At 38.9% G+C, this 915,546-nt stretch overlaps 10 protein-coding genes across 32 annotated transcripts; 2 read left to right on the top strand and 8 right to left on the bottom strand.

Annotated features, from left to right (window-relative positions):
- Positions 1–10,379: 10,379 nt before the first annotated feature.
- Positions 10,380–73,140, bottom strand: ADGRG7 (adhesion G protein-coupled receptor G7; the record flags this gene model as incomplete). Its single annotated transcript, XM_081070378.1, has 16 exons — positions 10,380–10,640; positions 26,176–26,332; positions 28,445–28,600; positions 33,576–33,672; positions 34,353–34,699; positions 39,826–39,938; positions 42,448–42,603; positions 42,944–43,107; positions 46,459–46,560; positions 46,680–46,819; positions 51,144–51,241; positions 52,681–52,830; positions 54,854–54,966; positions 58,150–58,254; positions 59,471–59,584; positions 73,026–73,140. The coding sequence occupies 16 exons, from the start codon at positions 73,138–73,140 to the stop codon at positions 10,380–10,382; spliced, it is 2,388 nt and encodes a 795-aa protein (XP_080926504.1).
- Positions 73,141–85,187: 12,047 nt separating this feature from the next.
- TMEM45A (transmembrane protein 45A) lies at positions 85,188–174,096 on the bottom strand. Of its 7 annotated transcripts, XM_081071942.1 has the most exons (8): positions 173,751–174,096; positions 167,626–167,796; positions 148,736–148,818; positions 106,780–106,974; positions 105,289–105,501; positions 103,595–103,779; positions 99,103–99,248; positions 85,197–85,721 (listed from the first exon to the last, which is right to left on the bottom strand). In XM_081071942.1, exons 3-8 carry the CDS (start codon positions 148,752–148,754, stop codon positions 85,628–85,630), a joined length of 852 nt encoding a protein of 283 aa, XP_080928068.1. In that variant the 5' UTR covers positions 148,755–148,818; positions 167,626–167,796; positions 173,751–174,096; the 3' UTR covers positions 85,197–85,627. The 7 variants fall into 7 exon arrangements, with proteins under 7 accessions (XP_080928072.1, XP_080928073.1, XP_080928068.1 ...); XM_081071943.1 differs by lacking the exon at positions 167,626–167,796 and having other exon boundaries at positions 85,200–85,721; positions 173,751–174,095; XM_081071945.1 differs by lacking the exon at positions 148,736–148,818 and having other exon boundaries at positions 85,200–85,721; positions 173,751–174,086.
- A 14,823-nt stretch (positions 174,097–188,919) lies between these two features.
- LNP1 (leukemia NUP98 fusion partner 1) lies at positions 188,920–217,692 on the bottom strand. Of its 7 annotated transcripts, none has more exons than XM_081026944.1 (5): positions 216,036–216,757; positions 202,679–203,221; positions 197,716–198,024; positions 194,070–194,300; positions 188,920–190,315 (listed from the first exon to the last, which is right to left on the bottom strand). In XM_081026944.1, exons 3-5 carry the CDS (start codon positions 197,875–197,877, stop codon positions 190,166–190,168), a joined length of 543 nt encoding a protein of 180 aa, XP_080883070.1. In that variant the 5' UTR covers positions 197,878–198,024; positions 202,679–203,221; positions 216,036–216,757; the 3' UTR covers positions 188,920–190,165. The 7 variants fall into 7 exon arrangements, with proteins under 7 accessions (XP_080883070.1, XP_080883071.1, XP_080883068.1 ...); XM_081026945.1 differs by having other exon boundaries at positions 197,716–197,916; positions 202,934–203,221; positions 216,140–216,357; XM_081026942.1 differs by lacking the exon at positions 216,036–216,757 and adding an exon at positions 214,332–214,430 and having other exon boundaries at positions 197,716–197,916; positions 202,934–203,221.
- On the top strand, positions 216,785–250,845 carry TOMM70 (translocase of outer mitochondrial membrane 70). Its single transcript, XM_081026926.1, has 12 exons — positions 216,785–217,320; positions 228,587–228,760; positions 230,050–230,176; positions 231,834–231,943; positions 234,495–234,643; positions 236,876–237,083; positions 239,796–239,930; positions 240,964–241,071; positions 242,345–242,461; positions 244,720–244,817; positions 246,107–246,229; positions 248,727–250,845. Exons 1-12 carry the CDS (start codon positions 216,991–216,993, stop codon positions 248,878–248,880), a joined length of 1,833 nt encoding a protein of 610 aa, XP_080883052.1. The 5' UTR covers positions 216,785–216,990; the 3' UTR covers positions 248,881–250,845.
- A 10,626-nt stretch (positions 250,846–261,471) lies between these two features.
- NIT2 (nitrilase family member 2) lies at positions 261,472–278,925 on the bottom strand. 3 transcript variants are annotated; one of them, XM_081026898.1, is made up of 11 exons: positions 278,837–278,911; positions 277,595–277,639; positions 276,125–276,243; positions 274,367–274,487; positions 273,250–273,338; positions 269,266–269,359; positions 268,700–268,774; positions 267,553–267,631; positions 265,742–265,840; positions 263,244–263,299; positions 261,472–262,875 (listed from the first exon to the last, which is right to left on the bottom strand). In XM_081026898.1, exons 1-11 carry the CDS (start codon positions 278,841–278,843, stop codon positions 262,784–262,786), a joined length of 876 nt encoding a protein of 291 aa, XP_080883024.1. In that variant the 5' UTR covers positions 278,844–278,911; the 3' UTR covers positions 261,472–262,783. The 3 variants fall into 3 exon arrangements, with proteins under 3 accessions (XP_080883024.1, XP_080883025.1, XP_080883026.1); XM_081026899.1 differs by having other exon boundaries at positions 277,595–277,633; XM_081026900.1 differs by lacking the exon at positions 277,595–277,639 and having other exon boundaries at positions 278,837–278,925.
- Positions 278,926–284,468: 5,543 nt separating this feature from the next.
- On the bottom strand, positions 284,469–338,475 carry TBC1D23 (TBC1 domain family member 23). 3 transcript variants are annotated; one of them, XM_081068711.1, is made up of 19 exons: positions 338,277–338,475; positions 320,363–320,474; positions 318,367–318,472; positions 316,305–316,509; positions 313,632–313,755; positions 310,541–310,665; positions 310,401–310,447; positions 309,524–309,627; positions 308,023–308,145; positions 306,787–306,879; positions 304,427–304,597; positions 301,644–301,686; positions 299,681–299,790; positions 294,319–294,458; positions 292,977–293,021; positions 290,801–290,889; positions 288,657–288,792; positions 287,198–287,392; positions 284,469–286,356 (listed from the first exon to the last, which is right to left on the bottom strand). In XM_081068711.1, exons 1-19 carry the CDS (start codon positions 338,327–338,329, stop codon positions 286,275–286,277), a joined length of 2,103 nt encoding a protein of 700 aa, XP_080924837.1. In that variant the 5' UTR covers positions 338,330–338,475; the 3' UTR covers positions 284,469–286,274. The 3 variants fall into 3 exon arrangements, with proteins under 3 accessions (XP_080924837.1, XP_080924839.1, XP_080924838.1); XM_081068713.1 differs by having other exon boundaries at positions 284,681–286,356; positions 313,618–313,755; positions 338,277–338,345; XM_081068712.1 differs by lacking the exon at positions 292,977–293,021 and having other exon boundaries at positions 284,681–286,356.
- A 26,133-nt stretch (positions 338,476–364,608) lies between these two features.
- Positions 364,609–383,232, bottom strand: LOC308503973 (cell cycle control protein 50C-like; the record flags this gene model as incomplete). The annotated part of the gene is made up of 7 exons (XM_081063804.1): positions 364,609–364,871; positions 368,130–368,339; positions 373,368–373,508; positions 374,012–374,099; positions 375,394–375,495; positions 380,043–380,153; positions 383,041–383,232. The coding sequence occupies 7 exons, from the start codon at positions 383,230–383,232 to the stop codon at positions 364,609–364,611; spliced, it is 1,107 nt and encodes a 368-aa protein (XP_080919930.1).
- A 2,362-nt stretch (positions 383,233–385,594) lies between these two features.
- On the bottom strand, positions 385,595–725,213 carry CMSS1 (cms1 ribosomal small subunit homolog). Of its 6 annotated transcripts, none has more exons than XM_081076468.1 (10): positions 725,001–725,213; positions 423,265–423,353; positions 412,805–412,876; positions 410,830–410,959; positions 407,305–407,364; positions 405,456–405,558; positions 402,541–402,601; positions 401,140–401,227; positions 391,302–391,390; positions 385,595–389,898 (listed from the first exon to the last, which is right to left on the bottom strand). In XM_081076468.1, the coding sequence occupies exons 1-10, from the start codon at positions 725,062–725,064 to the stop codon at positions 389,815–389,817; spliced, it is 840 nt and encodes a 279-aa protein (XP_080932594.1). In that variant the 5' UTR covers positions 725,065–725,213; the 3' UTR covers positions 385,595–389,814. The 6 variants fall into 6 exon arrangements, with proteins under 6 accessions (XP_080932594.1, XP_080932596.1, XP_080932595.1 ...); XM_081076470.1 differs by having other exon boundaries at positions 385,598–389,898; positions 410,830–410,956; positions 725,001–725,188; XM_081076469.1 differs by having other exon boundaries at positions 385,598–389,898; positions 423,265–423,350; positions 725,001–725,182.
- Positions 452,572–717,225, top strand: FILIP1L (filamin A interacting protein 1 like). The gene is made up of 6 exons (XM_081076462.1): positions 452,572–453,294; positions 611,347–611,596; positions 612,320–612,493; positions 619,515–619,693; positions 695,931–698,706; positions 714,548–717,225. The coding sequence occupies exons 2-6, from the start codon at positions 611,357–611,359 to the stop codon at positions 714,725–714,727; spliced, it is 3,549 nt and encodes a 1,182-aa protein (XP_080932588.1). The 5' UTR covers positions 452,572–453,294; positions 611,347–611,356; the 3' UTR covers positions 714,728–717,225.
- Positions 725,214–735,887: 10,674 nt separating the features above from the next.
- COL8A1 (collagen type VIII alpha 1 chain) lies at positions 735,888–886,434 on the bottom strand. 2 transcript variants are annotated; one of them, XM_081076444.1, is made up of 4 exons: positions 886,309–886,434; positions 795,317–795,434; positions 747,853–748,180; positions 735,888–740,475 (listed from the first exon to the last, which is right to left on the bottom strand). In XM_081076444.1, the coding sequence occupies exons 3-4, from the start codon at positions 748,175–748,177 to the stop codon at positions 738,569–738,571; spliced, it is 2,232 nt and encodes a 743-aa protein (XP_080932570.1). In that variant the 5' UTR covers positions 748,178–748,180; positions 795,317–795,434; positions 886,309–886,434; the 3' UTR covers positions 735,888–738,568. The 2 variants fall into 2 exon arrangements, with proteins under 2 accessions (XP_080932570.1, XP_080932569.1); XM_081076443.1 differs by having other exon boundaries at positions 735,894–740,478.
- Between the last annotated feature and the right edge of the window lie 29,112 nt (positions 886,435–915,546).

Raw genomic sequence — 915,546 nt, 5'->3', positions numbered from 1 at the left:
AGGAATTGGGGAGCAAAGGACTAGAAGGAATGGAAAAAGTTCCTGATTTTCTCCCAAAATTGTTCATTGCTTGTTATTTAGAATTGAGTAATCCAGGTTTGGGGAAGTAAATTTCTGTCCAAGTATGGTATTCTGATGTCTTTGAGTTGGTTTGAGATTGGATAAAAACACTCAAACATTGGCAGAGGTAAGATATTCCCTGAAGGAAATTAACTATATCACTCTCAATCTTCCTAAAAAGAGGTTTCCTGGGGCAGGAAATTAAGGGAATAAACCGTAGCCTGGAATGAGGGGAAAGAATTTCCTCTCTCTAAGCTCCCAGGAAAGGGGCACTCACTCAAGAGTCCTGCCCCTGAGGAGAAATAAACAGGTCCCTGTCATACTGGGGCCAGCTGGAAGGTAGGAAGACCGGCACCCATGGGTGTCCTTGTGGAGGAATTGGGGCTTGTGCAGTCTGAAAGCAGCTTAAGGTTGTTTATGTTATAATTCTCTCATACTTCATCCCCAATTAGTTAAGTCTTGTTGAGTATTAAAACTTGTTCCCTTCCACCAGAGAAGGAGAGATGGGGTAGTGATGATTCTTCAGGTGAAAACAGAAGCAGGAGTTGCCTGAGGCAAGAAGTGAAACCAGAAAGTAAAACATTAATTGGAAGCCAGATCAGAGGCTCAGGTGACATGGGACACGAAGGAAAACATTGCAACATTAAAGCATTTCCCCAGGATTCTCTAGAAATACACATTTTAAATTTTTTAATAAAATACTTTATAAAAGATTGTGCCTCCTGCTATCCAGCTGGATGTAGGCTTACAATATTGTGATTGGGCATGAAACTGAGGACATTTGGGTTTGTTTATGTATCATAGGAGAGTATGTATAGAAAAGCACACAAAATTATCATCCGAGTTTGTCAAACTGCTCCCTTTAAATTATAAATAACTTAATAACCAAAATCATATCCTGCCTATTTTCTATTTCAGCTTAATACTAAATTGTCCACAAAAATTTCAGTGGCCCTTCCTGTTCCTGATCCTATATAACAATTACATTTTTAAAATTAATTTAAGAGCATAATGAACAGCTGGAATTCACCACCCAACCCAAGGATTAGAACATCGCCAGAAAATTACGTCCTATGCGCTGCTCCCCACATAGTCAGTACCCTTGCCTCTTTCCTGAATTTTGTGTTCTACATTCCCTTGTTTTTTTGTTGTTGTTTTTTAAATCTATAGTTTAATCCTATGTATATATGTATATATATATATATATATATACACACGTATATATATGTACACATATATATACATATATACGTATATAAATATATCTGTGAAATACGTTGTTCAGTTTTACTTGTTTATGGACATTATATAGAGTACCATCTATGATTTTTCTGGGATATAATGTTTATACATAATATTTATTATGTTACTAAGTAAGATACATCCATATTTTTACATGCAGCTGGAGTTCACTTATTTTCATAGCTGAATCATGTTCCTCTGGGAGAATATACTACAAATTTTTTTCCCCATCTCCTACCAAAGTATATTTAGGTTATTTCCAGTTTCTGCTGTGTGCTTGTATATGTCTCTTATATGAGAATATCTCTTGGTTATATGCTAATACATGGATTGCTGAATGGTAGATTATGCAAATTTTTAGCTGTACAAGATAATGCCAACTCTTAGTATCATTAAGACTTTTTATTTGGGCTGTGTCATGCAGGACTCCCTGCTCACTGCGCCATTTGTCGTGCGGGGCGGCCTGCGGAGTCTCAGCTTCTGCTCCCCACATAAGAACGCAGGACATGGTGAGGCCAAAAAGGAACACCCATGGAGCCATAGGTAGGGGAATCACACAACTGTAGTCTCACTTGAAGCTGGGCAAGAGACACACAGTGGTAGCCACACGATCCACAGTCCACCATTCACTTCTCTGCCTGCCAACCAACTAACCAATCAACACAGCCCCGCAGTTACATCAGTAGTCAACTGGCTAACTGGTTATAGCCGATGGCCAACCAATCACAGTTGATGGTCATTCATTACCCGAGCCAGCACCTCCCCACACGAGGCCAAGAGCCTGGAAACTGCTCTCTGGGACTCTTTCCCCACAGGGGGGGGAATGTAAGTGGTATCTTTTGTGGTCTTATAAAGACTACATTATAACCCTGATTTTTTGTACCAAACACTTGACAATTAGACACTCAGTTCCTTATGAAATCTCATGTTATTGTTCTGTATCCTTACTTATAATTCTGTCTTTGAGTATCTTGTTCACCACCATCCCTCTCCACCCCCAATTTGAAGGCCATGCCTATATTCTCTCTGTCCTTCCCAGCATCTGGCATTGATTGCCTTATGTGTGAATAGTAGGAATTCAATGAATATCTGTTGAGTCAGTGAAATATTATTGTTTTTGTAATGTGCCCATAGTTGCTGATGATACAGGTCTCTATACATAGGCTCCCAAAAAATGCAAGTGACAACTGGCCACAGAGTGATAACCTGAATTGAACCAGTTAGCACTCTTACCAAGAACACGGTTTTTCCCACAGTGTTTGTAGACATAGATTTAGACACTGCTGCCTTTTGTTAGTGAAGCCAAAAAGGTTGTTATCACGTAATTATCACTTACTAAGCATTTATGGTCACATTTATTGGAATAAGCATCAATTAGGCCATTAAAAAGATTGTTCTAGGAATTCCATAAGTAATCTCACCTTTAAAGTGTTAGAAAACATCTTACCCTTTTTTGTGTGTGTGGAGTTTAGGAAGGTACTGAACCAGAGTAAACTGAACTACATGCTCACTTGGCTCACTGTCCTACATCCAGACGAATTTAATTTTAAATGAACAGCAGGAATAGCCTTGAATCAGAAACGTGAAAGTTGGAAATATGTGAAGAAAGGAGAATCAGTGTAAGGAAATACCTTTGACCCAACTTTTGAAATGAGGCTCTACGTTCAAAGGTTACTTTCCATGTTTCACAGACATCTATCTGAAGAAGGGTTAGAGTTGTGATATGATTTTGAGAAAGGCAGTCAACTCACTCACCTACCACCTACTTTTTCTTCCTGAAAATCTGTATGGCTAGGCCTCTGCTAATGGAGGAAAAATCTTAATAATGAAACGGAGATTCTCAGAGTGGACAGGAAGTGGGACAGACTAGGAGCCTTGTAAGCAAGTTGGATGGAACCTTTGTTTCATCATGTTCTCTTTTAGTGGTTAGTATAAATCGTTTTGAAAATTTCAATTATCTCAGCTACCCTCAGGGAAACCAAAGAAAGGATATAAGTTTCTCCTTGGATGAGAATTTCAAAGGAGAAGTTATATTCCTGTTGATAATCAGCTCTGTTGTGGCTGCAGCTGGCTAAATGAGAGAATTCCACATAGAAGGGGAAACTCAGGAGGACCAAATAGGTGTCAGTTTCGTCAGCCTTCCCCTCCCCACCACAGGCCAAACATTAAGACCTGTTAGTGTAAACAAAAGAAGCTGTCACCCCATGCAGAGACAATGAAGGAGAAAATTATGATATTTTTACCAAGTACTTTTGAGTCATTCTTATCATCAGGCTAAGCAAAATACTTCAGTCTGCCCTACCAGATGCATATCCATTAAGACCCTAAAATGTAGATGAGGGTAAAGGGGATCAAATATATGGTGATGAAAAGAGAACTGACTCTGGGTGGTGAACACAAAATGAGATTTATAGATGATGTAATACAGAATTGTACCCCTGAAATCTGTGTAACTTTACTAACAATTGAAATCTGTGTAACTTTACTAACAATTGTCACCCCAATAAACTTTTAAAAAAAAGACCCTAAAATGTTTTTGCCGTATCATGGGTCTCTATGTCCAACCTGTCGTTAGAGAAATTGCTCTTTAAAGACAGTTTTTCCTAGATTTTTGTCGTGCGGGGGACCCTGCTCGCTGCGCCATTTGTCATGCAGGGTCTCAGCTCCCACTCCCCGCCTAAGAACGCAGGACATGGTAAGGCCAAAAAGGAACACCCATGGAGCCATAAGTAGGGGAGTCAAACCAATATATTCTCGCTGGCGGCTGGGCTGGAGACACAGGAAGCAGGATCTACATAATCTGCCTAACAGCAGTCCGCGCTTGCCAGCCACCATCTTCTTGCTAGCCCCCATTCCTTCTTTTGCTAGCGTAGCCACAGCAGTTATATTAGTGGCCAATGGCCTACGGGTTACAGCTGACGGCCAACTAGCCACAGCTGCTGGCATCTGATCACAGTTGATGGCCATTTACTACCCGAGCCAGCACCTTTCTATGTGAGGCCGAGAGCCTGGAAACTGTTTTTTTGGGGTTTTGTCCCCACAATTTTGTAACCCTGGAAGTTGGCACCTCCTAGGTATTCAATACATATTTATTGAATGAAAGAACAAAAACCAAGTCTCCACCATTGTATAGGGCAAGCTTCCACATATAGGGAGGAGCCATCGCTGGTGAGTTACTCACTCCCCAGAAGCATAGGTTTTTTATCTCTGAGTAATTTGAAATTGTTCACTTTTCTTCATTTACGTCTCCTTGAGACAGTGCTGCGTTATCTCTGTGCACTCTTTCAGAGTTTAGGTTGAAAGATTAATGCCATAAGATGTATAGGAGATCTCACAACTTTTTTCATTTGATTAAGTGTAGCTTTTTTTGCACCTGAAACTGATAAAAAGAAAAAGAGTACCTTTTTTCAGCTCTTTTAAGAAATCTAGATATGCTCTAGAAATCATACACGTAAAATCAAATCCTGGGTACTTGCAGGCTCTTGAATCTCTAACATTTATACCAATGATCTTGCTTTTAGTCCCTCCGTATAAATGCATAATTAATTAAGGCATTCTCAAAAAGCTGTTTCAATGAAAAACTATCTCATAATAAAAGATGCAAAGTAAAGCCACATGAGATGTCACTTTCACATATTTTATAAAGATCAAAAAAGTTTCAAGACACTTCATGGAAAAAGGTATGGCAAAATAGACATTCATACTTTGTTGTGGGAGCATAAATTGATATGAACTATTCAAAGGGTGGTATGGTAACACTTATCAACATCTAAAATACCCAGCCCTATGTGACCCAGCAATTCCATTTCTAGTTCAACCTTTGCACATGAGAACACAGATACCCATTAATGTGTTATTTTCAAGCAAGACCATAGAGCAATTAAAAGAACAGACACACACAGACTGATAGATCTCAAAAACATTTTATTGAGTGAAAAAAGTAAGTTTCAGAAAGTTTTGTTACTGTGCAGAAAAATTAACATAGCAGCTTGAGACTGCTATCCTTAGAAAGACCTGCTTGTAAGGTTGGCCTACAGCTGGTATCTGGGAACTTGGATTTCGAGAGCATTCCCACTGTTCTTTGATAAGAATGGTGCCCTGTGCCTAAATTGTATAAACAATGTGGTTTATGCTAAACACCTGCTTGCTTTCCGGGACTGGAATTTTTGTACATGCCAGGCAGACGGTGCCTTTGTGACCAGCCCCAAATGAAACACCTGGGAACTGAATCTAGTGAGCTTCCCTGGTGGACCACATTTCACTTGTGTTGTCACAATTCATTACTGGAGGAACTAAGTGCATCCTGTGTGTGACTGCACTGGAAGAGAAATTTTAGAAGCTTGTGCCTGGTTTCCTCCAGACTTCATCCCATGCAACTTTTTCCTTTGCTAATTTGTTTTATGTTGTTTTGCTATCATTAATTGTAGCCATGAATACAACTGTATGCTAATAACTCTAATAGAAAGGAACTCCTAAGAATTTATCTTAAACAATCAAAAAAAGAGGAAACATTTATTCAGCATGTGTCACTACAGTATTAAAAATGGAAATGATGTAGATATCCAATAAGAAACCCCCTCTGTGGGTTTTTCTCCATGCATTATGGGTAAAAGCATGTGCAGAAAGTTATTTTTTTTTTCTCTCAAGTATGGTTTTTGAGAAGAAAAGGTGTCCGTTCACCTTTTCCTAAAAATAAAACACTAAATCTTAGAGAAGAGAAGAATGGGTTTTATTAGCAATTATTTATTGACACACACAAAAGATTCAAAGTAGTGTGACACATACATCATCTATATGACTTCATTTACATATAGGTAACCTATGTATCAAATTGTGTATTTGAAAATAATGTATAAAGGTTTCTGAAAAACTGATTAAGAAAATCAGGAGGAAGGGAAAATAATCACAGGATCAAAAAGTAAGAAACCTGGGATGAGATTGGTACCCAAGAAACATGTCATACGGTCTTGTATTTTTGCTAGGAGTAGGACACAGACTAGACCATAAACTTCCTGACACCTAACATAAATAGGGAAACATTATCAAACAAGTCACATATCTCAACAATTAAACAAACAAATAAACATTTCTTGGGAAAACACATAGTAACTGCAGCACGACTTGAAATTGGCATTAATAATTTTTCTTGAAAATGTCCACCTGGGTATATTACCAAATGAGAAGACAAACTATTTTGAATGAACAAAAAGGTTATCGAATTTGGAAATGTAGCATTTTCACATCCATGCCTGCCAGTTTGCTAAGTGCACACTAAACAGTCACGATAATGTTCAGTATTACTCCAAAGTTATATAATACTATGTGTATACAAAGACACACTTGACGCACCACAGGAACCTTCAGTATCACAAGTGGGTCGCTGACAACTGTTTCTTATTTTCTTGTTTTAAAAATATTAAATTGTTGTTCCTTAATTTTGGCTATTGGAGTTAAGTTTTTTGTTTTGTTTGTTGGCTTTGGTAGGAGGCTTGCTGTTTTTGTTTGTTTGTCTTACTTTTTAAGTTAACTTTATTGATATATAATTTACATGAAATAAAATGCACCCACTTTAAGGGTACAAATAGATGAGTATTAGCAAATGTACACACACCTGTGAAACCACCACCCATTTTATACTACCAATAGCAACGTATACACTTTGGAGTTTGTTTTTAGAGTCCTGATTTGTGAACAATTTCAAAAAGTAGAAATAGGGTATAAATCTTTTCTGCAAGCTATTGATCATGTTTCTGAAAAATACCATTGCTTAATACATTAGCCTCTTTTTGTTTTTAACTAGAAGAAAAAAATAAAAGCAAAGCAGAGTGGTGTGATCTAATGCTGTTATCTCTTACAAACCATATTTCCTAGGGAACTATAGTCCAATTCTTATCTTCTTCCAAGTAGAGTTTTGTTACACGTGGAAGTATGACATGGATAATTTTCTGAACTTTGATATAAGTTGCCATGAAACCATGATATAACAGTTGAGACCTTCTGAACCTTTGCAATAACAAAAAAAGATTATTTTTTCTGGCCACAGTAGGAAGTAGGAAGCATTCTGGACGGGGAGTTGTGGTCCCAACTGCAAGTAATAGGACTTTAGACAAGTCATAGGACTTGTAATAGGACTTTAGACAAGTCTAAAGTAATAGGACTAGTAATAGTAATAGGACTTTAGACAAGTCTAAGAGACTTTAGACAAGTCTCTGGACATACCTGAGGCTCTTTGTCAAGGGATGGGCAGGACTAGGTGAACCCTAAATTCCTTACCAGCTCTAAAATTTGTGACTCTAAATGCAGGCTTAGATTATTTTTAAAAGAACTTAAAACATTTTTCCCACCTAAGTATTACATGAGAATATTTTCCATGAAAAAAGAAAATAAATTAGAGCATGCCAGACAGAGCCAAAGTTCCCTTTGACTAATTTCTACCAAGCCCAGGTTCCTCCTCTCCTCTTCCTTCCCGTTCTCCCCACAGTTAGCCCCTGGATTAAGTTTGGTGTGTATCCCTCTCCTGAAATTTTCTTTTTAAGTATGTCACCATTCTGCTTCTATAGTCTCTGTCCTTGCTCCTCAACTTCCAAGGAAACAAATCATTTCTTGCTTTCCTTACCCACTCCATTCAAACTCTACTCAGACAAGGATCTGATAGGCTTGCTCATTCCGAGTAAGGGAAATGATTGATGAGCCTAAAAGTGGTTGTCTTCCCAAGTGGTACTTGTATTTTGTCAGGAGAGGTAGTGGAAGCACCTTAACCTTTTGCTGCCAGCATCCCATCCTGGATGTAACTGTTTGTTCTTCACTCCAGGATATCCTGTCAACCAAATTATCCACCATCCTTCCACTTCACAGTGACTCAGGCTGGACCAATAGTCCCTGAACACAATGCCTATGGGCACATGACCAAGCAAGTTGTGCCAGTTCTTGGGTCCTTTCTTCTCCCTGCCCTTGCTTTGCTCCGTATCACAGGGGACTGAGCCCCACAGATTCCTGGCTCATCTGGCTTCTGGTTGGCTGCAGCCAATGGGATACACTGATGGGAGGTTACAGGGCAGAAGGACAGAGAAACTAGTTATATAACCAGCAAATGTCAATCAAATGACCTCAGTCTATATGTCAAATATCCTGAGTTTGGACGTCATATCTTCAGCTGTAAGGAAATTTACCTACACTTTCCTGTGTAAAAAAAGCTAACCTAAAGATCAGTGCAGTTGTCTGCTCTATCTAGACTCTGCCCACAGTGGCTTCTCTGCCAGTGCTTTTCTTCTTAAATAAACTTTCTAATTTCTATTCCTTTGTGCTTTGTGAATTCTTTCACAGACAGCAAGTGGTCACAACAATTATCATATATTTTATGTCCCAAACCAGGCGAGTAAAAGGGACTGCTAATTATACTTAAGTCAGGAAAAGAGGCACAAAGGGGACTGGCTCAAGCAAACCAAAACATATAGTCACCCCACCTAAACCAACTCAGCCTTTGGACTGTACAATTAATTGAGCCATTGCATTCTCTTTGACCTTTAACCTAATTTGAGTTGGATCTCTATCAATGTATGAAAAGATTCCTGACCAATGCATGAGGTAAAGGCTTAAATCCATAGAATTATTTCCTAGTGCTGGACTTCAGGGTAGTACATCAATGGCTGCCTGATTTAGCCTCCACAGTATGCATGTGGACCTTGCTCATGTATGGTACAGCCATTCCAGGAACATTATATAGAATTTTGGCGGCTATACTCCAAGAGTGCTGAAAAAAGTGCAAAGAAACTAAAATCACCAAGGCAACACATATACCTTGTGCTCAGGATTTTCTTGGTGAATTTTTTTTTTTCACATTTAAAGTGGCTCTTACTTATTGTTTATTTGCATCTGAACATGTATTTCAGGACATAGAGTAGGTCAACCACACCTTATAATTTTCCCTGGGTCCAGCCCCTATCTAGACAGAGCACTATAACACCACTGAAAACACTGACCTCTGAGAACTGCTTGTCTTTTTATTCTTTTCCCTTTACTTTTCTTTCCACTATCTTAGAAGGTCTCAATTATCCTACAGATGGAATAGGCTCTTGTTGGCTTGCCAAGGAATTCAACAGGCAGTTACAAACATTTCTATAAAAAACACATGTACTTAGGGCATGGTGAGAAGGGTATGCCACAGCTCACCTGACATTTGTTGGTCCCTTGTGAGTTCAGTGCACTCACAGTAGCTGCCTAGTTTATAGCAAAACAGAACACAGCAATTCAAAGACTGTATCTCTTGAGTCCAGTGCGAATGCTCCCTACCCCAATGGAGGTCATTTTTTATTTAAGAAGCCATTTATAATTCAAGTGTTTAAAATTCCATAAGGAGTTAGATCTTTTTAAAGCCACAAGGGGTGATTGTGACTAACTTTTTCCTTTTGTGAGACTCGGTGTCATTTTATCAAAAAGGCTAGTACATCAAGAACTGGAAGGAAATATCTAGTGGCTTTAGTAACCTTCTATGTCTCACTGCCCATTTCTCATAGAACCAACTCCTCAGGTGATAAAACATATTTGCTTGTTTTATTAACAACAACAAAAAAATTTCCTTTCCAGAGGTTATATTGGTGCAAAATTCTTAATTAGAAATAAAAGTAAGCACATACAAATTTAAAATATTCACAGATCAAAAGTATGATACATACAAAAACTCCCTGCAGCGTTCATCATAACTCATTTCATTCTGGGATGTAAATTTTTCTTCTCATATCCCCTTTAGTAAATTGTAAAAGAATTTGTTTAGGTCCTACATTTTTATCCAAGTTTGTCACACTGACTTTATGATATAAGGAGCAATGAAAATCTTGAATTATCTTGAATGCTGGGCAGAATTCTTCACCTCATTCAGGTAAGAATCTATTGACTAGAAAAACTACCAAATTCATTATTCCTGATGTTAATAAACAAAAGCTTTTACCTGATTCTTAACTTTAGTCAAAATACATTGAGGGAGACTTTCCAAGAGGACTAGATAATAAAGGAAGGAAAAAGAAAAGGAAAACTGGTACAAGTTGAATTAAAAGGACCACAAACAGTAACAGTTTTACTGTCTAGATGCTTGCCTTTGTTTCCTCACTTTCCGAGAGTGTTGTTTCCTCAGTAACTATAAATGGGTCCAGCACCTTAAAGCGTTCATTGAGGGTTGGAAATGATCTGAGCATATTATACATCCTTAAACGCAGCCTCCCCGGGGTCACTGATCGCAGTGGCTTCAGCCTCCCAGCAGATGATGACAGGGACTTCAACACTTTGGAAGCTTCATCCTGGAAGATTTTTGTTTTGACGGTGTGCAGGATAAAAATTTGCAATCCCTGGCAGATAGAATAAAAACTTGATGTTAGATAAGTGTTGAGAATCAGGGAAGAAATTTGATTTTGTCCTGCCACCCACCCTTCTCACAACAACTCTCCAACTTGAATTTATCGGTCTGCAGCTGCTGTGCATGTTTTTTGTCTAAGAGGGTTGAGGCAATGTTATTCTCGAATATAAAGTGCTGTATGTATGTAAAAGAGAAGACCTGAGTTCGGTTCCTGGTTTGCCACATGTTGGCTGTGTAACTGAGGCTGTTTCCCTCCTGACACCCAGCAAATCTGACACCAGCTGGGTTTCCTACAATTCAGTTCTGACACTAACTACCTGGTGGTTAAGGGGGCACTTCACATGCCAGTCACAGGTATTGGGTTCCCAGGTAATACACACTTCTGTCCTACAGACTAGGCTACAAAGTAGGGGGTTCACACCACCTGCCTCCCCCCAGATGTGTCACATCTGCCACTCCAGATGTGACAATTCATTATTCCTTTAAAAGGACTCACAGAACTCAGGAAAGAACTTTACTTACTATCATCTGTTTATCATGAAGGCTACAACTCAAGACCAGCCAAAAAGAAGAGATCATAGGGCAAGGTAAGGCGGGGGAGGGGTGCACTTGCAACACTTCGATATGTTCACCAACCTGGAAGCTCTCCAAACCCTTCACTTAGGAGTTTTTATGGAGGTTTCATTACACAGGCATAGCTGATTAAATCATTGGCCCTGTGTGATTGACTCAATCCCCAGCCCATCTCCCCTTCTTGGAGGCTGGGGGTGGGTTTTGAAATTCCAAGCTTCTAATCAAGGTTTGGTCTTTCTGGCAACCAGCCACCATCCTGAAGTTATCTAGTAGCCCCAGCCACCAGTCAAGCTCACTAGCATACAAAAGATACTCTTATCACTCCAGAGATTCCAAGGACATTAGAGGCTCTGTGCCTGAATTGAGGACAAAGACCAAATATTTATTTTTTAGTATACCACATTAACTTTTCAATTTTCTTAACATCTATGACCTTCAATTTCCTAACGGGAGCAGATTGATTAGGGGTTATCTAATTCTTCTTCCAGTTCTAACATTCCATGTTTCTGTATTTCTTAGAGTTTTTGTAACATAACTAGAAATTTGGTGCATTTAAGAACAAAAAAATTGTTAAGTCCTTCTATTGCTTGTCTGATCTTTACATACCAGATGTTACATGAGTAATTTACCCACAAAAGACAGAGTACTATTTTCTATACAGTTTTAGAATAAAAACTACCACTTATTGAAGTCTTGTATCAGAAACTTGCTTGTCATTTAATCCTCATCACTTAATACTAACATCAACTCTGTAAAATAAAGCTTATAATGCCCATGTTATAGATGAAGAAACTACAGCTCAGATAAATTAAGTAATTTGCCTAAGATTACCCAAGCAGTAATCAGTAGTCTAGAGTTGAACTCTCTCATGTTTGGCTTCAAAATTCTTCTGTCCCCCACATACACAGCCAGTTGGTTGTAACTATAACAGAAAAATACTATAAAGTATACTATAACATCTAAGAGGCCCTTGTTAATTCTTGATTAATAGCCTTTGTGGAAATGACAAACAACATCTGTAGTTGAGTTGATAATATTGTGCCAATGTTTATTTATTGATTTTGACAATGTACTAGGGTTATTACCATTAGGGAAAGCTGGGCAAAGAGTACATGGGAACTCTATACTATTTTTGCAACTTCTTGAATCAAAATATTTTCAAATAAAAAGTTATTTTAAAATAGTAAATATCCATGGATATCTCCCAGATGGGCATCTCTATGGCCCCAAGACTTATAAGAATTTATTTCTAGAACTATATCCTATAAATACTGTTTTAGGTGACTTCTGGTACTATGGTAAAATAATCCAAAGGCTGAGAGTTTGACTGACAGAATCAATGCATGTTAGCAAGAGATAGACTCATTCATTGGCCAAAAGCTGGAAAATTAACTTGATTGTTACCCAACAGGTGGCATCTATCTCATTTGAAGAAAGCCTTGATGATACAAGGAAGTATGCATGGGAACATGGGTTTCACAAAGACACAACTGGTCATGGGCCATCCGATTGTTAAAAGGAGAGAAATTTATTTTAGGGATCTGAGACATCTGTTTGTGGGGCTATTTCATCTGGCTTTTCCAAAATTTAAATTCTAAGGGAAACACGATACTGGATAGAATTTCTGGTTGTATAATAATTAGGAAAAGACCTAAACCATGCAGAATCTATAAAGATACCATCCTGTTGGACTTTGTAGGAGTGGACTCCCAATATTTCTGTGCTCCTTAAAATCCCAAAGATGTTATTTGAAAAGACAAAATGTAGTGATGTCATCAAAATGGCGATGTGAGGTGAGCCTCTGTAAAGCTCCCCTAGAATTTACAACTAATCGAACAATAATAACTCCACAAAGGGCTCCCTGCACAGCAGACAGGCAAGACGAACAGGCCCACTGCTGAATTCACCTAAAGGTGGGAGAATCGCAGGAGCGGGGGAGGAGAGAATGGAGAAGTGCGGAGACGGAGCCGCGGGGGCCCAAGGCGCAGACCTAGTTCAGTACTCCAAGCTCGCTGCATCTCGGAACTACCAAAGCTGTGGGAGAGGGAAGAACTCGGACTGCTAGGGCTCTGCTTACGGCCCACAGGGCTGAGGGGGCAGCATATAACACGGCTGAACCCAACGCTCATGGCAGAGACCTCAAAGAAAAGACTGAGGGAAGAAAGCTGAAAACAGTGGTTTAAGCCCTCACTGCCGAGCAGAGAATGGAAGCCCTAGGCACTGAGACTAGCCGACCCCTCCCTACCTTCCCAGAGCTCGCCCTGCTCCCACTGGCCCGGTGCTAGAAGTGTAACAGTAGCAGTATCAGATCAAAAGAACAGAATATTTGCTGTTCTGAGAACTGTGGACCGCAGACACAGATTCGAAGCCCAACTAGTTCCGGCAAAGGGGAGGGAGCTGTGGAAGCAGGACCGGCTGTGGTGGTGGTAGCCACCATTGCGCTGGGCCACCTCTCACAACTCACCCCGCCCCTAGCCCGACCTATCTGGGCGGATGCCTGCAGAAGTGAACAGAACTGCTGAAACATACTGGCTCTGAATCTGGTGCAGAAAGAGCTTTGGAACTTCAAAAGCTCTCCACATACCCCCACGCCCTGTGACCCAGGTGAACTATTAACAGAGGAGAAGCCGGTCTCCCAGGGAATCCCCCCATTGTGTGAGAAGCTGGAATAGTGCAGAGAAAACATAGCACTACTGTGTCAGAGAGAAAAAAAGGCTTCAGTGTGAGAGAAAATAAAACATTCTACCAAGTATTGAAAAACAAAAGAAAGACCTCTTCCTATCAACCTGTTGCAGAAATCACTCCTATAGATGTCTAGGAAGAGAAATAATAAATCAGTAATTGCCATGAATAACCAAGGCAACAAGACAGCTCAGAAAGAAAGTGAAAAGTCTCCAGAAAAGGAACTTAAAGATATGGAAATATGTGACTTAAATGACAGAGAATTCAAGATTGCAGTTCTGTAAAAACTTAACGAGATGCAAGAAAACACAGGAAAGCAGTTTGATGAACTCAGAAACACAATCAAAGAAAAACATGAGCATTTTACGAAAGAGATTGAAATTTTAAAAAAGAACCAAATAGAATTTCTGGAGATTAAGAACTCAATAGAAGAAATTAAGAATGAAATAACCAGCTTCGGTAGTAGAGTTGACCAGATGGAGGAAAGAATCAGTGACATCAAAGATAGAAACCTGGAAATTACACAGATGGAAGGTGGGAATGCAGACTGGTGCAGCTGTTATGGATGGCAGTGTCGAGGTTCCTCAAAAAATTACGAATAGATTTACCACATGACCCAGCAATCCCTCTCCCTGGGTATCTACCCAAAAAATCTGAAAACATTTTTCCATAAATACACATGTGCTCCAATGTTCATTGCAGCTTTGTTTATGGTGGCCAAGACATGGAAACAACCAAAATGTTTTTCGATAGATGAATGGATAAAGAAGTTGTAGTATACATAATAAAGGCCATATATGACAAACCCACAGCTAACATCATACTTAATGGGGAAAAGCTAAAACCATTCCCCCTAAGATCAGGAACAAGGCAAGGTTGCCCACTATCTCCACTTCTATTCAACATAGTGCTGGAAGTTCTAGCCACAGCAATCAGACAAGAAAAATAAATAAAAGGCATCCAAATTGGTAAGGAGGAAGTAAAATTATCATTGTATGCAGATGATATGATACTGTATATAAAGAACCATAAAGACTGTGGGGAGCCATGATTTCTTGTTTCTCAGGAGTCTTGTGGTCTGGCTTCTAAAACATTATCTCTGCAGAACACCTGGGGAGCTTGCAAGTTGCAGAGAAATGAGGTGGGAGTGGCCGGTTTTCCAGGACACAGATAACTGGTGGCTATCAGGGCAAATGGTAGTCTCTTTCGTATGTTAATTACTTTGGGGAGTCTTGTAGTGACTCTGTAGTTTCTTTGAAGTTAGAAATTTACCTTCTGTGAGGTAATGCATACCTGTGATTGTTAAACTGCACATACCCAAAGGGTATATATTGGTGAAGGAAAAATAAATCCGTGCTCCACTATCACTGGAGACCGGCCGCATCATCATTTGTGTTGTGCCTCTTTCTTTCATTTCCACTCCCCCTCCCAGGTACCGTTCGACTCGTGGCGGCTGGCCCGCCACAAAAGACTCCACCAAGAAATTATTAGAACTCATAGATGAATTTAGTAAAGTAGCAGGATACAAAATTAATATTCAGAAATCAGTTGCATTTGTATATACCAATGATAAAATATCAGAAGGAGAAATTAAAAAAAACAATTCCATTTACAATTGCTCCAAAGACTATAAAATACCTGGGAATAAATTTAACCAACGAAGTAAAAGATCTGTACTCAGAAAATTATAAGACACTGAAGAAAGAAATGAAAGAAGACATAAATAGATGGAAACACATTCCATGTTCATGGATAGGAAGAATTAATATAGTTAAAATGTCCATACTGCCTAAAGCAATATACATATTCAACGCAATTTCTATCAAACTACCAACTACGTTTTTCACAGAAATAGAACATATAATCCTAAAATTTATATGGGATCATAAAAGACCCCGGATAGCCTCTGCAATCTTGAGAAATAAGAACAAAGTGGGAGGTATAACGATACCTGACTTCAAATTATACTACAAGGCTACAGTAATCAAAACAGCATGGTACTGGCATAAAAATAGACACATAGATCAATGGAACAGAATAGAGAGTCCAGAAATAAATCCATGCCTATATGCCCATCTAATCTACGACAATGGAAGCAAGAATGTACAATGGGGTAAAGACAGTCTGTTCAATAAATGGTGCTGGGAAACCTGGACAGACACATGCAAGAAAATGAAGCTGGACCCCCTCCTTACACCATATACAAAAATAAATTCAAAATGGCTTAAAGACTTAAATGTAAGATCTGAAACCATAAAATATCTAGAAGAAAATATATGAAGAACTTCACAGACATTACCCAGAGTAAGATTTTTACTGATATATCCCCTCGTACAAGGGAAGTAAGAGAAAAAATAAACATGTGGGATTACATCAAACTAAAAAGTTTTTTCACAGCAAAGGAAACCATCAATAAAACAAAAAGGGATCCTACTGAATGGGAAAGGATATTTGCCAATGATATATCTGATAAGGGATTAATATCACAAATTTATAAAAAAAACTCACTCAACTCAACTCCCAAAAAACAAACAACCCAATTAAAAAATGGGCAGAGGACTTGAGGAGACATTTTTCTGAAAAAGACATACAGATGGCAAACAGACATATGAAGAAATGCTCAACCTCACTAACCATCAGAGAAATACAAATAAAAACCACAATGAGATACCACCTCACCCTAGTCAAAATGGCTATCATCAATATATCAGCAAACAACAAATGCTGGCGCAGATGTGGAGAAAAGGGAACGCTAGTGCACTGTTGGTGGGATTGCAGATTGGTGCAGCCACTATGGAAAACAGTATGGAGGTATCTCAGAAATCTGAAAATGGAACTACCCTATGATCCAGTAATTCCACTCCTAGGCATTCCGGAGGAATCCAAAACTCCAATTCAAAAATGTGTATGCACTCCTATGTTTATTGCAGCACTATACACAATAGCCAAGACATGGAAACAACCGAAATGCCCATCAGTAGATGACTGGATTAAGAAACTGTGGTACATTTATACAATGCAGTATTACGCAGCCATAAAGAAAAAAGAAATCTTACCATTTGCAACAACGTGGATGGATCTAGAGAACATTATGTTAAGTGAAATAAGTCAGAAAGAGAGACAAGTACCATATGATCTCACTTATATGCGGAATCTAAAGAAAAGAATAAGTGAATGATCTAATCAGAAACAGTTTTGGGGACAAAGAGGAAAAACTGAGGGTTATTAGATCGGCGGGGGGGTGGGGATAAGGGGAACGGTGAGGGGATTAGAAAACAGTCAGTAAACAAAAAATGGTCTCAGGCTTTTTGAAAAATAATTTGGGGAACGTGATCAATAATGTTGTAAAGATTTTGTAGGGTATCTGATGGACACGTGTCCCATTTGGGAGACCACCTCAGGGAAGATGTAGATGCTTGATCAATGTACTGTACACCTGAAGCTGAACAATAATGAATGCCAACTATAATTTTATATATATAATGTGATGGCTCGGTGCGATGTTGGAGGGATAGTGGGTGGGGGGATGGGGTTATCGGGGGGAGGGGGGCCCACAGTGTGAGGGACATAAATGATGAACGTCTAAGTATTACCTTATCTGTGCACCTGAAACTAATAAAAAAAATAAATAAATAAATAAATAAATAAATAAATAAAATAAGCTCAGATATGTTAGTTTTGAAAGCTAATATTTAGCTAAATAGCTTAGAATGCCAACATTTTTTAATAAAATGTAAAAACAATGTGAAAATGATTTTTTAAAATCTAAATATATGGGGTCTAAAAAGAGATGTCAAAAATAAAGTGACACACACCCAGCTAAATAGGAATTTAGTAAACCAGTGGTGATTCACTTGTTCCCAGGAGACAAAAAGCGACATAGCAGAGGGCCCAGCTGCCCATGGCAGGGACAAGGTCATTGTGAAGCTTCAGACACAGATTCTGAGAGACTTAGGGAAGGGGCTGGAACCTAGGGCTCCACCTGGCTCAATGCTTTACAATGACTTGCCCCAGCTGATTTTGCAGATGGGGAGATGCAAAGAAATCAAGTCACTTGTCTCCTGCCAATAGAGCTCTTTATTATCTTCTAAATGGACTAGTGCCCGCAGGGTGAGAAGACTGATTCCCCTTTTCCTGGTCAGAGTCACACTCAGAATGCCCTGTACTAAGCTCTAGCTGTGATGAGAACTAGGAAAAGAAGTACCTACAATTTTCAGACTCTATTGCCTGTCTATCAACTGCTCTGTTTCTCATCAATATTGTTAAGTGGGAAAATGCCAAACACAAACAGAGGTTTATATGTTTTATTATTATAAAAATAGAGCCAATCCTCTCTGTTCTCTGTATTTATTATGACTAGATGCAATAGAGGCTACTCCAGTAATTTTAGCAATAGCAAAGGGCCCTAAGCCCACCCTACCCTAGCAACGGTGAGTTAGAGCACAGATTTGGGAGACGGCCTAGGCTTGAGTCCTGTTGCTGCCAGTTACCAGCTATGTATCCTTAGGCAAGTATCTTAACCTTCCTTTGATTTGATTTTTCTCCTCAGTAAAATGGGTATAATGAGTGTGTACCTCAATAGTTGTTGTGAGCATTATACAAATAAAGAATTTAGAACAGTTGTTAACACAGAATGAGTACCATAAAAAAATATAAAAATAAAGTGACACAGAAAACTTAAAGATAAAAAAACTAGCATAAATAGATTAGATAAGAGCAAATAAATACAAATTAGAAGTTGCTACATTAATATGTGGAAAATCAGATTTCAAGACAAAATGGGACTGAGTGACGTGTTATATTGATGGAAGGTAAAATGCACCAAAAATGTACATAATCCATAAATTTCTAAGGACATGATAATACAGCATTAAATTGTAGAAAGATAAACAGTTAAATGTTGTAAGAAAAATTGGTAAAAAATAAGTGTGAAGTGAAATTTTACATACCTTTCTCAGTCTTTGATGAACAAATTAAAGGCAAAGAAAATTTTATAAAAAATAATTGGAAAACTAAACATATCTGCTTTAAAAATACACATGTAACATATAAAAATAATGTCAAAAGGTAATCTCAATAAATATCCAACTGGAAAAAATTTTTAAAGTAATAAAATTCTATGTGGAATATTAGGAATCATCCCTCTGCTTTCAGGTTTGGAGGTCTGGAGTGAAGAAGCAAAATTTCAGTGAGGAACTTTTTTCCTTGTTTCATACAGGTTACTTAGTGATCATACTTGTTCACACAGTGATCCTGGTGTAGTGTGGGAATTTTAAAAGAAGGGTGCTTTCATTATATTGAAATATAATTCACTCTGCCAGCTCAGAAAAGATAAGAATCCATATACAGAGGGAAAAGTCCTTGTAATATTTTTCATCAAGGTAAAAGGCAACGTTTGGTATGGGAGGAGGCATAGAGTAAAATGCATGAAGAGAAATTCTGATTTCAAGATAAGTCTTTCAATAATGGATCCTTGTTTTATCTTAAAGTTTTGACATTCCCCATACATAATACACAAATTAAAAAGTGTAAAAACAACAATCCTCTGAGGTAAAACAGAATTATTTTTATTTTCATCCATGATCTTGGTTCATCTATATCACTATTTTTGCCATGAGGAAAATCAGAAGGTGACCATAATCCTTAGTTTAAATGTTTAGCTTCTTATAGTATATGCTTCCAAGATGTTAATAGAATGATTTCTAAAGAAAACAAGAATATAAATTTTCATTTCAAATTTGTATCAAAGTATGAATAGAACGTTTTTTAAAAAGATCAATGATGAAATATATGCTTGAGATAAGACTCAAGGAGTAAAAGCATCTTCAGGCTAATGAAGAATTATATCACAAAAACAACTTAATAAGGTTCTGCTCCTATTAAATCAACTCTCTTGCAGATAACTACTATAAGCTCTGGACAAAGTATTTTAAAAACCTTCATGAAGACATTGGAAGACACAAAAAACAGTCTGAAACTGGAAGGAGAATGTATTCTTGGGAAAAAGGGATATGTACTGGGTAGGTTTCCTGTTTTGTTTTGATTTTAATATCTTTTAGCCAGAAAGAATATTCTGATCAGCCCCACAGAGAATAACTAAACCTGGACTTAGGAGTCTTATTCAATTGAAGGCCCAGAGGACAGGGTTTAAGGCAACCCAGCAGAACCCAGCAGCTGAAAAGTAATGAATAATATCCAGAATATCCAAAAAAACAAACAAACAAAAAAAAGAATATCCAGGAGGAGGTGGGGAGGGGGAGGCTCCAGAGGCTGTATATAAACTCTGCCCAAATCTGACCTTTGAACTACAAATTTATGGGCTGGATTCTAAGAAGCCTGGCTAAGGCTAATAGACTAATCAGAGACTTTAGCTGCTCTCTACCTTAGGGGAGATAGAGTTTTCAATTTTAGTCCTTCTAAGTCTATTGTATGCTAACTTCACTCTTGGTAGGAATATAGCAGAATGCAGAGATGCTACAGTCTATTATTTATAATACATTATTTGCAATGTCCATAAATCAATCAAAATTAGTAGGCATATGAAGAAACAGGAAAACATGGCCCATACTAAAGAAAAAAGGCAAGCAATGGAGATTGACTGAAATGACCCAGATGTTAGATTTAGCAGACAAGAATTTTTAAGTGCTATTCCAACATGTTTAAGAATGTGAAAGATACAGTCAATTTTATGGAAAAAAAAATCATTAAAAACAGAAAAATCATATCAAAATACATTATTTAGATAAACATCAGTGATATAGTTACAGAAGAGATACAGCAAAGAAATTAATAAAAATGTACAAATTACAAATATAGAATCATTAGTCATATACCTGAAACTAATATAATGTTATGTCAATTTTACCTCAGTAAAAGACTGTGTAAATATATACAAAAAAAGGATGTAAAAGAAAATTACTCATAATGATCCAAAAATTAAGAAATCTAAGCAAAATAAAAAACTATAAAGAATGAGATAAATTATTAAAATAAAAGTAAAATATCTGAAATAAAAATCACTGTATAGGCTAATGAGCAGACTGGAGATGATTAAAGATAAAAATTAAAGTCCTTGAAGACATATCACTATGATAATCCAACCTGATGAATAACAAGAAGGAAGAGTTTAAAAAGCACAAAGACAGCTCAGCAACCTGTTAAGTGGTCTAACATAATATGAATCCCAGAAAATGAGAAGAGAGAAAATGGGACAGAAAAACTACCTGAAAAAATAATGTTCAAAATTTTCTCAAATTTGATGTAAGATACAAATAACAGATTCAGGGAGCTCAGCAATCCCAAGAAGAATAAATGCAAAGGAAACAATACCTGGGCACATCATAGTCAAAATGCTCAAATTCAAAGATAAAGAAAAAATTCTGAAAGCAACCACAGGAAAATAACACATTATATTCAGGGGAACAAATAATACAAAACACTAAGGATGTCTTAGAAATTGGAGTCGGTTTGTGAAACGAGTTCTTTATAATGTTAAAAGGAAAAAAAATTCCATCAATCCATAGTTCTATATCCAGGGAAAATATCATTCAGGAATTAAAGCAAAATTAAGATGTTTTTAGATAAATGAAAACAGAGAATTTGTCACCAGAAGACATATACTACAAGAAATTCTAAAGGAAACCAGATGAAAATCCAGATTTTCAGAAAGCAATGAAGAACACTAGAAATGTTATATATGTGGGTGAATATAAACACTTCTTCCTCTTGATTGTCTTAAAATGCATGTCTGTTTAAAGGAAAAACATAACACTGCATTGTGAGTTTTATAATGTATGCAGATATAATACATAAGACAACTACAACATAAAGAAAGGGAGGATGATGAGTGAATTTATATTGTTGTAAGTTCTTAGATTTTACTGTAAGTGGTAAAGTATTAATTCTAAGTTGACTATGAAAAGTTAAGGATGTATAATATATCTCCAAATCAACCCTCCCAAAATGCCAAGAGGTATTGCTTAATAACCAACCAACATACAAATTAAAATGGAATCTCATAATATTAAAGTTACTCAAAAAACAGGAAAGGAGAAACAGAGGAATAAAACAATAGAGTGGCAACAGAAAACAACATGTAAAATGGTAGACATAAATTCACCCTTATTAATAATTATATTATCTCTAAATGGATTAAACACTCTAATTAAAAGACAGAGATTGCTAGAATGAATAAAAGGGTAAGACAATCTTATTTGCTGTCTACAAGATGCATACTTTAAATATAAAGGCACAGATAAGTTGAAAATGAGTGGATAAAAAAGTATATACCATTCAACCAATATACATCAGAAGGTTGATATCAGATAAAGAGTATTCATGACAAAAAGTATTAGCAGAGTTAAAGAGAGACATTTCCAAAGAATACAGGGTCAATTCATCCAGAGCATATCACAATCTTAAATGTATATACATCTAATCACAGCACCTCAAATATATGAAGCAAAAATTGACAAAATTAAAAAGATACTAGACAAATTTACAATTACAGTTAAAGATTTTAACACTCCTCTTTCAGCAATTGAGAGAACCAGACAAAATATTGGTTAAGGATAGAAAATCTGTACAACACTAACAATCACTTTGACCATACTGACATTTTTAGAACACTACACCCAACAGCTACAGAATACACATTCTTTTCAAGGATAAATGTTTTGTTCACCAAGATAGATCAAATCATGACCATAAAGCCATTCTTAAAAACTTAGAAGAATTGAAAGAAAAATTTACACACAACTTACCAATACTAAGTATGAATGGAACGTTTCATTCATTTCAAATCACAAAGTTAATAGAAAAATTGAACAGTCCAATAACAAGCAAGACAATTGAATTAGTAATCAAAAACCTTCCAACAAAGAAATGCCCAGGACCAGATGTCTTCACAGGGTGAATTCTATCAAACATTTGAGGAAGAATTAATACCAATCCCTCTCAAACTCTTCCAAAAAATTGAAGAGGAAAGAACATTTCCAAACTCATTTTACGAGGCTAGCATTACCCTGATACCAAAGCCAGATGAGGACACTACAAGAAAAGAAAACTACAGGCCAATATCGCTCATAAATACAGAGGCAAAAATCCTCAACAAAATATTAGCAAACCAAATTCAACAACATATTAAAAGAATCATACAGTATAATCAAGTGGCATTCATCCCTAGGATGCAAAAATGATTCAACATACACAAATCAATAAATGTGATACACAACATTAACAGAATGAAATATAAAAATCATGATCATTTCAATAGATGCAGAAAAAGCATTTGACAGAATTCAACATCATTTTGTGAGAAAAACTCTCAACAAATTAGGTATAGAAGGAATGGTCCTCGACATAATAAAGGCCATATATGACAAGCCCACAACTAACATACTCAATGGTGAAAAGTTAAAAGTCTTTCTTCTAAGATCAGGAACAAAACAAGGCTGCCCGTTCTCATCTCTTTTATTCAACATAGCACTGGAAGTTCTAGCCAAAGCAATTAAGCAAGAAAAATAAATAAAAGACAACCGAGTAATAAAGGAAGAAGTAAAATTATTTCTGTTTGCAGATTACATGATTTTATATACAAGAAAAACAAAAAAATTTCACCAAATAACAGTTAAAACTAATAAATGAATTCAGTAAAGTTACAGGATACAAGATCATATACAGAAATCATTGCATTTCTATACTCTAACAACAAACTATCTGACAAAGAAATTAAGAAAGCAATCCCATTTACAATAGCATCAAAAACAATGAAATAGGAATAAATTTAATCAAGACAGTGAAAGACCTGTACACCTAAACTATAAGACATTGATGAAAGAGACTGAAGAAGATGCAAGTAAATATAAAGATATTCTGTGCTCTTGAATTGGAAAAATTAATATTGTGTACTACCCAAAGCAATCTAGAGATTTAATGCAACCCCTACCAAAATTTCAATGGCATTTTTCACAGATATAGAAGAAAACTATCCTAAAATTTGCATAAAACCAAAAAAGACCCCAATAGCCAAAGCAATTATTAGAAGAACAAACCAAAAAACATCACACTTCCTAACTTCACGCTATGTTACAAAGCTATAGTAATCAATATAGTTTGGTGCTGGCAGAAAAAACAGTCACATACACCAGTAAAACAGAATAAAGAGGCCAGATACAAATCCATGAATGTATGGTCAACTAATTTTTGACAGGGCTCCATGAACACACAATGGGGAAAAGATAATCTCTTCAATAAATGGTGTTGGAAAAACTGAATATCCACATGCAAAAGAATGAAATGACCAGTAACTTACACCACTCACAAAAATTAACTCAAAATGGATGAGACTTAAATGTAAGACCTGAAACCATAAAACTTATAGAAGAAAACATTGGGAAAAGGTTCTCTTGGCAATGATTTCTTTGCTAAGACATCAAAAGCACAAACAACACAAGCTTGTTGCAAAAATGAACAAGGGGTCTACTCAAACTAAAGAACTTCTGCACAGTACGGGAAGCAATAAATTGAAAAGGCAACCTACAGAATGATAAACAATATTTGTGAGCTCTGATAAAGGGTTAATATCCAAACTATACAAAGAATTCATACTACACAATAGAAAGGAGAAGAAAAAACCAAATAACCCAATTTTAAAACGGACAAAGAACCTGAATAGACATTTTTCCAAAGAAAACGTACAAATGGTCAACAGGTACAAGAAAAGGTGCTCAACATCATTAATAACCAAGGAAATGTAAATCAAAATCACAATGAGATGTCACTTCACAGCTGTTAGGATGTCTATTATCAGAAAGACAAGAGATAAAAAATGTTGATGAGAATATGGAAAAAAAGCAACTTTTATATACTTTTGGTGGGAATGTAAATTGGTACAGCCATTATGAAAAATGGTATGGTAATTACTCAAAAAATTAAAACTTGAACTACCATATGATCCAGCAATTTTACTACTGGGTGTATATCCAAAGGAAGGAAATCAGTGTCTTGAAGTGATATATGCACACCCATGTTTATTGCAACATTATCACAATAGCCAATATATGAAACCAAACTGAAAATCTTTGGATGGATGAATGGGTAAAGAAAATGTGATTACATATATATCACATTATATAAATATATATATATATATACATATATTCACATTTTTACATATAAATAAATTATATAACTATAAATAAATATAAACATATAAATAAAATGTGATTATATATTAAATATTATATATTACACTATGGTTGAATACTATTCAGCCATAAAATAGAAGGAAATTGTGCCATTTGCATCAACATGGATGAACGTGGAGGGCATTATGCTAAATGAAATAAGCCAGATAATGACAAACACTGTATGGTATCACATAAATGTGGGATCTCAAAAAACAAAAAGCAAATTTTACAGAAACAGAACAGAATAGAATAGTAGTTACTAAGGACTGCAAGGAAGAGGAAATGCGTTAATGTAGGCCAAATAATACAAATTTTCAGGTAGAAGTAGAATAAGTCCTGAGGATCTACTATACAGCATGGTGACTCTAATGAATAAGATGATATAGTACACTTCAAAATTGCTGAGTAATTAAGCATTCTCACCACACACACACACACACACACACACACACACACACAATTAACTACCATTATGTGATGTGATAGATTGTATATCTTTACAATTGTACAGTGTGATGATTTGATACACATAGGTATGTAGAATTATTGCCAAGATAAAAATAACTAACAATCATATTTGTCAATTATCTCCAATTATTCTTCAATAAAGTTTTTTAAAGATAAAATTAATAAAAATTATACAAAATTTTAAAAAAGAGAGAGAAAGAAAAAAATTTTGCCAATCCCACATGGGTCCAAGCTCCAGCAATACCTGTAACATTGCCCATACCAACCCAGTGAGGAGCTGCTATTACCTGTCAGAGAACCTGTCACATGGGAGAAAAGGAAAGGAAGTGTTTCCCATGCTATTTGCTTGACAAAATCTCTTCTGCTCGGGAAAGAAGGACTAACGTGGCCCAATCTTATTGCAGTTATATTATATGTACTTCAGCCCAGGAAAGAACATAGTAGGTAAGTCATAAAGAGTTTTCCTTTGTTTTTTCTCCAAGTATATTAAAAATAGAATCTCCTAAAGGTAAGCGATGACCTTCAGGAAACTTTAAAAGGAGAAAACTTTGGTTCAGGGCGGTATCATCTTCACCACTGCGTGTTCTGCTTCTTTTAGACTAATCCACACCATACCTGAGTAGTGTTGAAAATGCAGAATATATAGCTGAAGACGACCCTGATGTTATCATTATCAAACAGCATAAAGTATGCCAGAATCCAGGTAATTCCAAAAATAACTGCAGTAGATAACGTGCTAAGAATCTTCTTAAGTGATGAATTCTTTTTTGTGCTAGGTAAGAAAAAACAAGAAAGAAAATATGGTTTATTCAGTTTTTACGTATTGATATCATTGTTACCCTCCTATTGAGAATATAAATTCAGCTGCCTATATATACTATTCATTTAATAATATTATACCTCAGGTGGTAAAACAATGTTAACTAGACCTATGTCACTCTGGGTAAAATCTGATTTAGAAAGTTTTATTAAGAAATACAGTGATACCTGCTTAAAAACTCAGACATAAACAGTTCCTTAAATATTACTAAGGCAAATTTCTCAAGGAATCAACTTTTTCTTTGGAATAGAATTTTATTTTAGTGATTGTTACTACTGGACCAGCCAATGAGGAATTCCCTTTCTGAGCATCTGGGATCTTCCCATGCTGTAGGTTGATACGGAAATGAAAGGTTATTAAGATGCAGAGTGATAGTCTTCACTGTCATGCTAAGTCTGTATTCGTGGAATCTGGCCTCAATTATATGATTTACTTTGACCAGGAAGACATTAGCAATTGTTCACAAGCAGAAGCTCGAAAGCATTTTGCTCATAGAAGGCAGAAGGCAGAGTTTGCCTTCTATTATTGCTCTTTGGAACCCTGCGACCACTATGGTAAGAAGCCTGGACTGGTTTAATGGAGATATGAGACCACATGAAGGAGAGATGAGTTTTCCCAACTGAGCAGGTCCCACTCAAAACCAACCAACCACTAACCACCAGGCATGAAAGTGAGTCATCCTAGATCATCCATCCACTTTCACACCAGCCAAAACCAGAACAACTACCCCACCAACACTCAAGCTTATGACAAATAATAAATATTTGTCATTCTAAGCCATTAAGTTTTGGGGTGGTTTGTTATCCAACAAAAGCTAACTGATACATGGAAGACAATTTGTTAAACAATTAAATTGTAACCCACTTTTTGTTGTAACTAAGCCAATTTAAGAACCATGAGCTATCAGTCAAAGTTTAGAAATACAAGTTCGGTTGATGTCTGTGGTCAAAATGATATTGTTTTGTATAAAAGAAATATAACCTAATTTGCAATTATGCTAAGGAGAATTCACCAAGATTTTCCTGCATTGCTAATAAAACATAGGTCTAAATGATTATCAGTGACAATCTTTTCCCCATATTTCCTCTCAAATAGACTGCATTACGGTATTATTCTTATAAAAAAGATGATACTTATTCTTGATCAGAAAAGTGCATATTTAAGTTTATATTCTTACTAATGATGGTTGTCGTCACCCATCTGTTCATACCAAATGGATTCATTTGGTGACCACCAAAGCTCACAGATGTGTTTCTAGTAAATCCATGTGGGTTAACTACAGTTTTGTAGAATTAAACCTGAATTTATAGCCTCATTAGCACTGTGTCTTAACTAATTCGTGGGAGATTGTGGGGGGATGGATGTATGTGTTTAATAGTTCCTGTTCTTTGTCTCTTCCACTGAAAGCTTTTCCTGTATATGAGGGGTGACAAGGAAAATGTTTATTGGTGTCAGAAAGGTTACAGAAAGGAGAGAAGCAGTCCACATGGGAACTAATAAGGTAGAAAGTACATGCCCTATTTGCAGGGAATGTAAGCTTAACATTGCCAGATGTTCCAACTTTTTCAAGAGAAAATACAGTTTTAAGTGAACTTTCCCAATTTTTATATATTTGCAACTAATTTTTAAAAAATGTAAAGCCATTATGTGATTCAAGTAATTGTATAAAATATAGTCTACAACTACTAGTTTGCAAAATGAAAATATAGTGACCAAGATCTATTCACAACACTTTCATTTCTTTAGTTATTCAACTCTGATTTCTTGAATATTTGAGATTGAGGGAGAAAAGCTTTTCCTTGAAGTCTTTGCGTTTAGTTTGCAGTTGGGTTCACAAAAATGTGTTATATAGTGCAGTAGACCCATATTTTAGCACTGATGTTGGAAGATGAAACGATCCACTTTCTGAAACAAAGTTTAAGAGAAAATCTGTCCTGCAAACCACATGTTCCTGCCATTGTTCTAAGTCTGAAAACTCTTCTAGGAACTGTGGATGTATTGCAGTGCTATATTATGTGAGAGATGAGTCATGCCTGGCAGCTTTCCATTTACTGGGAATCTTACCTTGTCAGATTCTGGTTATTCTTCCAGAGCACTTTGACGAGGATGACAATAAACATAACAACATTGCTGATGAGGATAATGGTCACAGGTAGAATGAATGCCCACAACCAGGGGCTTTTTATAAAATTTTTGCCCTCTGGAATTGCCAGCCAGCAGCTGTGAAGACAAAAGAAATGATTTCAGAAGATTAATCATGGTATACATGTTGTTTCCTCATGTTATCAACATTATTGACATTCATTTGAGAGGAAGACATTAGCCTTTTGTATCCTATATATTTAAGACGACTTTCAAAAATTCACCTGCTAGAAATGTGTTGGTACTGCCATATTTCTCTCTGAGACACGATGGGCTAGTGGAAAGAAAATAGGGTTTTGAATCAGGCAGTCCTGAATGGGAATGTCACTCTCTTTCACTAACTAGGTATCTGACTTCAGGAAAGTTATTGTTTTATTTTATTTATGAATATATAGCACATTCAGATGGCTCAGAATTTAAAAGATACAAATCATCAGAGAGACAAGATTACTTCCTGTCACTATCCGTAGTCACCTAGTCTGTCTCCAGTGGTAATTAGCATTTTGTATTCTTCCAGATTTACGCTATATATACACCAACAAATGTATATTTTTTTCTGATTTTTAAACAAATGGTAACTTCTATGTCTTACTTACGAACATGTTTTGGAGATCATTCCATCTCAGAATATAAAGATTGTCCTCATTATTTTTAGACCTGCATATTATCCCATTATTTTGTTATACCATAAATTAATTAAACAGTGTCTTAGTAAATAGGTATTGTTTTAAATTAAATGTTTAAAAAATATTTGAGTAGTTATTCAACCTCATTGCGTTAGTTTTTGTTTTGTTTTTGCTATTTGTGGTGGTGGGTTTGGTGGTGTTTTCTTCTTATCTGAGGTGTAGTGATCTTCTCTTGGCTTTAAGAATTAATTTATTCATTTAATAAATATTTAAAGAGCACATTCTATGTGCTCTAACAGTGCCAGACCCTGTTCTAGACACCAAGATATTAGCAGCGAACCAAAAACCAAAACTCCCTTCTTTAGTGAATTTATTCTAGGTCAAATAAATAGATAAAACTAACAAATAAATGAAATCTGTATGGTGTCAGATGGTGACATGAGCTGTGGGAGAAAAATAAAGCAGGTAATGAGGGTAGGTGTACTGTATGTGTGTAAGGGGGTCATTTTAAACACAGTGGTCAAGAAAAGCCTTATGGAAAAAAGTGCTATTTGAGCATCGATCGGAAGTAGATGAGGGGGAAGGGGATTCCAGGCAGAGGGAACAGCAAGTACAAAGGCCCTGAGTTGAGAGTTTAAGGAACAGTAAAGAAGCTAGAGTGGCTAGAACAGAGTAGATGGGTTTAGTGAAAAGATGTAAATTATTCAAGCTTTATAGGTGATTACATGCACTCCTGCCAAGAAAGAAATTTCACATAATCTGTCTTCAGTTTTAAAAGTATTGCTCTAGTTAGATGCAAAGAGAAGAGAAGGGCACATGCAAAAGTAAGAAATCAGCTAGGAGTCTATTGCAATTAGCTGGTGGCTTGGACCAGGAGAAGAGATGTTATGAAATAGTCTGGTTCCAGATATATTTATAGGTAAAGCAAAAGAATTTATTGATAGGATGGGTGTGAGATGTAGGAGAATTAAAAAGGTATTTGGCCTGAGTATATGGAAAAATGGAATACCATTAACTGCGATGGGGATGATGGGAAGAGCAGGTGTGGGAGGGATGACCAGGACATCTCCTGTTACACAGCCAACTACAAGCGTTAGGTAGGCCTTTGGGTTTTAATGTGAGAAGCCTTGGCACATATTTGTCATTCAATTAATGCATCTTTTCTTTCCCCTGCAGGTAAAACACCATTATTATATATGCTGAAGGATTTATAAATTGTTTTGCTTTGGAATGTTGTTATAATTTAAATGATTACAAATCATATTTCTATTCTGAATGATCCATAGGAAAACTGGAATGATATTCAAGTCCTAGTAATGAATTAAAAAATGAAAAGAAGTGCCTCCAACTCATTAATACATAGACTAAGTCCATCCCTAAATAAAATGGTGAGAGTGAGAAAGTTGATCTTCAGGACTTCTAGCTTCCCTTTCCTTCATCTGTAACTGGAGGACGACCCTCCTGCCATTCTCTACTTCACAGTCCCCTACACAGAAGAAATAGGAGGGCACTTGGCTAAGGATTTAATGATATCCTGCTGGGAAGTACTTTCAAATCTCAAGAAGCTTCTTTGGTGACTAACCAAGTGGCCATCCAAAGTTGTAAAGTTTTTTAGGGCATCCGATGGACACTTGTCTCATTAGGAAGACCACTTCAGGGAGGGTGTAGATGCCTAATCACTACATTGTACAACTGAAGCTGAAGCTGAATAATAATGAACATCAACTATAATTATATATATGATATATATACATATATATGTGACCATATATGTATATATATATGGTCACAAGAAGTGGAGTACATATATATGTATGTATATATACATATATATATGTGACCATGTATACATATATATATATATATATATGTATATATGGTCACAAGAAGTGGAGTACAGCATAAGGAATAGAGACAGTGGAAATGTAACGGCTCTGTGGGATGTCAGAGGGATAGTAGATTGGGGGAGGGGGGTTATCACTTTGTGAGGGGTGAAATGTCTAACTATTACATTGTTTTGTACACCTGAAACTATTAATAAAAATAATAATAAAGTAAAATTAAATTAAATTTTAAAAAAGTTTTAAATAAAAAAACATGAACACATTTCTTATCCAGGTAGCCTAAAGAAACACAATTTTAAAAGGGGAGGACAGGATCGGGAAAGAAAATGAGCAAACCAACTCTGTTGGATAAAGGCAGACTTGTAAGTTATGAAACGAATAGACAAATATTTATCCTTATCTGTATGAGTCTTGAGTAGTTTAAAACTTTAGACATTACAATTTCTGAGAATTCCTATTTATACTATAGACATGTGTGCATGTGTGTGCATGTGCCTGTGTGTGTGTGTGCGTATGTGCATGCGTGTGTACAAACGTCTATCAGATTCCTCAGTTACCTCACACTGAGGGCAGGCGGTGGTGGGTGAGACCTGGAAGGGAAATAGGTTTGGATACCATGGTCATTGAGAAGTGGGCACTAGGAGAGGGCTCCTTATCCCCTCTATCCTTTGTACTACTTGGAGAGAGTCTGCTGGATTTGTTCTCACCTTAGCCTCTCCTTTTGTTATTCTGAATTCAGTAACTCAGATTTTCAGAAATAACTGCTGAGGAGAGCAATGAATCCTACAGTGAGACAAACTGAGGAGAGCAACGAATCCTACAGTGAGACAAACTGTTGTAGGTGTGGAGTGGGATTTCTACAATTGAGATTGGAGAGAGTCACACAGTTGAGGTTGATCTGACAAACAGCCATAGACCTTGAGGTCTGGAGAGCATAATAGATGGACCTCAGATAAAGTGTTTAACTCCTTGGCGATTTTGTCATGAAGACAGCTTTAGCATATACAGCATACACTTTCCCCATCATGCATTACAATTTCCCATGATTACCTCAACCCTTCAGGAAAGTCTGAAAACAGCCTATATGATGATAGTAGAGAGAATGGGGGGATAGAGCATTAAAGAGGGGTTTGGCTTACCCTGCAGTCACCTCTTAATTGGGTGCTTGCAGAGACAACAGTGTTTCAGAGGAACGGGGTTAGGGGTTGCCAGGATCACTGGCAGAGCTGGGTGCAGTGGGGGAGAGCATGGGATACCCAGTGCAATTGCTGGAAGGATAACTCAGAAAAACAAAACAAAACAAAATCCTGCCTATTGCTCAATATATCCTGAAGAAATGTGACTCTTGATGCCTGTGTACAGGGTGGAACAAAAGGGAGAAGAATCTAAGAGGAGGCAGATATCCATTTTACACATCCTTTCCTCTCTTCCCAACTTAGCTTAGTATCTTCCCCAATATCTAATACTGTACTCAGGAAAGAATCTGCTCTCACTTATTTATAGCTCAGTGTGAATAAATTGAAGACAGTTGGCTTCTTTCTCCTGAAGGTTTTTATAGGAGTAGGTCTAGACCCGTCTTGGGTTAGGGTAGGAAACTAATAATGCAATTTAAAATGAATTACTTCTTCCACAAGATATTTGCATCTTATCTTGATCTTTAATGGTGGAATTAAAATTTTTAAACTCATTAAAGATGCTTAATCTTAATTAAATGAGAAAATAGTGCCTGGAGCATTTGACTCCTAAAATCAAGCCAGATAGGTAGCCTCCTATTCTACAGCTGGGCATGGTCAGCCCTGGAAATATGTCAGCACCCTGACACCACAGTCTTTCTTCCTTTGGGTGTACGTGTACGTTTCCAAGAGTTTTGTTTTTGTTTGAGTTAGTTTGGGTCTTATGGTGGAATCTTGGGATAAGAATGGTTGGATTATAAAATGAGAAGGGAGGATAAAGAACAGTTGCTGTTCAGTAGCAGAAATCCATGTAAAGGGTTCAGTTCAGCTTTTTTCTCCCCCTCCCCACATAAAAAGCAAACACCATGTAGTCAGGTACTTCCATTATTAAGTTAGTTATTCATGCTGGAGTCATGAGGAACATTTTTTATGTGTGACAAATCATCATAAAATATTCATTATAATCATATAAACATAGAATTGGCTCATAAGCATGGAAAGTGCTCTTCAAGTTATGAAGTATTTTCCTATTTGTTTGACCCCTCACAGTAACCCCTGAGCAGGCATTACTATTATTGTTATTCTCATTTTGAGAGGAGAAAAATAAGGGATTCCTAAGGATCATACCTACTGTGCCTTACGATTTTTCAGACTTAGTAAAAGAGGACAAATTTAATATAAGAAAGTTCAAATTTATAAATTTAGAAGGTAATTACTTGCTTTACAAAGGGGTTTATCAAAGGAGATTTTCATGTCACCATATTTAAAATATAATGTGTTCCTTGAGAATACTTAAAATATGACAATTATAAAGTGAGATTCATATGTACAGTCATACTTAGACTCAATATCACTAAATAGTTACACTCTTATATCAAAGAAATGGGTGTTTTAAAAAATATAAACTCACATTGCCTCTTCCCGATAGTGTAACTCCCACTCTGGATCAGTAAAATTCAGAGAAAAAATAATTCCCACTGTCATAGCCACCACTATAGCTGGGACTCCTAGGTGATAAAGAAATGCATAGAATTAATAATTTACCCAAGACTGGGATTAATTATAAAAGACCATAAATGAATTATACATCTAATCCTTTTCGGGATCTATTGTTCTTTCCACTATAAACAATGCATTAAATGATCCTACAGATGTAAGTCAACCTTGGGTATAATTTTTGTGTTTTCCTTTCCCTTTTAGTGTTGGCTATACATACAAATCCTACACTACTTGTGATTTCTTTGTAACTCTGACCATTCTTAAATAGTCTAATTCCTTTGTCACTTGAATAAATTTAAATTTAGTTATCACTAAAACAATTCTTTGCTGGAACCCAATAAATGTTTCAAATTATTTTTCTCAGAGTCACCCTAATTTTCTTTCTTAAACATTTTTTTTAAAGTAGCTAGAAAGTTACTTGTGGGCTAAATCTCCAACCAAGTTAATAGAGATGTTAAAGGAAATTAACATCTTGAAGTAAGCTTATGACTATCTAGTAGAGCTGACTTGATCCATCTGCCTCCATCACAGGAGTCTAAGCTACTAGGCAAAGGCTACTCTTCCTGATTTTCCATCTCCCTTACTTCAAGGCCTCCTACTATTAGGCCTTCCTTCAATAGGTGTTTGTTTAAATTAAATGACTTCAACAAAATTAAATTCCTGAGTAAGTGGTGAAGCAAACACTTACCCCATCCAATTAAAGAGATGTAAAGAATGAATCGTCGAGGAAGAGGCTTCATGGTCCTAATTAGAAGGAAATAGAGCTGTGCACCATTGAGTCCAGTCCAGGTAAATGTCACTAACAGAAAATAGTGCAGCAAGGCAGCAATCACCGTGCACGTGAGATTTGTGGTGGCAGTAATGTCTTGTGTGAGTACTTTATTATCCTTAGAATCCAAATCATTGGTGTAATTACCACTATTCTGTAAGGTCTTATTGGAGTTTTCAATTCCAAACACAAAAAGGAGGTTGAAAATCAAAATTGATGTGCACAGACTGACAAATACCCAGGTTACTGAGGTTTTTCTGACTTTCCTGAAAATAAATAAATAAATAAGTAAATGTAAATAAATTAAATAAATAAATAAATGCAAAATATACACTCTAGTGAAATTGTGAGGGAGCAAAGGAATGTTACTGTCCAATGTCAATCCAACTCATAGCCCAGTGGGCCAGCTGGTAAATCTACCTTCTCAACTATACCAGAAAAGCATACTTTCCTCTAATATCATTTCCACAGGGAAGTGAGTTAGGGAAAACAGGTTGATACATCCTTTCTTGAAACTGTGTTCTAATCAAAGGTGATAACTCTTCTCCAGGGATGGCCCCCAGTGAACTCCACTTCCTGATATTTATGCCTTGTGTGGTCTCCTCTCAGGGCTGGCCTGTGACTTGTTTTAACTGATAGAATACAGCAGAAGGCCTGGAAGATAGGGCCAGCTTATCCTTTGGACACAATAGTGCTTAGGGCCTACAACACTTTTATGGCGTACATCAATGTTTTAACTACTTTTAAAACCAGAAGAAAACAAAAAATGAACTTTTAGGTCAAAGAAAAAATTTTTAGCATATAATATTAATATATTTATCTTTATATCAATGCAGTCATAAAATATAACTTTTATCCTTTTTTATGGAGGAAGAGTCTCAGAAAGGCAAAAGTGTCTGCCTAGGGCCTATGGAAGTCATAACAAGTTTTCCCTTTTGTGTTCCTGTGAGTTCTGAGTCACCATGCTAAGTTCCTCATGGAAATGCTCTGAAACTACATCCAGAGAAATCCAGTTGTCGAGGCATCCCAGCTGAGCCTCCAGGTGACTCCAACCCCAGCCACCACCTGACTGAAGTCTCACGGGAGACCCTAAGCGATACCAACAAAAGAACCATCCAGTTGAGCCCCGTCAAACCACAAAATCATTACCGATAACAAATTGATGTTTTAAGGTTTTAAGCCTCTAAATTTTAGGGCAGTTTTTTATATTGCAATAGATGATAACATCTCTAGATTTGCAAGCACATACAAAATCTATCTATAGAAAGGCTCTAAATGGATTTTAAAATTTTTCAAGATAGAAAACTATTGCACATTAGTAGATGAACCCATGTGCAAATGTAGAGAAAAGTCTTGAGTTTTTAAAAGTATTTTATGTTAAAAATCATGTATAGACTTTTAAAATCATGTATGAATTTTAAAACAATAAAGACCAATATAATTTTAACTAGTTTTATAATTTTATGTAATAAGTTTAAAACAAAATGGTATAAGGTTTTAGCTTACATTACATTTAAAAAGTGAGGCTCCCATACACATTTTAAATTAAGCAAAAATATTTAAAATTTGTTAAATGGCCTATTGCTACTAATGATATTGTTCACAATTCGAGTAGACTATTGATGACTATCCCTGTGAATGGCTTATACTCAACAAAATTTCACATGTGTCTTTTCTGTAAGACATTGCAGAGCCCTTTTTCCATGGAGTATCAACAAAGACTAGTGTTTCAAGAACCACACTTTGGGAAATATTTGCTGATAGTCAAATTGTCAAGATATTCTAAATGGGCCTTTTAATGTCAAATATACCTGAGGACTGTCGCTTCATTGGAAGATATAATTCTGGTGTAAAACCAAGTGCTCTTTAAAACTGGTTTTTGTTTTCTTTTTTCTTTTTACAAACGATTTTGCTAGAAAAGAACAGCTTTTTTTCATTTTGTCTGCAAGCTGGCATTGTTTAACAGTAGTCTTCAGAAGACAATGAGATGTAGAGATGAGACAGAGATAGAGATGTAGAGATGAGAGAGAGAAAGAGAGAGAGAGAGAGAGAGAGAGAGAGAGAGAGAGAGAGAGAGAGAGAGAGATCTGTGGTGTCCCATGTGTGTATTTTCAAATTAGCAGAAATCCAAGGTTGCCCTTAATTATGTTGATCTCAAATGTGAGGCTTGATACTCTTTTTACTGTGCATGTATTGTTTTCCTTAATGTTTAAGGGCAGACATATCCTTAAATACCCTCTAATGACACATTACAGTTCTCTGTATGCCATGGTATACTATTAATGAAAGTTATAAAATCTTCACCCACTACCATCTAAACCCTTCTAGATTTTTCTGATTACAAGGCCTCTTGGAATAACTATTTCCCTAAGTTTATTACTATGCTTAAAGTTTGAACATCTTCAAGTACCTCTCTATTTTTAATGTCCCAGACTTTAATGAACAAGTCTGTTTGCTGACTATCTGATTTAACATTCCATCGTGATGCTTCTCAGTCTTTGGATTTCCACACTGAATAAAAAGCATATATTTAAATAGAACTCTTTTGAAAGACTTAATGACTAGAACTGCAGAAAGTATTCAAAAAATCTTTTGATACAAAGGTAAATTAGTTTCTAATTTTTCTCCAATTTCAAACATAAATTATAATCCACAGAATAGGCTATTTTTCAAAGAGTCTGGCTCTTCTGTATATTAGCATTTTCTGTGTATTTTGTATGCACAGAAATATATAATATTATATATAATATATACAAAATATAAAATTATATGTATAAGTTATATATAATAATAATAAGATGCTATCATATTATTTATATGGGAACCTGCCCATGAACAAAGAAAATTATTTGATTCAAGATTTTAAAATCCATATAATTTTGTTTTTGTTTCCTGATGAGTTTTTAGTGACATCTATGGAAGCACAATTGTGCTAAATAATGTGTCGATAGAGGATGCAAAAAAAAAAGAAAAATCGAGTGCCAATTGGAAGGAGTGAGATTTTAGGCAAAGAAACTAGTTATGCTACTACCACAAATTATTCATATAAGATCAAATAATTGTCTGTTCAAGTATGGTGATGGTAGAAATACAAATGAAAAGACAAATATAAGAGACATTTCTTTTTGTATGACAGGCCTGTAATTACATCACATGTCATTTTCCTTCAAGCTACTCAGCAGTTTGTCATCATATGTTTATTTTTGTCTATATCTGTATAACATTTGTCTTCCCTTCTGAGAATGTAAATACCATGAGCGATGGAAGCTTTCCTGTCTTGTTCACAGTTTTGTATTCAGTCCTCCCCTGGTGCTTGGCCGATAGTCAGCACTCAGTATAAAGAGACTCATTCATTGAGTGTGAAAGATAAAGAAGAGAAATCAAAAAGAATTCTGGCTCTTTGGATGAATGGCTAGTTCTAAGTATCGGGCAGAGAAAGTGGAAGAGGTACCTTTGTCATCTTGCTGTGCATGGAATAAGGAAGTGCTTAAAGCCTAATAGAGACATGACAAAACAACACGAAGGGAATGACTTCCTTTGATGACATTAGAGAATGCACTTTTTACAAAGGAATATAGTGACTAAATATGGAAAGAATGATAGGTTCGAAAACTATCATTTTCAACCACCAATGTAATAATATATTCCAGTAAGGATCATCGGTGGATGCCAAAACCATTGAGTAAAAGTTGGGGAACAGGATAGTCACACAGGATAGTCTCAAAGTATCACCCCATGGATTACCTATTATTTACAAAGGGACAAAATGAACCTTTACAGTGTCGAAACCTGGCAGACACCACTTTAAACCAGGAATCAAACTTAATCAATAATGGGACAAATTGACATCATGTACTTCCTGCTGTGTCACACTGAAAAACTTAATGATTTAGTATTTTCATAAAAATATTTACCGGGTATCTAATTATGAGGAAAATTTCATATAAATCCCAAGTTCTTGAATATTCTCCCTTCTACAAAATATCTAATCTGAACACTTCAAAAGTTTTAATGTCATGAAAGACCAAAACAAACAAATCAAAAAAAGCAGAGGAATTATTCTAGGTTAAAGGAGACTACCTAAAGAGGCATGACAACTAAATAAATTGAGAGGAAAAAAACAGCTATAATAGACATTACTGGGACAATTAGAAGAAATTTGAATATGGATTGTATATTAACATGATAACAGTATATTAATGTTGGGTTAAATTTCCTGAGTGAGTATAATTGTATTACACTATATAGGAGAATGCCCTTGTTCTTAAAAGATATGTGCTCGACGAATTTAGAGATGGTCATGATGCTTACAACTTACTTTCAGAATTTCAGGGGAAAAAATAGAAAAAAGATAAGAGCAAAATACTAATAATTGGTGAATCTAGGTGAAGGGTATACGGGTGTTCATTGTTCTTTTTCAGTTTTTCTGTAGGTTTTTTTAAAAATAAAATTGCGGAAAAAAATTTTAAACAGCAATACATTTAAAATAAAAAATTCTAAATCTGCACAGCTACAAAAACAGGTGTGAAGGAATTAAGTCAAGAGAAATAATTTTGAAGGAAAAATGAATTCATTTTGAGACAGCTTAAGTATGACAGGAAAACCAAGTAGAAATGCACAATAGACTCATTTATTCCCCAGGTATTCCTCTACTATGGGCCAAGTACTGTGCTCAGCCCTGTGGATACAGTAATGAAAACATAACAAACAACAGCAACAACAAAATCAGAGGAGGTCACTCTCCTCATCAATTTTCATGCTGATGGAGAAAACAGATAGTACACAAGTAACCTAATAAATGAATAAGCTTACATTTACAGATTGTTAAAAAAGTAGCATGTAACAAAAAATAACAAGTGCCATACAAAATTAGACCATGAGTAAGGGGGCCATGAGGTAGACCGTGAGGTGGAGAGAAATATGTGTGTATCGGTAATTTTTTAATTAGATGTTTTTAAACTATAGAATTCAAAAACTTTAAAAAGTTTTGCCATTTGAAAACTTAGTATATATTTTAAATTATTTTTATTTTCAAAATCTTTGCTGTTTTGCAATATTTCTTTTTTTTACAAATGCAAATTGGTAGTTATGGTTCTATTCACAGAAAGGAACTGTGACATCAATGAGCTACAAGACCATGTTAATTTTACATGGCAAACTTGTAATTACATGGTATGTAATTTTCCTTTAAGGCACTTACCACAGTTTGTAATATATTTATTTGTGTGTACTTCTTTGCCTCTTCAGGACCAAGTGTCTTCTATAAAATGGGCGTGTTGGACTAAATCTGATTTCCCTTCTAGTTTCGAGAATATGCTATGAGAATATGCTCAGAGGAAATAATATAAACCTAGCAACTTCTCTCATGAGAAGAGCCAGCTTCCCTTCTTACCTGGTGACAATCTGAAATATAATTGTGAGAACCAGACCAGTAATGGACAGTGCACATCCAACGTTGGATAATGTGTCTAGTGATTCAGGATATTTATAGTTCTTTTTGAAATTCTGCAAAATAAGTCAGGACTAATATTTTTAAATAATCATTTCTGAAATGTCAACATCATGAAAAGTTACATTGGTCAAAATAACAGATAGGTATCAGATATGCCTTCGTTTTATAAAACTGCTGCTGTATTTTAAAAGGAAATAAATTAACCCCTTATCACTAAGCGGTTTACATAAAGTAGGGCTTGAGAACAGTTATTTAACTAATTCAGTAAGGAAAAATGTATATACTATTCCTCAACATCTAAATTCAAAGTTGTTTGGATTAGATCTAAATTGGCTAGAGTTGCTTCATTTTCCATTACATTATTTTTATGTGTAACTATAATCCAAGGGGTAATTGGCACATCTAAGCTGATGCCCTAAAAATAACATTGCAGAAATATTTTTAAGGACATGAAAAAGGTTCATATGATCCTTTCATTGTTTTAAAGGAGATCTAATTTTTGTATAATATATCTTTATCTATCCCAGGATTTTAGTATATGTCCATAAAAAAAAGTATATTGCATGTGACTATGTACTCTTGGAAATCTAGTCACTTGTATATAATTCTTCTTGCTTATCTATGCTTTCTAATGTTTTAATTGTTAAAGTTTAAAAAGCCATATATGCTTATTTATAAAACATGAAAGTAATGTAGAAACATAATAGAAAAAAAGTCATGTTTCTCTTTACTGCCAGCTCCCCCACATCATACCTTACCTCTTGAAATCCTATCTCTTCTCTAGAGGTGGCCTTTTTTAATATGTTTACAAATATTATCTGTATCTCAAATACATAGGGGTTTAACATAATAGAATTATTATCAAACTGCTATTTAAGATCTAATAAACATTTTTCCATATCAGTATGTTTCTGTTCAGTAGGTAAACTTTCATATTTTATGCAATGAATATGTATTGATTTTGTAGATAGAAAATAAAAATAAAATAAACGTCATTTTAAATTATAAAAAAATAAAAATAAAAAAAATTTAATTTTTGTGTGCAGTTTCTTCCTGTGAGCAGGAAGAAAATTACAGATAGGTTTCAGATATGCCTTCATTTTATAAAACTGCTGCAATATTTTAAAAGGAAATAAATTAACCCCTTATCACTAAGCAGTTTACATAAAGTAGGGCTTGAGAACAGTTATTTAACTAATTTAACTAAGTAGATGAAAAAGAATAATTGAATACATAAATCTTCAGATCATAGAAATCATCTATTCACTCAAAGCCTACTTGCTCTTACTTTATATATAATTCTAGTCAGCCTTTTTAAAAATTTTGCAACCCAAAACTAATTATAAGTGTGAGTAGGTAGTCTTTGAGACAGATTCAGATATTAGTGAGAAGAAATAGCTGAAAGCCTGACCTCAAAAAAGGAGAAAAATAACTATTACAATGTACTATGTATCATTTACTAGGTATAGCAACCTGAGTTTTACATAGCTATTCAATGATACTAATGACCTTAAGTTATCAAAAAAATAAAAGTTTATCTTTATTATGTTCTTGTTGAGAAAGCAGATCTCTGTGTAACACATTAGAAAATAATTAATTAGAAAATCAATTAAAATAAGAAAGATTTTTTAATTTAAAATAAGAAAAATATAGGTATCTCGAAAGTTTTTAAAGCAATGTTCTAGTTTGATGTTATCTGTTGTACCAGTATGTTTTGATCTCCATTGGCTTCCCAAATATGGCTATGTCATAGGCTACTGGGGAATTAAAACATCTGCTTCTCTTTGGGAGATTCATAGCATTAACTGGCCCTTAATAACAGTAAGACATGCATTCCGTTGCATATAAAAACATTCTATCGAGTATAAACTAACATTTTTGGTTTTACCAGAATAAAAGGTTTCTGAAAATGGAACAAACAGAAAATCCTCTTCTTAAAAGGGTCAGCCCAAGAACTTTCAGCTATACAACTGTACACCAGAGCTAAGTGTTATCAGTTACTTGTACAGCCCATTTGGAGCTAAAAGATTTAAAGAATACATAGAAGAACTGTGGGACAAACTGAATGAATTCAAGAGTTTTCCCTCTTATACCTTCTAGCATAAACTTAATAACTTAGATGATTACAATGGAAAAAGCTTTGCGTAACTGATTTAAACTGCCGACCCATAGCGAAGTGTGTATTGAACTTGTCCCCAGCACACAGCTAGCTTTCCAGCCTTACCTCTGTCTAGAACAACTTCATGCTTCAGAACAGGCAAGTTAGTTAGATGGAGTATGTCAGCTCCTCTTTAGTACATGGGCTCCCTTCTCATTATTAAATATACAGTGCTGAACTCATCTATCCTGAGACCTAATTGCAAAAAAAACAAAAAACCTCTACTTACCTTTACCAGCATTTCCCTTTTCAGTCTCATCATTCCATCCCTGTTTTTCCATTTAATCTGAGTTGAGTATCCATGTAAACTAAACCCCAAAGTTATCTCCAATTAGTACATATCAGAATTGTGTACAAGGAAAATTCTTGTCTGGAAAGAGATTGCTATGCATACATACTCTTACCATTAATACAGTAAAACTAGTCATATGGTTGCAGCTGCAGCGCAGGAAGCCTCCAGTGAACCCTTCTTTTTCACAGCCCTTAGTGTCCCAATCCTTCATTGAAATATTCCAATAGACACAGGCATAGGAATTGAGTTGGAATTCTTTTGGGTTGTACTGTGAATTGATAAGACAATTGCAACAAATTGTTTTAATGCTTAATTGGCAGAAAAAAATCAAACAGGATAAGAGAGGCATAGGAAAAATTAATTACATACGTACTAAGTATAACATCTTCTTTAGAGGTTAGGGTGGGGAAAAGAATATAAAATTCAAATTAGACAATTTTATATTTAGCTAGTCAGACAAAAAATATGGGTAGGTGGAAGGTTTCAATGAATACTTTCAAAGAATCTTTCAAAGAGCTTTTCTGTGGATTTCTTTTGTCCAAATTATCCCTGGTTTTGTAATCAAGAGTTAGCTGAATTTTTAAACTTCTGTTAGTGGGAAAACTCACCGGTGGACGAAAGGCCATGTCAACAGAAACAGTCTGATCCCCCTTAGGCACACTACTATTAGTCGTGCTTGATACAATTTTTTGGTTAAATTTTAATTTTAAAGTTTTTGATTGGAAAAGCTTGTCGTTTTGATACACTATAAAGCCATATGACGTAGCCTTACCTGTGAAGAAAAAAGACATGAAAATTAATAAACAAGCCCTAGGGTAAACAAGAAACAAACCTATGTCATTGTTGAACTGCACAGCTGCTTAACATTTGAGTAAAGTACAGTCAAAATGGTTGGCTGGCTGAACCTTTACTTTATTACAGTATGTAATTAACATATATATAATTGTGGTTTGCCATTCTACCCACATTAAATGTTTTTCCTGAGGTTCACATTCCTTACCTTCTTAAATGGAAACACTAATTCCTGCCTAATCTACCTCAAGAAGGTATTGCTAAGATCTCACATGTAAAGTAAACATCTTGCTTTCTATACAGTGAGACATAGTGAACATGACGTGTTGGTAGGCCAAGGCCATTTGCTTCCTCCACTGAGAAGACATCAGACAAGAAACAGCAAATATTAGGACAGCTGTGCCTAGAGAAGTGCTTTGTGAGGTCTGTCTTCTGTTCAAAGGGAATGAGCAAGGACCAGTCTATTAAGTCACAGAGCCAGTCAAGTTGCTCTATCAGGGACTCTTTGAATGGAGCCAAATTCTATCATCTCTAGAACTATTGGTCTCTGACAATCACAGGCTTTCCCAGGGCTGAGGGCTACTGTGATACATTTGTTCAAGACATTGGAAAAAGTGGTCAGCTGTTCCTCAGAGATCCTAGAAGAGCATGGCCACAGCGGAGGGTTTTGCCATGAGGCTTACAATGGCAGCGTTCAGACAGAACCATCTAAGAAATGCCTTCTAACACTTCATGCAGCTTTTGGCCATATTTAAAAACAGAAGCACCAACAATAAGTATACACTTTAACTGAATTAATTCCCTAAATTGTTCTATCATTTAAAAGTGACATAAGGAAAACCAGCCAATTTAGTCATATGATTTGAGAGATAAGCCGGCAAGGCCCTGACAGCCTCCAATATATTCTCCACAGTTAGCCACATTGTTCTATCTTCCACCTGGAAATAAAGACATTGGTGTCTAGGATTTTTTTTCATGGCATATTAACCTCACCAAATTGTTCCTCCTGGACACGAGATGACAAAGTTAACCCTAAAAATGAAGTAAGATTTCTTTTCTTTTATTTTTTTGTAAAAGAATGACATGTTTGATGTAAAATTCAAATCCATAGATGTATATAGATTTAAAAATAGCAGTTTTTGCTCACCCCTCTCCTCATTCCTATAGTATTTTGGTTGTTTATTAAAAATCATCATCTCATCTAGATATTCATATTCATTAGAAGAAATTGTACTTACCACTATCTTGTAAATTTAAAAAGTCCTCATATTGCTAGACCTCCTTCATGTCTCTTTACTGAAATTCTCTCCTTTTTCTCTTCCTTGATCAAATTTGTCAGAAGCTTGTGTATTTCCTTAGTCTTTTTATGGAATCAATTTTTCATTTTGCTGATCAAGTCTAGCATTTGTTAGTTTCTGTTTTTATTAATTTTTACCCTTGTATTTTTTAATCCCTTCCTTCTAGTTTTCTTTATTTTATTTTTATGCTTCTTTAGCTGAATGTTTAGTTTATTTTTTAACAATTTCCTTTCTGTTCTAATAAATTTATTAAGAATATACATTTTCTTTTAAATACCTCATTGTCCACATCCCACAAGTTTTTTTTTTTAATTAATTTATTTATTTATTAGTTTCAGGTGTACAAACCACATCCCACAAGTTTTGATCTATCATGTTTTCATTGCTGTTAATTTTCAAGTAATTCGTAATCTGCACTTTAATTTCTTTTCTAACAGTGGTGCTTTAAAATTTCTAATTGGATAAAATTTTGGCTATTCTATTGTGGTAAATGTCTCATTTTATTGCATGGTGGTCAGTAACTGTGTCCTGTATGAGATACATATATATATTCCTTATGTGGCCTAATAAATGGTCAGTTTTTAAAGCAGTCCATTGATATTTAAAAAGAATTTTTATTTTCTGTTTTCTGTGTACATAATTATACTCACAAATGTATATAAAGGCCAAGTTTATTAGTTATTTTTTGTCTACTTGATCTTCAATTTCTGGAACAGTTGCCCTAAAATCTCTCTCTGTAAAAGTGATGTTTGGTCAATGTGGTTTTGTATTTCCAATAAATTTTTTGCTTATACATTTTAATGACGTCTCTTTAAGGGAACAAATAATTAAAATATATAAAATTTTGGAGGCTTTTTAAAAATCAATGTAAAAATATGTCCCTTTCAGTCCAATTTGAGTTTTTGTCTCTAAACAATGTTTTGTTTTGTTTTTAAATCTATTTGCCTATATTATAGTTTATGTGGAATTTAAAAAAATAGATCCCTATCTTTCACCAAACACAAACATAAATTCCAGGTGCACTGACGACCTAAATGTAAACACAAACACTGAAATAGTCAGGAATAAAATGTAGGAGACTATCTTTGTGACTTTAACATAGAGAAGGGTTTCTTTTTTAAAGTGCCAATTATAGAGGGAAAAATTGATATATTGGACCACTTATAAGTTAAAATTTGGGTATGACAAAAGACATAATGTATATATACATACATATATATATATATATATATATATATATATATATATATATATATATATATGTGTATAGCTAGAGACCGGAGGAAAGATGTTTGCAAGTTATATAACCAATAAAGACTTAGTTAACCAATTACAATTATACAACCAATGAGAATTCTGAATTTAGTCTTTCTACAATATGTGCATTCTGGCATTGGATTTTTTTATTTTGGGAGAAAATAATAATAAATGTATATGGTTAGTTCATTATTATTGTCAAATTAATCAGCCAATTTATTTTCACACTTTGTGAACTACAAACATTTCAAGTTAAAAATGAGAATTTCTGAAGGTCCATATGCAAGATAATAGGGAGCCCGTGGTGGGTACCACATATTAGTGGAAATAACGGAAAAACTGGTACTAGTAGATGATAACTGTGCCAATTACAGAAAAATACCCCTAGCACAGGTCTATAGGATAAATCCAAGACTGTGGGTGCCACGCCACTATGAAACAAGGGCAGAGTTTGTGACGGAATATTTTTTAAATGTATTTTTAACTGTAGAAATGAACCACATTAGCTAGATTTTTGTTAGAAAACAGATTTGTGTCCATGGTCAGAGCATTTCAGTTTGGCTATCTTCCAAAAGGTTTCTGGAAAGAAAGGGGGACAAATCATTTCTATGACCTAGAATAGTAGAGATTACCATAATCTGTCAGAGCTCAAACGTACTCAAATGCAAATTATTCAGTGTAAAACTAAGTAAATATTATTTTTCACTCAGTGGATTTTAAGTTATTAATGCCATGAATTTGAGTGCATTTTTAATATAACAAAGTTTGATACCTACTTTTTGAGGCACGGATTTGAAGTTCAGTCTGTCCATTCAAATCACATCCGTCCTCATTTGTATTTATACATGTGGAACCAGATGTAAGAGAATTGCTAGTTCCTATGAGAAGGAAAAACGTGTATTTTAAAAGTCTGCATTTTCATGAATAGAACATTATTTATGGTTGATAGCAGAATGCTCTCTCCTATTACAAGCACTGTTATGAAACAAAAACTCACCTTGATACAAAGTGAAGCGAACACTTGTAAGCCCCTCTGTGCTTCCTGAAGGGGTTTTTAAAGACTGTATTGCTATATTAGGATTCACCACTGTCTGGTTGCTCAAAGAGATGGAATAATTCTCCAATTGCTCAGTAAGGCTGCACAGAATAAAACATAACAACATAATATTCTAGAGATTCATTGTAAAATCAGAGGTGTGTGTTATCTCCCACATTCCAGTAGAAAGGTGTGACCACAGAACTCACGTGATCACAGCAATATTGACACAATCACCTAAAAACCATTGATTTTCTTTAACAGAGTTTTCTATTTTCATACCTACTATTTTTTTAAAGTTCTGGTGGACTGTCCCCACTGAAGGGTAGCTTTCTGATGCCAGAAAACTGGAACTCAAGAATGATAAATTTCCAGATAAAAATAATCTTTATTATGCTGCTCTTCACATAGAAGGATGGTGTTGCCACCCCCAATTGGCCAGGAATGAGATTCTTGTTTCTCCTGTGGTGAGAATCAATTTCCACTTACTCAATTCCTTCCTCTCACCCAAACCCCTTGGGTTCCAAAGCAAATCTTACAAGTTGTTCTTTCCTGAGATGACAGTTCATATGGAACTATGGAAGAACAGAACCCTGAGCTTATTGCCTTGGCTATTAACAAAATATTGCAGGTTTTCACAATGTTCTTTTCTACTTTAGATAAGTTCAAAGATTGGATAGAAGGTGGGAGGGAGTGGGGGGAACTGACAATTTAGTGTTCTCCAAAGAAAAGTCACAAGACCTGTTTTTTTTCTTGTTTCCTGTTAGAAATATTTGCACTGTCTCTGTACTTGACAAAACAAAATCTCTATGTCTAAGATAACTGGTTCAATCTAGCTTTCCCGGAAATGAAAGAATTTATTAAAATCTAATTGTTCAAAATTCTAAATCTTTATTGCTGTCACTGAAATGGTTTCCCTTCCCCAAGTGAAATAAAAAGAGAAATAAATTTTTAAATAAAGATTGCTCTATAAAGAGGATGTGATAATCATTTACATGGAAACATTCAAGTCAGCTTTGCTGTTTCAAAAGTTTTCCTTTCATAACACAATTTTCTGTAATTTTCAGCAATTCACACTATGTATTTCCCACTTAATGAATAACATACTCCAGAGTTACTTTCAACTGGAGGAATACTTTTTAAAAACTCCAATCTGCTAAGAGCACACTTCATGCATTCATGCAACCAACAATATCTGTCAAACACCTACTAAGATGTCAGTATCCTGGGAAACATTGGGGATACTTATAGGAGCTCCCTCAGACATTTGAAGGCTAACGGGTAAGATGTACTAAATATATGGGGGTGTTTGCCATGTTCATAACCGCTTTCAAAATTTTGCTCTAATTATAGCCATTTCTAAAGCCATTTTCTTCTTCCATATGAATTTTACCTGCTCTTGTAATAACTGACTGGATTAGAGATGGGTGCCTGACTCAGAGTACCCGATCTGGAGGCTGGCCATCAACTTGATACAAAGGACGAGAAGAAGCAATCAGATTCTTTCACACAGGAACTTTCCATTTCATGCAACAGTTATTTTAGGAAAGTCATGGTTTAGAAAGGACCAGAGAAGTCATTATATCATTTGTAAGGATATAGCCTCATTCAAATTAAACATGATAAGGGAGGATATTTCCCTCCCCTCTTTTTTCATAGAACACTTACTTTAGAAAAGTTGTAAGTATTTTCTCCTCTCTTTACAACATGAAAAAATCCTTTTGAAGACTAGATGGGCATTTCATCAGCTTTGTGACCTAGGAATGTCTTTCTCAAGCACATGGGAGCTATTTCTTTGAAATGTAAACATCAAGGGAGGTAGCATCTAATATCCCAGATTCTGTGGGAGAGTAGGAGCCTAACTTCAGTGATTGGGCACCTTGCTCCAAGTTGCAAAACTACCTCCTATAATAAAGATATAGAAGTTTGTTTTTCCTCTGGATAAAGTCAATTAGCTAACACAAATGGTCACCTCACTTACCAAGTAAACTTAGGAAGTGCTATGGGTGACAAATAGTGCTGTCAAATTCTCTTAATTGAGGATTAATTATTGTTTATCTGAAAACATGGATGTAATAGGTTATATATGTTTGTCTATCTAAAAGAGAGATTCCTTTCTGTGTTTGCAATCTCTTAGGATTTGCTTGTGATGCTCATTGTATTCTGGTTTAAAGCTTACTCAATGATAAAAGTGTATTTTTTCTCTACTACTTTTGTGGAGAGCATTTCTGAGTTGGGAGAAGATTTTTTTAAATTATATTTCCCCAACATTATGAACAGGGCTAATTATCAGAGAGCAGAAACTAGATGAGAGGTAAAGATGTTTATTGAGTCATTAATTATAAAGGCAACTGCTAACTTTATTTTTTTCAAGACTTAACAAGTATAAATCAGGTGTGATGCTAGTGATTTACATACATCATCTCATTTGAGCCTCACAAGAATCCTACTGAAGTGAGTCCCAAAATGACTCCCATATTACACTGAATAACTGAGGCTCTTCATAGAGACAGGAAGTATTTTAGCCAAAATCATGTAGCTACTAAATACCAATGCTAAGATATGAACTCAAGACTGTCTGACTCCAAAGGCTGTGGCTACAGACATTATATTATCCCAGAAGGAAGACCCACAGACTCCTCTACTGACACCTTCAATGTTGCCATGGCTGTCTTGCCATCCCCCTGCTCCAGGCACAGCTGCATTATGATCCTGTCCTTAGGTCCCCATGAGATTCCATATGCCCCTTTCCAACAAATCTCTGTTTGGTTGAAATAACTTAAGTGTGTGTCTTGTAACCAAAGAAGGCTTGCTGGCTGGAACAGAAAATATGAACATAAATGTGAAATGTAAATGTTCAAGGTGGTCTGTATTAGGGAAACGGTTTTGTATTCCCAAAGTGAAGTAAACAAGGACAATTATGAGCTTGTATATGACAGCAAAGTTTCAAGGTTATGAGTCTTTCTAGCAAATGTCTAAAATGGAAAAATGAGGTCTTAGATTCACAGATTATGGTAGGATGCCCTTACCAGCAGAGACTCTGCTTGAGGCTCCAGAGCTCCACCCACTCCAACATTCTGCCTTCTCCAAATTGAGAAAAAGAGAATGGATGAATGGATGCTAGAGAACTTTACTATCACAACTTGAGATGGCTGAAGCTGGGATGGATTCTTTCTTTCCTGTTACTCTCCATTTTTCCTTCACTTCTCCCACTAAATGTAGAAGGGCAGTTCAGTAGCTTGAGGAAACTATGAGTGAAAGAAGGAATGTGATGTTCAGGAGATTGAGGCTCAACTAAATTCCAGTTTATTCATTTGCAGTTGCTTGCAAAGTGTTTAGATATAGTTGTATAAAGTTAGTTTTTTTTTTTATATTTGAACAGATAGACAATATGTCAAACCAATCTTCAACTATTTCTAATGAAGCCCAGGTTTTAACATCTGATGCCAGTAAATTAATAAAGGTAGAATGATTTTTAAAGTGTTATTCATCTATCTATATTTTTTAATATAATGAGCATGCATGTTTACTTAAATTTTAAAAGAGGTAAGAAAATTGCATGTAAGATTGAAAAAACACAGTGAATCTTAGAAAGGGACCTCAATAAATAAAGTGCATGAGTTTTAGTATAAATATACAACCAAAAGTTATCCAAAACATAGAACTCAAGAAAAGAGAATGCAGGTAGAATTGGATCCTTTTTGTCATTGTTCAGTATAGCCTTGGGAAAGCTAAAGAAAGCTTAATCAAAATATACCAGGATCTTGGGGAGAACTGAGTTGTGAGTAGGGGCTACCAACATGTCTTGCAAAGTGATGTTGTTATTTGCAGCTCTGTGAATTGAGAAAGGAGTTTGAACAGCTTCTGCTGTGTATGCAGGTTGCCCCACGGGCATATCTAGGGTTTCCAGGTGGGAATTTCCACCTGTTCTCATGAATTGTTTTCTCTTTCCTGTTCTCGACTCCTGAGAAAAGTTGGTCAGAAAATTGGGAAAATCGGCTCCTTGAACCCAGGTGGTTGGTAGTATCAACCATCACTCTGTGGAAATGATTCATCGTGGAGAACAGAAAACAGTTTATATTTCAGGATTCCAGAATGGGAAAGCGAAAAATATTCCTGAGAATGGGCGGGAATTCCTGCCCGGGAATGGTAGGCATATCAAACTAAGACTGGGAAAACAAGTGCTAATCTAAATCATGCCAGTTACTCTCTATCCATGGCCACGCTTGGAACTAGGAGCTAACATACATCACTCCATCCAGTAACTGAAGATCAGGTAGAAAGTCAAGGTTTCAGTCTTAATTCCAGAGGAATCAGCCAGCTAGTGCATCCGTGAGAGAAATAAAGACATCTCTGTTAATGCTTTAACCTAGGAAAGTAAACAGCACTTTGTCAGGTTTTCTTTCAAATTGGAATCGTGCTTACGTTTCAAGGGTATTATCACCAGCAGCAGCAGCTGTTTCAAAAACCTCTTCACTAGCATCTAGAAGTTGACTCACTGTGGTTACAGCAACAACTTTTGCCTGCCAGGAAGAAGACACCAATGGTTATAGAGGACATATATCATGACCACTGTTATCATGAATTATTATGATATCAAGTGGTACTACTCGTATGGTGGCAACCTAGAGGCAAGTATTTTTCAGAATTAAAAGCTTTTTTTTTTCCACACATAAGACAGCAGAGAAAATAAAAATAAGGCACAGTGAAAATATAAATTGAGGTAGTCAGTTAGACAGCTTAGTCCTCTGAATATGGCCTCATAGCAAGGTCTTTCACAGAGCCTCTGTCCCACTCCCAAGAACACAAAAACAGATGGGTGGATACAAAAGCAGAAATGAAATAAGATGAGTGCAGGGCTCTGATTGTCAAAATGTTACAGCCCACAATACTGAATATAATTTATTAGTTATACTTAGTAACTATTAGACTCAATAAAATTATTTCTAGTCTTCTTATAATTAAAAAATCAGGAGTACATCTGAAAGGATCTCTTGTCATTTGGTTACTGTTTTACTGCCCTTTTTTGGGGTATTGATACCCTTCTGTTTTTACTGGCTAATCCTTCCATAAATTCTACATTTTTTAAATTATTTATTTGGGTGACAATGGTTAGTAAAATTGCATAGGTTTCAGGTGTAAAAGTGAACCAACAGAGGAACAAGGCAAACAAATAAAGAAACATAAATTCTACATTTGATGATCATTATTTTTTGTCTCTCAAGTCTATTTTTATTAACTTGTGATTTTAATCCCACTTACTTACCAAAGGACCTAGAGTAACATAAAACTATTTTTTGAAATTAGACATGTAAAGGGAACAGAAGAAAGGGGTAGATATTTTTAGGCCTTGCTGATATTCAGTTGGTAGACATGGAGTCAGTCTGTATTGGTGGTTTATAGCCCAGTTTGACCAGAACTCAAGCTGTGCCAATTGGTAAATGTTTACTGTTGAATGTAGTTCTTGTTTTCAGGTACAAGAGTTTAACAGATTATAATATCAGAAATGCAAACTAGGAACAGGTTATAATATCAGAAATGTAAACTAGGCTTACAGGTTTTTGGAAAGCCAACATTTAAATTCAAATATACTTAGCAGAAAGAGATCAGAGTTTAAAATAGCATGTGCCAAAGTGAGTTCCTTAGAACACTAGTTACTCGGAATTGAATAGGCATGCTGAGGTCAAAGGCAGTTGGTAAATATATTAATAAGGAAAAATAGATTTTTTTTTTGTTCCAGATCTTTCCAGATTTAACATGATAATGATCATTGTGATTATCCTGAAAGAGACTATTTGGACAAGGAGCCCTTGTTTATTTCTTTGAGCATCACACAGAACGCATGCTGTACAACACGGTTTTCAGCAACCTAAACCATGCCCAAGCCCATCTCAAGGAATAAGGAATGGAGTGTGGGATGACTTTCTTTCCCTCCCCTTTTTAAAAACTTTGTGAGTTTTACCTCAGGTGAAGCATTTCTGGATGTGTTGAAGATCTGTCCAACCACTTTAGCAGCAGAAGTGACGTTGTCAGGAGTTAATTTACTGGCATCAGATGTTAAGACCTGGGCTTCTTTAGAAATATTTGAAGACAAGTGTGTGATATTGTCTATCTGTTCAAATAAAACAAAAACTAACTTTATACAACTATGTCTGAACACTTTGCAAGCAACTGCAAATGAATAAATCAGAATTTAGTTGAGCCTTAATCTCCTGAACATCACATTCGCCCGATTTTTCATGTTTGTTTCTTTCCTTGCATAACTTATATAACAATTGTAAACTTATATAACAGTTCTATGCTATTGAAGCTAATAATTTAAATGGGTTTGTTTATTTTGGTTTTTTTTTCATTTCATTTTCCAAGTAATTCATTTTTATTGCATTTTACAAGATTATTGGTCTGCAATGGGTTGGAAATTTTTAAAACTAGCTTTTCAGCTCAGATAGTTTGGGAAGCACTGAGCTTGACAACTTCTCCAGGTACCAACTGGTCCCTGGGCTCGGTGTTGTGCACCATATTGTCTTTAGTGGAGCTGAGGGTCAACATGTGTGTGTATGAGTGCGTGTGCATTTGTGTGTGTGGCTCAGTTTTCACTAGATGGCAGTATCATTTCAAAAATCAAACCAAGGTTACAGGCTATTCAAGCTTGGGAAAGAATGGGAAACAATAGCCAATTAGTAGACAAAACCAATGTTCTCATTCAATAGCCTGGTCTCTGCTACATCCTAAGCACTTTGCTAAATGTTTTACAGGTATTATCACATGTAATATGCAAAACAACATTGTGACTTGACCATCCTCATCCCTATGTAAAGCCTTGGAGATGGAAAGGACCTCACCCAAACTTCACGCAGCTTGGAAGTGGCAGGGCTAATAGGCAAACACTGGCTTGTCAGATTCCAAAAAAGGAAGTCTGTGTGATTAGCACAACCTACGTGGTTGGCAGCCACCTCCACACACCGCTACCATCCCCACTCCCACCCCCATCCCAGCCCATCTCTAATTAGGGAACCAGTGTGGTACAGTGTGGATTTTAAAATCAAGAGCTGCCCTATCACATTTTGGCTGTGGTTCCTGAGCAAAACACTGCATCTCTCAGAACCAGTTTCCTCATCTATAAAATGGATACCTTAAAACCTATCAATAGAGTTGCTCTAAGAATTAAATATGATAAAATAACGTACATAAACTGTTCCACAGTGATTAGCATGCAGTCAGTGCTCAATAATCAGTGCCATTTGCTCTAATTATCCATAACACGGGAAAAACATCTAACTCACAGAAGTTATAAAGACTAAATGAGATAACATATGTGTCGTGCAGGGTCTCAGCTCCCACTCCCCGCCCAAGAACGCAGGACACGGTAAGGCCAAAAAGGAACACCCACGGAGCCATAGATAGGGGAGTCAAACCAATATATTCTCGCTGGTGGCTGGGCTGGAGACACAGGAAGCAGGATCTACATAATCTGCCTAACAGCAGTCCGCGCTTGCCAGCCACCATCTTCTTGCTAGCCCCCATTCCATTCCTGCTAGCGTAGCCAAGGCAGTTATATTAGTGGCCAATGGCTTACGGGTTACAGCTGACGGCAAACTAGCCACAGCTGCTGGCATCTGATCACAGTTGATAGCCATTTACTACCCGAGCCAGCACCTTTCTATGTGAGGCCGAGAGCCTGGAAACTGTTTTTTGGGGGTTTTGTTCCCACAATATGTAATGTGCCCACACATAGAAGGACCACATAAAGTTTCCCCCTCCTCCCTTTGTTTAGCCCCAGATGTGAGCAATTCCATGTATTTGCATTTGGGTGTATCCTTAGTCAAAATAATTTAATCTGCATGAAAAAACATCTACTCAGATTACTTCCTTATTTCACCTGCTCATGGATACAGCCTTGAGATTACCATCAGGTTCTGGAATTTCCTGTCTCAAAAAGTCCTTAGCTTGTGATAAGGCTGAAATTTGGCGAACCAACGTGTCTAACTGTCCTTTTTCACAAACAGATGTCAACTTATAAAAAAATGATTTTAGTACTAGTTTTTGTTATTTCTAATTGAAGAGTTTTAAAAAGCATTGATTTAGCCATCAGGTTTTTTCTAGTTGCCCATTGTCACATGGACCATATGGCATACCTGCTTTTCCAGGGTTTGTAGGTTTTCATTGCAATTTCCTACTGTCACATTTTGTAATTGTATCGTTCCATTTTCAGTATGATCACACAGCGCGGTTGCTATTGGATTGCCCGCTTTCATAAAAAGAAAAAAGAAAAGACAGTGTTTGCAAAGATGGCCACAGTAACTGCCTGTTCCTGTATACATGTCTCTTTCACAGTGTGATTTTGCTGCTCCTCCCACCAAGAGGTGCAAGTCTGTTCCTCTACTTCCTCAATCTAGGCTGGCCTCAAACTTGCTTTGGTGAACAGAATGTTGTAGACATGATATTGTGCGAGTCCCATACCTTGGCCTCAAGAAGCCTTGGAGTTTTGGCCTTTACCTGCTTGGAATGCTGCCCTGAGACTGTCATGAGTGTGTCATGCGGGGTGTCATGCGGGGTCTCAGCTCCCACTCCCCGCACAAGAATGACCAATGGAGCCATGGATTGAGGGTTCATAGCACTATATTCTCGCTGGTGGCTGTGCTGGAGACACAGGAAGCAGGAGCCACATGATCTACAATCTGTCCTCCGCTTCTCTGCCAACCAACCTCACTTGCTAACTGCAATCTGTTCTTGCTACCGTAGCCACGGCAGTTATATTAGTGGCTAATGGCTAACCAGTAACAGCTGATGGCCAACCAGTTATAGCAGACGGCCATCTACTGCCCGAGCCAGCACCTTTCCATGTGAGGCCGAGAGCCTGGAAACTGCTCTCTGGGACTCTGTCCCCACAGGAAGCGGTTTAATCTACTGGAGGATGAGAGGCCACATGGAGGACAGCTACTGTTCTGTAGCCAACAGCCAGCACCAACGCCTCATGCGAGTGATGTCGTTGTTGACCTTCCAGCCAGTCTAGCTGCCAGAGTCAAGCCGCAAAACTGAAATATCTAAATCATTATTATTTAAAGCCATTAGATTTGAGGTGGTTTGATATGCAGCAGTAGAAAAGTGAATCAGACAGTTACTACAAGAATATTTTAGGCAGATACCACTACCACTTGTTTTGATTTTTAAGTCTGGAATTCAAAAGACCAGTTGACTACGTAGTTTCTTCCTTTGAAGTCTGCACGGAAGATTTGCCTTCCAACAACAAAGGACAGGGATTTGCATTGGATGTGATGAGGAAATACTAGGCTGAGGGAACAGAAACAATATGAAAATTCCTACTAGATATTGAATTATAAATTGATATTTCCTTTATTAGCCAAATCTGGGTAACACCTGAAAGGCAAAGAGTTCTATCATATTGCAGCACCTATTTGATACTTGGTTGGCTCTCAGTGAACATTTGTTGAATCATTGGGTTTATTTCCTAGAATTGTCACCTGAGCTTCCCTTACTCAGTCTCCTCCTGTGGCCAATACTTAAGAGGCTGCTAACAGATGCGATCATCTCCAGCTGTCATTAGAGAGATGGCTTCTCAGAAGACCAAACTTTCCTCAGGACCAGCTTTGGGCAGCTGCTTTTTGGGGAACAACTAGAAAAACTGAAATTAGAGATTGCTTCTACAACATTTAAAGTAGAAGGTTAAATTCATCTGAACTTGTATGATGGCTCCACCTCTCTACTATTACATAATGAAAATTTCAAACGTATATATAGGATTTTGTCTTTTAAGCAGCCATATTTGAAATGCATGTTTTCGTCTATATGTATCCACTCAAAATCATTGAAAAGTATTTTTATAATTTGCTGTATAAAATTGAATACTTAGAAGTAATTTCTAATATAAAACCAAAAGCAAATTTGCCAATAGTTGAAATCTATATTTTTAAAGTTATCTTAAGGGCTTAATCTGAAATTCAAGGGTACATATAATAAATATGTTCATAATAGTAGCTCAGAAAAGAAAATAAATAACCAATTGAAAGATAGTGTTTCTCTTGTCCTCTCCCCCAAAAATAACATATATCAAGCAAGTCTGATAGCCCGTGAGGGGTATATTGCTGATATTTTTACTCTCCCTGATTCAGTAGCACACAGTTGTTTATTTGTTTTTTCTTTTGTAGCTCTCTCTGTTTTATAAATTATTATGAAATACTTAAGACATACAAGACATATAAAAATTAAGATAATAAGTATCCATGAACATACCATAAAAGTATAAGACGTAAGTACAGTACAGATAAAATCCCATTTTTACCTTCTGAGCTTTTAATCAAGAGCCTGGAAGTACCTATGTAAAGAATAGTATCTATCATAAATACTTGAGTAAGAATGATGTATGTGGGCAGAAGCAATTTGGATTCTGCAAATGGAATGCCAGTCTACATAATCGCTTACAATAAATAAGGTGAAAAAGCACAGAGAGAAGAGCAGTACATTATTTAGTGTTTCAAAGAGCCCTCGATATGCACAAAAATAAATATCTAAATAAAATGTTAAATTCTCCCCAGGGCCATTACTAACAGAAGTCCTATCAAACATTTTCATAAATGATCTAGAATTGGCTGTGTTATTGAGGTATCCGGTTCTGCAGGAAATGGATGATAACCTGCAAAAAGATGTGAGACTTAGGAGAATTTGTCAGATGAAAGTCAATGCAAGTAAAAGACAGGCAAACATTTAGGGAAAATCATATTGCTTCATGGGTTGTAAGCTGTCGGGAAAGAGAGCCACGAATTTCTAAAGGCGACTCTCAGAAGATGTTACACAATGTGCCATTGAAATCGAAAAAAATCACCAAAATCCTGGATATCATTAGGGAGCATATTAGAAATATAAAATGTTATTTGTTCCTATATTCTTGGAATGCCTCTATACAAGCAAGATTGTCATGTTTCAAGAAAGGTATGATGAAGATAGAGAAGGTTCCAAGATGGACACCTAAAATGACCATGGAGAAGAAGAACTCCCAGCTGAGGACAGACTTAATTGTGCATCTCTATCTAGAAATATGAAGTTTGAAACCACATATGGTGTAAGTCTATAGTTTAGCTATTTTTTAAATTGAGACAAATTATGTAACTGAAAGAGCAGGTGTAAACCTGATCAAACTCCAGGAGACAGAGTAAGCTGTAAAAATAAACCAATCAAAGAAGTATTAAAAGGAATTTACAACTGATCCATATTAATATCTTCAGGAAAATTAGAATTATGTGAGGTAGCACCCTAAACATTAAACATTGGCATCATGAAAGGGAGCCAAACCTTTCCACAAAACCTTCTTTGATGCCTCTTCCAGGGACTTAATACTAGTTGGAGGGATGATAGGTATGAGCCAGCAGAGCGATTCATATGCCTAAAGAGAGGAGATGTTTGGAAAAGCACATACCATTTAGAGTGTTCTTGCCACATTTTTGCAAGGAAGATCCATATCTGCCCACTGGAATTCTGCCAAAACTAAAATTTCCATAGGTACCGTTTTCACAGAAATTAGCTATAATGAAAAGAAAAAAGTTTTTTTCATCATACATTATACTTTTCTTTTTCAAATTTCAAACCAGATAAAAGTCAAAGTTCAAAAACTTTCCAGGATCACTTGAAGGGTAATAGAAGGCTTATAGGACTCACCAGCAATGCCATACTTTCTTATCTGGTTAAGTTACTACCATTAGAATAACTAGTATGTTAAGTAACAGTTTCCAGTTAAAATGCACACAATATATAACTTGGTAGATGTGGGATGTGGTTCCTAATACATCAGCAAGGATAGTGTATCAGATTAGTTGAAATCTTTTTTTTTAATTTTTTTATTTTTATTTTTTTTAATTTATTGGGGTGACAATTGTTAGTGAAATTACATAGATTTCAGGTGTACAATTCTGTATTACATCATCTATAAATCCCATTGTGTGTTCACCACCCAGAGTCAGTTCCCCTTCCATCACCATATATTTGATCCGCCTTACCCTCATCTCCCTCTCCCCACCCCTTTTACCCTCTAGAGCCTACAGTGGCAAAGGGCATCATAGGATGTGGGTCAAAGCAAAAAGGTAGAAGTCATGGTTACGTGGGATATTCTGGCTGGTAGGAATACAGGAAATGGCAGGACTGTGCTTCTGGGGCTCTGATGCCTAAGCAGGCAGCATGAAGCTTGCAGGATGTCGAGAAGCACACTGCAGATCATGAACTGGCTTTGAACTTTGATTCTGAGATACCATTGATTGAAATCAAACCACTAAATTAATAAGATCACTCCAAGAAAAAGTAAGAAAAGACAAAAACTTCATCTAAGTATATACTTGGAAAGAAAGCTGCATCTTGATTTCAAAAGAGTTGAATATGTTATAATTGTGACATTAGAAATGGGATAATATGGTATATTACCAATTGAAAGATAATCATATCACCAAGAAAATCATATCACCAATTATCCTGTATTAGACACTGAAACCTGAAGGAAAAGCAATGATGAATATACAGAGAAACTTGATAGTTGGGAAATAGACAAGATTTATTGAACACATAGGTAAATAGCCCAAGAAGAAAACTCATTTTTTGCTACTGAGTTAATAAATACATCTTAAAGCCATCATCATTATGGCCATTGTTACTAGAATCATTAACAAAAGCTTCGAGAAACTTTGCTGCTGTCCTTACTAACACAAGCGTCATCTAAAATTCACACCCTAGTTTTATCCAAAGAAGCTTACCCCTTGTACATCTCAGTCCTGTCCACTCTTCTGGACAAATGCATCTGCCATTTTCCCAGGTTCCACCATTGCTGCAGATCCCTGTAATGATGCTTGATGAGGGGGGAGGTTTTCCTAAAGAAACAATAAATAACAGAATAGTATATGAACTGGCTGATTAGTTTCTCCTTTGGGGTCTGTGGCCTTTAATTTCCAAAAAAATTATTACTTTGAGTGTCATTGCTGGGAAATATTCTTTGTAATATCATCATCAACAAAAATATACATTGAGAATCTATACGGGATATACAATGTTAGAGGTACCAAAAAAACATACTGAAAGACACAACACCTTGAACAAAGAGATTAAAATCTACTGAGGGAAACAGGAGATTAGATAGATAGATGATAGATAGATAGATAGATAGATAGATAGATAGATAGATAGATAGATAGATAGACAGACCAACCAAGTCAATACACAAATTTATAAGTGCGTAGGAATGTAGAAGAGAGATGTAACCTATCCAGGGAAGACTTTCCAGAAGAGGTAGTATTTGAATCGAATTTTAAGACTAAACCTAGAAAAGTGAAATACAAATGGATGGCCCAAGTAGTCAGGATACAAAGTACTAAATCACAAAGATATGGAAAGTTCTGATGTGTCCAAGGAACAGAGAAAAGCCTAATATATCAGAAGCACAGTTTCTATGTAGAGCAATAGCAAGACATAGAATGGATTTTGAGTGGTTTATAGAGGAGATTTAATCACACCAAGGAGATTTAATCCTGCAGGAGCCTGGAGAAGTCTTGAAACGAGTGATCAACATAATAAAGAATGTTTTTTAAGAAGAAACCTCAAGCAATATGGGAAGTGACTGAGGCTAAGAGGCAAGTAAGACCAGTTAAACAAGGATCAAATCTACAAGGTCTGACAATTAAGTTCCCAAATTCATCCTAGAAAAAGTACTACATACCTCATTGCTGAATATCACTATGGTCACCTTCGAAGTACTCCCCTTGAGAAGCTATGCATCTACACCAGTGCCTAGTCCACCCTTCAAAGCAATTTTGGAACTCTTTTCATGGAATGGCCATTAGAGCTGTTGCCATATTATGCTTGATGTCCTGAATGTCACCAAAATGTCTTCAATACTTCCTTTATCTTTGGGTGAAGAAGAAAGTCATTGGGGGCCAGATCATGTGAGTAGGGAGGGTGTTCCAATACAGTTATTTGTTTACTGGCTAAAAACTCCCTCACAGACAGTGTCAACGTAAGTTAGTGCATTGTTGTGATGCAAGAGCCATGAACTGTTGGTGAAAAGTTCAGGTCGTTTTTATCTAACTTTTTCACGCAGCCTTTTCAGCACTCCCAAATAGTAAACTTGGTTAACTGTGTGTCCAGTTGGTACAAATTTATAATGAATAATTCCTCTGATATTTAAAAAAAGGTTAGCAACATCGTTTTGACTCTTGATTTGAACTAACGGAACTTTTTTGGTCGTGGAGAATTGGCTGACTTCCATTGTGCACTTTGACGCTTTGCTTTAGGGTCATATTGGTACACCCATGTTTAAGCACCAGTGATAACATGGCCCAAAACATCAACTTGCCTCTCTAAAAGGTCTTGGCAAACTTTGACTCTGCTTTTGTTCATCAGTGCACTTATTCAGTACTATTTTTGCACACACCTTTCTCATGCCAAGATTTTCAGTTAAAATTGTCCTAACTGTTTCTCTATCGACATTTACTTGGTCTGCTATGTTTCTCACAGTCAGCTGATGATTTTGACACACAATTCGCCAAATCTTTACAATGTTTTCATCATTGCAATGAGTTCTACTCATTACTGACCACCCTGACCTCTCTTCATCAGTGATGCATTCTCTCCCCTCAGAAAAACATTTAAGCCATTTGTACACTGCCATCTTCTTCATGGCATTATCCCCATAAACTTGGACTAACAAGTTGGACTCATTTCACTTTCACTCTTGCCAAGTTTAACAAGAAATGTAATATTTTTTCATTGCTCTAATTCAAGTTCAGACATTCTCAAAATGGCACATAAAAACACGCAACAATAATGAACACCACTCAGCAAGACACTGCCACACCTTGATACGAACACAGCTATGAGACACTGATATACCAAGATTCTGAAACCTTGCCAAGCTGTTTACACAGTGCTGCCAATGTAAGCACATTTTGACAAGTTCGCGAACTTAATTGTCAGACCTTATAAAGCAGTAGCTCTAAGGAAGTTAAGAGTCATTAGATTCAGGACGCATACCTGAGACACGATTATTAGGATCTAGTGTCTGGTTATTTTGAGTTGCAGACACTGGAGTCTCTAAATTTGAAGACAAGGTAGATGTTGACCAAATTAACTAAGCTTAAGAACACGGAAAGGAAGAGTTCCATTTCCAATAATGATGGAGTACGTTGTACCATATTAATACTCCTACAGATAGTAATTTTAAACTCCTGACAAAAGTAAAACAGACAAACTACTAAAAGACATTGGACAGAAATAAAAAGCAGATAGAAACTGAAATGCATTCCAAGTTTATACAGTCTTTCCAATAAGGGCACTACCCAGTCGATATAGCAAGGGCGGCTGACACTCCAGCAGCAAGCCACAATCTTAATGAGTTAAGGTGTGAAAGAAACCTGTTTGGGGCTACCACAACAACTAGAAATTGAATGGAGGTATTACAGAATGGAGGAAGCCATATGGAAGAAAGGTTCAAAGCATGTCTGTAAATTCTTCTCAAATCTAGGGAGAGAACATTTTTTAAAAAAGACAGCTTCAGGGACATGTGGGACAACTTCAAGCAGTCTAATATATATGCAATCGGATTCCCAGAGGGGAGAAGAGGTGGAATAGGGCAGATAAAACATCTGAAGAAATAATGGTCAACATTTTTCAAATTTAATTAACTTTAAACTATAGATCCAAGAAACTCAGTAAAGCACGAGCAAAATAAATATGAGGAAAACCACACTTAGACACATCATCATCAAACTGCTGAAACTCAGAGATAAGGAAAAAAATCCAGAAATCAATCAACTACTGACCCAGAGGATTTTACTAGTGAATTAGGGGAGAAATAACATCAATTATACAAACTCTTTCAGAAAACAGAGAAAGGAGGAAACTTCCCAAATCATTTCATAATCCCAGGACAACCCTGACACCAAAATATGAGAGACATAAAAAGAAAATTACATACCAATAAATCTCATTTATACAGATGCAAAAATCTTTTAAAAATAGTAGCAAATCAAATCCAGAAATATATAACACCAATAATGCACCATGACCAAGTGAGATGTATCCCAGGAGTTTACGGTTGGTTTAACAATAGAAAATTAATTAATTTAATTCACCATATGACAGAATAAAAGGGGAAAACCATATGTTCATTTCAATAAGTTCATGGAACAAAAAGCATCTGACATTTTTTTAACTCTCTGCAAACAGGGAATGAAAGGACACTTTTTCAAACTGATAAGATTCATCTGCATAGAACCTCCCAATGATATCATACTAAATAGTGTAATAGTGAATGCGCCTCCCCCCAAGAATGATAGAAAAAAGTTTCATATAATTGCTCCAACCACTTTCATTTAATATTGTACTGAAGATGCTAGCCAGTGCTATAGGCAAAAAAGAAAAAGAAAGAAAGACAGAGAGAGAGACAGAGAGAGAGACAGAGAGAGAGAGAGAGAGAGAGAGAGAGAGAGAGAGAGAGAGAGAGAGAGAGAGACAGAAAGAAAGAGAAAGAAAGAAAGAAAGAAAGAAAGAAAGAAAGAAAGAAAGAAAGAAAGAAAGAAAGAAAGAAAGAAAGAAAGAAAGAGAGAAAGAAAGAGAGAAAGAAAGAAAGAAAAACGAAGCAAAGCGAAGCGAAGTGAAGAGAAGAAGAAGAGAAGAGAAGAGAAGAGAAGAGAAGAGAAGAGAAGAGAAGAGAAGAGAAGAGAAGAGAAGAGAAGAGATAAAGAACATAAACTTAAGGAAGGAATAGAATTATCTTTTTTTGACGATGACATCATCATCTATGTTGAAAATCCTAAGGTTTTTTCGAAAAGAGCTACTTGAATTGATAAGTGAATTCAGCAAGGTTGCATGATACAAAATATATACAAAAACATTATTTCCATGTATTAGCAGCAAATAATTGGAAAATGAAACTATAAAATCATTTCTATTGAAATTACCATAAAATTTATCAATTTTTTGGAAATAAACTTAACAAAATATGTTCAAGACCTCATTATTAAGAGAAATTTTTAAAGATCTAAATAAATGGAGATATATACCATGTATGTATGGAAGACTCAAAGTTGTTCAGATGACTATTTTCCCCAAAATGATACAGCTAAAAATCCAGAAACAAAAGATTTTTTCTGCAGAAATTTACAAAGTTATTTAAAAGTCTTATGGCAGTATAAAAGACCTAGAGATGCTGAAGCAAACTTTTAAAAGAAGAACAGATTTGGATAGCTCACGTGACTAATTTTATGACTCATTATACAGCCATAGCAGCCACGAGAGTATGAGATCAGCATAAAGACAGACACATACATCAGTGGAATAGAATTAAGTATTTAGAAATAGATCAAACATAACCAGTCAGGGCGGCCGGATGGCTCAGTTGGTTAGAGCATGAGCTCTCAACAACTAAAGGTTGCCAGTTCAATTCCCACATGGGATGGTGGGCTGTGCCCCCTACAACTAAAGATTGAAAATGGCAACTGGACTTGGAGCTGAGCTGTGCTCTCCATGAGATTGAAGGACAACAAATGATAGGTCCTGGAAAAACACTGTTCCCCAATATTCCCCAATAAAAAAATAAATAAATAAATAAATAAATAACATAATCAGTCAGTTGATTTTTTAAAAAAAATATATGCCCAAGCAATTCAATTGGAAAAGGAAAGATTTTTCAACATATGGTGCTAGATTAAATGGGTAAAAATATCACACTCAAAATTCAATTTGAGATAGACCATAGATATAAAAGCAAAAGCTAAAACTATCAAGCTTCTCTAAGAAAATATAAGAGTATATTACCCCTTTGGGAAAGACAATTTTTTTTCTAAAGAGAACACAAAAAGCACTAAACATAAAAGAAAAAATTGATACCTTGGATTTAATCAAAACTAAAAACTACTGCTCATTAAAAGACACTGTTAAGAAAATAAAAATGGAAGCCACAGATCAGGAGAAAATATTATAGATAGATAGATAGATAGATAGATAGATAGATAGATAGATAGATAGATAGATATTATATACATATCTGACAAAGGAAGTATAAGTATAAACTAGAATTGTAAACTAGAATTGTAAATCTAATTGTAAATTAGAATTGTAAATTGTAAAAAATATATATATTACTTCTAAGAATATAAACAGCCCACTTTTTAAATTGGGAAAAAGACTTAAATAGACATTTCATGAAAAAAGGTATATAGATGGCACTAAGCACATGAAAATACTCAGCATCTTAGTCATTGGACTAATGCAAATTAAAACGACAATGAAATATCATTTCACACCCCACTAGAATGTCTACAATTACAAAACCAATGATGCCAAATGTTGCTGAGTATGTGGAACAACTGGAACTCTAGCAATTTACTACTAGGAATTTCAAATGGTCCAACCATTTTGGAAGGCTGTGTGGCAAATTCTTACAAAGCTAAAGATACACCTACCTATGACACAAAAACTCCGTTTCTAGATAAATATGCAAAATAAATGGAAATATACATCCAAAAAGAGACTAGTACCAGAATGTTACTAACATCTGTTGTGGATGTTATTATATGACACCTGGATCCTCCCCTTTAGGACTGAACCATTCATTCCTCCAACTTTTGAGAATGCTGGTAACTGAGAACACTTAGCTGAGTCCTATTGTAGAAACAGACTCAACTAAAGAGTCAACTCATCCAAGATCCTATGATGCATGCCATAGTTGGTCAATGCCAGGAAATAAGGCTCATGCCCCAGCCTCAATACCTCAAGAAGTGTATTATCCAAAGACAGCTGCACTATGTATCCCATCTCACTCTTCTTATAATGTGATGATGACACTTCTCATTGCCAGGTGAGGTTGATGTTCCGTCTCCGGGAATCAAATGAAGTTTTGTATGTGCCTCAGCCAACAGAGTGGGAGAAATGGCATTCTGTGACTTCCCAGCTAGATAATGAAAGGTGATTTGGCTTCCACCTGGCTTTCTCTCACTTAGAATATATGGCTTGGGAGACTTGAGCCTATAGGTAACGTGAGAAACCTGGCTATTTTGAAGCCTCAATGCTGGAGATATCAAGGGGAGAAACTACACAGAGACACACAGAGAGAGGCATGAGGAGCTTCAGCTGTTTCAACTTTTTGAGTCTTTTGAGCCCAGACACCACACATGGTGAAGAAACTTAAGATGACCCCACTCCAACAACCATCTGAGGGTAACTTCATGAGAGATTCTCACTCAGAACTACCCAGGCATGCTGCTTCAAAATTCTGGACCCAGAAAAGCCATGAAGGATAATAAATGATCATTATTTTAAGCCACTAAGTTTGGGGGTTATTTGTTCTATAACAATTGATAACTAATACAGAAGGCAACTCTGATGGGGCAACCCAGCTTCAGCTATGTTGCAGTTCAATTTTTCCTTCTACCCAATCTGGCTTTCATCATTCCCCCATAAATATTGATTCTAAGAGCACCTGTTGCAATCTTTATGGAGACAAATTTTTAATTCAAAATTTGTTTACCAGGGAACCCAATCCTGGCAATTTTATTCATGGTAGTTAAAACAAAACACCCAAATAGTCCGTCAACAGGAGACTGAATAAACAAATTATGTTTCATTCATATAATGGAATATTGATTATTTAGCAATAAAAAAGCAACAAACACAACAATACAGATACATCTCAAAAACATTATGTTAACAAAAATATGAATACTATAAAAGAGCAAATGTTGTATGATTCTTTTTATATGAGTTCAAGGATAGCAAAACTAATTTAAGGTGATAAAATCAGAACAGTGTTTGCCCAAGGGGTAATGAGGAGGGATAGAGAGATTGGCTGGCAAGGAACACCTACAACAACAGCAAAAAGTGAACATCTCCTAACTCCTAGACAGAAAAGCATAAAACCTTACACTAAAGGTTTCTACCTCAATTACTTTTACCTAATATGTCGTGTCTGACTCTCAATAAAAAATTACAAGGCATCCTAAAAGGCAAAAAACAAAACAAGAACAACAAAAAAACACAGCTTGAAGAGAAAAACCAAGTATCAGAACCACACTTACATATGATTTTGGAATTATCAGATCATGAATTTAAAATAATTATGGTCAGGCCGGCCCAGTGGCTCAGTCGGTTAGAGCCCCATGCTCCTAACTCCGAAGGCTGCCCGTTCGATTCCCACATGGGCCAGTGGGCTCTCAACCACAAGGTTGCCGGTTCAACTCCTCGAGTCCCGCAAGGGATGGTGGGCAGTGCCCCCTGCAACTAAGATTGAACATGGCACCTTGGCTGGGCTGCCGCTGAGTTCCCAGATGGCTCAGTTGGTTGGAGCGCATCCTCTCAACCACAGTTGCTGGTTTGACTCCCGCAAGGGATGGTGGGCTGCGCCCCCTGCAACTAGCAACGGCAACTGGACCTGGAGCTGAGCTGCGCCCTCCACAACTAAGACTGAAAGGACAACAACTTGAAGCTGAACGGCACCCTCCACAACTAAGATTGAAAGGACAACTTGACTTGGAAAAAAGGCCTGGAAGTACACACTGTTCCCCAATAAAGTCCTGTTCCCCTTCCCCAATAAAATCTTTAAAAAAACAGGAATCTTTAAAAATACAGGAAAATATAGCAGTTCTTAGAACTGTTTCTGTTTCTGTTTTGAGCTAGTCAATTGAGCTTAATGATTAAACCTATTGCAGACCTTCAGTTTGACAAACCGAGTTTCAATCCAAAGGTTCAATCTAAGTCAATGGCATCTATTCAAGACGTAATTCAGGGACTGGAGAAAACTGCTCTAAACTATAGTAGCCAGCATTTACTGAGTGCTTACAGCGTACTAGACATCATCTTAAATCTGTCAGTATATTAACTCATTTATTCCTCATATCAGCCCTATAAAGTATGGCTTATGTGAACCCAGGCAGTCTGGCTTCAGAGCTGTTTTCTCTCCCCAACTCTAATACACACATTCTTAACTACCATATTCTATAGTAGATTTCCCTTAATAGCATGTGTTATCAAAGACACATGGATGGTGGTTGTATTCAGAATTCCAAGTAAAAATATCTAATACCTGGAAATCAAGTAAAAAATCCACTAAGCCGAGGTTCTTGCCTCCTAATTTAAGGAAGTGACTTTAAAAATTTAAACATCACTAATTCTGATGTTAAAGTAATTCATGCCCTTAAGCCAATTACATAACAAAATTTATTCCTCAAGAAATTCCTTTCCTTTCATAGAAATTATTCTCTTGATTTAGAGCGTGATTATATGAGGAAGCAAAAAGGGTGACTGATAAAGGAGCAGAAGAGAGATTTACAGCTGACAAGTAAGACTAAATAACACTACGGTTACCTAAAACCCAACTTCCTCCATTCAGAAAACACTTGTTTAGACTTTTTTTTTAACCCCAAAATGCAACCTGTCCTCCAGGAATAGTCACATGAGTCTGATTTAGTATCGAGTTTGTCTCTTGAGGAACTACTGTAATTCAGGAAAATGAAAGCCAAATATCTATAGACAAATTATTTTCCGAGAATCAATAAACTGTCCTTGACCTTTCCCTCACAACCCACAATTCTTACTGTGCAAGAATTTCAGTGCTATAAAGTCTAACCTTAGGGCCTGGGAATATTTTAACCTACAAAAGTCTCTTGTTAGCCTGTGGCACAAGTGAGTCTTGTGATAGGTAATGAAGGCTAGAGTATGTTGAGAGGGGTAGGAAAGAGTCATGATGGCAGAGAGCAGGAAGAGGCATAGGATATGGTTGAATAAGGCATAATTGTCATTGCTAATAGGTTGTGAGGTTAAGATACTCTCACATTGGTCAGAGTTAAAGAGAACATTTCCTACTATTATGATTTTGGACATCTGTCTATATTTACATCAGGCTTAGGTCAAGTTGAAAAATGTCAATGGAAAGATAGACAACGAAGCTTATTTATGTTTTTATTTTACTTTCATCATGTGAATGGGACCCAAAAGCCATGCTGCTTCTTGTGTTACAATGTTCTTGCTATTAGAAGTACGACTCCAACAGAGATGGAGCACCTTATGTCTGTCCATTCTGAAAAATACATAAGATAAGGTGGACATTATTCTTTTAAAAATGCCCAATGTGAAAGGTTGAAGGGCCGGCAAAACGTATATTTTTCTCAAACATAAAAGCATCCTACAAGATTGTTGATCGTATAGTTAAACAAAAGAAGCCACACAAAGTTGGAGAGATCTTAATGAAGCCAAAGCCTCAGAAATTGTCAATGTGTTACATCGCTTGGAGCAGGGAAAGAAAACTAAAATAGTGTCTATGTTAACTGATGTAAACAAATCCAGAATTATATTTATTTTAATATTTTGAGGCAAATCACAAGAAATTCTGAATGTAGTTATTTGACAGCTCTTAGTCCAGTTTTCACATAATTTTTTCATTTACTCATCAACTTTGTATTGGCAGCTATATTCCAAGTACTGTTTTAGGTGCAGGAAATATAGATTAACAAGTCAGGCAGGTCTTTGACTTATTATAAAAGCTTTCATTCTAGAAATGAGGAGATAGTCAACCAGCAAACAAATAAATAAGAAATTATGAGGTTATAAGAGCCATGAAAAAAATACATGTGAAAGAGAATGAATGAGGTAATAACCTTAGAGTGAGTGGATAAGAAAGGTCTATTTGAGAAGGTGACATATCACCTAAGACCTAAACCACCAAAGAAGGAGACAGCCATGTGAAACTTTTGATGAAGAGTTTCAGGCAAACTGGTATCATCAGAGAAAAACTCCAAGTCTTGAGCCCCTTTTGAAAATTGCAAAAGTCATCAATAGTTTTGAAAAATATTTTACTATGTAAAACTTTCAAATGCATAGGACATCTTGCTCCTGGGAGCATAGATGGGAAAGGTGTTTCTCTTGGCAATATTTTTGTGTATCAACATGTCTGCATCTGTGTTTACTTCTATACTGTGTGTGTGTGCATGTGTGTGTGTATTTAATACATAGTGAAATGCATTTTATTTCATAAATATTGTGATGCTTTGGTGAAAAAAGATCATTATTATTTAATGTTTTCATCGCCAACGTATAAAAATGCCAAAGACTATTCTAGCAATCCTAAAAGAAGTCTCGTCTACCCACATGAAATGCTGTCAGCTTCATCAGGACCAGAGCCTTGAATCATGATCTTTTACAAGAGGCCTTATCGTAAATAAGCAGAATAAAAACGTTTTCTATACAACACAGATCACTGGCATTCTAGAGGACATATCTTAAAGCACTTGCTTACGATTTAAACCAATGATTCATTTTTATAAACAAAAAGTAACACACAGAATAATTAGACAGAGATGAGCTCATTTGTGGCTTGTTTGATGGCTACTAGATGGTGAGGTGCATGAATAGGAGAAATCTTTCTATGAAAGGCAGTCACCAGCATGAATACTATCAGAAAATGAACAGTGTTCTAAGCATTGCAGTTGTATGTAGTGTCTTTTGCTGTTCTGGACTAGAAGATCAATATTAGACAATCATATAACTTTGCAAAGCTGGAGAAAATGCTTTTGCACAACATAGCAAAAGGTGGCAAAGTTATGGCAGATACTCTGCCATCAAAAATCTACAGACAACATTTGAAAACTCAGAAAACCTTAAAATTGAAGCAGGAATGCTAATCTCTCTATAAGCACCATTAATAAAGTAGAATCTCATTGACTTGAAGACAATGTGACATCCCAAAGGGCCTAACTTTGCCTAACCAAACTACAAAATGCTCAGATTCTAGTGGTTACTGCATATCTTTGTGAATTAGGGTTTTCAGCCATAGTTGTCTCAAAAAGAAAAGATGAATTAATTGATTGAGTTACCACTATCTTGCTTCTAGAAAGGCAGAACAGTTTGGGACTAAAGCATAGACACTGAAGTCAGAATAATCTAGATTCCAATCCAGACTCAACACTTTCTAACTATGTAAGCTTAAAAACATTCTAGGGAGGCCGGATGGCTCAGTTGGTTAGAGTGTGAGCTCTTAACAACAAGGTTGTCAGTTCAATTGCCGCATGGGATGGTGAGCTGTGCCCCCTGCAACTGAGATTGAGGATGGCAACTGGACTTGGAGCTGATAGGCCCTGGAAAAACACACTGTTCCCCAATAAAAAAATTAAAACAAACAAAAAAATTTCTACGAGCCTCAGTTTCCCCATCTATAACATGGATATATTCATATCTGCTGCAAAGGATGGTTGTCAGGATTAAATGAAATAAAGTGTGTGAATTTTTTTGCATAGTACCTAAAATATAGTAAGAATTTTTAAATTGTGAGTTTTATAATAATGAAATATCCATAACTCTCTCCTTAAAAAATAAATTTAAAAACAACTCATCTGTATACAAGTAAAGAAACCAAAGCGAGACCTTTCAGTAATTACATTAGATGGGATGAGATGAGATGGAAAGAGATGGAGTAGAGTGATGGAATGAGTAGAAGGGAGTGACGTGGAATGAACCAGAATTTACCAACTGAAACAAAATCTGAATAAAATGTACAAGGCAAAATATAACAGTAAGCAGTATCAGTCTTTCAATCTTCCTCTTTAAATGATAGCAATAACCCCTTCCTTTTCAACTGGGTTTACCCCCAAACAGAGGGATATCCCTTGTAAAAAGAGCCAATTTAAACTTCTGCTCAGAGCAAGGAAACGCTTGTCTTTTCTGAGGAGCTGGTGTGCTTCTACTGCTAGACACAGGATATTTGTTACTTACTCTGCTACGTTTCGGGCCTTAGACCTCAGGAAGCTCAGGCTTAGGTTTTGTATTTATTTTTAGCAACTGTCCCCAGCCTTTGACTTTCATGTACTTTCTGTTCCCCACTCTGTCCTCTTCTTTACAATGTTTTTGTATTTTGGTCCTTGTTTTAATGGTTCTGTTGTACCTACCACAAATTTCCCTTTAACAGTAGATGCCAAGTAAGGAAAGGAAGGAAGGAAGGAAGGAAGGAAGGAAGGAAGGAAGGAAGGAAGGAAGGAAGGAAGGAAGGAAGGAAGGAAGGAAGGAAGGAAGGAAGGGAAAGGAAAGGAAAGGAAGGGAGGAAGGAAGGAAAGATTTCTTAAAAGTATGCGTTTAAATAATGTCTTATAAATGTAGCAGACTTCATAGGGTAAACTCTATCGTTCATAATTTTTTTAAACCACAACTAAACTATTTTTAAAAACTTAAATGAAGAAACAGAATACATTTTTCTCAAGTCCAAATTTGATTGTTTTTGTTCTGGTGAATTTTGTTATGGTACGTTCTCTAAATCCTATTCATACAGTATTCTCGAAATATTGTTCTTTGGTGGAAGAAAATCAGATCTATTCTCAGCTACCACGCTGTCAGCTGCCAATATATTTGATTTCTTTTGTGCTCCACAGAGGATCTTTGCAGCCATGCCATACACTGTACTCCTGCGGGCTCCAACCCTTTGTCTGCAGTTATCTTCTCAGAGGGCAGACCACCTCTCCTTCTACCTTCTCCTAACTGGCATTATTTACTCTTATTTATTCAGTTTCCTTAGGTACTTTCTCTGTTTCTTACAAAAGGGGAGTGCTGAGCAGATCCCGCTTTGAATCCCTCATGGAGAACCTCTGCAAAACAAGAGGACAGCATGAGGATAAGGGAAAGTCTGTGCTGCTAGTTTCTGGGGCTTTCCCTTAAACATACTGTATTTAACACCATAACCCCTCTCCTCCAACCCCCAATCTGCTGTCAGCTGTAGCACAGCAGGTGGCTAACAAATCTTTGCTGAATAACCAGGAAAATTATGTTAATTTTTGAGTAGTTTTCTACACCTGAGAAGTGGGAACTTTGTGCGCAAACCATATCATTTTATTTACAATGCTAGAGAGAACATTTCTAAACTTCGTTCTTGAGATAAAATTCTATTCTGCGTATGTTTATGTGTGTACGTGTATGTGTATGTCCGTAACTATTTTCTTCTCTTGGATTTAGCTAAACAAACCCAAACACGTGTTATTAATGATTTTCATTATTACTCTGCTATCTATTCAGTCAGGAGTTAAAAAGAACATAAAGAGGTCAATTCAACCGTGTCATTTCTCACCCTGCATGCACGAGCACGTACACACACACACACACACACACACATTTGTGTATATACAACCACATGTTTGCCATCAATTGACCCTTACATATATTTCATAAATAGCACCCTGATGGGCAGCTCAGCCTAGACATGGCACATTCCAGTATTGTGGCAGGTGGCACAGACAGAGGCTCAATGCCTTCTCTCGCTCTGAGTTAAACATAGTAGGACAACATTACCTCTGTTGATCCTGACCACGGTCATCCAAATGTCCAGTCCCAAAATGATGGCGGTCAGCAGCCCAGATACTACGGCCACCAGCACCCTGGAGTCACACGTGCAGCAGAAAGCCATGGGGAAGCCAAACCACAAATCCACTCCTGTGTGAAAAACAACTAGCTTCTTTTCTTCTTGTGCCAAGAAGTGTAATCCGAAACTATTCCAAAAAAATTAAATAATTTCTTCTTTCAGTAACCTATCAGGCAAATGTCCTCATATATATATGTATATATATATATTTTTTAGGCTTTTTGAGGTTAATCAGGCAGAATGCAGTTTGAATGACCTACTCTGCTTGCAATTTTCTCACCTTCACTGAATGAGAACATGAAAAAAGTGATTGAAGTTATGGGAAAAGGAAGATAACTCAGGGCAATAACAAAGAAGGGGAGGGACTAGCTAACCAGGTCAAAGTGTAAATGTCCTGATAAGCAAGAAAGTGGGAAAGGGAACAAAAGAGAGGAAGCCAGGAAGGTAACTCAGTGGTCATATATGGCGTCTTCCTATGCTTTTGTTAGGAGGCTCTGGCAGAACTTCAGGCCACATAGACTACTTCTTGGGGAAATACAGTAGGTTGTCAATAAGAGGTTACACGGTGCTACCTACACATGAGGCCACTACTTGCTCTTCTAGAAGGAGCACACATTTTGACAGCTGCAGTTGGAAGTGAGCACTCCTGGCAGGGAGTGAAAACACGGAAGCCCAGCATGACAACCCACCTGACTTCTCAGAGTGTTTAATATGTTCATGTACATTATGAACTGTAAAGTTCCCCACATTATTTTACCATAGAATCCTCTTCTTGAGAAGAATCAGAGCTAGCATTCTCATGGTCAGCTTAATTGAACAGTGTGACAGGAACTGCTCACCAGACCCATGTGTACTATATGGTGATGACGATTTTCTGTTGTAGGGTTTCAATATTTTGAAGGGGTGGTAGTCTAGTAACTGAAAAACTGATTTTGGTGGTGCTCAGATATTCTTTCCTCCACACTTCACAGAAGCGCTAGAATCATGGGATATTACAATGGCTGTAGCTTCTTAGTGCTTTTATATCTGCATCTACATGCCAACTATCCACCTAAGAACTTTCAAAATTCATGAAATGAAAGAAATCACTAGACATAGATATTTAGATGTTGACATTTATATAAAGGCATGAATTTCTACTTGTTATAGACAAATATTTAAAGTCATCAGTTTTTATACACACATATATGTCAAAATGACAAAGAAGAAAAGAAAAAGAACAGGGAATAATTCATTTATTCATTCATTCTACTCAATGCTGACATTGTGCTAGGTCTTGCAGATAAAATAGTGAACAAGAGAGGTAAGGTCCCTGCTCAAACACAGTTTAAATTCAGGGAGAACTGGATTTGTGCTAACAATGTCTCTAATTTGTTCTGTGACCCTGGAGAAGCTCCATAAGTATCTGAACTTCTGTTTATTCATATTTTAAATAACCTAGTTGAGGTCTCCCCTTCGTGAAAATCTCAATCCTAAAGTTATTAGCTGAGGAAGAACAATGTAGATGTCTGTGGTAGGGGTAGAGAGGAGCTCTAGCTAGTCAGAGCCCAACGGGGTAAAAAGGAAATCTACAAAGGAGGGAAAAGAGGGGGAATACTTGGTATGAAATGTCAGACCCCGAGCAGAGTAAAAAAGACACCCATATGATTGGGAAGAGGGGGCCTGGCATAAGCTGTCAGAACCGAGGGATGAGGACAGTGTCCGGGTGAGAGAGAGCCAATGTGGGAAATCAAAGCCAGAGAGGGAGAGAAGGGCATTCCTTCAGAGACTAAGAGGGGTCAGGAGGACAGGTGGTGGGTGTGGGAAGTTAGAGAAATAGTAACTGAGGAGGGTGGCCACACTGGGTGGCGATCTACAATAGTGATAGGGAGTCCAGACTCCAAGCAGGGAAGAAGGATGTCCACACATGGGTGGGAGTGGAGGTAAAGGTCAGAGATTGGTTATATACAGAATGAGCAATCAAACATGTAAACGTATAAGAAAAATTGGAACCAAGTTCTTTACTCTAGGAGAAGGGAGTTACAAATATGGGAAGGAAGAAAACTTGAATTCCATAAGAATTTGAAAACAAGTAGTCAGAAACATGGAGAAAGAAAAGCTATGTGCAGTTAATTCTGAAGGAAACAGTTATTCTCCAAGGAAGATGGCTGTCAGACAAATGCATGAATCAGTAATGAAGTTGCTATCCAAAAGAGGAAAACTTATGATTACAAAAAGACAAGTATTTCAAAAAACGAAGTGTGATATTATTGCCTATTTCTAATATTTGAACTAAATAATTTCCATTGTGCTTTTAAAAAAAACTATAGTGTTGGATTGGATTGGAATTGGTTGAATGTGTAAATATGAACTCATTGTTTTCAAAATATATATATAGAAATAATATATATTTCAATATGTACTCAATAAATATAAATATATATATACACACAAACAAGATAGAAGTAAACATAGATACAAAAGTATGTTAACAAACAATAATTTATGTGTGTGCACGTTTATGACACATATGACATATTTACATACATATATTCTCTAGCTCTGGCCACTCACAGGGCGTGGAAGCACTGATAACCCATTAGCAACACCTAGAGCCCAGATCTTCATTTCTAAAAACAATTTTTCATTAAAAGGATCATGGCTCCTTGGGAAAACGGCTAATTCCAAGACTGAGGCAGGGAAAGTCCAAGATGAGGCTAGAATATCTTATGACAGAAAGCAAAGATGTGCTCAAGGAATGATGGGTACTTATCAAATGGACACAGAATCCAGCATGAAGTGACTCCCTATTACCAAATGAAGGACAATTTGAGGATCAAAATCAATAATTCTTATAACAGATTATATCCATTAAATAAAATAGGAAATCTACTGAATCTGAAACCCTGGGGATGGGACCCAGCCATCTGTGTTTTAACTAGTCCTTTGGTAACCACTGTTCTCCCAAATGGGGTGAATCAAGTTTGCAGTAAACCAGCAAACAGCAAGAGATTAATTGGCTTTTTTGTGTAATAAGGCATTCGTTTGTTAATGTTTATGGAAAATCTTACGACTTTAAAGACGGCCAGATGGGCAGCCAGGTGGCTCAGTTGGTTAGAACGCAGTGCTCATAACACCAAGGTAGCCAGTTCGATTCCTATATGGGCCAGTGAGCTGTGCCCTCCACAACTAGATTGAAAAAACAACGACTTGACTTGCAGCTGATGGGTCCTGGGAAAAGCACACTATTCCCCAATAAAAATAAATAAATAAATAAATAAAATAATTTTTAAAGACTGCCAGATATTCAGATAAGTATGCTAAAATTCATGAGGAGCCTATTTTTTGTCATCTGTGATACTACTATTCTTTGTTTTATCTCATTCATTTATTTAACCAGATTTCGAATGGCTTTATACCCAGAAGTGTCAAGAAGTCCTCAAATCCCTTTTACAGGCATACCTTGTTTTATTGCACTCCACTTTATTGCACTTCACAGGTATTGCATTTTATGCAAACTGAAGGCAAGACCCTCCACCAGCAACAAGATTTCGACTCACTCTATTGCCATATTCGCTTTATTGCAGTGGTTTGGAACTGAACCCACAATATCCTCGGGCATGTCTGTATTTCCCTACCATCTGGACTGTGACCCCAATGGAGAGTTAAGTACACAGAAACCTGCTTACCTTACCTCTTATGACACTGATGACAAAGGCCAATGTCAACTGCCCCACCTGTTATACCACAGAAATGAGCCTCTGAGTTCCTCTGTTGGAAAACCTCCCGGTAGCATTTGCTGCCCCTTCATTCGTGAAAACTCTGAGCTACTGCTAATAGAAAAACCCTTGAATTCACTTGTTACATATCTGTACAACCCTACCACCCTCTGTTTCTACCTAGTAGCCGATGGAGGACAGGGAGAAAGTTATTTAAAAAGCTTTTCTGAGGCAAGCCACAGAGGGAGTGAAGATATTTACAGGACACATATTGAAAAATGGCTCACATCCAGAATAACCAAAACTCTGCCAGGTAATTTTTTAAAAGACAGACAACACAATAGAAACGAGGGTGAGAAACTTAAACAGACAGAGCCCTATAATGATTGAGTGCAAAAGTGATCGATAAATTCTGTAGGAGTTATCGTTACACACCTCTGATTAAGCTGCTCACTATGCCTACAGCTGAGCAGGCTGTAGAAGCTCCACGGCTGCTGCAAGTGTATATGGGTACAGCCACTTGGGACGACTGGGTGGCAGCCAGGGTATCCTCACGTTAATTGGAAGCACATCTTGTGACGGAGTAGTTACATTCTTCAGGGTATTTTCCATGAAATGTATGCGTGTGGATATCAAGACACACGTACAAGAAAGTTCAGACCTGAATTATTCTTGGCAGCCAAACATTGGGAGCAACTCAAGTTAATCAGCAATGCAATGGATTGCCTACTAGTGAGTGAGCCCTTGAAGAACAAACAACAGTTACATGAAACAATTTAAATAATCTCAAAATCTTTGGGGAAAGATGCCAGACACAAAAAATTTTAATTTTGTGATTCAATTTATTTCAAGTCATAAACAGGTCAACTCCGTTTTAAGTATTAACGACAGTTAATTTTCTTTTGAAGGAGTGAAGGGTCCACAACTGGGGAGACACAAGAGGCCCCTGAGTGCTGACATGTTCAAGGCAATGACCTGCTCTTGGTTATAAGTGAATTCATTTTGTGGTAATTCACTGAACTGTTCAGTTAGGATTTTTGCCTTCTTCTGTGTTTGTTAAATTTCAAATAAAAAGCTTCAAAAAAAACCAACAAAGACAACTTTATCTTTCTGAGCCAAGAAAAAGTCACCAGATTACTGACCTTTCTTTGTGCCTTCCGACTTTCCTCTGCTCTGCATACGTTTGTTCTTCAGGTGCCACCCACGCTCCCCAGAGCCAGGTGTTCCAGATAGGATCTCAAGGGTGGATTGCTTCAGAGAGGGAAAATTAGCATCTTTTGTGAAAAGTGAGTCACTTAGCACCAATAGAAGTTTATTGCCTATGAAACTGAAATATGTATCCATGGAAAATACATGGACTCTTATTAATGTAATCCTGAATTAACATCTCTGTGCTACAGAAGATGAAAGAAAAGAATCTTTAAATTCTTTTTTAGTGTTAAATTTAGTTCTGTATCTTGCTCCAGAGAATCTCAATTCCTTTTCTCTCTCTTCCAACTTGTTCCTTATGTCTTCCTTTTCCCATTCTCTCCTCTTTTATTTCTTCCCTTTTACATCTCCCAAATCTGAGCTGATGGGTCAAGATTAAAGAAGACAGCAATGGCCAACTATGGTTAGGTAAAGAAGCATCGTGTAGGAAATAACTTGATTTTCTTCTTTTTCTTCTAGAAAGCCTGATTCAGATGAAAGCCAAACCCAGAATTTGTAGTAACTAGACAAGATCTTCAGCCAAGAAATACTGAATCCCATTTAAACACTAGTCCTTCTGAAAGTATGAAATCATAAGCTTATTTGAGGCAAGATGAGTTGATATGTTCAACGTCTTGCAGAAGCTAGCATTATTATTTATACCTTAGCACGATAAACGCTGTATCCTAAATCTCCCCATGTAGTATAATTATTTTACAGAAATCATTACTGCAAATATCAGTTATCTATCATTACCTAGCAGACCATTCCAAAACTCGGTGACTTCAAACACACCATTTATTTGCTCATGATCAGGCAGTTTGAGCAGGACTCAGCAGAGATGGCTTCATATCACATGATCATTTAGCTAAGTCACCTGGAAGTTTAACTGGAGCTTCAGGAATCCAAGGTGGCCTTTCTCATATGTTTGGGGTCTCAGTGGAGAGGACTAGAAAGGTCACGTTGGCTGGACTTCTCTCTACCTCATGGTTTTTTTCTCCTCTGGGACCTACTCCTCCCTGAAGCCTTCTCAACAGAATAGCCTTGCCTTCTTTACATGGAGGCTGAGTTCCAAGACGGCAACAGTGCAAGTTGCAAGATGTCTTAAGGTCTAGGTTCATAACTTGCTCAGGTCACTTTTACTACATTCTATTGATCAAAGAAAATCACGTGGCCAGTCAGATTCAATGTTAGAGGCGGCTAGAAAAAGGCATGAATTCATTCAAAGAGGCAGAGTCCACTGAGGGCTCTGATGTTTAATTTTACTCTTGTGTGTCAACCTGGGTAGGCCATGGTACCTAATTACTGGTCAAACATTATTCTACATGTTTCTGTGAAGGCATTTATTTTATTTCAGATGAACTTTGAAATTTGTAGACTTTGAGTAAAGCAGATTACTCTCATCTAAGCAATTGAAGGCCTTAATAGAAAAAGACTGACTTCTACTGAAGAAGAGGGAATTCGGCCAACAGACTGCCAGCAGCACCAGCTCTTCCCAGCCGGCCTTTGCCCAGCCTTCCCAGCCTTCTCAAGAGCTTAAAATCCTACTCTGCAGATTTTGGACTTGCCAATGTCCAAAATCACATGAGCCAATTCATTAAAACAAATCTCTATCTATCTATCTATCTATCTATCTATCTATCTATCTATCTATCTTTCTATCCCATGGGGTGTTTCTGGAGAACCATGACTATTACAGTGGCCATTTTGCAACACACACTGTGCATTTTCCAAATAAGGTCCATAATTCCCCAGAAAGCTTAAAAATAGTGTGTGATATTCATAGGGTTATGATATAGTTAGAGAGCTGGTATAGAAAAAGTCAGAGCACAACAAAGATAACAATGCATGAGTCACTAGTCAACACTACAAGTGTCTACCTGAGAAATGTTGGAATGACCAGTGAAGGAAATTTGCCAACCTGTGTGGGGCCATTAAACCACATAAATGTATAACCAAGCCTAGTTGTCAACAGGTTGCTCAATGAGGATAATACATTTTACGGCTAGTCATAAAACATGGGAGAGATAATATCTTCATACCTGGCATTTGCCATATTCACAGCAGCACTCCCTTTTCCAGCTCAAGTGCATGCCTTATGTTGAAGTCTAAAACATTCAGCTTAAAACTAATGTTAGAGTAATGAACATATTAGTTTTCCATGACTCCTATAACAAAGTACCACAAATGGAGCTTAAATGACAGATATTTAATGTCTCACAGCTCTGGAGGCTAAAAGTGTAACATCAAGTTATTGGTGCGCCCTCTAATGGTGTGAGGCAAGAATCTGTTCCGCCCTCTCGCTTAGCTTCCCATGGTTTGCTGGCATCTTTGGCATTCCTTGACTTGTAGACACAGCACCCTGACCTGTGCCTTTGTGTTCACATGGCATTCTCCCTGTGTGTGTCTATGTCCAAATTTCCCCTTTTTGTAAAGATACCAGTCATATTGGATTGGGACCTAATCTGCTGTAGTATGTCCTCATCTTAACAAATTACATCTACAACAACTCTATTTTCAAAGAAAGTCACATTCTGAGGTATTGGTGGCTAGAACTTCAACATATGAATTGGGGAGGGCTCCATCCCGGTGAAGCCCTCATGATAAACTTAACAACCTTATAAAGATGAGACTGGACAGAAAGAATCTGTCTCTCCACCGTAACAATGGGGTATAGTACTAATAAATTAGAATCTAAGATATTTTTAAAGTAACCCAAACTCTATCGCTAACAGTATTTGTGGTTTGACTTGTTTGGGTTAAGAAAGTTTCTTTTAGGATGTGAACCTGGTACTTTGGCTTATGAGGTGTGTTTCCATGCTTTGCCACTAGAGGGTAGCATCATTGCTGTAGTTTCTTTTGGTTTTTTTTGTTGTTGTTGTTTTCCCGCAGTTAACATCTAACACTACATGGTGTCTTCAGTACTCAGCCATTCATCCATAACGAAGGCACATCAGATGTGAAACAAATGTAGATGCATTTCTTGGGGGTTGAGGAGTGGGAACGGTATCATATGCTGGAAATAATGGTGTGTCCTGATCATCTCTGTCCTGGTGATCGCTCTCTTGTATCTCTGCTATAGGCTGGATGTTTGTGTCCCCTTAAAATTTATGTCAAACCTCTATCTCAGTGATGGTATTTGAAGATGAGTGCCTTGGGAAGAAATTAGGTCATCACTGTGGAGCCCTCATCATGGAATCAACAACCTTATAATGAGACTGGAGAAAGAGACTCTGTCCCCCCACCATGTTCAGATATAAGAAGGCAGCAATCTGCGAAACAGGAAGCAGGCCTTTACCAGACATCAAATCTGCTGGTGCCTTGGTCTTGGACTTCCTGACTCCAGACTGCAAGAAACAAATGCTTGTTGTTTAAGCCACCCTGTCTATGGTATTCTATCATAGCAGCTCAAACTGACTAAGGCAGTTTCTGACTAGAATTAAATCACCAGAGATATTCAAACAGAAGCCAAAGTCTCCCCTCTCAATGGGACACCTGTGTGGGGAGAAGAGGTGCGAATAGATGGTCTTTAGAATAAGGCAGGTCCATCTAACAAGGAGCTGAGCCATTCACTATGCAGTAGTATGACTTCTGAGATGGAAAGAGCCCTCACTTCTGGTGTCAGGAAACTGATATCCCGTGATGGGCTTGGCCGCGAATTGAGTCTTGACAGGGACAAATCACTAATGCTCTAGTCTCCGAGTCCTCACCTACAGACAGACTTTGCCTTGGATTTTCTCTCTTCTTTCTGCTCCTGTAGCTCACTTTCCAATGCTACAGGTTGAGGATTTCTTAGGTGCTGCAGTAGGAACCAAAGAAGTATGGCTGTCTTTAGGGAATTCTAATATAGTAAGAAGGAAGAATTTATGTATAGATAATTAAGAACTGAGCAGCATATGATTCAACGCTACTCTGGGCTCTGTGCTGTAGGAATTTATAGACAGAAGACCGTGGTATGAAGCAGTAGCAAAGTTTTGAACTGGGCCTTAAAGAATCTCCAGAAGTTAAGCTGCAAGTAGAAGGGAATGGAGGGTTGCTAATACAACATGGAAATTGAAATAAATATGTCTGGGGGAACAGAGAACAAGGGTTGTGTTGAACAACATGACAGCATACCTATATATTGAAATACACTCAATCGAACTCATTTTATTTTGAATACAATGCTAATTAATTTAGAATTGATCTGAGAGGCTAAGGGAAGCTGGGTCAATTTCTGAGCAGAGGGAAGAATTGTTCCATTCTAAATTGCTAAGCCCCTTGATGACTTGGGCGAGCTCATTCCTGCATGTTTTAGAGCCTGTATGTATTCTGGCTTCAGACACAAATCATCGAGTGGGTTGTATTCCTACCGTCTCACTAAAAATTCTTTAATCCTCCCTTTAAGACATTTGAGAATAGGCAAAATAGCCTGAGTTCATGACAGAAATCAAGTAAGAAGCACTTTCTTGCCTCCATTTTAACATTTTGTGTTAATCATAATAATTCCTCTTACTGCTCATAGGATGCATTAAACAAGGATTTGCCATCCTTGCTTTAAGGCATTAAAGGTTAAGAAATACTAACTTCAATATTAGATCTGTTAGTTGAATTACCTTTAAAAGAGAGTGGGATTCATTAGGATACCACCTTAATATCTGTAAAAATTGAGTAGTTTTACCAGATAGGAAATACATAACAATAAATGTGCAGGATTCCATCAAGTTCAGAAGTCTTTACACTTAGAAGGAAATATATTTAAATAGTTGAATTCTCACTAAGTTTATATGTAGTATTGGAACATTAAAAAAACTCAAGTGTCACTACATTTATAAGTTTAAAAAATTAGATTTCTGAGAAAAATTTAACTTGGGAAGATTTAACAGTTCATTGAAGTATTAAGAAGGATATCAAAAGTATTTAATTCATAAATACAATTTAAGAGGTTTAAAGGCAAATCTAATTATCTAAGTTTAAAATTATGCCCAAACATTAAAATCTCCTTAAAACTGAGTGTTAAAATTTGCTAGAATTAAAAATAGAATAATAATATGCATAAATTGAACTTAAAACTATAGGAAAGGATGAAGTTTTTCTCATTTTTACTGGTTTAGTCCAGAAACCCAATCATTCTATGCACTGCATGTCTCTCCACGCTTAAAACAAAAATCTCCCTTTACTGCCATTTATTTCAGGGAACTTCTTCTCTAATATTACATGCTTGACCTCCATTCTCTCAATTTTCTCCAATTAGAATTCACATTAGTCAGTATATAGAATTTCTGGATCTATTCTCCAAGTGTACAAACTTTCCTTTCATACTTTTTATCTATTGACTTCTTGTGTTTTGGGAGAATGCCTCACTTCTCAGTTTTTCTTTCTATTTTCATTGTTCCTGTGGCCCCTGGTGACTCCTACACTACTCATTCATCTACATCCAAGATCTGAGTACAATTAATACAGCCTTGATTGATGAGCCTTTTAGTGACAAAATGATGGTAAGGAGTACATCAAGATGGTCATGACACCACCTTCCATCTCAGCAATGAGCTGGAAGTTAGTGCAATCAGAGGACGTAGTCTCCCGAGCAAAGAAAACTGGAGGGCACAGAAATCTCTGAGGAGTCGGTATCACATCAACAGCCATGGCTGATTTTGCACTGAGTTATTTAAAGATTTTCTTTCCTTTGAAATACCATGAAATACCATCCAATGAAGCATGGGATACCCACGAAGATGAGGTTGGGAAAAGCTCAGGCGTTGAGACCCCAGGTTTTGGGAAGAGTTGAGATAAAACACAGATAACAGTAAGGGAGGGTACCTTCCCCCAACACCTTCCTTGGTAAAGGTTTCCATAAAATTACAATAATGGTATTCAAATGTATTGCTCATATCAGGGGCCAGAAGCAGATAGCCTCAGACTGGGGACTTAGACCCGGACCTAATATTCCTCCCCTGAGAACTCACGGGCTTGTATCTCACTCGTATTCTCTCTGTGCAGAGACTGGAGGAATGGACGTTTCTGTTCTCTCATAAAGATGGCTAGACTATTAACCCTTATCAGTTTTCAAAATTCCAGGCCTAATCTGGTTCATATAATTATTCCTAGAGTTCCTGCTCGGGCCTAGCTACCAGCAATGTCATTTTCCTGTGACTGCAGCTCCCAGATCATTCTTTTGAAACACAAAGTTGCCTAAGTCATAGAAACTTGCTAGACTACAAGAGACCCCTGAGATACAGGACATGTGTGGGGCAGAGGGCCATGGTCACCTGAAGACCGTGACGTGCAGGTATTTTACATGCTAGAAATGCAGTAAGTTTTACTGTTCAAGATAGACCTTTAGGTACCCACATCAATTGTTTTCAAACCTTACATTTAAAAATGAATGTGTTCAATTCTTTGGCCTAAACAATCCACTCAACCTCCCTCGTCACTGTCACTATGGTACTAGCAGACTGGGACAGCCTTCTGGATTTATCAGTGTTTCTGGAATGCCAGGGAGCCTTCAGTATTTAATTGCCCACATTTCACCCGCCACTGCCCACGAAGCTGACTCCTTCCCTCCATATTTGACTCACCCCTCAAGAATCCTTAAACCACCCCCCCAACCTTTTTTGTCACAGCAGAGACTGGCCTTTCTAACTAACATTGTACAAAATTAACTATTCTCCATGCTTCAATTTTGTCTCAGAGTTTCTAGATTTATAAAATGTGACATTCAGAAAGCACCCCATGATTCATCCAATTCAATTCCCTTATTTTAGAGAGAACAATATGGTGATTGCTTAAGCTGTAGAGACTGCTTTGTAGTAGAGCCAGAATTAGAAACAAGATTACTTGACTCTTCACTGGGGTCTACTTAGCCCACAGACTATGTATGGCTCTGACGTTTTACCCAGGTTTTCCATAAAACGCAATTCTTTGTTTTAACCCCTTAACTACTTCAGCAGAGGAGATGGTATGGTGGCCATGCTACACTGTTTATGACCTCTTACTTTATAGATAACATCATAACTCTCCTTTCCCAGGCTCTTATGGCTTTGCAACTACATATCCTGGGGATCATCTCTTTTATCTTCTCTGAAAGAGTGCACAACTCAGGATGACTTCGGGCTTCCTTTTCCCAGGGGAGAACTCAGGTGCTACAGAAAAAGAGGAATTTCAATGTCACACAGCTTCTTCATGATGTAAGGATGAAGTGCAGTTGAATAACCAAAACAAAGATTTGAGGCGTCTGAACCAAGTTTCATGTATTCATTTATTTCTCACTGCAACATTAAGATAAACAAGTGTAATTCCATGTTTAACAAGTTACAAGTTGTAGGGGGCCCAGGAATTTTCCACGTATCTATAAAGCAAATAAAACAAATGTTTTTCGTAGCACTGGCATCAAATTTTAGATGACCTGAGAAGAGTCAGACCAGGCCCTGCATACTAAGACTGGTGTGCAAGATGAACTTATCCCAAAGTATTTTCAAACTGAAAAATAAAACATTCAAAATCAAATACTTTAACAAAATTGGAAATACAAACAGTACACCAAGAATCATCCTCAGTCACTTGTTCTCCAAACAAAAGATCAAGAAACAAAACCATGAACAAAGATAATGTAATAAAATAAAAGAAAAAGAAAAAGTTCACCCAGAAAGACTAGATGCCCATCAAAATCACATCTCTTCTTCTGATTCTTGTTCTCGTTCAGCATTTTTCAAGAGTCCAACTTCTGAGGGGCAGAACCTGTTAACTCGTGATTTAATCAACCTAAGGAGAATGAAAGACACCTCACGTTATGGTGTTCAAGAACCCAGAGCAATATGTATTTATAATATAACAAGTCATTTGTGCAAATGGGAGAGGCACTCCTCCTCCAAAAAAAATCACTTTTGTTCGTCTTTGGACCTACCTGAAATTTTTTTTGGATTAAAGCAGGGTAAACAGATACAGCTTTTGAATGTATAACAGAAATATTTAATTAGGCACAGAAGATACCTAATTATTTATAACTTTTATCATTTCTAAAACAAACAAGAGACTTTCTGGGTTGTAGAAAGCTCAGGTGAAACCAAGCTCAGCGGAGCTTCTCCAAATCTGCACCTAGCTGTGTATTATAAGTAGGAGCCCTCTCCTGAAAGGACAGGCGTGTCTTTCCCCATGTCAAGTCAGGGTGTATTGCAGCCCCTACTTGCACCTTCAGAGGGGTGCTTTTTTACAGGCCACAGGCTGCTCAAATGCAGGTGATGGTTCATGGTGAATTAAAAAGGTAGAAGTGCCCTCTACCCTTGTGACTATCTTCACAGATTAAGAGAATCTGTAGGATTGCAGGAAGCTGCAATTATAATTTTTGACATTGGAAGATGAGAAGCTTTCTAGTGGCAGAAACCCAGCAGGCTCTCCTCTTCTTTGTTGTAATAAGAGCTAGAAAAAGCTTTTTCTGTGTGTGATTATTTGTGAAGACATTTTATTGATCATATCAATAAAACATATTATCTTCCAGAAATAAATAGGAATATGCAAATAAAGTTGATAAACCAAATGACCAAAATCATTCTCCTTTTATGAAAAAGTTCACCAGCCTATCTACATCTTCATGCTCATTTTCTGCCTTCATTCCCTTTCCCATGAAGGTCTGGTCTGCCACTGTCAATATGTAATGCCTTTACTTGTGCTCTGCATCCCACTAGAATATAAGTTTTATAAGAGCAGAGACCTCATCTTATTTACTGCCCTAACCCCAGCCAGAGTCTAGAACAACGCCTAGTACCTAATAGTGGCTCAACTCAGATTTGATGAATCAACGGCCTTTGGAGCAATCTACCAGAAATTCATATCGCTCACCTATTTGTAAATAACGTATAATTCTTCAGTCACTTCCAAGTCAGCATTAACTCCTCCAATACACAACTGAGCAGTATTCTGTAACATCTGTTGACTCACCAAGAGCTAAAGAAAACCACTCAAAATCATTTGTCTTGATTATTATTTGACTATTGCTGTTTCTTCCAATATCTTCAACTCTTCAAGGCACTGTTCTCATGAAAGGCTAATAGTCTTAAATAAGTTAAAGTCTGGGACAGTATTTGTGTCTTTTTTTTAAACCCACACAGTTATTTCCACATTGTACAGCTTCAATGCAAGCTAAAGAAAATGGGTTAATTCATTCATTCATTAGATTCATTCCTGATAACCCTTGTGGAAAATAAAACAAAGACACAGCTACTTATTACAAATTAATTGTTAACACAGACCCTAGTGATTCCTCCTGTTTCCCATTCCTCCTCTCTGGATTGTATCTGTTATTGCTACAAGCTACAAAGATGAGGGATGTTCAGACACCTTAAACAGGTTCTGTCTGCACCCTATAGCTCTAAGTATTGACACATGCAGAAATAGCTACTGGGGGAAGATTCATTGAAGGTGGAGTAATAAGAGGAAGTGCAAATAATTGCTAGTTCCTGGAATGATGCAAGTCCAGGGAAATAAGGTTAGGGTGTATCTAGGCTTTTGTTCCCATATGTTCTTCTCAATTAATATGAGAAAGAACAAAGCTGAGACTCAGGTTGTACTTCGCAAGTCTACCTGGAAATCAAATTTCCATAAGGCAAATTATTATATGCCTGGAATTTGGTTATCTCTATTTTGTTCTTCAGAATGCTGCACATAAATCATCACTTGGAAAACCAACCTGAAAATGGGCAATATTTCTCCACCCATAGAGAGGGGCTTTTGAAATAGTTTTGTGCAACAGAGGTATTTAAATACAGTAAAACAAGTAATAAGGTTTCCAAACAGATTTGTCTCTCCTATGAGCTGTCATAATCAAGACTGCAGGCACGGGACTGGATGAGACAATCTTTGAATTACTGTTCTGGAAAACTGGGGAAAACAGCTTCATTTTTCAGAGATTTTTTGGACATTGGTTCCATAACTCCATTTTGCTTTCATGGTGACCTTTGTGCTCTGTCAAAGCAATTCTGATATAATGATGGCTTCAAAATCCATCACCTGTCATTGAGTCATAAACCACTGCACAGTCAAACCCTGACAGACATTTTTCAAAGCTTTTTATAACTACAGGACTGAATTACCTACCATGGGAACTCACTGAAAGTCAATACTGAATCTTAATGACGTTTTTTAAGCTATTGCTTAAGTTCATATCAAAATATGTCACAATATGAGTTCCTGATCTTATGTTTTCAATAGCAATATGAGAAAAAAACTAAAAAGCATTAAAAAAACATGATTGCCAAACAAATAAAGCCTATATTCAAGTAACTCTGAAACAGATCTATTAAAACAGCAAATAAGTGTTTATTGAGTATCAACTATATTTGGACAGTGTGCCAAGATCTGTAAGAATTATGAAAAGGGTCTTTTCCTCAAGACTACAATCTAGGTAACGGATGAGACTAACAGGCTAATAACAAACATCACAACATAGATCAGAATTGTTAAAATGTGTGGTAGAGACTAAAGTACTATAAAAACTCATGAAGGAAGATGAGCCAGAGCTAGAATAATCACAGAAGTTTTCATAGAAGAGATGGACATTTAATTTGGATACACTAGGTAGAGGGAACTACATGGTCACAACGTTAAGGGGCGTCTGGGGGGCAGAGGTTAAAAAAATAAACATGGAGTTTCTGGTTTCTAGAGAACTGTAAGTAGATAACAACTTCATTAGGGGTCTGAAGATTTTTGAAACAAGAAGAGACAGTAGTCTTCTTTTCGCTCTGGAAGGGAGCTGACATGCATTCGAGAGGCTCCCTGAATGTTGGCTTTGGTCTTGGAGACTGCCCAGCCCCTAAGGAGATGAGGCCCAGATGTCAGCCTAGAACAACAGAGGAAGAAGCCATGTTTCACTCAATAGCAGAGCCAACCTTAACAACCAGCTCATGCACATGCTTTGGGGAAATGGAAGAGGACTAATAGAAATCAATTAATGAGAAAGCAGAATTTCCCAGCACCCAACACACGTAGACGTCTAGAAAGAGACAACTCTAAATCAAAGTGGGCTGACCCAGAGCCTAGCAGAGATACCTGGGAGCCATTTCCTTCATGATTTTCTCACTCAGAGAACCAGCACCAATTCTACTTCAGCAGTGAAACTCAAAGAAGTACAGAGCAGAAGATGTGACCTGGGACCCAAGTCTAGCGAGAAGAGTAGAAAGATAGGTTTGGCAGAGGCTGAGAACCCACTCAGCCTAGAAGCAGCTACTGAATTCTAGGAATCTAGAGAACCTGGTGGTGTACTGTCCAATATAGTAGTCACTATGAATATATGAATATTTAAATTAATTAAAATTAATGTGGCATTAGGAACATGTCCAGTGCTCAATAAACCGATGGCCATTGTAATGAAGATTGGAGATAAAAAACATTTTGATCAGTGTTGAAATCTGAAGAATTAGGTGAGAGAGTCTACATGCCTAGTAGTTGGGATCAGCCAGATCAACTGTGGATTGGCATTATCTACCTTCAAAATAGAAACTGTATTCACTCCTTTCTAGTCCTACTCATCCTTCAAACTGCAGCTTTTTTTTTAAAGATTCTCTCTCTTTCTCTCTCTCTTTAATTGGGGAAGGGGAACAGGACTTTATTGGGGAACAGTGTGTACTTCCAGGACTTTTTCCAAGTCAAGTTGTTGTCCTTTCAATCTTAGTTGTGGAGAGCGCAGCTCAGCTCCAGGTCCAGTTGCCGTTGTTAGTTGCAGGGGGCACAGCCCACCATCCCTTGCAGGAGTCGAATTGGCAACCTTGTGGTTGAGAGGACACACTCCAACCAACTGAGCCGTTCAGGAGCTCAGGGGCAGCTCAGCTCAAGGTGCCATGTTCAATCTTAGTTGCAGGGGGCAGAAACCACCATCCCTTTCGGGAGTCGAGGAACTGAACCGGCAACCTTATGGTTGAGAGCAACTGGACCATGTGGGAATCGAACCGGCAGCCTTCAGCATTAGGAGCACAGAGCTCCAACCATCTGAGCCACCGGGCCAGCCCTCAAACTGCAGCTTAATTCTCAATTGTGAGGGGGCCTCCTCTGAGCTACAATAGTGCTTTGTTCTTCTACTATTTCCACTTATTGCATTGTATTTAAATTGTCTGTCTCTCCCCACATGGTCTACACTGACGCATTTTTTTTTTTAAGATTTTATTGGGGAAGGGGAACAGGACTTTATTGGGGAACAGTGTGTACTTCCAGGATTTTGTTCCAAGTCAAGTTGTTGTCCTTTCAATCTTAGTTGTGGTGGGCACAGCTCAGCTCCAGGTCCAGTTGCTGTTGTTAGTTGCAGGGGGCACAGCCCACCATCCCTTGCGGGACTCAAAGAATTGAACCGGCAACCTTGTGGTTGAGAGCCCACTGGCCCATGTGGGAATCGAACCGGCAACCTTCGGAGTTAGGAGCACGGAGCTCTAACTGCCTGAGCCACCAGGCCGGCCCCTGATGCATTTTTGATACATAAGAAGGAAGAGAAGGAGAACAAGAAGAATAAGAAAAAGAACAAGAATAACAACAAAAGAAGACTGGCATCAGAAACATGGCAGAACGAGGGCTGCTCCTTGAAATCTCCCCTGGAAGTTACAACAAATTGAACAGCTATAATTCAACAAAGGATATCCTATGCAGTATGCAAACACATCTGAGAGATCTGCACATCAAAACAGCTGAAGGTGAGCTAATTGGGGCAAACAAGAGATGGGGGAAATGGAAGGTACAGAGATGGGCGGGCTGCAGGATGCAGCCTGGAGCTCACAGTGCTTCCAAGAGAAGAGAGGATTGAGAACGCAGGTGCACTCTCTGTGGCCCTGAGCATTCCTGCCTGAGGGATCAGCACATAACACAGCAGAACCCAAGGTCGGGGCAGAGAAGTCTGGGAAAAGACCAAATCCTGAAGAATGAGAACTACAATTTAAGCCCTCACTGCCAGAGAGAAAACAAAGACAGAGAGCCTGGCTGCCTCCCCCAACTCTCCCAGAGTTCACCTCCACCACACACTTCTAGTGTTAGCAGTGGGCCCTAGAAACAAATGTAGCAGTGTTGCACTAAAGAGAAGAATATCTACAGCCCTGAGAACAGGAGAGACAGTCCTGGAGCATCAGACACACAGTGCAACTAATTCTGATGAGAGAGAAAGAGCTATAGGGATGAGACAGTTGTGGGCTGGAAGTTGACATTGCTTGGAGCCACAAAAAAGCCTGCTACCACTCCCAGCCCACCCCACCCCCACCTTTCATGGCTGATCCCTGGGAGGCATCCAGGACTGCTGAGACACATAAGTTCTGCACTGGGCTGCAGGGGCAGCATTGGGGTTTCAGAGGCTCATAAACACATCACCCACCACATCCTCCCATGGGGGTAGTGCCCTGAGTCCTAGGAGACCTGATCACAGAGAAGAAGCCTGCTTCCCAGGAAACCTACCACCACACCAGAAAGTGGAGCAGCACAAGAGAAAATAGAACGCTGCAGCATAAGAGAAAATAAAACATTCCAGCAACACCTATGAGAAAGCAAATGAAAGACCTCTTCATATCAACCTGCTACAGAATCCACTCCTGTAGATGCCCAGGAAGAGAAATCCATTAATTGCCACGAATAACCATGGTAACAAGGCAGCTCACAAAGAAAATGAAAAATCTCCAGGAAATGAACTTAAAGACATGGAAAAATGTGGCTTGAATGACAGAGAATTCAAGATTGCAGTTCTGAAATAACTCAACAAGATGGAAGAAAATTCAGATACGCAGTTTAACAAACTCAGAAATAAAATCAATGAACAAAATGTATATTTCACCAAAGTGATAGAAATTTTAAAAATGGAAATTCTGGAGCTGAAGAACTCGATAAAAGAGATGAAGAATGAAATAGCCAGCTTATGAAATAGAGCTGACCAGATGGAGGAAAGAATTAGTAATATCAAAGAGAGAAGCCTGGAAATGACACAGATGGAGAGAGAGAGAGAGAGAGAGAGAGAGAGAGAGAGAGAGAGAGAGAGAGAGAGAGAGATTTGAGAGTTAAAAGAAATGAAAGAACTCTACAAGAACTATCTGACTCCAGGAGAAAGATGGGTATCTAAGATTAATGGGTATACTAGAAGGAGAAGAGAGAGTCTATTCAAGCAAATAGTCAACGAAAACTTTCCAAAACCATGGAAAGACTGGATCCTTAAATTCAAGAAGCAAACAGAACACCTAATAACCTCAATCTCAACAAGCATTCTCCAAGGCACATTGTATTGAAGTTGTCAAAAATTAATGAGAAAGAATTATCAAGGCAGCCAGGGAAAAGAAGACGGTAACCATTAGATTATCATCAGATTTTTCAACAGAAACTCTACAAGACAGAAAGGAGTGGAATCAAATACTCAAACTATTGAAACAAAGACATTACCAGACAAGAATACTATATCCAGCAAAGTTATCTTTTAGATATGAAAAAGGAATAAAGCCCTTTCCACACATACAGAAGCAGAGGGAATTTTCCACCACAGGCCTGCATTACAGGAAATACTGAAGGAAGCTCTTTGACCTAAAACAAAGTCAAAAGGATACAAAACCATGAGCAAGATTACTAACAGACAGAAGCAGAAAATGGCAACCCCTACACAAAATAGAGGACTACACACTTAAACATAATATAAAGGGTAAAGAACATAAAAACATAAAGAAAAAGAAAGAGAGAAGACAACTTGCTACTGCAACACAGAAATCAACTCAGAGCATTAATAGGGATAATTTGTGACAACAAAACCATAAAAGAAAAGAACGTAAAGGTCTGAACTTACAAAAGGAATGGAGATGAGAAACATGCTGAAGAAAAAGGACCACTGTATATAGGAAACTTTCTTTTACATAAACTTAATGGTAACCACTAAAAAAAAAAAAAAAAATCCAGAACGGAGACACGTAACATAAAAAAAGAGGAAACAGAGAGGGAAAATCATAGAATACCATCAAACTAAAATAACAGAAACAAAAAGGCAAAGAAATAAATAATAGAGACACCTAGCTACAATAAAACAAAACATGAAATGACTATTGGAAATCTCATATATCAGTAATCATCCTAAATGTAAATTGACTGAACTCACCAATAGAAATGCAGAGTAGCATATTGGATCAAAAAACAATACCCAACCATATGCTACTTCCAAGAGACACATCGCAGCTAATAGGACAAATACATACTCAAACTGAAAGGGTGGAAATCGACACTCTACGCAAATGGAATCCAGAGTAAAGTGGGTGTAGTCATACTTAAATTTGACAAAACAGACTTCAGGATAAAAAATGTAACAAGAGATAAAGACAGACATTTCATAATGAAAAAGGAGACAATACAACAAGAAGACATAACACTTATCAATATATATACTCTCAATCATGGAGCACTGAAATATATAAAGCAGTTACTAACAGAACTAAAGGGAGAAACTGACAAAAACACAATTATAGTAAAGAACCTAAATATGCCATTGGCAGCTACAGATAGATCATCCAAAGAGAAAATCAGTAAGGAAATAGCAGCTTTAAATGACACATTAGACCAAATGGACATAATTGACACTTACAGAGCACTTCATCCTAGAACATGAGACTATTCATTCTTTTCTAGTGTACATGGAACATTCTCAAGGATAGACCATATGTTGGGACATAAAAATAACCTCAGCAGGGGGCTGGACTGGTGGCTCAATCGGTTAGAGCCCCATGCTCCTAACTCCCAAGGCTGCCAGTTCAATTCCCACATGGGCCAGTGGGCTCTCAACCACTAGGCTGCGGGTTCCATACCTCAATTCCCTCAAGGGATGGTGGGCAGCGCCCCCTGCAATTAAAATTGAACACGGCACCTTAAGCTGATCAGCTGCTGAGCTCCCGGATGGCTCAGTTGGTTGGAGCACGTTCTCTCAACCACAAGGTTGCCGGTTCGACTCCCTCAAGGGATGGTGGGCAGCACCCCCTGCAACAAGCAACGGCAACTGGACCTGGAGCTGAGCTGCGACCTCCACAACTAAAACTGAAAGGACAACAACTTGAAGCTGAACGGCACCCTCCACAACTAAGACTGAAACGACAACAACTTAACTTGGAATAAAAAGTCCTGGAAGTACACACTGTTCCCCTTCCCCAATAAAATCTTTAAAAAAAATAAAATAAATAACCTCAGCAAATTTAAGAAGACTGAAATCATATCGAGCATATTCTCTGACCACAATGCCTTGAAATTGGAGACCAAATGCAAAAAGAAAGTATGAAAAACCTCAAATACATGGAGATTAAACAACATGCTATTAAATAACAATGGGGTCAAAGAAGAAATAAAAGGACATATCAGAAGATACATAGAAACAAATGAGAATGAAAATACATTGTATCAAAATTATTGGGATGCAGTGAAAGCAGTATTAGGGGAAATTTATGTCATTACAGGCTTATCTCAAGAAACAAGAAAAATACCAAGTAAACAACCTAACATCACATCTTAAAGAACTAGAAAATGAAGAACAAATGAAACACAAAGTCAGCAGAAGGAAGGAAGTAATAAAAATTAGAGCATATCCCTCCGACCTCACACCGAGTGGATGGGAGGAGAGGGGTTCGCAGTGTGAGGGACATAAATGATGAACGTCTAAGTATTACCTTGTCTTGTACACCTGAAACTAATAAATTAAAATAAAATAAAAATAAAATAAAAAAATAAAACAGTCAAAATCGTAGAAGCAGAGAGTAGAAGTGGATGCCAGGAGTTAGGGGGAGGGGGAAAAGGGTAAGTGATGGTCAAAGGGTACAAAGTTTCAATTATGCAAGATAAGTGAGTTCTGGAGACCTACTATACAGCATAATACCTATAGCTAACTATTGTACAGTTAAAATTTGCTAAGAGCATAGTTCTTAAATGTTCTTGTCACACACACACTCAAAAATAACGACAGTAATAATAAAGGAGGTGGGAAGAAACATTGGGAGGAGATGTGTATGTTTATGGCCTTCATGGTGGTGATGGTTTCACAAGTACATATTTATCCCCAAACTCATCAAGTTGTATACATTCAATATGTATAGTTTTTTACATGTCAATCATACCTTAATAAAGCGGTTTTTAAAAGTCTTAGAAATACAAAAAAAAAAAATTAGAGCATAACTAAATGAAATAGAGAACAAAAAGACAACAGAAAAAATTAATGCAACAGAAAAAATTAATGCAAGAAAGATCTAGTTCTTTGAAAAGATTTAAAAAATTGACAAACTCTTGGCTGGACTCAGTAAGGTAAAAGGAGAAAAGGCACAAATAAACAAAATCAGAAAAGAAAAGAGAGGAAGTTATCACAGATGCTACAGAAATACAAAGCATCAAATGTGAATACTATGAAGGACTATATGCCACCAAATTCAATAACCTAGAAGAAATGGACAAGTTATTAGAAATATATAGCTTTCCTAGAGTGAATCACAAACTTGAAAATCTAAATAGACCAATCGATAGTAAGGAAATTGAAACAATCATCCAAAACCTCTGCAAAAGCAAAAGTCCAAAACCAGATGTCTTTACTAGTGAACTCTACCCAACATTCAAAGAGGATTTAATATTTGTCCTCCTCAAATACTTTCAAAAAATTAAAGTAGAAGCAATATTTTCTAACTTATTTTATGAAGCCAACATCACCCTGATAGCAAAACCAGGCAACTATAACACAAAAAAAGAAAACTAGAGACCAAAATGTCTGATGAATACAGATGCAAAAATTATAAACAAAACACTAGCAAATCAAATATAACAATACATTAAAAAGATTATATATCACAATCAAGTGGGGTTCAGTACAGGAACACAAGAATGGTTCAACACATGCAACTCAATCAATGTGATACACCACATAAACAAAATAAAAGAAAAAATTTTATGATTATATCAATAGATGCAGGAAAAAAGCATTTGACATGATAAAACATCCATTTGTGATTAAAACACTTAATAAAGTAGGTATAGAAGGAAAGTACCTCACCATAATAAAGGCCATATATGACTAACCCTCAGCTAATATCGTACTTAATGGTAAAAAACTGAAAGCTTTTCTTCTAAGATCCGAAATAAAACAGGAATGTCCCTATCACCACTGTCACTCAACATAGGTTTGGAAGTCCTTGCCAGAGCAATCAGGCAACAGAAAGAAATAAAAGGCATTCAAATAGGAAATGAAGAACTTAAATTGTCACTTTTTACAGATGACATGATTATTTATATAGAAAACCCTAAAGACTCCACCAAAAAAAAAAAAACCTATTAGAAATAATAAACAAATTCAGTAAAGTTGCAGGATATAAAATCAACGTACAAAAATCCATTGCCTTCCTACATACTAACAATGAAATTTCAGAAAAAGAAATGACAAAACAAAAACAATTCCTTTTGCAATTGCAACTAAAAGAATAAAATACCTAGGAATAAACTTAAAGGATGTGAAGGACCTATACACTGAAAACTATAAGACATTATTTAAAAAAAAAACTGAAGAAGACACAAAGAAATGGAAAGATATTCCATGTTCATGGATTGGAAAAATGAACATAGTTAAAATGGCTACATTACCCAGAAAAGCCATGTATAGATTTCTTGCAATCCCCATCAAAATCCCAATGGCATTTTTTAAAGAAATAGAACAAAAAATCATCAAATTTGTATGGAATCACAAAAGACCCCCGAATAGCCAAAGCAATTCTAAGAAAAAAGAACAATACTGGAGGTATCACACTCCCTGACTTTAATTTGTACTACAAAGTGATAATAATCAAAACAGCATGGTATTGGCAGAAAAACAGACACACAGACCAATGGAATAGAATTGAAAAGCCAGAAATACAACCACATATATGTGGGCAGATAATTTTTGACAAAGGAGCCAAAAACATACAATAAAGAAAAGAAAGCCTTTTCAATAAATAGTGCTGGGAAAATTGGAAATCCACGTGCAAATCAATGAAATTAGACTGCTGTCACCATATACCAAAATTAACTCAAAATGAACCAAAGACCTAAACGTAAGACCTGAAACAATAAATTGCATACAAGAAAGCATAGCTACTATACTTATGAACCTTGGTTTCAAAGAGGATTTTATGAATGTGACCTCAAAGTCAAGGGAAGTAAAAGCAAAAATAAATGAATGGGACGATATCAAACTAAAACGCTTCTGCACAGCAAAAGAAACCATCAACAAAACAAAGAGGCAACCAATGAATGGGAGAAGATATTTGCAAACAATACCTCCAATAAGGGGCTAATATTCAAAATATATAAAGAACTTGTACAGCTCAACAACAACAACAAAAAACAAACAGTCCAATTAAAAAAGGGGCAGGAGACCTGAACAGACACTTCTCCCAAGAAGGTATACAGTCAACAGATATATGAAAAAATGCTTAACTTCACTAGCTATTAGGGAAATGCAAATCAAAACCACAATGAGATATCACATCACACCTACTAGAATGACTATCATCAACAAGACAAATGATAACAAGTGTTGGAGAGGCTGTGGAGTAAAAGAAACCCTCCTACACTATCAGTGGGAACGTCCATTGGTACAGGCGCTATGGAAAACAGTATGGAGGCTCCTCAAAAAATTAAGAATAGAATTATCATATAACCCAGCAATCCCTCTTCTGGGTATCTACCCAAAAAAATCTGAAAACATTTATCTGTAAAGATATATGTGCCCCGATGTTTACTGCAGCTTTATTCATGTGGTCAAGACATGGAAACAACAAACATGTCTTTCGATAGATGAATGGATAAAGAAGTTGTGGCACATATATACAATGGAATATTACTTGGCCATAAGAAAAGATGAAATAGTGTCATTTGCGACAACATAGATGGATCTTGAGATTATCACACCAAGCAAAATAAGTCAGACAGAAAAAGTCAAAAACCATATGACTTCACTCATATGTGAGATATAAAACTGAAAGCAACTAAAAAACAAGACTAACAAACAAGAAAACAAAAACTCATAGACACAGACAATAGTTTAGTGGTTATCAGACGGTAAGGGGAGAGAGGGTGGTAGATGAGGGTAAGGGGGATCAAATAAATGGTGATGGAAAGAGAACTGACTTTGGGTGGTGAACACAGTGTGATGTATAGATGATGTTTTATAGAATTGTACACCTGAAATCTACGTAACCTTACTAACAATTGTCACCCCAACAAACCTTAATTAAAAAAATGAATAATGAAAAAACAAAAACAAAACAAAAAAAACAACTCATAGACAAAGAACAGTTTAGTGGTTACCAGAGGTAAGGTGGGAGGAGGGCTGGTAGAAGAGGAAAAAGGGGGTCAAATATGTAGTAATGTATTACAGAAATGTACACTTAAAACCTATACAATTTTACTAACCAATGTCAACCCAACAAATTTAAATAAAAAATAAAAAGAAGTATCACTTTCACTGAGCTCTTATTATGGCCTAAGCAGTTTAAATATATGATCTTTTTTAGGTATTATTATTATTCCCATTTTGCAAACAACAAAACTGAGACTTAATGCGGCTACATAATTTTCCCAAAGCCAGAAAACTGATAACAGCAGAGCTAGGTATAGGTGTTTTTATCAATCGGCTATACTTCTCCTCACCCATCATGTAATATATCAGGGTCCTTATAAAAGTATGCATTATTTAACAGAAGCTCACTTTTAGAAATATTTAGAGTAAATGTCAAATTTACCAGGTATCTAAATTTAATAGAAGACATACATGTTTGTCAAAAAATGACACCAAGCTTGTAAAACGCTATAATTCATGTGGACACATGCAAATGGAGGGCTCACTCACTACAGGTGTGGAGAGGACCATTCAGCAAAGGAAACAGCATGTGCAAAGGCATGGAGGCACAGAAGAGTGTGTTGAAGGGTGACGCATAGGTCAGAGGCACAGCAGAGACACTGCTGAGCTATTCTAACTTTAAACCAGCATTTATTCTTTTCACTGGGAATTTCTGTGTGCAGATAATTTTCTGCTATATTCCCCTATCTTGTGCAATGCTAAGGAATGAAATCCCCCTTTGAATTTGAAGTTCAATACTATCAAGGCTTGTTGATCATATGCAAGAAATAGAACTTCCATGAACAAAAGTCACTAACTTACCAGGTAACAAAGGCATAAATCATTCCAACGATGATAAGGGTCAATGCATAATGCCAACAAAAGCATACGGTAAGAAACATAATGTTGTCATGATCCGTTGCATCCCACGCAGGACCTCCACTGGGAGGATAAAGGACAAAACCAATCTGTAATATAAAACAAAAAGCACATATTAAAATAACCAGCCACTTCTCCAAAGATGGTGCATTTCAAAATGCTTGGTTCCAAGATTAATGGTAACTAAGATAACTCCCATTATCTGAAATGCTACAGTTAAGACATCAGATTTCACTGCCTGTTTTATTAATATAGACAGTATCTAGTAGGTCATATTTTTGAGGAAAAAAATTTTTAAGGACATTTAAAAATCGATTTCAAAATATGAATAATAATCATCTCTGGGGATCGGTGGGCTTTCAGAGATTGTGTTAGGTTTCTAAGTTGCTCAGTTTCACTCAATTACTTCAATATTAGAGTACAAAAGGTTTTAAAATAAATAATTGCCCACAGCTAACATTATATTCAATAGTGAAAAACTAAAAGCTTTTCCCCGAACATCAGATAAGACAAGAGTGTCTGATTTCACCACTTCTATTCAACATTATATTAGAAATTATAGTCAGAACAATTAGGCAAGAAAAATAAATAAAGGGCATCTAGACTGCAAAGGAAGAAGTAAAACTATATTCACAGATGATATGATCTTATGTATAGAAAATCCTAAAGAATCCACAAAAAAACTCTTAGAGCTAATAATGAATTCAACATATTTATAGGATACTAGATCAACACATAAAAGTCAGTTGTGTTTTCATATATATACAATAAACCACCCCAAAGTTAAGAAAACAATTCACTTACAATAGCATTGAAAAGAATAAAATATTAGGAATAAATTTAATGGAGGAGGTTCAAGACATGTACACTGAAAACTACAAAACATTGTGGAAAGAAGATCTAAATAAGTGGAAATACATCTCATGCTCATGGACTGGAAGATTTAATATTGTTAAAATGGTAATAACACCTAAGGCAATCTACAGATTCATGTAATCCCTATCAAAACCTCAATTTCTATTGCCTTCTTGTAGCAACGAAAAGCTTATCCTAAAATTCATATGAAATTACAAGACACTCAGAGTAACCAAAACAACCTTGAAAAAGAAAAACAACATTGTCTTACACTGACTGATTTCAAAATTTACTAAAATATTACATACAGTAATCAAAACAATGTGGTATTGACATAATTATAGACATATAAATCAATGAAATAGAATTGACAGTCTATAAATAAGCCCATATATCTGTAGTAACTTGGTTTTGACAACAGTGCTAAGGCTATTCAATGAGGAAATGGTGAACAAATGGTCCTGGGACAACTGGATATGCTCATGCGAAAGAATAAATTTAAATACTTACCTTACACCACTTACAAAAATTAACTCAAAGTGGATGAAAGACCTAAATATGAGAACTAAAACCATAAAACTCTTAAAATAAAATATAGGAGCAAAGCTTCATGACCTGGAATTTGATAATGATTTCTTATACATAACATCAAAAGTACAATCAACTAAAGAAAAAAATAGATAAATTGGACTAATGCATGATACAACATGGATGAACCTTGAAAACATTATGTTAAGGGGAAAAAGCCATACATAAAAGGTAATATACTATGTGATTCTGTTCACATGAAATATCCAGAATAGGTAAATCCATAGAAACAGAAAGCAGATTAGTGGTTACCAGGGGCTGGGAGGAGAGGAAAAAAGGAAATGGCTGCTTAATGGCTCTGGGGTTTTCCTTTTGGGGTAATGAAAATGTTTTAGAACTAAATAGAGATGATAGTTGCACAACACTGTGAATTGCCACTGAATTGTACACTTCAAAATGGTTAATTTTATGTAAATTTTACCCCAATAAAAAATAAGATCGGATGGATGGATGGATGGATGGATGGATGGATGGATGGATGGATGGATGGATGGATGGATGGAAGGAAGGAAGGAAGGAAGGAAGGAAGGAAGGATGGATGGATGGATGGATGGATGAATGGATGGATGGACGGACGAAAAAATGGACTCTCCATTGATTCATCATTCAGGTTACTTGCCTGACCCAGTGAAGCAACACAGAGAGTTTTTATTTTTGTGCTAGTGCTATGAATTTTATTTATCAACTAGTGTTATAGACATGATATTTTTCCAAAATATCATATTAGTTGAAATTAGTAAGGTACTCTATAACTTCTTCCTGCCCTTCTCTACAGCCTAGGGGATAAAATACACTTGTCTCTTTGTTAGAGTTAGGAAAACTAAGTAATGCGTGACCTGCCCCTCCGTCCCCAAACAGTTGCAGACATTGGCTTCATTGCTGTTGTGCCCCACCCCCCCACCAATGGTGAGGCCTCTGCATGAGGACATGGCAACATTCTAAGGGGATGAGGCATTAGGACTACTGGCATAAGACATATGAGACATCAAATTAGAGATCTGAGCCTACAATATTTAGAAACTGCAGGAGGAGAATGCCACCCAGCTTGTTTGCCTGCTGCTTAGACATATCAGTGTTTTGCAATACTCTTTTTCTATGCTGCTGGGATAGCTCAATTTGGGGACAAAAATGACCAGAGCTCAGATCTCTGAAAGACCTGGAAGAAAGCAAGAAATTCTAGATCCTCTCTGCTCACTGTTCAGAAATAATAAGAAGAAAATGAAAGTCATGCAGTCAACTCTCAATTCAAGGGACCCAGCCGTTTAAGCTGGGTGTCAGGACCCTGAGAACCTGCTTCTCATGCTCTCTTCTCACAGCAACTCATAGAAGATGACAGAGAAATTCTGTGCCAACAAAGGGCCCTTTAGGAAGGGGAAATGTAATGAACTATGAACTTACTCCCCAGTTCCCACCTATCAGTTCCACCAATGTTTCCCCAATTTAACTCAGATATGCAACCCATCCACCCCATCTTGGAGAGTGATTTGCTTACTTTCCAGAGGTAAGGATTAGTAGTTGTGAGTTAAATTGTATCCTCCAAAAAGGTGTATTGAAGTCCTAAGCCCCAGTACCTGTGAATGTGACCTTATTTGGAAATAGGGTCTTTGCAGATGTCATCCAGATGAAGTCATACTGGGTTAGAATTGGCCCTAAATCCAATGATTTGCATTCTTACAAGAACACCATGTGAAGACACAGGTGCACAGAAACAGAGGTGTGACTCTGGAAGCAGTGACTGGGGTTATATTGCCATAATCCAAGGAACGCAAACGATTGCTGACAACCGGCTAGGAGAGCAGCATGGGACAGATTCTCCCTCTGGGCCCTCAAGAAGTAAACAACCCACTGACAGCTTGATTTTTGGACTTCTGGCTTCCAGAACAGTGAAAGAACAAATTTTCATTGTTTTAAGTCATCTATTATAAGATATTTGTTGTTTTCTTTCTTTATTATTTTTCCTTCAAAATAACCTTTAAATCTAGCCTCTCTTTACTAGCCTCTGCTCCAACAGGCTTTCTGCTCCCCCACATCCCTGACCTTAAGAAGAACCCTTTTAGTTCTACTGGAACCAAATCTAATCATCACTCTATCACATATTCTACCATCACATATTCCCTATCCCCTATTTTGACCATGATATTTCTCCCCCTTCATCTGCCAAGGCTGTCTTATCACTCTTCAGGTACAATGCAAATCCCCGAAATAACCTCATCATCCCAAATCCTTGTTTTCTGGTGATTAAAAAAGTCTTCTAAGAAGTCTTCCCTGATGAAATTGCATTCACCTTTCATCCTAGACTTTCTTTACATCTATATATGGATTTTGATTTTTCATTTTCTGTATGTTCACTGATTGGAACCCAGTTTTTCAACAACACACACAGGTTAGGGCGTAAAATGGACAGAACCTGGGATTTGGGTCAGACAACCCTCATTTAGTTTCATTATTGTGTGATCCTGGGAAAGTAACGTGGTCTCTCTGGGTTTCCTTATCAGTATATATTGGGAATGTTAATACCTAACTTTCAAGTTGTTGTGAGGACAGAATGAAACAATGTGTGTGTAAAAGTACAGTGGATGACACATATTTGTTTCTTAATAAATAAGAAACAAATTTCCTGCCTTTCATAGGCAAAAAAATTTCCTGCCTTTCATAGATATCTTGAGTTTACTACCCATTAGGCCATAAATTGCTTTAGCATCTTACAACTGCTTCCAACTAAAAGCACCAACTCAGAGTTCCTACATAGTGGATGTTCAGCTGTGTAATGAAGTTGTACACACCCCACTTCATGCCCTGCTGCAATGTCAACACTCCTCTCAGGGCCGCTGGGCCGCTCCAGGAAGCATCACCTCTCAAGCCCCACATTTCCACTACAGGCAGCACATCAGAAGGAAGTCTCTGGGTTCTAGAGCAAAATGGCCCAGCAAACAAAGAGAGAAGGATACAAGGAGAGAGACAATAGGTACAGTAACTGGAGGTGCCAACTCACCTGCCAGAACCAGTTCCCCTGAAGCAGGATAAAGCTTGATCGCAGAAGCTCCAGAATTAAGTTGCTGCGTGCGAAGATCTCCAAGAAGGTAATGAGGCCTGTCAATAAGATGACCAAGACCAGCAGCTGGTGCACAAAGATGTCCAGCATTTCCCGGCCGTGAGTGTGGTTGTAGAAAATAAAAGCTGATGGAGGGGGTAAAATAGTTTGTCTTTTTCAGTGAAACCACTGTTTCTTTCTCTCTTCTCTCTCGCTCGCTCTCTCGCTCGCTCTCTCGCGCTCTCTCTCTTTCTCGCTCTCTCTCTCTCTCTCTCTTGCTCTCTCTCTCTCTCTCTCTCTCTCTCTCTCTCTCTCGCTCTCTCGCGCTCTCGCTCTCTCTCGCTCTCTCTCTCTCGCTCTCTCTCGCTCCCCACGGAATTTTACACATACATACATCTGTCCAAAAGATTTTACACATACACACACTTGTCCACTGCTTCCCACAATAATGGCATTTTTTGGAGTCATCCTACCTCTCTCTTTAGAATGGAATCTTTGAAACCTAACACTGTTTTTCCCTTCCGTAGCCATTGTCCTCTCCTCTAACACATCATGACATTTGCAACTATATTTCAAAGAAGCTTAGGAAGCTGAATACTAAGCATGATGGGGTGAGGAGCAGGAGTGAGAGTGAGTACACAGATGAGTGAGACAAAGCCTCATCTTAAGGAATTCAGTCCATTGGAGGAAGACAGGTATACACAAATCCTATGAGTGGAATTAGAGGCGTATGACCAGATGCTCTGGAAGGTCCCAAGATGTAGAAACTAACTACATATTTTAATCCCACGGACAGATTCCAGCTTCAGCTTCTTCCTTTTCATTTAGATGACAATGAAAAGCTGTTCATTCCAAATTTCATAACACTGTGAGATCACGAGGCTCGTACTGTGATTGCTGGTGCACATCTTTGACCGAGCCCTTGTTCTCAAGGAGGGCTTGGCAGAAGTTCTTATCGTCACACATAAGAGGCAAGGTGGACAGTTAGGAAACAACTGCCTCGTAATAATTTGGGGCTTTTTTAGTTCCATAATCAATCTATTTCTTACAAGTGCAATAAATGAAAGCAAATCATTAAACACTTGATTTCAGTGTTTCCCTATACAGTAACAGGGAGACCAGCAGAACCAAAAAAAAAACGTTATTTTCATGAATCTCTCAAAAACAGGACTTCATATTTTTAAGTGACTGAATTTTTTGCACCCAACTTATCATGTAATGGTGGAGTTTTACTATTTCAATATGAAAAAGGTTAATTAATAAGTAGGTGCTAAAGGCAACTCTGCTGTGGCTCTATATTTCAGTATATTCATGGTTCACTACTCTGAGCTCAGTTTCACTTGTTAAAAATACAAATAATTATAATCTCAGGATAACCCAGAGATTAATCACCATGGTAGCTGGTTCTTTAAGACAGATGTAAAATGTGAATAAAACACTTTGAATGACTGTTCTTGTCTAGTTTTACTAAATAAGTCAGTAGGGAAGGAAAATCTTTGGCATCCAGCCTAGGACACTGAATAGTTCCCTGTAGCCCAAATAGGTAGCCCTGTAGATCAAGGCTGCACCAGGACACTAAAGGAATATTATTATAAAGGGCTAGACAAATGCCCTATAATAGTGAAAGGGACAGGAAAATACTCACTCATACTTACCCTCCACAAATAAAGCATTTGCCATCATTAACTTGGTTAGAGAAGCAGGCAGTGAACTGATGGTGTTACATAAGATGTTTGTCATACCCATCAGCCCAAAGAAGAAATACATGGTGCAATGATGCCAGCTCAGGGGTTGGACCCACTGGCCCGCTTTATAGTTATATAAGGACAGGTGGGGTCCTCCAACAATGAACTGCTCCCCAACTATACCTGTAGAGGAACAATTAAAGTGTTAGCAAACCTCTCCATCACTTTATGAAGAAAACAGGAAGATGCCGCAGGATTAGCCCCCTGCTTAGTCTGACCTAATATCATTCTATAACACTGATTCCTCTTTCTGAGCTATTTCCTCATGAGTAAACACTGGTGCTTTGGGCTGGTCTTAGAGGTTCGAATACTGGTTTGGATAACCACTTTTAGTCAAAGAGAACCAATTTAGTTAAACAGCTATTCAGATCGTTAAAGCTGATGATCTTAGTTCCACTTAGTTCCATGATCAGTTCCACGAATGATCTTAGTTCCTATTTTAATTTCATGACTAAATACATCTTGAATGCTTTGGGTTTGAGATTTGTAAGATGAGTCCCACAGAGTCTGATGACTTCTTACACACTATATCTCTGCGTAGCTGCCACAAAGTAGGGAGTTTCACTTGGTGCCCAATAAAAATGCTAGATTTCAGCTTTTCCCCAATTAAGTATAACTGAGAAAGCACAGACAGTTATAGCATATTGTCTAGTCAGCTACACCAACAGTTAAACAATCTTAAAGATGCTGTTTTATTTGCTCATCTATAGGATTTGGCAATAAAATTCCACTCTTTGGAAATGGTTGCTCTATAATTTGATGACCGTAGATAGCAAAGACCTATTGCCATGAATTAAGCATGAAAAAATCCAAAGGAAAATTAGGAAGTTTTGCTCTTCATAAAGGACAGACTGAAGGGAAACTCTAAAAACACAATAATTTCACAGACTCTTATAGTCAATGGAAAGGCCTTAGAAGTTGTCTGACCTAACCTCCCTCTGCAATTTAGAAATCATACAAAAAGGATGAATTCAAGTCTTTTTCGGCCTGAACTTTGTACAGCGTATAAGCAGTGACTTATTATTGAAGCTTTCCCATAATTACTTGATTATTTTGGTGTTATTTTGAAAAATCGTTTCTGATGGACTTCACTCTTTCAGGCATCAGAATAATAGATATAAAATTATTTCAGAGGCTCCAGCTAATTCTATAAAGGAAATTCACCTGCTGTGGGCAGGCAAGTTAATTATTATGACAAACTCATTAAGGACCAGGTCTTTGTATATAAAGTATCACCTTCTAACAATTGTATCAGATAAAAATTACAACTAGACTATATTTTCAGAGATATTTCTAAATAAAAAATTCATTTTAGCCGTTTCTTGATTTGATATTAAATCCTCTCTTTGCATGTGAAAATACACAAAAGGAGAAAACAGAATTCAGAAATAGTCCACTCACCGGTTACAGCCATGCAGATTATTATGATTCCCTCTAAAATTTCAATTCTTTGGAATAATGCTTTGGAAACCAGGTAGGAAGTCCGCTTCTGCTTTCTGCAGTTATACTTCAGAATGCTCTTTATAGCCCACCAAGTACCCATGATGAAAAAGAAGGTTCCGGGGAGGGCATGGCCTTTGAAGCTCCCCATGGTTACTAAGATAAGAACATATAGAAGATGAAGACATTTCATTACCAGAATTTAGACAAACATCGCTTGTTCCCATAAAGTACACTATCTTCTGACAATTATGGAAACACCACTGATTCAGGGGAAATGATAAAATGATATTACTGTCAACAGTAGGAGTTTTACTATAACATTAATAATACCAATACAAAGAAAAATTCATGTTCTTTGAATACTTACCTTATTCTAAGCACTGTGTTAAGTGTTTTCCATGAGATCTCTACGCTAATATTTACAACATACCTATAAAAGAGGAATTAAATCCCATTTTCAATTGGGAAAAAAGTTTAGAGAAGTCAAATAACTTCCCTAAATGTCGTAACTATTAAACAAAAGTTTCATTATTTTTAACAGGAAGCCCAAAAGGATTTCTTAAAATGATAGTATGTACTATACCATACAGTTATACTTTAAGCATATTTGAAGGAAAGTAATATGAAAGTTTTACTTTTATGTTTAAAACTTGAGATGATATAAAATTGCCTACAACTTTTTTTAAGTAGGTAATTTCACAGTATCAAGATTCAAATGGAAGAGACCATTAGTGCTCATCAAATATCTGTCTGTCCTCAGTCTGTCCTCCCGTTCAATCAAAACCATGTCTGTCCCCAGTCTGTCCTCCTGTTCAATCAAAACCATGTTTCTAGTTCTGGCCAACAGACTGTGACATGTATCACTTTCAGGCTGAGTCAGTTAAGAGCACACATGACTCTTTTAATTCTCTCTTCCCCTGCTGTGGCAACCTTGACATGGCATGTCTGCAACACAGAGGACGACCAACCAGCCTGCTTCAGATTTTGCAAGAAACAACCTTTGATTGGGTTAAGTCATTGAAATATTGAGGCTTAACAGCTTAACCCAGCTGGTAACCCAGATAGATACCAAGCCAATTCAACTGTAAATTCTGTTTATGATTGCTACATGTTGGCGCAATAATAAATAGAAATGTCCTCCTTTTTTATTTTTCAATTACAGTTGACATTCAATATTATTTTATATTAGTTTCAGGTGTACAGCCTAAGTGGTTAGACAAGATATGTCCTCCATTTTTGGTCAGTGCTGTAGAAAATTAGTCTTGAGTTAACTGAGTTTTGAATTATGTGAGCAGCCCCTTGTTCAAATATATTGTACCTTCAATGAATAATGAAGAGAAAGGTCACAATCATCCTTGTGGATCTTTCCACTAAAGGGAGTTTCAGTGTTTCCCTAGTCCGGCAGACTTCATCTCCTTGGTGGGTACTAAGCCTCTCAATTCAGGGCAGATCCATTTGACTCACCTACACAGTCCTCTGACAGAACTGTGAGGTTTCAAGGGGGAACTGTGAAGCTGACTTAGATGATAAAAGTTTCTCACATATCTAGTCGAGACCCCAGATGGATATTTCAGCACAGCTCTGAATCATCCAAATCATCCAACAGACTCTAACTCAATGTATCGCATTACGCTACGTAAGTGCAGGTTCTTGCCCTAACTCTGACTTTAATTAGTGGAATGGTTTGGGGCATGTCACTTAATCTCTCTGAGCCTTAGTTCTTAATTAATAAAAGAAGGAGTTGCCCTCGATAATACCTGATCTAATATTCTGTGATTCTTTATTATCCTAACCACCATACCCTCATAGTGTTACAGAGTTCTCCTGTTTGTCTTGGCTTAGGAAACCCTATGGGGTTGAAAAATACTTCTATGTGGGATTGAAAAATATATCCAGACAGGAAACTATTTGAACTTCTCTGGGGGAAAAAAAAGATATGTTTTAAGGAGCCTTAAACGTTTTATATTCCCTGGTACAGGAAACCCACTTCCAGGAATGTATACTAAAAATATAACTATAGATATAGGCACCAAATTAAAGACCAAATATATGTCAAAAATTAGAACAATGATTGAGTTTTGTAGCCACTAAAAATAAATGTTCAAATAACTTAAATGATAGGAGATATATTTACTGAAAATAATAGGATTTTTAAAAACTGAGAAGAAGGGGCTTTGGATTCAGACTGACTAAATAGGAATCCCAACTTTACCATTTACTAGCTACATGACTTAAGGCAAGTTAATAAATCTGTAAGTGCCTCAGGTTTCTCCTCTGTAAAATGAGACAAATAACAGTACCTACATCGTAAAATTGAAACAAGTTACTCCAAAGCAATTAACCCACAGTGCTATTAAACTCATGTTATCCTCAACCTACCTCAAATTGCCAAATTAAAACAAAAGTAATCCCAGATGAGTAATTTTACTCAGATACTAACTGCCGAAAAGCAAGAAACATCTATATAATTCTCTTGGCCATTATTCATGTACAGACCATAACATTTTTCCTGCTATTGTCTTACAGGGTTACTAGAATCTTCTGTGGTTATTTAATTCTTTGACTGCAATTAGAAAATAAGCTTCTTGAAAGCAGGGACCATAAATCTATTTTTTCTACTCCCACATTGGACCTGGATAGTGCCTAATACACTATGACCTTCTAAATCAATAAGAGTAACTAAGCCCTTCTTAGAATATAGGATCATATATATTTATAAAATACCTCCACTCTGAGGTCTCAAAGCCCACTCATACTCAACAAACCGCAAAATTGAACTAATCATAGTATCCACCCACCCACTGCCAGAGAATAATTTTCCCCCAGTTACCTATTTTGGTTAACAACACCACCATTCACCGACTTACCCAAATTCAAAATATGAAAATCACCCTAAAGACCACCTATGTCCCTAAAACCTAGTCGTTGAGATCTAGTGCCTCTGTCTTCCCCTAGCCCTTTCAATTTTGTCTGCTTGGGAAATTCTCCCTGATGGCCCAGACAGCAAAGAGGCCCTCTTATATCGCCTCCAGGTACCCAGTTCTCACTGTAATTAATTCTTTGTGTGACTAGTTATTGAAGGTCTGTCCTCTTCATGAGCTTCTATGTCCATGACTATATTATGAGAGGCTATGGAGCAGGCACCTGGGGACTCTCCGAGGTTAGAGGCTCCTGGTATATTAAAAAGGGAGGAAAATGCCAAAACAGAATTACAAAAACTGTGGTTGTTTTTAATTGTTTAGGTTTACCTAATAAATACAATCAACACACGTAAAATATATCGCTTATGTTGAAGATAACATGAAAATTTAAATTTGGGGCGCTTCCAAAATGTGTAGCTATGGGCCAAATAAACTTCCTGACCCACGTCCGTGACCAGCTGACGTGTTCCCGCTCCCCCAATGGCTGTATATGGACCAGTATATCTCAGCTCAGCCATTGGAATGTGATAGAGAGGCAAGGGAGAGTAGTTGAGAGTTTTTGAAGAAGCATACGAGGTGATCAGAGTAGGGGGGAAAAACGAGTCCTTGTTCCTACTTCAGTTATAGAACTTCTGTATCTCTAGGCTCTTAATCTAAAACAATCTGATGGTTCCAATCATTCACTGATTAAAAGGCCCAAACCAAACTAAATCAAAGAAGGCTTGCTATAGTTGCCTGGCTAAGCAACCCAACAAACCCATTTGCTCCTGGCAATGAAAATGGCACTCATTTTACTCCACTTCCATTGTGGAGAGGAAAACAATTGCCCAAAATTTCAAATATCGCTTCACTATCATCTTCTACAATATCATTTCCCATAAATCTGTTTTTTGTCCCCTGCTTTACTATTGCCTGCAGATGCAACTCACTGCTTATAAAAGCAAAATACTCCTGAGTTTGATTAATCCCAAGAACAGACACATTGCTCTTGGAAGGTGAACACAAGGCTTTTCTCACCCACAAAGCATCATATACCTACCAGCAGAAATACCTACCAGACAATCAGCAGAAACCCCAAGGAAAATCTCCAGGGTAGGAAACAAAAATGTCCTTCCTCAATACCCTCTCTGCCTCATGTCACCACTTATAATCTCACAAAGTGAAACTGGCCTACGCAGGCCTAAAAAGGGCAAGATTTACCGCTGGCTTCCAGCTGCAGTTCATCCTAAAAATTCATACTCTTCCCCATCCAAAAAAAAACCCTCTGTACCTAATGGCACCAAACATCATCCTCTGAGCAAAAGACTCCTACGTAATACTCTTATTAACCCCTTTTTTCTGACTATCCCCCAACACATACACACACACACAGACACACACACACACACACCACCCCAAAGAGAAATATTTTAAAACTCTAGCACTTACACATAATATTGGGCAAATCCCAAGACCTAAATCAGATGTCAGGTGTTAATTCTCAATGTTATAGCTGTATAAACCACAGAGCAGGCCTATGCACAGAAAGAGGAAAGCACTCAGAATAGGCCAGAGAAAGATATTCTACCGTGTTCTTGCTAAAATCTCAATCAAATAGCTAACTTCAATATAAAATGAATACCAAGGGGAAAATCATAAAATAAAATTTCTTTTTGAGCCACCACCAAAATAAAGTATTCCTAAATTTCAATTAATGACTTATGAGACACACTCAATACACATTTGTAAATTCCAATACACTAAAACAATTTCAACTATTTCTTGAGTTTCATTTTACTATTTGACTTAACACTCAAAGCAAAGCATATACAAGCAGATGTCGCTTTAAATATTTTTGATTCTCCATCATTCTGTACCAGCATTTTCTCTCCCAAATTTCAACCAAATTTGAAAGAATTTTCAGTGTTAAACTATCCTTACCTTCACCCTTCCCTCAGTGTCAAGTCCAACTCAATTCTCTTGTTCCAAGAATTTACAATGGTTCTGGTTTCAAGAAGGAAAAGCAGGTATTGATTGGTCTAAATCTAAAACTTCCTCCTTGGAGACTAAATCAAGGTTTTCATATCTTTCAGCATGAAGTCGAGCAGCTAAGTCTTCAGAATGTCAGAATGTCTGCATAAATGTGGCTCTACCACACCCTTTTGAACATCACACCTTCCTGTCTAAACTTGTGCCACAGAGGATTTCCCAATGAGATTCGCTTTGTCATCCCACTCACATGACCACTAGCCTTAGTCATGTACCACCTACTGTGAGAATCAAAGCCAGTGGAGTATGTGTGAGCTTTGCTAGCTCTCTTCCAGGCCATCAAGATGAACATAAGACAAAGGGAATGGTTATCGCAGCTGTAACATAATAGACCATGTTCGATAAATCTATAAAAATAAACCATTTCCTAACACAGTGCCTCAAGCAAGAGATTGCTGCAGATGTCAGGGTTGGAGTCATGACCAAAATCAAAGTTATAGGAATAAGACAAGATGATGGAACAAAATTGCTGTAGGTCAATAATGAAACTCCCTAACCCTCAAAGGAATACTCAATCTGGTAGAGAAATCAATACATAAATTATTCTAAACCAATATGAAGCTTGCACAGAGCAAAATGGGAACAAGGAAGAAGCAAGAATCTGACTCTAACCACCAGCTATTATCCTGTTTGTATGCAAGTCTCATTTTTCCTCTCACTGTTACACACTTGGTGAGCAAGGGCCATCTCCCTTATAATGCTTTGCTAACTAGCACTCAATAAATAACCAATGAACGATGAGCCCCTCTCTGGGACCCCATCTCCCTGAAACTTTGACCTGGGTGGCAACCAATATCACAAACAGCTCTAGTGGCTGGTTAAATGCTGACTCATGGGCCCCACTTCAGATCTACCAAATTGATAAGAAGGGGGAGGCCCAGAAGTCTGCCTTTTTAACAAGCGCTCATGAGTTGATTTTTATGTATTCTTGAGGTTTGTAGAGCAAAAAGCTTAGAGTATGTGGAGAAAAGCAGAGTAGCACTAAGACACTACGATTTTAATGTGACCTCTTCATCAGCATACCCCAGAGGCCATTTGTCACCCATCAATGTTGTAAACCCTGATGTGTTTGCTCATCTCGGGCTCTATATTGGACAAAGGTGGGTGGCTCAACAGCTGCTCCTGAGGCCAGAATAATAATGTGACTATCACAAGACAATAATTGCTCTTGAGTGCTGCCATTCTAGTTACTTTATTTTATCACATATTAAGACATTGCTTTATTTTGACCTGTTTTCTATATCCTTGCCTCTTATTCCCATACCTCTGTCAATCTTTAAATAACTAAAGTTATCCATGTCATAGGGACAAGTCTTAATCAAACATCCAGAATGACAAAGAGGACTCTAAACTTGAAAATATGAGAGAGGGCGAGGCAATCCTGACTTATTTCTTAAGAAATAAAACCAACAAATAGAAAGTATGAACAAATGTCATGTTGCATCATCTGCCTGTAACCAACTCTTCAAAGTAAATAGAAGCCTGGATTGTTTCTGTCAGTAGTGTTGTACCTGAGATGGGAAGGGAGCTAGCATTCATTAAACATCTACTACGTGCTAATAACATTCCAGTCATTCTATCTTTGAGACAACTCAAGGAAGTATTATTTCCACCACAGGTATGTGGAAACTGAAACTCCAAGAGATTTATTAAGCTACTCTAAGTCACAGAGTTAGTAATGACCAGAGCTAAGATTCCAAGTTCCTCATATGTTATTCAAAATCTCATATCTGTTCCCCTAGATAAGGGTAACGACTAGAAAATGTTTGTGAAGAGCCTCATCAAATAGTCTTCGTGGATCACCTTTGAGTACGTTAAACACTGGGGAGAAAGGGCTTCTCCTCCTGGAACTTTCTCCCATTGAATTATCAGCAGGTGTAAAGGAGGTGAAGCTGTGCACGTAGCCTGTTTATTTACCAGTACTGCAGTCAAGGTCAGCGTAAACAGGGCTGCCAACAAAAGGAAGGCTGGGCTGAATAGTCTGCAAGGACTTCATTTGACAAATGTCTGGATGCTAGGGATGTCAGTGATATGGTAAGAACCTAAAGAAGTCATTCTGTAGTTCCAGGATTCATGCTGCATCACAAGTTCAAGTCAATGAACAACGATTGGGCATATATATATATATATATATATATATATATATATATATATATATGGATCTGCTTCAAGTTATAGGGGACTCCAAGGTGAACAGTAAATCCATTTTCTATCACTGTTGTAACTCAGGTGGTAAATGTTCTCTAATCTTAAGGGCCCATGTGATTAAATTGGGTCTGCCAGGATAAACTTATCTCAAGGTCATTAATTTTACCACCTTTGAAAACCCTTTTGCCAGGTAAGGTAATATATTACAAGTTCCAGGAATTAGAACACAGCAGGGTGGGGACATTATTCTGTCTACCACTACAACATATAAAGGTTTACAGTGTGTCAGTACAAAGAAGACAAACACATAAGACTGTGATACAAAAGAGGTGAGGTAGATTTATGGTAAAGGAGTAAAATATCCGTGGTGTGCTGAACCCCTTCATTTAATTTAGGGATGGGAGAGAGGCATACAACAGGGTGTGGGGACAGAGCCAGGAGTGCAGTTTCCAGGCTCTCGGCCTCACGTGGAAAGGTGCTCACTCGGGTAGTAAATGGCCATAAACTGTGATTGGATGGCCACCAGCTGTGGCTAGTTGGCCGTCAGCTGTAACCAGCGAGCCATTGGCCACTAATATAACTGCCGTTATATTAGCAGAAAATGGGGGCTAGTAAGAAGATGGTGGCTGAGCTAGCAAGAGTGGATTGCAGAGAGGCAGATGCCACCAGTGAGAATATAGTGGTATGACTCCCCTATCTATGGCTCCGTGGGTGTTTCTTATTGGCCTCACCATGTCCTGCGTTCTTATGTGGGGAGCGGGAGCAGAGACCCCGCGTGACACCCTGCATCACACATGGCGTAGCGAGCAGGGTCTTGCGCATGACTCCCCGCGTTACACGGGGTCTCTTAGGGCCATTTGAGCTAGACCTTGAAGAATGAGTAGGATTTTGAAAGGTGGAGCCAAAAGAGAAGAGCACTCCAAACATAAGGAACAGCATGAATAAACTCCTGGTGGCAGAAACATACAGGAATTGATGAAGTCACTCCTACCATTGCAGTGGGAGACAAAAGAAAATACAGCTGGAACCCCTACACATATGAGAAGTTGGTAAGTGGCAGAAATGACAATATAAATTACCAATAAGTGGAAAAAAACTATCTTTACAATTAAGTCTCCAGTTACAGATAAAAATTAAACTAGATCCCTACCTCACACCACATTAAATTCTAGGTGCATTAAAAACCTAATTATGAGAAATCCAATTTTTAAACTATTTAGAAGAAAACATTTCAAAAGTTCCTTCTGACCTTGGGATAGGAAAGGGTTTTTTTTTTAAACAAGATACAAAAAGCAAGATAATGAGGAAAGGACTGATAAATTTGGCACCAAAAATTAAAACTTTTATATAGGAATGGCAAGGATGTGCAGGAAAAGATGTTCTACATCATTAGTCATTTTGGAAATGCTAATTACAATAACAAATGCCAAGACACATCCACTAAAATGGCTATGTTTTAAAAGACTGACAATACATACCAAGTATCAGTAAGGACATGGACCCACTGGACTGCGGGTAGGGCACAAATGGGACAGCTCCATTGGAAAGCAGTTTGTCAGTTTTCAAAAGTTAAACATGCACATACAATTCAGCCCACCTAGATATTTACCCAAGAGAAATTAAAGTTATGTCCACACAAAGATTTGTACATGGATGCCCATAGTAGCTTTATTTTATAATAACCAAAACCTGGAAATAACCCAAATGCCCGCCAACTAGTGAATAATCAAACTGATACATCTCTAAGTAAAAAGGAACAAACTACTGATACGAAAACCTGGATGACTCTCAAAAGCATTATGCTACATGAAAGAAACCAGACACCAGAGTACATACCGCACAGATTCGTGTGTATGAAATTCTAGAAAACACGAAACTGTGGTGATAGGAAGCAGTTGAGCAGTTGTCTAGAAGTAAGAAGCATGACTGAGGAGCATGAGGGAGATCTTCAAGGTGGTGGAAATAAACTATATACTCTATTGAACATAAAAAATAATTACACAAATGTATACATTTGTTAAAACTCATCAAATTACACACTTAAAATTTACGGGTGAACTTTATTGCATGTAAATTATACTTCAGTGAAGTTTATTGAAAAAGGAGAACAGACACTTTTTAGGCCCTTCCTTCTCTCCTGCAGCCTGATTGTGATGGCTAGAGCTTTGGCAACCATTTGAGATTCTGAGAATAAGACCCATATCCAAGGGAAGGCACCGTGAACATGAAATAGGCTTATTCTTGACAACTTTGTGGATCTACTAGTCGATCCATGAATACCCCATTTTCCTATTTTATGTGCTATGAAAATGAAATTACATCATGTATAAAAGCAAAAAAAAATTTAATCAATTTTGTATAACAACAAAATCTTAAAGCTTCTATATGTTAAAATTATAGCTAACATTTATTGATTGCTTTCTGTTTACTAGTCTCCATTCAGGCAAGGGTTTTGCATTTTAACTCATTTAATCTTCCCAAGAAACCTCTGAAGTAGATACTATTATAACTCCAATTTTGCAAATGAAGAAACCGAGGCAAAGTTAGAGAGGAACTAAAGTGACCAAGGTGACACAGCTGATAAGCAATGACATGGATTCGTATCTTGCGTTGTGTCGACAGTAGCTCTACCACAATGATACCATAACTAAATTTCAAGGACACATGACAGAGAAGATATTTGCAATAAATGTAACTGAAGAAGGCTAAGGAGCCAGAACGTCATTTTCAACTAGGAATCAGTTGGAAAAAGAAAAACTGCTCCCAGCCCCACTGTGGGCAAAGAAAAAGAACAGACAATTCAACGCAAAGCAAAACCTTAATGTGCAATAGTCATATAAAAAGATGCTCAATTCCACTAGAAACCAAAGAAAACTAAAGTTAGAGCAGAGGTATTTTTCACCTATTAGACTGTCAAAATTAAAAAGATCTAGTATGTCAAGTGTCGCTGAGAGTGTAACGAAATGGGAACCCTCAGATGCTACTAGAAGTGTAAATTGACATTACTACTTTGCCAAACAATTTGACAGTAGCTAGAAGAGTTGAAAGTGCACATGCCCCACAACCCAGCAATTCCATTTGTAGTATGTACCTTAGAAAAACCCACATACATGTTCTCTTGGATATGTAAAAAAAAAAAAAAAAAAGGTTCATTGCTGTACTGGTTGTAGTAACATAAAATTAAACATAAGCTGAACATCCATCAATAGAGAAATGCAAAAACAACATGAAGTAACATATATACAACAGAAGGTACTACACTTTAAAACATTTTTAATAAAAGCATCATATCTATATTTAGCAATGGGGTTAGATTTTTAAAGCATTAGGTTAATGAAAAATGCACGCTGCAAAACACTACCATAGTTTGGCTCAACTTATGTATTATTTTTAAACACCTGAAAAATAATACTATTCATTGCTCATGTACATAAATGAATATAAAGATATAAAAGTGAGGATATGCACTAATAATAGTGGTTTCCTTTGGCAAGGGTAAAGAAGAATCGAACTGAGGGATGTCAAGAGACATTCAATTGTAATATTTTATTTCTTTTATTTAAAAGAAAGAAAAACTTGAAGCAAGTGATATAAAATGTCAGTTCTGTGTGGTAGGAACACAAGTGTTTGCCATATTATTTTTTCTGCTTTTCATTACATTTTTAAATTAATAGACTTTATTATTAGAGAAGTCTTAGTTTTACAGGAATTAAGCGGAAATTACAAGGTTCCATGTTTTCTTTCCCCACTGCTCAGTTTCCTAATTATTAAATTCTTGCATTTGTGGTACATGTTACAATTTATGAACCAATCTTGATACATTATTATTAATTAAAGTCCATAATTTACATTACAGTTCAAAATGTGCTTTATAGTTCTATAGGTTTTGATAAATGCATAATGTCATGTATCCATCATTACTGTATCACACAGAATATGCCACAAAAAAATCTCCTGTGCTTCACCTATTAATTCTTTCCTTCCTCCCCCTGAGCCCATGGCAACCACTAATCTTTTTACCATAGTTTTGCCTTTTCCAGAATGTAATATAATTGGAATCATATAGTATGTAGCCTTCTGAGATTGAATCCTTTCACTTAGCAATACGCATTTAAATTTCCTCCATATCTTTTCGTGGCTTGATAGTTCATTTCTTTATATATATATTCTGAATAATATTTCATTGTATGCAAGCACTACTGAGTTTTTTAATCCATTCACCTATTGGAGGACATCTTGGTTGCTTTCAAGTTTTGGCAATTATGAATAAAGCTGCTATTAATATTTATGCACAGGTTTTTGTGTGGACATAAGTTCCCAACTCATTTGAGTAAATACACGGAAGCACAATCCTGAATCATATATTAAGACTATGATTAGTTTTGTAAGAAGCTGTCAAACTATCTTCCAAAGAGACTGTACCATTTTGTTTTCTCACCAGCAACAAATGAGAGAGAGTTCTGGTTGCTCCATATCCTCTCTACATTTTGGTGTTGTCAGTGTTCTGGATTTGGGCCATTCTAGTAGGTGTATAGCGACATTTTGTTGTTGTTTTATTTTGTAGCTCCCTGGTGACGTATGATAATTTGCCATCTGTATATCTTCTTCGGTAAGGTGTCTGTCCAGACCTTTTGCTAATTTTTAATTGGATTATTTATTTTCTTATTGTTCATTTTTAGAAGTTCTTTGTATATTTTGGTATCAGTCCTTTATCAGATATACAATTTGCAAATATTTTCTCCCAGTCTGTGGCTTGTCGTTGATTGTCTTAAAAGTTTCTTTCACAGACTAGAAGTTTGTCATTATAATGTAGCCTAACTTACAAATTTTTTCTTTCATGGTTTGTGTAGTTGATGTTGTATCTAAAAACTCATCATCATACCCAAGGTCACCTTAATTTCCTCCTTTGTTTTCTCCTAAAAGGTTTATAGCTTTGTATTTTACATTTAGGTCTATGATCCCTTTTGAGTTATTTTTTTGTGAAAGATACAAGAACTGTATCTAGATCCTTTTTTGGTGTTTTTTTTTTTTTTGCATATGAATACACAGTTGTTACAGCACCATTTGTATCCTTTCTGTGTATAGAATTGCTTTTGACCCTTTGTCAAAAATCAGTTGACTATGTTTATATAGTTCTATTTATGGGCTCTCTGTTTCACTAATCCATATGTCTTTTCTTTCATCAATATTACACTCTCTTGATTACTGTAGCTTCATAGTAATTCTTCAAGTTGCATACTGTCAGTCTTCTGAAGTTTTTCTTCAGTATTGTGTTGGCTATTCTGGGTCTTCCCTTCCATGTAAACTTTAGAATCAGTTTGTCAGTGTCCACAAAAACAACTTGCTGGGGTTTTGACTGGGATTGTACTGAATCTATAGATCAAGGTGGGGAGAACTGACATTCTAACAATATTGATTCTTCCTATTCATAAACATAGACTGTCTCTCCACTCATGTAGATTTTCTTTGATTCCTTTCATCAGAGGTTTGTAGTTTTCCTTATCTAGATCTTACACATATTTTGTTAAACTTATACCTAAGTATTTCTTTTATCTTATTTTCTTTAGTGCTGATGTGATTAGTGTTACATGTTTAATTTCAAACTCCAATTGTTCATTGATGGTCTATAGGAGAACAGTTGACTTTCACATAATCTGGTATCCTACCTACAACCTTACCATAATAACTTTTTGGCTCCAGGAGGTTTTTGTTGTTGTTGTTGATTCTTAGGAATTTTATACGTATATAATTATGTCATCTTTGAGCAAAGACAGTTTTACTTCTTCCTCCCAATCTGCATATTTTCTATTTCCTGTTCTTATCTTTGCATTACATACAACTTCCAGCATCATGAGGTTGAAGAAGAGTGGTGAAAGGAGGCATTCTTGCCTTGTTTCCAGTCCTAGGGGGAAAGCATCTAGTTTCTTACCGTTGAGTTTAGTGTTAGCTGGTTAGTTAGGTTTTGTGTCACTATTCTGTATCAAATTAAAGAAACTTCCCTCTATTTCTAGTTTGCTGGTTTTCAAGGGTTTTTTTTTGTTTGTTTTTTGTTTTTTAATATCTTTTAAAAACAAAACTCGGAAAGGTGGTTTAGAGCCAGATCACAAAGGACCGTAACTGCCAGGTTACGAAATTGAAACTTTATTTTATGGACAATACAATAAGAAACAACCAAATGTTCTGAGCAAAGAAAGGATATCACATAGATATTCATTGAACCCTTTAAACCATTCCATAATACAAGAATCCAGTTTCTATCTAAAGATGTCCAGAAAAGTGGACTCTTGCAATTCCTTTGGAAACCCATTTTGGTGACATACAAATAGCGCTCTCTGTGAACCCTGCCTCACAGCAAACTTGAATCCCTTGGAGACCCCAGGGAAGATGCAGAACATTCATTAGCCTTGACCAACTGCTGCCACAAAGACACGACCCAAACTCAGTATCCCACTACCGCTCTCTGCCCAGAAGAGAAAGCTACGTCATTCCGGCTCAGGGAAGAGGCACAGGCACCCCATGGCCCCCAGTAGCTTACTAAGCAACGTATAACCAAAATGCAGTGACCATTCCCAAATTAACAGTGCTGACACCTGCATTTAAATCACACCTTCTCTTCTCACAGGGGAGTGCTGCTGTCAGGAGCTCTGTTGACAAAGACATCTGGATGGATGACTCCCTGTCTTACCTATAGATAACATCGGTAACTCAGTTTTCATGGCCTTGGCTGTCTCTCCTCTCTTTACCCACCTTCCTACATATTGCTCTCCCCTTCCTTTTCTCCCTTCTCCCTACCACAACCAGTTCTCAGCAGAGATGCATCTGGAGCCTAAGAAAATTGCCTCCAAGAGCACGCGCGGGCCATCCTGGGAAAGAAAGGCACTTCTGGATCAAAGTTCATATTTTGGCTTGGTTTGGATTTCTGTGTGTGGAGGGGTGGTAGACAGAAGGTAATCAGTAGAAGCCCAGAGAGCCAAGAATAAGGGAAAAGGGAATGATTTGCCAGCTAAGGCTAATAAATCTCTGAGTTCCTGAAGCTTACAGGCTTACAGACTACACAAGCATGCAGTTCTCCCCACCCTCAGCTCCATAGCGCCCACTGGTGGATGTCTTTTCCCCAGCCGGCTACTCCACGAAATGCACTCTAATCTGGTTTTCTTCAAAAAACCTATTCTGGTTCTCTACTTCCTCCTTCCCTCCTGCTGCCAACACACACATAAATATGATTTGATCTGGATCCTTTGCTCTTGGGGCAGGCTCAGGTGTGGGACCAGGTTTGGGGCCTCCATATTTTTTCCACTGTATCCATCTAACACACACCCAGCCTTGGCAAGCACAGAATAATTAATCATTGAACCTCACTCTGTGTCAGAAGGGACAGTGTGAAACATCAGAGAAAGGAGGTCATTTCTAACCTGAGGATGACTATGCTTCCATGGGAAAGGCTTTTGGAAAATTTCTGGCTTTGTTAAGAGGAAATTCAGTTTTCTTGGGAATAAGTGCCTCTACGGTTGATCCGAGATATGTATGGAAATGATAACTAGTGCTCTTGGTTGCCTGTTCATTCATTCATTCCATCATTCCTCTGTTCACCCATGCTTTCAACAAATATTTATTAAACAACTACACTCTGTCAGGTACAGTTCTATCCACCGGGACATGAGTTCGAATCAGATTCCTCATTTTAACCAGATTCCCAGGTGATTCATTCGCACATTAGAGTTTGAGTAGCACTGGTCTAGGGTAGAATTTCTCAACAGCAGCACTGTTAACATTTCCGGCCTGATCATTTGTGGGGCTGAACTGTGCTTTGTGGGACGTTTAGCAACATCCCTGGCTTCTACGTAATCAGTTCTGGCAGTACTTTTCGTCTGGTTGTGATGATCAAAAATGTCTACAGATATTGGTGAATATCCCCAAGGGGCAAAATCACATTTCCTTCCCCAATTAAGAAGTACTGGTTTAGAAGGCCCTTGGTCAAATCCCCTTAATAAAAAAAAAAAAAAGACTTTGTTTTCTTTTCTCTTGTGAAAAAGAGAAATGTAACAAATTTAGCTGTTAACTATTATATCAAAGTAAGTCCAACCAAGATTGTGTGTACCTTTTCCAGAATGATAAAGTTACATTATTGCAACTAATAAAAGAAGCAAAACATCATTTGGAAAAATGTTTGCAAAATTCCCATGATCTTTTACATAAAAAATGTTTTAAGTTTTCTGTTTAATCTTACTACTAAGGGCATATAGGAAGTTAAGGACTTGTCATTGGATATCATCACTGCCGATTATATTTTTCCTGGGTGCAACCACACAAAGGTCTATCTGGAACATCTCCCCATTTTGAAAAAGATGGCCAGTGTGGGCATAATGCTACCATCACATAGTGGGAGTGATGGCAAGGATGAAAAATCATGTTCAAATCTAGCTGGAGAAAAAATAAACCCCATAAGCTAAGCTGAAACAGTAGGGCGATATCTGACTAATGTGCATTTTTCATTAGAGGAGAAACCCAGCAGGATAATTCTTTGGTCTCTCAGTTCTTTGGTGTTGGAAAATGTATGTCTTTCTGTTTATTTTAATTATTATTATTATTATTAAATTCCCCATCTAGGAAATAATGATTCCTGATTTTAGAAAGTATCTATGACAAGAAAGAAACAAAATAATTTCAGCTATGGAGAAAATAACCCAGGCCAATGTGAGAGGTCTCAGGCTCCACTTGGGGGACCAGCGACAGTGGTTCCACTTTGGAAATGCTGAGCTTCCACTTCTGGGGAAGTGGGTGGAGCTGGACTGAGCCGAAGGAGCAAAGCTATGGCAGGGACCGCCTCTGTGAAGCCGAGGAAGCCATCAGCCTCGGCCTGCCCTCAAATACATTGGTTGTATTGGTTCCATTTCATAGAAGAGGCAGCTGAGTTTGAGACCTTTGGTGTCTTGCCTGAATATCCATAACCAGTAAGTGGTAGAAGGGAGAAAAGGAACCCAAATCTCTGAGGTACAACCCCAAATACCTCTGTTTTTAGTTTCCTGTGGCTGCTCTAACAAATGACAACACAAATTTAGTAGCTTACAGTTCTGGAGCTCAGAAGTCTGAAATGGGTTTCACTGGAGCGAAACCAATGCTTTAGCAGGGACATGGTTTGCTCCCTCCAGAGGCAGGAGGGGGAGATCCATTTCCTGGCCTTTTCCAACTTCTGGAGGCTGCCTGCGTGCCTTGACTCCTGGGTGCTTCCTCCATCCTCACAGTCAAAAGCATAGTCTCTTCAAATCACTCATTCTTCTGTTGCCACGTGGCCTTCTGCTCCTCCTGCCTCCCTCTTATATGGACAAGGACCCTTGTGATTATATTGGGCCAACTCAGATAATCCAGAGTAATCTTTCCATCCCCAAATCCTTAACTTAATCAAATCTTCAAAATCCCTTTTACCATGTGAAGTAAACCAGAATATGTCACCCAAAAATATGCCTCATTGACATAAAAATTATTTTGTGCTGAAGGCAATTAAAAAGCAGTGAATGCAGGAAAGCTTTGTCTCCCCTCTCCTTTTCTGCCTAAAGTCAGGATATAAATTCTCCTTTTACAGGAGACAGTCTTATCAGCCCAGAGATGGCATCAGAGGAATCTGCAAGCAAACCTTACTCCTTAGTTCTCGGCCATATATTTACCTTCCCACCATTTGCCACCCTTGGAAGCCTAAAACTACTTTCCTGAAAATGTGCTGTTCTTTACTGAAGATGTTATATGAGCTGGAATTCTAAGTCTCTGCTTTGAGTTACGTTTTGTTGAGGTTTATCCCACATGATATGTGCTGTGAGCATTTGAAAAAAAAAACCAGTTTGTTTTTCTCTTGTTAATTTGTCTTTTTGTTAAAGAGTCCCCGCTGAAAACATAACATGGATAGAGGTCAAGTTTTGCCTCCCCTATGAGTGTACGGTAACATAGTCTCGGTTTCTGGAGATTAGGATATGGACATCTTTGGGGGACCGTTATTCAGTTTACCACACCTCCTTAGGAATGTCAGTTAGAAGGAGAGCCTCTAACAATCATAAAAATAAGGCGGGGAAAGAAGAGAACAGGAATAGTCATGGGAGCCGTCTACAGACTCTCGGGTTCCAAGTCGTTGAGGGAGACTCAAGAGCATAGTGTTATCTACTTCTCAATCTTGGTTGCACTATAGAATCCCTTGAAGAGCTCATAAAAAAACAACCCAGGATAGACCCCAATTCTTAGAGATTTTGCTGCAGTTAGTCTGGGTTAGCCCAGGCATCATTCTAAAATCCCCCCTAGGGGAATAAGAACCCAGCTTCTGCAATCGGACTCATTGCATACAAATGTCAGCTCCGCCATTGTGTGCTAACCTGAGTCACAATTATTGAACTTTGCCTCAGTTTCCTCTTCTAGACAAAGTTAAGGATAAGCTGACATAATACAAACTAAATTCTTGTCCCATAATATATACTGCATAAATGTCACGTTGTTTTTATTTTAAATGCCTCAAAGCTCTCCAGGGGGCTGTCTCATTCCAACTCAGGCAGGAACCCAAAATGATTTGTGTGTGTCTAGGGTGTGAACAGTGGGATTAGGAGGCAACTAAGCATGGTCTCCCCTGCCTGCCTGGTTGTGATGGGCTCTGGGAGTGCTCGCCCCAATGGAAGGGCAGCATTAGGAGCAGAGCTGCAGATCTCCTCCTGCTGGCGCGTGTAAAAATTACATGAGCGAGTAAGAAGAAACCATCAGAAAGGCTGACACGGGGGGGTGGGAAAGGTGTGGTGAGCTGTGCAAATGGGAGACTGCTAAGAGCCGTCCAATAGTGTCAACAGATTTTGTATACACCAATTTAATGCTCATAAGTATTATCCCCATTTTAAAGATAACGATAAAGAAGTGCATTTCGTAAGGATTATAATAGGACTCGCAACAGCACTGTGACAGAAACAAGATTCAACACCAAGTCTACATCCAAAAGGGGAAAAGGAAGAAAAATGACATTTGTAGAGCATCCACCTCTCCAGGAGTTTACAGAGTCCTCTCAATTCCATCAGGTGGTATTTTCCTCCCCATTTTACATGAGCAGGATAGAGACCGAGGGGCTACCTTGCCCAGGTCAAACAGCTTATAAATGGTAAAACTGGGATCCTGACTCCAGTCTGTGCACCTCTAAACCCCCATCCTCTTTCCAATCACTTCTACCTCTCTCCATGCCTCCAAAGTGAACTGTAACCGCCAGAACAAGAATCAAGAACATTTACTGAATCCTGACTCTGTATCAAATACTGTCCTAGGAGCTTTCTATGCATTATCTAAGAAGAATCAAGTAAGGTGATCGTGACACAAAGACAGAATAGTTACTCGGTGTATGGCACATGGGCCAGCAGCCTTACCTGGGAGGGTTGGAAATGCAGCTTCTCTGGACCCACCCCCCACGTATGGAGTCAAAGTCTGCATTTTAACAAGTTCCCCAGGTAACTCATCAGCACCTTAAGTCGGAGAAGACTGCTTTGGGCTGCTTTTTCTCACTTTTTATCTTTCCAAAGAGTTGTTTTGGTAATGTGTAGGTAAGGCCTAAGATTCTCCATTTACCAGAACTGACAGGGCACCAGTGAACGATCCCCAGAAAGAAGCTGTGGTTTGAGATGATGTCAGAGAGGGCAGGAGGCCCCCACCTCCCTTTCCTCAGCACAACTGTTTCTCTTTGAGTGTTCCTGGGGGTTGGTCTCCAGAACACACCATTAGACTGCAAATACCCTCTGCCGGAGGGCACTCCACAGGACAAATTACACTGAATGTGGGATTAGCTAATAGCCCTATGAAAGCCAGACGAGATAAAGCAGTTCTTCTCAAACTCAAATCGTGTGCAGACCTTTGAAAAGGAAAACATTTCTTTCAGAGCCAGTATGTGGACTTAAATTGTTCTTACTATAAATTTTCTGAAATAAAAAATACATACATCTTTGGACAACTATAAAAATAAAAGCAATTTATAAACTAAACACAAGTGAAACTATAAAAGTGTCGCGCGGGGGACCCTGCTCACTGCGCCATTTGTCGTGCAGGGTCTCAGCTCCCACTCCCCGCCCAAGAGCGCAGGACACGGTAAGGCCAAAAAGGAACACCCATGGAGCCATAGATAGGGGAGTCAAACCAATATATTCTCGCTGGCGTCTGGGCTGGAGACACAGGGAGCAGGATCTACATAATCTGCCTAACAGCAGTCCGCGCTTGCCAGCCACCATCTTCTCGCTAGCCCCCATTCCCCTTTCTGCTAGCATAGCCACAGCCGTTATATTAGTGGCCAATGGCTTACAGGTTACAGCTGACGGCCAACTAGCCACAGCTGCTGGCATCTGATCACAGTTGATGGCCATTTACTACCCGAGCCAGCACCTTTCTATGTGAGGCCGAGAGCCTGGAAACTGTTTTTTGGGGTTTTGTCCCCACAAAAAGCAACACAAATCGAATAAAATAATACAAATCAAATATAGCAGACAACGATTTCTGCTAAAATAAATCACCTATCCCAGCATGACTAGGGCACTGACAGCTACAGCGTATCTTCTTTCTGGTCCAGAATCTGTATATTATGTGTCCCCCAAATGACTCCATTCTCTATTCAAACTGAAAGCCACTGAAATGCTGCCTGGCATATTAAGCCCGTCTTCTTTACTCCTCAACCCTTGATAATTAAAGCAGTGCTGTTCGCCTCTGTCATAATCCTAACAACAAACATAAGCTCCAGCACTGAAATCATTGGCTGAACTCCGATACAAGATGCTCATCCACATGCTCTAGAATATGCTTATTTCTCAGTTACTGTTGAGAGGAAAATGCAGTTAGATTATTATAATAGAAAGCTCGCTGACCTCCCGCCATGCCCCCAAGAACACGAGCAGACACCGAGGAATTTATCTTCAACGTGGGAAACACTGGGATAAAGAATTTGGAAAAACTGTACCCAAATAGTTAATGAGGAAAAATTCCTCTTGATATAAATATTTTAGCTAATAAATGCAGAAGAAATTATATAATTTAGAACTTTACAAACCCTAATGAATTAGTCAATCCAGGCATTGATAAACAAAGATTGCTGACATCCAGAAGGGACAACCAACAAAATGGGTCTGACGTATTGGGGGGGGAATAAATCCGAACCTGTGTGTACTCCAACTCTCTAGATTACCAATTTACAGAAAATATAGGAGCAGAGGAGCGTGTTACATGACCTGGGGACGCAACTAGTAAAATCCAGATGATGTAAAATTCTAAAAGACGAACTAGTTTTTCAACAGATAAATTATAAGAAAAACAGAGAGGAAAGGAGAACCTGTATATCAATAGAGACTCCTGAGTCATATCTATAATTGACTTTATTTAATGTGGGCTTTATTTGAATCTTAATTCAAACAAAAATAATTCAGGATTTTTAATTTCATAGGGGTAATGATAATCTTAGGCTGTAAGTTTTGTAAAAGAATCCTATTATTTAGAGAGATATACTGAAATATTATGAACCAAATAATATGATGACTTAAATTAGTTTCAAAATTATACTGGTTAATTTTATACATCAGATTGGCTCAGCCCATGGTACCCAGTTTTTGGTCAAACACCATTCTAGATGTTGCTGTGAAGATATTTTTTTATATGTGATCAAAACTTAAATCAGTAGACAATGAGCAAAGCAAATTATCCTCCACATGGGTGCGAGGTGAGGGTGGGTATCTAATCTTTTGAAGGCCTTTGAAGGCCTTAAGAGTAAACTAAAGTGCCCCAAGGAAGAAGTAATTCTGCCTCCATATTGTCTTCCCAATAGAAACAGAGAAATCAACTCTTCCCTGCATCTCCAGCCTGCTGGCCTGCTCTACAGATTTCAGACCTGCTAGCCCTCATCATCTCAAGAACAAAGTCCCTAAAATAAATAAATAAACAAGCAAACAAACAAATAAATAAATCTCTCCATACATTTACACACACACACACACACACACACACATCTGCTTTGTTCTGTTTCTCTGGAGAATCCTCACTACTATGAAACTTATATAGGGGAGAGGAGAAGTAGATAGAGAAATAGATAAACCATATTAGCCATGAGTTAGTAATTGTTGAAACTAGGTAATGGCTACATTATACTATTCTCTCTATTTTTAAATTTTCCATTTAAAAAGTTGGGAAGGATAAAAAAGAAATGGAAGAGCCAAGCCAAAAGAAATGGAAGAAAGCTGGTTTTTCTGTCAAGGGTCTGATGATAGAACAGCACATTGGAAATCAAGGCTGTCCTGAGAAAACCCAGGCTGTGACCCCAATACTCACAAGGAAGAAATTAAAGCTGGAAGGGCCTGGCCTTGGAGGTGACTCTTCTCTTGACCTTGAACTTCCAGTCTATTTTAGACTGCATTTTCTCTGGCCCCACAGCACATCCCTTTATTACCACACTTCTGTCACACTTCTACTCTTCATCTCTTCTCACTAGCCAGAGCTCTTTACTAATCCAAGCACCAAGCTTGCACTCAAAAATATTTCATGCATGAATCAAAGCAATGCCTACTCTTAAGCCAACTCAGACACTACCACCTTCTAGCCCACATTTTCTTCTGTTAATCATTAGAGTCTACCACTAACTGCTCCATTTTTTTTGCATTTTCATATCCTCTGATTTCAAATATTCACACCCTACCAACCAAATATTTGAGGTCTCTCTTGGGGAAGGCATGTAGACACTGGCATTCACCATCATACAGCTTTGTAAAATGAACCTTCAAAATCCCATTTCTGAGCAGGAAACAAAATCCCATCCAACAAGCACCCTAATTTGCAGTGCTTTCCTTCCAACCTCCTAGACAGCAAAACACTCCAATCTTTAAGACATGTCACCAATGTCGTTCTTTTACAGAATTTCAATGTGAATATTCATTCAAATGAGCTATTTCTTTGGCTTTGTCATAGTATTTCACATGTTTTGGGAATAAATTGATTGATTTTACAAATGGAGTGAGAAAAATCCTAGGATATCCTATCTCATAAATTTTAAAACTGAAAAAAAATCTAATGCCAGCGTAACTTCTGAAACTAATTTATAAAGGGAGACAGAAACCATGTGAGAAAAAAAATGAGGCAGAGACATCTAAACTCCAGCCTCATTTAATTCAAGTTCAGACAAGAAAAAGTGGATTTTTTTTTAGCTCACTATGCTCCATGGGAAATGCTCTCACCCCTATATAGGAAAATGAGAGGTCCAAATGAGTTGAAGTCTCATTCGGGCCTGCCTCCTCTCCTGACCCCTGATTTGACCCTGAAAGGCATTACTTCATCTCACAGAAATCCCCACCTTTCTTCTGCCCTCACCTCACAGAAGGTCAGGTATACAAGTTCATGACAAAATCTCAAGGTAAATGAGAATAAAGGGAATAAAGAGGATGAGTAACTGCTGCCTCAGCTGCCAGTGTCTGAGTTGGACTATGTGTCCAGGAAGAACAGCAAGTGTCCCTGAGAAAACTGTACACAAAGAGCCTTCCTTTGACAGAAAGCGGAAAGAACTCCAGAAATTGTCAGTAACCAAGGTTGACAGCTGTGCAAGAATGTCACCCATGTTTCCAGTTCCTGCCCTCCAGTACTTGGTACCATTTTAAACATCTGGAGGTAGATTTGCCACATTTAGCAACAACAAAAGTACAGAACGCTAGTGAAAACTGAATGTCAGATAAATATTTTTAGCATAGCTATGTCCTATTTGCATGCCTTATTTGAAATTCAAATAATGAGCATCCTTTGTTTCTTCTGGCAACCCATGAAGGCATTTCCCTGAGGTAAAGAACATTGCAACAGCTCAATGTGGAGGTTTCTCAAGCAATACTCGTAAAGTTAGTAAAGAAACTGACACTGAAGTGCCACATGAAAATAAGAGAAAACCAAGAATATTTCTTTCTTTCCAAGAATGAAATCCATTAGCCAGAGGTTGACAAGTTTCTTTGAGTAAGAGATTTAAAGTTGACTTGGTTGTAACTTCTAAATATTTCTAAATCTCTATTTAAACATCTGTGCTGTTCTGAATTGCACCCTCACTATTTCTTAATCACGAATGCTCCTGTGCCTTATTTATACAATGAGAAATTTGGTCTAAAAAAGTTGGTGGCTTCATCAAGTAAATTGAGGATGCCTGGGCCAAGGTTTCATTGTAAGAGGCCACATGAATTCGTGTGGGTATGTCTTTTTTTCTAAATCAACAGATACTGAAAGTATAGCCACAATCAAATTGTGAGATATGGTAGGGAGGGAACCTAGAAATCCTCTGATGTTAAAAGTGGGTCATTCTTATATTTAATAACGTCGCAACCACTGGTCAGGGATGATTTCCAATGTTTCTTCCAACTTCTTCATGATTCCCAGCATCCTGACATCCGAGCAACTGAATCATTGGTTCTTTGTTGGTTCTTTTGAACATCGGTTCTGAGCAAGTAAAATAAGATAGGAAAGCCTTGGAGCCCAAAGTAAGAAGGACTGTCACAAGGTTGGCCAAGTGTGAGGGACACTATGTTAACCTTGTCCCTTCACACAGATTTAACACACACACACACAGGGAACCAAAACCGTGTGCACATTTTAAGAAAGGAAAAAAAAACTATTCAAATTGTAATACTTAATATATACCGATAACAAAAGATGAACACAAGTCGTGTGTATACATTTTTTTTGGCACCCCGGTAGATGAGGACCTAATGTTCAAGACATCTTTTGAATTCCTGTTGGAGTTTTGTTCCTTTTCGTGTAGTCAAATGCTGCAGTTATCTATCTATCTGTCTATCTTTTATCTATTTAATTTTATTTTTTAAATGTCAGCTTTCAGTGAAGCCCTCCTTATTTTATTACCATGCTTAAAACTCTAAACACTCTCCCACCCCCAGCACTCTTCTCAGCACTTTCCACCATCTGTCATACTATATATTCTCCTACTTCATGCGTCGTTCATGCCCTGTCCCACCACTAGAATATCAGTTCCATGTGAGTAAGAATTTATACACATATTTTGTATTCCCAATCCTCCACTCCCTCTCCTTTGGCAACCATTAGCTTGTTCCCTGTATCTATGGGTCTGTTTCTGTTTTGTTTTTGTTTATTCACTTATTTTGTTTTATTTGATTCCACATATACTTGTCAATGAAATCATATGGCATTTGTCTTTCTCAGTCTGACTTATTTCACTTAACATAATAACCTCTAGGTCCATCCATGTTGTCACAAATGGCAAGATTTCATTCTTTTTTATTGCTGAATAATATTCCAATGTGTGTGTGTGTGTGTGTGTGTGTGTGTGTGTGTGTGTGTGTGTATACATACCACATCTTCTTTACCCATTCATCTATTAATGGACATCTCGGTTGCTTCTATATCTTGGCTATTACTAGTAATGCAGCAGTGAATATAGGGGCGCATATATGTTTTCAAATTAGTGTTTTGGATTTCTTCAGATAAACAACCCAGAAGTGGAATTTCTGGGTCATAAGGTAGTTCTATTTTCAATTTTTTTGAGGAGTCTCCATACTGTTTTCCATAGTGACTGCAATAATTTACAATCCCACCAGCAGTGCACGATGATTGCCTTTTCTCCGCATCCTCGCCAGCACTTGTTATTTGTTGATTTATTAATGAACAGGTGTCAGGTGATACCTAACTTGTTTTAATTTGCATTTGTCTGATGATTAGTGACATTGAACATCTTTCGTATGTCTATTGGCGATCTGTATGTCATCTTAGGAGAAATGTCTGTTAAGGTTCTCTGCTCACTTTTTAATTGGATTTTTTGTTTTTCGGTGTTAAGGTGTGTGAGTTCTTTATATATTTTGGGTATTAACCCCTTATCATATATATCATTTGCAAATATCTTCTTCCATTCAGTAGATTGTCTTTTTGTTTTGTTGACGGTTTTCTTCACTGTGCAAAAAACTTTTTGGTTGGCTGTGGTCCCATTTGTTTATTTTTCTTTGTTTTCCTTGTTCAAGGAGATATATCCAAAAAGATACTGCTAAGAGAAATGTCAAAAAGTTTACTGCCTATGTTTTCTTCTGGGAGTTTTATAGTTTCAGGTCTAACATTTAAGTCTTTAATACTATAGTGATTTAGATTGGGTAATTTACAGACATTTTGATCTCCATAAAGGAGTAGTTGGAAACTTACTTTTTTATTTGCTTTCATTTATTCTCATTTTACAAATATTTATGGTGCACAACCTCTAGACCAGGTTGACAAGCTTCTGAGTACTACATCTCCCAAAGAGATAAATGAAAAGGAAGATGAAGTTTGTTTTTCAGTGATTTCCAATGTGGATGATGCCCCAGAAAGCACATATATATGTACGTGTGTGTGTATATATATATATATATAAAAATATATATATATATATAAAAATATATATACATATATATATTTTATATATATATAATATATATAATTTTAAATTATATTTATGCATTTTACATTTTGTATTTTAAAACACTGACATTAACAGATGATATAGGATTTTTATGTGTTGGTCTAAAAAAATTAAGGAACATTATTCTAGCCACATTAATTCACTTTCTGTCTTTGGCTGCAAATATAGAAGTCAACCTAAATCAAAACCTTCTTAAAGCTTCCTAGTTTGAAAAAGACCCTGCTTAATTACTCAGGGGACTCTGAAGCACAGTGTGTTCTTTATAACTTAATTTGTTTGAGTTGTGACCAGTAGTCTGTTGCAATCCGAAACTAACGGACTTAAAAAAAAAATTATGAAAATCTAGAACTGTTTGGGAAGATGATTTCTTTATTTCTTTCTTCCATTTAAGATAATAGAGTTCTTTGTGGCTAACTGATCTTAAGTCTACGTGCAGTGCTGTCTAAAAAAATGTTCCCTATGAAAAGACCCCAAGTTGCATCGTCATTTTAACAGTGGGCCTTATACCAAGTCCCAGCCAAAAAAAAGTTAGGAAAGACTGGCTAATAACAGCACCTTAAATTTGTGTGAGACTTTTAACCCTTCAAAGTCCAATATCTGATTAATTCTATGGCGGCCCTTAAGGAGTATGATCAGGAATACAGGAAGGAGTGAGGCTATTACTCACCCAAACTTTCACAGCTGAGTCATGTCTTAAAACCCCAGTGTCCCACATTTCTGGCTTCAAGCCTTTTTCACTGTTCCTCACTGACAGAAATCAAAAAAGACATCTAAGTGAGAGTAGTTTAAAGCAAGTGAAAAACCAGCAATAACAGGACTTTGGTGGGGAATAAACAAAAACAACTAGAGACTGCCGTGCAAGATAAACAACAAGCCCCATAAAGGCTGACGGCAGTTTTTCAACTCATTCCTCTGGATTTACTTGGACACACTGAGGGACCTTGGGGGTCCTACACAGGATTGCCTCTTGAGGTCCTGTCCAGGTCTTTGACACCACTATTCAGTGTCCCCATCCAGGCCTCTGGCCAGCACCAGAGGTACACAAAAGTTGGACTGCTAACTGGCACGAGGGATGCAAAATGAAAGCAGGACCAGAGGATTCTGGAAGCATTGCTCTTCATCAGCATGTGTACAGTTTACCATTCATTTAAACAATGCCCATGGATTAAGGACTCACTAGGGACTAAGCACCTGCAAAATGCTTTACCTACTGTGTGTCATTTGATCTGCCCACCCCCGAGGGAGGAAAATTACTCTTAGCCTCCTGGTATTAACAGAGGAGGAAACTAAGGCTTAGAAAAGATAAATAACTTATTGAAAGGGTTCTCACAGCTAGCTAAATGGCAGAGCTCAGATTCAAACCTAGTCTGGCTGACTCAGAAACCCATGCTCCTACTCATATGCTCTTGCTCTTCCCTGGGAGGCAACGCGACTTGGTGTTGGAAGGGCAATGAGAACCCCAGCAGGCCTGGCCTAGAGGGCGATCCAGGGCAGGAGCAGAAATAAGGGAAGAGGGCTAGAGGTGAGGCTTCAAAGATTCACTGTCAGCTGAAGAGGTTGCCAACCCTGCTGTAGGTCATGCTTCTCGGGGAACGATGTCAATACGATGAAGAGGGAGAGAGGTGCCGCAGCTCCTGGCACACAGCTCTTTTGCCAGTGTCAGGAAGCTAGTAAAAGCTTTAAAGCTAGGAAGTTACATGGTCTCAATGGTATTTCAGGAAGCTTAATTTGGCAGCTGTGCACAGAAGATATCAAAGGCAGCAAGAGGCTGGAGGCTAGGAAACTGGTTAAGAGGCACTTGCAGACACTCATTTCTGAGATGATGAGTCTGAGTCAGAACAGAGTAGTGGGAACAGAGCAAAAGGACAAAGGTGAGAAATACCTATCCGGGAAGAAGAACAGACTGGCGCTGGGGATCTATATAGCCACGACTGTGGTCCACGAAGGTCTCAGAGGGAGAGAAGAAAGCAGGAAAGACATTCCCAGAGCCATTCGTCACCCCAGCCCTGCACACTCAGGAACCTGCCCCTTCTGTCTCCTCACCAGACCACAAACTCCAAGGAGTCTGGGAGACTTCTTGCGTCTGGCAGCCCCACAGCTTTCCCTCATTGCCCTGGGTGTTTGGTAGACTCGATAAATACTGACTGGCGGTCTGTTTCCTCTGCCTGGAATGCTCTATCCCCACCTTTGCTGGGAAACTACGTAAGAAGGCCTCCCTGCGGACCCAGCACAATGTCTCTTCCTCAGAGAGACCTCTGCGACCATCCTAATTAGGTCCTCCACTTTTCCTCCCCATAGAAATGTATTCACCATATTTAGTACAGTATGGACTTCTGTATTTGGATAGTTGAAATTTATTTTTATTTCCTCTTGTTGTTGTTGTTGTTGGCTGTGGTTTCCTGCCTCACCCCACCAGACGATAAGCTCCACAAAGTCCGTTTTTCTTTTCACCATTGCGTCCCCAAACGTGAGGTCTCATAGAAATACAACGCGAGCCACATTTGTAATTTGCAATTTCCATTAGCCGCATTTAAAACAAAGAAGAAACAGGTGACATTAATTTAATAACTATATTTCTTTTAACCAAATAATCCAAAATGTTATCATTTAAACAGGTGGTCTATACCAAAAAAAATTGTTAATAAAATAGTTTACGTTCCTTTTTCTTTGTAAAAAGTCTTCAGCTTCTGTGTTTTACACTTTTAGTACATCTCAGCTGGGACGAGCCACAGGTCAAGTGTCCCATAGCCCCATGTGGCTACTGGCTGCCATAGTGAACAATACAGAGCCTTGCAGGATGCTGGACGTGTATTACTTACTTCCTGAACAGCTGATCCATGAAAAAGGGAGGGTGGAAACGGGAGAAATGGTTAGGTGGGCATTGTGAGAACCATCTCTATAAATGAGGACATTGGTTTGAAGATATCATGTAACTTGTTGCCCAAGATCACTTGTCTTGTGAGTGAAAGCGAGACTGAGAACGCAGTCTGCCTTTCTCAACGGTGCTGTCTGCACCCACGAAGGCAACATAACAAGTCTGGTCAAGCCAGACTGCTTTGAAATCTCTCTCCTCCAGCTGAAACCTCGCAGGGCTCCTATAAGATATCGTTTGGAATCTCACAGACACTCTCATTTCAAAAGTATGATGTGACCATTGCAGGTTAACATGGGAGTCTCCCCTTCCTCCTCCATACATCGTTTAGAGGCACCCTTATCTCATTTGCTGCTGTCCATTAGGACTCTGCTATGACCAAAATAAATAAACAAACAAATAGATAGATATAGAGAGAGAGATATAGACATACAGATATACTGAAGTTCCCCAAGTATGCTAAGCTTTCTAACATTCCTCCTTAGTTCTGTATAGTCTTCCTGCTGCCTGGAACCCTTCCCTTCTTTACCTAATTAATATGCATCCTACATGACTCAGTTCAAGAAAAAAAGAAGGAAAAAGAGATGGAAAAAATTCAATTCAGCAGTCATCTCATTTCAGCCAAGGAATCTCTCTGCCCCACTCTCCAAGTACGAGGAGAGTGTCCCTTTTCTGTGTTCCCGACGCATTCTCGAGGAATTTTTCATGCATGTCACCATTATACACCTAGGGTCTCCCTCACTGGACTGTGAGCTTCTGTGAGCACTGGACTGTCAGAACTACGTATGTCCTTTATGTCCTCATTGCCTAGCATATATTCAGTGGGTTGTTAAACAAGTAAATAACTTAATGGATGTGTAATGACCATGCTCATAGTCTTGTTTACGTGTAAGAAGCAATACCCAGTACCACATAGCCCAAAGAGTTAAGAGGAGAGAGTACTCTTGCAATAGCTGCATCTCACTCAGACCAGTTGTCAAGGTGTGGACCACAGTGACAAGAGCAGACAGCACCAGCAGAGTACCCTGTGATGCCTCCAACCATTTCGTAAGAAGCAATGTTCTAAGCTGTGCAGAAAATGTAGCAAAGCTGGTACTCCCCAGGAGGTCAGGAATGTGTGGAAGTTGTGAAATACTTAGGAATGTGGTGGGTAAGAAGCATGCTAAGCATGAGAATGTGGCCACAGAGCCAAGGAGCCCGGAGAACAGTGACCTGGAGGGGACAGAGGACATGCAGTTTTTGGTTTCTATCTCCCCCTGGAAGGGCAGATGGTGGTAATTATACTGAGCAAAAGGCAGGACCACAATAACTTAGTTCTCCCTAACTCACCACGCCCTGGGCAAGGATGTTCAGCCTCTTAGAGGGAGTACTCAGAGAGATCTTTATAGAGGGGCCTCTTGGCTGTATCCTGGGATTGTGATCTGTAGTAAGTCTTAGGCCAGAGCTTCTAACCTCCGATACAGCACACTGATGTGCCCCTGGTGGGTACAGGTGTGTCCGAGAAAAATACAAACTCCCTCAGTCCCAGAAGCAGGCAGATGAGGCTAAGGGGGGGCCAAGGCCTGTGGAAGCCTGACCCTCTTGGACTGTTGCCTAGGAATGAGCCTTCACATCTACACAGTGCCAGGTCCTATGTACATTGTGACATGAAAAATATGGGAAAGCATTGAGGTAAACTATAAGAAATGAATGAGCAGCACCAGAGATATAAGACTTTTGAAAAGGATTTTGTTTCGACAGGGCCAAGTGGACAGAAAGTAATAGATACCATGGTAAGTAGGATCTAGCCCAATAGCCTTGCAGGATTGTGAGCTCACAAATGTAGGTACAGACCCAGGGCAGCCTACTGGTGTGTGCTTCTGTGAATTCAGATAGAAGACGGAACACTAGGCTAGTGTACCATTAAAAAAAAGTAAGTAACAGTAACCCACAAGGCTGAGGCCCAGGTCCTCAACACACTCCTGAAAAACAAACAAATCAAGGCAGGTGACACTACATCCCTCAAATAGCCCATATTTCCTGGTCACAAGAGGCAGACCAGGGGCCAGAGTCAGCCCTGTAGCCGTGCCTGACACCTCCCCACCTCCCTCCCTGGCAGGGCCTGGCCCAGGGAGAAATTACTCCTTAGAAATTAAAATGTCTGACAGAATTTCTCATACATTCCATCCTTATAACCTCATAGACAAGCTGTAAAATGAGAGGGAAGGGGTTGTCATTGTTAGTGAAACTGGGGCCATTACTCCCATACCCAACATTTACTCTTCTGCCACTGTTTGCCTTTGCCTTTTCAAGCATAGATATGAACTCAGGCTTGGACAGAGGTGGGCATGCACATAACCAGAGAACCGCAATGCTACCTGAGAGAGCACTAGAGGTATCAGAAAAGCATGGCTTCTGTTAAACTTCTACTCAATTGGAAACCAAAACAAACACCTCTCCCCACATTACTAAGCTGGTCAGAAATATACTTCAGTCACAGCAAATGGGCCCAGAGCTGTATTGGGGCCAGGGTGTAGGAGGAAGGCAGGAGCTGAATGTGGCAAGGAAGGTCTAGTCACTCTAAACATGTGTAGGACCAGTCCCGCCTGTCAGAGAGGCTCTAGCTGTCATCACTCTTCTGTGACTTAAGTGGGCTGGAGAATACAGATCCAGCTGGCACAAGGTGATATGGAGCAGACAGCCCCAAGGGTGTGTGTGTACGTGCTAAAGCTACCGTGGCAAAATAAGAGCTCTAGCCAAGGAGAAGCTAACATCTGAGATGTAAATAAGCCCTGCCTGGGTGTGGCAAACACCAAAAAGGAGAAACTAAAGCTAATCCCCACCACACCCAGCCAAAGATCTAGATGTCACCTGCACTCCTTCTGTGCAACACTACCTGTGGGGAGCCGAGCACATGCAAGAGGAATTTAAGCTCTACTAAATCCCAAACTAAAGTTATCCAGGGCCTTCACTGAGATGTACTCTCTAAACTTTACTCCCAACTTCTGAAATGGTTCTCCAATATTTGGAAATGATTGGAAGGCAAATATCTTCATTCCCAAAAGCTAGTAAAATGTCCACTCACTCATCATCCATCATGGGCTAAGGGAGAATGAGGGTGTCTCCCTGACGTGAATCTTACCCTGATACTGCAAAGGCTGCCTCCAGTCCCAGGCTGGCAGTGACACCATCAACTTTTTTGTTTCCCATTATTTCTCCACCTCCTAGGCCAAGACAGGAAAAGTGAGTTTTTCTTGGTAATGAGATACTCTGCTCCCAATTGTCTTAAGGACAGGAAATGGGGAAAGCACAGGCTTCTACTGTGCAAAAGGATGAAGTCAGTTTGATAGCCCGTGTGTTCTGGCTTCTCCAAGCGATGCAGGGAAAATACTGAAACCAAGGGCCCAGCCCCACCTTGGCTCACATCAAGCTGCACAGAGTTGGAGGTACCTGGGGAGTGTGTGTATCTCAGTGTAGGTAGTTATGTAAAAAAAAAAAGAAAAATTGCAAGTAAAACCACAAAATGCATCAAAAGAGCAGAAGACAAAAGTAGGAAGAAAGAATAAAGGCAATAAATAGAACACAGTAACAAATAGGGTAGATATTAATCCAACTGTATCAATAATCACTTTAAATGTCAGTGGTCTAAATGCCAATTGAAAGACAAGTTTGTCAGAATGGAGTAAAAAAGATCCAACTATATGTTGTTCACAAGAAAATCACTTTAAATATAAAGATACAAATAGATTAAAACGAAAGGGATAAAGAAAGATATGCTAACACTAATCAAAAAAAGTGGCAGTAGCTGTATTAATCTTAGACAGAGCAGACTTCAGAGCAATCAAAGTTATCAAGAATAAGGAGGGGCATTGCATAATGATAAAGGGGTCAATTCCCCAAGAAGATATAAAAAATTTTTAATGTACATCATCCTAAAAACAGAGCATCAAAATACGTGAGGCAAAAACTGATAAAATTGCAAGGAGAAATAGATGAATCCACAATTCTAGTTGGAAACTTTCACACCCTCTATGAGAAATGGACAGATCCAGCAGGCAGCAAATCAGTAAAGACATAGTTGAACTCAATAGCACCATCAATTAACTGGATATAATTGACATCAATAGACTACCTCATCCAACAACAGCAGAATACACATTTTTCTCAGGCTCACATGAAACATCCACCAAAATAGGTCACATTCTGGACCAGAAAAAACACCTTAACAAATTTAAAAAAATGGAAATCATACAATATATGCTATCAGACCACAGTGGAATTAAACTAGAAATCAATAAAAGAAAGATAACCAGAACACCCCAAAATACATGGAGATTAAACAACACAATTCTGGGTAACACATGAGACAAAGAAAAAAATCTTGAGAGAAATTTTGAAATATTTTGGGCTAAATGAAAATAAAAATATAACTTATCAAAATGTGTGGATTATAGCAAAAGCAGTGTAATACAAAATTTATAGCACTGAGTGTATATACTTAAAAAAAGAGGAAAGGTCTACAATGAATAATTTAAGCTTCCACCTAGGGAACTAGAAAAAGAAGAACAAATTAAATCCAAAGTAAGCAGATAAAAAAGAAATAATAAGCATTAGGACATAAATAAATGAAACTGAAAACAACAAATCAATAGAGAAAAATCAACAAAACCAAAAGCTTGTTCTTTTAAAAAAAAATCAATAAAATTGATAAGCCTGTAACCAGACTAAGGAAAAAATAGAGAAGACACAAATTATTAACATCAGAAATGAAAGATGGGATATCATTAAAGTTCCCATGAACATTAAAAGGTAATAAAGGAATACTATGAAAAACTTTATACCTACAGATTTGACAACCTAGATGAAATGAACCAATTCCTTGAAAGATACCACTGACCAATCTCACATACAATAATTTGAATAGGCCTATGAGGTGTGATCAAACAATATGGTGAATGTTTAAATTTTAAAAGTTTATTACAGTAAAAGACACACTGCCATTAATCCCCCTCAAAATACTCCCCCTCACTTTGAACACACTTTTCTCATTGTTCTTGCCACTTTCTGAAGCAGTTCTGGAAGCCTCTTTCATGAATGACTTTAGTTGTGCTGTCATGGCTGCCTCGATGTCCTGAATCATTTTGACTTTGGAGAAGAGACAGAAGTCTCACGGTGCCAGATGCGGTGAATAAGGTGGATGAGTACACACCATAATATTTTTATTTGACAGAAATTTCCCTATATCAGAAGTGAGATGTGACATGGAGCGTTGTCATGACGGAGAATGATTTACAGCACACTTTAAAACACACCTTCTCTCAACCGTAGCTCAACCCAATTGGCTGCACCAAACAAGTTGAAACTTGTCACACACGGTTACTATGCTTCGATGGCCACTTCCCTATTGAAGATCCCTGCCTTTCTGTTGGATGGCACTTAGCAGCAGCATTCACTATATTTTGTGATCACAACGAAAGGCTCTGTGTCACACATCACTTCTGGTACAGCAATTTCTGTCAAATAGAAACATTATGGTGTGTCCTCATCCACCTTATTCACTGGATCTGACACCAGGCAATTTCTGACTCTTGCTCAAAGTCATAATTACCATCAAAGGTAAACATTTTGAATCGACTCAGAACATTGAGGTAGCCAGGACAGCACAACTAAAGACATGAAAGAGAACTTCCAGAACTGCTTCAGAAAGTGCCAAGAACAATGGGATAACTGTGTTCGAAGCAAGGGGGAGTACTTAGAGGGGAGTTAATGGCAATATGTTTTTTACTGTAATAATTTTTTTTAATTTAAACATTCACCATAGTTTTTGATCACACCTCATATATCTATTAAAGAAATTGAGTTAGTACTTAATAACCTTCTAAAACAGAAAGCACAAGGCTCAGGTGGGTTCACTGGTGAATTTTACCAAACATTTAAGAAAGAAATTATACTAATTCTCTACAATCCCTTCCAGAAGATAGAAGCAAAGGGAATACCTCCTTATTCTATGAGGCTAGTATTACCCTAACAGCAAAACCAGACAGACATTTCAGGAAAACAGAACTACAGACCAATATATCTCAGGAGCACAGATGCAAAACTCCTCAGCAAATTATTAGCAAAAAAACTCACAACAACGTATAAAAATAATTATATACCACAACAAAATGGGATTTATCCCAGGTGTGCAAAACTGGTTCAACACTCAAAAATCAGTTAAAGTGATTCATCACAATAGATTAAAGAAGAAAAATCACAAAATCATATCAATAGATGCAGAAAAAGCATATGAGGTGTGATCACAAAATACAGTGAATGTTTAAATTTAAAGAAATTATTACAGTAAAAGACACATTGCCATTAATCCCCCTCAAAATATTTCTCCTTGCTTTGAACACACTCATCCCATTATTATTGCCACTTTCTGAAGCAGTTCTGGAAGTCCTCTTTCGTGTTTTCAGTTGCACTGTTAGCAGCCTCGATGTCCTGAGTCAATTTAAAACGTTTAATTTCATGGTAATTTTGACTTTGGAAAGAACCAGAAGTTGCACAGTGCCAGATTCAGTGAATAAGGTGGATAAGGACACACCATAATGTTTTTATCTGACGGAAATTGCTGTACCATAGCGATGTGTGACACACAGCCTTTCTCGTACTTGAAGTCTTAACTAATTACAGTAAGATAAGAAAGTGAAATAAAAGGTAACCATTGGGAAGGAAGAAATGAAACTGTTTTTGTGCACAGATGACATGATCATCTTTGCAGAAAATCTGAAAGAATCAACAAAATGAACTCCTGGAACTAATAAGCAATTAAAGCATGGTTTCATGATGCATGGTTAATGTGCAAAAGTCCATTGTTTTTCTATATACCAGCATGAACAAGTGCAGTATGAACTTTAAAAATGCCATTTACATATGTACCAAAAAATAATGAAGTACTTAGATAAAAATCTAATAAAAAACATACAAGATCTATGTGAGGAAAACAGTAAACCACTGATGAAAGTAATCAAAGAACTAAATAAATGGAGCGATATAACATGTTCATGAATAGAAAGACTCAGTATTGTCAATTCAATTCTCAGACATCAATTCTTTCCAATTTGATTTATAGTAGATTCAGTGTAATCTCAATCAAAATCTCAGCAAGTTACATTTGTGGATGTAAACAAATTAATTTTAAAGTGTATGTGGAAAGGCAAAGACCCAATATGGCCAACACAATTTCGAAGAAAACAAGATCAGAGGACCTGATCTCAGGATTTACTATAAAGCTGCAGTAATCAAGACAGTGTAGTATTGGCAAAAGAATAGACATATAGATCAGTGGAACAGAATAGAGGGCCCAGAAATACAAACACACACACACACACACACACACACACACATCAACTGATCTTTGACAAAAGATCAGAGGCAATACAAAGCAGGATAGATAGTCTTTTCAACAAATGGTATTAGAACGACTGGATATCCACATGCAAAAAAATGAATCTAAACAGAAACTTTATACCCTTCACAAATATTAACTCAACATGTATCATCGATTTAAATGTAAATGTAAAACTATAAAACTCCTAGAAGACAACACAGAGGAAAATCTAGGTGACCGTCAGTATGACGATGACTTTTTAGAAAAACACCAAAGGCAGGATCCATGAAAGAAATAATTGATGTCAGATTTGTTACAATTCAAAACTTTTGCTCTGCAAAAGACAATGTCAAGAGAAATAGAAGACAATGGAGAAAACATTTGCAAAAGATATGTCTGATAAAGAACTATTATCCAAAATATACAAAGAACTCTTAAAACTCAATAATAAGAAAACAGAAAGAAATCGAAGAAGACACAAATAAATGGAAATGTAATTCATGTTCACGAATTGGAAGAATACTGTTTAAAAGCCTACACTACCCAAAGCAATCTACAGATTCAATGTTATCCCTATCAAACTTCCAATGGCATTTTTCATAGAAATACAACAAAAATCCTAAAATTTGTGTAAAACCACAAAAGACCATAAACAGCCAAAGCAATCTTGAGAAAGAAGAACAAAGCTGGAGGTATCACACTCCCTAATTTCAAACTATACTACAAAGCTATAGTAATCAAAACAATATAGTAATAAAAACAGACACGTAGATCAACAGAACGAAAGAGAGAGCCCAGAAATAAACCACAAATATGGTCAATTATTTTACGACAAAGAATCCAAGAATATACAATGGGGAAAGGACAATCTCTTCAATAAATGGTGTTGGAAAAACTGGACAGCCACATAGAAAAGAATAGAACTGAACCACTATTTTACACCATACACAAAAATGAACTCAAAATGGATTAAAGACGTGAACATAAGACCTGAAACCATAAAACTTCTAGAAGGAAATATAGGCGGTAAGCTCCTCAACATCTTGGCAATGATATTTTGGATTTGACACCAAAAGCACAGACAACAAAATAAAAAATAAACAAGTGGGACTACATCAAACCAAAAAGCTTCTGCTCAGCCAAGGAAACTCAACAAAATAAAAAGACAACCTACCCAATGGGAGAAAATATTTACAAATCATATATCTGATAAAGGGTGAATAAAAACTATATAAAGAAATCACACAACTCAACAGCAAAAAAAAGTAAAAATATCCAACTAAAAATGGGCAGAGAATCTGAATCAATATTTTTCCAAAGAAGATATAAAGATGGCCAACAGGAATATGAAAAGATACTCAACATTACTAACCATCAAGGAAATACAAATCAAAACCACAATGAAATATCACCTCACACCTATTAAAACAGTTATTATAAAAAAAGACAAGAGATAACAAGTGTTGGCAAGGATGTGGAAAAAAGGGAACCCTTGTGCACTGTTGGTGGGAATGTAAATTGGTGCAGTCACTATGAGAAACAGTATGGGGGTTCTCAAAAACCTAAAAATAGAATCACCATTTATCCAGCAATCCCTCTTCAGGGTATTTATCTCAAGGAAACAAAATCATTGTCTTGAAAAGATATCTGCGCTCCCATGTTCATTGCAGCAATATTTACAATAACCAAGACATTGAAACAACCTAAGTGTCCATGGACAGATGAATGGATAAAGAAAATGTGGTATGTTATTCACAATAGAATATTATTAAGCCATAAAAAAGGGAAATCCTGCCATTTACAATGACATGGATGGACCTTGAGAGCATTATGCTAAGGAAGTAAGTCAGACAGACAGACACATACTGTATGATATCACTTATGTGTGGAATCGAAATAAAACCAAACCCACAGGCAAAGAAAACAAATTGGCGGCAAGCACAGAGGCAAGCACAAGAGGGGTAGAGAGAGGTAGGGGAAATGGGTGAAGGGGTCGAAAGGTACAAATTTCCAGTTGTAAAATGAATAAGTCCTGGGGATGTAATGTACAGCATGGTGACTATAGTTAACAATATTGTATATTTGCAAATTGCTGAGAAATTGCATCTTAAGAGTTTTTAGCACACAAAAAAATTGTAGCTATGTATGGTGATAGATGTTTGCTAAACTTATGGTGGTAATGGTAATCATTTCGCAATATATACATCTATCATATCATTTTGTTGTACACCTAAAACAAATACAATGTTGTATGTCCATTATAGCTCAATAAAAAAAGAAAACAAACAACTGGATAAAACAGTGGGCAAAAGACATGAATAAACATCTCACCAAACAAGGTATACAGATGGCAAATAAGCACATGAAAAGATGTTCAACATTATGTCATTAGAGAAAGTTACAACAACAGTGAGATACCACTACACACCTATTATAATAGCTAAAATCCGAAACACTGACAACTCCAAATGCTGTTGACGATGTGAAGCAATAGGAACTAACATTCATGGTTGATGGGAATGTAATGTGGTACAGCTACTTTGGAAAATAGTTTGGCAGCTTCTTACAAAACTAATCATAGTCTTATCATGTGATCCGGCAATCATGCTCAATGGTATTCATCCAAAGGAAGTGAAACTTACGTCCATGCAAAAACCCACACAGAGATGTTTATAGTAGCTTTATTCATAATTGCCAAAATTTGGAAGCAACCAAGATGTCCTTCGGTAGACAAATGAGTAAATAAAGTGAAATACAACCATATAATGGAATATCATTCAGTGATAAAAAGAAAGGAGCTATGAAGACGTATCAAAACAATATGGAGGAAACTTAAATGCATATTACTAAATGAAAGAAGCCAATCTGAAAAGTATACCTACAATACGATTCCTATTATATGACATTCTAGAAAAGGCAAGACGATGGCAACAATAGAAAGATCAGTGGTTGCCAGAGGTTAGGAAGCAGGGAGGAATGAACAAGCAAAGAACTGAGGACTTTTAGGGCAGTGAAACTATCCTATGTAATACTATAATGGTGGGTACATGTCATCATTTGACATTTTCTGAAACCCATAGTATATGCAACACCAAGAGAGAACTGTAATATAAACTGTGAACTTTGAGTTACAGTAATGTGTCAATGTAGGTTCATCAAAATGTGTGACTCTGGTGCAACATGTAGATAACGGTGGAGGCTGTAAATGCGTGAAGGCAGGGGGTAATGGGAACTCTATATTTTATGCTCAATTTTGCTGTGAACCTAAAACTGCTCTAAAAAAAAAGTATTTTTTTAAAGGCACTGCAGGTAGATGCCTAATATATAAAGCCACATGAACAACAAACCTGACAGTATCACTTTTTAGCACCTGGCAGGGGCATCAAAAAGGGGGCCCACCAATTTATCCTTTATCTGGCATCTACAAGCATCTTTACACAGCCTAAAAGTCATATTCTGTGCTCTCAAACAACCCTTGTTTTCATGAGCCAAAAATGGAGAGGCATCAGTGAATCAACAAGGAGGGAGGTGAAGGAAGCAGCAGACACGGCAGCTTGGTAATAACAAGAAGGCACTGTCTGGAAATCGTGTCCAGCACACTGCAGGGGAGTTCTCTGGGTACCTCAATGGAAGCCAGCTATGCCAAGCCAGCTGAGTTATCCTCTGGCCCTGGCCCAAGAAAGCACCTCCCTGAAATACCTGCCAAATTCCACAGTCACTTGTGAAATGTAGGTCACCCGCTGCAGGCCCACAAGGATCGTCATAACCTTAAAGGGGACATTCACAGCTCAGGAGACTTCCTCACTGGCCCTGATTTTTTTCTCCTTGCACCATCACATTGTTCACTTTGATGCTCTCCTCTGAAATCCCTCTAGTTTACCCCAATTTCAAGAGTTCTGTTTGCCCTTCTCTGTAACAAGACAGCGCTGAAACAGTTACTCTTGGGGCCTTGCCAAGAGGAGAAGACACTAGGGCATGCTCACGCTTCCTCCCAGGAGCATGCTCTGACTGCATCCTCCTGGAAGAGCCTGTGTCTCCCATGCTGAGGTAATGTACACACCTGCACCAGGGAGCACCCCCTCTTGGGACCAGGCATGTGGCCACATTTCTAGCAGCAGGTAGGAAGGGCAGTTATCAAGGACCCTGTACCCCAACAGACCTGGAGACAAACCCATCTGGGGGGCCACCCCACATGTGTGCATGCCAGTCCATGCCAAAAGAATTTGTTTGCTTACAAAAATTAATAGGGTTGGTAACATAAAATAAAGATGAATGAGAAAAATGGGAAGTTGAGGGGCTAGGAAATTCTGAATTGGGAGTGGGGAAAAACAGACAGCAATTGAATGGTGTCTAACTTCATCTTTTCCACCTCATTCTTTCCTTCTTCTATGGGTTCTCCGTGATTCCAGCTCTCTTGTCAAGGTCACCAAAGACCCCCACATTGCTAACTTCAATGGCCAATTCTGCCCTAATCTTATTTGAGCCACGAGCAGAATTTACAGAGCTGATCATTGCCTCCTCCCTGGAAAATATTCCCCCTTGTTTATCCTCTTCACCAGCCCCTCCTTCTTTCTCTGGTTACTCCTAATCTCTCAGCTTCTTAAAACTGGAATGTCCTAAGGCTCAGTGTTTAGAACTCTTTTCATTGCTCTGTATCCTCAGTACCCTCAGTACGGGGGGGATCGCATCCTGTTTCACGGCGTTAAATACTATGCCACATGCCCACGACACCCAAGATTTCATCTTTAGCCCAGTCTTCTCCCCTGAATTCTAGACTCCTATAGCCAACAGCCCACTCAGCATCTCCACTCAGATGTGTAACATACATCGCAAGTTCAAAACTGTCCCAAATAGAACTCCTGATATCCCCAACCCAGTTCTCTACCCACAGTTTTTCCCCCTTAAAGACAACGTTCTCCCTGTTATTCACACCAAAAGTTTTAGAGTTGTCCTTGACTCCTCTCCTTCTCTTACTTTCCACATCCAATCCATCAGAAAATCTTACTGGCTCTAGAATATGCTCAGGGCCTGACTACTTCTCACCACCCTCTCCATAATCCCACCCCCACATGACCACTTTGATAGAGACCTGAGTTATTAAAATGGTCTCCTAATTAGACTCTCGGCTTCTGCCTTTGCCCCTTTCAGACTATTCTCAAAACAGGAGCTAGTGTTATCCTGCTGAAATGTAAATCAGACCCAGGTCCTCACAAGGGTCTACGTGGCCCTCCATGGTTTATTCCCCATCACGTCTCCAGCCTCCTCTCCTCATCCTCTCTTCTCAGCCACTCCCTCCCAGCCACACTTGCCTCCCTGCTTCTCCTTGAACACCCCAAGCTCCCCTCCACCTTTAGACCTTTGTACTTGCTACTCCTCCTGCTTGAAATTCTCTTCCCCCTAATCTCCTCTAAGCTTTTGCTCAAATAGTTTCTCAATGAGGCCTTCCTTGGTCACCTTACTTAAAAATGCAAACAGCTTCAACATCCCATCCCCCTTTCCTGTTTTGTTTTCCCCATAACACATCCACCATTTACTGATTTATTTTGTTAATTACATCTCCCCTTACTAGAATGAAAGTTCCATGAGTGCAGGATTTCTTTTTTTTATTTTTCTTTACTGCTTAATCCCTGGGTCTTAAAACTGTGCCTAGCATATAGTAAATAGTTCAGTATACACACACCTTCCCACAACTACTCTGCCTATTTAACTACAATGCTAGATCCTAACATAGAAGGAAACAAAATATTCATAGAACATTAGAATTAGGCTAGTCTTCGCTTTGCCTCAATCAGCCACACCTCACAATAGGCAGGCTGGGGAAACACTCATGATTGTAGGAGTCGAGAATGGCAGGCCATGACTCCAACAGTAGGGAAGGGGGCTAGGGTAAGAGTTGACAAACTAAAGGTAATACAACTTTTACTGAGTTTCTACCATGCGATAGACTCTGCACTAGGCTCTTTGCTAACATCTCATTAAATCCATATCACCCTGGAAGCAGGCATAATTACCCCCATTTCACAAATTTAAAAAACTGAAGTTCGGAGAGATGAAGTTATTTGCACAGTGTCACAAATACATGGAAGAATCAGGATTCAAACTAGGTCTATGTGAGTCAAAAATTCTTGCTCTTTCCACACCAAAGATTACTCTAAAAAAGATAAACTAACCTTTGAAACCTGTGAACATTTTTCAGATCAATTCTCCCTTCCTAGTAGTCATTCACCATTCTCCGTCTCAGTAGATCAAGTACCTAGAATTGGAGCAGAAGGGATAAAAAAGAAGATGCTAAAACCAAGCCTTTGTTTCTCAGTTAACGCTGAAAATTATCCAACAGAATAAATAAAAAAATCAATAGGCTGAAACCTGACACCTTTCTGTCCGTTTTACACACACATACATGCCCACATGCACACCAAAAGCAACTAGTAAGAGAAAATATATATATAATATTTTTATATTATATATATAAATATATATATATATATAAATATATATATATAATATTTTTATATATATATATAAAAACTTACCACACTTTTTACCTCACACAAATTGCTCAGGGGTCATGAACACTGAAAATTTGCTGCTTGGTAGCTAACAATCCTGGCAGATGCTGCTTTAATGCTCAGAAAAGACAAGCATATGACACTAGCACCAGTCTTGCAACAGCCCAGAGAAAACTCTTTCCTTCCTCCCACTCACATGTTTCTTCTTGGGCGTTGTATATACCGCCAGTGGCCTCCACCTCCACCCAATATACAGAAACCTGGCCCATACCACCCAGCAATTAATGTCATGAATGTCATGAGACATGACATTCTGCTAAGCTCTCAGCTTAGCAGAAGACACTGTCCTGTGCAATCAGGGCGGGAGTACTGAGTACCGTCAGCAGGTATTTTTTCAATACCTACTAAGTATTCGCACTATTTATTCCCACTCTCACCAACTTCACCTCTTGATTATCATTTGTATGGAATTGTTCAACCAACCAGCTTAGGTGTCCAGTGTGTAAAGACAGCAAAATTAGAAGGCTCCCACAGGGAATGGCCCACCAATGACTTTGCTTCTCTTGCCTGGACCGAGCCAACCTACTCACACCCAGTCTTACACAAGGAAAGCAGATAAATGCACTAGTGTTTACCCCTCACCTGAGATGTACCTATGAATCCTAAGAAAACTCAGAGATGACTATTTGCAATCGTTCCTGCTGGTTTTAGCATTTAGACCCACCAGCCAATAAGAATATTTCTTGGTTGTTGCTTAAAAAATAAGACCTACTGGAGTGTGTGTGTGCATGTATGTGTGTGTATGTGTGTGTGTGTGTGTGTGTGTGTGTGGCATGCACCTATGAAATATGAGGTTGTGCTTACTAGGTACCATAAAACAAAGTAAACCAAGGAGATGTAGAAAATTCTTCTTTCAAAAGACAGAAGTACTGGTGACATCAGAAACATGGTGGCGTGACGGGTCCCCCTTGATCTCTCCAGTTGAAGTAACAACAAATTGAATAGCTATAATTCAACAAAGGACCCCCTACACAACACACAAATGTGTCTGAGAGATCCAGTCATCAAAACATCTGATAGTGGGCAAATCAGGACAAACAGGAGGAGGGAAGAGAGAAGTGCAGATATGGGGGCTGCAGGGCACTTCCTGAAGTTCACTGCATTCCCAGGAGAGGGGAGGATTGAGAATGGAGGTGCACTCTCTGTGGCCCAAATAACCCTGCCTGAGTGGTCAGCGTATAACATGGCTGAACCCAGTGGGGCAGAGACCTCAGGGCAAAGACCAAATACGGAGTACTACAACTGTTGTCTAACAGCCCTCACTGCCAGGCAGATAACAAAGGCACAGAACCTGACCGTTTCCCCCCACCCTCCCAGAGCTCACTTCTCCTGCACACTCCCAGTGTTAGCAGCGGGCCCTAGAAAAAACTGTACTAGTGTCAGATTAAAGAGCAGAATATCTACAGCCCTGAGAACTGAAGAGGCAGTTCCTGAGCAGCAGATGCACACTGCAGCTAATCCCAGCAACAAAGGAGTAGGTACGGTCTGGGGCAAGGCAGCTGTGGTCTGGAAGTTGTCATTATTCGGAGAAGAACAAAGCCACAAACACACCAGCTACCTCTCCCAGCCCAGCCCACTCCCACCTTTCAAGGCTCATCCTAAGCAGGAGCACCCAGGACTACTGAGGTGCACAGCTCTGTATTTAGCTGCAAGAGCAGCACTGGTATTTTGGGGCTCAGGACCCCATCACCCACCAATCCTCCTACGGGGGTGGTGCCCTGAGACAGAGGTAACCTGGTTACAGAAGAGATGATTTCCACCTCGATAGGAAACCTTCCACTGCGAGAAGCTGAAACAAGGAAAGAGAAAATAAAAATCTCCAGCACTACCTACTGGATAACAAAAGAAAGACCTTTTCATATTAACCTGCTGCAGAATTTATTCTTGTAGATGTGCAAGAAGATAAAAAAGTCATCAATTACCATGAATAACCAAGGAAACAAGGGGGCTCAGAAATAAAAAAAAAAATCTCCAGGAAATGAACTTAAAGACATGGAAATATGTGACTTACATGACAGAGAATTCAAAATTGCAATTCTGAAAAACTCAACGAGATGCAAGAAAACTCAAATACAAAGTATAATGAACTCACAAATAAAATCAAAGTGAATGCTTTACAAAAAAAAAAAAAAAATCTGGAATTTTTTAAAAGAACCAAACCGAAATTCTAGAGCTGAATAATTTGATGAAAGAGATGAAAAATGAAATAGCCAGCTTAGGAAACAGAGTTGACCACATGGAGGAAAGAATTAGTGCCATCAAAGATAGAAATCTGGAAATGACACAGATGGAAGGAGAGAGAGACTTGAGAGATAAAAGAAGTGAAAGAACTCTACAAGGACTATCTGACTCCCTCAGAAAGAACAATATAAGAGTAATGGGTACAGGAGAAAAAGAAGAGAGGGAGAAAGGCTTAGCGAGCCTATTCAAACAGTCAATGATAACATCCTAAACATACAGAAAAAATTGGATCCTCAAATCGAAGAAGCAAACAGAACACCTAATTACCTCAATCTTAACAGGCTTTCTCCAAGGTACATTATATTGAAGCTATCAAAACTTAATGACAAAGAAAGAATTCTCAAGGCAGCCAGGGAAAAGAAGACAGTAACCTACAAAGGAAAGCCCATTAGATTATCATCAGATTTTTCAGCAGAAGCTCTACAACACTGGAGGGAGTGGAATAAAATATTCAAACTATTTTAAGAGAGAAGTTACCAGCCAAGAATGATATATCCAGCAAAGTTATCCTTTAGATATGAAGGAGGAATAAAGCCCTTTCCAGACATACAGAAGCTGAGGGAATTTTCTACCACAATGCTTGAATTACAGGAAATACTGAAAATGGCCACTCACCTGAAATAAAACTTCAAAAGGATACAAAACCATGAGCAAGATTACTAACAGACAGACAGAAGTAGAAAACGGCAACCCCTGGAGAGAATGGGGTATTATACACTTAAACATAACATAAAGGTTAAAGGAGATAAAAACGTTAAAAAAAAAAAAGAAGACAGAAAAGAAGACGACAACTTGCTACTGCACTCAGAAATAATCTCACAGCATAAATAAGGATAATTTGTGACAACAAAAACATAAAAGGAGAGAGGATAAACATCTGAATTTGTTAAGGGAAATGGAGATAAGATGCATGCTGAAGAAAAAGGACTACTGTATATATGAAACTTTCTATTACATAAACTTAATCATAACCACTAAAAAAAAAAAAAAAATCCAGAACTGAGACACATAACAAAAAAAGAGGAAACAGAGGAAAAAAATCATAGAATATGACCAAACTAAAATAACAGACAGAAACACAAGGGCAAAGAAACAATGGAGACACTGAGTACCAGAAAGCAAAAGATAAAATGTCTATAGGAAATCCTCAGATATCAATAATCACCCCAAATTTAAATGAACTGAACTCACCAATAAAAATGCACAGAGTAGCAGATTGGATCAAAAAACAAAATCCAACCACATGCTGCCTTCGAGACACACGTCTTAGCTCTGAGGATAAGTATGGACTCAAAGTGGAAGGGTGGAAAGTGATACTCCAAACAAATGACATCCAGAGAAAAGCGAGTGTAGCCATACTTACATCTGATGAAACAGACTTAAGAGACAAAGATGGACATTTCATAATGATAAAGGGGACAATACAACAAGAAGACATAAAACTTATCAATATATATACTCCAATCAGAGAGCACCAAAATATACAAAGCAACTACTAACAGAACTAAAGGGAGAAACTGACAAAAACACAATTATAGTAGGGGACCTAAATACACCATTGACAGCTAAGGATAGGTCTATCATCCAAACAGAAAATCCCAAAGGAAATATCAGCCTTAAATGACACAGTAGGCCAAATAGATATAATTGACATTTATAGAGCCCTTCATCTTAGAACACCAAACTATACATTCTTTTCTAGTGTACATGGAACATTCTCAAGAATAGACCATATGCAGGGACACAAAACTAGCCTAAGCAAATTTAAGAAAACTGAAATAATACCAAGCATATTCTCTGACCACAATGCTTTGAAAGTGGAGATCCACTGCAAAAAGAAAGCAGAAAAAAACACAAGTACATGGAGATTAAACAACATGCTACTAAAGAACGACTGGATCAAAGAAGAAATAAAAGGAAGATCAGGAGATACATAGAAACAAATGAGAATGAAAACACATCATGTCAAAATTATTTGGATGCAGTGAAATCACTATTGAGAAGAAAATTTATATAATTACAAGCCTATCTTAAGACACAAGAAAAATCCCAAATGAACAACCTAACATTACATCTTAAAGAACTAGAAAGAGAAGAACTAAGTCAGAAAAGAAGACACCCAAAGTCAGCAGAAGAAAGGAAATAAGAAAAATTTGAACAGAATTAAATGAAATAGAGAGCAAAGACAATAGGAAAAAATTAATACATCAAAGAGCTGGTTCTTTGGAAAGATTAATAAAATTGACAAACTCTTAGCTAGACTAAGAAAAAAGAGAAAAGACACAAACAAACAAAATCAGAAATAAAAGAGAAGTTATGACACATACCATAGACATACAAAGAATTATATGAGAATACTATGAGGGACTATATGCCACCAAATTCAATAACCTAGAAGAAATGGCAAAGTTCTTAGAAATATATAACATTCCTAGACAGAATCACGAAGAACTAGCACATCTAAATGCACCTATTGACCATAAAGAAATTGAAACAATCATACAAAACCTCCCCAAAAGCAAAAGTCCAAGACCAGATGGCTTCACTACTAAATTCTACCAAACATTCAAAGAGGAACTAGCACCTATCCTCCTCAAAATCTTCCCAAAAATTGAAGAAGAGACAGTACTCCCTAACTCATTCTATGAGGCCAATATTACCCTGATACCAAAACTTGGTAAGAATAACACAAGAAAAGAAAAGAACAGACTAATATCTCTGATGAATACAGATGCAAAAATCCTAAACAAAATACAAACAAATCAAATACAACAATACATTAAAAAGATTATATATAATGGTCAAGTGGGTTCATTCCAGGGACATGAAGAAGGTTCAACATATACAACTTGATCAATGTAATACACCACTGAACAAAAATAAAGGATAAAAATCATATGATTATATCAATAGATGCAGAAGAAAGTATTTGACAAGATACCACATCCATTTATGATTAAAACACTTAATAAAATAGTTATAGAAGAAAAGTACTTAAACATAATAAGGACCATATATGACAAACCCTCAGCTAATATTATACTTAATAGTTAAAAACTGAAAGCTTTTTCTTCTAAGATCAGGAACAAGACACGGATGCCCCTGTCACCACTGTTATTCACCATAGTGTTGGAAGTCCTTGCCAGAGCAATCAGGAAAGAGAAAGAAATAAAAGGCATCCAACTTGGGAATGAAGTTAAATTGTTACTTTTTGTGGAAGACATGATTCTTTATATAGAAAAACCCTAAAAACTCCACCAGAAAACTATTAGAAACAATAAACAAATTCAGTAAAGTTGAAGGATACAAAATCAATGCACAAAAATCCATTGCCTTCCTACATACTAAAAATGAAATTTCAGGAAAAAAAATTTTATAAACAGTTCCAAGGATGTGAAGTACCTATACACTGAAAATCATAAGACATTATTAAAAGAGATTGAAGAAGGCATGAAGAAATGGAAAGATATTCCATGTTCATGGATTGGAATAATGAACATAGTTAAAAATGGCCATATTTATTACCCAAAGTAATATACAGATTTCATGTAATCTCCATCTAAATCTCAACAGCATTTTTTCAAGAAATGGAACCAAAAATCATCAGATTTGTGTGGAACCACAAACTACCCTGAGTAGCCAAAGAAATCCTAAGGAAAAAAAACAAGGCTGGAGGTATCACACTTCCTGATCAATTTATATTACAAAGCGATAATAATCAAAACGGCACGGTATTGGCAGAATAACTGACATACAGACCAATGGAAGAGAACTAAGAACCCAGAAATAAATCCACATAAATATGGGCAGATAATTTTCGACAAAGGAGCCAAAAACACACAATGAGGAAAAGAAAGCTTCTTCAATAAACGGTGCTAGGAAAACTGAAAAGCCACATGCAAAAGAATGAAACTAGACTGCTATCTGTCACCATATACACAAAATGGATCAAAGACCTAAACATAAGACCTGAAAAAATAGATTGCATAGAAAAAAGCATAAGTACTAAACGTATGGACCTTGGGATCAGAGAGGATTTATGAATTTGACCTCAAAGGCAAGGGAAGGAAAGGCAAAAATAAATGAATGGGACAATATCAAACTAAAAAGCTAATACGCAGCAAAAGAAACCATCAACAAAACAAAGAGGCAACCAACTGAATGGGAGAAGATATTTGCAAACAATGCTTCCAATAAGGAGCTAATATCCAAAATATATAAAGAACTCATACAGCTCAACAAAAAAACAAACACAAACAGTCCAATTAAAAAATAGGCAGAAGACCTGAACAGACACTTCTCCCAAGAAGACATACAGACAGCCAACAGATATATGAAAAAATGTTTAATTTCACTAGCTATTAGGGAAATGCACATCAAAATCACAAGGAGATACCACCTCACACTTGTTAGAATAGGTATTCTGAACAAAACAAACAATAGCTAGTGTTAGAGAGGTTGTGGAGAAAAAGGAACCCTTATACACTGTGGGTGGGAAAGTAAATTGGTACAGCCACCATGGAAAAGATTATGGAGGTTCCTCAAAAAATTAAGAATAGAATTACCATATGACCCAGCAATCCGTCTTCTGGGTATATAACTAAAAATTTTGAAAACATTTATCCATAAAGATATATGTATCCCTATGTTCATTGCAGCATTATTCATGGTGGCCAAGACATGGAAACAACCAGTATCCTTCTATAGAAGATTGGATAAAGAGGCTGTAGTACATACATACAATGGAATATTACTCAGCCATAAGAAAAGATGAAGTACTGCCACTTGTGACAACATGGATGGATACTGAGATTATCAGGCTAAACGAAGTGAGTCAGACAGAAAAAGTTGAGAACCATATGAACTCACTTATATGTGGCATATAAAACTGAAAACAAGAAAGGTACAAGATAAACAATCAAAAAAACAAAAACTCATAGAAACAGACAACAGTTTAGTGGTTACCGGTAAAGGAGGAGAGAGCTTGATAGAAGACGGGGTCAAATATAAAGGGGGCTTAAAGGGGGTCAAACATATGGTGACTGAAGGAGAACTGACTCTGGGTGGTGAACACACAATGCAATATATAGATGATGGATTATATAGTTTTCAACTGTTTGAAACCTGTATAATTTTATTAATATTAACCAATGTCACCCCGATAAATTTAATAAAGATAAACAAAGGACAGAAATCCCTCATGTTGCTTAGACCTGAATTACCCTTTTAACTACAGTTAAAATCAGTATAGAAATTGTTCTAGAAAGGGAAAAGAAATCTCTGAAAACCTCCTATTAAAAGAGTTTAAACCGGGGGAGGGGGCTCTAGAAGAGGGTAAACAGGGTCTAATATATGGTGACGGAAAGAGAACTGACTCTGGGTGGTGAACACACAATGTGAGGTATAGATAATGTATTACAGAATTGTACACCTGAAATCTACGTAACCTTACTAACAATTGTCACCCCAATAAACTTTAATTTAAAAAAAGAGTTTAAACATTAAATCAATTAAGACAAGAGAATCGGCATCAGTTTCATTAGATATGCTCATCTTGATACATAAACTTGGAGAAAGGTGGTGAAACAGGCCCTTGATTTTATTTTCTCACTCTTGTTACACTTGAGTGACCCTGAAAGAGTAGAGGCAGAATCAGCCTCATGATATGTAGACCCCAGAGCAAAATGAAAATGTGGGGCCCCTTGTTTATAAATTGTTGAGAATTTTAAAGTAGTGATATCAGAGCATTAAACCAAGCATGGGACTCTTCTAAAACTGGGCTGTGTGCAACTGTACAGGTTGCATAACCATAAAGCTGGCCCTACAGATAGGGAATTTGTCCTCTGGGTGATAAAGACCTGGAGAAAAACTATGGTAAAATTACATGCTCTCTGGCATCATTCAACCCTGAAAAGCTCAATGACCCTAGAAGGGTCACTCCATGCTGGTACCACTTGGAGAGAAGAGTAATTTCTCCCATCAGATATAATACTGAACTGAATTTCCATAAGTGTGCCTGTTCCCCCAGGAGATTCAAAAGCTTTCTGCCCCTGTAGTTGATATGTATGTATGTATGTATGTATGTATGTATGTATGTATGTATGTATTTAAGATTGAGCAAAAATTAACCTACCCAACTGAATTAATCTGGAAAGATCAATCTTGCAGGAATGGACCCAGTGAGAAACCTGAATGCTTGGTGGCAGAAATGTTTCTGTAATGTTGGTTAAAGAAGATATTTCTCTACCCTATCAAGTTGAAAGAGACTTCTTTGGTCACCAGCTTAGTAATGATTGGGTTTTATAAGAACTAGTTACAAAAATGTAAGACTCAGTCCCATGACTAAGGAGAATAAGTCATCAAGCAAACTTCCAACGAAATGCTTGAGAAGAATGGCTCGGTCACTTCTTTTTTTTCTCTTTCTTTTTCGTAACTGACCTACCCCCCTTCATGCTGTTCAAGACCTCAGTGGTAGAACCATCAGGTCCTACCCTTTCCACCCACCAGTACCCCCAACCAAAATCCACTTACCCTGTGAACCAAACAGTTCCTCTAATAAATTAATTTTAGAAATGTGGTTAATGACGGTGGACAGGTTATACATGAAGAAGAGCCCAAAGGGACGCCGGTGAAGGAGCTCATTTAAACCACAGAATCTTTCCTCAGAGCATACCACGAAAACAACTGCTTTCTCCAATTACTAGTGTTAATGGCTCTTTCCATAAGAGTAAGATGCTCAGTTAACGTAAGCTAACTTGCTCATCATTTCTCCAACTGGACTTAAAACACAGAAAAAATACTTGTTCACTTTTTTTCATTCAACACAGACTCAGAAGTGCCTTCAATGAATTGCTTCTCAAATCACACCCACAGGAAAAGACAAAGATGAACTTTGGTGTGGGGAAGTAGAGGACAGGCTATCTCTAAATATCATTTGTTAACTGTTAGAAAGCAAGACAACAGATCCAAAATGGAGTCACTTGTGCTAAGGCCCCACCCCATCACCAAACCAAGACTTAACTACAGTTTTGACTCTTCAAGAAATAGAATGTTAAACCAGTCAGTCAATCAGAAATTGACTGATCAGCACTAGTTAGGTAATCTGCCTGATAGATCCATTCCCTCCCATAAAGGAAAGTGTTTTGTAATAATCAACCCTTGTTTTTGTCTGGTCTAACTTCCTTGTGTCCATTCCCTTCTGTCTATAAAAGTCTTTCATTTTGTACAGCTCCTTGGAGCTCCTTTCTATCTCCTAGATTGGATGCTGCCTGATTCGGACAGATATTTTTTTCTCAAATAAACTTTTAAAAATTTTAATATACCTCAGTTTATCTTTTAATACAATTAAAATATGGAAAAGTAAAGTATAAGGTGCCAAACAATAAAGAAAAAATTATATGCTTCAAGCCTGTGACTTTTCCTGAAAATTTACTTTTTCAGGCCTTACCAAGTTCCTCATTAACAATATTTCGTCCCACATTTGACAATACGCTTCATGATTCAGTATCATCTTTGACTGATAATGTGCCAAAAGGAAAATTCAGAGGCTAAAACTGGGCTCAGTGTGAGAGTAAATGCTATTTTCCATAAAATGTTAGGGCTGTACTGTCTGAGGGTGGGAGGTGCTTTTCCTGTGATAGCCCCAATCTTTTGTTTTCATAAGAACTAACTTCATGTGAGTGTCAGGATACCTCAAAATCAAAACATTCTCTCAGTTGACTCTTTCCTAAGTTTTCAAACACTGCTTCTTTTAAGACACTAGCAAAAAACTTGGTTTCTTGGGAGCAGCTGGTTAGCTCAGTTGGTTAGAGTGCAATGCTCTTAAAAACAAGGTTGCCGGTTAGATCCCCACATGGGCCACCGTGAGCTGCACCCTCCACAACTAGATTGAAACAACTACTTGACTTGGAGCTGATGGAAAAAACACACTTAAATAAATAAAAGTTTTTTTAAAAATTAGGTTTTTTTAATTTCAAAAAAACAAATTGAAGTAAGATCGTTAGAGTGATATATAAATTCTATTTCCAGCTCAAAAAAAAAAGATCCACAGAAAAGAAGATGGAAAATTCTCATAATAGCCTCTTCTGAATCCTGTGTGCTTTCTGTGTAAATGAAGACCTGGAGAAAGTTGTTGACAAGGGCAATCATGGGTTTTGAGGGAAGTGGAATGAGAATAAAGGGCAGAGACAAAATTGGGGACATGGAAATGAGACTGAGACTAAGATAAAGTAAAAGGATCCTGCCCCCTTGACAAATCACATTGTCAAGATGATTCTCTTCTTGTGGAAAAAAATCAACTCCCATCTGAGAACCAATCAGAATGTAAGCACTTATCAGGGCACAGAAGCAATTTCATCCACTCACCCCACCTTCTCTTACTCATTACCACTGTAGAGCATAAATAATTTAAAATTATGTTGAAAGTAAAGCAACATTTATCACAATTAACAAAACAACAATAAGATTATATCAAGTGTTCTGTGCACTTCTCTCTGGAAACCATCTTTGTCTTGATTGCTTCTTCCTGGTAGGCTGATGACCCCAGATATGTTCAAGAGTACAGAAGGCAGTGCTGAGCCCATCATATAGAGGCAGAATGCTCTCACCCATGCTCTCTCTCTCTCTCTCTCTCTCTCTCTCTCTTTTTTTTTTAGCCCAATTTCCCTTGTTTATTTGTTTTTTCTGTTTGTTTTGTTTTGTTTTTATTTGGGGAATATTGGGGACCAGTGTGTTTCTCCAGGGCCCATCAGTTCCAAGCAGTTGTCCTTCAATCTAGTTGTGGAGGGCGCAGCTCAGCTCCAAGTCCAGTCGCTCTTTTCAGTCTTCAGTTGCAGGGGGCGCAGCCCACCCATGCAGGAATTGAACCAGCAACCCTGTTGTTGAAAGCTCGCGCTCTAACCAACTGAGCCATCTGGCCACCCCTTACCCATTCTCTCTTAATCTTACCCATTCTCTCTTAATCTCTCTCTCTTTCCGTGGAAAACACCAGAGAAGAACAGAACCTCCTCCAATCAATGTTAATTTGAAGGAAATTATAATGACAAACTTACTCCATCTACCATCGAGTGTTGCTGCTGCTTCTGCTGCTGCTGCTGTTGTTGTTGTTATTATTATTGTTGTTGTTATTGTTGTTGTTGTTATTATTATTATTATTATTATTATTATGCAAGTGAATGGGAACCATCGTGGTGACTATGAGAATACTGACCAGCATCCATCCCTACCTCCCAGGTGTGGTTAACCAATCCATACTACGGTTATATTGGGAATAAAAGTAGTTTTCCAAGACCTCTGATCAAAAGCCTCCTTTCTAGGTGAAAAATAAATAAATAAAGTGACTTTAAGACACTTCCTTTAAGAGACAAAATGACTTCCAGTTTTTCCAAAGACTGATCCTTTAGTCCCAATCCCTTAAAGAAGGTAAAATTTTTGTCAAATGATAGTAACGATATTTTGTCACCATCTTCAAGTAGGAACTTTCCCAAGAATCGATCTGGGCTGTAATATTTTAAGAAACAATTTTCCAGCATCCAAGAGATTTACAAGTTATATGAATAAAAATCACATATCTACACAGACAGAGTAAGAAAGAATGTCAGCCAAACTGAAGAAAACTTGTTTGTTCTTATTTGTTCTAGCAGCAAGGCATCTAAATAGAGATATCCAGTAGGTAGGGCATCAGACTGGACTTCAGGTTGGTGATGCATCAGAGAAACACACCAATTCTCAGAGGGACAATAGACAGCTCAGAGTCAAAGCTTGGAGCTCAGTTATGGACCTCCGGAGCCTTTAGCCCATGCATGACCCCAGAAAACCACTCTCTGACCTAACCTCAAACCTCTGCTAATGAAGTCAAGTTCTGCGTCTTCATCCTTGGTCAAAGTCCTAGCAAGACCTTGCTGACTTCACTCCCTGTATGCTCCTGTTGGTTTTCAAAGGTTTCTGGTTCTAGATTCTGGCTTAGCCCACTTCCTTAGACCTGTCAGCAGATCTTGGCCTCCTTGGTTTAGCCCTTATTGCTCACTAAGGCCTCTGATTCTGAGTCATCCATTAGCCTCAGAAGATTAGCCCCACCTCACCCTCCATTTAACTTGCAGACCCACCCAAGCCACTTCCAGTGGCTTTTCCATACAAACAGCCTGTCTTGGCTGATGCTGCGGGCTTTCCTAAAGTCTCTCAAAGGTTCACAAACCCCAAACAAGCAGCATCTTGCCTCAGTGTATCCCATACCTCTTACTGAGCAGCCCCAAGCCCGGCACTAGTGGCAGCTAGTCTCAGTTCACAGCTTAGCATTTCCAAAGAACCTCCAAGTCCAGCACCAGTGGGAGATATCTGTGAATGGCTCTGTGGCTCATACCAAGAGGCCTAGGCCAGGGCACAGGCAGAAGCTGAACTTGGCCTATAGCAGGGCCCCTCCCAAGAGGCCCCAGGGCCAGAACAACTGGTGGCCAGCTTCAAACCAAGCTGGAGCACCACCACAGATGACACATATGAAGGGCAGACTGGGCAGGCAGCAGAGCCCTGCCAGAGCCAGTCTTGCTTTATAGCAACCCTGCACAACAGCTCCTCCACTGTAATTACAGCCAGTCCTCCCAACCCATCAGCCTGAGGGTCAATCTCACCCATTGATGTGCAAACAGCAACCAAGTCTCCACTATAACAAGAGGGCACACACAACTCATAAAAGGGACATACTTGCAGCATCCAGCTCAGGTGACCAGGGAGACTGCACCACTGGGCCTCACAACACACCTATTATATAAGGCCACTTTACTAAGACTGGGAGACATAGCAGCTCTACCTAATACACAGAAGAAAAACCCCTGTTTGGCAGCCAAAAGGGGAGACAAAGAAGCACATCCCAAATGAAAGAACAGAACAAAGCTCCAGAAAACGAATTAAACAAAATGGAGAGAAGCACTCTACCAGATGCAGAGTTCAAAACGCTGGTAATAAGGATGCTCAATGATCTCAGTAAAAACTTCAACAAAGAGATAAGCAACATAAAAATAGAAATAAAAAGAACCAGTCAAAATGAAGAATACAATAAAGGAAATAAAGAATACATTAGAGGGAATCAACAATAGATTACATGAAACAGAGGTTCAAATCAGCAATTTGGAAGATAACGTAACAGGAAACACCCAATCAGAACAGCAAAAAGAAAAAGGAATCAAAAAAATTGAGGACAGTGTATGGGGGACTCTGGGACAACATCAAATGTACCAACATTCACATCATAGGACTACCAGAAGGAAAAGAGAGCACGGAATTGAAAAACCATTTGAAAAAATAATGACAGAAAATTACCCTAACCTGGTGAAGGAAATAGACATACAAGCCCAGGAAGTGCAGAGAGTCCCAAACAAGATGAACTCAAAGTAGCCCATACCAAGACACATCATAATTAAAACACCAAAGGGTAAAGACAAAAAGAGAATCAGCGGCAAGAGGAAGGCAGTTAATTACTTACAAGGGAGCTCCCATAAGACTGTTAGCTGATTTCTCAACAGAAACTTTGCAGGCCAAGAGGGATTGGCATAAAATATTCAAAGTGATGGAAAGCAAGGACCTACATACAAGATTACTCTATTCAGCAAAGCTATCATTTGAAATTGAAAGAGAGATAAGGAGCTTCCCAGACAAGAAAATATCTAAAGGAGTTCTTCACCCCCAAACCAGAATTACAAGAAATATTAAGGGGACTTCTTTAAGAAGAAGAAAAATAAGAAAGATCAAAAATGTGAATAACAAAATGGCAAAAATGATATATGTATCAATATTTACTTTAAATGTAAATGGATGAAATACTCCAAACAAAAGACATAGGGTGTCTGAATGGATAAGAAAATGAAACCCTTACATATACTGTCTACAGTAGACTCACTTCAGATCCAAAGACCCACACTGCAAGTAAAGGAATGGAAAAAGATATTTCATGAAAATAAACAAAAAACTAGAGTAGCAGTGCTTATATCAGACAAAGACTTTAAAATAAAGGCTATAACAAGAGACGAAAAAGGTCCCAGTAATCCCACTTCTGGGTATTTATCTGAAGAAACCCAAACCACTACTTTGAAGGGACATGTACATCCATATATGTTTATTGCAACATTATTTACAGTAGCCAAGATATGAAGGCAATCTGGGTGTCCATCAATGGATGAATGGAAAAGAAGAGGTGGTACATATAAACAGTGGAATATTACCCAGCCATAAAAAGGAATGAAATCTTGCCATCTGCAACAACCTTAGATGGACCTAGAGGTTATTGTACTGAGTGGAGTAAGTCAGACAGAGAAAGACAAATGTCACTTATATATGGAATCTAAAGAACAAAATAAATGAACAATCAAAATAGAAACAGACGCATAGATACAGAGAACATTTTAATGGTTGCCAGATGGGTGGTTTGGAGAGATGGGTGAAGGGCGTGGGGGCGTTAAGAAGTATAAATCGGTAGCTACGAAATAGTCATGGGGATGTAGGATATAGCATAAGGAATATAGTCAATAATACTGTAATAACTATGTATTAGTGTCAGATGGTAGACTTATTGTGGTGATCACTTCGTAATGTATATAAATGTCTAATCACAATATTGTACCCCAAAACTAATATAATATTGTATATCCACTGTAATTGAAAAACTAAAAAAACGTATTTTTAAATAATTGACCTCTAAAAAAAAATTTATCACCTGAAATTCAGAAATTCCTTACATTTCACTTGGTTTTTTCCTTCTATTAAATTTATGACAAATTAAATATAATACCTTTTACTGAAAATGTAACTGGTGGTAGACTCTAGGCCAGAGACAGACACTGTCTCTCTGCACAAGGAACTGGGTCTGTTTGGCCACCCTCGTTGTTGACCCAAGTCATAAAACAGACTAATTATACTTTCAGGTCATTAGGAAGGAATTCAGATGCCTCTTAAACACCTAAGTTACTACCAGGAAATACCTACAGCACTGAGGGTACTTTGGCTCTGAGAAAAGTGAAGTTAATGGGAGCACTACATAATTTGGTGAGAAAGAGTTCACTTTTCAGCTTAAATAAGTGAGTTTTCATGGGAATGAGTCCATACGATGAAAAAGGAACCACTGTAAACATCCCCAAGAAGAAGAGGTTCCCATCCAATTTATTTTTTGCTGTTTTTTGACTGAGATATAGTTGACATATAACATTATAGTAGTTTCAGGTATACAATGTAATGATTAAATATATGTATATATTGTGAAATGATCACCATGATAAATCTGGTTAACATCCATCATCACACCTCCTTGTTTAATTATGACCTATGAAGATCTTTTCTCTTACTGTGACTGCTTGGGCCAGTTCTGAGCATTGGGAATGAAGGATCCCAGACTCCCTGTAAGGGTTTTTACCTTTGGCTGGGAAACTCTCACTAGACTAAATCTAGACCAAGCATCAGCTTGCTCCTGGAAGCTTTTCACAGATGCCTGGGCTCCTTCAACACCTATTGAAAAAGAATCTCCAGGAGAGGGACAAGAGCAGGCATGTTTTTTTTAAAAGCTCCCCAGGTGATTCAGCTACACAATTAGTTATGTATCAATGGTACAAGACTAGAATTCTCAAGGCTAGTGTGCTGTGTTTATTATTATTATTATTATTATTATTATTATTATTATTAGTTTCAGGTGTACAAAAGAAGGTAATAGTTAGACATTTACACCCCTCACAAAGTGATAACCCCCCTTCCCCAATCTATTACCCCTCTGAATTCCATTGACTCTATTCCCTCTGCTGTACTTCACATCCCGTGACTACATACATATTAAATTATAGATGACATACAATATTATTCAGCTTCAGCTTCAGGTGTGCAGCACAGTGGACAGGCATCTACACCATCCATGAAGTGGTCTTCCTCATAAGACAAGTGCCCATCTGACACCCTACAAAATCTTTACATTATCGATTATATTTAGTGTGCTGTCTTTTGAAGGCTGCAGAAATGTTTAATGAAAAGAACACTACAATCAGATAAATTTTCATATTCCTCATTTACTACACAAATAGCAAAATTTACCTTTCTTAACATCGATTTCCTTAGGCATATAACATTACTTTTCTAAAACTCAATTTTCTCATGTATTGAAGGGAATTCAGTAAAGTAATGTATATATATTTTAGAAGCTATAGAATTTTAGGCACCATGGAGAAAGGTAAGGACACACCACTCACTTCCTTGCCATGGAAAGTGCTGGTCACTTTTTATAAGAAACTGGAAAAAATAAAGCCATAGATGACAGCAACATTTGCTCTAGACAGCGAGGAAGAAAGGAAGTATTTATCTCTGGATCTTTTCCACTTTAGAATAATTGACGGTACCAGAAGGGCCCATGCTGGTCAGAGTGGTGGCAGGTGCATGAAAAAGGACTCATCTTCCGGTGTTTCACTGAGGCAACTGGGTGTCAGAGTCCTTGGCAGGAGCTCCGAAAGCCATAGGAGAATGGAAACAGATGACTTACAGAGAAGCCAAAAGTCCAGAGAGAGGAAACTGCAAACAAGCCTGATTGACAAGCTTAGCCCAATGCCACTGTTACTCTAAGTGGCTTGGTCTTCTACAGCAAAAGAACATTCTTCCATTTGAGCTCCATTGTCTACTCTCTATGACAAAACATGCTCACAAAGATCTGTATGTTTCACTTGACAAGTATGTCTATTATACATGTATATGTGTATGTATTTGTATGTGCACAGATATTGTTGAGTGAAAAAAAAAGGCAGAACAATAAATATAATATAGTCTCATTTACATTTTAAAATTATATTTATGTTTAGATCTATACTTAAGTGGATTCTTGGAGGTCTGGAAGGATACAGGCTAAACTATTAACAAAGGTTACCTCTGGGGAGATTAGTGGATAGACAAAAGCAGGTAAATAAAGGGGAAACCATTACTTTTGACTCTATACACTCTGTTTCAATTTTTTCAACATACATAGATTACTACTTTTTTCATTCTAAAAGCCAAAGAAAGATGAGGGCTAGGAAGAAAGAAATGATGGAAGGAAAGAAGGAAGGAAAGAAGAAAGGAAAGAAGGAAGGAAAGAAGGGTGGAAGGAAGAAAAGCTATCAGCAACGAATGCCTTTTCAACACAGGGATAATCTTTCTTCCTTGGGACTATTAACAATTAAAGAGTAAAAATTTTGAGTAATTCTATGAGGAAAAACATAGGAGTTTAGATAGAATTTAAAAAATAAGTCAAGAATGAATCAATGTTTTTATACTATGGCTATATCTATGCTAATGATGTTTATATAGAGATAAACATTATAATGATTTATAAGTGAATTGCTTAAATATCCACATGCAAAAGAATAAAGTTGGACCCTTATCTCCATCATATATAAAAGTTAACTCAAAATAGACAAAAAAAAAACAAAAACACTAAATATCAGAACTAAAACTATAAATCTTTTAGAAGAAAATCCTTATGACATTTGATATGGGAATGATCAAATTTGGGATTTCATGCATGTGTAACATTAAAACCACAGGAAACAAGAGAAAAACATAAATTAGTTGGACTACATTAAAGTAAAAAACTTTTGAGTATCAAAGGACACAATCAACAGACTGAAAAGGCAAACCAGGTAATGGAAGAAAATATCTGCAAATCATATATCTAATAAGTAGTCAATGTTAAGAATATATGAAGAACTCCTACAATTCAATAACCAAAAATGCACACCAAAATAAAAAAGGAACCTGACTTAAGAATGAGCAAAAGATGAATAGACATTCCTCCAAAGAAGATATACAAATGACCAATAAGCTCCAGAAAAGATGCTCAGCATCACTAATCATTAGGGAAATGCAAATCAAAACCACAGTGAACTATCACTTCATACCCACAAGGATGGCTCTTATTAAAAAAACAAAAACAATAGCAAGTGTTGGCAAGGATGTGAAGAAACTGGAACACTTGTGCATTGCAAAAGGGAATGTAAAATGGTGCTGCTGCTGTGAAAAACACTATGGCAGTTGCTCAAAAAATGAAAATTGAATTACTTTATGATCCTGAAATTCTATTTCTGGGTATGTACCCAAAAGAACTGAAAGCAGGAACTCCAACAGACATTTATACACCACTGTTCATAGCAGCAGTATTCGCAATAGCCAAAAGACAGTGTATCATCAGGTTCTCCAGAGAAATAGAACCGTATATATATGAGAGAGAGAGAGAGAGAGATTGATTTTAGGAATTAGCTCACGTGACTGGAGTCTGGCAAGTCCAAACTCTTCAGGGCAGACCAATGACCTGGAAACCCAGGGAAGAACTGGTGCTGCAGTTCAAGTCCAAAGGCAGTCTGTTGGCAGAATTCCCTGTTCTTCAGTGGAGGTCAGTCCTTTTGTATCGAGGTCTTCAAATGATGGGATGAGGCCTACCCACATTATGGAGAATAATCTGCTTTACTCAACTGTCTACTAATTTAAATGTTAATCTCATCTAAAAAATAACTTCACAAAAATAGCTAGAATAATATTGAACCAAATATCTGGGTACTGTGGCCTAGTCAAGTTGACACAAATATTACCCACCACAGATGGAAACAACCCAAATGTCCATCAGCAGATGAACAGATAAACAAAATGTGGCGTATACACACAATAGGATATTATTCAGCCTTAAAAAGTACAGTCACACACCACATAGTGATGTTTCTGTCGACAACGGACAACATATACGACAACATATACGACAGTGGTCCTGTAAGATTAAAAGGACTATAAGTAAAAAGTTTATTTGTGATGCTGAAAGAAAAGGCTGGACCCCACTAAGAAGTTGACCTTACTGCTAGCTCTGGATGGTTTAAATCAATGAGGGGTTCAGCATCCTGCCCGTCTGCCCCGTGCCTACTGCGTAGCTGGGCCTGGAGTTATTGTGAAAGCAGGAGAGGGCTGGGGAGAAGGGGAGCCCCCGCACACACGTGCACACGCATACCATGCACACAAACTCACTTTCCTTCCTCAGTTTCTCTTTAGTTCTTTCCTCCCAGGCCTACCCCTCTCTCCTTCTCTCCTCCTCCCCTTTACCTTTTATTATTTCTCATCTCAAGTTTTCTCTCTCTGGATCTCTTGATTGCTGCTCTCCCTTTCTCTCCTTTCTCTTCCTTCCCTCTCTCCCTTCCTCCCTCCCTCCTCCTGAGCTCTACTCTCACTCAGATGGCTCCTCCCTCCACAGCCCTCCTCCTGCTCCCCACAAGGCATTCTGGCACATGCATGGGCACACACACACTTTTAAGTGTACCTTTTCTATGTGTAGATACACAAATCCTTACCATTGTGTTATAATTGCCTACAGTATTCAGTACAGTAATATACTGTACAGACTTGTCACCTAGAAGCAATAGGCTATGCCATGTGTATTAGCCTAGGTGTATAGGGGGCCATACCACCTAGGTTTGTGTAAGTGCACTCTATGTTCACACAACGAAAATGCCTAACCAGCATTTCTCCGAATCGATCCCCATCTGTAAGGGATGTATGACTATAATGAAATTCTGACACATGCTACAATATGGATGAACATTGAAAACATATGGTAAGTGAAATAAACCAATCATAAAAGAACAAATATTGTATAATTCCACTTATATGAGGCACCGATGGTCGTCAAATTCATACAGATAGAAAGTAGAATGGTGGTTGCCAAGGGCTGACAGCAAGGATAATAGAGTTATTATTTAATGAGTATGAAGTTTAAGTTTGATGAAAAAGTTCTGAAAAGGAATAGTGGTGATCATTGCACACCAGTGTGAATGTACTTAATACCACTAACCTATGCAATTAGAAATGGTTAAAATGCCAAATTTTACGTTATATTTTACCATAATAAAAAAAAATGAAACAGAGCTGGCCCTGGTGTCTCAGATGGTTGGAGTGCCATATTCCTAACGCAGAGGTTGCCGGTTCCATTCCCACATGGGCCAGTGAGCTGCGCCCTCTACAGCTAAGATTGTGAACAACGGCTCTCCCTGGAGCTGGGCTGCCGTGAGCAGCCGTAGGTCAGCGTGAGCTGCAGTGGGCTACAGAGTGAGTGCCGCCTTGAGCGGCCAGTGGCCAGTGTGAGTGGCCAGCAGCCAGCGTGAGCGGCCCCCAGCCAGCGTAAGTGGCCGGCAGCCAGCGAGAGCTGCCCTGAGCTGCTGTGAACAGCCAACCGATGACTGGTGACAGACTCCCTCAGCCAGGGGTAGAGCAAGGCTCATAATACCAGCATGGGTCAGGGAGCTGTGTCCTACACAACTAGACTGAGAAACAACGGCTTGAACTGGACGGGTGGGGGTGCGGAGAGGCAGAAGAAAGGGGGGAAAAAGAAAAAGTTTGATAAATTATACTTTTAAAAAAATTAAATACTAACATGTATAGGCTTTACTGTGATTCAGACACTATGCTAAATAATTTATATTTATTTTCTCATTTAATGCCTATTGATATGCCCATTTTACAGATAATAAAGCCTCAAAGAAAAAGTGACTTGCTCAAGGTACACTAGTAAGAAGCAGATCTGGGATTGAAACCCTCACATTCTGACTCCAAAGTCTGTGTGCTTAGTGTGTTATACTAAAAAGAGTGACTACATTAAAGTAATGAGATAAAAAGCAAATGAAAATATTTTCCAAATAATATTTTAAAGTTAATTCAATACATTAAAAACTTCAATAATAAATTCCCTAAAAGATGTGAAATTCAGACTGGGTATGATTAATAATGGGACACTTAAAATAGCCCTACGTTGGTCCTTCACCATGAGAAGTTCTTATTCCCAAACCAGAGCATCTCCAGAAATAGGACAAGAAACCAGAATGTCAAAAAACTAGGAGTAGAATGTGTACCTGGCATCTGCCCCATTTTTCCACAGGCCTGGGAACATTTCATAGTTACTCTGTTTTTTAAAATAAAAACAGTGTGGTTCCATTTATATTTTTAATTATATTTGTGTTTAGTTCTACACCTGTGAGTTGACTCTTGGAGAAAGACTGGAAGGATATTGACCAAACTACGAACAAAGGTTAACAGAGAGTTGTAGAATGGGAAGAAAACCGTTAAATAAATAAAAGGGAAATCACTACTTTTGACTCATACACTCTGTTTCAGTTTTTCAAAGGAGACAAACCCTCAACTGACCTTTATTGAATATCTACTATAAGTCCAGGGACTATGGTGGTTCTGTTCAAACAAGATGAAAAGACAGAGTGCTTATCTGCAATGAGCTCCACCTAATAAATAAAACGTCTTCTGTCTCCATGTGCAGCACATCCCATAAACAAGACTCATGTTGGAATTTCCCTTCCAGGGAAATTTTACTAACTCAATTCCTCCAGTGATCCTCCTTCCATGAACTTCTTGACTACCACCACCACAAACAAGACGAGCAGCACCGCTGTGTTAAACCTAAGGCAGTGTAGACCAGTGGTTAAGGCTTGGGCTCTGGCATAACACTGTCCATGTCTGCTTCTGCCACTGTGTGACCTTGGGCAAATTTCTTAATCTGCCTGTGCCTCTGTCTCCTCAGCTACAAGGTACCAACTCTCACAGGTTTGTTGAGAGGCTTACATGTGCTAAGACATGTAAAGCACTCAGAACAATGTCTGACATGAATTAAGTGGTCAGAAAACATTAGCCATAGATGTATCAAATAGCCATCTGTAAGCAACAGACTGTTGCAGAGATGAAGGGAGAAGAATGAAAGATCATCCAAGGGAGAGGAGACCTTAGAGATCCTTTTACAGATGATGGCACAAAGAGGGCCATAATGGCTCAGTGTCTTGCCTGAGGTCACACAGGTGGTCAGCAGCCATACCAGGGCCAGACTCAGGTTCTGTCTGACACAACTCAGTGTCCTGGAGGAAGAGAAAGCAAGAGATCTCCAAACTGACTTTCCACTTAGGTATATACTACAAGTCTTATCTCCTTCAATAATTGTAAATTATGAAGTTGTAAGTATTAATATGTGAATAGACGATTCTCTCAGCAGAATAAGAAATAGCTATTCTGCAAACACTGTGTGGTTTGGGGGTAGGGGAGGGGTGAAACAATCATCCATATCAAACACTTTAGGACCTGACCTATTTCTGAAAAGTAAGAGTCCAGAACGACAGACCACTTCAGCAGAGCTCTAAGACAGCCACCACAGAATGAGTCCAAAAGTGGGGCCCAGACTCATTGGTCAGCTCTGCCCACACAGCTTGCTGGACCTTAAGGCAGGTCACAGAAGCAGATGACTAGAGTATGCTGGGCAAGATGTGGAGACCAGACTCCAGAGATTGACCATTCCAGAAACAATGCCACTATGTAACTGCTGCCAGTTCAGCTTGCCATTTCCCATCAAGCTAACTCCCAAGCCTCTCCTTCCCCTTTGGGCTCTCCATGCCATCCTCTCCCACCTCTCCCATCTTTCTAACCTCTCTTTCCACTAACCTTCACAGATTATCCTGCATCACAACCCGATGCCGGGAAGATAGATCCTCAGTGCTTTCCCCAGGCTTTCTCTTCCTCCTACCGTATTTCCCCAAAAATAAGACCAGGTCTTATATTAATCTGTGCTCCAAAAGATGCATTAGGGCATTTTTTTCAGGGGATGTCATATTGTTTCACGTACATCAATCTACATTTCTTCAAATACAGTCATGTCATCTTCTTCTGGACCATCGTCATATGTACTAAATGCATCTGTCTGGCTGATAATCTCAACTGGGGCTTATTTTCAGTGTAGGTCTTATTTTTGGCGAAACACTGTAGTATGCCTGCTAGCTGCTATTCTATGATACCTTTCCCCTCATTAAAACTGCTGGGCAAAATCTTTTCCCAGAAATGCCAACCCTTCCATGAAGTCATCCTACAATAAGATGTCCTCTTTCCATCCTCTGCACTCCCAGAACCTTCTAGATCTTTCTAAGGCATTTGATAAATTCTACTTCACTCCCCTCGCAAGACTCTCTCCTTTACAGCTTTATGCAGTGCATCACTAACAAGTGGTCAGCTCTCAGTAAACACTGGTTGCTAGCGTAGAGGTCAGAATGGTGGCTGGGAAACTGACATGCAGCAGAGGAAACTAGAAAGAAAGGCAATGAAGAGTTGAGTACAACAGCACAGACTGACTATGTGCAGAATCATTCTCAGTGTTTAACATATATTAACTCAGTCCTCAAGACAACCCCACTATTGTCTGCTATTATCTCCACATTACAGAGGCGGAAACTGAGGCACAGACGGGCTGAGTAACTTGCCCAACGTCAAACAGTGTGGTTATGAAATAAACCAAGCCAGCTGGCCCTGTATATTGTTTCTCTACAACACTGTTCCTTCTAACCCTGCATCCCTGAAAACCATTTCGATGGTTCTACCCGCTGCATGCATTGCCTTTCTGAATCAAAAACATGCTCTGTAACTTGCAATTATGGTACCTACTACTTCAAAAATTCTTACCTACTGCTTTCTGAACCAAAAATTATAGATCAATTCTGGCCAGATCTGTCATGACAGTAATAATATATGACAAAGTCTCAAACCAAAATGTTGCTTAAACAGAGAGAACTATAGATGTTTCAGATGGAATGGGCCTCAGGCCATTCACCTAGCTCAATATTTGCCATAATTTCCATTTCTACATCCTGAAATGTATACCAGAACTAACTGCAAGCATAGACATCTAACAATCATTCTGAATATTATTTTGATAGATTTATAGGATTAATATATAACTACGGTATGTTATTGATATACACTGTTAGTTGTTTGTCACATGTTTAAGGTGTTTTTTAGCAATCATAAAGGAATTTGGGACTCCCACTATGGATAGGAGAATATAGAAAAGATACATTTTGGTTATAACTCCATTCAAATTAAATGAAACAGCAATTACCTATATAATTGAGGTTTTAAATAATCTAATACTAAACATCCTAGTAACAGAATCAAAAGTTTTGTTAACTGTGACTAAGCTCAGTAAATTTCTCAATCTTCCATCAAAACAGTCAGAGAGCGGAGGATGTATAAAGATTTCCGCTTTACAAATGTATACTCTTTCCCAGAAAGAAAATAGAAAAATAAGTTTATCGGTAGGTTCAACTTTGAAGTTAGGAGAGTCTTACAACAGGATATACATTAAATTTCAATTACCCGGAATTTTAAAAGTGGCATACAAATGACCAAAAAGTTAAATTAAATTACAATCTTAGCAAAGCAGGAGAAAAGGAAGCCAAGGGTCTGAGGAGTTTGTGGCAGCAAGAGATATTTTCCTTTCCCTGATGAAGAGAAGACTAGTGAAAACAGCAAAAAGACAGAATAGAAATCACAGCAGGGGAAATACAAGAGACAGCACGTATCCAAAACTTACCCAACTCGGTCTGTTTACTCAACACTTTATTTCCCCCGCTTTGCCAGTTTTAAATCAGACAGCGGCTGGGCTTTTGTTGTTGCTGTTTCTTTTCTTTTGATCCCAGAGCCCCATGAAAATTAAACTGTGTGTTGGATAGGATCTGGCCCCCTCTCGCATCAGCGGGGAGGGAGGGAAAGTTTAAAACTTGGATCTTTGTTTGCTTTTGGGGGGAAATGAATAAATAATAAGTGGCCAGGAGAGGACGTGGGGGACGTGCTCAGCTGAAGTCCGGCCCGCGAAGGGGCTGCACACTTCCTCAGCGCAGCTGTCCAGATGTGCCTCATCTGGTTCCCCGCGGGGCACAAACCTCGGCCGCTGCGGCTACCCAAACCTCCAGCTGATTGGTGGCCGTGGAGCCTCGCTCGCCGCCTAGTGGCCCGCCAGCCCGCCACTCCAGCCGGCCTCGGGCCCGCCCCCGCCCGCCGGGCCAGCTCGCTCCATCCTCTTCAGGAACCTGGAAGTGCAGCGCGGGCGCTGATGTGGCACTTGGCGGCCGCAAGCCCTAGAGGGGCCCGGGGCCGAAAGGGGGCCCTCCGCACCCAGGCCCGTGTTGTACCCATCCGTTCAGGCAGTTAGGCTGTTTTGTTTAAACAGCATGATTTAAATCGGTTCTTGGGATGACATCAAGGCGCGCCTGGCGCTCGCTTAAATTCCCTGCGGTGCCGAGGGGAAGGGACTTGGGCTCCGGGATGCCCACGCTCCAACAGGGCCCGCAGGCCACGCTTCAGGACTTCATTCTCCCCACTTTCTCCAGGGAGCGAATTTTAAAATTAAAGAGTCTGTTCCTGAGGACAGTATTCTTTTGTTGGCGGAAAAGCCCTAATGAATCCTTCCTTGAACTCCTTCTTAACTACAGGGTGGTTGTTTCTGCGGAGAAGCCCCGGGTTGGTTACAGTGCTTTGGTTGCTTTGGGTTTTTTGTTGTTGGGTGATGGTAGTGGTAGGAAAAGGAAAAATATTAGTTGGTTCTGTGATAATTTAGACAGCACTGCACTAAAAAATGTTTTGATCCTGGGGAAATCGTGGAAGGATTGACTGGTTGGTTGATTTGCAAATTAAGTGCCATTATAAATTAAGGATGTTTACAGAAATGTGACGTCATTGAAATATTAAGATGGCAAGAGCCACGTTCATTGGATAGTTAAGATAATAATAGCTATACCCCAGCCAAACACTAGACAAAAAACTGTGGCTCCGCCCACATCCCCACCAGCAGAGGCTAAGTGGAGAAACTAGACTTCCACCTTCAAAAGACTATAATAAAGTGAAAACAAGGAGCTAGGTTTTTGAAAAGATCAGTATAGTTGGCAGTTAGCACAACTGACAAAAAGAGACAGAGAGAGAGAGAGAGAGAGAGAGAGAGAGAGAGAGAGAGAGAGAGAGAGAGAAGACACGAATTACCAATGAGGAATGAACCAGGATCTCATTACAGACCTTGCAGGCATCAAGAAGAAAATAAGAAAACAACTCAACACATAAATATGACTTAAATGAAATGGACCAGTTCCTTGAAAAACACAAGTTACCACAATTCACTCAATATGAAATAAATAATTTGAATACCCCTGTAACTATTAAGGAAATTTAATTCATACTTTAAATACATCCAAAAAATAAATCTCCAGGCCCAGATAGGTTTCACTGTAGAACTCTACCAAATGTTTAAAGAATTAACACTAATTTCACATAATAATCTTTTTTCAGAAAATAAGAGAGACTAGTTCCCAATTCACTTTGTGAAGACAGTGTTACTCTGATGTACAACCAAAGAAACACAAAACAAAAAATGAAAACTGCTCACCAATATCCCTCCTGAATATAGACATGAAAAATCTTAACAAAATATTAACAAATAGAATTCAGCAATATATAAAAATAATTATATACCATAACTGAGTGGGTTTTTTTCCAGGGACACCAGGCTTCTTCAATATTCAAAAATCAATCAATATAACATGATATTGACAGCCTACAGAATAAAAATCACACGCAAACATATCAACTGATGTAGAACAAGCATTTGACAAAATTCAGCACCATAAAAATACTCATAAAAATAGGAATAGAGAGAAATTTTCATAATTTGACAAAGAGCACCTACAAAAAACATACAGCTAACATTACATTTACTGTGAAAGACTAGATGCTTTCCATACATACTTTGTTATTCTATTTATATAACATCCTTGCAATGACAAAATTATAGAAATGGAGAACAGATTCATAGTTGCCAGGGGTTAAAAGGGTGGTGGGGTGGAAGGGAAATGAGTGTGACTATAAAAAGGCAACATAAGGAATCCTCGTGATGAGGGAAATATTCTGTAGCTTGACTGGACCCATGGGCTGTTGTTGGGATAGTGTACTATAATTCTGCCAAATGTTACCATTGGAGAAGACTGGTTAAAGGGTACCTAAGATCTCTCTGTATTATTTCTTACAATTGTATGTGCACCTATAATTATCTCAAAATTAAAAGTTTAATTTAAAAAAAAAAAGGTTTCTGACTCTCTCCCTCACCTCCTTCTTGTTCACACTGCTTAGTAAAGCAGTTTTGTCACTGAATGCAGCTCTCTCCAGAAAGGAATAATTGCCTCTCAGACTTTCTGGGTCGTGTTCTGGATGAAACGTGTGGAGCGTTATACAGAAGTATTTTTAAAATTTGGAATTCCGCCTTTACCATTTGGGGGCATGAAGTTATTTTTTTCCCTAATGGCAACACTAGGTCAGCTGAGCTGGTACACCCTCCACACAGTAGCCTGACCCAAAGGGAGTCTAGGGATTCAAACTTAATGCTGGCTCAGCCAGCTGCATTCTCTTGTTAGATTGACACGGTCTTAGATCATAAGGATAAAGAACAGTTGAGTACACTGCTCACCAAGTCCTCCTACAGTAGCTTGTGCAGGTCCAAGTGGGGAACAAGGGATCTCTGTAAGTTTCATTAAAATGTGCTTGTCCCTCTTATACCTTACCCTCTGGACAAAAGATGTGGTTGTGTATAGAATATGATTGGGAAAGAGGTACATTTATAGCTACTGGAATGAACACACTGATTTTATAGAGGTGAATAGAGAACAATAACCCTGGCTGCTGAGGAGGGACACCGCAAACCCTGGGACATAGGAAGGAGTACGGGAACATTAATTATATTTTGTCTCTCATAGCTGCCCCTGGAGCCTTTCCTTGTTCCCAAGGAAAATGCCTTGATGCAACTCTCCCAAAGTGTTGCAAGCATCTTAGATAACACTGTGGGTCTGTCATTCCCTGTCAAATAGCTCTGACCTTAATTTGATAGCCATTCCCCTTTCTCTTACCAAAAGTCTATTGGAAACAGCAAAAGATAGCTCCAGTTCCTGTACCTTGCCCACAGAACACCTGTCAACACCTCTGAATGTTTTCTTCACTCTCTGAATGTTTTCTTCACTCCCATTCTCAGTCATCCCTTGAGATGAGAAAATTGCCACTCAACTATCACACAAACAGGACAGATTAGACTGACTACCCTCAGGTAGTTTTTACAAAAACAAGGAAAAGCCTCAATTACTCTAATTTAACTGGGAAAAATAAGGCTTCCCAGCTAGTCAGGAGGCCACATTAGAGGCACTGTCAATCTGTGACCCCCAACCCTCAATGATACAGACTTCCCTGAGCATCCCCAACAATTGTCAACATCCTGGTCTTTCCAGGGACACCATGTGTGTCCAGCAGGAAGGTAATTCTTGAAATGAAAGCCAGGCATTAACGTGTTTCCCTCCCCAAAATACCATGAGTAGCCTCTTTGGAGTGGTCATAAGAGACCTACAAGTGTCTAAACAAACACTACTAACAGTTCAGTAACTTTTAAATCACAGAGGAGGTCTGTGATTTGAAACAAGACTACCCTTGGTTACTTGGAGAAACTTCCCAGAGGGATAAGTGACTCAGTACTTATGCACACCCTGCTAGCAGTTTTCCCTACAATAGGAGTCATCCAAGTAGAAAAGATGGTGCAAAATTTACTCTTTACTTTAGCTGAAGGAAACGATGATACCTCCCTCAATGTCCTCAAAGGCATTCAGGTCAGCTTCAGCTCACTGGCCAGGATCGGTAGGGATGATAGACTGTCTCCTATGGGCCAAGGCAGAGTCTGTACAATTGCAAATATATACTGCTGAATCTAGATTAAGGCCTTGGGCCAAGTGGACAGGTCAACACAGAAACGTAAAGAAAAGCCTCTTGGCTGTCGAAGGTAGACCCTGATGGTTTATGGGATTTATTCAGCTGGTTGAATCCAGGACCCTGGTGGAGAGGAGGGAGGGTTTGAGGTTACTGTTGCAGCCAATCCTGCTGCTCAAAGTCCTGTGGATAGTCCTGTGGCCTTATTTAAATGATGTTTGAGCCAAATTACACAAATCTCGTCCCAGCCCCTGTTGATCAGATGAATCAGATGGGCGATGGAGTGGCATACTCATGGGAAAATATGTTCCAACTGAAGAAGATGTAGAAACAAGGGATGTATATTGTTTGGAAGACAATTCTTCATGGATGTCTCAGGTTTCTTCTGCATGTCTTGTGAGCAGAAGAACTGACAGCCTTTCTTCCAGACTATCTTCTCAAGAATGTTTGCAGAGTAAACAGCCTTGGAAAATAGAAATAACATCTTCTTCCAGAGCAGAGGGCATTTTTGTCTGATAATACAGATAATGTCTCCTTCCAGGGCGGAGGTTAGAAAAGTGTACTTGTAACCCACTCTAAAATATTAGGGTTTTCTAAGCTCAGGAACACACTATATGTTCAAGCATCAACTGTCTTTCGGTCTATATGATTTGGGGTTCTGAGAACCAGCTCAAATGATACCTTGGCTGCTGTCATTACTATGAGTAACTCACTGCCCTTTATCTCTGACCTGGGAGTCTCGTGTTCTTTGTCACCATCCATGACACTGTGGCAGACTAACTTGTTAGATGACATGGAGGTAAAATCTCAGCGTCTCCACAGTTGTTGACAGGAGCACCCTGTCTATTAGCCATCAGCACAGATCCCTGTGGTTGTGACTCTCACCTTGTTTCCCTCTACAGTCATTAAATCCACCCTTGCATCTGAGATTAGGTCTCACCTGCACTCCCATATTCTGAAATCCTATTATTGCTTTTAGGGAGCCCAGCACTATGGCAGCATCTCCTACCATCAGCCCTAGCCTACAGTGAATGGCCACCACTGCTCAAAGACACCAAATGCCCCATCCCTTTACTAGTAAATTCCTTAATACCTTAATCAATGGAGTGTCCTTTGGGCCCTGTTGGATAACGTGATCAAGGGATGGGTTCTCTTGTCTCATATCATAAATCCACTCTAATTTCCAACTTGTTGAGCCCTCTGACCCCTTCCTCAATCCTCTGCCAAGGTAGTTCTGGCATTTCCTACTCTATTACTATCAATTTTACCTAAGCTTCAAGGAGTCATTCCAGCAGGCTACTAAGGCAGACGCCAAGTGTCCTCACCAGGTTATTAAAGTCTAAGCCATAAGAGTGCTACCATGTCAATAAACTCTTCCCTATCTGGTCTTATATTTCACCCCATGTACTCCAGTATTTACATATAGTCTGCTGGTTTCTGCTAGTTCACTTTAGCTGTGTCCCACAATTCTTTGGGGAAAGAAGATATTTTATCTTGGTGACAGAACTGTATTTCTCCACTTGGACTATAGGTTTAGAGGTAGTGAAGTACAGTGGGCAAACTTTAAAAAGGATGAACAGTGCCCTGTGAAGCAACCACCTCAGAGGGTCTTTCATGGTTACCAGGCAAAATGAGACTACTCTCCTCTAACAAAGGAAAGACAACTGCTTCTGCCAACCTAAGTATTTAGGGAAATCTGAGAGCTCAGGATTCTCTGGCATATCTACTCAAATATCTCCCTTGCAGGTCTCAGAGTCTCACATCTTGGTCAGGGCTCTGGCTTTAGCATAGGAGACATATCAAAGCTACTTGTTCACTCTCCTTCACAGTTCTTCTATGTTTTCTACTAAATCTCAAGCTTGATTTTCATCACCAGAACCCTGATCCCTGCAGCTAATGAGGGTCTCTTTAAACACTGCCTTTGAGGTCTTCTGGCTTTCGTAGCCTGGATCAAAGTTAATAGTTGGCTGAATTGAGCCTGTCTGTCTCTTCTTTGAGGATCTGAGGGAATTAACAAAAGCCTGCCAACTCTATAATTCTTATGATCTAGTATCTTAATACTGTTTCTGGCCCTGTTGCGTTCCAATGTTTCCTCTTCCATTTATATGTCATCCAATGCGTGAAAGTTGAGAATCTGAGTAATTGTGATGCTAGAGTGTGCCAGAGATTATTGCTGCTCCTTTTCCACAGCAAGGAGATCCTTGGTGTCATTGCATCAGTAAGTGATCTGATTCTAGAGGCCAATCTTAAAAATTATCAGTTTTCCATATCATTTCCAGTAGCGTGCCTTAGTTTGGGTTTCCTTTCCCACCTCCCTCCCAATAAAAAAATCAGAGCCTGGGTAAAAACTTGGATGCAGATAGTTCACTTGCTAGGTGATTCCAGAAAGCAGGAGTGAGGGAGCAGAGAGAGCAAGACAAGAAAGGAGAAAGAGCCATTAATAGGTTTTGTTACTAAGGACATCATTGTGGGTCATAGGGACTGGCATACACAAAGGACCACTTAAGAATCCTACAGAGGGGCAGCCGGATGGCTCAGTTGGTTAGAGCGCGAGCTCTGAACAACAGGGTTGCCAGTTCAATTCCCACATGGGCCACTGAGCTGCACCCTCCACAACTAGATTGAAGACAACAAGCTGTAGCTGAGCTCCCATAGGGGTGGCTGGATGGCTTTGTTGTTTAGAGCCCGAGCTCTCAATGGCAACTGGACGTGGAGGTGAGCTGTGCCCTCCACAACTAGATTGAAGAACAACAACTTGGAGGTGATGGGCCCTGGAGAAACACTGTTCCCCAATAAAAAAAATTATTTTTTAATGTGTGTGTGTGTGTGTGTGTGTTTTTTTAAAGAATCCTACAGAATGTTTCCCATAATTGTCCTCTTAAAGGCTGGAGCAGGGGGTCGGCCCAGTGGCTCAGGCGGTTAGAGCTCCACGCTTCTAACTCCAAAGGCTGCCGGTTCGATTCCCACATGGGCCAGTGGGCTCTCAACCACAAGGTTGCCGGTTTAACTCCTTGAGTCTCTCAAGGGATGGTGGGCAGTGCCCCCTGCAACTAAGATTGAACATGGCACCTTGAGCTGAGCTGCCGCTGAACTCCCAGATGGCTCAGTTGGTTGGAGCGCATCCTCTCAACCACAAGGTTGGCAGTTCGACTCCCTCAAGGGATGGTGGGCTGCGCCCCCTGCAACTAGTAACGCAACTGGACCTGGAGCTGAGCTGCGCCCTCCACAACTAAGACTGAAAGGACAACAACTTGACTTGGAAAAAAAGTCCTGGAAGCACACACTGTTCCCCAATGAAGTCCTGTTCCCCTTACCCAATAAAATCTTAAAAAAAAAAAAAAAAGGCTGGAGCATTTATTTACTAGCTCCTGTCATCCATTGGATAGGAAGGAAGAAAGGAAGGAAATATGATGGCTTATTATGTAATTTCTTAAAGGATTTAAGGCTTCTTCCAAAATAAATATGGAAAAAAACGTTTAGAAAAGAAAGACTGGAAAAACATTGCCAAAATATTCGTCACATGTATGCCTAGGTAACTGGGTTTTGGGTGATTTTTATCTGCTTCTTATCTTCCAATTTTTCAACAATCAATATGTAGTACATTACACTTAAAAATAATTTTGTTTTATTGTGCCTGCTTCCTTCCACAAACACACTAAAATTACAACTAAATTGTAGACCAATCAACCCAGAGAATTATCTGAAGTCTAGCTGAATAGAAGTTTTATAACTAAGGATATAAAGAAGCCACATTGAAGCTGGTAGGAGGGGCGGAGACGTGAAACAAGCCCCAAACTTCCCTGCGGCAGTTGAGAACCAGGAGAGAAACCTCAGCCGTGGAAGTTCCCCCTGGAGAAGCTAGGGGCACCTGCGGCAAACCAGTCTCCCCAGCCCAGAGTACTGGTGCTGGAAAGAGAAGTCCCCACAACATCTGGCTGTGAAAAAGTCGGTGTTCTGACCATTCGGGTGAGACGGAAGGCAGCGGGAAACCCAGGCATTCTCTTAAAAGGCCCACACACAGACTTTCCCACTCCCAGTCATTCACCTTGGGCTCCAGCAGAGGGACAGTTAATCAGGCGGTGTTGGAGACATACAGGGAGCAGACTGAGTTGTGTTACTTCAGGTTGAGGGCTGGAGGACAGTCATCAATTCCCTGCAAGGAGGTCCTCCTCCCATGCAGCCAGCAGGCAAGCACCATCTTTCCTGTGTTGAGCCCACCACCTACGCTTACTGCCAAATCTGAATCTGATTGGTCTGGTGAGCTTCGAAGCTCCACCCTGCTGACTCACTGCGACCCTACCCCACCCAACTTCCCCAACACATCACATATCTGATAAAAACATATATCCAGAAAATATAAAGAACTCTTAAAAATCAAAAATTAACAAAATACAACCCAGCTTTCTTAAATGGGCAAATATTGGAACAGAATTCATTAAAAAAAGATATACTTGTGTCAAATAAGCATTTGAAAAGATGTTCAATATCATTAGTCATTTGGGAAATGGAAAATTGAAACTACAATGAGATACCACTACATACCTATTAGAATGGCTAAAATTAAAAAGATTGGCCACAACTGTTGGTAAGGATGTGGAATAATTAGAGTACTGCTGGTGGGATGTAAAATACTACAACTACTTTGGAAAATAGTTTGATAGTTTTTTTAAAAAACTAAACATAAATTTACCATATGGCCCAGCCATTCCATCCCTGAATGAATGAAAGTGTATGTCCACATACGACTAATGATGTATTTAGAAACTTTATTTGTAATAACCAAAACCTAGAAACAACCCAAGTGCCCATCAATAAGTGAGGACATAAACAGATTGTGGCACCTCCGTAGAATGGAATACTACTCAGCAATAATCAACATGGATGAATCTCATAATAATAGGGCAGAGTGAAAAAAGTCAGACAAAAAAAGTTCATTCTGTATGATTCCATGTCTACAAATTTCTAACAAATGCAAATTAATTTATAGTGACAGAAAGTAGATCAGTGGTTGTCTGGCTTAGGATAGGAGGGTTATGGGAAGAAGAAAGAGGGAAGGCTTACTGAGGAGCATGAGTGCATACATGTGTCAAAATTTATTAAATTGGCCAATCTTATGTTATGTATATTTTATTACAAACTTTAAAAATTATCAAATTGTGAACTTTAATATGGGCAGTTTATTATATGACAATTATACCATAATAAAACTGTTTAAAAATGGTGTTTTTAAATAAAACAATGTTATAAAAACATTATGCACCAATATTTTGTGCCACAATTACTATTTCTTTTTGTGTTTGTTTGTATGCTTTTTTAACTGGGGAATATTGAGGAACAGTGTGTTTTTCCAGGACCCATCAGCTCCAAGTCAAGTCGTTGTTTTCAATCTAGTTGTGGAGGGCGCAGTTCACTGGCCCGTGTGGGAATTGAACCGGCAATCTTGTTAAGAGCTAGCACTTTAAACAACTGAGCCATCCAGCCGCCCCTACTGTTTCTTAAGAATAAATTCCTATAAGGAAATTTACTAGGTCAACTAATAATAATAGTTTCAATGTTTTGAAGACACAAAGTACTTTCAAGAAAGGCTGAACAAATTTTTACTTTTAGTATCACATGTCACCCTCCTCAAACTCTAAGAATTAATTTTTTAAAACATTTGCAAACTTGAGTTATAAATAGCCTCTTATTTTCATATACTATGCACCACCTACTAGTTATTATTATGGATACCATATTTTACACAGAAAATTGACAAACTAGAGAGGTTCAAGTGAAGGCACTTAGGGTGATGGGGCTGCAGAACTCAGGTTCTGTGAGAAATGAAGGATGGCACAGAATGTTCACCTGAGGAAACCCCATGGGACCAGAGAGCATGTGTGCTCTCCTGTAGGAAGTGCAGTGACATCATTCAGGAGAGGAACTAGACCTATTCAGCAGGGTACTCGAGGGAAAGAAAAAACCAAGTTCCATGTGGCTGGAGCTCTTACAAAAGGGAGATTGCAGCTCAGGATGAGACAAGACCTTTTTTGTGGTGGTGGGGAGATGGATGGCAGGATAATAACAGCATCAACTATGAGAGTTTCAACACAATGAAATAGGCTGCCTTCTAGCCCTGGCATCCATCAAGAAGAGTCTGGAACACACCTGCCAGACCCATTGCCAGGGGAGTGCCTGCCTCGACTAGGAATTTGAGTGCGATAGTCTTGAATCAGGTGACCTTTATTTTTTTCCAGTTTTATTGAGATATAATTGACATGCATCACTGTATGTGTTTCAGGTATTTAGCGTAAAGGTTTCACTTACATATATTGTGAAATGATTACCACAATAAGTTTAGTTAACATCCATCATCTCATATAGCTATAATAAAAAGAAATGGGGGGGGAGAGAATTTTTTTTCTATTGTAATGAGAACTCTTAGGTTTTACTCTCAACAGTTTTCATATATATCATACAGGAGTGGTAACCTATAGTCATCATGTGTACATTATATCCTAGTATTTATTTATCAGATGATCTTTAAAAGTCCTGCGATTTTGCTACTCTCATACCCCCTCCTTACCATGTTGTTGGGGTTTTTTCTATTCGCTCCTGCACTTCCCAGAAATACTGACTTGTCATTACCTTACTATGTTTGCAAATTGAGGGGTGAGAAAGTAAGCCACTTGCTTATAAGAACATAGTGAGCCGCCTTTAAACACATTAACTAATCACAGGTGGGAGATGTATTTCAGAGATGAGAAGAGAGATTCCTGGGAAAGTACTTGGTTGGCGCCTTAATCATATGGAAACGGCTCATGACCTGTACATCATTATTACCCCTTAATGAATGGCTAACCAGTGCCCATCCCAAACGGAAAATCTAAACAAATAGACACAATAGTCATTAAAGTATTCATTTGTTTGCACTTATCCCTCCACCAAAACACTTGAAGGCAATTTACACAATAGCAATGAAAACATGAGCTGTGAAGAAAGATCTATATAGTACATAAAACACTGAGGAGGGAGAACAAAGGGAGGAAGCGAGATTGAAACAATGCCTTTCTTCATTAAAGTTTGAAAACTAGCTAGATGGGTGTTTGATGTCATGCTCAAAGGTTTTGATTTAATTCTTTAAATAATGAGGAGCCTGCCAAGGTCTTCAAGATAAAGAGTGACACACTAATATTTTTTTTTTACAAGTTATCCCTGAGGCAGGGATGTGTAGATTTTTGTTTCCTACCTATCTGTCTTCATCGCTGGAATGTGAGTTCCTGGAAGACAAGGGTTTTTATCTGTTTTGTTCACTGTTGTAGCCCCAGCACAGAGCAGGCCCTCAAAACATCTTTGTTGAATGAACACATGGATCCTGGCGATCAGGAAGCACGGGAGAGACTCAGGGATCGTCAGCCAAGGTAAGGTGGCTACGCTCTGAGTTTCACGCCACTGGATAGCTGCTGGGCACACGCGTATGCACAGGCTGGGGCCGAAAGGCTGGGGAAAATAGAAGTTTCTCCGTTCACATTGTTGTTTTTCCCCCCTCACATCTCCACAACTCTGCTCAGCCAATTACTATGATAACTGGCTCCAAAGCTACAGCAGGAATTCAGCCCAAACAGAATTATGTAATCCAAGGTTAGAATACGATGTTAAAAACAAAGACAGAGAAAAATCAGAATTTATCATTTCTCCCTACACCAGTTTAATATTTCCCATTGTGCAAACGTAAATCTTCTGCACAGTATTTTAAGCCCTCTTTCTCCTTTTGTGTCCCATGGAGATGACCAGTTTGTTATCTTCCCTCATGTATACCTTTAAGTACATTAATAAGTCATGAATATTACCTAACCTTTAATGTGTTTAATCTAACGTCTGAGACTTTTGGTAGGCGGTGCTGTAATTCTCTCCTTTCTGTTTGAAAGCAATGATAATGATTTTGTCGTCGGCCGAACACTGAGGCTCCTCTCGCGTCCTGCGTTACCTGTCCAAATGTCAACTCAGCCCTGCCCCCTAGAGGAGACCAACCAGAGTGCCACGACCATAACAGTGAATTGTGTTAAGTTGGAAATTCTGCCACTGGACTTGAGGACTCACAGAGGACTGACACTTTCTATTGTATATGCTATTGCATTATTTGGAAGTGTGTCAGATATTGCTTTTATGAGTTTAAAAAGTTTCCATTCTAAGGGGAAAAATATTAACTACGAATACAATTTTCGATTCCTAGAGACTAATATATAACTAACAGTATCCAACCTAAAATAGGGAAAATTAATTCAAGTTTTAAGACCCTCATTATTTAGAATAACACTTTCAAATTACACATTTTAAGTCACTACTATGTGATAGGCACCTATTAAGTTCTGGGTCATCTATGCAAAGATGATTAATATGTGGTTCCTGATACTAAGAATTCACAGTCTAGAAGACAGACATGTAAGGAAATCATTACATTATATGATAAACATGAATTATACTATATCACAGGAGAGAATACGAATGGGAAAAGCCATTTTTATTTGGAGAAGGCAAGAAGGAAGGAACGAAAGAAGGAAGGAAAGTAGGAAGGAAGAAAGGAAGGAAGGAGGGAAAGAAGGAGATATAATAAACTTTAAAATGTTGTAACTAGTATTAGGCCAGTTAACCCCACATAACACCATGGATTAATTAAATTCTAATACTTTTCAAGCTCAGTAGAACTTAAAAAGTAAAATTCAAATACTACAAAAGGAGGCTTGAGAGTTGGGATACAGAGTGTGCTGTCCAATGGAAATACGAGACATAGATGTAACATTTCCTACTAGTCATATTAAAAATGGGAGAGGAATAAGAGAAATTAATTTTAATCATCTATTTTATTTAACTAAGTATATCCAAAGTATTATTTTTGCTGGAATCAAGGCAAGCTATAAAGGGCCTGAGATGACATAACGGCAATGAAAATAGAGAGAACTTGGTAGATCCAAGTGATATTTAGAAACAAAATAGGCAGAAGTTGATTATTATTTGAATGGTGAATGAGAGAAGTCAATAGGGCTTCAAACTTAGCCAGGTTCTTGCTTACCAAATGGTAAATGGTGCTACCATTCACTGACACAGGCAACAGAGGAGAAGGGCAGACTGGGAGTCGACAGGACAAGAAGTAGGAGGTTATTTTTAAAAGATGATGGTGAGATGCCTGTGAAATCTGCAACTAGTTCTATGTCCTAGGGCCAGTTGTGCATCTGACCGAGGTCTACACCAGAGGGCTAGATTTGGGGATCATCAACACACAGGTAGCTGACATGGTGAGAATGTGTAAAATGGCCCCGAGAGAATAAGGAAAGCAACGGACAGAGTTCAGAGGAAAGCTATTGTTTAAGAAATAGGCATCCCTCACCAAAGACCAGGCAGGAGTGATCAGAGAGGTACAAGAAAACCCAGAAGAGTATAGATCACAACAGCCAAAGAGGGAGAGGATAGTCAGCAGTGTCAGATACTGCCAGAAAGTCAAGCAAACCCAGGAAAGTGATGGTTTCATACAACTTGGCAGTAAGGAGGTCATGAGTGACTTTGATGGGAATAGTTTCTATGGAGGGTAAGGATAGGAGTCACATTGCCACAGACAGAAAATCAAGAGGGACATGTACATGACTCCAAGAAATTTTCTGTGAAAGAAAAGAGAGTTAAGGTGGTCACTATTGGATATCAAGGACGGTACCTCTCGGTATATCATGAGGGAAAGTTTTTAAGATAGAGGAGACTTGAGCATGTTTAAAGGCTATTGGAAAGGAACATTTCAAATTATGTGCTAGACTATTTTATTGATTTGAAAAGATATTAATGATATTAACTGAAATGAGCTCTTGCCTGAAAAATAGTTTTTTTATGTAGGTGCATGTGTATCTACATTGACAATATTCTGCAAGGTCATATACCAAAGTATTAACCATATTTATCTCTGAGTCAGTACAATGAAAAACTTCTAGTTTTTATTCTTTTTTCTTTATCTGTATTTTTTCTTAGAAGTATTGTTTTATATAAGCAGGTAACAGGTTGGTGACTTCATTTTCAGAGAGTCCCCCTCTACTCCACTTACTATTGTCCTGAAAGTATGTAGAAAATAGAATTCCTTCCAGTTTAATAAAATATATTATAAAATCCCTAATCATGACTTTTTGAGGTATTGCCATTCTTGAGTCCAGGTTGGGGAAGAGTCTTCACACATGTTCTGGCTGCAGTTGGAGGTAGCTACTGTCTCAGCCAACCAGCCACTGAGCCAACGGAACTCTATCCAGGTGTCTTCTCTTCCCATGGATGGGCCATCTCTTCCAAGAACTTTCTATAGGGGCCAGAGCTGATGAGCAGACTGTCCCCAAGTCTGAAACTTGGTTGGCAAGACTGAAAAGTACCTGAAGAAAAGGTGGAGAAACAACTGTTTTCCCTATAACTATGGCACAATGCAGGGAGGAAGGTTAGGCCTCATCCTCCCCCTCAGTGGTGGCAAATAACAGGCAAATGTCACCATGTAAAAGCTTGAAATTATCTTTTGCATGTGTGAAAAAACATAATTCTGTGTGTAAAAGACCACATGAAAGTGTCAATCAATCCGAAATGGATGAAGGTACAAGCTGTCTGAAAATGGAAAGAATGTAAGTCAAAGATCATTGCTATTTTACTTTTCTTTCACTGTTTTCCTCTTCATTCCTTCTCCTGTTCCTTCTTTCTACTGTCTAAGTCAAACTTAGCTTGTATCGTACATAATCAATCAATTATAGTATTAGTTTTGAGTAGTAGTTTTGGGAGATATTTTTCTTTATGAAATAGAGACTAGCTGCCCTTGGGCATTTGAAGATCCAAGACAGAAATGAAGAATAAACCAGGAAAGTCCTAGAGAATTCTAGAATCTTTCCTTCTAGGGAAAAAAATTGTGATAGAATAGGCCTCAACATGTTAATCAACCTGTTTGTGGTAATCATTCTATAAAGTGTACATACGTCAAATCACTGTGTTGTACGATTTAAATATATTCCATTTTATTTGTCGATTATACCTCAATAAAGCTAAAAAAAATAAGCAAAAGGAGTGCTCACTTCAGCAGCACATGCACTAAAATTGGAACAATACAGAGATTAGCATAGCTACTGAGCAAGGATGACACACAAATTCATGAAGTGATCCATATTTTTTAAATAATTCATGGGATGTAATATACAGCACGGTGACTATAGTTAACAATACTGTATTGTACATTTGAATTTTGCTAAGAGACTAGATCTTAAAAGTTCTCATTATAAAAGAAAACATGACTATGTGTGGTGATGGATGTTAACCAGACTTATAGTGATCATTTCACAATATATACAAATATCGAATCATTACATTGTACACCTAAAACTAATAGAGTGTCAATTATATTGCAATAAAAATAATTAATAAATAAATGTAAAAGAATGTGGCCTCATAAAGTTAAAACCCAGGGCGTAAAGCTGATCTCAGAGAATCAGTCTCCACCCATGTAACTAAAATGGTAACCTACTCCTACTCCTGCTTGTCTGACACTGTTCATTCCCACCCACATGACACACATACTAAGTAAGTCGGGACCCACTGCAAAGGGGAAATAGAGGTCCTACCTCAGGTTAGGAGCATGAGTCGGAATGAACTGGGTGCTGGCCCTAACTCTGCCACCACACTGTGAGGTCCTAAACTTTTCTAAATGTCAGTTTCCTCAACCAGCAAGTGAAGAGAATAGGTCCACCTCCAAGTGGTGGGGATTATTTTACGTAATGCATTAAAAACCTCAGCCTAGTACTTGCTTTAATTACCAGTTCTCATTAAACAGTGGCCATTAGACATGCTTACTTACATAAATTATTTCAAATAAGGAAGTAAATTTAGAGTCATACCAATGACGTTTATCTAAAATTATTTGTGAGGTTGGCTTGGAAGAAAGGTTAGTAAAGATGTCTGGGTGGTTCTTTAAGTATCTCTCTTTACATTTTCAAGAATTGCTTTATTCTATTAAAATACCTTTTATTTTTTTTATTCCCATAAAAGGTCAATAAGGCAGCTCAAACTCTCAACTAAGACACCAGAAGCAGTTGAAGTATGTGAGTCTCTTGGGGAGCAGCGGAACCAACCACCCACTTCCATCACTCAGCATCTAGTTACTTTTTTACAGCTACCACCCCTGGGTATAGTATGCTGGGACTCAAAAAAAACACAGCAGCATCTGTAGTTGTGATGTTGAAACAAGTACTATTTGGGCTCTGTTTCAAAGAGGCGGACCATGTATCCTATTCCATGTTCTTCCTTTCTAGAGCTCCTTCTTTCATCCACTTTCTTGGGGGGTCTTATCTCCATCCACAGACATTCTCTTTCATTTCTTTCCTTTCTGCTCTCAGCTCCCTGAAAGACAAGAATTAGAAAAGCATAGAAATGTGCCAATGGCTGATAACATTCCATATTTCTCTTAATTGTCAGAAATGGAGAAACCCCTGATCGATCAGCAGACTTCCACGTCTTAGTTTCTGGTAATAAATTAGCAGAAGCTAAGGGTGATACTAAATGTTTCAGTCATAAATAAAAGGAACAGGGAGGCGTGTTAGGGCGTCAGCAGATGGTCTGTGGGGGAAACTCATTTGCCTCTGATGCGTGGAGGGGTGATTTCACAGCATGATAAAATTAATAGTCTCCTGGTGCTTTTCGAAAGGGAATGTGGCACGTGAATCATACATGCAATGATTCTAACTTCCCTGTGTCCACTCCCTTAAATTACATTAATAGTAGGGTTTGCACTGGTTTTAATATAAGGGCTGTGTGAGACGAAGCGTCAAAATAACATCCAAACGCATTCACAGTCCCCAACAGGTTACCCAGAAAGAGGTCCACAGGCACTGATTTATTGAACACATACTATTCTAGGACCAGGAGGTGTAGCACTAACTACAGATACCGGACGTCCTAGGTTTTACACCTACGTGGAGGGAGACAATCAATAAACCTAAAAGGAAACAAGAGGAAAACAGACAGTGATAAGTGCAATGATAATTCTACACAGGGTGATACGATAGGGAACTATTAGGGAAAAGGGTACTTCTTTAGTTTCCATGGTCAAGGAGCGCCTTTCAAAGGAATTACTGAACTCCCGCCCCCCCCCCAAAAGGCATTAATAAATGTGGTGATGATATCTATTGATACTTCTGCTTTTCAAAGTAAAGAAATACATTCATTATTCTCCCCCTCCTCCATTTGAACTGGAAACACCGGAGAACCCCTGAGTGCCTATCAAGTGAACATACACAGGGGTGAGTGGAAACGTGACTCAGGCCTGCAGGGTGACTTATAGGGATGCCAGGTTCTGCAGTGCTGTCAGTTACTCCACAATGTTCAACTGCTTTTATACAGGATCTAGATTGTTTCATTTCTACCTGAAATGGTCCTTTAGTCAAAGTTAGGAAGCACAGCAAATGATGAAGCTGAGATACAAATTAACAGGAACTTAAAAATAGCTCTGTAAATGTGCCTCCGGGTTATTTTCATTAGATTCAGCATTTGTACTGGATCCATCAGGCTGATCAGAGTTTATATTTAGCAGTCATGAATGTCTCTGATATGTACAAGAACAGTTTAAAAAAGAGAAAATATAGTGGTGATTATTTCCGATTTGGCTGATCTCTTACCGAGAAACAAGACTATCTGAGAAATGCTCGTAAATAATGGCCTGAAATATTTTACTTGTCTCAATCATTTGGAAACAAAATGCAAAAATTATCAAAATAAGCCAATTGAGTTCTTCAATATCAAAATGAAAGAATTTAATGTTCAGGTCACAAAAGCAGTTTCTGCCTTTTTTGATGCTGAAAGATAAAATTTAAATCTAGATGTTAGTATTCATTTGGCCCCCAAACAAAAGATAATAAATATCATTTTAAATTCCCTGGCAAATCACACTTTTCAATATAGTTAGCTTTAGAAAAGTGTGTCGATTGTTAAATACAAAAAAGTTGTAAAGTATTTGTATATGTTCTGAATTTTTAACTTTGCATTAAGATACACTTTATAATGTACTCTAAGAACTGATGTAATACCAAATATTTAATTTAAAATTACTTACCATGAAAAAAATAAAAATAAAAAAAATAAAATTACTTACCATGTGTGTTTATCATACAATATGAAAAAATATTAAATAATTTTGTAAATTCCTAGCAGGTTTCCAGCTATTATATATGCCTGTGAAAAGAGTTCTTGAGTAAAAAAAAAGTTGAAAATGCTGCCTTGGTCACCTTGGCACTCAAAAGGAAGAACTTGGAAAATGAATGGAACAAACATATGTTATATTTTAGGACTAATGCGATGACTATCTCTTTAAATAAAAAAAGCTGATTTCACATTTACACACTTTTAGGGCTTATAATAATATTAGCAAATGGTTTCATATAAGCAGTTATATATGTGTTATTATGTGAGATTTGTTCTGAGGCTATCAGAATCAACAAAGAACTATTCAGATTAATTTTTTTTCAAAATATATGCCCCTCTACCTTGTTCCAGAAAGAATTTGAGACAGATAAGTCTCCTGAATGAATATAATTAATGACTTTAACACTCAGTTTTAAAACAGGAATTCTTTCACTTCTGTTGTATTCCTGCCAAAATATCCTCCTCTGAATCTAATGATGAGGAAATATCAGATGAACCCAAACTGAGCGTCATTCTAAAAAATAACCAGCCTGTACTCTTCAGATGCCAGCATCATGAAAGACAAAGAACGACTGAGACACTGCTGCAGAATAAAATAGAGGGAATGAATTGGTTGCAACACATGATCTGGAATCTCCCTATAAAGAAAAACAATGGGCGAACTATGAATAAGTTCAGTAGATTAGATATAAAAGTATTGTATCAGTGTTAATTTCCTGACTTTAATTTTTGTACTCTTTTGTATAAGAGAATGTCCTTGTGCCCTTGTTTGGGGCTGGGAAGGAGAGCAAGAGTATAGGTAAATATGATAACATGCTGACATCTGGAGGGAATCTAGATGAAGGGTGTACTCTTTGTATTATTCTTGTAACATTGCTCTAAGTCTGAACCCATATTTTTTTAAAAAACAGTAGAAAGAAAGGACAAAACAGGAACTCTAGATAAGGTTTAGATATAGTAAGTCACAGCTGTTTACTGTTCTTCCTTCCGTATTCCTTTTCTGATCAGGTAAAGAGAGCAGCCTGCTGAAGGGGAGGCATAGATACACAGGGTCACTCTGACAAATGTGAGACTAAGATGCACAGTGACAGTCCCAATGGCCTCACTGCTAGGCAGAAAACATTGTGCTCAGATGAACAATAAAGGAAGGAAACACCTACGTTTCTTCCCCTTTTCACAGAGCACAGGTCAAGAACAAGGCCACCATCCACCTAGGCTCACTTATTTGCTCTGCCTACTACATGGCAGAACATGTTATTCCTGTTTTGCAAAATAAAGCAAACACCAAAAGCCCACAAAAAAAAGAAGTATTTTTCTGAAGGTCACTCAGTGAGCATGTTGCAGGCTTGAAAAACTGCCCTCACATTAATTGATCTCTATCTTATTACTTCTGTATAAAGTTTGACACCATCAGTGAGGTCTCTATTCTTCCTCTCTTTTAATGCCTGTTTCTCCCCTGTGCTTTACTTAGACTCCCCCAAGGCCACTGTGACCTCCTGGTCCACAACTCCTCCTGGAAACTTCCTAGAGAGTGTCCAGAGCGTTCCCTCTGTGTGCTTTTCGATGCGCAGGGGAACATGACACCATCGTAGACTATTTGCTATTGGATTAAATATGAAAGCACAGGCGGTTTTTCTCATCTCCAAATAGTGAAAAAAGAAAGTCACATTTATCATAGGGGTGATGAAAATGGTCTCAAAGAACTAGAGGACCTCAATAACAAAAACCTTCCATGAGTGGTCCTCCAGGAATTCTTACACCAGCTGTCTTCAATAAAAATAATAATAAAATTTTATGTACATCTGGGCTATCTAAAACTGAGTGTCATTTTTCAAACATCTCATCACCAAGCTGTAAATAAGGAAGTTAGATTTGTTCTCCTTAAACTTGGGGGTGAGCAATCCTTTGGGTTTCCTTTTCTAAAGTGACTTAAATATTCAACAATTCTGTTACATACCAAAGAGAGAGAGCGTTTGGTTCTAAAGCACAGTTGCTGTTCAAAGGACTCTGAAAATGCCTGAATTTGGGAATGGGATCTTCTTTTAGATTCCAGTGGCTCCTTGATTGACCCATCCTCTAAGCATTTTCTATAATCCCGTATGTGGGTGCGGCATCGAAATCCCTGGCCCTCAAGAGAATGCCTTCTAGGATGGCTGCCAGATGATGTGATTCTGGGAAGCCCAGGAAACTGAAAACACAGAATAAAAATTTTTGCAGTATAAAGAGATTGTACAATATTAGCACAGAAACAGAATATCCATAAATTACTAACTAAACAAATCTCATGTTGAACTGAAATTTTACCTTCTTTATCAGTAGGACCTTTCTCATACAATGAAACAATAGAGCCAATGGGTTAAAACATTAAGTAGAACACCCTTAGACTAGCTTTGCTGCTCTTCCACTATCAGGGCAGTATAATGAAGCATTCCGAGCCTTAAGTTGGTACGTGTAAGTAGATTCCAAAATGACCAAAAAAGATTTAATGAAGCCATAAATGTTTAAGAAATAATATAAAGATATTCACCTTTCTATGATTTATTTCTAATACTGATATGAAATATTTCTATGATTTCTGTATGAAGCAGGAATTTCTAAGCAGAAGAGCAGTGGAAGAAGTCATAAGGGATAAAATTACTTGTACAATATAAAAATGAAGCTCATATGCATTAAAAAAACTTAAAATGAAATAATAGATAAAAAGACAAAAAATAGTTGCTATATGTTACTAATATTTAATAAATATCTTGAAAATACGTATCTTGCACCTAGAAATACATAGAGGCCATGTAATACAGTGACATCAGTGTTAAAATCACATCAGAAAATGATCAAAAAACAGATGGTTCGTGGAAGTCAAACTTCTTGAAAGAGTTGTGACACTTGCTCTCTCAATATCTCTCATTCCCCACCTTTCCTTCAATCTAGCTTTTGCACATACAACTAATTTGGGTCAGGGCATGTTGCCACGTTCTCTGCACGTTCTCAATGTTGCCATGTTTTCTGCACATTTTGTTCTTTAATCATCCAGTAGCATTCAACCCAGCTGTCCATAGGACCCTTCTGGAAACATACTTTCCCTTGCCTCTACCTGTACCCTCTCGGTTTCCCTGTGACCTTTCTGTCTGTGATTTCACCCACCACTTTTACCTCAATAATGGCTAATCATCCTTCCATCTCCACAGAAACTGCGTATCCCCAGAAAGCCTTTCCTCTCACCTTGATTGGTTCAGATCCCTGTTAGATGCCCTCATATTTCTCCTTTATGATACTCATCACAATTATAATCCATAACTTGGGTAATTTTGTTACATATCTCTTTTCTGTTAGACTGGACGCTCCATGACCTCAAGGGCTGTGTCCCATTCTCTGCTAGAATACCAGTCCTATAGCTCACCTTGCCTTGTTCACATAGCATGAGTTCATTAAATATAGACTGGATGAAGAAATATATAAAGAATGAAAGAAAAAGAAACACCAAATGGTAAAAATTGATTATGCTTATTAGTAACCAAAGATCATGTGAAATGAGTTAATGTACAATGTTACCTCTCAGATTAGGGGGAAAAATGTTTCTTAGTGATGATAGGAACACTGGCAAGAGTGCAGGGACAGTGGCACAATCAATCCTCGCTGCTAGGACTCTAAATGCGCACAGCCTTCCTAGAAAGTCATGGGCAGCATGTGTCAAGAGGCTTAAAATAGTGCCCTCCTTGGATGCATGAATTGCATGTTGTGATGGGCTGAATTGTGTTCCCTTCCCCCCGCACTGATATGTTGAAGTCCTAGGTGAGTAGGTCAGAATGTGACCATATTTAGAAATAGAACCTTTAAGATTACGTTAAATGAGGCCATGGGTGGGGGGGTCCTAATCCAGTCTGACTGGTGTCCTGAATTGAAGAAGAAATTTGGACACACAGAGAAACACCAGGAAGATAGTCACACGGTGGAAAGCCCATGTGAGGACTGTCTATAAGCCAAGGAGAGGGGCCTCAGAAGAAACGGAATCTGCCGTCTCCTTGATTTTGGACTTCTAGCCTCCAGAACTGGAAGAAAATTAATTTCCGTTGTTTAAGCCACCCAGCCTGTGGTATTTTGTTTTGGCAGCCCTAGCAAACTAATACTAATGTCTAGAAACTTACTCTGAAACAATAATCAGAAATATGGTTAAAGATTTGTAAAGGTACTGATTAAGACACATGAGGTAAATCTTATATATAAGTCCATCTGCTGTAGGTCAGACATGGTACTTGGTAGTGATGTTGGAATATTTCTCTGAGTCCCTAAATGATGGAGGGGACTTTTGGGTGAGTGAGTGAGTGCTGGGACTGAAGAATGGAAACAAGGACCCAGGAAAGGCAGAGTTTTAAAAACAGGATAGTTTATTGAAATCAAAGGTCAGAGCTCCCGAGCAGGAAGGGGTCCCAAATAGGGGTGCCTAGTGACTGAGGCAAAAGCTCTTACACTTCCCCTAGGCTGCTTGGGGAAGGCAGCTGGCGCCTTCTAATGGAATTCCTCTATCAGATTTGTCCTGTTTGCCCATCCTGAAGGGATTAACGAACCCATCCCTCAGATCTGCTCCTTTGTCTGGCCAAAAGGGATTTATGAGATAATTTATTAAACTCATATCTTTGCCCTGGAGTGAAGGAGACATTCCAGAACCTAGAATTTCAGGATATGGCTGCCTTTTGCTTATTTCACCAGGGATCTTTCCTGACTGCCTAACAACATGTTAACTAACCTATCTCAGTAGGGTGAATAAGTTGGGGAGCAAAACAGACACAGTGTCCCCATCTTGGAGCTTATGTCTGTGTAGGGAGTAGACATGAAACAAACAGAGCATATGTCTACATACTTGGCTGAATGCTAGAAAGATTCAAGGTGCAACGAGAGGATGTAACAGGGTAAAATTATATATCAAGGGATTTGAAGTAGGGTGATAGCATCAGATGGGCAATCTTAAAACATACCAACCTGGGATGAAAAGTTTCCTCTGTCACCTGAGATTGTTTGGGAAAAAACAACTTCACAACTAGATTGAAAAAAATAAACAAAAACTTGACTTGGAGCTGAGGGGCCTGGAAAAATACAGTGTTCCCCAATATTCCCCAATTTTTTTTTTTTAAAAAGAGTATATCAAATATATCAAAAGTAGTGATTTATTATGTGGAATCCCCGGTTCCTTAGAGGTCACTAAATAGTGAAATGATTTGCAGTATTCCAAAAAGACTTTTGGAAATCACACATTGATCCACAGCAATGCTATGCAGACTAAACTGTGACATCAAGTTTCTTTCCTTGGACTTGAAGTATGTTATCCCTCAGCAGGGTTATCTCAGGCTTATCAGGAGCTCTGAATAGCAGTTCAAGAAATCTCAGGTTACCAAAAATGAAGAAATCGTTAGCTAATAGAAGAAAATCAGGTCCCTTGGAGGCCAAGACAAAATGATAAAAGGAATTTTTGTGGATATAAAAAAAAGGATTTGGAAGTACTGATTTTCAACCAAAGGAAACTTTATACCAAAGGACTCTTCAAAAATTATCTAAGGGAAACCCCCCCTCCCTTCATCCAGCTCTCCCCTGGTTCTGTGACAGTAACTCACTGAATAGGGCAGGGACGTTTTCCTGGAACTGGCATCTTGTGATCCATGGTGGTCCCGGAGTCGTCTCTCATCCTCCTTTATCCAGCTGTGACCCCAGAAGCTGCTCATCCATTTGGCAAAAGACACATCATCATCATCATCATCATCATCATAGTGCTCCATGTAAAGGTGATTCAGAATGTCCAAGACCTGCCGCTAAATCTGGCAGAGAGAACTATCATCCGACAGGGCTGATTTGGTGACACTCACGATCTCCTCCAAAAGACAAACTGAAACTGGTATTTTCAAATGGTCTCTGATAATAAGATCCTTAAAGGAGAAAGGTTTACTAAACAACCTCTTCACCATCAGGCAACCTTGCATAATATCGATTTATAAATTGTGCAGACCCACATTCCTCTCCCCTCTGCCTATCTTTTTAAATTAAGAAGCTTTTTAATCCTTCCATTGCCCGGGCTCGTGCCTTGCAGGCTAAGGGTGGGAAGCACAGTCCGTTGCCTGATTTTCCCTGTGCTTTGCACCAATGGCATGTGATGTCATCTCCAGCTGTCAATGATGATGGAGCATGACCCTCATAATATGCCTATCAGCTCCAGGCCAGCTCTGAAACTGGGTCACTCACAAGGGACAGACTCACAGCAGCGTGCAAGATGTCCAGATATTGGCATGTCACTTGTAGACTAGATCCTCTCCTGATGAATAAAATTGATATTGGTATAATCTAGCTCTTGGGGCAAAGGGAACAGTTTTTTCATTGACATATTATTTATAAGTGTACAAATGCAAATAATTTACATGTACATGTAAATGTACAAATCTTAAGTACATTGTATGATGAATTTTTACATACCTATACCCCTGTATAAGCATCACCATGCTGGTGAAGATGGAACATTCCAGCACCCTAGCAGTCTCCCTCTTTTCCTTTTCAATCCATCCTCCTTCCAAAAGGTTCCCACTTCTGACCTCTGTCATCATAGATTAATTTTGCCTTCTTTTGCACTCTTTTTCAGTGGAATTATACAATATGCATTATTTTGTGCTGCACAATATTATGCTGGTGAGATTTATCCATGCTAACAGTAGTTCATGCACTGTATAAATATATCACTTTTTTGTTTTTAATCTGCAACTGATGGTCATTTGAGGCTGTCATTCGTGTAGCGTCCAGTTGGGGCTATTATAAACAAAGCTTCTATGAACATTGTAGTCCCTCTCTTTCAGTGGGCTTTTTTTTTTTCAAGATAAGGAGAATATTACATATGTTGAACCCCTACTTCATGCCAGCTGTGGAATCAAGTATTTTACATGTGCTATTTTCTTTATAACAATGCTGTGACTGGGAGGTTTGTATCACATTTTATAGACTAGGAAATTGAGATTCAAATGGACCATCACTTGCCCGAGGGGAAATGACTACTAAGAAGCACAGCCCAGTTTGAAGCAAGTAGTAAAATAACAAAATCTAGGCTCTTTTCACCACTCTTCCAGTATTTCAAAGAGAACTTTGAAAAATCTTGCATTTTTAAACAGAGGCACTCTTGGCCATTTTCCATAAGAAAAATCTTCTTTGAGCTGCAAAAAGATGGGCTTAATAATTGTGAATACCATTCCGAGAGTATGTTACCACAATTTATAAGTTACTAAGGGAAAGTAACCTAAGCATAAAATGACTTGCAATGTTGTTACTTCTTGTTTTAGTGAGAGATGCACACTTGTTACTTTGCAATGTTTTTATTAGAGAATGGAGGAAGCCTGCTTCTCAATGACCCAGATGAGAAAGGAAAAGTTATAACTGGATGCCATCATTGTTCATTGTAATAACATAATTGTAATAACATTGTTCCTGTTATCAAAGAAAGAAGATAACTTCTCTTGGGGAAGCGGGACCAGTTCTGTCCACAAAACTTAACTATGGATAAACTTATCTAGTCTTATGACAGGAGTGTCGTTTCTTCAAATTGAAAAATAAACAAATCTATGGCCAGGGGATGGAGAATCTAGAACAGATAATATCTAATGATTTAAACTATTTTAAGTAAAAGAAATAGGACATTATTTTAAAACCTCTTTGAGTGATATCTGTCTCTTGGAGTTCTGAATCCTTTCCTTAGTGCCTTATGGACAGAAACTATTTAGAGACTGGAAAGTGTACATAAAAAGATTTTATATATAAATATATATACACATATGTATTTGGAAAGAGAGATTTATTATGAGGAATTGGCTCATGAAATTATAGAGACTGAGAAGCCCCACAATCTGCCACCTGCAAGGAGATCCAGGAAAATCAGTGGTATAATTCCGTGCAACCTGAAGTCCTAAGATCCAAGGAAGCCAATGGTGTAAATCCCAGTCAGAAGACAGCGAGATGAGATGTAACAACTCAAATAGTGAGGCAGGAAAAAAAATGGGCAAGTTCCCCCCTTTTCTGCCTTTTTTTATATACAGAGAGTACCAAAAGGAATATACACTTTAAGAAAGGAAAACTGATGAAAATTGTAATACTCAATATATACCGATAACAAAAGATGAATAGAAGTCACATTAGACTTCTGCAATTACAAGAGGTGCTCAAAGTGGTTACCATGAGCGTCCAGACACTTCTGATTAGGGCAAACTACTGCTTGAGCAATGTTGACCAAAGTGATCCCTTGGCACCCCTGGTATACACTGGTATATGTATTTAGGCCCCCAATGGATTGAATAACGATGTCCATGCACGTTTGGGAGAGCAATCTACTTTACTGAATCCACTTATTCAAATGCTAATCTCATCTAGAAACACCCTTACAGACACACTCAGAATCTGGACACTGTAGATGGTCATATTGACATATAAAATTAACTATCACCAGCACTAATCCCATTCATGAGGGCTCTACCCTTATGATCTATTTGCCTTCCAAAGGCCCCCCCTCCTAATACCATCACATGAGGATTAGGCTTCAATACATGAATTTTGGAGAACCATAAACATTCTGTCTATAGCAGGGTGCTTACATGACCAGCACACAGTGAAAACCATGGGCACTAAATCTCTAATAAGCATGTAGACATTTCACATGTGTTGCCATAACTCAGTGCTGGAGGAATTAAGCACGTCCTATGGGACCACACTGGAAAAGGACTTTTGAAAGCTTGCTCCTGGTTTCTTCTGAACTTTACCTAATATACTTTCTCCTTTTCTGATTTTGCATTGTATCCTTTCAGTGCAATAAATCTTATCCATAAGTACAACTATATGCTGAGTCTTGTAAAGTCTTTTAGCAAACTCCCAAACTAGGAGGGGCAGTTGGTGTCAGAAGTAGGACTTGCCAAAACAACCCTGACTCACTGAAATATGGGTAGAGTAACATTTCAGAAAAGGAAGGATGAGAGGACACAATGATGAACTTCAGTGCCTCGTGACTACATAGACATCCGGGGTATGAAACAGCATCTGAGATGACGTCTGTTGTGAGAGTTAAGGTTACCTATGGAATCGGAAAATCATAGATCTAACCCCAGGAGAATTGGCTCCTTGGATTCACTGGCTGCTTTTGGCCATGGTAGCTAAAGTGAAGGGATTAAAATGTACAGTCTGGGTGATGTCTGTGGGTTTCATTCTCTCATCCAGGTGGGAACAAACAGTCCCCAAAAATGTTTTGGGTTAGCCGAAATGTTGAATCTTTGTAATGCTTACTCCTCCATGTGGGAGGAGAAAAGATTAACTCAGTTCCAAGGCTAGAGTCAACTTTAGATAACTCAGAGAAAAAGCAGTGGAGGGGGAAAATAACACTATCCACTTGTGCAACAGACCCTTACATTCCAGATGGGGTCTCAGTTAATCCAGAAAGTGTTAAATTTGCTACTTGTGGTTTGAGTAAACTGGCAATGAAAGAAAAAGAGACTTTTTAAAATGGCCTTTTAGTTTGTGGCTACTGCTTCTGGGGGTATGATTAAAACTAATGTAAATGTTATATGCTTATAATTTCATACGTGCTAGAGGAATTATCCCGCTCAGGAAAAGCTGGCCTATAAAAGGTGTTAGTCCAACATGACTTCCTTGCTTTTTGCTGCTGGTGGATGGATTAAAATTTAAGCTGTTTCAATATCTGAGTATTGAAATCTCCATAACTGATTGTTGTTGCTATGAGTTTTGCCTGTTGGAACCTATGAGAAAAGGTAGACCACATAAAAGGAAGAGATAATCTCCACAAGAAAATATACTCTTTGAGTTTTGAAAAGGAGTTTTTAGTTTCCTAATAAGTTCCTGTAAAATTAGATGTCTGACCCTGAGAAGCTGATGCTTTTCCAGCCGAAGGTACATATTTTTGAGTGGGTCAACTTGGACTCTAAAATTGACAAGACAAAAAGGGCTTACGAGGAGTTGGAGCCCCACAGTCTGGTCTTGTAGTCTCTCCACTTTGCTGCTGCTAAAGGAGACAAGTCCCTGGCTTTTTTTGGAATCCTAAATTCTGAGCTCCTGTTTGCCTGGACCTGACGGTGAGCTGAAACCTGGTAATGGCTGTGATGGACTGTGCCAACCTCTGAAAGTGGGCAGTGGCTCAATGAACAGAACTCAGAGTCTGGGACTAGTGCAGATTTAAGACACCCCTCTGTGGGGTCATAAACTAAGAAAACATCTTGGATGCTGGCTGGACCGTGTGGGATACTTGCGCCTGGGGAAAGACTTGTTCTCTGATGGGACCATCGGAAACCAAGCTGCTGGCGGCTCTATACTTCTAATGCAAGGACTAATTGCATCTGAGATGATTGATCACAAGAAACCAAACTGTGGTTCCTGTTGAAAGCTGCAAGTTGGGAGGGAGCACACTGTGCGGAGTGGGACCCCTCTACCCACTCCTGGCACGTGGGACTCGACCCCTTCTTGGGGATGTCTCACTGGTATTGATTTAGGCTTTCCAGATTATTTGAAACTTGCAACAATGGATTGATAGCCTGATTGTACTTCACTCACCTTTCTGCTTAGCCAGTTTGATTATTAAATATAGCTGTCCCCACATAGAGATTAAGCTTCTCTAGGCGGCTTACTACATAAATGATCAGGACAAAAGGGGTGGAGGTTATGTAAACACATTCTGAAAACTTGAAGATTCAAGATTTTGTCCAAACCAATTCCTGAACAGGAGTTCTTTCTGGTTCTCCAATGTGGCACTGGGTCTCCAGGGAGCATCCTGATAAATGACATTTTGTGTGTGCTGTCACAACTCACTCCTGAAGTGATGAAACACGTCCTGGGTGACTCCGTTGGAAAAGGACTGTTGGAAACTTAAGACAAGTTTCCTCCAGGCTTCACCTACTTGGCTTTTCACTTTGCTGGTTTTGCTTTGTACCTTCTCACTGGAGTAAATCTTAGCTATGAGTAGAACGATAGGTGAGTCCTTTTAGAGAGTCACCACACCCGGGGGTGGTCTTCAGGACCCCAAGTACAGGAAGGAAAGGGAGCGCTTCAAATCTTTGGCCAAACATTCTCCCAAAGCAGCAAAATGTAAATATATCCCTGGAAGAAAAAGAATTTGGTCTACATTATATAAAATTACTCCACCTCCATTGTTTTCCACTTAAGCCTATGTGTATATCTTTAAAAGTAGGAGAGAAAGATGTCACCCACTTTGCCTGGACTAAGGTTCTCATAACAAACCTGGGGCAGTGAAGGAGCAGCAGCTAGGGGAGAACTGCCCTTCCCGACTGTCCTGGAAGCACTGGCCCAAGAGGAAGCCATGCCCCACCTGGGAGCCCAGCTGCAGGCTGTGCCCGCAGGGGCCTGAACACCTGCCCTGCGGAGAGGCTGCCAGGCCACAGGACCAACGGGCACTGCCCGTTTGACTCTGCTCTAATGCTCGGCCTCGCCAAGCACACGGAGTGTCCCAGGAATGTCAAGTGGTGGAGACATCTGCAGGTTTCTAGAGTTTGAGTGCGTGTTTTCTTTTCATGCTTAATGTGAAATGAACTGAGACGGTAGGACACTGCAGGTGTGTGTGTTTCATAACCTTGAGAGGTCACGGATGCCCAGGCAATCAGTGAGCATCATCCCTGGGCTGCGTAAACGTGAAGTCGTTTTTGAATGCCCCTTTTCATATTCTCTGCTTCAGAAGACTAATAATGAAAAGACGATTTTCCCTTTATTTCATTCCCTTTTGTTTATTTATTTCATTCTCCGCAGCTCCTCTTCTTATAGTAACTTAGTTTTCTAGTTGTTTTTTTCTTTCTTAACAGTTAAAAAAAAATTGGCTTGCCTGAGCCAGTCCCATTTTGGAAAAGAAATGCTATGTACAGAAGAACTAAGCTGCTACCTCTCAATATCTCTCTCTCTCTCTCTCTCTCTCTCTCTCTCTCTCTCTTTCTGTGTGTGTGTGTGTGTTTATACATATAGTCATAATACATCAATGGTTTTAGACAATTTTTATTTGCCAGAAAGCACGGCTGTGTTCTATTTAATAATGGCCTGATTGTTAGAATGTTCTTTTGTAGGCAAAATGTCCTAATATAATCATCCATTTCCATGAATGTTATCAAGTTACACTGTGAAATTTCGCACCCATTTGATATGGTCATCAAAGACACAGATTGTTTGTTGTTTAACTAAGTGTCCTAAAGCACGTACATGAGGGTACATCATCATTGTTTATTCTTAAAAACTATGCAGCTTCTACCACGAAACCAATGTTTTAAAAATACCACTGTCAATGTAAAAAATACATCAGGGAAATAAAGGTGTGTTTTCAGAGGTTTGCAAGAATATTGGTTATATAAATATGCAGTGACTTTGGCATTCAGTATCATTAAGTTCTGCAGGATTTTGGCTAATGGTAGGCTTCATAGTTGTTAAAATAGGTTTTTATGAGACAATACATCATCTCTTCCACAGGACCCTTAAACACAGCATTGATTCTCATCTGCCAGAGATGGCAGATCAATTTTGCAGCTTTGCCGCTAGGAGTGTTACTAATTGCATGACCTCTCAAGGTTTTTTTGACCCCTGGGCACCTATTATTCTAAAACAGATTGAATATACTATTAATTAAAATTTACCATGATGTAAAAAACTTTATCAGTCTAGCTCGTCAGTGTGCTATATTTCAGAAAAGGTTTCTTCCCAGTTAGACTGTAATTTCACAGAATCTAAGGGTAATATCTTAGCACTTTCTCCCCCTGCCCCTTTTTTTAAGGAGGACGCAGCTCACAGTGGCCCATGCAGGGATCGAACCGGCAACCTTGTTGTTATGGGCACCGCACTCTAACCAACTGAGATAACTGGCTGCCCTTGGCACTTTCTTTTAACTTGAGTCTCACTTCTAATGGAGCAAACAATTTGCGATGTACAATAAAAGAGTGGCTCACCAAACATTTAAAGGAAATGTGGCAAAACACGACATTTTGAAAAAGAAATCGAAAAGTTTGAGTCAATAAACAATGGAAAGTCTTCAGATTACTAAAAATGCTGAGTGAAAAAGCCCAATCTCAAAGTGATACATACTGTATGATTTTTTTTATATAACATTGTTTAACAATCATAGAGATAAGGAACAGATGAGTGGTTGCCAAACATTCGGGATGGGTGTGGGGCAGGGTTGTAGCTATAAAAGTTTAGCAGGACGGAGCTCTGTGGTGATGGACCGTTTTGTATTTTGATTGCAGTGGTAGTTACAAAAAGCTATACATGTGTGAAAACTGCACAGAACTATAACACACACACGGAGTGTATGTATATATAGTTGGTGAAACATGAGTAAGTTCTGTCGATTGTATTGATGTCAATCTCCTGGTTTTGATATTGTCCTACAGTTATGTGAGTTGTCAATATTCAGAGAGGGTGAGTGGAGGGTATATGGGAACTCCATGTACATTTATCTGTAATTCCCTGTGGATCTATAATTGTTTCATAATAAAAGTAAAAAGAAAAATTACTGGGACCAAGAAAAAGAAACTTCTCTAAATGGGTAGCTATAGGATCAAAATGCTACTGAACTAGAGATATTCTGGGAAGATAATAATGAAGACAGCATTGGTTTTCAATCTCTCTGAATCACCACATAAAAACCAACACAGCAATTGTAGAGGAAGACATCCATGGACAACTCTACAACAAATACAGGTGACAAGATGTCTCCACCCCAAGTGGAGGGTGTGGGGTCAAACCACCAACAGGTAAGACCTAATATAATTGTCCACGCAGGAGGAAAAAGAAGGTAGCAACAGGGCATCTGCCAGACCTGAGAACAGGAGAACCACAAGATAGCCAATACTTTGGAAAGCACCAATTCCAAAGGGACCAATTTTAAAACAGGGTTAATTTTTTATCCAGCAACATTGTTGAACTATTTTATTGCTTCGAGTAGATTATAGATTTTCTTGAATTTTCTATGGAGACAACCATATTGTCTATAAATAAAAGTTACTTCTTCCTTTCCAATATCCTTTTATTTCCGTTTTTATTTTTGATCTTATTATTTTGGTCAACATCTTTAGTACTATATAATAGAACCTGGAATCTCTGACTGGTTCTTGACTTCAAAGAAAAAACTACGAACAATTCACTGTTAGGTATATTTATTTAGACTTTCAGGTGGTCTTTATCGGGTTTTATAATGAAAATGTTTTCCTAATTGTGTCACAAACATATATGGCAAAATATTAATTTTGTTTAAATCTTGGCAGAAGATTGTGGTAGATTAAAAATAACTACAACTTTTTTGCTACTTCTCCCACTGAGAGTTGCAGTCTCATTCACCTCCGCCATGAATCTGTGCCGGCCTTAGTAACATGCCTGACGCATAGAATGTGGTAGAAGTGATATTTTGGAAAGCTTTGCCACTTCTGCCTGAGGCTCTTGGGACACTCTCTCTAGGATCCCTGAGCTGTCACATAAGTCTGACTACACCGACTGCCATGCTGGAAAGGGCACACACACGTGCTCCCCTGGATGGTCTCAAATGAGCCCAGTTTTCAAGCCTCTTCACCAAGATCTCAGGAACTGAGTGAAGCCGTTTTGAACAACCCCCCTACCCCAGTCTAGCCCATCCACCAGGAGAGTAAACTTTGTTGACACCAGCAGAAAAGTGAAGTAAGCCTTGCCCAAAATTCCTGAGCAACAAAATAGTAAGATGTAATAAAATAGTTGTTTGACGCCACTAAATTGTTTTAAGCTACTACGTCTTGGGATACTTTGTTAAGCAGCAATAGATAATGGGAACATAGGTACAGAAACAATTTTTCATGGTTCTACATTTTTTCATAATTTAACAAAATTGAGCCTTCTCCTCAGTGTTGCAATTGAGGCTGTTTTCCACTAGTTGGAAAAAAGAACAAAAGGAAAGATAGGGAAGAATAGCATAGAGGATCTCAGGTTCAATGCTGTACCACCATACCACTGCTGAGACCAGGTCTGCATAACCAAGGGTACTAGTCTAATAGGAGTGAAGTAGAAAATGGTGCCCGTAATCAGTGTGTACCACACCGCAGGCCCCTCACTCAGTGATAACCAGCATCTTCATGCAAATCAAAAAGAAGCACCTTTTTCCGGGCAGACACCACCTGATACTAGACTGTGATGAACCAAGTGCAAGCTGGACCTCGGCGCCCACTTTCCCCAGCATCCTGTGGGATAATTACTATAACCTATAGGTGACATCTTTGTAATGTAAAGCGCAAGGTAACATTTCTACATTTGCAAATGACGCACACTTTTGTGGGTGGCAGTGAACTAAGTTGAAGAGGATGGAAAGATCTTCTAAGTTTGTGTGAGTGGGCAGAAAGGTAGCAAGTAAGTGCATTAAAGTATACATATGACTATCAGTCACAGCTAAGGAGCGGGAACTAGGGTTACTGTAGATCACTCCCTGAAGGTAAATGCAGAAGCTCCTTCTGACAGTAAAAAAGGGCAGCCACTTAATTGAATCATAAAGTGACATTCCTCCTGAGAAGTAAAGCAGTACCACCCACTCATCTGATGCTTTGATGGAAGTGGAATAAGGCACAAAGCATCAGGAGAAAGACTGGAGAATAATTAACAGCACGAGGGCTCAGAGGACACAGGGACTTCTTTATATCAGAAGTGGGGTACCAAGGACGCCGAGCAGGTCCCAATGGGAGCAGTGGTGGAGCCAGCAGCAGTGAGCAGCGTGCTTGGGACTGGGACCTAGTATCCATGATGGTGGTGGTGATGGAAGCAGACTATTGCCGGTCATGGCAGCAGTAGCAGCAGGTGACGGTTTCCCAGCTGACACCGTTGGTGATGGACAGCAGTGGTGACACCAGATCGCTAATGTTGGCCACAGCAATGGAGCCGAAGCGCTGAACAAAGGCTTCATCAACTCTTTATTCAGCACTGACCGTTTCGGGTATCAAGCTGGGTAGATAAATGAGTTAACATACACCCAGGACCTGCCTAGTCCCCTTATAGGTGGGGGTATAAAGATGACAAGGACGCGGTCCACACCCTTCAGGGACTAGGAACTGAGTATTGGTAGCACATGTGAGAAAAACTAATTATGACAATGCGGTCATTGTGGGGGAGAAAAATCTCTATGGTCTAATGCAAAGAGAGAAAATATATTCCTTTGCTTTGACATCTAACATTAGAGAAGGCATTGTATCAGACACTATAAGATACAAAATCACACATAGATCTGGGCTGCTCCTAGCCCAGGGATGAGGTAGGACAACTATAATTCTATAAAATGAGGTAGAAAAATATGTTTTAAGAAAATTCTAGAAGGGGTCCAATATACGGTGATGGAAAGAGAACTGACTCTGGGTGGTGAACACACAATGTGATATATAGATGACGTATTACAGAATTGTACACCTGAAACCTATGTAACTTTACTAACCATTGTCACCCCAATAAATTCTAATTTTAAAAAAAGCTCTAGAAAAAGTCTTTTGTGAGTTCAGAGAAAGGCCTGCATATAGTAGGCAATCAATAAAATAAACATTCTACCTATTCCATATTTTTTCTTCTTTGATACTCTTCCATACTGTTTACTTAAAAAAATATTTATTGAGTGCTTTCAACTGAATGTTTGTGTCCCTCCAAAATTAATATGTTGAATCCCTAACCCCCAATGTGATGGTATTTACAGACGTGTCCTTTGGGAGATGATTAGGGTTAGAGGAGTTTATGAGGGTGGAGCCCTGGTCTGTTGGGATTAGTGCCCTTACAAGAAAAGACACTAAAGAACTTGCTCTCTCTCATTCCTACTCCCCCAGTGAACACGAAAAAAACGCTTATGTGAAAACACACAGAGAAGGTGGCCATCTGCAAGCCAGAAATTGAGCCTCACCAGAAACAGAATTGGCCAGAACCTTTATCTTCTACTTCCCAGCTTCCAGAACTATGAGAAATAATTTCTGTTGTTTAAGCCACCCAAGTCTGTGGTATTTGGTTATAGCAGCCCTAGGAGACTAATACAGATTTGGGTACAGGGAATGGGGCCCCCTAAATTTCATCTGCTTCTTGCATGTAAAATATTCATTCCATTTCATCAGCTCCTTAACTCATTGCAGCATCCACTCTAAAATATAAAGTCCAATGTTTCATTTATTTATTTTTTCAATTAGAGTTAACATTCAATATTATATCATAATAGTTTCAGGTGCACAACATAGTGACTAGACATTTACATAACTTACAAAGTGATCCCCCCAATAAGTCTAGTACCCACCTGACACCATACAGAGTTATTACAATATATTATTGACCATATTCCCTACGCTGTACTTTACATCCCCATGATTATTTTGTAACTACCAATTTGTACTTCTTAATGTCATCATCTTTTTCACCCAGTCCCCAACTCCCCTCCCATCTGGCAACTATCAGTTTGTTCTCTTTATCTATGAGCCTGTTTCTGTTTTGTTTGTTCATGTATTTTGTTCTTTAGATTCCATATATAAGTGAAATAATATGGTATTTATCTTTCTCAGTCTCACTTATTTCATTTAGCATAATACCCTCTAAGTCCATCCATGTTGTTGTAAATGGTAACGCTTCATTTTTTTAATGGCCAAATAATATTCCATTGTATAAATGTACCAGTTTCTTTATCCAATCATTTATTGATGGGCACTTAGCTTGCTTCCATATCCGGGCTATTGTAAATAACACTGCAATAAACATAGGAGTGCATATATAGGAGTGCACATAGCTTTTCAAATTAGTGTTTTAGATTTCTGCGGATAAATTCCCAGAAGTGGAATTGCTGGGACATAAGGTAATTCTATTTTTAATTTTTTGAGGAACCTCCATACTGTTTTGCATCAGAGTTTCATTTAAATATTACCTAAACTATGTATGGGTGAGACTTGCGATATGATTCACCCTGAGGCAAACTTCCTCTCCAGCTGTGAACCTGTAAAACTAGACAAGTTCTGTGCTTCCAAAATACAACGGTGTGACAGGTATATTGTATACATTTCCATTCCAAAAGGGAGAAATAGGAAAGAAGAAAGGGGTAATAGGTCCCAAGCAAGTCTAAAATTTAGCAAGGCAAATTCCATTAATCTTAAGGCTCAGGAACAATACATTTTGATGCAATGCCCTCCAGGCCCACAAGAGGGTAGTGTCACCTCCACAGTGTAGGGTGGAGGCCGCCCTACCCAGGCAGCTCTCTGCAGGGGTGGCCCTGCCCCTGAGGCTCTGGGTGCCCGCATCCTTGTGGCCCCACACTTTGAAATAGAGGAGAAACCAGCCCTACCCACTGGTTCTGTGGTAGGAGTGGCAGGCCTGATTTCAGCACAGCCTTTGCAGCATTCTTCCCATTTCTAGAAGGATAGAGCAAATTTATAGCCAAACAGCTGTAAAACATCAAAAGTCCAACAGCCTTCCTTTATTCTGTCCCATTTTTCAGTCCTCTTTAGTCCCAGCTGGCAGTGTTTCTGCTAGTATAATCCCATCTCTAGTCCTGGTTTCTGCTGAGATGGATGATTAAGTCTATGAGTTGCACTCATGACGTATCAAATGGTTATTCAGCCACGCCTTTAGTCTTCTCTTTAGAACAAGCTTCTCTCTCTCTCTCTCTCTCTCTCTCTCTCTCTCTCTCTCTCTCTCTCTCTCTCTCTCTCTCTCTCTCTCTCTCCAATATGGATAAGCTAAGAATGTTCCAAATTTCGAAGTTTTGGTTCCTTTTTATTTAACAGTTTCTTCTTTAATTCATCTCTCTCCTCTTGCATCTACTATAAGCAGGATGACCCAAGCCATACTTTCAATACTTGGCTTGCAAATCTCCTCTGCTAAATATCCAATTTCATCAGGTGCAAATTCTGCCTTCTACAAAACAGTAGAACACAATTCATCCAAGTTTGCTGCTTTATAACAATGGCCATTCCTCCAGTTTCCAACAATCTGCTCCTGTTTTCCATCTGAGACTTCACTGTGGCCTTTAACATGATATTTCTACCAACATTCTGTTCATGATTATTTATATATTTTTGTAAGAAGATGGAAGTTTTGTCTCCAGCTCTCTCTTTTCACCAGAATCACGTTTCATGTTCTTATATCTACCAACAGTTCCTTCAGAGCAATCTCGGCTTTTTCTAGCATGCGACTTACAACTCTTTCAGCCTCTTACCCATCGCACAGCTTCAAAGCCACTTCCAAATTTTAGGTATTTGTTACGGTAGCGCTCCACTCCTGGTTCTAGAAGCCGTATTACTCAGGGTTTGCCAGAGAAACAGAACCAACCAATATGATATATATATATATATATATATATATATATATATATATATATATATATATATATGAATGAAATGAATTTACACAATTATGGAGATTGAGAAGTCTCAAGATCTGTAGTTGGGAAGCTGGAGACACAGGAGGGGTGATGGTTTAAGTTTCAGTCAGAAAGCTGACAAGCTCAAGACCCAAGAAAACCCAATGCTTCAGTTCAAGTCCAAAAGCAGGGAAAGGTCAATGTCCCAGAGCTCAAGGTAGTCAGGCAGTTGAAGTTGCCTCTCTCTTACTGAAGGGAGGGTCAGCTTTTTTACTCTATTCAGCCCTTCAATTGATTACAGCAACTCACATCAGGGAGGGCAATCTGCTTTACTCATCCAAAAACACCCTCACAGACATATCCAGAATATCGTTTGACCAAATATCTGGGTACCTCGTGGGCCAGTCAAGTTGACACATAAAATTAACCATTACACTGATTATCTTTTGGTCTCTGGGAGTATAAGATGAACAGTTTCTATCCTCATGAAATTTATGTCCTATTGAGAAGTCATATAAATAAATAATTTCAAACAGCACTAAATGTTTAGAATGTAGACCTAGGAGACAAAACATATGAGAAGAGATGGGGGTGGGCAGAAACATCTAACCTGATAGGAATTGGACAGGGCCTAAAAGTCTTTGAGTTTGAGAATAAAATTGGAGTTATGCTTTGGGAAGAGTCACCTATTATCAAGGAGCAGAATGATACATAGAAGAGAGGCACCAGAGGCTAGGAAGCTAATTCAGCATTCAGGAAAGATGAAAGAAATGGAAAAGAGAAAAGAGAAGGGGAAAAAAACTCCTATTTATTGAGCACCTGTTATGTATTAGACATACTTTTAAATGTTTTCACATATTTGAACTGGGAAGTGACAGGAGTCAGGAAAAGGAAGAAAAATATTTAAAAAGATATTACAAAGAATCAGCAAGACTTCACAGCTGATTTCGTGTTTACATATGTATATATTGGTATATCCACATGTGCTTGGGTGGGTAGGGTTGGAAAAGAGAAAGGTCCAAAAAGATGTAAGGTTTCAATTATTGGCAACCAGTAAGGTAACAGTGGTATTATGAGAGGAAAAAAAAAAGGGATTACACAAAGGAAAACAATGAGAAAGGAAGATGAGTCACATTTTTAAACATGAGGCATCCAGGCAAAGCTGCTCAGTAAGCAGTAGGAAATTACAGGGCTAGAGGAGAAAGAGATGGCTTTCCAGATGTGTAGATAGAGATTATCTTCAGGGAAACTGTCCTTGAAGCAATGAGATGTACTTTGGTTACTAATGGAGAGACTGAAGACAAAGAGGACAGAGTCTTAAGGATTCCTGTATTTGCAAATCTAGAGCTGTGCTGTCCAATATGGTAGCCACTAGCCACACGAAGCTGCTTAAATCAATTTAAATTAAAATGAAAAATTTAGTCAGTCACACCAGCTATCAAGAGCTATATGTGGCCAGTGGCTATCATACTGGACATCACAGATATAAAGCCTTTCCTACATCACAGAAAGTTCTACTGGACAGCATTTATCTAGAGATTGGTCAGAGAGAACAACCAGGAAAATTCAGTCTCCTGAAGCCAGGGAAAACAACTCAAGGAGTGAACAAGAAATATCAAGTGCTTCAATGAAAGCATATGAAGGCCAAAACAAACAATAAATTTAGTGACCTTGAAAGCCGTTTCAGATTAGTAATAAATTTAGAAACTAGATTATAAGAGATTTGGGATAAAATGGGTGATAAATAAATAGAGATAACAGGTGTAGACAATTCTTTCCAGTAATTTTTCAGTGAAGAAAAACAGAGAGAGAATGGAAGCCTAAGGAAGAGTTGAAAGAGAATCAAGTTGTGTATGCACGTGTTTAATATAAGCATGTCTGTGGACTCACTGAAAGATACCAATCAACCAGCTACCACCAACTTTCGGAAAACCTTTCCTGTAGCAGTGACAATTGAGGGGATAGAATCACAATTTTAAAGCTATAAGGAGCTTTAGCAAGCATTTAATCCATTGGTCACATTATATAGAAAACAGAGGTGCCCACAGTCACAAATCTCAGTGGTATTAAAATTTAAGAACGCAGGTCTGCATGCCTCGGTTAGACATTTTACCTCACTCAACTGCCTCCTAAGATACAGACCAGAGAAGAGATGAAAAAAGCTGCTCCTATTGAATTCCATTCATTTGGCAAGAAACAAAACAACAACAAAACAAAACAAAAAAAAAAGGAAATGTCTATGTTCACATATACAAAACTGATTTTTTAGGATGGAGACATAATTTTCTAACTTCTTTAAAATTCAGGGGGAAATAGAACTAAGCATTGTCTACTGTTTTATAACAAACATTACACTAAAAAGACCTTAAATATTATTGAACTAAATCTTGAATATAACCTCAGAGGTGTGTGTGTTTGCTATTTGACAGCTTAGAAATTTATGCACCAGTTCAGAAAGGTCTAGGGCCGGCCTGCTGGCTCAGGTGGTTGGAGCGCTGTGCCGACTCGATTCCCACGTGGGCCAGTGAGCTGCGCCCTCTACAGCTAAGATTGTGAACAACGGCTCTCCCTGGAGCTGGGCTGCCAAGAGCAGCCGGAGGTCAGTGTGAACCGCCGTGAACTGCCACAGGCTGCACGGGCTGCTGTGTGCTGCCATGAGTGTCCGGCAGCCATCATGAGCGGCCGGCAGCTGGCCGCTGTGAGCGGCCAACCAACGATCGGCAACCGACTGCCTCACCCTGGAGGAGCGCACGGCTCATAATACCAGCATGGGCCAAGGAGCTGAGTCACACAGGGTATTATGTGGGGTCTCAGCTCCTGCTCCCTGCATAAGGACCCAGGACATGGTGAGGGTAAAAAGGGACATCCACGGAGCCATAGACAGGGGAGTCATACCACAATATTCTCGCTGGCGGGTGGGTTAGAGACACAGGAGGCAGGAGCTACACAATCCACAATCTGCCGTCTGCATCTCTGTCAACTGACCCCACTTCCTAACTGCAGTCTGTGCTTGCTAGTTTAGCCACGGCAGTTACATCAGTGGCTAATGGCTAACCAGTAACAGCTGATGGCCAACTAGTCACAGCTGACCGCCATCTACCCCCCGAGGCAGCACCTTTCCATGTGAGGCCTAGAGCCTCGAAACTACTCTCTGGGACTCTGTCCCCACAAGCTGTGTCCTACACAACCAGGTTGAGAAACAATGGCTTGAACCAGAGTGGGGGGTGGGGAGGCAGGAGAAGGGGGGGAAGGTCTAGTGACAAATCTAGTGACATTCTTACTCAGTTCTATACTATATAATCATTTACGAAATGATAGAAAAAAATGGGAGAAATTAACAGGCTCAGGAATGGAAATGGAATATTTAACAAAGTATAATATAAGAGTAACAAGAAAATTTACTGGTGCCGGTCTTAATAAAATCCAACCCTTTAGTTAAATATTAGTTAATTCAACAAAAAGAAACTCTAACACTGATTTCCTTTGGAGAGGGCAACTGGGTGGCTGGATAATAGGAGTTGGAGAAAGACTTTACAACTTTTGGATTGTAACCATAACAATCTGTTATCTATTCCAATAAATTAAGTTTTTTCAAAAACTTTAAATGTTTTACTTCCCACCAACAGTTTGTAATTATTAGCATTCCACAATACCCTATGAGGCTGCAGAAAAAAATGGCAGTTTCAGGAAAGAAAAATGTTAACTCTGTTCTGAAAAGGCAAGGTAGAAATTACATGCCCAGGCAGAAGACTTGCTTTGGGAAGACTTTGGATGGGAATCAGGAAGGGAGAGAAGCCATTTGCCTGCAGCAATTAGTATATGGGCTACCAAAGCGGGCACTGCCTGCAATAATTAGTAAGTATTTGATCAATTCAATTCTATTTCTATCATTTTCAGCTCATCTCTTCAGTCTGTTGCTAAGGAATCCTGTTGCCTGAGAGCAATTTACTGATAGGAACTTACATGAAGCAAGAGAAAAGCAATGATTCTGAAACTTTCAAATTAGGCCATTCTAATTTAACCAATCTATTTTTTTGCCACTTAATAAATTATCTTTTATGTAGTGCTACTGTGATGTTGAAAATCCTCCGATGTACCCCAAAGGTAAATGATCACTTGTACATTTCTGGTATAAACGTCTGCAGACCAGTATACCTGAAATGGGAGCCATAGTCCTAAATTTTGATTCTCTATTAATACTTGTCTTTTCTTCTTTAAAATACTATGAATTCTAAACAATTCTTGACAAAGGAAACTTTCCTATTTTAAAAGGCCTAGTGACAAAGCTATTAGATATGTAGTATTAGGTTGGAGCAAAGGTAATTGCGGTTTTTGCAATTTTTAACCTTTTAACCAATTACTTTTGCACCAACCGAAATAGCTGTGGATTGAACTTTCTATTTGAGGGCTGAGGTAAGTGGGCTGAGACATCTAAAGTAAAACAAGCATGGCCGTGGGCGGATCACAGCACTGGGGAGTGAGGGGGCGAGTGCCCCAGGGAGCGTGGTGTGGGCTGGGCTGCCAGGCGGAATCCAGCACAAAACACAAAGGTGGAGGAAGGAAAGGTGGGGACTCTGGGTCCTTCACGTTTCTACCCACTGAATTCGAGAACCTGGTAACAACACAGAGATGTCATCGCTTTCGCAATTGGTGCAGACCGGGAGCCGCAGGGACCACATTCAAGCCGTCTCAGCTCAGCCAACCTGGATTTGCCGATTTCCAGCCAGTCTGATTTCTGTCCTCTGCCGTTGCCCCAATAGCCTCAAAATCATCCAAAGTAAAATCTGGCCATGGTAGAGATAAGATTGGTGATACAGCACGCTATCTTCAGCTTTGACGTCTTTCCTCTCACATCTTTAAAAGCCCTTCCAATCCGCTGGTTTCCAGGACACGCGGAAAGAGATCCAACCTAACCGCCGCTGCATCCTAAGAAGCGCCAACGTGGCGGTAACTAGACAACGAGGGTCCAAATTCCACCAATAACCTGGGCAGTTCGGCCTACGTCCCGCCTACCACTCCTGCCAGCCAATAACCTTCACAATTCCTCTGCCAGTCCCGCCCATTCCTAGAGCGGCGGTGGAGCCTACGGTCCTGTCGCCTGCTCACCATAAAGCCCGCTGTACACGCGCAGCTCCCCGGCTTCGTTAGCCAAGAGGGCCCTCTGCCCTTTCCTGACGGCCCAGGGAACGAACGACATCTGCTGCCACTGGAGGCCCAAGACCCCAGAAGTTAGTCTCACCAACAGCAGCGGGGTGAAAGGAAATTGAAAAGGCTGCCCAGGACGCCCACCTGACCCCAAGTGTCCCTAACCGGAAGTGATCTTCTCCTCTTCCTCCCCCCCCCCCAACGGTTCAGAAGGGAGGAGAAGGGCAGCCAGGTCTGGCCCGGCATGCCTCGGGCTTCCGGTGACCTCTGGCCCTTTTCTGTCGCACGCTCCGCTTCCTAGCGTGCTCGCTCGCTCACTGCCGTCCCTTCCTCCGGTTTTCCTTCGCGCACTGCCTGGCGACTGTGGCGCCCGCGACCCGCAGAGAGGCGGTGGCGGAGGACACCCGTCATGGCCGCCTCGAAGCCTATAGAGGCGGCGGTGATCGCTGCGGCTGCGCCCGGCTCCGGGAGTGGGGTGGGCGGCGGCGGAGGTGCGACCGCGGGCCCGGGCACTGGGGGCCTGCCGCGATGGCAGCTGGCCCTGGCGGTCGGGGCGCCCCTGCTGCTGGGCGCGGGCGCCATGTACCTGTGGAGCCGGCAGCGACGGCGCCGAGAGGCCGGGGGCCGAGGCGAAGCCGGCGGCCAGAAGCGCCACAGTGAGCGGAAGACCCCGGAGGGCAGGGCCAGTCCGGCCCCGGGCAGCGGACACCCCGAGGGCCCCGGCGCTCACCTGGAAATGGTGAGAAGCCGCGCTGGGCCGTGGAGGCGGAGCCCGGCGGTGCAGCCTTTCCTCGACGGCTGGTGCCGGCCGTGCTTCCCGTCGGACGGCCGCACGTGCGTTCCGGGCGCCGCGGTCCGGGCCGCCCGGCCGGGGAGTGAGGAGCCGCAGGGCACAGGCGGGCGGGCTCCTGTGACAGCTTCCTTCTGGTTTCGGAACACGGTGTTGCTCGGTGACACAGCGTTTATCCTTAGTGTGGTGGGTCCGGGGGACATTTGCAAATGGGATGATTGCGTTTGATGAACTCGTGGAGGAAGCCCAGTTCCGTTAACGCCTAATGCCGGGTCCTGTGAATTGCTTTGGTGCTAGAACTGAATGGGTAACAGCCTTTTAATAACGAGGCACCCCCCTTTTCTGCAGTGGTTTTGGTGGACAGTGAAATGGTGTTCTTTGGCATCTGTGTTTTCATCAGCGCGAGTGCTTGACCATTTCGGGTAGAAGCGTCTTAAGTTCATTTTTCGTTTTACCTGGAAATTTACATGACCAAGGTTGACATTGGTGACACAGATTCTCTGACGTTAGGAGCAGCATTGGGGAATCTGGTGAAGTGCTTTGTACGCTGTTGTTGAACTAGTAAATCCTTTTGGTGTCTTAACAGCTGTGCGGGGTGTTGGCCAGGCGGCGTTTAACAGTGTGGGATAGAGGGTCTTGTCCACCTCCGGGATTGTACCGCGGTAGTTACCGAGAGAATCAGAGGTCCGAGGCACCACTGGTCAAATAACTCCTAATTATATGTACATTTGCAAGTCATTTCCACGTTATGCTATTCAGACTGAAGACATGTTTTCTTACTAAGTAGTCAAATTAGCTTTAAAGGAAGTTTTGATGTGGGAACCAGCTACCATAATTTCGTATGTACTATATGTCAGTCGTGGTCAGTCATGAGAGAGCCAGATAGTTTTTCTCATAGAGTAAAACAAACAGTCTTTTTTTTTAAATATAGAAAGTATGCATCACACTATGGTGAAAGAACACATGAACTGTGAGAAGTAGGAGGTGCGTGCTTTATGTTGGGCTCTCCAGAATAGTTACCTCGGGAAAGTCATTTTCTCTCTCCGGCCTTAGTGTCATTCTGTAGAATAAGAGGATTAAAATTCTAGATTAGCTTGTGCAGCCCTAATGGTGATTCTGAGTGCTGCTAATGAGAATGGTCACCGTGGGCATTTGAATTACTCATCAGTTGTCTTACGTCATTTTCGTATGTCTGAAATTCTCTGGTCATTTCCTATTTCATTTGTCAATTTAATTTTAATCAAAGAAGAATAAGGGATGAATGAAAAACACATAAAAGTCCTGTTATATAATAATCACCAAAAATAAAGATAGCTTCCGTACATGAAACGAGGTTTTTACATTTCATTGAAGTTTCAAATATTACCCCATCTCACCCGTTTGGTATTTGATAGAATTTAGCAAACTGTCTTTCAGATTTTAGATTTCCTTCACTCCAATTTTCAGTTTTTCAGCATTGTCTGTGTCAACACTGATGATTTTTAAATTTCATGTGTTTTCTAGTTTTATCAGAACAATTCTTAAGTTCACCTGACTGCTATTAAAAATTAGACCTTAAGAGTAACTTCTTTGTGTGTTCGAACTGCTTTAAAATGATTTATTTTTGACCCAGAATAAAGCAGAGTTAAACACTTGGACATAGTGTTGTACTTGTGGGATTTGTGGGCTTTTACCTATAATCTTGCTTTGAGTTACTAGGTAATTTTTTAGTAAAGCAACAATAAGAATGCCAATTTTTTAGTAGAAATTTGTATTTTAACTGTGACCAATAAATACTAAAAGACTTTTTATGGTCTAGTCGTTGGAGTTGTTATTTGACTATCTAAATATAATTTGTTTATTATCTGTGGCTGGAGAAATTGCTCTGTATTTAAATAGCACCTTTAAATTGGCAACCTCAGTGGATTTTGTACTTAAGGAAGCATTTGTTTGAACTAATGGAAGAACTGGCAGAATCCTGATGCCCTTATTGTTATTTCTTCATTTGAACGATCGCTATAATTTTTAAGGGAGTGAAGGAATGGACAGATATTGTCAGTTTAGGGTTCATTATCTGTGAATAATGTGGGAAAATCAGTGGTTTTTGTCATTTGACTTTTGTTTGCCTGTATGTAAAATTAACTAATAAAATTACTGGATTTCTCTCTTGGGTTTGAGATTTTCATGTGCAATGTAGACCATATTCAATTATCTTTTTTCTGGGATAGCAAACGCTTGTAATGAAAAGGCAGACATCCATATTTTTGTTTAGCTATTGGAGATTTTAGGATTTCACTAAAGAAAGGCATCTAAATCACGGTTGATAGCATCTGAGATTGAGGTACAGTAGTCTGCCTTTATCCAAAGGGTATATGTTCCAAAACCCCTATTGGATGCCCGAAACTGCAGATAAAACCTAACCCTATATTTACAGATGCACCTTGACTTAACTATGGGTTTACATCTCGATAAAGCCATCGTAAGTTGAAAATACTGTAAATCAAAACTGGCACATTGAAGAGTGTCAGTTCTTTACCTTTGTGAATATGTGGCTGACTGGGAACTGTAGCTCACTGTCGCTTCCCAGCATCACCAGAGAATATCATACCACATATCTTTAGCCCGGGAAAAGAGCAAAATTCACCATCTGAAGTACAGTTTCTACCAGATGCGTAGCATTTTGATACCATTGTAAAGTTGACAGATCATAAGTCAAAGCATTGCTAAGTCAGACTGCCAGTACCATGTTTTTTCTTATACATATATATGTTTGATAAAGTTTAATTTCTAAATTAGGTACAGTAAGAGATTAACAGCAATAACTAATAATAAAACAATTATAACAATATACTGTAATAAAAGTTATGTGAATGTGGTGAGACTCAAAATTATCGTACTGTGTTCACCCTTCTTGTTATCATGTGAGATGATAAAATGCCTGCATGGTGAGATGAGGTGAACAACGTAGGCATTGTGAGGTAGCATTAGGCTACTACTGAGCTGAAGATCCATCCGAAGGCAGATCGTCTGCTTTGGGTGACTTGGACTCGTCGTCAGGAGCAGACCATGTCGACGACTGGGAAAATTTTCCGACTGTGGGTAACTGAACCCGGGAAAGTGAAGTCACAGATAAGAGGGGACTGCTGTACTTACAGTAATAACTCATATTCCATTGGGGGCCATTACAAAAGTCTACCATGATGTGCCATTGATTCAGTATTTTTTAAAAGTAACTTGAAGAATTACAGATTCTCAGGAAGTTCTTTGAAGATCATTGTATCCATAGGGCTTTGAATCTCTGGGCCTGATATCACAGGAGACCTCCACACCCACATGTACACCAAGCCTGGTATCTGGGTTGCACAAACATCTTAGGTTTTTCTGTTTTCAAACAACCTGTGATTTTTAAAAAAGTGCATTTATTTAAAGCTTTGTTGACTTTACAGTAGCTTTTTATCCGATTGTTTTTTAATTCGATGATCAAAATACAGTTATTCTAGTATTCAAGTTTTTTAAATGTTGCACAGGTTATCCCAGCCCTCTGGAATGCAAAGGGAGACATGCACCTAACCATTTTCATAATGGGATCAAAGACTGAGGAACCTGCTGTTATCAGTCATCTTCTAAATGAAATAATCCTCTTCCCCTCAAATTATCTGATGATCTGTTTCTAGTTATTTTTTAAAAAATCAGGATCACCAATGACATGCTTATATAAGTCCAGTGAACATCTTTCAATCTTTTATCTTACATGATTCTTGGCAGTCTTTCACATTGTCTTCTCTTAATATCAGCTTTTCCTGTGCCTTTTGAAGCACTACAGGTCTCTTGATTTTTTTCCGTTTACTTATTTTATGACTTCTGATACCTCTTCTGCTGATATAGTCAGTCTGCTTTCCAGGCTCTTCTGCCTCTCCCTTTCGGTGACTGTGAAGGTTCTGTCATAGGCATTCTTATGCTCTATTCCTTTGGGATGCTTGATTACCCTCTAGCAGCTTTTCTTAGCACTTACATACTTATGGCTCCCTAATTTCTTGTGTATAACCCAGACCTCTCAAGAGGCTCATATTTAAAAGGAATCTCCATTACATCGCACGTATTATATTTCACACCCTAGACGCCTGTTTCTTTCCTGAGAATACCCCTTATCAGTTACTGTGCCACATCTAATTTCCAAAGCCAGAAACTTGAACATCATCCCTAACTTTTTATTCTTCTCATGTTCTCCACATCCAGTCTAGAAAAACATCTGGGAAATCCTGCGTTTTAAATATCTGACTACCACTCCATTCCTACTGCCATTATTTCTCCACTGAATAACTGCTACTCTCATTATTGCCTTCCTCCAATTCGTGTTGTCACCACCAGAGTAAATCCGGAGAGTCCCGTGCTTAGAATGATTAAGTGGTGTACTGTTCATTGCCCACAAGATAAAATTGAAACTCATGATTGAAGACACTCCATGATCTTGATCCTGCTTAGCTCTTCAGCTTCTTCTTTTGCCACTTCCTCTTGCTTCTCGCCTGGGATGTTCTGTGAATGGTACCGTCAAATCACAACATGTAGTCATTTCACCTTTTCTGAAATCCTTCTCTCCCTAAGCACACCACTATGTAGTTACATGACACTGAACTTTTTCCTTATGTAGCACTTCCACATGGTACTAGGGTTGCTTACTCATGTTTTTCTACTACATCCTTGGACAGCCAGGCTGGGATGGTTCTTACCTTTCTCACCAATGTATTCTCAGACCTAATACAATGCCCAGCACATAGCAGGTGTTGAGTGAATGAACCAATGAAGCTTCATTCTTTGACATCTGTAGATCTGTGTATCTGTGTGTCTTTATGTGTCTGTGCGTATATATATAAAAAATGTATATTTTAATTGCACAGGTTGGGTGTTTTTTTTTTAATTTCCGGATTTTCAGTTTTATTCTACGAATTGATCCTGGAAATTGGTACAACATTCTTAAACCTCATTTAGGCATAATTTTTATAAGTCGCTTCATTTTGTATGAACTATATCCATAATGCTGCAGAAGCAGCATTCGTACAAGTAGGTTCTTGTTAGGTAAAGAGTAGTCTGTGTTATGATTTAGTAGGGGGGTTTGGTTGTAGATTTTTAAAATTTAAGGATATAATATGGGAAAAGACTTGATTATTTTAGATATTTTCTTATCCTAAATTTGATTCATATAAAAGTAACAACTGGTCAATAAAATATTGAAAGATTGTTTTTCGTGCAGTAAGTGTTCCAAAGTTAAATGCTACTTCTGTAAAGCTGTCAATCCTTTGGAATTTGGTAAAATTAAGGGAATAAAACCATTTAAGAGAAGCATTGTCAAACCAGCTCCTGTATATTTTAACTGGATACCCATTTTATTTTTCTCATTCTAGCTCATTTTCATTCATAGTGACTATATGTGATTATCAGGATAATTTATAAATACTTGCTAAGAATTTACAGTAATTCCTAACTGCCAAATGTATATCAGTGAAAGCTTTTTGTAATGTAGTCATGTTACCATTGCAGGGCTTATTTTAGAGGTCCCTTTCTGATCTCAATTTCTTCTGTGTGTGTGCTAAATAACCCTTGCAGAGTTGTTTTTCCTTCTTGGAGTATTTTCCTGCCCTTCGTTAGTCATTTTCGTTCCAGAGCAGATTCTTGTAAGTAACCTTCACTGACAAGCCTTGATTATTTTCTTACTTTGTATTCCCCTAAATTTACTGATTAGACCTTAATATCTGTAGTTTTGGTCTTGAAATGTTACTTGTTTTTCAGAGTCAATTTGGCTCTGCAGAGGTTGGGGGCAGGCTCCTAGGTTTGCTACTTATTTGACAAGTTTCAGCACACAGTGTTTATTGGACAAAGAAGACACATTTACTGTGTCTCTCTTTGTTTCCTTTTAGATTTATTAGTTGAGTTACTTTTTTTCAAGTCTTGCATTTTACCCAAATAGTTTTGATGCATTTGTGTGTGTATGCGTAGTTGCTGTTCTTTGGACTAATAATTTTCTGGTTGTTATACAATACACTAATGACCTAATGTCCATTTTTTTAAGGTGAACTGGAGTCTCAGTGTTTTGATCAGTCATAGTTCTTTTGAGAGGCTGCCAGTTTATACTTGTTTCCGGCAGTGGCCTCTGTGTTCCTTCTGGATAAAGACTATCCTGTTGGTTGTATAGCAGAGTCACACCAAGTGTGCTTTTAACTGACATGAATTCGGTTACACTTGCTTGGAAAAAAAGTAAAAGATCTAATTGTGCTCATGATTCCCTTTGTCTTTGACTGAATGACCTTTCGCTCTGGAGTCACTAGTGGGCAAGATGTGATCATACCTGAATCTGTTTCCTTTGTTTCAGCTCCAGAGTGTGAATCTGGGTGTGATTTGTATGATAAAGTTTCACATTCATAAAACTTACATAGCAGTCCATCAGTATAGAGGTAAAGTTTAGGCAATTTGGAGTCAGGTTGCTTGAGATTGAATCCTATCTTGGGCAAATTTCTCAATCTCTTTGGGCTTTAGTTTCGTTACATGTAAAATGGGGATAATAATAGCGCTTACCTTACATCTGTGTCGAGCTTTTCGGAAGAATTTCCGGAATTTTGACAATTAATGGTTTTCTGCTTCATGTGTTAACTTCAGGTTTCCCTAGAAGATTTGACCCCAAATATTTGTTGAATTCATTTAGCAGAATCACAGGTTCATGGAGTTGACTGTTGGATAGTTATTAATTATGAAGAGATGAAACTTATTCAAATCTTTGTTGGAAAGGACTAAGTTTTCTAGTAGTTTGTGTAACACTTTGATTGACGTACTAGGCAGAAGTGAATGTCTTTTCTTTTTCATGATTCACCTGTGTTCTTACCAGTAAGTTTAAATGTATGACCATGCATTGCTCGTGGAAATTGAATATGTAGTACCTAATCTTTTCAAACTGTTTTCTTTTAGGAAGAGGTTAGTATCTTTTGAATCCATCAAAGTTAAACGTCGGAGGCCAAAGTGGTAAAAGAGGAGTAATGGGAGTTAGGAGTCTTATGTGTAAGCAGTGGAAGTTACTGGAGGGTTTGAGCAGGGAATGACATGATCCAGCTTACTTAAAAGATCTTTCAGGTCAATTAGAGAGTAATTTGTTATAAGAAATGCAGAGGAAAGATGCATTTTCACAGAAATTTAGTGTAAAATATTATGAAGTGTTCAGAACCTTAAAAAGACCACCAAAACCAAAAGTAGTTTCCAGTAAAATACTTTATAGTCTTTTAAGTCTCCTTAGTAGCTTTAAATTTTTTCTTCCAGTGCATTTATTTTAATTTCTACCTAGTATTGGTCTCAAAGCTTGTGAAAATAGGGTCTAGCTCCTGACATAGCAGAAGGCTGGTGTTGATTCATAATCTGGACTTGTGCTAACCAGCTTTTTGTTCTAAATTCCATCAGTGGGCCAAAATAATGAGCTTTTCTATTCTGTCTCTGTTATAATGTCATTCTTTCCCTGCATTTATATTAATGAAGGGAAGCAGTGGGCAGAATGTAACGGGTGGAAAGGGATGGTGAGCAGTTGGTGATGAGACTGGTAACCAAAATTGAGAGCTACACAAATGTAGTTTGGTTGCTTTCTGGAGTGGCAGTGGAGGAGCAGTGGAAGAGCATGTGTGATTTGGCGGTTTGCTGGTGTAATTTGATCCTTTTCCACTCACTGTCATTCAGAGCATTGTTTTTTCTACAGTACAGTAAGGAAAGAATTAAGCAGGCTCTGATTTTGGTCTTAAGAGTTAAAGAATTTGTAATAATTTTTAAAAGGAAGCTATTGTAAAACTTGACTAAACGGAGGGAGATAGCTAATTGAAAGATTCAGTTGGTTAGTTTTAGGTTTAATTAGACTTTGCTGACTGAAAATAAGAAGTATCCATATTTCTGAGGAGTGAAAGCCTTGTGCACCAATCCAGATTTCTCTCTATTCTTTTAACGTGTCAGCTCTCGCTATGGCTGCCTCTCCTTTTGTTCGCTGTGATACCGATTAGCCTTAAACTTCTAGTAGGCGGGGAAGAGTTCATTGCCAATTTGTGCTTATGAAATAAGGTCATTACTCTGCCCATAGAATGCTTTTGTTTAGTCTGCAAATCTTTAGTAAAAGTACTAAAGAAATCTTCAGTATGTATGTTTATAGTCAAACATACTTCTCAAACGCATTTAACGTGCCACATTGTTTCTATATTCAGTCCCTAGTGTTTTAGGAGGTGGAGTAGCCATGTTCCCAATGAGTTAAAGAAACATTGTAAACTTTTTGTAAGAAATTGAAATAATGTTTTTCTTTTTGTTATAATGTCAAAAGTAATAGGGTTTCATTTTGAAGTTTTATTAGTCACCATAGGGTTCATAATTATAATGTGTTCTTGGCAGATTTTACGTTTTAACAATAAAACTGTCCTTCCTTCTGTGCTGCACCTAAGGCTTTTGAATATTATTTTATCTGAGACTGCCTTCTTTTTGTTAGTATTTGCCTTCTGTATCTACTTTACATTCTTTTTTGACCTGTCATTTTGTTTTAGGTCATGCCTTGAAGGCAGCATGTAATTTTTGATTTTAAATAGTTTGAAAAGTTTTTGGTGATTTAACCTATTTACAGTTATTGTTATTACTGACATATTTAATGATTCCTGCCATAAGTACCCTGCTTTTTTGTTTCTTTACCTTCCTCTGCCTGCTTTATATTGATAATCTGCCCCACTTTGGAGGTTTATTTTTAGTGTGAAGGAAGTTGTAGACCTCTATTTCTGTGCTTGTGTTCAACTTTAAATGTTAGTTTGGTTAGGTATAAGATTTTAAATTCAAGATACTCTTTCTTCAGAATTTTGAAGTTTTTAATTCATTGTTTTTTAGTACCTATTGTTGATGACAGTCTGACACAAGTTTGGTTCTTTATTCTTTGTAAGTATCTTTATTTTTTACCTAAAAATTTTCAGGATCTTTCATTTTGAAAATATCACCGTGATGTGTCTAAAAATGTGTGTAAATTTTCTTCAACTTCTAATGTTTCCTTAGATACTCCTTCCTATGCCTTTTCTTCTAAACTTCAGCTAGATAAATGTTGTCACTTCCAGATTTATACTAGTACATGTCATTTAACTTGCTCTCCAAACTTCTCACTTCCCTGTCCTCCTTTCCGTTTCATTTTCATAGACTTCCTTGATTCCACCTTCTACTTGTTAAATTTACCCCTCAGTTATGCCTCCATTCTAATATACAGCCCAGGCATTGAGGTAATTGTCATAATTCTTTTTAATTTTTTAGATGTCTGATTGGTGCTCTTTAAAAGCAACCCCTCTCCCTTTTTTAATGACTGTGATAGCCTCTCATTCCTCTGATGTTAAATTTTCTGTTTGCTTGGTTTATTCTGCCTTCTTAAATACTAGTTTTCTATTTGAGTTCATTGCCTTTCTTTCATGTTAGCAATCCTTCACAGTGTGGTCTCTTGGAAGACAGGCAAGGTGTGCCTGTCACCTCTCTCTGTACGTAGGGGATCGTCCCTCCTTCCGGACGACACAGCCTCACTGCAGTCTGAATTCTGCTTTTCTCAGTAGAGTGGGATGACTGTGGAGTTTGCTTCAAAAGCAGTTTTTTCAGCAATTACCTTGACAGTTGCCCCCCAGAATCCACAGCTACATAAGAGATTTCTTGTTGTCTTCTAATTATGGATGTTTTCTGCCGAGGATTTGTACTGTTAAAGTTTATGGAACATGGTTAAAGCTATTGACAAATGGAAGATTTTTATATTCATCTATTAATTTATTGGTGCTGTATTTGGTTTCTTTCATTCTCCCACATCCTAGTTTTAAAATATGTATGTTTCTTGTTGACGCTGACTAGCTTAAACTGGCTGTTTAATATTATGATCTTAGATAGTTTCTTCTTTGTACACTATACTTAAAAATATAACTATAGCTGTAGTCAGAAAAGGGAAACAAAAGGTAAATGGAGGGGAAAAGCAGCAAAGAAAAATGAAGCAAGAATAAGGGAGAAAAAAGCAGATAGAAAAATCATTTTCTTTGTGGCAGAGATGCCCTGGGCCCCAAAGCAACTTAGCTTTCACAGCCCCTGTAAGTCATTTGTGGGGGCAACTGTTAGGTTGGTGTGAAAGGTTTAGAAGGTTACAAATAATTGCAAAAACTGCAATTAGTTGGTGCACCAACCTAAAACTTCTGCTTTCGCTTTGTCAGTGTTTACCTATTGGAAATAAATGGATTCTTTCACAATCACATATCTAATAAAGTTGGATAATGTTGACAAAGTTTTGGGTAAACACGTGCCACAAAGCTCAGGAACCTAGACAACTGGATTTGTCTACAGAGATGCTTTCCATGTGTTGACATATTCGCAGCTGTCCTCAGTGGGTATTAACTGCCAACTCTTCTGTATTGTACACATGAAGTATAAAAGTTTGCTCTTCCAGAAATCAGACTCTGAGACAAAGATAGGAATGCAAATCTTGTTGATGGGCAAACAGTAGATCTGGGATTACAACTGTAATGAAGATCTAAAGTGTTTCTAATGTGTACTCTACACTGTTGACAGCCTAATAGAAAAATAGCAACACACAGGAATGAGTAGTTTTCAGAATAAGAAAGCCAAGTGGCCAATACACATGAAAAGATTTTCAAATTCATTGACAATAAGGAAAATGCAAATTAAAATAATGGACTATTACTTTATACCAGGGTTTTTTAGCTTTGGCACTACTGACATTTGGAATCTGATAATTCCTTGTGGGGGGCTGTCCTGTGCATTGTGGGATGTCAGCAGCGTCCCGGTGTCTGTCCACTGCCAATAGCTCCTTCTGCCATCCCCAGTTGTGACAATCAAAATGTCTCTAAATACTGTCAAATGTGCCCTAGAGAGCAGAATCACCCCTGGTTAGGAGCCACTGTTTTATACCCATTGGACTTGCAAAAATCAAACGTGGTATCACACCTGTTCCTGGCAGGAATGATGGGAAAATGATACATTAAAGCACTACAGCCTTTAAAAAAAATAAAAGCCTGAGTGTTTTTTAAATTAAAAATATTTAACCTTTTGGCTTAGCAATCCTACTGCTGAGGCTATTTATATGAGCGACTTGCACTGTAAACAGCCATTCTCCCCTCCCATTTTTCTTTTGTCAGCTTATCATTTAATCACTGTGATCTGAATCTATTCCTGAGTATTGGTAATTACTTAACAATTGTTTCCTTCATTTCAGAATTCTCTTGATAGAGCCCAAGCCGCCAAGAACAAAGGCAACAAATATTTTAAAGCAGGAAAATATGAACAAGCCATTCAGTGCTATACTGAGGCTATCAGCTTGTGCCCTACAGAGAAGAATGTTGACCTTTCCACGTTTTATCAAAACAGAGCTGCTGCCTTTGAACAGTTGGTAGGTAGCCGAAGCTTTTCTCTGTGCTTTTTGTTTCTGTTTATTTGTATTCTCTGCATTTATTTGTTCAGCCAAATTTTACTGGCTGTCTTGTGTATGGAAGGTCACTGTGGTAGGAGCTGGGTGTATAAAAGCAAACAGTGGTGCTCGGGACTTGAAGAAGGAGCCTGGCGTATAAAGAGGTGAGATCGGAGAGGGAGCAGAGGCCAGAGCAGGCAAAGCCTTGTGATGCTAAGGAGTTTGGATTTGATTCTGAGTGTAATGGAAACTATTGAAGCGTTTTAAGTAGAGCAGGGACATCATCTAAAATTGCTCTCACTGTTCTGTCAAGACTATATTGGAGGGGTGCAAGCGTGGAGGCAGGGCGACTAAGGAAGGATCTTGTAGTATCCTAGGTAAGACACGAAGGAAAGCTGACGACCAGTAGCACTGGATGTGAAAAGTGAAGAGAAGCAAGAATTGTAATAATAGTGGGGTGGGCGAGGAGTAAGACAGCTAAGTCGGCAGCTGGGTTGAGGAATGTCTGTTTTAGGAGAGTGGTTTGGGCTAAAGAAATACATTTGGGACTCATCTAATTGTAGGTGTCATGTAATGCCAGGGCAATCGATGTGGTCACCTAGGGAGAGAGAAGACAGGAGGCCTTGAGGACTCCAGCATGTAGCGATCAGGTAGAGGGGAGAATTCAGCGAAGGAAATTGAGAAGGAGCAGCCAGTTAGGTAGGTGGGAATCAAGTGGACTGGCAACTCTTTGGAGGTTTGGCAGTAACAAGGAACTGAAAATGGGGTGACAGCTGTAGGGAAATACGGAATAAAAGGAGGGTTTTTAAAAGACGGACAATACTAGAACAATTTTTTTATGCTCATGGGAATGATTCAGTGGAGAAGCAGATTAGTGGAAAAGCAGGATGGCTAACAGACCGAAGTCCTTGAAGTGGAGAAGAGAGCCGTCTGTACCACAGGTGGAGGGCTGGCCTCTGACTAAGAGGCTGCTTCCTCAGTAGAACAGGAAGGAAGAGGGAGATGATAGCGGCACATAGATGCACGTAGGTTTGGAGATTTGGTGGTATGTGCTTTGCCAATTTTTAAAAAATTAGGTTGCTTATCTTTATTAGATACTTATCTGAGCTGTTGTAATGTATTGTGGATATTAACTCTTTGTATGCATTGGAAATATTTTTTGTTGTTGTGGGACTTTTAAATATTCAGCCTGTTAAGTTTGGGAAACTCATTTCTGTTGAACCGTGCTTCCTTTAATGTGACTTTTTTTTTTTTAATACTTTGAATTGCAGCAAAAATGGAAAGAGGTGGCACAAGATTGTACAAAGGCTGTTGAACTTAATCCCAAATATGTGAAAGCTCTCTTTAGACGTGCAAAAGCCCATGAGAAACTAGACAATAAGAAGGAATGCTTAGAAGGTGAGGGGTTTTTTGTGTTTCCGTATGAAAATTACCAAAGGCTTTGGAGTCATTAGTAAATTTGTATGAAACTGTCCATGAGTGGAGAAACAGTTTGTCTTTAAAAGTTCAAATCTTCCCCAATTGAGACTTTGTTTCCTGGTTTAAATTGAAATTGCTGATATTTGAGTATCGTCGCTGTTCCCAAGTACGGAATTAAATGAGTATGAAGATTTGCAGTTTATACACCACACATTTGAAACTTGGCAGTTCTAATGAGCATCAGTGTAATTCCATGAATAAGAAATCAGAGTAGGTTTAGGAAGTAATAGTGTTTCTAAGATTCTACATGTTTTTAGTTAGTATTCCATATGTTTACTAAATATATATATAAATATGAAATAATATTGAGATGAATAATTAAAGAAACATTGTTTTTAGCCCATGGTATTTTCAAACATTGTTTTATACCCAATTAGAAATTATGTAATTGGTACAAAGTATCAAGTGAATTTGCCATTCTTAGTAAAGACTGAATGTTCTGTGGCCTCCAATTGGCCATATCTGCTCCCAAAGCTTCAGTTTAGAGTATAGGCCATGGGCTTTTTAAATTACGTTCTTCTGGGTGACACGGAGCTGAATAAACCAAAGTATAATTTCTACTGTCCTAAAGTGCTTTCCACTACACATTTAAATCTGATATATTTAAATTAAAAATAGCAATAGTCAGAAGGTTTACCCATAATTATTTTTAATAACAATAATTTTAATATTTAAAAGGAAGAAGCTGTTTTATTTTTTAAAATCTGGATTACCAAATGAGAGGTGGTTTAGAGAACATTTTAGAAAAATTTGAGGTTTTGTGGTATTCCATACTTTGGTGGTGGGTGGAAGGAATGGTTCTCTGCAAAAGAGAATTCTGGGTTTTGAGCCAGACCTTGAAGTTATTAATAGATAATCTGTAGATAGGAGGTTAAATGGACTTTAGATAGCGGAAATGGAATGGGGAAAAGACATTGATATGGATGCTGGCCAGGTTATCAGGGGAGCATAACAGCAGATTGACTTGTTTGGAGGAGCAAGAATTGGTAATTGTAAGAAGTTGATTTCAGAAAGAGGGGGAACAGCCATTGTTTGAGCACTTTGAATGAAAGTTTGAGAGGTTCAGGAACCACTGATCTTACTAATTTCAAATCCTCCGTATCTTGAGCTGTGGCATAACCAGATGAAAATGGGATTCTGAAGTAGATTTACTTGAAAGCTTTGGCAGCATGGCTTTGGAGACGAGGAATAACTGTGAGGCCTGTTAAGAAGACCAGACATGGGAGCCACATTATGGTGGTTCAGCCTGTAGTACTGGCCCGAAGGGAATGTTGTGTTATTTGCTATGTGAATTGTTAGAGTTGTGAGAAACATTACAAATCATAGTCCCATAGTCCCTTCGTTTCACAGGTGAGGAAAGTGAATCCCATAGCAGTGAAGTGACTTTCTGAGCTTTGAGTTTGGTCATAGAGTATATAAAACTAAAGTGTTGATAATCTATTTATTGGAAATCAAATTGGTAGCCACGCAAGGGGATGAATTTAGTTTGGCTTTCTGTGGTAATGTGCCCATTTGATGCTGTTAATCATCTTTGCAATAAATTCATACTTAACTCTCGCTTTTCCATCATTTCCAGATGTCACTGCTGTGTGTATATTAGAAGGGTTCCAAAATCAACAAAGTATGCTGTTAGCTGATAAAGTTCTTAAACTTCTTGGAAAAGAGAAAGCCAAAGAAAAATACAAGGTAAATTAATCTGAGTTGGTTAATAGAGTAGACATTGTGAATGGTCATTTCTAATTTATATTGCTTAAACTTGAGCATGGTGGTAACGATAGCTGCAATTAGATCTGGATTGTATTTCTTTTTCCTTTAAACATGGACTTTTGTGGCTTATCTTTTGTTAATAAGAATGTAGGCTATGTCCAGTGTTGTACCTGGAGACTATTGAAAGAATGCATCTATGTTAGGAGTTGCCGGACAGTGGCCTACAGGCCAAAACCAGTCTGTCACCTGTTTTTATTGGAACTCAGCCACTCAAACATTATTTTTGGCTTCTTCTAAGCTACAACGGCAGTCGAGTGGTTGTGACAGAGGTTGTATGGCCTAAAATATTTACCATGTGGCTTTTTTATAGAAAACACTTGCCAATCCCTATTCTATATCATTAAAGTTTTTAAAGTTATACTGTGTAAATGGACATTGGTTTTAAGCAGTCAGTAACAGATGGCTTTATTCAAGAAACATTTATTGAACAAAGCTCCATGGTGGGCATTTTGGAGGGTGGCTACAAAGACAAGCTCCTTGTCTTTACAGAATTACAGCTCCATGAGTGAGACCATTAATAAGTATAAAAGGCACGATATGGTCACGTGTCATGGAAGGATATGAGTAGAGCCCCATGGGAGTACCACAGCCATCACTAAAATCACTGGACATTTTCTGCCGAATTTCAGTAATTTAGCAAGTGTTCCTTTTTTCTTTAACAATAAATAAGTTGCTTTTCTCTTAAATTAATTTTAATGAGCTGTGTATATTTTTAACTTTACATCTCGGAGTATTAGCTGAGTTAAAACAGGTTTCTTCACTTATAAGACTTGCATGTGTCGGGACACGTTGTGAATCTCTAAGAGGAATATAGCTGGAGTGGTTCCCAGTCTCTTAAACTATGGCACCTTTTTTTCCCCTCGAGCATCTCTTAAAAATGGTATTCTCAAAACACTTTGTAAAATATTCTGTTAGGGTATCACAAATTGAACCTCGTAGGAACCTAGTTTCCTTGTGTCTAGTTACATAATGCTAGTGTTGAGTAATTAAACTGGTGGAACAGAAGGTTGGTAAGGAAATGTAAGTTAACCTACATTTACATAGGTTCTAAATCAGTTTCCACATATATTTTTTAATCTGTTTGTATGCCACTTTGTAAATCACAAAATACTTTTCATGTTATTTTGAGTGTTACAACAACCCTGTAAGATACATAAGGCAAGTATTTTTATTGCCATTCTAGAGATGAGAAAACTGAAAATGACATTTGCAAGGTCACATAGATGATAAGTGACAGAGCTAGAATTTGTATCTTGTTCCTTTGATACTTAACTCCATTACTTGTAATATTGTTTTCATTTTAAATTTGTAACTCTATGTTAGGCAGGGAGGTGATAGCTTCATTTCTAAGCTGAAATAGGAGACTAAAAGACATTAATGATTTACCCAGCCTCCAGTGGGTGCTATTTAAATTTCTATTTAAGCTTTTCTCCTAACATGGTAAATAATTACCAGTATATAGTCTTACTTAGATTCTTCAGTGAAGTATTAAAGTTAGGTCTATTTGTCACTTGATGAGTGACCATTTGATTTAAAATATTTATTTGTATAATCCTAAATTAAGACATATTGAATCTCTCCCCAGAGAGAGTACGAAGATATGGGTTTTCCTTTAGATTTCCTGTTCGGTTTTCTTGTTTCCCAATCTCATCTATCCTAGATTAGATCATTTAATTACACAGCCAGATTCCTTCTTTTCCCTCCTTCAAATACAAAGACATTAAACATACCAAAGTAACAAATGATATTTGTTACACATTTTAAAATATCACATTTTCATTTAAAACTTTGGGGGTTGAATTTTGTAGATCAAGGATCCAAAATATATTATGAGAGCCCTTGGGCTGTTATTCCCTCTTCTCTCTTCCTTTAAAACTTTATCATCGTAATTGTACTCTAAGGAGAAACAAAATACACCTATAATTACGAATACGGTTGCCATGACAAAAAGGAATAAGTGAAACAGGAAATGTGATTTGTTCTTTCAACGGCACTTACTGTAATGGAGATCTTCAGCTGCAGTGCAGGTAAAAGCCTGTGGTAAGTGGAGGTAACGTTTCAGGGCCTGTGTAAGATGTGTCTGTAGTCACATCTTAGTAGATTGAGACTTTGTCTTCTATGACAGGGACCAGGAGAAGGAGGAGATCATTTTAACGTAGCAGTTATTTGCATCTTGTCTTCCAGATTTCACCTTCTTTTACTTCGATTTTTAGTGAGTGGTTCTAAGAGTTTTTAATATTTTACATCTTTGGAGAGGGAAAAGGCTGTCATTTAAAACCTGCTTGAACATCTGGGACTGGCAGCTTCACCATTTCTGCTGTCTTATGGTTTGGAGCCTAATAGTACCCTTCAGTTATTTAAAAAAGAGATTCCAGTTTTACAACAGTCATTTTCAGCGTTCTGCACACGCACCTGCTTCTCTGGTTAGCGTTTTCTCATTTCAGTGTATTCAAATGTGATTCCATTTCAGAACCGTGAACCTCTGATGCCATCTCCACAGTTTATCAAATCTTACTTCAGTTCCTTCACGGATGATATCATCTCACAGCCCATGCTCAAAGGAGAGAAGTCGGACGAAGATAAAGACAAGGAGGGGGAGGCTTTGGAAGTGAAAGAAAGGTAAGTGTGTTGAGCGCAGTATCCGCCTAATGTTTGGGGGAGTTTGGGTTTCCATTTTGGTTTTGTTGTATTGCTGCCATAGTGGGGCTCTTAAGTCATCTCAAAAAAATAAATAAATAAAAATCTCTAGAGATAGATAGAAATACAAGAAAAATTACATATGTGTTAATAGTATTATAATAAAAGTACTCCTCTCCTTGCGTGTGTCTATTACACCCTGAGAGTTACTCTCTGGTGACTAAAATTAAGGTTGTACCGCCAGGAGTCTGCCCTGCTTTTAGGGTCTTCCACGATATTCTCCAGAGGACCCCCCCACTGGGTCAGGTAATTGGCTTTACTCAAACAGGGGCACTAACTTGGGAATTATCATGTCTGACTAGCCAAATGTTTTAGTGCAGGGAAGTTTATAATTTATAAACTGATGCTTAGGAATGCCCAAAAGAGTGACTTTCTTCAAGTTTTTTCCTGCTTGCCTAGGAAAGTGCCATTCGTTGGGCTTCTTATGTTTAATTGCGTAGAGAGTTGAAACCAAAGTACAATGCCATCAGATGCCATATTTCAACTGGAGATTTGTGATATAATCTAGTATGTAAGCCATTTAGCCTGCTTATCCATTTATATTTATCAATACTTTTGTTTTGCTGTTAAGACTACTTCTCCTCTCTAAGAGAAAGTACGACATTATTGCCCACATGACATTTTTCAGTGAATTTGAAAGAAAGGGAAAAATTGTTCCCATAGCAAAGCATAGTTTTGTATCTAAGTCATACTGGAAAGTTTGAGGAAACACGCTATTTTCCAACATTGTCGACCACGTTCTAAGAAAGGACACTATGCATAATTGTTCCAAGATGTTAAAATTTTAGTTATTTGATGCTTAATCTTTTCAGAAAATTGATAAGTAGATGTTTAAGATGATGCCAATAATTTCCTGTTCTGGTTAGGAAATTATCCTTGTCCCAGGAAAACGAAAATGAAGTTAAAACCATTATTCTAAAAGCTATATTGAGAGCTTGCAAGATATAGCTAGCTACCTCTCACTGGAACACTAACTGGAATTGGACCTAAATTTTTGAATTGCATTTTACTCTGAGCTTTAGCGTCATCATTTTTAAAGTGGGGCTGATAATCTTAATACTTAATACTTACTTTGAGGGTTATTGTGAGTTTTAAGGGTTACGTTTGTAAGCATCTAGCACTTAGGTTCTCAATGAGTAGGAACCATTGTTACTTCCATCATGACTTAATAATTACATTTTCTTAGCCTGGTGACCTAAGGAACAAAATTAGAGTGTAGGGAATATTAGCATGTAATTATAGGAAAGGTTAGCTCAGAGTTTATAAGATTTTGACCAATAACGTATAAGTCACTTACCAGTTTTCTCTATTCAGAATATGTAACAAATGAAATGAGAAAATGTACTTTAATTACAGTACCTTATATTTATTTGTAAGACCCCTCATCTTGTGTAAATTCCTTTTCAGTTAAAAAAAAAACCCTCCTACAAGCATCCTTGATAACAGTCATCATCTTAGAAGAATGATGATATTGTGGCCACTGCATTTTTAGAAGGAGAGATGGGTGCTTTTTTCAAGTCCTTTTTGTTATGGAAGAATCTTCCTTTAAATTTGCTTCTTTGGTATTTCCACCTATTCCTTCTAGGTCTGTTCTTTTAGGTGAAACGACAGCTTCTGGATGAGAGAGCCCTTCAGATATTCCCCTGCCTCCAGTGTTCTCTCTTGCAGTCCATTTTCCACATCTCAGCCAGAGTGATTTTTACAAAGCACAGCTTAGGTCACACCCCTTCCCGTAGCTTGCGTCTGTGGCCCTGAACTCACTTATTTCCTATTTCTCTGTTCTGTCAGTCGTAAAATAACTGTTGGGTGCCATCAATGTGTCACAGATACGGAGGTGAATTAAGACTTGCCCTTGTTGCAGACCAGTCTGTCATTAGCTCTTTTCTCATAATTAAATATCTAAGCCTGGGCATGTAACCCTAGGTTTCTGCCATTGACTGTTGTTTCCTTTTTAAAACTCTCCAAGGCATCAAGAAAACCCCAGTCTGAATCAAAACTCCTGTGTTACCCCCCACCCCACTGCAGTCCCACGCTGGCTGACTAACTTGTTGCGGGGAAATGGACATTTGCTTAACTCGGGTGTAGTAACATGTCAAGTTTTAGCATTTGATCTTCTCTTAGTAAATAATGTTCTGTGTTCATTTATATTTTCAGTTCTGGATATTTAAAGGCCAAACAGTATATGGAAGAAGAAAACTATGATAAAATCATAAGTGAATGCTCAAAAGAAATAGATGCCCAAGGCAAATACATGGCAGAAGCTTTATTACTACGCGCCACCTTCTACCTGCTCATTGGCAATGCCAACGCAGCCAAACCAGATTTGGATAAGGTCATCAGCTTGAAAGAAGCTAATGTGAAGGTATGCTTCACAACACGTGTTTGTGTGAGAAAACTAATCAATAAAAATGGGGCTTTTTGGTATGTTTTGCCAAACTTTTTGCATTCTAAGTTGCCGTTCTCCAAACGGCTATTTTTGTTTTGGAAGGAACTACACCTAATGATGATTGAGTTGGTGTAGCGAAGCTGAAACATAAATATCAATGATAGCTAGGAAAGGATAATAGTTCTTTTCTACAGCATCTGGCAGTTTCGGCTTCCCCTTGTAGCATCGCCTACTGTAATGGATGATATGTGTGTGGGGATAAGGGTGAGACAGCGATGCTATGTAGGTAACGCTGTAAGTAACGTGCAGTTTGTAGTGTAAAGGTTATAAATGCATTTAATAAAAAATAAATTAAAAAGCACATTTGCTAATGTATTCTGAAAGATTTTATGCTACATGAACTGAAAAACAGGTTCTAAAAATATGGTAATAGATACAGAGATATACCAGAAGTTTTTGCAGTTGTGTCATTGGGACAGCTTTTTATTTTCCAAATGTTCTTAATGTGTATGTAATATTTTCATAATTCACATTGAGGGGTCTGTTGAGTTGTGAGAGCTTTCTACTCAGTGTAACAAGACAAAACTTAGCCACCAAGTAACTCTGTTCCTTACTAGTTAATTCTGTGGCCTGTTTCTTCATTGAATTAACTCTGGCTTTTTTTCCACCTTCAAAATAATTATTTGTGTATTCTATAGAATATAAAACTTGCTTTGAGGGCCTAAGTATTTGTTAACAAATGTCTAAAATTGTTATAAACAAAAGTAATTATAACTAAGTATTAAAAGTTCCTTTCAAAATGAGATTTTCAAAATACTCTAGTAATATTATCTTTAATTTTATTTCCTGCTGATTACAAGTAATTTGTTATGTATTTTTATTATAATCATGGGGGCATTCTTATTTGTTTTCATTTAGGAAGACGTAGTTTTGCCTTGAAAAAAGTGTTTAGGGAAGAAACCTCTATCTTGCTCTATGATCATGACTTTTCATTTTAATGGCAAGCAGTAATGATGCCTATCATATGCCATGTACAAAAATTAACTCAAATGGATCAGAGGTCTAAATGTAACAGCTGAAACTATAAAACTTTTAGAAGAAAACATAGGAATTCTTCATTACTTTGGGTTAGGTAGTGGTTCCTTAGATACGACACCAAAAGCACAACTAACCAAAAAAAAAAAAGACTTCATCAAAATTTAAAACTTGTAACTTGTAATTGAAAGGATACCATCAAGAAAGAGAAAACAGGGCCAGCCCGGTGGCTCAGGCGGTTAGAGCCCTAAGCTCCTAACTCCGAAGGCTGCCGGTTCGATTCCCACATGGGCCAGTGGGCTCTCAAACACAAGGTTGCCAGTTCAATTCCTCGAGTCCCGCAAGGGATGGTGGGCAGCGCCCCCTGCAACTAAGATTGAACACCGCACCTTGAGCTGAGCTGCCGCTGAGCTCCCAGATGGCTCAGTTGGTTGGAATGCGTCCTGTCAACCACAAGGTTGCCGGTTCAACTCCCGCATGGGTTGTGCCCCCTGCAACTGGACCTGGAGCTGAGCTGCGCCCTCCACAACTAAGATTGAAAGGACAACAACTTGACTTGGAAAAAAGGACTGGAAGTACACACTGTTCCCCAATAAAGTCCTGTTCCCCTTCCCCAATAAAATCTTTAAAAAAAAGAAAGAGAAAACGGAGAAAACGTTCCCCAGAATGGGAAAAAATATTCACAAATCATGTATCTGATAATGGCTTATATCCAGAATGTATATAGAACTCTTCTTACAACTCAGCAATAAAAAGACAACTCAACTTAAAAGCAGGTGAAGGATCTAAACAGACATTTCTCTAAAGAATATATATGAAAAGTTCAGCATCATTAGCTATTAGGGAAATTCAAACCAAAATCATGAGATAGCATTTTACACCCACTAGAATGGCAGTAATCCGAAACATGGACAAGTGCAAGTATCCATGAGGGTGTGGAGAAATTGAAACGTTTATATATTGCTGGAAAGAATGTAAAACGGTAAAATCCCTTTGGAAATCAGTTTGAGAGTTCCTCAACAAGTTCAGCAGAGGTAGCAGGTGACCCACAAGTTCTCTCCTAGGTGTATACCTAAGAGAATTGAATATGCTGTATGTCAACACGAAAATGTGTGCATGAATGTTCATAGCAGCATTTTTCGTAACAGCCAAAATGTGGAAACAACTCAGATGTCCATCAGCTGATGAATGGATAAACAAAATGTGGTATAGCTATACAATAAAATAATATTCAGTCATAAAAGAGAATGAAGTGCTGATATGTGTTACCAAACAGGTGAACCTTGAAAACATAGTAAGTGAAAGTAGCCAGACACAAAAGACCACGTAAAGTATTATTCCGTTTATGAAATGTCCAGAATATACCAATTCATAGAAAGCAGATTGATAGATTAGAGGGGGAATAGGGAGTGACTGCTAATGTGTGTGAGGTTTCTCTTGGGGGTGATGGAAATGTTCTGGAGTTGGATAGTGGTGATGGTTGCACAACTCTGTGAATACACTAAAAATGACTGGCTTGTACACCTTAAATGTGTGAGCTTTATGGTATGTGAATGATATCTCAATGCAGCTGTTATTTTTTTAAAAAATCTAAACTGGAATAAAAAGTAGTAGTAACGTAGTAACAAACCTCTTCTCATTTTGGGCATGTAGCTTCGAGCAAATGCTCTCATCAAACGAGGCAGCATGTACATGCAACAGCAGCAGCCTTTGCTGTCCACTCAGGATTTTAACATGGCTGCTGATATCGACCCTCAGAACGCAGACGTGTATCACCACCGAGGACAGGTAAGCCTGTTTTCTTACTGCGAGTTCTGACCTTTGGGTTGAGAGATTTGATCCCGTGTTTGAGTCCTGCAGTTTTCTTCTATCACTTCTGATAGCTATGAACAAAGTATCACAGTGGTTTAACAGTTTGGTTTGGCATTTATTTATTTCCATCTTGAACATTTGTCCTTATAATTTTAGTATTTACTTATGAAAAAGAGAAAAGGAAGGCTACAAATATAAGCTTGCCAGTTAAGGTTTATTTTTCAGGTGTTTCTGGTTCATAGGTTTTCAATGAGTAAAACATTAAAAACATTTAATGAGCATTTTGAGTTAATGTTAGAATCAACAGAATTTCTGCAAGCTTCTTGCTATAAAGAAATATTTAGCCCGAACTATCCAAGCAGTACAAAAAAAATCTTTTCTGAATGGAGTTATGATCTGCATATTTGTTTTTTAGTAAAAAACATCTAGTGAAGAAAACAATTCCTAACTTTAGCCTCATCTGGGGAAAACATGGCTTTATAATCTATTTGTTTAACATGACTTCTTGCAATGCATTTCGGTGGAATGTATGGGCTATCCATGCAATAACAGAAAAGCTGAAGTGCTTTCTAATGGAGAATTTTACCTACTATTCTGTATGAAGGGTGTTAAGAAGTGTAGAGATACCTCTTAAAATTCTTGACATTTTGGTCCTTACTGGTAGTATCTTTAAATTAACTTGACAGCTAGTTTTCCGTTGTCTGATCTGCTTTGATATTTGCAAGTATAGAAATGTCTAGTTTCCTAGAAAAAAGGGTTTCTTGCTTAAGAGTGATCAAAATTACAGTGCAGAAGTGGTGGGTTTATAGTGCTTTTTAAAAAATTGGACAATTAGTTTTAAATTTTACAATTTTTCTTTTAAAATTACAAGATTTTCTAGTTCACTGTTTCTAGAAAGTAATTCTCTGTTGCATGATGAGCACATGCTTAGCATTGTGTAGAGTTGTGGTGAGACAGCGTACATAACAGCTGCACTACTTTGAATTGTGTTCATGTATTTCTTCCTCAGCTGAAAATACTGCTGGATCAAGTCGAAGAAGCAGTGGCAGATTTTGATGAATGTATTAGGTTAAGACCTGAGTCCGCTCTGGCACAAGCTCAGAAATGTTTTGCATTGGTAGGTTCTCCTTTCTTTTGTATTTTCCTAAACATCATTTTTATTTCCCCATTGTTAACAAAAATGCATATCTCATTGTCTGTACAAAGTCATGTTTTCCCCCCAAAGGGTGCCTATAGGGGGAATGTGCTAATTTAGGGAATGAGAAATGTGTTCTGATGCTCACTGAGGTACTTGCTCCTGTGTTTCTCTGGTGTATTATTATGAATTCACCTTGATAGGTGTTTGTCCCTGATTTTAGTGCTCGCCTGACCAGCAGTATTTTCTCTGCTTCTCCACCAAAAACTGGTACAAAGAACACAAACATTTTGAGGAAGTAACTGCAGTCATGATACCAAATAACTGCTCTCTCATCTTGCCTTTTTAGAACTATTAATATTCAGAAACACTGAATCAGGTGAACACTGAAAATCAGGTAAAATAAGTCCATTTATATTGAAATGAGGTTCTTCCAGTTAGCTCAATAGGTGGAGTCCTAAAAGAATTTTAGAAATTGGATCACAAACACATTTACAGTCATGCCCCGCTTAACGCCGATGATAGGTTCTGAGAAATGTGTTAGGTGATTTCATGTTTGTGTGAACATCAGAGTGCACTTACCAGACTTGAATGGTGCAGCCTACGACACCCCTAGGCTGCGTGATGTAGCCATATTGCTCCTGGGCTACAGGCAGAGCACGCGACTGTACAGAGCAACACGGGATTAGATCAAGCACATAAGATGGTGCAGTCAAGAGACTGGTAAGCATGAGATGTGCAGCTGCTGCCAGCCTAACGCGGCATGCGTTTATAGCAAACTGTATATAAGAAGAAAGAGTACACTCTGAAATAATGATAAGTATAGTAAATACAGAAACTGGTAAGTTTATTATCAGTCTCAAATATGGTGCACTGTACGTAATTGGACGAGCTGTACTTTTATACAACTGGCAGTGCAGATTTGTTTACACCAGTATCACCACAAACGGGTAATACAATTTAAAACCCCCACTTATATGCAAAGTTAAGTTCTGACAAGGTGGGGTGCCCTCTTCGGGAGGACTGAACAGCTGGGAATTGCAGTGAGTGGCAGCATAGCCCTGGCTGTACCATAGCCTGTGGGTCCCCTGCTGCTGCGCTATTTCTTTAGAACTCTTTTAGATGCAGCAAATTACGTTAGCCAATCACCTACTTTTCTGGAAACACTCGTGTAACTTCGTGTGACTTTTATATGGTAACATTCCATGAGTTTTGAGTTCCTGATTTGACAGGCCTGTTTTGATTTTTTAAACAGTATCGCCAGGCATATACGGGAAGCAATTCTTCACAAATCCAAGCAGCTATGAAAGGCTTTGAAGAAGTCATAAAGAAATTTCCCAAGTGTGCTGAAGGCTATGCACTATATGCCCAGGTAAATGTGATGTTTCATATTTTTTCAGTTTCCAGTCCTATTTTATAAAGAATTGCATTTCATGAGTGGCTGGTTAGCTCAGTTGGTGAGAGCGTGGTGCCAGTAACACCAAGGTTGCCGGTTCAATCCCTGCATGGGCCACTGTGAGCTGGGCCTTTCTCAAAAACAATTAAAAATAAAAATAAAGAACTGCATATGCTGAATCCCAGTCTGGAAGTTAGGTCACGCTGCTTCCCTGGTTACAGCTTCTGTGGAAGCAGATGGCTTTGCTCCTGTGACTCCAGGCCCTCAGGATGGTCCCTAGTCACCTCAGGAGGGGCGCCTGTGTCGTACAGTTTGAAAACCACAGGCCCAAGCTCTTAACATGGGGAGGCTTAAGCAGGGCATTTCTCTCATGTTTTCATTTGGATTGGATTTGTAAAATTTAATTCCTTAGGGAAATTTGTTATATTCAGTTGGTGGGAAAAATATCTGTGGAAAGAGTTTTCTTTCAATTTTGATCATCGTCCTTTTAAGTGATTTGAAAAGCTGTAACAGTTCATTTTAACATCTCTTTGGTTTGTCTAAAATTCTTGGTTTGGGATTGAACCTATGGGAGGTAGGATTTCAATTTGAATTATTTACTTACTAACTTTAAATAATCCATTTAAATGACGATTAGCTTCTTAGAGCCACAGTTAGATTTTCCCTCCAACTAAATGATCTCTGAATGACTGTTTTCTCTTAGTCTTTAAGTTAAAAGTTACTTTATTAACATAAACCATCTATGTTAATATTCAGTAATTTCTCTTATTTTTTTTTATTCCAAAGAAATGTCATACCTGCCTACACATCATAGAAATAGGAAACATTTAAAAATGACCATTGTCCAAACCATTCTTAAGGTTGCTTGTTTTCTTTTTAATTACCTTCATGATATCTTTGTCATGTTAAAATTCCATGGGGTGAAACTTTTCCTGAGGGTTTATTAACAGGGAGTTTGAGAAGATTGATTTGATCCCAATAGAATTTGGATCTTTTCTCTAAAGCTCTATATATCACTCCATTATTAGAGATTGAAATTCTCGGATAATTCTCAGGGGTATGAAGTTCAGCCCAGAAGTTCTTTCACCTCAGAAATAATATCTATTCAGTTTTTGTTCTTATAATTCCTAGGCAGCATGGTGATAATTATAAAATGAAACATTGGTTCCTGACTACATGCTCTATTTAATTATGAAAGCATGTACATATACAATTTTATAGAATGTATAGAAGTTAACATACATGTTATAATTGTACGGTATCTGCATTGAATAGATACACTTGGGTTTATTCCTATGTCAGGAACAAACCAGAAGGTGATAACACCATCCACATCACTGAAATAAAATTCAAAGGACTTTTTTGGTACAGATTTCTATAAGCAGCTAAAAGAGCAAAGGCCACTGAATAGGTTTTAAAGAAACCAATATTATAATAGGAACAACTCGCGCAGAGCTTTCCTAATTGCACATTTTGCTGTGACTGTGTTACTTTCAGAATAGGTTTCCACTTACTTGAGCTATCTTATTAGCGTTAGCATTGTTACAGTCTGTTTGCACTGCAATTTCTATCCTTTTTTGGTCCCTCTTCTGCTTTTTGCTTCACTATATATACAGTTATATGTAACTTTATGTGCACACACACACACAAAGTTACATAGTACAACTTGTTTTTAAACTCTCAAAGTTTGGGCTTAGATGCTGGCCAACTCTCAAAGTTACAGTTTGAGTGTGATCTGGTAGCCACATAACCAACCCTTCCATTTTTGCCATGGAATTTGCCTTGAAATGTTTGATCGTAGCTGTTTTTTTTTCCCACCAATAATTTTTAAGGAATGACTGATAACAGTTAACACACATACCTGAACTTATCCTTCCAAATGAGTGTTGTCTTTAAATTCTCATAATAGGATGTACTATGATAAACTATAAGTGACATGGATGTACCTGTGAGAAGCTGATATTACAACTGGCACCAAGAGTGGGATTTTACATATTCTACAGTTTTCCACATTTGCTGTTGCATTTAACCACTTGCCAAAAAAGAGAGGCACAGTTAAGATTTTATATTTATAACAATGTCATGTAAAAAAAATCACAATAATTAAGTTATAACATTTTAAATGAGTACATTATTTGGTAATAAATGGATAAATGAAGTAAATTTTAATAATATACTTTTAACTGCTTAGGTTGACAGTTACCTTAATATAACTGAAGTATCTCCTCACCTAGGCATTAACAGATCAACAACAGTTTGGTAAAGCTGATGAAATGTATGATAAATGTATTGATTTGGAACCAGATAATGCCACAACATATGTTCATAAAGGGTATGTATTTTTGTGGTTCTGTTTGTCCCAGTAAGAAACTAAATGTCTTGCATAGTAATAAGATGGATTTCTTTTGGTCAGTGAGGAAGGAGACTGGTGTAGAGTTAATTGACAAATTTCTTAGCTGGGGATGCTTCACTGTTAATTTTTTAAATTTTACGTATGTTTCATTCTTACGTAGTAGTTAGTAAATGTACTGTTTTCACTCTAGCTTAAGGATTTCAGTTCCAATCACCCTGTCAAATGTTACTTGTATCAAAATAGAAAACATGTAAAATAAGTTTTTCTTGTTTTTGTGTATTTGAATTATTAAAAAAAAAACTTCACTTATATTTATACAAAGCCAAAAACTAAGCTTGCAAGTAAGTTAGTAACAGAGACTAGACTGCTGGGCACTTTTATTGAGGTTTAGTTGATACACATCATATTAGTTTCAGGTGTACATGAATCAGTATTTGTATTTATTATGAAATGATCATAAGTCTAATTAACATGTCATTATACATAGTTACAGAATTTTTTTTCTTGTGATGAGAACTTTAAGATCTGTCTTAGAGCAACTTTCAAATATGCAATACAGTATCATTAACTATAGTTGCTATGTTGTACATTACATCTTCATGACTTATAATTCGAAGTTTGTACCTTTTGATTCCCTACAACCATTTTACCCGTCCCTCATCCCCTGCTTCTGGCAGCCATCAGTCTGTTCTCTGAGTTTGTTGGTTGGTTTTTTTAGATTCTTTTTATAAGTGACATAATAACGTTATTTCTGTGTCTGACTTAGTTCATTTTGCATAATGCCCTCAAGGTCCATCCATGTTGTTTTAGATGGTTGGATTTCCTTTGTTAATGGCTGAATAATATTCGTGTGTGTGTGCGCGCTCGCTGTGTGTGCGCGCACGCGCACATGCATATGCCATGTTTTCTTTATCCATTCATCCATTGATGGACAATTTAGGTTGTTTCCATGGACACTTTTTTTCTTTTTTTTTAAGTTTATTGGTGTGACAATTGTTAATAAAATTACACAGATTTCAGGTGTACACTTCTGTATTACATCATCTATATCTCACATTGTTCACCACCTGACGCTTTTTTATATAAGGAATTGAGAGTACAAAACCAATATAAAATGAAAACAATTTGACGCTGATTACGTAGTTTTAGATTTTGCTTTTCCTTGTAAATTAAATTATAAATTCATTGAGGGCAGAAATTGAGTCATACGCTTTGTTCTTGTTGGTACTGGCCCATGGTCACATCTGACTACCATTTTGCATTTGCAGTTTACTTCAACTTCAGTGGAAGCAAGATCTGGATAGAGGTTTAGAGCTTATCAGCAAGGCTATTGAAATTGACAATAAATGTGACTTCGCATATGAAACCATGGGAACTATTGAAGTGCAAAGGTAACTTCCAAAGTGTTCTTAATTTCAGGCAGCTCCATAGATACTTATCTTTTCCATAGATAATCTCCATAGATACTTATCTTTTCATTCTACTCATTACGCGTTATTGTCAATGTCCATTTTTTAAGTTTTACTATTTTTCGCCTTTTGAGGCAAGATTCCTTCAAAACTATACTTCAGTTTGCCTTGTTTCATCATTTTTCCAAAAGTCATACTTATAAAAATTAAGTCAAGCACATGCATTACCAAGGGAAACATAATCTTTCTCTAATACCTGTTGTGTGTTCTTTCCTCTTTTCACCTGTATTATTCCTGCTGGAGAACAAAACAGTGCAGTAAGGACTGGTAGCCAGGCTGCCAGGAGACCTGGACGCTGCTACAAAGCAGCCACCAGCCACCTGACTGGGCATGTCACAACATCATGTCTGAGCCTCTAAGTTTTTTTTTAAATCAGGGAGTTGGGTAAGATTTTTACCACTCTGACTTCCCATAATTTGTTTCATGTAAATGATTATCCAGAGTTGCACTTGAGATCCACCATTACCAGGTGACAGTCGTTTGTGCCACAGAATTCAGTGTAGTTACCGTGTTTCCCCGAAAATAAGACGTAGCCAGATAATCAGCTCTAACGCGTCTTTTGGAGCAAAAATTAAGACCCCGTCTTATTTTACTGTAAGACCTGATCTCATATAAGACCGGGTCTTATATTTTTGCTCCAAAAGATGCATTAGAGCGGATTGTCCGGCTACGTCTGATTTTTGGGGAAACACAGTACCATCTTATTACTGGCATTGCTGTCCGTTTGAGTACCTCCTCTGCAGCCAGGCACTGAACTTTAGGTGTTTTCCAAATATTATTTAAATTGATCTTTACCCCAATCTTTATAAAGAAAACATGCAGATTATATGATCCTCAGTGTAACTGAAGCATGTAGAAACTGATGCCCAGACTTGTTGACAAGGTTATATGATGAGCCAGCATTAAAACCATGAGCCCGTATTTCACTGATATCAAAGTAACTGAGCTCGCCACTGTCACTTGTCAGAAACCAGTAGCTGTCTGAATTCCGTCATCCAGCCCCTCCTGGGGTCAGTCTTCTCCCTGCTCCAGAGTAGGCAGAGTGGGTGTGGGTGTGTTGGCTGATGATAATTTTTGTGGTTCTTTTGAACCCATTCTATACTAACAAACAGTTGCATTAAGTATTATTTCTTAAATGCCAGTTTATTAATGTGAATGGAATTTTCTCATTAGAATAGGATGGGGTAGTGGTTCTTAATCTTTTTAAGCAAATTTTTGGATTTTTCTTAGAATAACGTGCCTACAGAAAACATTTTCCATTTAAATGGTTTCTAGAGCCTGGGTTAAGGACCCCTGACTTACGAGATTTGATGGATTTTGTTTGCATATTAATTGTACTTGAAGAAATTCTCTAAATCCTGCCTTACAAATAAGTGAATGTGAATGGGTGAAGGAAATTGCTGATTACCCTAGGATTTAGCAAATCTGCTATCTACTTAATATCTGAATTCTTGGAACAAATGTTTTATTAAATCTATCATGTGGCCATATATTGTAGGAGTAGGTCAAATACAGTCACCTCAGAGCAGAGGTACATTGTATTTCTTAGAGTCTTATAACTGGCATATATATAGTAGGGACTTAAATATGTATTGTAAGATTTCCTGCATATATACATAGCAAATACGAGTGAATTAAAGCAGCTCTTGGTTCTTGGTAAGTATACAAAGCCAAACCACACTTAGACTGTCAGAGGTAAATTATATATTTTTTGACCAAGCATATTTGTCCATTTACTCAAGAAACATTAATTACCAGGCATTGTACTAAGTTCTGGAAATTGAGAATTGTCTGTCTGTGTTCAGCTGACTATGTACAGAATGACAGCAGAACTGTGGGAACACTGAGGGAGCGGGGAATATTTCTTATGAAGATACTATATTTGAACTGTGCTTTAGAAAGGTGAGGCTTTGACTAGAATCAAGTAGAGGCGATAGATCATCTGATTGGATATGCAGGTATGAGTGTACAGAGAACTAAGGTAGACCCATGTGACTGGAGTAGAGGTGCATAGGATGGGGTATGGTGGTAAGAGATGAGGCTGAAAGAAGGTGGGCTCACAGCTCTGTAAGGTAAGGCCTCTCCACGCCATTACTGTTCTGTGCGGCTGTCACTGCTTTCTCAAGGAGCTTCATGGTACAGGAGAAACATGTAGAACTTAGGTACCAGACAGGAAGATTTCCTATCTGTAAACAAAGACTGAGCAGAATAACTCAAGCACATAGTATTTGTAATAGTAGCTAAGATGCATTGAGTGCTTTCTATGTGCACTGTTTTGTTTGTTACAAAGAAGCATTTTATTAGAATCATAGTTGAAACTTAGTGGTCAGACTCCATGTAACATATCTTACTAATAACTTCATTGCATTCTGTGAAGTGCTTGTTGAATTTGACACATTTACAATTTTTGTTCTTTTAGAGGAAACATGGAAAAAGCCATTGACATGTTCAACAAAGCTATTAACCTGGCCAAATCGGAAATGGAGATGGCTCATCTATACTCACTCTGTGATGCTGCCCACGCCCAGACAGAAGTTGCAAAGAAATATGGATTAAAACCACCAACATTATAAAATATGGGGGAAGGAAAATGACCCTCTTTTTAGAAGTTTACCCCCTCTCCAACTGAACCCTAAAGACACTGTCATGAACGTGTTGAATGGTGGAACTTAGTATTTCCGTTTGTGCTGTTGTCATTGTCACACCTGTTTCTCAGTTAGGTGTTGTGGGAGTGGCTGTGGGAAGAAGTGTGCAGTGTTGCAGCTTTTATTCCCTATGCAACAGAAGCTTAGAACTTGTTAAAGGGATGTCAAAATAAAGTTGCAAAGAGTACAAATGATAATTGGCCATGCAAATAAACACTTTGATTTGGCTTTTTGTTTGAGGGGGGTGGGAGGGATGGTTATTCTCTGGATGATTTTGTCTGTGCGTGTGTGTTCGTGTTTTTAATATATATGAGTATTTTACAGCATGTTGGTTTTTAAATTAACATAGCAAGTGCTGTAAAATAGGTTTCTTTTAGACTTGATTAATCCCTTTTAGTTGTTTTTGAAGGAAACAAAGCTTACGTGGGGATTTTGTTTTTAAGGCAGCAAAATAGAGACCCTTCAAACTCCAGTCAGCATGCACAATGCCTGATTCTGCTCAACGTTAGACTCAGTGGCAACTCTTAAGCCACCTGACCCTCAACTCTACTGAATAATGTACATCATTCTTAAAATGTACAACAGCTGGTTTTCATACAATTATGCAGAAGCAAAATACTCTGACTGACGTATGTGCTGGAAGACTGTGTATTAATGGGAGAGTGGACCGGGTAAGAGATGAGGCGACATGTAAATGTTTTTATAATGGCCCATAGCTATTTTCTGTAGTAGGTACCACTTAATGTAATTTTTAAGAAAATACAGGTTGGTATCACTTCATAGTGTACTTTTTAAAGAAAATGCAGGTTGGTTGTATGTATAAAGATGGAGTAAGTGTAATATGTGGGAGTATTTAATTAGCTTGAAACTTCTACTGAAGAAAATGTGGCTAAAGGTTCAAAAAGATGTAGGTCATGGAGTCAGAAGCACAGTATTTCCTGAAGTGACAAGTTCAGTGCTTCAACTATGGTTAAATGTGCTTAAGGAATTTTGAGCCCGTATTTTCAAAGATGCTGAGGACATGTGGAATGCTTTTTAATTTTGAACTAGCCTTGGTCTCTAAGGATGACCGGCTGCCCATGCCTAGGTCTTCACTGGGGATACTGTCAGGTTTCTGTTTTGTTCATTTTATTTTTATCTTCTTAGAAATCATTTCATGGTGTTTCTGTTTCCTCCAGTTGTCACTTTTATAGACCATCCTTTCGCTTATTAGCTGCATTTTTCTGGTGGTTGTATTATTAAGGGGTCTCTTAAGAATGAGATATTTGGGGTGGGGACAGGTTTATTTAAGCCTAAGAATAATACTTTTCTGGAAATGAAATCTAATTAGAGTTTACATTGTTGGGTGTAAAGGAGCATTTTACCCCTCTTTTAAAAGGGTGCTTTATCCTATTGAAACCAAAAAGATTTTGTCTACAAATGCTATCTTTTTAGAAACTATTAGAAATGGCTCCCTTCCAAAGTCAGAGTCTGGAAAATATAGAGGGGGCCTCTAACTAATTAGCGGGGTTAGTTAACATAATTTGACTCGGATAATGGAAATATGAGAGCTCTGCATTGTAGTTCTTCAATTATGTACCTACGATAACCCCTAAATACATAAATATTCTGTACCACTTAATAACCTCTGACTTAAAGTTTTTATTTGCATGGCTGTATTTACATTAACAGATATTTTCTTCTTTTCTCCCCTCCTACCCTTTGAGGTTGGGTAGAACACACAAAGGAAATTGAAGCATGTACCGTTCAATACTGTCATTCCAAATCCTCATGGACTATTGCCTGTTCTGAGAAGTATTTGAACCTGCACTGAAAGCTGCATCTGTCTGTATCTTCTTTTGTAAATGACCTCACATGTAAATTCACCAAATAAATATTACATTCAAGCTTTTCTATCCTTTAAATCTATTTGCAAGCTTTAAACACACTGTGATAGAATGACTAACGGTCCCCCAAAAGATATCCACACCTTGATCCCTGGAACCTGTGCTTGTTACCTGGTTTGGCAAAAATAAACTTTGTAGATGTGATTCAGTTAAGTATCTTGAACTAGAAAATTATCCTGGATTAGGGAGAATTTCCAGTTTGTTTGCCAAAAGTTATGCACAATGTTGTGAGGAAACAGGTGAGTTAATGAATTCTTCTAGGACTTGAGGGATAAATAGGATTTAATTTAGGTAAGGACTTGAAGATTAAACAGAATTTAAGGATCTTCTTTCTAGAAAATGGGGCAACAACCAAAATTAAAAAAAAAAAAATCTAAGTGAAGGGACATTGAGTGAGCTGAAAATAAGCCATTCAAGTTAGAACCCAGCAAGATGAAGCTTTAAAACTGGTAAGGAGGTGCCAATAGTGGACTACAGGTTTATTTAAGACCATGCATGTAGGTGTGATTACTTTAGGACAAAATTAAAAGGGGTAAAAATAAACTGGGAAACGTGAACATCTAGGGGAAAAAGTGATCAGAGCGAGAATAAGACGAAAGTCACATCAATGTTAGGTTGCAGGGAGCCAAATAGATCTGCAAATAGATCACTAGTCATCTGCCAGGGAAGTGTCACTGGAATGGTGAGGGCAGAACTGGGCTACAGGGGTCTGAAAAGTAACTGAAAGATGAGAATTAACTAGTGAACAGAAATGATTCCTTTAAGACATTGGGTGAAAAAAATGTTTTAGGATGGCATGGTTTTTGTTTTGCAGGAGAAACTTTGAGAATGAATCTACAGACACAATAGTAATAGTTGTGCACAAAGGAATACAGTTGTAGGTTTTAAAATATTTCAGAAACGGCTAGAATCACAACATGCCCACCACGCTCCATTGTTACAGATGCCTATTCATCAGGTGAGTTATGAACCAGCTACAAAACAAACGTCCTTGTGTGTTTTAGTTATTTGAGTGTAGATCTGGAGCTTATTCCTGATTTTAACAAAACCATTTTATCATAAAGTGCATTCTCTTTCAACAACTAGCTTTAACTTGTCCTCCAATCTTCAAGAAAAAACAGCTTCATGAAGATGATCTTTTGACAAATATGAAAGCACAACACACAGGTAAGGCATGAAGGAGAAAAGCTCCTAAGCAGCCCACTGCGCTGGCCATGTTTCAGTGTCAACATCACGGAACCCACAGCTTCCCCCTTTCCGTCCCCAACTTCACCAAACCCACTTATACCACAACCTATCCAGTGTGCTTGAGAGGCGGCATCAAACACTTAGAACTCGCCTTGTAGACCAGCACGTTCATCCTGAAATCTAAACTCTTGTCTAAGCCCCTTTTCACTGGGTATACTCTGCACAGACGTAACTTTTGGTGGCAGCAGGAGTCCTTCCCTAAATATCCACTTGATGTCACAATCTGCTATGTAGTCATTCTACACCCTGTAGTGTTAGCAAAGTAGTGATTTGCAACCAGCACAACCACCATTATTAGCTCTCAACTTCAAATGGCTAGGTTCAAGTTGAGCAGCATGTCCTGACTTATTTCAAATAGGTTATCATCTCTGAAAGGGAGGCACTTCAGTTGGACTAAATGTGTTGCCTTAACTGTAGGTGACTGATTCTAACATGTGACAGCGGACTTCAAAGTATTATGCAAAAAAGCATCGTTGCCTACCTCAGAAAGTAAGGGAGTACTGGGCAATGCCAGTTAAAACATTTTCGTGGCCTTAGACTGCAATGTTCTCCCACTTCAAGTGGACCAAATTCAGGGTTCATTTTGATGAGCTATAGCTTTCTGAAAGGTGAAATCGGGCACATATCCTTTCTATGAATAGTGTTACATACTAATATGAGATGCCTACCTTATTCATTTCTTTTCATAGCCTTCAAATGTACCAGAAGGCAAAATCACCTGACACAGCACCAAAAGGAAAAAGGACATGACTTTAATGAAATAAACAAGTTTTACATCCATCTACCCTATCTGTTGTAGGAATGCTACGTAAAAGATAAAGTGTCTTTCCTTGTATAGCTTCAACTAGATAGGATGGCTTGTTCACTAGTTTTTGAACTATTCTGAGCCACTCTTTGGAGGATACCGTAGGGTGTTCTTTGGTGACTGAAAGGGAGTGCAAAGGGTGGGGGCTCCTAGGTTCCTCACATTTTATCGTAAAATGCATTCTCTTCCAACAACTAGCTTTAACTTACCAATCTTCATGAAGAAACAGAGCTTAATGAAGATGATCACTCATCTTCAATGAGTGTCACTCATTCTTACAGTGATGGGGTGTACTGTAACATTTCCTATTTAAAAAATGGCTTCACACTAAAAGTTTTAAGTATTTGTGTGTGGGCTTGACATTCTTTAAAAGGATCTGTGAGGTTTAAAGTATAATACTACAAAATTATTTGGGAATTTCCACTCTGGCCAAGATGGAGTTATAGGTATCAGATTTGCCTTCCCACCTAAATAACTGAGAGGGGTGGGGGCGGGGAGGAAGACCATATATGAAACAGTAGTTTTCAGATATCAAGACTGTTCACAAGAGAGGACCATAAGAACTCAATAAAGGAGATGAGGAATGCACTAGAGAGCACTGAAATAGAGAAGACCAGGTGGAAGAGAGAATTAGCAAGGTCAAAGACAAGCCTAGAAATGACCCAGGAGGAAAAAGATAACTAAGAGATAAAAAAACAAACAAACAAAAAAAAAACGACAAGAACTATCTGTATTAGAAAGAGCAAAATAAGGATAATAGGTATTACCAGGAGAAAAGAGAAAGAAGGGAACAGAGAGCCTACACAAAGAAGTAAGAACTTTGAAGCCTATGGAAAGAACTTGACTCTAGAATAGAGGAAGTTAACAGAACATCTAATTATATCAACACAACAAGACCTCCAAGACACATTTTATTCAAACTTAAAAATTAATGACAGAATTCTCAAGGCATCCAGGGGAAAAAGGACTGTAACCTACAAAAGAAACCCCATTAGATTATCATAAGATTTCTCAGTAGAAACAATACAAGACAGGAGAGCGTGCAAGAAAATACTCAAAATATTGAAAGAAACATCGGCAAAGGATAATTATCCCAGGAAATTTCTCCTTTATATATGAAGGAGAAATAAAACCTTTCCCAAACAGAAGCTGAGAGAATTTACCACAATACCTGCATCACAAGAATTGTTGAAAGGAGTTCTACTGGAAACAAGTAAAACTATACAAAACTTTGATTTCAATGACTAATAGAAGCAGAAAACTATAAATCTTCAGAGTGGGATATTAAACAATTATAAAGGTTAAGGGGGAAAGAGGAGTGTTAAAAAAATAACTGCTGCAATTTGATAACGAAATGTACAACATAAAAAAGCATAATTTGTGACAAAAGGGAGAGAGAAAGGACTGAATGAGTATAGGTGATTGACAATAAGAGGTAATCAGAAGAAAAAGAACTATTGTATGTATGACACATTTTACACAAAATTAATGGTAACCATAAAACAAAAATCCAGAGCTGAGACACGAAACGTTAAAAAAGAGGAAATGAAGAAAAATTATAGAAAACTGCCCAACTATTATAAAATAGCAGATAATCACAATGGGGGGGGAGGGAAAAGAGAAGGGGGAGATACAGAGAAACCAGAAAACAAAAAATGCTGTAGTAAGTCCTTATGCGTCAATCACCCTAAATGTAAATGGACTGATCCAAAGGCACAGAGTAGTGGGATGGATTAAAACAAGACCCAATTATATGTTGCCTAAAGGAGACTCATCTTAGCACCAAAGACAAACATAGGCTCAAAGTGAAGGGGTGGAAGATGACACTTCAAGCAAATGGCACCCAAAGAAAAGCAGGTATATCAGTACTTTTATCAGACTAAATAGATTTCAAAATTAAAGGGGGGGTGCACAAAACTAGTCTCAATAAATTTAAGAAGACTGAAGTCATATCAATCACATTTTCTAACCACAATGATATAAAACTGGAAATTAACTACAGGAAAGAAGATGGAAAAAAATATGTGGGGATTAAACAACTTGCAACTGAACAACTACCGGGTCAAAGAAGAAATAAGAGATCAAAAGATACAGAGAGACAAATAAAAATGAAAATATGCCCAAAATTTTGGTACGCAGCAAAAGCAGTACTAAGAAGCTTACAGCATTATAGGCCTACCTCAAGAAACAAGAAAAGTCTTAAATAATCTAACATCGCACCTTAAAGAACTAAAAAAAGAAATGAGTCCAAAGTCAGTAAAAGTAAACAAAAATTAGAGCATTAATAAATGAAATAGAGAAAACACAATAGAAAAAAATTAATGAAACAAAGAACTGTTTTTTTGAAAAGATGAACTGAAAAACCTCTGTCCAGACTAAGAAAAATAAAAATCAAAAAAATAAAATGAAAGAGAAGTTACAACGGACATCACAGAAATATAAAGATTTTTACAAGAATACTATGAAAGGCAAATGCCACCAGCTGTGATAACCTATAAGAAATGGACTAATTCTTAAAAATACATAACCTTCCTAGACTGAATCTAAGTAATCAAAATTGGAAAGCCTAAATAGACCAATCACTAGTAAGCAAATTAAAACAGTAATAAAAAACAAACGTCCAGGACTGGATGGCTTCATTCGTGAATTCTACCAAACATTCAAAAATTTAATACCAATCCTTGTCCACTTCTTCCAAAAAAAAAAAAAAAATTGAACAGGAGGGAATATTTCCTAACTCTTTCATGAGGCCAACAATACCCTGATACAAAAAATTATAGGCCATCTCTGATGAACAGAAATGGAAAAAATCCTAAACAAAACACTAGCAAACTGAATACAACAATACATTAAAAGGATCACACATCATGATCAATTGGGGTTCATTCCAGGGATGCGAGGATGGTTCAACATCCACAAATCAATCAATGCGATACACATTAACAAAATCAAAGTTAAAACCATGATTATATATCAATAGGTTCAATAAAAGCATTTGACAAGAAACATCTATTTATGATAAAGTACTCAATAAAACTGGCAGAGAAGGAAAAGTATGTCAACATAATAATGGCCATACATGACAAATCCTCAGCTAACATACTAAATGGTGAAAAACAAAGCTTTTACTCTAGTAAGATCAGGAACAAGACAAGGATACTCACTCTCACCTTGTTATTCAGCATAGTCACGGGAGTCCTCGTCAGAGCAGTCAGACCAGAAATAAAAGGCATCCAAATTAGGAATGAAGAAGTAGAATTATCACCATCTACAGAAGACATGAAAACCCTAAAGACATCCCCCCACACACACACGTTAGAAACAATAAATAAACACAGTTAAGTTATAGGATACAAAGTCAACATACAAAAATCCATTGTGTTCCTATTTACTAACAACGGAACATCAGAAGGAGAAATGAAGAAAACAGTCCCATTGACTGCAAAATTCCTAGGAACAAACTTAAAGGACATGAAGGACCTGTACACTGAAAACTACAAGACACTGTTGAAAGAAACTGAAGAAGACAAAAATGTTCATGGATTGGAAGAATTAACATTGCTATAATGGCCATATACCTAAAGCAATCTACTGACTTAGTGCAATCCCTATCAAAATCCCAATGGCATTTTTCACAGAAATAGAACCAAAAAACCATCAGATTTGTATAGAACCACAAAAGACCCCAAATAGTCAAAGCAATCCTGATGAAAAAAACAAAGCCAGAGGCATCACACTCCGTGACTTTCCACTACAAAGCAACAGTAATCAAAAGCATGGTATTGGCAGAAAAACACAGACCAAGGGAACAGAATTGAGAGCCCAGAAATAAACCGACACACGTATGGGCAACCAATTTTAAAAACACAATGGAGAAAATCTCTTCAATAAATGGTGCTGGGAAAACTGGGAAGCCACGTGCAAAAGAAGGAAACGAGACTGCTATCTGACACTATGCACAAAAATTAGTGTCTATGTTTTCTGCTGTGTATTTTATTGTTTCAGGTCTATATTCAAGTCTTTAATCCATTTTGAGTTAAACGTATGGACCTTGCTCTCAGTGTAGTTTTCTGGACTTGTCCCCGAAGGCAAGGGAAGTAAAAACAAAAGTAAATAAATGGGACTACATAAAGCTAAAGAGCTTCTAGAAGGCAAAAGAAACTATCAACAAAACAAAAAGGCAACCAATCAAATGGGAGATAATTGCGAAAAAGAGCTAACATCCAAAACATATAAAGAACTCATGCAGGCCAATACAAAAAATAACACCGATTAAAAAATGGGCAGAGGACCTGAGTAGACACTTTTCCAAGACATACAGATGGCCAACAGATATATGAAAAGATGCTCGACATCACCAGTTATAAGGGAAAAGCAAATCAAAGCCTCAATGAGACATCACGTCACACCCGTTAGAATGGCTATCACTAATAAGACCAAAAAAAAAATAATAATAAAAAACATGTTGAAGAGGCTGTAGAGAAAAGGGAACACACTGCCAGTGGGAATGCAAATTGGTACAGCCACTATTGAAAACAGTATGGAGGTTTCTTAAAAAATTAAGAATAGAGCTATCATATGACCCAGCAATCCCTATTTCTGCGTATCTACCCCCAAAATTTGTAAACACTTATTTGGAAAGATGTATGTACCCTTATGTTCAATGCAGCATTAGTCACAATAGCCACCACATGGGAATAACTTGAGTGTCCTTTGATGGATGATAAGGAAGATGTGGTACACGCATACAATGGAATACTACTCAGCCATAAAAAATGATGGAACACTGCCATTTGCAACAACATGGATGGGTCATGACAGTATTATGCTAAGTGGAATAAGTCAGAAAAGGACAAGAACTGCATGATTTCACTCAGGAGTGATATAAAACAAAAAGCAATGAACAAACAGAACTAACCAAAAACAAGCTCATACAGACAACAGAGTGGTGGTTACCAGAGGGGCAGGGAGTGGGGAGAGGAAGAAGAGGGTAAAGTGGTCAAATGTAGAGTAGATAGATGTCATATTATATAGATGTACACCTGAAACGTATATAATGCTATTGTCAACCAATGCCACCCCCAATACCCTGTTTCCCCCCAAGTAAGACCCAGCTGGACAATCAGCTCTCATGCGTCTTTTGGAGCAAAACTTAATATAAGACCCAGTATTAAATTATATATATTATAATTATATTAGACTTGGTCTTATAGTAAAATAAGACCATGTCTTATATTAATTTTTGCTCCAAAGACACATTAGAGCTGACTGTCCGGCTAGGTCTTATTTTTGGGGAAACATGGTAAATTTAATTTAAAAAATTAAAAGGATGGATAGGAAAAGATATATCATGATACTAATTAAAAGAAAGATTGACTAGCATTATTAATATCAAAGTCATTTTAGAACAAAAAATAATACAGAGATATAGTTATTTTATAATGGAAAAAGGATCAATTCAAGATGACATAATCCTAAATATGTACCTAATAATAAAGCTTCAAAACACATGAAGCAACAACTGATAAAACTGATAAATAGACAAATCCACAATTATACTTAGAGACAGCAATACCCCTCTGTTAATAACTTATGGAAATATTAGAAAATTAGTACAGATATAGAAGACCTAAAAAAAAAAAAAAATCAACCAATATGACCCAACTGACCACCTAAGAACAGCAAAATAAACATTCTTTTCAACTGCACACAGAACATTTACTAAGAGAGATCAAACTCTGGGCTATAAAACAAGTCTCAATAAATTTAAAAGGCTTCAAATTATACACGGTATGTTATCTGGCCACCATGTAATTAAATATGTAATCATTAACAAAAAGATTTAGGAAATCCCCAAATAATTAGAAACTAAATAACCCTCCAATCAAAGACTAAATCAAAAGGGAAGTTAGACACTATTTTAAATTGAACAAAAATAAAAACATAACATATTAAAGGCAGGGAATGCAACTAAAGCAATACTCAGAAGAAAATTTATAGCACAAAACACTTATTCAAAAGGAGAAGAGGTCTGTCTTCAACCAATGACCCTCAGCACCCACTTTAAAAAACTTTTTTAAAATAGCAAATGAAACCCAAAGCAAGCAAAAGAAAATAAATAAGAGCAGAAATAACAATGAAATCAAATTTGAAAAACGGATTATCAATGGAACCAAAAGCTGGTTCTATGAAAAGAACAATAAAATTGATAAACCTCAAGCCAGAACAATCAAAATTAAAAGACAAAAATGCAAATTAGCACACATTCCTCTCAGACCACTGCAGGGGAGGAAATACTTTTCCACGTCATTTTATGAGGCCAGTAGACCCTGACACCTAAATCAAAGGTATTACAAGAAAAAATAAAACTATAGACCAACATCCCTTATGAACACAGATCCAAAAATTCTTAAAATGTGAGCAAATCGAATCCAACAATATATAAAGGACCTTAATACACTGCAGTCGAGTGAAGTTTATCCCAAGAACACACAGTTGGTTTACCATTCCAAAGTCAATCAACGTAATTCACAATATTAACAGGCTAAAGAAGAAAAAGAGATATGGTCATCTTAATAAAGGCAGAAAAAGCACCTGAAAAAATCTAGCATCCTTTTCTGATAAAAATTCGCAGTACACTAGGAAGGGCATTTTCCCCAACCTGACTGAGTGCATCCATGAAAGACTAAATGCTTTCTCTAATGCAAATGTGTCCACTCACTGGAGGTCCTAGCCAAAGCCATACGCCAGAAAAAAATAAAAGGGAACCAGACTGAAAAGCAAGAAGCTTATTTATAAAGTGTCTTTGAGAATTAATCATCTATATAAAAATTTATACTATTTCCCTGAAAGTAAGACTTAGCCGGACTATCAGCTCTAATGCGTCTTTTGGAGCAAAAATTAATATAAGACCCGGTGTTATTTTACTATAATACATTACTGAGTCTTATATAACACCGGGTCTTATATTAATTTTTGCTCCAAAAGATGCATTAGAGCTGATGGTCCGGCTAGGTCTTATTTTCAGGGAAACACGGTATAATCTACAAAAGTAAGCTGCTAGAGTAAGTGCGTTTAGCAAGATACAAGATCAAATACAGAAATAAATTATATTTTACATACTGGCAGTGGAAAATTGCAAATTGAAGTTTATAAAACAATACTACAGCGTCAAAACTTTTGCGGTCCTTAGGGATAAATTTGACCCAAAAAACTGCATTAGCTTTTACAGTAAAATTACCAACCATTGATGAGAGAAATTAACGAAGGCCTAAATAACTGAGGAGGTATCTCATGTTCATAGATCAGTAGTTCAGTATTGTTAAGATGTCAGTTTTCCACTAAACTGCTCTATACATTCAATACAATCCCAAACAAATTCCCAAGACACTTTTTTAAATAAAAATGTACAACCTGATTCTGAAATTTATATAGAAATACAATGACTTAGAACAGTCAAAACAATTTTGAAAAGAGTTAGAGGACTAATACTTCCTGACTTAAAAAATTACTAATAAAGCCACAGTAACCAACAGTTACTGGTGTAAAAACTGACAAATAGACTGATAAAATGAGAGTCCAGAAACAGATCAAGATATTAATGGTCAGTTCATTTTCCCTAAAAGTGCCCAAGACAGTCGGTAACCACAAGATTGCCACGGGGATACAAAAGTCAGTTTGGGGAATGTAATCAATAATGTTGTAAAGATTTTGTAGGGTCTCTGATGGACACGTGTCTCACTACGGAGACCACCTCAGGGAAGATGTAGATGCCTGATCACTGCACTGTACACCTGAAGCTGAAGAATAATGAACGTCAACTACAATGCTATACACATGTATAGTTACAAGAAGCGGAGTACAGCATTAGGAATAGAGACAGTGGAAATGAAATGGCTCTGTGTGATGTCAGAGGGGTAGTGGATGGGGGGAGGGGGGTTGTCACTGTGTGAGGGATATAAATGATAAATGTCTAACTATTACATTGTTTTGTGCACCTGAAACTAATTTAAAAAATGTTAAAAAAACAAAGTGCCAAAGATACTCAGTGGGCATAGGATAATCTTTCCAACAAATGGTACTGGAACAACAACAAAAAGAATCTTGAGTCTTACACCGTAAACAAAAAATCAATAATTCAAAATGAATTATAGACCTAAATATAAGAGAAAGTCTTAGTGACCTTGGATTTGGCGATTTCTTAATGAATACAATATAAGACAAACTTCAAAAGAAAAAAATTGGCCTTCATGAAAATTACATGCTCTTTAAACAAAATATAAATACAGATAAGCAAAGAAGCACATGAAAAAATACTCGGCATCATTAGTTCTTAGGGAAATACAAATGAAAACCACAATGAAGTAACATTACATGCCCATTAAAATAGCCAAAATTGAAAAGACTAATCATACGAAGTGTTGGGGAGAATATGGAGCAAACTGGGCCTCTGACAGAGTAGCCGCTGCTGGTAGCGATGTATGAACTTCGGAAAAGTTTGGCAATGCAATACATATATGCCCCTATTACTTCATTCCACTCCTAGATATCTAACTTAAGAGAAATGAACAACTTCTACAAAACGTTTCTAAAAGCTTTATTTGTAACAGTCCAAAACTGGAAATTCAAATGTTTATCAACAGGTGAATAGAGAAATGATGGTATATGCATACATCCATTCAATGGACTACTACTCAGCATAAAAAAGGAATTCTTGATGCATACATATGGATAAATCTCCAAATGACGATGAAAGACAAAAAAAGTATAAATATGGTATGATTCCATTTTCACATAATTCTAGGAAATTCAAACGAATCTATAATGACAAAGCTAAACAGCGATTTCCTGGGGACAAGAGGACTAGCTTGAGGATTATGAGAGGGCACAAGGAAACTTTTGAGGGGTGGGTATGTTTGTTACCCTGACTGAGGGGGTGTCATGGATGTAACGTGTCAGATGGCGTACACCTATTCCCACCTGTTTAAAGGTGTCATATTGGTAGCTGGAACCTGGCTACGGTGGAAGTATTTACACCACAGAAATGAGCAAACGCTACATCAGGGCTTTTTCTTAGGCAGCTGACTGTTAAACATTTACCAGCTCACCACTAGCTACAACATACATAAATAAAAGCTCATTGGACTTAATTTTGAATCGTGCAAAAAAATTCTGAGAACCACTTAGATTAAAATTTTGCCTCTATCAAGCTACAAAGTATTACTAGGAAGAAAAATAAAAAGAGACCCAGACACCCTTATCAAGAAACTCTTTGGCAGAGACACACATTGGTTGCCTCCACCAAATGCCGCCACTGCTATTCTCCCACAGGCTCACTGTTGAGACTTTTCCCCAAGACCAGAAGGGTCTGGGCTGAATCTTTAGCTCCTTTAAGGGCCCGAATGCTGCGAGAGTGGCTGCCACCTCCAGCAAACACCAAGGATCCACATTTTTCTTCCCATAACTACTCAGACAGCAAAAACGTAACTTTGAAGTGCTGCTCAAAAAAGTATACCAGACCAAATTTTCTACATAATGGATTCCAATTCCAGCAATGAGGTAAGACCTTTATGATACAAATACATTTGTATCAGGTCAATCACCCACCAGGATACCGAGACCTGATAGTTTCACCAGCTGCTTTGGGGCCATCTACTTATGGGATAAGGTTTAGAGTCACGCCCTTCTGTTCAATCCCAGCCCAAGGCCTTTCTTACTAAAGTGGGATGGAGGTGACCATGTACTGAAGCTCCAGCCTCAGTAGAGTTCCCAGGAAGGGAAAAGGCTGAAATTAAAAAATAAAATAAAAATCTCCATTAAAGAATTCAGCAGGGAGTTGATTATGTTGCAGAAACGTATCTCCCTATTTTATGGCACGTTGGAAATATAAACCTTAGGGCTTTTTCGCAGCTACTTCATAGAGGTCTGATCGCTTCTGGCTAAAAATGGGGATTTGCTGGCGTATTTCAGCCATCTTCTTCAGGTCTGTAAAAACAGGAAGTGCACTATTAGTAAGATGTAACTAAATCCTCACTAACCAAAGAGATTTCTTCCCCAGAGTGTAAAAATAACCAGAGCCTCAGCAAGTAACTTGGTAACATGGGCCTTGTCTAGCGGCACAGAGGGCCTGGACTGCCCCTGGAGTCACTTCAAAGGAAACCAAGAAAACTGAAGCTGAACTACAGCCCTCAGGGCTTGGCCAGAGAACTGAGGATAAATGAGGTGGGGGATGCGGGGGGGGGGGAGGGGGGCGGGGGGGAAGGAACCCCTCCAGGTGATGGGCTGCAGAGCTACAGAATCTGGCCTCAGAGCAATGGGGCCACCACACCTAACCTGTGCTGGGCAGACCTTACCTATGTCTGAATACACGATCGTTTCCTCAGTGCCAGCTTTGGCAAGGACCTCGCCCCTGGAAAAGATTCAGGGGAGAATGAGTGGATTCACTAATGTTGGCTGATAGTCAAGACCTCTCTCTGTTTTTCCTCCCCATCTCAAGGGTCAAAGGGGAAGGAATCTGAGATTTAAACCAAGGAGGGGGTATAAACTCTGGTTTATCACTTAAGAAGCTCTGTGGTCTTGGGCCAAGTCATCTGTAACCACGATTTCCTAATCTGTAAAGTGGAAATAAGAGCTCCAGGAGGACTTGGTGAGAAAATTGTGGAGTGTGTTTTATAAACTGCTAGCCTGTTATCTCTGATATATAAACATCTGGGAACAGACCACCTATAACAGGAAGTGCCATCCCATGCCCACATGAGTGCATGCCAGGAGGACGCCCTTACGAGGGCAGTCTGGCTGCTCCCCCACCCCCGGTGGTGAGGCTGGGTCTGGGCACGGCCCAATCTGCATGGATCTCTGGTTGTGCCTGTGATCCCTGGATCCAGGTTAATGACAGCGTTTGAAGGAAAGGTTTCAACCTGTGGGTCTGGGGCCAGGGAAATAACAGCCTGGCAGGAGCCCCACACTTAGGAACAGTAACACTCCATAAATCAGGGGAAAGGCTGATCTGGAAAACTATTAACAGTGCTGAGTTTCTTGGCCCAAAGTAGGGCTTTAAAAACTATCTAGTGAACTCCCTCCAAAGCACAGAACAAAGTAATCCAACAAACAATGCGACGTAACAACTGGTTCCAGAGGGCCATAGATTTTTGGCACAAATGAGCTACAAATACAATATTAATGCCATTTAACGGAATCCTTCTCTATTCTTTTCTATTTCTTCCCCATTGGCATTGGCATTCAAAGATCTCTATTAACCCCAAGCTTCCATCCCACCGTCAATATAAGCCAGAAGGACCCCAAACTCTACAGTTGGAATTCTGAAAAGGAAGAAATGAAGGTAAATCGTATACGGCTATCTCTTGTCAGAAGCAGTCAGCCTGATCAGTAACAGAATTCATGAGGAAAACCATATAGCAGGGGAGCAGAGCAAAAGCCCAGGAAGCCTATCACTGACATCTGGCAGAGGAACTTGAAACTCATATGAGAAAATTTTCAAGCCAACTTAATCCTTCCAGTCTCCCAATTCCCCCAAATCTTAATGTGCAGAAGGCTCACTGGGATTTGCACACTGGTTAGATCTTTCAAGGCCTTCCTCCATCACACACCTTAGTCTGTGGGTTCTATAGTCAGGAGAGAGAACCTTTAGGGACCCCACAGTGAAATGAACCCTTCTTGGGCTGGCCCAGTGGCTCAGGTGGTTGGAGCGCTGTCCCGACTCGATTCCCACGTGGGCCAGTGAGCTGCGCCCTCTACAGCTACGATTGTGAACAACAGCTCTCCCTGGAGCTGGGCTTGAAGAGCAGCTGGAGGTTGGTGTAAGCTGCTGTGTGCTGCCGTGAGTGGCCGGCAGCCAGCGTGAGCTGATGATTGACAACTGTCGACCGACTGCCTCAGCCGGTGGGGAGCACAAGGCTCACAATACCAGCATGGGCCAGGGAGCTGTGTCCTACACAACCAGACTGAGAAACAACGGCTTGAACCGGAGTGGGGGGTGGGGGAGAAGGGGAAGGTAGAAGAAGGGGGGGAAAAAAAGAAATGAACCCTTCTCAGCCTTGTGACTCGTATATTTGTCCTGAAATTGTAGAAATACTTGTGTGTGTGTGTGTGTGTGTGTGTGTGTAATCATACAGATATATGACAAGTAGTATGACATAAACCCAAGTTCGGAAGTCAAAAAATCCTAGAATCAAACACCAGTTCTAGGCACGTTACCCTGAACTTCAATTCTGCCATCTATACACTGGGCTGAACAGACAATAAGTTCCTGAGGTTCAAATTAAGACTGTGTGTGAAAGTGTTACGTCAGCTGTACAAACGCAGACCACAGGGTGTATGACCACAGGGTGATCAGGGTATGACCACAAGTGTATCTGGGCAGACTTTGATGCTGGTGTCACTGAGCAATACAACGCTTTACCCTCTCAGAGGACAAGCTCATACTTTCCTTTACTTGAACCCATCCTCCCCCCCACTCTAATCGTTATCCAGGGAGCAAAATCCTTACCCTGTAACTCATTTCTGCCCTAGGACCAGTGGCCCAGTCTAAATTTTAACCAAAAGAGTTTGGGAGCCTCTTTTACTAAAACCACTGACTGCTGCCTTGTTTGCCCTAGTACATGATCCAAGTCTTACTGACAATAAAAGCCAAGAAACTCAGAGGCCAAGCTGAAGCAGGAGAGCAGGACCATTTCTTTCTCACATGGTTTCCAGTGGAGGCTTCTCTTCGAGAGAGAGGCGGAGACCTGTCAGGCATGTGGGGACGTGGGGGCACATGAGCGGCAGGGCTGGTCACGAATCAGGTGCCATCTGTCTGGAGCCCCGTGAGCCTGTCCCTGCTTAGGCAACTCACCAAGGATTCACGACAGAGCTGTGTCCCCAAGCGACATAGGAGGCTTTTTCATCCCGGGCAGGAGATGCCGTGGCCACATACACCTGGTTATCAACAGCCCTGTGTCAACGGACAGAAAAGAGGCAAATCGGACATTACAGACCTGCAACATTTTCCTGTTCTAAGTGTACAGAGCCTCCTTTTAAAAGCCAGGATGGGACAGACTGGCTCAGATGTGGAAGGAAACACTCAAACCCTGGAACCCTCTCCTCAAAAAGTCTCTTACTGCATAAGCCGGTTTGCCACTGGGGCAATCTTGTCCAGCAGGGCCCATCTGCCAGTGTCTGGACCGTTTGGATGGTCACACTAGGGGGATGCTGCTGGCACCTAGTGGGTGGAGGCCTGGGATACGGTGCCACGCCCTACACCGCACAGGACAGCCCCGCAACAAAGAATGATCCAGTCCAATGCCAGTACTGCCACAGGTGAGAGACCCTGGCCCGGGCCAACCGGTAAGACAGCAGAGCTTCTCTAGTTAATGAAAGTCAAGGTGGCCGCAGAGGATGATCGGCCGTGCTGGCACTACGCCCTGTGCTTCATGGCACTTCCCTGCCAATAGTGGCGGTCCCATCACGTCAGTTTAGACCGTAATTTCTGGTGCAACCCACGTACATCAAGCCACCTCACCTGGGAGCCCTCGGGGCATAACCAACAGATCCACTCCTGGTTACTCAGTCTCTCCCAAGCTTTCCTTGCTTTCGACAAGTTGTATTATTAATACTCACTGTGTCACACACCCCTACCCCACCTTCTACTGCGCAACAGCCTAACACCTTGATGCCCTCTCCAGTCAAAACTACCATCCTCTCTAGAAGTGAGAACAGTGGCTGCCTTTGGGCAGAGAGAGGAGACTTCTGACTGGGAAGGAGCAAAAGGGAGCATTCTAGGGTCTGGAAATGTGCTGTGCGTTGATCTTGGTCGGAGGTGGGTACATATGTAAAACCTCACTGACGTGAGGACCTGAAATGAGTGCCCTTTTCTGTTGTTACACCTCAATGTGAAACTGTTAGTGCAGAAAACCATCATCTCTGACCAGCATTTCATGGCTGGCAGAACAGTGCACACTCACACACACTCACACTCACACACTCCCAGCCCGTGTCCCTTCCAGGCAACGTCCACCTCTGCTATGTGCCCTTCACCACTTCTTAGCCCTAGGGGACTTGGGGGACTAAGGAAACAGCAAGTGTGACACGCCAGAGACACCTGTGCGATGGCCAGGTTAGAAGAACAAAGGCTCACAGCGAGGTTCTTGGCAGAGTATCTCTGGAACCTGCAGGCTGCTGTGGAGGACGGGGTGGGATGAGCACCCCGCTATGAACAGCACAGGGGCAGCTGTGTGAAGACCACCGACCTCTCCCTGGGCTGTCAGGCTAAAATGGCTCCTGCTTTGCCTTGGCTTCTGGGGCTCTCAACATATACTCTCTGTGGGTCTCTTAATTCTTTGTAAAAGTTGCTGGCAACTGTCTCAGACACACTGACCTGTACCTAATCAGAGTAAATGAACTTGATGCACTAAGTGCTCTTGGAAATGCAAAACTCACAGTCCCCAAAATCCTGAGTTTGGTGCTGTGCATTCTGAAGAGAAGGTTCCCAACAGAAGCCTTCCCTTTGTGCTGAAAGATGAAAAGATTCATCTTTTTGAACTACCAGGGCATTCTGAGTCATGGGCAGTATTCCATATCTGGAAGGTTGGTACTTTTGCAAAACAGGAAATCTTTCCACAAAGAAACACTGAGATGCCTGAAGGTGTATTTGAGATGCTTTCTTACCGGCCTCGCTGAAGCAACTCCCAGTGAGCCGGTCCAGTGGTCAAATTGAAAGCTCCAGGATATACCAACAGCTGGCAGCCTTGGGAAGAGAAAGGCCGGAGAAGAGTGGCTGTAGGTACACACCCGGCCACACCATTCCCTCCTTCCGCTTCTTACCCAGTGGGCAACAAACTCAACTTTCCCAAGCATAACAACGTGTCAGAAAGTCAGAGTGTCAGCAGCATAAAGTTACGGCTCTCAATTCCTTTAGAGACACTCACATGACACAGACCGACACACGAAAAAGTGGTATGGATGACCGAAACCACAACATGTGACTTCACTTTAAAAAATGAAGAACTGTCAAACAAATTTCTCTCAGCACCACCTGGTCAGCTCCGCATGGCCAAGGAGCGTGCTTCGTATGCTTTTCAACTGGAACGAGGGCCAGAGTAGGTGCTTCAGTGCTTACTGATAAGCCTAACGAATCGCCAGCCCAGCGCCCGTGTGCCCACCTTACACTGAGAGGCAGTCAAACCACTGCACCCACTTCACTTGGTAAGTGCCAGTTGGATCAGAATGAGAGCAGCTGTGGCAGTCTGACAGGAATGCTAATAACTGAGCACCATACAAGGGGCTTTCTAAGTTCTCTCCTTAATCGTCACATCATTACTATGAGGAAACTGCTCTAGAGATGAAGTAATTTACAGAAAGTATCAGGCCAGTTAGGAGAAGAGCTGCAACTAGAATCTAGATCTTTTGACTTGGCTGGTACTCTTCCTGGATGGGAGGGCACTTCTTTTCGGCATCAAACGTCACTGTACATTTCTACTGTACCCAGCATCTAAGACTACTACTACTGAGTAGTGAAACCACGAGAGCACAGACCACATCTTCATTTCTACTGCCAAGTGACTCTTCCCAGACACAACAGCAGGAAGGGCTCAAAGGGCAGAGCAGATGTTTCGGAACGTGGCTGCTGCCATAGCTGCACAGTGTGTTAATTAAAAGCTCCAAAACTCCATACTGCCCAAACACAGCAGACGTCTGAGAAGCTAGAGGAGGTGGAGAGAGTGAGACCTCTCCTTCAGGTTTTCCCATGAAGGGCTCCCTCTACCTACGAAGGCCAGTCCAGACTCAAACCTACACAAGTGAACTGCTGCCTCACCTCTCTGTGCGTAGATCTGTGCAAGCTCTGCAAAGCGCATGTCGTAGCAGATGCCCAGGCCCACTCTGCAGTAAGCTGTTTTCCAAACAGAAAATCACAAATGAAGTTAACCTCCTGCAGCACGGCATGGCAGGGTAAAGCTCCTGATGTGAGGATCAGGAAATACTGATGAAGATACAGTAACATAGGGCCCATGGATAGAAAAAATGTATAAGCTTATCCCTGCTTGGACTTCACCTCATACAGACATCATTGATGTTGGCAAAGTAGAGATGAGAAAAATCATTCTAAATGAATGCTTATTAGTGGGAAGTATTCAATCATGGCCAAATAGGTCCACTCTGAAAGCTATCATACCAATGGGAAGCTGCGACCAAATGGAAGAGCAAAACGATGTGAAAGCCCTTGTTCTTCATTCAGCCCACCCTTCCAGATCTCTGCCCCTCTCACTTCTCGTCTTTCAGTCAGGTTACGTAAAGAAGCTGAGAAGGGACAAAAGAGAAAAACAAAGGAATACCTGATCCTCTTCTGAGACTGCTAAAGGCGTGAACTTATCTGGTACGTACGAGTCTCAAATGTGGAGAAACTATCACCAGGACTCAATGTTTTAGATTCTTGAAATGTAATTTTCCCAGGAACATCAATGTCAAACAGATGGAGCTGCATCACAAATAATGGCTTTGGTTACCTCTCTTCCAGCAGGGTTCATGGTGGTAATAACAAATATCTTTCCCTGGCCAGAATGGGGAGTACCCTAAGATCCACTGTACGAACAGCACCCCCACCTTCCCACAACCCACCTCACAATCTGACTGGCATTTAGGCAAAATGAATTGTAACACAGGAAATGGGAAATATGATGTTCTAGGTTTCAAGATCCTTCTGTGGTGGTGTATAAATCAATGTCTAGGTTTCTTTACGGGAAACAATGTGTTGCTTTTTATACTCAATGTAAATGCTAAATGAACACTCCTCACAATCAGAATCAAAATGACACTGGCAGGAGAGGTGTAGAGTAGGTGAGCAATTAGAAATAGGTAAAATTTTGCAAACCAAATGTGGTATAAACATAACAACGTATCACTTCCAAATTGGACTTTGATTTATCACACCAACAAAAGAAAGGAGAAAAGTTACATGATCATCTTAAAAGGTGCATAATGAACATTTGGTAAAGTTCTACATCCATTCTTATTTAAAATACAAAAAAAAAAAAACTCTTCTAGGAAGGGAACTTCCTTAATCAGATAAAGAGTATACGTATACACACACACACTAAAGAAACATTGTAATGCTTAAATACAGAAGATGCCAAAAAATGGATACACATTTTAAGGAAGGGAAAATTATTAATTGTAATACTCTATACATACCAATAACAAAAGAAGACTACAAGTCACATCGGACTTCTGCAATTACAAGAGGTGCTCAGAGTGGTTACCATCAGTGTCCAGACACTTCTGATTATGGCGAACTACTGCTTGAGCATAGATAACATCTCTTAAACTGTGTATATTTTTTTGGCATCCCCAGTATTAAAAGCCTTCTATTAAGATCAGGAACAAGACAAGGACACCTACTATTCAACATTGTACCAGAGTTCCTAACAAAGCAAGGCAAAAGAAAGGAATAAAACATATTACAATTAGAAAGAACAATCTATTATTATTCTCAGATGATATAATTGTGTACCTATTTCCAAAGGAAATCTACAGACTACTAGAATGAGTGACTTTAGCAAGGTTACTATATACAAGGTCAATATTTTAAAAATAACTTGTACTTCTATACACTAGCAAGAAATAGAAAATGAAAGGATGACAAAGACCACCAATGAGGAATAAATCTAGCAAATGAGATATATGACTATATAAGACTATACCCAAAAAAACTGTAAAAACAATTTGAGAGAAATATTTAAAAGCCTAAATAAATGGAGGGATATATGCCATATTCATGGACTGGAAAACTCAATGCACTTCAAAGAACGGGGTTAATATTATAGCTCAATTCTGGCTCCTCTTCCAGTAATGGCAGAGTGGTTCCTATCAGATCTACCAGCTTTCTCACAGTAACTAAGGACTGTGGATGAAACAAAAAGCACAGATATTTAAATGCACTGGAGAACAATCAAAATCAGGCAAGAACTGAAGGGAAGCCAACACTTGGAAGAACGGAATAGCACTGGGTGAGTTTCCCATGTTCACAGCTTGTAGTTGGAAGCAAGGCCCAGCGAGTGCGAGGAGTGAGAGGTGGTGCAAATACCCACAATCGTACTGGCTTGCAGAACCAGAGGATAGAGTTTCACAGCAGCTGGAGAGTGAGGGGGAAATCCTGAAAAGAAGGCCAAAGAGGAAGAACTCAAATTCTACACGTGCAATCTGCCCAGGTCTCTAGTTTTAACCCCTGAATTAAAGACATGTGTGGCAACTCCAGGCAGCCCAGCTAACTACTGCAGAAAGAACAGAGTAGCTGAAGTTGCTGCCCACTGCACAAGGGAAACAGAATTTGGCGTTTTCAGCACAGCCATGTTAACTACTTGCGAAAACAAAACAAAACCAAAAAAAAAAAATCAAACCTTTTTCAGAGAAATATAATAGAAGCTAGAATCTCAACAACATATAATCTAACATATAATAAAAAATGACTAGACACACAAAGAAACAGGAATATGTGACCTACACTCTAAAGAAAAGGCAATCAGTGGAGCAGACCCCAATATGAGCCAGATGTGGTGACTGATTACCAAGGCCTTTAAAGCAGCTATTGAAACTAACCTCAAGGGAGTGTGTTGGGGGGGGGGGAGCTCTTAATGAATAAACAAATAGGAAATATCAGTAGAGAAATAAAAGCTATAAAAAAGAAATGAAAATTTTAGAATTAAAAAATTAAATATCTGAAATATTTAAAAATTTCACTGGACTGGCTTACAGGATACTGGAAATAACAGAAGGAAAACTCAACGAACTTGGATAGATTAACAGAAACTGTCCAGTTTAAAGAAGAAAGATTAAAAAAGGCTAGAAAAACAAAGAACCAGAGCCTTGGTGACCTGGTTTGGTGAAACAGTATCAAAATTGGAATCCTATAAGAAGAGAATGGGACAGAAAAATATTTAACAAAATAATGCCCCCAAATATGGTGAAAGTGAAATTTACAAATTCAAGCACAAAGCAAGACAAATACAAAGAAAACCATTTAGGCACATCAGAGTCAAAATACTAACAATGAAAGATTACAAAATTTTGAAGGCAGGCAGAGAAAAAAATAAATTACCCAGAGGGTAAGAACAATACAAACTACCACTGACTTCTTATCAGGGGAATAAAAAGGTTAGAAGATAACTTAGTAACATCTCTCAAACTGCTGGGGGGAAAAAAAAAAACAACGAAAAACTATCAATTCAGAATTCTATTTCACCAAAAATATCTTTCAAGAATGAAGGCAAAATAAAGATATATTCATAAATAAAAACTAAGAGAATTCATACCTAACAGATCCTCACTACAAGAAAGGTAAAAGAGGCCTTTCTGTTTGAAGGTAAAATACCAGATAGAACTAGGATATTCAGAAAGAAACAAAAAATATCAGAAATGGAAAATATTTGGGTAAACATAAAATATTTTTCTCTTCATTTCTTTAAAATACATGACTAATTAAATAAGAATGTTTTGTGGCATTTATAACTCATGTTGATGCAATACGTATGTTAACTATAGCATACAGAATGGAGAAGAAGAAATGGACCTATATGATTGCAAGGTTCTTCAATTTCGTATGAAGCAGTATAATATGAACTCGAGTGACAAGGATCTATATTGAAATCCCTAGGGTAACAACAACAAAAAAGCAAAGAGGTATAATTTTAAAAGCCAACAAATAAATCAAAATGGAATTCTAAAAAAATAATTTACCTAAAAGAATGCAGAAAAGAGGAACACAGGAAAAAATGGTAAATGTCATATACTTAAATCCAACCATAATTATATTAACTATAAATGGAGTAACACTCCAGTTAAAAGGCAGAGATTATCAGAATGAAGAAAAAAAGCAAGGTTCTCCTTGTGTTGCCTACAAGAGAACCATTTTAAATATAAAGACACATATAGTTTGAAAATAAAAGATTAAAAAAAGGTGCACCACACAAACAGTAAGTATAAGAAGCCTAGAGTGGCTATAGTAATATCACAGATAAAATTCAAGACAAAATGTATTACAAGAAAAAAAGACATAATGATAAAGGGATCAACTTACCAAGGAGGACTTAACAATCCTAAATGTATATGCATTTACTATCGCAAAGATGTCAGCTCTCCCCAAAGTGCTCTCTACCTATTCAGTGCAATCCTAACTAAAATTTCTGTAGGTTTTTCCTTTGCTGAAATTGACAGGCAGAGTCTAAAATTTAAATCAAAATGCCAACCGCCAAGAATAGCCACTTGTGTCACCCAGTCAAAATTCCTGATGTGTATACAATACAATGAGAGGAACTAGGGGTTTTCACAGCAGATTCTCAAGAGGCAATGAGATTTACCATGTTCCCTTCTTACCTTTCTGTGCTTTACCAGTAAAGTTCCATCAGGTCCAAACACAGCACAGGTATTATATAATTTCCCAGCATCCTCTTCAGGAATGGAACCTTTTATTGAGAGGAGAAACACACTCACAGAAAACATTCTGAATAAAGCATTCTTTTAGGTTAACTGGACAAAGGTTTAACAAATTGTTACTTGGGTCCAATAATAAAGTTTACTATCTTCTAACGATTATTTAACCATGATTTCCTTTTCATCTTGAATACAATCTTTCAGAGATAAACTCCAGAGTATAGATAAAATATAATTAGGTCAGATACCAAAGATGGGTTTCAAAAATAACCAAACAGCTTCTGAATTCAGCTTTGATCTTGAGCAACATTTAATCTGAAACACTGGAGCAACATGGGAATTCACTGTCAACTGAACTTCACCAGGTCCTGCAATATAACTATCCAAAAGGCCTCAAGATGGGAATGTCAGCCCACGTCTTTCCCATCACTGAATGCAGTTCCCACAGTTCTGTCTCTTCTGGCTTTGCCTTTTCTCCTTCCTCTTGTCTAATTCTTATATAGCATAACACAGAAATAATTTTGTTTGCTATATTTATAAAACAATTTTACTGTACTGATTTTTATTTAAGCAAATGAACATCTTAAAATTTATTTCAACACCACATAAATAAATCTACCTTGATCTACATGGCATCTTTATGGAACAAATTTGCTTAACCCTGTTATCAGTATAATGGAAGACACTCAGAAACGGTTTTTCTTTCCACATTTCCACCTGCCCCTGGACTCCCACTCCTTCTCCACGGAAAATCATCAGTTTCACCTTGGTGCAGGTCCTACAATATTTCCTATGTCTTGCATACATCGCCACATATAAAAATCAATAACCTTCCTTTGCATGTGGGATTACTCTGAATGGGAGTACCTACTCATGTGTATTGAACTTGGCTCTTTTTCCACTGAAGACTGTGTCTGGAAGATCTAGCCACATAACTGCATATAGACCTACTTCATTCTTCTCAATGGCTAATTTGTATTCCACGGTTTAAATGTAACAACAAAAATTATTCAGGTATTTTTAATGTTTAGACCATTATACCCTGAGGGTAGGAAGTTACCTCCAATAAGATATATGCTGCACTCCTTTGCTACTTCAGAAAGCTTCTGTGTGGATTCACCAGGAATTTTCTCTGCATATTCAGGAAAATAGTTCGTGCCATATGGAGAATTAAAGCATTCCTAGAACAGTGTTGGCAGAGAAAAAAACCATCAAAACACCCAACCAATTTAAAACTCTCCTGTGAGAATACATAGCTGCGGCTTCTAACTCAGCTCTCAAAGGGGTAAAACACAATTGATGAGAACACTGACACTCCAGGGCTATGGAGCCTGTGGTCACAGGTAGGACTGAGCAGCTGGCTCAGGGGGCGCTGGAGAAGTCCCGAGTGCTCCCCCAGAACCTGGTCACCTTGGCAGAAGGCCAGGACTGCCTTTCCCATAGTCTGCAGGAGAGCTATGAATCCCCACCTCGGGCACCTAGGCCCCACTACAACTGGGCTTACTCGCAGGACTTTGGGTGTTAGGATGAATCCACAGGCTCAAAACTGTATTATTAACTATGTAAAGCAATAAGGCCTGTGTTTGAAAAAATACAGAAGCTTTGAAAGTCACAGAGGTTAAGATAGCTCCTCATGTGTAAAATGAGCTATTCCTAAGCTCCCTTCTAGCACTATCATTCTGATCCTGCAAAATCTCTCATTCCCCAAGATGTCTGTCTTCAACAGCTCAGTGATGAAAGCAAAACAACCTACTAGACTTCAATTCTAATTCATTCATCTAGCATTTATTGAGATTGCCTGCGCCACACACTGCTAGAAAACTAAAGTCCGAAGATCACTAGCTCATCCAAAACACGTGTTAGGAAGAGGGGCACATGCTGAATCCAAGTGCTTCCACTCTTGGTCTTTAGACTCTGAGCTCTGGCAACATAAACCAACAAGAGATCATGATTAGGGTACAAGTACAGGTGAGTCCCATGACTGGGGCTGTAAGGAAGACTGGATTAACATTAAGATCTAGAGCTCCCTTGTTAAAGATTCCTACTCACTGGCCACATCTGTGATGGCCTGCAGCCTAAAATACGAGATGGCCCTGAAAACGCTCTAGTCCATCTAAACAGGGTTTGCAAAGGGCTGCCTGCTCCCCATGCAGTGGGGGTGCAGGGCGGGGGGAGGTGGCCATGTAGAACAGTCCCACGCAGCCCCAGCAGGCCTTTGCTGGGAAGAAGCAGTAAATGCATGTTCTGACACATGCAGGACGCTTCTCTGGAGCTAACCCCCCAACTTGCTGACAAACACAGTGCAACCTTTAGTTGGTTTTGTTTTAAAAGAAATCACAAAGTAAAGAGATGCAGAATCCTACCGGCTTACTAAAAGCTTCCGCACTTAGGAAGATGTGGTAGCCTGTAGTAAGCCAGCAGGAGGCCACAGGCTTCCTAAATGTCTCTAACAATTTTCGGTTTCCCACAATTTTTTTTAAAATGTTGGAGGCTTAGCTTTAAAATCAATACGTCCTGGTCCTATAAAGACTTGATTATACAAGAACGAAGTGTCTGAGGCTGAGTATTTTAACTTTTAGGTAAGTCCCTCAGCCTACTAGGATTGTGAACAGAGCAGGTGAGCCTAAAGACCTGTAACCACATTGGCACGTCCTACCACAAAGACCCTTGCTAGGGTCATCTCTACACAAACATGGAACAATCCTGGAGCCCCGAAGGTCTTTGCTAGACATTGAACACAAGAGGAAAACCAGAGCTAGCAGACACTACTCTGCTGGGTCAACAGTTCCCAAAAAGGGGTGGCAGCCTCCATACTTACTGGCAGAGAAACTATTTTGGCGCCTTGCACAGCTGCCTTCCGGATAAGGCCACAAGCTCGAGTGAGGTTATCTGATTTGATGGAAGAAACCTGAAGTTGGATGAGGGCCAAACGGAAAGCTGAAGATGAAAGAGAAAAGATACCAGAAGATCTGACTGCTGAAATCAGAGTAGCAGTTCTCAACCCGAGTGCAATTTTGCCCCCCACCCCGACCCCCAGACATCTGGCAATGTCTGGTGACATTTTTTATTGTCTTAACTGGTGGGGTGCTACTGGCATCTAGTGGGAAGAGGTCAGAGACACTACTACACCTGCCGCAATGTACAGGGCAGCCCCTCACAGCAAAGACATCTCCAGTTCCAACTGGCAACAATGCTGAGACAGAGTAACATTCATGGGCACAAGAACTTGAAGAGAAGGAGGCAGGGCCAGCTTCTTACTTACAAATGAGAATATGCTTGAAGGAAGACGACTGGGTTTGAATAAAGAACTATTCCTTACTGTTTGATCTTGGGCCTTGGGCCTGCCTGATCCAGGCACTGAGAGCAACCCAATGCTTCTGAAGAAGGGAAAGATGAAGTCCACAATGGCTACTGATGGCTTCCCCTCTCCCGTATCCCACCCAGAAAGGCAGCTGTCCTTTCTGCTTCAGGCTTAGGACTGCCTCACATTCTGCGAATCACGCAGTCCACAGAAGGGCTACAGCAGGGAAATTTCACCACTGGGGAGTACTTGTCACTTTGTTTCCCCAGCTGTAAAATGAAAATAACATTTTTTTTATTTTTGAAGGTCCCCAGCTGCGTATAATATTCATCAAAATCTAACAGTGAAGGATGTAATCACCCAGGGGAAAAAAGAATAAAATATGCTAAGTGCAAGGACCAACATGGGAACAACATACGGAATGTGCCTGGTCCTCTACACATACAGGCATCTGTAAGGTATCATTAACACCACTTGGTAGATGAGGAAACAAGAGGCCTGCAGGGGAAAGTTGCACAACCTCAGTGAACAAAGTAAGTGGTATAGCAACAATCCAGGCCCAAATCTGAAATTGTAAACGTAAAGCAGGATGGGCACTGTGGGGACAGAGCCCCAGAGAGCAGTTTCCAGCCTCTCGGCCTCACGTGAAAGGTGCTGGCTCGGGTAGTGGATGGCCGTCAGCTGTGGCTACTTGGCTGTCAGCTGTAACCAGTTAGCCAATTGGCCACTGATGTAGCTGCCGCGGCTGCATTGGTTGGTCAGTCGGTTGGTTGGCTGGCAGAGAAGCGGACAGCAGGTTACAGGTCGTGTGGCTCCAGCCGCCAGTGAGACCATAGTGGTATGACTCCCCTACCTATGGCTCCGTGGGTGTTCCTTTTTGGCCTCACCACGTCCTGTGTTCTTATGTGGGGAGTGGGAGCTGAGACCCCGCCTGCCGCCCTGCATGACACATGGCGCAGCGAGCAGTGTCCCCTGCACGACAAGCACCTTGATTGTTTGGTTGGTTTCCTTTGGAGGGGAGAGTTCCTGTAACTAGAAAACACTCCTAAGGGATGTCAGATCAACACCACCCTCAACCCCATTGAGAAGCACAGCTCTTAGGTCGTCAGCCTGTCAGGCCCGGCCTCTTCAAAGACGCCAGGCACACACACAGGGAGGTGTCTAACAGGACGTCTCTATCACAATCCTGAGCACACCAACCTGCACCTCGCTCTAGGCTGAAATGAGAACAAAGAGCACTTCCACAAAAGCCTCACAAGACCTCGGTAGGGGCAGTTTATGTCCATTTTACCGGTCAGGAAACTGAGGTCCAGAGATTAAATGACTTGCGAACATGGGAAGCTACTGACTTAAGTCAAGACTGTAATAATCCAGGTCTCCAGACTGTGAGAACAGAGCACTCCACCGCCTCCTGTAATAGAATCTGACACAGGCCTGGGGAGGGGGTGGGGGGCAAATAAAGCCAGAAACTCACCCCTGGGGCTGAACCAGGGCGGGGACGTGTAAGTAACACGCAGCACCCAACCTTAAAGCTCGGTGTTCAGATGCAGAAACCAGCTGCCCAGTTTCTGGCCCAGGAGAGGAAGGCAATCCGACGGGTGTGAGGGGAGGCGCAGTGTGGCGCCAATTACCCAGGCCTCTTACCGCCCAGGCCGAATCAAAGAAAACCGGCGCTTTCGTTTCACGTGACAGGGCACAGCCACAAACAATCAGGCCGGATGCCTTTGCGAAACCCAAGTTCAAAAATCAATCTCAGGTGAAAAGGGTGAAAGCAACTCTGCTGGACAGTCCCGCTTCTAATGCAAAACCTAACAGTCTCCAAGAGTCCCACAGGGCAGAGGCTCTCACACCGTAAGAAGTATCATAATTGTAATTACAAAAGGCTTTACCGAAAGTGTAGAGGCTGGGGGGGGGGTTCGTGTTACGTGAACGCCCGCCCCCCCCGCGCAGGGGAACTGGACGTAACAGGTAGCTCCGGAGCTCACCTACAAGCCCTGCCTCACCCCACGCAGGGGCCCCGTGGGGAACACGGGGCAGGCCCTGGGCTCCAAGCCCTGAGGCTCCCGCGGCCGCCTCGCCTCCCTCGCCTCGAGCCCCGCGGACACCCGGTCAAGGAAGGCCAAGGCCGCCGCGGGGACGAAGTGCGGAGGCGAGGGTCCGAGTCGGCGGCACCCGTCGCCGGCGCCGCACCCGAAGCCTTCCCCCGGCTCGGGCGGCCGCGATACTTACTGGCCATAGCTGTGCCTGGAAGCAGCGTGCGGCGAGCGGGCCGCGCCGAGTCCTTCGGTGGACGCGGACAGCGCCGTGAGGGGCGGGGCAAAGGCGCGCCGGAAGGGGAGGGGCAGAGCCGTGACGCGGGGGCGGGGGGAAGGCGCGCCGGAAGGGGAGGGGCAGAGCCGTGACGCGGGGGCGGGGGGAAGGCGCGCCGGAAGGGGCGGGGCGCGGCGCCCGAGGTTCCGCCTCCTCCCAGACTCCGGGCCCGCCGGCTGCCCTGGGAAGGTCTTCCTGCACGCTTCACCTACTAATCAAACGCTGTTTGCACTTGGGTGGAAAATCGGGAACCGGCTAATTACTACACAGTCCGGAAAAAGGAATGCCTCGAAAGGCAAAGGGACAAAGAGGGGGCAACCTAAGTCGGGGGGTTTGCTCGTGTATGTTTCACAACCGGCTTCTCCGATTCTCCGCCGAAGGACAGAATCTCTTGCTGGCTGGATTAGCTCCGCGACCGGGGTAATACCGGGAGCTGATCGCCTTGGGCTCTTTGAACAAATCGCTGTGACGGGGATGGAATCTTCCTGGTCAAGACGTCGGTGGGATCTGACTACAAGGCTGCTACGTAGTGAGGGAAAGGAAAAGAAAAACGAAGGGCTCAAATTCAAGATATTCAACAATTCAGTCCTCTGATATACTGAAATCTGTTTGCCAGTATTGTTTTAGAATTTTTGCATTTATATCAGTGAAGATTGCTTCTGATTTTTGTTTGTGCTTTTGTCAAGTTTGGGGATCAAAAATTATAAAAACTTGCTATCCCTTTTAATGCTCTATAATAGTTTAGATCATATTGATATGGGTCCTAGTTTTTGAAAAGAGGCTATAAAACCATTTTTAAATTAGAGACGCTTAAATATGAACTGGATAGTTGATGCTTTAATGAATTTTGTGTGGTAATGGAATTGTAATTATACCAGACAACATCTTCACTCTGAGGAGATACATGAAGTATTTAGGGTGAAGTGTCAGCCATCTGACTTGAAAATGGTCAGCAAAAAGACAATACATACTGATATAAAGCAAATAAGGCAAAATGTTAATTATTGAATGTGCGATGAGGCTATGTAGCTGTGAAACTTTAAACTTTAAAACTTTCATAATCCAATGTGAAAGGGATACAGAGCAATTAGGGGTTTCTGCAGCTTTATCAGACTATCTGGACCAAGCTTTGTAGCAGGAAGATCTTTAATAACCTTTTAATTCCTGCTATGCTTATTAGCCTATTGAGGTTTCTGAGTCAATTCTGGATGCTTACAATCTTAAAAAAAAAAAAAATCAACCATTTCATTTATATTTGCAAGCTTATTGCCATAAAGTTGTGTTTACCAGTGGTTCCAAACATGGCTGGACATGTTATTGGAACATCCAGGTGGAGATTCCCAACAGGCAGTAGGGCATAAGCCTCAAGCTCAGATGTCCAGGCTGGAGACTGATTTCACGTCATCAGCAGTTCAAACAAAGACAAAGCTCTAAATGTGAATGACAACAGGTGAGTGGATTGTGAACAGCACAGGCAGAAGAGGGGTCTGTGGAGCCTGGGAAGGAGCCAAGAGGTACCGTGTTTGCCCGAAAATAAGACTGGGTTTTATGTTAATTTTTGTTCCAAAAGATGCATTAGGGCTTATGTTCAGGGGATGTCCTCCTGAAAAATCACGCTAGGGCTTATTTTCTGGTTAGGTCTTATTTTTTACTAATTACTAAATTACTAATGTAATGTGTGAATAAGGACAATTTTATTTCTTCCTTTCCAATCTGTAGGTCTTTTATTTCTTTTCCATACCTATTGCACTGGCTAGGACTTCTTTGTTGAAGAGAAAAGTGAAAGCAGACGTCATTACATGTTACTAATCTTTGGGGGAAAGTATTCAGTCTTTAATCCTTAAGCCTGATGTTAGCTGGAGGTTTTCCGTAGAACCCTTATCAAGTTCATGAAGTTCCCTTCTATTCCTAGTCTGCAGAGTATTTGTTCTTTTTCTTTTTTTAACATGAATTAACACCTTCACCAAAGAAATAGAAGAGGAGGGAACACTTCCCAACTCATTCTGTGAGGCCTATATTACCCTTATACAAAGCCAAAGACATCACAGGAAAACTACAAACCAATATCCCTTATGAACACAGGGATAAAAATCTTCAAACGAGCAAACTAGCAAACGAGTCCAACAATACATGAAAAGGATTATACACCATGATTTATCCCAGGAAAGGACAGTTTAACATGAAAACCAATCCCAATGTAATAAACCTTATTAATAAAGAACAACCGTATGACCATCTCTAGATGCAAAAAAAAAAAAAAATGTTTTGACAAAATCCAAGACCCTTCATGATAAAAACAGTATGGACAATGTTTGTGTCCCCCTAAAATTCACATGTTGAAAGCCCTAACCACCAATGTGATGGTATTTGGAGATGGGGTCTCTGGGAGGTAATTAGGGTTAGATGAAATCATGAGGATAGGGCCCACATGATGGGATTAATTAGTGTTCTTATTTATGAAAGGAAGATCTGTGTGTGTGTGTGTGTGTGAGAGAGAGAGAGAGAGAGAGAGAGAGAGGAGCATGCACAGAAGAAAGACCAAGTGGAGACACAGCAAGGAGGAGGCCTCCTAGAAGCCAGGAGGAGATCCTCACCAGAACCTGACCGTGCAGGCACCCTGATTTTAGACTTCCAGCCTCCAGACCTGTAAGAAAATAAATATCTGTTGGTTAAGCCACTCAGTCTGTGGTATTTTGTCACGGAAGCCTGAGCTGATAATACTCAATAAACTAGGAATAGAATAGAACTTCCTCAGCTTGATAAAGGTCATCTTTTGAAAAGTTGGAGCTAATATCACACTTAATGCTGTAATTCTAAATTCTAAGCTGGACCATCAGCTCTAATGCATCTTTTGGCGCAAAACTTAATATAAGGCCAGGTTTTATTTACTATAATAAGACCGGATCTGTAATAAAGTAAATAATATAATATACCGGGTCTTATACTAATTTTTGCTCCAAAAGACGCATTAGAGCTGATTGTCCAGCTAGGTCTTATTTTCGGGGAAACGGTGCTTTTCTCCCAAGACCAGTACAAGAAAAGGGTGTCTGCTCTTACCACTTCTATTCAGTATTGTTCTGCAAACTTTAACCAGGGCCATTATGTAAGAAAAACAAAACTCATCCAGACTGGAAAGAAAGAAGTAAATCTATGATTGTAGATGATAGGATCCTCAATGTAGAAAATCCTCATGAATCCCCAGAAAACTTAAAACTAATAAAAAAAAATTCAGCAAGGTCGGAGGATACATGATCCACATACTAAAATTAAATTTTTTCTACACTAGCAATGAATGATCTAAAAATGAAATTAAGACAATAATTCCATTTACAATAGCATTAAAAGGAAAAAAAACCCTTAGGAATGTATTTAATAAAAGAAATGTAAGACCTGTACACTGCAAAACTACAAAACATTATTGAAAGAAATTAAAGAAGACCTAAATAAATGGAAAGACATCCTGTTCAAAGACTGGAAGGCAGTATTGTTAAGATGGCAATATTCCCCAAATTGATTTACAAATTCAATACAATCTCTATCAAAATCCTAGCTACTTTTTTTTGCAGAAGCTGATAAGTTAATCTAAAAATTCATATGGAAATGCAAAGGAATAAGAATAACAAGAAACTCAGAAAAAAGTCTTGAAAAAGATCCAAGTTGGGAGATTCACACTTTGCAATTTTAAAAGTTACTACAGAGCTTCAGTAATCAAGACAGTGTGGTCCTGACATAAGAATAGGTTTACAGACCAATGGAATGGACCGATGGAATGAGTGTACAGAAATAGAACTTCAGTTATGGTCAACTGATTTTCATTTCAACTAGGGTGCAAGACTATTCAACATGGAAAAAATAATCTTTTCAAAAGATAATGCTGGGACAACCTGATATCCACATGCAAAAGAATAAAGTCGTACCTCATGTCACACAAAAATTAAGTCAAAAATGAATCAGTAACCTAATTGAAAGAATTAAAACTATAAAACTCTTAGAAGAAAACATAGGAGCAATTACTTGCTTAGATAAGACACCAAAAGTACCAAGTGATAAAAGAAAAAATAAATAAGCTGGACATTCCAAGACTAAAAACTTTTATGGTTTAAAGGACATCAAGAATCTGAAAGACAACCCACAGAATGGGAGAAAATGTTAGCAAATCATATATGTGATAAGAGACTTGTATCTAGAATATGTAAAGAACTCTTACAACTCAACATTTAAAAAAAAAAATTAAAAATGGGCAAGAAATCTGAATCAACAGTTCTCCAAAGAAGATACAGAAATGGCTAATAGGACAATGAAAAGATACTCAACAGCATTAGTCATTAGGGAAATGCAAATGAAAACCACAAGACAGCAGTTCACATGATAGTATGGTTATAATAAAAAAGACGGACAATAACAGTGCTGGTGAGGAATAGAGAAATTAGAGCCCTCATACATTGCTGGTGAAATGGTAAAGCCCCTATGGAAAACAGTTTGGAAGTTCCTCCAAAAGTTAAGTGTAGAACTAACATATGACAGAGTAATTCCACTTCTATGAAGACACCCAAAAGAACTGAAAACATGCCAGTACATGAATGTTCAAAGCATAATAGCAGAAAAGTAGAAGCAACCCGAATGTCCATCAATGAATGTATAAATAAAATGTGGTATATCCACACAATGGAGTATTATTCAGCCATAACAATGAAATCCTGATACATGCTACAACACGAATGAAACTTGAAAACATTATGCGGAGGGAAAGAAGCCAGACATAAAAGCCACTTCTTGTATGATTCCTTTTATCACAAAATGTCCAGAATATGCTAATCCATAATAAGAAAATAAATTAGCGGTTACCAGGGCTGGAGGAATGGGGGGAAATGGGAGTGACTACTCATGGGTATGGGATTTCTTTTGGGGTTGATGTAATATTTTGGAATTAAATAGTGGTGATGGTTGCACAACTCTGTGAATATCCTAAAAACTACTGAATTGTTAATTCAAAAACTACTGAAACGTTCATTATAAACTGAATTGTAGATTTTCAAAGAGTTGAATTTATGATACATGGATTATATTTTAGTAAAGATGTTATTTTTTTTAAAGTTCAAGATGTTAATGGTAAAGCTGAGATACTACTTTCATCACATGTTTTCCAAAGTCAAACTATTAATTAAACATGTTTTGTTAAAGGTGATCAAGTGGCATCAAATCTATGTATAGCATTAATTTTACACTTAATAAGCAATGAGAATTTCCTGGGAGTCGGGGGAAGAGAGGGGATACTTTTCCTTTTCACTCACTCAGTTTCTGTGAGCCTTGGTTTTCTCGACTTGAGAATACAGAAAATAATACCAACCTCATAATGTTACAACTTCTGCAGTCCTGAGAGTCCATGAGAGGTGGCTATCCCAGAGTGTTCTAGTTCTGGGGTTAGTGAGCCAGGGAAGGGAGGATGAACTACATGAGTGCCTCATGCAATCTTGACATGTATTTTCATTTAATATTCACGACTAATAACTGTGGTGTTAGCATAGATAACAAACTGAAGTTCAAAGAAGTTCAAGGTTGAAATTTACTACATGTGGAATTTAATGTCATTAGTATTAAACTACCTCTTTCCCTCTCCCCATCTAGATGAACAGAAATAGTAATCTAATACTTTCAAACCTGAAATCTGAACATTTAAATCCCACTGAAACGACAGCCCTCAAATTTTTTTGTATCTGTAGAGATTTACAAATAGGTGGGAGGGGAGAAAGAGAGACTGTCATTAAGAACAAAGTTTTGAGCAAACTGTACTGGTTTATTTACAATTGTAATTTATAAACAATAACACAAACATCTTTACATTAATATTATGAAAAAAGCTGCCCATAGCTGAAATGAGGGAAAAATGAGACTTCCGGACATTTCTAAAGGGGGCATCAAGAAAAGGAAAAAATGCAATATAACAGTTGTAGGAAGTGTTATAAATATCAATTATTGCACCAGGTGCAATTTCATGCAAATGTCTTCAACCACTCAAGTAAACTGTTATTATTTAGATATTAGAATATTAAAATTTATTCAACTATGTTTCTTTTTATTCACTTGATTTCCATTAAGTAAATTAAAATAACTGGCTGTAAACAGGGTACATCTAAATATTTCTCCTATCAACACCTTAGAGATAATCCATTACATTTTAAGACATGGCAGATTGTAAGGATTTGCTGCTTGCCAAATAGATTTTACAAGAAGTCATTCCATGGCCTCAAATGTATTCCCAGATTTCTCTTACCTAATGTGTCTAATACAGACCTTGATAAAATAAATTGAGGAAGCTGTAAAATAAAGCAGATCACATTACAGTTTTGTTGTATTAAGAGAATAAAAATAGTTTCAAGCCACTAGAATTTTAGGAAGACAAGACAAAAACTGAAGAAGAGAAAGAAATTTCAGAAAGTGATGATAGAAACAACTGTAGTTGATATGGCTCTCTGATTATTTGGCTTTTATTTAAGTGGTATTAGTGTGGTCACAGGCCATAATCTCACTGAGGATAAATCAGTGTGTGCTCAACACCTGTTTTGAAATATCCTAAATCAAATATTCCATTTGTAGTAAGACCAATGACATTTTTACAGATACAATCTGTCCCCAAAATGTTAATTATAAACTTAACATACCTACCTACTTACTATAATGCTTTTAACTGCTCCTTAGAAACCATTAGGATGAAGTTTAGTATCTGAAGCACTTCCTGTTCAAATTATTAGCTAATGGTGCAAAGATGATTTGGAAATTGATGTTTCAACATTTCACTAGCTGGACTGAATTTCTGAGTTAGCTGGAATCTTCATTTTATTAAAAATATTTCACTATTTTTAAGAACAGAAAGAGGCTAATTATTAATCTATTGTAATACTTTTTAGTTTTTGATATTGCTCAGTGGGTAAAACTAAATGTAGCAATTAAAGGGGTCTCTTAAACTAATTCTATTTCTAATTTTCAGTGAAGACATTGCAAACGTGTATGTGTATGGTTATTTTTAAACCTGAAAGTGATGTGTGTGTTCCCTTAAAACAGCTCTTCAAAACAGAACTGTATTCTGCACCCTTAGTTCATAAGGGCACAGGGTCAGGTACTTCAGTCATTTAATAACTGACCTTTATAATTAACCATTTTACAAAAACAAAAATGCAAAAGAAAATATTACAAAATTTTTAACTGTCCAGGAGTGATTATAATAATTGATACTTTTTAGACCTGCTATTCAAGCATCCCTGTGAGCAAATGAATGGTCTGCAGTTAGTATTCAGTCAGAAAAGTATGTCCATGTTTCTCTTGGTTGCTTTAATTTCTTTTGAAATAATTTTCTTTTGTATTAACTTTCCAAAGCATCCAAAACTTTCATGATTTGTTGTTTTATGGCTTTGGTAGCATCTCCTGCATTTGGAATCAAATACCTATAGGAGAGAAAAAAGTACATATATATATATTAATATAGTGCTTTCCCTTCAGGACTCAGATGTCACTTCCAATGGGAAGCTTTCTCTGACCTACAAAACCAGCAGAAATGTCTTCCTATGTACTCCCAGTAACTTATATTAACATATACTCAAAAGCATATTTTGAAAGACAGAAAATCTAGATGTAAAAGAAAGGTGATTTCTCATAGAGTAGAGGAAGGTGGAAGGAACTGCAGGTCAGGAGTTAGGAGGGCTATATTTGGTTCTATCACAAGCTAGGTATAACGTTCTAGAAGTCATTCAACTCTTCTCGGCTTCACATTTTTATCTGTAAGATTAAAGATGGCTTAGTTTCGAGATCAGTGTGGTATATGGCCTTGTGCTAGTCTATAAACCCTTACTGGTCCATAATGACATAAGGAGGAGCTTATATCAGATTGTAAATTAACTACACCACTCAGCACACTGCTTAATTCACTGACACTTTTTCAAAACAAGAATTATTTGATGAAAGAAAATAAAAAGATTGCCTTACATTCTGAGACAAGCATCTTACTTGATTGCAAACCAGCATTTAGTGCAGCACTGGTATAGATTATTTTTAAAGACCCTTCTGTCAAAAAGTTTATTTAATTACCTATATGGAACTTACTGAAATCATGTGCTAATGGTTAAATCACATATGATTAAGGATTTGGAAGAAAAAGACAACAAAGAATATTAATAAAAGTTCTTCAAGTATCCTATCCCACTATCTATTCCTCAAAATAGAGAAACAAAATGCATTTAACAATAAACTAATATCAATAATTCAGATATCATCCTAAAAAAATCTTACCTTTCAATTGCCAAGATTTCTATTCCTGAAGCACTACTGTTTCCATACTTGAAGGTAATTAGTTCAGGATGTTTCTTTTTGGACGTAATTTTAACAACAGAATTTAGTGCTTGTCGAGACTGTATATAAGCCAATCCTTTCCGTGAAAGAATCTCCCTTAAACAGTACATATGTGTTGCAGTAACCAACAGATGGCTTACAAGGAAAAAAAGCATTAAGAAACAAAAAAATAGTTTTTAAAAGGTTATTAAAACAGCTGTTACTTCAACAGCCCCAATTATAAAAAAATGTTAAACTCCAGATGAAATTACTTTTGAGTTAAAAAATACATTGATAAACAAATAAGCTATCTAATAAAAACTTAATTTTCCCTTAGTTGTATGCAAAATTAATATTTTATTAACAGATAATCCTGTAACTGTTTAAAAGGAAAGGCATAACATTTTATAATAAAAAAGCATAATACAATTAGAAATCATTAAACTAATAAATAGATTTTTAGAATCTAGTCTATGTGGTATATGGAATATACTATCTTTTAGACTTTTAACAGTATTCTCTATATTCATAAAATATTCTCATTCAACACACCACAGCATATGTCTAGCATCAAAGACTACTATGCAACAGTTGGGCTGTCTCACGTATTTTAAAATATTCTGTAACTGGATCCTGAAGGCAAAATGGGCAGAGAATTATTAATCCTCCCACAAGTGCCTCAGCTCACTTTTTAGGTAGTGATAATATTCCTACACTTTTGAGTAATACAATAAGACAAATATCATACAAGTTCAGACTGTGGGACATTCTGCAGAACAACTGGCCTAGACTCAAAGGATTCATTCATCATGAAGAAAGGTGGGAAGCGGTGGTGAGGGGAGTCATACTTTGTACCCTGGGTGAGACTAAGTAGGTACAACAGGCAAATGCATTGTGTGTACAAACCGTAACTGGATCCTGGATCAGGGAGAAAAAACAAGGAGTATAAAAGACACTTCAGGGGCATTCTGAAAAACGTGAGCATGGTCTGCACGATGAATGATGTTAGGTTTTAAGGTTTTGAAAGATGTGATAACGCTACTCAAGTTGTGTAGGAGAATGCTCATCTTCCTGAAAGATGCCCGCTGAAGCACTCAGGGGTAGAATGTCGTATCTGTACGCTGCCTCTGCATGGTTTGACAAACGGGAAGTGCATGTGCATGTATTTATATACACACGTAAATAGAAAGATGAGGGAGAGTGAAAAGAAGTTAAAAGTCGGTGAATCTAAGAGAGGCTTATAACGGTGTGCGAGTTTTCAAAATAAAAAAATTACATAAAATGTTTTTAAAAATCAAGATATATAATACATATTGACAGAGGGAAATTATATCTTATTGTACGTGGATAAATAAAAGTTATTCTATTATTAAATTCCTTAAATTTAATTTTACTTCTGAAGAAGACATTTTAAAAGTACCTAGGAAACATGTGTCCATTTTCTTTCACTTCTTTACAAGGAAAATGATGCTTGATATCTGGCTTGTTTATCCAAGTCTGAATGTTTACAACCTCTTTTCTATCATCATCTGACATTGAAGAACTGTCAATTTCATCTATAAAGAATTTAAAGTGTTATAAGTGGGTAATAGCAACTTTAAAAATGATACATTTCTTAACAGCTTGAAAGGTTTTCCAATAAATAGTATTTTAAACATGAGTTGGAAAAAAAAATAGTTCTAGTCCTGCTACTGTATTTCCTTATAACACTAGTACTAATACAGAAATATTGTTATGAAAATCACTCTATACAGTAAGAAAGTCAAGTGCAAATATTGAGAATACGATTTTAAAAGGTTAAACTATCTGAGAAATTTAAACTTTTTTGACTTAGATAACATAACTATGATCTATGACTAGTTTGTAGAGAGATGGCTGAATTATCCAATAATAAGCACCCATCTTGAGGTCAAAGATGGTGAAGCCCTTTTTCTATTGCTGGTTCCTGATTTTAAGGAAAATAACAAAAAAAAATTCATCCTGGGATAAATAAGTAAAAACACTTTTTTTTTTTAATGAAAGAAATAGAAAACATTTTAAGTATTTTGTTCTCATTTAAGAAAGGGGAATTAACCATAGGGTTAATAATCGTAAGTGTTCTTCCCTTGGCTTTTTAAGAAATACTTCAAAATATAAAAAGACATAGTAAAAAAAGGAAATCTCATATATATACTTCCAGCTTAAATAAAGAAATGAAGCCCTCATGTATCTCTCCCGATCACATTTCCCTTCCTTCCCCATTAAAAAACAGAGATGATCTGAATTTGGTGTTATCAGTTCCATACTCGTCTTTACTTTCACCATATGTGAATATCCCTAATACATTGTTTTGTATTTTAAGTAAAATTTACATAAATAGATTATTCAATTGTATTCTTCTATAACTGCAAACCTACTCCCAACATTGTAAAATTTATCCATGCTGATACACATAGCTCGTTTTCTCATTTTCATTACTGTGCAATTTTCCATAGTGTAAATGTGTGTGTGTGTGTGTGTGTGTGTGTGTGTATGTAAATACATATTTTATTCATCCATTTGCCTCTCCCCTTTGTTAATGGAGAGTTGAGATATTTGGGGAGAGACAGTAACAGGAAGACGGCAGGGGTACGGGAAAAAAAGGAACATAAGAAACAATTAGAAAGAGCACACAGAAAATTGCATTTACCTCAACGCAAGTTTTCTGGAAAGTGATTTTTAAATATGTATTAAGCTAAGAATTTACCCTCTAGATGTATTTGCAAAAGTTCATCTACATATATATGTAATAAAAAATATCTGTTGCCATTTGAAACAAACTACCAGTGTCAATTGAGGGAAGGCTAATTAAATTATGCCATGCTTATATGACAGCGGTACATATATGGGCTGAGATGGAAAACATGCAACATGTATTACTAAGTGGAAAAAATAAAGTGAGATTTGCAAGTATTTTTTTCTCATTTTGTACATTCATATATTGTTTTATTTTTTTCTAACTCAATTCACATATTAATACTATGATTACTTAACCAGGGTAATCTGGGTAATGGGATTATGGACCAAAGAAATGTTATTTTTTAAATATAAAGACAACCAACCACACAGAGGATGACAAATTTCCCTGGCACAATATCACCACCTTGTGGCCTGTTAAGATATTGCGTCCAGTTTCAAAAAGCTCTTTTCAGACGTCTCAGTTTTGGAACTCCCTGAACTTCAGTCCTACAACTCTCAGTCTCCTAGGGAATGATCAAGGGGAATTAAATCCAACCCCATGGAATTAAATACTATCTCTACACTGATGATTCCCAGATAACCACCAGTTTAGACTTCTCTCCTCAGCTAAAGACGCCTATAATCAACTGCGTCCTCAATACTTCTGCTTGGATTTCTAATGGGCATAATTTAAGATGTCTAAAATCAACTCGTAATAAAAAACCACACACTCTACAATCTCCTCTACAGAATTTTACTGTACCATTTATTTTTTTAAAGCAGTTGTTCACTATTCCCAGAATAATCTCTATAATCACTCCTGGTACCTGAGGAAAGCAGTTTATATATTTAAGTGTATTACTACACCTGTATCGTATTCTTCTTCATCTCCAATGCTGAACACAGGCTTCACACCACGGTAAGGCTTGCCCACTCTGTCACTGCTGCTCACATGCCTACATTCAAAGAATTTTGGGGGGAAATCATCACTTAAGAAGTTACCAAAGATTTTCACCAAGTATTATTTGAACATTCAAACAAAATGTGAATGAATGTTCTTTGCCCACATACTACTCAGTCTTAGGATGGCTATGTTAAGGAAATTGAAACGAGATAAGGAAATATGTTAGCAAAAGTGGCTTGGTAGGATGAATACTTTCAAATCTGTAAAACTTAAATTTGAAACAATTTTAATATTCCTATTAAAATCAATGCTTCGATCTGTGTGGTCTTAGGAAAGTTATTTAGCCTCGCTGTGCTTCTGTTTCTTCATCTGTAAAATGGTAATAAAAATGCATCTACCATTCATGATTAATGTTAAGAATTAAGTCAGTTAATATTCTGCAAACTTCTTAAAACAATGCCTGGCATATAGAAAGTGCTACATACGTATTTGTTAGACAATATAGATTATGGAACCAAATATTCAAATTCTGGTAGGCGTGCTTAAGACTTCTCATATAGGTGCAAGTGTCTTAAGATTTTCGTCCCATTTTTTATTACTGCTACTTTTGTTTCAATAGAAATTAACATTCTATTTCTTTTACATAAGTGTAAATAAGCCGTGAAAATAAATCCGCCTTTCTTCTTCAAGTGGAAGAAGCATAAAGGACAGGTAAACTAAGCTGATTAGCTCTGCAGGAAGTATGACCTCTTTTTAATATAAAAATTTAATCTCATTACTTTTCAGGTAATCTCAAATAAACCAACAAGTAAAATTAAAATATTTTAACAAAAAACTGTTTCTGGGGAAAAAGCATTGCATTATTTGTAGGGTAAGGTTCAGTCAAGAATATCTACTATGAAGAAAAGCTATAGCTTTTTTTTCTTTGTCATGTATCAAGAGATAGTCCAAAGTTGGAAAAAAAAAATCAAGTTACATGTCTTTACTGAAGTCTTAGAATTCAATTTTTCCAGAAGATGGAGATCAAATATGTATTTTAAATAATTTCTTTATATATTTCATCAATAAAAACCTTATCACAACCTAATCTTGTTGAAATAGGTTTAAATGTTTACTTCTCCCAAAACAACATTACTCAATAGAAAACCAGTGAGAGTTGAGCGTATAACTAGATACTCCGGGAATTACGAGTATGAGTTAGGTTAATCAACACATAGCTTCAAGTTTAAGTTGAAATCATAAAATCATTTGATTTTGTTAAAATATATCTAATATAAATTATCCTGTAAATCATCAAATGATGCTTGCTATTATTCCAAAGCTTAACTTACATTCAAAGTATAACTAGATTTTCTTTTAAAATGTTCATAGGTATTGCTGTAATTGATATGCTAATTCAAACTGCAAAAAATTCTGAGAGTGTAAAAACTGTAAAACCATAAAGAAGTATTAAGTAAGTAAAGTTATTTTGCTCATCCTAATTTTAGATCTTTTCAAACTGATGGAATCTAATGACAAGCACCCCACCTTATTGGGGCAGAGAATAGATGGATTACATATTAACATGTTCACCATGACCTAATTTCTTTATGAAAACCAAAGGTAGAACTCCAGGACTGTGGTTCTTTGGAACCAATTTACATATCAACTCACCAACCGAAATACATATATCTTATTGAGAAAAATCTAAAAATATAAAATTACATAACAAAAAATTTGAACGAAGAACTGTGCCTTTTTTCAGGTACTATCATTTTGTCTACTGTTAGGACAAGAGATGGAAGTAAATGATCTCCAAAGCTAATACCCTATGAACTCTACATATTTGTTTCACCTTCCTCTGTATCAAAATAAAAGCTGCAGGCTGAAGTTCTTAGATTTAAATGTACTTGATTTTTCACCTGAGGAATGGGAGGTATAAAGCAGCATGCAAGAAAAAAAAGTGTTGTAATGATCAAAGCAAAAAACAAAAAGAAAAGGAGATCAGTATCACATAGTCCTAAAAGCAGAATGAGAAATGTTTAGCATTTCAAACAGCTACATGAAATTTTAGCCAAGACAGCATGAGGCTTATAGACAGCACGAAGCATGCTGAAGGAAAAGGATGGTCCAACAAAACTGCTCTACTCATTGGCTTACCGCTCTGTACATGTTCTGTCTGGCCAAGGAAGATTGAAAGACATTCTATAGCAAATTGAGGCAGAGGACAGAACAAAATGATTATAAAAAAACACAACAGCTTTAAAACAAAAATATAGTATAATCAGTTTTTCTAACCCAGAGCATACATTGTAAAGAAAATGTTTTGATCATCTCAAGTACAAAGAAAAATGAAAAAAAGCCAGTTTCAAGTGACTCCTTTACAGACAATAGTCTTTTCAATTTAGAGTTATCATTAGTTCATTTTAAAGTAAAATTAATGCATTTTAAAATACAATTTTAAATGTTCATGCTACAATATGTAGCAATAATAGTATTCTAATTCAGAATGTACTACCTAAAAGTACAAAGGTTAGGCTTTGGAGCAGACATATCTTTTAATGAGCAAAAAAGATCTTTCAGGCTTGATAAAACACTTCCCTATTATTTAGCAGTTGGCCATTTTAGTCAAGACATGATTTTTTGGATTGGTGAAAATAACCTATTATCTTCTTTACTATTTACGAAATGGGGAAAAAATTACTAAAAAAAAGACATATAGTATATGCCTGTATTTAGTTATTCAAGACAAATATTTCAACTTTTCTAGGATACTGCAAGTAAAACATGAGAGTGGAATTAAATACTATAACACATTTTCAAGATCAGGCTTGCTTAGAAAACAAATTCTGTACTGAATTATTAGGTTAGCTTTGAACTCTAGGAACAAGAAACATCAAATAGACTAACGTTTGGAGAAAAAAAAAAGTGTGCACTCACAGTTCCAGCAAGAAACAATATGACAGATATTCTTAAACTTATTGTTAGCTGTGTCCTTCATTTGAAATTCATGGGAAAACAGGGATTGCTTATATTCTGTGAACAAAATTCTATGAAGATCTGACCTCTTAAACTTAAGAAAATGGGTTTCTGCCTTTTTAGCACGACCAAATTATCTAGATTTTAAATCCCTGTAGCAGAAGAGGTACCTGCTGTGAGATATTGCTTTAAGACGATTTCTATCCATTTAATGTGTTGGAAACAGTACCATATGAAGTGTAACTAACACATATAATGGCATTTAAATATTATGAATGGCATGCAGGGGCAGAATCATTATTTGCAACTTATTCTGAGCAGTGGGAGAAAAGAAAGCAATCTGTAGACAAATTTTACAGCAATAAAGGACATCTCTGCAATTATACTGAAAACTAGAACCATCTAATAAAAAAAATGTACTTTATGATCCTTTTCTAGAACACATTCAACTAACATTTACTCTAAGATATTTTTCTTTAGTTTTAATTACTCATCATAAACTCATACCATATAAGAAACTCACCGGTCCACAGGAGTTGATGTATTCTCAATAAAACTGATCACTTTTTCCCTGACATTAACGGATTTTGTCTTCAAAGCAATAGTCATTTTATTTACTAATGATTTCATTCCTCTATCATTTGAGCCATTAGAACATTCACCCTGAAAAAAAATAAAAAGAACTTACTAAAGAACTGCTCTCCAAAAGATTGGCAGATACACTCCTCCTAAATGTTGTCTAGATGCTATGGACACAATTGTTTCCCTCCTCCTCCCCTAAATTCACTTGTTAAAGTCCAAACTCCCAATACATGTCAGAAAGTGACTGTATGCTAACCATCATGTGACCCTTCATCGAGTTGTAGTCTTTTTGCTGGTGGAAAGACTGCCTATCTGAAATTGATGGCTGCTGATTCATCAGGGTGACGATGGCTGAAGACTGGGGCTACTGTGGCAATTTCCTAAAATAAGACAACAATGAAGTTTGCCACATCGACTGACTCTCCTTTCATGAACAATTTCTCTGTAGCATGCGATGCTGTTTGAAAGCATTTTACCCACAGCAGAACTTCTTTCAAAATTGGAGTCAATCCTCTCAAACTCTGCCACTGGTTTATCAACCAAGTTTATATACTATTCTAAAACCTTTATTGTCATTTCAACAATCTGCAGAGCATCTTCACCAGTAGTAGATTCCATCTCAATAAACCACTTTCTTTGCTTATCCACAAGAAGCAACTCCTCATTCATTAGTTTTATGAGACTGCAGCAATTCAGTCATATCTTCAGGCTCCACTTCTAATTCTAGTTCTCTTGCTATTTCCCCAAAACATCTGCAAGTACTTCTTCCACTGAACTCTTGAACCCTTCAAAAGTTATCCATGAGAGTTGGAATCAGCTTCTTCCAAACTCCTGTTAATATTGACACAGTGGTACCTTGGTTTTCAAACGTAATCCGTTCCGGAAGACAGTTCGAGTTCTGAAACATTGAAAAACCGAGCCATGGTTTCCCCACAGAAAGTAATGCAAAATGGATTAATTCGTTCCAGGCCTTAAAAATCAACCCCTAAAACAGCAATTTAGCATGAATTTTACTATCTAATGATACCATAAATCCATAAAATTTACGGCGTTCGTAAACCGAAATGTTCGTCAACAGAGATGTTTGAAAACAGAGGTACTACTGTATTTTGATCTCTTCTCATGAATCACAAATGTTCTTAACGGCATCTAGAATGGTAAATACTTTCCCGGAGGTTTTCAAATTACTTTGCCCAGATTCATCAGAGGAATCACTATCTATGGCAGCTATAGCCTTATGAAGTGTATTTCTTTTTTAAAAAACATTTTTTATTAGTTTCAGGTGCACAAAACAATGTAATAGTTAGACATTTATCATTTATATCCCTCACACAGTGACAACCCCCCTCCCCCCATCCACTACCCCTCTGACATCACACAGAGCCATTACATTTCCACTGTCTCTATTCCTAATGCTGTACTCCGCTTCTTGTAACTATATGCATGTATAACAACTGTAGTTGATGTTCATTATTCTTCAGCTTCAGGTGTACAGTGCAGTGATCAGGCATCTACATCATCCCTGAGGTGGTCTCCCTAATGAGACAAGTGTCCATCGGATACCCTACAAAATCTTTACATTATTCATTAAATTCCCAAATTGACCTTTGTATCCCCGTGGCAATCCTGTGGTTACTGACTGTGCTTTCTAATCCCCTCACCTTCCCCCTTATCCCCACCCCCCCATCTAGCAACCCTCAGTTTTTCCTCTATGTTTCTAAGATTGTTTCTGATTTGTTCGTTCATTTATTCTTTCCTTTAGATTCCACATATAAGTGAGATCATATGGTATTTGTCTTTCTCAATAAACCACTTTCTTTGCTCTGGCTTATTTCACTTAACATAATGTTCTCTAGATCCATCCATATCGTTGCAAATGGTAACATTTCATTCTTCTTTATGGCTGCGTAATACTCCATTGTATAAATGTACCACAGTTTCTTAATCCAGTCATCTACCGATGGGCATTTTGGTTGTTTCCAGGTCTTGGCTATTATGTATAGTGCTGCAATAAACATAGGGGTGCATAAATTTTTTTGAATTAGAGTTTTGGATTTCTCTGGATAGATACCTAGGAGTGGAATTGCTGGGTCGTAAGATAGTTCCATTTTCAGATTTTTGAGATACCTCCATACTGCTTTCCATAGTGGCTGCACAATCTGCAATCCCACCAACAGTGCACAAGGGTTCCTTTTTCTCCACCTCCTCACCAGCACTTGTTATTCGTTGATTTATTGATGATAGCCATTCTAACTGGGGTGAAGTGGTATCTCATTGTGGTTTTATTTGCATTTCTCTGATGGTTAGGGAGGTTGAGCATTTCTTCATATGTCTGTTTGACATCTGTATGTTCTTTTTAGAAAAATGTCTCTTCATGTCCTCTGCCTATTTTTTAATTGGGTTGTTTGTTTTGGGGAGTTTTTTATAAATTTGGGATATATCATTGGCAAATATCTTCTCCCATTCAATAAGATCCCTTTTTGTTTTATTGATGGTTTCCTTTGCTGTGAAAAAACTTTAGTTTGATGTAATCCCACATGTTTATTTTTTCTCTTAATGAAGTGTATTTCTTAAATAATATGACTTGAAAGTCGAAATTACTTCTTGATCCATGGGCTGCAGAATGGAGACTGTATCAGCAGCATGAAAACAACATTAACCTCATCTCCATCAGAGCTCTTGGGTGACCAGGAGCATTGTCAGTGAGCAGGAATATTTTGAAAGGAATCTTTTTTGTGAGCAATACATCTCAACATGCACTTAAAATATTCAGTAAAGCTAACTGTACACAACTGTGCTGTCATCCAGGCTTTGTTGTTCCATTTGTAGGGCACAGACAGAGCATATTTGGCATACTTCTTAAAGGTCCTAGGATTTTCAGAACAGTAAATGATCACTGGCTTCAACTTCAAATCACCAGCTCATTAGCCCCCAACAAGAAAATCATCCTAAGCTTCGAAGCTTTGAAGCCAGGCATTGACTTCTCTCCAGCTACGAAAAGTCCAAGAAGGCATCTTCTTCCAATATAAGGCTGTTTCATCTACATTGAAAATCTGTTGTTCAGTGTAACTACCTTCATGAATTATCTTAGCTGGATCTTCTGGATAATTTGCCACAGCTTCTACATCAACACCTGCTGCTTTACCTGCACTTTTATGTTAGGGAGACGGCTTCTTTCCTTCAATCTCATGAAACAACCTCTGCTAGCTTCATATTTCTTCTGCAGATTCCTCATCTCCCTCAGCCTTCACGGAATTGAAGAGAGTTAGGACCTTGCTCTGGATTAGGCTTTGGCATAAGGGAATGTTGTGGCTGATCTGATTTTCTATCCAAACCACTAAAGCTTTCTTCACAAAACTGTTTCACTTTCTTATCTTTCACATGTTCACTGGACTGTCACTTTTAATTTCCTTCAAGAACTTTTCCTTTGCATTTGCAACTTGGCTAACTGATAGAAGAGGTCTTGCTTTCAGCCTATCTCAGCTTTCAATATGCCCTTCTCACTAATCATAATCATTTCTAGCTTTGATTTAAAGTGAAAAACATGAGACCCTTTCACTTGAATACTTAGAGGCCACTGTTGGGTGATTAACTGGCCTAATTTCAACTTGTTGGGTCTCAGGGAATAGAGAGGCACAAGGAGGGAGGGAGAAAGCGAAAGGGAGGAAGAGAGAGAAGAGGGGGTGGGGAGTCATTAACAACACAAAAGAACCATGTTTCTGTTTCCATACTCAAATTCAAAACCAAATTATGATGAATATGGAAATTCTTTGGTACCTTTGAATATAACCATCTTTAAGAGAGCTTCTTTACCAGCCTCAATCAATGTTTTTTAAACTGATTGAGGTTGGTAAAGAAGATGAAAACTTCAATGGAATATCCAATGCTATAGGTGGTAATAGAAATTAGAATAATATTTTCTGGAGGGCAATTTAATAAATGCAGAATTCTAAAGATATTGTTAAGTAATCTTTTGATCAAGTTATTCCACCTCTAGGACTAAACAATCATGACATATGCAAATAAATATATTACTACAAAAATTAATTGCAGTAGTGTTTATAACAGAAAAAAACTGGAAGCAATGTAAATATTCAACAATAGGGGACTAACTGAATAAATTGTAATATATCCATATGTTGGAATACTATTTAGTTATTAAAAATGAAAATGACAAATGTTTATTAAACAGTGGTCTCACTTGAAGAACTCTTAGATACCTAGATGATCAAGTTGAAATTTAATTTTCAGAGAAGCCTTATCTGCTGATAATTTGACCAATAATTTGCTTTGACTTACATGGCTGAAGATGAACCTCATGTAATACATCTAATGAGTTACAATTTTATAACTACCGTTACATAGGTAAGTTTTCATTTGCCCACTTCATTCTCACGTCATCCTTATGAGGAAGAGTCCATTATTACCATCCATATTGCACAGATGAAGAAACTAGGGCTGAAAAGATTTTACTGAAGATCATGAAGAAAATAAGGGGTAGAGATAAAACCTGAATACCCAGGTATGTCCGACCTATAAGCCCAAGTTAGTAACCATGACCATGACTCTGTACTGCAGTTTTCCTTCTATTCCTGTTTTAAAGAATAATCATTAGGTATTTCTGTTACTTGTTAAGAAAATGATTTAATGACATCTAGTTCAACTGACATGAAATACTGAAAAATACTAGAGACTTATTGCCCAAATATTTCCAAAGTGGAAGAGAAAAATGGAGTTATCCACTATAGCAATATCCTGTAGTAACGTACATCTCAGTAACTAAAAATTAAATATACTGGGATTGGCTGTCAGTTCCTGTCTTCCTCTGCCTGGCCCATTCTCAAATATGGGGGAACTAAAGTTTTAATCATGTAAGTTTGCGGTGGGGAGGAGTACAGATATGGTATGCGGGAGATGCGACCATAAGCCTCAGTATTATCCTGGTCCAAACTAACTGGGAGATTTCTAGAACTGGCTTACTTCAGAATGCCAGCTAGTCAGAGAACTCAGAATTATCTCCATTCATATTTTAAGCTGCACAGAAAACTGTCACTAGGTGATACCAAACTGCAGCTGGACAGGGAAAAATCTGAACGCAACAGGTGGCCCTCCAGAATTCTTGGCTAGTTTAGCTTTGTGACAGGCCTGCTACAACATTTCATTAACCTCACAAAAATATGACTCATTACTGTATGTGTCTGAAATATTTTGACTCCATTTCTGTTATGGTGGGGGTTTAGTAGTTAACCACCTTTTCTGGGCATTTATCTCAATCTGGTGATGTACTGGACACATACACTTACATCAACAGAAGAATTGATACTGCTCCTTGAGCCTGAGGTACTAGCAATCCAATGGCCATATCCATTTTCTGGTCCATCCACATTAATGTCTGCCAAGTGCTGCTGCAATGCTTAAGATAAACAAGAAAAAAAGACATATCAACCCCTTTTGGAAAGATTCATTACCAGAGAAGCATAATAAATATGTCATAGCTGAATCTGAAAAAGGATCCACAGATATGATCACAGGTATTTCTGCACCTCTGAAAAGGAGTAAAGGACTCCAGTCTACATAAAGCCTTCCTCTTCTCCTTCCTTCTAAAGCCTTCTGTACACATGTAACTTTTCGGAATTAACACAAAGGGTGACAATAATTGTATATACAGGCTGGATGTTTTACTCTTTGGAAGGTAATCTTTCAAGTATTAATAGATCTCAGCAACATTTTTATAACATAAAAGATTAACAGAAAACTTATGGTGGCTTTTGTTTTATCATAAGGAGACATTAAACTTTGCCATAATAAAAAAGCAGTCTTAGGCATTAACTGCTATGGAAAGAGGTTAGCCTTAAAAAAGAAATAATTCATAGTTTAGAAAACAGTTTCTAAAATCTGCATTATACTATACAAAAATGCTTTTCAGACACTTTTGAGAACAAGCATAATGACCAAGTTTTGAATCATATTATCAGAATCCCTAATAAATAACACTGGGTCACTTGCTTAACACTATTCATGAAAACAATCCCTTTTGTAGATCACTCTGTGTATGAGTCTCAAAGGTAGTTAATTATCAGTTCATAATATATAGGAGATAATCATAATCCCTGCTAATATTAAAAACAACAAAGACCAAGAGGAACTAGGTCCCAATCTACCAAAAATCCTAAATTATAACATAAGAAGATTATATTAAGTCAGAACTTAATTCTTATAAGACTTCCATGATTCAAACTAGAGACTATTACCTTCAACAAATGTTAATTTGATTTCATTATTAATTTTTCCCAGTCAATATTTCTAGGTCAATATTTTTATGACATATCTTAATGTAAGACAAGCTTTTTATGTTTTAATTAAAATATATTTGACATACCCTGTTTCCCCAAAAATGAGACCTGGCTGAACAATCAGCTCTAATGCATCTTTTGGAGCAAAAATTATATATATTACATAAACCCAGTCTTATAGTATAGTGTAATATTATATTAATTCTTGCTCCAAAGGATGCATTAGAGCTGACTGTCCCGCTAGGTCTTATTTTCGGGAAACAGGGTATTGACAGTGTATAAATTTAAACATGTTGGTCTGATACATTTACATATTGTAATATGATTACCATTATCGAGATAGCACCTATTTCACATCACATAATTACCATTTCTTTTTTGTTGTGGGAATAATTAAGATCTAGTCTCTTCACAAATTTGAAGATTACAATAAATACCTTTGTCCATATTCACTATCCTGTGCATTAGTACCCCAGGACTAATTATTTACCAGTTGCAAGTTTGTACCCTTAAATAACATTTCTTGTAAAAAATAAAAAATTTTAAAAAATCTTATTACCCTGTCCTAATCCTTCATAAATTCTCAAATATTTGCCTGCAGAGATTTTGTCAATTATTTTACTATCCTGGATTACCAGACATTAGTCTGCAGATTTGAAAACGTCAGCTTTATTTGTTTTATTCCACTGAGCCAATATGTATTCAGCAGCTAATACCTTTAAAAATTTTTTTGCGAATACAAGCTAATTAAACACACTTATTTACACAGTCTTCCATTAAATATTCACTCATTTCAATGGCCTATTGTGTGTGTTATCTATTTGTCCTGCTGGCTTTGCCTTTTTTGAAAATACTGAATGCCTAAAGAGAGAGTATGCCCATTAATTAATTTGGTCACTACTAATCAGCTGTGATGATAATATAATTTTCTCTGTAAAGTGGAGGCAAAGGAATTAATAAATTAAAATCTTACCCATGAATCCTCCACTGGCAATGCTCACATATTCTTTGCTTTTCTGTAATGGAAAATGAAATTTAAATTCCAAAATGCAATTTAATTAAAACTTCTGATAATTCTATAAACATTGGCTGGCAAACGTAATATAAGGTTATATGTTAAATTTCTGGACTTTTTCTTTTCTTTGACATTTTGGATTTTGGCACAGAAAGGTACATATGAGTACATTTACCTTGTGTATTTTAAGGTCTGGTGCTTGGGTGGGAAGAAAGGAACGACTTCCTGGCTATTAACAAGACTAATTATATTTGTATTTTAGTTCCAATCCTGCAAACCAGAGTCAAACCAAAATCAGTTAAATTGTATTTTTGGGTGTAATTAGAGTGGTTTTTAAGTTTTGAAAATATTTTCTGTCCTTTATAAAAAGGAAATATAAAAGCAAGTATTACAGCTAATTATGAAATGATAGAATGTTACCATTTTACAAACTACTAAAAATTAATAGATATAAGCAATGATAAACAAAGAGACACAAAAAAAGAAAGATATCTGGGCAATATTTTCCTCCTGATGGCAGTATACACAACCCAGGACCTCCTATCTCCCAAAAAAGTAATCTGATCAAGTCTCTAGATCTAATTTAATTATCAGTTTATACTGAAAACACCAGGAACAGAACTTGATAAACGATACCATGAGATTGCTATCAGCAAAATCCAGAATGTGGGAAACTCTATAAGACAAAGAAACCAGTTTTTTTTTTCCAACAAATACATTCAAGGAAAAAAAAAAATCAGGAAAGAGAACCTATAAATCTATAAAATAAGAAAAGGGGCGTCCCATTAGCTCTGTTGGTTAGAGTGCAGTGCTCTTAACAACAAGGTTACTCGTTTGATTCCCACATGGGCCACTGTGAGCTGCACCCTCCACAACTAGATTGAAACAACTACTTGACTTAGAGCTGATGGGTCCTGGAAAAATACACTTAAAATAAATAAAAAGTTAAAAAAAAAAAGACTTAAAAAAGATATCAACCAAGTGAAATATCTTGTTTTGGATCCTGGGTAAGTCAGGGAAACCTGAATACTAGTTAGATTTTTATTTTGTTATAGATTTTTTTTTTGTTAAAATAAGGTATTTTATGATAATGTGATTACGTCTTTATAAGGAGTTCATAGGGTCAATTCTCCCTACTTTTAGATTTGTTTGAAATGACAAAAATTGGGGGGAAAATCTTTCTAAAACCACATCCAGACCTGAATTACAAAATTCACAATATTCCAAATTTTTACCATCTGACAGCCTTCACAATATATAACTTATAACTATACTAGAGCATTTTTAGACTATGCCAATTAAATTTGTAAGTAAAATGAGTTTGAGTCACTATTTTTGTTATTCAGTAATTTTTTTTTTTTAAAGATTTTATTGGGGAAGGGGAACAGGACTTTATTGGGGAACAGTGTGTACTTCCAGGACTTTTTCAAGTCAAGTTGTTGTCCTTTCAGTCTTAGTTGAGGAGGGCGCAGCTCAGCTCCAGGTCCAGTTGCCATTTTAGTTGCAGGGGCGCAGCCCACCATCCCTTGTGGGAGTCGATCCGGCAACCGGGTGGTGGAAAGGACGTGCTCCAACCAACTGAGCCATCTGGCCACCAGGGAGCTGAGCGACAGCTCACTGACTTCATTCTAGTTGTGGAGGGCGCAGCTCGCTGGCCCATGTGGGAATCGAACAGGCAGCTCCGTTGCTCAGAGCTCACACTCTAACCAACTGAGGCACCCATCCGCCCCAATTTTTTAAATCTTTCCTTTAATAAGTAAGGTGTAAAATTATCTTACAGTCCCTCTCCCAAATACCTTGTTCCTGCTCTCATTTTGTCTTTCAAAGATTTTGTCCTTTAATTTTCTCAAAGAAGATTTCCAGTAACATGAATACAACATGAATAGAAATGGACCCAAATTGAATGGCTTGTGCAACACCATGCCTACCGTCTTCCTGATTCCATAGTTCAGGGTCATAGAAAATGTACTTTAACATACAAACTACCAAAGAATAGTTAATAAACAACTATTTTTATAAAGAGTGAGCCATCAAATAGACAGCTTGTGCGCACATTGTATTTGTTAATAAAACCATAAAATTCTGCCAAAAAAAAAAAAACACAAGAGCGAGCCATCACCAAATGAGGCTTTGTGGAGAAGAGGAACAGACTGCATAAAATCACTAATACAAATAGACTGCTTATACCAAAGACAACATTCAAACACACACAAAAAGGAGGCTAAGTGTCATATCCTTATTCAATTTCAAAATAAAGATGTTAAAATAAATTATACAGCTGCTGTAAAAAGTACTAGGGCATAAATAAGAATAAAATCAATGCAACAGAAATCAATGCAATCCAGAAATGGATGCTGATTACTAATAATTACCAGTGATCTTAACAGAGAAATTCAGTATATTTAAAAGATGGTATTTCAAATTGATTACACAACTGGTTAGCTATCTGGAAAAAAATTTTTCTTGATTCCTACCTCACTTCTTAGACACAAAAACATTCAGATGGCTCAAGACTTAAACATAAAAAATAAACCAGATGAGCATGCAAGAAAAATCTGGGAGTAAAGACCTTTCTTGGCAAGACACAAAATCAATAAGCTATAAAGAAAGAATACAGATAAATTTGACAATGTAAAGAAAGAATACAGATAAACTTGACAATTCCCATAGCACAACAGCTATGAGAATTTCTTAAAGGTGACAGCAGCAGCAAAGCGCAACTGCAGTGTCTGCCCGCACACCTGTAGGAAGTGTGCCAGGACCATGTTCATGTACATGTCCTCTTCCTCTCTGCCACTGCCCATGAAACAGAGGTGCTCTCCGCCAGCGATGGAGCCTGACTCGATGGACTGCTTCTGTGCTTCCAGCAAGGATTTTACTGACTGGGCAAACTCCGATGGATTCTGAAGCATCTAGATAATTTAAAAAAAAAATTAAAAACGTGCTAAGCCTTGTTTTACAAACATTGGCAAAACCTGAAATATTTTTCCAGGGGAAATAAAACACCAAAGAAACATTTAAATATCCACCATGAAAACAAATGAAAAAGAAAAGGCTCTTATAAATAAAACCTCTGGGATAAGAAAAAAGAAATATGTATAAACGTACCTATAATACATTAGAACAAAAGTTGAAACTATAATTAAAAAATAAAGTTGAAAAGTCACAGAAAGATTAAACTCTGCAAAGAAAACATTCTATTAGAAAAAACGCGTGATTATTATTTATTAAACAGTAAGCTGTGGTGTCCTTATATCAGGACAAGACAAGTTTCACACTGAGTGCAGGAGTCCATGACTAAAAACACTACGTGAAAAACAAGCTTTATGTTTTATTTCCACTTACATGGCAAACCATGTATTTCTCAGACAGTCAGAAATAGCAGAAGCAGCCTGTTATTTATCAGCACTACTCTAGGTACTAGAGATAAAAGGATGAAAAATTAATTTCTTACCCTCAAGGAAAAAAGTATGCCAACAACTACAAAAATTTCTTAAAACTCCTATACTGAGGCTACATTTAAAAAAAAGCACAATGAAAATCCAATAGGAAAAAAAGGACAAACCATAGAAGTAATTTGTAAACAAACAAACAAACAAAATTAAACAGCATACTCACAAAAAGATGCCCGGCATCACTAGTAATTACCACTGTTTCTTACCCATCATTCTTGTAAAATAAAAAATTGGTAATGTCCAATAATGCTGATGGTATAAAACAATCATTCTCATTTACAGTTGTAAAGTGTAAGCTGGTTCAGCCTTTTTAAAGGGCAATGTGGCAGTCTCTAGTAACATTTTTACACCCACACCCCTCAACCCAGTAATTCTACTTTTAGGAGTCTATTTTACAGAAATATTTGTACAAGTTCACAATGTATGTATAAGGATGTTAACCGCAGCATCGTTTATTATAAGAAAACTGAAAACAACCCAAATGTACGGCAAACAAACAATAAGTTATGGTTTATCTGTACCACAGACCATTATACAGCCATTAAAAAGAATGTATTTAAATGGGAAGATTTCCAAGAAACTGTTAAGTGAAAAAAACAAGTGAACTGCCAAGTGAAAAAGCAAGTAAAAAAAAAGTGAACAAGAAACATGTAGACACATTTTAAAAGTCTGGAAGATTAAACAAGCTATTAATAATAGTTAACTCTCAAGATTCTCTTTGAATGTCTTTTTTAAATTCAAGTCTTCATTAATCACTTCAGTAAAATGTTAAAATAAGCATGAAAGGAGGACCATCTAAGTTTTCCTAGATGAATCAAGGAAGAGAAATGCGCAGAGTTCACTGTCAGGGTGCAAACAAGCTAGGATTGCCTCTTCTCCTACTGCACCCCAATCCTCTGGGTTGTTTCACCTTTGTTTTCCCTGAATTTCCTCTCAACACCACGTAGGTCCGTCTCTACATGCCTTTCAGCCTCAGTGACAACTTTTTCACAAGTTGGGAAGAGGGTAGACTGTATTGTCAACAAAAGAGATTACTCCTGTTTTCTGTCTTCCCGATCCCTGAGGTTCTAATAATTCCAGAACGGCTTAAATGATGTCGGTCCTAGTTCTACCAACTGCTCTAAGCCTCTCTGACAATATTTAATTATTTACTTCATCCATTTCATCAATTAAAGTGACCCGAAGATAGTAATTTTAACAACTTAGCACCCACATGCCAGACACTACCCTTATTAAATATTAGTTTATTATATGCGTAAGAACTCATGATGAAAAAACAGCTCATAGTAAAAACTTTTAGAAAAATACCCAATTATAATAATTTATAAAGAACTTACTAGGCACAAGGCACTATGCTAAAGTGCTCCATCAGGTTGTGGCAGTAAGAAGTTTAGAATTTACTGACATAACAATGGTGAGCAATAGTAAGCCATAGAACAGTGTTTTCATCTATCTTTTACGATACCAAAAGGTGTCCTGGGTGAAAAGGTAACTTGAGAGCAATACTTTTATCATAAGGGGAGAGACTCCCTCCTTAAGCAGAAAGAAAAACATCCTTAATCAGGTACCCTTACATTTATGGGCTAAAGAAAAAGATCGATTTCTTCCCTTAGGTTTAAAAAATTTTTATCAGCATTTATACCAACCAGATCTGAATCTAAGTGGAAAGCAGTTGATAAATGTCCAGCATTATACTGTTCCGCAGGACGGCAGTCAACCACAAAGAACCGGACTCCTTCCTAAGAGAGAAACATCTGATATACTGAAATTTGCCATGAGAGTCACATTTTACACAATATAATGCTAACAATTAACCAAAGGAGAGGGAACAGATTTATTAAAAACATGGATCTCACATAGAATCAGGAGGACTCAATAAGTGAAGACCCAACAAAATAACCAAGATTGTAAATAATTTTATTCATTTTAAATAGTTAAAACGTTTTGTATATATTGTTCTTGACTAGAAAGTCTTAAATTATGTAGTAGGAGAATGTCAGTTTGAGCTATAAAACTAACTACAGTGTACTAGAATTTAATTAGTTAATTGTATCATATTAAACACTTTTTTAAAAATACATAGTTATAAACTCAGATCTAGATATGATTGCTATTTCTGCAAATTGATAAATTTATCAATAATTCAATTCACATAAGAACTAAACATTTTGGGGGGGGTCAGGTGAAGTTCTGCCAATTTGAACTGAAGAAGTTTACATGGATCTCTTTAAACTGGATTACATATTTTCATTTGTTTTTTAAGTAATACTTCTAATAAGAAAAATAAGTGAAATGCTTGTTTTAAAAAAATCTACTGTTAAAGGCATCTTCCATGTCCATTCCTCTTCCCTCCTTGGAAACACACCCTACCTTCCAAGTATGCTCACATAGATAAATGTTGCAATACTAATTAATAATGAAGAACATAAATTTTAAAAATTGGCTCATTAGATTTTCATGAAGAGAGTGATAGACAGAAAATTATGATATATGGCCTCAATTCTCCTTTGTTATATGCTTTATAGCATTAAACCATGTAATTCATTTAGTTGTATAACTACCCAGAATTTAACTGTTAAATGCTAAATTGACCCTTTTGAGTATTTATACCACATTTAGTTGCTTTCCTAACATATGAAAAATGATTTAACAATTTACAAAAATTGGTGTCAAAATAATTGTTGACAACTGAAATAACACCCAACCTGGCAGTTTAAAAATGACTATCTGAACAAAAGATTTAACACATTAATAATCAAAAACAGTACAATAGCTACAATGTTGTAGTAAATTTTGTGGAAACCAATAAAGGGAGGACACGTTGGTTCCTTGCATTTAAAGGGGACAGTCCTCTGAGAAAACTGTGGGTTTTCCTTACTTACTCCCTGCAGCTGGTTTGCCTGAAGGATCTCTGACACTGAGACCGCCAGACAAAGAGCCTGACTCAGATCTGCATCGTCGTCTTTAATACCCAACAAAGTACTACCAAATAGATGGTGATTATCCTGTTGGAAGAGAGAATTTTAAAACATTATAAAGACAAAAAATAAAATTTTCCTACATCAATATTCTTAATAAACCATGATAAAGGTAATATAATTATATAATATCCTTGAGTCATGTGATTCTCAAAACTTGGTATCACCTCAAATCTTTAAGCTAAAAGCCGCAAAAAAGCTACATACAAATTCCCTGTCAGAGCTGACACAAAATGAAAGAAATGAAATAACATAATCCACACAGCTTATTTTCTATACTGTCAACTACAGCAAACATTACATTTTAAAAATGTTTACTCACAACTTTTCATATTTTAATATAATAAAACACATGGCATGAATGAATTGCATAAGTGAAGTAAGACATTGATCTACAGCTTGCTCTAATTAGCCAATGCTAGTGCAGATTATTTGCTCTGTCTGAAGAATTAAAGCTGGTCCTTTTGGAAGACTGAAAAGAGTAAGACTTCTTTGTTATTCAGCCTTCTAAACCATTACGGTTTCCCATCATCTGACTTACTCAGCACAGCTGTGGGTTAAGATGGTCTGCATTATGCAATTATTAAAATAGCTAAATGAATCCCTAGAAACAAAGCTCCTTTTTAATTAATTAATTTCAAGAGAACTGTTCTACAAAGGTTTCCCTTACCTGCCTTCTGAAACACACTATACTGAACAGAATTTAACCTCATCTTGATGTTTCAGTGATATGATGACTACCAACTAGCAATTATTATGGTAGAATGCCTTAAAAAAAAAAAGACAACAATGCTTACTTGAGCACCTGTGGTCACAGACAAACCTGTCCGCCTTACTAGATGGTAAGGTATTTCTGTGCCTCCCCTACTACTAACTTTTGCTTCTTGCAGTTTTACTTTCTAGGAGCTCATACCATCATGTTTCTAATCGGGTGTCCTTTGTCTTGAACACAGTGCTGTGGTCTGACTATGGGGCTAAGTGACCCTTTTTCGCTTACAAGGCAGCTCTGCGTCATTAAATTTGTACAAAGCTGAACTCCGGATAAAGGAGGCATAATTATTCATACTCCATCACATTTTCGTAACACAATTTTTAAAGTCAAGAAAGCACTAATTTAGGCAATATCTCATAGTCAATTTTCTAGCAAATCAGAAATAACTAATAATCAGAGTAGAAGTGAGATAGTACACAAATACCAGCATATTTGTATGCTATCTTTTTTAATCTGTCTGTTCCTTCACTGGGGAAAGCAGTTACAGTGGAAAATCACACAAAACCGCAACACATAAAAAGACAGAAAAGAATGCCAACCTAGAGTATTTTAACTGAACTGAATACAACATAAACAATAAAACAATGCACAAAATGTGAAATACTGAATAGTGCGTCATTTCTTGTCTTATACCTTCCTAAATGAAGCTGGGGTTTTACTGCAATAATACTGAGCCAGAGAGAAAAGGTCTTCTATATCTTCCAGATTCAAACTGGATGGAGTTTTTTCCAAGAACTCTGAAACAGGATAATAGATATGACAACATTTTAAAAACTGTTTAATGAAGAACACAATAATGAACATCATTTATGTATCAAAGCTGGAACGCCCTCAATATAATAAAACTGCTTGTGGAAAGCAGATTTCCCCAAAGGAGCTAAAACTATTAACACAGTTCTGTTGTTTGTGAATTATGGTGTCAGGCAGTCAAATCTAATTAATGAGCCTTGATCAGAATATGATTTATTTATTTAACAAACACCTAGAGGGTGCCAGGGCCCCTGGAAATAAAAATGACTAAGAAATAGTTCCTGACTTAAGGAACTTTGTCTTGTGTGAGAAATGTAAAAATAAATCATTAAAAGTAGCAACATACACACCGTAATAAAGATAGCACAAAGTGCCAGGCAATACAGAGAGAAGGTAAATAAATCTGTGTGGGGGCTAGGGAGAACCCAAAAGGAGAACCAAGGTTTCACAATGGAGATACCAAGAAAGCCGAGTATTGAGAGGTAAATTAAGGAAGATGCAAGAGGTGGGGAGAAAGGGGGAAGAAAGAGGAGGGGATTTTATTTGAACAATGAAACCAAAGAAACAGTATATAGAAAAGAATAAAAGTGAAAAAACATGAAGAAATAAATGAAGATAGCAAAACTGGGGAAAATAGTGGAAGGTTTGTATCATATCTGAAGAGGGTGGTGTAAGAGTTGAATGGAACCTCAGAGATCTTCTAGACTAATCTCCTAAATTTATAGATGAAGAAACTTTCTCTACATTAAATGATACTTACTGATAACTTCTTCTTTGCTGTCAGATTCCTGTGCTAAAATAACTTCTCTGTAAAAAAGAATCAAATGAATTTAAGTTAAATATTAACAGAGCACCCTGAGAATAAAGAGGAAAAAAAAATCTAACCAACTTGACACTTACTTTGCATTAACAAGGATTATTAACATTAAGAAATAAATAAAAAACGGATCTGCTTGTTGTAGATATCCATCCCATATTGCCTGAATGACTTCAATGGAACAGTAACATGCAAAAAGGCTTCCAAGCTGTAATTAGGAAATCAAAGGGCAAACATAAACCATTAGAAATGGATTGTTCTCTTAAAAGTATTAAAGCACAGTCAAAAGTAACATTATATCAAATTATCTGCATCTGAAATTTAATGTGTACTTTAATTTTAGTGCACCTAATCCAAAGGCAGGACATGTAGATCCACGCACAATGGAGCCACTTACCAGCTGTGTGACATAGGGCATGAAATATAACCTCTAAAGCTTACATTTCTATTTCTGTAAAAACCAAAAACAACCAGTTATACTACTACTACTGTCCATCTTTTACCATTGTTGTGACAGATAATTAACCTATACTATCTACTACATTCCTGCTATAGCATAACTAACATGATTACCCACAGAACTCTCCCTAAAGTAACTAGCATAATTACTACCGTACTTAGCTTACTAAGTAATTGTGAGGATCAAACATGGCAATTTAAGTTAATAGCATCTAAAAAAATTTTAATGACAATATAAATGTGAATTGCTCCCAAAGCTTACTTGTACATCATTTAAAATAGATGAGACAACATTCATGTCCCTCAATAGGCTTCAGGAGCTCTATGGTTTTCAACATAAAATTAAACCGTTGTCAATGCATAAGTTTTTCAACAGCCCAACTGTGTTGTACATTGCATGAATTCAGTGATACTTTTAATTTTCATTAGATACAGAAACAATGTGATGTCGAGGTTTAAATTTAAAATATTTTTAATGGCTAAAAGGAGCTAATAGGAACATATACATTAAGTGCCAGAATACATACATTTTGTGCCAGATACTAAGCTATTTTGCAGTATTAAATATTTTTTATTAAATAATATTTTATTAAATATCTCTTAAATATTCTCACAATAGGCCTTCAAAGAAGACATTTTTCTACCTGAGAAAATAGACCCATTTTATAGGTGAGGAAACAGACTTGTATTAAATAACTTTCTCAAGTTCACAAAGCTACCGTGTTTCCCCGAAAATAAGACCTAGCGGACATAGGACCCGGTCTTATATTAATTTTTGCTCTAAAAGACGCATTAGAGCTGATTGTCCGGCTAGGTCTTATTTTCAGGGAAACAGGGTAGTGAGTGGCGGTGTTAGGACTAGAATGTCTGAGACTATACAGCCCATGTAACTGCCATTACATTTGACTGCAAAGCCTTTAAAGTCCATATGCTGCTGCTGTTCCTGTTGTTTAAAAAATTACTATTACAAATCCAGATTAAAAGATGCAAATACAAACAGAATGGCAATATATGGTCATCATTAAACTTACTTAAACTAAAGCTGCCATTGCACTGCTCATAATTATGGGTTCTCAAGGTATAGAAATTAGTTTTAATTGTTTCATCTCATGATTAAAAAAAAACTCCATTCATAGACATAATACTAGTAGCAAGAATGAACTATCTGGGCCATAAACTGAAGAGAAACCAGTTCTTTTAATACTCAGCTAAAATGTACTACCAGCACTGAGTACTAATTCAGAGTTCTGGCAACAGAAATGACATTTCCTAGACATGATGTGACCAGAGAGACCTCTATTAAGTATCAGAATGCTTAAAAAAAATATTTTCTTACTTCAACAAAAATAAGTAGATTTAATGCCAACATGTGAATCTCAGAGAGGCTACAATTTTATAGGTATTTTATTATTTTAACTGAACGTGACAAGACTGTAACTTAGCAGGAACTAAAGAACAGGCTGATGCAGTTTGAGATTTAATGTACTAGAGTTGAAACCAGTTACAAGTCTCTAATGACCATTTCCTAATTGTTAACTCATCCTATCACCCTAAGGTAGGTACTATTATTATTCCCATTTTATAGATGAAGAAATTGAAGCTCAGAGGCTAAGTGTCTTAAATCACACAGTTAATAAGTGGCAGAAATGGGATTCTTTCTGAAAACTTAGGTAAGGCATGATCGAGGAATATGGTTAGATTTTGACTACATGTTCTTCTAGCACACATCGTTGTTTTAGAAAGATCTTCAAGCAAACCTAGGAGAGCAGCTCTCACAGTGGTCTGAGGGGTCCTCTAGTACCCACGCGGATGCGTATTTACAGGGGAGTCCATGCGGTTAAAACTATTTTCATAATAATACTTAAAATTTACTTGCCTTTTTCATACTCATTCTCTTACATATAAACAACAGAATTTTCCAAAGGCTCCATGATATGTGGTATCATCACAGACTGAATAAAAAGTAGATATGAGAACCTACCTGTCTGTGATCTGGCCAAATATTGAAATTTACAAAATTATAAAACACCACCACTATTCTCACAAATTTTCTTCTGAAAAATACAGTTATTTTTCATTGAAAAAATAGACTATGTTAACATGTAATGGATTTATCATTACTTCTAATATTTAAAACTTCTTAGTTTTAATTTCTAATCAACATAATCTATAAAAGGACAGATCCTCAATAAATGTTGTATATAAGAGGTCCTGAGACCAAAAGGTTTGAGAACCACTGATCTAGAATAATAAAATTTCCCAATGAAAATACAAACTGGAATGACGGAGTAGAGATGTACTTTATATTCTTTTATATTAATCATTAGATAATCATTTTCTTCATGATTGGAGATCAATTCTTATACAGACTATCAATAATTTAATCACACAAAGTTTTGAAGTCAACCAATACTTATCACATATTACATATATATTTACATATAATAATACATGTGTGTATTACATATATGTGTAAATGTCATATATTTTATTGTAAAACAACAAAGGCTAAACTTCATATGAAATAATCTGAACTAACATAAGTGACAAGGAAATAAAGCTTTTTTTGAAATGCCAATAATTTTACTTCTTTGCTATAGGTAGTAATGGTCTATAATTTAGTACTTTTCTTCCTCTTCCTTGGGGGAAAAAACCCTAATTAAAGTTTCATAGAAATCTAGTTTTCAGTAAGTGTTCCTACTTTCACTTTATTACCCAGTTGAGTGCATAGGCGTCTGGAGTAATTTTCTTTGTATCAAGAAAAGAACAAAGCTCAGGCTCGTGGTATTGGATGAGTAATCGGAAAAGATGAAATGGTCTCCCCTTCAGGGAACAATCCCTAGAAGACAAGAGAAGCAAGGTTTCTTGAATTAATGTCAGAAATGATCACATCAGTAGCCAATCCTTTTGCAACACTCACCCCCCTCCCCACTCCTAGAACCCCTGAACGCCAGCCTACCTGACACAACCAGACAGCACTCTCTTGCGAACACCTAACATACCTGACCTGACAGAAAGTCTGGAGAAACAGCAGGTCTATAGCCAGCCCTAGGGAGAGTCTCTCCTGGTGAACCCAGGTGGCGCTCAAACGTTAGGATTATAGAGACCGCGAAGACAGCAGGCCCACGTAGGGAGTTCTGGTAAGTGTTGGACCTGCCTAGTCTACTTAGATTTGAAACTTCAAGGATAAGTATGTTTTAAAAGTTCTTCGTCTGAACAGACATTTCTCAAAAAAAGATAAACAAAGTGCCACTAAGTACGTGAAAAGCTGTTCAACATCATTACCTGTCAGGAAAATGCAAATCAAAACCATAATGAGATATCACTTCACACTCATGAGTATGGCTATAAGCAAAAACATGGATGTCGATGAGGATGTGGAGAAACGAGGCTTCATTCACTGCTGACGGGAACGTGAAATGATGCAGTTGAGGGAAAGTCTGGCAATTCCTCAAAAGGTTAAACAGAGTTATATGATCCAGCAATTGTACTCCTAAGTACATACTCAAAAGAAATGAAATTACATGTCCACACAAAAACGTGCATAGCGGCACCATTCATTAATAGCCAAAAAGTGAAAATCCAAATGTCCATCAATTATTGAATTAGTAAATAAAATGTGTTCTGTGCACATAATGAAATTGTATTCAGCGATAAAAAGAAATGAAATAATATGGATGTTACAGTATGGAGGAACCTTTAAAACATGATGCTAAGTGAAAGGTAGTCACAAAAGACCTTATATTATGTGACTTCATTTATATGAGTCTGGAATAGGCAAATCCACAGAGATAGAAAGTAGATTAGTGGTTGCCTAAGGCTGAGAGTGTTGGAAAGAAATGGAGAGTTGACTACTAATGCGTTGCAGGGTTTCCCTGATGAAATGTTCTAAAAATGACTGTGATTATGGTTGCACGACTCTGTGACTATACTAAAAACCACCAAGTTGTATGTACTAAAAGGATGAATTTTATGATGTGAATGGCATCTTAATAAAGCTGTTATCAGAAAAAGAAGAAGAAAAGTCCTTCAGTTGATTCTAACTAGCAAAGCACTGGTATCCATCCAAACTTAGGTTCAAGTCCTGACTCAGTCACATACGAGAAGTGTACTCCTGGACAAATCATTTACTCTCTCTCTTTGCCTCAGTTTTTGTAGTTGTAAATCAGAGATACGTACCTTCTAGTGCTCACTGTTTGAATGAGAAAATACACCAAGCATTTACGCCTAGTATAGTGTGTTTTCACATAGAAAGTAGTAAAATCTGGCAGTCATTTAACAATCACGCTCCAGGATGGTAGTTGTCTACCTCGGCTGCACACTAATCAACTAGGCAGCTCTAAACAAACACTGACGCCTGGGTGGCCTCCTCAGAGATCTGACTTCGTAAGCTGTGCAAACAGGCACCAGGATTTTTAAGAGCGACGACAACGATTCCAGTGTGTATCCAAGGTTCACTGCCTAACCACTGATCTGGACTATGTCAGAAGTTCCTTTTGGCTCTAAAATCCTGACTTCCCGATCCATAGTACTGGCTACTACAAGAATTCTTCCTGGCCTCAGGAGTGCCGTGCCTGCCACTCCCCACCCCACGCCTAGATATTTGTCTGGTTTCAGCGTCAGTGTCACTTCCCAGGGAAGCTGTCCCTGATCTCCAGGGCAAGTTACGTCGCCCCCATCATGCATCCCCACAGCACGCCATACTTCATCTTCCTCATACTCAGCACACTTCTGATTATTGTTCAATGCCTATATTTCTAGGACTACGTTCCAAGCTGTAACCCCAGCACCTCACTTAAGGTAGCACTCCAAAAATTTTACTTTTCACTTAAATACTATAATGTTATTTTTATTTTATTTTATAGGTAAAGAAATTAAAAAAGGGATACTACTGGGGTGGCCAGTTAGCTCAGTTGGTTAGAGCGTGGTGCTAATAACACCAAGGTTGCCGGTTCGATCCCCGCATGGGCCACTGTGACCTGTGCCCTCCTTAAAAAAAAAAAAAAAAGGGATACTACTGAAAAAGAATGAAGTTATGCTGCATATATACGTATATACTCTAGAAGTATAAATTCTTAACTAAAGAATCCTTTAAATAATGTTTATAATCACAAAAATAAAATGAAATAAGTTATGATTCAAGTAACCTTCAAAACTATCTGATCCTTTTACTTTACCACCGAAGTAAATCTAACAACTTTACTTCGAAGCAAACTACACCTTTATTCATTTTTTTTTTTTTTTTTTTTTGTTGAGAGCCCACTGGCCCATGTGGGAATCGAACCGGCAGCCTTCGGAGTTAGGAGCATGGAGCTCTAACCGCCTGAGCCACCGGGCCGGCCCACCTTTATTCATTTTTAAAACTATAATAACTAACTCATATTTTACCTGGGGATGTACTTATTCATGACAGCATAAAAGCAGTTGTATAAATCGCTGCGTGGCAGCTGAAGATGCACGAGTGGTTTGAGTAGATGTATCCAGCTAAGCGATGTGCTGTAGTTAACATTACGTGATTTACAATAAAAGGTAATTACAGACTCAATATCCAAAAGTAATTCTGCTGCCTTCTCTTCTGGCACTGAAAGCCGGTCTGAGAAAAAAGTGTCAAAATAAAGTTACCAAGGGCCTGTTAGAGGCTCAGATATTGGACACAACAATTGTTTACAAACATAAAGTACTATGTTAATGCATTTAGAGCCTGACATAAAAGCACTTTCCCTTATACTTATTCGGTATTTACTAGTTATTCAATATTTACTACCTTAATAATACTTAACATGTATATATGCGAGGTATGATCAAAACACATGTGAATATTTAAATGAAAAATTTATTACAGTAAGACACATTGTCATTCATCCCCCTCAAAATACTCCCCCTCACTTCGAACGTACTTATCCCATCCTTCTTGCCACTTTCGGAAGCAGTTCTGGAAGTCCTCTTTTGTGAGTGTCTCTAGTTGTGCTGTTGTGGCTGCCTCGATGTCCTGATAATTTTGATATTGGGGAAGAGCCAGAAGTCGCACGGTGCCAGATGTGGTAAATAAGGTGGATGAGGGCACACTGTAATGTTTTTATTTGACAGAAATTGCCATATACCAGAAGCATGTGTGACAACGGTGTCTTATCATGATGGAGGATAATTTACAGCACACTTTAAAACACAGCTTCTCTCAACCGTAGCTCGCACCTGACTGACTGCACTGAACAAGGGGAAACGTGCCACACATGTTACTAAGGTTTGATGGGCTGCTTCCTGTATTGAAGGTCCCTGTTTTTCCAATGGATGGCACGCAGCAGCAGCATTCACTGTATTTTTTTATCACAATGGAAAGGCTCTGTGTCGCACATCGCTCTGGTATGCAATTTCTGTCACATAAAAACATTATGATGTGTCCTCATTCACCTTATTCACTGGATCTGGCACCGTGTGACTTCTGGCTCTCCCCCAAAGTCAAAATGACCATGAAAGGTAAATGTTTTGAATCGATTCAGGACACTGAGGCAGCCACAACAGCGCAACTAAAAACACTCATGAAAGAGGACTTCCAGAACTGCTTCAGAAAGTGGCAAGAACGATGGGATGAGTGTCTTCAAAGCAAGGGGGCGTATTTTGAGGGGGATTAATAGCAATGTGTCTTTTACTGTAATACTTTTTTTTTTAAACAATCAAGGTGTAGTTTTTGATCACACCTTGTGTACATGCTAAATGTAAGGAGGGACAATCTGAACTACGGGGCTAGAAAAGGCAGTCACAACTCCTATTCCTGGGAAGCAAAAAACTGTTTTCTAAACAAAGATTATCATCTACCCCATGATGGGCAGCTGCTTTATCAAGGGGAAGGAAAGTGATTCATTCTCTACCCGCAAATTCCCTTTCTTTTTGCCCACACCAGTGATAATGTTTCTGTTGTAGTTAGTACACAAAAACCTAGTTAACCAATAATTTAATCAAAATATAATGAAAAGAGAAACAAAAAGATACTAATGGACTGTAGATGAAGTAAAAAAGTGAAATACAAACTAAATTAATTTAACTTTCAAAAAGATCTTATGGGGCAATCGGAAACCTATTCAACCATGATGTACCATAGTTTTTCTATAGCAAATCATGACCTGTGATTTATAGATAAACTTTTGAAACACAGTCCCCTTTGAAGACTACATACAATCATACAGATATTAATTATACAAAAAACTGTAAAGGTACTTGAAGAACTGAATATGTAATACAAAAGAAACACTAAAAATTGAGCTCTCTTTCTTGAAATATTAGACTTTACTTCATAAGAATTTCAAAAGAGAAGTTCTAAAACTATTTACTAGCCTTTTACAAATGCTACATATCCCAAATTATAACAAGATAATTCTACTAAAGAGTGACTCCTCCACCCAAAAACTATTATTTCCAAAATTGTTTACTGTTTTAAAACAATTATTAAACTTACCAACAAACTCTAAACAATCTTTGTGAATAGTGTTCTGTTCTGGCAGGTCTAAAATACCATCCCATGAAGCCAAACTGTCACCTTTTCCTGCAACATTTAGAGCAATCTGGAAGAGAGATAAAAAAGCAACTCTCTTTATGTTATTTCTCATCCTTGGAAATATGCTGTAATAATGAAAGGCCTGAATTTAGGAATAATAATTCATACATCTAAGATTACAAAGTAATGTATCTACACTCCACCAAATGCTGAGCCCTTAGTCATATCACAATGAACAAACACAATTATTTTCAATCCTCCCACATTAAATTAAACTACTTCATGTCAATCCAGTGCACAGAAAGAATTATACAAAATATTCACATAATTGCATACGTAAATTTACTTCAAGCAAACACAACCAATGCTATGGACTGAATGTTTGTGTGCTCTCCCAAAATGCATATGTTGAAACCTAATCCCCAATGTGACAGTATATGGAGGTGGGGGGGCCTTCAGGAAATGATTAGGTCATGATGGCGGGGCCTTCAAACATGGAATTAATGCTCATATAAAAGAGACCCCAGGGCCGGCCCAGTGGCTCGGGGGGTTGGAGCTCCGTGCTCCTAAGTCCAAAGGCTGCCGGTTCGATTCCCACATGGGCCAGTAGGCTCTCAACCACAAGGTTTGCCAGTTCAATTCCTCGAGTCCCGCAAGGGGTGGTGGGCAGCACCCCCTGCAACTGGGATTGAGCACGGCACCTTGAACTGGGCTGCCGCTGAGCTCCCAGATGGCTCAGTTGGTTGGAGCGCATCCTCTCAACCACAAGGTTGCCGGTTTGACTCCAGCAAGGGTTGGTGGGCTGTGCCCCCTGCAGCTGGCAACGGCGGCTGGACCTGGAGCTGAGCTGTGCCCTCTACAACTGGGACTGAGGGGACAATAACTTGAAGCTGAACGGCACCCTCCACAACTAGGATTGAAAGGACAACAACTTGACTTGGGAAAAAAAAAAAAAAAATTCCTGGCAGTACACACTGTTCTCCCCCACCAAAAAAAAAAAGAGACCCCAGAGAGCTCCCTTGTCCCTTCAGCCATGTGAGGACACATTAAGAAATTACTATTCTTTCAAGTTTCATGGTATTATGGTTATTTAAAACATCTTCATGGCAGAGTTTCAAACTGAAGTAAGTATTTTAGTGTGCTACCAAGGATCTGCTTTAAAATAATCCAACAGGTGGTGTGGGGAGGAAAGGATCGGGATACTAATCAAACATGATTGGCCAAATGTTGATTAACAGTTGAAGCTAAGTGATAGGTACATGGAGGTTCATTGTACAAGTCTCTCCACTTTCGAATATGTTTTAAATTTCTATAATAAACCATTCAGAATGCTATGTACAGTTATAATTCCATTTCTGCTATGTATATATGTTCAAAGGGGAAAAAAGGAAAAAGATATACACCAAGACATTATTATGTATTTTACCTATAGGTAGTAGATGATTTTTATCTTATCCTTTGCTTATATATGTTTTGACAAAGATAAATATTTCTATTCATGCACTGGAGAACAGCCGAAGAGGAAAATGAAGCAAAGGAAAAACCTCTGTAATTCAGACACCCAGAGATCTATTTCCTACCCCCGACATCCCTTTTCTTTAATATAGCTCAATCGTTCCACATCAATTATATACTCAACGATTGCGTTTTCCCACTTCATTAAGTCTTCATAAATATCATTTCTAATGATTACAAAATAAAACATTGCCTTTCAAAACCTAAATTATTAAATACATAGAACATCACAAAAGAAAACACTGACTTTCAAAACCTAAATTATTAGATATGCGGAATATTACAGAAACAGACATTTTAGTAAGTTGTTCCATTTCATAAATTTTCTAGATGTGGCATGCTCATAGGATAATAGTCTTCTGCAATTAAGACAACTGAAAATAAAAATTCTCAAGTATTATTCTTAAGTGATTACATTTTATTTGTTTTAGTTTCCAGTTACCTTCCAAACTTTAGCCCTCAGATCAGCCGGCAGTGGTCTCCCTTGAATTATATTTCTCAGAGTTTCAAGATCACAACCTCCTGCTTCCAGAGCTTCTTCAAGATCTTTTTCCCTAAAAAACAAGTCCTACATATTAAGATAAATTTTCTTATATTTTTCTTATTCAAGATTCATTTGTTAGCATGGCCTGTTAAAGGCTGTGTATCTAAGATTTAAAAAAAAAAAGGTTCTAAGCAGCCAAAATGTAATTCCAAGGCAAATACCATTTTGTTTCTTGGGAAATCTCAGGTTTTATACACTCAATTTACCCTTAATTTGCATTTAGTTTTAACAAGCTCAGTTATCAGTGTTCTAAGATTAAAGAAATTTAGAAAGAGAAGACAGGGCAAGCAGGCAGATGGCACTGAGAAGTCACAGTAATAGTATTCATGGTAGTAGTGACGACACTTTACATAGCACTGACTTTGTGTCAGGCACTGTTCAAACATTTCACATGTTCTGTAAATTCTCACAACAATCCTATTAGGTTACATCATTGGCCCCAGTTTACAGATGCAAAAATTGAGGCAACTGAGGTACTATTTCCCTGAAAATAAGACCTAGACGGACAATCAGCTCTAATGTGTCTTTTGGAGCAAAAATTAATATAAGACCCAGTCTTATTTTATTATAAGAGCCGATATAATCTAATCTAATCTAATATAATATAATATAATAATAATATAATATAATACAATATAGTAATATAAGACCGGGTCTTATATTAATTTTTGCTCCAAAAGACACATTAGAGCTGATTGTCTGGCTAGGTCTTATTTTCAGGGAAACATGGTAGCTTGTGGTCACATGTCTAGTAAGTAGGAGAGCCAGGATTCAAATTTTAACAATCTGGTTCCAGAATTTTTGCTCTTTACATTATGCTAGATAGTGGCAAGAAGGAGAAATTGTAAAATTCACTGCAGTATAGGAATTATAAAATCACTGTAGTATAGGAATACTTGGTACAGAACTATACAGATATATGCCTAGAGCAATACCTGGCTTACAGTAAGTATTCAATAAATGTTAAAAGAGGAACAAAAATGACTCAATGGCATTACTGTATTATATATTAAAGCAATATAATACCACACCAAGTAAATTATGAAGTAAACCAACAAGCAGTTATGTTCAGTCTCCTATGTTTAAGGAGAAAAGTATGAAATAAATTTAATTTTCATATACGATATATAAGAAATTTGTACAAATAAAAACCCATAACTCAGTGAGACAATCCCTAAAATTCCTTGAAGCAGCATGAAAGGGAGAACATCCCCCTAGATTCAGGAAACGAGGATTTTGTCATTTTTCTGGTTTTGAGGAAAATAAATTACTCTCATTCCACATTCTCTCAATAAGGTAATGTAAATCTCTCCTATTGATAGGATTCCAAGAATATTAGTTTAAATGTACAAATTTCCTCAAGTGTTGCCCTCTTAAAGTATAGGAATTTAATGAAAATGTAATCACTTGGGATCATATTCAACAGAAAAGCAGTGATCAAATCTGAAAGATTTCTTAACAAAGCTACTATAAACTCATGTAAACAGAAAGATAACTAGTAACTACACAAGAATCATTTTGTTCTTTTGCTATATGATCACCAAAGTGTTGGACAGGAAAGTGAGGGAAAGAGATTTCACGTCTACTGCTGAGAAACATTTCAGGCCTACAGTTGGTAAAGGATGGGGTTAATCTGTTCTATTCTGGCACAAAATTACAACATGGCCTGTGAGAATTTGAAGGATTACTGGTAACCATGAAAACAAAGAAAATTTAATGAAATCTTTGATGAATAAATAGCATATTTTTAATGACTGAAAGTGTAAATAAACTGAAAACACCATTTAATGAGATAAAATTCTTTTACCACATAAATGAAGAACTAGAATTTTTCCATTTTTCAGTACAAAATCCTTGGTTCTTTTTTGAAGTAACTTTGCCAAAACCCTTACTATTCCAGACAACAAAGTATTTGGGAGCAAAATGCCTAATTCTCAACATACTTTTTAAATCATAACATTGTACAAGCACACCTTTGTTGATACAGCTACTGCTGGATTCTTTGAGCAACCCCAGGGAACCACAAACGTCTCCAGCAGTACAACCATGAGGAAGAAACCAGAAAATGCTCTACCTTAAGTAGTAAAAGGAACTTCTCAGAAACTAAATAATTAAAAGTAATGTTATCTTCTGAAGAAGGTGTTCAAAGGTTCAGTTATCAGAACTTCAACATTACAAATGTGGTTGTAAAAGTAGTAAAAGAGCTGAAAATAAGTGAAGCTAAATAATTCATAAAAGGATCAAGTTCCTATCAAGAGATAGGAACTCTATGGCAATGAAATCTCCAGTAGAAGTTGCCTTCCCCTAAACCAAGGCTCCTTTTGCTTTTAAACAAGCAACACCTAACATTCAAAAGTAAAACACATGTCTGGGATGTCTGATTGGGTATGTTGTGATTTTTTAAGTTTTCTTTAGTTATGACAGCTTGTTACTGACCTAACAAGCTAAGGGTTGGTAGACGTGCACAGGATATTCAGACAAGTCTTAAAAAACGAAAGTATGGGCCTTGTTTATTTACCCCAGTAAGTACAAAAAATAATTGTCTCCTTTGCTCACAAGGTTCAGGACGGAGCATACCCAAAGCTTTGGGGCTGGAAAGAAGCAGAAATGCATGTCTCCCTAGCTCTGTGACATTGAAGATAGAATATAGGTTACTGCTCCTGATCTATAAATGACATATTTTCAAAACCTAAATAAAACATTACAGAATTTCCTTTCATCTGATGTTTTGTGTCAAAATCACATAATCTAAGCATTGTAAACCAAGTTGCCTTAGAATTACAGCAAGGCAAACAATGTGACGAAATTTACATGAAATTAGTTTAATGTTTATATTTAAGCTAGCCACTGAATTAGATTTTTCTTCCTCAACCAAATGCTAACTTCTAGCACATGGAAGTATCTGCACAATGCCAATTGCGGGGGAACGGGGACAGGGCAGGATGGGACATGGTTTTTCAAGCACTACCAAAATAAACATGCATCTCTAAATGCTTCTAGGATTAACAAATTCAATTTGATATGTTGCGATTATTTTCTGAATAAGCCATACACTGAATCATATTTAAAATTATAATTTTAAAAGCAACTAGAAAACAAAAATAAAAAATGAAAACTAGGTTATATATTTTATGCTTTTAAAACTTAAAATTACAGAAAACCTGCCACTAGGAAAAAATAACTATGTATTACAATTTTTTCTAAGTTCTGTTTTCCCTCTAACCATGTTCTAAAAACTTGTTTTCCCTATTAATTTCAAAACTTATGAAAACTTTCATTGTACACAGTCCAAACAGGAGATGAAAACAAGACTTGGTTCATCTCCTAAATTTCATATATGTGTGTGTGTGTGTGTGTGTGTGTGTGTGTGTATATATGTATATGTATATGTATATATGTATATGTATATATGTATACATATATACATATACATATATACACATATATACGTATATATACATATATATACATATATACATATATATATATATCTTTCTGCACTTAAACTCCATACCCATGGTCAGCCTTCTCCATTCCTCCCACCTTGATGCCAGCCCCTGGCAAACACTGATTTACTTTCTGTCTCTACATATTTACCTAATCTGGATATTTTATATAGGTAATCATATATATGTGGTCTTGTGTCTGGTGTTTTTCATTTAGCATGTCTTCAAGGTCTATCTATGTTGTAGCATGTATCAGTACATACTTTTTATGCCAAATAATATTCCATTGTATGTATATACTATATTTTATTTTCTTATTCATCAGTTAAAGGACATCTGAGTTGTTTCAATTTGGGGCTATTATGAGTATCCCTTATTTTTTAACATAAATATCAATAGTTAACTGGTTTAGTGTATGATACATATACAGTATTATTTGTTCATGTTATTTATTCTTCCTAAGGTCTCAAAGAATTTAAAAATAAAGCTTATTAGGACATCACATCCATTAGGATGGCTATTATCAAAAAACAAGAAAATAAGTGTTGGCAAGGATGTGGAGAAATTGGAACCCTGTAAACTGTTGGTAGAAATGTAAAATGGTGCAGCCACCATGGAAAACAGTATGGCTATTCCTAAAAAAATTTTAAAAACAGAATTACCATAGGATCCAGCAATTCAACTTCTGGATATATACCCAAAAGGAGTGAAAGCAGACACTTGAATAGATATTTGTACACCCATGTTCATAACAGCATTATTCACAACAGCCAAAGGTAGAAGCAACCTAAATATCCTTCAATGGTTGAAGGGATAAAAACAGGGTATATACATATACAATGGAATATTATTCAGCCTTAGAAAGGAAAGTCTAACACATGCTACAACATGGACGAATCTTGAGGACATGATGCTAAATGAAATAAACCAGACACAAAAAAGAGAAATACTGTACAATTCCACTTACGTGTAGTACCTAGAGTAGTCAAATTCATAGAGACAGAAAGTAGAATGGTGGCTGCCAGGGGCTGGAGGCCGGGGGTATATGAGGAATTGGTGTTTAATGATTATAGAGTTTCAGTTTTACAAGATAAGAAGAGTTCTGGAGATTGGTGGCACAACAGGGGGAATATACTTTACACTACTGAACTGTACACTTAAAATGATTAGCATAAGTTTTATGTGTATTTTACAATTTTAAAAACCAACTCTATTCAATATATCACAGAAGTTCATGAATTCAGGCTTTAAAGTCAGATTTGAGATCCAATATTGGCCCAACTCGATGCCATATGAGTTAAGCAAGTAACATGTTTAGAAACACAGGGCCTACCTTGTAATGGTCGGTTGATGCTTAAACTTCTGAACACAAATCACAAATGCAATATTTGGCACAAAATTCTTCAATTAACAGAAGCCCTGAATACTATTACTCTTATTATTACTGACTTTTAAAAAATGACTTTTTTCTTATTATAACAATCATTTTAGAGAAGTTGGCCAATGTATAATATTTAAAAACCAAAAAACAACCATAATTCTATTACCATGACATAACCACTGTTCACAGTCAGTGAATTACTTTTCAGTTCCCTCTCTCGATAGATATAGATATAGATATATATGTATGTATGTAAAAGTGTGTGTATGTGAATGTATGGAGGCATTTACATAACACAAAACTGGATTATATGGAATATGTAACTTTATACCCTGCAGGATTCATTTATTTATATTTTTCAAAAAAATTACGAACAGTTCTTTGAGTCAACTCTTAAAATATCAGATTTTTAACGGCTGAATAATTGATTTGCCTAGTCCTCTATTACTTGGTATTTGGATACTTTCTAAATTTTCCTTACATTAATCTTTTCTCACTTACCTTTAGCACAAATTCCCCCAAGAATTACTCAATAATCAAAGTAAATAAGTATATTATATAAAATAAGTATATTTTAATGTAAAAAATTAAATGTTGTGGGCATAAAATATTTAGAATTATGGTAGTATCCATTAGAACAAAAAACAAAATTATGGAAGGTGGCGACTTCAGAGAAACGGGATGAGAAGGAGAATTTCACTTCTCACATAGCATCAGTCAGTACAACCTGAGTAAATGTATACTATGTACTATAATCATATGTACTGCTTGAATATTTAAATAATATTTATGGATTCCTTTTTAACATTTATACCCTTTCACCCAGCAACAATTGAGAATGAGCAAAATGATTCATCTACAAGCATGTTCAATGCAGTGCTTATTATAACCATGATGACTAATATAAAAAAGACATAATAATAAGTGTTGACATTAATGTAGAAAAATTGGAACCCTCACACATTGCTGGCAGGAATGCAAAATGGTGCAGCCATTTTAGAAATCAGTTTGACAGATTCTCAAAATGTAAACAAAGTTACAGTATGACCCAGCAATTCTCTTCCTAGGTATTTACCCAAGAGAACTCAAAACACGCCCATACAAAAACTTGTACCGGAACCACAAGATATTACACTTTACATCCATTATAATGGCTAGCATCAAAAAAAAAAAAAGGCAATGATGTGGAGAAATTAGAATACTTGTGCATTGCTGGTAGGAATGTAAAATGGTGCAGCCATTGTGGAAAAGTTTGGCAGTTCCTTATAAAATGCTAAATGTTGAATTACCATATAATCTAACAATTCCACTTCTGAATACGCATCCAAAAGAACTGAAAACATGGACTCAAAATTGATATTTGTACAAATATGCTCGTAGCAGCATTATTCACAATAGCCAGAAAGTGGAAATAACCCAAATATCTACTGATGGATGAATGGATAAACAAAATGTGGTTTATACATACAATGGAATATTAATCAGCCTTAACGAGGAAAGAAATTCTGACACATGCTACAACATGGATGAACTCGGAAGAAAAATGCTAAGTGAACTAAACCACTCACAAAATAGCAAGTATTGTATGATTCCACTTATATTAGGTACCTAAAATAAATTCATAGAGACAGAAAGTAGAATAGAGGTTACGGGGCTGGAGGCCGGGGAGAATGGAGAGTTACTGTTTATTAGACACAGAGATTCTGTTTGAGATGATAAAAAATTCTGGAAATGGACAATGGTGAAGGTTGTATAACACTGTGAATGTACTTATTGTCACTGACTTACATACACTAAAATGGTAAATTTTATGTTATGTATATTTACCACATTTAAAAAAGGCAACAACAAAAAACTCATACATGAATTTCTGTAACAGTATAATTCATAGTAGCCAAAAAATAAACATTCCAAATGTCCATCACCTGATAAACTGATAAATAAAATGTGATCTATTTATACAATGAAATATAACTCAGCAATAAAAAGGAATAAAGTGTTGATTCATGCAACGCATGGATGAACCTTGAAAACATTTAGCTAAGTGAAAGAAAACAGACGCAAAGGCCACGTAGTATAGGATTCCATTCACATAAAATGCCCAAAACAGGCAAATGTATAGAGACATAAAGTAGATCAGTGTTTGCCTGGGGAGACAGGGAAATGAAATGACTGCTAATGGGTATGGGGTTTCTTTTTGGAATAATGAAAACACTTTAAACTTACATAACGGTGATGACTGCCTAACTCTAAATAATGAAAATACTAAAACCTCTTAACTGTACAATTTATATTAATTTTATGATACATGAATTATATTTCACTAAAAATGTTACCAAAAAAAGTGACTCTTCATCAGAAAAAGTTTAGGGACTCTTTAATTTAGGACTCTAAGAGGAAGCTACTGTGGCAAACACTCCTGTACCATCTCAGTGAAGGGAGTGTCTCACCATGAAGGGTCCAAACCACCCCCTGGATTGTGACAGGGGTAAGAGCTTGCCTTGCCTCTTTAATTACTCATGTTAACTACCATTGTAGGAAAGGAACAGTCTCCTAAACAGTTGCCATGGCAACTCAATAGCAAAAGCACCAAAGAATTAAGGATACAAAGGCTTAGAGGAAAAGTGTTATAGAGAAAATAGTATAAAACCAGAAAATGTGACATCAGATCCCACACCCTTAACAGCTAGCTGTATGACCTAAGATACAAACTCAGTTTCTTCACCTATAAAATGGAGACACCATTTAATCAAAGGAAGCGGCGTGTATTCATACAGCATATGAATTATATTCTGTTCTACCAAACTACCCCTCCCATTCCATCATAACGCCTACAGCTTATCTGAATCTGCCCTTTTCAAGTTTCTATTTCAGGACAGTCTCCATAGAAGACTCCACTGGCATTGAAGCCTTCACTGTTTTCCAAAGGAGAAGAGTGTCAGGGAGCTGCTATTCACACGAACCATTTTGGGGTACATGTGACACAAATCCTCAGACAAATGAGACAACAGTATAATGAGGAAAAAACTAAAGTTAGAGGACAAGAGAAAACATGAGTATAGGAATACTAAGCCAACTTCATTTAGTCAAGAATAAATCTTTCGAGCGGCCAGTTTGCTCAGGGGTTAGAGTGCAGTGCTCATAATACCCAGATGGCAGGTTCGAGTTGCACACGGGCCAGTGAGCTGCACCCTCCACAACTAGATAGAAAAACAACGACTTACAGCTGAGCTGAGCTGCCCTCCACAACTAGATTGGGAAAAAAACGACGACTTGACTTGCAGCTGATGGGTCCTAGAAAAACACACTGTTCCCCAATATTCCCCAATTTAAAAAATATTGAAAAAAAGAATAAATCTTTAAAGAGAAAATAAGCACTCAAATGTTTTCTTTAAATAAAAAGGATTCAAATGAAATAATACAATAGCCCTAGAATTAAGCAATTAGCAATCATTACCAGCAACTTATTAGATGGTCTGCATGACTTCCCGTAACTATTCAACTTCAAAATAGCACTCACACCCGAGCACACGGAGATAAATTTCTAAAACACTTATGAGAGGATGAGTCCCAGATTGGAATTTTTTTTTTTAATTCATGAAGCCTCTCAGTCTATCAAGTAAGCTAAGTAAACTTCACTAATTTTCAAAATTCTTAAGATCCAATCCTTTTCTATAATTACATAATTCTAAGAAATGTAAGATTATAGTTGAAAAAGACCACTTAGGACCCAGAATATATGTAATCAGCTAAACTGAAATGCAAAATACAGAGAAACTATAAAGGACACCCAATTACTAAACTTTTAAAAATTACTTTTGTGTCTTAAAGTGGTCAGGGTCTAAGATGTATTATTGCTTGAGTCAAATCAAAATATGAAAGCTGCACTACGGGAGAAATCAATAAAAGCCCAAAGGCTGTTACGTAAACATCTTAAACATATTATTTCTACTGCACACGGTATTGTTCAAACCTGAGTCTGCTAGCAGTATTAAACAGAGCCAAGGGATAAGATGGACTCAGAATCATCACTGAATGTATTCCTAGCATTCAAAAACACAAAAACAGAACGGCGATATTTCCTCAAATATTTCCACATTTGCTTATTCAAAAGTTCCTAAGCACGACCTACTTCTTTTCAAGAGGTCATCTTTCTCCTTCCCTTTACAGTTCAACTCCCTGCAAACAGTCTCCCCTCCTCTGCACTAACTCCTCATTTACTCAAACTCTCCATCACTCTACTAAAACCGCTCCAAGAAATCACTGGTCATCTTTCTCAGTCCTCATCCTCTTTACATACTTTGCAAAGTTAGCCTCTGTCCTTAAAACACTCCTTCAGTTTCCAGTAATTCTATTATACCTCTCTCTAAACCACGCTCTGAATTATTTCCTTCCCTGATAAAAGTATTTTTATTCAAACCTTCAATAAACGTGTACTGAGCACCTACTACATGACAGCCACAAAGTCCACGCTCTCATGGAGTCTAGACTTTAGCTGGCTATTCCAGGGTGTTAGCCCAGGTCCTACGAGCATATCTAAAACCCCTTGAAGAGAGGTGGGAGCAGCTCTTTCTAAAGTGCAATCCATTCAGAGTTGTTTGGAATGGAAACCACTATCAGCACAGATTAACCATGACAGGCCAGACTGACCATGCATGTATTATATCCAGGCACAAACCTCTGATCAATTATTTAAAACTTGAAAATGACCAACTAACTAGTTGTAAGCACAAACAAATTGTGTAACAGTGAGTAAGAGTGGCAAGTTGCACGTGCTGAGCTGTGATTTCATAACTTACTTTGTGCCACCATATTTCTGGTTATTTCTTAATGCTCAGGGCATGAGACATCAGCACCAAAGCTTTGTCTTAACTTATTTTGCTACTGTTGTTCCCACATTGGTTACAAATTACTAGGACTGGAAAACTTTCTAATTCATTCCTGAATATTTTGTGTTACATTTGACATGTTACATTTGGGTTACATTTCCATTAGATGTGGAAATAAGACAACTTTGTTACAGATTAACTCATACAGTAGATACAGATGGAGTGCAACAAACATAAGGTATACTGCAACTTATTTTTAGATACCAATCTCAAACTATTATAAAAACTTTCTGACAACAAACAGTATGATGGCGCATTCAGAAATGACCATGATCACATGAGAGCACGAGCTAATCACGGAAATCTTGAAGATAATCTGGATTTTTTGTCAGAATCACACTTGACGGTATTTTAACAAGACGTGTATTTGCATGCTAAAGGGGAAAATGCCCCAGTTACCAGCTTAAAAAAATTAGTGAAACTTTTTATCAGAATCAGATCAAAAGCAGCTTTGGGAGTCCCCTTTCAAACAAAGTAATCCTCTCCAGAATTTGTGTTTAACCAGGATCTTGTGCCAAGTAAAGAAGATGCTAAATCTAGTCTTCTAGGCTTGACAGCCAAACAAACACGATAACTACAGTATTTCAGCACTGTGCAATTGCAAAAGAAATAGACATCACAAAATGTTGTTCTGCAAACTACTAAAATTAACTACAAATGAAACAGATGCTTTAAATCTTCATAGCCTTATTTTTGACCCATAATCCATGTAGATCAAATTACACCAAGGGTGCCCCTTCCTCTGCTAAGAAAAAACTCAGGAATTTTTGCCTAAAAGAAAAAACCAAGCAAGCAAAAATAAAAAAAACTTCTCATAATTTTACTATATGTGAACGTTGCAATGCCTTTGATGTAGGACTTGGCTTACAAAATAGAAGAATCTCTTCTCTACTAGTGAGAAGTTAACTTTAGAAAGTGCTCTAAATCCTTTTCTCTTCCATGCCTCCTCAAAATAAAGACACTAACACACAGTTCTTTTCTATACATTTGAAGAGACTTTCCAGCACTTTTAATGCACAAAGAAATGCATCAGGGTCCCCCAAATACACCAAAGCAGCAGTTTGTTTGGAAACTGAAAACAGATTGTATTTTTTGCCTAAGAGAAAGAATGGAATGAAGACAGCACAAGTCCACACAAAACAGCACACTTCCTATTAGAAATTTCCACTTTATCCAAAATGCAATGAGAAAAGAAATACCACCAATATTCCTTTTCTTGAAACCCTTATTTTTGGAAACTAAAAGAACAATTACTGCAAATGAGGTGACAACACTTCACAACATTTACACAATTCTTTCCAAGGGTACTTGACCAATGGAGACCATAATTTGGCAAAGAAGTCCATGATACATGTATTTTTTACCTGGATTCCAACCAATGATAATTTATTTGGTAAAAGAGGATCTCATTTATTTTCATATCAGTGGCCAAATCTAAATGGAATCTACAAAATAAAGCTCAAAAATTTCTGGTATTCAATTACATATCTATAGAGGGTACCAAAAAAATGTATACACATTTTAAGAAAGGAAAAAACTATTAAAATTGTAATACTCAATATATACCGATAACAAAATATGAATATACATCATGTTTGATTTCAGCAATTATAAGAGGTGCTCAAAGTGGTTACCATCAACATCCAGAAACTTCTGATTACGGTGAACTACTGCTTGAGCAACGTTGACCAAAGTGTCCACCTGTATACATTTTTTTGATACCCCCACCATCTATGAGATAAATACACCCTTCTACGTGTCACTTATTTTTCACTGTACATACTAGAAATGTTTACATTTACTATTAAAGAATGCCAAGCACATCCATCACCAATTGGAGAGCTTTGCAGGGGATTTGTGATTTCCATGTTGTCCTTTCTCAAAACCCAATCTGGTTTCAGTCCTGAAACTATTCTGGTTCTTACAGGTGTTTCTGGGATAAAGGGAGTGATTATAGAAGAATTCTTATTTAGCTTATATTAAAGTATTCTTTCGGTATTCATTCTATGTTTATCAGCTGCAAGTTTGTAGAGACTATAAACACAGTCAACAACTTTGGACCTATTTGGAAAAGCAGAGGCTTGATTTGTTGGCATCAGTCAACAGCTAACAAACAACAAGTTTTGGTGAAAGTGCTTCCGCTCTTGTCTGCAACTTTGTCACCAGGCTTTTCTCAGTACATCTGCAAAAGCACCAACAGCGTTATCTACATGTGTCACTTTTATACTTTAAAACAAAGGCTAGAAACTCTTTAAAGGGGAAATAACCACAAGGGAGTTATTTTCAAAGCAAGCTTCTTACTTCTCCAACATCACTGAATAAAAATAATAAATTACTGATTAATTACAGATAAAGTTATTAACACTGTGTAATTGTATGTTCTAATTAAATATCATTGCGCTCTCACAGTCTGTAAATAAGTAAATCAAAATAAGTTATGATTCTATTTTTATATATGATATAGAGATCCTAACGTAATTATATTACTAGTTACATTTTTACATATATTTAATATATAACATTATATAAATGCATTTACATACATAACATATATTAGCTATATATTATCTAGATGATATATGCAACTATGATATTATGATATCTTAAGATTAAAAAATAACAATCTATTTAAGTGATTTTTGGCAAGGGATACAAGAACACATTATGAAAACAAAAGAGGTACAAAGCGAGTGAGACGTGATACAGAGCATCATGTACTACAGTTACGTCTCTTGGGTTTTCACAGCGTGTTCTCATATTACCAGACAGACAATGTGGTACGGCTTCTGCATCTCCTTACAGGTGTCACAGGTAGCAATACACACATACCTTCCATAATGCACATCTCTGAATAGTGTATCTTTCAAAACACATATTTGAGTATAGGATTAGCATATTTTTAATTGGGCTCTCTCTAGGTATCTGTTGAAGTATATGTAAAATATACAAGGTACATGTAATCAACTTTGGAAAGACCACAGGGCTTAAAGAGACGTGAGTTTAAGTTCCAGATTTTCCACTAACTAGGTTTGTCACCTGGCCACCCTAAGCCTGTCCTCTCATCTCTAAAAAGGCAACAAGTCACAACTTCCCTTTCTCATAGAATTGTTGTAAGAGCCAAGTGAGATGGTATATATAGGCATTATATAAAGAACAAAGTTTTATGCAAATATATAGTATTTTCTAATATCTTCTTGCTGAAATTATTAAATACCACCATAGCAATTAGTTTTATAAACAACTGCTGATAAGAAAAGCACACACTACAGCATTCCCACCCAACTATGAAATGCGATGTCAGCTTAAGGATAAGAAAAAACTCCTAACTTCAAGAAAAAGGAAGAAGATTTGAAACAAATGATTTATTAGTCATCATTTTATCAACTCAGGTCAAAAGATTAGAGCCTTAAAAACAAACATACATTAAATTTCAGGAAATACCTTTTCTTTTCATTGGCTCTTAACTTACTGCTCTTGCATTTCCACAAGAAACAACTGATTCTTATGAGCCTAACAGGAAGGACTGATTTGTTTTCCATTTGTAATTTTCAATACCTAAATAAGTCACTTCAAGCACTGCTCTCTGCTAGAGCATGTAATTTCCAAAAACGCCAGTATTAAGACATCTTTAGAAAATATCTTCACATATTATTCCTAGGGCTAAAATGATGAAAAAATTGAAGTTCCCAAGCAAGGCAGAACAATGCACAATTCTGGTTTTAAATTTGTTTCAAATTTTTTCTAAAACACTACTTAGCAGCTTGAATATAAGCAATATTTAATGTTTGCTGAATGAATTATGAATGTTTTGCTAAACTTTAGATTGCTTTTGATACATTGGGGGGGGGGAAGGGTACTGTCTTTAGTTTTTGGTTTATACCAAGTAGGATCCGCATGTAAGCATAAGCAACAGAAATGATCTGCCAAGCATATTTTATCAATTCTGTTCAGAAAACACCTACCGAGTCATAAACTGGCTGTGTACCGCAGTACACTTAATCAGTGCTCCAGAATCACCTGAATTGCCTCACTGTACTTCGATAGCGAAAACACCTGTACTCTCTGCAGTGAGTACAAATAAATGTTAATATATTAATTAAATCCTAGAAGAGAATTATTATTTAGGATTTGCCTCTAAAAACAGCAAAATCTGAATTACAATAAAAACATTAATGTAAACAGTATAAACAAAATAAGTCTTCTTAATTTCTAATCTTTGTCTGCCCCCTGCTTATCGTTTAAAAAATTGAACAGTTGTCACTTAAAAACCCCTAATTCAGGACAATAAGGTTCATTTTCTCTTCATTTTTTGTAAGCTAATATCTAGTCTTCCCAGAACCAGAAGCTGTCAATATTCTTCTTAAACAACGGGTTCCATTCTCTTTCATATTAAATGTATTTCTTTACTGATTATATCATGTCTAATATAGCAATCACCTACTCCTAAAGTGACATTTTAATATTCTCCTCATATTTAAATGCTTACGAAATGGTAAGCACTGAGAGTACTATTCACAAAGTACACAAAACTTTGAAAATGACCCTATTATTCTCAAACAATTCCTATTCACATCTTAAATGAACAATGGAAGCTTCTCTATATAACTGACACTTTCACAATTTTAAGAAAAGTTTAGCATTAATTTAAGAAGATTTTACAACCTTGGTGCAGCCACTGTGGGAGGCAGTGTGGAGGTTCCTCAAACTATTAAGAATAGAACTACCATAAGACCCAGCAATCCCTCTCCTGGGTATGTACCCAAAAAAATCTGAAAACATTTATCCACAAAGATATATGTTCTCTGATATTCACTGCAGCTTTATTTACGGTGGCCAAGACATGGAAACAACCATAGTGTCCTTTGATGGATGATTGGATAAAGAAGTTGTGGTATATATACACAATGGAATACTATTCTGCAATAAGAAAAGATGAAATAGTGCCATTTGTGACAACATGGATGGATTGTGAGATTATTATGCTAAGCAAAATAAGTCAGACAGAAAAAGTCGAGAACCATGTAACTTCACTCATATGTGGAATATAAAACTGTAGGCAACAAAGGAACAAGACAAACAAATCAAAAAACAAAAACACATGGGCACAGACAACAGTTTAGTGGTCACCAGAGGGAACTCAAATATACATCGTCTAGAACCTTGATAACTAGAATGTGGTCCACGAACTAGCAGAAATGCCATCACCCAGGAGCTAATCAGTCAGAAATAAAGAATCTCATGTCCCAAGCAAATCTACTAAATCAGAATCTGCATTTTCACAAGATCCTCAGGTAAACCCAATACACATTTAAATTTTGAGAAGCACTGATCTAGAACCTAACTGAAAACCAATATATAAGTCAAAGTGACATCTCATACTTTTAAGATTTTCAGGCCACATCCTGAGCCTTTGTATTTACAAATGTATACACAATTTTAACAAATTCAACTACCTAGTTTCTCAGATTAGGAACAAACTGGGAGATACCACTAACAACAAAGAAAGGAAATGGGAAAAACTAATAAAAGCATTCTCAAAAAGGGATGGTTGTATGGGGACATTTAACAGCAACAATGCACCCTACCCGCCTAGATAGGCCCCAAAGGTCTCACTGTATTACAGAATTCTAACAGTAATTGATGTTCTTTAACATGCTTCTCCTAACTAGATCACAAATTCCTTGAGGACAGAGACCTAGTTTTATTCTTATCACTTACTATTTGTAAACTTGATAACCCTAAGTCACTAAGATGAGTTTAGGTTAGGCAATGAGATGTATTAACAGAAAATTTTCCATCTGAAAGTTACAATAAAAATGTAATAGCATTTTTTTTTTAAAGTAAACCCTCCCCATTCCATAACAACCTATTCACCAAGCACTCTTAAAGGAAAGGCTTTACCGAACCTAGGGCTCCAATTCTGAATGTCCCTTCTGACTCTATTCACTCATTTCTAGGGGACCAGTGAGTAGTGAGTAGAGAAAAAGGAGCAATTAGAAAAGAATGGACGGGGGGCCGGCCCTGTGGCTCGGCGGTTAGAGCTCCGTGCTCCTAACTCCGAAGGCTGCCGGTTCGATTCCCACATGGGCCAGTGGGCTCTCAACCATAAGGTTGCCAGTTCAATCCCTCGACTCCTGCAAGGGATGGTGGGCTGTGCCCCCTGCAACTAGCAATGGCAACTGGACCTGGAGCTGAGCTGCACCCTCCACAACTAAGACTGAAAGGACAACAACTTGAAGCTGAACGGCCTCCACAACTAGGATTGAAAGGACAACAACTTGACTTGGAAAAAAGTCCTGGAAGTCCACACTGTTCCCCAATAAAGTCGTGTTCCCCTTCCCCAATAAAAATCTTTAAAAGAAAAGAAAAGAAAAGAAAAGAATGGAGGGAGAGTAGAAATCACAGAACACCTCCATTCATGAAAAAAAAAAAAGCAAAATAAGAAAGCCACACCAAAGAGAACAAATGCTACCTCTAGCAATCATTCATTCCATGTTCCTTGCCCCTGCGAACCAGGCTCGTGCTCACTCACAATCCTAACCAAAGAACTCCTCAAAGACACTTAACTCTACAAACATTTCCCCTCCTGGCCTTCAATCAACTGATTCCAGTTTATGATACAACAATTCATTCTTCCCAAACAGCAAACTTCACGAAGTTGTCGTCATTACTCTCCAAACAAGTCATTAGTTTTCTTGCCTATGTCTTTGTTCATGCTATTACTCCATTCAGAGACGGTTTCCATCTGTTAATCTGACTGTATTATCCAATATGTTAGTCAGTAGCCACGTGTGGCTACTTAACATTTGAAATATGGCAACACCAAATTGAGATGTAGGGTAAATGTAAAATACACATTGCGTTTTGAAGACTTGGTACAAAATAGATGTAAAATTACCTAATTCTATTTTGATAGGTTTGATTAAATAAAATGGATAATTAAAATTTATTTCACCTGCTTCTTTTTTAGTTTTTAATATGGCTATTAGAAAATTTGAAATTACACATTACACTTCTATTGGGCAGCACTGATCTAAGTCCTCCTGTTTCACGGCCTCATTCAAACACCTCTGCGTCCATGAATTTCTCTGCTACTGTATTATCAATCCCTTTCAGTGATTTCCCTTTCTTTCTTGGGGATTAAAGTCCATGTCTACAAATGCCCTGTATTATTTTTAGGCAAACAAGCGTGCCAGTGAGCAGTATGCACACGACGAACAAGGAAATCTAAAACGAACATAGGTGATCAATACATTTAGAGCAAGTGTAAAAAATTCGACAGGCCTCTAAAGGTTCCGTATTTTATGCTGTCCCTCAACATGTATTGTGAAGATCAACTCTTTCAACAACGGGAGCTTTTCCCCAAACTTAACGACACCGGGTGACGCAAGTCTAGCACACAATTACTGGGGCTGCTCCCCACAGCCCCGTGCACACGTCGGGCAAGCACGCCGAGGAGCAGGAGCACATGGCATCCATCCAAAGCTGCGAAGACCGAGCTGGGAGGAAAGTGGCAGGGAGGCAAAGGACGGCTGCAAGGAGAGAGGCGAACGGTGGAAATGGTCGGAACTCGAAACGAGAAAACAAACAAACAAAAAAAGATTTAAAAAAATCTCAACTATTTCGGAGGGATCCTCCCTGGGAGTGTCCCTCAACCTCTGAACCCGCAGGCCAACATCCTCGCAGGCGTCATTTCAAGCGATCTGTGCCTTAAATGGTACTAGTGCCTCGGGTCCGCATCCGCGAAACTTCCCAACCGGCCTCCTCTCACTCCCCCGGCCGGGGACTCCGGCCAAACCCAGCCCCGCAGCCACCCTCTCCAACGCATCCTGGAAACCCGCGGACGAAGCTAGAGGACCGGGCTGAGGCCCAGCAGCTGGCCGACCCGCCTCTCCCCGCGAGCCCGGCTTCAGCCCCTCGGGCAGCGGGCTGGCTGAGGGGAGCCGGCGAGCAGAGGGGGCGGGGCAGGGCGCCGCACTCGGTCGGGGACGGGTCCTCCGCTTCCATGCCGGCGCCCGTCGGCGCCTCAGAGACAGGAGGGCGGTGAGAAGGAAGAATGGAGGGGCAGTGAGAATCGGCTCCGGGCTTTCACTCACCAGCGGTCGTCGCTCGGCGTTGACAGTGGCAGGACCTCTTCTCCTTCCGCCATTGCTGTTGACGTCCACGTCACTTTGCCGAAAAGTGGACCGAGACCGACTCTGAGACCCAATGTCGTAAAAGGTCCTCGGAAGCCTGGAACCGAGCTTCTGGAGAGGGAAAGGAAGAGGGAGGAGGCAAGGGGCTGGAGGAACGCAACGTCACGACCAGCAGGGCCACACGCAGCTGTGGGGGAGGAGACTTAGTGGCGACGGCTGCCCCGGCAAAAACTACATGTCCCAGAATGCCGCGGGAGTCTCCGGCTGGGCGGGGTGGGCGAAGCTTGGTGAGGGAGCATCTCCCGGTAGGACGCCTTCATTAGCGTCGCTTCTGGGCGTCCAGTTAGTGTTTTCATTCCATCTTGGCGTCGTGCTTAAAGTCAGCATTGAGAGTCCTTAATAGTGATGGAGAAGGGGAGGTGGGAATTTCACAAAGAAGGTGGAGGTAGGGGGGTAGTAGACACGTTTCAGTCATTGCCTACTGTAACAACTGGAATTAAGGAAAGTCGAGTGAAAGAAATGACAAGCCCACTCCTATTTGTGGGGCCCTGTCAAAACTGCGAATGGATGCCACATATTTTATGTCTGAATGCTTAACCTTTTTTTTTTTTTTAAAGCTAAACAGTAAAGGAAATATGTTCCAGCCTTCCACCTTTATAAATAGATCTTCATAACAACCTGGAAGGTCAAGTCCAAATTTAGGATGCTAGAACTCTTGGAGTTCCAAGAGGGAGGGCTGCCACGTTCCTTCACTCCACATGGATGACCACCTCGGCTTCCTCCATCTCCAGGCTCAGATCACACCCCCCCCCCCAATTCACCGGCCTTTTCTCCCCTTCATCATTCGTGGGCCCGGAGGTGGGCACAGACTCAGGAGGATGGACCTACAGAAATACTTCTGCAAGCCCTGAAACAACATTGATGAAGTAGAGCTACATGTAACAATATGGATACATATGAAAAATATGATGTTAAAAGAACAAAACAGTGCCGAAGGATAGGTAATGGGTGGTTTATATTTAGAGTTAAAAATAGACAAGAAAATATATTGTTTATGAATAGACGCATAAGTGCTTTTAAAAAATGCAGGGGAACGATGTATAGAAAAATCGAAATGACAATTGTCAAAGATAAACACAGCCAGACACTAGTCAAAGCAATAAAGACAGATTTTGTTCGGAAACTACCGACAGTAGGAGACAAGATTTCAGTTGAAAATGTTTAGCAATGATATTTTCTGGAATATTGGTATCATCTGTTATTTATGCATCAACCTGTTCAATGTTCTACTGAGTATTCCTTCTGAGGTCATGATATTCACCAAGATGACGTCCTCTTATTCCAGTGGTAATTCTAGGAATCTGGTTGTTAGGTCAAGTCCTTAACCTTGGTATGTCTTTGGTTCCTCTTTCTTGAACAGGTTCCACTGGTTCACTGTCGACCATATTTGCTTGAGTTTGGCTTGTTGATATCCAGGCTGTTGAGTTACTGCTACAGTTCTGATCCTCAGCCCTTCCTCTTGCTCTAGATCAGGTTTGTCCACATTTTCCCCAACATTCCTCATTTTCTGAGATGACAAGGACCACACTGTGCCCACAAAACATTTTCTAGCTGGCTACAAGTTTTCATGGCTGTAACTTTCTGAGTATTTTTGTGCTTTGAAAAAAATCTCAAAGTCCTGCCATTTATCTGGATTGTTACGTGCTTTAAAAAACAGTATAAGCATGGAATGGCAAGTAGAATTTGTTAAATTCTAGTAGATTTCTGCTTTAAAAAAAAGCTTTTCAAGAGCTAGGGAGGATTTTATTATGAAATCATCTGACTGTATTTTCTTATATTACTGCTTTCTCCTAATTGTAAGAAGATTTCAATACTAGGAGCTCCTGCTCTATCTCTTTATATCCCTCTGGAGCAGAGGGAGTTGGAATCTTAGACCTCGTGCTGTGGTAAGGTGATGCTACTGGTGGCGACCATCTGGATCTGTGCACAAGGCAGCCATTCCAAGATGTGTCTCCAAGAAAGACCCATTCAGTCATCTGCATAGGATGTGTTACCTGCCTGCATTTGTGCAGCTAATTGTATTCCCACACCCAAAGAGGAAGCTGTGATGTCATTTCATATCATCTTTGGATAAAATCAACTTGTATATTTTATGGAGAAAAAATTGCTTTTTTGGTTTTGAATGAAACTAAAAAACAAAAATATTTTTTGTTTATTATTTGGTGCTCTGTGCCATATAATTATGTAATTTATATTGTATTGTATGTACTTAATTCATATTATGACACATAGTCTAGTCTCAATAAATATTTGTTAAATGAACTAAGGGGATTTTTATTGGTGTGTTTTTTATTGTTGTTGTTGTTCTTTGCAGTATTTTGGAATGGGCGAAGTCATTCACCTACATAGAAATGGCTAGTTGGGGTCAGGGGCAGGTAGTTGTGAACTCATCTGTATGGTCAATTGTTATGTTAGTGTAATAGAAATTATTTCATTTTTTATTACAATATTATTGTAGCATGTCTTTAAAAAAGAGAGAGAAATGATCATAGTTTCTGATATTTTATTCATATTCAAACAATCTTTTCTTGACTTTCATGCATTCTTAGTAAAAATGAAGACCTAATAAGATGTATTAAACTATTACTGCTTTAAAAATTACCCCAAAACTCAGTGTCTTAAAACAATGAACATTTATTATGTCACAATTTCTGTGAGCTGGATGTTCTGGCTCAGGGACTCTTGATGTTACAGTCAAGACATTGGCCAGGGTTGCAATCATGTAATCATCTGAAGGCTTCAGTGGGACTGGAGGGCCCACGTCCCCGGTGGTTCACTCACATGCCTGACAAGTTGATGTTGGCTGTTGGAAGGACGCCTATGATCCTCTCCAAATGAGGCTTTCAATGGGCTATTTGAAGGTCCTCTTAGCATGGAGCCTGGCTCCCCCTACAATGAGAGTTTAAGAGAGACCAAGATTGAAGCCACAATATTTTTTATGACCTAGCTTCAAAAAGTCACACTCCATCATTTCTGCAATAACCTATTGGTTACATAGGTCAGCTCTATTCAGCATGGGAGGGAACTACAAAAAGGCTTGAATACCCAAAGGCAAGAATCACTAAGGGTCATCTTGGAGGCTGACGGCCACTTGAGGTAGCATTAAATCCTGCACAATCTTCTTGGTTCAATCAAACTTGGTCCTAAGATCCCTGCCCATATCATCTCAGCTCTCCTCAAGCTCTCTCTTCTGAACTTGTGAAAAATGATTAGCAGGCCCTCTCATCTGGGCACTACAGAATCTTGTATTCTTTAACTCTGACAATGGCAACCATTTTTAACTTCTGTCATAGCCTCTGCGATGAGAAATGCATGGCTGAAAGTATGTGGTGCCCAAAAGTTCTTGTTAAATAACAAAACATTGATTTTTGTCTCTTCAAATATCATGTGAGAATTTCAGAATTCTTAACTTTCCCAGGAATTTTCCTTGTTATCTTACAAGGACAAATGTTTCCACAATTACCAAAATTACTTCAGTTATTTGTAACTTTAAAATCCCATCAGGACCTGCATTCCCAGACGCTTTAAACTACTGAAGCCTAACATTTAATTTAATGATGAGCACAACCAAATTAATTCCCATTCGCTGATGATAAGTGAACAGCTAGCAACAATTTCAACATCTGCTATTAATTCATTTTAAAATGTTGAGCAAACAATGATAAAGAGGAGCTAGAAACTGTATTATTTCTCCATTATCCTTCTAGTAGTTGTCTTTGCTAATTGAAGTTGACTCTTCATAGATGATGTATATGGATCCAAAGTAAACATTTGGGCAGAGATTTACCCATTCTTGGGTTTGGGATGGTTGTGGTTTAATGTGGGAGTCTGTTTCACCCTTTCCTCATTCCAAATTAATTCCCTATTGTTCCAGATAAAAGGCTTTCATTAAGGTTGAATCCCTGTTGGTTGGAAACAGGGATAGTAAACAATATATTAGGTGGAACTAACCTTAATTTGAAAGACTTAACTTCTTGCTTTCTGTGAGAACAAACACAAACAATCTGTAAACAGTATCCTTAGAAAACGGCTATGCTATTCATGTATAATCTGTCTCCATTCCCCTCAAACACTTGTACTCAGCCTTCCTCTTAGGCATTTGTCTTGCGAAATAAAATAATTAGCAAGGAACAATTTATTTGTTGGAATTACATGATAGGTACTTTGAACAATATGTATAAAAAATAGGCATATGTTACAATTTCTATGACTGTTATTTGCAGGCTGGTATCTGTAATACCCATGCTAAATTGTACAGATTGTCACTGTTATTTTTAAATTTTAAATTCACACAAGGAGAGTACAAAATTTTTTTAAAAAAAGAATTCTTAAGATATAATGAATATGAAAATACCACAGGTACAAAAGCATTACAAATTTTTAGATAAAGAATCTCTTCTCTATAATTTTGGTCACACGGTGTGTGTTTTTTTCTGGACGCTATCAACTACTTCTCTGTTGTTAATTCCCACCTACAACCTGATAATTCCTAGATTTGTATTTCCAACCTTAGCCTTTCTTTTGTACTTTGCATCTATAGATCTAGCCATCTTCTGGGAACTTGCACTTGGGTGACCTACAAACACTTCAAACTAAACATGCTAAAACCAAATGCATTATGTCTACCTGCTCTCCTATCATTTCTGTAGAAGTGAATGTTTTTATCATATCCAGTCATCTAAACCAGAAACGGGAATTCTTCTAGTTTCTTTCCTCCTTTCCCATAGGTCATCAGGGCCTATGGATTTTTTTCTCCCTAAGTATTTTTCAAGTCTGGTCCTTCTTCTCCACCCCTGCAGCTTTTCTCTTGCTTTTGCTCCTCATTATGTTTTACATGAAGGGATTCCTTAATTGGTCTCCACTTCCTTCCACTCTCTTCCCTAAGCAGTCAACACAGCCCTTTACACCAGGGGTTCAAACTGGCAGCCCTTGGCTGGATTTATTTTCTTAGCAACTTGTATTTTGTCGTTGTTTTTAATCACATAAATGTCTCTATACACTTTTTAGTTTGTCTCCCCCACCACTCTCCATCACTTTAGACCAGTCCCCAATTCCATGTTTGTAACTTGCTTGGTCCTCAGAGGTATTTGAATTTGTGCCTCTTGCTGCCCATTTCTAAAATGGAAATCTACCAAAAATCTTTCAATTGCTGCCATCACCTTTAAAGAAAGTCCAAATTCCTTATCACTGACACAATAGTCTTGCAATCTGAAGTACTTTTCCCTTCTTTCCTTATCACTTACTGTATACTACAGCCATTCTGGATTTACAGACCCCAAACACACCCTGCTGCTCCATGACTTTATGTCTTTGTTAAAGCTTATTTTCTCTGCTTTGTTACATTCTACTAACTTCCATCAGCTGGTTCCATCTCGCCATATGGCTTGAGCAACATGTTCTCTGTAACCCTCTTTCTCAAGTAGAATCATCCACTTCTGCTTTTTGCAACTACTTCCCCTTAAATATAACTCAATTATTGCACTTATTACACTTTATTTTACTTATGTGCTTATATATTTGTTTTCTGAACCAGACATGAGATCCTTGGGACCAGCTTAATAAGCTTTTACATTTCTAATGCCTGGCAGAATACTTGATGCATAGCTGTAATTAGCAGTATGAATAAATGAATGAATGGATAGTATACCGGGGATGCCAAAAAAATGTACACAAGTGGACGCTTTGGTCAATGTTGCTCAAGCGATAGTTCGCCATGATCAGAAGTGTCTGGACGCTGATTGCAACCATTTTGAGCACCTCTTGTAATCGCAGAAGTCAAATGTGACTTGTATTCATCTTTTGTTATTGGTATATTTTGAGTATTACAATTTTAATAGTTTTTTCCTTTCTTAAAATGTGTATACATTTTTTGGCGCCCTCTGCATATACATATAAAGTTATTATTGCAAACACGTATAGAGTATTTACTATGAGCTAGGCATTGTTCTAAGCACTTCTATAACTCGTTTAATCTCCCCCACAACCCTATGAATTAGCAATGAATAAATATGAAATCTGTATTCAAGTGAAATCAAATAGGCAAGTAGTTTTCTGTCATGATTGAAGAGGCACTTCTTTAAACGTAGAAATGCTTGTCATATTTGTATTAAATAAGAAAAGTAAGTTAATGAAGACACAAAAGATGAAGAAGAAGGAGGACTTTACTTCAGTGTACTTTTATGACAAGTAGGTGCAATTGCTCAATTGTAGTTTCTGCTTCTGCTTAATGAAATCCTACCTGGGAGAGGCAAGATCTTGTATCACCGTTTTTAGCTGGAAGCAAAATAATTTTTTCCTGCCATAAAAAGAGTATTTTGAAAGTTATGGATTTGCACAAAGTAATTGGTGGTAATCTGTGATCAGAGACAAATTATACATTCATATATAATGATAATGCTTAAATTTTGCCTAGTCATAATCTAGACAATGGTCCTGTGAGGCTCTACATAATCTGCAACCCCAACATCCCCTCTATCTGGAAAGCTCTTTCCCCAAATATCTTTACAGCTCACTTGGATAGATCGTGTTCAGGTAGGCAGAGATATGGGAAAGAATTTCAAGGAGGGACTGAGAGTAGACCAGTGAGGGGAGAGACAGCCCAGCCAGGATTTGGCTGAAATTGGAGAGCCACTGAAGATTCTCAAACAGGAGAGGCCCATATGATCCAAGGAGAGTTTACAAAGACGAATGTGGACTTATGTTCATGTTGGATTTAATGGGGAAGAGATCAGAAATGGAGAGGTCAGGGAAGAGGAAGTAAAATCCTAAACTGGGATATTTGTCACAGGGCTGGAAGAAAGGTAATGAAAGTGAGAAAGACTGTGAGAAGAGAAAGGTTACGAGACAGAGTTCCTGATTAAATATGAGAGACAAACAAGACAGGGGAGTGGTCCCGATGAGAGAGGCCACAGCAGGAGCAGAGCTTCAGGAGAAGTGTCTGTTGGGGATAGAGGTTTGATAGACATGGGGTGTACTGGGCAGGTGGAAACATGGCCATGACCCTGAAAATGGACTATGTCTAAGGATCCAAATCCTGTAAAATTTTGATCTGGTTCTTTCTGTAAGATGAGCGATAGCTGATTAGGAGACAGAGAAAGGCAATGGACACTGTCATATACCACTATGGGAGGGAAATTGGTGCAACGTTTTTGGACAGGAATTTGGAAATACTTATCACTGTCTAAAATGTGCGTACCCCTTGAAGTATTCTTTGTGGAATTTACTTTATAGAGATGTTTGCACAATTGAACAAGAGTGTATATACAAGGATACTCATTGATGTATTGTTTAGCTTGTAATGGTAAAAAAAATTAGAGTATACTTAATTATCCATTATTGAATGGTACGTCTTTATGATGATTTACATTGTCACTGATAGAATAGAATAAAGCTATAAATACTGACACAAAAAGATGTCTATGATATATTAAGTAAAAAAAGCAAGCTTCAGATGTGTTAATTAAATGGGAGGAATCCTATCAGTTTTGTCACTTAAACTTCAATAAAGCTGAAAAAAATTAAAATAAAAAAACCCTCTTAAACAGTCTCCCCACCCCCAAAAACTAACAGATTATCATTGGTGTAAATTCTGGTTCTACCGTAAAAAGCTGGGTCCAACAGCAAGTCACTTCCCCTCCCTGGGAATTGTGTTAACCATTTAATTTATTTATTTATAAATAAAACAAAAGAGTTGGGGCCGCGGGGGGAGCAGGTTACAGAACAGTGTGTTTAGCATAATTCCACTTTTTCGAAAAAGAAGTGAACATAGAAAGGTCTAAACGAATATGTGGAATTGTTAACTGCGATCGTTTTTGGTGGGGAGGACCATTCATCTTATCCCTCTATATATTGTTAGAATTTTTCCACTGAGCATCTATTATGTTTGTAATAGGAATAAAAGTTTGGGGTTTTAGAAAACTCACAAACAGATTTTCTTAAGGAGGTCATTCAGTCACTGACACTAAAGGTGAGATTGTCAAAGTAGGTGAAAGCAAGGCAGGAAAACACGTGGTAGACTCAGCGTGTGAAAGAGGTACGTGTGTATTTGCATGTGAAAACGAGCGGGCAAGGCCATCTGGTTTGGCTCCTCCTGAACACTGTAATCCCTCTCCCAGGGCTTCCCCACCCCACACTGGCCACCTCTGTGCTCCTTGAATAAGCTTCTCAACACATGGCCTTTGCACATGCTGTCTCTGTCTCGAAAACCTCCCAGCCCCGCACACACACAGACCCCAACACACACGTATACGCCGTACTCTTACTTCCCATCTCAGCTCTTACTCTTACTGCCCTTTCTCAGAGAAGTGATAGGGCAGCCTTTCAGAATAAGGCAGGTCCCTTTAGTAGGTGCATCTCTAGATACACTACATGTGGTTTGAATGAGGGAAGCAAGAAATTGAAAATGGGAAAGGAGAAGAAAAGCCCTGAGTGACGTATACTTTAGTGGTATTCACTCTGCAACATTTCTTCTGGATCTATATTGTCTTATCTACCAGCTTCTCTTACTTTTAAGTTTACTTGTGGTTCTTCATAGCTGTTTCTTATGCAGGGCGATAAGAGAATCCTGAAGTCATCAGGAGACTATGACCTCCTTCGGTATCATCATACCATTTCCCTTTGGACAAGTTCCTTTCATCAATTATTTATTAAGCACCTGAGTACATACCAAGTTCTATTACAGGCCCTGGGTACAAATGACCTTATCTACTGCCACCTTTCCTAGTTTTACCTCTTCTACTTTCATTCAGAGCAATCAGCCCATCACTGTGATTTTTAATTCTCTGAGCAATGGAATCACCCAGAGAGTTTAAAAAAAGAATGACGTGGAAACTTCACCCCAAGGATTCTGACTTTGCCGGTCTAGAGTCAGTCCTAGACTGACTTGTCCAAGCACAAGATGCTCGGACAGTTCCTTGGGTGTTGCTAATGTGCAGGTAGCATTGAGAACCACTGGCCCAGATGAATCTGGAAACAGAAACTCTACGTGCAGAACCGGAGAACAAACGACTTCTGGAAATCAAAGCTGAATGGTTCCAATGACATTGGTCTCTAAGATGGTGTCAGACCAGCTTCATTGAAAAAGGCAGAAGCTGAAAGCAGAAAGCCTGCAATGGTGATAGCTGAGGCATCACTCCAGAATTAAGCTGATGAATTAAGAGGAGCACTTGTTTGCAGGAAATAATTTGATTATTTGTACAGCTGGATTAGGGGCCGTTGTTCGTGGAGCTGACGAGTAGATTAAATGCTTGTAGCACTACATTCACTTTCAGATTCTTTTCTCCATTACTCATATGTCTCAAAGATTTTAAGAACAAGCATAATACTACTTGAGGAATTAATGCATGGTTCCAGCTTTATTCTTCGGCAGTCGAGCTGCCAGGACCCCTGACTTCCAAAATGCAGAGGCTATCACCGGTTGGGGAGACTGAAACCGGACACTGGATTTGCAGTCCTGGCTCACGCACTAATCAGACAGACATGTGGCCTTGCTTAAGATACCTCTGCTCTCAGGGCTTTGGTGTCCTCAGATGAGGTAAACTGAATGAGATGGTCTACCCAAGCCCCCTTCAGCTTTAACAAGTGACACTAGGTGGCACTCATGTAACTCCAATGCGGAGAGGCTGGCAGACATTGGCTGCCAGGCTCCCTCAGTGCCTTAAAAGACCCAGAGACACGTTACTTTCAACTGGAGACATAAGGCAGTTTTAAGAAGACTGGTTGGGCCTCCTTTTATGAGGAAGAGCTTTGGGATCTGCGGAGGCCTGTTGTATTTTACTAGCTACTTTCACTAAGTAGTTCTGATTTCATATTGCTCTTTCTATCATCTCAAATGTCAAAATATTGTATAGAAAACGATGTCTACGGCCTAGCTACATTTGTAACACTGTCCAGACACACATGCTTGTGTGACATAAAAGCATGTGGTGTTACCTTAGCAGGTTCTAAGCTCTCCCAGTCGCACAGCACTGCCCGAGTAACTTCTAGGGGACAGGCCACTGTGCCAACACAGAACTTTAAACAAATGGGTTTCTTCTCTGCAATGAATCACCCCTGGACAGCGTCAGCCAGACATGGTTGTTGTTCAAAGGCTTGCTCCCCACAGCTGCTTTGTCTTGGTGTTTTTAGGAGGTTCATTCTCGTCCAGATTTGTTTCAAGAATCCAGTCTGGTTGAACCCGGCTTCAGAACTGACCTCAGAGGGGAGGGAGCTGGGAGCTTCCACGCTCAGGATATTGTCCCAAAGGTGATTCATTGGCAAAGTCATCCCAATCACCTTCCACTGACACCTGTCAGCTAACCACACTTCTTGAAGCTGAATGGCAAGTCCTTTCTTGAAGAGGGGGGCCTAACTGGCATATGTCGTGTCTGCCACAACTACCTGGAGTCATCACGAGATTATGAGTCCCTTTTCTCTGACCACAAACTTCTGATATTGTCCACTTCCCCTTTGAGCCCTGAACATGCTCTTCCCACCCTCTGTGACTCCTATCCTTCTATCCCCCTCGCCCCATTTCTCCACACTCACCTCCTTCTGATTTCTCATGCCTCTCTAGCAAGGTTTACCAGCTTCGACTCAAGAGTCTGGTATTTTAATGTCGCCCTCTCTTGCTCCTCTTGATCTTTTGACTCTCTCATGCCGGACAGACTGATTTCTAACTCTGAGTCACCCCACAGTCTGCTTTCCTTGGAAACTTGAGTGATGAGCCTTACTGGAGAAATTCATGTTAACCTGCTAAATGGTAAACTACACTTCTGCGACAGCCAATTTCATCAAAGTGTTTTCTGTTGCAATCCTTTTACCCAGTTCTTATTGTCTCCCTAGCCCACTTATGTTGCATCTAACCTGTAGGAGATAACTGGCAATTACCCCACACCGCCCTGTGCTAGAGACATCTGTATACATGAGACACATCCACTTTTCTCCCTCCAACTTGTATATGGCAACCCTTGAGGACTAGGCCATGATTTGTACTACTCTGACTCAATACCCAGAATAGTGCCATGAACTTAATTGGCATTAAAAAAAAAATTGAATGAAGAAGTAATTGAGTGAAAAAAACTAAATTTGCTATATGCCTACTGCAGGCTAGGGATAGTGTCAAATATATATATATATATATACACACACATACTGATTGCATCTGATTGCAATTGTTTCTTTACCTTGATTTGAGCTCATCCATCATGTTTAATAAATGGTACTGTATATATATATATATATACATACATATATATATTTTCACATACATATATATACGCACACACACACACACACACACACACATATATGTATATACAGTCTCACTTACTCCTCATAGCACTCTCATTTTGTAGGTTTTAATAATCCTACTTGTTAGATTTATATGTTGCCTATCTCTTGCGGCTAAATATAAGTTCCTTGAGGGAAAATGTCTGATTCATTTCTGTAGCTTCAAAGCTCCACTTTCCAGGTAATATCTGACATATAGATGATGCTCAATAAAAGAGAAGGGATCTGGTAAGTGACAGAACCGACAAATGAAGGGCCAATTACAAGACCCGAACCCAAGTCTGTGAAACTCCAAAGACTGTACACTTTGTGCTATTATGTCATGCGGCTCTGTCTGTATTAAGTGTGGTCCACTGCCCAAGGTCTCCCAATTTAATGATCAAATTTCAATTAGAAGAAATTGATCCTCCATGCCATACTTCAATCAAAATGGTGACAGAAATTGTAGTTATCACTTGCTTTATTTACTTCTAAAGAATGTACCTAACATCACAGGAAGGATAATTAACTATTTCATTAGTTTTCTGTTTCCTCTTCACACATCTGATTGCAATTGTTTCTTTACCTTGATTTGAGCTCATCCTCATGTTTAATAAATGGTACTGTGTTCAGCTATCATTTTGGAGCCATTCGAATTCCATAAGCCTTCAATTTCTTATCAAGGGAACAAGAGTAGCCAATATTAGCATAATGCTAACACTGGTGACAAAATTATAAAGCATGAGTTAAACAAATGGTATTTAGCGGAAAATGATAATTAAGCTCTTATTTAATCTTCCTTTCTGCTAGAACTTGGCTTTTAATCAACTGAAACCACTTGATAGTGTAAATGATGTGGCAAGCACCAGAAAGAAGCTTCTAGACAGCTTGTGGGTCCAAACAGTACACCAATCTTTGAACCATATGTTGAAAATTGAACAACACAATACAGTTGGGATTCTAGAATTTCCATTCCCACCACTACTTATAATGGACCCTAACAACTGTGAACACATTTTAGAGATTAATGAGGCCTTCATTTATTAAAGCATTTTATGAACCTTTCAATGTAAATGCCAACTATTTTTAAATCTTGTGATTACACGATGGAAATGTTTTTCTAAACAATTTGGACTGGTCCATCATAATTCTAATGGTTTCCCTATTTACGTACCTTTACAAATTAGCCACAATATTGCCAAGGAGGATTAAACAAACACGTCTTTTTGAAATAGATGTTATTACCCAAACGGATGGTGCTAACTGAAAATTTCTGCTATAGCAATGAAAATGAAATAGTCTGTAATAGGAGGGAAATGAACTAAATGATCTCTAAGGGTGCTTTCAGTCATGGGGAAATAAAACCTATGGCTCTAATCCTGAAAAAGTTTAGCCAATGTGAAAACCTGAATACAATTCACATGCCCTGTTATTTGTGCCTTACCTGATAAATTCTTGCCCATTAATGTAACTCATATCTGGAGGGAAGTTAGCAACTCTATGTGAATTCATCCATTTATTTTTATTAACTCATCATTCCATCTACAAGTTTAATAAAATGGTCATAATCTAACAAGAGCTTCTAGTTAAAGGAAGAGGCATTTCGGAAATGTTTTCTCCTTATGTTTTTTGCAAAGGTGGTGACAGAATTTCAAGACCCAGCTTTATATTCCACAGTTATAATTTTGTTTCATACATATATGAAAAAAGAGCTGCTATTGCAGCACTTCTCACAATCATAATATCTTACATTCGTATCATGCTTTACAATTTAAAAAATTTATTTTTTCATTTTTTAATTTCCTCTCACAATCAACTCATTGGCTCTTCTAAACCACTTCTCATCACTCCTTGAGCACCTAGTCTCCTTGTCCCCTTAGGCTCCACCTTTGATCCCCTCAGTGGCTATGAGGAGAGAACTTGGCAGATATTCTCCTTCAGAGATGAGCAAACCGGAGCTCAGGGAAATGAAGAAATGAGCTGGCTGAAGACGACGCCTCCGATTACAACTTAGTCTGTGTCTGTAAAGTTAATTTGAATCAAGTTTTTGAATGGAAAGGAATCATTTGGGTAACTGAAAATGGCTAAAACCATTTTAGCAAAGTTGATAATTGTTAGCTCCATTTCAAGACCATTTGCTTACTCACAAGGATCCATAACGACTCCTAACCAGAACACAATATCTCTTGACATGTATTCTACTTGGTATGACGTAGACAGATCACTCAGATGGGTTTGGATTGAGACACTGCTGACTCCTTAACTGTGTGACATGTGGGATGGATATAATGCCTGGCACATAGCTGCACAAATATTTGTTGACTTAATAAATCGGCTTTAAAATTTTAATACAACCTCATTTTTAAAAATAAGCTATGTCTTTGGCATAATTCTTTTGGAAAACCATAAGGCAACAAATAGCAAGAATCATAGGAATGTCTGTGTGATGCTCTTGGAATCAGGAATTCCACTCCAAAGAATTTTTCATACAGAAAATAATCTTCAAGGAGTAACATCCTTGAAGATGTTCCTAAGGTTATCAGTCACAGCCAAAATATTGCAACAATCTCAAAGCCCAGGATTTAGTATCTGTGAAAGGTACTATTTCTGCCTGCCTAGCATGTTTCTTCCCCACCACGCCCTTCATTCCTCTCGAACAGGGGTAAGTACATGACCCAGGATGGCCAGATTGTCCCATCTCCACAGCCTACAGTGACTGGTTTAGAAATGAGCCAATAAAAGTCCTTTCCTAGGCGTTTTCCTTTAGAATTAGTTAAGAAGACCTCATCTTGCTTCTTTGGTGAAGAACTGGAAAAATATAAACCTAGAATTGTGAGCCACATGGAGAAAGCCTAGCTGCAGTAAAACAAAGTAAGACCAGTACACAAGCAGAGGCAAAAGATGAAGAGAGACAGAAACTTAGCTGTCCCATTCCGGAAAACATCGTTTGAGCCCTGGATCCAGTCCCATCTAACATATCTTGCACCCGAGATCACTCCAGTTACGCAAGCCATTTAGTCCCCTATTTTTCTTAAGCTAGTGTAAGTTGGGTTTCTGTCACTTATAATTAAGAGCCCTGATTACTACATCCGCAGAAAGGAATGCTATGCAACCTTTTAAAATAGCAATTATACAGAAACATGGGAAAATATTTACAACCAAATGTTAGGTAGTAGTAACAAAAGATAAAATAGTAAGTGTGTACTCTTACGTATGAGCATACAAGAAAAGAGGTGGATGTGTTAAGAGTGCTTACTCCTGCGTTGGAGTGGAAAGGTATAGAAATTGTCCTTTTACTTTATATACTTCTATTACTTGAAAAGATTACAGGGAGCATGTATAATATTGTTATTTTCATTTACAAAGAAATGTCACCAAAGAAGTACATACCTTAGGATTACCATGATATAAATATATGTAGTCACCTGGAAGATAATACAAAAATAGTTATTATGATAAAAAGCAAAATTTTAGTAGTTCACATTTTTTCCCCAAAACATCTTGAGATGATTTTACTGATTTATTAGCTTTTCAGTAAGCAAAGAGATGTTTTAAAGAATAAAATGCATAAACTCTGTCATGTGATAAAGATTAAAACTAACAAAGGATAAGTGTAATCTCATCTTTTGGGAGTTTGTTTATAAATTATAACTCCATTTTCAAATTAACATTTTACTCCAACTTTACAGTGCTTGTGAGGGCACTTAGATTGTTGGCTTTTCTGGCTTTTTCCTTACCACTCTCTCCTAACTCCTTTTAATGGTTGTAAGATTGTAAAATTTGTCTGAGTTGATTTATTCTGAAACTAGTTGTGGAGGAAATCATCTTTTCTTTTACCTTATATCAATATTAGCCCTGGTAGTTAATTCCATATAAGATATTTCAGCTTATCTCCTACTCAAGTTTCCTCACATAGAAAATGAGAACTTTAGGTATATAATTTCATATATAAAATATCTATTTTTACCCAAAGACATGACTAGTTGTTTGGTTTTGTTTAGAATAAAAATTCACTCGTGAATGATTTTGAATGATAATCTGTTCTGGTAAATTTGGAACAATAAAATTCCATATATTCTATGTTTACATCTACTAAGAGAAGTGAAATATACCTATACTCCATTTTCTCTACCTACATATTGGGGTGTCAGAGATGCTGGTACAATTAGTAACTTACGATTCTAAAGCACTACTTCCCAGAAAGAGGAAAAAAGGCAAAATCAATACAAGGCATATTTCTTCACCTTCAGTATGATAAAGCACTGTTTTGGCCTTGGTCAACCATGTGAAAAGTAACTTAAGGAATTTTAAAAAGTTGTTTATCTTCTCTTTACCTAATTGTTTTTTCATTTAGAAAATAGAGACATAATAATAGCTTTCTTGACAACTTCCTAGGATTTGTATATCCACTGAAGTACATGTATTAGAAATGAACAGCTTGATAAATTTTTACAGACTAAACATGCTCATGTAAAAACATACAAGACAAGAAGCACAATGTCACCATAGCCCAGAAACATTCCTCATATCCCTTCAAGTCACTACTCCCCTGACAAAGGAGAATTCACTATTCTGATCTCTAATACCATAGATTTTGCCTGTGCTTGAACTTTATATAAAAGGACTCACACAATATATACTCTTGTATACCTGACTTATGTCACTTAACATTATGTTTATGAGATTCATCCATGTTGTTATGAATCATCCCTTTTCCTTGCTGTATAGTATTCAGTTTTATAAAAAATACTATAATTTATTTATACATATTTATGTTGATGGGCATTTAGATAGTTTTTATTTCTGGCTGTATGAATTGGAGAACAAATATATGCATTTCTGTTGGGTCTATACCTAAAATTGGGAGGTTTGGTCATAGCTTATACATATGTTCAGCTTTAGTGAATACTGCCAAACAATTGTTCAAAATAGGCGATCGATCCAATTAACATTCCTGCAAGTGATGCACGAGACATCTGGTTGTTACACATCTTTGCCCACCCTTGGTATTTTCTCTGTTGAGATTTAATATACAAAAAATTATTTCATAAACCATAAATCTTCAAATGCAAGGTGTTTCCCAATTTTATTGTAGTAGTTTGTCTTGTTCCAAAGTAATGCAAGGCGACTCACAGATAACAATGTGAATGCCACTTCACTACTCACAGCTTCTCTTCAGATGGTTACTGCCTGTGAGACAGGCCTTAATTAAGCTATGCCTTTGTTAGTCCAAATAAAAATAAGCCCAATAACCAAAATGAATTAATTTTTCTTAATTTTCCGGGAGTGTTTCTTAGAAATGCTAATTATGTTCTACAGACAACAGAGACTAATTCCTTCCAAGTCGTACAACCAGGAGGCATTAAACTGTATACCACAGGCCAGGAAAATCTAGCACACAGCAAATGCACTCACTTGAAATGCAAACCTGATTTCCTACGCAGTTAGTAACCCAAACACTAAGAACAGAATTCATCCAATTTCTTTATGCCTACTGTCTGACTTCTCTACATCTGACTTCGAGTAGTTCTACTAGAGTTTTCTTTCTTCTCTTTCTTTTTCTTTTTTCTTTTTTTGATAACAATAGAAATGTTGGATAGAGAAGAAGGGAAAAGCCTATATTTAATAATGGCTACGGTTATAGCTGCTCTTTGCAGTTGACCCCTAACCTTCCCTACTGCCTCAGTCTTCCCTTCCATTGCTTTAAATCAATGAGGTTTTGCTGTTACTCTCCTTTATACAACCCAACTTGCAACGGAGAGTGTGACTCTATCCTGAGGTGCTGTTTTAATTAACAAAACATATTTGCAAAATAACTTCTGTGTGCCTGACATTGAGAATCCAGAGGTAAATAAGACCCTTTAAATAGTTTATAGCCAAGTGAAGGAGACAGATAGGTACACATCTGGCTGTAAGTGCTAAAATAGCAATAACAAACAAAGCACTATGTAAACATAAAAGGACTTTTAATTGGTTACACTCGTGGATTCGAGACAAATGAGAAAGATATTTTATTCTCTCTTCTACAATTTCATTTACTGTGTTACTGTAGTCTCAGGCTACAATTACAGTAATTTATTCAAGGTAGAAAGAAAACCACAGCCTGGCAAATATATGAATGTAACAACTATGATGAAAAATGCTCACCTTTCATATTTTTGTTTGTTTTGGTTTGGGGTGTTTTCTGGGTTTTTTGTTTGATATGCTTTCACAGATCTTCCTGGAAATCACCTATGACTCTTTGACTCAAAGCTCATGAGTTATCTCCTACTGGGTCATTTCTGATTGGCACAGGCTTGGAAGCTTCTCCGAACAGGTTGTTCATTGGTCTCACCTGTGTGTGGTCCATCCATGCGTTCCAGCCTCTCTGATCATAGGCTTGCTACATATATTTGATAAAAATGATGTGGACATTTTGTCTCTATTTCTTCATATGTTCAAAAATAAAATAAAATAGAAGACCCAGAATTGAGTGGATGGGTACAGTGGACACTAATGGGTCCCAAACCTTCAGGTGCTCAGCAATCACTGCTGTGTTCTAAATACAGATTCCCAGGTCCCCCTCCAGGACACTTGGATTCCATATTTCTGGCCCAGGATCCAGGAGTCTGCATTTAACAATTGACCCAGTTGATTCTCATGGAGGTGGTTCTTGGACCTCCTTTTGAGGACCTCACTTTGGTTCCCATCTAACAACCACACAAATACTCTACACGATTGAGGAGATGAAAATCTCTGCCTGGCCCATCTTCATGCAGATACCTAGGCATTACCAGCCTTTTCATCAGCAGCTCTTCTGTCTTTTTTTTTTTTTTCAGTTAACAGACGTTTTTTAATTTTAGATTTACAGAAAAATTGAGTAGAAAGTTCCCACAGATGCCTTAAAAAATCTCCTGTGCTCTACCCATTCATCCCGCCTTTCCTTTCTCATACCATTGGCAACGACTGATCTTTATACTGTCAGCGTTTGGTGTTGCCAGTGTGTGGATTGTAGCCATTCTAAGAGGTATGCAGTGGCATCTCGTTGTTTTAATGTACAACTCCCTAATGGCATAGGATGTTGAACATCCTTTCACATGTTTATTTGCCATCTGTATATGTAATTGCTAATATCATCTAACTCCCAATCTGTTTAAATAGCTCCAATGGGTTGATGTGTCTTAATTCTTTCTAATCCCAGGGTGCTGTTGGCTTCAGGCTGCCCCCAATAGACATCTTGTTCATTACATCCTCTATTCCTACACGTCATTGGAACTGAGCGCCTTGGACTTTTCAAACAATATACCGGTTCCTCTGGAGGCTTTGACTTGGACTGCTGACAGAGAAATCTTTATTAAATCCCTGAAAATAATATTCAAGAGACACACAAGGGAAATGAGTGATGAGAAGAGGAGGTACTATTATGACAGTGGACCCAGGACATTAGGTTTTTCACGACATCCTTTTCATGAGTCAGTTCATCTTTTCCATTTTAGTTTCAGGGAGGATACGTGACCCCATAGAATTAGGAGTCCTTTCCTCCTTTTGCCAAACTGCTCAAGACAATGAATATTCAATTGACATACTATCCAAATTTGGGGGTCTGCTGACCACAGGGGACCCTCTGCTTGAGTTATTGCTTCTGAAACTTTCACACAGCTGTCTCTAGAGAGCACGGAATGGAAGCCAAGTTTCTTGGATGAGCTGCAGTCAGTTTTCCAAGGATGTGGTTGATCCCAGAAAATACACAGCTAATTTATAAAGAAGAAGGCAGCTGCCTTGAGGATAACATATGGAGGATTCAGAGGTCAAGAATTGACCTCAGTCCATATGGGAAACTCTCACTGGTGTGAACCAAAGAAACTTGCATGACGCTATAGGCTATCTAAAACTCCTGACAATGCTATTTTATGTTTTAGACAGAAGGAGGTCAAAGATGAAAATCCTGAAATACAGACTCTGTCTGTGCATTGGCTGGGAGACTGATGATATCTGAGTTGGCTGGAAGGAGGTTGGGGAGTTGAAAACTCTTTCCTTATGCTGCTGCTGGTCCTGATCCTAGGATTTAACTATTATTTTCAGTTTACGTGAGTTCAATAGATCTATATATGTTAATATATTCTTATAGGAGAATTTTCTAGTCTTTGAGTCTCTAGAAGTCAATAAATCACATTAAAAAAAGGCCCAGATTATCTGTCTTCCTTCTTCTTAATGCCTTTGCAAGACCATGCATTACCTCACAGGATTAGTATGTGACAGATTCTATTTTGAGTCTTCAGATGAGTCCTTCATTTAGTCTTTCTTGAGAACCAGAGTTCAGAAGAATCTGTGCACCCAGCAGTCGTCCCCAGCCCCCTGGATCTTGCAGTCCTAGTTTCAAAGAGGTCACTGTCTTCTTAAGGGCCATGTGGAGACTCCAGTGTGTTCCCAGGAGAATGCATTCCTTGTGCTAAAACGTTATCTACAGAGCATCTTAGACAGTTCTATTCGGTGATGTAGTGACATAAGATGTCTGTGGCTGAAGAACTTTTTGAGTGGTTAAATAATGGGACTGTTTTAGTGAACCCAATAAACCCTAGTTAATAAAATTCCCCATTCATGTGGAGACTATTCATTTCCAATGAAAATAGCAAGACAGGAACCTCACACAACAAGCATGCTGTCCTAATTTGTTACAAGATACTGCAGCTGAAAGCCACAGCCATCACCACTCTATGTTTTTACTGATATTTGGCTTGTTCAAATATTTAGCACGTGTATAAGAGCAACTCAAAAAGACTTTTTGCTATCTGCCATTCTCAGTTCTGAGCATGACACAATGACCCTGAGACTTTTTTGTTGTGGTGGTGGTGGTAAAATATACATAACATAAAATTTACCTTTTTAACCATTTTTAAGTGTATAGTTTAGTGGCATTAAGTATATTCACACTGTTGTACAACCATCACCACCATTCATCTCCAGAACTTCATCTTCACAAAGTGAAACTCTGTCCCCATTAAACAATAACTTCCCATTCCCCACTCCTTGCAGCCTCCAGCATCCACCATTCTACTTTCTGTCTATGAATTTGAAGACTCTAAGTATCTCATGTAAGTGGAATCATGTAATATTTGTCCTTTTGTGACTAGCGTTTTTCATGTAGCATGTCTTCTAGGTTCATCAATATTGTAACATGTTAGAAGTTCATTGATTTTTAAGGCTCAATAATATACTTTTATCTATCTAGCTATCTATAGATATATATCTATAGATATAGATATGTAGATATTTATTTCAATTACAGTTTATCTATTCCTCCATCAATGGACATTTGAGTTGCTTCTACATTTTCGTTATTGGGAATAATACTGCTATGAATGTGGTTGTACAAATATCTGTTTGAGTTCTTGCTTTAGATTCTTTTGGGTGTAGACCCAGAAATGGAATTGCTGGATCCCATTCTGTTTTTCTGTTTGTTTTGTTTTTGCTTTTGTTTTGTAATTCTGTTTTTATTTTTTGAAAAAATTACCATACTATTTTCCATAGTGACTACACCATTTTCCATTCCCACCAGCAATGGTGCCACTTTCTTCACAACCTGGTCAGCACTTGTGATTTTCCCTTTTTTTAATTGTGGTTTTGATTTGAATTTCTCTAACGATTACATATTGAGCATCTATTCATGTGTTCAGTGGCCATTTGTATATCTTTTTTGGAGCTGTCTAGTCAAGTTCTTTGACCATTTCAAACAGGATTGTGTTTTTTGTTGTTGTTGAATTGTAGTTTAAAAAATATATTCTGCACATTAATCCCTTATGAGATATATAATTTGTGAATATTTTCTCACGTGTGCCTTTTTTGTCTTGGAGGAAAATCTTTTCCCAAATTCCTCCAACAGACATTCTCTTATGTCCCATAGTCAGAACGGGGTCCCATGGCCATTCCTCCCTGAAGGCAAGTGTGTATCTAGCATTTTAACATTTGTCACGTAAAGTAGGCTTTGACAGGACGGAAGAAGGTAAAGGAAGTTAGTGCTGGGAGGGTAAGAAATTTGCCTCACTGCGCTGTGTGAGGAGTAAATAAATACAGTAACATGGGTAAGGCACACCCACCCTGGCACAGGAAGGGCTCCTTCCTCATCTGCTTCATTTCTCCCACTCTCCCCTTCAGGTTTCCTTCCTCATTTTTCAGCCACAGAAGATGGAAATCCAAAAATTTTCTCACCTTCCTGAAACAAAGGTGATGCCTGTCTCTTCCACCCCAGCCTACTGTTTGAAGTTCTGCAGCTCTAGTTTCCATAAACCATTTGGAATCAACCTGCCCTCGCAAGAAAATTCCTGATCCTCAGCCTGATGAATACAACTTTATGGCCAGGCCAGGAATGTTGGTTATACAAAAGAAACAGAATTCTTTGTAAACAAACAAACAAAAAACATCAGAGTATAAGATATTTTTTTTATAACGTGAGCCTGCACTAACAACCGTCTGTTTCAGTGAAGTGAAGCTCTTTCCATACAGAAAAGGAGCAGAAGGCGCCTGTCTGGCCCGGCGGCTGGCTCTGTGAGCACAAGATGTTTCTTGCCATCAGAGTAATGACTTCAGTTTTTCCATTCCAACTGTGGTGAAAATGAATAAGAAAACTGGATCCTGCCTCTGGAAGCAGGATACAGGCTCCACACTAATCAAAAAAGGAAGATTCATTATAAGACAATATTTCACTCTCCAGACTTTGAAGAGTTTTTACATGTGTCAGAGGAGCTCTGAATCATTTCATGGACTGCCACAGGATTAGAATGAGGATATTGTACAAGTCTGACCCTTTGCAGGAAAGTTGTGTTTTTTCCCCCACAAGTGAGCTCCTCTCTGAGTCACTGCAATCCAAATCTCATAATTTCACCTCCTCTTCTAATCATTTTACCAGATAGCTATTTTAAGGGGGCGGGAATGGGGTAAAGATAAAAAAAAAAAAAAGGTGGGGGAGGGGGCCATGGCTTGCCCTAAAATGCATTTAACTAAAGTGCCAATGAAATACTGATACTGTGAACAGGTAAAAAGAGAATGAAAATTTTAGAAACCGGTTAGCAGCTATAAGACCTTCAAAGGGCCATACCGTTTGCCAAACCAAGGTAGAGTTAGCAATGGACCCTGCCCCAGTCCTGGTGAGAGGGACCCTGGCTGAGCACTGGAGGGGCTCCCCTTGCTCGCAGAAGGGGGAACGGGCTTCCCCGTGTCACACCTGGTGGAGAAGCCAGGACAACGTGCTCAGCAGTCCTCTCATGTATGATCATCCAGAGACAAAATATGTTGACAACTGCTGGCCATGGCGCTGTGGGATTCTGTTGGACACACTGCAAAGGAAAACCACCAGCAGCTGTCTGAAGCGGGTTTCTTTTATTAACATTTGGTTAATAGAGCCTCTGCCATGAAACAAACCAGATGGAAAACCAGCCTTCAGTAGGCAGGTCTTAGTGCAGGCTGGGAAAGATCACGCTGTTGTGTCCAAGTCAGGAGGTTTTTATCAACGTGAACACCTACTTCTCTGTGCCCAGCACAAACATAGGTGGTCTGGGCTTAGACAGAGGAGTACGAAGCCTGGTGCGGCCCCGGAGGAGAACGCTCTCCCTTCTGTGGGGGAGGCCAGGCTACCATTCAGAAAACAGAGAGAAGCCTATGGGAGGCAAGTGTGGAATCCATGTGCAACGGTGAGGGTCAAGTGCCACTGGGTTTGGAAGGACACCAAGACGTGTGAGAGGAGTCCTCAGAGCAGGAATCCCCAGCTGGCTCATCGGGTATCCTCGGCATCGTGAACTTGTCACACAGAGTAGGGATTTCATTGGTACATTTCAAAGAAAGGTCAACCCTACACTTTTATCTCCACTCCTCCCCTTGAAATCTACTTCTATTCATATATCCATAATTTCCTCCTACCTGCTGCCTCTCCCCAGGCGCTTAGAATATACATCTAAATAAAAGCACTTCAAAACTCCAACACAGTTTCTAAATAAACATACTCACAGTCACACACTCCCAAGCTCTCACTGCTTCTCGTTTGTATTCTTTGTCTCTCTTGGTCTCACACTGGCTTTCTCTCCCTTCAGCGGTGTTGCCAGGCGTTGGAGAAAGAGGAGGGTAGCACGGAGTTTTGACAATCTGTCACCAACCAGTTCACAAAGCACAAGGATGAAGCATTAGAAAAGTGGAGGAACAAGAGGATGGGGGAGAGAAGAGAAAGAAAGCCAGAAAAGTCAAGCTTCCGCTGTGGGTGGGGAGTTCACTGTGAAGAATGATGCTCTTCCCCCGACATGGAGATGGCGCCCGGATTTTATAGCAGGGCGAGAGTGACGGAAAGATAAATCGTTTTGAATGTGCTGACTTGTGGAGAAGCCGAAAAGAACTACACATCTCCATCCAGTCATAAATTCCAGCCACTTATTTCCCTTGAATAGTTTAGTTTCTTGAGGCTGAACTTATGTTTTGTATAGGGCCTTTCCACGGTGCCAACTCTAGTGCAAAGTGAAATGCGGAGTACTTTTTCTGAAAAGTCTTGCTTACTTGGTGAATGCAGATGCCTTCTGTGATAGTTAATTTTACGTGTCTACTTGACTGGGCCGTGGTGCCCAGATATTTGGTCAATCACTATTCTGGATGTTTCTGTAAGGGTGTCTTTGGATGAGATTTACATTTAAATTGTCAGACGGAGTAAAGCAGATTGCCCTCACAATGTGTGTGGGTATCATCCAATCAGTTACAGGATTGACTAGAACAGAAGGCTGACCTCCCCTGAGCAAGAGGGACTCCTCTAGCAGACAGACTTCAGCCTTCATCTGCAACATTGGCTCTTCTGGGGTTTCAGCAATCATGTGAGCCAGTTCCTTAAAATAACTCTATTTACACACACACACACACACACACACACACACACACACACACACACTATTGGTTCCTGTTTCTTTGGAGAACCCTAAGACAGCATCCTATAAGCTGACAAACAAGGTTGGGATGGAACAGTGTGTTCATGCCTTCATCCAGTCAGTACCATAACTGAGGAGTATGGACTAGAAGGGTGAGAGCCCAGGATCTGAAGTCAACGGGCCTGGTTCATGTGTGAGCTCTGTTCCTTCCTAGCCCTCTTCCTTGGATGGCTCCCCTAAGCTCAAGAAACAACAGTTGCTCAGATGACTAGAGCATTGCCAACCCCTGGTATGTGAGTTTTCTATTGCTACTATAACTACTAACCATCTACTCACTGCTTAGAACAACATCAATTTATTCTCTTACAGTTCTGGAGGTCAGAAGTCTCAAATCAAGATGCCAAGAGGGCTTCTGGAGGCGTCAGGGGAGGATCTGTTTCTTGCTCTTTTCAGCTTCTAGAGGCCACCTGCATTTCGGGGATGATGGCCCCTTCCTTCCATCACTCTAAGCTCTTGCTTCTGTTGTCACATTTGCTACTACTTTTCTGATCTCCTGCCTCTCACTCTTTTAAGAACCCTGATGATTACACTGGGCCTACTCAGGTATTACTCAGGTAATCCAGGATAATCTCCCCACAGCAGTGTCCCTAACTTAATCACATATGCAAAGTGTCTTTCGAAATACACGAGTAAGGTGACATTCACAGGTCTGAGGATTAGGACATGGGTGTCTTTGGGGGTGGGGGTGGGGCATTACTGGCCGACCACACCTGGTCACTGGTTGCATATGGAAGGTGAGATAGAGGAGTAATTTCAAGATTTCAGGGTTGGTACTAGAAACTATTTTGGGTGGTTTTTTTTTTTTTTTTTTTGGAAAAGTACTAGACTATTTGTTGAATGTAGCAAGTTGCAACAAAGAAATGCTTTCCTGGCTGTTGAACAGACAAATATGTGTTGGTATTGTATTTTTCACTACCAATGAAAATTCTGCTGCTAGAGTCATCACAGAGAAAAGCTTCCCCCATGTCAAAAAATAATAAACATGTTTTGAAAATTATGATATTCTGGTCACCTCGGCACACAAGTCTATGGGGCCTCTTGCCCTGGCAGCTTTACCAAGTACTTCGCTCAGTCTCCTCTAAGCGACCTTTAGCTGGAATGCCAACCTCTTCAGCTGGACTCTGAGGAACTCCCTCAACACATATAATTCAAGCATCATAAATCCGTGTCATTTGCATGTTAGACTGTGTTATCCCAGTATAAACTCCAGAACTGTTCTGTGCTGAGTTTTTGAGAGGATCAGTCACTTTCAGCGCTTCCCTCTTGGCTGCACGGATAACTTTAAGGAACTCCCTCACCTTCCTTTTTGCTGTATTGCTATGTTTTTTGTGCTCAGGGAATTGTCATAACCTTTGCTTGGATTAGTCTTAACAGAGAAAACTTAGTCTCCGTAGAAAGGAGAGAACATTGAATAAATCAGTTTTCAAAGTGCATCCCTAAAGCTCAATTCAATGCTCAGCAATTATTGTTGGTGGTTTATAATAATTTCAAGAAAGAAAGGAAGGAAGGAAGGAAGGAAGGAAGGAAGGAAGGAAGGAAGGAAGGAAGGAAGGAAGGAAGGAAGGAAGGAAGGAAAGGAAGGAAGGAAGGAAGGAAGGAAGGAAGGAAGGAAGGAAGGAAGGAAAGAAAGAAAGAAAGAAAGAAAGAAAGAAAGAAAGAAAGAAAGAAAGAAAGAAAGAAAGAAAGAAAGAAAGAAAGAAGGAAAGAAAAAAGAAAATAAATTTCAACCAGCCAATAAAGATTCGGGTCTGAGTTTTGACTAATGATGAAAAGGACTGACCTAAGCTTGGGGACCCCAGGCCTCCTTACTCTTGTCTGGTGATGGTACTCTCCCGGGCATTCAAATAAATATCCGAGACTTGGTTTAGAGCTCAAGGATGATTTATCTTCCCCATTCCAAGGACATTTTACTCCACATAATTAGGCCTTTCCCCCCTCCTCCACCTCCTCCTCTTCCTCTTCACTCTGAAACTCTCATTATTTATCCACCTGGAATTGCACTTGGTTCGTCAACGCAGCTCTTCCTGATAAAATATCCGTCAGGGTGAGGCTTCTCAGACATCTTTGGCTTCATTTACTTCACTGTCCATTTCTGTGTTTTCTACTTTTCTTTTTAAATCTTCACTTAACTGCTGGGAGAAGACCGTCTTCTTTCCATTCAGCATCAAGTAAATTGCCATCATGGAAAAGGAGGCCAGCCATGTCACGGCTCCTGTCACTGTGTAGGTGAGACCTAAGAAAAGGCTACTGCCTCCACTCCATGTCAGGGTGGACAGAACAACTGATTTTTCTCCTTGGAATCTGGTTACTGGAAAGTCTAAGAACAGAAGACCTGTTAAGGATCTGTCATTGCACTTCTCAGCTCTACCACTGTATATCCTAACTGCATTAGGTGGAACCTTTTCATTGCTGTTTCTGTAGTTTATAAAAAAAGGTTGACTATTCCATTTCATATTGTCGAATCTTTACCAAGTAGTATGTTGTATCTTGCTGGAATGAAATTCAGTAAAAACAAGCCTTCTGTCTACATTCAAGTAGTTGCAATCTACCAAAGAGATTCCGACACAGATATATCTGAATGACTTACAGACAACTAAATAACGTACAATATATTTAAATCCGAGGAAATGAAAAGAACACAGATAGGCTGTATTGCAAACTTAGTTTTCACTTATGAAGGAGATCCAGGGTAGGCTAAAGTCTTTCATAGGCTAAGGTCTGAATTCCTACCTCAGGGAAAATTCTTCAGGAGGAGAGAAGAACAAAAAAATAGTGAGCTAAATGGTGAAACATTTTTGGTGGGAAAAGTAAAAGTGGGGTATTCGTTTAGGTTCTGAAAAGGCCAGCATCCTTGACTGCTGGGGAAAAAAATGTTTGAAGTGGGTTTGCTATCGTTAGCATTTTAATGATGTCATTTTGATTATGCATGTGGCCTGAGGTTTTTAAACATCTGGTGCCTTTTGTAAACCAAACTAATAAACAAATAAAAGCTTCTCATAGCAACGGCACAGGACAGCAACATTTCCCAACAAAACGCTTAAAAGGCCTCGAATCATTTGGAAACATGCTATTCAAAGGCATAAGGAAACTTGTTAGAAAACTAGTTCTCGCTCTTTCTTTTACGTCAAAATTCCTCATTGTCACCAGGTCCTTGGGTGCCACCTCGCCTCATCTGCCTGTTTTTCTCCCTCAGTTCCATTAGGGGGGTCTTTATGTGAGGACACAAAGGACATCTTGTCTCTGTTAGAAGTGGTAAGCGTTTCCTGCCGCTCAGGCTTAGCTCTTAGTGCATATTAGGCAGGCCTTGAGGCGGGTTGGGTAATAGTCACACCAGGGCTCCACACAGGTAGTGCATGGCAGGCCCAGGCCTGAGGTTCTGTGTGGAAGACGCTGGCTTGAGTCATCAGCATTTAGAACATGACTGTGGGTGACGTCACCTCAGGAGAGCATGTCTCAGGCGGAGAAACAGTGTCTCCTCCTTTTGGAACATGGACTCCCTTCCTCTTCCCCTCAAACCCAAACTCACTGTCATGCACTGTGAGGCCAGCGGTAGGCTGTAGGTTCCCACCCCCACCCCCCCCACCCCCCGTTTCTTGATTATAGTAACTATAACTGCTTTACTGGTAAGGCAATCGCAGACAGGGTTGAAGGGACCAGAGGGTCCAACGCCAGAGACCGTGGTCAAGCAACGTTTAATCTCAGTGTTTGGGGGGCATGAGAGAGAGAGGGATTGCTGAAATCTTGTTTAAATTAAAAGGTAATTGTCGTGCAGGGGACCCTGCTCGGTGCGTCATTTGTCATGCGGGGCGTCTGGAGGGGTCTCAGCTCCCACTCCCCACATTAGAACGCAGGACATGGTGAGGCCAAAAAGGAACATCCAGGGAGCCATAGATAGGGGAGTCATACCACTATATTCTCGCCGGTGGCATCCGCCTCTCTGCAATCCGCTCTTGCTAGCCCCCATTTTCTGCTAGCGTAGCCACAGCAGTTATATTAGTGGCCAATGGCTTACGGGTTACAGCTGACGGCCACCTAGCCACAGCTGATGGCCATCTGATCACAGTTGATGGCCATTTACTACCCGAGCCAGCACCTTTCTATGTGAGGCCGAGAGCCTGGAAACTGCTTTTTGGGGCTTTGTCCCCACAGTAATATTCCATGGCTTACTCTTTGATCTGTATGTATAATGCTGCATGAGAAAGAGCAATTTGTGGCTTTTGTTTTCATAGACTAGAATTAGAGACCTTGTTAAAGGGACACAATGAAAGCAAACAGTACTCGTCAGTAAACAAAAGGAGGCAACAAGCTGACAGGCAGTAGTGGTGTCACATAGTGGGCATGTCTCCGACTGAGGAATGTCCCTACTCCAGTCAGGATGGAGAGGTCCACACTCTAGGACAGAAAAGAAGAAAAAATGGAGCAGGGAGCTGGAGCACATACAGTCAGTCATTCACTTAAAAATTATCCCCAAGAACTTATCATTTAAGCTCATCAAAGATAAAGAAACTAAGAAGGTATTCTGCGTTACGATCCTCTGGCCTGCTGGGTGGGGGTCCCATGAGCGAGTCCCAGCCACCAGCTCTGAGATGTCACAGGGAGTGCTGGTGCCTAATCTGCTGATGTCCCGAAGCTGAGTCCGAGCCCTGGAAAGATTCCGCCTCCCAGAGAATTCTGTCTCAGGGAGAATTGGAAAGAGACGTTAAGATGAAGTCTGAAGTCCAGAGTTAGTATACATTGTGTTTGAATGTGCAATTTTTTAAACATAGTCTTTGGTCTCATTTTGAAGTGAAATCCTTTTTGTGTTAAAATCAAGAGTTACATTTGTATTTTTAATTAAGTGAAAGAATTCAGCATCTCCTATTAAAGCCAGCGTCTCCCAAACAGGACTGTATGTCCATAACTAAGGCACTAACTCCTACTAGCTGGCTTTGTTCCTAAGAGAGTGAAGAAAGCTTTTTAAGTGCAGAGCTCAGTGCGCTCCCATGTCGGTTGGAAGAACTGGACCTGCCCCGTGAGTCCAGGGCTCCCTTGCTCTATGATGCTTTTGTCTAGAATGGAAGGTTCTACCATCTCTCTGTTTTAGTTATTTTTAGTCCATATTCCAAATTTACTCCTTCTCAAACCACTTTTTCTTTCCATGGTCCTTCATCTCATCCCATCCTATATAACAGGCTTCCCCTCACTGTTTCAGATCTCTAGGCTCAGTGTTATTTAATCTTTTTTTGGGGGAAAGAAATAGTCCTTTTCTACTTATCCATATCTACTTACTTGATACTGCTATTAACTGCTATTCCTTAAAAAAAGGTATACATTTGATTATATAAAGTAGAGACAAATAGCTATATTATGATGGAATGACAGTATGACCTATAAGAGAACTATATATTTCTTTAGATAGATAGATAGGTAGATAGATAGATAGATAGATAGATAGATAGATAGATAGATAGATAGATAGGTAGATAGATAGATTTGATTGGAGAATAAAAAAGTACAGAATGAAATAATTCAACAACTGGTACCCAGATAGACCCTGATTTTCCTTCACGCAGAAAGAAGTGGTATAAAAGGATACTGTAGGTTATGTTGAAACTGTAATTACCAGCAGGCAAGCCTTCAGTAAAATACTGTATTCGACTGAGCCGACGGTACAGTTTTTTGAAAGTGGGAAAAGCAGCTGTCCGCATCCACACAATGAAATCCTCATTAATGAAGCCATTGTTTCCTGAATCCTTTTCATCCAGTTCATAGACAGGCTTAGGCCAGTAGGGGGGCTTTGTGGTTCCTGTGGGAAGAAAACAATGGACGTTGCTGAGATAAATAATCTACCCCCTTCAGATTTCCTTAGAATATAGAGAATGCAATAACTTTTGCATTCTTGAGGAAAAAGAAATAGATATTAGACTTAAAAAAAAGTGTGTGTGTGTGTATAAACCACCTGAGTATGCAACTTTAAGAAAATATGGGGGGAAATGATGATGATATTTTCATAGGGTTAAAAAGGAGAGCAGCATATAATTTGATATATGCATATAAAGATAAGTACTGAAGAAATAAGTAGAGCAAAATAACAGTGGTTGTATACTGTGATAGCGTCATAGGGAATGTCTTTACTTTCTTTAACTTGGTAACTAAAGAGAGCAATTTAAAACAAGATACCAGTTCATCTAAATCTTGTTTAATATTATTTTTAAAGAAAAGAGTGACTATCATGGATGAGGTGATAGAAATGAGAACTCTTGTGCAAAACAGACAGCTGTGTGGATTAAAAACATCTTTGGCAATCTAGGAACACGCACCAAAAGCTTTAATATATTTTGCATACATTTTGGCCCCGATTTTCTAATTCTAGGGATGCATTCTAAGGAAATAACCATAGCAGTGCATGAAGATTCCGTCACATAGAAATACTCCCCAGCACTGTGCCTGAGAGCTCAATGTTGGAAGCAAGGAGGAGGAACTGACAAATGGGAGGCAGCAGGCGGAGAGCACAGGTGCCGCCGGCCTGTTCTAAAGCCAGGAAGCCTGTAGGTTTAAGTGCCGTAGCCATGCTGGAAATGCAGGTTGAAGGTCAGTGCCAGGGGCTACGTCTGCTGAGTTTACTCGCATTCTCCTCCTGCCCATTTTACCGTGGTGGGCAAGGCTGTGTCTCACTCTGCAGCAGACTCTTTTGTGCAGTGTCATCGTCATCCTTTTTCTGCGGGCATTTTGCCCAGTGCCTGGCACATAGTAGTTGTTCAATAAATGCTTGATAAAGGTATAAGAGATTCCAATTACAACTGACGGAAGCTGATAATAAACACCGTAGTAGTGAATTTTAAACAGCTAGTGAACAAGAGAAAATTTTTTAATGAACTTTTCACTTCCATAAAACTAGTTTATTATTTGTAGGATCAAAAATGCTCAATAGGGACTCTCTAATTTAGCCAGAGCTCATGTCCTAAGGCAATGTGTTCTATGGGCACTGACATCGGAATCACCCAGGCAGCATGTGAAAAATGTAGGTTCAAGCATGACCTCCCTTATTAACTCCTGATCCCACTCAAGCCCACGTCACCAAGAGAGCATGGGGAAGCGTGGTCTAAGAGGCACCAACTTCCTACATTGCCTATCCCAAGTTTTGGTGGGTCATTTGTAGTCATCCATTCATTTAAGTATAAGCATTTCTTTGTTACAATTTTTTAAATTTGCTATTGGGGAATATTGGAGAACAGTGGGTTTCTCCAGGGCCCATCAGCTCCAAGTCATTGTCCTTAAATCTAGTTGTGGAGGGCGCAGCTAAGCTCTAAGTCCAGTCACCGTTTTCAATATTAGTTTCAGGTGGTGCAACCCACTATCCCATGCGGAAATTGAACCTGCAACCTCATTGAGAGCTCGCGCTCTAACCAACTGAGCCATCCGGGCGCCCCAGTATAAGCATTTCTTGATTGCTCACTATGTATCAAGTACTAGAGATACAAAACAGCATAAAATCCAATCCCTTCCTTCAAGGAATTCACACACTGAAGTGGGGATGACTGGTATCCAAACAGATCATTGTAGTATAATGTGGTAATTCTCAAATCAAGGTAAGAACAAAGTGCAGAGAGACAGCCAAGGACCCTTTGTGTTACAGGCCTGTGGTACTGTGGCAAGACAAAACAATAGAAGGGGCCAAGTTCCTTTCAAAAACTAAGAATTCCATTATATAGTGACTACGCATGCCAGCTTGCGTTAGACAGTCCCACTTATGTCTAACTTTAGCACCATCTGCTTTAGCACTTATTCCAAACAAAGGGTGTACCTAAAATTTTATCTTTCCAGCTTCCAACCATTGTCTTAGCTATAGTGTATGAGACACTCATGTGCAGTGAATGGAGTGCTGACTTTAACATGTAATTAATGAAACATAACCAGAGACCCTTTCGGTCAAAAACAACATCCCTGTGACCTCTGGCAGCTGCTTGACGTTCCAGCCAGTTAGGCTACAGCCTCTGTCTTGGCCTGTGAGATGCATGAAGCTGCCAGGCTGCCGGTCAGTGGGATCAGTAGGAAACGTGGGAAATTAGAGACTATGTTATACGCGCAGGACGTAGTGTGGGAAAGAGATACTCAGCAGTCGTGCTGAGAGTAGTCTGAACTCTCTTGCAACATTGGTTCTGTTATTTATTACATGGTGTAAAAACATAACTGTTTTATTGTTTGGTATCAGTTTTTTATTTGCTAGTAAATCCTTTTAGCTGTGAAGAGCTAAAAAGGAAGCATGTATCTTTGATGTAAAGTTGGTTGCCATTTACTCCCTACCATGGGAACCATCGTAATGTCAATAACCCACATGAAAATCAAAAGACATAAATCTGCTGAAGAACATCAGAATATACTTCAAAACTTTGTGCTTATTTTTAAAAGAGTGTTTCCAAAGACAATACTTCACTTCGTCTAGCTACAGAAGGTCCATTTACATATCATGTGAGCATGACTTTTCATTTATCAAATAAGTTTCCTTCTTGTCTCATTTTTTATTATAATTTTATTTTTTTGTAATCAAAGGAAAACTTTAATGTGTTGGCTCCATTAGTACAAAAAGAACTTTGTAAACAGTTAAATGAGGCCAGTTTTACATTAGTGTGTTTAGATGCTTCAAACAGAAAAATCAGAATAAGTTAATTATAATAATGGCTTGATTTTTTTGGTTTGATTCTTCATGGAATCAAAGTGAACCTTTTTGATATTCAATCTTGGAAGACAAAACCTCTGACATTATTGTAAATATTACTATAAATTCAGTTTAAAAATTCAACAATCAAGTGTACATTTTTTGGTGGTGTAGTGATAACATAAATGCAAATTTGGAGGAGCACAACATCTGATTAAAGATAATTTTCTTAGTAAACTAAGAAATTTAAAGAGAAATGTACTTAAAATTGGTTGAGGTACATATATAATTCCTAATTGTATTTAAACAAGCTACAATATTTTAGTAATCAAAAAACAGCAGTAATTGTGCAAAGTTAAACAGTTTTGTATATTCATAGTTAGAGAAATTGAACTGCAAAATTTTTACAACATGGATGTTAAATGAAAGAAATGCTTCAGCATGATAGTATATGTGGTCTGTCTTTCTACACACCATCAACTTGAATTTTAGTAATGTTTGAGCCCTTAAAAACTATTTTGAATATCAAATGATGTATCCTGCAATGATCCTAAACTTTTTTTGGTAAGCGAGCCCTCTAACTTTTGGGTGAATTTTGTTTCAAAATAATTGAAAAAAATTTAAAAAGTATTGAAATATGGAATGCCAAAAAAACTTTAGTTTTTGAAGATTTGGTAAATTGTAATTATTGAAAAAAGAAGATATTGAAATTTACCCCTATAAAAGCAAGGGAATAATTAAACATGTTACATAATGAGAGCTCAAAATAGATACAAGATTTAATTTTTGAATTCTATAATGATGCTTTAGAATATCTCAATTTATATGAAAACTCTTTTAATGGAGCTCTTATTTTTAACTGGACAAACTTTTCTTCTCTACTGGAATTAAATGACACCAAGAAGGTCTAAGATTTTGTAGCATCTAAATTTAGGAACACATTCAAAAGAATCATAAATAGAAAAAAAACACGAAGTCAAAAAGACAGTGCCTATGAAAATATTTGTGTTACAGTACTAGCATATTTCAATACAAAAAAACTGAAATTGAGAATATCCTTCATTTAGTAAAATTGACTGTCAGCATAATAGGTACCTCAGTACCTATAGATATTTTCTCCATTAAAAAAACATTAGGGGGCAGCCAGATGGTTCAGTTAGTTAGAGCTCAAGCTCTAAACAACAGGGTTGCCGGTTCAATTCCGGCATGGGATGGTGGGCTGCGCCCCCTGCAACTAAAGATTGAAAATGGCAACTGGACTTGGAGCTGAGCTGTGCCCTCCACAACTAGATTGAAGGACAACGACTTGGAGCTGATGGGCCCTGGAGAAACACACTGTTCCCCAATATTCCCCAACAAAATTTATGAAACAAACAAACAACAACAACAAAAACACCCAACAACAACAGCAACAACAAAACATTAGGTCAAAAGAGAAGAATCAATGAAAGGTGTTAACAAATTGAAATTGATTAACCATAAAATGCAACTGTAAAAAAGACTGCAGGTAATTTTGTGAAAAAATTTAAAAGAATATTCTAATAAAATGTTTTCTAAAAGAATAAAGTAAACACAAATTCACTAGAAAAATACAGGGGTATGTGATGAAGACATATATGGCCAATTCATATATGACTATGTATCCAGAATAATTATTCTGCTTATGTTATCTTTTAATGTTTAGATAATAAATTAGTTTTTTTAAAACAAGTTTGTTTAATGTACACAGACATATTCTTTTAATATTTTAAAGAACTGCATTTTTAAAGTGGTTTGTAATAGAATTATTTTGTAGGTCTACCAAAATCTTAATGTTATTTTATTGATTAATAAATAAAAGTTTTAAATAAATATATAACTTTATTCCACTGCCCTCTGTCACTCTCAAAAGTGTACCAGGTCAGACAATAAATTACACGGTCACCCTAATTTTAGATGCAGCATCTAGTTTCTTAAGACACTGCCGTTTTATTAATGGTAAACTGGGAGGAAACGGCACCAATCATTTCATGTTTCTGATAGGTATGTCATGGAGGCGTGCACAGGTAGGAAAAGTTAGAACAAAAAAGAAGTCAACAAAGAAGGAAAGGAGGAGAAATCATAAATACCTCCTCACACACAAAAACCAACATGTCTATAAAGAGATTAAAAAAAAGTAAACTAATGTGTAGATCTTACCTGCAAATGCACTAGGAAGATTATTTAAACTTGGATTCTGAAATTTTATGTATTTATCTGTCCACCATGCAATGCCACTCGATAGCATTGGGACTTTGATATGTATAGATGAATTAAGGTTGTATGAAAGAATAATGGTGTCTGTAAGGAAATTAAAAATTATGTTTGAGATGCAAGCAAGCATTTTTGCCACCCTTTGATGTGCAAAAGCAGACACAGATGAAAAATAAACCAGGGTTTTAGCAACTCTCTACATGCCTACTTGCCATAGATGCTGGAATTACAAGACTCTTCTTTTTTCTTGCAAGGTCCCAGTTCTTGAAAAATACTCTTATACTCCATTTAACTCATGTCCCTACAAATCTCTGGTAAGGAAGAACTTACTTGCCATGTTCTTGAACTTGCCATGTTCAAGAACTTGCCAGTTCTTGAAAAATACTCTTGTACTCCATTTAACTCATGCCCCTTCAAATCTCTGGTAAGGAAGAACTTACTTGCCAATGAAATACCGTACGTCAGTGGACAATGGACACAAAATTAAAAAAAAACAAACTGCTCACTCAGCTGCAGAGGTGAGCTTCTGAACGTTTAGGTTGTTACACATTTATGAAAGGATACACCAAGGAGATAGAAAAGTCACCTACCATTGAATATGCTGTTGGCAATGGCACCACAAGGAGCGATGGGGGTCCCATCGTGGGACTTACTGAATGGAGCACAGTTTCCAACATCCTGGATGCAAGTTGATACAGGAATGAGAAGTGCTTTTAGTTAATTCCCTTAGAATATTGAAAGTGAGAACATTGGCAATGTAAATCAACCCACACTGATTTATTGGCACAGACCAAGATTATGGACTGCTAACTGATTTTTCCCAGGCTTCTGGCTTAGACTAGGAAATTTTTGTTTTGGAGGTGTGTGTGTGTGTGTGTGTGTGTGTGTGTGTGTGTGTGCACGCACATGTGCAGGTTTTTCCCCTCCTTCATTAACAATACGTAGCATACCAAATATGTCTGTAGAAAGGAAATTTACCTTGTGGCTGTGCTACACATCACCCTAAGTCTACACTGGAAAATATTTTTTAAAAACTTTTTTTGAAGTGTAATTTATATTCCAAAAAGTATAAAAATCGTGAGTCTCTAGCTAGATGACTTATTGCAGGAAATCCATCCATCTGAAAACCAGAATATATGTTTAAAAGAGTGATGGCTAAAAATCGTTTGTTTATAATTTTCATATAATAACGTCAGTAGGAAAAGGTTTCACTCTAGCTTTTCTTGCTAGCATGCTGAATATCACCGATCAAGAATAAAATTTTGTAATACTAGGTCTGAAAGGGTATTCAATTAAAGCAAAGGCTTTTATTCAAGGAGAGCCCAATTTCCTTAAACTTGGTTGATTGAAGGCCCCAATTATAGGAAAGACAACACTACCTAGATATAGGGTGAGCCAGACTGAGACCAACCACTCAAGGTTGCTATCAAAATGGTTGGTGAATCCATCAACTAAAACGGGCAACTTTAAAGATAACTACATAAATGAAGTGTGATGAAATAATATTGAAATCGAATCAATGTGTCAATCATTCAAAGAAGCAAAAATTCAACTGTTTGAAGCAGCTCTAGTAGGTCATGCATGTTATTAAACAGAAACATAAAATTCTGAATCGTGGTTGAAAGGTCCTTGAAGATTTGCCTTTCTGACACATTCATTATTACCAAGACTTGGACAATTCAATATGCATTCAATTTTAATATAAAAGGCTGTCAAATAAAAAAATGGTTGATGCATGAAAGGATAACCATTTAATTGGACAAGATTCACATTACTGTTCTGAAGAGGGAAAGTACTCTTTCTCAATAGCAGTTATGTTGAGTACCCAGCCCCTTCAATTTATGCAAAAATGAAATGAATATTTCTGTCTTGTAAAACTTTAGCTTTTGAGTTTATTTTCCATATTCTCTTTTAGACTGAAGGATCCATTTAGTTAAAAAAAAGTATTATGCCAAAATAAATAAAGCCTTACCTTTATATCTCTACCCATCAGTTGGCTATCACTTCTGGATAGAATATATGGATAGAGGTTCTGATAGAAGCCATATAATTTGTAATACATATAAACATTACCCTGTAAAGAAGAAAAGAAAAAGTGAGAAGAGTAAAAAATTAAACTGTAATATCAATAAACATGGACAGGAATTTAAAAATATAAATAGTAGTACAGAAAAAAATGATGGAAATTGAAAGTTTCTTTAGATCATACAGAAAACCCAAGAAATCATTTAAAAACAAAAAACAAAATCAGTGTTGGAAAATCCTGGTCTATATAGAATTAGTAAAATGACTAAATAACTTATTTTTTATTTTTTTTAAATAAGGACAACTGCACTCCTGCCTTGAAATTTTTTTATAACCAGGTTTTGTATTCTCAATATATAAAATTTGATTTTATAAATATTGTTATTTCCCAGCAATACTGGGAAAGTGCTTTGCCTAGGGGTCGCGGTAGGCATCAAAAATAACGTGATTTCAAAGCAAAGCCATGAATCATAATCTAAAATTGGAGCCACTGAGCATACTTGGGTGCATGTACATATTGGGCACATGAAAGGCACGAGATGGACTCTTTGCAATCTGGCTCCAGGTGTGCTTGTCTTCTTATCCCTAGGCATGCAGTCTTTGCTCAAGAAATGGTGGACCCCTTGTTGTGGACAAAAAGATGGAATAATTCACTGATCCAAGACAAGGTGATTTTCACCTTAGCAATAAGTAGCCCTGCTGCCACGAGAGACATGCCTTTTCATGTATCCCGCTGTATGAGGCTGCCCAATCACAGGCAACCATCATGCTTCTACCTTTATGGTCACACGCCAAGTCCCCAAGTCTGTAGGCAGACTTGATACAGATTTTACTAGCAGTATATATAAGGCAAATAGAGTTGGGCAGTTAGCTGTTTATAATTCATATACTACCCACCTCCAAAATGCTGAAGGCCTACATTCAAAAATATGTGAACATCTAACGTTCATTAAGTGCCTCCCATCAAGTTAGGAGTTATATTCAGTGCTGGAAATACAAAAGTATTCCTTTATGATTCCCCGAGTCAATTGATTTTCTTACACTATGCAAAAAAACAGCATTCAGCAAGGCTTTTGGTCCCACTCCAAGGACCTTTAAAGAGGGTGAGTAGGGACAATGTGTGCTGGTACCCAGGGCAGGCCGGACATAAAGGTCATGGGTAAGTGTGGTCAGTTACAGAAAACAGCAAGAGCAGGAGAGCTTTGTCACTGGTAAGACAGTGAGAAGGGGAGAAGTGGGGGCCACAAAGAGGGAGACTCCCACACAATGCACCGGAGCATGGATGTGAAGGTGAACGAGCCAGGAATCGCGGGAATGACTGATTTCACTTCCTCACCCGAGGAGGACACAGCGATTGTTGACCCTTAACTACAGAAAACACAAACTCCACAGAAAGGGATTTACCATACATTTTCTTGGATGCTTAAGAGAGAATTCTACTCACCTGAAGTTACATATTTGTATCAATGATAAACAGGCAGAGAACACTCTCCACACTAGGGACAGGAATGTTTTAATAACCTTTTCTCAATGACTCTTTGTCCAAGATTTTGCTTAACAAGGCCTCCAAGGACATCAGCTTTGTGATTAGTTCTGGGGGCACATACTTGGTGGTGTTTCTTCTTTTTAAATCCGTGGCGCTTTGTGCAGTATCCCGAGTTTAAAGCACAGAGTCTCGTGTGGACTCATGGCTAGTGTGTGTCGTGAGTGCTAGCCGGCCCTGGCGGGTCCGGTGATTGTCCTGAGCAGTTGGTTGGATTTTTCTGGGAAAGCCTGTGCCTGAAAGGAATGGTCAGCAGCTGGTAACACTTCATTTGCCTCTGGGGTTTCAAAGGACACAGACAGATGGGAACTGTATCCCTTTAAAGGTTTTATCCTGTGGATTTTTTTCTTCAAAAATGTAAGCACTCTGAGCCCTAAGAAGGAGCAACCCTGCTTGACACATCGATTTCAGTCTTCCACATTCAGAACTGTGAGAGAAAAAAAAACTCTGTTGTTTTAAGTACCGCCACCCCCAATTAATCGACACTAACTTTTACTTTGGTGGGTAGGGGGCAGCATGGGGAGCTGAGGAAGGTAAGAAAGGGCACAGCTGTAGAGAACAAGAATTTTTGATCTATAATAAAAAAAACACATGTAAAACTTACTCCAGTGACTTTATATGGATTTCACTTGTAACCTAAGTACAAGTCAGTAATTTCCTTATAATTTAAATCTGACTTACTCACGAAAACGATTAGAGCTAGCCATAGTCCATATAGATGTATTCAGAATATTACTGATGCCAACATGCTTTTATTGGGCATCAAAGGGGGAGATAAGAGGCACAAAAAAACCAAAGCTTCCTGGAACATAAAACATTATCATTTAGCATTTTATCTTTCCTCCATTTATTTTATATGCTAGCAAACATTTTTTTGAGCATCTACCATGTGAGATGTCCTGTGCCAGGCACTGTGGAGGAAGCAACAATTCATATGTTCATTCAATAAACATTAACGGAGCACCTACAGTATGCGAGGCATTATTACAGGCGCTTGGGATACAAGAGTGAGAGACAATAAACAATACATATAATAAACTATTCATTTCTATAGGCTATTAGAAGCTGATGAGTACTATGGAAAAGATTGAACTTACAGCAAGGTAACAAGGACCAGAAGGGCAGGGGTGGAACAGGATGGCCAGCACAGGCCTTACTAAGGGGAGACTAGAGCCAACACCTGAAGGAGGGAGGGGAGTTAGTAAGAGGGGATCGGGCACTCGGAGCAAGGCAAGAGTATGCTTCACTGGTCTGAGGAACGAGGAGTCCAGTGCGGTCGGAGTGGGGTGGGGGGAAGAGAAGGGAGAGATCGGGTCAGAGAGGAACCACAAAGCCAGATTATATAAGGTCTTGTAAAGACTTGGGCTTTTTCACTTAGTGGAAAGAGGAGCCATTACAGGAATTTTTAAGCAAAGAAATACACGATGTGACTCATGCTTTAAAAAGTTAACTCTGGCTGCTCTGTTGAGACACTGATGTAAGAAGGGAGACCTGCAAGGGGGCTCTTGCAGAAGTTTGGGTAAGAGCTGAATGTGGCATGGAACCAGGCAGCTGTAGCAAAGGTGTGGAGAAGTGGGCAGACTGGATATATTTTGAAGGTAGAGACAACAGGGTGAATCGGATGTGAGGTGTGAGAGAATGGAAGGAGTCCTGGGCCTTTGGTGGGGGGCCCCAAAAGGATGGAGTTGCTGAGACGGAGAAGTCTGTGGGTGGAACAGTGGTTTTTTTTTTGGTGGGGGGAAGAGGGCAAAAGGAAGAATGGATATCAGTTCAGCCTTGGAAATACCTATTAGTCATTCAAATTTTGACATCAGAAAGGCAGTTGGAAATAAAAGTGTGGACACTGGAAGAGCTAGAGATATAAAAGAGTGTTGGCTACAGATGGCATTTAAAGCCAGGCGGTCGATGACATTTTCAAGGAAGTGAATGCACATAGAGAGGAGAAAACTGAAAATGAAGTCTAAAGCCCTGCAGATCTGAACATAGAGTCTGAGGAAAATAGGAGGAAGAGCAAAGGAGCTAAAGAAGGGCAGCCAGGGAGGTAGGACGAAATCCAAGAGAGTGTGGTCTCCTGAAAGCCAAAAGGAAGTGTGTCAAGGACGAGGGAGAGATCACCGGTGTCTGGGGGGCTGACAAGGCCCTAAAGTCCCCTGTGGGTTTATCCAGGGGGACGGCATGGGTAACCTTGCAAGTTCACTGAGCCTTGCTGAAAGGTTCTTAAGAATACACTGTTGTCTAGCTCCTACCTTCCTTTTTCCCTTATTTCTGTTCCTTCCTCCCCCTCCTCCCATCCTAGTCCTTTTCCCCTCCTCCCTTCCTTCCCTTGTTCCTTCTCCCCTTCCCTTACCCTCACAGGGGTCAGAGCTGTGTGGTCTGACAGTTCTCCCAGCCTCCTCCGGCTCCCTCCCCATTTTCCCTCACAGGCAGTTCCCGCAATAAATCTCTTGCATGGCTAATCCTGTCTGGGCATCTGTTTCTCAGAGGACCTGGGCTAACACAAGACTTTAATCGGCCCAAGAGCAGAGACTTCTCTTAATATTTCTTTGGCATTTCTCACAGTGCCTGTTAGCCAGGCCAAGAGTTGCCTAAGGGATTCGGCAACTGCATATGTAGAATGACCTGGGGGGACCCAAGGGGAGTCCCACCAGGTGTGTGACCCCTGACACTCACTCACTGTGTGACCTTGGTCAAGTCACTTATCCTCTCAGCCCATTAGTCTTCTCACTATAAAAGAGTGGTTAGATTCCATGATCTCTAAGGTCCCTCTTATGCTGACATTTGGAGTAAAAACTATTTGATTGATGGTAAGAATTATGTTACAAAATTGAGTAGGTAAAGAATCTGGAAACTTAGAAACAAAGGAGAATAAAATTCCAAAGGAAAGGGGGTAAGAATTGCACATGAATTCAATACTACATAAGATCTGTCACCCCCACCCTGCCTTATTTTTTTGCATGTTGAGTTTCGGGAGCATTTGGTGGAAATCATGAACTGCCAAGTGTGAAACAGGAGACCAGCATATTGCCAACTGAAGGCTCTTGAATTTCACTTACCTGCATTGTCTCTGGAAGGTAGAAAGGAATAGAGCAAGTACATTCTTTGTCAAAATTAATGGCATTTTCCCGCAGTTTTGCACAATTTGCACATGTATTTGTGTAATTAATCTGGCAGGTAGGGAAAAGAACCATTATTAATAAAAAGTTACATGAGTGTGTGCATAAATATATATTAAAATTCAAGCCCTGAGCCCATCAAAGCCTTCAAGCTCTCTGGGTCAGGGGCGTGCTGTCTGGGCCACGAAGGTATGGTGGCATGCCGTGCAGGACGCACGTTTCTGCAGGTGCTTGCTCGGGAAGATTGGCCTCTGTGCAGTCTTTAGTTTTGGGACCCGCAGCATGTTGCCACTGACCTGGAATTGAATGTTTCTGTTGGACGTGTACGTAACCTGTTGTGATGAAGTCTCACGCCTGGATCCTCCAGAGGTGTCACTAGGAAAGTATTAGTCTGTGTCACATGAGAACTGGGGCTATGGCCTGAGTCTAATCAGCTTTATGGGGAAGTCACTTCACTGTTTTCTATTTTATTGTACAGAAAATATTTATACTAACGAATACTTCTACATGGCATCTGGGGAAGTTATTAAAAATGACCGAACGTAGAAAAAGTGTTTGCAAAATGTAGGGTTATTGACATATGTGGAAAAACGGTTGTTACATTCCGTTTTTTAAAAGTTAAGTTCTGTGAAAATGGTAAAGTGGACTCTGTACAAAAGGGTAGTGTGTTTCGAATGGGCAGATCCTGTGAGCTGTGGCTGAGGGAGTCAGTTATGCAAAGGTGCGGCTGGAAGAGGAAGGCTGGAAGGCTGGGAAATGCTCATCTTAGGTGCCCAGGGCTTGTCATGGCTGTCAAGCCTTCTGCTTTTTCCCCAGTTTTGAGGAGTAATTAGAAGATTATGGGAATGGGGGAGGAGTAGGGAAGCAAGGGAGTGGCTTTGTCCTCGGTAAACTGCCAATGGGACTTCACATTCTTTGGGAGAGAAGACTACGGAAGAAAGACGGAAGGAATTTTGAATCCTTGCAAAGCTACGGGGAGTTTGGAAGCCAAACAGGTCAAGTGTTGGTACTAAAGATTAGCCCAAAGGCTACTTAATTGTACTTAGATGCTTATATTTACTTAAATCATTCTTTAAACCGGCAGCAAGGCTTAAACTATTATTTTGGAAAAAATTGATTCAGTTTTTTGTTGGTGAAACTGCATTCTAATTTTTAAGAAGCGGTAAAGAACTGGGCTGTATTGTAACTGAGAGCCAGCTCACTGAACTGTGACTGGGGAAACCGGGGTTCTGCTTCAGCCAGGCTCTGATCCTGAGTTAAATCCTTCACCTCCAGGGTCCACATTTTGTTCTTGGTCTGTGAGGCCATTGTATTAATAGTAGCATACATTTTACTCCATGGTTCTTGTTGGAATTCTTTCAATGCAGAGTTAGAAAAAAATGTCTTATGATCAAATGATTTTTGAGTAGATGACATCTAAGGTGCTTTCTAGCTCTAAAAACCTTATGAGGAAAATATATCTCTGATCTGTTGTCACATACTTTGGTGTTCACGTGGCCTTGTAAGCCTACAGCTCTAAAATGACATCAAAGATTACAATCTGCTTCTCATAGCATTAGCATTTTGGCTTCACGTGCACTGTGAAAAGGGCACTCGTGCTCCAGGGCTAAGTGAGAAGGGGGATGTCCACTCAGAACTTTTTTCTTCTAGGTCTGCGCTTGATCACACTGGCCTGGGGTATGTGCTTCATCTTATCACCCAACATAACGAAACACTTCCATGTGCAAAAGAGGATCCCACACTTTGGATGGTTTCTGGTTTTCTCGTGTAAAAGCAAAGTGTTAGAAATAGTCCTATCTGAAATGTCTTTAAAAAAAAATCAATTGGAAAATCCCCTTAACATTCTGACGAAAGCATTCTGTTGAGAATTGTCTGCAGAGTGGCTTTGGCTAACCATGGACCGAGGTTCCCCTCACATGCATGAGGCTGCCTTTTACAGAGGGTGAGTGTGGGTGACCAGAAGGGAGGAAGCAGACGACGCAGCAAGTGGGTAAGAACCAGAAAGAAAGGGGGTTGGTGAAGAAGAAAATAGAAAAGTAAACAGGAGGAGCAGTTATTGGAAATGAATGTGAACCTTGTAAACTGATTACTTTATCCCCTTCCACAAGACCAGTTTAATCTCTTCCTGCCATTTTGTCTGCCACCTGGTGAGGTCTATTGGTTTCCATATCACATGGGAGGATTTAGGGGCACTTAATTCCTGGAGAGAGAAGCTGTCAGGACGTAAACGGGGGCAGCAGAAAACATAAGTAGAAAGGCAATAGGAGGAACGGGATCTGAACTGCTGTTTTCCTTTTTGAAGTCCTCACTATTTGTTCTAATCCGTATTTTTCAATAAGTGTGTGTCTATTGTGTACTGGGCAATGTCCATGGAAGAGGCTGTGGATATGTTGAACCACACAGCCGCGGCCGAGCTCTCTGTTCTTACCGCACGCTGTTTTACCTCCTTAAGAGGCCAGAAAGATTTGGGTCCTTGCCTTTCCTAGATTAAAGTGATGATCTCAGGGGGAGTTCATGTGCAAAGGGAAAGACACTACGCTTGAAAATGGGGCAAAACTGAGACCTCTATCTTTGGCTTGTCACTCTTTTTATTAATCTGATTCATGGGCATCTGGCAGTCATCTGGCCTCACCTCTCCTCTCACCTCTATCAACTACTCGCTCACTCCTCTGCCAGCATAAAAACCTTCTGACTCTCCTGGAGCCCTGTACAGTATGGCTGAGCTGGCCAGCGTCAAAGTGATTGTCCTCAAGAGGGGATAGGGAGGAATGAAGCCACAGAGGCTCTGTCATCATCTGCACCTGCCAGCTGGAAAAGGGATGTTCCAGTCTCATCTAGTTCCCTTTCGAGGGGCTGTCTTCTCAAACAGACCACTCATTTACAGTCCCAAAGCTGACAGTTCTTAGAAATTGCGTTAAACATGTAAGAAGGGACAAACCTCTATTTCCTTGGTGCTCTTTGCAGACAATATAAGGAGGATGCCCATGCCGAGGCAGAATGCTCCTGTGATAAAAAAGCCAGTGAGGACTTTGGTGGCTGAGAGCTGGAGCTTGTAGGTGGGTAACTGCTGCTGCTTCAAGGCGGTGCTGTCTGGCAGCCTGGACTGACAAATCTGGGATGTACTGTCCATTTGGAAGCTGTAGGTGACCGAGATATACTTCTAAGACATTTATAACGTAACTACTAATAGTAATACCACATAATGGTAATAACTTAAGAATGATGTGAACCTTCCTTTGTAGTTGCAGTCTTTCGGCTTCCGCGAATTATTCCTTAACCAGAACCGACATTCAGCGGAAGTACAGCTCTCGTCAATCAGCCACTATTAGGTATATTTAACTTAGGTTCAAAAAGCTTTGTGCTAAACGCCATGCTGAGAAGGAATACTCCTCAGCAGGATCTGTATAAACCAGCATCTGGCCACACTGGAAAGTGGTTCCAATAGGCTATTTCTGGGATGTGGTCACTAATTCAAGGTCACCCTTTCCTGAATGGGGGGAAATGGATTTAACTTTAAGAACTTGTCTAAATCCTTGGAGGTTAATACAAAAAATAAAAGTTAGCGTTCTCAGCTTTTTGTTAAATGTGGCCATCCTCTTACATGAATATAAACTAAATTGGGAAATGCTCCCAGATTACAGCAAATTTTGCTATTTGTGATAATGAGGAAAGGAGAAGCAAACAGGGATTGTAGAACACAGATGTCTAATCTCAGCAGCTTCCAATTTTTTCACCCACAAGAAAGACTCCAGTAGAAAATGTAGTTTAAAAACCTCTTTTCTAACTGTTCCCAAACACATGCTTTGGAGTAGCCCAACTGAGGCGAGAGAAAGGAAGAGAAAGACAGATAATGATTAAGTGATGAATATTGCAATATAGCATCATTGGTTTGGCTTGCGTTTTTTAAATCAATTATTAGAAATTCACTAAGATCATTTTCAATAGGCTGTTAATTATTACTTCCTCTTCTTGAAGATGCAGTTAAGATGTAGAATTAGGATTTTTTAAAAATTAGGTGAGTCTATAACTTCCTTTTTGATTAACATTGCACAGGAAATCCATGCCGCACTATTTTTGTACTAAAGGAGGTGATGACTTTGGCAAATGTACCTAGTTTAAAAGAATACAAAGTAAATGCAAATACTTACGTTAGGAGGTTTCCAATTCAGAATCAAAGCTTCCAACCTGCAAGAATGGGGGGGAAGCACAAATGGCAATGGGAACTTTTCAGCATGGCTTTTGAATCTGGTTGGGAGGTGGTGATGAGTATCACTGTTGGGACCAGACAGCCTTGTGTGAGAAGAAGGCGGGAAACACTTCTAGTTCACATCTACAATGTGTTTTACTAAATAAACATGGTCAAGAGCTTGGCTTTAAAAGGCAGTAACAGCCACCTGAAGCTGAAGATGAATAATATTGAATGTCAACTATAATTTAATAAATACATACCTAGTCATGGGATATAGAATACAGCATAGGGAATAGAGTCAATGAAATTGTAATATATATATATATATATATATATATATATATATATATATATATATATACACGACGTCAGAGGGGTAATAGATTGGGGGAGGGGGTTATCACTTTGCCAGGGGTGAAATATCTAATTATTACATTGTTTTGTACACCTGAAACCAATAAAAAAATAAATAAAAAAAGAAGGCTGGTTCCAAGGCCATTTGTTTTGGTCAATATAAGAAATATATAAAAAAAGAAGAAAAAAAGCAATAACAGCCTATAAGATTAGATTATCCACAGAGTTGGCCAACAAAATACCAGGTATGTTTGCAATCTAGGTACTTGATCCAACCTTGGGTGGGATTATAACCAGGATTATGCCTAGCAAAAGGGTCATTATAGTAACAAACTAATAAGAACAGTATCTCTTAGGTTTTTTTTAAAAAAATAAAAACAACAAAACCAAACTAACCAAAATCCCAAAATAAAAGGAGCTTCACAGCTAGTATATTAGGGTTCACCAGAGAAATAGAACAAATAGGATATACACGTATATACTGAGAGAGAGAGAGAGGTTTATTATAAGGAATTGGCTCACAAGATTATGGAGGAGGTTGGCAAGTCCAAAATCTGCAGTACCGATATCCCAGTTGGAGTCTGAAGGCCAAAAACTGCTATAGAATCTGGAAGAGCCGATGTCCCAGTTTGAAGGCCATCAGCCAGGAAGAGCTGCCGGTTCAGTTGGATGGCAGAATTCTCTCTTACTCGGTGGGGGAGGGGTACTCAACCTTGGTTCTGTTTAGGCCTCCAACTGACAGAATGTGCCCCCCCCCCATTACGGAGGGCAATCTGCCAATTCCAGTGTTAATCTCATTCAAAAACACCCTCATAGAAGTACTCAGCATATTTGATCAACTATCTGGACACCTGTGATGAGTCAAATTGACACATAAAATGAACCATCACAGGCAGTAAGGAAACACATTTCTGGGGCAACGTTCTTTTTTTTTTTTTTTTTTTTTTTTATTAAATTCATTAGGGTGACAATTGTTAGTAAATTTACATAGATTTCAGGTGTACAATTCTGTATTACATCGTCTATAAATCCCATTGTGTGTTCACCACCCAGAGTCAGTTCTCCTTCCATCACCATATATTTGATCCCCCTTACCCTCATCACCCACCCCTCATCCCCTTATCCTCTGGTAACCACTAAATTATTGTCTGTGTCTATGAGTTTTTCTTTCTCATTTGTTTGTCTTGTTCTTTTGTTGTTTTTGGTTTATATACCACATATCAGTGAAATCATAGGGTTCTCTGCTTTTCTGTCTGACTTATTTCACTTAGCATTATACTCTCAAGATCCATCCATGTTGTCACAAATGCTCCTATATCATCTTTCCTTAACGCCGAATAGTATTCCATTGTGTGTATATACCACAACTTCTTTATCCATTCATCTATCGAAGGACATTTTGGTTGTTTCCATGTCTTGGCCACCGTAAACAAAGCTGCAATGAACATTGGAGTACACGTGTCTTTACAGAGAAATGTTTTCATACTTTTTTGGTAGATACCCAGGAGAGCGATTGCTGGGTCACATGGTAATTCTATTCGTAATTTCTTGAGGAACCTCCACACTGCCTTCCATAACGGCTGCACCAGTCTGCATTCCCACCAACAGTGTATGAGGGTTCCTTTTTCTCGACAGCCTCTCCAACGCTTGTTACTATTTGTCTTGTTGATGATAGCCATTCTGACTGGGGTGAGGTGATATCTCATTGTGGTTTTTATTTGCATTTCTCTGATGATTAGCGATGTTGAGCATTTTTTCATATGTCTATTTGCCGTTTGTATGTCCTCTTTGGAGAAATGTCTCTTCAGGTCCTCTGTCCATTTTTCAATTGGGTTGTTTGTTTTTTTGTTGTTGAGTTACATGAGTTCCTTATATATTTTGGATATTAGCCCCTTATCAGAGGCACTGTTTTGGGGCAACGTTCTTGAGAGACAGCCAGATACATATTTTATAAGTACATACGTATTTACATATTTACATATTTCTCTCTTCTAAATAAACCTACTTCAAGCATGCAATTGTATTTCACATGCTCTGCTTTTCAAATTTCTAGAACAGGGATCTTAAACCTCAGCATTACAGAAATTTTTGGCCAGATGTGTCTTTGTTGGGGGGGCTATCCTGTAGGGTTGTCAAGAACTGTCCCTGGCCTCTACCCACTAAATACCAGTCATGACTTCTAGATGCTGGCAGCAGCCCCCTAGTTGTGACAACCGAACATGTCTCTGGAAATGGCCCCTAGGGGGCAAAATCACCCCTGGCTGAGAACCACTGTTCTAGATTGATATGGAGGTGACGATTTGTTAGCAACTGTTGTGTTGTAGTATCAGAAACCTCAGAGAGTGATTTTTTTAAGTCCTTGCTTTCATTTCTATTTAACCGCTGTGTAGATGGTCTCCTCAGGCATTACCAGTCATTTTGCATATATGGGGTTGCCTCATATTTCACTGCCTTTTCCTATTTACTGCTAGAACACAAATGTACTAAATATGAGGCTGAATCAGGAAGTGGTTATATGTGGGGTATAGTCACACCCACACATACTTACATGAACACATAATATTCATGATGGTCTCATTTTTTGGTTTTGGTAAGTCACTAATGGCTTAGTGCATTGGTCTGAATTTTGACATGCGCAGACTGCATGTCTCAATTTGCAAATCTGTCCTCTTATACACTCATGCTTGGTGTTTTCTTCCAGATTAATCTAAGACATGTCAATTGACAGGAAGTTAAATGCCCGTATTGGCCTTTTTTTTTTTTCTTACTATTGGCCCATAACATCTCACATGTTGTGATTAAAGAGATGAAAATAATAGGCTAAGTTTAGCTATAACTTGAATACATTTTCCTATTGTGGTGGCCTTTTTTTTTTCTTACTATTGGCTAACAACATCTCACATGTTGTGATTAAAGAGATGAAAATAATAGGCTAAGTTTAGCTATAGCTTGAATACATTTTCCTATTGTGGTGGCTTATTTTCTTTTGCCTCTAACTAGGTAGGCCTGAGTCAGGGTCCTGCAAAACAGAACTTGCTTTTCTTTTCTTTGAGTCCCTGCGTTGGGCTTCCAGACCACAGAGGTGCACCAGCAGCTAGTCACTAGTGTGTGGAAGTGTGTGTTTGCTGGAGTTCGACTTGCTAGACTGCCAGGATCATCTAAAATCTCACAACATTCAAATGTGGAATTTTATGTACTAATAGTGGCATCTGTTTGCTTTTTTTTTTTTTCTTAAATCTCTTATTTGTTTTATATGCTTGGTAGGCAGCGGGCTGGCTCGGTGATTAGAGCATGGGCCCCTAACACCAAGGTCACGAGTTCGAGTCCCACATGGGCCAGTGAGCTGCGCTCTCCACAATGAGATTAAAAACAATGACTTGAGTTGGAGCTGAGCTATGCTCCGCCTCAACTAGATTGAAAAAAAAACAAAAAAAACACAACAACTTCACATCCTAGAAAACAAAAACAAAAACAAAAAAACACACTGTTTTATATGCTTGAGTCCCTAAACAGGCAATCATGGTGTTCAGAAGAGAAAATGGGAGATCTGGGTTTGACTTCTCCTTCTGTTACTTAAAAGTAATGCATGTCCTTTCTGAGATTCAGTTTCATCATCTATTAAATGTGAACAATAGCACTTTTCCTTTAAACATGACAGACTGTATATAAGTGAGAGCCCTAACCGATGCTTGACACAGAATGGGTAATCAATAAACATGATTTAAATGAGTAAAAAAGTAAGTGAATTTGAGCAACAAAATAAAAACATATAGTATTGTATTGAGTTATCATCCAAAGAACAAAATAAGCATTCATGAGTTAATACTCATGTAAATAAACAACTGAACAAACAAGTAAATGGGTAAAAGAGACAGCTCTTTCTTACAGAATTCCAATTAATAAGTGTTGAAGCAATAAGGGACACAGAAAAACCACTCTAGTAATAATGATTTCAAGCAAGAATAACGGTTTCAGGCAAGAATTACCAATGTTGCTGAAATTAGTAGGCAAAGTATGAGGAAAGGATATTTGCATAGCCTCAAAGTATTTCCCCCAAGATAGATATTAATTACAAAGGGAAAAATAGTAACTTTGCAGTAGAGAAAATCAGCAGATACCACCATAACTAGGTATGTAGGTGATCTAGGTTGACATCACCAGTAATAAGACACATAGATATCATAATATGTACCCCTTGCTATGATGCATTAAAAAGTACATATCACTTCTGTGATATTCTGGTCCAAAACTGCAGAACCTCAATCACATCATGAGAAAACAATCGACAAACGCAAATTGAGAGATATTCTACAAAATACCTCATCAGGATCTCTCCGAACGTATCAAGGTCATGAAACTAAGGAAAGACAGTAACAGTCACTGATATGAGGAAACTAAGGAGACAGGACAACTACATGCAATGTGGGATTCTTGATTGGATCCTGGAGTAGAAAATGCACATTAGTGGAAAAACTAATAAAATCCAAATAATATCTGTAGTTTAGTTACTCGCACTGTACTAACATTGATTTCTTAGTTCTGTTAAGTGTACCACGGTTATACATTGTGAGAAGCTGGGGGAAGGGGATATGAGAATTCTCTATACTATTTTGGTAACTGTTCTGTAAGTCTGAAATTATTTCATAATAACAAGCTGAACAGTAAATGAGTCAGACATTTGTAGTTATATTGTTGTCTTTTATATGTTTACAACATGCCACATACACTTGCAGCCCTTTCTAATCACTAGCACAGCCACCCTTCACTCTGGGGCCAGGTTACAGCTGGCAGATCTGGTTCACACGTACCATCACACGGAATCCTCAACAATCCTGCGAGATAGCATCCCCATTCTGCAGATGACAAAACCGAGGCTCAGAGCGGGAAGCAGTTTGCCTAAGGTTGCTTAGCTGCCTTTTCATTTTTCCTACACAGTCACATCAGAGGCCAGTCAGTGAAAGAAAAATAAGCTGGTGATACTTTATTATACAGAAAGTTGGCAAAGGACAGATTCATTTTGGTCAAAGAGCTCCCATCAAACATTCCCAGTGATCCACCTGGTGATACAGTTAACATAATCAAACACTGACTGATTGCAGAGTACGCCAGAGCCATTAAACAAGATGCAAATCCCACTATGAAAACTGGAATTCTCATTAGGACCCAGATTTAGAAAAGGCCCAGCTTCAAAGATTCTGACTTGCACAGACTGAGGACTCCCATTTCCAGAAGTTCAAAAACCTCCTTTCTTATCTAAATGAGAAAAAAAAAAAAAAAAAAAAGGTTAAGATCAAGAAAAGACGGGCTTTGTGAATAAATTCAATCATCTGGACTCCCTGGTATTGGTATTTATGCAGCTGTTATGAACAGAATCAGGGATGACAAAAGTCCTAACCCATATTTTATCCAGAGTGGAAAGTTACATAAGTAAAGGAAGACGTAGTATATAAAACATCAGTTTTGTTAAAGTGTCGTTTTGTTTGTAGTCACTCAAAAAAAAAGTCTCATACAAAAAAATCCCATGAAAGATATTCAAAGTGTGCCCAGATTATACATAATGTTTTGATATAGGATAACTGCTAATAATAACATCAACATAATAAAAACTATAGGTGACAAGTTTTTTTTTGTTACTATTTCTCCTTATTATTAGAATTAGAAAACTCATGGTGGATTACTCAAGTTTAACATTGGAACTGAAATGATCAAATATGGCTTCACATGCCAGACATAAAATTGGTTAAACAAATTTTTAAAAAAATCAGTCAATTCAGGAGACAGAGTGAGTGTGAGTCTGTGTGTGTGTGTGTAACTGAAAAAATTGTCTCAACTTGAAATATCTGATATAACTCACTAATCAATTATAATCAGGTCTGGTCATTCTGGGGATATGGTTATATGTGTTACATTAATTCATTCAGTATGTTTTTAGGAGTAATTCTATGTCTCTTTACAAGTTACTGCCATGATTCATTCCTGGCTGGTGACTGGCAGCCATGTTTTTTGCTGCACAAATCCTTTTCTCTCCAACAGCTACTTCTAAACATCTGGCTAGATTGAAACATTAGCCCCATGATAACATGGTGGGTGGCAAATCAATTTTTCACATTATGGTGATAATGGATTACTTTCATAAATACATAACGAGCTAATGCTATGCCCACAAAGTATTCAGTCAGTCTTAATCCACTGAGACATCAAAAAATTCCCCATCCCCCCAAAATAGCCCTCTGACTTAAGTAAGTGGGATTTGGGGTATGTGGACATGTGGGCAACGAGGCAGATTTGTGTCTCCAAGTGTATTCATAAGGATGAAAAGCAAAGGTGATCATATGTCTACAGCAAGGCACACGGAGATGTGCCAACTCCGTCAGATCTTCCTGTTTCTCAAAGGTACGGTACAGTTATGGTCCCCAGTGGGGCAGAGGCCATCGGTCACTTAGTGAAGAAACAAAGCTGATTCATATAAAACACATGGAAAGGATAGAGATATATGTAAGGGGTGAGATGGACTCTGTAATTGTCGATACTTTAGAGTAACTTTCAAAGGCCAGAATGTGCTGGCTCCCTATGTCAAAGACTTTTTGACTGTGTTTGAACTTGAATTCAATTTGGAAAAAAAAAAAGATTAAAGGCAATTGCTGGTTACATGGTACCTCGGGAATGTCCATCATCCTCTTCAACTTCTGATCTCTCCAGTTCCAGTCAAAAACCAGAAACTTTAAGGGGTTCAAATTAAGGCCACCTGAAAGATACAGGGAGAGAGTTGCTGCAGGGAAGATCTCATGACATAGCTTATTAAAATAATTTTTTATTCTCCTGTTTGCGTTTTGCCTCATTTGCTGTCTTTTTCCCTGGTAACTAATATCTGCATATTAAATGCTGCCCTTGCCTGATGAAAAACAAATGCAGCTCTGAGACTTGCTCTCCTCATAATCTTATCACTGATTCTGAGGGAAGCAGAGACGCTGCTCGTGCTAAGCTTGTCCAATGCTCAAGTGCTGGCAAAGAATCAATACCAAGCCTCCATTTCACGAAGCTCCAGAGAGTGCAGTTTCATTCCTGACAGGGATTTGATAAGCTCCCTGTGTTATGGGGTACTGGCCCGTCAGAGGGGTTGAGTCCAGTGGAGTCTGCATGACTGAGGAGGTGAGTGGGCAGAAGGATGAGGATAGGGTTGGGAGATTAATTTGAGGCAGAAAAGGGAATCAAGATGAATAGGTTCTATTCAAAGTCTGCTATCCTTTGAGACTGGTAAACCACTTAAGGACTCCATTCCCATCGTTTTCCTGTCTATCTAGAGACAATAATGGAATGTGGGGCTCGAGCGGACCTCGGGGACTGTCTGCTTCTCAGAGGTCTCAGGGTTGGGCACAGTTAGTTCTTCTCACTCCCCATGTTCTTCCCACTGCTCCAGGCTGTTCCATGTTTCATGTGCAAACATAACTGAAGCCTTCCTTTATATAACTGCAGCACTCCCCTTCAACATATTTCTGTGATTATTTTAATATTTTCCTCTCTGCCCAAAAGACTTTTTCATGCTTCTTATAATTATGATGCCTATTATTTAAAACTCTTTCTGAAAAATTAAAAATGATAAAGACAATGGATTGATAATCTTCCCTTAAATATAACTTACAGGTGGTAAGTTATTTAAAAATAACTTACAGGCAGAGCAAACAGATATAGCCTCTCTGGAAAGCAACTGGGCATTATATAATATAAGTTTTAAATGCTTACTATTTGATAAAACAATTTTCCTTCTATGACATATCTCAATAAAAACATCAGAAATTTAAACACAGTTTCTTGCAAAGATGATCACCACAGTATTATTTATAATAGCAAAAATCAACACAAATATCCTACCGTAATAGAATTGTTAAGAAACAATATAACTTAGAGTTAATTTATAAAATATATAAAGAACTCATACAACTCCATAGCAAAAAAAGAGTCTAATTTAAAAACGGGCAGAGGAACTGAATACACATTTTCCCATGTGTATTCAAATGGCCAAAGGTACATGAGAAGATGCTCAACATCACTAATTATCAAGGAAATACAAATCAAAACCACAATAAAATATCACCTCACACCTGTTAGAATGTCTGTTATCAAAAAGACAAGACATAACAAGGATTGGCAAGAATGTGGTGAAAAGGGAACCCTTGTGCACTGTTAGGGAACCCTTGGTGCAGTCATTATGGAAAACAGTACGGAGGTTCCTCAATAAATTAAAAATAGGACTACCATATGATCTGACAATTCCATTTCTGGGTATATATCCAAAGGGAATGAAATTACTACATATCTGTACCCCCATGTTCACTGCAGCATTATGTATAATAGCCAAGACATGGAAATAATCTAACTGTCCATGAATGAATGAATGGTTTTAAAACATGTGATATACATATATAATAGAATATTATTCAGCTGTTAAAAAAGAAGGAAATCCTGCCATTTCCAACATCATGGATAGACCCTGAGAGAACTATAATTAAGTGAAATAAATCAGACAGAAAGACAAATATCGTATGATCTTACTTATATATAGAACCTAAAAAAACTGAATTCATAGATACAGAGAACAGATTGGTGGTTGCCGGAGGTGGGGATGGTGGAAATGGGTGAAAGTGGTCAAAAGGTAAAAATTTCCAGTTATAAAATAATTAAGTTCTGAGGATATAATGTATAGCTGGTGTATAATGTATAACTGGTGACTATAGTTAACAATACAGCATTGTATCTTTAAAAGTTGCTAAGAGAGAAGATATTACAGGTTCTCATCAGAAGAAAAAAACTGTAACTATGTGAGGTAGCTGATTTAACTAAACTTATTGTGGTAATCATTTTGCTACACACACACACACACATATCATTATGTTGTATAACTTGGACTAATAATACAATATTATATGTCAATTATATCTCATTAAAACTGGAACAAAACAACATAACTTTACAACAGAATATTACAAAACCATTAAAAGTGGAAAATTAAAACTATTTAATGACAAGGAAAGTCCTCATGAGATATATTAAGTGGAAAATGTAGATCATAAAGTTATGATACATAGTATGAGCTCCATTTATAAAAATATATACAAAGTGAAGAACTTCCAGTCAAGATAGTGGAGTAGGCAAACGCTGTGTTCGCCTCCTCCCACAACCACATCAAAATTACAACTAAATTATAGAACAACTCTTGAGAACCACCTGAAGTCTAGTTGAACAGAACTCCTATAACTAGGGAGAGAAAGAAGTCACATCGACTTGTAGGAGGGCTGGAGATGCGGAACAGCTGGGCCCATACCCACTTGTAATGGTTAAGAATCAGGAAAGATATCTGACTATGGAGGTCCCCCCCAAGGAGTGAGGGGTCCCAGATGCACACTGGGCTCCACAAACCATACCACCAGTGCTAGGAAGAGGAGTCCCCACACACACGGCTTGAAAATCAGTGGGGATTCTGTCTGGGTGAGACAGAGGGCTGCTGGAGTCCCAGGCATTTCTCTTAAAGGGCCCATCCATAGACTTACTCACTGATGGACTCACTTGCTCTGAGCTCCAGTGCCAAGGTAGCAGCTTGAAAAGTGCCAGGGACATATGGGGAGGAACTGAATTGTCTGGCTTCTGGAAGAAGGTCGGAGGGGCAGCTCTATCCAGGACAGAAGTGCTGGCAGGAGCCACTGTTCCTTTGTTGAGCCCTCCCCACACCCAGCCTGCAGGCTCAGGCTGGCACCAAATCTGAGTCTCCATCAAGCCAGCTAATGCTGCTTGTCCCACCCAGGTGATTCCCTGAGGACTGACTTCACTCAACTGGTTCACAGGCCCGAACCTCTTTCAGAGGCTGTTTCTCTCAAGCGGCCAGTCTCAGCCTGAGCTGTGGACTTCCCTAAAATCTCTGAAAGGCCCACAAATACCAAACAAGCAGTGGCTGGCTTCAGAGTGCCCTGTACCTCTTGCTAAGTAGCCCCCAGCCTGGCACTAGTGGCAGCTGGCCTCACTTTGCAGCATGGCCTCTCCCAGGTGCCTCCAAGCCCATCACAGGCAGCTACCGACTACAGATCATTCTGTGGCTCTTACCAGGTGGCCCTGGGCCAGGAACAGGCAGTGGCTGACCTAAGACTATACTAGAACCTTTCTCAAGAGCCCCAGAACCAACATACCTGGTAGGCAGCTTCCGACCACACTACAGCACCACCCAATTAGCTGGACAAATGACACACCTAAAAGGTGGACTCAGCAGAGACCAGAGTCTCACTACAGAGAATCCCACTTGGTGGGGGTCAGCCCTCACACAACAGCTCATCTGCTGTAGTCACAGCCAGTCTTCATAGCCAGTCAGCCTGAAGATCAGTCCCACCCACTGATGTGCCAACAGCAATCGAGGGTCAACTACAACAGGAGGGCACACACAACCTACACAAGGGATACCCCTGGAGCATCCAGCTCAGGTGACCAAAGAGACTGTGCCACTGGGTCTCACAGGACATTTACTACATAACTACCCTCCCAAGACTGGGGGATATAGTAAATCTACATAGTACATAGAAGCAAACACAGGGAGACATCCAAAATTAAGAGACAAAGAAACATGTCCCAAATGAAAGAACAGGACAAAACTCTAGAAAAAGACCAAATGAAACGGAGGCAAGCAATCTACCAGATACAGAGTTCTAAAACACTGATTATAAGGATGCTCAATGAATTTAGGGGAAGAATAGAGGAACTCAGTGAGATCTTACACAAAAAGATAGAAACCATAAAAAAGAACAAGTCAGAAATGAATACAATAACTGAAACAAAGAGTGCATTAGATAAAATCAACACCAGATAAGACAAAGAGCAGAGACTCAGATAAGCAATTTTGAAGACAGGTAGCAGAAAACACCCAATTGGAATAGCAAATAGAAAAAAGAATAAAAAAGATGAGGATAGTTTAAGGGACCTCTGGGACAACTTCAAGTGTAACAACATTTACATCACAGGGGTACCAAAAAGAGAAGAGAGAGAACGAGGGATTGAGAACTTATTTGAAGAAATAATGACTGAAACCTTCTCTAATCTGGCAAAGGAAATAGAAATACAAGTCCAGGAAGTGCAGAGAGTCCCAAACAAGATGAACCCAAAGAGGACTACACCAAGAGACATCATAATTAAAATGCCAAAGGTTAAAGACAAAGAAAGACTCCTTTTAAAAGTAGGAAGAGAAAAGCATTTAGTTACATACAAGACCGTCAACTGATTTCTCAACAGAAACTTTGCAGGCCAGAAGGGATTGTCATAAAATATTCAAAGTGATGAAAAGCAAGGAACTACAACCAAGATTACTATACCTAGCAAGGCTCTCATTTAGAATCAAAGAAGAGATAAAGAGCTTCCCAGCCAAGAAAAAGCTAAAGGAGTTCATCACCACCAAACCAATTTTACAAAAAATGTTAAAGGGACTTCTTTTAAGAAGAAGAAAAAGAAAGAGGTAAAAAATATGAATAATAAAATTGCAATAACTAGCAATAATTATGTGAAATGTAAATGGATTATATATACAATCAAAAGACATAGAATTGAGAAAAACAAGATCCATACACATGCTGTCTACAAGAAATCTTATTCAGATAGAAAGACATATACAGACTGAAAGTAAAAAGATGGAAAAGATGCAAATGGAAACAAAAAAATTCTGGAGTAGCAATACTTATATCAGACAAAATAGACTTTAAAACAAAGGCTATAACAAGAGACAAAGAAGGAAATTTCATAATGATAAAGGGATCAATCCAACAAAAAAATATAACCCTTGTATACATTTATGTACCCAACATAGGAGCACCTAAATGTATAATGCAAGGATTGACCAACAAAAAGGGAGAGATTGACAGTAATACAGTCTCATAGGGGACACCCCATTGACAACAGTGGACAAATCTTCCAGAGAGAAAAATCAACAATGAAACAGTGGCCTTAAATGACACCGTAGACCAGATGAATATAATTGATATTTTTAGAGCATTCCATACCAAAGCAGCAGAATATACTTTTTTTTTTTCAAGTGCACATGGAATATTTTCCAAGATAGACCACACGTTAGACCACAAAACAAGTCCCAACAAATTTAAGAAGACTGAAATCATATCAAGCATCTTCTCTGACCACAATGGTATGAAATGAACAATCAATTACAAGAAGAAAACTGAAAACCACACAAACACACGGAGGCTAAATGACATACCGCTAAACAATGAATGGGTTTACAATGAGATCAAAGAAGAAATCAAAAGATGTCTGGAAACAAATGACAATGAAAACACAACAACCCCAAATCTATGGGACACAGCTAAAGCAGTTCTAAGAGGGAAATTCATAGCAATACAGGCCTATCTCAAGAAATAAGAAACAATCTCATATAAAGAGTCTAATGTTATACCTGAAGGAAACAGAAAAAGAACAAAGCCTAAAGTGAGTAGAAGAAAAGAAATAATATAGATCAGAGCAGAAATAAACCAAACAGAGTCTAGAAAATAATGCAAAAGATCAATGAAATCAAGAGGTGTTTCTTTAAAAAGATAAACAAAACTGATGAACCTTTCACCAGATTCATCGAGAAAAAAAAGAGGACCCAAATAAACAAAATCATAAATGAAAGAGAAGAAGTGACAACTGACATTACAGAAACACAAAGGATTATAAGAAAATACTACAAACATATAATTATATGCCAACAATTGGACAATCAGAAAGAAATGGATAAATTCCTAGAAAAACACAGTGTTCCAAGACTGAATCAAGAAGAAACACAAAATCTGAATTGACTGATAACTACTAACAAAAGTGAATCAGTAATCAAAAAACCCCAACAAACAAAAGTTCTGGACCAGATGGTTTCACAGGTGAATTTTACGAAACATTCAAAGAGGAATTAACACCTAAAGATTCTACCAAAAAAGTATTAGAACCGATAAATGAATTCAGTAAAATAACAGGATACAAAATTAATATTCAGAAATCAGTCGCATTTTAATGCACTAATAATGAAATATCAGAAAGAGAAATTAAAAAATCAATCCCATTTATAATTGTACCAAAACACACCTAGGAATAAAGTGAACCAAAGAGGTAAAAGACCTGTACTCAGAAAATTATAAGACACTGAAGAAAGAAATTGAATATACAAATATATAAATGGTAGCATATACCATGCTCATGGATAGTGATAATTAACATTGTTAAAATGTTCATACTACCCATACTACCCAAAGCAATCTATAGGTTTGATGCAATCCCTATCAAAATACCAATGGCATTTTTCACAGAACTAGAACAAATAATCCTAGAATTTATATGGAATCACCAAAGACCCTGAACAGCCACAGCAAACTTGAGAAAGAAGAACATAGGTGGAGGTATCATGCTACCTGATATCAAACTATACTACAAGGCTATAGTCATCAAACCAGCATGGCACCGACATAAAAACAGACACATATACCAATGGAACAGAAAAGAGAGCCCAGAAATAAACCCACACCTATATGGTCAATTAATCTGACAAAGGAGGCAAGAATATATAACAGGGTAAAGATAGTCTATTCAATAAATGGTATTGGGAAAATTGGACAGATACATGCAAAAAAAAAGTGAAACTAGAGCACCTTCTTACACCATATACAAGAATAAACTCAAAATAAAGACTTTAATGTAAAACTCAAAATCATAAAACTCCTAGAAGAAAACGTAGGCAGTAAACTCTCTGACATTGACTGTAATACATATATATATTTTTGATATTATCTCCTGGGGCAAAGGAAACAATAAAAAAAAATAAACAATTTTTTAAAATTGTATTGGGGAATATTGGGGAACAGTGTGTTTCTCCAGGGCTCATCACCTCCAAGTAGGTGTCTTTCAATCTAGTCGTGGAGGACGCAGCTCAGCTCCAAGTCCAGTCTTGGACATGCAGGGGTTGCAGCCCACCATCCCATGTGGGAATTGAACCGGCAGCCTGTTGTTGAGAGCTTGCACTCTAACCAACTGAGCCATCCGGCCGTCCCAACAAATTTTTAGTTTGATGTAATCCCATTTGTTTATTTTTTTTTGTTGTTTCCCTTGCCCGAGGAGATATATCAATGTCTGGAAACTCTCCTTAATATATAATAATGAGTTATGTATAATAAAATGAATTATGTATATCATATATATATATATATATATATATATATATATTTATATACATAAAATGAGTTATGTCATTTGTCTCACTTTGTTAGATTTTCAGTTTCTATCCAGTGTGCTAGAATTGTTTTTTCCGAACATTTTGTATGTAGCCTAACACCTGTGGTTATGAATATTAAACCCTTCATCCAATCAGAAATAAAAGTTATTTTCCTTAGTATTATAAAAAATCAATAGCTCCTTAAATGATTTTCCTACTTAAATGAAATACTCTTTCATACTGAATTCTCACAACTCTGTAGAAATCTAATTTCAACAATACGTACAGCTTCATTTTTCTTCTCCCCCTTTCTTTTAAATACAGAGAAGAGTGGCTCTATTGTATGGGGGGCCTGGTGATACACACCCATAAAAATCTGTATTCCAGGAAAGAAAGGGGTGAGTCTTTGGCTAAGAGCTGTGGGAGAGACAGAACCTATCCTCGGCTTCTCCTGTTGCCCCGCCAATCTCTCCCGACTTTGCGTCTCACAAATAGACTATGAGCACCTCTCACCTGTTCCTTCACTTTCATCGCCCTCCTATGTCCACAAGACAAAAATCCAAACTCCTCAGTTTACGGTCCAAGATCCTCCCTCCACAATCTTTCTTTCAATTGAATCACTAGCTACTACAGCACACGAAGTCTCCAACGAAGAAAGGTGGTCTCTCCAGTAAAAATAATAACTAGTATTTGTTGAGTTGTTAAGGTAAGGTATAACATTTACTGTGCTGAGCTCTTTACTGGCATTTAATTTTCTTAAGAGTCCTTTGAGAAAGGTACTGTTACTATCTTTGTCATTCAAATAAAGAAACAGGTTTAGAAAGATTAAGTAAGTTGCCAAGGTCACAGAGCTGGACGTGGGGTTTGAATCCGGAGGTCTGAGCCCACAACAGGGACTCTTAACCTCAACATGGTATTGCCTACTTATCACCTCCTGCAGATATGCCACCCGCATCTGCCAACCCTTCTCTGATTCAGCTGTTCTCTCATTATGACTGCTTTTCTCATATCTCCTACTTCAAAGCTATTTTAATCCTCCCTCCCTCCAAAGATCAGTTAAAGAGTCTCCTCTGTAAAGCCTTCCTTGCAGATTCAGCCACATCAATGTCTCCCTCATTTCAACTCCTCTAGGACTTGGAAGTGCTCGCGTGGCCCCTGGCAGTTACTCCCTCATGTTGTCAATCTCATCCCATATGCATGTATCTCTTCCACTATTTCAGGAGCTCTCTGACTGGGAAAGGCTCAGGAACCAGGAAAGCCTAGACTGAAAGCCCCTGGAGGGGGCACTTAACCCTTGGGCACTTCAGTTTTCTCTCATAAGAAACAAGAATGCCATTCTGCGAGGATGATGTGAGTCCTAAATGAGATATGTAGCATGTTTAACATAGTACTTAGCACAAGTAGGAACTCAAAACATATTTGTTTCCCTTCTTCATCTGGGTACTCCAACTTTGTTGCTCGTAATGGCATAGAACTCTGTATATAGTGGGTTTGATCAATCCTGGATGGCTTTCATCTGGAGAGAAAACTCTAGTATTTTTATTTTTTGTTCGCTTCCTGGCAAATGACCATATCTATACTGATGAACACATTACTTTTAGATATATAAAAAATCCAGGAAGTGATCCAGAGAGTTATAAAGTAGTGTTCTATTATTATATTAAAGAAATAATTTGGAAATGAATATTGACAAGAAATCTTTAATCTGGCAGGTAGAACAGGTAATAAGATCATCAGCAGGTTGGCAAGTTTTTAGGCTACTTACTGCTTTTGAGAAAGTGAACAAATCCACCAGTGGATGTTGTCTGGAATACTTTCTGGGTAAAGCGTTAAAAGAGAAATGCATTTGGAGAAATATTCTAGAATACTAGTATTTCATCCATAGCAACTGCTTTTTTGTTTCAACATTTTATATACTAGCCCTCAAGTGAGGAACCAAGACTCAATTAAGGGAGAGGGAAATACTCAACACAGCCAGCTCTACAAATTCCAGAGGGTGTAGACTGATGGAACTAATTGTGGATCCGCTAACATATGTAAAGCAATCTAACTGTGAATGTATTTAGGTGGGCACAGTACTGCACTTTGCCACAGTCCTTCTCGTTTCCTATTTCATTTTACCTGCTGGTTGACTTTAGAGACTAAAGGCTGAGTTTCCAACTCTTGAAGTAATGCAGAGGTCTGGTTTCACTGCATCACACCTGTGGTTTCCCAAACTCATGGGAATAAGGCAAACTCCCAGCTCTGAGCGGGAGTGTCACTGCATTTTTTCATACCTTGTTTCACAAGTTCTTTAATCCTCCCTGGAGTTCCTACACCCAGGTGCACGGCACGCTTCTCCAGCAACTTTACCTGCTCCTGGACCTATTCCAAGACAGAAGAGAATAAAGAAAAGTGTGACATTGAGATTTATTAAAAAATGTATGTTTGGCTATTCAGACAACCAAGATATATTTCTCATACATATGTGGTGGTCTTTTCCTACAGGTCCTGACTCACAGCTTCCCAATTTCCTAAGTATTCAAGGTGAGAAAGGTATCTGTTGTGATGTGAATGAGATGATCTTTGGAAGTACATGAGGATGGTGACTGGTTGCCCGGAGAACCAATCTTGTGATTGGAGGGTTGGAACTTTCAGTCCTACTCCCAACCTCCAGGGAGGGGAGAGAGGCTGGAGGTTGAATCAGTTGCCAATGGCCAATGATTTAATCAATCATGCTAACCAATGAAGCCTCCATAAAAACCCGAGAGGAAGGGGTTTGAAGAACTTCCAGGTTGGTGAACATATGGAGATTCGGGAGAGTGGTGAGCCTGGCGAGGGCGTGGAAGCTCCACTCCCTTTCCCCATATCTTCCCTATGTATCTCTTCTATCTGGCTGCTCCTGAGTTATATCCTTTTATAATGAACTGGTGATCTAGTAAGTAAAATGTTTCTCTGAGTTCTATGAACTGCTCTAGCAAATTAATTGAACCCGAGCAGGGGGTCATGGGAACCTGTGATTTATAGCCAGTGGATCGTAAGTACAGGTAACAGCCTGGTCATGAGACTGGTGTCTCAAGTTGAGGGAAGAGATATGTGTGTAGTCTTGTAGGACTGAAACTTTTACTTGTGGAATCTGATGCTATCTCCGGGTAGATAATGTCAGAATTGAGTTAAACTGTAGGGCATCAAGCTGCTATTTGGAACACGGCTTGGATGTGTGGGTAAGCACCCCCTCCCCATGTTGGAAATCGGGTCCAGGAACTCTTTTCAAAGAGTCACTACCAAGTACAGTCATATGCCAATTTAGAGCATTTTATTTAAAAGTTCAGAAAGCTAAAAAGCAAATGGGGCTATCCTTATTTTGGGTCAATTTCTAGAGCAAAGAAGGTTAATATGAAGATAGAGAAGAAAACTGGTACATCTTCAGAGTCCAGGGGTCAAACCTCAGCTTCTGTGCGGGAACCTTGGAGCTTGGAAGAGCAAGGACTGCTGTGGGGAGAGGTGGGTATGCAGAGAGGCAGGGAACAGAGAAAACCAGAATGGTTGTTAAATGTGTCAGATAAGGAAGGAGGCACCCAAGGAAACACCTGCTAAGGAGATAAGAAGAAGAGGTTGAAGGGAAAAAGCTGAGGTCTGGGAGTGGCCTTTCAGGATCATTCACACCCCCCATTAGAAACCACAGGCCCTCTGCTTACCTTTATGTGTTTCGCAAATAATTTCATAACTTTGCTGTCTCCTTTGAATGCTGTCATTGACCTAATGAATAGGAATAGATTAATGCATAAGAAAACTCACTCATTCTAGGCCACATTGACTACATAAACATTATGTTTTGCTTTATTCAAAAGAATATGTGTGTACATATATGCATATGTATGTGTATATATGTACACATGTAAAACATTCTGAGATTTTCAGGTTAGCCCACCTCTGAAATGAAAGCGGACTAAACTTTTATTGAGGCTTCTAACTCTGTTATACAAGGTTAGCTTAGGTTTCCTTGATTATTGAAAGGCCGACCTGCTCTTCATATGTAATACAGAATTTCTGTATTTTAGGTCCCCAGGAGGGCATTTATCTTCAAACTCTGCAGTATAGCTCTCATACAGAATTTGGTTGTGAGAAATACCGTAGAGCAGTGGTGCCAGCCTGCGCTCCGTGGAGCCCAAGGGCATCTACAAAAGGTTATCTGTGGCTGCTGTGTGGGGAGTTGGGGATTAGCTGATGGGGGGAGCAAGAATGCTTATGTCCTTCATCAGAGCAGCCCCCCACTTTTATCTACTTTGTAGAGTGAGCTTTTCTGTAAAATTTTATATGTGGAAATGCTTCAGATGTAAATGGGTATAAAACAAACAATCTTTTAGTTGATGTTTGGGGCAAGAACTAACACGGAAATACTGCTCAGAATCAACTGTGCCTTATACATATATCATTATTATGATTGGGGAAATATTATTGACCAGTAGGAATCTATGAGGTTGCAAATAGGGAATCATGTTATACAAGTTATGTTGCACTTGAGTTTTTACTTACACATAAGCTTTCTCCAGGGCAAGGTTAGCTTGGAAGACAATTTAGGGGACATATTTAACATAACTCAGGGTTCTCAAGAGAGCAACTATTCTTAGAAAAGTTAGAATTATTCAACATTAGTCTATGAATAGGGCTCGTTGTGCCCACTCAAAAATCACCTTTTGCAAATCACCTAACCTTGAAATGGATCACAGTTACCAGGGACACAGAAAAACACCGAGAATTTGTAAATGAAGTGTGACAACATAGTGCTTTCATGCCCCTCAGAAAGGCATTTATGTAGAGCAAACGCTCAAATCAATCTGACAACTTGTTTTTAAGAGGCCACCGCTTTGCCATTAGTGTTTGAATCTGAACCGAGTTCTGTGGTGGTAGTCTTAAAATGCTGAAAAGTCACTGTGAACTCCCATGATTTCAGAACAAGCAAATACAGCTGCCCAGAAGCAGTTGGAATCTTGAAGATCAATTATGTTTAGAGCGGAAATAGTTGAAAGAGACACTTTTGTTTTACCCAGAGAGTGTGTGGTACAATTTAAAATCTGTGCCTAGTGGGGAAAGGAGAGTTTGAAGGACTATTAACAAAGCTTAACGACTGCTTTTCTAAATTCATCCTCAGATTACTTCATTTGGAGAAATAGATGCTACGTAACTACTGAGCGTCTGCACCTTCATCTATTTGATCAAGTCGCTCCTTCTTTAGGACTTTTTCTTTACTTTGTCTTTTGTCAAAGCTTGGCACAGAGCCTGGTCCTGGGAGACGGCAACTCCCAGTAAATCCCCTTTTACTCTGACGGTTCTTCTCTGGAAGCTAAATGTTACCCCACATCCAGTGGAAGCCTTTTGTATATTCTATCTACAAAAACTACAGTAAGTGATAAAGTACGTGAAAGCACTAGTAAAGCACTGACAAATTATCTCTAAAATACAATTTTTACATTTAAATTTTTGGTCCGTTTGGAATTTATCTTGGTATAAGAAGTGAGATGTGGATCCAACTTTATTTTTCCAGATGGCTACCTGGTTGTTCCAATATTATTTATTAAATAATCCGTATCTCCCTACTGATTTGTCACCTTCACCATATGGTACATTTTCGTGTACCTATAGGACTATTTCTGAACTTTCAGTTCTGTTCCACTGATCTGATCTGCCTTTTATGCACGTGCCAATTCCATACCATTTTAATTATTGAGACTTTGTAATATATTTGTGTTTTTTTTTTTCTTAAATCTGATACTATAGGCATAACATCCTCTCATTAGTATCTTTTTCAGAATTTCCCTGTGGACTGATTTCTTCTCATGAATTTAGAACTAGTTTACCTAGTTTAAAAACAGTTCTTTTGGAGTTGCATTGGAATGTGCGAAAGTTGCAGATTATTGTAGATAAAACAGCCATCTTTAAAACACTGACTCTATTCAGGAATATAGTATGCCTGTTTGTTTATAAAAGATCTTTTGCATCGCTAATGTAATATTTTCTTTATATAGGCTTTGGTAAGTTTATTTCTTGGTATTCTGTCTTGTTATTTTAAATGAGTCCTTTTCTTCTATTTTTTTCCTTTTAACCGGCTATTGTTCCTATGATCTCCCTGCTTTCACCGTATGTTCTCCACACAGCAGCCAAAGTGATCCTTCAGAATGATTATTCAGATTATGTGACTCCTCTGCCCCAAATCCTCCAACGGCATCGCATCTCAGGACCCTTTGCGCTTACTCTCCCTTCTGTCAGGAATGCTCTTCTTACATACCTGCTTGGTTTTCTCCTTTACTTTGTTCACGTCTCTGCTCAAATGTCACCTCCTTAGAGACGTTCTCTGGGACCACCCTTTTAAAAGTAGCCCCTATCCACTTCTATGCCTTTGCCATGCTTTATTTCTTCTTCCATAACTTATCACTGCCTGACATTATAATGTACTATATTTATTTGTTTCTTGTCTGTCTCCCTCACTGGAAAGTAAGTTCTATGAGAGTGGATTCTGTTCACTGTTACATCTCCAGCATACAGAACATATCAACTTGGCACATGTCGGTTACTCAGAAAACATGTACAAAATAGAATAGGTGAAGCCTCCAACCTAATGAGCTCCAGGGCTCGGACAGCCGAGCTGCAGAGGATGAGCATCAGGACCGATTTCTTCTCAGTATGGTTTTTGCGAAGTTTTACCCACTTAGGGCAGACTGAAAAAAAGACCATAAGAAAAATATTACTCTAAATATAGCAAAATAGGGCTCCCAAAATTGCGTATTCTCCAATTACTTCTGTGTTAGTGTTTAGGTAAAATAAAATATAATGAGTAGAGTCTATTCTCTACTTATTCTATGTATTAGATTAAAATGAAATATCATTAATGTACAATACAAAATATGTAATATGCCAACTAGCTAAATGGAACTAGTTTTAGTTAGACTAAGTAAAAAAAAAAAAGCTTGAAATAATACATTTGCAATATTTTATGTTTGATGTTTGAAGACAATGTTGATGAGGAAAAGAACTCTGATTCAATAATGTTAAATTTTAAAGGGGCACAGCATAAGATATGAAATAGAAATGACATTAAAATAGTAGCAAACGTTTGTTAAATACTGACACTGTGCTAGGCAGCTTACATACATTCTTTTGTTTATCTCTCATAATCTAGGAGGGCGATTCGATTATTACTTACATTTACTGAATTTGATGCTGAGGAAAGTTTGTGAACTCAAGTAGAGTGTCACCAGAACTGATCAGAGTTTGAAAGAAGAATGCCAAATTTCTATATCTAAAATATTTCACTGTTGGTTACAAATAAATGATTACCTCGTATAAATACCCTATTTATTATTGGCGACACAACACGTATCGAAAAGATCAAATTAGAGTGACGATGCAATAGCCACGGTCTGAGTTCTGAAGATATGAACAGAATTTCAGAATCTCATAGTTGGAACAGAATCACACAGTCCAACTTCCTTATCTTTCAGATAACAAAATCAAGTCCCATTTTAATCTAATCCCAACTTCCTTATCTTTCAGATAACAAAATTAAGTCCCAGAGGAGTACTCAGTGACCTGTCCCAGGTCAAATAGCAAATTGGTGGGGAACTCAGATTAGAACACTAATTATTCTTGGGATTCCTAGAGTAACACTTCTAATGTGCTGTAAAACACACATGAGACCAAAACACAGATTCTCAAATCCAGAGCAAAACAAGAACAAACTTAAATTAAATAAAAATTAAGATGGACCCAAAACAAAATAAAACTTCCATTTAAAATCTATTTAAGGTAAAGGGATATATGTGGTGATGGAAAGAGAACTGTCTCTGGGTGGTGAACATACAATGTGACATATAAATGATGTATTACAGAATTGTACACCTGAAACCTATGTAACTTTACTAACAATTGTCACCCCAATAAACTTAAAAAAAATCCATTTAAGGTAAAAAATTTTTATTGTAAATGTGGTTTTAAAAGGTTTTATTTTAAAGAGACAGATCTTATTTTTTATTTTTTATTTTTTTTTAATTTTTATTGGGGAATATTGGGGAACATAGCATGCTTTTCCAGGGCCCATCAGTTCCAAGTTGCCGCCTGTGGAGGGCACAGCTCGGCTCTAAGTCCAGTTGCCATTTTCAATCTTTAGTTGCAGGGGACGCAGCCCACCATCCCATGCGGGAATTGAATTGGCAGCCTTGTTGAGAGCTCATACTCTAACCAACTGAGCCATCCGGCCGCCCCCCCAGAAGCTCAGTGGCAGCTCGTTGTCTTCAATCAAGTTGTGGAGACACAGCTCACTGGCCCACGTGGGAATCGAACTGGCATCCCTGCCGTTCAGAGCTCACGCTATAACCAACTTGAGCCATCCGGCCACACCAGACCTTATATTTTAATGAAAAATAACAACTTGAGTAATTTTTTTTAAAAAATGATAGTTTACTTACTTTCTTTTAAGTATGATGAAAGACTATGAGTCAAATCATTGGCCTTGAGGAAACAGGAGTCTAGAAATATGAGAAACATGCTTTGTAGAGAATTTTGCAAACACATAATCAAAATAGATTAAATGCAAATTATGTATTCTTGAACAAGGTTGTAAAACATTAGTGAATTAGTGAGCTCATTATATATTTTAAAATGTTGTCTAGTATTTAAAACAATAGCAGCAGCAGCAACAAGTAAACTTTTAACTGACCATAGTTTCTTAGACTAGTGAAATAAAAGCTTATTGTATCAGTCAATGGATTAACGAAGCATTTCATTTTCAAATCCATGGACAGACAATATACAAAGGTAAAGCTGAAATAGCTAACAAACTACGTAGAGATGTTCCAACTTACTAGTCATTGTAGATGTGCAAATTAATATAGTGATTACATTTTACACACACACTGGAATGGCAACTGCTAGAAAGAAAGATGTATAATACCAAGTGCAGTCGAGAATGTAGGGTGATGGAAACTCATAAGAACTGCAGATGAAAACTGGCGTAGCTATTCTGGAAAGTCGTAAAATTAAGATGTATACCACCCTATGACCCCACGATTACATTCCTGTGTAAATAATGGAAAGAAATTCCTGTGTGGTCTATGAAGAGGCATACATAAGTATATTCATCCTAGCATTATTTGTGATGGTGGGGAACTGGAAGCAAGTAGGTGTCCATATCTGAGAAAATGGGTGAGCAATATGCGAGAGCCGAAATCACGGCAACACTGTGCAGCAGTTAGAAGCACTGAAGCAGATGTACATAAAGCCATACAGACGTCTTAACAAAGTGCTAAGTCAGGAAAGAAACAGAATGAGAGGTTTAGCACATGATTTAGATAAATTGTAAAATGTACACACATAGAACAACACGACATATTTAGAAGAATATATACATATTTAAAAACATATTAGCAAAGAGTGAATGGCTATAGGGAAATGAATGCCTATTGGAGTGTGTATTAGGAAAGAATGGGAATAATACATGAAAATACAACAGGACATAACAACACAGTAAAAGACAATATAACACACGAAAATAAAACCGAGGGGTTTGCTCAACCAATGACAATCATGGCCTGGCAATTATGTAGTATTTTTAATTCTGTAACTAAGATGTATAAAAAAGCATCCTGTTAACCATCCTAATTTTTTCTACAAGAAGAAGTTTGTCTATAAACACAACAGAGTGCTAGGGAGTAAACTATGACTACATTCAATGAAATTTATATTGTAACCGAGCATTTGTAACTCACATTCTGTGAGCAACAAACTTCAAAGATGTTGCCTTGCATACTGTTCTAGAGCCTTGGATGGTCTTTAAAACTGTAACTTCCCAAGCCTGGATGTGATTAGACTCACCTGAAGAGCTTTAGGAAAGACACCGATTCCTGGGGTGGACTCCCTTTTGTGCAGTGAGTCAGAATTCCCTGGGGATGAGCCTGGGAATTTGCTTTGTAAGTTCCCTGGTGACTTAGTCGCAGCTAGCTAAGGCTTTTAGCTCTGATCTAAAGCACACAGCACTCTCAGGAGCACAGCAGGGTAGCTCCATGGGACTCCTGCCTTGCAACTCTAAGTAAGTGCCCCTGTGTGAAATGAACAACGGACAGTGCACAACAGGAATCGAAAAGCATGTTCCTGGCCCTACAGACACAAACAACCTCAAATCAAAACCAAGTTAGACACTCAGCAAACTAAATGGCAACGATATTTTAGTGTTTATAGCCACCTTACATTTACGCCCCTTCCTGAGCCTGTTCCAATACCCTTGGCTCATCCCTCCGCTCACCCAGCACAGACTTCCCCTTGGTCCTTGGTCTAGTCAGTGTGCTGACAGCATAGTTAGTGACAGGCCTTGTCTCTAAAACATTCCTGTGATGTGATGCTGCCGATCACTGTCTCAGAATGGCTTAATTTCTTAACTGAGAATGAAAATCTGTTCTTTTTGGCTAGGACAATATTTTGTAACATATTTACAAAATGTTTGCTCCTCCTTAAACCAATCATGACCACACATTCTTGCCTAACTGAACTCTAACACAGCGATAATATAATGGAAACTCACGATGGAACTTAAAGGACTCCTTAAAGGTTTCTTCTGAGCTGCGACTCTCTACAGTTGCGATGAATTAAAGTTTAGGATGTTCCATGAGGTGATAGAGGAGCAGTGGGTCCCGTTATCTTACCAGCCCTTCCAAAATTGAAAGTGTACTCTAACAAAAAATCTAGAAGGCAATATTGACCACCGAGCCACAGTAAAAGCAAATTTCAGTTAAACCTTGAAAAGAGGCTTTGTTTTAACACTTGCTTCCTGAAAAAGAGCAGTGAGGACCTAGCTCTCTTCATCTAACTGCAGCTGGAGCCATCTGGGCTCAGTAAGTCGAAAACTCCAGATCAAGCTCATATGGAAAGGCACTCCTTCAAGTCCCAAAAGGATATACCTTTTGGAAAAGAAACAGACAGGGTCACTCATGTCTCCAACCTGACGCACATTTTGTAAAAAAATCCTATCACAGAGGAATTATAAAAATTCAGGGAGCGGGCTGTTTTACAGCTTCTCAAGCCTCTAGAAAACATAAAATTGTAATGGAAAAAGGAAATCAAACTGCCCTTGATGTGTTGCACAAGCAGTAGTAGACACCCCTTGTGGTCTATAAATAACTCATCTCAGGCAGTGGTACACAAAGTGTTTGTGGCTTGATTTTACGTCAACGTCTCTTTTCTTCAATCTCTGACCAAAAGAGCTACAGGATGTATTATAATCTTGAAATTAATTAAAATAAGTTGTTTTAAGAATTTTGCAATATCTTTTAACTTAATTTTACATACTGTGCATAGATTTCAAACCATAGTAGGCTGAAGAACCTGGGCGAGGTGTCAGCTTTGCTAAAAATACAGAATTTTGTCCCTATCTTTACATAATTTGCTTGAAAAAGTCTGGGCTGGGACCCAAAACACTACCCTAAAAACAAAACCATAATTAGAAACCATCATAAGAATAACAAAACTCAGCTGCTTATTAAAGCCAACATTCTTGTCTATAAAGGATGAATAAATTAATGTTTCATATCTGTACTTTTAAATGTGTCTTATATTTATTTTTATGTAACTTCTATCCTCATTAGGGATTCTTACTTCTTGAAGAATCGCTGAAAAATATGCACACCCAACAATTAGCCTTTTAAATAAAAAATACAATTACAAATCTTTCTGCTACACTATACAAATACCATTTAGCACCTTAATAAAGAAATCACCCAAGAGTAAAAACTATCAGGTTGAGAACAGGAGTATTAGCACGGGTAAAATATATTAATGTCTGGCTGACATACCCAGCCATAACATATAGAAGAGAAAAGATGAATCTGTTTTGTTCCTCATCATCAGGAAAATTCCTAGCAATTAACAATTGGTCCTGCTGAATAACCTCAGAATAGTAAGGAAAAAAAAAAAAGGGAATAAACAAAGAAGCCTGGCTATACCTGGTAGGTTAAGTTCTTCTAATTCAATCACTGAACGGTTGCTGCTATAATAGTCTTTCATCAGCTTCTGGAGGTCTTCAGGTGTGCCTGGTTTGGGCTCTGATTTTGCAAGAATGTCAGTAATTTTCTTCTAAGACAAAAGACGAAAGAAAAAAATGGGAAGAAAGATTTTAGAATGGTATTTGGCTTAGGATAGGTTGATTCCCTTGGCATTTAAACTGCACATAGGTTTCAGTGATGGCCAACTATGAGTGTGAGTTCTAATAAACGCACTTGAGAAAACTTGATATTTTAAAACCGGACATAACTGCTTTGAAGAATGAATGATCTAAAAGACTCCTTTTTAACTTTTAGTTTAGGACTTCTAGAAAAACTGACATTTTAATAGGGTATTAGTTTCTATTAAAAGTCAAGAAATCTTGTTGCTGTGGAACCCTTCTGTAAGACGATTTGTATTTTGGGGAGAGCAGAATCTTGCGAATTTGTTGCCTAACCTGGTTTTTAGGGCACTGACTCTCAGTTTGGATTTCTGGGATTAAAGTAAAAGCTGCAGGAATAACCTAGCAAGGACTCACTGAAAAGGGAAACGTTTAGACCCTCAATTCTCAAGTCTGGGAAGATATAGTCTTGAAGTGGCCCTTTGGAAACTAGAACAGGAAATACTTTACAACATCTATTTTGATTTGGACTTATTTGTGTAGCACTTACTGAATGCTTGTAATGTACTAGGAACACACAATCGTTCATTTAGTTTTCATCATAAACTTCCGTTCTCATTTCCTTCTAATGTTTCACTGAAGATCCAGAAAGAGCCCCCGCCCTCACCAGCTTTCCCCCCTCCTTCCACAAGATCCTCATTTCTATACCACTGCCAAGAATGGTCCAAGTTCTGTCAAATGAATTAACTTTTAAAAAGATGTCATCAGTGGGCACATTTTAGCATGACCTCAGCCAAGGCGAAACTATCCAGCTAGAGTTCTGACCTTGAGCCACCAAGAATTTAACACTCCTGGAGGCCATTAGTGTACAAACTATCAAAGAGAAGTTCAAGTTCCTTCTTTAAGGACTTGCCAAACCTCAGCCAATTTGGCATCTCCCATCTTCCTATTTGGCCATTTGCAAGCAAAGAAAACATATGCACACACACTCTGAGTTTTCTAAAAGCTTTCCGTTAAGTAATTGGTTCGAGTCCATCTTCTTTCCTCTAATCCCAATCATATTTCCTCTGCTGACTTCAGCAGTAGATCCTTCTTGGCAGGGAGAGAATTACACTGCTGTTTTCACAACTGCGTTGGAAGGTCAAAGCTAACCACACTTTCTCCAAGTCTGAGCCATAAGAAAGTTTGTATAGGAGCAAGAGTCTTCCATACGTTCACAGGCAAGTATTAAAATGCAAGGGGAGTCTTTTGCTTTAAATTATGGTTCAGAATGTGAGTCAGAAGTGCCTTATGCTACCTTCATCTGCTTATTCATTTCTTTTTGTTAATACTCTAAGATAAAGGCCTTTTTTTTTTTTAAGCATGGGTCTAACTTTAGTAAGTGGAGAGTTAGAAATAACACAGGAGACTGGTTCCCCTGAATTACCAACTTCAGCTCTGTCTCCGTAAGATAAAAGGTTTTAAAAATTGAAATGGGTAAGAAAAAAAGGTTGGTACAGTTCTTTTCTTGGACAGAGCGAGGGGGGCTAGAGGGCAGGATAGCTCTGGGCCCCTTCTAGAATTAGAAACTTGTGTCTGACAGCCAGCCACAGTGAAAACACAGGGTGGGTAAGAATGATGTTTAGTGCTCCACAAAACTGAACTAGGAATCAGAAGGATTTATTTTTAGCTCTAACAGAAACACTTATTGCAAGTGATCTTATGAAAGTCACCAAACCTAACTGAATCTTAGAATTTCTGCATCTCTAAAGCAGGAATTACAAAAATGTGATGAAAACATGCAGGGTCACGTCACTGTAAAAAATTATGGATATTACCTTTCTCCATTTCCTGGTCTTGGTGGATTCTTCTTTTGTTTCCTTTGGTTGTATCAAGAAACATTCCTTAGGCTATAAAAAATACAAATGAGAAAACTTTCCTCTTAGCATGATGAGTTGTCAACTAATGGTATGAATCCCAAGGTATTCACTGCCATGTATGTGTTCTTCAGAATATCTTTGTAACATTCTACAAAGACAGAGATCCTGGAAGACCCACTGTAGGCTATTACGCGGCCTGGAAAATCTTTGAACAAAGGTTCAAAACGTGTGAGTCCATATATGTGTTTGGGGTGCTGGTGGAGGCTCTTAAAGATTGAAGACAATAGCCAGGTTTGTAAAATACAGACAGAAATAGATGTGATTAAAATTTAGATGCAATAAGGAAGTCTTTGACTAGTGTGACGGGTGTTTTCCATTAACTAGCGATGTGTGAGCTTGTATTTCCAAGTCACTGGTTTATTAGTTTGCTATCCATTTCTTTCCTTTTCTCAATAAGCATAGAAAAGCTGAAGTAGGATATTTTTACCTATACTTTTATAAAACCAGCTTCACCAAATGGCTTACTGGTCTATAGTGACTGGAAAATGAACGTTTCTACTGATGGCCTGAGCAGTCAGCACCCATGGGGGGTTTGGTGCCACCTTGACCCTGAAATACCCTATACAGTTCAGTGCTATTTTTTACCTTGAGTCCTCTTTTTTTTTTTTAATGTAGAAAAACAGGAAATTTGGACTAAGACCTTGATTTATAAAGTAGAATGCCTCAGATTCCAAATGTATTAATCATAAGCAGGAATATAAAATGTTTCCTGTGCTGGATCTTTTATGCAACATTTTCAAACAAGTTGCCAAATAAGATATAAAGTATAAGTGAAAACGTATTCTTAGTTTTCCTTGATGAAGTTTCCATTACAATTAGAGAGTACCAGTTTAAGCTGGTAAACTACTGACTAAAGCAAACTTGTTTCCACTGGCTCTGTTTAAAATGATTACAAATGAAGCTTTCTATTAAAGTTTGTGGACAGGCTGCAGATTAAGAATACCTATGGCCCGAAGCCAGAGAGAGAGAAAGAATACTACATAATTTCTTCAGGACATGGTCCAGGACCTGCAGTTTCTAGACCTCGCGTTTCACTCAGTAAAGAAGTAGATTCAAAAGGCTCAAGATTAAAATAACATGGAATCTGGAAATTTTAGCTTCTTCTCAGTTAAAACAAAAAACCTGCAAAGAGCAGTTGCATCATAGCTAAAGAAAAAAATACATTACGATCTCTCTTGTTTAGAAAGTTAAGCTATCTTATGGATGTAGATACATGCCAATTTGTGCTGATACATGCCAATTAGAAACTGGATCAAGGCCACTAGTATGTCACAGAAGCTGCCAGATGATCACAAGAGTCCAATTACAGAGCAGGCCAACGTTTGGCTCATGCTCCTGAGGCAACGGCCTGGATCCGAACAGCAGGTCCCAAAGCATCCTGCAGTATCTTGTCACCAGTGCCAAGGTTCTGGAGAAGCACATGTAGAAACCTATTCCATTTTCTTATTTACCAAATGAGGGTGCTTTTGCGGGGTATGTTTAATGTGCTGGCTTATAATTATGTTAGGTTTACAAGGCCAATTAATTCAAATTCAACACAAATCTGGAAATGAGTTCTGTGATAAGGATATAGACTCTGGAAGAAAAATAAAAATGCAATTCTGAATTATGCATAGGAGAAAAGACACATACTTGAGGACCTGCTTTAGTCAAGACAACAGCATCAAGTTTAAATGCTAGGTTCAAATTCTTAGATCATCCTAAAAGAAATGCAGTATAATATTTGTTTTCTGGGAACAGTCACCTTAGCTGGTTGAGGTAGGGTACTAATGAAGAAGCCAAGTTTATGGGGCCAATTTCCATATTGGTGAGATGGCTTTGTGAGGAAATAGAAATCCATAGTGTTGAAAATTCCTGAACTTAGCTGCCTTATGAATGCTGATGTTTACTCTCAGAGAGACTAGGTAAAAAGATGTGTAAGACTGAGGCCAGGCCAGTTAACCATTTCTGGAAACCAATTTCAACAGTGTATGTTTTTGACAATTGATAAGTAATGACATTTCTTTATAAGAAATGAAGTGATTTTAAATATGTAGCCAAAATATGCAGTTTAAATATTTAGAAGAGTCACAGTTTCCCCCAAAATATGAAATAAATTAAGCTTTTAATTGAAGGAACTGAGGTATATTCTCAGTTTCTTAAAGTGTCAAAAATTATATTCTTTAATAATAATTCTTCTGGTTAAACATGACAAATTAGCCTCAAAATGCCACGATACTGAAAATAAAGGAAATTGAAAAGGTATAAATCTATAAGGACCAAGAAACAAGGAAATAGGGTAACAGTAGTGGAGAGATTTTAATAACCTTTTGGAAACTAGAAAGTGAAACTGGGTGGAAGTGACTTAGCAGAGAGAGAAAGCTATCATCTGGGTTTCTAGAGAGGAGGAAACTAATTATAATGGAGTCTGTTTGACTTGGTCTCTGAAATGGGTTAGTAGTTGGAGGCAGAAGGTACTATAGAGAGTGAAGGGTTTAACAGAAAGAGACTGGCTTTTTATATTTAGAAAGATAAACTTCCCTCACACCTCCCACTGAGCTGTATCTCCTGCCCAGGTAGCCAAGCAACCCTCTTATTACTGCTTCCTCTCATCTTGCTCTTCCTGGCAGCAGACTGGAGGATTATTCTCTGGAGAGGACAAGAGGACCAAGAAGTCAGGCACAGGGGAGGTAGGACAGAGGTTGAGGATCACTTTCTTTTCCCATCCCTATTTCAAGATGTCTCAAGTCAAGCTTACAATACTGCAAGCAAGAGACCACTGAATTCTTCTTTGGAGAAATGAAATGGTCTAAGAGAAATGCCACAAGAGTGACATTTGAGGGTACCATACTGAAAATCTAGCTTGTTATCCTATCACCGAACTATGAAGTCCACTAATCAACAAGCCTGACTATGTACAAAAATTTTCTGACAATTTTTTAGTGTATCTCTCTTGTATATGAATAGACAAGTTCATCAGACAGCTAACAAAAGTCTCCAACATAAGAAAATATGAACAACAAAAAGAAAAAGAACCCAGAGGAAAGAGGGACATTTCGTCAAAATAATTACAATTAATATTCTCAGAGTGATAAGGGAAGAATTTGCACCCATGAAATAAGAACAAGATGCTATTAAAAAAATGGAGCAATTAGAAAACATTTAAATACTAAAACAAATAATAAAGTTGGAATAAAAATGTAGGAGGAAGGCTTGAAGATAAAGTAAAAGAAATCTTCCAGAACGATTTTTAAAAATGATAAAAAAAAGTTTTAGAGAATCAGCCCAAGAGATTCATCATTCCAATAAAAAGTATATAAAAAAGGGGGGGGGTCATGTAAAATAGTGAGGAAGAAGTGCTCAAAGTAATAATACAAGAAAAACTTTCCAGAACTGAGGGAAACTTTGTAGAACATGAAACTCCAAATTGAAAGCCCATTATGTATAGAGTCTAATAAATAAGAAAAATACCCACACTAAGAAGCATCCCTGTGAAATTTTAAAACATTATGGACAAACAAAAGAATATAAAAATTTCCAAAGAGAAGAACAATAACATACAAAATACAAAGGGTCAGACCAAAAAAAAAAAAAAATAGTTTCAGACCTCGCATCAGAATTACTGGAAGCTAAAACTCAGTGGAACAATGCCTTCAAAATTATGAGGAAAATTTATTTGCAAATTAGACTTTTATACCCGGCCAAACTATCCATAAAGTTAAGAGTAAAATAAAAAACATTTGCAGATATTTAAGGTCTCAAAAAATTTATTTTCAACCCACAGATACTGAAAGCTGTATCACAGCAAAATAAAGGGCTAAACCAAGATAAAAGAAGATATGGGATTCAGCAAATAGGGAGCCTAACCCAGGAGAGTGTTGAAGGGGAAGTAAAGAAAAGTCTCCATTGCTCAGCAGGCCCAGAGAATAACCAATTCAGAGCAGAATAGGAGTATGGAGGTCTGCAGGAAAGAACAATAACTGATCTATTTGAGCATATGGAAAATATTATTCATAGGCATGTAGAAGAGATGTTGAACATATGGGAACAATTAATAATAGGAACACAGCAAGCTGGGCAAATGAAAAAATGAGGTAATTATTAATACCATGAAAATAAAGAGTTGTATAAGAAAGGAGGGATGATTATAGCTTCTCCCTTTCTCAGGGTTGAACAGCATTTCCATGGTCATAATAATGAAATAATGACAACTGTTTTAACCAAAATGTGATATTGTGTTGGCAGGGGATGTAGCAGTTAGAGAGGGATGGGGGCGTGGGGAGGTAGATGGAAGAGCTATGTCCTAATATGCTGCCTTGGAAAGTTAATATATAGTGTCAGAAATTGATAAATCAAGAAACTGTAGAAAGTATAAGGTAGCAAATAAGAAAAACAACTAAAAGCTGAGGGTGACTGCCTCTGAGGAAAGACCTAGGGTAACAGTAGGGAAGTGGACTGTTGTTTTCTCATTAAAAACCTTTAATACTGTTTGATTATTACTTTGGTAAAAAAAAAAAAAAAGAAGATTTCAATTTCCATTTTATAACAAAAAACAAGAATGTTCATTATAAAGAGAAAAACAATTTAGAAGCAGCTTTTTAGTTTCATTTGAGTTTGGTCAAAAGTTATTCAATATATACCCACCAAATGTTTTAAATGAAAAGACTGTTAACCCCAAATGCTGATAAGGATATAAAGCAACCAAAAGCCTCATACACTGATGGCGGGAAGGCAGAAATGGTATCATCGTTTTGGAAAAAGGTCTAGCGATTTTTGTAAACCTAAACATGACTCAGCAATTATACTCTTAGGTATTGACTCAAGAGAAATCAAAATATGTGTTCACAAAAAGACTTGTATATGAATTGCAGATTGATTCCTAATAGTCCCAAACAGGAAATAGTCCCAGGTATCCACCATTGGAAAATGGATAAACAAACTGGTATATTCATATAATTGAATATTACTCAGTGTCAGGGACTGCACCGTGCGCCCACCCCCAATTCATATATTGAAGTTCTAACCCCCTATGTGACTGTATTGTAGCTAGGGTCTTTAAAGAGGTAGTAAATATTAAGTGAGATCATTTAAGGGAATGGTCCTAATCCAATAGGACTGGTGTCATTCTATGAGAAGGCAGAGACACGAGGGATGTGTACACAGAGGAAAGACCATGTGAGGACACAGTGAGAAGGGGGCCATCTACAAGACAAGGAGAGAGGCCTCAGGAGAAACCAAACCTCCCAACACCTTGATCTTGGCCTTCCGGCCTCCAGAACTGTGAGAAATAAATTTCTGTTGTTTAAGCCACTCAGTCTGTGGTATTTTGTTATGGCAGCTCTGGCAGAATAATACACTTAACAATTAAAAAATTAAAAAAGCCACTATACATGGGCATAGATGAATCTAACACGGTACTGAATAAAATAAGCCTTGAACAAAAGAGCATATCCTGTACGCTTTCATTTACATGAAATTCTACAATAGGCAAAACTAATTTTTTTGGAAAAAACATCAGAACAGTGGCTGCTTCTGGGTTAAGGAGTTTGGAATGGTGATTGACAGGGAGGTGGAAAGAAAGGGCTCTGGAGCGATGGTGATGTACTTTATACCATAGGGGTTCGTGTTAAGGAATTGCATAAATTTGCCAAAACTCATTGAATGGTACACTTGACATTTGTGCATTTTATTGTATGTTACCTTTAGCACAAAAGGACAAAAATAAAGATCTTTAAATATTGAACTTTTGTTAATGATGTGCATGCTGACGTGTTTGGGGGAGTGTACTGATTTTGCAGATTACTTTGAAATGTGCCCAAAATAAGTGATGGATGGATGGATAGTGTGTCTGAACACACTGGTCATAAAATTTTGGCCTTTGAGGACATTGAGGGTAAAAACCTACAACTTAGTGAGGAAAATTTTATTGAAAACTGAAGAAGAGAGGATCTTTGTTATGTAGTGGTAGAAAGTTTAGCAATACTGTCTGCAGTTACATGAAAAGTAGAAAATGTATCTGATGCTGTGGGTTATCTAGCGAAGGAGAAACAAACAGTGTTGACGATATCACCAATTTTTTCTTGTGGCTTATGGGAAAATGCAAAAGGAGGGAGTTCAGTTGGACAATCAAAGAAGTCAAGGGAATGGCTGCACATCCATTTGTGAAGACCTCAGAAAGAACAAAGGTGGTACCTCAGAGTGCTATTTAGTCACATAAGAGCTCTTTAAATAAATTAAAGGTTTGCCTCAGAGATTTTCTCAAACATGTCCCTAGGAAGCTGAAGGGGTACTGTCCTTCAGTTGTCTCAGCAGAGGCCCAAAGTAGAGAAGAATTTATCTGGAAAAGATCTGTGTGTGTGCCAGCAGCAATGTTATGAGGCAACCCTGTGGAGAGGCTCACATTTGAGGGATTGAGGCCTGCCTACAAAGAGGTTGAGCCCCCAACCCCAGCCCATAATCTAACTGGCATCTGATGAGAGATATAGAGCCAGAGGGAGCAGGCTAAGCCATGCCTGTGAGATAACAACAACTATGAAGTAAAGAATTTGTTATGTTTTAAGCTGCTAACTTTTGGGGGCAATGTGTTATTCAACAATAGATTAATACATAGAGGAACAGAATTGAGACACGAGCATGGAAAGGAAGAAGGTAAATCAGAGAGTGGATAGGACATACTCTTCCTTTAACATCATCAAGAGTAAACCTGAAGATCAAGAGTGGGAGAGGGGTGAAATGGTCAATGCTCAAACAAGGAAACAGGAAGAAAATACAACAGTAGAGAAAGGTGAGTAAGGACAGAAAGGGATAAGTACTCTTGCTGGAGATTTCTTTATGATCCAAGGAGATAAACAAAAAGCTAGCCTAAGAAAAAGAAGTCCAGTGTGGTCTCTGAGGGGAAGAGGATGGGTCATGGCACAACTGAAAATCTACTGAAGGCATCCATGAAAGTCATGGAATCCCTCCTAAGGGATTATATTTCTTAAGGGAACCATAATTACCAAGTCACTAGGGCTGGCTCTGAAATGACTGATGGTGAGGAGGGAAGAGGGTGATGCAATCTCTAGGAGTAGGGGAATTCATCATTTATTTTGGAAGCAATATCTGGAAAAAAAAGAGAACTGTTGGCAAATCTTTATACTCACATTATTAAGGAGGCCAAGGATGATTATTTAGATGTGAAAGCGTTGCTAGAGATGATGTAGTTGCATGGGGAAAAAAATCTTTTATAAAGTTATAAATCTGCTTCAAATACTGGACAGATGAGAGGTACAGAGTCAGTAACGGAAATGTGAGGCCGGCTATGGCACAGGAAGGAACACTGTCTAGCTCAACAGGTACTCTCACTTGGTGCAACGGAAGCCGACATGGATATGACAGCTGGCAGCATAAGGTCAGGCAGTTCCTGTGCAAGCATTACAAACAACAACAACGACAAACTGAAAGAACAGCAAAGAGATTAAGCTAATGAAAAAAATGAAAAAATAAACACAGCATCAAATATCTTTTCTTTTTTGATCCAGGGGAAAATGCAATTACTATTAAACAACAAACATCCAGTCACGTCTACCACATGAATCAAACGCTTAGCATGCTGCCAGGCACTGTCGTAAACACAAAAACACCCTGGCTCCAAGATGCTCATGAACTAGCTGGAGACTCGAGCTCGATGAGTAAACAACTAGAAGAAGATTCAAGAAAGGACAGTCTGCCTGATAAGGAGGATATCTTTGGGGTGGTGAGACGAAGCCCAGAGGGAGGAGAGCAGCTGGAGAGAGAACGGGGAGCCCACAGAGGAGTCAGAGGGGCTGTGTGAGCAGTTAGGGTGGAGGAAGAGAGACCCCAGGTCTGAATGCCAAGGTCGGAAAAACTTTCAAAGAGGGGGCTGGAAGAGGGACACTGGATCACCAGGTTCCAAGAGATGTCTGCGGGCAGCAGGGTAAGCATGGCACACAAGCTGGGACACAAAAGGCTGAGATGGAAAGAGTGGTGAGAAAACTGGAATAGGGCTATCGTCATCCATTCCTTCATTTCACTAACGGCACAACTAATGAGTGCCGTTCAGGGCAAGATCCTGTGCAAGATGCTGTGGAAATGCAGGTAAACTCTGCGTTCAAGGTGTTCAGAGCGGTGGGGGAGACCAGGGAGCTAGATGGGTGACTCTCATAGGAGGCAGAGGGGCACAGGAGACTCCCAGAATTCTCTGGTTCAGGAAATGAGGAGAGCCTTAGACGAAGGGGTTAGAGCACCTAGGATTTGAATTCTTTACAGCAACTTGGTAGTGAAAGAAATTAGAGCCAAGAGGATGGTGGTGAAAACGGGCCATAAAAATTAAAGTTTTTGTAATTTTTTTTCTTAGCCAAAAATAGTAATGGTATGTCACCAACAAAGCAGATGAGGACATAGCAAATCCCATTTTCCTGAGTTGAAAGAGAAAGGACAGGTGAACAGGAAAGGGGAAGCAACAGCTTCCTCAGAACCTGGCTCACAGCCCCCCAAGTGGGCCATGACCCCGGGACCCATCTCTCTGAGCCTCAAGTAATTTGTCAGAGAGGGTACCCTGTACTTCACAGGGCAGCATGAGGGTTACGGGAGGATGACAGGAGGCTTTGCACAGGGCCGCCTGTGTAAGTGCTCGATAAACAGTCTTTATTATTGTTGAAACCCGAGCTACTGAAAGATAGGCGAATGCTCACAGAAATGAAGAAGGTATTTAGCTTTTTCCTCTCCCATTTCCCCCTCTTTTTCCCATGGTTCTCTGCACTTTATCTACCATGATGATTGTGGGAAAAGAAGAGCCATGGAGGATGGAGCTAAACATAGGAAATATAGCAATGCAGACGGCTCCATGAATGAAGAGAGGGAAGATGCAGGCTTGGGCAAGTCTATTAATGCAAATTTCTTTCACCAATGAGTCCTGAAAATGTGAGCAGGTAGCGAGAAGAATATCAAGGGAGAAAGGAAGAAAAAAGAAAGCCAATGGGGTGTGAAGAAGAATATTTGGAAACAAGTTCTGCAGGTAGGCACTGATGAGAGGCAAAGGTCAAAGGAGGCAGGACGAAGGTGTGGTTAGTGGGCTAAGTTACTGTAAAATTACACCCACCTTGGTGAAGTAAATTGAAAAGCTAAGAATATTAACCTGTGTCTTTGACAGAATGAACTAAAATTGATAGAGGGACTTTGAGCAAAATAGTTAATGGTTGGACAGAAATACAAGATGATTATACATTAAATACAGAGGGCGCCACAAAATGGATACACATTTTAAGAAAGGAAAAAAAACTGTATTAAAATTGTAATACTTAATATATACTGATAACAAAAGATGAACACAAGTCATGTGTATACATGTTTTTGGCACCCCCGGTATGTATATCTTTCTGCTTTCCTCATCCCACAAAGAAAAAATAATGAATAAAATAAAAAAGATGAAATATATTTTACTATAATAATTAACACTTCAGTCTTATTCTTTTTGCCAACTATTGTTGAAAGTGCTTAACAAGCATTCATTATTTACTACCCACTGTAACTTTGTGAGGAAAATACAATTACTTTCACCATTTTACTAATAAGGAGACAGAGGCACAGAGTGTAACTTGCCTAAAGTCTCACAGCTTGTAGGTAACCGTTATGCAAAACTGCTTCTCACAATTATCCTCAACCTGGTCACAAACTTTGGGTAGCGTCACCCTCTAGTGAAATGAGTTTAGGGCCACTTATAATGAGACCACACAACCTTACTACACAGATGATAACTTTGGAGTGATAGCAGATAGTCCCCTAAAAATGACACTTGGTTACCAATCAAGTTTAAGGAACACATAACGTGAAAAAGCTACAAATGGATGTGAGTGAATGAGTGAGTAGGAAGATTGAAAAGGAAATAAAAGGCCATAGGTCCAGGAAACAAAAGTTTACCAAATGGCCATTTGTGGTACTATGAAGGCAGCAAATCCTGGGATGAGAATTCACACAATGGACCATGATGCTGGGTAGCGTGAGGTCCTGGGAGCCTGCTGGCAGCAGGCAGGGCACTGTGATCATGTGTTAGTGTGTGTGGGGGAATCTTGCATATCTTTATGAAATCTGTCTCCTTTAAGGCACTATATATAAAATAATAACACTGGAGATTTGGTGAAAATGTGATACAAAAATCTAAGGTGCCATTATTGTAAAATACATTTATATTGTAAAAAACAATGTTAGGGGAAAAAATAGACTTTTGTTTATAATTAACGAAGCATGGCTTTGTCAAAGGCAGAGAAGGTAAAAGTTTCCCTGAAATCCCACCAGCAAATGTTAGGCACAGGGATGCTGTAGAGGGTACAAGAGGCTGATTGCAGAAGCTAGCAGTGTGACTCTCCCACAATGACTGTCACCTGTTTGGTTTTCTTTGACGGGGCAGGAACCAGAGCTGTCTTCTGCTGCTTCATTTCTGTGTCTCCTCCTCCTTCATCACCTGATGCTTCTAGAAAATATAAAGTTTAAAAATTAGAAAAGTCTCTCTTTCCTTCCACCCCCACCTTTGCTACCATTGCTAGTACAATCTTGATACCACCTTTCTAGAAGGTTCTATCCCTTGACTTAGTAATTCTACCTATAGGAAGCTGAATTTAAGGAAATGATCCAAAGTGAAGATAGAGATTTCAGCACCAAGATGGCAGTCTTATCTATAAAACTGCACAATTGAAGATTATCCAGATGTCTAACATTTGAGGATGTTCAATTATGGAACATTCACACTGATTTTACAGACACCAAACTCCTCATTTTCAGATAAAAAAAAACTGCTGCTTAGTGGGGTGAAGTATTTTGCCCCAGGTCATACACTTGGGAGCCCGGATCTATTTGAGTACAAAGTCTTTCCCATAAGTGATATTGCCCGCCTGAGAGCTAGCCAGCTCTTGACACTGGGTACTGAGCCCAGGGGGAATGTTAAGAGATTGGGACAAAAGGATTATAGGTCATGAGAAATTCTTACTTTGAATTTTTAAAATCTTTCAACACTGGAAAAGAGAAATTCTTACTCCAAGAATCAAGAAAAAATAAATGTTTTAACAGTTTTCCTGTTTATAAAGCTCTCTTGAAGAAACATGACAACGATAAGTTTTTTACTTTCCCCAGTGCCGTCCTGTCTTCCAGATTACAGTGGTTTCTATAAATACATTTTTGAATCTTTGAAAGGCTCTACTCGTTCTCTTTGAGTTTCTCTATATATCTCAAAGTCAGCTCAAAATATGAATTTCTGAGCAACCTTGGTCAGAATTCATAATTAGTTCCAAATTAACCCATTTAGTAGTCTTGTTGGCTCACTGTGATGATTGATTTTATGTGTCAACTTGATTGGGGCACAGGGTGCCCAGATATCAAACATTATTCTGGTTGTTTCTGTGAGGGTGTTTTGGGATGAAATTAACATTTGTATGGGTAGAAGGAATAAAACAGATTGCCCTCCCGAATGTGGGAGGGTCTCATCCAATCAAATGAAGGCCAGAATACGTTGACCCTCCACTGAGTAAAATAATTTTTCCTGCCTTTGGACTTGAATTGAAACATGGGCTCTTCCTGGATCTGGAGCCTGCCAGCCCTCAGATTGGAACTATACCATCAGCTCTTCTGGTTCTCAGGCCTTCTGACTAGGATTGGAACTAAACAATTGGCTCTTCTGGGTCTCCAGCTTGCCAATTCACCCGGCAGATCTAGAGGCTTGCCAATGTCCATTACTGCATGAGCCAATTCCTTATTTTATATCTATCTATATCTATCTAGGTATATATAGGTATAGACAGATATATAGATATTTATTTCCTATAAGTTCTGTTTTTTTTTTTTTTCTGGAGAACCCTGATTAATATACTTACTTTCACTGTATAGCATGAGAAAAGGACTCTGCCTAATGAGTAGTAGTGGGTAGGGGATTAACAAAGATTTTTAAATTAGCAATTAAGTTGGTGTTAAGAGTATTTAGAAAACTCCTTCTGGGAAGATAATAGCAGTCATATTTTTCCCACTTTCTTTTGCTAAATACAGGTGAAAATCCTAGATTTTACATATGAAAACAAACATAGAAAGTCTCTGAAAGGTGGAGAGAAGAAGGCAGATCTACTAGGAGCTTTGGGGCTCAACCAACAACATAGGGATGAGGTCCTTGGGTTTTCTTTTTGCCTCATTATCTCAGACTTGAAACTTAAGAGGCAGCAATTTGAAAATGCCAATTAGGGAGCAGACAAAAAAGGCCCCCCAATTACTCTAAAATTTATGTAGAATGGCAAAGGAACTAGAATAGTTAAAGCAATTATGAAAAAGAATAACCAAGTGGGAGAAACTAGTTTATGCAATTTCAAGACTTATTAGATAGCTACAGTAATCAAGACTGTGTGGTATTAGCATAGGGATAGACATGGAGATGAATGGAATAGAATACAGACCCAGAAAGACACAAATATGCCCATCTGATTTTTGCCAAATATGTAAAAGCGACTCAATGAAGCAATTCAACCCTTTCAACAAATGTGAAAACAATCCACAGGCAAAAAAATTAATCCCTACCTTAGTTTCATGCCTTACACAAAAACTAACTTGAAATGGATCACAGACTTAAATGTAAAATTTAAAACTATAAAACCTTTAGGGAAAACAAAAGAAAATCCTTAGGATCTAGAGTTAGGCAAAGAGTACACCAAAAGAACAATCAATAAAAGGAATAATTAATAAGTTAGACTTTATTAACATTGAAAATGTCTGCTTTGCAAAGACCCTGTTAAGAGGATGAAAAAGCAAGATACAGAATGGGAGAAATATTTCCAAACCACATATTCAACAAAGGACCAAAGGACAGACTAGTATCTAGACAACATAAAGCATTCTCAAAACTCAGCACTAAAAAACCAAACAATGGAATTAGGAAATGGCAAAAGATGTGAATGGATATTTCACTGAAGAGGATATACTATGGTAAATAAGTATATCAAAATATGTTCGACATCCTGAATCACCGGGGAAATGCAAATTAAAACTATGAGATATTACAATAAACCTATTAATGGATAACATTAAAAGAATAGCACCAATGCCAAATGCTGGTGAGGATGCAGAGACACTGGATCATTCATACACTGCAGTGTAAAACGGAATGTAAAACGGTACAGCCTCTTCCATTCCACAAATGGGAAATAGTCTGGCAGTTTCTTAAAAGAACTAAACATGCAACACAGCAGCTGCAGCTGCACTCCTGAGCATTTAGCCCAAAGAAATGAAAACTTAGGTTTATATGACAACCTGTATACAAATGTTTACAGCATCTTTATTTATTATTTATAATAGCCAAAAAAACTGGAAACAACCCAGATGTCTTTCAATGGATAAATGGTTAAGCAAACTGTGTACTTTCCATACCACAGAATACTAATCAGCAATAAAAAGGAAAGAACTATTGATACACACAACCTAGATTAATCTCCAGACAATGGGTGTGGCTACAAAAGAACAAGAAAGCTTCTTGTGGGACGGAAATGTTCTGTACCCTAACTGCATCAACATCCGTACCCTTGTGGGATATTGTCCTATAGTTTCACAAGTTGTTAACCATTGAGGGAATCTGGGGAAAGGGGACTTGTGATCGATTGCTCTGTATTGTTTTTTTTTTTTTTTTTTACAACTGCATGTGAATTTACAATCATTTCAAAATAAAGAGTTTAATTAGAAAAAATATCTTTAAAGAAAATCTGTTTTCTTTTTCAGAAAGCCCAAAATTAGATGCCGGAAAAGCTACCAGGTGTGTGGCTGGCTGTGGACCACACACATATGTCACTGCCAGGAGGCAGCTGCGTTCAGAGAACCACAGTAAAGCCAGGGAGCCCCTGATGGAGACTTAAAAAAAAAAAAAAGAGGGGGGGGGAAAGGCTAAGGTCCACAGTGGCCAGATAAAATACATGATGCCTTGGTAAATTTGAATTTCATATAAACACTGAATAATTTTTTAGTATAGGTAAGTCCCAACTATTGCCTGGAGAATAACAAAATTATTCATTCTTTACGTGAAATTCAAATTTAATGGGTTGTTGTGTATTTTTATTGGCTAAATCTGGCAGCCCTACCTGGGGAATATTCTTCCCCAGAAAAGGCCACCTTCAATTGTGTGAAATTTCTTATATTGGCTTCTATTCACCGGGCCCCCTTTTTCTTAACATCCTCCAACTTATCTTTATCTGGGATCCTTTGGGTAAGCCTTTGCTAGGACAACACAGCCCTCCTTTCTTCCTCCCGTCTGCACTTGTATACTTATTGCACCTTGTAAATCAGCACATGAGTTTATCCTTCCTCACAGTGTGTGCTGGTATTGCATAAATGTAAGGCTTTCTCTCCATCTCCACTGTAAACAGTTTGAGGGGACCCATGAGTACCTCAAGTACCTGTCCCAGTGTTGATTAAAAGTAAAAGTACTCCCCCACACCTATTGCTTCATTTCCTTTATATTATAAAATATATATTCTCTGTGTAAAACATGAAACACCTTACAAAAATCTTCTATCCTTTTCTTGGCTTTAAAAAATAAGATTAAAAGGATGAAATACAAATACATAACTGTCAGGATCAAAACCGTAAATATTTAAAAATCAAACAATGCTCTTAAAAAAAAATATTCTGAATTCTGTGTTCCTCCATTGTCCAGAATCTGATAACTGAAGAGGACAGTATGTATTTAAGCAATCTAGTTGAAAATAACATATTTTTAAAGGTATGCAACTCTTATACAACAAAAACCCATGAGAAATATTTAAATACCTTGTTAATCAAATGCTCTAAATCTGAGTGACTTCTTGTTCCAAAAAATTATTTCATCTGAAACCTTTTAACATATAAAATGAGATCATCTCATAGCACCATACGTTGAATATATTAGTTGTTCCTTTAGTCTGTGATGCTCTTGATTCCCAAAAATTGCTTTTCTGAAATAAGGATGTTAGTTCTGCGATTTCCATTAAGAGAATACTAAACGTATGGAGACCCAGGCTAGACCCAGGTCCCTCTAGAATGGCTGGCCTTTGAGGAGCTTCAGCCAGGCCTGTGCCACTCGATGTCAGTGGTTGGTTCAGGCCACGGAGTGGAGCCACCAAGATGGTGCTGCCATCTCCAAATCCCTGAAAGTCTACAAAACAAACAAACAAACAACCCCCCCCCCACCACACCAGATAGGTTTGGTTGAATTCTTCCAAAAGAAGAGTCAAGTACACTGTCCTTTTAAAATATATGGTAAAAGGAGCAAGCTAAAATAAAAGGTCTTCTCTTTCCCTCTATTCCTGTCTTTGTCCTCTTTAGGAGAAATATCAGAGGTCCAATTTCCCAGCGATTTCCTTAATCCTCAAAGTACTTGCTTGCATGAACCCTTTCTAGGCTCTGCGAGGGACCCTGGCATCGCATTATACAGTCAAGTTTTCTTTAAAAATTTGCAAAGAGAAGGTATTTTAACCACAATACACATATATTAAAACCAATGTCTATTTCCAGTAAGAATTCTCTTGTCACATATCCCCTAGTGAGTGGTGTTGGAATGGGAGAGAGTATTTTGGGGATCCAGTTAGAGGAAGTTGGTTGAACATACATTTTATTTGAATGTAATGGGATATTATGTGGTTCCCAATCATATAGCCTATAGTTAAATTATTGCTAGCTGTCCTAGTGTAGGAATGCTTCCAGGAAAACTACCACCCTATGCTAACCAGACACCCTGACACAAAGTGAGCGGGGCCAGATGTTGTAAATGATGACACAAATGTGCCTGTAGCATCCAGCCCTAGAACTATGTGGGAAGCGGAGAAGCCAGGTTGGGGAAATATGAAACCAGAGCTAGTCAGTAGAAAATTCTTCCAAACATCAAAAATGTAAAACTGTAAGCAGAGAATTAGGTTCCCATTTTCGCCTATTCAAAAAAATGGAAGGTCTTTCCTGCAGGAATACAGTAGATGGTGCATTTTACATAGTTTTAAAGAAACCATATTTTTAAATTTCTAATTGGAGGGAGTGAGTAAAATAAAAATTTTCAGAATTCCTGTGTTTGTAGCAGTACTGTTGTGATTTCTTATTTAAGATAACTTCTTTCATACCTAATTTTGTATCGGTAATTTTGTATTCTTTTTCTGAGAGACAGCACCCCCCCAAATTGTATAAGCTTCAGGCCTCACAAAAACCCAGACCTGCCCTAGACAGCAACATGTTAAATTCTCTTATTAGTTCTCAGAGTGTCTCAACAAAACAAACTACTGAAACAACAACATGGATAAGTTTCAAAAGCATGACGCTAAGCAAAAGAAGACAGATTCAAGAGGCTACAAAATGTGTGATTCCATTTACTTAACACTCTGGAAAAGGCAAAATTACAGGACAAAAAAACAGATCAGTAGTTTTCTGGGGGGTGAGTAGGCTTCTGGGGGGTGAGGGCCTGTTTTATCACTTGTTTTGGTTGTACAGCTGTATGTATTAATCAATATTTATAGGACTGCACATTAAAAAGGGTTAATTTTAATATATGTAAACTATTCCTCAATAAACCTGACTTAAAAAAATAATAATAGGGGGCGGCAGGATGGCTCAGTTGGTTAGAGCGCGAGTTCTTAACAACAAGGTTGCCGGTTCGATTCCCACATGGGCCAGGGAACTGCACCCTCCACAACTAGATTAAAAACAACAGCTTGAGCTTGGAGCTGAGCCACTGGTGGGCGACCAGTTTTCTCAGTGGTTAGAGCACAGTGCTCTTAACACCAAGGTCACGGGTTTGATTCCCACATGGAGCAGTGAGCTGCGCCCCCTCACCCCCGCCACACACACAACTAGATTGAAAAACAATGACTTGACATCCTGGAAAAACACACTGCTACCCAATATTTCCCAATTAAAAAAAATAACGGAAGTTAACTTTCATAAACAATTTGTAGCACTTGCCCATATAACACAACTAATAATCGACAGAGGTGGGATTAGAATCCCAGATACTCTTATCCTGGAGTCCAAATCTTAACCCTCAACTGCCCTGCATGAAAAGATGTCCCCTACAGCTTAATGCCTTTCCTTTCATTCCTCGTTTGCTAGGAGGGGTTTTTCTTTAATATCAGAAATATATGTTAAATTTAATGCAATTCTCTTTGGTTTTACATTTATTGAGATAATCATATGTTCCCCCCCCCCCTATAATCTGTTAATGTGGTGAATTGTAAAAACTGGTGGTTATTCCCTAGGACAAATCCCAATTGGTCATGACATACTTCTTTTTAAACAATATTTGTTTTGTTTTTGGGTTAACATTTTATTTAGACTTGTTTTCATCAATGTTCAAAAGTCAGATTGACACAATTTTCCTTTCTAGTACTGTTCTTTGTCTAGTTTAGGTCTTGAGGTTATACTAGCTTCAAAAAAGAATTAGGAAATGTCTCTTTGTTTTCTCCTCTGAAATAGTTGTATATAGTTGAAATGATCTGTTCCTTGATATTTGGTAAGATCTGTCAGTAAAATAAGCAGAGTGCAGTATTTTTTTTTGGTGAGTATGTTTTAACAAATGCTTCAATTTCTTATGGTAATATGATTATTCAGGTTTTTCTATTTATTTTTAACTCAGTTTTTGTAAGTGATATTTTTCTACATAATTGGCTATCTTTTTTGAACTTTTCAAATTCATAGGTGAGAGTTGATCATTATATGTAGCTATGTCCCCTTTTTCTTTTCTCTCATTTCTTTTTTATTTGTATTTTTTTTCTTGCTTAAGCTTGGACAGGATTTTCTTTTAAATAAAAAAAAATCCAGGTTCTTCATTTATAGATACTTTGACTTCTTGTAGCTTTGACTTCTTTGTAGCTTCTTTGATTTCTATTACACTAATCACTGTTCTTTACTTTCTTTAGGTTCATTCTATCGATTTTCTAATTTTTGTAGTTGGATATTTAGCCTACTAAATTTTCCTTTTTCTGATGTTATAAGCATTAAAGCTATACATTCCCTCTAAATATAACTTAAGCTGAAGACCCTACCTTTTAATACCGTAGTTTTGATACTATAGCATTTTCACTATCATTTAATTCTAAATATTTTTAAAGTTTCCATAATGATTTTGCTTTCACAGATGAGTTAGTTATTTAGAAGTGTTTTTTTTTAATTTCCAAATAGACCTTTTAAAGTTCTCTTTTTCTCTAATTGCAGTTAGAAAAATGGTGGTCCTGCATACCAATTCTTTCATATTTGTTAAGACTTGCTTTATTTTCTAGCACAGGGATCAGCAAACATTTTAGGTAAAGGTCTATATAGTAAATAGGTGTAGGGTTTGCAGAGCAATTAGGTCTGTCAGTAACTACCTAACTGTGCTGTGCAAAAGCAGCCCTAGACAATATGCAAATGAAGGGGCGTGGCTACGTCCTGCTAAATTTTATTCATAGAAACACACCCTGGCTGGATTTGGTCAACCGGCCAAAGTCTGCCAACCCCTAACCTAGAATGTAACCAATTTTTAAAAACGTTTCCAAGGTTTTCTGAATGGAATGTATAGTTTCTAATTGTTAGGTGCAGAGTTCTATAATATGTGAGTATGATCATAGGTTAACTTAATTATGGTTCTCAAATCTGTTATGTTTATGAATTTTTATGTTTTATCTATCAATTACTGACATGGATAGTAACAACTCCTACTCTTATTTAGAATTTATCCATGTTTGCTAATAAATCTACCCATTTTTATTTATACATCTCCTAAGTATATTAGGTGCATGCGAGCTTAGAATTGTTACAGCTTCCTGTTGGTTGAATTGTTCTTTTTATCATCATGTTGTGACCCAGTTTTTCAAAATCCTTCATGTGTAATTTAGTTCAATTTCACTTATTGGGGGTGAGGTGTTCTACATTTCTAGAGGTGGTCGGCTGTTCTCTGAGAAATCTAACTGTACACTGAACACTAACGCTGGAGACAGAGCTGTACTTCAACAGTCTAAAGTATTTTGCTAAAATTACTCATCCCTAGGAGCCAGAATGTTTTATTTGGCCAGGAAAGGCAGGGCTGGGAACGATTCTTCGAGAACCACGTTCCCAGCTCATTAAGGGACTCCCGGCAGCATCACTGAGAAAGAACACAATTCCCACATCCAAAGAACAGGACCCTGTGAAGTATGAACTCAGTGAAGGTCCTGAAGCCAAGCCAGCAAAACTGATGAACACAGGGCAGGGGAGGGTAGAGCGGGGAGAAGAGGAGAGAGGCGCAGAGGGGAGGAACTTGCCGTGAGCGGCGCAGCAAGGAAAGAAGCAGCTCTCAATTCTGACTGCACTTCTACTGACTATAGTCGTGCTTAGTCCTTTCTTGCTTCTGCACACTTTTCAAAAATAATTACTACAGCTATGCCATGACCAGACAATAAGAGCTTATTATCAATGAGGCCACACCAGAAATAACTGTACTGTTTCTAAGTGTATCTCATTTGCTCTAACTGTTCAGAATGCCACCTCTCCCTTTCTCCTTGTCATCTCTGCTCTCCTATCACTATCTTACCCCTTCTTCTAAAATTCAACTCAAGTTTCACCTCCTCTGTAAAGACCTTCCAAAAGTAGAAATAAAGCTGTCTTAAGGCTCTAATCTAGCCAGTAGTCGCAATTTTCAGTGCGAAATGAAAATGTGGAGAAAAGGAGACCAGATCTAGTGTGCAAGCGAGGAACTCAGTGATAGGCGGCAGAAGAAGCAGAAAACCCAAGGCCAAGCCTGTGGTGCCCAATCCAGGGCCTCTGGTTGCTTTGAGGGCGCTGCTCAGAGAAGCTTGGGCAGGTTCCGTACTCAAACTCCTGGCCTTTTCTGGCCACGCAGTCCCAGGCCGAGGTGTGCGGACACTCCACGCCTTCCACAGGCGTGTGGTGGTTCATCGGGCTTCCCACTGGCATGGCGCATACCTTTCTGGTTGTGTTGTTCCTAGCTATCACCTTTATCTTTTGGCTTCTGCACTCCCACACTTGGCAAGAAACTGGGCATGATCTACCTTTTCCATCTCTCAGGCTCCCTCTCTTCTCCCTCTCTCCAAAAGATTTGACAAAACAAATGCTTCTGAATGTGTAAGTTCCTGTGAGTTGCTTCTATCAGAAGTTTTGTCACCATTCTGAACTGGAATGGGGAGGGAAGGGGGACCTCCGCTCCCCTTTAATTTTGCCATTTCTAGTGGCAACTGCTACAGCCTGGTCTACCTTCCAATAGTACTCCTGTTTTCATAGCTGAAGATGTCCCTAGCAGCGGACCCACACTTTGCTTCAAAAATACGCTGCCAGTTCCCACAGAAAACTTGGAAGTTAGAAAATTTGGAAGACGATGGCAAAGCTCAGAACTGGAGTTGCTTTATGGTTCTTGAAACTCTGAAAGAAGGTAAAGCACTCAGACCAGTAAGATCATCTCAAAAATACATGACGGAAGAAAAACTTTTCACCTTTCGGTGCGAAGCTTACATGGTACAAGATTTGTGTCACCAGTTACATGTCAGCAGAACTAAATCTTGAAGGTTATTTTTCAAATTTTGACTGCTCAGGATTGGTAATGCTTTCTCTACTAATTTAAAACGGCACGAGACCAGCAGCCTCAGGTACCAGCAGCCCACCCCAGGGCAAACACCCAGAGTCACAGGAGTCTGACCTTTCGTGTGACAGTGGCCATGGAAGGCCCTTCATGCTGCTTATCAGGGAGCTACAGGACCTGTCTTATCCTGAAGTTATAAAACTGCAGTGGAGACCCCGCAGCTGTCAGACGACAGCTCTGCAGGCAGAACAGCTGCCTGCTTGCTGTCTGTCCTCAATAAGGTCTTTTTTCTTTCATCCGATTTTATGTTTAGCTTAAGGAAGAAAATTAGATAAGCAGGTTTGGGCAACAGGACCTCAGTTTTACTCTTGAGTGTGACAGCTCTAATCTGCTTCCTTTCTAATTTGTTTTAAATGTTGGAACATTTACCTACAGTAGTCCTTCCTCCATCCATTTCAGTCTCCATGGTTTCAGTTACATGGGGGTCAGCCGTGGTCCGAAAATATTAAACGGATAATTCCAGAAAGAAACAATTCATAAGTTTTGAATTGTGCACCATTCTGAGTAGCTGACGAAATCTTGCTCTGTCCTGGCTGGTACATGTATCGTCCCTTTGTCTAGTGTATCCGCACTGTAGACTCTACCCACACATTAGTCACTTATTACCCATCATGGTTATCAGACCCACTGTCTTGGTATTGGTGCTTGTGTTCAAGTGAACCTGATTTTACTTAATTATGGCCCCAAAGCACAAAAGTAGTGATGCTGGCAATTTGGATACCAAAGAGAAGCCATAAAGGGCTTCTTTTATAGGAAAAAAACAGTACATACAAGGTTCAGTACTATTTGAGGTGTCAGACATCCACTGGAGGTCTTGGAATGTATCCTCTTTGGATGTGGGGGGGCTAGCATATTTGGGGGCAGTTTTCAAACTATGAGTAATTTCAATTTAACCTGTATGGTCAACCTGGGCAGCTGGAGTTCGGTGAATAGAGCCATGAATGCTGGCAGGGGCATTTTGGGTCTTGATAGAATTGCTGTGTTTATTGGATGAGCACACACTTGCTATAAAGAGGAGTACTATTATTGTAATCTCTGTCTTACAAAGGGGGAAACCGAGGCACTTGCCCAAGGTTAATAATAAGAGTGAGCACCAGGATTTGGATCTAGGCGGTCTCGATACAGAGTCTGCTCCTAACCGCTACGCAATGCTCCTCTAACTTGGAAAAAACAAACTAAGTAGCTCTTTGGTGGCACTGGTCTTTAAGCAGGGGATTGGAATACATGGAGCTTTGGTAGAACCCAGTTTAGCGTAACGTATGTTCTTATATTTGAATAACACTCATCTGACTGGGGCAGAAGCTTGTGCTTGTGCTGAGCAGCTCCCCTCCTCTTACACAAACAAACCAACCCACCAATTAGTCCAGACACGTATTAGTACTCTGGCCCACATCCCACCTTATCCTATCTTTTAGCTGGGGAGAAAATATACCCTGGCTTGCCTAGGCTAGTCCTGGCTTATGCCTGTCATTCCCATATCCCATCTGGTTTAACATCTGTCTTACTTCAGGGATCTTTAATATATTAATATGCATTAGTACTCCCCAAGTGTAGGAATGGAAATGAGGTCATCCTCAAGCTTATTTGATCCCTGACCTCTGCTCTGTGCAGCACCACTGTTAACAGCTCCCAGAATAGTACTCTGTATACACATTTGGGGAAGGGCAAGTGTAGAGGAATGATGAAGGGGGTCCTAGAAGGCTTAGATTCTAGTTCCAACTTTTGTGATCTTGGGCAAATCACTTACTTTTTGCCATGGTTTTCCAATTTGTGGATTGATGAAGTCATACTGCTGTGATTTATGATTCTCTTCTGGTTCAGGTCAATTTCTATTAAGAATGCTGTATACCCTGGACAAGTCAGAATTTCCAGAGTGAGGCTGAAGTACAGAGACAATTAAAAAAAATATATAGGTGAACAAGGCCCGTTATATGGGTATGTGAGTTACCTCATGGCCTCCGAACAGAAATTTCACAAGGAAAAAGCCTACGAGGCGGCAGTTACCCATTTGCCCTTGCTCTAGAGTGTGATCCCACGGAAGAGAAATAATGTTATAATGGAAAAGCACACTGTTTCTGGTAAGACTGCCTTATAGCCTTCTCAGAGACTTCAACTACTTATTAGATTACTGAATGTATGCCCTTAATGTACATCTTGTGAACTGTTAAACGTGGGTGGAATGTTCACATGCCCTGCTTCAGAATACTTAACTTTCTTACCCAGCTTTTCAATGGAAAAAGCCAGATCGTAATTGCCTTTTTCTGTGGCTTAGGACAAAGTACTATATTATATCATCCTTAAAGTTTCCTACTAGGAAACTAGTCAACTAGGCTTAAGGATATTAACCTATCAATGAATTACAAATTCCATGGGAAATATACAGAGAAGGACTTGTTTTTGGGAAGATCTTCAAGGACCACAGCTCGGGCCTTACATGAGGGTGGGAGATAAAGCTGAGACGTAACAGTCTAAAAGGGCACATAAATAAGAGAAGCTAAAACATGACTTGACTTGTCAATATGACAACTACCAATTTGATGGGATCATCATTAAAAATGTTTTTTACCCTTTTCCCTGCTATAAAGGTAATACATACTAATTGTAAAGACTGCAGAAAATAAAGAAAAGTAAAAGGAAACATAAAAATTTAGTACCACTATAAAAAGATGGTCCCAGTATAACAAGAGATCTACTATTATAATTTTGGGACATCTGACAACAACGTCGACCCTCAACTTTTTGTTACTCTCTCCTTCTTTGTTTTCTGGCATACTACGGTTTGGTTTTCAACTCCTCACCTCGTGCATTTTCTTCTCTTACCTACCCCTTAAAATGCTGGCATCCTCCAAGGGGTCCTCCACTACCTTATTCTTTGGTGTCCATACACTTTCTTGAGGTCCCTTCAAAGCCAGACGTTGGCAAATTTTTTATTAGAGGACCAAATAGTTAATATTCTAGGCTTGTGGGCCACATGATCTCTACACACTGAATCATGAAAGCATCCTTTGGAAATATGTGAGTGAGTGGGCATGGTTGTATTATAATAAAACTTTATACACACAACAGGCAGCCAGTCCATGGGGCATAGTTTGCCAACTCCTCCCTTAAGGTAGTTGTTACAGCTCAGCAATCTCTTGATTAGATCAGCATACTGCCTATGTCCTCCCTACTGGACTGTAAGCTATTTGAGAGCAGGCATCCTTTTATCCTTGTAGGCTCGGCATATAGCATAGAACCTGGCAGATACAGTCAATCAACATCTGCTGAAATACTGAATGAGATGCCCACATATATCAGTCTTAACAATGAAAAACTTTGTTGTGCTACAAGGAAGAGGGCATTTCTTCCATGTAAGCCCTTCAGTAGCTACCAAAACAAACTACCTCATGGTCTGTGTAACACACTGAAACATCGAGTGGAATTAATCTTTCTTTCCCAAATGTGAGAGGGAAATTCAGGTCCAGGAAATTCACAATTTCAAGGCCCAAGTAATATTGCAGACATCAAAACTGAGCTGTCCAGCGTGATCTATAAAACAGGACACACTTTATAGGAACTGAGAAACAGCTGTTTCCCCATTTCTTTTTTAAAAGGGGAAATAGGCTACAGGGCTCAGGGGTATATGCTAAGCATATGGAGAAAATTTGTTTGCTTAAAGAAACGTGACATGGAGTTGACAAAGGGCTCACTTTGTAACAGATAATGTCTTGGTGGGTGAAATTAAGAGGATAAGAAGGATATATATAGAGAGTCATTTCAGCATTTTGATTAATGAAAAAGGAAACACCAATAAACACTGAAGGGATAAAAAAAAAAAGTAAAGTTGAAGCTGAAAGGAATTGAATATGCTCCAGGGAAGCCACTAACTACAAGAACCAAGTAGCACTTGCAATAATAATGGATTTATTAAAATCCATTTTTTGATAAATATGACACTGACTTAGGAGAAAATATGGAAACAAAAACCTAATTCAAAAGTAACAGTGTGAATATTGAGTTTCTCTAAATATAGTGTAGAGGATCCTTCTAGAGCTTAGAATACCTGGAAAACATATTAAAGACTCTGGGGCATAATTTTAGACTTCTAGAATATACTTAGAAATAGGTAATAGACAAAGAAGCATGTTAAACTTTTTCCTATTCATTTCCATGTTCAAACTTAACCAGCAGTAATATTTTTAGTATAATTAAACATTTACCAAACTCCTTTTACGGGGAGGTTACTTGTTTTCTGTGACTCAATATATTCTCTCAAGTGGCAATTACCAGATAGCATTCTTTAGAATTTCTTAAAATCATAAAATCACTATTGCTGTGAAAAAAGGACCCATGATTTTCTTAAAAGGATAAAGTTAATGTTAGTTTCCTGTAGCTTTCTACTTCCCCTTCCCTCCTAAGAATTATGAAGGGATTCATTATGTGGCCATATGGACATTAATTCATTCATCCTTGAAATATTTCATGAGTATCTACATACCAGGTACTGTGCTGAGCCCAGAGGAGGCAAGATAAATAAGATGTGGTCCTTACTCGAAGAAGCTGACAAGTACGAACAACAGACATGTGGATAAGCAACTAAAATGCGAAGTAAGGCTACAGTGATGGAGAATAAATATGAGGAGGTTGGGGACTTGGGGGGGGGACTGTAAAGGGACAGCATCTGGGAGTTTCCTAGCAATTAAACGGTCTGCATAGCACTGATTGTGGCAGTGGTCACAGAAATCTATACACGTGTTAAAATTCACAGACCTGCATGTCAAAAGAAAGAAAGCTTAATTTTACTGTATGATAATTTAAAATGTACAATACAATGTGACAGATGCCTATCAACAGGAGTGCAGGTAAATGAACTATGGTGTGTTCATATAATGGAATACTCCTGAGCAATAAAGGAATGGACTAGTGATAAACGCAACAATATGGGAGAGTCTCAAAAGCATTGCTGATAGCAAAAGCAGGATAAAACGAAGTACATCTTGTCTGATTCCATTAATATGAACTTCTAGAGGAGGCAGCATTAATAGGAGGACAGAAATCAGAGCAGTGGTTGCCTGTGTGTGGGGTGTGTCGAGGGTTAGGGGCTGGGAAAGGGGTCTCAGGGAACTTTCAGGTAGCACTGAAATGCTCTAGATCATGGTCAAAACTGATGGAACAGTACACTTAAGATCTGATACCTCAATAAATACGAATCATGTCTCAATAAAAATACACATTTAATTGTCTTGGCTTGTCTTTCACACATAGAATTTCTTATGGTGTTTAATGTTGTAAAACACACTAACAACTTCTGTCCCATTACGTTACCATTTTCTTTCAAAGATAAATTGAAATTTCTTTTGGTTTCTTAATGAAATAAACATAATAACCAAAAGTGAATCTTGTGACAAACAATTAAAATGCATGTGCAGAGTATGCAGCAGTTGGGGGATGAGGAAGGAAGGCTATGTTGGTGTGTTACGGAAGGCATTTGCAAAGAAGTGACTCTCACCTGGATGTTGAAAGAGTAGGAGTCCAGTGCACAGAGCTGGAAAGGAAGAACATTCCAGAATAACATGTGCACAGTCACAGATGTAAGAGGGCTGGGGGAGGTCCTTCGGAATATGGCTCACACATGAGTGCAGGGAAATGAAGCTCTAACGGTGGGTGGGGTCCCCATTGTAAAGATCACTCATCCCCTCCCGCAGTGCTCCCCACTTCACGCAGGCTGTTTAATTCAATCCTCACAAGCACCTCATGTTTGAGAACCAGGGCTTGGGAAGTGCAGGGCCTTGTCCAGGTCCCCTGGCCGCTATGCAGCAGGGCCAGCGTCCCCACAGAGATGGCCTGGGCCTTCCTCTCATCCTCAGGGCTGTGCTGCCTCCTACCTATCGTGCCGAGGATGCTGGGCCTATTCATGGGCCTAAGGAAAGCTGAGCTCTGACCAGAATCTGCTTTAAGGAGATAACTGCTCTCTGACAAGAATGGATCATTTGGGCTGTATTTCTCAGTCTTTCTTTTTCTGCCTCAATTCATTTGAGAGCAGAACTATTTTTTAAAAGATCATTAGTAAGAGTGGCTAAGCGGTGATCACCAAAGGTTGTCTCCACGCCTCCCATTCCACAAATACTCCTCCCTCCCACCAATACGTTCTAATTTTGGGATGGGGTCAGCAAGGAGATGAGTTCAATAGGTTTCCAAGTGGGAGCTAGGGTACTCTTGGGGTCCCCCAATTTAAATGAGAAATGTATGGAGTGGAGGGGCTGGATGTGGGGAATTTTGCGCAGATGTCCTCATCAACCATCCCAGGGGGTGGTGAGGCACTGAGGTAAACAGGATTTGCTGACCAGCTACCTTCCATTTTGGTGATAATGTAGATTTTCTGGCCCCTGGACTGGCTCAGGTGTTACACTACCTCAGGGTTGGAGCTTTCAGAGCCGCCTTGGAGAGAGAACATTGTTTCTGTTATGTTCAAAGGACTGTGGTTCTCTGATGGGGGGGACCCCAGGAAGGCTCTCGGAAGAGCCGGGCCCTTCTCTCAGAAGACACCTCCTTGGGAAGCTCCTTCTACTGGGCAGAGATTACGACTAGGTCAAGGGCTCCCCATTGGAGATTTCCCTTAATGAATAACGACTAAAATAATCACAACAAAGCTGCAGAGAGCTCATGATTTATAAAATGTATTCATATTCATTATCTAAAAAATTTTGAACCCACAAAAATGTTGGAGGTCAGCATTAAACAGATGAGGAAACTGAGGCTTAGGGAGGTTAAGTTGCTGACCAAACTTGCAGTTTGCCCAGCTGTCTGCTTTGCTCTCTTAGTTCCTTCCTTCTCTGCCCAACTTTCTTTTTTTGGTTTTTAAAAAATATCTAGCTATTAGTTAACTATGGGCCATCTTATTCTAGTAAGGATTTAAAGTAGCTTACAAGGTTACGAAAATAAATAAAAAGATAGTATAAATTAAAAGCGGGGGCAAATATGAAAGAAATATGAAAGAAATCAATCCAAGAGTTACAATAAAGATGTTACGATGCCTTCTATATTTATTTGCTACTGATGGGGCATACATTTGATTCTAAGCCAATGTGAAAAAAGGAAACCTTGTCACTATTCAGAGTGGCCACAGGCTAAAGCAACAACAAAACGATCATTTCCTCAGGAGAACTACAATGATTTTAGGTTCTTCATAATTACAACATAAGTCGTAATGCACAGCAACTACCTTTGATAATTTAACAGCTTTGAATTAGGTCTTAAAAGGTGACTCTGATTTTCACACTGTTTTCTCAGTGTACTAGAGAACCCAGCATGTCATGTTTTGAAGAACATGAAAAGTACACTATCTCTCCAAACTCCCACAGCAAATTCTGCGCACGGAAATCAAAGCAGGTAACACCCCAGTGAACTCATTAGCTGTTGAAACAATTTCAGGACCCAGGGAGGTGGGCCCGGTGACTGTTGCCACACATGCTGAAGGGGAAGAGACAAAAACCCCACCCACCCATGTGCTGCAGGAATAAATAGGTCTTCATAGAGATGTTGTATCTGATCTTGTAACTTATTTTAAATTCATGATTAAAAATGGTACCAAATATTAACAGGACTTTTTACATCTGACATTCCTTATGATCACTGTTTTTAATACAGAAAAGCATTATTCCTGAGTGCCATTTTCTGTGTTGTACATCTTGCTGTGTTCAGGCCCCAGGGCCAGGCTTTATTTACATTGGCTATTTTATGCTTTCCTCATACAACCCTCCAGTTTCCCTTACTTCTATGCCAAGGAACGGACACCGAGTTTTTCCTTTTTATAATTTATATATGCAGAAAATACATCCAAGTCAGGAATGCTCCTTTCATCCACAGGAAGAGTCTGGGGCCATCTGACTCATCGACACGACAAGCCCAGAAATAGAAAAAGCAATCTGGCTGAAAGGGAGCCACGGATGGAAACTCCTAAGCCAGCATACAGCTAAGGTGCTATGTCATATGAAATTTATTCTCTGAGGTCAGCGATTAGAGTCAGGTTACAGCCCAAACATAATTCTGCCTGCTAATTACTTGACCCATTACGATATTTATTTCACCAAGAGCAATGCCCAGCCATGACTTCCAAGGGTGGGCTTCGAGGCAGATGGAAGGAAGCAGCCAGCCAGAGAAATAGCAACCTTTTTCTTTTACAAATAGACATGTCTCCCAGGCCCCTCGCTGAAATGATTGTTTCCTGCCTCTCTAAGTGAGAGATATGGATCATGCTCCTTCTTTTCCAGCAAAATGAGGCACCTGAGATCCCACAGCTCTTTAGCAAAGTGCAAAAGAAGCTCCAAGGTAAGACGGTAACAAAACCACCCTTTGTGTGGGAAAGAGGAAAAAAAAGAGCACTAACGGGTGGCAAGCGCCTTGGAACTTCTGAAGACTTACCTCCCTCTACTAAGGACATTCAGAGTGGCAATGAGAAGGAGTATCAATTTCCAGATGGAGATGTTGGACGACCATGAACAGCAATGACTCTAAAATACCAGGAATACATGAGGACAACAGCCCTTCCTTCCCAGGGGGTATAGGCAGTGCCTGAGGGGTTGGTGGGCGTGAGGAACGGGGGATCTGAACGCTGGTATCTGATGTGAGACTCATCTACACCTCATCAATATATACACCACTGTCATTAATAATAAACATAATGGCAGCGGCAGCCGCTGTCACCGCACGCTGAGTGCCAGGCAGTGCACCAAGAGCGCTCTGTCCATGACTTCACTGAGGAGGGCTGTCCCCTCCCTTCCCACAGGGCTCCCAGGTGGCCCTTTGCCATTTGGGGATTAGTTCCCCTTCTGGGATGTTCTTGACGTTCAAGCAAGCTACTGGCACCCGAGTAACCAGGGGGACGGTGAAGGCTGTGAGGAAAGAAAGAGATCAACCCTATGACAGGTTTGCTGCAGGTCCCAAGTCACATGAGGCTGCTGAGAAGGTCAGGTCACCAGCTGTGACCTGAGGGCCAATGGGAAGGCTCCCCAACGTCTTGCTTTCTCCCCTCGCTCCCATTTCTGTCCCCAAATTGACACATGGTGAAAGAAAAGAAGGGAAAGACTGATGCCTATAGCTGAAGTGTGCAGTTTAATGGCCAGAAACCAGACTTGTCACATGTAATCAAATCATCATAGTGTTGGTGACAGAGTTAAGACAGTTGAAAAAACAGTTACTATTCCAACTTCCAATTTTCAAGTTATTGTTGGGGCTGAAATTTCTCTCACCTCAAGTGTTTTTATTTTGGAAAATCTCCAAAGCATACTTTAGCCATATTCCTGTAATTGAAACATGAAAAAAATAGAGATGTTTTCAGCCACATTAAACTCTCACCAGATGCTCTTTAAAAACTTTTTGCATGTACATAGCACCTTTTATTCCAGCAGAGTCATTTTATTCACCCCTGAACTACATCCACCATAGAATGAAAATACTAACTCTTTAAGCCTTGGTTTACCCACTGACAAATACCATCTCCAGAGAGGAAGTAAAGAGAATCCTATCAGCCTTTCTAAGTCTCCCTCTCTACTCACACCACTGGGAATCCAAGTCAAATCAATTAAACATTTACTGCATATGTTCTGTATACCAGGAGCAAAGCTGAAGAACAGTGGGAAGTTGGCAGGAGTATAACCAACTTGCAACGTGAAAATGACATGTAGGATTCCTGTAACAAACAGTCTCAGGGCCAGGCCTTGATCTGAATGGCTCACCGGAAATACAATGCTTCTGGCTTCTTCTATTAACCACCAGCAAAAGAGAGAACTGCTTTGGGCAATTAGAAGAAAAGCCGTGTGAAGAAAAATTAATGACAGGCGGCCTAGAGTCCCTGAATTCTCAGGTCACCACCCTCAGGACGACCCCAGAGCAGGTCCTGGCAGTACCTTGCCCTGAGTTTGGTCTCCCAGTAACCACATTGCCCCCTTCCATTCTCTGTAGGAGGGCCAGACAGAGCTTTTGAAAATGTAGATCGGATTATGTAAACGTTCAGGTTAAAATTCCACTGGCAGTTTGCTTTTATACTTCGACTAAGACCCACGTTCCCCACCACAAACCACAGGTGCTGCCACGAGTGGGCCCCTACTTACCCCTCAGTCTCTCCCTGTTCTCCTACTTGCCCCACTGCACCCCTGCCCCCCTGACTTCCCGGGGCTCCTAGGACATGCCAACTCCTTTCTGGCTCCAGAGCCATCTGCTCATTGTTCTCCTAGTGGGACTGTTCCTCCAGGTCTCGCTCCATCACATCAGGTGTCACATGTGAAGCAGGCACTTCCCACCCATGATCTGCCTGTTCTTCTCTTACTCTACATCATGGCACTACCACAAATTGTAATTATCTGACTCATTGGTTCACTTGTTTTTATTTGAACCTTACCATGGCCTTTAAAATGCCAAGATGGCAGGGACCAGTAACATCTGCTTTTTAAATGCCGTATCCCTCGTGTGCAGGATAGCGTGTAGGCACAGCGGAGGGACACGCAATTAAGTCATTGTTCCATGGATGATGAAGTGAATAAAACTGCAAATAGTAAATTAAAACAATAACAGAAGAGGGCCATCTTGTTAGTTTATTTTATGCTTTTACCACTATAAAAACTATTATACTACTGTACATCTTGTATTTCTGTTAAGAGATTTTTGCCATGTATTAATTTTAGCCAGGACCACCCTGACTGAACTGGAGAGCTGAGAGAATGGAGCCTAACTGACGGCTATAATGAGAAACTTTCAAAACGATTGCTTAAAAACACCAGGTTCGGCATACAATGCATTTTGAATAGGAGGATTAGCCCTTTCTCGTTTAAAAATATTTGTGGTTGAAAGCAGAGTTGCTCTTATGTATGTAGCATAGTGTTCGTCAACTTAACAAAAATACAAAAGAACCTTCAAGTCAAGTGCCAAAACACTTAAGAATGAAGGCAGCACAATGTATTCCTCGGAAGCTCCTGTGAAACTTGTCTGAGCAGACACCCTTGGTCACCCTGCCATTTGGCGCTGGCACAGGATGACGAGCCATGGCCTTGTCCGGAAACTCACAAGTGCTCTGGCTGCCAGTCCCTGCCTCCCCAAGCCTGCCCAGTAGCTACAAGGGAAGATCTTGAGTCTTCAGATTGTGTCTGTCTGGTTCTTTGGTCAGTGAGGACCAAGTCTGGCCGGCTACCAGGAGCCCGGCCACACCACAGAGGGAGGCCTAGGTGTGTTTTCCTGCCTCGGGATGCTCTCCGGACGGCCCTGAGCAGCCTTTTCCCAATCACGTATTGATTTGCTCAGCCTTTAGGATCAATCTTTCTCCTTGGTTTCCTCAGGGTATTTAATTTCTCTGCTAGGACTATAGTTGCTCAGCACCTTGTTTACTTGGATGGAGTTCAGCTTCCTTGCATAATGCTTGTCTTTCCATGTCACCTGCTCCCCATTCCCTAGGGGCTGCTTGGGACCGGGCCACGATTCAGGCAGCTCACCTGGAATCATGCGGCAGTCAGCTGCCCAGATTCTCCCTGCAGTGTTGAAATACCCCACTTGTAATGTATGCGACTGGTCCCCACGCTGGAACAGCGCCACCTATTCCTCACCCTCACCCCACAGCATCCTCCATGAGTAAAAGTGCACAGAGGTGACGCTAGTGGCGCCCTCAGGGCACAGGGATAGGATAGCTTTGCTCAAACCCAGAGATTGTTCTGGGGAAGCTGCGACACAGAGGCTTCTCCAAGGCTTTCTGTCAAGTACAGGGCACCCAGCAGTGTGAAATGTAAAGCCAGGTCACACAGTTTTCATGAGTAAGGTAAGACGATAAAACTAGATGAGCCCTGAGTTTCTTTCCAGGTGAAACATTCCCATACAAAGCCTTCTGGGTCCAAATCCTGTGGGTTTCCCACGACACCTCCCTGACTATAATTTTCTGCTAAAATGCCTCCAGTGGTTCCCACGTCTGTGGAGCACAGTTATAACATCTAGCATCAAAGCATCTATGATGTTTAATGTTCTGGGCTCAAATAAAGATTCCACTTTACCTAGTACCACGTTGGGCACCATACTCCTGGCTTCCAGGCCTGGCAGTAGCTTGCCACTGCTGACCCATCACGTGCCCTCCTGCAATGTGCTTACATCGTGTCCTCTGCGGAGAATGTCCTCCAGCTTATCCGTCCCCTGGCAGAAACCTCCTCCTTCTCCCCGAAGGTGTCCAGTTCCAGTGTTTCCACCCCACTCCCACCCCTGACCTCCACCTTGGGTAGACTCAGACAGAACTACGTTTAGCCCTACATTATCATGTGCAGCCCATTAAAATTAGAATTTTGAGACAAACAAATGAGAAACAAAACCTCATAGACACAGACAATAGTTTAGTGGTTACCAGAGGGTAAGGGGGAAAGGGGTTGGGAGATGAGGGTAAGGCGGATCAAATATATGGTGATGGAAGGAGAACTGACTCTGGGTGGTGAACACACAATGGGATTTATAGATGATGTAATACAGAATTGTACACCTGAAATCTATGTAATTTTACTAACAATTGTCACCCCATTTAAATTTAAAAAAAAAAGAGAGACATAAATCATAGGAACCAGAAGCTAGACCATGATAGGGATAGGTGAAATGACCTTTGTTCCCTGATGTCAGTCCCATGATTATGTTATATTACATAGCAAAAAGAACTTTCCAGATGTAATTAAGTTTACTAATCATTTGACTTTAAGAAAGGGAAAGTACCTGGGGGTGGGGGTGGGGTAACCTAATCACATGAGCCCTTTGAAAGTAGAGAGATTTCTGGACAATTCAAAAGTGAGGAGAAGGTACAGACAACTTGGGAGAAGCTGAGAATGATTCAACTCGAGAAAGATATTCTATTGCTAGCATGGACGATGGAAAGCGTCACACAGAACACATCTGAGAACAACATCTATGAGCTGAGCAGAGCCCCAATTGACAGCCAGCAAGAAAAGAAGGATCTCTGTCCTCTGGCTAAAAGTAACTGAATTATTTCAACAACCTGAATAAGCTTGGAAGGAAATTCTTCCCCAGGCCTCCAGATACATATCTAGTCAAACTGACACATTGATTTTGGCCTAAGCAGAGAACCCATCTGAGCCCATACAGACTTTCAACTTACAGAACTATATTATATAGTGTTGTTTTAAACTGATTAGTTAGTGGTAATTCGTTATGCAGCAGCACACATAAGAGGTTAATTAAACTACTGGGTGTCAGGATGTCTGAACTTAGGTGATAACAATTTGGAAGAGGTATCTTGGAAAGTGAACTGCCTGGCATCTTGAAGAGCTGAGTGAAGATGAAAACTCCCCTGCTTGGATGGAGAACAGGACAGAGAGCCTCAGTTACCTATGAAGCTGTGCTCAGGTACAGCTCATCCTGCTGGGAGATGAAATTGATCACTACAACCAGCTGTATCATTGCCCAGGCAACCCATCTTGTACTTTGAGGATAATTTTTAGATATTCCTGCTTGTCTAACCACACAACCTCTCTGTATAGTCTGATTTTCCTTACATTGCTGAGAGATTTTCTGTGGTCCCTTCTACGTAAGGCCAACTATTCTGTGCACTCTGGCCCAGCCACACTGAACTACCCAAGCATATCACTCTAGCTATTTCCTCACTTTCCTTAATGATCAAAATTTCCCTCTCTACTGGATCATTTCCATTAGAATGAAAACATTGTTAGTTCTTTAATCTAAAAACAAAATAAAGTACATATTTTTTATCTTCTATCATTGTCACGCAGGGTGTTATGTGGGGTCTCTGGTCCCGCTCCCCACATAGGAACGCAGGATATGGTGAGGCCAAAAAGGAATATCCACGGAGTCATAGATAGGGGAGTCATACCGCTATATTCTTGCTGGCGTCTGGGTTGGACATAAAGGAAGCAGGAGCCACATGATCTGCAACCTGCCATCCACTTCTCTGCCAACCAACCAACTTGCTAACTGCAATCTGCACTTGCCAGCCACCATCCGCTGCTAGTGTAACCACAGCAGTTATATTAGTGGCCAATGGCTCACTGGTTACAGCTGATGGTCAAATAGCCACAGCTGATGGCCATCTTATCACAGTTGATGGCCATTTACTACCCGAGTGAGCACCTTTCCACGTGAGGCCAAGAGCCTGGAAACTGCACTCCTGGCTCTGTCCCCACAATCATCCTGTAGCTATCATGCATTTCTCTACTCACTCCCCTTAGAGCAAACCTTCTTGAACAAGTGGTTGATAACTTATTCTCTTCAAATTCTCTTATTTCATTCTCTTCAACTCATTTTAAACAAAAATTTGCCCCACCACTCTTTCTGAGGTCATCAATCACTTGTATAATGATAAATCCAACAGCCATTCTCAGCATTCACCTTACCTGGTCTATCAGTAGCATCTAACACAGGTGATAAAGTGTTCTCCTCTTATCTCACTACCCACTTATTTTGAGCCACCTTGATATATTTTCTTTTTATCTGCTCAACATCCAAATATTACAGTATTTCAATCTCATCACCTCCCCCACCCGAAAACCTTGTGTAAATATCAGTAAAGGTAATGGAGAAATAAAACAAGAAAAGAGGAAAATGTAAAAAAAAAATAATAATAAAAAAAATAGAATTTTGATGTGTGCCCCTCCTACAGAACTGAGTGTTTGACGAACAGGGATGGAGCCACATGTTATTTTATCTGTACAGCACCAAGACCTCATGCAGTGGGTGGCATATTTGGGGCACTCAGAAAATAACGGGGGTGCCAAAAATGTGTACAAGTGGACACTTCGGTCAATGTTGCTCAAGCAGTAGTTCGCCGTAATCAGAAATGTCTGGACACTGACCACTTTGAGCACCTCTTGTAATTACAGAAGTCAAAAGTGACTTGTATTCACCTTTTGTTATCCGCACATGTTGAGTATTACAATTTTAATATTTTTTTTCCTTTCTTAAAAAGTGTATACATTTCTTTGGCACCCTCGGTATCTGCTGACGTGAATTGAAAATTGTGTGCTTATAGATGTGTTCACCTGTCCTGGAGCCTACTGAGGCAAGATTTGAGTTGAAATATTAAACAGCTTCTCTGCTGATACAACATTTCTTTATAAGATGTGCAATTAGAAAGGACAGTAAGACCAGAATGAACAAATATTTTTAAAGAGGAAAAGGGCTCAGAGGGGATAAGGGTTTCTAACTCATATATTTTCCTGTTCACAAAGAAACTTTCTAGCCCAGGAGAAAAACACAGGTCCAATTTGACACATTGCTAGAATTATTCTTTCTTTTTTCTCTGGTTTTCAGAGAACCACTGCCCACGTGGGAAAATAATATGGAGTCAAAAGTGAAGAGAGCTGTGCAATGATAGATATCAACAAGCGATGATAGCTATGCCAAGAGAAAAGCATTACATAATGACATCAAAATAGGACACTTGAGGGATGTCTCAGAGCTTAAACAGCTGTCACCTGGTATTTTGGCATTCTTGTATATGAAGAAATAGCCTCTGGAAACCGAAGAGTACAAATTATTTGCAACAAGATTCTGAGGTCAACAATATCCTTTTATTCCATGTCTCTCCCTCCCCCCACCTTGCTCTCTTCCCCTCACCCTTGAAGTTAAACTGCTAGTATCACTTTCACTTTAGAAAAATATGAAACCCTAAAATATGTATAATTCCAAAACATTGTTTACAGGTGGGTTTCAAAGGAAGAGACAGACACCCCTCCTTATACCAGGTTTTCCTAAACAGAGTTGTTTACTTGGAGATACTTTTCTATTTTGTGGATTAGCCAGACCTTTCATTTTTATGTATAGGGCATTAAGTCCATCCTTAGGGAACATGAAGGAGAAGATAATACATGAAATTTAAATTTGTCTATTTTGCTAGTGGTGAAATGTCTGTTAGGAAAAAAGTTTAAAACCCTGGAATGTAAAAGTGGCTGATAGGCTCTCAACTGTGTGTTTTTTCTTATTTCTTTACCTTCTAGCTCACTGAGGTGCTGTTCCAAAATCACTTCACTCTAGGGTTGCTTCTTTCCTTAGCCCATTGGTCAAAGTGGTCAGTGATGCTTCTTCCAGTCAATATACAGTTATTGTGCCCTGGTGTGTGCTAGGGGCTGGGCTGCAATGTTAGGGGGTGCGGCCTGCACTCCAGGAACTCCCAGTTTAGTGTGGGAGAGAGACAAGTACGCTGGCAACTGCAATTGCTGTGAGATTCAGGGTGAGATGCAATTAAGCTCTGGGTGACTTGGGAGTATCACAGAGGAACATAATCCACCCAGGGTGGGGAGAGGACAGTGGGAAATATGGGATCTGGAATTTGGTTCCAGAAAAAGTGAGGTGTGCCCAGGGAGAACTATCTGATGTTCAGTGTTCCAGCTCTGCTACAAGGACCCCATGTTTCGTTTTACAATTTTTTACAATTCACTGAAACAAACCAACCAACAAAGGACAAAGTAGTTTAAACTTCAATTTTTGAGAACTAGTACTACACATCTCTTTCAACACCTTCCAGACATCTGCAGTAATAACTGTTAGTAAGGGTCAAGCAAAAAACACAGGGTTAGGATTTCCTGGATCATTTTCAAGTTATCAATCGACAGATTCACAGAATGTTAATGCTCACACAGCACTAAGCTCTAAGATAGGATCTTTTTCAGTGCAAAACCTTTACAGACGAGGAAACTACAGCTCTGAGTCAATGAAAAAATGACCATTAAAAGATTAGGACTATTTTTTCCTCGTATTTCCCTTCTTTACTTGGTTGCTTGGTAGCCCGTGAGTAGGTGGGAATATGAACCTTTAGAGAATCTGTTCCCTTTCCTTGAGGGATTAGGGCTGATGGGGCTGAACAGGCTGTAAGGACTGAGAAAGTAGCTGAAGGGTGGGAAGGCTGGTTACACACAGGGGCAATGAGCAAAGAAGTAAGTAGTTTGAGGATAACCGAAACCACTGCTGGGGATAGGAGTCACAAACGTGGAAAAGGTAAAAGCTAGAATGCTCCTATGGTATTAGATTGGAACTGGAACTATCAATATGCTTTCATGGTGTTAAATACAGATGGAGCAATAGATATGACTGTATGTGTGTGGTGTGTGTGGGGTGTGTGTGTGGGGTGTGTGTGTGTGGTGTGTGTGTCTGTGTGGTGTGTGTGGTGTGTGTATGTGTGTGTGGTGTGTGTCGGGTATGTGGTGTGTGTGTGTGGTGTGTGTGGTGTGTGTGTCTGTGTGGTGTGTGTGGTGTGTGTGGTGTGTGTATGTGTGTGTGGTGTGTGTCGGGTATGTGGTGTGTGTGTGTGGTGTGTGTGTGTGTGTGTATTTCCTAGTTCCTCTGGTTTTGAGAGCCTACTAGCAATGGGCATATTGTAGCTCAGTGAGCACACTCAATGCCCAGATCTTGGTTTCCATACACTATTTTCCATAACCCATTCAGGTCTCCTTGAAGAAGTCGCTAATTCCAGGGCTGGGTAGAGAAAATCTAAGACCCACATGGAATATTTTCTTGTGCCAGAAATTAACAAAGTACTCAGAAAATGATGAGGATTTGTCAAAAGAACAGCTTGAAGGCGCTCCACTGGCCAAATCTGAGATCATTTAGGCGTGAAAATAATGATATCAATGGATTATAAATCACTGATTAAAACAGGAATCCATAAGTGCATATTGATATAAATAAATCCAAAAATAAACAGGGGAGAAAGGAAATCTCTTCCTTATAGTAGAAAGTTTATTTAAGAGCAATATATTTACATGGTCTCAAAGTATCTTCCCACGAAGTATTTATCAATTGCAAAGGGGAAGTCTGTAACTTTACAGTGGAGAAGTCTGGCAGATACCACCTGAACCGAGCAGGGCTGGTACAAACCAACTTCAGTTATATCTCCTGATAGGATTAACTAAAGAGAAGATAGCATTGCTTCTATAGTCTTCCTGCCCCTAAGATGCACAGACTCAGTCTTGTTATGAGGAAACATCACACAAAGCTAAACTGTAGAACGTTTTACAAAATGTACTCTTCCAAAATGTCAAGTCACAAAAGACAAGGAAAGACTGTAGAACTGTTTAAGATTAAAGGACAACCATGACAACTAAATGTAACATATAATTCTGGACCAAAGGGAAAAAAACTATTTTTCCCTCTGTAAAGGGTATTATTGAGACATTTGGTGAAAAGTTTAATGGGAACTATGAATTAGAAAGCAATATTGTTATCAATGTTAATTTACTGAATTTGTTATGCTGTAGTTACATATAAGACTGCACTTATCTTTTAGAATAATAACGTATAAATATATAAATTGACTCAGAAAAATATACACACACATATACAAACACAAGGAGGTAGGGGAAGGGGGAGATTGAGAGAAGAGGCGAGGGGAAGGGAAGAAGGAAAGGGAGGAAGCAAAACTGGTAAAATGTTAAAAATTGGAGAACCTGAGTGAAAAGTATAGGGGAACTCTTTGTTATTCTTGTATCTTTGTTGTAAATTTGTAATTATTTCAATGGTAAGGGTTAAAAATAAAGAGCATAGGTTATGGTATGATTCAGATCCAGTTCTGAATTCCCAGTCTGATACTTATCATCCAGGAGGCTCTGGGGAAATTATTTAATTATTCTGAGCTTTGGTTTTCTTATGTCATCACCACTATAGGACTAATTTAAAGGGATGCTGTGAGATTAAATAAGATAATGCACAGACTGAGCATCTGGCTGGTGGTGGGTTTGTCTGATACAGAACACGATACCAACGGGTGACGCCATCCGTACTTGCTGAAGAAACGAAATGCTCCTTCTTCCTGCCCCACTCGCTCCAAATGGAACAAGTGGTACCACTTAGAGAATATTAGGGTCTTCAAATTTTAGCAATCTAAGGTACGAGATTTAACGCCGAAGAACACAAAACAAAAGAACTTGAATAATAATAATACACACCACCACACATTTGGATGTTGCTCTAAAGTGTCCTCAGTACTCTGTACTCATGTCTCATGTGACACTGAAGGGAACAGGCAGGCATTCAAGTGAAAGTTCAACACAGTGTTAATAATAGCGAATCTCTCCAGTGCCTTGGGTTCTGACTGTCAAAGAGGTCATGCCCTTGCTACTTAAACCTCAAACAAGGCTTGCATAGGTTCATGGTTGTAGGGTACAAAATGAGTGAGGTGCAACGTAATGTCCATCTGGGCATCTGTTCTTTTAATGCTGGCACTGCTTTTTGTGGTTCTCAGTGTATTTGGGGCAGTGACGGGGCAGAGAAGGGGACCCAGGTTTTGCCTGGGAGGTTTCTTTTCTCAGCCAAGATGTGCGCGTGAATCTGCAATTACCCAAGAGAGTGTTTCAGAGCTGCCTGCCAGAGAGTGGTGTCTTCTAATCTGGAGAGCAGCTGCTGGGCACAGACAGACAAACACACACACACACACACACGCTCACAGAGCCTATACCTGCCTCTACTTGTCTGCTCCGGGCAGATGGCTCCTGGCTTTTGGGTCGCCTCATCCGGCAGCCAGTCCAGTTAGGCCCTTTCTTCTGTGGAGACTGGCAAGCTCAGGGTGAACGATTCTGAAAGGCTGCCTGTCTTCAGAGCATGAAGGACGCTGCCCTGAGAGTGAAGCGGGTTATATTTAGTGTTTGGGCCCCATCGGTGTTGGGCTCCCCACTGCCTCTCCTTTGGAGAACTGTCAGTGGCCCCTGGTTGCAGACTCTCTGTGGCTTTGAAGCTCACAGAACAAAAACTGAGAGAGTGTCCAAAAAGAAAAGAAGAAAACATTGGTGTTGGTCCCTGGATTCCACTGTTGGATTTTGGTGGGGATGAGAGAGGGCTACCGGGCGTGATCAAGCAAAGGCGCCTGCACAGTAAGGTAAGCGTCCCTACGGCTGCTGATAAGCTTTGGGGAGGTTAGTGTGTTATCCAGCCTCCGGGAATTGCCAACACTGCTCTCCAGGAGCAGGATCTCCTGGATATTATGCAAGGGGATGCTGTATTCTCAGGTATGATTAAGAGCTGATGATGATGATGATGAATTTAGGCTAATATGAGTAAGAGCTGTTTGCAAAACAGAGGAACTGTCCTGACAGTAGGTAAGGTTTGCTGAATTGGTACGCATAAAAGAAAACCAAAATGAAAATTTAAACTGTTGTTCTCCTAAGGTCAAAAATTTTAAAAATGGTTTGTACAAAATGACTGTCCTTGTTAAGAGCTTAATTTTGTAAGCTGATGTGAATGGTCAATACATAATTTCAAAACCATCACGATGTGATGAGAATAGAGAATTATACTGGATAGGCTAGATGGGAGAGAAAGAATTCTCTTTTCACGGGAAGACAGAAGAAACTAGCATCTTAAAATGGGAAGTAGATTGCATTCTTTTTTCTTTATTTTTGTTCATATTTCTTTGATGCTAAGATTTGATGAATGGGAGCCAGAGAACAGAAGCAGATTTTTGAGCAGGGTTTTGGAAGGTCTTGGGGATTACCTATTACCGCAAAAAACATGATTCGATATCCACTGCACATCACATCTCAGTGTCAATAGGAAATGGTGCTGGACTGCTGCCAAGTGATACCAGAGAAAGTTCTGCTCACTGTACTTGCTCAACGGGAATATTCGTCAATGTTTACGGTGACTGCATAATTTTGAATATAGGAGATCCATTCAACAAAGAATTGACATACTAAAAGCTTGACATACTCAATCATTCCTATTTCTCTTCATAATGGCAGATGATCACATATCTTTTTTTTTTCAATATCTGCGCAAGTCTCAGGAAGGATTACAAGCTGTGCAATACATACATTGTTTTACTACACTCACCATATTCCACGAGTGCATTCCGTTTGTATAAAAGAGGGCATGGCTTATCGTACTACTGGAGAGAACTCTTTCAAATTATGGCAATGTTTCTCTAGCTGCAAGTAAAGATGCTTTTCCTATGATGACACTTTCCAATATATAGGCATACCTCATTTTATGGTGTTTTGCTTTATTGCACTTCACAGATGTGTTTTTTTTAAAAACTCCACCAGCAAAGCGATTACAATTTGCTTTAGTACGATAGTCAATTTACTGCAGTGTCTGGAACTGAACCTACAATCTCTCTGAGGTGTGCCTGCATCAATCTTCTACCCCTCAAAAGTAAATATTCCCAGTAAATATATCTCTACAGTTACTAGTTGACACTGTTATGAAGCTCCCATTGTATTAATGAAAAATCAGCATAAGTACTTAAAGAGCTGTTTGTTACTGCAAATTTCTAAAGGCAGCAATGATATTCATGGGCTATATCCACTTCTTTAAAACAAATATGTAGGGCAACTGAGACACGTCTACTCTGATGAGAATTTTTCACGCACTTTCCCAAAGCAAAGTGCATTTCGGTTCTTATCATAACCAATGCAAAAATACTCTGCAAAGATTCTGGGACAAAGGAAAGTATTGATTATAAACAAAGAAGAGCCATTTTCAAAAAAGAGTTTAGTTTCCATTAAAGTTCATGTGTATTTAATTGTATTTTTTGCTTAAACTGTGATTGAAGTAAAGAATTTATTAGCTAAGGATTGGTCTTAGGTAGTGGCATTGTCACTGGAGATGGAACTACTTTATTGTGGCTTGAAAATGACGGTGTGTTTGATAGAACACTATTGTAAAAGACTGACGTTCCAAGTTGCCAAGAGTTGGGGAGGTCCAAGGATGAGAAAAAAGTAATAAAAGTAGAGGGGCCTGTATTTTTTTCTTCAGAATAGAGTCCACATTATTCTTTGTCTTAACTTAAAGGAAAATTTTCATTACCACTGAACTACATGCTTTGCTTCTTCAACACGTTGCATTAAAAAACATTTAAAGAAAAAAATGTTAATTGCTTTTATTTGTTTTAGGATGGAATTTCTGACCACCAGCATTTAATAACCATTTATGCTGAGCACAAATAGGTTTTTTTTTTGTTTCATTATAATTAGGGGAGATACTTATACAACGAAGGGCTTCATTTGCTTGCTCCCTTGCTCATGCATTCAGCAAATACTTCCGAGTGCTTCCTACATTCTGGGTTCTAGGGGTATAGATGTGAATGACGTAAATGCTTTCCACATGCCCTGAGTGTAGGGACCTTCACAGAGGGGCCGACGACTAGTGGTCTGAACCTGTATATTGCTCATGTTGTTTGCCATGGGAAGGATTTTCTCCCTCATTTCTGATTAAGATAAAAGTTAAGAACCAGAAATAAAAATGTTGTTCCTACTTGATAAAGGTTATTTAATGTCTGCAAGCTATGGAGACAATTCCAGAGATCAAATAGTCAAGTCCTCAGGTTGGCATATATGTGCTAGTGCAACTACCTGAGCCTTCTTTGAGGGATGTGGACATTTTTGGCTGTTCTAAACTGCAGAAGTTAGACAAAAAGCTCACAAACTGATAGTTGCTCTTTCAGAATTGGGTCATGGAGGAAGATCCCAAGGAAGACGTTAGGACAAAATATGTACTATAGTCTCATTGCTGTCTGGGGTTCAAATGTGATGGAAGTTCAAGATGTTTTTGTCTAATCTGTCTGACTGGAGGCTACATCTGAAAAGAGTGGCCATACTCTATGGGTTGAGGAGGCTTTTTATGATGGCATTAATCACAACAATGATGTCACTTTATACCTATGAAGTGTTTTACGTTGTTTATAGAATTCCAGCATCAGTCACTCACTTGATCTTTGGGTGACCCTGCGGGATAGGAGAGGCGGGTGTTACTCCCTGTTTAGCAAGTGGAAACGCTAGGTTTTAGACGTTTAAGGGACTAGCCCAGCTTAGTTTCTCTCTAATGCAGTCTCATTAAGTAATTTCTCAAATGAAAGACTAGGAAACATTCAACATGAGTACTCACAGCCCCGACCTACTGTTTGAAGGTGGATGAAGCCAAGGGGGAGACTATGCCTCTAGGGAGAGTTTAAGGCCTTCCCCACACCCCGTCCTCTTCCTGCCTCCATTTCCCTTCTATGTACTCACCCCTCAGTTCTTTCCTCTGGCCCTCGAAAAATCAGTTTAGTTGCTAAAAGAAGAAACATGAGCTACTGCCTTTTCCTTCCTCTTCAGGACAGAGGCAGTATAGTATATTAGTATATTCATCTACATGTGAATGCACATGGAATTTTAAACCGCTGCTTAGTACCACCAGCCTGGAAACATAGCACCCGGTTTCATCAGATCAGACCCATTGCCTATCCAGTCCAGATCCTGCTTCTGGTGGAAGCATACGTGGGCCCTGGAGAAAAACAGTTTATCATGCGTAAAAGACAACATCACAGAAAAAAATGATCTACATGGATACATGGTAAACCTGGTTAACTGAGAGCACTATTGAGATAGGCAGAGTGGAACAGGACAGTTTTAAGTGAATGAGGAAGGCCTTTTTGGTGGATTCTGAGAGTACACTGGTCTTCTGGTAACTAAGCTACTGAGGGCCACAGTGTGTGGGAGGCCAGACATAGCTGGTATCGTCGGTTACTAGCTATGACCAATCAAATGCACAAGGCCTCACGTCTTTCTTACATTTTTCCTGGAATCTATTCTGTACCTATTTGAAGTCTGCTGTAATTGTTGCGAGGCTTTTAGCTACTTTTCTCTCATTTTGGTGGCTTGGAATGAATATTGTAGATCTTCATGATGAGTCTAGGGACAACCCCTTGTGTAGGAGAGCGGAATTCAGGGGAGGACAGCAAGGTGGACAAAGCAGAGGCCGCACCTGGGCTTCTCTTGGAGCTGGTGCTCCTGGCCCTGCGACGAGGAGACAAGAGGCAGCTGCCTCTGAGCCACAGTGTTAAACTGCCAGGTTGTGACTAGGGGCACCAGCATCTTGGTTTTCAGCTGCTCTGAACATCTTCACATGAAGCTATTTTAAGGACCTTTGCATTTGATCAGGGAGCATGTGGGGTAAGCCCGGTGTTTTCCATTTCAGTTTTTGATCCTAAGCAGGTGCAGCGAGTAGTCCAGAATGTAAAAACTTACCATTGTATATCACCCAAACCAATGCAAAAATAACTATATTGGTGGGGAGCGGGGAGTCTGTTATTGAGATGGAGACTTGTTTCTTAAATAAAATGAAAAGTTTTTAGGACTTGAATTGAAAACAAAAATCACTGACTTTTTCCATCATAATTTTTGTTTGGCAACTTTTAGTTAAAAATAGGAAAGAATAAGTAAAACCATTTGGCTAGAGTTAGAAAAAAAATGTAACTAGTTGTGCTAAGGTCTATTAATGTCGCTGTATTGTACTTATTATGCTTGGAATATTCCTGACAAGGATACCACTGCACATTAGGGGCATTTAGGATTGTCTGACAATATCAAACCGTGATTTCCCTCTTGAACTTTGACCATTAGAGAAAGATATCCTCTAAGACTCATCCCACTCCCTGAAGGTACACAGAGTTGAAAGGAAAGCCTGTATAGAACAAAAATCCCTTTAAAAATGCTTTCAATTACGTATTCGCAAATTCCTCCAAAATTTATATAGATCTTCATGTCTGTTGAAACCATCACGACACACTCATGCATCTGAACCAGAGTTATCCATTCTTAGTTTAAAGGTTATGTCTGTACGGTTTAGGGGTGGACTACAAAGGGGTGAGAGGGAATGTTTGGGGTGATGGAACTGCTCTAGGTCCTGACTGTAATTGTAGATACATGACTGTATTAGTGATCAACATTTGCAGAATTTTGCATTATAAAGAGTGAATTGAACTGCATGTAAATCATAAATTAAGAAAATAAATGCAAAATAGATGTTAAGAATCACCATCTGTTTGGCTCTACATTGGAAGCTTTCCACAGCACATTCTGCTTTCATGTTGACGGACTGGAGCTCTGACACAGATTTTCAGTGGGAAAAAATAAAAATAAAGAAATTTTAGGGCACTGAAATAAACAAGGGAAAAAGCATCCTTGACAAATAACTGGTATAGTCAACTCCCCTCATTTTACAATGAAGAACTGAAGCCTGCCAAAGTTTTCCCAAAGTCTCAGAACTAGTTAGTGGCAGAGAAAGATACCTGTTTTTCTAGAAATAGTTAAAAAGGATCAACCTACAGAAATTCAACCCTCTACTGTGGTGCAATGATGACTGTCAAAACTGCATTGTCTAATGAAAACAGTCATGGGGCAAAAACTATGCAAAAAAACTTCAAGTAGCTACCTTCCAAATGTTGTGTTGAGAAACTGGCCCAAGGCTGCTGGCGTCTGGCAAATACACAATTACAAGGGGAAATCAGCTGATTCTAGTAGTCAGTAGACATTATGGCATGCATGGTGTCTGTCAAAAACAAGAGTCACTCCCGCTGCCACCACTACTACAGCCCGTACTCACTATGGGGGGAGTATCATAAAAGATGACCTTGGTCATGTCTGGAAGGGGCATACGTTTAATCATTTGTTTACTTATTTATGTAACAAACAAATGCCAGGCACTTTTCTGGGTCCTACAATCCAATGTGGATCTTGGGATCATAACAGTACAGCCTCTAGATAAAGAGCAATGCTCAACCACCAGAATAGAGCAACGGCTGTTTGCATATAGTAATCAAACAAAATCCCAGTTAGAAATAAACTAATAAATGAATGTGTTCATTGTAACGTATAATGCCTAAGAGCATGAATTTTCCCAAACGGCATCCTGGGTTCTAATTCCAGTTCTGTGTGTTCTTCAACAAGTTACTTAACCTCTCAAAGCCTTAAGTTTCCAGAAACATAAAATGAAGATAACAATTGTACTTGCCTTGTTGGGAGCAATAAATGAGAACTACAAAGTGTTAAGTACAGTTAGTGGCACACAAGTGCTCAATAATCGGGAGCTATTATTATCATTATTATTAATACAGAAAACTCCCACCGTGGCGTTAGAGATTGGGTCTAATACAATTCAGCCTTGAAAACGTCGTGTACTAGGTTCTTCTGAGAAGGTGATCAATACCTCAAGGCCCAGAACACACAGACACAAACCTTTGGATCAGTTGGCTCAAATTAAGAAGCCTAGGGCTGGAAACATCATACAGAAACCGAGGGAACTGGCATTTGAATGTTGTGTTTTCTATGGGACTCTAAGAACCACTCCTAGAGACACTACATGCCCACACATAGGTATGAATTTAAAATGCCAAATTTTGTGGTTTTGGCACTTAGAAACCCCCCAGAAACTTGATTATTAAAAGCAAACCATAAATTTCCTTGATCTATGTTAGAACAGAAATACCCCTTTTCCTGCTCTGAGATCCTCTAGCTGTAAGAAAGTGATTTCCTTCCTTCCTTCCTTCCTTCCTTCCTTCCTTCCTTCCTTCCTTCCTTCCTTCCTTCCTTCCTTCCTTCCTTCCTTCCTTCCTTCCTTCCTTCCTTCCTTCCTTCCTTCCTTCCTTCCTTCCTTCCTTCCTTCCTTCCTTCATCTTGCTCTCTCCTGCCATAAAATTTAAATCACGTAATGGAAGTTCTACCTTCAAAATGTTATAATTTATGGGTGCACAGCCCAGAGGATTCTGAGGAGACAATGAAATTCCTAAATGTGTGCAAATCATTTCAGAATGGGAACCAGCTCTTCCTGTGTAGCAGTAATTATTTATATAATACTACCTTGAGAGAATGTTAATAGTACAGCATTAAAACTACTCCTTTCAAAACAATGCACTTCTACAGGGTTTTGTTTGTTCTTTCCTAATTTGGAAAGACAGCACGGTACACAAAATAGCAAGTTTTATTATCTTAGTGTTAAGTGGTTGGGTCAGGTTTCAGAAAGACTGAACTGATGTTTTAAATACCCACCAAATGTGTGGAAGGAATGTTCCAGTTCAAACTATGACACAGTTGTGGATCCATTGCTCTTAAAGTAAGCAAAGTGACCAGAAAATTCCACTACCAACAAAGTACCCAAAGAGGCCTACTGAAGGGACAAAAACTTCAGTTTACCTCAAACTTAAATATACTTAGTAATTTTCCCAGATGGTATCATGAAGTTGCAATCATGACCTAAATAATCTAGTTATTTCGGCACGTAATTCTGTTATTATGTTCTCATCCACATCTGGATAGTTCATTTGTACAAGGCAATTTCAGTTGAAAAGAGAACTTCAAAGGTCCAGCTAGGTCTAGTGGAACTAATCTGTATATAAACAGGGATTTTTTCTTTTTAACAGTATGGAAGAACATAAAGATTTGCACCTGTACTTGCAGCACTAAAACAGTAGTTCCGTTTAACTGGTAGCTACAAATTTACATCTCTTGGCTGTGTCACAAAATCCACAAGTATTTAATGCTTTCAGAGTTAGATCAGATACATGTTAGTGGCAAAATGCCAGTCGCCATTCTAATGGGGCTTTTGCATTTCTACCTTTTGCCTTACTGATCAGAAAACATTTTTCTTAGTTTCCTTTAGCACATTTCAGCTACCGTATTAATTTTCAGTATCTTATTAATTTTCATACCTCAGTATCTGGGGGGGGGTTGGTTCCAGGACCCCCGAGGATACCAAAATCCGCGGGGTGCTCAAGCCCCTTATATAAAATGGCGTTATTTGCATACAACCTACACATATCCTCTCATATACTTTAAATCATCTCTAGATTACTTATAATACTTAAAACAGTGCAAATACTATATAAATAGTTATTATACTGCACTGTTTAGGGAATAACGACAAGGAGAAAAGTCTGTATGTGTTTAGTACAGCTGCAACCATCCTAGGCCTAACTACAATACTGTATTTCCCTGAAAATAAGATGGGGTCTTATACCGTATTTCCCCAAAAATAAGACCGGATTTTAATATTAATTTTTGCTCCAGAAGACGCATTAGGGCATATTTTCAGTGGATGCCTTATTGTTTCATGTACAACAATCTACATTTATTCAAATACAGTCATGTCTTCTTCTGGAATATCGTCATAATGTACTAAATGTGTCCATCTGGCTGATGATCTTAACGGGGCCTATTTTCAGGGAAACACAGTAGTCCCTGTCAGCAACAACATAACATTTTTTCCCGAATATTTTCGATAGGTTTTTTTCTTTTTTAAGCAGCAAAATAACCTCTGGTATTTAATTTTCCAAATGGGAAAACATACTACAGGGATCAGAGTACCGTCATGGGATTCGTGGAACAACCAGTCAGACACCACATGAGTGAATCAGGTGGGGTTTCACGCATGGGAAGGGTTCCAAAGGAAGCTTAGAGTCTCAGCAGGAAGGTGAGCAGACTGCGCGAGCACAGGCGAGGCGGCAAGCTTCTGGGTCTGAAAGCCCCTACCAGGAAAACACAGTCGTAGATGATAACGCCCCTGCACGGAGGCAGATCTCCTTTTTCAACTGAGAATCATTCTCCAGTTCTCAACTGTTGTTTGGGTAAAGAACAAAATCGGGCTACTTGGGGTAGTCCTTCACTGGAGGCTCTCGATCCTCTGCCACCTTTTCCCACTATCTCTACTAGAGTCTTTCTTGCTCCAGAGGTCTTACTGGACCTCTGTGTACAGTAAGAGGTCTTACTGTGTATCCAGAGGTCTTATGTGTATCTTGCATAATCCTGAGGTTAATATATCTGGGTCATTGGAACAGATCCAGATTAGCCAACATGCAAAATGGGTGCAGCCTAGGCTGGCCTGGGGGAGGACTGAGCTTCCAGAGTGTGACATCAGCTGCAATTGTACGCCTCGCGGGGTATTCCACAGTTGGGAAGCTTACACTTCTGCGTGTAATGGTATCCTGACTGTACCAACTTGTGTCTGTGTTTTTTTGAGGATTCAACCCCTTCTGATTTACTGAAGTATCTAGGTCTGATTGTTCCGTCAATCCCAGCCTACCACTGACAGTAATTTCATATTTTGTGCATGTCTTATGCATAGCACACATAGATATTTTCTCATCAAAACCCCTCGAGGGTATATTCTAACTGACCTGATTTCTAGACTCCTGAGCACAACTCTGTCCAAACTAATAAAATAAGTCTGATGGTGAGAAGCTAGTGAAATGAATGACTTCCAGGATGGGTTTTAAGTGAGAAAGAGTGAGAAGGGAAAGCTCATTGATAAAAAGGGTTTTGTTTGGTGTACAGAGAGATTACAAGCCACTTTCAAAAGCTTAATTGCATCCCAGGAGGTTGAAAACCTGAGTCTGAGGTATGTCATGTGGAGAAGAGAGAGTAAGAATGGGCTTCTGAAAAGGGAACTAATCTTCTGAAATATCTCCTGGGATGGCATCTCCTTGATTTAGCAGTTGTTTTTCATTTCTACTTCCCCAACTACCTTTGTGTAAGGATTAATGGCCTTCCCTCAGCCCATTAACTTGGACTGCCATTAATCTCCAGGAAATACCTTGTCAGTACTGTTTAAAGGGTACATAAGAAATGCTGTGTATCAAGTTAAAAATGGTTACTCTCACAGCCATTTAACTACCCTTTTCAGTGATTACTGAGTCTTTCTGGAATTCCCATTTGCCTCATTAGTTAACATTTTAATCACAGTCTTACTTGTAGGCTATGAAGTTGTTAGACAGGAACTCTAACTGATTTAAAGAAAAAAACAAAAACAAAAACAAACCAACCTTCCTGTAGGGTAAAGTGAGTTTTCAGAAACATGTGTCAAAAAGGATGTTACTAGTCTAAATTCCAATAATTTGTATGTGTTACACATATTTGGAAATTGAATGCTGCCGCCCTCAAGTCAGTATTATTGGTCAGCTTCAATTACAGGCTAATTCATTTTTAACCTTTGGTAGGAGAATACATTATCTACTAAAACAGCTTTGTAAATAGGCTAGAAAAATTGATATAGGCATAAATATTTGTATGCTGTCAGAGGAATGTTTATGAGATGTAAACAATACTTCTTGTTAAGGGTTCTTATAAATACTCTGTCCAAGACAAGGCTAAAAGAACACTAACTATAGCTAACTACAGTGGAAGAAATAACTCATAAATCAAGTTTCTCATGAGGAGAAAGTCAGATAACGGCAGATATTTTACTATTTACTAACGTGATTAGATTGAAAGCACAGGTGAGGTTTTGGCTGTAACACAGACATGACTACAGAGGTAAAAAATATGGAAGGAAAGAAATAGGGATGGCAATGGCTGGGCAGTGAACCAGCTCCAATAAAAACGGTGGTTCTCGACTCTCTCTGGGGTAAGGGAACACAACAAAGGTGATTGTTTTCAGCCCCACTTTTCCTGAATTTCTCTTCTACTTGAGGAGCATTAACAAGCTAAGGGCATTGGTGTAAATCACCAACCCCCCAGGGCTAAACTCACTGCCTCTCTGGCAAAACGGAAAGAGTCCTCAACCCTAAACTTGGGATTCCCAGGTTTTTCAAAAGCAGGTTTGGTCAGCCAGCTCGGCACTCGCTTCTTCTCTGCCTTGGTCACTGTTCTCTGGGTTTTGAGAAGATGGGTCTGTGCTCTAAGTCATTGTCCTTTAAACAAAGTGGTGAACGGCTAACAGTTTTGTTTAAACGTTTGTAAAAGTGGTAATCACACAGCTACATCTCTCTGGGTATCTCAAACAAAATGTAGTTCAAATTCCTTGTTAAAAAAAAAAGAAAAAGAAGCTCAGAGTTCTTGAATAAACAAAGCCAACCGATACGGTTAACAGGCTTTGGGTGACCACAGCTATGTCATCTGGTCTTCTGTTTCTTGTGTTGGGCAGGAGTCAGGCTGAGCCATTTAGCGGAGGGGCCTCCAACCAGGCCATCTGTATGCTCTGCCAGAGAAAGCTTCTCTGCAGACCCCACCCTGCAATTTGGCATGACTCGTGGTGGTGGGTGGGTGGGTTCGTCCCCAGAGCCTGCCCTCCCCAACCCAAACACACACAGACAGCAGTTATCTTCATTTCAGGGAAATGAGAAGTCAGAGGCTGATGAGGAGCCCCAACCTGGGGACTTGGCCTCGGGGCCTACAAGCAAATAAGGGGAGCAAATGGACCCTTCTCATTGAAAACCTCTGCATTAATGCAGCTGATTAAACAAGCTGTTGGCAATCGTGCAGGGCCAGGCTCCCAGGTCTGACTAATAGGGGTTTATCTTTACGTGAAGATCAGCTGTTCATTGATAGTGTCTCCGACATTCAGGGCACATTCAGGGCACAAAGACTTTTTTCCGAAGGTTGAAAGAGACAGATCCACCTTAATGCAACAATTTATTTGAGCAAACATGCTTATTGGAAAGCACGTCAGGCCAAACCCAAATGTTTTCCTGTTTAAATTTTCCAAGGGGCAGTTTGCAACAGTCACCAGAGTGACCATTCTAGGGCTTCTGATACAGTGCATGCCAGCAGCCAACAGGCACTTTCCCATCCCGACTTTGGCCCCTCACTGCCCGCACTTCCTTTTTGCTCAGTACTCATAACGGTTGCTGCTACCGGCCAAATCAATGCTTCCAACTTTCCAGGAAAAAACCGAGTGCAAGATTTGGGGAACCAATCCCTAGAGAATCTAGATCTTCAGTTACACAGAGGACTCATGCTTAGAGGAGATTTTGCAAAAATTGAAATGCATGTCCCGTCACTGGTTTGGTTCCACGCCGACGCCTGTCGGCATCCTCCAAAGGAGCAACAACGGCCCTCAGAATGGAGCTGCTCTGCTCAAGACTCAGGGTCTGTGGGGACAGAGCCCCAGAGAGCAGTTCGGCCTCACATAGAAAGTGCTGGCTCAGGTAGTAAATGGCCATCAGTTGTGACTAGTTGGCCATCGGCTATTCTCGGTTAGCCATTAGCCACTGATATAACTGCCGTGGCTAAGCTAGCAAGGTGTGGCGTGGCGTGATGTGGCGGAGTGTGGATTATGGATTGCAGAGAGGCAGATTGCAGTTGGCAAGTGAGGTTGGTTGGTGGAGACGGGTGGATGGCGGGTTGCGGATCGTGTGGCTCCTGCTTCCTGTGTCGTCAGCTCAGCTGCCAGCGAGACTATAGTGGTATGACTCCCCTATCTATGGCTCCATGGGTGTTTCTTTTTGGCCTCACTATGTCCTGCGTTCTTATGCGGGGAGTGGGACTAGAGACCCCGCATGTCACCCTGCATGACAGGGTCCCATGTGTGTCCTTCTGGACAGCTCTTGCCATTTGGAGCTGCTGCCTTCTCTACGGTGTGAGTGGGTTCCTCTTGAAAGGGCTGCGTACCCTGCTTCTGTAAGGAGACTTCTAATCACCAGTTGCCTTTTAAGGACTCCTGGCTTAGAGTCACAGAGTACATTGGAATATACGAAAGTTGGAAAAGATTTTTCACAGTCTAGATCTATGCGCCCTCTTAGTCAGTGGGTCGTCCCCATTTTTACAGTACGTGGCATCTCAAACTTCAACCTCATACATTGTTTTCCTCCAGTGGCACCTGCACAACCATGAGCTGAAGGCATTACATTGTTTTTCCTTTAAACTGCCTTTGCCAATCTGCTCTGCCCTGGCAGAGCTTGGAGGTAGATGGAAAGACTATTTTTTTTTGATGACAGGGCTTAGCAACATTCCCTAAACAGAAAATATCTCTCCTAAACTAGAATACTTTTGAATATAATTTAGTCCTTGATCCCAGAAAAAGGAGAAAGTTGGCTTTGCAAGGTATTGTCTTTGATAGCCCATTAAAGAGCTCACAGATTCAGAGAAACCACAGAGTCCTTGGGTTTGTTCTTTCGGTCAAACACTGAGCTGCGCTGAGTGCAAAGCATTGTGAGAGATACAGAATGGCATCCAGCCCTATCCTTGCCTTTGAGGAATTGCTAGTTTAGTAGAAGTACGTACTATGAAAAACACAAAAATCTATAAAACAGTATAGAATATGAAAAGTGTCACAAGAGAGGTACAGATAAAGTGCTGGGGTGATTCAAAGGAAAAGGAGAACTCCCATCTGTAGAATAACAGAAATCACATTCACAACATGGGTCCAATTTTTTCTACAAGCATCCTATGCAGAGGGAAGGCTTTTAAGGTTACCTTTCGCTCCTCTTTCCTTATTGTCCCCTTTCTGAGGACATTTATTTATCCTCTCACTGCCTCAATCTCTCCTGTCGTGGAGTGGATCAGGTGGCACATGTGTTATTTGAAGGGCATATTTATTTTCACCGCAGTCAAGAATTACAAGAACAGAAGCACTTCACTGAAAGCAAGGTTGTGTCGTAACTTTCCTTCAGTTGCTCACCCTCGGCCTTTTCTTTGTGGCTTCTAACCTAACCTCCTTACCTGAGGCCACTCTTACCCGGCTGCAGAGCTAGGTATAAAGTTAAAAGTCAAATAAGACACGCTATCTAGCAGTGAGGAACTAGCAGTTCACCAAGAGAGGCAGACTTCGTGAACCACTGAAGTACAGGCAAGTATCATAGGTGGGCAGAGGGAGAACATTTCAGCTGTAGCTGTGGAACTGGATTGCTGAGGTGGAATGTGCAAAGAGCTTTAGAGTCGAGAAACTCTGAAGCCTCATTATTACAAAGGTCATCCGTGTTCAACTGGAGGCTGTCCACAGTGGGGAGGGGGTTGGGAGGGAGAAAAAGTTTGACCTAGTTGCCAGTCCTCCCCCCAGGTATCAAAGCTTGCTTCCAGAAAAGCCTCTGGTCTTGGCCTGTGACCACAGTCAACATACTACCTCTTCTTGTGGGGAGTGACGAGTTGCCGTTTCAGCTGTAGCATTCACTGTGCCTTAGAAAAGAAAAGGAGGACTTCAGCTGTGCCTGGATGGCCAGGAAGCAAAAACATTTCCTTCCCCAGTCTCCGCATAAAGCTGCCTCGGACAGTAACTGGTAACAGACATGATGCATATGTGTTTTTCACCGTAGTCTAATGAGAATTTCAATCTGCACCACACAGCTCCAGAGGTCCCCAAGTACAAAGTGACCAAGGTACCCCCAAACCTGATTGGCTCCCACTGTTCATGCAAGTGAGAGGCCATCATCATCACCCCTTCCTTCTCTGCTCTCCATTACCTGGGCTAAAAGACTGTCTTCTCACAGCGCAGGACGCTAACTAAGCCTCTTCAGGAATGGGAAAGTCAAGAAAGGGAAACTTGTCATTAACTGCCGGGGAAAACTCTCTTCAGAAGACACCAGGACATCTCACCACAGCACTGCACCTGAACCACCTGAACCTGCAGCAAGGCAATCAGTAACCTCCCCAGGCTCAGACTCCTCCAGACATTTCAGTGACTCCGGTTCTCACAGCCTGCATTCTCTGCCAGCAGCAAAAACGCAGCCATCTCTCATCTACTGTATTTTCATTCCCATGCAACTCTGCTTCCTCCCTCAGGCTCTTCCCTTCCTCTCTGACTTCCCTTCAAATCCTTCCTGTGCTGCTCTCCCAATCTCTCTGAAGACATGCAGAACCGTATAAAAGCACAGCTTTGCTGTCAGGCAGATCTGGGTTCCATGATTCTTATACAGACTTGCTGTGCGACTCGAAATGATGCACATAGCCTCTGTGCCTTATGCCCTTGCCTGTATAATCCAGATGACAGTAATTAGTCTGTAGAGTTCTGTGAAGGTTAAATGTATAGCACAGCCAGGTATAGAACCCGGCTTATCCTAGGTGCTCAATAAATGACAGATATTGGGGTTATTGGAATCCCCACATCCTTACCCTTCTCACAAACGCCTCTTCCCTCCTCCTGTTCCATCTCTTATCCAATTCCTCCTCCAGGACATACAACCTCAGCCCCTTAAGAGAAGACTACTCATGCTCCCACAGCCCAAACCCCACACTTGGGGTGGTACTGTTCTCCAGACCCACAGTGCGGCTTCCAGCCCATTCCTTTCCATTTTTGTATCAAAAACCCTCGTCCCTCAAGGCTCTTGCCATCAGCTCATGCCACATTTGTCCAGTCCCCAGTTCTGCCACCCACTGACCTCTCCTCATCATTTCACCTACTTAATAAGGACCGGCAAGTAGGTGAAACTTTTTCCCTCCCAACCCCCTCCCCATTGTGGACAGCCTCCAGTTGAACATGGATGACCTTTGTAATAATGAGGCTTCAGAGTTTCTCGACTCTAAAAAGCTCTTTGCACATTCCAACTCAGCAATCCAGTTCCACAGCTACAGCTGGAATGTTCTCCCTCTGCCCACCTATGATACTTGCCTGTACTTCAGTGATTCACGAAGTCTGTCTCTCTTGGTGAACTGCTAGTTCCTCACTGCTAGATACTGTGTCTTTTTTGACGTTTAACCTTATCTCTGGGACAGTCTGAGTATTAAATAATTATGGAATGAATACCATGGTACATTCATGTAGTTTGTTTTACAGTTTATGATATGCTTTTCTATTATCTTATTTGATTATCACTTTAGGAAGGTAGAAACATTGCACAATTCCCCTGTGTAAATATGGAAACGAGACTCAGAAAAATTAAGTAATTACTCAAGGGTATATAATTAGACTACAACAACCATTGGTATGTTATCACATAAAGGCCAGCTGGGGCTTTTCCCAGCTACAAGAACAGCCCTCTTCTTTCCCTACCTTCCTTACCCCTGTATACTTGTTTTTTGTGAAAACAAAAGAATTTGGAAAGATGATAGCTTATCCATCTTACGCACCTATGATTAGTTCTAAGAGGATTATGCACATCTATGCTCCCAAGGGTCTCCTGTACACTGAACTCTCAGGATCTTCTTAAAAGAATTATGTAATGTTACACTTCATTGCCCCCAGTGTGAACACTAACGTGATAAATGTTCAGTCTATTACCCACATTAAGTTGATTTCAAAACTGGAAAATGCAGAAACCAATCTTGCGTACTGTGATTAATTCAATCCTGGATGTAAGCTTCCTGATAAAGCCCACAAAATGCCAATTCAAAACTCCTCTGGGTTACCAATGAAAAATGATCATTGGCAGAAATCTGAAAATTCCTTTTTAATATATAAAGAAGAGTTCAGCAATTGGCAGAGCAAAAACTGCCTACTGAACTAGTCCGTACCACATCCCATACGTGGCTGAATCCTAACTTCTTAACTGGAATCTGATTTACAGTCCCAACCTGTGAAGTATCTAGTTTCAGAATGAAAAATGTTTCATACCTGGGTCATTTGCTACCTTTAAAACATTGCCCTAGTTTAAGGAAACCATTTAAAAAGGGGGGAAACCATAGCTAATGGGTTCTTTTCATGGTAAGTTTCCACCCCTGTACATGGCAATGATTTTTGTGAAATGCTATATTTTTTAGTAAGGTACCGCTGCACTAGACTCTTAGGCAGGGGTGTCAAAACTGCGGCCCATGGGCCAACTGCGGTCCGCTATCCATTGTTAATTGGTCTGCAGCAAATTCCAAAAATATATTTAGTTTACTTAAATAAACCAGGTGAGGCAATACGTACTTCACCTTGAGTGAGTGGCCCGGCTGTTTGTGTATTTTACTGCATATGGCCCTTGGTGAAAAACATTGAAAAAGTGTGGACACCCCTGCTCTAAGGGATACGAAGTTTTCAGGGTTACAGGCATTTCTACTCCAGTAGTGGAGAAAAATATGCACAAAAATATCCATACTACAAGCAGATTTCCTGGGCATGTATTGCTATCTACTGGCAGCAAGAGCCACAGTTCAATTATTATTAATAAAAATAAATGATAAGGCTATCTACCATCTACTAACTACTATGCTGAACACTTGAATGCACTACCCTGTTTAATTCTAAGAATGTCATGACGTAGGTGTTAGAAGCACCACGTTACAGATGAGGACCCTTAGCCTGAGTCATTCAGTAACTTGCCTAAAGTCAAAGAGCTGTCTACATGATAGAACTGGGACCCAAACACAGAATTTTTTTCAGTCTAAAACACAGTGCTTGTTCCATTCCATCTCATTATCACCTGCTGAAGCATTTCATCACCAACACAAATATTGCCTGATTTTTCTTACCCGTCGTCAGTGTGAATCTGCTAACTGCCGAGAAACACAGGTGGGTTTTCAGTGGCTGTGTTGCAACCAGCACAGGCGAAGCCAGGGGTTTGGCAACAACGAATCACAGCACAGCCAAGAGTCAAAGTAGTCTCTGACCTATGGTCTTGTTGCTATTCTGATTTTACTAGATTTTTTAAAATAGCAACGTAGCATGTACCATCACTGGGCCTAGCTACACGTTCAAAATTATTATTACCTGACCATAAACCAACAAATTAACTGATAAAGGTTTCTACTGAGTAAAACTATTACACAAAGCTATTAAAAAGAAACACACACAAAAACAATGCAATAAAGCCATCACAACTTAGAAAGTAGCAAGTATCCTAGCTGAATATTTTGTTGGAATGGAAGCCCAATCCTGAGTTGGGGAAAATTTAAAAGCCAAGTAACAAATCTTTGTGACATTATCTGAATAACCAAGAATATTCAAACTCAGAACTAATTATTAGAGTCAATTAAAAATGATGTGGAAAATAACTTAATGATTTGGAAAATGTTTATGATACACATGTTCATGAAAAAGTGGCTTTGAAACAGAGTATGATCCCCCTTTTTACACGCTAATCTGATAAAATGTGTACAGTCCTTGTATGCTGAAAACTACACAATGCTGATGCAAGACATTAAAGGTCTAAATAAAGGGAGAGACATATTATGTTCATGGATTGGAACACTTAACATAGCAAACATGTCTGTTTGCCCCAAATTGATATACAGGTTTAATGCAATTCCAATAAAAATTCCAGCAATTCTTGTTTTTTAGATATAGACAAGATAATTCTAAAATTTATGAGAAGGCAAAGGAACTAGAATAGCTAAAACAATATTGAAAAATAAGAAAAAAGTGGGATGGAAACAATATACTTAATTTCAAGATTTATACAGGTATAGTCATCAAGTCTATACCTCGTGTATTGGCGTGTATTGGTGAAGAGATGGACACACGGATCAATAGGACAGGACAGAGAGCTCAGAAGTAGGCTCAAGCAAATGTGCCTGACTGAGTTTTGATAAAGGTGCAAAAGCAAGTTGAGCAGAAAAAACAGAAGAGTCTTTTCAATAATTGGTGTTGGAGCAGCTGGACGTCCAGAGGAGGGAAAAATGAACCACAACCAAAGTCTACCACCACCAAAAATTAGCTACAAGTAGATCTTGGACTTAAATGTAAAATATAAAACTGTAAAACTCTTAGGAGAAAAGTAAGAGAAAATCTTTAGGATCTAGGGCTAGAAAAACAGTTCCTACACTTGACACCAAATGCACAATCCAAAAAAGGAAAAACGGATACATCTGATTAAAATGAAAACCTTGTTTCTCTGCAAAGGCTTTTTTAAGAGCATGATAAGAGAATCTTGAGACTGGGAGAGAATGTTTGCAACCCACGTATCTGACAAAGGACAGCCATCTAGAATATCTAAAGAATCCTCAAAATTTAACAGTTAAAAACAAACAATCCAATTAGAAATGGGCAAAGGACATAACAGACATTTCACCAAAGTCTATATACAGATGGCAAATAGGCATATGAAAAGATATTCCACATTATTAGCTATTAGGGAAATGCAAATTAAAACCAAAACGAGGTATCATTACATACTTATCAGAATGGCTAAAATTAAAAAATAGCAACACCACCAAATGCTGGTGAGGATTTGGAGAAACTAGACCACTCATGCATTGCTGGTGGGAATGTGAATTGGTACAGCCACTCTGGAAAACAATTTGTCAGTTTCTTAAAAAACTAAAAATATGACCCAGCAATTGCAATTCTGGGTATTTATCCCAAAGAAAATGAAAACTTATGTTCACACAACATGTACACAACAGTTTATGGCCATGTACACAAAAGCTTTGTTTGTAACGGCCTACAACTGGAAACGACCTAGCTGTTCTTTAATGGTGAATGGTTTGGTTACACCCACACTGTAGAATATTACTTAGCAAATAAAAGGAACACACTAGTGATAAATCTACAATTTAGATGAATTCCAGAGAATTATTCTGAGTGGGAATAGTCAATCCTAAAGGTTATATACCATGTGATTCCATTTATATAACATTCTTGAGATAATAAAATTATAGAAATGGAGAGCAGAATAATGGTTGTTAGGGTTTAAGGAGGGTGGAGGGAAATAGTGGCATAAAAAGCCACCACAGAAATTCGCTGTATCATGATTACATTAACATTTACATCCTGATTGTAATATTGTACTATAATGCTTCTTTCCTTACAAAACATGAGGTCTTTCTGATCAAATTCCATAAAAGTTCATTTATTAAAGCATTTTGTTTTGGGGGAAGAGGACACACACACACACACACACACACACACACACACACACACACACTCCTTAAAGGTAGAGTAGAATTACAAGGGTGACATTTTCCAAATGACCTCGAGTTAAAATTACTTGTAAGCCCAAGTTGCTTTGCAAGTGTTTAACCTCTAAACTGAGTTCAAGTGTTCTTAAAATATGCTTTACACTACACGGGACGGAAGGAAGCAGGGGAGCTCTGGGAAGGACTAGATACCACATTCCTGGGGTGAGCCTGGTCTGCCACACCAGCACACCTGTACACTGCTCTGCAGAGTGGGGGCGAGACAAGTTGCGCAGTTCCTTTGGAGTTTTCCTTTGCATTCGGGTGGGCTGATTTTGTAGATCCTGTTCTTCCTTTTGATGAAACTCATGCTCAGAGTGAGTCAGGGAATGCAGTGGGAAATGCTAGACCATCCCAGGATGGTCTGCGTGGCTTGGAAAGACAGGTTGGTAATGCCGACAAGGAACCCAGGAAGGAGGCCCTGGAACAGCTTTCCATCCTACCATCTTGGAAGCCCTGAGCCAGTCACGCATCTCTATGGCCTGTCATGCTCTGAAAATCTATGATTCAGAAATTCTGAGGCGGAACTGCTTTCCTAACTGTATTAGAGAATGTTACATGGTAGAGAAATAACCTATTCCCCCACGATCAGTATGACTGAATCGCATGCTTGCATTCCCAGCTGCACTTTTCCAAAAGGTGTTTTCAATTATTTTCAGTGAGCTAATGTTCCCTTGACTATCTTAAAGACTTAGAAGAACAGGACAATTAAATCTGAATCTTGAAGAAAACAATCGTAAACAGCTGCACAGTGGACCCAGGCGAACAAAGACGCCTGGGGCTTTACTGGAAATGGCACTCACAGACTGCCTTGTAGTCCAGGGAGCGACTGCCCTCGAGGAACGTCTCCACGAAAGGAGTTCAACTGGGGCAACCACAGGACAGAACAGTGGGGGGGGGGGAAGAGCTTGGAGAAAATGCGGATAAAGTTTTCCTAGGCTACAGGCCCTCCTACTGTTATTATAAGAAAAAAATGGCTGGCTTTGGGGAGGGGGCAGGGTATGGAGGATAGGTGTGTGACTTTCACTCCCCTCGAGTTTTGTTTAGAACTAAGAGACCGTTGAGATCGTCTAATTCAATTCCTACATTTCAGCTTAGAAAATATAAAATGGAAGACAAGATGACTTGCTCTAGGTCAGCTAGCTAGCTAGTCAGTAGGTGACAAAATGGAGCTAGGTGACAGAAGCCCATTGTTTCACCTTTACATGCTACTTAAAAAGCCTGTCCAAATCTTCCCCACTTATGCACTAGGTGCCTTCTCTTCCAAATTACTAAGGAACGATGATTTCTTACTTTATACACATGCCTAATGAAATCTGTAGAGAGGTTGTCTTTTCCCTTAAAAGTAAGGTATCAATAAAACAATTTGGTCATAGGATACCATATAAAGAACCATAATGAAGAATGCTTAATTCCATTCTGTTAAACTAAAGCATGATTGTTTTAGAACTGTTTCCTGCTTCACATGCTTTTTGCTTGACATAAGGCTTTAACCTATAGGGGAATGCAGAAAAATCTTCGTATCTCCATCTGTATCTCCTCTTTAAGACTTTTAATTAAGTTAATCCATTATTTATTTGTAAAGAGTTAGTAAAACTAAAGAAGGAATTTAATTTTCAAGAAATTAGCCATTACCAAGTAGGAAAGAATTGCAAAGCCATGTAAATTTCCTGGGTGGTTTAGCTTGCAAATATGCATGTATTTTATAGCTGCCCCCTTTATCCACAGGGGATATGTTCCAAGATCCCCAGTGGATGCCTGAAACCTTGGATATGTATCGAAACCAATATATAATATGTTATTTCCTACATAGCAGGTCCTCAAATCACATTGTTTTGTTCAATGTTGTTTTGTCAAATACATATATATATATATATTTGGTAAGCTGCTACAGGAACATAGCTCTTGTTTATATCAATTAGTCCATAGTAAAATTAGTTACTTTATAGTCATTTCACTTAAAGTTGAAGAACCTATCTATACACGGCATTGAGGGAGGATGAGTACATTGAGGGAGTACAACATATGACTACATACCTTTTCACTTAGCAGAAGCATTCTGTCGCTTCTCTCTGGCACATCCCCATGGCCAGCATCATTGCTCTTGTGCTTTGTGGCCATTCTTAAGTTCAATAAGAATGACTTGAACACAAGCACAGCGATCCTGGGCCAGTTGATTTGATACCTGAGAGGGCTCCTAAGTGACTAGTGGGCAGGGAGCGTGTAGAGCGGACACAGTGGACAAAGGGATGATTCATGTCCCGAGCAGGACAGAACGGGGTGGTGTGAGGTTGTATCGCGCTACTCAGAAGGGCATGCAATTTAAAATTTATGAATTATTTCTGGAATTTTCCATTTAATATCTTTGGACTGTGATTTGCCACAGGTAACTGAAACCACACATAAACGAAAACATTTATAAGAGGGGACTATTGTAGTATTAGGAAAATGACATTGAAGCCGAACAAATAATTCCTGTAGGGCAAATACAGTCAGAAAATTATAGAGCAAATCAATAAAATTACTAAATGTCGTTAAGCCACTTGAAAGCAAGGGCTAGCTCGCTATTATAGTAACAAAGTAGCGCTGTCTAGACACTTAATGTTAATTATGTTAGATAAATTTTTAATCTGGGATACTTCACTGGCAGGAAGTAAATAAAATGGTCCTTGATGATACTTCCTGATACTAATGCTTTAAAGAGCAGAGGAGGGAAATTTCCTTATTTCATCAAAGGCTATTTTCTCTCAGGACGGTGTCAACCATGATTGATTCACACACGTTAACAGTGAATTAATTGGTGCCTTTAAAAAAATTTCTAAGTCATAGGCCAAAAAACAAACAAATAAAAAACAAACAAATAAAATCAATTTTATGAAGTCTAAAAGACGAAAGTGAAAAAAAGACATTGTTTAATAACAACTACCTAGAAAAATGAAAATTGGTTCCACATTGTAATGAATTACGGGATTACAGGATTTACAAAGCTGATGAAGAAGCAGATGGAGAGGAGAGAAAAATATTGGAAGAAAAAACATTTCGGCGCAAAGAGGACAGACATGAAGACAAGCCAGGCTTAGAAGAGAAGCAGGAGACTAGTGGGTGCAATAAAGAGAGAAAGAGGAGTGAAAACACTACAGAGGAGGACAGAAAGGGAAGAACAACAACTTGGTGTCTAACGTAGGACTTTGGGAAAACTAACATGTTCCAACAGCTTTGGAAATACAACCATTTCCTGAGCAATTTATTATGAATTACCAGTGTATAAAATATCGATTTTTCACAAATGTTATGTATAAGGGAATAACTTAGGTTTTATAAATTTATTTTGAAACCAAAAGGTATCTGCCTGAGTATGAGCTACGCCTTGATACATTTTCTTTGATAATAAGAACTTTCTCCATTGCATTATTTCTGATTTGGGGGGCCCTCATTCCATAATCAGATGTTCTTATTCCATAATGTCTGAAGGCTCTATGGAAACCTGTATTAGTTTCAGATATGAAACTCTTTTTTCCATATCAAATCAAGCTTTTGATTTAGTTAAGAGACTTTCAGGGAACACATATAATGAGAACCTCTCTTTTTCACTGCCCCCTACATCCCAACAAGCCCTCAAATTCAATTTTAAAAACCTATAGGAATACTTTAAAAAATTTTCCAGTTAAAAACAGGAGAAAATCTTTGTGACCTTATGTCTGATAAAGATTTCTTAGGTCTGATAGCAAAAGTGCAATCCATAAAAGAAAACATTGATACACTGGACTTCATCGAAGTTAAAAACTTCTCTTGTGAAAGACTGTTAAGGAAAAGGCAAGCCACAGACAAGGGAAAAATTATTTTGCAAATTATGTATCTGAAAAAGACTTCTATTCAGAACATCTAAATAAGTCTCAAAACTCAGTAAGATAAACAAGCAACTTAAAAAACAGGCAAAAGATACGAACTGATGTTTCACCAAAGAATATACATGGATAACAAATAAGTACAGAAAAGATGCTCCACATAATTATCATTTGGGAAATGCAAATTAAAACCACAAGGAGAAGAGAAGAATAGCTAAAGGAGAAGAATGGCTAAAAAACAAAAAAGAAAACAAACAAAACCCAACCAAACAAACAAAAAATCACAGACAACACCAACCACTGGTGAGGAATGGGAGCAACTGGAACGCTCATCCACTGCCTGTAGCTGTAGCATAACCACTTTGGAAAACAGTTGGGCAGTTCTTTATAAAATGTTAACCATATATTTACAATAAAACATAGTAATTTCACTGCTAGAGAAACACTTCAGAGAAATAAAAAGGTGCATTCACTTAAAAACCTGTTCATGAACATTTATAGTGGCTTTATTCATAACTGTACCAAACAGGAAACCACCCAAATGTCCTCTAACTGGTGAGTGGATACGTCAGCTGTGGTACACATATATGGTGGACTATTTAACAGCAGCAAAAAGGAACAAATTATTGGTACACACAACAACTGGGTTGAGTCTCAAGTATATTGTGCTAAGTGAAAGAAACAAAATTCAAAATGCTACGACTCTATTCATATGACATTCAGGAATCTGTGAAATTAGAGAAGAAAACCAAGTGGTAGCCAGGGGTTGCAACGGGGGTTGCCGGGGGGAGGGGTTGATAAAAAAAGCAGCATAAGGGGATTTTTTGGGTGATGGAGATATTCTGTATTTTGATCGTGGTTGTATCACTGTACGCATTTGTCTAAATCAAATAACTATACACAAAAAGTGAATTTTACTCTATGTAAATTTTTAAAAAGTAAAAATAATGTGTTAGCCATTGTTCCCAGCTCTCCAGTGATTTTATTAAAAATTTTAAGAGGTTCTACACTAAGTGGTTATAATAATCCATAGGAATAGACATCATATTTTGGACTTTAGCCTGGTGGATAATAAATTAAATTTTTAAAAAATTATTTAAATTAAAAAAGTATTAAGTGTGTCCCTAGGGGTCAGGTGATAAAAATACAGACACGAATAGAACTTGTGCTTGGCCTTATACAGGTTTACAACCAGAAGGGGCTGTGCAAACGGGGAAGCTCGTTTCTCAGGAGCAGCACTTGCAACGATATAATCATTGATGCTGATGTCCCAACAGGCACACCTAACTGTGACTTTTCTGTCCCTTTCCTCTGTGCTGCTGACAATGCCTCCAAATTGTTCAGCCAATCAGCTCAACAGGTGAACTATTTGAGACCGAATCAAATGAAGCCGACTGCCACAGGTCAAAGGTTTCCCACCACTGCCAGTAAGGAAATGTAACTGTGCTATGTGCTTTATTCAGCTCTGCTGCAGAAAGGTACACGTTTACTTCATTAAAAGTTATTTTATTACCTGGGGGAAACCAAATGTCAAGTTTAGCTCTCCAACACGAATCATATTTTATCCAAAGGCAGATGCACTTTTGCACTACAGCAGCCATTTGATTAATTTGTCCAAAGACTAAACTCTTGACGCTCTGCATTCAAATGTAGTGATCTTTATGCCAAAGAATGTAACTGGGAGCTAAATTGTTTGAATCTTCGAAAAGCTTTACTACCATGTTTCCCCGAAAATAAGACCTAGCCGGACAATGAGCTCTAATGTGTCTTTTGGAGGAAAAATTAATATAAGACCCAGCCTGATATGATATGATATGATATAAGACTTGGTCTTATATTATAGTAAAATAAGAGCGGGTCTTTTATTAATTTTTGCTCCAAAGGATGCATCAGAGCTGATTGTCTGGCTAGGTCTTATTTTTGGGGAAACATGGTAATTCTCTTTGACTTTCTCTATGACTCTCAAAGCCAGCCCAAAATGTGAATTTGCAAGCTACTTTGAATCAGAAGGTCAATTTAGGACCAAATTAACCAGGGAGGTTGACCTGAGCTTATAAATACTTGCATACTTTTAAGAGTGTAGCATGAGAAAAAAAATCTCTACCTATGGGGTAGTGAAAAATAGAAGGTGGGAGACTGAACAGGGACTTTTCAAATCAGTCATTCGAAAGGTTGACATTAAACTATTTATACAGATGCATGAAAATACAATACGGAGCTTTGGGTTACCTGAGGTACACATGCAGACTCTAGAAGCCCAGACTCGCAGCAAATGAGGTGGGTCTCACTGTTCAAGTTTTTCCTTAAAACTTGAGCCCTTTCTGCTGGCATGAAGGCAGCAGGGTAGCTAGAGTCTGAAGGCAAGCATTGTTACTATTCTTCTATGACAGGAAGAAATAACACAAATTACTTAGGACTTAGTGTAATGTTCTTCAAAAAACCAGCTGTGAACTTCAGGATAAATAATTTTTATTTTGATAATTATGCTCATCATCTTACTACGTTTGTTCAAAATCTACTATTGACCATCTATGGCAAGAATCAAAGAAATGGTGCTATTTAAAATTTTTTATCAAGTTGAAAGCAGAACTCAGTGAAGACTGATTATTCAAGAACCATTTTTTAAAAATGTGACAGTAACTATAGACCTTATATTATAAAGGCGATAAAGAAGCATGCCTTTAAGGAAATAATGTTTTCTTCTCAGTAAAAAATCATCTGCTTTTTATGGCATCCGAGACAACAACCCAAATCAGGCAAAAGTAGTCAATGATGATAATAGTCCAAAACAACGATGCATAAATGTTGGTGTGTATCAGTCATGTGGAGAGCTTGTGAAAACACAGATTTCTGGGCCTCACCACCAGTTTCCGGGTGGGGCCCAGAAATGGTCATTTTTACAAGTTCGCAGGTGGTAGCAATGCTGCTGTTCCAGCAACATACTCTGAGAACCTGCTTCTCTAAAATAACCCTTTGGCAAGTAACGAGCTGGTAGAGATAAAAAATTAACCAGTTACGTTGACCCGATTAAAAAAAAAAAGTAGCTACAGGTCGAAGCACACCTGAGATTCAGTAAAAATCTTTTCTTTGGACCCTGTCAGGTACTGACTGCCAACCTGTCTGACCCCGAACAATAAAACCCACACGTAACTTTTCAGAGCTTTAAATTGCTGCTAAAGAATTGTAATTTCATAAATATAGCCAGTCAAATGTACACATTCTAAATTACTAGATTAAATTTGAACTTTTCTAAACATTAAATCAAACCACAAGGGTAAGAGTTCTCTATTTATTCTTATTTCAAAACCACATGCAAGCTAATTCTATAGACTGTAAAATGTACAATAGGTCATTTTCACAAAATAAACCCCAAGGGGTGAATTATATCTCTTCAAACTAGGTGGTGTCTTAAGTCAACAAGAGTGAGTCTTTGACTATCATGCCGAGAAGCAGATTTTGTGACATTTATGGACCTCACAGAAACAGAAACATGTAACAATAAATTTAGGCAAGGGTATAAAAAATGGGTGTGTTTGTGTGGCGCCTATAAAGTTTCCCTACAGAAAATTTGTTGGAGCTTGACTATTACTAAAACGTGGCTACCCTGGAGGACTGTTTCCCAGAGCTGCATTCTTCGGAGCAGAGATATTATGGATGCCATGCTAAGGGCCTTCAGAGCTGGCTCATGCCTCACTCAGATTGTATGGGCCACCTTCTCCAAGACATTTCTGGAAATGAATACTATCTTATAATACCAGGGAATAAAAACCATTAACTAATTATCAGCCTGAAGATACAAGTTTAATGAGTGAAAATTCTCATCTGTAATGATAAAAATGTTTTTCTCCCTAACAGTACAGAATAGCTCCTTTAAGTTGTTGTTACACTGTATTTATAAAATCTTGTTAATGAGTTACACATACTAAGTAGTATTTACTTTTGACATGAGCAGTTTCAGTATATTAAAAAGAATAGATTCTATTCTTTGATTCTATGAAGCATACTTTATTCTACGATTACAGGGCTCCTTAGTTTAACAATAATGTTCTTGGCTTGTTATAAACCACATAATGAAGAATCATGAGGCTCTTGTATTTTGCAAGTTCATTGTAAAGATTCAGTGGAACTTAAAATGTCTAGAAGCATGCCATCTTTGTGTAAGTGTACTTTCAGAATATTATGTAGTACTTTTTCGAAGATGGAGAGGGAATCCTATAAGATACTGGCACAATTCTTTTTCAGACAACCTTAGGTCTAAATATACCATGCTTCATGTTCTAAAATAGTGGTTCTCAAGCAGAGGCAATTTTGTCCCTGGGGGACATTTGGGAATGTCTGGAGACATTTTTAATTGTTACAATGGGAGGGTGCTTCTCACATCTGGCGGGGGAAGGTCAGGGATGCTGTTAAACATCCTACAATGCGCACACAGGACAACCACCCACAACTAAGATCTACCCAACACAAAACGTCAATAGTGCTGCTGCTGAGAAACCCTGTTCTAAAACAACTAAGGCAACATATTAATAATAAAAAGACAAGATGTAATACAGTAACATAGCCGGCTTGACCATCCCGGTAAATGTTATTTTCTTTAGAGTCTATTCCTTAAAATACAATGTATCGCTATGTGGGAGCTTACCAGGGTGAGGGCAGAGACAGTACAGTCTCTCTGAAGGATGCTATATTGCCATTTGCTCCTATGAACCTATAAACCTATGAACAATTTGTGAATGTCTGGTTTTCCCAAGGTCTTTGTAAGACCTATCCCAGCATCCACTCTTCTTTCAAAGAGCACAAATTTCAAAACACAGCTGCCTATGACCTTGGGAGACCTAACCAGAATTTGCAAACAAGCTTATGTAAGCATCCCCTGGCCAGCCTTGCACTGAAAGGCCTAAGTAAATGAGAATTTTGATTTCTCACGTGCAACAGTAAAGGGTCTTCTGGGAAGAGGCATCTCGTGTCTGAACCATAATTTAAAAAGTACCCTTTGTTTGTATTGTATCTGTAAATCTATAAGACAATATGATGGGCAAGAAACAAGAGCAGAGCTGAAAACACTAAGTCTGTGTAATGCCCATGCAACATAATGGTCTCATTAAACAATCTTATTAATGACCTGGAAACTTGAGTGGACATTACATTAGTAAGTTCCTCAGATAGCAATAAATAAGGAGATGGCGGGAGAGACAGAAGTGAGGCCAAATATTAACAGATCCATGGAGATTAGAAATATGGACAATAAAGTAAGTATACCACAAGTTCAGTCTGGCAAAATACAATGAAGTACAAGCATCCAGGAAAAATTAACTCAGAAGACTCACATTCACTGGGGGGATACAACCTCAAAAGCATGTCAAAAGCAACCTCCAGAACAGACAGGATTTTGCAATGTAACAGAAATAGTAAAGCACGAAGTGTACGCCAAACTGCCCATCCTAGGGCCTCAACAAATGCTGAAGGTTTAAAAAAAAATAAGGTGAGTAAAAATAACTCAATTCTTGGGTCCGAGAGTGTGCAACCCTGGACTTCTGCTTTGGATTTAAACATTCTTTCAGAAAGATGAAAGTACCTGAGAGACCTTTAAAGGAATTTTTTTTTTTTTTTTTTTACAGAAATAGGTACATGATGAGAGATTAAAGGAATGAAACAGAAAAAACTCTGCTGAACAGTGACAAAAAGAGTATTTAACTTTTATCAAATTATTGTTTACATCTGAAGGGCTTTCCAGGCAAGATAATTAACAAATGTATATTTTTAGTTATACATGTGGCAGATGAGGAAGTGAATTTACAGGAAGCATCAGCCACAAAGCCATGTAATTGAAAGAAGACTCTGGGTCACAGAATTTTAGACAAGGAGGGATCCTAGAGATGATCTAGTTTGGTGAGGTCTGAGGGCCACTCAATTGAGAACTGCCTGGAGAACTTGTGAAAAATGAAGATTTCTCAGCTGCTGCTCAGCCCTCCTGTGTCCTAATACGCAAGGGGCACTGGCCTGAGAAGCTTGCAGAGTTCAAGGGCCTCTTCCTGTTGATAAAGAAACTGAGGCCCAGAGACGTAAGTTGCCCTAGGTTACGCACCAGTACATCCTGGTTCCTGGGCCAAGGTTGGCACCACCATCTGGGGCAAAAATCTTCCCAAATCTATAAAATGCCTTTATTTATTATCCTATCATGCAGTTTTCTTGAGAATTTAATTCATATGCTAGACGTTGTTTCATTTAATTCTTGGGTAATAAAGGAGGGGAGACGAAAGAACATAGAGAACAAAGATTGCAGTGGGAAGTAGAAAGGAAAAACTCACATAGGCAGGGGCAGGAGTCAGAAATGACTAACTAGCCTCTGATTAAGATACTACAATGTTTACATGTGTGAAGTTAAAACGCTGTCTGAACAGAAAAACCTTTAATACACTCCATGCACTATACTGCTACCTATATATACCCCTACCCCTGCAAAACATACACTCAGAAGAAACAAAAAAAAGGAGGGAAACTGACCCTAAAAGGAACCTGAAGTAATAAGTAGGTTTGGCTTAATCCCACGAGCCTTGTATAAGTTCATCCTGCAAGAGGGGCCGGATGGTTTTAGGAATGGCTGTGCCTCCCCTTGGGCAGACTTCTGAAACTTGGAAGAGATGGACATGGCATGGGTAAATGGAAATGTTCCCTCCAGGCCACCATACAGGGATGGCACTGGCAGGATCTGCTCTCCAAATCCTAAATTATCTCTCAATACAGTGTGCCATGTAAAGCAGCGAAAGGCAGAAGCACTCATGGGGTTTTCTTCTAGTTTCTCAACCCTCACAGACTTACTGTTTCAATAACTCAATTAACTGCTGGCCCAGGGATTTAAAGAAATTAAACCAAATCTCTCATCTTGCTTACCCCCATAATCGTGTGCCAGTATGAGAATCCCACCACCTTTTGGATTCCCTGATTTATAAGACTTTTAACTTGTCTTCTTTACTTTGACTATCAGGAAAAGAGATGATTTTAAAAAGTACAATAAAGCCTTCTTGGAAAGAGAACACGGAAAAGGCAGAGAAGTTCAAAGAATAAATTTTGGGCCTTCCTAATGTCTAAGCTTCCTATAAAATATGAAATCTCTGCATTGTTATCAGATACCTATGGTGAAGGCATACGGGTGAGAACCAGATTGTGGCTTGCCTCGGTAACTATTTCTGTGGCATGTTCTGGAGAGCTCTTCCCTCTCATTAGGGGTCTGCTATTTGAAAAACATTCATGTTGCATTGGTATGCCTTTCTTTTAGCAAGAGTTGGCCAGGGAATGTTTCAGTTGGCCATTTCCAGTTTGACAGTTTTCTAATCTTGTAATGGGAATCTGAAGGCCCCTGATTTCTTATAAAGGCACAACTCTGCATGTTGTCTATTCCCAGAGTGCAGAGAGCAGACGCAGTAGCAGAGATCTTTGCCTTGCATTTTGAAGCAGCCTTGGGAGAGCGGCAAAGAGCTCCAGTCTGCCTGGAGGGCCCAGGGGGGCTTTCCGATTTGGAGCTCTGCTACTCCTCTCTCTGCAGGATAAACAGCTCCGAATTCTTCTTTAATGACAACAGCATATCAGCTCATTTTGAGGTTACAGCACACATAAACAGGATCTGCCTCATATTTTCCAGTTGTGGAGGAGGGAAGGCAAAAAAAAAAAAAAAAAAAAAGGCCCCCACAAACCTTTTCCTGCAGTTAATTGTGGAAGACGACTTGCTTTGACTAGCATGCAAGACTGTAAAAAGGAAAGTAGAACCACAGTATGATAAATGTCTCCAGAAAGGAAACAGGAAAACCATTACTTCCCCTGCATGTGAGAACATCGGTGGTCAATCAAAGGGAGAAAGGTAATGCTGAACGTTAGGGTTTTAAAAGAGACAGACACAAGCTTCAGGCGAATCCAAGAGTAGAAAAGGTTCTTACTAGTTTTCCCGGTGCCAAAACCCACGGAGGCATCAAATGGGTGGCCTTGCTCAGCATGCACCCTGCTCCTCACTTTGAATGCCCAAGTGAACACGGGCTGTCAAGTTAGTAGGGAGACCAGCAGGCTATTTCCCAGGACCCCTTGGGGTCACTGCTTGGCACTGAAAACTTCCTGGCCTTCGGGAAGCCCTAACAAAATGTGCCAAATGAAGATATGTGTTCACAGAATTCACTTTCTTATACCCTGGACCCAAATTCCTAATTTGGTTTTGGATGAAAGGTCAAAAGGAAAAATCTCCAGATTTCTGTTTTGTTGACCTAGGCCTGTAAATCTCCCCTCTAGCCTCCGCTACCCCAATATTTTCCAGGAAGCTTCAGACAAAAGCTACTTTATTTGTATTTAAACGCATACTTTAGTGATGTGAAAACTTGCTTCATTTTGCTACCAGTCAGGGGTCAGCAACCTTTTCCTGCATCATTCAGAAGACTGAGGTGACAAAATGAATCACAAGAAAAAATGAGAAACCAGTTAGTTAGAACCACATGTAGGAAAGAAACCAGGAAGCTAGACAGAGACGACACTACTATTTGGCTTTGAAGCTTGAGTCAAGGGGAGCTCAGGGCCATGCTCAAGTTTGAGTCTAGATTTGGAAATGCAGGAAATCAACTAGGGCAGGCGGCCATTGAGAAAATGATCTCTCAGCAATTTTAGGCACATTCCATTCCCCGTTGAATAATCCATGGGTGTGAGAAAATAGGAGCTGAACGATCTGGGCACATGAGATTGAAGTGACTAAGATCAGTGGACCTTTAATTCAGAGCTTACTGCCTAGTGCTTTGTCCGAAAACAAGGTCCATGCGACACTCAAGAGAGTGGTGAGTCCAGCTTGCTCAGCTGGAAGAATGACAGTCCTAAAACCATCCGAGATGACAGTTTTATCCTAACATGTGATAATTACCTGTGCCACTGGGAAGAATGGTCCTAGGAACGAACCTCTGCAGGTTGAGAGTTCTCTATCTTTCAGTTTCAGTCTGTGGATCATGATGTCAAATTATAAAAAGGTCGTTAATTAGCTGATATGGCAAAGACACCCTCCCTAAAGACACCTGATGGATAGATAGGGCATTGCACCTAGGAAATAATGTAATTGGGCTCCCAATGAGGGTGAACTTTGAGAGCTTTAATCACCTCTTCAGGCTGAAAGTCGTCACAGACTCTCTTCAGGGGAAATCAAGAGCCAGTGGCAGCTAACAGAAAAAAGACCACGGCAAGAAGAAGAGGATAAGAGTTGAAGTCAAGAGGGAAGGCTAGACATGGATCATTTAGTGAGAAATAGTTTTAGCCACGATGGGGCAATTTTGCAGCACGGTGAGAGAAACGCCTGAGCACAGACCAAGAGAGATCGTCCAGGACCCGCCTCCTGGCATGCTGGCCCCAGCACCTCCAAGATGGAGCTTGGCTCTGGCTAGAATCAGGAGCGTGAAAACTCATGCCCCTGAGCTTTTTTGAACTTCCTCTGTGCCTTTCTCCAAGTAAGTTTTAGCGAATGCTTTGAAACCTGGGCAGGCTTAGGAAGAGGAAAGAATAGCCACTATTAGTACAGTGGGGCCAGGCTACAGCAAGATGGGAGAAGCTGACAGTCTGAGCAAGGACGGAATCTCTCCCCAGGTAATTCTCCTCCAGGGAATAGGACGTCATGGCCCCTGTTCCCGACCTTCTCTTGACCTATAAATTTCTCCTTTATATCCAGCTAGTGGTGTAGCAAATTCAGGCTCTTAATTAAAAGATGGAGTAGGAGAGAGAAAATCAGGATAAACTCTATCCCCCATTCCAGTTCCCCCACATAGATAGTGATAGGTCTGAAACGGGCAATTACAAGGACTTGACATAAAAAGGAAGTTTAGAAATGCTAGTCCAACTAATAAAAAGAGTATCTTCTCTTTAAAAACAGATAAACAGACAAGTTTCTTTTAATAAAAAAGGACATTATATAGGAGAGAGTTTAATAAGGAAAAATTACAGAGAGGACACCGCTGATAGGAAATATTGCTGATAGGAAATCTTTATTCATAGGCAACCTTTAATGGGCTCGTGGCAGCATCTTATTATAACCGCACACACACACATTCTCTTAAATTGGCACAAGGTTAATCTTTAAGTTAGATACCTTGCAATGTACTTAGGTTGAAGCTTAAACTGATTAGGAGAGCAAAGCAACATTATTTAAAACTCTAGTCCTAAGAAAACGCAAAGTATTCAAAATCAGCACTAGTGTGAAAATGTATTTTTAATTCACTGATTCGAAGACAGCAGGCAATCATTCCCAATTACTCTTAGCACATTCTTTTAGTATTATGATGATCAACTTCCCTCAAAAACTTTCAAGGGAGAAACAACTGAAGCCCCGGCCTCCTCCCCACCCCAACCCCCAACTAATTTCAATGTCCTGGAGCAACGTTCAATGTGTCTCACATTAATGGGGTTCAGATCCATGCTCTGGCCATAACAGGGGTGAGCAACAAGCATCTAGGGTTAGCCATTTGGTAACAATTATTCAAAGCCATGGCTTTTGTCCTGCATACTTTATGGCAATGCCACTGTGCATCCAAAGTCAAATGCTGTTACATTTTAATGTGTGAGTTTTCTATTTGGGTATGAAGAATTAAGAATTATGTTTGAAATTTGAGAAGGAAAAAAAATGAGATAAATCTCCTAATGTACCAGACTTGGATTGCCCTATCAAACCAGATTTTTTTTTTTAAAGTTTGCTGAAATGCGCTGAAATTCCTTTATAGCTTTAGAGACCTCTATATCTCATGTCCAGGGCAGATATCACATCCCTCGCTTATGGCAAATCCATGATTTCTCCTTCTGCCCTCACCAAGGCTGGTTTGCCACTCTCCCCATACGCCCTCCCCCATTCTGAAATTTCTGGCAGAAAAAAGATCTGTCAAAACAGGTTACTTGTATTTTTATTGGTTCCTCCAGACCATGACGACATTTCCTGAAAGGCAGTGCCAGGAAACTATTAATGTCTGTGAAAAAGAAGTGAAAGCTCTTATGAGCATAAACTGTCTGGTGCCCCAGGAGACTGCAGCCCAAAGGAACCACTGGTCTTTAGACGGTGACACTGATTCAACTGGCTATTGTATCAGAACTCCCAAACAGCACTCATCAGAGAAAGAGGAAAGTGTCTTTCTGAAAAGAGAGGTCTAGGAGACACAACAGGCTATTTCTTCCTTTTCTCTTAACCACTCACTTGCCCAAAGTACAGTAGCTGAGCAGACAGCGGACGGCTGGCTCAGTGAAGGCTGTCCTACAAATTAGTGAATTCATTCAAGTAGTTAATGGATCCTTTCCCAAGCAGGAGGGGTAAAAAAGGGCCTACACCTGGAAGAAGAGAGCATGGCCTTCCTCACAAACGGGAAGAAAGGATCCATTATGATATTCAGATGCAGAAACAGAATTGTACCTTTTTAAAGGACCTCAGTGAATCTGCTAACGCTCAAGTCACTCCGTGTGATCACTTGTCACCAGTGATCTTCAAGGAAGCAGGAGCTTTACAGAAGACTGGAAACTAAATTAAACAAAACTTGTTTGAGGCGCTGGACCTTTAGGAGATTTTCAAGTATTTCAACTGATGTGTTATTAAGTGCCAAAATCTTGTGGGTACTTGCTAGGTTATAACCGGGTTTGTGGAGCAGAAAGGCAGCGAGCGCTGCGGCACTGTCATATCCCCCTGTTTCACAGTGCCACCTGCTGGGTGAACGTGGAAAGAGCTGAACTTTGTTTCTTGGATTGATAACATAACCTATGAATTCAAAGAAAGAAGGTCTTGACGATTTCCCCTGTACACGTAATACTGAGAAACAGTGCTCTCTATGAGGAGAAGCTCACAAATAAGGAGATAGGCCTGTTCACCTCTGCTGCTGTCTTAGCCGCCCACAGTCCAGTGTTGACTGTTTCCTTTGAAAATGCAGGCAGGACCACCGAGGTGCAAAGCTCCTGTAAGTCATGTGACTGGTGCCCCAGTGTGCGTGACAGACAGACGGACGGATCACCTACGCACAGCCCAGGCCTGCTCTGGTGTATACAAAGCACACTTGAGCAGGGAGTCTGTGTGGCACACACATTTGCAGATGTCTCTCTAAAGAAGACAAACAGATTTCTCTTGAAACAAAATATCCTGAGAGAAAACAAAGACCGACTGCCTATAAATATAGTCACACAAAAATCTTTAAACTGCGACCCAGGATTTCAGGAGTTGGCCTGGTCCTGGGTTGTTTAAGAAGCACAGCCTTCTGCATTATCTTCGCTTTAATCACCACCATCCATGACATCACCATCCAAACCATTTATTTAGTCTGTTTTCAAGCTCACCACATGGCAAATGACTGCCTACATAAACAAAACAATTGAGTTCTATAAGAATTCTTTGCAATGGAGACCCCTGGAGAGAGTAAAAAGTGTAATTGCCGTCTAAAACATACTGAAATTTCTGTAAGTGGTTTTATAAATGAGTGACTGACTCATTAAAAGAGGAAGAAAAAAAAACTCCAAAGAGCTGCAGGAGGCATTTCTAAATCTTGCAGACATAGTAAGTGAAATCATAATAATACCCCCACCGGCAGTTAGCCATCAGAAACCCCCGTTTCAATTTAGCTACTGATAGATAGGTAAGGTAAAACAGACGATAATATCTTTAAGAGTAAAGACTAACAACGTCTCTAACTTTTCCTATCCCTTACAGCAGTGGTTCTCAAACTTTAGTATGCATTAGAATCATCTGGAAGACTTTAAAACAAGCTACTGGGCCCCACTCCCAGAGTTTCTGACTCAGAAGGTCCAAGTGGGGCCCAATAATTTGCATATATAACCCCAAACTGAATACGTACTGACATGCGGGAGGATTGATTAGGCACAAGAAAGTAGTTGTTGGTGATATTAACTGACCATCTGATGACGCCAGGGCAAGGAAAACACACCCAAAGTGTCATCTACACTCAGCATCACAATGGGGACAGCTCCGCGGCCCTATCGCAGTGGTAAAATATTAAAGTAAGTACCTTTTCAGATGGGCAGAAGGAGTAACACGAGACCTTTCTTGGTGGAAAACCAAGAAAGAGAGCTTTAGGAAAATGTTTTTTATGGTTGACAATAATTGCTAGGATGAGACAGCAGGGGACAGAAGGAGTATCGATTATTTGATATGGTTCAACAGAACTGGGATTGGATCTAGACGGACATACGTCAGCAGTATGACTTTTGGCCAAAGTACTTAATCTCTCTGACTCTCCATTTCCTCCCCTGTGACTTGGGTGATAATGCCTATCATGAGAACTGGAGTGGCCTGGGAACTGTGGTTTAGAACAACGGTTCTCCAACTTTGGCAGGCATCCGAATTACCTGGAGATTCTTGTTGAAACACAAAAGCTTCTTAAAACACGCCGTGGGTCACACGCCCAGAGATTCAGAGCCAGCAGGTCTGGGGGCGGGGCCTGAAAATCTGCATTTCTGATGCTGACGTAGCCAGTTGTCAGACTACCACTTTGTGTAGCACTGGGTAGCAATCCACCTCCAGCGGCCACTGCACACCACACCAAGTAGATTTCTCAATGCGTATCTCAATTATATCATTCTCCATGTTCTGTCTTATGTCACTTGGGCTCATGGTTTTCAACACATCAGACTAACCTTAAAGTAAGAACTGTGTCTTGTTCCCCTTTATATCACACATAATGCCTCGCACAGTGTTTTGCTATGCACATATGTGGGCGTGTGTAACATATGTTGGGGGACTGATATACAGAGGGTGCCAAAAAATGTATACATGTTTTACGAAAGGAAAGAATTGTATTAAAATTGTAATACAATGACCGATGCTAGCCTTCATTTGATTAACGCCATTTTTTAAGCGAACTTCATACTACACCTTGCTACCGTAATTCAATTCAACTTTGAAAAGTAATACATGGATAACATCTCTTAAAATGTGTCCATTTTTTGGCACCCCAGGTATATTGCATTATGTGGGCAGCTACAGCAATATATGTTTGTTTATTTAGGTTTCTTTTTACTCAAATCGGCCCTCTATCAATCTATTCACTGTGTGTAAATCTAACTGCTGAATTTCTTAAAAAATTAGCTGTTTGGCAAAATCAGCCTCATGTGGTAGAAGGTAACACGGAACTTATTAAAAGTGTTCCTATGTGTGAGTATGATTTGCCAGCATGCCCTCGATGAATCCGAGGCTAAAGAAAATCAGTAAGTGCAAATCATACGTTCCATTCGGACGGTAAGCATTTTCCAAGCCCTCTGCCAGAGGCCCCCTTGCTCCCCTCCAGGGCCCTCTGCCCCCCCAGAGAGCCGTGGGGTCTTCAAGTTCTCTGCATTTAATAATGGGCTGCATTTGTCAAAACATAAAGAATGAAAACTGGTTCATACCGTAAATTAAGCCATTAAGTTACAGCACACAATCCAGCACGGTTCTGGCAAACACACACACCAGTCCCACATCTGATGAGTGGCTTTAATGTTAAAAAAAAAAAAAAAAGTGTGTGTGTGTGTGTGTGTGTGTGTGTGTGTATGTGGTAGTTGGAAAAAGAGAGGCAGTGGGGCTGGGGAGTGGGTGACAAATTTGTCCTTTAAGATACACAGGAAATACTCTGAGGTTTTGTCTACTTAGGAAGTTCAACTGCAAAGCAGAAGCTCATACAATGTTTACTTTGATACATCCTCTGTCTTCCCAATCTATCAAATCCCAAATATATTCTCAGAAGAAAATTCTAGAGGGAAAGAGAGCCCTTGAAGGTTTACAGCAGACTCAAATTCACTTTCAAAATCTCTGTTCTTCTGGGACTTCTGAATCAGAAGCAATGAAACCAAACCAAACCAAAACAAAGCAAAGGTTCTTCCACCTGCTTCTAGAAGGTCCAGGAAGTTGAGCTTTGAGAGGAGAAGTAGAAGCAAAATTTCCAGCCTTAGGTGTGAGCAGGTTTGGGCATTCAGCACTGGCAATGGTTATGGTCCACGGTATTTATTTGTCACAGTCTTGGAGGGAGACACGCTGAAAGATTTCAACATTTGATTGATGAAGCATGAAGCCTACTTCAATGACAGGACAAATCAGTTTCTCTCTTTAAATGGAACCCACTTCATGCACAGAAGATATGAAATGCTTTTAAAAATTAGTTTTTCCTCATAGACACAGACAACAATTTAGTGGTTACCAGAGGGTAAGGGGGTGGAGGGTGGGTGATGAGGGTAAGGGGGATCAAATATATGGTGATGGAAGGAAAACTGAATCTGGGTGGTGAACACACAATGGGATTTATAGATGATGTAATACAGAATTGTACACCTGAAATCTATGTAATTTCACTAACAATTGTCACCCCAATAAACTTTAATTTAAAAAAAAGAAAAAGAAAAACAAACAACAATAAAAAACCCTAAAATTATTAGCTAATCATTTTTTTTTAATTTTAATGAAAAGTCAAGCTCCTAATTTAAAATAATCCTTAAAATAGCTTCTAATAGATGGTCAACTCTGGACAAGAAAATATTCATCTCCGCACATTTGTTGCTAATTGTTCAGTGTGGGGTAGACATGTAAGGGTCCTTAATTTTGGTTTGTGAAGTTCCTTAAAACAAGCAGACATAGAAAACATAACACACACACACACAGACACACACACACACACACACACACACAGGTCTGACAATTAAGTTCGTGAACTTTGTTGCAACAATGTTGCTAAACTTTTTTTATATCAGAGGGATTATTCATTATGAATTTGTACCAACTGGACACACAGTTAACCAGGTTTACTATTTGGAAGTGCTGAAAAGGCTGCGTGAAAAAGTTAGACGATCTGAACTTTTCACCAACAATTCATGGCTCTTGCATCACAACAATGCACCAGCTCACACGGCACTGTCTGTGAGGGAGTTTTTAGCCAGTAAACAAATAACTGTATTGGAACCTTCCCTACTCACCTGATCTGGCCCCCAATGACTTCTTTCTTTACCTGAAGATAAAGGAAATGTTGATGGGAAGACATCTTGATGACATTCAGGACATCAAGGGTAAAACGATGACAGCTCTGGTGGCCATTCCAGAAAAAGAGCTCCAAAATTGCTCTGAAGGGTGGACTAGGCGCTGGTGTCAGTGCATAGCTTCCCAAGGGGAGTACTTCGAAGGTGACCATAGTGATATTCAGCAATGAGGTATGTAGCACTTTTTCTAGGATGAGTTCGCAAACTTACTTGTCAGACCGTGTGTGTGTGTGTGTGTGTGTGTGTGTGTGTGTGTTCATCCAGAGAAAATTAAGGCTGTCATTCTTTGAAATACAGTAATAAGCTATTCAGATAATACAATACAGTAAAAATAATTATATTGATAGTAACAATACAGCTAAGCAGATAAACAGTAATAAGGCATCAGATCCTTAATGGTTGGCTGAAATCATTATTAAGGATAGAGCCACTTTTTAAACTTTCTGTTAAATTCGTTTTTTAAATGAGAAGACAGGGTAAAAGGAGAAGAAATACCAGGGATTATTTGGGAACAAGCAGAACAGAGTGAAATCTTGGGGTAAAAAGATTTTAGATGGCCAACAAGTAGCAGGTGAGGGCACTCGTAGTACCTCAGCAGTAGAGAAAACAGGGTATCAAGTGGTACAATAATGGTGAAGAAACATTTAATCTAGCTTGAAGTTCTCTTGACTTTGGCAGCTATGACCTCCAAATCCCATTTTGAGGAGGTCTGAGAACTGGAATATTGGTCTCATGAATCAAAAGGAAACATCTATTTCTGTGCTCCTTTCTTGCCGACCAAAAGGTCAGCTGGCTCAGAAAGAGTAAACGAGCTGCTGAGGGTTTTAGGACTAGAATTAGGTCTCATGAGGCCCCGTTTGTCCAAGCAACTGAGAACTGGGAGACCCGTTCCCGCAGTCATCTAGGCCAGGTGGGCCGAGGCTGGGATCAGAGTGGTCGTGGGGTGAACGCCCAGGAGCCAGGACAAAGCTACAGCACAGTGACAACTCAGCCTGAAGCACACTGAATTCCCTCAAGCCTAAAAGACATGGCTTTTAAACTTTTAAAGATTTTTGAGATTAGGACATCGCTTAGAATCAATTTCCAAAGAGAGGCAGAGGCAATGACGTGCTGTTATTGCCCATGCAGGTGCCAACACACAAACCTCTGGGAAGAGACGGCAGCATTTTGCAACTTGCAGGGGCTGGCGTGCCTGTGTGAGGGGCTGGCTGCAATGCGTGCGGTGGTCCAGAGGACAGGTGGAGAGCAATGGACGCTAAGAATGAAAAGGTATTAAACCTTCTGTGTTAGAAGAAGACAGGATCAACACAAACAGTGGACATCTCCAGCTCACTAAGGACTACGCGGGCGGCAATGCAGGGTCGTAGTTAAAAGTGAAGGCTCTCAATTTGGGAAAATGAAAAAGTTCTGGAGATGGAGATTGATGTTGCTTGTCCAACAGTGTGAATGTACTTAATGCCACTGAATTGTACCGTTAAAAATGGTTAAGATGACAGATTTTGTTATATCTATTTTACCAGAATAATGAGAAGAAAAAAAGTGAAGGCTCCATCGTCAGTCAGTCCTGTGGAGTTTAAATATTGCCTCTGAGACTTTCTGTCAGACCTTGGGTAAATGTAATAACCCCCTGTGCTTCCGTTTTCTCACCTCAACATGGGGATGGTAATGCCCCATACCTCACAGAGTTGGTGAGGATTAAATGAATTAATACGTTTAAAGCATTTAGAAGAGTGCCTGGCTCATAATAAATGCTCAAGAAATGCTAGCTGTTGCTTTTGGTGTTATAATTATTATTATTGCTCTTACAATGAGGTGAAATGACATATATTTTTTAAAAGTTCTGGCTTCTTTCTCTTTCGCCTCTCATTCTCTGGTAGAGTACTCATAAAAAACAAAATGGTGAAAATGTGGGTAGAAAGAGTAAGAGAAAGTAAAACGAGGGCGCCAGAAAATTAACATCCTGCATAATCAGGTCTGGAATAGCCAAGAATTGCCTACATCAACCAAACATTTAAATTCCAGTCTCTAGCAAAATTGTCCTGAACCACCTGTGAGGATTTTCAAAAGTCCACAGGCTTGGTCCCAACTCCCACTGACCAACTCCAACTGGCCAGAGATGGGGCCCGGTAACTATCCAGTGATGTACGAAGGCAGCCTACCATCTCCCAAACACTCACTGTGTACTTAGGGATGACTCATTTGGGGGACTTTGGGGTTATCTGGAAGATTGCTATATATTCTAATATCTAAAAATTCGTGCCTTTCCTTCCTGTAATTTTTTTTTTTTTGTAACAGTGCTTTTCTGTTTTGACTGAAAAGAAAGCCCACTTTCCATGTGCATTTCTCTTGGTCACTTAAGTAAGACAATTTTGCTAATCAGTGTCAGGCCACAGTGTGTGGCATCTATCGGTGGCCGTTGCTGAGCTATTCCTGAGCAGCTTGCGGACAGAACAATGCAGTTCGTCACCTACCCTTCCTCATTTCACAGCCACACGGACCTGCTTATTAGATAGATATGCCTGCTCAATGACAGGCCCTATTGCTTTTTCAAACAGGGGTCTTTACTCAGTGAGAGGTGGAGGCTAGGTTTTTGTTTTTGTTTTTTTCCCCCTTGGTGGGGGGTGCAATTGTAATTTGGTCCGATGTCGGTTTCCTGTTGTGGTTTAGGGTACTGGCATACTTCGAAAGTGCCTTGTGAGAGGATGGCTTCTTCTCTGAGAAGTACGTGAGGCGGAAAGGTACGGGATGTGCTGTGGGGGACTGGAAGAGGAGGTGGAGGGGAAAATGCGAAAGCATTACAGCAAGGGTCTCCTGATGGTTTTTCCTCGCAGGCTACTGTACCCCTTTACCCACCAACAGCTTTTCATTTCTAAAATAGCAGATCAAAAAATACTTGGTGGTTCCCCAAGACACAAGAGATAAAGCCCAACCTCTTCAGCCTGGCGTTGGCCTCAGTGGGTCTCCCAGATTCCTCACACACCGGCCGGTTTCCTCACCTTCCCTCAGCATGCCTGGCACCGCTGCGGCAACAGCACCAGAAGCCCATCTTCCTCTCTCCTCCTTGCCCTCTTTCTTCTCCTCTCTGAACTCCTCTAGCATGAACTGTCTGTGTCACTCATTACGGCTCTTAGTCATATGGGCCACATTTTCAACGAATGATTTCATACATGTGTGATTTACCTCACTAACCAGACCAGAACTCCCCAAATTGGAGGCTCATGGGTTGAATTCAGCCCACATACATGTTATGTTTGGCCCACACAATGTTTTTGAAGAATTTGAATTAGTTGCCAGCATGTTTTAAACATCGGGAGATGACACATAATAAAAATCTGGATTTTTGACTTTTCTTGACAAGCTGAACGCTCTGACAATGCCGGCTCAACATCCCAAGCTGGTTTCAATCAGCTGGAGTTGCATCAGGATGATCCCTTCAGAAGTGACGTATCCCTTCCACTTCGGCAGAGCCGCCATCACTCCTCTGTCCCCTCCTAGCTCCCTCACAGCACCTCCTGTCCCCTGCAGCCACGTAAACTTGCGATCTCTGAACTAGTCCCTCAATCCATGGCGGACGCTGCCTTCCTCTTGGTCTTCATTTCCTCAGCGCCCGGCACACTGCCATTTATATAACAGGTGCTGAAAAATCACTTTCCGAATGGAAGGAAGAAGGGCCAGGAGTGGAAAAGCAGATGAAAGTGATGGGTCAGGGAGACCAGGATAAAAGGAGGCCAAGCATAAGGACCCGTGAGTGAAGCGTTTTTTGTTTCAGCGTCCCAAAAAGGATGTGAAAAGGAAGACCTTGTTCTTTTATAGCTTCAAATGTCAGTGATGTATAAAGCTGTTTTAGAGAATTAAAAGGTATTTCATTTTTAAAATGATAACTTTCCAGAATCTGGACAAGAGAAACAACTTAGATTATCTAACGAGGCTCTTCACCTCTGAGTATACTTAACTGTGTCTGTAGGGAAGTGAGTCAGTGTGTCCTTTTTAAAAAGAAAAACCACAAAGCTTTCAGCCTTACTTTGTCCTGCTGACTAGGAAAAAGAGAAATTACCCTAAAGGCCATGTCGTGCAGGGTGTCATGCAGGGTCTCTGGTCCCGCTCCCCACATAAGAACACAGGACACGGTGAGGCCAAAAAGGAACACCCATGGAGCCAGAAGTAGGGGAGTCATATCACTATACTCTCACCGGCGGCATCCGCCTCTCTGCAATCCGCTCTTGCTAGCCCCCATTTTTTCTGCTAGCGTAGCCACAGCAGTTATATTAGTGGCCAGTGGCTTACGGGTTACAGCTGACGGCCAACTAGCCACAGCTGATGGCCATCTGATCACAGTTCATGGTCATTTACTACCCGAGCCAGCACCTTTCTATGTGAGGCCGAGAGCCTGGAAACTGCTTTCTGGGGCTCTGTTCCCACAGGCCACCTTGGTTTCATGTCTACCTGCAAAATCTCAAAAGAAATACGCAGTAAGAGATGCATGTTACCCAGGACCTTTCCGGGAACTTGCATGCCACACAAGCGGCCCCTTTCCCACTCAGATGAGGGGGGAGTTCAGAAGGTCAGGAAGAACCGGGTTCCAGGGTACTAAACACATCACTTAATGACTAGACGTTAAGTTAAACATCATGAAACTGTGGCGTCGGAGAAGTCAGGGCTTAACTCAGCGTTCTAACACTGGATGTTTTACAGCTCCCTCCTTCTACTGAAAAGCCTCTGTAATTTTACTGCCGAGCAGGTCAGGAAAAATTTGTCTCATTGATCTGTCGATGCCTCTGGGTTTGAGGGTATAAAATGCGTTGAGTTAGTGGCGAGGGGCGGAATTCAGAGAAGTGAAAGACTTTTCAACTCGGAGTTTGTGTTTGAACTAGAAGTGTGAGAAAACTAAGGCTGAACAAAGTTTTAACTTTGGGATGTGAGTATCTTAAGCTGCTGGGACACAGAGGAGGTCACTAGTGGGAAACTCATAGAAGCATCCAAGAACAGACATCTGTCTCATTCGACGATTTGTCAGGTTTTCTCTGTCTGCCTGCAGAGGTGACCCATTTTTTCATTTCAAGAAATTACAACTTAAAACCTATACCCACCGATAAGTTTCATTCCCCAGGTAGGGGCTTATCACAGTTACTAAAATCTCACACCATTCAGTGTCCTGAGAGAGGCAGTATGGTGTAAGGGGTGATAGCATGAGCTCTGGGGTCAGACAAGACTTAGATTGGAGTCCTGGCTTTTCCAGTCAGTAGATTTGGGGCCCTAGGAAAGTCAGCAGCCACAGTTTTCTCACCTACGAAAGGAGAATAAAAACAGTCTACATTGCATGGAATTACTTGGAGGTGTGAGTGAGAAAACGCACGCAGACCACTTAGCACAGCATCGTGCAGAGTCAGGCTCCAATTAGACGCTACTGTCACCAGAGTCGCTCCCAATGGAGAAAGATGTAGATGGACATTTGGGTGAAAGGGCATCGGGATCTCCCAGGAATACATACACTGGTTTGGCATCTCGCTGCTAGTTGGTAGTTCTCAACAAGGTCAAGGTCAGTAACCCGTCACAACAACGGGGGATCTGAGTGATTTTTCCAGAAGGAGTGATAGGTTATTCTGAGCCAGCCAAGCTCACACCTCTGCTCTCTGTGATCTAATGCATGCATTTCTGAATCAGTCGGGCAAGAGGGGGCTGCCCTGCATGAAGCCAACTATCCCATTTGGGGCCCAATCCCACAGCCTTGGATTTTAACCAACTGAGCTAACTGGTAACAGATAACCAAAGGCAGCACGGTCCCTGCTTGAGGAGTCCAGCCGACTTTTACAGGGACACATCACAGAAACTTTAACAAGATGCAGAACACAAAATGCATTTTAGTAATACCCAAGAACATGTAATGTTTCAGAGTTTGGAAAAACCGCAGCTACTCTGTCCACTTCAATTTATAAGCAGATTCTGCAGCCTGAGAGGTCTGGGCTTTTATTGGCCGCTTTCCCTGATGATGTAACACGTATCTGAAACTGACATGCCTGAGGCTGAACAAGAAGCTCAGAACTAGAGATCACGTCATCGTTCCTTAAAGTAACATCCCACTGTATTCTTGGTTTCCTATAGAAAAATTAGACACTCAAAGAATGTGGAGACACAGAGTATTAGAAGTATAAGAGTCTTCAGAGTTTATCGAGTCTACTGGAGGAGCAAAGAAACCATGTGGTATGTAGAGACGACACAGTTAAATGTTGTCTCTGGCAGCACCTGAGTGTCCCTGACTGCAGGTCCAGAGCTTCCCATTACACCTGCCACCCTGAGCCATCCAGTCATCTATTCCTCTCACAGAGCTACTCTGAACTTGTCAAACCACTTGTTCATTTTTCTAATGGTCTGGGGCTGCCACCATGTTCTACGGATGTCCAAAGCAAGGAGACATTTGCTTACAGCTGCCTACCAACCCCACCTTAGCTATGGTAATTATATTACCTCACAGATTGTTAATCCTTAGCACATAAGCCAGCAAGTGCTAGAAGCAATTCTCACCTACGTGCTAAAACGTTAGAATGATATTTCTATGTAGCTTAACCTGAATATATGATGAATTTTCCTTATCTTTGTATCATCAGCTAGTAAGCATTCAGTAACTGATTTATTTTATTATTGAGTTACTTTTGTTTAAAATAAATATTTCTGTGTTACTAAAGTTTCTAAAAACCGTCTCATAAAATTTTAAAAAGTAGACGTGAGGTCTAGAAATTTTAATAGCATTTATGGAATGATATATTGGAGAGCTGTCAGTTCATCAGCTGGAAATGTGAGGGAATCCCAGAGCCAAGAGTCAGACTTGGTTCCTAGCCAAGATCTTGCCACACTCTCAGTCAGTAATGATTCTTGGTACCCTAACATTTTTCTATTGTAAAATGACCCTAAATAGTTTTCCTCTTTATTCCCAGTCTTTTCCTCCCTTTAGGCCCCAGCCTTATCTTGGTCCACCAGAGCTGTCACTCATGACCTAGTACTATTCACCTGGCACCCACATGCCAACTTGGGGCAAGGATGAATATTCTTATATCTGTGTCTTATGTCCACAACCAGATCTGTTAGAATGGCCTTCCTTGAATGCTGCCTTAGTTCAGGCTTCTATAATGGAATATCACAAACTGAGTGGCTTATGAACAACAGTTCTGGAGACCGGAAGTCTGAGTTCAGGGTGTCAGCAAGGCCAAGTCCCGGTGAGGGCCCTCTGCTGGACTGCAAACTGCCAACTTTTCACATCCTCACCTGGTGGGGAACAGAGAGAGAAAGCAATCTCTCACGACATTAATCTCATTCACGAGGAGTCTGCCCTCATGTCCTCTTCTAACCCTAACTACCCTCCAAAGGTCCCACCTCCTAATACCGTTATTCTGTGGGGTGGGGAGAGGGTTCCCACACATGCACTCGAGGTGGGGAGTACACGATTCCACCCATAACAAATGCCTAAAACTAAGCCAGGGCTTTGCACCCATGGGTCATCCATGATAAAACGTATCCTACGAGAAAAATGAGGGGCCTGTACAGATCCTCTTTGGACTCCTTGAAGGTAGTCAGAAAAAGCCTAATATTCATCATATTGTGAAAGGGTAAAATAATTTAACATGAAACAAGCAAGAATGTTCCTACTATTCAGACATTCTGAAATGTTAAGACTAGAATTTTCTTGAGTTACATAACTTCTTTTTTCTAAATTTTTGGGATCATCACAAAAATTACCCTTCTCTCCAGTGTTGGAGGACTAAAGAACTGAGAAAGGAAGAGATTAAAATGGAAATATGAAAATAAACATAGCAAAATGCTAACGGTGGTTATCTCTAGGAGGTGTAGTTTTGGGTAATTTTATTTTTATCTTTGCATCTTTGTGTCTTTTCCACATTTTCTACAATGAACATGTTACTCTTATAATCAGAAATTCCAAGAAGCTTGAAAATAAAGGTAAAGATGAGGTCTTTAGGACTTATATTAGAGGAAAGACAAATTAGGGTGTTTCCAGCATCCAATGGTGAGCGACATAACATGATAATATGGCCCGTGAATTCCCGAGAAGAGCATGTGGCCAAATGAATCATATAGTAAATACGATCTCCATAGGCTGAATGGATTAAATATGCCAGTGGGGTTGGGGTTAATGAAGAACCAAGAGGGTGTTTTTGTGTTATTGATGATTCTGAGGAAAGCAAGAAGCACTGTTCTGGATCCTGAGGATCGAGGGGAGAACCCTCTACTGGGGAATAGAAGAAGAAATTGATGAAAACAGAACAGGGAGAACTGGGAGACCCTAAAGCCGGGATAGGGGCTGCCCAGAAATGTTCTACAAAGCAAGACCAGTGTCTATAGGGAGATTGAGACAAGAGACTTCCAGAAAGAGCTTTAACCTGAAGTCAAAATACTGTGGACCAAGGGGTAAAGGGCAGGGCATGGAAGCAGAAGGGCTAAAAGAGGCACCACAAGCTATAAAAGGGCATTCAAAAGTTTCTGAAAGGGCCTCTGCTGTGATTAATGAAATCTAAGCTTAAGAGAGAAACATGAGACAGAATTTGAAATTACCTCCCACTTTTGAAAATGTTGGTTCTTGCATTTGAATACAACCAGGACACCAAAGATGGTGACAAAAAGAGGGGGAAGGCTATGGAATCCAGAGACACTGTGACTGAAGGCATACATCTCACCCTTGAGCTTGGAGGTATTTTGTGGAATCTGCCAAAAGACAGCACCAGACAGAGGGAAGGGAAGCCAGTGATCTGCCCTCCTTTGCCCCAGTGTATTCAATACAGCTTCTTTGAACCACATAAGGAAGAAAATTAAGGTTGAGTTCCTAAGTCCTGGGCCAGAAGTGGACAGCTCCAGTGCCAACAAGGGCTAGACAGATAACATAAACAAATGAAGTGGTCCAGTCCAGAGAGACCCAAGTGCAGGGGAGAACCCATGCTCTGTCTGAAGGGACAGCTGCGGACATGTGGGTCCAGGGTTGCCAAACATTCTGAGTTTTCAAGAAAAGACAGATATCTGGATTTCTTTGTGCAATCTGCTATTGTAAGTAACTAATTCAATTTCTTTAGAAAATCATCATGCAGATCAAAGGAAATATATCCAGGGAGGAAATGTGGGGCCTGGGCTAGTTTGTAGTCTTTTCCTTGGACCCCTTCTCAGTACAACTGCAACCTGGGTTAAGGAGGGGATTTGAACACTACATGCCACCTTGAAAGCATGGAAATATTTGACCTTTGGCCAGACTTTAGAATGCTAGGAAAGCTCAAGTGGTCAAAAAATCTGGGATAATATAGCTCTTCACAGCTAATGCCTTAGGGAGACTATTACACAAGTTTCAGTAAGCCTAATATCCAGATGTACAAAGAACAAAGTATAGAATTTGGGAAGAAGTTAAGTGTGAGCCAGAGTCAAAGCTTGAAAACACTTGCATGCAATTTACTTTGATTCTAGTAGGAAGTTGCATATGAATACCGAAGGACAAAACCTGGCCCCCAGGGGCACTTTTATAAAAGGATACAGACTCAGCCTGTGCCACACTAGTGACCAGAGAATTGATTAGTTAGGGTTTCTGTGGCTTTGAACAGATTCCCAGGGAAAAGAAATGTTATCGCCATCCCAAATGGATGGAAAGCTCAAGGATGCTTTGTTTGAGACTAGAAAAATAAATGTGCTGAAGTGTAGACCCCTAAGTGCTCAGGGAAGTGGGAGGATTTAATAAAATCCTCACTACCTGTACTGGGTTGAATAGTGTCTCCTGTCCTGCCCCCATTCATGTTCACTGAGAACCTGTGAATGTGACTTTATTTGGAAATACAAGTTACGATGATGTCTTATTAGATAAGGATGGGCCCTAATCCAATGAGTGGTGTCCTTATAAGAAGATGGAATGTAGACATAGACAGACATTGAAGGAAGACAACCATGTAAAGACAGGGACATTTCTGGGATAATTATTACCACCACCACCACCACCACCATGACCACCATCACCACCAAGGAATGCCAAGGACTACTGGCAACCACCAGACGTTATAAGAGGCAAGGAAGGATTCTTCCCAACAGCCTTTGGAGGATGCAAAGCCCTGCTGGCACCTTAATTTCAGCCTTCTCGCCTCTGGAACTGTGAGAGAATCAATTTCTATTGTTATAAGCCACCCAGTTTGTGGTAATTTTTATGGCAGCCCTAGGAAACCATGTCTTTTCCAGCCACTTCTGAAATGGAAGATGTGCTATGGTACATTACACAATGACTTACAATTATGCCCCAAATTGGAGCAATATGTAGGGTATAAGAGATAAAGGCACAGGAAACATACTGTAAACAGAGCATGAAAAACCTTGTTCTTGGACAGAATGGAAATGAGGAATAATGACTAGTAACCAAATGGAGAGCCGGAGAACTCAAACTACAGTGATGTTATACATAGCATTTATCCAAGAGTTGAACTAAATTTAATTTCATTTAGGAGAACTTACATATTGCAGATTTTAAAAACTCCAGTCATCCTAACCTTGCCCAGCTTAGTTTCCTTTCTTGTGAAAAACAAACAAACAAACAAACACACAAACAAACCCAAGAGAATAGCTACAGGTATGTTAGGTTCTTTATATATACAAAAAACAAAATTAAATACTAATTTATTTATAGCTTTGTCCCATTGCACACGCAGAAAAATTTCCTTACACAATATACAGTCTAACAACATGTTTACATGATTGTTGTAGGGGATGACTTCCATTTTGCCTCTGGAAAAATGCAAAATTTTTCCAGGGTCCTGGAAAAATTTAAAATATAATTGTTTTTAAATTTGGTTACAGAAAGAAACATAGCATTAATTTATCCGTGGGTTCTCCCTGTTAATACTTTCTCTTTGGTTTTGTATCTTAATGGGGTCTCACATCCCCTTTCCCATACCAGCCTGGAATTTCTAATTTAAACACAGGGAAAGGGAGGAGAGGCTTTATGAGTCTCACATAGAGGTTTGGTTAATAAAGCCACAAAAACACACAAATGATGCCCTAATGCCCGTCCTCCAATTGGGCGCACTCAGTTCTAGTAGGATACGAACACACATCTAAACACCACTACCAACCATCACCACTACCCAGACCTTGGACCCAAAGCTACCCTGGCAATTTTAATGCACACCAATGAATCTCTTTTAAATGTGCCATTCATCAGGAAGGGTATTGCTCCATATCAATCTGGTTGATTTCTTGATTGTGGGTGTTTACTCTCATGTAAAACTCCAACGGAGTACAGTACTACAGCACACGTGGCCCACACTCAATCACACGTCAAGAAAAGTCTGAACACATCTGCTTCTTACAAGTGTGTACCACAGGGTCCTGGTCAGCTCTGTGGGAGCTGATTCTCAGACCATAAGTGATGTCCACTGGTAGCCTAAATAACATGACAAATACACGTCGTCATATTATAAATCATTTAATGGTGTATTGATAAGCTGTGTGTTCTTCCTGTGTGATGTATTTTGTATTTATTATATATTTATAATATATTATATGTTTATGTGTAATACATAAAATATTTAATGATAAATCTCATGTTATGAATATGTGATTGAACAGAAAAGATGACATATAAAATGTATTAAATTATACATTTATAATATATAGCTATACAGTAAAATATGTGTGTTTTTAGAAATGTGAGCCGTTAGTTTTTATGAGTTAATCAACTCTGAAATAAAATTATTTACTACTCTTTATTCAAGATTCTGGATGAGTCTACTTGTCTAGCATATACTGAAGTATCAAAATGAGTTTTAAAACACTGCAACAAACAGAATGTGAGTAAAAAAATAAGATACTGGGGCTGACAGAGAACAATTATCATGCATTTAAATTTTTGGTTTGTGGAAAGCATTTCATTGATCTCAGCAGCTGTTTTGATAATAGGTAGGTATGTAACAATTTAAAAATAAATTTACATGAATAAACTGTCACTTACATATGTGTTTTCTACATGGAGGGTGAGCATAACATTGTTTGCAAGAAGGGATCTTCCTGCCTAAAACACTGAGAACAATGAGTTTGGTACAGGGCATTTTGGAGCTGCCTTTGGACCAAATTCTGATTCTGAAGACTTTCACCCATAAGGAGCCACTTTTGTGCTTCAAGGAGCATATCTCACAGAGATAGTCCATCTTCCAGGGTCAAAGGTGATAACAAGACTTGGGGTTAATTTACAGAGACTTTTCTAAAAAGAGAAAATTACAAAAATGTCTGATCTAATTTGGATTTGTCCAGACAGATCAACATTCTATTTGAGTATTAAAACATGCTTAAAATCAAGTTTAGAGATTTTACATTTCCACACGGAGCATTTCATGCAAATCTAATAAAGATATGCCTATCTCTGATACTGTCCAAGCTATCTGTCAATACGAGCACATTTTAATGAGCTCAAGAAACCTTGGTAAATGAATGAACAAATGAAAAACCACTTGCCCCTGAACTCTTCTGCCCAACGACGCCCTTAATACATTTATTGCACAGGATGAGTCTGGGTGATGTTCCTTTTCACTTAGGCCACTACAAAATTTAGAGCTAAATTTGTGATTTACTACTAACAACCATAAAGGACCAGATGATATTTAGTTCTGCTTTTCATTCTTATCTCTGGCTTTATATTCTAATTATCCCTGATTTCCTCAACTGTTTTATTCTTCTATACTGTATGCTCTTTGGATAGGAGGTATAAACAGATTAATAAATAAAAAGAAGAATCCTTTTAAAAAACATGACACTCGTACATAATTAACCTTCCCTACAATGCTGTGATTTTATTTATTTATTTTTTAAAAGCTCTCCCTAAATTAACCCTTTTATATTTGGTAAGTTTGGGAAAATGCTAGGGCTTCATGGGAAAGTTAGAAAAGCAATGGCCTAACCTCTGATCTTTGTTGCGTGTGCCTGTCCCTTAAAAGAGGTGATATTCCTCTGAGGTAGTGCTAAATGAAACAAGAATTGGTCTGTTTGCTACCATGGCTTATACTTGTCACTTTTCTATAATGTAGAGAATCCACATATTCCCAAAGGCTTAATTTCAAATACTAAGGTGAGAAGGTAAAAGAAACAAGAGGAAAGAGAACTCTGTCAGTGTCAGAGGCAAATTTCTACAGTTCTTCCCAGTTGAATCTAGAGATCAACTTTGTTTTTGGCCTAACAGATTTATGCCTAAATTTTCTTTTCTTTTCTTTTTTTTTCTCTATGCTCTTTTATTCCCTGTAAGACGTAATTCATTAAGGTTTGAAAATAGACTGTTGTGTATGTGGTAACTTTCATTCCACGAGACAAACAAAAGTGCTTTTCCACAATTGTCCAAGTCCATATTTAAGCAATTAGTCTAGACCATCATGTCAAACCTTATACAATTCTGCACAACAGATTTTCTTTAAAGAGTAAAATACAATTTTTGAAGCTGAAAGTAAATTTAACTAGGAGAAAAACCTGGGGCTAGACAGGAAATTCTGGAATCCCAGTCTTTGTCCACGGACAAGAGCTGAGAAACACCGGGCCCACCTGGACCCGTCTGCTTCCTTCGGCTGAGGTGTCCAAAGAGTGGCAGGGATTCCAGACTCTGCTATTGTTTTCCCTCTCTCGATGGCAGTCCAAAAAAGTAGTGTTAAGTGTCATCTGGCACCTTTATCACCATGCAGTTGCTCCCCTCATACCCCACGCTGGGATGTATCACAGTAACTTTGCACCCACAAAGACGGACGGCTTCAGGGTGGCCCTGCAGTGGAGGGAGCTGTGTGTGTCGGCAGCTTGCCTTGGTTAGCTGCAGCTGCGGGGAAGGGCTGGCTCTGCTCTCCTTTCCTCCTCTTTTCCCGACCCACCCCAAACCGATGCTTCAGGCAGCTGCCACACGTGAAGGCTGGCAGTGCTCACGGCTCGGAGGCTGAGGGAAGGGGAGAAGTAAGGGGGGCTCATTTCTAAAGCGGAACCAAATTAAGGGCTGAATAAGTGAGCTGCCTTTAACTCTACTGCTACTTTTCCTCGTAAAATAGAGACTGGAAGGTATGTGGTCCAGACTGGCCTGTCCCCTTTCACGGAGGGTCTGTTCAGCATCGCATGGGAGCTTGTCATTGGGGAGGAGGACCAGGCAAGAATGTAGGCAGACAGTGCAAGCGAAACCGGCCTGGGACTGTGGCTCGGTGTTCTGTACATCCCAGGTGCCTGAGATGGTCCTGTATTAATAACTGTGTCCCCTTTCAAGCTTAAGAGCTTTGGCCCAGTGTTTCTTGGGAGGGCACATTTATACTGTAGGGGGACAATTCCTCCTTTCATGAGACTGCTCTGCTCACTGTAGAAAATTGAGCAGACTTACCTCTACCCCTTAAATGCCACCAGCATACCTCCACCCTATCCTTTTTTGCCCACCCTGTCATTTTGACAACCCCCAGTGCCCTCCCTCTTCTCAAATGCTTGCTGGCGAGAGCAGTGAACCCTGACGCAGAGCCACTGAGTACACTCTCGGTTAGGAAATAAGGACACTGAAGCTAAGAGAGGTGAAATGATTTCATTACAGCCATAGCTAGAAAGCAGCTGAAGCATGGTTCTTGACATCATACACAGGGCTCTTTCGGGGACAAAATTCTACTCGCCCCTGACAGCCACCTGTAGCTGAATCACTGTTTGCAGAGGCACACGCTGTAGGGAAAGAATTTACATGTGGTAATGCCAGTGTTTTATTGTGACCACTTAATCATATGTAGTCAGTAGCTTCATAACCCTTTCTGGTTTCAGAGGTTATTAATAATAATAATGTTATTTTTCAAGAAGGACCTGATTCTTTGATTTTTGAGCACATAAAATTCGGAGTTAAGTTATAAAAGTTTTCCAGAAAGGGAGAGAAGGGTTGTCATTATTTTTAAATAAATAAAGCTTAGAGTGGGATTAACAACAATCAACAATAGCACCAATAAACATAGTTTTTTTTTTTTTTTTTGAATTTGTTTTTGTATATGGTGTAAGGAGGTGGTCCAGCTTCATTTTCTTGCATGTGTCCGTCCAGGTTTCCCAACACCACTTATTGAACAGACTATCTTTACCCCATCGTACATTCTTGCTTCCATTGTCGTAGATTAGATGGGCATAACAATAGCACCAATAAACATAGTTTTGAAGAATCTTTTGTTCAAAACATTAAAAATCTTTTTTTCTTCCGAAAATATTTAAAGATGTAGTATTCTCAAAAGAAGCCAATAACAACACCCTATAGTTCTTACTCGTTTCACTTCCTTAATAGGATTTAACTTTGAGTTTGAAGGGTTCAAAAACACCTGGAGAACATTCTTAGTATTTTCCTCATTTCCATCAGAGTTGACTCACTTCTTTTACCTTGAGCAGATATGGTTGCTTGTGACTGGCTGGTTATGTCCAGGCTAGGGTCCCTCCCTGAGATGCCAAAGTGACTCTTCTTTCACCCCTTAAAAATCCTTAAAAACCACTCAAAGAAAACGAATTGTAACAACAACCCCAAAGCCTGGGGACATATAGTTTTTATGTATACAGTCTCTAAAAATAAGCCTACAGTGTGTGCCAGCTGGACTATACTGGAAAACTAAAAAAGGCTGTTTATTTGTTTTGGGTGATGACCTTGAGAAGTAGATGAAGAACAATCTGATGCCTTTAACTACATTGCCAAAGGAACAATATTTCTGAATTTCTCTCTTTTTTTAAGACACATTGGAGGCAGAAGGAAGAGTGCACTGTCTAGAATTGTGCTTTTATATAACTCTAACGTAGTTACTAAGGATCTAAATTGCTGGGCTATCCTGCTCTGAGCAGTTTGAAATAGTCTAGAGATTAGATTCCTAGAGATTTCATTAGCTTGTTACTGTGAATACTGATAGCTGTTGCAGTTTGGGGGAAAAACCAAGCTGTCACCATGTGACAATTCCTTACCATCTGCTTGCCTCTCGATTCCCTTTTCTTAAAAATAAATAAATAAATAAATAAATACATAAATAAATAAATAAATAAGTAAATAAATACAGCAAGCGAGCAAGCATGTGGCAAGTATGTTTCTTTTTTTCCACTAAGAATGCAGATGTGACAGCTTCTTCCCCTTCTCTCATCCTCCCCAGCTCAGTCTTTCCCCCTCCCCACCAAATGACCTCATCCTCGCACAGAAAGGACACCAGCTGCAGGGAGGGTCTGCCTCCACCAAGTGGGATCATTATCATCATTAGTAATGCCAAGAGGCCCAGACGGCCTTGTCGACATGTGCAATGTGTTACAGCTCTGTGGTCTCCCCACATTCACAATGAAGCTGCTGTCTGGAAATGTAAAGGCTTTGCGTTCCTAAAAATAATGTTACCAAAAGAACACTGAGATACTTCTTAACAGACTAATCAGTGACTGTCGCTACAGTGATGAGAACCCGCCCGAGATGATGGACCGGGTGGTAGCCTCGCAAGTCATTTGGGTAGAAAAGTCCCATTTCAGAAAAATGAAGACCCCTGATTTTTCAGGGGGATAATTATAGGAGTTTGTTTGCAAGAGGAGGGCTGCCTAGAAAATAAAACTTACAAAAAGAAAAGAAAAGAAAAGAAAGGAAAATTCGAACACAATTGCACAATAAAAGCTAATGCTTTGATCTCAATTTTTACCGGCATATCCCTGTAGATTCATGTGCATTTCTTCATGCATTCGTTCATTCTTCTCTCCTCTCCTCTCTGTGAATTAGTGTCGACTCATTCCAGAGAATGAGGCTGTGAGATTTTACCAGACATAATAATAATAGCAGATACCACACACTGAGTGTCTACTATGAGCTGGCCTCAGGACTCTGTGCTGTTTCCACACCTCTCATCCTCCTTGCACAGAGAGATCGTCCTTCCAGATGAGACAGCGAAGGCTCAGGGAGGCGTCCTCGGCCCTCCTCTGGAAACACGCTCTCTTCCTAGGCAATCTTGTCCCGACTTGTGGCTTTAAATATCATCTATCCGCTCATACCCAATTTATAGCTCCAGCCTGGACATCTCTTCTGAGCTTCAAATCTGATTTTACAGTGTTACCTGCATGACATCTCCACTTAGAAGGAATCACAAGCAACTCAGATCAAACATTTCCAAAACTGAACTTGAGATCTACTCCTATCCCTCATCCCACTCCACCCGGAGGGTTGGCTCTCCTCCAAAAGTTCTGACGTCAGGAAATAGTACCTCATGTCAGAAAACCGGAATTCATCAGGAATATGATTCTGCAATGCCACTAATCCAGGGTGCTGAAGTCCTGTAAACTGCACTCCTAAATCGATCTTGAATCCATGCATTTCACCACTGACGGCCACCATCATCTCTCACCTGAAAAACGGCATTAGCCCACACTCCTCTGACCCACTGCATGAGGAGACACAACAGAGGGATTCAAACACAAGGATGATCATGCTTTTCCCCACAAAGAACTTTCAGTAGCTTCTCACTGCTATTAGAGAAGACCACAATGCCTGTCAGTACACAGCCTTGCTTAGCCTCACGTCTGGATTTTTACCCTTTCCTCTCATTTCTCTTCTACAAAGTTCCTTCCCAGCTTTGGGTCTTGGAACGAGCTGCCTTTCAGCCAGTGATTCTCTCTCTCTCTCTCTCTGGCTAATTCGTACCTATTCTTTGAGCCTCAGCTCAAACATTATTTCACAAAAACAGTCTTCCCTGCTCTTCTGACTCATGTGGACCCCTCTTGTGTTTCCTCTTTATATTCACTACATGAAACATATATTTAAAAGTTTGGTTTTCCCAACTTGGGTATAAAGTCAATGAGGTGAAAGACCATGTGTTTCTTTTTTTTTTTTTTTTGACCATGTGTATTTTGTAAAAATGGTGCCCATCATGCCTCGCACAAGGCCTGGCACATAGAAGATGCGCAATGAATATTTGTTAAATGAATAAATGAGGCAAGTAACTTGCTTAATATCACAGCATATGAACTCAAATATGTCTCGCTGTAAAGCACATTCTCTTTAAAAATCCTGCAAAGAAGAAAAGAGTTCCTTGTAAATCCAACATATCATAATCAGTTTCAGGAATGTAAATTTTCCAAGTCTCAAAGTCCTAAATCAAATGGATGGATGGACGGACGGATGGATGGATGGACAGAAGGCCGGAAGATTAGATGGCTGAAAGGAATGGGGTCTGGGAGCGTGCTGTCTCTCATAGCACATGTGACATAAGAAACAGCTACTGGCCTGCATGAGAAGTAGAGAAAAATAGAGAAATGAGAGCACAGATGAAAGGAAGACAACATTAGGGATTGCTGAGCTCCTATAAGCCTGAGCAAAATGAGATTTAAAAACCAAGGAAACAAGTCTTTAATATAGCTGAGAAGAAGAAAGGCAGGGAGGTTCAGAAAAGACGAAATTTCATCTTTTAAGGAGGGGAAAAAAACTTTCTACATGTATCTTCTCTCCTCTCCCTCTTCCTAAGTATGTGTGTATGGAGGGGGCATTGCCGATAAGGCAGATCGGAGCAAAGAAGGAAAAACTGGAAATGCCTGACAAAAGCCTCTCTGAGCATGGAGGACTCAAGGGTAATTCTTTTCCGTCTGAGACCTAGGACGTTTGCGTCCATCGGTATTATTCTAAAAGCATTGTCTGCTGGGTTGTCTGTCAGGGACCCTCAGACGGAGGCGAGAAGAGAGGAGCACAGAAGCTTCTGAGTAGACTACATTAGGCCCTTCTGGCCCTGGTTCTGTTCATGCACTCAAGATTTCTTCTAAAAAAGTACAGGGTTTCACATTTTTCCACGAGGAATGTGAACTTGTTACATTTGCCCTAGTTGTCAAAGTCTGGGAACTTTGGCTTCGTTCCTCTCTTCCAACCCATTTCTTTTCTTGAACTGTCCCAGCTTCTCAGAAGAAACACCCAATTATTAGGAACTTTGAGACGGTTCATTCTTGTGGTGCTGTGCCTGTGTGTGGATGAAGTGGCAATAACAATGGGGTTATCAGCTTTTGGCAAAAGAAAAAAACGAAACAAAACAAAAAAACCTGTTCTCCATTTCCCCCTCATGTTCTCCATAAAAGGCAAGAAAATCTTCAGCAAATTCAGTATCATCCAACATGGTTGGGATTGTTCTAATTACATAGTCTGGTTAACAGTGTCTGAACCACAAATCAAATACCAATTATCAAAGAATTAAAATAAAAAACAGTTTGCAGTAAAATGGCACAGGACCCTAACATTTTCTTTCTCTGAGGAGTCAGAAGGTACCTAAGGATCTTGCAGAAAATGTTGTTTCGAACATTTTATTGCACGATGGTGCTAAAGGGCTGGCTAATAAAACACTAGATAACACAGTTCACGATTTCTGTTATTGGCTGGTCACAGAGCCAACTGTATTTGTTACTGGCTCATTTTCTCACTAGAATACAGAAAAAATGAAGCTTCACATTGAGTTTGAAATCTATGGTACTAGTTCAGTGGTCAGATAAATCTGTTTGTTTAGGAGCTTGGGGGCTTTTTCTAATTTCAGTGACTAATTTCTTTTTTCCTCCAGTGTCATAATTTCCACCCTTTTCAGCTTCTTTAATATTTAGGAATAGTAACTTTAATAACAAAAGTCTAGCATTTCTACTGCACTGACAACCTTTTAGGGAGGGGCCAAGGTGCTGAATCTGGCAAAAGAAAGGGACACAGAGGAGTTGTCCGTTTGAAGGAAGAGAAAGGACAAAGAACATGTCTTTTTTGGTATCTTTCGGCTGCCATTGTTTTTTAAATCAAGTTGTAGTTGGGGTCAGCATATGGTATCTTTTTAAATTTGAAAAAAGAAAAAAATTGAGAGAAATCAAGGCATAACGTGAGTTATTCTTTCCCTGGATTTTACAGTTTAAAAGATCCCTAGTCGATCTAAAACCATGCCATGTGGGCGTAAAATACCCTGTTCCATCCTATAGCTGAGCTGTCTGCACTCGCTCCCCAAACCAACTACATACAACTAATTCTGTTTCTTTTGGTAGGGCAATTGTTGATTAATGAATCATCTTCCCTGTAAGTTCTATTTTTTTGTGGACTTAGTTTGGCTGGGTTCCCTGGCATTCCTGTTGAGGTATGTAATGGAAAATTTGACCTCACACTCTGCTTTTTTGTAACATCACAAAACACTGATATAACAGGGCTGCAAAAAAGTAGCTTGGAGCTGAAGGGATGCTCAGAAAGAATAAGCTCAGTGTGCAAAGGAACACAGATACACTAAATCATCTGGAAAGTAAATATTTAGCTTCATAGACATGAAGTTACATTTATCTTCAAGAATAGTTCATTTGTTACAGCCTAGGATGTCACAGTGCTTCCATCCTAGTTCTGAAAGGCTGTAAACCAGACATAGAAAGCCATCCTCAAAGGTAACTTGCAACCCAGGCAGACCGTTTTGTGGCTCCTATAACTTTCTCCTAAAATGGTGATTAAGGGTAGGGCAGGCAGAATAAAGGTGTCAGTAAGGGATTTCTTGCATTTAGTTATATGTGAATTGAAATTAAACCTTGGCAAGCAGCTTTCTGTGATCACATCCAACCTATGGAAAACATAACAGGTTATACACACAGTCAGCTTTGGTAACTGCTAAACTTGGGACTTGGCAGAACAGACATGCTTTACGACAAGTCTTTCAGCAAAATTCATAGTGCGATGAATGAAATGGCTATTAAAACTGTCTTTTTACGACAATAAGACTTGACTTTTAAGATAATAAGACTATACTCTCTTTCCTAAGGCAAAGAAACTATTTCTTTAAATGTATAATCCCGACTGGAGAGGACACCTGCCCAGCCGCTGACTCCATGACCTGAGAAAAGATCAACTGGGCTTTGATGAGGAAAGAATCCCCTACAGCTCCTAGCACCACCTTCTCAAAATGCCGCAGGCCCCTGGTATGGGACACCCAGTCAGTGTTTCATGATGACACTGGCTGAGGTGCATCATCAACCCTGACAGTCTCCGTGGCTGTCAGAAAGCTTATACTGAGTGTTCAGTTTATTAATCATCTAGATGTGCTGAAAAAAGGAGGGAGGGAAAGAGCAGATGCAGAGAAGGCTGAACAAATCACTACTTCATTACTCAAACTGCGGGAGAAATGCGCAGATGTTTCTTAATGCTACCTAAGTTGTTTCCAAAACCACTGTCACATCTGTGTCCTCCCCCCTGTTAAAAATAGTGTTATTTACTGGAACTATACATGTCATTCTCAGCGGAGAGAGCTTTAATAGACCATATGGGCTACATGAGTAGTCTTTATTTGAATAATATGATTTTTGTAAAAAAGGAGTTAAACATGAGTACCATGAAATATGCAAATGAGCCACAAGAGAAGCATTTCTCTTTGCTTATACGGTAAGTGGCCATAGCCTGTTACTTGTTCCAGACACTGCTTTAGGTTCCTACTTCGCACTGACTTTGGCAGATGCAGGAAGAAAAGAAGCATTCCGCAGCTTGGAGTGATTCTATTTATCCACTTATAAAATGCAGGTGGACAGAAAAAAGAAGGCTATTAATGACAGAGATAACCATTAAGAAAAAAAATGACTGCATGCCATTTAATATCCTGTTTAAGATCTTGGCTGAAAAAAAATTGGTGATATATTAAATTGTTAATTCCAGGAAGGGAGTACTTCTAGATTCTCTTGGATTCCTAAATATTTCCTAGGTCTTATTTGGTTTCTGGCTTTCCTGAGAGACTCTTGGTATTCCACATATTATAAGAACACTGAACCTTACACTAACGAATTTGAAGTAAGTGCTACCCTTTTACTTCCCATGCGGTATTTAACTAAATTGGTATTTTGGTAGAACGCCGCTAAAATCAGCTGTATGCTTTTCAGGTCTTTAACAGTCCTGTGGCAGGCAAGTCTTATGTTCATTCACAGAACATACTCCGGTGACCACAAACACTTACGAAAACATGGTGATCCGTTTTCTGAGATCAAGTGGATAAGTGCACTAGACTAACTGAATCAGATAAAATGCATAATGCTTTTCATCCCTACAGTGAGAGCTTTGGGAGTGTCTGTGTTTGATGAACTAGCATTAGAAAACAGTAATTTCTATAGCAAAACAGTGGTGAAAAGTACAAATGTCCTATTTTCTTCTAGAAGCATTCCATTTAGGGATGTTTCAACATATGTTACTGCTGAAATTAATGAACCTGTGCCCAGTACCAATTTCTCATCTCTTTAGGCAAACAATTTTATGTGCGTGGGTACTTTTTTGGAGATATTTTTTATATATGTGCAGGTATATATATATATATATATATATATATATATATACACACACATATACATATACACTGTATAAATGAGTATATATAAATTATATATATTCTTTCTTTTATTATATGCAAATGGTAACATTCATTGTTCTGTACGGTGCTTTTTGGACTTCCCATTACTGTGCTGGAGATCTTTCCGTATCAACACATAAACACCTTTCCAGTCTTTGTTTATGGAACCATAGTGTTCCACCAGTAATAACCAGTTCCTATGGAGGTACACTTAGGTTATTTCCAATCTTTTGCTATTACAGACAATGTCAATTTTAAAATGAAAACAAACTGTTTATAGAAAACCAGAATTTAACTGATTAGTTTTATTTGTTTCCACTTCCCACTCCAATTCTTTAAGGGGCAAAATGGTAAAAAAAAAAAAAAAGAAAAAAGAAGAAGAAGAAAGAGGCACAATGGGGTGGGGTTTGGCTAATCAGCTTTTGGAAAATTGAAGATCTTATTCTTTTTTGTGATTTATAAAGCAATATGTTTTTGGATAGGCTCAAAATAATAGGCTCATTACTTCATTACTATTCTTATTATTCCTGTGAAAGTTATATTTTAATGAGAGGAAAAGAGATAAAAGGGAAAATCCGAGAGGTTCAGAGCTAATTAGGGGAAAGAGCAGGTCTCCTAAAATCTGGCTTCCCCTGGCCTGAAAAGTCTCTCTGACAACTGCAACAGAGAAATCTGAAATAGAGTTTCAGTTCTGCAAAGGTTGAAATCTGCATTTTGGGGCAGGTTACCACCACCATCATTTTTCTTCAAAAAACCATGCAAGTTTGGACTCATACACAGCTCTACGCAAGTAGCTTTCCAAACAAGCCAGATGGATAGAGCAACTCTTCTCATGACAAAGATAAAACAAACAGAGGTGCACTTCAATTTACAGATGGGGATTTGGGAAACTGTTTCTATGTTTATTAAATTTTTATAAATTTTATAATTTTAACATGAAGGTTGCTATTTTAAAGATCTTTGTTGAAATAAAAAAATTACATTTATCTTTGGGTATAATTTTCAGAGTTCTATATTTTGAATTGGCTTTATGTAAGGTGAAGATAACTGTGTGTGTGTGTGTGTGTGTGTGTGTATTTGCTTTATTTTAGCATTTAAGTTTTCAAATACTTTCACACTTAAAAGTTGCAACAATAGCACAAAAAACTCAATACTCCACCTATTTTTACCAATTGTTAAAATTTTGCTACTTTTGTATTGTATGCTTTCCATATGTATGCTTTGTCTTTCTAAGCTATCTAATTCAGTTGCAGACATCACGCCCTTTTGTTCCTAACCATTTCAATGCATATTTCCTAATAGCAAAGATAATCACTTATCTAATGACAGTACATTGGTCAAAATGAGGAAACTTACATAGTCACAATACTATTATTTAATCCACAGATGTTCAAATTTTACCAACTGTCCCAATAATGTTCTTTCTACAATTTTTTTCCTAGTCCAGGATCCAATCCAGGCTCACACATATGTTTCGTTTTCATATCTCTTTGGTTTCCTTTAGTCTGAAACAGCTACTCAGCTTATCTTTGTGTTTCAGGACACTGATATTTTTAACATCTTTGGATTTGTCTGATATTTCTCTAAATTAAATTAAGTACACATTTTAGGGCAAGAACATCACAGATGTCTTTCTCAATGTCTAAGAGGCACATGATGTCAGTTTATTCTATTGGTGAATGTAATTTTGATCACTTGGTTAACGTGTCACACACCAGACTTCCCCACTCTAAAGCTTCTAATTCCTATGGCTATTAATAAGTAATTTGCGGAGAGAGTCTTTCAAATGTGTATGTATCCTGTTCCTCACTAATTTTCACTTCCAAGCTAATAGGTGCTAAAAGCACCTATTGACACTTCTTGCCTAAATCAGTGTAATGTCATGGTTGCAAAATGGTGATTTTCTAATCCAGCATTCATTCCACACTTATTAATTGGCATTCTACTGTAAAAAAAGCTTTTCCTTCCTGTGCATGTAGGATGATGGATTCTCATTTATTTGATGAGTTGTATTCCATTATTTTTATTTGTTACTTTGTTGCTCAAGTTGTCCTTGATTTGGCCAGTGAGAGTCTCGTCAAGCTGAATCCTTTGTCCTTTGGACATGTGTCCATCATTTTTTGAGCACTTTATAATATCCTGGCACGTAAAGGGGTTACAAGGCTCATCTTGTTTTTCCTCTATCGGACCTGAAATCAGCCATTTCTCTGCGAAGCACTGGTTCCTTTTAGTGGGAAAGGAGATTTAGAAGCCAAACTCTAGGCGCTGTGTGTGCTCACTGTTACTGGGTATCATTACTTCAAGGCCCTCATAGCAAATAGAACTAGGCAGTTTTTTATACTTTAAAAAGTCTTCATAAAGTTGGATCCAGGGACTCAAATTATAAAATTATTTCTTTTATATTAAGTTTTGCTATGTTGAGAGCTGGTTCAGGAGTTTTAGTGTGTGGGTGTGTTACAATGGACTTACTTTATAATTACATTGTATTACAGATGGATTTGATGAGCTCTGTAAGAACAAGGACCAAGTCTCATTCATTTTTTTTTTTTATCCTCAAAGCCCAACAGAGTTCAACTCACACAACTGACAACCCATAGAAATTATATGATATATGGGATTTGCTTTCCAAGAATCCAGTGTGGGGGAAAGAAATCCTGTGTTGGGGGAGACGTAACAAAGGTGGCCATAAGTTGATGACTGCTACAGCTATCATGGGGGTTCTTTTTTTTCTATATTTGAAATTTTGCAAAATAATGAAACAATTGAAAGGCAATCAAGAAATATTCCCTTACCTGAAGTAAAAAAGTCTCTGCCTCCTCTACGGTTCAATTTCTTTATCAGTTTGGTAGGGTGAAAAAAAGTCAAGGCATTTGGAGTACGAGGAGCCAGGGAGCAGTATAAGGTTCAAGTGAATGCCTCTTCATTTAAAATGTAAGAAAAAGATGCTTAGAGAATGCTCATGCATTTAAGAATTTAATTTTTTTTCAAAACATTTGGTCTAAGGGCCTTGAAAATGTCCATGGTTTTCATTGTCAAACCACTAGTCTATCCATCTTAGAAAGCACTAACTCGAAACACAAATAATTGGGATAGTCATTCTGAATATACATTTATCATATCAGATCAACCCCTAAAAATAAAATACAATAACATAGGCCTTAGAGCTATCTGAAGATAGCAACTCCCTCACCTCAGCATTTTGCTGAAGAAATTTTTTTAAAAGATGTTTTTCTCTCTTCACATCCAGGTTATTTTCTGATACCATACTTCAATAACTGATAATCAAACTATTAAAACAGGCAAGTAGAAAATTGCAGTCATTGAAATACCCTACTTGGGGGGAGCCTTGACCAGATCTATTTATATATATATGCTGCTTACTGATGAGAGTGGACATTCTCCTGAGGCTTCTTAGTTAACAGGAAATCTTGGCTCCTTTCCATTAGGTCAACTAACACTGATTTTTTATCAACATTATTTCAAAACAGTCTCTTTTGAATTATGAGAGTTTCCCCACCATAAATCTGAGCTCACTGTCTTACCTAAATAGTAGATATTTTCTGTCAAATTTCAAAAAATATGTGTCTGCCTAGTTTTACTGATAAGGAAATATGTTTAAATGACCAAGAGCAGTCAATTCAGATGGGATTTGGAAACCCAAAACATTTTCTCCATTATTTAGGCTACAGAAAGAACCTTTTAGGGTTATTGGAACTAAACGACAACCTTTTAACCAATCTATGTTGGTACGTTCCTTACTAAAGCTAGTGAGAAAATGCTAGTGAGCTCTTTCCATTACATCTGGGCCCAGTTGGAATGCTAGCATTCTGCAGCCCGCACATTGTAAATAAATACAGACCAAATAACTTCTTACTGCTGCCCTAAGCATATATTTTCTCTAGACAGAAAGTGGTGCATTAGCACATATTTGTCTCCTGGCTGCAGTTTTTTTTTTCTCCCGAAGTTTCTGGATATATTTGTGGGACCGTCTAGAAAAATCAATGCTGTGATACAAACTGATCAGGAAATTATCTCTTGATGGAGTCTTGTGAGGGTAACACCAGCATCCAGTCTTGCCAATTGCAATGGCTGATGAAGCAAATTCACTTTTTCCCCCTTAAGTTTATTAATGGATCATTAATGTAAGCAAAATAAAGCATGGCAGGGTGAATAATAGCAACCATATTTCTTCCATCAAATATCCATACTGTGTATCTGGTTGTGGTTTCAAAGAAATCTGGATTAAATAACATGATACACATATGAAAAGGTTGCTAAAAACTGGATTTTGGTATAATTCAGTCATACACAAAACAGCCACTTTTGCACTATACATCCACATTGAGGAAAAATGAAACCGTTTCCCCTGAAACAGGTATACTGGATATTTGACCTCTGAATCCTAAAACAATTCATGGAAAGAATAAAATGTGGAGGGCCAAGAACAGGACTGAGTCTCCTCAGATTCTCAATACACCAGGGATTTCAATTCCGTTCTGATCAAAGAGGCATTTTCTGAAATTCATTAAGCTTTCCAGTTTTCCTACTGACTATTTAAAACACTCACATCTTAATATTTGCTTTCCTGGTCCCTGGGTAAGAATTTAGGGTACAGCAGTTGAGGGGCAGTAAATTTCTTGGTGTAGGTAAGTTAACAGAGCTCAAGTTAAGGAGGAATCCAGGTCTGGCAGACAGTGTTTGCAGTGGAAGTTTTACAATGTTACAAGCATTAGTCATGTCCTTTAAGAAGATAACAGCAAGTTCTAGGAACTGTGATTTTCAAAAGGGACTGAGAATGAGGGTTTAGATGGACGTTTTCCAGAGCTGCAGCTGCTGAGCTTGTGGGTTTTTCGTTGGTTGTCACTTGATAGAGGTAGGGCAGGAAGAAGAATTCTTTGAGGGCAAGTTCAGACAGTGAATAGTTCAAGGCTGCAGCTTGCCTAGAAACTGTGAGCAATGAATGGACACAAACCACAAATGTTACAAGACACAATTAGTTTGATTTTTCAAGGTTTTTAAGGGGCTGAAATCATTCTATTATTATACAATATCCATGTAGAGTAAGATTAACATAAAGTAATAATAGCCAGGAATATAGTTGAGGATGGTTTTTCCGAATACTGGTTTAGGGTTTTTGGTTTGTTTGCTTGTTTTGCTTTTTGCCACTATTTCTCATCATGGTAATGGCACAGTAGAAACAGCACAAACTTTCTTGTCAGAAAAACAGATCTGGCAGTTACTTTGTGTGTGTGACTGGACCTCAATTACACTTCACCAGAAGTAACACCTACCTTGCTGGGTCGTTGTGGGAACAAATGAGATCATGTATGTTATGTGGCTGTAGATAGTAGCTCCTCAAAAAATGGTAATTATATCATCATAACTAATGCTCCTTTGTTATAAATAACCAAACTACCACTTATGCAATTGTTACAGATGATTTGACCTAACGAGCAACAAAAGGCTGTGTTCAATTTCACATAAACATCCATACTATTTTAAAAAGTGGCCCTTTAAGGTTTTGAATTTATATGTTTTTCTTTTAATTTAAAGTTTATCAATATAGCTCTTATGTCATAAAAATAGAGAGATTTTTATGGGTTCTTTCAACATGGCAGAAGACAGTCTGAGAGTGTTACAATGACATGAACTAGTTTTAGCTCAAGAGGAAGGAATACGCTAGCTGCTTCCTCCTTACCTCAGACACGCTTCACAACGAAGCACTGATTATGAAAACCCCAGCTGCCATTCCTAATAAAATATTCTGTTGGCTTGACATACTTATGGCCAACTCTAAATCACATGTCCTCTTCTTATTTCTGCTTTTCTTCCCTAAGGCCAGCTAAAATCTGCCTTCCGTAAATCTTAAGAGAGTACATCAATCTGGAATCTGAGTGTATCAAAATTACTTAAAACAGAATCGAGGGTCAGGGCACCACCTACTTCTCCCTGCATACGCATACTCATCAGTCATTTCCCTTACCACATTTAAATCACCTGTCCTTCAGGTATCATATTTTGTCTCTTCACGTTTTAACACCGATAGTCTTCCTCATATTTCATGATTTAGTCCCTGAGGGCTTAGCAAACTATGGCCAGTAGGCCCAAATCTCATCCAGTCTGTTTTTCTATAGCACCCAGGATGATTTTCACATCTTTAAATTAAAATAATTTTTACATTTTCAAATTAAAATACTTTTTTATGGCACATGAAAAATACATAAAATCGAAATTTCAGTGATCATACATAAAGTTTTACTGACACACAGGCAGGCTCACTTGTTCACATATTGCCTGTGGCTGCTCTTGTGCAGTAATAGTTGAATAGTTGCTACAGAAACCATAAGGCTGGCAAAGCAAAAATATTTAGTATCTGACTGTTCACAGGGGAAGTTTATAGATACTCCCTAGGGGTCTTCCTCTTAGGAGAACCTGAGGCCAACACATATAACATCCGGGGCCTGACCCCTCAGCTTTGGAAAGCATACAGAGTCTAGCTTGACTTTTCAATAGGGGTGAAATGGGATCGTAAAAAAGACGTGACAGGAATCAGGAGATGTGGGTCTCAGGTTTTGTTTTGATGTTCAATCTGTAAAACTAGGTACTCAGCTTCTCTAGTCCTGTAACATAGCTTCTCCCTTGCTGGGCTCTCGGTTTCCTTTATGTTTGAAAAAAAAGTTACTCCTTCACAGCCCTACTGGATCACCATGAGAGTATGAGAAACCTCACCATCATCTCCTTTCTCGTCGCACCTCCCAAATCTCAAATTCAGGGTCAGTGGAAGTGAAGGGAATAAGCATATTAGAAATCTTCCCAGAGGACTGCGGGATGGAAGTTTAAATCCCAGTTTTAAAAGTCTGGAGATGGGTTCCAATGTGACCACATATGTACTACAATGAATAATTCACCCTGGTCTCCACTGCAGAATGGATACTTAGGGCATATGAGACTGAATCACTTGTCTTCTGGAAATTCCCAATTATAAATATGACTGTTAAGCACACAGTCTAAAAATGTTGATGCCTGGGAAAAATACCTTTTAAATAACAGCAGAAAAAAATAGGGTATCAAGCTGGACAAAGACAGAATAGAGCAATATGCAGAGATATTTCTATTCACACAGGCATGATCAGTTGGCAAATACATTTCTAATCAGAGTTCTTATCTCATGCATTTTATATTGTGATGCAAATCTATATTTTCTCATTCCTAAGCCAAGAATAGGCTGTATAGTTGAATAGTAAAGAAATTTTACCACATTTCTACTTTAAAAGTCATTTATACTTTATTGGGCTATGAATTGATCAAAACTTTTTCCATTCCAAGTCCTTGCTGTAGGGTAGGAAAGCTGATTGATTTCACTGTCATGGATCTCCCTTTTGCTAACTATATAGCTAATTTTGTGTGTGTGTGGCAGAAGAAAATCAGCACTTGTTGGATACTGGTCTAATGTAGAAGGTTAAATTAGTTATGGGTAAAATGATTGCTCATCATTCCAAGTGTTGAACAGAGCTTGAGTCTTGGCTTGCTTTTGGTCATTCCCCATTCATTACTAAGCAACTCTGGAACAGGTGCCCTCAAAGGGAACACAGGTTCTGAGAAAAGACTGGAGTGGATGAGACATAAATGAATATGAATGAGCGATAACTGTTCTAAGTAGGGAGGACAAACAATTACCCACTTACAAATATGATGAAAATGATCTAAACTCATTAAAATTAGAGTTGGCAAAGCTCTTAGAGGATTCTGTATCCAAGTTTCCTTCATGGAAAATTAATATGCATATTGGGTAGCCCTAGTTCAGCTTCTGCCCCATCACTCACTCCTGGTGCAGACAGCCCCCTTCCTCACCCAAGCCAGCTCATTCCATTTCAGTACAACTCCAATGACCAAATAGTCAAAATATGCCCCAAAAAGTAGAGAAAAGAAGAATGAACTAGAAAATAATAAGAGTTGCACATTCCAACCGAAGTCCTACATTAAGTCCAGTTGTGGGACACTGAGCAAGTCTTTGGTGCTCCCTGGGCCTTAGTTCTCTCCTTTGTAAAACGGGTTCTCTATGGTCCTTTCCAGTTCTGAATTTCTCTACTTCTGTAATCTCGATTTCATGCTACTGAAATGAATATCAGTTTTGAGGCAGCTACAAAGAGCTGGGAAGTTTTTCTTATTATAGTTCTCCCTTATGTCACACCTGGGCTGCCTATGAATATTCCAAGACTGTCTAAACTTTATCCTAACACTTGGTCTTTACTGCAGCTTTCCAGATTATCTACAGCTTGATTTTGCTTTGACTGTTGAAATCAAAAATGTTATCATGACTCAGAATCTGCCCTTTTAGTCACTGGATAGCTAAGGCCAAGCGACCAAATCCCTCCAAGTGGCTCAGTTTGGCTGCAGAATTGTGAATTTTTTTTTTTTTAAAACATGAGTTATGGATTACTGTTCTCATACACTGAAGTAAAAAAAAGCCTTATTCTATCTCCTATGGAATATTAGTAGACTGCTTAATATTTGATTCTATTTTATGATTAGAACATATAGGTTGGAATAAGACTTGAGCTCAGGGAAAACCTATGCATTTTATCAAACTTGCAATTAATGTACATTTGGTATACAGTGAATACCAGGGGTGCCAAAAATATGTATACACATGACTTATAGTCATCTTTCGTTATGGGTATATGTTATTATAATTGTAATTGTAATACAGTTTTTTCCTTTCTTAAAATGTGTATACATTTTTTTGGCACCCTCTGTATATAAAATTATACTTTTAGAAGCAAAAACATTATACATTTTCATGTGATAGTAATTTGGAAAAGGTTGCAAATGCAACAGTAAAATGAATGATTATTTAGCATTTTCTTGTTTGTTTATGTAACTAAAGTGGATACAATTAAAAAGACTAAATGTGCCTGGGGACCCTTACTTGATTATACAATCATCATAACGAAACTCTAGTGCTTCGTAACTCACACAAAACTTATTTTCTGTACAAATAAATACATTTACTTATTTTAGTAAGATATTTTAAAGTAAATTTTAATATTTTAAGTATAAATGTGAAAATAAACAATATTTTTTTTCCACCAATTAAGTTCAACAAATGTTTTTTAAACAAAAGGGAGTCTAGGTGCTGAAATGTCTGCTAACAATTGACTAACTTGTTAAAAACATCACCAGGATGTTTTTGTCATATGTATGTCATATTTCATTGAAAAGCAGTATTTAAAAAAAAATTACCACTATTACTAGTTCATGAGTTCTGGTCTTCCCATTGAACTTAACAATAACATCCAAACTTCTCACGGCCTACAAGATTTAGCCTGCCTACCTCTCCAACCCTCCTTCCTACCATTTTTCTGCTTCACTTCTTGTTGGTTCCACTTGTTCTCTACCAAAGCATCAAGGTTTCTTCCACTCAAGGGTCTTTACATGAGCTTTGCCCTCTGTTTGTAGAGCCCTTCCTCTTCTTCATTGCTTGTCTAACTCTAAACTCTGTGTTGTGGAAAACAAGTCAAATTGTTCAAATGTTTCCTGCCTTCAGAGGTTTGGAAGTTCACTCAGGAAGCTGAATTAACTCACAGAACGTTCTCCATATTCTAAACAGCAATGCACTGGGGAAAACAGTGTTGGAGGCAGAAAACAACGAGCGTGCGTTCAAGTTCAGCAGGGTGGAGCAGGAGGACACGACACATAGAGTGCAGTGGAGGAGCTCATCTCAGGTTCCTGAGCAGGGCACAGGTCAGGATGCTGTGTGAAGTCTGTCTCCAAGATGCAGCTGGAGAAATGCTGGCTCTTCTTTCAGACCCTTGGGCAAATGGGGTATAGGCTAGGTTTGGCCCACTGAAGAATTTACTTTGGCCCAAATGAAAAAAAGTTGTTTCTTTTAAGATTCATTTATTCGTCAAACATTTACTGAGCACCTATTATGTGTGAGGGACATTTCTAGATGCTAAGGATATAGCAGTGAACACATACACAAAAACATACGAAGTCCCTACCCTTTTGGAACCTACATTCTAATGTGGAAAACGGAATACACAAGAAAAATATGTAGTATACTAGATTATGATAAGTGCTAAGGAGAAAACAAAGCTGAGAAGGTGAGTGGTAGGATGTGTGGATAGGTGCATAAAAGTTTAGATAGTGAGGCTGAGGAAGGCCTTGGGGAGAAGATGACATTTGAGCAAAGGGTTGGAAGGAGTGAATGGACCATAGAGATACCTGGGGAAAGAGCATTCAGGCAAGAGAGCAGCAAGGGAAAAGGTCAGGAGGCCACTGTGGCTGCAGAGATGTCAGATTACAGGGCATTGGGAGGCTTCCGGCTTTCACACTGAATGAGAAAGAAAACCTTTGAAGGGTTGCGAGCAGGGGAGGAATATGATCCCTCTGACTGCAGGAGAGAAAGTGTGGAAGGGAGACCAGTTGGGAGGCTAATGCAATAATCCTAGAGGGAAATGATAATGGTGGTGTGGACGATAGAAGAGCAATAGAGATACATAAGAAGTGATCAGAATCTGACTGTTTTTTGAGAGTGGAGCCAACAGGATTTCCAGATGGATTACATAAGGCTTTTGAAAGGAAGACTGGAGTCAAGGACAACTCTAAGGTTTCTGGCTTGAGCAAGTGGAAGAAAGAAGTTGCCAACATTTAAAAGTAGCAGGAGATTTAATTTAATAATCCAGACTTCCAGCTTCCTTCAAAACACTAGATGATATAGTCAACTGTCTATCTGCATTTTTAATAAGACAAAAATCAGCTGGAACTGGGAGCAGCTGCCTGGTGGAGACAGGACCCTGGCCCTTTGGGTACCACGGGCCCAGCTCCTTGTTGCCTGGCCTTCTGGATAATAGGCAGCTGTTTGTATCCGCATGACTGCTGCAGGCAGCTTGAGTGTGGGACCCCTACCCAAAGTTTTCTCATAAACTTAGTGTCATAAAATGTAACGTAAATTTGCCCATCATTTTGACTAAAGAAAGGAAGTTTTGACAAAGCACTTATTTAGACATGGGGTAGAAAAAGGGCACCTAGTATTCTAGATTTCACCTCCAAAGTGGTTTGATAGTGACCTGGGACAGACGTCCACCCTCTGCCTCGCTTCTCAGTGAAAAGAGCAGTGCCTCGAAGAAACCACTTTTCCGCATATTCCGACTCCATCAGTCTAGTCCCACTCGCCTGGCCGTCTGTGTCCTGAGTGCCCAGGAGTGAGGTCTGGGGTTGGGCCACATCTTACTGCACCTGGGATTTCCACGCAAGGGCACGCTGAGACCCAGGTTGGCACTGGGGGGAACTGGCTCCAGGCTGGTGCTATGACCAACAGGCCTGGTAACTGGCAAATGACTTGTCTTCTCTGGGCTTCTGTCCCTCATGGACAAAGAATGGAGATGCACTGCAATAGGGCTTCTCAAACTCTTGCTCTAGAAGGTTCCTCAGCTTCACTTACATGAGTGTCACTGGCTTGGAGCAAAGTGCCTATAACAATGTCTCTGTGGAAGACCTGATATGTTTCCTTTTAGCAAACAAAAATAACGTGAACCCAAATGTCTTGTGTTGCTTTGTCTACCAGGAGGCTCAGAGCTAAACGTAATGTTCAATTAATAGCAAAACCATTTTACCTTAGGGCTTTGAGGACCCCATGTCCCCTTCTTTCTTATTCATCCCAACAGTTCTGATTTTGTTTTTCATCGCCCAGTTGTAGGTGCATTTTGATTCTAGATAATGTCAAATCTTTTATGAAAGGAGGTGGGGAAGCTTCAGGAGGGAAGCCCTGGAAAGGAGGAGTGGAAAAAGGACAGTGATTTTTAAAAAAATCTTTCTATCTTGATATTACAAATGTCAGCATATATGGCTTGTGAAAGAGACCAAATAAATATAAACCTTAGAGCCCTGACTCAACCCCACAGCAGCTTTGTCTCAGAGGCCTCTGAGCTTCAAAAATTGCCTTTGGATGGAAAAAAGTAGCTATGAACAGAGTGGGGCTACAGACTGGTGAGGAGGGCAAGCCCTGCTAGGAAAATGCTTCCACGCAGACTCTCTCTCTCTCCCTCTTATCTAATTATGATCATTTAGAGACAGAAGTGGTAAATCTCCTGACCTGGATTAACTCCCAATAATAAGGAAGGATCAGTTTTGATATCAAGAAGAATTTAAAGAAAAACGTATGTTAATTAGTAACTCAAAAACTGGGGGCAAAGTAAGCATCAAGACAGATACTCTGTGGTAATAAATCAAAGTACACTCTATAAACCTGCATTAAGCCAGCAGCCAGACAAGCATAGTAAAGGCCAGCATATCAGTCCGTCTCTGGTGCCATGGGAAAACCGTGGCTTGGATGTTGGGACACTCAGCTTGGCTCCCAACTAGTTTCACGACCTTGGGAATGTCATGTAAACACCCGGGTCACATCTGTCGAATGAAGAGAATGTGGAGAACACAGATTCAGAAATTCTCAGAACTGAGCTCCATTTACCCAGTTTTATCCCTTTGTTTAACTCAGGACCAAGCCCACACATACTGAATGCTGGAGGCTAGAGAGCTATTCTCTAGTGTGTCACATGCACTTCTTCCAACTGGTGAAAGAGCTGTGTTTGTTCCCGAACCTGTTTATGCCTGTTGGACTTGTTATAATTACATAATTTAACCAAATATTATGTAAACTGATGAAGTACAACAGTGAAAGGCGGGAGTTGTTTTCTATGCAAAGTACATTGAATAGTTTTGGAAGGCCTGAGGAAGGCAAATCAGTTACAATGGCTAGGAAGGTGGATGTAGGTTAGACAATTCTAAAAGAATGAAAAAAATTGTAACAATCCAGAAGGATTCTTTCTCAAGTCATTTCTACTTTCACAAAATTGAAATGGGAAGGCATAGAAAAGGCAATCATTAAGGTATAATTAATGCAAGAAAAAAAGTTAGGAAATTATAATCAGCAGACCTATAATCAAAGAAAAGGCCTTGGCCCTACATCAAGGCTCGACTTCAATGGCAAAGGCAATAGCCATGGTGAAATGTTACAGAAGCCCAACCTTTTATTTAAAACCAGATGAAATAGGCCATGATGACACTGAAACAACTTTCCAGGAAGTGGCTAGGGAGGGAGAGGAAAAATGGAGGATGGCTTTAGGGTTGTAAGAAGGAGGGGCAGACAGACACACAGACACTGCTTCTGACAGTCTGGCGAGTCTCTGCCAGTCCGTCAGTTGAAGGGGGAATGAATCCATTCTGCATAGGATCACAGGGTGGTCTCTCCTAAGTTCTCAAGAAGTAAAAATCTGTTTAACTACTAGAGTTAGGAGTTAAACTCTGCCCCTGCCTCATCGGTTTTTTAAATACATATTTGATAAATTACTTAATGAGTAATAACAGACATTGGATTTACCTGGGCAATGGGCACTGAGAACGAGAACACAGGATGCTTTGGTTTCGTGAGAGTAAGACATGCAGAGCATGAGTAGTCCTAGGTAGAAAGAAGTTTTCAACGGCAAGACCAGGCCTGTAATTTTCTGCAGCACACCATGACATCATGGTTTATATGAGGCCAACTCTATAAATCAAGCTTTACCTAATTAGAGATTCTTCTAAAATCTACATTATTAGAGCAAATAATTAAAACTGCCTAGGCAATAATACAAGCCAGATCTGTTTACAAAAATGTTCTTTTTCCCCCCTAAACTTTTAGTCTCACTACCCACTTACAGATCTTTCACATTTAGTAAATTATAGACTCAGAGCATTTCTTTTAGTCTGACTTCACTTTCAAGGAATTCTTCAATTAACTTTACGTTGCTTTAAGCTGTTCATCCAACGAGAAAACAATCTGGTTTCTGACTCCTTTGCATGCCAATGGCTGCCATCCATGTTTGACTTTCAGACACACTGTCTCTTGAGAGCCAGGCTCTGTTTGCATAAAACCAGCCAGTTGTCATAGCATTTTGACAAGCACTATAGAAAAACAAGGAACAATACTCCGTGGTGGCTAAACTGGGAGAATTACCACTGCAACGGCGACTGCACTGGGGACACACAGGACATCCACACCCAACCACCTGGCCTGAGCCATAACACATGCTCCACTTTCACTCGTGACCTTTCCATTTTCAGGCGCCATCTCTTTACACCAGTTCTTTTCTCTTCCCCTCCCCTCTTTTTCCAAAATGGCTAAACCCCCGAAATTCATGGAAAGGTGTGGTGGCTCTAACAACAGGCAAAAACGCCAGTGGAAATCTAGGAAGCAAGAGATGGCACTGCCTTTGGGATGGTTACAGTGAGTCTCGTGTCAGATCTTCAGCCAACTACAATGTAATAAAAAAGCATGAGCTTAGAGGTGGGACTTCAGTCCAAAACTGAATTTTCTCTGACTCTGGTGTAGCACCCCGATTCTCTTCACCTCTTAAGGCTCACTCAATGATGTTTCTAAAGAAATGCAAATAACAACTGGGCAGTGGAAAATAACCATGGGAACAAATGATGGAAACAAATGATGATCACTGACGAAAAGGATCCTTAGGTTTTCTGCCTATTCCAGCCAAGTCAGGCAGAACGGACTCGCTCTCCCTTTCCTTTCCCCTGAGCTTGGCTCGTGTCTGGGTGTCCCTCACCTATGTCGGTCCTATGGAAGCACCTATGAAGCCAACGGAATAATAAACCGAGAGTGATGCTTTGAAAGGCCTCTTGAATACTCAAGCCTAAGATGCGAGTGCAATTTTTCCCAAATCATGCTCGATGCTGTCCCTGAACGGGATGTGTCATTGTTGAAACTGCAGGCCTGTCCAAAGCAATGGAATGAACGCTCTGGCAGAGCCAAGCCATAGCAAGCATGCAGGCAGAGCCAGAGGAACTAGACTGAATACACAGGCCAGATGAAACCCAAGGGCTGATCGTGGACTTGGCACTGGTTCTACCTGGGCTAGCACTGATGGGAAGGTCAGCAGTTTTCTTAGGAAGAGGATCATGCCTTGACTTTCCTTTTAATGCTACTGCTACTGCACGTGAATCAAAACATCTGTAGGATTCCCAAGGGACTCGAAGTTATTCTAATACCATTCTTTCCGCCTAGTCCCCCCCTCAATTTTTATTTAAAATCCCTTTATGGATTTTATTGCATGTTGTTTCCAAGTTACTGCAAATGCTTTGTGGATAAAGGAGATGAGTGTAAATAGGTATGTCTCCTGTCTTCTCTCTCCTTTATCTTACACACACACACACACACACACCCCTAGCATCGAAGCTATTCTTCCTTCTCCATTAAAAAGACCAGAGTTTCATAAAGTATCAGATATTTTCTTTAGATAGCAAATCATTGTTTCTATTGAATTATATTTCTGTACATTCTCAGATTGTAAAGTATGAACAACCACGATACTTGATATAAATTTCACTAATTTGTTGAAAGCGTTGCTTGATGAAAGACCGGAACTTATCTAAAATGGACTCATAATCTTGTTTCAAATTCAAGAGCTCAGCATAGCTCTTCGCCTGCCTTTTTGTCCTGACACTTGGATTCTCCAAATAAAACAAAATGTTTAGGAATGTTCTCTCCAATGAGGCAAATCTGAAATTCAGGAGAGGGTTCCTTATCTCCTGAAGCTTCTTGCCTATTCCTGCACACCATTAGCTTATTTCTTGAAGTAAAGGTATTAAAGATGCTTAACTTGGAAGGAAACAATGAACTGAGAAGGATGTATTTGAGGGAACAAAAACTTAGCAACTCCAAAGAAGAATGAACTTGTACAAGGAGAGTTCTAGAGTGTGTCATGAGAAACTCAAGTACTTGAAGAGTTATGTCTGATGCCTAGAACAGCCGCTGACGTTGAGATGACCGTCTTCTCCAATTTTCTAGGTGAGAACAGTAAGCCGGGGAATTTTGCATTGGGATTTCGGGTCCAGGCATTAGACAGGACTTGGAAAGTAGAGCACATTGAGTCGAAGAAAACTCAAAATTATTCATTTCCTTCTAATAAAATAGCTCTTAGTAAGTAAATAGCAACATGTACACCAACTTGGTAAATTTTAAATGAAGTCATTAGAAATAAACACTTACAAAAACACTTTAAGACTATTTGAAAAAAACGTTATCGCTCATTATTCATTTTTAACCTGCCGTTCCTTTGGGTAAGAACAGGGTGAAAGAGAGGCTACTTTGCTGCCAATTTATATTTTTATGTATTTTAGGTCTTGACAAAAGATCCCTCTCCATTTGCAGCTCTCAAAAAAGAATGGTCAAAGCAATGCTGGGTGTCACATGCCCTGTCTCAGGACTTCAAAATACCCAGAAGCTTAAAGAATCGATTTGGTTTCTAAGATGATGGTATCTATCTTCTTCTGGAAGTACAGAGGAAATATTTTTGCTTTCTCATGTAAATTTGTATAGATTTTGAACTCAGGAAACTTACAGCTTCCGGTTGTAAACTTGTCTTCTACTAAGAAACCATAGCACTAGACCACAGTGAGATAATCCAGCTTTTAGAACATATGCCAAAGATTTATTTGCAGAATAGCTAAGTAAATTGCAAAGAATTATCTGAAATAGAAAAATGTGGTAGCAACAAAATAAATGAAGATACAAGGGTTTTAAAAGTTTGCACAGGGAAATGAAGACATTAAATGCCACATAATTTTAGAAAATAAAATTACAAGGTACATGATATGCTAGCAAAGTTCTCGATTATAGTAAGGCTTTCCAAGGAATAAAACTTGTATGGCGACTACCCAGGGAGATTATTGAATCAGAGTTATTACTCAGAAAATAAAATTGCATATAATACATAGAGGTTTCAAGCCAGTTTCCTTGTGCCACACTCTCCCTGCCCTCAGTCTCATGCTAGCCACTTCCTGTAACTGAAAAAAACAAAAACAAAACAAAACAGTACCAATGTAGCTTTCTGGAATTCTCTTCCATAAATTCTAAGTGAATGAAAAGGAAAGAAATCAAATGAAAATAAGTCATGAAGTTAGATAACAATATGGTGAAAATGCTTACTCCTTAATGTTGTGATAACAGCTTCAAAGAAAGATTATATAGTCCTGTAGACTATGAATCACACTCTTATGCAAACACACATCATACTCCTATCCAAATACACATCAGCTTACATTTATACTGTTTAAAAAGAGAAGACTTTTAAATAGAAAAGGAATGGAAAAACAATCCATATCTATACTCAAGAAGTCTAGAAATAATTTTAGAGAAAAAAGGATCTGCTACACTCTTTAAGTAGACCAAATTATCACAATTAAACTTCCAATGGCACATAATCCAGGATTCTCAAATGTCTTCATTAACTGACTCTTCAGAAAAGGTCTCAGTATACATGTTTCTGGTAATACAAAGCACATACAGAGGGATTTCGTTTCTTTGGTTACTATGGTGCTTCTTGCTTGCTCTCATTTGGTAAGGTGGGTGACAGGTAGATTTAGGCACATAAATAAAACAGGATTAAAGAGGATAAAAAAGTGTTACAGGGATGTGATGAGCTAACTAACAGTTACTCATAATGGGAACAGTAATTGCAGTACAGATATGATTAACATGATCATTGGGAGGTGTTAGAAACCTCATCTAGCTTTACTGCTTCAATCTGTATCAGAGCCTCAGAAACCTTTCCTGAGCTAACACATTAGTTCTTTCAGCTCTGTATATTGTACACAATGGGTTGGCCTTCTCTCCAGCATGCAATTCATTTTCAGCTTAATTGGCAATCAGATAGAACCATGTATTTAACAAAAATTTGTAAATACTGATTTTTTAAAGATAGACTTTCTCAGGAAACATCAGTTTGACAAAGGAGAATATCAAAATGAGCCTGCTATAGAAGTCTTTATGAAGGATTCTATGGTATATGTGTGTAACATTGCAAACTGTAAAAATATATACAGAGGCTGTCAAAAAAATGGATACACATTTTAAGAAAGGAAAAAACTGTATTAAAATTGTAATACTCAATATATGCTGATAACAAAAGATGAATACAAGTCATGTGTATACATTGTTTTTGGCACCTCCGGGAGATATATATGTATACAGATATATAGGTGTGTGTGTGTGTGTGTGTGTGTGTGTGTATCTTTATACATATTTATTTGTTCATTCACAGACTGAATTTGAAAAAACTAATTAACAATCCATGTAAAGGTTTCCATTATAGTTCAAATCAAACGAAATCTCAGGCAAATATAAAATGGTTCATAACGAAGCTGTGGACTTTAATTAGATGGAAATATGCTGATTAATATTTTAGACACAATGAATTTTCACTTGGTCATTAGACAACACAGATCCAAGTGTTGTAAACTCTGAATTTGTTCCTAGAAGCATTATGAAGGAAAGGGATACAAGAAATGTGGGCCTCATAAATTTATAGTAACATTTCACGTATCTAATATGTTTGAACAACTCAAGAGATTCAAGAAATAAATGAAGGACTCTTGAGTAGCCAAAATCTACAAATTTCACAAAGAGCTTCCTAATGTGCTCTTATTTTATATGCATGTTCATATGGCTGGTTATTTCAGCTTCACGTTCACAGATTAGAGGCATCGTATTACGGAGCTGCAACATTCAGTGAGGCACCTTCACCGGTGTCTGCTGATCTTTACAGCCAGGAAATCAGAAATGCTATAAAAAGCTGACCCAATAGCTCCAAGCACAGCATTCAGAAGCTGTCTAATACAGTGGTAAACAGACTTGAGTATCCAAAAGGGCCTGAGAGCATCATCACACACAGGAGGTGTTAAATAAACATTTGCGGAAATGAACTAGATGATGACCTTGAGTCCTCGGAAAAATGTGTTTAACTTATGGTCAGGATATGGTTCTTTTAAGGCAAATAAATGGAAATATTTTAGAAAATATTTTCATCTAAACCAGTTAAAATAATATACATTTTAAAAGTTTTGGAGCTTACGGTGGTGTTGGGGGCAGGGTGGTCTCCAAGTATTAAGAAAATTATATTATCCAAAATCACCAAAGATTCTAGAGAATGGAGATTTGTCTATAGTACAAATATCTTCATTACTTATTTTTCTGAGTGCAATATTTAAACTTAATAACTTATGGTGAAAATATGATAGAAACAATAGCAATTTGTATATATAATTAAAAATTTTTTCCAATACAGATTTTTAACTCCATTAACTATAGAACATACACACACACACATACACACACACACACACACACATATAGATAGATAGATAGATCTATATAGCTATATCCTCTCATTATTTATATATACATATCCCTCACAACGCTCATGTGTGGTTGAGATTACTTTCCACTTGATAATGCCTCCCCTCATTTATCAGACATTCAGTGAATGCTACTGTTCATCAGGCAGTATGGCATGTGCCCCAGGCACAAACATGAGCAAAAGCATACACAGTCCCTAACTTTCAGCCCAGTGAAGGCAAACAGATTGAGGAAAGTGAGGCACAGAGAATTTAAAAGCCAGTTGAAAGTCTCTAAGATTAAAATACTAAACTCACTTAAAAAGTAGTACGTGAATATATAGGTATCCATCCATGCATTCATTCATCCATCTTTTCATTCATTCAACCCAAAGCACGGTGCGTTGCAGAACAGAAATGGTCCCCACCTTTATGCTCCTGGACCTGTGGGGTGAGCCTATATTGAAGAAGAGAGGGGGCAGCCTACTGTTCTGGTAGGAACTTTGCTTCAACCACTAAACTTTTTCAAATAAATGTCAATGTCACGCTATTGCAATTTCATCCAATATATAAGGATTGTGACTCCTCTCAGTCAATAACAATAAATGTCAATGTTCCATGGTGTCAACGGGATTTATAACTATTAATTACCAGGTATTTAGTTTAAAAAATTAAAACTGGTGAAAGGGAAGAGACACTAGAATAGTAGAGTTGAAGAAATACGGCATCCAACTGATTCTGTAGGTATTTTAAGTTACATCTTTATATTGAGTTAATCTCTAGAATACAAAAAAAACTTCCCAGTCAAAAAACATTGGGAAAAGCATGATGCTGGGAGTAGGATTTGGGGGTTCTGGTTGCTTATTACTCAATAAACCAATATGTGCCTAGTTCTATAGTTAAGAGAAATATTCCCCCAAGGGAAAAAGAACTGCTAGGATTCATGACTCACCTACCTTTGCAGAAAGTGTACCTAATACAGACATCCTTCTGACTAGTGAAAAGATCTAGAACTTCTCCAGAACTTCAGGAGAAGTCATTCGATGTTATGGTGTTCTCCTCAGTCTCTCATACTCACTCTTGGAGGCTTTGATCTTCTATTATTATGGACCATAAGCCCTGGTACTATCTCTGTGCCACAGAAGCCTGGCTTTAAACTTTCAAGATTGTGTACTTTGTTTCTTCAACTTAATAACTGTTTTCAAATGAACAAATATCTAAAGACTTAAAAGTATGATTCCAAAGAAAAGTTCTCTGATAATCTAGAATGCTTTTCCCAAGATGTAAAGCAACATTTGAGGAATGCCAGATTTTCACCAAAAACAACCGTAAAGTCACTGTTCTAAACTTGACAGTGTCTAAAATAAGTTCAATCCTTTCTAAATGTAATTAAATATAACAACTCTTCCATTTCCTGAAGTTCTAAAAGCCAAATTTGATGAAAATAGCCATAAAGAGGTAAGTTTCTTTCAAGAGTGTTTTCTGACATATAAATACATTTAGTTATTTGCCCTTTCCCTTGCTGCCCAGTTCCCCCATCTCCCTAGCTTCAAGACAGAGTATACTACAGAGGGCAAATGTGTGGGAAAATACAGATTGAGAAATCACAAAAATGAAAGTTTACATCATTTGATAAAAATAGTAATACTTTACCAAATGGAAAATTCCATCACATGAAATGTTATTCCAATCAGATGACTTACCTAAAAAACAAGAGAGAAGAACGTGAGAACTTGGTGTCAACCCTCAACAGACTAGATTCCATAAGACATGGCAGGTATCTGAACAACTGTCCAGAACAAACAGAAACTATGCCGGGCCAGGAAACACCAATTCCTTTAGAAACGGTAATTAACATCAGAAAGGAAATGGCAAACAGGGAGCAAAAGCAAAGGGGAAAGGAAGTGGTATTTACTTTCAAATCACTTGACTCATATATATTTTAAGAGGCCAGTTTTGGAAATGTAGACACATATGCACATAAAGGCCGTAGCTAAACTGTGGCAGTACATGCGTGCCACATTTCTCTCCCAAGACCTCTGGTTACCGTCTTAAAGAGAAACTGTCAAAGCTACAAACTTTCAAATATCTTCACCTCATATGACTCAAGGAAAAGGTGCCACTGTATCGAGTGCTACTGTAATTTCCTCTGTTGATTTTCTTTCCCCCTTAACACTTAGATGTTTTGGCTGTTTCCTTTTTTATTTTCCAAAGTGAACACTGATGTTCATGAAAGGTGCCAGATTAACAACCTGGGGAAATTAAGAGCTTGCTCTATCAAGAGAAAAGGCTCAGTGTAGTAGAGGTGATGAAAGTTTCCCCTCCACTGTGCGCGCCTCTGTACGTTAGCTCTGACCCACGGTCACCCCAGCTCTCCAGTTTTCATGGTCCATTAATGCCTTTTGACTGTTACGGTTGCTGACGGAGGAGGCAAGCTTGTTCTTGTTTTTAATGCTATTATTATTATTACCAGTCTTGTGAGCTCTTACTTCCTCAGAAAAATTACGTGGAAACTTATTAGCCGTCGTTTTGTTTCAGGACAACAGGAAAATAAATTGAACTGAAGATGAATATTATATTCTTAAGTAATATTGCAGATTTGGTTAAAATCCATTAATGTCTTCAAATAGGAGGCAAAGTCTTGAGAGGTCAAATTGAAACAGGTCTTGCTAAATTCAGTCACCTGCAATCTGAATTCTCATCCACGGACATTCTAATATTTAACGGTCATAGACCTTTTATTTTTCCTTTTGAGTCTACCATAAACCAGCCAATTTTATTATTCAGTAGCAACTACGGTAAAGTTTGATGGATGTTGAAGCTAAAATTATCATTACACATGAGATATAAAAAGCACTATCAGTCAAATAGAGAAAAATGTCTTTCTTCTATTTATAGGTGTTCAGGTTTCTGAATTGTCTGAGTATTTTGAAATTATTATTCATTAATTCATCTCTCCTATGCCCACAGAGCTACAAAATCATTTTACTTCAACTAGTCAGATACCAACAACTATTTAGTGTTGGAACGTCCTGTGCGATGTAGTTCTCCACGCAAAATATAAGGGTCAGAGCAAGACAATAATCCTTTTCCTATCTGGACTTTATAACAATAAGGGAAGCAAAGCTAGCAAACACATGCAACATATTAATGGAACAATGAAATACACCGCTGAATGCTGCTGACCAACAGACCAATAATTACTTAGCAATTATTTGGAAAGATCACAGTATTCATCCCACCGTTGTTTCCTGTCTTTGCCGTTGTACTTCCTTTTGTCAAAGACCAAATGCTCTGCAGCTAGAGTAGATTTCCATCTTGACATGGCCAGCACTTCCTGTAATTTCTAATCTCTAAAAGTGCTGGGGAATGAGAACTGCAGGGTCCCGATGACTACAGCAAACACATGGTAATAATTAGATGAAGGGTACCCTGGCTGCATCTCCTAGGGAAATCTTGGAAAATGTTAGTTTAGGCACTTTGGCTGTTTCTTCCCCTTTGCCATGCATAGCCTTTATCAAGCGAGTCCTTACGGTAGGAAAACATTTGGCACTGGCTCAAGTCTATGCTATTGCTGGCAGGGAACTAATTGGGAAGGAGGGGTGGAGTAGTTACCTTTATCAGGAAGGACTTTGACTTTATAGAAAGGCTCTTTCCTCTCCAGTGCTTAAGCAGCTTTACTGAAAGACTAAAACCCAGATGTGAGAAAAGGATTATCTCCAAGGGCAGCAGCAATTTATTGTAATTATGTTACTACAAAGATCAGGAAGGCGGAAAATATTATGACAACGTAATAGGTGAGAAGGGCAACACCCTCTGTACAGGTCTCAGGGTAAGGTTGTGCTGGGAAAACCAACTCCTACCTCTAATCTGAAGGGAAGAAGCCTCAGTTTCCCAAACTGCAAGAAATCAAAACTTAACTATTTGGCAAACTAATAACCTCACACTCTGCAGTCACCAATGAGTGTGAGGCCGTGAGAATCTGCTCACCAGCAGATGTCCATCCGCCTCAACTCCCTCAGTGGCCAGCTCCTGCCAACTCCTGTTGCCTCCGGATGACTAATATATCTTTCCCAATGATTCCTGTCAGTCCTCTATTACAATTTATAACAATGGCACTCAAAGCAACAAGGTCCGTTTTGCTTACACAACACTCTCGCTCCCATTGGTGAAGCACCTGTCTGATTTAAAGCACTTTGGAGGTTGGCCTTGAATTGCAAACAGAGCAAAATCTGTATACGTTGTGGGCCAACTGTGGGCCTCTGCTCCTCAGCCACTGAGTTGAGAGTGTATTTTGTCCCTAACTATGTTCTTCATTATCTCTTACGGTTTCTGCTGACTTTTGCCTCCTTCATGATTTGGTTTCTCTCATTGCACCACCTCTTTATTGTGGAAGATTTACAAGCATGGATTTCCAGAATTTGGTATTATACAAAATGGATAGGGGAACACGCAAAAATTAGTTTTGTGAACATGTCACTAAGTCTCTGCTCTACATGGTTTGCTAGTCAAATGAAAATTTCAAGCAAGAGGACATATTGATCTCAATAAGTAAATGATAAAAACACCAAATCTGAGAGACTTAAATCATTGACTGTCATGCTGTTGAAGAGAAAACAGGAAAAGCAACAAAGTCTTTTAGAGCAGGAAAAAACAGGTGATTTCTCCTTTTCTTCCCATTTCAAACATCTGCCATTAGGCTAATGAAGGCCAAGGACACAGAAACATAGCGAGTCTGGGAAAATTAGAGGCCACAAGATGGGGTGAACCTCATCTAAAGAATATCAGCTCAGTAAGATGCAAGAGAGCCAGTTATACTGTGGGAATGATGAAGATGGATATGGCCGGGTTTTGGACAAAGTACCTAAAATGAGACCAGACAAAAAGACTTGAAAAGCAAATTATTATTATTTTTTTAATTCCTCACAAAGCACATTAGCAGAAAGCTCAATTTTAAGGGCTTGCCGTGGTTTAGTAATCAAACAGTTCGAGACAATGCACCTGTCCAGAATGCTTGCTTACTCTGGCTGACGTACTGCAATTATTTACTTGGTGATCTACTTCAAAATAACGCCAGGAACATTTGCTCTTGGCTTTAATTTCTTAGCCTAAATAGCAAATTCTAGGAGTCATTATGCTAAGGGCTCAGTGCATCCCAAATTGGAATTTTTTTACGGGAAGAGAAGATACAAGAGAAACAAGCTGGAATGTTATCATTCCTTGGCTGAGTTTTAATAATATAAAATAAAAAGAGTAAAAGTAAAACTTCTGGGATTTGAATGATGACATCTATGACTCTGTAGAAGAAATTTTTTTTTTTTTAAAGGAAACTTGAAAGCAGAAAATTACAGATGATAATTTGTTGAAAAGGGATGAAAAGTGAGACTCAAATTTATCCATTTGTGGGTAGTGGTGATGATTACACAGAAGGAGGAAAGAAGTATGTTGGTGAATGTACTCAAAGGAAATATGTTAATAGTTCCTGTTATGAAGACATTTAGAAATTATTTAGGGAAATGATTTATACAAAAGAAACAATTCAAAGATAACAAAAACAAAATTTAATTAAGAGCCAAAATCAGTTGAGGGTAGAGGGAGAGATTAGTTTCTGAGTTTATCTCAAATGGGGCAACTGGAGCCAGTCTCTTACTGCTCCTGGCCCTAATACCCCCCAAACGTACCTATATCCACAGTTTATAACTACAACAAATTGTTTTACCCAGACATCTATGGCTAAAGGCTTTCAGGTCTATGGCTTTAGGTCTTTTTTTAGAACCCAGAATCCTTGCCTCCCTCTTTTCTATAAAACTTCAATTCTATTTTCTATCCAATTCCTTTTCTCTTTCCTCCGATTCTCCATTCTAGTTTGGGTCTGTAAGGGTTGAAAAGCAACAGTAGAGATGGATAGGAATGAGACACAGCTGGGCTGTGAGCTGTGAGTAGGAAGCAGCCACATTTTGGAGGCAAGATTTGGCTCTTCAATGCCACGGGAAGCTTTTTTCCTGTGTTCTTTCCTCCTTTCACCTCTTCCCCTTCATGGGAAATGACAGGAATTTAACAAAACACAGAGTCTCTCTGAGTTCGTAACAGTCTCCTTTTCCTCATACCCGAAAGTGTTTAATTTATTGCTACTGCTAACATTTTGAATGTACCTGTATTTAAATTTTTCTCCTAAGAGTTTCAAAGAGGTTTATAAATTTTCATTAAAGCAAATATGCCTGGCCATATTTTACATCAATAAAATTTAACTTTAGAATGATGAGAATTCGGTTTATAAAAAGGTTGCTTTTCTAGAATTTGGCTCATTACACCACATATACACTTCCTAGACTAGTGGTGCTTAAATTTTAAGCTCCATAAGGCTCCTCAGGGGTGCTTATTAATATACATGTTCTTGAGCCACATCTGACCATGGATTTATATTTAGTCAGTCGAGGGTGGGGCCCTGGAATCTACATTTTTACTAGGCACCCAAGGAGATTCTTATACACCCCCATGGGGGATAGAGGGGCCTCACTGTGAGACCCTGTCCTAATCTGGGAGCCATAGTCTCCCAGCTTCAATTTCCCCAAGGCAGCTGTTTCTTAGTCACAGTAGTCAAGCAGTCTCCTGCAGTTCATACTGAATAGTGAGTCAAAAATACAAAGTGAGAACGAAAATGATCCTGGACAAGATTTCACAAGGTGCTATCAGCTACACAAATACAGGAAAGAAAGGGAGGTGCCCTACTTTCAACCCTACTTCCTTGTCTATGATGAGGTTTGGTATTGTGAATGAGTTGGTTTTTCTATTCATGAGACTTGGAGCTTTACTGGCTCTCCAGTTCTGTACGCTGACTGCTGGCACTTTCTCCCTAAACCACTGACAGCCTTGCATAGCCAGCCTCGATTTCCCAAACTGCAAGCAAATCAGAACCTCACTACTTAGACAAGTAACAATCACTTGAAATCCCATATGCAATGGGTGCGAGGCTGTGAGAAGCTGCTTGCCAACAGACACCAATGATTCTCCTGCCTCTACTTCTTCAGAGGCTGGTCTTCCCACCAGCACCATAGGGGGAATCTCAGAGACCAGAATTCTTCTTGATGGCACATGTGCTTCTGCTTTTAGTCTCCAAATCTTACCTCTTACGTACTATCGTCATCCAGCCCTTATCCTCAGACCTCAATTTCCAGCCCCTGTATCCTCTCTTCCTGCTCCCCTTTCTTGGATTCACGATATCCTGAATACTCTGACCTAATATTAGATAATGTTTAATATCTTGTACCTTGCTTCTGACCTCATGATTGGTCACAGCTATTCTCTCAAAGATTACGAGTGGCTAAATTCAATGGGGGTTTTCTTAATCCTCTACCTCTCTCCACCACTCTGTTGGGTGGACCCCATCATACTTTTCCTTCTGTTGGTTTCAGTGACAACACAATTCTTTTATGAACATAGTGAGTGTTTGATCTGCTTGGTATTAATCCTTCCAACCTGGTATTAATCCTTCCATCCTTCCAATCTTTCCTACAAACAGAAAATGGAAGATATACTCAGCCAACAATACACACAATGTGTTGAGCCCAAGAGAGTTTTAGTCCAACCTAAACAAAAATTCCCCTCCTACCAATATCAACCTACAGGAGCTGCATTTTACTTGATCTCTAGGTTTTCTAAAGAATATGTAAGAACTGTGTGAGGGGTATAAATGTCTAGTACATTGCTTTGTACACCTGAAACTAATAAAACAAAAAAGAATATATAGGAAAAAAAACACAAGTTGTATCTATATCACCTTGAAAGTCCCCTAGAAAGGTCCGCGATAGAAGCTAACATAATCTCTCTCAGTGCCCACCCCAGGCGGGTCTTTCCTCTGGCAGTGGCACAGATGATCATGTCTTTGGTTGGATACAAGAAGAAACAATTGGCTTGTGTTTAGGACGCATGTTGTACAAAACAGCACATGGAGCAAGGCAAGATGCTCACTCTGAGAGAGAACATGGATGGAGAAACACGAGTGCCCGTCACTTATCTCAGGTTCACTCCTGGGCGTAGACTCATGGATATAACCGGAATAAGCTTGTCTGCAAAATGTAAATCGTTATCCCTTCTCTGTTTATATTCATTTGCTGAGCAGGTGTAGCAGAATTTGTACACATTTAGTGTCTGTACGGTACGACTCCACCAAAGGATATATATGTATGCCTGTTCTCTTGACCTGTAGCATTCCAAGGATAAACAAAGAACAGAAGCAGATATTACATCAAGTATGAAGATCAACTTGAGAGAACTGGACACTTCTTGTGTAAGAATTCCTTGAGTACATAATCACAGACACACGTGATGTAGTGGAGAAAGTACAGGACTTGGTGTCGAGAGACTAGAATTCCAATCCCAATCCTGACACCTCTTTGCTAAGTGAGCTGGGCCAGTGTCCTCACCTCACTTCTAAAGTAGAACCGCTTTGAGGGTCACAAGAGAAAGTGCACAGGAAAGCTTGTACCATAGTCACCAATGCAGGCGGCTAGGTACTTGCTACAGGTGTGTTTGAACTAAAGCTGAGAGACAAAACAGCCATATGAGGAAGAAAACTATCAGCATCGACACGACAGGACACATAGTAGGTGCTATGTAAGTATTTACTGAACTCTACTGAGAGAGACATCAAGCTGATTTGACCAAAGTGCTATGTCATTTGCTTGTTCTAACAGTCTTTTATTGTCTCCACATGGTCACTGGTACGAAGTCCACTTACGGCTTCATAAACATGGGCCTCAAACAAAAGTGCTTCTAATCAGATTTGGCAAGAAAAAGAGAGAAACACGGGGTGAGGTAAGTGTGAGGCTATGGTGCTGAATCACAGGGATGGCAGTGCCGCGGTGCGTGAGTCACAGACACCGAGCAGTACACAGCTAGAGATAATTCACAGGTAAACGCTGCACGAGCCATTACGTCATCCCTCCTCTGCCCTTTCTTCATCAATCATGTCGCCTGGGCTCTGATGCAACCCAGCAAGAATGTCTGATTTGCAGACAGCAGAGAGAGCCTCAGAACACACACATCCTCATCAGAGAAAGCAACATGAACCCAACTGAAGTTTCTGGTATTTCCTTTTGTTTAAGCCATGCTTTTAGAGAGGAAGTCTTATGGGTGGAATGTGAAACTATAGATTAAGCCATCTGGTCTGAAAGCCCAGAGGACTAGGCTTCATCATTTTGCACAAGTCACTCTAGGGCTAGAGGCCCTTTCTACACCCATAAAATTATATGGTCTTCAAGGTCTCTTTCGGTGCTGCAATAGCATCATTAAAAATACAGGCCCATCACACCTATACAATGGGCAGATAAACATTTAGATATACAAGTCAGGCACAAAAGCAGCTTTATGTATTCTCTGCTATACGAGCATTCAAATTTTTGGCTACCCCCTGAATTGCTAGGATCGTGTGTAGCTATGTACGAAGCTTGTGAACGCAAGGAAAATGTGGCAGGTAGGAATCGGTGGGCCTAGAAAATGTGAACGTTCACACTGGAAATTACAGGGCTACTCTAGTCTAAACCATCGAAGCTTAAAAGCAAATGCTCATCAGGGCATAGAATGCATTAACATCTATTTTCAGTAGGGTAATGTTTGAATAAGCAGTCGTAAGGGAAGCAAGGAAGAAAGGGGGAGGGGAGAAGGAGGCGACTCCAAACTGAAAATAACTCATGACTTAAGAGGGAAGCTGTAACCCTAATTCTAAACCAAATTCAGGGCCAGTCTGCACGTGACTTCCCCGGGAGAGCAGCTTGTGAGCTCACACCCCACCAGGTTCACAGGAAGGAGGCCCTCCCTCATTAGAGACGGATACAGAGCTGGGAGGAGGAGGATGGCTCGCAGGTCAGTCCTGCCATCAGACCTTCCACGTGTCAGGGCACCACACCTTTCCAAAGCTGGTCAATGCAAACACTCAGAGACCTATCACTGGAAGATCCACGATGAAATCTCCAGAGAGGGGCATTTCCAATAAAATTTGGGATTGGAAGAAAACAGACAAGCCCAGTGGAGATGAAAACCAAATGCCTGCAGTGCTTTCCTCATGACCGACACTGTGTGGGGTCCCCTACCTTGCATGCTGAGCAGCTGGGGTGGGGGGGGTATCACCCCACTGCACCTGGAACAGCATTCAACGAGGTGCCCAGCCCTTTAATTGTTCAACCAAATGATTTATGAAGTTTGGCAGCAAAGACAGGGCAGACTGGTTTAAATTCAAAGGATCCAATCTGCAAGTCTGAAAACCTTGGCCACATCTGTAATGAGCACTGTTTCCCTTGGAAGGAAGAGAATAGCAAGGGAGAAGATGTGACCTGCCTGACAGGGAGACGGCACCCAGCTAGACGGAACACGTCTCCCAACTCCTTCCCCACCCCATCGCTTACCGGTGCTCTGGCAGACTTCCTACGAAAAGCAATCAGACATGGACAGTCCACTCTTTCCACAGCGAGAAACGTACAATCCCAGAACCACCCACACATTCTCATACCCTGGGCTCAGGGGGTTTGTTCTGATTGTTTACTGATGGCATAATTTTTTGATCAACTAGGGCAGGAGTTAGCCAACTTTTTCCCTAAAGAACCAGATAGTAAATATTTTAGATTTTGAGGGCCCTACGGTCTCTGCTGCAGCTACTCACCCTACCTTTACACAATATGCACATGAATGAGCATAGCTGTCTTGCAATAAAACTTTCTTTTAAAAACAGGTGAAGAGGTAGATTTGGTAGGCATCGTTTGTGGATGGTGTGTTTCCAAAGAGCTGAACTGTGATAACGTGAGATGGTACTACCACATTTTTTACCACTTAAAACAATTTAAATCTAATCTTCAATTCTGGGAGGAGATCTATCTTCTAAAATAACTAATCTTCATTAATAATAGGGATGATAAAAACAAATTTTCAAGTATGTGTTTGTGTGTGTGTGTGTGTGTGTGTGTGTGTGTGTGTGTAAACTACAGGTTAATTCAAAAGAAACTGAACACTTTCAAAAATGTATCGTCTAGTAACCAGGTTATCTTATGAAAATGTACTTGTACTAAATCTTCCAGTTACCCTTTCAGGTGTCTTGCCATAGGGCAACTCCAGGCTTTAATTACATGTTTATATACAACAGAGTTACTGAGTAATACATTTTTAAAAGTGCTCAATTCTGTTTTAACCAACCTGTATATTATTTGTGTACACATTATAAAATGCTTTAAATAAGAGACACTAAGTTATAAACAATGGTTACTCCTGGAGAATGGGGGTTAGAAGTTTCACTTTGAGCGGTGTTGTTTAAATTTTTCACTAACACATATTACATTGTGAATAAAAAGGTATTTTATTTTTATTTCGTAAAGTGGCAGGGGTAGGCAATTGTTGGCACTGCCATTTAGTACTGACTTGAATCGCCGAGTGAAGGCGTTCTGTGAGTCTCTTCTAAGTACAGTGTTTCTTGCCTTTAAACTTTCACCTGCTTTTACTCTTCCTTCCCGTTCCTTCTCCCCTCCGTTGATTCAGCCTAGCATCATTCCTAGAGCTGTAACTCACATTCACTCCACAATAGAAAACAATAACTATTTTATGAAGTTCCTAAACTGGAGGGAGGGATAGAGAAAAAGGGAGAAATACAAACAAATGCACGTTATTTTCGGATTGTAGCGAGTGGTCTGAATGACTAGGTGACGGGGAGGACCCAATGAGGTGACGTTTCAATAGAGACCTGAAAGCTAAGGAGGAGGCAGTCTTTTGAAGTAAATTCCAGGCTCAACGTAAAGTTTTCTGGTCTTGACTCAAAGCCAGTGTTTTCAAACCCTGGTTCCACATTAAAATCGACCAGGGTTCTTCCAAAAATACTGATACCTGGGCCCCATGACAGTCCAGCAACTGTCTGGAGGTGGAGTCCAATATTGCTTTTCCTTTTTAAAAAAAAGCCAGGACTGAGAAACAATGCTCTAGAGTCTAGACACTTTTATATCAGCATGAACAGAAGCTTTCAGAGATTAGAGGGAACTGCACTATGGGTGAAAATGAACTATAAAGTTTGAGAATGGTGTGGGGATTTTTTTTTTTAATCCAGTAAGATTAACTGGATGCATTGTTCGGTGATGTGATGAAGCCCTGGGGATTCTCCCTACACAGTTGAGCAAGAGACCACAGAAACACACAGATCTTTTAATTGGGACCTTTTGCCTGAGCCTCTGGCAAGCTGTAAAGCAAATGAACCGTCAAGTGACAGCTTTCTTTGATGTGTTTAGCAAAGGGCTGACTGAAAAGGCTAGGCCCTGAGCTCCTCCTTGAAGGCTAATAGATTCAAAACTGGCTGAACCACAGAGAGAAGTTCCCAAGGCAAGGATTTAGTGTATGAGGTGTATGGATATACTTGTTCTCATATCCATACACCCCCATTCACCTAAGTCTAAATAAAGTCGGTAACCGATGACAAGGAAAGCAACTACTGGAATTTATTAATAATATTCTAAATAATTTTAGACAGTTCTTGCAACTTCCATCCAACCATCCATCTAACATTACACACCCAGCATTACACACCTACTGTGTGCTTCCTAAGGTGGTGCATGGAACATACACGCGCCATTTCGGTGAGAGAGAAACACAAGTAGTAACTGCAACAGAATGCCAGAGCTCTTTCTCCCTGTTACCTCTGTACCTTGTACTCTCTTCTACAGTGTAGAGCTTACCACACTTTCTGTCATTTGCTTAAATGTTTTCTCAAATAGAGGTCCTTAAATACAAATAAATGCACGTTATTTTCAGATTGTAGCGAGTCTTTGTTAAAAAACAAAGACTGTGTTACTCTGTATCCTTAATACCAAATACAATTCATGGCATAGAGTAGGCATTCAACAACTATAAACTGAATCAAATAACAGATATATATGAGCATACAGAAATATATTGGAAGAAGTGCCTACGGGAGCTAGGGAAGGCTTCGCACAGAGGTGGTATCAGAGATAAACCTTAAAGGATGAACCAAAAATCTTCTGGAGCAGGTTTCTTCCAGGTGTGTGTCTGAACTCTGTCAGTGGAGAGGTATTCAAACTTTCTATGCTGAAGAAAAAGATGATACGACAGAATCAGATTAGTGTTGAAGAATCATCTCTCTTGAGGCATGGTGGAAAGTGGATGGGAGGGTGTGAAAGCAGTAAGTCTGGTGGCAGGGAGGGTCAATAGAGAGTCTGTGATACTACAGTTGCTAGAAAAGATGGATCCAGAGCAATTCAGGATGTTCAATTAACTGGCAGGATGCAGCTGGCTGGGTGTCATGGCGTGTGCGCCTGATTTCATCGATTTTCCTTGGGTTTTTTCCCCTTTTGCCCAGATCCTCTCCTTTACTATCACTGTGAGAGAAATTATGCTGTCCTGTCCTATTATGTGTATTGTTAGTTAACTTAAGTCTTTTGTGAAACAAGGTGGAGACATTATATGTATAGCAATCAGATTCAATGGTCCAGGGTGAGAGAAATTTTGACTTTCTACAAAGATGACAGGCAAAGTAGTGCGACCATTGGCCAAAGCGTGGACTAGCGCAAGAGAGGGCTAGTTTGGGAGAAGAACGGTCCTTCCTTATTTCTAGGTCATATGCTCTAAGACCCCAGTGGATGCCTGAAACTGCAGCTAGTACTAAACCCTATATATACTATGTTTTTTCCTATACATACATACCTGTGTAAAGATTTATAAATTAAGCACAGTAAGAGATTGACAATAACTAATGATAAAGTAAACAATCATAATAATATGTGAATGTGGTCTCTCCCCCTCTCTCTCAGTATCTTATTGTGCTGTACTCACCATTTCACTTAAAGGAAGCACTTTACGGCTTCTCTTTACGAACGCCAGCATCACTGCAATTGTGCTTTGGGTCCATTATTAAATATAATAAGCAGGACTTGAACACAAGCCCTGTGATACCGTGACCTGATGGCTAACAAGTGACTGACGGTACATGGCATATGCAGAGTGGATATGCCAGGCAAAGGGATTACTCACGTTTTGGGCAGGACGGACTGGCATGGCATGAGATTTCATCATGCCACTCACGACGGTGTACAATTTAAAACGTATGAATTATTTCTGGAATTTACCGTTTACTATTTTCAGGCAGTGGTTGACCGTGGGCAACTGAAACCATGGAAAGGGAAACCATGGATAAGGGAAGAGTACTGTAATGAATCCCATTTGGGAGTTCAAGTGGAGCTAGTCAGAAATCAGCTGGAAATAATGATGAGCTCAGAAAGTGTGAGACACAGGTTCGGGAATTGGCAGAATATATGTCATTACTGAAGCAACTGGTATGTTGTTAAACTAGCTTTCAGAGAAAAACAAAGCCCCCCTACCTCGATTTGTAGCATTTGCTGATTTCCATGACATAAATACCTTCACCGTGGCCAATTTTAAGCTACCAACGACAGTCATTGAACCAAAGGTAGAGAAAAGATGTATACAACTTGTTCTTAGAAGCTGGCTCCAACATACCACTGGCAGAAGCCAAAGATGAACAAAATTATCCAGGGCTAAAATGAAAAGCAAGAATAAAACCCTGGGAAATATGGATATTTAAGAGATGGGCAGAAGATGAGCCAGCAAAAGGGCTTAAGAGAAAGCAGTCATGCAAGTAGGGAGAATATGCCGAGCAAAAGGTGTCACAGAAGGCACAGGAATAATTCAAGATGGACAGAGTGGTCTATAGTGTTAAATGTCGTTGAAAGGCGATGTAAAATAAATGAGGGTAGAAAAGTGTCCTCTGAGTGTGACTACAAGGACGCTGGAAGTAACTTTTGCAGTGAAAGCCCAAGTATAGGCAAAGGAATGAAGAAAAGGTAGACGGGTAGCAGATCTGATTGGAGGAAGGAAAAGGGCTGTAGGAGAAATTGGGTGCGAGGAAGTAAAGGGAGGTTGAGGGCGCTTTCTCCTCAGCACCATTAGTTAAGATGAAAAAGTCCGACCATGTCTTTGGTTGACAGGAAGAAGATGGTGGAGAGAAAAGGGGATGATGAAGGTACACAGGAGAGAGGGCCAACGTGAAGGTCTCTGTCCTTGAGTAAATCAGCAATAATGGAATTAAGAATATAGATTAGAGATGAATCGAATTTAACTTGGGTAAGAGGAGGACCCCTTTTTTCCTGGTAATGGACACCAAGTAATTAGAAAGAATGACAGCATTGAGTTTCATCTTTCCTTAAGTAGCCTAAAGAAATCTCAAGAAGTTATGTGATCAAAAGGCATCCAGGAGATAAAAGAAATAAGAGGATGATCAAAGGTCTGCATAAGCTACAAGAGAACTAAGCTCTACCAAGTTGTGAATAGGCTGCATTTTTCTCCTAGAAAAGTAGTGCCACCCATAAATCCTACTTCTTTTGGAAACTGTTTAGTAAATGTCTAATTCCAAAAATACACATTCTTGGATATCTATGTATCTATATCTATCTATCTATCTATCTATCTATCTATCTATCTATCTATCTATCTATCATAGAATGTGTTAATACACACACATTTAAACACATGCAAAATGGATTAAAACTCATCCTATTTAAAGATGTTTACAGTGGGCTACCATTTAGTTAGAAAATATTACAAGAAAATACTTTCAGGTCTAGGGGCGGCCGGATGGCTCAGTTGGTTAGAGGGTGAGCTCTGAGCAACAGGGTTGCCGGTTTGGTTCCCACATGGGCCAGTAAGCTGTGCCCTCCACAACTATATTGAAGGACAACAACTTGGAGCTGATGGGCCCTGGTGAGGCACACTGTTCCCCAATTAAAAAAAAATACTCTCAGGTCTAAAATAGGGATATCTAGGGTAGGTTTATACTTTATAAATACATATTATTTTATGGAACTAAGTAATTTTTCAGATGGCAACATCCTTCAGTGATGCAGTATGATTCTGAATTTCCATACAAGATTAGCTGGTTTCAATGCTGTGGTCTATCACGAACCTGGAATGACACTTCTGAAAAATTTTTGTTCAACTTGATCTTGACTCTTGACGTGAAAAGCCCAAGACCATATTTTCAAAGCCATTTGCTTCAGAATGCATTATATTTAATTTACATTTTAACAAGGTTGTGTAATAAGAGACTGATTGAGGAGTTAGGTTGTCAGATATTTGGTATTTATGGGATTATCAAAACTCTGTTACCTCCTGCTGTTCTTATTTTATGTTTCCAAAAACATTTCATAGCTGCGTACAAAGTTTTTAACTGTTAGTAAATCTACTCTATTATTCACTTCAGAGGGAGTGACAGTAAAGATCACTGAAGTATTTTTTTTTTGGAAGCACCTATATTATTTCCCTGTCACCTTTCCTATTATGTCCCCCTCCTTCCTCCACCTATTGTAAGAACTACTGGTGAACTGTGCCATGGCAATTTTGAAAAACTTCCCTAAGTTTTTTCTATGTGTAGCGAAGATTCAGAACTATTGGGGAAGGAAGACTTAAGCTCAAAACCTGGATTTGTAACTTAATGGTGACATGTGATGCATTTTCTCAATAATACACTGGCCCAGGATTAAATAACACATAAAAAGCACTTCATATATTTTCAGCAATGGGAATATTTCTTGAACAATTATTGTTATATTCTTAAATTTATTACCATTTATTAGTAAATTTCTAAAAAATCCTATTTACTTCTAAAAACCTCACTGGGGACATTCATGGGCTGTTTTAACCCTTTGGAGAGGTGTATGTCCCCGAAAGTAGGCATCACATTCACAAATAGGTGGACCAGCCATTGGAAATGGTCACACTTATTTCTAAATGAGAACATCCTCTCTTTAAATAAGACATGGGCTGCTTACTTGTAAATGCGCAGGAATTTTCTGCTCAAAATGAATGAGTACAGTAACTGTTCTATCGTTAATACAGGGGTGGATGACTTTATCGGTTTTGCATTAGGAAGGTTCCTGACTCTCAAGTGCCTTTGCATTATGGGAACTCACAGACCAGATGATGTGTGTCTTTTGCCATTTGGGGTATTGCTTGAGCACTCTTATATTTTTCAATTCTCTAGACTCTGCTTTTTATTTCTACACATAATTTAAGCCCTTTGAGGGAAGGGGCATGCTTTATACTCTTCCAATTCCCCCCGCTCATAGAAGGAGTCAACAAATATTTGTTGGATGAAAATATGAAGGAAAATTAAGTGTCTGCTCCCTCCCTGCACCCCACTCCTGGCTTCTTTACGGAATTCCAAAAACGTACTATCTTTTACAGACATGGGTGGATTTTTCTTCTTATGTTTTTCTTTTCTCCCTTTGGACACTGATTGGAAATGTGTTTTCAACTCTGGCTGCATATCAGAATCACATCAGGGAGCTTTGGAAAAAATACCAGTGTCAGGCTATATCACCCCTAAGATTCCGATTTAATTGGTTTTAAGTGGAGCATAAGCACTGGTATTTAAAAAAGGCTCTCCAGCCAGTCTAATTGTAGCTAAGACTAAAAACCTGTTGGAGCACATTAATAGGTATTCAATAAATACCTGTCAATTTGGTTTGAAGTTGAGAGGAGGTGTGGTAGGGATAGGGGGTTGAGCCCTGATAGCTCATCGCATTCTCTCCCCGGCACTTATCAAGTGCCTGATGGTAAAAGGCTCTCAGTGTAAGTCTGATGGCACAGTGAGCAGGTGAGTGAATGGATCCATGTTAAGTTCTCTGACGTGTGTTAATCAGCTCTGGTTGCTGGTTCAGGTCCTGATATGAAAACAGTGTCCATTTCTGTCTTTGCCTTTCTATCCTTTCTATCCTCTTCTTGATCACTTCCCCACCTCTCAATGGAAATAACTTGAGGGGTGGTACTTTCTGTTTTGTGCATCACAGTATTTCTAGGGCTTAGAGAAGTATCTGGCATTTCACAGATGCTCAGTAAATATAAGTTTATTTATTTCCTTTTCTCACAAACACACAAATGCAAATACAGAATTGCAAAACTAACCACTTTAAGACTCAGCCTTCTTAATATAATATCCAGAAATAGAACACTAGCATTATTGCTCTTACTGAGTATAATTCACTCTCCCACTAGTATGCTGGTGCCTAGTGCTTTAGAACTAAGGGACTATTCCAGGTTCTTGATCCACCTGAAGTCTTAACCGTAGCTATGGTAAAAACCAGTCTGACTATAGATATTTGTTATTTCTACTCTCCCTGCTATCACATTAATGCCTAATTTTTAATATTAATATATTTACAACATACTAGCACATTAAAACATGATTGCCTTACTCTTGACACCTGAGGTGCTTTTCTGCAGGAAAAGATATTACGGAGACTAAAGTGATGCATATTTTTTAAAAACTGCTTTCACGATTCAAAAATGTTTCATTATAAAGGCAGAGGAGCTTGCAGGAGCAGTGAAATGCAGGAACAGGGCTAAGAGAACAGGGTCACAGCGTGGATCAAGGAATGAAGTCTGAGCGTTGGAGTAACCTGGGGAAACTGGCAAAGACAGAAGTCTACAGAACTAGGGCTCCAGAAGAACAGAGGGGTGGGAGGTAGGGGATATGGCACACGGGTTGTTAGACAGGAAGAGATGGACTTCTTTTCTAGCGCATTTCCCTGTGTGACCCCCCCCCCCCACCTCCCTGCTTTATTGCCTAGAGTCCCAGAAATGTGGTCAGGAGTCCCTGAGAAAGCAGAGCAGCAGAACTTGGGCTAGAGCACCTAAAGCAGGAATTGGAACACTGGCTGTTAATTTCCGGAGCCTCACTTTGGACTCTGTGAGCCTCACAGTCATAAGTCTCACTTAAATGGAGAGTTTGTTTTTCTCCAAGAAGGGTATAATAATATTTCACACAGCTATGGCTGGAGCCAAACAAGATAATGTATGAGAAAGTGCTCTATGAATTGTGAATCACTAGGTAAATGCTGTTAGTTTACTCTCACTATTATTAGACTGGAGAATTTGTTGAGTAAAAAATATATCACCCCTCATTTTTCCTTCAGAGTCCATTAGAAAATGTACCTGCTCTAAAGGTATAAACAGGTATACCACATTTCTAACAATTCTATACAGAAATTTGGAAACACAGAAAGTTCCAAATTACTTGGTATTCTGAAATAAGCTTTCATAGAATCTAAGATAGAAGCCAGGGGAGTGACGGCACGTGCCAGATTTAGTACAAAGACACAAATTGAAAAATGAAAGAATTGGTCCCAAGAACAACTGGACAATGGTGGGAGTTAAAGTGCTATCATAACAGGTGTTTCTGTAAAACGTATAGAAGCATCCAGACAATTCCACTTTCCTGCGTTTAGAGGAAAAAAATAGAAAGGGTTATTGTGTGTTTGTTTGTTTGTTTGCACCATTCTAGCAGCCAGTCAGGATTGAACTAAAATTATGCCATAGGACTTTAGAAATGGCTTTTTACAACATTTTTTTCTTATAAGAAAAACTCAGAAGATTAAAATTTCCAACTTTCTAACAAAAAAGTATGTTTCAGATTAAAATGAAAGATCTCATAACAATTATTTTAGTTTCTTTTCATTTATTAGAGAATAAAACAGTTGCTGAAATAGAACAAAAGTAAAAATGAGATTATTATAAAGCATGTATTGACAAACAATGAAATTATAGCTCGTCTTTGCAGTCTGGTGTACTAGTTCTTTTTTACTTTGATTTGATTAGCAAAATATATAAACAGAATAATGGTCTGGAAGAATACTACTCTGGAAATCTTTTAAGAATCACACAGGATGAGAGATTGGCAGCTCTGTTTTAAAACTATGTATATTATTGTTTGCCAGATAAAGTTAATGAAATGTTTACTGCCGGAGTGTTATTTTTAAGTTAACAAAAGCATTTTTGCTAACTTGCTCATTGGACATATCATGCAATTTGAAATGGAATTTCAAAATACTTTTGTCATATGCACCCGTGTAGAAAATAACAGGTTTCAAAACTGTGCTAAACTAATTCTGACTTTGGGTTCATGTTAATCATAGAACTGTTAATCTTGTCAGACAGGCTTTCTGTTTTAAGAAGATTAAGGCCACAGTGGTTCAAGCTTCTGTACTTTAGATCGCTACCACCTAAATACAGTGGTACCTCGGTTTTCGAACGTCTCTGTTGATGAACCTTTAGGTTTACGAACGCCGTAAATTTTATGGATCTACGGTATCATTAGATAGCAAAATTCATGCAAAATTTGCAGTTTTAGGGGTTGATTTTTTTTCTATTAAAGAGATTACTCTTTTTAATTAATATTTTTTATTGGGGAAGGGGAACAGGACTTTATTGGGGAACAGTGTGTACTTCCAGGCCTTTTTTCTTTTTTTCCAAGTCAAGTTGTTGTCCTTTCAATCTTAGTTGTGGAGGGTACCGTTCAGCTTCAAGTTGTTGTCCTTTCAATCTTAGTTGTGGAGGGCGCAGCTCAGCTCCAGGTCCAGTTGCAGTTGTTAAGTTGCAGGGGGCGCAGCCCACCATCCTTTGCAGGAGTCAAACCAGCAACCTTGTGGTTGAGAGGACGCGCTCCAACCAACTGAGCCATCCGGGAGCTCAGCCGCAGCTCAGCTCAAGGTGCCGTGTTCAATCTTAGTTGCAGGGGACGGAGCCCACCATCCCTTGTGGGACTCGAGGAATTGAACTGGCAACCTTGTGGTTGAGAGCCCACTGGCCCATGTGGGAATCGAACCGGCAGCCTTTGGAGTTTGGAGCAGGGAGCTCCAACCGCTGGAGCCACTGGGCCGGGCCCCAGGGGTTGATTTTAAAGGCATTACTTTCTATGGGGAAACCGTGCATCGGTTTTCGAACGTTTCAGAACTCGAACCGTCTTCTGGAACGGATTACATTCAAAAACCGAGGTACCACTGTATTTCTTTGCACAGTCTCCCAATATAATCTTGCTGTCCCAACTAGATCAGGGCTTCTCCACTTTGGCACTATAGACATTTTTTTTGGATAACTTTGTAATGGGGGCTGTGCTGTACATTGAAGGATGTTTAGCAGCAGCCTGGCCTCTACTCACGAGACACCACAGCACCACACAACCTCAGTTGTGACAACAAACTTGTCATTAGACATTACCAAATGTCCCCTGGAGGGCAAAAGTGTCCCCATTGAGAATTACTTAACTAGAGGAAGAAACATTCTCTTCTCTCTACTTGAGTTCTTGGGCCCATATCCATTACCACTTTATTTTATCTCAGTAAATCAATCTCTCTCTTTCTCCATCTCTCCATTTGCAAGCTATGACTTCTCTCTTTGACAAGTCTCTCCCCCATTGCGAAAGTGTAAGCATACTAATCAAGCAACCTCAAGTAAGTTCTGCAACCGATACAGCTACTGTCCTCTGTGTTTTCATTCACTAGGAACTTTTACAAAGACTAACCTTTATCACCACTTCTCAAACTTTGGTGTTAAAAATAATCTATGCTGGTGATACATCTTTTCTTTATTTTTTTCTTTAAAGGTAAAACACCTATGAAGCGCACATATATATCATTATTCCCTTTATTTTACAATGGTATGTCTTCATCGCCATGGAATGGAAGGCCATGTATTTAACATGGCAAACTTCATGGTCCCAAGATATAGGACAATTTATATAGTGATGTATGGGCACCACCCATCAGCCATCCTGTTGATGTAAGCTATCTTTATGTGTCTTATAATTTCAACACATTTGGAATAATTGGTTCTTATTAAAATAAAAATGATTTAAATATGCCTTTTTATAAAACTTAAAAATACATATGAAAGTTCAATAAATGTTGTTGGGAAAACTGCATAAATACATGCTAAAACATGGCACTGGACCACTTTCATACACTATACACAAGAATAAACTTCAAATGGATTAAAGACTTTAAATGGAAGACCCCAAACCATAAAACTCCTAGAAGAAAACACAGCCAGTAAACTTTTTGACATTACTCTTAGGAACATTTTTTTAGACATGTCTCCTTGGGCAAGGGAAACAAACAAACAAACAAATCCAAAAAATATAAGAAACTCATACAACTTAACACCAAAAAGACAACTGATTTAAAAAAAAATGGGCAGAGAAGCTAAATAGACGTTTCTCCAAAGAGGACATACAGATGGCCAAATAGACATATGAAAAGATGTTCAACATCACTAATCATCAGAGAAATGCAAATTAAAATCCCAGTGAGATATCACCTCACACCTGTCAGAATGGTTACCATCAATAAATCAACAAATAACAAGTGCTGGGGAGGCAATGTAGAAAAGGGAGCCGTTGTGCACTGTTGGTGAGATTGTACATTGGTGCAGACACTATGGAAAACAGTATGGAGGTGAGCATACTTTCTTGAGATTTATTTTTTGAGATAACCAATTCCATTTTTGGAGCTTAACTTTTTTTTTTTTAAGTAAACTATGACCTCCTCTAGGATGATTTTTCACTCAATCCTCTCGCTACTCCAATTTGCCCAAGTCTTACTAAGGTTTACTTTGGGTAGTCTATGTTTTATCAAGAAAGTGATGTACTGAATATGCCATTACTAACTACATATGTCCTGCACCCCCTCCCCTAGACCTCCCTCATGGCAAATCCTTTAAATATTCAACAAGATTTATCTTGTTCCCACTAAATCTTTTCTTCCAAGAGCATGTCCTCAGTTTATTTAACTCTGGAATCCCAGTTGTCCAAATTCCTTATCACTGTGGTCATTTGTTTGTTAATATCCCTTTTAAAATATGGCACTCAGATCTAAATGCATTATTTCATATGTGCATAGAATCATGGGGCTATTTCAGCTTTTATTCTATACACTGTGTTTTGGGCTGGTGTTTGTGTACATAGAATGCCCTCAATAAATATTAGCAATATATACAGTTTCTTGATTTTATCATACAGTTAACTTCTTAATCCGGCAGGATTCTAAGTAAAAAGTAGGTTTTCCTATTACTACTACATAACTCTTTCCTTTCTACATGCTGAGATCCCTCCCCTACAGTGGTTAAAGTGGTTGGCCAGAGAAGAGGCTTAGCTTATTTGGCAAAGGTGCTCATTCTTTCTAAAAAGCATATGAAGGGAGAAAGTCTTGGCAAAGATCGTCTGAGAACAGAAGCCCCTCGGCAGTGTGCAGAATGACTTACAGTGACCAGGGACACAGGACAACTGATCACATTAGAAAGCTAATGCAAGTGAGAGAATTTCATAAACCTTTCGAGTTCACAAAAATGTTATCCAGGGTACATGAGCTAATGCAGACCAACTGGTGCCTTCTGCTTCTGCTCTGCCATTATCTATCAGTAATAAGTGGTTAAATCCTAAAAATATATTATGGGGTTTTCATTCTTGGCTCTAGATTACTTGTAAAGAAAACAAAATATAACCTTTAATTTGGTTTTACAAGCCATCCTACATAATAAATTAATTAATTGCTACTAGTAAAACTGTACTCAAATAATGTATTTTTGTCTCTCAGGCACATTCCAAAGTCACTTAAAAAAATCTGCTTAGGCCAATTTGTGATGTACTTCCAGAAATGTGGATCAATTATTTCACACCTGAACATTTGGTAGAAGTCAGTTTTATTTTATCCTGTGTTTTATACCTGAAAATATACACACATACTTTTTTCACACTGACCAACATATCACAGAAGTCAAGAAATTAACCATCAAAAGAATAATAATAATACTAATACTACTACTAATAATAATAACAAATCTATTAGGTAACTGATTTTTATCATGTAATATAGGATTTTCCCCTCTTCTGGCCATCCTCCTGTTTTCAGACCAAATCCGTGTTCTTGCTTCTTTCGGCAAGTTATCCTACATTCTGAAATTATTCCATCAGATGGTCTATTCTCCTTTGCTTTCATCCTCTGATTTTACTTTTCTCAGTAACTACTATAGAGTCATATGCAACACTGGTTTGAAGAGCTGGGAACAGAGATTCTAGGTGAATAATGTGTTAACTTCAATTTCTCTACATCAATGCTAGAGATATCTTTCTTGGCTACTTCAATAATTCAGAAAAGTTAGGGAACAATTTCCTTGAGAAATTATTTTCAAAAGGCACTGAAGACAAGTGAGATAATGGCTGTAAAAAGGCTTTGAACCCTCTGAAAGAAAAGCATTTTTGATATGTTCATTATTGTATATATCATTCCCGATGGACACAGAACAATGATTTCCCTCATATTTGTGGAATGGGTCAAAAGCACAGCGAATATGGGGGTACTTCAAAGACGTCCGCCCCACACATTTTCATACAGCACCGTATGTATTCCTTTGATGTGAGAGACTAAAAAACATGCTTAACACAGCTGCCTTCAGCTGCAAGCCCACATTACATGGATTTATTTATTTTTTATTGCTGCATAAATTATCATTTCATAGGGTTGGGCTGTTCAATTGTCATCACAAATTTTATAAGCACATTTTTGAAAAATGTGGAAGGATCATTCTATGAAATACTACATATGGCATTAAAGAGCCATGCAAATGAATGGTGGTCTGGGTACATCCATGATTAAACAATTCAATGATTCAAAAATAATTTCAAAATTATCTGAACAATAATTGGCAACCAATCATAAACACACAGCCTCAGGTTAGTTTGGTGGATGCAAAATGTATAATAAGCATGATGCCAGTAAGAAAAGAGACCATGATACAACAAAGAAATGGAAAAATATGTACTTAGGTGTAATATTATTAACATATACTATAGTACTATTTCCTAATGGTAGCAGGTTCAGAAACAGAGAGTAATAGCCAGGGCTATTCAGTTGTCTTTTTAAGTAAAAATGGAAGATATTTGCAGTTCTATTTATTGCTGAGTTCACTAAACACTAAAGAATTTATTAGCTCATGTAAAATTACTAAATAAGATGAGAAAGCCTCAACCAAACAGCTATAAAACGGTATTCAGAACTCCTTGTTCTGTAAATTTTCATTCATTCGACAAGTATCTACTGAATGTCTGTGTGCTGGGCACTACTCCAGGTGTTCTGTGTATGCCTTCATGTACGAGGTCTGACAATTAAGTTCGCGAACTTGTCCTAGAAAAAGTGCTTTGTACCTCATTGCTGAATATCACTATAGTCACCTTCAAAGTACTCCCTTTGAAAAGCTATGCACTGACACCAGCACCTAGTCTACCCTTCAAAGCAATTTTGGAACTCTTTTTTCTGAAACGGCCATCAGAACTACCCCTGATGTCCTGAATGTCATCAAAATGTCTTCCTTTCAATATTTCCTTTTTCTTCAGGTAAAGAAAGAAGTCATGGGGGGCCGGATCAGGTGAGTAGGGAGGATGTTCCAATACAGTTATTTGTTTCCTGGCTAGAAACTCCCTCACAGACAGTGCCATGTAAGCTGGTGCATTGTCGTGACGCAAGAGCCGTGAATTGTTGGCGAAAAGTTCAGGTCACCTAACTTTTTCATGCAGCCTTTTCAACACTTCCAAATAGTAAACTTGGTTAACTGTTTGTCCGTTGCTACAAATTTATAATGAATAATCCCTCTGATATCAAAAAAGGTTAGCAACATCGTTGCAACAAGTTCACGAACTTAATTGTCAGACCTTGTATGTATATTTATAAATGACTAAAAGAACATATTGTATTTGTCAGAAAAGTACAACACAAAAATCAGTATGCTTGGCTTTGTAATACTCTCTCATGTAGCCTCACTAGTATTTATATCTGTGCATGTGATTAAATATCTATATACATTTCTTCCTCCTGTGGGTGAAGATGAGGAAATATTGGACTCTCAAATCAGGCAGACCTGGTTTAAATCCCAATTCCAAGTAAACTGCACAATGCTTGAAACGTTATTGAAACACCTCGAATTTTCTACTTGTAAAGTGGGGATGCGTACATTCATTAAATCTGTATTAAATGTCCACTGTGCATCACTGAGGGTGCTGGGAATACTGGGGAGAATGAACAGACAGGTGAGGAACTACAACCACATGACAAATGCTGTGACAGATACGCGTGCCACAGAAGCCTGGAGGAAGGAGGGTTTGACTCTTCCTAAACCATTTGAGGAAGGCTTTACTGAAGAGGTAATATTTATTTAAGCTTAGTCCTGAGGTTAAATGGGAGCACGCCAGGATGTTACATGTCCGGAAATGTGAAAGCACTGGGGGCAGGCGTCAGAGAACTACAAGCACCACAGACCCATATAGGGCCCTTGGGAAGCTCTGACCGGGTGAGAGTCTGTACCCACATGAATGAAAGGGGTCACTGGTTCCCCAAACCTTGGGCTCATTTTTGCCTCCTTCCTCACTCCTATATCTTATTAGCAAGTCCAGTATCTCTTGTTCTCACCATTCTACCAAAGTTCACGCCTTCGTTATGCCTCATTTGGTTGGAAGAGTCGAGCTGTTCAGCAAACATAGTACTTCTGCAAGTATTGAATGCTTTCAATGACCTGACTCCAACCTAGCATGGCGAGAAGAAGCACTGGCCTGGGCAGGTCCGTCCTGGTCTACTGAAGAACTAGGGACCTCAGAAATGTGACTCACTCTCTCATGTCACTTGTAACTAATAATGCAGAAAGAGGAACAATGAACAGCTTACCAAGTGCCAGGAAGGGTACAAGCTCTGCAAATATATTGTCCCATTTGATTCACACAAAAATGTTTTCAGAATGATCCTACTATAGAATCCCAATCCCTTACCCACAATAACAACATCTAAAGAGCACTAAAAAGCCCGTAGTTTTTCAGGAGTTTCTAACAACTCATCTGAATAACACCTGAACTGAAGGTATGTATGGCTATATATAACTTTTATTCCACTTATCATATATTCTCAATACTGCACACTATGGAAATACAAATGTGTTGGTTATGAGGCACTGGTATCTAACACATCTAATTACTATACAATATAATCTTCTTAAAAACTGAAAAATTCCGAATTTCAAAACATCTGATGAAAGAGTTTCAGATATCAAGGATGAGCAAGCAGAGACACAGACAGGTTAAGTAACTTGTCCAATGCCACACAGATAAGATTTAGTAGACCCAGGTCTCACACCCAGGCAATTTGGCTCTAGCTGCTAGACTCTTAACAATTGAACTCACCTTGCTCTGAGTATCCAATAAACTCCAAAGACCTCCAAAGACAGCTCTAAGGTACTGTGAGTCTCACTTTATCACCCCTACTGCTTCAACTGAAGGAGGCTTCTCATCTCTTCTAAGACATATCCTCTGCTTTCCAGACTTCTCAGTATGCTCTGCCTAGAATTCCCTTTCCTCCAATGCTGCTTTAACAATTCCTACCTGTCCTTTCAAGCTGAACTTAAGTGTCAAGTTTTTCAATGAGTTCTGGATTCTCTTCAACCACAAATGAGTTTTCTACCTCACCCTTTTATAGTATTTCACACCTCATTTTTTTAGGGCACTAGACAAATTCAACTCCATTTTACAGCTTTTTGTGAACTTCTCTCCCAATTAAATAGTGCCTTCTTTCAGGGATGGGAGGGCCCACGTCCCATTCATCTGTATATACCCACAGCACTAGACTGGTGACGGTGACAGTATGAATATTGCCATTGTTCCATAAATGTTGTCTGCAAGAATAAAATAATCATTTTAATTAATGATTTTGTATTGATAAGTACAAGTGATGTTTAACACTCATACAATACCAGGTTTAATCATTCCCTTTTAAAAATATTACCATTATCAAGTGGAATTTTCATAAAGAAAGAATTCTCTCCTGTTTCTCATGAGATTGAGCCTTGAAAAAAAGGGAAAGAAAAATAAACCATTCCCACTTATGAACCACTAGACTCCAATGCTGGCTCGTTACCTTGAACTTTAGTTCCCACACAGAAATTATCCTTTTAGAAAAGCAAATATGATATAACATCTTTAGAAACTTTCCACTTGGATAAATTTGGTTAGCATCTTTTAACTGAGCCATATATCCAGATACGATTATATCTTTTTAGTGTTGCCCGAAAAGTTGGCCATGAAGAGAGAACACAATGGAATTTTAGATAGTCTTTCTCATTTTTCTAACCTTAAGTAGTTTCTAGGAAATGAGAATTATTGAGAATTTTTATTTTGTTTCCATGAGGGAATTATTGAAGATGACATTTTATATTTATTTACTATCCTGATTATACAAATTCTAAATATTTTACTGTGAAGAATTTATTTCTAATATTTTCCAGAAGTAGGGCTTTAAAAAGTGTTTTCTTCTGAAATGTCCATTTCCTATTTTATGTAAAAGATGACTTTTGGTGGAATTATGAGGGACTTCAAAACAGAATATTAATTTTAAAGAGGATCAGCTGACAATTTGCATATGGACATTTTGGCCTATTTCTTTTTTTCTTGCAGTTTGTTTCCTTTAGGTTAATGATGGATATATGCATATTATGTGCTTTGAACTGGCTTTCCACGAATGGTAATGGATTCTTCTTATTCTATCCACTTTTGTAAATGACTGGCTAGGATTAGGCCATCAAACAAAGTAAGGTCCATAGAGAAACCTACCCAACAGTCCTGATCTTAGCAGCATTACGCTCCATTCAAAAGATCCCATTCCATTATTTTTCTGAAAAATTTGAAAGTTGAATAAGCTTGGTTAAGATGTAGTAGCATTTGTAGTATACATCTTTGATGTCTTTATGCTAAAATGAAAATCAATTATTTGTTGTTGTTGTTGTTGAAATGTATTTCATGGAGACACCAAAGAAGAATTTATCCTTTTAAAAGCAAAAATCACGCGAAGACAATTCACTTAGGTATATGACTATCCTCCCTAACCTCTCTCACATCCAATCCATCCTGCTTCTCGTGCCTCTGAGCACTTACCAGACCACGCTGACCACTGTGATCTTCCTTTACTCTGCTTCCCTGCCTCAGATCGCTCTGCCCTCCTCATCTGCCCTCCACTCAGTGGCTCGAATGTAAAACCATTAATGTTATTTCCTGGTTTAAACCTCTTCCCTGGCTTCTCACTGTTCCTGGGATGGTCAGCTGTACTGTGTGACAGACTTGCTTTCCATGCTTTGCTGCCTGATTTCTCCTCCAGCTCCATGCTCTTGCAGTGGAACTGTGTACAGTTAGTGCCAGGTTGCTTCATCCCTTCAGACAAGTGCCCATGCTGCTCTCTCTATCCAGAAGACAAGAAATAGCAGCGAATCTCAAAACTTAACTACCTCCCTTGACATTTGCTGGTTGGGTTAAGGCGTGGAGCTTCCGGTAAACATTCAGTCTCATCTCAAGAGGTCCAGCCTCTGGTTTCTCTGGACTCAGGCTGTCATGGCAACTTTAGTTGGTCCCCAGCTCATCTGCAAACTCATCAGGATCACTTTTATTACTGCTACCAAACCAGACTTTTCTTTAGAACATGACTTTTAGGAGAAGCCCACCAGAAATAACAGATCCCATATACACTGCTCTTACCTAAAACTGACTCAGGTTTTAGTGTTTAGCACTAGTAATTCTGAATCACTCTACAGTAACAAACCACAATATCATAAAAATATTTAACTTTTTCATTCATTTAACAAGGTTTCAGAATGTAGTTATGTTTCTCTATCATTATTTGGAGCAAAGAATTTCAGCAAAATTTTCCTATGGAAAATGTTAGCCAACAAAGAGGCATATTTTACAGAGGAAAGAAATTGTCAAATTATGAATGAAAGGAAGTTTCTTAAACAATGTGTAGAGAATGTCTCCAATTTATGCTGTATACGCCAAATGAGTGCCAGTCTTTGAAAGAAATATGATTTCTCTAAGTATATATTCATGTTTAACATTAGCATCTAATCCTTATGAACTTTGAGCTCTCCAGTCTCCTAAGATGGGAAAATTTCAAATGTGCTTTATGCAAAATACAGCTTTCTAGTAAAGTGTCTATTTTTGACTACTTGTGATGTTTTACACCCAGGATATACTACCAGTTGACTTTCACAATGAAGATGAATGAGAGAATACATGACAGCATTAGATACAATGTGGCTTTTCCTCCTTTCCATTCCACCATGTTTAGCAAAAAGAAAACCAATAGGTTCCACTCATTCAAGATTTGATGTGGGCAGGGAGTGCCTACAAGTAAGGGGTCATGTCTTAAGCTACTTAACTTTCCAGTCCTTGCTGCTCAGTGCCTTTGGCACCTAGTGAGTGTTCAATGAGAATTTGTTCAGTGAAGAATGAATAAAAACGTTCACAGGAGCAAGGAGAGGTAGTAGAATAAATAAAATTCTGTTGATACCGTGTTTCCCCGAAAATAAAACCTAGCTGGACCATCAGCTCTAATGCGTCTTTTGGAGCAAAAATTAATATAAGACCTGGTATTATATTATATTATATTATACCCGATATTATATTATATTTTATATTACATTATATCATATCATATTATATAAGACCCGATCTAATATTATAGTAAAATAAGACCGGGTCTTATATTAATTTTTGCCCCAAAGGACGCATTACAGCTGATGGTCCGGCTAGGTCTTATTTTTGGGGAAACACGGTATATACAATATCTTGAGTTCACTCAGAAAAGAAAATAGGAACAGACCAAAATCCAGCTGCCTTCAATAAGTATGCTTCAGTTGTTTGGCCTTTACTTTCTGACACTTAAAGTACGTTTAAAAGCATTTAACTTATTAAATCGCATTGTGTCCCAAAGGAAAATTAACACACTTATCGCTTAATCTACAAGTGGAAAAATGAAAGTAGAGAGAGAGAGAGAGAGAGAGAGAGAGAGAGAGAGAGAGAGAGAGAGAGAGAGATTGCATAGGAAACAGAAACAAAAGTTCACAATGAATTCCACTTGAACAGCCTATCGGTATACAAGTAGTTCATAGATCACGGTTAGAAACTCACACTCTGGAACCAGACTGCCTAGGTTTGAATCCTGGGTCTGCTATTTACTGGCTGTGTGATCTCACATACATCATGTGTCTGTTTCCCTCATCTAATTAACGGGGATGACAAATATCTACTTCACAGAGTTGATATAAGGATTAAATGAAACTATATGTAAAATGCTTAGAAAACTGTGACTCATTATAAGTTCTATTTAAGTGGTTGCCATTATTATTATTATTCTTTCCACCAAACCAGTTAAATTTATTTTCGGAACTAGGGTGGGGACAGGCATATTTTGGCAGTGGAATTCTTTCTTGAAAACCAAACATTATGCAGGACCCCAATTAAAAAAAACAAAACAGATAAAAACAGTTTTGACTTAAAAAACCTGAACTCATACATTTAAATGTATGATGTAGTTTTAAGTTAATCAATGTTAGCAATGAAGGCATTTTCACATAAAAATTTATAATTTGGGAGATGATAGTTATATGCTTCAATTATCCTCAACCTCTATCTCACTTATTTTATATTTCATTTTTGTTGTAGTGTCAAGAAAATTTTGATTTACAAAGATAAGTAATCTCAAAAGCTTTGTTTTAAAAAAAAGATTTCAATGAAACTGATCCAAAGGCTTGAAACAGGAACAGCAAGAATATTTTTCTTTTTTTTTTTAAGAATATTTTTCAAATTAGAATTATTAGAAATATTTAAGAACTGCTTATATTCCTTACAAGAGTAAATCATAAAAAGAACAATATGTGCTAATGACATAATGTCATAATGCAGCATGCTATCCATTTACTTGTTACTACATAACGGTTTGGTACGCACTTAGTGGAAAGGTGGGCCTCACTGATACTGCCTGAAATTTACCTGACTGCTATGTACATGTGCTTGCAATGGTGACCTGTGCTTTTCCAATTTGATATGTGTGGACACTCACAGGCTGAGTTTGAGTATGCAGAGCCCCATCCTTCCTAATCAATGCCATGGGCACCAGAAGTTCAAAGATAATGTGAAGTGGTGGCATTTTTTTTTCTCAGACCTCACTTCTTCATGAGGTCTGAGAAAAAAAATTAAAAAATTAACAGAGCAACACAATTATTTAAATTGGTAGTTCTCCAATGTCATGACTTTAGTATATAAAACATTTTGGTGTGATTTATTTTATTACAATTTTTACACAGTTAAAATAAAATTTAAATCACATGTTTATGGAACTCCTGAAGCATGTCTGTAGAACCATTTAAGAAAAACACTGAACTAGAATTTTGATTCCATTTAGCGTACAGAAAGCTGAACACAGTGTTAGATTCACCTGAAAAAGAAGAAAAAGCTGAATAAAATATAAAAACATTACTTGAGCCCATAGAGCTAAAGTCACGGGATAAATAGCCTAAAATTCAAGAAGGGACAGGTTCCTCCAAGGACAAGTGGAACCTGTAGACTGGTTCACCTCTGGCAGAATACAGAGCAAGAGACACCAGGTACTACAGGTAGTTAAGAAGAATTCAGGCAAACATTTAAGAATTCCTGAAGGACAGTTATAGACGAGAGTGAGAGTAAGGATCCTGCAAGCTGTTAGCACAGAGATAGTCAAAGATACTCCCAGACTTCTCCAGGGTCTCTACCAGGTGCTCATGAGAAACAAAGGGGCAGAGTGGGGAACCAGAAAGACCTCTGAACAGGAGAGAACAAGACAAGAGAAATGTCCGAAGGAACAATAGTTAAATTTTCCCCCCCAAAATAATTGAAGACATTAAACTATAGATCGGAGAAACCCAGAGAACAACACAAATCCTATCACAGTCAAGATACTGAAAACTAAAAATAAGGAGGAAATCTTGAAGGTGGCCAGAAAACGAAACAATACATTATGGAGAGAGGAACAAAGATAATAATTGTAGAAAATTCCTTGCCACAAGACAATGAAGTGACATCTTTAAAATTTTGAAAGAAAACAACTGGGCTAAGACTTAGTTCCTGGTATATATCCTAGACCCAGCAAGAGTCCTACTAGTAATCTAAGTATAGTTTCCTTGTGGAATTACTGTTCCCGAGTTTGTGGTGTCTATATATTTGTTTTGGTCATGGCTTAATAATTTACCTAAAACACCCAATAAATAGATATCTCTGCATTACCATCCAATTCTATTCTATATGTATGATTTCTGTACAATTGCTGTTTAGGCAGGAAGGACTAGTGTATGTAGATCACAGTATCTTTTTAATCACCAAAAATAGAGTAATAATAGTACACACTTATATAGTTTTACTATGCTCTACTTTCCAAGTGCTTTATAAGTATTAAAAGAAACACTGTATTACTGTTTGCTTGCTAGCCCAAAGAAAATATGCAATAATGTATGCTGCTGATTTTTCTAAACTTTCTTTCTACAACTCAATGCATATTTGACTTCCACATCTGAGTAAGAATGTTATGTTACTTTTGGAATGACCTCGATGTGAATATGTTCAGGACTGCTGAAATCTCTCTTTCCCTAAACTATTCTATCTAAAACAGAACTTTCTCTTCCTCCATATCTCCTGGTACTGTGGTCACTTTCTGTCTGCTTATCATAGTTTATTTTTCATACCACTTATCACTACATAAAATATTACATTTTTTATTTGTCTATTTCAAGTCTCCTGCACTAGAATGTACGCCAGGAGGGACTTCACCTCTCTTGGTTACTCTCCAACACTTCGAATAGTTTCTGGAACTAGAAAGACTTCATTTTATATTTGTTGAATAGACGCAAACAAATGCATCAATACAGAGGGTGCTAATAAAAAGTATACACATTTTAAGAAAGGAAAAAACTTAAAATTGTAATACTCAATATATACCGATAACAAAAGATGAATACAAGTCACGTTTGACTTGTGCAATTACAAGAGGTGCTCAAAGTGGTTACCATCAGTGTCCAGATACTTCTGATTACTGCTTGAGTAATGCTGACCAAAGTGTCCACTTGTATACATGTTTTTGGCACCCTTAGTACATGCATAAATAAGAGAAATCCCTGTCATCTAAGGAAGCTGGTAAACTTGGGGTAGGGAAGTGCAAGCAGGCAGAAGTTGAATGCCTATGTGAAAGGTGCTTAATTGGCTTACCTGCGATCATCTAAGATGCTTAGCACAATCTTGGGAACATTAGCAGGCACTCAGTATTAGTAATTATAATTATTCATTATTGTTGTTATCTCATGAACTCAACCTATGAAGATGCTACCATGTTCCTGTTTTGCACGTTCGGAAAGGTCAAACAACATGCCCATGTTTATAGAGTTAGGAAGTGGTGGAGCTGAACCCACCCAGGTGTGGCAGACACTAGAGCCCATGGCATGGGGTGGTGATGGTGGTGGTGGAGAGAACACTGATGCCCATTGTCTAGCTCCTTGAAGCTTGCCTCATGACCTCATTATTAGTTCATCCTGCCTCCTGAGGGCTAAATTATGATCTTTAGTTGAATAAAATTGAATAGATTTTTATTATACGTCATAAAGTAGCAGCCTCTTCTTTCCAAATTTGGGTTTTCATCCTTACTTTCTAACTTGTTTGACCTACAAACGATAGCTTTAAAGTCAACAAGGTAAAATGTGGGCTTTACTAAGGTTACAAAAAAATATCCAGTTTTATGAGGCCCTCTAAAAACTGCAGGTCCACACCATAATAAATCAACCTGTGCTTGAAAGCACAAACTGTATATACTGGCACCTGAATCAGCTAAGATAAAAACGACAAGTCCTCCCGTGATAAATTGTCCTCTCCATATTATCCAATGGAAATACTCATATTGTCCAATACCTACAAGCAATTAGAAGGATTGAGTTTAACTTCCAAATTAAAAGGCCATTAAAATGGAACACAGTTCCCCCAATCTGTCTCTGAAAAATATTCAGAGAACCTTCTTGGTCTTAAAGCTTGGAAGGAATACAGTACATAGTCTCAGATTTCCTTTTATCATAAAGCAATTCACCAGCTATTTGGAACTGTAGACGACAAGAAACTGGGGGATAAAAATAAAATGGGAAACTATGCAGGATCTTTTAAAAGTTATTTATCAATTATACATTATGAGTCAAAGACAGCTGAACTTTAGAGTAAATCTGCCCCATATCCCCATCCCAGACCACAAACACCAGGCCCAGAAAAAGAGGAACTGAACATGTGATGGGATACTGAATTGCAAATCTCTGCCTTCCTCACTGCTACAGAGACTGGGGAAAGAGGTACATTTCAACAGGGGGGTTAAGTTCAAGTCCATTTATCTCTCAGCCAGTGGGGATTGTATTCAGATTTTCAGTCTATTACTAACCTACACGATGCGAGTATGAATTCTGTTAAGACCCGAGGAGTAAATGTTGATAAGTTTTATATAATAAAGCACACATTCGATGTCTATCAATAACACCGGGCAATACAATTTAAAATGTCAAAATAAGCAAGATAGAAAAGAAGAATTGCATATGTATTTGCATGTGTGTTTTAGATTTCTGTTTTGTATGAATATATGCTTTGATGTTCAGAAGGAGACTGAATTAATCATATTGAAATGGGATTTGCAGAATTAAGGTACTAAAACAGATCAGTTTTTGAAATGTATAACTGCACACACACACCAAATGAGTGTTTACCTACTTACAAATTCTCAAACCACTATTTTAAAGTTTTTAACACATCCCCTAATTCCTTATAGAGATCACAGAAAGAGAAAGAAACATTTTTATTCATTTCCTTTATGCTGTGTTTACATAATGCTCCTAATTTTTTCACAGAATTCATTGAGTTCTAAAACAGATCTTGAAATCCAAACTTCAGCTTTTATCATGCAGGTGGCCTCATTTTGCCCTTCATCTTTCTTAAAAATTGTCATTCCATCCATTATTCCTACAGTTCTGCACCTAATTTTGTGAATAGATAAAAGGGAAGCTTTTAGTGGTTTCTGTCCCCAATTCTTGGCCCTTTCTGGCTCTCAGCTTTTATTACCAAAGGCATGAAAGATCAAAAGATGCTCTTTGCTGAAGTGTTTACAGCCTTGTAACACACCCTCTCACAACAAAGGGGTTCACTGTTTATATCTAACATGAAAGGAAAAGCTCCAAAAGTAGAAGGCCTGCATCCGAAAGATTCAAGGGATAGAATTTTCTTGCCCTACCTACACTCATGAAAATTCCCATCATCAACATCCAGTCAAACTAAGTGTCCCTAAGAGCGAACGACCTCTTCAGGACGGGATGCAGCTCTGGCTTTCTTATGCAGTTTTACCGCTTCACCCATACCTTCCATCTTCCCCAACAGGGTGGTGACATGGGCTCCTTTCACAAGCACAGAAACATCTCGCGACAGCCCGTGGAAACATGAACCATTATTTACACTGGAAAGAATGACGGGGAGCAGCTGTGCCCAGCAGTAGACAACTCTTGAGGCAGAAAATGGGACTGTGTCGCCAATCTGTTATTATTGTAATAACTAATGGAGAGGAATAAAATGGATTACCAGAATTAAATCAAACTGGGAGGTTTCCAACACTGCTCCAGGACGTTGGCTTCTCACGGTTTATGATATTATCAGACTTCTTGATGAATTTGCAATCTGGTAATCCTGCCATGCCATTAGTTTTCCACATGCAAATCCCTGGAATCTAAGTTGATTCAGCAAATGAAGGGGACTAGGGAACTCCACTGGGTCAAGTTTATTTTAACCTAAGGGAAAGCAAGACGGGCAGTCTTCCTATTCTTATCAGATTTATTAAACCCACGAAAAGACTTGTTTAAATGACATCTTTCCCATGCTTTGCAAGTTAGTGAATACTTTTTATGTCTCTGCAATTATTATCCTGTTCCTGTCAGAACCAAATGCCTCATTAATAATATTCTCATGGATTCACTTAATGCTTAGCCAGATTATATTATCAATATTTAATCAATTTATCCATTTGTTGACTACCTTCCTTGTCAATGTGATAATTCTATGCCTAATCCATATTTTCCATCTAGATTAAATATTCCTAGGTCAGGAACTAGATATATATATATATATAATTCTACCTGTACAAGGCCCACCAAAAGTGTACAGGTGGCTTTTTAGGATGACTTAAATCCAACAGCCCCAATGTGATCATTCATTCATTCTAGGAAATTACTCTGCTCCCTTTTCTGAGAATAACGTTGCAGGGAGAGGGCTGCTATCAGTAGCTGGAGTGTCAATGGGTGTCCTAGACTGTTCCCATGACCTACCCCACAACTTTCATGATTCCACAGGGTGAGGTCCTGATGGAAGCACCTAGCCCAAAGCTAGAGCCCACCCAGGTCTCTGTCCCCGTACTAGTACTGACTTACATCAAGGAGTGACCACAGGACAGATACTGATGGGGAAAGTGGCCATTCTGAACGGGAGCCTCAGAGAGATGAAGGGGTGCTAACGCATTTCCATCTGTATCTCCTGTGAGACGGGTTCCTGAATCCCAGACCTGTATTTCAGCCTGAGTTCTACAGATATCTCATAGTGGACGTATAGAAAAACAGGACTCCATCTCTCCTTCCGAACGGACTTCTTTTCTCGCATGATGATCTCCACTACTGGTTCCAGCAACCCTCTCTCTCTGAAACCAAACCTGCCAATTCTTGCTGTTGACTATCTCATGACTGCAACCCATCCTCTCCAGTCAGAGCCTGATTCCTTCACAGGAAAGATTGCAGAAGCTTCCTAACTAATCTTTCCGCCTCTAGTATTTTTCACCTCTAATTGCATCCTGACAGACACTTACCTATACTTTGTTCATGGCATTTTGCTGCTTAAAAATCTTTCAGTGGCTGGCTACAACAAAGAGGATAATGGTTAAGTTCTCTGAAATGGTAAAAAGTCCTTCAAGCCCCACCCTAGCTTCTGACTAAACTCTATTGCTCTCTCTTACAAACTCTACCTCTCCCACTATCTCGATTCATGTCCCATGTACAGAATGTCTTGTTATTTTCTCAATGGACTGTGTTCCTTACTCTTTCTCAAATTCCTGCGACTGTGTATGTGCAATGTCTAGAATTCCCTTCCCTGCTTCTCTACTAGTAAACTCCTACAAGGAAACCAGGGACACGCTAGGTTTTAGTTGGGCAAGGAGGCACAGAAAGCTACAGGTATACCTCATTTTATTGTGCTTCAAAGATACTTTTTACAAATTGAAGGCAAGACCCTCCATGAGCAAAAAGATTACAACTCACTTTATTTGGATACTTGCTTTATTGCGGTGCTCTGGAAGTGAGCCCACACTATCTCTGAGGTGTGCCCGGATTCTGTCATTAGGAAGTTGTGGAAGGAAGGAGAACACAATACAAAGGGGTGGGGAAGCACAGAGCATGGAGGTATGAGATTTCAGGAATGACGAGGGCACCACGTTCATTTCCTTCACGGCATTTACCTCAGTTTATTGTATATGGAGAGTTGTTCAGTCGCACACCTCAAGTGCTGTGAGGCTTACGGGGCAGTGGCAGTAGGGTGGGCATTCCCTACTCAGACATCGCCTGCAGGCTCTGCAGCCAGACTGCCGCGCTCTGAAACTAGGCTCTACGACTTATCAGATGACCTTGGACAAGTTACTTATCATTCCTGTGCTACTTCTTCCTTAGCTGCTGAATGGTAATCTTCTTCAGAAGACAGTTGTGAGAATGAATGAGTTAATACATGCAAAGTATGAGGTTGAGCTGTGTGAAATTACCATTTTTATAGGTCAAAATGATTAAATATCAGCAAGTTCGTGATTCAACCAAATATTTAAAACAATGTTTACTGAATAGTACATACTCAAAAAGTTATTATTTATTCTCATAGATTCTTCTAAACCATTACTCCCTAATGCCTCTGATGTAACAGCCCTTATTTGTTGAGGTTTATATCACCCAATGGTCTTTCCTCATTGATGTCCCTTTACTAATCTCCTGGTTCCTTTGTAACAAGACAAGGGCACTTGGCTACAATCCTTACCATATTCCTTATCCTCTTACCAACCTGGGTGATTTCTGTATCTATCAGGACAACCCCCATCCAATTCCTCACCTTCCTCACCTCCAGGTCACCCACAGCAAGGTCATACCCTGTATTCATCATCAAGGGGGGCTGTTTCCCATCCATTATCCAAAGATGACCACAATCTTCCATCCTTCCCGTCTTCTCCTGCCTTTGCTCTCACTGCCGCTGCTCTTCAATCCCAGGAAAACCACAGTGTCTTGATCCCTCCCCTGGCCTCACCGCTTTACGCAGCTGGGATAGCATGACTCATTGCCCAAACCACTCTCGCATCAATATCTTCAACTATACTGGACGTCTGTCCTTTTGCTTCACCTGTTTAACAAAACCTCAACTCAGGATCAATTCAGAAAACAGTGTCTTTATTTCTGGGGCCCAGCTGTTGAGCACAGTTGGAGAAAATCAGCTTTCAGACTGATGCCACTATAAATTTGCAGCCCTCAATTTCAAGTAGGCAATCAACTCTGCTCAATCTTTTACTCGTCCTTGCTTAGCCTGCTCTTATTTTACTCAGCAACGTTTCAAAACTGTCATCATGCTCAAGATCCCAACCAAAGCCACATCCTTCTCAACAGATGACACCATCTTCTATTTCAGTGAGACAATTGCCTACACATTATCTCAGCATCCTCCTCCTCCCTTTCTAGATATCTCTGGAGCTAACCTTGCACTCTTTCTTCCAACTCACAGGACAAGGTATCCATCCTCTGGTTCAAGGCCCTGCTCTTTACACATGACTGCTGTCTTTTTGCATGTCTTCTAGTACCTTGTTCTATCAATATCCCCTTTATTTACCTAAATCTTCAACCTCTCACTGCCCATTTGTTCTTTCTCCTAAGACGAGAAGCCTATCTAAATCTTTCACCATATTAAAAGTAATTTGTTTTATTTTGTGAACCAGGGTTGCCCCCCTAGGAACCATCCCCTTCCTTCTTTTCCGAGCTAAGTGACTTGAAAGAGAGATCTGTGCTACCTCAACTTTCTCACTCTTCCCAGTCACTCTACAACAAGCCATCATCTGACTTCTGCCCTGGCCATTGCACTGAAAACTTCTCTCATGAGTCCACCAATGAACCCTACCTGATGGACACATATCAAATCTCTCTTCTGTTCTGTTCTCCCTTCACTGTCTTTTTCCTTTGCTGTCTACTCCATGGATTCCTCTTCTGTGGTTTGCCCCAAAGAACGTTTGTATGTGTTAAGGCTTCACCCTTGGAACTCTGCTCATTTTACAGACTCTACTTGTACAATTTTTTCAAAAAAATTATTGGGGTGTCATTGGTTAGTAAAACTATAAAGGTTTCAAGTGTACAATTCTATAATACATCATCTATATATTGCATTGTTTGTTCACCACCCAGAGTCAGTTCTCCTTCCATCACCATACATTTGCCCTCTCTTACCCTCTTCTACCATCTTCCCCTCCCCCCTTACTTTCTGGTAACCACTAAACTGTTGTCTGTGTCTATGAGTTTTTGTTTGTCTTGTTCATTTGTTGCTTTCAGTTTTATATCCCACAAATGAATAAAATCATGATTCTTGATTTTTTCCCGACTTATTTCGCTTAGCATGATAATCTCAAGATCTACCCATGTTGTCACAAACAGTAATATTTCATCTTTTTCTATGGCCGAGTAATATTCCATTGTGTATATATGCCACATCTTCTTTATCCAGTCATCATACTTGCACAATTTTATTTGCTCTTGATTTTAAACACTATTGACAAGTCTATATATCCAGCCCAGGTTCTCTCCCAATGCCTGTCACATTCATTTACTTGGACAGTCCACAGGGACTTAAACCCAGCATATCATTCATTCAGTATTTCAAAAATATTTATTGACGACCCTCACTTCATACTAGTATTCAGCAGTAAACAAGACAGCAAGATAGGACCTTTATCTTAAGCCTTATTTTTAACTACTACCTTCAATTAAACTTTAGGCTGTAAGAACACCAAACTTTCTGTAGTTTGCCATTTTCTGTTGAAAGAAGACTAAACACTAGGGGCCTTTGAACTCGAAAATCTTTCAGCCTGGAATTCCTCTCCATGTTCTTTTCCATTTTTAAGACTTTAGGAGAAGTCTTACACTCCAAGAAGCCGTCTGTAAATTCCCATACTGGGCTAAGTGCCCTGATCACCGCACGGACTAGGATATGCTAAAACTATCTATTTGAACATGTCTTCCCCACTGTATCTCCGGGGCAGGATTCGGTCTCTCCAGTGAACAGCAGATAGCTTGGTAACAAATGTTTGAGATTACTCAGCTAGATATAATCTTTCCCCTCTTTAAACACCCCAAGTACTATGGTGCTTTACGAACTCTCCCTAATACTGCTGCATATGTCTATTTGTAAGTCTCCTCCCCCTTTCCTTGCTAATGCTGGTTGAACTTTCTTGAGCATGCTTTGCCTTTTTCGTTCTCCACACTCCCCAAAATTATCTACAGAATGGGCACTGAAAAAATACTGGTTGAATTGAGCTGAAATGAACAGAGAAAACACTCCCATATTTAGATCTTCTATCTCTGAAATCCTTTAGTGGTGGTGTGTAGTTCACGGCTAAGATTTCCCAAGTGTCTTTCTGCCACAACCAAGGTCCAAAAGAGTATTATCAGAGATGTTCGGCCCGTTCTTCAAGATCTGGTTGTGTCACGAGAGACCACTCTGATTGCATATGTGGGATCTCCCATCCATGTATATCGACTCACCACATTTCCTCAATTCATAGAACAAGGAGAAAAGATGGGACTCCCAGTGGAATAAAAAATTCATTTGACCCATTGGATCACTATGTACCATATGTCTTCCTGCAATGTATTAAATTCAGGCTTTTAATGCCTAAGTTCATTTCCAAAAATGAATACTTCTATTCATTTCTCACAAGAAGCTTCACTCTCAATGTATATAAAATGCTTTGAGCTCTCTGTGAAAGGAATGATGTAAATGTAAGACATTATTACTAACGTTATCCTCTAGATAACCTCATGAGGTAAGAATTAATGTCAGAGGGAATATTATTTTACAGGCGGAGAAGTCAGCTGATTTGCTCAAAGTCAGAGGTAGTGGTAAGAGCCAAGAACACACTCCAAAAGTCCTGTGCTGGTATCCATTGCCAGACCTAATACAAGCTTTGCAAAAAGGCTTTCTTAGGGTGTGAAGAAAGTACAAGAATTTTATTCTTTCTTTTTTGGACTGTTCTTGCCCCATTCCTCTTTCCCTCTTATCATGTTTTCCTTCTCAAAAGAGAACCAAAAGAGAATGCACTGATCACCTAGGAGCCATCTACTGCCCCACCTGCACAGCATCTGGGCCCGTGCACTTCAGTCAGGCATACTTCATTTAACTTCTGTCCATGGCTCTCAATCAAGGAAGCTCAGATCTCTGCCAGCTTGAGTTCATTCAGTTTGAGTAAAGCACAGTGTCATCCAAGTATGGCATGCTCCACTGAATTCATTCTCTGCAGTTACGTCTCGTATAGGTGGCCCATATAACTTACCAGAGATCCTACTCTCCAAATAGTTTTTCAAGTCTGACACATTGCATTTATTAAGATGATAGTAAGTCTCCAAACTACTTTTGATGGGACCTGCACAACAGCGATCATTTATGGAGAAGTAGAAATCTACTAGACTGAATTGTATCTGGTTCCATGCCCTAAAACTTTGCACAGCCCCCCCCAAATCAGTTATCTGGAAGGATGTAGGCCTTAGGTTGACAAGGAAAAGGGAAAAGACAATAAGAAAGTGAAGAAGAGAAAGAAGAGAGAAAGATGAGAAGGAACAATACTTTCCTTTGTTAAAAGACAAAACAAAAAACCAGTTACAAAACAACTTGTTTTTTGTACTTTGTTGTTCAAGTGCTACAGCTGACGACTGATATGTCTACAGACTGTGGGGGAAGGGTGTAACACGTCATTTATTATTCACTGAGTAAGGCCTGATTGCATACTATGCACTGGGGATACAAAGATGCATAGAAATGTAAACTATCATAATTCACTGAGATGATAGCTTTATTTCCTAGTAAGCATACATTCAGTGGAAACAGAGAGGAAGGAACTAGAAAAGTCATGAGCCTTTCATTTTGCCTTTCTTAGCCTCAGTCTAGGTAGGCAGCAGAGTTTAGGATGAAGATTTGTAACCTAGAGACAACAGACTGAGTTTCACTGGTTTATAGACCACATCCCTCTTTCCCACTGGTTGGCACATAACTATAATAACATCCACTGGAGTGCTGGTGAACGGTTAACAACTGGCTCTAGAAAAACAAAGTACTGATTTGTAGCATTTGATGATTTCCGTGGTGCAAATATTCCGATAATGGCTGATTTCTAGCTACCACGATGGACCACTGAGGTGGGAAGAGCACAGACATAAATAACCTCAGGGGCACCATGTAGTCAAATAGTTAGGAAGCGGTGCGTTTTGAGCACTTGCTATCTTTGTTTTCAAGAACTTGTTTATTTAATAGCAATTACAATAATTTAATTTTAATAATGACTGTGTTTAACAAACAGCTCACAAAAGTCTTAAAAATGTAGCAGTCATGAGCGAGTAAGGATCAGCTCCAGCACAGCCCTCGACTCATACGCTCGGGATGCCAGGAGCAGAGCTAGGAGTCCAGACCAATGTTGATTAAAAAGCTGTTCCTTGCTTCCTTCCCTGCTGTCCTTTCTCTATCCTACCCCAGACCAAGATCGAAAACAACTAATAGGTTTACTGCACCCCTCCTTTGCCCTTTTCTCTCTCTCCAATGACCCTCAGTAATTTACACCACCCCTCCACCAGAATGGCAGAGCTGGCAGCCCAGTGCTGAAGTCCGACAAACTGGGTTTGCTGATCACTATTAACTTTATAAACATTCGACAAATACGACTATTATTATTCCTGTTACTCAACACCTTCCCCTCTATATCTATAGTTGGATTCAAGATGCCGCCACATTTAAATGGCATTGTCAATCTTCAAAGTATTCTGAGTATCAGCAGATTTTCAGGCGAGACAAGATGGCAGGTACAGAAAGGAAGGACCACTGGTTGGGGAGCCAACTTCATCCTGAGTGATTTGCTCAGAGTTGACCATTTCAACTCCCAGCCCTTTCAAGCTACCAAGCAAAGCCTATGCAGCCTGCTGAGGTACCTTTCCAATCTACTTCTGAGTTAAGAAACAATTTCTCTAAGGACTTATTTACTTATAAATTGTGAAAATTGTATTTATGTGTTTTAAGAGACACTGTGATTTCCCTGTAAATATCCATTTTTCTGTTAAAACACAAACCTATCCAGAAAAGTATCTGAGAGAAATTCAGAGCTACAGATTTATTATTTATCTCAATTGTAAAAGTCTGGCAAATCAGTCATGACCTTGAGAGAACATAGTGCATATCCACAGAATATACACGTCATAACATGACTGAGCAGTACCGATAAATGTAACAGCCTACACTGATAAAAACTTATTCCAACTTTTCATCCTTTATAAAAAGCTACACAACTCCCACATATATGAAAAACACAAAAAAGAGGTCATGAACTGCTTAGCTTTGAAAGAAAAATACCTGACTAACATATTTGTTTTTTCACAATTGAAGCTCATATCCGTTATCTCATGGTGGGAACTAAGAGATATGTTTGGCTAGCAGGATTTAAATTTCTTCAAAAAACATTCTCCTGGACCTATGTAATCTTTCAAGGCAATTACCAGAAAATACGCTTATTTACAAATTAACTTTAGAAATTTTTAACTTACCATAATTTATTTCTATATACAGTAGATTGTTCTAAATACATTAGGTATTCCAATAAATACAATGAAAAGGATCATGTTTCTTTTCTGTTGGAAGAAGTTTTCATACACAAAGTTTTTTAAAACCTGGTAAGTTTTAAAGCAATAGAACTGGTATCCATATGATGTCATGGTAACTCAGGGAAGCATTTTCCAATTATTGCTGGAAACTCCGTGGATGAGACGATATGATCCCCTGGGAAGCCTGGCAGTGCCGAGCCAGCCAGCGTCCTCAGGACTCCCTGCTTAGGTTGTCCTTCAAAGCTTCCTCCATTTACCCTAAACAAACATGACCCTTTTCTCTGTGAGCCACATTGGGAAACGTTGGCTCAGAAGCACCAGCTTAGCAAACACCAACCTCCTTTCGGCACCTGACAAATACACAGACGATCACTGCAAGCACTGGGTCCACTGAGCTGTGTGGGTGTGACAGGGTGCGAAGAGCAGAGGTGGGAATAAGATTGGCTTGTGGCTCAGGCTTTCTTTTTTTTTTTTTTTTATAACAGTTTTTTATTGGTTTCAGGTGCACAAAACAATGTATTAGTTAGACATTTATCATTTATATCCCTCACCCAGTGACAACCGCCCTCGCCCATCCACTACCCCTGACATTGCACAGAGCCATTACATTTCTTGTGACCGAGCCCTGAACCTGAGGCAGATCACTTTACCTGACAGGACCTCCACAGGCTCAGCTGTAACGTCAACTGATTGGCCTTGATCTTTAAGTGCTCATCTCACATGAGACCCCTATTTCTGTGAGCGCCATCACACTCATAGTGGGCTAGGAGCTGTAGGGGAAACTTAGGATTGACACAGACTCTGCCCCATGCACAAGGAACCGGTCATCTAGACATAAGATCATTAATGAAGATGAACAGTAATGAGTAAATATAAAATCTAATTGAATTGTAATGAGTTTGGAACACTGAAAATTATCATTGCTTATGATATCTCAAGGCACTTCCTACCAGGCATATAAATCTATAGTGTAAATTCGCATCACAGAACTAGTTGATGACCTCTGCTTTTATTGAATCCTGCAACAGAATAATCATCATGTTCAACTATTCAAACGTGCTCGAAGATTATAAAGTGATGTGGTCTTAAGAAATCAGCTTCACGTTGGTTGTACTTAGGAGCTCTGGCCTGGCCTAGTCAACATTTTCATTATGACATATTTTAATTAAGTTATTAACAAACCGATGTATGTTCAGTGAATACTGACCAACGTAAGGAGGAATGCTAAGAGTCCTGCCCTGAATAAAAGTTCAAACATACCCCTCACTCAACATTCTTTGCTATTTTTCTAATCCTTTCAAGCATGTGCTCCCACCTCACTTCTTTTTAGACCCAGAGAAACCCAAATTCTTTTACTTCTCTGCTAGATCCTTATGTATCGGCCCACTTCTCTTTTCACTTCTTTTCCTATCCTCCATACAGGCTCTATGGACCATCAAGGAGACCTCTCTCTTACTTATCTTCATCCCTTCTGTCCCCAAGAATCCCTTGTCTGAACACATGCAACACGGAAGCAATGAATTTTAGAGAAAAATCACACACGTTTGAAACTGAGGCAACTGTACATTCACGGTTGCCAGAATTAGCTGGCTTGGCCTGGAACCGCTGCTAGGCCTTTCTGTTTCCCTAGAAGGAAGAGTATTTCCAATCTTCTCGGGTTCACTGTTACCTTAATTATTGTACCCTCTCCAGGCAGGCTAACCCTCTGTGACAGTGGCAGGGGACAGGAGATCAAGGGAAGCCAGCTGCAGGCAACCGCAACTGCTAGTGAAACCTAGGCCAACTCCTGCAGCCATCGGGAGAGCGACCTCCTTCCCGTAGTAACGCCTGTGGGGAACGTATGAGAGACGGATTTGTGAATACGTGCTGTATTTATGCTGCTCATGCCCATTAATAGCCGTGTCTAAAGATGTCTTTAATTTTGCAGGCTCAGTTCATTTCCTTTATCTAAAACTTAAATCTTTTCCCACATGTTCTCAGGACCTAGAATCAAATCCTAGCTCTACCACGTAGCTTCCTAACCTCTGGGAAGTGATTTGAACTCTCTGTATTGGGGGACAATACCTACCTCACAGAGTGAATGTGAGAAAAATCACACACGTTTGAAATTGGGGCAACTGTACATTCACGGTTGCCAGAATTAGCTGGCTTGGCCTGGAACCGCTGCTAGGCCTTTCTGTTTCCCTAGAATTAAGTTTGTTAGTATAACAGTGCCACGCCCATAGTGCTGTATAAGTGTTTGCTACTGTTGTTGTTGTTGCCCTATGTATAGAAGTCACCCAGATTTTTCTCACAGTCATAAGAATGTGAAAACTGTATTATCTCTTTCTTCCTGTGGTTTCTCCAAATATACTGCTGATGGAGAATTGGTCTTGCTACTGAATGAGCTATATCTGTCTAATCCTAATGATTGAATACATCCTTTCTCTAACAACAGAACATAATACACACAATATTTCCAACTATATGATCTCATACAGAACCTGCTTTGTTTCCCATAGTTACTGCGCAAGTAAGAGAATAACAAATATCCTTCCTGATCAGGACTAGCCATCATTCTCTACTCTTCGATAATATCCGATCCCGTCTTCCCATCCGACCGCCTGTCAGCCCTGCTCTCTGCTCCAGCACTTCTGTATCTTTCTCCCCACTCACCACCTCCCCATTTAGTGCCTCACCCAGACTGAACCATCCTCACTTCCTTGAGCTCCCCATGCACTCTCTCACCTCCAGCTTTTCCAACCAGCTGGCCCTCCCACCTGAACACTTTGCTCCTCTCAATTACCCTGTTCCCTTGGGTAATGCCGAGTACTATGATGGACTTCGATTATATGGTACATCCTCCAGAAAACTGTCCTTGACCCCCTAACCTCCAATCACCAAGCTGAATTTGGTGCCTCTTCGAGAGCCCTTCTCACTCTAATTAGATCAGAGTTCCCCGAGAGCGGGGATCACAGCCTCCTTTGTCTTCTCTGCTTCCCCAGTTCCTAGCTGTGCCTACCATGTATAATTTGTACTTACAAATGGACAAATGCACTGTATCGTAAGAAAACAGTTTGACAGACCTAGAGATGTTTCAAACCTAAAAAGGGGACAAGGCAAGATCCCTGTCAATGTCTTCAAACATCCACAAATATCATGGAAGGAGAATAATATTTATTCTATGTAGCTTCAGAAAGAGACACCAGGACCCACGGTATAGGCTCTGAGGAGCCACATTTCAACACAACAAAGAACTTTCTACAATGTAGAGCAGGAGACCAACTGGCCAGTGTTCAGCTGCATGTAACTGGAGGAGTTCACGCAGGGGCGGGCGACACTGGTGTTGCCAGTCTCCTTGTCAAGCTAGATTCTGTGACGACTCATAAAGTTCTACTTCTGGGCACCTGGGTATGCATATGTATGATAAGAATCACCGTGGGTACATAAAAGAAATGATCAAAAGTTATATATTAATGTCACCATGGCCCTGCCACACGATGAAGTACTTGGGGCAAAAGAATAGTCAGAAGGTTTCAGATAAAACAAAGTAATCCAACCCCAAATCCAGCATTCTAACACAGGGGACAAGGCTGAGGAGAGGCAAATCCAGGTCCCCTGGGCCATTCTCCACACCACCTCCTTCATCCTGGAGGAGGCAATTTAACTTTACAACTTTCAAGAAACTTCCCATTAGAAGTGGTTTCAACTTGGGGATTTATTGCATTTTCCAAGGTTACGTCATTCAGGCTATGCATAATCCAGAGGGACTCCAGGGGCCACACTGTAAACTGTTACATTAAATATTAACGAATATTGTTCCTGATAAAACCTATAACGTGCACTCACGCACCCACACAAAAAGGGACTTTTCACCTTATATGGTTACTTAAAAAAAACTCAACCCCTTTTACATTCCACTTTGTTGGTCTGCCAAACACGCAGAGTACATCTACTTTAAAAACACCAATTAAAAATACTAACAACACAAAAATATATAAACGGTGGTTCGAAGTCAAGGGCACATAAATTGACATGGATTCAGACAGTAAGTAAACATACAATGAGTAACAGAAACTACTACATCATACAAAAGGAAGCTGAACAATTGCCCTAAATGCGAAAGTGATCCTCGCCACCCCCATCCCAGTACCCGACTCCTCCACAGGCAAAAGAAAACAGCAATTGAAAGAGGGAGAGATGGAAAAAGGGGCCAAAGAATGATTTGAGCAGGACCTGCAGGAGATGGGGAGGAAGAGGGAGGCAATCTCATTTCACACTGTAACCTCAGGCAGCCCCACGGGCTTTTACATTCCTTACCAGAAATGCTGCATTGACAAGTGTTCAATATCTCCAACACCTGGGCTGCGTAACTGAGGGGCAGCTGTGGACAGAGGACTGGGCTGGGATGGACAGAATTTGGACTGATATTCTTATTGTTATCCACATTCCGCCACTTTACTTTTCTGAGCCTTAGTTTCCTCATCTGTAAAACGGTGATCCTAAAACCTACCTCATAGCATTGTTGAGAGGAAGAACTAAAACCAGGTGTGCAAAGGTAACTAATCCAGCTAGAAACACACACAGAAAACCTCAATGACTTTGTTTGTCGAGACAGAAAAGAACTGCTTCCCTCTGTGGTACCCAGGAGGTTGAGCTATCACTGTTGCTCCGATGTGGAACCTGGCCCAGGTCACGTGGAGCCCATCAGTGTGAAACTAAGAGGCACGGTGCTATACGCGCTGCAGGGAATTAATGCACGAAGGAAGGAGGGGGGCAGGAAAAGACGAAAGGTGAAAGAATGCACTAGGCATAATCCCAACATTTGTTTTTGCAAGAGAGATAGACATGCACCCTCGGCACTGTCCCCTGAGTCCCCTGGGGTCAGTCCAAGTCATTCCTACGGCACGAGTGAGCTTGGGTCTCAGCCAGAGGACCATGCTCATACTCTTACCTTTGGGTAATTCTTTAAAAAAAAAATTATACTAGTACAATTCTTTCTTTTAATTGTTCTCTACACACTTTATCCCACGTGCTCTGGGAGCGAATTGGATTGTTTACTGGAGACTCACTATGGTTCTACCTTTGGAGTCTGTCAGAAATAAAGTGTCCTTACTGTATGTAATTTTGTTTCTTTCATCGCTAACGCCTCTTTATGGGCTGTAGCATTTTGGTCTATGGATTACTAAATTCAATTCAGTCTGCAAAAGAAATTTTACAGGGAGAAAACCAAGGCTCAGGGAAGTCCAGAGACCTGATGTGAGACAAAATGAATTAAAACCAGACAAAAATTAACTGAATTCCTCTTTATCTTTTTTATAGTTATACAGAACACAGAATATTTAAAGTGTGGGGGAAATGGGAATGCCCTGAACATTTACACAGTGATATTTTAAAAGAAAATTATGACCATAGCCTAATATGCTTCTTAATTCTGTTATATTTATGACATATTTCAATAATTTATATGATGGGAAGATAAGGATCAAATGTTTATCAACTATTACTCATGAGAACTCAGTGCTGCAGAGCTCATTATCCCCATCTTACAGATAGAAAAAGACGTGCTTAGAAACACCTGATGGCTTCCCACTGCCTTAGGCATAAAGTAAAAGCAACTTAAGATGCTACTGTATTTCCCCCAAAATAAGACCGGATCTTATATTAATTTTTGCCCCAAAAGGTGCTTTAGGGCTTATGTTCAGGGGATGCCATCCTGAAAAATCATGCTAGGGCTTATTTTCCGGTTAGGTCTTATTTTTGAGGAAACACGGTATATGAGTCCCCACGGCTCTCTCCAGTTCATTCTGATGTCTCCCCCTGCTCCTCCACTGCAGCACAAGCTTCCCCACAACCTCAAGATCTAGCCCCAATCATTGCTTCACAATGCCCTCTGCCCCAGACGTCTTTTTCCTGTGCATGATCACCAAGATTCAAACAAGCTTCAAGTATTTTCTAAAATGCTGTTTCAGTCTCCTAATTGTAGACCCTCTGTGACCAGTTCTTCCTGCGGACCCCTCTGACCCCTTGGTTGCACATACAATATGGCATAGTTCTTTCTTGGTTCACAAATGTCTCCTTTGTGAGTTCTTAAAAGGTAGGACAGAGATCTACGTCAGTAGTTTTCTGCTGGGCCGCGGGAACACCCCGCTTCTTCACGGTCGGTGTGACAAGTCCTAGTTCTACATCTTCTTGACTCTGCCCAAGTGGGGGCGGTAAAAACAGACACTGGGAAGCTGGTTACTTTCCCCTTCTGGTACTATCCCCTTAAATTCGAATGAAACCTTCTTCAGTCTACTTCATAAGATCAAGGGGGCAGATGGCTCAGTTTTGTCAGAGGAAGAGGGAGAGTGACAGGCATGCTGACTACTGTAGCTTAATTGCCAGGCCGAGGACAGAACCGCTCTGCAGAGGCTCATAGGAGGCCCCAAAGGGAGAAATTCCAGTGACTTATTATGGTATTGAAGAAGTGATTAAAAGCAGTTTTGGTCTTTGAAAGACTTCTGATACTACCACACAGAAACATAATGAGGATCTTGTATATATGTGTAAATACATACATTTTGTGTTAGTATTTCAAAAAAATGTCATAACTATTTGTGAAAAACCAGAGCAGCCTGGCTCCATGTCTTGGTTGGGCTGGCCTTTCTTCAACTAGATACTTTCTGCCAGTGCTTGGAACATGTGGAAACTGGAACTCTGAAGAACAAAACCTCGTGTGCATACAGTGTACAGAGTTCACTCGCCACGCTTACTACTTTTCACACTGTCTCTCAGTGGCTTTGCCTTTTGCTCATAACAGCATCTTACTGCCAAATCAGAATACCCTGACAGGTGTTTTCAAGTAACTCCTCTGCTTTATAAATTATCTTTTGTTGTACACCACATAAAAAATAAATGTATCAATATAAACACAAGTATTTCTCTTCTTATGGGGGGGAAAAGGGAGCAGAAAACAGCACTGAGATTTCTAGTCTGGAGAGCTGGGGAAAAGATAGCATTATTATGTCCAGCTAGAAGCCTGGGCAGAAATATGAAGACTAAGAATAGGTTCGTGGATTTGGAAAATAGAAAAGCACTGGTGAGGGTAGAAGCTGGACTATAAGTAGCGGGGGTGGGAAGTTGAGACTAACAGAATGAGGTCGGGCAAATGTGAAGATGGGAGGGAAACTGATAGAGGTTGCAGCAGTGAAAGTGAAGATTTTATTAGGAAAAAGGACAACTGGACATGTGATGAAATCATAGAAAAAGAATCAGCAGTGAGAAAAAAAGAAAACAACAACAAAAACGATAGGTATGCCAGGAAAGGAGGTATCTGATGGGGCAAGATTCCAGAGGAGAGGCCTCTGATCCAAAGCTCAGACAAAGGGACAGATGTGGAAACCAAGAGGAACATTCTTTGAAGGTAGGAAGAGAAGAAAATGTGTGAAGAAGGGGAGAGGTTTAGGCAGCAGAGAGAAGGGGAAGAGCAAAGAACAGTTATCTGCAAAGGGCAAGAGTGGGAGTGAGATGAGTGGGAAAGGTTTATTATCACGGTTTAGGAATGATACAGATTCCAGCAACAAGGAATGAATAAAACCATTCCTGATAGTAAGGGCCCACTTGAAGCTGGAAACTTCTTAAACACATATTCTTTAAGTCTGTCAGTCAGTTGGTCAGTGAACTTTTACTGAACATCCCAAAGTTCCAGGCAGCATGCAGCCCTAGTCAAGGACTTCCAGTCGGGAAGTCCAGAAAGAAAACTGAAGGCAAGCAACTCAATGTGAGAGGTCTACATAGGACACATGGGACAAGAGAGAAGATGTTTTTAATCCAGAGGTAAGGAGGGATATCATTTCCCGGAGGGGGAGTACCTTAAATTATTAACATAGTACTATCTATAAACTGTGAGAATAGAGAAAGGACAATTGGGAACCCCATCTCATTACCCTCCAGGATACACCAACGAGGAAGCTATGTAACCATATCCCATGTGAAATCAAGGGATTTCACATAGCAGCCCTGAGGGGTCGGGACGATCAGTGCTTGAAGATATAATTTTCATGATCACCAATGAGTTAGACAGGCAAGATAGATTTCCACAGGAATATGATAGAAACAAAAAAATACCAGTCTTTTCACAAGAAACAAAGTGTCTGGCTGTGGCAATACCTCTTGTTAGAGCCCTCAAGCACTGCCGGAAACTATTCTGGGGGACTGGCTTCCGGATTTAACTAGGGCCACTAAATTCCGGTTTAATAATTACTTGTCTTCCATTATTCTCCTGGCGCCAAGCATAAAGCAAATATTTTCTCAAATGCCTTTTGCTAAAAAAAAAAAAAGAAAAAAAAAGAAAGAAAGAAAAATCAATGATCTGGGCTTTGTTTCCATCTTAAAAATGCTGTAGGTATCTTATCTTTCCATGAGAAACAAATACTCCAAAGGCCTCACTGTTCATGCTCCTTGTCATTTACAACTCTGAAAAGTAAAGTCTGCACTCGGCTTTGCTAATGGGCTCTGTTCCTTCCTCTCTGTGAGCACACCACTTCATTGCTGTAGCGAGGACCTGAGTTCTTACCTAAGATTTCTTAATAGGAAAAACAGCACTCCGCAGCTACAACGGGCCAGTCACAGAATTGGAAGGGACCTCGAAATCACTTGTGTGATCATTTAGGTGATGAAGGACAAATTACCCAGCACTTGATCTAACTTTTTGTTTTAAGTGAGAGAAGACACCTTTCGTCCTTACCATGACTATAACAGAATCTTTGTAATAGTTAGTTGTAGTAGTGAAATAGATCGTGGAAGACCAGGTTTTGTTTTTTTTTTCCTTCCAAAGTGATTTTGCCTTTGCTGTGCTATACTAACTGCAGCTCACATTTACTGAGGGTGTACTATGTGCCAGGCACTGTGCTACTAAGCACTTTATGAGGATTGTCTCATTTTGTCCTTACAATAATCCTAAGAGATTGGGGACATTATTCTTCTTATTTTACGATCAGGAAATTGAGGCTTAGCAGAGCTGAGAGCCAAGTAGAGCTTGAGTTCCTGTTCTGATTTTGCCATTAACGGATGTGTAATCATCATCAGGTTACCTAATGTCACATGCCTTTGTGTCAATTGGGAACAATTACTATCCCTACTTCACAGGGTGGATGGGAACATTACATGAGATGCTGGCCCAACGCACGTTTCTCATGAATCTGTTGTTCCTTCTTGGAGGTACAGTAGATACTAGAATGACCCTGGGCTGTGGAATCAGGCGACCTGGGCTCAAAGCCCAGCTCTGCTACTGGTTAGCTGTGACAACGGGCACGTACTTCACCCTCCCTGAGCCTCAATTTCCTTACCTATAGAATATGAAGACCAGTATCTGCTCTTCACAGTTATTGAGGATTAGAAGAGAGGACCCCTCATCAAGAGCTTACCCAGCCAAAGGCTGCTACAAACAGAGAAGCCGTCTCCTTTTCTTTTTTGAGGATCACACAGTAACTCCCTTAAGAGTACAACAAAAATAAGGAACATGACTTCTAAGAAGACTGCAGGGGAGGTTTAAGAGACCTACTATGAGGGAAAGGAGGAACTGGTTAACTGCAGAGGAGCTCAGTGTGGGAGATGTGCCTTGTTGCCTTCGGACTACAGCCTGGACAGATTATTTGGGCATCTGGGAAAAGACAGGAGCTCCATAAAAGGGTATAACTGAACAAGCTAGCTAATTGCTCATGGGGATTGCCTGAGGCAGTTCTCTATCAATATCAACTGAATTCCTAGGAAGCCTATCTCTGTGGTTTCATATCTATGAAAAGCACCTTCCCGCAGGAATGATGAGTAAGAAGTGTTTCAAAGATATTTATAGCATCTTCCTAAGAGCAGGACAATGGAGACAGCCCTTAACAAAGACACTGACAAAGTCACCGCAGGAGACACTGGTTGGATTTGATTTACTCTTTTTGAATGTAGAGATTTAGGACCCTGCTCAAGTGGTCCACTGTATCATGAAATAGAAACAGATAACTGGAACCCAATCTTTATCCAACTCCAATCCAGACAAAAGAATGCAAAGACATCTGTACTTCAAATGACTCTCTCAAAACCTCTGCAGCAAAAACTGTTTCACAACCTAGAACTTCACTGGTTACCTGCTTTCTCACTCCATGGTGGACCTCAAAGCAAAAACCAGGAGCAGGGTAGAAGGTGGAGGCAGGTGAGAAGAGCAAACGAAAGAGCAAATCAAAGCTATTCATTTGACACAGACGAGGTAGAAAACAAAACACAAAAAGGTATTATTATTTAATACCTCAAATGCTGTTCATATAAATAATACGGAACTTGAAGTAAGCAGGAAGTATGGATTTACCTTTAAAAATATTCATCAAACATTAAAACTTTTTTTTTTTTTTTTTAAGTTCTGGCACTTGACAGGGAAAACAGTTTTTGGAAAATTCACCTTCACAGACAACCTGGTTTAATAACAAAAATCAGCTCAATAAAATGTTCTTCTGGATTCTTTCCAAACATATCTACAGTTCTATTGCCCATTTTAAGATACTTTTATGGTGTTCACTGTCACCATGCAGCAGAAAAACAATTCAAAATATAAAGATTAATATCCTCAACGACCACAACCCAAATACATGAGGAAAATTTTCTTTAATGTTCCCTTAGGAATATTAATGAGCCATTTAATAAAAGACCGAAGTGTTTATGTTTTCTTCCTTCTTCACTCACAAGTAGTAAACACAGATATCATAAGGAAATCTGGGGTAGGAAAAGGAAATTTGTGCTTCCTCTGTCGCTCTCTCTATGTGTGTATATGTGTTTAAAAGCTGTGTATCTACTTATGAGGTTGGTGTGAAAGTCAGTGCAGTGTTTACAATTATTTTTAACCTTTTAAACCGCAATTACTTTCACACCAACCTAATACTTCTACAAGAACTAAAGCACAGTGTTTTCTGTAGCACGAGAAGCTTAATAAACTGAGAATATAAATGATCCATTCCACGCCACTTCTATTCCACAATGACTAAACCAACCATGAATGGACTCAACACAGATCCTGAATTCCTTACACTGGTTCTAAGAGTTGGACATTTCTGGGCTGGAGGTAGGATCAGCCAGAAAATCTTTTGTTTTTTTTGGATTTGAACAGACAAAATGACTGCTGAAGAACAGCTGAGAAAAATGTTCAAATTCTGCAGTGCAATACTATAATTTGCTCAGTATGAAAATACTTCAGACATCTAGCTGAAGCCAAAAACAATTCCACTGAAATTGCCCTAGTTTGACTTAGGACACAGATTTTGTGATCAGAGATAGACTGTATCAGATCTCAAGTAGGAATGGCACTTACAACCTTATTAAATCCATGAAGAAATCTGATCTACAGAAGACCACGATCTATATGACATCCTCTCACAGCCTGTGGTAGTGCCTGTGCCACATGTATTCTTCTATTTAACAGGTTCAAGGGTGGCCCTGGCTCTCATGCACAGTCACACATATCCCACTGGAATAAATAACGATATTGTGCACAAATTTCCTCTAAGGTATGGGGAATCACTCTTTCAGATTGATTTATACCTAGGTTCCCTCCCAATTGTTTCAAAACATTATCTAAGGCCGGGGTCAGCAAAATGTACCTGTTTTGGTAAATAAAGTTATACTGGAACACAGCCTCCTGGGCAATTCATTTGTGATTGTTCTATGGCTGCTTTTTGGCAAGACAGAACTGAGTAGTTGTGGCAGAAGCTACTTGGCTTGCAAAACCTAAAATATTTACTATTTGGCCCTTTACAGAAAAAGTTTGCTGGTCCCTGATCTAAAGGCACCTGTTGGACCAATGAGTCACTGGAATATCATTAGGAAAGAGATGTCACGTAGGAAAGAGATGTCACATAGCCAAGCTCCACAAGGTGGGCGGTGTGTGAGGCAGGGGAGGGGGTCAGGCAGAAACAGTGCCCCACAAGCACTGTTTCGTTGCTTTTTCCCACCTTTATCTAATTTCCTATCTTTATCTAATTTCCAACAGCTTTGTAAATACATGAGCTCTGCTAGGTTAAGTCCTTGAGAATTTTGTCAGGGAGACAGGACTAAAACAAAACCTGGTCATTTGATGATGAGACAAACTCAATCACTCATTGATTCATTCATTCATTCAACAGACTGAGTACATACTACGTGCAAGGTACCAGGGGCATAATGGTGAACAGACTATATCTGCACTCACGAAACTAAGAATCCAGTGGGGAGGCTGAAATCTTTTAGATACTACAGATGTATACAAAATTGCTACTGTAATTGGTTTAAGAAAGAGGTCATGGTACCACTACACTGTATATGGGGTTATGACCTAGTCATCAGAAAGGTGAGGAAGAACTTCAGAAGGAAGTGTCACTAAAGCTGAGGGTTGAGGGCAGAGTGGGAAGAGTTAACCTGGTGAAGAGCAGAGGGAATAACAGGGGCAAAGGCCCGGCATGGGAGGGAGAATGGTGAGTGTAAGCTACAAAAAGACCAGTCCATTTGGAGCTTAAAGAGTAAAGAAGGGAGGGGAATGAGGTGAAATCATGGGCCAGATCAGGCAGGGCCTTGGAAATGCTATAAACAAGTTTTGAGATATTCTAAAGGCAGAGTTAAACCTAGTAATCCCTGGGTGACAGTCTTTCCCCCTTGAGCCGCTTCTGTCTTCATGGTCAGTTAGTGCTGTTTTCCTTCCTTTTCCATCCCTTCCCTTTCCATTTTTCAAAAATCCTGAACCAAAATCAAGTTCTATTTTGAATATTCACTTAAGTCTTCATCATATTCAGTGAGCAAAAAACAAGCAAGCAAGAGAGTCAAGAATTTACTTGTACGTCTTAAACAAATACAATGTTATATGTCAAATATCTTTAAAAACTGGAAAAAATAAGTTGGAAAGCACAAAATAACAAAAAAGAATTTACTAAGTAGCTTTTGTGAATGTATTACACATGTATAAAGAGAATTAGGTGGGCTGCTTCCATCCCTCTTTCTGTGTGAGGTGAGTGGGTAGAAATATTCACATAGCCACAGACTGCTTCCTGCCGGGAACAGCAAATTTTAAAACTTCAATTATACTAATTTGATGAATACAGCATTTTGTAGCTGAAAGACAAGGAAAGGCACCAGAGGAGACTAGTGAAAATAGAAGGTAATATGGAGTAATGAAAACAGGACATATGAATCACAGCTTAGCCACTTACCAACTCTATGGCCTTGGGCAAGTTGCTTATGTTTTGAGTTCTGGTTTCCCCATTTGTAAAAATGAGTATAGTCAAGTGTCCATCACAGAGTTGTTATGAGGATTAAGTAAGATAATGTAAAAGTTTCTAACATCTACTAGGAGATCTGATATTGTTTTCTTTCTTTCCCAATAGCACAGGCTATTTCTGACGTGTATCGTGGGACAGTGAAACCAGGGCAAGTGGCAATAGAAGATAGAGATGAGGAAATAAAGGTGGAAAAGTGTTATCTGCAGTTACACCGTAGTAGGTGGCTCCTTGTTAAGTTACAGTGTTTTGTAAATTTTACCAACTTTTTGTTCTTTTACCTTCTTGGTTTAGCTGTTACAACAAAAACCTTCAGACACCGTTTATCAACTCTTTGTTCTTTTACATTTTGACTCAAAATGACTAATACCTTATAAGTGACCTTATCCCCAATCCTCCTACGCAGGTAACAAAATACAAAAAGTGAGAGGTAGAGATGTACCTTTGATTATGGAATTGAAAGTTATTCTGGATAATATTTAATGACGCATTCCAGACTACTTATAAATTAGACAACAAACCTCAGCCTGACTCTCCCCCCCTTCCCCCCCAATACCCGGCATGCCCCCATGTGCTGCACACCAGGCAGCTAAGAATACCCTTGGTAATCACTGTGATTTTTAAGGCAGAGATTAGCAATGTTAAAGGAAATGGTTACTTCTACATATGAAATCAGCCTTCCTCTGATTCTCGGAACTCAGAAGAACGAAAAAGGAAAAAATTATACTTGAGACATAGATGGTATAAAAAAACCAATACAAATGTTTTATTGTGCAACTCTAATCATCTTTTAAATGTGTTATACCTTTTTGATTAGGAAATGCTAACGTAAGCACTCCATGCCCTTCTTTGTACATTTTTAGGAAAATATTAAGTACTTTGAAATGTAGCCAGGTTAGTGCCCTGAGAAGGAATCCAAGGTTGCGATTGGATTGTTTATTTTTCCTTCTTTTAAGCAATGGAAGGCAGTGAGAGGGAAGTGGCCTGGTTAAGGTGGTGTTATAGGTGGAGGCGGAGACAGTCACAGTCTCCTGGCTCCCCCAAACCAAGAATCGAACCATGCTATACAACTGAGCATTCAGACAAAGCTGAAGGACAAAACTTTAAAGCATATTTCAATATTTAAGCAAGAAGCCAGTTGCCAACTATGGAAGGTTTTATTTAAAGTTATCGTATTAAAAACAAACCAACTGAATAGTACTAATACGTCAAAACAGAATGTGGGGAAACCCCCTAAGATTTCTTCGTAGGCCTAGCTTCAGCATTTTTAGAACCAGGTGCTTACAGCGGCAAAATTGTCTTTAGTTACATCGTCAGTGATAAATTACTCTGGCCACTTTCTCAGTTTGGGGAAAACTTTTCTTAATTTTCACATTTAGAAAATCTTCATCCTAACTCTTTGAAATTTACTCACCATAATTTATATTATCAGGTGGCATTCAACTAATAGCAGTGTCATAGGAAATAAAATCGCTAAAGAACTCTAGACCCACCTTGAAAGAATTGGCCAGGTTTTAAGAGCATGCAGTTATTATAAATGAGCCTTTACGAAGTGTATGTGTGCTTGTCAGAGAGGTTGTACAGCAAGGTGGTACAGACAGTGCCGCCCGCCTCACTGCCTGCTGGGGAGGAGCTGGGCAAACCCATCTCCGAGCTCTTCCAATCCTGACAATGTTTTATGGTTCTGAGACTCATTTCTAAGCCAATTTGGTCCTTCTCTGCACGCCCTAGGTCACATAACAATATTTGGTACATTGCTTGGTAACCATGTTTTACACACCAAGTACTGTCTTTTGATAACAAAAACTTATTAAAACGGTGACCCACTCACTCTAGAGATAAGAAACAGAATGCTGTTCCTTTAAAAGGAAAAGTGTTTCTTATCTTACCACCACCAATGTCTATATAGCTTTGCTTTTGCTTTTGTTTGAAATACACTCCCCAAGTCTGATTCTCATCTTTGAAATTCAATTCTACATAATGAAGTAATCTGTAAATATAATAGCAGCCTCTTCCATGAAGGGAAAACATTGGTGAAAATAAATGTCCTTCCATTGTTAAAGATGAATTACTTCTACACATATTCCAATTATTTCATTTCTAAATTCTCAACTTTCCGGGCCTGCCTGAAAAGATGGCACAGTGGTCTAACAGTATCTAATCATTGCTCTATTTATATATAGTTTTGCCTTTTTTAAAGTATTCAAAACAATTTCATATTTTTAATTTGGTAAAGGGGAAAGAATTTAGAAGGGAGGTAGCATAATGATATGACTTGTGATGAAATACCGCAGAGGCCAAAATCATGACTTTAAAATAACAAGGAGATATTTTTCTGAGCCAAGGACAGTTCTGATGGACTCCAGCCAGTTTCCTAAAGTCCAGACAAGTGGTCGGAATTCCTTGTTAGCTCTGGATCCCTTCTGAGTCCATAGGGTACAGGCCTTTAAGGTGAAAGTGAAGGGAGGGGTAAAGGAAGGACACAAAACAGAAAGCTGAACCAAACAGACAGTGACAGGAAAATGGTCATATTACTAATAACACTGTTATAGAATGAAATACTATGCAGCCATTAAAAATGGTGGTGTAGGAGCATAGTGACAATGGGTAACGTTTCCAAAACAACATGCACATTATAATAGACACAGAAGAGAAGAAAGCCAGGAAGAAACTACACAAAAAGATGAAGAGTAGAAATCTCAGCATAGTTGGATGAAGGATAGTTAAAATTCATTATGCTTGCTTCTCCATTCTTAGTGCTTAACACATACTACCTTTTAATTAGGAAAAAAAATTTTTTTTTGAGAAAAAGGAAATGACAGAAAAGGGGGAAGAAAAGCAAACAATACAATAATAACAAAGCACTCCCAGGAGAAGGCAGGTTGGTGTTAGCACCTGAGCTATGAATGTGCTGCACCCCTCCGATGGAGACAGTATGTGGGGTAATTTGGGGCTTTATGTCATGAGCCAGCAAGCTTCTACTTAAAAAAACAAAACAAACTATAGCCAAGACGCTAGAAGAAGTGGACTCTACCAAAGGCTAAAATAAGAATACTAGGGGACCAGGCCTCAGCGTGAAGCCACCATCAAGTTAAACTGCAATCATTTCTCACCTGAAAGTAATCAGCGTGTGTATGGTAATTTGTACTGAGGAAGGTAGGGTGGCTACGTGCAGTCTCTTATGAGGCTAATAAAAAATACATCCTTTAGTTTTGAAGGGCAACATCTGCAAGGCCCACTCCTCAGCAGCAACTGCAACCCGTAGGGAATTCCGATTCAGACATAAAACCATGTGGATCAGGGAAGAGCATTGGAAGTTACAATAACAAGGAAACAGGAGCCTTGGTTTCACTGTTACAACAAAGACCTTCAGACACTGTTTACCCATCCGTTCCAGGATGAGAACTCCTTTTCCATAACAAAAAGTTTCCTAATTCCCCATTGATAATAGTTGCAGCTTTTCTTATGCATGGACTGAAAAAAGATATAACCACAAAAGCCTACAACAAATTCAGAAAACCATGTCACTGGCTTGTATGCTATCAATCACAATAACACCAGAGCTGTCCTGGAGACACATTACATGTGCAGTTTCTCATAATGCTCTGGAACACGGATTGGAAGGCCCCTTGACAATTGTGAAATCTCCCAGGGGTTCCGGGTTCACATGTTGAGAACCACTATCACAAAGCATGTATTATTTAATAGGCCAAGTCCATCATCTCCAGAACGTTCTCTCTCCAATGGCCATCACTAGAAATACAGCTATCAACCATCTGCATGTACCCGATCACAAAAGAAATACACAATTTCATGGTGAGGTGCTAGGCAGAGGAAACAAGTTTAGCCATGAAGAAGTCATATGCTGTGGGCACCCAGTTCTGTGTCGCGTGCACTTCTGAGCCCAAGGATTTCTTCTGTTGGCTCTGCGACAGAGTTTTAGCCTGGGAGGTAGGGACAAGAGAATCCTGACAGTGGGGTTTCTTTTCTAAAACGTATGGGGTAAAGTTGCTTTCTTTGTCCTTATAAAGCCTTCCTGTGTCAACAGGCTGCCAGCCCCCAACCCCAACAAAAACAGGGGCGGCCCTTAAATGCCAAAAGAATAATTGTCTGAGCTTTGCATGCTGAAATTGACTTGGCAAGCTCTCCACCTTTCAAAGAATACAAAGAGCTTAGTTTAGTCTGTGTGTAAATGCTTCACCATCATTACCAAAACATCCAAAGCAACATACTCAAGGGAGGGTAGTGATTCTTTGTTCCCTCCCCAATCCCCCTTAATTGTAAGCTTCTGACATCCATTTATTTACTTATAGCTCCTAGCAGCAGCCACCCTCCTTGGTCAACTGCACTCCTGGCTGCCTTGGGCGCTTTCTAACAAAGGGCTATATGGAACCACACACAGTGGGCAGAACCCCCAAGCTCAGTCTATCCCAGTCCCACAGGCTCTGGAGGTCCAGATCTATTCAACTGGGCTGGGGAGGGGTCCCCCCTAATTAAAGAGCACTGGAAATGCATTCCTTCATAGAGATCCATGGGGCTAAGGGCTTCGGAGAGTGCTCGGCCCATGCTTCTTACAGGAGGATAGGATATAAGGAGAGCCCTGATAATCAGTTTGAAGAACTGTGATATCATGTTTCCGCAAAAATAAGACCTAGCTGGATCATCAGCTCTAATGCGTCTTTTGGAGCAAAAATTAATACAATAATATATTTATAATATAATGTGATGTAATGTAATATAATATAACATAACATAACATAATATAAATACTGGGTCTTATATTAATTTTTATCCAGAAGATGCATTAGAGCTGATGGTCCAGCTAGGTCCTATTTTCAAGGAAACACGGTACCAGATTGACACAAACTCCTGGGGTCTAGCCAGAGCCACACTACCTAGGACGTGTTCACCCCACTGCATGTGGGTTTCTGGATGCTATGTGATGCTCCTGACGCTTTTTGACTTAAGCAGACCTCCTGCTTTACAACACATCCCTCCCTACCACCTAGAATGAGTTGAGTCATGGAGCGCAGGAAGGAACATGACCTTAATTCACACTGTGCCCTAATCGCAGACTCAACCAAGCCTAGATATTTCTTCTTTCTTTCCAGTGCTCTCTGTTCTCTTCTCCTCTCACCACTGCATGATGCAGGTCTTTGGTGAAAGGGCACTGATGTAGTCAAAGCTGTACCATGAGTGCTGAAGGGATGTCTCTCCCATCTTTAAACAGACCATTATTCCTAATAAGAACTCAAGCAACAGAAAATAGGCTGCAAAGACTGGGTGGGCTCTGAACCCAGCTGGAATTCCTGCTCTGCCACTTACCAGCTCTGTGGCTTGGGGCAGACTGACTTAAACTCTTTAAATGTCAGTTTTCCATAAAGCACAAATTAATAGCATTTCCCTGACAAAGCTGTTTTCAGTATCAAAGGGTATAACGCTGTAACGTGCCTTACTTAGCAGTGCCTGGCCAGGAAGACAGTAAGTTGTGTATCGCTCTTGTGTCAAGGTTTTAAAAGTCTTGGTTGGTAAAGAGGCACTCCAGCGAGAGCCTGGGTGAGCAAACCCCTTTGACTCACCAGCCTTCGTCATCTTCTTTGGAACAGTTATGGCCAGCTTGGACAAGAAGCTAGTCACTTCATGTTAAGTCCCTCCAAACTGGCAGGACCACAGTTCCCTATCACCTCCCTGCTAAACAACGGGCACCGGTTCTTGGCAAAATTCCAAAATCTCCAGCTTAGCAAGGCACAAAATAATACACACTCTGAAAATACAGGTTTAGCACTGACTAAAAGAACTCTCCCCTGTCAGGAACGTAAGGCTGAGTAATATACTCTACTGCTGATGCTAAAAGGCAAAAATCCACTAGTTCTTTTCTTATCCCATTTGACATCGCAAAAGAGAAGGCATGTCTGATGAACAAAGAGATAAAATTGTATTCATTATATCTCCACCAAGATGAGTGATGTGTTCCTGTCATATGCCAGGCAATGGGCACAGCACGTTATACATTCGATCTCAAATCCTTCCAATTGTAAGACACTGAGTCCCGAAGAAATGAGGTAACTTGCCCCAAATTGGACAGCACGTAGTGATGGAGGTAGGGTTGTGACGTGGTCTGGCTGGCTCTGAGCCTGTCCTCTTTCCCCTGCCATACACGATGCTGTTTCCTACCTTTTTTTTTTTTTTTTTTTTTTTTTGCTTATACTGGGATTCTAGAAAATAACCAGAAGCTTCAGGACATGAACATTTTGATGTGTAACGAAAGTAAGTGACAAATTAAAAACAAAAGAAAAGCCCTAAGTTATAAATTCAAATGTGTCATTTTGTCAACAGTTTTCCCTTAGGAAGCTAATTCAGAAAACGTGTCATGGCTGATACATTTTGGAAATGTCTTCAAAACCCCTTCGAGGCCACATAAAAAAGCCAGTCCCATTATTTTAAGGTCACAATTGGTTCTTTGACCAAAACCAGTATTAGCTGACCCAAACTCTAACTTGATTCACTAGATTTGGTTCCAAGAAACTTTTCCTTGTTGTCAGAAGTCAAATTCACCTTCAATGGACCAGATTTTGCCATGGCTGAGGGATATTCCAAAACAGAAAACTCTGAAAGTGGAGTTCCAAAACTTCTGACTAGTGGCAATGTTGTTAAAATGAGGTCACAGCAGGTCTCTGCCCCTTGAAATCATTTTCTCTCTTGGCTCCTGGGACACAGCTCAGTTTTCTGCTTCTCTATCTCTGCTGGACACCCAAGCATTGGTGGCTTTCTTTCTTTCTTTCTTCTTTTCTTTACCTCACAGCTTTTTTTCTCTAAAGAGAACGACTTCTTAAAATGTTTATGTATCCAACATTATGTCCCTGGTGCTTTCATTTTACATCTTTTATTATGAACATTTCTAAATAAACAGAAAATAGAAAAAATATAATGAAGACCATGTATCCATCACCCATCTTCAACAACCCTCAATACTTGGCCATACTTGTTTCTCTTCTACTCTCGGCCTTAATATTTTTCTAGAATATATAAAAGTAAGGCCCGGGACATCATGTTATTTTGCACTTAGGTACTTTGTTATGTATCTAGGAAAATAAAAAGGACATTCTCTCACATAAATCTAATGCCATTAATGCAGCTAACAAAATTCACTTACTATCATCTACTACATAGTCCACATTCAAATTTCCTTGGCCTTCTTTTCTCTTACCCCATAGACAATCAACAGCTAATACCAAGGCAACCTTCCATTGCCTTATTGATGACTTTCAAGGCTTTACCTCACTTGTCATTTTCTCTCCTCAGAAAAAGGCCCCAAAATGTGAGAGTAATGTGACTGAATAAATTAGTTTAATCTTTTTTCCAAATTTTTTAAACTTATTATATATTGAGAATATTTTTCCATATTAATGTGAAATGTAAAAGCAATGTGACTGAATAATTTAATCTTTGCCCAGAAGTTTTAACTTATCATTACATACTGAGAATATTTTCCCATATTATTAAATATTCTTTGAATACTTGATTTTTACTGGCTGCCTAATCAGCCAGTAGATAGATATTCCATCATGGAACTCCTGTTATTTGTCGAACATTTGGTTGTTTTATCTTCACTATTATAAACAACCCTGTGAGGAGAAGCCTTAACTATACCCACGGTGTACCTTTTTACCCTCATCTTTCACCAATGAACAAATACCTCCTTTGTTTCAGCCAGAAAGGATGATTTGATATTCACCACACACTGTTTTTCATCCTCCTTCAACATGTACTTATGACCTGGACACGTTTTCTTATCCTTCAAGGCCCAATTTATCTCTGAGACACTTTCCCTAATTCCTTTGGCAGAGTTAGTCAATTTCTTCTCAAATGATCCCAAAACACTTTGCACATTAGACATTTTTTAACAGTATTTATTGAGATTTTTATATTTAGTCATGAACCTATATTTCTATCATACTAAGTTATGGGTTTCTCAACACCTCAGTTTTTTCATCTATAAAATAAGGAAAATACCAACTCCATGTGTCTGAATTTAGAAACAGATATAAAGAAGAGAAAGCAGGAATCATATTATGTGACAGACAATTGGAGCTTTACAAAAGTTAGTTTCCTTCTTTTTCCCTCATAAGAGAAAGTATAAATGTGTCAGACTAGACTTACATGCTGAGGAGGCAAGGAGCTCAACTTTCCCCAGGTAAAGTAAGTATAAACTGAGTGTACCAGAGATGCGGGGACAGGAGGAACATGGCCGCAAGGTCCCGTGCTGTCCAGGGACGTTACCAGGTGCAATGTTTTCTCTGTAACACAATCTCTTTATTCTAGTTACAGGTCCTTAGATAAAAGAAGAGAAAGAAAGATGTCCTGTTGGGATCTGTAGGTGGGACATCTCGAATCTGAATCTCTCATTCACCTTGAATTCCTCATTACTGTATGTTGGGTGGGTCTAGCCTAGAGGCTTACAGGCTCTCAAGGTGACTAATGGGTGAGGAAGAGGTCCAGAAAGCTAAGAAGTATTTGTGGAAGACTCTGGGTACTCTGAGAGGTGCGTTTTTATCTTTTAGAATTCACCTCTTTCTAGAGCTGGGAGAAACAGGGGTTGCCTGTGCACATAGAGTGTTGCTGTGGAAACGGCAATCGAGTGTAAGCAAGAGGTGTGGGTTCTGAAGCTGGCTCTGGGTGTCACCACGGGCACACCAGGTGACCTTACTGAGCCTCAGCTGCAGAATAAGGGTAATGGACAAAACTGGTTCCAAGAGCTGGAGGGACAAAAATTCAAAGAGAGTAGGAAGTTTAAGTGATTAGCTCAATATCAACACACTTTTACAAAAAACCAGAGAGTGGGAAGAAATATGAAAAGTGATGTAGTTTAAAAACTGTTATAAGAATCACATAATTTCAAGAGCTCTGATCTAGTGCTGGGAGTACAGCATTTAAAAATGCATTTAAAGCTAACTTGCAGTATATGAAAATAATTTTTTTCTGTTATATTTCACAAAGATCTGGAAAACATTCCCAGCCCTGTGTCAACCTTAAATGAGAAAAGAATCTTTAAAGAGCCACTGATTTGTAATGGAAAACTCGGATAAATCAACTATTTATACTTTGAGATTTTTATATTTCTTTTTGTCCTTTCCTCAGAACACACAGCTAAGAAAAGCCATGATGTAAGTGTGCTCTATTAGACCTCATCGGGAGGCTGTTTGTTCTGTATCTACAGCCTAGAAGCTTCTCTGACTACAGCACTTAGTGAACAAGTAACCAAATAACACATTCAGGCCACGAAAAAAATAAAGTGTGAGTTTTGATGAGTCTAGCATGAGCCTTGAAAGAAAGAGGCATCAGAATACCTAAGTTTTCATCTCTTGTCCAAGTTTTATTAGCCAAAGTTATTTAAGCTTTCTGAATCTCAAATCCACCTTGAACACAGGACAAATAATTACCTATCTACTGACATATCCAGCAATGTACACATAAAAGGTACTGTAAGCACTCGCCTGACAAGCTGGGAAAAAACTTCATTATAAATGTTTACTATCAAATTTCTACACCTATAGTTAAAATTCCAACTGAGATCCAACATCAGAAGTACTGAGATCTTCCCTAAGTATATACTCTCACTAGATCACTGCTTTAGTTGTGTGGAAAACGTTGCCCACCTCTGTGTATTCCTTTAAAAACACCCAGTCTAATGAAGAGGAGGTCTAGTGGGGTATAACCAAAATGTATGTGTGAGATTGTGTGTTGGGTGAGGGACACTAAGCTAGGTGATGTGAAGAGTGGTTGAAGAAGCTGAAAGTTTCACCTGGAAGAAAGAATACAGCCCTTCCCACTGCAGGACTGCAGTGTGGCAAGAGGAGTAGCCTTGTCTTAGCTGTGGAGGCAGAAGCAGGATAGGTAAATGAAGTTCCTGGGAGCTGGATTTTAGCTCACAGGTCAGCACTTTGGGAACATAAGAGCTCTGTAACAATTGAGCAGGTGATCACAGAAGATGCCCAGTGCCTGGTGCTATGGGAGATGGGTGAGATAACTACTATACTGCCTTCTAAACCTTATAGTTGAGACTTCTCTTTCTGCAACTTTCACATTCTCTTAGGACTCAGAATTCTTGGGAATACGAACCTGAATCACACATCCCCAAGTTCCATTCCTCTCTCTGAAGCCCTGCCCATGCCCTCCCTACAAGGAAAAAAACCATAGAGAATGTTTCAATGATTTTTACTGAAAATGGAAGAAAAAGATAAAGGTGGCCATTGCTAAATTAGGTTATCTGGTTTTCACTGTGTCTTTTTTTAGCCACAGATAGCTTTACTGCAGCTGGCTGAATTTAGTGTCATCAAATGTGGGTGATCAGGGCAATAAAAGGAAACATTTTTTTTTTTTTTACTTTTTTATTTTAAGAGAAATCAAATAAAATACTCAACAGGATTTTTTTCCCTAATGTGGCCATGCAAGCACAACCTGTTTTGCAACTGAGTGCTATTAACATCTATTTATAGCCAGTATTTTCATAGATGAATCACATTTACCATGAGACAGTTAATATCAAGGGCTCAACCAACTCTGCTGAGAACCCCGTAATCTTACTACATCTCTTTCCATTCCCCTTCTAGGGAACTAAGTTATAGCTTAATGGCTCCATGCAGAGAAAGGGGGAATCCAAGTGGAAATGTAAAAGCCAGCAAATAGCCTGCTCCCTAAATTCAGCAAAGTGTGGGATGTTAAACACATTCAACTTAAGGCCCTGGATCAATCCCAGCTCTGTCCCTTGGTGGTGAGCAACCTCCAGTCAGCATCCACTCACTCTGCATTATGCAGCCATCTTGCCACCCGAATGATTCATGCCCCCAAATATCCCACCAAACCGAGTTTGAATGACTGCTTTATAAAAGGTCACATACATAAAAACAGGACTAATGATTGTTAAAAGTGCTGTCAAATAAAGAGGAAGAGTGTAGTGGGTATTCACGTAATTTTATGCATGGGAGGGTGAATACGGTGTTTCCCCGAAAATAAGACCTAATTGGACAATCAGTTCTAATGCGTCTTTCGCAGCAAAAATTAATATAAGATCCGGTGTTATTTTACTATAAGACCAGGTCTATGTAATATAATATAATATAATATAATATAATATAATATAATACCCGGTATTATATTAATTTTTGCTCCAAAAGACGCATTAGAGCTGATTGTCTGGCTAGGTCTTATTTTCTGGGAAACAGGGCATTTTGGGAGGCTGAATGAGGGAGAGCAAAAGGTCAAGGTTAAAGATTTTCAAAATTCAGTGACATTAACTGTAGATTTCTATTAAGTCTTGGGATTTAGTGTCACTTCTCACGAGGACATGCACAAGTCCTCTCTCTCTCTCTCTCTCCCTCCCCCATCTTTCCTCTCTCTCTCTGAACTTTGTGTAAGTACCTGCATTGATACTGTTATTAATTTCTTTGTCTTTGATATCTCCTACCAGAGTTACCACCCTTAATTTACCTTGACCAAGCCCTTTTCCAAAATTCTTTAAGATTAAAGGAGATAAACACACAAAGCACTTAAAACAGTGCCTAGCATGTGATGGGTGAGAGATCTATACACATGAGCTACTTCTATTATTAGATTCTCAGTACCATTTTTCTAAATTTCTAGCCAGTGGCTCACAGAGGAATCATCTTTACCACGAGGCAGTTCCTCCTCAGAGCCGACCAGCTCTGTAAGGACTGCATGATTCAATTGCTCAGTGAATTCCTGCTGCGGTCCAACCCCGCTGGATACCGCAGAGATCAACAAGAAGCCCTGTGCTCACATAACGTGAACAACAAACCTCTTACCAGCCACCATTATCTCCATTTTTACATTTGAAGGCTCAGGGAGGTTTAGGACCTTGTCCAAGGCCACAGAGCTCGTACCGGAAGCCTGATCCTGCCCAGTTCCACCTGCTCTCACATTCTCATACTCTTTCCATTATGTGATGCTCCTTGCAAGCAAAGTGGTCGAGAAAAGCAGATTAAAGAATAACAACCTATTCAAAGTTTCTGAACATGAATAATGTATGAAAACAAAACATCTTTAATGAATAGACCAATTGCTGCAAGGACCATGGAGTTGTGAATTCCTGTCATTCAGATTTGTATGTAATGCTAGGTACCCAGAATTAACTGTACCCATATCAACAAATGGTACATTAGTCCAGATATGCAAATAAGCTAGCACAAATTCCTCAGCACAATACCTGACATAGTAGGTGCTTCATTTGTGTCTGTGGATTAACTTAATGTTGAACCAGGATTTTTCCTTTACTATGTCTGCCTTTTTATAAGACGCTAAGTAGACAGGGCCTAGTGATTTGCTGGACTCTGGGGCTACATTGCCCAAGTTAGGATCCGGTTCTGCCATTTTCTAGCAGTATGACCTTCGTCAAATTACTTAATAGCTACAAGGCTCAGTTTCCTCCTCTATTAAATCGGGATATAAGTTTTTTTGTGAGGACTAAATCAACTGATGAAAGGAAAGCATTTAGAAAAGACATATTTGGTAAGTACTGAATAAATGAAAGCTATCATTATTACTATTATTTTCTTCTTTAAATCAGAGTAAGTTTTGATTTGCTACCTCAGTATCACAGTAAATGATCAAGACCAAAACCGATTTCTTCCCCTGAGGCTTTCTGAAGTTCCTTTATATAAGCAAAACATCCTCCTTGTCACCATTCTACCAGGGACATAAACAGGTACATGGAGACTAAATTCTGTCTAAATAGCACCCAATTATGCAGAATAAGCAATTTTGATATGTAAGATTAAAGAATGATTAAGAAACTTTAACTTTCATGGTAAGGAGTTGCCTAGGGGTGCGTGTGTGTGTGTGTGTGTGTGTGTGTGTGTGTGTGTGTTGGGGGAAGGCAATAGGTAGAATAGGCAGCTATTTACATTTGGCCATTTCCTGTAACTAAATTAAGCAAATAATCACAAATCCTCTACTAGTCCTTCTCTAGCACGGACACATCCTTACCAAGATCCACCATGATTTCAACCAGCTTAAACTCAAGAAAAACTGACCGAGGTCACCACATAAAAAAACAAAGCAGAATCTGTTTCTCAGGGCCAACTGCACTGTACCCGTATCCATAGCTACAAGACAACAGAGAATCACAGAATTCTAAAGCGGGAAGTCCCGGGACCTCAGAGATCATCTAGTCTCAGTCCCAAGTCCAGCTGTCAGGGGATCCATTAAGGGGTAAGGAACAGGGTAGATGTCAAGGGAAGGAACCCTGATCCTTGTTCCATCATGAATGGCCTCGTGGGGCCAACCTAACCCAATATCCTCATTTTATAAGTGACAACCCTGAGCTTGGCTAAGTAAATACAGAGCTGGGATCAGAAGCCAGGTTTCCTGAGTCCTGGTTTATCGCTCTCTTACACTCCTGAAGGCTGCCATTCTATGGCTATGCTAGTCACTGGTAAAAACGGCTTAAACTCACAACTAAGCAGTTTTTCTCCTTGCAAAACCATCACGCATTATGTCACTGCAGGCACTTTATGAAAAGAGCACGGCATCTTTATTTGGTATACACAAAAGCAACTTTCCATTCCTTTTTTTTAGGTAACCTGAAAATCCCAAACCACTGTTGCTATTATAAATTTTTTCTTTTCCTCAATAAGCACCCCTGGGCCAAGCACAGATGCATTAAAAATCTGCCAAGAGAAACAATGAAGTCACTGATAATACAAAGCATTAGAGTATCATGAAATTCACGTCTTTGTTTTCCTCTCCTCGATATTTAATTACTTCTCATTACTGATCATTTTGTGGTTGTTGGCAGAAGGGCAAGGAAACTCCACCACTGTAAACATGTGGAGACACACTCCTTGGTCGACCAGAAGTCTGCACATGATGGGTCTGTTCACAGATCCATGTGCGTGGCAGCAAGAATGTTGATTTACTATATCCCAGCCCTCAGAGGACTGGTGGCCTCAGGAAAAATCTAGTGCCTTAAGGAAAATAAACACAGTATAAAAATGTTTCAGGTCGTTTCGTTTTTATCACTTATAAATATCATCACTGGCAAATGACTTGTGCTGTCCTGGCAGCTGTCACCTAACCCACTGGAGGAGGGAGGCGAGGGAAGTTAGGACGTATAGTGTTCCATTCAGTTTTCTGCAGCAGCTCTGGGCTGCCGTGAGCTCAAAGGGTACGACTTACCAGGTTTCCCTGAAAATAAGACCTAGCCGGACCATCAGCTCTAATGCATCTTTTGGAGCAAAAATTAATATAAGACCTTAATATTATATTTTATATTATATTTATTATACCTATTTATTATATGTTATATTTATATTATATTATATTATATTATATCATATCTGGTCTTATAGTAAAATAAGACCGGGTCTTATATTAATTTCTCTCCAAAAGATGCATTAGAGCTGATGGTCCAGCTAGGTCGTATTTTCAGGGAAACACGGTATGAGCAAAACTTAGCAAACTACCCTACTAAATAGAACTTACATTATCTTAGAATTCTGACAGGCATTACCATGGGTAAAACTGATAGTGGCAGAGGAATACTTATTGATTACCATCAGAATACAGGTTGATTCTTATCAGGGGACTACTGTTCCACATATGAATATGTACGTGCATAAGAGGCATGAATAACATAAATCATAAAAATAAACTTGCACTCCCAGGAAACTAAAGGAAGTAAAGAACCAAATATATTTTAGCCCTCTTTTAAACTGGACTTTTATGAGATGTTCATAGAAACCTGAATTGGAGGTGTGGTAAACCTATAGTTTTTAAAAAACGGCTGTAGTTAACTCTTCACATTTCTCTGCAACGTGAATTTGCAGCTTCTTCTACCAAGAGGTGGAATCTATTTCCCCACTTCTTGATTGGGGGCTGACTCTGTGATGTTCTTTCACCAGTAAAAGTGAGACCCTGGAGTTTCTGCTCTCACCCTCTGGGAACGCTACCCCAAGACCACAATGTGGGGCAGCCTGGTCTTAACCAGCCAGAGGTTCAGAACCCACCCATGTGGAGCAGAGATGAGATGATCCCACTGAAGTCTCCTAGCCCAACTAGCTGACAGTCAGATGTGAGAGTGAGCCCATCTTAGACTGTCCAGGCCCAGCTGAACGGCAGGGTGACTAAGGCTGCAGAGTGGCTCACAATTTTGAGCCACTGTTGTTTATGCTCTACCTACGTTTCTGGGTAGGCCACCAGGTAGAAGGAGGAAAGCAGGCACCTTTTTGAATATGAATACCGTTATGTAAGAAGCACCAGGAGATATCACCTGGGAGACATGAATGAAGCTTAATAATAATGGACAGAAGACAGCGATAGCCCTGTCCTTCATGTGAAAACATATCTGTACCTAAAGTGGCATGTGATATCTATCTGTTTGAAATATAGCTAATCTATATTAACAACCTTCCACTATTGTTACAGGCCAGAGCAAGGATCTTTCTGGGGTGTTCAAGATAATCCAGTGGGGTGAGAGGAAAATAATCGGATACCTTATTATTTTTAATTAATATTTCCTTTTGATTCTTTAAATATGTTTTCGCAAGGTACATAGCATAGTATATGAACATTATTTATAAATACATAAATATACACATTACAGGGTTTTCTACAGTCATATCTCCCACATATCCTCACCCTTTCACCCCTACACAAAAACATATGCTTTCATGCCTTCCCTTTTCTCAGGCAAGTGGATCTTTCCTTAGCTACTTAGGGAAGAGTCAGTGATAGGTACTGTCACAGATCATTGTTCATCTGTGTTGTAATTATTGATAAATAGTCTCCAGCAACGCTGTAAGCATTTTTAAGACAGTGTGTCTGGACCATTTGTCTTTGGTAGTACAGATAAAGACATCAGAGCATGGTTTTTCACAGTGCAGGTTCTGGAGCCAGGTTGCCTGAATTCAAATCCCATTTCTGCCTCTTATTGGCTGTACAACCTTCAGTAAGTTATCTGTGCTTCCATTTCCTTGCTGTAAATGGAGATAACAATATTCCCTACCTGATAGGGTTGTTGTGAGAATAGAATGAGTTAATACGTGTGAAATGCTTAGAAGAATGCCTGGCACGTAGGAAGTGCTCAATACTATTAGCTATCATCATCATTACCCCCCTCCCCCCCACACACCATCATCACTACCACAACCGGTTTTCTGTCTCCAATGTCCAATAGACTAAATGTGTGACAGAGGGAAGTGAGGAGAGCAGAGCTGTAGAGAAAACACATTCTGTGACTTGTTGAATTTCTCCAGAAGGATGCTATAACTCCAAGGCAAAGTGGTTCACTATTATCATCTGACAGTTGGTTTGTTACTAACAAATAAAACATGTAAATAATAAGCATGCAAGACAATAAACACCTTCAAGTTCTGCTTTTACATCCCAATTATGGTGAGGCTGTAAATTATAGAGCAATTCTCGGCTGAAAATTATTACTGGGATTTCTCCCTTAAGCACTGTCTTTTAACTGTAACCACTCCCCTGGTGGAAATCATCAGACACAGGTTTACTGCATACCCACATGTAGCATTTAGATTTCTATGGATTTCCTATAAGATGCAGACTCATAAATCCATCTCTTCTAAATATACTACTGATAACCCATGCTAGAAGAAAGACACAGTGGCAAGAATTGTTACATATCACAGGGGAAAGGGGTCATGGAGATCACCCCCTCTCTGGCCCTCCAACATTTTACAGATCAGAACACTGGTCCCAGACAGGGTCAGGTCTTAGAAGCCACACAGCTGATCTGGGTTAGAACTCTCTTCCTTTGACTTCTGTCTAGGTCAGTGCACTTTCTCATGACCCCAGTTTTAGACATGATGTCCATAAACCTTTTGTGTAAAAGTGTACCATTTGTATTAAGGGAAGGAAGAAAACCACACCATAAATAGCCCACTTAGCATTGAGCCTCCAACAAATACTTGTTGAAGGATGAGTGGAGGTACAAACAGAGGCCCAACTGGCTGGCTGTGAAGTCCTCGAGGTTTCTAAGCTATCCTGACCCTTAGATCTCTCAGGTGGTGCCAGCAAGTGGGGCTTGGTGAAAATCACTTCTTAAACGGAGGATCCGGCAAAGACACAAAGTCATTCTTTCAACCTTTCTTTCCCTCTGTAATCGTGCCTCACATCTTATTTGATGAAAGAGATAATCAAATAAACTTGTTCTTCTTCTTGAGATTTCCCTAAACTATAAAGGTAAAATTTTTGAGAATAAAAATAAATTCATAATAATAGATAATATTTACTGAGTGCTAATTTTGTACCAGCCATGTTGCAAACATGTGACATGTGTTGACATTTAACCCTCAGGGCAACTTTAGGTTAGAAACATACTATACTACTATCATCTCCATTTTACAGATGAGAAAACTGAAGCACAGAAGTATGAAATACCTTTCCCAAAGTTTTATAGCAAAAACTAATGGAGTAGATATTTGAACTCAGGCAGTGTGGTTCCAAAGTCCATGGTTTTAAATTATACTTTTATACTGTCACTGTTCAAGTTTTGGTTTCCAATGCAAATTGTAGAAGACAAAAAACAGATGTGAAAATTGACAAATTTTAGTAAATTAAAATTTAAAACTTCTATACCATAAAAGACACAACGGAGTGAAAATGCAAGCTGCAGGCTAAAAGATAATAGCAAAATATTTAATCAATGAAACAGTAATTTATAGAATATGTAATGAATGCCTGTAAATCTAAGAAAAAGACAACCAATGCAAAAGAAAAATGGGAAAAGACTACAAACAATTTATGAAGGAACCCAAATGGTCTCTCAACACAAAAAAAGGATGCCATCTCACTACTGTGTTTCCCTGAAAATAAGACCGGTCTTCTATTAATTTTTTCTCCAAAAGACACATTAAAGCTTATTTTATATTACGAGCATCCTGAAAAATCATGCTACGGCTTATTTTCCGGTTTGGTCTTATTTTCAGGGAAACACGGTAATAATTACAGGATACAAATTTAAAATTTCACTTATCAAATTGGAAAAAACTGTAAAGTCAGTAATAGCAAGTGCTGATGAAGATAGGAGCAATGAGAACTCTCATACTTAGTCTGCTATAAATTGGCACTCCATTTAGGAGAGCAATAATCCCTAGCAATGCTGAGAACATACTCATACTCCACATTCCAAAATTGTCAACTCCTGTCCTCTAAAGAATATTCCCTAGTGAAATGTATGTACACGGGAAAAAATGTATAAGAATGTTCATAGCATTTTTTTTCTAATACTGAAAAAATGTAAACTATTTAAATATCCATCAATAGTAAAATGGATAAATTGTGGACTAGTCATATAATGAAATAATCTATAGCTATCAAAATATATAAAATGAAGTAAAATGGAACGAGGAAGAATATAGGATGAAAAAGATACATTTCAGAAAGATACATTTAATATGCCATTTACACAAGGTTTGGAAATACACAAAGCAATACTATATGTTGTTCGGCAACATATATACATATTTTTAACAAGTATAAAACATGCATGGGGATGATATACACCAAATTCAGGGTGGTTACTTCTGGGGAGGGAAGGGTAGAGAGTGGGTTACAGAAGAGATACATGGGGCATGGGGAACTTCCATTGTATCGGTAATATTTTACTTTAAAAAATTATTTCCTAGAGTATATGGTAAAAACCTCAAAAGTAGACCATTTTTTCTTGCTATTATAAATTAATTTGGATAATTATATAATCAGATGTGGAGCCAATCTGACCTTCAAATATTACCTTATTTTATATTGTTTCCATAATAGCCAACTATTATAGTAGTGTTTCAATGTTGGAGATTAGGGTCCATAATATAAATCTTTGACTTATCCAAGGATAGATTTGGAATTTTAGCAGAATGTCAGGGATACAGCCAAGGGCCCAGCCTTCATTCCTTTGCTGTTAGACTTTGCCATCACAACAAAATAACTCAAAGGATTATAGCAATGATTCTAAATGCTTCTATCTTAATGTACCAAAGCTAAGAAATCGTTAAAATGTTTAAAAACTTCCAAAGGAAATACTATAATGCGAATCTGCAGAACGTTGGAACAATTAGCAAACATACCATTTTACAATTATGTTAAGTATGTCTGAACTTAAGTAAGCACTGGGGCCGTGGTTGGAGGTATGACCCAGGTCCCTGAGGTGGAATGTTTGGCAGATGGACTTCAAATAACAGTCTGTTTACCCATGGACATAAGTGGCCTTAATCAAAGCAGAACACATTTTTTAAAATGTTGATTTTAAAAACAGAAGTGTAAATAAGACTGTGATTTATGAATCTCCTAATGCTCTTCTCTGCTGTAGACTTCAGGGAGATTGAGTCTTTGGCTGCGGTAAATACAACAAGAGTGCAGGCTTGTTAAAGCCGTAATAGGTGCCCTTATTACAAACTTCACTTCCATGAAGAGTTACAAATTATCTTCCTTCTTTCCAGTCCTTACAGAATGCGTTCCAAAAGCAGCGACACAGAGGGCTCAACCCTCCAGCAATTTCCAAGACACAGTAAAGACCCCAGTTTCCAAGAGTCTGAGGACATGAAGCAGAGACAGCAGGACAAAGAGCCCAGCAGTGAGTCGGGTACAGTCCTACATCCCACCTCACGCAGTGGTAATGGCCACCAAGGAGAAGACCTCTCAAGAGACGACCTGTTATTTCTCCTGAGCATTCTGGAGGGAGAACTGCAGGTCAGCTGAGTTCCAATGATCCCCATCACACTTCAGGGGAAGGCTGCTTGTGAATTGGGTTTGGGTGCTGCCACAGAAATATGTATCTGTGGGTCATACTTGTGTATATGTGAGAGCAAGTGTAAGTACACACACACACAGAATTCTCTTCTGCTAAATTGAAGGGCAATTAATCACATCTAAAAGGGCTATCGTTATGCCATGCGATGAGCATGCACGGTGTGAAAGGCCATAGCCTCTGCCCACAAGCTCCAGCGCACAGGCAAGTATGCGTAACAATAATACCAGCTGACTTCTGCACGGGTCTAAATAACAACAGGTGCTTTTGGACTCCTATGAACTGGCTCCCAGCCTTGCCCTGGCATTATTAACCTACATTGAAGAACGAAACACAGCTGCTACACATATAGGAGAATCTTATTTCCTACCCCTGAAAACGCAAATGCCAGTCCATTGAGGGGTATCATGTTATCTACCTGTCAGACACAATAAAAAATGTAGGGTTCTCTAATGTTGTATAGTGATCACTTTCTAAAATATTATTAATGGGATAGATTGTAATGGACCTAATTTTGCTACCTTTTCTAAAAGGTGCTATAACTAAATATAATTTGTTTGTATTTGAAAGAGAAGGAAAACAAACACTCAACTCTCATAAGAAATTATTTTGGGAGACTGCTGGTAGGTAAAGCGAGCTTTCTGAAATGCCTTTTGTTCCTACAGGCTCGAGATGAAGTCATAGGCATTTTAAAGGCTGAAAAAATGGACTTGGCTTTGCTCGAAGCTCAGTATGGGTTTGTCACTCCAAAAAAGGTGTTAGAGGCTCTCCAGCGAGATGCTTTTCAAGCAAAGGCTGCTCCTTGGCAGGAGGACATCTATGAGAAACCAATGAACGAGGTATGTGTCAGATCAGGGGTGTGCATCTGAGGTGGAAGACATTCACCAGCCAGCCAAGCAGGAGGCCTGGCAGGTGGGCATGACATGTAACTCCTTTATGATTATTTACAGTTTTACATTCTAAGGCATTTAAAATCTACCCACGGTAGATAAATAGTACATGTTCTACAGGAAAGGAAAGGAGAAGAAATCATGACAGGATGTTTGCACTAGGTTTGTTTCTTGACACCAGACTGAAACCTAACAATGTAACAAATGCATTTTCTCTCTCTCTCTCTCTCACACACACACACACACACACACACACACACACACACACACGGGTGCAAACTTCTTTTGGGGACTTGAAGGCTATTCAGGCTATAATAAAAAACAGATAAAGTTCACCATAGAGGTTAATTTCTTTGAAAACACTGAGGTATTATGTCATAGAAATTTTGAGCATGAATGGAAATGATCTGAAGAACTGTCCAAGAAACAGAGTTTTAGAAAGCATATATTTTAGATAAATGCATATTCTTTTTCCCTTCAAAAGTTTAATGACAGCAGAGACCTCTCTCCCACCACGCGCCGGGCACTGACGATGGCAAAGCTTAGCACACGGCCACCACGGCACAGAGCTGCAGTGCGGCTTGCTTTTGACTTGCTGACATTTCTGCAACTCTTTGGCATCTTTATTTTATTCTTCTATTTTCCTCTGAGACTTCAATGGAAAATTTCATAATTTTTCATTTTCATAAAAAGGAAACAACTAGGAGCATGAGTTAAGGCTGGAGAGAGTGAACGCAAGTTTTGGACCAATTTCCCCCACATAAGCGCTGGCAACCTACCTTAGGACTGACCTCTAATGTCCTTGCTATTCTCGTCTTGGGTGTCTCATGAGAGAAGACTACCGTCTTGCCAAATTGTAAAGGAGTTTGGTCATACGGACCTGCTTCTCTGAGGGGAGAGGATGAGACCACCCAGAGTCTGTTGATTTGTGCTTTATTCCAGATTTTAAACAAGAGGAGCTGAAGCTGCATTCGAGTCAACAGTGTTAAAACTGAATGCTGGCTCCCAACATCGTGACTGGGAAAGAGTGTTAGGCACAAATTCCCCCAATCCATATGAGCGTAAATGCAAATTAACTCTCACTAAACATATCTTGACAAAACTCCACAAATGACACAACCCTTCAACACTTACTGTGAAATGAAACAGGATGATTCCAAACTGATGCTGAAATCAGTAGGAAAAACTTTTAGTTTCAAACTAATTCTATTATACACGTGCAAAATTGGAAATACCCTGCCCCTCTGCAGATGCTTGTCCCTGAAATTTGCCCATAATTTAGCCCTGCTTTACCAATCCAACCTTCTTTGATTACTGTCCCCACCCACATGCAAGCATCTCCCATTCCCACCTCCATGACTTGCCCACTTTCTTCTCTTGCCTTCTATTTTCCCTATAGATTTGTCTCTCCTCAGCTAACAGTCTATCCAATTCCCTGAAGTCCACACAACTAACTCTACCTACCCAACAAACCAGGTGTCTGCCCTCCTCCTGTACGTAACAGGAAGTAATGGGTGAGAGGAAGATATCCAGAGAAAAAACAGTACAGGGGAATTCTGACTAGAATTCCCTAGATAAGGCTGAAGAAAAGAAAGAGGCCGGTGTTCCCACTAAGACCACCCGTGACTGTACCCTAGTTACATCAAAATAAGGATCTGTATACTAAAAAAATAATCTTTTATTTTCTCCCACTGCAGAGTGTTAAGCCCTGCCCCCCAAACACACATACACACATACACACACACACACACACACACACACACACACACACACACACACTTTTATTTTCTTCACAATGTTCTTTTTGGAAAATGTAAAAATCTCAACCACGTCTAGGGTAAAGTAAAAAGGATTTATCTGTTCTCAGGGCAAAATACCTTAGAAGAACAAACTGCGCTCAGTTACATCACATGATGGGAACACTGACTTAAGACGAAAAACTGGTGGAAGCCTGGGAGCTAGAACAAAGGGTGCAGATGGGAAGAGGGAGTAGCTGGGTTGTGCAGAGGATGGGAGACACAAGAACTCAAGAGTCCACCACAGTTTTAACTTGTGGTTCCTGTCTTCAGGGTGTTTAATGTTTAAGAAAGTGACAGACAACATGATCACACAAATAAGTACACAATTACACACATACTAATCTCTGGTTAAAACCACAAAGCATTATGACAGACTATAATGGGGGATTGAATTTAGATAGAAGAATCAGGAAAGCCAAGATCCAGAGGGTGAGTAGGGGTTAATCAGGTAGAACATAAAGGAATTCCATTTCCAGTAACACTGTGGACTCAATATCCAGTGAGATTATATCACTAAAAAAATACATAAAAGCATTAAACTATCTAACACACTCTTCAATGAATGGATGCACTGACATTGAAGCAAGAGAAATTCTGAAGCTGGGAACTAAAAGGGAAATTTCCATGGACTAGCTTCTGACACCATATATTTTGAACCTTTCTCTTCTCAATCCACAAACTTCCAGTGCTGGGAACTAAAGGACACATTCATTTTGGAATATAACCTCTGGCCTTTCACCTTTATTTGGCAAGGCTGATGAGCTGGCGTAGTGGCCAGTAAAAACTTTTCTGGAAGGCTTTCCTACACAAAGACGCTGGCAATAACTTGCCTATACATGGAAATGACTTTGAAACCAACTGAACTTCCCTTTAGCAGCACCCCAAAACTCTTCACAGCCTCTCTAAAACTATCTGGCATGAAAAAAAAAACACACAATATATGATGGAAGCTAAGTACAAGTGGAAAAAAAAGAGAGGTTTTAGCTGATCATAATTAAAATGTATTACTTTCGAATTTCACAAAATACATGACTAGATAAATACACGGGTGGGCCTTTGACATGCTCCGGATGACACCAAAGTAAGTGAAGAACCGCAAAACTCACGCTTCATGGAAAATCCTTCTCCTCTCTCTCGCTCTGTGAGCATATGTGTACGTTTTTAGAAAAGGAAGACCCGACCACGTTTGTAGCCATATTCTGAAAGGACAGAGTTGGGATCAAAGACACAAGAAAGAGAAATTCATAGAGGATACAAGGAATGGAAGGAGACAAAAAGGGATGGACCAAAGAAGTTCACACAGGTGAAGAGGTTAAGAATGTAGAATATAGGTAAGTTAAGAGTAGCAGGAGAAAAAAATAGAGCATTTATGATTGATGGTCTCTCCTCAGTCAAGTAAAAGATAAAGTTAAGAAGGTAAGGATGTATTTGGGGCTAGTACTTAGAGAGGCATGGCTTCAAATTGGAGTCTGGAGGAAAGACAAAGGCTGCTGAGCAGGCATAGGGAAAGAGCCACGTGCAAAGTCCAGCTAAATATGAAAATCACCCAGAATGCTACCAAGATTGAACATGGAAAGGTAGATTGTCGGGAGAGTGACCGGAAGTTCAGTAGATGACCAAGATGAGAACGAGAAAAGACTGTCACCATTCAGACAGGCAATGAAAACAAGGAGGGTGTTCAGAAGAGCCTGGCAGTGGTAATGCAGAGCCATGAGAATCGCGCTGCCATTTCCAAAATTTGAGATAGTGAGGTCATGAGAGAATGAGCGGTCCCTATAAAATAGAGATTCCAGTGTTATCCAGGAAAATCAGGTTTCAGTAAAGACTAGGAAGAAGGGACATTTGTGAATAGTATATTTGGTTACCTTCGATCTACTAAAATGGCCAATTTCTCTGCTCTCTAATTGGCTTTATCTCTAACAGTATATTCAGGCAAATCTAAGAAAAGGACAATCTTCAAAGAGCCAATGGAAAAGCAAAGAGCTAAAGCCATAGGGCAGAAAGATCAAATGCAAAATCAGGGTGGTCTGTGATTCAGGAGGTTAAACAAAAGTCATTATTCATTTCTAAACATATAGTAAGCAACTGGAAGTAAAAAAATGGAAAACCTCTCTGTTCTCCATTCCCTCTGACCATGAAACAATCACCAGAAAGCCAACCTAAGGAAAACTCACTGTACATCCTTCATCCTAGGCAAGGAGTTGAACTGCATTAGGAGCTGGGTGTAGGACAGGGCAGCAGGGAGGTCAAAATGATAAGCAGGAAGCTTGTCATAGCACAGGAAACATTACTTTCCATTCTTTCTGTCCCTGACACTCCCTGAAATAACTGAGCCGTCTCCCTGTTTTCTTCCCCAAGCTTCATTCAATCTGTAATGGGGATAGATAAAAAAAGGGGCACTGGTGAGCTGACAGTCCCTTAGTACTTAATGATATACCACTCACACTGCTCCTAATTGTGGCGCGCGCGTGTGTGTGTGTGTGTGTGTGTGTGTGTGTGTGTGTGTCTTATCTCCCTAGGGAAAGCATAAGCCCTAAGAATCAAAATTCTCTTGTGTTCCCCACGGCAACTATCAGCACTAAGTCCACAGAACATAACAGGCGCTTAATAAATATTGGTCGCCTTGAGAAAACTGGGGCACTAGAATTGATCTTAGAAATCAAGTACAACCATTTAATTTCTAAATGAGAAAACTGAAGTACAGAATGGTTAAGTGGCTTGGCCAAGCTCACACATACTGGTGGTGAGACACGAAATGAGTTCAGGGAAGATCAAGTCCATTATTCGATTTGTCAGGAATCAGTAAGAGACTGACCTGAGAACCACTGACATATTTTCTAAGAGGCATTCTGGGCATGGAGAAATGAAGGCACAGAATAAAACTTCAGGTATATGTTAAAACATCTCTAGAATCAGTCATTTTTTTCTTTGGGAGCTTTCCCTCTGTCAGGCCACTATTTGACAGCTTTCCAATGACCACTTTTGCCACACATGAGCTCCTTGCATCAAATAAATAGCATGCCGTATGCGGAAGCCATCCTTCAAGAGTCATGGAACATGAAGAAAGAAAACCCAGAGAAGCACGAGTCTCACTGATATGATGGAACAAACAATTCTACCCAGCAGTGATCAGAGAAAGCAACAGAGAAGGAACAGGAAAAGGATGGAAGGGGAAAAAGGTTTCTAGATTTTAGCACTGAAGAAAGCAGTCTGGAATCACCATGGCATGTTCTCAGAATTTCCCAAAGTCCAGCGTGGTTGAAGGTTGGGTGAGAAAGATGGGAAGATATGGAGTCAGAAAGGGGCTGATGTGCCAGGAGACCAATGGGGAACGACCTTTTGGTTCTGAATAGGAGAATGGAGTCATTGGGGACAGGCCAGAAGGGGATGAGACCGAAGGAAGTGAGACAACATGGAAGATACATAAGAAATGAAGGGCAACGATTCTTTCCAGCTCTCCTTCCTTGTCCCTTCAAACAAACAAAACAATGTAAGGAAAACTCACAATGAAAAACAACAGTGGATTAAGCAAGTCTTTTATTTTCTCTTTTTGGGCTGAATAAAGTTGAATACCTATGTCCACACGATTACAAGAAGCTATCCGAGGAAAGACATTTTTCTTGCATTGAAGAAGCCTCCGCTAGTCATTCATTTATGTATTGTAACTAGCTACTCTAATTATTAATTCTAGGACTGATCTTACACAAATTAAATGGTTTTTTTTAAGTCAATTGACAAATTTCCTAAATGAAGGCTGATCCTACCACGAGTTCGTTCTTCAGATTCCAAAAGCAGTTCATTTGAATTTCCCTTTCAATGCACTTTAATGTTTGGGCAAGGATAAGAAGAAATTTTCTGAGGGCTCTTAGGGTTTGAGACCCAGGACAATTAACAATACAGTCTCCCTCTCAGAAGACAGTCATTAGTTAACAGTGGCTGTGCCAGCAGGCAACATAACTTAGCACTTTCAGCTTCCACAAAAGGATTGGTTTTTATTGAAAATCATCAATACCTGTATGACATAATGTAGTTAGTATTGTATATGTGTTAATGCACCATTATAAACCAATATAAGAAAACTAGACAACCAGCCTAAGGGTTTAGCGGTCTGAGAGAATTAGTTAGGTTCTATTTGCTGGGACACTTTTTGTTCTACTCTTTTTCTGAAATGCATTGGCTATTTTTTGCCTTGTATTCCTAGTCAAGTAGGTGCTTTTTAAGGATGTTTGATTTAAATTGGCTTCTAATTCACAAAGTCACAAATTTTCAATTTTTTAATGATAAAGGCAAAGGATAAAATTCAACCAATATTATCAGTTATAGCACCTAGTATTTAACAAACTAGAAAGTCACATGCTTTCAAAACCATGTTCTTAACTGGATTTTAATTTATCACTGGCCAAAAGTCCCGAGCCACATTTGTTTCAATCAGCCTCTTTCCCTCTTTTCTTTCGTGACTCCTTGCTTGTTTATTTTGTTTTCAATCTGTAAACATATACTGGACACCTACTATAAGGCACTCCTTAGATGCGAAGAAGTTAAGAAAAATAGGACGTAGGCCCTGTCTTCAGGGAGTTCACAGTCTAGTAGAGGAGACAAATACATAAATCCAGCACAGGGTGATAGATTTATAACAGACATATAAGCAAGCCATGGAAACCAGAAAGAACTTGGTGCTTACATGTGGTCACATTCACACTGAATAACAACACAGAACTGATTAACAAATGCTTACATGTTTGTGTTTAAATATGCAATCACCTTGATGCGTAATGCAATGAAAAACAGAACAAGGGACCCAAGAGGCAGATACGGGTAGAGCACCATCGGGAGGGCTGGGCAGTAGAGAGCAGTGAGTGCAGCTGCAGAATTAAACATTGTACATATCATTCTCCTGATACGGTTTCCCTAGAGAGAGAAGAAAGTGTCAGAAAGGGGTTAGGAGGACACTGTTCTGATATCCACAGAGGCACCAATTATTCTCTCTGGAGAAAAATATGATGACAGTAAAAAAGTATCAATTAACAAGAGGAATGATAAAAACTAAACAAGGAGATCAGAATCCACTGATGAATTAATTAGTCAAAACTTGGACATTTCTAAAAGAGTGAAAGATGGCAATATTATGAATGATTTGTAGTTAACAGACTATAATTTATTTTCTTTTGTAGTTGGACAAAGTTGTGGAAAAACACAAGGAATCGCACAGACGAATCCTGGAACAGCTTTTAATGGTAGAAAAATCTCATAGGCAAACCATATTGGAGTTGGAGGAAGAAAAGAGAAAGCATAAAGACTATATGGAGAAGAATGATGAATTCATAAGCTTATTAGAACAGGAATGTGAAAGGTAAGGCTACTTTGGACAAGACAATGAACCATGCTGCAAACTCTCACTAACCTCTTGGGCTGGGCACTGTACCAGGGATACAAAGATGCGCATGGCACAGCCTCAGCTCTCAAAGATCTCCTGGTCCAGAAAACGATCTGTTTAAAGACCTCATCAGTACAATGCAAAAATAACCAGGTGTGATAAGGGCTGTGGAAACATAAATCCTGGGGGCCTAGTTCTGCAAGGGAGTGCCCTGAGAAAGCTGCACAGAGGTGACAGAGGTTTAGTTCCTATACAAACAAGAATGGAAACTATATACATGACAGGGGCAGAAATAAGTGTCACATCACAGAGGTGAGGTACTGAGGGAACTCAAGCTTTCCACATAGCTACAGCACAGGATGTAATTGCAGGATAAGAAAAGGAAAGGATAACCACAAGCAACTGGATGGTATACTGCTGCAAGAAGGAGCAAATCACAAATTGTGAGATGGGGGAAGAGTTGATCAGGTATGCTTTCTTAAAGAACCTTTAAGACAACCTGGAGGAAAGACAGAGGAGCTTATGTGTTCCAATGGCTATGGGCTTAGAGAGGATGGAGTGTAAACAAGAAAATGTATGATGTATAATCAGTTGTAATTAGTGACAAATGAGACCAGGGATCAGAGCAAGAAAAACATGGAGTTATTGAGAAGTACTGGCTATTCACCAAGGTACAGAATACATGAATGGGACACAGATCATTGTTGTTGAAGGATTTTGGTGGGGGAGGACGGTCCAAAAGTTGAGCATGGGATAGGGGGTGAGTTCTGCTTTAGACGTGTTGAGTGTGAGGTACCCAATGTATTCCAATCTTCAGTGGGGAGAATAATATGGCTAAAGACAACCCATATAGATTTGGAAAAGGGTGGGCTGGTGATGCAAATTTGCGTCTAGTAAGAGCTAAAGTTAGGGGTGTTGGTGTGGTGAGGAGAGAGAATCCTGAAAAGAGAACTCTAGAAAACATCAATGCTTAGAGGTTTTCTGGAGGAAAATGGGTCAAGAAAGGAAGTTAAGAAAGAATGGTGTAAAGTTAGAAGAACCGGAAGAGAAAGCAAGCAAAGAATCCAAGCAAGAAAAAGTTTCGAGAAAGAGTGAGCAGTCAAATACCACCAAATAATACAGAAAAGGATGACAAAATGTCCCAAAATTTGGCAACAAGGAAAATAGTGAGGAACTCGAACCCTTTCACTAGAACACTGAGGGCAGCATAATGCTTTGAAGAATAAATAAGAACTGTGAACACAGAAACTTAAAATGTGAACTCATATTCTGAGAAGCTTAGCTGAAAAAAATGGGAGATTGGTTGGTACACACTTTATAACCCTACGGAGGGCAGGTTATTTGCTCCACTTCGACATCTGTTCTGGATCAATGTACAAAGTATGAACACCTATATTAACTGATAGGACAACTGACCCTTTGTTGATACTACAAAGATAGAAAATAAGCAGTCTTCACATTGTCACATATTACTGGATCTTCATTTCCCTGTTTTTCCATGTGTACTTCTTTTATGAGTTATAGAGCCCATGATGATGGATTCTGACAGTTACAGGGAAAAAGTTACTTGTGAGTTGCCTTTTACAAAATACTAGCAGTCTCAACTGCTTTATTTAACTACTTACAATTCATATTTTAGCTAGGTAACCCAAGTTACATAGCAGCCAGGATAATGGCAAACTTTCACTTTTCTTCAATGTACTTCATGGTAGACACCTGGTCAGCGTGCCAGAGAATTCATGGTCCTCACACCCACCCAGCTCTTCTTCCACATTCATCAGGAAGTTTGTTCTCTACTCACTGAATAGAGGAGGGTCTTGTTCCATTGTCCCTCATGAACTTGAAATATCTTCAGGGGCAGATGAAAGGAGCAAAAGAAGTCTGGCACCAAGGGAAGATTTGACTCAGACATTACAATATAAGATATGTTATTCAATGAGACAATGTCATATTAAATATTATTTTGAACCCCTGTGGTTTGGCACCCGTGGCCTCATTTGGCCTCCACACTACTTGGCACTAACATGCTGACCACGGACATTTCTTTTCATCTCTCATTAGTATGAACATTTATTGACCATGGTCTGAGAGCACTGCCTGCCACACAACAAAGGGGTACCGACCACCCCTGCCCAGGGGGCTTACCACATTCATGACGAAGGCAAGATGTTACAGATTTAGCGTGGGAATGCGGAGGGCTGGTGGTGGTGCAGTTCTAATATTTACTGTTGTAGCTCTACTCTCTTCTATAGGAAAGCTGAGGAGGGCTATCGAGAAGTAATACTGTAACCTGGGTGGGGGGTCGGCAGATGGCAAGGATTATTTAAACCAAGAGAGAGCAAAGAGGAACATTGAGATATGGGAACAAAACATCACTGGGAATAAAGACCATGGGTTAGAGGGAAAGGAAAATAGTGAGATGAAAGTAAATTGTACATCATGGAATCTATATTAAGAAGGGTATTTCCACATCCACCAAAGGGGTTTAAGAAGAAATATTGTAAAGATCATATTTCTGAGTTTATAGGACACAAAGTACCTTTGTCTTGAAGAATAATGGAAGTGAACATACCGTTACCCAAAAATAGGAAAAAATGGCTGGACTGACTCTCATACCCTGTTTAGCCACTCCTGAAGATGTGAGAATACCCACCTATTTGTTTGCCAAGGAACAGCTTCCGGATGGAACTCTGGGTGTGAGAATGGTAACCCTGTTCTCAGCTCCCATGAGACACAGATAAAGGCTCCGCTGCTCTGCCTGTGGAACATCACAATTCCCACCCCTTGGCATTGCTGGTGCACTGGTCCCGCTGCTCCCCTGCCTTCAGCAGAGAGGCTATGGCTTCATTCGGCATCACTTCCACCTGCTTTAAGGCCATGTGCATCAAAGTAGTAAATGAACACCACCTCACGACACAAGTAGCAGAAACTCTAATAATTTCAGGTAAATATACACAGAGGTGGTGCTTATGCAAGAGGGAGAGATACCATTCACGTCTCATTTTCAGACGACAAACGACAAAACACGCACCATCACTGAGTCCTAACTTTAGTGAGAGTATTTCCTCTCAAGCACACTCCCTCACAAAAGCAACACTAACTTGTCCTAAGAGGTCAAAGAATAATGTTTACTTCCTTCCTCAAACAAAGTGATGTAAACCACTCCCAAATCGGTGACCCTCAGTACAGAGAAACAAAGATATCATAACCCCCATAAAAGGGGTTGGGTGGGTGACGACAGCTATAAAGGACTATCTGATTAAAGCTCTGAAACAACAGTGTGAAAGTTTAGCGCTCATATTTGAAGTGTTAGGTAATATCTACTAGGAAATAAAATAAGAATTAAGATATACATGACTGAGATAGTTAATTTGAATACTTAAGGCTCAATTTCTGTATTTTCTTTGGAAAATTTGCTTTATGTGGAAAACCCTAAAGGAGACTGATGTCACACATTGAGTTTAGGCCAAAACGTTTGCCAAGTGATGTAGTTGTAATCAGTAAACAATTGATTTCCCACTGAAGGACTGAGGGGGCAGGGATCATCTCAGGAAACCCTGTTCCTAAGCATGTTAATGCAAAGTTTCCTTCGCTGTAATCTGTGCGGTTTGGTTTGTCCGTAAGATAATATATCCACACGTCATGACAACTTTCTGTTCACTGACCAGCTCCAACGTGTGGATATGTGTGTCACTGATGACTTGAATTATATACTTGGCTGAATTACAAATGGAGTTGATGTGAAAGGTTTTATACAAAAGCAACGCCAGTAATTTTTGGCCTTTCTGGATGGCTTCACAGGAAAGCCAAAACAAAAATCACTTTTAGTCAGTGTAATTTTGCAAAATTTTCCCATAAGTGATATGCCAATTTTGTCTGTACTTTCATAAAGCTTGCATTTTTTTTTTCCTTTTTCAGTTCAATGGGGGAAAAGGCTGTGAAGAAAAAATAATTTCCTTTTTTTGAAACCATGTATTGTTGTTTAGAATACTCAAACAAAACATGTATACTAACCATGTATATTATTGCATTTCTGGCCTTGAAATAAACCACCAAAGTGGGAAACAAATGCTGTTATGGCAATTTGTATAAAAATGTGGCTTCAACCATGGATTTTTTTTTTAAAGCCTTAAATTACTTTTCATAATATCTTGGCCAAGTAGGTGAGCACTGATATTCCTATTTTACAGGCAGGAATTCAAATGGTAGCTTCTCAAAAGCCACATAGTGAGGAAGGAGTCACAGGTAGAAGTCATTTCTTGTTCCTGTCCTGCTCAAGTGTGACTAGACAGAGCAGTGGCTCAAGGGCAGAGGGGTCTTTGCAGGACAGTCACCAGGGACCCAGCTTCTAGGGGTGTTGCCTTGGACCACAACTGGGGTGAAGTCCTTTGCTGTTTGGGTAATCGTCAAGAACAAAGCACATCTACCTCTCTGTTTGCCTGAAACAACTTTGTAAAGAAAGATTTCCATCACCAACCTGTCTCCGCTATCACAGGCCTATTTTCTTGTTTTCCACTGACATCAGACAAGATGACTGAAACACTGAGCCATATCTGACCCTCCTGTTGAATGAGTACAGTTGACCCTTAAACAACACAGGGGTTAGTGCCACCAAACCCCCATGCAGTTGAAAATCTGCATATAAATTATGATTCCTCCAAAACTTAACTGCAGTCATCCCTGAATATCCAGTTGATTGGTTCCAGGAACCTCCCGCACCTACACCCTCTGCCACACATCACCCTGTAGGTACCAAAACCTGCAGATGCTCAAGTCCCTTATATAAAATAGCACAGAAAAATGCATATGGTCGGCTCTGTATCCATGGAATTCCAACTACAGATAGAAAATACTGTTTTCAGTCTGCAGTTGAAGCTGCAAATGTGAAAACCCGGGGATTTATTGAAGAAAAAAAAAATCTACATATAAGTGGAGCCGAAAAATTCAAACCTGTTGTTCAAGGGTCAATTGTATATTGGACTACTTTCAAAGATCTCTCAAAAATATAAAATCTTCTTTCCAGAGGCTTTAGATATTCCCTTGAAATACATATATATGAATGATGTATTGTCTGTTTCCCCAGTTAGTTTAACTAGTTAGTTAGTTAGTTAGTTAGTGCTGCTTGCCATTCATTCATTTATTCATTCACTTACTGCCTCCTCCCCAAACCCCAATTAATTAAATGCCTGCTACATGCCAAGTCCTGTGCTAGAGACCAGGTGAAGGCAATAGATGTGGTCTCCACCTACATACAAGGTCTGATAATTAAGTTCGCGAACTTGTTGCAACAATGTTGCTAACCTTTTTTGATATCAGAGGGATAATTCATTATGGATTTGTACCAACTGGACAAGCAGTTAACCAAGTTTGGAACACCCTCTCTACTCACCTGATCTAGTCCCCAATGACTTCTTTCTTTACCTGAAGATAAAGGAAATATTGAAAGGAAGACATTTTGATGACATTCAGGACATCAAGGGTAATACGACAATAGTTCTGATGGCCATTCCAGAAAGAGTTCCAAAATTGCTTTGAGGGGTGGACTAGGCGCTGGTTTTGGTGCATAGCTTCCTAAGGGCAATACTTCGAAGGTGACTGTAGTGATATTCAGCAATGTGGTACATAGCACTTTTTCTAGGATGAGTTTGCGAACTTTAATTGTCCGACCTCATAAATCCCCAATTAATTTGTGCATGTATGAAACAGACACCACTGCAGACTTTAAGACTTGGTACTGATTCTTGTAAGGCACTATGACATCATGATGGGTAGATTTTTTTAAAAAGGGACTATTATGGTTAAATAGCACTTTAACATGAAATGCTCATGAAAATAGAACATTCAGGAGAACTCAATAAACAAACTAGAGTACTACAGAATTCATTATATTGGAACAATTACCATTAGAATTTTGTTTCTTTAGTCTTAAATCTTAGCTTTTCGGAATATTACAATGGTTATAATGTTTTTTTAAAAATAAATATGTCCACTTTTTAAAAATCATATTTGGAAAGCCAGCAGTTTTAAATTTCATGCACACTAAACTATTGTTGTAGAATACATTGTACTCAAATGCAATCATTTCCTTTCAGTTTTCTGGCAAAGCGTTCTATGTATTACATATTCTCGAGACAATGTCTTGCAAGTAGTGAAATGGATGCCAGATCTCCCTCTGACCTTTGTCATGGATATCCAATTCTCTGTCAGAACAAAAAGGAGACCCACCACAAACTCCTATTTTGGTATTATAATTCTATAGAGGACCACAGTGTGATCGGCATAGTGTTCATATACCCCAGACCTAATACAGAATCTGGGCAGGGATACAGAGAGATTAATTATCTCATGAAATACCAAAAAACCACTTAGGATTGTACACCATGACTTAACTTTCAACACATCACAAAACCATACCCTTGTAACTGTACAATTCAGCGGTTTCTGTACAACACCGTTTAATTACAGAGGTCAAAATTCAGATACAGTGATGACACTATTTGATTGTTATCCTTCCCAGAAAGTTGAGCTCAAATTTTACGAATAATTTTTTGGTGTGTATTTGGATGCATAATGATTAGTGAATTTATTGCTTACAAAAGAATACTGCAAATGTTAAAAAGCAGTCTAAAAGAAAACATAACAAGCATAATGAGGGATGAACTGGGAGATAGGGGACTCTGGCCCGCAGATCATTATCTGCAGCTGGTGTGTAACTTTGGGCAAATTCCATTATCTCCACTCTTATGCATAAAACAAATAGGACAGGATATATGATTTCAGATCTAAAAACCTGTGATTATGTGATTATTATGAATAAGTACCTTTTACATCGAGCCTATGATTCTAACCCATACTATCAAAAGAGATCAGTGAGAAGGACAGCGTCTCTACCACCAACGTCCAATCCAATCGGTATTTCCATTCTTAAAGGAGATCTAGATTTAGGTACACACTACTGCTTCTTGAACGTCACATGTTCAAAACTGAACTTAATATCATCTTTGCAAATCCAGGTCAATTTACTATGTTTCTATTCCTGTTAATGCCACCACCATGAATCAATCTATCAGATAACTATTAAAAAAATTACAGGCATCTCTGAAACTCAAATTTAAACTAGAAAATATCTAGCATTCTAGACCAATCCTCTGATTTTTGATTGAGAAAAACAAGGCCCATCAAATCTCAGCTAAGAAATCCCCATTGTTGCTGCTAAATAGTAGAGCCAGACCAGGAGCTAGCTCTCCTGATAACATATTCAGCACTACTCTCCCTAGAATCATTATTAGGTGCTCAAGCCTTGTGCTTGGTGTTGTGGGAGGTCCAAAAGAAATTCATGACATAATTATCATACAGTTGAAGAGACAAGACCCTCATAAAATAATCTGTAATAAGGTGATCTAGGGAGGAGTCTGGTTCATTTTGTGGTACTAACAGCACTGTTGCAACATTATGGGAGGTCAGGCAAAAAGGTTATTAATCACTGTAATCAACCAACAGCCAGCATAGCCCTAGGAGAATGCAGGACATACATTAAGCACTGGATAAATATATCTAACTGGCTCATAGCTACTAGGTTAACAGCCCTATAAAACTGAAAGCCAAAGACTGAATGTGGAAAGCAACCTCAAACTTCTGTTCCATTTAATTATAAACTATAAAGAGGAAAAGAGTCATTAAACCATATCAAAATGGAAATTTTTGCCTCATAAATGGAAATCAAGGTGGAACATTAGAATTAAACTGTATCCTGAATTTGCAACTTGCAGGTAAAATTTCCTGGCAAGTGTATTATTCCCTCATGAGAAGCTGAAGCCAAATAGCTTTGGCCAGCTATGAGGATGGAGATGTCTGGCATAAATGAGTAAATGAGGAGTACATATCATGACACAGAAAGGCCTTTCCTTGGAAGGGTGTAGGGTATCGGAGTTAGAAGCAGAGACTGGTAGAATAAAACTTTGAACCATGGTCCCATCTCATCTGCTCCCACTAGCTATTTGACCTTGAACAAAGTACTTACTCTCTGTAAGTCTCCGTTTTGGCATCTGTTAAAAAAATATATGGATCTCATAAATTCTTGAGGTGACCAAATGATATAATGCATAGAAAGTACTCTAAGTATGGTGTCTGATACATAGAAACGCTCAGTAAGCATTTGTATCTTCAAATTTGCCTTTGTGCAACATAGCTTATTTCCATGCTCTGTGTCACACGACTGCGCATTTTGGGGGTTGCCAGCAAGGCATTTAATTAGACCCAGTGCTGGGTGCTAAGGATATGATGATGGGTAAGAGCAGTTCGAGGGGCATACCCTTCCATCTGGGGGAGAGAGACACCAAAACAAGTGAAATGTAGTGCTACAGGTATGACAACAACAGAGAATACAGAGGAGCGCAAACAAGGCATCATTCTCTAGACTTGGTTGTATCTTCTTTCCTTCAGCGTAGGGGTATCACTGAATGTCCTAATGATTTAATACTATAGCACTGAGCTGGGCACTGTAGTGCTCGATGAACTTTTTTTTTTCTTTTAAACTATGGAAACTTATTTCCCCGTTTTGGAACTCCTTCTACTTAGGTAAACAGAAATGTTACTGCAATGGTATTATGAAGAGCACAACCTACCACACATGCAGAATTAAGACTCATACAATGTGATGGTTTTTTAAGTACACCAAAAGTCACCATGTGCTCCTCTGGCCTTCCTCTGTCACAAGATCCCTACACTAATCATATCTACTTGCTTAAAGTGATTGTGAAAAATCAAATATGCCAACTATAAGCTAAGTAAGTGGGCTTACTTTTCACAGTTCCTTCTGCAGGCCCAAGCATGGAGAAATACAATAAATATTTATTGAATAAGTGACTGAAACATAGAACAAGGTGTTATATTTGAATCTATTATTTTCCTTTAATATCTTATCCTACATTAGTTTCCAGATAGGTTCTCTTCCCTTAGCTTTCAAAAATAACATACAAAACGAATCAGTTTTGATATGGGAAGCAGAATAAGCTTGAAAGCTTTGTGACTATCCCAGAGAGAGCAGATGGAAAAGATGGCAGGTCCTCTATCAAGGAACTGGAAGAAAGAATGATCCTAAAAGAGGTTTTAAAGTTAAAAAAAAAAAAAAATCAGAAGCATTAACTATAAAAAAGCTAAAAACAACTGTCTCCATTCATATGTGGCACAGTTTTGGTATACTATTTTTTTCACTAACAAAAACATCATGATATGTTCCTAAGTCATCAACAACTCCTCTATACCATAATTTTTAAACATATGAATACTACTGCATCATACAAGTATAATTTATTTAACAAATTCCCTATCGTGGACATTTAGATTCCTTCCACTTTTTCACTTTTATAAAGGACACTATGATGAATAGCCTCATACTCCAATGCATTTTTACGCCTCCCTGATTGTAGACTTAGAATAAATAAATTCTTAGATGTGAAATTGCTGGGTCAAAAGTAATGAACCTTTAAGGATTTTGAATACTGTAGCTAAATAGGACTCTATAGACTATTTATACTATTACAAGCAATGAAGGGGAGTACCCATTTCTTACTTTATAACTTTGCCTCGGACTAATCTTGAATCTGACCTAATCTTAAACATGATACGTATGAGGTTAAAAAGTATATAAAGTGAGTGTTAGTAACATGAATCAAGTTTTCCCAGTGACTTGAACTTTTATTTCAGAGATGTGTTACTTCTGAAGAAAAAATTTTAATATGTCATCAAGAACATACTCAAATAAAACATTTTCTTGAAAGAGCATTTTCCCATTTGTCCAAATAATTTCAGTATCTTTCCTTTTCCCCATCAAATTCAGGTTTTGATGGCCTAGCATCACTGGTCTTCCACTGGTCTTCCAAGGAGCTGCTCCTGCAGCTCCTTCTCTAAAAGGTCTGAAACCTCCTCACTCAAAACAATCCCACTCCAAGCCTGAGAGTTCAGATCCAGGATTCCGGCTCACCTTTCCCACCACGTGACTGATTCCACACTAGTTCACAAGGTTATAGCACTGACCTTACAAGGTCCTGGCAAGTTGGATTTGGTTAACAATGTGGAATCCAAGCTTCATTTTGTCAAATTCCCCTCTAATAATTCAGTTGGTTTAGAGTGTGTGAGAATTCCATACCAATTTCTCCTATTTAACTCAATTTTTATTTGCCAACTCTCAATTCCTCCCTATTTATCATGTACATACATTTATGCTCCTAGCATTTTCCATTTATTTCCATGAACTCCCAGTAACAGCATGAAATATGTGAGATGTCGGGTGAACAAGTAATTTATATCTTCAGAAGATGTTTCAGAAGAAATAGCAGGATTTATGAGGCTGAGTATATGTTTTCATAAAAAATAAGTAATTTCTAACTCAGTTTTGTCACTTTATATCATGCATTTTTTGTTCTGAGTAAATATGACATTCAAGGCATTTCATGCCATAACAAACACTGGAATATACATAAGTAAAGGAAAAACATATTAAAAAGACAATCACATGTGGCTATCAAAACACTATTTAGCAAACATTTCCTTCAAAGATAGCAGAGAGATCTCAAAATGGAATATTTACCATTAGTGTCAATAGTGAGGACCAAATATAAGTGAAATTAAAAAGAAAAAAAAATTTCCCTGTAGGGTACATCTGTCATTTGCTTGATGTCAAATTACTTCTTACTCTAAACAGATCTGTTGATTAATCAGAACTCCAACTAATAATCTACTCAAGAACACTCCAGCTGTTCTACAGCCATACTTTCAAACATGATAACATTAAGCATTAGGACGGTATTTAGATGAAATGAATCGTCTTTTGTGGAGTCACCCTTGCAGAACTCCCCTGGCCTCTTTATGCAGAAGAATTCAGCAGCTATTCTCACCATTTCTTTGATGGCTAAGATTTTTATCAATAAACAAAGTAAGAGGCACTGAATAACAAAAAAATGTTAGATGGGGGGGAAAAAACCACTCCTTAATTTTCATCTGTGCTGAATTCTAAGTGAGGCATGTCTCAATAATAACAAAGCAGAGCAAATCAGACAAAACTTCATCCCAAACAACCTCTGGATGGCAGAAACAGAAACCTCTTCTAGACTGAGAGTTTAATCTTGAAAAATGCCTCCCTGTCTCCTCTGGATAGGCCTGTATTTTTTCAGATTGATTATATTTTGTTTGTTGAAACATGTGTGGCAGTCACTTAGTTCCCGCTTTCAGTTCCATAAAGAAACCTTAGGAATCCAAGGAGATTTGTGGTTTCATAACGTTTCTTGCACCGTGGATGAGCCCTCACAACCCATCAAATCATGCAAAGGACTCAATGAAAATTGGTTTCTTTGGACTTCAAATATGCCATGCATGGATGGGAGGGTTAAAGGGGTGAAAAAAATGGTACAAACATACAAATGTTGTAGTCAGAATGTCCAAATCTATAGAGAATTTTTATAAAATGTATTTGAGCCAAACAGGATATGCCTGGAAGCAGGATCTCAACAGACTGAGATAAATACTTCTAAGAAATGACAGTTTGCAGCTTCTTTTATGCATTTAGAATTAAGAAGGGAAGATTATATGAAGGTGGAGAGAAAGCAAGGTGGGGTGGGATTACAGGGTAGCGAAGATCATGTGCTCTCTTGAGGCTGGTCATGCTTTAGAAGGAGAGGTCTGAAAAGAGGCATTTCACGGGTGTGTTAACCTAGATGTACATAAACATGGACAGGGCTTGCTTAAGGCAAAGACAAACCTTTAACTAAAGAAGTTATATGGCTCTGGCGTGACTACCCACCACGAGCTGCAGTGGTAGGAATTTGTGACCAAATCACCCTGTGAGGTCAATTTCCATAGAACCCCTTTTTTGTCTACACAAACATAGCAATTCAGATGAAACCACATTCTCAAACGTTTCCCAAACAATGTTCCAATTCTGCTTTTATTAAGTGATCATGGCCAATCCAAACCTTCTCCCAGATGCTGTATTCATTAATAATTACTTTCATTTAAAATATATCTGAAACATAAAAGGGGATGGGGGGCAGCACCCTCAAATGCCTTTAGGTCCCAGCAGGGTGAGGCAAGTGAGAGGAACAGGCTAGGCATACACAATAGGGAATCGCTGAGACCTTGGAAACCTGCAAAGCCCAAGTCCACCTGGTGAGCTTGCTGAATAATTACTTCAGTATCATCAATATCACCCACAAGAAACAGGCCGTATGGCACAGTTAATCCAGAAAGAAGCCTCCCGACTTGAGGAGTCCAGCTTTGGAGAACAGGATACATACGGGAGGAAAGAGAACACGTGCTCTTTGTAACCTAACAGCAGAAGATGTGCACTGCATCAGCAGGGCAAGCCCTGGACACCAACGCTCGGAGTGCAGGAGAGAAAGACAAGCCTGGTTATCAGGCCTCCGGTCTGCCTTCTCTTCCCCACTGTGTGTAGGATCCACGACAGCAGAGACACCTGGTTATCTCTGTATCCCGAGCCCCTCACAGAGATGCCCAACAGACATTTGTAGAATAAATAACGTATTACTCTCTCCAGACATAGCCACGAACATGAGCAGTATAATTGGGAGCAGCAGCTATAGGAACTTCCAAGCAGCTGCTGGTCTCAGTGGAGAACTCTGCCCACAGGTCCTCTGCTCTTTGATGGTAGGAACACCAAGTGGATGTATTCTTTGTGCTTCTACATATGACCCAGAGGCATGAACTTTCACTTTTTCTACACTGTTGAATGAATGTAGACACATTAAATTTCTTCAAATTTCATATATATATATGTGTGTATATATATGTATATATCCAAAACAACAAATGAAATGACAACATGGGGTACAAGCAGCAAAATCAATATTCTGAGAATTCTGTATTAACAAACAGTCCAGTTTCAGTAACAAATAATGTTTAATATGTGAGGAGAAATATAGAGGGGAACTTTATAAGCTAAAAGAAATTTAGCTTAAAACACATTGCATGATGATCTTATTTGAATCTTGATTTGAAGACACTATTAGAGAGATAGAGAGAGAAACAAAAAGAGAGAGAATGAATATCAGAGAAATGTGAACACTGTCTGGGATATTTTACAATATGAAGTATTCCTAAAGTTTAAGTGTGTTAATAGTATTGTGATATGTACTTTTAAAAAGATCCTTTTCTTTTAGAGATATATTCTGAAAATATTTAAAAATGAAGTGATAGGATATTTGGGATTTGCTTTAAAATAATCTGAAGAGCACAGTATAGGGGAGGAAAAATAATTTTCCCTCTAACCCTTCTCAGTTTTTAGCTGAGACCTGCTGTAATAAAGGACAGGTTAACAAGAAGAAAACAAACAAAATTTATTAACATATTTATCTCATATATACATACATGGGAGATACCCAGGAAAAATGAGTAACTCTAGGAGAGAACTAAGCTACCACATTAAATACCAAATTCAGGTATAGACAAAAAAAATGAAAGATGGGGAAAGAGGGTGGAGAAGGGACAGCCAGTTTGGGGAAGTTATCAGGAAAACCAAAGGTAAAGTTTGGTATGCAGATTTAAGTTGTTGCATTCTTCACTGATAAGATTCTCTTGTGATTCAGTCATCTATTTCTTCCTGGTACTGAGAGTGAGACACTCCTACAAATACTACAGATTTCCTTCATAAGTATAAATTTCCTGTAGAAAAGGGTAATTCTACTCATGTTTAGAACCTCTGCTGCATCTGCTGTTCCTCAAAATGATCATCTTCAAAATCACCCTGATGTCAAAGAGGTATATTTGGGGGTGGCATATGCTGTTTGTTACCCTTCAGTGGGGGAGGGGGGAAGGTACAGAAGAAACAAGACTGGCCAAGGGCTGATAATTATTGAATCTGCATGAGTGACACATGAGGGTTCATTATACTATTATCTCTATTTTTATGTAAGTGTTTGAAATAACTAAAACACAAATAAATGAACAAATAATAACACATGAAAATAGTTAGAAAACTTAAATGAACAGAAAAGTATAAAATAAAAATTAAAGCCTTCTTCTCACTTCACCTCACTTCCTACTCCCCAAAAGTAACCCATAGAATGGTTTCCTGTATATTTTTCTAAAAAATTATTGGAAGTATATATCAACAATGCATGGAGGAGATCATATTATATTCTTCCTACCTTTTTTTATAAGTGGCTGTATATTATTTCATTTTATAGATGCAATTCACTTAGCCCTACATATGGGTTTTAGATTGCTTTTTTTTTTTGCTATTAAACACTGTTCAGTGAATTGGCTGACTCTAAATGACTTCAGATGCCTTACTTTCAGAAACAGGTTAATAATCATTGGTAGCTTTGTGTTTGTTTTTTGAATAATAAGGAACAAAAACCCACAAGAAAAAAGACTTTATGCAGGACCCTGAAGGCATCAGATGAATGCAGTGGGGGTGCTGTGAGGGGGCAACCCTGGGATGGACAGTTACAGAATCAGGGCCACAGACCCCACGCATGTACTTGTTAGCACCTTTCCCAGAGGTCTTCAGATCTCCTAGCAGGGCAGGCATATAAAAGCAACAGCAGCAAGGATTTGACCTAAGAGCTGCAGCTCCTGCGGTACAAATGAAATGTGTATTTATCTGCAGCAGTTGCCTGATAAAGTAACAAAATGACCCCAGAAGAATCAAAGGTAGCAGAATTCTAAAAGCAAAGCCCACATAAACTTAATTTATGTTTCCCAAATACAAAGGATGCCACTTATTTGGACAGAGACTGCTACTGAGATGAACAGGACATAATTCATGAACTCCAAACTGACCCTAGATTTTTTTCTGGAGAATTAGAATAAGAGGTAAAACTACCATGAACCTATGAGTCACTGCCATCTATGGCCCTTTCTTTTTTCAGGAAAAAAAGATACGTAGGATAGCTTTCTTTTCTAAACTACTTTAAATTTTACAGTAAGACTAAAAATCTCCACAGATAATATTTTTAACATGCTAACACAGCTTATGGGTGAAATAGTTTCTTTTCAAAATACAAAATTAAGATAGATGATCTATGCACATAAAGTAGAACATAAAATCATCATAAAAACGTAGATCTAGGCACAGATAAAATAGTTAATGTACAATCCTACAAAAATGAATAAAACCAATGCTTTGCCTTTTATGAAAGATGAACAATCTTAGAACATTTTTACTTTGGAAGTTAAGCTAATACGATGATAGGAGTGATAATAATTAGATCCTAAGAAATCCACTAAAAAATTACTGGAACTAATAAAGAGCTCAACAAGGTGCAGGTTACAAGATCAATGTATAAAAATAAACTGTATTTCTATACAGTAGCAAAGAGGAAACCAAAAATAAAATTAAGAAGATAAATTTTATTTACAACAGCATCAAAAAGAAATACAACACGGGAATAAATTAAACAAAGAAGCCTAAGACTTATGCTCTGAAAATTACAAAACAATGTTGACAGAATTAAAGAAGAGCTAAATAAATGGCATCTCATGTTCACGGATCAGAAGACTTAATATTGTTAAAATAGTAATACTCCCCAAATTGATCTAGAGATTCAACATGAGATTCAATCTATCAAAATCCCAGATGACTTCTTTGCAGAAGTTGATATGCTGATCCTAACTCATATGGAAATTTGGGGAGGACCCAGAATAGCCAATAGTTTTGAAAAAGAAAAGCAAAATCGAATGATTGATACTTCCCAATTTCAAAACTTACTAAAAAGTGATAGTAACCAAGACAGTGTGGTACTGGCAAAAGGAAACACAAATAGATCAGTGGAATAGAACTAAGGGTCCAGAAGTAAACTGTCATGTTGATGGTCAACTGATTTTAAATGTGTGCCAAGACAATTCAATGGAAGAAGGAACTGTCTTTATAACAAATGGTTCTGGGACAACTGGATATTCACAAGCAAAAGAATAAAGTTTTATTCTACCACAACCAAAATTTAACTCATAATAGATCAAAGACCTAAATTTAAAACCTAAAATTATAAAACTCTTAGAAGAAAACATACCCATAAATTTTCATGACCTTAATTAGGCAATGGTTTCTTGTATATGACACCAAAAGCACAAGCAAAGAAACAAACAAACAGGAAGAACATTATCAAAATAAAAACATTTGTGCTTCAAAAGTTGAAAGTCAGACCACAGAATGGTTGAAAATATTTGCAAAATCTTATGCCATCTGATAAGGGGCTTGTATCCAGAATAATCAAAGGTCTCTTACCATTCAATAAAAAAGACCAAAAAAAAATACAATTAAAAAATTGGCAAAGAATGTATACAGTTCTGCAAAAAAGATATACAAATGTGCAATAAATTCATGAAAAGATGCTCAATATTATTAGCCATTAGGAAAATACAAATCAAGACTACAATGAGATATTACTTCAAACCCACTAAAATGACTATAATAAAGAAGACAATAGCCAGTGTTGGTGAGGATGCGGGGAAATTAGAACCTTTACACACAGCTGGGTAGGAATGTAAAAGGATGGAGCTGCTCTGGAAAATAGTCTGGCAGTTCCTCAAAAAGTTAAACATAAAATTATCATATGACCCAGAAATTACACTCCCAGGTATATATCCAGATAAATGAAAACTTCACGTCCACATGAAAACTTATATATAATTGTTCATAGCAGCATTATTCACAGTAACCAAAAAGGGAAACAAACCAAAAATCTATCAACTTATGAATGGATAAACAAAACTGTGGTACATCCATGCAATGGACTACTATTTGTCAATAAAAAGAAACCTCTTGTCCATTAAGCAGTCATTCTCCATTTCCCTTTCTCCAGCTCCTGGAAACCATTTTCTGTCTCTATGGATTTGCTTATCCTGAACAGTTCATACAAGTAGAATCATACAATACGTAGGAAAAAATTATTTCCTTTTGTGCAGGCTTCTTTAACTTAGCATAATGTTTTTAAGGTTCATCTATATTGTAGCTTGCAGCAGTACTTCATTCCTTTACATGGCTGAACAAAACCGAAAGGGAACACACGGATATAACTTGATTGATGTAAGTGATTAATATGATACAAAACTATTAATGATAATGGATATTTCTCATGAGATATAGATTAGCTGTTTTCTTAAAACTTTACAAGGAAGACCTTTTAACGCCAGATCATACTCAGGAACCAAAGGATAGGAACTTGGAAACAGGCTAATGAGGATATCCCAAAGAGAAACGACCAAAACTAATGATTACAGTAGTCTCCCTTTATCTACAGTTTTGTCCTCTGCGGTTTCAGTTACATGGGATCAATTGTAGCCGGAAAATATTAAATGGAAAATTCCAGAAATAAACAATTCGTAAGTTTTAAATAGCACACCATTCTGAGTAGCGTGATGAAATCTCACGCTGTCCCACTCTGTCCTGCCCAGAACATGAATCATCCCGTTGTCCAGCACAGAGGCTAGATATGTTCCCTGCCCATTAGTCACTTAGTAGCCTTAATCATTTGATTACTTAGTAGTCTTGGTTATCAGATTGCCTGTCACGGTATCACAATGCTTCTGTTCAACTAACTTTATTCTTATGTTTTTTAGCTTGATAAAATAAAATACTTTATTTAGGCATTTTATCATTTCATATGATCACAAGAAGAAGGGCGAGTACAGTGCAGTAAGATATGTTGAGAGACTGCATTCACATAACCCTTATTACAGTATATTGTCATACTTGTTCTATTTTATTATTAGTTATTGTTGTTAATCTCTTACTGTGCCTAATCTATAAATTAAACTTTATCATAGGTATGTATAGGAAAAAACATAATATATAGAGGGCTCAATACTACCTGTGGTATCAGGCATTCACTGGGGGTCTTGGAAAATATGCCCCGTGGATAATGGGGGACTACTGTATTTGCTGGGGGGGAAAGAAGAAAGAGCATTCTTGTTCTATATATAAAAAAGGGAAAATGGGGACACCCATCTTCTATTCAGTCACCCATTTGACATTTACATAACCTAACACTATGCATGGAAGTAGAAACTAGGAAAAGAATAAGATATGGATCCTGTCTTTGAGGATTCAGTACACACCTACGTAGTATGAGGTAATTAATTGTGGGCTGTAACAGAGGTATGTACAGAGTGCTCAGGAATCCATTTGAGGATGGATTAGTTCTGCAAGGAGGGAATGTGAAAGCATCCCAGCGAGGAGCAATTAGCTTGAAGACTGAGTAGACTCTTACCAGGCAGAGAAGAGGGGAAAGGTATTTCAGGCAGGAAAATGTACCTGTAGGTACAAGGAAATAAAAAAGATAAGTTGGTGGAATTAAATCTCCACTGTGGACGAGTAGGTTAGGGCCAGGGTGTGCAGACCCTCTGTGTGATTACCCCAGGTTTCCCTATATCTTGAGTCTAAGATAAATTTGGCATGCAAAAAAATCTTAACCCATCATTGTTAATTTGTCAGAGAACCCACAGCATACACAAAGCATTGAGTTAGGTGTTTCAGAGTCAAATTCGGGAAAAGCAAATCAAGAATAATAATATTAGAAACAACGATCAGAAAACTACTACTATAAGCAAAACACCAGAGGGCAAGGCTCTTCAGAAATGGCTTCCATGTTACCCCTTACTATACAACTTCCTGGTAAAGACTTAGTTTACAACAAAATGGGATTAAAGAAGTACCTGTCAATTTGGCTAAAGTAAATGGAAAAGAAAATCTCATTCCATCCTAAATCCCAAAAAGGGAGGTATGGGGGTGTAATATGCTACCTAATCCTTCTTGCCTGGCCTTAAATTACAGCAACATGTGAACAAATGGCAATGAGATATAACTAAATGGAAAAGGGAAAAGAACAGGAATGTCTATTTATTTTGACTGTTCCCTGAGCGCTGCCAAGAAGACATTCCAACTTCCATCCCTTCATCCTTAAAAAGAGCTACTCAGTTAACCTTACTTAGGGAATATCATTGTTTTAGAGAATATCACTGTCATTGGCTGTCTTTTGAGTTTGGCCCGAAATTTGTTGAGCAAAGTTGATAAAATATAATAATAATAATAATAATAATGATGATGGTGATGATGATAACTAGAGTTCTGTGCTATTTCCATCTGCAAAATGGGCAGAAATATTTTTGCTATCTACCTTCCTCACAGGAGGGTTAATTGAGAAGAATATGGGTAACTGGGCAAAGAATTTGAGATCTATGAATCAAAAGTGAAATATAAATCCAGTAAAACGTTTATTTACATGTAGGGATGATAGCTAGAATTCCAGAATATTAGTTATATCAATCCAAGGGCTAACTACTAATACTTCCCAGATTACCTTTAAAAATTATTTCCTTTAAAGGCGGCAAGGGGGTATTGGAAACAGTAGTATGCCTATGCCACTTCACCCAGCACCTAACAACTGTGAAGACATGTGTTTGTTTATTTTGAAAGTTCTTAGTGATAGGAAGATTTATTAGAAAAATGAAACACTTCACCTCAAGCTCACAGAACTCTGTTTTTGTTGCATTAGTCTTGCCAGGAGAATTCTGAATGTGTTTGCATTCTATCAGTTGACTGTGTGAGTCAGCCTGTCCCAAACCGGTTTTCTAACCAGAAAACTGAGAAGTTTGATGACACATTTAGGTAAACATGCTCACTGGATGAAGTTATTTAACATTTTATAGCCATTTAATCCTCTCTAAGCCTTTGAAATCCATACAGGTTTTGAGACAAGATTTAAGTTCATATGAGTCAAAGAATAGAAATTATATGTAAACCAACTCTATTAAGGATTCCATGGGTTCTGGATAACTAAGAATATCTAATACTTAAAAGAGCAATGAGGGTAATCTGACCCCAAATGAAGCCCTTAACTGTTAATTAATCAATCTTATTTCTAATTAAAATTTCAGCTCTAAATACACTTCTTGCCCCAAGAACTGAAATTTCTCATCCAATGATGACATCTTTTTGTTGACAATGATAAATGAACTCTGGCGGTGAAGGGTTCACTAAAATGAAAGAGCTGTAGACCAGGACTTTCATTACCCACTCTCCAGGCAATCTGAAAATTCAGTAAGCAGCTGAATGCAAATGGAATCAAAATGTGGCTTAATATAAGCCAAAGTTCTCTAAATTAGCTAGAACTGATAGCAACTGCAAGTTATTATGAGAGTTAACATGGACTTTTTAATCCATGTCTGTGAAAGGTATATAAGACACGGACCCAAAGGTTATATAATCCCCTTTCCTGTTCTTAGTGATAGTATTACTTTTTTATGCAACGAAGACTCTTCGGGTGAATCCACCATTCTGCTTAACTTAAAAGAATTCTTCTTGTTTCTGCCATGAAAGAGTGTTTCTCCTCCAAAATTTAACTTTTCATTATTCACTGTTAACCATGGGAGTCAATTCTTAAAACATCACTGAAGTGCTAGAGAGTAGCGCTAAAACCTTTGGATACTGTGACTCTCCCCAGTCACTCCCAGTCCCTCTCTCCTGCCCCAAGGGTTCCACGTCACTTCTCCATGGACATATGGAACCCACATGCACAACACACAGAGACTAACACATCAAAACTCAGTTTACTTTGTAGGTAGCTTCACCAAACCCTCGTTCAGATTACCTTTGCTCCATTCTCTGATGTTGGACGAGATAGAAAATTATATAAGGAGAGACCAGAACTTGAAATAGGTGTCTCTGCTTTTCTTTTACACGCAGCCTCAACTTCTATCCCTAAGTTATAACATGTTAACTATCTACTTGTTTGAGAAATGATGTAATCAAACATTCATTTCTTAAATTTTCCAGGTAGCATTTCCTTGTAATATTCCCTTACACACACACACACACACACAAACAGTCCCTCAACAATTTTTAAAAAAAGAGCATAGTGGCTAATTGGTAAATTTTTCATGAAGAGAAACTGGAGTGAGAGTAATACCACATAGAGCATTAATTAAATGCCTGAAACTAAGAACCTCACTAAGAGAAAGACCATACACATCTACACACAACATGAATCCTTTTTTTTTGTAGACAGTAAATTCTATTTTGTACATTCTATACAAAAACAATACAAAGAAAGATAGATCCTTTACAAAGATTTTGATGATTAATGATAGTAATAATAATAGTAATGACAACAGTTACATTTGACAATAGTTACTGAATGTTTACTGTCAAAATGTTTACTGTGTTGAGCATGTGATCTGGATTACCTCATTTAATCCTCGGAACAATCTTTTCAAGTAAATATTGTTGGCTTTATAATATTCAGATAATCAAACTGAAGCTTAAAGACACTGTGTAACTTTGGGAAAGTAATTGTATAGAATAATTAGGATTCCGGTCTAGCTGACTCCTGAATCTGGGCTCTTAACCCTTCTCTGCCACTGATTCCCAAAACTAAGTAAGTGATCATCATCGTTGCCCAGGGGAACTATTTTAAAATGCGGATTTCTTGGCCCAACCCCAAACATACTGAATCAGAATCTCTAACTGTGGCATTTGGAGGTAGGAACACAATGGCATCTCAAATATAGTTCAAATGCTCGTTTAAGATGCCAAGAGAGCTGAGTGAAGCCAGTTGTCACTGAGTCGTCTAAGTCAGATCATCTGCCTCAAATAGCAGATCGCATCTGTTTTTCCATGTGAACCTCTTCTCACTATGCAGCAGTCAGAACGATCCCCTTTGCCGAAAGGCCAAATGAGGGCACGGTCACACTATGTCAGCAATTAGTATCAAGATCCCCAACTGTAGGGGCTGTGTTATGGCCGATGAAAGTGGTACAGCACAGCAAATGCGCTGAGTCAGAACTGCTGAGTCAGAACCTCATGGCAGAGAAGGCACAGAACCAATGTGGAGAGAGCTTAAATTCCCAGCGAGGCGATAACCCCTGCACGACTGACGCACATTTCTTAATACGAACTAGACAGTTTTAACTCCTAAAAAATTCACTTATCATCCAGTCCATTTATTGATTCATTTCAAAATACTGAGTGCCTACCACATGCAAGGCACTATTCCAAACTCACTGCTGTCCTCAGGAGCAGAAAGGTATCCAGGCTGTGGGAAAAGGGGAGCACTACTTAGGAATGGCTGCATGGAAATGAGAGCATTTGAGCTACGTTTATTATTTAAATAATTTTAAATATTAGTTAAATAAATGAGTTCTGCTCCATGAGACCATTCAGAGTGTTGTCTTCATCTACATGACCAAAGCTGAATCTCTACTGTGTCTTTATTACAGTGCACAGGGTGGGGGTGCAGAGGGTGGGCAAGAAGGGTTAAATACATGAAAGGTATCTTGCTTTCAAATTGAAGATGTCCATCAATTCCATTCACATCCCACTGATCCAGTCCGAACTCACACAGCCACTTCTCAAACTGGAAAAGCTGGAAATGTCTGATTGGGCAGCCATATGCCCAGGAGGGAAGAGCCAAGTTAAGGCTTAAAGACAAATAACAGTCCACCATAATCTTAGTGCAAACCAATTAACCTCTCTGTGCCTCACTTTTTCTTCATGATCTCGAAAAGATTCCTTGAAAAAGACACAGGAAACACCAATCATAAAAAATTAATAAATTAGATTTTATGAAAATAACTTCTGTTAATCAAAATGCAACAATTGAATGAAAAGGTAAACCACAGGTTGGGAGAAGATATCTGCCTATCTATAACCAACAAAAGACTAACATCCGAAAAACAGAAAGAACTCCCACAAATCAATACAAAAAAGACTGACAACCTAATATAAAAAAAAAGGCAAAGATGGGGTCCGGCCCGGTGGCTCAGGAGGTTAGAGCTCCATGCTCCTAACTGCGAAGGCTGCCGGTTGGATTCCCACATGTGCCAGTGGGCTCTCAACCACAAGGTTGCCAGTTCAACTCCTCGAGTCCCGCAAGGGATGGTGGGCCCCAGCCCCTGCAACTAAGATTGAACACGGCACCTTGAGCTGAGCTGCCGCTGAGCTCCCGGATGGCTCAGTTGGTTGGAGCGCATCCTCTCAACCACAAGGTTGCCAGTTCGACTCCCGCAAGGGATGGTGGGCTGTGCCCCCTGCAACTAGAAAACGGCGGCTGGACCTGTAGCTGAGCTGCGCCCTCCACAACTAAGATTGAAAGGACAACAACTTGAAACTGAACGGCACCCTCCACAACTGGGATTGAAAGGACAACTTGACTTGGAAAAAAGGCCTAGAAGTACACACTGTCCCCCAATGGAGTCCTGTTCCCCTTCCCCAATAAACAAACTAAAAAAAAGAAAAGGCAAAGACATAACAGACACTCATTAAAAAGGTTATCGGATAAGATGTGAAAAGAAAGTTCAACATTGTTAATCAACAGGGAAATGCAAATTAAACTATAATGAGATACCTGCTAAAAGGCTAAAATTAAAAAGATAACGTCAAGCATCGATGAGTAAGTGGAGTAACTAGAACTTGCATACATTTCTGGCAGCCATTTATATGAAGTTGAATTTACATTAACATGAGAGTCCATTTAACAACGTTCAAAACAGACAAAATTAATCTATGGTAACAGAGGTCAAAATGGTGGCTACTTTCTGGGAAGGGAGTGAATATGAACTAGAAGGTGGCACAAGGGAGGCCCGCAGAGTTGCAAATGTTCCATATTTTGATCTGGATACAGTTTGCACAGGTACATACATATGTAACAACTCATCAATCTGTACGTTCAATATTTGTGCACATTACTAAATGTAAGTTATACCTCAATAAAAGAGAAAAATGAAAAAAATAATGCTTACAGTATAGATTGTGAAATGGGGCATGTTACACATTCTGAAGACGCAAGAGGTAGAAATGACTGGACTCAGCAACTCTTATGAGTCTTGGTGACAAGAAGATTGGTTCTAATCACAGCAATTGGAAGACTGCGAGAGGCGGATGAGTTTTTGGCTTTGGAATGTTGTGCTTGAAAAACTGGTGAGACATTTAGGAGTAACTGCCTGCACACGCGGGACTAGATAGAACTCAGGCAAGCAGTGGTTCTAGATAAAGATTTGGGAATTAGAGCCTAGAGGGGAATGTTGAAACAGTAGGAGTAGATGAGATCACCAAGGGGAAGTAGTATAGAGAGCTAGAGACTGGACTGTCTTGGCAAATGCCTACCTCAGAAGGTAAGAAGAGGAGGCTACGTGATGAAGGAAGGTAGAAAAGCAACAGCCTGTGATATATAGAGAGAATTTGGAGAGTCCAGTGTCTTGGAAGCCAAAGGGAGAGTTTCAAGGAGTGGGTGGGCAGTGAACTGTGTTAACTGGCAGAGAGGTGGCAGAGCATGAAGCCAGAGAATGAAGCCTAATGGATCTGATGATGAAGTCACCAATGACCTCTGGGAGAACCACTTCATCAGAATGGCAGGTGCCAAAATCAGATTTCAAGGATCCAAAGAGGGTCGTAAGGATGTAGATACACTGAGTGTGGTAATGTTCTTTCAAGAGGTTTGTCAGGCACTGACTAGAAAGGAAGAGAGATGCTGGTCACTTGTAGAAACAGTGAAATTGAGGGAAAAGAGCCTTGAGGATAAAGATGCTGGAACAAGAGAGGACAAATAAAACCAAGTCCCAGAGCAAACAAGTGGGCATGGAAGGAAAGGTGGACACAGTCCCTCCAGACAGTGATGGGGAGTTGGTATAAGCATGAATCTCAGGTTGACTGAGAAGCAAGGAGTAGTCATAAAGAAAAGGAAAAAAAAAAAAAAAAGAAAAAGACAAAGAAAAGTAAGGAAACCTCTAGGCTTTCTAGGTTTGCACTAGAAATGTGTCAAACTAACAAAAATTAATGTTTAGAAGACTCTTGACCTTATTTTAATGGACTATCCTATTTTAAAGAAGTGTGTTAAATATATTTTTAGAAAAACCTATTTTAATTTGATCATTGAAAAATACCAGTGCCAAAACAACTGTCTGAGAGAAACTGAATAGATTTTTACCAGGCAGGTTCTACTACTTTAAGTGGTTATAAATACTTGATTGAAAAGCAACGTTTTTCCCTCTCTACTGAAAGATCTATTCCAAGATTAGGAACAAAAATACCAGCAAATGATGGAAATAACAAAATAAGCACACTCTAATGGTGAAACAATCTGGTCAATGGTCTTTACAAACCCTTTTTTATAGTGAGAATAAAAACCACAAAATTATCATTAACAGCAACAATAACAAAAACATTCATCACACTCACTGCTGCCAGAAATGTAAAGTGTTGTCTGAAAACTGGGCAACTCAAGCCAGGTAAGAGGATTAAGACCTACTCAGATACTGAAACAGGACCATTTGCTTGGAAAAACAAGATGCGTATCTCAAGAGTTACTTTTCCCGGCCAAAGATCCTGCTTAACTCAATTAACTCAGGCTTGTTTCTGTTACTTGAAGCCATACTTTTCTATGACCAAATGAAGAGTTTTTCATTTAGGACAAATTAGTACAAGTAAATGAAGCAGCAGGGGACAATAGCTTTATCATTATTTCATTATTTCAGCTTGGGAAACAAAAAAGGAGGGTTGCATATTTTTCTGTGTGAAGCATCTTAGTGAAAACAGAAACAAATACTTTTTTTGGATTAGGTCACTGATTCAACCAGCCCAAGGGTCCCCGCACCTGATAGTGGCTGCCAAAGACGCCATGTAGGGGCCTGTGAAGATGCAACCTTAATAGGTAAATTACTCTTAATAGCCAATTTTGGATCTCATCCACGAATCTATCAAATTCTTCTAAACTGACTTCTTCCTTAGCCCACCCAACTAATACAGCACATGCTATAAAACAAGCACATGTACACACACACACACATACACACACGCGCATACCTGGTTTACCATATGCCAGCCACTGTTTAAGTGCTTTTCACGTAACTTGAATCCTCATACCAAGCCTACGAGATAGGTACTATTATTAGCAGCATTTTACAGATGAAGAAACTGAGGCCCAGGAAGATAAACAGGGTGCCGAAGGACGCAGAGCTAGGCATGGGCAGAGGTGAACAGAACCCGGCTGTCTGACGATTTGTCTATATTCTTATCCATGAGGCTACACCACCCCTAGGGTACTGCTCTTTGAGTAAAAGCACTTCCTGCAAAACTCTCATTCTAACAGTTCTAGGTTTGAGTGAACAAGACTGTGTTTGTCTTTCCATAGCATTTACAATTTTATAGATTTTACTCATATCCTTTTTCCACTTTAATCTTTGCAATTTACCATCTATCTTCACGTGGGAGTTACCTCATTACCGTTTTGTTTGCATTTGTGTGAAACGCTGGTTAAACCTTTCTCAGGAAAAGTAACTAAAACTGCACAAAACATTAATGTGGATATGCTACATTTTAAATCAAAAGTAAGGTGATGCTATTGATTTAGTGTGAATCCCTTCCTAATAAGTATTTTGTTGACTTGTTAACCTAACCCTTCTGGCTGTCCAGAGTCTACCGGTAACAACTTACTGTAATCCAAGGTTTGTTCCCTGGATCAAAACTATAGTTTTCCAGATGCAGCTCGAATTACCACTCTTCACACCATTTTCTACCTGAAAATGGGCGGACAGCTAGATACTCTCAAGCATCAGAATAACTTCCTTAGCGATGATGCTCTATCACCATGTTACAGAATCACCCCAAAGGTAGCTAATTTTCACTGCCTTGTCCATTGTCCTCTCATGGAACTGCATTTGAAGAAATTGATTCACATTGCATAAGAAATAAGAATGAGTAGAACACCTGTTCAATTCAACAAGTTTCTATTGAGCACCTCTTTGCTAGGTATTGAGTATAACAGAAACTATCCGAGTGACCCATACTTTTGGCTGTCAGGAGACCATGCCCCCAAATGCCTACTCAAAAAATGCCACATGGTACTATTAGGTGATACTAGGTTGGTGCAAAAGTAATTGCGGTTTTTGCAATTATTTTCAACCTTTTAAACCACAATTACTTTTGCACCAATCTAATAATGTCTTGGTTACTAAAATTAAGAGTCAATTATACTGATAAAGCAGTTTTTAAAAAATGTATAATCTAACACTGTAAATATTCTCATTACTTAAGAGGCTGATGAAAGCAAGTCAATCATTCAAAAATATTGCTCTTAAAAAGTAAACTGTAGTGAGCTTCACACTGATTCTTAAAAGGCCCCAGGTAATACTGGCAGACAGACCATAGGAAATGAATGAAAAGGCCAATCTTTTTGTTTTGTTTTGTTTATTGGTATTATTATCATCAGGAGCAACACATATATTTTATGTATCTACTACATGCAAAAAACTATGTTGAGGTCTCTTGGGGACAAGATATGTGGTACTACTTATGTAGAAACAAATATATAAATCTTGAAAAAGAAAAAAAATATATATACATATATACAGATATATACACATTACTATACTTAAGCTTGTTAGAATCTGCATTATTTTTCAAGATAATGCAGAGAAAAATACCTTATCCATTAGGTATATCCCATCCACAGTTTAACAAAGAAAAAACATCACTTGGCTGAGAGTAGAGTTACACAAATTGTTTATACAAAACGGCTGAGCTTTGTTTGACTATTTAGCTTTAGAATACACACCGCTGATATTTAAGCCGTGTAAACTGTGTAGTATCATTGTCAGCGTAAATCACAGATCCTGATGTGCAGTGAGCTTTCCCAAAGAACATCTGGCTAATAGCCAAGCAAAAGTACATAATTTAAAACACTCAATCAGTTTCATTCTGAGGCATTTTGTTTAGTATTTAATAGCTTCTCCAGGGACAGGAAAATTACAAAAGCGCATTGTTTTGACATGAGCTAAAATGAGTCATCGCTCGTCACTACATTTTTGAGGATTTGGCATTAATCTTCTGAGACGATAAACCATAAACATTTGAAATAAATATCAATTTTCCTAAACAGTTTAGTCAAGTCAGGCTACTCTTCTCATTGGAGCAATAAGCTGGTAACCCTAAAGGAAGGCACTATCCTGTTTCTACTTGTAGCCATTTTGTTTTTTCCAAGTAAGTTTCCTAAACATTTTCAATGGCCATGTAAGACCCCATGACTAGAGCAATGCTAAAGCTTATGTGATTTTTTTATATATAAAAAGTTAAAAGAATAGTATACACAATTTAATCACTGGATAAATTCCAAATGAATTGTCACCCTAGTATTTCCACCCAGTATTCCTTGCATGCAAAGGAAATAATTCTCAACAAAAAGCAATACAAACAGGCTTCGTTTTCAAATCCTGAATGTTCCGGGTCCAGGTCCTTCAACCCTCATGTCCTCTGCCCCTCAGGCATGCTCTAGGGTCTAGACCAATTTCATTCTCCTTTAGACCAGACATAAAACTTTGTTAGATACTAGAATCATCACAGGAGCTTTTAAAAATCCCAATACCCAAGGCAAACCAATTAAAACAGAATCTAAGACTAAAGTATCAATAGTGCTGAAAGTTCCCAGTAATTCCAGTGTGTAGCCCAGTTTGAGTATCAGTGCTTTAGACTAGAGTGGGAGATCAGAAAGCGGTAGGGTTAAGCAATAATCAGGACCTTTGGTACTTTATGGTTGTTCTGATGGCTGTTAAAAAGAAGTTGGGCTAAATAATTTTGAGGAAATTATAGAGTCAACCTTCGACATTTTTATTGTGATGTGTCTTTGTGTGGGCCTCTTTGGGTTCATCTTGTTTGGGGCTCTGTGCTTCCTGGACTTGTATGTCTATTTCCTTTGCCAGATTAGGGAAGTTTTCCATCATTATTTCTTCAAATACCTTTTCAATTCCTTGCTCTCTCTCTTCTCCTTCTGGCACCCTTATGATGTGAATGGTGTTATGCTTGATGTTGTCCCAGAGGTCCCTTAAACTGTCCTCATTTTTTTTTTTTTATTCTTCTTCCTTTTTACTGGTCTAATTGGATGTTTTCTCTACCTTGTCTTCCAAATTGCTGATTCGATCCTCTGCTTCATCTGAGCTACTGTTAATTCCCTCAAATGAATTCTTCATTTCAGTTATTGTATTCTTCATATCTGACTGGTTCTTTTTTATGTCTTTTATCTCCATTTTTATGTTTTCTGTCTCTTTGTTAAAAGTTCTTATTGAGTTCATTTACTCTTCCCTTAAGTTCATCGAGCGTCCTTATAACCAGTATTTTGGTAGATTGCTTGTCTCCAGTTTGTTTAGTTCTTTTTCTGGCGTTTTGTTCTGTTCTTTCATTTGGGACATGGTTCTTTGTCTCATCATTTTGGCTGCTTCCCTGTGTTTGTTTCTATGTATTAGGTAGGGTTGCTATGTCTCCCTGTCTTCGTAGAGTGGCCTTATCTAGTAGGTGTACCACATAAAAGTGGCCTGATGTAGTAGGCCTCCCTGGTCACTTGAGCTGAGTGCTCCAGGTGTGTCTCTGGTGTGGGCTGTGTGTGTCCTCCTACTGTAGTTGAGCCTTGATCACTGTTGATACTGCAACTGTCCCTCAGGCTGATCGGTTGTGAGGACTGGCCATGACTACAGTGGAGGAGCTGTGATGCAGGGCCTGACGTCACAGAGCAAGGTTTGCTTTAGCGGGGCTCTGGTGCCAGCCAAGTCTGCCCTTTGAATGAGTCATTTGTGGAGGTGCTTGGATGGTACTCTGGTGTGGCCTGAAGCTGGCCACTGGTTCTGGGGCCTCTTGGGAGGGGTTCTGCTACAGGCCCAGGTCAGCCACTATGTGTATCCGGCTCAAGTCACCTGGTATGAGCTACAAAGTGATCTTCAGAGAGTTGCCACTAGTGCCAGGCTTGAAACTGCTTAGCAAGAGGTATGGGGCATGCTGAGGCCAGCCGCTGCTTGTTTGGGGTTTGTGAACCTTTGGGAGATTTTAGGAAAGTCCCCAGCATGAGCCAAGGTAGGCCATTTATATGGAAAAGCCACTGGAGGTGACTTGGTTGAGCCCACAAGTTGGAGGCAGGTTTTCGGGGAATCACCAGGGCTGGGCAAATGGTGTCAACCAGGTTGACAGAGACTCATACTTGGTGCCTGCCTGTGCCTGCAGGTTGGGTAGGAGAAGGACTCAGCCATGGAACAATGGCATCTACCAGCATTCCATTTGGGAGGGGGCTGTCCCTCCAGCCCTCACCCTGAAGCCCCATAAGTCCCTAGTACTTTTCAAGTTGCTGCCTCATTACTGCAATTCAGAATGAGTGAGTTCATCAACAAGTAAGTCCATGCATAGGCCCTTTGAGAGGAACACCTGGGACTCCAGCAGCCCTCCATCTCACTCAGCCACAATCCCCGCTGAAGTTATGGCACTGGCACTGGAACCCAAGACTTGGGAGCCTGGTGTGGGGCTGGGACCCCTTGCTCCTTGGGGTGGGGTGGGATGAAAGCTGCAGGGGACCTCTGCAGCTGAGATATCCCTCCCGTTTCTACTGCCACTCCGTGGGTGTGGGGCCTGCTTACTCTTCTTCTCTGCGCCTCCTACCAGTCTCAGACATCGTTTCTTCTGTATATCCTTAGTTATAGGATATACTTAGTTTACTTCTGTTTAGCTAGTCTTCAGGTGATTCTCAATGATGGTTATTCCATAGTTTACTTATACTTTTGATGTGATTGTGGGAGGAGGTGAGCACAGTATTTACCTACTCTGCCATCTTGACCAGAAGTCTATAACATAGAGTTAAGAGCATGGATTCTGAAGCCAAACTTCTTGGGTTTCAATCCTGGATATTTATAACCTCCCAGACTGAGGGTAATAGTGGTATCTACCTTATAGGTTGCTGTAAAGATTACATGAATTAATCTATGTAATTATAAAGTGTTCAGAATGGTATTTTATACACAGTAAGCACCTGGTACGTATTAGTTATTAATAGCCTCATCATCACCATCTTTGTTATTCACACCTCATTAACATAGATGAGAGTTGAATGATCTCTCCTAAACCTAAGAGAGTTGAATGGCTTTGATTTCCAGAATTTAGTCATTATGAATTTTATGAATGACATCACTATTATATGTGTATATGTTAAATTTTTAATTAATTCATTCTATAAATACTGAGCATATACTATGTCAAGCACTGTTCTAGATGTGTGTTACACTCTAACTTCGCAAAAAGCATCCATTCACATGTATATTTATTTCATTCTAAAATACTGACAGATTGGTTCTGATCTTAGAATTATAGAGTTTCAAGGATCCAATACAACCAGAACATCACAGATATCTTAGAAATGTATAATAAGAGCTAACTAGTTGAATACTTACTATGTGTACATACCACTCGAAGCACTTATCAGCCATAACTCACTTAATGCTCACAACTACCTTATGAGGTAGGTACTCTCACTATCCCCATTTTATTGATGAGAAATCCGAAAGGCACAGAGAGGTTACACAACGGGTAAATGAAGAACTCAAGATCAAATGTAGGGACGTTCATGTGCACTGAGGAAAGAGGCCGTGAAGGTAGACCATGGTGGAGTCACAATCAAGATGGAGGTGGGAGCCCCAAATGTCCATCATAACAATTTCAAGAACAGTGCATGTTATATGTTATTCCTCATATTTTATCTTAGAGATATTTTGTTGACGAATGTAATAGAAGCTAGGAAACCGCTAGAAAAAGAGAAATAGCAGTAATCATCACAGCTACCACACAGATATCACAACACCCAAGAACCTTTACATACAATAGTTTCTGATTATTTTAATTATATAGTCAATATAATTCATGGAGAACTTCTTTGTAGAAAGAATTCGGTGAAACATTTCCCACATGATCTTAAAATATGTGATTTCCATTTTTAACTCTAGTACATTAGTAACGTTCATTAAGGCTAAAAAGATGTACCGTATTGAAAAATGACCAAAACACCTGCAAAGTGTAATAACTTGATATTGGAAACCAGCAATCTGATTTTGAAAACTATAACCAAATGTTCTTTTCAAAATAAAATTGAACAGACTTTTTATATGATGCAAAATAAAAGATTAATGAACAAAAACTACTTTCTCTTAAAAGATATTTTTAGATGAAAAGAAATGAGTTCCTAGTTTAAGTCTCAAAATACAGGCACACATAAAATCTCCATCTAGTATAATCAAAGAACATCCATTGTAGCTGTTTCCCTAAATAAAATGAAGTGATTACATTTTTAGCCACATCACTTCTCAGGTGATTTGAAATACCAGCAGAAATCATATTTGTATTAATATCAATAATTATCTAATAATAAAGTAGCTTGAAATTTACCTAAACTTCTATGAGAGCTTCAGACTCAATGTTCATGGAATATATCTCATTTACTGGTACCTTCTTCTGATATTCTTGCATGATAGTCCAAGTCATATTAACACAAAACAAAACTACTGTGTTTCCCCGAAAATAAGACTGGGTCTTATATTAATTTTTGCTCCAAAAGACTCATTAGGGCTTATGATTAGGGGATGTCATCCTGAAAAATCATGCTAGTGCTTATTTTCTGGTTAGGTCTTATTTTCGGGGAAACGCGGTACTAGGACAACGTGAAAAATGCATATATATTTTTATATGTGAATATATATATAAAAAGTCCATCTATTAGAAATGTGTCACTATAAAAGAAATATTTTGTTTAGCTGATCATCCTAGTTTTCTGTTTTTAATGGAGGAGACTTTAGAAAGGATGAGATTGGACATAAAGAATCAGAGCAAACATAGCCTATAGGCATTATGTAATTCCCTGTAGACCAATTTCTTTGAAATGTCTTTCATTCCATATACCCACAACACAACTCCAAAAACAATGTTATCTATAATATAGAAATACAATTTCTTTTTTCTAACAAACTTTTCAAAATATACAATAAAAATAATGTATCACATAGAAACTCTCAAATAAGCAACATTTAAACCAAAGCTTCTTTTCAATGTTTCCTTAATTTTTGAGTCTGATAAATTAGATTAAGTTTATTTAGAAATACACTTTGATAGCTTATTCAAGGAATAAAACAACAATGGTAGGATATTAAATCTAATATTTATGAGGAAATATTGGAGGTAGGGTAATCTTTTCTTAATGCAGTCCTCATGGTGATTAGAGACAGGAAAACTGCATTTAGTTGTGAGCACTGGATAGTTCCATGGTGGTTTGTTTGGATACAAGTACTTAACAGAAATCTTTGACACACTGTTGGGGGCAGGGTCTCGTACAGAATTGCTCTATCACCGCCACCACCCATCCTGGACATTCCTTTTCTGGGCAAAACAAAATGAGAAAAAGTGATGTAACAGGAAAATAGAAAACTAAATATAACCAGTTCAGAACCTCATTGCTTCCCATTAGTCTCAGAAACAACACCCTGGCTTTCTACTTTAATTAATCTAGATTTTCCCTCAAATACACCATATCACGTAAATACTCCATAGAAAGGCATCCATCGTCTTGGCAATAATTTTATTCTTCAGAGAATATAAACTATTCAAGATCTAAAAAAGAACTGTACTGAAAATTATATATTTGATGTTAGGCAGATGAACACAAATTAGTTGATATATAAAGCCTAACATTTAGTTGACTTTTTTGTGTGTGTGCTTTGTTTTGAACTATATTTACTGCTAAAGCTATAAAACAGTGGTCAGCAAACTTATTGTAAATGGCCAGGTAGTAAACATTTTATGCTTTGTGGGCCAGATGGTCTTGTTGCAACTACTCAATTCTGCTGTTGTAGCAGGAAAACAGCTATAGATAATATGTAAACAAATGGGTGTGGCTGTGTTCCAGAAAAACTTTATGGACGCTAAAATTTGAATTTCATATAATGTTCACGTATCATGGAATATTATTCTTATTTTGATATTTTCCAACTATTTTAAAACGTAAAAATCATTCTTAGCTTGTGGGCAGTATAAAAATTGGTAGTAGGCAGGCTATAAAATTTAGTCATATCTTTTCTCTGCCATGTCCTGCTTTATTATACATGTAAATATATATATATATATAAATTTTTGGCTACAAACAAAACATTTTATTTAGACTACCTTCTTAGGTATCCATTTATTAAAGCATGAGATCGAACATAAAAAAAAAAAAAAAACACATATCAATTATGCCAATCCTAATAAGTAGGATATTGGGAAAGAAGGTCCACAATAGTTGGTTTCTATAGCATTGACATGTGTTTAAATCATATTTACAGATATTTACAGACCCTGCTCGCTCCACCATTTATCGTGCAGGGCAGCCTGCGGGGTCTCTAGTCCCGCTCCCCACATAAGAATGCAGGATATGGCTAAGCCAAAAAGGCACACCCACGGGGCCATAGGTAGGGGAGTCATACCACTATCGTCTCACTGGTGGCACTACAGTCTCACTGGAGGCTGGAGCCACACAACCTGCAACCTGCTGTCCGCTTCTCTGTCTGCCAAACGACCAACTGACCAACCAACGCAGCTGCAGCAGTTATGTCAGTGGCTAATTGGCTAACTGGTTACAGCTGATGGTCAATGAGCCACAGCTGACCGCCATCTATTACCTGAGCCAGCACCTTTCCACGTGAGGCTGAAAGCCTGGAAACTGCTCTCTGGAATTCTGTCCTCACAACATATTAAAAAGTCCTTTGTTCATGCTAATCCTATCATTGTCAAGGCCCAAATCAAAAATAACACCTACTGATTTTTTCCCCCCACAACCTGAACAACTGAAGTTAACTTTTATTAAACAGTTAATTAAACATTAGAAAGTTAAAGGCTGATAATGTTCTCTGTCATAATCATTTCTGAGCAAACAAAGCAAAAAAAATTTTTGTTCTGAAAAACAAATTGTTTTCCTCTAGTACGTTTCTTCAATACAACAATAGTCTGTAATTAAATTTTAGAGGCTTAATACATATTTCCTATTTATTAGCCATGTCTGACATAACATACAATTGGAAATGAGCTTCAGCACCCTTAATAGACATTGTTTTTTCAATGTTGTTAAGAGAATTACTTTTTTCAAAGTAAATCATTGTGCTTTCAATTTGTTAGAGGCTAAATACTGGCTAATGCAGAGCCTGTGGAACAAAAACATCAAACCCTTGCCCTTATTTAAGGTAACTTGTGGAATCTTAAACTATTGAGCAAAGGTTTAGTTGCTATGGCAACACATACAACATAAACATTGTTATTGTAGAATTATCATCTAAAAGAAGAGCATGGCTGAAGACAGTAATTTGGGCCCATTCCTCCGTTTTCGGTCCTTCAAAGTCATTGTTCTTAAGTGCTTTCCCATTTTTCTGCTTTTACTACTTTAATAAAGGATCCTATTTCCGGACTAGGTCTGTCCCCTTTGAGAACCTTTCTCTCAAGACCTCTGTACAGAGCTTAATGGATTAAGATGACTGCCATTCATGAAAAAACAAAACAAAAACAAAAACCCTAGGAAATATATACATTCCACACACAGAAATGCTCTACTAATGGGGTATGCAGACTTTTTAAAGCAAAACAGCCCCTCTATGGAAGAGCATACCAATTATGTGGCTAACGTTAGGGCAACAAATTTTCCCTTGCCTTCCTATTGCCATATGCCTGTCATTTTCTCCCTATAGTTTCCATTCACTGTTTCAAACATATGTTGCCACTTATTTGCCAGGAAAGGAATCTCTGAACTGCCCGCTTTATGTATGATGAAATAGCAGACGGAACGGAGCCAGGGAGAGCCGCATTAGCAGTTATTCACACTTCTGTTTTCTCTTAACTTCCTTTTCTCTAAAGTTTATTCCTCATATGCTAGGAGGGATGTGTAATCATAAAGACATCCGTGACTCAAGCTTTAGAATATGGAACCACAGTAATTCCCTGTAGAGCAAATGGTTCTCTCTTCCACTGAGCTGCATGCCTCCGTTACAAAATGCCTATCTTTACAGCTTAGCTCTTGATCAAACATAGGTGAGGGGCTCCTTTGTCAAACCCTCACCAAATATCAACATTCTTTTCTTTTCTAGCAATCACTGCTAGAGTTTACCCAACACTTAAGCACAGTCATTTAATAAGGCACCTGTTCATGGGTTCAGGTTGCTAGGGGATTGATTGTCCTGAGTCAAGAGGAGAAAACACCATGAAGATTAGTTAAGAAGAAGGGGTTTTCTGCCAAAGATGAAGGGGATTTATAGAGATAAAATGTGGAAATCTGAGGTAATATGTACAGTAAAAAGAATCGGATGCTTATTTCAGTCTGCATTGATTATCCTCTTTTGGCTTACTGAAACCAATCTCTGGGTCAAAAGCACTGCCATGAATTAATAGTTATATTATTGTTGAACTAAGTTCCTTAAACTGTATCAGGCGGACATTACCAATAATTTGGTCTTTTCTGGACAAGGAGACAGGCCAAAAAATAAGCTCTTGTTCATGAGCAGAAAGGAAATATAGCACCCTAAAAAACCCACAAATATTACCATTCAGATGTTATGGGATATGATGAAAAACAAACAAAAAAAGTCCTGCTGAATGAAAGCCCACTAAATCTATGAAGCCAACTACAAAGCTAGTTGAATTATGATTCATCCTTTAAAGGGGAATGGTTTCCGCTTTTCCAGTCATGAACACGGGTGACTGCAAGTTGCCTAAAAGAACATGCTGTCATGCTTGAACCTGGGAGAGCTAAGAATGAAATATGTTAATTTTAATGATCCTGGCCACATAAAGTACATACAGGCATTCTCTGGGTTATGAGCACCTGACTTGTGAATGTTCCCTCTATATAAAAAGCCAGCATACATTTTGCTCAAAAGGATGACACCTGCAGGGCAAGAGTACTTCCAGAGTTACTTAGTTTTCTTCAGGCTCGTTGGCCAGGGGCTGCCATGGATATGGCTGGGAGATATTCATTCACCTGGAATCCAAAGCGGGGACCTGAAACACATTTGCTAATAAATATCATGTTTTATGTAAAACATAGGCTCCTGGCTAGTCCACAAAAATCTAGCTGACCCAAACTATTGTTTAAATTCTATACATTTGCAAGAATATTGTTCTCTATTACATGCTGTAATAATCACATTATGTATAAATCTTGTGAGCTATGTTTCTGTGCTACAATATCACCATACTGTTGCGGCTAACTACTATGCAGGTTTTCAGCTTTATTACGCGTTTAGTAAGCCTCCTTGTGCTAGTATGAGAATCAACTCTCTACTCAGTGGGGAAATAACTTACAAATGAACCTCTGAAACAGTCGTTTTGCAAGATGGGGAACTTCCTACATTTTGAAGATTAAAGTATTCACTTTCCTCCTTGCTGTAAGAATGCAAATTTATATAATAAATTTAGCATTATCCCAAATTTCTTTTTTTAATCCTACATTTCTTCCACGAGCAAAAGAAACCATTAGCAACACACACTTTAAAAGCATAAACAAAACAAACCCAAGAAAGTTATTCGTGGAAAGAAGAGAACAGCCCACCAGCCATGTAAGCGTCACGTGGCCAGTGAATGCCAGCAGTGAATGGCCGGATCTGCTCCAGATGTGCTCCTCCTTAATGACCGTCCATCTTACGCATCCACAACAGAGGAGCGATGGGGTGGAACGTTACCTGGAGTCCTAAGTGCCACCTTCTCTCACACCTTTCCAGAGGCAGAAGTTTTTCCTCTGCACGGAAAGGGCACTTTATGAACCTGTGCAATTCACTTAGATTTAAACTAGTCTATCTCCTCTTCCATATTAATACCTCGCCAATCAACTCCTAGTTGTAAATTCCTTGAAGCAGTGGATTTGCCTTATTTTTCACCATAGAGCACAGAACTTTGGCTATAAAAGCAGAAAAGAAAGGCACTATGTTTACTGAAAAGTATTATATGCTGGCTCTAGGTTAAATGGCTTTCTTTTCCTCAAATTTGTCTCACTTAAAATAGTAGGAATTTAATAAATGAATGTTGAATGTCTAGTCACTCAGCTTCAATAAGAAAACTGTACAGAAGTTAATAGAAACACTTGTGGATTCAGCAAAAAGGGAGTCATATTTATTACCTTCAAAATGACTTTGGAGTTAGTGATAAAATCTAATTATATTTTAAAATATCTATGTATTCTATAAAGGGATGTTGGTACACAAAAATCATTCTCAATTAGCATATAACTCTACTTTTTTATATAAAAATATAAATCAATTATCTATAGAGCATAAAGGGATGTGAAGATTAAGGCATTTGGAGGTTACTTTAAGATAGCCAGTTCTGAGAACTTACATTAAAAGAATTAGCTATGTGCTTTCATCAAACACACTATATACTTCTCAGATGTCCACTATAATAGAAAAAAATCCATAAAACCTCGTATCTTAAACAGCTATTATCTAGTCTTACACTAGAGGGAAGATTTGAAATTCTACAAAATGGACAATAATGTTTTCGATCTTACCATTCAAAAATACCTAAAGTCTAAAGACACTGTGTTTGGAGATGGAGATACCTGAATGCAGAAGGAGCTGTCCTGAGAGTCCCCAGATTTCCTGATAGGAACACTTCAAAACAACAGACACACGGAGCATCTTGCATTCATTTAAGCATGGCATTGCCCCTCTTAGGACACAGTGACCACTGCAGGCGTACCCACCCCTCGACCCCCCTACTGCTTCTTCTTTGGAAATAGCCATAGGCTTTGCTGTGTGAAGGCTGACCAGGGCCATGAAACATGAAAATCTGACTTAGGATGAGGGTTACAGACCTATTCCCACGATTGTTAGATTGTTAAGGACTTCAGGTCATTCCCTCCTGAAAATCATCTTCAGGATCTCATTCCCCCAACTCCTAGCTGAGGATAAAGCAACTGCAATACCGTGATAAGCAATAACACACACACACACACACACACACACACACACACACACACACACGCAGCTATTATAACAAACTCTTACACACCTATGCGTATACTCACATTCATCTAACTACAATATATAATGAATTAATAAAAATATGTAAACAGAAATAATGGTTTTTATGATATTTAAAATAAATTTAGTCACCAAATTATATCAATAAAGCAATGATCTGGCAATAAAATATGGCAATATCCCAATAAATAGCCTTAGGCAGGTGACTTGTTTCTTCAACTAGAAAGTTTAAGCTTTAGCAAAATAAAAAAACACATCATAATGATGAATTTCATTATTCCTTGTAGCTGAGATTATTAAAAAGCACTAACACTATATTCTCATACAAACTTCATGGAATATTACATTGAACCTAAATTTAGAGATGTGATGTTCTTCACGTAAGCTAAATAATTTTCCACACATAGTATTTATGAAGCCAGTAAAGAGACCTAAATTCACTTTATCAAATAGATTTAATTTTCTATGAGAGAATAAGCAGAATAAATTTAGACCACAAAAAAATGTTATGTCTAGAGAAAAAGATCAAGTGACACAATATTAACATTCACTTTCCACAGGAAAAAAGAAATGTCTGATATTACAAGTAAAGCATTACATCTGTTGCTTCTATTCCAGAGCTAGTAAAGGCTGAGGGCAAGACAGAGTCTTTGAAATAATGTAAGGGTTAGAAAGTCAGTGGGGATTTCTCCTCCCCAAAAACGATAGTGATGTTTTAGTTTGAAGACTCATGGATTTAAATGCCACAAAGCTTTAATCTTGATCATCTCTAATTTGGGGGGCAAAAAAAAAAAAAAAAAAGAAAGAAAGAAAATCATTCATTTGTGGGGACAAAATAGAATTTGGATATGGGAGTTTCCTAACTTCCTATTTTGGCCTTAAAATTCACTTCCTAGAACAATGGCCCACTCACTGCCTTAGAGCTGCGTACAAGTCATCTACTAGTGATTTAAAAACAGCAACATGAAGGTCCAGATGAGCTGAATGAGTTTGTTCATACAATTCACCCAGTCTGTGAGCATTGCTGAAGCATATTGAATATAGAGTCTCCGCAGCTCTCTTTGTGGGGAGTCATCATCAAGGGAGTCTCCATACTCTTTATGGAGAAAATTACAGGCCAACAGTGTACTCAGAATTTATACAAAAATTAGAACAATAATCCAGTGAGCCCATATGACTTACAATGAGCATGAACCTATATCCAGGTCAGGGATAAAATCTGATGCGTCTATAAGCCAATCACGTTACTCTCCTTCCCTCTGACAGTTGTAAGCAGTAAGACTAAGGGCAAGACTTTGGGTGGGTGGCAGGGGAGGCAGAGGTTTATGGGAAAGGTCTCCTGGCTCCTTAGGAGACACCAGATGAGATGGTCACTTTTCTACCTCTGGGTGTTATATGTCCAGATGTGATGCCTAGAACTGGTGAGGCCATCCTGCTTCCAGGGTGACGATGAAGCCATCCAGGGGAAGAGGCCAGAGGCACAAGAACCCAGAGAAGCAGAAGCAATATCTGCCCATCTGAATATGTGCAATATCTGTCATATCTGTAGCCTGCCCTAAGTTTAGGCTTTTTGCTGTGAAATTATATATTTCGCCATTGTTCGAGCCAAAGGGAGTCCAGGTTTTCTGTTCACTGCAGCTGGAAGCATCGTAGCTAATGTGTCATTTCCTTCTGGTTACTCACATTCTAGACTACTTGGAGGACAGTTCTCAATGGAAGCAAACAAGTTAACGTCACCATATGCTGGGCGCTCTTCCAACATGTGAAGCCATCTTGCATCACATGGTATTCTACACAAAATAGAGACTTGCCTAGTGCTCTGCAAAAGCTCCTGAATTTAAGTTGGGGCTACTGCCTTCCTGAAAGTGGCATCATTTCCATGAGAATAATTTCCCTCAGAAGCACTTGGAATGAGATTTCAATGATATCTGATATCTCACAGTGGTTCAGTAAAAGTATAGAGAAAGCTTCCTTTAACTCTCTTAAATCATCTCTCTTTATACTGGACTCTGACTAATATGTGTTTACTTAAACTAAGGAGTAACAACTGTGAAAAATCAGAAAAATGATTACATTTAATATAAACATAACTGGAAATAGATTATAGCTAACCTAGACAGGAGATCTATATTTCTGTTAATGGCCCTAACAAAGACTAAAACTTTAAAAGCTTTGCTAATAATTGAGCTTATATTTGAGACAATATTTATATTATTTGGCAATTGAAAAATCACTGGTGGTCAATTAGTACCCTGAACATGAATGGAAATGCTGAGATGCAAAACCTTAGGATGTTAAACTAAAACTCATTTTTTTTTACATAAAGGACCAAATAATTGGCTCTAACATATTAATTTGAAATACTTCCGTTTAGATATTTCCTGCATAGTTTTCAGGTTGATTTTCAATAGCTAATGTCCATTCCTGAGGGGGAAGTTGATTAGCTACTCTAAGCTATTGTCTCACTAAAACAAAACACTTACGTGCCAAATAAACATGTATAAAGTATACATCCCTGAGTTGGCAAGTTATTAAGGAATATTCAGAGACCAAAGACTGAATAAAAGTGAAAATCCAGTGTGGTAAGCAAAGCACCCAAACTGGCTTTTGCTTGAAAGCATGTTTTGAACTCTGTGAACTTAAATTTTAGTTTTTATGGCATAATAGGGCACAGAGGACAAAGCACAAAGCCTAGCGTCCCCCGAGCCCCACATAAAACTGGGGTTGCAAAGAGCTAAATCATCAGTGTAAAGGTGACTTAGAAACAAAACCGACCTCTAGGAACTGTAGGGAAAACTGCTTTCCCTGAACTATGGCATTGGGAGGAAAGGGAGAAATAAACTTCAGAGAATTTCTAATAACAAGCTAGGCCATATGAAAATTTACAGCCCCAATTCATACAGACTAGGTGGTCCAAAAACAAAAAAACAAACACCCTGGGCATAAAGATTAGGGGCTGAAAATACCTCCTAGCATCTGGTAAGAACAAATGTAAATCCTCTCTAGAGGAAGCCACGTTCAACCCAGAGCTCAAAAAATTCCTATATATAAAGTTCTAAGATGTATGAATTCATATTAAAAATTTCAAAAACACACTAGAAAATCATGCAGTGACTGAAAAGCCAGAGAAATGACAACAGAATCAGAGTTGCTGATATTTAAAGACCTCAGACATCTAAATGATCAGACAGAATATGTTAAAAATAAAAGGGGGATTGAAATTTTTAGTTAAAAGACTATAAAAGGCTAAACAAACTAGGGAAAAAAAGAAACTTTTGGAAAGGTATAACTGCAGATCAGCAATGAGAATTAGTGAACTGGAAGAAAATTTGAAGAGCTTTCTACAAAAAAGTCTGAAGAAAAGCTGCATTATAAAATGTAGCCTGAAGAGCAAATGAGATGGAACAACTGAAAGAGTACCTAATAGATATGAAGAATGGAGTCAGAAGGTCTAACATGTGTCTGTTTTAAAAGGTGAGGAGAGAAAAAAATTATTCAGAAGCCATACCTAATGAGTTAATATTGGCTGAGAATTTTCGAGAACTGAAGAAAGATGCTGATCCACATATTTAGGAATCTCAATGAAAACCAGAAAGGATAAAATAAATCTATACTTAAGTACCTAATAATGAAATTGCAGAATATCAAAGACAAACAGAAAATCATAAAAGCAGCTAGAGAGAAATATACGAATTTCTGACTGACTTTTCAACAGTAACATGGGGAGCCAGAAAAAAGTGGAAAAACATCTTCAATGTGCTGATAGAAAACAAGTGTCAACCTGGTAATCTATACTTAAAATAAAAATCTTTCCAATAACCAGAGTAAAAAACAAAGACGTGTTCAAATAAATAAAAAGACAGCATGTGCAAAGAACAGACTTCCAGTGAAGGAATTTCAAAAAGATGCATTTACATTGAAGGAAAGTGATCCCAGATCTAGAACAAAAGAAGAGCAAAAAAAGTGGTAAACATGTTGGTACATCTAAAGCAATGTTGAGTAAAAGAATAATAATAGATGATGATAATGTCTCATTGAATTAAAAAATGAAAGAACTATAACATATAACGACAATTTATAAATTGGGAGGGATGCTCACAGTTAAAGTATTCTAAAGTCCTTAAATTTTATGGAGGAGGATTAAAATTCTGATCAGCTTTAGACTTTGACAGTTTAACTTGTGAGGCAGTCAGTTTTCAGTTCAGAATAAAATGGACTTGTTGGGGAACTAACAAACCCCTGGAGCTGTTCAGCACTGACTAGTGACAACTGGACCGTATATGCACCAACTCCTAGAAAGAAAGTTGAAGTTCTCACTCAAGAGAGAATTCAATCTAAGGATGGACATAAGACTTTTGACATCCCTTCCAATTCTGTATTTTATGATATAGATTGGATGCCTAGTGACATAAATTATAATACCATGTTTCCCCCAAAATAAGAGCTAGCCGGACTATCAGCTCTAATGCGTCTTTTGGAACAAAAATTAATATAAGACCTGGTCCTATTTTAATATAAGACCTAGTATAATATAATATAATACCGGGTCTTATTTTAATTTTTGCTCCATAACACACATTAGAGCTGATGGTCCGGCTAGGTCTTAATTTAGGGGAAACACGTTAGGATTTCTCATGTACAGAATAACCAGTTGGCAAGCATGTAAGACAATGGTGTTAAATGATAACACAGAATTAATATTAAAAGTTCAGACCTTTCCATTAAATTTTTGGCCCAAATTGTCAACGAATGGCCAATCTTAGTCGCTTGAGTTGATTATCAGCAATATACGGATCTCCAATTTAACATTAATTTAACAAAAAGACTGTACTGTTAATGATAACTAGTTCATTAATGCTCCAAATTAGTTCTGTAGCTAGTGTAAACATAGGTAAATTACTCTAATATTAATTAGGATTTCAGACTTTCTTCTGATAGTTCTAATCCCATTGTTTAATTAAGCCATTTTTGATTTTTCATGTTTCCCAACAGACATGCAAACCCATGAAACATAGTAGCTGAGTCACCAATTACTGTTGACCTTGGGGCTAGCTAGTCCTTTAGCCTCTCAGAACTCCAATGATCTCATCTATTTAAAAAGGTGGGAACAAGGGGTGGCAATAAGTAGAGCAGTTGTTTCCTAAGGCCTTTCTTTTTACACCCTAAAATGTGATTTTATGAAACAATTATCTTTTATAATAAAACTCAAAGCACATTTCTTATTCTTAATTTGTTCGTTATTTTTCCCAGTGAAGACATCTTCAGCCATAATATAGGGAATTGAAGCACTTAGTCTGTAAAACCACCACTGACTGCTTGCTCTATGAGACAGTTTAATTCTATCCTTCTGGGATTTAGAAGTTGCCGACTGAAGGAAAGGATTTAACAGTTAGAAGGCACCTTCACATCAAGCAATAGTAGACTATAAAATAACAGACCAAGCAGAACTGGGGACAGGAGGGGAGAGTAAGAAATGTTTCTTTAACAAAAACAATCTTAAAACGAACCATTTTATTCCTACTTTACTTTGTAGATGCTTTATTTCCTCAGGCCTTCTAGACCCATTTCAATGAGTTTACATGATTAAAAGTTAATTCTCATGATTTGCTATATTTGAGTTTCCAATGATTAAAAAACACATATACTAAATTTAACTGACCCATTTATTTTACCCTTAGTTGGCCAACTATTCCAATGACATTCTAAACAGTTCCAATTACTTTCAACCAATAAAACTTATTCAACTGTACTTTGAACCCAAAGGCCTTTTTTCTTTCTTTCTTTGTTTTTTTTTAACAAATATTTACCCTGAAATCAAGCTCCACAACTACACAGAATATTTATCAGAGTGTTTTCTTTAAAAATGCATTTCTTAAAACAGATAAGGTGTACAAACTATTTGACAAGGTCTCCTTTAAAAAATGGACTGGACAGAAAGTATTGAGAACAATCCGTACTGGCAAAGGACAAAGAAGATGACCTAATAGGTCTTTTCCGCCTCTAATTTCAGTGATTCGAGGATTTTTTCACTCCTGCAGTAATACTTGTGAGTTCAACAATTTCTCAAAACTATTATTAGTTACCAAGGAAACACAAAATGTTTGCAGGAATAAATAAGCAAATGGACTAGACCTAAATAGCAGGCTTTTCTTGATTCCGATTAAATAATCTTATGGTGGTATCATATTATCAAGTCTTCATTCTATTCCAAGTCATTCTGCTCACCTACTGGCAGCTCACTAGAGTCCCATAGCCAACTCACAGCATCCCATGTAAATCGAGACCAGAAGGTCTCTGATCAACAGAAGATTCTCTATTACATACAGAATTCCCTGCTTCACTTGAAGAGTGAAAATCAAGGCATTAACAGGGGCAGAGCAGGCAGTGATTGGCTTTGTGACTACTGTTTCTAGGGAAAATATACAAACATGTGCTTTTAAATAATCCAATGTCTACAGGAAAGCCACGAATGTTAGTTAAATAAATATATAATAAAGATAAAAATTAAGACACACAATGCATACGTATGCCCTCAATTTGAAACAATTATGTTTTACGAATGCTTAGAAAAAGACTAAAAAGAAATGCCGTACTCTGAATTTGTAAATAGTTGGCAGCAAATGTCTCCTCCTTTTCTACATTTTGCAAATTATCATGGGCACTGAACTATAATTTTTAAAGCCACAAAATATCATTCATTGTAATGTTACTACTAAAGGGCTTCCCATTCCTTAGTACCATCGCTGACACCATTGCTGTCATCAGCCCAAGTCAGCTCTGAGTATTGGTCCCTGTTTAAAAACTAAAATCAGTTTAAGTATAAATAAAAACAGCTGAAGGGCTTCTAGAACCTTGAAGGACTCTGGAGGCCTGGGCCAAGAGATTTGGGCTGCAGTTCAGTGAAAGGGTCTACATGTATAGCTAAGTTTACTGCAGGCCATTGACTGCTGGTGAAAGGCTCTCAGCGCAGCGCACTTCTTGTGTGGGCAACGATGCGTACAGACTGCAGCAGATGCCACATGGGGAACAGGAGGAGGAGTGAAAGGAAGAGCTTAGTTAGAAAACGCATTGTCCCTTGCATGGAGAGAAGGTGCTTTGCTCCCCAGACTTTCCTTTTGGCTCCCCGTTCTACAGTCGCCCACCTGTGTGCTCACTCCCTTCAGCCTTCCTCCTAAATTGTACAGCAGCAAAAGAGACCTCAGCACTGGATCCATTGCAGGTTTGCCCAATGCTCAGAGGCAACGCTGCTTTGCAAGAAGGATGCCAGAAAGGCGTCAAAATGTTCCATCAGGTGGAACACCTTACCGCCATAAGCTCATACTCTGGACAATCAACTGCAGCCTCATGCAATGCAGGACCACAAAATTCTGCGTCTCCCCATGCCGTCCTAGATCTGTCACCACTCTGTTCAGCTTCTCCTATAGGACCACACCCATAATAACTGTTTTCCTTTGCATGTTATAGTGTTTCCACATAAACTATTTTCTAGCGGTAAAGGAGCACACGTGTCACATTCAAAGTTAGCGTTACCATCCCGTAGCGTGCAGCAGAGCTTTCAGGGAGCAGTGCATATCACCCCTTAACTGATGAAAGAACCAGTAATGAAAATTGTGGGCAGCTGCAAGAAAGATTCAGTTAATTATGAAAATTTTTCTCTGGCACATATTTCGATGACTGAAAGACTGCACCAGTCACAAGAAGAAACAAAGGCCAGGAGACAGAACATGAAAGAAAATCAGGGCAGTCACTTCACAAAGAGGAAATGGCTTTGACATGCTTAGTGACGTGTTAATGGCATTTTAAAACAGTTAAATAACGACACTGTGGACGTTACTAATACGAGTTGCCGTGGTCATTCTAATAACCTGGCATTAGCTTGAACCATGGGAAATTGCTAATATTCAACTGTTTTTGACTAACAAAAGTGACTTCATACAGTTCAACCGAATTGACATATCCTAGTTTCCAGCATTGTTGCCTACAAACCTTCTTCCACATTAGAAAGCAACTAGCTTGGTAAGAAAATCATTTTGTACTATTTCCAAGTAACAACTTAAAGTTATTGCTGATTGGGATCATAAATTCAGATTACTAATTATAGAAAGAACTTTACTTTGTAGGTATGCTTATTTGCAGGAAATTCCTGATTATAAAAGAAGAATAGTCATACAGCAATTCAACAGTAAAATTTTTTGTAAAAGTAAAATTTTCTCAGTTAAGACTGAGGCACAGCAGTCACAACTCTACTTACTCTTTCCCTAATACATATATATCAGAAGCCAGGAAAACAAAACTTACATCTCAAAGAGAATCGTGTCAGTGAACCCGAAATCGTCTTTGTGTGCCCGATGCTTCGCAAGGTAAAAAACTAGCTGTGTGATCTTGATCAAGTCATTTTACCCTTCCAAAAGTGTTTCTTCATCTGAAAAGTATGATTAATACCACCTCAAAAATATTTTGTGCAGATTAAATGATGGAGTGAATGTAGAGCACTAAGCACCGTGACTAGCATGAGCTCAACAAACGAGAGTCAATACTGGTTTCTGAAGAGAGTGATCACAACTCAGTTGGATCACTGAGTCATAGCTGGGTCAGAGACCCGTACTTCAGGGAGTAACAGCATGGGCACAGCAAGGCACACAAGGAGTAGGTATCCCAATCCTGTCTTCTCTTGCCTCAAGAGCCCTAGACGACTTTTTCTTTTTTTTTCCCTTTTTTCCCCTGGACAACTCTTGCACCCACTGAACTTCTCTATTCTTCAGTTACCTCAGCTAAAGGAGGAAATGATACTGACAATTTTTACAGAGGAACTGGAAAGTCCAAAGAATGAATATAAAAGCAAAGCATGAGTACAGAAATGTGAGAAAGAAATAAAGAGCAGTGTCAAATATTAAGAAACCGTGTACCCAGAGGAGGGAAAAAGGAGGCAAAACAATTTACAGAAATACTAGCTATGGAGTAAATGAACTTTTATGTCACCAGTTTGGAGCTGAGACTCAGGGGGATGTTTATACTTCATGCTTCATAATAGTCATTTTATCTCAGTTGTAATAAATCAAATCTAGTATAAAAATCTCAAAAAGGATGTTTAATAAGCACAAGGCAAGCATAGGAAACGAAAAAAGATTCAAATGCACTTTATAAGTATAGAGTAATAAAACTAGCAGGCCAACATCTAAAAGGTTAATACAAAACTGCAAATCAAATATTAAATTTGAAGTTCAGTTGAATGGTATGGTCGTTCATGTCTCTTAAAACAGTATATATGAAAAGCAGAGGCTAGTTTAATTTAGGCTTTGCAGTGGACAGGTAGAGTGTTTCAGAGCTGTCAAAGTGAGCCCACAGTTTGGCAAAGATGACACACAGTTTTTTGGGCACCGCATCTTTTTTGCACACCGTTTTCACTCACTGCACATTCTCTGCAGCCCCACTTCCTGCAATCCACACTAAGGAAAAGAAACAAGCACACTATTTTCATTATTCCTGTTTGACAAAACATATGGAAACAATAATTCTATAGACATATGTACATCACAATAGGAAGCAATCCTATCTAAATGTATTTTAAGTGAGTTAAATAGACTGAAGTTATTAAAACTACTCAATTGGAAGCTTGCAATAAGGCAGCCACGTATCTAATTTATTTAGCAGATTTGTATGTTGGCTAGGGCTTTACCGATTACTTCTCTTATTGATGTGCAAAGTAATTAGGAGGCTAATTCTCATTTATCAGAAAAGGGATTCACGTAAGTAATTCTGCCCCATACTGGAGGCAAACAGGTTTAATTCAGTCATATTTGGTCAGTGTCCTTCTTCTCATGTCTGTATTTTTTATTTTGTTTGCTAGTAGAAAAGAACAACTGGATTAAAACTGGTTCTAAAGTTCTATTTTTATACTTTGTCTTGAAAGTACAGCACAAAACATTTAATTTCTTTAATAAATACTTTCCCTGCCAAATAAACTGATTAGTTTTAACTACTTTCATCAAAACACAGGCAAGCAGAAATGAGGAACGAGGAGGTTCTTTCAGGAAAAACACTGAAAAAATAAAATCTCATCTGGCCTTCCCATCATCACTTGAAGAATTGTTTGGTAGTTACATCATCAGGAAATAAAATACTATCCTCTGAGGACCCCTACTCTTTACAAAGAGGAAAGAGAAGGTTTGAAGTCTAAATCACCCCCAGAGATGTCTCAAAAAAAAAAAAAAATCTTCTGGCTTCCTTCGCCAGTCCCAGCCCCCACGGCCCCCCAGCAACCAAAAAACAAATGTAACAAAAATCTATTTACGAAAGTTTAAATAAGAATAACAGGATGTGTATTTAAGAGTCCAAAGCAGTAACCGAAGCTTTAGAGTCCCAGAGAGAGGAAAGTAACGAGCGGATCGACCGTGACCCCCAATGACTCGGTCTGCCCGGCAGGAGGGCGCCGGCGTCCCCGGCCCGCCGCCCAGGCCTCTCGGCGGGGAGCCGGGACCCACGCTCGGTTCACACGGTCGGAGCCTCGGCGGAGCCGGGCGCGCTGAGCGCCGCCGCCGCGGGCCTGGCTGCCACCCGCGCCCCCGCCGCCCGCGCCGCACACGCGGAGCGCCTTATAAGGCAGCGCGGTGACGTAACGCCCAGAGGCCGGGCGCGCTCGGCGCCCCGCTCGCATTGTTCGGGCGACTCCCGGAGCGCGCACAGCCGGCTCGCAGCGCGGCGACTGCGGCCCCCGCCGGCCCCGGCGCAGGCCGCCCAGGTAAGCCCGGGAGAGGCGCTCCGCTCCCGCGAGGGGCATCGCTGTCAGAGCGCCAGGGCGTCGGTAGGCGGCTTTTCAAGTCAGCAGCATCACGGACTGCAGACAGGTTTGGAAAAAGCGCGTCCAATGAACTCTAGGGAGGTTCAAAACCTTTTCCAACTCCGACAAAAGTTTTCTTCGACGGAGAAAACAGATTTGAGGTTTAATTTTAAATGTCGAGAGGTGGGGATAGCTATGTATTACATAGGCTTTCCAAGTGAGCTGCACATTGAATCCTGCCTGTATTAAGATATCTTTGGGGAAAGGGTGTGGGGGAGTGGATTGTAATACAGCAGCTCCATCTCATCTGATCTATCTCCTCCAACTAAAACTCCCTTGGTCTTAGGAGAGCAGAGTGCGAAACGCTGCCGCGCGGTAGTGGATTTGTTAGTGACCCCCCCTCCCCCGCTTTTGTAAATCTTCATATAAAAGACTAGAAAACTACTGTTAGAAATACATCTTGTAATTAGGATGAACCTAACTTAAAAAGTAAAACCTATTTTAAGCTTCAAAAAAAATCTTACAAATGTTCTCTCTTAAAAGCCTGTGTCAATTTGTAAAAGGAAGTAAATGTATCACAGTTTTGAGTTACAACTTTTTACTTTAACACCAGTCAGTGGATAAATGACAAACTGCGCTGAAAATTAAGCTAGTTTCTTTAGAGTGGTATTTTGGACAACAGTTTATTATGTACAAATACTAATCTAAAAGGTAAAGCCTTTTATAGAAGAATTTTGTTAATCAGTGGCATTTTGAACCATAATTAGTTACATCTAAACCCTGAACAGGCTATTACCATAAATGAATCCTTACAGTATAACTGAACACTTGATAGATGCTGAAAATCTACATATTTTTTCCTTTACTTTTCAGAATAAAAGCAGCAGAGGAATTAAAAATAAAATATGCTACGTCAAGTTTAAAACATTAGATGAAACATTGATTCATCGCTCAAACTTTCTTTGGTCTGAACATATATTATAAAACAAAACTTAGAAATGTGTGACAGAATTATTTCCCTTTTTAAATAACCTCTATGTTTTATCTATCATTTAAAACATAACACTTTTATATGCTTAAAATTCAGGATATATCTGTGTTTCTGGTAATTCCTTTGGTTGAGTTTTTTAAAGTATAGGTATGACATTGATGCCTACAATTTTTGCTTCATAGGAGTTTTGTTTTCTTTGCTAATTTTGTTTGGAGCAATGCAAGACTTTGGTTTTAGTATTCTAAAAGAAAAATTGTATGCTATTTGGCCTGAAGGTAGGCTAAATAAACTGCAGGTTAGTACCAAGAAGTAGGATTTCCCTAAAACTATTATTTCAAATCTAGGGAAGCTTACCATAATGAGAAGCGAGAGGGGCCAACACCCAGCTCACTGGAGAAGTACGGTATATGCAATAGAAAAGTTGTTTATTTGATATAGTCTGTAATTGAAAACTGAAAAATTCCTGCCTTGGGAAAAAGGTATTCCACTCTTTTGAATCTTATAAGAGGAGGAGGGAAACAGAAACCATCAATTATTGTTTCAGCTAGACCCAAAGTACCATCTGTATCATAAACTATAGCTCAACTGGTTGAAAATCATAACCTCTATCAAAGCTCTAACAGCTGTGTTTCCCAGAGTCTGCATTTTATTTTTTAAAAAACAGGCAAGCATCAATTAAAAAAAAATGAAATAACACACTTCAATATTCCACACTTTTCCCTATTTATTAACTTAAAAGCATGTTCCAGGAACAATCATCCCTTAAGACCCCTTTTAAAACTCAAACTTACTCAATTTATCGTGGATACATAATCTCACAGTGGCTCTCGGAGTGAGCATTTCTTAGTCCTTGGGACAATCTATATGATGGAAGAAATGTTTTAGATAGAATGAATGTGAATTTTCACATTTCCAAATAAAGCATATATTAATTTTATGCTTAAATTCATTTGCCCTTTAATGGTAATTCTTAAGCCACTGGTATTTTTGTGATGTTTTCCTAATGCTGTGATGGAGTCTGTAGTAACAGCCAATATAAAAATATGAATTAAGCTTTGAGCTTCTTAATTTTCAAGTGCACTTGCAATTCCCATTAATCTGCTTTCTCAGAAGGGTGTAAATTTTGTTTTAGGGGTCTCTGCTGCCCCTTCTCCTTCAAAAAAAAGGTGCCTTTGGTAATAAACGGATTTTGAGGTAAAATAAAAATAGGAAAAGAATAAAATTCCACTAATTCTTCTTAGGTTATGTTCTGCCTATAACTAGTGCTTCTGGACAAAGCGAGTTCTTTTAAAGGTGAATAGAGAAAAAAACACAGCCTCCTATTTAAGGGAAAAAGGCGGGGGGGGGGGCAGCAAAAGAACTGTTTATAGAAGACTAGATATTGTGGAGTAATAATCAAAAGATGTAAAAAAATATTGGTTTCAACCTGCTTCAGAAACTGAAATCTCTTGTCCACATAGCCAGTCATTATCTTTGAAAAATCTAACACATCTTACTTATCGTCTTGGGCATAACATTAATTTCAAATGTTTTTAGAGTTTAATTTGTATTTGACTATGAATTTAGTTTAGCTTTAACTTAAACTGATTGTTTAGTTTCTGTAAATTATGTTTAAATAAAAATTTAGAGATGAAGAGACACTGCATATGCAGCCAGCATCACAAATACAAATGGGAGAGGAAGTAGAAATATTTGTATGACTGCTTCTGCCATCACTACAGTATTTCTGGGCCACCAACCTAATCCTTAAGCTTAATGTGTGCTACAAAGACTTGTGGAACCTCCTCTGGCTGGTCAGTTTCTACTTTGTTAGGGGCACTAATTCCTAGTGGATTGTCACCAACACTATCGTATGGCCTCCTACATCTCTCCTCTTCCTAAAAACAGTAGAGATTCTCTCTCCCTGGACTAAGATTATCTCCATTTGAGAAAGAAAGCTGGGCAAACAAAGGTGGGAAGTCTCACCAAGGAAAGTCCCTCGGTTCTTTTTCTGATTTGGGGGAAGCACTCCCTTTTCATTGTTGTTCTCTCAGATGCTTTAGCCAATTAAGATAGGACAGCAGCATTTTAATTTTGAGTCGAAGCACAGAAAATAACACATTAGCAGTGTTCTTTCTCCATTCTGATCATCCTCACATTCCTGATGCCCTACTAGTTCCAGAATAACATTAAATATTAAAGATGCATTTTGTTTTAACAAGCTTGGGGAATGATGTGTGTATGTGTTGGTACAGGTAGGGAGGTACGTAGGAGGGGAATAGGTAGGTAAATATTAGGACAGGTAAGGGTGCAGACAAACATACACCCAACTCTTTGTTACTGTTTATGATACTGATTCTTGCCTAAAGGACCGTAGGACAGTTATTATCAGTAAAAGGGAGCAAGTATTACATCAGAATAGCAAACAACCAACTCCACAGTTGTGAGTTTGAGAAGTGCCTTGATTAAGTTCTTCTGTAAGGACAATGGGATGCCCCGGGCCCTGGAGATTGTGTACACCTCCCTCCCCACCTCACCCCCCCACCACCACCAAGGAAATGTTCACAGAACTTTATAGCTGGAAGGGGGTTGGAGGCTATATGCCTCCAAATGCCTCCCTTACAGAAGAAGCTGATGTCCACAGTAGGACTTGCTTCACCGACACAGAGCTACTCAGAGGCAGAGCCAGGGCCCTGGGAATTTTTAGCCTATAGGCTTGGTTTCTCCTTAAATTAGTGGTAGGAAGAGAAGAAGACAGAGCCCCAGAAGTCCTAACACTGCAAGTGTTAATTTGGATATAAAACCCATTAAAAGAAAGAAATTAAAAGGTTCAAAATTCCTGTTAATACGCATAGGCAGTAAGGCAGAGGAAAAGGAGGGGAAATCAATACAGTTCAACCAGGCTTCAACCGAGGAAAAGGTGTGATAAAGGGAGGACAGAGAAAACAAATAATCAACGTATTTAAAGGTTCTCTGGGTGGTACAGCTCACTCACCGCTTTGAAGTGAGAGGTGCCCTGGAAAGTGTGTGCTGTGTAGTCAAAGACATTTATGTCTGAACCACTAACTTGACAACTCACCTCTTCTCTGCATCTTCCAACGAAGCATTTTGCATTCCCCAGACCTCCCCAAGTAGCAGGATCCCTTTCAAAACTTAAAGTGACTGAATACCTTTAAAACAGCCAACTTCCCCCAAACAGCAGAGGAAGTTACCAAGAAGGCTGCCAGCTCCTGGTATATTTACCCTGCTTCTCTTTCTTCACACCATGCATTGCTACATGACATCAGATTACACAGTAATTGCTTATTTGTTTATTGTCTGTCTCCAGAACTAAAAACTCGTTGAAGGTCAATTCTGCAACCACTTTATCCCTGGTGCATAGAAAAGTACCCTAGCTATATATAGTCAGGAGGTGTGTCAAAAGGGTGTTGGATAAATGAACGCAAAAATAATTACAACCTCGAAGCTTCTGATTGGGTAAGAAAAGAGTATTTCTGAAAACAATGGGCTAGGAAGGGACTCTTCTAGATTTTGTTCAGAAGCCCAACACAAATCTCTGCCACTATTTGAAGTAACCGCATTGAATTGACTTATAAACACAAAAACCAGAAAACAAATTAGGCTCAGATGAAGTCAAGGCAGTGAAATCTGCTTTGTACTGCATAGTGTCTGTTGTGTAGGCCGACTAACTCAGATGCTTCTCTGCTCTCTGCCCACCTCCACCTACCTTACTTTAACTTCTTCTCAAAATAATGAGCATAAAGCTGGTGAAAGAGTACCAGGTGAATCGCCCTGAAGCAAGAAATGGATTTGAAGCAAAATATGAAAGCAGAGTATAGTGGTTTTGTCGTTCACGAAGGGTAGATTCCTGTTTTTCCCTAATCTCTGTGCTTTAGCTGAAGGCCCGGAATATGCAATCATTGGGTCCAAACAGCTTGTCCTTAGAGTAACTAGAAACCAGCAGATTGCGTACATTTTGATTCCAAAGTTTCTGTGGGTACTCCAGTGCATCTGCCAGGTTTTAAAGAGAAAAGGGGGGGAGGGAGTGATTTTCCTATAATTTCAGTTAGGTAACTCCAGTGTCAGCCTATAAAGCCAACCTAGGGCTCATAACTCCTTCGCAGCAGCAAACTCTTACTGAGTGTCTGCCAGGCACTGCACTAGCATCAGAAGGGACAAGACGACCAGTAAGTTCTCTCCACGCTGTGTCACTCACCCGCCACACCTATCAGCACTGTGCTGATGGCGAGGATAATAGGATCATCAGGGGCTCGAAGACTAATTGTGGTTCACCTCTCTTTTTTAATGGATGGATAAAGCAATGGAGATAAGAGGTCACTTGTACATAAAAATTAAGATAATGTGGGGCTATTTAAAACAATACAACAGAATGCAGTCAATGTCCAAGCTTGAGTCCAATTTAGTGACACTAAATTGACAGGGACATTATCTCACAGCTAAGACTAAAGGGTAGGAATACTGGTTCACAAATCCAAGTTCTGTTCTTCTAGGCTTTGCCGTCCATTCCCTGGGTAAGCTTCCTGTGGCCTAGGTTTCCACAACTAGAAAAAGGGAACAGTGTCTTCTACCATAAGTATCTCTCAATACTGGGTCAGGACAGAATAGTGGGCGGTAACCCCTGAGGGAGTTCTGATCAAATAGAGCCAAAGACCATCCAAAAATACAAGCTCCTGATCCTATCATTAGCCACAACTCAGCTAAAGAAAATGGGAGGAATGTGAGGGAAGAAGTCCACACTCACACACAGAGAGAAGATTAACATAACTGCAGCATGTGAGCCTGTGAGAATTCCAAACCCTTGTACCAAGAGCAGCCTCGAGGCTGAGGTCACCCTCCAGGACGGCCCGTTTGACAGGAGCAAATCTGCCAGATTTATCTTATCCCGTGGTCCACCAGGCTTGGAACAAAAGTTTAAAGGTGAACTACGTTTCTCTCTCTCTTTAAAATTCTTTTTTTAAGTGAATAAAAACAAAAACAAATCTCTGAGCAGAAATCCTAAGAGGAAAGTAAAACATTCATCACATTTGGGCTGACAAAAGTGACTGCTGCTATGACATTTGATGAAAAGGAAGGAGCTGCTTGGCCTAGGAGCTTGGGGAGAGCATGAAAAAGTTCCTGGTGTTTTGCTCAAGACAAAGGGCCACGCAGTGAGAGGCTGTGCAGATCACTTAGCCTGAGCTTGGTAGTCAGTTAACGGAATGGCAGGGGATGTGAATCACTGGAATTTTGTAGAGTAATCCTTTGCTGATAGAGGGAACATTATCTGTTCCTTAAAAATAGTATCAATTTATTATCAAGATGGTTAAAAATTCGTATTATTAAAAGAAATACATTATATTTAAGGACGCATATTATCCTTCAGGCTTTTATTCAACTGCCTATATGGGGCACACTAAGATCTTTCAGACAAAGGTGAAAACAACCTTGTGAAGTGATTTGGGGCTCCAGTCATTTCCCCTAAATGTATGCCTCACAAGATTCTTCTTACAGTCCCATAAAATTCATTGAGCTGAGCAAAGATGCAAAGAATCACAGGCAACGTTAAAATTCTCTGGCTGGGTTTCCCCCATCTGGACTTTATTTAAATTTGTCTCCAAGTGATTTCCTCATCGCACTGAATGGTTCTTCCTCCTGAGAAGTGACAGGGACAAGAGGAACAACACTCTACTTCTCCTTCTTCTGCTCTAATCACAAGTAAATCCTGAGAACTTGACACATTATTCAGAGTAAGAGGGGATTATGCCCTCCTAAGAAATGGTTCTTCTCTCAATCATTTGGTCATCAAATATGTACCAAGGTCAAACCCATGGTGGGGGTGGGGATAGAGGTAGATCCTTCAAGGAGCTTATAGTTAGTTCAAGAGTAGAACAAACATACCAAAACAAATTAGAAAGTAGTATAAAATAACATAGAGTATTTGTGGCACACAACTGTAAGGGCTGTGGGGACTCGGAAAGAGGGTTATCAGCTAGGGTTAGACAAGTTAGGGAAAATTCATGGAAAAGATGGGTATTGAAATGTGAATGGAAGCTACTGAACAGAGCATTCCAAAAGGACAAGGACGGAAGATTTACTCCTTGGAATTCTATGAAAAGGGACTCTGAGGTAAAGAGAAAGAAGGCTTGAACCAGGATCAGAACACCCAAACTCTTGATATTTAAATCCATCAGTCGGCTTTCAGAACAACCTGGACTTTTGTAGAAAGGAAGCCATCTTACATGACTTCAATCCTGGAAGTGAAGATTAAATGTGATAAAGCAGGTAGCATAGTGGCAGGCCCATAGCCGACACTCAGTAAATGGTACCCATTACTCTCTAGTTAGGCCAGTCCCCCGCAAGGCTGGTGCTCCATCATCTGGGCTACGGGCTTCTGCCAGCCTGAAACACAAGGCGTTGCCTCAGGACCAAAGAGAGGAGGCGCCTTATAAGATGCAGCCCCAACACCCAGCCATAAAGTGAAGTAACTTGATCAAGCTTGTTGGAGAAAATCCATATCCCTCTTACATAACCTCTCTGACAAAGCCACTCTAAAATGAGATTATCCTTTATCCTGATATCCTGCTAGAAGGGAATTCCTCCTGTGAGAAACCCACATGAGTGTTCCTAAAGATATCTTAGTCACCTGAGATGAGACATACGTTACTGAGTAGTTAAAAGACTACAGAGAGCAAAAAGCTTGAAAGCTAGCCTGGAATCTCCCTGTTTGGCCCTGAGAGTTCTACCATGCCAGAGAGGCTCACACATAAAAACAAATGGGCAAGACAAATGTTACAACTTGCGCAAAATAGCTTATTCATACAATAAAGATTCCCTTTTCAGAAACTAATAGTCTAAATACTTCTCCCCTAGGTGTTCATTTTTCAGTTTAATTGTACTTTCAATTTAGCATAACATTTTTAGTGTCAGACACTAAAAAGATTTACTTCTTTTACAGCACACTTATAACGAACTATAACAATGCTTGGCATATAAAGAACCAAAAATAAAATCAGAATCCCATGAAATTCCAATTAGGGTTTCCATATAGTTATGAACCACTGAGACTTGACGAGTCATAAAATCTCTTCTGATGGAATGAAACGTACATTTTTGACATGTGAATCTGCACGCAATGCTGAGGGAGTAAGGGAGGAAAGGACTTGAAAGCTCGGTGGGGGTTTTCATTCTGTGGAACTGACGTTTGAGGATCATTTATATAAAAGGCTTTGTAAACCTTAGAGATGAAATTGTATAGCTTTCTCCATGTTGCAGCTGAGGTGACAGGCCGATGAGGCAAGGTCACAGGTAAGTCAGTAGCAGATTTTGGTCCAATATTTACTGTCCATTGGATACATGGCTCTTCTGAAAGTGGCTTCTCTGTTGTTGGAGAACTGGGGTTTTGCTTTTTTCTTTGTTTTTAGCTGTGAATGAGTGAACTTTAAAAGTGAGGGATAGTGAAGTCAGCGCTTTTTTCAAAAACACTTTTTTCAACTATGTACTGCAAACCTGACGTACTTTGTCCTCATAAAATTCAAATCACGAGAGAGGGTACGGTCAGGGCAAAAATGGATGGGCACTGACATAGCACATAAAGAGGTTCACTATGGCCTGTTTTAAAATTCTACTACCATCAACGGAATTTCTCACAGAGCTAAACATAACTAAATGGGTGAAACTCTTGCTCAGGGACAGACCCAGGGCCAAGGGAAGCGGAGTATAAAGTCACTGCTGTCACCTCTAGCGGGTCCGTTGCTGACCACTGTGACATCTTGATGGAATTGCCCCCCACTACACATGCTTAATATTCTCCAGAACATGTGCATCTTAAGAACCCAACTTAGAGAAAATAGAATCACACTCTATGTTCATGCATTGTCTTCTCAATGCGTGGAAGTGGCTCAAAAGGAAACTATAATGCAAATGCTCTGAACTGTCAAGGGAAAATTAAGGCTCAGATGACAAAATAATTTTAATTTTACAAAGCACACAAGAGGACATGCAAAACACAGACCACAACAAAACACAAGAAAAAGGGTCATTGCCATTCAACAATTCTACACTAAAACCTGTCTGTAATTAAACTTTACACATGGCCCAAACTCTGACTCTCTAAAATATCACCGAGGAGACAAAAAGCAGTCATCCTCAAGAAGTAGGAAAAGTGGGTAAGGGTACACAGAGCATGCTCACTGGTTCATGGTCTGATTGCTCAGCAGGAAGCCAAGCCAGGCATCCACCTCCATCCTCCTACTGCTGACCTCTAAATACTGTTCAGTGCTATTCAATGTTCCTAGTTCTGTTTCCCCTTATTTACTGTTTTACTGTAGCTAAAATAAACAGGGGAAAATAAAGTGCTCTAGGAATCAAAATGTCTCACATTTTACACTTCTTGGGCTCCGTCTATGCTGTTTCTCACAGCAAACTGTATGACTTCCGTAGTTCAATAAAACCTATGCCTCTGTTGTTGTTTCTAAATTTCTGAAGTTTGAATTTCCCACTAACAAGTTAGGAAATGTTTGGTTTCCCAAGCATACCATGTTAGCCGCCGCCTCCGTGCCGGCAGCCACTTTACAAGGAGGTGCAAGAAAACCAGTGAACTCATCCATTAGGCACATGACTGCTCCCTGCTTTGGCCTTTTCTGCTAAATCTGACAAGCTGAACACCAGTGAGTTTACATGTGAAAGCCAAAGAAAGGGGGAAAGCCTTTTTCTTAAAGACTCACAGGAACTATGGGCTTAAAAAAAAATTTTTTTTTTTTTTTTGGCTCAGAATAAGATTTGGAAAATGATATACTCCTTGTAACTTTTTAAAAGGGAGAGAATAAAAGAAAGAAAAGCAATCTACCAAAGAATAAGTGTTAAGAGAAGGGAATTATACTAATCCTCCAAAATACCTATTTGCAATATCTAAATGAAAACAACCTGTGATTTAGGAAGAGAAAAACAGGACTAATGGAGATTAAAAACAAAGAAAATTCTGAAGCTACATCAGAATACTCTCCTGAAGAATCCATGTGTTTTCCTCAGTCTATTAAGGTAGATTTTTGTACAAGATACAAAATGGATTTTGAGCAATAGGAGAAATTAACATAAATATTCTTAGTAAGATAAAACACATACACACACTTAAGGGTATACGGTGCCATGCCCTTGAAGTCTGTCTGAGAAAAGGCTGCCTGTTAAAAATATTTTCCGAGAACTTTAAGTTCCTTGAAATGTTCTACGGAAATGGTATTTATGACAAACCTACCTCCTCTGGGGAACATGAGATGTTATTACTGGCGAAGGCACAATTTTTTAAACCATCCAAAAATAATTACGAATTTATGCCAAATGACTAAACTTGCTTTATTATTACAATGATTAAGAGAATATTTGCTAATGTCTCATGATCGAGGCTCAAAGTAGCCATAAACCTACAGAAAATACTGTGACTAAACAGTAGATTGAAAGTGGTGGTTTTCTTTGCTTTTGACAGGCAGAATATTACAACACAAATTCACTGGAGAGGATGGTATGTACATGAGATACATGAGATAGGAAGTGTGGATGTATGTCATGGTGGTGAGAAACAGGATTTGGAGTAAAACCTATATTGACATTGTGGTTCTGCCAATTACCAGCAGGACCTTTGGCCAATTATTTAACTTCTCTGAGCCTCAGTTGCTTAGTTGTAAAATAAAGACAGTATCTGCTTGCTGCTATGACTGTTTCCAGGACTAGCATGGTACACGGCATATAATAATTCCTCAATAAATGGTAACTGTTATTCACAAACCGTTGAGAAGCTACGACTTACTATGTGTCTGTTGCTGACAGTTCCACCCTTACTCCCTAACATAGTACCTAGTTCCAAACTACAACAGGTGTTAGTTCAAAATTTAACAAATACTTACTGAATACCAATTAAGTACTAGGTATTGTTCTTAAGCTAGAAATATAGCATTGAATGACACCAATAATTGACCAGTTATTGAGTAGTACGCACGCACGCACGCACGCACGCACGCACGCCCCTACTTGCATGATGTTTACATTCTAGTGGGAGAGAGAGCCAGTGATCAAATAAGTAAAATACACTATGCCAGATGGCACTAGATGAGGGACAGTGTACAGAGGCTCCCTAGGGAGCAGCCAGCACAAAAGCCATCGCCCTGTTGTGTTGAAGGGACATGGCAGCTGGTGTGCCTGGAGCAGAGTGAGCAACGGTCAGAGGGGTCAGGGAGCGGAGGACGTACGGACAGAAAGTGCAGGAATGAACAAATGAATACTAAAGTTATGGCATGGGAAAAGAGGAAACCCTTGAGATTGGTACTCTGGGCTTTCAGGCATGTAGCCTGGTTAAGTGGAAAGAACAAATGCTTTGCAGTTAGTGAATTTTTATTCTGATTTGGTTATTTGCGCTGTTTGGTAATTATTTAACCATTTTAAATTTTAGTTTTTTGGTCCCTAACTGCATATGTAAAATGGGAATAATAAGGATTAAGTCAAATCAAGTGGCACAGAGTAGACCCTCAATACACAGTTTCTTTCTCTCTATACATTAAATCCCTCCCTGGGTAGCAGCTGGGACTTGGAGTCTACTCCAGCTCCAGGGCTATAATAACAATGGCCTTGCATGTTCTTTAATCTGCCTGGGCCTAAATTGCTCAACTAAGAAAATGCAGATGCTACTCACAGACTTTATAAAGGCAGATATACAACAAAATGCTGTTACAAAATTATAATCAGATAATATTATTATAGTTTATCTTAATATTAAAAGTTTCAAAACAGCAAAAGTGTATGACTTATATTCCTCTACCTTATTCGATAAATTATCCTATAAATTTAAATATTTTAGCATGAAGTTGTAAAGATTTATTTGGCAGTCATGCAGATTTTTATTCCCTTTTCTTGTGCCTTCTTAAGAACACTGATCTAATGGAAAGATTTCCAAGAAAATATTTAACTGCAAAAATCAAGATGATGAACAATGTTTATAGTGAGCTTTTTTTTCTTGTATAAAAAGGGAGAGAATAAGAATCTTTATATTTACTTGTTTACTCAAAAACACTCTGAAAGTACATATAAGAAACTAATATCAGTGGTTCTAAGTTGGAGGGAGAATGGGGCAGATGAAGAATGAGGTGGGAGGAAGATACTTTACAGTATACCTTTTTAAAAATATATTTTAAAATTTATATTTAGGAACCCCAATCTAAAATCCAAGACTGAAATTCAGATGTGTTTAAAGGGTTAAAAAAGAGCAAAATAAACTTTGTATAATTATACAACAAAAAAGTTAATTATTCAACAATATGAAAACCTCCAATGACCTGTGTCTCAGACAATTTGGGTATCCTTCAACCTATGACTAATTTTTTTGACATGCGCAAAAGACATTATAAAATATCCTCAATAGTCTTCTCCACATTTTTCATTACGGAAACCAAGCCCAGCCGTAGCACATACAGAAAAAGACTGTTCCCTCCAACTGTGCCACATCAGGCCACACCACCAGAGTCCCCAGGTAGACGTGTCTAGGAATATCTGATCCCAGCAGAGAAAATGCATGTTCACACTCAGGAAGAAGGACAGGGAAAAGAGGAGCGGAACATCAGGGAGGCTTTCGAAAGGTAACCTATTAGCACCCATTGTCATCTGGCATTTCACTGGCTAATGCACATTAAAGGCGTCATTCTTTTCCAGGAAGGGAGAAGAGCTATGGGGTAGATCTGTGAACAAAAGAAAAATGGAAAATACTGGCTGGTCCCAAATACACTTGAGAGCAGATCATGAAGAAGAGTAGTGAATGTCAGGACAATTAACACAAAAAGATCAAACAGAACTTTTCCAAAAAATTAACCATGCTCTAAAATAAAAATCACAAGAGGCAATTTTTGTCCCCAGATTTTATGCAATGTTGCGAGACCTTTTTTTGGTTGTCCTGGCTGAGCCGGGGGTACTGGGTTCTTCTGGCTTCAGTTGGTAGAGGCTAAGGGTGCAGCTAAACATCCTACACCGCACAGGAAGCCCCCATAACAGAATTCTTCAGCCCAAGTTGTCAATAGTGTCAGGCTAAGAAACCCTGGCCTAAAATGATCATCAGTATGGCTAACTACTGTGTCTCCCCAAAAAGAAGACCAGGTTTTATATTAATTCTTGCTCCAAAAGACGTATTAGGGCTTATGTTCAGGGATGCCATCCTGAAAAATCATGCTAGGGTTTATTTTCCTGTGAGGTCTTATTTTGGGGGAAACACGGCATGTACCTGGCTGAAAAGATGCTTGAGGGGCCCAAAGGCAGATCACAGTAACCAGATTACGTAGTTCTGTCTTTCATTCTAGTGTGAATTTGGACTCTCTCCCCCAGATGAGCCCTATGTCGCGTCAGCCTGTTGTGGTTGAGGAGCTCTTCTGTGTGGCCTCATCTTCAGTCCACTTTTCACCTTCTAATGATAACTGATATGTATTGTCCCAGGCAGTCTGCTAGGAACTTTTGTCTGGATTATTACTCTTAATCCTCAGAACAACACTGTATTATCCCCATTCTACAGATGAAGAAAGGAGGTCCTATGGCTTTGCTCAGTCACACTTGGTAGAAGTAGGAAAACCAAGATTCAACTATGAAAATAAAACTCCAGAAGCTGTATTTCTCCCCAACACTGTCCTGCCACCCGCAGTATCCCAGTGCCTCTTTCCACTTTGCTTCAGGGCCACGTGCACTGTGTATTGCCGCCTACCGCTAGGCAGTAGGGAGTAGGCTGCAGGGAGACGTCAGCCCTATCCTAAAGAAGGCTACTTTGGCGCAAACAGGTAAGACAGAAAAACACAGATGACAAGGAATACAAAATCAACTACAGAAAAGAAGCAAGAAGAAATGGAGAGATCAACAATGAAAGTGTTAGGAATCTGGGGGAAAGCCCAGTATCGCCATCATATCACCAACTGAAACTTAACGGCGGCTCTCCACACCTTGTAGAGGGCACGGTACTCTCAGGAATATGAGAGTGCGTACAAACACACACACACACACACACACACACACACATACACACGCATGTGCCAATCCGTGGCATCACATGCTTTTTGAATGCTGCTCCTTACAGAAGGACAAGGTGGCCAAGGGAAGGCATCATGGCTCCAGTAGGTCTACATAGGCCTTGAAGGGTCAGGGAGACGCCCACCTGAAACTTGCAGTCTGCCAAGGCCCTGAAATCTCAATCCAGTGAAAGACAGGCTAGGTTTTGTGTGTTTGTTGTGTGTGTGTGTAGCAGTAGCAGCAGCAGTAATCAAAATGGAAAGTCTGGAAAAGAAAAAAAATTGTTAAAATGTTGATCTGAGGACTCTTTTTCAAATAATTAAGAATCTCATAGCCAGGGCAAAAGAATGCAAAAAAAAAAAAAAAAGTGAGTAGGTTCTTCAGCATATAGTGTATTCACAGTAATTGATCTTTAAAAAGTTCCTTCTGGATAGCTCTATTATAGTCAAAGCAAGGCAAATAAATATCCATCTGGGTAGATATTTTTTTAACATGAAAAATTAAAATGTGGGTTGGGGAGGCACAAGCTTAGTGGTATTAATGAACATCCATCATCCAGTGGTTCTTTCTAAAAAGCTCCTTAAATGACAATACAGCACTGAAGAAGCGACAACACGTAATTCAGGCTGTAAGTAATTAGCCTGGTACAGATTTATACTTGCTGTTCTTATTTGTCATTTCCATGTTAATTTCCATTTTGTACCGCAGATTTCGACTGAGCACCTTTTCAAGTTTCTCCCTGGCCCTTTGCTCAAGGTGTGAAGAGTGTTTTTAGCCCAGATTCCATGGTCTCAAATTGAAAATATTCTCCATGTAGACTTACTCTTCAAGTTCTGTGCCTATAAGCGCACAGTCTGGTCTTTTTTGGATTCTGAAACCTCATCTTTCAGTTTTTCTTTCTAGGACCCTTTGTCTTAGTTATTTTGCTCTTTTTTCTACTTTAAAAAAAAAAGATTTGCCCCAATCCCGGTCCATAGTCTCAATTTAAGGATATCATAAACTCCTCTCCAGATCCTGTTTCTCTGCTACACGTTCCCAAGCTCCTTATAATTGATAGGACATTTGAGTATTTGTATCCTATTATTTCACTTCCCCTGATCCCTGTGCAGCCAAACAAGGTCGTTCAGATAATGAAAAGTCCTGATTCATGGTGCCCCATTTTTACCGTATATTCCTTTGACACCAGCTAAAGACTCCTCTGTCACTTCATGCCCTAATTCTTGTTTCATAATGAAGGAAAATAGTAACCCAGCTTGCTGGATCTGGACCCATTTATGGTGTCTCCAAATGATCTCAGTGATGATGACAGGATCTTCAGTAACAAGGACATAAAGCAGACACAGATGTACACTCAGACAGCTAGCAGATGCCAAAACAAGTGTTACCATTCTCCTATATCTTGCTGACCAAGTCAAATGAATTGAGCATTACATTATGAATATGGTATGCTGTAGCTGTAATTTTTTAAAAACCTTTGACTTGTGAGAAAAATAAAAGGAAGCAGCATACATAGAATAAAACAAAGACTGGTCATAACTACTTTTATGAGTGCTCCTAAAAATTAGATTAAACAATGAAAAGTCTCATTGAAAAAGCAAGGGAGTAGTGCGAGGAAACATAAATTACAGGCTCGATTACCAAGAACCGATCTCAGCCTAAGGAAACTTTCTAATAAATTCCACGTAATTACTTTGCAAACTTCTTAGAACTCTGGTTATTTAACCAAGAACATAGCTACTCCCAATGCAACAATTAAAACTATGTATTAGATAAGAATTGTTAAAATATATAGTGGGATATAATCATAATCAGACAATCAAAGCCTAGCCTTGGAAACAGATATAAAATTGAATAAAGCAGTGTTACATATGTAATTTTCTGCTTAGTAATTTACATGTAAATCGGGAAGAAAAAGTCATGTGTTAAATTAGTTCTGGAGGAGTGAAAGTAAACAGAGGAACTGAGCCCCATCAAAGTGAACTTAGATACTTAGGACGAAAACGAGAGAAACACTATTTTCATATATCTTAAGAAAAGACCAAATAGGATTTGGTATCATCACTACTTGGTTGTTGATGGGAAATTATTATAAATTATGACCAGAATAATCTATGGTAGCACACAAGCAAGTTTTGACAGCAACAGGCAAACTGCCAAATAAAAGCACAGTACCTCGCATATACAGTCGGTGCTCACTGAACCTGCCTCATACAGATCTGAGATGAAAGAAATGTCCCCTGACCTGCACAGCACCGTGGGCGCTCCCATTTAAACACCAGGCAACTCAGTGGGTCCCATGCCCTTATTTCAAGTTGTGGTTTCAAACAAAACACAGTATCTTATGGAGACAGGTGCGACGTTTAGGATTTTTCTAAGGATTGGGAGAGACGTATTTGAAAGCAGAGACTCTTCCATCTAGGTGGGGAGCAAACAACTCGTTTTATGAATGCTGGAAACACTGAAGCAGTGACCAGCCAGTCAATCTGGGGACTTCATCAGGATGAAGCAACGGGCTCGCTCAGTAACAGCTTGAAGAAGGTGATGGCCTAAACCAGAGGCTTTTCCAGAGAAAGACACATTGACTATTTCTGCTTTAACTGTCTACCCGTGAGCATAACGGTTCTCAAAGTATGGTCCCTTTTAGGAAGTCTGCAAAGTCAAAGCTGTTTTCTTAATTAACACTCTTTTTTATTCTCATTCTCTCACAAGTGTACAAGGAGTTTTCCAGGGGCTACATGACGTGTAGTGACATCATCTCTCTGACAGCTGATGGAATATATAAAACAGATTTGAAAATCCAGCTGTCTTCAATTAAGCCAGACATTAGAGTTAGCAGAAATACTGTGTTTCCCCGAAAATAAGACCTAGGCGGATAATCAGCTCTAATGCATCTTTTGGAGCACAAATTAATAAGACCCAATCTTATTTTACTATAAGACGGAGTCTTATATAATACAATGTAATATAATATAATATAATATAACGTAATATAATATAACATAATACAATATAATATAATACTGGGTGTTATATTAATTTTTGCTCCAAAAGATACATTAGAGCTGATTGTCCAGCTGGGTCTTATTTTCGGGGAAACGGTATAAAACAATGTAACTCTTCCCACTGTTTTTGGTTTGAAAAAGTTATTTTTCATATTTTCGGGGAAACGGTATAAAACAATGTAACTCTTCCCACTGTTTTTGGTTTGAAAAAGATATTTTTCATAAAAACATGTTATTTCTATAAACATATAGCAGGTTTCTTATTTTTAATGAGTACATGAATATTTTAAAACTATCTTAGTCTAATTCCTAATACAGTAAATATTGATAGATATAACCCACAAATCAAAAGCTCTTTAGAGCCCTCAATAATTGTTAGAGTGTAAGGGAGTCACAAGACCAAAAAGTGTGAGAACTGCTCTGGAGCCTATGCTAAAAAGGACACTGGAGCTATCAGCTCATTCTTTCCCAACAGCCTACAAACTCAGAAAAGGAAACCCTCCCTTGTTCATCTCAGTATAGCCCCAGTACTCAGTATAGTCCTTTGTTGTTTGCAAATTAAATGAACAAAAGTCTTGCCACATTCATAACATCAAAACTTTAAATTCAAGATCCACATAGTGAATACAGTGGAATATTTGTCTCCTAAAAATAACAGATGAGAAGCTAAGCTGACTCACGCTGTTCCCTACTTACAGGTTGATTTCTACAGCTAACAGAAACAACGCAGTGCCATTAATGGCTTGTGGATTGGTTTTATTGCTTGATAATCACCCTAAGTTTATATGGGCCAGCTGGAAAAGAATCTGGAAAAGTAGGAACATAATTGATGCATTAGGGTGGTCATATTATAGGTGAATATTTCCTTTTCAGTGTCACTTGCTCTTGATGTAAATAATGTTGCTTGTGTAGCAACAATATTTGTCCAGTAGACTTCTGGACTCTAAGGAAAAAAATAAAAGAACCTCTCTTTTGTTTACAGAGATGAAACTAGCAAAGGAGATTGAGGGGCTAGGATGTAGACATTTACCACCCATCTCTCTTCTTAAACAAGCAAGCACATTCAGTTCTAATGTAAGGATCCGATAAGAGACAGAGATTCTTCCTAGAGGCCAAGAGCATATACTTGGAGAATACCAACAGGAAAACCACTTACATCTCCTTTTCTTAAATACCTACAACCATGCATATGATAAACATTAGAGCATCTTCTTTAAAAGATAAATAAAGTTAGAACAATACTACAATATTTTCCACAGGAAAGTATATTTGTTCATTCATTCAAAAAATATTCATTTGGTGCGCTCTCCATGTAAGGGCTTTGTGGCATGCACTATAGAAGACAAATGAATTAGACATGTGTTCTATTCTTAGGAAGCTTATATTTTAGTAGGGTTGATTGCAATGTACATAAATAAGATAAAATCAAAAGTGGTGAGAATTATAAATTATGGGTACGACTGGCATAGCATTTAGACACAACATATGTTTCATATGTGTATTATATGATGCATATTACTGACACTCAGTGTCTCGTACAGAAGAGATAAAATATAGTCACACATGTGTGCTGACATATGTGTGTGTAAATAAAAACTGAAAAGACCCTCTGAATGTATAATTTGTAAGAACCAGCATTATGGTTAGTACCAAAGAACATTCAAGATGACAGATGTGATTTTTGAAAAAACAAGAAACTGGTATTGCACATAATAATAGTGACAAACCACAGTAAGTTAAAACAGTTCTGAGCCATAATAGAAACTCTATAAAGAAACACTGTAATAAGACACTGCTTTAAGCCAGTTTGGATTGAACTACCTCACATTTGTGTCCATAAAAACAGCTTCCACAACCTGTTTTTATTGGACAGGATTCAGTGAATGTTCTTATAATCCTGTGGTGTCAGTACTAAAACATGAATATGAGTTCTCCAAGACAGTAGTCTTCGAACTGGAGTACACATACCCCTGAGGGTACACAAAGACTTTCCAGGGGGTACAAACATTGGAGAGCTTTAAGGGAATCAATGTCTACGTCTGCAATTGACATACTTATGCTTTCAAAACTAATCTGCCAGAAAAGTACTTGTTCTCTATGAGTTCTCCCTTTCCAACAACCCTTTCAAAATAGTCTTATTAATTAAAGTCTTACCATATGCATTTTCATGGGTTGGAAACCTCTCTGAAGCACAGACATAAGGACAATGATAGAAAGACTCCTGAAAGTTCCATGAGAAGAGAGCAGCAGCAGCCTTAGAATCATCACTGGATAGAACCATGCCTGTTACTTCATCTGAGGACCACTCAGGGCCTCATCTCTTTTAGAACTGAAATGGTTGCCAGAGGGATGTGTATTTTCACATTTTCTTAAGTTGAAAACCGAAGTCAGACTTTTCCTGAATATCTGATTGACTGACTGACTTGCCGATGATGACTTTTAGATTATATGGCGGATGTGAATATGCATCGCTTGAAAGTATTTAACCTTGAATAAAAAATTCTAGATGCCAGCTTTAAAATGTATGAAGGGGTACTTAGTTTTTAAAAATTCTTTTAGAACAAGTATTGTAAGAGAAATTTAAAAAACAGTCCCATTTATTATACAATAGCATTAAAAAGAATAAAATTCCTAGAGACAAATTTAACCAAGGAGGTAAACAATGTGTACAGTAAAAACTATAAGACATTGATAAAGTAAACTGAAGAAGACACAAATAAAGGGAAAGTATTCTGTGTTCATGGATTGCAAGAATTAATATTGTTAAAAATGTCCATACTATCTAAAATGATCTACAGATTCAATGCAATCCCTATCAAAATTCCAATATTTTTCACAGAAATAAAAAACACAATCCTAAAATGTATATAGAACCACAAAAGACCCCGAATAGCCAAAGCAATCTTGAGAAAGAAGAACAAAGCTGGAAGCATTACATGTCCTAATTTCAAACCACAGTACAAAGCTATAGTAATCAAAATAGTATGGTATTGGCATAAAAACAGACACATACACCACTGGAACAGAACAGAGAGCCCAGAAATAAATCCATTCATACGTGATAAATTAATTTTCAATAAAGAAGCCAAGAATATATAACAAGGAAAGAACAGTCTCTTCAATAAATGGGACTGGGAAAACTGGTTATTCACATGCAAAAGAATGAAACTGGACTTACGTCATAAGTGATATACGATGAAACTAAACTCAAGTGGATTAAAGATTTGAATATAAGACCTGAAACTGTAAAACTTCTAGAAGAAAACATAGGGGATAAGCTCCTCGACATTGGTCTTGACAATTTTTTTTTGGATTTGACACCAAACGCAAAGGCAACAAACACAAAAATAAACAAGTGGGACTGCATCAAAATAAAAAGCTTCTGCACAGCACAGGAAACTGTCAACAAAATGAAAAGGTACCTACAGAATTGGAGAAAATATTTGCAAATCACCTATCTGATAAGGAGTTAATATCCAAAATATACTAGAAATTCACAACTCAATAGCAAAAAAACAAATAACCCAATGAAAAATGGGCAAAGGACCTAAATAGACATTTTTCCAAAGAAGACATACAAATGGCTAACAAGTACATGAAAAGGTACTCAACATCATTAATCATCAGGGAAATGCAAATCAAAATCACAATGCAATATCACTCACACCTGTTGAAATGTCTATTATCAAAAAGGTAAGCGATAACAAATGCTAGCGAGGATGTAGAGAAAAGGGCACTCTTGTCCACTCCTGATGGGAATGTAAACTGGTATATCACTATGGAAAACAGTATGAAGGTCCCTCAAGAAATTAAAAATAGAACTACCAAATGATCTAGCAATCCCACTTCTGGGTATGTATCCAAAGGAAATGAAATCACTATCTTGAAGAAATATCTGTACTTCCATTTTCACTGTACCGTTAGTGACAATACCCAAGGTATAGACACTTAAGTTGTATCTGGCAACAGATGAATGGATAAAGAAAATGTACATATGTATATACGTATGTACATATATATATATATATATGTATATATATACATATGTACGTGTGTATATATGTATATATACATATATAATATTATTCAGACATTGAAAATGAAAAAGGAAATCCTGCCATTTGCAACATGGATGAACCTAGAGGACATTAATGCTAAGTGAAATAAGATAGGAAGAGAAAGACAAATATGTACTACATGGTATCACTTATATGTGGAATCAAAAAAAAAAGTTTAACTCATAGAAACAGAGAGTAGAATGGTGGTTGCCAGAGGCTGGGGTGGGGTGGGGAAAATAGGGAGAAGCTGGTAAAAGGATAATTATAAGATGAATAAAGTCTGAGGATCTAATGTATAATATGTGACTACAGTTGACATTACTATATGATATAACTGAAATTTGTGTTCTCACACACACACAAAAAGGTGAATTTACGAGGTGATGGATGTGTTACCTTGGAATCCTTTCACAATTTTTATGTATATCAAATGATCATGTTGTACACTTTAAATATCTTACAATTTTATTTTAAGATCACACCTCAATAAGCTACATTAAAAAGTGGATAATGTGCTAAAAGGAAGTGCTATTATTACTCTTTATATGAGCAAACTAGTTGTACATATTAAAATTATTTTAGGAGCTGTAAGAGCAAACATTTGAAAACCACTGCTCTGTGAGATAAACGAAAAAGAAGGCAAGCACAATGATGAGAATTTTTCTCTAAGGTGACAGTTTCTCTACAGAGAGTATCCTTGAGAAGGACACTTTGTATGTGGACTAGGTCCATGCAGTAGTTTGTGTTCCCTGTTGGACGGGCAGTGTGGATGCAGAAACAGCACAGGCTCTGCCCCTTCCTGACCTTTCTGAGCGACAATTTTCGTAACTGTAAAACAGAGACAATAATCCAAATCCCTATAAGGTTACCATGAGAATTAGACCCAACAGATGTGTATTGGCTTAGCTCACTGCTTGCAACACATCATTGACACAAAATAAAGAATGGTAGCTATTATATAGTCTCCTATATTTTAGTCTCTGGGCTAGGGTAAGGAAAATCACAAACTGGAACTAAAATTACTTACTGACTTTTTTAGGTGAAAATTTAGCTACTGACTGACGACCTATGATATGCATATTCAGTCATTTTTTCCAGTAATGTGGATGGATATTAGCTCATTTAGTCAGGTTCTCCAAACTGATGTTCCCTGTGAAAAAATGGACAGCCCTGTAGGTCAGGAACATAGGCTCCGTCCAGAGACTGGGGTATAATTAACAAAGAACAATTGGCTGAGTTAATATTCAGCCAGAACCTTTCCAGAAAACATCTGACATGTAAACAGGAAAGCCTGCTACCTAGTCAATCCTGGCATCATTAGCTTGTTATATTGCAAAATTTGAGGGCCATCCCCACCTACTGAACTGGAATCTGCACTTTAACAAGATTCACAGGTGATTCAAATGTACCTTAACTGTGAACAAGCACTGGTAAAGAACAAGCCCTTCACAGGGAAGATACAATCACCAGGTGTATATGTAACTCCGGTGGGAACTTTCTGTTGCACCTGTTTAATTAAAACTGAGTGAGGCAGGACCATGCAGAGTCTAACTTTAATGACTCACATATACATATGTCACATATACATAAACACACACATGCATAGATCAGTAGTTCTCACCTGGGGGCAATCCCCACCAAGACATTGGGCAATGTCTGAAGACAGTTTTAGTTGTTATAATTGGGCAGAGGAGGGTTGCTTCTGGCATCTAGTGTAGAGACCAAGGACGCTGCTAAACATCTTACAATACACGGGACAGCCCCCACAACAAAGAATTATTTGGCCCCAAATGTCAATAGTGCTAAAGTTGGAGAAATCTTAGCATAAATTATATAAACATCCCTACGTAAAAGCATATTAATGGGAACTACTTATGGAAAAAGGAATAATAATTTGACTACACAGCTCTGAGGGGATGAATTTCTTATCTGGACATTCTGCATCTCAAGGGTCAATACTGCTTTCAAGATTATGCATACCTGCTTAAAAGCTCACAAAATCATAATCTGCTTTTGCTTGCAAACCCAGAGTCAGTGATAACCTGTATTAGCATAAAAAGTCAGCCAGCATCAATGCCTAAAACCTGTTAATATGCAAAGAAAAATAATGGAGACAGAAAATAAAGTTACCGTTTCGTTTAAAAACCAATCCTCCTGAAGAAGGAAGTGGACTGAGGAACCTTAACTCCACACCCTCCTTGCCCAAAAGACACCAATAGTCCAAACCTTCATTGTACAATCCCTTGTCTGCAATTTTGAAAACCTAAAAACTATACAAAATGTTTGCGAAATTGTGGCAGCAAAACTTCTTATCAGAACTCGTTCAGTAGCAAAACCTGAATAGATTCAAGGCTATTTATTATCTTAATTATCCCACATAATGTGACTATTTACATGGCTCTGCAGAAATATTCAGAGGTTTGCTTAGGAGGTGGTGCCACAGGCCTTCCTGCTGCTGTTATGTAATGTATGGTGCATGCTCCTTACTGCCTTTCTAAAATTTGAAAACTTTAGAATTTTCAAAAAAGCTTTAAAAGTTTTGGACAATGACTGTGGACCTCAAATGACTAAATTACAGTCAACAAGGAGCAAATATTTGCCGAAAGCATTCAGCATATATATGAAAGAAAAAAGTACACCTAGTCAAATATGTGTGCACATGTGTATGTACACAGACACTTACATATGCACGCACATACGTATCCACATCCCTCCGTCAGTAATTAGCAGTGTGACCATTAGCTTCCTTGTTTAGGACACTGTATACAACAGGCCAGGTTTGCAGCTTCAAATTCTATAAAGAACAGCTAACTTTACAAAGAAACACCTTTCTGTAAGACTAGACTAACCTCAAACTTCAACCTTCAAATGCTCCTGGATACATAGCAAGAAATAGTGAATGATTTGGGGTAAGCCCGTTCACCGTATCAGAAAGGCTAATTGCAATTCAGTAGCATAACCAGTCTCAGTCTCTCTGTCTCTGTCTCTGTCTCTGTCTCTCATATAACGAAACCCCACAATGTGTAAGAGCATTACAAGTACCCAACTGGCTCTAAAAGTTACAGCACTGCGTGCCTGCCCTAACCTCAGGACTTGATGGCTGAGGGTATAACTGCGTATAAATTATTTCCCTCCGTGACAGGCTTTACCTGACTAGCTTGCTGACTGTCATCTTCTGTGCTCAATGGACTGGTCCAGGGAAATAGCAGGTTGTTGGGAAACCAGTAGTAAGAAAATATGTATTCAAATCGTCATTTGTATGTGCCTACCTTGTAAAATGGGGTTTGGGAACATGGGGATGCCAGCCAATTTCCAGAAACCATAGAAAGATACATGAGCTTGTATCATACTGAAAAAGATGCATCGTGCTTACTACTGAAAACACAACACAATGAAAACAATTTAAACTTATTTAAACTTCTTCAAAATCCATTTTGCCCATTATGGTACTGCCAAGATTTCACTAAGGACCATTCAATTTTAATGGTCTTTTCATTACACTGCAAAACAATCTTCCCTCCTTTATATCCTAAGAAAACACATCTCCTCATGAAAATGAAATAACATATGGTATTATTTAATAAGTTGAAAAGAAATCCTGAAAAGTTTTTGTGAAATTGCTCTCTAATAAAACTCTAAGAACTGTGATGTAGAGAGGGGAAATATTTCACTGCGGTTATGTTCAGCGCATTGTTAAATGTGATTCTAATGCTAAGGTGGGAGGAAGAAGTACTTCGCCAAAGTCTCTGTAACTATTTCCTCACCACAGCAGTTTACTCATGGACTCTGCCACTGGGTGGTGAGGTCCCACGACCATCCAGGAAGGGACCGCCATGTTTCTCTTAGGCTCCCAGCTGTCTCAAGTAGGGAGTGGGCCAGGGCTGGAAGCCACGGGCAAGCCTCTGGCCAAGACAGTGGATGAGATCATCATCACCCCACCCCAGCTTCCAGCCCAGCTCCTTCAGAACTGCACAGGCCCCAGTCCTCACACCAGCCTCCCATCAGGTTCTCAAAACAGGAAAAACTAAAAGCGGATCCTCGCCACAAAAAAGTTGGGGAATTCTTACATTATACAATTATTTTCAACATGTTCCTCTTGTATAGTGTAATTACAGGAGAGCAGATTAGGATCTCAAAAAAAAACAAAAACCCACACTATTTCCAAGAAGAATGCCCCAAATTAATTTCCTTTAAAAATGTCCTCTCAAACCCTTAAACAGCTTTCAAAAAGAAAGTTCTGTGGCAAGGATTAAAGACATGCATTGGATAATTAACTTATTCCTAACAGAAAAGCTATATTAAAATACTATGAATTCTTCATGCTTGACTGGAAAACAAATATTTATAACTTTTCATCTATGACAAGTACTTTAATTCACTTCTTCAGGGATTCCATCCTATTTTAGCTTCTGTGTAACAATACTGCAAAGCTGTACTTACATCCTCTATAATCAGCCCATTCCCATGTGATTAAGAATGCCACAGATTTAAAACTATGACCTCACGATGGAGGAAAAAAGTGTGTGGAAGAGATAGTTTATATTGCATGTAAAATGCTCTTCTGTTATGCCAACAAATTTAAAATGTAAAAGAAAAAAAATAACACGTTACGAGTCATCTTTAAGAGGGAATTAGTACGTTCCTGATAGTAGTTTTCCTCCATCGTTTCTAGCATCTGACTTTCATCAATAAGCTCTTTTCTATCAAACTCTGTGCTCTTCCCATATGTTATAAAAACTCTAAACCCCTTCAGATGCCCCTCAATTCTCCCCTCATTCAACTACTGTCCACTGTGGGGATAAAGATATGTGAGATGTGATTCCTGGCACAATGTCCTGCTAGTGTAATCCAAGTGTCAATCAGCAGAGAGGTCCATCAGTGAAGTGCATAACTTCTAAGCAATGTGAATAAAATTTTATTTTAACTAAGAATCAGGAAGTTGAGTACCAAGCATTAATGTACACATATTGTAATGGTTCAAGCAAACCATTTGATAGATATAATAACCACATTAATAAAAAAGAACAACAGCAACAACTAACACTTATCAGATGTTTACTATGTGCCAGCACTGTGACAATCTTAGACGAATTATCTCATTTAGTTTTCACAAATGCCCCCTGAGATAATACAATCATTGCCTCCATTTTTCATATGAGGAAATTGAAGCTCATGGATGTTCACTAACTGTCCAGATGAATTAGCTAGTAAGAGCCGGGCCACTCTTAAAGCCAGGTGCAACTGAATCTCAAACTTGTGCCTGTTTTTAAGACTTAAGGCTAGACTGCCTACTGATTATTTTACACAGCAATTCAGCCTAAATATTCTTGCCCTTACTCTTATACTAAGGCTCCTGGTGAACTGCAACCGTTACTATTCAATGAGGGGTGGGGGCGGTGAAGGCAGAAAAGCAGGATAACAGTTTATCAAGATTCTCCTCCCCTCATCTACTCCCCGTCACATTTAGGAATTCCTTTCTGTATTCTGTGAGAGCTGGTACAATCTTTCTAACTTACATAAATGTTTAATCATAGATCATAAGTTGCTAAAGCATCAATCACAAAACAGAATGCACTCTTGTATTTTTCAGATTAAAGAAGCAAATTGACCAAGAAACCAAATCCCAGGAGAAGAAGGAGCAAGAGAAGGAGAAGAGGGTCACTGCCCTGAAAGCGGAGTTGACCAAACTGAAGTCTTTTGCTTTGATGGTGGTGGACGAACAAAAAAGGCTGACTGCACAGCTTGCCCTTCAAAGACAAAAAATCCGAGACCTAACCACAAGTGAGAAGGAAACACATGCTAAACTAGCTCTTACTGAAGCCAGAGTTCAGGAAGAAGAGCAGAAGGCAACCAGACTAGAGAAAGAACTGCAGACGCAGACCACACAGTTTCACCAGAACCAAGAAACAATTATGGCAAAGCTCACCAATGAGGACAGCCAAAATCGCCAGCTTCGACAAAAGCTGGCAGCACTCAGCAGGCAAATTGATGAGTTAGAAGAGACAAACAGGTCTTTACGAAAGGCAGAAGAGGAGCTCCAAGATATAAAAGAAAAAATCAACAAGGGAGAATATGGAAACTCTGGAATCATGGCAGAGGTGGAGGAGCTCAGGAAACGTGTACTAGAAATGGAAGGGAAGGATGAAGAGCTCATAAAAATGGAGGAGCAGTGCAGAGATCTCAATAAGAGGCTCGAAAAGGAAACATCACAGAGTAAAGACTTTAAACTCGAGGTTGAAAAACTCAATAAAAGGATTATGGCTCTGGAAAAACTAGAAGATGCTTTCAACAAAAGCAAACAAGAATGCTACTCTCTGAAATGCAATTTAGAAAAAGAAAGGGTGACCACAAAGCAGTTGTCTCAAGAACTAGAGAGTTTAAAAGTAAGGATCAAAGAGCTAGAAGCCATTGAAAGTCGGCTGGAAAAGACAGAATTCACCCTAAAAGAGGATTTAACTAAACTGAAAACATTAACTGTGATGCTGGTAGATGAACGGAAAACAATGAGTGAAAAATTAAAGCAAACTGAAGATAAATTACAAGCTGCTGCTTCTCAGCTTCAAATGGAACAAAGTAAAGTGACAACAGTTACTGAGAAGTTAATTGAGGAAACTAAAAGGGCACTGAAGTCCAAAACCGATGTGGAAGAAAAAATGTACAGTGTCACCAAGGAGAGAGATGATCTAAAAAACAAACTGAAAGCAGAAGAAGAGAAAGGAAATGATCTTCTGTCCAAAGTTAATATGTTAAAAAATAGGCTTCAATCACTGGAAGCAATTGAGAAAGATTTCCTAAAAAACAAATTAAATCAAGATTCTAGTAAGTCCACAACAGCATTACACCAAGAAAACAATAAGATTAAAGAGCTCTCTCAAGAAGTGGAAAGACTGAGGCTGAAGTTAAAGGATATGAAAGCCATTGAGGACGACCTCATGAAAACGGAAGATGAGTACGAGTCTCTGGAACGAAGGTACGCTAATGAACGAGACAAAGCTCAGTTTTTATCTGAAGAGCTGGAACACGTTAAAATGGAACTTGCCAAGTACAAGTTAGCAGAAAAGACCGAGTCCAGCCATGAACAATGGCTTTTCAAAAGGCTTCAAGAAGAAGAAGCTAAATCAGGGCACCTCTCAAGGGAAGTGGATGCACTGAAAGAGAAAATTCATGAATACGTGGCTACTGAGGACCTGATATGTCACCTCCAGGGAGACCACTCAGTTCTGCAAAAGAAACTCAATCAACAAGAAAGCAGGAACAGAGATTTAGGAAGAGAGATTGAAAACCTCACTAAAGAATTAGAGCGGTACCGGCATTTTAGTAAGAGCCTCCGTCCTAGTCTCAACGGAAGAAAAATCTCTGACCCTCAAGTATTTTCTAAAGAAGTTCAAACAGAAGCAGTAGACAATGAACCCCCCGACTACAAGAGTCTTATTCCTCTGGAACGAGCAGTCATCAACGGTCAGTTTTATGAGGAGACGGAGGACCAAGACGAGGACCCTAATGAGGAGGAATCCATGCTGTCCTTCAAATGCAACTCATCTACTTCCTGTCCTGTTAACAGGAAGCTATGGATTCCTTGGATGAAATCCAAGGAAGGCCATCCTCAGAATGGAAAAATACAAACTAAACCCAATGGCAACTTTGTGCAGCCTGGAGATCTCGTCCTGAGCCACACTCCTGGGCAGCCACTTCATATAAAGGTGACGCCAGACCATGTCCAAAACACAGCCACTCTTGAAATCACCAGTCCGACCACAGAGAGTCCTCACTCTTACACAAGCACCGCAGTGATCCCAAACTGCGGCACTCCAAAGCAAAGGATAACCATCCTCCAAAATGCCTCCATAACTCCAGTGAAATCCAAAACCTCTACAGAAGGCCTCATGAATTTAGAACAAGGCATGTCCCCAATTACCATGGCAGCCTTTGCCAGAGCACAGACCCCAGAGTCTTGTGGTTCTATAACCCCAGAAAGGACAATGTCACCTATTCAGGTTTTGGCTGTGACTGGTTCAGCTAGCTCTCCTGAGCAGGGACGCTCCCCAGAGCCAATAGAAATCAGTGCCAAGCATGCGATTTTCAGAGTCTCCCCAGACCGGCAGTCATCATGGCAGTTTCAGCGTTCAAACAGTAATAGTTCAAGTGTGATAACTACTGAGGATAATAAAATCCACATTCACTTAGGAAGTCCTTACATGCAAGCTGTAGCCAGCCCCATGAGACCTGCCAGCCCTTCGACACCACCACAGGATAACCGGACTCCAGGCTTAATTAACGGGGCACTAAACAAACCGAGCAATAAAGTCACCAGCAGTATTACTATCACACCAACAGCCACACCTCTTCCGCGACAATCACAAATTACAGTAAGTAATATATATAACTGACCTTCCTCCAGTCTATACTGATATCAGTGCAAGGAATGCAGTCCTTTTTTAATTACCCTTCTCCATTCCCCAAAGACTGACTGAACTTGTACTTTGGGAAGGTTTGTGCATGAACTATTCAGGAGTCTCTGAAACTAACTGTTGCCTGCATTGTCATAGCAAGTGTGCACTTACTGTATATCTTTTCATTTACATACCTGTATGGAAAATATTTAGTCTGCACTTGTATAAATACATCTTTATGTATTTCATTGTCCATAACTCACATTAATTTGACTGCAATTGGCCTTGGTGAAATACTTTAACATTATAAAGCAGTAAATAGTTGTTTTTACCATTGCTTGAATTTTCTTTTGGTCATTTTGTGTTATTTCTGCATGTACAGTAGAATTTTATTTCCTGTTCATAATGTCTATTAATTCTTCCTTAAAAAGAAAACCCATTTACAGGCAACTTCTGATCACATATTAGAGAAGGAAAAAGTGGTTTCAATAAAAATGTATGTCCCTTTGATCTCAAAGTGAATTATCAGATCTCTCATAAGCAAACTTAACTTCGTGCTTGAGATGTATCTCATTATCTCTGGTGCCCGGAACAGAACTTCACACACATTAGGGACTTAGGAACTTAATGTTTACTGAAAATAACAGTAAAATCCAGATTAAATAATTCGCTTTTGTGAGCACATGAGCCGACGGTAAAAATAAAAAGCTTTGAAACATGATAGAAAGCCAGAAAAAGCACATTGGTAAATACAAAACAATCAAGAATTGACTGTATTTTCTACCATCGATGAAAACCCCCATAAAAAAACATGTATGTCCACATCCAAACCTGGAATCAGCCACTATGACATATGGTCTTGAACACTCTTGTTTCAAAGCAAAAATGTCATGTTGGTTCCTTTTTCTTATTTGGTTCCCAAAACAGGTTGGATTACTTAAGGTAGGCGCTTCCTGCCTTGCTTGTGAGTGGGCTGTCTTGAGAAGCTTACAACTTAATCGTGTTTGTTTTTCTTTTAACTTCTCAACAAGCAAACAAAAATCAAAGATAGTTGCAAATACAAGTTGTAGAAAAGGCATCTTTTAAAAAGATGTTAGTTGAGGGAAGTTTCTTCTGTGATTATTGTTATGCCATTTACAAGGTAGGTGAGAAAATTGCAACAAAGGCAGCCTAAAAATTCTACCCAGCTCATGGGACTCTCTGAGCATAATCAATACTTCTATAGCAGAGAATAACAGCTTTCAGAGGAACATTTTCAATTACAAATCTGGTCCCCAAGTCACATTCCCAAAGGACGATTTCAGACACAGCAGCTCATTACCATTTTTCCCTTTCCAACCTCATAACTGTTAATTTAGTGTGGTCAATTTTATTGCCAGCTATTGATTTTAAACACAATTCATGCAGACACCCAGACAAACTGTGAAGATCTTTAGAAGTAAAAGAAATCTTTCACAATTGTCCTTCTTTTCTCTGCAAAATCAATTCCATGATAGCAAAGTGAGCTTTGTTGACAGCAACACTTCCATGGTGATGAACTACGCCCCCAGTGCTGTGGGCTTGCGTCATCATTAACTACATGTGGATGAAAGCTGAGGCTGGTGATGAATGAGGAAGCTTCTGTTTCAACACATTTATCTTGGGAATCGGCAGTGACCCAACTGTATTACAAAATACATGATGGTCTAAATGTCTTTTTAAACTGTTTTTATTTTTAAGTCACCTTGGGCTAGAACTTGAGAAGGAACTGCAAATTTTATTTTATGTATTTCAAGGTAGACACTGATATGCTGCTGCATGAGATGTTTTTCTAGATAATAATCAAGAGAAGGTACATGTAACATTTTGGAAGGTACTGATCAATTGATCATAAAATTATGAACAGAAACTAGAAAGAATTAAAGGACAAAGTCCTCCCAGTGCTTCCCAACCTTTGTCATATAATGGTACAAACAGAAAACATGTTTCCATGGCACTGGGAGAAATGGATGAAGGGGCAGAGACAGCCAGAGACCCCTGTCACCCCAGTTTCCTCTGGGCTGCCCCGTGTGCCGAGGGGAAGAGTCACTCTTGGCACACCTGTAATTAATTAATAGAGTTTGAGACGCTCTGGGCTATTCATTAGTTCATCTATTTTGTAAGGATTCCATTTTCTTTTTTTTTCAAATCTTATGTGAGCCGGAGCAATTCTCTATAATAAAGGTAACACCACAGGTCCTGGACTTCATGATATAATGCACAATTTCTCATTTTATCATCTGTTTCAGATATTAACTATAAATAGGCTTCCCGAGTGATTAACATTATTGGAAATTTACCAAACTTTCAATGAACCAAACCTCTTCTGGAGATTCCTCTACTGGATGATTACTTTGTATAGTAATAAATATCAGCATCAAAACTTAGGAGCACTCTCAGATGAATAACATACATTATTGAAAGTGCTACTAATTAAAGTTCATGGTAAAGACAGCTTCATTTCTAAGAAAAAGCATCTTCTCTTTTCTATAAAATCATACCTAAAATGACATTCTAGATTTTTGGACTTTAATTTCAAAAATATTTTTAAATAGCTGTGCATGTGTGTCTGGGAGGTTACACAACTTTCTTTTTCATTCACATAATCACAGAACCATGAAAACTAGGAAGGAGAGAGGAAGTGACACTGGAAAATCTTCATATGAAATATGTAAGGGTGGAAGATTGTATTCTTGGAGAAAAGAATGCCAAAGAAAGGCTCACAGAAGATAGGTTGTTTTTATATACATCTGAAAAGATAATATCCTCCTTTCATTGGTCAAAGCCCCAGCTTCAGAACCAAGTTTCATTTTACTCATTCGTCTAACTTTTTGAGCTGTGACATCCTATCACAGATTTGAATTTTACCACATCCTTCTTTCCATTTAAAAGCAATGACAAACGTTCCCCTTGAGGATGTACTGCTCTCTGGGGGCACTGACAAAAATATACTAATGTACATTACTTTAAAGGAGAGTCTCTATACTTAATTCAAGATTGGTAACAGAATTCCATAAACTCTACTCAGAACTGTCTCTGCAACGACAATTCACAGTGTGAAAACATTATGTGTGGAGTCTTCATGACACCCAAAGAATAAAATTAGGTTGCACTGTGAGAGGGTCATATAAAAGACATTAAAATTTTTTTGACTTGTAGTCTAAGGATTCTATTATCTTATTAGTTGAAGTATAACTCCACGCAAAAATATGTTTTTAGTAGCTTTGATTCTGAATCTTTACAAAGCCTGTCTCCTTTGTAACTTTTTAGACAGACCTTTAAATTAACATTTTAGTGCCCCTATACCTTGCTTTCTATTAAGTTTTTTTTTCCTTCAAAATGATAATTTTGCTTTGCAATCCTAAGAGAAAAGATAATCAGGCGACAATGCATGCCCAAAACATTAAGATGAGTGTTTCTCAAAGTAAAATCCAAGACACTTGTAGGAGGATCCCATGATCCCACCCAGAGCTATCAAATCAGAATCTCTGAGGACAGGACCCAGGAAGCTGTATTTTTAACAAGCTTCTCTGCTGATTAGTATCCACCCTAAAGTAGGAACTCCATTGTTTCACAAGTTCCTCTACTGATAAACTTTAGTAAATGTGTTCTGACTGGAGTCGCACTACCAGAATAAATTATAACTGTCCCAGGAAGTGTGACTATTCCGCCCTCTAGTGGCTGGCACGACAAACAGAAGGCTTGTTGCCCAGGTTTTCTTTTTACTCAAAAGAAAAGCTCAATAAAAACTACCATTTTATTGGGTGGGAAGGTTCCCAGTTTTAGAACTGTAGCGAAGCATAGATGCCTGAATCTTTAGCTGAGTGGTAGCAGACTGTCTGACACCTCCAAGCTCTGTTTCTTTCTCAGATCCCAGGCCTTCAGTGTAAGCCTACAGCATTTCTTGGGACTGGTCCAGAACACACATTAAAGAGAGCAGTTTGGATGAACCAAAACAAAGGACTCCATTCACCTCAGGCCACAGTGAGGCAAATGTAAGGAAAAGCAAAGAAGATAAGTGGTTCATTAAAGTCTCCAAACCTTGAGCCACCTTACAATTCATTTTCACTTGGATTAAACTTCAATCGATAGACCCTTCTACTCTTCAAGCTCAGAGAAGAAGGGTAAAGCTTTTGTGCAAATATATAAGAGAAGCATCCCCCAATGGCAATGCTGCAGGATAAGGAATCCTTAGGGAGTCCAGCAAGTTAACCGGCCAACACTTCTAAGTACTTTATAATTTGATAATGAATTAACACTGTTCATATGGCAGCACATACAAATCTGTCAACATTCCATCAGGACACCAGGTTTTACACTTAGAATGGTGCCATAAAAATGTACTCCGGCCTTGTAGTCAGCTATCCTAGGGATAATCCTCTTGACCAGTGACCTCATTTTAAAATTTGACTTATTTTTTCACAAAATGATTGGTCAAGAGAAATATTTATCTGATTATTTGAGACAATTTTTTGAAAGCCTGAAATTAGTTTTATTTTAGTGAGTTTCTTTCCCCCATAACCAAATGCTCTTGTGTGAAATTTTTGTTAAGTGTACCTAAAATAGCCTTTTTTTTCCTTTTTCTTTTTTTTTTTTTTTTTTGCCTCAGACTTTTATTTTTTAACGGCTAGTCATCTTTGGATAACTAACAATGTATACAGATCCTAGAGACCTACAAAGGCTGCCTCACTCTGCCACTCCCTAGGCCTCTGGAAAGGTGGAGTGGCTTTACTCACTGACATACCACTCAGGTGTCTCCGTGACACGCAGTATCTTCAAAGCATCCCATGGACACAATTGATCAATCCACTGATCATGACAAACGGAACTGTCTACCTTCTACCTAACACTGGGGATGGCACTACGGAGACAAAAGAGTCACTTTGGGCAAAGGAAGGAGACACAAAACGAGAATATCAGACAATGTTTAATCAGGTGGCAAACTAAATTTCCTACAATAAACTAGAGATTAAGGGGGACTGCAACAGATTAACAAGGCTTCATAGAGCAATCGAGACTTAAGAGTGGACAAGGAAAGACTTAGATAAGTGGAGGGACTTGGGGAAGGAGGCTCTAAGGCAGGCAAACAGAAGATCAGGTTCCAGTTCATGCCTTTTCCAGTCAGCCACGCAGCCCCTGGACAAGTCATTTAATCTTTGTGAAATCATGACAACTGGACTCGGCGATCTTTAAGATCATGTCTAGTTCTCACCTCCAATACTTTCTGAATTCTCTCCAAGTCTTGCCACCCTCCTTTAATTGTTTAAAAAGTCCTTTGGGAAATAAAGTTGGCACATAAATAAACCAATTACTTGCATGAGTTTCTTTCAGAAATTAAGTGTTTCCTTCCTCGTTTACCCACTTGTAGGTATTTTAACACTAGATGGCTTCTAAAGATTTATTTCCTTCTCTAAGATCTATGAATTAATGTCTTCTAATCCTTACCATATCAGCTCTTTGTTCACTAATGCAGTTTTTTAACCTCAGGACTATTAACAGCTTGGGTCCGATGATTCTTTGTTGTGGGGGATGTTTTGGAGCATTCCTGGCTTCCACCTACTAAATGCCAAGTAGCATGCTCCAACTGCGACAAAGAAAACGTCTCCTGACATAGTCAAACATAGTCCCAGGGAGGCGGGGAGAGGGCAACATAGCCCCTGGTTGAGAAGCACTGCATTAAAGAGCCAGTTCCTCCTGTACATTACTTGCTGCGGGAAAAATTTGACAGCTCACTTGCAAACTCTTAGGTCTGGGGTGTAGAGGTCAGAATCTTGAATCTGACAAAACGTAAGCCTCAAAGCGTCTTTCAAAATCTGCACTGAAGAGTTTAGTTGATGAGGATTGTTTCCACTCACTTGACAGACTGGCCCAGAGCATGAGTATTTGAACATTTATATTTGTATTAATACCGTGCCCCTTTGTCTCTTTCAAAGATACCACATTATAAACTAGAGTTTTCAGATGAGCTTTCCATTGTCACATGCCTTTGAGAGAGATAAAGACAAGTCTTGACAACCAACCACCTTTGCTTTCAAGGAGGAAAAAAATGGGTTTCAGGAGGATTCCCAAGAACTTAAGAATTAACTCCCTTTACCGTTCAGTCCTCTCCGAGGAGTTTCAATTCCCTCTGTATTAGCTTATAACCACCAAAGGCATGAATGTCTTCTGTTAGGATACCAGTTTTCTTCATTCCTCAGGAAATCACCTATAAGAATGAGCTGACAAATATTTGTGATGTACCTAATATTACTCATTGCTATGCCAGGCAGCTTGGCATAGTCAGAGGCATTAGGTTGGTGCAAAAGTAAGTGCAGTTTAAAAGGTTAAAAATAATTGCAAAAACCGCAGTTACTTTTGTACCAACCTAACAGAATCTAGGTGGGAGTGGAGGACAACATTAAAAGGTAACAGAGCATAGCACAGTAAAGGCCTTCTATAGACAGCAGGTACTATGGGAGTTTGGAGCGGGTCGCTCTGGGGCAAGGTTCAGGGTTAGAGTTCAGAAACAGATGATATTTGAGCAGCGGCTAGGGGCTGAAGCAGACTGGGAGAGAGGACCAACGGTGACCCCGGGAGGTGCCCACGAGAGCAGAGGTGTGAGGGCCGGCAGGAGAGCAGAACACCAGCATTCCAGGAGCAAGGAGCAGGGCAGCGTGGTTGAAGTTCAGATGGCTGGTGCCGGGGCAAGGCTGCAAGGGCACCGACCGTGAAGGACTTGATGCAGTGCCAGGAAGCATCCTGTGTCCTCAGAGAAGGCTTCTGGGTAGCACGAGACAACGTAATGCAGAGGAGTAAAATAATCCTTCATACAATGCTGCTGCATTTCACAATAGTCCTATAAAGTGGGTATTAACACAATTTTAAACATAAAGAAATTAAGATTCTAAGAGGTAAGGAACATTTCCACAGGTCATTCTGATAGTTGTGACAAAAATGAGGTATGATTATAGGTCTAACTCCATGGTCCTGCTGTCTTTCCATGGCAACATCCCGAGAAGCTGCAGCACTGCAAAGAGGAAGCACAATAAACTGCATTTACGGCTCTGCACTACCTGTGCGGGCAGACAGGTGACCTGCCATTACCTCCCTGCACTCTGCCTCACACGTCTGCCACTTTAGCCAGAGCACTCAGAAGGCCCCTCCATACACGCAGGCTTTCCCTCTCCCTCCTCCCCACGGCTCTACACGCATAGAATTCTCTTCTCTCATGAAGGCACCCACACTGAAAGGTCTGGCTCAAGCCTCACCCCTTCTGAAACCTTCCATGATTGCCACAGCCGAAGGTGACCTGCCTCCCCTTCCCACTCCTCCTGTCTCCCCGAGGCCACTCCTGGGAAACAAGAGACAATGAATGTGAGAGGCCAAGCTCCACACTCGTGGGCAGGCATGGGAAAGACTGACCTGGGGAGGGCGCTGTGCACAGGAGATAGGAGAACCGTGACCAAGGAGAAGCACAAATCCTCATCCTCAGGAGACTCTGCTCAGAGAGCACGAGAGCTGCAGTCACTGTCCCCTCTATTCGAAAGCAAGATTCTATAAACACAGGCACAAGGGTCAGGCGTGAAGAATGAGCTTGGACAGGCTGTCACCACTGCAGAGCAGGAGGTACCTGAGGGGCTGCAGAGGTAGCTGGAGAGCAAAACATCAGAAGTGAGTGAAGATATCCACTGCGGGAGCATCACAATCGTGCAGGTCAAGGCTCCTAAGTCGGCGGCCACCTTACAGTCCTGCTATGGACCCGGCCTCCAGAAAAGGCAACTGGGATCAGGGTCTCGTCACCACCAATTGAGCCTAGAGGTGCTGGGACTTCTGCCTTTGTAGAAGTCTACAAAATTTTCCTAGATGGTATACACTCAAATTTAGGGTTTCCATTTCTCAAGCAACATCATAACTTATTAAAAAAAAAAATACTGATGGTCCCAAAATCACTTAAAAAAGAAAAACAAAAGTATTGTGTATTTTCCCAGATCAGAGAGAAAGGTGTTAGGGTTCAACATTGGCAATCTCCAAATTCTGCTTCCAATTCAGGATTACAATCACTGTAAACCAAGGAAGCATCCCAAATAAAATTGCTGTGTTAGAATAAGCTTTTCAAGTTGGTGTCCAATGTATCTCTCGTAAGACTTAAATACATATAAAAGCCTGCTTCAATGCAGTCACTCCTCAAACGACTCAAAGAAATTCCTCAAGAATGGATTGCTGTCCTTCACTATTAGTGAGTTGGTTGGTTTTTTACCTGCTCTTAAAAAAAGAAAAATAGAGCTATTGCTTTTCTGTTCTTTGCCTTCTAATGGTGTTCTTGCCAAATTCATTGGTATCAGTTTGGAGGCGTCAAAAAAGTACAGTTTTATAGAAAAGAGGAGCTAACTAAGAATTGCAATAGATTCCCCAAGGGTCCATAACATAAGAAACATTTAAACGCCTGACAGTACCTTCAGGGCAACAGGGACAGGGTCAGTGGGTGGGGATCATACTGAGAAGGATGACATCTCTCATAGCGACAGACATAAGCAGCACAATATTTTTTACATAAAACGTTTTTTCTGATTATAAGAATAATACATATTTGTCACAAAACTTTTGGAGAAGATAAACGCTGCCGGGACTGCTGATTTCAGCTTCTAAAAAGGGTAATGAGAGGACTAGGGAGAACAATGGACAATTATTACTATTTTTTTTTTTTTTGGCCAACCTATCAACGATGGCCCTCGTCCAGGTTTTCTCAGACTGCCAATGAGGAAGGAAATGTGCTTTCAGGGGGCCATCCTGTCCTTACTGAACACCCCTGGGGCCAAGGAGTGGCAGACATCCCCCCCTCCACAGTGTGCACATTTATGAAATGTGTCAGGTCTGCCCAGACACAATGGCCCCGGGGCCAAGCCTGGTCACTGGAGGAGAGGGGCAGGATTTCCTCTGCCCCAGCTGGCCGGTCAGTACTTGGATAATGGTTCACTGTGCATTGTTCATGTCCTGGAAAGAAACGCCTCCTTAGGGGGCTGCTGTCAGGACTAATTACACTCTTATCAGTTAGTACGATCAATGGCTTTGTGTAGGGGATGTGGGCATGGGATAGAGCCCAACAAAGCTCAGCTCTCAGGTTCTGGCCGAGGGATGGAGAGGTACCCATGGTGGGAAAAGACAAGAGTGGTTGGTAAGGAGGAATTACATTTTCTCCCTGGGCTGTCTCAGCCACCACAATATCAACAATTTCTTTCTGATGATTCTCAAAGCAACATCTCCAAATTTTCATTGGAAATTTTCTACAGTTTCACACGGAAAGTCCAACCACAGTCAAACTAAGCATGTGCCCAGACTACAGTGCACTGTGGCTCCTTCTCTGCCCTCCTCCTTCTATTTGTGCTCCTATGCCCCAAGTCGAGCCCTCAGGAGATGGGTAGGTAATCTACTATACTGGGCCCCTCACCTCTCTAAGCCAACCTTCACCAGTGTTGTTAGTGGTCTTCCCTGTCCTCATCACAGCAATTCTCCAGCCCCCCCAAACAGCACTTCCATGACCGAGCGCCCAAAGTCCAAACCTCCTCCCAGGCCTCCACCTCTCCTCCTCTCCCTCTGCCACTGCTCATCCCCTGCACACTCCCCAGCACATGGCACTGACCATCGTCGCAAATACCATTGGGCTTCCTTACCCTTACCTCCGCTTCTGCTGTCCCTTGGGCTGGAAAGCTCTTCTCTTTGTTGCTCTACTGAAATCCTCCTGCTACCACAAGTGCCACTTCCTCTGGAAAACCTTCCTTATTTTTCACAATCTTCCTCTGAGTTTCCAAAACGCTTTTCTTTGTACCTCTATTATGGTACTTCATTTTGCGTCTTGTTAGAATCATTTGTTGCCCCTCAGGTACTACAATCTCTTGAGAGCAAGAATCAGCTTTCATTTATTTCCGAAACTCTTTATCAATATTTCCCTAAATGCAGTCAGTGATCACCTTTAACAGAATCACCTGGACTCCGCAGATTTCCTTCCCCCCACACACGTTAAATCCAGGGCAAGGAATCTGCATCTTAACAAGCTCCTGTGGTCACTATTGGGCACGTAACGTTTCAGAAGCACCGTCCTACATTACTCAGGGCTTACGTACTGCTGGTACGATGCTCCACAAAGGTTAGCAGGGCCAACAACACGCCGGGGGCCACAGTGGATAGACTTTGTGCTTTTCATAGAATCACAGAATGTCAGGGCCCAAAGACTTTATAGGAGGTATGACTGCTTCATTATGCAAACAATTAAAATAAAGGAAAAGACAGTTCAAAAATAACGTGCCTTCAGGTGAACTCTAAAACAGAAAGACTCACAATGACCAGATCAAGTAGACTGAGGAGGGAAAAGGATGTGTGAAGTGATCCTTTTCAGGGCCAGAGGTGGTTAGAAACACAGCTCGGGAATCTGCCAGCTTGTTCAGCTGCCTCAGCTCAGACAATTAGCAATATGTCTCCAACAACTAAGTGAAGAGAGGGGAGAACAAGGGATAGAGCAGGAAAACCAGAAAGATACAATAATCAAAGAACATAAGTTATGATCAAGAAATAGGCATCTCAAGAAAAGATATAAGGAAAAACACAAAAGACGATAATAATGTTGACATTAGTAACAACTAACTTCTCTGGCACTTTGGATGTGCCAGGGCCTTTCCTACGCAGCATCTCTGCTCCCAAAGAACCTGGCAGTAGGTACTCTAATTCCCAGATAAGGACTACAGAGGAGGAAAACTGAGGTCTGCTTGAGGGAACTGGCTCGTTCAAGGACACACAGCTAGTTGGCACCAGAAGCAGAATGGAGGCCCAAGTCTACCAGGCTCCACAGCCTGTGCTCTAGCTAATAACCCACGGTGGTTGTAACATGTGAGCCTGAAAATGATTAAAAATAATTCAATGGGTGCAAATGAAGGAATGAGGAAGAAGAAAAGAGTGAGGATACCAGAAAGCAACAACAACAAAAAAACCCTACGATGGAAAACCTGACAGATGAATAAAAAGAAAGAGGGTAAACGAGGAAGACAACAGTTCAAGGTTAGTATATTTTATTTTAACGTAACTGTTTCTACACGTGATGCCATGTGTCCGGGCACACAATGGAAGCAACTGGGGTTAAGGAGGATTTCTCAACACTGTATTTCAATGTTTATTCTTGGATTACCCTCCCTGACCACAGTGTAATTACCATGGAGAGATTGGAAGTGACTAGGAACAACCAAAAACCATATTACATTATAAAATAAAGGCACCCATTTCCCCTAATCTTCATCTCAGAAACTGGACAACTCTTTCATATAAATCGTAGCACTGCAACAATATTTAAAACCAAATGTTCTCTCACAGGAAGTCAATGGGAATCAGCTAATCAAACCACAGTTTCCTTCTGAAGGACCTCTTGCCATGTAAAACTATAAAATCTTTAGTGATACAGTTTTACTGTATAATGAGGAAATTCTGAGAAAAATTGAAAGAAAAAAGCCAAAGCCGCATATGAAACTAGGCTATCTGCCAGATTCATTATGTTATTTCTTTTCTTTTTATTTTATTTTACAAATTAGCAGTGACTTACCAAATAATAGAAAAGACAAGAGAAAAAGAGGGCAGTAATATTTCAAAGATATTTTTTCTCCAGTTTAGCATTTCCTCTTTTCATCACGATATCCATCATCATTACTTAGGCACTTTCCCATTAAACAGAGATAAAAACAAAAATACAACACACTGTCATTCTGATAACACCCCGCCTTGACCCCGCATTCCACAGCTGGGTCCCTGAGGGAGTCAGGCAGCCCTGAATTCGCCCCTGCCCTGCTCCACCCCAGTGACCATGAATCAAAACGATCCCAGGTCTTTAGGAGTCTTGAACCTTCAGCCTCTAGGGCTAAGGTCGCAATGAGGGCCCTGCAGCCCCTGGAGTTAGGGACACTGCTGAGGGAAGACTGCATTCTTACACAATACGTTGCCAATTCATCTCCAAAAGTTCAAAGCGCTTACAAAATTATTTCATTTAGAGAAAAGGAAACATCCTGACTCCAGCTGTCTAACTAGGATCTGATAACTTGCCGCCCACAAATGCTGATTTTGTTCTAGTACATTTTCAGATGCTTGCCCTCCATGATAATGTGAATGAGAACAAGGACCAAGTAGAGACCGAGCTGTAGAACGAAGGCTTCGAATAAAACTGAAAACATCTTCACCTTTCTGCGCTTCTTTCGGTCACTAAAACTCACGGTCATCTAATGACTTGACATAACGTGAAAGGCTTGTAGATTGCTCAGCTCTTTTTAGAACCTACGGACCAAATGAGCCAACATTTTAAGAATTTAATGAATACATTCCACAAACGTGCTCCTTCTCTTTCAAGTACTCCCTAGACAGAACCAATGCTTCTGTCTCATTGAATTCAGCATCCTTCAGGTTCATAATCCATTCTAAAACAAATCTCAATTTCCATGCTGAACTGAGTTAAACATTTTAAAAAATCTTTTCTTCTATGAATGAGCTTTCCAACTTCCTTAATCTCCTCCAGGACATCTGCTTTCTGATGAAACCCAGGAGTCTCTGACACTGACGAGAACATTCCCTGTGTGGTCTCTAAAGAGCCATATGCATGGATTCCTCTTTCAATATGCACTCCAAATTTGGATAAAACCTTTCTTCGAGCTATTTGACATAATGTTCTATAAAAATGATCCAAGAGATGACACATTTTAAAGGGCCATACCTCGTTTACTGAAACATGACCAAGTATAAAATTCATACAAGAGAATTAAAAAACAGCATCATTTTTTTGAAAGTTTGGGAATGACATTTAGGGTTATCCTAATAAAACAGCCAGCCTTTGCTGCCACCTAGAGGTAAAAACTATGTAGTGAAATCAGAGTTACCAAGAAAACAAAATGAATGTGCAGCATCAGTGGTGTAGAAACAAGGGCAGCCTTGCCAGTGACCACTAACCCGAGTCACCCTATCCTCACCAACACATGTCAGTATAGCTTAGAGGAAACAAGTCTGAACAGTACTATGTTCCATACCAGTTGGTTTACTGGACAGATTAGTTCTGAAAAACTGCACTGTGGTGCTCATTACAAATTCACATGCCCGTACCCCACTGCTAGACAAAGTCAGTAGGTTCTGAGATGAGATCTGGGCATCTGCAGGGGTTTAAAGGCCCACTGGTGGTTCTGATGAGCATCTAGAAAACCAGTGGGCAGTGAAGCCCTGGCCTTTCGGTGTTAAACCCACACCCAGGCAGGCCCAAGTTCCAGGTGAAAGAAAACTTGAAGTTTACATCTGAAGGAGGTTCTGCTATGACTGTTTCTCAAAGTGTGCTGGGCTGACGACCAGCGTCAGGTGAATCACCCTGAGAGTTCATTAAAACTGTGTATTACTGGTAGTAGTCATAGACAAATGAATTATAATTTCTAGAGGTAAAGCCCAGAAATCTACAAATAGGATCCCAACATAGATTTTTGTACACTAAATAGGAGGAACCAATCTAAATCTTGACAGAATTAAAGGACACCCCAGAAACCTACCTTGCAAAGGCTATTATTAATTCTGTGGTCACAAGATCAGCTGACTTGAGTTAGTCCATCACTGATAGCTTAGACAATATGGTTGATGTTCACAGAAATGTTCTGATCTCTGAAGTGTTTCCTTCCTTTTTTATCCCTTAATATAACTTAGTGTTGCCTTTCCTAATTGCATACTTACTGTAGACAATGTAAAGAATACAGAAAATGTAAGAAAAATAAAAATCTGTAACTCCACTAACCAGAGTTAACCACTGATAGCATTGGTGTATGTCCTCCCGGTATTTTCTCTTCCAACAATCAAAGTTAAAGCATGTATGGTTTTTAATCCTGCTTTTAACATTTCGGAATAAACACTTTTGTATATCTTCAAAAGCATCATTACTTAAAGACAGCATAATACTTTCATGTGATTATATGATGTAATTCATTTATTCCATCCTGACTATTGAAGTCTTAAACTGTGTCCATTTTTCATTGTTACAAATAATGCTAAAACAAATAGCCTCGTCTGTATTGCTGATGACGTCCTAGAAAAAAATTCTAACAACAAAATGAATGAGTCACAGGGTGGGTGTGAGTTTTAGGGATCTTGATACACACAACTAAACTACTCTCTTAATAATCATCGAGGCTGCCCATCTCACCAAACTTATATTGGGCACTGAGTTTTGTCATTTAAAAAAACACCACAGCAACAAACACTTTGCTTGAGAGGTAAAAACACTGAGTGAGCATTTCAGCATGAAGATGAGATCATGAGGTCAGGTTGAAAGGTAGGAATATCATTTATTAGGTTGGTGCAAAAGTAATTGAGGTTTAAAAGGTTAAAAATTGCAAAAAACACAATTACTTTTGCACCAACCTAATAGATATGGAGGAGACTGAATCAGAGAATTAATATCTCATTTGCTATGTTGAGGATGAAGTACAAAAAAAAAAAATGTCAGTAAGAACACTAAAGCCCGGTCTTGTCCACCTATGCATAGAAAAGATTGACCAAATGTACCAAAATAAAGCATATTACCTATATAGTTGATCCTTAATTGAAACACTCATATTTTAAGCTAAGTCTGTGTAGTGTTTAGTTGAAAATCTAATATGGTTGCTATGAAAGTTAGGGGTTAATTTCAATAAGTAAATGTTTACTTAAAGAGATAAAGGTATTTCATTGCACTTTATCAGTACAATAAAATTCCTATAGAATGAAAAAAAATATAAGGGCTCCTACAGAAACAGTATTAGAAATCTATGATGAAAACTACGAGGCATTTTTTAAAGATTTATATTTTTGAGCTCATAGCAAGGAAAGGAAGATGCAAGTAAAGGGGGAAGTAATAATAACAATCTCTTGTGGATTACAATGGAAGAACTACAATTAGCTGAGACCTTTTTCCCATGTCTTTAGCAATATGTACTCTTATCCAAGAGCATTTTTCCTGAATAAGTAAAACAAGCATATATCTAAGTGAATATGAACTCAATGAAGTCTTCCCACTTCACATTCCACAACCCACTCTCCCAGTCCAAATCATTCAACCCATCTGTGAGTCTTCTCTCACCCCTCCTGTGTTATTAGTGAACAAATATCAATACACTTCTACCTCCAGAATGCGTCCCCCCGCAACCCATGTCCTTACTATCCCACAGGCCCACCCCCTCCACTCACACTATCTATAGAGTCAGTACAATTTTCTCTGTCTGGCTCCAGTCCACATTCCAAGTCCACCTCTCAAATACAACCTAACTTGAAGTCACTTCATTTCTCAACTCTACCTCAGGGACACTGCCAAAAATATTCCCTTAGCCTATTGTCAAAAGTATTTCCTTACTCTGGACTACCCTCGCATTCCTGCTGTTAAACATCCAAAGTCTTTGGAAGCCCTTTCTTTCTTCACGAAGCTCTCAGACCCCTCATTTAAAATTAACCTTTCTCTGGCAGTTCATGACCATCTGAGATTAACTTGGGTCACTATTCTTGTTTATCTCCCATCACAGTATTGCGATTGCCAAAGAGCAAGAAAAATAACCTACTGATCTCTGTATTTCGTACTAGATAGACTGTTGAGGGCCATGCACATAAGCACGTGCTCAACACATGTTCGCAGAACTGCTTTACAGAAGAAATTTTTTTCAGTCTTTGATCTGATGTGTCCCCAGAACCTAGTTGTCAAAGGAGCCACATCCTCCAAGCTGACTCCATGTCCTGAACAATGTCTGCTTCCCCACCAACTGTACCATTAACACCCTTTTGTTCTTCTGTTTACTTCAAGATCAAGGATGCATGCAAGCAGAGAATCCCAACACCGAAACCTTCAGGCATCACTAAGCTGTCCCCTAAGGCTCCCCCGGGGCCTATGGATAAGCCTGTTCACCACACTGGCTATAGGAAGCTGCACATCATAAGGACTGTCACCTCCAACACCTACCTCCACATGGGAGGGAAAAGGTAAGTCATGCCAGTGCACTGCCTGGATATGTTCACCTACAGAGATACCTGGAAAGCTGGCGTCACCACTATGGAAGGCCCAAGAAGAAAAGTCATCTCTCCAGGAAATGGCGAAGCAGCAAATTGACAGATGGTTTATCCACAGGTCGCTGGACCTGCAGGACCTACTGAAAGAGCAGCACATCTAAAATTATTTTACCTATATATGTGTAAATGCATATACACACAATCACAGGAAGACATACCCCCAACTCCTTCCCATTCCTCATTCGACTTGTAATCCAAACCAAAGTTGGACTGTCATTACCCTGCGATAGGACTGAAATGACTAAAGCAGTTCCGAAGTTCTCTGGTGAACCCAGAGGCAACCCTTCATTCCACAGATCTTTATTGAATCATATACTCGTATTTTGCTAAGAAGATGTGCTAGCAAGAATTCTTAATCTGCGTCAAGAAAGTCACATTATTTCCATCAAAATGGCAGGACAATTAAAATCATATTTAAGGTCTAAAACTATGATTTCTTTAGGAGCAGGAGAAAAAGTAAGTGGTAATTCTCCGTTACAAGGAGGAAAGGAACAAGAAAAATGAGTAACAGCTGAACATATTCTTCGTGTGGCCTACTTGACAATCGCTGGTGCAGGGAGCACATTTGGCTGCTGGCACTTAGTCTTCTGGCCTGTTTTTCAGGTCAGTTGCTCCCCCTGTATATACCAGGCCATGAAATCATACTGCTAGGTTTGTAAGGCAAACCATTTTAGATTGGTACTGCTGCTTTCTATAGCAATCAGGATATTTGGGAGACAAAGGTCACTGAGATCTTTTAGGGAGATATGAATCATTGTCCTGGGTGTCAAAAAAAGAAAGAAAAAAAAACCCCCACAATTTATCATTTCAAAGGACATTCTTTAATCAACATCTCTTCCCTGAATCAATGCTATAGAAAAGTCAGTTGATTCAATAAAAATTGGCATCAGGAGACCCAAATTCCAACCCCAGCTTTTCACTCATTTGACAGAGCTTGGCATTCAGCAGTTGAGGCTTTGAGTTTCTCGTATGTAAAACAGGAGACCTGAGTGATTCTTCAGGTCTCTTCCAGTTCTGATAACCCAGGAATATGACCAACTGCAGAATGTTGAATTCAACCAGTCATCTACCAGGAAGGACTCAGTCCCCTGGCAGTAACAAGTAATTCTTTTCATCACACTGAAAACTCTCTCACTGAATCAAGAAAAAAATGTATCTGTAATTCAGTGTGGATGGAGTAACACAATGACGTTTTAAGAGAAGGCATTTTTGGGGGTCCACCCAGTGGCTCAGGCGTTTGGAGTGCTATGCTCCTAGCGCTGAAGTCGCCAGTTTGATTCCCAAGTGGGCCAGTGAGCTGCGCCCTCTACAGCTAAGATTGTGAACAACGGCTCTCTCTGAAGCTGGGCTGCCGCAGGCTGCTGTGTGGGCTGTGGGCTACTGGTGGCTAGCGTGAGTGGCCTGCAGCCAGCGTGAACTGCTGTACGCTGCCATGAGCCACCGTGCGCCGCCATGAGCGGCTGGTGCCTGCGTGAGTGGCCAGCAGCCATCGTGAGCAGCAGTGAGCTGTCGTGAGCGGCCAACCCACGAATGGCGACCGACTGCCTCAGTGGGGGGAGCGCAAGGCTCATAACACCAGCATGGGCCAGGGGGCTGTGTCTTACAACTAGACTGAGAAACAACGGCTTGAACCAGAGAGGGGTGAGGGGGCTGAAGGGGGAGGAAAAAAAAAGAGAGAGAAGGCATTTTTGACATGAGAGACAGTTACATTTCACAAAGCTCCAGTCAGAAAGGAAAAAAATATGGAAGAGCGGGACCCAACGTTCTCTGTGATCCGACACGGAGAACTGAAGGCATGATGCTGCGAGAAACCCTCCTGGCTAACGACTGCGCTTCAGCAGAGCAGGAGCAAAGGAACACCGTTCTCCACACTCATCCATCGAGCCCGCTCGAGTGCACGGATGCGACTGTACAAATACCCGGGGCCCACTCCAATTTCAAGGAGGAGGAGAAGGCATGGAAGCCTGGGCGGGATGGAGCCACGCAAGCCAGGGAGGGATGATGTGCCACCGTCCCAGCAGGCAAGTGTCAGAGGGAGATGGTGGGGGCAGCCAGGAGAATCAAACATCTCAAGTGGAAAAGTCTGAGTTAAAGGAAGGCACTAAGGAAGTAGACTACAAAAGGTGATGAAGTTGTGACACCAAAACTAATATGAGAGAGACAGAGAGAGAGAGAGAGATATCAGAGAGAAATGCGGGCAGAAGCAGGCAGATAGTGAAGCGGGAAAACACTGGGTCAGGAGACTAGAACTGTGCCTGACATAAGCAGGTACTGTTAGGTGAACAGAGGATGACTGAACGAGGGAGAGAAGGGCTATTCGGTGAAGATATAAGTGAGAAAATGTGCTGAGATGACAGTGGGGTGAGACAGGATAAGGAAATGCAGTTATTCTAGACGGCATCCAACACTGATAATTATACTAATAGAAAGAAAAAAACAAAACAAGACCTCCTATAGTGGAAACCAAACGGACTGAAAAGAAGCCTCCAACAGGAAAAACAAGTACCAACGAGAGTCCCAGAAAAACAAAATACCCTGGGAACGTTTTACTTGGAAGAGGAGCACAAATTACATTTTATGTTAGTGATTCCAAGATTGTTTTCTCCTATGTCAGGAGACTCCCTCAAGTATATTTTCATGTCAAGTTGGCCTAAGTTCAAGAACAAGCAACAAAGGAGGGCTAAGATAGTGTACAAAATACTAAAAAAGGTAGAATAACAGTGATATTTCTATGGCAAGCAGCAGAAACCCATCTCTAGATGGTAATACAGTTTTAATCCCATTATGAGAAAGGTCATTAAACTAACAAAGTCTATTTTAACAAAAGGATTACCAACCGAAACCATACTTATTTTAAGCAACATGTAATACAACGAAAATACATAAACAACTAAGAACTGGGAATACTATTTGGAAGTCAATAAAATGGTGTTGGGCCTATAACACCAATGAAATATAAAGAATCCTGCCTCTTGAGTATAATCCCATTTCTGCAAAAAGTTGGCTCCTCTGAAAAACAATGAAAAGAAGCTGTCATAATAATTCTAGAGTGACTTTATTTAAATTTTAAAAAGGAAGCAGATAAAAATTCAAGTGAATGAAAACCAATATGCAACAAAATTTTTAATAATGGATACTTTTATGCTGGAGTCTTTCCTCAGCCCTTCATTTATTTCAGCTTCAGTGATTTCTGCACTAATCTTGTAACTGAAATAATGTACTGGCACCCCTCGGTTCACTGCCTTTCACTTTATTGCGCTTCACGGACGTGGAGTTTTTTTTTTTTTTTTACAAATTGAAGGCAAGACCCCCAACAGCAAAATGATCACAACTCACTTTATTGCAATACTTACTTTATTGCAGTGGTCTGGAGCCAAACCAGGAATATCTTCGAGGTCTGCCTATATCTGATTTTAACAGGAACGTGATTGATCTAATATATGACTGATAATTATGGAGTCATTGACGTAAAACACCACTCTTTCTGGCGTATGTTTAAATTCCTTCTTCTTCTGGGGACATGTGACATACACCTTGGTGTTAGACTGAGTCTGGGGCAGAGGTCTGCAAACTGTGGCCTGAAGGCCAAATAAGGCCTACTGTTTGTGAGATGTGAAAATTACATGAAATTCAAATTTCATTGTCCATAGATAATTTTACCGGAAAACAGCCATACTCATTTGTTTCCATACATATTGTCTATGATTGCTTTTTTGCTACAATGGCAGAGTCAAATAGTTGCAACAGTAACTGTCTGGCCAGCAAAGCCTCAAATATGTACTATTTAACCTTTTACAAAAAAGTTCACTAGTCTAGTGTGAACTAGATTAACAAGGAACTCAGGGACAGGAGCTTAAAGAAACACCTAGCTAATTTTTAAAATCAATACTAGTAGTTTAAAAATTCAATTAAGAGTTCTATGAAAGCTGATGAAAATGGGGAAACTATATTTCAAGCTATTTGTGATTTCTTTAGCAAAATGTGTAATTCTACAAATGCACTAAAGTGTTCAACTGGAGAACATCAGATAAGAACATGTCAAAGGATTTGTGCCACACAATAATGTAATGTGTGACGGTTGAACCTGAGGGGGGAAACGGAAGTATTTCTAGGCCTTCCAAATTCCTGATATTTTTCAAGAGGTTCATAGACATTTAGCAGAACTATTATAGCAAAACTATTATATATATGGTTTGGAGAAAGATGTGTAAATTAGTACCTTTAAACATTCATAACTGTTGTCAAGAGTCACTTGTTTGATCATTTGCAATAATCATGGAAATTGTATACAGTAAAGTAAAAATAGCCTGTAAAGGTTATCTGTAGGTCCATAGTTGGAAGTCTTCAAGTGGAAAAAAATGACTAATAATGTAGTGCTAGCTCTCTCTCCATTCTCCTTCCTCTTGCCTTTAAAATTTTATCCTGCCCGTTTTTTGCCCCCAAACATCTGTCTCAAAATGTTACTTGCATTTTGATTGAACCACATCAATGTATAAATCCCGTAATGTAAGCAGATTATGTTTTTTCCCCTCTAATTCCATTAGGGTCTAAAATAGGCATGAGAGCTCAATAAATGATTTTTTAAATGACATGCCCTGAAGTTGATCCTTTGTTGTATGTTATCGACACCTACTGTAAATATTCCAGGTCTGAGTTTTACATAGAGGTAATGCTTTAAAACATTTTATGTAGAGGTAATGCTTTAAAACATCTACTATGCATGGCTGTCTATAGGTAAAATTAATAAACACCTAACTTTGATGTGAGAATAGGAAAAAAACCAAAACCTGATTTATTCAGGTTTAAAGGAAAGGTCCGAGGTATTCCCCTACTTCATTATTTCCAGAAGAAATTCAGCATAAAGCAATGTGATTTGAAGGAGATACTATAAAATATTACGAAAAAAATTCTACAATGCTCATTTCAGCAATCTCTAACAAAATGAACAATCACATTAATTCTAGGTGACAAAAGCTGTCACGTGTAGGAATTATCAGCTCATTTACAAAGCAAAAGTCTGTTGTCCCCATTCAAAACATAATTTATAAAACTAAAACCAAATATGGTTAGAATAAAATGTTAGGCAGAGTTGTACAACAAGGACTTCAAACGTAGTTTTGAAAGAGAAAGGCAGCACCTGCCAAATCTGTCAAAAGCCTAGGCAGGATTTTGACAACCCTTCCAATAGACCGAGTTTCTTTGGATGTGGAACTCCTACGTTGAGGTCTCTAAAATGTGGCCATAAAACATTAACAATTAATTACTTAATGAACAAATACTTGATGAGTATATTCCCAGATACTACCCTAAGCCCTGAGGACACAGCAAAGAACAAGATAAACAAACCGCTGCTCATCTGGAGCGTCCATTCTAGTGTGAGGAGACTGTCATCATTTAACAAGGAAAAAACAGTGGGTGCTAAGTGCTCTGCTGAGAATTACCCTAACATGATAATGTAATGAAACTAGATGACCAGGGAGTGATTCTCTACTGTTGATGTTTGAACCGAGGTCTTAATGTTAAGAAAAGGCTAGAAATTCGGGAGTTCAGAAGGACAGCTCAGAAAGGAAAAGAAACAGCTCTTGCAAAAGGCTAAAACAGAATGAGCTTGGCCTGTTGAGAGACAGAAGGAAGGATGGTGTGGCTGGACCACGTAAACTAGAGGGGAGGAAGTAGTAAGATTCCAGGCCTGGTAAGTAATCTGGGTTTTACTGTGTGAGGGGGAAGCCACTGGAGGGTTTAGGCAGGAAGATGATCTAATTTCTCTTTTAAAAGGATCACACTGGCTGCTGAGTGAAGAGCAGTCCACAAAGGGACAGAAACTGGGAGCCCTATGAGGAGCTTACTGCAATGGGTAAGGATACAGAGGATGGTAACATGTCCTCTGATGGACTTAACAAAGAGGAAAAATGGGGGGGGTAGTTTTAAGATATGTTTTGGAGGAGAGACAAGACTTGACAGATCAGATGTGAGGGGTGAAGGCAATAAATAAATGAACAAATCAGGATATTCCTAGGCCTTTGTGAAACTGGGTAGATGGTGATTTAATTTACTGAGATAGGGAAGTCAGGAGAAAAAGTTGCTTTGGGAAAAATTCAGTAGTTGGGTCATATTTGCATTTGACATTCCCATGGACTGACATTACCAATCTTCCCAAGAAGACCGCCAAGCATGCAAGCCTTGTGCTCTAGGATCAAGTTTGAATTTCTGGCAAAGAAAAGGCTCTGGAAGTCCAATGCTACAACCTGCTTATTGGCATCCGAGTAATCCATGTTCTTTAGAAGAGTAAACTTTGGGAGACAAAGGGTTAACGGACACACATTGATAACAATCATATATAAAAGCAGAAGGGTTTATAAGCTATGAGCCTCTTTAAATTGATAAAGGATTGTTGTTTTAGAGATGAGATTCTTACCATTGATAATTAGGATAATTATGTATGAGAAATGTAAGCGCACCGACTGGTTTCAGATTGCCTGCCAATGAATGACAGCCTTGCCACTTACCAAGTGAATAATACTGGGCAAATCACTTAACCATTTAGTACCTCGATTTCCTCATCTATAAAATGGGGATAACAATAGTTAACTGCCTTATGGTGTACTGAAGAAGATTAAATGAGTTAGTACACGTAAAGCAATCACAACAGTTACCTGTCACATAGTCGGCACTCCACAAATTCAAGTTAGTATTATTATCTGTGGTCTCCCACTTCAGTTTTCTAGTTAAATGCTTGGTTTAAGAGCTGATGTCAAAGATTCAGAAGGACTTCGAGAAGCATATGAAAAACTCTCCCAAAAGAAGTGGAGACTAATTGTTTTGCAGATTGCTAAGACTGTCCTTTGAAAAAGTAAGCTACATATTTGCCAGTCATTCCTAAGTGTTATCTCCAGCCCTGACCCAACCCTGGAACTCCAGACCCCGGTGCCTACTGGACACTTGACTTGGTAATTTAATAGGCATGTTACTGGAATAAAAAGGGGAAACAACCAGTGTTCTCTTCAGTTAATGAATGACAAAGCGACCACCTCCAACTGCAGAAACTCTCAGCCCTACTCCATTAGTCATGAAATCCATGGAGTGAATGACATTCTCTCACTTTTCAGCTTCACACTGAGAGTCAAGTACATGAAATCTCAGGCATTGTATCTGCTCACTTTAGCATTAATGTTTTGCAATCATGATTCTACTGCGTGTATTGTTTACTACAAATCAGTTCAAATAACTTCCCAAGGTAGACAGGGAATAGGAAAATAAGGGAAATAAAATATTAGATGCCACTAGCTGACTGACTCCTAGTCTCTGCTGCCTGAGGCAAACGGGGCTGCACACTCCTCAACAGAGGCAGCTCTCAGCTGTCTTATCCTGAGCCATGACACCGCTCACCACCAAGGATGTCAGCAATAGGGTGATCAGACGTTTCAGGTGGACCAGGAAAGTGCCAGCAAAATTCTAAATAGCATGGCCTTCCACTCTCAGAAATGTCTAGATGGATGAGAAATTATATGTGTATTTCTGTATATGATCACCAAGAGCTTTGCAGCACCTTGCATGCATACATGCTCATTCAGCTAATTATCTAACAAACACCAACCAAGTGCCAGGTCCCACACTGGACTCCAGTTCAATGTAGGATTCTAATAAAAATGACAGGTCTTGAAGAGCCGTAAGATGTAGGTAAGTGGGGTCACATGTTGATCAACAGCTTCAGTAAGAGTCTCCGAGTTACATCCCATTTTAAGAAAACATGAGAACAGCAATAACATAGCACATTTCCTTAGATATACAATAGATGGCTGGATACACTAGACAGGTGTCACACATATTGTAAAACCAACAAGTATTTGTTGAATAAATGACTAAAATGCTCCACTACATTGCCACCATAGGTGTAAACTGGGAACAGGTGATAAGGAAAGATGTTTATTTTTATAGGCAAGTAGCATAATACACAACAGGAACAAAAGCATTATTACAACTATCTTTCCTTTCTCTGACTTAAGGTACTATTTCTCCTTTCACCTTCCAAACAAAACATAATTCACACTTTTTAGACTGATCTTCCCCCATTAATGTAGGAAGAATCAGCAAATCTGAATTGGTTCGACTATGATTTCTTCCAAATTAGAAATGTTATACAGATCAGTTAGGCAAATTACCAGTAAATAATCAATGAAGATTATTGCTCTTAAAGAAACGTATATGCTCACTTTACTTAAAAGAAGTTAACCGAGCAAAGGCCTCTGACAAATTTAATGCTAGTGATTTTCAAAGCTTAGTGTTACAGCTAGAGGGAACCTAAAAGTAGGGTGATCCTGGGAACTCCAACATATTATCTTGATGGGGATCCTGACAACTTACATGAAGGAGGCTGTCACGCTTTAAAGTTCTAGAGTCAATGTTTACAATGGTTGGTGGGTAAAACCGTTAAAAAGATAATCTCTAATGAGCCCTCCTTTTACAGATCAGCATAGTGAGGCCCAGAGAAGCCATGTGGGAAAAGTGTGATTTAGAAAGTCAGGTGCACATGACTAACCCCCTCCCGGACCTCTTGCTTGCTGTGTGTTCCTAAGAACATTATTTAACTTTTCTCAGTTTCTCATCTATACAAATGAATGAAACACTTACCTTTTAAGGAGGCAGGAGACAGAACTAGAACCAAGAAGCAGGATCCCTTTCACTACTCAAAACGGATTCAGTTATTTCTTAAATGGCCTCTATTCTTGAATCATATGGTAAAATACAGCTTTTTTAACGCAAAACTGTGTTACAGGGAGAGGGGTTATTAAAGTACACACGGACACCACCGCAGCCTACAAAGAAAGATACATGTGTCTTCAAGCAGAGATACAGTTGCTAGAAACAAAGTTGCAAAAGAGTCAGGAAGTTTAATCAAGGAAGTTATTATATTGGCTATCCTTTTAAAAATGACATCTGCTTAGTTTGTACCTGAAGGCCACTCCTGTGGAAACAATGCTATAGTAGAATTTTGTTGTTTTTAATGGATATTTCACAACTCATATGTCAAGGTTAATGTTTGCAGCAAATCCAGAGGGTGTCAAAAAATGTATATACGTTTTAAGGAAAAAACGGTTAAAATTGTAATACTCAATATGTAACGATAACAAAAGATGAATACAAGTCTGCATTTGACTTCTGCAACTACAAGAGGTGCTCAAAGAGTACTTTTAATAGTTTTTTCCTTTCTTATAATGTGTATGCATATTTTTGGCACCTTCGATAGGCCTCAAGTGTCGATCATGTGCAGGGACCCGTGGACTACATCGACATGAGTCAGACTTGGCTTCGTCCTAAAAAAATCTCAGAAGCCAGCAGAGAAGAGTGATAAAGAACATAATTGTCCATGAAGCTTGCGGGACTTGAAAAGTTCAAGGCCAGACCCACGGTGAGGAGTCACCCCACGTCATCTACTCTCGGATAAGATGTCCGCTGCATTGGCAGTGGGGACACGTAGCATGGTAGACGTGGTGGGAATCGTGTTAACTGAATTCCAGTCTTGTTCCTTGACACCAACTAGTTGTGTGCAAGTGACTTGACATCTTGAGGTCTCACGCCCCTCATCTGTAAAACGCGCGAGTTTCAAACACGTGACCTCTACCTAAGCCTGTTGAGGCTCCAGGACCCCGAATGACATGGTGATGAGGATGATAGCAAGACAAACTATAGTTTATATTCACCGCGCACACATTATGTGCCAAGCACTGTGCTCAAAGTGCCTCTTCATCTCATCTTCGCTACAACCTGACGAAGTGAGCATTGTTATTACTATCCTCATCTCACGTGTGAAGAAACGACACACAAGGTGAATCGGTAGGAGGGGGCCGGAGTCCCGATTTGAACGGAAGTCGTCTGAACCTAATCCAGGAGTTCTTCTTAACCACCACGCGCGAACTGCCTGTCTTCACGAAAACCGCCTTCTCCATTAGGAAAAAGGGACCCGAGAAACCGAGCCTGGAAAGGCTCCTTCCTGACTGGGGGGCGGGGGAGAGCTGAGCGAGCGTCCCATTCGTCTGTTTCACGTGTCAGTTAGGACGCCGCCCGCACCACAGCCTCCGCGACGCCCGCCGGCTCCCACAGCGGGACTGACGGGCGACGGCCAGGGGCGCGCGGGGGCTGAGGCGCCCGGAGGGCTCGGGGCGGCGGGGGCGGCGCGCGGGCCGAGTGGGTACCTGGGCTGCTGGCCGCTCCTGCCGGCCGGTCCTCCCACCAATCGTCTCCAAGATCGTCTGCCATCTCCACGCGGGACTCGACGTGGCCGGATCACTAGGGAAAGGCGGCCGGCGGCGGGGACTCGCGCTGTCGCTCAGCCCCGGGTCCGCGTTCCCACACGCGGAGCCTTTTCTCCGACAGCGTCGCCTCCGCCCCGCAGCGATGACGTCAGCGCCTCCGCCCCTCCTCCCGCAGATTCCACACCTGTGCTCCCGGCCCGGCTCCGTCCGGAGACTCAAAATAAATCCTCACAGAAGCATAAAGACAGGAAGAACACACACACACACACACAAACAAAACAGGTTATTATATTTTTAAATACATTTCTTAAAAAACTTGATGGTGAGGGTTTACTTTTTGCTGAAAAGATATTGTCGAAAGTGCGGAACAGGATGCTAAGACACGTTTTCTCTGTTCCGTTTCAAAGCCGTTGAGCCGCGGGACCGGACCCGAGCACGTGGGTGTGTTTTCGTGTGTGTGTCAGTGTTTGGGCGTCCTTGCACAACTGTGTTTGTACAGTTTGCGCCTCTAAAATGTGCACAGAGCTCGTGACCATAAATGTAGGGTCTTTGTTGTAGATGTGGGTACTGCTGCTTTTATACGATGTGAGTGAAGAACAGGATTGGTCCGGAAGGCTCGCCCACAAAGACTCGCGCCGTGGGGAGAGTTTAGAATGGACTCTTCCCACACCCCTTTCAGTTGCGTTACCCCACCACCCCGGTGTTGGGAAACAAGGGGAAAAGAAGGGCGCCCACTGCTGCCTCACTACAGGGGTGAGACCCCCAGCGCGGCTCGTCTCACTGTCAAGGTGACGCGGCAGAGACGATCCGGGAAAACCCGCTGGGCGCCGAGGGCTGGGCCCGCCGTACAGTAAGTGTGGACGTTCTGTTGCAGGACGACCTTCGTACACAGTGGTATAAAATCATAGGGGAAATAGATTTAAATACAGGCCATGTGCCTGGTACTATACTTGCAATCGTGGTTTCAAGATGTATAGGATATGAGCTCGCCTTCCAGATTATCGCCAACTTTTATTCAAGTCGGAACTAATGATAGGACATATCTTCAGAAATGATCAAGACCAGGAATCTTAATCTGAAGAGGATAGGATTAGTCAGTTATATGTGAAAAAGTACCCCAGGTAACCACCAGAAGCAAAGTGGATGTGATCGCCAGTCAGGGATCCTTGACGTGTGTAGGGACGGGATGGGCTCTGTGGTGTTCCACAGACCGTGGTGTTTCTGGGGGCAAGAGAGTCAGAAGCTAATGAGGATATTGATTGATTTACGTGACAACAGAAACAACACAGTCAAGAACTGGTGAGCACTTCATAAGTTACATAGATGTTTAAGCACTATGTTGTTCACTTGAAACATAATATTGTATGTCAACTATCTACTGAAAAATTTTTTTAATTATTTAAAAAAAACAAAAACTGGTGAGCGGAGGCAGATGTCAACTGCCAAAGGGAAAAGCATGATCTCTGGACCTGTTCTGATATGAGCCAGTTCTTAGACCCAGAACCCACTGATTAAGGGGAATGTGGATCCCTATGAGGAACTTCTCCTCAACACCACCAGTATATACAATGTATACCCAAACCTTTTCCAACAGAACCTATATCCATTTTTCAGAGTAATACGCTGGGGAAATGGAGAATGTCCAGCTCTTTCAAGGGATATTGGATAGAGGGTGAACCTACATTGATGCAAGGAATCCAAACTGCCACCAAAACTTCCTGTCAGAGTGGGGAATACAAGGACCAAATAGAATCCTGGCCCAAATCTCTTTCATGGTGGCTCCAATGGATCCATCAACTTATGGTCATCGCTCCAGTTGCTGAGTGCATAATTGAGATGGATTACTCAGCAGATGGTGGAACCATCACATTGATCCTCTGACCTATATAAGGGTCTTATTAATATAAGACCCAGTCTTAATATAATATTGTAATATAAGACCGGTCTAATATAATATAATGTAATATAATATAATTAATATAATACAATATAATACCGTGTCTCATATTAATTTTTGCTCCAAAAGACACATTAGAGCTCATTGTCCCACTAAGGTCTTATTTTCGGGGAAACACGATAATCAAATGGCATCTTCAATCATAGAAGCTGTAGCAGGTGTAGCTTTGGTTGAACCAATTAACACAGCCTCTGGTACTTGCTATGTGATTTTAATCTGGCAAATGTGTGCTCTTCATATTCAGTTCCCATCAGGAGAGAAGATTGAAAGCAGTTTGCATTCACTTGGGAAGATTCAGTTCATATTCACTCAAAGCGGTGAAAGCTTTCCTATACACACTCTCAAGCCGGGTTAACTCTCCTGCTCTTTGTCATAATGTAGCTCAAAAGGACTTTGATTATCTGACCTTCTTCAAAATATCGTACTGTACCATTTTATTAATGACATAGTATTTAATTGGATGTGGGGAGCAGGAAATGGCAAGTGCTCTGGGTGCCCTAGTAAAATACACGCGTGCCAAAGGGTGAGAGATAAATTTCAGATGTTCAAGGGCCTGCCACAATGATCACACTTTCAGGAGTCTGGATACTGGAGGCATGCCTGGGTATCCCTCTCAAGGTAAAGGAAAAGTTACTGCATCTTTCATCGCCCATCACTAAGACATAGAAACAATATTTTGTCCACTTCTTTGGACCGTACAGATAGCCTTTGCCACACTTGGAAATATTAATACTTTTCTAACTCATTTACCAAGTGAGTCAAAAGGCTGCCAGTTTTGAGTAGTGTCAAGAGAAGAGGGGGCTTCGCAGCATGTCCAGGCTGTGACACAAGCTGCTTTTCTACTCTGTTCATAATGATGTGTGTCGTGTGGGGCGGCCTGCGGGGTCTCAGCTCCTGCTCATCACATAAGAACGCAGGACATGGTGAGGCCAAAAAGAAACACCCACGGAGCCATAGGTAGGGGAGTCATACTACTATATTCTTGCTGGCGGCTAGGTTGGAGAAACAGGAAGCAGGAGCCACACAATCTGCAATCCATACTCCGCCACACCACGCGCTTGCCAGCCACCATCTTCTTGCTAGCCCCCATTTTCCTGCTAGCGTAGCCACAGCAGTTACATTAGTGGCCAGTGGCTCACTGGTTACAGCTGATGGCCAACTAGCCACAGCTGATGGCCATCCAATCACAATTGATGGCCATTTACTACCCGAGCCAGCACCTTTCCATATGAGGCCGAGAGCCTGGAAACTGCTCTCTGGGGCTGCGTCCCCACAATGTGCTAGATCCCAAGGTGTTAGGTGATAGGTAATGATGCTGTGTGGAATCTGGCAGGACCTCAAAAGAGACTCACAGCACAGCCTCCTAGGGTTCTAGAGAAAGGCCATGACTACTACAGCCAAACCATTCAGAAAGCACCTGCTAACATGATACTGAGCTCTAGTAGAAACTGAGCATTTGACTATAGAATATCAAATGGTTGGTTGTATGACGAGAGCTGCCCTTCAAGATGTGGGCTTTGTAAGGTCAGGTGTGCACAGCAAGAGTCCACTGAACAACAGAAACGGTACACATGAGAGCACATCTAAACAAGTCCAGAACAGATAGCCCACGTCTCCACGTCTGTTGTACTCCTCAGCTCATACCTATGGCCTCATGACGTGTCCCCGATGACCAGCTGATGATGGAGGAGAATACTCAAGACGAGTTTGGGCTTGGCATGTTGGTAGAGCTGAAAATGGACTGCTATTGCACTACGGTCCCACTCGGGGGGTGGCCCCAATGACAGTAGTGAAAAGAATGCTCTAGTCGGCAGAGCTTCAAAACATACATTTAGTCATCATCTTTGAGTGGAGAGAGAAGTAATCTGAGATAAGGATAAACATAGTCTTGAGCAATAGTGAATGGTTTGTTTGAGTAGGTCAAGGGCCTATAAGATACACTATTTGAAACTCAACAGAAAAGAGATCTGGGAAGAGGCACGTGAAGAGACCTAAGGGAGTAGGCAAAAGTGTGTGGATCTTTGCCCCCGGTCTAGGTCCACCAGTGATTATCTACCACAGACGAGACATTGAACAACCACGTGGACATATGACAGATTGGTGGTCTCCAATATATCCTATCCTGTATACTCTTCTTACAATGTGACTTTGGCATTCCTCCCATTGAGTGGTGAGGTCTGCATTTCCTCTCCTTGAACCTGGGCAAACCTTTATCATCTCAACCAATAGAATATGGTAACAAGGATATTTCGTGAACTCTGAGGCTTGATCTTAAAAAGTCAGTACGTTTCCACGTTGCTACCTTGGGATGCTCACTTGGAAACCAGGCATGATTCCCAAAGTAGCCCACACAGAGAAATGACATGGAAAGAACATAGGCGGGTATTCTGGCTCGCAACCCAGTTAAATGGTCTCAGCTGACAACCAGCATCAACAGCTAGGCCTGTAAAATGAAGATGCCTCTGGATGATAGTAGGCCCCAGTTATTGATTCATCCCCAGGTGTGGTTCCAGATATCTCGGAGTAGAGAGAAACCATCCCTACTGTGTCCTCTCCGAATTCCTGACCCACTGAATTCATGTGGGTCAGAAAAAAACCCTGCTTGTGGAACTGCTGTTTCCCCGCTGGCCGTGAGAGGGAGCAGTTGTTCCTTGGGGACCTGCCAATTGCTGAAACCATGCTCACTTCCCTTCTCCTAAGCAAATCTGGGCAGTGAATTTTCCCCGTCTCCCCACAGGGCCTGGTGAGGTCAGATGACTGAGGTAAAACTTACTTTTGTGTATCTCATCTCTTGCATATGTAAGGGCTCTGGAAAGATCTCTTCATTTAGAGGAAGCAACACCTAATCTTTAACTTCACCTTTGGAACTAGAAAATTGGCATGTAGATTACATGCTTGTGCTTGAAGAACAGAGGAATTTCATTCTCCCTTGCACTTTGCGGTGATGGGGTGAAGATGGAGTGCCTGGCAGGCAGGTCTTACAGTCCCTAGAAGGTAACATCCACTGAAGTAGAGGAGGACTGGTAAGCGGCCGTGCCCACAGTGGTCTGCAGAGTCTCCCTGGGAGAGGCTGGGACATGTGGTTTCTGACCCACCATGGAGTGTTGCTTAGACGTCTTCCTTACCCATTTGATAAATACTGTGGTGAACGTGGGGGTAAAGGCAGCTGCTGGAGATCATTTCTAATTACCTCCTACATCATGGGTTATTCTTATGAACAGGTGGTTTTCCCCTTAGTGTTTATTTTTTAAATTGTGGCAAAACAAACATAAAATTTACCATCTTAACAATTTTCTACCTGTACAGTTCATTTGCATTAAATCCATTCACCATCACCACCACCCATGTCCAGAATTCTCTTTATCTTGTGAAATTGAAACTCTATACCCATTAAGCAATAACTCCCCATTCCCACCACCACCCCAGCTCCTGGCCACCACCCTTCTACTTTCTGTCTATGAATTTGACTAGGTACCTTAGCAAATGGAATCATACAATATTTGTCCTGTTGTAATTGGCTTATTTCTCTTAGCATTATGCCCTTCGGGTCATCCACGTTGTAACATGTGTCAGAATTTTCTTTTTTTTAAAGGCTGACTAATATTCCATGGTATGTATAGATCACATTTTGTTTATCAAGCCATTCATTGATGGACAGCTGTGTTGCTTCCACCTTTTAGGTATTGTGACTAATGTTGCTATGCACATTAATGGATGAGTAGCTGTTTGAGCCTTGAAAGCTGCTTTCAAGTCTTTTGGGTATATACAAGAAGTGGAAATGCTGGATCATTTGGTCATTCTGTTTTTAATTTTTTGAGGAACCTCCATACTGTTTTCATGGTAGTTGCCCAGTTTTACATTCCCACCAGCCATGCAATTCCAATTTCTCCACATCCTTACTAGCACTTATTGTCTGGTTTTTTTATTTTATTTTATTTTTTTAAACAGTAGCCATTCTGATGGGTGTGAGGTGACCCCTTTAGTTTTGAAAGCCATGTATATTTGCTCTCCTATCTCCTAAGGGGTAGGGACGTCTCTATCACATTTGTCAATATAGTCTTCTGACAGCTGACTGCTTCTATTGTAAGGACAGTAACTGAGAAATAACTGAGAAAGCGGTGGCTTTCTCTTTTGAGGCAATCTAGTGTTCTGAACCCTCACTGGCAGTTGTTTGCTTAGACAGCTGAGAACTTTTACCTCCCGCCTTGAGGCAATACGGTGTAATAGCTCAGAGCGTGGACTGTGAAGCCAGATACCAGGGTTAAAATCCTGGCATTATCACTTATTAAATCTTGGACAAGTGACTATGCCTCCGTTTCTTCAGCTTTAAAATGGAGCTAATAATAGAGTTATGAGTAGTAACTAAATGAATACATAAAAACACTCAAAGCAGTTTTTAGTACAGAGTTGATGCTCAGTAAATGGTAATAGCAATTGTCAGCCCTCCATACCACACCCGACCCCATCATCCACCCTTCTAACTACTGTAGAAGGTGGTTGCTGTAGCACTTACTATTTTACAGGGGCAAAGCTAAAGTTCAGAGAGGTTAAGTAATTGACTGAAGATGACATAGCTGGTAAAAAGAGGAGCTGAGATTTGTTCTCTGAGTTTGACCCCAGAGCCCTCTCCTAACGTGTTCTATATTGGTGACTCTGGTTTGGCAGAACAAATGACAATGACAGCATTGTTTCTGGTGAGGAAAGGCAACTATTATTAGTAGTAGGCAGTTGGAGATTGGTCAAAGTTCCATTAGCTTTCCCCATGGAGTGTCTCATCCCACAAATGAAGAGCAGATGCGAACCACTGCTGCCAGCTACTCACTTGTCAGATGAGAACTGAGCTGGCCTTGCTCGTTACAAAATTAATTTTTAGGCCTTGGTGGATTTATCAAGACATGAAATGTAGGTCTCCATAAGATTCATAAACTTTAATTTGGAAGTGCTTTTGATTCTAATAAAATTCTGTTTTTACTTGCAGTAAGATAGCAAAGGAAAAAAAATCTCTGGGAAGGTTCTGGATGCCTCAAAGGAAAATGTGATTAGATGGCCCTGTGTGTCAGTAACACACGAGAAATTTCTGAATAACTTGTTAAAATGGGATGATGTGCCCCACTTTTGATTGAAATTCTGTTACACTTATCTCCAGGAATTAGCAAAAAAATTTCTAATAATAAAAAATTATTAACCACTATTTTACATCATAAAGAATAACTTGTTTGAGGATATCCTGACTTAATTTTTTTTAATTATTTTTTTTAATTTAATTTTTTTTAATTGTTTGAGGATTTATCCTGACTTAAATATTGGTTTCAAAAATGAAAGAAAGCATCAGAAATTCTGTGTAACTCTTTGTTAAAAGAAAGATAACCCCAAAGCTTACTCCACAGATATTTTTCTTCTTCATGATGTAACATGAGCCTGAACATTGGCATTTTTAGTCACAAGGACCATTAAGGAGAAATACTTTTCTGAAATATAGTAAAACATGATGGATTTACACTCTGTTGGCCCCATATATTTGGAATTAGTTGTAATTCCATATGGGTTGGGACATTTACCTTTGTCGTATCTATGATGAAAGGGTCTGTTAAATAAATTCATGCAGAAAGTAAAGGAGGAGATTTTAAAGCAACTTAATAATTTTTGTCTGCAAATAGTGCTACTAATTTTCAGTTGGTGTTTTTTTCTCCCTCTTATTACAGAGACCATCAGGTCTCTTCTTGAGGCTCACGGCTCCACCTGTCCTCTTCCTGCCAAATGCCCACCTGGAGCACAGGCGTCTCACACTGTTAGGGCAAATCCCACAAGACTCTAAATAAACCGACTGTCTTCTCCTTTCCCTGCCTGAAGCAGGCTCTGCTGCTAGACTCCCCATTCCTGTCAGTGACACCATCCCTCATCCAAGTGTATCCAGGTGAAGAAACCACCTTTGGGTCAAGCTTCCTTCTCCCTCACAAGGCCATCCTGGGATTGCCCCCAAGTTCAGTTCAGCCTTGCAACTGTCTTCAGTTTTCCATTCTTCATTCCATTTCCTAGCCCTTGAAATAGCTCCCATTGTTTTGCAGTCCTGAAACCCTGATATCTGGTCTGACATCTCATTCTCACTCCTGAGGCTTGGTTAGAACCCCTCACCATCAACCCCTCCTCCCATTCCTGGGGTGTAGCTGTTCAGATCTCCTCACTGGATTTACTACTTATATCTTAACTTCTCCAAAGAATAATCAAAATAAGTTTTCTAAAAGACTTATTTCCTTACCATTTGCCCACTTAAGAACATACAATGTCTTCTTATTGCATATGAGATTAAATATAAATGTCTCTTCCCTGATATGTGAAGTCCTGCATCACTTGACCCTTCCTTGGTTATTAAATCAGTAAATCAGTTTCCTTTACTAGTCCTTTCCCTTCTCTTAGCCTCCCCATCCCTCACCCTACCCTGGGACACACACACACACACACACAGAGTTTCTTTCTCTGTGTCTATTAGAAGAGAGGCTGTTCCTTTGGGGATGCACTATGTTCCATCCATCTAAATTAAAGACGATTTCTTTAAAAATTATCTCCAAAAAATACTATCTGAGACTAAGTTTCATCCTACAGTGAGCTTCTCTTTGAATATATAATCTTCTGTATAATCGTGGAATCTCAGAGCTGAATTCAGTCACACCTCACAGCAAGTTTAGCAATGCCTCCCACAACTACCTTGAGAGACGCATTCTTCCCTCAAACCTGGTACCAGCCCAGCGCTCTGTGAGGGCACTACATGCAAAGGTGAAACAAGGTGCCTATTCTCCAAAAGCTTACACTCTAATAGGGGAGGCAGACACAGTTCGTTACAAAGTAGGAAAGGTGAAGGGAGAGAAGACTGTACAAGACAGGGTGGTGAAATGGGGAGAAAGTGACCAAATCTGAGCAGTAGGGAACAGGAGCTTGCACTGTGCCAAGGAGGGCGAGGAGGAATTAAGTCAGAGAGCGCATTCCAGGGAGGGAGCTGCACAGAATGGGAATTGTCTTTCTCTTTCTGAATTTCTCCAGCACCTGTGTATGAGCTGGCACCACTTGTTTGCACATTCACCTGGAAATCAATGTCTTGTTTAACAAACGTCTTGATATCCTCCAAACAGAAGATACTTTTTTTTTTTTAAGGAAGAAGGGTCATGTTTTCCATTGCTTTTGTGTCCCTCACATTTCTTTACAATATCAGGTGCAAAGTAGGGGCTCCTTTGGTTTGTTTTAACATAAAGGGATACTATAGCCCCATTGTCATGATGGATTTGCCCTGCTTGTCCAGTGTTGTGAATTCTAACCATGTAGTCCTTCCTGCCTTGATCTCCTGTATCTATCTGTCCTTCGTTTACTTCTGTCACCAACACTGTGTACCCAAGATAACTGGTCCATATTATGAACGTCTTTGCCTGTGGAATGAAATAATGCTAATTGGACCAGATGGGAATGAAAGCTGTGGTCTTGAGCTTCCAGGCTGAATGTTAAATGAATGAGTTAACCAGCCACACACTGGTGCTACGTACTTCCTTGTTGAATGATTTGAATAATCCCTTTAAGGTATTCTAGACATCACAGAGTTATGATCATTCTGAGCTTGACAAGCCATCACAAAAGAATCCTTTTCTTATCCGTGATGCTTACTTACTAAGACCCTTGGATCTTGAACCAGATCTGCTGCTGCTCTTTAGCTCCACTCATCATGACCCCTCAAAATATTCGGCTCTTGAGTGGCAACATGAAATAGAACAGAGTATTTGAAGGCTGTGGGAGAAGAAAGGTGTGTGGCAGTTTTTTCTTTTATGATAGCTGTGACAGATGCAATAGCTAACTGTCCCCTAATATCTGTTCTCCCTTCTTCCTGGTAGTAGGACCCTTGATTTTTCAGCTGGGCATGTGGTTACCCTGAATTAATATTCAATTTCCCACCCTCCCTTGCAGCTTGTTGTGGCAATGTGACTAAATTCAGAGCAATGGGATGCGGGAGGGAGTGATGTAAATAATTGCTGGGTGGAGGTCTTTAAGAAGGGAGAGTACTCTCCCCTTCCTGAGTTTTTCACCCGCCCACTGTGGAATGTGGCTGTGATGGTTAGCTAGCCTGGACCTTGGAGATGGGGACAGCACCTTTGGGTAGAAGACTAAAAAGATACAGTCGTCCCCCTTATCCACAGGGATAAGTTCCAAGACCCCTAGGGGATGCCTGACGCCACAGATAGTACTGAACCCTATATATACTGTGTTTTTCCCTATGCATACGTAGCTGTGATAGTTTAATTTATAAATTAGGCACAGTACGAGATTAACAGCCATAACTAATAATGAAATAGAACAATTATAACACTATATGGAAGAAACGTTGTGTGACTGTGGTCTGCCTCTTTGATAACTGCTCTGATAGCAGGGACTAAGAGACTCCGGAGTAAAACGTGGGTAGCGTATATAGCCACAATACGATGGACCAAGGGAGAATTTTCATCTGGGGCTGAACACAGCAGGGTGCTGTGAGATTTCATCACACAACTCAGAATGCTATGCAATTTAAAACGTCTGAGTTGTTTCCTTCTGGAATTTTCCATTTGATATTGTTGGACTACAGTTGACTGCAGGTAACTGAAAACATGGCAGGCGAGACTGCGGACAGGGGGGGTTACTTTAGAAGGAACCTGGGGTCCTCGCTGGAGCTACCCAACGAATCCGAGACTGCTTGTGCTCAGAGCTGTAACGTCAGAGAGAAAGGGTTGTCCTGTTTAGGCTACGATTGTCTTAGGTCTTCATTTCAGCTGCTAATTGTTACACTTGGGGGCAAAAATGTTATGAGGTTCAAACTGTCAGCTGAGTGATAGGCACAAGATGAGACACATTCTTTTAAAGATATTTAATAAGACTTTTTTCAAATCAGTACAAAAATTTAAATACAAAAAATGATTTGCTATTGACAAGTCTCAAATCTATCATGGAAACTCGAAAAAGTTACCAGTCTATTCACCATCCATGGTGTTCTGTAAGATATTTGAGAATAGTCACCCACTACAGACATTCTTTTCCCCTGTGGGATGTCATACTGCTTAAAACTCTGTATTTAAATAACAGTAATGCCAGTTGGGTCCATTTCACATGGAAAAATTCTAGTTAACTTTGAATTAAATACGGGTTATAGTACTATCCCTACACTTTAGAGTACGCGGTTGTTTCCTCTGCTTTTACACTACTGTGTTAACGTGATGTGCAACACTCAAAAGAGAAACACAGACACATAGATAATTATTTAAAACTCTTTTTTTTTTTAAATTAAATGGAGTAATTCATTTAGCTTTGAGATTAGCACCATTGTAGAATACACAGTATCTGGCATAGATTTTGCTCCTCCCCTATCGAAAAGTTAGAAGCATATGCCCGATAATATATGCACACACACACACACACACACACACAGGCAATTGAGTAACAACCAATAAATAAGTTGGAAGGTATTTTGGAAACTGAAATTTGGTTTTAACTAAATAGGTATTTTCTTTCTTATGTGGTGGAAATAAAAAGCCATACATGTACAGATAAATACAGTTTTACAAATCAGCTGATCTGGCTTGCTTCCAAGCCGTTTCAATGCAGCTGTTCAGCAGAAGGAGCCCAGTGGATCCCCATCGTCCCCATTATCATCAGCCCCAAACCAGTATCCTCAAAGACCAACCCAAAGGATATTTGGCAACATTAATGCTGTCTGCCTTGAAACTGAAAGTTGGGTGGGACATCTTCTAATGGGAAAATTTTGTCATATAATTAGCAGTGAATAAGAAAAACTGTAGTAATTAACTCATTTCTGTTTTTAAGAAATTGAGAAGAAATGGTGCTTGTATATCATATAAGAGAACAGACATATTGGATTGAAGAGAATTTTCATGATTGTTAAAAGGATTCAGATTTGACATAGACACATTTCCATATACCGTATTTATTTGTGTAATTTCCCATCTGGAACTATCCCCTCAACTCCTCACTCTTCATTTTATGAAAAAGACACAAGATTTCACCACCATAACCCCACATTATTTTCCCCAGTGTCTTATAGTGTCAGCAGTAGACTCATAGCTGACTTGAAATGCTTTGGCTGTGTTTTGAGACCAGATTTGAATGCCCAAAGCGGTTAGTATGTACCTAAGTGAAAACTTGGAAAAATATTTTTCTCTTTAAACTTGTATTGACTCTTTGAGTATGGGGTGACATGAAAAGCATGGGCTATCATTGCCCTGTGACATTCCAGATAGCCCTTCCACAGGTTGCTTCTAAAGAAACAGTTCTTTTCCTACAATTTTAGTACCTACAGCAGGAAGTAGTACATTCATTTTTAAATTCAAAACTTCAGAAATTATTTTTTCAAAAAAATTATTTTTCTGTGTAATTCTTTTACACTTCCAAATAAAAGATGGATTGGATTTTGGAAAATGACTTTGGAACCTCAGACCACATACCAATTTGCATGTATACTACACAGGGCAATTTCTTTGAAATTCAACAGTTACCAAAAAATATTGATATCCCCTGCAAGGATGAAACCTCATTGTAGTCATTTGTGTGTGTACGCAAAGGAGGAGATTTTCATATGCATGTAAACAGAATAACTGCTACTGATAATGAAAATTCCACAAAACTGGAAAGTCCTGGGAAGAGAGCATTATTTTTTTTCTTGTGACTTCCAGGTGTTTATATTACTTGGGCCATAATGGAAATTACACAGAGAGAAGGGAAAAAAAAATCAGAAAACAAACAAAAAGAACCCTTGAGGAATAAATGAGTTAATTACAGCTCATGTCTCCCAGCTGGTTTGTTAGCTCCTTGTGGGGCGCTGCCTTAATTCCCACAAAGGTGTCTGTCTCACCCAGTGCGAGGCACAGAGAAAGCACTGAGTAAATAAATACACAACGGTCAAAATTGGTTCACTTGTTCTTCTAGAGACACTAGATACACAGTGCTGAGTAGGACTCCTGTTGTTAAAAGACACAGGAGAGAAATAGCCCTTCCATTAAATCCTACCATGGACCCCTGTCCCCCACCCACCGAGGCAGTAACACTGTAGAACTCCTCCCCCACATTTCATGGCAAAATATCTGCACAAACACAGGAAATTATGCAAGTAAATACGGTATGTAATTGTTATCATTGACATTTCTTTAAGCCACATTTATAAATATGTTAAACAATATGAGTGAGTGACTTTCATTAGCTGAGATCTTTCATACTGAAATATTTTGACTGATCTGAATAAGCAGGTTATCGTGGAAGCACATAACATACAACAGCTAGTATGATTCCAGTGGGTACAACACAAGTGTCAGTACTTGATACATAAATCTGTCCCATCATTTTCAATTACAAGCTGCTGTGCAGAGCATACAACATGCATCCTAGTTTTTATTTGTACATGATGGTTCAAATTCTCACTTAAATATAAACTTTCCAACTATATAAATGTTTTGAAGCAATTATGTTTTTCATTCGGATTTCTCGGTGCATCACTTTCTTCTATTAAATCTCTCTCTTTCTGTTTTCTTTTTTACATGGGATACAATAAATATCCTGAAAAGGAGGAATGGACATATTGCCCGGCGTACAGTCCCGCGGCCTGTTCCGAGGGCATCTGGAGGAACACGCGGTCTCCGGGCCTGAGCAGCAGCACCGCACTCCCTGACGCCTGGTCCAGGAAGCCCTTTTTGTACTCGTCGTACGTGTACATCATGGGCTCGTTGTTCTTGAACAGAGCAACCCACACGTTGCCCCCCTTGCAGTGAACGTGATATGCAAAGTAGTAGACGCCCGGGACCTCGCAGGTGAAGATGCCGGTCTGCGGGTTGTAGTTCTGTCTGCCGTTATAGAGCAGTTTGTCAAACTTCACTGGGGCCCCCACGGGTGGGAAAGGTGCAGTCAGCTCAGCGGTGAATGCAGGCATTTCGTAGGCTGGCCCTCCGTGCTTGCCTTTCTTAGCCCCATAGGCATGGGGGGGTTTCACTCCATCAATCCCCAGCCCCATATCTGGTAGATACTCTCCATGGGGAGGTGGTGTCGGGGGCATGGCAGCTGGGGGGCCTGGGGGTCCCGGAGGGCCTGGGGGCCCTGGAAGGCCAGGCTGGCCTTGAGGACCCAGGGCACCAGGCTTCCCTGGGGGGCCATGAAGTCCAGCTACTCCAGGCTTTCCTACTCCAGGGAACCCAGGGGGTCCTGGGAGGCCCGGTTCTCCTTTGGGACCTGGAATTCCAGGCGGTCCAATGGGGCCACTAGGGCCTGCAATACCTGGGATGCCTGGGGGGCCCTGCAAACCCTGATCCCCTGGGATTCCTGGCTCTCCCTTTGGTCCAAGCAGCCCTGGAGCACCGGGGAGCCCTGGCAAACCTTTGTGCCCAGCTTCCCCCTTGGGCCCTATGGGACCTGGCAAACCCCTAATGCCAGGCGGCCCTACTTCACCAAGGAAACCTGGCTTTCCTGGGAAGCCTTGAAGCCCTGGCTCACCCTTGGGACCTGGTGGCCCCTGTGGCCCCACAACCCCACCTTCTCCTTTAGGTCCAGGAAAACCAATAGCACCTGGAGGTCCCATAGGACCTGGGATTCCAGGCAGGCCTGGCTCTCCTGGGGGACCCCCCAATCCAGGGGCACCTACTGGTCCTTTCTCCCCTCTTGGTCCCAGAACCCCAGGAATACCCCCTACGCCCCTGTCACCTTTGGGTCCTGGGAAGCCTGGTTTTCCGATCCCTGGAAGGCCTGGGGGTCCTGGCAGCCCGGGCAGTCCTTGTTCCCCTTTGCCACCTGGAAACCCTGGCTGACCAGGGATTCCATCCTGACCTGGTTTTCCAACTCCAGGCATCCCAGGAGGTCCTTGAACCCCTGGTATCCCAATAGGACCTTGTGGCCCAGGTTCACCTGGAGGACCTGGCTTTCCCAGGGGGCCCTGGGGTCCAGGGAAGCCTGTCACTCCTGGTTTGCCCACCCCTGGAAGTCCGACAGGGCCGGGAGGGCCATGCATCCCTGGTGGACCCTTCAGGCCTGGCAGCCCTGGCATCCCGAAGCCCTTCTCTCCTTTAGGACCCTGAAGGCCTGGAGGTCCTGGTGGTCCTTTGGGTCCTCGCTCACCTTTTGCACCTGGTTGCCCTGGTAACCCTGGTCCACCTGGTTTCCCAATGCCAGGAAGTCCGTGAGGCCCCGGAGGTCCTTGTGGTCCTGGGATCCCCATGGGCCCAATTTCCCCTTTGGGTCCAATTTCCCCTTTTGCCCCAGGCATTCCCATGGCTCCTGGCTTTCCTGGCATTCCAGGCATACCTGGCTTTCCAATTCCGGGATATCCCTGTGGCCCTGGTTTTCCTTTGACTCCAGGTATCCCATGACCTGGTAAACCAGGGGGCCCAGGTGGTCCTCTCGGGCCAGGCTCCCCACGGGGACCTTGCTCCCCTCGTAAACTGGCTAATGGTACTTCTGCTGGGAAAGAGGAGAGAGAGAGAGAGAGAAAGAGAGAGAGAGAGAAAGAGAAATTAATATTGATTATCCTTTCCTTCAAGGAAGTCATGACAATGGTTATTTAGTTCTGGCACATTTACCTATTACTTATTGAGAGGAACAACTAGGAATAATGTGTTCATCTTAAAGGATAATCAAACTAATAGTTTCTTTGACATATTTGAGATAGTGTTTTGAGAATTGTTATCTGCTGCTACTTTTATCAGCATGGGTTAAGTAAAAATCCTTAAAAGTAATAAACATTTTCCCAAGTATAAAACTTGGAGATATTATGGTGTGTTCACTATAGAAAATTTGAAGAAAGATAAAGAAAAATAAAAGTTGCCTATAAGCCCACTACTCAGAGGTAATCACTTGACATTTACATATATTTCCATCTCATGTATTCCATCTAGGTATGTGTGTGTATGTATTTTAAACAATGTTGGAGTCATTCTCCATTTTTATTTTTCCTATTTTTTTTTTTTTTACTACTTGATATACTGTATTTTTCCATTTCCTTGATTTTTTTTATGGATTGTAATTTCTATTTAATGTAACAGAATTTATATATCTTAATATGTACTAATTTGTTTACATATTTCAGTTATATGAAATAAATATAGAAAACCCTTAAAATTTAAAGATTCAAGATCTTTAAATGGAATTTTCAGAAAATATTTTGGGAAATGCTGTCCCCACATTTAGGAAGGCTATCCTACATTTAGAGTAGGTTAAAAGTTAAAAACCACAGTATGAAAACATCCCTTTAAAGCAATTTGTTTCCTTCAGCTGTTCTCTTTATATTTTATCTAAATTACTTTCCTGAACTCTTTTATTTATTTTTAAGATTTATATTAAAAATATAGCTCATATACTATAGTGTATATATATATATATATATGTATATATATATATATTAATAGTAACATATTATATTGTTTCAGGGATACACCACAGTTATTCAACATTTATATGCCATGATAAGTCCAGCAACCATCTGACACTGTACCATGCTATCACAATATTATTGAATCTATTCCCCTTGCTATACATTACACCCTATGACTTATTTGTTTTATATCTGGACATTTTGATCTCTTCTTATTCCCCTTCTCCTTTCTCCCCCTTTTTAAATTCATCAATTGCACTTGACATTCAATATTATTTTGTATTCATTTCAGGTGTACAGCATAGTAATTAAACATTTATATAATTGAAGAAGTGATCCCCCTGACTAGTTAGTATTCATGTGGAACTATACATAGTTATTACCATATCACTGACTATATTCCCTATGCTTTGCTTTACATCCCCATGACTATTTTGTAACTACCAATTTGTACTTTTTAATCCTGTCACCTTTTTCACCCCACCCCACCTCCCTCCCATCTATCACCCTATCAAATCTAGTACCTATCTGATACCATACATAGATATTACAATATTAATTGATTGTATCCCATATGCTATACCCTACGTCCCCATAACTATCATGTAACAAGCAATTTGTACATCTTCATCCCTTCCCCTTCTTGCACTTATACCCCCAAACCCCCTTCCGTCTGGCAACCATCAAAATGTTTTCTTTATCTATGAGATTGTTTGTTAATTTTGTTCTTAGGTTCCACATATAAGTGAAATCACATTGCATCTGTCTTTCTCTCACATACTCTACTCAGCACAGTACCCTCCAGGTCCATCCATGGTGCTGCAGATGGCAATAACCCATCCCCTTCCATGGCCAAGCATTGTATATATGTACCACTTCCTCTATCCATTCTTCCATTGATGGACACCCAGGTTGTCTCCACATCTTGGCCCTTGTAAACAATGCTGCAGTGAACATATGGATGTACACATCCCCTCAAGGTAGTGTTTTGGGTTTCCTCAGATAAATACCCTGAAGTGGGATTACTGGGTCCTCAGTTGTTTCTTCTTATAGCCTTTGTTTTAAATGTATAAGTATTGATATCCCAGCTTTTTTGTGTGTTTTTCATTTCCATTTTCATGAAATATTTTTTTCCATCCCTTTACTTTCTGTCTGTGTGTGTCTTTCAATATGAAGTGAGTCTCTTGTAGGCAGCATATGTAAGAGTTGTTTTTTTTTTAAATTTGTTTAGCCCTCCTATGTCTTTTGATTGGAGCATTTAATCCATTTACATTGAAAGAAGTTGTTGATAGATATGTAGCTTTTGCCATTTTATTAGTCATAATTTTGATTTTTTTTTTCCATTTTAAAGAAGACCTTCTAACATTCCTTGCAATACCAGTTTGGTGGTGATGAACTTCTTTAGCTTTTTCTTGTCTAGGAAGCTCTTTATCTGTTCTTTGAGTTTAAATGATAGTCTTGCTGGGTACAGTAGTCTTGGTTATAGGTCCTTGCTTTTCATCACATTGAACATTTTGTGCCAATCCCTTCTGGCCTGCAAAGTTTCTGTTGAGAAATCAGCTGCCAATCTTATGGGAGCTCCCTTATAAGTTACTAGTTGCCTTTCTCTTGTTGGTTTTAGGATTCTCTTTGTGTTTAACCTTTGCCATTCTAATTATAATGTATAATACCTAGGTGTAGGCCTGTCTGGGTTCATCTTATTTGGGACTTTCTGCACTTTCTGGACTTGTATGTCTATTCCCTTCACCAGGTTAGGAAAGTTTTCAGTCATTGTTTCTTTAAGTAGGTTCTCTATCTCTTGCTTTCTCTCCACTCCTTCTGGTACCCCTACGGATGTGAATATTGTTACACTTGATGTTGTCCCAGCAACTATGTTGTTACACTTGATGTTGTCTCTTAAACTATTCTCATTTTTTCTTTTCTTTTTAAGAAGAAGGGTGCAGCTCACAGTGGCCCATGAGGGGATCAGACCAGCAACCTTGGTGTTATTAGCACCGTGCTCTAGCCAACTGAGCTAACCGGCCACCCCGATTCTTTCCTCTTTTTGCTGTTATGATTGGGTGTTTTCTGCTACCTTATCTTCCAAATCACTGATTCAATCCTCTGCTTCATTTAGTCTGCAGTGATTCCTTCTAATGCATTCTTTTTTCCCCCCTTTCTTCTGCCTCCCCCTGCCAACTCCGGTTCAAGCCGTTGTTTCTCAGTCTAGTTGTGTAGGACACAGCTCCCTGGCCCATGCTGGTGTTATGAGCCTTGTGCTACCCCCCGGCTGAGGCAGCCAGTCACCAATCAGCCGCTCACAGCATCTCTCGCTGGCTGCCAGCCACTCACAGTGGTTCTGACTACTCATGGCGGCATACGGTAGCCCATGGCAGCACTCGGCAGCCCGTAGCAGCTCGTGCCAACTTCTGGCTGCTCAGGGCAGCTCCAGGGAGAGCTGTTTTCACAATCTGAGCTGTAGAGGGTGCAGCTCACTGGTCCATGTGGGAATCGAACCGGCAACCTTGGTATTTGGAGCACGGTGCTCCAATCACCTGAGCCACCTAGGCCAACCCCTAGTGCATTCTTCATTTCAGCTATTGTATTCTTTCTTCTGAGTGGTTCTTTTTTAATGGTTTCTATGTCCTTTTTTTATGCTTGCAGGCTTTTTGTTGAAGTTCTCACTAAGTTCCTTGAGCATCTTTATAACCATTGTTTTGAACTTTGTATCTGGTGGTTGCTTGCCTACATTTCGTTTAGTTGTTTTTCTGGATTTTTGTCCTGTTCTTTTACTTGGGAACATTTCTTTGTTTCCTCATTTTGGATGCCTCTCTGTGTTTGTTTCTATGTATTTGGTGGATCTGCTATGTCTCCCAGTGTTGGCCGGATGGCCTTATGTGGTAGATGTCTTGTGGGGTCCAGTGGAGCGGTCTCCCTGGCCACCTGCTCCAGGTGCTCCAGGAGTGTCCCTTGTGTGGGCTGTGTGTGCCCTCCTGTTATAGTTGAGGCTTGGTTGCTGTTGGCACATCAGTGGGTGGGATTGACCCTTAGGCTGACTAGCTGTGGTGTTTGGCCATGTCCACAGCTTATGGGCTGCTGTACAGGAGGCTTACCCCACTGAGCGGGATTTGCCCCAGTGGGTTCTGGTGCCTGTTGAGACCACCTTTATGTGTGACACTTGTGGGGCTAATTGGGTGGTGCTCTGCTATGGTCCGAAGCCAATCTTCAAGTATATTTGTTCTGGGGCCTGTTGAGAGGATCTCTGGTGCAGGCCTTAGTCAGCCACTGCCTGTGACTGGCCAGGTAGGAGCTACAAAGTGATCTGCAGTTGTTTGCTGCCTGTGGTAAACCTGGAGGTGCTTGGGAGAGGCCATGCTGCGAACTGAGGATGGCCACCACCAATACCAGGCCTAGGGTACCTCCACATAAAGCCAGCACACCCAGAGGCCTGCTGCTACCGGCCCCATCTTTTTCAGTTGACTACTGGTAAAGCCTCATGCAGTACACAAGTTGGGTGGGTCTCAGGGAGTCACTAGAGTGGGACGAGTTGTGGTCACCAGGTTAATGTAGACTGTGGTTTGGTGCCAGTGCTGAGCCTGGAGTGATATGGCAAAAGTCTCAGAGCACAGTGAGGCGAGTCACTGCCTGCCTGGGGCTTTGGATTCCTATAGTTTCCCAAGATAGAGTACAATGTGGGTGAGCTGGCTGCTTGTGGAGAAAGTGCCTCCCATGTTCCAGGAGTTGAGTGGGGCTGGGTCTCAGCTGAATCAACTGAGTGGAGCTGCAGAGCTCCCCAGGCCTTTCAGATTCAGATTTGGCCTGTGTGGGCGGGCTCAACCTAGGAAAGATGGTGTCTCTCTGCCGGCTGCATAGAAGGAGGACCTCCTCACCAACAAAATGCTGACTGTCCTCCAGTCCTCCACCTGGAGCCACACACCTCAGTTTGCCCCCCGGATGTCTCTGGGGCCCCTTGAGTCACTGTCCTGTTGGAGTCCAAGGTGAGTGCCTGGGAGACCGTGAGTCTGTGCGTGGGCCCTTTAAAAGGATGTCTGGGTTTCCCGCAGCTTTTCCAAATGGTTGGAATCCCTACTGTTTTTCACAGCCAGATTGTTTAGAGGGCCTCCTCTTACCAGTACCAGAATTCCTAGCTGGGGAGCCTGTGTGGAGGGCTGGAGTCCTGACTCCTTTGGGGGATAACCTCCGTAGCCGAGATATCCCTCCTGATTTTCAACTTGCACAGGAAGATTTGGGTCCTGTTCCGTGTCTCTACCCCTCCTACCATTCTTGGCTTAGCTTCTTCTTTATATTTTTAGTTATAGGACCTTGTTTGGCTAGACTTCAGGTGGTTCTCCAGGTTGATTGTTCTATAATTTTAGCTGCAATGTTAATGTGTTCATGGAAGGATGCAGGCACAGTGTTTATTTACTCTGCCATCTTGGATCTCCTTGTCCTTGATTTTCTAATGTAATAATAAATGGCAAAAATATTCCCTCTTGTGGAAATGCAGTATGATGTGGATGATGAAAGCCATCCTGTGGACTTGGGGAAGAACTGGAGCATTTTATTTTGTGTGTGATTTAATAACACCTTCCATATCTGTCCTCTAGAGTCAGATAGACTTGCTTAATTTCTTTATGTGCTGCAGGATTTACTAAGCCTTAGATATTCATTCTTTAATGTGTTTTTTCTCATTTGTAAATTTGGTTTTTAAACAGAAGTGAATAAGATATTTTAGGATTTTAGAATGACAAGCAGTGTGGATATGGAGCAGAACTGGGATTAGGGGCAGGAAGCGCCTGGCCTGGAAATGAGATCTTGATTAAGCCGGTAGCATCTCTGCTTGCCTGTCTGTCCAGCAAGAATAATACATCCACACTGTAAGATTAGATCATGGATGTGGAAGGTGTTATTCTTTCTCGAATTGTTATCGAAATACAAGTGTATATCAATATAAATGATTATGTTACACCTTGCAGAGAAACACAACTTTGGATCTCCCATGCTACTGGGAGTAATGGATAACATAAAGAAATGAAATTTATGGTCCCAAAGTCTTATTTTAACCAATGGTGACATCTTAATCCTGACCGTTGTATTTTTCACTGAGCTACTGTCAGGAAACAAAATAGAACCATTGAACTCCTATTCTTCCCAAATTCCCTGAGTGAAATCTGGTACTCATCACAATAAGTACAGGAAATGCTAAAAGCCAAGCAGGCCATTCAAGGAAGGAAAACAAATGGCTGAGATAGTCCCCCTAGTGGAATATCAGTTCCTAAAGAGAAGAAAATTGGTAATACTTCTTTTATGCCAATAGTTATTATGAGAGTACTATCAAGTCATGTTATTTCTAAGCAGTGGATTGTGTAGCTAATATATCAAGGGAGCTTCTGGGCAGGGTCACACCTTATTCATCAGCATCCCCAGTGTCTAGCATATTGCCTGGAACTTACTCTGTTCTTACTTAGGGTTTGTTGTGAGACCAGTGTTGGCAACTCAGAATTCTTGTGGTGTCTTATAGTGTTTACTTGGCACATTTACTTAGCTTATGTCATCGATCCTCTCAACAATCTTACTTTACAGATGAGGAAAAGTAGTTTCAGAGAGGTTAAATGACTAGGTTAAATGCCTCGAGGCATCTAGGCCTCTTAGTGCCAAATCCAGTAGTTCTCCAGAAGAGGAGTTTTCTGCTTTCGCAGGAACCAGAGAAATGGCCTCCACTTCCTCAAAGGGAATTGCTACTTTGATGCAGTACCTTTCCTGCAAATGCTAGGTTTCCTAGAACTCTGAATAAACCAACTGAATGTATAAGAAAGTGTTGCTCACAGTGATAAACATTTTGCGGGTGTTGAATAACTAATAAATATGCCTAAAAAGTATTGGAAGAGATTTTTCAGGTATGATCTCTAGATGCAGTCTATAATCCTTAGTCTCCTTTTATCGATTTATTGATTGACATGTGCAGTAATTTAATCAGAGCAGTCTTAAAAACACTTGCATTTATCTAGCACCTTGTTCACAAAATGCTTTTATGTGAGTACTTTTTAAACATAACACATCCTTACAACATTGTTCTCCTAATTCAGGACTGATGGTCACCTTTCTTTTTGTTTTTTACTGCTTTGTCCCCCAGCATCTGGCCCAGAGCCTGACACAAAAATAGATGCTCATTAAATAATTGCCAGATATTTGAATAAATAAGTAATGTATAAAGAAATAAACTATTTGTTATTAAATATATATTTTTTTGTCATTCGATGCTGTTAAAACAGTAAAGCACAACATGAAATAGTAATTTTGTTTGTATCTTTCTTTAAGACTTGAAATTTTCAAGGATAGAGTTTAGAATGCAGCAGGTATTTAATAAATGTTAGGAATGCATTCTAAAATAAAAAAATTCTAAAATTGAGCTCCCCAAATCCCTCATCGCAGGTTAGGGTTTTGGAAGGCTGCTGTTCTGTAACAGCCCAGGAGCACAATGTTACCTTTGCCTTTCTTGGGTGCTGCTTCCTTGCCCATTCTTGGCACCGGCTGTATTTCCTTCATGTATTGGGGTAGATGTGGGTACTCTTTGCCATATTGCATGTGAGGCAGCTCCTTGCCCATGGTAAGGCCATCTTTGCTCAAAGGTATGTGAGGTATTTGTTGGCCCAGGGGCTGGTATTGCGGAATTTGCGGTGGGATCTGAGGAGGAATTTGCGGCAGCGGCTTGATCCCATAGTAGGCACCAGCCTGAATGAGCCTGACGGAGCCCAGGGAAATGGTAAGTAGCACTCTCAGCAGCTGCAGCGGGGCAGGTGGCACAGCCATCACCTGTGGAAGGAAGGAATGCACCAACATGTTGAAACCTGCAGGCCAAGTGCTTGGAGTGTATTTAGAGATGGAAAAACAAAGAGACACAAAAAGAAGACACAGTCTTTACTATCAGAACTTCATAAGTGGAAGACAAATGAAAAGGAAGATGTTACCTTTCAATAGAAAACAAAGGAAAATCAAACAGAAAAACCGGAGAACAGGATTTGTGGAATGAAGGCAGTTGGTGTGACTATAGGTTATAGGAGAGCGTGCTAGTTGTCCCTAAATACCAATTCTGACTTCTTCCGTAGTATCGCAATCCCTGGTTTTCAGCTGGAACCGAGTAGCCTAGAGCAAAAACAGTTCAGCCAGCTGTGGCATGAGACAAAGTCCGGGCCAATTGGATGTAGGTGGAATGGGTGCAACTTCCAAGAAGGATCCTAAAGGGAAGTGGACATGTTTTTGCGCTTCGTCCTTCCGGCCAGCTGGATGTGGATACGTTGCCTGGAAACAGACCAGACACCTTGGACCCTGAGGTGTAAGCTGAGCACTGACGGTGGTAGAGCAACAAGCTAGAGACACTGCAGGCCTGCTTGAACAGGGAGACACCACAGTGATCCTTAAGTTTGGAATTTGTGCAAGAGAGAAATAATGGTCTGCCTTCTTTAAACCACTGTTGTTTTGGGGGTCACATATTCGCACTAAAGTTAATCCTAACAGATAGAATAGATTCTCCAAAAAGAGGCAACTGTGGTGGCAAGTGAGCCTTTTATTAGTAAGTGCCAAAATTCTACTCTGAATGGAAACAGTTGATAATTTATAGACTTTATGCCAGAGCCTGAGATTTTTCGTCAGCTAGATGCCCTTTGGCTGCCTTGGTGTGGTCGCAAATAAATACAAATGTTAAAGAGCAAACAACAAAAACTGCAGAAGTCTGAATTGTAAAGAAGTTTCTTCAAATGTGACAGTCCCAAAATGTCATTATAAAAATCACTATCATAATTATGCACATACAGGGATACTAGTTCTTTCTTCTATTTAAATACTGTGAAGTCATTCATTTAGAATTGGGCTAATTGGTTCTGGAGTCCATTACAGTTTATCTTTGTACTCTTATGAAAGAAAGGAGTTTACAATGCAAACTAGTTGCATACGTAAGTAGAGATGTTTCACTACTCATAAGAATGAACTGTTTCTAAGACATTTAATAGCACCCTTTGCAAATTAGCAGTTAACAGAACAAATATAAATGGGGCTTAGGTATCTGTTTATAAAAACTATCTTGAAAAGAGCTCTGGAAATGCCCAGGACTGAAGACCCAAAAGCCCAGGGTACCGCAGTGTTCTCAAATGACCACTAGAGGGCAGGCAACTGTGGTACACACTGAAGTCTGTTCAGTAACTCATCCCTAGTGCTAACATTAGATACTTTGCTCTCGCCATATTCAGGGACTTAGTGAAAATCTGAATCCTAAGTGGAGTGTCATCATAATGCTGGAGAGAGCTGTGTGTGTGTGTCTGTGTGTGTGTGTCTGTGTGTGTGTGTGTGTGTGTGTGTGTGGAAGGGAGGGAGAAACAGAGAGACATAGAGACAGAGAAAGACAGAGAGAAGTTTTCCACAATTTTTAATGTATCCTTTGGAAAACTTAATTAAATAACCTTCTGTCTATATATAATTTAATTTCCATTCTCCTGAGAGCTTGTTTTCTTTGCTTCTGCTTTACTTAATTCTGGAGCATAGTTTTCCACTTCCTAGAAAATGTGCGTTGACTTTGCAATATCTTATTCAAGAATAATGCCAAGAGAGTGAATAGGCTACAGAAGAATTATTTAATAAAAAGCACCTAAAAAGTATTTAATTAAAGAATCCCTACCACAAAATTCACTGCTTTACAATTTTTCTAAATATACTAACTAATCATTTTTCCCCTTTAGGGGAAAAAACAAAGAAACATCTGTCAGCAAAATGATTTATAAAACTTTCTCCATTTCATAAATCAGGATAGTCTTAAGAACTGTTTATTTCAAATGTACTCTAAATAATTTATGTGCTGGTAAAATGGCAGAAGATAGAAAGCTGTTGTTTTCTTTCATTCTAAGAATGATTAATTGTTATAAACCATTTGGATAAAGCCACAAAATTAATACTGAATTATCCTTAATAATAGTCTAATTTATTTCAGGTGAAAAAAGAACATCTGCTATGAGTATTTAATGATAATTTGTTTAATACTTACCAGAAACAATGCTAGACCCACGTAGGGATTACAAAGATGAATATGATATAGTCAATGGGCCCTGCCCTCAAGGAGTTTATACTCTTTTAGTAGGAGGGACATATTTGTAAACCATTAATGAATAGCAAAAAATATCCAGAAAAAAAGTTAATTTCCCTTGCACTTCTGTTCTCCTATCTAAAAATCCCTTTCCTTTGCATCAACAACTTCCCCATTTTCCCCACATGTTTCCAGAGGTATTCCATGAATATGAGCATGCAATATACACCCCTTTAGGACACAAATTATAGGATACTATACACATTGCTATTCTTTACTTTTTTCACTCAGAAGACCACAACTTCAGACCTTATTTCTCATCTCAGTTTTGTGTATCTGAACAGATTCCTTCAACTCCTTAATTTTTAAAAAATTAGACTCGATTGTTCCCTAAAGTGCCATCTGGCTCTAGCATCCAGGGTCTCAGGCAGTTAGTAGAGAGCTGAAAATGTTAATCTGTACCAGAAATACGTGGTAATACCTGATAATGTCTAAGCTGGGACTTAATTCTACCTTTGGGGATGAATTAATTTAATTATCAAACCCTAAACTGGTGGTGATGTCTTTAATAATAAGCTAGCATGCTTGGCCCTTTACCCTGCCATCAATTTAGTGGATGTGTTGGGTTATACTTAGTAATCTTTAAACCAGGACAATCTAATGAAACACTGGAAAACTGGAAAGAGGCAAAATGCCTGGAAGAACCCCAGTTGCATACCAAAGGCCCAGTGGGATCATGCTTTACTACAATTATTTCCTCTTGCAGGCTTGGCCTTTCTCTCCACAAAACCACCTCCTATGGTCTGCCATCTGCTATTTCTCTGACTTTTTATTTAAGTAAACTTTGTTCAGATTTAACTTGAATATTTATATAGGAGCCCTGGTTAGAATTTACCGCTTGACTTATCCTTAATAATTTCCCTCTTGTCCCTGAGGATAATTTTGGTGGTCAGAGTGGTGTGGTGGTTCTCCCTGAATCACTAAAAAGAACATCAGATTTGTGTAACACTATACAAACACCTGGCGGAAGAAGGAGCCTCAGAATTCCTGCTGGGAAGAAACGGTAGAAGTGGGTTTTCTTGCCTTGTTTTTTTGTTTGTTTGTTTGTTTGTTTTGTTTTTTTAGGATGCAGAACAAAATAATCTTTTGAGTTCTATTTGATTTTTTAAAATTTCTATTTGATAATGTGTGTGTGAGTATACCTAAACATAAACATATATAATGTATGTGGACACTGGCTTTTTGCCAGCCAAGCTGGCTTAGTGATTGGGGTCATGTCATATGGGAAAAGCATCGTAGCAGCCAAAAGACCTGGAGTTGAGATGTAGCTCTGTGACTCTCCATGTCTGTGACCTTGGGCAAATCGTTTATCTTCTCTAAGCCTCAGTTTCCTTACCTATGAAATAGAAATTATAATCTCTGCCTCTCCCACAGGGCTGTTCAATGGCACAAATGATAATGTGAATTCTTTGTGAGCTGAAAAGCACTATTCAAATTTAAGTTATTGTTTATGGAGTGGGTCCAAAAAGACAAATCAAAACCAACTGAAATGTCAAAGATTTTCAAAGAAGGATACTAGCCAAAGTAAATGTGAGGTTAAATGCAGTAATGATAAACCTAATACGAATAAAACAACAATGGCCATTAAAATGTACATGTTAAAAATGGCAAAAAAAAAAAAAAAAAAAAAAAGGAAAGAAAAAGAACAGCAGAACCAAGGCAGTTACTCATTCTGGTGTCAGACTTGCCAATCCTAATCATTTTGAACAGCCCTAAATGGTTCCCTGTATTTGGGCAGGACTGCAGAGAGTTTCAGTTTCCTCATGTGACCTGTAATGTATGTAACAGAATAATGTGATATATATTATTTTAGACACTCCTCAACATTTGATTTGTACGTTTATCCTCATGAAATTTTAGCTTGCTGTCCAAAAGAATGCTTAAGTATTTAAAATTTCAGTCCTTGCCCTAAATCCAACTTTCCCATTCACACGGGGCTAACACAGCGTGTGTGTGTGTGTGTGTGTGTGTGTGTGTATGCGTGTCCATGTTGTGTGTGGTGTGGACTGCTCTTGGACGCCTTCCCCTGTGCCTCTCTCCGACCGCCCCCTGCACAGGGTTTGTAGTTTCTCAAGGCCTCAGATTTACCACGCCTGAAGCGAGGGCAAGTCCAACAGAATCCTACTTCTTTTATTTTATTTTATTTTATGTTGTGTTGTGTTGTGTTGTGTTGTGTTGTGTTGTGTTTTGTTTTATTTTATTTTATTTTATTTTATTTTATTTTATTTTATTTTATTTTATTTTTACATCCCTCACACCGTGAACCCCCCTCCCCACCAGAATCCTACTTCTTCAGTATTCCCCAGAATTGTCTTCTTGGCTTTTCCACGCTTCTCAAAGAGCATTTTCTCCTCAGTTACATTTCTCAGGGCAATTCATTCAAAGGTGTTTATATTTTATTTGTAGAGATATTTATATTTAGGAATTGTTCTGCGTATTGGAGATAGAGTGGTAAGTTACACTTGATCTTAGCCAAAAGACCGAGAAGCGATGGGGTCCCTGATCTTATTGAACTCACATTCTAGTGTGGGGAGACAAGGAATAAACAAGTTAAAAATAAATTTTATCATTTCAGATTTGAGTGCTGTGAAAAAAACAAAGCACGGTAAAAGGACTGGAGAATGACTTGGAGTAGAAGACACTGTTTTGGAATGGATGGTGGGGAAAGACATCTCTGAGGAAGTAAATTTTGGATAGAGATGGATGGGTTGAAAGGTTTTTGATCCTTTTTAAGACACAATACTGCAAAGAGGAAAGAGTCTTATTTATTAGAATAGAAGTTGTAGCTATCTTTCCCTGATGTAAACCCTTATTTCAAAATGTTATTCCTCATCTACAAGTATGTCTACTCTGATTTTGACCTTTTTATTGATTATATTCTTTTTTTCTGAGGGATTCTTCTCCTCCTTCTTCTTCTAGCCCTCTCCACATTTCAAACCTCCTGTGTTAGTTCATTATGGCCGCCATAACAAAGTACTTCAGACTGGGTGGTTTAAACAATAGAAATTTCTTTTCACACAATTGTGGAGTCTAGAAGTCTGAGATCAAGGCAGGGTGCATTTCTTTCGAGGCCTCTTTCTTTGGCTTGTAGATGGACATCTTCTCCCTGTATCCTTACGTGGTGTTTCCTAATCTCTTCTTAGAAGGACACGAGTCATATTGGATTAGGGCCCACCCTAGTGACCTCATTTTCACTTAATTTTCTCTTTAAAGACCTCCACCCATAGTCGCCTTCAGAGGTACTGGGAGTTGGCACTTGAACATATGACTTTTGGGGGACACAACTCAGCCCAAACACCTAGACCTAGACCAACTCAATTCCTACCTTTTCTGTAAAGTTTTCCCCACTTTCTCAACCACCACTATTCTCCTAGTCCTGAAAGTTTAACATAAAGTTACATGTAATTCCTGTCAACCTTATTTTTTTCCTGTTGTTTTTGTTCATTAAAACTCAACATGGTTAAGCTTCCTTAGGACAAGGAAATGTATGACTTCCTCAGTATTTACTGATGGTTCCTCACAGTCAAAACTCAGTGTTGATAGGAGCTTTAGAAAATATCGAATTCAGCCTGACTCCCATTTAGAATTCTGCCTATAATAGTTGCTGAAGAAAGCCTTCTTCGTATTTCCTACTTGGATATTAATAATGATAGAAACATTCATAAGGCAACCCGTTACCTGGTTGTGCAAATTTTGTTGCTATTTTCATTATGTGAGCAGCTTGTAGGAGAGTCTCATTATTTTTGATTCATAGATGGCAGTGCACATGTAGTTTCCATTTAGTTGGGGGGTCGGGAAGGGGGCATTAAGAAATACATGCCAAAATTGGCTAAGGAAAAGGATGGATGGTCACCTGACCTTTTATTATCTTACAAATAAGCTCACCTTCAGGCATCTTCTAACGTGGGATAGGTAACTTTGTGGCAAAATTGATTAGCATTATAGATATTAACTACTCTAAACTATGTTAACCCCCCTGAGGTTATGGTTTCATTGCCCTTTAGAATATTAAACAGTTGTATATTTAACTTAGCATTATCCCGGCATTCTTTTTTATCAGTTTATTATAACAACAATAACAACAACAACAACAACAACAACAACAACAAGGGCCCTCCCAGTGGCTCAGGTGGTTAGAGCTCCATGCTCCTAACTCCGAAGGCTGCCGGTTCGATTCCCACATGGGACAGTGGGCTCTCAACCACAAGGTTGCCAGTTCGATTCCTCGAGTCCCACAAGGGATGGTGGGCTCCGCCCCCTGCAACTAAGATTGAACACAGCACCTTGAGCTGAGCTGCCTCTGAGCTCCTGAATGGCTCAGTTGGTTGGAATGCGTCCTCTCAACCACAAGGTTGCCGGTTTGACTCTTGCAAGGGATGGTGGACTGCGCCCCCTGCAACTAGCTACGGCAACTGGACCTGGAGCTGAGCTGCGCCCTCCACAACTAAGACTGAAAGGACAACAACTTGACTTGGAAAAAAGTCCTGGAAGCACACACTGTTCCCCAATAAAGTCCTGTTCCCCTTCCCCAATAAAAAAAAATAACAACAAAAACTCAGACTGTAAATATTGTTATTTCAAATCAACTTAGTAATCATGTTAAACAAAACTTTGACGTGCTCACTTATGAATGAGAATTGTACTTTTAACACTCTGAGACTTATGCTTTGATGGGGCACAACAAGGATATCTAAACAAAAAGGTAAATATACAATGTGTTGAATGATATGCAGAAAAACAAAGCAGGAGAGAGGGGAAAGATAGATGGTTAATATTTGTTGAGATGATGTGCTTTGAAACCCACTTTACTGTAGCAACTAAGCATCTGTGCTTGGATGGCCTGGCACCTAGGTTTTAAAGGACGATAAAAGCAACTCGAAGTAAGAGTGTAGAGAAATTTGGCTTTGTAGGGGTTTCTGGAGGAGATTAAGTGTGAGCAGGGTTGTAATGATATTAGCTAAGGTTCTGAGCATTTGCTTTTTGCCAGCGCAATGAACGTACTTCAAATATGTTATATGATTACTCTTATATCCACTTAGTAGGACATTTTTGTTTATATGTTAAGCTCTTTCAAATGATAGCTCCCCATCCTGTATTGATATAATTAATTATATTACTGAAATTTACATTGCAAGTTAGAAATTTAAAATTCTTATTTGATTACTTTTATACTTTTAGGAGTTCTCATCCGATATATGAGCTGTCATTTAATATATTGTTTTAGAAGTACAGATTAACTGTATCATCACTCTTCTCCATCTTGTCCTCCAAATCTGTCTTGTTAGTTGAAATAAAGAATTTCTCTGTTATATAATATGAGATCCTGGACAAGATCCCTTACTTTTTGGTTTTCGGACCAGGGACACAAGTTTGGGAAGTCAGAAAGCCCCTGGCAAGGTGAATACGTTGAGACGGAGCCCAAAGAAATAAACTTATCAGGTGTTGATCAATCAGTCCAATGAAGGCAGTGGGCAAGGTCATTCAATAAGCATTCATTCATTTTAGTCAATCTGCCCATTTATACCTATCAGGACTGATACAAGTATAAAATAGAGCTTGAACAGTTTCATTGATGAATTCTGAATTTTGCTAAAATTAGGAGCAGCCAACTATCTCAGTTGCTAACTATAAGCACTGCATAACCTCCTGGGACATACGGAACTTCAGATGTCAACTAAGTTGTGCCCTCAGTTCTAGAAATGGGCCACCCACCTAACCCCTCTGAAATGGATGGCCAACCATCACATTCCACAAGTTCTCTAGAGGAGGTTATTTCACAACATTCCTCAGTAACCAATGCAGCATTTCACAGACCCACGTTTCCTAATATCTAATCTGAATCTTTCTTGCTGAACTTTAAGCTCATTTCCTCTTTTCCATTCTCAAAGGAGGTGGGAAACATCTGGAGAATATTTTTCTTAAAATAATAGTTCACATATTTGAAGTCTGCAATTAAATCCTTTTGTTTCTCTAGCTGGAATCATGTCAACTTCCAAATAGTTTATAAAACACTTGAGAAAATCCCTAAAAGAAAAGGTTCTAGAGTGGAATCCTTTTTTAAAAAATGTTTTTATTTCCATAATATGAAAACATCACTGTTCTGTGAGTGCAGAGCACCTAAATTCTAGTTCTCACCTAAGCAACTTACCCATCCTGATTTGTCATCAGTTCCCTCATTTGCAGAACTGGGACAATGACTAGTTCTAAAATTTCATGGTATCTGTGAACATGAATAACATGCTCACACTTCATAGATAAGAGATTTTATGAATTACGTGCTCAAGCTTTTTGGATGGCATAAAGTTAGATCAACCTTACACTTCCAGTTACATTTCAGTATTTCATTGTCCTTGACCAGAAACCAAAGGAAGAACCTGAATAAGCAAAAAAAGTTTAGGGACAAAAAAGTGATTTATATATATACATAACTTTTTACCATACTTAAAAATTAAATAAAAATCAAACCTTACTGAGAAATTTTTAAAAAGTATCTACAAATGATAAAAACTTCCTACAATGTGTAGCCTCCAAAATTACCCAAGTCATTCAGTAAGTACTATGTATGCCTCCTGTCATAGGAATGACAAATGAATACAAAGCATACATCTTGGGAAGGAGGAGTGGGTAGTGAATAAGTATGACTTAGTCATGTTTGAGGAACTACAATACTCATTTTATAAGAAAAATTGTAGATCCAATATCTACAGGCAGCTCTATGGTATAGTGGGCCATGACGAGTAGAGGCTTCCTGAGAATAAGATCCTCCCCATTCCAGGGGCCTGATGATGTAGGACAAGGTAAGTCCTTCCTGGTGTGACCCGAGAAGGACTAGGGGGCACTCTGCCATTCACATGATAATCTTTCAGCCTTCTCTGCATTAGTACAATTTATATAAACAGCACGATGTAAAATAAAGATGTTTTCAGGCCTTTGTAAGGAAGACACAGTATGGGGACATTTTATCTAATGTAATCCATTGAATTGGATATTGTAAACATATTTATTTAGAGCCAATCACTATAACATATATGTAACAACTCTAATGTGCTATGTAACATATAAATTTCATGGAACATTTCTTTACTGCTTGCACTTTTGTGTCCCCCTATCCTCTTGCTCAGACCAACGGGGTTGCAAGTGAATTTCAGTCACACAGGACACAGCAATATCCTTGTCACATGCATAGTTAAAACTCGGTCTTTGTTGAAGTCCTCCTTTGTAAATAACATGAATAAATTGAATAAAGTAAAAGGATAGAATTGCTCATTCCCAAAATAGCTAAGATTGTAGCGATGAGAAAGTTTAAAACCAGTTAAGCAAAAAGAGTTTGGGGTTAAGGGCAGTCTCTAGGTGTGGGAAGGAGGGACCAGCAGGAAGAGATGGCTTGTTTATAGACTCCAACATTTCCCGAGGAAGTGTCATATTAGAAGCTCTTGCCTTTTTCCCTTTTCTGTAATTCTGTGTGCCTTCTAGATGTTTCCCGATTGCTCAGCATCTTAGTCAAGAAAGGTTGAGAGATTAGGTGAAACTCAAATGAGTTAGTGGTGTTTCTTACTATTAAGAATGTGGGAATGTAAACTGGTGCAGCCACCATGGAAAACAGTATGGAGTGTCCTCGAAAAATTAAAAATAGATTACCTTATGACTCAGAAATTCCACTTCTGTGGATTCAGCAGAAGAAAGCAAAAGATTAATTCTAAAAGATATCTATACACCCACGTTCACTGCAGCATTATTTACAATAGCCAAGACATGGAAACAATCAAAGTGTCCATCAATGAATGAAATGATAAAGAAAATGTGATATATATAATGGAATGCTATTCAGCCATAAAAAAGAATGAGATCTTGCCCTTTGTGCCAACATGGATGGACCTAGAGAACATTATGCTAAGTGAAATAAGTCAGACGGAGAAAGACAAATACCATATGATCTCACTTAGACGTGGCATCTAAAACGTAAAACAAAAAAACCCCAAAGCGTGAACAACCACGCTCATAAATACAGACAACAAATTGGTGGTTGTTAGAGGTGGGGGTGTGGGGTGGGGAGGTGGGCAAAATAGGTAAAGGGGGTCAAAAGTTTCAAACTTCCAATTGTAAAATAAATAAGCCACAGGGATGTAATGTACAGCATAACAACTATATCGGGGAAAAATTCTGGTGGAAGTTTTAAAAACTGAGAAAGTTGAAAGATAAAGTACAGTGGGCTCAGTGCCCAGCCAGCATAGGCTTTCTGGAAGCAGGGGGGAGAGCCATTTGTCATCATGGATGCTTCCCTCAGTGCTTTCCTAGGACGGTCTCAAGGAAGGACTGAAAAGCACGCTAGGTGCTCTTTTCTCTGCCCCATTCTCTCTGGCCCTTTGTACGTACTCTATCAGTATATTCAGAAGATTAAGTGAGCAAGCCAGCTTCCTGTGCTAGCATTCTTATTTTATTAGCAGAGTATTGTGGCAGTCGACTGTTCATTTTGGTATTTTTATAGGAAACTGTGAAATAAACAAAAAGGCCCTGAGCCAAGGAATAAATCCTAGCCTTTTCCAATCTCTGTAATACTAAACTATTTATAAATTCAATTACTATGCAAATGTGTATGTGTCTTTGGGAGTTTAAAGGTGAGAGATAATGGGCATGAAGTAGACAGTTGTTGATTTTTTATTTTCACTTTTTGAGCTGGTTATTTGGGGGGTTCAGTGGTTGAACTTTTATATAGCTAAGATTACTTCGAGCCACATAACCTTGAATGACTTGATATTAAAAGTCAAGCCCTAGAATTTCTATTACACATGGGCAAACCATTAAATCAAATAAACAGCACTTGGAAATAAAAATAATTAATTTCTTCCAAAATTGGCTCCTCTCTGCCCCCATACAAGTAGAACTAATCTCTAATCAGAACAACAATCCTACTGAAGTTGCAATATTTAACCCTGGAAATCTCTGAACTGTAAAAGAACTTTAAAAATCTCAGCAACTTCTTGGTCAGTAAAAATGTGAAATTGTTCTTTCTCTGTTGTACAGTTTAACAGTAGCAGAGATCATTCCACAGGACTGTTCCCAAAAATGCATTTAAATTAAAAAAAAAGAAAGTTAGTTCTCAAGCTGGGGCTAAGCCTAAAACACCACATTGTGATAAATTGTCAGCCACAGAGAGGGCATTCTCTAAAACCCACCACTTTTCAACCACAGCTCCATCTAGGTAATTAACCCACGTGGTAACATCCTGCCCTTTGAACACAGGCAAAGCATTGAAAGCAACCAAACCACAGCTATCTTGGTATTGGAGTTACCATTTCTTTAAGGGATGGAATTTATTTTGAGGCAGAGAGATGGATGTGCTGTCTGGGAGGAAAAATCATAAGGTTTTCACAGTTCATCTACTACACATTTTTCAGAGAAAATGGAAGTGGAGAAAGGAAAGGACAATGAATTATGTAATAAATGCCAGTGCTTGGGGATATTGAAGTTAAAAAAGCTGAGAGTGTGTGAGATTTTTCTTTTTATGAGCAAAACTTGCTACAAGGCACAATGAATTCACAAAAACATGGAATTCCACTGATAAACGTGCTTCACAAACGCTACTTCTTAGGACCTAGAGTGTGAATAGAGAACTGAATTGGGGAAGAGACACTTGGAGTATAGTCACTTCTCTGTCGTGATACCCTTGTGTATCTTTCAAAGTCTCTTCTGTCTAAATGATGATACATTATGATGGATGATATGAGGGGAATGAATTAGACAGAGTGGGGGAGCCCAGATACCTGAAGGAAGCAGGGAGATGAGGAGTGAGTGGAGCTGGCTGGCCAGAGTTTGTGGTGAACTAAGGAGCCTTTGCCCCATCCCAGAGAGGCAGTTGTTTGTGGATCTGGTTTGGGCAGTTTTTCCAATTTTTCAAGAGAAGCTACAAATCAGGACATTTTGTGAAAAACCTCTTCATTCTGAAATTTTACTTCAATTCTTCTTCTTTGTTTTTAAACACTGGTAGGCTGTTTTGTTTTTTTTTAAACACCTTTGTTGGCAGGATCCAGCCTTTATTTAGGTTGCTGGATACCTTTGTACGAGTTGGTTTCTAACATCTCTCTTGTACTAAAATGTTTATGGGGGATTCCCATGCTTGTATTTTCTTAAATCTCTAAGTCTTGGCCTGGTTTATTTCCACCGTGTCAGTTCGTTTCTTTAATTACTTAATTCAACAATCTTACATTGAATTTTAAGGTGCTACTATGTTACTGGCTGAAGATACGTAAAAATAAGTGATTGTAAAAGGACTTACTCTCAAGAAGTTTCCAGTCAGCTGTTGAAAGTTAGATCTTAATCTGGTGGAAGTACTTTAATAAAAACAAAAGAGTACTTTAACCTGGATGGGGCAGGTGGGTAGGTGGGTAGGAGTGGTCAGACACAAGGGTTGAAGAATAAATGGGAATTGTCCAACAGAGGGAAGGAGAGAAGTGGAGGGTATCGTGCCCTTCTTCAAAATTATCGAAAAGCAGGTATTGGCAACTGTAGGGAATGGTTAAAAGCAGCAACTCTGAGCTAACCTGCCCGAATTAAATCCTAATTCTACCACTTACTAGCTCTGTGATCTTAAGCAAGTTACTTAACCTCTCTGTGCCTCCATTTCCTCCTGATAAATTGGGGATGATGATAACATTACCTGTCTCATGAGGTTGAGGAGATTAAGGGAATTAATGCAAGTAAAATGCTTAGATACAGTATTCACTCTATAAGTGTTATTTATTAGAACAGTGCCTGGATATAGTATTCACTCTATAGGTGTTATTTATTATTTAAAGGAGGAGGATAAAGAAGAGGAGGACCGGGACGACACGAGGAAGGGGCAAGTAGTAGTAGAGATTATGAGCACGTGTTCCTGACAGTTTGCTTTTCTCGGTCCTGTTTGTGAAGACTTGAAAAGCAATGACTTTTGTCTTCACTCTGCTCTAGACCTATTATGAAAATTAGGCTGACCAATTGTCCCCTTGGCAAAGACAAGGAAGGCAAAGATATTTCCTAATAAGAGGATAACGAGTATTGTGTCTGTGTCCCCACCTCACAGAGCAGCGTGTCCCATCTGCCTATCACGTGCAACCACTAGTTCACATGCTGGATCTTCCCTTCCCTCAGGGAACTGGCCACTCAGCAGCCAGTGTTTGTATTGACTGCAAAGGGTTTTGGCTTTGAAAACCAGAGAACGAAAGATATTTCTGGGATGTGATAGCAGCAAGTTGGCTTTGGGGGAGCAGCTGCAGGACTTAAGCTATACTTGACTGCTGAAGGAAGTAAAATTCACAAGTAATTATAGCTGTAAACTTTTAAGTCAAAAAAGTAATCAGCTTGCAATCACTTTTTTTTATTCAAATTTATTGGGGTGACAATGGTTGGTAAAATTACATAGGTTTCAAGTGTGCAACTCTGTAACACATCATCTATATATCACATTGTGTGTTCACCCAGAGTCAGTTCTCCTTCCATCACCATATATTTGATCCCCCTTACCCTCATCTGCCACCCCCCACCCCCCTCACCCTCTGGTAACCACTAAACTATTGTCTGTGTCTCTGAGTTCTTGTTTCTTTGTTTGTCTACAATCACTTTGTTTAGAAGCTTGACTTTTCTGTGCTTTTTTTTTGAGACTTGAATAATAATAGTAATAATAATAATAATCCTATAATTAACATTTTTTTAGTGTTAGTGTTTATCATATTCTAAGACTTGTGTCTGAAAGATTCCCATCCCCTCCTACCATAGACCCTGCATAATTCAAAACTACATGGAATTTTGTATCTGAAAAAAAAAAAAACAAGCTCAATTGAATATATGCTTCTTTTGTAGTAAGTGCAAAGTAGTAACCTCAAATCCAAAACGGCAACTAAATCCCAAACCGTATTTTGCCATAAGTATCTATTTAAATAGAAAATGTTAATTCCCCTCCCCCCAACGGAGCAAACCTCTAATGTATTTTATTTTGAAAAATGAATTTTAGTCACAAATTCTAGGTGCTGGTTATGGGGTAGGAGGCTCCGTGTAAGAGCTCTTTCAAGTGTCTGGAGGAATAAGGATCAGACCTTTATTTTTGGGAATTCTCTTTGTACCGAGTTCATAACTATGCACAAAATAGGCTTCATAAATGCTTGTTGAACAAACATATGAATGGCACCCTGTTTCCATCCTGTACCTTCTTTCTTTTCTAAGTGTTAAAATAAGATTTTGGATGGTGTGAATGCAGAGAGAGCATCACGTTTCCGAACACTGAATCAATGTTATCCTTCTGCCTATGATTTTCATTCTCCTTCTCCTGATTCTGTGTCATGCTGTTTGCTGCCACCTCACAAGAATGGAAAATCCTACGCAATAGCCGTTCTTTCTTAGAAATTAATAAAAAGTGTTTTTTTTTTAATTAAAAATAGAAACCTTGTAAAGAATAGGGAAGCATTGGTTGAAAGTAAAATAATCTTGAGATTGGTTATAATTTTCCTTCATCACAGGATGCTTCTAAGAGGCTCAGTATGGCGACTCTACAGGTCTTAGATTTGGCTTGAGATGAATGACAGGATTGTGGAGGGGTTTTTCTAAATCCAGTATTCAGTTTGGGACGTTAGACCTCACATGAAAATCTCTGATGTGCTCTCCCTCTATAAAAGTAATCTCTGAGAGAGACTCTACTTCCTTGTTTGTAAAACCCAGTGTGTTGGACTCACTGATCCTTAATATCACTTTCAGGTCTAAACACCCTCTGTCCTTGGCCCTCCCCGGACTAGTCCTTTTTTTCCCCTGTCTCAATCATTCCAGACACTGGAAGGTGTTCAGACAATAGGTTGTCGAGTCAAGTATTAACATGAAATTGGACGGGTGGTGAGAAGAAGGAGAGATGAGCATTTCATTATTTCATATTCATGTGAATTCTTCCACAGCACTCTGCCAAGTTCCAGGACTCTTTTCCCTGTGATCGCCTGTTTTGTGGGCCACAGAGTTGCCATGAATTTTTGTCTCCTTGCTGTGGAAACCAGCCAAGCACACATTATTGACCACCTGCTCACTTTCTAACACAAGGCGACTCCCCAGACTTATTTTCTTTGCTTTCTCCTCCTGCTGGTTTATGGCTTTCCCTTATGTAGCAATAAAACTCTTGGAGAGCCCTCTTTGGGATGAATTAATGCCACTTAAGTATATTTCCGTTAGCTGCACTTTGATGGTTCTGTTGAAAAATAAAGGGGGAGTAGGGGCAGCTTGGTTCTTATTGAAATTTTCCTTCCCTTTGCTTTTTAAACTTACCACTCCTCAGAAACTCTTAGTTACACTCCAAGAGAGTTTTGCTAACAATGAAAAAATGTCTGGGAAATATTGTCAGAAGACAAACTCACCATCTTTCAGTAATTTTCCCCCATTGGAAAGGTATTTACATTATAAAGAGGCCCAGTTCAGCCTGTGTGAACTTTCCTTGTATTCCTTTAAATATTTAAATTTATAAATAATAAACAGAAAATGTATCTGAATTCCAGAAGAGTAGAACTTGATCTTATTCTCCACCCTAATAGCAAACAGATTAAGGATCGGTTGTCATGATCCCATTGCAACTTTGTGTAGTCTGCAATTTATTTTTACTGTCCCACATTTTATATTTTATTAATTCATCTGAATCTTATATTTAATCTGTGTCTGCTCTGGAACAGAACATCTTACGCAGTTCAGTTTCCTTTTCTCACAGTCCTAGCTTTGAGAATTGGCAAGTGTGAGTGTCCTGAGCTTGACCCTTGCCTCTGTGTGGCCTTGGGTAAGAGGCACAGCTTCTCTAGACTTCTGGCTTCTCTGCTGTAATAATAATAGAATCTGGATATTGATGGGGGAAAATCCCCAAAGAGAGGGTGTTTCACTTACTATCATGGGAATTACCACTAGAATGAACTGTTTTCATTTATTCCTTCTTTTGTTTGCTTAAAATGTGAAGCTAACTGGATGACATGCAATGAAGATTGAGATGGTGTCACCATGACCCATGCCACTGAGCTCATTACCACAGGCCCCTTTAGTTTTCTTCTTTATCCCATGCACCAAACATTTTTTGAACCAACACGCCAGGACCCATGGATGATTCAGGTGTCTAATGACTAACGTGTCACGTCCACCTCAATGGCAATCCAAGGCAAAGACAAATATGTATGAAAAAAATACAAGGAAACCTGTCCTGCTTCCTTTCGTGATCTAGTGTTATGTTTCCCCCTTTCTCTTGTACTTGCTTTTTCTCTTCCCCTTGTCCTTTCACAATTCTATCCGTGACGCCTTTGCTCTTTTCCAGGTTTCTGATTCCCACCTGGTATCTACAACTTTATCAGCCCATTTTGAACATGAGCCAAATAAAAATGAATGTGTTCAAGGGTCAGAGAAGGGGTGAATCAATTCATCTTGTCTCTTCACTGGATTCAAGGGCAGAGTTCTTGTAAGCAAGGAAGGAATGTCAATGTGCTGAGTAGACATTAAAATGTACCCATCCTGACCTAGAACCAAAATACTCCCTTTGTAAGTCTGCTGAGTACCTGAAATTTTCGTTCAATTCCAGAATGTGGGAAAGCTAATCCATTCTAGAGATTTCTTTGACAGATGCAGATGATTGACCTATAATGGAGAACAGGGCCCAAGGACCTGAGACTCAGGGAATTTAGAAGAATGGGGTCTGGATCCTCGAGGGGCTCTGGGTGGGCTGGCCTGGCTGGGAATGGGTGGAGAGTAACGGTGGAGGTGCAAAGTTAACAGGTGTCTTAGGAAGTCCGAGGCATGAAATGAAGGCAGAAAGACTAGCCTGGCCAGGAAGCATCTCTAGCAGCTCCTGGGGAGGGGGACTGGTTATGATGGCCAGATTAATTTGTGTCTACCACATCGTAACTGAGAGACAAGAGTTAATGCGTTCAAGAGGGATTCCCTGCAGGTTGGACCCTCAGGAAAGGAGTTGATGTTCAGCAAAGTGCCAAGGAAACGGGCTATGGCCCACCCTAAATATGTGCTTCAGATGACAATCCTGGTCATTTGCAAGGTTTAGACCCCACCTCCCAGATAGGAGAGGGGGCGCTGCTCTCCTCAGCCATGACTGAGTGGCCAGGAGAGGGCTGGAGCAACAATTCTGCCACATGATCGTGCTATTTTATCTTAGCCTCTGATTACACCAGGGGAAGGGTGGTGCTTCCCTGGTCATACAGCTTAAATGCCTCACAGGCCATGGGGCAAACTCCCTCACGTGGAGTGTGACTTCCACACCTGCTGGATCATTGTGCGTGACTTTACCCTGGAATGTGCCAAGGACGACAGGGACCCTCACACCTACTGCTATTTCTCTCTCTGTAAATTCTCCCTAGTCAACACTGCTTGGCCATTTCCTCTGTATGCAGAACCACCTCCAACTCCTAGCCTAGTACTCTACTTGGGGATTAGAGTTCTAAGATATAAAAAACACAGAGAAACGTGCTCACCCATTAATTAATTCATTGACCCAGCCATTCAACATTGTTCAGGACTTCGCAACTGCCAGGTGCTGTAGACACAACAGTGAGTGGAGAATGAGGTCCCTGTCCTGGAATGACTCACAGTCTGGAGGGGCTGGCTGGTGTTGACACTCAGACTCCTGCCTTGCATCAATTTCCATCTCTGTGAAATTAGTCACAGGGAAACATTCAATTCCTGTTCATGTGTGTTGGGCTGACCGACGCACTTGGCTGATAATTGCCAGCATTTTTACAATCCCACACTGGCTTCCCTCCATCTTCCAGCATGTGATTAGGCTTCTTCTGCCTTCTAGTCCTTGATGTGTATCCATAAAAAACAAACTTATTTTAATATTAGTCTCAACAAGACTTGCAAGGAATGCAAACAGAAGACGTTGCGTAGCAAACGTAAATAAGTTTTAAACCATCTCTAGTAGCATCTGGCCTTCTACGGAAGCACATTAAAAAAAATAATGAGTTATCCATAAGAAGTCTGAGGCAGGCAAAGAATTATTAGAAACTACGTATTATTAGCATACAATGATATTCTGGATTTTTTTTTTAGAGGAACCATATAAGATTCTTACTGCTGAACTCTATTTGTTCTAGCTTCGACCCAAATCAAATGATAATATAACTCTGAAAACTCCTTTTCATATATGTTTATCATCTACCTGCCTACCTATTCATTTTCTGATGTATCATTTCTCTCCCCATCTACTTGTAGTTATCAGTGTGGGCACAGTTGGTCGGAGACCCAAAGGTCAGCTATTTGCTTGGTTCTGAGTTCTGATTGGGTAGAGAAATGGCTATTTTCAGCATCTGTTAAAGGATCTTTGGGAGTAAACACATAACATGTAATCATGTATTACAATTTACATGAGGCTTTTCCTTTAAAGAGCTCAAGTTGCGACAAAGTTACTTTAAAAATAAAGATCGTCAAAATAAAGATCTTATGTGAACAGAATTTATGATAGCTTGAATTTTAACCGATTTTGTGTGCTGTCAGATTCATGAAACAGATAGGTGTAGATAATCAAAGCAGAAACATACGAAAGAGCAGTGGAATCTTGTGAGAGGACAGTTTGACTGACTCCTGGCTACCACTGCTCTTAACATCTGGAATAGCCTGCTCACTGTGATACGGAAGCCAAGCGTTATCCTTCCCCAACACTGGCACTGCCAGCGATTAATGGAAATCTTGTTACTATTCATACATTGAACGCATATTTCCTGAGGGCTTAGAATGTTTTAAGTGCTGTTAGACTCAATTAGCAATAACAGTATTAAGAGTAACAAACTTTGAAAAAATGTTTACTAAGTGCCAGATTCTGTGCTAGGTGCTTTGTGTAAATAATATAACTTAATACGATCCCAACAACTCTGGGAGGCAGTTGCTCTTATATTTATTTTGCAGACAAGGAACTAAGGGCTCAAAGAGTTTAGACTTTTATGTTTTACTTTACTAAAGGACAGAAGAAAAAAACTCATCCATTTTCATTAGAGTGTCTCTAAGTGTTGGAAACACATTGAACTCAGAAATAGCAGACCCTGTAGAAAAGCATCACAAATTAAAAATATATTTCTTCACGTGCTACAAGTGCTTTCAGTCCAGTTAAGGACATGGCAAAGGTGTTTCAAAACACAATGTAAAATTTGCCCTTTCATCCCATGGCATCAAATTAAAACCGCGGGGCGAGGGTAATCATGGTGAACCTATCATAGAATACGGAAATGACATGGAATTTGGAACACGCTGCCTGCAGCACTTTTAATTGACTGCATCTGAACAAGGGAAAAAGTCCCAAAGACTGAATAGAATTGACTTTGCATTTGTAAAAATGAAGAGGCTACAGAAATTGGGTTAGAGGGGCCCCAAAGAGGTTAAATAACTAACTCAAGGATGTCACACAGCTAGTAGGCAGCATAAAACGATTCACCTCTCCAGAGTCCTCGGCTGTTTAGGACTACACTGGATTAAAGCCACTAGAAGAATCGGTGGCATCCATGCCTCAGGGAGGTAGGTTGACTATGTTAAAATGTGCCCCTAAGATCATTGTGATGTTTGGATTCTTTGTTTCTATCAGGACAGATATTGCAGGAAGTCTAGACACACTGCCCCAGCTCTGCTCCATGCAGAGCAAATGTCCAGAAGTCCTGGGCAGTGTGTTCAGGGGTCCCTTCTTCTCCACGTGACCCCTGGATCCTCTGGCATCTCCCTCCTGCTGCCCAGGATTGCTCACTTAGCCTGTCCACATAAACCGTCTCCTCTACATAAAAAAAAAAAAAAAAAAAAACTACCTCCAATTTATTCTGCTTCTATTATTTAATTTAAAACTAGACTATCTTTAGAACTGTCTTAGGCTTCCAGCAAAACTGAATGAAAAGTACAGGGACTTCTCACACACTCCCTTCCCTTCACACACACAGCCTCACTCACTGTCAACACCCCACACCACAGCCGTACATTGGTTACAATCGATGAGCCGACATTAATATACATTGTCACCCAAGTGCGTGGTCTGCATTACTGGGGTTCGCGCTTGGTGATTTGCATGCTATGGGTTCTGACAAATGTATAACGACATGTACCCACCACTGTAGTATCTTGCGGAATAGGTTTACTGTTCTAAAAATCCTCCGTGCTCCACCTAGTCAGAATTCCCTCCTCCTTAAGCCCTGGCAGCCATTGATCTTTTTACTGTCTCCATAGTTTTGCCTTTCCCAGAACGGCAAATAATTGGAATCATACAGTGTGTAGTCTTTTTAGATTGACTTCTGTCACTTAATAATATGCATTTAAATTTTCTCTCTGTCTTTTCATGGCTTGCTAGTGCATTTCTTCCTAATGCTGGAAAATATCCATTGTCCGGATATTTATTGTCTAGATAGTTTATTTATCAACCTGCTCTTTTTTTGTCTTTGTTTTCTAGGGCATTATTTTCAATTGAATATATTTTCAATATATATATACATATACATATATATATATATACACATATATATATATATATATTTGGTTTTTATTAAATTTATTGGGGTGACAATGGTTAGTAAAATTATATAGGTTTCAAGTGTACATTTCTGTAATATATCATCTAACATCACATTGTGTATTCACCACCCAGGCAACCTGCTCTTTTTAAAGCCACATTTTGGACTTCCCAAACTTCTCATCTGACTGAAAAAACAATGCATATGGACTCTGCTAGGCAACTGAGTAATTTAAGAAACTATTGGAAGATACTCATGATGGACAACGATATCATTGGGTTACTCCTCCAGGATAAAACATTTGTCTTTAAATAGAATTCCCATTGCTTCAAGGAGGAATTCATGAGGACACTGCATATTTAAGGGTCACTAGGAGGATCGTTGGGGACGGTGGCCTCTTGATGACTCTCAAGAGTCAGATGGGCATAGCAGATGGGCACTGCATCCCCTTGGAGGGGGGAAAGATAGGATGTCTTGAGCACCTGCCGCATGCCATACTTTGGGTCCATTAGCACCTTCACAGTTCACACGCTGAGATTTTCATGAATGGAAACCACAGAGGAAGGCTTGGCTTACTCTCAGCTGTGTGGAATTAACATAAATCACAAACCCAGCTTGATGAACTGGAAAGGTTCCAGCTCAAACATGCCCGTTTTGTAGAATGCACAGTGGGCTGGAAGAGCATTAATTTCCAAAAGAATTTACTTCGCCTCATATCTTTTTGGTCAGAAATTATTAAAGGATGCCTGGTTTTTGCCTCACCTGGGTAACAATGATCATTATAGATCCCCGAGTCACTGCATGTCCCCAAACGACTTCTGAATCACATCTAACCTAGTGAGGGCGAAAATGTATTTCTAGTTAGAATTAGTATATTTTCTATTATAATCATTTGAAAATTGATAATCACTGTATGCTAATGTGATAAAATAATTGTTCTTCTTAAATACACTTAACTTCGTTAGACTGTGATTATATAAATATTTAAAAAATGTAAACCAGAGCATAGCCCTCTTCTGCTGAAAACCCTCTTACTATTCTTTGAATCAAATCCAAAGTACCTTCATGGCTTACCGGTCTGTATCTCATCTGGTCCCCACCTGTCCTTCATTCCACCTCCATCTGTGGAATTCATGAGGGCCAGACACACTGGGCCAGACACATTGACCTTCTCTGTTCCTTGGATTCACCAATTTGTTCCTGGCAAGGCCTTTGCACATGCTATTCCCTCTGCCCGAATTGTCTTTTCCAGTTCTTCACACAGCTGGCTCCTCTTCACGCCATGCAAGTCTCAGCTAAATGCCATGCCCTCAGAGAAGTCTTTTCTGACTACTCTGGCAGAGGCAATGCCCAAATCTGGTCATTCTCTGTCACACTGCCTCATTTATAACATTTCTCAGTTGCTGCAACTATCTTGTTTATTTAATTTACTCATTGTGTATCTTTCCTGCTGTGTCTGTAAACTCTGAGAGAAGGGATCTGGCCTGTCTCATTCACTGCAGTTTCCCTAGTGGCTGGCACATAGTATATGCTCAATAAAAAATTGGAGCATGAATAATTGAATGGATGTCACCATGGATGTTTATCATTGTTCTTGGAATGTGATTCTGATATATGAGTGTGTGTACCTGCATGTACACACTCCTAGGGGCACAGGCTTCTGTTGTATTCCCTAGGGCTCAGCATAACATTTGGCACATAGTAATTGGTGAATACATGTTGTTGAGTGAATGGATAAGTTTGTAGGCAATGTTGATGAATCTCTTTAAAAAACAGGCTACTCCCTGTTGACATATAATTCAACATAATGTCAACATCATGAACATTGGTCTCTAGTGAAGCTGAGATCCAACCAGCCTTCCAAGTCCCTGCTGACTCATTCTCCTTTCCAGCAAGCGTAAGTTTGGAAGGTAGGCTGCCAAAAGGCAGACAGCAGAATGTCTGCCCTTACGAGAAGGCTTGTCAATCTGGTTCCCTGATAAAATGATGGCAGTCTATGTGAGGGGTTAGCCCCATGGTTCCACTGTTCTTTAAAGTGCTGAAAGAATGGATTAAGGATTGACATGAATTGAATGCCTATCATGACCTAGGTATTGTTGGATCCCAGACATACATTATTTAATTTAATTATGATAACATTACTATGAGGAGTTAGTGACTTTTTTTTTAAGTAGATGAGGAACCAGAGTCAGAATATTGAGTTACTTGTCCAGCTTTACATAGATGGTATTGGCAGAACTAGGATTTCAACTTCTTTCTGCCTCCAAATGCTGTGTTCTTTATACCATAGGCACCACCAAAACAAATAAATAATAACAAAATCTTCTCCTGGATAATTCATTCAAGTTAATAAAACCCTCTCCTGACATGCAAATACTCTCTGATTGAGTTATTCTACTAAGTCATTCACACATTAGTGTTAATAGGCAACAGGAAGGGTAAGCACAGTGGTTTGAGGACTGCACCAAGCTGGGGCTGCACAGAAACATGTGTTATCAGTATTCAGAAGGCAGTTTACTAGAAAGGCTGACTGTGGAGGATGGTAAATGTGAGACCCAGCATAGCAGGGCAGTTAGAGGCTGGGAGGCAAGGATCAAAACCAGATACGTAGATTTACATACTGCCTCTGCCACTCGTGGTCTGTGTGACCTTGGGCAAGTTGCCTCTCTGTACCTCACACTCTTCACCTATTGAAAACGGTGATAAGTAGGAATACAGGTTACATTGGGTGTTGTGAGGAGTAAATGAAAATTTCCTATATACAGTGCTTTCAACAGTGCCTGGCAGGTAGTGATACACAAAAGTTGGTGTGCAACTTCTCATACCACCTGAAGGTCCCACTGTGCCAGCAACAACTACAAGCTGTGACTCTCATGTGGTCTTTTTAGTATGTGTAGAATCCAACTGGGTGGTTGGTGCTTGATTGTGGGGACAATTATAGAAAACAAATGAGAGTCTTTTTTGGAGTTGTTTACCTCTCTAGGGTATGGGTTTGTGGTATCCCCATATCCAGGAATACAGGACATTTTTGGCTAAAAGGAACTTTTTTTTGCCTGTATAACTCTGCTATTAATTTACTTAATGTCACCAATTACCGTTTTAGTTTGAAAAGAGTAAAATTTCAACTATCTGAAATAGTTAATCTCATTGGAAATGAGATTAGTTATGTCCCAATCTCAATCAAATTTTAGCTTTGTGCAGACAAATTTCCTTTGTATTTTACAATTTATGGCAATCTCCTTATATCACAAGTCAAAGGAAGATGGGTCAACTATCACAGATCCTGGAGTTTGAAATCATTTTTCTAGTGTTGGTTTCTCATGCTAACTCATTCTGAGGAATATGTCTTATTATTATCATTCCATTTTTTCCTTTACTTCTTACGCCTTTATTTTGGGACATCTGCTTTGTCTTTAGTAATATCACACACTTCCATTTTTTGTCTGCACATCGTGATTCAGAGGCCCAGTGGCAGGATGCGTTGTATGTTGATCTGCTTTTGTTGTTGTTGTTTCTGATTATTTTATTTTATTTTTTTACTTTTTATTTTTATTTTTTAACATTTTTTAAAAATTTGATCTGCTCTTTGGTAATCAACTGAAATGGTGATGATGGACTGCAGTATATCTGGGTTGGAGCAAAACATTCACTGAATGAAATGTGACTTTATGAAAGAAACGCTCCTAATCCTCTCAAGGTCATCATGGATAAATGGAGGTATTTGAGGTTTCTTTCTTTCTGTCTGTCTTTTTTTTTTTTTCCTCCAAAAAAACATTCTGGGTCCACCAGCTGTTATTAAGAGCATTATTAAAAATTGTGTCAGTTCAGAGTTATTGCTGTTCCTGAAAAAAAGATAAATGTATGTATTTTAAAATCTGGACATAGGAAGGTTTAAAAAATATTGTTGTAGAGTTCTCTTGGCTACTTTTTCTTAGCTATTTTCCAAGTTTTGGGCTGGAGAAACTTAGAAATATCTCTGTGCCAAAGCTAAATATTAAATGAAAACCTTGTGTCGAGGAGTTCCAGGATTAATAAATTGTGGTGAAATAGGTAAGATCCAAAATGATCAGACAAAGAAATCTCTAAAGGGAATGAGTGGAGGTTGTATTGTAAATGGTGTCAGCTTCTGTGTTGTGGGATAAATCCCACAGGCAAAAGATGGACTGTGGCTTATTTTTGGCTCAGAGGTGGCACCATCTCTTTGAAGGTATTGTGGTACTACACTTATCATTATTGAGCTGGTACACACACAAAAATATTTGAAGGCACCCAAGAAGTTAATGCTTTACACTAATATGTGATGTGATATCATGAGAGAGTCTCCCTCCCCTAGAGGACATCATCTTTAACTATCAATAACACTGGCATCCAAAAGTCAAGTTCAATTATTATGGTGAATATTAATTTTAGTAGCACCACATTTTCCTTCAAGATTTAGTATCTTCTTTCGCAAGGAAAACACTAGTGGAAAATGAGGTACCATTGAAAGATTATACAATGAACCAGGAATATAAATTTAATTTTCATGTCACACTTAATTCTAGTGATATTTGGCTTCCCAGCCTTGAATGCACAGATTGGTTGAGGTGTTTGAGTTTCAATTCATCCTTCCCAAGTGTGCTGCAGTGATTGGGGACGATGAGCTGAGAGGTGGCCTGCAAGGTAAAGCGAGCCTGTGGTCTGGACAGTCCGAGCCACCTGGATTTGGATCCTGGTTCGGCCACTTACCAGCTGTGTAACCTTAGGAACCTCCATTTCTTAGCCTGAAAAATGGGAATAATAATCTTTGTTGGGCTCATATTTGATAACAAATGTCTGATATCTACCTGGCAACTAGCAGAAACTCAATAAAGGTTAGCTATTACGGTAAGCATTATATAGCTTTCAATTCTTATTGTTACTATAGTTCCAGGATCCAATAGAGTATTTATACACTTTTACCTACCAATTCTGGTGCCCTAGGCCCATCCACACACAAAACCACCCCTCAAGGAAATAATCTGTCGTGGCTTTGTTGAGCTGGCATCTGATATACAAATACTTGCATTGAATGATGTTTGTAATGCTTTCCTGACATAAAAATATAGTATTGATGCTTTTAAGTAGGCATCAGAAGAGAAATCTGCTGTGTTGGAGAAGAGAAAGGTATTGAGGATACCCAATAGAAAAAAAATGAGATGTTAATAAATTTAGGAAAAACTGTAACAGGTTAATGAGGCTATATGGAGAAATATACAAAAGAAACAGGAGGAAACTATGAAATGTTAACATTCTTAGATTGAAAGCTGAGAACACGGATGTGAGCACAAAGAATTAAAGGACTAACTAACAATTTCTCTGGTTACCTTGTCAGCAGGAACCCTTGCCTTATGTTAATGATGTTATAATGAGAAAACCACGTGCTAATGAAGTAAGCAGTAACTAGGTATAGTATAACGAGTGCTCCATGCTTTACTTTGAAGAATGGCCTGGGGAGGAGTTTGGGAAGGGTTTGTCCAAAAAAAGGTTAAGATCATGAAGGAAGGAGTTTGGGCTCCAAAAAGGATTTTAAACTGGTATGTATGCTTTGGAACATTTTTCATATTGCAGCCCTGCTGTAATTCCCTCTGACTTCACTGTGGAGAATGTAAATCGAAAAAATAAATGTTTGTGGATTCCAGTTGCATTACGTGTCCCCCTAGATATAGATACCCTTTGCTGAATAGATGGGATGGTGGTCTGGGAATTGTGGATTTTATTCCCTAGGTGTTTGCTGGTGTGAGTTTGAATTAGCAGGCTGGAACTAAGATCAATGTCTTTGCTTCCTGTATTCTCAGAAGGGTGTATTCTGCTTGGAGGAAAGAGGAGGGGAATGAGTGAGCTGATTCTGTGGTAGACAAGACCATGTCTCTGTGAGCCATATTTTCATGACATAACTTCTTACATTGCCTACACTTGGTGGCTAATGCAGCAAGTATATATTCTGCTATTTCAGGTATCCCGATACCTGTTATTATTAATAATACTGTTCTCTTAGTAACCATAAAGAGAAAATACAGTCAATTACTTTATCAATCCCTGTAAAAATACAACTATTTTATGTGCTGAAAAATACAATATTTGGGCTTAGATTATGGGATGGTTTGGCATGGTGACTAACATCCATGGAGGACTTAATATTTCCAGGGAGTGTTGAAAGCACTTTATATTAATTAATTCTTTTAACTACCTTGTATGGATTAACTTATTCAATTTTCGGAAAAATTTCTTTGAAATTGAAGCTATTATCATAATCAGTCCTATTACCCATGAGGAAATTGAGGCACAGAGGGTTTAAAAAAACCTGTTTAAAGTCTCACAGCCAGTAAGGAGTAGGGCTGGAATTTGAATTCAGGGAGATTCAGGGAGAGTGTCAGCACTCAGCTCCTAGACCCTCTCACCTCACTGAGTAGCGACTTTGAATATCGAATAGGCTCTGGCACATACGTACACTTTCCATATTCATGCCCACACACAATGATTGAATTTGGATTTTTTTTTTTTTTTTACAAATGTTGTTTTGATCTTTATATTCATTGAGCTGCCAGATTAAAACTCAGGGTTATTGGAGACTACAGCAAAACCATTTACTTAAAAATTTCTGAATACTTCTTGTATGTATAAAGAACTCTAACAGGAATTGGAAATAAAGAAAAATAAGACACAATCCCTAATCTTTTGTCAATCTCAAGGATAAGAGGAAAGTTGTCATACACAAAGCTCCTCTTTAAAAAAGTCCAGTTAGGTGTTGAGAGAATTTGGGGCTGTTATGGTTTCCTTGGCCTCTGGTGGGTGATGGTCATTGGGCCTGAGAAAGGGGAGGCTATTCTCAACCTATGGGAAATGGAAATTTCCAGGTCAGCCAAAGAGACAACCAAAGTTCCGTGTCGAACCACCAACTAGAACAAGCAGTAAGTGCATGGGTACTTGGGGAAGCAGGGCTGAGTGGAGGGTGGCCAGTACCGAGCTGGCCGGTCCCTGGGTGCTAGAAGCCGTAGATCGTGTTGCTGAGTGCACAGACCCCAGTGCGACATAGCCTGGGGTCACATCCCAGCTCGGAAACTTATTACCGTGTTTCCTCGCAAAGAAGACCGGGTCTTATACTACGTTTTGCTCCAAAAGACGCATTAGGGCTTATGTTCAGGAGATGTCATCCTGAAAAATCATGCTAGGGCTTATTTTCCAGTTAGGTCTTATTTTTGGGGAAACACGGTACCTAGGTGATCTTCGTAAAGTTTGAAATTTTTCAAACATCTTTTTATGCCTCAATTTCCTCCTCTATAAAATGAGGATAACAATAACTACTTCGTGTGGTTTTTATGCAGATAAAAGTAAATATGGGTAAAATACTTAGAAGGAGGTCTAGCACAGAGTAAGTGCTATGTAAATATTAGCCGCGATTTTGTTATCACTGACAGAAGTGGGAGCAGGTCCAGGGGATTAAACAGGCAGGAGAAGCACAACCTACCTCAGCTGGAACAATTGTTAAAGCCTAAGGAACCCATCGCTCCCTCCCTCCCACCTTGCAGAATAGATTTCTCTGCCTCCTGGTTGTTTCATCTTCTGAAGAGATTTATGACAAAGAAGTATGTGCTCTTAACCCCTCCTTATAATTCAAGTTATTTCCATGTTAGATAATAATTCATTGTGAATGATGTCTCCTTTCGAAAGTTTAACAGATTCTCTTTCTTTGTTGGCTTTGGACCATGGAAACTGGAGCAGGAAATCAGATGACTGCACTTGCAATTCAAAGAGCGAATTGCATAACCCTCCCTGATACTGAGGTACGGATGCCTTGCCTTTTGTGAAACTGTGGCTCCAAAGCCTCTAGTTCTAAATCTTTTTCTGAGGTACTGTTCACTGGTACTTGGAAGCTGGGTATGAAAAGTGTCCAGTTAATAAGGTTCATTCTCGTGTAGCGATTATGACAAAGGGGACATTAATTCCAAGTACCATTCAGATGGGGCCAAGAAGGGCATCGATTCTGACCTTCCTATGTCTGTGCCTCCTCTATCTGCCAGGGGTGAGGGGCCCAGGCATAGTACCAGCCGGAACCCCTACTCCTCTAGACCACACTCTGGATATATGCAAGTTCCTGAAATTCTCTGTCTACCTGATCTTGAGCTCTTTCCAGGCTTTTTCTCAGGGTTCAGCCTTCTGAGATGAACTGTTCCCTGGGTGTGCATCTCTGGGTCCCATGTGAGGCCAGGGCGCAGCTGTTTGTTAGAGGTTGTAGATAGAATTGGCTGTGCAGAAGGGGTCTTCACGTTCATGGTTGTAAACCCTGTTGCGGGGTCGTGCTGAGCTGGAGGTGGGGACAAATGCACCTGGGGTAGGCTTATCTTTCTAAAACTTTGCCTTCTGCTGCCGTATTTCAAGGAGTCCGAGAATTCTAAAGCCTTCCAGGTTGTTATAAATGCCTATTTGCCAAGCCAGAGGGAGAACATACATGATTTTAATAGCTTGTTAGCTTGATTCAGAACTTTTAATATTTAAATCTATGGAATGTGGGCCTCCATTTGTACTTTTGCCCAAAGCATCACAAATGTTAGGGGTGGGCCTGATTAACATAGAAACACATAAAAAAAAAAACCCCATGCTAAAATGTCCATGATTTTCTTTGCTGACACAGACATGCCCAAAACAACAGAGCAGAGAGTTCAAAAGCAAGAGCCAAGGAGAGCTGACAACATATCAAGGATGCCTGTCCATTACCATTTTTATTCTTTCTGTATCTTGCAAATGAGCTTTCTCGAAAGGAAAATATCATCATAATTAACAAATCAAAACCAATAATGGGACAGTTTCATGGGAAGAAAAAGCAGAAGAAAGCACAAGGAAAATCCCCAGAAGTCAGTTGTACCAAACATGATATATATCTGCTCCCTGTCAGCCAAAGCTTGGTGTCTGAAAATTATTGCTGTAATATCTGGAATTCTGAATAAAAATTCCAAGAAACATGGGGACTTCTGGGCAGCATATGTGAAGTTAAGAAGAAAGAAATATTTCATCTTCTGTGAAAGTCACAAGAACAAAGAATAAGATGTTAACAAGGTAGCAGCTAGGTGTGGCTGTTTTCTTCTTTCATGTCTCTTAGATTTTCTCTAAATGTCTGAAGACATAGCTTACAGAAGAGAGGGGAGTACCCTTCCTTCTCACCTTAGAGTTCCTGGGGACAGTTGCATGTTCCTGCTGGGCGTGGTGATGCTCCTGGCCTACACACAGCTGCCAGCAACTACTGACCTGGTCGTTGCAGCTTCAGCACAGGCTACCAATTTATTTCTGTTATCACGTGTGAGAAGGTGAAAATTAGCAGTAGCTAGTATAGAAGAAACTCAGTTTTAGAAATCAGATTCTTTCCATTTGGATTTCAGTCCTGAGGATCAACTGGGGACTCGTTTAAGAGTTCATCTCAGCCTCTTCATTTACAATCATTGTGGCCTCTGGCCAATCTCAAACTTTCAATGAGCCTCAGTTTCTTTAGGCGTACCCTGAGAATGACAACAATCTACCTCAGAGAGTTATTGTGAAATTTGCCAGGACAGTGCCTGCTGTACAATAGATACTTCTAGAATGTTTTTGGTGCCTCTTCAAATATTTTAATATTTTAAAATTGGTAAACATGTAATATTTTAAAATTGGTATACATTTATGTCAGACACATATTGTTTCTTTACATAAAATTATTCTTTAAATACACCTAAATTATTCTTTAAATACATCTAAATTATTAAATACACTTCAATTCTTAGTTAAATAAATTTCTACCTGTACCCTTCCCCAAGTTTATTCAGTCATTGTCTCCACATACATGTCGGAGGTATAGTTCTGGAGAGTGAGTGTAGGAGGGGGGCCAAAATGAAACAAGAGGATGTTGTTTGATTATTTTCTGCCTGTCTTCCAAGGAACTCCTGAGTTAAAATATGCATCTGGCTCCCATTTCCTGCAGAATTTTGCTTATTTGAAATGTTGAAGAAATCAATTGATCTGACTTCAAACAGACTAGGTTTTGCTGGCCGTGTAAAAGCCTAAACCCCCGTCTGTGTCACTCCCAAGTCTGGACTTCAGCAGCAGCCAGCTCCTTTCATACCTAACGAAAGGACTTCTTTTTGGCTGCTTACCCTCTGTGCTGAGCCAAGTGTCAGGCTGGGAATTGAGGCAATAAATCTCTGTGATTCTTCATATTTGGAATTTCTCCTGTTGCTTCTGATAAGCAAATGACAGAGTCTCTCATCTCTATGCATGAATCTCAGAGAAATTTGTAATCCAAATCATGTTTTGCTTACAAAATGGAAAACAAAATGTGCTAAACCTGGCTTTGAGTTAATCCAGATGGTTTTGAGGACTTGGGTAGTGAACATAGACGTTATCTTTGTTCTTGACTGGATTGCACTGGAAATTTTTAGAATGAAAACAGATTCCTCTCTATCTTAAAATATTCTGATCAAATCTTTCTCAGTGTGTGTGTGCGTGCGTGTGTGTGGTGGTGGTGGTGGGGGTGGGGGTGGCAGCAAAATTCTTCCTCGGTGAAGTTCTTTGCAAAGGATCTTTCCTGCCTTCCTGTAGTAAGAACAGACCTCATTATTGGTTGCCCTCCTGCCTTCACCCACTTCCCACGTTTACTTTGGTACTTCCAAGTTCCCTACTAACCCTCAGTGACTGACTGAAATGAATGTGATGGGGGATCAGCAATTCCTCAAAAACGGAAAGAGTTTTCTCATGATCTATCCACATTCTCTGAGAGGCCAACCCAGGTCTGGCTAACTCGCGGTATGATCATAGCAAAAAGATATTCTCAAAATAAAACAAGGAAAACTTTTTAAAAAGTTTCTGGTTGATTTGGAGTATGTTCTATCCAACAACATCACCGACAACATTGACTGTCTGGCGTTTTAATGGAAGTGGTAAAAATTACTTGGAACCAAAAGTTTCATTCAGTAGCAGTTCCTCGGCTCTAGATCTAGTTTGCCTGAGACCCACAACCATAAATGAAGATAGATCATCCGTGGTCAGAATTCTGCAGGGGTTTGGCTATGACGTCATAGATGACGTCAACAAGCAAGAGGCCCCTTTCAAGGGGACCATGGTTTTGAGCCATAGTGTATCCCGTTTAAAATGAGTTTTTTAAATCTCTCCTAAGTCTATGTCAACTCCTAATTTTGATTTTGTTGGCACAGGGTACAGTGATCAATGATTCTGACACATTTGCCATTTTGGGTGAATTGTTCTATCCATTTTTTACTATTGAAAGAATTGGCTTGAATTCCGTTGATGTAACTAGCTCTTTTCATGTAATGTAGAATTAGTAAAGCAGAGTCATTGTGTGGCTAATGAAAACATTGGTTAATCTAAAAATCACGTACATTTGATCTTGGAATGTGTTTCTTATGTTTGAACATGGGTGGGTCTGGTGTCCTAAGAGTTCATTTCAAACAAACTATTGAAGTCATAGAGCAAAAGAAATACCCAGATTTTCCCTGTTAGCCTTTATTTTCTTCTCCCTTTTCCTCATGTCCATGTTATGACTTGGGACAGGGTAGATTAGGAAATTATTGTGAGGACATTTTTGGGTTAGAAGTCTTTCTTTCACTTTTTACACTTACCATAGAAAATTTTGGAAGCCCTGAGAGAACTAAGAAATTATGTTATAAACACAACTCCTTTACTGTGCATGTGCTGTGCATTTGTTACATTTAACAAATATGTCCTTGGCGTCTACTGTCAGGCATTAGAGTCAGGCATTAGAGATACAGTGACAAAGAAGTGACCTGCAAGATGCATGTTCATGGGACTGAGATTTTAGCGGACGGAGCCAGTTAATAAACCACACCAGGTAAGTTTAGATAGAGGCAAGGGCTGGAGAAAAGGAACAGGAGCTTGTGTAGGGATGGGAATGGGATTGATGCTGCTTTAGATAGGCAGTTGGGGAGAGGCTTTCTGACGAGGTGACACCTGAATGTAACAGAGAAGCCAGCGGTGTGACACTCTGGACAGTGCGCAGGCAGAGCGTCCAGCAAGTGTCAAGGCTAATCCTTGACTGTGAGGATTAAATGAGTGAACACGTGTAGAGTGCTTACAAAAGTGCATCCGTAAATGCTAACTGCGCTTCAGTCATTAACTAATCACTGAGTACCTACCAGGTTCCAGTCTCCTGAGTGGCATGGAGGGGCCTGACTTCAGGGAACTCATTCCAGACCCCAGTGCAGTGATTCTCAATGTGTGGTGTACAGGCTATTTGCGCATTACTTATTGGCCTTCCTTGTTTCCAGTCTCCTCCCCGATGGAGTCTGACTAGGTAGACTTGGGGAGGAGAGCAGAAATCCGTATTTTCTACAAGCTTGTGGACCAGTTGATTCTTAGACCTACTGAAAATCGAGAACAACGGTCTAACCTGTGGTCCTCGTCAATACAGCGCATGTTACAGCATCAAATGCAGTTGATCCTTGAACAACACGGGGGTTAGGGATGCTGACCCCTGCTCAGTTGCAAATACCTGCATAACTTTTGACTCCCCCCAAAACTTAAGTCGTCCCTGAGTATTTGTGGGGGATAGGTTCCAGGACCCCCTATGGATACCAAAATCCATGAATGCTCACATCCTTTATATAAAATGGCATAGAACAAAGCATACAGTTGGCCCTCCACATCCAGGGATTCCCAACTGCAGATAGAAAATACTGTTTTTGATCCATGGTTGGTTGAATCCAGGGATGCAGCACCCGGGAACATGGAGGGCTAACTGTATATTTATTGAAAAAAAATCTGTATGTAAGTGGATCCGCACAGTTCAAACCCGTGTTGTTCAACGGTCAACTGTATAAGAAATTGCCCCTGCAAGGAGGACTTCATAACATGCAAGAGTAGCTCTGCTCAGTTTATGGAGCCATAAATATCATGGAATTACATTTCATAATTAACATCTAATCCTTAGGCCTAATTTTTTTGTTGATTTTGAGCTGGCTGGGGATGGTGTGTGTTTTGGATTAACCTGCTTTTGGCTATGGTATGGACATTCTTAGGTGTCATTTGAAACCTGCCGAAGGGGGGGAAAAAGCCTTTTACCTTTTAGGAAGACTGTGCCAACTAACATTTGCCAAAGGCTCTTGTATTCTGGAAGAAATTCTACTTGTGAGTAGGTTGGCCTAACTGAAGTTCCTCCCTTGGGCTCCTCCCCATACCTATTATAAAAATGCAATGTTGCCATAAAGGGAGATGACAAGAATTAATTTTATTATCTCTCCTTGGCTTTCTACTAGAAGGTATCTTACTAATTTTCTCACATTAGAATGACTTACCTACATTTCCAAAAGATGCAAGGATCCCAAACAACATTGGACACAAGAACAGATTCATGCAGGTCTACTCAAGGCTGAGTGACAACAGCCTGTAAAATCCAGACTAGATTCCAGGACAGCCTACACTGTAGAAGGGTGCTGCTGCTGTTTTCCCATCAAATACTAGCCTAAAAGGATGTTTACTAGGCAATTCCTTTCTCATTTCTTGTTTTCCTCTCTTTACTAGTTTCCATCCATAGCTACTCAGTAGCTATGGTCAGATAGAAAGATGGCAATTGAAAAAAGGCTGCCCCTGTGTGGGGAGTGGGCTGTGAGCTGACAAGGGCCTTGCAGTTGCAAGGTCATTCCCATGGGAAGCCTCGCCTCAGCAATCTTCCCAGAAAGTACAAGATAACACTAACGCAGTCACAGACATACAAACTGGCCAATACACAAAACAAAATGTTCTAATAATACCTGCTTGTTCTGCTAATACTTGTTTGTATGATAACTATTCTAAGATTGTATAAAAACTGTGTGTGAAATTAAGACTGCACCACTGCTCCATCATCCATGGACGGTGGACCTCCCGATCCCAGCTTTCCTGTCTCTTGTGTCTTTTTTCTATCTCCTTGCCCTTCCCCCTCAGGCCAAGCCCTCCTGGCCGCGCCCCTGAGCATGAGGTCAGAATTGGTAGGGGTTAAGGAAGTAATGTAAGTTGAAGACAAATTGGAATCTTACGCATGGATCTTAAAATCTTAGAATTTAGTGGACAGTCAAAAGAAATCAACTTTTGGGGCTGCCAGCCTGCCAATTCATTTTTTGTTGTTGTTGTTTAACTCTTCAGGTTAGTAATGCCCCCTCGAAAAGAGTGTGAAGAATGAGTGAGAAATGCAGACCACATAAAAACTGATGAACCCAAGGTAAGGATCTGATAATGCTCCATCAGTGTTAATGAATGATATAAATACATAGGGCAATGATAACTCCATTCTGACACCAGAGAAAAAGAGTGTATTAGACAAGAGCTGCTCCCCCAAGGAGAAAATTTTCTCTTCTAATTTTTATTAGGTTTCACCTGACAACATGTTTTTTGTATAAAAACAAATCCTTTCTTTTCTTAGATTTAGCAATTTATTCAAGCTTTTCTTTTTATTCATTCATTCAGCAAAGATTTGCTGAGTGCTAAGTAGGTGCCAGGCACAGTTCTAATTGTTTGGGACACAGATATAAAGAAGACAGAAAGTTTCCTGTCTCTATAGAGTTTATATGACATTAGAAGTTTATTTCTTTTTCATCTATAGAAATGATCCTAGCTAATGATCATATTCATCAGACAAGCTACGATGTAGAAAAAGAGCCACTTTCTGTAAAAATGGGGACCTGACCAAGGAATTACATTTCGTTAGAATTTGGTGTCCTTTCAGTTTTCTCTGCATAGGAGTCAAATAATTTCTGTGTGTACTTTAAAACTACTGTGTATTTAGTTTTGGCTCTACCCTGGATGTACTGGTGATTTTGGCTAAGTCTGTGTACCCCCACCGTGTTTCCTTGCTCTCATCGATCATACATGGGTGCTGTGATGGCGCTGACCCCAAATCTCTAAGGGCAATCTCAGTACAACATAGCTGCCTGGAAGGTCAAGACTCTGGTTCCCATAAAAAAGCCACTGTCTCACAAAACCAGCACATTTCTTCCCCATTTCTATTGTTACATTTCTTTCTTAAGAGTATAAATAAATCTCATGCCGATATTTAACATTCCTCTGAACTGAGCCATGGAGTTTTACCACGTACTTCTTGAAAGAATGGGGAGCTATGCTTCCATTATTCATATTTATCAGCATGTCCTAAACAGAGGCACGATTTTATACTTCTCTACTCATGGGTCTCTGAAACTATTTTTGAAAAGAACATTTAGAAACATCCCTCCAGATCGGGCTGATTGTCTGGTTCAGGACTCTGTCTCAGTGGGGTTCCATGTGGTGGCAGCATAACATTGTTGTTATATATGACTCATCCTTATAAAGGTGGTGACGTCTCCTAAAGATTCTTGAATTAAAAATTCTTCCCACATTTAAAAATGAATTCTGAAATCAAATTAACTAGTACAATTAGAGAGTTATGTAAATTTTGAAAAACTAATTCTACCCCAGGCTTCCCTATTTTGGAAAATGAGATTATTATTTATCCAGTTGCTTGGGCTCAGAGTCTAAGAGACGTTCTTCTAAAAACATTTTTGCATCAAAATTCTGAGAGTTTATGTAATCCTTCTTAAAGTTAATATTAATCATGGTAAATACATGATGACATTTTAAATTTAAGTTTTGAGGAAAGCTATGGTTAAATGAAACTAATCTTATTTCCCTCAACAATAGTTTCTCAAAATTATTGCAATTTTTAAAGTCTGACCTTCCTTGGACAGCAACAATCTCCTTCCTTCCTTCTTTCCTCCCTCCCTCCCTTCCTCTTTCTCTTTCTCTCTCTCTCTGTCTCTCACGGTACAAACAGATAACATGAGCTTTACCTTCTAAACAAATTTTTAAGGGTATAGTACAATATTGTTAATAATAAGCACAGGTTTTACAGCGGACTTCTAGAACTTACTCATCTCGCATAACTGACATTTACAACCATTGAACAGCAGTCCTCACTTTCCACCATCCCCATTCCACCATTGACTGTCTTACATACTTAGGAAATATTCTCGGTATCTCTTTTTCTCACAGATCCAACCCATCAGCAAGTTTTAGGTTCTCTCCGTAAAAATGTACCCCAAGTCACTGCTACTAAGAGAACATGTTTTGCTTAGGCCACTGTAATGGCCCCATAGCAGGAGTCCCTGCCTCCCCTCTTGCCCCAGGCTAATCTAACTAATCCGAGAAACCAGAGGAATGATTTCAAGATACAGACCAGGCCTTGTCCCTCTCCTGTTAAAGCCCGTCCATACCTCCTTAGCCCAGTGTGTGTAAATCCTGAGCTCCTGTCACAGCGGCAAGACCTGCGTGATCTGGCCTGCCCTCTTCCCACGCACTCTCTCCTCAGTCCCTGTGCTCTGGCCGGGGGTCTCCTTGCTGCTCCGCAACAAGCCTCGCAGGCTCCCCGCCCTGGGACTTCCAACTTGCAGCTGGGTCCCTCTGCCTGAATTGCCTTTCAGATCTTTGTACGACCTGGCCTCCTTCAGACTTCTGATCCAATGTCACCTCTTCGGAAAGGCCCGGGCTGAGCATTCAGTGTAAAGCAGTGCCCTCAGGCCCCCCATCATTCTCTACCCCTGTTCCTTATTTGTTTTTTCTTCACGACCAGACATTGTATTGCATGTTTTCTCATTAATGGCAGTATCTCTGACTAGATAGAATGTAAGTTCTGAAAGCGGAATATCCTTTTTGGCTTCATTCACTGCTAAGTCCCCTGAACCTAATACAGGCACATAGTAGATTCTCAACACATGTTTACTGAGTAAATTAATAGAGAGTTTCTGCTCTCCTTAAGGTCAACTTAATCTTCTACCATATGTGTACAAGGAACTTCTTTCGAAGTGAAGTATCAGAGGACAGTCATCCTATGTCAAGATTTTATTGTTAAAACGAACTATAACTGTGGGGTAATGTAAGCCTAATACTTAGGACATGTGGACCTCAACCAGTTACTCATTTTAATTTTCAAGCTATTTAAAATTTATGTGCTTTAATTTCTCAAACAAGGTTGATACTAAGATATACCTATCCTCATTCTGGGTTTGCTGTGATGATTCAATATGTGAAAATGACAGAATGTTGGAATGACATAAAGACATCTCTTTATGTGAGGTGCTAATATTTTACTCTACTCTATTTTAATGATTATTGATTTTTCTGTTAGCTCCATTTATGTGTTTCTTTCCCGTCATTATCATGAATCTTTATACCAGCACATCTTAGCCTGTTATACAAACCCAAGTGCAAAGAAACCACTAGTACTTTGGTGTAGATAAAGAGCTAAAAGGATTAGCAGGGACCAGATTTTTAAATACAAAGAAATCTTGTATAAAAGAAGTCTGGAGTGAAGGGGGTTGAACCTCAATCCACCAGCGAAGATGTGACTTCTGCACATCTTCTCAAGGAGACCCTCGTTGAGGAGCCTTGGGAGGCAGGCCAGGCGGGGTGTAGAGCTCAGGGGCACCGGCCAAGTGCAGCATCCAGGAAGAGAAGGGAAACATAGACCTCCCTCGCGGAGCTCTTCACTTCTCTGCAAGCTCTTTAAGTGTTATTATTTACTGCTAGCAGTTCTGGACAATACATCACGAGATCAAATCTGCTGTCTAGCTCCTTTCCTACATGCTGGGCAACTTGAGAAAAAAACAATATGATTACTGCCCGTCAGCAAGCCCTGCCTGATCTTGTGATCCCGGTCATTGGGGAACCTGAGCAGTTACTCTAAAACGTAATCTGGCTTTAAGGAAATCCCAAACCATGTACACTATGTTTCTATTTTTTCTGCTTTAGAGATGGAGAAAGTAGATCCCAGAGAGGTTAAGCAACTTGTCCAAGTTTGCATAGCAAGTTGGAAGTTGATACCAAGTTGGTATTCTTTTTGTTGCATTATGGTGTCATCGCGTGGGTCGAAACATTTCTTTAAGTTATTGCACATGGGCTGATTTTATTTGGAAGAATCAGAAACAAGAATTGCTTCGGTTTGTATTTTATAAAAATTTTCAGACTCATACCTTGGAACTGAGGACCTTTTATATTATTTATTTATATAATTATTTCAGTAAGTGTTTTAAATTGCTGATATAAGAAAGGCGAGCTAGAGTAATATCTTTCCAGGAGCTGTCTGGGTTCCATCCCAGCTCTCCCAGTTTACTGGGTGGGCAACCTCAAGCAAGTTTCTTAATTTCTTTGTACATCTGTAATTATATTTCCTGTCTGTAAAATGAGGATAATGATTGTTTCTCTCTCATTGGATTGTTAAGAATAACTGAACATATATATAGTATTAAAACAGTGACACATATGTGTTTACTTTTACAGTACGTAGATACAAATGTAGATAAGATCAGAGGACATTAGAGCTTATCTCAGGAGTTTTCATCTTGAACACAGTTTTGTGGAAAAAAAAAAGTGTCCAAATGAAAGCATCATTTCTTTCTGTAATCTTTAGATGCAGTAACTCAAAGCTGTCACTAGATGGCAATTGCGATCCATTGTGACATCAGCGACAGCCGGTTTTTATCAGATGGGTCAAACCTTGGAATTTGTTTTTTGTGTCTTGGAGCATTGTGAACTGAGGCTATCCTTTCACCACAAGGTGGGCCTTTAACAAAACTGTTACGGTCAGCGGGTCAGCAAAGCTTGCCTTCTGTGGTCACTCTTGGGGTTCACCCACAAGCGCTCAGTCCTTCTCAAGGCAGCCCCCAAAACCCTGGGTTTACCTGCCTACATCGGATTGTCAATCTGTATATCAGGAGTGCTGACACCAGGTGACAAAAGGACAGTGTCACAATTCCTGTGTTAAGAAGATTAATCAGTGGTTCTCAAAGTGCGGTGTCGGGTCCCTCCTCCCCCAACAGCCTCAGCACCACCTGGGAACTTGCTAAAAATAGAAATTCTTGGGCCCCATCTCAGATCTGCTGCCCAGGAATCAGTGTTGTAACAGTTCCACCCTGCTGAGTCTGATGCCTGCTAACGTTTGAGAACCACTGAGAGGAACGAATGTTTAGCATGATATAAAATGTTGGCGCGGGGTAGGTCCTCAGAAATTATTTTGCCTAACCCACTCATTTTCCTCAGAAGGAAACTGAGTCGAGAAAAGTTAAATTAGTCACTGATGATACAGGGTTAGGCTTGTGGCAGAGCCAGGCCCCAGGCTACTAAGTTGTATCCCCCAGTTTTCATCACTTTACTCTGTAACCTTTTTCCCCTCAAAACTGAGGCCAAAGGGTACACACATTCTAGCCTGATACCTAGTCATGAAGGAAAAAAACCTGCTTATTTATTTATACAGGAGTCGGTTTATCCATTTGAATGACATTGCTATAGGGATACAAAAATGTGTGTGTGATGCATTGTGTGTGATGCATTTCAGTCCTCTGTGTGTGTGTGTGTGTGTGTGTGTGTGTGTGTGTGTGTGTTTGGGAAATGAGGGGAAATCAAGTAAAAAAGTCACGTTCCTAATTGCTTTGAGAGGCATATGCGTAAGGTCACCTGGGAATTGGGCGAATGTAACTAATCAGGCATAGGGACGGGGGAAGACAGGTAAGAGGAGGACGCTTCAGAGCTGAACTTTGGATGATGGGTAATTCACCAGGAGAGGAAGTAGGGAAAGGACATTTAGAAAAAGGGATCAGCATGCAGCCATGAAACAGTGGTGGGTAATCACAAGACTTTGGTTTGATTGAGGGGAAGGGTGTACGTAGAGGACTTATCACGTTAATAATAATAATAATAATAATAATAATAATAATAATATAGCTACTACTAATCATATCTGACTCATTGAATGTTAACTATGTGCCAAACGCTGTACTAAGCATTTTATATCTATTATTAATTGATTTGATCTTGTTTAAACTGCTCTTATTCTTATTTCATAGATGACAATAGAAACACATATACTGTTCTATTTTCCTTAAAATCAAGTGTTACTATTTCCATTTCTTAGACACTGAACTTAGAAAAAGACCCTTAATAGTTACTTGTTCCAGGGCAATCTCTGTAATGGGTAGTAGGTATGCATTTTGGGGGAATGAGGAATACGTTTTTCATGCATGTAGTTTTATTATAAGCATAGTTTTCATAACGCATAAAATCAGTCGGCTTTTGACATCCTTTATTTTTTAACTCAAGGAATGAATGTCCCATTAGTCTTTGGTCTATCAGCAGCTGTGGAAGTAGCCAATTTCTTATGATAGCAGATGATTGTGTTTGGAAAGTGGCAAAGAGTGTTCCTTTCAGTGATTTGACTCACTGAAGTAAGGAAGCTGAGTAATGAGTGAGTGATCTGGTCTGAAATCATTTGCTTTGTTACATGTTTGGTTTTTACTTTGTACACATTCACTGTGAATGTGCTTTTCACGTGCTACATGAAGAGTCGTCTGTATTAGCATATTACTTCCTTGCACAGGCGTATTCACAACCAAGGTAAAAAGTCATGTTATAAAGTTCTGGTTGGATCTGAAATACCTATCCCTTCCTAGCCAAGCTTTCAGAAATTCCTGGATTCTTTGAGATATTTTTTGGTGATTTCACTGTTTCCTGAGAAAATAACTTTCCTGTTCTTCAGTTTTCTCATCTGCAAAATATTGGTATTGGATGAGATAATCAGCTGTAACGGTTTGTGGATTAATGATTTCATGATTAAATGGCAGGCACAAAGAACTTTTCTGAGCTTTCCTTGTAGTAAAATTTTAGTGTCGTTTTCATAAAAGAAGTTATCAGACCAACTATTTCTCTGTGAATTTTTAAATGGGATGCCTAAAACAGCTCTATATTTCAATTTTTCAGATCACTAAAATGCTATCCAGCTTAAATATGTGATTATATGATACATTCCCATATCTCAACTGGGCTAAGACTAAGGCTAGTTTTAAAGAAATGCCATTAGATATGATTGATGGCCAGGTTTGTTTTAACATAGAAGAATTGCACTTTATCTAATGCTCTGCTTTTCTTATTGCTGCAATTACAACTTTGAGTTTTAAGAGCTCATATTACAACCTTGACCTTTACACTCATGTACACAGCTAAGGATAAACTCCTTTCTCAAGAAAATCTAGAAAACCCAATGCAACTTTTACCTTCCTTGCCTAGAGAAGTTAATAGTCCACAGGTTGCTTTATCTTGAATCAAAGGAAGGGCAATAACTCCTGCAAAGAAGAACCTATACAATGTATCATTATTTAAAAATTTTGTGATTGAGAACAAAATTTGCATTTTACTTCCCCCAGACAATTGTTGCCTTTCTCATTTGTACTGAATTTTGGAGTGGATTACAATAATTTTTCTATTCACTTATTATAAAAGCATTACATGTTTATTCTGGAATTATTACAGAAAAGTGTAAATAAGGAGAAATATGTAAAATTCTGCCACCCAGAGTTGGCTATTGTTAATATTTTTCTTTTTCTTTTTTTTTGGTTCTAGGTAAATATGAACATTAAGTAATTAGTGACAAGTTATATTATATTTTTAAGTCTTCTTTTAAAAATTAAGTTTAGCTTATATACACTAATTTAACCTCTACCTTCAAAAATAACATTATTGTTATTATATAAAAAGTTATAATACTCTTTCACTTTCACTGCTTTGTGATATTTCAGTGTCATTTTGATTTAGGTCCCTTTTTGTTTGGTTGTTTTTATCCCTTCTTTTTGCAAAAAAGATTTAAGGTAATTTCAACCCATTTTCCTCCAAGTGGGTATAATATATAGAGGAAGACAAACCTCTGGAATTCATTATTTATATATATATATATATATATACACACACACACACACACACACACACATTTTTTAATGAGACCTTTGCTTTATAAACAATTGGTAAGATTTAACACACTGAGGAATGATGTTATAAAGAATTCTATTGTAACATAAAGAAACCCTTTAGAAAGTGAGGAGTAACTCCTTTATATAGTCTTGTTTGTAAGTATGTACTTTTCAAAACTATATTCATAAGCCTACTGACTTGTGTAATTCTGTAATGCAGAGCTCTGGTCTTATAGCCCAGTATTCCCTCAGTGTCTAGAACTGTTCCTGATCCATTGTATTTGCTAGGTAACCACAGTGGAGTTGAAATGAATAAAATACAGCACTATCAAATATTTGAATACTGTTGTAGGTTGCATTGTGATTTCAAATAGCACTGATGTAAGAGGCAGTACATGGTTAAAAGCTTCGATTCTGCAACCTGTTCCTAATTTTCAAGTCCTTAAATGAGATAACTTGGTCTGCCTCTTAGCACAGTGCTTGAGTCCAAAGAGTAAGCGCTAAAGAGATGTTAGCTTTTAGTGATTTGGGCTATTTATTTTCCTCCTAAAAAAGAACCCATTTTTCCAGGGGATTTTCAGTTAGATTTTCCAAAACAAGAATAAGCTACTTCTTTAGGAATTACATATAAAATATCTTCAAAAATTGGTAAGGGCAATAATATATACTGTATTTTATAATAAATTTATATTTAATTATTATTTTACATTGCCTATATCACCTAACAGTCCAATGTCTCATTCATTCATAATATTTAATGGGAACATATCCATAGTACTTTTACTCTAAGCCTTTTAAGCATTCAGCAACTATAAAATGGGCTTTAATGAATGAGCAATTTGAGGCATCAGCTAATGAATTCTGACTTTTCCCCCTGCATGTGGAAGATGTGTGAGGATGACAGAATCATTGCTGCTAACGTGCATTGCTCTATGACCGAGTCTTTGGAAATTTGTCTCAACCACATCAAGACAGGTGCATAAACAAGTCCAGTGCTATGAAATCTGTTCTGTGAGCTCTGCACAATGCAATCCTCTCGTCTACTGCTGTCCAATAGAAACAGTATGAGTCACATAAGTGACTTCATATTTTCAAGTAGCCACATGTAAAAAGTTAAAAATAAACCATGTGAAATTAATTTTAATAATACATTTTAACTCAAGATGTCTAAAGTGTTATCATTTTAATGTGCAATGAATAAAAAGTATTAATGAGATATTTTGAATTCTTTTTTGTTCAAAGTCCTAGAAATCCCACATGGATTTTATATTTACAGTACTTTTCAGTTGCAACTAACCACATTTCAAGGGCTCCATCACCACGTGTGACTCATGGCTACCATATTGGACAGCACGGTTCTAGTCATTCCCTGTTTGAAGACACCAGAGGGCAGTAGTGTGGTGTAGAGGAAAAAAGACAAAAAGCAAACTGGAATCATAATATATGTCTGCTCCTGGCTCTGACATTTGATGCTGATGTGACTGTGAACAAATGATTCAGTTTCTCTGGGTCTCAAATTCCTACTCTGTATAATGGAGCTTGTTAATAAATGCCATACTCCCCATAGGAGGCTGTGGGGAAGACTAAAGAAGATATTGTATGTGAAAGTGCTCTGTTAGATCATCAAGCACCATACACATGTTAGGCATTATTGCCCCTTTTATTGTAGATTTACTCTCATGACTTGCCCAAGGCCACATTCCAAGTTGGTAGGAGAATCAAGGATAGAATCTGGGGCTTCTGACTTCCAGCCATCTGCTTCAACTAAAGGCTGTTCATACAAAGCTGGCTTTAAAAACAAAACAAAACAAAACAAAATAAAACAAAACAAAAAACCCAAACCTCAAACCCTTTATATTTAAAACAAAACAAAAAAACGAGGAAGGAAGAGAGTGGCAATAAGTAAATTCAATGTTGAATAGTTAGGGTCTTCTTAGCGATTGTCATAATGTTCTGCATACAGGATATTTATATACTGATATGTCAGAACTACAACCATCGAGGATTGGACTTTATTGCTGTCATATAATATAAAACCCCACATTCTTCAAAGTCTCAAACAACTTCTAAACTGAACTGTGGTTTCCCCACTCTTATTTATCTCCGAAATATGGTACAACCACAAGAAAGCCCTTCTATAGTGGGTTAGATTAATAAAACAGATATGGATCAATTCAGCAGGTTTTCCATGGATTATTTTGGGTTACAGATGTAGCTCATTAATTCCCATGTGTAAGACATGACTTCTCTAGTGTGAATCCAGGAGACACATTAATCTCTGAAGAGAAAGTGGGAATAATTCAGTTCAATCTGTATTTATTTGTGCTTACTGTATATATGGCACATTAGATATTTTAATGAACAAAAAGAGTTTATCTCTACGATAATTGTCACTCAGCGATATAAGTTATTTAACTTGAGGAAAATACAGACTATGCCTACCAAAATGTTTAGGTTCTATGATTCAGGAATCTGTATTTTCAAAAGGTAAAAAGATGATTAGAAATTCCAGATTATTCAAAAATAATTTAAAAATTCACATCCTTTTTGGAGGGCACACAGTGGATGAGTTATTATGAGTTATTTACATTTCCCCTAATTGTACCCCTATCATGGTTTTCATCTTTACATTTATGGGTCATTTTTTACATTTGTTTCAAATTAATTTCTTCACATAACTTAAAATTCACATAAAATATTTAGAGTTTTTTACTATGTGAAATTTAGCAGAAGCCAAGTTGATTTTCACCAAAAAGCCATACATTAAAAAAGTTCTTTATTCTTTTTTTCAGTCAAAATTCTTTCTTAAAAATGACTTTCAGCTGGTTATTTTTATTAGAAAACTATCATATATAAGCTTTGGACATGCCTGAATTGATGACCATGTTGAACAAATGTAATTTTTATTTTCATTTGCTGTTGACCATTAAATGAAATAGTGTATTGGGTAACCTTTTCATTTTATTGCTTTTGCACCCTAGTTTAAAAACAAAGACTAATTTTTAAAAAGTCCAATAAATGTAGTTTTTATATTTTCACCATGACTTTACAAGCAATTTTTCTCCTCTCCCTTATAATGACCACTTTATTTTTGCATTTATACGATTTACTTTAACATTATTACTGTAATTTTTCACTGGGTGAGCCCATCAATGTCCTTGGCAGCAATATTTTGTTGCAAAAAATCCAGAATCTGAGCCTACTGTTGGTTGAAACAATTATAAAGTTTCTCTGGTTGAGTTTAGAGCCTTATCCTGACATTATAGCTAACCAGTCATGACTCCTTCATCAGCTTCTCCAAAATATGTGATGAACTTGCATCCTAAAACCTATTGCTTAAATAAGCAGATATATTTCATTCAATGATTTTGCATTATAAATATTTCACTTGATTGACATCTGGCCTTGATGGAATTCAGCCAAAATAATTAGTGGTACCTGTAGTAGAATTAGTGGTATCTTAGAAACTTACTAACATATTTGAATTTCTCCAGGAATTGAGAATGGATTCATTCTAGACCGGATGTGGTCATGTACCATTAACTGTAGGGCTAGATGCTTTTCTTTTTTGTTCTAGTGCACTTCCAGCAAGAACACACAACAATTTGAGGAATCTTAACTATTCATTCTTTAAATTACTAAATACATTTAAGTAGACTATAAAAAGCCATTGTACTAGTAAATATTATGAAATATTGAGTCTTGTGTCCAAAAGTCACACTTAAAACCAGGCAATAATAACAAGCATACTCTGAGATAGTTTTTACTCATCAGAAATGGATGGTATTTTTTTCCATTAGACTTCAAAGTTAATGATGAACTTCATATTTTAATTGCTTCTACTGAGAAGGCAACTAAGGAATAAAAGAGCTTCTGGCATACTGTTATTATTTTGCACTGTGGCCATATTCAATATCATATGTTAATAAAACCGTATTTGTTATATCATGCTCTATTTCATACTTCCTAGATTGTTTTTAGGGAAATTTAGTATACGTCACTTTAGTCATCTGAAAGGAATTGTTCTTTGTCATTAAAACTCATAACTTAAAACTATAAAATATCAGCCAGAAAATAATTGGCTCAATTAAGAGAAATTTGATAATGGTAGAAAAGCACATATAGATATGCTTGGGAGATGATAAGATTATTTTAATTTTCCCATTTGCACTGGAATTATTTATTTTACAAATCTCCAGATCTTTCATTACATAAAACCCTCTGCTGACTCATGAAAATAAGCTTAAGTTTGCAATTTTCCTCTGCAAAATCTTGTTAGCATCTGGTGAACACTTGGATAACCTAGTCAGGTCCTATGGAAATGATTATTTTAAGACTCTATTCAACATGCCTCGACTTAAAAAACCAGCTAGAATCACATTCTGCACATGTATTTTACTGTCGGGGATTTTGAAACCTGGCATTAGTAGCGATGGTCTAAAGGCTTCTGTAGCGGTGCAGAAGGGAATAGGAGGTAAATAGGTCATGCAGGCAGGCTGGATACCGAGCGTCTGCCAACGGCCCCTGTGCTCCCAACAGTGACTTCCTGTGGGCCACCGGTGGCAACTGCGCCACTCTCCAGGGTTTCTCCACTTACATTTAGACTTGGCTGTCGTTGGAGTCAGGACCAGTGTCCTTGCTTGTACCTTCCTGTGGCACTCCTGGGGCTGGTTTTCGTCTCTTCACCAGGTACTGCTCCACTTCCAGAACAGCGTCTGATGTAAGGGGAAAAAAGTATAGTTTTACTCAGTTGGAAAGACAAGAAGTTGCTTTATTATCAAAATGTATTGTTTTGGGATCGCAAGAGAAATTACATAATAGGACTATATAAATACACACTTCAGTAAAAAATGTTACTATTTGCCAAAATTTAAATGCACATTTCTGAGATATTAGAAGAGATCTTTGTATGCTGATCAGGAGAGACAATTTTGGGGGGGGTTCTGTATATGCAAATATGCACTTATTTATTTTTACACATATTCTATTTATAGTTTTTGTCCAAATAAACAATATATTGTATGTCTTTATTGCTTTTCATGGTTATATTACATGCTAAGGTCTCATTAATTTAATTCCCCTTAATACAGATTTCAGGTAATTTAGAAAGGATTTGGGCATTTGCTATAGAGGAAGCAAATTTATGAGGAAGTTATATTTCAGAGAGAAAAGTTAGGTTTATTTTAAAAAAGTAAACTCTTCCAGCAACACATTTTCTATACAATTGGTATACCACAGTATTTGAGCTAGAAATTATTCTTAGCTATTTGTCACATCAGGCCTGATGGCCTTTTAAAACACTTTCAGGTGTTTGTTTGAATTTTTGGTGCAATTTAGTTGAAGATACTGTATGAATCATCTATAACTTAGACTTTTTACAAATCATATGGGAGTTCTTCCCACTTAAACTGAATTACAGAAATTTACCTCTCTGTTACTCTCTATTTTGTTTTGAAATATTCCATAAAGACTTGTTTAGGAAATATTATCTACATTTGAATGTAGAAATATTACCTTCAACTAAATTGCACCAAAAACTCAAACAAAAAAAACGTTTAAATAGGAACATCTTCAGACATTTGGATAAACAAAAAGATCGCTTGGTTAGGAAATAACTGCAGAATTGAGTATCCAACTTACAATTTCTGCAATGTGACATAAATGATATATTCTAGAGCAGTACTGTACAATAACACTTCCTGTGACGATCAAAATGTTCTATATTTGCACTGTTCAATATGGTAGCCAATAGCCACATGTGGCTATTGAGCACTACAAGTGTGGCTAGTACAAACGTGGCACTGCATTTCTAGTTTTGTTTCATTTTAACGAATTTGAATTTAAATACCTACTTTTGGCTAGTGGCTACTAAGAGTTTATGTGTATTCATCATTCAACATAAAATAAAGAAAAACGTGAATGTCTTCTAGTTGCTGAATGTATATAAAACATGCATGTCCCTAAAACACAAGGCCCAGGCTCTGGTATGTGGCCATCCATAGGGAGTCCTCAAAACAGGTGCACAGGCATGAAGGGTGGAAACAGCAGCTTTCTGAACTTTGGCTCAACTTGTACATAGTCAAACATAAATACAGTTTGGTTTAGCCATAGGTGATTTGAAGACCTTTTGTTTCTGGAAAACCATGGGGATCTCAAATTATCTCTAGTAATAAAGTTCAGTGATGGGAGTCAAGGGTTTGACTTTTCCAGTCCATTTCTCCTGCGGTATGACTGGCGTGTGATAGAAACAGAGAGGAAAGAGGTATTCCATGAACATAGATGCCTTCATGTAAAGGAAACTCTGCAGTTTCAGACTGGATAACAGGAAGAGGCTCATGAATACGTTGGCATCTTTCCCAAAATCATTCTTTAAGAAATATTAATTGAGGGCTACTGTGTGCAACACTAAGGCACGGTGCCTAGTGTTGGAGATAAAATGTTGAAGAAAAAAAAATACAGCTTCTGCCCTCATGGTGACGAATTGCATTCGACAATAAGATTTTTCCAATGTCTCCTTCTTCCAAAATGTATTTTTTCCTCGGATGTGGTGAAAATAGAACAGAAAAGATACACAGGTTAAATAGAAATGCTGAGGATCATGATTAGGAGTGTGTCACACACTTTTTCCAATTTTACTTCTCTCTGCATAGTTTTCATAGTTCCACACTCAGATAGTTGAATAAACCAGTTTTTGAAATGCAATATTGGAAGCAGAGAAAATAACTGAAAGAAACCTCACCTGCCATTTTTAGAATATGAGATGAGCATCATTGTTTAGCATTGTAGTGTTTACCACATATGTTTATAGGGGTTCTTTCCTTTCTACGAGCCAGAAGAATGTTCTTTAAAATAATTACTAACTAAAAGACTTTCTTTTTGCTGTTATGTGATGACACATTTTCTGCTTTGCCATTCAAAACACTGTAAGAAAGAGTGCTGCAATCACCATTTATTAAATAAATAAAATTATTCAATTTTCCAGCACCATCGCAACGCCTGAAAAGAACTACCATGTTTCCCCGAAAATAAGACCTGGCCAGACAATCAGCTCTAATGCGTCTTTTGGAGCAAAAATTAATATAAGATCAGGTATCATATCACATCACATCACATCATATCATATCATATTATAAAGACCTGATATTATGTTATGTTATGTTATATTATATTATACCCAGTATTATATTGTATTATATTATATTATATTATATTATATTATATTATATTATATTAAGACCTGGTCTTATAGTAAAATAAGACCTGGTTTTGTATTAATTTTTCCTCCAAAAGATGCATTAGAGCTGATTGTCCGGCTAGGTCTTATTTTTGGGGAAACACAGTATCTGCTACACAGGCAATATGTAGCTTATTGTATTTCAGTTCATCTTGAAAGAATGAACCAGAAATGTGGAAGAATGTTGAGCAAGAACTATTTAGTCAGATTTCTTTTTTTCCTTACAGAACAAATGTACAATTAAATGTATGATTTAATTGGCATTTTTTAAAAATGATTTTTTTTCCTTTTTCTTTCTTTTTAAAAAAATTTTTTTAAGCGTGTTTTGCCAGGACCCATCAATTCCAAGTCAGTAGTCGTTTCAATCTAGTTGCAGGGGGCAGCTCACAGTGGCCCATGTGGGGATCGAACTGTCAACCTTGTTGTTAAGAGCACTGTGTTCTAACCAACTGATCTAACCGTTTGTCCACTAGATGAATTTTCAAATGTGTCATTGATGGAAATTTAAGGATGAAAAAGATTAAGAATTAAATGAAATGAATGAAATCACAATACATAGTCCTTAAAGTATCTAAAGATCATAAAGCCTTGTCTCCAAATACATGAATTGATAATATCCTTGATTTTCTAGATAGACACTTTGAAAATAATTTTTGAAAACTAACGGCAAAGCAATGGAAGAAACCACACAGGAAAAAAAAGAGATACATTTATTTATATAAATATGTAAGAGCAAGTTGCATAAAAAAAATTATGAACAAAATTAAAAAGTAAAGGGGAGTTTGCTTTATTCCTGAAAAAAATGTATGTGCTATGGGGGTTTTAAAACATGGCTACAAATTCTTTGGCCCTCTGCTGTGTTCCCCCCATTGAATCTGGGAGGCCTTGTGCCTGCTTTGACCAATAGAGCACAGTGGAGGAGGCACTAGGTAACTTCTGATGCTGGGTCACGAAAGACAGGAAGGTATTGCATTGTGTGCTGCCCTTTGGAGCCTTGAGCCTCCAAGTAAGAGGTTTGACTCTCTGAAACCATTGTGCAGGAACATCTAGGTGTCACTGCTCTGGTTAGTGATGCCACTGAGCTCCGCCTTCCTTCTGTCCCTGCCAAGGCTCTAAGCATGTAAGGAAAGCCATTTGGGGCCCTTCACATCAGCCAATCTGCCAGGAGAGTAATCCTTGAGAGCAGAAAAAACTCCCAGCCGAGATCCATACAACTGTGAGATACAATAAGATTCTTTTCTGGCTTCCATGCCCCATTTGATTCCTACTTTGCCTACCTCTCAAATTTGCCCCCTCTCTCCCATGCCCTCCATTCTCCAGCTGTGCTGGCCTCCTTATTGGGAAACATCATGCAGGTCCCCTCCTTTCAAGTCTTTGCTGTTCCTCTGCTGGAATTCTCTTCCTTCAGAACACGGCATGGCTGAGCCCTTCACCGTTTAAATCTCAACTTGAATATCACTTCCTCAGAGAGGTTTCCCTTGACTCTCCAATCTAATGTCAAGCACTCATTTCCATGTGTCTCTAATCTAATCCTCTTTAATTCCATAGTAGCAGTTCTATCTTCCTTCCTGAGTTTTATTCATTTATAGTCTGACTGCACATCAACCCTTCTTCCTCTCTCCCCACCGCTCCTCCTCCAGAGCAGGGAGCTTGTTTGTTTTGTTTATTGTTAACATCCCTTGCAACCAGAACTAGCATTGGCACACGGTAGGTGTTCTGTAAGTATTTACTGGATGCCTTGCAAATACTTTTTGCACTTCTGAAACACAGAACTTAGCAGTGCAGAAAAAAAACCACGGCATTTGACATCATTTTAAAATATAGAAATTGTGAATTATATGGTCATTTTTAAAAGCTTTGATGGTTCTGATTAGAGTTCATTGCTTCAATTTTTAAAAAAGAAAAACCTAGAAACAAAATCACAGCAGCGTAAAATTATTTCAGGAGTGTGATGAGAAATCCTCTGTCAAATCAGATACTTTTGAAACTATACCACCACTCAACAGGCTCTTTCTTTGAAATGAAGAACGTGTACCTCCCACCAATATTTTCATTGCCATCGAATATGTGATTTATTTACTGGATAAGAAATAAGACTCCCCTTTCATCACGGTTAGTATTGAAAACAGGGTTTCCTTTTTGAGTCTGGCTTACTATAAGTCTCTAGAATGAGGAGATGTCTTAATTACCCTACGGGGTGGAGTTTAAACTGTTCCTCTTTGTAATGTACAGCATGGTGACTATAGTTAACAATCCTGTTTTGTATGTTTGTATGTATGTTGCTAAGAGAATAGATCTTAAAAGTTCTCGCAAGAAAACCATTTTAATGATGTCTGACGATGGATGTTGACTAGACTTTTTGTGGTGATCATTTTGGAATACATACCAATATCGATTCATTACGTTACATATCTAAATTGACATAATGTTATATGTCAATTATATCACAATACAAATAAACAAAACTGTTCCTTGTAATGTCATTTATTTACTCTAGGATTCAGGAATCTTAGTGGTTGGGCCTCAGTGGTCTGGTATGATCATAAGATTCTACAGTAATGAGATCTATTTCTATAAAATTCATGAGAAAAATCTGAATTGCTATTTATAGATATGCCATACTATTTTAGAAATTATATAACATTCAGACACTAAGGTACAGGTTTTGATATATATTTCAACATAGCCTATCTCCACCAGTTTTGAATTTCCTCTGCAAAGCAGGCCGGCCACATTCTTATGATTCTTGAAGGGAAAGGAAATACATGTTTATTAAACATGTCCTTTGGGCCAGTCTCCTTGCTAATTGTATTATCTGTGCAGTCTTATCTAGTTTTTACAACCATGCAAAAAATGAATTAAGGCAGTGAGAAAACAAGACTGTTCTTTCACACATGTTGAAGAAGATTGGTGAATCAGGAATCAGCCAAACAAAGGAGCTGCCTATTCTTATTCCATTGCATTATCCTAGAATTTTATTTCATGTTTTTCAAGGGACATTATATTTTACTTTACTGATGCATGGCCATTATCTGGACTATGACAAATATTCATTGATCAACAATACTATTAAATTTGGCACAAGATTTCCATAGGAACTTTGCATTTGTGTTGTTTAGAAATGACAGGACTTAGAAAAAGACCTGGGTGAGTCACCTTGGGATTCCTGGAAACTATTCATGTTGCCCCATGGAGTAGTACACTTGATTTGGTTTCACTGCAGCTTAAGAATGTTTCAAGAGCTGGAGGAAGAGGTGGGACAGCCCATTTTCCTTTCTCCACTCATCCAAAGAAATTCCTTAATCCCTCAGCTGATTTTTACAAAAACTTAAAGTTGCAGAATCTCAGATAAAACTCTAGGGTTGAGAATTCCAATTCTACCCAAACAGGGTCAATTCTGAATTAACAACTAAATGCTGACAAATTAGAATAATGGAAAAAAAAATCTAAGGTTTACTACGCTGTCCTTAGAGGTCCGGATTGCTGAATCAGTGGTCATCTTTTAAGTGCATTAAGGTTCGAGAAACATTAATTTGCCTTTATTTGTAAAATTCACATTATGATCTCACAACAGTATTTAATAGTTACGAAGTTCAAAGAAGCTAAGTCGCAATGATTTGGCAGAAGAAAAGATTGAAAATATCGGACTATCTAAAGTATATCTGAAATCTTTGGATTCTATTAGTTTGGAAGAAAAAAGGTGGGAGTGGGAAATTAACACTTCAATGTGTGAATAAATTTGAGAAATAGTGACTTTAGTTCAGAGAACTGAAGACCAAAGGCTTTACTGGTTGCAATCTAAAATTAGGCCCTTACAGTGTGTTTTAAGCGCTGATATTTCACAGGAAATAGACTATAACATTTTTATTCCAGGTGCATCCTTTTGCAATAGATAGAAATATATCAAATGTTTTCCAGAAGTCCCTCATCCTTGCTGAGAAAATATCAAAGGAGAAATTATCACCCTTTTCAAGTGAAACCATTGGATGTACTTTCAGACATGATAAAATATTGAGAATCTAATGGTGATTCAAGGTGTGGTCAGAGGTCTTCTATAACTTTAGGAAAAAGACTAAGGCCATATCTTTGTAAGGTAAATATTCAAGAAGAATTGGGTATGAAGTCTTCTTTTAGTTATCCAGATATTGGGCATTATAGAGCAATGCTTAAATTGAACTAAAAAATGTAAATGGATTGCAAAGTAAATGGATTCCTTTGTTTGGGCAACTATATTATGACATCATTATTCAATCATCTTGTCATTTGCATTATGATTCATTCATATATTCACCCATATATTTAATTGAGTAATTGATTAATTAAACATTATACCTCATCTGACTTGGGAAGCAATTTGTTCTGGGCAAGTATGAAAAAAATGCCTTGGGTGAGTAAAATTTGGCTTAGTTTTACCTCTAGTTAAAAACTGATTACTAGATTTATCAAGGTGATCACTTTGTAAATTATATAAAGTTTAATCACTATACTATACACTTGAAACTAATATAATATTATATGCCAACTGTAGTTGAAAATTTTTTTTTAAAATTAGGAATTTTATTCTTGTTTAAGACTAATTGATAATACTGAGTAATAGTTAACTAATTAAAACAATGCCCTGAAATAATCATTGTATGTACAAAGAAATTAAGAAACTTGCTTGAGGTTGCCTAGCCAGTAAACTGGGAGAGCTGGGATGGAACCCAGACAGCTCCTGGAAAGATATTACTCTAGCTCGCCTTTCTTATATCAGCAATTTAAAACACTTACTGAAATAATTGGTGCCTATAAAGGGTCCTCAGTTCCAAGGTATGAGTCTGAAAATTTTTATAAAATACAAACCGAAGCAATGCTTGTTTCAGATTCTTCCAAATAAAATCAGCCCATGTGCAATAACTTAAAGAAATGTTTCGACCCACACGATGACACCGTAATGCAACAAAAAGAATACCAACTTGGTATCAACTTCCAACTTGCTATGCAAACTTGGACAAGTTGCTTAACCTCTCTGGGATCTACTTTCTCCATCTCTAAAGCAGAAAAAATAGAAACATAGTATACATGGTTTGGGATTTCCTTAAAGCCAGATTACGTTTTAGAGTAACTGCTCAGGTTCCCCAATGACCGGGATCACAAGATCAGGCAGGGCTTGCTGACGGGCAGTAATCATATTGTTTTTTTCTCAAGTTGCCCAGCATGTAGGAAAGGAGCTAGACAGCAGATTTGATCTCGTGATGTATTGTCCAGAACTGCTAGCAGTAAATAATAACACTTAAAGAGCTTGCAGAGAAGTGAAGAGCTCCGCGAGGGAGGTCTATGTTTCCCTTCTCTTCCTGGATGCTGCACTTGGCCGGTGCCCCTGAGCTCTACACCCCGCCTGGCCTGCCTCCCAAGGCTCCTCAACGAGGGTCTCCTGCAGAAGTCACATCTTCGCTGGTGGATTGAGGTTCAACCCCCTTCACTCCAGACTTCTTTTATACAAGATTTCTTTGTATTTAAAAATCTGGTCCCTGCTAATCCTTTTAGCTCTTTATCTACACCAAAGTCCTAGTGGTTTCTTTGCACTTGGGTTTGTATAACAGGCTAAGATGTGCTGGTATAAAGATTCATGATAATGAAGGGAAAGAAACACATAAATGGAGCTAACGGAAAAATCGATAATCATTAAAATGTAGTAGAGTAAAATATTAGCACCTCACATAAAGAGATGTCTTTATGTCATTCCAACATTCTGTCATTTCCACATATTGAATCATCACAGCAAACCCAGAATGAAGATAGGTATATTTTAGTATCAACCTTGTTTGAGAAATTAAAGCACATAAATTTTAAAATTTCTTGTAGAATAACTATGATCCAAACCATGGTAGGGGGAAGCAGGAAGGAGAAAAATAAATGCGTGTGTGTGTTTGGGATGTGATTGAGATTCTGAAACACCCCAGAACCTTCATACCATGTTTCCCCGAAAATAAGACCTAGCCAGACCATCAGCTCTAATGTATCTTTTGGAGCAAAAGTTAATATAAGACTCGGTCTTATTTTAATATATGACCCTGTCTTATCTAACATAATATAAGACCGGGTCTTATATTAATTTTTGCTCCAAAAGATGCATTAGAGCTGATGGTCTGGCTAGGTCTTATTTTTGGGGAAACACGGTAGGAAGAGCAGGATGAGAACCAGATTCTCTTGGGACATCAGGACAAGGCTGTGCTCCATTTTTGGTGGAAAGATGTTGACGTCAATGTCTAAATGATAGTTGTTTTGCACTCGAATGTGATGGTTTCCCTTATCTCCATAACAAATGACATTTCCTGTAATCCAAGGTCAAATGTGATTTCCAGAGAGACTTCTTAAAAAACAACAACAAAACAAAACATTGTTCTAAATGAAGCCATAGCTCAGTAGTATAGGAGTAACTATTAATTATTGAGGATGGCCTATATAGCAAGCTATGTACGAAGTATATAAAATGGCATATGTTATGTAATTTAGTCCCTATCATGCTTCTATAATAAAGCAACCTTCTTATATTTAAGATTGTTTAATTAAACTTTAAATTAATTAGTCACACACACACACACACATTGAAAATAGAGTCTAAGTTTTGCTCCTCTCTCTCTTCCCAGCACACAGTGAGTGGCTCATAATTGGTGCCTAGAAAATATTTGTTGAATTAAATGAAATGTTATTTCCTGTGCTTTCCCTAAGGGAAGGGTTTTCATCAATCATTTTGTCCTTTGATGTAACTTGGAAGACTCTTAGGGATGAACAGGCATTAAATAATTGTAAGCTAACTAAGAAACACAGATCAACTTGTCTTCGTCCTCTTGGGTCAGTGAGGAAGACTGGTGGTGGAAAGGAAGGTTAAAAGGAGGGTGTGTGGTGATTGGAAGAAAGGAAGAAATATTAATTCTGATGGAAATGAGTTTCATTCCATCTGGGCTATAAACAAAAAGAAATTAGAAAGCCGAGATACTGTGAACTGAACAATCTTCCATGGAGTGTCTGAAATACAACAACCTCCTATGGCAATGGGAATTGACATATGCTCCGAGAGGAAGACCCCAGTAAGGTTGGGCTTACACAGGAGAGAAAGGAGGGTCGTGGTGGAGGGAAAGCTCCCAAATAAATGCAGACTTGTTTTCTGTGCATTTTAGGCCCTGGTTTATTAGATTTTCGAGTTGTTGACTGTTCCCTTGTCTGCAGTGCTCAGTTGCTGATGTCCCTGACGTCCATCATGGCTTTGTGTGCTGCATGTAGTAGGACCATGGGATGACACAGACTCTATGAACTGAGCCTTCTCTCCAACTTTGATCAATTCATGGAGGTTTTGTTTTGTTTTGTTTTGTTTTGAGCATCCCGTCATGCCAGGAACCATCACTGGCAAGCACAGTCACACGGTGCCCACCTGCGTAAGCACACACAGTACCGTGCACAGCAAGGAAAACAGATTCCATTCCTTGCCCCTACGAGCTCACAACGAAACCCAGACAATAGAAGTGGTGAACACAATGGGGCAAACAGATGCACAGCTGTATAAACAGAAAAGTACAACAAATTAGAAGATTTGGGTATAAACCGTGGATACAAGTGTTGTTTGTATAGTGGAAATGAGGGGAAATTCTGCAATTTGCAAAGAACTTGCTGGAGTCAGTGTAAAGGTAAGGAAGCAGAGGGTGACAGTAGTGGTGGAATCATCCTGCTTATTTCTGTTCGGAGGGAGAAACATTTTCCTTTGGAGTGAAGGGAGACGTTTTTACTTTCACAGGTATCTACTCTGAGGGCACAGGCATTGCTACTTAAATCTAGGTTCTTCTAAGGCAGGGGTGTCCATACTTTTTTCAACGTTTTTTACCAAGGGCCCATACACAAACAGCCGGGCCACTCACTCGAGGTGAAGTACGTATTGCCTCACCTGGTTTATTTAAGTAAACTAAATATATTTTTGGAATTTGCTGCGGGCCAATAAAAAATGGATTGCGGGCCACAGTTGGCCTGTAGGCCGTAGTTTGGACACCCCTGTTCTAAGAGATTCAGTTGTAACTAGCCTAAAGAAGGAAAATAAAAAAGTATTAATCAGGGCATAGACCGCCAGAGAGATTTCATAAACCTTCTTTCCACTGAAAACCAAGCAAAAAAGAAAATAAAAGCCAGAATGTATTATAATTATACATTCCACTTATAACCACCTAGCACATGACAATTGATTTTCCAAGGAAACGATTACTTTGGGTGAGCTTCTCTTTTCTCTCTCTCTCTCTCTCTCTCTCTCTCTCTCTCTCTCTCTCTCTCTCTCTCTCTCTCTCTCTCTCGGGCAATGTTTCTTGCCAATGTGTAGCATTTACTGTCTTTGACATCTTGAATGTTGTCAGGAATTAATCTGAAATTACAGAAATCAGCTGAAAGCAAATTCCAGGCAAATCTCTAACTCAACCACCTTGGGCTGATGGGTATCTCCCTTCTCTTAAATACATCCAGATAGGGAATTCGAAAACCTCCTCAGGAATCTTTCCCAGGGTTTATAAAACCTTCACTGCCAATAAGATCTTTCCATCAAACTTAAATTCCTTTGGTTGTAATTTAAATTCGTTTCCTCTTCTTTCCTCGTTACAGAGAAGAGTACTACTCCCAATAGCCATTCCTCTAAATATAGCTGTTAAACACACCTCAGGCTTCTTTCCTGGACACACAAGTCTTCTATTTCAAATATCATATATATAGACGGTGCCAAAAAAAATGTATACACATTTTAAGAAAGGAAAAAAACTGTATTAAAATTGTAATGCTCAATATATACTGATAAGTCACAGTCATATATATACATATATAGATGTAGATATAGATATACATAGATACCAGGGGTGTCAAAATAATGTATACACATGACTATAACATCATAGTATATTTTCATGAGGTTCATTCTACCAACATTGACATGTCAATATGTCCCATTTCTTTAGTCCCAATCAGATATTTTTTATTAGATCATAAAAATCTAAAAAAATATTGGAATTTATATTTCATACTTTCTTGGAATGGGTAAGATCATAGTCTCAATAAATTAATGACCACTTATTAGCTCTTAACACCTTGGACAAGCAATTTACCTCTAGTTATCACAATGGGAGGAATACGTTGTTTTTTACAAGGATAAAATGAGAAAATGGACAAACATCATTTTAAAGTTTCATCCATCTTTAATGCCCAACAATTCTATGAATATGTTCTAAATAGTCCTTTGGCCAAAAAGAGCAGCTGTTTTCCCTTAACTACCATTATTTTTACCCACAAAGGTCAATGTGTATCATCCTATTACTGGTTTTTCAATCAAGAACCTCTAAACTCTATTTTTGAATTTTAAAAATTGAGGTTTAACTTACATATTACAAGTCCTTACAAGAATTATAAGAATTTTAAAAATTGAGGTTTAACTTACATATTACAAGTCCTCTCAGGTACCTATTCCTGTTTATATGATACATGAATGTCAAAGGGTGTGAGTTTTTGTATATACTAAATAATTTTTCAGTTTATTATTGCCTGAATGTTTTGGCAAGGCCACTGATATCACATATAAGTGTTTTTATTAAACTGCTTTTAGTCCACTGGAAAGGAGGCTATCATGCTCCATCTCTTCTATCCACATGGATATGTTTCCCATCTTCCATGCCCTGGGATCTTTTAAAGCCCATACTAACAAAGTGAGCATTAAGAATATGATGACACATAGAGTTCCTCTTGAAAGATGATTCCTTTATTTCAAACACTTAAGTAGCATGGAATTTTTTTTTTTTTAATTTATATTATTGAAAGAATTCTCAAAAGTAGGGCATTGAAAAAAGTCCATGGTAGAAATATTTTGGGGCGGATCTCTTTCTTCAGTGATTCAATTATTGAGTGATCAATTTTCACTGAGTTTCCTTTTAAACTTTTGCTGAACTTTGAATTAAGCATCACAAGGCATATCAGGGTTAGCCACATCACCTCTCTCCCTCAGAAAGCCTAGTATCTGCTGAAATATTCTAAGGGATTTTATAATAAAGATATTTTCTTTTGCTCTTTTGCTTTTCATGCATTAGCCTGGCCTGCCCTTCACCCTTCTCTTACAGACACACCTTACTTTTAAGTCATTTTCTGCTTGACTTGAAAAATGTTCTTCATCAAACCTAATGGCTAATTAAACAAGGGAAGTCTGAATTTAATCATACTCCAGATAGCAAACTGGGGTGAACAAGTGTATGAACTTGTGCCACTCTTTTTTTTTCTTTTATTACAATGTTGTCAGCAATTTATCTTGTACTGTAAAACCCCAATCTACTGGGTTTTAAGCTACTTCCTTGCCCTACTGTGAGCTTCATCGTGTCCCTCTCATCCTCTTTCTCTCAGCGCTGTCTACCCAGGCTGCAGTGGCACCTTTGTACCAACTGAGCACAGAGCTAGTATTCTGGACTCACTGGATGGCTGACTGGTCTGCTTAGCAATCAGCTGACATTTCGAATGGTTCTTTCATGTTTTAGTCCCATCTTGCACCACACTGCTCACACTACATGTCCCTGAGTAACATTTGCACTTTTCCACCAGTGTGCCTCCTGGCTTTGGCATTGGAGTTGGTGGTGAGTAAGCATGGTTCTGTGTTTCCCTATCTTTAGTGCTACTCCCCAAATTCTGAATGGCTTAGAGAATCATCTCCTCCACTCCTTTCATCTTTCATCCCTTTTTTTTCTTCCAGTTCACCACTCCTGTCCTGCCCCTTGTTGGGCGGTCTCTTTTCCTTTTCCATTCCTCTCACCACACTGAAATCACAAACAAAGCAGTGAGGAAAAAGTGAGACTAAGCGAATCGTTATGAGAGTCTTTCCCCCCATTTGTTTTGGTTCTCAGAAACGCCTCACCATCTTTTTAGCGTGTTGGCTTAAATAGTTTTTCCCCCCAGTTTTAATTCCAAAACCAAAAATGGCCTTTTCGTAGCCGATAGTCTAATACTGGACTTCAGGCTTGAACACATGGCTTGTTCTTTCATTTTCCTGATACACTAACCATTAAGTAGTTTGTTCTGCCATGATGAACCAATTTACATATGGCTCAGAGTGATGGAAAAGATTGTTTTAATTTAGGGTCTCTCGGGTATTATGCCTACTTACACGATGCATTTATATGAAAAGGTACTATTTAGTGAATATAATTCCCTTGAAATCCCCTACTGAAGATCTATATTTTTTTATTATCTTTATGGAATGTTATCACGTTGAATTCTGAGAAAGAAAACTTCAGTTTAGGTGGGGGACCATCTAGGAAGTTATCCAGAATAATACAGTATATATGCAAAGTAAAAATTGGCATCAAGGACATGTTAAATGGAAGGTCTAGAAGATTCTGGAGCTTTTTTGTTCTGGATCTTGTCATTTGTCTCCTCTGAAAATTCTCTACTTGTTATTCAATAATTGAAAATGCTATAAGATATACTCAGTCTGAGTCTGGGTCAGCCATGTCCAAAAATTTACTTTGCTTCTTTTCTGTAACCTTAACAGAAAGAGACCAACTGGTTGAATCATAATATAGTTTTGGGGAGGTAGCCAAGTGAGAAGTTTTATGACAAAATTATCAAATCCAATTGGATCTCCTCTCAGTAAGAACTGTCTACCTACAGGCTTCGGGTCCATACAGTTCAAGACAGCTTTGATCTTAGCGACTACTGTCACAAAGATGGTCCAAGATAAGCCTAGATCATAAAACCATAAGTAATTGTAATTCCAGTAATATAGACTCACAGATGTGCAAATCAGCAAATGAATACCAAAGTTAACCTAACTTAAAGCAAATGTTAGAACTCTGAGAACCCAGTGAGATTTAAGAAGCTACCAATGATCATTCTACAGCCGATTTAAATGGCCCCATCGCCATTAGGATCAAGTCACATCACTGGTACTGCATTCACAGCCTTGTTGACTTGTGCAACTTTCTTTCTCCTCTCTCCTCCTTATTTCATCTATCCTGAACAACATACAGTTAAAGGAAGTAACTGTACTCACTCACTTTATGGATTTGCCTTACACTCATTTCTACTTTGTTAGATTGAGAGATCTTTCACATTTTAGCTTGCATGTCATGTCCTCCAGAAAGCCTTGTCTGTTCCCTTGAGTTTGGTTTAGTAATTCCTCATACCTTCTGCCAAATGCCCTGTAGTGCTTTATCAGAGCAATTGCTCTGTATAAGAATTGACCGTTGATTTGTCTGCCTTCCCAGTCCTGAAGATCAGGACGTTATCTTGCTCACTATTATATGCTGAATTCCTACCACATTGTAAGGCAGTTGTAAGGAGTAAATGAAACCACTCATTCATTCAGTAATTATTTACTCAGAGTGCACTTTAGACTAGGAAATCTTCTTGGTGTTTGAAACATATCAATTACACACAGAGTTTTAAAAAGTTTCTATCTGCTAAAATATATATAAGTTGCTCATTGCAGTGCTTGGCATATTGTAAGTACTTAATAATAGTGACAATGATGAATAACGATAAATAGCTATTTACTGAGTGCTTACTATGTGCTTCACACAAAGTATTTTTTCGTGTATGATCTCATTTCAATCCTTACGACAAATCTTTGAGTTAGTACTATTATTCCTACTCAGTAAGTAAGGAAAGTGAGAAATGTTAAGTAACTTACTCACACAATTACCAAGCTGTGTGTGATATGTACTGTTGAGTCAACTTCAATTCCTGGCAACTCTATGAATGAGTGATGTCCACAATGTCCTGTCTTCAACAGCCCTGCTCAGCTCCTGTAGCCTGTAGACTCCTGCCTATGGCTTCTTCTTCTTCTTCTTCTTCTTCTTTTTTTTAATTATTGGGGAATATTGGGGAACAGTGTGTTTTTCTAAGATGTCAAGTCGTTTTTTCAATCTAGTTGTGGGGGGCACAGCTCAGCTCTAAGTCCAGTCGTTGTTTTCAACCTAGTTGTGGAGGGCCCAGATCACTGGTCCATGTGGGACTTGAATAAGTGACGTTGGTGTTATAAGCACTGCGCTCCAACAACTGAGACAACAGGCCACCCAGCTCCAAGCTCAAGCTGTTGTCTCCCACTGGCCCATATGGGAATTGAACCGGCGACCCTGCTGATATGAGCACTGTGCTCCAACCACGGAGCCAACCCATCACCCACCGGCAGCTCAGCTCCAAACTCAAGCCTTGTTTCCAATCTAGTTGTGGTAGGCGCAGTTCACCGGCCCATGTGGGAATCAAATGGGCAACCTTGTTAAGAGCTTGTGCTCTAACCAACTGAGCCATCCAGCTGCCCTTTACTTTTTTTTCAATTTATTTTAGTGTATATTTTTTAAAGATTTTAATTAAAATATAGCTAACATACAATATTGTATTAGTTCCAGGTGTACACCATAGTTATTCAACATTTATATATCTGAAGAAATGATCACCATAAGTCCAGCAACCATCTGACACTGTACTATGCTATCACTATATTATCGACTATATTCCCCATGCTGTACATTACATCCCCATGACGTATTTGTTTTATACCTGTAAATTTGGAACTCTTAATCTCTTTCACCTTTCCTCCCTTTTTAATTTTTCAATTACAGTTGACATTCAATATTATACTAATGTTAGGTGTACAGCATAGTAATCAGACGTTTGTATAATTTAAGAAATGATCTCCCTGACTAGTCTAGTACCCACCTGGCACTATACATAGTTATTATCACATTATTGACTATATTCCCTATGCTTTACTTTACATCCCCATGACTATTTTGTAACTATCAGTTTGTACTTCTTAATCCCTTCACCTTTCTACCCTGCTCCCCAACACCCTCCCATCTATCATCCCAACAAATCTAGTGCCCATCTGCACCATACATAATTATCACAATATTATTGACTACATTCCTTATGCTATGTCTTACATATCCATGATTACTGTGTACGAACCAGTTTGTGCTTAATCCTTTCCCCCCTTTCACCCATCCCCAACCCTCCTCCCATCTGGCAATCATCAATATGTTCTCTGTATCTATGAGTCCATTTCTGTTTTGTTCTTTAAATTCCACATATAAGTGAAATCACATTGCATCTGTCTTTCCCTCTGACATACTCCACTGATGGGGTCCCAGTGAGTCAGCAGGGTGGAGCTGCAGAGCTCAGCAGACCAATCCGATTCATATTTGGCCTGTGGGTGCGGACTCAACATAGGAAAGATGGCACCTGCCTGCTGGCAGCATGGGAGGAGGACCTCCTTACAAGGAAATGCAGCCTGTCGTCTATCCCTCATCCTGAAGCAACACAACTCAGTCTGTCCCCCGTATGTCTCTGACACCCCCCTGACTTACTCTCCCTTCACTGGAGCCCAAGGTGAGTGTCTGGGGGCAAGAGAGTCTGTGCACAGGCCCTTTAAGAGAACGCCTGGTTTTCCCACCGCCTCCTGTCCCACTTGAATGGTCGAAATTCTCACTGTTTTTCACAGCCAGATGTTGTGGGGGCTCCTTGCCTGGCACCAGTACTCTTGGCTGGGGAGGTCAGAGTGGGACTAGGGTTTCTCACTCCTCTGGGAGGAACCTCCATGGCCGAGATATCCCTCCCCATTCTCAACTGCCACATGGAGATTTGGGGTTAGCCAGTTCCGCGTCTCTGCCCCTCCTACCAATCTGGACGTGGCTTCTTTTTTGTATCCTTAATTATAAAACTTTTGTTCAGCCAGACTTCAGATGGTTCTCCAGGTTGGTTGTTCTATAATTTAGTTGTAAATTTAATTTGTTCATGAAAAAAAAGTAGGCACAGTGTTTATCTATTCTACCATCTTGGATCTCTTCTCATTCATGCCTATGGCTTCTTTTATGGAGTGAATCCATCTCATATTTGGTCTTCCTCTTTTCCGTATGCTTTCTATTTTTCCTAACATTATTGTCTTTTCCAATGAACCCTGCCTTCTCATGATATGCTCAAAGGAGAACAGCTTCAGTTTTGTCATTTTTGCCTCCAGCGATGTTTCAGGCTTAATTTGCTCTGGGACTCACTTGTTCATCTTTCTGGCGGTCCAGTGTATCTGTAGAACTCTTCTCCAACACATATTATAAATTAATCAATTTTTTTTCCTATCAGGCTTTTTCACTGTCCAACTTTCGCATCTGTACATAGTAATTGAGAATATGAGTGTGTAGATGATCTCAGGCTTGGTCTCTAATGACACATCTTTGCTCTTGGTGATCTTTCCTAGTTGTTCCATTGCTGCCCTTCTGAGTCTCAGCCTTCTCTTGATTTCTTGGCTGCAGTCTCCATTTGAATTGATGACAGAATCAAGGCAAGCAAAATCTTTTAACAATTTCAATGTCTTCACTGTCTATGTTAAAGTTGTGTATTTCTTCTGTAGTCATGATTTTTGTCTTCTTGATGTTCAAATACAATTCTGTTTTGGCACGTTCTTCTTTTGCTTTCATCAGAAGTCATCCAAATTATTGTTACTTTCTGCTAGTAATATGATGTCATCTGCTTAAGTTATTGATATTTCTGTCACCGATTTTCCTTCCTCAATGTAACCCAGAATTCATACTCAGACTGTTTGACTCTTGAAATCTGACTCTTAGCTTTTTATTATATTTATTTAATATTTAATATTCTATCATCATCATCATCATCATCATCATCATCATCATGAGATACTCAGTAAATACATACTAAATAAATGGAAGCTAGAATAAGAAATATTTTCCTAAGATGTGCCAATTCCACAGCTTATATAATGAAACTGTGGCATTCTGGTACAAGTAAGTGTGCAATCAATTTTTTAAAAGCTAATTTTGGCTCACAGCGTGCCATATTATTTATCTTTCATCACATGGATTTAATAAAGATTTTCTTACCCCAGAAAAAAGTTTCACTTCTAAGGATAAGACTTATTGCCAGAAATCAATGCCACGGAAGTAGAAATCTCATTTAGAAATAACTGTCAGTCACCTGGGCCGTTTCAAGTGAATTTTCTCTACATTTCAAAAAAAAAGGATTGTGGGATGGGATTAGAAGCAGTCTGTTTGTTGTCCTTCCCTGCCCTCCCTAATTAGTTTTTATTAGTTCAAAAACCTCAATCAAACTTGCCAGTTTTAAAGTTTTGTATTAAGTTTTGTGGATTCTCAGAAGTTCATCAAGAATGGTTAAAGAAACAAGAAAATGTTGCTCTCCTGTCGGCCCCTGCCAAGTCCACTGAGTATTAACTGAATACCTCCTACGAACTTATTTATCACAGTGTGCTGCTTCACTGCGGTTACAGAAACCTAGGACAGGTACTTGTCTTCCAGGGGACATCAATCTAATTGGGAAGATAAGATGTCCCCAAGAAATCACGGGGAGAACGTCACAGACAGTAAATAATTGTGTTCTCAGTTGTGTGGGCTAGCCTTGGGGCTGCAGGAGTTCAAAAGAAAGGAAGATTCATGAAGACCAGAGAAGTGAGGGAAGATATCATGGAGGAGATGGGAAACTGGGTCTTCCAAAGTGAGTAGGAGTTTGCTACATGAAGGGGACAGGGAAATCATTGTGCATATGGGGAATATGTGGCAATCAAATAAATGTTTATGGGATTGTAAGGATACCATTCTGGTTAGAAGAAACATTTTGGAGATTGATGAAAACTACTCATGTGTGTCCCTGTAGTGAAGGGTATCCTTGAATAACAAGTAGAACAAGAACAAAAAGTTTAGGGCTAGATGAGCCCTTAGAGAATGTCTGAATTGGGCAATTCCATTCACAACAAATAATATAGCCCTAAATTTCTCCCTGGTTTGTAATACTGGGCAAGTCAAGCTCTTTGAAAAATCGTTAGTTAAAAAGTATCAGAACCATCACTGGAATAGAAAAGGTTTTAAGTTATAAAACTAATTGGGACTTGGTTCTTTTCTGATGGCAGCTCATCACTAACTTGCATGACCTTGTAAAAATTATTTATCTTAGTCAGGCCTCAGTTTTCATGTCTGTAAACCACTTCGTTTCTAATAAAACTTTGAGCTCTAAGACTTATGACTTTATGATTCTTTGTTCATTTTTGCACCCTTGTGATCTTTCGTAATTGACAAACTAGGATGGATTTTCAGACAAAACTGACAACCTGAATTTCTTTTAAGTAGTATGTTGGATGTATCATGTCTTTGTGCAGCCATGAACAGTCAAATCATAAGATCAAAGATTTTAAGTCTAAGACAAGCCTTGCCAGCCATTGGCTGAAATGGAAACTAGTGCTCCGTCAGTTCCTAGCTTTGCATAAATGGAGTGATGTTGATGAGGATTATAATAAATAATATATGCCATTTACTGAATGTTTATTTTGCACCAGGAATTTTACATGTAATGTGTATCATTTATAAAAAAACCTATGTGTAAATATTATCTTCTATTTATTACACAAAACAGAGTTTTAATGTACTTTCCCAAAGTCACCTAACTTACCATCAGCAATGGTGATGAGATTCAGTCCCAGTGCTGGCCACTCAAACACCTATGCATTTTTCTTTTTTTTTTAAACTAGGTAATGTCTCCTTGCTTTAGTAAAGGATTACAGGGCATACGTTGCTAAAACTTAACATAGGTCCTGTTTTATGTGGAGCCGGGAAAATGTGAAGCACGTAGGAAAAATGGAAGAATTGGATTCCTTCGAAATAATTAGGATTTTGAACTCCCTATTATGTTTAGTCCAGAAAGTCAAATACCATGGCTGGAATTTAAAAGGGACTGAACAATCTTATAACTAATAATAGTATTTGTAATCATGAGGATGGAGACGAAAAAGGAGCAACAGCAAGCTTTAATGTCAAACATTTAGCACCAAAGGGTTAGCAAAATACTTTTCTTCTTAAGTTCAAATGTCATGCAAAGAAATGCTGAGGATTGACTGCAGTTTTGGCTCGTGCCGTGAAGAAGTCTTCTGAGGAGGGAGGTGATACATCATTTGATATGACAGGAAGGCCACCTACTACATTTTATGTCTTGGTTTCTATTTTTTCCAGCATTATTGATAAGGTGTGCTGGTTGAAATTCTTATTATTTAATAAACTTTCTTTTTTTTTGTGGCACATTTTCGGGCATGCATATAAAAATTCCACTGTCAGCATTATTAAATAGATCTATGTATTATTTTCAGGGAGTCAATGAATTTGCATTATGCTTCTAATCATTCTTATGGAATGTTTGCCTGAGAAATAATTTTATCCAGTGCAACTCCTTGGTGCTTATTCAAGACACTGGTCTGATGGATGAACTTTCACAGGCTGATGGAATTCAGATAATCAGAGTGCTTCCCAGCCAATGTGAGAAGTACAACATTCAGAGAAGTCTTTTGCCTATGTTCATGAACCAAGCAGTTGTAGTTAAGTGTACTAAGAAAAGTTTTACCCTATTCTCTATACCAGGTTACTTCTAGCCCTATATTTACCAACCTGTGTATTCCAGGGTATGGTAAACTGAGATGTGGCACACCAGGATTTAATTTACATTCAGAAGGGTATCACATAATAAGCAGTTTGCTGATTGCAAATTCTTTCACCTTTAGATTAAAGGGGTTATTCTAGTGTAAAGTGTACTTATTTTAATAAAGGTAGTCTGAGTCATGCCCTGCAGTGAAAGCATAAAAACTTTTAATTCTCTCTCATAGACTCCATGAAATAATGGAAATACAACAGACTGTTGGGAGAAGCAATCTCCAGGAGTCCACTAGTCTTTCCAGATTGGTCTAGAGAGTAAATATTTCAGGTCCCCACCCTAATCCTACTTTTAGCACCCACCCCTTAATAATGACTCACTCTGAGCTCCTTTCACGGAGAAAAGGAGAACTGCAAAATCAGAATGCATCCTTTTGTTTTTTTTTCCTCCCATTTCCTCAGCTCCTAAGGAGAAGTATTTTCTCTTTGTGGACAGTTTATGTCAGGGATGTCCAAACTGCGGCCCACAGGCCAACTGCGGCCCGCAATCCATTTTTTATTGGCCCGCAGCAAATTCCAAAAATATATTTAGTTTACTTAAATAAACCAGGTGAGGCAATACGTACTTCACCTTGAGTGAGTGGCCTGGCTGTTTGTTTATTTTACCGCATATGGCCCTTGGTGAAAAACATTGAAAAAAGTTTGGACACCCCTGGTTTATGTAGTTCTGGCTCCAACAAATTTTTGCTTGTTCTGAGATACATGCAGAAAAGGGTCACATTGGGAGGCTGTCATTAAAGATGGCAAGAGTTGAAAGCATAAATAGCCTCTTGCATCTCAAGAAAACAGAGAATAAAACGGAAAACAGTTAACAAGACTCCTTCTACCTCCCTGGATTAGGACTATTCATACGGAGGCAGTGTAGGACATGGCACTCCCACCTGCCCAGGGGCATCTGCCCAGTACTTCTTGAGGCTCCTCTTTTCCTCATTTCCCCATTTTTGAACCACTGTAAGACCTCTCAGTGCTAGCTTCAATATATATCACTGGTATATGCACCTCTCACTGGCTTTACTATGAGTTCAAGCCACCACCATTTCTCATTTGTTTACTGTAACAGTCTCTTAAATGTTCTTCCTGTGACCCCTCTTACACCCCCATCCCAGTGACATCTCCTTCTCCACCCAGTAGTCATATAGGTTCACTAAAATTATAAATCAGATCATGTCATCCCTGTACCCCAAACCTTCCAATGGCTTTTTGATGCACTTGGAATAAAACACAAACTCCCCTTAGCCTAAAAAGCCCTACACGAACCTCCAGCTCCATCTTTCACCTGACTCAACTGTGCTTATTTTCCTATAAGCACAATGACCTTCTTGTAACACACCAAGCTCACTGGGGTCCCTAAGTACTTTGTGTTTACAATTCTTCTGGCCTGGAACATTCTTTTTTCAAAATTTTTAATGATTCAGTTCTGACATTTGGTCCGATGGGTCTTCCATATGGCAATTGGCCCTTTCTCCCTCACATCATTCTCTATAGCAGTCCCTATTCTTCATGGCACTTGTCATCTGAAAATATTTTGTCTATTTAATTGTTTTCTTATTTATGTCTGTCTCTCCCCAAACTATGAGCTCCTTTAGAGAAATAATTTTGTCTGTCTCATTCTTTGCTGTGCTCCCAGAGCCTAAAATCTTGCCTCAAACATTTGATGAATGCATGGATGGACGGATGGAGAGATGAATGATAGATAGATGAATGGAAACACATCCTGGGGGCTACTGCCAATGAACATAAAGAGAACTGCTCACAGGTGGTCAGTAGGATGTAGAAGTGTATTTAACTTGTCATAGACCTGGAACAAAGGTCAGTTCCTCAGATAGATTCCATTTCATCATCACGTCTGTTAAAATTTTGGGAAGCACTAGAACCCTACATCAAGAGCTCCATGAGTCATTTGTTTGCTTGAGAATCTGGAAACTTTACGAGATTGGCTTTAGCAACTGCTACCTTCTAGCCAGCTGGTCCTAATGCTTATGCTTTGTTTTCATAGTGGAGGGTGCCCTTGGGGGAAATTAAATGCCATGACTTTGAGGAGGGTCAAGTTTTAGGAAGTCCAGTAGAGCACTAAGTCGAAAACAGATGGTCTAGATACAAAAAAAGGTAGAGCTATTGCATTACAGCCACAAGTGTGTGGTGGTGGTGTGTTTTTAGACATGTCCAGGGAGAGACATGTCAGGGGCCATCATCTAAAATGTGAAAGTCTCGTTTTGTCATCCAAGTGTATCAATGGTCAGACTCCCAGTTGGATGTTTTCCATTTGCCCAATTTTAAGTATTCACCTGGAGATTCATCCAGACTGCCATTTTCTCTTCCCCTCTCATTAGAGCCATAAGTTCCCAGCACTCTGTTTTTATACAGGAAACCAGATTAAGTAAAACAGCTTCTCTCCATAAGATAAATCCTCTAGTGGCCAATCTGAAGCAAGTTGCCTCCCGTGAACCACACATTCCGTACTTCAATAGAACACTGTTAACATTTCTTTTAATTGTATTTTCTTCATAAATCCCTCCTAGAGTCTATAATACTCTGAAATGGTAAGCCAAGCAATTACAGTAGCAACTTCATTCACACAACCACCAGTTCCTTGAGAAAGGGATTAAACAGGCCTCCAGGCAGCCATCTGGCAGGGTGCTTAGTTAGGTCACAAGAGGTTGCCCAGTGCTTAGCATCAACAACTGAAAGAATGCTTTAGGGAAAAGGCACTAAAGGTCTTAACTGATGCAGGATTTAAGTGACCTTGCTGTGAGAACTTGCAGTTTTATTCCATAGAAGCTTGTGGATTTTGTTTTAGGAGGTGCTAAACCAATTGCGATTTAACAAGCATTAGCTTTACTGGTTTCTCTTCCTTAGTCTGTTTCTTGAGGGAACATCTGGCATCTAGCAAGTTCTTGGGACAGCAAAAAAAGAAGAACTATGTCCTGTTCTAACTCAGTCTTAAAGCTTAAATAGGTTTCACATGGGGCATGAGAAGACTGAGTGGTGGAAAGGTGAACGGACACTCTTGGTTAAATTCAATATCCTTCATGATATTCATTCTGGTTCTGTCCTTACTGTTTGTGTGAACTTGGGTAAGTTACCTGAATTTCTCTGTTCCTCGGTTTCCTTATCTACAAAATGGGGACAATAATACGAAGTAACTCTCAAAACTATAATCAGGATTAAAATACTGTTTGCAAAGCACACAGGAGAGGTCTGGCACTCTATGAAAGTTAGCTTCTATTATCAACTTTTTATTTCTATTTTCTCTCTTGCTCAGGTTGGACAAGTTGTATTTAGTATTGCTAGGACTCTTCTTTCTCAATATTTGAGCCACAAAGTCATCCAAAGTCTCCTACTGGGGTGACCAACTGTCCCAGTTTGCGAGGACTTAGGGGTTTCTACGGATGCTGGACCTTTAGTGCCAGCATCAGGCGAGACCAGGACAAGCCAGGCTGGGGAGTCAGTCTACGTTTGGAAAGATCCCATGCCTGATACCTAGTTCTGTGAAGTCTTCCTTAGGCTAAGCAACCCTTCAAAAACAGTCACTCTGAGGCCCTTTGAAATCTACCTTGTTTCTGGAAAATCTTTAGATCTTTTTCCCTTACGTCATGGGGCAAAAGGCAGTGCTGTGTTTCACGTGCCAAGGGAAAGTGGAGTTCTCCAGGCATCTTCAGCTGCTTGGTTTTCAATTCAGGGCTTATAAATCACAGGTCCGGATGTCCGGCAGGCTGGGAGGTGGACCATGGAAAGAAATCAGGATAAGCGGAAATGACTTTTGCCATTGGCTTGGCCAGTGCACCTTGCCAAGAGGTTTTTCCCTCAATTTTAAACAGATCAGTGTTATAAGTGGAAATGTACTCCATATGTTCCTCATGCCTTTACCCTCAATTCACAAAAATGCCATCTTCTTAGAGAGGTAGAGTTTCCAGGAATTGCTTGGAATCTTTTTTTTCTCAAAGAAAGTACCACTTGAATAATCACCAATAACTCAGTTCTTTCTTCGTGGTTCTTGGTGGAGATAATAAAATCTGATTTTGGTTTCTGCCCCCAAATGGCCCTAAGTACATTCTCTCCTAACCTTTTAAAATTTCTCATTCCAAAGTATAACTTTGTCCCCTTCCAAAGAGTACAGATTTTCTGTTTTGTTCACTTCCAACTTTACCTGAATTTAATAGAGGTCAACAAAAACCTGACAGGCTCAAGTATTTTTACGAGTGGAAAGAAAAGTCACAAACTAAGAGCACTACTTCTATTTTCTTGATAGCATTAAAGTAATGTGTGTTTTTTTAAAAAAATGTTTAACCAACCTCAGTTTGGAGACATAAATCATCATTAGAGAGGTAGATAATTAGAGAATGTTATCCCTACTTCGCTGATTTTTTTTTTCCTAAAAAGTTCTGTGTAGAAAGAGCCACACTACTTACCTTAATCTTATATTTCTCTCTCCCATATCCTCTCCCTCTACTCTGAAAGTAAAATTCACCTGTTTTTCCACGGCCCCATTAATTACCTCTAAGCTCGGAAGTGGTTCAGTTTGTCAGTGGTCAGAGGCACAAGCAGGGCCTGAAATTCTTTGTCATTTATCAGTCAGTGGCCCTACCCCCACATCCCCCAGGTATTAGGTCACCTCCATTTGTTTGTCTGGTGAGAACTGGCTTCCTTTTCTGAGAATGGGAGCCAGATTGGTTCAACACCAGAAGGAACCTGGAACTGACATTGCTTTTGCAGATGTGCAAAAAAATCCCAGGAGTTTTGAAAAAAAGAAAGAAAAGAGGGAAAGGTTTTGAGAAAAGAAGAGAAAGTGTTTTCAGAAGTCTGAAAACAAAACAATTAATCATACGGTGACAATTATACTTGTTTCTATTAAAGAGACTCACTTTCCCTGCATTTCCAGACGATAATTCCATTCCATTTTTTATGTAACTACCGAATAACTGTCACATTTTTTTCTTTGTTTTCTCTCTTTGTTGTTGCTTTTCAAAGTTAGAAGGCTTTCAAATTGTCTCCTTACTCCTAAACCAGAAAAGGAAGTGATTTCATATGTGAGATAATGAAGTGAAACCAGCAGTGCCTGATCACTGCGAAGATTTGCAATTGGAACAAAAATGTCTAGGAAAAAGTCTTGGAATTGTCATAATAAATTGCCCAGGGCAGCCAAACCTCCTCAGGACCCTCTCTCCATCATCTATGGTTTGAGGACAGATTTGCCTTTTGGTGTTCAGATAGAGTTCCAAAATGGTGAATTTCATTTCCTATGGCTATGGACCTGGAGCGGGGCCAGAAATTGCCTAAGAAAATACAGTATTTTTTTTTTAACCTCACATTCACCCAGCTCATCAAGAAATTATGACTTAACAGCAGTTTTCAGATTCTTAATAGTGTTAAGTGGCATGGACCCTGGACTCATACAGACAGGATGTTGACGTTACCACTCATATAGCTGGGAAGTTAGCTTTTCCACTTTTCATTTGTGTGACTGTGGACTAAGTCTATCATCTCACCTATAAAATAGGAGTAGTAGTAATAGTAATAATAATAATAATAATAATAATAATAATACTTGTGCTGGGTACAAATGCTGTTATACTTGTGCACAGCACAAACATTATTCTTAACGTTAACAGAATGAACGTTTCTCCTGATAGTAGCTGAGTAAGTGGATTAAATTCTTGGAAGGTCACTGAAAACCTCTTCCTTTATGCTCACATTTTCTCAGCTTCAGTTCATTCAGTGTTTTCTGGAATTTTGTTTATGGGTCACTGGAAACTTAGCTTAGTTTAGCAATGTCCCTTTTATTTGGACATAACTGGCATTCCTTAAAATAGTTATAATTTTATTATTTTTCTGTATTAAATCTTCCTATTGGTGCTTAGAGAATACATGGAGATAACAGAGCTGGTTTGCTTTATATGTACTTTATATGAGGCTTTCCCTCTGTCACAACCCACTCCTACCCCTGGAAGGCACTTTTCTTTTGGGTGGGGCAAGAAAAGAATATTTTGGGAGTACCCATTTGAAGTCTGGGAAATATCCCGGTTCCACACATGACAGTGGTTTGCTCCAGAATTCCCAGGTCATCTTTTTCTAGTTTAACATATAAGCCAGAATTTTATTTCTTGGAGATAACCTTTTCAGTGAGTTAAATATCTAGGCTCTCCTCATATATGAAAAAGAAGCTGGGTGTGTGATTAAAAGGGATATCCTTATGTATCATTGTCTTTCTTTAACTGAATTTTAAAAAGTTTTTAATTAAAATATAGCTAACGTTCACTATTATGTTAGTTTCAGGTGTGCACAGTAGTTATTCAACACTTATATACCTAAAGAAGTGATCACCATAAGACCAGCGACCATCTGACACCATATACCATGCTATCACAATATTATTGACTATATTCCCTATGCTGTACATTACATTCCCATGACTTATTTTCTTAAACTGAATTTTGATATAAAATTCTTTGTGTTTTAAGCTTAGCTCTTGAAAATCTTTCAAAAATCATTACAACAAAAGGTTCATCTTCTGGGCAAAATTTAATTTTTAATCACCGACTGTGCCTCTGTTGCTATTCAGAACATTGTTGGTGATCACACCGGTCGAACAGAATGGACATGAGGTCAGATTCAATGTGGAAAGACACATGAACATTTTGTGGGCTCTGGTTTTTGACTAAATTCTTCATATAAACTTGTTTTGATTGTTTTATCACTTTCTGTTTAAAATGGAATTAGGTTAATTCCTGAAATCGAGGATTCCTTTAAAAAAACAGTCCTGAAAAATTGATTTGCTTCAATTCAGTTCAGTAAATATGTATTGAGCACCTACTATAAGCTAGAAAGTGCCAGGTCTTAAAACTCAATTATGTCCTTGAGCTGATGGAGTTTATGGCCTGATGTAGAGGACAGATAGTAAACAAGTCAATGACCAGTATGTGAAGGTGCGGACAGAGGCAATGAGAGGGTAGAACCTGGGAATTCCTCAGTATACAGCAGAGGTTCTCAAACTTTCATGTACATATGAATCTCCTGGGAGTTTGTTAAAATACAGTTTTTTGGGCCCTGATCATTCTGATGCAGGTGGTCCACAGGCCACTCTTTGGGAACACTAGTATCGTCAGTCAGGAAAGTCTGCCTTGGGAATTGACCTTCAGCCAAGGTCTGAAGGCTGAGAAAGAGTTGCCTTCTAACTGGCGGTTGGAGAAAGAGCGGTCCAGGCAGATAAGAGCACAAACAAATGTGTCAGTGATGGGGCAAAAGGGATACAGAATGATGGGCTACACTTCTCTGAGGGCCCCAAACCCAGTAGGTCCAGGGAAAGAGTCCTAGTCCTATTGCTTCTAGGTGTCAGTCTGAGGAAAACACTATTTCACTAGAGTTGCATTCTCAGGTGAGTATTTGGAAAGCAAGGCCCAGTTCTCCAGGCAATACTTCCTAATACAAAAAAGAAAACAACAACAATGAAACGAAACGAAACGAAACGAAATAGGGAGAAAGGGAAGGAAAGTATGCAGTTTGGGTCTAATTTCATTCTCAGACTATTCCTACCACTGGAGAGACAGAGTGGTTGGAAAATGCATTCATAAGTAGGATTTGGTAGTATAATTAGAAAATTATCTCTTCCTAGAACATTTTGTGAAATTCTGCCGTGAGGTGTCAAGAGGTCTTTGTGGGGCTCTCTCCAGCAGAGACTCACTGACATGTAAAACACAGTGGAGTTCTCTAAAAGCCACTATAAAATCTCAAGTATGTGGAAGGAGTTTGGTGTGCTTGACGGTATGGTTTTTCCAAAAAAGAAAAATTCTGCCTCGATCAAAGAAGGATGAAGGAAGTGGGCTCTGGCCTCGGGCCGAAGGTTTTACCATCAGAATAATTCAAGCTGGTGATTTCCTGGCAAAGCCAGTTAATGGGTCAAGTAAGACAAGTGTATATCTGAGCTTTTGATGTGGGGCAATGAGGAATGAAGTCCCAGCGATGAAGGAGAAATGGGGACTTAGGGACCACTCTACCCAAGGTTTGCTCCTGACCACAGACTGTCTTGATGCCTCTGGCATCTTCTTTAGTTTCTAGTTCTAGGATAGAACTTGCTCAGAGCTTCCTCAGATGCCTGCTCCCCACTTATCACCAGCAGCCAAATCTTTGGGAAGAAGGTTGGAGATGATGTCTGAGTAGCACTCCAGGGTTTTCCCTTACAGTTCTTTTTTTTTTTTTTTTTTTTTTTTAATGGAGAGGATATCAGGCTAACCCAAGGAGAAAAAAAGTCTGAAATGGTGGTCCCAGGAATGTTTGTTAAAGGGTGAAGGGTGAGGTGGGTGTTCATGGATGAGAGAGGAGCTCCGAGTGAGAGCCTTAGGGTTCAAATCTTGGCTGCACCACTTACTAGCTATGTGGATTGGAGGAGATTGCCTGCTCTCTGTATTGAAGTTTCTACATCTGCAAAACATGCGATAGTATCTACCTCATAGGGTTGTGGGGAGGATTAAATGAATAAAATGTAAAGCTCTTAGAACAGTATCTGCACTAGTAAGTGCTTAGCGAATGCTAACTATTATTTTATTCAATATATACGTGGATGTCGACTAGCAGACTTTTAATTTATTATTTATTTGGTTGTATTTATTTTATGTTTTCTTACTTTATAGCACTTTCTCCAATCTTCCTTTTGGGAATATTGTCCCAAATTAGGCAGGGCCTCAGTATGATCACGTAGGTCCTCTGACTTTCCTGCACTCCTACCTAGCCCATCAGGACAAGAATAAAATGGAAGCAAGGGGCGGCCAAAGGACCTCTTCCTGAACACACAGGCGAGGCTCTGCAGGAAGATGTTTATACACTTGCCCTCCCTGAGGAATGTTGGGTGGTTACAGGCAAAGCAAGGAGGATAACGTTCAACTCACTGAGGTTCTGAAGCTCGTTGGCTTCACTACCGATATAAAGCAGAAAGTGCTCTCCAGTTCGCTGTGAAATTGCACTCACATCTGTTGCCCTCTTGGGGCTTGAGACCGGTTATTCTGCTCAGGCTGCTGCATTACGACTCTTCACCTCAGACCAGCACAGCTCTAGTCCTGTGTCAGCAACAGTGTGAGCAGCAGGTTAATTGTGTGTGTGTGTGTGTGTGTGTGTGTGTGTTTGTGTGTGTGAGAGAGAGAGAGAGAGAGAGAGGGAGAGAGAGAGAACAAGAGAGAGAGAGGGAGAGATAGAGAAAGAGAGAGAGAGAGAGAGAGAGAGAGAGAGAGAGAGAGAGAGAGAGAGAGAGAGAGAGATTTAATAACTAATCATGTTTTCTTTTCACCTGGCCTGCTAGAAAACCCCAGGCCCTGTCACCTGCCTCTGGCAACTGTAGAGCGTGTCATGATGCCTGCTCTGTGTACTCCCTTTCTCTATACTGCATTTCACTTTCCTACCCTTCGTTCCTCTTTGACTCATCTCCTTCACTTATTGTACTCTACTTTATCTGTATTGTTTGCCTCATTCTAAGCTGACCCAAATCCTTTTGGAACAAGGAAAGCTAAAGCTTTAACAAACACGTAAATCAATCGAAGGCATTGATCATTTGACAAGTTTGGTGTGGATCCTGGCAGCTTCCTCACTTACATTAAGCTGTTTTCCTTGATACTTTATAGGAGAATGTCCCTTCTGCAGTGATTCCAAGAAAACCCAATTATTACTCATGAACAGCAAAGTTTATATACCTTTTAAAAGTTGTTTCTAAATCTACCATTGCAGTAGTGCAAAGGTCACATCTGAATTAATTATTTAGAAATGACATAAAAATATGCACATTAAGTTGACTGAATTGATGTAACTTGTGTTCTGTAGAGAAGTCCACTGACAAACTCCAGACTTACCAGTCCTAACCAGCCAAGGAGTCAGAACTGTTTGTCATGGTCAAATATAAAGGACATTTGGTAAGAACACATAGCCATCATTCTCAAATGTGTTTAGAATTTTGGAATTTTAATCCTGGCATTCTATCCAAGTTTCAGCTATTTTCCTCCATTTTTCCTTTGGGAGAATGACCATATCACGTATGGTTGAGCACCTTCTGTTTTAGAAAATGACTCTGAACTTCCAACTCTCCTTAGCTGGGTTCTAGGTAAGGAAAAAAAAAGAAGAGAGGGGAAAAAAAGAAAACCACTCTGGAAACAAATTTGGTTTTCATTGAGAAACTATTTCCTGCTCTTTCAAGTAAGATTATGTTAGGAAAATAGAAGACTTAAAGAGGAGATTATCATCCTTTCCAACTGTCAAGAGTTCACTGTCACTATTTTTCCAGTACTGAAGAAGGCAAGTGCAAACACAACCTGTGAGGTTTGCGGGGGTGGGGTGGGGTTGTGGGGAGGACAAGACTACGTTGCCCTCTGCTTTTCTGAAGTGTATACACACGTTACATACTTTTCCTGACCTAACAGCAGTATATTTACCTGTCACTCAGTTCACTCTAGTTATGATTAAGGACCATATAATTTGGACTTATTCCTAAAATGCCTAAGATATTTATGAAAACATAGAACAGAAAGAGATACAAAATCATAATGTGAGCTTAAAAATGTATATTGACATTTTAGTATGGGTATTATTAATTATTTATTATAATATTTGTTCTATGCTAGGAAGATGTAAAAATTGGGTAAATTGAATTAATAATTATTCATCTTTTACTTTGTTAATTATGCTCCCCCAAATTATCATACCGTGTTTCCCCAAAAATAAGACCTAGCCGGACTATCAGCTGTAATGAGTCTTTTGGAGCAAAAATTAACATAAGACCTGGTCTTATATTATAGTAAAATAAAACTGGGTCTTATATTAATTTTTGCTCCAAAAGACGCATTGCAGCTGATTGTCTGGCTAGGTCTTATTTTCGGGGAAACACAGTACCTGGGGGAAAAAATTTATTCATTCCCCATAAAAGTTCCCCTGCTTCTTAAAAAATTGTAAGCTTTTGACTTATTCCAAATTTTGAAACATAAACTCTATTTTTTATGTGTAGACTCTTATGTAAGTCAAGTAATCTGCCTTGTATTATAGTATTCTCAACCACTACTGTGATAAATATCTCTCTTGGGACCTTTATAAAAATGCTGTTGCATGAGATTTTCCCAGCATGCAAATAATTCAAGTACAGCGAAAGGAAGAGAAATAAATAAAATCAAGCGGTATACAGTCCCTTCTTCTGGACTTTCATGCTGTCCTTAAATTAAGAAGGCAGCATGCAGATTCTCATAGAGAAAGAAGAAAAGGAGCTCTCTATTTACTACTGGGAAGAGTTCCCAGTGGTGTAAATCAGTAGTCAGGAGTTCAGAACATAGATTGCCTATAGAAACAATGGTGGTTGGGCTCCAGGCTGGTCCTCAGAGGCCCACTTAATTCATAGCAGAGGCCCCCATACGTTTGTTAAATGAATAAATAAATGCTTGCCGTGAGTCAGTACACCAGAGCTACCTGGAAATTCTAATTCTGGGAAACCAGGTTTTGGAATCAAATAACTCTACCATTAACTTGTTTCCAGGGGTCCAGAAACAAAATAAGATGTAGGCTAGACGAGAAAGGTATAGATAAAGTTGTTATCTATTTCCTGGGCAAAGAGTCCTGTTTGTCAAATCTGAAAGACAACAAGGTAACACCCTTGTACAGTCCTGGCTGGACAACACTTCTACCATTTAATATCTTCCTTCCTGAACTCCCGGACATCTAGAACCTTCTTGCTGTCCTAAGCCACCTACTGGGCACCTAGGCTTGGACTGTCACCCTATTCCTGGTATCCCTATTTAAAATTGCTGAGCCTTTCTTCTCTCACATCAATCACCACTCTTGCTCTATCAGATGAGGGCCCTCCAGTTGGGTGAGAGGAGGAAAGACCCTGGAGGAGTTATGGATTCAAATAGGTAGTGCGGAAGGGTGATAATGTAAAGGAAAATAAAGCAAGCTGTTCAGAGTCTGGAGAGCTTGGAGAGAGAATGGAAGAAGTCTGGCAGGAGGAGCAAGCACTGAAGCAGAAGTAGAACTACCAGGAAGCTGAGCCCACGACTGCTTGCTCAGCAGGGTCACATACCCTGCATCTGAAGTACTGTTATTAACAACTATCTCTGCCTTTCCCACTCCTTTCAGATATAGAAATATGCGAGCCTTGTCCTTCTGACAAAGCTGTAAAGTCCTTGAATGTAGGAAAACCCTACGTCTAGTACTTCCTTTGTATTCCCTGAAAAGTGTTAAGGCACTCAGCAGATTCTTGTTGAGTCGAAATGGGTTTTGGTTACCTGGTAGGATTCATTTAATGGACTTGACAATCTCTAAAAAAAAATGAATGAGAAAAGACATCAATGCTTGAATTATAATTTTTATCATATGATCATTTATGTATATGTCACTACATTTTTACCTAATTATTTATGTCACATTTTACATATTTATGTAAAAAAGGTAGCTCTTTACTAATATGACAAGTTCTAATTTTGAGAGTTCTAAAACTCTGGTACATCACAAGAGAAGCTAATTTGGTTATGCTGCTTTGTGTTCAAAGATGGTGTTTAAAAGACTTGATGATGGTAACTTCTTTTCAAACTTTTGGCAACCAGGAGTTTAATTTTTTTTTTTCAATTGTAGTTGTGTATACTGTCATAAAAGCTTTCTGTAATGGCAGATGGTTACTAGACTTATTGTGGTGATCACGTCATACCCCAAACTAATATAATAGTGTATATAAATTATACTTTAATAGAAAAAGAATTGTAGAAGATAATCAACATGATTATAATATATATTTTGTGAAGAATTTCATTACAAGTTTTAAATAACTGGAGAAAACCTACTTGGCAGGGAATCGGGGTTGAGAATCACCGATGAGTGATATTGACAGAGCTATCACTAAAAGGGAATCTCATTCCTTTCAGTGTTCCCCTTAATTTTGCACTGTGCAAGCAAAAAAATGTAGTCGGCCTCCTTCCAGTACTGCAGGTGACATCTTAGGTACCTGCTACAAAGTTATTGTTAGGTTCTGTTAATAACATTTTTATTCCTGACTTGTAATAGACATTTTAAAAAAAACAACAACAGTGTAACAAAGGGCAATACAGTCCATGAAATAATGGCAGTGGAATGAAGGAAAATTATGCTTCTTCCCCCAAGTAGGGCTACCCCTAGTGGTCTCCACCCAATGATATTTGTATAAATTTTCCTTGTCTCAGCTTTTGACATCTTTCTTGAGAAGTGGTAGAAGTTAAGAGTGTAGAAGTTAAAAAGTATGACCTCTGGAGCCAGGTTGCCTGGGCTATTTTCCTGTTTCTGTTATTCACCATCTGTGTGACTTCTCTGTCTCAGTTTTCTTACGTGCGTAAGGGAAACAGTACAAATCTCATAACTTATGATATTTAAGTAAGTTAATACAAGCGTCTGTGCTTGCCTCTTCAATTTCTAATCTAAACAGAGCAGAGTGATTCTTTTAAAACATGAGTCAAATCCTATCATTCTTCTACTCAACACTCCCACTGAATCCCCATCTCCATTAGCGTGAAAGCCAAGGTCCTGACAATGGTTTACAAGGATCTGCATGGACCTCTCTGACTTCAGCTTCAACCATTCTTCCCCTCGCTTAATCAAACTCTAGTCCCAATGGCTTCCTTGCTGTTCTTCAAACACACCGAGCATACTCCCTATTCAGGACATTTGCACCTGCTATTCTCTCTGCTTGAAACACTTTTCCCTGGAAGTATTTATAACTCACTCCCTCTTTTCTTTTAGGCCTTTGCTCAAATATGACCTTTACATTGAGGCCTTCCCTGACCATGTCTATAAAAAAGCAACTCCACCTGAAAATACCTATTTCCTCTCCTTTCCTCTCCCCTCCCCTCCCCTCCCCTCCCCTCCTCTCCTCTCCTCTCCTTTCTCCATAGCACTTTACACCATCTGACATGTTATACATCTACTTGTTTGCTCGCTATCTGCCTCCCCACTAGAATGCGAGCTTCATGAGGGCAAGAGCTTTTTAATTTTATTCACTACTGCATCCCCAGCATCTAGCACAGTGCCTAACACATAGGAAGTAGAACTGAATGAGCCTTTGTGGAATGAATGAATGAATGAATGAATGACTTAGAACAGTACTGGCATACCTGATGCCACCCATTATTGTTGTTGTCGTCATCATCATTATCTTTATTATTATTTCACATGAGTTACAATCTTCCCTGGATTGTCTCTGGAATGTTAGTAGCCAAGAAAAAATTCTTGATTCTATTGGTAATAACAACTGATCTTTATATTCTCTTAGGGCACCAGCCATTCCTTAGCTACAGTTACTAGAGGAAACTAGACTCTACATGGATTTTGCCAGTTGTATATTATGGCATGTCAGTGATGTTTATAGTATGGTTAAGGCCTGGCTTAAGCAAGACTGTAAAGCAGATTCAGCTTGTCATACTTCATCTTTCCTTTCTGTACTTTCCTCTCTTTTCTGAGCTTTCTGTCACTTAGATCAAGGCCTCATTTCTCCCTTCATGGAGAGAAGTTGTCTTATAAACAAATTCGGAGTTAGCGCTTAGTATCATCTGTCTCAGAATGTTTGAATTTTAGGAGAGGACTCTAGGGATGGAGTAATGCTTAATGTGAAGCTCAGAACCCCTAATGGTGGGAGCTGTTGACGTATAGTAGAGTTGGGGAGGCAGACAAGGAAGGCCTTTCCATTGCACTTGAAATAACACTAAGGGAAAGACTTCTCTGGTCCATGCATAGTTAGTGACTTAGATCACCTCATTCTTTACTTATAGGCTCACTGCTTCTGAACAACAGAAGTATGAGAGGGCAGAGAACAGTAATGATGCTTTCCAATTAATGCTTTTATTTTTTTCATGTCAACTGGTGCTGTGAAAAGAGCATGGGATTGTGAGTAAGAAGTCCTGGCCCTGCCTTTAATTACAAAATATTATTTCACTGCAAAGGGCCTCAGTAAGTGGAAGTTGATAGCTGAGCCTTTTTTTTTAAGGAGGGAGGAGAGGGGCCATACGTCTTCATAAATGCCATAGGTTCCAGCAGCTTGGGATTCAGAAGCAGACTGAGATAGGATCTGGCAATTCAAGAATAATCATTGTTTCTGTTTTCAAGAGGACAAAATTCGGAGGATAGTGTGTCTCACTTAGTGAAACCTCTGCTTTCCCCATGTGTCTAATTTCCTTTTCTGTACTACAGAGGGTGGGCTCTCAAAAGGTAAGGAGAAAAGAGATCCTCTCAGGTATGTGTTGTATCCTATTGACAGTGAAACACTCTATGCCAAAGGACATACTTCTCTTTTTCAGGAAAAATCACCCATGAAGTGCAGGGGTAAACTTTCTAAGGGAAAGTTTGTACTGTGTCCACCCATATTATGTTTGGCTCTGGTCAGCACCATTATTTTTCTCCTTTTATGTTTTAAATGGGGTGAAATTTGCAAGCAGAAAGGAAAATGCAAGCACAAGATCTTTCAGTATATACGTGTAAATTGAAACCAAATGAATTCAAGGCTGATATTTTGCTTAACAGACTAAACCAAAAAATGAGTGCTCTCTTTCCCAGTTCCCTCAGCTAGGAGTTTGCTATGGTTTTAGATCCTTGCTCCAGTGAGCTGAGTCCACTGGTCCTTATCAGAGGAAGAGAAACTCATACTATTGCTGAATATTCCTCGTTTTGCCTTTCTTGTTATAAACAAGTTCTTTCTGAACCGAGGAACCTGACCCCAAATCATGAAGCTATGGGGAGAAGAACGGGGAGACCCATACATGGGAAGCTACTAGAACTTTCTAAGTGTAAGTCAGACCACCCACACGTCTGTAGACATGCCTCTTCCACCAAGTAAACAAAATGCGGTGCACAGCATGCACACTGCTAGGGGTAGGTACGCACACGTGTGTGTGTGTGTGTGAGCACACCAACACAACTAAAGGATGCCTTGGTAGTGACAGTGTGTGTAAGTCTGGGCCTCTCAGATTTCATGATCAGCTGGTTGAAGAAAATTAGAAAACAGCCATATTTTCTTTCGAGGTTTTGGTAAAACTGTGGTAAAAATGGAGAAAGCTGAGCTGATTTGGCAGAATGAAGAATATATTTCCTGCTTGTCTTTGGTGGGTTGGACGTTAAGGCTAGAAAGTGAGGAAGATGAGTTCTGAAGACTTATCTCCTCGCTCCGTAGCAGGTGGCGAGAAACATGCTGCTCTTCCAAAAGTGCGATCTCTCACACTGTGTGGGCAGAGGAGGGTCAGGGTGCGTGGCTGCACTCTGCCCGGGCCGCGTGGCATCGGGCAGCCCACACGCCTGAGCGGGGAGGTCTGTGTATCTGTGCTCACCCTGCTTCTGCCAGTGCTACCTGTGAGGCCTGGAACACGCTATTTCACTCACCCAGGCTTCTGCGTGCCTCACCTCTGAAAATGAGGATGTTTGAGACGATGATCTCTAAGGTTCCCTTCTGCGCTTGCGCCTGGTTGTCAGCACCTTGGTTCTCTGAGCAGCGGCGTCTGTATTACTTGGGAGCATGTTCAAGATGCGGTCTCCGGGCCCTCCCCCCAGACTATGTGCCTCAGAATGGATCTTTTCACAACACCCTCAGATGGTTCATGTGTACATTCATTGATGGGAGGCATCACTCTAGCATTCTTTCTTATTCATCCATTTCATCAACAATGATTAATTTCAACGCACATTATAAGCATGACTCTGTCTTGATGATGACTAGATTGTTTAATATATACGTAAAAGGAGGAAGAAAGAATGTGTGTGTGTGTGTGTGTGTGTGTGTGTGTGTGAGAGAGAGAGAGAGAGAGAGAGAGAGAGAGAGAGAGAGAGAGAGAGAGAGAGATTGATTTTTGGTTAGAATAGAGAAAGCCCTGTGCTTAGAGTGAAAATGTATTTGGGAAAGTAAAATAAAGCCTAGCAAAGAAATATCTTTGAAAGGTCTGTGATGTGAAGCTCTCAGATTATTTTTTCCAGTAGTGTTATCTGGAAAGTACCGCTCACTTATATGAAAATGCAATAACCTTTGAGTATCCTCTCTGTCCAAAGCACGGTGCTAGGTGCTGCCGAGGACAAACATCACACAGGAAGGAGCCTCTGGGGTGACAGTAGGAAGGGATTGTAGAGACAATTTACTCCATCCTGGTTCCTCACTGCACAGGTGAAAGGACTAAGGCAGAGAGAGATTTGTGATCTCTGTCCAGTGCCATACAGGTAACCTAGACGCAGAGCTCCGACAAAAGTCAGGTCTTGGAAGACAAATTGGAGGTTTCAAGACCAGTTGGGACCCTGTTGCAATCGTTCAAGTAAATGTTAATGGAAGGTTTGGTCAAGATGGCAATGATGTGAGTGGAGGAGAGGGTTCAAGTGAGAGACGTGGCTGAAGTAGAGTCTTTAGAGCTTGGCCTCTCCTTGGCTGTGGGGTGGTAGTGAGGAGGGGAACAGGAGTCTTAGGTGAGGCTGCATTGTGAGCACATATGATGGAGAGAATGGCATTTTTAGTGAAGAGAAAAGGGTGGCTAAGAGAGGTTTTACTATTGAACGTTGATCACATGGACAAATTCAGGAGCTAGCCTCTAACTAGTCTACCAGTAGTATTTGTTTCTGCATTTTATATCCTACCTCACTTGGGCAATGGTTCTTCTCCACTTCTTCACATCTGACTTACCTTCAATAGCTTCCCCTTTTTCTATGGAGCCTTCCTTGACAAAAACAACTCACTGTACTCTTCTTTTAAATGCTCAGGGCTCTTAGATATCACTCATTAAGCACTTGAGGATATGCAGCTGTAGGGGATCTATTTTTTTTTCATTATTAATGTACTCATTCAACTCTTGTTCTGTTCTAGGTCCTGGGAGCACAGACTGAGTCCCTTCTCCCACTGAGCATATTCTTGTAGGAGAGACACATCATAAACATTAAATAAGCACATAATAACTAAGCACACACAGCAATGTCAGGTAGTGACAATGCTACAGTGAAAATAAAACAGAATGACGTGATAGAGACTGGAGGCTACGATTGTGTTTTGTTTGAATGGAGGGCTTTAGCTTCTAAGTGCCCATGTGTTCTCTCTAACTAGACTGCAAGTTCCTCAAGGGCAGGGATCCAATCTTTTGTTCCTGTGGCATCCTTCACAACACAGAGCGGCCTACTGATGACAGGAAGATCTTATCAGATTTCTTTTTGAATAAATAAGTGACTATGAATGCTTAACTCCAGACCTTTCTCTGTCATCAATTCTGGCATTTCCCTTACACTAACATTTGTATTCTGATCTGGCTAGGGAGCAGTAGTACTATTAGTGTGTGTGTGTGGTGGGGAGGGCGTGCGGGATGGGGAATACAGTTTGGTATGAAGACAGCTATGGGCTAGGAAGTGAAGAAGAAATGCACAGACATGTATTCACAAATCCTCCCAAAGAAACTGGCTTTCCAGATGTAAGCAGCTGTACGAATATCTCGAGTATCTTGAATATCTCATGTCTCCTTTGAGGATCTATTTTCACTGAGAATTTATAACCCGCATTGTTGGAATTGTGTATTTTTCAAGCTAGAGTCACTCCTAGGTGCTGAAAGATTCTCAAACCACCTCTCTTGTGCCAAAGCGTTTTCAGTTAACTCCCTAAAACATGCTTTTATCTCAGCTTCCACGATCCCTTTAGGGAATTCCAGTGTTTTAAACAATTTGGTTGTTTTCCTTTTAACTTCCTAATATGACTAATTTAATTCTGAGTCGTAAACCTATAAAGTTTATTAGCAGATCTAATCATCCAAAAGGTTTCTTTATAGCAGCTACTTCTTTAAGTCTCATGCAGTTAACAGGAAACATTTCATACCTCCAATAGGCACTCAGGTTTTTGTGTGTGAGTTTACTTTTTTTGTATATTTCAGATGGGAATTATAGCAAACTAACTAAATTGTTACATAGCAAATTTTATAAGTGAAAAAAACGCATGAAAAAAAGTGGATTTGAGGGAAGCATGGTAACAGTATGACAAAATAGATCTGAGTCAATTATGCCTAAATCTTGTCACACAATTCCCTGAAAATGTATATCCCTCTTTCTACCTTGGTTACCGCCCCAAAGTCTGGTGCAAGCATGGCTGGGTTTAGTTTCTGTTATGATGGTATGGTAACTAAGTGACCCTGGGGCCTGATGAAAAACTGCTCGGTGTCTGCAGAGGGACCCTGGCAGGTCTAGTCTGTGAGCCACTGGCCATAAGTAGACAGGCCTCCAACCCCTCTAGGCATACCATGCCCTCTACTCAATGGATATTTGCATATTTACTCAATGTGCTTTAGTTTCCCTCTTTGACCCTATTTCAAGGTCTCTCCCTGACTGAGCTGCTGTTGGCTGCTCTGGGTGAAAATATTCCAACTCCCAGAATCTTACTCCTTTGTCCAGGCTTCTTTTGGTAGGTGTCCCTACCAGATTCTTCCTAGCCCTGGCGGGTTGGGAGTCAGACAAGCTTTAAGTCTTGTCAATCTTGCCATTTGGAGGATGAAGTTATTCTTAAATGTCCAGGCATGTGCTACAGAAGTTGAAACTTTTGATATGTTTATTCTCTCTGCTTTGTTAAATTCAGATGTTAGGATAACCAATATTTATAATTGTTATTAATTCTAGCATGTGTTATTAATGAAAAAGACCTTTGCCTTTATATGGACCTAGCTGGTACTCCTTAATTTGTTTTTTTATTCTTTAAACAAATATCAAATGATTCTCATGTACCAGGAGGTCAGGTACTCTGGATATAATGGTAAACATCACCTACACTTCCTACCCTAACAAAGCTTATATTGTATGGAATACATATAAAAAGGAAAACCAATAAATAGGTGATTGCAAATTGTGGTAGTGTTATGATGGGAATAAAGAAAGGTGTGTGTGTGTGTGAGAGAGAGAGACAGAGAGAGAGAGAGAGAGAGAGAGACAGTGAACACACAGCTGGTCACATGATTTTAAATATTTTTTACAAAGAAACTTGATGACTAACTGTAAATCATACTCATAGAATAAACAATTAGTGATGAGTTTTAATTTTAGTTTTCTTTTGAGATTTATTAATGCAAAAAAAGAGACCAGTACAAGTCAATTATCTTAGGGCTTATGCTGGTTTATTACCAAGAGTGACTTTTTCAGTTGCTTAAAAACTGTCTATGCTTTTCTCTAAATTCTAACCATTTTATCCTTCTAATCTTTTAAGATTAACGTGCTGTGAGGAGACTACTACGACTAATGTAAGAAACCTCATTAATAATGTTTTATTTTGATTGCATGTTAAAACGACAATATTTCAGACATATTGGGTTAAATAATATATGTTACTAAAATTAATTTTACCTGTTTCGCTTTATTTTTTTAAATGTGGCTGCCAGAAACTTTATAATTACACATGTGATTCTTCTATTTCTATTGAATAGACTGATGTAGATCTTGGTATGAAAATTTATTTATTATTGGGATGGAATGTGGTTTAAGATGTGTACCGTTAATAATTATTATTAAAAATTGAAAAGATATAATTTTGTTGGAGAGGATGTTAAGTATATCCCCTACCTCTGTCTTTTATAAGGATCCACTGCAGTTTTTACTTCTTCCTATAGTCAAAAGTTTCTTGACAAGAGGGAGTGTGAATTTTGATCTGTTCTTTGCTTGCTGTCCACATGCTAGATGTTTTTATTGTTTGTCTAAACTTTGTAAATCACCTATTCTCATTAGACTGAAGACTGCTGACCTATCAAAAAAATCTTACAATTTTGTCTGAGGAAAGAGATTAAGAACTGGAATACCCCCAATTTACAAAAATTTACAGACAGCCAAGAATTAAAGAGTGAGAGAGGTATTATAGATTTATCAAGTATAAAAGAAAAACTGAAATTAGTTTCTGGTTGACACATTGGGTTTGACAATTCTCAGATGATAATACTATGAGGGAGAAGGAAAAAGAAAGATCATTTTTAAAGGGTAAACAAGGAACCACACAATTATATTTTTTCTTTGTTTTAACCATAGTACCTGGGACTTTTATTCCAGGCAAAACCCAGAATAGCCTTGAGGCAAATTGAAGAAAGTATCTGACTTACTTACTAAGGCCAAATTCACTATGCTCGAGTGTTCATTGCAATGGTTGTGTTACTCTTCCAGACTTTGGTAGTACTAATCTCCTGTGTTTCTATGTTACCATTCAATGTGAATAGTGAAGAGAGGAGTGGGAACAAAACAAAAGAAAAACCTTGTCACCAGGTGAAAAGAGACACTTGTCAGTGGGGGAACACACACGTGTCCCTTATACTCAATACTGAATTAGTGGAATTCATTTAAATATGGCCATAATATTATTCTCTCAACATATATACCTAGCCATTTTTTTGTGTGGCTATTTGAGATATGCTACAGAAAGCTTCGGTTGTTTTAGACAAAATTCAGGTTGCTGAAGGGGTTATTGATTAAAATTGGATGTGTGAGCATCCTGGACTCATGTGGCTTCTGCCGCTATTCATAACTGAATTACATACTGTGATGGTGTTTTGTGTGTGAAGGGGCTGGGGGAATCAGTGTGAGAGAATGAGGAAAGGGGAGCGTAAGTATCTGGCCCGAGTATAGAGGCTTTCCCACTGCCTGGAAGAGGAATGAGACACCTGTAATTCGATTCTTTTCTAACTACCTCCAGGAATAACATAATTTCATTAAATAGCAGTCATTTTTAAATTAAAAAAAAAGCCTTTTCCAAGAGAAGAAAAGCATTGCTGTTCATTTGTTGTAACATTAACACTTGGCAATTTAATCCCACCACTTTGGTAACATTCTTGTAAAACAGTACAATCAACTACTCTAGAAAAACACATAATGTAATCTATATTCGGCTACTAATTGGCTGGGCGATTTCAGGAAATCTATTTTATCTCTCTGGGCCTCAGTTTCCTTATTTATCAAAAGAGAGGCCTTGGACTCCCAAAGCTTTTAAAAACATGAATCCTTATTGCTAATTCTGGCCTTATGTTCCCCATCCATGAGAGTGGTTGGGTGGTGGTGAGGGTAATGGGGGCGGTAGTCTGAGGCGCTAGAAGCAGAGATAGAAAACCTGCATATTAGTTGATCTGGGGATCTTGCTAAAATGCAGATTCTGACTCAGTAGGTCTGTGGTGGGGTCTGAGTTTCCACATTTCTAACAATATTCCAAGTGATTCTCATGCTATCGGTCCACGTATCACGCTTGAGTAGCAAAGTGGTAGATGATTTTTCTCCCAACCTTCTCATTCAATAGATGCAAGTGGGTCCTCAAGAGGCAAAGTGATTTGCCCAACCTCACATAACAATTGCGTAGTGCACCCCACACAAAAGCTCCTGGTATTACGACAATCGGTTTGATGACAATGTCACTTTCTCTATCTTTCATACTCTTTCCAATGCTAAAACTCTCCTTTGATAATATTTTGTAGCGTCACATTTCTTAGGAGTCACTCTGGGCTCTGTATTTTGGCCACGCTATGTCATTCACTTTCACAATTTCATCTGAAAGCATAGGCAGTAGTTGCTAGAAAAATGAAATTGGACAAATGAACTAATCTTTAATTCGTGGCCTTCATCTCCATTTGGAATGACCCTTGCACACTGATGGACTGTGTGTGGAAAGGATGTAGAGTCCACTCTGGAAAAGATACTATTGGCTGATTCTCACAGCCATCCATTAATGCTCTTCAGCTGATAGCAGTTTTGGCCAACATGGTTTTTGGAGATATCAGGGCCCACATTCTGTGGAGTTTTAGGAGTTAAGATAAAAAGAAGTGAATTACTTATCAAAGCAAAGAAGTAGCCAGCATAAACCATGCTAGAGCCAGTAAAAGAACTTCTACATTGTCTATTATGTTCAATTATCACTCACATCCAATAATATTTTTGAGTCCCTGGGGGTACAAGGCAGTGACGGACAAAGTTAATTCGGAAAAGAGTCTGTACTTCTAGGTACATAAAAAAAAAATAAGATAACATGCATTTAAAATATATCCATTACCCTAGAGTTTATGCTCCTTAGTCTGAGGAAAATAAAATTTTCTCTAATCTAGGTAGATCAGTATTTCCCAAAATATGTTCCTTAAAACACTAGTTCCATGAGATGCTCTTAGGAAAAAAAAAGATTTTTGTCATTAAATAAATTTAGGAGTGTCTGCTTAATATATATTTCCCTTAAGTCACAAAGCACAGTAGAACATGAAGTTCTCTGAGAAGTCCTACAACAACAACAACGAAAACAGAACCTTTTAACTTTATTTAACAGCATTTGCCAAATTATTGGCATATCTCTCTCCCAACCCCATTTTTTTTTTCTTCATGAAATGTTAAAGATACTGTAGAACTAACATTCTGTGTAATACACTTTGGGAAATGCTGGTCTGGATTGTTTTGCCCAAATCTTTAATTTGCTTTTTCTGTTATTTGACTAATGTTTTATGTTAAATATATCATATCAGTACAAGCTAACTGGTAAAGCTGTTTTTTAAGAGCATACATTTTAATTATCATTTTTATTTACAAAAATGAAAAGCAAGATTTTTAGAAAGAGTGTATAAATAGTAGCTTGAGCTTTTCTCTCTGGTTCTGAGAACTTCTAGCATCTCTCTTTGAGTAGATTGTTTTATTGTGCTTCGATGTACCCTCATCTGTGAGTAATGAGAATAGATAGGAAAAAAAGTAGTTTTAGAAGTAAAAATAATCTCAGGCTTTTGCTGATGTCAGTCATCTCCAAGGCATTTTTTCTTTAATTATCATCTGTGCATCTAATGATGAGATACTTTTATATGGCACATGGACAAACATAAAAATTTTCTAGTTATGCATTTAATGCATTTTAAAAATTATAATAGCATTCGAAAACGTATAATTTCATGTATATTAATATTAAACAAACAATGCTTGAAGGGAATGATTAGCTACCTCATTGTTTTCTTCATTTTCATATATTAAAAAGCTTTCTACCAAATTCAATACTATATCATTAACATTATATGATGCTGTGGTAAATTCTATTAAAAATTGGGTGACAGTCTTTGGCGAAATGTATTTTGCCTTGTCTGGGAAATTTTAGAATCAATTTAGAGCTACATGGTTAGTTCTAATGAAATAAGGTTAAAAATTTTCAAAAGTAGTTACGTTTGGGGAATTTCTGTTCTAACATTTGATGAAGAAGAAGGTTTATATTAAGATATTTAGAAACAAAATTATTCTATGTACTATTGAAAACCAAAAAAAAAAAAAGACAATAAAAACCCTCGTATGCTTGGAAGGGTTGCCAATTCCCCAGCTGAGCACCTCACATGAGTAAGGTGGCCTGACTATTATATCTATTATTTTTTTCATCACAAAAAAATGCCACGGTGGATGAATTAGCACTCTTACAAGAATTTATTCTATTTATTACCTTATCACAAATCTAAATAAACATCATCAATAAGACTTGGCCATAGGCTTTAAGTATCCAGAGACAAATTCTGCATGCTTGGATTGAAAACAGAATCTTTCACTCTATGTGAAATGCCAGCAGAAGGAGACTTATAATGGGAAAGCCAATATGAGATTTTTTAAAGACTCTAAAATTCTATAACATACAGAAAAGGGGAGAAAAATGCATATAGAATAGGATATGGGATAGGGAAGGGATAGCCTCATTTATTTTTTAATATTGACACAATTTTATTTGGCAAATTTTTAAGTTCATGAGGAAGCTGAGAAAGAAATATTAACAAGGGTGGAAATAATAACATACTCATTTTATTATCCAGTAGAATGTGACTAAATTAATATTATTTCATAGTGATGTATATAAAATAAAATTCAAGATGAAAGATGAAAATGTGTGGTATTTGGAAGATATTCACATTGGGGACCCACCAAGGGTATACAAATTCTTATTTCTTCTTCTCACCACTTTGGATGATAGTAAGACAGCGTTAAGCATCATCCCTTTCCATCGGCTTTTAATGCTGTATTTTGCATTATTTGGCATTTGTTGTCTTATTGCCAGAGGTTTCATTTTAATTGATTAACCTCACTTTTCTTTTTAGGATCTTTATAACGTTAAGAATAAATTTACTTATTTCTTAGAGTAAGGCATTAAACTAGTATGTTAACGTTTTTTTAGAACATGGTAAAATTTGCAAAATATTCAGAAATATTTTCTTTATGAACAGCATAATTCATCTGTAGGTATCATTGGAGAAAGTAGGGACAAAAGTATTGACTTAGTCTCCCCTTCCAGCTGTAGTTACACCAACAACTAGGATGACAATCCAGTCCAAAAAATATTTCCATTCTTTAAAGAGCGAGACCTTGAGGTCCACTTGAATTCTTGCACTGCCTCCCCTTCCCAGAGCCTTTATAAATTTTGGCAACTTTTTGCAATTAGGTAATGGAAGCACAATTCCTGTTCAGAAAATTATTCTGCAAGGTGCCAATTCAGACATTATAAAGAAAATACCCTACTCTACCTTAAGAAATGATTCTATCATTAGAATAATACTGACAACTTGCAAATAGCTATGGGAAATGGATTATTGAAATTTGACAACACTCCATTTCAGTAGGAAAAAGATGTACAATTAGTTCGAAATAAATGACAGACTTTTTATACTATAAAGAGCAGTAGCTCCTCATTCAATAATGCTTTGTGTCCACTGATCTATCTTTGCATAGCTTTTGGGCTCGAATGCTTATAAACAATCCAACAGTATGCCAATTCTCCTACTTTACGAAGGCAAGCAGAAAGATGCATGTGAGTCTGAATCCTGACTCTTGGTAGTTGGGCAGCTTTGGGCAATTTAGATAACTTCTCTGAAGCCCGTTTCTACAGATATAAAATGGGAATAATGACCTCTGCCGTCCAGGATTTTTTTGAGGACTATAGAGAATGTTTATAAAATGTCTGGTACAGTCCCAGACACGCAGGAGGTGCTTGGTACACAGTGATTAAACTTGAGAAGAGAGCCCTTCTTAGGATTTTTTACTCTAAGTGTGCTACCAGTGGCATGTTAGGCTTGTATCGCTGGCTAGTAAAGACCTGAGTGAATACAGGGCACTGTAATTTGATGACAAACCTGATGACAATGAGGTAGGTTCCCAGAGCCTGAACCTGTATGACTGTTCTGAACAGTTTACTTAGTCAATTCACTTAAAAATATGCACTCATTTCACATGTTGACCCCCCAAGTCTGGTTTCACGAAATGCTCAATTTTTCAGCCTATTGTTTTGGTCTTATAGAAGCAACGTTAGAGTCTCTGCTAGCCGCATTCACAGTACATCAGCTTGGCCAAAAGAATATGCTGTTGTAAAACCAGAATGTTTGCAATATGACAATATTGGCTTAAATATCTAGGCTCTTCTTTTTATGTGAGCTTGTTCGAGGCACAGTCAGGGTAAGTGGAAAGAATCATTTGACTGGAAGGATTCCCGAGGGTCATTTGGAATCACTGAGTCACTGAGGCTCAGGCTGGAAGACATCATGGAGTTACTATCCACCTGCTTCCTGGCAGGACCACCCACTCCTTTTCACGAACTAGAATTTATCCTGTCCCCGAAGAGCTGCTGAGAAGGGAGTCCTGGAGGTTTTAAACAATCATGAAAGACGCTTGCATATTGTGCCTACTTATAGCAGTTTCCACATCTAAATAAAGCAAAAAGTGATTTCCATTTTCAAAGAATGGTCTATCAGTCTTAGTACGTGAAATAATTTTTATGAGTGCCTACAGTGTTCCAGGCCCTGGGCTTGGTATGAATTTGGTAAATATGGAAAGGAACAAAGGATCGACTTTATCTTCTAGAATCCAGAGTCTCACGTGGGAGAAAAACATGAAAACGAATAATTAAAATATGATAAGCACTGTAATAGAAGTAGTAAAAAATTCTATGAGAATACAAAGGAGAAAGCAAGTAACAACCCTGGTGGAGCTTTTTCTCTCTGGACTTTTTCTGGAAAAAGCATTTTTTGTTCAAAAAATAACAATTCTCTATTCTTCCTTTCTGCACTTAGAAGCGTATTTCACAACACTTAATGTCAGAAAGTTCTTCCTTTTGGAACTTGTGCAGTCCCTTGTGCGGAAGCAAAAGTGGGAAGGGAACTCACACTGAGTAAGTGGTAAACAAAACACAGTGAGGTAGTAATTATTTCTCTCATTCTCCAGATTTTATTCACCATTGAATTTCTTATGGATGTAGGTGCTCAACCAGTAGTGTTGAATAAGTGAAAAGGGGAAACTGAGTATCAGAGAGGTTAAGTGACATGCCTGAGGTTACACAGCTAGTCAGTTCCAAAATCTTCTGTGGTTGTTACACCACTGCAGCCCACTTAAGCCATTTCCAATGACTGCGGAGGTGGTGAAACTGAAGAATGTCAGATTATGTTTCTCTGTATAAGAAGACCTTCTTACACTCAAAGGTCATATTCAATAGCTTCCCTTTCTTATTCAAATAAAACTGCCACTCATTGGTGAGAATCAGTCCATACTGTAGAGGGGTTGTATATCCTAATGGTGAGAAGAGATGGCTCTGGAGTAAAACTCTCTGGGTTCAAATCCCAGTCCCTCTGCTTACTAGCTACTAAGAAACCTCATTCTTTTCCTCTCATAGGGCAGTTGTGCTGATGAAAGGAGATAATGAATGTAATGTATTTAGTGTAGAGCCTGAATATAGAAGCTCTTAATACATGTGAGCTAATATTTGTGTAATTTCTGTCCCAATTCTCAAGACATCCTTGAGAAGTCTCCCTTAGTGACTTGTTTCAGAGACCCAACCAGGAAATTCTTATTCGAGTCTAACCTTAAAGTACCACCTTCTGCAGTAATTGAAGGCAGTTTTCTGGAGTTCTAGTTCTGAGAAAATATATAGCAGCAGGTTTTTCATGTTTGATGACTTTTATAAATCCAGCCGCACTTCAGAGTTTTTGTTTCTAGACTAAACACACTTCCCAGTCAGAAATTTTTCTACATATATCTTTTGTTTTTCTCCCTCTAATCTTTGAGTCTCCTCTGGACCCTTAAGGATCAAAGCCTTTAGTGTGAAAATTTTGCAGATGGAAAATACAAGAGATGTTTCTCGAAAATAGAGTTTACAATTGCCGATCTAATGTTACTGAAACATCTCAGCCAGGGATAGGTGAAGTAACGGTTGCTAATGAAGTAACTCAGGGATGGAAATTTCTCTGGATATTAAAAACATGCCCCAATCCACACTTATGTATCTTTTAGCCACAGTAATTCATCTTGTAAATGTGTTGGACTGTTTTTCTTATTATCCCCAATAGAGATTCTGACTTGGATATCGCCATGTCAGAAACAGATTGAACCTTTTCTACAAACATAAACGGATTTTCAGAAAGAAGAGAATAATTCTGGAAAGACCTTTAGAGATTATTTATCCTATCTCTCTCATTTGACAGATGGGCAAGCAAGGCTTTAGAGAGGTTAAGTGGCTTGCTCGAGATCATATACTAAATTAGTGAATGTGAAGTATTCTGATTTCTATTTCAAGGTTCTTTATGATATCGAGGGCTATCTTTCATGTTGTTGATGTCAATAAACTAATCGAGTACTATTGATATATGAAATGAAATTGCCTAACAATGAACAGAAATTATGTTATAGAAAGACAGTGGGAGACTTTCCATAACATATTTAACAGATAGAATTTTCCCATTTTCTGGGCATTAGAAAGAGCAGATAGTAATAAGACCCTACAAAGAGAACATGGGTGGAATGGTTGCTCCCTCCTTCTCCTTTTCGTTGCTATTACACAAATGTCACTTCCCATGTGTCTAGCTTCTATCTGGATTAAACACAGAGAAGGTCACTCAGTAGTAATATTATTTCATATTCTTAAACGGATCTCCCTTGGCTTTTACAATTACCTAATGACTGTTTTCAAGCACGTCTTGGACTTAGAAGATTGCAACCTTGGCACAGAAAGGAGCAGTCTTTTTCCTCAGACTATTTTCTTAAGCTGTGAAAGCTTTAGTGAAATAATGCATTATTATGTCACATATGGTGCTCATCTTAGTTGATTGCTAGAAGCTGCTGAGTTCTATATCCATATGTGGGTAGAATGAGTCTGTGTCAACATTTATATGGATAATGATCTGTGCTTTCCATCGCTCAATATTTGGGGCATTTATAGTGAAAGAAAGAAAAATCCAAACATATCTTTAAGTAAGGGAGAATCAAACTATTTAAGGAGTTGCTTTTTAAGTAAATTATATTTCCTAACGTGAAAAATACTACAGAATAAATTTTTATTATATTATTCTCTTTTCTAATCACTCCTCCATGTTATAATTATTAGTAACTGTTTTGATGGAGAACTTGAACAATTTTGTCACAGATATATTTTTTAATCACAAAATAAGTGAGAAATAAAGCAAGTCTTGAGAGGCAATACAGTTGCAAGGAAAAAAATAGAAAAATGAAGATCTAGTTTACTATCTGGAAGACTTCTGAATGTCCATTGTGCTTCCTTTTCTTGGTCTCGTATCTCGTCTTCTAGATGAGCACAGTGCTAGCAACATATCTTTTTAGTGCAAAAGTGTAAGATGTTTCCCCTTCCATATTCACCATTGTCTTTCCTTTCTTTAGTCTTCTCTAAGCCAATGAGGAAAATTTCATCCCAGACACTTATTTATGTTACGTGGAGTATTGAGTCCAAGTCAGCATGGCCAAACAATGGTTGAGAAACAAACCAGCAGTTATTTGAGAATTATCACTGGTCAGTGACTCAGTGGCCAACATTTCAGACAAGTTGTTTTGGGAATTTTATGGCCCCAAGCAGGGAAAGGCAAACTTGTTCACCCACATGTTGAGGGGTCAGAAAGCAAGGAAAATGGTAATTTATTCCCTTGTATAAATGTGTTCCACCCACTCTTAGCCACAAGTGGGAGTGAAGGGTGGGACTTTGGCCTAAAGGGTGGAGTCACACTCATCCCCCTCGTTTCCTTGTATGGATGTTGGGGAGACCAGTGAGATCATGTCTACGAAGTGGATTGACTGGAATGTGCTCATGTTGTCCAATGTAAATTATGCCAGCAAGATTTTTTTTCAATTTCCCTTTTCTTTTCTCAGAACTCTCACAGACCATTGGCAACCTGTACAGATTGTCCCATGTCCTTAAGTTCAAGTCCCTCTGCCAGCACACTCTGGGTAATTCATTTGTGGTCTATGTGTAAATAGCCAAATCCCAGTTCTTTGTCTTGCGGAGCCTCACCATAGACAGCTGGAGCTGTTCTGTGGGAGAAACTGTATGGAAAAGTACAAAGGAAGACTTGTAGTTGGCCCTGGTGTTTAGCAAATTCGTATAAAGTCACATAATATTTGAATTCTCTAGACTTTGCCTGATATGGTACAGTCACCAACTATATCCGCAGGTTCTGCATTCACGGATTCAACCAATTGGGAATCTAAAATATTGGGGGGGAAATCGTTCTGGTACTGCTGACATGTGCTATGTAGTTAGTTAGGCTTATGATGGTGGCATCTGTACACAACGCATACAGACTTTTGTCCTTGTCATCATTTCCTCGGCAACACGGTACAAAAACTATTTACATAGCAGTTATATTGTATTAGACATTATAAGTAATCTGGAGATGATTTAAAGTATACAGAAAGATGTCTGTAGGTTATATGCAAATACGACATCATTCTATGTAAGGGACTTGAGCATCTGGGGATTTTAATATCTGCGGGCCGGGGAGGTCCTGGAAGCAATCCCCCCTCAGAAAATGAGGGATGAATGTATCCGAAAGTTCTCTATTAGTTCAAAATTGCTTCTCTAGACACCTTGTATATTTTCATGTGATACACTATAAGGTGTTTTGCATAAAGGAACTATCTGATTTTATGGAGGGTTATGCTTTTAAGAGAGTCAGAAAAACCTCTGACAATCATGTATTAATTTATTCTTTTTTGGTACTCTCCCTCTAAGATATAAAACTAGCTAAAACCCAGTGGCTTCCATAGAGAGTTTCGTGAAGCCCATTCCTATTTTCTGATTATATTAGGGTATCACTGGTGAATTTTCAAATAGCTATGATATCTTACTTTTAAGAACTGTAGAAGTTAACAAAAGAAAGGAAAAGGAAGAAAGATTTGGACATTGGTTTTAGAAAATGATTAATAAAAATATCCTATTTACATGGATTTTTTAAAATCTACTTTTAAGGAGATTATTACTCTTAAAAGTCATTTCTTGATGTAAACTCTTTAAATTCCTTTGCTCGTGCCTGCTAAACCGGTTTTTAATGCATTCGAAATGCTGTCTTCTAAAAAGTTTCATTTCCTTTTTGTTTAATGTTTGTATATAAAAGTTAATTATTTTTTTGAATATTAGACCTTGTATCAATAGGCTTGATACATGCATTTATTAATTCTAATAATGAAATTTTATTTTTTCCTGTCCAGTTATGCCTTTTATTTCTGTTTCTTGCCTTGCTGCACTGATTAGAACCTCCAGTATAATTCTGAACAAAAATAGTGATAGTGGGCAACCTTGTCTAGTTCCAAAAGTCACAGCTAATGTTTTCTGTAGAAGTTTTGTAAATATGTTATTAGATTAAAGAAGTTCCCTTGGTTTCCTAGGCACTGTTATCATGGATAGGTGCTGAATTTTATCAAATGCTTTTTCTGAATCTGTTGATTATGTAATTTTCCCTTTTTTGCTGTTAACGTGATGAATTACATTGATTGGTTTTTCAATCATAAGCCACCATTGCATTCCTGAAATAAAGCCCATGTGGCCATGCTAATATTGTTTATGATTTTCACATCAGTGTGTCTGCTATTTTTCTTTCTTGTAACATCCTTGTCAGGTTGCTGGGCTGATAAATACACATATTAGGGAAGTCTCCCTTATCCCTGGTTTTCTATTCTCTGAAAGTGTTTGTGTTAGATTGGTGTTACTTATTCTTTAAATTCTGGAATAATTCACTAGTGAAGCTATCTGTGAAGTTTTCTTTGTGGGAAGGTTTATAAAAATAGGCTGTTTCTTTAATAATATCAAATCATTCAGATTTTCTATTTTTTTCTGTCAGTTTGGTATAATTTCATATAAATTGTCATACTTAATGTCATAAAATGTTTCATAGTATCTTCTAATGATCTTTTTAATGTTAGCTACTATTTCTACAATAATAATGTCAAATATAATGATCAGTTCTTTGAGTTTTTCATATTGATTATCCATTTAATATTGATAAGGCATTTCATATTGATTATCACATTTATTTATGCCATTAGGTGAGATGAAATAATACTGATGTGAATCACACACTAATTTTTTAATCTCTGTGAATGATTTCAAATGCTTACACTAACATAGAAGTACTTCTTCAGCCACAGGGGAATCCCATACTAGTTTCATTTGTGTCTGGAGGATTGTGGCGTCAGTGAACTGAGGTATTCCACCAATATCTCATGTTTGCAATATCACCTTTCAGCTGACTTTTGTTCCTGCGATTATTCCAAGGGTGAGTTGGTGAGTGTACGAACTCCTTGGATGACGAGTGTGATGTTCAGTGGGGATGATAAGGAAAGTTATGAACTAAAATACATCTAGTCAGACATTTCAACTTCAAGCAGTGTAGCCTAGGACTTTTATCACAAAATTATGCATCTTTAGTTTTATTAGTTATAGACTGGGTGACTTGGCTGAATAACCTAACTTGTAGTTCTCTCTTTCAGTAGATGGAGTGGAGGTGATATGATTTTCTCTTTGTGCAGCTCTGGTGCTCATAGTAAAACAATGAAATATTGTATGTAGTGCCTTATGGTCCAGGGAACATCCAGAAAGGAGGTACGAACCTATGAAGTTGATCTTTCATCCTGATCTTTTATAATGATTTTTCCCTTGGCCAAAAATAAAGGAGAGGTAGCCATAGAAAGAGATCTCTGAGGGAGCTCTAAAATGTCAGTTTAGTATGGCTCTAGCTCTCTGTGCCATGTCCACAAGGTCGTCAGGCCAGCCCCATTGTTCCTAGATTGCCTTAGAGTAAATTTTGATTTGGAGGGGACTGTAGAGATCATTGAATCTGGTTCCCTAATATTTCCCTAAAGAAAACTGAGCCCCCAAAGATGAAGTGACACCTACAGTGGAGAAACATGCTACAGATGTTTTTTGCTTCAAAGAAAACCAGATTCCAAAATTCTAAACATGAAAACAGAAACTCAAGGGTCATTACTACTTTACAGAGGAATTTTATTGTTCTGTAAATAACCCTCTGTGGTATTCCTTAAGCAGCAAGTTCCCAATGCATTTGAGAAGTGATTCAACTTGCAAACATTTGCTTTTCATGCAGTTTCAGCAACACATTTGTTGAAGAAAGAAAGGTGCACTGATATTCTTTCAGTGACTGTCCATTGTGAGCTCAATCATGTATCTGGTGTTTGCCAGAAGACACAAGACTTGGGATAATTTATGACATTTTCCAAGTGGTGAGATATGTGAATGTTATTGCTTTTACTGAACAAAATGTGGAGCCAGAGCTGCACACCCAGAATAGAGAGGGTGGGCCACGAGCTGGGGCTGTGGGCCCTTTCACGTCTGAGGCAGTGGCAGGATATTGCTTTCCTTCTTCAGTCACGCCTTTAAGACTTTTTTTTAATGGATACAATACATTTTATCACAAAGGTATATTAAAATGGAAACGAAGTTGGGTGGAGTAGCAGTACCACAGTCCAAAACCTTTACCTCTGAGTTGACAGGGTGGGGTGAGCAAGGCACTCCTTGCCAAGTATGTTTATCTTGGCCCACAGGACCTGCAGGGGGTGTGCGGGCCCTCTGTGGCCATAAAGCTGAAGGTTCTTCTTTTGCCTAAACTCCCTCCATTCACAAAAGATTTTCTATAAACATTCTCAACAAGGGGTTTGATTGAAAGAAGAAAGGGTTATTTGGATTTATCCCTTTTAAGGCATCCATTCAGGAACAAAAGCAAGAGATCTTGAGAAGTTATAGATTAGGATTGTTTCTTTCTGTATGCCTCAGATGCTGTGTCTTGACATGTTTCCACAAAACCATGAAATCTCTAGACTTGGTTATGTATGGTTAGGAACACAGTCTTAGAGACACCTATGCGAAAACCCTCATGACAGAAATTTATAATATTGTAGTAATAATAAGTAACATATATTGAGGGTGGTTCTAAGTGATATATATATATGTGTGTGTGTGTGTGTGTGTATATATATATATACCGGGGTGCCAAAAAATATTTACACATTACTGTATTCATCTTTTGCTATCAGTATATATTAGCATTTATATGTATATATATGGTGCCAAAAAATGTATACATATTTTAAGAAAGGAAAAAACTATTAAAATTGTAATCCTCAATATATACCAATAACAAAAGATGAATACAAGTCATGTCTGACTTCTGCAATTACAAGAGGTGCTCAAAGTGGTTACCATCAGCGTCCAGACACTTCTGATTATGGTGAACTACTGCTTGAGCAACGTTGACCAAAGTGTCTACTTGTATACAGTTTTTGGCCCCCCGGTATATATATATATATATACACACACACACACACACACATATACACACACACACACACACTGAGTTGTTATATATATACGTGTTATAAGGTATATATATATATATATATATATATATATATATATATATATATATATATATATACCTTATATTAATCCTTATAACAACCCTATGTAATGGGTACTATCATCATCATCATCATCATCCCTACAGTCCAGTTGTGGAAACTGAGGTGCACAGACGTTAAAAACCTTGCCAGCAGTCACAGGATTAGTAATAAATGGTGGAGGCTGGATTCAAACCCAGGCATTCTGACTCTAGAACTGGGAACCTTAACACCTATGCTCTGCTACTTCAAAAATGCCTCATAAAATGAGATTTTAAAAGAAATATCCCCAAACCAACAATTGTCTCAGAATCAGAGTGAAACAAAAGCCGGAAAATAAAATATTAATCAAAAATGACAAATATTTTCTCCTAAAATGTCATTCCTCAAAATTTACTTTCATGTAAATGTTAAAGACAAATAATAGGGAAACTGTTTAATGCAGTGAGTAATAAACTCATGCTATTTATACCAAAGGCAAAAATCTGTTTTAATCTATAAAGAGAGACAAAATGAATTTAGATCAGGGAAGATTAATTAACAACTTCCACCTTTTAAGCAACACTAGTGTAAAGAGAGGCCGAAAACCTATGGGTGGTAATCTCAAAATGGATTTTGAAGGGAAGGAGGATATCCTTAATATCTAAGTCTGAAAATTCACTCAGGTTTTCTTCAGTAGAAAATTCAAGGACTTTTACCCTTAATCAAGGAAGACAATCAAGTCTTTCTCCCTCATATTTTGGCGCAAAATCAAGTGATACTAAATTATGTGTTGCCCATTCACCAACGTGTAGTAATTTTGAAGGATTTATGACTTTGTATCATTTTTCATTAGCAAAAGTTTCTTAAATGTTAAATAAATTCACAAAAAATGGACAATTCAACAAAATGAAAGTTTGATAATTCAAAGGAGTGAGTCTATTTCTTACTTGTAAAACACTATTTCAGTAAAGTTATCTAGCTATGAAAATCCCCAAATTAATTTTTTTCAACTACAGAGTTGATTTCTGGGAAGGTTGGCTGACTACACAGATGTAAGAAGCATTATCTTTTAACTTGAAGGACATAGTAATGTCAACTATGGTATAAATTAAAAAATATTAGCTACAAAGTTGCGTTCAACAGCCAGAAGATCTCTAAGTAGTACTAGACAGAGGGAACGTAAGTCATTGTAGTGAATGATGGCCAAGCAGGCCAAGGTTATTACAATGGATATATGCTTTAGAAGCTAAGATCTAAAGCTCTTTGTGCAATGGGGAAATACATCTGGAATAGCCTGTTCAATTCATGAAGGTGTCCAGAGGTAAGCCTGTGATACAGCGCGAGGATGTGGCATGGGAACAGATCATCCACCCTGGGCCATGGGTGGAAAGACTTGTGGAAACTGGAAATCCAAATCTAAGCTGTTTGTGGAGCCAGAATTTGGATAACCTACGTAGAACAGAAAGACAAACTGAGTCTCAAATAAAGCTGGTCTAGAAATGGTAAAACTTGTAGAGCTCCAGCAGAGAAAAATGCGAAACGATCCCAAAAGTTAATCTCTACACTTCAGGCTATAATCAATAGAGAGGTAGGAAGCAACTCTCTTTGAAGATGAGCTAATAGACCAGAATTAAAAAGGACAAGCAAGATCACACTGCTTAAGACAGAGTTAATTGATTAACTAACGGAAGAATTGTATTAGATAAGTTAAACTATTGATATAGTAGTTGTCTAAAAGAATTAAAAATAAGTACATTAAGAATAATTAGTGAGAACAGAATGAATAAATTCCTAAGGGAAAAGGAGGGAATATTAAAAAGGGGATTAGAAAAAAAGAACCAAACATTAATTATAGAAAAGAAATATGGTCATTAAAAGTGAAAATATATTATTAAAATAAAAAACTGAAGAGATGAGTTAAATAAAGGACTAGATAAATTGAAGACATAAGGAAAACACTCAGAATGCAATCCAAAAATGAGAAAAAGAGATGGAAAATATAAGAAAAAAGTTTAGAAAACATGAACAATAAGGAGTAGTTCCAATATACATCTAATGGAAGTACCAAAATCTTACTTACGAATCAGAGCAATAGTTATTTTTTTACATAAAAGAAGTAACATTATCTACATAGAAGAAATTCAGATACTGAAACATAGAACATATTTTCTACCTCTCTTTTCAACAGCTTTTCTGAAAATGTGGAAGTTTTAATTAATTTTTCTTGCTCTGAGATGTGGAACCTCTCAATGGATTAGCTTTGTGTTTATCCCTGTGGCGCCTCCTACTTTTCACCAGTTCTTGATTACGGTCTCTTCTCTTTAAAAGCTCTCAAGCTCTAAAGTGGATAGCTCTGTATAATCCAACTAATTGTGTTGTATAGAAGACAATTAATTGAATAACTGAAGTTCCCAAAGTGCTGTGTTTTTCTTTTGTAGCAGGTTTGGGAGAGTTAGTTTAGATAATTAAATATTTCTCTCAAAATTTGGTGTACATAATCAGAACTTTAAGTGTTCTACCTTAGAAGTTCCCCTCATTAAAAAAGAAAAAAAAATTCCAGATCTTAAAGCATCTTAAGAACTGTGTTGTCTGCAATACTCTCAAAGGATATTTTGTTATCACATACATCTTTTTTATTACCTTTATTTTTTCATACTTTAAAAATAATTTTAGGGCCGGCCCGGTGGCTCAGGCAGTTAGAGCTCCCTGCTCCTAACTCCGAAGGCTGCCGGTTCGATTCCCACATGGGCCAGTGGGCTCTCAACCACAAGGTTGCCAGTTCAACTCTTCAAGTCCCTCAAGGGATGGTGAGCAGCGCCCCCTGCAACTAACAATGGCAACTGGACCTGGAGCTGAGCTGCATCCTCCACAACTAAGACTGAAAAGACAACAACTTGAAGCTGAACCGCACCCTCCACAACTAAGACTGAAAGGACAACAACTTGACTTGGAAAAAAGGCCTGGAAGTACACACTGTTCCCCAATAAAGTCTTGTTCCCCTTCCCCAATAAAAAAAAAATTTATAAAAAAAATAATAATAAAAAAATAATAATAATTTTAGTCTTATTCCTTTGTATCATCATCCTTAACACTGATTCATGCTTCATATTCTTTGCAAATTTTTTCTTAAGGATTTTGGTTGTGTAGCAAATTTGTAGATAATTTGTAGAAAGGAATTATACTTTTTAAACACCCTGCCCCTCACACACTCATACACACACACACACACACACACACACACACACACACACACACGAGATAAGGTGTGCCTCAACTGGGGAAGGAAAGAAGGCAATGATCCAGCTCCCTAAGAGAGTGAAAAGAGGGTGTCTTCATTGATACTTTTAAGAGTTCTCTGTTTTCTCTCCAAAAGCTGGTTCCAAGTGGGTTTACCCATAATCACAGAACAACAGGATGACTAAATTTGACTGACCTTAGGTCTGATACTATAAATGGAAGAAACATAAATGTGTAGTTCCATTCAACATTTTTCATGCAACAATACCTGACACACAAAAAGAAATATGACCATTATTGTTCAAATTCATTTTCAGTTCAAAAACTTCTTACAATGGTTATGACTTAAAAATATGTGTCTTTTAAGTAATTACTGCAATGTTAGAATGGTATTATCTCTTTTTTTAAAACTCGTTTAAAAAATAAGCTCTTCACCTGAAATACAAAATATATATACATTTCACACCAAGGTAAAAATGCTAAGTCTGTTATAAACACATGAAATATAAACCATTTCTTATCTTGGATCCTACAGGTGATGTATTGTATGTTTTTGAGTCAGAAGTTGTATAACATCTGGTGAACTCAAAAAGAATGTTCTGGAAAAAATTCCCCCCTCCTCTGGAATCTAGTGACAGAACTAGTGTAAAAGTTTCACTATTACCTTGTATGTCTATAATGTGCTCCCCGCCCACTCAAAGAGCTGTATCACACCATAGCAATTTCCATCTTTATTTTCATTTCCATGAGTAAGTATTAGAATTAAAATCTAAACTTTCTGTTCCTTTTCCATCGGTTTCTCGCTTTCTTTAGAATTCTTCTTACTTGAAAACATACCTTCCCTCTATCTTCTACCACTTGTCATTTTCTTTCTTTGTTCTTTCTTAATGAGAGAGAGGTTGATTCATACGGGGTCCTGAGAGTGGAATCTCATTTCTAGTGCATTCCATTCATTCATCAACATGTGTTGAATTGCTACCATGTGCTAGGCTTAATGTCTCTGAACCTTAGTTTCTCCATCTGGAGACTTCTAAATTTTGCTGATTCTAAGCAAACAGCATCCTTCCAACTTATCTGATAGTGTGCCGTGCAACTTATCTACAAAGACTTTAGTCATGTGCTTTTTAATGCTCCCATGCCTCTGCTCCTGCCTGCAGTGACCTTCTTTCCTCTTCATGCCTCTTTTAACTCCTCATCCTTTGTAACTCAACTTAAATGACAGCCTGGCGTCCTTAGTCTGGTTTCGAGCCTATCCCCTACCCCCTACTGCCCCTCTATCTTTCTCTTTCACAGCATTTATCATGTTTACTATAAAATTCTGTGGCAGATAAACTCTAAAATGACCCTCAATTATCCTTGCCTTTATCTTGTTAGCAGACTCTCTGTTGTTATTTTGGCTTACACGCTTTGATTAAAGAAGCAGCCATGTTGGGGAGGCCCAGGTAGCGAGGTACTAGGATGGTCTTCAGACAGTAGCCAGCAAGAAACTGAAGATCACAGCCTAACATGACACAAGGAGACGAATCCTGCCAACCACCACCTGAGCTTAAAAGTGAATTGTTTCCCAGATGAGCTTTCAGATGAGACCTCAATGCTGGCTAACACCTTGTTGGCCACCTTGTGAGAGACCCTGAAGCACAGGACCCAGATAAATGATGCCCGATATCTGACCCATGAAGCTAGGAGATAATCCATGCATATTGTTTTATGGTGCTGAAGATGTAAGTCATTTGTTACACACAAATGTACTTCTCATCCATTTATTTATTTTTCTTTTCCATTGGAGTATAAGCTTCTTCAGATGAGACACCCTGTCTTTTTCATTTTTGTATCATCAGACCCTAACATTGTGCCTGGCACATAGTAGTTCCTTAATAAATATTGTTTTGAACAGTGTGGTAGTGAAGCAAGTTAACTGACTTTGTAGAAAACTCAGCTTTCTGACACCAACTATTTGACTTTCATTCAAGTTCTGAGTCTCAAAATTTTTTATATGAAAAATTACAGGGTTTGGACTTACCATAGCTCAACTTAGCTGAAGCAGTTTCCACTTCTCAGTTATTCTCTTTAAAAGTAAGTATTAATGATATGTATGAGACTATAATATATTTTGGTAGATGACTTGATCTTCATTTCTATATTCTGGTATCTTTTTAACTCTGATGTGCAAAAAAGTAGCTATGGTAAAAATAGTGTATCTTTGACTTTTAGAAATGATGGCTCTACTTAAAAGAGCCCCCTAAAAGGATTAAATAGTGAGAACACAAGAACTGGAATGACTCATGAAAAATTAAAATCAATTTTAAAAAGGGCATTTGATGACATGTAGCATGACATTTGACAGCTTTCTTAATTAAGTGGACTGAAAACCAGATAACACAATTTTAGACAGGAATTTCTTTTTCCATGCTGACAGGAAACATTTGTTTTGTTTTAGCCAGACGGTTTTTAAAAATGCTATTTATAATAGCTTTGCCAAAATGAAAAAAGAAGAGGTCTAAAAATTCTCTTTCATTTCTGATTTAGAAAAGAAAAATTGCTGTATTTTCTTTTCAAATGTTTCTTCCCTTTCACTGAGTGTTTAGCTGATAGGAAATTCATGATTTGCTCCTTCAAAGACTGATGGACAAGACATTTTTCATTTTCTGGGCCAGCACATATGGAGAAAATAATTCTGATTAAGCACACTAGATAATTCTTGATGAAATCAGTTATCCATCAATTGGAGCTACTTTTCCTTCCTCTCCACCCTCTTCCTTAAGTGTTATTTCTCCAAGGCCAAATTCCCAGGCACAGATATTGAATTTTTGTTGTTTAAAAGAGTATGTAAGACTTGGGCTCCTCATCCATCTGTCTATAAACATTTGATTCCTTCTACTTTTAACCTGTACAGATAACCCTTGAAACAATGATTGCAAGAAGGAATTAACATTATTTGCGGTGTCTTAATACAATATTTTTGTATCTTCCCTTAAGTGTATCCTGTCCTATTATTTCCCATCATAAGAAAGGGATAGGAAGCAACGATCAAATTCACTCTCAAGTACTAACAGTACATTAGAAGAGAAGAAAGCCCCATCATATAGTGAAAAAAATCTTCCTCCCAATAGTAAGCGATAGATGTTTTTCTGAGGGAGGCTGTATAATCTCTGTTCAGGGGGATCTTTAAAATAAGGAGAAAACTATTTATTTGTAGCATATTTTTTGAAGAAAAATTCAAAGAAGGTAAAGTTTCCTGGTATTTCCTTTTTTTTTCCCTCCACCACTCACAACATAAAAGCAGTTTCAAGTAATGAAAGTATACCATTTTTTATTATGTGTACAACTAGAAATAATAATTTACCAATGATGTCTCTTTCAATACAATAAAATAGTTCCATGGCTCATAACATGGAACCTAAAGAAATAGTTTGGGGAGCTTAGAGCTCTTTCACGTGATAGCATACTGCAGTAATTAGAACTCAGGCTTTGGAACTAAATAAGTGAGCGTTCAGATTCAGATTCTATCACTGACTGGCCAAGCCATATGCTGTGCAAGTTACTTAACCTTTCTCCATTTGTTTCTTCATCTACAAAATTCAGATTATGAGTCCTTTTATACAGAGTTATCGTGAATACAAAATAAAATGACAACATATGATAAATGCTTTCCAAACAACCTGGTACAGAAGACAATAAATTAGCTTGGCCTTCAATTGACATACGAGGAAAATGAAGAGTAGAGGGTGACTGGCCAGAGATGTGTAGTTAATTACAAAACTTTTGATGGGACAATGGGGATTTCTTCCATAAACTCAAAATTTTGTTTTTCAACTATTTTTATATTTAATTGCCCTAGCATTTGTTTGAGAAAAGTCAATGTTGTCTTTTATTACTGAGAGAGCAAGAAAAGTACAGAGAAGGAAATTGGTTTATATAAGGATGTGAAACACATTTCAATGGAAAGTTGAAACCAGCAAAATCGCATTTATCCTCCTTTCCTCCAATTACTTTCCAACTAATGTTTTTGTTCCCTGAATGCACGTATTACACAGGGAGGTATCTAATGTGTTCAGAGCATCCCCAAAACTCTGTGGAAACTGTGAATGTGAAAGCGAAATCACACGGACTGCCCCACATTTATATTTATCTGAGTTGTGGCAGAGAGAAAACCCAGTGACATGACCCACAATATGAATCGGATCCCAACCAGGAGGAGTAGTAAACATCTGTGAATTGTGGCAAAATGTTGCCATTTTGGGATTCTGGAGACATTAGATTCCAGACACTCATGAGACGTTTTGATGCCCAAAGAGCTTGCAGCAAACAGGTAAAAACTGTCTCATTATCAAACGTTTTTGTATTTCATGTCCTCCTAAGAGTGTATTTCATTTTTAAAATATTACCCCTCTCCTTCTCTCACATGGAAGACTTTTAGATGACGGGAGCATTTGGAGAACCTCAGCCCTGAACCCTGTGAAGTTTTAGAGTGGGGCTTCGAAATTCCTGCATGGTTCTGAAGTCTCCCTGATTTCACCAGGATTCATGACATGATACTCACAAGCTTCTTTCAGCAGGTTTCAGCTTGATGTCTAGAATTTCTGGTCAACCATCTCAAGTGCCTAATCCTGTATCCAGAATTTAATAAGTGTTTCTTGAGTATCTCCATCACTGCTTACAAAACGAGGCACTATGCTAGGAGCTGAGAGAGATGTAAATGTAAAGACAGACTATCTTTTCTGTAGCACTATTAACAGGATGTGCTGGGAGTTCTCCTGTTGCACTGAAATTGATGTGTGAGATCTCAGAAAGGTGGTAAATGTAAAAAAATTCACCAATTGTTCTTGATGCCTCAATGTGTTCTTACTAAGAGACACCAGAAGTACTAGCCCCGTGGCAACCAAACGTAATGTTTCTTCTCCTCCCTGCCCAACCCCCTCTGACCCCATACTTTATTTTAGAAACTACAAGAAGATGGGGAGAGTTGAGGACTGAGAACTTCAGCCTGTGGGAGAGTCAGTGTTCATGGTGAGAAGCTTTTCCTGTGGGAGGGAGGGAGATGGTGGGTGCTTTCCACTCCCCAAAGCCAAGTGAGAGGTCGGGGCCAGAGAGGTCGGGAGCTCCAAGAACCTCTCTTATGAAAGAGTGTATTTCACTCTTCTCTGTCTGTGTCTATTGAGGATGCCTGCAAGAAGGTGAGCCTGGCACTGTTCCCTGACTTTCCAATATTTCCAACAAATGGCGATACTCAGGAGGATGAGGGGGCATGGAACAGTACCCAGTGATGAGGATTTCATCAATGGAAAAAGCACTTCAACTCTAGCAGGTTAAGTGAAACAAAAACAGCTGGTCCATTTCTTCTCCCTCCTTCTACCCCAAACACTTGAGGAGCTAAGTCTTTATGGAGAGGAGTGAGAAAAGAGATGTTAAAAGCAGAGCCAGGGCATGCCCAGTATCCAAAACAGGATGCTGAGCTAGGAGTGAAAGAGTAGAGAGAGAGGAGAAAGATTGGCCCTGGATTTGAAGGTTGAAGTTTTAAACTGGATTGAATCTTTAACGGCTGAAAGTGACCAAGAAGTTTCAGAATCTATTCAAGATATCATTAAAGGACAGCCAAGGATGATTCAGTAGAGCCGAACCATTGGAGAAAAATAATCTTGTTTCATTAATTCATTAATTCATTAATTAATTCATTCATTCACTCAGCAGTAGTTGAGGGCCTACATTGTGCTTGGCACTTTTCCAGGCCTTGGGGATTCAGCAAGCAGGGAACAAAATAAACTCTCTGCTCCTTAGAGCTTACATTCAAGTGAGAGAAAAACATATAATAAACAACAAACAGACAACAGTATGGTTGCACATTGAATTCTACATAATCATATCCTTTCTACGATGGCAGAATAGACTTACAACATTAATTCAATGAAACAGAATTCTACTTAGATGCCATGGATAGACTCATCTCTGAGGTTGCTGCTATAGTCAGTGAGTATTTGGTACCTAGGGGTAGGCTTTTTTTGGGGGTAGGCTTTATTTATTTATTTTTTGGCAACACCAAATCAATGAATTGTGATGGAATGTTCATTGTATGCAGAATATTGTGGTAGAGGAATTTATAGAATTAGCAGGACTAGGAAAAATCTTTAATTGTTTTTTCTTGGCTATGTGTGGGAAATTCTAAAAAATAGTCTAAATTTTTACAAATTCTAAAGAAACCTAGCTTTAATAAGTGATCCAGGTGTATCCCCTTCTGTGAGGAAAAAAAAAATTCTCCCTATCTTCATTCCTTTCTTATAAATCTTGTTTCCTCTAGTATAGTTTTTTCGTGATTTCAGAAGTCAACTGTAGGGTAAAAAAATGACAGGGGGCATTGCTGGAAAATCAAATTTAAAGGTCAAAGAGTCAGACATCAGCATACATTGGGATTTGGTAAATTTATATGACTTATTGCAATGAAAAGACAAAATAAAACACTTATCACCATCACTTTGATCAGATTCCTTAAAAAAGAAAAAAAAACAAACCAGCTGTGTATTTGCTTGAGCTCTTGAGGCCAACATTAAGAAACGTTATGGGAATAAGAAACAAGAATTCTGAGAGAACTTAGAGACAATAGAAAAAGTATGTGAGCCCTGTCACCTTGGCTTGTGCTGTGCCTAACGGAACTAAAACACATGCACTTGGAAGGCTTTCTTTCTTTCTCTCTCTCTCTCTCTCTTTTTCTCTTTCTTTCTAAATTCAATATATTTTGTTTTATTTTAATTTTTTAATTTTTTAATTTTATTTTTTTATTGTTAGTTTTAGGTGTACAAAACAATGTAATAGGTAGACATCTCATCCCTCGCAAAGGGATAATCCCCTCCCCCCAATCTATTGCCCTTCTGACATTGTATATACTATTTATCGCACTTGGAAAACTTTCAAAGGGACACTTTGTGTTTGATGTAATGGTTAGTATAAGTGAGGAGCGGGCTATGGTAGATGTTGACTCTAATGAGGAAAGGATAAATATTCCTCATCATTCTCAGGACTTGTGATCAAATATTGAAATCCTTTTACACCTGAACTAGGCAGAGTGGATTCTCCTATTTAGAGCAAAAACACCATCCAGGAAGCTGAAAAAGGCCTCCCAATCAGAGATGCTTTATTTCTCTTTTTTGAGTACCTGAACCATAGGGACTTGGTTTCTCTCTGATTGAGCCATGCCCCTCCCCAGCAGCCACAGACACAACCAAAAGACAGAATTCCTGAAAAGCCAGTGGGTAGTGGGCAAAATTATTTAACTCATGATTTCAAAGCTGAGTTGATGCCATTCTGTGAAAAGAAGGCTTTGGAAAAACCTCTGAGTTAGGGGGGGCCCTAATTCAGAGATCTGGGCTCTCCTGAGCACCCTGTAATTCCTTTACCAAAACACATTTCACATTGTCTATCTAATAAGTTTTCTTGACTTCCTTCGACTGAATAGGGACTTTGTTTATTTTGCTGATCAGTGAATCCCCAGGGCCTGGTGTAGTCCTGCCTCATAGTGGTAGTTAATAATTATTTTCTGATTGGATGGAGGAATGGGGAGACACTCCAGAGGAGTGACACAGGTTTGTGGGGTTCTGTGTCTATTGCATGGGTATGCAGTGGAAGCTGTCCTTTTCATAGCCATAGTGGATGGTGGCATAGACACTTTGCAGAGGCAGAGTGGAAGAATTGGGCTGCTTGATCATATAACATCTATGCTGTCCTTCAAGCACACAACTCAGGGCAGTGGCCTCTGTGTTCAAATCTTTGTCTAGAAGAAGTGATGTTTGGTCACTTTTGTTGTGATGCGAATTTTGTTGCGATTGACAGCATGCATGTATAAGCCAGATGTGAATAAACATAGACCAATGGACTGCATAGCTGAAATTTACAGAGCAATTTAGAGATAAAAATGCAAATTCTAGTGTGGTTAAGATGTTAAGGTGACACGGCCAGCTACTGGCAGAAATTGAGCTCTATCTGCCTCTCTGGACTCCAGGTGCAATGCTATTTCCGCTCTGCCACTAACTCATAAGCTCTTTCTATGGGTGGAGAGTCATATAAAATATTACTGTTTTGCACATTGATATCTGAAAAGTATTCCAACGATTTGGATCACTTAGTTCCCACTTCTCTCCAAGGCAGCCAACTATCTGCCTTGATGGATACTTATAGGTGCCTTAAAAGCTTTTCAGTTGCTTCTTAAATTTGTAATAGTTCTACGTGTTTGTTGAACATTTTTCAATCAATTCAAAAGTGTGGAGATAAAATGTCTAAGTACTACCCACCCACCCTCCTCACTCTCCACTATTTCCCAGGGGGTAATCCCAATTAGCAGTTTGATGTGTACCATTCAGTCTTTTATATAATCATACATGCACACATCCATTGATATACACATATGCATATGTACATGCATATAGTTTTTTTCCTTAAAAAATGAGATCATTGGTGTAGGTTGAATTGTGTCTCCCCAAAATTCATATGTTAAACTCCTAACCCCTGATCCCTCAGAATGTAACCTTATTTGGATAAGGTGGCTGCAGATGTAATTTGTTAAGATGAGGTCATACCAGAGAAAGGTGGGTCCCAAACCCAAAAGGGCAAATTTAGCTGCAGTGATAACATGCACACAAGGAAAACACCATATAAAGATGAAGGAAGAGATTGGGGTGATGCATCATCTACAAGCCAAGGAATGGTAAAAATTGCCAGTAAACCATTAGAAGTTGGTAGAGAGGCATGGAACATATTCTAACATATTCACAGGCCTTTGAAAGAACTAACTCTTCTGAAACCTTGATCTTGGCCTTCTGGCCTCCAGAACTGTGGAAAAACAAATTTCTATTGTTCAAAGTCTCCCAGTTTGTAGTACTTTGTTATAGCAGCTCTTGCTAACTAATACAGTCATTGTGAGCATATAGTTCCAAAAATTGCATTTTTAACTCAAAATATAGATCCTCTGCATCCTTCTAAGTTAATACATGCATACGTACATCTTTTCAATGTTGAAATTCTATTCAATGCTATTTCCCATTTGAAGGATTTGCATGTTTTCTCTATTTTTTTCACTATTACTGTAATTAACACCATTATTCTTTTTAAAAAAGTGTGGTAACACACACATAAAATTCACCATCTTAACCATTTTAAGTATATGGTTCAGTAGTGTTGAGTACATTCATATTGTTGTGCAATCAATCTCCAGAATTCTTTTCACCTTGCAAAACTGTCACTCTATACCCATTAAAGAAATGTCCATTCCTTCCTCCTCTCAGCTCCTGGCAACCACCCTCCTACTTTCTCTCTCTGTGAATTTGACTACTATAGGTTCTTCATATAAGTGGAATCATACAATATTTGTCTGTTTGTGACTGGCTTATTTCACTTAGTATAATGCCCTCAAGTTTCACCCATGTTTTAGCATGTGTCAGAATTTTATTCCTTTTAAAGGCTGAATAATATTCCATTACATGTGTAGACCATATTTTGTTTATTCATCCCTCAATGGACAGATGGGTAGCTCCCACCTTTTGGCAATTGTGAATAATGCTGCTATGAACATAGGTGTACAAATATATCTTTGAGACCATGCTTTCAATTCCTTTGGATATATACTTGAAAGTGTAATTGCTGGGGCATATGGTAATTCTCTTTTAAATTCTTTGAGGAACTGCCATACTGTTTTCCATAGTGAGTGCACCATTTTACATTGCCACCGACAGTGTATAGAGTTCCAAATTCTCCACATTCTTGCCAACATTTGTTTTCTGGTGTTTTGTGTTTTTTTTTTAATAGTGGCCATCCTAATGGGTGTGAGGCTATATCTAATTGTGGTTTTGATTTGCATTTCCTTAATAGTGATGTTGAGTATCTTTTCATGTACTTGTCGGCCATTTGTATATCTTCTTTGGAGAAATGTCTATTCAAGTCCTTTGTCTAGTTTTTAAATTAGGTTGTTTATATTTTCATTGATTTATAAGAGTTCTCTGGATAATAACCCATCATCAGATGTATAATTTGCAAATATTTTCTTCAATTCCACAGGTTGCCCTTTCACTTTATTGATTGTATCCTTTTTTGAACATCATTCTTATATCTTAAGACAAATGTGTGTATTTTTGTAGGGTAGATTCTTGGGGTAGAATTCCTAGGTACAACTTCCAAAATTTGTATCAATTTAGACTGTTACTAATAGTGTATGACCATTCCCCCATCTCCATTCCCATGTCAGCTCTGCATAAGAGATATATTATAAAAATTGACATGACATTGAAAAGGATATTTTTACACACAGCTACTCTGTTCTTCAAACAGTAAAAGCCTGTTACATCATGGTTAGCTATTAAACGCATTTTGGTCAAATCATTTAACACATACATAGAGTAAAACCCTATAACTGAGAAATTGGTTCTGCCCCAGCCCCCTGGTAAAAAGCTTTTACTTTATTTTTACTAAAAGCTCTGTAATTAGTTCTTTTACCTCAAGTGATTTACTTTAATGAATGGTGCCATTTTATAAATTGAGTAAATAAATCCACTCCAGTTCATAGCTAAAGAAATTATAGGAGAAGCCAATATACCAGAATGATTCAGTGTGTGCCAAAGATTCAGTTTCTCAGCCCAGAATTCTTCCCATTGCCAGTCCCTCTGTATCACCATATACTTCCAGTTTCAGGGGCTGGAAAAGCCAAGCCAACCGAAATGTCTGATACTGGGATGAAGAGCAAGATTGGTGGGAGTTGAGTCATGGCAATTGAGAAGACGACCTGGGCCAGGAGGATAGTTCCTTTGTGGTTATATTTTTAAAAATAATAATTATAGGAAGATAATCCTGCTTTTAGTTCTTAGGACCAGAGGGGGACAAAAGCAATGAGGTTCTTGCCCTTAAATCATAGCACTTGTGTAAAAGGGATAAGAGGTCTGCACCCTGACATTAAAGAGATTTTACAAAGCCACCGTGTCCTTACATATTTCTTCTTCTTTCCCTGCTGGAACTTTCTGTACAGAACACTTATGAAGGATGAACCACTCTTGTAGATGAGCATTTGTTCTGTGTGATTCTGTTTTGGAACACAAGTATCTCACTGTTCCTGAGATCCTCTATTGCAATTTATTAAAAAGGAGAGAAGTGGGGCCTGGTGCTTCCATACAGCTTTTTTAGTTTATTGGCTCTATTTGCTTGTAAAAATATGTTTTCAATTACACTTAAAACATTTGATTCGAATGACTTTGGGAAAGTCAAGATGTATTGTTTTTCCTGCCCATATCACATACGTTCTGGTTTATTGGGGGCTTAAACTATACAGAGCACTGATTTCAAATGGCCAGTGATAGGACTGAGTCTTGGGAAGATGGTGCAGAGTAATCTTAAGCTATAAAATAATGGAATAGTAACAAAAATCAGTGTTTATTCTGGACTCGTTGTGAGCATGACAGATTACGGGTATGACCATAAATGACAAAACTATATGTAAAACCTAAAGGAAAAAATGAGACTGCTTGGAACACAGGATCAAAACAGGAAATACTGGTTGAGGTGAACCTCTTTTCCTCAGATAGAACTTTCTAGATGTTTTTTTAGACAGCCATATCTAATTATTTTTCTTTAACAATAATGCAAAATTGGACAGAGTTTTAAAACCACAAGCTCGGTGGGGCTAAAAGGGATATTATTGTTTTCCCCAGAGGAGTAATAGCTTATAATATATTCTTCATAGTTATTATTATTAGCCTTTTTGTCCAGCGCCTGGACAAGGCAATAATGTTTTATTGAATGTTAGTTAAATATTCATCTGTCCAGACAGAAAGCTTAGATGGATTATACTGGGCCATGTGCCAAAAAGGAGAAAGGAGGCCACAGTGAGAAGTTAAGTATGAGTTGTGACTAAACTGTCATGAAAGCAGCCCTGATCCCCATATACACGACCCTGGTGGGAACTTCTAAGGGCCAACCAAGAGTCAGCAGGACATTAGCTTAGCATGGTTGAACCAAGGCAAGGTGTTGTTATCCATGAGTCACATACCACATGTAGAGCAACTGGTCTCACAGAACTAGCCATCACCAGGGAAGGGGATTTGCTTCCCATTCCTGTTCTTCCCACTTAACCAGCTATTGTAGGTCTCCACTTCCAGCCTAGGACCTTAAAGTGCACAAGTATCACCTGGAATACTGGTTAAAAGTGCAGATTTCTGGCCAAATTTCAACCATGAGATTCTGATTCATTAGGGCTAGCTAGGGGTGCGCGATCATGACGCAGTAGTCCTTAGTCCACAGTGTGACACGCTCTGGTAAACTCTGCCCAGGATGAGGATGAGAGGGACTGGCTGGGAGTTATGATGACCATTTTTTGTTTGCTATGACTGCTAAGGCCCTGTCTTAAACCTTTTCATCCTGCTTGCATTGCTGGTTGCTGAAGACTTGATTTTGGAATTCTTCGACCAGATTCTTGACCACTCACTTTTTCTAGAACCCTGGTCAACCCTTGAATCTGTTGCTTTGTCTCTGATACCTGTGGTTCTCTGATTATCATTTGTGTGTCCTCTATTCATTTTTCCACTCACCCAACATTGAGTACTTGTACCTGCACTTGGTTTCAGGCTCTGTGCTGGGGACACACTGCTTAGGGAGACAGACTCAATTCAGGCCATCAGGGGGTCTATAGAGCAGCAGGAGAGACAGTCAGTTAACTAAAACAGTTACAGTGTGAGAGTTAGATGCCGTAGAGGGATGTGGAGCAATGGGAGAGCACATAGCAGGGAACCTTACTCCAGTCCAAGGGCGGAAGGTGGTCAAGGAAAGCTCTGGGAATGCTTAGGGAGTTGCGAGGTAATGAGAAGGCAGGGTTTCAAGTAGGAAGACAGAGCAATATGTGTGAAAGCCCTAACTGATAACAGATATGGTGCTTTCTGAGAAAACTGTGTCTGTAGTATAGAATAGGATTGATGACAACCGATGGCGTGGCCAGGAATAGAGCTAGAAAGAATTGGGCAGGCCCAGACAGGCCTTGTAAATCTTAGGATGGCCTTTGGACTCTAATTTGAGGGCCATGAAATCCCTGGAAAATTTTAAACACGAGTGAGGTGCTGAGAAAAGAGGCTACAGCTGCAATGGGCAGATGATACAAATGATTCAGAGTGAAGTCTCCAGAAGGCAGGAGAGGTGCAATGAGAAGCCCCCAAAGAATATGTGAGGGAAGAGACTCAGGAAGAGAAATATCTCTTCTATTGTGTGGACAAAAAAAGGGGGTTCTATGGAAAGTAACCTCACAGGGTGATTTGACCATAAATTCCTGATTAGGCAGGTCATGGAGGGAGAGTCATGCCCCAGGGACATAACTTCTTTAGTGATGGTTTATCTTTGCCTCAAGCAGCCTTGTCAATTGTTTCTGTGCATCTAGGCAACACACCTTTGAAATGACCCCTTTCAAACCCCTCCTTCTAAAGCGTGACCACCCTCAAGGACACACATAATCTTAACTACTGTGTAATCCAATCCCCGCCTTCCTTTTTCCCACCTCCATGTGATCTTCCTTATGTTCCCTCCTTAATTTCAAATGCATAAAAGAAACTGCAATACTGTTATTCTCCATAAGCATTTACAATTTTGCTGACCAGCAATTGTCATCAGTTTTGGCTCAAATACACTTTTATAAAAATTCTCCGCAGGTTTGAATTTTGAATGTGCTTACATCAAATACACTTTTATAAAAATTCTCCGCAGGTTTGAATGGTGCTTACATCAACACCTGTAACAGGAAGGAAGGAGCAAGGACAGATGGCCAGCCTGCAGGTAAGATGTGTCTGATAACAAATTGAGGATGTTTTTATAGAAATTTCCTGTCAGGGAGAAAAGAGTGAAGAGACTTGGGATGTCCTTAGAACACTTTGGGCAATGAGATTTTTAGCAGTGAGATATTTTCTTCAATTAGGTGATATATAGAATAAGCCAAGGCCTCGATCTTATCAGCCAACAAATGACACTAGCCATTCAGAAATGTACAAAACTATTTGTGTTTTTTTTTCCAGATTGTGAGTGTCTTTAAGATTTAAAACAAAAAGTTATAAAACATTAAGAAGGGCAAACTAGTTTTCACAAATGAATTATTGTGTGTGAAAGACCTCTTTGTGCACTATACAGTTGTATGACCATATTAGATTGTGACAGACTTTAAGAAAGCAACATCTAAGACAACAAAAAGCAAGACATCTGGTCAACCTTAGGATGTAATGAGAAATTTCAGTATCAGAAATCTCTTAGTGAAGACTCTCAGTGCATCTTCTGCTTTCTAAACCATGTTAGTCCTTTTCCTTCCAAAGAAGGATGGGGCCAGATTTTCTAAGTACAAAGCTACATCATTTTCCTTTATATCCTAAAAGCAAGTTTAAACTGAGAAACAATTTTAAGGCTCAAATAAGTAAGTTCTGAAAAAAACAAACAAAAAACCAACTCATAATTTCATTGAGAGGCAAAATTCAGCCCCTTCTTTTGTCAGAAAGTTCAGACAACAGAAAAAGGCTTCAATGGGGAATGCTTGCCCAAGCAGACTTTTCTCACAAATGCATAACACTGGACAGATTTGGACAGATTTGGAAAGTGCCATTCTTTTTGCAAAAACATTTTTCCACTCTTGGCCTTCCAAAACCTAGAGTTCAAAGCTTCACTACTACTTTTTTTGATGCGGGAGCAAATTGACCACAGCAGTATTAGAAAAAGACGTGAGTCAGTGTGTTTGGCTCTTTGTTTCTTTGTGGTGTTCTTTGGAAAGAAAAGATTGTAAGAAAAGAAAAGCAGGGAAAGAAAGACTGACTTCCTTTGCATCTTTTCCTTGAGGGGTGTTTGCTTAAAAAATAATAACCCCAAACCAGGCTATTATTGGGATTTATGTTACTTCCAAGTTTTGAAACAGGAACAAAGTCCACCATACCCTGGTGAGGTAAGCTTTTGTTTTTCTTATTACACAAATAGATAAATTGAGTCACTGAGCAGTGAGATAATTTCCTTGGTCTCACCTGCATTAGAAGAAAAGAAAGTATGAACTCAAGGTTTTGGATTCCAGTTCCCACTTTGATCGTGCTTTTACTGGAAGCTGACAACAAAAATGTTAATAATCCATTATGTGGCATGTGAGGGAGATGAGGTTTTCTAGCTTAACAGGAATTCTACAGCGTGTAATTTATGCATACAGTTGACTCTTGAACAACATGGGTTTAAACTGTGTGGGTCTACTTACAAGTATATATAGATTTTTTTCATAAATACTTGTATTGTTTCAATCAGGAGTTGGGAGTCCTCAATGTGGAGGGCCGACTGTATGCATTATTCTACGCCACTTTAGGTGGGGGACTTGAGCATCCATGGATTTTGGTATCTGCTTGTGGGGCGTGGGGAGTGGGGGTGGTCCTGGAGTCAGTCCCCAGTGGCTACCAGGGGACAACTTAAGTTTTGGCGGAGTCAAACGTTTTACGCGGAGCAGGAGGTCAGCACCCTTAGCCGCTGCATTGTTCAGAGGTGAACAGTATATATTTGTGTGCACACACACTCATACATATTAGAATAACCTCAACTTTTCCCCATCCTTAAGGAATGATACATTTTGGATAATTAAAATTTTCTCAATAACTGATATTTTCCATGCGTAAGAATCCAAATATGATTGTTTTGATATATATTTAAATTATATTTTTCTTAATTTTCAAGTATGTGAATATTTATGTTCAGCTGTAATTCAGTGACTCCCTCAGGAACTTCCTAAGGCTATACGACTGTTTGTCTCCTCAATGAATGTCTTTATCCTTTTAAAATTATTATTTTTTCATAGCTGCTTTTTCTCTTTCTTTATTACTAGGCTTCCATACTTCTATTTCTTTCTGCTGCCAGTGCATTTATTTGTTGCAGCCCTTTTCTCTTTTCTAATTAGATACCCCAGTCTTCTATGTTCTTAGGATTCAGCGAACCATGCTCGTTAGAATTATTTGTAAAGACGAAGTAAAAAGGCTTGAAGTGAGAACTTCATGTGATTGCCTAAGAATGTGAGCCTTAAGGACCACTGTCTTTTACTGAGTACTTTTGACTTACTTTTCGTCCTTGGTTGTGTTCTGTAGAGTGGAAGTTTTCAGAAATTGGAATTCCAGATAATGAAAAGTTACTTTAAATTATGTGAATGTAATGAGAATTCTTAAATTGTATTTAATTCTAAACCTCAACTGGAAATAATTTTTCTCTAGCGAGTCGGTTAGCATTCATCCAATAAGCAATTACTGAAAGCAAAGTGCCTGACTTTTCCAGGGTCTCTCTGAGTCTCAGGCTGTCCTTGGGGCTGTCAGTGCTCAGTGTACCTTGTTGACAACAAAATTAAGATTTCATAGCAATTTTAGTTGAAATGATACCACATAAGAGATAGTTTACTGTTTTGTTCATTTTTATATGTGTTGTGTTGAATATCTGAAAATATGTGTGATAAGGTGCTGACTTGTTACTTTTTAGGCACCTATGGAGTATAATGGAGCTTGAATTTGTTATCCTTGACAGCCATGGAGTGAAAGCCTTTAGCTGCTACAGATGGATGTGTTGCGAGAGGACACAGGCCCCAGAGAAGGCTCACAACATTTTGATTAGCATAAAAAATGCACAAAAAGTGACCTCCCCTTGGAAGAAAAGGGGTTGTCACATTCCCTGTGTATTTATGTTCCACGCGGCTTTTTACTGGTTTCTAGGCCTTTCAGGTACAAACCATGGGTACAGGTGAAACAGTCCTTGATGGTTTCTAGCACAGGGCTTTGGAGCATGGTAGGTTTCCAGTAGATATTTGTTGAATGAATGAATAAGTGAGGTTGAGATTGGAGTCTTAAACAAACAAAACTAGGGTAATTGAACTTGAGGGACCAAGCCTTTCAAAATTCTTATGGTCCTTCTTCCTTTGTTTTTATTAAAATGCCTTCCCACTACAGTTTATAATTTCTTTTATTCTAACATTGGGCTTCATAGAGCCACTTTTTTTCTATTAATTAAGGACAAAAAGTTAGAACCTTTTTAACAGGAAAATGAAATTCATGTATGTTTTGGGTGTTTTGACATTGAATGTTGTAAGGAGTAAACACATAGCTTAAGATATTACTGCACCAAAATGCAGGGGCCAGGACACATGTGGGATGCTGGCAGCCTCAATGGGAATGCTGTAGAGCATAGCAACATAAAACTCCCACAGCCCATGGAATGGACTAAGGTCTTAGCTGAGACACCGAAGACAGCCATCTTTTTCCTGATGATGCCTCAACCGCCTATACGTGACGTGCATTGCCACGGTGAAGAGAGGGAGGTGGTTCTGACTTGGGAAGGGATGTGCAAATCATGGAAATTTCTTCCCTTGGGGAACTGATGGGGAGATTGAAATAGCGCCGTTTGTTGCAAGCCAACAAACAAATGATAACAACAGCAACAATAAAACCAAAAGAACAACTTTCCGTCTCCCTCAAGAAAACCTCCAAACCCTAAAAGACCAGACATCTAAATCAGTTCATTAAGAGCCCACACTGCCATCCTAACAGCTCCCAGGAGTGGGAGTCCAGAGTTGATGAAATGAACTACAAGGCAAAGAGATCCTTAGTGCCCTTATTTGCAATATGTAGAAAGCCTCACTTGAAGCCTCTTCTCAATGAAATGCCGACTATGCTTGCACTTAAGGACGCATTCAATAATCAATAGTCATTATTATCAAATAACTTTTATTGAGCACCTTCTGAGTGCCAGACACATTCTCATTTATTATCTTATTTAACAACTGTGACAATCCTGAGCAGTAGACTTATTTTAGAGCAAAGGACACGAAGATTCAGTGAGACTCACTGTCTTGACAATGTAGGGTGGCTGCACTGGTAGGTGGCAGAGGCAGGACTCGATCCCATGACTTATTCAGTGCTTTTATTCATGATACTACAGTGGCTTCTCATAGATGATTTAAGAGGTTTTGTTTTCTTCCTCATAAATGACGTGCGTTTTAGCCTTAATTAAAAGGGAGATTTTAAAATATCCTTTAAAAAATTACAGGCTGGCTTAAAATGGATTGTGTGTTCTTTATAATCATAAACCGTACAGAAGACCACCTACAAAACTACTTTGTTGACTATCAGTGGCGTTGTTTATATTGCTGGTCCTTCCATCACTGCAAATCTGTTTGTCCACAAATTATTAATAAGATGTTGTGAATGACTCTTTGGGGGATAAAATGTCAATGGCAGTTAAAGAGGAGAGCTCGGGAATCTGATGTATTGGGTTCATATTCTAGTTCCATTAGCATTTTGACTTTGAGGAAGTTACTTAACCTCTCACATAGTTTCCTTTCTCGCAGGAAGTGATCAGGATAAAATATGAATCTATCTATCTATCTATCTATCTATCTATCTATCTATCTATCTATCTATCTATCTATAGCTTTCAGCATTCTGCTTGGCACAGAGTGAATCTTGAATACATATTAACTTCTGTTATTGTTGGGAATTTGATTTCTATGTTTTTGAAAAGCACATTCTTAATCACTCAATCTTGTTTACTAAGCAACCCTTACTCCATTTTCCTTTGCTGCAGTTTCTCATTTATGCTGCTAGAATGTTCTGGACCTTTCTGGGATGTGATACCCAGGCTCAGCCTGGATTAGTAGAAAGAATAGGATTTCAGGACTAGGAGGATACAGGCTCAGGTGCCATCTCCAACACTCACTATCTAAATGAAGTTGTGAAATTTACTTAATCTTTCTAAGTCTCCACTGTCTCATTATGTAAAAAGTACACAAAATCCTTTCTTATTTAAGTCAAATGAAGGAATGTATACAGAATACATGCCACAAACTGTAAATTTTTCTGTAAAGGTTAATTATTGTCATCATTATCATCTTCATGTTTCAAAGTTCCCAAATTAAGATACTTACTAATCCTCTTTTGCTGATGTGAGGATTGTGAATTTTATTTCATAAAAACAAGATGCATAAAAACAAAAGGAATTATCGATTTTTTTTCTTTAGTCACTGGCTCATGTCAGCAGATAAGACTTTTTTTCATATGTATTCAAATGTGATTTAAACACTTGGTGATTCTTTTATGGTTAAATGTAAAAAATTTACAAGGGAAATGTTATCGCTATCTTTTTACCATTTACTCTAAAGCGTGCTTGTGCTGCAATTTGTAAATATTTTACAAGGCAGGGGAAAATACACAGCAATAATTATTTCTTGATGTTGTCTGGCTCATGATAACAGGGTAAATGCTTTTGTCATTTAAAAGAGTTTTCACTGAAGGTCTTTCCAGTCACTCCAAATAAACTTAGCTGTGAATGGAAAAGATGCAGCTGATTGCCTGGGCTTCTTCAGAATCTCCTCGGTCCTTGTCCCACTCTTCACTGAGTCAGAAAGAAGGCATGTAATGTGGCCAACCCCCGAAATCATTCAACAGCTCCTGTAAACTGTTGCTGTTAGAGACTCGCTCTAACCGGTTTATTTTCTGAAAGCTTATTAATAAGTCAGAATTGAATCTGCAGCCAGACAGTTTGATCACATTGCTCTTGGCTCTGTCAGGCACAGGATTTTATTGCATGGCTGGCTGGTTGGCATAACGATTCCTGGAGGGCCCTCTGTAAGCCAGCAAGTGCCAGGGGCACATCATTGTCAAATTCCAAAGACATGCTACCTCCCCTGACCTGCTAGTAAAGGATTTAGTCTTCTTCCAAGTGACTCAGGTTGTTCACCAGAAAGACAGACACAAATGCTCTGGGAAAATCTATGATAAAGAACTAACTTCCTTCAGAAAGCGATGAGGTTTCAGGGGGACAGAAAAGGAAGACTGTTACCTGAACCTGGGGACAGTCTTTCTCTGTAGAAATGGTGACATTGAAAATTGAAGAAATTCTATATGTCATCAGGTATTTAAAACACGTTTTTGCCCCCAAAAGGAAAAGAGACATTAATGAACAATGGAACTTTCTCTTTCAGAGGCTCAGATCATTCTTCATATCATTTTGTTTGTATAGTGATAAAAGATCCAACTAGTGATATAGTACCATTCAGAGTGAGTCTAAGCCATTAAATAAAAAGCAAATACCATCTGTACTATTTTATTAAAATTATTTATGTAGGTGAGACTTCCTTAAGATAATATAATAATCAGAGGAAGACCCAGTCAAGCAATGCATTGAATACAACATTTAATGAACACTAATGTGACTATGGCATTTACTGGGGATACAAAAAGGCACCTTATGCAACTTTTCTAGTGGTTAGTATTCTCAGCAAGGGCTACAAAGCACAGTACATGAAAGGTTAAATATGTATTGTCCAATACAGAGACCGCTAGCCATACATGGCTATTTAATTTGAAATATAAAAAGATTACAATAAACTAAAACTTAAAAATTCAGTATCTCAGCTACATTTCAAGGGCTCAGAAGCCACATGTGGCTGGTGGCCGCCATATCAGACAGCTCTGATTTGGAATATTTCCATCACTGCAGAAAGTAGTAGAGAGCCCTGAGTTCTTCAATACAGTATATAGGCTACTACATATAGCTGACATTTATAGTAACTGCTTGTCTATTGAGAATAGGGAAAGATCAATTCAGGATGCAATATTTAGGAAGACTTAAGTATTGAAAAGGACAATAGGGACATTCAGTGAAGAAAAAGGAATGTTTGATGAAATAATATCTTGTCAGACTTAGGTCAAATTCCTGTTACGAACTGGAGAAGGATGAAAATGGAAAGATAGACTGGAGTGGGAGAGGTTGAAGGATGTCACTGTTAAGCTAAGGTGTTCTATATTTCATAATTCCATTGAAAATGTTTGAGCAGAATACTGACGGTCTTGGGACAGTGGTACCACCCAGCAAATAATTTTCCCTTATGTAATTTGGTTATAAAAGGCCAATATTTAATATTAGTATACCAATAGGAGTTCACCTTGTACACCATAGTTAGTTCCAGAATTGGGCCTAGTAACTCTGTACGTATGTGCGCGTGCACGTGCATGAATGCACTTAGGTCCACGTGTGTCTTGGAACAATCTATGGGGATAGAGAAAAGTATATTTAGAGCCTTCTCATTCACCATCACTGTATTTTATTCCCCCATCCTTTTTTTACTTTCCTCCTTTTCACATGAATTAAGTTCTGATTATACGCAAAGCATTGAGGGTGCAGAGATAAACAAGCCACGAATCCTGCAATGAGCTCATAGTCTTGTACATAAAACAAGCCAATGCCACAACCATGTACAGAGGGCCACAGCCATGGCAGGGCTATGAACAAAGTGCTAGAGAGCATGGAGGAGGTGCAGGATGTAGTCTGGCCCAGGCTGGCTGCAGCCATGTCTTCTCAGAGGAGGACACCTGATCTGAATTTGAAGGAATACAAATTAATTCAGTAGATTAAGCAGGAAATACCACATGCAGAGAGGGAAGATCAAGTACAAAAGCAAGAAAGTATAGCAGAACGCACTCCTATGGAAAGAGCTACACCTTGTTTCCTGTTCTGTCTTTGGCACAGAACAAAGGCAGGGATCAAGGTATACTTATTTCCATATATACCCTCACGGCAGGTTAAGCAGTAGGTGTAGACAACATAGACATTTGTGTAGGTGACTCACATGGCTTGAGGGAATCATTTAAGTTGTCTTGATTTTCACCATCTGGCTATGGATTATAGTAAAAGTAACGCCAAAGAGAATGATCTGACGAGCCAGATTCAAGTTTCTTTAATGTGCCGCAGTGACTTTGTTCTAGTCTGTTTCACATACAATCATGGGCATTTCTACCGCCTTAGGAATGACATGCTAGGTTGTCATTCTCTTTACCAGATCGATCCAAGCAACTTGTGATCACTGGGGAGAATTTATGGAGAAACCTAAGCTCTTACAAATTACCCTGGGGAGAAATGATAACTTTTATTTTTTTCTCTAGTTACACAGCCCTTACTTTTTTGGCTCTGAAATGACAGCATGCTTTTAGGAAAAAATACAAGAAAGAAAAAGAAATTAAAATCACAGTATTAAACAAGAAACAGAGCCAGTCAGCAGTGTCTAGGAACAGAGCCACTGGAATTCTCCCACTTTCTTTATGAGTCAGAGGCATTGTCATAGGGAGTTGATGCTTTTTCTCCCTTTTCTGAAACATCAGGAGAGGCAACAGGAATTCTATGGACTTTTGGAGTATGATCAGGATGGGAATACTGGTTCTGCCCCTTCCTACTAGCTGTGTAACCCTGGGCAAGTCACTTGACCAAGTAGAGGCTCAGTTTTTCTCGTCTTTAAATTGAGAATAATAGTACTGTCCTTGTAGGGTTAATATAAGGAATAGAGATAATGAAACTAGCACAATGTCTGGTCCTGTTACACACTTAATACATAATACCTATTATAACTAATAATGATGAGTTTGAGTGTTTGCCTTGGATGACTGTTAGCTATTTATTTTCTTAAAGCAGAGGGTGCTCCACTCTGCTGCTTTTGGAATATTGGCCTCCAGGCATTACCTTTGGGAAGGGGAAAGAGAATTCCCAGAGTAGGGCCCTTAAGAGAAATAGGGAATTTGATAGGGGTGGGAGCTCTGAGTGTCATAGATAAACCAAATAATCCCTGATGAAGCAAGATGTACAAATACCAGTAAGTGTGTTCCTGTTATAGGAATTAGCTGCCTATTGATGGTGAGAAAGTAAATGCTCAGGGAAGATGTTTGGCCAAGGATCCCAGTTAATTAATGGTCTTTAAGGCGAAACAAAATGATCAGTTTGGAGACTGTTGAGCTAATTAATGGAATTATTTAGGCCCCTTGTTTACTGGACTTATTGCTCATTGTTGGCCATTTCTCTATTTATAATACAATATCCAGACAGTTGGGAAAGAAGAGGAAAGAGATCATTTCAATCTATTTGATCTTCTGAACTTCTGGCCTTTCTGCCTTTCTCCCTGTCTCCCATCATCCATCCATCCATCCATCCGTCCGTCCATCCATCCATCCATCTCTCTATCAAGCACTGGTAAAATACTTAAATTATTCTGGCATTTCTGCTATTATTATTATTATTATTATTATTATTATTATTATTGACTGAACTGTGGGTCCAAGATATGCTCATCTGCTTCTTTTGTTCCTTTTTCATCTATCTGGGTTTAGAAATCACACTGGAATTGTTTCTTATTTTATGGTTTGACATAACGCATAATCTATACTGACATTCAATGTATATTACATAATAGCTAGCAACACTGAAAGTACCATGGCCCAGCAGATCCTGAAATAATGAAGTGATTCCTACACGGTTCCCAAGCTGTTCCATAGAATACCAGTCCCAAGAGATGCTCTCATGTTGGGAAGATTTATAATCAAATAATTTTAAGACACATTACTGATTGTGACGTTTTTGAAGAATACGTACATAGCATATTAAGGTCTTTGTGAAGTCTTGCAGTGAATAAAATTGATCATATTGTTTCACTGAGTGTTTCTAAAATTTTTGTGACCATACAACCCTTTTCTGCATAAACACATATTACTGTCCCAGGTATTACTGTTTTTGAAATACACTTTGGAAAATGCTGAAAAGAGGCATTCAGAGATTTTATACAATATAACAGTCATTATTAAACATTTCATCTTTCTCCAGTTAAAATAGAATTTTTGAATCACAAAACCTTTCTGTTGTGTGTGAGGAATTATCTTTAGACTAGTGTCAAAATATAGACAAGTGAACATATAGGCCTTTTGAGACTCTTGAGCCATAATTTTTTTTTCTTTTCCCTGTTCTACTTACCCTTGACCTTGTCTGACCCTTTGAGACGTGGAATTGTCCTCTGTATTCTGAAACACAAAAATGTTTTTGCTATATCTTGGAAGGTTATGTGCTTCTTTAGAATTTTATTCCCTTTGACTTGGTTTTGTGTAAATACCATGAGGCATTGCCGGGTGTTGATCACATAATCCATTCACTGTACTAAGTAACAGTAACAACATATGCTTAAGTAGCATCATTCTGTAAAACACTTGGCAAGACCTCAAGTGTCTTTAAATGGTACAGAGAGTGGTTATTTGAGAATTTTTCTTCTATGCAAGATAAATAAATTAAGGCACAGAGAGGATCAATGACTTGCCCAAGGCCCCAGAAAGAGTCAAGGTGTTTTTGAGATTAACACACTGAAGATTTTCTGGAACGGGGCTTCTCAGGCCACATGCATACCAACTTCATAGCGTCATCTCTATTGACATCAGAAATAGCCTTAAAGAGAAGACTGCTCTGTTTTCCTGTGAATGTCATATTTTTTTACAAAGCAAGCAGTCCTTCTCTGGTGTGCCAAGGATTTTTTTTTTGTATGGTCCTAATTGATTTTTATCCCCCAAAGGGTTCTGAATTATGCAAGTATCTCAAGTCTTAACAAGCCATCCCCACACAGCTGTGCAATGGAAATGTTCAACGGAAAGGTATTCACTTAAGTCTAGGCAGGGCTCTGGCTGCTCCCTGGAGAGACCCAGATCCAGGAGTGCAGGTTCTGGGCCATCTTGACTGGAGAAGGCTGTTTGGCCCATTTCTGCGTCCTTTCTTCCAGCTCCTTTCCCCTCTCCTGTTGACAGGAGGGTCTAGTCATGGCAGGGCCCCAGGACTTCCCTTTTCAACTCATGAGATCTTCTCGGGCCCTTGGCGCTCTCTGTGTTTGTCTCTCATGCCCCCCAGCTGCCAGAGTTTGTTTATTACTGAATTGAGCATTTAGTCTTGGCTGGTAGTGGCCTCAGGAATAACATTTTCTAAGATTGCTTTGGTTTTTCTTTCTAATAAACTTCTGCAAGCCTGGACATTTCTGGCATTGCTGAAATGCAGGTGATTTATTCCTAGAGGCTTAACTTGGGATATGTTGCAAGGAAACCAACAATGTGACACATTCCCACGGCGCAGGTTAGCCACTGGTGGCAAAGGACACCTTGCCCTGCCTGTTATCAGAAAAACTCAAATCTCAGGGCCCCCTCTGGGAAGAAATCAGGTTTCTCTTCTGAGACACTTAGCCCCCTAGTTCCCTCTGCTGGTCAGGGATGTTCCTCCCCACTCATGTGAACAGCTGGAGATGGGAATAAACTAGAGCTGGAAGGGGAAGCGGACGTGTTGTTATACTAGGAATTGTGGATTCAATAGCATATTTTTGCGGCAGATCCCTTTTCTTCCCTCATTCTTCCAACCTCAACAATCTTGGCCACCGAAGCCACAAATTCTTAGCTCCACCTAGCGTCTCCCTTATGTACTTCTTGGCCTTATCTTGTGTCTGCCTTTTACCAAGAGGCCACTTGTTTGAGTTTATAGCACAGATCAACACTATGAGCCCTGGACTTTAAGACTGGCCAGTCGCTAAGTAGAATTGTTTAAAGACATATAATAATATACAGTCATCACTTTGAATTTATGAACTAAGTTTAGGTTTATCTTTAGAGTGCATGGTGATAGTTGGAGGAACATACTAAATGGGATCATATCTGCCAAAATACCTCCCAGCTGCCCCAGGACAATGCTCTTCAGCTCTTAAGATTCGCTGTCCTTGAACTGAAGGCAGCAGGGGCTTAGCCACTCTGCTTCCAGGTAGCAAAATTTCTGCACAAATCAGCCATAGTTGCCCTAGTACGTGAAGCCTTAATTATGGAGGCCAGTGGCCTGGGCTTTCAGAAGAACAGCTGTTTTATCTAGCTAACAGAGGGGGCTAGAGAAGCTCCTCAACAGGCTGGATACATTTTATTTCCTAGAGAAGCCAACAGCTGACACCCACACCCAGCCTATTCAGTTAGAGTTGGAAAAGTAGCACATGAAGTGATTAATTGTCTTTAATCTCAGCACACCAAATGATGCCAATGCCTAAATATCCTGTGATGTAAACACAGCAATAGAGAGCTTAAGAGAGGCAGTCTTCAAGAAAGACTTACTTAAAAGAATGTTTTCACAATGGTGCTTAGTCATAGACCATGTAAGTTTTAACATACAATAAATCAATTTCAGAAACACAATTACTATTTCAAAGATATGCAAACAATTGTCGGGCATGCTTTAGAGGAAAGTGGAGACGCATCTGGGGTCACATCTGTCCACTTATTTAGGGTAAATTGTTTCCAGAAATGATGCATGAATATGCTTTTCTACCTTCATCATTTTCTGTATTGGAGTAACTTTAAATACTACCAAAAATTGTATTTGCGATCTTAGCTGTGAACATTTTGATGACATAGTTAGTATGCTGGGTCAGAGTCAAGGCGAAATGAGGTCAAATGAGGCTCTTTTCCCAAGTGAAGTCCAGTCGAGGGTTAAGAAGAGTTTTGATAGATATAATGCTTATAAAGCTAGTCCTCAAATGGTGTTGTCCCAAAAGAAGCCTGACCCAAATAGGATATCATCTCTCAAACATTTGAGAGGGTCTTGGTTCAGACAGTCATATTAAAATTTCTTCTCCAGCATCTCAAAATTCTCTGGAGTTTCTCCCTTTTCTGTTTCAGGAATAAACCCTCTCAGTTGCACCATCTGGTTCTCTATGCCCCTGACCTCTTGATGACTTCTCCCCTTTGTCACAGCACATCTCATGCCTTCACCCCTCAACTAGTATGTCCCTCAAAATTTTCTCTGACTGTCCATTATGCGTATTTTGCCCTTTTTCTCATTAAAGACCTGGGAAGGTGCCAGTGTCTACTGGGTGGGAGAAGATTATGCTGTAAATTCATCCAAAATAATACATTTGTTCTGTAACATAAATATTGGAACTAGATTTTTAAGCCTGTTGTAAAAATAGTATAGTTTCTCGTAGTCAGGAAAATGTGGGAGGACTAGTGAAGGTACTGCAGGCAGAGAAATGGCTTAGTCATTGCTAAGGCTATTGAACTCTCCTACGTTTCCTAAAGCGAGTGGGAATCTTAAAGTTGATATATTGGGATTTGAGTACCTGTAAGTCCCTATTGACTCTTTTTTTTTCTTTTTTCTTTTATTTTAATTTATTAGTTTCAGGTGTACAAGACAAGGTAATACTTAGACGTTCATCATTTATATCCCTCACACTGTGAACCCCCCGCCCCCAACCACTATCCCTCCGACCTCGCACCTATTGACTCTTTATAAGGATTTTTGTTTTTCCAGGAAGGAGTTAAGAAAAATGGGTATTTTATACTTTACTCAGCTTTTTTTTTTTTTTTTTTTCATTCAGTCACCCACTCAACTACTAGGTATATACTAGGTCCTGGAATGGAAAAAAACATATAAGGTCCCTGTAATGATGACTATCAGTGATTTCCCTCTTCACAGAGGTTTGGATCAATGTTTCTAGACATTCTGTAGAAGAGATACAGCTGTAGCCCAAAACCTCTACCGGGTTATGGGTTCTGAGAAACATGTGTGTTACGTTCCAGCAGAATTCTCAGTATAGTCAGAGACATCAGAGATACACACTGTATGGGAAAGACACATTATAGTTATTCAAGACAGAGCTATAATCGGAGAGTTTGGTTACATTAACTCCAGCCCTGGTTCTGCTACACACGTCTGGGTGACCTTGGGCAAGATATCAACCTCTCTGACCTTTTCTCAGCTGTAAAATTAACTTTAGTTAAAATTAGCTCCAAGGATCCCTTTAGCATTTATAGTCTGTGATTCTCTAACTTACTTTTTTAATCCCCAAGAAGTTACAGTAGGAATTAGATAAATAAAATTGCTTTGAAACTTTATTTCAGGCAAGTAGCAATTTTAAATTATCTTTCTTCCAGATATATGAATTAAGGTCTAGAAAATGTAAAGCCTTTTTATTTGTGGGAGTAAAAATGTACATCCTATTTAAGAAAAGTATGAGACTTTTGGTAATGACAAAAGCCACAAATATGAGTTGTACTCCAGAAACTGGATTTATAAGAATTGAAAAGAGATTTCTTCCACTGAAAGAAAAAAAGGGTAACACAGAGAGGTCATGACTGCATTTGCAAACCCTGTGCTGAAGGAGTGAGGGGCAGCTTTTGTTTTCCAGGAAAGACAATGGAAGTGAGCACAAAATTAATAGAGGTGATTGAAGGTGAACCATCAGGGGTGTTTTAATATTTTATATAATCAGCTATAGATGCTGGGAGTTGCTGTTGCTATTATGGCTACATTGAGAAGTTAGAATTCATTATTATGTAACTGATTACTCTATGACCAGTTTTCGGGAACATTTTTGTTTCAGTCACTTCAGTTTGATTTCATGCAACTTCCATTGCTTTGTGGATTTGCATACACAGGGCCTCCACATCACAGACTTTGACCTTGTATGACTCCCTTTAACCCCTTTCCTGCAAGTCTATTTGCTTGAGGAAAGACTGTAAAGAACCTCCTTCCTCAAACAGCAAACATAGTTACCAAAGCAATAGTGAAATACCAGATTAGCGCCTTTTCTTTTTTCTTTTCTTAATTAAAATTTATTGGGGTGACAGTGGTTAGTAAAGTTACATAGGTTTCAGGTGTACAATTCTGTAATACATCATCTATATATCACATTGTGTGTTCACCAACCAGAGTCAGTTCTCCTTCCATCACCAGTTAGTGCTGAAATGTGCTTAATTCTCTCTCCCACTCTTCACTCCCAGTTTCTCTAGAAAGGGGAAGGTTAGCAGAGCTCTAATTTAGTACTGTGGGGTGTAAATTGCTGTTAATGACTCCCAGGTCACTTTTTCATTATATTCTCACCATTTTGTAATAATCTGTGAACTGGTCTTATTATTATTATTTTTTTAATTCTGGATGCTTTGGGTTAGCCAGGAGTCCTCTTCACACAGAGCTAAAGAGATTTTCTAAATTCCAAAGGGCATTCATTCTCCCCTTAACCTCCACCTCTCCTCTCTCTCCTTTTGTTTTTCTTTTCATTCAATAGTTTGAACAATGCACCTCTCCAAAGAGAAGACTGCATTCTAGTTTAGGGATATGTACCTTCTTTGAATTATGCACATGAATGTTTATGCATGCCTAGTGGAAGGGAAAGCCAGTGCATGAAGAAAGACCAAGTGCTCAGAGGGTTACTTGGAGGAAGTTGAGAAATAAGGCTCCATCTGAATCACTTTGCAAATTGCCATACCCAAGTGGGTCACCATGGATAAGCAGGAGTAAATTGCTGCTTCCAACTTCTAACTTGCAAATGATTACACAGCATTGGGTGCTTGGGGAGAATTAGGGTCGGTTTTGTTGGTGTGAATCACGTATTAGTTAAAAATATGTTCTGAGGGGGTTTTTATACCAACAATACAGCTTTCAAAAGTACAACTGGCAAAATCATGTAGGTTTTAATGTGGGGCAGACTTGCAATCATTTTTGGTCTTTAGAACTGAGCTGTTCTTTTCTGTTAGAGAAAGGTGCAGTAGAGATCCATCTTACCTCTCCTTGATTTAAAAAAGAAAAACAAGAGCAGATATGGATTTTTGCTCTCCCACATCTCATCTTCCACATAAATAGGGGCAAAAAGAAGTTGCGTTTGTAACAGAGATTCTGATCTTCCTATTTTCCTGAGGCACTTCCTAGGAGTGATTTTCCCCAGCTTCCCTCTCAATTCTCTACTTATTCCCATTCTCCTTTCCTTGGTTTTTGTTCACAAATGGAAATACAGTGGGATACACTTTCTGAACATGAAAAGAATATTGTTTTGTACCTCTGAGAATAGTATAAAATCTATCACGTGTTTCCCTAGGTGTAGCAGTCCCTCAAAATTAGCAAAGCACCCTCTTCTCTAGTGAACCAGGTAGGCTCTCTCATCTTTTTTTTTTTTGAGAGACATTAAAGGAGTTGTTCAAAGCCTGCTGGAATAATGTTGGATGGTTATGGCCATGAACTTAATTTGGGGGTGGCCATACAATGGCATAAAGAGGAGACTCATGTCTCCACGTCCTATGCAAAGGAGGAGGCACTGGGGTAACTACATAACACCCCACCAATGATTTTTCTAAAAACTTGAGGGAAGTGTCGTCTTGCTTGATATGTACCCTATGGAGAAAGAATCATTTTAAGTGTCTTGTAAAGGCCCTTAGGGAAGTTAGATCATGAACAATGTAGGATGATCTCACCCAGTTATTCAGGGTGTTGAACTTGATGGCACATGGGGAAGGCAGTTACTGTTAAATGGCTCATAGCTAGTTGAGTGAATCAACTGCCAGGAAAAGCAGAAGCAAACCCTGGGAGAACACTTTTCATTCCCAAACTTAGGAACAACAGGGAGCTTTTTTACACTGGGAGCACTTTTCTTTCTTTTTTTTTTTTTTTTTTTTAAGAAAAGATAACTTTCCTTAAGGGGATCTGCTGAATGAAGCAGTATATTTTCACCCTTGTGATGATGGGAGTGAGTCCGGCACTATCATAAAAGAAGAATGAACTTGGACATACCACACACTTGGTTTGGCCTTGTCCCATACCTGTGCTCTTGTCATGGTTGATTACCCACTTATATCAGATATGAAGCAAGCTGCATGCACTGTGGCTCGAGATAAAAGCTATTTTAATATGCCCAGGTCACATATTATCTTGGCCAATAGTAATTTTATATCATTTTCTTAAAGGAAACCGCACTCCTTGCAATAATTTTTTCCAATGAAGCAAAATTTCACATGACAGAAAGCTTTACTTATAACTCTTTCATTTAAATAATAGCATTGAATCCCCTCCATGCCAAACAGAATTTTAAAATATCTTTATTATTTCTTTTGATATGCAAACCATAAGGAGAATAACTTTGGAAGACCCTCAGTTAAACTTCTAATGATTCTACTTTCTTTAATAGTGAAGCAATTTTTACAGCTTTGGTGAGTTTTTTCTTTTTAAGTTAAACAATATAAACAAGGCAAAAAAAAAAAAAGTGGAACTTTTCCTCTCTTACTTTAAGAACCTTAAGAGCTGAAATAGTGGTTTGGTTTCCTGACTGCCAGCTTTGGTTTGCCGTCTTGAAGCGGTCTTGTGCAATTCCCCAAAGGAAACATTAGAAGAGGGTTTTTTCTCCCACATGAGAGAGTTTCATCCCACACAGCCCACAGATTTTGATGGCAAACTTCATGGACCAAGTGTCTGGTTTTACAGAAGTAGCTGTGGAGTATGATTTTCCTTCCACAGGTGCACAACACTCATTCTCGGACCTCAGAAATAAGAAGATATCAGTCTTTAAAAATGAGGGTAGCTTAACCACCGATCTCTGTGAGAATCGGTGCCAATCAGGTCAATTTTAATTTACTGGATGAGGGAAAAGAAGGTGGCAAACAGGGTTCAAACTTCCAAAACCTTCTAGTTGATCTTTCTTTACAACCATCTGGTATACACAGAAGTATTGTATAATCTAGCCTGTATTTTTTTCTTACTGTGAAACATATTGAAACGCTTTATGTTTAGGTGTGTGTATAGAAATTCATGAAGCCCTTTTATACACTTTCTTACTTCCAATTCTCATTTTAGGACCTCTTGAAAAGATAGCTTTGTGAGAGCACATTCTGCCCTGGCTAGTAAACTTGCATTTGTTCTTTCCTATCTACCAGCCACCTGATTGCTGTCCTGCGTAAAGAGCATCCGTTCACATCATTTTTTCCAAGCACTTAAACCTGGAAAGATATTTTTTAAAGGACTCACAGAAGATGTCTTGGGGGTTTGGAAAACATCGCAAAATTGTTAGCAGACCTTTTGACTGTGCTATTTTTAGGAAGCTAATTGTGTTCTTTTAAAGTACATTTTTGACAATGGGACAAAGTTTTCCTTGCCTCCACTGATACGTGAGATATTTACAATGAAAAACGTCAGTAAAACACCCCAAACGGATACATTTTAACCTCAGCAACAGTCAGCTCCAAGGGGAAAAGTGATTTAAAAAGAGAAAAGATTTTTGCAATATTTATGCTGCTGTTTCTGCCCCAAATGAACTTTTAGTCTACCGTTCAAACAGAAGTTTGTTTTCAAACCAGTTGCTAGTTAAAGGAGCAGCTGATCTGGCATCCCTAAGAATCAGCTCTAACCCAGCAGTATGCGTGTGGACCAGAGGAGACTTATTCCCCGCAGCAACCCCTAGTAGGTCAGATGCCTGCAGAAGGGTTGTCTTACCTTGAGCACGTAAGATCCAGGAGAGAGGCTGGGGGCTCCCACAGGAGAGGACCGGGAAAGGGCTCTGATCTGGTGCTGGTAACATGCACTTGGCTTTTATGGGCAGGTGGGAGGAGCCGCTCCTCATAGTAGGTGGGCAGGGAAGGAGCGGCGGGCGGGCGGCCTCGGGAGGAGCTGGACACTCTTCTCTCGGAGGGGCGGAGAGGGCAGAGCAGGGAGCCCGAAAGAGGGAGGAACGACCGGGCGGCGCGGGGGGGGGGGTAGGAGCGGAGGAAGGAGTGGAAACGGGAGAGGGAGGGAGGAGGAGAACGAAAAAAAAAAAAAAAGAACGAAGAGAAATAAAGAAATAGAGAAAGGGATATAGACCACATGTGGGTAAAGGTTGGGGAGAAAATGAATCGGAGACAGAGCGAGACATCCAAACACGCAAGATCTGGAAGGAAAGGGGGAATGAGATTTTTTTCCCCCTTCCTTTGTATGACATTGTTGGGGGGGCCGTGGCGGTGGCGGGGGTGGGGTTGTGGGTGATTCTTATAATTAAAGGTGTTTTCTGTGAGTTTGAAAAGCTAAATAACGGTTCAGGAAAACTGAACCTGAGCCAGGCAAAGGGAAGCCAGGCGCCCCAGGAGCAAAGCCCAGGCGCGGGGTGGGCGCCGAGGGACGGGAGCGCAGGGCGGACCCTCACCCGCTGGATGGGCGCCGGGGCCCCTGTCACCCCACCGCCCGCAGCTAAAGCCCAGCCCCTTCCCTCGTCACTCCCGACGGTGCTTATTTGCATTCTCCTCGTGCTGCCGGCCGTGTGCAGCATCCACTGGCCCCCTCTTGAGACTTCCGCAGCTTTAAGGTAAATCCAGCAAAGGTTGGGGAGGATCAGCAGAGATTGGCTTTTGGAGAAAGGAACCTCAAAACCAGCCCTGGTCCTCCAACATCGGCTTATGTAACAGGATTTCAGGGCTCTCTGCCCTCTGGGTATTTTCGGTATTTAAAAAAAAGTCTCATTCCTAACGATTGGAAAATGTCTTGGTCCCGTAGCTCTCGCTCGCTCTCTGTGTCTTAAACATGAAGAGAGGATTCAACCAACAAGCCGCTGAAGAATCAGGCAGAAATTCTTAACAAATACATTCGGAGAAAGAAAAACAAGCTTTTTAGCTGCTGAGTGGTGACTCACTTCCCAGCCCCAGCTTAATCTTTGCCGCCACAGGAATTAAAGCATTTTGAAAGAGAACCTGAGCCTTGGAGATGGCGATACTGAGAGGGGTTAGGGAGGGGCCGGAGGATGGGTGGGTGGGCTAGGAAAAAAATAAGGGAACTTTTACTGAATGCATTGATATATAACAATATATAAAACAACCTTGTTTCCCTGGAAATAAGACGGGGTCTGGTATTAAGGTTTGCTCCAAAAGACGCATTAGGGTTTATGTTCAGGGAATATCATCCTGAAAAATCATGCTAGGGCTTGTTTTCCAGTTAGGTCTTATTTTCTGGGAAAACACGGTATATATAACTACATATAACTTTATATATATATATATATAAAATGTTATAAAACTTGCTTCAGTGTTCACCACAACCTTATGAGGTAATTATGACCCATATCATGTAGGTTTTTGTTTATTTTTAAGAAATGAATCTCAAAGGGATTAGGCAATTAGCTCAAGCTGACAAGAGGGGGAGCCACAGCTTGAGAGCTTGTAAAGCTTGTGCCCTCTGCATCAGGCTACCATGTAGAACACCTAACCTGGTCTCACATTAGATCCTGATGTCTTTAGGGGTTACCGGGCACCAACAGAATGAAAAGTGATGGCTAAGAGCCATCTCCAAGTGGGTCCTGCGGGCGTCCTGGGCCAGACGATTCTTTGCTGTGGGGCTCTGGCCTGTGCACTGCAGAATGTTGAGCAGCATCTCTGGCTTCTACGCACCAGGTGCCAGTAGCACCCTCCCTCTCCAAGTTGTGAAAATTGAAAATGTCCCTACACTTAGCCAAATGTCTCTGGGGGGGGGGTGTCAAAATTCCTTCTTCCTTTTAAGAACCATTGGTCTAGAGAGGTCCACAACTATTCAAAAGGGTTTTAAAGAAATCTGTTAAGAAAATACTCAATACTGGCATTGGATACTAATAATACTACCTGCCATATGTGCTAAGATTGCACTGGACTTAGTTTTTTACCTATTTGTCTTCCTACTTGTCTGCCTCTAGAGCTCAAAGCCTCAATTGCTTTCTTTGTAACTAAGCTTATTCTCAATTGGATACACCTGGGAATCAACAAGTAGGACCCTATGTACCTGGAATATGAAGGAAGATTAATGATATATGAGAGGAAAACCTTAATATCTTTATCATAAACAAATTTGACATTAGAAAAAATATGCAAATGTTACTCATGATTTTTTGGCATTGATTATTTGTCTTAATATTTATAATTTTTCATCTCTATGCCCCCGTATTTAAATTATATTCAGTAACTTTTTGGGATGTGAAGAAGTTACGTCTAGTGGGTAACTAGCTAGCAGAAAATAAGTACTCATTTGATATGTATAGTCTTATTGAATAAATGACTATTGAGCACTGACACATAGAGAATGACCAGTATTTATTAGTTTAATGAATGAGTGAAATAATTAATGAATGCTTAGAAAGATAGAACTGTCACATTAGCTTTCCTGCCCATTTGCTATTTGTTTTTACTCTCTTCTCACCCTCCATAACTCAGTTTTCCTCTTTCCAAATAGTATGTTTGTCTTTTGAGGATGTGGCCAAATCCATTAAATGAAGTCTATGAAATGAATGACCCCATTTCTGGACCTAGAAATAGGACTGCAATTGACTATTCTGGGGCTGACTCCTGAAATCAGATGCGATTTTACAGGCAGGGTACCACTTCTGGCACTTTTTAGTTTAGCAAAGAAATGTGTTCTGGTCAAACGAAATAGAACCCAGTTAGAGGAGCATCTGGTTAATAAACATATTAGTAGATATCCTCATCAGATTACAGCAAACTATCTTTTCAGTCCTGATTTAATGTCTCCCAAACATTCCAGTACCATCACATAGTTGGGGAAAATAGAAACAGAAAAGGCATTTTAAGGGAAGGCAATTGACGGCTGTATTTTTCTTCTTTGTTTTCCTCCTTACTCCCTCCTTTCAAACCTGAATATTCAGCCAATGTAACAAAAGAGCTTCTTTCATTTTGTTTGGATGATGCTAATGATTAGTTCATTTCTCCAGTTCACACTTGCCCGAATCTGATTCAGTAGCAGAGCTGGATTAAAAGTCTGGAATCCAGGAATGTGATCTCTTTTCTGACTTTTAGCATGCCCTTCTAGACTCTCTCTGAAGGTGACTGAGGTTTGAAATGACCTAGTTTGGTCTTCTGTGGAAAGAAAGGAATCCAATGACAACACAGTAGATGCTCTGAAGTTTCCATTGTGTGGATTTAATAACAGCTACAGATGATTACCTTATTTTAAAGAGCTTTGAAAATGGAAACATTTTTTGGCTTATTTAGAATTAATCAATTAACAAATATTTATTAAGAACAGACACCAGACAGTGTGGGCTATTCAAAGCAGAGGCAAACAAGAATGTAATTCTGTTCTCATGGAGGAAAAAAAAGCATGAAATCCTGGTAGTTGGGTAGCAAAGAGACTTTAGGAAGGAGGTGGTATTTGAGCTGAGCCATGGAAAGTAGCATTTGCATAGATGGGCGATGAACAGCAGGGCAAGGAAGGAACGTGTTCACCTGGGGGAAGACTCATGCATATTCGGAGGGTGGTGAATTGACCAGCATGACTGAAGGGAAGGGCCTATGTAGCAGAACAATGAGGCTAAGAAACAGGAAAGGAGAGGTGGAGTCAGCCTGTGGAAGGCCTTGAAAGTCACCTCAGCAGTCTGAACTGTATACTGTAGGCAATGAGGAGTCAAGGAAGACTTTCGAGCAGAAATGGCATGATGGAAATGGCATAGTATTAAGATTTCACTTTTCTTTGGGTAGTGTCTGTATAGTAGCTTTGCAGATAAATGTCTGCCAGTATGTCTAGGACCATGAGCAGACTTAGAAATAAAGAAAACTAAGTGTCTTTGATCTGCAGACTTGGAGGCCTGGCTGAAGTGGCAGAAATAAATGTGGCTGTAGCCCAGAGTGTTTCTATAGTGAGTGCCCCGTGTGATTGTAAGGAGAAGAAGGCAGGATTCTCCCAGGGTGTGGCCAGGATGACAGATGGGATTAAAGTGAAGGGCGGTATCTGCTCTGTGTGTCAGAGGAACAAGTCTTTTCTTCACCTGTTATAGCTTTCAAGTTATCAAAAAGTTTCTATCCCCAGATAATAGGTCTGATATATGAGTTCCTTGAGTTTTCAAGGATGCCTGGATTAGGAAACAATGGAATCTGGCTTTAAAAGCTATACCTTCACATTTTCAAAGAGCCAACTTTCAATTATTTTATGTTACCCTGGGCAAATTTCAACCTCCGGTTCTTCCTGCCACTCCTAAGTGCTTCAAAATGCAAATGAATGTGGCTTTTGGTCTAAGCCAAAAATTACCCATAATTTGAAGTTCAAGTACAGAAATTCGCTCTCCATCTATCAAATGATCCATCTGTCAGTCAGCCTAAGCTTGTGCTAAGTATCACCAAGTATGATCTTGGCCTGCAAGGCACTTAAAATTGCCAGCTCTCCTAGGGCATTTAAAATAGGGTTTTATTTACAAAAATTGAGAAGGCGCACAGCACGGAAGAAAGGCACACCTCTCCTGCATTCCAAGGGAACATTGGATTCTGTGAGTCACTGTTTTCCTGTTGGTGTCGATGGTAGAGAGCTGCCTGACTCAGGTGATCCTAGAGATGACTGCCTCACAGCTCCCACTGTCTTTATAAATAAAGAGCACTGGACAGAGGTGGCAGGAAACCTAGGGTTTAGTTCCAGCTCAGCCACTAACTACCCATGAAAAATTGGGGTACATGTTTTATGCTTTCTGGATTCACTGTCTGTATGTAAAATAAGGAAGCTTAACTAGACAGTCTCTCTCAAGTTCTTTCCACCTTTCAGATGCCTGCTCTGTGCCAGTCAGTGGATACTCCTCTTACTCAATGTCCTTATGAAGTCGACCCAACATTCCATGATACATGCTCTCTGTTTTAGGCATGGGAGTAAGAGTTCTTAGGGCATTAATCCAGTGTCTGCACCAGAGGATTACACCCCAACATTAAACATTGCCTGTATTCTGGATACAGAATCTCAGAAGGTGGGTATACTATTTGTCACTTAACTAGCTCTTAACCGTCATTGTTTTCTCTCTTAAATCTCGGGACTCGGCAGAAGTCTCCTGGATTTAGCCACCAGCCTCTAAACCTTGAAGCCTTTTAACACTCTGCCTCTGAATTAAGTAGTAATTCTCCTTTCCATTGATGGAAATAGAACCACCCCACCCAGCCCCCTGGTTTCTGAAAATTCTATCCATTTTGCCAGATTTACTTGATGTCCAAATTAGTTGATTTGATTTTCTAGGAAGTTCTTTACTTCCACTGTAAATTTCTCTGCTTCCCTAGTGCCTCACGTCTTTATTTCTTTAATTAGGAAAAATCTGGTTGCTCTTTTCAAAATAGACTAAATTATTGTAGCTCTTTTTAGTTTTCCAAACTATTAGACTTTTACTAGGGTCTCTGAACGTTTTTCCAGCTCTTACCTTCCGCATTCCAGGGACACCTAAAGTCACTCCATTTTTTTTTTTTTATACCTTAAAAAAGTTCATTGTAAGAATAATCTCATGGGGGCAGTACAGTGAAGAGGGAGAAATATAGTTCAGGGATATTTTTTCTTATTTAGGGTGAACCTTCGAGGGTACTAGAGAAATACAGTTGACCCTTACTTTATGCTTTCTTAGACCCTTTCTACAATATGGAATTGTCTTCATCTTAGACTTCCCTTGCTGAATAATTCTTAATCTTGCTGTATCTCCCTCCTATCCTCTATTGTTTCTATGTGTGGTTTGTTTTCTTGTGTTCTTATTAATATTAACCCCATGTTTAATTTTTAATAAATCTTATATTTCCTGCTCAGAGTTACATCTTCCTTAGGGTTGTCATGAAAAACTTCAATTTGGCAGGCAAAAAATGTTTATCTAAGATGAGAGATCCAACAGGCGTCCTGGCTTTAGACTGCCATGTATTTATATTTGTTCTATGCCCAAATCATCTTGTGTGTTGCCCCCCAAGCAATCACCCAAAACCCAGCAATGGTATGGCATACTTTTGTTCAGACACTTTCGATGACACCACACTATTTGTAGAAAAATCCGAATTTGCATTCAAGGCCCCTCTCCAAGATTACAGCCCAATCTTCATTTCCAGTCTCATTGAGATATGTTATGCTTCAGTTAGGGAAACAATTTGCTTTTGATAATGTTTGTGCCCTCGACGTTTCATTTTCTATATGGTGGTGGATGGAGCTCTTGCACCATGTCCACCTATGCACACATGCTCACATCCTTTATTTCTTCAATACCGCCTTCTTCAGGAAATGCTCTCTCATCATCTTTCTGAACCTCCCAGGGCAATTGGGACTTCTCTGATGACATTTTTCACTGTTTTATACGTATACTCACCTCTTTTCTCCTCAACTTTATCACTCTATCCTTGAAGGCCTGATCCCTTTTCCTGACAGTAGGTTTAGCCTAGGGTAGGTAGTCAATATACATTGGTGGACTGTAGGCTTTTTTAAAAAAATAAATCATTAAGCCCTCTCATACTTTTCTCTATTTTTAACCCATTTTCTTGGCTCAAAAAAAAAAAAAAAAACATTTAGAGCTGCAGGAGGTTTCTGGGAGGGTCATAGAAATTGGGTTCAAAGGACCAACATTGTTTGGTTCCCATGTTTGAGGAATTTATACAGCCTTGTGGGGGACACCGAGAGATAAATAGATAATTTCATTCAGCATACTTACTTATGGTTGAGGTAAGCACTGGGAACTACGGGAACCCAGAGATGCTCTTTGCTCATCAGGCAGAACTTTGAAGTGGTTACACAATGTGCCAAGTGCAAGTCAGAGGATGATGTCAAGAAACACACAAAAAAAGAAAAGCCTCATCCTTCTCTGTTTGTGGGGGGGAAGTACAGTGATACACTTTATGTTTTGTGGTTGGGGATCAGGAGGGTCAGTCTGAGTGGTGGCCTGCAAACTGAGTCTTTCTGCCTGCTGAGTTACCTGCTGAGGTTCAAGGGTTATCTGAGCAGATGGTGTTTCAATATGGTTTTGGCATAAAAAGGGCCCAAATATACTTTCCTGGTATACGCCATCATACACTGAGAGTTTTGACTGAGGAAATGGATGAACAATAGGCTATACCTAATCTGAATGTACTCGAGAACTGGAGCCACTTATTTTTGGACCCTCCATGATGGCTGGATATTACCTCCTGGTGTTTAGTTTCCATCTATTTCCTTTAAAGAAAAAACATCTTCCAATATATTCTTAGATAGCCTCCATGACAACAAGTTGATGACTTAGAGTCCCACATACTTTAGCTTCCATATAATTCATTAATTTATTTCCTAAGTGAACAGATAGAGGTTGGCCCTTGTCATTTCTGCTTAGACCCACCATAAGGTTTTGTGAGTGCATGCAGTGTGCCAATAGCAGATATCTTCATCTCTGGGAGCTCACCTGTTTCCCTAGGAGGAAAGTCACACTCTTGGAGTTTCACTCTATGCAAAAGGAAATAGGTAAGTCTATTTGCAAGATAATCTTAAAATCATCACAGCTATTGAGGTGTGGTTTAAATGGGGCTTTAGGTCACTGAATAAAGGAGTGGGAAGAGAAATAACCTGTTAAGAAGTGAGGTGTATATATCTATTACAATTCCATTGACTGAGGGGCAATAGATTGAGGGTGAGAGGTTATCACTTTGTGAGGGGTGAAATGTCTAATTATTACATTGTATTGTATACCTGAAACAAAAACAAATAAACAAACAAAAAACAGAAGTGAGGGGTAAATTGCTGTGCAAAAAGTGGCCAGATCCCATTCAATTCTTTTAAGTTGTTACTTATAGTTTTGTTCCCATCGATTTTAGAGGCGGAGTCCATGTCACTCTATCTTGGTTTCATCTTATTTTTCCTATCCTCATTTCTTCCACGTTCTAATTTCTTCATCCTCCTAGTTTTCAATTTAATTTTATCTCGTATGTATTTTGTATCCTTTCTGGAACCTATGCTTCTTTGAGACTTTCTATGCTGAATATATTATCATAAAGTTTCAGGTGAGCACTGGGATTGTATCCGGCCATGTGGCACAGGGAGAACACTGCTTAGGATCACATGGTTTTCTCCATTTTCCACTCTTATGGCTAGACCAAGAGGGTTTCCTACTGGTGGCGACATTTCTGAAGATGACTCATGCTTACGTCTGCACAAATGGATAGCATTCATTATTTTTTTATCTTATTTTTATTTTTTGGTTGTTGAGAGCTCACTGGCCCATGTGGGAATCGAACCGGCAGCCCTCGGAGTTAGGAGCATGGAGCTCCAACAGCCTGCGCCACCGGGCCGGCCCCAGCATTCATTATTTTAATGTGTGTTATCTTGTCCTCACTTCTGCCTTCTAGATTATAACTTTCTCAAACAAGAAGTCAGAAATACTGTGAGAGCTTTGAAAGCAGGAAACTGTGTTGCTCAAAGCACTAGCACAGGGCTCGCCGCAATAATAAACACTTGTTGATTTATTTCCATTTGGAGACTATGAAGACTACACAACTTTAAAATCCACGAACATGTTTTTGTCTGAATATGCCTAGGTATAAAAAATGGTAAATGGTAGGTATTTGGGACAAAATCATTTTTAGATCCCAAATCTGGGTGTTAATTTTTCAAGGGGATGTCAGAATCCCCGGTTTTTCTCATAAATCGAGGATCCCACCTTTCATGATGTTAATATAGACAAGGATCTGGGATCTCATGAGCGGAAGGAGTTAGCCTATTACAATGAGCATTTGGTCTAGGTGATCATCTAATTCTCTGTTCCCTATGAATAATAATAATGTCCTATGAGACCTAGTGCAATGGAATATTAATAAGTGTTATGAAGAAGAAATACTTCCAATCCATTTATGTTTCAGAAATTCTGAATTATTAAAATTGGACAGATTTCTTTATTGCAGGGTTATTTCAAGACTTGAATGGCTAATGTACCTTTTCAAATTCTAAAAGGTAGAGATATAGTGTTTTCTAAGATTATTGGACTACAGAACCAACCCCACGCTGAGTCCTTTCTCCAAGGCACTTTTCAAAGAGCTCATGTTCTGTCAGCTCTAAATTAAGAAACTATCAGAGAAATGGCCACACCCGCCTGCTCGGACCACTACAAGCACCAACGTCACCACTCCTTCTTACATATGGATAGCACTTGAGGCTTTTCAAAGCACTTCCACATGTATTATCTCATTTCATTTTCATTAGCTGTGGTTAGTGTAGGGCAGTACTACTTTTTAACCTAGTGGCATGAGAAAAGAGACATATTATCCCAATATTGCTGCCTTAGTAGTCAGAGAATTATTGAGTTGCATTGGAGTAAAGAGAACACAGGCCCATGTCTGGAGAATCTTTGCAATTATAAAGAATAGAGTTTTCCCTTGTTTTTTATTTTGCAAACATTTTTACTGTATATGGTGATAGCCATATGGTTTCAGACAGTGTCCCATGTGGATGGAGATACACTTCAGGTAGTTTGACTCAATGTTCCAAATGAATTTGCCTGTGTAAAATGGATTGACTCAATATTAGACCAGAATAGAATCGAGGGAAAATTGGGGATAAAGTTTGAAATCTAAACAAAGAATCCCATTTATAGCAGAGAATTTTATACAAATATGTTGCACATTCTGAACATGGACAACTCATTGGGGATACTTTGGAAACTTTCCTCTGTCCTAAATTTGTATTTGGAAATTCATCTATTTCCATTACTGTTTTTGATTTTTCTTACTTGATGCTAACATAAGGCCACTTTCTCTGGGTGGGTGTAAACAACATGTTGTGAGCAGGCCAAAGTTAAACAGCAGTAATCTGGACTGATAGATTAGTATCTAGTGGTGTTTTTGTTGTTGTTGTTTTTTTTACTTGAATGGACATTTGGAGACAGATGGAGAGGAAAGGGCTTGTGAGTAATGGGAATGAATCTTCCAGACAACATTTGTCTAAAAAGACATCCTTTTTGTACGTAAATCCATTTTTCCCATGTAAACCCTTTTTTCTTAAAGCAGAAGGCATTAGCATGGTGCCAACGGAGTGAGTGGTACCAAAGAGATTCATTTCCTGATGCCCCTGAATAGTACAGATTTCTGAAGAGCCCTAAGAGCAAAAATAAAAAAAAATAATAATCAAAGTGAAAAAATGAGTAAGAGCAAGAGAGCTCTTTAACCCTAGTTTAGGCCTTTGTACACTTGCAAGCTGAGTGGCTGCAAATGTTTTGTAGCATCTGCCCTGACAGTACAGTGTGGGATGCTGACGTGCCCATCTTTGGCAAATGCCCTGGCATTGTACAGCTCTCTTCTGTGCCCCCCTGGAGGATCAGGGTCAGCTGGCATCAGGGCAGACGCTACGAAACATTTGCAGCCATTCAGCCTGCAAGTGTTCAAAGGTTAATGCCTAAACTAGGGTTAAACAGCTCTATTGCTCTTACTCATTTTTTTTTGGCTGAAATGCTTGCCTATGACCAGGGCCAGGGTAGTGGGCCATGGGTTCCTCTTGGGGCACTGAACTATTCAAGATGGAGTGGACATAGCTGGGGAATCAGCGTAAGACTTGATCTGTTAAGGAAAGTTGAGAGTCAAACATCCGTGTTCTCCAATCTGTGTTCCTGGAACACAGAGTCATATTCAATAAATATGTAAGGAAAAATATGGATCAAGGAATAAAAATGACAAGGGTACCAAGTCAGAATAACAGGTCTGATGATGATAGACAGGATGGAAATCAGGGTGTTCTGCTAAGAGGCCAAGAGGGCATCAAGGGTAAAGAGAAAAAATCCTCATAGCCAGGTTGTGTCTGGATAAAAAAGAAACAGAAGAAAACCAAGAGTGTATAGAGAGTGTGACTCTAGCCACCCTTATTAAAGGTTAGATGGATTGGTAGTAAACTCCAGGTATATATTCTCCAAACTCCAGGTATATATTTCATGCTATACGTATTGTATACCGGCATATACTTGTTAACTGTTCCATATATGGGATCAGTTCTTCATTATCTATAAAATTCCCAATTATGCAGACACCTTTAGATGTTGATAAAGAAGTAGAAAGACTCAATGGAAATTTCAAATCTTGTTTCATCTCCCGTGAAGGTAGAGCTCCTTGGTAAGCGGTGCTCTCATACACAGATGCGCAGTCAGCAGGAACGTGCTGGGTGGCAGGGAAAGCCAGCATAAGTTTAAAGTTTAACCAGAGAAAATACGAATTAGTAGGATAATCAATGTGGACATTTGGAAGAACCCATAATACAAGTGGCAGGCAGAATTGATTCTTTCTGGTCCTTGTTTATCAGTTTGTCAAGTCCCTTGAGTAAGCTTCAAGAAATAAGAGGTTTAAGATTTGTGTCATTCACATCAACTATTCTATTGCATTAGTAGTGGTTATAGCTCTGGTTTCTGTTTATACCATGGGACCACTTTTTAGCAAATTCAGCTTGTGGCAGTTTGCCCACTATTTACATGTTACTTTAAAGCATGTTGCTAATGGAGAATGAATGGCTTGATTTTTCAGAGATGAGAATAGTAATGTCTGGGTTATCATGGGACTCACCATGTACACACTTCACTTGTCACCATCTTATTAAGTCAATTTCCAAAAAGCAATTGCCAAACTTCTTGGCATGCACATCTATCATCCATATATGGGAACCATTAGACTATGTAAATGTGGCCTTTTTTTTTAGTCATCTGTGCTTTATGTTCACTGGGTGGAGTTACTCAGTAATATAAATAAGTCACAGACAAAGTCTTAGACAAGAAGTTCTTTGGACTGGGGAATAATATAAGTTTTTTTTGTTTTTAAATGTGTTTGTTGCTTCCATATGAGTTTTTGTTTGTGTTTTGGATTACAGCCATTGCCACCATTGTGCAAAAGCCAGAAAGAAATTTAATCTGGTGTTGCCCACAGGGGTTGTGATTTATTATAGTTTCCAGTTTTCACTACATTTTACCAAGTCAATGGACCCAGATGCAGCATACCTCCACTGCAGAGACCTAAGGCACATACGTTCAAAAACATTGTTTCATAATTAAAACATGGTCCTAGCTCTTTAGATTTCTTTAAAGATAAAACTCCTTTAAAAATGATGCTACTTTCCTAATTAGAGGTTCCCCCAATTATTTTTCAGAAATAGTATATCTAGTTTTTGGCTTCCTGAGAAACATCTGCCCAAGAATAATTTTATAAACATATGATTAATTTAATTTCTTACATTTCTATATCTTACATCGATTTGCCAGTATATTTACTCCTTCAGTTTTGTAAAATAAATTAAATTCTGAAAAACAATGAAATTTTCAGAGCATAGTTGAGAAGGAATTTCATGTATCCCTCTTCCATGCATTCTTCAATGTCTAGCCTTCTACTTCTCTTAGATGCCTCATTGATTGTCAATTGTTTTTATGCTTTTCTCTCTTTTGCCTTCTGTATCCAGACTATTGTCAAGTCCTATTTGGTCAACATCTCTTTCATCTTTTCCATTCGTTCAGCTTGTACTTATTGAGCCCCTACTTTGTGTATAGAAAGGGTTAATCTTGGAGTATCATGGGCATTGCTATCTACAATGCACCGTTCCTTATTACTAGCAAAATACAGGCCTAGTCACTTCTCTTTTAGTCCATTGAACTTGCCCTTTAGGGGCCTCAGAACATTTTTCTATCCAGTACCACATTTTGTCTCTTGATTGCTTGACTCATCTTCATTTTTCATACTTGGCTACTAGGGAAGGCAGAATAATGCCCTCCCAAAGATGGCCAGTCCTACTTCCTAGATCTTGAGAATATGTTACCTTATGTGGCACCATGGACTTTGCAGATGTGGTTATGCTAAGCATGTTGAGGTTGGGTTAGCTTGGATTATCTGAATAGGTGCAGTCCAATCATGAGTCCTTAAAAACAGAAAGCCCTTCCTAGCTGTGTTCAGACAAAGAGATATGACACAAGAAGGGTCAGAGAGAGGCTGCATTGATGACTTTGTAGAAGAAGGGGGCCATATGCCAAGGAGTGTAGACAGCCTTTAGAAACTGGGAAAGGCAAGGAAATAGTTTCTCCCCCGGAGCCTCTAGAAAGGAATTCGGACCTTCTGATACTTTGATTTTAGACAGTGAGAACCAGGTTAGACTTTCACAGATTGGTAATATAATACATTTGTGTTGTCTTAAGGGACTAGATTTGTGGTAACTTGACATGGCAGCAATAGAAAACTAATGTATCTCTTCCCGGCCATGGGCTTTTGTCCTTCTTGGATTGACTTTTGGCATCTCCTGCCTAATGTCTTCTCTATATTGACCTTAGTTATCTACATTCAACCCTTCTGGGATCTCAAAGTGAAGATATCATCTATGTCTTGATATCCACTAGTGACTGTGCATTCTTCTCCTTTTAGTTTCTTTTCTGCTGATAGTTTCTCTGGGCTTAACGTAACTGTTTTTCCACCCTAAAGTACCTTCTTCCTTCCACACACCTTCTACGCTAGACTGGGTTTCAAGGCTTTGTATTATTTGACTTTAAACCATCTTTTGATCCTGTCTCTTCCAGTTCCTCGTGGTCAAGCATGTTTCAGTTCAATTATACTTCCCATTATTTTCACACATAATCTCAACTTTAGAGGTTTGAATCAGTCTGGACAGGCTCTGTCATGCTGTAAAAACAAAACAACCTCAAAATCTTAGTGACTTCGAAAATATCCGCGTGGATCATTTGAAAGCAAGGCTCCACATTTCTCATAAGCTTGATGGAGCCGCAACCATCTCAGAAGTCGCTGGCCACTACGCAGTAGAAGAGAGCTGTGATGGAGATCAGCAGGTATGCTCAGTCAAGAAGTGACATCTGTCCCTTTCACTTTCAACTCATTACCTAGACCTAGCCACATGGTTCCACTGAAGAGGACTATAGATCATAAGCCTATTATTTATTTATGTGGAAGACGGCCATTGCCACCACTCCATAACCCTCTATGAAAAGGACTGGGGAACAGCTTCACATCTTCCAAGTCTGTCCATAGAGACACTCTCTTGCAAACAAGATTTCTTGGGGTGTACCTGGTCATAAAACAGTAACGTGGTTGTTTTACTGTATCCACAACTTATATCTTGAATGCATTATGAGAACTTTAGAGGGAGGAAAATGTTTACTCAGTTGCCATAATCATGCATTGAACTTCTACTGAATGCAAAACGCAGCCGAGTGCTTGGGAACTAAAATGATGAACTAGACATCCTGCTGGGATACGGTGTCCATCCGGTGCAGGTGGGGCTCTGGGATGAAAGGCTATCCCCTACTTGGGCAGTCAGAAAGGAGATGGTCAGGAAGGCAGGTGGGACAAATAAGGGAGTGCATTGGGCTTATAAATTTTGGCCAAGGTTTGAATAGGCTTTTGAAGATAAGTTTCTTTTAGTTTGCTTCACAATGTCTGAAGGAACTTGCACGAAACTGAATTTTGTGGAATTTGAAAACATTAATTAAGGTGTGGTACTAGAGTGGAAAGAATATATGTTTTGGAATTAAGCACATCTGAACAGGATTCTTAGATCTGTCCTACATTACTATGTAATCTTGGGAAAATTACTCAACTTCTCTGAGACTTGGCTTCCTCATTTGTAAAATGATTAATAGATTCCTCAAAAGATTAATGAGAAAACAGAAAACATACTTATGCTGGGACCTCGTACAGCTAGGCTCTAAGTAAACATTTGTTTCCTTCAATCTCCTTTGTGAGATACACAGGTACTAATATTTCATTTAATTTTGTACCAGGTTCTGTACAGCACCATTAAAAAATTATTTTATGAAGACATTACCTTTGCTTAAGTTTGGCCATATATGTAGTTTCCATTTCTCTCTCTCTCTCTTTCTCTCTCTCTCTCTCTCTCTCTCATATTTTTTATTGTGGTATACTTCACATACCATAAAATTAATGCTTTTTAAGTGTACACTCCAATGATTGTTACTATAGTCACAAACGTATACACACAACATCACTATTTAATTCCATAACATTTTATCACTTCCCAAAAGAAACCCCACACCCATTAGCAGTCACTCCTCATTCTGTACTTCTCCTAGACCCTGGCAACCACTAATCTACTTTTATTATAATAATCCATTTCATATAAATACAATAATATAATATGTGGTCTTTTGTGTCTGGATTCTTTCACTTAGTACAATGTTTTCAAGATTTATTCATGTTGTAGCATGTTACCAGTACTTCATACTACTTTTTTATTGCCAAATAATATTCCTTTGCTTGGATATACCATGTTTTTGTTTATCCATGCATCAGTTGATGGACATTGGGGTTGTTGTCACTATTTGGCTACTATGAATAATGCTACTATTAACACTGATATACAAGTTTTGTTCAGTTATATGTCTTTATTTCTCTTGGTATATCCTAGGAGTGGAGTGTCTGGGTCATACAGTAACTCTATGATTACTGTTTGAGGAACTGCCAAACAGTTTTCAAAGTGGTGGCACTAGTTTGCATTCCCACCAGCAATGTATAAGAATTTCTAGAAATCTTTGTCAACACTTGTTATTGCTCATCTTTTTTATTATTACCTTATTGTCCATCTTTCTGATTATAGCCATCCTACTAGGTGTGAAGTGATCTTTCATTGTGGTTTTGATTTGCATTTCCATGATGACTAATAATGTCAAACATATTTCTCATGCTTATTGGCCTTTGGTTTATCTTCTTTGGAGAAATGTCTCTTTCAATCAGTTTTCTTTCTTTTTACACCATCTCCTCTTGTTTAAATGTTGCTTTTCTCTTTACACTGCTACATTCTGATTACTCAATCCACAGCTGTAGTATTGAGCAACAGCTATGTATCAAGTGTGGGGGCAAAGTGCTGAGAAACATAGATGAATAAGGCTTGGTTTCTCTGCTGATGCCCTTTAATATCTGGACATATTTAAATGGATATTGCAGTATAATAAGATGCAGTCACAGGAAGAGAATCAAATACTGGGGAAGCTCCAACAAGGGGGGCAGCTTGCTGTCCCTAAGGCCATCTGAGGTGGCTTCAAGAGGGTCCCTGGAGTGTCTTCCCACATTCTGATTCCCTGAATCTAGGATATCCTTCCCCTTCAATGTGTACATTTTGTTGTATTAAATGGAGAAATTATATTGCATACCAAGATGTGCAGCCCCACAGTTAGTAATGTTTGAGTTCATTATAAAAAATTGACTAATAGAATGCTCCTCAATTCTTGACTCCCGTGGGTAGGACCAGGCTTTATTTGTCTTTATATCTGAGTCCATAGTGTATGTTGAATGAATGAATCATTTCAGATAGAAGGGGGAATTACAAACTACATTTTGGGGCCTCAACTGTAATTTTTCCTTTCACACTTGAGACCCAAATAAGAATAATATTCACTTTTGTGAATATTTGTGAACCCAAATGTCCATCAATTGATGCATGGATTAAACCATTGCATGGTATATCCATGCAATGGAATATTTTGTCAAATGCTTTTTCTGCATCTATTAGTATGATCATATGATTTTCATCCTTCATTTTGCTTTTATGTCGTGTATCACGTTCATTGATTTGTGGACATTGGACCAACCTTGCATTCCAGCAATATCCCACTTGATCATTGTAATTCCACTCTGCTCTTTTTAATACATTGCTGAATTAGGTTTGCTAATACATTGTGAAGGATTTTTGCATCTATGTTCATCAGGGATATTGGTCTATAATTTTTGTTTTGTTTTGTAGTGACTTCTTCTGGTTTTGAATTGAGGGTAATACTGGCCTTGTAAAATGAGCTTGGGTGCCTTCCCTCCTCCTGAATATTTTTGAAATAGTTTGAGAAAGATAAGTATTAATTCTTCTTTAACAGTTTGGTAAAAATCACCTGTGAGGCCATCCAGTCTAGGACTTTTGCTTGTTGGGAGTTTTTTGATTACTCATTTGATTTCGTTAGTAGTTATCAATCTGTTCAGATTTTGTGTTTCTTCTTGACTCAGTCTTGGAAGATTGTATGTTACTAGGAATTTACGTATTTCTTCCATTACTGCCAACTTAAAGAGGTCTGCTTGCCTGAGCACATCCAAGCCAAAATAAAACATAAACAGGAGTTTGCATCAAAAAAAGTAAAGGTTTATTTAAGGAATTGGCTTCAAATCCATAGACACAGTGAGCTAGTGCTCCCAAAAACATGGTTCCTGGTGACCTCTAATGGCTAAATTACATAAGGGAAAAATCATTCATCATGGTTGCTATGGGAGTTGGGGCTGGGGGCTCTACTGACTGATTGGGGCTAAGGCAGGGAGCAGTTGATCATGGCTTTAGGCCCTGGTGTCAGTCATAGCATTGTTCTGTCTGGTTTCCAGGGGTTGTGGTCCATGGAACTGTTCTGTTCTCATGAGTCTGGAGCTGCGACATAAGTAAAGCCAAGGTGTTAGCTTTGTTTTAGTAAACCCTTACTCATTGTTTGAGGTTTAGTTATTATATTCCAGTCATGGTTGATAGACCTGACGCTTTATTCTTAAATTCTGATGTGGACCAGAACCTAATGTCCTAAGGGCTTAATGACTAGAAGGAGCGGACATACTATCTAAGTACAGGTAGGAGGATCCTGGGAAAGAATCAAGGGAGTTATAGTTTTATCAGGATACACAAAGCTAGCTTAGATTAAAGCAGAATGCATAAAGTTCATATGTGGTTATACTTCCAGATTGTCCAATTTGTTGGCATATAATTGTAGCATTTTCTTGTAATCCTTTATATTTCTGTGTTCAAAGAACTAGCTCTTGGTTTCACTGCTTTTTTTGTATGTTTTTTAAAACTCTATTTTGTTTACTTCTTCTCTGATCTTTATTATGTCCTTCCTTCTACTCACTTTGGGTTTTCTTTTTTTTTTAATTAAAATTTATTGGGGTGACAATTGTTAGTAAAGTTACATAGGTTTCAGGTGTACAATTCTGTAATATGTCGTCTGTATATAACATTGTGTGTTCACCACCCAAAGTCAGTTCTTTTTCCATCACCATATATTTTATCTTTTTTTTCCCCTCACCTAATTTGGGCTTCCTTTGTTGTTCTTTTTCTATTTCCTTTAGGAGTAAGGTTAGATTGTTTATTTGAGATTTCTCTCGTTTCTTGAGATAAGCCTGTATTGCTATGAATTTCCCTCTTAGCACTGCTTTTACTGTGTCCTAGATTTTGGCTCCTGTTTTTATTTTCATTTATCTCAAGGCATTTTTTAATTTCTTTCTTGATCTTATTTTAACCCATTTGTTGTTCAGTAGCATGTTACTTAGCTTCCATGTGTTTGTGTGTTTTTCAGTTTTTTTCTTGTAATTGATTTCTAGTTTCATACCATTGTGGTCAGAGAAGATGCTTGATATGAATTCAATTTTGTTAAATTTGTTGAGAGCTGTTTTATGGCTTAACATGTGGTCTGTCCTGGAAAATGTTCCATGTGCACTTAAAGAATGTAAATTCTGCTGCTTTTGGATGAAATGTTCTAAACTATCAATTGAATCCATCTGGTCTAATGTGTTTTTTTTAAGGCACTGTTCCCTTGTTGATTTTCTGTCTGGATGATCTACCCATTGATGTCAATTTCATATTAAAATCCCTTACAATTGCTGTATTACAGTTGATCTCTTCCCTTATGTCCATCAATATATTTGCTTTATAAATTTAGGGGCTCCTACATTGGGTGCCTAAATATTTACAAGGGTAATATCCTTTTGTTGGTTTGATCCTTTTATCATTATGTAGTGTCCTTCTTTGTTTCTTGTTACAGCCTTTGTTTTAAAGCCTATTTTGTCTGGTATACTCCAACTTTTTTTTTCATTCCATTTGCATGAAATATCTTTTACCATCCCTTTGCTTTCAGTCTTTGTGTGTCTTTCAATCTGAAATGGGTCTTGTAGTGTGGGAGACCCTGCTCACTGTGCCATGTGTCATTCAGGGCAGCCTGCGGGGTCTCAGCTCCCGCTCCCCACATAAGAACGCAGGATGTGGCTAGGCCAAAAAGGAACACCAACGACCCATAGATAGGGGAGTCAAACCACTATAGTCTCGCTGGCGGCTGGGTTGTAGACATAGGAAGCAGGAGCCACACTATCTGCAACCTGCCGTCCACTTCTCTCTGCCAACCAACTTCACTTGCTAGCTGCAATCCGCCTCTCTGCAATCCGCAATCCACTCTCCGCCGCTTGCTAGCTCAGCCACCATCTTCTTGCTAGACCCCATTTTCTGCTAGTGTAGCCACGGCAGTTATATTCGTGGCCAGTGGCACACTAGTTACAGCTGACGGCCAACTAGACACAGCTGATGGCCATCCAGTCACAGCTGATGGCCATTTACTAGCTGAGCCAGCACCTTTCTATGTGAGGCTGAGAGGCTGGAAACTACTCTCTGGGGCTCTGTCCCCACAGTCTCTTGTAGACAGCATACGTATGGGCCTTGTTTTTGTACCCATTCAGCCACCCTATGTCTTTTAATTGGAGCATTTAAACCATTTACATTTAAAGTGATTATTGATAGGTATGAGCCATTTTATTATTAATAGTTATGTTCCCCCACCCCGTGTTTTCTTTTTAGAGAAGTCCTTTTAACATTTCTTATAATACTGTTTTGGTGGTGATGAACTCTTTTAGCTTTTTCTTGATGGGAAGCTCTTGATCTCTCCTTTGATTCTAAATGAGAGCCTTGCTGTGTAGAGTAGTCTTGGCTGTAGGTCATAGCTGTTCATCACTTTGAATATTTTATGCCAATCCCTTCTGGCCTGCAAAGTTTCTTATGAGAAATCAGCTGACAATTTTATGGAAACTTCCTTATAGGTAACTAGTTACCATTCTTTTGCTGCTTTTAGGATTCTCTCATTGTTTTTAACCTTTGCCCTTTTAATTACATTGTGTCTTGGTGTGGGCCTGTTTGGTTTAATCTTGTTTGGCAATCTTTGTGCTTCCTGGATGTGTATGTTTATTTCCTTTGCGTGTTAGATTAGTTTTCCATTATTATTTCTTCAAATAGGTTTTCAATTACTCATTCTGTCTCTTCTCCTTCTGGTACCCCATATGATGTAAATGTTGGTACACTTGATGTTGTCCCAGAGATCCTAATTAACTATCCTCATTTTGGGGAATTCTTTTTTTCTTTTTGTTGTTCTGATTCGGTATTTTCTGCTGCATGTCTTCCAAATAGCTGATTTGATCCTCTGTTTCATCTAATCTGCCATCAATTGCTAGTGTATTTTTTGTTTCAATTATTATATTCTTCATTTATGACTGGTTCTCTTTTATGGTCTCTATGTCCTTTTTTATGTTTACTGTCTCTTTGTTGAAGTTCTCATGGAGTTGATCTATTCTTCCCCTAAGTTCATTGAGCATCCTTATAACCATTGTTTTGAACTCTATCTGGTAGATTGCTTGCCTTCATTTCACGTAGTTCTTTTTTTGGAATTTTATCCTGTTCTTTTATTTGGGACATATTTCTTTGTTTCCTCATTTTGTGTACCTCTCCTTATTTTTTTGTATGTATTAGGTAGATCTGCTACATCTTTTAATCTTGGCAGGGTGGTAAGACCTCTAATCTTATTGCATTAGGAACCATCCCTTATGACCTCATTTAACTTCAGTTCCCTCCTAAAAACCCTATCTCCAAACACAGTTACACTGGGATATAGGGCTTCAATATATGAATTTTGGGCGGGTAGGGGGCACAATTCAGTTCATAGCACTAATGGAATAATTTTTCAGTTCTCTCATCCTCTCCCTCTTTCCCTGACTCATAAGGGATGTTGGGGGTGAGGTATTTATAACATAATCTATTGGAAGATTTTCTTTTATCTCTGAAAAATATTCTGTTTGTGTGTGCATATGCGTGTGTGTATGTATGTATGTAATAACTGAAATACATATTACTATTCCCTAACTAAAGTTTAAATATTGTTTCCAATCACCTCTAAGAACTTCTTTTTGAACTGCTAACACGGAAAAGAGCTAAACCAGGGGCCCATAAAATTATTGGAGCAACTGAGCATTGGCTCTGTTATTATTCAAAATGTTCAAGCAGAATCTAGCCTGGGTGACAATTTGTCAAGGATAGGCTAGAGGAGATTCCAGCACTGGGCTGGAGTTGGAATAGATAACCTTGGAGATTACTTCCAATTTTAAGATTTTATGATTATCAGCAGAATATTGGGTGGGTTTGAGTTTTACCTGCTCTTTCCTACTGAACACTCTTGATGGAGGTGGTCACAAGCAATGAATTGTCCCAAATGCAAGTAGCAGGGTGGTGCGAGGAACAAAGCCAGGTTTCTGGAAAATCCACTATCAAAACTGAGAGTTGGCTGCATTATTAGTGATGGTCAATAAGTAATGATGATTTTGGAATGTTAATACACTAGCATTGAAAAGGGAAGATACTATCGCCACCCAAAGAGCAATGGTTAACAAAGTGAGAATAACAGAGAAACATCTACTGATGAAAGAGGGCTTTATGTAAAAGGGATTGCTTACATCAATTATTAAATTTATTCAGTATTTTGCTATACAGGAAACATAAGAAACTTTAACTATCATCTTTGAAAAAGATGTCACAGCTTATCTTTCCCATTGGGTAGGTGTCTATTAGTTCACAAATTTGTGAAGTTCTTGGAAAGGCGTATCATATTTTAGAAATATTTCTGCTCCCAGAATCTAGCACAATGCCTAGCACATAAGAACCATAAGGTAACTATTGAATAAATTAGGTAATAACTATATCTGAATAATACGGATTACTCATTTTCTATATTTATTTAAAAACTTTCCTTGAGTGTATTCTTGAGATCACTATCGAGTTACAATTGACTACAACAACCTGCACATGTTTATAGCGTGCAATTTGATGTTTAGACATGTACATCCTTGAAACCATCATCACATTCAAGAGAGTGAACATACGCATCTCCCCCAAAAGTTTTCTCATGCTCCTTTGTAATTCCCTTCTGTTATCCAAGTCCATATACCTTCTCCCCAAGGAACTGCTGACTTTTCTGTCACTATCAATTATTTTGTATTTTCTAAAGTTTTATATAAAAGTAATCATACAATATGTATTATTCCTTTGTATGGCTTTTTTTTTGCCTGGCATAATTATTTTGAGATTCATCCATATTGCTGTGTTGTTGCATGTATCAATAATTCACTTTTTAAAAAATTCACTAGTTATTATCGCTGAGTAGTACTCCATTGTATGGATATACCAAAATTTGTTTATTTATTCACCTGTTGATGATTTGGGTTCCTTTTGGGTTCCTTTTGGGCTATTACAAATAAAGAACATTACCTATAAGTCTCTATGTCGACATAGGCTTTCTCTTTACTTGGGTAAATACCTAGGAGTATTATAGAATGCCTGTATTGGTATGATGTATCAATACGGTATAATTTTGAATATTCAGGAAACTGCCAAACTATTTTCAAAAGTGATTGAACTATTTTACATTCCTACTAGCAGTTTATGAGTATTTCAGTTTCTCAACATCCTCACCAACATTTGGTATGGACAATCTTTCTAATTTTAGCCAATGTAATAGGAGTATAGTGGTATCTCATTGTGATTATTTTTATTTCCCTAATGATGAATTATAGTGGGCATATTTTTATGTGCTTATTTGCCATCCATATATTTCCTTGGTGAAGTGTCTGTTCAAATATGTTGTCTGTTTTTTATAATTGGATTGTTTGATTTTTTAAATTAGGTCAGAGTTCTTTCCATATTTTGGATACAAGTTCTTTATCAGCTACAGGTGTCCCCCCTTATTCATGACTTCATTACCTATAGTTTCAGTTACCCATGGCCAACCATAGTCTGAAAATATTAAATGGAAAATTTCAGAAATAAACAATTTATAAGTTTTAAATTGCACACTATTCTGAATAGTGTGATGAAATCTCACTGTCCTGTTTTATCCTGCTCAGGATGTGAATCAGCCCTTTGTCCATTCATTATATCCGGGATTTATATGCTACCCCTCACTCCCTAACCCCCTGCCAGTTAGTCACTTAGTAGTCTTCTCAGTTATCAGATTGACTGTTCTGAAATATGAATGAGCTTGATTTTCAATTCTTTTTTATCTTTCTGTAGCAGGTGTTGTAGGTATCATGCCAGATTCCCTTTAATAGCTGGCATTCCCCAGTTTCAGGGGATGTTAGCTTGTTAATGGCTTAAGTCTGAAGCCTTTTCTGGAAGCTGCTGGCCTGATAGAGCATTGGAATGACCTTTTGATGTACAATTGAGGAACCTGTTGCCCCCTGCAAGTGCTGGGCACTGTCCTTCAGGGTCCAGTACTTGCCCTAAACCAATGACCTTTGTATGTTGCATTGCCTTTGGCAGGTAGACTACACGCATCTGGGACCTAAATGATGTAAGTTAGCATGATCCAACTCAACATCACTATGCAACTCTCAGTTCTATGGGTCTAGAGATCCTGGTTCCAGAAGGAGAATTCTTCCACCTGGGTATGTAATAAGAGTTTAACTTAATTTAAAGTTACAGTGGCCACCTGGCATTCTGGGATGCCTCATTACAGCAGACCAGCAGTCAAAGGAAGAAACTGCCATATTGGCAGGGGTAATTATGATCCTGATGATCATCGAGGTGGTTGTGTCATATAATCGGGGCAGGGTGGAATATGTTGGCATTCCTGGGACATCTCTTGGTATCCCTAGGCCCAATTTGACTGTAAATTGGCAAGTGAGGCAATAAAGCCGTGATAACCAGGGACTGAGACTACCCAGGATAAGGGTCTCAGTCATCCCATTAGATGAGTTACATGGATCATCAACAATGCTAGCAGGAGGGGAGAGACATCTAGAAAGGGTAGAAGAGGAGGGAGATGTTGTATGTCAGTTCTGATCTTGGTACCAACCTCAGCAGAGGGATAATAGTTCATCTCAGTAACTTCTCTTAATTTTACGGGAAATTGCAATCAACTGGAATACTGGAGAAGCAGGGACCAGATGGACTAAAATAAACTTAATATGAGAAACAAGTAGACTGAGATGTGCAAGGGTTAAAAGATGCTGGTGGTAAGTATCCTGTCCCCACCCCGTTTACTACAGGTGCACACTACCCCTCAACTGTTGCAAATGCTGGCTGTTAATGGCTCACACCTGCACACACTTCTTTGAAAGAAGTTCTTTAGCTGAGGGGAGTCTCTTTATCCAGAGATATGTGGGAGATTATACTTTTTCCCCTTTGCCTGGGGCAGCCCCATGACTACGGAGTAACTGACAACTGGCACAACAGCCCAGCCTCCTTCTGTCTGGATGGGATAACCTTTTCTTTTCTTTCTTTTTAAAGATTCTTCTTCTTTTTTTGACATCCGATATTATTTTATATTAATTTCAAGTGTACAGCATAGTGTATGGACATTTATATAGTTTAAGAAGTGATCCCCTGACTAGTCTAGTCCCCACCTGGCACTATACGTAGTTATTACCATATCATTGACTATATTCCCTATGCTGTACTTTACATCCTCATAACTATTTTGTTAACTACCAATTTGTACTTCTTAATCCCTTCACCTTTTTCGTCCTGTCCCCCAACCCCCTCCCATCTGTCACCTCGATAAATCTAGTACCCATCTGACTCCATACATAGTTATTACACTATTATTGACTATATTCTTTATGCTATACCCTACTTCCTCATGACTACTTTGTAACAACCAATCGGTACATCTTAATCCCTTCCCTACCCCGCTCCCATCTGGCAATCATCAAAATGTTCTCTGTATGTATGAGTTTGTTTCTGTTTCATTTCTTTATTTTGTCCGTTAGATTCCACATATAAGCAAAATCACATTGCATCTGTCTTTCTCAGTCTAACATGCTCCACTCAGCACAATACCCTCCAGGTCCCTCCATACTGCTGCAGATAGCAAGAATCCATTGCTGTCCATGGCCGAGCAATGTTCCATTGGATATATGCATCACCTCGTCTTTATCCATTCATCCATCGACAGACACTCAGGCTGCTGTAAATAATGGTGTGATGAACATATGCATGCACACGTTATCTTGAAGTAGCATTTGGGTTTCTTCAGATAATTACCCACAGTGGGATTACTGGGTCTTTCTTTGTTTCTTATTGTAGCCTTTGTTTTAAAGTCTATTCTGTCTGGTATAAGTATTGCCACCCAGCTTTTTTGTTTGTTTGTTTGTGTGTTTCCATTTTCATGAAATGTCTTTTTCCATCCCTTTACTTTCAGTCTGTGTATAACTTTCGATCTGAAGTCTCATGTTGGCAGCGTATGTAAGGGTCTCGTTTCATTATCCATTCAGCCACTCTAGGTTTTTGATTGGAGCATTCAATCCATTCCATTTACATTGTTGATAGATACAAGTATAGAGTTGTTGCCATTTTATTACTCATATTTATTATTTTTTCAAGTCTTAAAGAAGTCCCTTTAACATTCCTTGTAATACTGGGTCAATAGTGATGAACTCTTTTAGCTTTTTCTTGTCTGGGACACTTTACCTGTCTTTTGATTTTAAATGACAGCCTTGTTGGGTAGAATAATCTTGATTGTAGGTCCTGGGATAACCTTTTAAAGCACTTTAGCCTCCAGAGCTCCCCCTGGGATCAGGCAGAGACTAGAGTTCCTCCAAAATCATATGTTTGTCTAGCCTTTTCTTCTGCTCCAGCCTTAGAGAACTCCATCAATAAATCGTTTATGCAGGACTCCCTATTTCAGTCTTTGCTTCTAAGCTGCTTTAAGGCTCTCCTTTCCAGGCACTTCAGATTATACAGGCATCTATCGTTTGATCGCACTTTGCTTTATTGTGCTTCATGGATGTTGCGTTTTTTACAAATTAAAGGCAAGACCCTCCACCAACAAAAAGATTATGATTTGCTTTATTGTGATACTCACTTTATCTTAGTGGTCAGGAACCAAACTGGCAATATCTCTGAGGTATGCCTGTAGTTCATTTAGTTACTACTCCTCCATCAGTTAAGTTAGTTACCATTGCTCCATCAGTGTTCCAAAACGTTGTCAAAATCTCTTATACTCTGTTGTTTTCTTTCTCATTGTTGTCCTTTTAAGATCTGCATCTTTTTATTCCTCTACTGACATTTTAGTACGTTTTTGGAAAGAGGAGTTATATGCATATGGCAAATCTTATAAGAAAGCTTAAACTGTCTGTATACAGAAAGTCAGGTTTATTTTTTTAATAAACATTACCATTTCCACTAAACATATTAAAGATCCCATTAAAAATGAGTTAGATAAAAAGACAGTGAAAATTAGAAATTGTAATGCTTTCAATTTTAAACAAGATTGTCAGAAATTCCAAGGAACTGTGTGTTGGAGTGGAATCATCCATTTTGCTTTCAGTTTAGTATTTTCAAGAAAGATTTCATTTAATAGAGGGACATGTATGAAATGTCTGCTTACTTTGAACAGGCTTACCGATCTCTGCTAGAACAACAAATGCCAATCCGTTTATTAATGACATAACAAAAAGTCATTAGGGTTATAATTACATGCCTTACTGAATTTTCACTACATTTATCCAGTTCACTATTGTTTTCTTAAATATTTATTTACTATGGTCATACTTCTTGGTTTGCAATAAATTTGTGTGTGTGTGTGTTTGTGTGTGTGTGTGTGTACATATCATTTATGTCTATGTGATATGTCACAGTGATTTACTGGTGACTATTTTAAACATATTTGTAGTTCATAGAGAATGTTGTATCGGTTACTTGTGGGTCAATCCATACAGCATTGTGCTGTATCTATCTGTGTATGTCTTATTGCACCTATAGAGTTGAAGACAAGAGCTATGCCTTATTTATCCTTCTACTACAGAGTCTGGTACATATAGTAGATGCTCATTTAGATATTGGTTTAAAACAAAATAAAACAAAACAGAAAAACCTAGCAACTATTTCTGTTTGAGATATTTCCTATAGTCACAATTGACTTGCAAGTTAGTTGTGTTAGCTTTCAATCTCTAATCTCCTGCAGGTCAATAATTTCCCTTGTGACTCCTCACACTCTCTTGTTGCAAATAAAATTGGATCTGGGATTGTGGCACAGCTGATCTGAGTACCAGGGACTAAGCACAGCTCAGATGAAGTCAGTCTTGATGCAGGTGGCTGGTTCATTCAGTTTCACTTCACAGAAGCACACTATTTATGTTCTTTCTTCCACATCTGCAGAACTCGTTTGAAAGCAAATGAGAATCACAGGCTTTTAGCACACTGGAGACATCATATGAGACTTTATTTTGTTCTTATGCTTTTTTTCCTGTTATTACTAGAGGACAGGATTAATATTTGAGTGATACACAATTAGTGTTATAGAATCCGTATAATCAAATAACTTCACAGTTGGAAGGGACTTTAAAAGTCATTTAGCTGAGCACTTTGCACCCTATTTTACACATGAGAGAACTAAAGCTGGAAGACTGAGTTACTTGTTAAGTACAGCTACTGGTAGATGCAGGCTTAATGATGCCATCTCCGTGTGGACATATTTTAGGGAATGACACGCTGTTCTTAGATATATGAAAGTCATTTAACAAATCAGGGTATCCTGGATTTCCATTGTATTCAATATTTTAAAATCTCAGTTAACTGAAAGTTAATGTTATCTACTTAATTAGTTTTTGCTGAAAAATTAAGCAATCAATCTTTGGCTATTGAAAATTAGTTCAACATGCATCAGTGTCTGCTCCTACTTTATGTCTGCACAAGGGCATGGGCCATTTTAACCTTAAGCCAATGAATAAAAGACTATCATTTCTCCAGGATCATTGTTGTGAGATTCTGCAATTGAACATATAGAATGCAAGGATCATTCTGAATGTATACTGTCCCTAGGAAGACATTTAGTAAGAAGTTTTTAGACCAAATTTCGTACGTAAGTTTGTTTTAATGCCTTTCAGTTCTTCTGACAAAAGGCTGAGCATGTTAAAAAAATGTTTGGATTATTTGAAAGTCCGAGTTAAGCAGATTCTGCTCATTTAAGAGGTACCGAAATCTTACTAAATGACTTTTGATCGTACTGGTGCCTCAGAGTTAAGACCTCGCTCAGGCGTCCTCTGTTTGGCAACATGAAGCTTTTTCTCAAACTTGAGGGATAGAAGATACTGGAAAGTAGAAAGGTGGTAGCAATGACTGCACAAAGGGCACCATAGGTCAAATCCAGAAAGAACAAAGGGAAAGCAAGTAGGTGTCTTGATTTAAAGTCATATGAATGGGGACTTCGGGGAGAGAGAACCCAGGCAAGGACAATGAGAGACCTTCAAGGACTGAGGGTTCAGGCCATATCAGACAATATAGCATTGGTAATCGAAGCCAGTGGTCTGTACAAGAGATTAACAATCTGACTCAAAAGATCTGAAGAAATGGGGCCACACACCAGCAGGAAGAATGAACTTCAGCATAGAATAAGTATAGAGACACGAAGTTTGAAGCAGGTGCCGCTCTTCATATACACCTTCCCAACACCTTGGGATAGATCTAGTTCAAGTCAAAAGATGGGACACCTGGATGAAGGCAGGTGCATTTGAGGGCTGAGCTCTTAATACAAGGGACTATGGTCTCTTCTTTCTTCTCTAAGTTCCTCTGTTCTGCGCACAGAGAATTCTACAGATTCTCATGAAGTGAATGTATGGATAAAACACACATGCACATTGCAGGGACTCTGGACCAGATTTGAGACACATGTGTTTAGTAGAGAATGAATTAACTTGGATGAAAGATTTGGACAAATGCCCTGATTTACTGAGCCTAATTTGTCATAATTATTACTGGTCAAATTAAGAGGTACCATCTTTCAATTCTTACATATGGTTCTGAGGCTTCCTCTTGACAGGCTTCCTGTCATCTGCGGCTGTGCGTTCCCTGAGGCCACTACTGAATGTGCTTTACTTTGTGTCTCTGTAGGGCTGTTGCTAGGAAAGATTTCCCAGGACCCATGAGGTCACTGAGAATTTGAACAATGAAAAGAATAAAAGACTCCATTAG

This window comes from Rhinolophus hipposideros, assembly GCF_964194185.1.
Source record: "Rhinolophus hipposideros genome assembly, chromosome: 2".
In the NCBI taxonomy this organism is placed as follows: Eukaryota; Metazoa; Chordata; class Mammalia; order Chiroptera; family Rhinolophidae; genus Rhinolophus; species Rhinolophus hipposideros.
The sequence above is the reverse complement of the archived record's forward strand: the minus strand, read 5'-3'. Positions and strand labels throughout refer to the sequence as shown.

What these genes read in the sequence shown, in the direction of transcription:
- TMEM45A (XM_081071941.1), bottom strand. Translation starts at nt 138,381, where the DNA reads ATGGTGTCACTGCCAGCCTGGGACTGGAGGCAGCCTTTGCAGTATCAG. An exon ending in GCAGCCTTTGCAGTATCAGG is followed by an intron (nt 106,975 to 138,332) that starts GTAAGATTCACG and finishes TTCTTATCTTAG; the next exon opens with TAACCATGGGGAGCTTCAAA. An exon ending in AGGGGAACTGGTTCTGGCAG is followed by an intron (nt 99,249 to 103,594) that starts GTGAGTTGGCAC and finishes TTTATATTACAG; the next exon opens with ATTGGTTTTGTCCTTTATCC.
- TOMM70 (XM_081026926.1), top strand. Translation starts at nt 216,991, where the DNA reads ATGGCCGCCTCGAAGCCTATAGAGGCGGCGGTGATCGCTGCGGCTGCG. An exon ending in GCTATGCACTATATGCCCAG is followed by an intron (nt 242,462 to 244,719) that starts GTAAATGTGATG and finishes CTCCTCACCTAG; the next exon opens with GCATTAACAGATCAACAACA. An exon ending in ACAACATATGTTCATAAAGG is followed by an intron (nt 244,818 to 246,106) that starts GTATGTATTTTT and finishes TTGCATTTGCAG; the next exon opens with TTTACTTCAACTTCAGTGGA.
- LNP1 (XM_081026941.1), bottom strand. Translation starts at nt 217,574, where the DNA reads ATGTCCCCCGGACCCACCACACTAAGGATAAACGCTGTGTCACCGAGC. An exon ending in AAACGTCCCTGCCCTATTCA is followed by an intron (nt 194,301 to 197,715) that starts GTGAGTTACTGT and finishes CTGTGTTTTCAG; the next exon opens with TTTCCTGGGCTTCCCAGAAT. An exon ending in CCAAACGCTCTCTCTCTTTG is followed by an intron (nt 190,316 to 194,069) that starts GTATGTAACAGA and finishes CTTGTCTTTCAG; the next exon opens with GGAGCTGAGAGCAGAAAGGA.
- NIT2 (XM_081026898.1), bottom strand. An exon ending in AAACCAACCAAACAATCAAG is followed by an intron (nt 276,244 to 277,594) that starts GTGCTTGTCGTG and finishes TTTCATCTTCAG; the next exon opens with CTTTCCGTTTGGCCCTCATC. An exon ending in CAGCATATATCTTATTGGAG is followed by an intron (nt 273,339 to 274,366) that starts GTAACTTCCTAC and finishes TCTCAATAAAAG; the next exon opens with GTTCCATTCCTGAAGAGGAT.
- TBC1D23 (XM_081068711.1), bottom strand. Translation starts at nt 338,329, where the DNA reads ATGGCGGAAGGAGAAGAGGTCCTGCCACTGTCAACGCCGAGCGACGAC. An exon ending in ACGCCGAGCGACGACCGCTG is followed by an intron (nt 320,475 to 338,276) that starts GTGAGTGAAAGC and finishes CTTGTTTTTTAG; the next exon opens with GGAAAAAGATCTTGAAGAAG. An exon ending in CCCCAGCTTCATTTAGGAAG is followed by an intron (nt 308,146 to 309,523) that starts GTATAAGACAAG and finishes CTCTTCCAACAG; the next exon opens with GATAATCACCATCTATTTGG.
- FILIP1L (XM_081076462.1), top strand. Translation starts at nt 611,357, where the DNA reads ATGCGTTCCAAAAGCAGCGACACAGAGGGCTCAACCCTCCAGCAATTT. An exon ending in TTAGAACAGGAATGTGAAAG is followed by an intron (nt 619,694 to 695,930) that starts GTAAGGCTACTT and finishes TGTATTTTTCAG; the next exon opens with ATTAAAGAAGCAAATTGACC. An exon ending in CGCGACAATCACAAATTACA is followed by an intron (nt 698,707 to 714,547) that starts GTAAGTAATATA and finishes GTTTACTTCAAG; the next exon opens with ATCAAGGATGCATGCAAGCA.
- CMSS1 (XM_081076468.1), bottom strand. Translation starts at nt 725,064, where the DNA reads ATGGCAGACGATCTTGGAGACGATTGGTGGGAGGACCGGCCGGCAGGA. An exon ending in AGAAGAACTTAACCTACCAG is followed by an intron (nt 407,365 to 410,829) that starts GTATAGCCAGGC and finishes TCATATTTCTAG; the next exon opens with ACTCCTGTTTCCTCAAGGCC. An exon ending in TAAAGAACTTGTGAAACAAG is followed by an intron (nt 391,391 to 401,139) that starts GTATGAAAAAAT and finishes TGTATCTTTCAG; the next exon opens with GTGGCCTTAATTTGAACCCC.
- COL8A1 (XM_081076443.1), bottom strand. Translation starts at nt 748,177, where the DNA reads ATGGCTGTGCCACCTGCCCCGCTGCAGCTGCTGAGAGTGCTACTTACC. An exon ending in AGCACCCAAGAAAGGCAAAG is followed by an intron (nt 740,479 to 747,852) that starts GTAACATTGTGC and finishes CCTCTTTCCCAG; the next exon opens with CAGAAGTACCATTAGCCAGT.